Here is a 926,945-nt window from a genome sequence, read left to right as displayed (position 1 = left end):
GATCTTTTGCATATGTACAGCATCTTGCAAAGATTTTTTTATCTGATGGGGAGTTCAGCTCAATAGAATAGACTGTGTAGAGTATGCTCCCATACTACATGAAAGGGGGTAAAATTAGTCTGTGATCTTTCATTTTCGAAAGACTTTTATCTGATGTGTGTACCCACCCTAAGTATACCCAGTTTATCTAACCTTTCTTGGTGAGACCTTCCATCCCTCGTATCAATTTTGTTGCTCGTCTCTACACCTGCTCTAAAACTGCAATATCTTTCCTGCAATGTGGTGCCCAGAACTGAATTCCAAAATCCAGATGTGGCCTTATTAGAGAGTTAAACAGGGGCAATATTATGCTAGCATCGAGTTTTTATTTCCCTTTTAATGCATCTCAAAATTGTATTAGCTTTAGCTGCATCGGCTTGGCATTGAATACGATTATTTAACTTGTTGTCGATGAGTACTCCTAAGTCCTTCTCCAAGTGTGATGTCCCCATCTGTATGCAGTTTATTTTGTATGCTGCTAGACCATTGATATGACCAAAAGCATTACTTTACATTTTTCAACATTGAATTTCATCTGCCATTTATGTGCCCATATAGCCATCCTATCTAGATCCTGTTGCAATATGTCACTATCTTCCTAAGAGTTGATTATTCTGCACAATTTTGTATCATCTGCAAAAATAGCAACATTGCTTTCTACTGCATCTACTACATCATTAATGAATACATTGAAGAGTACTGAACCCAGTACTGACCCCTGTGGGACCCCACTGCTAACAGTCACCCATTTTGAATAAGATCCATTGACCACAACTCTGTTTTCTGTCCATTAGCCAGTTCCCTATCCATGCACACAGACTCTTCCCCAGTCCTTGCATCCTCAACTTTTGCACCAGACTTTTGTGGGGAACAGTGTCGAAGACCTTTGCAAAGTCCAAGTATATCACATCTACAGCATTCCCAATATCCACATTAGCGTTCACTACCTCATAAAAGCTGAGCATGTTAAGTCAAACAGGACCTGTCTTTAGTAAACCCATGCTGAGAAATAAGATTATTTTCTACTATGAAGTCTTGTAATAGTATATCTTTGTAACCCCTCAAATAGTTTGCACACAACTGAAATTAAGCTTACCGGGAAATTATAGACCTGATCTGATTTTTTGCCCTTCTTAAATAATGGGAACACGTGGGCTGTACACCAATCTACTGGAACTCTGCCGGTTGAAAGAGTCACAAAAGATAAGATAAAGGGGTTTATCGATAACTGAACTTAATTCCTTTAGGACCAGAGGATTTATGCCATCCGGGCCAGGTGCCTTGTCTATTTTTAATTTACTACAAAATGGAGAAGATGTGCAAAAAGTGTGTTGCCAATCCCGCAGTCATCCATCCCCAGAAACTACAGAAGAAACAACCAAGCTACAGGCAGAAGAAAAATCTTCATGCCTGGCTGCACTGTCTTAAAGGGAACCAGAGACGTTGGGGGAAAGCTTTTATACATACCTGGGGCTTCCTCCAGCCCCATACGCTCGGATCGCTCCCACGCCGCCGTCCTCTGCTGGCTGGATCCGCCTGTACCGGGTCCCGTCATTACCGCCAGTTGGCCGGCACACGCGGCCAATTGTCCGCATCACACGGGGCTCCCTCCATTATACGTACGCGTGAGGCTGCCTACTGCGCAGCCGCATGCGTACGTGTATGGAGGGAGCCCCTGTGATGCGGACAATTGGCCGCGTCCGCCGGAAGTGACGGGACCCGGTACCGCCAATACAGGAAGCGGAGGATGGCGGCATCGGAGTGATCCAGGCTTATGGGGGTGGAAGAAGCCCCAGGTATGTATAAACGCTTTTTCTATTTTTTAGGAACGTTCCTCTCTGGTTCCCTTTAAAGAGACACTGAAGCGGAAAAAAAAAAATATGATACAATGATTTGTATGTGTATTACAGCTAAGAAATAAAACATTAGGATTAGAGAGAAAAGTCTAGGTGTTTCCAGTACATGGAAGAGTTAAGAAACTCCAGTTGTTATCTCTATGCAAAAAAGCCATTAAGCTCTATGACTTTCAAAGTCCTGGAGAGGGCTGTCTTCTGAAGTTTATTATCTCAACTGTCAGTGAAGAATTAGCTTTTTCTCTGCCAGAGGACAGGTCAATAGTTCACAGCCTGCTCTGAAAAAAAATCATTTAGAATGCCGAGTAGTGTATAAACTGCAAACATTAGGGAATGATGCAATGTTATAAAACACACTATATAACTGAAAATAAAAATATGAGAATATTTTCTTTGCTACTAATCTTCTAGTAATTATGCGTACTACACAACCACAGTGTTCTCCCCAGAATTTTTTTTCAGCCGGGTGGCATGAAAAAGTAGCCGGGTGGGGAAGTAAGGGCCCTTTTCCACTAGGTAGTGCGATCGCAAATGCACTGCGATCACGCAACCTACAATTTACACTACCCGTGATTGCTCCATATAGCTGCTGGGAACGGATCACGATCGCCCGACAATTGTGATTCAGAAAAATACGACGCATGCTAGTGGGAAATGAGCACCGCGATTTACATGTTATCACGGTGCTCATCAAAACGGCTGCGATCCGCTTTCTGAAGCGGATCGCAGGTAGTGGAAAAGGGCCCTAAGGTCATGCTGGGTGGAAAAGAAGGGTAACACCGAAGTGGTGTGGGTGGGTAAGTCAGGCTGGTGGGTTGAGTAAGTGGGTAGGTAGGTCTAGGGTAGGCTTGTGGTCAGGCTGGTGGCTGGTGGGGAGGTGGTCAGACTGGTGGGCTAGTGGGGTGGGTGGTCAGGTTGGTGGGCTATTGGGGAGGTGGTCAGGCTTGTGGGCTATTGGGGAGGTGGTCAGGCTTGTGGGCTAGTGGGGAGGTGGTCAGGCTGGTGAGCTAGTGGGGTGGTGATTGGGCTGGTGGGCTAGTGGTCAGGTTGGTGGGGTGGTGATTTGGCTGGTGGGCTAGTGGGGGGGGGGGGGTCAGGCTGGTGGGCTAGTGGTCAGGCTAGTGGGGTGGGTTGTCAGGCTGGTGGGCTAGTGGTCAGGCTGGTGGGCTAGTGGTCAGGCTGGTGAGCTAGTGGGGTGGTGATTAGGCTGGTGGGCTAGTGGAGAGGTGGTCAGGCTGGTAGGCTAGTGGGGAGGTGGTCAGGCTGGTGAGCTAGTGGGGTGGTGATTGGGCTGGTAGGCTAGTGGGGAGGTGGTCAGGCTGGTGGGCTAGTGGGGAGGTGGTCAGGCTGGTGGGCTAGTGGGGTGAGTTGTCAGGCTGGTGGGCTAGTGTTCAGGCTGGTGAGCTAGTGGGGTGGTGATTAGGCTGGTGGGCTAGTGGGGTGGTGATTAGGCGGGTGGGCTAGTGGGGAGGTGGTCAGGCTGGTGGGGAGGGTGTGCAACTCACCTCGACCCCCCCCCCCCCCCTCCCCAGATGGAGCTGGCTCCCGGGCTTTCGCAAACCTTAAGTGGGGGCGGCAGCGTGCTTTGCTTAACCAGCTCCTCAGGCGGTGGCAAATTCAGCGTCACTGGCTCTCGGCTGTCTCAAACGCTAGAGCACAAGCCTGCTGCCTGATTCACGTTGTCTCATGTCCTCTCCCCGATGCTGCACATACTTTTTAGTAAAAACACAGAACGATTTAAAAAACACCTCAGTGTTCTCCCCAGGCTGCGAGCAGTGTGGAGTAGGGGAATGCCCACAAGTGCAGTAGCTGGGGTCCGGCCTCAATCCCCCCTCCCTTCCCCCCCGCTCAACCAGCTCCTCAGGCGGTGGCAAATTCAGCGTCACTGGCTCTCGGCTGTCTCAAACGCTAGAGCACAAGCCAGCCGCCTGATTCACGTTGTCTCATGTCCTCTCCGATGCTGTGCATACTAAAAAGTATGTGCAGCATCGGGGAGAGGACATGAGACAACGTGAATCAGGCGGCTGGCTTGTGCTCTAGCGTTTGAGACAGCCGAGAGCCAGTGACGCTGAATTTTGACACCGCCTGAGGAGCTGGTTGAGCGGGGGGAGAGGGAGGGGGGATTGAGGCCGGACCCCAGCTACTGCACTTGTGGGCATTCCCCTACTCCACACTGCTCGCAGCCTGGGGAGAACACCGAGGTGTTTTTTTTTTAAATCGTTCTTGTTTTTTTTATTCCCTGCAATAGCTAGCTCCCAAATAGCCCCCGACAACCCGTCCGCCTGCAACTTCATTCATATGGCTAGATTGCACGGCCTGTCAGCCTGTTACATATGCATACTTATAGGCTTGACAGTGTCCGTGCACGCAGACAGCCTCAATGCACGCCTCTGTGTCGGCTGCCTCCCTCGCGCGCCGCCTCCTCTGCTGTTCTGCGTGTCAGTCTTCAGCCTCACGCGCTGGTCCCGCCTCTACTGCTCGGCCAATTAATGCACGAGCTCGCCGGGAAGCGCGAGATCTCGTGCACGGAACTGTGTAGCTTCAGGAGCAGCGCTGGGTTTTTTTTTTTTTTTTTTTTTTTTTTTTTTCCTTGCGAGAGTGCCCAACGCCGGTGATAACTGGAACGCAGCCAGCCGGGCGGTAATTGAATTTACCCGGGCGGCCCGCCCACTTGTTTGATCCTGGGGAGAACACTGCAACCAATTTATTATATCATTTTTTTTCGCTTCAGTGTCTCTTTAAATGCTGCTACGACAGAGCCAGGCCCTCAGCTCCCAGCATCCACCCGGCATCAGTGAGGAGCTCCTGCATTTCGGAAAGGGACTTCCTGAGTACTGATGGAGCTGCTTTTTGGTGCTGTGTGGATGCTGGGAGCTGAGAGTCTGACTGTAGGGGCAGCATTCAAGTAAGTGCAGGAACAACTTGCTTCGTCCGGGAGCTCAGTTGTTTCGTCTGTAGTCTCTGGGAATGGATGATTGCGGAGATCACCAAAACACCTCCTCATCGTCTGCATTTTACAGTGATGCCCACTCAATACAGGACCCACTCCCTGTGATCAACAGCATTCCAGGGATCCAATAGAGTAGCAAGGACCTAGAACGTTATAGTACTTTCCAGCTTTCTACACAATGGAAAGATTGCACTTGCAATGTTACTAGAAAGCCTGCATGCACGAACCGATGGGAATCCTAGTGACGTACTTCCTGCCCAGCAGGGTGTACGTCACTGAGCAGGGGTAGGCATATGCATATATGACCCTGTTGCCACCATGTGGTGCAGGGTCGTATACAGCCGGATTTATGCAGCGAGGTGATGCGGCAGCAGGCTGCCCTGCCACACAATCATCACACCTTTTAGGTGTGCAACTGGCCTAAAGGAAAAATTCTGTTTAAAGGACAACTATCAAACCTGATGATTTTGGCAAAAGCTCTGTAATAGAGAGGAGAGACTTGGGAAGGATAGATAGCTCTAAAGTAAATTGCCCTTTTTTTTGCGTGTCCCTGAACTGTACTGTTCAAATGCAGCAGACATGATCCATCATAAGGTTCGGCGTTATGTGTAGAATCAGTGTGAATCAGCCCCCCCCCGGCTGGCCAAAAGCTCAGAGACCATGGCAACGTAGTTGTGGGAGGTGCCAGAGACGCTCCTCTCTGCAGTGTTCTTTTGTGTATGCTTGCTGAGAAAATAATTTTATTGGCTGTCCACCATTACAACAGTAAACAGTGCACGCTATGTTGGGATGGCTGGGAGGATTTTCATGTATCATTGGGTGGATCCCTTTTAAAATATTCTCTGTTGCAGGCAGCCTGTGTGGATCGAGTGTCAACAAGCTGCATTAAGGAGATGGACACAACAAAGAATAAATGCAAATGCACCCGCCCACTGATACAAAAATCCTCCCACCGTTTCCGTCATAGCGTATGTCTTTTACTGTTTCTGTTGAATGGCAGACAACCAGGGTTCTCTGCGCAAAAATGTACAGAACACAGCAGAGAAGGAGAGGCCCCTGCCCCTCACACAATTACACTGCCGCCTGAAGTCCTTGAACACATTTAAAGGGGGGGGGGGCACGATACTATTCAGATTCTGCCACACAACAGATTCTACATATAACGGCGTCCTCTATGATGGATGATGCATTCTGTTCTGATGCCAACAAAATATGGGATGCCATTTGAATGTTGCAGTTCAGGAACCAATTTAATTACAACCAGGGCTGTGGAGTCGGTCCAAAAATCCACCGACTTCGACTCCGACTCCTCAGTTTAGGATCCCACCGACTCCGACTCCTCGACTCCGACTCCTCTAATTTGCATATTACAATTTTTTTGATTAAAAGTATGTAACATGAAATTCGTCTCTTAACTGCCAAAGCTTAGGAATTTTACAAGACAACTGAAGTGAGAAGGATATGTAGACTACTATATTTATTCCCTTTAGACTAAAACTAGTCCTTGGTAAGAGTACTTGTAAAAGGTACAAACCGGAACAAAGAACATCTATCAGGACCTAGGCAATGTAAGTGTGGGTACATGTAAGAATGATGTGCAGGTACTCTGCAGGGGAATGAGGAGATTGTAAACAGACAACACCTCTGTGTTCAATGTGCACAGCATTCTCAGTGGATTCCCTGCAGCTCTGTGGGGAGTGCATATGTAGAGTATAGTACTACTGTGTAACAAAGTAAACCTGAGACAGATGAAATTAAAGTTTTATACATACCTGGGGATTCCTCCAGCCGCCTTCAGGATAATCAGTCCCTCGCTGTCCTCCTCCACCACCTGGATCTTCTGCTATGAGTCCAGGTACTTGAGCCAGTCGGGCGTAGTGCGCATGCACACACTCCGCCGCCAGGAGCATACTACACCTGTGCAGCACTATTGCGCAGGTGCAGAATGTTCCTGGCTGTGGGAGCGGCATGCGGCCGGACAGCGCTGACTGGCTGAATTACCAGGACTCATAGCAGAAGATCCGGGTGGTGGAGGACAGCGAGGGACTGATTAGCCTGAAGGGGGCTGGAGGAAGCCCCAGGTATGTATAAAACTTTACTTTTCATCCGTCTCAGGTACCCTTTAATTTGTAGTCACCAAACCAAATTTTAACAACATATCAAATGATTTGATTTCATCAGCAAAGGGAGTGCATACATTTGCATAAATCAGCATCAATGCAGAATTATTTCCATCTCATTGACCATCTCTATTAGTGACACAGCTACACATCAGGCTTTATTCTTACAGCATAGATGTTATTTAGTATATATAAGAGATTCCTGTGTACACATCATATATACAGTCACAATCATATATGTACCTTAAAAATACGGTGACTGCTTTATTGAAGCAGCACAAGTAACTAATTTTGATTGGTTTATTTCATTTTTGTGGACTAAGCACAGCTATTACTGTATATATACTGTATATATACATTCTTTTTAATGACTATTATCTGAGAAATAGAACATTTTATCATATTTTCTATTTTGATTACAGTTACAAATTCATTAGGAGTCGGAGTCGGTGCATTTTTTCCCCCGACTCCGACTCCAGGCACCCAAAATTGCCCGACTCCACGACTCCGACTCCACAGCCCTGATTACAACTACTTATCATTCCCAAGTGTCTCCTCTCTATTACAGGGCTTCTGCTAAAAACATCAGCTTTGATAGTTGGCCTTTAAAGAGACTCTGAAGCAAGTCTAAATTCTCTTTTTTTAACCTGTATTCATTTTAAGCACCATAAGCCCTGCTAAACCGCCGCTATCCCGTGGCAAAACAAGGAGCTTATACCCCCCAACTCCCCTTTCCTGTGTCCAGGTAGTGCTTCCTGCTTGAGGTAGAGCTTAGCTCTGCTTCTTTGCGCGTCAATCCCCGCCTCTCCCCACCCCTCCCAGTCTTCCTTCACTGAGAGGGGTGGGGAGAGGCAGAGATCCACCGGCAGATTGACACGCATGGAGGCAAAGCTGCAGCTCAAAGCTCTGCCTCCATGAGTAGCAAAATCCATGACCAAGAAAATCGTGGATTTTGCAGAGGGGATTTGGGGGGTATAAACCCCTTGTTTTGCCGTGGGATAGCAGCGGTTTAGCAGGGCTTATGGTGCTTAAAGTGAATAAAAGTAAAAAGAAAAAAAAAAAAGAGAATTTAGACTCACTTCAGAGTCTCTTTAAGAAGTACATCGTCCACAAGGAGTCAATATTTACTGTATATTCCCTCAGACCAACCTGAATATCCCCTAAGTTGAGGTTATAATGGATACTTGCTACCAAGGGCTCTATGGAAAGAGCAAATATTAAAGGTGACAAAGGGCACCCTTGATGGGTCCAATTGAATATCTGAAAGTGATTTAGTTGGTTAGGTAAAGGGAGTAAAATCACCTCAGAGTATGGTAGAATAAAATTTCCCCCAGAAACCCATGTTCTGGAGTGTACTTAAAAAGGAAGGACCAGCCAAGCCTGACAAAGGCCTTTTCCATATCTAACCCTAAAAGCAGGGAAGGAGTCTTATGGTGGTTAATAATACCGAAGTATTTATATAGCGCCAACATATTATGCAGCGCTGTACAGAGTATATTGTCTTGTCACTAACTGTCCCTCAGTGGGGCTCACAATCTAGTCCCTACCATAGTCTTATGTCTATGTATGTATCATAGTCTAGGGCCAATTTAAGGGCAAGCCAATTATCGTATCTGTATGCTTTTGGGATGTGGGAGGAAACCGGAGTGCCCAGAGGAAACCCACGCAGACACAGGGAGAACATACAAACTCCTTGCAGATGTTGACCTAGCTGGGATTCAAAGGGGGACCCAGCACTGCAAGGCGAGAGAGCGAACCACTACGCCACCGTGCCGCCCTATGTTAGGACGTCAGTCCCGATCCTGCCCATAACGAAGCATACCGGAGCTGTGCGGACTGTGGAGAGGTTGCAGACATTGGTGGAACAAGGATTGGTATGTAATGCGGCTGAATTGGGGGTGATGGTGGTGGGGGACTAACATTAGCGGCCCTATTGCTGCCTACAAGGACCCCCACACCTATCTAATCTTTACTGTGGGAATTCTATGACCACCTAGCCTCTAATAGGGGACACTTGTACCTACCTAGTCCTATAATGGGGGGCACCTGTTACCTACCTAGCCTCTAATGCGGGACACCTGTACCCACCGAGCCTCTAATGGGGGGCACCTGTTACCTACCTAGCCTATACTGAGCGATACCCGTACCTACCTATCATATACTGAGCGACACCCGTACCTACCTAGCCTGTACAGAGCGACGCCTTTACCTACCTAGCAACGCCTGTACCTACCTAGCCTAGTCCCAGCAGAGCTGATTAAATACCTCTGTGGATTTCCACAAAACATGCACTGTTGGTGGGCCTTGAGGACAGGGGGAAAACAAGCAAAATCAGTAGGGTAAAAAAAATACTTCTTTACCTCACTGTATAATCCTATTTTATGCCAGATATTAAAATGCCTGCTTTGTAATCCCTTCAACTACCTAAACCACATGCTATAAAACGTATCACATGTACTCACATATAATCCAGCTCCCAATGCAGTTCCTCCCACAAATAAGCCATAAGCAGCATTTCCAAGCTGTGGAACTTTTGCAGCATTTCCAGAATGTCTTAATTGTTGATAGTAAGGTGAAAAAATATGTTCATTCAAAGTACCTGCAAAGATAGCAAAGGTTAGAAGCTCTCTCAAGAAATCTAGCCAAAATGTCTGCAGCCTTAAAGGTAAGGTCCAAGGAGTATAAAAATAAAATACACTTACCTGGGGTTTCCTCCAGCCCCCTGCATCCGTCCTGTGCCCTCGCCACAGCTCCGGTGGCTCCCGATCCCCTTCGGTGGAGATGCCAGGTCAGCTTCTCCTGCGCTCCAGCATGCAGCTCACTGACGTCACCTGGACTGTAATGCGCAGGCGCAGAGCTACTGCGCAGTACAGTCCGGTTGACGTCAGCGCGACTATGTGAGCCGCGCACAGAAACGCAAGTAGGCCTCCGGTGCCAGATAGGACTTCTGGCCACCCGCGGGGAGTGGAGCTGCGGCGGGGGCATAGGACGGCTGCCAGGGGCAGGAGGTAGCCCCAGGTAAGTGGATTTTTTAAAATTTTTATACTGCTCGGATGTATCCTTTAACTTGAAGCTCTAGCTGAGCTTCCCATTTTTGTAATACGTGTAAATATGATAGATCATATAAAATAATAATGAGACTCGAATGGACCCAAGATCTTGCAATGAAAGCAGTGAAAACGGTTCATTCCACATAAAAATTCTGTAGAAAGCAGCTGCACTGAGCTGTATTTGTTTAGATACAGTTGAGTGTAAAGATGCGTACACACGCACTACTTCCGCCAACGACGGGTTCGTCAGACCCTCCCGCTGGGCGGACGTTCAGCCGACAGTAGTGCGTGTGTACGTGCTGTTGGCAGACTGATAAGGTTGTTTCTGAACGATCAGCTGAGCAGATCGTTTGAGAAACAGCCTTATCAGTCTGCCAACAGCGTGTACTCACGCGCTACTGTCGGCTGAACATCCGCCCAGCGGTAGGGTCTGACGGACCCGTCGTTGGCAGAAGTAGTGTGTGTGTACGCACCTTAACAAGTGTGTAATTAGTAGGCATGACTCACAGAGCCTAGGCATTAGCTGTACAGGAAAGACAGATGCTTTAACCCTTCCTTTGCTCCCTGACAGTTCATCCAGTAAATTTACAGGGCCTTTTTTTTTGGGGGGGGGGGGGGGGGATTTCTGCGCAAATAATTTTGTCCCTTGTTTTCATACTGTCCCTAATCTTCTAAAGAGAGGAAGTTCTGATCTCAGATTCACTTTAATGGCAATGGTGAAAGATGAGATGGCTGGGTCCTACCCCCATGGAAACAGGCGCAAAAGGTCAAAAGCCTCACCCACCTTCTGGTTCACCAGTTACACAAGAGAACATTTGCAACAGTTAGGCAGAACACACAAATTGATCTCACCAAAAAGAGACGTCAGGTGAAAACAGGGTGGCACAAAGAGTTGAGGAAAAACATGGCTACCCTGAAGACCTTGAAGGAATATGGTTACCACTAAGGTCTAACAGGGATTTTCTCCCATTGTCTTTCAGGACGGTCTGACAAATGAGATGAGATGAGAGAAAAGCAATGAGATTATTAAGTCACTAAAACGGTTTGATTGGGACTAGCATAAGAGGCAACAGTTGATTAGAACATAATATCTGGATTCTTGAAAAACAAACTAGAATAGCTCATGGAACGTTCACCAAATAAAACAAAACAAAAAAAATACAACTTTATTTTGCTCAGATTGCAGACTGATGTTAAACTGAGTGAAGCTTGGGAGTACAGGCTGTAGATTAGGTGAACAACAGACAAGCATGGCTCCCTAATTGAAAGAGAATGTACATCACCCACTCTTTTGGCAGCAGAGATGGACACCAAGAAAGAGACTGTAAAGTTCAAGTACTTTAAGGTAAAATGTTTAAAAAATAAATAAATAAAACTCACCTGGGCCTTCTTGCAGACCCCCACAGTCATCCTGTGCCCACACCATCCTTCTGAGATCCTCAGGCTAGAAGCGGCAACCACCTGAATGCTGGCCGGGCACTCGCCTCATTACGTCCCCATGCACAGCAAGGTTCTGTGCATGCACAGTATGGGAAAATTGCTACTGCACATGCACAGAATGCTCTTGCCAACGGGAACACGATAAGCTTGAGGCTGTGCATGCACAGTAGCCTCCGTCTAGCCAGCTTTCAGGAGGTAGCTGCTGCTTGCTGGAGGGCCACAGAAGGAAGGTGCTCGCACAGAATGACTGCAGGGGGCTGCAAGAATCCCCAGGTAAGTTAAACCGTTTTTTTCCAGGCTCAAGTAACCCTTTAAGTAGCTGAAAAGGACACCCAACTATAGTTACATAGGGCCATATCCTATTCAAGATGATAAGTAGCTTGCAGATGCAAGCTACTAATCACCTTGCCATTGCGGGAGGATTACCAGCAAATCCTATTGCCAGTTTCCTTTTCGCGATGGCCCAATCGTTAGGGAGCATTACTCAGGCGAAAGCCTGAGTGATGGGGAGCGAGGTTTTACACTGTGGTGCTGTCCTTCAGCTCCATGGCCTTGCTCCCCAGAGATGGAAGCGCGCCCACCGAACATCTGCCACCATCTTCCGACACTGCATCTGAGGGTCTCCTTTAACCACATGCTGACCGCCCACTACCTATGGGTGTCGGCAATGTCGCAGCCCCAGGGCCGTGTAAAGTCGATTGGCGGCACCTTGGGGACTGATTAGCCGGGGATGCGCGCACATCCGCCGGCATTAGGCTCTGCACACCCGCGAGGTAAATCCGCCGGCCAATTAGCAGTGCCGGCGGGTTGTTAACACTCCGATCTCGCCGTTCAAAAGTGTATAATACACTTTGTTATGTATACAAAGTGTATTATACAGGCTGCCTCCTCCCCTGGTGGTCCCAGTGATCGAGCGACCAGCAGGGGAGGAGGCAGCTGTGCATGTAAACACACACACACACACACACACACACACACACACACACACACACACACACACACACACACACACTGTCCCTTGCCCCCTTGATTGCCCACAGCACCCCTCAGACCACTGTTTGCACCCAATCACCCCCCTAATCACCCGTTAATCACCCCGTCACTATCTGTCAATGCTATATTTTAGATTAGGTCCGAAACTGCTCCCTGGGGCTCCTGATCACCCCCTCCCCACATCCTCAGATCCTCCCCAGACCCCCCCCCCCCCCGTGTACTGTATACATCTATTCTCCCCTGTAATCACCCACTGATCACCTGTCAATCACCCATCAATCACCCAGTCACTGCCACCCATCAAGATCAGACCCTATCCTGCCCCTTGCGGGCACCTGATCACCCGCCTACACCCTCAGGTCGCACGCAGACCTGCCCTAAAATCACCTCCCAAGTGCATTGTTTACATCTGTTTTTCCCTATAAACACACACTGATCACCCATCAATCACCCCGTCACCCCCTGTCACTGCTACCCATCAGATCAGACCCTAATCTGCCCCTTGCGGGCACCCAATTACCAGCCCACACCCTCAGACCCCTCGATCACCTCGCCAGTGCATTGCTTGCATCTACACCCATTAATCACCACCTGTCACCCCCTAGTACTCCTACCCATCAGATTAGGCCCTAATCTGCCCCCTGCGGGCTTCTGATCACCCGGCCAAACCTTCACCCGCTGCACCGCAGTGACAGAATTTTCTTTCCTGATCACTGCAAAAAAACACTGTACAATAACTGTGGCGCTGTAAAGATCAGTTTATTTTTTTATTTATTTATTTTTTTTATCAAAACTCAGTGACCACAGCTTTCTACTTCACAAGTACTCCCTTTTGCTAGGTAGGTGCTCTTTTTCCTGGGTAGTCTCAGAGGAATACCCCCTAAATTTAGGCATGGTGAGGCATGCACCAGCAGCGTAGCATCTCCTGGACCTAGCACCAGTACTACCATAGACCCTGGTGAAGTGGCGAGCACCAGCATGGTAGTAGAAACTGGTTCGGTGGCACGTGCATTAAGACCAGAGTCACCAGCAAAACGGGCCCGTACTACCCATAGTCTCCCAGAGGTGCTGGCAAATCCCAATTGGCAATGCCCTGGTTCCGCCGCACCCGTACTGCCCCCTTTCACCGCCCAGTCTGGAGTCCAGGTGGAGACAGATAATCTAGGATTGGCCCTAGACTTTTTCTTTATCTGTTCTGCACTTAATTGTGGCTGAGACCAACCGTTATGCCACTCAATACGCAACCGCCAATCCAAGAAGCTACCATGCCCAGCCTTTTCGGTGGAAACCACTCCAAGTTTCCGAACGTAACATTTTTTGGGGCCTTCTCCTTAACATGGGTCTAGTCAAAAAGAATGTATTGCGGTCTTATTGGTCTACGCACGCAATACATCACATCATCATGCCCATGTTCTCTGCTGCCATGTCCAGGTCACGATTTGAGAACATCCTGCGCTTCCTGCATTTCAGTGCCAATACAACCTGTCATCTAAGAGGCCACCCTGCTTATGACCGGTTCCACAAAATTCGGCCCCTCATAGACCACCTGTCATCAAAATTTGCAGATACTTATACCCCTGGACAGTCATTTTGAAGCATTTGGTTTCCAGACTACTCCTCACAGTTTTGGGCCTCTAAAATGCCAGGGCAGTATAGGAACCCCACAAGTGACCCCATTTTAGAAAGAAGACACCCCAAGGTATTCCATTAGGTGTATGATGAGTTCATAGAAGATTTTATTTTTTGTCACAAGTTAGTGGAAAATGACACTTTGTGAAAAAAAACCAATAAAAATCAATTTCGGCTAACTTGTGACAAAAAATAAAATCTTCTATGACTTCACCATACTCCTAACGGAATACCTTGGGGTGTGGTCTTTCTAAAATGGGGTCACTTGTGGGGTTCCTATACTGCCCTGGCATTTTAGGGTCCCTAAACCATGAGGAGTAGTATGAAAATCAAATGCCTCAAAATGACCTGTGAAATCCTAAAGGTACTCATAGGACTTTGGGCCCCTTAGCGCACCTAGGCTGCAAAAAAGTGTCACACATGTGGTATTGCCGTACTCAGGAGAAGTACTGATGGGGTCATTTGGGGGGTATTTATACTATCCTGGAATTCTAGCACCTCATGAAAAACATGACAGGTGCTCAGAAAAGTCGAAGATGCTTCAAACTGGGGAAATTCACTTTTTGCAACATAGTTTGTAAACGCTATAACTTTTACCCAAACAAAAAAAATATAAATAAATTCCAATAAGTGTCTATTTATTGATCAAAAGATGCGCAGTACAGCCCGGCGGACGTCCGATGACGTCAGAGCGCCGGCGTGGGACGCAGAAGTGCCAGGACTTGGAGCGCAGAAGAGCCCGACCTGGCAGCCGGCCTGGCCAGGTCAGGTCGGCCACCGGAGACCACCGGGAGCCTGCGGAGCGGCGGCGAGGGCACCTCCTGCCTGCCACGGGCTGGAGGAAGCCCCAGGTAAGTGAAAATTGATTTTTATTTTTTCTCCACCCTCCCTGAACCTTCCCTTTAAGGGGTTTTAAAGTGAACCTAAAGCCGGGGGGAAAAAAATGAGATTAATTCACCTGGGGCTTCCCTCAGCCCCCTGCAGCCGATCGGTGCCCTCGCAGCCCCGCTCTGACGCTCCAGGACCCGCCGGCGAACACTTCCGGTTTGGTCGTCACCGGCCGACAGGCATGGGAACGCGAGTAATTGTTCGCGTTCCCAGCCTGTATATCGCCCCCTATGCTGCTATTGCGGCATTCCCATGCCTGTCAGCCGGTGACGGCCAAACCGGAAGTGTTCGGCGGCGGGTCCTGGAGCGTCAGAGCGGGGCTGCGAGGGCACCGATCGGCTGCAGGGGGCTGAGGGAAGCCCCAGGTGAGTTAATCTCATTTTTTTCCCCCGGCTTTAGGTTCACTTTAAGGCTGCAGTCCTTAAGTGGTTAATAAAGAGACCCACAGAGCTCCCGATCGGCCGCAGCACAACGCTGAAGCCCCCCACAGCTGTACCAGTTACCCCTCAATGATTAACCCACTGTCGCTAAACACCTTTCGTCGCAACTAGTCTCCCAACGCTGTAATTACAGTGTACCTCTCACTGTAATTACTGTCTATCGAAGCCCCGGCAAGGCATCTTTGAAGTTCCCGCAGGGGCTCCACATTGGTCCAGACAGTGAATCAATGGGAAGCCTGGCTGTCCTGATCCTCTGCGATCGCCTGTGCATGGTTTGATACGGCGGTTCACCACCATTCATACACTTGCTAGGCGGCTTCTGCAGTCGGACGTGGCGGACGTTGTAGGCATTATTTGATTGGTCTTCTCCCTGTAGGGGGTGGTGATTTTTTGTCCATGCGACGTTATCGTCACATTTCACGACAGTTCTTCACCGGACGTTGTAGCTCGGTATGGGATTGGTTGTCTCGCTGCAGTCTTGGGGCGGACGCTGTAGCAAGACTTATGATTGGTTTATGCAATGTTTCCGTCGCATCCACTGATAATCCCTAAGCGGACGTTGTAGCTGTGCGTCTTATTGGCTGTCTCACTGAAGTCTATGAGCGGACGCTGTAGCTAAGCATGTGATTGGCTAATTTAGGGGTAGATTCGGTTTTACTTTGGATTGCCCGATCCCCCTGCTTATATTGATTTCTGACACAATGAATGAAGTGCTGCCACACGTTTCTAGTGTAGGCTAGCACCTCTGCGTGTCATATATAATATATATATGATATAGCCTAAATATGCTGATTGCTGCAGTACAATATATGGTATTGTGTATGCTTAGTTTATCTGCACATTTCCTATTGGCTGCCTACTGATCATGAATATTCATGTTTGCAGTCTTCCATCAGGTCCTCCTCCTGGAGATTATATATATATATTGGGTGATTTGTCTTGAATGGTGTCAGTGTGCTTGTGATGCCATCTGATGAAAAAGCGATGTTCTGAAACGCTGTGCGTCATGGCAACCCGGAACACTGTTTTATGCCTTTTTTAATGGAATTGATTAATAAATGAAGATTTTTAGACGGTACGGATCCTGACAACTTATTCTGATTGGATTCCCTGTATACTCCAGGGGAGATCACAGCACGTCATAGTCCTTTGGTGCTATCACACTGGTGAATTATTCTGGCACTCTTCAACCATTAACTTTTTGATTTACCTTTCTCTGTGCTCATGCGCAGTGTTCTCCACAGTAATTTTTTTCAGCTGGGTGGCATGAAAAAGTAGCCAGGTGGTGTGTTAGGGGGGGCATGCAGGGCGAGCTCAACTCTTCTTACAGCATAGGAGAAGGATGAGAAGACGAGGGCGCACCAAAGTTAGCCGGGTGGAGCACCCGGCTAAAAGAGCTTGGGGAGAACACTGCATGCGGTTGGGAACTTGCACCTGTACAGTCCCAATTCACAAGCCGTTGCTAGGGGAAGATTTCTGTTTTTCATTTACAACTGGAGTACTCTTGAATATGAAGACCACCAGGGACCAAGAACGGGAAGACCTTCATGACCACATGCTCTGCCATGATCCTTCTTAAATTGTTATCTAGCCCACCAGGGCTTCCCACAATTTTTTTTTTACCTGGAAACCATATGAGAAAGGACAGGGTCTGCTCTCCCTATGTTGACTACCATACATATTTCTGCATAGTCACCCTATTCTGATTTTTCAACTTCTGCCTTCATCTGTGACCTTTTCACCGCTGCTCAATCTACGCTTCTACGACTGGTGGCCAGAGGCATGTGATTGTGCACAGAACATGGTTCCGTGTCCTTTTAAGATTTAATAAATCCGCCTCGGGTTCTCTTTAAGGGATTGTACAGTAAAGGGAAGCTGTGTATGAGGTGGTAGAAATGGTGGTCAGTGGACGAAGTGTCCTAGGTAGAAGGCTATGCTTCCCTGAAGAGGTGAGTTTTTAGATTGCGGCTAAAAAAATATAAGTGTGGGTGACTGGCGGATGTGTTGAGGGAGAGTGTTCCAGAGGAGGAGAAAGAAGTCCTGTAAGCAGGAGTGAGAAAATGTGACCAGAGAAGAAGACAGGAGAATACAGTTAGTAGAGTGGAGATTGTGTGTAGGATGGTATCCGGAAATAAGTTGATTTAGGCATTGTTCACATTTAAAATCTCAATTACCGACACCAGCGTTCTGCAATTTTGTGCGCTTACCTGCGTGCTACGATTTGTTGTACTTTTGTGACCTCTTTGAAAAGAATAAATACAATGTATTTACTCTTAAAACCACTGAGGAAATCACTATACAAAGTGCTTTTTCAAGTGTTTTTCAAATTCCCTATACCTTCCATTGAGGCAAATTGACCCATTTTTGGAAGGTATAGGGAAATCGGAAAACACTTGAAAAAGCGATTCGCATAGCGCCCCAAAAATGGTACAGGCAACGCTTTGGTGAGCGGATCGGAATTGAACCATTTAGATGTGAACACTCTCATAGGGAATCATTGCACAAGCGCTTTTAGGGCGATTTTAAAAATCGGCAGCGCTTAAAAAAAAAAAGCGAAAACGCCCTAGGTGTGAACAAGCCCCTAGACAGGAAGGAGCTAGGTTGTGGAGAGCTTTGTAGGCAAGAGTAAGGATTTTATTTAGTATTTATATAGCCCCGACATCTGACTCCTGCAGCGCTGTACAGAGTATGTTGTCTTGTCACGAACTTTCCTTCAGACGGGCTCACAATCGAATCCCTACAATAGTCATAAGTCTATGTATGTATAATAGTATGTATCTTGTATCATAGTCCAGGGCCAATTTAGGGAAAAACCAAATATATATATATATATATATATATATATATATATATATATATATATATATATTGTATTTGAAATCTATTAGTACCTGCCCATACACCCTATCCTATACTGTCTCTATTAGTGTATATCACTATTGCAGCACTACTGCCTGTTGTACTAACATCACAAAGCACTGAGGAACATAACAGGTTTTTAAATAAAAATAACGTGTTTGTGCATATTACATTCTTACACATCCCAGTGCTAAAAATTACACTAAAATATTACTAATTATACAATGGCAATTAAACAGAGAAGGATCAGGAAGGGCAAACATAGGACAAAAAGCAATGTGTATTTTTTTATTTTTACTCAAATTATAAAAAATATATATAAAATGAGATGCAAAACGGATTCTTAAACCTACTCTTGCTGCTGCACCGTAACTTCTGCTGCGCCCTACTCCGAATCCCACAACTGGCTGTCCACAGCCCTAGAACCACTCTGCAATGCGCCATGTTAAAGAGACATATATAGTGTTAAACGTCGCACTTCTTTTACACTTTCCTGTGGGAGGAGACAGAAAACGCGGCCATTTTTACCAAGGGCAAACTTACTTCATGAAAATTATTTCTTTTCTGAAATTATTTTTACAGCTGCATGCTTTCCTCTGCTCTTATTTTCTCAAGAACCGCACAGCCACTCGCAACCCTTCTAATTCGACAGCTGTCATGAGCAACAGCTTGTTATAAAGCACGTGGGTCACTGCTGATATGTGGCTGAAAAGATATCAGATCGTCCGCAGAGTGGTACAATGCAGGTACTTGTCACTCTTCAGTTACGACAGTAATGGAAATGTGCAGCCGGAAAATCGACCGCATCTGTACACCACACCAATATTCTATGTGAACGCTGCTCCGCATATAGGACACGTTTATACAGCTGTGCTGGCTGACGCTCAACACCGGTACTCTGCATTGAGTGGCAAGAAGAGCTCGCTGAGTACTGGTAAGCATTATTTGTCGTAATGATTCCATGGAAACGTTTTCCATGCACGAAAAGATCATAGAACAGCGCTGTTTTGAAGACTTAAAGTTTATTTATTGGGCTTTATCCACAAAAATTCTCATAATTGACTTATTTATCACCTAATCGATAAAAATAACCTTTCAGCACATTTACAAGCAAAATAATCACTTAAAGTAAGTTGTTCCTGATTAACTTCATTTCAATATTACTTTTCTTACCTTAATTATATTTTTGCTCTTTGGGAGCTTAAAATGTAAACATAGATAAGGTAATAACAGAGGAAAACAGATGAAAAGCTTTGTGAATCACGCCCATTGTGTGGCTATCTGTTCCTAATCTATTTGTCAACTTTGCTTCTCAGATGATCTTCTGTTACATAAATGATATGAATGAATTACTGCAAGTGTTTTCACATTATGCTGGATACACACGTTGTGATTTTCTGTTCGATTGGTGGAATCGATCCTGGTCGATCAATTATCTTCAACATGTTCGATCGGGCTTTGATCGATACAGCCGTCGATTTTGCATACTTAACATGAGTAAATTGACGTCTGTATCGATCGAGACCCGATCGAACATGTTGGAAATGATCGAGCGAGAACTCGCAACGTGTGTACACAGCATTAGTGCCATCGAACAATCACATGCAGCTACCATGAGATTCAGACTTTTAGCACCAATGGTGACTAAGATTGTATTCTCAAGGTGACCAGTGACGCTACAGCAACCACACTGTAACAGGTAGTAATGAGCTTAAAAAGAGAACCAGAGATGAAGCACCCTCATGTATTTTATTACATTTATCAGTGGGAACATGACAGTAAACACCTACCCTGCTTTTAGTTTTATTCTTCTTAGTCTAATCTATCTGTTATCAACTGTGATAAGAATCCACCGACTATTCAGTCGAGGTTTGACCTGGAATCATTATAGCTGAGTCACTCTTCTGTGAAGTCTTTTCAAACCCAAGCCTTCCCCCTCCTGGCTCAAATTTCATGCTTTACATACTGAGAGCTGTGATGATATGGGAGGGGCTGATGCTGCAGGAAAAATCTCTGTCTAACAGACAAGTGTGGCTGTGTGATCTGTGTGCTCTGTGTGTGCAGCCTGTCATTATTATTTACTCACTGTATGCAGTTTCATTACTATGAGAGACACTTCCTACAGGCAGCCACAAAGCATACCAGAATAATAAAGTTGAAAGCACACAGATGAAAGCCTACAGCAGCCCTTCTTGTCTATAGTAGTGTTGTCCGGATCATGAACGATTCGGATCTTTGATCCGAATCTATTTTGTGAGTCGAATCATCCGAATCATCAAAATGAGTGATTCGGATCGCAAACGGGGCGGGGCCAGGAGCGACACGCCCCCCTCTCAGAGGGCAGCGGGGTCCTGGAAGCAGAGCTGAGATGGATCCCTCTGTTGGATGGGAGGCAGCCTTGCAGGGAGACAGGTAGATGAGAGAGAGGGGACATGGGTGCCACTGCCAGATATGTGTAGAGCACACATACTGGCTATAACGTGCTGCTGATTATAGGCTGTCTGTTCCGTAGTTGTGCACAGTGAACACATTGGAAGCTTTTGGCTCAGCACAGCTCAGTAACTTTGCAGGCACTGTGATTGCAGCGCAATATGATCCTCCTAAACAGCTGCACTTATCTTCTGGGAATGCTTTCTTTCACTGTGCCACGTTTGCATGCAAAGTACACAGATGAGCATATAGGTGAAATACATGTAAAGCATATGATTGAAGCATGTGGGTATTGTGTGCAAACAAACATTTCTGCTCTCTGCTCGTCCCTCCTCCATTCTCTGTCCACTCCCTGCCCTCTGTCCATCTTCTCCCCTTCTCTGTATGTCCACCCCCCTCCCCTTCTCCTGTCCTGCTAGTCATTTCACCCCCCGAATGCTTCCGTAGTAAAATGATCCGAGATTCGGATCAAAGATCCGGATCTCTTCAATGATCCGATTCGAATCATCCGGATCATTGAAAAGATCCGAACTTCCCATCTCTAGTCTATAGTCTCATATAGCCTATACAGCACATCCAGAACACCTCATAACTTGGAACAGAAGGAATATGAGCCGGCGGCCATATTGGATATTTCCTGGAGGAATAATGGATAAAAAGCACTCAAAAAGGCACACCAGAGTGGCGAAATTATCGGGTAGAGCATTTATTCTTTACAAGCTATCAACTAATATGTTTATTTTGTGTGAATCGTTCATCTCTGGTTCCCTTTAACACTTTAATATGTTTAATTTTGGTTTCATGGGAAGATGGTAAAAAAAAAATTGGTGTTGCCTGAATGGGCCACATGCAGAAAGTACGGTATATTTTTTTCAAAAGTGCTCCTCCATAGTGTCCCAGTTATAGTATCGCTGCTAGAATTTGTACATAATGGTTCTTTGCCAGAATGGCTGGATGGGTGACCCCTCTGCTGAGAACATAGCATATGTCCGGCATCCCCAATGCATGAGTGAGAAATCCAGACTGACTGCAGATCATCTCGTCCGAGTTTACACTGAAGCCATTGTTCTTCTTGTTACACTACCAGCTCTGTTGTGTGCCCTGTGTTATCCCTTCTCTCCATGCCACAGCAACGGAACACATTGCTACCCTGCAGGCTAGAGGCATGTCTGTGCAGCACTCGGTCCTGACTGTTGCCTGAGGGATCGGGTCTTGTAAAACAACTCCTGCATGTTTATGCACACTTTATATAGTGTTTCCACATGCTGCCCTTGTTAATATAGTGTTTATCTATATTAACATATATTACCTTTTATAGTCATTTATTCTGTATACTGCCAACATATTCTCTGCCGCTGAGCATAGTACAAGCAGGGCCGGCCTTTGATATGTGCGACCTGAGCGGTCGCTCAGGGCGCCAGCTCTCAAGGGTGCATGCGCCCTGTCGCCCCTTGCCGCCCCGCTGTCTCTCCCTGCCTCCTCTCCGTCTGTAATTGGAGCAGGACTACAAGAACATGGTCGCCGATGTCCACAAAAGTGGACAATCGTCGGCCATTTTCTTGTAGCCCTGCTCTAACTATAGATGGAGCGGAGGCAGGGATAGAAGAATGACATAGGCGCTGGAGCGTGGAAGTCAGGTGAGTCAGTCTCTGCCCATCCGGCTGCCGCAGAAGGGGGGGATTGACTGGGGGCATACCACCTACACTGGGGGCATACCACCTACACTGGGGGCAACTGTGCTACTACACTGGGGGCAACTATACTACCTACACTGGGGGCAGCTATGTTACCCTTTATGGGGCAACTATACTAGCTACCTTTACTGTGGCAACCATGCTACCTACACTGAGGGCACCTACACATGAGATCCTATACTGAGGGCACCTATACCTGGCTACCTACCTACCTACCTATACTGAGTCTGAGGGCATTTTCTGGGGAGGGACGCACCACAGCTATAATGAGCGTTGCAAATTGTTGGTGCTATATATGGGCCTGTGTGTGTGTGCGTATGTGTGCAAAGAGGATGGGGGAGGGGGGGCACATAAATCCGGTTTCACTCAGGGTACAGTGAAACCTAAGGCCGGCCCTGAGTACAAGACCGAAAATAGTGGGAACCATAGCTACATAAATAGTTTGAGTGTTAAGGTCAGAACATCCAGCAACACAAGTACAAAATACATTCATGTTCATGTGTGGTGTACAAACACCCAGCAATACAGGTACATGTTCATTTTGATAAATTAAGTACAAGAAAAACAAGAAGCACAGGGGGAGGACCTTTTTAGTTACGGTCTGTAGAGTATAGTGAAGTGGAGATACTAGGTGGGGTAAACCTAAGGGCTAGAAGCTGTAGATATGAATATTTCACTGAAGAGTGCTATGATGGATTATTAGATTGTCAGGAGAAGTGCATTTGAGGAATTACAGACTGAGAATGTGGTGGACAAAATGTGAGAGTTCAGAAGCAGAGGTGACTCTTATGAAAAGTCGTGGATAAGAAAATGAATGGATGTGAACAGACTAGAGGACAGAAGGGTCTTATAGGAGTGGCAAAGGTTTTGGCAGGAATGGTATCTGGAGATTAGTAAGGAAATGTTTTGAAGGAACAACTTATGGAAAGCTTTGTATGCGAGGGCCAAGAATTTAAACTGGATCCTTTGGGTAACTGGCAGCCAGTGAAGGGATTGGCAAAAAGCAGTAGTTTTACAACAGTGGAGAAGGGGTGGATAAGGCAGGCAATAGAGTTAAGCAGGAGCTGGATAGGCACAGTTCTGTTTTTTATTTATTTTTGCAGGCTGCAGAGTAGGATGTTGCAGTGGTTTTGAAATGGAAGTGGTAGGAGGTAATTAAAGGACTCCTGAAATTACCCAAAATATAATGAGGTAGACCTATCAAGGCATCCTTTATGGGGCCCTGATACTCATAGAATCCTTGGATATGCTTGCCTTGGCTCTTTTAGGAATCACAACTGAGCAGCGCTCAGTGAGTAACGTCGGCGCCGTCAGAAGACGGAGCCGAGGTTGCTTAAAAAACACAATAATTTGGCCTCCAGCAATAGCTGGAGGCCAAATGTATGCGACTCAGAGAAGTCATGGGTGAACAAACTTGCACAGAAACAGCTACAATACAACCGCACTGGTGAGTGGTTCTCCTCTGGCTTAACTCATTCCCGACTGCCTAACGCCGATAGGGGTCGGGAAGGTGGACCTCCTAATACCGATCGGCATCAAGTCCTGAGAGAGGAGATTAGAGGGGATGATACGCGTGCATCCTCGCTTGAGTGACGGAGCTCCGGCTCTGTCAACAGCCTGCCAGCGGGGATTGCGACTGTTGTACAGTGCCGCCATCTAGTGCAGCGCTGTACTGGGGACAGCTCTGTCACTTGGCTGTCCCCTGGATGGGCTCAACATGTGATCCCTCTCATAAGCTGATGCCTATGAGAGGCGATCGCCCTGATTGGTTCTTGGGGGGGAGGATATAATAAAATGAAAAATAATGCCTGCAGCAGCGATCTGAGCCCACCAAATGAAAGTTTTGTTGGTGGGCAGAAAAGGAGCCAAGATTCATTTGTGTGCTAACTTGTATGGCTCTGTAGCACACTGTTAAAGCTACAGAGCACTGAATTGTAAAAAAAATAGCCTGGTCACTAGGAGGGTGTAAGCCTGTGGTCCTTAACCTGTTGCCGACCACCCCACGCCAATTGGTGTGAACACGGCGGCAGCCCCAGGAGCACTCCACGCCGTTCGGCTTGAAGTGTTAGGAGTTGGGATTGCGCCGATGCGTGCGCATCCCCGCTGGAATCAGTCTCCCAGCGGCGATCTATTTACTAGGTACAGCGCTGTGATCTAAGGCAGCGCTGTACAAGTGACAGCCGTGTCACTCGGCTGTCCCCTCCAGAGGCACAAAGGCGATCCGCTGTCATAGGCTAATGCCTATGACATCCGATCGCTGTCACTGGCTTGCAGAGGGAGGGACTATTATAAAATAAAAAAAATTCAATAATTTATTAGAAAAACAAACAAAAAATACATAAATAAAGATGCCGGCAAGGATCAGACCCCACCAACAGAAAGCTCTGTTGGTGGGGAGAAAAGGGGGAGGGGGAAATTACTTGTGTGCTGAGTTGTGCGGCCCTGCAGCTTTAAGCTGCAGTGGCCTATTTAGTTAAAAATGGCCTGGTCTTTAGGGGGGTTTAACTAAACTTTTACTAAAATCGCAAACGCGCTACATGTACCATTTTCTGAGTGCCTTGGTTCAATGGAAGATATAGGGAAATCGCAAAGCGCTGGAAAAAGCACTTTGTATAGCGATTTCCTAAACGCTTCTATGAATAAATACATTTTATTTATTTATATCCGGGTTAAAGAGTTCACTTCCTGACTGACGTCAGGAAGTGAAAAAAAAACATCGCTGAGCAAAAGCGCTTTTCTAAGCACTAATCGCAGGGAAAAAGCTCATCAAAGATCACAGCATAAATCGCTCAGTGCTTGCGATTTATAATGTGAACAAGGCCTTAGAGTGGCTGTCTCCCCTTTTTTTCTCATCTAGTTCAGTAACACTTGTATTCAGTATTTAGCAGCAAGGAAGCAGTGTGCCAGCTATGGATCTTCCAATACTGCAGCTTGTATTGTGATTTCAGTGGTTGACACACCAATGCTCTCCTATCTCCAAATCTCCCCCTTTAGCAAGTCTGTCTGAAAAACAGACACAAGCAGAATACCTATCAGACTACACCTGAACTATTTTAAGGTACCCCTCCTATGTATGACACATTTTCCCAGCAACATTTTTTTTTTAGAAGGGCATAGTAAGGTGTCTTCTGGTTCTTTGCAGGTCTTACATTTAGGTAATGCAGGTCTCACATTTATGTAACAACTAAAAACAGAAGTCGACACACCACTGGCTCTATTTTGCACTTTTTTATGCAGTAGATCAGCACACTCACAGGCGTCTCAACCACCAGGCAGGTATAAATTCTTGCCTAGAGCGGCAGTAGGAGGCAAGAGCGCTGCTGCAGTGAGTAGTGAGAGAAGAAATGCCTCTCAGCTCACTCAGGTATCAGTTTACAGCAGCAGCAGCAGCTAACAGCAGTGCCTGACTCGACTCATAACTGATTCACTGACTGATTCATTCAGTTCCTTCAGCTCAATGATTCAAAGAACCACAGTAATGAGTCAGTGAGAGAAGGCTCTGAGTACAGCATCAGCTCCTGAGTCCTGACTCTTCACTATTAACTGATTCACTGATTCATTCAGTTCCTCTCTCTCTGCTACTGGTAACTGCGTGGATGTAGAGACTGAGTGTAGCAGCCATGCATGGACTGCCCCCCAGGCTGCCTTTTATTCAGTGATTTAGGGCTGGTCCTGTGTCTGGTGTATTCAGGTTTGCTGTTGTAAAGCAATGTGAAACACTAGGCTAGCTGATAGAAGTGCAATTAGAGGGCAGGCAAGCTGGTAAATATACATGGCATGATGCAGAGGAGGGTCCATGGGAAAAAAATCTGTCTGGTTTTTTTACCCATTGTTAAAATGACTGCATGTGCAGATAAGGTGTTGAACAGGTTGAAAAGTTTTGACAGTCCCTGAGACTGGCAGGGACAGCAGTCCTATTACCAGCAACCAGCCTCTGTGTAATGTGGGACTGCAATACAGATCAGCTCTGTGTTCCATCTCCGGCTATTCTCAGTCTCACTCCACTCCTCCTCTCTCTGGGCTAGTGCACGACAAAATCGCAATAGCAATCGCTAACATTTGCAAATGCGACTTTGTGAAGCGATTTTTGAAAGAATCGCTCCAATAAATGCTACCTGCAGCATGTTTGCGATTTAAAAAAATTACAACGCTGCTGTTGGAACACCCTCATAGGGTAACATTAGCCCAGCACTTTTCAAATCGCTGTAAATTTGAAAAGCACTTTGAAGCACTCTTGGTGTGCACCAGCCTTCTTCATTCACCTTTGTTTCCCTCTTCCCCTAGTGCTGGGTGTTTGTGTCTTCTTGTCATACAGGAAAGCTAAATAAAAGTGCAATCCTGGTGAGGCAAATATCATCTTCCTTCTCTTTCAGCTTTTCTCCCCTCATTATTTCTCTGCATAAGGGCTCAGACACACTATAAGGTAGTGAAAACAAGAAGTAATAGAGATGGTGGTGAAGGGGAGGACATAGGTGTGTGTGTGTGTGTTGGGGGGGGGGGGGGGGGGGGGCGTGGGGGGATTGGCCTTGAGGGAATTACAGTGGCCATACTTCTGTTGACTAGACAGCCGATCAACCAACCGTTTTGATATTAGCGAATCGGATAAAAAAGTTGGGTGGAAATTGGTTGAATGTATCAATCTGAGATGTTGGTAAATCTTGGGCCAATGTGGTTGTCAGGTGCGATAATCATGGTGTGCGATAACCACGAATTATAGACAAGACAGAAACCCTGGCAGTTGTCCCTCAAACCAGGGCTGTGGAGTCGGTCCACAAATCCACCGACTCCGACTCCTCAGTTTAGGATTCCTCCTACTCCTCGACTCCGACTCCTCTAATTTGCATATTACAATTTCCAGGACGTCTCAGGACAGCAACCCTGAGACTTGTCTCCCTCCATTTCCAACTGGACAGGATACTAGTTAAAAGAATTAACATAATTGATTAGGCAGGCACACTACATAAGGCAGCATTCCCTTACCCTCATCAGTTGTTTTCCTGTCCAGCAGGATGCTGGTTGTGTGGGGAGAGCTGGCCAACCATGATAAATTTCAGGAGCCGCGGCATACAAGTGTCCCCTATGTCAGCGCTGGTCAGGCGAGCCAGCGCGGGTGCTTGATGTCTGCATCGGCTTCTCCCCCAGTCTGTGTTACACGCCGGAGCGGCTTCCGCTGGAGGACGCGCGCAGGGGGACATGTGATTTCCGCATTACGTGACCAAGGAGGAAGTAGAATGCTTTCCATGGCTCGGCGTGCATCCCAGCGGACATCTCGCCGCATTTAGCCGCTGATTGAGCTAGTCTGCTCGGTAAGGCGGTGGATTTCTAAGGTAAAGCAAACCTTTTCATTATGTTTGAGCGGAAACCTTCAGGTGACCTATTCAAGGGTTGTGCATCCTGGTCAGTCTTGTGTATGCTGACCATGGAAGCGTCCGCAGGCTCTTGCTCCCAGGGTTCTGAGGAGACAAGCTCCACTCCCTCTCTGGTATGGGTCTTCTGTTATAATGTCTTTATACCAGCTATTATTTGAGGGTTATCAAGCACCCTCCCCTGGTTCCTCAGTTTTAACTTGGTTTCCGTCCTGGAAACACCCAAGAGGAATAGCTGCTGAGTTTATTTCGCCGGATTGGTGGCCTTTTGGCAGCACTGCTCATGCATGAAATCCCTGGGCCACAAGCCATGGCCGGGAGACTGGTGCTGGTGGGGGAGTCCAATATAGGAGAACTAGACAGCATAAGAAATGGTACTGTTCCTGACGTTCTCCCCAATGCTGGAAAGATGGGATCACAGACAAGAGCTTCCAAGCTTGTTCCAGCAGCTGGGATATTCACTCATATAGTTCACATGTGTGTTTTTACCCTCTCTCTTGTTTCCTCTATAATCTAGTAAGCTATTGGAAACTTGCAGGGTAATGATAGTTGCAAGGGGTTATTTGCTTCCCAGTTGATTGGTCAGGCCTGCAGTAAACCTATGCTAGCTGCAGAGACCGACAATCGTTGCAGGGATGTGCACTCACATGGTTGATTTTAGAGTGATGTTTCCCTGGTATAAGTTATACTTTCTCTTGTCCTCTGTGTCCATGCAATCTAGCAGTGGGTGCAAAGCAGGAGGCGAAGGTGAATTGTTGCCATTGCAGCAGTAGGCTTCCCCAGGGTTATAATAAGATGATTGATCAAGCCTGAACTGCAGCGATGGTGATTGACAATCTATAGAAATTTTCAGGAAGTGAATCTCTGGGTAGTTTCAAGGAGTTCCTTGTTTCAAACTTGTTCAGATCTATTGTGGATTTGTTTCAGATCGGCATTGCATTTGTCTCAGATCGGCATTGCATTTGTCTCAGATCGGCATTGCATTTGTTTCAGCTCGGCATTGCATTTGTTTCAGCTCGGCATTGCATTTGTTTCAGATCGGCATTGCATTTGTTTCAGCTCGGCATTGCATTTGTTTCAGATCGGCATTGCATTTGTTTCAGATCTGCATTGCATTTGTTTCAGATCTGCATTGCATTTGTTTCAGATCTGCATTGCATTTGTCTGATCTGCATTGCTTTTGGTTCAGATCTGCATTACTTTTGGTTCAGATCTGCATTACTTTTGGTTCAGATCTGCATAGCATTTGTTCAGATCTGTATTGCATTTGTTTACATCTGCATTGCATTTGTTTCAGATCTGCATTGCATTTGTTTCAGATCTGCATTGCATTTGTTTCAGATCTGCATTGCATTTGTTTCAGATCTGCATTGCATTTGTTTCAGATCTGCATTGCATTTGTTTCAGATCTGCATTGCATTTGTTTCAGATCTGCATTGCATTTGTTTAGATCTGTATTGCATTTGTTCAGATCTGTTTTGCATTTGTTCAGATCTGTTTTGCATTTGTTCAGATCTGTATTGCATTTGTTTCAGATCTGTATTGCATTTGTTTCAGATCTGTATTGCATTTGTTTCAGATCTGTATTGCATTTGTTTCAGATCTGTATTGCATTTGTTTCTGATCTGCATTACTTTTGGTTCAGATCTGCATTACTTTTGGTTCAGATCTGCATTACTTTTGGTTCAGATCTGTATTGCATTTGTTCAGATCTGTATTGCATTTGTTCAGATCTGTATTGCATTTGTTCGGATCTATATTGCATTTGTTTCAGATCTGTATTGCATTTGTTTCAGATCTGTATTACATTTGTTCTGATCTGCATAGCATTTGTTTCAGATCTGCTTTGCACTTGTTTCTCTGTATTGCATTGGTTCAGATCTGTATTGCATTTGTTTCAGATCTGCTTTGCATTGTTCTGATCTGCATTGCATTTGTTTAGATCTGCATTGCATTTGTTCTGATCTGTATTGCTTTTGTTTCAGATCTGCATTGCACTTGTTTCAGATCGGTATTGTATTGGTTCAGATCTGTATTGCATTTGGTTCAGATCTGCATTGCATTTGTTTCAGATCTGCATAGCATTTGTTTCAGATCTGCATAGCATTTGTTTCAGATCTGCATTGCACTTGTTTCAGATCGGTATTGTATTGGTTCAGATCGGTATTGCATTAGTTCAGATCGGTATTGCATTGGTTCAGATCTGTATTGCATTGGTTCAGATCTGTATTGCATTGGTTCAGATCTGTATTGCATTGGTTCAGATCTGTATTGCATTGGTTCAGATCTGTATTGCATTGGTTCAGATCTGTATTGCATTGGTTCAGATCTGTATTGCATTGGTTCAGATCTGTATTGCATTTGTTTCAGATCTCCATTGCATTTGTTTCAGATCTGCATTGCATTTGTTTCAGATCTGCATTGCTTTTGTTTCTAATCTATATTGCGTTTGTTTCAGATCTGCATTACTTTGGTTTCTGATTTGCATTGCATTGGTTTCAGATCTGCATTGCATTGGTTTCAGATCTGCATTGCATTGGTTTCAGATCTGCATTGCATTGGTTTCAGATCTGTTTGGCATTTGTTTTGAATTTGGTTTGATTTGTCAAGCCTGCACTTAAACCTTTACTGGCTGTAGAGATTGACAATTTTTCTGTGAGATACACTCTTAGTATTTAGAGTGTTATTCCCCCTGTATGTTTTATCCCCTCTCTGTATTCTGGCAAAGGGGAATGTAAAGCAGAGGGTCTCAAGGTTCTGGAATCTTAAACTATGTGGACAGTAGATTTTTCCAGTATTATAAGTAATTGTTGAATCTGCACAAAAGGCAGTGCTCAGTTGTGTGGCAGATTTATTCAGCATGGTAATTCACTGCCCATATAAATCTATGGGTCTGTGCACAGTGCGCGGTTGTACCTGATCGCATTATTCTAAAAGCGGCATGCAGATTTGTAAAAAGGCCATGTCTGGTCTCCAGTGCAGTTCACACTCATAATGTTGCGTTACTATGCTTGCATTATAAGCTTATCCACTGTGATCCTAGCCTAGAGCTATCATAGCTGTGGGTGTTGTCTTCCACTTAAAGTTACAGAAAATTCTTCATTTTTACAATAATTATGTATAAATTTAGTCAATGTTTGCCCATTTTAAAAGCTTCCCTCTCTTTTATTTACATTCTGACATTTATCAGATGGTGACGTTTTTACTGTTGGCAGGTGATGTAGCTTGAAGTACATGCTGCTTGTTCTGGCAGTTGTAAACAGCTGTAAACCGCTATTTCCCACAATGCAACGAGGTTCACAGACAGGAAACTGCCAGGAAAATAGTCCTCACAGTCTACTGTGGGAGGTGCTTCACCACAATATTAGACATACAGAGCCCCCTGATGAGGATCCATTTGTGAAAAGGAATAGATTTCTCATGTAAAAGTGGGTATCAGCTACTGATTGGGGATGAAGTTCAATTCTTGGTCACGGTTTCTCTTTAAAGGAGAAACTGTTAGGAAGCTGTTAAAAAGGATTCCAAGAATGGCAAGTTGGATAAGACTAAGCTGTCAAACCTGATAAGCATGCAGCGTCTGAAGCGGTGTCTAAATCTAGGAAATGTGCAGTGACCGTATGCCTGATTCTGCAGAACACCTGTGTCAATTAGGCACTGAAAAGGTAGTGAAAGATGAATCCCCTACATAGCTTAAAGATTTGATGGGATGGTTGAGATCAGAGATGTCCTTTGCTATTAAAGAAATTGAAGAATCTGCTTTCATACTTTCTAATTCAGATGTTACACCGACATTTACCCCCTCTACTTCTGATGCACTTATTGCTGGTCCTTCTAAATGCTCCTAACAGACCTCCTCAAGAGGTAGAGAGTCAAGGTTGATTCAGATAAATTTGACGTCTGAAGGGAGAGTGGATATCTATTATTGGAAGAGTTACCACAGGGCGAAGTAGACGCATCTGAGGGTAAAAGGCGTTAAGTCTCAGAAATTCGCCTTTCCACAGAATTTATGAATGAGTTATTTGAAGCTATGCATAGGGCTATGGGCATTACCAAGGAACAAGAAGACCTATTACTATTGTTAAGATGTACAAACGTTTATCTGACCTAAGATTGTATTTAAATTTCATAGATCTCAAGAGATCTTTTTACCATCTTTTTGCAGTAATTCATCAAATCGAAAGGAAGAAAGGTTGCACTGTCTAGGTGTTAAGAAGGTGTCTAATTGAATGAATATCTTCAGAGATCCAAGAATTGGAGGAAGTCCAATGCTTTGTTGGTTCTCTTTGCCGGAAAGCAGCCATCTAAAGAAACCTATTGCAAGATGGATCAGACAAGCTATTGCTTTATCTTACTTGCACCAGGGCAAGCAGTTATCAGGACTAGCGAAAGGTCATTCAACCAGAGCGGTTTCTACTTCCTGGGCAGAGAGAGCAGGAGCTACTATTAAGTCTGTGAAGCTGCAACCTGGTCAAGCCACAATACCTTTCTTAAGCATTATAGACTTGATTTAACCTCTAACTCTGACTTATGTTTTGGTAGAAGAGTTTTGCAGGCTGTAATCCCTCCCTAATTATGTCTTGTTTATCCTCTCAGGGTTGCTGTCCTGAGACGTCCTGGAAAGACAAACTTACTTGCGGTAAGGTCTTTTCCAGGAGTCGGAAGGACAGCACCCTTACTACCCACCCTGATGTATTGTTAATAAAAATTATTTGAAGCATCATTCTGTGTGGTCTTTTTTATTACTGATGAGGGTAAGGGAATGCTGCCTTATGTAGTGTGCCTGCCTAATCAATTATGTTAATTCTTTTAACTAGTATCCTGTCCAGTTGGAAATGGAGGGAGACAAGTCTCAGGGTTGCTGTCCTTCCGACTCCTGGAAAAGACCTTACCGCAAGTAAGTTTGTCTTTTGTTGATTAAAAGTATGTAACATGAAATTCGTCTCTTAACTGCCAGCGCTTAGGAATTTTACAAGACAACTGAAGTGAGAAGGATATGTAGACTACTATATTTATTCCCTTTAGACTAAAACTAGTCCTTGGTAAGAGTACTTGTAAAAGGTACAAACCGGAACAAAGAACATCTATCAGGCCCTAGGCAATGTAAGTGTGGGTACATGTAAGAATGATGTGCAGGTACTCTGCAGGGGAATGAGGAGATTGTAAACAGACAACACCTCTGTGTTCAATGTGCACAGCATTCTCAGTGGATTCCCTACAGCTCTGTGGGGAGTGCATATGTAGAGTATAGTACTACTGTGTAACAAAGTAAACCTGAGACAGCTGAAATTAAAGTTTTATACATACCTGGGGCTTCCTCCAGCCGCCTTCAGGATAATCAGTCCCTCGTTGTACTCCTCCACCACCTGGATCTTCTGCTATGAGTCCAGGTACTTGAGCCAGTCGGGCGTAGTGCGCATGCACACTCTCCGCCGCCAGGAGCATACTACACCTGTGCAGCACTATTGCGCAGGTGCAGAATGTTCCTGGCTGTGGGAGCGGCATGCGGCCGGACAGCGCTGACTGGCTGAATTACCAGGACTCATAGCAGATCCGGGTGGTGGAGGACAGCGAGGGACTGATTAGCCTGAAGGGGTCTGGAGGAAGCCCCAGGTATGTATAAAACTTTACTTTTCATCCGTCTCAGTTACCCTTTAATTTGTAGTCACCAAACCAAATTTTAACAACATATCAAATTATTTGATTTCATCAGCAAAGGGAGTGCATGCATTTGCATAAATCCGCATCAATGCAGAATTATTTCCATCTCGTTGACCATCTCTATTAGTGACACGGCTACACATCAGGCTTTATTCTTACAGCATAGATGTTATTTAGTATATATAAGAGATTCCTGTGTACACATCATATATACAGTCACAATCAGATATGTATATCTGACCTTAAAAATACAGGGACTGCTTTATTGAAGCAGCACAAGTAACTAATTTTGATTGGTTTATTTCATTTTTGTGTACTAAGCACAGCTATTACTGTATATATACATTATTTTTAATGACTATTATCTGAGAAATAGAAAATATGATAAAATGTTCTATTTTAATTACAGTTACAAATTCATTAGGAGTCGGAGTCGGTGCATTTTTTCCCGACTCCGACTCCAGGCACCCAAAATTGCCCGACTCCACGACTCCGACTCCACAGCCCTGCCTCAAACTGTATTGTGCCCCCCTGATGCCTGTACTTTACCTGTCACACTGTTCACAGAGTGTCCTTGCTGTATTTCCGCATTGGCATTCCACGTGATTACTGACATATACGACATGGGGTGAATGTGTGACATAATTTGGGCTGAGGCTGCCATAACGGGCCTCTAGTCTGTGTTTCCCCCCAGGCCAAAAGGTCCCAGTCCTTCCCTGGTAGCAGCATAGTGTGTGTGTGTGTGTGTGTGTGTGTGTGTGTGTGCGCGTTCTCATAAGCTGTAAGCCAATCTCATCAAAATGGTAACAAATAAAGGCTTGAAATATCTCACTTTGTATGTTCTGAGTCTATTTTATATATTACTTTCACCTTGTAAGTTGAATTGCTGAAATACATTGCACAATATTCAAATTTTTGAGTTTCTTCAGTGTGCAATACTGTAACATACATTCAAACACAGAGCTGTGCCACCTACTACCTCTAAAGTCCACAAAAAATGTTCACAAAGACACTGTGTGTTCATGTTCACACCATTCCAGTTCAGTTAATTAAAGATAATACTGGACTCCGCACTCCACTTGCTCAAAAGGAACCTAGGAGGAAAAAACACTGTACACAGTGTATAAAAGTGTTTATTTGAATTAGTGCACTCCTATAATCCTAACTCCACCTGTGATAGTGAGTCACACATGTGTTCAAAACTAACTCCGCACTCCTATAGGTAATGCGCTCACCAGGTGCTAGCCAGCTCAGATTCAGGTGAATCTAGCGTTTTGTCAAATAACATCAATGGCTCTTGAACCTGAGATGATTAAATGCAAACGTTTTTTTTATATATGTTACGGCCAAAACCAGAAATCGGCCAATTCTAGAATTGGCCGGCCGTTTCTAGAACTGGCCGATTTGACGTCGGCCAAAGTCCAAAATGCTGGGAATTTCTGACATTGGCCGGCCAGTTCTAGAAACGGCCAAAGTCAGTCGGCCAAAGTCCAAAAGGCACAAATCCCAGAACATCCCGGGTCCTGTCCAGCACTCGACTTCCTCTGTGCTTTGAAACATACACAACAGCATAATAACCGTCACAGCTAATACACAATCCTGTAACAAATCAGCAGCGTGTCTACTTCCTGATTTTACGGAAGCAGAATTTTTTTTTTTAACATCCTGCGCTTTAAAATTAGCTGCTCTGCCCTGGCACAGGGGAGAGAACAAATTACAGTGGTGATTAGTCACAGATGAGGGGGGGGGTGCATGGCTGAGGGCGCTTCTCTGGGCGCTTTGCATGGCTGGGGGGCTTTTCTGGGTGCTTTGCATGGCTGGGGTTGCTTTGCATGGCTTGGGGGGGGGGGGGGTGGAGCTTCGCTGTGCACTTTGCATCACTGGGGAGGGGGAAGGCTGCACACTTTGCATGGCTGGGGTGCTTCACTAGGCGCTTTGCATGGCTGGGGGGGGGGGGGGCTTTTCTGTGTGCTTTGATTGGCTGGGGGGGGGGGCTTTACTGTATGCTTTGCATGGCAGGGGGGGGCTTTACTGTATGCTTTGCATGGCAGGAGGGGGGCTTTACTGTATGCTTTGCATGGCAGGGGGGGGGGGGGCTTTACTGTATGCTTTGCATGGCAGGGGGGGGGGGGCTTTACTGTATGCTTTGCATGGCAGGGGGGGGGGCTTTACTGTATGCTTTGCATGGCAGGGGGGGGGGCTTTACTGTATGCTTTGCATGGCAGGGGGGGGGGGCTTTACTGTATGCTTTGCATGGCGGGGGGGGGGCTTTACTATATTCTTTGCATGGCGGGGGGCTTTCCCTTGCGCTTTGCATGGCGGGGGTGTTTGCCTGCGCTACTCGCAGACCTCAGATCACGGCGACCGAAGAGGCGGGGAGAAGCGGATAGAGGCAGAGCAGCGCGCACGCTACCTGCCCGGACCTGTGTACACTTTACATGCAGAAGTGCCAAATGACTGGCGCTTCCGCAGTAAAGTGTTCACGTCCTGCGGGTCACTTGTGCGCTTTGCCTCTCTCCGCCTCTCCGGTCCTGTCACCCTGATCTGAGGTTTGAGTAGCGCAGTGCAGGAGGGGGAGAGCCGAGGGAGCAGGACTTCTGGACTTGGCCGGCCGCATACAGTCACAACGCGTTCTGGCCGGCCAAAGTCCGAAATTATGCCACATTTCTTACATTGGCCGCATTAGCCGGCCACTTCTCGTTTTGACCGGCCAGAACCCGAAGTGGCCAGACTTCGGGTTCTGGCCATAACATATATATACCTGGGGCTTCCTCCAGCCCTCTTCTGCCTGATTAGTCCCTTACCATCCTCCTCCGTTGGCTTGTTCCTTCACTATGACTCCAGTTAACTTTGGGAGCATCTAGCGTATATTAAATACAAGTAAATCTCGTATTATGCATGCGCAGGGTGCTCCCAGCGATTCGAGAGTGATCAAGGATGTACGCAGCCAGGGCCACGCAGACTCGGTGGCCATCGACTGGCTGAGTCACCTAAAAGGAAACTGCGTGAGGTCGCTTCGGGGGACCGGAGGATCGTTCAGTAATGGCGCAGGGCGGCTGCAGGGTGCTGGTAGAAGCATGAAGTAATTTTTTTGTTTTGTTTTGGTTCCCTTAAAAAAGAAAGTCGGGATCTTGCAGACTGCTTCACTTACCCCTTCATTACGGATGTCTGCTGTCCTCATTATTATCTGTATTTACTGGCTCCTCTAACACCAAACTGAATATGCTGTAAAGGCCAGTGGATACAGTTAAGAATGCATATACAGTAATTAGCCAACTTCTGTAGTGATAAAAGAAAAAATGAGGGCCAGTTTCCAAAGTGAAACCGAGGTAAGAGGGCTATGGAGGGTATCATATTTATTTCCTTTTAAACTATACCAGTTACCTGGCTGTCCAGCTGATCCTCTGCCTCTAACACGTTTAGCCATAGCCCTGAACAAGCATGCAGCTTGTTTATGGTGTGATTCAGCCACTACGGCAGCCAAATAGATCAGCAGGGCTACCAGGCAACTGGTATTGTTTAAAAGGAAATACATAGGGCAGCCTCCATATAATTCTCTCCTCTGGTTCACTTTAAAGTGATGCAAGCACGCATTCAGATCGCTTAGCTGTGTCATGGGATTCGGGTGCGTGCTGCAGGAATCTGTAGCATGCCATACAGAATTGCACCACAGTGCGATTCAGGCGGCAGATAATTTGCAGCATTTCCCTTGCCTGACTCGCCTGTGGGGAAATTTCCACATTTGACCATGGTGGAAACGGGCACAGAAGGATGTCTGTTTATATATGCCAGCTGAATGTTTCCTGGACTCGGGCTCCTCATGTGGTAGCCCTCTTAAATCCAATTACCTCTGTTTCTTACTGAAGTGTGTGTCTCTCTCCCCCTTGACTTTCTCACCCTCTCTCCCTGGTATATCCTCCCTTCCCTTTTACCCCCGTGTCTCCTCCACAGTGCGTTATGTCTGTGTATTATCTCAGTATGACCCTGCAAAATAGAATATTGCAATCCTGGTCAAGTATCCCTCACCTGTTTCTGTATTTCCTCTCATTCCCTCTGTTCTGTGCTTCTCTCTCCTAAGGTGCGTACACACATGCGACTATAGTCGTTTGTGACGATCGTTCCCCGATCTTTACCAACGACGATCGTTACAAAAAACGAACCACCGACTATTAAGGCAAACGACGAACGAGCCAAATCGCTACAAAAGAAAGTTCTGTCTCGCCGGATTTTAACCAACGACGATCGTTTGCAAAAGTAGTAAATCGTTGGAAACGGTCGTTCGTACTAGGCTTGACATGCGCATTTCACTATTTCTCTGTGAAACTTCTCATTTTTATGCGCAGGCGCAATAGATGCTTTACGTGATGTAATGTTCGTTCTAACGATCAGATCGTTACACACCTTTTAAAACTATCTTTACATAGGTCGTTCTTTCATCAATTAAAAGTTCGTTCGTCGTTCTCAACGAACGATCGTTGTCGCATGTGTGTACGTAGCACTACCCTGTCCCATCCTAATCCCCCTGTGCCCCTTGAAAATCCTGAGTTTGCCCCAGGGTGTTAAGAGCAGTCTGACGCTAACCAAGGGGCAACTAATGTGAGTCATACAGGAGACAGTTAAAACCTACTTTGACGCCAGGGAGCCCAATCAGAGGAGAGTCCATGAAAAATCAAACCACTTGCTTACACACAGATATTGTAAATACAATGTTATGTACTGAATGAAAATGTGCAGCTCCATGCACCAACTTAGTCAGCAGTTGCAGGTTTGAACAGGTCCTGAATCAAACTTATATTCAGCATTAGGCCTCTCTTACACCTATTGTAATAGCTAAAAATAAACTGAATAAAAATCCACTTTTCCAAATATGTAGACAACCACCAAATAGCATTCTGGTATTTAACCTGGTCTTGCCCTAAAAAATGTTCTGTATGGCAACACACCATTTCAAAATGTGTATACAGTACATCATTACAATATGAGAACAATCATTGCCCTGGACACTACATTTTTGTGTTCCTCAGGGTTTCAAAGGTTAAGCTGTGCTACAAAACCATTTTAACCACTTTGTCCTCCTTGACGTATAAAAACGTCAAGGAGGACAGGCGCGCTCCCGCGGCCGATCGTGCACGCGCACTCCCGGCCGCGGAGTCGGTAGCCACGGAATCAATGTGTCGGGCTATGGAGCCCGATCATTGATTCCTCTCCCCCGCTGAAAAAGCGACAGCTTCTCTCGGAAGCTTCGCTCTTTCTGAAGCTGTGTCCCTCTAAGCGTACATTGTACGCTTAGAGTGACGTCATGTAAAAAAAATCGAGATTGCCATCTTGTGGCCAAAAAGTAAAACTACAAGTAAATACCCAAAAAGATTACACTACACCAATATTTCCCCAAATAAAACACTTTTATATCCCACCCTCCCAAAAATGCCCACATAAAATGTTTAATAAAAAAAAAAAACATTACTATAAAAAAAAAAAAAAAAAAAAAAAACACATAAATATTTTACCTAAGGGTCTAAACTTTTTAAATATCTATGTAAAGATGAAATATTTCTCTAATTTTTTTTTATAAGCTTGTAAATAGTGATGTATGCAAAACGGAAAAAATGCTTTTATTTCCAAATAAAATATTGTCGCGATACATTGTGATAGGGACATAATTTAAATGGTGAAATAACCGTGACAAATGGGCAATAACAATACGTGGGTTTTAATTATGGAGGCATGTATTATTTTAAAACTATAATGGCCGAAAACTGACAAATAATGAATTTTTTCATTTTTTTTCTTATTATTCCTGTTAAAATGCATTTACAATAAAGTGGCTCTTAGCAAAATGTACCCCCCCAAAGAAAGCCTAATTGGTGGCGGAAAAAACAAGCTATAGATCAGTTCATTGTGATAAGTAGTGATAAAGTTATAGGCTAATGAATGGGAGGTGAACATTGCTCGGATGCATAAGCTGAAAACGACTGAGATGTTAAGTGGTTAAAGGAGGTAATGATGTCGAAAGCACTAGCAACATTTAAAGAGAACCCGAGGTGGGTTTGAAGAATGTGATCTGCATACAGAGGCTGGATCTGCCTATACAGCTCAGCCTCTGTTGCTATCCCAAACCCCCCTAAGGTCCCCCTGCACTCTGCAATCCCTCATAAATCACAGCCGTGCTGTCGACACACAGCGTGTCGCAGCGGGCTGTGTTTTTCTCTATAGTGTCAGTCTGCTGCTCTCCCCGCCTCTTGCAGAACTCCGGTCCCCGCCTGCCTCCCTTCCCTCCCCGCTGATTAGAGGGAAGGGAGGGGGCAGGGACCGGAGCTCTGCAGGAGGCGGGGGAGCAGCCGAGACTGACACTATAGATGTAAACACAGTACGGCTGTGATCTATGTCTGATTGCAGAGTGCAGGGGAACATTAGGGGGTTTGGAATACCAACAGAGGCTGGGCTGTATAGGCAGATACAGCCTCTGTATGCAGATCACATTCTTCAAACACACCTATGGTTCTCTTTAAGGAGGAAAACTGCAAGCGTCATTGGAGCAGCTTTATCGCATTCACTACTGTGTGTTCACTGTTCTGTAGATTAGTGAAGTTCATACTGCATCAAGTGTTGTACATGAGGTATTCCAGATCTAAATTTAGCATTGGACACATCCTTGTACCCCAAAGTTTCAAGGAAAACTCTGTAGGGTAAAATGCATGTGGTCCTCCTGAGAAATAGACTGGTATATTGTCTCTTTGTAATTTATTGTTTAAGTGTAATTTTTGTCTTTTTGGCAGGTACTGATGAGCATGGCTTTAAGATACAGCAAACAGCTATTCATTTGGATTCAAACCCATCTGAACTTTGTTTGAGAGTTTCTCAGCAATTCCGCATGCTGTTTGATGCTATTGGGATATCTTACACAGATTTTATTCGTACAACAGAGACTCGTCATACCCAGGCAGTTGTGCATTTCTGGAAAACGCTGGAAGAAAAAAAGTATATTTACAAGGGTACTTACAAAGGATGGTATTGTGCCTCTGATGAAGCTTTTTTAAGCGAGGAGCAAACAGTAGAGAGACCAGACCCCAGTGGCAATAGAATTCGTGTCTCTATAGAAAGTGGACATCAGGTATGGAAATTGGTAGCACTTTAAAGGCTCATACACACATCAGACTATAGTCTTTGGAAAATGAAAGATCACAGACCAATCTTACCACCCTTCATGTAGTATGAGAGCCATACTCTACACAGTCTTTTCTATGGAGCTGAACTCCACATCAGAAAAAAATCTTTGCAAGATGCTGCACACACAGATGTTGTACAGACACAAAAGATCAGTATCTGCAAAAGATCTGTTCCTGCCAAAAATCCATTCCTGCAAATTGCAATGATAGTCTATGAGATCTGCAGATCATCATACACACATGATTTAACTGACATTCATCTGCAGATCAAGCAATCATCCACAGATCTGAAAATCCATCCTGGTGGATCTGATCTGCAGATGAATGTCAGTTAAATCATGTGTGTATGATGATCTGCAGATCTCATAGACTATTATTGCAATTTTCAGGAATGGATTTTTGGCAGGAACAGATCTTTTGCAGATACTGATCTTTTGTGTCTGTACAGCATCTGTGTGTGCAGCATCTTGCAAAGATTTCTATCTGATGGGGAGTTCAGCTCCATAGAATAGACTGTGTAGGTATGGCTCTCATACTACATGACGGGTGGTAAGATTGATCTGTGATCTTTCATTTTCCAAAGACTATAGTCTGATGTGTGTATGAGCCTTAAGTCTTTCTATAAAACATTTATATACATTTCTGACTGCAATCCCAATTCGAAAAAAGATGTGACATTGTTAGAAACAAATGTGGCAAGTCCTATAAGTCCTATGTTTTTTTTTTGTTTTTTTTCAACAAAAAGTTTATAGAAGCATTGGAAGGTACAATCACAAACCCATGTATAGATCAATAAAAACATTTATACCATATTTTTCAGCATATTATATGTGCTTTTTCTCTCCCAAAAATGGGGAGGAAAAGTCCTTGCGTCGTATATGCCGAATACAGGGATTACAGGGCATAGTTACCAGCAGCAGCAGCAGCTCCCCGTGTGTCCCGTGTCCCCAGGGCATAGTTACCAGCAGCAGCGGCTCTCCGTGTGCCTCCTCTTCCCACAGGGCATAGTTAGCAGCAGCTCCCCGTGTGTCCCCTCTGCCTGCAGGACATAGCTATCAGCAGCAGTGGCTCCCTGTGTGTCCCCTCTGCCCGCACAGCATAGCCATCAGCGGCAGCTTCTCGCTTGTTCCCCCTCCAGGGCATAGTTACCAGCAGCGGCGGCACTCCGTGTGTCTCCTCTTCGCTCAGGGCATAGTTATCAGCAGCTGCAGCTCTCCGTATACCCCCTCTGCGCGCAGGACATAGCTATCAGCAGAGGTGGCTCCCCGTGTGTCCCCTCTGCCCTCACAGCATAGCTATTAGCGGCAGCTTCCCATGTGTTCCCCTCCTGGGCATAGATACCTGCAACAGCGGCTCCCTGTGTGCCCCCTCTGCACGCACAGCACGGTTACCAGCAGCAGCAGCTTTGCTCACCTGATCCACTGGAGATCACACTTTTCCTCTTTCACACTGTTCCTCGATGCGATCAGCAGAAGCCAGCACTAGAGGAACAGTGTGGGAGAGGAGAGGTCTGCGATCGCTGCTGGGTCAGGTGAGCAAAGCTGCCGCTGCTGGTAGCTATGCCTTACGGGCAGAGGGGACACACGGGGAGCCACCGCTGTCAGCAACTATGCCCTGGGGCAGAGAGGACACATGGGGGAGTAGAGAGGACACGTGGGGAAGCAAAGGACAGACAAGGGGGACAGAGGATACATGGGGACACAATAATTGGGGCAGAGCATCTACAAAACTGTCCTGGACCTTGGACGCACCCTGTTTAGTATAGTTTTTTTTCCCCCCTAGTTTTTGCCCTCTAAACCTAGATGTGTCTTCTAGTCCGGAGTGTCTTATGTGCCAAATAATACAGTTGAAGTTAAAGGGGTTCTGTGGCTGTAAATAAAAACAAAAAGTGTCACTTACCTGGGGCTTCTAACGGCCTTCTGCAGATAACCTATCCCGCGCCGTCACTGAAGAATCCTCCGTTCCCCACCACGGTCACCTTCCAATTATTTGTCTAACTAGACTATGTCACTGCAGCTGCGCGGCCATGGCTGCGCGCGTCCTCACTCCTGCTCGCTTCTCCGGGAGCTTACTGCGCAGGCACAGTGCGAGAGAACTTAGTACTGTGCCTGCACAGGAAGCTCCCGGAGGCGGGAGCGAGGACGCGCACGACCGCACAGTCGTAGTGACATTCGTCTAGTTAGACGAATAATTGGAAGGTGACACGCTGCCGTGGGAATGGAGGATTCTTCAGTGACGGCCCTGGACAGTTTATCTGCAGGGGGCCATTAGAACCCCCCGGTAAGTGACACTTTTTTTGTTTTTATTTATAGCCCCTTTAACATACAGGAATTGCTAGAACTATACAACATTCGCATGCTTCAGGAGAAAAATACAACAGTTATTAAACAAGGGAAAACTGGTTGAAGTAAAGGTGACACCCAGCCATGTACATTATAAATAAAGTTGGTTTCAGACATGTGTAGCCGGGGTTCATAAATTCTCAGAAGAGCCCAATGCAGAATTCGAATGAGGCGTTAAAGATCATCTCATTGGAAGAGGTGGATGATCTTCTCAATTCGAGTAGCATGCTATAGGTTTGCGACTGAGCTCAGATATAAAGCAGCTAAACAGATGGTAATGGCAATGGGAGTGCTCATCGATGGCACCATTTATCCCAAGCCAGATGCTATTTGGGGGACATATTTCTGTTGGCATAGATTGGCTTTTTGTATGGTAGAGCAGTATGAATCCGTTTAACCCAGGTAACCCAGGGGTGTTAAACTCAATCATTTAAGGGGCCAAAATGTAAACCATAGTTTTAGTTGCGGGCCAAATTGTCTCAAATAAACTGTGGTGTGTGTGTGTGGGGGGGGGAGGGTTCCCCTCCTCCTTCCCCTCCTGCAGAGTGGCACAGTGGAGTAGTTCAACTGCTCCAGTTCTGTGTTTGGTCTCGTCTGATCTTCCTGACAGTTGCTGCATACCTCTGACTCTGAATGCATGCCATGTGATCGGAGGTATGGAAGTATAGAGGGTGCAGGTGCTGGGAGGAACAGAAGAGACAAGATGCAGCACCGATGCAGATAAATATTACACTGATCTGCTACTCCTGCTATGTGAGGAGAAGGTATCAGGGAAAGGTACTGTATGTGTGTGTCACGGGGGGAGTTGTATTCAATGGGTCCCATGGGTTGTTGCTGCACACTAGCTAAAACTGACAATGATTTAAGCAGAACCACTGTCATCCACTGGATGGGACGGCAGTGTGCTTTCATTCTTTACTGTTTGCAATGATGCACATTTGAAGCTTCTGAGGGCCACATAAAATGGCAAGGAGGGTCGCATTCGGCCTGCGGGCCTTGTGTTCGACACCTGTGGTCTAACCCATTCAGCTTTAGTAGGGGATTTGGAATCCAACCATTTCAGTGCTACAGTATCTTTTGTCTAGCAGCAAGCAGAGTCTCTGACATAAATTTTGTGGTTGCTGCCTGGATACTCTCGTCCAAGAATTCCCCAGAATGCATTGGAGTGAACGAGATGTTGGGCATCCCCTCTTGTCATGCAGAAATTTGACGATTTGTCCTATATAAATCCTATGTTTAACTGAAAATATTAGTAATTACAAAGTATAGCAAATGCTGGACTGGACTGGGGCTCGCAGCCAGCAAGCAGGAGAGAGATGTAAGCACCGTTCATTAATTGAGTGCTGAAACAAGCTTCAATTCATCAGCATAACCTGGGAAAGGAAAAAGTGTTTTACTTCAGCTAAACGAGAGCTTCCAAATGTCCACAACAAATAACAATCCACAGCAAATGAAAGTCTACAAATTCTGCGCTGTTGTACACACACAGACAGGGTGAACAGGTCTGCACCTGATTTATCACCTGCCTTCCTGGCCTGCTAGGTAGGAAACAAATCCTGGTCTGTATCCGGGTGGGGTGAGAGGCCCACCCATTCCATCCTTCTCACCTGAGTCCAGCCCTGCAAACAATCCTGGACTGATTTCTGTTGCTCATTTTTGATTTAACACTGTTGGCACAATTAAAAAAAAAGAAATAAATATCGGTAATAATAATAATAATAATATTCTGTAAATGATTGGGAGCTGAGGAGACCTATTGGTATAGTTTTGAAACTGTTATAGTGCCCCATTATTGTCTTATGTAGGATTTAGCTGTAGGGATCTACTTTTTTTTGTGTCATATGTCAGATATTTTCAGTGCATAACAAAGCACCTACATACATTTACTACAGATCCATGCTGTTGTAATACATGCAGATTTGGTTGGCATTATGATGCTGAAATATGTGGATGTTAACCTCCTTGGCCGTAACCCCGAGCTAGGGTCGGGGTGGAAAACCGCAGCTTAGAGCGGTAATCCGAACCTCTGCTCGGGGTAGCCGCCGGAGGCTCTATGCAGAGCCATGCGCACTGCGGAAGCGCTTCTACATACCTCCCAGGGATCCCGACGTCGGACGCCATCCTTCTTCCATCCTCCGGGGCTCTGCTTCCTCCTGGAGAGATCGCCGGCTGTCTTCATGACATCCGGCAATCTCACTTTAGAGTTGCAGCGCCACCCGGAGGATGAAGGCATAACTGCAAAGGGAGCCAAGGGAGGTTATTTATTTATTTATTTCCCCCCCAGGTTTTAGGGTCTGAAAGGGTGCAATAATTGTACCGCTTTTAGACCTTTAAAATCCGGAAAGAATCATACCGCCAAGGGGGTTAATGTATATTGCGCCAAAATCTGTACATGTCATCAAGCTTTCTTTTTCCCTTCCTGTATGTGCAGACTACCCATGCCATGTGCAATACCTACATATATTCACAGATTTCACTGTGTGTTGATAACAAGCTGGATGGCCCTTAAAGGAATCGTGCGGCAAAAAAAAAAGAGTTTCACTTACCTGGAGCTTCTACTAGCCCCATGCAGCCATCCTGTGCCCTCGTAGTCACTCACTGCTGCTCCAGTCCCCCTGCCGCCAGCTAGTTTCGTTTTTGCCGACCTGGGGGTCGGCGGGCCGCATTGCGTACCTTTTTTTTTTTTTTTTTTTTTTTTTTTTTTTTTTTTTTTTTTTACGCATTCCCACTGGTGCAGGAACATTAACACATACATTTTTATACATTAGAGGTGCAACCAGGGCTGTGGAGTCGGTACAAAAATCTTCCAACTCCTCAGTTTATGAAACCACGACTCCGACTCCGGGTGCCCAAAATTGCCCCGACTCTGACTCTCCGACTCCACAGCCCTGGGTGCAACTCATACATTTTTAAACTCTGAACCGCGCATGCGCAGGACTGTCACACTGGCCGGCGCCATGACGCAGAGCGACCCTGTTTAGGAAGTTAATGGCTGACCTTCAGCCCGTAAGTCGCCATTAACGGAGCCACTAGCGGGACCGGGAGAGGAGCCAGGAGGATGCTGGGGGACCTCACAGCCAACGGTGGGCTGGAGGAAGCCCCAGGTAAGTACCAGTTTCATTTCTTTAGACTGGTCAGGGTCCCTTTAATTTTGTATGTTCTAGCCCCCTTCTTCAGGCTGTCATTTTCACTTTATGCATCCGAGCAGTGTTCACCTCCCATTCATTAGCCTATAACTTTATCACTACTTATCACAATGAACTGATCTATATCTTGTTTTTTCCACCACCAATTAGGCTTTCTTTGGGTGGTACATTTTGCTAAGAGCCACTTTAATGTAAATGCATTTTAACAGGAAGAATAAGAAAAAAAAAACGGAAAAAACATTATTTCTCAGTTTTCAGCCATTATAGTTTTAAGATAATACATGCCTCCATAATTAAAACTCACGTATTGTATTTGTCCCGATTATTACACCATTTAAATTATGTCCCTATCACAATGTATGGCGACAGTATTGTATTTGGAAATAAAGGTGCATTTTTTCCGTTTTGCATCCATCACTATTTACAAGCTTATAATTAAAAAAAAAATAAATAGAAATATTTCATCTTTAAATTGATATTTAAAAAGTTTGGACCCTAATATCCATGTGTTTTTTTGTTTTGTTTTTTTTATTGTAATGTTTTTTTGTTTTTTTTTAATTAACCACCCTGGCGTTCTATTAAGATCGCCAGGGCGGCTGCGGGAGGGTTTTTTTTAAATTAAAAAAAAACTATTTCATGCAGCCAACTGAAAGTTGGCTGCATGAAAGCCCACTAGAGGGCGCTCCGGAGGCGTTCTTCCGATCGCCTCCGGCGGCCAGAATAAACAAGGAAGGCCGCAATGAGCGGCCTTCCTTGTTTTCCTTACATCGTCGCCATAGCGACGAGCGGAGTGACGTCATGGACGTCAGCCGACGTCCTGACGTCAGCCGCCTCCGATCCAGCCCTTAGCGCTGGCCGGAACTTTTTGTTCCGGCTACGCTGGGCTCAGGCGGCTGGGGGGACCCGGCGGTGATCGGGCAGCACACGCGGCTGGCAAAGTGCCGCTGCGTGTGCTGCTCTTTATTTGATGAAAATCGGCCCAGCAGGGCCTGAGCTCGTCCATACCGCCCGGCTGGTTAAACATTTTATTTGGGTATCTTTTTTTTGGGGGGGGGGGGGGGATTGTAAATAGTAATTTTTTTAGGTAACTATGTGTTGATTTAAAAAAAAAAATTAGATGTAGTTTTACTTTTTGGACACAAGATGGCAGCCATTAGTTTGTTTACATGCCATCACTTAACCCTCCTGGCGGTTTGCAAAAAAATCGCCAGGGGGCAGCAAATGTTTTTTTTAAATTTTTTTTTTTTTCATGTAGCGAGACAAAGTCTCGCTACATGATAGCCGCTGCTCAGCGGCATCCCCCCAGCCCCTCCGATCGCCGCCGGCGATCGGAGATCCGGAGATCCCGTTCAAAGAACGGGATCTCCTGGAGGGCTTCCCCCGTCGCCATGGCGACGGGCGGGATGACGTCACCGACGTCATCGACGTCGTGACGTCAGAGGGGACTCCGATCTGCCCCATAGCGCTGCCTGGCACTGATTGGCCAGGCAGCGCACGGGGTCTGGGGGGGGGGGGGGGGCGGCCGCGGCGAGAGGAATTGCGGCGGATCGGCGGGTAGCGGCGGCGATCGGGCACTGCACGCAGCTAGCAAAGTGCTAGCTGCGTGCAGCAAAAAAAAAATTATGCAAATCGGCCCAGCGGGGCCTGAGCGGTGCCTTCCGGCGGCATAGCCCGAACTCAGTTCGGGCTTACCGCCAGGAAGGTTAAAGGGAAGGTTCAAGCAAAATAAAAAAATGAGTTTCACTTACCTGGAGTTTCTACCAGCCCCATGCAGCCATCCTGTGCCCTCATAGTCACTCACTGCTGCTCTAGTCCCCCGCTGGCAGCTTGTCGACCTCGGAGGTCGGCGGGACGCATTGCGTACATTTTTACGCATTCCCGCTAGTGCAGAAACATTAACGCATGCATTTTTACGCATTACTGGTTCAATGCGTAAAAATGTACGCATTGAACCAGTAACGCGTAAAAATGTATGTGTTAATGTTCCTGCACTAGCAGGAATGCGTAAAAATGTACGCAATGCGGCCCTCTGACCTCCGAGGTCGGCAAGCTGCCAGCGGGGGACTGGAGCAGCAGTGAGTGACTACGAGGGCACAGGATGGCTGCATGGGGCTGGTAGAAGCCCCAGGTAAGTGAAACTCATTTTTTTATTTTGCTTGGACATTCCCTTTAAGCGTAACATGTATGCTTAGAGGGACGTAGGGGACGCAAGAGATAGAAAAAAGCGAGGCTTCCGAAAGAAGCCGTCGCTTTTTCTGCAGGGGAGAGGAATCAATCATCGGGCACCATGGCCCGATTGATTCCTGGGCTAACTATTTGCGTCCGGAAGCGCAAGGGAGCACACATGGCATCCTGGACGTAGCTGCTACGTCCAGGAAGCTTAAATGATTAAAATAACTAGAACCCTCAAAATAAAAAAAAACTTGGTTACCTCATACAAATTTCTTCATTTTCTTCATTGAGTTAAGTGATTTTACTTACCATTTTAGATGGATTTCATCTATTTCTATCCTTTGGGGGCACCTTTTTCCTCCTCGTATAGCCCTCGATCTTTTTGCTATTCTGTAACGATTGTGGAACTTTCCCCGTGATCAGCGCACAACGCGTGCGCTGATACGGCGGAAATCCTCCACAAGCGTATATTTGCAGGCACCCAGCAAAAGGTGCTACGCACCCGTAGAGGGAAAATTCCTGTCGGCAGATGGCGCTGGGGAGTGCAGAGGAACCAATCCTCTGTACCTCCACAAATGCCAGACAGGAATTGTACGAAGCACAGAACGCAATCGAGGCGATTGCGTATGAGAACAAGCAAAGGGACAGATTGTATGTGTGTGCGTCAATCTAGTCGCCACCCCGCGACCGCGCACACACAACAGCAGATATGAAATAGGAACGCGATCGCGAGAGGTGCAATCGCCAGACGTGACACAAGGCAGATCAGAACAGAATACGAGGTTAGCAAAGGCACAGCAAATAATACAATGAGAATAACAAGGAAAATAACAAACGCTAGCTAACCACGGACACCGCACTCATTCGCAACAGTGCACGCGGCTATGCGCGGTCTTCATGTGATAAGCACAATAGAGACAAGCATGCCTAACTAACCATTGACAGACAAACATGAAACAGAGGACGCGTACGCTTGCTTAACGGTTACCTCACCGAGCCTCCAGCAAGCGTAGCAGACAAGACAGACACACGAAAACAGGGACAAGCGAGAGATAGGATCCACAGCACTAGCGAAAAGTGGCTAGCGCGATCCCAGAAGACAGAACAGAAGGATCCCCAGCGCTAGCAAAAAGTAGCTAGCGCGATCCCAGAAGACAGAACAGAAGGATCCCCAGCGCTAGCAAAAAGTAGCTAGCGCAATCCCAGGAGACAGAACAGAAGGATCCCCAGTGCTAGCAAAAAGTAGCTAGCGCGATCCCAGAAGACAGAACAGAAGAGATAGCTGTTAGCAACCGCTGCACCAGCTATACTCCAAGAACAGAGATCAGAACCATTTCCTGTCGACCACCGTTGGGACAGGACAATGGCAACAGGCAAGACAAGACAGAACAGGAAATACAGATAATACAACCTGACTGGGCTAGAAGGGAAGCCTAAAGCAACCCCCAGGAATTAACTATACTAGATAGCAATGGCTGACACTCCAGCAGTGTCCATCAGGAACAGACCATGGAAAGGAAATGACCAGCAAAGCCTTCTGGGAAACATAAAGCTCTTATAGTGCCAGTCATCAAAGAAGGCAGGTAGGGGATTTGCATAACAAATGTATGCAAATTCCCCAGCAAGAGAACAGACCAGAACTTGCAATGGAAAGACAGGTCTCTGTTCCAGAGTCCTGCAGCATGCAAACCTAAACAATGGTCAAAAGGCTGCCTGCCTGCGCAGGCAGCTGAGCGGATTCTCACATATTTCTTTCAGAATGGGATTGCTTTATACTGTGATTTCTAGGGCTGCTACCTATATTTGTGAGCACCTTTCCTTCATACTTGCATCACCTGGCGTTGCTAACTTCATAAACTATATGGAGCTACTGTGGGTCACTCTGGCTTCAATTCATCAAGCATTACCGCATTCGGTAATGCTGAAAACAGCTGAGTTAACGGAGCACTTAAGAAAATGTTAATTCATCAAAGCTGTTACCGAATGAGAAGCTGAAATGACAGAGCAATGAGATAAATTACCGACTTGTGCTCAACACATGTCAGCAAATGTCAGTAAATGTTAATTCATCAAGGTTACCACATTCGCTAGCACATTCGGTGTTTATCTCCAGCTCTCCCCAGTCGTTACAGGCTTCGAAAGCCTTCTGTGTGAATGTTTTCATGATTAACAGGAGCAAGCAGCCAATAGAAACAGCCCCTGTTCTCCTGCAAGTGCAGCTGATAGGTGCTGATAGGTCACAGGCTTCTTCACACAAGCTTCCAGACCCCCAGGGCAGTGAGCAGAGAGAACGGGACAAAAGATATCCCCAGATGTCCTTCGGTCGTTTAACCCTTTGAGTCCCTGTTTGAATATGCAAAGATGCAAGTGGTGAAATCACCAAGCATGGCATTTGTAATGTCTCCAGGAAGTTTATCTACGTTGTGGCAAATAAGTAAAATGTTAAGAAACACTGATGGACAGATTCAGAGCATCAGAGGCAGTATAAGTAACAGTAAATATAACACGTTTACATAAAGGGATGTCTGGATGCCTTCTATTGTTATCAGCTTGTAACAACACAGAGACATTCCAAGCTGCTCTGCACCACTCTGCTGTTATCTAACAGCCTTTGATGAACTGAAGCCGTAGTACTTCGGTAACTTAACGAACCTCTACCACACATGTGAAAATATTGATGAATTAGCACAGTGAAGTGTAAAATACCGAATGCGGTATTTTAAGGACTGGGATTTTGTTATCGAACACCCTTTGATGAATTGAAGCCATAGTCTTTTTTTTTTTTGTTTTCTGGAAGGGCCTTCGGACTGTCTCTAGGCATTTCCTTTAATGGACACATCCGAGAACTATATAAAAAAAAAAAAAAAGTGTTAGTTGCTTCTCGACATCGCTCTCCCAGTATCAGAAGCGCTCTGCGCATGCACATTTCAATTCTCACTGAACTGCGCAGAGTACTCTCAGCGCTGGAAGTATGATCCCGAAAGTGCATGTGCAGCAGAGCCTGACCTGGCCGCAGTTTGTGATCTTCCGGAGGGACCTTACACACTTCTAGGGGCTAGATCAAGGGTCAGGAACCTTTTTGGCTGAGAGAGCCATTAACGCCACATACCGTATTTTTCGGACCATAAGACGCACTTTTTCTCCCCCAAAACTGGGGAGAAAAAGTGAGTGCGTCTTATGGTCCGAATGCTAACTTTTGCCCCTCCCCCACACCCATCACAAATAACCACAGCGGCCCCTGTTAATGCTTGACACCAGCCAGCATACCTCGACTCTGTCCCAGAGATCATCTCCCCGCCTCCAGCCTCGAGTCCAGGCTTTCACTATCGGCCCCATGTTTGTTGCGCATCAAGCTTCCACGTGCGACTTCAGGTTACGTCTGCATCACTGTGTTTGGCTGCTGCTGAGGGCAATCCCGTTAATCCACGTGCAGCTCCAGGTTATGCACGCATTGCTGTCCTCTGGCTGCTGCTGGTAACGATCCGGTTAATCCACGTGCGGCTCCAGGTTATTTCTGTATCGCTGTCCTCTGGTTGCGGCTGGTGGCGATCCGGTTAACCCACGTGCAGGCTCGCATCAGGCAATACAGGCAGTGTCCGATGTGCAGTAGCCGCCTTCTCTCCTGGGAGCCCGAAGAGCTGTTTAATTTGCGAGGAGCGTGGCTGGCAATAGAGGGGGTGTCCGCTATTGTAACAGCGTATGGCTGTTACACGCCGCTCGCGTACCGGGACTACTTCCGGTACGCGAGCAGTGTCCGATGTGCAGTAGCCGCCTTCTCTCCTGGGAGCCCGAAGAGCTGTTTAATTTGCGAGGAGCGTGGCTGGCAATAGAGGGGGTGTCCGCTATTGTAACAGCGTATGGCTGTTACACGCCGCTCGCGTACCGGGACTACTTCCGGTACGCGAGCAGTGTCCGATGTGCAGTAGCCGCCTTCTCTCCTGGGAGCCCGAAGAGCTGTTTAATTTGCGAGGAGCGTGGCTGGCAATAGAGGGGGTGTCCGCTATTGTAACAGCGTATGGCTGTTACACGCCGCTCGCGTACCGGAAGTAGTCCCGGTACGCGAGCGGCGTGTAACAGCCATACGCTGTTACAATAGCGGACACCCCCTCTATTGCCAGCCACGCTCCTCGCAAATTAAACAGCTCTTCGGGCTCCCAGGAGAGAAGGCGGCTACTGCACATCGGACACTGCCTGTATTGCCTGATGCGAGCCTGCACGTGGGTTAACCGGATCGCCACCAGACGCAACCAGAGGACAGCGATACAGAAATAACCTGGAGCCGCACGTGGATTAACCGGATCGTTACCAGCAGCAGCCAGAGGACAGCAATGCGTGCATAACCTGGAGCTGCACGTGGATTAACGGGATTGCCCTCAGCAGCAACCTGTGATGCAGACGTAACCTGAAGTCGCACGTGAAAGCTTGTGAGTACGCCTGCCTGACTACCTACACTATGCCTGGCTACCTACACTATGCCTGGCTACCTACACTGCAGGCAACTATGAATGGCTACCTACACTGGAAGGGAACCTATGCCTGGCTACCTACACTGCAGGCAACTATGCCTGGCTACCTACACTGCAGGCAACTATGCCTGGCTACCTACACTGCAGGCAACTATGCCTGGCTACCTACACTGCAGGCAACTATGCCTGGCTACCTACACTGCAGGCAACTATGCCTGGCTACCTACACTGCAGGCAACTATGCCTGGCTACCTACACTGCAGGGAACCTATGCCTGGCTACCTACACTGCAGGCAACTATGCCTGGCTACCTACACTGCAGGCAACTATGCCTGCCTACCTACACTGGAAGGGAACCTATGCCTTGCTACCTATACTGGAGGGGCACCTATGCCTGACTACCCATACTGTGGAGACCTATGCCTGGCTTCCTTTTTGTCTCAGGCAGCAAAAAGTTGAGAACCAGCCCTGCAACTCCTGCTCCACAAGACGCCCCTGTATCAGACGCACCAGGGTTAGTATATTTTTTTCCCCTGGAATTAGACCTCCAAACCCAGGTGCGTCTTATGGTCAGGTGCGTCTTATAGTCCGAAAAATACGGTATTTTAAAATGCATTTCCATGAGAGCCATCCAATATGTTTCAAACTGGAACAGTGCGCATGCTCAGTAGAGGGATCATGTCCCTGTTGCCCTGGTTCAGTGCTGAGTAGAACCATGTGTTGGCACTTTATAAATACAATAAATAAATAAATTAAAATAAATAAATAGTGATGTGTATACAGTTGATCCGTCGGGCAGCGGAAGTGTCAGGGCTCGTTTCCACTATCGCGAATCTGCATGCGTCCAACGCATGCAGATCCGCACATGTAATACAAGTGGATGGGCCTGTTTCCACTGTAGCGTTGTTGAGGTGCGTTTTTTTTCAGCGTGAAAAAAACGCACAAAAGAGCCAACGATTTCGCCTGCGTCGGGAATCCGTGCGAATCGCCGCTAATGTATTTAATAGTAAAAACGCATGCGTTTGTTACATGCGTTTTTACCCGCGATTTCGCGTGCGATTTCGCACCTTTTTCAATTTTATTTAGCCCTGGCAGTGTCATGGTTAATTTCGCATGGCACCCTGCCATGCGAAATCGCAGGCGAAATCGCGGGTAAAAACGCATGTGGAAACGCATCCGCATGCGTTTTTACAAGCGTCGGAATGCGGCCGAAATCGCGTCGCAACAGTGGAAACAAGCCCTCAGACTTGTCTTCTGCTTCTCTTGGGTTTCAGCGACATCAGCAATTTCCCCAAGAGCCAGACAGGAGAAATACTGACAACCAGCTTGTACAATTAGCTAGCTGAATTGGGGGTTGATTCACTTTGTAAGACGAAATCCCTGCCAAGTCAAGGGACAGGCAGCCTATTGGGCCAATCAAAGTGCGGGAATCTTGTCCTACAAAGTCACTAGCCCTGACAGGGTCCAGAGTGGGACAATTAGTTTAGAGGGGAGTGTGAGTAAGTTAGTAGTGCATCCTACAGCAGTAGCATGCCTACTTTGAAAATTTTACTTACACTGTCACACTAAGCTGTGCTGCTTAACCACTTGCCGACCGCCCATTACCTATGGGCGGTGGCAAAGTAACGCCGATTGGCGGCGGCTCCTGGGGGGCTGAATTGCCGGGGATCACGCGCATAGACGCGCGCATCCGCCGGCATTAGGCTCCGCCCACCCGCGACGTCAACCCGCCGACCGTTTAGCAGCGCCAGCGGGTTGTTAACCCCCGATCTGCTGCATAGTAAGCGTATAATACGCTTTGTAATGTATACAAAGCGTATATACTGTATTTTAGATTAGGTCCTAATCTGCCCCCTGGGGGCTCCTGATCACCCCCACACACCCTCAGATCCTCCCCAGACCCCCCCCCCCCTGTGTACTGTATACATCTATCATCTCCTGTAATTGCCCACTGATCACCTGTCAATCACCCCCTGTCACCACCTGTCACTGCTACCCATCAGATCAGACCCTAATCTGCCCCTTGCGGGCACCCAATTACCCGCCCACACCCTCAGATTGCCCTCAGACCCCCCCCCCCCCCCCCCGATCACCTCGCCAGTGCATTGCTTGCATCTATTCTCCCCTCTAATCACACCCTGATCACCTATCAATCACCCTGTAACCACCTGTCACTGCTACCCATCAGATCAGACCCTAATCTGCCCCTTGCGGGCACCCAAACACCCACCCACACCCTCAGATCGCCCTCAGACCCCCCCCCCCCCTGATCACCTCCCCAGTGCATTGCTTGTATCTATTCCCCCCTCTAATCACACCCTGAGACACCCATCAATCACCTCCTGTCACCCCCTAGCACACCTACCCATCAGATCAGGTCCTAATTTGCCCCGTGTGGGCTCCTGATCACTCGGCCAAACCCTCAGATCCCCCTCAGACCCCCTTCTGATCACCTCCCCAGTGCATTGATTGCATCTATTCTCCCCTCTAACCACCCCCTGAGACACCCATCAATCACCTCCTGTCACCACCTGTCACCCCCTTGCACTCCTATCCATCAGATCAGGTCCTAATCTGCCCCCTGCGGGCTTCTGATCACCCGGCCAAACCCTCACCCGCCCCACCGCAGTGACAGAATTTTTTTTTTTCTGATCACTGTGGACTTAATTGAGACCAACCGTTATGCCACACAATACGCAACCGTCAATCCAAGAAGCTACCATGCCAAACCTTTTCGGTGGAAACCACTCCAAGTTTCCGAACGTAACATTTTTTTGGGGCCTTTCCTTAACATGGGTCTAGTCAAAAAGAATGTATTGCAGTCTTATTGGTCTATGTCACATGGCCATGTTCTCTGCTGCCATGTCTAGGTCACGATTTGAGAACTTCCTGCACTTCAGTGCCAGTACAACCTGTCATCTAAGAGGCCACCCTGCTTATGACCGGTTCCAAACAATTCGGCCCCTCATAGACCACCTGTCATCAAAATTTGCAGATGCTTATACCCCTGAACAGTCATTTTGAGGCATTTGGTTTCCAGACAACTCCTCAAGGTTTTGGGCCCCTAAAATGCCAGGGCAGTATAGGAACCCCACAAGTGACCCCATTTTAGAAAGAAGACATCCCAAGGTATTCCGTTTGGTGTATGGTGAGTTCATAGAAGATTTTATTTTTTGTCACAAGTTAGTGGAAAATGACACTTTGAAACAAAACAATAAAAATCAATTTCCACTAACTTGTGACAAAAAATAAAATCTTCTATGAACTCACCATACTCCTAATGGAATACCTTGGGATGTCTTCTTTCTAAAATTGGGTCACTTGTGGGGTTCCTATACTGCCCTAGCATTTTAGGGGCCCTAAACCGTGAGGAGTAATCTAGAAACCAAATGCCTCAAAATGACCTGTGAAATCCTAAAGGTACTCATAGGACGTTGGGCCCCTTAGCGCACCTAGGCTGCAAAAAAGTGTCACGTGGTATCGCCGTACTCAGGAGAAGTAGTATAATGTGTTTTGGGGGTATTTTTACACATACCCATGCTGGGTGGGAGAAATATCTCTGTAAATGGACAATTGTGTGTGTAAACTAAAAAAATCTAATTTACAGTAGGGCAGTATATTTCTCCCACCCAGCATGGGTATGTGTAAAAATACACCCCAAAACACATTATACTATTTCTCCTGAGTACGGCGATACCACATGTGTGACACTTTTTTGCAGCCTAGGTGCGCTAATGGGCCCAAAGTCCTATGAGCACCTTTAGGCTTTAAAGGGGTGCTTACAATTTAGCGCCCCCCAAAATGCCAGGACAGTAAACACACCCCACAAATTACCCCATTTTGGAAAGTAGACACCCCAAAGTATTCAGAGAGGGGCATGGTGAGTCCATGGCAGATTTCATATATTCTTATTTTTTTTTTTAATTTTTTTTTTTTTTGTCACAAGTTAGCAGCAATGGAAACTTTTTTTTTTTTTGTCACAAAGTGTCATTTTCTGCTAACTTGTGACAAAAAATAAAATCTTCTATGAACTCACCATGCCTCTTAGTGAATACTTTTGAATGTCTTCTTTCCAAAATGGGGTCATTTGGGGGGTATTTATACTATCCTGGAATTCTAGCACCTCATGAAACATGACAGGTGCTCAGAAAAGTCAGAGATGCTTCAAAATGGGAAAATTCACTGTTTGTACTATAGTTTGTAAACTATATAACTTTTACCCAAACTAATAAATATACACTGAGTTTTTTTTTATCAAAGACATGTAGCACAGTAAATTTGGACAAAAATGTATATAGAAATTTTACTTTATTTGAAAAATGTCAGCACAGAAAGTTTAAAAAAAAATCATCTTTTTTGACAAAATTCATGTCTTTTTTGATGAATATAATAAAAACTAAAAATCACAGCAGCAATCAAATAGCACCAAAAGAAAGCTGTATTAGTGACAAGAAGGAGGTAAAATTACTAGTCCTATATAATCTCTCTGTCTGAGGCCTCTTTTCCTTGGACTGTTGAGCTGTGTGCTCAGAAAGCAGTTACGAAGCAGCAACAAGCAATTACCAGGCAGTTGTGAGAGTTTGAGAGGCATTTCACTGCCTATTAACAGTATGTGGAAAGGAGGCCTTTTTGGGACAGCCCATTAAAGACCTCAATTTTCCATTCACTTCCTTTGAGAGGATTTTCATACTGATGCCACTCATATATTTTTATAGCTATATTCGCCAAACATGAATCACGTCATAATGTGCTGTGGGTATAAAAAGTGGGCAGGGCCAACAAAAGCCAATTATATTTTGCTCATTGTGTTTCAATGGAAAGATTTTGTTAGGGCTTCCCTCGTCGCCATGGCGACGATTGGAATGACGTCAGGGGGAGTCCCGATCCACCCCATAGCGCAGCCTGGCGGTGATTGGCTGGGGGGGCCCACTTTTGCGGCGTGTAGTGGCGGATCGGTGGCGAGCAGCAGCGATCGAATTAAACGCAGATAGCAAAGTGCTAGCTGCGTGTTTTTAAAAAAAAAATTGTAAAAAAAGGCCAACCAGGGGCTGAGATATGCACCGAGGCTGAGTTCGTCCATACCGCTAAGGTGGTTAAGTGACCAGAGTTTAAGGTTTGGAGAAGCAGGTGAAGCAACCAACAGCCAATCAAATTTCAACCATTAACTTTCTCTAGAGCTATTTAGGACCCTTGCGCACTTGCTTGCTGCGTCGCCCAGCGTTACGCTTTCGTGCCACTCCCCTACCACAAGGGCCATGCAAGTCTATGGAGACTTGCAATGCGACGCGGTGCAGCGGAAGTATCCAAAATGCCACAGTCCCAACATAAAGTCTGCAATGGGCAACACAGCAAGTGTGCAACATTGGTACAACATTTACGTGCCCATGCGGGGACTGATGGGAATCCCAGTGACTTACTTCCTACCCAACAGGGCAGAAGAGAGGTGGAAGTGGCACACCTTACCCAAATACTGGGTGCAGAGCCTGTGAGTGCCAAGCCAAAGCACTGATTCACATAGCAATCGAAATGTAAGTCCAGGCTCGCACACCAGATTCAAATTGCAATAGTCCTCTTTATTGCTCCATCAGCACAAAAACGTGACAAATGTTTTGGGGCCAACAGCAGGTCCCCTTTCTCAGACAGTGCAGACAAACTATACACTTCATAGTGCACATCAGTTATATACAATCTGGTGGACATCTACCCATGACAATCAGTGATGCTAAGCACCTCCCCTCATCTTGCATCACATCCAATTACCCATGTAAACAAAACAAATGCAATCCTGTACGCTGCATCAGCCTAAAGAACATAATGCACATTACTGTATCACCTATTGTACATGTACATGGAGATCGAATGGATACTGTTACCATTCGTGAATGTATTGTGTTGAACGCTTACCATATTCCTCCGTCTGTCAGTCCCAGCTGGGGAGCGGGAACAAGTCCCAATTCAAACCCAATAGGCTGTCAGTTTGGCGCCATGGCTCCACCGACCGTTACCGTGCGCCGACTAAGCTAGACTGCAGTGTCTTCCAGACCGTCGCATCACATTTGCCCTTCACCGTGTCACTTCTGTCGCGTCACCATGGCAACCCATTGCCATGGGAACCACATGTACCCGAGCTTAACCACTTCGCGTCCCTGGGGTTTTCCCCCTAAAAAAACCAGAACAATTTTCTACATTTCACACCCCTCCCATTCGTTTGCCAATAACTTTATCACTACTTATCATACATAAATGATCTATACCTTGTTTTTTCCGCCACCAATTAGGCTTTCTTTGGGTGGTGCTTTTTGCTAAGAATTATAATATTTTCTATGCATTTTAAAGGGAACAAGGGGTAAAAAAATGAAAAAAGTCATTATTTCCCAGTTTTCAGCCATTATAGTTTGAAAAAAAAAAGTTGCTGCTGTAAGTTAAACCCACACATTTTACTTTTCCATTTGCCCTGGTTATTTTACCATTTACATTTCAATCCTAGTACAATGTATGATGACAATAAATGATTTGGAAATAAAATGCATTTTTTCAATTTGTGTCCGACTTTTTTATTTAGTTATTTTTTTCCTCCTTTATAATCTGATCCTCCCCCCGGTTAGCCAGATGTGCACCTACATATGCCTCCCTCCCCCATAGTTGGTCAGATGTGCCTCTGGATATCCCCCCCCCCCAGCCAGGCCTTAGTACCCCCCCCCCCCCCCCAGCTAGCCAGATGTATATATTTGGCCCCTCTCCCCCAAAGCTGGCTGGATGGATGTGTCTATTCCCTCCCCCCCCCTCCATAGCTAGGTGTGGGCGCCCCTTTACTCCCCCTCCCCCCCTTGTTAATCCATTTTGTGTTGCTCTCCTTCCCTCCCCCCCCCTTGTTAATCCATTTTGTGTTGCTCTCCTTCCCTCCCCCCCCCACCCCCCCCATCTGAGCAGCGGTTTCTCTTTAATGATTCCCCCATCCCCCTCCATGCTGCGATCGGGCAGCATGGGGAATTACAAAGAACATTTCCCACCTAATCATCTTCCAGCGCGGGGATTGGCTCCCCTCCATTCAGTACCGCTGACAGCCTCTATGTGCAGAGTGGATCGGGTCCCGGCTTCTTTGTAATTCCCCATGCTGCCCGATCGCAGCATGGAGGGGGAGGGGGTATCATTACAGGGGATCGGGCGTGGGGTGGGGGGATCGGACCCCCGGGAAGGCATCCAGGATTAGAGTAGTTAGAGGGAGGGGGGTTGATGAGCCCAGGTGCATGCTAGCACGCACGCTGTGCTCATTTAAAGGGCACAACTTATATTCAAGTCATGTGGCTTTCAGAAGCCAGTTGCAATGACGTGAATATACTGTAGGTAGGACATGAATTGGTTAATGCGACCATAAGGTCGCATAACCCATATGCTCATACATGAACCCTTGCGTGGCATTGACACGCTGAACTGTGCGTACCACTCCCACTGCCCACATCACAATGTAACGCGGTGCAGTCAGTATGGTCACAGTACGGTCACTCAGGACTCTCCTTAGGGTAAATGGGCAAATAAAGCCCCAGATGCTGCCAAAACACTGTACAGCAAAAAGGGTCACGGTCATCGGCATCTGTGACAGCTACAGTATCCATTCTGCAAGGCATAATATATCTAGCAACACGGAATTAAAGAATCCTCTAACATAGCGTCATCACAATAACAGTTCTGAGTCATGAGTAAAATAGATTGCAATGCATCAGGAGGGAGGAGAAAAAAAGGGGGGAAAGAAAGGAGATGGAAAGGGGAAAAGGAGGGAAGGGGGGAGGGGGTGCAGAGGTGGGAGAAGGAATGCGGGGGAAGGGTAAAACAGGGAGTCAGCAATACATATGATTGTCAGTAAAAGTGACATTCTATACCCTATCAAACAGTGTCACATATGACTCAGAGGGTGCCCAATCATCATCATACACAGCTTTTCAAGTTAGACTGGGCATACAATTCTATGCTAAAGAACACATTAAGCTACATCCCATGGTCAATGCAGTCCATCTCTCACTAAGAAAGCAATTCGAGAAATTCTACTGATTCAATTCTCTGGGTGCTACAGTGTCCAGGGTATTTATCCAAAGCCTCCCTTTGTAATAGCAATCTATCATGGTCCCCTCCTCGTCTGGGTTTTTTTTTTTTTTTACACAGTCAATGACAAGTCCCTTTTTAAGTCACTGTTTCTGTGCTTCATATTAGCAAAATGGATTGCCACTGGTTTGGTGTCATCTAGCGTTTTACCTTTCTCCAGTGCCTCAATTGCCAGATGGATATCACTTCTGTGATGGAAGCACACCTTAAAGCGGTATTGTCACCATCAAACTCAAATTTCAACAGCAACTGGTCTGAGTGTATTAAGTGATAAAGATGCTAATCCTGCATACAAAACTTGCAAAACTGCTGCTATGGTTTGTAGTTATCACATACTTTAGGAGCACTGGCCCTAGTGCCAAACCGTGCCAAAGAGTTGAATGCTGGGAGTTCTTTTTATCTATAATATATTCCTCCTCTTCCATTTATTTCCCTGCCTAGCTCCTTCTCAGAAAAACCCTCTGATTTCTTGTGTTTACAAGCAAGGCTGAGGTGACTCAGTGATTGGATGTGTAAATATAAAAGACAGTGCAGTTGTTAGTATACACCTCAGTAGGAGTGTCTGAAGACTCTGGGAGGAGGGCAACTAATGAATACACAATGAGCAAGAGAAGGGAGGGGAAGAAAACAAGAGTCAGGGAGGATATGATGTCATCATTAGCTTGGCAAGATGGCAACTGCCTAGAATAGGATTTTCTGCTTTTCCTTTATAAAATTCACAGGAATCATTACGTGGATAGCACAATACATCTGTTATGTAAGTAGAAGTAGTATTTATCTACTTATATATGTGTTTTTTATTTTTAGGTTAGCATGGGTGTCGCTTTGTTCTTTAAAGTCACCTGAGGTCTTCACCACGTAAGCCAGTCCACAAGGGCACCGTAACATCTATGTGCAATACTCAGTGTTGCAATTGTAATAATCCTTAAAGAGACTCTGTAACATTAAAAAGATCCCCTGGGGGGTACTCACCTCGGGTGGGGGAAGCCTCCGGATCCTAATGAGGCTTCCCACGCCGTCCTCTGTCCCACGGGGGTCTCGCTGCAGCCCTCCGAACAGCCGGCGACTGTGCCGACTGTCAGTTCAATATTTACCTTTGCTGGCTCCAGCGGGGGCGCTGTGGCGACTTTCGGCACGGAAATAGACGGAAATACCCGATCTCCGTCGGGTCCGCTCTACTGCGCAGGCGCCGGAAACTTGCGCCTACGCAGTAGAGCAGACCCGACGGTGATCGGGTATTTCCGCCTACTTCGGAGCCGTCAGAGCGCCTGCGCAGGAGCCAGGAAGGTAAATATTACGTCACCGCTGCATGGAGGGCTGCAGCGAGACCCCTGACGGATGGAGGACGGCGTGGGAAGCCTCATTAGGATCCGGAGGCTTCCCCCACCCGAGGTGAGTACCCCCCAGGGGCCGTTTTGTCGTTACAGTTCCTCTTTAAGGTAATAACGTTTACCGCTCCTAGGATGCAGAAAATATGAGCCAGTCATTAGTGCATTACACACATTACAGTTGTAACATTTATAGCAACCTTTCCTGCTATAAAAAAAAGGGAGGTTTCTCATACTTTTCCACTGGATCCACTTGGAGCAGTATATCCCTTAAGCTTCTGCTTGATCTGTATGAAAACACAGGAGGTTCATGTAGGATTGGGTTTAAAGAGGTATTAGATTGTAATATCGTAAGATTTTTGATCACAGTCTTTTTAATAGTTCCTGCCATCGGGCTGTGGTCATGTACAAAGGCAATCGCATTTTTTGGGGGGGTTTCTCGTCATTCCCCGCCATAACGTCTCTGGCCCTCTGTAACACCTCCTGCAATACTTTCTCCGGGTATCCTCTCTAGTTTCTCCTAGATAAAACCAATAAAAACGATGTGTACAAAGCGTATATATGTGAGTGTTTAACCTTTGTACTCACGTCTTCCAATTTGATAGGAGGTGGTATTGGCAGGTATCGGGGACAGCCATAGGAACGGCTGTCTCCTGTACTTATGCCAATATATTTTTGGCATGGTGGTAAGAGCTCCATATCCGTTCGGAACTCAACCCTTTCAGAAGGCAACTCAGGATGTAGTCCAGGTACGAGGACGATGTCCTTGTATTCTGGTCCGGGACTTGTGAATCATTTCAAGATTTCATGACATTTATTAATAACAATGATGTCAATATGGCCTTCACATCAGTACTAGATACCAAAAGGGTTTCCTTTTTGGATCTGGAACTGGAAATACAGGGAGACAGATTAATCCCAAGGGGCTATAGAAAACTGACTGCCTCAAATTCCCTACTGCACAATGAGAGCTTTCACTCACAGCATGTCACACAAGCCCTCCTTTATGGCCAGTTCCTCAGGCTCCGTAGGAACAACGAACGAGGGGGACGATTTTTGACAACAGTCAGAGGAACTGGGCATGAGGTTGATAGAGGCTATGATCCCGAAACCATTCAACAAGCATACAGGAAATCACGGACCCAGGATAGACACTCTCTTCTACACAGAGAAGCTAAGAAAGGAAGAACTAATGTGAATATGAAAAATAAAGTCCCCTTTTCCTTTCAGCATACAAGTATGTCCCATGTGATCAAGGAAACTGTAAATAGAAACTGGAACATCCTATTCAGAGACCCAATATTAAAACCGCTTGTGGAAGGTGGCCCTCTTTTCTCCATGAGGAAATCTCCAACAATAGACTCCCTAATAAGTAAAAGTGAGTTTATTTCACCAGATGGTAGCAACTGGCTCCTCAGGGGACAACCACAGGGAAACCACAGATGCGGGCGATGTAAATCCTGCAAACCAATGGGGACGTACGCACAATTGGGCCCTGTGTCGCGTCGGATACGGGCCTTTTTTACATGCAAAACGAAATTTGAGCTATACGCCCTGTGGTGCCCCTGCGGAAGGTTCTACATAGAAGAGACCACAAGAATGCTCAGGGAGAGATTCAGGGAGCATTTTAATTCAATATCCTCACATTAGAAAGGACAATAGGGGCGACCCGAATACCTTGAAATTTGCAAGCCTAATACACGCGCAGCCTCCTACTAGAGGAGGCAATCGAGAAAAAATGTTGAAACGTGAAGAAGCCTTACTAATTTTAAAGAGACTCTGAAGCGAAATAAATTGCTACATTTACCTTATACTTCGCTTCAGAAGTCTCATCTGCGCTAAACCGCCACATCCCCGCCGAAAAACGAGGGCTGCAGACCACCCAAATCCCCAGGGGGGAATCTGGCGGGCGCTTCCTGGAAGGGGCAGAGCTCTCTCTGCTGTAGCTCTGCCTCTTCTGATGTCAATTGTGGCACATCGCCGCCTCTCCCCGCCCCTCTCACTCTTCCTTCACAGAGAGGGGTGGGGTGAGGCGAGATCCGCTTGTTGATTGACGGCAGGAGAGGCAGAGCTACAACTCATAGCCCTGCTTCTCAGGGTAGAAGAATCCACGGCCAAGTTGGTCGTGGGTGTTTGCCCAGGGGTTTGGGGAGTCTGCAGCCCTCGTTTTTCGGCGGGGATGCGGCGGTTTAGCGCAGATGAGACTTCTGGAGCGAATTATAAGGTAAATTTAGCAAATTTATTTCGCTTCAGAGTCTCTTTAAGGACTGATGCAATGGGACCTCTGGGTCTAAATGATTACACAGATCTTTTATGCTTTTTGGACCCTTAACCAGAGCACTCTTTTTATGACTTTATATTCGGACCAGCCCCTACATCGATGTTCTCCCCGCCTTTTTTTTTCGTAATTGAAAAATGGGACTTGTTTCTCCACAGGTTTCTGCATTAAAGCAATAGTGGGATACACCTGCCATTTTTTCATCTGTTCTAATGGTGACTTGATTCTTTCCCTCCCCTGCCAGCCTGCTCTCTCTTTCCAGATGGGGCCCCGCCTCCACCCCTGATTACGGGGGTGTTGATGGGGCCCCATGATACATGATTCATGTTTTATGGTGAATGTATGGATGTAACACACATATATATTGCACCAATATATTCCAATAGTAATTCTTAGAATCATATTATTTCCTCTGTACCACGTAGGCGAAGTGGTGCTAGCATCACCTAGAACACACGCATATGGGTCACTTTGTGTTCATCACTCATTTTTATCTATCCTATTTACACCATTCCAACATTTTGATATGGTTGGACCTACGTTGAATATATTCTTATGTCTACCTAATTATACCCCACTGTCACTTTCCCCTTTTTTTTTACTTGTGCGGTTCATATGTGTTTCACACTCCCCTTCGTTATTTCTCCCCTATTTCTCCTTTTATTTCACGCCTGCCTATATGTTGTGTACAATGGGGCTGCAGTACCAGTTTTTGGACACAAGATGTTCCCCAAGTGCGGCATCAGTACTCCATGCGACCTAATACGCGCATTGAGCGTGAGAGACGCTGCCTAATATAGGCGAATGTCATGACGCATGGTGGAAGAGTCCCCTGCTTCCATGGCAATCAGCTGGAGCGCAGAAGCGCTCTGGAGTATCATTGCCGGAAGCGGGAAGTTGATGGGCGGGGTCTAAGCGGTGTTTGCCGGCACTAATGGGCTATAAGTGAATTAACTAAGAGACTCCTCATCGCAGCCCCCATAGAAGCGCGTGTACGTGTGAAACTGCTGTAAGGCATCAGCACCCGGGCACCCACCGCTCACCAAACACCGATTAATGCTACCTTCCCCCCCAAGGGTATGTTTTATACTTTTTATGCTAATGCGCATGTTTGCAAGATGTATTTATTTTTTCTACGCAATTGAATAAAGAAGCCTATTTAGCAGTGCCGGTTTCTCCACTTTTTACTCATTCTTTTGAACTCCTTTTTTGCGACTCTCAGTTCTCATTTAAGAGCGTCCCTCGTCTTCCTGAAGTCCTCCTGGTTGCCCGCCTTGTGTGCAGTCTCCTTGGGACACAGGAGGCCTCACAGAAGCTGATGTATGCGGTGACGTTATCCGCCCACTCATCCAGGTCGGGGGCCGCCAGGGTCTTCCAGTCTGTACAGTCAAAGCAGGCTTGAAGGTGGAGCTTGGCCTAGCTTGACCATACCTTGGAGGGCTTCACGACCAGTTTTGCCGATTCCAGGAGCCTCCTATAGGTGGGGACGAGATGAACAAGGCAATGGTCAGAGAAGCCAAGGGCTGCCCCAGAGATAGCTTTATAGGCGTCCTTCAGTGGCATGTAGCAGTGATCAAGGGTGTTCAGGCCTCTGGTGGTGCAAGCAACATGCTGATGGTAGTGTGGCGACATGAGTCGGAGATCGGCCCTGTTGAAGTCGCCCATGACAATGAACAGTGAGTCTGGGAGGGACGTTTCCCATTGCGAGATGGTGTCGCGGAGGGTATTCAGGGCAGATTTGGCGTCAGCATCAGGAGGAATATACACACCGACAAGGAAATAGGAGGAAAACTTCCATGGTGAGTATGCCGGCCTGCAGTTCACGAGTAGAAGTTCTAGGTCTGGGGAGCACCTCCTGTCGAGCGCTGGTTGGGCGGGGCACCATGAAGAGCTGATGTAGAAGCAGATGCCACCGCCTGTTTTCTTCCCAGAGAGGGCAGGGTCTCGGTCCCCTCGTATGAGGCTGAAGCCTGGGAGGTGTAAGGCGTTCTCCGGGATGTTCTCATGTAGCCAAATCTCAGTGAAGAGTACTGGGGTGTTCCTCCCGAGCTCCCACCTGCCGAAGAGGAGACGTAGTTCGTCTTGTTTCGTGGGGAGAGAGCGGACATTTGCCATGAGTACTGAGGGGATTGCTGACCTCAGGCCCCTCTTTTTGAGTCTAACGAGAGCCCCAGCTCGACAGCCCCTTCGCCGCTGGCCTGCTCTGGGCCATAGGGCAGAGACCAGGAGCTGCTGGATGTAGTTCTGGACCATGTTTGGCAGGAACTTTGCTTCAGGGGGTGATGGAATACGTTGTTCGCATCAAAGAAGTTGCTCCCTGGAGTACGTGATGCGTGTGGTGGCGAGGGGGGGCATGGCCGCTGGCGGAAGTGGATCGTCAACAGGGGGTGGAGAAGCATGGCATTGCAATGGAGAATGCAGAGTCACCAGCCACAGCATTTGCCCGTTAGGTAAAGTTTGCCAGTTAGGTAAAGTTCAGTAAGCACGTTGTGTGCGGAACTGTGGGTGCAACAGTGGCATGGGCAATAGGGAATCAGTCATTCACCAGGTTCAGCAGGTCAGATGAGAAAAAGTAGTTGGTCCGTGGAAACAGTTTAGATCAATACAGATCGGTGGATGTAGCATAGAGGCAGCAGTAGAATCGGACACTGATCAGGCAGGTTAGCAGGTCAGATCATATGGGACTGCAGAAGCCACAGTGGCAGTTCATAAAATATGCAATGTTGGTCAGTGCAGTCCCTGGGGCAATTATAAAGGTAACACTCCATACAAATAACAATTATAAAAGTGGCAATCCATAACACACATAACAGTCCATGCTCCGGCATAACAGATAGGGCAGCAGTGTCAGCAGTTCAATGTGTGCAGGCAGCAAGCAGGTGAGGAGAGCGAGGTTCTTACCAGCCCAGTGCTGTAGCTCCTAGGAGTGCCATGATCCAAGGCTCTGCGATGGTCAGGATCCTTGTGGCAGGATGCTGGATGGTCGCTGCTGGGAAAATTAAGGCCTCCTGGTGCGACTGTGTCCGCAGTGGGGTCAGACAGGGGAGCACTCCTTATTGTGTTGCCGCCTCCCCACGTGGGGGGCCTGGTAGGCAAGCGGACCAGAAGCGGGGGGCGGGGGGGGGGGGGGGCAGCGGTGGATGTAGTTGGCTATGCAGCGTCCTCTTCCCGGCGAAGGTCTCTCCGTCAGCAGGCTTCCATGGCTGCAAGAGACCACGATGGTTGGGTGCCTAAGGTTGCCTGGCCGTCGATGTCCTGGCCAGCAGCCTGCTGCGGGGGTTCAGCTGTGGTTGCGAGGTGGCGGCAGTCAGCCGGGGACTTTACGTGGGTGGTGGCTCGGCTCTCCTGCGATGAGCCGGCTCTCCTTAGCTGAGCTCTCCTGTGATGAGCCAGCTAAACTCTTTCAAGCAGCAAAAATAAAGCAAGTAAAACAGCCTGGTTATTAATATGCTTTGGACTGTACATACACATGTTTATCTCATCATGTCACCTCTGGTACACTTTAACTGTCTTGTAATGCTGCATCTGAAATTTAAAATACAAATCTGGGCACCGCATTACAGAAATACATTTGGAGTTATGGTGCAGATGCAGAGACAAGACTCAAAATTGATTGAGGAATGGAGGTGTAACGAACGGTGAAGCACAGAGAGGATCTGATTACCGGTGATCTGCAGTATCACTGGGAATACAGATGTATACCAGATTATAAGTGATCTGCAGTATCACCGATAATCCGATATACCAGCTAACCTCTGTTCACCTGAGTAGAGTGTAGTGTTTGGTGTAACAGTAACACTTAGAGGAGTGGCCTCAGTGCAGTGAGGAGTACTGCACGGCTTCCTTCCGAAGGCCTGAACTCTCCAAGGCGGGAGGAGTCAGGCTGACAGTAGGAAGGTTAGTCTGAAAGTAACACTCAGGAGGTAGTGTCACTAACAGGACGGAGAACCGCCTCCAATAGTAAGGTCGGTTCTCGAGGTCGGACAAGCCAGGTTGTAACACACGGACAGATAAAGTACAGAATCAGAAGGCAGAGGCGGAGTCTAGGTACAGGCAGGGTTCAGCAACAGGGCATCAGAAATATCGAGGCACAAGATCAGGAGGCAGAAGCAGAGTCTAAGGACGAGCCAGGGTTCGGCAACAGAGTATCAGAATGGCAAGGTACAAGATCAGAGTTCAGGAGGATAGTCAGGCAGGCAAAGAGTCATAACAGATAATCACAATCAAACTAGTACTTTAAGCTATCAACAGAATCTAGCTAAGTGTAGGATTACAGCTCCAGCTGGTCCCGACACACTTAAGGATCTGACTACAGGTCTGAGTGCTCCCACGTATGTGTTTGCAACGCCAGACAAAGAGCAAGTGAACAGCCAGCAGTATATATACACAAGGACCTCTCCAGGACCTCCCTAATTGCTGGACCAATGAGAGTAGTGGAAAATGTCAGCTGACCCGCCTGGTCAGCTGACTCCCTTCTGGCTGTTATTTAAGCTCTGCCTCTGTGTGTCACTCTGAATCTAGGTGGACTATCAGTCCCAGCCACACCAGTACTATTTTGCAATGTATCCAGTGAACTGAGTGCGGGAGCCGCCTCTAATGCGGATTCCGCCGTTCCCAATGCGGATTCCGCCGCTCTGCCTATGCGGCATGCAGCGTTTTTTCCGCGTTGTGACGCCCTGCTGGATGCGGAAACAGCCGCCTCACCTTGAGAGGCAGCGGCTTTTCCGCGTTTCATCACAGTACACCATCCCCCCTTCCCCCGAGGAGTGGACTCCGGACAACTCCTACCGGGTTTCTCGGGGTGTAAGGCATGAAACTCCTTCCTTAATTCGTCCGCATGCATGCGACTCCCTGGTGCCCATTGTCTTTCCTCAATGCCGTACCCCTTCCAATGTACGAGATATTGTACCGAGTTTTGTACAAAGCGTGAATCTAAAATCTTTTCAACCTCGTACTCAGGTTGGTCATCTACCACCATGGGAGGAGGAGGAGTGGGACCCACATGGACTGCTGGCTTAAGCAGGGATACGTGGAAGGACCTTACCCCACGCATGCTGGCGGGAAGATCAACGGAGTAACGTTGTTGATCTTCTTGGCTACTGAAAATGGACCCACAAACCTGGGGCCCAGTTTATCCGAGGGCTGTCTCAGGGTCAAGTGACGAGTGGACAACCAGACCAAGTCTCCTGGCTGGAACTTCCACTCCAACGAGCGTCTTTTGTCAGCCTGACCCTTTTGACTCTGGAATGCCCTTTCCAGATTATTCTTCACCGTCCCCCAGATATCTTTAAATGCCCTGTGCCAGGCTTCCAGGGTTGGAAACGGAGAAGAGGCAACTGACAAGGGAGAGAATTTGGGCGATCTCCCCGTCACCACCTGAAAAGGAGAAAATCCGGAGGAGGAATTTCTCAAATTATTTTGAGCAAATTCTGCGAAGGGCAAGAATCTGACCCAGTCGTCTTGCGCCTCCGCAACATAACATCTCAAAAATTGTTCTAAGGACTGATTTATCCTCTCAGTCTGGCCATTTGTCTGTGGGTCGTAGCCCGACGAGAATGACAGCTTCATGCCCATTAGATGGCAAAAAGCCTTCCAAAATCTGGAAACAAATTGGACTCCCCTGTCTGAAACTGTTTTCTGGAATGCCGTGTAAACGGAAAATGTGAACAATGAATAATTCGGCCAATTCCTGAGCCGAGGGGAGTCCTTTTAAGGGCACAAAGTGGGCCATTTTGCTAAAGCGGTCGACCACAAAATCCATGGACAGGTGGGTCCACGGCTCACTCGGGGTGGGCAAAGGCTGCAAGGTACCGACAGGTGCCAGCCGGGAGGGTTTGCTTTTCTCACATATCGCACACTCCCTAACATATTCCTTGCAATCCGCTGCCAAGGAAGGCCACCAGGCACATCTGGCTACCAGATCTTGTGTTCTAGATGCCCCAGGATGCCCAGCATTCTTGTGCGCATGGAACATCTCTAAAACCCAGAGACGAAAAGGTAGGGGAATGAACATAACCCCTGCGGGCTTCCCTTCCGGGATGTCTTGTTGGAAGGGAACCAAAGTCTCCTTCAAATCTTCCCAAGTTCCAGTTGCTGCTAGTACCAACCTCTGGGGAACAATGGTCTCTGGAACGGAGGGCTGTGCTGTCTCTGGCTCGAAGTACCTGGATAAAGCATCTGCTTTAACATTTTTGCTACCCGGAGTGTATGTAATAATGAAGCTGAACCTAGAGAAAAATAATGACCATCGAGCCTGACGGGGGCTCAACCTCTTAGCCCCCTCGATGTATTCCAAGTTCTTGTGATCAGTGTAAACCGTGATCGTATGCTCTGCTCCCTCTAACCAATGTCGCCATTCCTCGAAAGCCAACTTAATGGCCAAGAGCTCCCTGTTGCCTATATCGTAGTTCCTCTCTGCCGGGGAGAATCTACGAGAGAAGTAAGCACACGGGTGCATTCTACCCTGCAAGCCTGATCGCTGAGACAGCACAGCCCCCACTCCGACCTCTGAAGCATCTACCTCAACAATAAATGGGAAAGAAGTATCCACATGTCTGAGGATGGGTGCCGAACAGAATAGATCCAGAATAGATCCACAATTGTGGAGGTGGTCATGTGTAACACAAAAAACTGTAACGTCTCCCAATGTAATACCCCTATGGTAACTCCGACCTCTGGTGGTAGAGTCAGGGAATGATTCCTCTGCAGAGGAGAATCATCCACTGCCGTAACCTGCACAAGTGGATCCACCGGTGTGAGCGGAACCCCCAATTTCTTAGCGAACTCGAAATCCATGAAATTTGCCGCGGAGCCTGAATCAATAAAGGCTTCCGTGACCTCAGATCCTTCAGGGTGGAAAAAGCATGTAGAGCCTCAGGAGACCAGTGAGTAGTATCTGCCCCTTTCTTAGTGAGACTGGTAAGTGGAGAAATGACCGTGGAGTACCCCTTTATGAACCGCCTGTAATAGTTAGCAAAGCCGAGAAACCGCTGAAGAGACTTCAGCCCAACTGGCTGAGGCCATTCCAGAACAGCGGAGACCTTGGCAGGGTCCATAGACAGGCCTGTGGTGGAAATTATGTACCCCAGGAAGGCGACAGACGTTACTTCAAAAATACATTTTTCAAGTTTAGCGTACAACGAGTTTTGCCTCAGTTTATTCAAAACAAATTTTACATGGGTCCTATGCTCAGAGAGGTTGTTGGAGAAAATAAGTATATCATCTAGGTAATCTAGAACAAATCTCCCCAACACTTCCCTGAAGACCTCGTTGATGAGTTCCTGGAAAACGGCCGGGGCATTACACAGCCCGAAGGGCATTACCAAGTACTCGTAATGCCCGTCCGGAGTATTAAAGGCCGTTTTCCACTCATCGCCCTTTCTTATGCGTATCAGGTTATACGCGCCCCGCAAATCCAACTTAGAAAAGATCTTAGCGTCAGTGATCTGTGTGAATAAATCGTCTATCAGAGGCAGCGGATAGCGATTCTTCACCGTAATCTTATTAATTCCCCGGTAATCAATGCAGGGCCGCAGGCCTCCGTCCTTTTTTTTAACGAAAAAGAAACCTGCCCCAGCAGGCGATCGGGACGGGCGAATGAAACCCTTGGCCAAATTCTCACGAATGTAATCTTGTATGGCAAATTTTTCGGGCCCCGACAAATTGTACAAATGGCCCCGGGGGGGCACACAACCTGAACGGAGATCGATGGGACAGTCGAAAGGGCGATGTGGAGGTAACTTATCCGCTGCCTTGGGGCAAAATACATCAGCATATTCCATATACTGTTCAGGAACCCCCTCCACCTGAACCCTGGTTTGGCCCAACGTCACCCTCCCTAAACAGTGCTGAAAACAACGATCTGACCAGGAAATTAATTGACCAGAGGCCCAATCAATGTGTGGGGAGTGTAGGTGTAGCCATGGCATGCCGAGTATAATTGTGGAGGTGGTCATGTGTAACACAAAAAACTGTAACGTCTCCCAATGTAATACCCCTATGGTAACTCCGACCTCTGGTGGTAGAGTCAGGGAATGATTCCTCTGCAGAGGAGAATCATCCACTGCCGTAACCTGCACAAGTGGATCCACCGGTGTGAGCGGAACCCCCAATTTCTTAGCGAACTAGAAATCCATGAAATTTGCCGCGGAGCCTGAATCAATAAAGGCTTCCGTGACCTCGGTTTTATCTTCCCAGGAAATTGTACAGGGAAGAAGCAACCGTCTTTCTTTTAGGGGCGTGAGTTGGGCGCCTAGGGTGTCACCCCTTACAACTCCTAGGCGATAGCGTTTCCCGGCTTATTCTTATCCGGTTTAATGGGACAGTTTCGTACCCTATGTCCCTCTTCACCACAGTATAAACATAACTGTTCAATCATTCTCCGTCTTCTCTCCACTTGGGTCAGCTTAGACCGACCGATCTGCATCGGCTCAGGTGGAGGCACGACTGGAGATGGAGTTACCAGGGGTGCTACGGGAGGAGCTGCATAAGATGTTGCCCTGACACGATGACTGCCCCTAGTCTGTCTTTGATAACGTAGCCTACGGTCGATTCGAATGGCCGATGAGATGGCCTCATCGACTGTTTTGGGCTCGGGTTGGCTTAACATTAGGTCGGAGACCTCATCCGACAGCCCAGACAGGAAATTATCTAACAAAGCATAGGTATCAAACCTGGCCGTAACTGACCACCTACGAAATTCTGCCGCGTAATCTTCGACCGATCCCTTGCCTTGCCGCAAAAGCTTGAGCTTCCGCTCAGAGGTCGCAGCGAGGTCTGGATCGTCGTATATTACTGCCATGGCTTTAAAGAATTCCTCTACTGAGGTCAGAGCTGTATCTGTGGGGGGCAGGTTGTATGCTCAGGACTGGGAGTCGCCAGTCAACAAAGTCTTAATAAAAATGACCCGTTGGGTCTCAGTTCCCGAGGATCGGGGTCTCAACTCGAAATATGACAACACTCTACTCTTAAAATTTCGAAAGTCAGATTTGTGGCCGGAAAATTTATCAGGTACGGACATACGTATGTCATCACTAGGAGGGGATCGCACCGAATCAACTGATGTCTGGAGGGTTTGCACAGAGCCTGTTAGAGCATCAATTAAGGCTTTGTGCTGGCCCAGTGCTTGATGGATGTTATCCACCGAAGTGGCAAGCACATTCAGGGGGTCAGCGCGTGCGTCCATCTGTCTTTTGGTCTGGCGTTCTGTAACGAACGGTGAAGCACAGAGAGGATCTGATTACCGGTGATCTGCAGTATCACTGGGAATACAGATGTATACCAGATTATAAGTGATCTGCAGTATCACCGATAATCCGATATACCAGCTAACCTTTGTTCACCTGAGTAGAGTGTAGTGTTTGGTGTAACAGTAACACTTAGAGGACTGGCCTCAGGGCAGTGAGGAGTACTGCACGGCTTCCTTCCGAAGGCCTGAACTCTCCAAGGCGGGAGGAGTCAGGCTGACAGTAGGAAGGTTAGTCTGAAAGTAACACTCAGGAGGTAGTGTCACTAAGAGGACGGGGAACCGCCTCCAATAGTAAGGTCGGTTCTCGAGGTCGGACAAGCCAGGTTGTAACACACGGACAGATAAAGTACAGAATCAGAAGGCAGAGGCGGAGTCTAGGTACAGGCAGGGTTCGGCAACAGGGCATCAGAAATATCGAGGCACAAGATCAGGAGGCAGAAGCAGAGTCTAAGGACGAGCCGGGGTTCGGCAACAGAGTATCAGAATGGCAAGGTACAAGATCAGAGTTCAGGAGGATAGTCAGGCAGGCAAAGAGTCATAACAGATAATCACAATCAAACTAGTACTTTAAGCTATCAACAGAATCTAGCTAAGTGTAGGATTACAGCTCCAGCTGGTCCCGACACACTTAAGGATCTGACTACAGGTCTGAGTGCTCCCACGTATGTGTTTGCAACGCCAGACAAAGAGCAAGTGAACAGCCAGCAGTATATATACACAAGGACCTCTCCAGGACCTCCCTAATTGCTGGACCAATGAGAGTAGTGGAAAATGTCAGCTGACCCGCCTGGTCAGCTGACTCCCTCCTGGCTGTTATTTAAGCTCTGCCTCTGTGCGCGCGCGTGTCACTCTGAATCTAGGTAGACTATCAGTCCCAGCCACACCAGTACTATTTTGCAATGTATCCAGTGAACTGAGTGCGGGAGCTGCCTCTAATGCGGATTCCGCCGTTCCCAATGCGGATTCCGCCGCTCTGCCTATGCGGCATGCTGCGTTTTTTCCGCGTTGTGACGCCCTGCTGGACGCGGAAACAGCCGCCTCACCTTGAGAGGCAGTGGCTTTTCCGCGTTTCATCACAGGAGGCTTTTCATTTCATTTTTGCAGCCAATTGGCTCAAACCTTTGGATGGGTTTTTACTCTCCCTCTATATCAACTGGGATATGTGAGGATGCATGCCATGAATTTTTTTGAGGGGGCTTGAACTTTTTTTTCCCAACCAAAGTAACTATGTAACAAAACTACACTATCAAGTTAATTAATTATTGTCAAAAAATACTTAAACTCATCATGGGGTTGATTCACTAAAGGAAATAGCGCGAGTAACCTCCTGTTACTTACGCTATTTCCACAGCGTGCTTTTAAATGCAATGCGCTGCACGCTACATAGAACACGTATACACAGGAGAGCTGCTGGAAGGAGGCGTAAGGTAATAGCGTTCGCTATGCTGCATTACCTGCAACATGGTGTACGCTCTGGTGTATACATGCGTTACGCTAATAGCGCACGTAGCATGCAGCGCAGTGCATTTAAAGCACACTATATAGAAATGGCGAGAGTAACAGGAGGTTACTTGCGCTATTTCCTTTAGTGAATCAACTCCCTAGTCTTTTTTTGACAATAAAATACTTTTAACTGAGTGAGTGGGCTTGACACAAAGAAACATGTCATGTTAATAAGGGTAAATATGTCAAGCTTGTTTCTCCTTTTTAACTATTTATTTTTAGCGTTTTATTGAGTTGTACATATGTGCATCTTGTGGCTTTCATCAAATTTTACATTGCTTATTTACATTCTTGCATTGTTTCCCCCTTTTTTAGGTACACTGGATGAGTGAAGAGAATTATATGTTTCGTTTGTCAGCTTTTCGTCCTAAACTGTTAACGTGGCTTCAGACAAATCCTATTCATCCTGTTTCATTTCAACAAATAGTTTACCAGTGGCTGGAAGAGGAATTGCAAGACCTTTCTGTGTCTCGACAGAGCAGTCGTGTATCTTGGGGTATCCCTGTGCCTTCTGACTCCTCTCAAACTATATATGTGTGGCTTGATGCCCTAGTCAATTATCTCACTGTAGCCAAATACCCAGATCTGAAATATGCTCCATGGGGTCCATCAATACATTTTCTTGGAAAGGACATTCTGCGTTTCCATGCAATATACTGGCCAGCTTTTTTAATGGCCGCTGATCTTCCTCCTCCTGTCAAATTGTTTGTTCATTCTCATTGGACATGTCAAGGAGTTAAGATGTCAAAGAGCCTTCAGAATGTAGTTGACCCCACAGAGTGTATTAAGCAGTATACTAGAGATGGTTTGCGATATTTCTTGCTTCGAAATGGTTCCCCTGAACGAGACTGTGATTTTAACCACAATTCTGTCTGTAAGCTGTTAAACTCTACTCTAGCTGATGCTCTGGGTGGGCTTCTGAACCGCTGCACAGCGCAGGCTATTAACCCTTTACAGTGCTGGCCACATTATCAATGCTTGAATATACCACCTTCTGCCCAAGACCAGTTACAGACCCTACTTGGAGCTTTAAGGGGGCTTCCTGAAAAAGTAGACCAGTTCATGAATAATTTTCAAGTTTACAAAGCATTAGAGGCCATTGATGTATGTGTGCGCTTGTCTAATGCTTTTTTCCAGAGTCAAGCACCGTGGAAACTGCACAGTGGAAAGGAAGAAGAAAAGGCCTGGGGACAGAGTGTACTTTATCTTAGCCTAGAAGCTTTGAGATTGTACGCCACCCTGCTACAGCCTGCAGTCCCTGGCATAGCTAAAGTTATCCTAGATAGGCTTGGGGTTGATAACACTCACAGAATATTGAAAGGAAGTCATTTCTTCACAGCAACAGAGGGAAAGAACTGCTGCTTTCAGGGACAAAAGCTAGGGCCTAATTGTGGCCTCCTATATCACAGATTGGAAGATAAAGACCAACACAACTGACAAAATAGACAATAGGTTGTCTATAAATGTAATCATGCTGGTTTTTACACAGCACACTGAAACTGTGGTTTACATTGTAACTTTGCAAAATTATTAAAGTAGTATGTCAAACACATTCACTTGAGACTTCTCATCTTTAGTCACAGATGTAAAAATATTGAGTAATAGCTAAAGGTCATCATATGCTGCTTACATTATCTTAGGCCACATCTGAATATGCATGATGGTCTTTAGTAATCACAGTTCTCATTTGTTACCTTTTGTGTGTAAAATGTGGCTACTTTTATTCAATAATGTTTGTCTTAAAATTTTATCCCATGCCTATAAGCAGATAGTTTCTTTGAGATGTTACTCAGGTTCAGTGTGTGTGGTTGCTGCTGACATTTGGTGATGCCAGCAACACAATTAAAGAAAAGGTGGAAAAAAATAGAAAGTTGTATCATGATAGAAAAAATCTGGTGGAGCATGTCACACCTAATTATGCTAAAAGGCAAAAGGTCAGTACTGTGATTGAGTACAATACGATTGTCCCAGAGAGCCTCACTCTTTGAAGTTCAATATGGGTACACCACTCTGTCAAACACCTCAAGGCCGAAAAAGGATCCAATTTAAGAATGTTAAAGAGGAACTCCAGTGAAAATAATGTAATAAAAAAAGCTTCATTTTTACAATAATTATGTATAAATGATTTAGTCAGTGTTTGCTCATTGTAAAATCTTTTCTCTCCCCGATTTACATTCTGACATTTATTACATGGTGACATTTTTACTGTGGGCAGGTTATGTAGCTGCTGCTAGCTGTTTTGGCTGTTAGAGACAGCTGTAAACAGCTAATTCTTGTCTGTGAGCCTTGTTACATTGTAACAAACTGCCAAAAGTACCGCGGTCCCAGAGCTTCTTGTAGGAGGGGTTTCAGCACAAAATCAGTCATACAGCGCCCCCTGATGGTCTGTTTGTGAAAAGCAATATATTTCTCATGTAAAAGGGGGTATCAGCTACTGATTGAGATAAAGTTCAATTCTTGGTTGGAGTTTCTCTTTAAGCAAGACAAAATGGTAAAGACGATAGGGATTACATTATCTACAATGCACAAGCTCACAAAAAGATTCAGGGAACCAGTTGAAGTCTCTGTACGCGTTGGACAAGGTCAAAAGCCAGTATTAGATTGTTGTGATCTTTGGGCCCTCAGATAACACTGCAATGAAAACAAGTTTGTGATGCTGCATGGTCTCATGAACCCTCTCAAAAGCTAATGTTGGTGTTTGCAGTTTATTACCAGATCCAATAATGCACTTTAAAATTCTACATGTATAGCAGAAACCATATGCATATTTATCCAAAAAATCCCCTCTGGGCCCCAGCTAATATACAGTGGTTTGCAAAAGTATTCGGCCCCCTTGAAGTTTTCCACATTTGTCTTATTACTGCCACAAACATGAATCAATTTTATTGGAATTCCACGTGAAAGACCAATACAAAGTGGTGTATACGTGAGAAGTGGAACGAAAATCATACATGATTCCAAACATTTTTGTTAAAAAAAATAACTGCAAAGTGGGGTGTGCGTAATTATTCAGCCGAATACTATTGCAAGCCACTGTAAGATGGACTGAGGTATAGTGCAAAGTTGTCCTTAGGTGACACAAATTGAAATTTTAAAGGTTTGTTTTTCTATTAATTTTTTTTGAGAGGGGGGACCGAAGATGCTGTATGTATGCTCATGCTTGAAGAGAAGAACTGTGACATTTGTAACTCCAGGAACACCCTGCACATATATTTTCAGTGCTGTGGACAGCAAACTCGCACCAGTAAGCAGGGAGGAAGTTGTCACAGCGGACTGTTAACCAGTGGCAGACACTGTATGGTCCTAGATCACAAACTGACGAGCACTTGCAAAATGCAGTACAGTAGCATGCTCAAAGGTAACATTCAGTACTTTTTTACTTAGCATTTAAATATTAGGCTTAATGTTTTTTAGTTATTAAGAAACAAAATGCAATTGTTATTAAGAGACTAAACGGGTTTGTAAAATAAACTAATAGAGCACGGTATAAAATACAGGGAATAAAAATTAAAACTTGTGCTTGATATTTCCATTATGCCTTTAGGCACATTTTCAGAGACTGATTGGTGTTGAATCCAGTTCTGTGGTTTAGATGCTGAGTAACCTGACACCAACATGACATGTGGAGAGTATATGGTATTTTTTTTCCTTAAAGTAAACTAGAGATGCCTGGGAAAAAATTTTTATACATACCTGGGGCTTCCTCCAGCCCCCTCTGGCCTGATCACTTCCTCTGGGCCATCCTCCGCCTTCTCGATCTTCTGTAATGGGGTCCCGGTATCTTCGGCCAATTGGCGCATGCACATTGCGACGGCACTCGCTCCCCTGTCTCGCTCTAGACGCTAAGAGCTTTCTGCGCCTGAGCAGCACTACTGTGCAGACGCAAAACTCTCCTGGCCGTGGGAGAGAGACTGGGTAGCGTGCGCAGCTGCACTGCACATGTGCCAACTGCCCGAAGATACAGGTACCTGTTACAGAAAATTAAGAAGACGAGGGGAGGGGGTTTGCATTGCCAAGGGAGCAATCAGGCCTGAGGGGGCTGGAGCAAGCCCCAGGTATGTTTGATTATTATTTTTTTTAGTCATCTCTGGTACACTTTAAGGTTGTACCCCTACTGAGACCTACTGTATATACTAGCGTATAAGCCGAATTTGTCAAGTGTCATTCCCCCCCCACCCACACACACGGCTTATACATGAGCCATGAGTGTCTGTGTCACCCACTTCCCCCTCCGAGTGCCCTCCTGCCATATGCTGCCAGGAGATTTACCGTTGCTGCTTTAAATTAGTTGCCTGTGTCCCAGCCAGCGTTCCTTGCCTGCAAGAATGCCCCCCCCCCCCCCCACAAAGGGACCTTTGCTTCTTGCAAGAAGTATGCTGCCGGGAGACATACCGCTGTCTGGAAGGAGGTGTCTGTGTCCCAGCCAGCGTGTCCGTGCCTGCAGGAATGCTCCTGGCCACTTGTACTGGATCGCAGTGGTGACATCAGCGCTGGGGTCTCCTATTCAGCCTGTGATGCACACATTGTCTCATCTTTATGATGCCCTCTAGTGGCGTATTGGGATACAACGTGAATGTGAGCTTCTCACAATCTGAAGAGGAAACCCAAGCACTGACATTGCTGCGATGCTGTACAAGTGGCCAGGGGCATTCCTGCAGGATTGGACCCACTGGCTGGGACACAGGCACCTCCTTTCAGACAGCGGTAAATCTCCCAGCAGCATACTTCATGCAGGCAGCAAGAGTCCATGGCACTGATAGGTAAGCCACTGCTGCACGCTCTACAAGCGAGGGGTGGGGGGGAAGCATGTACTGCACCTGGCTTGGTATCCCAGGGGGATACGGGGCACATTTGGCTAAAGGGGGGATGCCTAATTAATATGGTGGGCGCATATGGCTATGTTGGAGATGCCTAATACATGTGGCAGAGCTTGCTAAGGAGGGAATTTGTAATATAGGGGCACATCTAGCTTCGGGGGTATGCCTAATACAGGTGGCACCGCTGGCTATGGGGGGGGGGGCTAATACAGGGGGTACATTTGGCTATGGGGGGCTGCCTAATAATGGGTTACATCTCGCTATGGGGAGATTCCTAGTACAGGGGGCACATCTGGCTATTAATAACTAAGTGGGGGAATGCTTCATACTAAAGGCACACCTATCTATTTATCCTATGGGGGAGGCTATAGTGAGGAGGGGGCTTATACGTGAGTCAATCGCTTTTTCCTGGTTTCTGAAGGAAAATTGGGCACCTCGGCTTATATGTGGGTCGGCTTATTTGGGGGGGTGATACAGTATTTAGTCATCTAACCAGCAGAATGTATAAGAAGGGTGGAGGGTGCACACATTGTAAGTGTTATAATTTAAGTAGGCCTCAGTTACTTGGCCTGAGTTTTATGTAAAAGGCTTGTCCGCAGTGTATGCCTTTAAAATAAATAGAGGTTTTGTGATGCAGGCAGAGGCATCTCAGGGTCTGCGTGTAGCAAAGGATACACGCAGATACTGAGAACATGTTCCTAAAAGAAGGCCATCGGCCTATTCTGACCTCCACACGTACACCACAGGAACAGTAAACATCAGCCATATTTACTAAACATCCACAGTCCTGCATATAGGTCAAATGCCTCATTGATTATTAATCAAGTAGATGTGTATGATGACACCACGAGTGGGTCCACCAATAATCTGATCTAGGGGGTGGCGAAGATGATGTCATATTTAACTCTTTCCTAGTCGGTATTAAATCCGGAGTGAGCGATGGAGAGAGCATTCTGCTCTTTACTTTCACACTAGCTCGCAAGGCTGACTGGGACCTCTAAGCATGTTCTTCCTTTCTGTAATCTGATATAATGTATGCTGTACATAGGTAGTCTAGATGTAACATAGAGTAGATACAAGAAGACCTGGGTATCTTCAGTAGGAAGATACTCAAGCAGCTGTAACGCAACATGGAAGTCTGCTTTGCCAGGAGATGATAAACTGTATCTATCTGTATTTCTGTTACCTGAATAAATAACGTAAACATTGAAGAAGCCTGAGAAAGTCTATCTCCTGTTTGCTGTGTGGAGAGTCAAGTGATCTCACAGTCTGTGAGACGGTGGTGTCGAAGCAAGGTGATATAGAAAGTTTATAACAGTGGTGCTGAAACCCTTCCCTGCCTAGCAAAACAGGCAGACGGGGCCGGGGCCGAAGAAGTTTTCAAGATATTCCACAGCAAAACAAGCGGAATAGACGCGGACTGTTAAGCTTATCAAGCTGAGACTGATAAGCTGGTGTGAGTGTGTGGGAGCCGAGCACACGGGCTGCAATTCGAGGAAACCAGCGACGAAACTCGTGGATGTTAAACTTTGACTGTAAGTGCACGCAGTCATAGCCTAAACCGGATCGCAGGTGACTGGAAGGCTCCGAGGCCGGCTGGCAGCTGCCGCTGGAGATCGATCCGCTGAGCCAGTGTGGGTACACAGAGATGACGCTCAGTAGTTCCAGGGATCCACTCAGTTTCGTGGAGTTGCCAAAAGCTGGTCGATTTGGCAGGCGTACGAAGTCCTCTCAGGCAAGTAGGATTTACGTTGTTATATGGCGTTATCTGTGTTGTATTTGGTGTTATAACAAGGAGAGGATAATGTGTTAATGTGTATATTCTGTGTTAATTGCAGTGTGGAGGCTGCGGGCTTCTCATCTCTCCCGTGCGTTTTTTTTTCTTCGGATTCAAGCTTCCTGTGTTGTATATTTACGTAGTGGTTATCTCTGCATTTGTCTCAGGCATGTTTTGCTGGAAAGAAGTCGATTGGGTTTTTTTTTTTTTCTTTTCTCTTCTCTTCTCTCCCCGTCTCTACAGAGGCTGGGAAAAATGTCCAGAGAGAGCAGGGGGGGGTCCCCCCGCAGCAGGAGATAAGCCAGCGGTGCTTCAGTCTGTACTGGATGGGAGGGAGAGGGGATAGAGAGGAGCGTAGTGGAAAACTGTAGTGAGAGGTGCAAGCTTATCTAGTTCCAGTCAGCGCCGCTAAAAGTTCTAAATGTATATATAGGTTTAATGTTGTTTAGGCACGTCAGACTGATAAATGTGCATCTCAGAAGTACTAGCTGTTAATGTGGTTTAGAGTTACGCTGCGCGCTTGAGTAGTTCTGAGTTATGGCGGAGATATGCTGCAGATGATTTGTGAGGAGAGAGAGGTTTCTATGTTCCTGGGTGATGCTAAGATGTAAAATATTTAGCATTGCAGCTGTGACGCGGTTTGTCTCAAGTTTGGCCAGCATCCCAGAGAGTATAGGTAGCGGAAGGCTGACTCTCGGTAAAATGTATCGATGCTGTGTGTAACTATGCATAAAAATGTATGTTCTGTGTGAGTTTGTTTTCTCCTAAGGTATAGGAACGAGAGGCTGCTATGGGAGCAGCCATCTTAGCTGGCAGTCCAGGACTCAAAATGGCGGCAGGGGAGAGAGCCTGCCCCCGAGAGTCATGGCCCCCACACGTCATGGCAGGGGGGAGGAGGGGCTGGGGGATTCACGTCAGGCTGTGCTCGCGGCTCCGGGCAGAGCAGCTGAAAGGGAGGGGGGTAGAAATACAGAGACATGCTACTGTGTGTCTCGGTTCTCGAAGTATTTCCCCAGAGTTTTTCCCTGAGTCCATGGAAAGGAATGCCAGGATACGTGCACCAAGCTATTACTGTAAGATTAGCAGGAGCACGGATAGGAAAAGTGTCTCAGCTAGGTGCAGGGACACACGTAGCAGTGCAGGTCAGGAAAGTGTCTGTACTGAGTTGCTTACGGGATTATTCCTGTAAGTGGGGCACCTTAATGGGTGGTGCAGCATGAGTTCCCAATAGAAGGAAAGGGGGACAGTGCATCAGGGGGGTGCCGGAGGTGGAAAAAGGGAGTTGACCAATCCGGGTTTCCGTCGCCGCTGCTGCAGAGCGGTAACGTTTTTTTCCGGTTTTTGTCGTGGACAGGGCCAGAGCTTGACTAAGAGGTCTATGCTGGGCTGGGGCTGTTTTTTGTGCGTTTTTTTCGTCCACTGATTGGTCAAATATGTTTTTTTCCAGCTCCTATCAATTGTAGCACAAAGAACAAGAACTGACAGCAGTTCATGGGGCAATTATCCAAATGAAAGAATTGCCATGTACAGAGTGACAGTGTATCAGTACGGTGTTTGCCATGTGACTACCTACCACGTGGGCAGTCAGGGATCTGCATACAGGCATGTGACGCTGGTATGCTTAGCCCTGCACCCGGTGTAGTTTAAGTGTTAAATGCTCCTTTCTACCGGGAGGCAGCCATTTTTTATTTTTTTTTTGCAATTTAGATAGTGGCACGGCAAACATTGATCGGAGGGTACAACACACAGAACTTCCAGCAGAGCTGGTATCGCAATGAAGTTCTAGATAAGTACATGCGATAATGAGTAAGAGCATTGCAGGCTCACCTGCAAAGCAGCAACAGGTGTGGCATCCGTAATCTGTGCATGCGACGGCCGCGCATGGACAGATAAGGGGGGATGTGGAGTGAGCTGCAATGAGGTGAGAGCTTCCAAAGGTGAAGTCCGCGGGAGCATAATTTAAACAGGTAAGTACTGAGGATAGTACTGAGGTAGGGGGGTGAGGTTTAACTCCAATCTACCAATATGAGTAAACAGAGTTCATGAGAAACATAAAGCAACGAGATCAATTACGTTACGATATATATTGATCATTTTAAAGGGTAAAGAGTACAATAATTGATTTGTTTGTATTTCGATTTCAGGAGTTGGGCAATATGGAATCAAGACAGCTGCAGTGCTGGCAGCAAAGATGGAGATGTCAGTCGGATAAGCGAAAGGTTCCAGATGCCAATCTAAGTTTGGAGAAACACGAGATTCCTGAAATTGGAAAGAGACTAAAACACGAGATTCCTGAAATTGGAAAGAAACTAAAAACCGAGGTTCCTGAGATCGGAAAACATCTAAAAAAACTGACTGAGCAAAGCATAGTGCAAATTGCTAATGTTTTTCTTTCCCAAGGTGGTGCTTTTATAATGAAGAGTACCGTGCTGATGGTGATCCTAGGTTGCCATTCCGTCCTAGGAGAACGAAGAGAGGACATTCTCATGTATAATAAGGGGTTAATGAGAATGCAAGGCCCAAGCATGTTAATGTTGGGTGACAAAGGTACTAATCGTTTCACACCTCCCTCCGCTTGGCACAGATGGACCATGCAGGGACGGAGGAAAAGAGCACTTGTGCCAGGAGAAAACAAATTTCAGGGCACAATGTGGGTGAAAGGTCTGAAGGGGCAGGTGTGCGGGCAGTGGGAATTGAATGGCAGTGTAAATCTGCTATTGAGTACCACACTCCCAGAATCGACGCACCGATCCAAAGGTTTGTTAAAAGGTACATTGCAGTACAATGGGAACATGCAAAAGGTGGAGTGTGTGATTCAGGGGTACCTTGTCTTGGTTATGCAGCGTGAGATGGTTCCAGATTGGAGAGGAACGAGCAGGAGGCGTCAATTCTCTTACCAGAGAGACGCAGGGGACAACATCACACTCTGGAGCTACCAACAGAGAGTGCCTCTGAAACAACTATACACACGTAAAGGCTGGAAAGCCGAGGGTTGGTGGTTCTCGAAACAAGAAGTAAAAATCGAGATCAAGCCACATTTCCAGGTGACAAAGAGGGTGGGGAGAGCGGTCCCCGGGGGAGGGAACGCCAACACAGGGAACCCCATTCACACCACACGGGTCACAACAGGGGACGATATTACACAGTCCATATGCAGCAGCTTATCCTCATGATAGTTGGGTAAGTGAAGAGGTACTCTTAATCGAACGATTGCAGAGAGTACAGTCTTCCTGACCTCAGGTACATAGTGTGCCTCAGGACATAAGGGGGGAAGAGGTCCAATCAGGACATATTTTGTCAGCGAGAGATTGGACAAGGGGAGGTATATTAATTTTTCTGGAGAAGGATCTTTTGCATGGCAGCTTCGAGATGTTTGGGTGAACAAATGGAAACGGTGCAACATTCCTTTAGGCACCGCCACTTCCTTAGTTCCCACCTCAACCCGTGTCTTACACCAGGACCTGAGAGGTCAACCCTTTTTGGTGCTAGACGGGGAGGTGAAGCAAGTAGAGTTGTCCTCATGCGGGCAATTCTTGCAGAAGTATCTGCGCTGGCCAGGGCAAGTCAAATTTAGTGAAGAAGCCTGCAGGCTCAATAACGCAGAATGCGAGGCTACCATTCAAAAGATCCACCCTGAAGCCAAACCCATAGTTCCGGTGGCTGAAGGAAAGGTTTGGTTTTTTAACATAAGTTCTAATGATACATTCAAGGTATATTCTCATAATTGTTCCGATAAGGGGGAGTTTCCAAGGGGAACATATTGGGTGAGTGGAGATCCCATATGGATCCTGTCATCCAGGTTGGATGACGTTGTTTCTCAAATTGTTAAGAAAAAGCTAAAGTTCAAAGTTTCACGGGTAGTTCCCGTCCTGAAAGAGAACACGACATGGGACAAAGGGGAACGGGGTTTGATCCAAGACGACCACATTTTGTTACAAAGGTTAAACAAACAGTACACTAAGTTAGAGGTAAGATTTCACCATGATACAGGTGATCTTAACGAGGTAGAACACAAAAATAAGCAGGTGAGTTCCAGTCTGACCTGGTGGAAAAGGTTTCCGGTGATGTTCCAGGGACACTCGGACTGGGCCTCTGCAGTTCCAAAGTTCTTCCGACACCCACTGGTCGTCTGGATGGGGATGACAACTTTAGGCATCATTATCCAGGTGAGGTTGCGTGTTAAAATTACGTAAAACAAATTAACCTGGTCCAGAGATTGGTGCCTCATAAACAATCTCATGAACCAATATTTTCAAATTAAGAGATATACAGGGTTACGGGTATAGGTTTAGTAGTACCTGTGATGGAGCTGATTGTATAAAGGCGTTCTTTTAGAAGGCACCTGGCACTGCTCCCTTGAGTAACAACCAAACGAGTTTTACTTTTCTGTGGTCATGCAAGTTTGTGAGTGATACGCAAGTGACGCAAATGCTGAGCATGTGGTATAGAGGGATTTAGAAGTAGGGCCTCCCCAGAGAGCCTGGTTACAGGAAGACCAAGAGGTCGTGCTCTCTCTCTTCGAGGGGTAACCACCGAGAGCAGAGAAGTTGTGTGAGCACGAACATCGAAAAGTGAAACATAAAAGAAAGAAACCAGGTACTGGGAGGTTCAGACGCTGGGATCTGCGGGTCAAGCCGTTTTAGGGGGGATAATCAAGTAGGTGTGTATGATGACACCACGAGTGGGTCCACCAATAATCTGATCTAGAGGGTGGCGAAGATGATGTCATATTTAACTCTTTCCTAGTCGGTATTAAATCCGGAGTGAGCGATGGAGAGAGCATTCTGCTCTTTACTTTCACACTAGCTCTAGTCTATCTCCTGTTTGCTGTGTGGAGAGTCAAGTGATCTCACAGTCTGTGAGACGGTGGTGTCGAAGCAAGGTGATATAGAAAGTTTATAACAGTAAGAACATATCATCTGCTAATATTATTATTACCTAATATACTTGAGTATAACCCTAGTTTTTCAGCACCCAAATTGTGCTGGAAAAAAATCAGTGTGCTGGAAAGAAATCAGCCTCAGCTTATACTCGAGTCAGCTGGTGTGCTGCCTTACATAATATCCCTCCAGGGTTTTTGCCTCCCAACCTCCTCCCCACCCCCCTCAACCTGTCCATATGCAAAGTGCAGTGTGCTTGCAACAGTGATTCACCTGTCAGTGCCACCAGGATCTTTTTTTAAAGGAATACTATCGATGTATGCATTCATTTTTAAATACTGTATGTTGTAGCACACATTAGGACAAGTACTAGGAGCAATTTGATTCCTCACACAGCTGTTCCTCTCAGCTGTAAAATCCTCCTTCAGTTTTGGCGTCAGTGTTTGATACAAAATGTATCTAAATACTGGGCTCCAGGGGGCTAGACCATGTCTCTGCACAGGGGAGTTGCTATCAACGCCTCAGTTTATAGTTTAATTATCACCTTGCTGAAAGAATCTTATTGATATGGTGGTAAGGGGTTAAATATTCTAGCAATGTGTGTTTATTATCTTTGCTTCTCTTGAGTGATAAAGATACTAATAATGCTAATTGTAAACAGTGGTCTGCCCCTCTCAGCAGCTTGTAAAGTGGATGCAGCCTGGAGTGAATTGCCACAAGCAGGCAGCCAGTCTGAGTGTAAACACAGACTAGTGTTATAGCTAGTTATATTCCTGCAATATTACCGCTCATTTAGTTACCTGTTACCACCTCATATCAGCCTATTTCTCCTCATGTTTCCTGCATGCTGTGAGCGACACAGTGATATATATTTGTGAGCTGTGTGACAGAGTAACCAAGCAGCTCAGGGTGACCCAAACTACTATGAGCTGTGTGAGAAATGATTTTTTAAGCAGGGATAGCGAGAGAGAGACCTGGGTGAATAAATAAAGTGCCCCTAGCACTAGTGGTAATGTGTACACTAATATAGAGTATTAAAAAAAAGTCGTTTCAATCGATAGTATTCCTTTAAGTCCTGTCTGTCACACTCATAGTGTCTCATTTCTATGACACCCTCTAGTGGCATCTCTCATTATGTGTGCTACTGGGGGAGTCAGAGGTGAGACACTGCAAGTGCAACAGACAGGGCTGAAGAAGATGAAAGATCCCAGCAGCACTGACAGATGTGTCACTGCTGCAAGCACGTTCCATTCTGCATATGATCGGGCAAGAGGGGGCACAGGCTGGTGCTGTTTGCATACCACTCTGCATAGGCCGTGCAGATTTGAGACCCTCACAGAAGCATCAGCTTCCATATACTAGACACACATGTAATGGCATGTTTTTGGTTATGAACTGTCCATTGCCATAATGTTAGCAGGTCTTCCAATATCATACACCCATACAAGGCTACAAAATTTAAGATCTGGGGTTACTTTGCATGTGATAAACGATATGTCATGTACGCACTTAAATGGCCGTGCAGACTATTATATGTGGGCAGATGGACCACGCAGATGGTCAAGGAATGCATTTCATCCCACAAATATGCCATCAGAAAAATTAGTGGAACAAGCAGCTCCCTATCCTTTTGATCAATTTAGACATAATGCTAGTCAATTAAGGTATCAGGTATTGGAAATGGTACTACCACAACGACGAGGAGGTGACAGACATAAGAGGTTATTTTATAGAGAAGCTCATTGGATTAAAGTATTGGATTCAACAGAGCCGCGGGGCATGAACAGGCAATATGATCTTACACCATTCATTTAGTTCCCGACCATCTGCATTACCATTTATTTTTTATTTATTTGTATTTGTCTCATACAGTGTGAGTGACTAACACTGCAATGTGCCCTCAATGTTTGTAAGCATTTCGATATACCCTAATGGTGGATACTTTATGATTGGTTTTTAGTACATTTATCATACATGGATTGCATAATGTTGTATTAGCTTTGAATAAAATATTGATGGGACAGCGTGCTCCACCTCTTAGGCCAGCAGTCCAACCCCTCAAGCGGGTTTTACCACCTACATTGTTAAGACATGTCTCCAGTAACAGCCTGCAGCGTCATTGGTCACTCCTTTCATGTTTGGCGGATCCTGGATAGCGTTGCTTGGATACCCCTAATCATGGATTCAAGTGAATCCAATCATGGCTCCGCCCACTTCCGGATTGACTGTGATCACTCTGAATAGAATTCGTATTCGAGTCAAAATCACGTATTGGATCCAGAATCACGAGTCAGGATCAGCGAATGCTCTTTAAATGGCTTCTAAACCCTTTTTTGACATGACATGATGCATTATGCATCATGTGTTTGTTTGTTTTTTTGTTTTTTTTTAAATATCAATTGTATATGTGTGAAGGCCTAATTAATATATATTATTAATACTGTATATATATTATATATACAGTGCTGCCCATAATTACTCATACCCCTGGCAAATTTTAACTTAAGTTACTTTTATTCAACCAGCAAGTAAGTCAGGACTCTGGCTGGGCCACTCCAAAATGTTAATGTTCTTGTCTGCTAACCATTTCTTCACCACTTTTGCTATGTGTTTTGGGTCATTGTCATGCTGAAATGTCCACTGGTGCCCAAGGCCAAGCTTCTCTGCAGACTGCCTGATGTTGTCATTGAGAATCCTCATATGTTGCTCTTTTATCATGGTGGCATTTACTGTGATTAGGTAGTGTGAGGAAACGCGGAAAAGCCGCCGCAGGGGCACAGAGTGAGGCAGCTGTTTCCGCGTCTAACATGGCGGCACAGCGCGAAGGAACCGCCACATAGGCAGAGCGGTGGAGTCCGCGTTGGATGCAGCGGATTGCACGCATGGCGAAGCGGCGGACATTGTGGTTGGACGCGGGGAGACCGCCGCTTGCTTGGAGAGCGGGGCGGCGGCCCCCGCGCCTGAATCAGCGGGTACATTGCAAGACATATCTGGTGTGGCTGGGACTGCTAGTCCACACAGGTTCAGAAGGACGCGCGCGCGCGCTGAGAGGCAGAGCTTATATGACAGCCAGAGAAGAGTCAGCTGACCAAGCGGGTCAGCTGACATTTTCACCACCTTCCATTGGTCCAGCACTTAGGGGTGGCGCTGGTGAGCGCTGTAGTATATATACTGGATGCTGGTCATTTCTCTGGTGTCTGCCGTTGCGATCACTACGTGGTAGCACTCAGACCTTGTCTGTATCTGTGTTCTAGCATAGTTTCCAAAGGTGTTGATGATCAAGGAACTCACACCTTAGCATCAGGAATATTGATCTGTATTATTTGTTATGACCTTCTGCCTGCCTGACTATTCCTCTGAACTCTGATTCTGTACCTTGCTATTTCTGATATCCTGTTACCAAACTCTGCTCGTTCCTGGACTCTGTATTTGCCTCCTGATTCTGAACTTTGCTATTCTGATACTCCGTTGCCAAACCCTGTCTTTTTATTGGATTCCGTATCTGTCTCCTGAATCTACCTTACCTGTCTGTGTTAACGACCTGGCTTGCCGACCTCGAGGACTGGCCTTACTGTTAGAGGCAGTTCCCAGATCTGTTAGTGACACCCTCTCCCTCTGGTGTCACTCACGCTCTGTCCTTCCTACACTCAGCCTAGCTCCTCCCCCGGGAGAGTCTAGGCCATCGGAAGGAACATACTTCTGTATAAGTACTCAAAGTATACTGTTGCATCTAAACACTCACATGTTATCTCTGGTGTCCAGAGGTTAGTATATATATCTGATTATCGGTGATACTGCAGATCAACAATAATTGGGTATATTCTGTATTCTCGGTGATACTGCAGTTCACCGGTAATCAGACCCTCTCTGTGTTACACCGATCGTTACAGGTAGCAGGTGAATTAGCTAGTATCAAGAGAAAGCCACAGAATCTGGCGGTGGTACCGCAGCAGCAGGAGGAAGAATTTCAGCAGCGTAGGCCGTTACCCCTGGAGGTGGGAGCACAGCTGTAGATGGTGCTGTAGGAGGTGGGAGCACAGCAGGAGATATCAGGCAGTGGTCGAGAAGCCCACATTGTGTCCAATACACAACTAGGACAGCACAGTTTTCAACACAGACACCTAAAAATTTTGTATTTTTTTTTAACAATACATATACCTATTTTTTTGGCGTAAAATCTGATGGCGCGTGGCAGCAGCGACTTATTGTGTGGACCCTGGTGGTGGGAACACAGAGAGCAGGAGGTACAAGCGGCTGCAGCAGCAGGAGGAGGAGGAGTAACGTGTAGCAGCAGGCAGCATAATAGGCCATGGCAATTAACAGTGGTACCACGGCTGTAAAGAAACACAGAGAATACACAGGAGGTTCCAGACAGCAGTGGTGATGCCCACATTGTGTCCAATACACAACTGAAACAACACAGTTTTCAACCCAGACACCAAACATTTTTTAACAGTATATATAGCTATTTTTTTGGCATAATAGCTGGTGGCGCGTGGCAGCAGCGCCTTATTCTGTGGACCCTGGGGGTGGGAACACAGAGAGCAGGAGGTACAAGCGGCTGCAGCAGGAGGAGGAGGAGTAACGTGTAGCAGCAACATAATAGGCCTTGGCACCTAGCAGTGGTACTACGGTTGTAAATAAACACAAAGAATGCACAGGAGGTTCCAGACATGGAGTCATGAAGCCCACATTGGCCTTGATTCACTAACCGATGCTATCTCAGTTAGCACGTCTTAAGGCTTTGGACTGGCAAACTAGGGTCTTAAAGCTGCGCGGTGCGCTGGAAACGTTGCACCCGTTGTGCCCGAAATGGCACATCGGGTGCACCCAAAACGTTGCACTGATGCGCCGTTTTGTTTGGGCGCACCGTGTGCGATGTTTCCAGGGCCGTGCAATGCTAAATTTTGAGTGCAAAGTCAATGGTTTGCGCACCCAAAATTTGTGCGCATGATTTCGCGCGCACAGCCGCTTAGCGCGGGAAAACCCGCTTAGCACTGCGGCGCTAACACTTAGCAGCGGTTTGTGAATCAAGCCCATTGTGTCCAATATACAACTGGGACAACACAGTTTTCAACCCAGACACCTAAAAATGTATTTTTTTAACAACAATATATATAGCTATTTTTTGCGTAATAGCTGGTGGAGCGTAGACCTGTGGACCCTGGCGGTGGGAACACAGAGAGTAGGAGGTACAAACGGCAGCAGCATGAGAAAGAGCAGCGTGTGGCAGCAGCAGGATTACAGCAGTAGCACATGGTACCTAGCGGTGGTACCACAGCGCAATTAAACCAAATACACCGTGAGGTTCCAGGAAGTGGTCGTACAGCTGAACAACCCCCAACAAAACATTTTGCATCCCAGATCCCTCAAGTAAATTAAACAATTTTTATTTTTTTTACAACAGCATTGATATTTTGTTGATGTAATAGCTATTAACAGCAGTGGCGTGTGGCACCAAGAAAATTAAACAATTGTGGTTTTTTTTTACCACAACAACATAGCTATTTTGTTGGCATAATAGCTTGTGGTGCGTGGCAGCAGCGCATTAAACTGTGGACCCTAGTAGTGAAGGTACATGCAGCAGCAGCAGTAGTATTACAGCAGTAGGCTATGGCACCTAGCTGTGGTACCACAGCAAAAATAAGATGAACCAGGCCTAATTAGCAGGAGGTTGTGGTGTTGACGGTTGGTCTGCCATAGCACTATTCCCCGCCACCTCATGTCCCCCTCTCACCACCAGCAGGGGCCAGGAAATCGCCTTCAACCCAAGCCTGGTTCATCTTCAGGAAAGTGAGTTTGTCCAAAGACTGGGTGGACAGACAAGAGCGCTTCTCTGTGACCATGCCCCCGGCTGCACTGTAGCATCTGTCTGACAGCACACTGAAAGGGGGGCAGGACAGAACTTCCAGGGCGTACTGCGCAAGCTCCCTCCAGATCTCTATCCTCTTGACCCAGTACTCCATGGGGGCCTCTGTGTCAAGCCCGCTGAAGGACCACATGTAGTCTGGTGCTGACTAGAGGATGCTGCTGATGGCACCTCCTCTCTAGGCAGCTTTACCGTGTAGAGTTGCCTAGTCAGACTCAGCAGATCTCCTGGGCAGCTGCTGCTGCTGGCCACAGGCACCGGCTACTGTGTTGGCGGGGCAGGGGGGGTGGAAGGCTGGGGGACGGCTTCCTCCAGTCTGCGAACAAGGACCAACTGCAACTCCCTTGTTTGACACTCTGAGTCTCCACATTGCATGAATTGATCCACTTGCCCTTCAGCCGTGGGTCCAGGAATGGATCATGGTGATCCAGATGTCCTCCCTCTCCCGCATCTGGATCACCCTCGGGGGCACCCACTCGCAAACGGATGCCCGCTCCCAGCTCACCATATTGATTCCCTGCAGGAATGAAGCCAACACCAGGCACACCTGCCGCATCTGCCCCCAATCTGCATTTGAAATTACATGGAGGTGTGTGGTGCCAGAGACATTTTCATCAACAACGTAGCGGGTGACAGCCCCCCTGTGCTGGCACAGCCGCTCCAACATCACCAGGGTGGAGTTCCAACGAGTTGGCACATTGATGACGAGACCGTGTTGTGGCAAGCCCTCGCGTTGCTGCAAGTCGACCAGTATCGCTGAGGCAGTGGCAGAGCGGCGGAAGTGGCGAACAATTCACCGCACCGCTTCCAGCAGATCCTCCATCCCTGGGTACGTGCGCAGGAACCGCTGCACCACTAGATTCAGGACGTGGGCCAAACAGGTGACATGGATCAAGTCTTCCCTGTGGAGGGTGGCCAGCAGGTTTGCCCCATTTGCGGACACTACTAATCCGACTCTGGGGGTCTGCCACCTCGGCTCCTGGTCCCAGAGGGTGGCTAGAATGTTGGCGGCCATCAGCTTTTCCTTCCCAAGGCTGGTCATCTCCAGCAGCGCTTGGCATCAGTGGGGCTTCACGCTGCTGCTGAGGCAGGGCTGCTTGGCAGGTGGGCCAGAGGAGGGAACTGGATCAGAAGAGCCTGCTGCATCTCCCCTGACCCCGCGGGGTGGCACCACCCACTGGGATGCTGCAACTGCTGTGCCACTTGCGGCCTCACTTCCTTCCACCAAGCTGACCCAGTGCGCTTTGAAGGACAGGTAGCGGTCTGTCCCAAACCGGCTGCTCCATGAGTCCATGGTGATGGTGTGATCGAGCAAACGGGCCACATTTGCCACCACAAACTCGTGCAGTGCTGGAATCGCCGTGCGGGAGAAGTAGTGGCAGCTGTGGATACGCCACTCCGGGATCCCATACTGCAGGAGCGCACGCATGTCACTCCCCTCCTGCACAAGGGAGTATGGCAGGAGCTGAGAGCACATAGTTCGGGCAAGCAACCCGTTCAGCATCCGGATGCGCCGATGGCCGGGAGGAAGAGCCTTGGTCACACCCAGAAAGGCATCGCTGAACAGGTTCTGCCACTTGCTTGCACGGGAAACTGAGGAGGCCACCGAGGACTGGCTGCCCTCACCAGTCTCAATGGCGGCAGGATTTCTTTAGGGTAGTGTTCCCCAACCCTGTCCTCAAAGCCCACCAACACTGCATGTTTTGTATAAAGCCACAGAGGGAGTTAATCAGCTCTGCTGAGACACTAATTACCCCACCTGTATATTTTTGTGGTTTTCTGCAAAACATGTACTGTTGGTGGGCCTCGAGGACAGGGTTGGGGAACTCTGCTTTAGGGCGCACTGGGTGGAACAGTGCATTTACCCACTCCTGCTGCTGCTGGATGAGCAGGGAGGCGGGATGCTGCTGCTGCTGAAGGCTGCTCTTACCACTGGCAGCATCCTTCATCCTCTGAAACACCCCAAATTGTGCACAGTGATGGGTCCGCAAGTGGGTTTGGAGGCTTGAGGTACCCATCTTGGATGTATTCTAAACCTCTGCTCAAAGGAGCTTTGCAGATATTGCAAACTGCAAAGCTTGCATACAGGGTGAAGATATAGAAACATTTCCATATTGGGGATGTGAACACCTCCCTTTGGCTGTAAGCTGGTGCCTGTCTCCCTCTGGTTTGTAGTTGCCCGGTGGTCCTGAAGCAGCAGGCTGTGGCTCCTCTCTTCCATGCCCACTATTGGCCCTGTCCCTTGCCGCCATGCTGCACCTCTCTGCCACAGCCTTCTCCTCCGAGCTGCCTTGGGGGGAGAACTGTGGTGGCACATAGGGACAGTCCACCACCTCATCAAACTCCTCCTCCCAAAACGGCTCCTCTGACCCCTCAACCACCTCTTCAGCCGCAACATCCCCTGGCTCTGACTCCTTCACTTCCAGAGCCTCCTCCTGGCCGACAGGACCCACAATCTCCTGCACAACAGCCCTCAAAGTGCTCGCGGAGGCTGGACTTAAGAGTAGCGAGCTTACGTCCAGTGAGGGCTGGCTGGCCGCTGGGGTCGACATGACCTCCAGCAGGGGACATCTGCTGAATGCTGCTCACAGAAGTGCTGGTCACAGTGGAAGTCTGTGTGGAACCAGAGGACTGCGGCTCTATTAGCTCCACAACAGACTCTGCCTGCTTCTCCTGAATGGCCCGTCGACACTGGCCAAAGATGGGCACAAAACACTGCGCCTCTCTGCGCCCCGTAGCTGGCAATGGACCAGACGCAGACCTGCCGGTGGCAGCAATGGCGCTGCCTCTCCTGCTGCCTCTGGCCCTGGCAGACATTGCACAATACATTTATTAAACAACAAGAAAAATTAAAAAAATGGAAAGGGGGAAACCCTGATGTTTTTGTTTTTTTAATTAAGGATGTGCGTAGTGGTGACTGATAACAATTGGACAAATGTAAATGTTTTTTTTTTTCTAACGGACAAATATACTACACTAATGTACTGAGTAGCTCACTTCACTATACATACACAGACGGTCAGTGACAGTGAGTGAACTACTAGTCTACTAGAAGATTTCGACCCCATGATTGGGTAAAAAGGCTCGTGATCACGGGATAGCCATGATCAGGAGCTTGTGATGAGCAACCCTGATCCTGAACTTCCATCTACACAGAGGAGGGTCTGTGTCTGAACTAGAGATAGTTCCCATCAGGTTTAACCTAAATTCACCACCCTGTTAAGAAAGAATTTGCATAACTGGCCTTAGGCCCCATTTACAGTTAATTAGTTGCCCTCAGTTATAACTGATAGAACAACTGATTTTCAAAGTAATGCCAATGTTTCCTATGGCACAGTTCACACTTAACGCGTTTTAACTGAAATCTTTTTCACAATGCACTGCTATGGAGAAGGAAAAATAAAACGTACCAACTGATTAAGCGTAAACGGGGCCTTAGGCCCCATTCACACTTACAAAACGCTAGCGTTTTTGTCTGGTGTTTTTTGGCGATTAACGCCATTCACACTTGGGGCGATTTTCCACGATTGCGATTAGCGCTTCAATAGCACTAAACGCGATCGCCGGGAAATCGCCTGAAAATGGTGCAGGATACCATTTTTTGGGGGGCGATTTGCGTTAATGGCCGAAGATTAACGCAAATCGTCCAACTGAGAACGGGCCCATAGGTTATTATTGCACTAGCGCTTAATAATAAATTTAAAAAGCGCTAGCGCTTGAGCGTTTTGACGAAATCGCCGGCAAAACACTCTAGTATGAATCGGGCCTTACTGACATTGCTGTCCTTCCAAATTCTAAATACAGTTTTAATGGATTTTGCATTTGGTGAAATACATAAGCTAGTTCTGGCAAAATTATTCAGTTTTAATAAAAAACTTTGGTTCATAAATATTTGGTTCAGGATACAAATATTTAATTCCTGCATATGTGGTGGAACATTTGTGTTTTTTACACAAGTATGGCTTGAAATCTAAGGTATACATAAAACAATGAAAGTAAATTCAAAATGTGTGATGTGCATTCAAACCATTCATGATTACAGATGCATATTGCTGAACTCCCATCTATTCCTTTTCCAAATATGTTTGAGGTATTTCTTGTGTAAACTGAAGTGTTTTCTCTTATTCAACTAGTAAGCATAAAAATCTTAAACACTAATTATATATTATACATGTATTTTCTTTACAATGAAAAAAACTTACAGTAATTGAAAATGTTAAATACTGAGTGACCCTTAGCAAAATTTAAAAATAAACAATCTTCATATGGATTAAGCCATCTTAATTTTGTTGGGGTCTTGAGAATGAGCGGGATTTCCTTCAAGTTTTTTTTTCTCATGATTGTCCTCTTCTGGCTGTCGTGTAACAAGCAAGCGACAAGTGAGCAGAATGCCAAAAACCAGAGCATGTGCATATCGTTTTAGTGGGTCGCCAACAAGCTGGTGGAAGAAAAGGACAATAAGGACTAGAAGAAGAAGGATAAAGTTGGCTACATCTCTTGGACGTCCTGGCACCAAAGTGAGAACAATTCCACAAGCAAGCTCCAAGGATCCAATGGTCTTCCGCATAATGACTGAAGACATTCCAATTTTCTTAAGGCCTGGGAGAGCTTTCATATAACTTTTGTATGCACGTCTCTAGAGAAAAAATGAATATACAATTTAGCTATCATGGATCTGAATACATTTTTTAAACTGAAGGCTTTAACACATTTTTCCTGTGGAACTTTGAAATTAATTTTCTAAAAAAAAACTGCATGTTAATACTAATCTCCTTAACCTCCCTGCCGTTATAGAAAATTGCTGCGCACGGCAGGGAGGGTGTTTTTTGGCATTATTTTTTTTTTTTAGCATGTAGCTAGCCTAGCGCTAGCTACATGCTTCCCCCCTCCCTGCGGCGTCCCCCCGAATGCGCCGATCGCCGCCGGCGCATATACCCATCCGGAAATCCCGTTCTGAACGGGATTTCCAGGAGGGCTTCCCCCGTCGCCATGGCGACGGGCGCGATGACGTCACCGACGTCGTGACGTCAGAGGGAGTCCCGAACCACCCCTCGACGCTGCCTGGCACTGATTGGCCAGGCAGCGCACGGGTCTCGGGGGGGCACCCTCTGATGCAGCGGGTTGCGGCGAATCGGCGCGGAGCGGCGGCGATCGTAAGTAACACGCAGCTAGCAAAGTGCTAGCTGCGTGTAACAAAAAAAAATTATGCAAATCGGCCCAGCAGGGCCTGAGGAATCCTCCGCGGCAGGTTACCCCGAGCTGAGCTCGGGATAACCGGCAGGGAGGTTAACTTAAGTGGCAAATTTGGGGACAATAGCTTGTAAAGGAGTTTTGTTATTAACCACAGAAGTTATCGTTATTGTTTTCAATGGAAAAACGGAAGACAGCACTCACAACAGAGCAATTCCGATTTTCACGTTCTTACTAAGTACTGCCAAATTCTGACATGAAAATCAAAACTCTGAACTGTTCCAATTCCAAGAACTTATTTATTATTATTTATTTATTGTATTTATAAAGCGCCAACATATTACGCAACTTATCCCTATGGATACCTATTATTCTAATACACATGGCTATCTGGGGGCATATGCCTGCTTCATTATATTTTCTGGGCAACACTTGGCTTATTAATTCTCTTATTTGGGGACATGTTGTTACATAAAGAAGAACTTTACTGCATACAAATTAATGAGCAGAATTGCTTATTTTTACAATATTTATTTATAAATACCAGTAAGTTAGTTAATGTTTGCCATTATAATATAATCCACTTGTAGTGAACCTCAAGGGAATGGGAAAAGTGGTTTGCTATAGCAGACGTTTACTATATATCAGCGCCACGGAAGATTCTGAAATATATAAATCATTAATAATAATATATCAGAAATTGTCAGAATCGAGCAGTATACTATAGTACTGTATCTTAGTTCAGTCAATAATTGGAAGTTCCAAAATGCAATATGAAGGGATTGTCATGCAACAGCTTTCTCAGGAAGCACAGGTCTCACCAGTTAATGTACAGTAGATACAGGGCTCTATTCACAAACGGCAGTTCGGTAAAATCAATTTGTTCAGTAAAATACCTCATTCGGTATTTTCCAAATTCACAAACATGCCTCAATTCATTAAGCCCTGCTCGGTAAGAGTCACTTACCAGCGTGTAGCAGTGCAGCGGGCAGGCAGGGAGCTACATGTATCACTCTGAGGTTTTCTGTCCTGTGCATTCCAGTCATCCCTTTAGATGTGCTGCAGCTACCAGGGTGAACTCTTCTGCATGCCATAATACAATTTTTCATATCTAAAGGGATGCAAAGAAGCCCCCCCAAAAGTCACCTCCCTCTGCTCTGATACAGTGAAAGTCCTGCCCGATACTCCTTTGCTTCAAATAGCTGAGAAGCAGGGCTGTGTGGTTCTACCTTTTGGCTGCCTGGCTCTTCCCAAAGGCTGTCTGTCAAGAGACAGCATGGAGAGAGCAAGTTACAGATGCTGCGAGCTGGATAAAAATACAGAACATGTTTGCTGGTAAACTGAATGCTTTGTGAATTGCAAGTTCTTGACATTTCTTTACCTCACTAGTTGGTGACTCTAATTTTTAGTGGTGTAATAGGTTTAGTGAATTGTAATGTGTGAAGGTGATTGGTAAAATCAGCTGTTTTCAGCATTACCGAATGCGGTAATGCTTTGTGAATAGACCCCACAGTACTGAAAATGTGCTCCTCTGTCCACATTTCTGTGCAGGCTGGATGGTACTGTAGCATTGCAGCCATGCACAAACAAGTCACTGATGACAGGTAATTCTCTCAGTAATCAGACAGTAGATGGCAAGCAGACAGGCTGCCCACCAACCATGGCTCATGGGCCTCTGTCTGACGTATGACGCATGTGCCTGCTCACTTTCCACTATAGCCAGAAACAGAATACTGCAGGGGGCAAAAAAAAAAAGAAGTTTACTTTAACAGAAGTTTCATTATATCAGGGATTACTATACCAGGTGTTACTCCCATATACTTAAAATGGTGCTTGACCAGGATCTTAGTTTACTATACCCAAATGTTTATTAGATCATAGTTTACTTGTGATGGATTGCGGACAAACCCGCAGCAACATGCGTCTGGTTTGTCTGGACCTAGTAGTGCACACAGATGGAGAGCTACGCACGCGCGCCGCAAGACAGGCTCTTTATGCCAATAGGAGAAGGGTCAGCTGATCGAGGCGGTCAGCTGATCCCAGCTCAGCAGGTGATTGGTTGACGGGAGCTGGGCGGCGCTGTGGAGCGCCTTGCTATATATATCTCTTGCTGTTCAGTTGCTAGTTGTCTGGCGTTGCGAATACCTATGTGTTAGCACTCAGACCTTAGTCAGATCCTTCAGTGTGGTGGAACCAGGCGGACCTGGGAATCCACACTTAGCCAGTTCACTGTATTATTATCTGTGTTATTCTCTAGCATAGTTCCAGGGTGTTGAGACCACGGACCTCACACCCCAGACTAGGAATACTGTATATCATCTGTGTTATTCCTTAGACCAGTTCCAGGGTGTAAAGACCACGGACCTCACACCCCAGACTAGGAATACTGTATATCATCTGTGTTATTCCTTAGACCAGTTCCTAGGTGTGGGACCACGGACCTCACACTCTAGACTAGGCATTATTGGATATCTGTTTATGAATTGTAGCTCTCCTGACTTCTCTTCTGCTTTCTGATTCGGTACCTTCACACATCTGATCTACTGTTGCCAACCCTGCCTGTCCCTGGTTACCGAATCAGTCTCCTGTCTCTTCACTTTATCTGCCTGTGTGTTGCCGACCCGGCCTGCCCGACCTTTCTGGCTGTCACCCACCCGTTGGGTGCTCAGTCCTCCTGCAGGGGTCTCCTGCTCCTCAGAGGGGGCCTTGCTGCAAAACCAGTCAGGGACTCCCCCTCCGGGAGCCCTTGACTGAGTCTTTCTCTACTTATTGGACCACCTGCTACCCCGGTGGTCCAATTCCTACTGTTACACCAAACACTTACACGCTTCAGGTGTCTAGAGGTTAGTTATACTTGGATTATTGGCGATTCTGCAGATCCTCAATAATCAGGTATATCTGTATTCTTGGGGATACTGCAGATCGCCAAGAATCAGATTCTCTCTGGTTGCTGACACCAATCGTTACATTACTATAATGAGATTATACTGTAGTACCTAAGTTCTCAACGTGTGGTATGCGTACTCCATGGGGTACTTTTGATGTTTCCAGGGGGTACACGGGCTTGATATACTTAGCCAAGAATAACTAATTTAGAGTTTTAGAAAATGATTAGTCGCTCGCTCCCGCCGCCTCTCTGCATGTGTGTGGACGCCGCTGCCGTTAACCGTCGGGACACCGCGATCTGTGATTGGGGAAGAGGACCGAGCGGTCCTATACCCAATCGCAATGCCTGGAATGAATGGACGTGACCCCGACCAGTGGCCATGTCCATTCACAAAACAGGAAACAGTCATAGTTAAGTAAAATGTATTAAAAAAAAAAAAAAGGAACACTTCCAATAAAACAGGAGAGTGTTCACTACCGCCATCTAGTGGCCAAAAAGTAAAATCACACATACAGGCACATACATACGCATACACTTAATACATATTAATAAAATAAATAACACTTCCAAAGCCCCCCCTCCCCCCCCCCCTGCCTCAGCTTTTTAAATCTATAGTTTATGTGGGAATATTACTATTACTTTACTACATAGGGGCTTGTAATTTTGGACCAGACAAAAAAAACAACAAAAAAAACAGAAAAATAACACCTATATTTACAAATAATATATTGTCGCCATACATTGTGATAGGGACATCATTTTTAAACAGTTGAATAATTGGGACAACTGGGCAAATAGAATGTGTGGGTTTTATCCACAGGAGAACGTTTTATTTTAAAACTATAATGGCTGAAAACTGAGAATTACAATGCAGGATAAAAAAAAATTATTTGCAAAATGTACTATTATTATTATTATTTATTGTATTTCTAAAGCGCCAACATCTTACGCAGCGCTGCACAATAGATAAATGGGTTAACATACAGGTAGAACATTTGGAAACTCACAACAAAACAAGATCATGCAAATGATTTGATAACAATACAGTGTCATAGGTCAAAATAGAGACTGTTCGAGTCTACAAGAGGGGTGGTTGCGAGTAAGATTGCATAATCAAGCTGGATACGTTAGGGAGGAGGGCCCTGCCGGAGGCTTACAATCTAAAGGGTGGGGTGGAGACAATAGGTGCGTCTTTTAAGAGGGGGTCTAACAGAACATATTATGGTGCTGGTGTAGGGGGGTATGCGAGCGTGAAGAGGTGAGTCTTGAGAGCTTGTTTGAAGGAATTAAAGGTGGGGGCGAGTCTGACGGCTGGTGGGAGAGAGTTCCAGAGAGTAGGGGCGGCCCTGGTGAAATTCCTGCAATCGTGCGTGTGACTGAGTTATGCGTGGTGCGACTAGGCGCAGGTCATTGGAGGATCGGAGGGGGCGGGCTGGTATGTGCCTGTGGACCAGATCAGAGATGTAGGTTGGGCAGGTCTTGTGCACTGATTTGTAGGCAAAGCACAGGATTTTGAAATTGATCCTAAAGCTAATGGGGAGCCAGTGTAGTGCTTTACAGAGCGGAGTTGTAGAGGCGCTGCGGTGAGAAGTGAGAATGTATCAGTCTGGCTGCCGCATTCATTACCAATTTAAGTGGGTCAGTAAGGTTAGATGGGAGGCCAGATAAAAGAGAATTGCAGTAGTCTAGGCGGGAGATGACAAGGGCGTGGATAAGGAGTTTAGTGGTGTCAGGGGACAGGTAGGAGCGGATCTTGGAGATGTTGCGGAGGTGGAAGTTGCAGGATCTGGCAATACCTTGGATGTGGGCGGACTACCCACAGAAAGCCTAATTGATGGTGAAAAAAAAACAATGTATAGATAATTTTGTTGTGATAAGTAGTAATAAAGTTATTGGTGAATAAAAGGGAGGAGCAATGACAGGTGAAAATTGCTCTTGTCCATTAGGGTAAAACCCCCTATGGGGTGAAGTGGTTAAACAACACCAAATTAGTATTTAAATTAGTATTAGTATTTCAATTAGTAATTAAAGCAATAGTAAATGCTTGGAAACTGTTTAGAACCAATTATCATGTACTATGATAAATATACATTTGTCAAGAGGTACTTGTGATAATGTTTACTATGCTAGGGGGTACTTGGTGAGTACAGGGTTTTAAAAGGGCTACATACCAATAAAACATTGAGAAAAACTGCTGTAGTAAAATCTTACCTCACCGTGATTTGCATTCTTACATTTTACAAAGATCAGCTTCACACTGCAAATTGGCAGTGCAGTGCGCTGCACCCACTGCACTGCCAAAAACAGACCTTCGGGGATTACCACGTTATCCCCATCTGGCATCGGCCAAGAAGTGACACTCACTTCCTGTTGGGCAATCGATGATGTGCACAGAAGCGTATTGTTAAATTACACTTTCAAGCACGCGCAATGCTGAAAACTGCAGTGGGTTTTTTAAATACTCTTGCATCGCCACAGACTTCCAAGATTTCCGGTCCAACACAGATCGCCGGTATCATAGGTATAGAAGCGCGTTAGATAGGGTACTTCCGTTGCAGCGTACCGCTACATGGGAAGTGTGATTTCCCCCTTAGACTTAGGCTGCAGTGGGGTGAGGTAAATGTAAGCCTCTCTAACAGTGCGACGTTAAAGTTGCACGTTATAAAACATAACGCAAAGTAACGCACGGCAATGCAAAGTCTGTGCGACATTCACAGTGCACACGTTGCGTTAGTGTGTAACGTGTAGCGTTATTAGAAAGTGCTGCATGCTGTGCGTTTAGCAATGAATCAGCTGTATTACTTGTGTTGCACATGCTCAGTAATGTTTTTTCTTTTTTAAAATGTTCCGCATGCGCTGTTTTCTTTCCATCCATTTTTTATAACGTGCGACTTTAACGTCGCACTGTGAAACTGTAAATGCGTTGCGTTAGGGCCGCGCTGTGCCACCTTAACGTTGCATCAAACGCAACGTCCTACTGTGAAAGTAGCATTACTGAAGAGAAAGTTGCCATAACCGTTTTATTTATTACCGGCCCCATCCACTTCATAAATATCCTCTTTTATTTTTAAAGGGTGAGGCCTCATTCACACTATACATTCACATCAGTGCATAGACTGCACAGTCTGATGTTCAGACTAGATGCACTGCACAGCAGTGTAATGCTTTATTGCACTGCTGCATGCATTTTTCGGCAAAGCACAACGCTGACCCATGCACTGTAATGAATGGGATCAGCAGCACAATGCACGGCAGCACAGATGGCATGCAGTCACGCATATTGCTCTCCGATCACACAGCCCTCTGCATTTGCAAGTGTGAACAAGGCCTAAAAGACATGGAACAGCTGTTCTTTCTCAAGCTTGTTAGTATTGTATTGCATCACATCTATCAGCTATGTATGCATTACACTGATAGAGGTGATGTGTTTGTAAGGCCGGATCCACACTGTAAGTGCTTTTGTGAGCACTTGAGTTTGATTAGCGCTTGCTGAGCGCATATTAAAAAAAAAAAAAAAAACACTCCCATTCACTTTCATTAAAATCGCGGCAAGAATCACTTACAAATCATCACGATCGCGTACGTTTTTTACGTTTTTTCACAGCTATTTTTACCGTGATTTTAATGAAAGTGAACGGGAGCGATTTTTTAACAAGCACTCAGCAAGCGCTAATCAAGCACAATCGCTAACAAAAGCACTTATAGTGTGGATCCAGCCTAAGGCCCGGTTCACACTTGCGTTTTGATGAAATACTTACCGGTGGCACAGGTCCGTTCCGGTTCAGTCCGTTCTGAGAACATCCGTTCGCCATCAGGAGGCCATCAGGATCCGGTCAGGTCACGTTCAGTTTTCATCCGGATCTTCTTCCGTTCTTCATGCGTCTTGGATTCGTTTCCATTTTCAAAGAGGGGCCTGGAAGGTCTGGAAAAGCGCTGGAGTCCTTCTTGGGGAGAGCCTGCTTTGTGGACATCATCCTCCTCGTCCCACGGGGCCCTGCGTCTGGATGGTCGGGTCCTTCCGTCCTTCGCTGTGTTCTGGGGTGGCTGTGGAGAGGCTGGGGGCTGTCCGGCGCTAGGTACATCCACATGGTCGCCTGCACCATAGAGAACCCCACAGGTAGGACGTCCGGCTTTCACCCGAAAGTGTGTTGTGCACTTCTGTTTCCCCTCAGTTGCTGTTGTGCTGGATTTCTTGTCCGGTTCCAGTCCGGCGGCGATGGACGGAGGACTGGTCCGGAAAATTGGAGCATGTTGGAAAATTCCGGACCGCATCTGGAGGAACGGACGAGTGCGCACGGGTCCATTGATTAACAATGGACCCTTAATCGTCCGTTCCATTTGCGGACTTTGCCAATGTGAACTGGGCCTAAGGGTTAGTTAGCCCAGTGCACACCAAAAACCACTAGCAGATCTGCAAAACGCTAGAAGTTTTTGAAGCAGATTTCAGAGCGATTCTAGGCATGTTTAGAGACGTTTTCTAAACATGCCTAGAGTTTTTTGGAGCGTTTTTGTGTAGCAGATTACAAATATTGTTACAGTAAAGCTGTTACTGAACAGCTTCTGTAACAAAAACGCCTGGAAAACCGCCCTGATCTAGCATTTTTCAGAGCAGTTTTCCACTTTCCTATACTTAACATTGAGGCAGAAACGTCTCAGAAATCGAAAAAAATGCTGCAGCCCCCGAGTTTGCGTTTGTGGAAAAAACGAACCTCTCTGCTCTCATCGGCAGAAGCATATTCCAGCTGGTCGCCAGGATTGGCTGGCTGGGGGGAGGGAGGGATTTTAGAAAAATAAATAGATAAATAGCAAAATTTATTACAGAAAAATAATGTAAATATTTGTCATAAAAAAATAAACATTGTGTGTGTGTGTGTGTGTGTGTGTGTGGGGGGGGGGGGGAATCAGACCCCACCAACAGGAAGCTCTGTTGGTGAGGAATCACTTGTGTGCTGAGTTGTGCGACCCTGCAGCTATGCCTTAAAGCTGCAGTGGTCAATTAAGTAAAAAATGGCCTGGTCTTTGGGGGGGTTTAACACTGCGGTCCTCAAGAGGTTAAACAAGCTCTTGTACACCTCAAGGTGAAAAATAACTAAACTTTATGAATCAAGCAACAGATCGGGAAAGCAGCACATCACGTAATCTGCACGTTGCGTCGCATACAGTGGAGCCTACAGTGAGTTAAATGTATGCTCTACTGTAATCGTTATCATGCGCGTTTTGTGGTAACGCACTTCATGCATTGTGTTACCATGCCACATTCCGCTGTACCACAACGCACCCACCACACAGTGTACATCGCATAGGTGGTGCATTGCAGCGTGGCAAGCTGCATTACAAAGCGGCTGCTATGACGCGCCGCAACACCCCACTGTGAATGCATCCTAGGAAATTCTAAAAATTATTGCCCCAGAAACTCCTTAGAAAGGCAAGCCTACTAAGACAAAGTAAAAACAAACGCTTTAGACTGACATAATTGTACCTGTAAGGGTTCTTCTTATTATTATTATCATCATTCTCATTATTAATCATTCTTCATACATCTAGCAATTCAGAAGACAGGGAGAAACATAAGTAACATAGGTTTCAAATTATAAAACTGCATGGACAAGAACAAATTATGACACAGGAGAAAAAGGCCAATCCAGCAGCAATAGTGTTAAGGTGATGCATATAAAATGTATTGCATATTATAGTGTAAGCTCTTAAGGGCAGCACTCTGTCTAGTATTTATTATTATTGCTGAACATGCTTTACTACATGATCTTTCATTCTCAGACACATTTATGCATATGTGTGATTCACACAACCTACCGGTAATTTCTGTTTTAGCACTACAGAGGTTGATTTATAAAAAATAATAATAATGTGACAATTATTGACAAGGTTCTTTTTCAAAATACAACAATACCCTTCATAATTTTTCTGTTTCTACTCATTTAGTTCACATTTTGTAGCTTTTTCACACATCTATTGCTTCTTACCATCTCGTTGTATGCATCCTTACTGAGCCTGGGGGTCAGTTTAATTGTTCCCATGAAAATGAAAAAAATACCAAGAGCCATTGAAAGGGAAATGATGGTTATTGTGCGAGGAGAAGCCATGGAGATGCTGCAAGCCTTCTCCTATTGACTGTTCAAGCTTAGTAAATGTCAGCTGTTGTCAGTAGACTGCCTCTGTAATGACAAGGCTGCGCCTGCGCCAGATGAATACTCTGGAATCTACATGGTCCTAAAGGCTTCAACCTCACATTGCATTATTTCCCCATAGTTGATCAGTTAAGCTGAATTACCAGTTTGCTAAAATTTTATTAGCAATACATAAATGTCTAAAATTGCCTAGAATCTGTATCTATGAAATTAGTATGCTGTAACAGTGAGACTTGAACTGCTGAATGCACTATGTTAATTTCCCCAAAATTAATAAACTAGTGAATAAAACTAAATCAAAGTTAGGTTAAAACGTTCACATGTGTGGTTAATTCATCCATTTTAATAACATTTTGAATTGCTAGGAAATACATTTTATGTATTAGTGTATGTATATTTATTTGGTGTTGCAAGGGAAGGAATTTGAATATAAGGGAAATGTATATAAACTTAAATATGAAAAGAAGGAAAATACATATATAGTGTAAATGTGTGTATTTTGATGAGAGACTGTTGTATTTGTAAAGTGGAAGAACAGCAGGAGGATGCACACTGCTTAAATCTGTCAGGTAAATCTAAAGGTGCCCATACACTTCACTGTGATCGAATCTGCTGTGAAATCGATACGCAAACGCTGACCAATTGACCGATTTCCCTCTGATCCCGTGGATCTAACCACGTGGGAAATTTCGCTCAATCGCCGTCAGGTCGGGAGTTTGATGATAGCGGCGTTCGAATGTCTGACGATCGGCGCTAGCGGCAATACATTAACTTTTTCTGCCGGCGTGTGGCCCCGCGGTCGCTTCTCCACGCTGGGCTCCGGCTGGCTTCACTTAATTCCTGTCTGGGGAAGTTTAAACAGTAGAGCGCCCTCTACTGTTTAAACTTCCCCCGACAGGAGGTAAAGTGAAGCCGGAACCCAGAGCGGAAAAGAGACAGCGGAGACCAGGGGACTCGCTCCAGCCAGATCAGGTAATGTATGTTGGGGGCGGCAGCTCCACAGATTGTGAATTGATTTCATAGTGAAATCGATTCAAAATCTGTTTGCAGTGTAGGCAGCCAATGGATCCCTCTGTGATCAGATTAGATCACAGAAGGATCTATCTGCTGGTCGATCTGGTGGCATTCAACCAGTGTATGGCTGCCTTAACAGAAAATTGTATAGTGTGTACCTAGCATAAGATGCTGTATAGTATAAGCTCTGTAGGTACGAAACATGACTGGTGTCATAAAATATATTTTACAAGTAATGTCATTTTATTTCAGATCTTGAGACAGATTTATAAAGTTGCTGTATGTAGATTTTGTAAATAATGAAAAGTGAAATTACACAAATCCACAGCGCTAAATAATAAAGGTAATCAAACCTTTAATTTATATCAGAGGCTGTATACAAAGCATATAAAACTAATCCTAAACCTAAAAAGGCACCTGTCCCCTTTAAAACTATACACCACCAATTGCATGCACACCTCACTCACACTCTCAGGGCCCATTCACACTAGAAGCGCTTTTCTGAGTGTTTTGCGATTGATTTGCGTTTTTTAAAATCGCTCCCATTCACTTTCATTAAAATCGTGGTAAAAATTGCAGAAAAAAATTTCTGTGATTTTTAACACGATTTAATGAAAGTGAATGGGAGTGATTTTGACCACTTCAGGATCACAGGTTTTTTCCCTTAAGGCCTCTTTCACACCAAGACGTTGCGTTTTAGGGAACGTTAAGGTCGCATAACGTGCCCCTAACGCAACGCATGGTGGTGTTGGAGGTGGACGCCAGAGTGAGCCGCGTTGTGTGGCTGTTGGTGCGCCTTTTTTGTCTCATACCTTGCGGGGGCCACGTGATCGGAACACTCCACATCACGTGGTCCCACCAGCCAATCTGCGGCTGTTCCAGGAAGAAAACACAGCAGAAGTGATGGGAAGTCCGGCTCTTTTCAATGAATTGAGCCGAACTTCCCATCACTATAGCACAATAGCGGACTCTCCCCTCCTCCTCTCCTCCTCAAAAAAAAACAAAAAACACAATACTGAGCATGTGCAAACAGTCTAACGAATGCACAGCATGCTGCACTTTTAAATAACGTCAATCTAACGCAACGTGGGCGCTGTGAAAAGCCCATTGATTTTTCATTACTGTGAGTTGGGCTGTGTTACAGGCTGCACTAACGTGCGCCTGTAACGTCTTACTGTGAAAGCAGCCTAAAGCTAAAGTAACCCTGGTTTTTTTTGTTTGTTTTTTTTAAATTGGGGCGTGGCTAGTGGAGGTGGCAGCCCCCCCCCCTTTTTCCCAGATTTCACAGTATAGCAAGTATAGTTATCCCAGTATAGCAAGTACAGTTAGCCTAGAATAGCAAGTACAGTTAGCCCAGAATAGCAAGTACAGTTAGCCCAGAATAGCCGCCCCAGTGTCGCCAGTACAGTTAGCCCAATGTAGCCAGTAGTTACCCCAGTATAGCTGCCCCAGTGTCGCCAGTAGTTAGCCCAGTGTAGCCAGTAGTTACCCAAGTATAGCTGCCCCAGTGTCGCCAGTAGTTAGCCCAGTGTAGCCAGTAGTTACCCCAGTATAGCTGCCCCAGTGTCGCCAGTAGTTACTCCAGTATAGCTGCCCCAGTGTCGCCAGTAGTTACTCCAGTATAGCTGCCCCAGTGTCGCCAGTAGTTACTCCAGTATAGCTGCCCCAGTGTCGCCAGTAGTTACTCCAGTATAGCTGCCCCAGTGTCGCCAGTAGTTAGCCCAGTGTAGCCAGTAGCTACCCCAGTATAGCTGCCCCAGTGTCGCCAGTAGTTACCCCAGTGTAGCCAGTAGTTACCCCAGTATAGCTGCCCCAGTGTCGCCAGTTGTTAGCCCAGTGTAGCCAGTAGTTACCCCAGTATAGCTGCTCCAGTGTCGCCAGTAGTTAGCCCAGTGTAGCCAGTAGTTACCCCAGTATAGCTGCCCCAGTGTCGCCAGTAGTTAGCCCAGTGTAGCCAGTAGTTACCCCAGTATAGCTGCCCCAGTGTCGCCAGTAGTTAGCCCAGTGTAGCAAGTAGTTACCCCAGTATAGCTGCCCCAGTGTCGCCAGTAGTTAGCCCAGTGTAGCCAGTAGTTAGCCCAGTATAGCTGCCCCAGTGTCGCTAGTAGTTAGCCCAGTATAGCTGCCCCAGTGTATCTAAGAGAGGTGCCCTCTCCCCCCTGCGGCCGCCGCTCCTGTTACCTTATGAGCGGGCGGTCGCTTCCTTATATTCCCCATAGCTCCTCTCCTCTTGCAGCATCTCGTATTACAGCAGCGCTTCCCGCACGGCTGCTGTAAGGAAGGGAAGGAAGCAGGGCAGCGGCTTCCTGTAGCGGCGATCACCGTTACAGGAAGGGAAGGAAGCAGGGGCAGCGGGCTTCCTGTAGCGGCGATCACCGTTACCATGGGAACGCTGCCCCGCCTTCTTCCCTCCTTACAGCAGCCGCACAGGAAGCGCTGCTGTACAAGATGCTTCAAAGAGGAGAGGGGCTATGGGAATATAAGGAAGAAAGCGGCCGCCCGCATAAGGTAACAGGAGCGGCGGCGGGGGTAGAGAGAGAGGGAGAAAGGCCAGATCCGCCGCGGCCCCCCGGAAATCTGCTCACGGACCACCAGGGGGCCGCGGCCCCCAGGTTGGGGACCTCCGTTTTTCTTTTTTTAAAAAGTCAGATACTCACCAAAGAAGGGGAGGTATCTGACTTTTTAAAAAAGAAAAACGGTTCCCATTAGCTTTAAAAACCAAAACAACTTTCACATTTCCGCGCTCCTCCCTTTTATTCAGCGATAACTTTATTGTTACTTATCACACTGAAATGATCGATATATTGTTTTTTTCGCCACAAATTAGGCTTTCTTTGGGTGGTAGTTTTTGCTATGAACTATTTTATTTTATATGCATTGTAAAGGGAATAATAAGGAAAAAAAAAGAAAGAAATGATTATTTCTCAGGTTTTAACCATTATAGTTTTAAAATAAAATGTGCTTCAATACATAAAACCCACACGTTTTATTTGCCCATTTGTCCTGGTTATTACAACATTTAAATTGTGTCACTAGTACAAATGTATGGTGATAATATTTTATCTGCAAATAAAGGAGCATTTTTCCGTTTAGGGATTTTTAATACTATTTCGCTTATTAATTTTTTGCAAAATTAACAGTTGTATACTCTCATGATGTATAGAAAAGTCCCTAAGGTACCTATTTATGTAAAAAAATTAAATTATGTATTTTTTTTCATTTTTTTTAACAAGTATTTTAAGTATATAACTGTGGGGCAGTGTTGGAAGGGGTTAAATGTAATAAAAAAATAATAATAATAAACTTTCTATGTAAAACAGTATACTGGTATAATTAGGTGTATTTTTACTTTTTGGCCACAAGATGGTGCTACTGAGACCGTGTTTCTATTAATAGAACACAGAAGAACATGAAAGTGTCAGGTCTGAGAGCTTGTGTGACTTAATCAAGCTCCCAGAGGACACCAGGACACGAGACGGTGATCGGGATTGAGAATAAAATATTTTCACATCCCGATCACAGATGGAGGGGGCTGTGACGGTGGATTGACCGAAAATGGCGTAGGGATCGTGAACGTAAGTCAGCAGTACGCATATGTACCCCCCTGATCCGCACGTGAAGTTTAAAGGGGCGTAGATATGCATATCTCGACACACACAAGCAATAGAACACAGCAGTACTTGCATCCAGCTACATTTACATTTACTGGATGCATGTACTGCTGTGTTCTATTGCTTGTGTGTGTCGAATTTAGCATTCAGTATGGAGGCAGTGTTGGTGGGCTTTCTGGATGTGAGAGGTCCAGAGCCTGGGTGTGAGAGGTCCGGGCCCACCTGCACTCCCCTCCAGGTATCGCATGTTGGCCCTGGGGGCTCCGGCCAGTGAGAGAGGTCCGGGGCCCCTGGTCATCGTGTGAACCAATCGTGTGTTTTTAAACTGTTTTTTCTTCAGCTCTAGGACACGGCGGACAGGTGAGCGGTTAGGGAGGGACCCCCGTGGGAGGGATGCCTGCACGGGGCGGTCCTGCTAGTGACGCAATCTTGCAATTGCGTCCAACTGAAGCCTCCCACCTGAATGCTAATGGCTGCTAGATGTGGTATGGCAGGTAAAGGGTGTATGACAGTGCATCATGATTGGCTGACGAGCGCCTGCTGACCATTTAAATGTAGCTGGATGCATGTACTGCTGTGTTCTATTGCTTGTGTGTGTCGAATTTAGCATTCAGTATGGAGGCAGTGTTGGGCTTTCTGGATGTGAGAGGTCCAGAGCCTGGGTGTGAGAGGTCCAGGCCCACCTGCACTCCCCTCCAGGTATCGCATGTTGGCCTTGGGGGCTCCGGCCAGTGAGAGAGGTCTGGGGCCCCTGGCCATCGTGTGAACTAATCGTGTGTTTTTAAAAACCACTAATCAATCTCAAAACGCTCAGATAAGCGCTTCTAGTGTGAATGGGCCCTTACTGCAGTGAGTTGTTTAGGGCAAAAAAAGTTAAAAAGTTGGACCCTAGAGAAGGATCAATGTAAATCCACTAAAATATCCACCTCAAAAAATAGTAGGCAATGTTAGGGTTAAAAAAAGAATCCTGCTCAAATTCATGGGTTTAAATCTTCAATCAAATCCACTGACAACTTCCCTTAGGGCTTGTTCACACTACGGGCTCGATTCTCTAATAGAGATGGCTCGAACCTCCGATTTTAGGTTCGCGAACCTCGAACGCGAACTTCCGAACCCGCCATAGACTTTAATGGGGAGGCGAACTTTGAAAACTAAAAACATTTATACTAGCCACAAAAGTGATGGAAAAGATGTTTCAAGGGGTCTAACACCTGGAGGGGGGCATGTCGGAGGGGGATACATGCCAAAAGTCCCGGGGAAAAATCAGGATTTGACGCACAGCAGCATTTTAGGGGCAGAAATCACATTGCATGCTAAATTGGAGGCCTAAAGTGCTTTAAAACATCTTGCATGTGTATACATCAATCAGGTAGTGTAATTAGTGTACTGCTTCACACTGACAGACCAAACTCACTGTGTAACGCACCACAAACAGCTGGTTGTCTAGTGATGGCCGTGCTGGACTGGTGCGCACCATGGCGAGAGTGCACGCGATAGCGGTTTTCAAGCCCATATGGTCGCCGGGCTGAGGTAGCTCAATGACAGAACAACAGTGACTGTCCAGCTGATCAAATTTGGTCTGTCCACAATGAAGCAACAACCTTATTATCTATCTTCTTGGGTCAGGTGTGCCCCCCAACCCCAACACACTAATTTAGCCGGTCATTGCTTCATTGTGATACGCAAGCCCCTTCACCGCGGCAAGGTAACAATCACGAAGAGGAATTGACACATGTACATGCCTTTTGTTTTGTTGATGCAGCCACAGTGCAGCCAAAAAAATTAGGCAGGCATGTACACGCACCAGAAAAATCATTATAGCGGCCGCTGCTAGCAGTGGCCTTAAAAATTCAGGAATCCATCTGGAGTCCTGTTGGTGGTGGCGGAGAAGGCAGTCAAGCGGCCTGCAGGCAGAGATGCTGTGTGGGGACCGACTTAGTCTTGGGGCAGGCAGTCACATGGCGTCCAGGCAGAGATGCTGTGTGGGGGACTGTCTTCGGGCAGGCCTGACTGTATTTTGCAGACCAGGCATCCGTGATCAGATATGGACCCTTGACCCAACGCAGTGTGCCAGAGATGACACCACTTGCCTTTCAACATGACAGTACAGTTTGGGTATCGCCTTGTTTGAGAAGTAATTGCGGCCTGGTATCTTACACTGCGGTGTGTGGCTTTGCTTTTGTGTGCTGCTTATCCTCAGATGGTCATCCCATTGCAGTTTGTGCTTTGTAATCATGTGCCTTTGTAAGGTCGTTGTCCCTATGTGGGTCTTGGTCTTTCCACGGCTCAATTTTCGGGGCAGAGAGTACAGATGGCATTACTCTCATCTGAGGCAGACACACACAAACTTTCTTCTGAACACTGTACTTTGGTCGAGGGTCGCATGAAATCACAACAGCATGACCTCGAACAGACCTGCCGGGTGGCCTGTCTCTGCCTCTGCCTGTTGTTTTGACCATATTGGGGGGGATGAAGTGAAAGGTGTGCACTGACTTGACTAATACAATGTGTGCGGTTTCACAGATGCAGTGAAAAGATTGCAGTGACTGCTGGTACAACAATGTGTGGTCACACAGGTGCAGTGAAAAGGTGACTGCTGGTACAGCGATGTGTGGTTACAGAGGTGCAGTGAACAGGTTGCAGTTACTGCTGGTACAACAATGTGCGGTTACACAGGTACCGTGAACAGGTATGCAGTGACTAGTATTACAAATGTGCAGCTGTCACACACACAGGTACCGTGAACAGGTATGCAGTGACTAGTATTACAAATGTGCAGCTGTCGCACACGTGCAGTGAAACGGTAGGCACTGAATGTGCTGGGCCTGGCAGTGGCACAGTAGGAATTAGCAAGGGCCAGCTGCGACTGACTAACAGGGCTGTATATGCAAGTGTCAGTGGGCCACACAAAAAAAAAAACTGATCACAAGACATTAGCTCTCAAAAGAGCTGTTGTAGGGTGCTTTTTAGTAATAAGTATCAGCAAGGAGCAAGCTAACAAGCCTAACAAGAGCTTAGCTACTAAGCTTTCCCTATGTCTACAGCAGGTTCCTCTCCCTTCTGTAATTACTGCAGCCACACCGAGTGAGATAATGGCTGACACAGCTGCCTTATATAAGGGGGGGGGGGGGGGGGCTCCAGGAGGGAGTGCAGCCTGATTGGCTACCCTGTGTCTGCTGACTGTGATGTAGAGGGTCAAAGTTGAGCCTAATAATAATAATAAGAATTCTTTTTGTATAGCGCCTTTCTCCTGTCGGACTCAAAGCGCTTGCGAGGCAGCCACTAGAGCGCACTCAGTAGGCAGTAGCAGCAGGGGCGTAGCAATAGGGGTTGCAGAGGTAGCGACCGCATCGGGGCCCTTGAGGCAGAGGGGCCCCATGGGGCCTTTCCTAAACCAAAGTGTAAGCTGTTTATTGGTCCTGTGGTGGTAATAATCACTTCTATAGATCCTTTGAACGTTAGTAATCATTAACACACTGTTCCCCATCCCCTTATTGCACCTCTAACACTGTAGATGACCTTGGCAGGTTTTGTTGCGCCATATCAAGTGTTACGTATAGAGTGCTTGGGGGGCCCAATGTAAAACTCGCACCGGGGCCCCGAGCTCCATAGCTACGCCACTGAGTAGCAGTGTTAGGGAGACTTGCCCAATGAACTCCTTACTGAATAGGTGCTGGCTTACCGAGTCGGAAGAGCCAGGATTTGAACCCAGGACTCCTACATCAGGGGCAGAGCCCTTAACCATTACACTATCCAGCCACTGGATATGGCAGCATCCATATGCTTTTCACTTCAGTGTAAACATCTGAGCAATTATGTTTTATGCAGTATGTTACCAAAACAGTACACAGATTCCCCTTAGCTCAAGAAAAATTGTGACTACACTGAACTGATCTATCACCTCACAATGATGTAGTATAGGGGGTGGGTCGAACTCGCATAAAGTTCGTGGTTCGCCGCGAACGGGAACCATCGATGTTTGCGCGAATCGGTTCGCAGTCGAACTGTTTGGGCCATCTCTATTCTCTAAAGAGTGATAACTGCCATCACAGCAGTTATCACGCAATCTGCCGTTCGCGGCGCTTTGCGTGTGCAAAGCATTACTCTTTGTGATAAAGGAAGGTTTGTGCACGATCAAGTAATGCTTTGTGCGAGCAAAGCGTCGTGCGTGTCAGATCGCGTGATAACTGCTGTGATAGCAGTTATCACGCTTTAGAGAATCGAGCCCTAAAGAGTGATTTCGCTGTTTTTTAAGCACTGGTGATTTTAAAAATTGCCATAAAAGCACTAGTGCAATGGTCGCTTATGTGAGTGTTCTCACAAAAGCGATCCACTTTCTATTGAATCACAAACGTGGCTCCTGCACCATTTTCTCAGTGTTTGTATTCAATTGTATAGGGAAATCACAAAGCGCTTGAAAAAGCGCTTTGTATTGCGAATTCCCAAGTGCTTTAATGAATCAATACATTGTATTTATTCATTTCTGGGTCAAAGAGTTCACTTCACTTCAGTTCACTGACGTCATGTAGTGAAAAAAAGAAAAGCTTTTTTTAAGCGAAAAGCGCAGGGAAAAGCGCTCACCAAATTGCCAGCACTTGCGATAGCGCTAGCGATTTGTAATGTGAACAAGGTCTTAATCGACATGAGATTTAGCACAATACGTACAGTGACATCACTTAAGGCATCACTGCATGACAACAGCCGGGACCACGGCTGTACGGCGTGCATCCAACCAAGCATCTGCACAAGCGGCTCCTATATCACCACTCCCCGCTCTGAGTTCTGGCCAGAGAGAGCGGTGAAGGGAGGCGGCTGTGCTGTAACCAGCTTTCCTTATGCTAGGAGGGTAACCAGTGGTGCTCATCATGGCCTCGTGATCACGGCATAGCCGTGAATACGAGTTCTTTTTCCCGAATCCGACATCGTGATTGAAATCCGTGATAGCACAGTGATCACGGTTTTCAATCATGGATTCGGCCAGTGTTAAGCGGATTGTACCCATGATCACGGCCGTGATTGCAACGCCAAATCCATGACTGGGGGAAATGACGTCACTGGGCCAATCAGAGGCCCCCAGCGTAGGCCCAAGCAACTGATCATAGGAGGGGAGGCTCTGCCCTCCCCTCCTGTACATAAAGCAGCACCATGTTAAGAGCTCCGTCCTTTCTAGACTATGGCACTGAGAGCATCTCCAGGCCATATTGTTTCACAGCAAAAGAGTTTTTTGTTAAAAGCCCAGTGTTTTAACTCATTTGATCGCTTTCTTAATGTATTTGATACCTGTATTTAGCTAGCCAGACAGTGATTTACTTAAGTTAGTTATAGTCAGTGTAGTCGTGACAGTATACTGAGTGCTGTGCAGCTTAGTGCAGGCAGGCAGGCGTTCACTGATTTTAGTGCTCTATTACTGTATTTGATACTTGTATATTTAGCTAGCCAGCCAGTGAGTGAATAACCTAAGTTACTTGTAGTCACTCAGTGTAGTCAGTGACATTGTACTGTGCCAGCGTGCAGTAATTTTGCTGTGCCTAGTGCAGGTAGGCACGTGTTCACTCATTTTACTGCTCTATTACTGTATTCAGTATTTGTGCCATCTGTGCCTTTTTTTTTTTTCTGTCTGTTAAAAAAATAAATAAATAAAACCCCTTCTTATATTATGTCTGTCCCCACACACCTATTATTGACAGTAAAAAGCAGCACACTTTTCACCTTCAAATATTGTGCATAGAGAATATCTGCCAGGGGCCGTGGCAGGAGAGGGAGTGCCATCGCCGCTGCCGTGTCTGGGATTGGTCCACCGCCTGGGAGAGGGCGCTCAGCTGTAGGGGATGAAGCAGAGAGGCATCCATCAGCAGCACAGTGGGCACCGTTGGCACCCATTTTCAGCACCTTTGGTCGCCGTGTTGCCATTCAGGAGAGGCAGGCAGAGGCAGTGAGTGGAGATGATGGTGGAGGAGCAGCCCATTACTTGTTCCCAGACCTCCGCTGTGATCAGCACTCCCAGCAGCAGCAGGAGGCAGCGCCCCCCGCTTGCTGTGACATCCACCCCAGCAGCCAGTGGTCAGCCCTCCCTGGACGAGAGCGTTCTGCCCTTAAGCCCAGGAGCATCTTGATGGCTGCCTTTGAGGAGACCATGGGGCCTCATGTGGAGGAGGTTGGGCTCGGGCCAGCACAAGCAGATTTTGAGGATGAGGAGGGGTCTGTGTCTGGGGATGTTGGGGTGGAAGAGATGGGGGGAGGGGTCAGGAGAAGAGCTGTTTCCTGATGACGAGGATGATTGGCAGGACCGTCCTTATGTGCCTGAGGTCTCCAAAGGCAGCTCGGAGGAGGATGAGGCACAGGAGCGTAGGCATAGGCAATTGTATTGCCACATGTCAGGCAGGGGCATGTCCAGCAGTGGGCGTGGAAGCCAGGAGCCACAGTACTCCCTCCTTAGCTTCCCAGGCCGTGGGCGAGCAGGTCCATATCACCATGGACTCGTGGAGCAGCCGATTTGAGACAGGGAGCTACCTGTCCTTTACCGCACACTGGGTGACAGTGGTGGAAGGGGGTGAGAAGAACACAGCAGCAGCAGCTTGCACGGCAGCAGGCCAGCTGGTGGTGCCACCACGCAGGATCAGGGGGGATGCAGCAGGGTCCTCTGATCCCATTCCTTTCACACCCCGCAAGCAAGTCTGCCTCAGCTGCTGCTGCGCAAAGCCTCGCCACTGCCAAGCGCTGCTGAAATTGGTCAGCCTGGGGAAGGAGAAACCAATGGCCACCAACATCCTGGCCGCCCTCAAGGAGCAGAGGTGGCTGACACCCAGAGGCCTCAAAGTCGGTTACGTGGCGTCCGATAATGGGGCCAAACTGGTGGCCACACTGTGCCTGGGAGAACTCGACCACATAACCTTCTTGGCCCACATCCTCAATTTGGTGGTGCAGTGCTTCCTGCACACCTTTCCGGGGATGGCCCAACTGCTGGAAGCTGGTGAGCCATTTTTGCTGCTCCGCCACTGCAACCCTGGCCAATCTGCAGCACCGCGAGGGCCTGCCATCACACCACCTGATCATAGATGTCCCAATTTGCTCGAATTCGACCCTGGCGATGTTGGAGCGGCTGCGCCAGCACAGGACAGCTCTTAGAAGGTACATCTGTGAGGCAAACGTCTACGGCTCCACCAACCTGCAGCTGATCTACTCAGCTCAGTAGACACACATGCTGCAAGTGTGCCTGGTCTTGGCTCCCTTCCTGCATGGAACCAAGATGGTATGGCGAGAGCAGGAATCCATGTGTGAGTGTGTATGTGATCTGCTGGAAGAGGTGGAGGCAGCCCTTACCCAGCTGGATCAGGAGCAGTTGTCAGCACAGTCCAGCTCACAGGAGGAAAAGGAGGAGGAGGACAATGACTGTCAGGCAGTGGAGGAGGAGTTGGAGGTCCCTAACCTGGATGCTGAGGGGGAGCAGCAGAGCGCTACTACCGTTGTGCGGGGGTGGAGGTTTCAGTAGGACATGGCGCAAGAAGATAAGGACAGGCATGTCCTCTTGGGGGACGACAACGAAAATATGTCTGCCAAGGCCCGCCTCTTCCCCATGGCTGCGCACATGTTGCACTGCCTTTGCAGGGACCCCTGGGTGATCCAGATACATGAAAGGGAGGACATCTGGATCACCTTGCTCCTGGACCCGCGTCTTAAGGGGAAGCTGGGACACTTCATGTAGCCATCCACCACCGAGCACCGCACAAGGGAGTTGCAGGGGGCCCTTGTGCACAGACTGCAGGAAGTATTCCCCCAGCCTTCTACCCCCGCTGTTGCTGTTCTTCCAACTTAGCAACTGGTGCCTGCAGCCACCAGCAGCAGCTGCATCCGGCACCCCAGAGACCTGCTGAGCCTATTGAAGAGCCTGTATGCAGTGGAACTGCCCAGAGCAGAGGTGCCAGCCACTGCATCCTCCTCCAACCAGCACCAGCGACTGACCAGCATGGTGTCTGACTACATGGGGTCATTCAGCAGGCTAGACACTGACAGCCTCGTGGATCCCATGGAGTACTGGGTCAAGAGACTGGAGATCTGAAGGGAGCTTGCCCAGTACGCCCTGGAAGTCCTGTCCTGCCCCCCTTCCAGTGTCTTCTATGAGAGATGCTTCAGTGCGGCCGGTGGCGTGGTCACTAAAAGTGCTCTCGGCTGTCCTACGAGTCTGTGGACAAACTCACCTTCCTCAAAATTAACCAGGCTTGGGTGGAAGGTGAGTTCCTGGCCCCTGCTGTCGCAACAGGGAGACATGAAGTGGCTGGCTGGGAATCTTAATAATGCCTGCCTTTCCAAAGCAAGTTAGAACCTACTCCTAATTGGCCTGGTTCATTTAATTATTGGCTGTGGTGCCACCCGTCATGTCCCATGGCCTCAGATGCTGCTGCTACTGACCCACGCTGCTCCTCCTGCTGTGACATTTCCCTACTGCATTCTGTGTTCCCACTGCCAGGGTCCACATTACAATTTTTGAGCAGAATTATCATGCTGTGGTACCACTTGTGAGGTACCATCCCCTTTTATGCTGCTGCTGAGTGCTTAATCCTCCTCCTCCTTCTGCTGCTGCTGATGTTGTTATTCACTACTGCAGTCTATGTTCCCACCGCCAGGGTCCACGGATGGTTACAATTTTTGGGCAGAATTATCATGCTGTGGTACTGTGCTGCCGTTGAGTGCTTAGTCCTCCTGCTGCTGCCTCTGATGTTGTATTTAACAACTGCAGTCTGTGTTCCCACCGACAGGGTCCACGGACAACTATGCTGCCATGTCATTGCTAGCACAATTTTTTTTTTTAAATTACAAAAACCTCTCTGGATGTTTTTGTGGTGTCGTCCACTCATCCTCCTGCAGTGGTACCACCACCAGGTGCCATTGGGACTCATCACCTGCCTGCATGGTTGTAGTTTGCTAGGGAGTCTGTGATTGCTTGTGATTGCAATTGCGGCAATCACTGCTAAAATCCGAGTCGAATTCGGAATTGGGCATCAAGTCTGCATCACAATCACGGTGTATTCGGATTTCAATACTGCCATGATCGGATTTACTCAAAACCGTGATTGGTGGTATCTGAGCACCACTGAGGGTAACATATTGGTCTGCTTACCTGCAAGCTATTCGCTTATCATCCTAGCCGTTCAAACAGATTGCATATACTTTGCACGCATATTGCAATACTTGCTAATTTCTGCTTCTGATATTGAACATTTTTGTTGTGCTGCTATTCAGGAACACTGTGCTGGATCTCATGTGGATTAAGGCCTTGTTCACATTATAAATCACCAGCGCAATTGCAAGCGATTTATGTAGCGATTTTGAAAGTGCTTTTCTAAGCGCTCTCAGGGCTAGTTCACACTGGGCGATTTTTCAGCGTTTTGCTGATCACTGGCGATCAGCAAAATGATGCTGCTAATGCAAGTCAATTGTAGTGTTCACACTGTAGCGATCACCAGTGATTCGGAGCGATTGCATTTCAATGTTATAGAATCACAAAACACAATAACTCCTAAATCGCTTTCCTATACAGTAAAAACAGCTTTTTGCTGGTCACAGATGATCAGCAAAACCCTAACAAGGCACCCAGTGTGAACTAGCCCTCAGAGTGATTTGCGCTTAGAAAAGCGATTTTCTAAGCACTTTTATGTAGCGTTTTGTTTTTTTTCATTTCCTGTCAGTAGTCAGGAAGTGAACGCTTTGCAGATGCGTATCTTTAAGGGTGCACATATGGCAAGTGCCCTAGGCACCTCCCTCTTCAAACAACAGGGGGGCACAGTGCTACTGGCAGCATTCTTGAGTCTAAGGGAGGAACAATCACTCACAAGCCTGACTGTCTCAGTCTTTGTCATATATCTACATTAGATGCTGTTAGGAGGTGAGCTCCAAAACCTTTCCATCACTCCCTGTCATTATAGCCACCCTACTGTGATCCCCCTACCACAGATTGTGTCTCAGTCCCCAGAGATAATGGCAGATGCTTCTGGTCTGGAGGTTACAGGATCTCCTATTCATTCCCCTCTCTGTCATTCACACATTCCTCAGCCTTATCTCAGTGTGCTGTTTACTCACTTTTATTTATGACAATCTCTGCACTTTAACCATTATCCTGCTGGCAGCTCTGTGGCCACTTTTAACAACGTCTCTCTTTTACACACAGTCTACTTCAATTGTCAAAATGCACTTTATTTCTAGCTCGGTATCTACCAACTGATATGTAATAGGTTTTCAGGCTTTTATTATGTTATAATCCTCACTGCAAATGTTTCACTGTTGTCATTCTTATGAGAGTGGTGGCTGCCATATTTATTTCCTTTTAAACAATACCAGTTGCTTGGCAGTCCTGCTGATCTTTCTGGACAGTAGTTTCTGAATCACACACTTGAGACAAGCATGCAGCTAATCTTGTCAGATGTGTCGTAGACATTTGATTTGCATGCTTGTTCATGGTCTATGGCTAAGGCAGGGAACACACTTGTTTTTCAGTTTTCAGCACACGTTTTTGTGCACACGTTTTCTGCAAACCAAGTGTGTTTCTATGCAGAAAAATGTGTGCGTTTTCTCACAACAGCTAAAGTAATTGATACTGAAAACTGACAAAATGTGCAGAATTATCATGCAGAATCTCTGCACGTGAAAAACATTACGTGTGAACTAGCCCATTTATTAACATGAGTTCTCAGTTTTTTGCACAACAAAACAGTCCAATGTGCTTCCAGCCTTAGGGCGCGTTTCCACTTGAGTGGAAACCGCCGCAAATCCGCAGAGTTTCCCCGCAGGCGAATAGTGCGGGGAAACTCTGCCATAGGGTGCAATGGTAACGCCGGCCGAATTGCTACCGCTAGCGATTCGGCCGGCTTTTCCATCCGAATCGGCGTGGGAGGCTGCAGATCCCATAACCGTGCATGGCAGGGCTGATGGAATTCGTCTGCTTTCCCCGCAGACCCAGAAGAGCCGGCTCGCGTCTCGCAGACGCGCGCCGCTCAAGCGCGATTCGCACCCTCAAAGTATTATGTTAGGTACACATGACACAATTTTCTGACAGATTAACTGTCAGATCGATTATTTCCAACAGGTTCAATCTAATTTCTGATCAATTTTCCAATCTATTTTCCATAGAGGTGAATGGAAAATCGATTGGAAATCAGATCGAACCTGTTTGAAATAATGGAAATAATTGATCTGACAGTGACTGGATAGTGTACTGGTTAAGGTCTCTGCCTTTGACATGGGAGACCAGGGTTCGAATCCTGGCTAGGTCAAGTACCTATTCAGTAAGGAGTTCAAGGCAAGACTCCCTAACACTGCATGGTGGCCTCCTGAGCGCGTCCCAGTGGCTGCAGCTCTTGAGCGCTTTGAGTCCGACAGGAGAAAAGCGCTATACAAATGTTCGGATTATTATTATTAAATCTGACAGAAAATTGTGCCACGTGTACCTAACATAATACTTTAAAGAGACTCTGTAACATTAAAAACGTCCCCTGGGGGGTACTCACCTCGGGTGGGGGAAGCCTCAGGATCCTAATGAGGCTTCCCACGCCGTCCTCTGTCCCACGGAGGTCTCGCTGCAGCCCTCCGAACAGCCGGCGACAGGCCCGACTGTTCAATTCAATATTTACCTTTGCAGGCTCCAGCGGGGGCGCTGTGGCTGCTTTCGCTCCGAAGGAGGCGGAAATACCCGATCTCAGTCGGGTCCGCTCTACTGCGCAGGCGCCGGAGACTTGCGCCTGCGCAGTAGAGCGGACCCGACGGCGATCGGGTATTTCCGCCTCCTTCGGAGCGAAAGCAGCCAGAGCGCCTGCGCAGGAGCCAGGAAAGTAAATATTACGTCACCGCTGTACGGAGGGCTACAGCGAGACCCCCGAGGGACGGCAGACGGCGTGGGAAGCCTCATTAGGATCCTGAGGCTTCCCCCATCCGAGGTGAGTACCCCCCAAGGGAAGTTTTGTCGTTACAGATCCTCTTTAAGGCAGGGAGCACATTGGACTGTTTTGTTGCGCAAAAAACTGAGAACTCATGTTAATGAATGTGTACCTAGCATTAGAGGCAGAGGATCAGCAGGATAGCCTAATTTATTTCATAGCCACTGCTACATTCTGGTATTTGTGTGTGTGTTCTGATTGCATGAAGGTGTTACCCTGCCCAGAAAGGTTAGACAGGATGCTGATAATTGTAGGTGTGTGTCTGTGGGGGGCGCAATTTTAGTATTTGCCAAGTGCTGTCTTACCTAGATATGCCACTGACACTTTGGCCCGGAAATGAAGAAATACAATGTATTTATTCATTCAAAGCACTTGGGAAATCGCTTTTCAAATCACTTTTTCAAGCACTTAACGATTTTCCTATCCTTTCTATTGAATCGCAAACGCTCTGAAAATGGTGCAGGAGCTGCGATTGGATAGAAAGCTCATCGCTTCTGTGAGAACACTCACATAAGCTAACATTGCACTAGCGCTTTATCACCACCACTAAAAAAAAAAACAAAATCGCCCCTAAGGTGAACAAGCCCTAAGGGCTTGTTCACACTATGGGTTTTTTCAGATTTTTTTAAGCGCCGGTGATTTCAGAAATTGCCCTAAAAGCACTTGTGCAATGATTCGGTATGAGAGTGTTCACATGTAAGCGGTTCGATTGCGATCCGCTTACAAAAACGCTGCCTGTACCATTTTCGGGGCGATTTGGCTATAATGGCAGGTATAGAAAAATCTCAAAGAGCTTGAAAAAGCACTTTGTATAGTAAATTCCCGAGCGCTATAATAAATACAGTGTGTTAATTCATTTCCGGGTGAAAGGGCTGGTGCACACCAAAACCCGCTAGCAGATCCGCAAAATGCTAGCAGATTTTTAAACGCTTCTTTTTATTTTTATGAGGCGTTTTGCTAGCGTTTTGCGGATTGCCGCTGCGGTTTTCAGTATAGTAGATTTCATATATTGTTACAGTAAAGCTGTTACTGAACAGCTTCTGTAACAAAAACGCCTGGAAATCCGCTCTGAACAGGCGTTTTTCAGAGCGGTTTGCGTTTTTCCTATACTTAACATTGAGGCAGAAACGCATCCGAAATCCAAAAAATGCCTCACCCAGGCATTTTTCGTTTCTGCAAAACGCCTGCCGCTCTGGTGTGCACCACCCCATTGAGATACATTGACCAAGCAGATCCGCAGCCGCAAGCGGATCTGAAAACGCCCAAAAAGCCGCTCGGTGTGCACCAGCCCAAAGAGTTCATTTTTTGAGTGAAAACAAAATTGCTCTGAAAAAGCACTTAAAAAAGCGCCTAGGGCTCAGCCACACTATAAGCGCTTTTCTGAGCGTTTGTGATTGATTAGCGTTTTCTGAGCACTTTTTAAAAATCGTTCCCATTCACTTTCATTAAAATCGTAGTAAAAATTGCGACGATTTTTACCACGATTTTAAAGAAAGTGAATGGGAGCGATTTTTAAAAAGCGTAATAAGCGTGTAATCAATTACATGCGCTCAGAAAAGAGCTTATAGTGTGGCTGAGTCCTTAGAAAGCGTAGGGAAAGGTGGCACTGGCAATTTATAATGTGAACATAACCTAAGGGCTGGTGCACACTACAAGAGCTTTTTAAAAGCTAGAGATTTTAAAAGCTCTTGCTAATGCAATGCTATGGGGGAATTTTTCAAAATTACATACTGTAGTGATGTGATTTTGTAAAAATCCCCCATAGCTTTGCATTAGCAAGAGCTTTTCAAATCTCTAGCGTTTAAAAAGCTCCTGTAGTGTGAATCAGCCCTAAGGCCTAGTTCACATTATAAATCGCTAGCGCAATCGCTCAGCGCTTTTGTGAGCTCTTTTGAAAGCGATTTTCCCTTCTCTTTCAGAGTGATTTACACTTTGATAAGCCCTTTTCTAGGCGCTTTTGTCCAGTGATTTTATTTTTTCTTCCTGATGACACTAAGGAAGTGAATTATTTTGCCCCATTCACATATGAAATCGCAAAAGGTTTAGAGCTTGCGTTTTGCATGGCTGATTTTAGCGCAATTAGCACTGTAAAAATCACTGGACACTTCCGCGATTCAGAACGATTGCGATCAGTGCTTTGCTAAGCACTGAACCATGATCACTTCAGAATCACGGCAAAAATGCTGCAGGTAACGCGTTTTGCAATTGGCGCTAATCGCAATCAGGGGGCCAGTCGGAGCCAGTCGCAGCAGTGAGAACATTGCCAAAGGTTAGAATATGACTGGCGCAATATTAAATAACTGGGGAACAGCAGAGATTCCTACATACCTTCAGCTCAAACAACAAGTAGAACTTAACCTGCAAATGGAACAACATATTAGGAACTCTAGAGGTCCTGGAAGAGCCCCTTACACACTAGAAATATGCTGGCCTCCAGATACTACTACACCACTGGTATAAATATATGTTGAAATCTCAGTGCAAGAGCCAAACCACTGTTACAGCTCTGTAAGTCTGACGTCACTTTCTATAAATGTATAAAGTAGCGATAGGAGCTACTATTATTAATAACTATTATCAATGACCAAACAATGATTAGCCACGCTAAGTGTATACCAATAATAAATATAATTAAGTACTACCCTCCTCTTCTTCCCCAGTCAATCCCCCCTGCTGACAACCTTCTGTTCATTAGATAAAGTTAGCTACACAGTTATTCAGTAAGGATTGTGTGTCTAAACGATTGTGTACTGCCCAGGCGAGATATGGCCCTTTTTTTTTTTTTTTTTTTTTTTTTTTATTTCTATCTGTATCAACGCAAATTCTTTATTCAACTAACCAGATATTTGTATCAGCCTATATACAACACAAATGGAAAGCTGTTTCATTTATCCTTGCTATATTCTTGTTATAATTTTTTATATTCTATATCCTACATGCTATTTGCTATTTCATTGCACTGATTTGTACCTTTTTGATTAATAATTAATAAAAATTCATTGAGGAAAAAAAAAAGAATATGACTGGCGCTTTAAAAAGCACAAGTGCTTTAGTGATTAGCGGGAATCGCCTGCTAATCGCCCTAGTATGAATGGACCCAAGACTTGGAACTGAAAAATTACAATGTATTTATTCTTGGGCGAATCGCTTTTCAAAATGCTTTTTTCAAGCGCTTTGCGATTTCCCTATACTTTGTATTGAAGCGCAAACGCTCAGGAAGTGGTGCAGGAGCCGCGTTTGCAAATGGAGAAAAAGCTCATCGCTCATGTGAGAACACTCACATAGAGCAACATTGCATACATAATTAAAAAGCTAAGCCCATTTATTAGCTCTCACCCCCGTAGTTAGCCAGGTGTGCCCCTTTGTTCTCCCCCTCCAATAGATAGTCAGATGCACTCCTCTATTCCGCCAAACCCCCATTGATAGCCGGGTGTGCCCCTTTCTCCTCCCAGTATAGCCAGATGTACCCCTTATTAGTCCCTCCCCCAGGATAAAATGCTAGATGTGCCCCTTTGACCCATATCCTCTCCCCCCCCCCATAGATAGCCAGGTGTGCTGCTTTATTCTCTCCCCTCTCCCTATAGATAGCCAGACATGCCCCTTTGCCCCCTCATAGATTGACAGGTGTGCCCCTTTGTCCCACCCCCCATTAGATGGCCAGGTGTGTCCCTTTGCTCCCTCCTCATAGATTGACAGGTGTGCCCCTTTGCCCTCCCTCCCATAGATAGCCAGGTGTGTCCCTCTAAATCCTGACCCCCCCCCTTAGATAGCCCCCCTCCAGATAGCCAATACACCCCCCCCCCCTCCATCATGCAGCGATCGGGCAGCATGGAGCATGTGATTGGTGGCATATAGCTTTAAAAGGGACAGGTGCCTTTTTAGGTTTAGAATTAGTTTTATATGCTTTGTATACAGCCTCTGATATAAATTAAAGGTTTGATTACTTTTATTATTTAGTGCTGTGGATTTGTGTAATTTCATTTGAATTCTGTAGTATTTGAGGGATACTTCTATCCACATAGCCGCTGATATTCCATTTGGTGCGGGAACAATCCTCTAGTTACCACTAAATAATGAAAAGTGTTACAGTATGATGATTGACTTGCACAGTACATATGCTACAGAAAAATTGCTTGTAATGCTAATGAACTACACTATGTGGATTGCATGGGAATGCATTACCCAACCTCCAAACTTACTTAATACAATTATAGGCTTTATTGAGGTTTTCATTCGACTTTATTTTAAACTTATAACCAGAACCAGAACTTTATTTCTTGTTCCATTGCTTTATTGAATAACCATGTTTAACCGTAAACACCACAAACCAGTTTGTCACGGAAGAGCCATCGCAATTGGTTTTCTGCACCGATTGTGGTTAACGATACAATCCAAATTGTATGTAGGTCCTAGCAGACTGCAAAGGCCGGGGGTCCTGTGGAAACTGGCCATCTCAACTGCTAGCAGAGCTTTCTTTTCATGAAGTCCCTTTTGTCGTTGACTGTCCCAATGTTTGTTTAAATAACTGGTTCAAAAGTAGTCCTTCAGTAGCAGTCACACCGAGGTGTGAAACCTTCGCCACCAGCAACCTCAAATGGCAAAGCTGTTGCTGGCTTCCTTTATAGACAGAATAAACACAGCAGGGATCCTATTCCAGATCTGGTATCTCGCAGACATGTCGGAGCCATTCCACCAGTATTGGGAATACATGGAGTATATGATGTTTGCTTGTTTAAGGAATACCGTTTATATGATAGGTATGGAAATTATATCATTCTGCTGGTCCAGATCTGCTGAATATTTTAATATTAAATTTATGCCACCCACATACCCAGCCAATGAGGTATTCTGCTGCTTCATGCCAGAACATGGGACACTAACCAAGTTTGATATTATAAGAATCGTCATATTCTGAGGACTATGAATCTGTGATTGTTATTTGTGTGCGGGAAGCGTGAGCTGGAATATAAAAATGTCATATTTTTGTGGACGCAAAGGTTCCACCCAAAAGGTTAACCGCACCCTGTCCAGTTCAGGGGCTGACCCTGAGACCCCGCCCAAAAATATAGGTCATTCAAAAGAACTCGACGGGGACTCCTCCCCAGTCCTCCATTTTACCATCGTCACAAAAGCTGCTGCTGGCCTGGAGACTGAGCCAGCGGCCATCTTGGATATACTTTGACCCGGAACAAAGACATTCCATGTGCTCAGATTTCCCCAAAGGGACACATTTCACCTTGCTTAAGTATTCGTTTATTTTCTTTCATTTTTTATTTTACACTGGGTTATTTTTCTCCTTATTCGTTGATTTTAATGATTTTCTGTATATACTGTATATTTCTGCGTATAAGACAACTGGGCGTATAAGACGACCCCCCAACTTTTCTAGTTAAAATACAGAGTTTTGGATATACTCCCCGTATAAGACTACCCCTCTTCCAACGCACACCAAATAAAAATTAAACAAAATCATACTGGGGTGCTATGTATGAACAGGTACTGGTGCTGTACTGTATGTGGTACCCAGTATATAACAGTATACAAGCAATTGACTGCTTGGATTGGTCAAATCTCCCTAAGCAGATTGGTCAGCTCTCCCAGTCTCCCTGTTTATCAGAGAGGTATGGAAGAAGAATAGATTGACTGTGCCCATAAAACACGCCTTTTTCACCTGTCTGGCCCACCCTTGTGTTCTATTTACCTTCTTCTCTGCCTATCAGATCTCGTAGTAGTGCAGGACTGTAGTGCACCTGCGCCGCTTTACTACAGTTCACTACAGTCCTCAGCAGCAAGATCTGAGAGGCGGTAACAGGACAGGACATATCAGCCGGCATCAATGACACCCACCGTATAAGACGACCCCAAACTTTTTAGAAGATTTTCAAGGGTTAAATACGCCAGAATATACAGTATTTATTATTAATATTGCATTTATCATAAAAGGCTTCTAAAAGTCACTTATTATTCAGCTACACCTACTTTTCAGCCACACAGAACGAATCCTAGCTTTCTGAAGAGTCGCTACTATGGTTCATTATAGTAATATTAGGATGTCTTAACCGTTTTTATTCGTAGGTCTTAGAATCAGTTAGGATAGGTCCTCTGTCCTGCTGCGGAGATGGTGCCAAATTCCAACGGTTTCAGCTCATCGATTGGGTCCAAGAGGTTGGACAGTCTGTGGATTGAAATACATTAGAAGGCACCAGGGACGGATCTAGACCAAGTTGCGCCTGGGGCAAGGTCGGGTTTTGGCGCCTAAAGGTCAGGTTTTGGCGCCTAAACTGCCATTCCCCATCCAGTTTTGGCGCCTAATGGTCAGGTTTTGGTGCCTAAAGATCAGGTTTTGGCGCCTAAACTGCCATTCCCCATCCAAATTTTGCCGCCTTTTTAAGAATTCAACAAACTGCGCCTGGGGCAAGAGACCCGTCTGCCCCCCCCCCCCCCCCTAGATCCGTCCCTGGAAGGCACTGAGCGGTCCGGCCACTAGGGGGCCTGTGATACAGTTAACATAAAGGGCTCGATTCACAAAGCGGTGCTAACCCAGTTAGAGACTTTAGGCGTGATAACCATTGCACCACACTGGTGAAAAGCCAGTTTAGACGTGATAAGTTTAGGGGCTCGATTCACCAAGCGGTGCAAAGTGTTAGCACCGTGGTGAAAAGGCCCTTATCACGCCTAAAGTCACTTTAGGCATGATAAGAAGAAACTCGCGCGAAGTTGCCGCGCGTACGCGCGTACGCGCGTACGCGCGTAAGTGCGCGCGCAACACCCGACGCTTCACGCGAAGCTCCCATTAAGCCCTATGGGACTTTGCGCAAGCTCTCACGCGCGTACGCGCGAACGCGCTTACGCGCGGTAACTTCGCGCGAAGAGCAGGAAAAATCGGTGATAACTCAGTGGTGAAAAGGTCATCACGCCTAAAGTCTTTTAGGCGTGATAACTGGGTTATCACCGCTTTGTGAATCGAGGCCTAGGTGTGATAAGTTTAGGTGTGATAAGTTTAGGCATGCTAAGTTTAGATAAGTGTAGATAGCGTGCAAAGTCCCGCACGCAAAGCAGCGCCATTAAACTCTATGCGAAGTGCACCAGACTTTGCTAGTGCAAAACTTTTGATCAGCTGTGCACTACGGTGCTAACGCAGTTGGTGCTTAAACTTATCATGCCTAAACTTATCACACCTAAACTTAACATGCCTAAACTTATCACACCTAAACTTAGCACACCTAAACTTATCATGCCTAAACTGAGTTTAGGCATGATAAAGGGCTTTTCACCAGCGTGCTAACTGTTAGCACCGCTTTGTGAATCAGGCCCAAAGTATCCACCTGACAGAGTTATATTACCCAAATGCCAGTCTTGCATTACAAGACTGCCCCCCCACCGCAGCCTTTTTAATCGCAGATTGAACGTGTGCGTTGAAAATGTCTAAGCCGATCGTTAACCTAATCCCTCCAGTATAAACCCAGAATACCTCCCTCTAATTCAAAGTGTCGTAATTAAAACCCATGCAACAAGGGCATGAACTTAGCCATGGCTCTGTTTACATGTTTACAATTTTTTCCCATAAAGGGCGATTTTTAACATGGACTCGACAACCATATCAATCTTGGTATGATTTCTGAAAACACCATTTTGTATGTGGCAGCTGGCCACTAAGTTATCCATAAATCCATTTTCATCCTATGGATCAAATCCATTGTACCTACTTTGACCAAATCATTGCCCCCTAAATGCAGAATTAGTAAATCAGGCACCCAGGGGCGTAACTAGAGGTCATTAGACCCCCCCCTGCAAAATTTTAGAATGCCCCTCCCCTTTCTCCCACCAACAGGCTGTCTGCCTCTTTGTGGGGGTTTCGAGTAATGGGCAGCACAGTGGTATAGTGGTTAGCGTTCTCGCTTTGCAGCATTGGGTCCCCGGTTAAAATCCCAGCCAGGTCAACATCTGCAATGAGTTTGTATGTTTTCCCCGTGCCTGCATGGGTTTTCTCTGGGCACTCTGGTTTCCTCCCACATCCCAAAAACATACAGATAAGTTAATTGGCTTAGTGTGTAAAGTTGTAATTACCGTACCTCACAGGCTCCCTTCTGGTCGGGCTGCTGCCCAAGTTCCGTCGATTTCCGTGCACCGAGTGCGACCACAGCTTGCATGATTGGTGTGCTGAAACCGATTGGAAGGCAGTTTGCGGTCTGACCACTAGGGCTCCTGTGACAGTGTTTGGCAGCGGTTGGGACCTGTGTTGTGCTGAAAGTATCTAAGATAGCGCTAGCACTATCCAGACACAAACTAATTCGTTGGTATAGCTGGAAGGCAATATATTTTTTATATATACAGAGAGACTGTGTAGCCAGTACCCCTCCCCAAAAGTTTTATTTTATTTGGCGTGGAAATGTCCGGGAACTACAAGAACATGTGCCTGGCGGACCTGCAAACTCTTTGCCAAGCGAGAGGCATTGAAGTCGGCCGCAAGAAACACCAGGACCTGGTAACGGACTTGTTTCAATGGGATACCCAGCAACCGCGGGAGCTGGATGTGTCTGCTGAGGTAGACGCCGACCCATCTGACTCCAGACAAGGGGAACCAGAGGCTGAAGATCCTAGGCGTACAGAGGTTGAGCAACCAGCGGGTAGTGTTGGGCGAACAGTGTTCGCCACTGTTCGGGTTCTGCAGAACATCACCCTGTTCGGGTGATGTTCGAGTTCGGCCGAACACCTGGTGGTGTTCAGCCAAACTGTTCGGGTTCGCCCGAACTGCTGAATGCCCGGCCGAACAGGGCCCTGTTCGGCCAAATACGGCCCCCCTATGGGGTCGCAGGCATAAGGGGGGAGCATGCCCCGATCGCGGGGGGGGGGGTCGGAAATTCCCCACACCCCCTCCGCTAGCGCTCCCCCCTCTTCCCGCTTCCCCATACAAAAGTTTGACGAAAGTAAAATAGTACCGGTGGTGGTGGCTGGCTGCTGCAGTGGCTGGCTGGCACTATGAAGTGACTGAGGAGGAGGAGGAGGAGTAGGACGCGTTGAGGGAGGCCGGGCAGCGGGCGGTTCAGCGGTAGTACCCTTGTGGTACTTCCGCCCTTTCTCTGACCTCACGTCCTCTGCGTGATGACGCATACGAGGGTACGCGTGACGCAGAGGAAGAGGAGGTCAGAGAAAGGGCGGAAGTACCACAAGGGTACTACCGCTGAACCGCCCGCTGCCCGGCCTCCCTCAACGCGTCCTACTCCGACTCCTCCTCCTCAGTCACTTCATAGTGCCAGCCAGCCAATGCAGCAGCCAGCCACCACCACCGGTACTGTTTTACTTTCGTCAAACTTTTGTATGGGGAAGCGGGCAGAGGGGGGAGCGCTAGCGGAGGGGGTGGGGGGAATTTCCGACCCCCCCCCCCGCGATCGGGGCATGCTCCCCCCTTATGCCTGCGACCCCATAGGGCCCCCAAAAGCGGGATGTTCGGGGAGTTCGGGGTTCGGCCCGAACATGCCGAACATCGCGGCCATGTTCAGCGAACGTTCCCGAACCCGAACATCCAGGTGTTCGCCCAACACTACCTGCAGGCAATGCGGCAACAGTTACGCAGGAGGCTGTCAGTGTGGTCCCCAATCCCAGAGTTTTTGAAAGTACTTGCCCGGAACCGGCTAGTACCGGGCTGTCCGTTTGTACTGATCCGCTAATGCAGCAGGCATTACGACAGCTGATGGAGACTGACCTGGACAAGCACCTGCAGTACATGCAAGCGCAGTTGGAGCGGCAATCTGCAGAGGCACGAGAGGAACAGGTGCGGTGGGCAGGGTTGCTTAGCAGGACCCCGAATGCAAAGTTTCCCCGAAAAATTCGGGTGTTTTTTAGGTTTGCCGCATCCGAGCCGAACCCGAATACGAAGCATGCCGAATGCGCGCACTGGAATTCGGCCGGATGGAGCTGTGGGTTCGGTTTCGGCTTCGGGGATGACGTGATTGGGCCAATCAGAAGTCCTCCTGCCGAGGAGATGGCAACCCTAGCAACCAATCAGAGGAGGGGAGCCTGGCCCTCCCCTCCTCTATATAAGGCGGCGGCCATGTTGCGGAGCCACACCCTTGTGTGACTGCTGCTGGTACTGAGAGATTCTCCAGTGCTGTGCTGTGTCTGAGCAAGTGCTTTTCACTGCTAAACCTAGCGTTTTGCTTCCTAAACACCTCCTAAACACATTTATTGTTGTCTTATATAGTTAGCTAGTATTTTGATTGTTTTTAGTCAGCTAGTGTATAGTGTATACTGTGCTAGGCTGGTGTTAGTCTGTGAGCAGGCTAGGCCGAGTGACGTCACACACATTCGCAGAGAGTGCCCGGCAACGGGAGCGCGATCTAGGACGCGCTCTGCCGGGCCAGCGCAGACGTACTACTCCGGGTCATTGCGACCCGGAAGTAGTAAGAGCCATATCAAAATGACAGGTTGGGCAGCCGAACAGTTCGGCGAACACAGCCGAACTGTTCGCCCAACTCTAGCTTAGGTAGGTTAGGGATTCTAGTTAGTTGTGTACTAGTAGTACTAGTTTAGTTAATTATTACTGCTGTAGTCTGTTACTTTATTAGTTTCAGTACTGTGTTAGTTAGTTACTGACTGTGAGTGACAGGTCACCACCAGCATCCATTGTGAGTGACCTGACCTGTGACTGTCTGTCACCTCACCTCCCCGTGCCTATTGATTGATTGCGTCTGACCGTGTGTGACCGTTTTTAATTGTCACCGTTTGTCTGCCGCACGACTTATTTGTAGCCTATTACGCTAGGTGTTTCTTAGTTACCTGCGTGCATACTACTAGTGTCTACTGTCTACTACTATACTACTAGTCTACTAGTCTAGTACCCGTTCACTAATTTTTTTTTCAATTTTACTGTGTGATTTTATTATCATATGTAGTGTGTGTAATAAATAAGAGTTACTTACAACACACACAGGCCACCACACCAGCATCCGTTGTGAGTGACCTGTGACTGTCTGTCACCTCACCTGCCCGAGCCTATTGATTGATTGCGTCTGACCGTGTGTGACCGTTATTAATTGTCACTGATTGTCTGCCGCACGACTTACTTGTAGCCTATTACGCTAGGTGTTTCTTAGTTACCTGCGTGCATACTACTAGTGTCTACTGTCTACTACTATACTACTAGTCTACTAGTCTAGTACCCGTTCACTAATTTTTTTTTCAATTTTACTGTGTGATTTTATTATCATCTGTAGTGTGTGTAATAAATAAGAGTTACTTACAACACATACAGGCCACCACACCAGCATCCGTTGTGAGTGACCTGTGACTGTCTGTCACCTCACCTGCCCGAGCCTATTGATTGATTGCGTCTGACCGTGTGTGACCGTTTGTAATTGTCACCGATTGTCTGCCGCACGACTTACTTGTAGCCTATTACACTAGGTGTTTCTTAGTTACCTGCGTGCATACTACTAGTGTCTACTGTCTATTACTATACTACTAGTCTACTAGTCTAGTACCCGTTCACTAATTTTTTTTTCAATTTTACTGTGTGATTTTATTATCATCTGTAGTGTGTGTAATAAATAAGAGTTACTTACAACACATACAGGCCACCACACCAGCATCCTTTGTGAGTGACCTGTGACTGTCTGTCACCTCACCTGCCCGGGCCTATTGATTGATTGCGTCTGACCGTGTGACCGTTATTAATTGTCACCGATTGTCTGCCGCATGACTTACTTGTAGCCTATTACGCTAGGTGTTTCTTAGTTACCTGCGTGCATACTACTAGTGTCTACTGTCTACTACTATACTACTAGTCTACTACCCGTTCACTAATTTTTTTTTCAATTTTACTGTGTGATTTTATTATCATCTGTAGTGTGTGTAATAAATAAGAGTTACTTACAACACATACAGGCCACCACACCAGCATCCGTTGTGAGTGACCTGTGACTGTCTGTCACCTCACCTGCCCGAGCCTATTGATTGATTGCGTCTGACCGTGTGTGACCGTTATTAATTGTCACCGATTGTCTGCCGCACGACTTACTTGTAGCCTATTACGCTAGGTGTTTCTTAGTTACCTGCGTGCATACTACTAGTGTCTACTGTCTACTACTATACTACTAGTCTACTAGTCTAGTACCCGTTCACTAATTTTTTTTTCAATTTTACTGTGTGATTTTATTATCATCTGTAGTGTGTGTAATAAATGGGAGTTACTTACAACACATACAGGCCACCACACCAGCATCCGTTGTGAGTGACCTGTGACTGTCTGTCACCTCACCTGCCCGAGCCTATTGATTGATTGCGTCTGACCGTGTGTGACCGTTTGTAATTGTCACCGATTGTCTCCCGCACGACTTACTTGTAGCCTATTACACTAGGTGTTTCTTAGTTACCTGCGTGCATACTACTAGTGTCTACTGTCTATTACTATACTACTAGTCTACTAGTCTAGTACCCGTTCACTAATATTTTTTTCAATTTTACTGTGTGATTTTATTATCATCTGTAGTGTGTGTAATAAATAAGAGTTACTTACAACACATACAGGCCACCACACCAGCATCCGTTGTGAGTGACCTGTGACTGTCTGTCACCTCACCTGCCCGAGCCTATTGATTGATTGCGTCTGACCGTGTGTGACCGTTATTAATTGTCACCGATTGTCTGCCGCACGACTTACTTGTAGCCTATTACGCTAGGTGTTTCTTAGTTACCTGCGTGCATACTTCTAGTGTCTACTGTCTACTACTATACTACTAGTCTAGTACCCGTTCACTAATTTTTTTTTCAATTTTACTGTGTGATTTTATTATCATCCGTAGTGTGTGTAATAAATAAGAGTTACAACACATACAGGCCACCACACCAGCATCCGTTGTGAGTGACCTGTGACTGTCTGTCACCTCACCTGCCCGAGCCTATTTATTGATTGCGTCTGACCGTGTGTGACCGTTATTAATTGTCACCGATTGTCTGCCGTACGACTTACTTGTATCCTATTACGCTAGGTGTTTCTTAGTTACCTGCGTGCATACTTCTAGTGTCTACTACTATACTACTAGTCTACTAGTCTAGACTAGTACCCATTCACAAATTTTTTTTTCAATTTTACTGTGTGATTTTATTATCATCCGTAGTGTGTGTAATAAATAAGAGTTACAACACATACAGGCCACCACACCAGCATCCGTTGTGAGTGACCTGTGACTGTCTGTCACCTCACCTGCCCGAGCCTATTGATTGATTGCGTCTGACCGTGTGTGACCGTTATTAATTGTCACCGATTGTCTGCCGCACGACTTACTTGTAGCCTATTACGCTAGGTGTTTCTTAGTTACCTGCGTGCATACTACTAGTGTCTACTGTCTACTACTATACTACTAGTCTAGTACCCGTTCACTAATTTTTTTTTCAATTTTACTGTGTGATTTTATTATCATCTGTAGTGTGTGTAATAAATAAGAGTTACTTACAACACATACAGGCCACCACACCAGCATCCGTTGTGAGTGACCTGTGACTGTCTGTCACCTCACCTGCCCGAGCCTATTGATTGATTGCGTCTGACCGTGTGTGACCGTTATTAATTGTCACCGATTGTCTGCCGCACGACTTACTTGTAGCCTATTACGCTAGGTGTTTCTTAGTTACCTACGTGCATACTACTAGTGTCTACTGTCTACTACTATACTACTAGTCTACTAGTCTAGTACCCGTTCACTAATTTTTTCTTCAATTTTACTGTGTGATTTTATTATCATCCGTAGTGTGTGTAATAAATAAGAGTTACAACACATACAGGCCACCACACCAGCATCCGTTGTGAGTGACCTGTGACTGTCTGTCACCTCACCTGCCCGAGCCTATTGATTGATTGCGTCTGACCGTGTGTGACCGTTATTAATTGTCACCGATTGTCTGCCGCACGACTTACTTGTAGCCTATTACGCTAGGTGTTTCTTAGTTACCTGCGTGCATACTACTAGTGTCTACTGTCTACTACTATACTACTAGTCTACTAGTCTAGTACCCGTTCACTAATTTTTTTTTCAATTTTACTGTGTGATTTTATTATCATCTGTAGTGTGTGTAATAAATAAGAGTTACTTACAACACATACAGGCCACCACACCAGCATCCGTTGTGAGTGACCTGTGACTGTCTGTCACCTCACCTGCCCGAGCCTATTGATTGATTGCGTCTGATAGTGTGTGATCGTTTGTTATTGTCACCGATTGTCTGCCGCACGACTTTCTTGTAGCCTATTACGCTAGGTGTTTCTTAGTTACCTGCGTGCATACTACTAGTGTCTACTGTCTACTACTATACTACTAGTCTACTAGTCTAGTACCCGTTCACTAATTTTTTTTTCAATTTTACTGTGTGATTTTATTATCATCTGTATTGTGTGTAATAAATAAGAGTTACAACACATACAGGCCACCACACCAGCATCCGTTGTGAGTGACCTGTGACTGTCTGTCACCTCACCTGCCCGAGCCTATTGATTGATTGCATCTGACCGTGTGTGACCGTTATTAATTGTCACCGATTGTCTGCCGCACGACTTACTTGTAGCGTAGTACGCTAGGTGTTTCTTAGTTACCTGCGTGTGTGCATACTACTAGTGTCTACTACTGTACTACTGGTCACCACCAAGTCACCACCAACACAGACTTTATTAAAGTTTACACCCTTTCCCACCCTTTTCTACTTATTTTTTTTTACTGTATTTGTATAGTGCACTATGACTGGCAGAGGTAGAGGTAGAGGGCGAGGCACCACCAGGAGAGGAAGCGCCATTGCAGGAGCCACTGCCAGCAGCAGCAGGTCTGGGACTGGTGCGCCGCCAGCCACTGACCACAGGGAGGAGGGAGCAGAGGCGCAACAGCAGCGTGTTGCGCCCATCTTTGAGACGGGTCGTCGCCCACGGCCCATTGGGGAGAGTCAGGTGCAGGCTGTGGTAGAAATGATGGCAGGGCAGGAAGCCACCTTTTCCAGCCAGGCCTCCAGCAGCAGCGAGACTAGTGCCACCAGCACTCCTGTCCGCAGCAGGCCTCCACCAGCGCTTGAGGCCATGGTCACGGTGACCCCATCGACCAGCCTGCCTTCAATGAGCACGCTCTTCTCCCCTGAGACTGTGACCATGTACAGGGATGTTTTGGAGAAGTATGAGTTGGAGATGATGGGACCATGCAAGGAGGAGGAGGAGTTACAGGTGCAGAAGTTTGTTGTTGGCGCTGAGGAGGAGGGGCGTGATGCAGGGGATGTTGGGGTAGAGGAGTTGGTTGAGTCGGGCTCACAGGATGTGTTTGGGGTTGATGATGATGACTTGATAGATCCTTCCTATGTGCCACCAGTACCACCAGCACAGTTGGGTGAAGGCAGCTCATCATCGGAGGAGGAGGCGTCTCTGGCGCAGAGGCGCGGCAGCAGCAAAGCGGCCAGCACAGGGCGTGGAAGGCAGGAGCCACAGCCTACTGCTTCAGTCGCTACCACCACTCGCAGCAAACCTCTAACTACAACCAAAAAGGCACAATCCTCCAAGGGCACCCAAAAACCCCAGCCCTCAAGCGCAAAGAGCAGGTTGAAGTCCCCAGTCTGGCGGTACTTCACCAAGTGCCCAGTGGACCCGACCCGTGCAATTTGCAACAGTTGCAATCTCAGTCTCAGCAGAGGTCGCGATATCCACAAATTGAGTACCTCGTGCCTGCAGACCCACTTACAGAGCAGACATTTTGAGGACTTTAATGAGTTGGAGAAGCTTATGCAAAGTGGTGCAGGCAGTGGCCAGAGCCAGACAGCCACTGCACAGATTTCAGCAGCAGCAGCAGCAGCAGCCGACCCTCCTGCTCATCCAGCAGCAGCAGCAGGAGCACAGCAGCAACTCACTCCCACCCCCCACCCCACCCGGGCAGCCAGTCCTCAGTGGCCTCATCAGCTCCCTCCACAGTGGCCTCCTCATCCTCCCGTGCAGGGAAACGCCGCCAGACCCTGCTCAGCGAAGCATCCCCCGGTGTGACCAAGGTGCTGCCTCCTGTCCACAGGCGCATCCGGTTGCTGAACGGGTTTCTTGCCCGGGCCATGTGCTCCCAGCTCCTGCCATATTCCTTTGTGCAGGAGGGGAGTGACATCAGAGCGCTGCTGCAGGTTGGGATCCCGGAGTGGCAAGTCCCCAGCCGCCACTATTTTTCCTGCAGGGTGATCCCAGCACTGCACCGCTCTGCCATGGAGAACGTGGGCCGCGCGCTGGATCACGCTGTCAGTGCGCGGATCCACATAACCATGGATTCCTGGAGCAGCCGGTTTGGGACAGAGAGCTATCTGTCCTTTACGGCCCACTGGGTCAGCCTGGTGGAAAACCTGAGCGAGGAAGCAGCAGGTCCATCCTCGGGCACAGCAGCACCAGTCGCCCACTACGTGGTGCCACCGCGCGGGGTCAGGGGAGAAGCAGCAGCTCCCACCGCCAAGCGATCCCGTCTCTCCAGCAGCGTGAAGGCCCGCCACTGCCAAGCGCTGCTGGAGATGAAAAGCCTGGGGAAACACTCCTTGACGGCAACTAACGTGCTCCGGTACCTCAGGGAGCAGGAGAGGACGTGGCTGACCCCCAGAGGCCTCACTGTGGGATTAGTGGTGTCCGACAATGTCGCCAACCTGCTGTCTGCCATCAGCAGTGGAGACTTGCTCCACGTCCCTTGCTTGGCCCACGTCCTGAACCTGGTGGTGCAAAAGTTCATGCGCACCTACCTGGGGATGGAGGAGCTGTTAGAAGCGGCGCGGAAAATTGTGCGCACTTTCTGCCGCTCAGCAGCTGCCGCAGCAAAACTGGCAGACATCCAGCAGCAGGAGGGCCTGCCACGACACCGCCTTATCATAGATGTGCCAACTCGCTGGAACTCCACCCTGGCGATGTTGGAGCGGCTGGTTGAGCAGAGGAGGGCTGTCAACCGGTACATCTATGATGCCACTGTCGCCGGCAGCAGAAGCAGCACCACACTCCAGCTCCTCACCAACGCGCAATGGGGGCAGATGCAGCAGGTCTGCTTGGTGTTGGCTCCCTTCCTGCAGGGAACCAACCTGGTGAGTGAGCAACGGGCATCCCTCTGCCAGTGGGTGACCTTTGTTTGTCTGCTGGACAGGGCACTTGGCGATTTAGTGGATTTGGGAGAGGAGGCCCTGAAGCAGCTGGAACAGCAGCCGCCTGTGCAGTCCACTGCTCCGCAGGTATTTTAGTCCCTGGAGGAGGAGGAGCAGGAGTTGGAGGTGCTGGACGTTGCTGCTGGGGGGGAACATCGAAGCACAGCAGCAGTGGTGTGAGGGTGGAGAGAGGAGGAAGAGTCTCAGGGGCAAGAGGAGGAGGAGGAGGACGCTGACCCTGATGTCTCTGTTAGACGGTACACCCTGTTCCCCATGGCAGCGCACATGCTGCGCTGCCTGCGCACAGACCCCAGGGTCAAGCGGATGCAAGCGAGGGAGGACGCCTGCATCAGCATGATCCTGGACCCACGGCTGAGGGGGAGGTGGGATCAGTTTCTGCCTGCCAGAGACCGTGAGCAGCGAGCAAGGGAGTTGCAAGAGATCCTTGTTCGGCGACTGGAGGAAGCCTTCCCCCCGCCTTCCACTCCCTCTGTCCCTGTCCAGCAGCCAGCAGCACAGCAGCAGGTGCCTGCGGCCAGCAGCTGCATCAGGCGCCCAGGAGACCTTCTGTCATTGACGCAGGCGTTCTACATGAAGGTACAGCAGCCGAGAGAGGAGGTGCGGGCAGCAGCCACCTTCGGTGAGAGTCACAGCCAGCGCATGATCCGGATGGTGGCCGACTACATGGGGTCCTTCAGTGGGCTTGACACCGGCAGCGACGAGCCTGTGGACCCCATGGAGTACTGGGTGGAGCGCTTGCACATCTGGAGGGAGCTTGCGCAGTACGCCCTGGAGGTATTGTCTTGCCCCCCTTCCAGTGTGCTGTCTGAGAGGTGCTTCAGTGCGGCCGGTGGCGTGGTCACCGAGACGCGCTCTCGTCTGTCCACAGAGGGCGTGGACAGACTGACATTTTTAAAGATTAACCAGGCCTGGATAGAAGGCACGTTCCTGGCACCTGTTGTCGGCGAAAGGAGGACATGAGGTGCCTGCCTGGGAATTACAATACATTGCCTGCTGCCTGCCATACGCGACGACTCCTCCTCCTCCTGCTGGCCTGCTGCATTGATTTACCTATGAATTTATTTATGTATTTACTAATTTATTGTATTTCTACCGGACTCCTACTGCTGCTGCAGGCCTGCTGCATTGATTTACCTATGAATTTATTTATGTATTTATTTATTGTATTTCTACCGGACTCCTGCTGCTGCTGCAGGCCTGCTGCATTGATTTACCTATGAATTTATTTATGTATTTATTTATTGTATTTCTACCAGACTCCTGCTGCTGCTGCTGGTCTGCTGCATTGATTTACCTATGAATTTATTTATGTATTTATTTATTGTATTTCTACCGGACTCCTGCTGCTGCTGCAGGCCTGCTGCATTGATTTACCTATGCATTTATTTATGTATTTATTTATTTATTGTATTTCTACCGGACTCCTCCTCCTCCTGCTGGCCTGCTGCATTGATTTACCTATCAATTTATTTATGTATTTATTGTATTTCTAAAGCGGCAACATATTACACTGCGCTCATTTTCATCCTGCTGCTGTCCGTGGTCCCACCGCCCACACAATGCATTGCCTGCTGCCAGTGCCACACGTCACTCCACCTCCTCCTGCTGCTGTTGTATTTATCCTGCTGCTGTCAGTGGTCCCACCGCCAGAGTCCACACTATGCATTGCCTGCTGTCAGTGCCACACGTCACTCCACCTCCTCCTGCTGCTGCTGTTTTATTTATCCTACTGCTGTCAGAGGTCCCACCACCAGGGTCCACACTATGCATTGCCTGCTGTCAGTGCCCCACGCCACTCCACCTCCTCCTGCTGCTGTTGTATTTATCCTGCTGCTGTCAGTGGTCCCACCGCCAGGGTCCACACTATGCATTGCCTGCTGTCAGTGCAACACGTCACTCCTCCTCCTACTGCTGCTGTTGTATTTATCCTGCTGCTGTCAGTGGTCCCACCACCAGGGTCCACACTATGCATTGCCTGCTGCCAGTGCCACACGTCACTCCACCTCCTCCTGCTGCTGCTGTTGTATTTATCCTACTGCTGTCAGAGGTCCCACCGCCAGGGTCCACAATATGCATTGCCTGCTGTCAGTGCCACAAGTCACTCCTCCTCCTACTGCTGCTGTTGTATTTATCCTGCTGCTGTCAGTGGTCCCACCACCAGGGTCCACACTATGCATTGCCTGCTGCCAGTGCCACACATCACTCCACCTCCTCCTGCTGCTGCTGTTGTATTTATCCTACTGCTGTCAGAGGTCCCACCGCCAGGGTTCACACTATGCATTTCCTGCTGCCAGTGCCACACGTCACTCCACCTCCTCCTGCTGCTGTTGTATTTATCCTGCTGCTGTCAGTGGTCCCACCGCCAGGGTCCACACTATGCATTGCCTGCTGTCAGTGCCACACGTCACTCTACCTCCTCCTGCTGCTGCTGTTGTATTTATCCTACTGCTGTCAAAGGTCCCACCGCCAGGGTCCACACTATGCATTGCCTGCTGCCAGTGCCACACGTCACTCCACTTCCTCCTGCTGCTGCTGTTGTATTTATCCTACTGTTGTCAGAGGTCCCACCGCCAGGGTCCACACTATGCATTGCCTGCTGCCAGTGCCACACGTCACTCCTCTTCCTACTGCTGCTGTTGTATTTATCCTGCTGCTGTCAGTGGTCCCATCACCAGGGTCCACACTATGCACTGCCTGCTGTCAGTGCCACACGTCACTCCACCTCCTCCTGCTGCTGTTGTATTTACCCTGCTGCTGTCAGTGGTCCCACCGCCAGAGTCCACACTATGCATTGCCTGTTGTCAGTGCCACAAGTCACTCCTCCTCCTACTGCTGCTGTTGTATTTATCCTGCTGCTGTCAGTGGTCCCACCACCAGGGTCCACACTATGCATTGCCTGCTGTCAGTACCACACGTCACTCCACCTCCTCCTGCTGCTGTTGTATTTATCCTGCTGCTGTCAGTGGTCCCACCGCCAGAGTCCACACTATGCATTGCCTGCTGTCAGTGCCACACGTCACTCCACCTCCTCCTGCTGCTGCTGTTGTATTTATCCTACTGCTGTCAGAGGTCCCACCGCCAGGGTCCACACTATGCATTGCCTGCTGCCAGTGCCACACGTCATTCCGACTCCTCCTGCTGCTGTTGTATTTATCCTGCTGCTGTCAGTGGTCCCACCACCAGGGTCCACACTATGCATTGCCTGCTGCCAGTGCCACACATCACTCCACCTCCTCCTGCTGCTGCTGTTGTATTTATCCTACTGCTGTCAGAGGTCCCACCGCCAGGGTCCACACTATGCATTGCCTGCTGCCAGTGCCACACGTCACTCCACCTCCTCCTGCTGCTGTTGTATTTATCCTGCTGCTGTCAGTGGTCCCACCGCCAGAGTCTACACTATGCATTGCCTGCTGTCAGTGCCACACGTCACTCCTCCTCCTACTGCTGCTGTTGTATTTATCCTGCTGCTGTCAGTGGTCCCACCACCAGGGTCCACACTATGCATTGCCTGCTGTCAGTGCCACACGTCAATCCACCTCCTCCTGCTGCTGTTGTATTTATCCTGCTGCACTCAGTAGTCCCACCGCCAGAGTCCACACTATGCATTGCCTGCTGTCAGTGCCACACGTCACTCCACCTCCTCCTGCTGCTGCTGTTGTATTTATCCTACTGCTGTCAGAGGTCCCACCGCCAGGGTCCACACTTTGCATTGCCTGCTGCCAGTGCCACACGTCACTCCACCTCCTCCTGCTGCTGTTGTATTTATCCTGCTGCTGTCAGTGGTCCCACCGCCAGGGTCCACACTATGCATTGCCTGCTGTCAGTGCCACACGTCACTCCTCCTACTGCTGCTGTTGTATTTATCCTGCTGCTGTCAGTGGTCCCACCGCCAGGGTCCACACTATGCATTGCCTGCTGTCAGTGCCACACGTCACTCCACCTCCTCCTACTGCTGCTGTTGTATTTATCCTGCTGCTGTCAGAGGTCCCACCGCCAGGGTCCACACAATGCATTGCCTGCTGCCAGTGCCACACGTCACGTTTTCACTTTTGTTTTTTTAAGTACACCTATTTCAATGTGAATTCACTTTAAAAAAAACACACAAAAAAACCCTGAATTCACGAATACGAATTTTTAACGAATTTTTAGGCGGAACCTCGAACCGAATATGAACTCGAACCGAATTTCGTGGTCGAAGGCGAATTCGAATTCGAATGTCATGCGGACCCGAATTCGAATGTACCCGAACCGAATTTTGGTACATCTGAGGATGCCTGGCGGCGGGCTGCTGCTGCAGAACGCCACGCGGAGAGGGATGCCGCTGAGCGAAAACGGGAGCGCCAACGACAGCATGAGCTAAACATGGCAGAAGTGCAACAGGCCAGCCGGAGTTCTCCGTCCAGCCTCCCTGCTGAAGGAGCTGCATCACCCGTAAGTGCAAAATTTAAATTTGCTAATATTGAAAAAGACACAGACATTGACTTGTTTTTGCAATCTTTTGAAAAAGCGTGCCGTCAGAATCGTCTGTCCCAAGACCAGTGGGCCAGACATCTGACACCTTTGCTGCGCTATAAAGCGCTTGATGCTTTCGCAGAGTTACCTGCGGAAAAGGATAATGATTATGCTGCTATAAAAGACGCTATCATTACTAAATACCAGCTGACGCCAGAAGCCTATTGCAAAAAGTTCAGGGCCTGGCAGAAAAAGTCTTCTGATTCGTACGGAGATGTGGTCAGCAGCTTGCTCACCACACTCCGCCAGTGGACTCTAGGCCTCACCAAAGGGTCTTATGGTGTCCTGGAGGACTTGATAGTCCTCGAACAATTTCTGAACATTTGCCCTGCTGATGTACAACAGTTTGTGCTTGAGCGCAAGCCTGTGTCAGCAACTGTCGCTGCAGACCTCGCTGAAACCTTTGCAACTACCCGGGTGTCTGATACACGCAGAACTGTCCCATCCAGCTGGAGAGGAGGTCAGCCCAATACCCCAGCAGACTCTCCTGCCCCTGTGAGCCGTCAGCCACAGAGGCCACCCAGCGCAGCTGCTGCACCCAGGCCTGCAGCCCCTGGAGATGTCACCTGCCACTACTGCCGCCAGCCCGGACACATGAAATTCAACTGTCCGGAGCGGAGACAGACACCACCAGCACCTGCAGCACCTGTATCACCTGTACCTCAACCACAGCAGAGGCAACCCGCCAGCGAACCAGAGCCTGGATCATCAGATTTTGTTCTGTTTGCCCGCGGAAAGGAAATCCGTGACCTAACCGACCAGCAGCAGCCTGTTAGAGTGAACGGCAAAGTTGTCACCGGATTCCGAGACACCGGAGCCGACATCACGTTAGTTCACTCACACCTTGTGCCAAAGGAGAGCATCAGCTCCAGCCGATCCCTTGCCCTTACTGGAGTAGAGGGCACCCTTTTACACATAGCCCACGCGAGAGTGAAGCTCGACTGGGGAGTAGGAGTCCAAGAAAGGGTTGTTGGGGTTGTGAAGGATCTCCCAGTCCCTGTGTTGCTGGGGACTGATTTGGGCAAGCTTGTGTCCTACTATGAACCTGCCACGACCGCCTTGTCGCTCACGGATGGAGACGGACTCTCCGCCCTCCACCAGGTACTTTATACACTTGGGGGAGCACCAGGGGGAGGTGGGTTAAATGTGCCCAGTTCAAGGGTACCCGGTTCAATAGTGCCTGCTTCAAAGGCACTTGTGTTTAATGTACAAACGGTCTGTAATGAAAATGTGTCTATGCCTGTCACTGTCATTGATGCATGCAACGATGATTTGAGTAATGCCAGTCTGTGCCATTCTGAAGGTATCCCTGTGCTAGCAGTACCGTGCAGCTGTACTGCTCAGAACCCGAGCTCAGAACAGGTGGAGGGGGTTCCGGTCTCCTCGTGTGACATGAGCCAGTTGGCTGAAACTGACAGCGTATTCACAGCAGCACTACAAAGGGACCCAAGCCTGGAGGTGCTCAGGCAGCAAGCCTCTGAGTCCCTCGCAGACGTGGCTGCTTTCAAGGTGTTCTGGGAAGGTGGGACACTGTACAGCGAGTCTGTACAGCCCCCTACAGGTAAGCCGCAGGCGAATACCAAATGGCTTGTGGTCCCGAGTGCGTTCAGGGGACATGTGCTGAAATCCGCACATGATAATTCCCTGACAGGACACTCTGGTGTCCGCAAGACACTTGCCTGTATTTGGAAACAGTTTTATTGGCCCAGGATGAACATGGATGTAGCAAACTACTGCAAAGCATGTGCCGTCTGTCAGGAGCTGGGAAGGTCCATATATTCCCGCGGGGTTCCCTTAGGTCCACAGCCACTTAGCAGGGAAACCCTGCGTGGGCTGGCTTTTGACTTAACCAACCTACTGCCCGTTGACAGCAGTCCTGGCAGACGCCCCATCCGACCGCAGTGGCGCAAACGGCCCGTCCGGAACCGTCCATGTCGGGTCAAGCCTGAGGGTAGCGGACCGCGACCGGTCCAGGGGAACCGAGCCGCAGGCTCCAATGGGTTTTCCCTCCGTACCGGCAACCCGAGACCCGTCAGCCAGGTTAGCGCCGCCGCCACACATCTTGCGGGTGTGTGTCTAAGCCGCCGACAAGAGGGGGGCTGTCACGGACGGCTGTGGGGCCGCAGACGCGTCCTGGAACCGCCCGTGAAGAAAAAGCGATCGCGCTCGATTCTCTGCATCGATTGCGATTCAGATCAATAGAATTGGATTGGTTGTGTAGGGGCTACCTGTAGCAACCTGGGGTTTCCCTTTCTCCCAGCTGTCACGGAACAGCCGGGAGGAACTTAGGCGAATCTGGAAGATTCGCCGTCGGTTTCTCCGATTTCTTGGTCAGATCTGCTGGTCATTGCAGCGAACAGAACTGACATTTCTGGGTTTTTTTTCTTTTTTTTACTTTTTCCCTCCTTCCACCAAAGGGCACTAGCCTGCTGCAGAGTGTCCCTGGCTTCAAGCTGTGCTGATGGCCCATCCATCAGGTATAGTTGATAAGCACGATGGCAGAAACAATTTAGTTGGGGAAAAGTCAGACATTACGGCTCCCTCCCAGCAGGGGAGCTGACACGTAGCTTGCTGCCCCCAAACTTCAAAGAGCCTTTGCCTGGGAATGACCTGCTGTAAATCCCAGATGTATCTCATGTTCCATAAACTGCTATATGTGTCATATTTTCTGTGTTGCCAAGCTGGCAGACCCTCCAAACTAACAGAGCATGCTTGGCCCTATCTGGCGCTGGTTCTGAGGAAGTTTCAGAACATTCTGAGGTAAAGACTGCCAGTTAGGCAGTTCGAAAGTGCCCAGATGATACCACAGGGGTTGTTTGGTATCAGGCTGCTGGGTAAATCGAGACAGACCTGAAAATGTTAGTAAATCTGCCCTGACCTGTACGGTTCTGTGAGATAGAGCCCATATATGGTTAGATATGATTTCTGGTCCCCAGGACAAGGGGAGGACTCATCTCATATTCTAAGGGGGTGTGTGGCTTCCGCCCTCACTCCCTCCTACTGGATCAGGGGCATAAGAATGGCAGAGGAGACAAACTCAGTGTCCTCCACCCTGAAACATTATCTCGATCTTATCTGTGCCAGCTTGAGGATATGCTGGCATCCACCTGGTCTGAACTCTGAACTTTGATCTGAAACAAAGGATTTTACCAAGGACTTTATGATTCTTCCCACAAAAAGGACATCTTCCCATGAACTAAGTATTTTTTCTCCCTTTTATTTTTCATACTGGCTATTACTGTTTCAATAATTGTTGATTTTAATAATTGTCTAGAGATCTACAGCTCAGGTGGGGGAATCTGTCCATAGAACAACTATTAGTCATGCACTGCACAAAGTTGGCCTTTATGGAAGAGTGGCAAGAAGAAAGCCATTGTTAACAGAAAAGCATAAGAAGTCCCGTTTGCAGTTTGCCGCAAGCCATGTGGGGGACAGAGCAAACATGTGGAAGAAGGTGCTCTGGTCAGATGAGACCAAAATGGAACTTTTTGGCCAAAATGCAAAACGCTATGTGTGGTGGAAAACTAACACTGCACATCACTCTGGACACACCATCCCCACTGTCAAATATGGTGGTGGCAGCATCATGCTCTGGGGGTGCTTCTCTTCAGCAGGGCCAGGGAAGCTGGTCAGAGTTGATGGGAAGATGGATGGAGCCAAATACAAGGCAATCTTGGAAGAAAACCTCTTGGAGTCTGCAAAAGACTTGAGACTGGGGTGGAGGTTCACCTTCCAGCAGGACAACGACCCTAAACATAAAGCCAGGGCAACAATGGAATGGTTTAAAACAAAACATATTCATGTGTTAGAATGGCCCAGTCAAAGTCCAGATCTAAATCCAATCGAGAATTTGTGGCAAGGTCTGAAAACTGCTGTTCACAAACGCTGTCCATCTAATCTGACTGAGCTGGAGCACTTTTGCAAAGAAGAATGGGCAAATATTTCAGTCTCTAGATGTTCAAAGCTGGTAGAGACATACCCTAAAAGACTGGCAGCTGTAATTGCAGCACAAGGTGATTCTACAAAGTGTTGACTCAGGGGGCTGAATAATTACGCACACCCCTCTTTGCAGTTATTTATTTGTAAAAATGTTTGGAATCATGTATGATTTTCGTTCCACTTCTCACGTGTACACCACTTTGTATTGGTCTTTCACATTGAATTCCAATAAAATTGATTCATGTTTGTGGCAGTAATGTAACAAAATGTGGAAAACTTCAAGGGGGCCGAATACTTTTGCAAGCCACTGTATATGACTATATTAGGGACAAGATTGTGAGCTCCTCTGAAGGAGTTAGTGACAAGACTATATTCTCTGAACAGCACTGCGTAAGATGTTGGCGCTATATAAATACTAAATAATAATAATAATGCTGGGCAGGGGTAACTATAGTCAGGTATTAGAGAGTGATATAGAGGTCAGGATTTTGTGTCATGAAGTAATTGATGTCTGGGACAGATTAGACATTAAGAATTTTAACATTCAGCTTGGATAGGTCTGTCCTGTTGGGGCAGCACTGTGAAAGATGCAGTTTCTCATATATCAAAGAGCAAAGACCTTCCCACATGAGTCTTCTAGTACCTTGCCACATTATTTGACATCAAGCTTCAGTGGCCGCCCCAATTCTGATTGAATGCCAGGAAAATGTAAAATCATCCAGACCAAGCTGGGCTAGCCATTTTTTAAAAACCATGCGAAACTGATAAGCTGATAAACGGGTACCATCATTATGAACCTAAAAATAATTAGCTTGAGGACGAATCGCTACATACTCTTGTAAAAAATTACAAGGACAGAATTCTGCAACTCCCAATGTACCCAATGTACCCAAAAATAACCAAATCCCCTTACCTAACTGGTCTGTTTTTGACCTTTGAATGAAAACTTGAGCCACATTCTCTACCACTTGAACATCCTCAGCCTGCAGAAATGACTGTGACTGCTTATTTATAGCGACCAGCTCTGCTAACCTAAAGGCTCCAAAGAATGCTAGCCCAAAAGCTTCTTTAAACAATGCGCCCTCAAAAGCCGAATTGCAAACCACCCAAATTATCCTGAATCAATCAATATATAGATTGAAGGACACCGGCCTTCTGTTATCCTCCCGGTGCCCTTGCCTTTGGATCCCTTTTTAAAACTGTGAAACTATCTTATAAGATCTTCCACCCGGGACCTGAGCCAAATGACGGAAAAAACTTAACCCTGTCAAAATCCTGACCATGCGGGCATATTTTACGCCCAGCTGAACTAAATCACATTAAAAAGCTAGAAACATATCTGGAGAATCCGCTAATGGTGACCCATTAAATTCCTCCGCAAATGTACACCAGCTGGACCAGGAGGACGTATAATCAATCCATGTACGAGGAGCTAACGAATTCCTCACCATCTAACCAATCAGCACCATATTACATTTCACAAATGGACTAGGCAACTCACTCCCACCTCCGCTGCTCTGCCAATTCCCTGAAGGATTCGAACTGTTGGCAAGATAATGCGTCAGCTATTAGATTCTCCTTCCCTGGGAGATATTTGGCTTTTAGCCAAATATTAAATCTAAGACATAACAGTACCAAACGCCTGAGAAGTCTTACTATTGGATCTGATTTTGAGGAAAGACAGTTAACCGCAAACATCACACCCTTGTTATCCGGAGCACGACTCCACTTAGCATCTGACGCTTGCTTTTCAGTGGAGCGCAGACCATAGAATGGAGGAGGCGTGGTAGTGTGCGTACTTCTAACTGTAGAGATGGCTCGAACATCCGATTTTAGATTCGCGAACCTCGAACGTGAACTTCCGCAAGAGTTCGGGTTCGCGCGAACTTTCGAACCAGCAATAGACTTCAATAAGGAGGCGAACTTTGAAAACTAAAAACATTTATGCTAGCCACAAAAGTGATGGAAAAGATGTTTCAAGGGGTCTAACACCTGGAGGGGGGCGGAGAAGGATACATGCCAAAAGCCTCCGGGGAAAAATCAGGATTTGACGCACACAGCAGCGTTTTAAGACCAGAAATCACATTGCATGCTAAATTGGAGGCCTAGAGTGCTTTAAAACATCTTGCATGTGTATACATCAATCAAGTAGTGTAATTAGTGTACTGCTTCACACTGACAGAACAAACTCACTGTGTAACACACCGCAAACAGCTGTTTGTGTAGTGATGGCCGTGTTGGACTGGTGCGCACCATGGCAAGAGTGCAGGCGATAGCGGTTTTCAAGTCCATATGGTTGCCAGGCTGAGGTAGCTCAATGATAGAACAACAGTGACTGTCCAGCTGATCAATTTGGTCTGTCCACAATGAAGCAACAACCTTTTATCTTGGGTGTGCCCCCTCCGACACACTCATATTGCCGGCGGTCATTGCTTCATTGTGATACGCAAGCCCCTTCACAAGGTAACGATCATGAAGTGGAATTGACACATGTACATGCCTTTTATTTTGTTGTTGCAGCCGTGGTGCAGCCTGAAAAATTAGGCAGGCATGTACACGCACCAGAAAAATGATTATAGCAGCCGCTGCGGCCCTAAAAATTCAGGAATCCACCTGGAGTCCTGGACCCTATTGGTGGTGGCGGAGAAGGCAGTCAAGCGGCCTGCAGGCAGAGATGCTGTGTGGGGACCGACTTAGTCTTCGGGCAGGCAGTCACACGGTGTACAGGCAGAGATGCTGTGTGTGGGGACTGTCTTCAGGCAGGCCTGATCGTGCTTTGCAGACCAGACATCCGTGGTCAGATGCACCTTTGACCCAACGCTGTGTGCCAGAGATGACACCACTTGCCTTTCAACATCACGGTACAGTTTGGGTATCGCCTTTTTAGAAATAATTGCGTAATGGTATCTTACACTGCGGTGTGTGGCTTTGCTTGTGTGTGCTGCTTTTCCTCAGATGGTCATCCCATTGCAGTTTGTGCTTTTTCATCATGTGCCTTCGTAAGGTAATTGTCCCTACGTGGGTCTCACGTAGGGACAATTTTCCATGGCAGAGAGTACATATGGCATTGCTCTCATCTGAGGCAGACACACAAAAACATTTCCACACCGCTGAGCCCTGGGGTGGTTGCACTTTGGTGATGGCTGCCGACGGAGTGTTAAGTAAGGTGCCAGAATCAGAGCAGGAGGAGGAAGCTATGTCACGCTTCCGTGCGGAAGATGAGGAAGATGAGGGGCTTGATTCACAAAGTGGTGCTAACTGTTTAGCACGGGTGTGCTAAACAACTAGCATGTGAAGTGCCGTTTGTGGACTTTTGCGCACGCAAAGTGCACGAATCGCGGCAATTTGCGCGCAAAAGTCCGCGACCGCCACTTCACGTGCTAACTGTTTAGCACAACACAACCTCTAACAGACCTGCCGGGTGGCCAGCCTCTTGTTTTGTCCATATTGGGGGGATAAAGTGAAAGGTATGCACTGACTTGACTAATACGATGTGCGGTTACACAGGTGCAGTGAAAAGGTTGCAGTGACTGGTATATCATATAACACTGCGTGCTGTCACGCAGGTGCACTGAACAGGTATGCAGTGACTGGTATCAATACAATGTGCAGCTGTCACACACACAGGTACCGTGAACAGGTATGCAGTGACTGGTATATCTTATAACACTGCGTGCTGTCACGCAGGTGCACTGAACAGGTATGCAGTGACTGGTATCAATACAATGTGCAGCTGTCACACACACAGGTATCGTGAACAGGTATGCAGTGACTGGTATATAATATAACACTGCGTGCTGTCACGCAGGTGCACTGAACAGGTATGCAGTGACTGGTATCAATACAATGGGCAGCTTTCACACACACAGGTGCCGTGAACTGGTATGCAGTGACTGGTATATAAAACTGCGTGCTGTCACGCAGGTGCAGTGAACATGAACAGGTATGCAGTGACTGGTATTACAAATGTGCAGCTGTCACACACACAGGTACCGTGAACAGGTATGCAGTGACTGGTATATAACACTGCTTGCTGTCATGCAGGTGCAGTGAACATGAACAGGTATGCAGTGACTGGTATTACAAATGTACAGCAAAGAAAAGTCCACGGGCCTCAGACTGTGTCCAATCGATCATGGGGAGTCACAGATTAAAGTAGGAGCAACATCAAGTCTCCAATGCAATACAGTCCATACACCTACAATCCAATCTGGACTTGACCCTTTTGTGATGAATTTCAGCTTTTTTATATTTGCTTTTCAACAGCGGTTATATAGCAACAGGAAAGCACAACGTTTCGGGCTCCCCCGTCAAACATTTTTGGGCACTCAGAGGAAGGGGACTTTCCCTTGTTGAGCTTCCAGCATTGTAACAGGATTATAAAAGGGCCCAATTTCCAGACCTTTAGATCAGTGAGACCAATACCGATAGGAGATTTTGCGACGTGTGATTCGAAGGGAGTCGTTTATTGCATCAGGTGCCCTTGTGGTCTGACCTATGTAGGCCAGACCTCGAGGGACATCAAAACTATTCTCAATGAGCACAAAAGCAATATACGCAATCCTGATTCCTTGAAGAAGAGAGAGGAGAGAGAGGGTAAAAAGTGGGAATATCCCCTTGCAAGGCATTTCATAGAGTGTGGTCACTCTGTGAGTCAATTACAGTGGCAGGTGCTGGAGGTGGTTCAGCACCATGAAGGCATGGAATTTCGTAATGCCTTGCTCAGACGTGAGGCATGGTGGATTGACAGGTTGGGCACGCTATCCCCCAACGTCCTGAACAAAGATTTTAGTTTGAAGTGCTTCCTATAATGATGGTAGCTTGTCCTGAGCACAGATAGGGTTAACACATTGCAAGATATAGGAGCCCGCCCCCCAATTAGTTGGTGTAGGTGTGTATAGATTGTTCTATATGAGTAGGTTTTGGGGTTTAGACTAGTGAGCACTTGAGAAAGGGCAGACAGCCCGAAACGTTGTGCTTTCTTGTTGCTGTATAACCGCTGTTGAAAAGCAAATAAAAGAAAAGCTGAAATACATCACAGAAGGGTCGAGTCCAGATTGGATTGTATGTGTATGTTATTACAAATGTGCAGCTGTCACACACACAGGTACCGTGCACAGGTGCAGTGACTGGTATATAACATTGCGTGCTGCTGTCATGCAGGTGCAGTAAACATGAACAGGTATGCAGTGACTGGTATTACAAATATGCAGCTGTCACACACAGGGGCAGTGAAATTGTAGTCACTGAATGTGCTGGGCCTTGCACAGTATAGCAATTAGCAAGGGCCAGCTGCGACTGACAGGGCTGTATATGCAAGTGTCAGTGGGCCACACAAAATACACACATCAAAAGAACATTAGCTCTCAAAAGAGCTGTTTTGGGGTGCTTTTTAGCAATAAGTATCAGCAAGGAGCAAGCTAAAAAGCCTAACAAGAGTCTAACTAAGCTTTCCTAATCTGTGCAGCAACCTCTCTCCCTTCTCAAATTACTGTAGCCACACCGAGTGAGATAATGGCCGACCCAGCTGCCTTATATGGGTGGGGGGGGGGGCTCCAGGAGGGAGTGCAGCCTGATTGGCTACCATGTGCCTGCTGACTGTGATGTGGAGGGTCAAAGTTTAGCCTAACGATGCAGTATAGGGGGCTGGTTGAACTCGCATATAGTTCGCGGTTCACAGCAAACGCGAACCACCAATGTTCCCGTGAATCGGTTCGCCGGCAAACCATTTGGGCCATCTCTATCTACCCGTAATTATGCGCTGGGCAGAAGCGAAGATTGTCAGAGTTAAAGGTCAGCCAAGTCTCCAGGACCCCGGGATGTATAGAAGAAGACTGGCGGCTGACTGCAGGGAACGAGAGAGGCACGGTAAGTACTGACTTTTAACCCCCCAAGCACTGAATCTTACATTTTTACTAGAGCCTTTCGGCTCTGGTAGCATTTAAAGAATTTATTTGTATTGCATGGCTGCACATAAGTATTTGAACACCTGGCAATCAGCAAGAATACTGGCTCTCAAGAGACCTGTCTTTAAAAAGTTTGCCTCTACTCAACTCATTAATCCACATTAGTAACACTGTGAGCTCTTTAAAGACACCTGTCCACCCCACAGTCAGTCAGACTCCAACTACTACCAAATATTTTGTTTGAAATTGGCATTGCCACTTCTTTTAGAGGTAAGACATTTTTATTATGTATTATTTTTCATTATTTTTAGTCACATAATATAGATATTACGTGTCATCCACTACCACCTATTTTGGGGCACCTCCTCCCTCCCTGTTGTCACATAACACCTGAGAAAATCAGTGCTAATATTTGTACTAGAAAACAGAGGCGCCAATAGGATAAAAGAATCTAAAACTTTTAAAAATGCTTGGGAGGCAGGCAGTGGTGGACTTATCTCCAAAAAGCAGATACGATAACTGTCAATTCAAACCAACAAATTTATTATATACTCCCCAAATGATGCAACGCGTTTCGCAGGCGTGGCCTGTGATAAATGATATGGAAATCGAGACGATTAGCGATTCTGTATCGTTCAGGCACAGCAGAACAGAATGACATTTTTTTTCTTTTCAAACAGATGTCTTTCCCTCTCTGCTGAGTGAAAACAAACCCCTCACCCACATTGAATTGACTTGTTAAGTAGCCAAGGGGTGTGAAACCTAGCCTGGTATAATACAACAAAGGGTGTTCTGGCTGGTCACACTCAGATACTAATTGTGCACCAAAAGTCTTTTCATTCAGGGGAAGCTAGCTCCGCAGGAGTCCACTGATGAACGCAGACAGGCTGGCACTGCTAGGAAACAGGTTTAAATGAATGTAGTTAATGAGTTTGGTCTGTAAAATGAAAAACCGTATATAGCACAGCTATGAAATTAATATAGTCTTATTCATTAAAAACTGCCCAATGTGCTGATATAAAATTCATAACAATAACTTGTCCGGTTATTGGGGTACGACACTCCTTGGGGACCGGTCAGCCTAACACCCTCATGCAAGATTTCATATTAATCAGTATTTTCTAACAATTATGAATCTGCGATCCCCCCAAATATGACTTGTATAGTTTATGAGTTACAGTATTTTACAATTTAAGCTCCAATCCTCCTAGGAGGAGGCGGACTGTCATTGGTGGGTAATTCAGAGGGGGCAGGCATTGCCACACCTCTGATTCTGAAACCAAGGACTTTGCATTTATTCTCCCAGAAGGAAATATCCCCACACAGACTGCATTTCGGCTAAGTAAACTTTTTCACAATTATTCCCTTTTATTTTAAGCTTTGTGTATATATGTTAATTAGTGTATGTAAGTGTGTGTAATGCATTTTTGTTATTAAACGTTTAAAAATCGTTTAGCGGTTATGACCTGTTCCTGAACATACACAATCGTACTTACTCCTCTGAAAACGTTACCTTGTGTTCTAGAGTATCCTGTATTTAAAACACCTATGCTAGAATCGGGCACAGATAAACAGATCTGGCGCCGATCCCTGCATACCGCTAAGGGTTAACTTACAGTGTTCACAGTGTGCTAAACTATTTACAGTCCTGTGCTGTCTCACAGGTGGTGGCAAGCTTTTGAATTGTATGTGTGTGGTGAATCCTTTGGAGTCAGGACGCCCCTCTCAGCTAGTCGGTTCATAGACTGCGAATCCATATATGGGCATCTATGCGCAAAGTGACAGCGAGACCACGTTTCTGACTCTGAGTCATTGACCCGATCAAAAACCGGCCCGTGCGGTCTATGACATCTTCATCAGGCAATAAAATAGGGAACAAACTGTAAAAAGAGACAGAACATGCTCTATGAGCCCAATCCTATATGATATATGTTGAGAATATAAAAAAATACAAAAAATCATTCAGATGACATAGGTAAAATTAAAACATAGTCCATAAGATCTTTAAACAATAACATTAAATACGTAATAGTATGCTCATAAAGGGGATTGGCATGCCCAAGAGTTTTACCATCATTGGACCCCATAATAGGGATAACGTCAGACCAGTGGATTGGTGTAGTGCAAAATTCAGACAATTTAGTATTTTAAGAGTGACATGTGTTGACTGTAGTGAATTGATCTAAAAGAAAAAACTGTTGACAGGTGTTAGCTGTGATCAATTGTTCTATTATGAACCCTTGGGGGTGCGGTATAGGAAGGGGGGGGGAGGAGGGGGGCATATACTCAGGCATTGTTAATGGTGGGGTGATACAAGAACCCATCCAGTACCAATAGTATAGTCCATAGTGCACGGGAGCGATCTTTTAACAGCATAAACATTTGTACAATAAAGCTGTGACAAGTAGATAAGTGATAGTGCTGACAGGAGAAGTATGGAGGAAAATAATAAGGAAATTGCTTACCAGTAGCTCGTCAGTAGCACGAAAGGCGCCTCTGTAACGTAGAGACGCAGGTCGGTGCTTTACATATGGTATGAGGGGTTAATTAACCAATGAGATGGAGCGGGGCGGGTGTAAGAGGTAGAGCAGCGTGATGTAACAATTGGGATGTGGCCGCAGAGCGTATGTGCATGCACCGGTGTGTGAGAGAGTGCTGTGCGTCCCTCTTATGTGTGGTCACATAGGTATCAGCAGAACGCGTAGTGCGGGAGGACGTGGCGCAGTGTGACTAGGAAGTGAGGGGTGGCCATATTTAAGATTGGTGGAGAGGGGACTGTGTGTCACATGCGCCATAGCAGCGTAAGAATCAGGAGCGGCCATGTTAAGTCAGGCTTAGTATGGGCAAACAGCGTCCTTTAGTGGATTATTGCACCGAGGACAGAGATGGCATTATTGAAAGTCCTGAGATCGGCTAAGGCGTGTCAACACGCTGTATATGGTGTGATTAAGGGATATATTCACACAAGGAAGGAGAGCGAGTGCTCTATACCGTCACTTTGTGTAGTATTTCTATTTTTCGTGTTATGATTCATCTTATGGTCAATAAAAGGTATAGCGTCCTATGAGGGAAAATATAGGACAAAGGAGGAAAAACCAAAGGATTACACATGTGATAAAGTTGAAAACATAATAAAATACATAGTTTCAGTATTGTGCTTAACTTGGGAATACATAAGCCTATAAGAACAATCAGTAGCCTTTTAAAATAATATTATATCAATAATACGTATTATCCAAGTAAAAAAAGGAATAAAAAAATGGTTGACAAACAGGTTTGTTGTGCTTAGTTAATCTAAAATACCAGTGGTTAACAAGGAACTTGAAAATATCATAAAGCAAGTATAAATAAAAGTCCATGTGACTACTAAAAGGTTTGATAAAAAGAGCGACTAGATAAAAATCAATAAAGGTGTTAGAGGTAATGGGTTGATGAATTTTCTCGAGGTGTTCATTACGTCCCTCAGGAATGAGGGTTTTCAGAATTTGTATCCAATACATTTCGGACTTTCTAAGGCGATCAAGGGCATCCGGTGTGTGAGAGAGTGCTGTGCGTCCCTTTTATGTGTGGTCACGTAGGTATCAGTAGAGCACGTAGTGCAGGAGGACATGGCGCAGGCGCAGTGTGACTAGGAAGTGAGGGGCGGCCATATTTAAGATTGGTGGAGAGGGGACTGTGTGTCTAAGGCGATCAAGGGCATCCAGCAAATGAGAACGCACTGAGTCGATGAGTGTGAAACAGAAAAAAATTGGGATTATTGTTGTGATAAGTGCAGAAGTGACGTGAAACACTGTGGAGGGGAAATGTATTGATAATATTCCTTTTATGTTGGTCAATTCTGCTTTGTGCCATTTGCGTGGTCCGCCCCAGGTACTGGAGCTGGCAGGGGCAGGAGATGAAATAAATCACGTATCTTGATTCAGGAGAGGTGTTCATTGATGGGATATTGGATGTGGGTGATATTAGAGGTGAAGGACTGGTCCGACTGTACAAATCTACAGGCTGTACATCGGGGTTTATTGCAAGGGAAACAACCTGGAGTTTGTGGTTGAGTAGTGATGGTTTTGGTTCTACAGTATGTTGCATAGAAAGTCTGCTTGGGGCTAAGATGTTATGGAGATTGGGTGCCCTCCTGTAGGTAATGGCTGGTGCTTGGGGCAGTAGGGGACAGAGAAATGAATCCTGCATCTCCGTAACATCTTAGCCCCAAGCACTCAACCACCTGTACCTGGGACGGACCACGCAAATGGCACAAAGCAGAATTGCCCAACATAAAAGGAATATTATCAATAAATTTCCCCAGTGTTTCACGTCACTTCTGCAGTCATCGCGACATAAATCCTGATTTTTTTCCGTATCACACTCATCGACTCAGTGCGTTCTCGTTTGCCTGATGCCCTTGATCGCCTTAGAAAGTCCGAAATGTATTGAATACAAATTCTGAAAACCCTCATTCCTGAGGGACTTAATGAACAACTCGAGAAAATTCATTAACCCATTACCTCTTACAGCTTTATTGATTTTTATCTAGTCACTCTTTTTATCATACCTTTTAGTAGTCACATGGACTTTTATTTACACTTGCTTTATGATATTCAAGTTCCTTGTTAACCACTGGTATTTTAGATTAAGGGCCGGTTCACACGGACGGCAGGCGGCGTCTACCGCCAAGCGTTCGGGACCCATCGGCTAAACGCTCCCATTCAAGTGAATGGGAGCGTTTAGCATTGCGCGGTTACCGTCGATTACCGTCGATAGCATAAGCGCGGCGTTCCAATCCCGATTTAACGCGTCGTTTCGGCCGTCCCTAGAAGCCGCATGCGACGTCCAGGGACGGCTAGCCGACGCGGCTTCATGTCCCCCTGCGGGGAGGAGAAACGCTGAACGCGACGATCTCAGTACTGCCGCCAGCGAACAGGACGTCAAAGGACGACACGACTTCCTGGCCGCCCCAACGCCGCCTGCCGTCCGTGTGAACCGGCCCTAACTAAGCACAACACACCTGTTTGTCAACCAATGACGTTGTGACAGGACCATGGTCGCTATACCTTTTATTGACCATAAGATGGCAGCATAACACGAAAAATAGAAATTCTACACATAGACTAGACTAGAGCACTCGCTCTCCTTCCTTGTGTGAATATATCCCTTAATCACACCATATACAGCGTGTTGACACGCCTTAGCCGATCTCAGGACTTTCAATAATGCAATCTCTGTCCTCGGTGCAGTAATCCACTAAAGGACGCTGTTTGCCCATATTAAGACAAGACAAAGACAAGACAAATAACATTTATATCGCGCTTTTCTCCTGGCGGACTCAAAGTGCCAGAGCTGCAGCCACTAGGACGCGCTCTATAGGCAGTAGCAGTGTTAGGGAGACTTGCTTAAGGTCTCCTACTGAATAGGTGCTGGCTTACTGAACAGGCAGAGCCGAGATTCAAACCCTGGTCTCCTGTGTCAGAGGCAGAGCCCTTAACCATTACACCATCCAGCCACCATTACTAAGCCTGACTTAACGTGGCCGCTCCTGATTCTTCCACCGCTACGGCGCAGGTGACGCACAGTCCCCTCTCCACCAATCTTAAATATGGCCGCCCCTCACTTCCTAGTCACACTGCGCCTGCGCCACGTCCTCCCGCACTACGTGCTCTACTGATACGTACATGACCACACATAAGAGGGACACACAGCGCTCTCTCACACACCGGCACATACGCTCTGTGACCACATCCCAATTGTTACATCACGCCGCTCTACCTCTTACACCCGCCCTGCTCCATCTCATTGGTTAATTAACCCCTCATACCATATTTAAAGCACCAACCTGCGTCTCTACGTTACAGAGGCGCCTTTCGTGCTACTGACGAGCTACTGGTAAGCCCTTTCCTTATTATTATCCTCCATACTTCTCCTGTCAGCACTATTGCTTATCTACTTGTCACACCTTTATTGTACAAATGTTTATGCTGTTTAAAGATTGCTCCCATGCACTATGGACTATATGATTGGTACTAGATGGGTTCTTGTATCACCCCACCATTAAAAATGCCTGAGTACATCCACCCCCCCCCCCCCACCATTCCCATATTGCACCCCCAAGGTTTCATAATAGAACAATTGATCAAAGCTAACACCTGTCAATAGTGGTTCATTTTAGATCAATTCACTACAGTCAACACCTGTCACTCTTAGAATACAAGATTGCCTGAATTTTGCACTACACCAATCCACTGGTCTGACATTATCCCTATTTAGGGGTTCCAATGATGGTAAAACTCTTGGACATGCCAATCCCCTTTAGGAGCATACTATTACATATTTAATTTTATTGTTTAAAGATCTTATAGACTATGTTTTAATTTTACCTACGTCTTTTGAATGTTTTTTCATATTTTTTTTATCTTCCCAACATATACGATATACGATTGGGCTCATAGAGCATGTTCTGTCTCTGTTTACAGTTTGTCCCCTATTTTATTGCCTGATGAAGCAGGCCACGCCTGCGAAACGCGTTGCATCATTTGGGTAGTATATAATAAATTTGTTTGTTTGAATTGACAGTTATCGTGTCTGCTTTTTGGAGGTAAGTCCACCACTGCCTCCCAAGCATTTTTAAAAGTTTTAGATTCTTTTATCCTACTGGTGCCTCTGTTTTCTAGTACTTATACTGTATCCACCCCTGGTGAAGGGGTGACCTTAGATCCCCTTTTTTTCCGATCTACAGAGAGCGACTTCTTAATCCTGAGTGAGGACAGGTCTAATCCAGGGCTGGTACAAGGTTCCCCAGCACCAGAGGCTGAGACTCCAAAGTGCGCCCCCCCCCGCGCCGCATTCAGTACACACGCACACATAAACAAACACACAGAGTACACACACACATACAGTATACACACACACACAAACACACAGTACACATACACGTGGTACACACACAGGTCACACACACAGAGTACAAACAGTACACACACACACACACACACACACACACACACAGTACACATACACACAGTACACACAGGTCACACACACACACAGAGAGTACAAAAAGTACACACACACAGAGTATAAGCAGTACACACACACAGTGCACACACACACACAATACAAACACAAAGTACAAACAGTACACACGGTGTGCACACACACACACACAGACACACACACACACACAGAGTACAACTAGTACACACACACAGTACACACAGAGTACAACCAGTACACACACACACACACAGTACAACAAGTACACACGCAGAGTACAACCAGTATACACACACACACACACACACACACACACACACACACACACACACACACACACACACACACACACACAGTACAAAAAGTACACACACACAGAGTATAAGCTGTACACACACAATACAAACACAAAGTACAAACAGTACACACACACAGTGCACACACACACAGAGTACAACTAGTACACACACAGTACACACAGAGTACAACCAGCACACACACACACACACACACACACACACACAGTACAACCAGTACACACACACACACAGAGTACAACCAGTGTACACACACACACACACACACACACACACACACACACACACACACACACACACATACACACACACACACACACACACACAGTACAAAAAGTACACACACACACAGAGTATAAGCAGTACACACACACACACACACAATACAAACACAAAGTACAAAGTACAAACAGTACACACACACAGTGCACACACACACAGAGTACAGCTAGTACACACACACACACACACACACACACACACACACACACACACACACACACACACACACACACACACACACACACACACACACACACACACACACACACACACACACACACACACACACACACAGTACACACAGAGTAAAACCAGTACACACACACAGAGTACAACCAGTACACACACACAGAGTACAACCAGTACACACACACACACACACACACAGTACAAAAAGTACACACACACAGAGTATAAGCAGTACACACACACAGTGCACACACACACAATACAAACACAAAGTACAAACAGTACACACACACAGTGCACACACACACAGAGTACAACTAGTACACACACACACACACACAGTACACACAGAGTACAACCAGTACACACACACACACACACACACACACACACACACAGTACACACATATACAGTACACACAAACACACACAGAGTACACATACAGTACTCACATTCTCTCTCTCTCTCTCTCCCCCTCTACTCCCAATTACTCCTCCATACCTGCTTCATTCAGGCATGCATGTGAAGACAGCGTGTCCCCCTCCCAGAGCCGGGCCGAGGCATAGGCTGGAGAGGCTCCAGCCTCAGGGCGCAGTGTAGGAGGGGGCGCAGAATTCATTCAACTGTCATTCCTAATTGTGTTTGAAGCAGAAAGAAATAAGAAAAGGGAATACATGGCAGTGACTGCAAGCCATATAACTAGATATTAAGGTGTTGGGGAGGTTGTGGGCCCTGTGGCACCTCAGTCTAATAGCAATCAGTGTGTGATGGCTGGGGTGGCAGGGATGGAGGGGCGCACTTTGGTGTCTCAGCCTTGGATGCTGGAGGACCTTGTCCCGGCTCTGCCCCCTCCTGACCTCTTCAGTCATCCGAGGTCTTGGCGTTTACAGTGCTTTCAGGCACTGTCCCTCCCCCGTCCAGTCCAGGCACAGCTCACTCGTAGAGATTAGAGAAAGTCTTCAGGCAACTCTGCAGGAAGCCGACACCACTTCCGTCAGAGCAGAAGCTGGCTTCCGGCTGCTGTTGCCTGGTTACATGATGCCACAGCCGTGCCTGTCATCTCTGTGATGACAGCACGGCTATTATGGAGCACAGGAGCAGTGGGGGAGCGCTGCATAGGCGGCTGACACCAGGGAGATTAGCTCAGTCAGTGCCGATGTTCCAACATTTTAGCATATCGGTGCGCCAAACCAGCAGCAGCCAGCAGCAGGCACTGGGCACAAAACAGTAAGTGTCAGGAAGGGAATTGCGCCCTCAAGTGGCTGCGCTCATAGGCTGCAGCCTGCCCAGCCTCTGCCTCGGCCCGGCCCTGGTCTAATCTCCTCACCTACATATATAGTGGTTGCCTGGAAGGTAACCCTTGTTTGTGAGTATCTCTTTCTCACATTTTACTATTCAACGTAATTCAATACATACTACACTATATTGGGCTCTCGGTGTTCTCGTTTTTTTTATAGTGTTAATATTTGGTACAGAAACTTTGTTTGCAATTACAGAGGTCAAACATTTCCTGTAGTTCTTGACTAGAGATGGCCTGAACGGTTCGACTCGTCATTGGGCTAAACTTTGACCCTCTACATCACAGTCAGCAGACACATGGCAGCCAATCAGGCTGCACTCCCTCCTGGACCCCTGCCCCCCTAAAAAAAACGCAGCAGCATCGACCATGTTCTCAATCTCTGTCTGCTGCAGTAGTGAGAGGAAGAGAGAGTCATTACTGGAGATAGGGAAAGTGTTAGTTAGGGTCTTGTTAGCTTGCTTCTTGCTTAAATGTGTTGCTGAAAGCACCCCAAAAAGCTCTTTTGAGGGCTAATATTCTTCTGATGTGTTTTTGTGTGTGTGTGTGTGTGTGTGTGTGAGACACTGGCACAGCATAGATACAGCCCTGTCTGTCGCATCTGGCCCTTGCTGTACTGGGCCAGGCCCAGCACACTGTATTACCAGTGCATACCTTTCCACTGTATTTGTGTGATCTAACTTACTATACCATAGCTCTCTTTGTGGGTGACACTGCATAGATACAGCCCACAGTTGCCAGCTGGAATTTGTAGTCCGCCCACCAGCACACTGTATTATACCAGTGCATATTTTTCCACTGCATTTGTGGGATTTAACTTGAAGGAGAGCAGGACGATCTAGCAATCTGATGGTGATGTCGGACATGCGGACATTCTTTAGTCCAACGCCTCGCCTCAGCCCTTCGGGTTCCACCCTCCACGAATGCCTCCACTGGCAGGTAGCCGACTACCTGGCCTTAAGTGCGGATATAGACACTCCGAGCAGCTTTGAATCCCTGGACTACTGGGTGCGCAGGCTTGACCTGTGGCCAGAGCTGTCACAATTTGCCATCCAACTTCTGGCTTGCCCCGCCTCAAGCTTCCTGTCAGACAGGACCTTCAGTGCAGCTGGAGGCATTGTAATTGAAAAGAGAAGTTGTCTAGGTCAAAAAAGTGTTCAGTACTTCACCTTTATCAAATGAATGAGGCATGGATCCAGGAGGGCTACTGCCTGCCCGAAGACTAAGACAGTCTCCACACAGCATCTGTGCCTGCAGGCCGCTTGACTGCCTTCTCCGCCACCACCAACAGAGTGCAGGACTTCAGGTGGATTCCTGAAAAGAAATTATGCTGGTGCCACACAACAAAACCTGTCACTGAAAGCGAACTCCGGCCGGCATCATGGTAGATTCATTCCGATCACCATCAGATTTTCCAGGGGAATGATTGTCCACTTCCTACAGCTCTCCTTCAAGCTTGCAATTTAACTGTAGCTAAATTTTCTGTGTGATGCTTCTCAGTTTTGTTGGTTTAGAGATTGCTTTCACATTCACAACTTGAGAAAGCAAAGGTGTTGGTACACAGCACAAGTTCTTTATGGCACCGTACAGGTCAGCACTCGTCGGCAGGTATTAGCTCTTCACAGTTATCAAAGTAACATATCTGGAAAAAAAAAACATTGTAGAATTTTATAAATAACTTTGCAATTAAAAAAATGTGTTTTTCAATTTTCATCATCATCGCCTGCACTCTCGCCAACGTGTGCACGAGTACGGCCATCACTACACAAACATTGCCGCCGAGAGGACTGACATTTATGTCCTGAGATCAACTAATGACATCCCTTTGCAGCTGTTTGCATTGCATTAAACAGTGAGTTTGGTCTGTCAGTGTGAAGCAGTACACTACTTACACTACCTGATTGATGTATACACACGCAAGATGTTTTAAAGCACCATATGCCCCCTATTTAGGAATGTAATGTGATTTCTGCCCTTTATGTGTTATAACCCTTCTTTGTGTCAAATACATAATTTTCCCAGGGACTTTTGGCCTGCATCCCACTCCGGCATGCCCCCGTCCAGCTGTTAGACCCCTTGAAATAACTTTTCCATCACTTTTGTGGCATGAAATAGTCTTTGTAGGTTTTAAAATTCACCTGCCCATTGAAGTCTATGGCGGTTCGCCCGGTTTGCATAAACTCAAACATTTACGGAAGTTCGCATCCGCAGTCCGCAAACCCAAAATCTGAAGTTCGAGCCATCTCTATTCTTGACCAGGTTTACACACACTGGGGATTTTGGCCCATTCCTCCACACAGATCTCTTCTAGATCTGTCAGGTTTCAGGGCTGTCGCTGAGCAACACGGAGTTTTAGCTCCCTCCAAAGATTTTCTATTCGATTTAGGTCTGAAGACTGGCTTGGCCACTCCAGAACCTTGATATGCTTCTTACGGAGCCACTCCTTGGTTATGCTGGCTGTGTTTTGGGTCATTGTCATGTTGAAAGACCCAGCCATGATCCATCTTCAGTGCTCTGGGAAGAAGGTTGTTGCTCAAAATCTCACAATGCATGGCCCCATTCATCCTGTCCTTAATACAGTGCAGTCATCGTGTCCCCTTCGCAGAAAAGCACCTACAAAGCATGATGTTACCACCACCATGCTTCATAGTAGGGATGGTGTTCTTGGGATGCAACTCATCCTTCTTTTTCCTCCAAACACGGCAAGTGAAATTCAGACCAAAAAGTTCTACTTTGGTCTCATCTGGCCACATGACTTTCTCCCATGCCTTCTCTGGATCATCCAGATGGTCAGTGGCAAACTTCAGATGGGCCTGGACATGTGATTACTTGAGCTTGAGCAGGGGAACCATCCGTGCAATCCATGATTTTAAACCGTGACAGCATAGTGTTCTACAGACAGTGACCTTTGAAACTGTGATCCCTGCTCTCTTCATGCCATTGACCAGCTCCTCCCTTGTAGTTCTAGGATGATTCCTCTCCTTTCTCATCATCAGTGATACCCAGTGAGGTGAGATCTTGTGTGGAGCCCCAGTCCGAGGGAGACTGACAGTTGTCGTTAGCCTCTTCCATAATTGAACAACTTCTCCAACAGTTGATCTATTTTTACCAAGCTGCTGTCACTTATTGGACCATAGTGGTAAGGCACAAGAGGCCGGGCACGCTTGCTATGGTAGGTTGGTGTCATTTCCACCACCACTGAAGGCTGTTGACATGCACACGCTCTTTGGGACACACTGTGTTTCATCCTATGTTTCAGGAGTGCTTTCAGCGCTTCCTGAACCTGGTGTGACTTTGTTTCCACCTTCATCCACCAGGTGTCCCAGTAGCGTGTATCCGCATCTATGGCTAGGCAGCCAATATGCATCGTTCACTCGCGCAGCCCCCTCTTGGTCTCCACACACTCCTGTAGGGGCGGGACTGGGGAGGGTGTACCTGTAGATGGTGCAGCGTGTGCCGGCCACCCAGCGTCATTTTAGGCCAGCACCATGCCTGAATGTAACACACATGGAGCTTGATTCACAAAGTGGTGTTAACAGTTAGCACGCTGGTGAAAAGCCCTTTATCACGCCTAAACTCAGTTTAGGCGTGATAAGTTTAGGTGTGATAAGTTTAGGTGTGATAAGTTTAGGCGTGATAACTTGATAACTATAGCACCAACTGGGTTAGCACCGCAGTGCACAGCTGATCAATCAGCTGGCCAATTCATAATATTTATTGCCATATGGATCATTGATTGAAGTGTGCAATATCTGCATCTGGTGACGCTGTTTGTCCCTCAGTGTGTGCAAGGCTCTTGATTTTAAACAGCACTTACCATTTTAGATATTTTGGGGAGAAATCAATTTTGAGATATACCAGTATTTATAGTCAGATTTTTCCTTCCCTTTCTTTTCATAATGTCTTAATAGTATGGTTTTAGGATCTCAAATCCAAGGGAAGCATTACTAAGTGGAACTTTATTGACCTAAAGTGTTTCAAATATAAAATCCAACAATTGTACAGTATTGTTCCTGTAGCTGCTGTTCACACCTCCCACCCCTATTCCTTCTTATGGACCAGTGATGAGCACCGGATGAAATCCGAATAGGTTTTATTCGGAATTCATCCAGGTAATTAAAGCACCTGTGCGGGTGGGCGAGGGGAGGTTAATCTTACCCATCAGACGTCTTCTTTGATCCGTCCCACGGCGCCTCCCACGATGCGTTCCAAGCACGTCACTTGACTACAAACACTTCCTCTTTCAACCCAGATGGAGGAAGTGTTTGTAATCACGTGACCGCGGCTTGGAATGCATCGTGGGAGGTGCCGAGGGACAGATCAAAGAAGACGTGTGATGCGTAAGATTAACACCCCACCCCCTCCCCCTCGCCCACCCACACAGGTGATTTAATTAGCAGGATGAAATCCGAATAAACCTATTCGTATTTCATCACAATACGGTTTTTTGAGCATCCCTATTATGGACTTTTCCTGAGCGCAACTGAAGCATATTTACTGTTACATAGCTACATAGTTATTTTGGTTGAAAAAAGACATACGTCCATCGAGTTTAACCAGTACAAAGTACAACTCCAGCCTGCTCCCTCACATATCCCTGTTGATCCAGAGGATGGAGAAAAAACCCTTACAAGGCATGGTCCAATTAGCCCCAAAAGGGAAAAATTCCTTCCCGACTCCAGATGGCAATCAGATAAAATCCCTGGATCAGCATCATTAGGCATTACCTAGTAATTGTAGCCATGGATGTCTTTTAACGCAAGGAAAGCATCTAAGCCCCCTTTACATGCAGGTATAGAGTTTGCCATAACGACTTCCTGTGGCAATGCATTCCACATCTTAATCACTCTTACTGTAAAGAACCCTTTCCTAAACAAATGGCTAAAACGTTTTTCCTCCATGCGCAGATCATTTCCTCTAGTCCTTTGAGAAGGCCTAGGGACAAAAATCTCATCCGCCAAGCTAATATATTGCCCTCTGATGTAGTTATACATGTTAATTAGATCTCCTCTAAGGCGTCTTTTCTCTAGACTAAATAAACCCAGTTTATCTAACCTTTCTTGGTAAGCAAGACCTTCCATCCCACGTATCAATTTTGTTGCTCGTCTCTGCACCTGCTCTAAAACTGCAATATCTTTTGTGTAATGTGGTGCCCAGAACTGAATTCCATATTCCAGATGTGGCCTTACTAGAGAGTTAAACAGGGGCAATATTATGCTAGCATCTCGAGTTTTTATTTCCCTTTTAATGCATCCCAAAATTTTGTTAGCTTTAGCTGCAGCGGCTTGGCATTGAGTTCGATTATTTAACTTGTTGTCGATGAGTACTCCTAAGTCCTTCCTACTGTAGTGATTAGCGATGTGCCAAATTATTCACCAGGCAAATAGTTTGCAGCGATGATGTGGTATTCGCATTCGCCTGCTCAGGCAAATACATGGTATATTCGATCTGCCCCCTATACATCGGCATTGGGCTAAACTTTGACCCGTTACATCACAGTCAGCAGACACATGGCAGCCAATCAGCTAGCACCCCCTCCTAGACCCCCCCCCCTCTTTAAAGGGAACCAGAGAGGAACGGGGGGTTGAAAAAAGAAAATGATTTTATACATACCTGGGGCTTCTTCCAGCTCCATAAGCCTGAATCGCTCCCACGCCGCCGTCCTCAGCTTCCTGGATCCGCCGGTACCGGGCCCGTCACTTCCGGCGGACGCGGCCAATTGTCCGCATCACAGGGGCTCCCTCCATACATGTACGCATGCGGCAGCGCAGTAAGCAGCCACATGCGTATCTGTATGGAGAGAGAGCACCCTGTAATGCGGAGAATTGGCCGCGTCCGCCGGCCGACTTGCCGACTCGCGGCAATGACGGGACCCGGTGGCGGCGGATCCAGGCAGCGGAGGACGGCGGCGTGGGAGCGATCCGTGCGTATGGGGCTGGAGGAAGCCCCAGGTATGTATATTGAATCCTCTCTGGTTCCCTTTAAAAATGCAGTTGCGGTGGCCATGTTGCATTCATTCTGTGGCTGCTGTTAGTGAGAGAAGGGTTTAGAGCATTTCTGCACATAGGGAAAGCGGTAGCTAGGTTTATACAGTATCCTGTGTCACCTCTGCCTTGCTATCTGTTTATACAGTGTCCAGAGCATGCAAAAAGAGTCCTTTTCAGGACTGGTAGTGGCATTGTATTTGTATAGTGTCCTGGCTCCTCCTGAGTCCTCCTGGCTGAGCATTAAAGGGCCCTTCTCAGGGCTGCTATATTTACACATAGGTTGTATTTATACAGACTTCTGACTCTTAACTGAGCACCAAAGGGTGTAAGTTGTGTTTGTACTGTGCCAATAAAATCGCACCCTGAGGAAGGCATACAGCCGAAACTCGAGTCGGGAGAGGAGTCTACGTGTTTTATTATGTGCAATAAACAAGCTCTGCTTCTGGTAAGTGATTCCTAAGCAGTGGCCACTCATTTCGCTACTCTCTGCACTATGTGTTGCCTATCTCTTTTTTAGGCTGTCCGGTGCGATTTTATTGGTGCACGGAACTACATTGCAGTGCAGAACGCACCCTACTGGCAGTAGGGCTTGACGGACTGGAAACAGAAAGTGGTAGAGCGAGCTAGCTCTTATTCCCCGCCGCTGTGATATCGGGATTACTTGAAATACAGAGATCGGGATTACAGCAAGTATTTGGGCAGCTAGATGTAACCTCTATTAAGGTACTGTACTGTCATCTGCTTACATCTCGAGTGGGCTTGCATAGCCCGGGGCAAGTTCCACACCCTTTTTTGCACTGAGGTACTATACACATTAGCTCTAGACTTACCCCATACCAGTGAGAGGAATAGAGACGTACGTTTTTTTAAAAAGGACGTGGAGATATAAATTGGAGAATTATGTATAATATATAGCACTTTTGGAAAAAGAACCGTCTTTATCAGATTGACACAACCTGCCACTGAGAGTGGGAGTTTGGTCAAAGCTCATAGCTTGGTCTGGGTGAGAGACAAAATGGGTACAACATTGTTTTGATAGTACAGTTGAACATTAACAGTTACAGTCACACCGAGGTAAGTAAATGAGGTAACAATTTGCAAGGGACATGGTAGAGGGGATGTGGAGACTCTCAGGTCGTCTAGGCCTAAAATTACTGACTTACTCTAGTTCACAAAGAGCCCAGAATAACAGCCCATCTCACTTATTAGATCAAATGCCACACGAAGGGACTCATTAGGGTCAGCAAGAAACAGAATAGAATAGTATCATCAGCATATTGGCTTATTTTTTCTTCAATATTTCCAATACACAGATCACAAGGGTCAGCTCTATTTCTAAACGCCAGTGGTTCTGCGGAGAGGGCGTATAAGAGTGGGGACAGGGGACAGCCCTGTCTGGTTCCTCTATTAATTGAAGGTTTAGAAAAGGTGGAGTTGGAGCAGACCTGGGCCATATGTTGGTTATATAGGATTTGAACCAGTTATGGGCCGAAATTTCACATGTGCGAAATTTCGCATCAAAATTCGCATTTTCGCATCGTAAACGTAATGCAAAATTTCAGAGAAAATCGTAATTGATTTTGTATGTAACAGTAGTATTTCATAATTTTGCATAATTTTCTCGTAATTTCGTGAAATTTTGTGCCGATTTTAGCAGTTAATAGCAAAGCCCCCATACATGCTATTGCTACCAAAATTGTTACCTATGTTAAAGGGAATGGTGGGTACAAGAGAAAAAAAGAATTTTCCATATAGACCAAATAGTTTTTGTTATGCGAAATTAAGAATGACTACGAAATCAATTTAGTTTGCAAATCGTATTTACGTATAGGCGTAATTGCGAAAAACGACGTGAAATTTAGTGAGGATCGTAATTTTACTGTTTACGATCCTCACTAATTTGGACCCACTTAATGAAGTTGTCTCCAAAACCAAATCTGGTTAGAGTTGCAAGGAGAAAAGGCCACTCAACAGCATCGAAGGCCTTGGCAGCGTCAAGAGAGACCACTACTCTCTGGCCTTTATTTGTATGATTAGGTTGAAGGTTGGCAAATAAACGTCTAATGTTTAGGGTAGTCTTTTTCCCAGGCATGAAGCCTGTTTGATTGTTATGGATGAGGGTAAGGATCACTTGGTTAAGACGATTAGCGATCATTTTGCCAATATCTTGACATCTTGTGGCAGTAGGGAAATGAGTCTAAAGGAGTCACATAATGTTGAGTCCTTACCAGGTTTTGATAAAAGAATAATTAGAGCTGTACGCATAGTATGCCCTCATCATAGGCATGCCATGTTCAAAGGTTTGAAGTAAAGGGGAGGTAAGATATCCGCAAAACGCTTATAAATTTCACCTGGGAGTGGATCACAACTTCTATGTTTTCCAGTGTAATGGGTCCATCCAGCATTTCCCTGTGTTCTGGAGCAAGCCTGGAAAGGTCAATCTCGGCCAGGAAGATCTCTGCATCTGTCTGGTCAAATGAGGATTTAGAGGTGTATAGATCTTTAAAGTATTCGGCAAATCTATAATTTATAGCGGAGGAACCGGTGAGAAGAATGCCAGAGGAATCCCTGATGGTCGGGATAGTGCAGAGAATTCCTATCTCGAGCTATCCTGGCAAGAATCGTACCTGTTTTTTCACCTTGCTCTTAAAAGGATTGCTTATAAAATACATTTTTAGCTTGAGCCTTCTCGGTGAGTAAGTCAGTGAGGTGGGTTTGAGCTCGTTTCCAGATTTTGGAGTTCACCAAGTAGTTCTGTTCAAGGGTAGGTATCTGATGTTGGAGGGATAGTATGGTTGCATTAGTTTCTTTCTTTACATGGGATACAGCGCTAATAAGAAGACCTCTCAAGTGCACTTTAAAGCTATCCCATGTAAGGAAATGATTTCCCTCATCACGGTGTATGAAGAAAAAGGATTGTAACTTGTCAACTTACGAATTCTCAGAGGTGAACAGTGAGAGCCAGAAAGCATTACATTTCCATAGGAAATACTTAGGGGTATCATACCATTGGATGAAAATATAAATTGGAGAATGGTCAGAGGTTATTCTGGGTAGGAAACCTATAGAGCCCACCAGGGGGAGCACATTAGCTGACACTAAGAAGTAGTCTAACTTGGACAGAACATTATAGGAGGCAGAAAAACATGAAAATTGGCAATCAGAGGGTGGAAGTATCTCCAGGCGCCGTATAGAGGAATTTCAGAGAGGAGGTTAACAAAGGGTGTATTTTTGGAATGGGCAGGAGGGAATTTATCTAAAGCTGAGTCACATACTGAAATAAAATCACCCATCCAAATACTCGGATAAGTGAATACCGTTGATGTAAAGTCAACGCCCACTTTAAGCAAAACAGAAGAGTATGGAGGAGGGAACATAGAAGGCCAATATATTTAAAATGTTATTGTCCAAAAGACCATGTACAAAAACAAATCTTCCATACTGATCTGTTTTAACTTTAATTTGATGAAATCAGAGGGATCGACTGAACAACAGTGATACACCACAAGAGTACTGGGAAAGAGATGAATGAAAGGCTTTTCCTACCCAGCCCCTCTCCAAAGCTTTGACCTTATTACCCGTTATGTGGGTTTCCAAAAGGGCTAGTATATCAGGTTTCTGCTCTCAAAATAAAGTTTAAGACCAGGGACCTTTTAATATGGTCATTTAGACCCCACACGTTCCAGCATATTACCTTAACATTTCTATTGTTGGTTGCCATTTAGAAAAGGAAGAGAAAAAAAAGGGGAGGGGGGGGGGGAAGGGATAGAGGAAGTATATTCAAAGTGGGGCAGAGGAAACCTATGCAAAGAAAAATACAATACAATTGAGGCACACATGAGGTTAACCTCCTTGGCGGTAATGACGAGCTCAGCTCGTCCATTACCGCCGGAGGGCGCCGCTCGGGCCCTGGTGGGCCGATTTTCTTCATTTTTTTTAAAACACGCAGCTAGCACTTTGCTAGCTGTATGTTTAGGGCGATCGCCGCCACTACCCGCCGTGTTACAGGGCCCCCCCGAGACCCCGTGCGCAGCCTGGCCAGTCAGTGCCAGGAAGCACTGAGGGGTGGATCGGGACTCCCGATGACGTCATCACGATCGTCATCATGGCAACGGGGGAAGCCCTAAAGGAAATCCTGTTCAGAATGGGATTTTCTTATGGGCATACGCGCCGGCAGCGATCGGAGGGGTGGGAGGGACGCCGCAGGGAGGGGGGAATCATGTAGCTAGCGCTAGGCTAGCTACATGATTAAAAAAAAAAATACTGCTGCGCCGCCACCCCGTTTAATAGAACGTCAGGGTGGTTAATGAAAATAACATAACATAGCATAGCTGCCAACATGGCAACCAACTAATAAGAACACCCTGTTCCACAGCAACTGGCATGTGAAACCTTATACCCAACAATTTAACAATTACAGATAAACGAGCTGGAGCCAAAAGCCAGTCAGACTAGTTTATTCACACTGTAGGTAGTCTTATTGATAGGTGTAAGTAGACGTACGTTTGTAGCACAGTGAGGAGGCGGCGGGACACTGCAGAAGAGCCCCGTCCTGGTAGTGCTGTAGAACACAGCAGCATAATTTACATTAGTCATGCCATGACATTAAAGAAGAAGGCTTGAGGAAGAAGAAAGAATCTGGCTTTGCAGAGTAGAGTGCTTGTTATTGGGTTGTCCGGCAATGTGCAGTAATAGGTCCTCCATTGCAGTACATCACACTGAGATATATTAGGAGTGCTGGCCATCTGCATTCGCAGGTATAAGCGGAATAAAGGTGATGTTCCAAGAACATTGGCCTGCAGGGTAGCCACAAACATATCCACAGAATAAAAAGGAGAGAGGACAGGAGCCGAAAGCCCATATGTCTGAAAGTGCATAATGATGGAATTGCGGTAGCAGATAACAGTTGCCTGGTGGTGAAAAGTGAGTGCTATGGCCTATGGATTATGCATATGGGCCTAGTGTATTGGAGGATAAGGGGAGAGAGAGCAAAGTGTACAGAAGCAGCATTCACCTTCTTCGGATGATCTTCAAGCCAGCGGAGTACTTCTTCTGGTTTGGTAAAAAAAAGGGCTTTACTGTCGTCTAAAACTTCGAGCTTTGTGGGATACAACCTGGCGTAGGGGAGTTGAACCTCCCTCAGCTTCCTCTTAGCCATTGTGAATTTGGCGCACTGCTTCTGTACTTCCATGGTGAAGTCAGGGTAGAAGAGGATTGTAGTATTTTCAAAGGCAATCGATTCTTTGGCACTTGCTGCTCTTAATACTGCATTCCTGTCCCGGTAATTTAGTAGCTTAAAGATTAATGTACGTGGAGGAGCACCCAGGGGGAGGAATTTTAGGAGAAAGTCTATGTGCCCATTCCACAATAAAAGCCTTAGAAAACGGTTCTTCTCTGAAGATTGATATTAGGAGTTGTTCAGTAAATTTCTCGGGATCCTTACCCTTCGCCTTCTCAGGGAGGCCCACTGTCCGTATGTTCGAGCGGCGTTGCCGGTTTTCTTAATCTTCCTGCCGGTCTATGAGGGCTTTCAGGCCTTTCTGTGACTGACCCATATCTAGGTGGTAGTACAGACTCTGCGGAGCTGGGGATTTTTTTGCCGCATTATTGGATGCTCATGCACAATGCCTGCAGGCTTATGCGTCCTTTTGATGACACACCTGGTGAGTCGCAGCGAAGGCACCATCGGCGACCTCATCCCGTATGCTTTGTTCCTGGAGTGTGCCATACAAAGAGTGGTGGATCAGGCCATAGATGAGCATGACCAGGAAGAGTTGTGGGTGCCATCACCACCGGAACCAGCCTTGTTGTCGTCACCTGCAGTACATGCAGCAGGTAAAGGAGTCTGAGGAAGAGAAGTCAGAGGAGGAAGGTATCTTTGAGGAGGTGGAAGACCAACCACAGCAGGCATCCCAGGGGGCTTGTGGTCACCTTTCGTGTACCCTAGATGTTGTATGTGGCTGGGGGGAGCAACAGACCTTCCATGACATCAGTGAGGATGAGGAAAGGGAGATGGCTACCTTGGCATCCGTCCTTGTGCAAATGGGGTCTTTCATGCTGTCCTGCCTGTTTAGGGACACCTGTATAAAAGTTTTTCATCTCGGATCCGCTTTAAGGACAACGACCTGTACAGGGTGGCAACACTGCTAAACCCTCTGTATAAGCCCAAAGTGGTGGAAATATTACCAAAAGATGCAGCGGTTGCATAACCCCTACGTAACCCTTACACTACCTAATCGACATGTACACACACCAGAAGTTTTAATGCACTTCCACCAATTTAGGAATGTACTGTGATTTCTGCCATTTAGCTATTTAAACACGACTCTTTGTCAGCTCCGAAATTTTTTGTGGGACTTTTGGCATGGATCCCTCTTCGACATGGCACAATCCAGGTGTTAGGCCCCTTGAAAAAACTTTTCCATCACTTTTGTGGCCAGAAACAGTCTTTGTAGGTTTTGAAATTCCCCTGCCCATTGAAGTCTATGGAGATTTGCCAGATTCGACTATTCGCAAATTTTTGTGGAGATTTGGATTTGAAAATCGCAAACCCAAAATTTGATATGCCGCCCATCTCTAATAGTGATGTGTGTGCATCAGAAGCTGTGGCATTTTAAATAAATGAGTATTCCTATTGATAAAAAAAAAGATATAGTGAAATGCTGCTGATTTTTATTAGAATTTAAAGGAAACCTGATGAAGAGAGGAGTATATGGAGGCTGGCAGATGTATTTCCTTTTAAACAATGCCAGTTTCCTGGCAGCCCTGCTGATCTACTTTGCTGCAGTAGTGTCTGAATCACACCAGTAACAAGCATGCAGCTAATCTTGTCAGTTTTGACAGAAATGTCAGAAACACCTAATCTGCTGCATGCTTGTTCAGGGTTTGTGGCTAAAAGTATTAGAGGCAGAGAATCAGCAGGATAGCCATGCAACTGATATTGCTTAAAAGGAAATAAATATGGCAGCTACCAAATACCACATCCCTCTCACTTCAGGTACTCTTTAATTAAATTCACAATAGTGGTCCTTTAACCACTTAGGTCTATCTAGACGGATATATCCGTCCAGATAGCCTGCCCTGCTGCCACTGCAATCAAAACTAATTAAATTAAAATTAATTAAAAAAATTAAAAAAAGTAATGATGCTGTATAGGGTCTCAGGTTACTAAGCCCTCATAAGCCCTCATAAGAAAGAGGGAGCGGCCAACCCTAACACACAATAACACTATGAACATTCAAAAATGGGTCATAAGGCCACCATAAGTATAACAACCAATCAATGTATTAACCCTTTCCACTCGTATGTCCCGCATATCGGGACATCACGAATTCCGCGTTGCACTCGTATGTCCCGCTGTGCGGGACATCCCTGCAGCGGCGGTTTGCAGCGCATCGGGACCGCCACAAACCGCCGATCACCATGCGACTGTTTGTGGGCATGTATTACTACATGCCCACACTGTCAGTGCCCCCCAGCCCCATAGCTCTTGTCCCCCATCAGCGCTAGAAGGAATTTAGATTTAAATGTCACTTCCTTTTCTTTCGTGTTTTTTTTTTTTTTTTTATAAAAATTAGTTGCTGGTTCATCTTTGCAGATTCCATTCTGCTAAAAAAATGAAAAATAATTGCATATTAAAAAAAAAAAATTTCTTGCAGATTGCCTGCAAAGTTGTAGAAATAATGAATGGCATCCTATGGGATGGACTGGAGGAGGGTGTAAATAGTAGCCAGTATTTTATTGCTAATCTGCCCAATCGAAATACCAACGATTGCATTGTGTTTGGGACAGTAAGACCCCGGGTGGCGGGCATAAAACCACCTATTATTGTGAAACTTGCTCACGCAGGCCCGGATTACACCCAGGAAACTGTTTTTCAATTTACCATACCTTGGCTTTTTCCTCTGCTACCAGCCAATACCAAGATGCCAAACTGTCCAAATAAGGTATCAAATTAAACGTTATAATGTGTTCTTTAAAATAAGATCTACCATGTTACGGTGTTATTTTCCATGTTTTCACATTTCTTTAAAAAAAAAAACTCCGAGCAGAAACGACTTCCTTTAGGAAAGAACTCTGAGTGGAAAGGGTTAAAGATGCTATAAAACCCAAAGCGCATTCCACCAGATACAACCCTCAATATGATATTCCCACCCTCTAATTAAAAACAAAGAACGGCGGAGTAAGGAGCCATAACATTATACAACCACTTCAAAATGCTAAGTGATCATTTGTCTCTGGCCAGAGAATAATACCATCATACTAAACATTTGTACACGCATGCATCCATCAATCACACTGCCACAATGTCTCTATTTTTCGGGGGCCCCCCTTCCTCCTGCTACTCCTATACGGAGCTAAGGGATTCCATGTATAAACAGCAAGTTGCAGTTCCAACAATGAGGATTTACAATAACCTGCAGTGATGTTCGGCCAGCATTTCATACATCTCACATGACATGGATGGGTCTCACCCGTGAACTGATCTCCTTCTGTGTCTCAGCGATTCCACCGACTAGCCTTATGGTGTTATAGGTGATAAAGTGTTCATGCGTGCGGCAAGTCAGATTGAAGCTGCCGGTTCGTATAGCTCCGCGTGTATTTCCGCGTGCACGCCAAACACGCTGGTCGCCTGCACAAGTCTCCCGTGGCTCCGGGATGCTGCGTCATAGGAAGTGTCTGAACAACGTCAGCTACTGCTCCGCCCACAGACGTGTTTCACGCCCACATTGGAAGTTTCATCAGGGTGTGGCCAAACCGGCCATCTTCTTCATTTAAATCTCATATCTCAGCTCCGCCTCACCCACAGCCATAGCAACCATCAAAGCTTCTATACCGGCATTCACGGGGGCCATGCTGGACCAAAGTTGTATTACATAGATACCTAGGCATTTCCTCATTGCAAAAGTTCAGAGTGTAAGGTGTCATTCCGCTTGCCTTCTCAACCATATTCTCCTCTTCTGCACCACTTAATCTTTGTTTATAGGTCCACCGCAAAGAAAGGGAACAGTCATTAACCCTATAGTGTCCATTCCTTCATACAGTTATCAATGGGATTTCTTTCTTCTATGTGGCATATTCATTACATGCACTGCGGATCCAATCAGATTCTTGCATTGCCCATCACATGCATATCTGTATTTCACAGTATATGCATTAGTATAGTGATTTATTTATACCTATTATGTCTCAAGAAGGGAGATAGGTCCAGTTCAGCATTTAGGCCAAAAGGGGCAACCAAGCCCAATTTAAATATCCACATTGCCTCCTTGCAGCACAGGACCTCATCAAAATCACCCCTTCTTCCCGAGATGTTTAAATTATAGATCCCTTTCACTGTAGTACCCTTCAAGTTGTTGTTGTGGTGGTCCCTATAATGGTCATATATTATTCCCATGGCCTTTCCTCCTGTGATTTTACCAACATGCTCTAATACACGTTCCTTTAGGGGTATATTTGTTTTTCCCACATATTTGAGTTTACATGGACATTGTATCATATAGACTACTTTGGTCGTTTCACAATTGATAAAAGATCTAATTGTGAACTCCATCTTCCCATCATAGTTATGAAAGGTGTTGGTACATTCCACGTGGGGACATAATTTACATTTTGAGCATTTAAACATCCCCACTGGTCTCCTACGATCCAACCAAGTTGAAGGGTTTCTTTGAATTTCACTGTGGACTAAGTAGTCCCTTAGGTTTGGGGCCCTTTTTGCAGTCATAAGGGGACGTGGTCCCACCACTTCAGCAATTTCTCGATCAGTAGTCAAGAAAGGCCAAAATTTATTAAGTAGTTCTCGTAGCCCCTCCTAATCTGCTTCAAAGCCGTTTATGAGCCGCATATGTCCCTCCCCCTTCACATCTCGTGGCATCCCTCAGGGGGGCCAACAATTCCTGTGGGTTCTTGTCCCAGGCCCTTTTTAGGGCTCTACGTAAGATAGAGTGGGAATATCCCCGTCATGGAAGCGCTGATGCATCAGGCGAGATTCCTTCTTAAAATCTTCATCCCTACCGCAGTTCCTCCGCAACCTGAGGAACTGACCATAGGGGATACCTCTCTTTAAGGGGGTAGGTGATGGCTGGTGGCGTGTAATAAGGTATTTCTGGCCGTGGGCTTACGAAAAGACGTGGAGATCACAGTTTTACCTTCCACTTTTAACATAAGATCCAAAAATGAGATCTCCATGCCATATGTGAAGGTAAGTTTGATATTCCTTTCATTTCGGTTTAGTTTGCTGACAAAGTTTTCCAGCTCCTCAGCCGTACCAGTCCACGCCACCAGTACATCATCCAAATATCTAATCCAGACTGTGCACAGTATTCCGGGCTGGGAAACACCTCCTCCCGCTCCCAGAGCCCCAAGTGGAGGTATGCATAAGCAGGTGCACACGACGCCCCCATGGATGTACCCCTCAATTGTTGGTAGTATTGTCCCCCAAATGTAAAGCAATTCCGCGTGAGGATTAATTCCATAGCCTCAAAAATGAAGGCGTTGTGGGCATCTGCAGAGGGATGCTGCTCGCGAAAGGAAGAAGGACATTGCCCGGAGCCCCTCCCCATGTGGGATCGACATGTAAAGAGATTCAACATCGATCCCCACAAGGACGGACCCCGGGGAGCAGCTCAAAACTGGGCAGGACACCCAATACATCCCGTGTATCCTGTACATATGAAGGCAAGGCCTGTACCAATGAGCATACTTTTTGGTCAATGTATTGTCCCAGTCGTTGTGTAGGGCTACCTATTGCTGAAATGATAGGTTGTCCTGGTGGGTTTTCAAGGGGTTTGTGAACTTTTGGAAAAACATACTGTATATAGTGGGTATATTATAGGTGGTGACAGTCAAATACTCCCACTCTTGTTTTGTTAAGATACCTTCTGCAAGTCCTTCATCAACTAGTTCATTAACTCTATCCTTTATCAAAGGGAAAGGATTGTCTCTGAGTTTCCTATAGGTATTTTTGTCATTTAACTGTCGTTGTATTTCCTGGGTATATTTCTCCTCATCCATTAGAACAACATTACCCATTTTGTCACTCGGTTATATTATCAATTTGGCTGCTTTTTGCAGCTCATCTAATGCAATACATTCCTGGGGTGACAAATTCTTGTCATCATGAGAGGGAGATAATTTATTCTCCATAATTCCTGTTCCACAGTGTCCAAGAACACTTTAACATTCCTATTCTGTGAGAGGGGTGGCATATAGGTTTATTTTACTCGTAGGTTTGTTGTAGGTGGTAGTGGGGGTGGTGAGGGTGGAGGTGGAGACGGAAAAGCAAAGGGGAGAAGGGCAGAATCATCAATTTTTAGTGACGTTGGGGTGACATCCAGTGACGTTGGGGTGATCTCTCATCAATGTCCCCCAAATTCTCACTTTCAACCCTTTGTTCATCCATCAGAGATTCTAATGCAACCAAAGTCTCTCTTTCACTTATTGTGAGGGGCACATATGTCCCTGAATGGTCAGGCAGTTTTTGGGATTGTTGTCCAAATGAAACCCTTGATAATACCTTCCTCAAAAACAAGTATATGTCCTTATAGATTTCAAAGATATCACCAGATGTAGTTGGAGAAAAGGACAGTCCCCTTTTGAGTAATGAAATATGTCTCCCCACAAGTTGAAATGTGGACAGATTTATTATATTCCTGCTGGTCTCTTCATCACTTGCCTCCTTTACCTCCTCTGACTCCCACTCCGGGTTATTCTGACTGGTAGCTCTTCGTCTGTCTGTTCGATCATATCCTCCTCCCCCTCCTTCCCCCTCCCCCTCTCCCTCCTCTGCCTCTTCCTCTTCTGTTCCTCCCTCGTCCCCTCCTTGTCCTCTTCTAAAAAAGTGACTGTATCTGTATCAATACTAGATGGCTCCAAACTCTCCAGTCCAGAAGAACCTTTTCTTCCCCTTCGTCTTGATTTCTTTTGTTCAGTTCTATTAATTGTATTGAGGGCTTCATCTGAATCCCATCTGGCTAAATTTCTGTTGCTTTTGTTTTTTAATACTTGCCTGTATCTTTTCAATTTGTTTTTTCACATTTTCATTGAATGAGTTGAACTCCACATGTGTACTTAATGAGTTCAGCTCTTCTACACTACCTGCTATTTCTTCTGTAATTTCCCTTAGTTGTTCAAGTTCCTCATCTGCCATCATTTTTAATATTTCTAATCCCTTTTCCAAGGCCTTTTCCTTCCATTTTTCCACAAACCGTGGGGTTAAAAGATTACCAGCAGTGATAATCCTCTCCAACTCCAGGAGAGACGCATTCCACTTATGTATTAATTGTTTGACCAAAAGATTTGAGTGCGCAAAAAAATAGCTCCTTAAGTTCAGAGATGTCACTGTCCGTTTCTACAGCCACATTGGTGAAACTAGCGGCTATTTCACCATCTATTCTAGATCCTCTGCAATTGTGTAGGCCATAATGATCACCAGAAAAAAAATAGACTGTTTGCAATGAGTTAATAGCCCATACATATGCTGCCACTGCACCGGGCGCGCAATCCCGCCGCCTTCCGTTAGCCCCGAGATTAATGAATGGGAACATGGTTCCCATTCATTGATCTACGTTACGTCCCCGGTAGAAAAACCGACGGCCTCTTATCAGAGGTCGCAGTCTTTCTGCGCAAAAAAAAAAATGTCCCATCCTCTTTATGGTTCCTGGAAGCGAGAGCGTACACTTCCAGGACAACATTTCGTTTTTTTCACTGTGGCCATCTTGTGGCCAAATAATAAAACTACATCCACATACATTTTTAAATATATAAACACATATTATTACATTTAAAATTAACTATTTACCTACCACACCAACAATTACCCAAATAAAATGTTTAATTTAAAAAAAGTAAAAAAAAAAATACAATAAAAAAAAAACATAAATAGTTGCCAAAGGGTCTTAACTTTTTTTTAATATGCATGTGAAGTGAGTATATTACTATAATTTTTTAAATTATAAGCTTGTAAATAGTGATGGACGCAAACTGAAAAAATGCACCTTTATTTCCAAATAAAATATTGGTGCCATACATTGTAATAGGGATATAATTTAAATGGTGTAATAACCGGGACAAATGGGCAAATGAAATATTTGGGTTTTAATTACGGTTGCATGTATTAATTTCAAACTATAATGGCCAAAAACTGAGAATGTTTTTTTTTTTTCATTTCTTTCTTTATCTTCCTGTTAAAATTGATTTAGAATAAAATAATTCTTAGCAAAAATGTACCACCCAAAGAAAGCCTAAACAGTGGTGGAAAAAACAAGATATAGATCATTTCAGTGTGATAAGTAGTGATAAAGTTATTGGCGAATGAAGGGGAGGTGAAAGTTGCTCATATGCATAAGGTGAAACAACACTGTAGGCTGAAGTGGTTAAAGAGACTCTGTAACATTAAAAAGATCCCCTGGGGGGTACTCACCTCGGGTGGGGGAAGCCTCCGGATCCTAACGAGGCTTCCCACGCCGTCCTCTGTCCCACGGGGGTCTCGCCGCAGCCCTCCTAACAGCCGGCGACTGTGCCGACTGTCAGTTCAATATTTACCTTTGCTGGCTCCAGCGGGGGCGCTGTGGCGGCTTTCGGCACGGAAATAGACGGAAATACCCGATCTCCGTCGGGTCCGCTCTACTGCGCAGGCGCCGGAAACTTGCGCCTGCGCAGTAGAGCAGACCCGACGGCGATCGGGTATTTCCGCCTACTTCGGAGCCGACAGCCGTCAGAGCGCCTGCGCAGGAGCCAGGAAGGTAAATATTACGTCACCGCTGCACGGAGGGCTTCAGCGAGACCCCTGACGGATGGAGGACGGCGTGGGAAGCCTCATTAGGATCCGGAGGCTTCCCCCACCCGAGGTGAGTGCCCCCCAGGGGATCTTTTCATGTTACAGTTCCTCTTTAAAGGACAACTGTAGCTAGAGGGCTATAGAGCCTGCCATATTTATTTCCCTTTTAAAGCGGACCCAAACCAAACATTTTTTTTAATTCAAAATATTTAGTTGCACCACACTGACACATACAAAGATAAATAAACACTCCTTCAAGCCTATGAGCTTTTCAGTGCATTCTTTTCACCCTTCTCTTTTCATTACTAGGGTTATACAGGTGGCAGCCATTAGCAATTGCTCCTTTTCCAGACACCTGCAACTCCACCAGTTTGCCGGTTTATGTCCCGGCAATATGAAAGGAAGGGAGGGGTTCCTCCATTAAATGTAAAATATTTTATATTGGTCATCATGCAGCTGAAAAAAGGGTGCTATTTATTATTATAATTTAGAAAATAGATTTTATTTCTGAAATCTTGTATTTTTAATTTGGGTCCACTTTTGGGTCCACTTTAAGCAATACCAGCCATAGACCGCAGTGGCGGCGCTACTGTGGGGTACTCTCCCCTCCCCCTGGGAATCACTGTGCCTGTCCTGAGTGCCCCCCCCCCCCCCCCCCCTCTGTTTACAGGCTGCAGCAGCTTACAGTGAACAGTATGGTGTCTGTAAAAAAAAACTGTCCATGTCAGCCTGAGTCAACTAATCTTAACTATTTGCCATAGATACCTCACAATCCTTGCAAGATACCTTGTAATTAATGTATCTAGATGACACTTAAGTGGCTTGCAAAAGTATTCGGCCCCCTTGAAGTTTTCCACATTTTGTCATAGTACTGCCACAAACATGAATCAATTTGATTGGAATTCTATGTGAAAGACCAATACAAAGTGGTGTACACATGAGAAGTGGAACGAAAATCATACATGATTCCAAACATTTTTACAAATCAATAACTGCAAAGTGGGGTGTGCGTAATTATTCAGCCCCCTGAGTCAATACTTTGTAGAACCACCTTTTGCAGCAATTACAGCTGCCAGTCTTTTAGGGTATGTCTTTACCAGCTTTGCACTTCTAGAGACTGAAATCCTTGCCCATTCTTCTTTGCAAAACAGCTCCAGCTCAGTCAGATTAGATGGACAGCATTTGTGAACAGCAGTTTTCAGATCTTGCCACAGATTCTCGATTGGATTTAGATCTGGACTTTGACTGGGCCATTCTAACACAAGTGACCCCATTTTAGAAAAAAAGACACCCCAAGGTATTCCGTTAGTAGTATGGTGAGTTCATAGAAGTTTTTATTTTTTTGTCACAAGTTAGTGGAAAATGACACTTTGTGAAAAAAAAAATCAATTTCCGCTAACTTGTGACAAAAAATAAAATCTTCTATAAACTCACCATACTACTAATGGAATACCTTGGGGTGTCTTCTTTCTAAAATGGGGTCCCTTGTGGGGTTCCTATACTGCCCTGGCATTTTAGGGGCCCTAAACCGTGAGGAGTAGTCTGGAAGATATTTCTCCCACCCAGCATGGGTATGTGTAAAAATACACCCCAAAACACATTATACTACTTCTCCTGAGTACGGCAATACCACATGTGTGGCACTTTTTTGCAGCCTAACTGCGCTAAGGAGCCCAAAGTCCAATGAGCACCTACAATTTAGTACCCCCCAAAATGCCAGGACAGTAAACACACCCCACAAATGACCCCATTTTGGGGGCATGGTGAGTCCGTGGCAGATTTCATTTTTTTTTTGTCACAAGTTAGCAGAAATGGAAACTTTTTTTTTTTTGTCTCGTAGGCCTGGTGCACAGCAAAACCCACTAGCAGATCTGCAAAATGCTAGCACATTTTGAAACGCTTTTTCTTATTTTTCTGTAGCGTTTCAGCTAGCATTTTGCGGTTTTGGGAAGCGTTTTTGGTGTAGTAGATTTTATGTATTGTTACAGTAAAGCTGTTACTGAACTGCTACTGTAACAAAAAACGCCTGGCAAACCGTGCCGTTTTTCAGAGTGGTTTGCGTTTTTCCTATACTTAACATTGAGGCAGAAACGCATCCGCAATCCAAAATCTGCAGCAGCCCGGGAGTATGCGTTTCTGCAAAACGCCTCCCGCTCTGGTGTGCACCAGCCCATTGAAATACATTATCCCAGCGGATCCGCACCCGCAAGCGGATCGCAAACCGCAGCCAAAACGCTCTGGTGTGCACCAGGCCAAAGTGTCATTTTCCCCTAACTTGTGACAAAAAATAAAATCTTCTATGAACTCACCATGCCTCTCAGTGAATACTTTGGGATGTCTTCTTTCCAAAATGGGGTCATTTGGGGGATATTTATACTATCCTGGAATTTTAGCACCTCATGAAACATGACGGGGTCAGAAAAGTCGGAGATGCTTCAAAATGGGAAAATTCACTTTTTGCACCATAGTTTGTAAACGCTATAACTTTTACTCAAACCAATAAATATACACTGAATGTTTTTTTTTTTTTATCAAAGACATGTAGCACAATAAATTTGGACAAAAATGTATACAGAAATTTTACTTTATTTGACAAATTTTATCACAGAAAGTTAAAAAAATCATTTTTTTGACAAAATTCATGTATTTTTTGATGAATATAATAAAAAGTAAAACTCGCAGCAGCAATCAAATAGCACCAAAAGAAAGCTGTATTAGTGACAAGAAAAGGAGGGAAAATTCATTTAGATAGTAGGTTGTATAACCGAGCAATAAACCGTGAAAGCTGCAGTGGTTTGAATGGAAAAAAAAGGCTCTGGTCCTTAACCACCTGGGCGGTATGGACGAGCTCAGCTCGTCCATCACCGCCGGAGGCTGCCGCTCAGGCCCTGCTGGGCCGATTTGCGCCAAATAAAGAGCAGCACACGCAGCCGGCACTTTGCCAGCCGCGTGTGCTGCCCGATCGCCGCCGCTCTGCGGCGATTCGCCGCGAGTAGCGGCGAAGGAGGGTCCCCCCAGCCGCCTGAGCCCTGCGCAGCCGGAACAAAAAGTTCCGGCCAGCGCTAAGGGCTGGATCGGAGGCGTCTGACGTCAGGACGTCGGCTGACGTCCATGACGTCACTCCGCTCGTCGCTATGGCGACGGTGTAAGCAAAACAAGGAAGGCCGCTCATTGCGGCCTTCCTTGTTTATTCTGGGCGCCGGAGGCGATCGGAAGAACGCCTCCGGAGCGCCCTCTAGTGGGCTTTCATGCAGCCAACTTTCAGTTGGCTGCATGAAATAGTTTTTTTTTAATTTAAAAAAAACCCTCCCGCAGCCTCCCTGGCGATCTTATCAGAACGCCAGGGTGGTTAAGGGGTAGAAAGACTGTGGTCCTCAAGTGGTTAAAGGAGTGTTTATTTATCCTTGTAGTGTGTGAGAGTGGTGCAACTAAATATTTAGAATTAAGAAAATGTTTGGTTTGGGTCCGCTTCAAAGGGAACCTTAACTGAACAGGGGGGGGGGAAGAGTTTCACTTACCTGGGGCTATTATCTACGCGTGCGGAATCCGGCAACACGTATTTTTGTACGCGTTGCTGTCTGCAAGAGCGCTAATTGCAGTAGGGAATGCGTCCAATAATACACATGGCGGCCGGCCCACTGGTGAGTCGTCAAAAATGAAACTAAGTGACAGCGGGGGAACAGAGGATTCCAGAGCAGCTCCAAGGGCACAGGACTGCTGCAGGGGGCTGGTAATAGCCCCAGGTAAGTGAAACTCTTTACCCCCCGTTCAGTTAAGGTTCCCTTTAACCAGTACTATATATGTAAGTCTCTGATTGGCTAGTCATGATCATGTGCTAAAGCAGGATGTGATCACACCAAATCAGAGCTAGGCAAATACATCAGCTGATCAAACAAACTCACACACTAGACACAGGCGGGAGGATGGAATGATTTGTCTGTGATCCGTCCACACAGGAGCAAATTTCTAGGAAGTATGGATTAAAGCATGCCAGCCAACTAGCTGAGTACATCTGTAGGTAATGTTTCTTCCATAATAGCACTATCATTTGGACAGATCACCAATAATCAGATCACCAATAATCAGATCCTCTCTGTGTTACACCGATCGTTACAGAGCGGCAGACCAAAAAATGCAAATGGACGCACTTACCAGCCGTCTGGGCACACTTACCACTTTCTGTGGAAAACATCAATATAGTGCTGGGCAGTCACCAGACGGTAATGGACGCTTTGTCTGGATCTTTACAAACCCTCCAGACGGCAGTGAAGGATGTGCGATCTCCTCTTAGCACAGACATACGTATGCCTGTACCTGAAAAATTTTCTGGTCACAGATCTGACTTCCGAAATTTTAGAAGTAGAGTGTTATCATACTTTGAGTTAAGACCTAATTCTTCAGGAACTGTGGCCCAAAGGGTTACCTTTATTAAAACCTTGTTATCTGGCGATTCTCAGACCTGGGCGTATAGCCTTCCCACCAGTCACCAGGCCCTAACCTCTATAGAGGAATTTTTTGAAGTTATGGCTGTAGTTTGTGACGATCCAGACATTGCCTCGACTTCTGAGCGGAAGCTCAAACATTTACGTCAAGGCAAGAGTCCGGTTGAAGATTATGCTGCTGAATTTAGGAGATGGTCAGTATCGGCCAGGTGGGACACATTTGCCCTTTTAGATTGTTTTTTATCAGGGTTGTCAGACGAGGTCTCCGATCTTATGTTAAGTCAGCCGGAACCTAAGTCCATCGATGAAGCCATTTCATCAGCCATCACTATAGATCGCCGGCTGCGATATCAGAGACAGACTCGGGGTAAAAACCATGTAAGAATGGTGTCCCACGCTGCTCCCCCAGTGACTCCACTTCCACTCGCTTCACCTCCACCAGAGCCAATGCAGATTGGTCGGTCAAAGTTGTCTCAAGTGGAGTGGAAACGCAGAATCTCAGAGCGTCTCTGTCTTTATTGTGCAGAGGGAGGCCATAGAGTACAGAATTGCCCTAAGAAGTCGGGAAACGCTACTGCCTAGGTGTAGTCGGGGGTAATACCCTGGGCAAGCAATTTTTACCCCTAGATGATAAACGTTTGCTTCTTCCCTGTACTATTTCATGGGAAGATAGGTCTGAAGTCACTGAAGCCTTCATTGACTCAGGCTCAGTGGCTAATTTTATGGATTTTGAATTTGCAAAAAAATTGGGTATTCCGGTCACCCCGGTAGAACCACAGATACAGGTTACTGCAGTAGATGATTCCCCTCTGCAGGGTAACAGTCCTCTGTCACAGACTCCAGAAGTGGGGGTCACTATCGGGGTGTTGCATAGGGAAGATTTGGTTTTTTTTGTGTTACGTATGACAACCTCCACGATCATTCTTGGCATGCCTTGGTTACAACCTAACTCACCTCAGATTAACTGGGCTACTGGTCAGCTAACGAGCTGGTCTCCCCAGTGTTTTCATCATTGTTTAGCGAAGGTAACCTTAGGTGAGACCAAGATTCATGTGGAAGGATTGCCAGATCAGTATTCTGAGTTTGCAGACGTGTTTTGTCCTAAATCGGCTGATAAACTTCCTCCACACCGCCCTTTCGATTGTCCTATTGATCTCCAGTCTGGTTGTATGCCCCCTAGAGGTCATCTCTACAATTTATCTGGGCCCGAAAAGTTGGCCATGCAGGAATACATCCGTGAAAATTTAGCTAAAGGGTTTATTCGCCCTTCCCGGTCGCCTGCTGGCGCAGGTTTCTTTTTTGTAAAGAAAAAAGACGGAGGCCTTCGGCCGTGCATTGATTATCGGGGCCTGAATAAAATCACAGTAAAAAATCGCTATCCATTGCCTTTGATAGACGATTTATTTACTCAGGTCACCAATGCTAAGATTTTCTCAAAATTGGATTTGCGGGGTGCATACAACCTGGTACGGATCAGAGAGGGCGATGAATGGAAGACGGTGTTATCTTTCTGTTCTGTACTTCAGACTAGTTCCAGGGTGTTGATGATCAAGGACCTCACACCTAAGATTAGGAATCTGTGTTATCATTCTGTTATACTTTAGACTAGTCCCAGGGTGTTGATGATCAAGGACCTCACACCCAAGATAGGAATCTGTGTTATCATTCTGTTATACCTCAGACTAGTTCCAGGGTGTTGATGATCACGGAGCTCACACCCAAGACTAGGCATTGTTATTATCTGTTATGACTTTCTGCTTTCCTGACCACTCTTCTGTTCACTGATTTGGTACTTCGCTATATCTGATACTCTGTTGCCAAACCCTGCTTGCCTTAGGATTACCAAATCAGCCTCCTGTCTTTGTACTTTGTATGTCCGTGTGTTGCCGACCTGGCTTGTCCGACCTTGAGAGCTATCTCCCCAGTTAAGAGAGTTCATAGATCAGTCAGTGACATCCTCCTATTAGTGTCACTCACGCTCTGGTCCTTCCCTCTCCCAGTCTGACTCCTCCCTGTGGGAGAGTCTCAGGCTGCGGAAAGGTACTTACTCTAGCAGTATTCCTTACTGCCTTGTACCTGTCCTCCTGGTATTGTTCTCAAAGTATTACTGTTACACCAAACACTCATATCTCTCAGGTGTCCAGAGGTTAGTAATATATCTGATTATCGGTGATACTGCAGATCATCAATAATCGGGTATATATCTGTATTTTTGGTGATACTGCAGATCACCAATAATCAGATCCTCTCTGTGTTAAACCGATCATTACATCTATGGACTTTGTAGGAGAACTCCCCAGGTCTGAGGGCAAGTCGGTCATCTGGGTGGTAGTTGATAGGTTCAGTAAAATGGCTCATTTTGTCCCTCTGAAGGGACTCCCCTCGGCCCAGGAATTGGCTGATCTCTTCATCCAGCACATTTTCTGGCTGCATGGCATTCCGGAGAATGTGGTGTCAGATAGGGGAGTCCAGTTTGTGTCTAAATTCTGGAGAGCCTTTTGCCACCAGCTCGGTATGAACCTGTCATTTTCATCAGGCTACCACCCACAGACCAATGGACAGACCGAAAGAGTTAACCAGTCCTTGAAGCAATTTCTCAGGTGTTATGTGGCAGATGCGCAGTCAGATTGGGTAAAGTTCCTGCCATTTGCGGAATTTGCGCATAATAATCTGAAGAGTTCCTCTTCAGGTTTTTCTCCTTTCCAGGTGGTTTCGGGGAGATCTCCCAAATTCTCTCCTATACCAGTGGCATCTTCCCCTTTTCCGGCTCTAGAGGATTGGCAAAGGGCATTGAAGGAAATTTGGGTGCTTGTAAAAAGGAATCTGGGAAAAGCCTTCCAGACGCAGAAAAAACAGGCAGATAAAAGGCGGTCTGTTGAGTGGAAGTTTTCCCCAGGAGACATGGTGTGGGTGTCTACTCGGCATCTGGCGTTAAAGCAACCATCACCTAAGTTAGGACCCAGATTTGTAGGCCCATACCCTGTGTCCAGAAAGATTAATGACGTGACATTGTGATGTGATTGATCTCCCAGCCAGCATGAGAGGTGTGAGATCATTTCATGTTTCTTTGTTGAAGCTGGCTGTGCATGTGGATTCCTCTCCCCCCCCCCCCTGTGATGGTTGACGACCAACCTGAGTATGAGATCGAGAAGATTTTAGGTTCTCGATTAGTGCAGAATTCTGTACAGTACCTGGTCCATTGGAAGGGGTATGGCCTGGAGGAGAGAACTTGGGTTCCGGATTGCCGCATGCATGCCGAGGATCTAAAGAGAGTTTCATGAGTTACACCCTGAAAAGCCACGTAAGAAGTGTCCGGGGTCCACTCCTCAGGGGGGGGGGGGGTACTGTAATAGATAGCGGAGATGCCGCCGCAGCGGTGAGCGGCATGGTGGCTGTCTCCGTGTCTCAGCCGGCGGCCTCCGCTGCGCAATTACATGGTGGAGTTTTGCCTGGTCCTTCAGTTGCACATAGTCTGAGGGCTACGAGTGCGCACGCCAGGCAACAGGACCTATGCGAATAGAAGGGGAGTCAGCTGATCGGCCGGTCAGCTGACTCCACCAGTGCTCCTGAGTGGCTGAGTGACTGGGGCGGCGCTGTGGGGCGCTCTCAGTATATATAGGACCTGCCTGTCAGTAGCTCCTCGTCTGATGTTGCAAATGCTACATGTTAGCACTCAGACCTTAGTCAGATCCCAAAGTGTGCTAGAACCAGCAGGAGCTGGGGATCCACACTTGAATTGTATTATTTGTTATGACCTTCTGCTAGCCTTGACTACTCTTCTGCCTACTGATTCTGTGCTGCTGCCTATCTGATCCTGTTGCCGACTCAGCCTGAACACTACTCTGATTTAGCCTTCTGTCTTTGTACCGTATCTGTCCGTTTGTTGCCGAATCTGCTTGTCTGACTCTCCTGCCCTCACCAGTGAGCCTAGTCCCTGGTGAGGGATTCTCTGTACAGTCTTAATCACCTGCTCCTCAGGTGACCAGTAGCTGCAGTACAGTCTTAATCACCTGCTCCTCAGGTGACTAGTAACCACGGTACTGTCCTCATCGCCTGCTCCTCAGGTGATTAGGAGCTGCAGTACAGTCTTAATCTCCTGCCCCTCAGGTGATCACCTGCTGCAGTGCAGTCTGATTCACCCACTCCACGGGTGATCAGTACACGTTGTCTTACTGTGCACCACCCGCTCCTCGGGCGAACTGATTACTAGTTTATCTGCATCTCTGGCTTGCTGGAGTGCTGATCCCTGTGTTCTATAGAGGTATCTCCCTCTACTAGCTCCTCTGGGGGAGTTGGTATCTCTATCTGTATTACTGTTGCACCAAACACCTATCTTTACGTGTGGTGGTCCTGTGTCTCGCTATACTCGCATTATTGGTGATTCTACAGATCACTACATAAGCAGGTATAGCATCTGTATTATTGGTTATACTGCAGATCACCAATAATCAGAAAATCTGTTCTTGCTGACACCAATCGTTACACATAGGTTGCATCCTGACTGACCTGGTGGCCCGTGTCCGGAGTCCACGCCTCAAGGAGGGGGTACTGTAACATCTGCGGCTGCGGGCACGCAGGGTGTCTCCGCAGCCGCCTCAATTCCCTGCTCGGAGGGTTTTTCCGTTCCGTCGGCGTCTAACACGCCGAGGACGGAATTGTCATTAGCACATAGGGTTGCTGTAACGCGCGGCCGCGGGCGTAGACAGGTCCTTTATGCTGGGAGGAGGCGCGTCAGCTGACCCGCTGGTCGGCTGACGTCAGAGGGGACTCACGCTACTCAGGATTGGCTAATTGTAGTGGGCGCGGCTGTGAGGTCTCCTCTGCTTCTTAAGCCTGCACGATTCACTTGCAACCTGTCTGCTGTTGTGAATACATACGTGTTAGCGCTCAGACCTTAGACTAGTATCCGGTGTGCTTTGATCTGGGAGGAAACCAGGGATTTCACACAAGACTAGGACTATTGCTTATTGTATTATTATTGATATTCTGTGTATGATTCTGGCTTATCTCTGACTCCGCTATTGCTTAACGTTTCTGTACCTCTGCCCATCTGATCTAGTTGCTGAACTTCTGCCTGAATACCTACTACTCTTTTGCCTACTGATTCTGTACTGTATCTGCCTCTCAGTTACCGAACCTAGCCTGTCTGACCTCTCTACTCACCAGTGGGCCCTTGCCACTGGTGAGGTGCTTTTCTGATAGTACCCACCAGCTCCTCTGGTGAGGTTTAGTTAAATCTACTCAGTTACTGTTTCTGATAGTACCCACCAGCTCCTCTGGTGAGGTCTCATTAAACTAATCAGTTACTGTTGCACCACGCACATCTCACTCTTTGTTCGTGTTAGCTATACTTGCATTATTGGTGTTTCTGCAGATCACCACATAATCAGGTATAGCGTCTGTATTATTGGTGATTCTGCAGATCACCACATAATCAGACGTCTGTGTTGCTACACCAAAACATTATTACAATCGTTACAGAAATCCATGGCAATGTGAGTCCATGGCTTCTCAGGAATGGGCAAAGGCTGAAGAAGCCCCTGAGGAGAACTTCGCATTGACTTACTGTGGGCACAAACTGGACAAGCTTTGACAAAGGCAATGGCATCATTGTTTAAAGTAGGCCACCAGACCACCCGCTTGAGCAACTCCAAAGTCTTTTTCTCTCCAGGATGACCGACTGGTTTACTTTCATGGAATTGTTTAAGTACTTGTAACCTGAAATTAAGAGGCACGAATAGGCGGTCTGGAGGTTTAGTTGGGGGGGCTTCATCCTTACCTTACACATCTGCCTAGACAAATCAGGTGACAATTCACAGGTAACCACAGCAGTTGAAATACATTTTCTAGACAGAATGAACCCTGGGTCTTCTGAATCAGAGACTTGTTTCTCGAATGACCGAGATAAAGCATCAGATTTAACATTTTTGGATCCTGGTTTGTATGTTATAACAAAATTAAAAGGAGAAAAAAAACCCACCTTACCTGGTGTGAGTTTAAACATTTAGCATTCTCAATGTACTCTAAGTTCTTATGGTCAGTGTATACAGTAACAGGATGAAGGTTTCCTCCAACCAGCCTCACTGTTCCATACGGAAGGATCAGCTCCCTTCTTGGTGAGATCCGTGAGAGATGCCACAGTAGAGGCAAATTTTTTAATAAACTTTCTATAAAAATTTGCAAAACCCCAAATGCATTGTAATGAATTTAAGTCAGTGGGTTGGGGCCAATTCAGAACAGCACTCAACTTGTTGGAATCCATCGCTAAACCTGAAACGGAAATGACATAACCTAGAAATGACACCTCTTGTACTTCAAAAATACATTTTTCAAGTTTAGCATAGAGACATTTTTCTCTTAATTTCTGTAACACCTGCTTAACGTGGACCCGATGTTGAGACAGTGAGGAAGAAAAGATCAAAATGTCATCCAGATAAATTACCACAAATTTACCCAGAAAATCTCTGAACACATCATTAACAAAGTCTTGGAAGACAGCTGGAGCATTACACAACCCAAAGGGCATAACCAGATATCCATAATGCCCATCTTTAGTGTTAAAAGCTGTGTTCCATTCGTCTCCCTGTCTGATTCTGATCAAATTGTACGCCCCCTGAGGTCAAGCTTAGAGAACACCTTGGCACTTGCAACCTGTGAAAACAGATAATCAATTAAAGGAAGAGGATACCTATTTTTGACAGTTATCTTGTCAAGACCCCTATAATCTATGCACGGTCTAAAACCACCATCTTTCTTTTCAACGAGAAAAGAACCCTGCCCCTGCTGGAGAAAAGGATGGCCTTATAAAACCTTTTTCAAGATTTTCTTTTATATAATCTTTCATGGCCTTGTCCTCAGGTGCTGAAAGATTATATAACCGACCACGGGGAGGCATGGTACCAGGTAACAGATCAATCACACAATCATATGGTCTATGTGGAGGGAGTTTGTCAGCAGCTTGTGGAGAAAAGACATCAGAAAATTCTCGGTATTCAACAGGAATGTTACTTCGAGTAAGGCCTATCGCATTCAAAGGAAGTTTCTTAAGACAATTCTCGGAACAATAGGAGGACCATTTGATCAATTGTTTGGTATGCCAATCAATCAAACGGTTATGCTTAACCAACTAAGGCATACCCAGCACTACTGGACAATAAGGTATTTTCAAACAGAAAAACTTTAGTAACTCAGAATGTAACACTCCTACATTGATCTTGAGTTTTGGGGTAATGTCTCAGTAATGGGGAGACAATCTTGCAATGGTGTATCATCAATAGCTGTAATACAAACTTGCTCAGCTAATTTATAAGAATGAACCCCCTAGTTGTTGTGATAAGCAGATGTCTAAAAAATTCCCTGCAGCCCCAGAATCAACAAAATCGAAACAATTATGACTCTTTTAGAGGAAATACCTGCTCGCTTAGGTGAGTTTCCTCGGCCTCACCTAAGCGCTGGATTTTTTCGGCTTCTTCTTGGCGGAGTAGGACTGAGCATAATGACTAGGATTTCCAAATAAAGACAAAGCCCTTCAGTGCGTCTCCTTGCTTTTTCCGTAGAGGAAAGCCTTGAGGAACCAGTCTGCATTGGCTCTTCTGTATTCGTAGTGGGATATGGAGTACTCACTGGAGAAGAAGTCACCAACACAAGTCTCCCTTGGCGTCTTTGGCGAACTAACCTGTCAATACGAATGACCAAGGTAATGGCTTCCTCTAAAGTGGCAGGAACTGTATGGCTAAGGAGAATATCCTTAATGACATCTGAGACACCATAAAGGAACTGGTCAAGAAGCGCTGAATCATTCCATTTGGAACTAACAGCCCATCTACGGAAGTCAGAGGCATATTCCTCAGTTGACTGAAGACACTGTCATAATTCACGTAAGGTACAGACTAACCAGCAAGCTCATGGTGACCCAGAACTCATTGGAGTGTGTACGTAACAATTCCTTACAGCAGGCCAGTGAACTATTCACCTGGCCTCTGCAGAAGAAAAAACAATACAGTGACTGACAGTTGAGATGACAAGCTTCAGAAGACAAAGCTCTCTGAGACTTTGAAAGTCGTGGAGCTCAATGGGTCTTTTGCATAGATAACAACTGGAGTTTATTAACTCTTCCTGTACTGGAAACAATATTAGACTTATGTATCTGCTCCTAATGTGTTATTTCCTAGCTGTACTACACATACAAATCATTATACCATATTTTTTTTCCGCTGCAGTGTCTCTTTAACAACCACAATCCAAAAAGTCATTTGGAAATTGATTAGAAATGGCATCAAGTACTTGTGTACATTGCTTTGTCATTCTTGACCATGGATTATGATCAAGAAATCAATGAAGACAACCGATTGCCTGAAAATATTGCCACATATTGCTTCATGTGTGCAACTTGTAATCATATTATTTGGGGAGGACACATCAACTTATTACAAGGTGTATGCAATAAACTGCGTTAAGTGGAATTTCGTGCAGAGTCTTATGCACGATGAGTAGAGCATAATGCATTGCATGTAGTGTATTACATTCTGCTCTACTCATTGTGTAGTAAAACTTCATGCACGTAATTCTGCTTAACACAGTTTATTGCATACACCCCAATGTTAAAGAGAACCCGAGGTGGGATTTTTTTATGCTAGTGGGGCACAGAGGCTGGTTGTGCACAGTAACACCAGCCTCTGTTGCCCCATGGTGTGCCTCCAAGACCCCCCTGCGCGCCGCTATACCCCCCGCAGTGCTGGCGACACGCAGCGTGTCGCCAGCACAATGTTTACCTAAGCTTGTCTGTTAGCGCCGCTCCCCCGCCTCCTCTGTATCGGCGCTACCCGCCCGCAGCACTTCCCTCCCGCTGATTGGAGCCAGCACTGCGGGGGGTATAGCGGCGCGCAGGGGGGTCTTGGACGCACACCATGGGGCAACAGAGGCTGGTGTTAGTGTGCACAACCAGCCTCTGTGCCCCACTAGCATAATTAAATCCCACCTCGGGTTCTCTTTAAGTGATGAGGGTCCTGTGCATATGAGCATGTAATTGGCGTAATTTCATTGTTGTTAGAATTTTCACTGCATAATCACTGCAGCTATTACCATATATTTTTATTAATTAACAGGTAACATTGAGGTTTATTCACTAAACTGTGTTGTCTGCACATGTGAATTTTTTTTTCCATTTTTTAGTGGATACACCCATTACAAAAACATTATTAATGTTTAGTCCAATCCAGAAGGGGTTCTTATGGCCCATACTCATGAGGGACAAAAGTGGCCTGTCGCCAGCACACGTGAGCGTGTGCGCGACAGGCCGGCAACAGCTCATTGCCAGGTCCCTCCGCATACACACGGCGGAGGGACCTGGCAACTGATGCGGCGGAAGCTGTCGCTGTTGCGCCTCCCCCCGCCGGAAGCCCAATGGATTACTTATCTTGTTGCTGTCGCTAGTCCGCGTACTCACGCGGACTAGCGACAGTTGCGGCGGAGTTGCGGCGGCGACTGTCGCCAGGCGATTGAGCGGTTCAATCGCCCGGCAAAATGAGCGACGGTTCGGGGTACGCGCCCGTGCAACGCCGCATACTCATGGGCGACCTGTCGCTGCAACACGCGCGCGCCGCGTGTTGCGGCGACATTTGTAGCCCGTGAGTATGGGCCATGAGAGAAAGAGGGTGACAGCAATCCCCTGTGAAGCTTCTGGGGCTGTATAAACAGGGCCGGCTCTCTCATGAAGCAAGGTGAAACATTTCAGGCGCAAAGATTACAGGGGCAGCATTTATCTACTGTGTGTTTATACTAACAGCATACAGTCTGAGTAGGAGGAAAAGCAAGCCTCACAGACTCACAACCAGCCAGTGTGCTATTGTGTTGAGCTGCAGCATGTCATGTGAGAACATTACATGAACCAGAGCAAATTGTCCGGTGTTGTGCGATCTTTCCAAATGGGGGGCACCCTCACAAGTTTTCCTAAGGCAGCAAAAAGTCTAGAACCGGCCCTGTGTATAAATCATTATTAATAACTAGCAAACCTAAGCCCGTATAAAAACGAGCTTTAGGTCTGTGTTTCTCGCCACGCGCGTCCACCAAGCGTGCACTCTCCGCACACCCGGCCGACCACTTACCCGCCGCACACCCGGCCGCCCGCTCACACACCGCACACCCAGCCGCCCGCTCACACGCTGCCCGCTCGGCTCCCTGGCCCCATCCCCGTCCTCCTGTCTCTGTGAGGCTGGGTCCGTGCTGCGCACATGAGCGGTAGCAAAAAGCACGAACCCAGCTACACAGGGACAGCATGACGCAGGGACACAGGGGTTTTATTATAGAGGCTAACAATGCTATTACACAATGACAGGTAGCCATTGCCATAATATTTAGTAATTAACATAGGTTGTACTTGTACTGCATGCTGTAAATCCTGGGCATTATGTATACTATAACATGCATTCTTACAGTAAGCAGTGCTGCTCACATTAATTCTATTAGATTTTTTTTTTAAAGAATGTAATGCTCTAAGAATGCATAGTCAATGCAGTATTGCAATTTTTAACTCTTTTCTGTCTGGAGCTGCTTGTTTTGTGTCTCATTGTGATGAGCTGAAGCAGGGAGCTGATCTCTTCTGAGGGTTTAATAACACACAGAAGGCGATGAGGAGAGGAGGGGGTGGAGGAAACATGCAATGAGAAGAACCAGACAGGCGCATAAAGAACATAGGGTCTGACAGTACAGGCCTCCACATCACTCTGCTCAACACAAGGTAGGCTTTATTCCTCCTTCAGACCACTCTCCTCCCTTCGGGTAGCTTTTCACATCCTAAAGACATCTGATTATTTGCTTTACATAACTGTGCATCAAATAATTAGGGCTTCTTTTTAACACAAGCAGCTGATGCATTATTGTATAAAATCTCTGCTTCTTTATGGCACTGTGTATCCAGATCATCTGTTTTAAGCACCACATTCTGCATTTTCCTAATATAATGTAAAGATAGACTTAACAACCAAAATAAAGGGAAGAAAAAAACATGTGTTCCTTTGTGTTTGTTGTCGTTCACAGACATATATTTATAAAATACATATGTACTGAGCAGTTGCTTTTTATCATTCTATCTGGTTTATGAATTACTGACACAGTAAATCACTCAGCATTAGTCTTATTAGTATGTATGCATGGTTCAACTGCACAATTGTTGTTTTTATTATTTAGTATTTATATAACGCCAACATCTTTCGCAGCGATGTACAGAGAATATTGTCTTGACACTTAACTGTCCCTCAGAGAGGCTCACAATCTAATCCCTACCATAGTCATATTTCTATATAGTTTAGTATATGTATCTTATTCTAGGGCCAATTTACGGGGAAGCCAATTAATGTATCTGTATGTTTCTGGGATGTGGGAGGAAACCAGAGGGCCCGGAGGAAACCCACACAGACACGGGGAGAACATACAAACTTTGTGCAGATAGTGCCCTGGCTAGTATCCAAGCCAGGAAATCAGAGCTGCAAGGCAAGAGTGCTAACCACTACACCACGATGCTGCCCACTGCCCAAAATATATATTTCTCTATACAGCACTTAGAATATAAATACATATATGTGAAGAACATTCTCATTTAATTATATTTAAACATTATCTTTAGATTTAAAGTGGCATCTTTTTAACACATGAACCAATATGTTTTTATTTTCATATATGTATACATTTCACAACTATGCACTTGCGAAATTGAGCTTTTTATCTATACATGTACTGTGTTCAGTAATTTCAATGCATAGTTTGCAAATATTATGGGTGTCTAACCTTTATCAAAATTAAAACACGGTTTATCCGCAATACCTGTAAAAATACTGAGTGTGCTAGGGTTGATATGATTCATAGCCAAGCAAAGAGAAAGAAACCCAGGAACAAGCACCACTCATAATGTTAAAAATATACCGTATACACTGATCTTTATTAAATAATGATCAATCACAAATTATTGTGCACTCAAAGGACATCAAAAAAATGTAAAACACATAAAACATTCCATAAAACTCCAAGCCATTATATCCGTTTGCAAAGATGATCATTCCATACACAATAGTATGTAATAGCAACACTGGGGCTCAAAAAATGGCCCCCAGGTCGGATGAACCCGGGTTCAGTATTAAAGTGAACCTAAAGGCAAAAAAAAAAATGAGATGAACTCCCTTGGGGCTTCCCTCAGCCCCCTGCAGACGATCGGTGCCCTCGCAGCTCCAGTCCGATGCTTCTGGACCCGCCGGCGACGACTTCCGGTTTCGCCGTCACCGGCCGACAGGCATGGGAACGCGAGTGATTGTTCGCGCTCCCAGCCTGTATATCGCCCCCTATGCTGCTATTGCGGCCTCCTGGAAGTGTTCACCGGCGAGTGCAGAGGCATCGGAGCGGAGCTGTGAGGGCACCGATCGGCTGCAGGGGGCTGAGGGAAGCCCCAGGTGAGATCATCTCATTTTTTTTTTGACTTTAGGTTATCTTTAAGTAAAGTGCAAAAAATATGTGCAAAAAAATGCTATTATTCAGTCACAGTGAAACATACTGTATATCATCATTTACAGTGCTTCATCAAAAAATCTACTACCTGAAATATAACAAACAATACACAAAGTGCTTGAATAGTGCAATCACAAACAATTCTAATTAAGAACAGTTAGCATGTGAATAATGCCTTACTAAATACAGTGAAGCAGCCCAAAGATAAAGTGCAGAGTACAGAGATACTTAGCCGAGTGCAAATAGGTGCTACAGGCAAAGGTATGGCAAGGAGAGACGGAGGATCCCCTCTAAATGACCCCACTAGTTCCGCGGGTGTCACCCCGCTTTTTCAAGGAGAGGAGAGACGTATCAGCTGATTTCAGCGCTCGGCTCTTAGCTATGGGCGCCCCATAGCAGCAATGCTATGCTACGCGGGGCACGTAGCGGTAATTCGGTAATTCGGGGCTCTGGTGGCTGCCAAACCCCGAATTACATCTCCCTCCGAGTTGCGACAACTCGGAGGGGGAATAGTATTTAACCAGTTCCCTACCCTGGGGTTTTCCTCCTAAAAAACCCAAGCAATTTTCTACATTTCACAGGTCTCCCATTCATTAGCCAATAACTTTAGCAGTACTTATCACAAATAAATGATCTATACCTTGTTTTTTTGCCACCAATTAGGTTTTCTCTAGTGGTGCTAAGTATTATTTTACTTTGAATGCATTTTAAAGGGAATAAGGAGAAAAAAAATGAAAAAAGTTATTATTTCTCAGTTTTCAGGCATTACCGTTTAAAAATAAAAAGTATTACTGTAGATCAAGCCCACATATTTTATTAGTCCATATGTCCTGTTTATTTCAACATTTAAATCATCTTCCTAGTACAATGTATGGCGACAATATAATATTTGTAAATAAAGGTGTATTTTTTCAATTTTTTTGCTTTGCACTTTACTAGCAATTACAAGCCGTATACGCCAAAATAACAGTAATATACCCTCACGGCATACATATCTAAACTGCTAAGTCCATTTATTAGCTCCCACCCCCGCAGTTAGCACGATGTGCCCCTTTATTACCCTGCACCCCCCACAGATAGCCAGGTGTGCACCTTTATTCCCCCCCACCCCCCATAGATAGCCAGGTGTGCCCCTTTATCTTCCCCCCCATTATAGATTGCCAGATGTGCCCCTTATTAGCCCCTCCACCATAAAAATCCCAGATGTGACCATTTATTAGCCAGATTCGCCCCTTTGTCCCCGTACCCCCATTGATAGCCAGTTTTGCCCCTTTGTTCTTCTCCTCCAATAGGTAATCAGATGTACCCTCTATTCCACCTCCCCCCCATGGATAGCCAGGTGTCCCCCTTTATCCCCCCAGTATAGCCAGATGTGCCCCTTATCAGCCCCTCCCCCAGTATAAAAGATATATATGTGCCCCCTTGACCCCCCATAGATTGCCAGGTGTGCTGCTGTATTCTCCCTCCCTCCCCATAGATAATTAGATGTGTCCCTTTGTCATTGCCCCCCCCCCCATATATAGCCAGGTGAGCACCTTTGCCCCCATAGATAGCCGAGTGTGCCCCTTTGCCCCCCTCCCCATAGATGGCTAGGGCTAGGTGTGTAATGATCCTGCCCCCTCTCCCCCTTAGATAGCCCCCAGATAGCCATTACGCCCCCCTCCCCTCACCTCCATGCTGCGATCGGGCAAGCAGCATGGAAGATTAGCATGTACACAGCTCACCTTGCCTCAATCCAGCGCGATCAGTGTCCCCTCCATGCATTACTTCTGCCTGTGTCATTATGCCTAATGGACCGGGTCCCGGCTTCATGACGTCATCAAGGCGGGACCCGATCCATTCTGCATAATGACACAGGCAGCGATAATGCACGGAGGGGAGGCTGATCGCGCTGGAACGAGGTGAGGTATGCTGTTTACATGCTAATCCTCCATGCTGCCCGATCGCAGCATGGGAGAAGAAAGGGGGGGGAAGCTAAATTACAGGGGATCGGGCAGGGGGTTGGAGGATCGGACCCCCGGGAGGGCATCCTTAATTAGTGTAGTTAGAGGGAGGGGGGTTAATGAGCTCAGACGTGTGCTAGCACGCGTACTGTGCTCATTAAAGAGAACTGACTTATATTCACGTCATGTGGCTTTCAAGAGCCACTTACAATGACGTGAATATACTGTATGTAGGATGCGAAGTGGTTAACGCCGCCTCGGAGTTTAGCAGCAGCGGTGAGAGCTGTCGGCCGGCCCTCAGCACGCCGAATTAATATGGACTCAGAGGAGAGACCGTGAGCCCCCAGTGTTAATATTACATACTATTGTGTATGGAATGATCATCTTTGCAAACGGATATAATGGCTTGGAATTTTATGGGATGTTTTATGTGTTTTTAATCTTTTGGATGTCCTTTAGGTGCACAATAATTTGTGATTGATCATTGTTTAATAGAGATCAGTGTATATATTTTGAACATTATGAGTGGTATTAGTTCCTGGGTTTCTCTCGCTCTTTGCTTGGCTTTATCAAAATTAGGAATGAGCAAACAACACAGTTGACAAGAAGTGAAACTGTACCCACCTGTATGCAAACTGGGCACTTACCTGTCTCGCCGCCTCTAGCCCCTGCTTGCTGCTGTCCATGGGCCTGATTCATTACATCACTAGCACAGCCGTTACTACATTAATTAAAATAGTAGTGGCTGCGCTAGTGAACTATCGCGGTGGCAATATTTCAGATATCGCGGTGCATGCGTGGAGCGGCCGCTGGTAATTTAGGAGCACATGCTACACAGCACTAGCGGGCTTTGTGTACAGTTCTGTATTCAGCTTGCACTGATGTCATTTAGCTCACACTGCTGTAGCAGCGCTGCTTAATGGATCGGGCCCAATGTGCCCAACACTTTAGGCTTCTTGTTATCAAAGTGGAAGTGCTGGGCACATGGAAAGCAGCAGTTAGAGTCAGTGACAGGTAAGTTAACTCTTTCACCCCCAGCCAATTAGCAGCGCCGGCGGGTTGTTAACCCTCGATCTGCCGCCACAAAGTGTATAATACACTTTGTAATGTATACAAAGTGTATTATACAGGCTGCCTCCTGCCCTGGTGGTCCCAATGATCGAGGGACCACCAGGGCAGGAGGCAGCCCTTCTAGTATACACTCAAGCACACTGATCCTGCCCCCCCTGCCCCCTGATCGCCAACAGCACCCCTCAGATCCCCCCCTGTTCACCCCCTCAGACCGCTGTTTGCCCCCAATCACCCCCCTAATCACCCATCAATCACCCCCTGTCACTATCTGTCAATGTTATATTTTAGATCAGGTCCTAAACTGCCCCCTGGGGGCTCCTGATCACCCCCACCTCCTCAGATCCCCCCCAGACTCCCCCTGTGTACTGTATACATCTATTCTCCCCTATAATCACCCACTGATCACCTGTCAATAACCCATCAATCACCCCCTGTCACCACCTGTCACTGCCAACCATCAGATCAGACCCTAACCTGCCCCTTGTGGGCACCTGATCACCCGCCCACACCCTCAGATCGCCCGCAGACCCGCCCTCAGATCACCTCCCCAGTTCATTGTTTACATCTGTTCTCTCCTCTAATCACCCACTGATCACCCATCAATCACCCCCTGTCACTGCTACCCATCAGATCAGACCCTAATCTGCCCCTTGGGGGCACCCAATTACCCGCCCACACCCTCATATCGCCCTCAGACCCCCCCCCCCCCCCCGATCACCTCGCCTTGTGCATTGCTTGCAGCTATTCTCCGCTCTAATCACACCCTGATCACCTATCAATCACCCCTGTCACCACCTGTCACTGCTGCCCATCAGATCATACCCTAATCTGCCCCTTGCGGGCACCCAAACACCCGTCCACACCCTCAGATCGCCCTCAAACCCCCCTGATCACCTCCCCAGTGCATTATTTACATCTGTTCTCCCCTTTAATCACCCACTGATCACCCATCAATCACCCATCAATCACCACCTGTCACTGCTACCCATCAGATCATACCCTCATCTGCCCCTTGCGGGCACCCAATCACCCGCCCACACCCTTAGATCACCCTCAGACCCCACCCCCCAATCACCTCGCCAGTGCATTGCTTGCATCTATTCTCCTCTGTAATCACACCCTAATCACCTATCAATCACCCCGTCACCCCCTGTCACCACCTGTCACTGCTACCCATCAGATCAGACCCTAATCTGCCACTTGTGGGCACCCAAACACCCGCCCACACCCTCAGATCGCCCTCAGACCCCCCTGATCACCTCCCCAGTGCATTTACATCTGTTTTTTCCCTCTAATCACCCACTGATCACCCATCAATCACCCCCTGTCACCACCTGTCACTGCTACCCATCAGATCAGACCCTAATCTGCCCCTTGCGGGCAACCAATTACCCGCCCACACCCTCAGATCACCCCCCCCCCCTGATCACCTCCCCAGTGCATTGCTTGCATCTATTCCCCCCTCTAATCACACCCTGAGACACCCATCAATCACCTCCTGTCACCACCTGTCACCCCCTAGCACACCTACCCATCAGATCAGGCCCTAATTTGCTCCGTGTGGGCTCCTGATCACTTGACCAAACCCTCAGATTCCCCTCAGACCCCCTTCCGATCACCTCCCCAGTGCATTGATTGCATCTATTCTCCCCTCTAATCACCCCCTGAGACACCCATCAATCACCTCCTGTCACCACCTGTCATCCCCTAGCACTCCTATCCATCAGATCTGCCCCCTGCGGGCTTCTAATCACCCGGCCAAACCCTCACCTGCCCCACCGCAGTGACGGAATTTTTTTTTTCTGATCACTGCTGGTCTCTAAGACTTAACTGTGGCTGAGACCAACCGTTATGCCACACAGTACGCAACCGCCAATCCAAGAAGCTACCATGCCCAGCCTTTTTGGTGGAAACCACTCCAAGTTTATGAACGTAACATTTTTTGGGGCCTTCTCCTTAACATGGGTCTAGTCAAAAAGAATGTATTGCGGTCTTATTGGTCTACGCACCCAATACATCACATGCCCATGTTCTCTGCTGCCATGTCCAGGTCACGATTTGAGAACATCCTGTGCTTCCTGAACTTCAGTGCCAATACAACCTGTCATCTAAGAGGCCAACCTGCTTATGACCGGTTCCACAAAATTCGGCCCCTCAGACCAGACCACCTGTCATCAAAATTTGCAGATGCTTATACCCCTGAACAGTCATTTTGAGGAATTTGGTTTCTAGACTACTCCTCACGGTTTTGGGCCCCTAAAATGCCAGGGCAGTATAGGAACCCCACAAGTGACCCCATTTTAGAAAGAAGACACCCCAAGGTATTCTGTTAGGTGTATGATGAGTTCATAGAAGATTTTATTTTTTGTCACAAGTTAGTGGAAAATGACACTTTGTGGAAAAAAAAACAATAAAAATCAATTTCCGCTAACTTGTGACAAAAAATAAAATATTATATGAACTCACCATACTCCTAACGGAATACTTTGGGGTGTTGTCTTTCTAAAATGGGGTCAGTTGTGGGGTTCCTAAAATGCCCTGGCATTTTAGGGGCCCTAAACCATGAGATGTAGTCTGGAAACCAAATGCCTCAAAATGACCTGTGAAATCCTAAAGGTACTCATAGGACTTTGGGCCCCTTAGCGCACCTAGGCTGCAAAAAAGTGTTGCACATGTGGTATCGCCGTACTCAGAAGTATAATGTGTTTTGGGGTGTATTTTCACACATACCCATGCTGGGTGGGAGAAATATCTCTGTAAATGGACAATTGTGTGTAAAAAAAATAAAAAAATTGATGGTGACCAGGCCATTTTTCACAACACATGGTTGTGCAGCTTTGTCAGGTTGCTGCAAAGCCCTATAACTAAGCACACAAATTAATCTAACCTCCTTTTATTGTCCTTAACAGGACATTTTTTTGGAGGTGTCTGAACGCTCCTGCGATCCTTATTTTATCTTTTATTTTTATCAGGCTTAAGGCCCATACACACGTCGGATTTTAGCGAACGACCCGTCGTTTGAACGTTCCGTCGTTCGGACGTTTTCACGTCAAATCCGACGTGTGTACAGACTATCGTTCGGGTGATAAGACTGGTTACCAACGATCCGCCGGGCGGATCGCTGGTAACCAGTCTTATCACCCGAACGATAGTCTGTACACACGTCGGATTTGACGCGAAAACGTCCAAATGACGGAACGTTCAAACGACGGGTCGTTCGCTAAAATCCGACGTGTGTATGGGCCTTTACAGTGCCTACTTTTATCTCCCTTCCCCTCCCTCTCCTTCCCACCCCCCTGCCCCATCCTGAATTGATTTGGACGGCTATCCATCCTCATCTATGCCTCTCATAGGCATCAGCCTATGAGAAGGCTTCGATCACTCTGAGGGACAGCCGAGTGTCCCTTGTGCAGCGCTGCACTAGATAGCAGCGCTGTACGGATGTAAACAAAGGGGATTTCTTTCCTCTTTCATTTACTAATGGCCTGCTAGCCACGATCGAAGCTAGCTGGCTGCTCATGGTGTGATGTGGTCGTTAGGTAGTTAAATTTCCTTCAGTGGTGGAACCGTTTGAGGTTTGGCTGGATGAGTGCATGTTAGGTAATGAATGCTAACTTTGCTATGTTTTTAAAGCATACACTATTAAACTACACACTATTTAAATTAATAACATAATTTTGTATGCGCGTAATTCTTTAACGGTGCAAAGTATTAAGCGTATAAAAAATATCAACGCTCTTTATTATTTCACTACCGACCCCTATCTAATGAACGCGCTCTTCAGTACTTGCTGATAGTGCTTGCAGCATTATGACCTATGCGCGTTATGAAATAGTGCTGTTTAGTGAATCAACCCCATAGTTTTTATTTTTTTTGTGTGTGTTTGTATTTATTTTTTTTTTCTATCGGGGGGGGGGGGGGGGGGGTGACACAGGACTTCCTGCCTGGAGTGACAAAAAGGCTAGATATACCCCTGTATGCACAGTATGTAAAAAGCTGGAGCTTAATGACAAAAAAAGGAAAATATAAACAGCTTCTGGTTGAGTCATCAGAAGGAAGTAGTCAGCATAAGGCTTCTACTCCTGACTAACACTTACCCACATGGCATTCTGTACTCAGGGTTACCTTGTAAAATAGGACAGAAAATTTCCATCCTATGAAGTCCCCTTGTACCTGGTCACTGCTCAGGGCTGTTAGTTCTTGTCATTCATAACTGGCTCATTGGCTTTCATTGTGGATGTTAAAGGAAACCTGAGGCAAGAATAGGCTAATGAGATACACAATTGTATCTATCAATCTACGCCTAACATTTGTTTAGAACCTCACATTATTATTTTCTGTGTATCAGCTAAAAAGTAAGTTTAATTGTTGTATTGTCTCAATCGAATTATACAGTCTTTCACACAGTCTGAGAAAGATATAAAGGTGCCCAATTATGGTACAATTTTTTTTTTTACAAAATGCGATCTTTCGATGTGATTTTAATGTTTGAATTGTATAGAAAAATCGCCGTTTATGAAGGCAATCGATAAGGACCGATTCTTTGGTCGATTGATAAATAGGATAAATTTACGATCTGAAAGTTGGATTTTATGATCGCATTTAAAGAGACTCCGTAACAAAAATTGCATCCTGTTTTTTATCATCCTACAAGTTCCAAAAGCTATTCTAATGTGTTCTGGCTTACTGCAGCACTTTGTACTATCACTGTCTCTGTAATAAATCAATGTATCTTTCCCTTGTCAGACTTGTCAGCCTGTGTCTGGAAGGCTGCCAAGTTCTTCAGTGTTGTGGTTCTGCTATGCACTCCCCCCTCAGGGGGGAAAGAAACACACAAATGATCTCTTGAGATTCAAAAGGAAGGCTGTATACAGCCTGCTTGTGTATGGATGTATTTTCTATGTGTGGACATACTGTACATCAACCTACTTCCTGTTTTGGTGGCCATTTTGTTTGTTTATAAACAAACTTTTTAAAACTGTTTTTAACCACTTTTAATGCGGCGGGGAGCGGCGAAATTGTGACAGAGGGTAATAGGAGATGTCCCCTAACGCACTGGTATGTTTACTTTTGTGCGATTTTAACAATACAGATTCTCTTTAAAGAAAGAATTGTTCAGTAAATGGGAAAAATCAATAATTAACGTACGATTATTTTCGATTGTAAAAATCGCATCGAAAGATCGCATTTGATGAAAAAATTATACTGTTAATATCCACCTTGACACAAAATATATGAACTATACAATCAATGCTGCGCTTAGCAAAAGCTAATTACATAATGTAGTTATACCAGGTATTACCAAATAGTGCAGGTCCTGCGCCAACTATATAAACAATGTTCAATTAAATATGAACAACATATAGCATAAAAAGTCCATGTTTTTGGTCCTTAGACAGGTCCTGCAAAAACTAGTCTTGCTCAATATATCTGCTGCTTACACGGGTAATAGCCTACTACTATACCCAGCAATGGAGGACTCATCAGATATAAGGACTCTAGGGACCAGATCTGGCTGTGCAGATGGAAAATTTAAGGTCTCCCTCACCACAAATGACCCCTTTGTTTCTGAGCTCCAGCCTCTAGTACAATCTCCTTAGACTAAAATTTAGCTACACCAAAATGTGTGTTTGTGACACACATTTCTCCTATTCCTTGTATCCTCAACTTCTAGTGCACCAGGGTATGGTGGGGAAACACTGTAAAAAACCTTTGCAAAGTCCAAGTACACTACATCCTATGCCTTTCCCAAGATCTAAATTGGCATTTACCACTTCATTAAAGCTGAGCCTGTGGTCTGTGGATGAGCTGAAATGAGATTATTCTGTGCTATAATGTCTTGTATAGCATCCATTAGAATACCTTCAAATAGTTTACACACAACTGATGTTAAGCTTACAGGCCTATAGTTTCCTGGTTCTGATCTTTTTCCCTTCTTAAATAAGCTGTACGCCAGTCATAGGTAACTAACCTACTTGAAAGAGAATCATAGTATGTATGTACACTCACCTAAAGGATTATTAGGAACACCATACTAATACGGTGTTTGACCCCCTTTCGCCTTCACAACTGCCTTAATTTTACGTGGCATTGATTCAAGAAGGTGCTGAAAGCATTCGTTAGAAATGTTGGCCCATATTGATATGATAGCATCATGCAGTTGATGGAGATTTGTGAGATGCAGATCCAGGGCACGAAGCTCCCATTCCATCACATCCCAAAGATGCTCTATTGGTTTGAGATCTGGTGACTGTGGGGGCCATTTTAGTACAGTGAACTCATTGTCATGTTGAAAAAAAAATTTGAAATGATTCGAGCTTTGTGACATGGTGCATTATCCTATTGGAAGTAGCCATCAGAAGATGGGTACATGGTGGTCGTGAAGGGATGGACATGGTCACAAACAATGCTCAGGTAGCCCGTGGCATTTAAACAATGCCCAATTGGCACTAAGGGGCCTAAAGTGTGCCAATAAAACATCCCCCACATCATTACACCACCACCACCAGCCTGCACAATGGTAACAAGGCATGATGGATCCATGTTCTCATTCTGTTTACGCCAAATTCTGACTCTATCGAGACTCATCAGACCAGGCAACATTTTTCCAGTCTTCAACTGTCCAATTTTGGTGAGCTCGTGTAAATTGAAGCCTCTTTTTCCTATTTGTAGTGGAGATGAGTGGTACCCGGTGGGGTCTTCTGCTGTTGTAGCCCATCCGCCTCAAGGTTGTGTGTGTTGTGGCTTTACAAATGCTTTGCTGCATACCTCGGTTGTAACGAGTGGTTATTTCACTCAACGTTGCTCTTCTATCAGCTTGAATCAGTCAGCCCATTCTCTTCTGACCTCTAGGATCAACAAGGCATTGACTGCTGCATTTTGATTTCTTTTTCTTTTTCAGACCATTCTTTGTAAACCCTAGAAATGGTTGTGCGTGAAAATCCCAGTAACTGAGCAAATTGTGAAATACTCAGACCGGCCCATCTGGCACCAACAACCATGCCACGCTCAAAATTGCTTAAATCACCTTTCTTTCCCATTCTGACATTCAGTTTGGAGTTCAGGACATTGTCTTGACCAGAACCACACCCCTAAATGCATTGAAGCAACTGCCATGTGATTGGTTGATTAGATAATTGCATTAATGAGAAAGTGAACAGGTGTTCCTAATAATCCCTTAGGTGAGTGTATATGTATACAAGTATGTGCAATGTGGGTGTGTGTCTGATTGTCTGTCTAAATGCGCGTACACAGGCCATACCGCCGCAAACGACAGGTCCGTCAGACCATACCGCTGGGCGGACGTTCAGCCGACAGTAGCACGTGTGTATGCACTGTTGGCATACTCATAAGGCTGTTCCTGAATGATCCGCTCAGCGTGTGTACACGCCTTTACATTACCTACCATGATCTTCTCTGTATTTTTTGAGTGTCAGTATGTTCTGCATCTTTTAATAAAATCAGCATCTACTGTGTCTCATAAAACAAAAACATGCACCATAGCTTGATGTTAACATGTATTCTGCCTATCTGGTGTTGTGGCCACACTTAAGCATCTAAGAACGGGCTGCTAGCCCTTGTCCCAGAAATGATATGGGCTTTCTCAAGTGATAGTCTATAGAAAGGTCAAATACAACAACAAAGAGATAGCTTACGATATACTCTTTCAGAATTATATTGTCTCTATTCAATGTATAGCCAACACGTATGTACAATGTAGAACACATGAATGAAATAGAGGCATGAGGAAAAATGGGTGCTTGGTGAAGCCTATATAAGTCTAAACAATAAATAAAGTTGTTGTTAAGTGGGTGCCAAATGAAAACGGAAAATATTTACAATGGCAATGACTTCAGTAAAACATTGGTAAATGTTACCGATATTTTAATACAACTAAACCTAACCATACACTCACACAGAACCTCCCCCCGATGCCTAACCATAAAACCTCCCTTCCTGATTCTTAACTCCAAATCCCTCCTTCCTGATGCTTAACCCTAAAACCTCTCTTCCTGATCCCTAACCTTAAAACCCCCCTTACTGATGCATGACCCTAAAACCCCCCTTCCTGATGCCTAACCTTAAAACCCCCCTTCCTAACCTTATGATTTTCAAGTTAGTACATTTCAAGACGATAATTTCCAAAAACGAAACAATTGTAAGCACTATAACTTTCTAACTTTCAAAACAATAAACATTTCAAAAACTATAACGTTCTAATATTCTCAAAACAATAAAACTGTAAAACAAAACAAACAAAATACAAATACAGCACAATTTGAAAATAAACAACGTGAGGTAATCACAGAACACTAGGTGCTGTTTGTGATATATAGTTATAGACTCACTCAGTCAGGTAGGGCTGAAAAAAATCAATCCGAGCATATATACATACATGTATGGTAAAACTTGCAGTGATGTACAGGTGCAGTTGCTAAATATCAAACTTTACTAAATTTACCAATTAAGATCAATAAGTTCTGGCTATAGTCTTGCTGTTGTCAATATTGGACACACCACAGCACAGCAGACATAGCACATTCTCACTAATTGTAGTAGTAGAAGAAGGTAGAGGAAAGTGCATATAGATTTTCACCCTACAAAAACACAGGCAAATCCCAACATGAATGCATTATATACAGTGTCAGAAAGGTAGAATCAAAATAAATCAAAACCCCATTCCAAACAAAAGTGATGTCTACTTAGAGCAAAAGCCCATGTCAGGCTCTGACATATATATAGCTACATGCTCAAATTGGGGGGTTAACAGAAGCCACAGCTATGTGGGATGAATAGTTGCACTGATCACAATCAGTGCTCTCCTGAAGAGCCAGATTAACTGAACCAAGAACATGTGGATTACTGCAGGAAATGCTATACAATATTTTACAGTAGCAGGAAATCTGGGTGCCTGCGGCTAATGGAGAATTTGGATGCCCCATAAGCACTAATGCAAATAATGCAAATATCGTTAATAAGGCGCCTTATTTGGGCACCCAATAAATATAGTTTTCAACATTAGAACATTTACATTATCAAATATTTTTTAGTTTGTATGTACAAATGTTATGATTGTAAGGATGTTTGTGCAGGGGGAAATGGTTAGAGTTAGCTATCAGGAAGGGTGTTTGTGTGTGTGTGTGTGTGTGTGTGGGGGGGGTTAGTTAAGGTAAAGGCCCATACACACGTCGGATTTCCGCGAACGACGGGTCGTTCGCCCGCTGAATCGGGCGTGTGTACAAACTATCGTTCGCTTGATAAGAGTGAGTTTGAGCGATCCGCCCGACGTTCAAACGACCCGTCGTTCGCGGAAATCCGACGTGTGTATGGGCCTTTAGGCACCACTGAGGAGGGGGGGTCTTAGTGTTAGGCACCCCCAGGAGGGTTTTATGGTTAGGCACCACTAGGGGAGGTCTTAGGGTTAGGCACCTCCAGGAGGGGGTCTTAGAGTTAGGCAGCACCATGGGGGTTAAAGTTGGTAGTAGAGGGTTGAGTGTGAGAGTAGGGTTAGGCTACTTTAGTAAGCTTTTCTACTTTTTTATTATTGTTACTAGCTGATGGCCCGGTGTTGCCCGGGTATGTATGTGGCTGGTGTTGGCTCCACCCACTTTTACTAACCCTAACACACAATTACTCAATGACCAAGTTTTTGAGCTTGCAGTTTTTGGCATCAATAATTTGCATTGAAATAAAACAAATCTGATTGGCTGTTTGTGGCTCTACCCCCTTTTCTGAATTTGAACCCCAGTCACCCAATGACCAACTGTAGACACAGACAAGACACAGAACATTTATATTGCGCTTTTCTCCTGGCGGACTCAAAGCGCCAGCTGTACAAGGTTTGAGGCGTGTGCCATTAACAGTGCAAGAATGGCAGCAATTAAATATTCCCCTTGAAAATAAATAAGTGAATTTCGATTGGCTTTTGTAGGCCACACCCACTTTTCTGAGTGTTAATCCCAGTCACCCAGTGACAAACTGTGCAAAGTTTGCGAACCCTACCATTAACAGTGTAAGAATGACTGCAGTGTACATTTTCCCAGTGAAATTTGTGTTTGTCTCCACCCATTTTTGGTCATGGGGATAAAAATGTTATTCCAGGTAATGTACTATGTGTGTGCCAAATTTCATTCAAATCCATTCAGCCATTGTTGTGTGATTGAGTAACAAACATCCAAACATCCAAACTTTCAGATTTATAATATTAGTAAGGTTAACAATTTTCATTCGACAATATTATTATGATAATATACATGATCTACACTTTAAAAACAAAGAAAATGTGTAGATATTAACAATATTTTTATTAACAAAATGGATATTAACAATATTTTTATTAACAAAATCCTGCACCCATTTTTCCTTGCGCCCCATTTTCATGCACGCTATTTTACCCCCTCAAGTATCAAAGTGCTGCAGCATGCCTTGAATGATGAACTAAAGTTCCAGAGCAAAAGAGGGTGCAAAAAGTCATAGCATGATAGGAAGGAGGACACTCCATAGAGCGATCAATGTTCTTCTGAGGATTCAGATTGGTGTCAAGTTGGATGTGATTTCCTCTTGGCTTCTGTGGAACTGGAACAGGGAGATCACATGTTTGTTAAAGTGGATCTCATCTTGTTTCTGGGCTGCACACATGACCTCTTCTTTAAGTGGGAATGATTTGAGATAGCAAAAACCAGATGTACCACTTCTTTGCGATCAGAATATTTTGGGCAGATTGTTCCCCAGCTGGGTTTGGGTAGCCTTAGGCTCATCTGCGGAATCTTGCTGCTTTCAGCCCCCCCCCCATATCCTCGGAGAAACAGCCAGATGCGCTAGAATAAATAGCTTTGTGCAGAGGGGACACGGGAGCTCTCAGTCAGCCATCTTGCTCAGACACCAAGCCACACCCCCAGATGTCTTTTTTTAACCAAACAAACTATGTTACTATGCTATGTTACCTAGTCATTTTTGAGAAAATGATAGGAAAAAAGGGATTTTTTTCAAATGCGGTTAAATGACAGGTAATGCATCATCCTATCAGTAGTGTAATTATACCTATTTCAAAAGAAAGAGCAGTGAATTTCATGCCAGGGTTTCCAGGTGGTCAGTACGCAGTGTGTAAACCTGGTGAAATTTGCAACACTCTGACCAGGGATCGCTGTACAGCTGCAATATTGCTGTATAAGCATCCCTGGCAAATTTAGCTGTGATTTGGCAATTAAAAAGTTAAGTAAAAATGATGTGGGGGTCCCTCCTCCTGCACCTCTTTAACCGCTTTTCACCCATTCAGGCTGAGATAACCAGAATGTGGAGCCCAGACTGCATGGGGCTCTGCAGCCTGAGTTATACCAGCTTTGGAAGAGGGGGCCAAGCTACCGCTCTCCTTGCACCCATCCACCACTATACCTATTGTCAGTTTGTCACAGAGGGCAGGGGACCCACAGCACCATACCCTGTGACACCCCTGCCTCCCCAGGTGTGACAATACATACAGCAGGAAGGGAGTTGCCGCTGTTCTGGGCTTGCTACATTTACACTACTGATAAGTTGATAAATTATCTGTCATCCACCCGCATTTAAAAAATAAAATTTCCTACTGTAAAATTGATTTTCTTAAAAACGGCAACATCTTTTTGAATCTTCTAATCTGTTCTTCTTAACATACCCAATGTTATTTCAGCTTTCTTAATATTCTACAATCAAGGTAGCGGTTTATTTAATACATAAAAATTGCTGTAAACGACATGTGTCCTCCAGTGGCCACTGATAGCTACAATTAAGGTCTACTTTTCCCAGACTTTTCATGGGCTGCTATTAAAGACAATGGTGAAAATGGTTTATTTACTTTGTTCCGCAGCACACACTGTTATTAATTCATTCACTTGGTATGATCAGCCTTTATAAATTATACCAGGTAAACAGAAAAGCAGACTTTTGAAGGGAGCAATTTACATTTTATTCTCGGTGAAAAAAGTTTTTATTGGAGTAACATTGTTGTGTTACAGTCCCAGATAGTAAAGAAATGTACTTCATTTTAGGGCTTGTTTTTATGAAGCAAACTTTATATCCTTCTCTTTAAATGTCCACAATTTGGATGGAAGGAGGCTGGAATGTGTCCCAGACAAAGCTCTTTTTCTTCGGCAAAGGGCAAAAGACTAGTAGTCTGCCTGGTGACATTCCTTATGGAGGAGGAGTGGACAGAGGCTGCCCTTGTGTCCTTATCAATTTCACTACTTTTACAGTCATCATTTCTAAATAAATACTGAATCCACTATCTTCACATCTGTGCCTGTTCAATGTCTCAATCGTCTATCCAGAAATTGTAACTGTTTAGCACCAACAAATAGGTAAGTCATATTTCTTTATTCTCCTGTCATAAACCTTTCATTCATTGGTTCTTTTCCTACACATAACTAATGAGGGTTTTAATGCTTTTTCCTGCAAATGCTTCTATCATTCTCTTAGACAATCTTAATAAGTTACTGTATTTATATTTGTTCATTGTTTTTCTTTTTTTTCTCTTTAAGGCTGTGTGATCTCTTGGAAAGTAAAATAAGTCACAATTTCACTAACATGAATTTATGCTGGAATGAAATAAAGAAGAAATCTCACAGTCTGAGGTATAAAATGAAAACTTAAAATTCTACAGAATTCAGCAAACATTATCATGTAAAATGCTAAAGATGTACAGAAATCAGATAATTTTATTATGCAAAATGTTTTCATTTTCACATGGTAAAGTAATATTATTAAGTATTTGTTTGGAAAGCTAATATCTCAAATTTTATACGTATACCTCTCAAGTTATTTCTGAGATTATATATTGGTTACAGTCCTCTAGCATTTAGGCTCGGTTCACATTGAGTTACGTTCCGCTCCGATGAGCGTAACGCAGCAACGGCAGCAATGGTTTTTCAGACAGGAAAGTTCACATTGCTCTGTTCCGCTTAGTTCCGTTCCCTGCGTTCCGCTCATCGGAGCGGACGTTCACGACATGTCGGGACCTTGCGTTCCCGCTCCGCTAATGGAATGGAACGGCAGCGCAGGAGCGGATGCGCTCCAATGTGAACGTGCCCTTATTGATTATTTTTATGCATTTTATCTTTGTGTATATAACACCTATTATTGTTTATCACACAGCACTTTGTAACATGTGGGTACTTTGATAACAACAAATACTAATACTGTACTACAACTACTACTGCTACTGATAATATTGATAAAAAATAGCCTGACTGTTGCCAAATACACACATACTAATAAGAAGTATGTTTCTTCCACAGTAAAATGAGCCATACATTACGTTTCTATGTTGCTGTCACTTACAATAGGTAGAAGAAATCTGACAGAATAGACAGGTTGTGGATTAGTTAATCTCTTCATGGGGGATTCTCACCGTGGCCTTTCTTCTTTATAAAGTTCCCCCTTAAAAAGCATATATACAAAGATGCTGGCCAGCCTCCCTGCTCGCTGCACACTATTTTTGCAGTTGGATGGAGCAACTGCAATGTATTAAGTGCTTTAGAAAATTAAGAAAACCATGAGAATCCCTCATGAGGAGATGGGCTAGTCTAAAACCTGTTGGTTCTGTCACAGTTCTACTACCTACTGTTAGTGACAGCAACATAGGAGAAAAGTAATGTATGACTCATTTTACTCTGGAATAAACATACTTCTTATTTGTATGTTTACATGTATTTTAAATTCTACGATTTTCACGATAATGGTCTTTCTAAAAGGACAAATGAATGAGAAATATAACTGTTGTCTTCTGAACATACAAGGTCATCAAGCATACGGACCATCAAATTATGTATAATTCTTTAATTATGAGTGTGGTGAGTTGTAATGAAGGTGTTCTTATTCTTTTCAGTTAAAGGGTACCACGGATGAACAGCAAAAATATTTTATACATACCTGGGGCTTCCTCCAGCCCCATACGCTCTGATCGATCCCACGCCGCCATCCCCCTCTGCCCGCAGCTACGAGAACCGGCTCCTCGCTGTTCCGTCAGTCGGAGCCAGGCTAAGCCTAAGGGAAGTGCGCTGTTTGCGTATCTCTGCAACAGCCGCTGGAGAGATACGTAGAGGGCGCACTTCTCCAGCGTAGCTGGCTCCGATGACATCAGTGATGGGAGCCGGTTCTCGTAGATGCGGGCAGCGGAGGACGGCGGCGTGGGATCGATCAGAGCGTATGGGGCTGGATAAAGCCCCAGGTATGTATAAAAGCTTTTTAATTTTCCAGTCTAGGTTCATCTCTGGTTCCCTTTAAAGAAAGAATTGTAATGCAGAAGAAAGGCAATGTACACCTGGCACTGCTACTAAACACTGCGTAGACTTATTCAGATGAATGCATACATTAGAAACACTTGTTGGTGAATTTGCATATGAAAACAAACATACCATTTAGAAGATACAAGTCAAAGAGTGGGTGCAGGCACTCGGGTGAGCATGACGACTATTGCACGCTGGGCGGTGTTTCTTCCAAGACTGTTTCTATTATTTTTTTGCTGCTCTGAAAAGTTTTGTACTGGTCATTTAATCCACACACTCACCATTTAAAGTGAAATTACAGTAAAAAATGTGTACTCTGCTCCCAAAACATTTACTAGATTATTATGACGATTGAAAAAAACTATCTAATAAGGTTAATGTACACTATTACACCTTATCATACTAAACAAATTCTGGAGCTTATAATGACTGCTCTAGGACAGGATAGGGACCTGCACTGATCCTAAAGAAGGGAGGGTGTTGTGATTTTTACACCGGTGACAGTTCATGGAAATGTATGTAGCATAACTATAGGCTGCATTTACAGTGGGGCATTGCAGAATGAATTGGAATGAAAATATGGAAGCATCTTAACACAGAGGCCTTGATTCACAAAAGCATGCTAACTTAGTTAGCACGCCTAAAAGCTTTGGGGCGTGCTAGCTACACTGCTAAGTAGTTAGCACGCCCACAGCTTTTAGTTATCGCGCGCAAAGTTTAGGTCTAGTGCAAAAACGGCGCACTAGATGTGCCTATAACGTTGCACTGGGTGCGCCCAAAACGTCGCATGGTGCGGCAATTCGGGCGCACCTGGAGCAACGTTATAGGCGCACCCGGTGCGCCATTCTGCGCGCACCGCTCCGTGCTAAACTTTGCGCATGATAACTTTGCTCACTTAGCTTAGCACGGCCTAAAGTCCTTTAGGCATGCTAAGGGCCTTTTCAGAGGCGTGCTAACACTTAGCACGCTTTTGTGAATCGAGCCCAGAAAGTCACACTGGAATAGTACATCTGTGTGACGTTCAGTGTTTATCTGATGCAAAGCGATTAAGTGGATAACAGTAAACCCAACACAGTGCATACAGTGCATTACCACCTACTATTTATTGACTGTATGCTTTACTGCTTACTGCTGTATGCTTTTATGCTTTACTGTGTGCGACACAAAGGTCGCATACTGTGAGTGATGAATTTCTCATTCCATTGCGCTCCTGTTTTCACAGGGAACACAACGCAGCTCCCACTGTGAGCCTAGCCTTAGGGTAATAAGGAGTCAGGCATTTTTTTACTATATGCCAATGTGTATTTCAGTGTCAGTCCAAAATCCGTTACGTGTTATCAGGGCCGGGCCGAGGCATAGGCTGGAGAGGCTCCAGCCTCAGGGCGCAGTGTAGGAGGGGGCGCACAATTCATTCAGCTGTCATTCCTAATTGTGTATGAAGCAGAAAGAAATAAGGAAAGGGGATACATAGCAGTGACTGCAAGCCAGATAACTAGATATTAAGGTGTTGGGGAGGTTGTGGGCCCTGTGGCCCTCTTAGTCTAACAGCAATCAGTGAGTGACAGCTGGGGTGGGAGGGGTGGAGGGGCGCACTTTGGTGTCTCAGCCTTGGGTGCTGGAGGACCTTGTCCCGGCTCTGCGTGTTATTGGTCGGTTTTGGAATAATGTTCTGATTGTGCATATACAGTATGTATATATATATATATGGGATTAGCAGCTCCACAAGAAGACCCTTGACTGGGGGATGTGTGCAGGCAAACAGAGGATTCCCCAAGTCCTCAAAAATACAACAAAGTTCTACAAGGGTTTGCAGCACACAAATGCTCTTTATTTGAGCCAACCAATATACAATGTAGTCCCCACCTTTGTCAAGTTAACACATAACAGGAAATAAAAAGATATATATATAACCACCAGTGCATGAAGGGACCTCATGGTTGCCTGAACAACAGGCCAAACATTAATTAGAACATAATTAGATGCATGAATCCAATGCAATGAACCACACTTAAGTGTGTATGAATAAATAAGCACACCACAGCTCTGACACGTGAGAAAATGTTTAATCTTATACCTCTTGCCCGTACGTCGGTCCTCAAACCATTGACCCTTAATCAGCTGCTGACATTCACTACAACAAAGACAAGGATAACATCCAAGTCGGGTGGTACCCAAGAAAGTGGTATGCTCCCTCTTCTCTGAATGGAAATCAGATCTCACCAATCTCTGACCAATCGTGAGATTTTTTCGAATTGCTGATATGGGGAAAAGGCACAATCAAGAATCTCAGGATATGTATTGCTTAAAGTAGAATATAACCCTGCATTTCAACTTTGCTCTAAAACATTATTTACAGCATATTATATGCAACCAGCATTTTTTTTACTAGACCAGCATTGGAAGGGTTACACACAGATTTTTAAAGTTCTGTGGAGAGAACTGCTCCCCGCAGCCGAAGTTTAGATAGATACATTTAAGTAAGCAGAATGTAACAAGTGAGGAATGTTACACACTCTTTGGCTGTCCTCCAGCTCCTGCACAGTCAGAGAGAGTGAGTCACATTCCACACGTGTTACATTCAGTTTACTTAAATGTATCTATCTAAACTTCGGCTGCGGGGAGCAGTTCTCTCCATGGAACTTTAAAGCTCTGAGTGTAACCCTTCCAATGCTGGTCTGGTAAAACAAAAAATGCTGGTTGCATATAATATGCTGTAAATAATATTTTAAAGCAAAGTTGAAATGCAGGGTTATATTCCACTTTAAAATGTGCCTTTATCTTCTAATAATAGAATGCATCTTCTGAGATTGGCCATGATGCTAAAATACAAAATGTATTCTTTTGCCTCAATCTGGTCTCGTACCTGTGGTGGCTGACAACTGGTGTTCAGTGGTCATCTCCACCTCAGACAAGAGATCCAAAGGATAGCCCCTCTCCACAAATTACTCCACCATCTGCTTTCTCCGCACAGTTTCTACCTCAGCATTAGTAACAATTCTGTTATTCCTCAACATTTGGCTCTTTGCCACTGAATGGAAAACAGCAGGTGGATGGAAAATATTTAAACCTAAGTAATTGGTTACGATCAGTTGGTTTGGGATATATATCTGTGGAAAAAGAAGAACCTTCCCTCAATACGAGGGAACAATCTTTTTCATATGCAATGTCAAACCTGATGTGGGCATGGAACTGGTGTAACTACTTACTGCAGTATAATCACTTCCTGGGAAACTTCATTTAAAGTCCCAGGGCCGAGAAGGGGGTGGCCGCCGCTCGGCTGCGTGCGCTACCGTTACCGCCGGTGAGCGGGGACATGAATGAATGAGAACACAGTTCCTATTCATTAATCTAAGTCAATGAAAGCTGGCATCTTTTTGATGCCTGCATCATTGTGTCTTCCGGGTGTTAAACTGCCATGCATTATTCAATGTCATGACTGTACAGTGTCTTGTATTTCTTATGTATATCTGTTCCCCATAATTTGTTTGTACTATGTACAGGAAGATGTTGGCGCTATATAAATAAAAAATAATAATAATAATTATTTCCGATTCACGTCCTTACATACATTAATTGGAAATAATGACTGAGGACATCTTGTGGCCAAATAGTAAAACTACATCATAAAAACATATTATTTAATAAAATCACTTACACTTACATCTAAAATTAACCATTTCCCTCCCACACTCCCCCATAGTACCCAAAACACACACACACACACACACACACACACACACACACACACACACACACACACACACACACACACACACACACACACACACACATATATATATATATATATATATATATATATATATATATATATATATATATATATATATATAGTACAGACCAAAAGTTTGGACACACCTTCTCATTCAAAGAGTTTTCTTTATTTTCATGACTATGAATCTTGTAGATTCGCACTGAAGGCATCCAAACTATGAATTAACAGATGTGGAAGTATAGTACATAACCAAAAGTATGAAACAACTGAAAATATGTCATATTCTAGGTTCTTCAAAATAGCCACCTTTTTCTTTGATTACTGCTTTGCACACTCTTGGCATTCTCTTGATGAGCTTCAAGAGGTAGTCGCCTGAAATGGTTTTCACTTCACAGGTGTGCCCTGTCAGGTTTAATAAGTGGGATTTCTTGCCTTATAAATGGGGTTTGGACCATCAATTGCATTGTGGAAAAGTCAGGTGTAGTCAGGTTGGAGGAATACAAAAGGTGAAAAACCGAGAGCCCAATATAGTGTAGTATGTCAGGAACAAAGGGGCAAAAACACAAAGTATGAGGATGATATACTCACAAGTCTGGGTTACCACAAAGGCAACCACTGGAAATGCAGGTGGGGAGAATTATGACCTGACCCCACTCAGGTATAAGAAGTCGCTCTCTGTAGACAGGAAGAATTGGGGATACACCCCTCCACCCAGGGTGGACTAGATCAGTAGATAATAGGTAATATTAGAGGCGCCAACTATCGACACAGCAGGATGTATCTCCAATCTTTGATTGCCTGATGAGGCGGGCGGTTGACCCGTGAAACGCATTGCATACCTGGAGGAATTATAATAAATTGTATTGTTTATTTATAACGGCTCATTGGCTGGTCATTATATACCTGAGGGTGGAATCCACCTACCCCCCTCCTTTTAAACGGCTTTTAATCATTTTATTCTAATTTGGCGCCTCTGTTATTACCTATTATCTACAGGTGTAGTCAGGTGTATCCACACAGCTGATAGTACTACTGAATAGACTATATAGACTTGTTATAATTTGTATTATGGCAAGAAAAAAGCAGCTAAGTAAAGAAAAACGAGTGGCCATCATTACTTTAAGAAATGAAGGGCAGTCAGTACGAAAAATTGGGAAAACTTTGAAAGTGTCCCCAAGTGCAGACTCAAAAACCATCAAACGCTACAAAGGAACTGGCTCACATGCGGACCGCCCCAGTAAAGGAAGACCAAGAGTCACCTCTGCTGTGGAGGATAAGTTCATCCGAGTCACCAGCCTCAGAAATCGCAGGTTAACAGCAGCTCAGATTAGAGACCAGGTCAATGCCACACAGAGTTCTAGCAGCAGACACATCTCTAGAACAACTGTTAAGAGGAGACTGTGTGAATCAGGCCTTCATGGTAGATATCTGCTAGGAAACAACTGCTAAGGACAGGCAACAAGCAGAAGAGACTTGTTTGGGCTAAATAACACAAGGAATGGACATTAGACCAGTGGAAATCTGTGCTTTGGTCTGATGAGTCCAAATGTGTGATTTTTGGTTCCAACAACCGTGTCTTGGTGCGATGCAGAAAAGGTGAACGGATGGTCTCTACATGCCTGGATCCCACCATGGAGGAGGAGGTGTGATGGCGTGGGGGTGCTTTGCTGGTGACACTGTTGGGGATTTATTCAAAATTGAAGGCATACTGAACCAGCATGGCTTCCACAGCATCTTGCAGTGGCATGCTATTCCATCCGGTTTGCATTTAGTTGGACCATAATTCATTTTTTAACAGGACAATGACCCAAACACACCTCCAAGCTTTGTAAGGGCTATTTGACCAGGAGGGAGAGTGATGGGGTGCTGCGCCAGATGACCTGGCCTCCACAGTCACCAGACCTGAACCCAATCGAGATGGTTTGGGGTGAGCCGGACCACAGAGTGAAGGCAAAAGGGCCAACAAGTGCTAAGCATCTCTGGGAACTCCTTCAAGACTGTTGGAAGACCATATCAGGTGACTACCTCTTGAAGCTCATCAAGAGAATGCCAAGAGTGTGCAAAGCAGTAATCAAAGCAAAAGGTGGCTACTTTGAAGAACCTAGAATATGACATATTTTCAGTTGTTTCACACTTTTTGGTTATGTACTATAATTCCACATGTGTTAATTCATAGTTTGGATGCCTTCAGTGTTAATCTACAATGTTCATAGTCATGAAAATAAAGAAAACTCTTTGAATGAGAAGGTGTGTCCAAACTTTTGGTCTGTACTGTGTATATATATATATATATATTTGGAAAATAGAAAAGATAATTGGCTCTTGGGTGCATGAAAAATGATGGTTGCTTTATTGAAAATACACAAACATTATAGATAACTAATTATTTAAATTCCACTAGAAAAGCTAAAACTGCTTAAAAAAATCAGAAAAACTCCATCTGGGTGAGCTATAAATATGATAATGGGGCTGCAGTCCCCATACACAAAAATATATTTCCACTCCATATACTGTAGATCAGTAGGCTCACAAACAGATGCATCCAATCAGATGATAATGTGTTGGGTCACTGGTACTGCAAAGTTCATTCACTGTGATTGCTATAATATCCGTGCAAATGTGTTGGATCACTGATAGTGCAAAGTTCATTCACTGTAACTGCTATATTAACCATGCAACATCCTAGTGTAAGCCAAAATCCATCCCAATTGGATCACTAGTTCACCAAGTTCCTGAACATCCAGTTCGCCCCCAATCGCTGGGTGATAAGAACATATAAGCATATGACAAAAACTTCTCAACTAGATGGTGCAGTCTTGCGTAGATATGCGTGCATCTTAGCATGAACTCTGAACATGCATAGCCAGGCAGCAAAGCTTGCAAGCTGAACACATGGAGTAGCATGGCAGAAGGGTATCCCCCATTCGCAGGGAACACAAAGATGGTATTGTGGTGAGTAGGGTTGCAACGGTATGAAATTCCACAGTATGATAACCGTCCCAAAAAATACCACGGTATGACGGTATTACGGTATACGGTATTAAACAATTATTTGGACCTGGGCCCCATCACCTTACATTAACCACTTGCCGACTGCACAATGCCAAAGTGCGGCGGCAAAGTGGCATACCCAGGATCATGTAACGCCAATTGGCGTCGGGTCCTGGGTCTTCGGAAGCGCCGGCGGGTTGTTAACCCCTGGATCGCCGCAATGCAAGCGTATAATACGTTTTGTAATGTATACAAAGCGTATTATACAGGCTTACACAAAACAATTACAGCGCCAAGCCTTCTGTGTGGTGATGCTTACACAACAATTTTCTGTGCAATTTCACACACAGGAAACCCACAAAAATCACCTATAAGGGAAAAAAAGTTAACATAATAGATACTATTATCACAACACTTGTATATCAATATGATCAGGTCATCCAATCAATATGATCCAGTGTACATAGTTCACAACATATTCCCAGCGTCTTAGACAATACAGTTTATAACAGGTGCGCTTCTGCCAAAGAATGAGCCGTTTCTTCAAGGTAAATATGTTCAACGTCAGATCAGCGCTCCTAGTAATTGCCTATCGATACACTACACTTCCACCAGTGTCACCCTGTGAGATCCACACTCACCAACAGTAGAGGGCCTGGATTACATAGGCCTCAGACGCTTTTGGGGTATTAGTGGGCTCCCCTCGCCCGCGATCCTTCTCAATCTCCTTCACAGCATGGGGGGAGCCCGTTCATGTACTCCACACGCTTTCTACCTTACTCCTAAAACGTGAGTGCAATAGCCCAATAAAGTTACTTTGTTTTTAGCAAGCTGCGCAATGAGCTTTTATTATTGTTTATTGAGGAAAACTGTATGAAGCATTGACCCAGTGGTATCATTGAAGAGTGGTTGCTGTGAAGGAGATTGAGGAGGATCGCGGGTGAGGGGAGCCCACTAATACCCCAAAAGCGTCTGAGGCCTATGTAATCCAGGCCCTCTACTGTTGGTGAGTGTGGATCTCACAGGGTGACACTGGTGGAGGTGTAGTGGATCGATAGGCAATTACAAGGAGCGCTGATCTGACATTAAACATATGTATTATACAGGCTGCCTCCTGCCCTGGTGGTCCCAGTGATCGAGTGACCACCAGGGCAGGCTGCAGCCCTCCCTGTCTGCACCCAAGCACACTGATCTGCCCCCCCTGCCCCCTGATCGCCCACAGCACCCCTCAGACCCCCCCTGCCCATCCCCCAGACCCCTGTTTGCCCCCAATCACCCCCCCTAATCACCCATCAATCACTCCCTGTCACTATCTGTCAACGCTATTTTTTAGATTAGGTCCTAAACTGCCCCCTGAAGGCTCCTGATCACCCTCCCACCCCTCAGATTCTCCACAGACCTTCCTCCCCCCCCCCCGACCCACCCCCTGTGTACTGTATACATCTATTCTCCCCTGTAATCACCTGTCAATCACCTGTCAATCACAAATCAATCACCCCCTGTCACTAGCACCCATCAGCTCAGACCCTAACCTGCCCCTTGTGGGCACCTGATCACCCGCCCCCACCCTCAGATTGCCCACAGACCCACCCTCAGATCACCTCCAAAAGTGCATTGTTTACATCTACTCTCCCATTAAACACCCCGTCACCACCTGTCACTGCTACCCATCAGATCAGACTCTAATCAGCCCTTTGCGGGCACCCAATCACCCGCCCACACCCTCAGATAGCCCCCCAGACCCCCTCTGATCAACTTGCCGGTGCATTGCTTGCATATATTCTCCCCTGTAATCGCCTACTGATTACCTATCAATCACCCCATCACCCCCTGTCACCACCTGTCACTGCTACCCATCAGATCAGACCCTAATCTGCCCCTTGCGGGCACCCAATCACCCGCCCACACCCTCAGATAGCCCCCCAGACCCCCTCTGATCACCTCCCCAGTGCATTATTTACATCTGTTCTCCCCTCTAATCACCCACTGATCACCCATCAATCACCCCCTGTCACTGCTACCCATCATACCCATCAGATCAGACCCTCATCTGCCCCTTTCGGGCACCCAATGACCGGCCTACACCCTCAGATTGCTCTCAGATACCCCCGATCATCTCCCCAGTGCATTGCTTGCATCTATTCCCCCCTCTATTCACACCCTGAGACACCCATCAATCACCTCCTGTCACCCCCTAGCACACCTACCCATCAAATCAGGCCCTAATTTGCCCCGTGTGGGCTCCTGATCACTCGGCCAAACCCTCAGATCCCCCTCAGACCCTGTTCCGAACACCTCCCCAGTGCATTGATTGCATCTATTCTCCCCCCCTAATCACCCACTGAGACACCCATCAACCACCTCCTGTCACCACCTGTCACCCCCTAGCACTCCTATCCATCAGATCAGGCCCTAATCTGCCCAGCCTGCGGGCTTCTGATCACCCGGCCAGACCCTCACCCGCTTCACCGCAGTGACAGAATTTTTTTTTCTGATCACTGCTGGTACGACTTAATTGTGGCTGAGACCAACCGTTATGCCACACAATACGCAACTGCCAATCCAAGAAGCTACTATGCCCACCCTTTTCCATGGAAGCCACTCCAAGTTTCCGAACGTAACATTGGACAATCTTGTCATTCACTCTAACAGACTGCTGCTGGTCGGTTCGGTCGCGGATTTCCTTTCTGCAGGCAAACAAAACAAAATCTGATGATCCAGGCTGTAGTTCACTGGCTGGTTGCACCTACCGTGGGTGAGGTACAGGTGGTACAGGTGATCCAGGTGCTGGTGGTGTCTGCCTCCGCTCCGGACAGTCGAATTTCATGTGTCCGGGCTGGCGGCAGTAGTGACAGGTGACCCCTCCAGGTGCTGCAGGCCTGGGTGCAGCAGCTGCGCTGGGTGGCCTCTGTGACGGACAGCTCACAGGGGCAGGAGAGCCTGCCAGGGTTTTGGGCTGACCTCCTCTCCAGTTGGATGGTGCAGTTCTGCGTGTGTCAGTCACCTGGGTAGTCACGAAGGTTTCAGCGAGGTCTGCAGCGGCAGTTGCTGACGCAGGCTTGCGCTCCAGCACAAACTGTCATACATCAGCAGGGCAAATGTTCAGAAACTGTTCTAGGATTATCAAGTCCTCCAGGACATCATAAGACCCTTTGGTGAGGCCTAGAGTCCACTGGCGGAGTGTGGTGAGTAAGCTGCTGACCACATCTCCATAAGAGTCCATAGATTTTTTTCTGCCAGGACCTGAACTTTTTGCGATAAGCTTCTGGCGTCAGCTGATATTTAGTAATGATAGCGTCTTCTATAGCGGCATAATCATTATCTTTTTCCGCAGGTAACTCTGCAAAAGCATCAAGCGCTTTGTAGCGCAGCAGAGGCGTCAGATGTCTGGCCCACTGGTCTCGAGACAGACGATACTGACGCCATGCTTTTTCAAAAGATCGCAAAAACAAGTCAATGTCAGTGTCTTTTTCAATAGTAGCAAACTTAAATTTTGCACTTACAGGGGAGGCGGCTCCCGCAGCAGGGAGGCTGGGGGCGATGAACTCCGGCTGGCCTGTTGAACCTTGGCCATGTTCAGTTCATGCTGTCGTTGGCACTCCCGCTCCTCACGCATGTACTGTAGGTACTTATAATGATCTGCTCAGCTGGCTGCACAGGCAGACAGCTGTTTGACCATTCCTCAAGTCTGTGGGCTGCAGGTCTCTGGAAGAGAGACCTGTCTTTACTTTGAAAGTTTCAGACCTGTTCTGCTGCGGAGGAATTTGCATACATTTGTCATGCAAATTATCTAGCTGCCTCTTTTGAAGGCTTGCAGCATAAATACCATGTGATCCCACAATCCTTTGCTGGTCATCATGGCTTGTTACTGTTGAAACACTCCTGGAGTGTCAGCCTTGCTATTGTTTGCTAAAGATTATCTTAGAGTATTCCTGGGGACTGCATTAGGCATTCCTCTAGTACAGTCAAGTTGTATTATTTGTATTGCCTGTTCTGTGTTCTGTTTGTCCTTGCGATTGCACTGTCGCCAGCGGTAGGCGATGGTGAATCGTTTGTTCCAGAACTTGGATCACACTTGCTCTGGCAGAAAGAGCAGTGGATCCTGCTAAGCTCTGTTTCTGTACTTGGATCACACTTGCTCTGGCGGAAAGAGCAGTGGATCCTGCTAACTCTGCTTCCCTACTTGGTTCACACTCGCTCTGGCGGAAAGAGCAGTGGATCCTTCCTGTCCTGTCTCTGAACCTAGATCGCACTCGCTCTGGCGGAAGAGCAGTGGATCTTATTTGACCTATTCCTGTTTCTGTTCGTTTGTCTGTCTGGATCGCACTCGCTCTAGCGTTAGCAGCGGTGGTTCCTTTTGTACTCTGTCTGGGAGTGTAGGCCAGAGTTGCGGTTGCTGCTGGCTGCTCCTTCTCTCTGTCTTGTCTGATACGAACGCTTGCTGTAGGCTCAATGGAGTAACCGTTAGGCAAGCGTTCGCGTTCTCTGTTTCGTGTTTGTGTGGCGTTGGTTAGTTAGGGTGGCGTGCTTGTCTTTGTTGCGCTTATCGTGCGGAGACCGCACCGTAAACGCGTTCGCTGTTGCGAATGAGTGCGGTGTTCGTGTTTAGCTAGCGTTTGTTATTTTCCTTATCTTCTCATTGTTGTTTGCTGTGCCTTTGCTACTCTCGTGCTCTATCTTGCTCAGTCTTGTGTCACTTCTGGCAATCGCTTCTCTCGCGATTGCGTTCCTACTTTGTTTCTGCTGTTGTATGTTCACATCGCGGGTTGGCGACTGGATTGGTGCACACACATACATTCTGTTCCTGTGCTCATTCTCATTGGCAATCGCAGCTCTTGCGATTGCGTTCTCATTTGGTTTCCCTCGTACAATTCCTTTCTGGCATCTGTGGCTGTGCAGAGGATCTATTCCTCTGCACTCCATGGCTCCATCTGCCAGCAGGAGTTCCCCTCTACAGGTGCATTGCACCTTTTGCTCTGTTCTCTTAGATTATATGCTTGTGGAGGATTTCTGCAGTGTCAGCGCGCATCCTGTGCGCTGACCACGGAGAGAATTCCACAATCGTTACAGTACTTTTCCAGGTCAGTGTCCATCAGCTTTTGTAATGCCTGCTGCATTACCGAGTCAGCACAAATGGACAATCCAGTACTGTCCGGTTCCAGTACTCAGAGAAGCTCTGAGATCGGGGTCCATACTGACAGTCTCCTGCGTAACTGTTGCAGCAGGGCCCGCAGGATGCTCAACCTCTGTACGCATAGGATCTTCAGTCTCTGGTTCCCCTCGACTTGAGTCTTGAGGTTGCTGGGTATCCCATTGATACAAGTCTGTTATCATTTCCTGTTTGTTCTTGTGGAAGGTTTCAATGCCCCGTGTTTGACAAAGATTTGCCAGATCTGCTTGGCACATGGTCTTGTAGTTCCCGGTAGAGATGGCCCGAACGGTTCACCCGCGAACAGTTCCAGGCAAAGGTGGTTTGCGTTCGCCGGCGAAAGTGAACTTTTGCGGAAGTTCAATTTGCCCCATAATGCTCCATTGAGCAGAACTTTGACCCTCTACATCACAGTCAGCAGGCACATTATCACCAATCAGACTACACTCACTCTTGGAGCCCCCCCCCCCTTATAAAAGGCAAGGTTCTCCTGTCGTTTTACTCACTCGTCTGCTTACAGTAATTAGTTAAGAGACAGCTGCTGACAGACTCTGCTAGGGAGAGTTTAGTTAGGCTCTTGTAGCCTTGTTCCTAGCTGATTTTTATTCCTTATATTACCCTCACTCCCTCACCCCTCTCTCCCTCTTCCCAGAGGAGGGAATTGTAGTATTTCAAAAGCCAGCTTACATACCGTGGCTGGGAATTAAACCCAGGTCTGAGTGTGTAGTAGGTAACTCACTCAACCACTATACCACCAACACTACATGCTGAAGCCAGCCTAGCATGTACCATTATGATCAATCCAAGAGAAAAATTGCTTGCTTAGGGATTTGTAGCATGTCAAAAGCCAACTCACATTGGCTGGGAATAGAACACAGGCCTACCGCTCTGTAGGCTGCTACATGCAGCCTACAGAGCGGTTGTGTTGGTAGTATAATGGTTAGGATAGCAGCCTACAGAGCGGTAGGCCTGGGTTTGATTCCCAGCCAATGCTAGGCTGGCTTCAGCATGTAGTGTTGATGGTGGTGTAGTGGTTAAGTGAGTTACCTACCACACACTCAGACCTGGGTTCTATTCCCAGCCAATGTGAGTTGGCTTTTGACATGCTACAAATCCTTAAGCAAGCTAATTTTTCTCTTGGATTGATCATAATGATACATGCTAGGCTGGCTTCAGCATGAAGTGTTGGTGGTGGTATAGTGGTTAAGTGAGTTACCTACCACACACTCAGACCTGGGTTCTATTCCCAGCCAATGTGAGTTGGCTTTTGACATGCTACAAATCCTGAAGCAAGCTAATTTTTCTCTTGGATTGATCATAATGGTACATGCTAGGCTGGCTTCAGACCTGGATTCAGACCTGGATTCATTTCCCAGCCACGGTATGTAAGCTGGCTTTTGAAATAGTACAATTCCCTGGAAGATAAGACCCTCCTCCCTCCGGAGAGAGGGATTCCTGGTGTCATAAAGCAGTGTAGGCCTGCAATTGAACATTAAATGAGATATCTGACCTTAAAATAGTGCTTTGTATTAAATCCAGATTTTTTTCTGGGACTTTTGATGTGTATTTCACTCAACCATGTCTTCCTCCAGGTATTACACCCCTTGAAACATCTTTTCTATCATTTTTGCAGTCAGCATACATTTTTAAAAATGTTTAAGTTCGCCTCCCCATTGAAGTCTATTGCGGTTTACGAAAGTTCGGGCGAACTGAACCTTCCGCGAAAATCGGAGGTTTGCGACATCTACTTCCTGGACATTTTCAAGCCAAATAAAATAAAACTTTTGGGGAGGGGTACTGGCTACACAGTCTCTCTGTATACTGTATATAAAAAATATATTGCATTCAGCTACAACCAACGAATTCGTTCGTTTCTTTACAGGGCTAATTTGGTAGCGCTATCTGAGATATTTTCAGCACAACACAAAGATCCCAAATGCTGCCAAACACTGTCACAAGCCCCCTAGTGGCCGAACCGCACAATGCCTCCCAATCGGTTTCAGCACACAGACCATGCAATCTGTGGTCGCAATCGGTGCGCAGAAACTGCTGGGATTTTGGCAGCAGACCGACTAGAAGGGAGCCTGTGAGTTACGGTAATACAAATTACACACTAGTTCAGGGTATAACTGCCACCACCTCTGTTACCATGGGACGGAGGAACCCACTGACTGGCTGACTCTAGACCTGCAAATAGAAAACGGTTAAACACACTCTATTTTATCTAGCTATCAACAATAGTAGCGACTCTTCAGAAGCCAGGGTTAAGTTTTGTGTTGCTGAATAATAGGTGTAACCGAACAAAAAATGACGTTAGCGTTGTTTATTAAAAATGCAACATAAATAATTAATATATACAGAAAATCATTAAAATCAACAATTATAGAATCAATAGTAGCGCAGTAAAAAAAATGAAAAGGGAGAAAATACTTAAGTTCGTGGAAATATGTCCTTTCTGGGAAAACTCGTAAAGTTCCTTTGTTTCAGTTCAGGAGCAAAGTTCAGACAAGATGGCCGCTAACCACATGGTCCTCTGGCTAGCAGCAGCATGCTCTCATGAAGATGGGATTTGGAGGACTGCCCCTCCCTGTATGCACCCTGTTTTTCATGGAAGCTAGTTTTGGGGGTGGAACAAAGCCAGCCTCCTCCGGTTCACAAACCAATCACAGTTAATTCCCTCGGAGAGAGATTTAGGTTTAAACTTATAAAACGTTGTAATTCAAAACCGATAAATGCCACATTTTTGCGCTGATAACAGATTTAATATTCCTCAGATTATGACAATTCCTATGACATCAGACTTGATTTGGGTAGAGGGTCCAGTTCCTGAGAAGTTTAATAACTTGGTTGTAGCGTACCCCTTGCCCCTTATCAAAAGATTCAGCAAGACACTACAAACCCAATGATACAACTCTCATAACTATCCTAGATACTATATTCCGTAAATAGGCAAAAAAAAAATCATATATAGCATTCATTTACTCTCTGCTTCTGACGGAGTCAGGCAGTCTGGTCTCATGCCGAGTTTATCCTGTCCCTTCAAAAGGCAGTAACACTTGCCATTTGGGGGCTTACTGCTGGAGCTTTCACACCTCAGTGTCACTGGCAAGGAAAGGGATTCTTTTGATCCAGTTAATTAACCACACAGGCCTTATCAGAGAGCATACTTGGCTCTCATGAAAAGAACTATGTTAACACCTACAAAGACAACAGAGACCCCCAGGCTTGACTGCCTGGTATCCACAGACATACAATCTAGATTTGGCAACGCAACGACAATCGGTGCAGCAAACCGATTGCATTCTCTTTTATCACGGCTCTTCCGTGACACCCATGGCATAAAAGCCTGTACCAGGGTGGCAGTGACAGTGCTGCAGTTAGGGTAAATGTTACATATTACCCACTCTTCTAATTGAATCTGCCAAGTGTTCAATTGAAGCTGGTCCTCCTTGATAACTAAAGTCGCCTTCAGTTGATTTAGCTGAAAAGGGCCACTTTTTTCGGCTTGATGTGAATCACATGATGGTAGGTTGGGTTCCTGGGTAAGTCACTGGCAGGGTGACTACCTGAGCTTTAGAAGTTGTGGGAACCCCCACTTTTACCATCATGGTTTCCCTTCTTATTATGCAAGAACTATTTGGACCTTTAAACTCTAGGGACTGTGGGATGCAAAAACTGTATGTCCATGCTCCTTCATCCTCCTGGACTAAGGGCGCTATTTTTAAACACCCTCATTTTAGTACCATCACCCTTCCGTCATAGAGTCCCTGGGGTGCTACCTGATGTATCCCAGGACTCTACCTCTCTACTCCAAAAAGTCCCCTGATCCATTAAACTCACATCCCATGCTAACCCTTGTGGCCCTCCCCAGAAGAATACAGTTGGTACTCTTTCTTCTGGGAAATTTATTAGCATCTCAATGACAAAAGATGTTCCCACCTGTCCTGTTTGTACCTTTGCCCCCCTTATATCCTGTGGCAAAATGCGTACTTTAGGTCGGGAAGAATGTACTCTCGGCAATCTTTCATTTAAGAGTACCTCCTTACTTACCCATCTAGAATGAGGATAAGTGGCTGAATATGGATTGTGTGGGATTGTCTCATAGGGTGAACCATGTAGTGAGGATGGTGTTACCTGTGTTGACTCTCCCTTCCCTGGGATCGCCCTCCCCACTCTCTTGGTTACCTGAAAATGTGGCTGGATCTCAATTCCTACGACTTGTTCCAAGACCTGAAACACTTCTGCTTTCCAGCCTTTGTGTACAAATAGTTGTTTCAGGGACACCCTCTGTTGGCCACTCCAGTCTATGGTGGCGTAACTCCCCACTTTCTTCCTGGAGGAGAAAGGGCGTTTATGTTTACTGCCCGTTCCCCTCCAGTCTAGAAGAACCTTACTCCGGAGCACCAAGACAAGGTAATCCTGAACAACACACTCCACCTTTTGCATTTACCCATTGTACTGCAGTGTACTTTTTAACAAGACTTTGGATTGGTGCGTTGGCTCCAGAAGTTTGACATTCAAGAGCAGATTTAAGCTGCCATTCACATCACACTTGACCCTTCATACCTTTCACCAACATTGTGCCATGAAACTTGTTTTCCCCTGGCACTTGTGATCTTTTCCTCCTTCCCTGCTCGGTCCATTTGGGCCAATCAGAGGGAAGCGCAAAAGGATCAGTACCTTTTTCTCCAAGCGTTAACATGCTCGGACCTTGTGTTCTCATTAACTCCGTATTGTCCATGAGAATGTCCCCTCCTTGGTCTCCTAGGATGGAAAGGCAACCTAGGATCACCATCAGCATGGTACTCTTCATTATGAGAGCTCCTCCTTGGGAAAGAAAAACATTAGCAATTTGCATTATGCTTTGCTCAGTCAGGGTTTTGTTTTTTTTTGTCTCTTTCTGATCTGATCTCGTAAATCTCGCTGTTCTCTAAAACTAAAATTGGCCTTTGGAAACTTTCGTTTGTCCGACTGACATGTCTGTCTCTGTCTCTGCTGTCGTCAATTCAGCTTTCTCAATTCCACATTGCCAAACTTCTGAAACCAAAATACAAATAAATCAATTCTTATTAATGATTTGGGTTTTTCCCCGCAGGCTTTTTACTTTGTACACCCTAGATTGATTAATATATACCATAATTTATCTTGTTTCTTTATAGTTATCTTGAACTTTGTTTACTCTTTTTGGTAGAATGAAGCTAAACTTCTCTCCACTATCTTATGTACAATGTCATAAGTACTTACCATTTTCAAAAATATATGCTCCCCCGGACTTCACCTTTGGAAGCTCTTACCTTAAAGGGACACTTAAGTCAAACAAAAAAAATGAGTTTTACTCACCTAGGGCTTCCAATAGCCCCCTGCAGCTGTCCGGTGCCCTCGCCGTCTCCCTCCGATCCTCCTGGCCCCACCGGCAGCCACTTCCTGTTTCGGTGACAGGAGCTGACAGGCTGGGGACGCGAGTGATTCTTCACGTTCCCAGACACATTAGCACCCTCTATGCTGCTATATGGTATATGATATATGCTATAGCAGCATAGATGGCGCTATTGTGGCCAGGAACGCGAAGAATCACTCGCGTCCCCAGCCTGTCAGCTCCTGTCACTGAAACAGGAAGTGGCTGCCGGCGGGGCCAGGAGGATTGGAGGGAGATGGACGAAGGCACCGGACAGCTGCAGGGGGCTATTGGAAGCCCCAGGTGAGTAAAACTCATTTTTTAATTTGACTTAAGTGTCCCTTTAAGTCATTTACTTACCTAGAACTTCATTTATCGCAACCAGCTCTGCTAGAAGTCCTGTTTCTTGTAAACTCTGACCAATGTTTGGCAATGCTACTACCTTTGTACTTGCCCAAAAAATGGCTACCTCCCTGTAGGAAGGTGTGCTTTTCACTTTAACTATGCAGGGTTCAGGGCTACGCATGCCAGCTTCATATGCCTGCATGAGAATCTCTGAATGCCCAGTAGGTAGGCAGTCCTATGGCAAACATTCTATCAATACACTGTAATCACTCTGTAAATGGCAATTCCTTGCATCTTTTTAATTGCCCCTTGAACTGCGTTCAGTGATAAACTTGCTAGGAGCTGGAAAAAATTTACCTGACCAATCAGTGGACGAGAAAAAAAACACACAAACAGCCCAGCATCGACCTCTTTATCAATCTCTGGCCCTGTCCATGACAGAAAACTGAAAATAAAACGTTTACTGCTCTGAAGCCGCGGCCAACGGACACCTAGATTGGTCAACTCCTTTTTTCCACCTCCTGCACACCCTTATGTTCTGTTCCCCCCTAGTCTATTGGGAACTCATGCTGCACTGCTGTTCAAAGTTCATCACTTAAACGAATAATCCCTTAAGTAACCATCTCCAGATACCACCCTGATATGATTTGATCTTGCAAATCTTGCTTGCAAAATTTCCTATGACTTCAGTAACTCAAAGCCAGTGCTACATATTCTGGCATTCTTTATTCCCCGTGACCAGACTCTGGGAAAATAATCTGGAATCAAATACTCTGTAGAGTGTCTTTGTAAGTGGCCTCTATGGATCTCCAGACCAGCTGCTTCGTGCAAGATGCACCGTTTATACAGCACTGATCCCTGGCCCCCACCCCTTGGCTTGCTGACATGATGTTAGTTTGCCAGCTTCTATGAGCATTAAGGACGTGCCTTTTCGTGGGCTATTCATTCCAGCACCGCCCTTCCACCTACGTAAACTTCACACGTCACAAACTCTGGGGCGGCCCTTCCCTGAACTGTGTCACCATCTTGGAAACTGGAACATGCCGGACAGTGGTCTTAATGCAAATCTTTACAGAAAAAATGTATTCCTCCTAGCACTCACAATCATCTATCAGCTAAAAATGCAGGGAAAGAAAACAATGCAAACACATTGACATTTTTGAAATATGATTTTCCCATACCGTTTCTAACAGACACACTGTCTGTGAGACACAATCAACATCTCTGCAAAACATCTCACAATCCCACACAAAATTCAGACAAACAAACCCTTCAACTAACTCATACATCATGAAAAGGGAAATTTAATGAACTCACGGACAGACTCCTGTATTATCCATCATACAACTTTCAAATTCTTTCCAGACAAACAGCTCAGGAAAAAAACCACAACAACAAATTCGCCCTCACATAGAAACAAACTCCCACTGATATGCTCTCACATTCTCACATTCTCACATAGAAACATGAATAAAACTTTTATTGTATCAAACAGTGATACACGGTGCAAACTTTGTTACAGAAACTTATCTTGAAAATAGCATCAATAGTAGTGGGGGGAAAAAAAAACAAAAACTGAGATTAATATGTGCGCTCTCTACGACATTTGGGGATATATCTTATATATGGAAACCCCTCCAGATGAACAAATATTAACCAAACACACACCCCTGCAGATGGGTTATGGGTGCGTTTCAGGTGTCACTCCTATTAGACACTTGCTATTGGCTCTTATGATTCTGTGACTGCGCAGCTGCGAAAACCATGACCATACTGAGAATGTTGTGGAACACAGACAAATGTTTACACTTACCAATCCCAGGCCCAGACAGCCAGTCTGCACATCGAGTAGATACTGGTGCATTTACAAAATCTTACAAAACAAAATGTTCACTGCTCTACTCAGAATACTGCTCTCTTAAAATCTGTCTTAAAACAGAACTCTGCATCCAGTATTTTACTGAGACAATGATTAGCTTAGCTAATATGAATGAGGGTAACACCTGGCAAAAACCTCTCCGATTCCTACAAAAAAATTAATTAACAGACAAACACTGACAAACAACAATACAATACACAAACAGCTGCACTCACTTACACTTGCACAACTAATCTATTCACAAATTCACAGAATACTCAAAATGAAGGCCTATTTAAAGTGACTCTGTAACAAAAATTACAACGTTTTTTCTACCATCCTACAAGTTCCTAAACCTATTCTAATGTGTTCTGGCTTACTGCAGCTCTTTCTACTATAACCATCTCTGTAATAAATCAATGTATCTTTCCCCTGTCAGACTTGTCGGCTTGTGTCTGGAAGGCTGCCAAGTTCTTCAGTGTTGAACTGTTCCTTAAGGGCTGGTTCAGACGGACGTTTGGAGGCGTCGCGTTCGTTGGCGTCGCGGCGGCAATGCGTTCAGGCTTTCAGCAGCGTTCGCATTGCGTTCGGATGCGGTCGCGTTTTTTCTTCCCCTAGGGGGACATTACCCGTCGCGGTTAACCGCCCCTGGAAGCAACATGTAGCTTCCAGGGGCTCCTTGAACGCCAGTGAAAATCGGGACCCGAACGCCGCGTTCGTGCAAACGCGCGTAAAAGCTTGGTACAAACGCTCCCATTCACTTGAATGGGAGCGTTTAACGCCAAGCCCCGAACGCTGGCAGTAAACGCTCTGCAAGCGTCCGTCTGAACCAGCCCTTATGCACACTCCAGTGTGTGTTTTATTTACATAAGCCAGCAGCTTCTCTGCTATCTTATCAGTGATAGAAGAGAGCTGGATAAAAATCCTCCTCTGGAGGCTGTGAAAGGAGCTGGTCTGTCACATACTGAGGAATTAACAACATAGGCAGAGTTGTCTGCAGGAAGCCTGTAATGTTCAGTGCATGAGAGAAGCTGGGGACAGAAGGTAAACACACACAAGTGATCTCTTGAGATTCAGAAGTAAGGGCCTTTTTCCACTAGCCTGCGATTTGCGATTTGCTTCTGATCGCAAATCGCAAGGTACATTAAACTAATGGAAACTGCAGCAGCAATTTCCATTAGTGCGATCCGATTGCGATGCGATTTTGGTCAAAGCGCAATCGTCGTCCTGCCACGTTTTGTATGCGATTGAGCTGGACTATAATGAACATAGTAGCTCAATCGCAATCGCATGGTGGAAATTGAAACGCGATTGCGATCGCGATCGGAATCGCGATCGCAATCGCATTTCATAGTGGAAAAGAGCCCTAAGGCTGTTTACAGCCTGCTTGTGTATGGATGTATTTTCTATGTGTGGACATGCTGTACATGAACCTACTTCCTGTTTTGGTGGCCATTTTGTTTGTTTATAAACAAACTTTTTAAAACTGTTTTTGACTACTTTTAATGCGGCGGGGAGCGGTGAAATTGTGACAGAGGGTAATAGGAGATGTCCCCTAACACACTGGTATGTTTACTTTTGTGCGATTTTAACAATACAGAATCTCTTTAATGATATATATCTTTACAGTACAGGAAATTAGTACCCAGTTAGTCAAACCCTGTGAAGGTAATCAAGATGAGATCAGCTAGCTACTTCTAAATATAACCTCCCAAGAAATAGCCCAAAGAACGCTGAAATACCTTCTTCCTGAAGCAATCACCCTGTATCATCACACCCAGTTACCACTACTCGGGACCTAACAACCAACCAATTAGTCCAGCTAACTAATTAATTGCACAGGACCCCTGAATGCAGGCGTGAATTCTTCCCCGCAATCATGCATAGATTTTAACTAACCGACTTACAACCCAAATCTGGAAGGCTAGGTTAACTTTTATGAGTCAAGAATACCTCCAATATTTACCATAGCAAATATCAAGCATTCTTTTTTATCGACTCAATCCACACAGGATATAACTTTACAAATACCAGTTTAAAGATAAAAAGCAAAGCTCCTGTGACATTAACCACCAAACAAGCTGTAGTTAACTAACTAACTTCCTTCACACAAATCCACTGTTCACTCACCTCAATCTTTAAACCTCACAAACAACAACAATCCAACATACAATAAGCATATCATATACACCACTCATACACACACCATGAATAAATACCTTATACAGGGTAAATTCAATCCCTGGAGCTTTAATATCCCCTGTATCTTAAAAAAAAAGCAGTGACAATGTTCGGACTGAGACTACAGCATAGCAACAAGTTAACCAGGCTGAGATAAGCACTTTTTCTTATCTTCTTACAATGGGAGATGCGCAGTCCCTGTACCAGCCCGGAAAGTTGAAGCTATGTTGTTCCTCCAAAGTGTCCGACCAGAGGTGCTGCTAATCGCTCCAGGGCCCACCCAGGGACGCCAAATTGATATAGCGGGGAACACCGCTTTGATGGATTTATCCAGGTGATCCAAATGAATGTTAACCGTTAATCAGCTTCTATGCATGCATTTAGAAACCTTGAATCAGAGAGAAACGGGGAGACCATATCTATACGATTCATAATTAACAAGTCCTTTATTGGGGATGCAGCCCTTCATTTTTATAGATTACATGACGTAACAATTAATGTTTATTCCTTTAAGGGATGGGTTTTGATTAGTAGAGGGTGTACATAATTATTAAGAGATGTGTTAGGGGTGTACATAATTAAATATGATGCAATCTGATGTGCTCAGTGTCTTGCAGGGTTTAGAGTGGGGCCGAATCTCCGATTTTCGGTTCGCGAACCGGGTTCGCGAACTTCCGCGGAAGGTTCGGGTCGCGTAAAAGTCCGCGAACCGCAATAGACTTCAATGGGGGTGCGAACTTTGAAAAAAAAAAAATTATGCTGGACACAAAAGTGATGGAAAAGATGTTTCAAGGGGTCTAACACCTGGACCCCCAGGTGGAGGAGTTGGATACATGCCAAAAGTCCCCGGGAAAAATCTGGATTTGACGCAAAGCAGCGTTTTAAGGGCAGAAATCACATTGAATGCTAAATGACAGGCCTAAAGTGCTTTAAAACATCTTGCATGTGTATACATCAATCAGGTAGTGTAATTAAGGTACTGCTTCACACTGACACACCAAATTTACCGTGTAACGCACCGCAAACAGCTGTTTGTGTAGTGACGGCTGTGCTGGACTGGTGCGCACCATGGCGAGAGTGCAGGTTTTGGTGGCTTTACAGCCCATATGGTCGCCTGGCTGATGTAGGTGAATGACAGAACAGTGACTGTCCAGCTGATCAAATTTGGTCTGACCACAATGAGGCAACGACCTTATTATCGTGGGTGTGCCCCCCGAGACACTCATCTAGGCGCTGGTCATTGCTTCATTGTGATACGCAAGCCCCTTCACCACGGCAAGGTAATGATCACGAAGGGGAATGGGCGCATGTACATGCCTTTTCTTTTGTTGTTGCAGCTGCCCACAGTGCAGCCAGAAAAATTAGGCAGTCATGTACACGCACCAGAAAAATTATTACAGCGGCCGCTGCTAGCAGTGGCCTAAAAAATTCAGCAATCCGCCTGGAGTCCCGGACCCTGTTGGTGGTGGCGGAGAAGGTAGTCAAGCGGCCTGCAGGCAGACATGCTGTGTGGAGGGACTGGGAGCGACTTAGTCTTCTTAGGGGAAGGCCAGGCAGCCAGTCATACGGCGTGCAGGCAGAGATGCTGTGTGTGCGGGGACTGACTTAGTCTTGGGGCGGGCAGCAGCCCTCCGGGATCCATGCCTCATTCATTTTGATAAAGGTGAGGTACTTAACAGTTTTGTGACTTAGGCGACTTCTCTTCTCAGTGACAATGCCTCCAGCTGCGCTGAAGGTCCTTTCTGACAGGACGCTTGCGGCAGGGCAGGAGAGAAGTTGGATGGCAAATTGGGACAGCTCTGGCCACAGGTCAAGCCTGCGCACCCAGTAGTTCAAGGGTTCCTCATCGCTGTTCACAGCAGTGTCCACATCCACACTTAAGGCCAGGTAGTCGGCTACCTGCCGTTCCAGGCGTTGGTGGAGGGTGGATCCGGAAGGGCTACGGCGAGGCGTTGGACTACAGAACGTCCGCATGTCTGACATCACCATGAGATCGCTGGAGCGTCCTGTCTTTGACTGCGTGGACACGGGAGGAGGATTAGTGGCAGTGGTACCTTGCTGGCGTTGTGCTGTCACATCACCCTTAAAGGCATTGTAAAGCATAGTTGACAGCTTGTTCTGCATGTGCTGCATCCTTTCCACCTTCAGGTGAGTTGGTAACAGGTCCGCCACTTTGTGCCTGTACTGAGGGTCTAGTAGTGTGGCCACCCAGTACAGCTCATTCCCCTTGAGGTTTTTTATACGGGGGTCCCTCAACAGGCACGACAGCATAAAAGATGACATCTGCACAAAGTCGGATCCAGATGTACCATGCATCTCCTCTTGCTCTTCCTCAGTGACATCACGTAAGTCAACCTCCTCCCCCCAGCCGCGAACAATACCACGGGAAGGTTGAGCAGCACAAGCCCCCTGCGACGCCTGCTGCGGTTGTTCTCCTGCCGCCGTCCCCTCCTCCTCCTCCCCCAAAGAAACACCTTGCTCATCATCCTCTGAGTCTGACTCGTCTTCTGCACACGACTTCTCTTCTTCCTCCTCCTCCCCCCTCTGTGCTGCCGCAGGTGTTGAGGAAACAGCTGGGTCTGATGAAAATTGGTCCCATGCCTGTTCCTGCCGTAACTGTTCCTGGTCACGCTCATTCGCAGCTTCATCCGCCACTCTACGCACAGCAAGCTCCAAGAAGTAAGCGTAGGGAATCAAGTCGCTGATGGTGCCTTCACTGCGGCTCACCAGGTTGGTCACCTCCTCAAACGGCCGCATGAGCCTGCATGCATTTCTCATCAGTGTCCAGTTGTCAGGCCAGAACATCCCCATCTTCCCAGACTGTTTCATTCTACTGTAGTTGTAGAGGTACTGGGTGACGGCTTTCTTCTGTTCTAGCAGGCGGGAGAACATGAGCAGGGTCGAATTCCAGCGAGTCGGGCTATCGCAAATCAGGCGTCTCACCGGCAAGTTGTTTTTCCGCTGAATTTCCGCAAAGCGTGCCATGGCTGTGTAAGACCGCCTCAAATGCCCACAGAACTTCCTGGCCTGCTTCAGGACATCCGCTAAGCCAGGGTACTTTGACACAAATCTTTGAACAACTAGATTCATGACATGTGCCATGCAGGGTATGTGTGTCAGATTCCCCATATGCAAAGCGGCAAGCAGATTGCTGCTGTTGTCGCACACCACGTTGCCTATCTCCAGGTGGTGCGGGGTCAGCCACTCATTCACCTGTTTCTTAAGAGCAGCCAGGAGAGCTGCTCCAGTGTGACTCTCCGCTTTGAGGCAAGACATGTCTAAGATGGCGTGACACCGTCGTACCTGGCATGCAGCATAGGCCCTGCGGAGCTGGGGCTGTGTAGCTGGAGAGGAGAACTGCCACTCAGCCAAGGAGGAGGAGGACAGCGAAGAGCATGTAACAGGAGGAGAGGAGGTGGCAGGAGGCCTGCCTGCAAGCCGTGGAGGTGTCACAATTTGGTCCGCTGCGCCCTGCTTGCCATCGTTCACCAGGTTGACCCAATGGGCTGTGTACGTAATGTAGCGGCCCTGCCCGTGCGTGGCAGACCAGGCATCCGTGGTCAGGTGTACCCTTGACCCAACGCTCTTCGCAAGAGATGACACCACTTGCCTCTCAACTTCACGGTGCAGTTGGGGTATGGCCTTTCTAGAAAAATAAGTGCGGCCTGGCATCTTCCACTGCGGTGTCCCGATGGCCACAAATTTACGGAAGGCCTCAGAGTCCACCAGCCGGTATGGTAACAGCTGGCGAGCTAACAGTTCCGCCACGCCAGCTGTCAGACGCCGGGCAAGGGGGTGACTGGCCGAAATTGGCTTCTTCCGCTCAAACATTTCCTTCACGGACACCTGACTGCTGCTGTGGGCAGAGGAGCAGGAAGCGCTCAAGGGCAGAGGCGGAGTAGAGGAGGGTGCCTGTGAAGGTGCAAGGGAGAAAGCGGCAGAAGCAGATGATGCACCTGAAGGAGGAAGAGGAGAAGGAGGGTGACTTTTCTTTTGTGTGCTGCTGCTGCTTTTGCTCAGGTGGCCATCCCATTGCTGTTTGTGCCTTTTCTCCAGGTGCCTTCGTAAGGCACTTGTCCCTACGTGAGTGTTGGCCTTTCCACGGCTCAATTTTTGTTGGCAGAGCGAACAGATGGCTTTGCTCCGATCTGAAGCACACACATTAAAAAATGTCCACACCGCTGAGCCACCCTGGGATGTGGGCACTATGGGGGCCTCAGCAGCTGATGCTGAAGGGCAAGTTGGCTGGCTGTACATAGGTGGCGATACATGGTGCCGGACACTGCCACCAGCTGTTTCTGATGAAGAGCTGCCCCAGCTTCTTTCAGCAACTTCTCTCCTCCTACTACTCTCTGACTCCCCCTCTGAACTGTCCCCCTCTTCATCTCCTCTATTGGGAACATACAGAGGATCCGTATCATCGTCATCATCGTAATCATCCTGCCCAGCTTCGCTTGCCTCAGAAAAATCCAAACATGCACCATCAGTAGGTCCTTCATCCTCCTTACACGTTACATCCATAGTGTTGCTGCGTAACTCAGACATATGAGCTGGTGAAAATTCATCTGGCTGTAACAACAATGGCTGTGCATCAGTGATTTCACCACTAAATAATTCTTGCGAAGTGTCAAATGCAGCGGAAGTGGTGCTAGTAGTAGCGCTGGTGGCTGAGCAAGATGAGGTGTTCTGTGTCGCTAAATACTCAACCACGTCCTGACAATCTTAGGAGGTGATGGGACATGCCTTCTTCCGAGCACTGTACTGTGGGCCAGGTCCACACGAAATTACATTTACACGACCTCGCACAGACCTGCCGGGTGGCCTTCCTCTGGCTCTGTCACTACCTCTTCCTCTACCTGTTTTGTCCATATCGGGTATGCACGGAGTGGTATATCACACTGCGTGCACTCACGTAGGTAGGTGGGTTCACTTAACTGCACAGGTATGCGCACTGATGCGGTGGGTTCACTGAACAGAACAGGTATGCAGTGGCGGGTTCACTGAACAGAACAGGTATGCAGTGGCGGGTTCACTGAACAGGTATGCAGTGGCGGGTTCACTGAACACAACAGGTATGCAGTGGCGGGTTCACAGAACAGGTATGCAGTGGCAGGTTCACTGAACAGGTATACAGTGGCGGGTTCACTGAACACAACAGGTATGCAGTGGCGGGTTCACAGAACAGGTATGCAGTGGCGGGTTCACTGAACAGTACAGGTATGCAGTGGCGGGTTCACTGAACAGAACAGGTGTGCAGTGGCGGGTTCACTGAACAGAACAGGTATACAGTGGCAGGTTCACTGAACAGAACAGGTATACAGTGGCAGGTTCACTGAACAGAACAGGTATACAGTGGCGGGTTCACTGAACACAACAGGTATGCAGTGGCGGGTTAACTGAACAGAACAGGTATACAGTGGTAGGTTCACTGAACAGAACAGGTATGCAGTGGCAGGTTCACTGAACAGGTATACAGTGGCGGGTTCACTGAACACAACAGGTATGCAGTGGCGGGTTAACTGAACAGGTATACAGTGGCGGGTTCACTGAACAGAACAGGTATGCAGTGGCGGGTTCACTGAACAGAACAGGTATGCAGTGGCGGGTTCACTGAACAGAACAGGTATGCAGTGGCGGGTTCACAGAACAGGTATGCAGTGGCAGGTTCACAGAACAGGTATACAGTGGCGGGTTCACTGAACACAACAGGTATGCAGTGGCGGGTTCACAGAACAGGTATGCAGTGGCGGGTTCACTGAACAGTACAGGTATGCAGTGGCGGGTTCACTGAACAGAACAGGTATACAGTGGCAGGTTCACTGAACAGAACAGGTATACAGTGGCGGGTTCACTGAACACAACAGGTATGCAGTGGCGGGTTAACTGAACAGGTATACAGTGGCGGGTTCACTGAACAGAACAGGTATACAGTGGCAGGTTCACTGAACAGAACAGGTATGCAGTGGCGGGTTCACTGAACAGAACAGGTATACAGTGGCAGGTTCACTGAACAGAACAGGTATGCAGTGGCGGGTTCACTGAACACAACAGGTATGCAGTGGCGGGTTAACTGAACAGGTATACAGTGGCGGGTTCACTGAACAGAACAGGTATACAGTGGCAGGTTCACTGAACAGAACAGGTATGCAGTGGCGGGTTCACTGAATAGAACAGGTATGTAGTGGTGGGTTCACAGAACAGGTATGCAGTGGCAGGTTCACAGAACAGGTATACAGTGGCGGGTTCACTGAACAGAACAGGTATACAGTGGCAGGTTCACTGAACAGAACAGGTAAACAGTGGCGGGTTTACTGAACACAACAGGTATGCAGTGGCGGGTTCACTGAACAGGAATACAGTGGCGGGTTCACTGAACAGAACAGGTATGCAGTGGCGGGTTCACTGAACAGAACAGGTATACAGTGGCAGGTTTACTGAACAGAACAGGTATGCAGTGGCAGGTTCACTGAACAGGTATGCAGTGGCGGGTTCACTGAACAGGTATGCAGTGGTGGGTTCACTGAACAGGTATGCAGTGGCAGGTTCACTGAACAGGTATACAGTGGCGGGTTCACTGAACAGAACAGGTATGCAGTGGCAGGTTCACTGAACAGGTATACAGTGGCGGGTTCACTGAACAGAACAGGTATACAGTGGCAGGTTCACTGAACAGAACAGGTATACAGTGGCGGGTTCACTGAACAAAACAGGTATGCAGTGGAGGGTTCACTGAACAGTACAGGTATGCAGTGGCAGGTTCACTGAACAGGTATGCAGTGGTGGGTTCACTGAACAGGTATGCAGTGGTGGGTTCACTGAACAGGTATGCAGTGGTGGGTTCACAGAACAGGTATGCAGTGGCAGGTTTACTGAACAGGTATGCAGTGGTGGGTTCACTGAACAGGTATGCAATGGTGGGTTCACAGTACAGGTATGCAGTCGTGGGTTCACAGAACAGGTATGCAGTGGCAGGTTCACTGAACAGGTATGCAGGTATCCAGTGGGCTCACTGAACAGAACAGGTATGGTGGGCTCACTGAACAGAACAGGTATGCAGCCAGGAACAAGCTAAGCCTAACTAATCTTTTCCTATGAGAGACAGTCTGCAGCAGCTCGCCCTACTCTTACTAACGCAGGCACACGAGTGAGCTTAATGCCTGCCGCTGCCTGCCTTTTATTAGGGGGGGAGTGGCTCCAGGGGCTAGTGTAGCCTAATTGGCTACACTGGGCCTGCTGACTGTGATGTAGAGGGTCAAAGTTGACCCTCATGGTGCATTATGGGGCGAACCGAACTTCCGCAAAAGTTCGCCTGCGGGACACGAACGCGAACCACTGAAGTTCGCGCAGGCGAACCGTTCGGCCCAACTCTAGCAGGGTTGCTCGAATGTACCAAAATTCGATTTGGGTACATTCGAATTCGGGCCCGTGTAAAATTCGGATTCGGATGCGATCGCCGAATTCGGTTCGGATTCGAATTCGGTTCGGGTTGCCTAAAAAAATTCGGGAAAAATTCGTGTTCGCGAATTCGGATGGGTTTTTTTTTTTCTTAAAGGGAAATCACATGTAAATAGGTCTAATATAAAAAAAAAAAAAAGAAAAATGTGATGGAAAACTTTTTTTTCAGCATTTCTTGTTTATTCATCGTCACCGTCTTCTTTTTTTTTTCTCTTCATCTTTTTCTTCACCATATTCTTTTTCTGTTTTACCCTCTTTTTGTTTCTCGTCATCAATCATTCATTACTATCATCTTCATCATCTTCTTCTTCACTGGCATCTGGTTCTTTAAGTTCTTCTTCTTCTTCACCTGGTTCATCTTCAATTGTTTTTTTTCATCTTCTTCTTCACCTGGTTCTTCTTCGTCTTCTTATTCTCCTTCATCATCATCATCATCATCTGGTTCTTCTTCACCTGGTTCTTCTCTTCTTCTTCTTCACCTGGTTCTTCTCTTCTTCTTCTTCACCTGGTTCTTCTTCATCTTCTTATTCTTCGTCAACATCATCTGGTTCTTCTTCACCTGGTTCTTTTCTTCTTCACCTGGTTCTTTTCTTCTTCACCTGGTTCTTCCTCTTCTTCTTCTTCTTCTTCTTCTTCTTCTTCTTCTTCTTCTTCTTCTTCTTCTTCTTCTTCTTCTTCTTCTTCTTGTTATTCTTCTTCTTGTTATTCTTCTTCTTCTTCTTCACTGTCCACCACCAACATTCTTTGTTTTTTCCCTTACAGAACTGTACTGTTGTAAAATGTTATCTTCAACACCAGCATAGCTATTGCAGTGTCGTAATAGTGGCGCATGGCAGCAGCACATAATTCTGTGGACCCTGGCGGTGGGAACACATACAGGCAGGAGGATAACTGTAGTAGCAGCAGCTAAGAGCAGGAGGAGGTTCCGGAAAGCAGTCGTGCAGCCCACATTGTGCCCAATGCACAACTGGGACAGCACAGTTTTCAACCCAGACACCTCAGATTTTTTTTTATACAACAGTATAGCTATTGTAGTGGTGTAATAGCTAGTGGTGGCGCATGGCAGCAGCGCATAATTCTGTGGACCCTGGCGGTGGGAACACAGACAGGCAGGAGGATAACTGTAGTAGCAGCAGCAGGAAGAGGAGGAGGAGGAGGAGTAGTGACGTATGGCAGCAGGCATCGTCACAGGCCAATGGTACCTAGCATTGGTACCATGGCTGAAAATAAACAGCAAAAAGCAGGAGGAAGTTCCGGACAGCAGTCGTGCAGCCCACATTGTGCCCAAAGCACAACTGGGACAGCACAGTTTTCAACCCAGACACCTCAGAATTGTTTTTTTCTATACAACAGTATAGCTATTGTAGTGGCATAATAGCTAGTGGCGCATGGCAGCAGTGCATAATTCTGTGGACCCTGGCGGTGGGAACACAGACAGGCAGGAGGATAACTGTAGTAGCAGCAGCAGCAGCAGGAGGAGGAGAAATAGTGACGTATGGCAGCAGGCAATGTCACAGGCCAATGGTACCTAGCGTTGGTACCATGGCTGAATATAAACAGCAAAGAGCAGGAGGAGGTTCCGGACAGCAGTCGTGCAGCCCACATTGTGCCCAATGCACAACTGGGACAGCACAGTTTTTAACCCAGACACCTCAGATTTTTTTTTTTTATACAACAGTATAGCTATTGTAGTGGCATAATAGCTAGTGGTGGCGCATGGCAGCAGTGCATAATTCTGTGGACCCTGGCAGTGGGAACACAGACAGGCAGGAGGATAACTGTAGTAGCAGCAGCAGGAGAAGGAGGAGGAGTAGTAACGTATGGCAGCAGGCAATGTCACAGGCCAATGGTACCTAGCATTGGTACCATGGCTGAAAATAAACAGCAAAGAGCAGGAGGAGGTTCCGGACAGCAGTCGTGCAGCCCACATTGTGCCCAAAGCACAACTGGGACAGCACAGTTTTCAACCCAGACACCTCAGAATTGTTTTTTTTATACAACAGTATAGCTATTGTAGTGGCGTAATAGCTAGTGGCGCATGGCAGCAGCGCATAATTCTGTGGACCCTGGCGGTGGGAACACAGATAGTGATGCTCAGCAGAGCTCGAATATTCGAGTAGCTCGAATATTCGAGCTCTTTTTCAGCTATTCGAGCTCGGTATTCAAACTCCGAATAGCTGCAGCTATTCGAATGGGCTATTCGAGTAAACGCGAATAGCCCATTCACTATTCGAGCTATTCGAGCAAACGGCGCTATTCGAGCTCGAATACCGAGCTCGAATAGCGTCATAGCCCAGATTGATGTCCTTAGAGCCAATCAGAGGGCTCCCAGGCCCTCTGACGGCAGCCAATCACAGAGGGGGACCCTGGCCAGCCCCTACCCTATAAATAGCGGCCGCCATGTTCCGTTTCTCCGTCCTTGCCTGAGACTTGCATAGAGAGAGAGTTGCTCCTTTGTGCTTTGGCTTAGCAAGAGCTTTATTGTGGTCATTTACCTAGCGTTTTTGCTCACATACACCTCCTATACACACCTATATTGTTGTTAGTTAGATAGACATTGTATTTTAGTTAGTAGCTTTTGTGTTACATAGAGACAGGCCAGCTGCTGCAGGCAAGCTTACAGCTTTAGGCCTCAGGGCCTGCCTGTGTGGGCAGCTGTCCTCCTGTCCTCTGTTAGTTTATTTCTCATTAGTATTAGACAGTATTAGAAAAGAAAGAGGAAATGATGTCTGGCACTGTAGTTTAATTTTCAGCAGCAAGTGTACAGCAGTAGTATACAAACATCCATACAGGGTATGTGACACAAGATGTGGTACTTATCGTGCTGGTTGCTGGAGGTGGGAGGCACTGTGGGCGCCAGTGGGTGCACGGCCTTACGACCGTTTCGCTTGGGGTGAGCCTTTCTTCCTCTGAGGCCTAACGTGCACGTTGGTGCACGTTAGGCCTCAGAGGAAGAAAGGCTCACCCCAAGCGAAACGGTCGTAAGGCCGTGCACCCACTGGCGCCCACAGTGCCTCCCACCTCCAGCAACCAGCACGATAAGTACCACATCTTGTGTCACATACCCTGTATGGATGTTTGTATACTACTGCTGTACACTTGCTGCTGAAAATTAAACTACAGTGCCAGACATCATTTCCTCTTTCTTTTCTACGTTTGATGCCATGTTTCCAACACTGTCTTGAGCACGCAGTTTTTGCTGAAGTTTGCCCATCTATACAGCTGATCATACTGTCATCACGGTTCATTCTGAGTGCCGGCCCACCTCTTTTCAAGTTGTCCTTAGACAGTATTAGATAGTATTAGACAGTATTTCTGCTGTCCCTTTACTACTTAGTGATTGTATTTTGTATTGTAGTTATATACTACTGTAACTGTACTAGGACACTCACTGTCACTGTTCATACTAGGCTACTAGCTCGGACTCCTGCATGTGTGTGTGTACTCACTGTCTGTGTACTGTACACACACTCTATTTCCTTCTGATTACTGATTGATTATTGTAAATTCTACTTCCTGACAGTTACTACTTACTTACTGTAGTAGGGACACTCACTCAGTCACTGTTCATAGGCCAGCTCCTGCGCGTGTTTGCACGTGCGTGCACTCACTGTCTGTAGTGTACACACACTCTATTTCCTTGTGATTACTACTGATTATTGTAACTGCTGCTAGTTGTACTTCCTGACTGTTACTACTTACTTACTGTACTAGGGAGTCGGGACACTCACTCAGTCACCTCACCCACCAACCCACCCCATTAAAGTACCCCACTTTTCTCCCGCCCTTTTCAAAAACTTTTGTGTTTACGCCCAAAACATCGAAGATGTCTGGAAGTGGCAGCCAGCGCGGTTTGGGCAAGGGGAAGGGCAGCAAGGGAATCAGGAGGAGAGGGAGCAGCATTGTGGCAAGCCGCGGCCGCGCCACCATGCACAGTTCCGCAGCAGCAGCGTCAGTGGCTAACATTCCTCCCATAGCCACTGGCCGTGGACGCCTTGGGCGCCGCCCAGCAGGAGCATCTGCAACTCACGCTGCAGAGACACAGCAGCAGCAGCGTGTAGCACCTGCTCCGATTTTCCTCCAGCCGGGTCGGAAACGTCCCATTGAGGAAAAGGATGCAGACACTGTGGTGCAACTGATGACGGAGGATGAGCAGCCCGCCATCAGCTCTGCATCCGAGGCCTCCACCCTCACCACCACCACCACCCCTGTTCGCAGCAGCCGCCCAGCAGGGCCTGGGGAGGAGGCCAGTTCACCGTCACAAGTTGGCGACCTGTCACTCAGCAGTATTTTTACCCCAGGCACCATCAGGGTATTGTCTGCTGTTGTTGGCGATTTGGAGGAGGAGATGCTGATGGGCACTTTGGGAGATGAGGGATTGGACAGCAAGACTGTGGCGACAGTCAAGCAGCCCATCCATGCATCAGGAGAGGAGTTTGGGGGGTCATCATCCCAGCAGGACATGTTTCAGGAGGGGGAGGATGATGATGACACGGCGACAGACAGAGACTGGGTGCCACCACCTCCAGGGGATGTCGTCCTCAGCAGCTCTGAGGAGGAGGAGGAGGATGCGCTTGTGGGCCTTGCAAGGAGGCGCATCATTGCAAGCATTGGCAGCAGTAGGCAGGTCCCACAGCCTGCTGGTGTCTCAGGCTCAGCAGCAGCAGCAGCAGCATCTGCCAGTACCACCACCAGCCGCACCCAAGCCCCCCCCCAACCACCACAGGGAGACAGGCAGCAGCGGTTCCATGCCGTAGGGGGTCGTTTTTGTCACCAATCTGGCGTTTTTTCACCATGCCCACAGTGTACAGCAAGTACGCCACTTGCAACCACTGTCAGCGGAAGTTGAGCAGAGGTGCAGACCCCTTAAAGTTCAGCACCAGCTCGCTCATCAACCACCTTGCTGCGAAACATTTCCACCAGCATGAGGAGTTCCAGAGGCTGAAGGCATCTGGTGCTGGCAGTGGCACCACACCCATCACTGCACAGCCTTCAGCAGCAACAGCAGCCACCCGCCCTCCTGCTCCTCCAGCAGCACCAGCAGGAGTGCGGAAACGCACTGCTCCTCCCCCCTCTGCAACTCCTGCCGCCGACACTGAGGCCTGTTCTGGTAGCCAGTCCTCAGTGGCCTCCTCTGCTGTGTCTGCTGATTCCCGTGCCAGCAAAAGGCCACGCCAGAGCCTTTTGAGCGAGTCCTTCCAGGGGGTGGTTAGGGCTCTGCCTCCCAGCAGCCGTCGCGTGCGGCAGCTGAACGGCTTGCTGGCACGGGCCATGTGCTCCCAACTCCTGCCGTACACGCTCGTGCAGGAGGGGAGCGACATACGGGCGCTGCTTGCTTGCGCAGCCCCAGACTGGCAGCTCCCCAGCAGACACTTCTTCGCCCGCAAGGCCATTCCTGCACTGCACCGCTTTGTGATGGCCAATGTGGAGCGAGGGCTGGAGCACGCGGTTGGTGAAAGGGTCCACGTCACCATGGACTCCTGGAGCAGCCGCTTCGGGACAGGCCGCTACCTGTCTTTCACTGTCCACTGGGTCAGCTTGGTGGAAGGGGGTGAGGATGGGAGAGCAGCAGCGGGCACAGCAGCAGCAACACAGTGGGTGGTGCCCCCCCGCAGGGTCAGGGGAACTGCAGCAGGTTCCTCCGATCCTCTGCCATCCTCCGGCACACCTGGCCAAACCCCCCACCTCAGCAGCAGCGTGAAGGCCCGCCACTGCCAAGCGCTGCTGCACTTGGTCAGCCTTGGGAAGACCAAGCTGACGGCAACCCATGTGTTGGCCAAACTCCAGGAGCAGGAGAGGATTTGGCTGACCCCCAGAGGCCTCAGAGTCGGAGAGGTGGTGGCCGACAATGGGGCCAATCTGGTTGCCGCAATAGACAGGGGAAACCTGACCCACATCCCCTGTCTTGCCCACGTGCTGAACCTGGTGGTGCAGAAGTTCTTGCGCACCTACCAGGGGATGGGCGAACTGCTGGAAACGGCAAGGAACGTTGTGCGTCACTTCCGGCGCTCGGCTGCAGCCTGTGCGAGCCTGGAAGACGTGCAAAAGGAGCTGGAGCTGCCACGCCATCGGCTGATCCTTGACGTTCCGACTTGCTGGAACTCCACCCTGGCGATGTTGGAGCGTCTGGTTGAACAGAAGCACGCTGTCAACCAGTACCTTGCCCTGGCCACTGTTTCCGCCACTCGGAGAAGGGACAAGACCAGCAACATCCCGTCCATCGTCCCCGATGATGACTGGAGGCACATGCAGCAGGTGTGCTTAGTGCTGGCTCCCTTTCTGCAGGCCACTAACATGGTGAGCAGGGACCATGCTATGGTCTGCGAGTGGGTGCCCCTGGTTTGTCTGCTGAACAGGGCCCTCGATGCTTTGCTGGAACAGGGAGCGGCAGCCTTGGACCAGCAGGAGCGGCAAGCAGCTGCACAGTCCACCTCTGAGGGGGAGGAGGAGGAGGACTTGGTGGAGGTCCCTGACCTTGCTGCTGATGAGGGGGATCAGCACAGCGCAGCTGAGTTGGTGCGGGGGTGGAGAGAGGATGAGGCGGCAGAGGAGGAGGATGAGGAGGACAGCACTGCCATCGATGTGCCAGCAGACGTGGCCCGCCTCTTCCCAATGGCAGCGCACATGCTGGCGTGCCTGCGCAAGGACCCCAGGGTGATCCAGATGAAGCAGAGGGAGGACATCTGGATCAGCATGATGTTGGACCCACGCCTTAAGGGGAAGTTGAGCCAGTTCCTGCCGCCTGCAGGAGGAGACCCAGCACAACAAATAAGGAGCTTGCAGCAGGCCCTTGTTGAGCGCTTGGAGGAAGCCTTCCCCCAGCCTTCCACCCCCACTGTCCAGCAGCCAGCACAGAGGCAGCAGCAGGTGCCTGCATCCAGCAGCAAGCGCCCCACAGACCTGCTGTCTCTCAGCCACGAGCTCTACAGGACTTTAGAGGCTCCGGCAGCAGTGACTAGAGAGGAGGTGCATGATGCAGCAGCATCCTCCTCCGCTCACAGCCAGCGCCTGACCCGCATGGTGGCTGACTACATGGGGTCCTACAGCGGGCTTGACAGCGATGCCCCTGTTGATCCCATGGAGTATTGGGTCAAGCGCCTGGAGATCTGGAGCGAGCTGGCGCAGTATGCCCTGGAAGTGCTGTCCTGCCCCCCTTCCAGCGTGCTGTCCGAGCGCTGCTTCAGTGCAGCTGGTGGCGTGGTCACCGAGAAACGCTCACGTCTGTCTCACAAGTCTGTGGACAGACTGACGTTTCTCAAGATGAACCAGGCGTGGGTGGAAGGCGAGTTCCTGGCCCCTGTTGTCGGCGAGAGGGGGACATGAACTGGCTAAGAACCATCGTTAATGTGCCTTACCACCCTTTACCACCTCCTGGCTCCTGCTCACTAAGCCAGCCTGGTTCAGTTTGACTATTACGTCGCCTGCAGCCACACATTTTACACCTACAGTGGGCTGCTGTGTACTGCCCTTCTGCTGTCTCTCTGTGTTTCCCACTGCCAGGGTACACAGAATTACCTTCTGCTGCCACACTGCCACCAGCTATTACGTCAAACAATAGCTGCTCACATTACTCCTCCATTCCTCCTGCTACTGCTGCTGTCGGTCTGTGTTTCCCACTGCCAGGGTACACAGAATTACATTCTGCTGCCACTCTGCCACCAGCTATTACGTCAAACAATAGCTATATATCTGTGTAATTGGTTGTACAAACAAAACCAAAAAACCATTAAAAAAAAAAAAAAAGGTTTAATTTTTCTGAGGTGCCCGGGTTGAAAACTGTGTTGTCCCAGTTGTGTATTGGGCACGATGTGGGCTGCACGACCGCTGTCTGGGACCTCCTGCCTGCTGTGTTTATTTACAGCCCTGTTATCACCGCTAGGTACCAGGGCTATTATGTCACGCTGCCTGCCTGCTGCCACAGTCACACTACTCCTCCATTCCTCCTGCTGCTGCTGTCTGTCTGTGTTTCCCACTGCCAGGGTACACAGAATTACCTTCTGCTGCCACACTGCCACCAGCTATTACGTCAAACAATAGCTGCTCACATTACTCCTCCATTCCTCCTGCTGCTGCTGCTGTCTGTCTGTGTTTCCCACTGCCAGGGTACACAGAATTACATTCTTCTGCCACCAGCTATTACGTCAAACAATAGCTATATATCTGTGTAATTGGTTGTACAAACAAAACCAAAAAACCATTAAAAAAAAAAAAAAAGGTTTAATTTTTCTGAGGTGCCCGGGTTGAAAACTGTGTTGTCCCAGTTGTGTATTGGACACGATGTGGGCTGCACGACCGCTGTCTGGGACCTCCTGCCTGCTGTGTTTATTTACAGCCCTGTTATCACCGCTAGGTACCAGGGCTATTATGTCACGCTGCCTGCCTGCTGCCACACTCACACTACTCCTCCATTCCTCCTGCTGCTGCTGTCTGTCTGTGTTTCCCACTGCCAGGGTACACAGAATTACCTTCTGCTGCCACACTGCCACCAGCTATTACGTCAAACAATAGCTGCTCACATTACTCCTCCATTCCTCCTGCTGCTGCTGCTGTCTGTCTGTGTTTCCCACTGCCAGGGTACACAGAATTACATTCTTCTGCCACCAGCTATTACGTCAAACAATAGCTATATATCTGTGTAATTGGTTGTACAAACAAAACCAAAAAACCATTAAAAAAAAAAAAAAAAGGTTTAATTTTTCTGAGGTGCCCGGGTTGAAAACTGTGTTGTCCCAGTTGTGTATTGGACACGATGTGGGCTGCACGACCGCTGTCTGGGACCTCCTGCCTGCTGTGTTTATTTACAGCCCTGTTATCACCGCTAGGTACCAGGGCTATTATGTCACGCTGCCTGCCTGCTGCCACACTCACACTACTCCTCCATTCCTCCTGCTGCTGCTGCTGTCTGTCTGTGTTTCCCACTGCCAGGGTACACAGAATTACCTTCTGCTGCCACACTGCCACCAGCTATTACGTCAAACAATAGCTGCTCACATTACTCCTCCATTCCTCCTCCTGCTGCTGCTGTCTGTCTGTGTTTCCCACTGCCAGGGTACACAGAATTACATTCTTCTGCCACCAGCTATTACGTCAAACAATAGCTATATATCTGTGTAATTGGTTGTACAAACAAAACCAAAAAACCATTAAAAAAAAAAAAAAAAAAAGGTTTAATTTTTCTGAGGTGCCCGGGTTGAAAACTGTGTTGTCCCAGTTGTGTATTGGACACGATGTGGGCTGCACGACCGCTGTCTGGGACCTCCTGCCTGCTGTGTTTATTTACAGCCCTGTTATCACCGCTAGGTACCAGGGCTATTATGTCACGCTGCCTGCCTGCTGCCACACTCACACTACTCCTCCATTCCTCCTGCTGCTGCTGTCTGTCTGTGTTTCCCACTGCCAGGGTACACAGAATTACCTTCTGCTGCCACACTGCCACCAGCTATTACGTCAAACAATAGCTGCTCACATTACTCCTCCATTCCTCCTGCTACTGCTGCTGTCGGTCTGTGTTTCCCACTGCCAGGGTACACAGAATTACATTCTGCTGCCACTCTGCCACCAGCTATTACGTCAAACAATAGCTATATATCTGTGTAATTGGTTGTACAAACAAAACCAAAAAAACATTAAAAAAAAAAAAAAAAAGGGTTTAATTTTTCTGAGTTGCCCGGGTTGAAAACTGTGTTGTCCCAGTTGTGTATTGGACACGATGTGGGCTGCACGACCGCTGTCTGGGACCTCCTGCCTGCTGTGTTTATTTACAGCCCTGGTATCACCGCTAGGTACCAGGGCTATTATGTCACGCTGCCTGCCTCATTGACTGCCTGCTGCCACACACTCATCCTCCTCCTCCTGCTGCTGAATTTACCTCCTGCTGTCTGTGTGTTTCCACTGCCAGGGAGCACATACAATGGCGCTTCCAACATGCTTGCGCCACCAGCTATTTGTTACGCTCAAAAATAGCTGCATTTCTTTAAAAAAAAAATTGAAAAGAGAAATAAGTGAAGAAGAAGACGATATAGAAGAAGATGAAGAAGATGAAGATGAAGAAGATGAAGAAGAAGAAGATGAAGAAGAAGAAGATGAAGAAGAAGATGAAGAAGAAGAAGAAGAAGGAGAAGAAGAAGAAGATGAAGAAGAAGAAAATGAAGAAGAAGAAGATGAAGAAGATGAAGAAGATGAAGAAGAAGAAGAAGATGAAGAAGATGAAGAAGATGAAGAAGAAGATGAAGAAGATGAAGAAGATGAAGAAGAAGAAGATGAAGAAGATGAAGAAGAAGATGAAGAAGAAGAAGATGAAGAAGATGAAGAAGATGAAGAAGATGAAGAAGAAGATGAAGAAGATGTAGAAGAAGAAGATGAAGAAGATGAAGAAGATGAAGAAGAAGAAGAAGATGAAGAAGATGAAGAAGAAGAAGAAGATGATGATGAAGAAGATGAAGAAGAAGAAGAAGATGAAGAAGAAGAAGAAGAAGAAGACAATATAGAAGAAGAAGAAGATATAGAAGAAGATATAGAAGAAGAAGAAGATAGAAGATAAAGAAGAAGAAGAAGAAGAAGTATATATACAGTATAGTCTGTATTCAGCTCGAATACAGACTCGAATAGTGAGCTCGAATTCCGAGGTCGAATCGAATAGTAAAAATTATTCGACTCGAATATTCGACTGACCTCGAATAATTTACTATTCGAATTCGACCAAACTCGAATTTTAAAAAGGGGTATTTGAGCACCACTGAACACAGACAGGCAGGAGGATAACTGTAGTAGCAGCAGCAGCAGCAGGAGGAGGAGGAGGAGTAGTGACGTATGGCAGCAGGCAATGTCACAGGCCAATGGTACCTAGCATTGGTACCATGGCTGAAAATAAACAGCAAAGTGCCTGGCGTTGGGAACACAGACAGGCAGGAGGATAAACTCAGCAGGAGGATGAAAATCAGCGCTTCGTAATATGTTGGCGCTGTATAAATACAATAAATAAATAAATACCCAAATAAATAAATTCATACATAAATCAGTAAATTCATAAATATATAAATACATCAGCAACAGCAGCAGGAAGAGGAGTGATGTGTGGCAGCAGCAGACATGTCACGGGCCATGGTAGCTAGCGTTACTACCACAGCAAGTGGAGAAACTCCAGGCCAAATTATCAGGACCCCGGGAATGAAGGTTTATGTTGTCAAAGAATGATTCCCAGGCAACTCATGTCCTCCTCTCGCCGACAGTAGGTGCCAGGAACGTGCCTTCAATCCAGGCCTGGTTTATCTTAAAAAATGTCAGTCTGTCCACTCCCTCTGTGGACAGACGAGAGCGCTTCTCGGTGACCACGCCACCGGCCGCACTGAAGCACCTCTCGGACAGCACGCTGGAAGGGCGGGCAAGACAGGACTTCCAGGGCGTACTGCGCCAGCTCACTCCAGATGTGCAACCGCTCCACCCAGTACTCCATGGGGTCCACGCTGTCGGTGTCAAGCCCAGTGAAGGACCCCATGTACTCAGCCACCATCTGGGTCATGCGCTGGCTGTGGCTTTCAGAGGAAGTGGCTGCTGCATGCACCTCCTCTCTCGGCTGCTCTACCGTCATGTAGAGCGCCTGCGTCAATGACAGCAGGTCTCCTGGGCGCCTGACGCTGCTGCTGCTGGCCGCAGGCACCGGCTGCTGTGCTGGCTGGACAGGGACAGAGGGGGTTGAAGCCTGGGGGAAGGCGAACAAGGAGCTGCTGCAACTCGCTTGTGCGCTGCTCACATCCTGTAGCAGGCAGAAACTGAGCCCACTTCCCCCCTCAGCCGTGGATCCAGGATCATGCTGATGCAGGCGTCCTCCCTCGCTTGCATCTGCTTCACCCTGGGGTCTGTGCACAGGCAACGCAGCATGTGCGCTGCCATGGGGAACAGGGTGGTCTGTGACACAGAGACATCAGAGTCAGCGTTCTCCTCTGGCTCCTGAGCCTCTTCCTCCTCTCTCCACCCTCGCACCACTGCTGCTGCGCTCCGCTGTTCCCCCTCAGCAGCGACGTCCAGCACCTCCAACTCCTCCTCATCCTCCTCCAGGGATTCAAATTCCTGCACAGCAGTGGACTGCGCAGGCGACTGCTGTTCCAGCTGCTTCGGGCCTCCTCCCCCAAATCCACCAAATCGCCAAGTGCCCTATCCAGCAGACAAACAAAGGGCACCCACTGGCAGAGGGATGGCCGCTCCTGGCTCACCAGGTTGGTTCCCTGCAGGAAGGGAGCCAACACCAAGCAAACCTGCTGCATCTGCCCTCACTGTGCGTTGGTGAGGAGCTGGAGTTTGGTGTTGCCTTCCAGAGTGGCCTCCACGATGTACCGGTTGACTGCCCTCCTCTGCTCAACCAGCCGCTCCAACACCGCCAGGGTGGAGTTCCAGTGAGTCGGCACATCGATGACAAGACGGTGTGGTGGCAGGCCCTCGCGCTGCTGGATCTCTGCCAGCTTTGATGCAGCTGAGCAGCAGAAATTGCGCACAATTTTCCACCTCGCTTCCAACATCTCCTCCATCCCCTGGTAGGTGCGCAGGAACTTCTGCACCACCAGGTTCAGGACGTGGGCCAAGCAGGGGATGTGGGATAAGTGTCCCCTGCTGATGGCAGACAGCAGGTTGGCCGCATTGTCGGACACCACCAATCCAACTCGGAGGCCCCTGGGGGTCAGCCACGTCTTCTCCTGCTCTCTCAGGTAGCGGGGCACGTTGGCTGATGTCAGACTGTTCTTCCCCAGGCTGACCATCTCCAGCAGCGCTTGGCAGTGGCGGGCCGTCACGCTGCTGTTGCGTTGTCGCTTGGCGACGGGAGCTGCTGCTTCTCCCCTGACCCCGCGTGGTGGGACCACATAGTGGGCGACTGGTGCTGCTGCTGCTGCGCCCGAGGGTGGACCTACTGCTTCCTCACTCGGGATTTCCACCAGGCTGACCCAGTGTGCCGTAAAGGACAGATAGTGTTCTGTCCCAAAACGGCTGCTCCATAAATCCATGGTTATGTGGATCCGTGTACTCACAGCGTGATCGAGTGTGCGGCCCACGTTCGCCATGGCAAACCGGTGCAGTGCTGGGATCGCCGTTCGGGAGAAGTAGTGGCGGCTGGGGACTTGCCACTCCGGGATCCCAAAATGCAGCAGCGCTCTCATGTCACTCCCCTCCTGCACAAAGGAATATGGCAGGAGCTGGGAGCACATGGCCCGGGCAAGCAACCCGTTCAGCACCCGGATGCGCCTGTGAGCGGGAGGCAACACCTTGGACACACCAGGAAAGGACTCGCTGAGCAGGGTCTGGCGGCGTTTGCCTGTGGAGGGAGCTGATGAGACCAATGTGGAGGGAGCTGATGAGGCCACTGTGGAGGGAGCTGATGAGGCAACTGAGGACTGGCTGCCCGGGGCGGGGGGGGGGGGGGAGGGGGAGGAGTGAGTTGCTGCTGCTGTGCACCTGCTGCTGCTGCTGGGTGGGATGCTACTGCTGCTGCTGCTGAAATCTGTGCAGTGGCTCTCTGGCTCTGACCACTGCCTGCGCCACTTTGCATCAGCTTCTCATACTCACAAAAGTCCTCAAAATGCCTGGTCTGTAAGTGGGTCGACAGGCACGAGGTATTCAGCTTGAGGGGATCGCGACCTCTGCTGAGACTGACCTTGCAACTGTTGCAAATTGCACGGGTCGGGTCCTCTCTGCACTTAGTGAAGAACCGCCAGACTGGGGACTTCAACCTGCCCTTTGAGCTTGAGGGCTGGGGTTTTTTGGTGCCCTTGGAAGCTTGCGCCTTTTTTGGTTTGGTTGGAGGTTTGCTGCGGGTGATGGTAGTGGCTGAAGCAGCAGGCTGTGGCTCCTGCCTTCCACGACCTGTGCTTGCCGCCTTGCTGCTGCCATGCCTCTGCGCCAGAGACACCTCCTCCGATGACGAGCTGCCATTAAGCAAGTGTGCTGGTGGTACTGGTGGTGGCACATAGGAAGGATCCAGCATGTCATCATCATCCCCAAACATGTCCTCTGAGCCCGCCTCAACCACATCCAGTGGCCCAAAATACCCTGCATCACGCCCCTCCTCATCAGCGCCAACAATAAACTGCTCCACCTCCAACTCCTCCTCCTCCTCCTTGCATGATGATGTCCCCATTATCTCCTGCTCAAAATTCTCCAGAACATCCCTATACACGGCTGCTGTCACTGGGGTGAAGACTGAGCTCAGTGAGGGCAAGCTGGTCGGTGGGGTCACCGTGACCATGACCTCAAGCGGTGGTGGAGGCCTGCTGCGGAGTGGAGTGCTGGTGATGGTGGCACTGGTCTCGCTGGTGCTGGAGGCCTGGCTGGAAACGGTGGCTTCCTGCGCCGCCATCATTTCCACCACAGCCTGCGCTTGAGTCTCCAGAATGGGCTGGGGGCGACGACCCGTCTCAAAGATGGGCGCAACGCGCTGCTGTTGCGCCTCTGCTCCCTCCTCCACAACTCTGCGGTCAGTGGCTGGCGGCGGACCAGTCACATACCTACTGCTGCTGCTGCTGGCAGTGGCTGCTGCAATGGCGCTGCCTCTCCTGGTGGTGCCTCATCCTCTACCTCTGCCAGTCATTTTGCACTTATATACGAATACAGTAAAAAAAAACAAATGTGTAGAAAACGGCGGGAAAGGGTGTAAACTTTAATTAAGTCTGGTGGTGGTGGTGACTGACTGGTGGTAAGTGTCAACAAAAAATGAAATTTTTTTTTAAGTAATAGTAGAAGTAGTAGTAGTAGTAGTAGTAGTAGTAGTAGTAGTAGTAGTAGTAGTAGTAGTAGTAGTAGTAGTAGTAGTACTACTAACAGTGAGTCTCTACAGTACTATCTTGTGTGACAGTGGGTAACAATTACGGTCGGTCACACACGGTCAGACGCAATCAATAGGGTGCGCCGGCAAATGACAGTCAAAGCAGGTGACAACAAGGGATGCTGGCCTGCGAATGTAACAATTTACTACAGAAAGGTAATAAATCACACAGTAAAAAAATGGAAAAAATTAAATGAAGGGGTGCGTGGTGGTAGTCGTGGAAGACTACCACCTACCTAGTAGTAGTACGGTTGTACGCACCGGTAGTAACTATGAAACGCCTGCTGTACTAAACAGTAAACAATATAACTAACGGCCAGACAGTGGGTGACCAATTACAGTCGGTCGGTCACACGCGGTCAGATGCAATCAATAGGGTGCGCCGGCAAATGACAGTCACAGTGTGATAAGCAGCGGAAAAGCCGCCGCATGTTCTGGCAGCAAGGCGGCTGTTTCCGCGTCTGATGCGGCGGTTTGTTCGCGTCAGCAGGCGTCTGCTTTGTCTGGAGCTGGTGGTGCCCATGGGCAGAGTGGCGTGGGGGTCGCCGCATGTTCTGACGGCAAAGCGGCGGATTCCGCGTTCAGTGCGGTGGGTTCCCCGCAACAACATGCGTCTGGGTTAGCTGGACCTAGTAGTGCACACAGATGGAGAGCTACGCGGGCCGCTAGACAGGCTCTTTATACCAATAGGAGGAAGATCAGCTGATCGGGAAGGTCAGCTGATTCCTGCTCGGCTATTGATTAGTTGATGGGAGCTGGGCGGCGCTGTGGGGTGCTTTACTATATATATCTCTTGCTGTTCAGTTGCTGGTTGTCTGGCGTTGCGAATGCTTATGTGTTAGCACTCAGACCTAGTCAGATCTTTCAGTGTGGTGGAACCAGGAGGACCTGGGAATCCACACTTAGCCAGTTACTGTATATTATCTGTGTTATTCTCTAGCATAGTTCCAGGGTGTTGAGATCACGGTCCTCACACCCCAGACTAGGAATACTGTATATCATCTGTGTTATTCTCTAGCATAGTTCCAGGGTGTTGAGATCACGGCCCTCACACCCCAGACTAGGAATACTGTATATATTATCTGTGTTATTCTCTAGCATAGTTCCAGGGTGTTGAGATCACGGCCCTCACCCCCTAGAATAGGAATACTGTATACCATCTGTGTTATTCTCTAGCATAGTTCCAGGGTGTTGAGATCACGACCCTCACACCTCAGACTAGGCCTTGTTCTGATATATGTTATGACCTGTAGCTTTCCTGACTATTCTTCTGATCTCTGATTTGGTACTTTGCATATCTGATACTCCGTTGCCGACCCGGCCTGTCTGCCCTCCTGGCTGTCACCCTCCGCAGGGTGTCCAGCCTTTCCGCAGGGGTCCTCTGCTCTTCAGAGGGGACACTGCTCCTTATCAGTCAGGGACTCCCTCTCCAGTTGTCCTTGACTGCAGTAGAGTCTTCTCTACTTATTGGACCACCTGCTACCCCGGTGGTCCAAAGGTTACTGTTGCACCAAAACACTTGCACTCCCAGGTGTCTAGAGGTTAGACATATTTGATTATTGGCGATTCTGCAGATCCCCAATGATCAGGTATATCTGTATTCTTGGGGATACTGCAGATCGCCAAGGATCAGATTCTCTCTCTGGTTGCTGACACCTATCGTTACACACAGCAGGTGACAACAAGGGATGCTGGCCTGCAAATGTAACAATTTACTACAGAAAGGTAATAAATCACACAGTAAAAAATGGAAAAAATTAAATGAAGGGGTGGGTGGTGGTAGTCGTGGAAGACTACCACCTACCTAGTAGTAGTACGGTTGTACGCGCAGGTAGTAACTATGAAACGCCTGCTGTACTAAACAGTAAACAATATAACTAATGGCCAGACAGTGGGTGACCAATTACAGTCGGTCGGTCACACACGGTCAGACGCAATCAATAGGGTGCGCTGGCAAATGACAGTCACAGCAGGTGACTACAAAGGATGCTGGCCTGCGGATGTAACAATTTACTACAGAAAGGTAATAAATCACACAGTAAAAAATGGAAAAAATTAAATGAAGGGGTGGGTGGTGGTAGTCGTGGAAGACTACCACCTACCTAGTAGTAGTACGGTTGTACACGCAGGTAGTAACTATGAAACGCCTGCTGTACTAAACAGTAAACAATATAACTAACGGCCAGACAGTGGGTGACCAATTAAAGTCGGTCGGTCACACACAGTCAGACGCAATCAATAGGGTGCGCCGACAAATGACAGTCACAGCAGGTAACAACAAGGGATGCTGGCCTGCGAATGTAACAATTTACTACAGAAAGGTAATAAATCACACAGTAAAAAATGGAAAAAATTAAATGAAGGGGTGGGTAGTGGTATAGTGGAAGACTACCACCTACCTAGTAGTAGTACGGTTGTACACGCAAGTAGTAACTATTAAACGCCTGCTGTACTAAACAATAAACAATATAACTAACTGCCAGACAGTGGGTGACAAATTACAGTCGGTCGGTCACACACGGTCAGACGCAATCAACAGGGTGGGCCGGCAAATGACAGTCACACAGCAGGTGACAACAAGGGATTCTGGCCTGTACACATTCAATCAGTAACTAACTAGTATTAACTAATAGTACTGAAGCTATAAACTAACAGACTACAGCAAACAGCAGCAGTACAATTTAACTAAACTACTAGTACACAACAAACTAGAATCCCTAACCTACCTAAGCTAGTAGTAGGCTAAGGCTGCCCTAGGCTAGCAGGCCTAGCCTGCACACAGACTAACACTAGCCTAGCACAGTGTACAGTACACACTAGCTAACTACAAACAATCAAATTACTATCTATCTATATAAAAGTACAATGAATGTGTTTAGGAGGTGTTTAGGAAGCACAACACTAGGTTTAGCACAGAATACACTTGATCAGACATGCAGCACAGCACTGGAGATGCTCTCAGTACCAGCTCAGTCACACAAGTGCGTAGCTCTGCAAAATGGCCGCCGCCGCCTTATAGAGGAGGGGAGGGCCAGGCTCCCCTCCTCTGTTTGGTTGCTACCATTGCCAGGGACTCGGCAGGAGGAATTGTGATTGGCCCGCGTCACTCCCGAATCCCGAAGCCGAACCCAACGCGTCATCTGGCCGAATTCAAATGCGCACATTTGGCCACCTTCGGCTTCGACTTCGGGAATGCTGAAATTTACCCGAATAACTCGGGTAAATTCCCATTCGGGAGTCCTGGAGAGCAACCCTGGTGTCTTGCGATGTCAGTCCAGCATTGGCATTTCACACAAAGTCTTGTACCTTGTACCTGACCTTCAAGTTCATGTATATTAGGATCCCATGTGACATCCATGGCAGTATCATTGTCATCGTCATAATCATCCTCCACAGCTTCGCTTGTATCAGACACCTCATAAACTGCACAAACAGCAGGTACTTCATCATCCTCCTCACACCTTACGTCCATAGTGACGCCTAACTCAACCATATGAGGTGGTGTACCTTGTTTAGCGCCTTCATCTTGTTGTAACAATAATGGCTGTGGATCATTTAATTCCCCACCAAATAACTCCTGTGAAGGGTCAAATGGAGGGGAATGTGGTGCTTGTAGTAACGCTGGTGGCTGAGGAAGATGAGGTGTTCTGTGTTAAATAGTCAACTACGTCCTGAAAATCTTGGGAGTTGATGGCATGTGCCTTCTTCTGAGCACTGTACTTTGGTCCACGGCCGCACAAAATCACGTCAGCATTACCTCGAACAGACCTGCCGGGTGGCCTGCCTCTGGCTCTGCCTCTGCTTCTTCCTGTGGTTTTGTCCATATTGGGCGGGATGAAGTGAAAGGTATGCACTGACTTGACTAATACAATGTGCAGTCACACAGGTGCAGTGAAAAGGTATGCAGTGACTGCTGGTAGAACAATGTGCGGTCACACAGGTGCAGTGAAAGGTATGCAGTGACTGGTATTACAATACAATGTGCAGCTGTCACACAGGTGCAGTTAACAGGTATGCACACACTGGTATATAAAATAGAGTGTGGTCACAGAGGTGCAGTGAAAGGTATGCACGGACTGGTATTACAAATGTGCAGCTGTCACACACACAGGTGCAGTGAACAGGTATGCAGTGACTGGTATATAAAACTGCATGCTGTTACACGGGTGCAGTGAAAGGTATGCACGGACTGGTATTACAATTGTGCAGCTGTCACACACACAGGTACAGTGAACAGTTATGCAGTAACTGGTATATAAAATTGAGTGCTGTCACACAGGTGCAGTGAAAGGTATGCACTGACTGGTATTACAAATGTGCAGCTGTCACACACACAGGTACAGTGAACAGGTAGGCACTGAATGTGCTGGGCCTGGCACAGTATGGCAATTAGCAAGAGCCAGCTGCGACATTAGCTCTCAAAAGAGCTGTTTTGGGGTGCTTTTTAGCAATAAGTATTAGCAAGGAGCAAGCTAACAAGCCTAACAAGAGGCTATCTAAGCTTTCCCTAATCTCTGCAGCAACCTCTCTCCCTATCTCTCACTAACACAGCAGCAGACTGAGTGAGAAAATGGCTGATGCTGCTGCCTTCTATAAAGGGGGGGGGGGGGCTGGGTCCAAGAGGGAGTGTCGCCTGATTGGCTGCCATGTGTCTGGTGACTGTGATGTAGAGGGTCAAAGTTTAGCCCAATGATGTAGTATAGGGGGCGGGCCGAACTCGCATAAAGTTTGCGTTCGATCGCGATGCTTGCGTGAATAAGTTCGCACAAACCGTTCAGGCCATCTCTAATGGGGACACAGAGAGCTGCTACAGCATGAACTGCAGTGACTAGCAGGTATGCAGCAACTTCTGTGTCATTCAGTAGCCACTTCAGCCTTTTGAGTTTGTTGGGGGCTCAGAGGAGATGTTTGGGGATGATGATGATGATGATGATGAGATGCTGGACCAACCCTATGTGCCACCACAGTTTGGTGAAGGCAACTCGTCATCTGAGGAGGAGGCATCTCTGGCACAGAGGCGCGGCAGCAGGACGTCGGCCGGCACAGGCCAGGGTAGGCAGGAGCCACAGCCTGCAGCTTCAGCCGCTACCACCACCCGCAGCAAACCTCCAGCTCCAAGCAAAGGGGAAAAGAAACAGCCCTCCAAAGAAAAAAAACCTGCTCAGCCCTCAAGCATGAAGGGCAAGTTAAAATCCCCAGTCTGGTGGTACTTTACTGTGTGCAATGACGATAAGACCCGTGCCATTTGCCACAGTTGCGGTGCCAGTCTGAGTAGAGGTCACGATCTCAACAAGTTGGGTACCTCATGCCTGCAGACTCACTTGCAGACCAAGCACTTTGAGGACTATACTGACTTTCTGAGGCTGAGGGACAGTGGCACAAGCAGTGGTCAGAGCCAGACAGCCACTGCACAGACTTCAGCAGCAGCAGCAGCAGCAGCATCCCACCCTCCTGCTCATCCAATATCAGCAGCAGGAGCACAGAAAGTCAGTGCCCCCCCCCCCCGGCAGCCAGTCCTCAGTGGCCTCCACAGCTGCCTCCTCTTCCTCCCGTGCAGGCAAACACCGCCAGACCCTGCTCAGCGAGTTATTCCCGGGTGTTGCCAAGGTTCTGCCTCCCACCAACAGGCGCATCCGGGTGCTGAATGGGTTGCAGGAGGGGAGTGACCTGAGTGCGCTGCTGCAGTTTGGGATTCCGGAGTGGCAAGTCCCCAGCCGCCACTACTTCTCCTGCACGGCGATCCCAGCACTCCATCGTTTTGCTATGGCAAATGTGGGCCGCTCGCTCGATCACGCCATGAGTGAGCGAATCCACATAACCATGGATTTGTGGAGCAGCCGTTTTGGGACACACCGCTACCTGTCCTTCACGGCCCACTGGGTCAGCCTGGTGGAATGTGCCAGTGAGGAAGCAGCAGTTCCATCCTCGGGCGCATCAGCAGCAGCAGCACCAGTCACCCACTATGTGGTGCCACCACGCGGGGTCAGGGGAGAAGTAGCAGCTCCCACCGCCAAGCAATCCTGCCTCAGCAGCAGCGTGAAGGCCCGCCACTGCCAACTGCTGCTGGAGATGGTCAGCCTTGGGAAGACCCAACTGACGGCAGCCAACATCCTTCTCAAACTCAGGGAGCATGAGAAGACGTGGCTGACCCCCCAGAGGCCTGAGAGTCGGGATGGTGGTGTCCGACAATGCAGCCAAACTGCTGTCTGCCATCAACAGGGGACACTTGACCCACGTCCCCTGCTTGGCCCACGTCCTGAACCTGGTGGTACAGAAGTTCCTGTGTGTAATATTCACCTTTTGCTCCGGCACCAGCAAACTCATCAGCAGGAGTTTGCAAACATGACTCTTCACACAGCAAGCAGGAGATAGACTTTCTCAGGCTTCTTCAATGTTTACGTTATTTATTCAAGTAACAGAAATACAGATAGATACAGTTTATCATCTCCTTGCAAAGCAGACTTCCATGTTGCGTTACAGCGGCGTGAGTACCTTCCTTCTGAAAGTACCCAGGTCTTCTTGTATCTACTCTATGTTACATCTAGACTACCTATGTACAGCATACATCATATCAGATTACAGAAAGGAATGAACATACTTAGAGAAACAATTGGGTTCCAGTCAGTAGAAGTCAGAGATGAAGGGCATGAAAGTATGAAGCAGAGTGAGCTCTGAGCGCCCCCCCTAGGTGTTTAATACCGACTAGGAAAGAGTTAAACGTGACATCATATTCGCCATCCCCTAGACCCGACTATTGGATGAGCCCTATCGTGGTGTCATAGTACCCACCCACTCGATTAATAATCAATGAGGCATTTGGCCTATATGCAGGACCGTGAATGTTTAGTAAATATGGCCAATGTTTTCTGTTCCTGTGGTTGAGGTCAGAGTAGTCCGATGGCCTTCTTTTAGGAACATGTTCTCAGTATCTGCGTGTATCCTCTGCTACACGCAGACCCTGAGATGCCTCTGCCTGCATCACAAAACCTCTATTTATTTTAAAGGCATACACTGCGGACAAGCCTTTTACATAAAACTCAGGCCAAGTAACTGAGGCCTACTTAAATTATAACAATCCCCCCTAAAACGGCTTGACCCGCAGATCCCAGCGTCTGAACCTCCCAGCACCTGGTTTCTTTTCTTTTATGTTTCACTTTTCGATGTTCGTGCTCACACAACTTCTCTGCTCTAGGCGATTACCCCTGGAAGAGAGAGAGAGCAAGACCTCTTGGTCTTCCTGTAACCAGGCTCTCTGGGGAGGCCCTACTTCTAAGTCCCTCTATACCACATGCTCAGCATTTGCGTCACTTCCGTATCACTCACAAACTTGCATGACCACAGAAAAGTGAAACTCGTTTGGTTCTTACTCAGGGGAGCAGTGCCAGGTGCCTTCTAAAAGAACGCCTTTATACAATCAGCTCCATCACAGGTACTACTAAACCTATACCCGTAACCCTGTATATCCCTTAATTTAAACTATTGGTTCAGGAGATTGTTTATGAGGCACCAATCTCTGGACCAGGTTAATTTGTTTTACGTAATTTTAACACGCAACCTCACCTGGATAATGATGCCTAACGTTGTCATCCCCATCCAGACGACCAGTGGGTGTAGAAAGAACTTTGGAACTGCAGAGGCCCAGTCCGAGTGTCCCTGGAACATCACCGGAACCTTTGTCCACCAGGTCAGACTGGAACTCACCTGCTCATTTTTGTGTTCTACCTCGTGAAGATCACCTGTATCATGGTGAAATCTTACCTCTAGCTTAGTGTACTGTTTGTTTAACCTTTGTAACAAAATGTGGTCGTCTTGGATCAAAACCTGTTCCCCTTCGTCCCATGTCGTGTTCTCTTTCAGGACGGGAACTACCCGTGAAACTTTGCACTTTAGAGTTCTCTTAACAATTTGAGAAACAACGTCATCCAACCTGGATGACTGGATCCATATGGGATCTCCGCCCCCACAATATGTTCCCCTTGGAAACTCCCCCTTATCGGAACAATTATGAGAATATACCTTGAATGTATCATTAGAACTTATGTTAAAAAACCAAACCTTTCCTTCCGCCACCGGAACTATCGGTTGGGCTTCAGGGTGGATCTTTTGAATGGTAGCCTCGCATTCTGCGTTATTGAGCCTGCAGGCTTCTTCACTAAATTTGACTTGCCCCGGCCAACGCAGGTACTTCTGCAAGAATTGCCCGCATGAGGACAACTCTACTTGCTTCACCTCCCCGTCTAGCACCAAAAAAGGTTGACCTCTCAGGTCCTGGTGTAAGACCCGGGTTGAGGTGGGAACTAAGGAAGTGGCGGTGCCTAAAGGAATGTTGCACCGTTTCCATTTGTTCACCCAAACATCTCGAAGCTGCCATGCAAAAGATCCTTCTCCAGAAAAATTAATATACCTCCCCTTGTCCAATCTCTCGCTGACAAAATATGTCCCCAGCTGTCCTGATTGGACCTCTTCCCCCCTTATGTCCTGAGGCACACTATGTACCTGAGGTCGGGAAGACTGTACTCTCTGCAATCGTTCGATTAAGAGTACCTCTTCACTTCCCCAACTATCATGAGGATAAGCTGTTGCATATGGACTGTGTAATATCATCCCCTGTTGTGACCCGTGTGGTGTGAATGGGGTTCCCTGTGTGGGCTTTCCCTCCCCCGGGACCGCTCTCCCCACCCTCTTTGTCACCTGGAAATGTGGCTTGATCTCGATTTTTACTTCTTGTTTCGAGAACCACCCACCCTCGGCTTTCCAGCCTTTACGTGTGTATAGTTGTTTCAGAGGCACTCTCTGTTGGTAGCTCCAGAGTGTGATGTTGTCCCCTGCGTCTCTCTGGTAAGAGAATTGACGCCTCCTGCTCGTTCCTCTCCACTCTGGAACCATCTCACTCTGCATAACCAAGACAAGGTACCCCTGAATCACACACTCCACCTTTTGCATGTACCCCTTGTACTGCAATGTACCTTTTAACAAACCTTTGGATCGGTGCATCGATTCTGGGAGTGTGGCATTCAATAGCAGATTTACACTGCCATTAAATTCCCACTGCCCGCACACCTGACCCTTCAGACCTTTCACCCACATTGTGCCATGAAATTTGTTTTCTCCTGGCACAAGTGCTCTTTTCCTCCGTCCCTGCATGGTCCATCTGTGCCAAGCGGAGGGAGGTGTGAAAGGATTAGTACCTTTGTCACCAAACATTAACATGCTTGGGCCTTGCATTCTCATTAACCCCTTATTATACATGAGAATGTCCTCTCTTCGTTCTCCTAGGACGAAATGGCAACCTAGGATCACCATCAGCACGGTACTCTTCGTTATAAAAGCACTACCTTGGGAAAGAAAAACATTAGCACTTTGCATTATGCTTTGCTCAGACAGTTTTGTTAGTCTCTTTCCGATCTCCGAAATCTCGTGTTTTAGTCTCTTTCCAATTTCAGGAATCTCGTGTTTTAGTTTCTTTCCAATTTCAGGAATCTCGTGTTTCTCCCAGCTTAGATTGGCATCTGGAACCTTTCGCTTATCCGACTGACATCTCCAGCTTTGCTGCCAGCACTGCAGCTGTCTCAATTCCATATTGCCAAACACCTGAAATCGAAATACAAACAAATCAATTCTTATTAATGATTTGGGATTCGCCCTGCGGCTTGTACTCTTTACACTTTAAATTGATCAATATATATCGTAATTGATCTCGTTGCGTTATGGTTCTCATCTCATGAACTCTGTTTACACTTTTTGGTAGATTGGAGTTACAACCTCTCTCCTACCTAAGTACTATCCTCAGTACTTACCTGTTTAAAATATGCTCCCGCGGACTTCACCTTTGGAAGCTCTCACCTCATTGCAAGCACCTTCCACATCCCCCCCTATCTGTCCATGCGCGGCCGTCGCATGCACAGATTACGGATGCCACACCTGTTGCTGCTTTGCAGGTGAGCCTGCAATGCACTTACTCATTTTCGCAGTAACTTATCTAGAACTTCATCGCGATACCAGCTCTGCTAGAAGTTCCGTGTGTTGTACCCTCTGACCAATGTTTGCCGTGCCACTACCCCCAGACTTCACACAAAAAAATGGCTGCCTCCCTGTAGGAAGGAGCACTTTGCACTTAAAATACACAGGGTGCAGGGCTAAGCATACTAGCGTCACATGCCTGTATGCAGATCCCTGACTGCCCACGTGGTCGGTAGTCCCATGGCAAACACCGTACTGATACACTGTCACTCTGTACATGGCAATTCTTTCATCTGTATAATTGCCCCATGAACTGCTACCAGTTCTGTTCTGTGCTAAACTGAATCCGAGCTGGAGAAAAGAAGAGAAAAAAAAATATATTTATGACCAATCGGTGGGCGAGGAAAAACACGCTAACAGCCCAGCAATGACATCTTTGTCAATCTCTGGTCCTGTCCCTGACACAAAAAAAACCCCCGAAACAAACACTCTGCAGTCGCCGCGAGTACACCTGGATTGGTCAACTCCTTTCTTTCTCTCTTTTCCTTTCCCCCTCTCCAACTATGCACTGTCCCCCTATCTCTATGGGGAACACATGCTGCACCACACTTTAAGGTGCCTCACTTAAAGGAATAATCCCATAAGCAACCCAGTACAGATACTTCCCTGATCTGCGCAGCACTTGCAAATCACTCCCTGGGGACTATCTGACTTATACGTGTTTTCCTAGCTGGGAAACACTTCCTATCGTGAGCCTGCAACTTGATTGGCTCACGTATGCGGACACTCCCTGTGTCCAGACTTCTTCTGAGGAAATCATCTGGAAGCCAAGAAACTCAGTAGAATCTCTCTACTGTCCCCACTCTGGACCCCCCTCCCACCAGCTGCTTCCGTGCATGGCGCCTTGTGCACAGCTGTGACATGGGATCCCCCCAGCACATCCTCCCCCCTGCCATCGGGGCGTGCCTATCAGTGGGCGCTTCCCGCCCCCTCCCCTCCTGATACATCATGCAGATGGGAGTGGCTTTCTCAGAAACCCGACGCCATGTTGAGTCATGGCATGCCAGCCAAGATGGCTGCTATCAATCTCCCGTAGCAACCGCTTAATCCTATACACATTAGGAGAAAACACAGTCAGAACATACATACAATGTATATGCACACTAAACATTTCAGCAGAAAAAGCTCTTCCCCAAGCTAAGCATACCGCTCTACACACTCTCGGATGGAAAAACATCCCAAAAGAGAAATACCAGAAATTCCACCGTGGAGTCTCCTATCTCTGAACCACAGACTCTACCCAGCAGAACATCTCCCGAACACCCCTGCTGACAAAAAAAAAGAAAAAAACTACGTCCGAGCCCCATACAGTAGCACCACCCACTATCTCAGCTGTCACTCTAACTGTTGCATACCTTCAAAGCGACCCAGGTACGTGGGCTGCGTGCATCTGTATAGCTCCCCGAGAAGAAAAAAAAAACATACTTCCAACAGCTAACACGTGCTTTAAACCCTTCTAAAAACGCACAGCTGTCTCCCTCTCACTTTTCTCACTACCAGTCTCCTCTCTCTTCCCCCTCCACTACTTGTAGAATGCCCCCCTCTTTTTATCTCTCCTGCGGGGACAGCTCCCCCACAGCTGGCCATCCTCCCATACTCTCGCTGTGAAACACAGGAGAAAGAGAGAGAGAAAAAAAAACCTGAACTGTATGCAGCTGCCACTAGCATAACACGAGAGAAGAAAAAAAGCAGTAAGAACACACACTTGAAAAGGTACAGAAAACACTGCTGGAACAAACTGTCAACATGTAATACCAAACACTTGCATTAGAATTAAACAAATGAAATACTATACTTGCCAGTGTCTTGAGACGTTCTCCCCAAATGACCGTTCGTTACAGCATTGGTCAAGTTTTGCTCGCGAAGTTCTGGACCCCCCTCGGGCTACTGATTCCTTCGTTCAGCAGATCGACCACCACTACGGCACTTGCACCCCAAGCCACCGCCCGGGACAGCCCACGATCTGGATTCTGGCGTTAGGCATGTGTACAATCACACCTATATTATTCAGTCCACGAACCTTCGCCACTGTAATTACTCGAACGTCATTCCGTGCGCCCGGCTTCCTCGCAGCCTGGCAGCACCACTTATCTCTTCTCGATAAGTTTCCAGCGAGCGTCTCAGCGTCTCCTCCGCTTGTTACTGTGGAAGTCCTGGAAAACTAGATAACAGACTGACATCTGGCCCGGTCCTTGCCTGCCTTTTCTGCTAGACAGCGCTGGGTTCACGGCACTAATTGTAATATTCACCTTTTGCTCCGGCACCAGCAAACTCATCAGCAGGAGTTTGCAAACATGACTCTTCACACAGCAAGCAGGAGATAGACTTTCTCAGGCTTCTTCAATGTTTACGTTATTTATTCAAGTAACAGAAATACAGATAGATACAGTTTATCATCTCCTTGCAAAGCAGACTTCCATGTTGCGTTACAGCGGCGTGAGTACCTTCCTTCTGAAAGTACCCAGGTCTTCTTGTATCTACTCTATGTTACATCTAGACTACCTATGTACAGCATACATCATATCAGATTACAGAAAGGAATGAACATACTTAGAGAAACAATTGGGTTCCAGTCAGTAGAAGTCAGAGATGAAGGGCATGAAAGTATGAAGCAGAGTGAGCTCTGAGCGCCCCCCCTAGGTGTTTAATACCGACTAGGAAAGAGTTAAACGTGACATCATATTCGCCATCCCCTAGACCCGACTATTGGATGAGCCCTATCGTGGTGTCATAGTACCCACCCACTCGATTAATAATCAATGAGGCATTTGGCCTATATGCAGGACCGTGAATGTTTAGTAAATATGGCCAATGTTTTCTGTTCCTGTGGTTGAGGTCAGAGTAGTCCGATGGCCTTCTTTTAGGAACATGTTCTCAGTATCTGCGTGTATCCTCTGCTACACGCAGACCCTGAGATGCCTCTGCCTGCATCACAAAACCTCTATTTATTTTAAAGGCATACACTGCGGACAAGCCTTTTACATAAAACTCAGGCCAAGTAACTGAGGCCTACTTAAATTATAACAATCCCCCCTAAAACGGCTTGACCCGCAGATCCCAGCGTCTGAACCTCCCAGCACCTGGTTTCTTTTCTTTTATGTTTCACTTTTCGATGTTCGTGCTCACACAACTTCTCTGCTCTAGGCGATTACCCCTGGAAGAGAGAGAGAGCAAGACCTCTTGGTCTTCCTGTAACCAGGCTCTCTGGGGAGGCCCTACTTCTAAGTCCCTCTATACCACATGCTCAGCATTTGCGTCACTTCCGTATCACTCACAAACTTGCATGACCACAGAAAAGTGAAACTCGTTTGGTTCTTACTCAGGGGAGCAGTGCCAGGTGCCTTCTAAAAGAACGCCTTTATACAATCAGCTCCATCACAGGTACTACTAAACCTATACCCGTAACCCTGTATATCCCTTAATTTAAACTATTGGTTCAGGAGATTGTTTATGAGGCACCAATCTCTGGACCAGGTTAATTTGTTTTACGTAATTTTAACACGCAACCTCACCTGGATAATGATGCCTAACGTTGTCATCCCCATCCAGACGACCAGTGGGTGTAGAAAGAACTTTGGAACTGCAGAGGCCCAGTCCGAGTGTCCCTGGAACATCACCGGAACCTTTGTCCACCAGGTCAGACTGGAACTCACCTGCTCATTTTTGTGTTCTACCTCGTGAAGATCACCTGTATCATGGTGAAATCTTACCTCTAGCTTAGTGTACTGTTTGTTTAACCTTTGTAACAAAATGTGGTCGTCTTGGATCAAAACCTGTTCCCCTTCGTCCCATGTCGTGTTCTCTTTCAGGACGGGAACTACCCGTGAAACTTTGCACTTTAGAGTTCTCTTAACAATTTGAGAAACAACGTCATCCAACCTGGATGACTGGATCCATATGGGATCCCCTTGGAAACTCCCCCTTATCGGAACAATTATGAGAATATACCTTGAATGTATCATTAGAACTTATGTTAAAAAACCAAACCTTTCCTTCCGCCACCGGAACTATCGGTTGGGCTTCAGGGTGGATCTTTTGAATGGTAGCCTCGCATTCTGCGTTATTGAGCCTGCAGGCTTCTTCACTAAATTTGACTTGCCCCGGCCAACGCAGGTACTTCTGCAAGAATTGCCCGCATGAGGACAACTCTACTTGCTTCACCTCCCCGTCTAGCACCAAAAAAGGTTGACCTCTCAGGTCCTGGTGTAAGACCCGGGTTGAGGTGGGAACTAAGGAAGTGGCGGTGCCTAAAGGAATGTTGCACCGTTTCCATTTGTTCACCCAAACATCTCGAAGCTGCCATGCAAAAGATCCTTCTCCAGAAAAATTAATATACCTCCCCTTGTCCAATCTCTCGCTGACAAAATATGTCCCCAGCTGTCCTGATTGGACCTCTTCCCCCCTTATGTCCTGAGGCACACTATGTACCTGAGGTCGGGAAGACTGTACTCTCTGCAATCGTTCGATTAAGAGTACCTCTTCACTTCCCCAACTATCATGAGGATAAGCTGTTGCATATGGACTGTGTAATATCATCCCCTGTTGTGACCCGTGTGGTGTGAATGGGGTTCCCTGTGTGGGCTTTCCCTCCCCCGGGACCGCTCTCCCCACCCTCTTTGTCACCTGGAAATGTGGCTTGATCTCGATTTTTACTTCTTGTTTCGAGAACCACCCACCCTCGGCTTTCCAGCCTTTACGTGTGTATAGTTGTTTCAGAGGCACTCTCTGTTGGTAGCTCCAGAGTGTGATGTTGTCCCCTGCGTCTCTCTGGTAAGAGAATTGACGCCTCCTGCTCGTTCCTCTCCACTCTGGAACCATCTCACTCTGCATAACCAAGACAAGGTACCCCTGAATCACACACTCCACCTTTTGCATGTACCCCTTGTACTGCAATGTACCTTTTAACAAACCTTTGGATCGGTGCATCGATTCTGGGAGTGTGGCATTCAATAGCAGATTTACACTGCCATTAAATTCCCACTGCCCGCACACCTGACCCTTCAGACCTTTCACCCACATTGTGCCATGAAATTTGTTTTCTCCTGGCACAAGTGCTCTTTTCCTCCGTCCCTGCATGGTCCATCTGTGCCAAGCGGAGGGAGGTGTGAAAGGATTAGTACCTTTGTCACCAAACATTAACATGCTTGGGCCTTGCATTCTCATTAACCCCTTATTATACATGAGAATGTCCTCTCTTCGTTCTCCTAGGACGAAATGGCAACCTAGGATCACCATCAGCACTGTACTCTTCGTTATAAAAGCACTACCTTGGGAAAGAAAAACATTAGCACTTTGCATTATGCTTTGCTCAGACAGTTTTGTTAGTCTCTTTCCGATCTCCGAAATCTCGTGTTTTAGTCTCTTTCCAATTTCAGGAATCTCGTGTTTTAGTCTCTTTCCAATTTCAGGAATCTCGTGTTTCTCCCAGCTTAGATTGGCATCTGGAACCTTTCGCTTATCCGACTGACATCTCCAGCTTTGCTGCCAGCACTGCAGCTGTCTCAATTCCATATTGCCAAACACCTGAAATCGAAATACAAACAAATCAATTCTTATTAATGATTTGGGATTCGCCCTGCGGCTTGTACTCTTTACACTTTAAATTGATCAATATATATCGTAATTGATCTCGTTGCGTTATGGTTCTCATCTCATGAACTCTGTTTACACTTTTTGGTAGATTGGAGTTACAACCTCTCTCCTACCTAAGTACTATCCTCAGTACTTACCTGTTTAAAATATGCTCCCGCGGACTTCACCTTTGGAAGCTCTCACCTCATTGCAGGCACCTTCCACATCCCCCCCTATCTGTCCATGCGCGGCCGTCGCATGCACAGATTACGGATGCCACACCTGTTGCTGCTTTGCAGGTGAGCCTGCAATGCACTTACTCATTTTCGCAGTAACTTATCTAGAACTTCATCGCGATACCAGCTCTGCTAGAAGTTCCGTGTGTTGTACCCTCTGACCAATGTTTGCCGTGCCACTACCCCCAGACTTCACACAAAAAAATGGCTGCCTCCCTGTAGGAAGGAGCACTTTGCACTTAAAATACACAGGGTGCAGGGCTAAGCATACTAGCGTCACATGCCTGTATGCAGATCCCTGACTGCCCACGTGGTCGGTAGTCCCATGGCAAACACCGTACTGATACACTGTCACTCTGTACATGGCAATTCTTTCATCTGTATAATTGCCCCATGAACTGCTACCAGTTCTGTTCTGTGCTAAACTGAATCCGAGCTGGAGAAAAGAAGAGAAAAAAAAATATATTTATGACCAATCGGTGGGCGAGGAAAAACACGCTAACAGCCCAGCAATGACATCTTTGTCAATCTCTGGTCCTGTCCCTGACACAAAAAAAAACCCCGAAACAAACACTCTGCAGTCGCCGCGAGTACACCTGGATTGGTCAACTCCTTTCTTTCTCTCTTTTCCTTTCCCCCTCTCCAACTATGCACTGTCCCCCTATCTCTATGGGGAACACATGCTGCACCACACTTTAAGGTGCCTCACTTAAAGGAATAATCCCATAAGCAACCCAGTACAGATACTTCCCTGATCTGCGCAGCACTTGCAAATCACTCCCTGGGGACTATCTGACTTATACGTGTTTTCCTAGCTGGGAAACACTTCCTATCGTGAGCCTGCAACTTGATTGGCTCACGTATGCGGACACTCCCTGTGTCCAGACTTCTTCTGAGGAAATCATCTGGAAGCCAAGAAACTCAGTAGAATCTCTCTACTGTCCCCACTCTGGACCCCCCTCCCACCAGCTGCTTCCGTGCATGGCGCCTTGTGCACAGCTGTGACATGGGATCCCCCCAGCACATCCTCCCCCCTGCCATCGGGGCGTGCCTATCAGTGGGCGCTTCCCGCCCCCTCCCCTCCTGATACATCATGCAGATGGGAGTGGCTTTCTCAGAAACCCGACGCCATGTTGAGTCATGGCATGCCAGCCAAGATGGCTGCTATCAATCTCCCGTAGCAACCGCTTAATCCTATACACATTAGGAGAAAACACAGTCAGAACATACATACAATGTATATGCACACTAAACATTTCAGCAGAAAAAGCTCTTCCCCAAGCTAAGCATACCGCTCTACACACTCTCGGATGGAAAAACATCCCAAAAGAGAAATACCAGAAATTCCACCGTGGAGTCTCCTATCTCTGAACCACAGACTCTACCCAGCAGAACATCTCCCGAACACCCCTGCTGACAAAAAAAAGAAAAAAACTACGTCCGAGCCCCATACAGTAGCACCACCCACTATCTCAGCTGTCACTCTAACTGTTGCATACCTTCAAAGCGACCCAGGTACGTGGGCTGCGTGCATCTGTATAGCTCCCCGAGAAGAAAAAAAAACATACTTCCAACAGCTAACACGTGCTTTAAACCCTTCTAAAAACGCACAGCTGTCTCCCTCTCACTTTTCTCACTACCAGTCTCCTCTCTCTTCCCCCTCCACTACTTGTAGAATGCCCCCCTCTTTTTATCTCTCCTGCGGGGACAGCTCCCCCACAGCTGGCCATCCTCCCATACTCTCGCTGTGAAACACAGGAGAAAGAGAGAGAGAAAAAAAAACCTGAACTGTATGCAGCTGCCACTAGCATAACACGAGAGAAGAAAAAAAGCAGTAAGAACACACACTTGAAAAGGTACAGAAAACACTGCTGGAACAAACTGTCAACATGTAATACCAAACACTTGCATTAGAATTAAACAAATGAAATACTATACTTGCCAGTGTCTTGAGACGTTCTCCCCAAATGACCGTTCGTTACAGCATTGGTCAAGTTTTGCTCGCGAAGTTCTGGACCCCCCTCGGGCTACTGATTCCTTCGTTCAGCAGATCGACCACCACTACGGCACTTGCACCCCAAGCCACCGCCCGGGACAGCCCACGATCTGGATTCTGGCGTTAGGCATGTGTACAATCACACCTATATTATTCAGTCCACGAACCTTCGCCACTGTAATTACTCGAACGTCATTTCGTGCGCCCGGCTTCCTCGCAGCCTGGCAGCACCACTTATCTCTTCTCGATAAGTTTCCAGCGAGCGTCTCAGCGTCTCCTCCGCTTGTTACTGTGGAAGTCCTGGAAAACTAGATAACAGACTGACATCTGGCCCGGTCCTTGCCTGCCTTTTCTGCTAGACAGCGCTGGGTTCACGGCACTAATTGTAATATTCACCTTTTGCTCCGGCACCAGCAAACTCATCAGCAGGAGTTTGCAAACATGACTCTTCACACAGCAAGCAGGAGATAGACTTTCTCAGGCTTCTTCAATGTTTACGTTATTTATTCAAGTAACAGAAATACAGATAGATACAGTTTATCATCTCCTTGCAAAGCAGACTTCCATGTTGCGTTACAGCGGCGTGAGTACCTTCCTTCTGAAAGTACCCAGGTCTTCTTGTATCTACTCTATGTTACATCTAGACTACCTATGTACAGCATACATCATATCAGATTACAGAAAGGAATGAACATACTTAGAGAAACAATTGGGTTCCAGTCAGTAGAAGTCAGAGATGAAGGGCATGAAAGTATGAAGCAGAGTGAGCTCTGAGCGCCCCCCCCTAGGTGTTTAATACCGACTAGGAAAGAGTTAAACGTGACATCATATTCGCCATCCCCTAGACCCGACTATTGGATGAGCCCTATCGTGGTGTCATAATACCCACCCACTCGATTAATAATCAATGAGGCATTTGGCCTATATGCAGGACCGTGAATGTTTAGTAAATATGGCCAATGTTTTCTGTTCCTGTGGTTGAGGTCAGAGTAGTCCGATGGCCTTCTTTTAGGAACATGTTCTCAGTATCTGCGTGTATCCTCTGCTACACGCAGACCCTGAGATGCCTCTGCCTGCATCACAAAACCTCTATTTATTTTAAAGGCATACACTGCGGACAAGCCTTTTACATAAAACTCAGGCCAAGTAACTGAGGCCTACTTAAATTATAACACTGTGCACCTACCAGGGGATGGACATCTTTTGGAAGCGGCAAGGAAAATTGTTCGCAGTTTCCGCCGCTCAGCCGCTGCCACAGCAAACCTGGCTGTCCTGCAGTAGCGCGAGGGCCTGCCACGACACCGGTTTGTGATTGATGTGCCAACTCGCTGGAACTCCACCCTGGCAATGTTGGAGCGGTTGGTTGAGCAGAGGAGGGCTGTCAACTGCTACATTCTGGAGGCCACTCTTGCTGGCACCACCAAACTCCAGCTCCTTTCCAATGCACAGTGGGGGCAGATGCAGCAGGTCTGCTTGGTGTTGGCTCCCTTCCTGCAGGGAAACAACCTGGTGAGCAAGGAGCGGGCATTCCTCTGCCAATGGGTGCCCTTTGTTTGTCTGCTGGATAGGGCACTTTGTGACCTGGTGGATTTGGGGGAGGAGGCCCTGATCCAGCTGGAACAGCAGCTGCCACCTCTGTGCAGGATTTTGAGGTGTTAGAAGAGGAGGAGGAGTTGGAGGTCCTGGATGTTGCTGCTGAGGGGGAACAGCGTAGCGCAGCTGCAGTGGTGCAAGGGTGGAGAGAGGAGGAAGAGGCCCAGGGGCCAGAGTAGGAGGAGGACAGTGTTACAGCCGCTGACCCTGATGTCTCTGGACAGTCCACCCTGTTCACCATGGCAGCGCACATGCTGCGTTGCCTGCGCTCAGACCGCAGGGTCAAGCAGATGCGTGCTCAGGAGGACGCCTGCATCAGCATGATCCTGGACCCACGGCTGAAGGGGAAGGTGGATCAGTTCCTGCCTGCTGGAGACAGTGAGCGGCGAACAAGGGAGTTGCAGCAGCTCCTTGTTCAGTGACTGGAGGAAGCCTTCCCCCAGCCTTGCACCCCCTCTGTCCCTGTCCAGCCAGCACAGCAGCCAGTGCCTGCGGCCAGCAGCAGCGTCAGGCGCCCAGGAGACCTGCTGTCATTGACTAAGACACTCTACATGACGGTAGAGCAGCCGAGAGAGGAGGTGCATGCAGCAGCATCCTCCTCTCAAAGTCACAGCCAGCGCCTGACGCAGATGGTGGCTGAATACATGGGGTCCTTCAGCGGGCCTGACAGCGTCGAGGAGCCTGTGGATCCCTTGGAGAACTGGGTCGAGCTCTTTCAGATCTGGAGTGAGCTGGCGCAGTACGCCCTTGAAGTACTTTCTTGCCCCCCTTCCAGCGTGCTGTCCGAGGGGGGCTTCAGTGCGGCCGGTGGCGTGGTCACCGAGAAGCGCTTTCGTCTGGACAGACTGACATTCCTGAAGGCCAACCAGGCCTGGATTGAAGGCACATTCCAGGCCCCTGTTGTCGGCGAGAGGAGGACATGAGGTGCCTGGGAATTATTGTCACAACATCACTCTTCAATCCCCTGCTACTTTGGCATGGTTTTCCTTTATGTGCTGTGGTACCACCGCTAGGTGCCATGGCCTACTACATTACCTGCTGCCAAACGTCACTCCTCCTCCTCCGGCTGCTGCTGTATTTAACCTCCTGCTGTCTGTGTTCCCACCGCCAGGGTCCACAGAATTATGCGCTGATGTCATGCGCCACTAGCTATTACGCCACTACAATAGCTACATAAAAAAAATAAAAAATTATATATATATATATATATATATATATATATATATATATATATATATGATATTTCTGAGGTGTCTCGGTTGAAAACTGTGCTGTCCCAGGTGTGTATTGGACACAATGTGGGCTTCACAACTGCTGTCCGGAACCTCCTGCTGTTGGTGTTTATTAACAGCCGTGTTACCAATGCTAGGTACCATGGCCCGTTACATTGCCTGCTGCCAAACATCACTCCTCCTCCTCCTGCTGCTGCTGCTGCTGTATTTTACCTCCTGCTGTCTGTGTTCCCACCACCAGGGTCCACAGAATTATGCGCTTCTGCCATGCGCCACTAGCTATTACGCCACTACAATAGCTATATTTTCTTGTAAAAATGAAAAAAAATCTGAGGTGTCTGGGTTGAAAACTGTGCTGTCCCAATTGTGTATTGCACACAATGTGGGCTTCACGACTGCTGTCTGGAACCTCCTGCTGTATGGTGTTTAATTACAGCCGTGGTACCAACGCTAAGTGCCACAGCCTACTACATTGTATGCTGCCACACGTCACTCCTCCTCCTCCTGCCACTGCTGCTGCTACTTTAACCTCCTGCTGTCTGTGCTCCCACCGCCAGGGTCCACAGAATTATGCGCTGCTGCCATGCGCCAATAGCTATTACGCCACAAATTTAGCTATGCTGTTGAAGAATTTTTTTTTACAACCGTTCTGTAAGGGTAAAACATTAAGTTGGAAACGAAAGGAAAAATATGAACAAAAAAAAATTAAGAAGAACCAGGAGGAGAAGGAGAAGGAGAAGAAGAAGAAGAAGAAGAAGAAGGAGAAGGAGAAGAAGAAGAAGAGTTTTCCATCAATTTTTTTTTATTACACCTATTTAATTGTGATTTCCCCTTAAAAAAATTCCTTTAAGGCTATCCGAATTCGATTACTGATCATGACTCTAATTCGAATTGACTTCTATGGTCGCAATCACGGCCGAATCCGGATTTGACCTGGACCCGAATTTGAATGTACTCGAATCGAATTTTGGTGCATTCGAGCACCACTGCTGGTGAGCCCCCAAGGGTATCCCATTTGCTAATTTTGCTCTCCATGAGACACAGCGGAGCAAAGTCACACTCGCCTATCTAGCTGCTGTTCCTTCCTGTGAGTTGCTGTCATCTCCTAGTGCCCATACTCCGTGACCTGGCATGAGCATGTACAGTACATGCCACCAGATCACTACTGGCACCAGGAGATCATGGAAGCTCACAGTAAGGAGTACGCTGGCTGGATAGGTAAGTATGACTTTGCTCACTACTCTTCTGGAGCACCAGAGAGAGTGGCATTAGAAAGGAAGGGGGGGGGGGGGGCATCTGGGCAAGCAGCAGCACTTTTGATGCTGAAATCTATTAAACATTGATGTGAAGTGTGTGGCAATGAGACATCCCTTTCTGATCACATATTACTCAGAGGGGGATCTATCATTTGGGCATGCGGAGAGAAAGTTTGCCAGTGTATGGAAGATTTTAGATAGAATTTCTGCTGAATCCCTAATATGTAATGTTAGCAGACCAAGAAAATGATTGATAAAAGTATTGACATGATCTACTGAAACTGGTTAGTGTATGCCTAGCTTAAAATGGGTTATCATAATGAGGCTTCTTGTGCTGTGTTACCCTCATTATATCATCATTGCAGTGGTCCAGTCTCCTGCTGTTATGTTGGGGAGAGGGTGTAGGACTTACGCACTCACTCCCTTCACTGCCAATGAGGTGTAGCTGTGGTTTTTTCAGCCACTAACATTCCTCTCCAGTAGATCTGGTGATAAGTGGTGATGTTCTGGTGAAGACATGATGAAGAAATCCTCCATTACCCCCTTCCTCCTGGCTGGGACCCTCTTCATATTCCCAGCCGTACTCCCATCTGTGTACAAGTGTGGATGTACTGTGCAGGTGCCAGTGGGGGTGCGCCTGTAAAGTAGCACTGAGCCACTCGTGAACAGAGTAAAAAAAAGCTGTATACAAGCGACTCCATGCTACTGCAAAGACGTGGCTGGGCTCCTACACAGAGGAGAATGCTGCTGTGGGCAATATTTGTCATCAAAGTTGATTATTGTGAAGAGTGTCCCAGCTCAGGAACAGAAGGGCTTAGGTAGGCCAGAGAAGCCTCTGGAACATCCAGAGGCTTCCCCCTACAGGTATCTACAGTAACTTTTTTTTAAATTCCTGATTACAGGTCCGCTTTAATAAACATTAAGTAAAATAACGTGTTTTGAATAGGTCCATTTTACTGCTTTCACTGCTGTGCAAAGCTGTTATTGCTAGGTGTGGGAAGGAGAGAACATGTCCAAGACTAATTTCTGCATATGTGGCTATTCTTTCCTCCAGATTGATGTGCAGCAGGGCTGAATTTGATAGACACAACATATTTTTATTTTCGGCATACATAACAATGTAGCTATGTAAGTCAGGTATTTTTAATAATCTGTTTGTATTGATTATGTTTAAGGGTTAATTATAATGCATTGCCTTCCACCAGGCTTTTCTCTCCCTAGCTATTAATGAATTAACAACCTCCCTGGTTAAAGATGAAGTATTATTGTGAAATGCCACTGTTTGATTGTGAATATATTTTTCATAACTTATCAGATTCAGAGCTGATTATGCCCTGTTGTAATATATTGGAGGATGCAGGAAATTGAATATCTGACTAACATAGAAATATTAAGAAATGGGTAGTAAGTTCTGATGAATTAATTGACTTAGGGGAACTAAGTCAATTATTTTTGGTTCATTTAACTAGAGTGAAAGAGAGATAATTAGCTCACACCCAAAGAAAGTTCTATTCAAATCAAGGAGGCCTGATATTCTGCCAAAGCAGACAACAGTTTTCCTGACTCAACCTACGCTCCTCAAGACCCTAAATTTCCCCAACCTCACCTCACCTAACCTATGATGTCATGCACCACCAACTGAACATCCCTGTGGACTGTCTTATTGATTGTAATTTTGCTCTGTGCACACCATGGACCATATGCAGTTCCCTTTTCTCCTAAGTTTTCTCCTAGGATATATTTCACACATTATCAATAAAATGCCTTACCAGAAAGCAAGAAAATATTCAGATTAATTTTAAAAATACTTTCTTACCTTCCTTTTACTACTTTTTCAGTAGCAGGGTGCTAAAAAAAGTAATTTTAAATAGAAGATGAAAAATTGTCTCCTAGGAGAAAACTTAGGAGTAAAAGTGAATTGCATATGGCCCCATGTGTAATTCTGAATGACTAAGCTAACTAAAAATAATGTGTCCAAATTAAATGACCCCCAGTTATTGAATGCCCCATATGACCACTCTGTGCAACTAAGCCACTCAAGAAAAGGAATTGGTAGAACCCTACCCACCTGTTTGTATATTTCTTAGTTTAAGGAACAGTCCAACAGAAAAAAGGTGTCATAGTCTCCTCCACACCACCACACTCCCTAGGAGGACAACCACGAGCCACCATACTGACAAACTTCAAATTTCCATTAACAATGAAAGCATGTATTTGAGAGAAGACAAATGAGGCACTAATCGTTGCAACAAGAAATACCTTTTAATCCATGGTGATAGGTCACAGCAGGGTACACAGTGGGGGTGAGGGAGGCCTCTTAGTGCACAATTGGGTATGAAATACGCAATCCGGTGACCCAGCAACGGCTTTGGCCGGTATCTAGTGCCAGCATGTTTTTCTCCTAGACATTTCCATTAACAATGAGCCTGCCATGAAAGGAAAGCCTAGCTAAGTCTCTGAATGTGTTAGGAATCCTAGGAGAACATAGCAAGGGCAAACCTTCCCTCTTAATTGGGCTTGGGCAATCTTTTAGGACCAATGGATCTGTGAGGAAACGCGGAAAGCCGCCGCGTGTGCCAAGAGCTAGGCGGCTGACTCCGCGTCCTACGCGGCGGTTGCACGCGTCTGGTTGTGTGGTGGATCGCGGAAAAGCCGCCGCATGTCCTGACAGCAAAGCGGCTGTTTGCATGCAGCAGCGTGTGCTTGGTGTGGCTGGGTCTGTTTGTGCACCTAGGCAGATGGAGAGCTATGCGCGCGCGGGCCTGAATTCAGGACCTTTATACCAGCAGGGGAAGTGTCAGCTGATCAGGAAGGTCAGCTGATTCCTGCAGGACTCATAATTGGCTGAATTGTTCGGGCGGGGCGGCAGTGTCCAGCAACTATATATTCTGCTGCTTGGTCAGTTGCTGGTTGCCTGTCGTTGCGAACACATACGTGGGAGCACTCAGACCTGTAGTCAGATCCTTAAGTGTGCCGGGACCAGCTGGAGCTGTAATCCTACACTTAGCTAGATTCTGTTGATAGCTTAAAGTACTAGTTTGATTGTGATTATCTGTTATGACTTCCTGCTTGTCTGACTACTCTCCTGATATCTGACTCTGTACCTTGCCTTTCTGATTCTCCATTGCCAACCTCCGCTAGCCCCTGACTCTGCCTCTGTCTTCTGATCCTGTACTTTGTTTGTCTGTGAGTTGCCGACCTGGCCTTCCCGACCCTGAGAACTATCTCTATCACTAGGAGATAGTTTATGCCTTGTATGTGCTGGGCACCTGCTTCACAGGGCCAGCTCTGTATGTGCTGGGCACCTGCTTCACAGGGCCAGCTCTGTATGTGCTGGGCACCTGCTCCACAGGGCCAGCTCTGTATACGCTGGGCACCTGCTCCCCAGGGCCTTCCCGACCCTGAGAACTATCTCTATCGCTAGGAGATAGTTCATGCCTTGTATGTTCTGGGCACCTGCTCCCCAGGGCCTTCCCGACCCTGAGAACTATCTCTATCGCTAGGAGATAGTTCATGCCTTGTATGTTCTGGGCACCTGCTCCACAGGGCCAGCTCTGTATGTGCTGGGCACCTGCTCCACAGGGCCAGCTCTGTATTCGCTGGGCACCTGCTCCCCAGGGCCTTCCCGACCCTGAGAACTGTCTCTATCGCTAGGAGATAGTTCATGCCTTGTATGTTCTGAGCACCTGCTCCACAGGGCCAGCTCTGTATGTGCTGGGCACCTGCTCCACAGGGCCAGCTCTGTATTTGCTGGGCACCTGCTCCCCAGGGCCAGCTCTGTATTTGCTGGGCACCTGCCCCATAGGGCCAGCTCTGTATTTGTTGGGCACCTGCTCCACAGGGCCAGCTCTGTATTTGCTGCCTCAGGGCCCATCCTGTATTCATTGGGAACTCGCTCCTCAGGTTCCCCAAGCTTGTTACTATTCTTCTGTATTCTGATCTTGTACCTTGTCATTCTGATACCCTGTTGCCGAACCTCGGCTCTCTCTTAGACTCTGCATCTGATTCCTGATTCTGTACCCCGATATTTCTGTTACCCTGTTGCCGAACCCTGCTTGTTTATTAGACTCCGCCTCTGCTTTCTGAATCTGTACTGTATCTGTCCGTGTGTTACGACCTGGCTTGCCCGACTTCGAGAACTGACCTTACTGTTAGAGGCAGTTCCCAGATCTGTTAGTGACACTCTCTCCTAGGTGTCACTCACGTTCTGTCCTTCCTACGCTCCGCCTGACTCCTCCCCCGGGAGAGTCCAGGCTTTCGGAAGGAATCTGTATTGCTGCAGTACTTCATACTGTACGGCACTTGTTTCTGAGGCTTAGTCCTCACGGTATTACTGTTGCACCAAGCACTCACACTACTCAGGTGTTCAGAGGTTAGCGTTATATCGGATTATCGGTGATACTTTAGATCATCAATAATCAGATACAGTATAAATCTGTATTCCCAGTGATACTGCAGATCACCGAGAATCAGACCCTCTCTGCTACACCGATCGTGACAGGATCTTGATAAAAAGATTCAATTGCTCTCTCCATCAGGATTTTACTAGGGGTCTAGAGAACATCCTCCTTCATCAAGCCCCACTGCCAGAACACTTTCAGGCAAGGTACAACATAGGCCAGATGATGGCCACGGCTAACCTTCAGTCTCTTCACTAAACCACCCTCTTCCCAGCTTTTAAGGAAAGGTTTAAACCAAGACTGGAAAATACCCATCCATCCAGATGGCTCATCTGCATACATTTTATCAAAGTTGTTTTTTACAAATAACAGCAAAAGAAAACCACCGTGTTGAACATAACCAAGCTACCCTCCCACCTGCAAATGTCCGTGAACTTGGCTCCAGAGACTTAAATGGCAGGCGAACGGCTGCCGACTTTAGCGGGTAATAGCAAAGCCCTCATACATGGTACACCAAAACACCAAATTTGCAGGGTATGCTAAGGAAGACGGGAAACAAGAGGAAAAAAAATCAACAAGACCTTATAGTTTTGAAAAAATCAATGTTAAAGAGGAAAAAAATCTATTTTTAAATGCGTCAAGAGGACAGATAATGTATCAACATGTATATAAATGTCATTATTTATCTTTTTCTTATATGTTCAGTGTGTGGAAAAAAAAAAGACGTGTGGTCCCTCCTCCTGAGCCTCTCTAACTCCTTGTCCTCCATGCAGACTGGGATAGCCAGAATGCGGAGCCCTGGCTGTGTGGGGCTTCTCTCCCTGAGCTATACCAGCCCACATGGTCTATGGTATGGGGGGGGGGGGGGCGGCTCATGGGGAGAAGGGGGACAAACCATGAACAAGGTGCTCTTCCTCACCTTCGGTCCCTCAGGAGGAGGTGGGGGGGGGGGGGCAACAACACCCTGGGTGATTCATGGTGGCATGTGGGAGCCCCCTTTAAGAAGGGGACCACCAGATGTCTGCCTTTCCCACAGGAGAAATAATTATAGAGGTACAGAGTACCCCTTACATATATCCAGAAATAGTTAAATGAAATAAAAATACAACTAATAAAGTCATTATTATTGGTATTATTATTCTTAATTAACCAGAAATACTTAACCTGAACCTTTAAAAAAAAGTTCCCACGCCAATATCCTCAGAAAAATCCCATGCCAATATCCTCTATCTTGCGTCCTTGATTGAAGATCTCCGCCACTCTGTGCACCCACCTCCACACACTGCCGATCCCCGCCGCCGCCAGCTCTAGCTATACTAAGTATAGCTAGAGCATAGGTGTCAAACTCTGGCCCATCGGTCAAATTTGGTCCGCAGTGCCATAAAACTTGGCCCGCAAGTGGATACTGCACTTATCACTGAGTTTGGCCTGTGGAGCTTTGAGCTCGACTTGCGGTCCTGTTCTCTGCTTCGCCCCCTTCCGCCCACCCACTTCCCATGTTAAATTGCCTATTGTTCTGGAGGCTGGCCTCTTCATTTGACAGCACCACACTCTGCCGTCTCCTCTTTACATGGAGTGATTGAGCATGGTTACGCTCTCACTCCCTTGCCCCGCCCGCTCCTGACGTCTTCTTAGAATTGAGCACTGAGCGAGGCTACGCACTGTGACTACCTTGCTCCGCCCACTCCCGATGTCATAAAACACTCCGTTCTTCTCTCATGGCAGCTTCATCCCAGGGGAGCCATTTGTGTGGACAGCATGGGGTGAACAGCATGTGCGGGTGAGAACTTGCTGAAATAGTTACTTCTAGACAGCACTGGGATCCCTTTTCAGCCTGTCACACTAACAGTGTGTCTCTATGTGCCATCTCTTAATGCATGTGTCACTGTAGGGCATCATAAAGAGGAGATCCTGCGTGTGTGACAGTTTGACGAGGGGTCCTGGTGGCCAAGTGGTAACTATTCAAGCACACTCCGCTCCAAATACTCTACTTGGGGAAGGGGACAAGGGGGGTATCTATACTGTGGAGGCGGGGTAACTAATACTGGGGGCAAATCTGCCCATCTATACTGGAGAGGGAGCTGACCATCTTCTGCCCACCCACTTCCCATATTAACAGCCATGGGCAAACAATGAGGGACAGGTCCCCCCATAATAAGAGGTGCCGCAGAGGGAACCAGAGGACAGGTGACATGACTCCTCTCCAGAAAAAAACGAGGGGCTGCATGGGGGCACACAGGGGACATGATCCCCCCCAAAAAAACTGCCGAACTGTGAAAGTCGCATGGGTGGTACATTGCAGTGTGGCAGGCGGTGTAGCAGAGTAGACATTGTGCCACACCACATAGCCCTAGGGCCCCTGCTCATACTGGAGTGTTATGGTGCGGCGGCCATTCTGTGGCATGGCTTGCTGCAGTGCGCCACCTATTGCAAAGTTTGCGGTGCAGCGGGATTAAGATATAATGGCAAGTGGCATATTGGTGTTGCCCCCCGACTTGGTCCAAGTTTTTAATTTCGGCCCCCCGTCTATTTGAGTATGACACCCCTGAGCTAGAGCAAAAAGTATCTTTAAATTTTGGCTCCAAGGCTCCCCATTGGTCTAATAACAGACCAGTAACAGCCAGTAACTTTAATGTAATAAATGCGAATGCAAATTTTGTACAAAAACATTTCTGTTAAATGTGAACGGCAAACAGCCCATGTTCGCCAGGAACTGTGCACGGGCGAACTGTTTGGGCCATCTCTATTCCTAAAGGGGTTCATTCTATGCTCTTCTTCAGGAGACGGTTTTTATTGCCGGGTAATTCCACCACATGTTAAACGCGATACAGTTCTTCCATTCGGCTGCATGTAATTGCAGTCAAATGGCACTTGTGGCCAGAAGGCTGAATGAGCTTCTATATAAACAAGCAGTTCAGCTGCCAGTGGAAAAGAGGTCTAAAAATCACCATAAGGCCTCGTTCAGACTATATGTGTTGCCATGTGCATTTCGGCAATGCGTATAGTGTGCAACACGCAAGAACGGTACAAGGGTATTGACAGCGCAATCACACTGCTGCATGTAGTTTTCAAGAATCGCAGCACTGACCTATTCACTGTAGTGAATGGGATCAGCAACGCACGCATAGCAGCACAGATAGAGTACAATTGTACATGCTGCGTTCCGATCGAACAGCCATCTGCGCTAATGGATGTGAACGAAGCCTTTGCAACCATGTCTCAGAACTTTTTTTGTTGATGTAGTCCAGGCACTTAATGCACTGTGCCAGTAGGTAATCAGGAAAGACAGGAACACACAGCATTCCTGACACGAGCTTTGTAATGCTACCACAAAGTAGTTGCAGTGGGTGTAGCAGGAATTGTTTAATAAATGGTTCTAAACACAGCGATATCTGATGTGCGAGGCAAGCATCCTTGCAAATTTGTGGTGGCAGCTATGTGTGTTCAACGGTTAATAGGTTAGTGGAAAAACTATACACATGGTGATGTTGGGAGAATTCACATTGTTTGAAAACTACAATAAACACTATTCATGGGCGTAACAATAGATGCTACAGCCCATGCGCCCGCGGGGGGCGCTCAGGGCCGTTTTGGGGGGCTGGAGGGGTCGCAGCATGAGGGGAAAGCTATGGCAACACTTGGCGTGGAGGGGGAACGGTCCCCCCCCCGCGTACGTTAAAAAGGGGCGATGGGAAAAAAGGGCGCCGGGTTTTTAACGATAAACATGGATTACGTTTAAAAATGTATTTCGTTTAAAAGTAATGTTTTTAAACGTTATAAATCATTAAATAATGTGCATTAAATCGGCAATTGTAAAAACGTTAATCTTTCGTTTAAATAATGAAACGTATAATAACGTTTAAAAAAAAAATTACTAAGTAACCCTCCCTGTACTTACCCCTAACCCCTAGACCCCCCTGTTGATGCCTAAACCTAAGACCCCCCTGTTGGTGCCTAAGTAACTCTCCCTGTACCTACCCCTAACCCCTAGACCCCCCTGTTAGTGCCTAAACCTAAGACCCCCCTGTTGGTGCCTAAACCTAAGACCCCCCTGTTAGTGCCTAAACCTAAGACCACCCTGTTGGTGCCTAAACCTAAGACCCCCCTGTTGGTGCCTAAACCTAAGACCCCCCTTTTGGTGCCTAAACCTAAGACCCCCTGTTGGTGCCTAAACCTAAGACCCCCCTGTTGGTGCCTAAACCTAAGACCCCCCTGTTGGTGCCTAAACCTAAGACCCCCTGTTGGTGCCTAAACCTAGGACCCCCCTGTTGGTGCCTAAACCTAAGACCCCCCTGTTATTTTTTTCGTTTAAAAATAATGTAAAAAAAAAAAAAAAAGAAAAGAAAAAAAAAGTAATGTTTTTCGTTTAAAAATAATGTTTGGAAAAAATATTGTACTGGTTTTCGTTTAAAAATAATATTTAAACATGTATAAATCATTAAATAATGTGTAATCATGAGAAACAGTAATAAAACATTAAGTCTCCGGGCGCCGCTTTTAAAACGTTAGTTTTCTCCGGCGCCCTTTTTTCCTACCGGGCGCCCATTAAACGATATTTATTATAGAAGTGAATGGCGGCGCCCGATTTGTCCACTAGCCTCAGGCGCCCGAATTTACTGTTTCCCCCCCCCCCTCCCTCACCTCGGGCTCTCCCCTCTGTGCTCCCTTCCAGCTTCAATATCCATATGTGTGCAGTGGCGGGCAGCGGCACCTACATACCTTCCGTGTGCTCCAGCGTGGACACTTCTCTCTGTAACCTCTGACACGACTTCCTGTATAAACAGGAAGTCACGTCAGACACTAGAGAGAGAAGCGTTTTTGTCAAGAAATGGTTATAAAACACCTTTATATGTTTGTATGTGTTTAAAAGGCAACAGTGCCAGCTATCGGCTGGTGATTGCTGCACCTATTGCCTGAAGCATTAAGCTCCAAAGTGATGGCTGAGAATCACCTTGAAAATTCCAGATATGCCACCATGGGCCCACTTTTGCTTTCTAAAATCTTCAATTGGTATTTGCTCTTGATTATCAAACAGTGCAAAGTAGTTGATAACTAATAACTCGGGCTCCTTATTCAATTGTTGTGTTGTTTTTTTCTACTTGTTTATTCAGGATTTGTTTTTAATTCTCATTATACCTAGCTATTTCTTTGTCATCATTTCTTTAGGGCTCGTCTAGAAGCATTTGCAGATCCCACTCTCAAGCTGCAACCACCACTGCAGGAAATCATTGACTGGCTAGGGCAAAAAGATGAAGAACTATCAGCTCAGCTTCCTCTACGTGGTGACTTATCTATGGTTCAGCAGACTAAAGATAAACACCTGGTAAGATCAGCGTTTTATGGGTAATCTACCAGCTGCAACCTTATGGATTAGTAAAGACTGGGTTTAATTAGCACAGTTTTAAATCTTTGGATATTTTGAATTCTAAGTTAAAAATGTAACAGGAGCTAGGGACAATAGTTTCTCAAGAATGCACTTCTATTTCAGCAGGGTTTGTATCTTCACTTGCTGTTAATTTGAGTCTCTCCAGGTGTTATGGCTTGTATTTGATAAATGCCCCAGGTAATTTAGGCAACAGGTGATGCATTAGAATACTGGTTATCCGGGTATCCGGATCCAATCCAATCCAATCAAATTCAGTGTTTAGTAGGGTCTTGTGTACAGTGCTGCTCTCCCCCAGCCTTTCTACCCCTCCCCAGGTGCTGTGTCCTGTAGTGATGCTTGAGGAGTCTGGGCACTGAGAGAAAAGGCTTTCTATTCTCTGCACAATTGTTCTAATGACTGCATCTGCTCAGCCACTGATAAGGAATCATACAAAGTTTTTTAGACAAAGATGTGTAGACAGTCCCTATTCAATGTGCTGCAGGCTCTTCTGTACAGCATCCAGCCCCCAACCTCTCTACCCCTACCAAAGTGCTGTGTACAGTAGTGATGCTAGAGAAGGCTGCAGAGCCACTTCTGCTCCATCAGAGAGAGACAGAGTAAGTGTAATAAGCTGATACGGGGAGCAGTTTGGCGGGAGGGGGCCCCATTCAAAGTTTCGCAGAGGGGGCCCAGTGATTTCTAGTTACGCCCCTGTCAGTATTTTTGGGCCAAATAATCATGCAAATCCCAGTGCCTTAGAAAGACACTAAAGTTTTTTTTTGTTTTTTTTTTACCTCTTTTTATACTTCAGTCATCATCATCATTTGTTTCACTGCATCCCCACAGCAGAATGAGTATTTATGCCAACCAAAATGCCCTAAATAGTTTCCACGACTTCTGGCAGAATTTGCTTCCAGGAAGAGGCAGAGCTGTATACAGTAGCTCTGTCTCTTCACCAGTCAATAGCTGTGTATCTCCGCCTCTCCCCGCCCTTCTCTGATTACTTTCATTATAATTATGCTGCCCCTCATGCGCGCAACCCTCCCAAGCTCTGTGCACATACCGGCATAGGAATAACACAAACGGAGACGGCACACAAAGCGACTCAGCAAATCACTGTATTAGCAGCTGTAACATCTGTAGGAATGGCAGCTGGGGACACGCAGGGTGCACCCGCAGCCGCCTTTGCTTCCTCTTCTCAGACCTCATCCGTTCCGTGGGTGTCTAGCACGCCGGGAGCGGTATTGTCATCTGCTCATAGGGTCGCTGTCTCGCGCGGGCGCGTGCGGAAACAGGACCTTTATGCTGGGAGAAGGCGCGTCAGCTGACCTGCTGGTCGGCTGACGTCAGAGGTGACTCTCGCCACTCGGATTGGCTGTTCCGAGATGGGCGCGGCTGAGAGTCTTCCTCGGCTTCATAAAGCCTTCATTCACCATTCGCAAACTGTCTGCTGTCGTGAATACTTTGTGTTAGCGCTCAGACCTTAGACTAGTTCCCAGGTGTTGAAACCAAGGACTTCACACCAGACTAGGAATTGTGATATTGTTATTGATTACTTGTGTATGATTCTGGCTATACTCTGACCTCGCATTTACTTACTGATTCTGTACTTCCGCCTATATGATCCCTGTTGCTGAACCTCTGCCTGATTACCTACTATTCTCTTGCCTATCGCTCTGTACTGATATTACCTCTCTGTTGCCGAACCTGGCCTGTCTGACCACTCCTCTCACCAGTGGGCCCTTGCCACTGGTGAGGTGTTTATATATACCCACCAGCTCCTCTGGTGAGGTGACACTTGTTTCTGATAGTCCCTTGCCAGCTCCTCTGGTAAGGGTTTGTTAAACTATACAGTTACCGTGTCTGATAGTACTTTACCAGCTCCTCTGGTAAAGTCTTGTTAGTTAATACTGTCTTATCACTGATAGTACCTTGCCAGCTCCACTGGTAAGGTGTTGCCAAACTATCTCGTTCTGTTGTAGCTAGGACCCACCAGATCCACTGGTGAGGGCTAGCGTTGATTCCAGTTAGTACCCACCAGTTACTCTGGTGAGGTTCAGAGTTAGTATATAGCTCCAGCGATGGATAGTACCTTGCCAGCTCCTCTGGTAAGGGTTAGCTACACTACTCAGTCACTTATGCTGTTAGTACCTTACCAGCTCCTCTGGTAAGGTTTAGCCAAACTCTCTCTTTTAATTATACTTTACCAGCTCCTCTGGTAAAGGTCTATTGTTTATATTTGTGTTGTTAGACTCTCCAGCTCCACTGGAGAAGTCTATACTGTTGCACCAAACACCACACCTTACTCTCTGCTAGCTATACTTGTATTATTGGTGATACTGCAGATCACCACATAATCAGGTATAGCGTCTGTATTATTTGTGGTTCTGCAGAGCACAAATAATCGGACATCTGAGTTGCAGCACCCAATCGTTGCAGCAGCATACAGAGGCAAACGACATGTTTCGGGCGGAGCCTTTGTCCAGTCATCCTGTAAGAGGTCATTCAACTCATCTTTCCAAATTTTCTCACTTTTAATTAGAATTTTTTTTTATTTTTTAGATGTAGTGTGAGCTAATAGATTAACAACAGGAGATGGATCAATAACTAGATCAATTATCTGCCTTTGCCCAGCAAAAGTAAATTTAAATTGTAGGTAATCAAAGCAGTTCAGACCATTCATCGGTAGTTATAGTAGGGCCAAAAGGCCTGAATAAGAAACACACTACTGATCCCTAAGCACTTGGTAAGCAGTTGCAGCACCCTACCCTACCAACTTAGCTAAAAGTCAATTTATCAAATCAGGAAGAGACAAATTCCTCCATAGTGGTGATAGGCAAGTAAATCCCTGCTGTAAAGTTCTTACTCTAAAGGTGGCCACACACCATAACATTTTTTAAATATCTGTTCAATTTAAGATTTGCAATCAATTTTTCTGACTGATTGTAACATTTCAAAAATATGACCAATGTACCACACACCTATGTTAAATTTTTTCCTCAATTATGATAAAAATGATTGGAAACTCAGAGAAAATTGCTAGGGTGTGTATATTAATAAATTAACAATCCAACACACACCATACAATCTTTAGTAGAAATTGAAGAGAAATATCTGGCATTCAGGATCAATTTAAATAAAAAAAATAAAATAAAGCCTAATACACAGAATGGGATTTCAAGAGCCAATTCATAAATTCTCTCAAGGGATATTTTAAGTCAGGAGTATCACATCCAGCCAAGTCTTGCTATTGTGCGGCTATAAAATACAGGATTAGGTACTGCTAATTTTCCCTCATCCTTGTGATATTGCAGATATTATCAGGCATGCTCGAATGTACCCAAATTCGATTCGAGTACATTCGAATTCGGGTCTGGGTCAAATTCGGATTCGGCCAAATCGAATGGACTCGAATTCGATTCGGGTGCATTCATTCGGATCCGGGTCAGGGGAAATTCGGCCGTGAATTAGTGATTCAAAACCCGCCGAATTTAAGGGTTAATTGCAAAGCCCCCTTAAATGCCAGAATCACCAAATTTGCAGGTTATGTTAAGAAGAAAAGTGGGAGCAAGGGGGAAAAAAATTAAAAAAGACCTTATACTTTTTGAGAAAATCGTTTTTAAAAGTTCAAATAAAAAAAAAAGATACATTTAAATGCCGGTCAATGACAGATCGTGGGAAATATTTCCCAGCAGTTAGTAGCAAATCCCCCTTACATCCTAGCAAAACCAAATTTGCAAATTATGTTAAAAAGATAGTGGGGAACAATATTTTTTTTTTTTATTAAAAATGTTTATTTTTGGGGATGTTCTGAGTGTGGGAAATCTGAAAAAAATGACTGCCCCCCTCCCAGGAGAAGTGAGTATAGGGGTACAAAGTACCTCTTACCCATTTCCACAAAGGGTTAAATTAAATAAAAACACAACGACAAGAAAAGTATTTTAATAATCTTAATCAACCAGAAATACTTACCTGTACCTTTAAAAAAAATGTTCCCACAGAAATAATATCCTTGGAAATGATCCAACGTATAAAGTATCCTCTATCTTGCGATCTTCAATTACCTTGATTGAAGATCTCTCATGGCAATTAGCAATACTATACCTTACAATGCGTCCTACGTGTGGACGCATAGCACCGGCTCCCGCTGTCCTCCCCGCCTTCTCACCTGTCACCCTTACCTAGCCTGGCACCTGGTGCACCCATGGGTGCACTGGGTGCCACCCTAGGTGAGGGTGACAGGTGCAGGCAGGTGGGGAGCCAGCGGGAGCCAGCGCTATACGTCCTGCACAGGACGCATTCTAAGGTATAGTAATGAGCCGGTTCTTTTTGTATTCAATCGAATGAATCGATTCAGAGCCGGTTCATTTGATTCAATACAAAAAGAACCGACTCATTGATGAGCCGGTTACTATACCTTAGAATGTGTCCTGTGCAGGGCGTATAGCGCTGGCTCCCGCGATCTCTCCCCACCTGCCTGCATCTGTCACCCTCACCTAGGGTGGCACCTGGTGCACCCAAGGGTGCACCAGGTGCCAGGCTAGGTGAGGGTGACAGGTGAGGAGGCGGGGAGGACACCGGGAGCCGGTGCTATGCGTCCGCAAGCAGGACGCATTGTAAGGTATAGTATTGCTAATTGCCGTGGGAGATCTTCAATCAAGGTAATTGAAGATCGCAAGATAGAGGATACTGTATACATTACATCGTTTCGAGGATATTGCCGTGGAAACATTTTTTAAAAGATACAGGTAAGTATTTCTGGTTAATTAAGATTAAATACTTTTCTCGTCGTCGCTTTTATTTCATTTAACCCTTTGTGGAAATGGGTATTCTCATTTCTCCTGGGAGGGGGGTGGGCATCTGGGGTCCCGTTCTTAAAGGGGACTCACAGATGCCACCATGACCTCTCCCCCCCCCCCCAGGGAGTCGTCGCCCCCCCCCCCCCCTTCAGGGAGTGGACCTCCTATATCACTTTCCAAAATCTCACATTTTTTCAAATGGCGATGGCTCAGCAGTGGCAAATTTTCTAGCATTGTTGGGACTCTTAGGGGGATCATGACTGGTGAGTTTCGGGCCCTTACCTTACCGTTCGGCAGAAACCTGCGCTTTTGTACCCTGAAAACCTAGGCCCCAATGAAATTCTATGAGGGATTTTAGCACTTTTGCACCCCCATAACCCTGGTTTGCAGAGATCTAGGGAACCCAACATTGGAGTGCAAGTACAACAATATGCCTTCTACCTGCATGAGACATGTCGTGAGATTCAGACTTTGCTAACGGCCATGGCTGCGATTTATGTTCGTCAGAATCTCCACCATTAACATTGCCAAAATAAACAGGTTTTGTGACCCTAGGCAATGACCTCTTTGGCCTAGGGGCCCGAAACTCACCAGTCATGATCCCCCTAAGAGTCCCTACAATGCTAGAAAATTTGCCACTGCTGAGCCATCACCCTTTGAAAAAATGTGAGATTTTTGAAAGTGATATAGGAGGCCCAATGAAAGCCTATGGGGGATTTTAGCACTTTTGCACCCCATAACTCTGGTTTGCAGAGATTTAGGGAACCCAACATTGGAGTGCAAGTACAACAATATGCCTTCTACCTGCATGAGACATGTCGTGAGATTCAGACTTTGCTAACGGCCATGGCTGTGATTTATGTTCTTAAAAGAAAGAAAACTGCGCCTGCCAAAATTGTTATACCAAAAACAGTCAGTCTTTCACATGAGTATTCGCTATCACAATGCCTTGTATATTAGTCCACGTTGCTGTGACAGCGCTCCTCTTGGGATCTAAAACAGAAAGCCGCACATAGTGCATTACTGCAGTCTCAAATTTCACATTTCATCCACGCCACCCAACACGTGCAAAAGTGATATTAGTGTGCTCCACTCAGTGAGAAACAATCCCCTCCAACCTAGCAGCTCACCAGATGGACACCACTTTAAAGTCCAGGTGGGTCTAGCGCGCAGCCTTCAAGCGGCCAACTTTAAATTACAGCCTCCACACTTGTTTTTTCACACAGCCAAGTAAATCCAGATTTATTGCACAATTCCGCATGTAAAAAATATATAAAAACAAACATAGCGTAATCCAGTATTTAAATAGTCACAAAGGCCTGCACAATCCAGCGCACTCACGTGACTAGATGAATAAAGGGCATCTCGGGCATCACAGCCCACCAATATCGTTCACCCTCTAGCGGCACCGGCATCCCGATACTCCGCTCTCCTTCACTCTGTGCGAGCGTACTTCCCGCTGCCCAGTGACTTCAGCGCTCCTGGCTCCGCCCTACGTGTTTCGTCCAATGGACTCGTCAGGGGCTGACGTCACAAGGGTGCCGACGTCTCTTATAGTGTGGACTCCTCCCCATATGTGCGCAAAAACGACGACGTTCCTAATTACCCATATTGTGCGCTCCTCTCCGCCCACGTCATCAGCGTGTGCCTGGAACGCGCCCACCATGGACTTCCCCATGGTGGCACTCCATGCTTAAATATACTGATACTGAGCGCCATCTACTGGTAGAATAACTAAATACTCATTACTCATAATCCTACTAAAAATGATGATCGATAGAATAAAAATTATTATTAAAAATGCTTAAAAACTTGAGCAAGGAACAACTAATAAATATATATAAAAATATATATAATTAATAAATATCTAATATATATATATATATATATATATATATATATAATATTTATAGAGTCGAACACACTAATATCACTTTTGCACGTGTTGGGTGGCGTGGATGAAATGTGGAATTTGAGACTGCAGTAATAGTAATGCACTATGTGTGATTTATGTTCGTCAGAATCTCCACCATTAACATTGCCAAAATAAACAGGTTTTTGTGACCCTAGGCTATGACCTCTATGGCTTAGGGGCCCGAAACTCACCAGTCATGATCCCCCTAAGAATCCCTACAATGCTAGAAAATGTACCACTGCTGAGCCATCGCCCTTTGAAAAGATTTGAGATTTTTTAAAGTGAAATAGGGAGCCCAATAAAAGGGGATGGCAAAATTCAGCACATTGCACCCCTATAACTCTGGTTGGTTATCACCCGCCGACTTTAGCAGTTAAAAGCAATGGCCCCTTACATCCTAGCAACCCCAAATTTGAAGGATATGTTAAAAAGATAGCAGGAAACAATATTTAAAGGACTTCCGTGGCCACAAATGTGAAAAAAGTTAAATACCTTTCCATAATCCAGATCCATGGAGGATGCCATCCGCGCCCTCCCGTTCATTCCGCCATGGCTCCCGCAGTAGTACCGGCCCCGGTCGGGTCCCTACCCCTCCGGGTCGGGTTCTCATTCCCCCCCTCAATATGGCTGTCACAGATTGCCGCAGCTGCGCATCCCGCATAGACGCTATTGCGGCTGCCCAGCTCGTGGGCCTCCTCCCGATGCGTCCGATGTATGCACGCATATTGATGACGCAGTGGGAGGAGGCCCTAGAGGTGCGCAGCCGAAAATGCGTCTATGTGGACTGCAGCTGCAGCAATCTGTGGCGGCCATATTGAGGGAGGAATGAGAACCCGACCCGTTCGGAGGGGTCGTGACCCGACCGGGGCCGGCATTACTGTGCGAGCCATGGCGGAATGAAAGGGAGGGCGCGGATGGCGTCCTCCATGGATCTGGATTATGAGAAGGTATTTTTTTCACATTTGTGGCCTCGAAAGCCCTTTGAATATTGTTTCCTGCTATATTTTTAACATATCTGTAACATCTGTAGGAATGGCGGCTGGGGACACGCAGGGTGTACCCGCAGCCGCCTTTGCTTCCTGTTCTCAGACCTCATCCGTTCCGTCGGTGTCTAGCACGCCGGGAACGGTATTGTCATCTGCTCATAGAGTCGCTGTTTCGCGCGGGCGCGCGCGGAGACAAGACCTTTATGCTGGGAGAAGGCGCGTCAGCTGACCTGCTGGATGGCTGACGTCAGAGGTGACTCTCGCCGCTCGGATTGGCTGTTCCGAGATGGGCGCGGCTGAGAGTCTTCCTCGGCTTTATAAAGCCTTCATTCGCCATTCGCAAACTGTCTGCTGTCGTGAATACTTTGTGTTAGCGCTCAGACCTTGGACTAGTTCCCAGGTGTTGAAACCAAGGACTTCACACCAGACTAGGAATTGTGATATTGTTATTGATTACTTGTGTATGATTCTGGCTATACTCTGACCTCGCATTTGCTTACTGATTCTGTACTTCCGCCTATCTGATCCCTGTTACTGAACTTCTGCCTGATTACCTACTATTCTCTTGCCTATCGCTCTGTACTGATATTACCTCTCTGTTGCCGAACCTGGCCTGTCTGACCACTCCTCTCACCAGTGGGCCCTTGCCACTGGTGAGGTGTTTATATATACCCACCAGCTCCTCTGGTGAGGTGACACTTGTTTCTGATAGTCCCTTGCCAGCTCCTCTGGTAAGGGTTTGTTAAACTATACAGTTACCGTGTCTGATAGTACTTTACCAGCTCCTCTGGTAAAGTCTTGTTAATTAATACTGTCTTATTACTGATAGTACCTTGCCAGCTCCACTGGTAAGGTGTTGCCAAACTATCTCGTTCTGTTGTAGCTAGGACCCACCAGATCCACTGGTGAGGGCTAGCGTTGATTCCAGTTAGTACCCACCAGTTACTCTGGTGAGGTTCAGAGTTAGTATATAGCTCCAGTGACGGATAGTACCTTGCCAGCTTCTCTGGTAAGGGCTAGCTAAACTACTCAGTCACTTGTGCTGTTAGTACCTTACCAGCTCCTCTGGTAAGGTTTAGCCAAACTGCTTTGACTCTCTCTTTTAATTATACTTTACCAGCTACTCTGGTAAAGGTCTATTGTTTATATTTGGAGAAGTCTATACTGTTGCACCAAACACCACACCTTACTCTCTGCTAGCTATACTTGTATTATTGGTGATACTGCAGATCACCACATAATCAGGTATAGCGTCTGTATTATTTGTGGTTCTGCAGAGCACAAATAATCGGATGTCTGAGTTGCAGCACCCAATCGTTACAGAACAGCAGACCAGAAAAAATATGGAGACACTGTGCAATCGGGTCGACTTGTTAGCCACAACTCTTAATGAGCTCATTAAGACGGTTAATGCACAGCAGACTCAAATTGATCAACTGGTTGAGTCAGTTAACCGGCTAATAGATTCTAATGCACAAGTGTCAACCCCTCGTGCGATTGAACCTAGGGTGCTGAACCTAGGTCCTGAAAAGTTCTCGGGGCATCGGTCTGATTTTTGAAATTTCAAACACCGTTGTTTATCATACTTTGAGCTACGGCCAGTCTCCTCAGGATCAGAAGGTCAGAGAGTGACATTTATTAAGACATTACTATCTGGTGATTCGCAGTCTTGGGCCTACAGTCTTCCCCAGGGGCATGAGGCCTTGGCATCAGTTAATGATTTCTTTAGGGCGATGGCAATTATATATGATGATCCTGATTTAGCAGCCACGTCAGAGAGGAAATTAAAGACCCTCAGGCAGGGGCATAATCCCGTCAAAACCTACGCGGCAGAGTTTAGGAGATGGGCAGTGTCAGCCAGGTGGGGGCAGTACGCACTCTTAGACTGTTTCCTATCAGGATTATCGGATGCGGTAGCTGATTTGATGTTGGGTCATCCTGAACCCAAATCGTTGGATGAGGCCATATCCTTGGCAATTAAAATTGATAGGCGAGTTCGCTATCAAAGACAGACTCGGGGTAAAGTTCTAGGCAGATTTGCTTCTAGTACTTTCACGGCTCCTGTGCCATCCTCTCCACCTCATGAGGAGCCAATGCAGATAGGGCATTCCTGGGAGGGACAGGTTTGCACCACTCAGGCCTTTATAGACTCAGGTTCGGCTGTTAATGTTATGGCTTATGATTTTGCTATTAAGTTTGGTTTTCCTTTGACTCCTGTGGGACAACAGGTTCAAATTACTGCAGTGGATGATTCCCCATTGCCTATCAAACACTCCATTACTCAGACACCTGTGTTATCATGTCAATTAGGGGTCCTGCATAAGGAACTGATTCAGTTTCTGGTCCTCAAGATGTCCACCTCCACTGTCATTTTGGGTATGCCATGGCTTAAGAAACATTCTCCTCAGATTGACTGGAGTTCCATGCAATTGTTGACCTGGTCTCCATATTGTCATCATCATTGTTTGGAGAAGGTTAACTTAGCCTCTACTGAGCTTCAAGTGGAGGGGACCGATGAGTCACCCTCTGAACGCCTTGAGATAGATTCCTGGGAGGAGTGGGTATCTACGTTAGGCCCATTCCAGCAGGAGGTACCGGAAGGGAAACCAGAGGGTGTTCTGTTTGTACCTTTACAGTTCAGATTAAAAATTCTTCATATTTTCCATACCCATAAGACTGCCGGTCACCCTGGGATTGCTCGCACTCAGGAGTTGTTAGACCGTTGTGTATGGTGGCCCTCAATAGTGTCTGATTGTAAGGAGTTCGTAGGGAATTGCTCTGTGTGTGCTAGAAGTAAGGCATGCAGACGGGCTCCTGTAGGTATCCTACAGTCACTTCCAGTGCCTGAGCAACCATGGACCCATGTGTCCATGGACTTTGTGGGTGAACTGCCCAGATCTGAGGGTAAAACAGTCATATGGGTGGTAGTCAATAGGTTCAGTAAGATGGCCCACTTTATCCCATTGGACGGACTCCCCACTGCACAGGAATTGGCGGAGCTCTTCATCCACCACATCTTTAGACTACATGGGATCCCAGAGAATGTTGTGTCAGATAGGGGAGTCCAGTTCGTGTCCAGGTTTTGGAAGGCCTTCTGCCATCACATGGGAATGAACCTGTCATTTTCCTCCGGCTACCACCCACAGACAAACGGGCAGACTGAAAGATTCAATCAGTCACTAGATCAGTTCTTAAGATGCTACGTGGCTGATGCTCAGATGGATTGGGTCAAATTCTTGCCTTTTGCAGAATTTGCCCACAATAATTTGAAAAGTGCTTCCTCGGGTTTCTCCCCTTTTCAGGTGGTAACGGGGAGATCACCAAAATTCTCTCCATTGCCGGTGGTGTCATCACCACTCCTGGCTTTGGAGGAATGGCAGGAAAATTTAAAAGAGATCAGGGGAAAAGTAAAAAGGAATTTGAAAAAGGCCTTTACCACCCAGAAAAAAACAGGCAGATAAGAGACGTTCTGCGGAGTGGAATTTTGTTCTGGGGGATTTAGTGGGCAACTCTACTAGGCATTTGAATTTAAAGCAGCCCTCTGCTAAATTGGGTCCCAAGTTTATAGGGCCATATCCTGTGTCCAAGAGGGTCAACAATGTCACTTATGTTGTTTCACTCCCACCCAGCTTCAGAGGTGTTAGAACGTTCCATGTATCCCTCTTGAAAACTGCTGTGCACGTGGATTCCTCTCCCCCCTGTGGTAATTGATGGAAAGCCAGAGTACGTGATAGAGCAGATATTGGATTCTCGGGTGGTGCGTAACTCCATTCAGTACCTGGTCCACTGGAGAGGGTATGGGGCAGAGGAGAGATCTTGGGTACCAACTTCTCGCATGCACGCGGAGGAACTCATAGAAGAGTTTCACAAGTCACATCCTGATAGGCCTGGAGGATCGTGTCTGGAGTCCACGGCTAGTGGGGGGGGTACTGTAACATCTGTAGGAATGGTGGCTGGGGACACGCAGGGTGTACCCGCAGCTGCCTTTGCTTCCTCTTCTCAGACCTCATCCGTTCCGTGGGTGTCTAGCACGCCGGGAACGATATTGTCATCTGCTCATAGAGTCGCTGTTTCGCGCGGGCGCGCGCGGAGACAGGACCTTTATGCTGGGAGAAGGCGCGTCAGCTGACCTGCTGGTCGGCTGACGTCAGAGGTGACTCTCACCGCTCGGATTGGCTGTTCCGAGATGGGCGCGGCTGAGAGTCTTCCTCGGCTTTATAAAGCCTTCGTTCGCCATTCGCAAACTGTCTGCTGTCGTGAATACTTTGTGTTAGCGCTCAGACCTTAGACTAGTTCCCAGGTGTTGAAACCAAGGACTTCACACCAGACTAGGAATTGTGATATTGTTATTGATTACTTGTGTATGATTCTGGCTATACTCTGACCTCGCATTTGCTGACTGATTCTGCACTTCCGCCTATCTGATCCCTGTTGCTGAACTTCTGCCTGATTACCTACTATTCTCTTGCCTATCGCTCTGTACTGATATTACCTCTCTGTTGCCGAACCTTGCCTGTCTGACCACTCCTCTCACCAGTGGGCCCTTGCCACTGGTGAGGTGTTTATATATACCCACCAGCTCCTCTGGTGAAGTGACACTTGTTTCTGATAGTCCCTTGCCAGCTCCTCTGGTAAGGGTTCGTTAAACTATACAGTTACCGTGTCTGATAGTACTTTACCAGCTCCTCTGGTAAAGTGTTGTTAATTAATACTGTCTTATCACTGATAGTACCTTGCCAGCTCCACTGGTAAGGTGTTGCCAAACTATCTCGTTCTGTTGTAGCTAGGACCCACCAGATCCACTGGTGAGTAGAGTTGGGCCGAACGGTTCGCCTGCGAACGGTTCCATGCGAACTTCAGTGGTTCGCGTTCGCGTCCCGCAGGCGAACCTTTGCGGAAGTTCGGTTCGCCCCATAATGCACATGGAGGGTCAACTTTGACCCTCTACATCACAGTCAGCAGGCCCAGTGTAGCCAATTAGGCTACACTAGCCCCTAGAGCCCCACCCCCCCCTTATATAAGGCAGGCAGCGGCGGCCATTACGGTCACTCGTGTGCTGCCTGCGTTAGTGAGAGTAGGGCGAGCTGCTGCAGACTGTCTCTCAGGGAAAGATTAGTTAGGCTTAACTTGTTCCTGTCTGGCTGCATACCTGTTCTGTGAACCCACCACTGCATACCTGTGCTGTGAACCCACCACTGCATATCTGTGCTGTGAACCCACCACTGCATACCTGTGCTGTGAACCCACCACTGCATACCTGTGCTGTGAACCCACCACTGCATACCTGTGCTGTGAACCCACCACTGCATACCTGTTCAGTGAACCTGCCACTGCATACCTGTTCTGTTCAGTGGACCCGCCACTGTATACCTGTTCATTGAACCCACCACTGCATACCTGTGCTGTGAACCCACCACTGCATACCTGTTCTGTGAACCCACCACTGCATACCTGTTCAGTGAACCCGCCACTGCATACCTGTTCTGTTCAGTGGACCCGCCACTGTATACCTGTTCAGTGAACCCGCCACTGCATACCTGTTCTGTTCAGTGGACCCGCCACTGTATACCTGTTCAGTGAACCCGCCACTGCATACCTGTTGTGTTCAGTGAACCTGCCACTGCATACCTGTTCTGTGAACCCGCCACTGTATACCTGTTCTGTTTAGTGAACCCGCCACTGTATACCTGTTCTGTTTAGTGAACCCGCCACTGCATACCTGTTCTGTTCAGTGGACCATATGGGCTGTAAAGCCACCAAAACCTGCACTCTCGCCATGATGCGCACCAGTCCAGCACGGCCGTCACTACACAAACAGCTGTTTGCGCTGCGTTACACGGTGAGTTTGGTGTGTCAGTGTGAAGCAGTACCTTAATTACACTACCTGATTGATGTATACACATGCAAGATGTTTGAAAGCACTTTAGGCCTGTCATTTAGCATTCAATGTGATTTCTGCCCTTAAAACGCTGCTTTGCGTCAAATCCAGATTTTTCCCGGGGACTTTTGGCATGTATCCCACTCCGCCATGCCCCCCTCCAGGTGTTAGACCCCTTGAAACATCTTTTCCATCACTTTTGTGGCCAGCATAATTATTTTTTTTTTTCAAAGTTCGCATCCCCATTGAAGTCTATTGCGGTTCGCGAACTTTAACGCGAACCGAACCTTCCGCGGAAGTTCGCGAACCAGGTACGCGAACCTAAAATCGGAGGTTCGGCCCAACTCTACTGGTGAGGGCTAGCGTTGATTCCAGTTAGTACCCACCAGTTACTCTGGTGAGGTTCAGAGTTAGTATATAGCTCCAGTGACAGATAGTACCTTGCCAGCTCCTCTGGTAAGGTTTAGCCAAACTGCTTTGACTCTCTCTTTTACTTATACTTTACCAGCTCCTCTGGTAAAGGTCTATTGTTTATATTTGTGTTGTTAGACTCTCCAGCTCCACTGGAGAAGTCTATACTGTTGCACCAAACACCACACCTTACTCTCTGCTAGCTATACTTGTATTATTGGTGATACTGCAGATCACAACATAATCAGGTATAGCGTCTGCATTATTTGTGGTTCTGCAGAGCACAAATAAACAGACGTCTGAGTTGCAGCACCCAATCGTTACAGTATCATACTTGTGGCCTCGGAAGTCTTTTAAAAAAATATTTTTTTTAATGTGCTGAGTGTGGAAAATATGAAAAAAAATGACGTGAAGTCCCCCTTCCCGAGCCTCTGTAACCCCTTGTCCTCCATGCAAGCTGGGATATCCAGAATGCGGAGCCCCGGCCAACTGGGGCTTCGCATCCTGAGCTATACCAGCCAGCGTGGTCCATGGTATGGGGAGGCTTGGGGGGGAGGGGCGAACAAGCCTGCCCCTCCCCCCTAGAGCCCTTGTCCAATCCATGGACAAGGGGCTCTTCCCCACCTCCGGTGTCCCAGGAGGAGGTGGGGGCGACGACTCCCTGGAGGGGTTCATGGTGTCATCTGTGAGTCCCCTTTAAGAAGGGTACCCCAGATGCTGACCCCCCTCCCAGGAGAAATGAGCCCTTTTCCACAAAGGGTATCCCAGATGCCCACCCCCCTCCCAGGAGAAATTACCCATTTCCACAAAGGGTTAAATGAAACAAAAACACGAAAAGAAAAGTATTTTAATAATCTTAATTAACCAGAAATACTTACCTGTACCTTTAAAAAAATGTTCCCACGGGAATATCCTCGGGTGGGAGATCTTCACGGGTAATTGCCATGGGAGATCTTCAATCAAGGTAATTGAAGATCGCAAGATAGAGGATACTGTATACGTTAGATCATTTTGAGGATATTGCCGTGGGAAATTTTTTTTAAAGGTACAGGTAAGTATTTCTGGTTAATTAAGATTATGAAAATGATTTTCTCGTCGTCGTTTTTATTTCATTTAACCCTTTGTGGAAATGGGTAACTCATTTCTCCTGGGAGGGCATCTGGGGTCCCCTTCTTAAAGGGGACACCCAGATGCCACCATGAACTCCCCCTAGGGAGTCGTCGCCTGAGGCACCGGAGGTGGGAAGAGCCCCTTGTCCATGGATTGGACAAGGCCTCCGGGGGGGGAGAGGGAGGCTTGTCCGCCCCTCCCCTTCAGAGCCCCCCCATACCATGCGGGCTGGTATAACTCAGGATGCGAAGCCCCAGTCGGCCGGGGCTTCGCATTCTGGCTATCCCAGCCTGCATGGGGGACAAGGGGTTACAGAGGCTCGAGAGGGGGGACCCCACGTCATTTTTTTTCAGATTTCCCACACTCAGAACATCCCCAAAAATAAACATTTTTATTTTTAAAAAAAAAAAAATTGTTTCCCACTATCTTTTTAACATAACCTGCAAATTTGGTGTTGCTAGGATGTAAGGGGCCTTTGCTATTAACTGCTGGGAAATATTTCCCACGATCTGTCAGTGACCGGCATTTAAATGTATCGTTTTTTTCTTTGAACTTTTAAAACCAATTTTCTCAAAAAGTGTAAGGTCTTTTTGAAAAAAAAATGTTCCCCCTTGATCCCACTTTTCCTGCAACCTGCAAATTTGGTGATTCTGGCATTTAAGGGGGCTTTGTTATTAACCCTTAAAGTCGGCGGGTTTTGGGCGACGGTAGCCGAATCCGAACGGGTTAAAATCCGTGATCACGGCCGAATTCGAGAGGCACTATTCGGGAAAATTCGACTTCGAATTTGGGAGCAGGATCGCTATTCGAATTCGGCAACCATGAAAATCTACAGGATAATTCGGGTACATTCGAATTCGAAAGTCCTGGTGAGCAACCCTGATCTTGATTCAAGGAGATTTTTGTATTCCTGAATCAAATCACTTGTTAGTTAATGTAATTCTTTAAAAACATTTTAAAGCAAATTGTGAATAATTTTGGGCTTCAGCATCATTTTTGGCCAGGTTAGCTTTAGCAAATACAGGGTTTAGACCATGCCACAATCTACTGTATCTTCTACAGTGGTCAATTAAAGGAGCTATTTTCAACGTAAAGCTGAACTGAATTGTGATAAAAAAATACTTTTACTTACCTGGGGCTTCTGCCAGCCCCCTGCAACCTCCCTGTGCCCGCGCCATCTCTGAATAATTCTCCAGTCCACCGCCGTGGCTCCGTTTCTTGACCACAAGTCACCATCCACTGCACCTGGGTAGCCCTGTCCTCAATTGCGTTCCTCTCACCAGGAGCGTCCTGGGCAGGTGCAGTACAAGGTTTTCTAATACTGCACCTGCGCTGGACCATCCCGGTGACGGAAGCGCGAATGAGGACACGCGCGGCCTGGCCTTAGACTTGTAAGTCAGCGGTCGAGAAACAGAGCCACTGCGGGGGACCGGAGGATCATTCAGAGATGGCGCAGGCACAGGGAGGCTGCAGGGTGCTGACAGAAGCCCCAGGTAAGTCAAAGTCTTTTTTTTTTTTTATCATATTTTAGTTCTGCTTTAACGCAAATTGCACAGGATCTGGGGACATATTGATACCTGAAAGATGTGACGCAGTCTAGGATCCAATCTTATTTGATGACTATAAAGCTTGACATCACTATGCTTCACTATACAGAAATTGATCTTGATTAGTTTGAGAGAGAAAAACGAATTAGGTATTTGGTTATCCTGTACTAAATTCTGATCTTGAATTTGGCCTCTATAAACCAAAAAAAAATTTGAATTAATAAAATTATCCTAGTACTAGCTGACCTAAGCCTGTTTAAAAACAGGCTCTAAGTCTGTCACCGCATGTCACTGTGCGTGCGCCCGCTGCCCGCGCACCCTCGGCGCTTACCCGCCACGTGTACCCGCGGCGCGCACCCGTTGTGCGCGCGCGCACACACCCTTGGCCCCGTCCGACCCTTGAAGCTGCACATCACTCCCCCTTGGTGTCTCTGCACACATGCACAGTTTGTTATGAGCAGGGACACACACACAGGGACACACATGGGCGCAGAGACACTTGGATTTTATTATATAGGTGTAACATCTGCAACTATGGCAGCTGTGGACATGCAGCCGCCTTTGTTCCCTGTTCTCAGGCCTCATCCGTTCCGTCAGCGTCTAGCACGCCGGGAACGGTACTGTCTCGTGCTCATAGGGTCGCTGTATCGCGCGGGCACGCGCGGAGACAGGACCTTTATGCTGGAAGTAGGCGCGTCAGCTGACCTGCCAGTCGGTTGACGTCAGAGGTGACTCACGCCACTCGGATTGGCTGATTGGTAGAGGCGCGGCTGTGAGCTCTCCTCGGCTTCTTAAGCCTTCACTGGTCATTTGCAACTTGTCTGCTGTTGCGAATACACTCGTGTTAGCGCTCAGACCTTAGACTAGTATCCGGTGTGCTTTGATCTGGGAGGAAACCAGGGATTTCACACAAGACTAGGACTATTGTTATATTGTATTACTGATTACCTGTGTATGATTCTGGCTATACTCTGACCTTGCTATTGCTCATCGATTCTGTACTTCTGCCTATCTGACCTTAGTTGCTGAACCTCTGCCTGATAACTCACTATTCTTCTGCCTTACGTTTCTGTACTGTATTCGCCTCTCAGTTGCCAAACCTTGCCTGTCTGACCTCTCTACTCACCAGTGGGCCCTTGCCACGGGTGAGGTGCTCTTTTGATTAATACCCACCAGCTCCTCTGGTGAGGTTTAGTTTAAGTTATACAGCTCCTGTGACTGATAGTACCTTACCAGCTCCTCTGGTAAGGTCTAGTTAAGCTATTCAGTCGCTTGTGCTGATAGTACCTTACCAGCTCCCCTGGTAAGGTTTAGCCAAATTTTGTTGTCACTCCTGTTGTTAGTACTTTACCAGCTCCTCTGGTAAGACCTATTATTTATACTCAATACAATTATAGAGATCAGCGCTAGGATGTATCAATAGGTCCCTTCAGCATATAAATCTAATATTTATAATTATTCAAATGTCCTCCAGTTTATAATAAAAATATATAAATCAGGTCACAGTCTTTTTTTTGTCGTCTGCGCTCTATATGGACCTTGGCGGGTCCCCTTTAAACTTGAATTATATATAGACAGCGCTTCGCAGGTGCAAAGACAATACTTCTCTCCCTTAGGAGTTGCACTCACCCCGCCTGTTTGACCACTGCTAGACTGGTCAAAGATCGCTCAGTGATGTCCTGTTCACTCCATCAGGGTTGCGGTACACCAGATGATCTTCCTCCTTTAGTTTTCCCAGGCTCCGCTGTTCCTAGAAGCTGTTGGTTTCAATTCCTCCCCGGATGTTGCTGTTCCTATATGCAATTGGCTCAGGAAGAGAGGAACAAACCTCGCATAGCGTAATTCCGAAGGATAAAAGTAAACTTTATTTAAAATTGCACTTACAAGCTGGTGCACGAAATCAGCACTCACAGTTTAACGGGCTCCCCCCCGTGCCTCTCCGGATAGGCTCGTAGGCCACCACGTCTCTCTTTGCCCGTCTTCTACCGCTCGCTCCGTAGTGGTGCGCACTTCCTGGTCGTCCTTAGGCTCCCCCTACGCGTTTCGTCACCTCGCGTGACCCTGATGAGTCACGCGAGGTGACGAAACGCGTAGGGTGGAGCCTAAGGACGACCAGGAAGTGCGCACCACTACGGAGCGAGCAGTAGCAGACGGGCAAAGAGAGACGTGGTGGCCTACGAGTCTATTCTGAGAGGCACGGGGGGGAGCCGTTAAAATCTGAGCGCTGATATCGTGCACCAGCTTGTAAGTGCAATTTTAAATAAAGTTTACTTTTATCCTACGGAATTACGCTATGCGAGGTTTGTTCCTCTCTTCCTGAGCCAATTGCATATAGGAACAGCAACATCCGAGGAGGAATTGGAACCAACAGCTTCTAGGAACAGCGGAGCCTGGGAAAACTAAAGGAGAAAGATCATCTGGTGTACCGCAACCCTGATGGAGTGAACGGGACATCACTGAGCGATCTTTGACCAGTCTTGCAGTGGTCAAACAGGCGGGATGAGTGCAACTCCTAAGGGAGTGAAGTATTGTCTTTGAACCTGCGGAGCGCTGTCTATATATACAGGATCTTCTCAAAAAATTAGCATATTGTGATAAAGTTCATTATTTTCTGTAATGTACTCATAAACATTAGACTTTCATATATTTTAGATTTAAATACACACAACTGGAGTAGTTCAAGCCTTTTATTGTTTTAATATTGATGATTTTGGCATACAGCTCATGAAAACCCAAATTTCCTATCTCAAAAAATTAGCATATTTCATCTGACCAATAAAAGAAAAGTGTTTTTAAAACAAAAAAAGTCAACCTTCAAATAATTATGTTCAGTTAAGCACTCAATACTTGGTCGGAAATCCTTTTGCAGAAATGAATGCTTCAATGCGGCGTGGCATGGAGGCAATCAGCCTGTGGCACTGCTCAGGTGTTATGGAGGCCCAGGATGCTTCGATAGCGGCCTTAAGCTCATCCAGAGTGTTGGGTCTTGCGTCTCTCAACTCTCTCTTCACAATATCCCACAGATTCTCTATGGGGTTAAGGTCAGGAGTGTTGGCAGGCCAATTGAGCACAGTAATACCATGGTCAGTAATCCATTTACCAGTGGTTTTGGCACTGTGAGTAGGTGACAGGTCGTGCTGAAAAATGAAATCTTCATCTCCATAAAGCTTTTCAGCAGATGGAAGCATGGACCCACTTTTGAACCAGAAACAGCGGCAGAAGCGCCTGACCTGGGCTACAGAGAAGCAGCACTGGACTGTTGCTCAGTGGTCCAAAGTACTTTTTTTCGGATGAAAGCATCTTTTACATGTCATTCGGAAATCAAGGTGCCAGGGTCTGGAGGAAGACTGGGGAGAGGAAAATGCCAAAATGAAGTCCAGTGTCAAGTACCCACAGTCAGTGATGGTCTGGGGTGCCATGTCAGCTGCTGGTGTTGGTCCACTGTGTTTTATCAAGGGCAGGGTCAATGCAGCTAGCTATCAGGAGATTTTGGAGCACTTCATGCTTCCATCTGCTGAAAAGCTTTATGGAGATGAAGATTTCATTTTCAGCACGACCTGGCACCTGCTCACAGTGCCAAAACCACTGGTAAATGGTTTACTGACCATGGTATTACTATGCTCAATTGGCCTGCCAACTCTCCTGACCTGAACCTCATAGAGAATCTGTAGGATATTGTGAAGAGAAAGTTGAGAGACGCAAGACCCAACACTCTGGATGAGCTTAAGGCCGCTATCGAAGCATCCTGGGTCTCCATAACACCTGAGCAGTGCCACAGGCTGATTGCCTCCATGCCACGTCGCATTGAAGCAGTCATTTCTGCAAAAGGATTCCCGACCAAGTATTGAGTGCATAACTGAACATAAATATTTGAAGGTTGACTTTTTTTGTTTTAAAATTACTTTTCTTTTATTGGTCGGATGAAATATGCTAATTTTTTGAGATAGGAAATTTGGGTTTTCATGAGCTGTATGCCAAAATCATCGATATTAAAACAATAAAACGCTTGAACTACTTCAGTTGTGTGTATTTGAATCTAAAATATATGAAAGTCTAATGTTTATCAGTACATTACAAAAAATAATGAACTTTATCACAATATGCTAATTTTTTGAGAAGATCCTGTAATTCAACTATTATTATTTATACTACTGTTGTTGCAGCTAGTACCCACCAGCTCCCCTGGTGAGGTCTAGCACTGTTGTTTCAGATAGTACTCACCAGCTTCTCTGGTGAGATTTATCCAGTTAATCTACTGTTGCACCAAACACTTTACACCTCTGTTTCTCAGCCGTCTATACTTGCCTTATTGGTGATACTGCAGATCACCACATAATCGGGTATAGAGTCTGTATTATTGGTGATTCTGCAGATCACACAATAATCAGACGTCTGTGTGCTACACCAATCGTTACAATAGGCTTATTTATTAAGATGAGCTAAAAATGTACAGTACAGTTTTTGAAAATTAAATAACACTTTTTAGAATAGCTATTCTATATGCACCAAACATAAACAAGAAGAAGCCATTTTGTTCCAGAGATTAAGGCTGGTTTCACAGTGGGATGTTAAAGTCCCACGTTACAGCAGCCAGTAACGCAGCCTAACTCACAGCACTATAAAATCAATGTGCTGTTCACAGTGCACACGTTGCATCAGGGTATAACGGTGCACGTTAAATGAAAGTGCAGCATGCTGTACGTTATACACCTATAGAGCTGCGTTAGATTGTTTGCACATGCTCAGTGACTAGCCACATGGCTAATTAATATTCACTGCACTGTGGTGACTCCTGGTGGGACTCCTAGTGTTGTCTGGATCATGAACTAATCGTTCATTTGATCCAGATCTTTTTTGTAAGTCGAATCATCCGGATCATCACAATGAAAGATTCGGTTCACACTGGATGTCTGTCTGGAAGAAACAAGAACATACAGAATGTACAGTGCAGGGAAAGTCGTGTCCTGCTAGTCATTTCACCCCCAGTCTGCTTCCCTAGTAAAATGATTCAAATGATTTGGTTCGAAGATCCGGATCTTTTCAATGATCCGATTCGAATGATCCAAATCCTTAAAAAGATCCAGACTTCCCATCACTATCCTGGAGCGGCTGCTTTGAGAGCCGCATAACGCGGCTCAATCTGACGTCCAACTTCAACACCACCATGCGTTGCGTTAGGGGCACGTTATGCGACCTTAACGTCCCCTAAAATCAGAATCAGTTCAATTTTATTTCACCAAGCAGGACTGGGTCAAGCCCGGAATTGGGTTTGGTACAATGGAGCAGTACATAGAAAGAAAGGCAGGAAAAACGTTAGAATATCAGTACTCAAATAAAGCATACACGAATATACAATCAATAATTAGACAGTATAAGCAAAGGCAGCACACCGTCAGTGGAAGCAGGATGGATGTGCCAAGGCTATCCGGTAACCAGTCGGATGTTCAATGCAAAGATGTGGAGCCGGCACCATCCAATAGTATCATGTTTTTTTATTGTAAATACATAGCAATCACAGAACGACGTTTCGGGGCTCAGCCCCTTTCTCAAGTTGGTGACAGCTTAACTACATTGAAATAGTGTATACAATATATACCCCCACTCAGGTTCAAACTGACCAATCCTAGGCTGGATACAATCTCAGCCAATCAGGAATATCAGGATACAAAATGGACCTGATAGAGAACAGGTATATTCTGGGGAGCAAATGGTACAATGAGACGCCTACCTGTGTGTACGTATCAGCCAGGAACAGATTCGCCCGCTCGCCGCCATGGACGCCACCTACTGAGCACGCCCCCATCCCCAGAAGGTAAGGGGAACGTACGCATTGGCCCGCCGCGGCCGGCGGCGTCACGTGGTCAAATGACCACAAAGCAGGAAGAGGCATGGCGTGCAGCCAGGGGTGCCTCTAGTCATTTTGTCACTCCAGGCGAGAAAACCTGTGGCGCCCCCCCCCCCCCCCAGCCCCTCCCCCCCCAGGAAAATAATCATAATGCAGCATCGTTTCACCAGAAAATAATCATAATGCGGCAGTGTTTCATCAGAAAATAATAGTAATTATCGTAATTCAGAATCGTAATTCACCAGAAAATAATCGTAATGTGGCAGTGTTTCACCAGAAAATACACTTATTGCAGCAGCAGTTCACCGGAAAATATTCCTAAGGTGGCAGCGTTTCACCAGAAAATACACTTATTGCAGCAGCATTTCACCAGAAATTAATCATAAGGCAGCAGCGTTTCACCAGAAAATAATCGTAATGGGGCAGCGTTGTCAGAAAATAATCGTAATGCGGAAGCGTTTCACCAGAAAATACACGTAATCCGAGCAGAGGGAAAGAGTAGAGAGGGAGAGGCAGCATAAGATGTAAGAGGGGGGTAGAGGAACAGAGAGGGGGAGGGATAGACGGCATAAGATGGAAGAGGGTGCAGAGAAACAGAGGGGAGAGGGAGAGACAGCATAAGATGGAAGAGAGTGCAGAGGAACAGAGAGGGGTAGAGACAGCATAAGATGGAAGAGGGGGCAGAGGAACAGAGAGGGGAGAGGGAGAGACAGCACAGCACTAAAGCACAGGTTTACAGCTTTACCAGCCTACAGCCTAACCAGCTTTCAAAGAAAACTCTAGTATCAAAAGAGCAGGGCACATTCTAGCAGTTATAACAGTACTGGGAGTCTGCACACAGGACAGGAAGTGTTCTTAGCAGCCTGCCTGCATACCTTCTCTTCTGCCTGTGCATGCAGCTTATCATCTCTGGAGTAGTGATAGGTCGTTCGCGATTCTTTGCTGCGAACGACAAGAGCCGGTTCTCAGTTTTGAAAGAGTCGATGCCTCAGCCCCCCCACAGAGCTCTGCTTTGCTCTGCAATAAAGGGCGCTGAGGCATGTTGGTAGATGTAGTCCTCCTCTTGCAGCTTGTAGGAGTGTATGGGGCGGAGCAGAGCAGTAGCAGGAGGGATTGCCCCAGTCAAAGAAGCAGTCTGGAATTGTCATAGAGACGGGGGCGGGGCTTTTATTCCGATTATGAGTGGTGTTTAGTGATATTTAATGAAGAGCCGATTCAGAGCCGGCTCTTAATGGGAGCCGATTCAGAAGAGTCGATTCTCTGAAATGAGCCGGAATTCCCATCACTACTCTGGAGCAGAAACTTCCCTTCTCCCGGGCTGTGTTGCTGTCTTGTGCGGGGGCGGGGCTCCAACACGGACACATCACATTCTTCTCTCTGTGACTGCATCTGTCCCCTGGCTGTCTCGCTCCAGTTTCTGTGTGCAGCCAGTGACACAGGTGGGGGCTCAGACTGTCGGGGGCATAAGCTGGCTGGCCGCTGGCTCCTGGTTTGACTGGTGTGGGGCGGAGTTAAAGGCTGGGCCACATGAGGTAAACACTTTACCTGTGTGGCTACTGAAAAGAAGGGGCGCGGCTTTAAAGAAGGAGCCTGGCAGAGAAGAGCAGTATTGATTGCTCTATTGGCTGTGGAGAAGTGGAGGTGGAGGCACTGCTGAGCACATGGTAGCGTGCCGAGCACCGGGGACTGAGTCGGGAGGTAATATAATATAAAAAAAAAAAAAACATGGTCACAGTAGCAGCGGTGGGGGAATGCGCCTCACCACCTCATGGCGCCTCACCACCTCATGGCGCCCCAGGCAACCGCCTATACTTGCCTGGTGGGTGAGACGCCCCTGCGTGCAGCCAGCGTGAAGCGCAGATGGTAAAGCGCACGCTGAAACGTCAGTCTCCTCCCGCTCTACACCGCCCACCACAGCATAGCCATGGGGACAGCCACCCAGAGAGCGGGATCCTCCCCCCAGCCAGCACGTAAACACAACAGCATGCCATATCTAGAGTCCAGGACCTGAGTGGAGAATACAAAGAGATACAGACACATATAGTGTCACAACTCATATAGTTACAAAGTAATGTATGCATAGATGAAACTACACGGCAGGATGCCTGGGCACAAGCACGCAACCTCTGCTTGTAAATAGATGAAGTTAAATATATATATATATATATATATATATATATATATATATATATATATATATATATATATATATATATAGTCACGTAAAATGACAGCACATATAAATAGACGGACAGCAGGTCACAGCAGCGGCGTCAAATCGTACTCTCTGTTTAGGCCCCTAGGCTCTAAACAGTCAAGGGTTTTAATCCAAAAAGCCTCTCGATATAGAAGTCTTTTCAATCTACTGCCTCCTCTTCTCATGGGAGGAATTCCCTCAATAATCTGACAGCGCAGTTGACTGACCTGATGTCCACACTGAGAAAAATGTGCCGCCACTGACTGATCAATCAGTCGATTGCGGATTGCAGACTTGTGCGCAGACAGCCTGACATTAAACTTATTAGTAGTCTGGCCAATATAAATCAGTCCACAAGGGAACTTAAGTAAATATATTACATATTGGGAATCGCAATTAAAGCAACCACGTATGGGGTATCTTTTCCCCGTGTGTGGATGAGAAAAAGTGGGACTTCTAATGACAGAGTGACAGTGCACACAGTTAAGGCATGGGAACGTACCTGTCCTGCCCGAGTTGTCAGGTGGTCGTACTAAGGTCCTCATCTCCGCGTGTACCAGTCTGTCACGCAGAGTAGGAGCTCGCTTGTATGAAAGAAGTGGCGCTCTCTGAAATTCACCTATAGAAGGAAAAGAGTCAGACAATATATGCCAATGTTTTTTAATACTTTTACCAATATGGTTTGACCATACATTATAATGTGATACAAAAGGCAGACGATTGTCACTGACCCTCCTCCCTTTCGGGCGGACAGGCTGCTCACACGCCTCCCTGCGTGCACTGTCAATAAGATGTGTGGGATACTGTCTTGCCAAAAATTTATTGGCCATCTCAGTAAATCTGGTTTCTCTCACAACCTCATCCCCCACTATGCTACCAATGCATAACAATTGACTCTTGGGAATAGCTTGTCTAGTCCTAGCCGGATGGAAGCTGTCATATGTTAAGACAGCATTGCGATCGGTTGGTTTCACATATAAATCTGTGTGCAATTTTCCATCTTTCAAAAAAACCATAGTGTCTAGAAAACTAATTCTGGCCTCATCACATTGGACTGTAAGTCTGATAGCTTCACACTGATGATGTAAATGAGATACAAACTCATCTAGGGTCGAACGCAAAACACATCATCTATGTATCTAAGCCAAATCTTGGCATGTTTTTGGAAAATACAATTAGTATAAACAAAGCTTTCAGGAGGAGACTGACGTTCCGACGTGCGCTTTACCATCTGCGCTTCACGCTGGCTGCACGTCATGCCTCTTCCTGCTTCATGGTCATTTGACCACGTGACGCCGCCGGCCGCGGCGGGCCAATGCGTACGTTCCCCTTGCCTTCTGGGGATGGGGGGGTGCTCAGTAGGTGGCGTCCATGGCGGCGCGCGGGCGAATCCGTTCCTGGCTGATACGTAAACACAGGTAGGCGTCTCATTGTACCATTTGCTCCCCAGAATATACCTGTTCTCTATCAGGTCCGAGATTGTATCCAGCCTAGGATTGGTGAGTTTGAACCTGGGTGGGGGTATATATTGTATACACTATTTAAATGTAGTTAAGCTGTCACCAACTTGAGAAAGGGGCTGAGCCCCGAAACGTCATTCTGTGATTGCTATGTATTTACAATAAAAGAGCATGATACTATTGGATGGTGCCGGCTCCACATCTTTGCAATCAATAATTAGATATACACAGCTGAAAGTCTGCCGCGCCTATGCAGGTGGTAGGGTGCTGATAGAGGGTGGTAGAATGTTAAGGGAGTTCAGGAGGCTAACGGCCATCGGTAAGAAAGAGTTCTTGTGTCTGGTGGTCTTGGTGGGGATGGCCCAAAGTCTCCGACCCAGTGGAAGTGGGGAGAAAAAACAGTGGCCTGGGTGAGAGAGGTCACTTGCAATCCTCAATGCCCTGGCTCGCAGTCTTGTGTTATACAGGTGGTCAAGTGGGGGCAGAGGTCTCCCAATGATCCTCTCCGCCGACCTAATGATCCTTTGTAATTTGTGTCTGTCACTGGCGGTGGCTCCCACATACCAGACCAAGATGGCGGAGCAGAGGATCGATTCAGTGGTGGCAGTGTAAAAGCGTGTTAGAATCTCCTGAGCCATGCCGAACTTCCGCAGTTGGCGGAGGAAGAAGAGTCCCTGCTGAGCTTTCCGTTGGGTTGACGTGATATTGACTCTCCAACTGAGATCGCTGGAGATGGTGGTGCCCAGCAGGCGAGCGCAGGGCACTCTGGCCACCTCAGTGCCATCGATGTAGATGGGAGGTGGGGAAGGTGCCGACTTCCTAAAGTCAATTATAAGTTTGACGGTTTTGGCCGTGTTGAGCACCAGGCTGTTCTCTTTACACCAGTGGCATAGTCTTTCCACCTGCTGCTGGTACTCCCGGATGTTGTCCATGGTGACGAGGCCAACAATGGTGGTGTCATCCGCAAATTTTATGACTTTGACAGAGTCTGCCGTGGATCTGCAATCATTTGTGTAAAGGGAGAAGAGCAGTGGGGACAGGACGCAGCCCTGGGGTGCCCCTGTGTTTGTTATCTCTTCTCGTGAGTAGATGTCCCCCAGCCTGACAACTTGGGATCTGTTAGTGAGAAAGTCAGTGATCCATAGCCGTAGGGTGGAGTGGACCCCCAGTGTGGTCAGGACATTCTGGAGGGTGCGTGGGCATATGGTGTTAAATGCCGAGCTAAAGTCTAGTAGCAGTACTCTGGCATACGCATCCCTCCTGTCTAGATGGTTGTAGATGTATCCCAAACAGATGTTTAGAGCATCATCAGTGGACCTATTTGCCCTGTAGGCGAACTGGAGTGGGTCTAGTAGGGGCAAGGTGGATAGCTTGAGGGTGGATAAGACCAGTCTCTCTAGGGACTTCATGATGACGGACGTCAGGGCTACAGGCCTGCAGTTGTTGAGATGACTTGTTTCTTGGGAACTGGAATGATGGTGGACCTATTGAAGCACGCCGGGACTCTGCCCTCTGTCAGTGACTGTAACGATCGGTGTAACACAGAGAGGATCTGATTACCGGTGATCTGCAGTATTACCGAGAATACAGATATATACCCGATTATTGATGATCTGCAGTATCACCGATAATCAGATATATCTCTAACCTCTGGACACCTGAGTAATGAGAGTGTTTGGTGTAACAGGAATACTTTGAGTAATGCACCTGAGGAGCAGGTACCCAATAGTAAGGAGTACTGTACAGAAACACGTTCCTTCTGCAAGCTTGAGCCTCTCCCGAGGGAGGGGTCAGACTAAGAGGAGGAAGGACAGGGTGTGAGTGACACCAAGGAAGGATGTCACTCGCAGATCTGTGAGCTATCTCTAAACTGAGGAGATAGCTCTCGAGGTCGGACAAGCCGGGTCGGCAACAGACAGACAGATCAGGAACAGAGACAGGAGACAGATGCGGAATCCTAAGACAAGCAGAGTTCAGTAACAGAGAATCAGATATATCGAAGTACCTAATCAGAGATCAGAAGAGTAGTCAGGAAAGCCGAAGGTCATAACAAATAATCAACAATGCCTAGTCTTGGGTGTGAACTCCGTGATCATCAACACCCTGGAACTAGTCTGATATATAACAGAGTGATAATACAGTTCCCTAGTCTTGGGTGTGAGTTCCTTGGTCATCAACACCCTGGAACTAGTCTGAAGTATAACAGAATGGTAATACAGTTCCCTAATCTTGGGTGTGAGTTCCTTGATCATCAACACCCTGGAACTAGTCTGAAGTATAACACAGAAAATATCACAGATACTGACAAGGTCTGAGTGCTACCACGTAGTGATCACAACGCCAGACACCAGAGAAATGACCAGCACCCAGTATATATACACCAGCGCTCTCCAGCGTCTCCCCTAAGTGCTGAACCAATGAAACCTGATAGAATTGTCAGCTGATCGGCTGGATCAGCTGACACCCTTCTGACTGTTATAAAGGCTCTGCCTCTCAGCGCGCGCGTGCGTCATTCTGAACCTGTGTGGACTATCAGTCCCAGCCACACCAGACATGTGTTGTAATGTATCTGTTGGTTTGAACGCGGAGCCGACCACACCGCTGTCAGAGCATGCGGCGGTTCCTCCACGGTCGGCCATACTGCTGGTGGCAAGCTCATGCGTGCAAACCTCCACGTCGGACGCGGAATCCGCCAGCAAGTTCACTGGGCCTGCGGCAGTTTCTCCGCACTCCGTCAGGCTTGTGGATGCAGGCCCATGCGCGCAAACAGTCATGTTGAACGCGGAATCAGCCGCCTTACTCTGAATACTTGCGGCGGCTTTTCCGCGTTTTCTCACAGTGACCTACTGAAGATGGCAGAGAGGATGGGGGCAAGTTGGGGCAAGTTGTTCCGAACAGGTTTTGAGGCAGGCTGGGGACACGCCGCCAGGTCCTGAGGCTTTCCTGGCATTTAGCGTGGACAGGAGGTGCCGAACGTCTGCCTCCCTCACTTCCAGAGAGAGTGAGTCCTCACTTGGGTCGCTGTGCGCGGGGGCAACGTCTTGGTGTGAAAGAGGACTAAAACAAACAATTTTTGTCTGCAGATCTTATAATAGGAGGAGATTTCAGATAAATATATGACATTTGACTTCATAGATCAATCAACAACAAAATGGGTGAAGGAGCCTTTTGAGTTAGAGAATTGTTTAACTGTTTAATTTATGTATTTATTTTTGCTTTTCTTACTTTGCCAAAAATGTTATACTTTTTATTTTTGAACAAAGCTAATTTTTTTTTTTAAATAATTTTTATTGAGAGAGAGTTTTAAAATACAAAGTTACAATATAAATATAAGACATTATACATATGATAAGATTTGCCACATATCATAAGGAACATTATAATACATAGGATATTTTACGTCTCAGACTTTAGTAAACGAGTTACTCCATGTATAATTTGTTTTTTTCTCTCCTTTCTTTTTTTTTTTTTTTACTTGAGCTAAACAGTAGCAAAAATAGTCGTTGCCATTTTGTTATGGTTTTTGGTCTGCTATGGGTCCTCATTCAGGTATATATATGAGCCATTTAAATAACTGACATTTCCCTCCCCGGAGGGAATATGCCTAAACTTGTACGTTTAGCAACGACTGTATAATATACTAATCCTAACAAACAACAACATAAAACATAACATTACTCGTCGCATCTTGTTTTTTATAGAAAACTAATCATTTATGAATTGTCTATTCCAATCCATCCGTCCAATCCACACGAAATAGTTATCCAGTTTTAAGAGAATAGAGGTAAAGCAGTCTTCAGAGGTAGCATCTGGAGGGTGTCTCAAAGGGTTTTGATATTGCTCTTCATTTTAATATATGGGAGAGGGGAAATGAAAAAGATCTTATAGTCCCACATTCAGAGATCCCAGTGTACCCGCAATATGTCTAGTGAGATACCATTTTGTATATTTGAATGGTTCCATAAGGGACATCAGATCGGTTTTGGGAACATATTTTCTAATAAATGGAGTCCATAACTTAAAAAATTTAGCTGTGTTTTTAGATTTACACTGTTCCGCATCAAACTTATTGATGTACATTAGTTTACTCATAATTTCAATTAAATTTCTGAATGTTGGAGGAGAGGAGTAGACCCATTGGGATAGAATACATTTTTTGGCTGCTAAAAAGACCATATGCTCTAAAGGTTTTAATGGTAACTCATTATCATTTACAGTGGGGTCTATGACGTGGAAGAGGGCATCCCAAGGAGTATTACTTCTCTTTACTGCCGTTAAATTAAGACACATATCACGCGCCTTGAGCCAAAATTTCTGAATGGTTGGACAAGACCACAATAGGTGAAACAAGTCTGGGTAGGGATATGCAAAGCTAATTTTTAAGAATTGAATATGATGATGAAAGCGGTATAAAACACAGACATAATATTTAATAAAAACATGTTTTCCAACTTTTTATATGCCATACAGTTATCATATTTGCATTTGTGCATAGATATTGTTATTCATTTAGAAATTACACGTTCCCAAAAGTACAGTTTTTTTGCTTTGTGAGCTGACTTTGCATTTTATTCATAACTGGTTTTATTCATTATGTATTGAAGGCAGAAATGCTTTGAGTTTCTGTCTGTATCCAGGAGCTTCTCCACAGTCAGGGAATGTGTCACATTCCTCACTTGATACAATTAAGTAAACACAAGATAACATTATCTACACTTTGGATGCGTCCACATTTCTCTGCACTGAACTTTCCAGCCCTGTGTGTAACCCTTTGAATGCTGTTCTAGTGAAAAAAAATGCTGGCTGTATATAATATGCTGTAAATAATTTTTTAGAGCAAAGAAGAAATGCTGGGTTTCATTCCACTTTAATGTCAGCAAATATGAATCACAAGGTTTCTCGGTCAAAGGTTCTCAAAAATCTTCATTTTGATCATGCTGCAGTCATGTTATACCTAAATATTACTCTTTATAATTACACTCACCTAAAGGATTATTAGGAACACCATACTACTAATACTGACCCCCTTTCGCCTTCAGAACTGCCTTAATTCTACGTGGCATTGATTCAACAAGGTGCTGAAAGCATTCTTTAGAAATGTTGACCCATATTTATAAGATAGCATCTTGCAGTTGATGGAGATTTGTGGGATGCACATCCAGGACACGAAGCTCCCGTTTCATCACATCCCAAAGATGATCTATTGGGTTGAGATCTGGTAACTGTGGGGCCATTTAATTACAGTGAACACATTGTCATGTTCAAGAAACCAATTTGAAATGATTCAAGCTTTGTGACATGGTGCATTATCCTGCTGGAAGTAGCCATCAGAGGATGGGTACTTGGTGGTCATGAAGGGATGGACATGGTCAGAAACAATGCTCAGGTATCCCATGGCATTTAAACAATGCCCAGTTTTGTGACATGGTGCATTATCCTGCTGGAAGTAGCCATCAGAGGATGGGTACTTGGTGGTCATGAAGGGATGGACATGGTCAGAAACAATGCTCAGGTATCCCATGGCATTTAAACAATGCCCAGTTGGCACTATGGGGCCTAAAGTGTGTCAAGATCAAGAAAACACCCCCACACCATTACACCACCACCACCACCAGCCTTTGCACAGTGGTAACAAGGCATGATGGATCCATGTTCTCATTCTGTTTACGCCAAATTCTGACTCTATCGAGACTCAGTCCATCAGACAACATTTTTTTCAGTCTTTAACTGTCCAATTTTGGTGAGCTCATGCAAATTGTAGCCTCTTTTTTCTATTTGTAGTGGAGATGAGTGGTACCCAGTGGGGTCTTCTGCTGTTGTAGCCCATCCGACTCAAGGTTGTGCATGTTGTGGCTTCACAAATGCTTTGCTGCATACCTCGGTTGTAATGAGTGGTTATTTCAGTCAAAGCTGCTCTTCTATCAGCTTGAACCAGTCGGCCAATTTTCCTCTGACCTCTAGCATCAACAAGGCATTTTCACCCACACGACTGTCGCATACTGGATGTTCTTCCCTTTTCACACCATTCTTTCTAAACCCTAGAAATGGATGTGCATGAAAATCCCAGTAACTGAGCAGATTGTGAAATACTCAGACCGGCCCATCTGGCACCAACAACCATGCCACACTCAAAATAGCTTAAAGAGACACTGAAGCGAAAAAAAATGATGATATTATGATTTGTATGTGTAGCACAGCTAAGAAATAAAACATTAAGATCAAATACATCAGTGTAATTGTTTCCAGTACAGGAAGAGTTGAGAAACTCCAGTTGTTATCTCTATGCAAACAAGCCATTAAGCTCTCCGACTAAGTTAGTCGTGGAGAGGGCTGTTATCTGACTTTAATTATCTCAACTGTTCCATGACTATTTACTTTTCCTCTGCTAGAGGAGAGGTCATTACTTCACAGACTGCTCTGAAAGACTCATTTTGAATGCTGAGTGTTGTGTAATGTGCACATATTATAGAATGATGCAATGTTAGAAAAAACACTTTGGGCTTGATTCACAAAGCGGTGATAACTCAGTTATCACGCCTAAAAGACTTTAGGCGTGATAAGCCGTGCAAAGCTGAGTTATCACCGATTTTTGCTGCTCTTCGCACGAAGCTGCAAACGCACAGGCGCGCGCGCAAAGTCCCATAGGGTTCAATGGGCGCTGCGCGCGAAGCGCGGTGTGCTTCGCGCGCAATCGCGCGGGCGCGCGCGCAAAACTTTGCACGCGGAAAATTCGCGCAAGTTTCTTCTTATCATGCCTAAAGTGAGTTTAGGCGTGATAAGGGGCTTTTCACAGGCGTGCAAACACTTTGCACCGCTTTGTGAATCAAGCCCTATATACCTGAAAATAAAAGTATGAGAATATTTTCTTTGCTGCTAATCTTCTAGTAATTATTCATAGTACACAACCAATTCACTATATCATATTTTTTTTTCGCTTCAGTGTCTCTTTAAATCACCTTTCTTTCCCATTCTGACATTCAGTTTGGAGTTCAGGAGATTGTCTTGACTAGGACTATACCTCTAAATGCATTGAAGCAACTGCCATGTGATTGGTTAATTAGATAATTGCATTAATGAGAAATTGAACAGGTTTTCCTAATAATCCTTTAGGTGAGTGTATATCTTTATTTTTTCAACCTGTCCAGATTTTGCAGTGTAGCTCAGAAACTTTTAGGCAACCTATCTACAAGAAAATGTGAGATATTGTTGGATGTCTTTAAGGCAAATGTTAGTGGATTGATGGTGAGGTATTGCAATCAATTTATAATTCATGTTAATAGGACTGTTATTGGATTAGGCGGGAACTAGAAAACACAGTTACTTAAAAAAGTTGTCTAAAATAGAAAAAATCTATTAAGAAAGCAAATAAAGGTTTGTCATTTGCCTGAGAAAAGAGTAGAGCTTATGCACAAACTTGTGGAAATAACATGAATGGGCTAATACAGGAAAAAGTAACTATCAAAGCCCACACACACTATACCCTATATAACCCCAATACTGTTTCTACAGTTCTAGATCTGAGCATCAGCTTATGGAAAATTGTAAAGACCTGTCACTTGACAATTTATATTGCTCAAATAAATCTGTAGCTGTAATTGAAGTGTTTATAACTATTTAATACTAAACAAGTCTAAAGCACATTGTGCAAACCACTATCGCAAAGTGTATAAAAAATAAAACAAAGAAATACTGAAGTATACTGAAGTATAATAGTTATGATGTGATCTCTTAGGCATACCCCACGATATATGTGGAATTCATTTTTTCTGTATTTACTAGATGAACCTCAGATGCATTTGTACTTTGTTTACCTCTCTTTGGGTGAGCTGCTGTTATCATTTTGCCTACACTGTCAAATGGGTTTCAATGTTTTGTTGTTTGTATAAATTGATATGAAAAAATTGTTCATGGAGTGTCTTACTTTTTCACATGAATATACCATATGTACAAAGAGTGTTTTAATATGTTTGAATTCTATGTATATTGATTTATTATTTGCATGTATTTAGTTGTTTATGGAGGAGGTGAAAGCAAGAGGTCCATATATATACTCCATACTGGAGTCTGCTCAAGCCTTTCTTGCCCAACATCCCTTCCAAGATGTAGAAGAGGATATATCTACATTACCCAAAGGTTAGTGGGTGGTGACATGTAAAGTTCAAACTAATTGTTTTTTGGTGTAAGAAAAATATATTAAACGGAACCTGAAGTGAGAGGAATAATGAGACTGACATCTTCATTCTCTTTTAAACAATTGCAGCAGATGCAGAAATAGCACGATAAGTGCATTTGCGATGGACATGCTAGAGTGGAGGATTCTCATTGGACCATCATGAACTAATGAGAATTTTCCCTGTTAAAGCAAGACTCTCATTGTTTTTTTGTACACCAATAGGGTGCCCTGTGCTTCTGATCTGCATGCTCATTCTGGCTCAGTGACTTAAAGTATTAGAGACATGATGATGTTCGCCTCCATATTCCTCTTACTTTAGGTTCTCTTTAAAAGATAGAGGAATAGACACAAATAAAGAATGAACAAATAAAGCATGACTATAGATATACCACACATACACAATACTGTGCAGTTTTGGGAAGAAATGCTTCAGAGTAAGGCCTCTTGCACACTGCATGCATTTCCGATTCAGATTCCGCTTTTTAATCGGTTTTTACATCCGATTCCGATTTTTAATCTTTACTGCATGCTGCGTTTTTTGATTCGTTTTTCTGTTGAATGTATTCAGGGAAAATCGGAATCTGAAACAGAATTGGAATCAGAATTGGAAAACGGATTTGCAGTGTACAGGGATCCTAAGAATGTTTTCAAAAACAATGCCAGGACTATCTTTTATTAATCAAGGAACTACAGTAACCATAAAGAAATATACTGTATATAAAATCTATTTTTAAGTTGACCATAAATGTCATGCTTTTGTTCTCAAAGCTTTTAAAATAAATGGAACACACAATAGAGACACTTGCAGTTAATTTAATACAAGGTGACTGCTAGATGGTACATCTATCTAGCCAAACTGAAAATGCATACTTTCCCAACTTCTTCATTTGTTGGAGATGCCATGCAGTTGATGCCTCCTATCTTCATCTGTGGTGGAATTGCCCCCAACTTCAAAGCCTATTTATCTAGGATTCCTATTGAGCTTTTTGATTTTTAGACATTTCTAGTATAGCAAATGCAAAAGTTTTCAGGCTTGCCATCACTATTAGCAAGCTTAAAGGAACATTATCAAAGTTTAAGTTTTTTCCTGAAGCCCTTTAGGAGTTAGGGCTTATACACACTCCCTAAAGATGTTGCCCAAGGGGATCAGCAACTGATCCCCTTGGGCGACATCATTGGGTCGGCCTGCGCACATGTGTGTCAGCTGTGTAGCTTACGACGTGCTGTGTTGTAATGGGGGAAGGGACAATGTGTGGCGCTTGGGTGACGTCACGTGGCAAGTGGGAGAGCAGCAAGAACAGTGGAATCAGCAGGGAATCTGCGTCGCTAGGGTTGGGCGGATCGCTTGCAGGTTGGGCTTCAGGGGTCGTCGGGTTCCATATACAAGCCTCTTTCAATTCAATTCAATTCACTTTATTGTCATTGTGTAACACAACGAAATTACTTTTCATGACAACCCCACGGTGCATATAGGGAACACAGTGATAGTAACAAGGAAGAGAAGAAATTATACAAGTATGCCAGGTATTACAGATGTTTTAACAATTTGTACACAGTGTTAATTATTTCAGAGAGGATTCAGAGTTCATCAAGTTTATGGCGGATGGGAAAAAGCTGTCTTTCAGTCTGTTGTCTTTGTCGGCTTAGGCTGTTATTATCGGCCACCTCAGCTGACTTAAATGTCTCTCTCTCTACCTCTCCACTGGCCAGCTTGTGTAAGAGAGGCTTTTTGCTGGCGGACATAAATAAAACAATCCATGCTGTGCTGACTGGAGGGAGGCTTCTTATGTGCGGAATTTCTCATTACAGCATGTGAAATAAACTGCCCGCACATTAGCAGCCTCTCTCCGGTCGGCACAGCATAGATTGATTATTCATGTCAGTCACCATATTCTCACCATCCAATTTACTAGGAACATAATTTCAAGGTTGTGATAACCAGGACAAATAGGCAAATAAAATGTGTCACCTTTTTCTGCAGAAGCATTATTTATTTTTAATCTATAGAGGTTGAAAATTGAGAAATAATGCATTTTTTTTTTACATTTTTCACTTAACACCAAGTTCCAAATTATTATGCAAATTCTATTTCTCTTTAATTTTCCTAAATAGTGGATGCAAATGGCAGTCAGCATCATCTTTTAGTCAACAACCACACTTTGATTGGCCTAAAAGGCTGCCTGTCAAGTGACATTGGGCCAATCAAAGTGCAGGGATCACATCCTTCAAAGTGACTGGACCCAAACAGGCTCAGGGTGGGATGAGTGGAACGCCCATTATTGGCAAATAGCGGGCGTAAAGTTAGCGCTTACTATGCTGCACTACAGCAGCATAGTGTGCACTCCTGTCACTGATGGTATTTACGCGTGGCGTAGCGTGTAGTCTCTTTTAATTTAAGGCACACTGATTAAATAGCGTGAGTAACAGGAGGTTACTCATGCTATTTTTGATAGTGAATCAACCCCAGTGAGAGATCAGAAACATTGATAGGGCATATTAACCACTAACTGCATGAGTGGCAGTATATCTATGGCCCCTGAGACTTCATCTAAAGTCTCAGGGGTATAGCTACTCATCTTCTGCTTCCTATGCGCACGCGTGCATGGTCCTGTCACCTGTCACTGATTGTTGAATGAGAACATATGTTCCCAAAGCCAATCAAACATACACACTTTCACTTTCCCTTTAGCTTAAACTGTTGAGATTCAGTGTTCTAAGAAGGATAAAGACATCTAGTAAATTTAAATACTGCATCACAAAAAAAATCCTATACCTATAAAAAAAACAAAAAACACTTTTTATATATGTATGTCATTACGGTATATTATTATTATTTTTGCAAATTAGGGCTTCTTATTATTTATAGAGCATGATGAGCAAAGCAAACACAAAATGAAAAAATACAACTTTATTGTCAAATAAAATATTGTTACCATACATTGTACTAAGAACATAATTTCAATGTTGTGATAACCAGGACAAATAGGCAAATACAATGTAGCACTGTTTATTTTAAAACTATAGGGGTTGAACATTTACAAATAATGCAGTTTTTTTTTTCATTTTTCACTTTACAATGTATACAAAAAAAAATGATTTCTAAAAAAATCCTATAAAAATCCTAATTTGTGGTGAAAAAAACAAGATATATGTCATTAAGGTGTAATAAGTAGTGATATAGTTTTAACGATTGAATGAGAGGAGCGCTGAAATGTGAACATTTCTCTGGTCCATAAGGGGAACACAACATGTAGCAGTCAAGTGGGTAGCCAACATAGTTTTGTGTTCTACAGGGCACATAGTTTGTATAACAGTTCTGTAAATGATTTTGTGCAGTGTGAATAGGATAGACAGACATCATGGGTCACATGCAATTGGGTGATATTTTTAAAGCTGACAATAAAAAGCACTTTAAACCACCAGTAAGCAAACCAATACTCAAAACAACTTTGATAGTACTTTTTTACCTACTTTTTGATACTTTTTCCATTGCAAAGTGCTGGAAAGGTATTTTAACCATTTCAGCCCGCTGGGTTTTTCCACCTTATGCATCAGAGCAATTTTCACCTCTTATCCATTCGCTAATAACTTTATCACTTCTTAACACAATTTATTGATCTATATCTTATTTTTTCAGCCACTAATTAGGCTTTCTTTGGGTGGTACATTTTGCTAAGAATTATTTTTATGTAAATGCATTTTAACAGTATTAATAAGAAAAAAATGGAAAAAATTCATTATTTCTCAGATTTCGTCCATTATAGTTTTAAAATAATCCATGCTACCATAATTAAAACCTATGTATTTTATTTGCCCGTTTGTCTCGGTTATGACACCATTTACATTTTGTCCCTATCACAATGTATGGCACCAATATTTTATTTGGAAATAAAGGTGCATTTTTTCTGTTTTGCGTCCATCACTATTTACAAGCTTATAATTTAAAAAAATGTTCGTAGTATACCCCCTTTAAATGCATATTTAAAAAGTTCAGACCCTTAGGTAACTATTTATGTTTTTTTTTTTAGTTTTTTTGTAATTTCATTTTCCATTACAAATTTTATTTGGGTAATATTTTGGTGTGGGAAATAAACAGTTAATGTTTAATGTTATTATATGTGTAAATTGTAATGTAAAAAATATGTAAATGTAGTTTTACTATTTGGCCACAAGATTTTTTTCTCCTTGTGCTTCTTGATCATCGGAAGCACAAGGAGGATGCGGACAATGTTATTTGCAGAAAGACTGAAGCCTCTAGTAAGAGCACTTAGGTTTTTCTGCTGGGGACACGGATCGATTATCAGGAACCATGTTCCTGTTCACTGATCCCAGGGCTGCCGGGGGACAGCACGGTGGCGCACCCACGATCGCGCGCGGGAGCGTGCCAAAGCACAGCACCGCAGCAGAGCAGCCGCCGGGCAGCAGAAATGGTTAAATTGAAGATGAAAAATTATCTCCTTATGAGAAAACTAAGGTGAAAAAGTGAATTGCATATGGCCCCATGACTGTTGCAAACTTGTCACCTTAGGGGTTAAACTGTTGCATTACTATAAGAACTGAACACTGTCAGGGAGCTTATCACTTTACATAGGCTAGAGCTGTGTGATGTCTGTGTATTGTTTACAGATTTTCCATACTGGCTGTAACTGCATGTGTGTGTGAAGCCATATCATTTATTCACTGCTGGATACTGTGTTCCACTAACTACTCCATTAAGTACTATACTGATAAAGACAGGCAGTCCAGTTTGAATACACCTTAAAGGGACTCCGAGCTCTGGCTAAAATAAAAATGTTCACTTACCAGGGGCTTTCTGCAGCCCAGTGCTGGTCGGGACGTCCCACGCCGGCCTCCTGGCTCTTCTCCCCACGGCTGTCCATATAGGGCTGTCCGGCGGCTCCCCGGGCGACACTGGGCGATTTAATCGCGCATGCGCCGTGCTGTCACGCCGGCCGCCGTGATGACGCGAGGCGGCCGGCGTGCGTCGTCATTGATGAGGTTTGCGGAAGAAGGAGCCCCGACATTCGGCCAGTGTCGCCCGGGGAGCCGCCGATCAGCCCTATGTGGACAGCCGTGGGGAGAAGAGCCAGGAGGCCGGCGTGGGACGTCCCGACCAGCACTGGGCTGCAGAAAGCCCCTGGTAAGTGAACATTTTTATTTTAGCCAGAGCTCGGAGTCCCTTTAAATATTGATTTTATTGTGCCTGTTGCCCCAATAAAATGAAACTCAATTCCATTCTTTCTTATCCACTTGCACCCTAGACATTAATCCACTTGAGCTGAAATTGTTACAGACAGTTGCAAAATGTCAAACCCACACTGGTTGAGACACACAGTAGTAAAAGAAATATAATTGCATTCATAATTCGCATTGTTATAGACAGTTGCGAATTGTCAAGCACAAACTGGCTGTGGCGCACATTAGCGCAAAAAATGTTATTACAGTAAGTTTTTTCATTGTTAGGGCCCTTTTCCACTAGCAGTCGCTAGCGTTCACGCTGAATGCTAGCGATTGCGATTCAGCAAATGTACAACATTTTGCGGCGATTACCTGACGTTTGCGATTGCAATTTTGCTATGCTATGCACTGCATAGCAAAATCGCGGCAAAAATCATTCCGCGGCGCGATTGCGATTGAGTAAAATACGAATCGCGGTAGTGGAAATTACCTACCGCGATTCCTATGTTAAAAAGCAAACTGTAGCGATTTTAAAATCACTAGCAGTTTGCAGTTTTGCGATTAAGCAATCGCAAACGCTCTAGTGGAAAAGGGCCCTCACAGACAATTCCACATTTTCAAATGCACACTGGTTGAAGTGCGCAGTAGCACACAAAATTTAATTGCATTCATTAATTGCATTGTTATAGATAATTGCACATTTTCAAACTCACACTGGTGGTGGCACCCATTATCACAGTAGATTTAATTGCATTCATAGTTTGCATTGTTACAGACAATTCACATTTTCAACCAGTAAAGGTTCAGTATAGGCGCAACTCTAGTCCACAATGGGCTTGATTCACAAATGAATGCTAACTGTTAGCACGGCCGTTTTCACGCGAATTTTCGCCTTGCGCGCGATCGCAAATTACGATAACGTTTTCGCGCGTAAACGTGATTTTTTGCACGAAATTGATATCGGTTTTTTCGTTTGCGCGTGAAAACGTTATCATTTCGCGCGAAAATTCGCGATTGCGTGCAATCCGAAAATTCACGCGAAAACGGCCGTGATAACAGTTAGCACTCTTTTGTGATTTAAGCCCAATATGTTTTCACTGTTTGCACATACTGCAGTTGCCCCTTCGGGTACTTTAACAGAAAAACCTCCACCACAGCCAATCAAGCGAAACTCACCAGATGCATAGACCACCAGGGTCTGAAAGAGTGTTGTGGATATTTCCAAGTCACCCCTGACCTTAAACGACAAGTACCAATTGAATCCAGTTTCTTGATCTTACATTGATATCCTAAACAATACACGACCAATTAGATATTGCGCATCAAATTAAAAGTCTTGTATAGCATTATACTGTACTGATAGTGCACTCACATGAATAGATGTTAACTACTTATTCAACCCATACAGTATATCTACGTCCGTGGTGACTTCATCAAAGCCACAAGGGCATAGATATATGATTTTTCCTTTTAGCATAGCTGTGCATGATCGGGCGCGCTCCCGTGCGCTCCCCTGGGCACTTTCAACTGCATTACTAATTGGTGAAAGGGAACATGTTCCCTTTAAGCCAATTAGAGACACCTTCCCGAAGGTAAATGATCACCACCATAGCCAAAAGCGGTGATCCTTCATCTCTCCCCCTCCATGCCCAGAGTTCGCTGAAAGCAGTCTCTCTCACCTCACCTCGTTCCTGCAAATATCCTGCAGCCAGAGCCTCCATTTACTGGACTGCACTCAACCCCGTAATGCTGAACATCCGGGTCCTGGCTTGATGACGTCATCAAGCCGGGACCCTGATGTTCAGCATCACGGGGCTGAGTTCAGAGCGGTAAATGGAGGCTCCGGCTGCAGGATATTCACATGAACAAGGTGAGATGAGAGAGGCTGCTTGCAGCGGCGTTTTTTAAGCGATCTGGCCACAGGGGGTCTGTCTGGCAAGGGGGGCATAACATAACTGACTATCCATAACGGGGTAGGATATCTGAGGGAGGGAGTTAAAATCCTCACTGGGGACATCTGGGTAACTGTGGGGGGTGGACCTTATAATGGGGGTGTGATGAACACTACGGAAAGCTGTGCGTAATCACCAACTATTTCTGTATTGTCGAGCAGAATGTCCGTTTTGTTTGTCACTTTCGGTTTAAACTACAAGAAGTGCATTTTTTTCTTCTCTTAAAGAGACTCTGTAACATCAAAAACATCCCCTGGGGGCTACTCACCTTGGGTGGGGGAAGCCTCGGAATCCTAATGAGGCTTCCCACGCCATCCTCTGTCCCACGGGGGTCTCGCTGCAGCCCTCCGAACAGCCGGCGACAGACCCGACTGTAAATCCAATGTCTACCTTTGCTGGCTCCAGCGGGGGCGCTGTGGCTGCTTTCGGCTCAGAAGTAGACGGAAATACCCGATCTCAGTCGGGTCCGCCCTACCGCGCAGGCGCCGGAAACTTGCGCCTGCGCAGTAGAGCGGACCCGACGGCGATCGGGTATTTCCGCCTACTTCGGAGCCGACAGCTGTCAGAGCGCCTGTGCAAGAGCCGGGAAGGTAAATATTGACATCATCTTGTACGGAGGGCTTCAGCGAGACCCCTGAGGGACGGAGGACGGCGTGGGAAGCCTCATTAGGATCCGGAGGCTTCCCCCACCCGAGGTGAGTACCCCCCAGGGGACGTTTTGATGTTACAGATTCTCTTTAAGAGCTTTCCCACCACCCACACTGAATTAAAGCAGTCCCTCACCCCCCCCCCCACTTCCTTGCAGCTCTTCACACCTATGTGAGAGCAAATGGTCATTCCTTAGTGACAAGAAATTGTCTTCAAAGGCAGTTAAACTTCCCTCTAAAATGCTGGATCAGACAATAGACAAACTTCAGGTATTAATAATTCAAGATGTGGGTATCGCAGACAAAAGACAAATATATTTTCGGGTTCCTAAAAATCAGCTTAATAACTAATCCAATTTCTAACCTGTTAGCTGCCAGGGGGACTCAACTACTCCGTACTAGCAGACCACACGTGCTAATCTAACGGTATTTGGTGTCATCGGATCACACATCGGCCACAGGTTATGAATCTGCCCTCGGATTTGCTGTCTGCCAATCCAGACAGAAATGGCACAGGTTATTGGTAAACTGTGTCATTTTAGGCTTGTACAGAAATCCGGCCCCTCCTGCTCCAGAGGAGGTAACCCCCCCTACTTTCCAGGTGAAGCCGGCCCAAAACTCAGATCCTATAAAAGTTGGGGCAGGAACAAACCCGCCCAGTCCTCCATTTTAACATCATCTGGATTACATCTCAACCTACTGCTGCTAACCAGGGGACCATGTGGTTAGCAGCCATCTTGAAACTATAACCTCAGTTCGGATTACAAAGTATACCTAAAGACCTCTGATTCTGAAACCAAGGACTTTGCATTTATTCTCCCAGAAGGAAATATCCCCACACAGACTGCATTTCGGCTAAGTAAACCTTTTCACAATTGTTCCCTTTTATTTTAAGCTTTGTGTGTATATGTTAATTAGTGTATGTAAATGTGTGTAATGCATTTTTGTTATTAAACGTTTAAAAATCGTTTAGCGGTTATGACCTGTTGCTGAACATACACAATCGTACTTACTCCTTCGAAAACGTTACCTTGTGTTCTAGAGTATCCTGTATTTATAACTCGTATGCTGGAATCGGGCACAGATAAACAGATCTGGCGCAGATCCCTGCATACCGCTAAGGGTTAACTTACAGTGTTCGCAGTGTGCTAAAATATTTACAGTCCTGTGCTGTCTCACAGGTGGTGGCAAGCTTTTGAATTGTACTTGTGGGGTGAAGCCTTTGGAGTCAGGACGCCCCTCTCGGCTAGTTGGTTCATAGACTGCAAATCCACATATGGGCATCTATGCGCAAAGCGACAGCGAGACCGAGTTTCTGACTCTGAGTCGGTCTATGACAGGGGGCACATCTGGAGTTCCTGAGGGGCATACCCTAGTACTGGGGACACATCTGGTTGTAATGGGGAAATTTAAAACTGGGGACACATCTGGTTGTATTGAGGGGCACCGATCCCTAGTGCACATCTGTTTTTCTATAATGGGGGGGCTGGAAAATACAGGGGGCACATCTGGCTACACTGAGGGGCTGATATTTAAGACACAACTGGCTATACTGGGGGGGGGGGCTGATACTGGGGACACATATAGCTATCTATCCTGGGGGGAATAATACTAGAGGCATGGTTTTTATATACTGTAGCACTTTTTATTGTTAAGGTGGAATGGGTAAGACTGAGAAATAATGCAATTTCCCCCCTTAAAATGTGTAGAAAACATTTTTTTTCATGTGAAAAAATACACCCCCCCCCCCTTCCCCAATGAAAGTCTAGTATGTCCTGAAAAAAACGATATTTAGATCATTTGGGTGGCGTGAGTGGGGATAAAGTTATGGCTGATTAATTAGGGACATAGCTAAAACGTCAAAACCGCTCTGGTCCATAAGGGGAAAACAAGGTCTGGATGTGAAGTGGTTAAAAACAGGAATTTTTTTCTGTTCGGGAACACCCCCATTTAGGTGGCCATGGCTGACTCTGCCCGATGTTGGTGTCCTCGCTCTGGATGAACTGCTGCTGCACGCTCAGCCTCCAACAAACAGCATCCTCTCACCAATGATTCTCAATAACACACGTGCCTCGCCACACCCGGGGTCTGCTTTTATTACAATTGCACATTTTCAATTGCACACTAATTGAGGTGCAGAGAATCACAAGAAATGTAACTGTGTTCATTATTTGCAATGTTACAGACAATTGCACATTTGACATTTTTCTGGTTGATGCACAGACTTGCTTCACAAAGTAAAAATGAGAGATGGACTGGTACAGGCATGGTGTTGGGTGAAGGGCCGCATTTGGCAAGAGGCATAGTCCCTAGGAGTTCTCCACTATAGGACAGTGGCAGCAGCAAATGGTTAGCGACTGCAGCACAAATTCTCAAATAGATCTGAGGTGTGTGCGGAGTACTAGTACATTGCTACATGTAATTGGAGGATGGAATCAAACCATACTTTGTTGTCATGAGAAGAGTAAAGATGGTCAATGAGATGCAAATAAGTTTGCCTAATCAAATTTCATATAAATTATATGCAGCTTGAAAATTGACCAATAAACATTGTCAGGACATTTTTTTAATTGGTCCAGTTTCAAGCTGCATATAATTTACATGAAATTTGATTTTTAGGCGAAGTTATTTGCATCTCATTGTCCATATCTAGTGGAGAGGCTTGTGTACTGGGTTTCTGGGGGCACAAGTGCACCAGGTTCTCCTTCTGCAACAGCAGGCAGCATCACAGCCATGATGGAAGCAAACCTCCTCCCCCCAGCCAAAAGTTAGATTTGCAAACGTGCCTGTACGTCCCGATGACTCTCCCACGCTGTATGACGAAGCATCTGAAGATCTGTCAGTGCAATGTACAGAGCAAGAGAAAGAGTTTTACACCCCGTGTGATCAGGAGGACCTACTGGGTGCTGTTGAAGCAGCAGAGGGTTATGGTTTAGTGGCTATAGTTGCATAGGTTGGCCTACAGAAAATTGTGGATGATGATGACCAGGATGTCACCATGGATCCAACGGTGTGTGGAGGGCCAAGCAGCAATTTCGAAAACAGACTTAGAGAAAAGGCAGCACCAGGGTGAAGATGAAAGGGGATGGAAATCTGACTCATGTGAGTCCCATAGAAGAGAGAGGATGTGACCATCAGGGAGGTGGAGCTGGAGGAGATGCAGAGCACCCAGCAGATGATGTAAGCAAGGAAAAAGAGAAGCAGAATGGTGCTCTCCAATGTGGGCCTTTTACACGGTGAAAGCCAACGAAGAGTGTGTAGCACTTTGCATCCTGTGATGAAGGCCAATCCACAGAGGACAGACAGGGTCACATTTGGGTACAACATCCATGCTTTCCCACATGCACAAAAACCACAAACCAAAATGGGACCAGTATTTGCACTCTCTTAAAGGAGGTGCAACCGTGTCATTGACTCTTCTCCCACCCTCTCCACCTCCTTTGACTTCTTTAACAGCTCCCATTGCCACTGCAACTCAGGAGGTCGGTGCGAGCCTCACTTCCAGAGGCAAGTAAGTACCAGGTGGCGGGTTTGATGGCATCAGACAACATTTGACAATGCAAGTTGGGTACTTCAATGACCCCTTCAGCTCCCTTTTCTCCCAGTCCTTTCAATTCACTCTGTCATGGATGTACGAAAGGAAACAGTATGACACCAACCAACCCAAAGGTTAAAGACCTCAATTTCCATTTATCAAAACTGCTTGCTTTGCAGCTACTGCCATTCAGCATTGTGGATTTGGTTCTCTTCTGTGATCTCATGGTCTGTTCCAAGTGGTGGTGGAACATACCAAGCAAGCATTAATTTACCTGCTCAGCTGTGCCCAGTCTACACAACCATGTGATAGAGAACCTCTCCTAGGCAATGGGATTCTTGATGCCTAGCCAAATCCATGTCACCATAGACAGTAGGGGTGGTTGGAATGCCAATTTCCGATTCCGCGGTAAATCCGCATTCCGTCATGTACCGATTACCGATTCCGCTTTCCGCTACCAATTTCCGCATTCCAAGGCGGAATTTCCTCTGGAAATTCAGCCCGACTTTAACATCGATTTTCTCAAAAACTATAAGGTCTTTTTGAAAACTTTTTTTGCATCTTGTTCAGAAGACTCTGTTTAATAAACCCTGAAAATTTGGTGTTTCTAGGACTTACGAGGGCTTTGCTATTAACTGCTAAAGTCGGCAGATTTTTACTGTAATGAAAAATGCAGAAAATAGGCAGATGCAGATTTTCTGCATTTTACATTACAGTAAAAATCCGCTGACTTTAGCGGTTAATAGCAAAGCCCCCTTAAGTCCTAGAAACACCAAATTTTCAGGGTTTATTAAACTGAATCTTGTGAACAAGATGCAAAAAAAAGTTTTCAAAAAGACCTTATAGTTTTTGAGAAAATTGATGTTAAATTCGGGTGGAATTTCCGCAATTTCCAGGCTGAACTTTCCACGATTTCCAGCGGAAATCCGCCTACGGCACTTGCCTTTCCGATTTCCGCATTCCGATGCGGAAATGCAATTTCCGATCGGAATTTCGGAAATTGCATTTCCGCGGAATCCGAATGAGCATCCCTAATAGACAGCTACAGAACCAGGCATGTAGTTGGATGCTGTAGTTGGAGTGTACTTCACCGCTCACTGGGTGACCTTGCATTGCTGAGTGGGCAGTACTTTGCAAGATTTGTAGAAATAGAGATGTCAGTATGGTATAAAATGTGTAAAAGCAGTTTAAAAAGAGGTGTGTGTGTGTGTGTGTGTGTGTGGGGGGGGGGGGGGGTTAAGTAGGGACTTACCTTCCCACAGAATATTCAACAGATTAGAATCAAATCTGTTCAATGGTACCAAGAAATTGCTGCAGTGTGTTTTGCGGGTCAGCAGCTCGCTTCCTCAGGCAAATACAAAAGGTGCAACTAAAAACAAAGGAAAGATATGAAAGCGAGCTAAAAATTAAACTAGAAAATGGCTAAAAACAGGAACAGTATACATTTATACAACAGTACTGAATGTTGTATCAACAAGTCTGTCAATATGTATGTACTTTTGCATGAATGGAGGTACAATATTTCATAATTACAAAAAAGCTCTGCCACCTTGCACTTACAATGCTTTCACAGCTATGTCTATCTATACAAATATATATTCTCTATTCGTATGGCAGTAAATATAAAAATTACATTAATATAATAACTATTGCGTTAAAGCTCATGGGTTCTGAATTAGAAAAGCCTCACTCCAGCTTAATGACAATTTTTAAAAGCCTCTCTGTTGGGGAGAGCAGCAGAAGGTCATCTGCATACAGCAGGAACTTCACCTTGCGGTCAAGTAGAGTGAGGCCTGGTGCTGGGGAGGATTCCAGGGCTACAGTCAGTTGGTAAAAGAGCAACTTCAGCCTAAACAAACATACTGTCATTAAGTTACATTACTGTAGTTATGTTAATTAAAATAGGTAATATAATCTCTTACCCACCCTGTTTTAAAAGAACAGGCAAATATTTGTGATTTCATTGGGGCAGCCATCTTTTTGGTTGAAAGGAGGTGACAGGGAGCATTAGACACAGTTCCAACTGTCCTGTGTCCTGATCAATCCTCACAGCTGCGCGCACTAGGCTTTAAATCTCAAATTCAAAATGTAAAAAAACAAATTTTGAGCCAAAACAGCAGAAGAAGAACAACATCAGAAATCCCTTCATGCTTTGCACAGCTTTAGGGGGAAAATGCCCAGGCAGATTTATTTGATGGGGAGGAGCTTAGCTTTTGTGCAGCTAAAAATGAGGCTTGGGTAAGAAAAACAAAGTTCTGATGCTGTGAAACAGTTAAAGAAACATGAAACCTTTTCAGCACTGCTGAGTAGATTTTTAGTCTGGGGGTTCACTTTAATGTAAATGTTAAAGTGGACCCAAATTAAAAATATAAGATTTCAGAAATAAAATCTATTTTCTAAATTATAATAATAAATAGCAGCATTTATTCAGCTGCATGATGACAACTATAAAATATGTTACATTTATTGGAGGAACCCCTCACTTCCTTTCATATTGCCAGGACAGAATTTGGCAAACTGGTGGAGTAGGTGGTGTCTGGCAAAGGAGGAATTGCTAATGGCTGCCACCTGTATAACCCTAGTTATGAAAAGAGAAGGGTTAAAAGAGTGCACTGAAATGCTCATAGCCTTGAAGGAGTGTTTATTTATCTTTGTATGTGTCAGAGTGGTGCAACTAAATATTTTGAATTAAAAAAAGTTTGGTTTGGGTCCGCTTTAAAGAGCATTGGGCTCAGACTGCAGCCCTGCCTGACTCCTCAACCCTGCTTGAAGAACACGCTTCTCTTACCATCCACTTTCGAACTGCATTAGTTCCCAATATATTAACTCTTGATGACATCATAGATTCTTCCTCCTATCCTGCTCTCTAGGTTTTAGGAAAAAGCCTGGGTGCCACACTGAGTCAAATGCTTTTTTAAAGTCCACAAACCAAGCATGTATTTTGCCATGTGAGCTGTGGACATGGGTGCAGGATGTGTAGTGTGACAGGACATGAGGATGTGCAGTGTGTAGATGTGGTTGGTGGTTTGGCATGTAAGGAAGGAGCTCAAATGCCAGTAGCTGTTCATTAACGAGCTTTGCTTTGGTGTAATTTGAGCCATATTTCCTCTTGCACTTCAGCATCTAGGGGTTGGAAGATTGGAGCTCTTTCTCACCGATGGTGGATCCTGAAAACTGTAATGACTGGCTGTGTCACTCACTCAAATTGCTGGCATTAGCAAGGAAACTTTAAGTGGCAGGAGGGAAGGTGGTGGAGAAAGATACATCAGTTGCAGCATGATTCCTGGGCAGAGTTCAACTAACAGAGCTCTGTGCAAGGTGTTTGTGCCAGTTTACTGGGTGTTGGCTTTTTAAATGTGTGCTCATGCAAGTTGTTTCAAGTTTTTTGGGGGTTTTGCCTCTTTTCAAGTGCAAGTGCAGAGTGCAAAGTTTGCAGATGAACATAGTTATGCTATCCCTATATATTACACATAATGGCCACATGGGCGAACATCTAACTAGACTGAAAGGTGCTCTGGCCCCTTGCTTAATCCCCCTCCTGCTATTTCAGTCCTATGGGTACCATAGGACTGAAATGCCATGGGCAGCATAAACCCTAAATACAGCCTCTCACCTTTCAGACCCCATCATCTACATAATAAAATGTACCTTTCCCATTAACCCTTTTCCCCTAGTAGTTTCATTAAAAATACTTTTATCCTATTCTCAGTTCAAAATGAAAAGTACACACTGTAACAAAAAAACACCTTTATTTCAAAATCAAATATCATCACCATAAATTGCACTATGAGAATAATTTATGTTCTGTGATAATAAACGGGGGACATAGCAAAATAAAATGTTTGTTTTTTATCTAGAGTAGCATTTTTCATCATATATTGGTTAAAAAAACTGAGAAATAATGTATTTTTTTATTTTTTTACCCATTGAAATGCACAGAAAATAAAATTATTATTGGGAAAAAAATACAACATAAAGGGGAAACAAGATCTAGATGTAAAGTGGTTAAAGCACGGTGCTACAATATTGTCCTTTTTAATCATTTCTGTATTATTTTGTTGTTTGATCACTTTTTCTTTAGATGCCTCTCCCAAGAGTCGTTCTCAAAGTCTTAGTCGATTACTGTGGAAGCAAGCAAATGTAGCAACTGAACTCTGGGACAGGCTAACTGCACGAGGTTTAGACCAGCACCGCCATCTGGAAAGAACACTGGAACAACTTCAGGATTTAGATGTTTCAATTAAAGAAGCTACAGATGCACTACAACAAGTGGAAAGTGTGACAACAACTTGGGAAACTATTGGAGACTTGTTTATTGATTCGCTGCCTGAGCATATCCAGTCTACAAAGGTAATAACAATGGCACTTCAAGACTAGTGTCAAGGCTTTGCAATATAATTATTAGAACCCCTAGGAAAGGTATTTTGCTATAAGCAAAAACATAGGCAAATATCTAGATTCCTAAAGATTTATGAGGCATGGGACTACCAGATTTACATAAGTACCATCTATCTAGCATTGCAACTATATTGAGTAGTGGAGTGGTGTAATGCAACCACACTGAAACAATGGTTTAGAATAGAACAATAAACTGTAGTACAGGTGGCTCCCACTCTAGGTTGGTCTAACTGTACACGTAAGATAATTAATGGATGTTGTAATCAATTACTTACAGCCACAAATAAATGTATGAGGCATTTTCTTCCAGCAATGGGCTTGACTTTTCTGGGTAAACTTACCCCGCTATGCGATAAACCTGATTTCCCTCCTGTGTCCGACATTACTTTCCTACAGAATTGGCCGCTGTCGGTAGCTGCCCCAGGGTTAATGATTTCATTTCGGCAGGTGCTGTCAAATCACTGGCTAGCATAAATAGGCTGAGAGAGGATATACAGCTCTCTAACTGGCAATACTTTCAGATTGGACACTTCCTGCATTTGGTTAAAGTAAAATTCTCTTGGACAAAACCTTTATCTGCATTTGACTTGAACAGCTTATTTTAAAGGACTTACGAGGCGAAACGCCGAAAAAAAGTTAATCACTTGCCTCATCTGTTAAGGCACGGAGGACGCCGTCCGCGCCCTCCGTGCCGATCCGCCGGGTCCCCCCGCTCATTAGCCCCCCGGGCCGGCTGCCGACCCCACGGCCCGGGTCGGGCACTCTCGCCTCTCCCAAGATGGCCGCAGCCTTTGCCCGCGGCTGCGCAGTCCGCATAGCCGCGAGTGCGACTGCGCAGCTCTAGGGCCAACCCCCCCGATCCACGCTACGTAGCGTGGATCGGGGGGGGGTTGGCCCTAGAGCTGCGCAGCCGCACTCGCGGCGATGCGGACTGCGCAGCCGCGGGCAATGGATGCGGCCATCTTGGGAGAGGCAAGAGAGCCCGACCCGGGCCGTGGGGTCGGCAGCCGGCCCGGGGGGCTAATGAGCGGGGGGACCCGGCGGATCGGCATGAAGGGCGCGGACGGCGTCCTCCGTGCCTTAACAGGTGAGGCAAGTAATTAACTTTTTTTCGGCGTTTCGCCTCGTAAGTCCTTTAAGTAGCTCCCCAGTGTCACGATCCACTTTATGGACTGCTTGCATGAACTGCCTCCTTTCCACCAGCAGATGTCATTGTATTCCTCTGAAGATATCACTTCAAAAACTTCTACCTGCCCACCAGCAGAGGGCTCTGCTCTCAGAACTGTGTGTGTTACAGACTATTGCTGGGAGGAGATGTGTCACCTGACCTTCCAGCAGTAGCACAAACTATACATTGGTGCTAGTTCATTGTGTCTGTGTTCCTGCATCCCTGTGTCCTAGCCCTCTTAGCCTGAGTTTAGCGGCCTTTGTATCTAGTCCGAAAATCTAGTTCCTTGTTGCCTTACCCGTGTTTTGACCTGTGCTTGCCTTGTGACGATTCTCTGCTTAAGCGATTACCTTGTACTGTATAATCTCCTGGTTTATATTCTGCTTCTATGACTATCCGTTTGCTTGTTTCCTTAAAGGGGAACTTCAGCCTAAACAAACATACTGTCATTAAGTTACATTAGTTATGTTAATTGAAATAGATAGGTAATATAATCTCTTAACCACACTGATTTAAAAGAACAGGCAAATGTTTGTGATTTCATGGGTGCAGACATCTTTTTGGTTGAAAGGAGGTGACAGGGAGCATTAGACACAGTTCCCACTGCCCTGTGTCAGGGTGATCAGGACACAGGGTAGTGGGAACTGTGCCTAATGCATGTGCTAGGCTTCAAATCTCAAATTCAAAATAAAAATAAATTGCACCAAAACAGCAGAACGAGAACAACAATATCACAAATCCCATCATGCTTTGCACAGCATCAGGGGAAAAATACCAGGGCAGTTTTCTTCTGTGCAGCTAAAAATGAGGCTTGGGTAAGAAAAACAAAGTTCTGATGGTGTGAAACTGTTAAAGAAACACAAAGCCTTTTCAGTGCTACTGAGTAGATTTTTAGTCTGGAGGTTCACTTTAAGTACTGCATATTCTGTATATTGTATATATTTCTGTATATTGTTATTGTAAATATCATTTAGGTTCCGGGGTTTGTGTGCACACATTTTGTATATACACTGGGTTACTCTGCATGGAAACCTTATGCAGAGTAGGCTGATTGTATATATCCCAGATTGCATGTGTATGCTCCTTGAATACACTTGCCTGCTGGGAGACTGTCCTGCATTGCTTAGTTTGCATTTACCTACAGCGAGATTATATTGTAATATTTGATGCAGATGTATGCTCTTTTATACTTTTGCATGCAAGGAGATTATATTGCATATTCCAGATTGCTTGTGTATGCATATTGAATGCACTTGCTCATACGGAGATTGTCTCCTATTACTTCTTGTATATTCTTGCATGTTTGTTGAAGTGCATGAGGTTTATGCATGCAACTAATGTATGTTCCTTGCATTTGTTAATAAATTACCTTATTAATTTATTCCTGGCTTGATCTCTCAGTTTTTCCTCATTAGTGACATTTCCTGCATTATTGCGTCTTGTGCATTGCCCATGTTGTTTCATGTGCAATGCACAAGATGCATTTATTACATAATGAACTAGCCAACACAGTCACTGGGAAATACTGAAAGTTCATTGCTTCAACATGGGAGTTAAATGGAATTATGAGTCTATTGATTACTACTCCTTGTTAGCTCAGGAGGATAAGGAATTTTGTTTTGCAGAACTGTCAGACTATTCCCATAAAGAAGTAATACAAAGTATTATGCAAATTAAGTCTTCCGTACAGCAGTGAGACTTCTCAGACCCTGAAGTACAAAATTTACTGGAGATTTTGCAGACTCTCCAATTGATGAAATCTCCTACCACATATCAACTTTATCAAGCCAGTGTAACTAAGTCTCTGCCAGTTACCAATTCCTGCAAAAATTCCCCAGCAAAAATTGACAAGACCAAGCCAATTAAGTCATTTTTTACTACTGTTTCCCTTCGCAAACTGTTCACTCTGTTAAATATGCTCAGGATAAGTTTCCAGCCCCTGCTAAAAGTGAGTGGGATCCTCCATTTGAAAAATGGGAAATTGAGGCCTCAATTTATGAACTGGAGTCTGATTGGGAGTCATTTAATGAATACTACACTTATAGTAGTGATGCATTTCTATCTGAATGCATTGAATCTAACCTGGTTGATATGGGTTTTTACAGGTATGACTTTGTGAGACCTTTGTTTGATGCATGGGAAAAGATTCTGCATGCAGATTTTCTTTCTGTTGATCTCTCTGATAGTCAGCAAATACAGCACTCAGTAACCAATGTTAACCTTGCTAGTCACAGTAGTGAATCTGTTTTTCTGTCTTGCAAAAATCAGTCTAGACTAATTCCTGTACTGTTTTCTGATCAAATTGATTATTTAGTTGGTTATTTAAAAAAAAAGATAAAGAAGGCCTTTTTGAATATTACTCATAGAAGGATGAACATTTTGTGTTGGCATGCATGCGTGCAGTTCAGGGTATGATAGATCACAAAACCTGTAAGAATGAATCGGCTTTGGCCTTGGTAATCGCTTGGCAAAGAATACTGTCTCCTTCCTACCAGGTTCAAAACCCACTACCATCTGCAATTAAAACCAGCCCCAGAGACTTTGTTTTGCCTAAACCTGTGATCCATAAGATATCTGTTCCTTTGCAGACAGCCGTCAGACCCATATCCTGGTCATTCCAGTGTCTATCTACTAAAAACACAGACTCCTACAAATTCTCTCCTGCTCCGAAGCTAGTTCAGAAGAAAAAGACTAAATGCAATTATTTCCCTACAGCCTCCATCCTTCCAGTCACCTCCACAAAGACTCCAGCAGCTATGTTGCCGGTATCTGCAGATCCACCAACTGTGTCTGTGCAGAGACATCCAATCCAATCCAATCCAATCCAAAAGAGCTTTATTGGCAGGACCAAATACATTTAGCATTTCCAAAGCAAAACAAAGCATTAACATGGTGGGCGGGTGTGGGAGTAAGGGAAGGGTATAGGGGGTTGGGGTATGTAGTCCTTAGGGTGTGGGGGATGTAAGGGACATTATAGGGGGCTGGGATATACAGTCCATGGGGGGTATTGGGGGTGTACAGTCCATGTGGTATCATGTTCCTCTCAGTTGGTAGCAGGCTGTGACATATCGGGCAGCTATTTGCACGGTTGTTTCCTCCTCCCCCAGTAGGATGTAGAATTTCCTCTCCTCATCTGTGAAGGTAAAATCCTGGATGTGGGCGGAAAGTCTCTGGAAGTGGGCGGTCCTCACAGGTGCGTATTTGCTGCAGTGTAGCAGGAAGTGGGCCTCATCCTCTAAGACCTCCTGGTCACATTGTCTGCACAGTCTTTCCTCCCAGGGCTTCCATGTCTGTCTGTGCCTCCCTTTCTCTATCTCCAGGCTGTAGGCACTTAGACGGTACAGACTCAGGGTCTGTCTGTCTTTGTGATGGTGTAGCCTCTCCAGATATAGAGCCATTGTGTACTCCCCCTGTAGTGATTGGTAGACAGTGAGTTTCTGGGAATTCTTTATGTCACTTCTCCATTCCTCTATGTATCGTTCCTTGCAGCTTTCTATAGTCCCTTTTATTTGGGCTTTTGTCAGCCTGTGTTGGTGGTCTTGGCTGGGCTGGCTGCTGATGCTTTGCTTGAGAGCGCGTGATATGGCCTCGCCCCCCATGTTCCAGCAGTGCCTGTCCCCTCAGCAGTGCCTGTCTCCTCAGCAGTATCTGTCCCCTCAGCAGTGCCTGTCACCCCAGCAGTGCCAGTTACCTCTGTCCTGCCCATGCCAGTTACCTCTGCCCTGTCTATGCCAGTTACCTCTGCCATGCTCATGCCAGTCAGCTCCAACATGCCTGTGTCAGTCAACTCAGCAGTACGGATGTCCGTCAGCCCTATGAATCATTTGACAGATGATTTGGCAGTATCTCTGTCGGTAGGCTTGGCAGTATCCTTGCTGGTCGGTTTGGCAGTGGCCCAATCAGACAGCTCGGCGAAACCTCCACCAGTTGGTTTGGCAGTGAGTCCTCCAGACTCTTCCACAAATTTTTTGCCAGCTGCTCCGATAGGGGTTCAGTCTGCCGTTCCAGCCAAACCATATTTTGCAGCTCAGCCGAAGGTCCAGCCGAGTGCTCGATCAGCTGACCTGCCAAGTGCTCGATCTGAGGTTCAGTGGTTAGCTCTGCCAAAGGTCCTGCCAGCTGAGCAGTCAGTGGTTCAGCCAGGTGCTCAGCCAAAGGTCCAGCTTGCTCCTCTCTCTGCTGATGTTCTTTGCCTTCCCACTCCTGCTAGAGCTCAAACATTTGCTGAGGTTCAATCCATACAGAAGTCTGACATTCAGTTACCCCAGATCTCCTCTATTGTCCAGTTCCCGCAGTTATGTACTTAAGTTCAAGTTCCACAGTATCATGTCGATACCCTGTTTCCACAGGTTTCCACTGAGGACCTGTATTCCCTAACCTCTGAGACTCACTTCCTCCATAGCTCTGCTACAGGCCAGTTCTCTGCTGAGGCAAAGTGCACAACACTGCCGGTGGATTGTCCTCTAAAATGGTTCCTGGTACCCAGTTATCACAGACTCTTCCTGATACTCTGAATATAAAAACTGATGCCCAACACTTCTAAGACTTTGTCTGGTACCTTGTTCTTCCAAAACATTGTTGGTCCACGGACTCACAAACTATTACCTGAGATTAATCAGACTGCTGTCCTGGTTGCCTCGTTGTCCAGTGATTCTGCTGCTGCTTCCAAGTCTGGTGATTCTGCTGCTGCTTCCAAGTCTGGTGATTCTGCTGCTGCTTCCAAGTCTGGTGATTCTGCTGCTGCTTCAGAGTCTGGTGATCCTGCTGCTCCTTCCAAGTCCAGTGATCTTGTCGCTGCCAGGGTTGAGCAGAAACTACGCCTATGCGAATCTACGCATCGTAGTTGACACATACGCATCGTAGATGTATTTCGAAGGTTGAAAACTATGCGTAGTAAAATACGCATAGTCATTCTGACGAACTACGTACCTACGTTTGCTACATGTACTTAGTACATATTATGCGTAGCTTCGCACGCGTAGTTTCGGAAGCGAAGTAATGCGTAGCCACATGTCGCTAGGCATACACTACGTGTACTTCGCACATTACGCTCTTGAACGTAGTTGAGTTGGCAGGCGTAATTTCCGCAATAGGCGTAGCTTACGCTTATGCGTAGTTTCGTATGCGTAGTTTCACAAACAGACCATTTGACTGGCCAATTAGGTAAAACTTTTGGTTGCTGCTACACCCTTAGCAACCAATAGAAATCTAGCCCACCCCTCAGTATAAAAGCTTTGAGCCAAGCTCTGGTTTTACTTTCTGGGTGGTTATTGTGCTGTGTGCCGTGCTTGTGAGCAGAAACAGCATACACAGGCTGCAGCCAGTGACATACACATCCACATTCCTTGCATTCTTTTGTTATTTTCCTTATTATTAATCTCTGTGTTAGCCAGCTAGCTACTAGTACTACTACTTTCTGTAAGGATTTCTGTGATTTAGTGATAGGCAGCTACAGAAGATAGGAGGACTGTGTGCAAGCTAGATAGTTCCATGCTGTGATCTGTAGTGGAGAGTGGAAACATAAATAGTCCTCTCATCCTTTTCATTTTTTTTCTTGATTTTAATTTCACTGTATTATTGTATTCATTCCTTTCCTTTATTCATTCTTTCTTTTATCTCACTTTATTCTGCAAAATTGATTTGACATTGTTCCCCTTCCACTGTACTATTAAAAATTTGAGAAAAATAAACAATGTCCGGCAGAGGTGAAGCTCTCCGTGGTCGAGGCAGTGCAGGCTCTGTTAAAAAAACCCTGTTCGGTCCCTTGTCAGACAAGGGTCCACCAGCAAAGGCAGCAGCTGGCAGGGGAAACTCTGCACCAGGCAGGGGTCAGTCCACAGCAGTCCAGGGACAGCCTTCGGCAGGCAGAAGCCAATTAGCAGCAAGTACTAATCACTCAGCCACAGGTAGTGGACACTCAGCATCAGGCAGTGGTGCGTCAGATCCCAAAAGGGGGTACAGCCTGATGCGATCATATTTTACGTCACAGAAACCACGGGCGATTGCGCAGAGCCAAACTTAAGCCATTGTGGACTGGGTGGCAGGAGACAGCGCTATTAGTCAGTCCCCAAATGCTGAGTTACAAAGTAGCAGCAGTACCACCAGCAGCACTTCCATGCCTCCTCCAAAAGCTGCCCTTAACCCATGTGTCATTTCCTTTGATGACACAATTTCAGAACTTGTTGATGAAGCTCTGCAGCTGTCAGACATCGATATGTTGCATGATACCCAGAGTTTTCATTTGGATGATGATAATGTTGTTGGGGGGGGGCAAAACTTGACATCCAAGCGGTGGAGGGTCAGGGTGAGAACATTGAGGAGGTGGGCTATGAGGGAGGCAGCCGCAGTGATGATTATGATGAGGATGACATGGATCAGACCTATGAGAAGCCTGGGCATGATTATGCCAGCTCAGATGAGTCAGAGGCAAGCCGGCAGAGGAGGCAGCATGGACATCGGCACATCAGGGGGCCTAGTGGCAACATGAGCTCCTCTGGTAGTGCAGTCCATGGAAGGCATGAGCCACAGTCAGAGCCTCCAGCTGAAACTCCTATGTCCCAAACTGGAGGTGGTAAAACTGCATCCTCAGACACAAATACTTCTTGGAGAAAGGCCCCAGTTTGGAAGTACTTTACTGAGTCAACCAGTAATCCCTTAATAGTTGTGTGTAAGCTGTGCGGTACCAGGCTGAGCAAAAAAGGAAAAAATCTAAAAAAGTTGGGGGACAGGTGCTCTGCACACACACCTAAAAAGTAACCACCAATAGGAATATGGCAGTGTTAAAGGACCTCAAAGGGGCATTACACAAAGCAGCACCATGCAGAGGACTATAGCACAGCCACCCCACCTGCCCATTCTGCTTCAGTTTCTGAGATTGGCACCCATCCTGCCTGCTCTCCGGCTTTAATACACTCTGGCAGTAGAGGGCATATTTCACCTTTCTCCACTCCATCATCACCAGCTCACAGCACCCAGCCATTGATAACTGAGACTATAAGGTCTGCAAGAGCACTGCCTCCCCGTAGCCACAGGATCCGGAGATTAAATGGTCTATTGGCAGAGGCAATGGTCCAGCAGCTGCTGCCCTACTCCATTGTGGAGAAGGGCTCAGCCATTCGCAACCTCCTGGAGTTTGCCATTCCTGAATGGCAAATACCCAGCCGTCACTATTTTGCCCGGAGGGGAATCTCTAACCTGTACCGCTGCACAGTTGATAATGTTGCCCTGTCGCTAGATTATTCCATAGTCGACAGGGTACATCGCACAATGGATGGGTGGACCAGCAAGCAAGGTCAGGGCCGATATGTCTCATTTACAGCTCACTGGGTCACCCTACATAGTGAACAGGAGGGTTTCGGTCCTGGTGCTCCCAGTGAGCTGGTTGAGCCTCCCCGTGGGGTCAAGGGGAACAGGTCTGCTCTCCCCTCTGCTGGTGACTCTATTGCCACTGCCGAGCCCCCTAATAAGCGGTCCCGTTGCTACACCGGCGTGTGTCACAAGTGCTGTCAAGCATTGCTCGAGCTGGTGAGCATTGGGGAACAGAGGCTCATGGCATCAAATGTTTTGGCCCTTATCCAGGAACAGGCACAAAAGTGGCTGACCCCCCGAAGACTACAGGTTGGCCATGTTGCCTGTGACAATGCAGCAAATTTGCTGGCTGCTCTGAATGATGGCAACATTCCTCATGTGCCATGTTTTGCCCATGTCCTCAACTTGGTGGTTCATCGGTTTTTGCGCACCTCCCTAGTTATGAGTGACGTGGTGCAGCATGCAAGGAAGATTTCCAGCCACATATGCCGCTCTTCAACTGCCACCTCATTGTTCAGTCGATATCAGCGAAAGCATGGCCTGCCCCCTCACAGGCTCATAGTAGACACTCCAACGAGGTGTAACTCCATCCTTTACATGCTGGAGAGGATGGTGGAGCAGAAAAAAACAGTCTCTGAGTACCTTCTGGAGCAGGACATCCATGGGTCATCAGCAGCAACAGTCCCCTACATTTCACAGGAAGAGTGGCGGCTTATGCAACAGGTCTGCCATGTGTTGGCCCCATTTGAACAGGCTACTAGGTTTGTAAGCAGGGAGCAAGTCAGTCTCAGTGATGTGCTCCCTGTTGTGTTCATGCTGGAAGAAACACTTAGTAGCCTGATGACTGCTGGGGAGGAAGCCGTTGTTAAACTTGAGCTGCAGCAACAAAGTTCGCTCCAAGGCAGCCAGGCTCAGACACAGGAGGAGGATGTCCATGTGATGGAGGATATCCTGGAGGTGCCTGACATTGGTGAAGAAGAAGAGGAGGTGGGTGCAGCTTCTGTTATTCAGGGGGACCTTGGAAGGCAGGAGCAACAGCAGCAGCAGGCAGAGGATTTGTCTGTATTGAGCAGACATGACGATGGGGATTTGGAGGAGGGGGCTCTTGCTTTCCCAATCTCATTTTTTTAAAATAATTTTATTTGCATGAATGCAGTATAATCAGCACATATTGCACAAATATCATCACTATGCCCACACAGGAGCACAAAAAAATATTTTTTTAACCCATTTTGGAACAAGCCCCTAACAAAACAAAATGTGGGAAAAGTGCTGCACTGTGAATACCTTACAGATATAAACTGTACATACTGCACAACTCTATAGTATGCAGCCCATGGAATTTTTTTTAGGATAAATACATACAGCATATAAAACCCAAGATAGACGTACATACACTAATAGTTTGCTGACTTGCATCCCATTTCTGCCACCACCCCTCAGCAGGTCATGGTCCCTCCTCTTGAGGTCACTCCAGAGCATCTGGACCTGCTTGGTGGTGAGGACCCGATGATACTCGGTCCTCAGTATCCCCTGCACCCTCCTCAACACGACTCGTTTGGCTGAAGTGGTGGAGAGGTCGTAGTGGCCTCTGGTAAATTGCTGTAAAATAAATATTTCAGTATTAATGACCACTGTATTATACATTAATTAATTAACAATCTTCTTACTTACAGCATAATGAAAAAGATTATAATATTATTCATAATGACAGTGTTCAAAAATTGTGGGGACTAACCAACTATGACTTTGGGCAGATACTAGGGATCAACGATGACTAGTGCCACCTATAACTGCTGACATTGCTAGCCATAATAACTACATCAATTAATTTCATGTGTGATTTGACTGACAGAGAAGATCCTGTGACAGCAAGCATCAAATATATAATTGAATGGAAATGTGAAAGGTGAGCGGGACCACAAGGATCCATCCCAAGATTGTCAGGACGTAGTTGACTATTTAACACAGAACACCTCATCTTCCACAGCCACCAGCGCTACTACAAGCACCACATCCGCTACATTTGACACTTCGCAAGAGTTATTTGTTGAGGAATTAACTGATTCACAGCCATTATTGTTACAACAAGATGAAGGCGCTAAGCAAGTTACACCTCCTCATATGTCTGAGTTAGGCGTCACTATGGACGTAAGGTGTGAGGAGGATGATGAAGTACCTGCTGTTCGTGCAATTTATGAGGTGTCTGATACAAGTGGAGGATGATTATGATTATGACGATGATGATGATACTAGCATGGATGTCACGTGGGATCCTAATAGACATGATGACCAGGGGGACAGTTCAGAGGGGGAGTCAGAGAGAAGTAGGAGGAGAAGAGTTGCTGAAAGAAGCAGGGGGAGCTCATCATCAGAAGCAGCTCATGGCAGTGTCCGGTGGCATGTATCGCCACCTATGTACAGCCAGCCAACATGCCCTTCAATGTCATCTGCTGATGCCACCAACACAGTGCCATCATCCCAGGGCTCAGCGGTGTGGACATTTTTTTGTGTGTGTCTGCCTCAGATGAGAGCAATGCCATCTGTACTCTTTGCCACCAAAAATTGAGCCGTGTAAAGATCAAGACCCACGTAGGGACAACTGCTTTACAAAGACACATGACGAAAAAGCACAAACTGCAGTGGGAAGACCACCTGAGGAAAACCAGAAAACAAAAGCAAAGCCACCCTCCTTCTCCTCTTCCTCCTTCAGGTGCATTATCTTCAGCCACTTTCTCCCTTGCACCTTCACAGCCACCCTCCTCCACTCCGCCTCTCACCTTGAGCGGTTCCTGCTCCTCTACCCACAGCAGCAGCCAGGTGTCCTTAAAGGAAATCTTTGAGCGGAAAAAGCCAATGTTCTGCCAGTCACTCCCTTGCCCGGCATCTGACAGCTGGCTTGGTGGAACTGTTAGCTCGCCAGCTGTTACCATACCAGCTGGTGGACTCTGAGGCCTTCCAAAAATTTGTGGTGATTGGGATACCGCAGTGGAAGATATCAGGCCACAATTATTTCTCAAAAAAGGCGATACCCAAACTGTACCATGAAGTTGAAAGGCAAGTGGTGTCATCTCTGGCACACAGCGTTGGGTCAAGGGTCCATCTGACGACGGATGCCTGGTCTGCAAAGCACATTCAGGGCAGGTACATTACTTATATGGCACATTGGGTCAACCTGGTGACTGCTGGCAAGCATGGAGTACTTGGCTGTGCAGCGGACCTAGTTGTGACACCTCCACGGCTTGCAGGCAGGCCTGCTGCCACCTCCTCTCCTTCTCCTCCTACTCCTCCTGCTACATCCTCTTCACTGTCGTCCTCCTCCTTGGCTGAGTGGCAGTGCTACTCTACTGGTGCTGCGATCTCCTCTCCAGCTACACAGCCCCAGCTCCCCAGGGCCTATGCTGCATGCCAGGTACGACGGTGTCACGCCATCTTAGACATGTTTTGCCTCAAAGCTGAGAGTCACACTGGAGCAGCTCTCCTGGCTGCTCTGAACAAACAGGTGGATCAGTGGCTGACCCCGCACCAACTGGAGATCGGCAACGTGGTGTGTGACAACGGCAGCAATCTTATTTCGGCTTTGAATTTGGGAAAGTTGACACATGTACCCTGCATGGCACACGTGCTGAATCTAATAATTCAGAGATTTGTGTGTAAGTACCCAGGCTTACAGGATGTCCTGAAGCAGTCCAGGAAGGTGTGTGGGCATTTCAGGTGGTCCTACAAGGCTATGGCACACTTGGACGATATTCAGCAGAGAAACAACTTGCCGGTGAGGCACTTGATTTGCGATAGCCTGACTCGCTGGAATTCAACGCTCCTGATGTTAAACCGCCTGCTACAACAGGAGAAAGCCGTCAACCAGTATCTGTACAACTACAGTAAAAGGACATGCTCTGGGCAGATGGGGTTGTTCTGGCCGAAGTACTGGACACTCATGCGAAATGCCTGCAGTCTCAAGCGGCCGTTTGAGGAGGTGACAAACATGGTGAGTCGCAGTGAAGGCGCCATCTGTGACTTGATCCCATATGCTTTCTTCCTGGAGCGTGCCGAGTGGTGGATCAAGCTGTGGAGGAGCATGAACAGGAACAGGAGGAAGAGTTGTGGGATCAATTATCAGCAAGACCAGATGTTTCCTCAACACCTGCGGCAGCACAGAGGAGGGGGAGGAGGAGGAAGAGTCGTGTGGGGAAGAGGAGTAAGATGAGGAAGATCGTTTTTTTTAGGAGGAGGAGGCGGAAGAACCACCGCAGCAGGCGTCGCAGGGGGCTTGTGCTGCTCAACTTTCCTGTGGTATTCTTCATGGCTGGGGGAGAAGGAGAACTTACCTGACATCACTGAGGAAGAGCAAGAGGAGATGGATAATACGTCTGCATCCAGATTTGTGCAGATGGCAGCTTTAATGCTGTCCAGCCTATTGAGGGACCCCCGTATAAAAGAACTCAAGGGGAATGACCTGTACTGGGTGGCAACACTACTAGACCCTCGGTATAAGCACAAAGTGGCAGAGATGTTACCAACTCACCAGAAGGCAGAAAGGATGCAGCACTTGCACCATAAGCTGACAAGTATTCTTTACAGTGCATTTAAGGGTAATGTCACAGCACAACAGAATAAAGGTGCCACTGCCAGTAATCCTTCTCCCATGTCCACGTAGGCAAGGACAGGATGCTCTAGCGATCTCATGGTGATGGTGGATATGTGGACATTCTTTAGTCGCCTCACCTTAGCCCTTCCGGATCCACCCTCCACCAGCACCTCGACCAGCAGGTAGCCGACTACCTGGCCTTAAGTGTGGATGTAGACACTCTGAGCAGCGATTAACCCCTGGACTACTGGGTGCACAGGCTTGACCTGTGGCCAGAGCTGTCACAATTTGCCATCCAACTTCTGTTTTGCCCTGCCTTAAGCGTCCTGTCAGAAAGCACCTTCAGCACATCTGGAGGCATTGTCACTGAGAAGAGAAGTCTCCTAAGTCAAAAAAGTGTTCAGTACCTCACCTTTATCAAAATGAATGAGGCATGGATCCAGGAGGGCTACTGCCCGCCCGAAGACTAAGGCCTCAATTCATAAAGCATTGCCGCATGCAGTAATGCTGAAAACAGCAGACTTTCCCGAGCACTTAGCAATGTGTCAATTCATAAAGGCTGAAAAGCTGACATTACCGACCAAGGAGATAAATTACCGGCTTGGCTGTAGTTACCTCCAACACATGTCAGTAAATTGTCAGCAAATGTCAATTCATAAAGCCTTCAACAAGCGGTAAGCCTGACGATAGTTACCGACCCCTCTGGTGAGGTCTTAACAAGTTACCGACACCTCTAGTGAGGTGTTAACAATGCAAAGTGCAGGGAGCCGAAGTCTGTGTGAGTCTATCTGTGAAGGGAAAGTCTGTGTGAGTCATCTGTGTGAATCGTCTGTGAGAGTCATCTGTGCAGGCAGGGAAAGTCTGAGTGAGTCTTCTGTGCGAGTCTTCTGTGCAGGCAGGGAAAGTCTGTGAGTCGTCTGTGTGAGTCATCTGTGCGAGTCATCTGTGCAGGGAAAGTCTGTGTGAGTCATCTGTGTGAGTCGTCTGTGAGAGTCATCTATGCAGGCAGGGAAAGTCTGAGTGAGTCTTCTGTGCGAGTCATCTGTGCAGGCAGGGAAAGTCTGTGAGTCGTCTATGCAGGGCAAAAGAGCAATATCGCCACACTGCTCTACTCTACCGCTCAATGGGCTGCGGTAATTTACCGACCTTCAACGGCAGCTGGGGAAATCTTTATGAATGAGCACATAAGTCAGTCCCCACAAACAGCATCTCTGCCTGCATGCCGTGTGACTGCCTGCCCCAAGACTAACTATAGGTATATAATTGGGTAAGGTCCTTTAAACAGTGAAGGGCCAAAACACAGTCCTTTTTATCGGGCAGTCCACCTCACCCACTTGAACATGTATTGCTTTTGATAAAGACTAATATACAAAAAAAACTGTAATGCAATCTTGTAGTACAAAAAATATTGAAAACTTTATTGACACATATTGCAGAAAAAAGACTTTAAAAACGGTTCTTCAAATTGAGAAAATCAGTCTTTATACAAACAACCGCATGACAAAAGCTAGTATCCGAAGCTGACATATACTGTGGTTTGCCTTGACTTGATGAATAGTTGTAACCTTTACAGGCATACGTTTAAAGGCAATGACACATGTTCGTTTCGGGCTTTTTTAATATAAACGCCCTTCATCAGGCCGAGTTACAGAGTTCTGCACGGTTAACCAGTAGGAACAAGCCAAAAAAGATACAACAGCACAGAGCGATATATGGCATCTGACCAACCAGACGCCCAAGGGTAGCTTTCCCAATGGCCTCAAAGGAAAAGATGGGCTGCTATTGTGGGAATCCCCTGAAGACTGATTTTCTCAATTTGAAGAACCGTTTTTAAAGAGACTCTGTAACAAATTTTTCATCCTTAGTTCTTCTATCCTATAAGTTCCTATGCCTGTTCTAATCTGCTCTGGCTTACTGCAGTCTTTCCTAACTGCACTGTCTCTGTAATAAATCAATGTATCTTTCCTCTGTCCTGTTTGTCGGGCTAAGGATTGATTGTGTGGAATGTGCAGGGCTGCTTGTGATTGGTAGAAGCGATACACACCCTCTGCAGGCCCCCTGCACACTGTGAATGACTCATACACTATGCTTAGCTGAGCCTATTAGAAGCTGGTTAGTTTGTTTGTAAACACTGCCTAAAACTGTTAATTACAAGCCAGGATTGCAGCAGAGAGTGGCAGAAACAGCACAGAGGGGCACAGGAGAAAATAATGAATAGAATGGTATGCTTTTTATTGTAAGAATATTAGAGTACAGATTCTCTTTAAGGTCTTTTTTTCTGCAATATGTGTCAATAAAGTTTTCAATATTTTTTGTACTACAAGATTGCATTACAGTTGTTTTGTATATTAGTCCTTATCTAAAGCAATACATGCCCCAAGACTAACTCAGTCCCCACTCCCCACACAGCATCTCTGCCTGCAGGCCGCTTGACTGCCTTCTCCGCCACCACCAACAGGGTCCAGGATTCCAGGTGGATTCCTGAATTTTTAAGACCACTGCTAGCAGCGGCCACTAACAAAAAGAATAACAATTTTTTCTGGTGCGTGTACATGCCTGCCTAATTTTTATGGCTGCACTGCGGCTGCAACAACAAAACAAAAGGCATGTATGTGTCAATTCCCCTTCGTGATCGTTAACTTGCCGCGATGAAGGGGCTTGCATATCACAATGAAGCAATGACCGCCGGCTATATGAAAGTGTTGGGGGCACACCCCAGATAATAAGGTCGTTGCTTTATTGTGGATGGACCAAATTCGATCAGCTGGACAGTCACTGTTGTTCTATTTTTGTGCTACCTCAACCCGGCGACCATATGGGCTTAAAAACCGCTATCGCCTGCACTCTCACCATGGTGCGCACCAGTCCAGCATGGCCGTCACTACCTAAACAGCTGTTTGTGGTGCGTTACACAGTGAGTTTGGTGTGTCAGTGTGAAGCATAGGGATGCTCATTCGAATTTTGCGGAATTTAAGTTTCCGAATTTCCGATCGGAAATCTGAATTTCTGATCAGAATTTGGAAAACGGAACTCGGAAATCAGATTTCTGCAGAAATACTGCATTACTGCAATTTGGTGATTTTAGCCTAATCACAGAACTCGAAATCAATGGACCAATCAGAGAATGCAGAAACAACTCGAAAGTATTTGGCCAATCAGAGCATGCAAAAAAAGACAAAAAAAAAATAATCGGAAATCGTATTTCTGTGGAAACACAACTTGGTAATTTTAGCCCAATCACAGAACTCAGAAGTATTGGACCAATCAGAGAATGCAGAGTCAACTCAGAAGTATTGGGCCAATCAGAGAATGCAAAAAATGACCAAATAAATACTACTTGGAAATTGGAAATCCGAAATCGGAAACTGATCGGAAATTCGTGAAATCGGTAATCGCCATTGGCAGAAATCGGAATTTCTACTGACTCTGAAATCGACATTTCCGACCATCCCTAGTGAAGCAGTACACTAATTACACTACCTGATTGATGTATACACATGCAAAATGTTTTAAAGCACTTTATGCCTCCAATTTAGAATGCAATGTGATTTCTGCCCTTAAACGCTGCTGTGCGTCAAATCCTGATTTTTCCCCGGAACTTTTGGCGGGTATCGCACTCTGCCATGCCCCCCTCCAGGTGTTAGACCCTTTGCCTTGAAACATCTTTTCCATCACTTTTCTGGCCAGAATTAATGTTTGACTGCCCATTGAAGTCTATTGCAGTTTGCAAAATTCACGCAAACGCTAGATATTGTGATTATTTCTGTTTAGTGATTTACAAAGTTCTGTAGATCTGAATATGTGCCCTTCCAAATCATAACTACATTGTGAGAGAACGCGGAAAAGCCGCCGTGTGTGCTGCTGAGGAGGTGGCTGATTCCGCGTCCAATGCGGCGGTTTGCACGTGGAAGCGTGCGTCTGGTAACAGAGCAGAACGCGGAAAAGCCGCCGCATGTAATAAAAGTAAGGCGGCTGGTTCCGCGTCCAGCACGGCGGTTTGCATGTGGCAGCGTGTGTCTGGTGTGGCTGAGTCTGTTAGTGCACACAGGCTTAGGAATACACGCGCGCTGAGAGGCAGAGCTCTTATACTGGGCATGGAGAGATCAGCTAATCACGCCGATCAGCTGACTCCAGAGCAGGATACTATTGGTTGATCAATTAGGGGTGGTGCTGGAGAGCACTACTCCATATATAGTTGCTGCTGGCCCGTTGCAAGTTGTCTGCCGTTGCGAACACTACGTGAAAGCACTCAGACCTTAGTCAGATCCATCAGTGTGTTTGAACCAGGTGGACCTGGGAATTCACACTGAGCCAGATTACTGGTACTGTTATTCTGTTTATGCTTAGGCTAGTTCCAGGGTGTAGAGACCACGGACCTCACACCCAGACTAGGGAACTGTATTATCATTTGTGTTATACTCCAGACTAGTTCCAGGGTGCTGAGACCACGGACCTCGCACCCAAGACTAGGGAACTGTATTGTCATTTGTGTTATACTCCAGACTAGTTCCAGGGTGCTGAGACCACGGACCTCGCACCCAAGACTAGGGAACTGTATTTGTGTTATACTCCAGACTAGTTGCAGGGTGCTGAGACTACGGACCTCGCACCCAAGTCTAGGGAACTTGTACGATCATTCTGTTATACCTCAGACTAGTTCCAGGGTGTAGAGACCACGGACCTCACACCCAGACTAGGCATTGTTTGATATCTGTTATGACTTATTGCTTTCCTGACTACTCCTCTGTCTTCGGATTCGGTACCTCGCATATCTGATACTCCGTTGCCAAACCCTGCTTGCCCTGGATACCGAATCAGTCTTCTGTCTTTGTACTTTATCTGTCCATGTGTTACCGACCAGGCGTGCCCGACCTCGAGAGCTATCTCACCTCTTAAGAGATAGTCTCCAGATCAGATAGTGACATCCACCTTCAGGTGTCACTCACTTTCTGGTCCTTCCTATCTCCAGCCTGACTCCACCCCTTGGAGAGTCTCAGGCTGCTGGAAGGTTCCTGTGTGCTCAAGAGCAGTATTCCTTTACTGCCTATGATCACCTGCTCAGCAGGTGCATTACTCAAAGTACTACTGTTACACCAAACACTCACATACCTTTAGGTGTCCAGAGGTTAGCAATATATCTGTATGATCGGTGATTCTGCAGATCATCAATAATCAGGTATATATCTACATTCTTGGTGATACTGCAGATCACCAATAATCAGATTCTCTCTGCGTGCTGACACCAATCGTTACATACATCATCTACATATCTAGTCCAGAGGGTGACGTGTTCCCTGTACCCACATGTGCCCCACACTACCTCCTGCTCCCAGTAACCCAAGTGTAGGGCTGGAGGCAGGTGTAGGGCGGGGAACATGCCGCCCCCATGGTCACTCCTCTTTTTTGTCTGTTGAGCATTTCATTGAATTAAAAAAAAATCTTTTCAAGGATCAATCTCATTAAGTCCAGCACAAATTTGGCATAGTTTTCATACATTTTTATAGTTATTTGTTATGTAGTATTCAAGGGCTTCCAGACCCTTATTGATCAGTATTGAGGTAAGCAATGACTCAAACTAATGAAACTTATTCTGGGCAGGTCACGTGAGTTTGCTCTGCTCTTTGAGCTGGATATGCAGGTCTGCCGGCTCATATGATTGAGGTTTGACCTACATGGGTCAGTAATGAGTGTGTATATGTTTAATGCATAGAGGCGTACTTCCACTAAATGCACATGGTTGTGACCAAAATTGCATATGCTTCACAACATATTTGTAATGTTTTATATGATATTTTCCATTAAAGATACAGTACTGTTGTTAGCTCTGTGCGCCCTATGAATTTTGTGTTTAGAAATGCATGCTGTCCCTATTAAACAGCTGATGGTGGAGATAATGGAACAGCATCATTTTCTCAATAGTGCCTTTTTAAAGGAAACACGAGGCGAAAATAAACTGATGAGATAAGCAATTGTATCAATCCTCCTTCTCCTAAAAATGACTTTTTAGATGTCCCACAGTTTTATTTTATTTTTAAATCTACTTTTTAAGTTTCTACTGTTTCATTGTCTCTACTCAATGACACATGCTTTGAAGTATGCCAGAACTAAAATATATGAATTATTGACCATTTGTATCTCTTTCCTGCTCTCAGAAGCCATTTTCTGCCAGAAAGTGTTTTATGGCTGTAATTTCTTACCATTGAGGGTAACACTATAGTCTGACCCAGTCCCGACCCGAACAGAAACTGTCACTTGCATACCTGATTTATAGCTTGTTCAGGCAGAGAAAGAAAAAAAGGAACACAGTTGAATTATTTGTGTGCTTGGCACTGTAAATACAAATGTCTATCTCACCAAGTCACATGTCATCTCGTGTGTCCTTTAAAGGCCCATTAACACTAGAAGCGCTTTTCTGAGCGTTTTGCAATTGATTAGTGTTTTTTAAATTAGCTCCCATTCATTTTCATTAACCTCCTGGGCGTTATGGACGAGCTCAGCTCGTCCAGTAACGCCGCAGTGTATTGCTCAGGCCCTGGTGTGCCGATTTGCATAATTTTTTTTTTCAAACACACAGCTAGCACTTTGCTAGCTCCGTGTTTGTTGCAATCGCCGTCGCTCACCGCCAATCCGGCACTACCCGCCGCGAAAGAGGGCCCCCCCACAGACCCCTTGCGCAGCCTGGCCAATCACCGCCAGGCTGCGTTATGGAGTGGATTGAGACTCCCCCTGACGTCACGACGTCGATTACGTCATTCCGATCGTCGCCATGGCAATGGGGGAAGCCCATACAGGAAATCCCGTTCAGAACGGGATTTCCTGTTGGGTATGATCGCCGGCGGCGATCGGAGGGGTGGGTGGGATAGTGAAGGGAGGGGGGAAGCATGTAGCTAGCTCTAGGCTAGCTACATGTTAAAAAAAATGAGCTGAAAAAAACCCTCCCGCGCCCATGCGCCGTAATTAATCAAAACGCCAGGGAGGTTAAAATCGTGGTAAAAATCTTGGAAAAATCACCACGATTTTGTGATCGTGTACGCAAAAAACGCTGCAATTTTTCCACGATTTTTATCATGATTTTAATAAAAGTCAATGGGAGCAATTTTAAAACCGCTAATCAATCGCAAAACGCTCGGCAAAGCGCTTCTAGTGTGAATGGTCCTTAAGAAAAAAAATTCCATGGTGTTTTTCTTTTTCTTTTTTTCTTTAATTAAACCTTTTTTATTTGTTATGTAAAAGCACCATAGAAAGAATCTTCATAATGTGTTTTTTTTTTTCAAGGTCATTAGGCTTAAAGGGAACCTAAACTGAGAAGGATGTGGATTTTTCCTTTTAAAATAATACCAGTTACCTGACTCTCCTGCTGATGCTGTGTCTCTAATACTTTCAGCCACAGCCACTCAACAAGCATGCAGATCAGGTGCTCCAATTGAAGTCAGACTGGATTAGGTGCATGCTTGTTTCAGGTCTGTGATTCAGCCACTACTGCAGCCGAAAAGATCAGCAGGATTGCCAGGCTTCTGGTATTGTTTAAAAGGAAACATCCATATCCCTCTCAGTTTAGGTTCCCTTTAAAACATATGTATGTTCTGGTGTAATATCAATTATTTTTCCCTGCTTTTTGCATTTGATAAAAAATCTTACATCTGATTTTTGTTCACATTCTATTACATCATTTTTTTTCAGAATTGTTTTATTAATTTTGTTACTTTAAACCAGGGATGTCAAACTGGTCCTACAAGGGCCGAGGTACTTACACATTTTTGACACAGCTCAAATTAATTGATGGGTCTGAATCGGTAAAGGTGTGGTCCATCAGGTAGAACACACTTCTCCATTTCTCTGTCCATCCTAAACACTGGCATGGATCTGGCCCTCCAGGCCTGGAGTTTGACACATGTGCTTTAAACCATCATAACAAGTCAGACATTTTAGAAGGAGAAAGGTTAACATCAGTATCATTAATGATGAACCCTCCCCTACCCCCCACAACTCTCCCCCCTTATCCATGCCCATTCCCAACCACCCCCCACCCTTGATCACTCCATGCTCTCATTTATCCAGTTCCAATATGCGTAAATCCTTGGTTTGTCCTTTCGAGTGAATGTTCAGTTTTAACAGTCAGCTGATGTTCTTACTTCCAGATGGCCCAAAATTCCTGACAAGTCCACTTTTGCATACTAAGAGGTATAGTTGAAGCCAGCTGTTGTAGTTCAGAAGTTGACATAATGGCTAGGAGTAGAAATTTCCATCTACTGAAAAACCTTTTGGTGTCCTTCTCCTTGTTCATACTAGCATCCAATTTTTCCATTAGTATTAAATGCCTTAGTTCTTCCTGTAGATCTCAGAGTGATGGAGGCGTTGGATAAATCCATTTATTACACATAGATTTTCTAGCAGCTAGCAGCGTGATATGAATGATATCTTGAAGTTTCTGCGGCTTAGCATTTATTTCCTCCTTTGGGGTAGCATTGAATAAGCAATAGCAATAAAGGGTCTTTTGACAGTTTACATTTTCCCAGTTTGCCTGTAAAGTTAATAACTTCATCCCAAAATAACTGGAATACTGGGCATTCCCAAACACAATGTATCATATTAGCTTGTGGGAGGAGGCATTTCGGGCAATAGTCTAGATACCCTGGTCTGGGTGAGCTGTACCTTATGTTAAACGCATATTTGGCCTGGTATATCATTAATAAATGAGATTCCCTCCATCTCTCACTCACTATGACCTGTAGAACTTTATTCTTCCCTTCAGTAATACTCTTTTCTATTTGAGGTATCTTAAAGCGTATTGTCCAGCCCCATGTTGTTTATAGCCTTATCCATCATTCCTATATTAGACAGACCTCTGAATATCACACAATTAAATAATTCCTCCTTTTGGCTTAAAAAAAATGTCAAGGGGGGGGTATCTCAGCTATTGACGATAATATCACATCATTTTATAATTATAGCTCATCAAGGCAAATAATGCAATATTCAATAATAATTATGAAAACCACATCTGTTAACTTGCTGAAATGTTTATTTTATTTTTCTATAGCGATTTAAAGAGGAGATGACACCCATAAAGGATACAATCAAGATGGCGAATGATATTGCACATCATTTAGCACTTTGCGATGTACACCTTTCCATCGAAAATGCACGTGCACTTGAACAAATAAATAACCACGGGAAGCAGCTGCAGGTATGAGGAAGTAAACTTATCATTAAAATATCTTGGTATCTGTATGAGTAATAATATTTATTAAAATAATTTTAAGAGTACCTAAGTCCAAGACAGTGTTCACACTTGTCAGAATTGCATTGCCTTTTCTCGCCTGCAAATTTTCATTTGAACTTAAATGTAAGTCATTGGGATCACTTGCACTTTAATGCAAATTTTGCATGTAAAAAATTTTTTAAAAATTTCAAAGCAGCACCGTATCATTGAGCTACTGTGGGAGTGTTTAAAGGGAATCTAAAGTGAAAATAAATGGGGAATCACAAAAACACCTTCAAATTCAAATCTGGATTCAAACCTTTGGGAGCTAGACTATCACATTTATAAATCCACATGCATTCCTTTTGGTAAAGCACCTTATCAAAATCCCCTCTTCTCCCACTATTCTGTATATTCCTTTGTACCTCAAACCTTTGGGGTTACCTTGATGAAATTCCTAAAAATGTATTGCTTTTTAGTATCCTTTACGTGTTCCCTAATCCTAGAGCCCACATTTCTCTCGGTCTTACCCACCTACATTTTATTGCACAGACAAATTATTTGATATATAACTCTAGTGGTCATGCAATTTATGAAACTATTAATCTTGAATACCTCTTTCCCATTACTATTAGAAAAGCTGTTAAAGGAGTCATCAGGGGAAAAATGCTAAAATAAGTGGTACTTCCTCCAGCCGTTCGCCGCAGGTCCGTCCCGGTTCCCGGCGATGACATCAGAGCGACCTCCAATCACCGCCTTGTGGGCCGGAGCGGACTGCGCATGCGCAGTACCGAGCCTGCCACTCACGCAGGCGCAGTACAGAGCGACCTGGAGGTCGCTCTGACGTCATCGCCGGGGACCGGGATGGACCTGCGGCGAACGGCTGCAGGCAGAGCTGCGGCGAGGGACGTCCTGGGAGCTTAGAGCTGGAGGAAGCCCCCGGTAAGTACCACTTATTTTAGCATTTTTCCCCTGATGACTCCTTTAACCAATTAAACATATCTGCATGCTTTGTACAGCGCCACAGAATATGTTGGCACTTTATAAATCAATAATAATAATAATAATAATAATGCTTTGCAGCTGGAATACATGTACATTCCCTTTATACTGCTTGTTCGCAACATTGTCTGTTCACTCATGACCAATATACTGTATCGCTCAAATCCTTGCATCTCCTTGCTGTAATGAAAGGACTTTGTCCCACTATTCTGGCTTTATCCTTGTCCAACACCAACCAATAGTTATGGGTGACTTCAACTATCCAGACATTCATTGGGATATTGAAGCTACTCATTCTGGTAACACTAAAGGACAGTTACCTGACTGAAATGGTAACTGAACCAACTGGGGGAATGCGTTACTGGATTTGATCGTTTCAAATAGACCAGATAATGTATCAAATGTGCAGGTTCAAGAACATTTGGGTAATAGCAATCACAACATAATAACATTTGATCCAATTGTAATATGAAATACTTAATGCAGGAAGAAGTGAAGGCAAGATTAAATAAAATAAAACAGGATAAGGCACCTGGCCCGGATGGCATACATCATTTTTTTTTTAATTCTTTTTTATTGATTTTAAATCACACACAACAAACAACAAAAGTCAGTTGAAAATACAGGATCTTCTCAAAAAATTAGCATGTTGTGATAAAGTTCATTATTTTCTGTAATGTACTGATAAACATTAGACTTTCATATATTTTAGATTCGTTACACACAACTGAAGTAGTTCAAGCCTTTTATTGTTTTAATATTGATGATTTTGGCATACAGCTCGTGAAAACCCAAATTTCCTATCTCAAAAAATTAGCATATTTCATCCGCCCAATAAAAGAAAAGTGTTTAAAAAAAAAAAAAAAAAAGTCAACCTTCAAATAATTATGTTCAGTTATGCACTCAATACTTGGTCGGGAATCCTTTTGCAGAAATGACTGCTTCAATGCGGCGTGGCATGGAGGCAATCAGCCTGTGGCACTGCTCAGGTGTTATGGAGACCCAGGATGCTTCGATAGCGGCCTTAAGCTCATCCAGAGTGTTGGGTCTTGCGTCTCTCAACTTTCTCTTTACAATATGCCACAGATTCTCTATGGGGTAAAGGGCAGGAGAGTTGGCAGGCCAATTGAGCACAGTAATACCATGGTCAGTAAACCATTTACCAGTGGTTTTGGCACTGTGAGCAGGTGCCAGGTCGTGCTGAAAAATGAAATCTTCATCTCCATAAAGCTTTTCAGCAGATGGAAGCATGAAGTGCTCCAAAATCTCCTGATAGCTAGCTGCATTGACCCTGCCCTTGATATAACACAGTGGACCAACACCAGCAGCTGACATGGCACCCCAGACCATCACTGACTGTGGGTACTTGACACTGGACTTCTGGCATTTTGGCATTTCCCTCTCCCCAGTCTTCCTCCAGGCTCTGGCACCTTGATTTCCGAATGACATGTAAAAGTTGCTTTCATCCGAAAAAGTACTTTGGACCACTGAGCAACAGTCCAGTGCTGCTTCTCTGTAGCCCAGGTCAGGCGCTTCTGCCGCTGTTTCTGGTTCAAAAGTGGGTTCATGCTTCCATCTGCTGAAAAGCTTTATGGAGATGAAGATTTAATTTTTCAGCACGACCTGGCACCTACTCACAGTGCCAAAACCACTGGTAAATGGTTTACTGACCTTGGTATTACTGTGCTCAATTGGCCTGCCAACTCTCCTGACCTGAACCTCATAGAGAATCTGTGGGATATTGTGAAAAGAAAGTTGAGAGACGCAAGACCCAACACTCTGGATGAGCTTAAGGCCACTATCGAAGCATCCTGGGCCTCCATAACACTTGAGCAGTGCCACAGGCTGATTGCCTCCATGCCACGCCGCATTGAAGCAGTCATTTCTGCAAAAGGATTCCCGACCAAGTATTGAGTGGATAACTGAACATAATTATTTGAAGGTTGGCTTTTTTTGTTTTAAAAACACTTTTCTTTTATTGGGCAGATGAAATATGCTATTTTTTTGAGATAGGAAATTTGGGTTTTCATGAGCTGTATGCCAAAATCATCAATATTAAAACAATAAAAGGCTTGAACTACTTCAGTTGTGTGTAATGAATCTAAAATATATGAAAGTCTAAAGTTTATAAGTACATTACAGAAAATAATGAACTTTATCACAATATGCTATTTTTTTTAGAAGATCCTGTAGAAACTATCAATACCATAAAGAAGTATTACAATACTACATCATTGGAAAAATATTCCACATGCATACAGATAATATCAGTATTAAAGCAACAGTGTAAGCTAAGGATAACAAAGGCTGATCTTAATACGGTTGGCAATGAAGTAACATATCAAGTGAGCAGTGTTTGAAGAGGAACGCACCAAAAGGACATTAAAAACTGTGTACTCCACTCAGAAGAACAGGAGGCACTCTGAATAGAATTATAACAAATCCACAATATTTAGATTCACATCCAAATTGACAATGGCTGATCTTTCATTATTTACCCATACATCCCACACCTTGGAGAATTTAGAAGCAGATCCCCTTGCTATGTTAATCTGTAGAGAGGTAAAGCAGAGTTTATTAATTGTTTCCAAATGGCTAAGAAAGGCTCCGAAGATTTCTTCCATTCCAAGGAAATAGACTTCCTGGCATAAAAGAATAATAACCTTACCAATACTTTTTTACTTTTACTCAAAGAAAGGTTGTCCATCATTCCTAGAAGACAACACTTACAGTGGTGTGAAAAACTATTTGCCCCCTTCCTGATTTCTTATTCTTTTGCATGTTTGTCACACTTAAATGTTTCTGCTCATCAAAAACCGTTAACTATTAGTCAAAGATAACATAATTGAACACAAAATGCTGTTTTAAATGATGTTTTTTATTATTTAGTGAGAAAAAAAAACTCAAAACCTACATGGCCCTGTGTGAAAAAGAAATTGCCCCCTGAACCTAATTACTGGTTGGGCCACCCTTAGAAGCAATAACTGCAATCAAGCGTTTGCGATAACTTGCAATGAGTCTTTTACAGCGCTCTGGAGGAATTTTGGCCCATTCATCTTTGCAGAATTGTTGTAATTCAGCTTTATTTGAGTGTTTTCTAGCATGAACCGCCTTTTTAAGGTCATGCCACAACATCTCAATAGGATTCAGGTCAGGACTTTGACTAGGCCTCTCCAAAGTCTTCATTTTGTTTTTTTTCAGCCATTCAGAGGTGAATTTGCTGGTGTGTTTTGGGTCATTGTCCTGCTGCAGCACCCAAGATCGCTTCAGCTTGAGTTGACGAACAGATGGCCGGATATTCTCCTTCAGTATTTTTTGGCAGACAGTAGAATTCATGGTTCCATCTATCACAGCATGCCTTCCAGGTCCTGAAGCAGCAAAACAACCCCAGACCATCACACTACCACCACCATATTTTACTGTTGGTATGATGTTCTTCTGCTGAAATGCTGTGTTACTTCTACGCCAGATGTAACGGGACACGCACCTTACAAAAAGTTCAACTTTTGTCTCGTCGGTCCACAAGGTATTTTCCCAAAAGTCTTGGCAATCATTGAGATGTTTTTTTAGCAAAATTGAGACAAGCCTTAATGTTCTTTTTGCTTAAAAGTGGTTTGCGCCTTGCATATCTTCCATGCAGGCCGTTTTTGCCCAGTCTCTTTCTTATGGTGGAGTCGTGAACACTGACCTTAATTGAGGCAAGTGAGGCCTGCAGTTCTTTAGATGTTGTCCTGGGGTCTTTTGTGGCCCCTCGGATGAGTTTTCTCTGCGCTCTTGGGGTAATTTTGGTCGGCCGGCCACTCCTGGGAAGGTTCATCACTGTTCCATGTGTTTGCCATTTGTGGATAATGGCTCTCACTGTGGTTTGCTGGAGTCCCAGAGCTTTAGAAATGGCTTTATAACCTTTACCAGACTGATTGTTCCTGAATTTCTTTGGATCTTGGCATGATGTCTAGCTTTTGAGGAGCTTTTGGTCTATTTCTCTGTGTCAGATAGCTCCTATTTAAGTGATTTCTTAATTAATACAGGTGTGGCAGTAATCAGGCCTGGGGGTGACTACAGAAATTGAACTCAGGTGTAATAAACCACCTTTAAGTTATTTTTAACAAGGGGGGGCACTCACTTTTTCACACAGGGCCATGTAGATTTGGAGGTTTTTTTTCTCACTAAATAATAAAAACCATCATTTAAAACTGCATTTTGTGTTCAATTAGGTTATCTTTGACTAATAGTTAACGGTTTTTGATGAGCAGAAACATTTATGTGTGACAAACATGCAAAAGAATAAGAAATCAGGAAGGGGGCAAATAGTTTCTCACACCACTGTATATGAGGAGATCACATGCAAATTGAGCTCCACCTCCATACATTGTATAATTGTATCCCAGAAGGAGCGTATCTTGTCACACTATGTCCACACCTCCAACACGCATCACCAGAGTCACTTACAAATTTAGATATTTTAACAGGAGTATAGTAAATCTGGTGATACCAGTGTAATTGTATAAGTTTGTCTCTGGAGCATACTACAGTTTTCATATATCACTCCTCAAAGTCCTGCTGTCATGATCGCTTCTGCATGTACTGCTGGCTGCAGAGGTACTGCAGCCAAGCAGTTCTGGTTCCTTTGCATGCATTTGCTGGCATAGTTCTGCATGCATTGCTTGTGATAGTCTGTCAGCTGGGAATGGTAATCAAGCCAGTCTGCTTGTGACTGATTGCCATTCACCTGTGTGGAGATTTGCATCTCTGCTCTCATTGGATGACTTCAGTATAAAGGTTTGCTTCCTGCAAGCGTGCTCTGCCCATCATAGTTTTCAGCTTCAGCTCGGTCTAAGCTGTGACTGGGTCCTTTGATACTGTGAATTCACTCAACACAAAGGTAGTTATATGCAGTGAGTTGGGTTCACTGAACACAAAGGTAGTTATATGCAGTGAGGTGGGTTCACTGAACACAAAGGTAGTTATATGCAGTGAGGTGGGTTCACTCAACACAACAGCTAGGTACAGTGGAGGAAATAATTATTTGACCCCTCACTGATTTTGTAAGTTTGTCCAATGACAAAGAAATGAAAAGTCTCAGAACAGTATCATTTCAATGGTAGGTTTATTTTAACAGTGGCAGATAGCACATCAAAAGGAAAAATCGAAAAAAATAACCTTAAATAAAAGATAGCAACTTATTTGTATTTCATTGAGTGAAATAATTGTTTGAACCCCTACCAACCATTAAGAGTTCTGGCTCCCACAGAGTGTTTAGACACTTCTACTCAATTAGTCACCCTCATTTAGGACACCTGTCTTAACTAGTCACCTGTATAAAAGACACCTGTCCACAGAATCAATCAATCAATCAATCAAGCAGACTCCAAACTCTCCAACATGGGAACGACCAAAGAGCTGTCCAAGGATGTCAGAGACAAAATTGTAGACCTGCACAAGGCTGGAATGGGCTACAAAACCATTAGCAAGAAGCTGGGAGAGAAGGTGACAACTGTTGGTGCGATTGTTCGAAAATGGAAGGAGCACAAAATGACCATCAATCGACTTCGCTCTGGGGCTCCACGCAAGATCTCACCTCGTGGGGTGTCAATGGTTCTGAGAAAGGTGAAAAAGCATCCTAGAACTACACGGGAGGAGTTAGTGAATGACCTCAAATTAGCAGGGACCACAGTCACCAAGAAAACCATTGGAAACACATTACACCGCAATGGATTAAAATCCTGCAGGGCTCGCAAGGTCCCCCTGCTCAAGAAGGCACATGTGCAAGCCCGTCTGAAGTTTGCCAATGAACACCTGAATGATTCTGTGAGTGACTGGGAGAAGGTGCTGTGGTCTGATGAGACCAAAATAGAGCTCTTTGGCATTAACTCAACTCGCTGTGTTTGGAGGAAGAAAAATGCTGCCTATGACCCCCAAAACACCGTCCCCACCGTCAAGCATGGGGGTGGAAACATTTTGCTTTGGGGGTGTTTTTCTGCTAAGGGCACAGGACAACTTAATCGCATTAACGGGAAAATGGACGGAGCCATGTATCGTGAAATCCTGAACGACAACCTCCTTCCCTCTGCCAGGAAACTGAAAATGGGTCGTGGATGGGTGTTCCAGCACGACAATGACCCAAAACATACAGCAAAGGCAACAAAGGAGTGGCTCAAGAAGAAGCACATTAAGGTCATGGAGTGGCCTAGTCAGTCTCCAGACCTTAATCCAATAGAAAACCTATGGAGGGAGCTCAAGCTCAGAGTTGCACAGAGACAGCCTCGAAACCTTAGGGATTTAGAGTTGATCTGCAAAGAGGAGTGGACCAACATTCCTCCTAAAATGTGTGCAAACTTGGTCATCAATTACAAGAAACGTTTGACCTCTGTGCTTGCAAACAAGGGTTTTTCGACTAAGTATTAAAGAGACTCCGTAACAAAAATTGCATCCTGTTTTTTATCATTCTACAAGTTCCAAAAGCTATTTTTATGTGTTCTGGCTTACTGCAGCACTTTCTGCTATCACAGTCTCTGTAATAAATCAATGTATCTTTCCCCTGTCAGACTTGTCGGCCTGTGTCTGGAAGGCTGCCAAGTTCTTCAGTGTTGTGGTTCTGCTATGAACTCCCCCTTCCAGGCCCTCTATGCACACTGCCTGTGTATTATTTAGATTAGGGCACCTTCTCTCTTCTCTCTTATCTTTTACAAGCTGGATAAATCGTCCTCTGAGCTGGCTGGGCTTTCACGTACTGAGGAAATTCAGACAAGGGCAAAGCTGTTTGCAGGAAGAAAAGAGCAGCCTGAAACTTCAGTGCATGAGAGATGCAGGGGGAAAGAAACACACAAATAATCTCTTGAGATTCAAAAGGAAGGGTGTATACAGCCTGCTTGTGTATGGATGTATTTTCTATGTGTGGACATACTGTACATCAACCTACTTCCTGTTTTGGTGGCCATTTTGTTTGTTTATAAACAAACTTTTTAAAACTGTTTTTAACCACTTTTAATGCGGCGGCGAGCAGCGAAATTGTGACAGAGGGTAATAGGAGATGTCCCCTAACGCACTGGTATGTTTACTTTTGTGCGATTTTAACAATACAGATTCTCTTTAAGTCTTTTATTGTTAGAGGGTTCAAAAACTTATTTCACTCAATGAAATGCAAATCAGTTGCTATCTTTTATTTAAGGTTATTTTTTTGATTTTCCTTTTGATGTGCTATCTGCCACTGTTAAAATAAACCTACCATTGAAATGATACTGTTCTGAGACTTTACATTTCTTTGTCATTGGACAAACTTTCAAAATCAGTGAGGGGTCAAAATTATTTCCTCCACTGTATATGCAGTGAGGGGGGTTCACTGAACACAAAGGTAGTTAGATGCAGTGAGGTAAGTTCACTCAACACAAAGGTAGTTATATGCAGTGAGGTGGGTTCACTGAACACAAAGGTAGTTATATGCAGTGAGGTGGGTTCACTGAACACAAAGGTAGTTATATGCCGTGAGGTGGGTTCACTGAACACAAAGGTAGTTAGATGCAGTGAGGTGAGTTCACTCAACACAAAGGTAGTTATATGCAGTGAGGTGGGTTCACTTAACACAACAGCTAGGTATGTGCAGTGAGGTGGGTTCACAGAACACAAAGATAGTTATATGCAGTGAGGTGGGTTCACTCAACACAACAGCTAGGTAGATGCAGTGAGGTGGGTTCACTGAACACAAAGGTAGTTAGATGCAGTGAGGTGGGTTCACTGAACACAAAGGTAGTTATATGCAGTGAGGTGGATTCACTCAACACAACAGCTAGGTATATGCAGTGAGGTGGGTTCACTGAACACAAAGGTAGTTATATGCAGTGAGGTGGGTTCACTGAACACAAAGGTAGTTATATGCAGTGAGGTGGGTTCAGTCAACACAACAGCTAGGTATATGCAGTGAGGTGGGTTCACTCAACACAACAGCTAGGTAGATGCAATGAGGTGGGTTCACTGAACACAAAGGTAGTTAGATGCAGTGAGATGGGTTCACTCAACACAAAGGTAGTTATATGCAGTGAAGTGGGTTCACTGAACACAAAGAAAGTTAGATGCAGTGAGGTGGGTTCACTCAACACAACAGCTAGGTATATGCAGTGAGGTGGGTTCACTGAACACAAAGGTAGTTATATGCAGTGAGGTGGGTTCACTGAACACAAAGGAAGTTATATGCAGTGAGGTGGGTTCAGTCAACACAACAGCTAGGTATATGCAGTGAGGTGGGTTCACTCAACACAACAGCTAGGTAAATGCAGTGAAGTGGGTTCACTGAACACAAAGGTAGTTAGATGCAGTGAGGCGAGTTCACTCAACACAAAGGTAGTTATATGCAGTGACGTTGGTTCACTCAACACAAAGGTAGTTATATGCAGTGAGGTGGGTTCACTCAACACAACAGGTAGGTAGATGCAGTGAGGTGGGTTCACTGAACACAAAGGTAGTTAGATGCAGTGAGGTGGGTTCACTCAACACAACAGCTAGGTATATGCAGTGAGGTGGGTTCACTGAACGCTAAAGGTAGTTAGATGCAGTGAGGTGGGTTCACTGAGCACAAAGGTAGGTATATGCAGTGAGGTGAGTTCACTCAACACAAAGGTAGTTATATGCAGTGAGGTGGGTTCACTCAACACAAAGGTAGTTATATGCAGTGAGGTGGGTTCACTGAACACAAAGGTAGTTATATGCAGTGAGGTGGGTTCACTCAACACAACAGCTAGGTAGATGCAGTGAGGTGGGTTCACTGAACACAAAGGTAGTTAGATGCAGTGAGGTAGGTTCACTCAACACAATAGCTAGGTATATGCAGTGAGGTGGGTTCACTCAACACAACAGCTAGGTATATGCAGTGAGGTGGGTTCACTGAACACTGAAGGTAGTTAGATGCATTGAGGTGGGTTCACTCAACACAACAGCTAGGTAGATGCAGTGAGGTGGGTTCACTGAACACAAAGGTAGTTAGATGCAGTGAGGTGGGTTCACTCAACACAATAGCTAGGTATATGCAGTGAGGTGGGTTCACTCAACACAACAGCTAGGTATATGCAGTGAGGTGGGTTCACTGAACACTGAAGGTAGTTAGATGCAGTGAGGTGGGTTCACTGAACACTAAAGGTAGTTAGATGCAGTGAGGTGGGTTCACTCAACACAACAGCTAGGTAGATGCAGTGAGGTGGGTTCACTCAACACAAAGGTAGGTATATGCAGTGATGAGGTGGGTTAACTAAACACAACAGGTACTAGTAGGTATATGCAGTACTGGGTAGTACAATGTGCAGCTCCCTGTCACACACACGGGTAGTCACTGAATGGGCTGCTGGCAGTGGCACACACACAGTATGAATTTGCAATGCTGTCTATGCAACACAAGTGTCAGTTTGACACACAGAAAAAAAATGATCACAAGAACAGGATTAGCTCTGAAAAGAGCTGTTGAATGAGGGGTGCTATTAAAGCAATAAGATTCAGCCAGGAGCAAGCTAACAAGCCAAGAGACTAACTAATCTTTCCCTAGGTGAAAGAACTGCAGCATCTCGCCCTAGTCTGTCTATTTGCAGGCACACGAGTGAGTGTAATGGCCGGCGAGCCTGCCTTATATAAGGGGGGGGGGGGGCTCCAGAGCTGAGTTTAGCCGGATTGGCTACAATGTGCCTGCTGACTGTGATGTAGAGGGTCAAAGTTGACCCTCATAGTGCATTATGGGGCGAATCAAACTTCCGAGAAAGTTCGCCTTCGCCGGTAAAGGCGAACCACCCGTTGTTCGCCTGGAACAGTTCGCCGGCGAACTGTTCGGGACATCTCTAGATAGATATAGAGTTGCAACGGTCTAGTCGGGAAATAATTAGGGCATGCACCAGAAGTTTGGTAGAGTCCTGTGTCAGAAAAGGCCGGATGTGGGAGATGTTTTTAGGTGGAGGTGACAAGAGGAGGATGCCATGACTAATGGGCCCACCTTTTAAGCCCCAATCAAGCAAGAAAACACAAATAAGTTTGATATTACTTTTTTTCATTCTTTTTTTTATTTGCTAGGTGCTGAAAAAGATCATTTGAAAGCATTAACTGTGTGTAAAAGTGTGTACTTTCAATACAAAGAGCAGTACATCTCTGTACTGCTATGCTAATTTTTGATAATTGGCAAAAATAATAATTGTTCAGCATATGCCCTCTGCCTGGTCTCAAGGTCCGGTGCTGCCATTAAGGCAAAGGGGGAAATTGCTCCAAGACCCTAAGCGCTTACAGCCCCCCCACCACTGAACTCCCCCAGGTGGTCTACCCCTGACTGATCCCAAACCCCAGGGCCCCTGTATGATGTCTAGCTGTATTGTAATAACTAACCTGTCCAGGCAGCTGCTCTGTCCATGCTCCATCTTCAACCTCACTGCCAGCCTCTTCTCCAAGACCCGGCACTGGTTATTATGCATAGAGATGGCCCGAACAGTTCGCCGGTGGACAGTTCCCGGCGAACATCAGCTGTAGCATAGGGAACACATAGGGAGGTTCGATCCATCCCCCTATACCTCGTCATTTTGACTCCCTACATCACAGTCAGCAGACACGTGGCAGCCAATCAGGCTGCACTCACCCGCGGACCCCCGCCCCCCTATAAAAACGCAGCAGCGCTGGCCATGTTCTCAGTCTGGTGCTGCTGCTGTAGTGAGTGGAAGGGAGAGACATTGCTGTAGAGACAGGGAAAGTTAGCTAGGTGCTTCTGTTTGTTGCTGAGAGCGCCCCAAAACAAAAGCCCTTTTGAGGGCTCATATTGTTCTATTTGTTTTTTTTTTTTTTGTGTGTGTGAGACACTGGTCACACTGCATACAGGCCACAGTCATTTGGGCTGTGTAGTTCTACTGTACTCTTCTATCTATATTGCAAGCAACCCAGCACACTGTCTATCATAAGCTGTGCTGAGCTTGCAACTGTATCTGTTATTGATATCTGTCTGTGTGGGTTACACACACTCCATACAATCCACAGTCAGTTGCTGGGATTTGTAGTTCTACTATACTCTTTCTCTCTCTGTTTTACTTACGCTCTCTGTTTTAAAGCACTTTAGGCCAATTTAGCAATACAATGTGATTTCTACCCTTTAGGGACTGTAACCAGTGTTGCCAACTCATCCCTTTAATTACGGACACATGTGAATTATACAGGTTTTGTGGCTAGGTAGATGCAGTTTAGGTACTGATTATGTGCAAATAGCCCCAGAACCTGTATAACTTAGATGTGTCAGTAATTAAAGGGATGAGTTGGCAACACTGATTGTAGCCCTACTCTGCATCAAATAATATGTAATTTTCAGAGGGACTTTTGGCATGTATCATACTCTGCCATGCCCCCCTCCCAGGTGTTAGACCCCTTGAAACAACTTTTACATTACTTTTGTGGCCAGAAATAGTCCCTGTATGTTTTACAATTCGGCGGCCCATCGAAGTCTGTAGCGGTTCTCCCAGTTCGCACGAATACAAACTTTTGAGGAAATTCGCGTTCGCAGTTCACAAACCCAAAATCTGTAGTTCGGGCCATCTCTAATTATGCGAAACATGGAGTAGAGGCAGGCACAGGGCTGAAGACAGATGGAGCAGCCATCGAGACAAGTGAGACACATCATGCAGCAGCCTGAGGGAAATCACCCTGGGGGGACAGCCGATTGGGGGTCCTGGGAGGCTGACTTTGCTGGGGGGGGGGGGGTAGGGGGTACCCAAGTCACCTTTGCCCCAGGTCCTCATGCTGCTTAAACCTGCCCTGCGGGTCTCTTCATGCTCCTGCCCTACCTCCTTTTGGGCAGCCTTTTCTCGCCCTATTCATGTGTATTGCAAAGCCTCTGATCATTGTATTGTCACTATAATTGCTAGGACGTCACTTCAATGTATAGCAAGCACCCACGGAGGGAAACAGGCGATGTGCTATGACTCCTAGTGCCTCTGCACCCTTTAACACTCCAATCTTTTTTTCTATCTTTGGGGACAGGGGTTAATTTAATATTGTATTTATTTGTTTCAGATGAAAGCTTTAGCCTGTGGAATGGATGCAATAATAATATTAATTCCAATTGGGGTGTATTACCAGTGTTGATAGGTAGGAGCTGCTGGTGAGTCTCTATACAAGAGTCACATAGTATTTTTATATCCGCGCTTAGTCTGACAATCGTTTGTTTATATGGTAGCGTGGTTACGCTACCCTTGTGACTATTGATATGCGTTGACATGTTGCCATGGTAATTGAGCGTCTGAGCTTACAGAAGTGACGTTGACTATCACGTGCGTTGTGGGTAGGAAGCTGTAGCTTTGGGTGGAATAAGCAGTGCGCAACTGCGCATATATTTGAATAGATAATGAGGGGTTCTCCTCACGGTCCTTGTGACTGTGTGAAGGGGAGGTTTCCCTTTGGGCGTGTTTTGTACACTATTATGGGATGGCCAGATATAGCATAGCATATTAAGAACAGCAGTTTAGGGATGCTCGTTCGGATTTTGCGGAAATGCAATTTCCGCATTTCGGATTGGAAATTGCATTTCCGCATTGGAATTCGAAAATCGGTAATAAAAGTGCGGCAGGCGGATTTTCGTGGAAATCGCAAAAATTGTGGATGTTTCTGCCGAATTTACCATTGGTTTTCTCAAAAACAACAAGGTCTTTTTGAAAGATTTTTTCCCTCTTGTTCCTACTCTTCTGCTTAACAAACCCTGAACATGTGGTGTTTCTAGCACCTACGGGGGCTTTGCTATTAACCGCTAAAGTTGGCAGCCATTAACTGTAATGTAAAATGCAGAAAATCTGCATTACCGATATGCGGTATGCCACCAATTTAGCAAAGTCAGTTGCTACTGGTCAGTAGCAAAGCCCCATAAGCCCAGTGCACACCAAAAACCTCTAGCAGATCTGCAAAACGCTAGAGATTTTTGAAGCAGATTTCAGAGCGATTCTAGGCATGATTAGAGATGTTTTCTAAACATGCCTAGCGTTTTTGGGAGCATTTTTGTGTAGCAGATTACAAATATTGTTACAGTAAAGCTGTTACTGAACAGCTTCTGTAACAAAAAGCCTGGAAAACTGCTCTGATCTAGCTTTTTTCAGAGCGGTTTTCCACTTTCCTATACTTTAACATTGAGGCAGAAACGCCTCACAAATCTAAAAAATGCTGCAGCCCCTGAGTCTGCGTTTGTGGAAAAAAATGAACCTCCCCGGTGTGCACCATCCCATCACTTTTATTAGCCAAGTGGTTTTCCCCCTGCAAGCGTTTTAAAAAACGCTTCAGAACCGCTCTGGTGTGCACCAGCCCAAAAAGACCTTGTACTTTTTGAGAAAATCAATGTTAAAGTCGGCGGAAATGCAAAATGCTGAATTCCTCATTACCGATATGCGGTATGCCACTGACTTTAGAGATTAATAGCAAAGCCCTCATAGGTGCTAGAAATACCAAAACATCTTTCAAAAAGACCTTGTACTTTTTGAGAAAATCAATGTTAAAGTCGGCGAAAATTTCAGCAAAAATCCGCAACGGAATGCGGAAAGCGGTAACAGTAATCAGCAATGGCGGAAAGCGGATTTTCCACTGAATCGGAAATTGGCAATTCAATTCCAAGAGATGGCCCGAACCTCCGATTTGCGGTTTGCAAACTTCCACAAAAAGTTCGGTTCGCAGGAACTTTTGCGAACCGCAATAGACTTCAATGGGGAGGCGAACTTTGAAAACTAGAAACATTTATGCTGGCCACAAAAGTGATGGAAAAGATGTTTCAAGGTGTCTAACACCTGAGTTTTTTCAGTGACTACAAGAGGGAAATTTTTTTTTCAAAAATACCTTATAGTTTTTGAGAAAATTTATTTTAAAGATCTCCTTCTGACCGTGGGAAAATTAAACGCCCGCCGACTTTAGCGGTTAATAGCAAAGCCCCTTTAAAAGCTAGAAACACCACCAAAATTGCTGGGAATGTTAAGTAGAACAGAGGGAACAAGAGGAATTTTTTTTTTCAAAAAACCTTATAGTTTTTGAGAAAATCAATTTTAAAGTTTCAATGTAAATTCTCCTTCTGACCGTGGGAAAATAAACCCCCGCCGACTTTAGCGGTTAATAACAAAGCTGTAACGATCGGTGTAACACAGAGAGGGTCTGATTATTGGTGATCTGCAGTATCACCAAGAATACAGATATATACCCGATTATTGATGATCTGCAGTATCACCGATAATCAGATATATTACTAACCTCTGGACACCTGAGAGATATGAGTGTTTGGTGCAACAGTAATACTTTGAGAACAATACCAGGAGGACAGGTACAAGGCAGTAAGGAATACTGTTGGAGTAGTACCTCTCAACACCCTGAGACTCTCCCGTGGGGAGGAGTCAGACTGGGAGAGGGAAGGACCAGAGTGTGAGTGACACCAATAGAAGGATGCCACTGTCTGATCTGTGAACTATCTCTTAACTGGGGAGATAGCTCTCAGGGTCGGACAAGCCAGGTCGGCAACACACTGACATACAAGGTACAAAAACAGGAGGCTGATTTGGTAATCCTAAGGCAAGCAGGGTTTGGCAACAGAGTATCAGATATAGCGAAGTACCAAATCAGTGAACAGAAGAGTGGTCAGGAAAGCAGAAGGTCATACCAGATAATAAACAATGCCTAGTCTTGAGTGTGAGCTCCGTGATCATCAACACCCTGGAACTAGTCTGAAGTATAACAGAATGGTAACACAAGTCCCTAATCTTTGGGTGTGAGGTCCTTGGGGTCTCTGGGTCTGAGGGCTGTGCGGTCTCTGGCTCGAAACATCTGGATAAAGCGTCTGCTTTAACGTTTTTACTACCCGGGGTATACGTGATTATAAATCTGAATCTCGAGAAAAACAGTGACCACCGAGCCTGTCGGGGACTCAATCTCTTAGCCCCCTCGCTGTATTCCAAATTTTTGTGATCAGTGTAGACTGTAATCGTATGTTCTGCTCCCTCTAGCCAATGACGCCATTCTTCAAAGGCCAATTTAATGGCTAGGAGCTCCCTGTTGCCTATATCATAGTTTTTTTTCTGCGGGTCAAAATCTACGAGAGAAATAGGCACACGGGTGTAACCTTCCCTGCAACCCAGAACGCTGAGACAGCACAGCACCTACCCCAACCTCTGAGGCATCTACATCCACAATAAAGGGATAGGAGATGTCAACGTGTCTTAAAATGGGTGCAGTACAAAACAATTCCTTCAGGGTTTAGAAAGCAGCAAGGGCCTCGGAGGACTAGTGGTTATTATCTGCCCCTTTCTTTGTGAGACTGGTAAGGGGTGCGATGACTGTGGAGTACCCCTTTATGAACCTTCTATAGTAGTTAGCAAACCCTAAGAATCTCTGGAGAGCCTTCAGACCCACAGGCTGAGGCCACTCCAGAACAGCAGAGACCTTGGCAGGGTCCATAGAAAGGCCCGAGGTAGAAATAATGTACCCCAGAAAGGTGACAGATGTTACCTCAAAAATGCATTTCTCCAATTTGGTGTCTAAAATGTTTTGTCTTAGCTTGTGCAACACAAACCTGACATGATCCCTATGCTCCGAGAGGTTGGCTGAGAAGATTAGTATATCATCCAAATATACCCGGACAAATTTGCCCAAAACCTCTCTGAACACCTCATTAATGAGTTCCTGAAAGACGGCCGGGGCGTTACACAACCCGAAGGGCATCACCAGGTACTCGTAGTGCGCATCGGGTGTGTTAAAGGCCGTCTTCCATTCATCGCCCTCTCTGATCCGTACCAGGTTGTATGCACCCCGCAAATCCAATTTTGAGAAAATCTTAGCATTGGTGACCTGAGTAAATAAATCGCCTATCAAAGGCGATGGATAGCGATTTTTTTACTGTGATTTTTTTCAGGCCCCAATAATCAATGTACAGCCGAACGCCTCCGTCTTTTTTCTTAACAAAAAAGAAACCTGCACCAGCAGGCGACCGGCAAGGGCGAATGAACCCTTTAGCTAAGTTTTCACGGATGTATTCCTGCATGGCCAACTTTTCGGGCCCAGATAAATTGTAGAGATGACCTCTAGGTGGCATACAACCAGACCGGAGATCAATCAGACAATCGAAAGGGCGGTGTGGAGGAAGTTTATCGGCCGATTTAGGACAAAACACGTCCGCAAACTCAGAATACTGATCTGGCAATCCTTCCACATGAATCTTGGTCTCACCTAAGGTTACCTTCGCTAAGCAATGATGAAAACACTGGGAAGACCAGCTCGTTAGCTGACCAGTAGCCCAGTTAATCTGAGGTGAGTGAAGTTGCAACCAAGGCATGCCAAGAATGATTGTGGAGGTTGTCATACGTAACACAAAAAAAAACAAATTTTCCCTATGCAACACCCCGATAGCGACCCCTACTTCTAGAGTCTGTGACAGAGGACTGTTACTCTGCAGAGGGGAATCATCTACTGCAGTAACCTGTATCTGTGGTTCTACCGGGGTGACCGGAATACCCAATTTTTTCGCAAATTCAAAATCCATAAAATTTGCTGCTGAGCCTGAGTCAATGAAGGCTTCAGTGACTTCAGACCTATCTCCCCATGAAATGGTACAGGGAAGAAGCAAACGTTTATCATCTAGGGGTAACAATTGCTTGCCTAGGGTATTACCCCCGACTACACCTAGGCAGTAGCGTTTCCCGACTTCTTAGGGCAATTCTGTACTCTATGACCCCCCTCTGCACAATAAAGACAGAGACGCTCTGAGAGTCTGCGTTTCCGCTCCACTTGAGACAACTTTGACTGACCAATCTGCATTGGCTCTGGTGGAGGTGAAGCGGGTGGAAGTGGAGTTACTGGGGGAGCAGCCTGGGACACCATTCTTACATGATTTTTACACAGGGTCTGTCTCTGATATCGCAACCGGCGATCTATCCTGTTGGCCGATGAAATAGCTTCATCGATGGATTTAAGTTCTGGCTGACTTAACATAAGATCGGAGACCTCGTCTGACAACCCTGATAAAAAACAATCTAAAAAGGCAAATGTGTCCCACCTGGCCGATACTGACCATCTCCTAAATTCAGCAGCATAATCTTCAACCGGACTCTTGCCTTGACGTAAACGTTTGAGCTTCCATTCAGAAGTCGAGGCAATGTCTGGATCGTCGTAAATTATAGCCATAGCTTTAAAAAATTCCTCTACAGAGGTCAGGGCCTGGTGACTGGTGGGAAGGCTATACGCCCAGGCCTGAGAATCGCCAGATAACAAGGTTTTAATAAAGGTAACTCTTTGGGCCACAGTTCCTGAAGAATTAGGTCTTAACTCAAAGTATGATAACACTCTACTTCTAAAATTTCGGAAGTCAGATCTGTGACCAGAAAATTTTTCAGGTACAGGCATGCGTATGTCTGTGCTAAGAGGAGATCGCACATCCTTCACAGCCATCTGGAGGGTTTGTAAAGATCCAGATAAAGCGTCCATTACCGTCTGGTGACTGCTCAGCACAATATTGATGTTTTCCACCGAAGTGGTAAGTGTGCCCAGACGGCTGGTGAGTGCGTCCATTTGCATTTTTTGGTCTGCCGTTCTGTAACGATCGGTGTAACACAGAGAGGGTCTGATTATTGGTGATCTGCAGTATCACCAAGAATACAGATATATACCCGATTATTGATGATCTGCAGTATCACCGATAATCAGATATATTACTAACCTCTGGACACCTGAGAGATATGAGTGTTTGGTGCAACAGTAATACTTTGAGAACAATACCAGGAGGAGAGGTACAAGGCAGTAAGGAATACTGCTGGAGTAGTACCTCTCAACACCCTGAGACTCTCCCGTGGGGAGGAGTCAGACTGGGAGAGGGAAGGACCAGAGCGTGAGTGACACCAATAGAAGGATGCCACTGACTGATCTGTGAACTATCTCTTAACTGGAGAGATAGCTCTCAAGGTCGGACAAGCCAGGTCGGCAACACACTGACATACAAGGTACAAAAACAGGAGGCTGATTTGGTAATCCTAAGGCAAGCAGGGTTTGGCAACAGAGTATCAGATATAGCGAAGTACCAAATCAGTGAACAGAAGAGTGGTCAGGAAAGCAGAAGGTCATAACAGATAATAAACAATGCCTAGTCTTGGGTGTGAGCTCCGTGATCATCAACACCCTGGAACTAGTCTGAAGTATAACAGAATGGTAACACAAGTCCCTAATCTTTGGGTGTGAGGTCCTTGATCATCAACACCCTGGAACTAGTCTGAGGTATAACAGAATGATAACACAGATTCCTAATCTTTGGGTGTGAGGTCCTTGATCATCAACACCCTGGGACTAGTCTGAAGTATAACAAAATGATAACACAGATTTCTAATCTTGGGTGTGAGGTCCTTGATCATCAACACCCTGGAACTAGTCTGAGGTATAACAGAATGATAACACAGATTCCTAATCTTTGGGTGTGAGGTCCTTGATCATCAACACCCTGGGACTAGTCTGAAGTATAACAGAATGATAACACAGATTCTGACAATAAGGTCTGAGTGCTTCCACGTAGTGATCGCAATGGCAGACAACCAGTGAATGACCAGCACCCAGTATATATAGCCCAGCGCTCTCCAGCGCCTCCCCTAAGTGCTGGACCAATGGGAACTGGTACAATCGTCAGCTGACCGCCTTGGTCAGCTGACTCCCTTCTGGCTGTCATAAACCTTCTGCCTCTCAACGTGCGCGCTCGTCCTTCTGAACCTGTGTGGACTATCAGTCCCAGCCACACCAGACATGTCTTGCGTACCACCCGCCGCGCTGGACGCGGAATCCGCCGCACCGCTATCAAGGCATGTGGCGGTTTCTCCGCGTTCGCCCATACTAGCAGATGTAGGCCCACGCGTGCAGACCGACGCGTTGGACGCGGAAACAGCCGCCTTACTCTGAGCGCATGCGGTCGCTTTTCCGCGTTTTCTCACAAAAGCCCCTTTAAAAGCTAGAAACACCAAAATTGCTGGGAATGTTAAGCAGAATAGTGGGAACAAGAGGACAATTTTTTTTTCAAAAAGACCTTATACTTTTTGAGAAAATCGATTTTAAAGTTTCAAAGAAAAAAGAGTCAATTCATTAAAAAAAGAACCGATTCATTAAAAAGAACCAGATGATTCATGAACCGTTAGTATAGCTTAGAAAGCGTCCTGTGCAGGCAGGACATATAGCTGCCGGCTCCCGCTGTCTCTCCCCACCTGCCTTCACTTGTCACCCTCACCTAGGCTGGCACCCAGTGCACCCACGGGTGCACCAGGTGCCAGCCTAGGTGAGGGTGACAGGTGAAGGCAGGTGGGGTGTAACGATTGGTGTCAGCAAGAACAGATTTTCTGATTATTGGTGATCTGCAGTATCACCAATAATACAGATGTTATACCTGATCATGTGGTGATCTGCAGAATCACCAATAATACAAGTATAGCAAGACACAGGACACACAGGTGTAAGATAGTGTTTTAGTGCAACAGTAAATATTGATGGAGATACCCACTATCCCAGAGGGGCTGGTAGAAGGGGGTATCTCTAAGGAACACAGTAATCAGTACCCCAGCAGGCTGGAGACACAGAGCAACAGTGATAGTTTCACCCGAGGAGCGGGTGATGCACAGAGAGACAATATAGAGTGATCACTCCAGGAGCGAGTAATTCAGACTGTACTGCAGCAGGTGATTCCCTGAGGGACAGGAGATCCCGACAGTGCTGTATTAGCTAGTCACCTGAGGAGCAGGTGATTAAGACTGTACTGCAGCTATCAACCAGAGAAGCAGGTGATTAAGACTGTACTGCAGCTATCAACCTGAGGAGCAGGTGATTCAGACTATACTGCAGCTATCTACCTGAGGAGCAGGTGATAACTAAACTGAGAGTCTCTCACCAGGACTAAGCTCCCTGGTGAGGGCAGAAGAGTCAGACAAGCAGGTTTGGCAACACACAGACAGATACGGTACAGAGACAGGAAGCTAAATCAGAGTAGTAGTTCAGGCAGAGTCGGCAACTTATATCAGATAGGCAAAGGTACCGAATCAGAGAGCAGAAGAATAGTCAAACTAGCAGAAGGTCATAACAAATAATACAATTCAATTAGTACTTTAAGCTATCAACAGAATCTGGCTAAGTGTGGATCCCCAGCTCCAGCTGGTTCTAGCACACTTTGGGATCTGACTAGGTCTGAGTGCTAACACGTAGCATATGCAACAGCAGACGCGGAACAACTGACAGTCAGGTCCTATACAGTGGTGTGAAAAATTATTTGCCCACTTCCTGATTTCTTATTCTTTTGCATGTTTGTCAAACTTAAATGTTTCTGCTCATCAAAAAACGTTAACTATTAGTCAAAGATAACATAATTGAACACAAAATGCAGTTTTAAATGACGATTTTTATTATTTAGTGAGAAAAAAAACTCCAAATCTACATGGCCCTGTGTGAAAAAGTGATTGCCCCCCTTGTTAAAAAATAACTTAACTTTGGTTTATCACACCTGAGTTCAATTTCTGTAGTCACCCCCAGGCCTGATTACTGCCACACCTGTTTCAATCAAGAAATCACTTAAATAGGAGCTATCTGACACAGAGTAGTAGACCAAAAGCACCTCAAAAGCTAGACATGCCAAGATCCAAAGAAATTCAGGAACAAATGAGAACAAAAGTACTGTAATTGAGATCTATCAGTCTGGTAAAGGTTATAAAGCCATTTCTAAAGCTTTGGGACTCCAACGAACCACAGTGAGAGCCATTATCCACAAATGGCAAAAACATGGAACAGTGATGAACCTTCCCAGGAGTGGCCGGCTGACCAAAATTACCCCAAGAGCGCAGAGAAAACTCATCCGAGAGGTCACAAAAGACCCCAGGACAACATCTAAAGAACTGCAGGCCTTACTTGCCTCAATTAAGGTCAGTGTTCACGACTCCACCATAAGAAAGAGACTGGGCAAAAACGGCCTGCATGGCAGATATCCAAGGCGCAAACCACTTTTAAGCAAAAAGAACATTAAGGCTCGTCTCAATTTTGCTTAAAAACATCTCAATGATTGCCAAGACTTTTGGGAAAATACCTTGTGGACCGACGAGACAAAAGTTGAACTTTTTGGAAGGTGCGTGTCCCGTTACATCTGGCGTAGAAGAAACACAGAATTTCAGCAAAAGAACATCATACCAACAGTAAATTATGGTGGTGGTAGTGTGATGGTCTGGGGTTGTTTTGCTGCTTTAGGACCTGGAAGGCTTGCTGTGATAGATGGAACCATGAATTCTACTGTCTACCAAAAAATCCTGAAGGAGAATGTCCGGCCATCTGTTCGTCAACTCAAGCTGATGCAATCTTGGGTGCTGCAGCAGGACAATGACCCAAAACACACCAGCAAATCCACCTCTCAATGGCTGAAGAAAAACAAAATGAAGACTTTGGAGTGGCCTAGTCAAAGTCCTGACCTGAATCCTATTGAGATGTTGTGGCATGACCTTAAAAAGGTGGTTCATGCTAGAAAACCCTCAAATAAAGCTGAATTACAACAATTCTGCAAAAATGAGTGGGCCAAAATTCCTCCAGAGCGCTGTAAAAGATTCGTTGCAAGTTATCGCAAACGCTTGATTGCAGTTATTGCTGCTAAGGGTGGCCCAACCAGTTATTAGGTTCAGGGGGCAATTTCTTTTTCACACAGGGCCATATAGGTTTTGAGTTTTTTTTCTCACTAAATAATAAAAACTATCATTTAAAACTGAATTTTGTGTTCAATTATGTTATCTTTGACTAATAGTTAACGGTTTTTGATGAGCAGAAACATTTAAGTGTGACAAACATGCAAAAGAATAAGAAATCAGGAAGGGGGCAAATCGTTTTTCACACCACTGTATATACTAAACGCGCTCTATAACACCGCCCCAGTCACTCAGCCAATCCAGAGCATAGCTGGAGTCAGCTGACCGAGTGATCAGCTGACTCCCCTTCTAGATGCATAAAGGTCCTTTCGCTCGGCACGCGCGCACGTAGCCCTTAGTCTATGAGCGATAGAAGGACCAGGCAAAGCACCAGCATGTAACTGTGCGGCGGAAACCGCCGGCTGCGACGCGGAGATAGCCGCCATGCCGCTTGCTGTTGCGGTGGTATCTCCGCTATCCATTACATGGGGAGAGACAGCGGGAGCCGGCAGCTATACGTCCCAAAGGACGCATTCTCTGCTATGTGGGGGGCGTCGGAGATCTTCAATCAACTTAATTGAAGATCGCAAGATAAGAGGATACTGTATTCGTTGGATCGTTTACCAAGGATATTGGCGTGGGAAAACTTTTTTTAAAGGAACAGGTAAGTATTTATGGTTAATTTAGAATAATAAAATACTTTTCTCGTGGTTGTGTTTTTATTTCATTTAACCCTTTGTGGAAATGTGTAAGGGGTACTTTGTACCCCTATACTAATTTCTCCTGGGAGTAAGGGGGCATTTGGGGTCCCCTTCTTAAAGGGGACTCCCAGATGCCACCATGAACCCCCCCAGGGAGTCATCGCCCCCACCTCCTCTTGGGGCACCAGAGGTGGGGAAGAGCCCCTTGTCCAATGATTGGACAAGGGCTCCGGGGGGGCCCCGGAGTCCCCCATACCATGGACCATGCGGACTGGTATAGCTCAGGGTGCGAAGCCCCAGTCGGCCGGGGCTCCACATTCTGGCTATCACAGCGTGCATGGGGGACAAGGGGTTACAGAGGTTCGGGAGGGGGACCCCACGCCATAATTTTTTTCAGTTTTCCCACACTCAGCACATAAAAATAATAATAAACAAAAAATAAATAAAAAAAATATCTATCTATCTATCTATCTATCTATCTATCTATCTATCTATATATATATATATATATATATATATATATATAGTATAAGGTCTTTTTGAAAAAAAAAAAACCTCTTGTAGTCACTGCCATCCTCTACATACCCTGCACATTTGGTGTTTTTACTATGTAAGGGGACTTTGCTATTAACCGCTAAAGTCGGCGGGCATTAAAGTCTATGGGCGAACCAAACTTTTTTTGAAAAAAAAGTTCCTGGTTCACTGCTAACACGAACCACCGAAGTTCGCCAGGAACCGTTCACCGGCGAACCGTTTGGGCCATCTCTATTCCGACCATCCCTACAGCAGTTCAGGAATCAGGATCAGGAATAGTTTATTTCGCCAAGCATGACTGGGTCATGCCCGGAATTGGGTTTGGCACAGTACATTTGACTCAGAAGAGACATCAATCGATAGCAAAGAGCAACAGGAACAGAAATTTACAATTACACATGCCAGTAGCAGACGGTTACATTTGCATTTCAATTTCATTTACATTGTGTTAAGCTTGGAGGTGTAATCTCCACAGTCAGCATGCAACACATAAGCTGACGTGAAGGAGGTACACACACCAGCACAAGGAATCAGGATATCCCCAGTTTAGTGGAGGAGAGGACTGACTCCCATAGGAGATTGTGGTGCACAGAGCCGGTGCAGATCCGAACAGCCACAAACAACACTTTCGTAATAACGTCTCAGCGCAAAGTAGCGCTGAGCGCATAAACCAGGACTGAGGAGATCAGGACAGGTAGACAGAATGAACGCTTGCTTAACTAGCCACTACTTAGTGACAGCAAGCGTCCACAATAAAACAGACTGGAATGAGGTAGCCAATGCGTTTGCAGCGATGGCGTGTCTCACCAAGACAGGACAGGATAGTCAGGAAATAGCAGGATCAAGATAGATGAACGTAACACAGATAAATATACAATAAGTATGATTTCCTAGCGTATTACAATTACAGCTATCAATGAAACTATTTGTAACGTCTGACTAACATATGTATATATCGGCAATGAACCGATATATGACATAAGCAGGAACTCTGACTAAGACTGTAGTAATACAGGGAACAGGACTCAGAAGGATTCGCTATCTCTTCGCAGAGATGAACGCAATCCACAAACAGGACCAGGAACAGGATAACTAGCTCAGCGTGCTGGAACGCTGACTAACGGAACACAGGATATAAACAGTTCGTGTACGTATATATCAGCGACACTGATGTATCAACGTAACACGAATACAAGGAAAATAATAAACGTGCAAGTATGCGTATATATTGGCGATGAACCAATATATGACACAAGACAAGCAAAGTAACAACTTCTAGAAACAAGAGCAGAACTAGGAGGACTCGCTGACCCCTTCGCAGGAGTCAGCGCAGTCCACACAGACTAGGAACGAGGTGGGGCACGGGCAGAGTAACAGACAGGATCTGAGACTATGGTAGCCCATGAGGCATTGCAGGAAGCAGTTCTTTATACTGAGGTCATCCAATGGGAGCAGACCTGCAGATTCCCACACAAGTGAATGGTAATTAATCACAGGCTGATAGCAGGAAAAGACAGACAATGATATGCAGCCTGCAGGAAAGGGATTGCCCCTCCATTGCAGCAGACAATGTTTGTTTACACAAAAGCATATTAAACTGTCATTAACTTCAGAGCGACTGCAGATGGAATCAGCAACTAGTTTAAGTGCAAACCAAACTATGCAAGCAAATGCATGTAATGACATTAGAACTGCTTGGTTTGCAATACCACTGCAGTCAGCAGTAAACGCTGCAGAAGCGATCATAACACATTGTACATTACATTTCCTTGCATTTCCAGTTTACATACTAGAGCAGCCGTTGGCTCTGTCCGTGACAGTTCTATATGTCGTGGGGGTGCCCCAATGGGAGAATGTGGAGGGAGTTCTGGAGGCTGACAGCTGAGGGGAAGAAGGAATTACTGTGCCTAGCCGTCTTGGTGTAGATGGCCCGAAGCCTCCGTCCCAATGGCATCGGACTGAAGTAGCAGTGGCCCGGGTGAGAGGGGTCGTTAGCGATCTTCAGGGCCCTCGATCTCAGTCTTTTGTTGTGTAGGAGGGCAAGTGAGGGGAGAGATCTCCCAATGACCCTCTCCGCCGCCCTGATGACCCTCTGAAGTAGGTGCCTGTCGCTGGTGGTTGCGCCAGCGTACCAGACCAGAATGGATGAGCAGAGGATCGACTCAATGGTAGTGGAGTAGAAATTGGTCAAGTCATTGGTCAATCAAGTCCACTATGTCATCGCAGTGATTTCATTGGCTGAGGTCTTTTGAATCTGATTGGCTCTCTGGGTAAGATACCACTATATAAGGGTTGGATTTTTGGATGTTAAGCGTGATGTTACTCTATACAGTGGGTTGCAAAAGTATTCGGCCCCCTTGAAGTTTTCCACATTTTGTCACATTACTGCCACAAACATGCATCAATTTTATTGGAATTCCACGTGAAAGACCAATACAAAGTGGTGTACATGTGAGAAGTGGATCGAAAATCATACATCATTCCAAACATTTTTACAAATAAATAACTGCAAAGTAGGATGTGCATAATTATTCGTCCCCCTGAGTCAATACTTTGTAGAACCACCTTTAGCTGCAATTACATCTGCCAGTCTTTTAGGGTATGTCTCTACCAGCTTTGCACATCTAGAGACTGCAATCCTTGCCCATTCTTCTTTGCAAAACAGCTCCAGCTCAGTCAGATTAGATGGACAGCATTTGTGAACAGCAGTTTTCAGATCTTGCCACAGATTCTCGATTGGATTTAGATCTGGACTTTGACTGGGCCATTCTAACACATAGATATGTTTAGTTTTTAAACCATTCCATTGTTGCCCTGGCTTTATGTTTGGGGTCATTGTCCTGCTGGAAGGTGAACCTCCGCCCCAGTCTCAAGTCTTTTGCAGTCTCCAAGAGGTTTTCTTCCAAGTTTGCCCTGTATTGGCTCCATCCATCTTCCCATCAACTCTGACCAGCTTCCCTGTCCCTGCTGAAGAAATGCACCCCCCGAGCATTATGCTGCCACCACCATATTTGACAGTGGGGATGGTGTGTTCAGAGTGATGTTCAGTGTTAGTTTTCTGCCTCCCATAGCGTTTTGCATTTTGGCCAAAAAGTTCCATTTTGGTCTCATCTGACCAGAGCACCTTCTTCCACATGGTTGCTGTGTCCCCCACATGGCTTGTGGCAAACTGCAAACGGGACTTCTTATGCTTTCTGTTAACAATGCCTTTCTTCTTGCTACTCTTCCATAAAGGCCAACTTTGTACAGTGCATGACTAATAGTTGTCCTATGGACAGCGTCTCCCAACTGAGCTGTAGATCTCTGCAGCTCGTCCAGAGTCACCATGGGCCTCTTGACTGTATTTCTGATCAGCGCTCTCCTTGTTCGGCCTGTGAGTTTAGGTGGATGGCCTTGTCTTAGTAGGTTTACAGTTGTGCCATACTCCTTCCATTTCTGAATGATCGCTTGAACAGTGCTCCTTGGGATGTTCAAGGCTTTGGAAATCTTTTTGTAGCCTAAGCCTGCTTTACATTTCTCAATAACTTGATCCCTGACCTGTCTTGAACCTGTCTTGTGTGTTCTTTGGACTTCACGGTGTTGTTGCTCCCAATATTCTCTTAGACAACCTCTGAGGCCCTCACAGAGCAGCTGTATTTGTACTGACATTAGATTACACACAGGTGCACTCTATTTAGTCATAAGCACTCATCAGGCAATGTCTATAGGCAACTGACTGCACTCAAATCAAAGGGGGCCGAATAATTATGCACACACCACTTTGCAGTTATTTATTTGTAAAAAAATGTTTGGAATCCTGTATGATGATTTTCGTTCCACTTCTCATGTGTACACCACTTTGTGTTGGTCTTTCATGTGGAATTCTAATAAAATTGATTCATGTTTGTGGCAGTAATATGACAAAATGTGGAAAACTTCAAGTGGGCCGAATACTTTTGCAACCCACTGTACAGCTTGAGAAAGGTCTGTTTGACCGAAACAGTGGAGCTGTTGCTGTTAAGCAGATATATCATGCTGCTTATGATATGTTAAATAGAGCTATAAAGACTACAGTTGGTGCTGACTCGATTGCTGAAAGACTATGGGCTTGATTCACAAAAGGGTGCTAACTTAGTTAGCACGCCTAAAGCCCTTTAAGACGCGCAAAGTTTTGTGCGCTAAGTTAGTGTGCGCAAAGTTTAGCGCTACGCGGTGCTCGCGAAACTGCAGCAGGTGCGATCAAAACGTCGCACCGGGTGTACCCAAAATGACGCACCTGGTGAGCCGTTTTGCGCACAGCACTACCCAGCCCACTAAACTTTGTGCCAGCTGGGTGGGCCGTGCCTGGGTGGGCTTGAACCACCAACCTTTCAGTTAACAGCCAAATGCACTAACCAATTGTGCCACACAGACTGTGTATGTAGTTGCTGCTAAATGGCTATCTGGGGTTCTCTTCGGACAACTGTTGAACACAAAAGGCAAGGCCATCCCTGGGTGGGCTTGAACCACCAACCTTTCAGTTAACAGCCAAATGTGCTAACTGATTGTGCCACAGAGACTGTGTATGCAGTTGCTGCTAAATGAATATTTGGGGTTCTCTTCGGACAACTGTTGAACACAAAAGGCAAGGCCATCCCTGGGTGGGTTTGAACCACCAACCTTTCGGTTAACAGCCGAATGTGTTAACAGATTGCGCCACAGAGACTGTGTATGCAGTTGCTGCCAAATGATTTTATGGGGATATATGTGTGTCTTTTGGAGGAAGGAAGTAAGTCTGGCCCAAGAAGTTTAACACCACTTTTTCCTACAATGAAGCACTCACTGTGTGGCAGCAGAGTGGTGCAGTGAAAGTGTGTTGGACCCATAACCCAGAGGTTGATGGATTGAAACCATCCTCTGCAAGGTTTACTTTGTTTTTTACACCTTGCTTTACCACATGGGCCAATCGGCGGCCATAGCCCCTTAAGAGAAAGTGTCATTAGGGCCTTGCTGTAACATAGATTGTAGTGTAACTATTTCAACTAATGTACCCTTCTTAAACTTGAAGATTGTATACAAATGTAAGCAGACTGCAGAGTGGCGCAGCGGAAGTGTGCTGGGCCCATAACCCAGAGGTTGATGGATTAAAACCATTCCCCGCTAGGCATGATTTAATTTTTCCACCTCGCTTTATTGCATGGGCAAAATGGTTTCCATAGCTCTGTAAGAGAAAGTGTAATAAGGGCCCTGCCGTAACATAGATATTACGGTAGCTAAGACTACTCCTGGGCCTTTCTTGTAGTTGAAGAGATGAGTGAAAGGGCTAGCTTCAGCCTGTAATGTTAGTTGACCTGGGTTTAATTCCCAGCCAATGGTGGTATAGTGGTGAGCATAGCTGCCTTCCAAGCAGTTGACCTGGGTTTGATTCCTGGCCAATGTATGTGAGCTTGTTTTTGACAGCCTACAAATCCCTGGTAGACAAAATCAAAGAGAGAGAGAGAGAGAGAGAGAAAGAGAGAGAGAGAGAGAAGGATGGGAGGGAGGAAGGTAAAAAAAGACTGAGAACATGGTCGGCACTGCTGCGTTTTTATAGGGGGGCGGGGGTCCGTGGGTGAGTGCAGCTCATTGGCTGCCATGTGTCTGCTGACTGTGATGTAAGGGGTCAAAGTTTAGCCCAATTACGAGGTATAGGGGGCGTAATGAACTGCCCTATCTGTTCGCTTCCCACCATGGACTCAAACAGCTGATGTTCGCCGGGAACTGTCCGCCGGTGACCCGTTCAGGCCACCTCTAGGCCTGAATACCAAGTGGGACCTGGCACTTATTACACGACCCATGCTGGTTCAAGGGCCTCCCTCCTTTGCATCCTTTGTTCTTCCTTTCCCCCCTGCTGCTGCTCCTCATTTTCAATTTTGTGTTAACTTTGACCTTATTGATGCAAGTCCTCTTTTTTCCCCCCGTTTCACCCTGTTCTCAATCCATTGCTATTTTTATTATTCCTTAGCATTTTACCCCTTTTTGTATATTCTGTATATTTTATATTTTGTATTTTGTGTGAGATCGGAGTGAGTGGGTGGTAGGTTTTTGTCCTACACCTGTCCACTTCAATACCGCTACCCCTCTCTGGGCGGGTATATGGGCGGTTTTCATGCATGGATACCTCTATTTATGTGTCCAGGTTGCCATTTTCCCACTAACTATGATTAAGGATTGACATAGTCCGAAAAATGTCAGCTGCGTGATGCCTGATGTTTTATACATTTGGATATGTTCCTAATAAAGGAGTGAATCTACAGATAAGTGCGGACCCTTCCTTCTTTCTGCATAACGTTTGGCTGAGCTAACCAGGTCGAGCACTATCGTGGATGTTAGTAGGGTGTAGCAGTGTTCACCTTTCTCTTTGAATTTGCTATAGGTAGCATTGGGGGCTTGTTGTCTCATCTGCCAACCCCTTTGTCTCCTTCCTAATTGTCTCCAACTCACTGCATTCTAAATTGTAAGCTTGCAAGGGTAGGTACCCCCTCCTAGTGTTTCTTATTATGCTGTAATTTATCATATGAACATGTACCAGTATTGGCTATGTCTCAAACCACACATCAACTTTGTATTTGTACTTGTATTGCTGGATATCCTGGCTGTACAAAGTATTGAACTTATTGATTATATTTTCATACCATAGTTTACCTGTTGATAAATGTTTTTGAAATACCCTTGCAGGAAAAATAGGATTCTTACATTTGGTATACATTTTCTGTGTAGGCTTCTGTGGCAGAACGTCTGCGGCAGCTACAGGATGCTCATCGTGACTTTGGACCTGAGTCTCAACATTTCTTGTCATGTGAGTTTATTTTTTAATATTCATTTTAAAGTTACTTAACTACTTAAGTTCAGTGTACAGTTTGAAATTGCTTTCAGGAAAGTATGTGGTATAAGAATAACATTTTGTTACAATGGTTTTCCTGAAAAAGGAACTGAGCTGGAAGGGGAAAAAAAAGAATGAACAGTTGGGGGAAAAATATATACAGTTGTGTGAAAAAATAAGATGCCCCATTAAATATTCAGTTCTTTATTAAGTGAATATGTGTCTGACAGTCCTGTGAACATTTCCTTGAATTTTGGGTGGTACATTACATTTTCAGCTGACGAATTTTGCAAATTCCATTTAAGTCAGTGGGCTGGGAATGTGACCGGAAGCTCTTGGTGTTAGGATGCTTCTCTGGCAAGCTCCTGCTCCAAGATCCTTAATCTTCATCCTTGTAACAGCCTGAATGCGTACATCTGCCATACCAAGGTATCTACAATTTCCTGAGAACGGTGTAATTGCAGTACCACCACTGTGATGGCTTGATGCGGCTCTGAAACTTCTACAAAGCTCATTAGGTTCAGGCAGGGCTCTCAAGATGGTGAGGATTCCTCAGATGGTGAGATGTTTGCAGTGCTGGACACAGGACCCCAAGCAGAACAATACATTTAGGGCCCCCCTCCTCAGCCACCCTGTTGAAAGGATGACCCCCCAGTATAGGTGACTTGATGTCCCTGCAGTATAGGTAGTCAGATGTCTCCCTACCATAGTGAGACAACCCCCAGTAAAGGTAGTCAGAATGTCAGATATTCCCCCGCAGAATTAACCAAGTGAACCCCCCCTGCCCCTATAGGTAGCCAGATGACCCCGCCAATATAGCCAGCTGCCCCCCCCCCCCCCCAGTATAGGTAGCCAGATGACTCCCCCTTTACAGGTAGCCAGATGTCTCTACAGTATAGGTAGCCGGATACCCCCTCAGTATGAATAGCCAGAGGATCCCCCTCAGTGGAGGTAACCAGATCCAAATTTCTCTCAATCAATGTCTCGTTGGTGGGTCACATGATAAGAAACCGTAGCTGTCGCCATGCAGAACAGACACTAAGAAGCACTGAAGAGAATCTGCACTGAAGATGCAGTGCAGGAACCTGGACAGGAAATAGACACTTTACTCCCCTCTGCTCAAACTCTGCGAATTGCATCTTTTTTGCTGCTGGGTAATGGCAAAAAGTGTAAAACTAACAAGATTCACATCTGAGCATGGCTGTGGCCACGTTCAGGTATAACTCAGGTGATAAAACTAAGGCTAATTAGCTCAGCAATGTCAGGAACCAAAGGTAAACATCACAACCAGTGGTGCTCAGCAAGATTTCGGATATCTGAACTACCCAGATAATCCAAACTTTTTCCACTATCCGAACTTTGAATAGCAATTCGGATATTTTTTAAAATCCGAATAGACCATCCGAGCAAACTCGGATTTCCTATCTGAAATCCAGGCGGATAGTTAATAGTTAGTTCAGATATCCGAGCAGAAGCCAAAATGAGAGAGAGAGAAAGAGAGAGAGACCTCCGAAAGAGGTTTTTGCCATTTGAAGAGACTTTTGGAAGCATTTTAAGCCATTTTCAGGTCACTTCCGGTTTTCTATCCGGATATCCGAATCCGGCCAGATATCCAGGATATTGGGTTCGGATATCCGAGTTTACTCTGATACCACAAAATTCGGATTCGGATATCCGATTCGGATCCGGATATCTGGGTATTGGCGGATTTTGAAAAGGGGTATCCGAGCACCCCTGATCACAACCAGAACTCTAGACTGGGAGTACACTTGTCTGTGTTTTCTGCTCAGGAAAACAGAGAACCAATATAAATCAATGGAGGGCCAGTGCACACTGTTAGGTATTTTTCCTGTATAGAAAAAAAAAAATAACCTGACAGCAGTGAAGCAGTGGACTTTCTATACTAATTAAAGTAGCTTATGTGAAAAAATGCCTGCGTTTTCCCATGTACAGACACACTTGGTAAAAATGTGTGAATATAGACATGGCATGCAGAAAAACACACACAGAAAACTAACAAACAAGTGTGCTACCACCCAAAGGCTTTTTAACAGAGAAGTTTGTCTAAATGATGACTCTATTATGAAATAGAGATGGTCTGAACGGTTCGCCGGCGAACAGGAACCGGGGAACTTCTGTGGTTTGCAATCGCGGAGAACCACAAACTTTTTTGGAAGTTTGATCCGCCTCTATACTACATCATTAGGGTCAACTTTGACCCTCTACATCACAGTCAGCAGGCACATTGTAGCCAATCAGGCTACACTCCCTCCTAGAGCCCCGCCCCCTTATAAAAGGCAGGCAGCATCAGGCATTTCACTCACTCGTGTGCCTGCAGTAATTAGAGAAGGGAGAGCTGCTGCAGAGAGAGATATAGGGAAAGCTTAGTTAGGCTCTTGTAGGCTTGTTAGCTTGCTCCTTGCTGATTCTTATTGCTAAAAAAAAGCACCCCTCAACAGCTCTTTTGAGAGCTAATCTTGTTCTTGTGATCTATTGTGTGTGTATGGCCCACTTGCATTATATTTATGTACAGCCCTGTCAGTCAGTCGCAGCTGGCATTTGGCCCCTTGGTGGTAATTCCTACTGTGCCACTGCCAGGCCCAGCACATTCAGTGGCTACCTGTGTGTGTGACAGGGAGCTACACATTTGTAATCCCAATCACTGCACCTGTTCAATGTTCAGTGCACCTACCTACCTACCTACATGAGCGCACGCATTCTTAATACCACCAGTCATTGCACCTGTTCACGGTACCTGTGTGTGTGTGTGTGTGTGTGTGTGTGTGTGTGTGTGTGTGTGTGTGTGACAGCTGCACATTTGTAATACCAATCACTGCAGTGCATACCTGTAACCTGTTCAGTGCACCTACGTGACCACAAGCAGTGTAATATACCACCAGTCACTGCACCTGTTCATGGTACCTGTGTGTGACAGCTGCACATTTGTAATACCAATCACTGCAATGCATACCTGTAACCTGTTCAGTGCACCTACGTGACCGCAAGCAGTGTAATATACCACCAGTCACTGCACCTGTTCATAGTACCTGTGTGTGACAGCTGCACATTTGTAATACCAATCACTGCAATGCATGCCTGTAACCTGTTCAGTGCACCTACGTGACCGCAAGCAGTGCAATATACCTCCAGTCACTGCACCTGTTCACAGTACCTGTGTGTGACAGCTAGGGATGGTCGCTGGATTCCGCGGAATTGTAAATTCCATGATTACGGCCGATGGTCGGAACAAAATTGCTATTGCTATAAAACGGAATTCCGCGCAAAATGTTAAAATTTCGCTGAATTTTACGTGTTTCAAATTTATTTCCTCACCTAACTAATTTCTACCTGATCCTCTCTCCTTCTCCCCCTCACGGAGGGAGGAGGGTCTCATCTTCCAGGGAATTGTACTATTTCAAAAGCCAGCTTACATACCGTGGCTGGGAATTGAACCCAGGTCTGAGTGAGTGGTAGGTAACTCACTTAACCACTATACAACCAACAACACTACATGCCGAAGCCAGCCTAGCATGTACCATTATGATCAATCCAAGAGAAAAAATAGCTTGCTTAAAGGGATACTGTAGGGGGGTCGGAGGAAAATGAGCTGAACTTACCCGGGGCTTCTAATGGTCCCCCGCAGACATCCTGTGTTGGCGCAGCTACTCACCGATGCTCCGGCCCCGCTTCCAGTTCACTTCTGGAATTTCGGACTTTAAAGTCAGAAAACCACTGCGCCTGCACGCCCGTGTCCTCGCTCCCGCTGATGCCACCAGGAGTGTACTGCGCAGACACAGACCATACTGGGCCTGCACTGTGCGCTCTTGATGACATCAGCGGGATCGAGGACACGGCAACGCAGGCGCAGTGGTTTTCTGACTTTAAAGTCTGAAATTCCAGAAGTGAACCGGAGGCGGGGCCGGAGCATCGGTGAGTGGCTGCGCCAACACAGAATGTCTACGGGGGACCGTTACAAGCCCCGGGTAAGTTCAACTCATTTTCCCCTGACCCCCCTACAGTATCCCTTTAATCCACAGAATTTTACTATTTCAAAAGCCAGCTTACATACCGTAGTGTGTTGTGTTATTGGTATAATGGTTAGGATAGCAGCCTACCGAGCGCTAGACCTGGGTTCAATTCCCGGCCAATATTAGTTGGCTTTTGACATGCTACAAATCCTTAAGCAAGCTACTTTTTCTCTTGGATTGATCATAATGGTACATGCTAGGCTGGCTTCAGCATGTAGTGTTGTTGGTGGTATAGTGGTTAAGTGAGTTACCTACCACACTTTCAGACCTGGGTTCAATTCCCAGCCACGGTATGTAAGCTGGCTTTTGAAATAGTACAATTCCCTGGAAGATGAGACCCCCCTCCCTCAGGGAGGAGGGAGGAGGAGAGGACCAGTTAATAGGGTCTATGGGCTATAATATAGGATAAACAAGGTAACTTTAGCGATTTTTTTCAATTTTCCGTCGGAATCCGGAATTCCGCGGAATTTCGTACAAATCCGGCGGAATTTTCATAGCGACAGAATTTAACACTGACGGAATCCGTGATTTCCGGCGGAATGGAATTTGCTCTTTCCGATCATCCCTAGTGACAGCTGCACATTTGTAATACCAATCCGTCCATACCTGTTCACTGCACCTGTGTGACCACACGCTGTTTAGTATACCAGTCCATGCATACCTGTTAACTGAACCTGTGTGACAGCTGCACATTGTATTGTAATACCTGTCACTGCATACCTTTCACTGCACCTGTGTAACTGCACATTGTATTAGGCAAGTCAGTGCATACCTTTCACTTCATCCCCCCCAATATGGACAAAACAACAGGCAGAGGCAGGCCACCCGGCAGGTCTGTTCAAGGTCGTGCTGACGTGATTTTGTGCGGCCCTAGACCAAAGTACAGTGCTCAGAAGACGGCAGGACGTGGTTGACTATTTAACACAGTATACCTCATCTTCCGTATCCACCAGCGCTACTCCAAGTACCACATCCGCTACATTTGACACTTCGCAGGAGTTATTTGGTGGGAAAATCACTGATTCACAGCCATTATTGTTACAACAAGATGAAGGTGCAAAGCAAGTTACACCATCTCATATGTTTGAGTTAGGCGACACAATGGACTTAAAGTGAACCTAAAGCCAGTTAAAAAAAATGAGATTAACTCACCTGGGGCTTCCCTCAGCCCCCTGCAGCCTATCGGTGCCCTCACAGCTCCGCTCCGATGCCTCCTGGCCGCAATAGCAGCATAGGGTGCGATATACAGGCTGGGAACGCGAACAGTCACTCGCGTTCCCATGCCTGTCGGCCGGTGACGGCGAAACCGGAAGTCGTCGCCGGCGGGTCCAGAGGCATCGGAGCGGAGCTGCGAGGGCACCGATCGGCTGCAGGGGGCTGAGGGAAGCCCCAGGTGAGTTAATCTCATTTTTTTTAACTGGCTTTAGGTTCACTTTAACCTTCCTGGCGGTAAGCCCGAGCTGAGCTCGGGCTATGCCGCCGGAAGGCACAGCTCAGGCCCCGCTGGGCCGATTTGCATGATTTTTTTTTTGCTGCACGCAGCTAGCACTTTGCTTGCTGCATGCAGTGCCCGATCGCCGCCGCTACCCGCCGATCCGCCGCTATCCGCGTCGCCGCAGCCGCCCCCCCCCAGACCCCGTGCGCTGTCTGGCCAATCAGTGCCAGACAGCGCTGTGGGGTAGATCGGAATTCCCCGCCCCGTCGCCATGGCGACGGGGGAAGCCCTCCAGGAGATCCCGTTCCGGCGATCGGAGGGGCTGGGGGGATGCTGCTGAGCAGCGGCTATCATGTAGCGAGACGTTTTTTTTTTAAACGTATTTGCTTCCCCCTGGCGGATTTAAATAAACTGCCAGGGAGGTTAAAGAGGAGCTGTTAGGTATAAGGTCTCAGAGAAAAAAAACACATATATCAGTAGCTAAAGATTGGCTGTACTTACATTACATATGCATTTCACTGTCCACGTTTGGATTTCACAGAATTTGTATATAGAATTTGCAGAGAATGATGCTCCTGACAGCTCATGGCAGGTTCCATGTTTGTCTGTCTCCTATGAAGCCAAATGTGTCTTCATGTCCTCCCTGCTTCCTGATGATTCGACTCAAGACAACACTACTCTGCAGTGAATATTAATTAGCCATGTGGCTAGGAACAATAGCGGACTCATGCAGTATACTCTGCCCGGAGATTTTTCAGTGCTGTGAGCTGGACTGCGTTACAAGCTGTTGTAACCTGAGCATGTAACTTCTCACTAGCAGCAGAGGGGAGGACCCAAGGTGGGAAGAAGTAGCCCCAGAATACTTTGCAGTATGGAATGCGGCCTCTCGGCCTCTTAAGAGCTTGGGAATAAAGAGCCTTGCTGTTCAGCACACATCAAAAGTAAGAGAGATTTTTAACTTCAGTATTGCCTTTTTGGCTGCCTTCTAAACTGTTTAACACAGGAGAATAGAGGTTTAAATTAGCTTTTGCAGCCTGACAGTTACTATTTAAGGTGTGAGGAGGAGAATGATGAAGTGCCTGCTGTTGGTGCAGTTTTGGAGGTGTTTGATACAAGCAAAGCTGGGGAGAATGATTATGATGGTACGGATGCCACGTGGGTTCCCAATAGAGGAGATGAACAGGGGGACAGTTCAGAGGGGGAATCAGAGAGGAGTAGGAGAAGACGAGTTCCTGAAAGAAGCAGGGGGAGCTCTTCATCAGAAACAGCTGGTGGCAGTGTCCGGTGCCATGTATCGCCACCTATGAACAGCCAGCCAACATGCCCTTCAACATCAGCTGCTGACGCCACCATAGTGTAGATGGATCAGATACCCACATGTGGTGGAGATGCCTAATAGTAGAAAACATTCTAGGGAGATATAAAAAGTTTTGGAAAAAACATTTGGGGAACTACCTTTCTATATCTCCTTCTCAGCTATTTCTGGTCTTTCAACAAAGGGGGGTTCGGTTCTAAGATTGGGAAGGCCTTTGTTTGAAGAAATTGGCCTTTACTTGCAAGGCAGCTCTTTGCTAAATATTGTAAATAAGCTAATCGTTTGTGTATACAGGAATGGATTATGAGGATGTGTGACTGTTTTTTGAGAAGCTAGATGTAGAGGAGAAAATTCCTATCCTCATAAAATCCCAAACCAGAAAGCCTTGCGGGACTTTGATACCCTATGAAGCAGCAAGCTAAACAACACGTTAAGAAGTAGGCCCAGGAAAAGAGGTTGGCGGGATGGAAAGCAGGCCTGACAGTAAAAATCAAGACTATTAGTGAAGATGTAATAGGAAGGGGGAATTCAAATTAATAAATGTAATAAAGCAATCCATATACCATCTGGAGAAATCAGGTAATTGATGTGGTTAGCCTGTATGAGAGGAACTGGATGAATGAGTTATGATGATTGGATAACTGGTCTTGTGGTGGTGGTATGTGTAAGAATTGGGTGAAGAAGTATGACAATTAGAGTTGGGCCGAACCTCAGATTTTAGGTTCGCGAACCGGGTTCGCGAACTTCCGCGGAAGGTTCGGTTCGCGTTAAAGTTCGCGAACCGCAATAGACTTCAATGGGGATGCGAACTTTGAAAAAAAAAAATAATTATGCTGGCCACAAAAGTGATGGAAAAGATGTTTCAAGGGGTCTAACACCTGGAGGGGGGCATGGCGGAGTGGGATACACGCCAAAAGTCCCCGGGAAAAATCTGGATTTGACGAAAAGCAGCGTTTTAAGGGCAGAAATCACATTGAATGCTAAATGACAGGCCTAAAGTGCTTTAAAACATCTTGCATGTGTATACATCAATCAGGTAGTGTAATTAAGGTACTGCTTCACACTGACACACCAAACTCCACTGAACAGAACAGGTATGCAGTGGCGGGTTCACTAAACAGGTATACAGTGGCGGGTCCACTGAACAGAACAGGTATGCAGTGGCGGGTTCACTGAACAGGTATGCAGTGGTGGGTTCACAGAACAGGTATGCAGTGGTGGGTTCACAGAACAGGTATGCAGTGGCAGCAGGATCACTGAACAGGTATGCAGTGGTGGGTGGGTTCACAGAACAGGTATGCAGTGGTGGGTTCACAGAACAGGTATGCAGTGGCAGGATCACTGAACAGGTATGCAGTGGTGGTGGGTGGGTTCACAGAACAAGTATGCAGTGGCAGGATCACTGAACAGGTATGCAGTGGTGGGTGGGTTCACAGAACAGGTATGCAGTGGCAGCAGGATCACTGAACAGGTATGCAGTGGTGGGTGGGTTCACAGAACAGGTATGCAGTGGCAGGATCACTGAACAGGTATGCAGTGGTGGTGGGTGGGTTCACAGAACAGGTATGCAGTGGCAGGATCACTGAACAGGTATGCAGTGGCAGGATCACAGTACAGGTATGCAGTGGGCTGAGGGCTCACTGAACAGAACAGGTATGCAGCCAGGAAGAAGTTAAGCCTAACTAATCTTTCCCTATATGAGAGACTGCAGCAGCTCGCCCTACTCTCACTAATGCAGGCACACGAGTGGCCGTAATGGCCGCCGCTGCCTGCCTTATATAAGGGGGGTGGGGCTCCAGGGGCTAGTGTAGCCTAATTGGCTACACTGGGCCTGCTGACTGTGATGTAGAGGGTCAAAGTTGACCCTCAGGTGCATTATGGGGCGAACCGAACTTCTTCCGCAAAACGTTCGCGTGCGGTAACCGCACGCGAACCACCTAAGTTCGCGCGAACCACGTTCGCCGGCAAACCGTTCGGCCCAACTCTAATGACAATGCAGATTGATTTGTTTTTTGTTCTTTTTTTTCTTTGTTTTTTATTTTCTGTTTTCTAATTTGCTTCACGTTGTTTTGTGATTTTGTTCTTTTGTTTCTTGTTGTTTTGTGATTTGGTTCTCTTGTTTTGTTATGTGTATTTTGTTTTCCCCTTCTCCCTTGCTTATCTACACAATTTACCGGTAATAAAAAAAAAGATAATCTGGTTATTCCAGAAAGTGACATCAAACAAATGATGCAAAATAGAAACCCTACAAAGAAGCACTGTGATGAAGTCCTCTTCATGCTTGTGTAGTTGCTTTAATACAAGTCTGAGTTTGAGGGGAAAAAAGTAATTGCTTTGCATATTGCAGAGATATGCCACTTCTATAGTGTAAAACCTCTCTTGTGCCATAGATTCAGATTAAATCTGTTTTTTTTTTGTTTGTTTTTTCCTAGTCCAAAACAATAACACAATAGGGACATTATTTATTCAGTGAATTGATATGGTATGATATGATAATAGTATTAATACAAATACCTTATGCTTTATCAAAGATCACCTGCATATTTAGCCTTTTCTCTTTTGCAAATTCAGCCAAATCAGGCATTAATACAGACATTAGAATACAGCAATACAGACATCAGACACTTAAAACTATAATCTATTAGACTGGATAGCAATTGTCTGATGTTTTCTAGGTGTAATAAAAAGTGCAAGTAAAAGTTGGTTTTATTTTAAAACTTGTAAAGTGCAGTAAGCAAGAAAAGATGCAAAATCATTATGTACCGGTATGTCTGTTTCAGCATCAGTACAGATTCCATGGGAAAGAGCCATTTCTCCCAACAAGGTGCCATATTACATCAAGTAAGTGATGCATATGACATTTCTCCTCTTTCAGTTCATTCTTTTTTTTTGCTTTACTTTTTCTGCTTCTGGGTTTCACATTAAACTTGAGCTTGATGAGTGCGATCTGTGACTACCGACAAGCCCTTATTTAAAAATGACTTGAGTTATAACATTCCGTACATACAGGGGGTGGACAAAATAATGGAAACACCTAACATTTTGGCATCATAATCTTTGAACATGTTTTAAGCCAGTGGTTCCCAACCTTTTCTGGCCCGGGGAACACTTTCTGACCAAAATTTTCTCAGAGGAACGGCGGGGGGGGGGGGGGGGGGAGGGGGGGAGGGAGGGGGGCGGCGTCGCGGGTGTTTTCGCGACCTAGTGGACAGTGCCGTGGGGGGGGGGGGGGGGGCTGGGGTGCGGCTGCATAGCTAGTATAGTTGCCCCAGTATAGGGACTTTAGTTGCTCCAGTATGGCTAGTATAGTTACCCCAGTATAGTGCCCCAGTATAGCTAGTATAGTGCCCCAGTATAGCTAGTATAGTCCCAGTATGGATAGGTAGTGCCCCAGTATAGTGCCCAGTATGGGTAGGAAGTGCCCCAGTATAGCTAGTATAGTGCCCAGTATAGGTAGGTAGTGCCCAGTATAGCTAGTATAGTGCCCAGTATAGCTAGCATGGTGCCCAGTATAGCTAGTATAGTGCCCAGTATAGGTAGGTAGTGCCCAGTATAGCTAGTATAGTGCCCAGTACAGGTAGGTAGTGCCCCAGTATAGTGCCCAGTATAGCTAGTATAGTGCCCAATATAGCTTCCTAGTATGGGTAGGTGTGCCCCTCCCCCCTCCACGGCCACCGCTCCTGTTACCTTATCATGAGCGGGCGGCCGCTTGTCCGATTAGATTTCCCCGTAGTAGCCGCTCTCCTCTGTGGCATCTCCTATTACAGCAGCGTACGCTCGGCAGCTGCTGTGATGAGCAGGAAGCGGTACAGCGGCTTCCTGTAGCGGCGATATGCATCGCCGTTACCATGGGAAGCACTGTACCGCTTCCTGGTCATCACAGCAGCCGCCGAGCGTGCTGCTGTAATAGGAAATGCCACAGAGGAGAGCGGCTACTACGGGGGAATCTAATCGGACAAGCGACCACCCGCTCATGATAAGGTGACAGGAGCGGCGGCCGCGTGGAGGGGAGGAGCGAGAGGCCAGACCTGAACGGCACACCAGGCAACATCCCGGAACACCGGTTGAAAAACGCTGTTTTAAGCAATCAAAACTTGACATATGTTAATTTTTTTGGTTTATTATTTTTGTTATTTGATATGTTTAATTAAAATAATTGTTTTTTACTGATATTTAAACCAAAGTTGGTTATCATTTATAAAAATGGCAGATCTCTCAGACTTTGCAAAGAAGTCAAATTGTTGGTGATCGTATGGCAGGTGCTACTATAACAGAAACTGCCTGAATGCTTGGCATTTCAAGAGGTACTGTCTTGTAATGATCTGCTCTGCTGTCTGTGCAGGCAGGCAGCTTTTTGACCATTTTTCAGGTCTGCATGCTGCAGGTCCCTGGAAAGGAGACCTGTTTTCATTCTGCAAGTTTCAGACTTGCTGTTCTGGTGAGGGATTTGCATCCACTTGTCATGCAAATTGCTTATCTGCTTCCTTTGAAGGCTTGCAGTATAAATACCATTTCTTCCCAGAATTCCCTGCTGGTCATAAAGGTTTGGTTCTGCTGGACTTAACTTGAGTTACAGCCCCTCGGATATTGTTTGCTAAATAGTCTGTTAGAGTAGTTATCCTTGGGAGTGCACTTAACATTCCTTCTAGCGCAGTCAGGTTGTTTATTATCTGTATTGCCCAGTTCTGTCTTGTCTGTTTGGATTGCATTCACCCTAGCGGTAGAGGCGGTGTATCCTTCTGTACTTTGTCTTGGAGTGTAAGCCAGAGCAGCGGTTGCTACTGTTTGCTCCATCTGTCTGTCTGTTTGGATCGCATTCGTCCTAGCGATAGAGGCGGTGGATCCTTCTGTACTCTGTCTTGGAGTGTGAGCCAGAGCAGCGGTTGCTACTGGTAGCGCCATCTGTCTGTCTGTTTGGATCGCATTTGCCCTAGCGGTAGAGGCGGTGGATCCTTCTGTACCCTGTCTTGGAGTGTGAGCCAGAGCAGAGGTTGCTACTGGTTACTCCATCTGTCTGTCTTGTCTGTTTGGATTGCATTCACCCTAGCGGTAGAGGCGGTGTATCCTTCTGTACTTTGTCTTGGAGTGTAAGCCAGAGCAGCGGTTGCTACTGGTTGCTCCATCTGTCTGTCTGTTTGGATCGCATTCGTCCTAGCGGTAGAGGCGATTGATCCTTCTGTACCCTGTCTTGGAGTGTGAGCCAGAGCAGCGGTTGCTACTGGTTACTCCATCTGTCTGTCTTTTTGTTCTGTGTTCAATAGTTAGTTAGGGTTGGTACGCTTTGTCGCTGTTGCGCTTATCGTGCAGCGACCGTGCCTTGAACGCGCTTTGTCGCTATTGCGCTTAACGTGTGGTGACCGCGTTTAGCTAGTCCTGTCAGTTCATTCGTGCTGGATTGCAGTTTGCTAATTGGTTCTGTCTTTATTCATTCTATGTTCTGTCTTTACTCCGTCTTGTGTCTCTGCTAGCAATCGCCATTCTTGCGATTGCTTTCTCACTTTGGTCTTCGCTGTTGTATGTCAACCATCGCTGGGTGGCGACTAGATTGGTGGACATACATACATTCTGTCTCTGTGCTCACTCTCTCTCAAGTGGCTATCTTGCCCTGTTTTGCTTCACTTCATACAATCTCCATCTGGCATCTGTGGTTGTACAGAGACCGAGTTCCTCTGTACTCCACGGCTCCATCTGCCGGTTGTAATTCCTCTCTACAGGTGCGTTTGCACCAAAGCTGGATTCCCTTATCCAAACGCTTGTGGAGGGTTTCCACAGTGTCAGCGCACATGTTGTGCGCTGACCATGGAGATAATTCCACAATTGTTACAGTATGACCAGCCAAACCGAAATTCCCAGTGTAGAGGGAATTTCCGATTTGTACGATTTTGTCAAATATGGTTCTTGTACCTTTAAGTGGTTTAAAAAACTAGACTCTGAAACCAAAAATGACTTTCTTTCTGAATGTGTAAGACTGTTTCTTAACTCTGCATTTCAAATCACTGATTCATCCACGTGGGCTCTCCAAATAGCTTATGTTCTATTGCAAGGAGATCTGTTTCAGTGGGCTTATGAGATTTTGAAAAACAATTCCTGGAATGATAATCCTTATCAGTGTCTTACATTAATTTTTTCCCACTGGTTTCAACTGCCTTCCTTGCCACCTGTTCTTGATGGCTGTGTACCTGCAGGTCAATCAGCTGTTCTGTCCATTCCATGCAAAACCATTCAGTTTGATAAGGAATGCAGTTACCGCTCCCTTGCATCTAGACAGCAGCCACTTAAAGCAGCTAGGTTTAAAAGGAGAAAGTCTAGGAAGGCCTTTCAGCTGAAAGATCCGTTGCCCATAGCAACTTCAAATAAATTATTTCTGTAAAGTCTGAAATTTGGAACACACTTGCATGTGATAGATCCAGAGAAACTTCTCAGTCTCAGGTTTTATTACCCCTAGCAAAAGCATATGTGGATCCTATGATAGGCAGAATTATTCAGTATATTAAAGGAGTAAGAAAATCTATGCATGTTCCTGATCCCAACCCGTAGAAGTGTTACCTTGATACAGGTTTGTTTGAGCCTCCATTTTCTCCATGGGAGATTGGGGCTTTGATTGAGGAGTTCGAGATTGATTGGAAGGCGTTTTGCGATTTTTACATCGCAAAAAGCGAAGAGATTCTTAATGCTTGTATCAATTCTGTGTACACTTTGATTGAATCTGGTGAGTGTGACGAGTGTTTTGTGGATCCGGTGATTTGTGTGTGGCAGACGATTTTGTATGAATTGCACACACACCAACCAATTGACTCCAATAGAGAGACAACGTTGTCGGATGATTGTTCCTGCCTTTCTGGGGTAAAGCAAGTGAGTTTAAACTCAAAAGATGCCTTTTTCTCAGGTCTTCCTGCAGGTTATGATCAACATGAATGTGTCAGTTTTGTCAAAGATATGTGGGATCCCTTGTCAATTAAAAACAGATCTTTTTCTCCCAGTAATTCTTTAAGATCCTCCATCTATGATCCTGCTAAGGGGAAAATTCCTAAACTATGCAACCTCAAGAGTAATATTAATGTGACTAATAAAGTTCCCCATGTTGTTATCGCAATTTCTTCTGCAAATAAATCTATGCCTCACTCTGTTCACACCTGTGAAAGCACATTGCCAGATGAAAATTGTTCCAATTTTCCTGTCCTGGACATTTTACAATTTGTTCAACAGATTTCGGAGGCTTGCGCTTTAGAAGCTTCAGTTTCACAACCAAAAGCGATCTTGGATTCGGAAATTTTGCGTTCTGATTCCTCGGATTCGACATTGTTAGCCGAGTCTAAGGGTGAGACAGCGCTTTTGTTTTGCGAATCTGATACTGAGGGATCTTTGCTTTGTCCAGGGAATGTTTCTGTGAGCCTGCCCTGTACCATGAATGAAACTGTGATGTCCACTCGCACGGACATTTGTGAGTCCCTTTCTTGCTCTGAAAAGGGTGTTGACTTTCCACCCTGTACTCTGGATGAGTCAATGTTGCCTTGCATAAAATCTCCTTCAGTGAGCCCAGAGGCTCGTCTGGGTATTGCAACTATTCTCACCTGTTCTTCTGCCATTTTGGAATTGCAGTCTGGTTTGGCTGCTATGCAGGATTCTGCGTGCAGTGAAACTAGAGTCAGGGAGTCAGTGTTTGTTCCAGTAGATATTCCTGTGCATCCTGTTCATGAAGATGAAATTCAGTCTCAGTGTATGGTAGAACCATCTCTGGGACATCTGCCCTGTCCGCAGAATGTATTTGATGTTTTGCCCTGTAACATGGATAGTTCAGAATCCTTGATTACTTTGTCAGAAATCTTGGGAAATGATGCTCCTGAGGTTTTGTTTGATGTTCTGGAGGTCTCCGAGTTCCTCCCAAAGGGTTCAGAACTCTTAGGAGATGCCTCCTGCCCCCCAGGTCCTTCTGAGGTATTGTCCACTTCAGTAGGCATTGCTGTTATGCTGACTACTTTTGCAGCTCTGGTGGAGCTTCAGTCATGCGTAGTCAATGATGAGTTTTGGTTAGATACAATTACAGTCACAGAGACTTCTAAGTCTGAGTCCAAGTCTTCTTTTGAAAGACCTGTACTTGTGACCACTACTCGTGATAATTTTCTGCCCGGTCCTGGTTTTGGTCTTGTTGTGACTGACTCTGAGGTTTGCAGTTCCTTGACGTGTCCAGAAGTTTCTCTTGTACTAGTGTACCCAGATGTGCTCTGTGAGCCAGAATGCCCAAGTGTGTCTCGGTTCTCAGCATACTCAGATGCTTCCTCTGTGGAGACATGTTCTGATATTGCCTGCCTGCCTGCATGCCCAGAAATGGTTCCTGAAAGCCCTGATCTTACATAGTTACATAGTTACTTTGGTTGAAAAAAGACATACGTCTATCGAGTTCAACCAGTACAAAGTACAACTCCAGCCTGCTCCCTCACATATCCCTGTTGATCCAGAGGAAGGCGAAAAAACCCTTACAAGGTAAAAATTCCTTCCCGACTCCAGATGGCAATCAGATAAAATCCCTGGATCAACATCATTGGCATTACCTAGTAATTGTAGCCATGGATGTCATTCAACGCAAGGAAAGCATCTAAGCCCCCTTTAAATGCAGGTATAGAGTTTGCCATAACGACTTCCTGTGGCAATGCATTCCACATCTTAATCACTCTTACTGTAAAGAACCCTTTCCTAAATAAATGGCTAAAACGTTTTTCCTCCATGCGCAGATCATGTCCTCTAGTCCTTTGAGAAGGCCTAGGGACAAAAAGCTCATCCGCCAAGCTATTATATTGCCCTCTGATGTATTTATACATGTTAATTAGATCTCCTCTAAGGCGTCTTTTCTCTAGACTAAATAAACCCAGTTTATCTAACCTTTCTTGGTAAGTGAGACCTTCCATCCCACGTATCAATTTTGTTGCTCGTCTCTGCACCTGCTCTAGAACTGCAATATCTTTTTTGTAATGTGGTGCCCAGAACTGAATTCCATATTCCAGATGTGGCCTTACTAGAGAGTTAAACAGGGGCAATATTATGCTAGCATCTCGAGTTTTTATTTCCCTTTTAATGCATCCCAAAATTTTGTTAGCTTTAGCTGCAGCGGCTTGGCATTGAGTACGATTATTTAACTTGTTGTCGATGAGTACTCCTAAGTCCTTCTCCAAGTTTGATGTCCCCAACTGTATCCCATTTATTTTGTATGGTGTTAGACCATTGGTACGACCAAAATGCATGACTTTACATTTGTCAACATTGAATTTCATCTGCCATGTATGTGCCCATATAGCCATCCTATCCAGATCCTGTTGCAATATAACACTATCTTCCTTAGAGTTGATGATTCTGCACAATTTTGTATCATCTGCAAAAATAGCAACATTGCTCACTACTGTATCCACTAGGTCATTAATAAATAAATTGAAGAGCACTGGACCCAGTACAGACCCCTGTGGGACCCCACTGCTAACAGTCTCCCATTTTGAGTATGATCCATTGACCACAACTCTTTGTTTTCTGTCCATTAGCCAGTTCCCTATCCAAGCACACAGACTCTTCCCCAGTCCTTGCATCCTCATCTTTTGCACCAGACTTTTGTGGGGAACAGTGTCGAAGGCCTTAGCAAAGTCTAAGTATATCACATCTACAGCATTCCCAATATCCATATTAGCATTCACTACCTCATAAAAGCTGAGCATGTTAGTCAAACAGGACCTGTCTTTAGTAAACCCATGTTGATCTTGATGGTTATCCTGGTAACTCTGAATCCGGAATTGACATAGGTTCCATAGGGGTTCTTGATAGTTCTCCATGTGAACCTAAAGAGCATTCTGGCCTCTTGGGATCGCTGCAGAGCTTCAAAGTGTTCTAGGAGATTCTGGGAGAATTTTTTTTTAGTACCCTGGATTGGATCAACAGTGGCTTCTGTGTTGATAGGGACACTTCGAATGGGTATTGTGGGAGGTTTGGTATTTTTGGACGGTCCCTGGAAGGTGGTGGGTATTGCTCAGAGAGTTTCGACGGGTCCTTCTCTGGTATTCACAGTTCTGATGGGTGTCACGCTGAGGCTTGTAGTACTGATGGGCATGTTTCGGTAGGTCCTGCCTCCGGTGAGTTTGGTTTCGGGAGGATTGATCCTGGAATTGGGCCTTGTCGGGCTGTCCCGACCTTCATGAGTGTTCAGCTAGACTGTTTTGTTGGAAATGTCGGTTTTGAGGGACGTCTGGAAGCCGTCCCTAGAAGGGGGGGTACTGTAATGATCTGCTCTGCTGTCTGCGCAGGCAGGCAGCTTTTTGACCATTTTTCAGGTCTGCATGCTGCAGGTCCCTGGAAAGGAGACCTGTTTTCATTCTGCAAGTTTCAGACTTGCTGTTCTGGTGAGAGATTTGCATCCACTTGTCATGCAAATTGCTTATCTGCTTCCTTTGAAGGTTTGCAGTATAAATACCATTTCCTCCCAGAATTCCCTGCTGGTCATAAAGGTTTGGTTCTGCTGGACTTACCTTGAGTTACAGCCCCTCGGCTATTGTTCGCTAAATAGTGTCTTAGAGTAGTTATCCTTGGGAGTGCACTTAGCACTTATTATCTGTATTGCCTAGTTCTGTCTGTCTGTTTGGATTGCATTCGCCCTAGCGGTAGAGGTGGTGTATCCTTCTGTACTTTGTCTTGGAGTGTAAGCCAGAGCAGCAGTTGCTACTGGTTGCTCCATCTGTCTGTCTGTTTGAATCGCATTCCTCCTAGCGGTAGAGGCAGTGGATCCTTCTGTACTCTGTCTTGGAGTGTGAGCCAGAGCAGTGGTTGCTACTGGTTACTCCAACGGTCTGTCTTTTTGTTTTGTGTTCAATAGTTAGTTAGGGTTGGTACGCTTAGTCGCTGTTGCGCTTATCGTGCGGCGACCGTGCCTTGAACGCGCTTTGTCGCTATTGCGCTTAACGTGTGGTGACCGCGTTTAGCTAGTCCTGTCAGCTCATTCGTGTTGAATTGCAGTTTGCTAATTGTTTCTGTCTTTATTCATTCTATGTTCTGTCTTTACTCCGTCTTGTGTCTCTGCTAGCAATCGCCATTCTTGCGATTGCTTTCACACTTTGGTCTTCGCTGTTGTATGTCAACCGTCGCTGGGTGGCGACTAGATTGGTGGACATACATACATTCTGTCTCTGTGCTCACTCTCTCTTGAGTGGCTATCTTGCCCTGTTTTGCTTCACTTCGTACAATCTCCATCTGGCATCTGTGGTTGTACAGAGACCGAGTTCCTCTGTACTCCACAGCTCCATCTGCCAGTTGGAATTCCTCTCTACAGGTGCGTTTGCACCAAAGCTGGGTTCCCTTATCCATACGCTTGTGGAGGGTTTCCGCAGTGTCAGCGCACATGTTGTGCGCTGACCACAGAGATAATTCCACAATCTTTACATGTCTCAAAAGTAATTACTACCTTTAAAAGAGAAGGAAAAACGTCCTCAGCAAAGCACAGTTGTGGCCGAAAATCGAAGTTGTCTGAGAGAGACCGTCAGATTCTAAATCGAATTGTTAGAACACAGAGTATGCGGGGCCTGGGGCGAGTGTCATATGCGGGGCCAAGAGACATATTGTAACGATTGACCATGCAGATCGTGGTTGTGACAAGACCCAGACTGACAGATCCACGACTTCTGCATGGTCAAACCTTAGGTTTAAACAAAACCAGAAGATCACACTGAAATACAAACATCTGTACAACGGAGCAGAAATGCTAAATGTGTTTATTAACAATTATGCAATGTGTACAAACACAGATCACCAAACACATACAATCTATATACAACCTACATGTGGTGCACCACAACTAACTGAACCTATTAATCTATCTATACAGAATATATACAAAACATACAATTATGCATATCACACACTATATACAGAAGCATATAACCAAATCAGCATACCAGAGAATAGTCAGACAGGCAGTAATCAAACCAGGCAATCAGAGGGAATGAGAAGTACCAAGACAGAAGCCAAGAGAATAGTCGGACAAGCAAGGGTCAATATACCAGGAGTTCAAAATACAGGAGTGATGGCCAGAGTCAAAACACTGCAGGGAACCAAACAAAATGATCTAGCAATGTGCTGCTAGGAAGTCCGGCCTTAAGTAGCAGCACATTGATCAGGTGATCTTTCAGGAAGTTCCTATAGTTCCATCTGCTGGTGATCCGGGAAACTGCAAAGTTCTCAGCAACACAGGAGACACCTGCTGGCTGTACGTGGAAGTCCACAGCACAGTTCATCAGAAAAGCCACCAGCAGGATAACAGAGACACCGATCATAACAGTACCCCCCTCTTTAGGAGCGGACTCATGATCTCCAGAGTTACCCCCACCTGGGTCCCAATAGAGGAGCCAAGACCGGGTGGGCAGGGAGGGAGAAAATTCAAAAAACATTATTAAATATGGATGGACCACAGGAGTCATTGGAGGCTGGACCCAAAAATGCTGGAGAGCCTGGACATTATGTGACTGGAAAGAGTCACACAGAAACACAGATTGGGAAGTAGAAACATCAGCAGGAACAGTGGACTTGGAAGCCACGACTGGAAAAACAGACTTGGAAGCAGCAACTGGAACAGCGGACTTGGAAGCAGCAACTGGAACAGCGGACTTGGAAGCAGCAACTGGAACAACGGATTTGGAAGCAGCAACTGGAACAGCGGACTTGGAAGCAGCAACTGGAACAGCGGACTTGGAAGCAGCAACTAGAACAGCGGACTTGGAAGCAGCAACTGGAACAGCAGACTTGGAGGCAGCAACTGGAACAGCAAACTTGAAGGCAGCAACTGGAACAGCAGACTTGGAGGCAGCAACTGGAACAGTGTAAGGCTTGGTGGTGTATTCTCCACAGTCAGCATGCAACGCATGAGCTGGCGTGGAGGAGGTACACACACTAGCACCAGGAAACAGGCTATCCCTAGTATAGTGGAGGGGAGGACTGACTCCAATAGGAGATTGTGGCGCACAGAGCCGGTGCAGATCTGACAGCCACAAACAATGCTTACGTTATAACGTCTCAGCGCAAAGTAGCGCTGAGCGCACAAACCAGAACTGAGGAGATCAGGACAGGTAGACAGAATGAACGCTTGCTAGCTAGCAGGTACTTAGCGACAGCAAGCGTCCAAAACCAGACAGACTGGAATGAGGCAGCCAATGCGTTGCGGCGATGGCGTGCCTCACAAAGACAGGACAGGATGGTCAGGAAATAGCAGGATTGAGATAGAAGAACGTAACACAGATAAATATACAATAAGTATGTTTTCCTAGCGTATTACAATTACAGCTATCAATGAAACTATTTGTAACGTCTGACTAACATATGTATATATCGGCAATGAACCGATATATGACATAAGCAGGAACGCTGACTAACACTGGAGCAAAACAGGGAACAGAGATGAACGCAATCCACAAACGGTAACAGGACAGGATTCAGAAGGATTCGTTATCTCTTCGCAGAGATGAACGCAATCCACAAACAGTAACAGAACAGGATTCAGAAGGATTCGCTATCTCTTCGCAGAGATGAACGCAATCCACAAACAGAACCAGGAGCAGGGTAACTACCTCAGCACGGGTGGTCACGGTACGCGCAACCTACCAAAACGTGCTGGAAAGCTGACTAACTGAACACAGGATATAAACAGTTCGTGTACGTATACATCAGCGACACTGATGTATCACGTAACACAAATACAAGGAAAATAATAAACGTGCTGGTATGCATATATATTGGCAATGAACCAATATATGATGCAAAACCAGCAAAGTATCTTTATAACAAGAAACACGATCGGGGGCTAAAGCTACAGCAAGGCAGGCTTAAGCTGAAGCTATGAAAACCCAAGGAAACCCTGCAGGAAGCAGATCTTTATACTGAGGTCATCCAATGGGAGCAGACATGCAGATTCCCACACAGGTGAATGATAATCAGTCACAAGCTGACAGCAGGGAAAGACAGACAAAGCTATGCAACTTGCATGGAAATAGATCAGAACTGCCTGAGCTGCAGCACTAATACTTCCAGTAATAGCTGCTGCAGCAGCGATCATTACAAACAGCAGACTAGATACCCTCAGAAGCAGCAGCAGACTAGATACCCTCAGAAGCAGCAGCAAACTGGATACCCTCAGAAGCAGCAGTAAACTGGATACCCTCAGAAGCTGCAGCAGACTGGATACCCTCAGAAGCAGCAACAGCAGTCTGTGACATCTGGGCAGCACACTGGAAGACTTCAGGTAGTGCTGCAGGCAGATTAGCAACAGACTGAATAGTTTCAGACAGGGTGGCAGCAGGTTGGACAGTTTCTGACAGGGTGGCATCAGACTGGATAATTTCAGACAGGATGGCAACAGGCTGAACAGGTCCAGACAGGGTGGCAACAGGCTGGATAATTTCAGGGAGCTGGTTCAAAGGCTGAGCACCAGGCTGAACCGTTGGCTGATACTCCGATACAGTCTGTGCGGACTGGAACAGAGCCTGTGCAGGCTGGAACAGAGCCTGTGCGGGCTGGAACAGAGCCTGTGCGGGCTGGTGACAAAGTTCTGCAGGCTGGGAGCAAAGTTCTATAGGCTTGGCGCAAAGTTCTGCAGGCTGGATGCAACACTCTGCAGGCTGGATGCAACACTCTGCAGGCTGGATGCAAGTCTCTGAGGGTTGGATGCAAGTCTCTGAGGGTTGGATGCAAAGCTCTGCGGGCTGGAAACAAAGTTCTGCAGGCTGGGACATTGCAGGACTGGATACTGCAGGGTGAACATTCTGGAACTCTGCAGGCCTGGCAGGCTGACCCACTGTCAGCAAATCTAGTCCATGAAAAAGTCCAAAAAGAAAGGCTCAGGACTGCTCAGGACTGACTGGAGACTGCTGAGGACACAAATCAACTGGAGTCTGCATGGACATGGTTGAAGTCTGTATGGAGCTGGATGAAGTCTGCATGGACCTGGATGGAGTCTGTACCGACTCGCATGGAGGCTGCACCGACTCGGATGGAGGCTGCGCCGACTCGGATGGAGGCTGCGCCGACTCGGATGGAGGCTGCGCCGACTCGGATGGAGGCTGCACCGACTCGGATGGAGGCTGCACATGCTGAATGGAGCTGGTGGGAAAGAATTTATTTTTCTTTTTGGATGCAGAAATAATTTTCAATGGTTTTTGCCAAGACCAAGGTGTGAGTCTGGCTGCAGTTTTGCAATGGGGTTTTGACTGAAATGTGGACATGCAGGTTGTGAACTCTGGACATGGTGATTATACTGAGAGTTGACAGGTTTAACAGAGGAAAGAAGAGAAGGAGACTTAGAACATAGAAGATCTTGCCAAACTTCCAACAAAGCCGCAGCAGGTTCATACTCACATAGGTCATTGACCATCAGAGCTTTCACTCCACACATACAATTCCTAATAAACTCCTCATCTTGTTGCACATAGAATGACATAAAGTCTTCCCTATCATTCTTCAAATATCCATAATAAGCACTGATCTCTTCTGGAGTAAAATCAAAACTGACTCGATTGTTGCAATCTTTCCACTCATTAGTTTCCTCAATCTCATGCATGCATGCATCTGCACTAGAATGAACCAACAAGATTTCCTTCCAAACTTGGATCAGAGCAGAGGCAGTTTCACGCTGACACAGTCTGTAATCACTCATACTTTTCACAGCATGTACATATTTAGCCAGACATGAACTTTCCATTTTAGAATAGTGTTTTAAGAAATGTTTCCTATCTTTCTTTAAATAATCAAATAGATAGTTAATATCATCTGCACAAAAGACAGGAGTTAAACGGGATTGATCCCTAACTGGCAGATAATTCATTTGGTTATTAATAGAATTTGACTGAACTACATCAGAAACAGAATCAAGACTGGACTGCTTTCTAACAGACAAAGAACCAGTTTGTATCTTATTCTTTGCTGTCAACAAGGTTTGCATTGGGAAATTAACATCTCCTCCCAGGCAGAGAATAATAATGAGTTTTTTTTCAAATTTGCATACTCTTGATCAATTAGCGATAGAAGGGACTTAACACAAGCTTGCATAATACTTTTGTCTTTCTTGGAGTAAAAGTCAAAGAACGATTCTCAGTCATTCTTAAGAATATAAGTCAAAACTGTAATATCAACAGGGCTAAATGGTGGATCCAGAAAATTATCCTTGGATAATTTACATTTCAGTAACCATTGAAGGAACTGCTGAAGCTGCTTTCTGGAGTAATCTGCAAAATACATGAAGGAATATCTTTTGTTATCCTCAGCAAGCAAGACATTGTATTACACATCATCAAAATTCCAACTCATTGTACAGATAGATGAATCTGCAGTATTTCTGGAATCAATATATGGGTTGGCTAGATCATTATGTAATGATTGACCATGCAGATCGTGGTCATGACAAGACCCAGACTGACAGATCCACGACTTCTGCATGGTCAACCCTTAGGTTTAAACAAAACCTGAAATACAAACGTCTATACAACGGAGTAGTAATGATAAATGTGTTTATTAACAATTATGCATTGTGTACAAACACAGATCACCAAACACATACAATCTATATACAACCTACACGTGGTGCACCACAACTAACTAAACCTATCAGTCTAGCTATACAGAATATATACAAAACATACAATAATGCATATCACACACTGTATACAGAAGCATATAACCAAATCAGCATACCAGAGAATAGTCAGACAGGCAGTAATCAAACCAGACAATCAGAGGGAATGAGAAGTACCAAGACAGAAGCCAAGAGAATAGTCGGACAAGCAAGGGTCAATATACCAGGAGTTCAAAATACAGGAGTGATGGCCAGAGTCACAACACTGTAGGGAACCAAACAAAATGATCTACCAATGTGCTGCTAGGAAGTCCGGCCTTAAAGAGAATCTGTACTCTAAAATTCTTACAATAAAAAGCATACCATTCTATTCCTTATGTTCTCCTGTGCCCCTCTGTGCTGTTTCTGCCACTCCCTGCTGCAATCCTGGTTTGTAATTAACAGTTTTAGGCAGTGTTTACAAACAAAAGACTGGCTTCTAACCAGAGTATCATAGGCTGAGAACTAGCTTACTGTGTGACTCATGCAGAGCTTGGAGGGGGTGTGTAAAGCTTCTGCCAATGACAAGCAGTGCTGCATATTCCACACATTCCAGCCTCAGCCCAGCAGACACGACAGAGGAAAGGAGATAAGATTTATTACAGAGACAGTGCAAGTAGGAAAGGCTGCAGTAAGACAGACTACATTAGAACAGGCATAAGAACTTATAGGACAGAAGAAATAAGGCTCAAAATTTTGTTACAGAGTCTCTTTAAGTAGCAGCACATTGATCAGGTGATCTTTCAGGAAGTTCCTATAGTTCCATCTGCTGGTGATCCGGGAAACTGCAAAGTTCTCAGCAACACGGGAGACACCTGCTGGCTGATCGTGGAAGTCCACAGCACAGTTCATCAGAAAAGCCACCAGCAGGATAACAGAGACACTGATCATAACACATATGCTGTGGATACACACACACACACACACACACACACACACACACACACACACACACACACACACACACACACACACACACACACACACACACACACACACACACACACACACACACACACACACACTGTGGAAACACACACTCTGTATTGGTTAGACAGGTAGGTGCCCCGCAGCATAGTTTAGATAGGTAGGTGCCTGCAGTATAGGTTAGATAGGTAGGTGCTCCACAGTATAGTTTAGATAGGTAGGTGCCTGCAGTATAGGTTAGATAGGTAGCTGCCCCGCAGTATAGATTAGATAGGTAGGTGCCTGCAGTATAGATTAGATAGGTAGTTGCCTGCAGTATAGGTTAGATAGGTAGCTACCCCGCAGTATAGATTAGATAGGTAGCTGCCCCGCAGAATAGATTAGATAGGTGCCTGCAGTATAGATTAGATAGGTAGGTGCCTGCAGTATAGGTTAGATAGGTAGCTGCCCCGCAGTATACATTAGATAGGTAGCTGCCCCGCAGTATAGATTAGATAGGTGCCTGCAGTGTAGATTAGATAGGTAGGTGCCGCGCAGTATAGATTAGATAGGTAGGTGCCTGCAGTATAGATTAGATAGGTAGGTGCTTGCAGTACAGATTAGATAGGTAGCTACCCCGCAGTATAGATTAGATAGGTAGCTGCCCCGCAGAATAGATTAAATAGGTGCCTGCAGTATAGATTAGATAGGTAGGTGCCTGCAGTATAGGTTAGATAGGTAGCTGCCCCGCAGTATACATTAGATAGGTAGCTGCCCCGCAGTATAGATTAGATAGTTGCCTGCAGTGTAGATTAGATAGGTAGGTGCCACGCAGTAAAGATTAGATAGGTAGGTGCCCCACAGTACAGATTAGATAGGTGCCTGCAGTACAGATTAGATAGGTAGCTGCCCCGCAGTATAGGTTAGATAGGTGCCTGCAGTATAGATTAGATAGGTGCCTGCAGTATAGATTAGTTAGGTAGGTACCCCGCAGTATAGATTAGATAGGTAGGTGCCCCACAGTATAGATTAGATAGGTAGGTGCCCCGCAGTATAGATTAGATAGGTAGGTGCCCTGCAGTACAGGTTAGATAGGTAGGTGGCTGCAGCGGTGGGGAGAGCGGGCATAGTAGTTAAAACTTTCTTCCTCCGATCATCGCAGCTTCTATCTCTTTCCTCTCTCAGCATCTGACGTATTGGTAACAGCGCCCCCTGTGGTGACATGTGGTCACATCATCGCAGGAGGCGCTGTTATCAATATGTTAGATGCCGGGACAGGAAGGAGTTGGAAGCTGCAATGATCGGAGGAAGAAAGGTGAGTTTTAACTACTATGCCTGCTCTCCCCACCGCTGCAGAGGGTGCGGGGGCTCTTCAGGCGCGGGGCCTGGGGCGATTGCCCCACTTGCCACCCCCAAAGGTCAGCTCTGTTAGAAAAGCCACCCCCAAAGACCACGGCTCCTAAAATCACTGCAGAGCTGAATGAACACCTACAGAACCCAGTTTCCACAAAAACTTTTCGCCGGGAGCTGCACAAATCTGGATTCCACAGAAGAACTGCAATTAGAAAACCCCTGCTCTCAAAGACAAATGTTTCAAAGCGTTTAGAGTGGTGTAGAAACCACCAGAATTGGTCCCTCGAGCAGTGGAAAAATGTGATTTTCTCTGACGAATCATCGTTTACCTTATTTCGGACCTCCGGCCCAGTGTATGTTTGGAGACAGCCGAAAGAAGCATTTCATCCAGACTGCCTTCTCCCAACCGTAAAACATGGCGGGGGTTCTGTGATGATCTGGGGTGCTATTTCTTGGAAATCCACTGGGCCAATGATTTCCCTTCATGGAAGAATTAACAGCCGAGACTATTTTTGGGCGACCAAGTTCATCCTATGGTTCAAGAACTACACATATACTAGTACATATTACTTCAGTGCCGCTCAGTTCAGCACAGGGAGAGCTGAATGACGGCTCTCTCTGCTGCTGGTAAATTCACAGGCAGCATTAAAGAGAATCTGTATTGTTAAAATCGCACAAAAGTAAACATACCAGTGCGTTAGGGGACATCTCCTATTACCCTCTGTCACAATTTTGCCGCTCCTCGCCGCATTAAAAGTGGTTAAAAACAGTTTTAAAAAGTTTGTTTATAAACAAACAAAATGGCCACCAAAACAGGAAGTAGATTGATGTACAGTATGTCCACACATAGAAAATACATCCATACACAAGCAGGCTGTATACAGCCATCCTTTTGAATCTCAAGAGCTCATTTGTGTGTTTCTTTCCCCCTGCAGCTATCTTCCACTGAAGTGTCAGGCTATTTCTTCCTGCAGAGTGCAGACAGCTGTGCCTGTATGTAATTCCTCAGTATGTGAAAGCCCAGCCAGCTCAGAGGAGGATTTATCCAGCTTGTAAAAGATAATAGAACAGAGAGAAGCTGCACTAATCTAAATATCACACAGGCAGTGTGCAGAGAGGGGCCTGGATGGGGGAGTTCATAGCAGAACCACAACACTGAAGAACTTGGCAGCCTTCCAGACACAGGCCTGACAAGTCTGACAAGAGAGAGATAAGTTGATTTATTACAGAGATGGTGATAGTAGAACGTGCTGCAGTAAGCCAGAACACATTAGAATAGCTTTTGGAACTTGGAAGATGATAAAAAACAGGATGCAATTTTTGTTACGGAGTCTCTTTAAATACTATTCCCCCTCCGAGTTGTCGCAACTCGGAGAGAGATGTAATTCGAGGACTGGCAGCGCATTACAGCATTGCTGCTATGATGGCGCCCAGCTTCGGCACTCGACTCCCAGAGCCGCGTGCCAAAATGAACTGATCGGCAAGAACTGTTTCCGTAGGGGAATGCCATCTTTCAAGATGATAATGCCCCAATCCATACAGCTAGAATTGTTAAAGAATGGCACGAGGAACATTCTAATGAAGTTGAGCATCTCATCTGGCCACCACAATCCCCAGACCTCAACATTACTGAGCATTTATGGTCATTATTAGAGAGTCAAGTAAGAAGTCGATTTCCGCCGCCATCATCTCTAAAAGAACTGGAGGGCGTTTTAACTGAAGAATGGGCTAAAATTCCTTTGGAAACAATTCACAATTTGTATGAATCAATACCTCAGCGAACTGAGGCTGTAATTGCCGCAAAAGGTGGACCTACACCATATTAAAATATATTTTTTTATTTTCAAGGCGTTTCCATTATTTTGTCCAACCCCTGTACAAACCAACTTATATTCATGCACAAATGTACTGTACTGGGGTTTTTTGTTTTGTTATACTGTATCTTTTGTGGCTACATATTTCAGTATTGTATAAACTGTAGAAAGTACAAGTAGTCCCCAGTTAATGAATGAGATAGGTGACTGTAGGTTCGTTCTTAACCTGAATCTGTTCTTAAGTCGAAACATTTTGTCATTTCTGTCCCCTGTACCTCCTCTGTGCCCCCCTGTGCCTCCAGTGCCCCCTCTGTGTCACCTCTGCTCCCTGTACCTGCTTATACAAGTTTAAAAGCCATTTTTTCTTTGAATTCTTTAACCTCCCTGGCGGTTTAATTATTTTGCCAGGGAGGCTGCGGGAGGGTTTTTTTTGAATAAAAAAAAAAATATTTCATGCAGCCAACTGAAAGTTGGCTGCATGAAAGCCCACTAGAGGGTGCTCCGGAAGCGTACTTTCGATCGCCTCCGGCAATCGAAAGTAACAAGATAGGCCGCAATGAGCGGCCTATCTTGTTTCGCTTTCCTCGTCGCCATGGCGACGAGCGGAGTGACGTCATGGACGTCAGTCGACGTCCTGACGTCAGAGCCGCCCGATCCAGCCCCTAGCGCCGGCCGGAACTGTTTGTTCCGGCTGCGCTGGGCTCGGGCGGCTGGGGGGACCCTCTTTCGCCGCTGCACGCGGCGGATCGCCGCGGAGCGGCGACGATCGGGCAGCACACGCGGCTGGCAAAGTGCCGGCTGCGTGTGCTGCTTTTTACAGAATTCAAATCGGCCCAGCAGGGCCTGAGCGGCGACCTCCGGCGGCATACCCCGAGCTCAGCTCGGGATTACCGCCAAGGAGGTTAAAATCGATTTTCTCAAAAACTACACGTCCAATTTGAAACATTTTTTTACTTGTTCCCATGGAAACACAAAATCCATGCCGTTTATATTGGCGGGTTGTTCGAAAGTCGAGCGTTTGTAAGTCGGGGACTACCTGTAATTGAAAACAAGACATGTTAAAAACAACCAAAAAACATAGTATGTACTATATGTCCAAATCCAGAGTTGTCCAAAAGCAAATATTTATCTACGTTTTACTAGGTATAGCACATGGCTTGAATTAAAAAAAACAGTTTAACTTACAAACAACCTCCAGGACCGAAACCTGTTTGTAATTAGAATACAAACCTGCATTGGGTTGGGAATAGGAAAACCTGCATTGGGTTAGGAATTGGAAACGCACATTGTTTGTAACGCGACCCACAATTAACTATTGTCAATATATGGGTAGAGATGGCACGAACGGTTCGCCCGTGAACGGTTCCAGGCGAAATTTGGGTGGTTCACGTTCGCCGGCGAAGGCAAATTTTTGCGGAAGTTCGATTCACCCCCATAATGCTCCATTAAGGTCAACTTTGACCCTCTACATCACAGTCAGCAGGCACATTGTTGCCAATCAGACTCCACTCACGCCCCCCCCCCTTATAAAAGGCAAGGTTCTTCTGCCGTTTTACACACTCATCTGCCTACAGTAATTAGTTAAGGGACAGCTGCTGACAGACTCTACTAGGGAAACCTTAGTTAGGCTCTTGTAGGCTTGTTAGCTTGCTCCTGGCTGATTGTTATTCCTTATATTGCACCCAACCACAGCTCCCTCTTCCTCTGGAGGAGGAGGGTCTTGTCTTCCAGGGAATTGTAGGATTTCAAAAGCCAGCTTACATACATTGGCCGGGTATCGAACCCAGGTCTAGTGCTTGGTAGGCAGCTCTCCTCACCACTATACCACCACCAACACTACATACTGAAGCCAGCCTAGCATGTACCATTATGGTATATCCAAGAGAAAAATGAGCTTGCTTAGGGATTTGTAGGATGTCAAAAGCCAACTCACATACATTGGCCAGGAATTGAACCCAGGCCTACCGTATGGTAGGCTGCTATCCTAACCATTATACCACCAACACAACACACTACAATGCTACATGCTGAAGGCAGCATAGCATGTACCATTATGATATATCCAAGAGAAAAATGAGCTTGTTTAGGGATTTGTAGGATGTCAAAAGCCAACTCACATACATTGGCCAGGAATGGAACCCAGGCCTACCGCGTGGTAGGCTGCTATCATAACCATTATACCACCAACACAACACACTGCAATGCTACATGCTGAAGCCAGCCTAGCATGTACCATTATGATATATCCAAGAGAAAAATGAGCTTGCTTAGGGATTTGTAGGATGTCAAAAGCCAACTCACATACATTGGCCAGGAATCGAACCCAGGCCTACCGCATGGTAGGCTGCTATCCTAACCATTATACCACCAACACAACACACTACAATGCTACATGCTGAAGCCAGCATAGCATGTACCATTATGATATATCCAAGAGAAAAATGAGCTTGCTTAGGGATTTGTAGGATGTCAAAAGCCAACTCACATACATTGGCCAGGAATCGAACCCAGGCCTACCACATGGTAGGCTGCTATCCTAACCATTATACCACCAACACAACACACTATAATGCTACATGCTGAAGCCAGCATAGCATGTACCATTATGATATATCCAAGAGAAAAATGAACTTGCTTAGGGATTTGTAGGATGTCAAAAGCCAACTCACATACATTGGCCAGGAATAGAACCCAGGCCTACCGCATGGTAGGCTGCTATCCTAACTATTATACCACCAACACAACACACTACAATGCTACATGCTGAAGCCAGCATAGCATGTACCATTATGATATATCCAAGAGAAAAATGAGCTTGCTTAGGGATTTGTAGGATGTCAAAAGCCAACTCACATACATTGGCCAGGAATCGAACCCAGGCCTACCGCATGGTAGGCTGCTATCCTAACCATTATACCACCAACACAACACACTACAATGCTACATGCTGAAGCCAGCCTAGATGATTGTTGTTGTCGCTAAATATGACATGAGAGGCGGCAGCAAAAGGACTAAGCAGCACTCTGCGGCAGCACAGTAGAAAAGTATGGCACCTCACTGGTGGCACCACAGCACGATAAATCAGCCCAAAAATTGTAGCATCCGTGGACCCCGGTGGTGGGTACACAAACTGCTGTTGTCGCTAAATAGGACATGAGACGCAGCAGCATAAGCACTAAGCAGCACTCTGCGGCAGCACAGAAGAAGAGAATGGCACCTCACTGGTGGCACCACAGCATGATAAATCAGCCCAAAAATTGTAGCATCCTTGGACCCCGGTGGTTGGTGGCTTGGTGCACAGACTTTAGTAGTAAAACACAACATCAGCAGCAGTGAGGATGAGGACTAAGGACTCAGCAGCAGCACAGAAAGGCATAGCCCCACATTGGTGGCATCTCAGCAGGAGACTTGTGCCTAAAAAATTTAAGTATCCGTGGACCCCGGTGGTGGGTACACAGACTTTAGTAGTAAAACACAACATCAGCAGTAGTGAGGAGGAGGACTAAGGACTCATTCAGCAGCTGCACTTAAGAGCATGGCACCTAACTGGTGGCACCTCAGCATAATTGTGCCCAAAAATTGTAAGCATGTGGAACCCGGCAATGGGAACACAGACATTAGTAGTAAAATACAACAACAGCGGCAGCAGGAGGAGGACTAAGCAGTCAGCACAGCAGCAGAGAACGACCATGGCACCTCACTGGTGTCACCACATTAAAAAATGAACTGAACCAGGCCAATTACGAGTACCAGGCAGGTACTAACTTGCTTTGGAAAGGCAGATATTGTTAAAAAATTGCAGCAGCCACGTCATGATCCCCTGTGGCCAACAGCAGGGGCCAGGAACTCACCTTGCACTCAAGCCTGGTTAATTTTCAGGAAGGTGAGTTTGTCCACAGAGTTGTTGGACAGGAGAGAGCGCTTCTTGGTGACCATGCCACCGGCCACACTGAAGCATCTCTCTGGAAGGGGGGCAGGACAGGATTTCCAGGGCATACTGGGCAAGCTTCCTCTTGACCTAGTACTCCATGGGGTCCACGGGGCTGTCGGTGTCAAGCCCGCTGACCCCATGTAGTTAGATACCATGTTGGTCAGTCGCTGCCGGTGCTGGTTGGAGGAGGATGCAGTGTCTGCTGACACCTCTGCTTTGGGCAGCTGCACTGCATACAGGCTCTTGCTTAGGCTCATCAGGTCTCCGGGGCGCTGGCTGCTGCTGCTGCTGCTGGTGGCGGCCTCAGGCACCTGTTGCTGGGTTGGCAGAACAGCAACAGTGGGGGTGGAAGGCTGGGGGAATGCTTGCAAGAGTCTGCGCACAAGGGCCTCCTGCAACTCCCTTGTGCGTTGCTCGGTGGTGGATGGTGACATAAACTCCCCCAGCTTCTCCTTTAGACACGGTCCAGCATCAAGGTGATCCAGATGTCTTCCCTTTCACGCATCTGGATCACCCGGGGGTCCCTGCGAAGGCAGCGCAACATGTGAGCAGCCATGGAGAACAGGTGGGCATTGGCGGCAACAACATCTTCGTCGCCGAGGACATGCTCGTCGTCCTCTTCCTGCGGAGTGTCCTCCACCTCAGTTTCCTGCAGAGTGTCCTCCACCTCAGTCCGCCACCCCCGTAGAATGGCAGTGGCGCTCTTCTGCTCCCACCCAGCATTCAGATTAGGGACCTCCAATTCCTTCTCCTCCACTATCTCGAAGTCCTCCTCCTCCTGTGAGGTGGATTTTGCTGCCTGCTTTTGATCAAGCTGCCTTAGGGCTGCTCCCCCCTCTTCCATTAGATCAGACATTGCCCTGTCCAGCAGGCAAACCAAGGGCACCCACTCACAAATGGATGCCTGCTCCCGGCTCACTATCTTAGTTCCCTGCAGGAAGGGAGTCAGGACCAGGCACACTTGCTGCATCTGTGTCCACTGAGCTGTGGTGATAATCACTTGGAGTTGCTGGTTCTCTTCACTACATATATAGTTGGTAAGAGCTGTCCTGTGCTGCAACAGCCACTCCAACATTGCCAGAGTTGAGTTCCAGTGAGTTGGGACATCAATAATTAGCCGGTGTGATGGCAGGTCCAGGCTCCGCTGCAGGTTGGCCAATTTTGCAAAGTCAGCGGCGGTGCCGCATAAATGGCACACCACATTCTGGGCATCATCCAGCAGAATGCCCATCCTGCGGTAGGTGCAAAGGAAGCACTGCACCACTAAATTAAGCACATGGGCCAAGCAGGGGATGTGCTGGAGGTTTCCCTGCTGCACTGCGGCCACCAGGTTGGCCCCATTATCGGCCGCCACATACCTCACTTCCAGGCCTCTGGCGGTCAGCCACCTCTGCTCCTGCAGCCTGAGGGCGGCCAGGATGTTGGCAGCCGTAAGTTTCTCCATCCCCAGGCTGACTAATTTCAGCAGCACTTGGCAGTGCCGAGGCTTGGCACTGCTGCTGAGGCGGGCTTGCTTGCGGGTGTGGAGGGAATGAGATCAGAGGAGCCTGCTGCATTCCCCCTGATCCCATGTGGTGGCACCGCCAACTGGCCTGCTGTGCTCTTGTCCTCCCCCCTTCCACCAATGTCACCCTATGCGCCGTAAAGGACAGGTAGCGGCCTGTCCCAAATGGCTACTCCACAAGTCCATGGTGATGTTGACCCGCTCGCCCATGGCGCAACGTTTTCCACCGCAAACTTTGTGGAGTGCTGGGATGGCTGTCTTCGAAAAGTAATGGCGGCTTGGGACTTGCCATTCTGGGATGCCAAACTGGAGCAGGGTGCAAAGATCGCTCCCTTTCTGCACCAGGGAGTAGGGAAGGAGCTGTGATGCTATGGCCCGGGCCAGCAAGCCATTTAATTTCCTGATTCGCCTGTGACCAGGAGGCAGAGGCTTGGTCAGACCCTGAAAGTTATTGCTCAGCAGGGTCTGATGCCGATGTGCTCCAGGGGAAACAGAGGAGGCCAATGACGAGGACTGGCTGCCAGCATCAATGTCTGTGTCCTGAGTAGCCGAGGCAGCAATGGAGGTCGAATAACGCTTGCGTGCTACTGCTGCTGCAGCGGGAGATTCACGACCCTGAGGGAGGGATGCTGCTACAGCGGTGGTAGGTCTCCTGCTCTGACCACCCCCTTTCTGGTCCTGCAGCCTCTTGAATTCTGCAGTCATTGCAGTGGGTGCTCTTCAGGTTGGCCTGGAGGGAGGAGGTACCAATCTTTTACCCCGGCTCAATTTTTTACTGCAGGAGTTACACAACGCATATGTTTCATCCTGGCTTGACACTGTGAAGAAATTCCAGATTGGGGACGTAAAGAACCCGGGGCCCCGGCCCCTACGGCATGCAGAGGCTGCAGCAGCTCTACCTCTGGCTGGGGGTTGCGTGGTGGTGGTGGTGCTGCTGATGGTGGTGCCAGCTGAGGCAGCGGCCTGTCTTCCATGCCCACCTGGACCTGCCTTTGCCTGACATCTGGCGATACAATTGCCTAAGTGAAGGTGACTCATTCTCCCCTGAGCTGTCTTCCGGGCCATCAGGCAGTTAAGTACGGTCCTGATAATCATCCTCTTCTTCAGAAAACATCTCTTCTCCTGACCCCCCCCCCCCCCCACCTCTTCCACCCCAACATCCCCAGACACAGACCCCTCATCGTCCTCAAAATAAACTTGGTATGCTGGCCCAAGCCCAAGCTCCTCCTCCACATCAGGCCCCATCATCTCAACGGCAGCCATCAATACTTGCCCTGATGGTGGACTGAGGGGCTGAACGCTCTCATCCGGGGAGGGATGCTGACCATCAGCGTTGGCTGCTGCTGCTGCTGGGACTGCTGTTCACAGCGGAGGTCTGTGAGAAACTCAAAATGGGCTGCTCCTGTGTCATCATGTCCATCAATGCCTGTGATTCAAGCTCCTGAATGACCACATGGTGAGACAAGGTGTTGAAAATGGGTGCCACCGGTGCCAGCTGACTTGGCCCAGGCTGTGCTATGGATAGACGCCTCTCTGCTGCACCCCCTACAGCTGAGCGCCCTCTCCCTGGCCATGGACCAGTTCCAGAAGTGGCGGAGGCAATGGCAGAATTAGTGGACAGTGGTCTGCCTGCATTAATAGAACAGTACAATGTCACTGACTAAACTTAGTAACTGAACAGTGGCAGTGAATGCAACTAACTGAAGTTGATCACTGGCTAATGAGCTGCATACAATTGATACAGTAAAATGATAAAGAGCACACAATTTAGTGGACATTGGTCTGCCTGCACTAATAGGACAGTACAATGTCACTGACTAAACTTAGTAACTGAACAATGGCAGTGAATGCAACCAACTAACTAAAGTTGATCATTGGCTAATGAGCTGAATACAAGTGATATACAGACAGTAAAATAATAAAGAGCAAAAAAATTAGTGGACAGCGGTCTGCTTGCACTAATGTGAGAACGCGGAAGAGCCGCCGCCATGATCCGGCGGCAGGCGGCTCCTTCCGCGTACGGACGCTTGCCACACACGGAGAGGCTGCCGCCTCTCCTCTGCATGAGGCGGCTCTCTCCGGGCAAGCGTCGGCAGGGCACGCAGAAACCGCCGCGTGGGACGCGGCGGTTGCTGCCCATAACCCCGCTGCGGAGACTCCGCAGAGCGGGGCAGCTGGAGCTGGGACATGTAGTCCCTCAGGAGTAAGAGTGACGCGCGCGCGCGCACTCAGACATAATTTATGACTTCCTGAGGAGAGTCAGCTGACCAGGCTGGTCAGCTGACGCCAGCACCTCTCCCTATTGGTTCAGCACTTAGGGAGGTGCTGAAAGGCATTTAGGTATATATATTGCCGGCTGTTCATTTGTTCCTTGTCTGGCGTTGCGTTCACATACGTGGGAGCACCCAGATCCGTTAGTCAGATCCGTTAGTGTGGCGGGACCAGCTGGAGCTGTAATCCTACACTAAGCTAGATTTTGTTGATAGCTTAAAGTACTAGTTTGATTGTGATTATATGTTATGACCTTTGCCTGCCTCGACTATCCTTCTGAACTCTGACCTTGTACCTCGTTATTCTGATACCTGTTGCCGAACCCTGCCTGTACCTAGACTCCGCCTCTGCCTCCTGATTTTGTACTCCGATATTTCTGATACCTGTTGCCAAACCCTGCCTGCACCTAGACTCCGCATCTGCCTACTGTATCTGTACCTTATCTGTCAGTGTGTTTACGACTTGGCTTGCCCGACCTCGAGAACCGACCTCACGATTGGAGGCGGTTCCTTGTCCCGTTAGTGACACTTGCGCCTGAGTGTCACTTTCGGACTTTCCTTCCCACTGTAAGTCTGACTCCTCCCGTCTCGGAGAGCTCAGACCTGTGGAAGGAATCTGTGCAGTTCTCCTTGCTGCACTGAGGCTTGTCCTCCATATTACTGTTGCACCAATCACTACACTCTACTCAGGTGGCCAGAGGTTAGCTAGTATATTGGATTATCGGTGATACTGCAGATCACATATAATCTGATATACGTCTGTATTTCCCGTGATACTGCAGTTCACCGGTAATCAGACCTCTCTGTGCTTCACCGAGCGTTACAGAACGCCAGACCAAAAATACTGATGGAACGCACTGATCCTCTGACTGTGCTTGCCACTTCGGTGGATAGCATTCATCAAGCACTAGGCCAGCACAAAGCCTTAATTGATGCCTTATCAGGCTCTGTGAGAACCCTCCAGACATCAGTTGATTCAGTGCGATCCCCTCCTAGTGATGACATCCGTATGCCTGTCCCTGATAAATTTTCCGGCCACAAGTCTGACTTCCGGAATTTCAGGAGTAGAGTGTTGTCATATTTTGAGTTAAGGCCCCGATCCTCGGGGACTGAGACCCAACGGGTCATTTTCGTTAAAACTTTGTTGACTGGGGACTCCCAGTCGTGGGCATACAACCTGCCCGCTACCGATACTGCCTTGACCTCAGTGGAGGAATTCTTTAAGGCCATGGCCATAATCTATGACGACCCTGATCTTGCTGCGTCCTCAGAGCGGAAGCTCAAACTCTTACGGCAAGGCAGAGGGTCGGTCGAGGATTATGCGGCAGAGTTCCGTAGGTGGTCGGTCACCTCGAGATTTGATAATTTTGCCCTCATGGACTACTTCCTGTCTGGGTTGTCGGAAGAGGTTTCCGACCTAATGTTGACTGTGCCCGAGCCCAAGACAGTTGACGAAGCCATATCGTCAGCCATTCGAGTAGATCGCAGGCTACGCCATCAGAGGCAGGCTAGGAGTAGTCACCGGGTCAGGGTGACTTCGTACACAGTACCGGCTGTTGCATCCCCAGTAACAACAACTCCGTCTGTCTCGACCTCTCCGGCCTTGCCTCCACCAGAGCCAATGCAAATTGGTCGATCTAAGCTGACCCAGGTGGAGCGGAGGAGGAGAATGACGGAACAACTGTGCCTATACTGTGCAGAGGCAGGGCATAGGGTGCGAAACTGTCCTAACAGGTCGGGAAACGGGTCTGCCTAGGAGTAGTGGGGGGTGACACCCTAGGCACACAATTTTCACCCCTTAAGGAGAAAAAACTGCTTCTCCCCTGTACGATTACATGGGAGAATAAGTCAGTAGCCACTGAAGCATTTATTGATTCCGGCTCAGCGGCTAATTTTATGAATCTTGCATTTGCTCAGGAGTTGGGTATTCCCCTCATTCCAGTGAATCCCCCCATTCAGGTCACGGCAGTGGACGATTCCCCGCTGCAACGGGAACGCCCACTGTCACAGACTCCGGAGGTGAAAGTCACCATAGGGGTACTGCATGGGGAACTATTACGTTTTTTTGTGTTACACATGTCCACCTCCACTATTATCCTAGGCATGCCGTGGTTGCAAACCCATTCGCCGCAAATAGACTGGGCCACGGGGCAGTTAACCTCCTGGTCACCGCATTGTTTCCAACAGTGTTTGGGAAAATTGACATTGGGGCAAACCCAAGTTCAGGTGGGAGGTGTGCCAGATCAGTACTCTGAATATGCCGACGTATTTTGTCCCAAGGCAGCTGACAAACTGCCCCCACATCGGCCATTCGACTGTCCCATCGACCTCCGTTCAGGTTGTGTTCCTCCCCGGGGCCATCTGTATAATTTGTCGGGACCCGAGAAAGTGGCCATGGGAGAATATATTCGTGAGAACCTAGCCAAGGGCTTCATTCGGCCATCTCGGTCACCCGCCGGGGCAGGGTTCTTTTTTGTTAAGAAAAAAGATGGGGGTTTACGGCCATGTATCGACTACCGGGGGCTTAATAAGATCACAGTAAAGAATCGCTACCCGTTGCCCTTAATAGATGACCTTTTTACACAGGTCACGGAGGCTAGGATATTCTCGAAACTGGATTTAAGGGGGGCATACAATCTTGTACGGATCAGAAAGGGTGACGAATGGAAAACGGCCTTCAATACTCCGGACGGGCATTACGAGTACCTGGTGATGCCCTTTGGGTTATGTAATGCCCCGGCCGTTTTTCAGGAACTTATTAATGAGGTCTTTAGAGAAGTGTTGGGGAAGTTCGTTCTGGTTTACCTCGACGACATTCTTATATTTTCTAACAATCTTTCTGATCACAGAACTCATGTCAGATGGGTATTGAACAAGCTGAGGCAGAATTTATTATATGCTAAGTTGGAAAAATGCATTTTCGAGGTCACGTCGGTAGCTTTCCTGGGATATATAATCTCTACCTCGGGCCTGTCTATGGACCCTGCTAAGGTCTCCGCAGTCTTGGAGTGGCCGCAGCCGGTGGGGTTAAAGTCTTTACAACGTTTCTTGGGGTTTGCAAACTACTATAGAAGGTTTATTAAGGGGTACTCTACAGTAGTTGCACCCCTCACCAGTCTTACTAAGAAGGGGGCAGACACCACTCACTGGTCTCCCGAGGCCGTACAGGCATTCACCGTTCTAAAAAGATTGTTCTGTTCGGCACCCATATTGAGGCATGTGAACACTTCTTTTCCATTTATAGTTGAGGTAGACGCCTCAGAAGTTGGAGTGGGGGCTGTGCTGTCCCAACGTTCAGGTCTTCAGGGGAGATTACACCCGTGTGCCTATTTCTCCCGAAGGTTCTCTCCGGCAGAGAAAAACTATGATATAGGTAATAGGGAGCTCCTTGCCATCAAATTAGCCTTCGAGGAGTGGCGTCATTGGCTGGAAGGAGCGGAGCACACGATCATGGTTTATACCGACCACAAGAATCTCGAGTACATCGAGGGGGCTAAAAGATTAAGCCCCCGACAGGCTCGATGGTCGTTATTTTTTTCGAGGTTCACATTCTTGATTACATACACTCCTGGTAGTAAAAATACCAAGGCGGATGCACTCTCTAGGTGTTTTGAACCAGAAACAGCACAGCCCTCTGTTCCTGAGACCATTGTTCCACGGAAGTTGGTGCTAGCCGCTACCGAGACGTGGGAGAACTGGAAGGAAACTTTGGGTCCTTTCCAGCAGGATGTCCCAGAAGGAAAACCTGAGGGGGTTTTGTTTATCCCGCTGCCCTTTCGGCTCCAGATCTTGGAGTTGGTTCACTCACACAAGAATGCGGGACATCCTGGGGCGTCTAGGACACAAGATCTCGTGGCAAGGTGTGCGTGGTGGCCCTCTCTGGCAGCCGACTGCAAGGAGTTTGTCAGGGAATGTGCGGTGTGCGCAAAAAGCAAGCCCTCCCGGCTGGCGTCTGTTGGTACTTTACAGCCTTTGCCCACCCCGAGTGAGCCATGGACCCACTTGTCCATGGATTTTGTGGGGGAGCTTCCGAGGTCGGAGGGCATGTCGGTCATCTGGGTGGTAGTCGACCGCTTTAGTAAAATGGCCCATTTCGTGCCCTTGAAAGGACTCCCCTCGGCCCAGGAATTGGCCGACCTGTTCATCACTCATATTTTCCGGTTGCATGGCATTCCGGAGGACATAGTTTCCGATCGGGGAGTCCAGTTTGTCTCAAAATTTTGGAGGGCATTCTGTCGCCAAATGGGCATGGGACTGTCATTTTCGTCGGGTTACCACCCACAGACTAATGGCCAAACTGAGAGGGTCAACCAGTCTTTAGAGCAATTCTTACGATGTTACGTGGCTGAAGCGCAGAATGATTGGGTTAAATTCTTACCTTACGCAGAATTTGCGCACAATAACTTAAAGAGTTCTTCCTCGGGGTTCTGTCCGTTCCAGATAGTGACCGGGAAGTTACCTAAGTTTTCCCCGCTGCCGGTTGCGTCCAGTCCGTTCCCAGCCTTGGAGGCCTGGCAGAGGACATTTAGGGTCATGTGGAGGACCATAAAAGACAACCTTGTGAGAGCATTTCAGAGTCAGAAAAGTCAGGCTGACAAGAGACGCTCGTTAGAGTGGAAATTCCAACCAGGAGATTTGGTTTGGGTGTCAACCCGTCACCTGACCCTGAAACAACCCTCTGACAAACTTGGTCCCAGGTTCGTGGGCCCATTCCCAGTTAATAGGAAGATCAACAATGTCACATATACCATTAATCTTCCTACCAGCATGCGTGGAGTGTGGTCCTTTCACGTATCACTTCTCAAACCCGCAGTCCAGGTGGGCCCCACTCCTCCTCCTCCTGTCTTAGTCGATGCCCAACCCGAGTATGAGGTGGAGAAGATCATTGACTCACGTACTGTACAAAACTCGGTGCAGTATCTCGTACATTGGAAGGGGTACGGCATTGAGGAAAGGCAATGGGTACCTGGGAACCGTATGCATGCGGATGACTTGGTTAGGGAATTTCATGCTTTACATCCAGGGAAACCTGGAAGGAGCTGTCCGGAGTCCACTCCTCGGGGGGGGTACTGTGAGAACGCGGAAGAGCCGCCGCCATGATCCGGCGGCAGGCGGCTCCTTCCGCGTACAGACGCTTGCCACACACGGAGAGGCTGCCGCCTCTCCTCTGCATGAGGCGGCTCTCTCCGGGCAAGCGTCGGCAGGGCACGCAGAAACCGCCGCGTGGGACGCGGCGGTTGCTGCCCATAAAACCGCTGCGGAGACTCCGCAGAGCGGGGCAGCTGGAGCTGGGACATGTAGTCCCTCAGGAGTAAGAGTGACGCGCGCGCGCGCACTCAGACATAATTTATGACTTCCTGAGGAGAGTCAGCTGACCAGGCTGGTCAGCTGACGCCAGCACCTCTCCCTATTGGTTCAGCACTTAGGGAGGTGCTGAAAGGCATTTAGGTATATATATTGCCGGCTGTTCATTTGTTCCTTGTCTGGCGTTGCGTTCACATACGTGGGAGCACCCAGATCCGTTAGTCAGATCCGTTAGTGTGGCGGGACCAGCTGGAGCTGTAATCCTACACTAAGCTAGATTTTGTTGATAGCTTAAAGTACTAGTTTGATTGTGATTATATGTTATGACCTTTGCCTGCCTCGACTATCCTTCTGAACTCTGACCTTGTACCTCGTTATTCTGATACCTGTTGCCGAACCCTGCCTGTACCTAGACTCCGCCTCTGCCTCCTGATTTTGTACTCCGATATTTCTGATACCTGTTGCCAAACCCTGCCTGCACCTAGACTCCGCATCTGCCTACTGTATCTGTACCTTATCTGTCAGTGTGTTTACGACTTGGCTTGCCCGACCTCGAGAACCGACTTCACGATTGGAGGCGGTTCCTTGTCCCGTTAGTGACACTTGCGCCTGAGTGTCACTTTCGGACTTTCCTTCCCACTGTAAGTCTGACTCCTCCCGTCTCGGAGAGCTCAGACCTGTGGAAGGAATCTGTGCAGTTCTCCTTGCTGCACTGAGGCTTGTCCTCCATATTACTGTTGCACCAATCACTACACTCTACTCAGGTGGCCAGAGGTTAGCTAGTATATTGGATTATCGGTGATACTGCAGATCACATATAATCTGATATACGTCTGTATTTCCCGTGATACTGCAGTTCACCGGTAATCAGACCTCTCTGTGCTTCACCGAGCGTTACAACTAATAGGATAGTACAATGTCACTGACTAAAATTAGTGACTGAACAGTGGCAGTGAATACAACTAACTAACTGAAGTTGATCACTGGCTAATGAGCTGAATACAAGTGATATACAGACAGTAAAATAATAAAGAGCAAACAAATTAGTGGACAGCGGTCTGCCTGCACTAATAGGACAGTACAATGTCACTGATTAAACTTAGTAACTGAACAGTGGCAGTGAAGCAACTAGCTGAAGTTGATCACTGGCTGGCTTGCTTAGCTAGCTAACAAATATAAAGTAATAGAGCAGTAGAATCAGTGTGAAGTTGAATCAGCCTGACTGACTACAGCTAACTTAAGTTAATCACTCACTGGCTAGCTAAATACAAGTATACAGTCAGTAATAGAGCAGTAGTAGATAGAATCAGTGAACCTGCCTGCACTGCACTAAGCACAGCAATCAATATTCAGTACACTCTCTCACTGACCACTACACTGACTGCAACTAACTTTAGTAATCACTCACTGGCTAGCTAGCTGAATACAAGTATATACTACAGTATAAGAGCACTTAAAGCAATGTTTTTAGGACAAAACGCGTTTGCTTTAGCAACAAATGGCCTGGAGATGATCCTCTCAGTGCCACAGTCTAGCAAGGATGGAGCTTTTCATCATAGCCGCCAATTTATATACAGTAGGGGAGGGCATAGCCTCCCCTCCTATGATTGATTTCTAGGGCCTTGCTGGGGGCCTCTGAGTGGCCCAAGGACTGCATTTCCGCCCAATCACGATCTAACTAATCACGGCTTTCAACCGCGATCATGAGCGTGATCACGGCCTGAATATTTGTAATCACGGCTGCCTTGTAGCTGAATACAGTGATTGAAAAGCGATCAGGGCTTCGGATTCGGCAATTGAATAGTGAAAACATGCTAGTGAATCACGGTTATTCTGTGATCAGGGAAATTATCCGAGCACCACTGAATTGGAGGCATAAAGTGCTTGAAAACATCTTGCGTGTGTATACATGGATCAGGTAGTGTAAGTTACATAGTTACTTGGGTTAAAAAAAAGACATACGTCCATCAAGTTCAACCAGAGAACAAAGTACAACACCAGCCTGCTCCCTCATATATCCAGAGGAAGGCAAAAAACCCTTACAAGTCATGGTCCAATTAGCCCCAAAAATTCCTTCCCGACTCCAGATGGCAATCAGATAAAATCCCTGAATCAACATCATTGGGCATTACTGTTAGGAAACGCGGAAGAGCCGCCGCCATAAGTCAACGGGAGGCGGCTCTTTCCGTGCACGGCGTGGCAGAGCACGGGGAGGCAGCCGTCTCCACTCAGTCTGAGGCGGCTGTCCCCGTGGCGGAGCGCGGAAAAACCGCCGCGTTGGACGCGGCGGTTAGCGCGCATGGCCCCATTGCAGAGGCACCGCAGAGCGGTGCTGGTGTGGCTGGGACACATAGTCCCTCCAGGTTTAGAGTGACGCGCGCGCGCGCACTCAGGCAGGGATTATATGACAGCCAGAAGTGAGTCAGCTGACCAGGCTGGTCAGCTGATGCTGGCTTCACTTTTCATTGGTCCAGCACTTAGGGAGGTGCTGGGCAGCTTTATGTGTATATATACTGCAGGATGTTCAGTTGCTGGTTGTCTGGCATTGCGAACACTACGTGGGAGCACTCAGACCCTTAGTCAGATCCTTAAGTGTGCCGGGACCAGCTGGAGCTGTAATCCTACACTTAGCTAGATTCTGTTGATAGCTTAAAGTACTAGTTTGATTGTGATTATCTGTTATGACCTTTTGCCTGCCTGACTATACCCCTGAACTCTGATCTTGTACCTTGCCATTCTGACACTCTGTTGCCGAACCCTGGCTCGTCCTTAGATTCTGCTTCTGCATCCTGATCTTGTACCTCGATATATCTGATACCCTGTTGCCGAACCCTGCCTGTACCTTAGACTCCGCCTCTGCCTTCTGAATCTGTACTTTATCTGTCCGTGTGTTTACGACCTGGCTTGTCCGACCTCGAGAACCGACCTTACTATTGAAGGCGGTTCCCCGTCTTGTCAGTGACACTTCCTCCAGAGTGTCACTTTCAGACACTCCTTCCTACTCTCAGCCTGACTCCTCCCGTCTTGGAGAGTTCAGGTCTTCGGAAGGAATCCGTGCAGTACTCCTTACTGCGCTGAGGCCTAGTCCTCTAAGTGTTACTGTTACACCAAACACTACACTGTACTCAGGTGAACAGAGGTTAGCTGGTATATCGGATTATCGGTGATACTGCATATCACTTATAATCTGGTATATATCTGTATTCCCAGTGATACTGCAGATCACCGGTAATCAGACCCTCTCTGTGCTTCACCGATCGTTACAGAACGCCAGACCTAAAAACAAAATGGACCCACGCACTGGTCCTCTGGGGGAACTTGCCACTTCGGTGGATAATGTCAATCGAGTGCTGCGTGAACACAAGGCATTGATTGAGGCTCTGTCAGGGTCAGTACGAACCTTCCAGACGTCAGTGGACGAGGTGCGGTCCCCTCCTAGCCTGGACATACGCATGCCCGTTCCTGAACGGTTCTCAGGCCACAGATCTGACTTCCGCAATTTTAGGAGTAGAGTGTTATCATATTTTGAATTGAGACCCCGATCCTCTGGTTTCGAGGGCCAGAGAATCACGTTTATCAAAACCTTGTTGTCCGGTGACTCTCAGACTTGGGCGTATAGCCTGCCCCCCGAGGATACAGCCCTGACCTCGGTAGAGGAATTCTTTAAAGCCATGGCAGTAATCTACGACGACCCAGACCTTGCTGCGACCTCTGAGCGGAAGCTTAAGCTCTTACGGCAAGGCAAGGGTCCAGTCGAAGATTACGCGTCCGAATTTCGTAGATGGTCAGTTACGGCTAGATATGACACCTATGCCCTGTTGGATTATTTCCTGCCTGGGTTGTCGGATGAGGTCTCCGACCTAATGTTAAGTCAACCCGAGCCCAAAACAGTCGATGAGGCCATCTCTTCGACCATTCGAATCGACCGAAGGCTACGCCATCAGAGACAGACTAGGGGCAGTCATCGTGTCAGGTTGACTTCTTACGCAGCACCTCCCGCTGCACCCCTAGTAACTCCATCTCCTTCTGTCTCATCTTCTCCGGTCTTGCCTACATCTGAGCCGATTCAGATCGGTCGGTCTAAGCTGACCCAAGTGGAGAGAAGACGGAGAATGTCTGAACAATTATGTTTGTACTGTGGTGAAGGGGGGCATAGGGTACGAGACTGCCCTATTAAGCCGAATAAGCCGGAAAACGCTACCGCCTAGGAGTTGTAAGGGGTGGCACCCTAGGCGCCCAACTCATACCCCTAAAAGAAAAACGTTTGCTCCTTCCTTGTACGATTACGTGGGGGGACAAATCTGAAGCCACGGAGGCCTTTGTTAATTCAGGCTCCGCGGCTAATTTTATGTGTTCCGAGTTTGCAGAGAAGTTGGGTATTCCACTCACCCCAGTAAGACCACCTATCCAGGTTTCTTTTGTGGACGACTCCCCGCTACAAAGGGACCGTCCGCTGTCTCAGACACCAGAGGTGGAAGTCACTATTGGGGTTCTGCATAAAGAAAGTTTAAGTTTTTTTGTATTACACATGACTACCTCCACAATTGTTTTAGGTATGCCCTGGCTGCAGCTCCATTCGCCACAGATTCATTGGGCTGCAGGACAATTAACTAGTTGGTCAGACTTCTGTTCCCAGCAGTGTCTAGGGAAAGTGACATTAGGTCAGACCAAGTTTCATGTGGAGTGTGTTCCTGAGCAATACTCCAAGTTCTCGGATGTATTCTGTCCCAAGGCTGCTGACAAGTTACCTCCTCATCGCCCTTTCGATTGCCCCATCGATCTCCGTGCCGGTTGTATGCCCCCTAGGGGTCACCTGTATAATTTGTCTGGACCAGAGAAGATGGTGATGCAGGAGTATATTCGTAACAATCTAGCCAAAGGGTTCATTCGCCCCTCCCGGTCACCTGCGGGGGCCGTTTTCTTTTTTGTTAAGAAAAAAGACGGGGGGCTTCGACCTTGCATCGACTACCGTGGCTTGAATAAAATCACGGTGAAGAATCGTTATCCGTTACCATTGATAGACGATTTGTTCACGCAGGTCACAAACGCTAAGATCTTTTCAAAGTTAGATCTGAGGGGTGCATACAACCTGATCCGCATTAGAAAGGGCGATGAATGGAAGACGGCCTTCAACACACCCGACGGGCATTACGAGTACTTAGTGATGCCCTTCGGGTTGTGCAATGCGCCAGCCATCTTCCAAGAATTAATCAACGAGGTATTTAGGGAGGTGTTGGGTAGATTTGTGCTGGTATACCTCGACGATATACTAATCTATTCCAACAACCTCTCCGAGCACAGGGTCCACGTTAAATTTGTGTTGGACAAATTGAGGCAAAATATGCTTTATGCCAAGGTGGAGAAGTGTATTTTCGAGGTGACCACTGTCACGTTTTTAGGGTATGTGATTTCCACCTCAGGCCTGTCAATGGATCCTGCCAAGGTCACAGCTGTTCTGGAATGGCCACAGCCAGTGGGGTTGAAGTCCCTGCAGAGATTTTTGGGTTTTGCGAACTACTATAGGAGGTTCATAAAGGGGTACTCCACGATAATTGCCCCCCTTACCAGTCTCACAAAAAAGGGGGCAGATACCAACCACTGGTCCCCTGAGGCTGTGGCAGCCTTTTCTCACTTGAAAAAATTGTTTTGCTCAGCGCCTATTTTGAGACATGTAGACACGTCCTTTCCCTTTATTGTGGAGGTTGACGACTCGGGGGTTGGGGTGGGGGCGTTGCTGTCTCAGCGGTCAGGGTTGCAGGGCAGATTACACCCATGTGCTTATTTTTCCCGTAGGTTTTCAACGGCAGAGAAAAACTACGACATAGGCAACCGGGAACTTCTGGCCATTAAATTGGCATTTGAAGAATGGCGCTATTGGTTAGAAGGGGCAGAACATACGATCACGGTTTACACTGATCACAAGAATTTGGAATACATCGAGGGGGCTAAGAGACTGAGTCCCCGTCAGGCCCGTTGGTCTTTATTTTTTATGAGGTTCAGATTCATTATCACGTACACTCCATGCAGCAAAAACATCAAGGCAGATGCCCTGTCCAGATGTTTCGAATTAGAGACAGCACAGCCCCCCGCTCCTGAGTCCATCATCCCGCAGAGGTTAGTGTTAGGAGCCACAGAGACCTGGGAGGATTGGACAAAGGTTCTGGATCCCTTTCAGCAGGATGTCCCTGAGGGAAAACCTGAGGGGGTTTTGTTTATCCCACTGCCTTTTCGTCTACAGGTTTTACAAATGTTTCATGGCCATAAGAATGCGGGTCACCCTGGTGCTGCCAGAACGCAGCATCTGATTGCCAGGTGTGCTTGGTGGCCTTCCTTGGCAACAGACTGCAAGGAATTTGTCAGGGAATGTGCGGTATGTGCTAAAAGTAAACCCTCCCGGCTGGCACCTGTGGGAAGGTTACAGCCTTTGCCCACCCCGAGCGAGCCATGGACCCATCTGTCCATGGATTTTGTGGAGGAATTGCCCAGGTCTGAAGGCATGTCGGTCATTTGGGTGGTAGTCGACCGCTTTAGCAAAATGGCCCATTTTGTGCCCCTGAAAGGACTCCCCGCGGCTCAGGAACTGGCCGAATTGTTCATCGTTCACGTCTTCCGGTTGCATGGCATTCCGGAAAACATTGTGTCAGATAGGGGAGTCCAATTTGTGTCCGGATTTTGGAGGGCATTTTGTCATCAAATGGGCATGGAGCTGTCATTCTCGTCAGGCTACCACCCACAGACCAATGGGCAAACGGAGAGGGTCAATCAGGCTTTGGAACAATTTTTGAGGTGTTATGTTGCTGAGGCACAGAACGATTGGGTCAAGTTCTTGCCTTTCGCGGAGTTTGCACACAATAACTTGAAAAGTTCCTCCTCGGGGTTCTCTCCATTCCAGATAGTAAACGGGAGGTTGCCTAAGTTCTCCCCATTGCTAGTGGCCTCTACTCCGTTTCCAGCACTGGAGGATTGGCAGAGGTCACTCAGGGACAATTGGGGAATGGTTAAAGAGAATTTGAAGAAGGCATTTCAAAGTCAAAAGGGTCAAGCGGACAAGAAACGTTCCTTGGAATGGAAGTTTCAGCCAGGGGATTTAGTCTGGGTGTCCACACGTCACTTGACCCTAAAACAGCCATCTGCCAAACTGGGCCCCAGGTTTGTGGGTCCATTTTCTGTGACAAAAAAAATCAACAACGTTACTTATGCCGTTGATCTTCCCGCCAGCATGCGTGGGGTGAGATCATTTCACGTATCCCTGCTCAAACCGGCAGTTCATGTGGGCCCTACTCCTCCTCCTCCTGTGATGATAGATGACCAACCTGAGTACGAGGTGGAAAAGATATTAGATTCACGCATTGTACAAAACTCAGTACAATATCTGGTGCACTGAAAAGGGTATGGCATTGAGGAGAGACAATGGGTACCGGGGAGTCGCATGCATGCGGACGAATTAAGGAAGGAGTTTCATGCCTTGTATCCGGAAAAGCCTGGAAGGAGCTGTCCGGAGTCCACTCCTCAGGGGGGGGGGGGTACTGTTAAGAATCGCGGAAGAGCCGCCGCCATAAGTCAATGGGAGGTGGCTCTTTCCGCGCACGGCGTGGCAGAGCACGGGGAGGCAGCCGTCTCCACTCAGTCTGAGGCGGCTGTCCCCGTGCAGGGCATGGCGGAGCGCGGAGTGCGCATGGCCCCATTGCAGAGGCACCGCAGAGCGGTGCTGGTGTGGCTGAGACACATAGTCCCTCCAGGTTTAGAGTGACGCGCGCGCGCACTCAGGCAGGGATTATATGACAGCCAGAAGTGAGTCAGCTGACCAGGCTGGTGAGCTGACGCTGGCTTCACTTTTCATTGGTCCAGCACTTAGGGAGGAGCTGGGCAGCTTTATGTGTATATATACTGCAGGATGTTCAGTTGCTGGTTGTCTGGCGTTGCGAACACTACGTGGGAGCACTCAGACCCTTAGTCAGATCCTTAAGTGTGCCGGGACCAGCTGGAGCTGTAATCCTACACTTAGCTAGATTCTGTTGATAGCTTAAAGTACTAGTTTGACTGTGATTATCTGTTATGACCTTTTGCCTGCCTGACTATCCCCCTGAACTCTGATCTTGTACCTTGCCATTCTGACACTCTGTTGCCGAACCCTGGCTCGTCCTTAGACTCTGCTTCTGCATCCTGATCTTGTACCTCGATATATCTGATACCCTGTTGCCGAACCCTGCCTGTACCTTAGACTCCGCCTCTGCCTTCTGAATCTGTACTTTATCTGTCCGTGTGTTTACGACCTGGCTTGTCCGACCTCGAGAACCGACCTTACTATTGAAGGCGGTTCCCCGTCTTGTTAGTGACACTTCCTCCAGAGTGTCACTTTCAGACAATCCTTCCTACTCTCAACCTGACTCCTCCCGTCTTGGAGAGTTCAGGTCTTCGGAAGGAATCCGTGCAGTACTCCTTACTGCGCTGAGGCCTAGTCCTCTAAGTGTTACTGTTACACCAAACACTACACTGTACTCAGGTGAACAGAGGTTAGCTGGTATATCGGATTATCGGTGATACTGCAGATCACTTATAATCTGGTATATATCTGTATTCCCAGTCATACTGCAGATCACCGGTAATCAGACCCTCTCTGTGCTTCACCGATCGTTACAATTACCTAGTAATTGTAGCCATGGATGTCTTTCAACGCAAGGAAAGCATCTAAGCCCCCTTTAAATGCAGGTATACGATTTGCTATAACTACTTCCTGTGGCAATGCATTCCACTTCTTAATCACTCTTACTGTAAAGAACCCATTCCTAAATATATGGCTAAAACATTTTTTTCCTCCATATGTTTCCTGAGCTAATGAGATTGATTTTTTACCATTAAAAATACCTTCTTAGTACTTACTTAGTTCAAAGTGAAAAATACACTCTAGCAGTATTTCAAAATGAAATATCTTCACCATAAAATGTGACAGGAACATAATCTAAGTTTTGTGATAAGTGGTAAGAATAGCCAAACAAAATTTGTGTTTCTTTTCTACAGTAGCACTTTTTATTTTTAAACTGGAATTGGTAAAACTGAGAAATAATGTGTTTTTTCTATTTTTTCCTTGTTTTCCCATTAAAATTCATAGAAAACAAAATAGTTCAAGGGAAAAAATGGCATACAATGAAAGTCTTGTTTGTTTTGAAAAAAAAAACAATATATATCTCATTTCTGTGTCATAAGTAGGGGTAAAGTTATTTCTGATTAAATAAGGACATAGCTAAACTGTAAAAACTGCTCTGGTCCATCAGGGGGAAACAAGGTCTGGATGCGAAGTGGTTTGCAAATCAAGCGCCTCACTGGCAAGTTCTTTTTGCGCTCAATATCAGACAAGCGCGCCATGGCCATGTAGGAACACCTGAAATGCCCACACACCTTCCTGGACTGCCTCAGGACCTCCTGTAAGCCTGGGAACTTACACACAAATCTTTGGATTATAAGATTCAGCCCATGTGCCATGCAGGGCACATATGTCAACCTGCCCAAACTCAAAGCCAAAATGAGATTGCTGCCGTTGTCACACACCATGTTGCCAATCTCCAGTTGCTGCGTGGTCAGCCACTGATCCACCTGTTTGTTTAGAGTGGGCAGGAGTGCTGCTCCAGTGTGACTCTCAGCTTTGAAGCAAGACATGTCCAAGATGGCGTGACACCGTTGTACCTGGCATGCAGAATAGGCCCTGGGGAGCTGGGGGTGTGCAGTTTGAAAGGAGAATGCAGCAGTACAGTAGCACTTAACCAAGGAGGAGGAGGATGACAGCAAAGAGGATGTAGCAGGTGGAGTAGGAGGAGAAGAAGAGGAGGTGGTAGCAGGCCTGCCTGCAAGCCGTGGAGGTGTCACCACCAAGTCCGCTGCACAGCCAGGTACTCCATGCTTGCCAGCAGTCACCAGGTTGACCCAATGTGCCATATAAGTAATGTACCTGCCCTGATCTTGCTTTGCAGACCAGGCATTCGTGGTCAGATGGCGGGCTAATAGTTCTGCCAAGCCAGCTGTCAGACGCTGGGCAAGGAGGTGCCTGGCAGACATTGGCTTCTTCCGCTCAAAGATTTCCTTAATGGACACCTGGGTGCTGGGGACAGAGGAGCAGGAACTGCTCAAGGTGAGAGGTGGAGTGGAGGAGGGTGGCTGTGAAGGTGCAAGGGCAGCAGAGGATAAAGCAACTGAAGATGCTGTCCCGGGAGGAGGAACAGGAGGCGGAGGGTGGCTTTGCATTAGTGTGCTGCCCATTGGTGTTTGTGCTTATTGATCAAGTGCCTTCCTAAGTGTGATGTCCCTAGGTGGGTGTTGCTTTTTCCATGACTCAATTTTTTTGTAATTTTTTTGTAGCAGATAGTACAGATGGCATCACTGCAATCTGAGGCAGAGGCACACAAAAAAGGCCATACTGCTGATCTCTGGGATGACGGCATTTTGGAGGAGGCGGCAGCAGCTGGCGTTGAAGGGCGTGTTGGCTGGCTGTCCCTAGGTGGCAATACATGCCACCGAACACTACCACAAGCTGTTTCCAACCAGCTCCCCTTGCTTCTCACAGCAACTCGTCTCCTCCTCTCTGACTCCCCCTCTGAACTACCCTGTTCATCTTGTCTATTGAGAATCCATGTGACTTCCATGGCAGGATCATCATCATCATCCTCCTCCTCCACAGCTTTGCTTCTATCAGACACCTCCAAAACTGCACCAACAACAGGTACATCATCATCCTCACACCTTACAACTCTGATGCCTAACTCAGACGTATGAGGTGGTGTAACATCCTCAGCACCTTTATCTTGTAACAATAATGGTTGTGAATCAGTTAATTCCCCACAAACATGTGTGAATAACTACTCCGACAGCTCAAGTGGAGTGGCTGTGGTGCTAGTAGTAGCGGTGATGGCTGCCGGATGAGTGTTAAGTGGTGTGCCCGCATCAGAGCAGGAGGAGCAAGATATGTCACGGTTCAATGCAGAGGCTGAGGAAGATCAGGTGTTCTGTGTTATGAAATCAACTATGTCCCCAGAATCTTGGGGTTTGAGGGTACGTGCCTTCAGAACACTGTACTTTGGTCGAGGGCTACACAAAATCACGTCAGCATGACCTTGAACACACCTGCTGGGTGGCCTGCCCCTGCCTCTGCCTGTTATTTGTATTACATATGGGGGGATATGCAGTAGTACTAACAGTATTCAATAGTGGTAGACAGTGTGTGTAATCACAAAGAGGCACTCAATCAGTGTCGAATACACAGCAGCTGTGTGTGTGTGTGTGTGTGTGTGTGTGTGTGTGTGTGTATCACTGGGCTGTGTACTTTAACACACACACAGAGATATCCTATAGTACTTTCAATCACAAATACAGTTGCAAGCTAAGCACTGCTTATGATACACAGTGTGCTGGCTTGCTTGCAATAGTTAGAAGAGTATAGTAGAACTTCAAGGGTCAGTGACTGACTGTGGCCTGTATGCAGTGTGTAACCCACACAGATATCAATAACAGATACAGTTGGAAGCTAAGCACAGCTTATGATGCTAGACAGTGTGCCGACTTGTAATAGATAGACGAGGATAGTAGAACTGCAAGGCCCAGCAATGACTGTGGCCTGGCCTGTACACACACACACACACACACACACACACACACACACACACACACACACACACACACACACACACACACACACACACACACACACACACACACACACACACACACACACACACACACACACACACACACACACACACACACACACACACACACACACACACACACACACACACACACACACACACACACACACACACACACTAGTGTTGGGCGAACATCTAGATGTTCGGGTTCGGGCCGAACAGGCCGAACATGGCCGCGATGTTCGGGTGTTCGAGCCGAACTCCGAACATAATGGAAGTCAATGGGGACCCGAACTTTCGTGCTTTGTAAAGCCTCCTTACATGCTACATACCCCAAATTTACAGGGTATGTGCACCTTGGGAGTGGGTACAAGAGGAAAAAAAATTTAGCAAAAAGAGCTTACAGTTTTTGAGAAAATCGATTTTAAAGTTTCAAAGGGAAAACTGTCTTTTAAATGCGGGAAATGTCTGTTTTCTTTACACAGGTAACATGCTTTTTGTCGGCATGCAGTCATAAATGTAATACAGATAAGAGGTTCCAGGAAAAAGGACCGGTAACGCTAACCCAGCAGCAGCACACGTGATGGAACAGGAGGAGGGCGGCACAGGAGGAGAAGGCCACGCTTTGAGACACAACAACCCAGGCCTTGCATGAGGACAAGAAGCGTGCGGATAGCAATTTGCATTTTGTCGCCATGCAGTCATAAATGTAATACAGATGAGAGGTTCAATAAACAATAAACAGTAATTGGTGTTGTCCAGAATGCGCACAATGCGTGGGTCGCGTTCAATGCAGTCCTAGGCCGAAGAGGTCATAGCCTAGGGTCACAAAAACCTGTTTATTTGGACAATTTCAATGGTGGCGAGTCTGACGTACATAAATCGCAGCAATGGCCGTTAGCAACGTCTGAATATCACGAAATGTCTCATGCAGGTAGAAGACATATTGTTAGACTTGGGCTCCAAAGATGGGTTCCCTACATCTCTGCAAACCAGAGTTACAGGGCTCCAAATTTGGTAAAATCCTGCATAGGCTTTCATTGGGCCTCCTATTTACAGTTCCAAAATCTCACATCTTTTCAAAGGGCAATTGCTCAGCAGTGGCAAACTTTCTAGCATTGTAGGGACCCTTAGGGGGAACATGACTGGTGAGTTTCGGGCCCCTAGGCCGAAGAGGTCATAGCCTAGGGTCACAAAAACCTGTTTATTTGGGTAATTTCAATGGTAGTTATGCTGACGTACATAAATCTCAGCCATGGCCGTTAGCAACGTCTGAATTTCACGAAATGTCTCATGCAGGTAGAAGACATATTGTTAGACTTGGATTCCAAAGATGGGGTCCCTACATCTCTGCAAACCAGAGTTACAGGGGTCCAAAATTGGTAAAATCCCCCATAGGCATCGGCATCCCCCATGCGCTCTTAGTTCGGCCATATGGCCGAACAGTTTGGCCGAACACCATCAGATGTTTGGCCGAACTCGAACATCACCCGAACACTGTTCGCCCAACACTAACACACACACACACACACAGAATAGAACGATATGAGCCCTCAAAGCTAACTGTCCCTGTCTCTTTGTGGGCTGTATGCAGTGCGTCACCCACAAAGAGAGCTATGCTTTAGTAAGTTCAATCACACAGATGCAGTGGAAAGATATGCACTGCTCTAATACAGTGTGCAGTCACACAGATGCAGTGGAAAGATATGCACTTTGCCACTCTAATACAGTGTGCTGTCAAACAGTGGGACTACAAATACCAAGCAGGCAGCAACTATCTGTGGGCTGCATCTATGCAGTGTCACCCAAAAAGAAAGCTATGCTTTAGTAAGTTAAATCACACGAATAGAGTGGGAAGAAATGCACTAATCTAATGCCGTGTGTCAGCAAGCAAGGGCACAACTGCGACAGGGTTGTATCTATGCAGTGTCAGTGTCACACACACACACAAAAAACACATCAGAAGAACATTACCCCTCAAAAGAACCGTTTTGGGGTGCTTTCAGCAACACATTTCAGGGAGGAGCAAGCTAACAAGAGCCTAACTAACGCTTTCCCTATCTCTCCAGCAACCTCTCCCATCCTCTCACTAACAGCAGCATCAGCAGAATGAGAATGTGGTCAATGCTGCAGCGTTTTTATAGGGGGGGGGGGGGTCCGTGGGTGAGTGCAGCCTGGTTGGCTGCCATGTGTCTGCTGACTGTGATGTAGAGGGTCAAAGTTTAGCCCAATGTGGAGCTATAGGGGGCTGGTCGAACGCGCCATGTGTTCACTACCCGCCTCTGGCAAGCGTAGCTGATATCCACGCGAAATACCCGCTGGGAGGACCATTCAGGCCATCTCTAATCCACAAGGTAGTTAATCAGCTCTGCACTAATTACCCTACCTGTGAATGTTTATGGTTTTCTGCAAAACTTGTACTGTTGGTGGGCCTTGAGGATAGAGTTGGGGAACTCTGCCTTAACAGACCACTGGGAATTCTCCTCAGGGATGCTTTGTCAGGGCTTGCTATACTTTGGTATAGTAAGTGTCAGCAGCAGGGATCGACATGTGCGGCGTGTTCACAAGTTCCTCAGGGTTCATCTTCAATCAAGGTCAATAAGATATTGTCGTTGGGTCATTTCTGAGGGTATTGGTGTAGGAACATTAATTAAAGGTAAGTATTTTTTTGATTAATTAAGACTATCAAACAACTTTTTTTGTGGCTGTGTTTTAAATTATTTTTTTAATGCTATGCGGAAATGGGTAAGGGGTGTGTTAGTGGGGTGGGCATTCAAAGGTCCCCTGGTTAATGGGGACCCACAGATGCCATCATGAACTTCCCCAGGTCCTCTCCATTGTAGGCTGCTCTGTGTGCGTGGGGCCTCTCCTGCCCCCTCCCGCGGGCCAGTGAGCGAGGGCGGGCTTGGCGGCCGCGCTGGGGCATGCTATTGGTTGGCGTGCCCGTCGCATCTGCCCCCCCGACCCCCGCTCAATTGGCCCGTGGGTGGGGGCGGGCATGGTGCGGCTGAATTGGATAGAGAGGGGCACATAGGCGGCGTGTCATAGACAGGAAGACATGCCTCCCGAAGAAGCTGATTGAGCCGGTGAAATTGATTGAGGACGCCGTCCTCCTTCATGGCGGCACCCGCTTGCCCGCTCTGCTCCCTCTGATACCTGGAGATGCCCTTACCTCTATACCTCCTTCCAGCCACTTGAGGATTGTGCCCTCTGGAAACAGTAGGAGCCCGACTGGGCAGGAATCTAGGCAATCAAGCTGTTTGTGTGGTGCATAAACTTTTTCCATCACTGGCTATTGCTTGCCCTGTATATGTGTGCTTCACAAGCCGTTGTCTACTACATAGACCATACTGAACTTGTCCATGCTTTTGCTCTATGCTTATTTACTGCTTGGCTGATCTATAGGCCACACTAAAGCTACTTAATCTACTTTCTGGACACACAACTGGGTTTTATCTACTATACACATTGGATTGGACTGTAGCCATTACCACCACGCACCATTAATTGCCTAACAGACTGACACAGTGAGCCTTGCTGAGTACGCCTAACCAGGCGGTATTTTGTTTTTCTTAGCAAGACCAATGCTGGGTCATACTATTGCTTCAATGTATGCATTTATTACACTGGAACTTGGCTGTGACAATTGTGCTCCTGCACATTAAAGAGGAACCTCAGCCTAAACAAACATACTGTCATTAAGTTGCATTCGTTATGTTAAATGAACTCCTATATTCTATCTCAAAAGGTTTGTTTCTTTTTAATTGTTTTTCCCCTTTTTCCCAGTATTCACCTTAACATACATAGAAAACGTAGTGATTTTAGCACATGTGGGGGTTTTGCTATTAACCGCAAAATATAAGGACAACCCAAATTAGAACATTAACCATTCCTGCCACCTGAATGTGATTGTCACTTCCAGGTGGCTGCTGCTGTGCTTTTGCACATGTCTGCGCACTTCCGTGCATGCCCGTGCTACCCCCTGTTAGCCCGGAGATCAATGAATGGGAACATAGTTCCCATTCATTGATCTACACTCACCTAAAGGATTATTAGGAACACCATACTAATACGTTGTTTGACCCCCTTTCGACTTCAGAACTTCCTTAATTCTACATGGCATTGATTCAACAAGGTGCTGAAAGCATTCTTTAGAAATGTTGGCCCATATTGATAGGATAGCATCTTGCAGTTGAGGGAGATTTGTGGGATGCATATCCAGGGCATGAAGCTCCCGTTCCATCACATCCCAAAGATGCTCTATTGGGTTGAGATCTGGTGACTGGGGGGGCCATTTTAGTACAGTGACCTCATTGTCATGTTCAAGAAATCAATTTGAAATGATTCGAGCTTTGTGACATGGTGCATTATCCTGCTAGAAGTAGCCATCAGAGGATGGGCACATGGTGGTCATGAGGGGATGAACATGGTCAGAAACAATGCTCAGGTAGCCCGTGGCATTTAAATGATGCCCAAGGGGCCTAAAGTGTGCCAAGAAAACACCCCCCACACCATTACACCACCACCAATAGCCTGCACAGTGGTAACAAGGCATGATGGATCCATGCTCTCATTCTGTTTACGCCAAATTCTGACTCTATCGAGACTCATCAGACCAGGCAACATTTTTCCAATCTTCAACTGTCCAATTTTGGTGAGCTCGAGCAAATTGTAGCCTCTTACTCAGACTGGCCCATCTGGCACCAACAACCATGCCATGCTCAAAATAGCTTAAATCGCCTTTCTTTCTCATTCTGACATTAAGTTTCGAGTTTAGGAGATTGTCTTGACCAGGACCACACCCCTACATGCATTGAAGCAACTGCCATGTGATTGGTTGATAATTGCATTAATGAAAAAGTGAACAGGTGTTTCTAATAATCCTTTAGGTGAGTGTAAGTCCCGGCAGAAAAAACGACAGCTTCTTATCCGCAGTCAGGCCGCAGTCTTTCTGAGCAAAAAATGTTTCCTGTCCTCCTTATGCTTCCTGAAAGCGAGAGCGTTTGCTTCCAGGACTGAAATACATTTTTTTGACTGTGGCCATACATCCACATACATTTTTTATTAAATAAACACATATTATTACATTTAATATTAACTGTTTACCTCCCACACCAAAAATTACCCAAATAAAATGTTTAATGAAATAAAATTGCAATTAAAAAAAAAGAAAACATAAATAGTTACCTAAAGGTCTGAACTTGTTTAATATGCATGTGAAGAGGGTGTATTACTAATATTATTTAAATTATAAGCTTGTTAATATTGATGGGCGCAAAACTGAAAAATGCACCTTTATTTCCAAATAAAATATTGGCGCCATACATTGTGATAGGGACATAATGTAAATGGTGTAATAACCGGGACATATGGGCAAAGAAAATACATAGGTTTTAATTATGGAAGCATGTATTATTTTAAAGCTATAATGGCAGAAACCTGAGAAATAATACATTTTTTTCAATTTTTTTCTTAATATTCCTGTTAAACTGCATTTAGAAAAAATAATTCTTAGCAAAATGTACCACCCAAAGAAAGCCTAATTGGTGGCGGAAAAAACAAGATATAGACCAATTCATTGTGATTATTAGTGATAAAGTGATTGGCAAATGAATGGGAGGTGAAAATTGCTCTGATGTATAAGGTGACAAGCAGACAGCTGTCAGTCCACAATGCTCTCTAAACTGATGGAGCAGCCTGTTTTGTTTCTTATTTTGAAAAACAAAAAATAAATAAATAAATAAATAAAACACGCACTTTAAAAAAATAAAATAAAAGAATGTCATAATAAATCCATATGAAAACTGCAGTCTTTATTGAGATTTTAAATACTTGGGAACTTTTGTTCTTGGATGAAATGTATTAACCTCTTAACTATTATGTTAATCCTTGCTTTTTTGTCCAGTCATCAGGCACAGACAACTTGCTGGGATCATCCTAAAATGACAGAGTTATACTGTGCACTAGGTAAGAAATGGTTATTGCAGCCATGTTTTGTGTTATAAGTGCATATGACATATCAATTCAATATTTTATAGTAACTTTATCAGAGATGTATTACGTTTAAAAAAGTCAAGACATTTTAAATATGCTTACTTTTACATTTTTGTGAACTTTTGAAGTAAAGTACAAGTGTAACTGAAATCCTTTTAATATTTTAATTTGAACATTTTCAGGAGATTTAAACAACATCAAATTCTCAGCATACCGGACTGCACTGAAACTGCGAAGACTGCAAAAGGCTTTAAGATGTAAGCATTAGCTTATTGTACAGTAGTAGACATTTTTTTATTTATCCTTACTCCTTCATTAGAGATTTTACAGTCATTACAAGTCACATGTCACTAAACTATGGTTAGCATAATTGTTTTGTGCACAGAGATTGTTTAAAATCTTTAATGTCAGATATATTTAAGATTATACAACTGAGTAAATAAAACATAATAAATTAACACGATTAAGGACAGGTTAACATAACATAAGAATTGTTATAGTTATATATCTGCAAATTAAAAAGAATATATAAAAGTGAGTACTAGAATTCCTGACTTCCACCAACATAAATTCGGCCATGTAATCCCAATGGCTCCCTGCACACTGCAAATCTGTTTTGTGATTCTGATTCCGTTTCCGATTTTCAATTCCGATTTTCCCTGAATACATTCAACAGAAAAACGGATCAAAAAATGCAGCATGCAGTAAAGATTAAAAATCGGAAATCGGAATCGGATGTAAAAACTGATTAAAAAGTGGAATCGGAATCGGAATCGCATGCAGTGTGCAAGGAGCCATGTTTCATTTAGAGGCCATTCATACTTATCAATGCAAATTATGTATGCAATTTTCCACATGTACGAATCTGCATTTATGATGGATCTCATGTTATTTTGTGCCCACATTGTCGCAAAATCACCAAGAATTACCTAGTAATAATGGCCATGAATGTTCTTCAATGCAAAGAAAGCATCCAATTCCTTTTTGAATACAGAAATAAAATTTGCTATAACTAATGTGGCAAGGTATTCCACCTTTTACCTATTATTACTGTAAAGAACCCCTTCCTAAATAGATAGCAAAAGTGTTTTTCCTCCATACAAATATCATGTCCCACTGTACTTTGGAAAAGCCGCTCATACTTTTGTATTGCCCTCTAATGTATTTGTACATGTTATTTAGGAAATGTTCTTGATAAGTGAGACTTTTCATTCCTCTGATTAATTTGGTTGACTGCTTTTGTACTTGTTCTGGAAAATAATGTCCTTCCATAGTATAATACCCAAAACTGTATCTCATACTAAAGATGTGGTTTCACAAGTTATTTATACAGAGGGAATGGTTTACTAGCATCTCATGATTATTTTACTCACATTTTATGCTTCCCATAATTTTATTTTGTTTTATCTGCTGCTGTTTGGCATTGTATACAATATCTTAACTTGTCTACCAGTATACCCAAGTCTTTTTCTAAGTCTTATATTCATAGCTAAGGATGGACAAACATGGCGATTTTACCATGAAAGTTTGCCAAACTGATCGTTTGCGGTGAGCCCCATTGGCTTTAATTCCAAGGAAAGTTCTAAAACCTTCAGATCATCTCTACAGGCACAATTTCTTAAAAAAAAACTATATTAAGTGTCCAAAAACCTGGAAAGGGGCATTGTGGAGGGGGATCAATGGCAAAATAGTCACACAAAAATATGGATTTTATGCAGAGGCTTTTTTCAAGCATAGATGCCAAAAATCATATATAGTTTCAAGTTGTTTCTAATAAAGGTCTTTAGAATGGCCGCCATGTTAAGCTGGCTTCATTTACATTTTACATTTGCAGTCACTTTTGTAGAGACCAAAAATGTGTGTCATTACACAAGCGTTGTGACCTAAAATCAAAACATTTCAAATATTTCAACTGAATACAGCCAGACCATACTTCCGTCCAACCAAAAAGAATACCAGTCCAGAGAGAGGCCTGCTATGTGTCATTTCAATGTATGTATGGTATTTTTAAAAATGTTATGTCATCAAAATCTTAAGTTTCAAATATGTCATATGAAGTGGTGAAACATTTTAATTACATCTACTGTATGTGAGGCCTGAAACGTGTGCCACATTGCCAACAACTCCACTCTACAGCCACACCATCATTCTTACCCGACCAAAAAGAATGCCAGTTCTCAGAGAGACCTGACATATGTGGTATTGCAAATTTATCTATGACATTTTTAAACATTTTGTGCCATAAATATTTTAGATTTCAAATATGTCCTGTCATCTGTTAAACATTTTAATTGCATCTGCTGTATGAGAGACATGAAATGCATGCCACGTTTCCTACGACTCCACTCTACAGGCACACCATTCTTCCTGTCAGCTTGAAAAGAAAGACAGTCCTCAGAGAGACCTGATATGTGTCATGGAATCAGCAACCACAGTATGTGAGGCCTAAAAAATTTAGCAGTTACCTGTCTAAAAGATTGAAATAGCAACCACAGTGTGTGAGGCTTGAAAAAATGGACAATTACCTGCCAAATTGATATTGTATTTTCAGCCTCTGTACGAGACAGAGGCCAGAAAAATTGGGCAGTTAACTTTGGAATAAATAATTTACTTTCAGCCTCTGCACGAGAGATACTCCAAAAAATTGGACTTTTTTCTGCCATATAGACACATTACTTTCAGCCTCTTCCAGCCACTGTATGAGAAAAATTGGGCAATTAAATATTTTACAGTGTGTGGGGCCTGAAAAATTTGGCAGTTACCTGCCTAAACATTTGAAATAGCAGCCAAAGTGTGTGAAGCCTAGGCATGGTCATTCTGATTCAGCGGCATTGAAATTTTCGTATTTCTGATTGGAAATTGGCGTTTTCAATCGAAACTCAGTAAATTTAGCTCAATCACAGAACTGGGAAGCATTGGACCAATCAGAGAATGAAAAATGTTTTCATACAAAATTGGATTACTTTGGTATTTAAAAGACTCGGATACTACCAAGTATTCCTGCGTCTTGTGATTGGCCTAACATTTCCATGGTATTCCGACTACCGCAGTAAAATCCTGCATTCTCTGATTGATCCAATACTTCCAAGTCCATTTGAAATAGCAGGACAATATGGGAGGCCAAAACATCTGGCCAATTGCCTGCTAAATAAATATTTTACGAGGGCGTGGTTAACATGGCGACCTGAGCGGACGTGTAGTGAGGATCTCCGCCGCCTGATCTTAATTGCTACAGTCCTAACTACTTAGACACGGTTGGATTTCGATCTAAAAGTGCCCTACAGTGCTTGGCATCCACACGGCTGAAATCTGGAGGACTGGTGTGCCCCCCCGCGTGAGGGATCCGCGGAAGTTTGCCCCGCTCCCCCTGACTGGAGTGGCGCTGCAGGCCCCGTTCGTGACAAGCCCTCCTCTTCGAGATACCATCCATACGAGGCACTGGCAATGTCTCAACGTACTAAAGCGGGTGGCAAGGAGAAGGGAGACAAGTCCAAAACTTCTGAGCAGTCGCCGACATCTCCAACTGTTCAGAAGCCTAACAAAAAGACGGATAAAGATGTGGACCCTAAGATGGCGGAAGAAGAGCAGGAACCGCTCCCATCATATGTGGGCACTATAATGGAAGCTATAAAAAAGTGCCAGTCGGCTCTAACAGTGAAGATAGACCATTTGGATGAAGGAATGGGGCTTTTGCGACAAGATATATCTACTATCAGGGAGCGGCTGGGTGAGGTTGAAAGACGTACCTCGGACACTGAAGATACTGTCCGGACACATGGCACTGACATTACTGCCATGCAGCGGCGCTTGAAAACTATGGAAGACAAGGTGGTTGACTCCGAAAACAGAAATAGAAGGAATAACCTTCGTCTTCTTGGTCTTCCAGAGGGCTGTGAAGGGAAAGAGGTTCCTGACTTCGTGGAAAAACTTCTTAGATGCCTGCTCCCAGGTGACACCTTTTCTCAGTTCTTCGTGATTGAGAGGGCACATAGGATTGCGAGAAAGAAGAATCCTCCGGGTGCTCCTCCGCGGGCCCTCATCTTTAAGATCTTGAATTACAGGGACCGGGACAACATCCTGATGGCGGCAAGGAAGGCAGGGGATTTGTTCTTTGAAAACCAGCGATTAATGCTGTTTCCCGCTTTTACAACAGAGACACAAAAGCAACGTCAATCGTTCACACAAGTTAAGCTGAAACTGCGTGAACGCAACTTAACCTACGCCATGCTTTTCCCTGCTAAACTTAGAGTGGAGCATAATGGGGAGTCTAAGTTTTTTGAGACTCCAGAGGCTGCGATGACTTGGATTGAGTCGCTCCCACAGCAGCAGCAGTAAATCCATAGTCTATTGCTCTCCGAACTGTAAGTAAAGGATACACTTGATCGTGCTTCGTACAGATACTGTGGGGTTGCATTAGAAGAATGAACTTATCCCATGTACTTTACCCGTTCAATACTTTGACTTTATCCCTTTGGGGATCATGCCTTTATGGTTCTATTCTGCTGCTCCGAACGCACTATATGGCTGTTCAAAAACAGGAGAGTACGAATATATACTGTTATCCTATTCCTATGATTCACTTACTCTTCATGCTATAACACGATGTTATTTAGGTTGGAACTACTATGCCGTTTCGCATTATTATTACCACGTCTGGACAGTTACTGGAGATTATGCTCCACTCGTTAGGTTATGTTGCCCGAAATACTCTTATGGCTTCTCAGATATATGTTTTGCCCTGTACTCTACCTTGCAGATGTCAATAGAATAGCATGTAATGTAGGCAGATTGGGAGGTGACCTGTTTATCGGTATGTGAGTTGTGACTGCATTAGGGACTGTTATATGTGCATATATATGTTTATACAGCCTGTGTTGTGCGGACTGGGCTCATGGGGAAGATGAGTGTGTGCGTGGTTAGGGGTCTGAAATAGTTAATGGGGTCAGTCTTTTTTACCGTCCGGGTGTTTGGCGCGCCCGCGCCATTTTAAACATAGCTCTGTACGCCACTCTGCCAACGGCTCTACCCGCCATTATGCAAATGGTGGCCTCTCAGAAGCTGCACCTGTGCCTCTTTATAGAATTTGGTGTGCATGTGTGACTCCTTCGCCTACGGGCGTTATTAGGGCAGCGTATCAATATATAAAGCATGTGCCAGATTACCATGTACGATACTGTCTCATAATGAATGCTGTACGGGAATGCTAGGGGTTGCGGAGAATGGCTGTACCGTCGCATGCACAGTATGGGTCCTGTACGCGGTATGTCTTGCATGGATATCGCTCTCCTGCAGTCAGTGGCTCATACTAAAGATAGCACTCCATGATATGCATCCATACTTTTGCTGCTCCCTCATGTTATATTAATAGTTGTGCCTATCTTTACAGTGTCTGCATGTACTGCTATATATGTCTCCTATGGGGAAATGCTGTCTATTTCAGGTCAATACTATGTACTATTATTACTACTGCTACTTATCTCCACGTTATAGTGGAGCAAGACACACTGGCTGGGTTGGGTAAGACGGGAACTCCCACTAACAATAATGTCGCGTATATAATTATCTTTAGCTCCCTAAATCTGAAGTATGTAAGGTGACCCCAATGTATATTCCGCAGTTAACGCTCTGATTCTCACTTGAAGATAGTCGCTGACCCTAAGCCAGTAGAGTTCATTCTTGTACCATATATATGACCTTGACAGCTTCAATTTATCTTATAGATGACGTTAATATTTGATGGGCGGCTGGCGTGTGGATGTGTGGTATGTACTGTGAGGCTTGCTAACCTGCTATGTTTATGATACCAGTAGTGACCAGCAGAGGCCACTATAATCCTACTTATAGCAGGGAGTAAGTTCTGAATTCAGGTCTGCTCTACCTTTCCCCCAGAGGGGCTCACAATCTAACTCCTACTATAGTCATGCCTCCATCATAGACCACATACAGCAATGAGGTATCCTACAATTATTGCTCTCTGGCATCAAGAATGCAGAAAGTATTGCTGATTCCCCGTAATACAGTCTTAGTGTACGCAAGTATGGTATAAATATAGGCTATAGGGGTAGTCACTGAGGTGCTAATATTCCTAAGACAAGGCAAATGTATTTATATCTACATTTTGTACATTTTTATGCAACTCCAAGTAACTGACATCTCACTTACATCTGTATTAACCTCCTTGGCGGTAACCCCGTGTGTGACACGGGGTAAGCCGCCGGAGGGTGCCGCTCAGGCCCTGCTGGGCCGATTTTCATAATTTTTGCTTTGCTGGACGCAGCTAGCACTTTGCTAGCTGCGCCAGCACTCTGATCGCCGCTGGCCCCTGCCCGATCGCCGCTATCTGCTGCGGCGCGGGCCCCCCCCCCCTCCAGACCCCAGCGCTGCCTGGCCAATCAGTGCCAGGCAGCGCCGAGGGGTGGCCCGGGACTCCCAATGACGTCCCGACGTCAGTGACGACGGTGACGTCATCCCGCCCCGTCGCCATGGCGACGGGGGAAGCCCTCCAGGAAATCCCGTTCTATGAACGGGATTTCCTGATCGGAGATCGCCGAAGGCGATCGAAGCGGGCGGGGGGATGCCGCTCAGCAGCGGCTATCATGTAGCGAGCCCTCGGCTCGCTACATGATTAAAAAAAAAAATTTTTTTTTAAAAACTGCTGCGCTCCCTCCTGGCGGTATTTTTCATACCGCCAAGGAGGTTAAGCTCCAACCCGTAGTGTGCTAAACCTGCGGCACTGCTTTCCTATAATCTGTTCTTTATTAGGACCTGTTGGCCCTAATGTGGTCCTATTATGTCACACACAGGAGTTTTTCGCAATCTATATACTCTTGGCTACTCCTGTGTATTTATAACTGCTTGCTACTTGCTTCTAATATCCGTGCTGTGATGTATTATGCATTTAATGTGAGTCCGGGTCTACTTCCCCATGGGCTCAGATCCGCAGTCCATATGCTGGTCATGTCTTGTGTTTGTATGCTGTCATGCTTGCATGCTTATTCCTGCTATCCGCTTCACAGGACAGAGCTGGGTGTATCGAGTATGTATAGAGTTTTCCCTGTTATGATAGTTCCTGGCGTAAATGATATCTCTGATATTCCTACTGTAATACACACTGACAGTTCTATTTGCTGTGCATAAGTGGTTTAAGTTTTTACACCCTCAACCCTGTTGGGTTGGGAGACTCAGGCGGGGGGGCTCCTCAGGCTGTCCGCTTCCCCACAGAGGTGGTCTTGGTAGTTAGATTTGACCATCTCTGACACAGTTGATACGTTGGGGCGCAGACATGCTCTTTCCTGTGGTTCTGTTAAGAGGTGTAGGGTGGGGGGGGGGGTTGGGATTGTGTTTGTCTCTTCTATTCTCTTTCTTCTTTTCCCTTCTGGCTCCGGCTCCGTCTCCTGGTCGCGCACGGTCTGGCTCTCACTTAGGTCCCTGGATACTAATACACTGTACGCTGTGCCAGTATCAGTCTACATAACCAATGGATACACTTAAATGTGTATGTTGGAATACAAGAGGGTTGGGGTCCAAATTCAAACAATCTCTGGTATTTAATTACTTAAAGAAATATACCCCACATATATGCATTTTACTTGAAACACACTTAACTGGCAATAAAATATTATCGCTTAAGCGTCCTTGGGTTTCACAGCATTATCACTCAACATACTCCTCATATTCCAGACGAGTCTCAATACTTATTCATAAATCTATTCCATTACGGATATTAGACTCATGCTGTGACGACCTTGGACGCTTTGTTCTACTTAATTTTGAACTTTATGGTCTTGAATATATTATGGCTGGTGTATACGTACCGCCGCCGACAAACAAACAACTTTTATATGATATGATTGCTAAAACCTCTAGGTGGCATGGTGACAGACTTATTATAATGGGGGATTTTAATTTAACTATGGACTCTACGATGGATAGAACCAGTGGCTCTACTAGAGACGGGAACGATTTGAGGCTCTGGGCTGAAGGTCATTATCTCCAGGATTTGTGGAGGTGGAAACATCCCATGGAAAAGGCATTTACTTGCTTTTCCTCGGCACATCACTCTATGTCTCGCATAGACCTTGCCTTTGCTACCCCTTCCATATTATCTCAGGTACATTCTATAGATATTTTACCGTCAGGTATCTCAGACCACGCTCCTATACTACTTACAATTACTATTGCTACCAAGCCAAGAGATAGACTATGGAGAATCTCTCGCTTTTATATAACTGAACCCTCAATCCAACCACAAATATCGCAAGCCCTGCAAAACTACTGGGACACAAATAATGGTTCTACTTCTGACCCGGTTGTATGGGATGCGGGAAAGGCAGTCATCCGAGGTCAATATATGACTGAACTTAAAGCATTTAGATCCAACTCCAGGGCGCATGTACAGAGCCTTGAAAATAAAGTCAAAGAGGCTGAGGAGGTTTTTACCAATTCTAATTCTCCTGACTTATGGAGATCATGGCAACAGTTAATTCGGCAGTGGAGACTAGCTCAAATATCCCTAACCAAAAATACACTTCTACATCAGACACAGCGCATTTTTGAATTTGGGGACAAAAATAGCAAACTACTTGCTTGGTTGTCTAAAGATTCTAGTGTGCCTACAGCCATTCCTGCTATTTTAGACAATAACCAGCTCCTTCAGGTTGATCCTGAGCATATTAATGCGGCCTTTACTGTCTTTTATAAAACATTATATTCTTCCAGAGCCCATTATTCCTCGGAGGAGCTGACTAATTATCTAGGTAAAATAGATATGCCATCTCTTTCGGATCAGCATAGGACGCTTCTTGACAGTCCAATTTCTATTGAGGAAGTCCAGGAAGCTATAGCTGACCTTAAGCCATGCAAGACTCCCGGTCTAGACGGCCTCCCCTCCGAGTTCTATAAATGCTATACCGACATATTAGCTCCTAAACTACGTTCCTTATTTAATGATGTCTTGGAGGGTCACTCTCTTCCTGCGTCATTCTCAGAAGCAATAATAATCTTAATATTAAAACCAGGAAAAGATCCAACACATTGCGGGTCATATAGACCAATCTCCTTACTCAACACTGACACAAAAAATTTAGCTAAGATACTAGCAAACAGGATTAAACCAGTAATAACTTCTCTCATTCACAGAGACCAATCTGGATTTATGCCTAACAAGGGCACTGATATCAATCTGCGTAGGCTGTTTACTAATATATCGATGTCCTCCTCTGTGCCCAGTCGCAGGGTAGTCGCCTCGCTGGACACGGAGAAGGCATTTGATTCCGTGGAATGGCCCTATCTTTGGGAAGTCTTGCATCGCTATGGCTTTGGCACTAGATTCATTAAGTGGGTACAAGCCCTATATCATAACCCTAAAGCTAAAATCCGTACCGGTAACACCATTTCTGATCCATTTCAGCTACAACGGGGTACCCGTCAAGGGTGTCCACTCTCACCATACCTTTTTGCTCTTGCCATAGAACCCATGGCTATTCTAATAAGAGACTCTGAACACATTAAGGGTATCCCAGTAGGTTGTATTGAAGAAAGGATCTCACTATATGCGGATGATACCCTGCTCTATCTAAATGACCCGGATGACTCCCTAGCCTCAGCCCTTAACATTATTATGACATTTGGCACATTTTCAGGCCTTAGGGTCAACCAGGATAAGTCTGTCATCATGCCACTGACCGGGTCCCGGCTCATTGTACCTTCTAATCTTCTACATGGGGTAACCGAATTTAGATATTTGGGAATTCTAATAACAAACTCTGTGAATGACTACTTTAAGCTTAATGTACAGCCGATTACTGAGGCCTTTCGTAGGAAATCGCAAACTTGGAAAAACTTACCGCTCTCACTCATTGGGAAAATAAATATCTTTAAAATGATCTTTTTACCCAAATTTACATACGTCCTTCGCAACTCGCCAGTACATATCCCTAAAAAGTTCTTTAAAAGCCTCCACTTCCTGATCTCATCATTTATCTGGTCAGGACAAGTTCCCAAAATTGCTCTCAGTACGCTCTAATTAGCTATAGACCAGGGAGGTCTAGCCCTTCCTGATATGCAGCTATACTATTATGCTGCAATACTGGTCACGGCCAGATGGTGGTTCTCCCAAGATGATTATAACCCTGCAGTGGTGACTGAGGCGGCTTGTTTGGGTTCCTATGAGAGACTCACCCTTTTACTATACAGAGGTACCAGTAATGATGTTACTGTTCCAATGCAAACAGTATGCAAAGTATGGTCAGCAGTGATTAAATATTTAAAAGTAGAGAAGATACTATCCCCATACATGCCTATATGGGATAATGCTAATCTGGTGCATTTTACCCAGATACCGGACCCCAAACTATGGGTGTCGGCAGGTATTAAGAATCTACAACATATCATTAAAGAGGGTTCTTTATTAACGTTTAATGAGCTGAAGCAATCCTACTCCATTTCGAACAAAATGTTTTTTCGCTACCTGCAGCTTCGGCATGCCTTCACGGCACAGTTTCCCGGGGGTGCGCCTGTGCTGGAGGTACATCACCTTGAAAATACTCTTTTGACAAAACAATTGATCAAATCCTTGTCGGTGATATACTCAGACCTAATGTCCCAAAACAATGAAAAGATCCTCCGCTGCCAGGAAAAATGGAATTCGGACATTCCAGGTCTAGATAATACTGACTGGGAAGACATTTTGACTGATTTTGTGAAAATCCCTATCTCGGCTAGAGATAGGCTTATACAGATCAAATTCCTGCATAGAACGTATCTTACTCCCATAAGAATGCACAATATTAGTAGCACTAACAGTGCACTGTGCCAACGGTGCTCTGCTGAGAATGGTACGTTCTATCATATGTTTTGGGGATGTGCAAAGATTAAGGTATTTTGGAGAAGTGTCTTTGATATTCTAAATGAAATTCTGGAAACATACATCGAATGTACGCCCAAACTTGCTCTGTTAGGATTATTCGAGGAGCCAACGTATAATAAATATATGCAATACCTAATTCGTATACTGTGCTTCTATGCACGCAAAGAAATATTAAGGGTTTGGAAAGGGGAGGAGATGCCCTCTATAAATATGTGGAAACGTACCATTAAAGAGACTCTGTAACAAATTGTTTATCTTTATTTCTTCTATGCTATAAGTTCCTATGCCTTTTCTAATGTGGTCTGGCTTACTGCAGCTTTTCCTAATTGCACAGTAGCTGTGTTATCTCTGTTATATGATCTAATCTTCTCTCTATAGTCGGCACAGTCAGGCTGAGGCAGTCAGACTGGAATGTGCAGGGCTGCTTGTGATTAGCTAGAAGCTGTACACACCCCCTGCAGGCTCTGTGTGACTAACACACTCTGCTTAGCTGAGCCTATTAGAAGCTGGTTAGTTTGTTTGTAAACACTGCCTAAAACTGGCAATTACAAGCCAGGTTTGCAGCAGAGAATGGCAGAAACAGCACAGAGGGGACCAGGAGCACATAATGAATAGAATGGTATGCTTTTTATTGTAAGAATTTCAGAGTACAGATTCTCTTTAACCGAGCCCTGCCTTTATACCAAATGACATATAAGAACCGCAATTGTCCTTTAAGATTCCAGAAAATATGGACACCTTGGTGTGAGAATACTTCCACGACTGGCTCAAATATGGAGTCTTGAAGCCATACACCTGTTTGGGGATCACTGGGGCTGGTGTTGCCGTGTGGTGGCGGGGGGGTGGAGTCGGAGCCGTCGTCTTTTCTCGTCTTTTCTCTTCTTTTCATCTTTTATTCTCTTGTCTTGTCTTCTCCTTTCTCTTTTACCCTCTGGGGACACAGTGGCTCAGACATTATGTTCTCCTAATGTGTAGTATATATATGCAATGTTTAAGCTAGTCTTCTGGATGGAACATGTATATTATACAAGTTTTAATTACAAGGACCATTGTATGTAATACTATGCACTTATTCAGCAGTTGTGTTGATGCTATATTTTACTATGCTCCATTCCTACTTGGCAACGTAGTTAAGATAACGGGACACTTTCTCCTATGTCTGGGAGTGCAGTGTTCCCATTGTTTCTGTCTCTGTACCTGTTTTTCTCTGTGTTTTTCAAAATAAAAATTGATATGTTAAAAAAAAAAAAAAAAAAATATTTTACTTTGAGCCTCTGTACGAGAGTCGTAAAGAACTGGGATGAGCCAGGTTAACAATAATAATACTAATTTTCGGGGGGCATGCGCGGCGCGATCTAAGATGGCCGCTTGATTCCTGAGCTCCTTGTCCCGAGCTCCGTATCCCGCCCCCGCACCGTTCGCTCTAGCGCTGGCATAATGGAGGATTGGCACTCTCTTCAAAGTGCCCCGTGCCCTGGAGGTGACGAGGACTCAATCTATGGGCGGCAAACGCAAATCGAAGAAAGACAAGAGCATCCAGCTGGATCGTTGTTTCCTCAGGCCTACCACTCCTGCGCAGTCCGGAACTCCTGTCATGGCGGCCAAATCATCTAAGGCGGACTCTGCTGTGGCGTATGTCACTAAAGAGTTACTTGAATCTTGCCCTTTTTCTCCACAAAAAGGTAACCCACTCTGTTAAAGAGACTATTACTGCAGCCCTGATAGATATTAAGGAAGATTTAGCCTCAGCCCTCTCTCGAACCACATCCCTGGAAAAGGATATGGCTGACCTACAGCAGAGATGCGATTTTTTAGAAGAGGAGAACGCTAGGCTGACAGACTCAGTGGTCAATATGCAGCGATATATGGAAGACCATGAAAACAGGGACCGCAGGCAAAATCTCAGATTCAGGGGGGTCCCTGATACTGTTCGCCCGACAGATATTAAGAAATATCTTACAGACCTCTGTGAATCTATATCCCCTGATACACCTAAAGATATGTGGAGGTTTGACCGGGCTCATAGAGCCATAGGGCCCAGACCAGAGGGAGCCCCCCTGCTACGAGACATCATAGCACGTTTCCACTATTATGAAGCCAAAGAACAGATAGTTCTGGCCACCAGGAATACGCTCTTCTATAATTTCCAGGGCACGGACATTCAAATTTTGAACGATCTCTCTCCGATTACTCTTGCAAAAAGAAAGAAGTTACGTCCGGTCACCCAGCTGTTGAGAGAAAAGGGGATCCCATATTGTTGGGGTTCCCCTTTTAAGTTAATAGCAACAAAAGAAGGCAAGGTTCACGCAATCTCTTGCCCAGAGGACTCGGGCGATTTATTGAAAGGATTAGGCCTGCAGCTTCCAAAAAGGTCTACTACTTCTTTTAAAGATTCAGAGCATACTAATGTTCCGGCGCAACAACCAACATCGCCTCCTAAAGAGCAGAGAGAAAAACTAGGGTGCTATCCCCGTGACAATGACCCTGACTAGATAAATATGAGCAATAGGCTGTTTTCTACTTTCTGATTATGCGGTTATACATATTTTTTGTTATCCAGTTGGGGTATTTACTATGATGTAACGTGGGTGGTGTGGGGTGCCGGGTGGGAGGTTTGGTGGATTGGCAGGGCTGGGTCGGGTCGGGTCTGCATCCCCATCAGTGGTATGAAGTGGGTCACACCCAGTCTGAGTATATGATTTACTCAGATCGTGAAATATTTTTTTTCTTTTTGTTCTTTACAAAATCTTTCAGTGAATTGAACCTTAGCAGAACGCCCAAATATGCTATCTGGAATTGTACAATTGCACTTTGCAATTCTTCTTTTCTTTCTGTTTCTGTCCTATTCTTTCTCCTCTTTCTTTTTCCTTTCCCCTTTGAGTCAGGGGGGCACAGCCGAATTCCAGGTGAAATGGTGTGTATGGAGAAGATGGCCCCTGGCACAAATCACGGACTAGATAATCTTTAAACAGGATTCAAAATGGTTAAGGCACTTACCCTAGACGTCAAGGGACTTAATTCCATAAGGAAACGTTACCTTGCTTTACGTGACCTTGAACATTCAAAGGCAGATTTCATTTTTCTGCAAGAAACCAGATTCTCTGGCTGGAAACCCGGATTTTTGAAGAGTAAAACGTACCCTACAGCATATTTTTCAAATTCAACATCCAAGAAAGCAGGAGTGACCATATTGATTCGCCATTCCTGTCCCTTTCTGGTGACGGAGGTGTGCAGGGATCCCAGGGGTCGCTATCTAATACTACGGGGCTCATTATATGGTATAGATCTATTGCTAGCTACAATATATTCACCCAATGAGGGACAGATTCCTTTTTTGGAAAAGGTACTCACAAAAATCTCTGACATGGGAATTAATAATAAAATACTAGGAAGGGATTTTAACTTAATCTACTCACCCACGATGGATATAAAATCAAACTCCCTTCCCCTAAATTTCAAATCAATCTAGGCTTCATCTCGCAAATTCAGGGAGACTTTGAAGCGGCACGGCCTTTTGGAGTACGACTATATGTTTTATTCCCATACTTGCGGTACATTTACCAGGCTAGATCATATTTTTATTTCCCCTTCTCTCCTTTCTAGCTTATTAGAATCTAAAATAGGCCCAATTTCATGGTCTGATCATGCCCCTCTAGAAGCCTCATTTAATCTGAATCATGCTCCTTTTATCCCGTCCGTTTGGAGACTAAATGACGGTATCGTTACAGATGAGGAAGTTGTACTTGAGATAACCCAGGCATTGCAGGAATATTTTGACATTAATGAGGGCTCCGTGAGTTCCAAATCTACCATATGGGAAGCTCACAAGGCAACTATTAGGGGGAAATTTATAGTCATAGCCTCTAAACATAAAAGAGAATATAATAAGCAATTATCAGAATTACATAATAAACTGGTTCTGGAGGATAAACAATTTAAAAAAGCACCAACTTCTGAACACTATAAGACACTGATGGAAACTCGGAAACTCATTTTAGATCTTCATTTTAAAATTGAAAAATCTTTAGCTTTTACCAAGCAGTTATTTTATGAGAAAGGCAATAAGGCCCATTCCCTGTTAGCAAAACAGTTAAGAGGTATACAAGCCCGTAATGCATTTTTCGCACTAAAAGATAGAAGAGGTACACCCCAATATGATCTTCGGGATATAGCAGCAATATTTAACTCATACTTTTCATCGCTTTACAATCTCCAGGAAAAATCTGAGAAGTCGCATTCACATGTCGACGAGATCAATAAATATTTGAGGGGATGTGGACTCTCCATGCTGTCTCAGGGTCAGGCCGCCACCCTAAATGCAATAATTACACAGGAGGAAATTCGGGAAACTCTGAAACCCCTTAAACCCCATAAGGCACCTAGTCTGGATGGATTTATGATGGCAGAAGAAATTCGCAGATCAGCTTATCCCTAAGATAACTTATTTATTTAGAGCCTTTATGGACCGTGAGAAGATTCCGAATTCCATGTTAAACTCCCACATGGTGGTAATACCCAAACTTAATAAAGACCCTTTAGACTGCAAAAGCTACAGGCCCATATCACTAATAAATAGGGACCTTAAAATCTTCTCTAAGCTCCAGGCCAATCGTCTATCACCATTAATGCCATTGCTGATCCATCTGGACCAGGTGGGTTTGATCACTGGCCGCTATGCGGGGGATAATATCAGACGCTCTTTAAATATTATTGATTATATTAATCATACTAAAATTCAATCACTTATATTAAGTTTGGACACAGAAAAGCGTTTGGCCGCTTAAATTGGTCCTTTCTCTTCCAATGTTTACATTTTATGGGCTTCACTGGTTCTTATTTCCATACTTTACAGAAACTATATTCGTATCCCAAAGTGCCCCTGAAAATCCCATATACCAATCCTAACGATTATTTCAGGATTCCCAATGGCACTTTCTTCAATAACTACAAACATTCATCTGTGGTCCTCTCTTCAAAAAAAGATGGATCTTTTTCCTGCAACTTCTATACTTCGTCCAGTTTTAGGATCTCCTGATTTTGGTCCTGGTCTTAATTTTCCGACATACTCCAAGTGGCACATGAATCGCATCAGATTTATAGAAGATCTTCTGGATCCATCGGATAATCGTCTAATGTCTTTTGAAACCCTTAAAGAGAAATTCCATCTGGACAATACATGTTTTCTACAATACATGCAAATTAGGAACTTTCTTCGTACACTTTCTCCAACTTTGATATTTCCCAAACAATCGGAACTGGAAGCTATATGGGAACTCGGACCGCAACAAAAAGGTTTAATATCAAACTTATATACCTGGGTAAATGTTCCTACTAGAAACTCAGCCAATTATAGTCATAAGTATATGAAGTATTGGGATGAGGCATGTGGCACTCAAACTACTTTAGAAACTTGGTCAAAAATTTGGATTAATGCAGCCAAAACCTCTATATGTGTAATTGCAAAAGAAAACATATATAAAATTATGCTATTATGGTACAGAACTCCAGAGAAATTGCATAAATGGTTCCCTGCCGTTTCTCCACTTTGCTGGAGGGAATGTGGTCACGTTGGCACTTTATTTCACATTTTCTGGGCTTGCCATCTTATTAAGAAATATTAGTTGGATGTTTTACATCTTATTTTCCAGCATACCAATATTGAAGTTCCTAATGACCCCTGGCATTGCATTTTAGCAAAACCCCTTCCAAAAATAAAACCACATATCCAACGTTTGCTTAACCATTACTTGACAACTGCTAGATGCTTAATTGCTAAGCATTGGAGAGATATTAAAATACCTTCTAGGATACAGTTTTTGGCTAAATTATCCCATATATATAAAATGGAATTACTCACAGCTAAATTAACAGATAAACAATTATTGGTTGATAAGGTTTGGAGTTCCACGACTTTCCATGCATCTATCTGATGGGCCCGTTCAGTACAACCACCATCTCTTCTTATCCTTCAGAGTACTGAAACAATAGGTTCGGCTGAAAATACCCCCTGACTCACTCTATTTCTTCTCTACTTTCTCTTTTCTTTTAGACTTTCTATCCTTCTCTCTTCTTTCCTTTTCTATTCACTTCTCTTAGATTAGACATAATGCTTTTTGGTCCTCTCTAGTTAGAATTGGACAGCAAGGCATAAGCCTGAGGGCCCGCTGGTATGAGAGTGCGGTATGAGCCCGCACCCAGTGGGTCTCTCTCTGTAAGCATTCAAATGTGTACATAGACTTTGTTTGACTCTACAGATACTTTAAAATACTCTTCAGTTAAACATACAGTAAGCATAAAGGAATACTATCGATTGAAACGACTTTTTTTTTTAATACTCTATATTAGTGTACACATTACCACTAGTGCTAGGGGCACTTTATTTATTCACCCAGGTCTCTCTCTCGCTATCCCTGCTTAAAAATTCATTTCTCACATAGCTCATAGTAGTTTGGGTCACCCTGAGCTGCTTGGTTACTCTGTCACACAGCTCACAAATATATTTCACTGTGTCACTCACAGCATGCAGCAGACATGAGGAGAAATAGGCTGATCTGAGGTGGGAACAGGTAACTAAATGAGCTGTAATATTGCTGGAATATAACTAGCTATAACAATAGTCTGTGTTTACACTCAGACTGACTGCCTGCTTGAGGTGATTCACTCCAGGCTGCATCCACTTTACAAGCTGCTGAGAGGGGCAGACCACTGTCTACAATTAGCATTATTAGTATCTTTATCAGTAAAGAGAAGCAAAGATAATAAACACACATTGCTAGAATCTTTAACCCCTTACCACCATATCAACAAGATTCTTTCAGCAAGGTGATAATTAAACTATAAACTGAGGAGTTGATAGCAACTCCCCTTTGCAGAGACATGGTCTAGCCCTCTGGGAGCTCAGTATTAGATACATTTTGTATCCAACACTGACGCCAAAACTGACGGAGGATTTTACAGCTGAGAGGAACAGCTGTGTGAGGAATCAAATTGCTCCTAGTACTTGCCCTAATGTGTGCTACAACATACAGCATTTAAAAATAAATGCATACATCAATAGTATTCCTTTAATCTTTGAATTGTATTTTCTTTGATACGGACCAAATATTTGTACTTTAATATTTTTCTTATTCAAAACCAATAAAAACGTAAATAAAAAAAATAATACTAATTTTACAATAATAATTAGCGAAATGATGTACTGGGTAGTGGTGTTGGTGGTGCAGGACAGCTGTTACTGTGACAAGGGTGGGCTTGATGCTTCAATTCATTTAAGACAAAATTACACATCCGTGCGGTAAGATTCTTATATCAACGCCTCATTCATTTTTATAGATGTTAAATAATTGACATTGCTGTTTCCTGTGACTTTGCATTTGACATGATCCCTCCAGTTGCAATGAACATCTGATCAGAAAGGACACTTGATGCAGGGCAAGCTAAAAGCTCCATGGAAAATTGCAACAGCTCTAGCCACAGGTCAAGCCTGCACACCCAGAAGTCCAGAGGTTCCTCTCTCCTCAGAGTGTCCACAAGAATTGTTAACCCAAGGTAGTCAGATACTTGTTGGTCGAGGCGTTCCTTGAGGGTGGATCCAGAAGCAGCCTTTTAATGCATTGGGCAAAGGAAGGACCTCATATCAGACATGCTTGGCACATCACCATCAGCAATTCACCCTGTTCTAGAGGGTAAGGGAGTGTTACTGGTGGCACCTCTTTGGCTGGAAATTTCTCTTCCTATGCCACCACTAGTGTTGGGCGAACAGTGTTCGCCACTGTTCGGGTTCTGCAGAACATCACCCTGTTCGGGTGATGTTCGAGTTCGGCCGAACACCTGACGGTGCTCGGCCAAACCGTTCGGCCACATGGCCGAACTAAGAGCGCATGGCCGAACGTTCCCCGAACGTTCGGCTAGCGCTGTGATTGGCCGAACGGGTCACGTGGTTCGGACCCGAACGCGCTCTGATTGGCCGAACGGTCACGTGGTTCGGGTAAATAAATACCCGAACCACGTCATATCTCCGCCATTTGTCTGTGGGTTTAGCTTTGGGTAGGCAGGCAGGGTAGTTCGCGCTCCAGCCACGCTAGCCAGGGTCCCCCCTGTCATTGTGTCACTGCTGGGAACAGTAGTACACCGCTTGCTCAGCCACACTATATAGCATTCTGTTTACTGCCACTCTGTGTACCTCGCTCAGCCACACTATATAGCATTCTGTTTACTGCCACTCTGTGTCTGCTGGGAATAGTAGTACACCGCTTGCTCAGCCACACTATATAGCATTCTGTTTACTGCCACTCTGTGTACCTCGCTCAGCCACACTATATAGCATTCTGTTTACTGCCACTCTGTGTCTGCTGGGAATAGTGGTACACCGCTCGCTCAGCCACACTATATAGCATTCTGTTCACTGTTCTGTGTCTGTTTGGAATAGTGGTACACCGCTCGCTCAGCCACACTATATAGCATTCTGTTTACTGTTCTGTGTCTGCTGGGAATAGTGGTACACCGCTCGCTCAGCCACACTATATAGCATTCTGTTTACTGTTCTGTGTCTGCTGGGAATAGTGGTACACCGCTCGCTCAGCCACACTATATAGCATTCTGTTTACTGTTCTGTGTCTGCTGGGAACAGTAGTACACCGCTCGCTCAGCCAGAGTATATAGCATTGTGTTTACTGCCACTCTGTGTACACCGCTCAGCCAGACTATATACCATTGTTTACTGACACTCTGTGTACACCGCTCAGCCAGACTATATACCATTGTTTACTGACACTCTGTGTACACCGCTCAGCCAGACTATATACCATTGTTTACTGCCACTCTGATTCTGCTGGGAACAGTAGTACACCGCTCGCTCAGCCAGACTATATAGCATTGTGTTTACTGCCACTCTGTGTACACCGCTCAGCCAGACTATTTACCATTGTTTACTGACACTCTGTGTACACCGCTCAGCCAGACTATATACCATTGTTTACTGAAACTCTGTGTACACCGCTCAGCCAGACTATATACCATTGTTTACTGCCACTCTGATTCTGCTGGGAACAGTAGTACACCGCTCGCTCAGCCAGACTATATACCATTGTTTACTGACACTATATAGCAGACTATATAGCATTGTGTGTACACCGCTCAGCCAGACTATATACCATTGTTTACTGACACTCTGTGTACACCGCTCAGCCAGACTATATACCATTGTTTACTGCCACTCTGATTCTGCTGGGAACAGTAGTACACCGCTCGCTCAGCCAGACTATATACCATTGTTTACTGACACTCTGTGTACACCGCTCAGCCAGACTATATACCATTGTTTACTGCCACTCTGATTCTGCTGGGAACAGTAGTACACCGCTCGCTCAGCCAGACTATATACCATTGTTTACTGCCACTCTGATTCTGCTGGGAACAGTAGTACACCGCTCGCTCAGCCAGACTATATACCATTGTTTACTGACACTCTGTGTACACCGCTCAGCCAGACTATATACCATTGTTTACTGCCACTCTGATTCTGCTGGGAACAGTAGTACACCGCTCGCTCAGCCAGACTATATACCATTGTTTACTGCCACTCTGATTCTGCTGGGAACAGTAGTACACCGCTCGCTCAGCCAGACTATATACCATTGTTTACTGACACTCTGTGTACACCGCTCAGCCAGACTATATACCATTGTTTACTGCCACTCTGATTCTGCTGGGAACAGTAGTACACCGCTCGCTCAGCCAGACTATATAGCATTGTGTTTACTGCCACTCTGTGTACACCGCTCAGCCACACTATATAGCATTGCGTACTCTGCCAGTCAGTGTGTATATTGCTGGGATCAGTAATACTCCACTCACCGTCAACCACTATATGAGCTCAACATGAGTTCCCCAGAGACCTCCGCTGTGAGCAGCACTCCCAACAACAGCAACAGCCAACGCCCCACGCAAGCTATAACATCCACCCCAGCAGCCAGTGGTCAGCAGCAGCCCTCCCCGGAGGAGAACGTTGTGTCCATCAGTCCGTCGCCAGAGCGATTAATGAGGGCTGCCATTGAGGAGATGATGGGGCCTGATGTGGAGGAGGAGGTCTGGCTCAGGCCAGCATCCCAAGTTAATGTTGAGGACGATGAGGGGTCTGTGTCTGGGGATGTTGGGGTGGCAGAGGTGGTGGGTGGGTCAGACTCAGGAGAAGAGTTGTATGATGAGGATGATGATCGGGACCATCTGTATGTGCCTCAGAGTCCGACCCCGGAAAACATGTTGTATCGTGTGTTTAGGTACTAAAATCTGCGTTCCCTCCCAGTAGTGTTGGGCGAACAGTGTTTGCCACTGTTTGGGTTCTGCAGAACATCACCCTGTTCGGGGTGACTATATAGCAGACTATATAGCATTGTGTTTAATGCCACTCTGTGTACACGGCTCAGCCACACTATATAGCATTGTGTTTACTTCCACTCTGTGTCTGCTGGGAACAGTAGTACACCGCTCACCCGCCACTGTATAGCATTGTGCTCTGTGTCACTGCTGACAATAGTGGTACACCGCTCACCCACCACTGTATAGCATTTCTGTACTGCCACTGTACTGCTGCCAGTCAGCGTGTACTTTAAGGATAAGTGAAATGAGGAAGAAATCCGGTGAAAGAGGGAGGGGCAAGGGAAGAGGTGTTTCCCCTGACGGTTCACGTACAGGCCACAGGGGTGCACCCAAGAAAACCCACTCAATACTGCCCATGTTGTCCAGGACAACAACCCTCACAGATCCAAAAGAACAGGACCAGATAATTACTTGGATGACCTCTCAAGCGTCCAGCAGTGGGTTAAGCAGCACCAGCACATCACGCACGAGGTCCGAGTCCTCAGCCAGTTAAAGTCTGGGCTTTCTTTGAAGACTGCACTGAGGATGTTACCATGGCGATTTGCAAGGTGTGCAAGACCCGCCTGAGCAGGGGGAAAAGTATTAACAACCTCTCCACCACCAGCATGAGCCGCCACATTCTATCCAAACATCCCACTCTGTGGGCAAACGCGGCAGGACAGGGTACCACCAGCAACACTGCCTCCCTTGGGTTCACCAGACTCACCACCAGACCCGCCTCAGCAGCAGCAGTAGCCCAGCCATTGCGTGGTTCACAACATTCACAAACATCAGACGATGCTGACACTGTCACTTTCCGGACTAGTGCTCTTGAGGTCTCCCAGTGTTCATCAAACACAACAACCAACAGCCCTTCGGTGTGCAGCGCTACGGTTGAGTTGTCTGTCTCTGAGATGTTTGAGCACAAGAGGAAATTGCCAGCAAATGACCCCCGGGCCGTGGCAGTAACAGCCAGCCAGCATAGCCAAGCTTCTGGCCTGCGAAATGCTGCCATATCGAGTGGTGGAGACAAACAGCTTCAAGGGCATGATGTCAGTGGCCATCCCACGTTACGTGGTTCCCAGCCGCTACCACTTTGCGCGCTCTGCAGTGCCTGAGTTGCATGAGCACGTGGTCAGCTAAATAACCCGAAGCTTGAAGAATGCCGTTGCCTGCAAGGTTCACCTCACCACTGACACCTGGACGAGTGCGTTCGGCCAGGGTCGATACATCTCCCTTACCGCGCACTGGGTGAACCTTGTGGAGCCTGGCAGCGATTCCTCACCTGCTACGGCGCGGGTGTTGCCCACGCCGCAAACAGCTGGATAACAACAGCAGCACCTACCTCTCTGACTCCTTCTCCTCCAACGCATCTCAAAGCTGTACCTCATCCGGAAATGCTAACCCAGCACCAGCAGCAGTAGGATCGTGGAAGCAGTGCAGCACAGCTGTTGGCATGCGTCAGCAAGCGTTGCTGAAGCTGATCTGCCTTGGGGATAAGCAGCACACAGGGGAGGAAATTTGGAGGGGAATAAAGGAACAGACGGATTTGTGGCTGGCACCGCTGGACCTGAAACCGGGCATGAAGCTAGACACCTGGCACGAACTGGCAATGTACGCAATAGAGGTGCTGGCTTGCCCGGCAGCCAGCGTTATGTCGGAACGCTGTTTCAGTGCTGCCGGAGGCATCATCACAGATCGGCGTATCCGCCTCTCCACAGAAAATGCAGACCGTCTGACTCAAATTAAAATGAATCAATCCTGGATTGGAAACGACTACGCAACACTCCTGGACCCCAACCAAGTAACATGACCGATGAACATCTGGGATGGTTTAGCGTTTCCGGTCCCTGTTTATTGAACCTCTCATCTGTATTACATTTATGACTGCATGGCGGCAAAAAGCATTGCTGCTATATCCGCACGCTTTTTGTCCTCATGCAAGGCCTGGGTTGTTGTGTCTCACAAAGCGTGGCCTTCTCCTCCTGCGCCTCCTCCTGTTCCATTACGTGTGCTGCTGCTGCTGCTGCTGCTGCTGGGTTACCGTTGCCGGTCCCTGTTTATGGAACCTCTTATCTTTATTACATTTATGACTACATGGCGGTACAAAGCATGCTATCCGCACGCTTTTTGTCCTCATGCAAGGCCTGGGTTGTTGTGTCTCACAAAGCGTGGCCTTCTCCTCCTGCGCCTCCTCCTGTTCCATCACGTGTGCTGCTGCTGCTGCTGCTGCTGGGTTAGCGTTGCCGCGTGGTCCCTGTTTATTGAACCTCTTATCTTTATTACATTTATGACTACATGGCGGTACAAAGCATGCTATCCGCACGCTTTTTGTCCTCATGCAAGGCCTGGGTTGTTGTGTCTCACAAAGCGTGGCCTTCTCCTCCTGCGCCTCCTCCTGTTCCATCACGTGTGCTGCTGCTGGGTTAGCGTTGCCGCGTGGTCCCTGTTTATTGAACCACTTATCTTTATTACATTTATGACTGCATGGTGGTACAAAGCATGCTATCCGCACGCTTCTTGTCCTCATGCAAGGCCTGGGTTGTTGTGTCTCAAAGCGTGGCCTTCTCCTCCTGCGCCACCCTCCTCCTGTTCCATCACGTGTGCTGCTGCTGGGTTAGCATTACCGGTCCCTTTTCCTGGAACCTCTTATATGTATTACATTTATGACTGCATGCCGACAAAAAGCATGTTACCTGTGCAAAGAAAACAGACATTTCCCGCATTTAAAAGACAGTTTTCCCTTTGAAACTTTAAAATCGATTTTCTCAAAAACTATAAGCTCTTTTTGCTAAATTTTTTTTCCTCTTGTACCCACTCCCAAGGTGCACATACCCTGTAAATTTGGGGTATGTAGCATGTAAGGAGGCTTTACAAACCACAAAAGTTCGGGTCCCCATTGACTTCCATTATGTTCGGAGTTCGGGTCGAACACCCGAACATCGCGGCCATGTTCGGCCTGTTCGGCCCGAACCCGAACATCTAGATGTTCGCCCAACACTAGCCACCACCATAAAAAACAGAATACAGCATCTGTCTCAGCTTGGTATGGTAGTGTTGCATTTTGGCCACCCTTTGTGATGATGGTAGCATCTACGCCATTTTCTGTTTGTGCCGAGGGTCCAATAAAGTTGCCACCCAGTACAGGTCCGTGTCCTTCATTGGTTTGATATGGGGGGTCCTTCCTCAGATAAATCAGCAAGATCTTCCCCAATGCAAAAAAGTTTGAGGCAGAGGGCTTAACCTCCTGAGCGTTACGCCGCTCAGGAGGTTTTGCACTATTAGCCCCCCCCCCCACCCCGGCACTAATTTATTAGTTTAATTGTAACCATTAGATACTAGCTAGCACTAGGCTAGCTAGTATTGTCTGCCGGTGCCTCTGGATTCCCCCGATCCCCCCGATTGCCTGCTGGATACATTACCCTGCCTGGATCCCGCAATAGGTGCAGCCTCCCCACTCAGCTTCAGTCTTCAATATGGGGAGGATCGTACCGACGTCATGCGCAGTCCCGATCCACCCCATAGTAAGGACCGAAGCTAAGCTGGAGGCTGCTTGATCGCTGGATGCCGGCGTGTTAATGCATCCAGCGGGCGATCGAGGGGGAGGGGTATTGCGGGCAATCGGGGGGTGCCAGCAGACAATACTAGCTAGTGTAGTGCTAGCTGGTATCTAAAGGTTACAATTAAACAAATAAATGAATTCCAGCGGGTCCCAATCGCCTGGAGAACCTCTGCAGCGGCATGCCCGACACAGTATCAGGCATACCGCTAAGGAGGTTAAGTTCCTGTTCCTCATCAAGGGCAATATTAATCACCACAGCTGGTTCCCATGGACAAGACCAGGTTACCCTGAAATGTGAGAAGGCCCCTAGGAAGCCTGCTACTGTTGCTGTTCCTCACCACAACCACCACCTTCCTCCTCTGGCTCCCAGGCCCGTATTTCCAGCAAGGCAAAATAGGCACCGGCCCCCAGCGGCCCTTCAGGAGGGGGGTTGGGGTGGCACCTAACTGCCTGCTGTGTTTGTTTCTTTTTCTTTATACAAGGCCTATACTGAAGCCCCTATGCCTGGCTACTTATACTAGGGCACCTATACATGGCTACCTAGGCTAGGGAGAACAGAGGTGGCACAGGGGGACAAAAGAGGCACATTGTGTGTATTTTGGGGGATACGCTGCCGCATTGTGTGTATATGGAGAGATACTCTGCCACATTGTGTTTATTTTGAGGGATACACTGCCATATTATTTTGGGGGAAATGCCACATTATGTGTATTTTGTGGGGTAATGCTGCCGCACATAGGTCTGAGGTGCCTAGGGCAGCCCGAACCCTAAATACAGCCCTGCTGGCTCCTCTTCAGACTCCTCCCTGTGCCCAGGTACAGCAGATGATGACACTCCTCTTCATTCTTCCTCATCTCCCACTCATCCATGTCCTGGGAAAGGACATGTCGCACGGCATGCTCCAGAAAAAACATATGCACCATGATGTTGCTGATGGTCCCTTCCCTGTGACTGACCAGATTAGTGGTATCCTTGAAAGGACACATCAGTCTTCAGGCATCGCATATGAGCATGCATTGCCTCGGGTAAAAATAACCCATCTTGTTAGAGACTTTCTTACTAGCTAGTGCACAGAGGTACTTATTTACTGCACATTGCTACTGGTACAGATGATCCAACATAAGTGACCTGGAATTCCATCTCATGGGGCTGTTGCATATTAAGCATCTCATAGCATGTTGTACTGCTACTAAATATTAGCAAAGTGAGTCATGGTCATGTACGATCACCGATAACACACAGTATGGTCACATGTATGTTGGTGGGACACTGTAACCCTACACATTGATCACACAGCAGGCAGTGACCACCCAAGGGGTATTGTCATAAATGTCTGTGAGACTGCTTTAATTCCTTTTTACATACTGAGAGCACCGATCAGCATAGTTGGTCACATGGGTGTTGGTGTTTGTGACGCTGTGTGGGGGTAACACAGCCCACATTGGGCTTGATTCACTAAAGTGTGATAACTGCTATCACAGCGTGAAAAGCTCACGTGATTACGCGCAAACCTTTTTGTTTATCACGCAAAGTAACGCTGTTTGCGCACTAACCTTTGCGCACGGCAGCTCGCGTGATAACTGCTGTGATAGCAGTTATCACACTTCAGTGAATCAAGCCCATAGTGTCACAAATGTCAGTGACACTCAACCACTTTTGCACAGTGATGGCGGGCTGTAATTGTGATGTAGCCAGGATGAGCCATTAAAAGGACTACAAAAAATCAGTACAGCATGGTCAATGTCAGTCCTCAAATGGACTTTTGTGGTCAGGATGTGTCCTCAAATGGACTATTGGAATTGTCCCTAGCTAGTGAACTGCAAGGAGCAGAGCACCTAGGGAGCAGCTAAAAGGCACAAACAGCCTATTTCTCACTGTTCCTCAAGCTGCAGAAGCAGCACCTCTCCCTACACTGACTAAAGCAGAATGGAATGCTGGGATCGTGCCATTGATAGAGTCAGTAGTGGCCCGGATGGTGATTTTATTTGATTGGCTTTCCTGTTCCATCTGACTTCAGGGTAAAGGGTCAAAAAATGGCACCATAGGAAAGTATAGGGCAGTCAAGAATGGCCTGTATAGTTTGTGTTACTTGTGAAGGTGCAAGCAGCGATCCCTTGTGGGGAACCATTCACCAGCAAATCTGTTTGGACATCCCTATTTCCCTGGAGTTTCCCATGGCAGCATACTAATGGGTAAAGCCCCGCCTACCTTTACCCTATGTAGGATGTCCATAGATGTTAAAAACCCTCCCCTTGCTCCCTATAGCATTCTTAATTTTTTCCTCGCCTCCAGCAGGATGCCATGGATGTTCCAAGTAAAGCCTTACCTCCGCTCTTTTGCGGCGACCAGTAGGTTCACACTCTCCTACTGAGGTCTGTATCTTAGGTTGATAAAGTCTCCTATAAGATACAGAACCCCTGTGGCTCTTTCTGGGGTATATGTCTCCTTTTCAAAATCCTGCGTACCACGTACATTCTAAAGCTATAGTTGTTTCCCTTTAATGGCTGAAGTTTGCATAGGTTCATTAAATTGTGTATAAGATAGTTACCAGCGTTTGCAGTAGTGGTTTTCTGCTGGTAGTTGAGGGTGCTGTGGTTACGTCTACAGCATCATGTGGTTTTGTATGTTGCCTCTTTGTTGCGGGTAGTGAGCGCCTTTCCTCCAGCAGAGTCCTCCGCAAGGACGGATTGGCGAGGAGGGGGCGTGGTTCCGCTCTTCGTGCAAGCCCCGGTAGGGGGGCGTGTTGGGAAGCAAAAAGGGTCAGCGCAGCCTCGGAGAGTGGATTTCCGGGTTGGTGTTGAGCGGAGGTGGTCAGGCGGCCATTTTTGGTTTGGGAGTTAGGCAGGAAGTGATGCCGTCGCTATGCAGGCCTATAAATCTCCTTTTGTTTGAGTCAGTCGGGCGCGGATTCTGCCGGAGGAGCAGGCGGCCTGGGAGTCTTGCCGGACCAACATGTATATGTATATTTTCAGGGTCCTGTTGACTGGTGAGTCTTATGTTTTATTTTTTGCTGGATCTCGGCTAGAATAGGTGTATGGAAAAGTTATGTAGGATATAAAGTAGTTTATACATACTTGTTTGTTTCAGCCACTATTATGGGAAAAAGGAAAGAGCATGACGAGTCAAAGTCAAAATCAAAATCAAATAAGTAAGGCTTAGGTGAGTATAGTTTAAACATTACTGTAAAAGAGTGGAAGAGGAGATTCTTAAAGGGGTATTCCTCTTCACAGGTCTAAAGAAGATGTGTCACAGCATGGACAACAGAGTCAGCATCAGGAATCATTATCAACCACAGATAATAGACCACCTGCTAAGGAAGCAAAGGAAAAGGATGATAAGCAAAGGGAGAGATCTCCGTCAAGATCAAGATCTGAGGACAGAATACCTTTAAGACAATCATCATTAAATAGATATTCTGAGTCAGAGAGAGCCTCAGAGAGAAGGTCCTATTCTAAAGAAGATTCAGCTCAGGCGTCTACCTCACATGCCAGGGTGGACACAGAGAAGGATTGTTGGATCTGCGGAAGGAAAGCATTGTTTAACAAAAAAGTGTGTGAGTTATGTCATATAGACATTGCAAGAGAAGATAAGGAGGTTTCATCTTTAATTAGGCAAGTTGTTAAAGACACAGTCTCACAACTAAAAAGACGTTCTCCGTCTCCTAGTCCGTCTTCACGGTCATCTCCAGATAGACAAAGTGGGTCAGAATATGAAGATTCGGAAGAAGATGAGGGCTTTGATTTCAAGCTAATTCCCGCTTTTAAAGCCCAAGTTAAAGAAACTATTCAGTGGGAGGATCAGCAGTCAGCGTCAACGGAGAAGAGAAAGAGATATTATAAACATTTAAGTAAGAAAAAGATCACCTTTCCTCTGATGGAAGAAATTAAGGAGGTGATTTTACAGGAGTGGGAGAAAACAGTCAAGAAACCGTCCTTAAAAAATCGGTATCAGAAGCTTTACCCTCTAGAAGATGAACATTTATATTTGTTTGAGAATTCTCCTACTGTGGATGCCTCGTTAATGAGGGTGATACGAAATGTAACCTTACCAATGGAGGATGCAGCGGTATTTAAAGACGTGATGGATAGACAAATAGATACAGATTTGAGAAGATCATACTTATCTTCGGGTGAAGCTTCCAGAGTAGCAGTAACGCTAACATCAGTGGCAAAGGCCACAAGAGTCTGGAGTTCTGATATCCAAGGGGCAGTTTGTAATGGGAAAAGTAGAGAAGATATTATCACATACTTAGAAGATCTGAAAGTCTCGTCAGATTGTGTAGGTACTGCCAGTGTGGACATAGTCAGATCCTCAAGCAGGTCAATGTTATATTCGATCATGTCGAAAAGGTCACTTTGGTTAAAACCCTGGTCAGCTGATCCTAATTCAAAACAAAGTTGGTCAAGGATTCCTTATGATAGAAGGAAATTATTTGGAGAGAAAATGGACAATGCAATCTCTAGGGTCACCGGTGGTAAATCGGGGGTTTTGCCACAGGATCGAAGATATAGGAGACAAAAGTTTATCCCTTTTAAAAAACAGACACAGTCTAGATTTGCAGATTTAAAATCCTATAAACTAGGGAGAGAGTATCGTAGACCAAAAAAAAAGGGCCTCTAATCCACTAATACTTCAGTTCTTTAGGGCAGCCATAAAGTTGAGGCCACCGCTTAAAGTAATATTCCCGAAATGGGACCTTCCTATGGTTTTGGATTTCATAGCCTTTCATCCATCAATGTCGGCAGACTCAATTTCCATCCAGAATCTATCCAAGAAAACGATATTCCTAGTTGCAATAACTTCAGGGCGAAGAATGTCAGAGATTCATGCTCTGGGTTGCAAAGAGCCACACTTAACGTTGTATGAAGATCAAGTGGTGTTGTATCCAATTCAAGCATTTTTGCCAAAGGTGACATCTTTATTTCATCTGAATCAGGACTGGGTTCTGCCTAGTTTTAGAATGTCTGGAGATGATAGCGTATTACATCCTCTAGATCTTCCGTCTACAATTAATACTTACCTTCAAGCCACGGAATCGTTCAGAAGTTCAGAGTCTCTATTTGTAATTCCGTCAGGTTATAGGAGAGGAAAAGCTGCCACCACTAGAACGTTAGCTAAGTGGGTGGTAGACCTTATTCAAATGGCATATAAAGCCAAAGGCTTACAGCCTCCGCAGGACTTTGGAGCTCATATGACGAGAAGTTTATCGTCTTCTTGGGTAGTGTTGGGCGAACAGTGTTCGCCACTGTTCGGGTTCTGCAGAACATCACCCTGTTCGGGTGATGTTCGAGTTCGGCCGAACACCTGATGGTGTTCGGCCAAACCGTTCGGCCATATGGCCGAACTAAGAGCGCATGGCCGAACGTTCCCCGAACGTTCGGCTAGCGCTGTGATTGGCAGAATGGGTCACGTGGTTCGGACCCGAACGCGCTCTGATTGGCCGAACGGGTCACGTGGTTTGGGTAAATAAATACCCTTTTCAAAAAATTTTTCTTCAGGTCCCGGAGAGCCACTAAATAATTGTAGTGCCACTATCTAAAGGAGCCAGCAACAATTTACTATAATACTGCTACTAACGAAATGATTATAATTGCTGTCTCATGCACATATATAAATTTATTAATCGCCTTGGCTGCATAACTTTGATCACAACACATTTAAAAACAAACACACTAAAACCACTACCTGGCCAGGAGCGCTTGCTTTTCTTTATCCGGGACCAGACCCATAATTCAGTGCTGCATGATCGCCCAGCCTTGGCCTATGCAAAAAATGCCGCACAATATGGGTCAACTTGGTCCTCACCCACCACCGTTACACCATGCACGCAGTGCGCTCGATACCCGCACGTGTAATATTCCTCCCAATGTCTGTCCGCAAAGTGTCTCTTCACTCATAAGATGGAGATGTGTAGCAGCTGGCATGTACACCTATCCGTTGCACTGAGCACACTATGGCTGGTTCACATACAGGCTGGACAACAAGGCAGCGTCACCATGGTGAGCTGGAGTACTTGCGTGATTCATTAGTTGCTCCGACGTTCAGACCTGCAGTGCACTGGGTCGCGCTGGTTCATGCAGCTATCCAATAGAACCTCTTCCATCCATCTGAACCTGTGTAGTTTTAAAGTGTGAGTCTCTGCAGTAGTTAGACAGGACAAGGGGGGATCCCAAACATGCGGAGTAACGCTCAGCGAGCCGGCGTTGACACGTGGAAGGCCAGCGCGAGCACTCCGGCGGTAGCCACGCCTACCGACGCGTTTCGCCCCGCCCACGGGGCTTTCTCAATGTAGCGAATGGCGAACGACTCAGATGTTCCTCCTCTTGTATTGAGTCACACACACTCTCCCCCTCCCGCTTGGGTTTTCCATGGCAACCAATGCCTTCATCTCCCCATGCGTTTAGGTAGCGGTGGACACTACAGTCAACGGAGTTGTCGGTTTGCACTCATTGATCCACTCATCATTATTCCTAAGTTTCATGATAGCAATGACATCTGTTAGTACCGTTCTTTTGGGTGACTTGACATCAGAGTTTTCTCACGAGCAGGAGACATTAAGTCTAACAATTATAAAAAGTATACCAGGTTCAGATCAGTATTCAGTCCCCTAGGTATCAGTGTTCCCAAGCGATAAATCCAAGTCTGCTCAATCCTGTACAGGTCTTTTTCAATATCGCCTCCACGGAAGGGCACATGTTGCTTTATTATGCCTTTAAAGGTTAGGCCATCGGGCTTTCCGTCATGATGATCCCTAAAGTGCTTCCCTAACGGGCTGTCAAGATCTTGATTGCGGATATTCCCCACATGGTCACCTATACGCTTACTAAGCCTATTTTTTGTTTTTCCTATATATAGGAGGTTGCACGGGCACTTAATAGCATATATGACACGTGTTGAGTTGCAATTTATGTTCTCACATATATCAAATGACCTAGTCCCATCATGATTGGTGAAAGATTTTCCTCTCTCCACATATCTGCAGTTTACACATGACCCGCAGGGGAACATCCCCTCCCTCATTGGATATCTATCCAGCCATGTCGCAGACGATGTGGAGTGGAACTCAGACCTCACCAGATGGTCCTTCAGGTTCCTTGCTCTCCGTGCAGTCATAAAGGGTCTATCACCAACACGTTTTTTAATTTCACTATCCAACATAAGTACATGCCAGTGCTTTTGAAACGACTTCTGTAGGTCGAAACCAATGTGGTCCAAAGTCAGACACAAATCTTATTACATCATTTGAACGGAGGGTATTTTTCTTTCCATTTTTTGCTTTGATTAGAGAATCTCTTTCTTTTACAGCTACTGCTCCAGCTGCTTCCTCGACTATTCTTTTGGGGTACCCCCGTTGACTAAAGCGGGTTTTTAATTCCTCCGCTTCTCTAAGATAGTCCTTGTTCGACGAACAGTTACGCTTAATTCTGGTAAACTGTCCCTTAGGGATTGCTCTTTTCTGTGAAGGGAGATGGAAGCTGGAATAATGTAACAGGGTATTCCCTGCAGTGGGTTTGCGGAACGTACTAGTTGTCAGCTTTCCGTCTTGTTTTTTAATCATCAGGTCCAAGAACGACAGGGCCTCCCTATCATATTGATAGGTTACACGTATGTTTCTCAAATTGGACTGTAATCTGTCCACAAATTGTGCTAACTGTAGCTCAGTACCCCGCCAGACCAGGAGCACGTCATCAATGAACCTCAGCCAGAGCCCAACGTGGCTCCGGTAGAGGTCCATAGGGTAGACATCCTGCCGCTCCCAGAGCCCCAGATGTAGGCATGCATACGCTGGGGCGCAGGATGCTCTCATCGACGTGCCCCTGATCTGGCGGTAGAACCGACCATCGAAAGAAAAGCAATTGACACTCAACACAAGGTCCAGGGCATCACATATAAACTGATTATGTTGTGAAGATTCCGGAAAATGTTCATTTAAAAAGAATGCTGTGGCTGCAATCCCTGTTTCATTGGGGATTGAAGTATAGAGGGATTCCACATCGATACTTACGATGTAGTCACTCTCACATACCTCAACAGTATCTAGCACTCGTAGAGCGTCACCGGTGTCCCTCACATATGATGGCAATTTTTCTACCATGCCTTTTAACTTGAGGTCCAGATACCTCCCCAGCCTTTCCAATGGGCCCTCATTGCCAGATACAATGGGGCGACCAGGGGGGTGTGTAGGATTCTTGTGAACCTTAGGTATTGTGTAGAACACCGGTATACGGTATGTTTCGACACAACAAAATTCATATTCATTTTTAGACACAACCCCCCGGCCACGGCCCTCATCCATCAGGCCATTCACCCTGGACTTAATAGCCGGAAAAGGATCAGACCTCAGTCTCAGATACGTGTTCTCATCACTTAACAGCCTTAAACATTCTTTAACATAATACTCAGTGGATAACAGCACAACATTACCACCCTTGTCACTGGGTTTGACTGTCACATCAGATAGATTTCTTAGATACTCGAGAGCCTGCTCTTCTCCCGAGGTAAGGTTCCTATCACGGTTACTTGGGGACCAATGCAATCGATCAAAGTCTCTACACACAAGTTCCTTAAATGTAGATAGACAATATGAAAGCTGCGGCATCAGTTTTGACCTTGTTCTTACATTAGCTGGTAAGGGGTTCAGTACCTCATCAGACAAGATACTGACGGATGTATGGGGACCTCCTTCATCAAATAGACTTTCAAGGGTTACTAATGCTTCCCTATCACTCAAACTCTCCAATCGTAGGGGAGAGGGTCCTTCGGGGGGTACACTTTCATTCTCATTGCCACCATATTTGAGGGACAATTGGACACGTCTCAGAAAGAAGCTGAGATCCTTATAGACCTGGAACTGGTCGCCCTTACTTGCCGGGGCAAACGTAAGGCCACGGGATAGCAGCGAGTACACCTCATCACTAAACTCATGAGAGGTGAGGTTCTTGACATTCTTTAACTCTATTTGTTCTGTTTCCTGACTGGTTGAACCCTTCTTTCTGTTGTCTCCTTCTTCTGCTTCCCTGTCTCCCTCTGAGGTTCCTGCCTTAAAATCCCCTTCACCTTTTCCTTCTCCTTTGGATTTTCCTCTTCCTCTTCCTCTGCCTCGTCTCCCTCGTTTTCTATGTCTGTGTCCTGGTCTAAAAAAATGACACTAGTTTTACCTGTAATGTCTGCCCCACGGGATCCCACTGACCCCACACTCGGGTCTCTAGGTCGCCGTCTACTCATAGACCGATTTCTAGGCCTTCCGCGGTCACACTTAAAAAATTCCCCCGAATTCCAACTGGCCACGTCTTCCTGAAATTTTATCTGTTTATCTTTCTTTATCTTCTTTTGGTTTTTCTCAACCTCTATCTTTAAATGATGGTTCAATTTCTCAAACTCCTTATACTCACTATAAGGTTCTAACTTCAATCTACTGATTTCAATCTCCGACTTAAGTTCCTCATTTTGTATAGTTTCTTCCTCCACTATCATATTCATGATCTGTATACCCCTCTCTATACATCTTTCCTTCCATGTTGTCATGAATCTCTCCGTTCTCAGGTGCTCAGCTGGAATAATACGCTCCCTGATGCCCCACGGAACCACCCATGCTTTTATATAAGACTTTAAAGTGGCAATATTCCACCGTCTCCGTAATGATTTTAGGGTTAATCGCTTATGTTCACTAAACAGGGGATTCAAATCCTCTCTTTTTTTATCACTTTTTATTACAACCTGTCCTGCATCGGCTACTTCCGCTTGAAAGGCGGAGTCAATATCCACCTCAATATCATCACTTATTATGTATGCCATTGCCTGCTGATCAAAATTCAAACAATGAGGTAAACAGGACCCTTGAGTTAAAAACCTGTGTATGTGATCAATTGATTATGCATTAATTGGCGTTTTTTTCCCCCAATTTTAGGGAATAACAATAGTGTCTCATCCGGCAAAGTCACTACTGTTTTCAAAAATTTTTCTTCAGGTGCCGGAGAGCCACTAAATAATTGTAGTGCCACTATCTAAAGGAGCCAGCAACAATTTACTATAATACTGCTACTAACGAAATGATTATAATTGCTGTCTCATGCACATATATAAATTTATTAATCGCCTTGGCTGCAAAACTTTGGTCACAACACATTTAAAAACAAACACACTAAAACCACTACCTGGCCAGGAGCGCTTGCTTTTCTTTATCCGGGACCAGACCCATAATTCAGTGCTGCATGATCGCCCAGCCTTGGCCTATGCAAAAAATGCCGCACAATATGGGTCAACTTGGTCCTCACCCACCACCGTTACACCATGCACGCAGTGCGCTCGATACCCGCACGTGTAATATTCCTCCCAATGTCTGTCCGCAAAGTGTCTCTTCACTCATAAGATGGAGATGTGTAGCAGCTGGCATGTACACCTATCCGTTGCACTGAGCACACTATGGCTGGTTCACATACAGGCTGGACAACAAGGCAGCGTCACCATGGTGAGCTGGAGTACTTGCGTGATTCATTAGTTGCTCCGACGTTCAGACCTGCAGTGCACTGGGTCGCGCTGGTTCATGCAGCTATCCAATAGAACCTCTTCCATCCATCTGAACCTGTGTAGTTTTAAAGTGTGAGTCTCTGCAGTAGTTAGACAGGACAAGGGGGGATCCCAAACATGCGGAGTAACGCTCAGCGAGCCGGCGTTGACACGTGGAAGGCCAGCGCGAGCACTCCGGCGGTAGCCACGCCTACCGACGCGTTTCGCCCCGCCCACGGGGCTTTCTCAAGGTAGCGAATGGCGAACGACTCAGATGTTCCTCCTCTTGTATTGAGTCACACACACTCTCCTCCTCCCGCTTGGGTTTTCCATGGCAACCAATGCCTTCATCTCCCCATGCGTTTAGGTAGCGGTGGACACTACAGTCAACGGAGTTGTCGGTTTGCACTCATTGATCCACTCATCATTATTCCTAAGTTTCATGATAGCAATGACATCTGTTAGTACCGTTCTTTTGGGTGACTTGACATCAGAGTTTTCTCACGAGCAGGAGACATTAAGTCTAACAATTATAAAAAGTATACCAGGTTCAGATCAGTATTCAGTCCCCTAGGTATCAGTGTTCCCAAGCGATAAATCCAAGTCTGCTCAATCCTGTACAGGTCTTTTTCAATATCGCCTCCACGGAAGGGCACATGTTGCTTTATTATGCCTTTAAAGGTTAGGCCATCGGGCTTTCTGTCATGATGATCCCTAAAGTGCTTCCCTAACGGGCTGTCAAGATCTTGATTGCGGATATTCCCCACATGGTCACCTATACGCTTACTAAGCCTATTTTTTGTTTTTCCTATATATAGGAGGTTGCACGGGCACTTAATAGCATATATGACACGTGTTGAGTTGCAATTTATGTTCTCACGTATATCAAATGACCTAGTCCCATCATGATTGGTGAAAGATTTTCCTCTCTCCACATATCTGCAGTTTACACATGACCCGCAGGGGAACATCCCCTCCCTCATTGGATATCTATCCAGCCATGTCGCAGACGATGTGGAGTGGAACTCAGACCTCACCAGATGGTCCTTCAGGTTCCTTGCTCTCCGTGCAGTCATAAAGGGTCTATCACCAACACGTTTTTTAATTTCACTATCCAACATAAGTACATGCCAGTGCTTTTGAAACGACTTCTGTAGGTCGAACCAATGTGGTCCAAAGTCAGACACAAATCTTATTACATCATTTGAACGGAGGGTATTTTTCTTTCCATTTTTTGCTTTGATTAGAGAATCTCTTTCTTTTACAGCTACTGCTCCAGCTGCTTCCTCGACTATTCTTTTGGGGTACCCCCGTTGACTAAAGCGGGTTTTTAATTCCTCCGCTTCTCTAAGATAGTCCTTGTTCGACGAACAGTTACGCTTAATTCTGGTAAACTGTCCCTTAGGGATTGCTCTTTTCTGTGAAGGGAGATGGAAGCTGGAATAATGTAACAGGGTATTCCCTGCAGTGGGTTTGCGGAACGTACTAGTTGTCAGCTTTCCGTCTTGTTTTTTAGAGAGGGGTATACAGATCATGAATATGATAGTGGAGGAAGAAACTATACAAAATGAGGAACTTAAGTCGGAGATTGAAATCAGTAGATTGAAGTTAGAACCTTATAGTGAGTATAAGGAGTTTGAGAAATTGAACCATCATTTAAAGATAGAGGTTGAGAAAAACCAAAAGAAGATAAAGAAAGATAAACAGATAAAATTTCAGGAAGACGTGGCCAGTTGGAATTCGGGGGAATTTTTTAAGTGTGACCGCGGAAGGCCTAGAAATCGGTCTATGAGTAGACGGCGACCTAGAGACCCGAGTGTGGGGTCAGTGGGATCCCGTGGGGCAGACATTACAGGTAAAACTAGTGTCATTTTTTTAGACCAGGACACAGACATAGAAAACGAGGGAGACGAGGCAGAGGAAGAGGAAGAGGAAAATCCAAAGGAGAAGGAAAAGGTGAAGGGGATTTTAAGGCAGGAACCTCAGAGGGAGACAGGGAAGCAGAAGAAGGAGACAACAGAAAGAAGGGTTCAACCAGTCAGGAAACAGAACAAATAGAGTTAAAGAATGTCAAGAACCTCACCTCTCATGAGTTTAGTGATGAGCTGTACTCGCTGCTATCCCGTGGCCTTACGTTTGCCCCGGCAAGTAAGGGCGACCAGTGAGAAAACTCTGATGTCAAGTCACCCAAAAGAACGGTACTAACAGATGTCATTGCTATCATGAAACTTAGGAATAATGATGAGTGGATCAATGAGTGCAAACCGACAACTCCGTTGACTGTAGTGTCCACCGCTACCTAAACGCATGGGGAGAAGAAGGCATTGGTTGCCATGGAAAACCCAAGCGGGAGGAGGAGAGTGTGTGTGACTCAATACAAGAGGAGGAACATCTGAGTCGTTCGCCATTCGCTACCTTGAGAAAGCCCCGTGGGTGGGGCGAAACGCGTCGGTAGGCGTGGCTACCGCCGGAGTGCTCGCGCTGGCCTTCCACGTGTCAACGCAGGCTCGCTGAGCGTTACTCCGCATGTTTGGGATCCCCCCTTGTCCTGTCTAACTACTGCAGAGACTCACACTTTAAAACTACACAGGTTCAGATGGATGGAAGAGGTTCTATTGGATAGCTGCATGAACCAGCGCGACCCAGTGCACTGCAGATCTGAACGTCGGAGCAACTAATGAATCACGCAAGTACTCCAGCTCACCATGGTGACGCTGCCTTGTTGTCCAGCCTGTATGTGAACCAGCCATAGTGTGCTCAGTGCAACGGATAGGTGTACATGCCAGCTGCTACACATCTCCATCTTATGAGTGAAGAGACACTTTGCGGACAGACATTGGGAGGAATATTACACGTGCGGGTATCGAGCGCACTGCGTGCATGATGTAACGGTGGTGGGTGAGGACCAAGTTGACCCATATTGTGCGGCATTTTTTGCATAGGCCAAGGCTGGGCGATCATGCAGCACTGAATTATGGGTCTGGTCCCGGATAAAGAAAAGCAAGCGCTCCTGGCCAGGTAGTGGTTTTAGTGTGTTTGTTTTTAAATGTGTTGTGACCAAAGTTATGCAGCCAAGGCGATTAATAAATTTATATATGTGCATGAGACAGCAATTATAATCATTTCGTTAGTAGCAGTAAATAAATACCCGATCCACGTCATTTCTCCGCCATTTGTCTGTGGATTTAGCTTTGGGTAGGCAGGCAGGGTAGTTCTCTCTCCAGCCAGGCTAGCCAGGGTCCCCCCAGTCATTGTGTCGCTGCTGGGAACAGTAGTACACCGCTCACCCACACTATATAGCATTGTGTTTACTGCCACTCTGTGTCTCTGCTGGGAACAGTAGTACATCGCTCACCCACCACTGTATAGCATTGTGCTCTGTGTCGCTGCTGGGAATAGTAGTACACCGCTCACCCACCACTGTATAGCATTGTGTTTACTGCCACTCTGTGTCTCTGCTGGGAACAGTAGTACACCGCTCACCCACCACTGTATAGCATTGTGCTCTGTGTCGCTGCTGAGAACAGTAGTACACCGCTCACCCACCACTGTATAGCATTGTGGTTACTGCCACTCTGTGTCTCTGCTGGGAACAGTAGTACACCGCTCACCCACCACTGTATAGCATTGTGCTCTGTGTCGCTGCTGGGAATAGTAGTACACCGCTCACCCACCACTGTATAGCATTGAGCTCTGTGTCGCTGCTGGGAACAGTAGTACACCGCTCACCCACCACTGTATAGCATTGTGCTCTGTGTCGCTGCTGGGAATAGTAGTACACCGCTCACCCACCACTGTATAGCATTGTGCTCTGTGTCGCTGCTGGGAACAGTAGCGACACAGCGTTATGTCGGAACGCTGTTTCAGTTCTGCCAGAGGCATCGTCACAGATCGGCGTATCCGCCTCTCCACAGAAAATGCAGACCGTCTGACTCAAATTAAAATGAATCAATCCTGGATTGGAAACGACTACGCAACACTCCCGGACCCCAACCAAGTAACATGAACAATGAACATCTGTGATGGGTTAGCGTTACCGGTCCCTTTTCCTGGAACCTCTCATCTGTATTACATTTATGACTGCATGCCGACAAAAAGCAAATTGCTATCCGCACGCTTCTTGTCCTCATGCAAGACCTGGGTTGTTGTGTCTCAAAGCGTGGCCTTCTCCTCATGCGCCGCCCTCCTCCTGTTCCATCACGTGTGCTGCTGCTGGGTTAGCGTTACCGGTCCCTTTTCCTGGAACCTCTCATCTGTATTACATTTATGACTGCATGCCGACAAAAAGCAAATTGCTATCCGCACGCTTCTTGTCCGCATGCAAGGCCTGCGTTGTTGTGTCTCAAAGCGTGGCCTTCTCCTCCTGCGTCGCCCTCCTCCTGTTCCATCACGTGTGCTGCTGCTGGGTTAGCGTTACCGGTCCCTTTTCCTGGAACCTCTCATCTGTATTACATTTATGACTGCATGCCGACAAAAAGCAAATTGCTATCCGCACGCTTCTTGTCCTCATGCATGGCCTGGGTTGTTGTGTCTCAAAGCGTGGCCTTCTCCTCTTGCGCCGCCCTCCTCCTGTTCCATCACGTGCGCTGCTGCTGGGTTAGCGTTACCGGTCCCTTTTCCTGGAACCTCTCATCTGTATTACATTTATGACTGCATGCCGACAAAAAGCAAATTGCTATCCGCACGCTTCTTGTCCTCATGCAAGGCCTGGGTTGTTGTGTCTCAAAGCGTGGCCTTCTCCTCCTGCGACGCCCTCCTCCCGTTCCATCATGTGTGCTGCTGCTGGGTTAGCGTTACCGGTCCCTTTTCCTGGAACCTCTCAACTGTATTACATTTATGACTGCATGCCGACAAAAAGCATGTTACCTGTGCAAAGAGACATTTCCCGCATTTAAAAGACAGTTTTCCCTTTGAAACTTTAAAATCGATTTTCTCAAAAACTATAAGCTCTTTTTGCTAATTTTTTTTCCTCTTGTACCCACTCCCAAGGTGCATATACCCTGTAAATTTGGGGTATGTAGCATGTAAGGAGGCTTTACAAAGCACGAAAGTTCGGGTCCCCATTGACTTCCATTATGTTCGGAGTTCGGCTCGAACACCTGAACATCGCGGCCGTGTTCGGCCTGTTCGGCCCGAACCCGAACATCTAGCTTGTTCGCCCAACACTATTTTTGGACTTCAGTGGGAAGAGTGTCCCTTCAGACTGTATGTAAAGCAGCTAATTGGGCTTCGGGTCACACATTTATCAAACATTACTGTGTGGATCCAGCATCTCTGACTTCAGTGGGTTTCAGGAAAACAGTGATTTCCTCCACAGTACCTTCTGCAATTTAATTTTGTGTGTTCATTTGTTGTATCTTTAAGTTCTTATTAAATAATTAATAATTTAATGTTTAAGCAAGATTTAGGCCCACCCTTGTCTTATTCTAGTTAATGCCCATTAGTATGCTGCCATGGGAAACTCCAGGGAAATAGAAAAATTATAATACTTACCTACAACAGTAATTTTCCTTTCCTGGTGTTTCTCCATGGCAGCATACGGGCCCGCCCTAAGCTGTCGGCTCGTTATTATAACTAAGAATGCTATAGGGAGCAAGGGGAGGGTTTTTAACATCTATGAACATCCTACATAGGGTAAAGGTAGGCAGGGCTTTACCCATTAGTATGCTGCCATGGAGAAACCCCAGGAAAGGAAAATTACTGTTGTAGGTAAGTATTATAATTTTTCTATTTATAGCTGTATGACATTTATTTTATATGGTGCTTTATCATTGCACATCCAAGGTGCATGACTTTACATTTATCAACATTAAATTTAATCCGCCATATGCCTGCCTATATTCCCATGCTGTTGCAGGGTTTATTGGTGGCTGGAAAGTGTACTGGTTAAGGGCTCTGCCTTTGACATGGAAGACCAGGGTTCAAATCCTGGCTAGGGTCAATATCTATTCAGTAAAAAGTCTTTGGGCAAGACTTCCTAACACTGCAGAGTAAACACAGAGGCTTAATTGCTCTTTTCCATTAAGCCCCCCAAAAAATCAGAAAATTAGATTGTGCCTGTTTTGCCAATTGCAGCAGCACCCTGATTAACATGGATGTCGCAGTGCTGTTTTTCCACTACTGCAATTTTTTTCCCCTGAATTGCAATGTTGGTGCATTTATCAGTGATAGTGGAAATGAAAGGAAACTGTAACGATTGTGGAACTTTCTCCGTGAGCAGCGCACAACGCGTGCGCTGATACGGCGGAAATCCTCCACAAGCGTATAATTGCAGGCACCCAGCAAAAGGTGCTACGCACCAGTAGAGGGAAATTCCTGTCAGCAGATGGCGCTGGGGAGTGCAGAGGAACCAATCCTCTGTACCTCCACAAATGCCGGACAGGAATTGTACGAAGCGCAGAACGCAATCGCAAGAGAAGCGATTGCGAATGAGACTGAGCAAAGGGACAGATTATATGTGTGTGCGCCAATCTAGTCGCCACCCCGCGACCGCGCACACACAACAACAGATACGAAACAGAAACGCAACCGCAAGAAAGGCGATTGCCAGAAGTGACACAAGGCAGATCAGAACAGAATACGAGGGTAGCAAAGGCACAGCAAATCATACAATGAGGAGATGCGGAAAATAACAAACGCTAGCTAACCGCGAACACCGCACTCATTCGCAACAGTGCACGCGGTTATGCGCGGTCTCCACGTGATAAGCACAATAAAGACAAGCACGCCTAACTAACCATTGACAGACAAACATGAAACAGAGGAAGCGAACGCTTGCTTAACGGTTACCTCACCGAGCCTCCAGCAAACGGTCGTAGCAGACAAGACAGACACACGAAAACAGGGACAATCGAGAGATAGGATCCACAGCACTAGCGAAAGTGGCTAGCGCGATCCAGGTACAGAGTAGCAGAACAGAAGGATCCACAGCACTAGCGGAAAGTGGCTAGCGCGATCCCAGGAGACAGAACAGAAGGATCCACAGCGCTAGCGCAAAGTGGCTAGCGCGATCCAAGGAGACAGAACAGAAGGATCCACAGTGCTAGCGCAAAGTGGCTAGCGCGATCCAAGGAGACAGAACAGAAGGATCCACAGTGCTAGCGCAAGATGCTAGCGTGATCCAAGTGAGACAGATCAGAAGAGATAGCTGGTAGCAACCGCTGTACCAGCTATACTCCAAGAACAGAGATCAGAACCATTTCCTGTCGACCACTGCTGGGACAGGACAATAGCAACAGAACAAACAAACAGATAAGCAATCCTAACTGCACTAAGGAAACCTGCCTAGTGCAGTTTTCCAGGAATTACTCTAAGCTGATCTTCAAACAGAGAGTAAGGCTGACACTCCCGGCAGGAGTGTTACACAGGACTAAATCCTTATGACCAGCCAAGCATTGTGGGAAAGACATAGTACTTATAGTACACGCCTCCAATGAATGTGGCCAGGCAATTTGCATGACAACGTATGCAAATTCCTCTGCAAGCACAAGCTGCAAAACTGACAGAAGCTCTTCTTTCCAGAGTCCTGCAGCATGTAAACCTAAACAATGGTCAAAAAGCTGCCTGCCTGCACAGGCAGCTAAGCGGATTCTCACAGTACCTCCCCTTCAAGGGTCGAATTCCAGACGACCCTCAAAACTGATATCTCCAAACCATTTTAACAGAAGACTCATGAAGGTCGGGACAGCCCGACAAGGTCCAATTCCAGAGTCAGTCCACCCGAAACCGACCTCATCGGAAACAGAAGCCACCGAAACATGCCCATCAGCACTACAAGTCTCAGCGTAACACCCATCAGGACTGTGGATACCAGAGAGGAAGCCATCGACACCCTCCAGACAATACCCACCACCTTCCAAGGAGCGTCCGAAAATACCAAACTTGCCACAATACCTGTTCGAAGTGTCCCTTACAACACAAAAGCCACCGTTGATCTTATCCAGGGTACCAAGCAAAATTTCTCCCGGAATCTCCCAGAACCTTTTGAAGCTCCACAGAGATCCCAAGAGGGCAGAACAATCACCAGGCTCACATGGAGAATTACCAAGAACCCCCATGGAACCAATGACAATTCCGGATTCAGAATTATGAGGACACCCATCAAGATCAAGACTTTCAGGGACCACTTCTGGGCATGCAAGCAGGCAGGCTAAATCAGAACATGTCTCCACCAAGGAAGCATCTGAGTACGCTGGTAACCGAGGCACACTTGGGCTTTCTGGGTCACAGAGCACACTGGGGTACACCGGCACAGGAGAAACCTCAGGACATGTCGGGGAACTGCCAACCTCAGAGTCCAGCACGACCAGACCAAAACCAGGACCAGGCAGAAAATCATCACGAGTAGAGGTCACGGGTACTGGTATTTCAAAAGAAAACTCGGTCTCAGGCTTAGAGATCTCAATGACTGTAATGGTATCTGACAGAAATTCACCATTGACTACCCATGACTGAAGCTCCACCAGAGCTGAAAAGGTAGCCAGCAAGACAGCAATGCCCACGGAAGAGGGTAACACATCAGAAGGACTTGGGGGGCAGGAGACATCTCCCACAAGTTCTGCACCCTTTGGGAGGAACTCGGAGACCTCCAGAACATCAAACAAGACCTCAGGAACATCATTTTCCAGGTTTTCTAAGCAGGATTCTGAAGTATCCATGTTACAGGGCTGAACATTAAATACCTCCTGCAGGCAGGGCAGATGTCCCAGGAATGGTTCCACCATAACCTGAGACTGAACTTCATCATAATTAGCGGGATGTACAGGAATATTTACTGGAACACACACTGACTCCCTAACTTCATTCTCACTGTACCCAGAATTCTGTGTGGCAGTCAAACTAGCTTGTAACTCCAAAACTGCAGAAAAACAGGTGAGTATAGTGGCAATACCTAGACGAGCCTCTAGGGACACTGCAGGGGATTCTAAGCAAGGCCACATAGACTCATCCAGAGTACAGGGTGCAGAATCAGCACTTCCCTCAGAGCAAGAAAGGGGCTCACAAACGTCAGTGTGAAAGTAAAACATGTTTTCATTCATGGTACAGGGCAGGTTCAGAGAAAGCGTCTCTGAATAAGGCAAAGAAGGTTCAGCATCAGATTCGCAAAACCGAAGCGCTGTCTCACTCCTAGACTCGGCTAACAATGTCGAATCCGAGGAATCAGAACGCAAAACCTGCGAATCAAAATTCACTCCAGGTTGTGAAACTGATGCTTCCATAGCGCAAACCTCCACGATCTGCGGAGCAGACTGCAAGGTGTTCAGGACCGAAACACTGGAGCAACTGTCATCAGGCAACGGGTCCTTACAGGTGTGAACAGGGTGAGACAGAGACTCATTTGCAGAAGAAATAGTGACATCAACAGGATAAACTTTATTAGGCATATTAATTTTACTTTTGACGCTGCATAGTCGAGAAATTTTCCCCATAGCAGGGTCACAGACGGAAGATCTCAAAGATCTGTTACTAAATGACAAAGAATCCCACACATCCTTGAGGAAACCGGCAGACTCATGCAGAACACAATCTGCAGGAACATCCGAGAAACAGTCATCAGTTCGCACAGATTCAGACTGCACACTGTCAGGAGAGAATCCTTCAGGATTCGCACAGGAATAAACCACAGCGGCACACTCATTCATTTCAGATTGCACAAAGTCAAGACTCTCATGCTTTACCCCAGAAAGGCAGGAACAATCATCCGACAACGATGTCTCTTTATTGGAATGAATTGGTTGGTGTGTGTGCAACTCATCCAAAATCGTCTGCCACACATAAATCACCAGATCCACATCACCCTCGTCACATTAATCGGAATCAATCAACAGGTACATAGAATCGAGACCATCAATCAAGACATCTTCGCTTTTTGCGATGTAAAAATCGCAAAAGGCTTTCCAATCAAAATCGAATTCTTCCAGCAAGGCCCCAACATCCCAGGAAGCAAATGGGGGTTCAAACAGGCCAGTATCCAGATAATCTCCATATGGGTGGAGTTCAGGAACAAGAACAGATTTTTTAACTGCTTTAATATAGTGTGTGATCCTACCTATAGCAGGATCCACATAAGCTTTGGATTGGGGCAAAAAAGCCGGAGACGAAACAACTTCATTATAAACATCAATAGGGAGTGTTTTATTCTGGAACTTGCGTTTTTTAGTTTTTCTCTTTTTAGCCACTTTGCATGTCTGCTGTTTAAAACCTGAAGTGGCAACAGACACATTGAACTGATTGTCATACTGAAAAGTTTTGCATGGAAGGGAAAGATCAGCTGACCTATCAGCAGCTACACACTCAATCAGAGCAGGTGGTAAGCCAGGCAGTTTAAACCAGTGAGAGAATATCACTGCAAGAAACTGATACAGATTATTATTCCAAGAATTGATTTTTAGCACATCATATGCCCAGGTGAACAAATCGTCTTTTAAGAGCACATAGGCAAACAGAAGAGCCGACGTGGACGGATCAGAAATCTAAAAGGTGGGATTCAAGCAAAACCTCACACATTCAGAAAGAAATTCCGCCTTGGTCTCTGAATTTAGCCTTTTAAAGCTCTTAAAGACACAGGACCCAAACTCGACAAAATCGTACAAATCAGAAATTCCGTCTACACTGGGGTTTTGGGTTGGGCTGGTCATACTGTAACGATTGTGGAATTCTCTCCGTGATCAGCGCACAAGACGTGCGCTGACACTGCAGAAATCCTCCACAAGCGTGTAATTTGCGGGAACCCAGCAAAAGGTGCTACGCACCTGTAGAGGGAAATTCCTGTCGGCAGATGGCGCTGGGGAGTGCAGAGGAACCAATCCTCTGTACCTCCACAAATGCCAGACAGGAATTGTACGAAACGCAGAACGCAATCGCAAGAGAAGCGATTGCGAATGAGAATGGGCAAAGGGACAGATTATATGTGTGTGCGCCAATCTAGTTGCCACCCCGCGACCGCGCACACACAACAGCAGATACGAAACAGAAACGCAACCGCAAGAAAGGCGATTGCCAGAAGTGACACAAGGCAGATCAGAACAGAATACGAGGGTAGCAAAGGCACAGCAAATCATACAATGAGGAGATGCAGAAAATAACAAACGCTAGCTAACCGCGAACACAGCACTCATTCGCAACAGTGCACGCGGTTATGCGCGGTCTCCACGTGATAAGCACAATAGAGACAAGCATGCCTAACTAACCATCGACAGACAAACATGAAACAGAGGACGTGAACGCTTGCTTAACGGTTACCTCACCGAGCCTCCAGCAAGCAATCGTAGCAGACAAGACAGACACACAAAAACAGGGACAAGCGAGAGATAGGATCCACAGCACTAGCGAAAGTGGCTAGCGCGATCCAGGTACAGAGTAGCAGAACAGAAGGATCCACAGCACTAGCGGAAAGTAGCTAGCGCGATCCAAGGAGACTGAACAGAAGGATCCACAGCGCTAGCGCAAAGTGGCTAGCGCGATCCAAGGAGACAGAACAGTAGGATCCACATCGCTAGCGCAAGATGCTAGCGCGATCCAAGTGAGACAGATCAGAAGAGATAGCTGGTAGCAACCGCTGTACCAGCTATACTCCAAGAACAGAGATCAGAACCATTTCCTGTCGACCACCGCTGGGACAGGACAATAGCAACAGAACAAACAAACAGATAAGCAATCCTAACTGCACTAAGGAAACCTGCCTAGTGCAGTTTTCCAGGAATTACTCTAAGCTGATCCTCAAACAGAGAGTAAGGCTGACACTCCCGGCAGGAGTGTTACACAGGACTAAATCCTTATGACCAGCCAAGCATTGTGGGAAAGACATAGTACTTATAGTACACGCCTCCAATGAATGTGGCCAGGCAATTTGCATGACAACGTATGCAAATTCCTCTGCAAGCACAAGCTGCAAAACTGACAGAAGCTCTTCTTTCCAGAGTCCTGCAGCATGCAAACCTAAACAATGGTCAAAAAGCTGCCTGCCTGCACAGGCAGCTAAGCGGATTCTCACAGAAACATAATCACATTGATCACCTTTCCTAGAAAAATAGTCTGGCCCTTTCAGTGCCATCTGTAGAATTTAAAGAGATACTGTAGGGGGGTCGGGGGAAAATGAGTTGACGTTACCTGGGGCTTCTAATGGTCCTCCACAGACATCCTGTGCCCGCGCAGCCACTCACCGATGCTCCGGCCCCACCTCCGGTTCACTTCTGGAATTTCAGACTTTAAAGTCTGAAAACCACTGCGCCTGCGTTGCCGTCCCCTCGCTTCCCCTGATGTCACCAGGAGTGCACGGCGCAGGCACAGACCATACTGGGCCTGTGCAGTACGCTCCTGGTGCCATCAGCGGGAGTGAGGACACGGCAACGCAGGCGCAGTGGTTTTCAGACTTTAAAGTTGGAAATTCCAGAAGTGAACTGGAGGCGGGGCCGGAGCATCGGTGAGTGGCTGCACGGGCACATGATGTCTGTGGGGGACCATTAGAAGCCCTGGGTAACTTCAACTCATTTTCCCCTGACCACCCTACAGTGACCCTTTAAACCAAGTAAAACTTTAAGGTTTTTTTTTTTAGGGTTTCCATAAATTGTAATGAGTAGGAACAACACAGATGTGCACTGTCTTCAAATTTTCTCCCCCCCAAAGACACACAATAGTTGCTCAGATGTAGGAAGTGGAGAGCAGTCCATTGGCTGCTCCCACTTCCCACACCCACTGACAGTTCCCATTCAGGTTCGCTGGTGGTGAGGCCCGTACGTGATGATGTGGGTGTTTAGATGAATGCTGAGTGGCTTTGGATGCCGCAGATGGCAGAGAGGCTAGCTTGAGATTGGTGATTGATGGACAGGTCAGTACACAAATAGAGAGATTGAACAGCCAGTCCCCCATCAGGTCCACAAGTGGACTATGTGGCCTAGGCAAACTAAAAAAAAGACTCTCTGGTATACAGCAGAGCATGAAGCACAATTGCTTGTGTATGTCCAATAGGAGAGAAAACAGAAATGTCACAGTCTTACGTGATGCCAAAGAAGCGTGCTCAATGCTGGTACAGGTGGGCAAAGCGATCCCATTTTCCAGGCTGCATAAATCACAAAAGCACATGGTTGCCAAGGTGATGCCAGGCTGGAGCTGCATAGTGGGCAATTAGTTTTGCTGGATTATCTGGCTTTTTCAAGGCCCCAAGTTGCCAGCAGGAGAAGAGACACCAGACAGCATGGTCCGCGATGCCATAAATGCTGTCTAAACAGGAAAGCGCCTGCTTCGTCACCCGGAAGTTCATGGTCCTTCCTTCCTTCCTTCCGCGTCCCATGAGAGGGGATTGCGCATGCCCATAACGCCGGGTCCCTGACAGGATTCAGTTAGCATAGTAGCGGAGCGTGCCTCCGCCCCCTGCCGCATGGTTGAGCAGCATAAACAGTGCACCCACAGGGACATCACCCCCGGTGCAATGCCAGACACCACAAAAGGAGGGGAAATGGAGGAAAAAAGGGAAAAAAAGGAACAATAAAAGAGAAAATGGGAAGCAAATATATAGAATAAGAGGAAAATAAATAGCAAAAAAGAGGCGTACACCATCGCACCATTGATGCAAGTCCCATTCCAAACAGAAATGGAAATGTCCCGGCAGGGCACCACATGATGAATCCATTCCACACATAATCTGTAAATTCAATAAAACAAATACAAACACATGATAATTAATAATCAATATTAACTAATCTAACAAATAAAGAATACAAGATATGAAAAGTCACCCCTCCCTCCCCCCCCCCCCCCCCCCAATTTAAAGCCAGGGCAGGGTGTGTTACCCTGTGCTAAGTAATCATACCTAAGTCATTATAGTTTAAATGATTGTCCCTCCATTTAGGGGGAAAAATATAGTACATGTCATCACTGGTGTTGGTTGGGCCAAAGCAGGGCCGGGGCGAGGCAGAGGCGAGAGAGGCTCCAGTCTCAGGGCGCAGTGTAGGAGGGGCGCACAACTCAACTCACTCAGCTATCATTCCCCTATTGTGTTTGAAGCAGTGAGTAATAAGAAAGATGAATACATGACAATGACTGCAAGCCAGATAACTAGAGATTAAGGTGTGTGTGTGTGTGTGGGGGGGGGGGGAGCCCTTGTGCACCTCTTAGTCTAATAGCAATCAGTGTGCAACGGCTGAGGTGGGAGGGATGGAGGGGCGCACTTTGTTGTTTCAGCCTTGGGTGCTGGAGGACCTTGTCCCAGCTCTGGGCCAAACTCTTTTCCTTTCTTGTTACTGATGTGTAACTTTACTGAAGCTTGCAAACTTATGTCAGCCTATGAACTGTCCATTTTCAGCTTTACTGGAACTGGTGACTATATACTGTAGATCAGCATGCGACTTGCTAATGAGCTGCATGTTTTTTTCTAATTGAACATTCGGATTACACAACTTGGAGTTGACATCTTTATTGGGAGGCCGCATAAGGGTTTACCTGGTGGACTTTCTCCTTTAACACAATTACAGTCAAGTCTGGATTCATTGTGGGTCCCAATGTTATCATCTGCAAGTAGCACACAAGTTGCATATGATTATATTTTCTAGTGGGAGGCTGCATAAAGCAGAGCCGGCCTTTGGGGGTGGCAAGTGGGGCAATCGCCCCAGGCCCCACGCCTGAAGAGCCCCCGCACCCTCTGCGGCGGTACGGAGAGCGGGCATAGTAGTTAAAACTCACCTTTCTTCCTTCGATCATCGCAGCTTCCAACTCCTTCCTGTCCCGGCATCTGACGTAATGGTAACAGCGCCCCCTGTGATGATGTGACCACATGTCACCACAGGGGGCGCTGTTACCAATACGTCAGATGCTGAGAGAGGAAAGAGATAGAAGCTGCAATGATCGGAGGAAGAAAGTTTTAACTACTATGCCCGCTCTTCCCACCGCTGCAGCCACCTACCTATCTAACCTGTACTGCAGGGCATCGCCACCTACCTATCTAATCTATACTGCGGGACACCTACCTATCTAATCTATACTGCAGGGCACCTACCTATCTAATCTATACTGCGGGGTACCTACCTAACTAATCTATACTGCAGGCACCTATCTAATCTATACTGCGGGGCACCTACCTATCTAGTCTATACTGCAGGCACCTATCTAATCTATACTGCGGGGCACCTACCTATCTAATCTATACTGCAGGGCACCTACCTATCTAATCTATACTGCAGGCACCTATCTAATGTATACTGCAGGTACTTATCTAATCTATACTGTGGGGCACCTACCTATCTAATCTATACTGCAGGGTACCTACCTAATTAATCTATACTGTGGGCACCTATCTAATCTATACTGCGGGGCAGCTACCTATCTGATCTATACTGCAGACACCTATCTAATCTATACTGTGGGGCAGCTACCTGTCTAATCTATACTGCGGGGCAGCTACCTATCTAATCTATACTGCAGGCACCTATCTAATCTATACTGCGGGGCAGCTACCTATCTAATCTATACTGCAGGCACCTATCTAATCTATACTGCGGGGCACCTACCTATGTAATCTATACTGCAGGCACCTATCTAATCTATACTGCAGGGCACCTACCTATCTAATCTATACTGCGCAGCACCTACCTATCTAATCTATACTGCAGGCACCTACCTAATCTATACTGCGGGGCAGCTACCTATCTAATCTATACTGCGGGGCAGCTACCTATCTAACCTATACTGCAGGCACCTACCTATCTAATCTATACTGCAGGCACCTACCTATCTAATCTATACTGCAGGCACCTATCTAATCTATACTGCGGGGCAGCTACCTATCTAATCTATACTGCGGGGCAGCTACCTATCTAACCTATACTGCAGGCACCTACCTATCTTATCTATACTGCAGGCACCTACCTATCTAATCTATACTGAGCGGCACCTACCTATCTAATCTATACTGCAGCCACCTATCTAATCTATACTGTGGGACAGCTACCTATCTAACCTATACTGCAGGCACCTACCTATCTAAACTATACTGCGGGGCACCTACCTATCTAACCTATACTGCAGGCACCTACCTATCTAAACTATACTGTGGGGCACCTACCTATCTAACCTATACAGAGTGTGTGTTTCCACAGTGTGTGTGTGTGTGTGTGTGTGTGTATTCACAGCATATGTCTCTAAGCCCCGCATATGACACTCGCCCCAGGCCCCGCATACTCTAAAAATGCCTCTGGCATAAAGAATTCCCTGGTGGACTTTCTGGAAGTTTGTCTTACCATCTGCAACTAACCTACAAATTGGATGTTAATATCTGAATTATATACCTTGGATACACCATTATTGGTCAGACATTTCTTTCCAAACACGAGTTCTGATTCTATTTATATGGATAAAGATATTCTTTAAAGTGGATCTGAAGTGAACTTTTACTCATTGCATAATTGTGTTCCTTTCCTATTGTTTATAGGGCATTCCTCAAGCCAAATACTTTTTTTTGTTTTTGTTTTAATACTCTAATTCCCTATAAACTAAATAATCCATGCCCACAGGATTTCAGAGAGCCTTGGCAGTAGCAAGGGCTCATGGGAGCTCAGTCTGGGCAGAAGGAGGAGGAGGTGTTACTAGCCATGGATTTCAGAGGCAGAGGGGAGGAGGGAGGAGGGGGGATTAGGTTTTTTTCACAGGCTGAGTGCTCAAGATACAGATAAGCCTGTCTCTGTGTAATGTTTACAAACAACATGGCTGCTGTCATTGTATCACAGGAAGAAATTATCATTTTTTATTACAGCTGTTTGCAGCTAGATAAGATATATAGACAAGTTACTTGTTATACTTAGTTTTTCATCTCGGATCTTCTTTAAATTTCATTGTATATGATCCAGGTGTCCACATTTCGAGAAGCCATTATGAATATTACATGCAAAAGTGTTTATTTACTGTGGTCTGTTTTACTCTGGAAATGGGTATGGGTATCACCCCAAACAGCCCTTCTGAGGGCTACTTCATCTGTGTGTGTGTGTGTGTGTGTGTGTGTGTGTGTGTGTGTGTGTGTGTGTGTGTGACACTCCACAGCCCACAGGCACCCACCATTGTGCCCAGTGCCCACTCCAAGCACAATAGTGCTCCAGGGCCTCTGTTATTATCACTAAATTGTGCACAGATAGAGCACACTGGCACTGAGCCACACCTGTGCCCAATTGTAGTGATAAATTGAGTGCCACATAAAAGCGCAAGCACATTTTTTTCCACTACTGCTCCAGGGCCTCTGTTATTATCACTAAATTGTGTTTGAACTGTTGCAGCATATTCTCAGTGTCTGTCCGATGCACAGACGGAGCACACTGGCACTGACCCACACTTGTGCCCACTTCTAGTGAAATTATTTAATTGTGTGCCACACATTTGGTCTGTCAGTGTGAAGCGGGCATAACTGATCAGGGCAGGATTTGTGGAAAGGCGCGAAGGCCATGGCCTAGGGTGATAAAATCAGATAAGATCAGAATGGCGGCAGGACTAGGAGAGAGAAGAGGTCATATGTCAAAGTAAATAATCTCTTCTGGTCCCGCAGTACAGCCAGCCAGCGCCCTGCTCTGCACTAATAGCTGGATTCCACAGTTCCCCAATCCCTGCATCTCTCTCTCACAATTCCTGGTGTGTTATGACAATCAACATCTGCTGCTGTCACCTCACCTGATTATCCATTTCTCTATATGATGGACATACAAGTCAATGTGAGAAATACCAGGGATTTACATTACAAAGCAGATGTGAGAAATACCAGATAAAATTAAGCAGATAAAACTAAGTTCCGCTAAGTTCTAATGCAGGCAATCACAAACATCAGTGAGCTCTGCTAGTTTTTTAACCTCTTTTATAGCTGTCAAACTGACCCCAGCAGCTGTTAATTACACTTTCTTATCTACGCCTAATGTATTGCTTTTTTTTCTTCCTAGCCAGTGATCTCTTCTCTGCTTCAGTTAACTCTTTCCTGACTCATTTTCTGTCCTTCAGCTCCGACCATCTATGAGAACTAGAGATTTCCCGAACGGTTCGCCGGCGAATTGTTCCCGGCGAACTTTGGTAGTTCGCGTTCGCCAGCGAACATAAACTTTTCCGGAAGTTCGGTTCGCCCCCATAATGCACCATTAGGGTCAACTTTGACCCTCTACATCACAGTCAGCAGGCACATTGTAGCCAGTCAGGCTACATTCCCTCCTGGAGCCACTCCCCCCTTATAAAAGGCAGGCATCGCCGGCCATTTTACTCACTTGTGTTCCTGCAGTAAATAGAGACGAGACAGCTGCTGCTGCTGCTGCAGACTCTCATAGGGAAAGATTAGTTAGGCTCTTGTAGGCTTGTTAGCTTGCTCCTTGCTGATTCTTATTGCCAAAAAAATAGCACCCCACAACAGCTCTTTTGAGAGATAATCTTGTTCTTGTGATCTATTTTTTTTTTCTGTGTGTCCCACTGACACTTGTGTTGCATAGACACCCTTGATAATTCATACGGTGTGTGCCACTGCCAGGCCCAGCACATTCCGTGACTACCTGTGTGTGTAACAGGTGCACATTGTAATACCCATTACTGCATATACCTACCTACCTGTTGTTCACAGTGCACCCACCTACCTACGTGAGCTGAGCGCACGCAGTGTCACTGTGCCTGTCCGCTACCTGTCTGTGTGTGACTGGTGCACATTGTAATACCCATCACTGCATATACCTACCTGTTGTGTTCAGTGCACCCACCTACCTACGTGAGTGCACGCAGTGTGATATACCACTCCGTGCATACCTGTTAACTGCACCCGTGTGACTGCACATTGTATTAGTCAAGTCAGTGCATACCTTTCACTTCACCCCCCCAATATGGACAAAGCAAAAGGCAGAGGCAGGCCACCTGTCAGGTCTGTTCGAGGTCGCGCTGTCGTGATTTCGTACGGCCCTCGACCAAAGTACAGTGTTCAGAAGAAGGCACATGCCATCAACCCTCAATATTGTCAGGACGTAGTTGACTATTTAACACAGAACACCTCATCTTTCTCAGCTTCCGCACGGAAGCGTGACATATCTTCCTCCTCCTGCTCTGATTCTGGTACCCTACTTAACACTCAGTCGGCCGCCACCACCAAAGTGCCATCACTCCAGGGCTCAGCGGTGTGGACATTTTTTTGTGTATCTGCCTCAGATGAGAGCAATGCCATCTGTACTCTCTGCCACCGAAAATTGAGCCGTGGAATGACCAAGACCAGCGTAGGGACAACTACCTTACGAAGGCACATGATTACACAGTACAAACTGCAATGGGATGACCGACCACCTGAGGAAAAGCAGCACACAAAAGCAAAGCCACACACCGCAGTGGAAGATACCAGGCTGCAATTTTTTCAAAAAAAAAGGCGATACCTAAACTGTACCGTGATGTTGAAAGGCAAGTGGTGACATCTCTGGCACACAGCGTTGGGTCAAGGGTCCATCTGATCACGGATGCCTGGTCTGCAAAGCACGCTCAGGCCTGCCCGAGACTAAGTCAGTCCCCACGCACGGCATCTCTGCCTGAACGCCGTGTGACTGCCTGCCCCAAGACTAAGTTAGTCCCCACACACAGCATCTCTGCCTGCACGCTGTGTGACTGCCTGCCCCAAGACTAACTTGGTCCCCACACAGCATATGCCCGCAGGCCGCTTGAATGCCTTCTCCGCCACCACCAACAGGGTCCAGGACTCAAGGCAGATTCCTGAATTTTTAAGGCCGCTGCTAGCAGCGGCCGCTATGATGATTTTTCTGGCGCGTATACATGCCTGCCTAATTTTTCTGGCTGCACTGCGGCTGCAACAACAAAATAAAGGGCATGTACATGTGCCCACTCCCCTTCATGATCATTACCTTGCTGCGGTGAAGGGGCTTGCGTATCACAATGAAGCAATGACCACCGGCTATATGATTGTCTCGGGGGGTGGCACACGAAAGATAATAAGGTTGTTGCTTCATTGTGGACAGACGAAAATTTGATCAACTGGACAGTCACTGTTGTTCTATCATTGAGCTAACACAGCCCGACGACCATATGGGCTTGAAAACCGCCACGGCCTGTACTTTGGCCATGGTGCGCACCAGTCCAGCACAGCTGTCACTACGCAAACAGCCGTTTGCGGTGCGTTACACAGTGAGTTTGGTGTGTCAGTGTGAAGCAGTACTCTAATTACACTCCCTGATGCATGTATACACATGCAAGATGTTTTAAAGCACTTTAGGCCTGCAATTTAGCATTCAATGTGATTTCTGCCCTTAAAATGCTGCTTTGCACCCAATCCGAATTTTTCCCCCGGGACTTTTGGCGTGTATCCCACCCCGCCATGCCCCCCTCCAGATGTTAGACCCCTTGAAACATCTTTTCTATCACTTTTGTGGCCAGCATAATTTTTTCTACTTCTCAAAGTTCGCCTCCGCATTGAAGTCTATTGCCGTTCGCAAAAGTTCACGCGAACCAAACTTTCGCGGTAAGTTTACGAACCGGGAACCTGGAACCCGAAAATCGGAGGTTCGGGCCATCTTTAATGAGAACTGCTGCAGGAATAAAAATGCTGTTTGCTTCCCTTTCATTGATAAACTGTCACTGTCACCTGAGCTGTTAATACCTCTATGCTAGTATGTATGGTTTGGCATCCTTCTCCTTTCCTGTAGCAGTAGAGCATTGTACCATCTTAGCCATCAGCGAAAGCAGAGCGTTTTGAATCAGGATGATACCATTTATTGGCTTAAAAGAAAAAGAGTAAGCTTTCTGCTAATAAGCCTTCTTCATACTTTGTTCCTGTATACTGCCAATATGTTAGAGCACACCAACATATGTACATTCAGCATTCATAAAGAGATACATAGATTTTTCAGCAAATACAAATAAATGTCATTCAGATGCTTTAAAGAGGAGCTGAACTCTTGCACAGAACAGAAGGAAAACATAGAGAAATGCACCCTGTATGTATTTAGAGAGCTTTTCTAATTCCTCCACATCTGTGTCTAATCACACATTGTAATTTGATATCTCCCCTGTGTCACCTGACTGCCACAGCATCTAAGCTCATTTGAAAGCACAGGATGTTAACAATATGTCCAGGGGCGTAGGAATAGGCCCTGCAGCCCCTGCGCCCGCGGGGGGGCCCGGCCCCCCCCCCTGGGGCCCGCTCGGGGCCGTTTTGTGGGTGCTGGAGGGGTGGCAGCATGAGGGGAAAGCCTTGCCCACAGTCGGCGGGGAGAGGGGTAGTTCCCCCCTCTCCCTCACCTCGGGGCTCTCCCCTCTGCGCTCCCCTCCAGCTCGTAAGTGTCTGTGGGGCTGTGGTGGGCAGCGAGCGGCGGGCAGATACATACCTGCTTCCGTGCGTTCCATCGGAGACTTCTCCCTCTAGCGGCTGACGTCACTTCCGGAAGTGACGTCAGCCGCTAGAGGGAGAAGTCTCCAATGGAACGCACGGAAGCAGGTATGTATCTGCCCGCCGCTCGCTGCCCACCACAGCCCCACAGACACTTACGAGCTGGAGGGGAGCGCAGAGGGGAGAGCCCCGAGGTGAGGGAGAGGGGGGAACTACCCCTCTCCCCGCCGACTGTGGGCAAGGCTTTCCCCTCATGCTGCCACCCTCCCAGCACCCACAAAACGGCCGCGAGCGGGCCCCGGGGGGGGGGGCCCGCTCAGAAAATCTGCAGGGGGGCCCGGTGGGGCCTAGTTACGCCCCTGAATATGTCTGCTTCCATGAAAGTAGGATTTAGACATACTGCTGATGTATTGCAGGATTTGTATCAGCTGTAACAAAGAAACGTTTTTTCTTTAAAGGTTATTATGTTGTTGTGTATCTTTTAGAGCAGAGAGGAAGTTCTGAGTTCAGGTCTGCTCTAATTACAACAGAGCGTCCAAAGTGGGTCTTGACAGGATGTTTGCTACTTACCTATTCTCTGTTTTGAATGGGCTTCTCTCCAATGCATTGCGCTGCCCTGCCACCTGTTTGTGGCCCCGACTGCAGCCAGTCGCACAGAGGATAAAGAAGCAGCACATGCTCTAGCCACTCGGCGGTTGGTGACAGCAGGCCTAGGGCACTGGAAAGTACATATCCGGCCCTGTAACCCATACATTACCACTCTGAACATTTAAAAGAAGCCCTTTATTCCTAAAATGTAGGAATGTACTGTGATTTCTGTCCTTTAAGGATTAAAACCTGACTCTGCATCAACTCCGTAATTTTTGGTGGGACTTTTTGGCATGGATTGCCCTCCGGCATTCCCCTATCCAGGTGTTAAACCATTTGAAACAAGTCCACTTTTGTGGCCAGAAACAGTCTTTGTAGGTTTCTAAATTTGCCTGCCCATTGAAGTCTATGGAGATTCGCCAGATTCACCTGTTCGCGAATATTTGCGGAAGAAAATTTGATGTTCGCAACATCTCTATTGCATAACTTCTTTCCCTTCAAAAACCCTTTGGCTGCTTTTGCGGTATGCTTTGGGTCATCGTCCATCTGCACTGTGTAGTGCCTTCCAATGAGTTCTGAAGCATTTGGCTGAATATGAGCAAATAATATTGTCTGAAACACTTCTGAATTCATCCAGCTGCTTTTGTCAGCAGTCACATCATCAATAAATACAAGAGAACCATTTACACTGGCAGGCATACATGCTGACACCATGACACTACCACCACCATGCTTCAGTGATGAGGTGGCATGCTTAGGATCATGAGCAGTTCCTTTCCTTCTCCATACTCTTCTCTTCCCATCACTCTGGGACAAGTTGATCTTGGTCATCAATCAATCAATCAATCAATCAATCAATCAGCAATCACTTAACAGCATTGACAGAGATAGGATATTCAGTGATCACCATCTGTAATCACATTCACTGCACTGACAGCATTGATAGAAGTAGAATATAAAATATAGCAGTAGGATATACAGTAATTACATTCAGCAATCACTTTCCATAATTACATTCAGTAATTCCGTACGTAATGGCCCTGACAGAAGTAGTTAGTATTCAATAGTCACTTGATAGCACTGACAGAAGTAAGATATTCCGAAGATATTCAAAAGTAAGATATCAAAAAGTCATTTAATAGCACTGATCGAAATAGAATACTCAGTAATTAATCAGAAATAACTTAACAGCATTTACAGAGGTATGATACTCAATAATCACCTTCAGTAATTACAATCACTGCACTGACGACACTGCACTGATAGAAATAGGATATACTGTAGAATGTAGCAAATAGGGTATACAATAATCACATTCAGCAATCATATTCCGCAATTACATTCAGTAATCACTGCCAAAAAGTAGTACTGTACATTCGCTATTCACATTCAATAATCACTTCATAACACTGCCAGCACAACGCTGCCAGCACTGACAGCAATAAAACGGGCAATACACTGGCAGTCCACTGAAAAAAAATAAGATATTCAATAATCATTATTCACGAATCAATCCCCATGATTTGAAAGCATTGAAAACATTGTACATCATAATAAGTTCTACTTATCCCTCCATCTGATTTTTTTGATTTCCACTGTTCCTCCAAAAGGGCAGTACAATATATCACCTCAGGACATCAGGGCATCAGGACAACACCACTGAAGTCCGAAGCCAGAAGCCTGAAGCCCACAGTCAGAGCCGGCGAAATGCCATCCTGCGTGCGACACGTGTGATGATCCACACTCTCCGCTCTCCTCTCCCTCCTCTCACTCCGCCCCCTCCCCTTCTACCCCTGGCTGCCTCAATCCGCCCTCCTCGATCCCTCAGCAAATGGACATATTCCTCCCTCAGCAAACGGACCCCTCCTCCCTCAGCAAACGGACCTGGAGAGTGTTCTTGATCTGGCCAACTGCTGTGAAAGGTGTTTTCTTCACCAAGGAAATAATTTTTTCGGTCATCCACCACAGTTGTTTTCTGTGCTCTTCTGGGTCTTTTGGTGTTACTGAGCTCATTGGTGTGTTCCTTTTTATTTATTTAAAGTGGTGTGAAACCCAGCATGTCTTCTTTGCGCTAAAAGATTATGTACTGCACATAATATACTACCACATTTTTTTTTAGCATAACAGCATTCAGTTAAACACAGATCTTCCTTTTTTAATAGAAAGTTCCCTGCAGTGAGAGCCACATCCAAACTGGTGATAACATTATCTTGTGTTTACTTAATTGTAGCAAGTGAAGAATGTAAACATTCCCTGGCAGTTCTGAAACTCCTATTGTGTCCAGAACATAGACAGCTGCTCAGAAATCATTACTGGGTACAATACAATATAAATATACCAGTTTTGAATAAAATGCACTGGCAGCTTTCAGAGCAAATAAACGGAACTTTGGGGAATTGTAATTTATAAATGAATAATAATACGTGTGCACAAAAGCAAGTATGATAAAGGGCTCGTTTCCACTGTTGCGACGCGATTTTGCCGGCATCCCGACGCTTGTAAAAACGCATGCGGATGCGTTTCCGCATGCGTTTTTACCCGCGATTTCGCGTGCGATTTCGCATGGCAGGGTGCCATCCGAAATTAACCATGACACTGCCAGGGCAAAATAACATTAAAAAAAGGTGAGAAATCGCACGCGAATCGCGGGTAAAAACGCATGTAAAAAACGCATGCGTTTTTCCTATTAAATACATTAGCGGCGATTCGCACGGATTCCCGACGCAGGCGAATTCTGTGGGTCCCGTCGTGCAGATTTGGCCCGCCGCCAAATCGCTCCCGCACGCCGCACATATGGAAACAGCCCCGGCCACTTCAATGTACCAAGCGAATCCGCATGTTGCCGCCGCATGCGGATTCGCTATGGTGGAAACGAGCCCTATGGGTTATAAAAAGAAGGGAAACATATTTTTATTGAATATTACAGTTGTTTTGGCCACATCTAATGTTTTGCTATCTCTCAGGTGGGTTTGTTTTGTTTTTCCGGTCTAATAATGGCTTGCTTCACTGATAGTGACAGCTATTTGCATCTCATCTGTAAAGTTGACAGGAACATATTCCAAATGCAAATAGCACACTTGAAATGAACTCTGGACCTTTTATCTGCTCTTTGTAATTGAGATAATGAGAGAATAACACACACCTGGCCATGGAACAGCTGAGAAGCCAATTGCTCCCTTAACAATTCAGAGGCACATATGCAAACTGTTGTAACTATTGTAATTCCTACACCGTTCAACTGATTTGGATGTAAATACCCTCAAATTGAAGCTAAGGCAGGGAACACACTTGACTTTCAGTTTTTCGCGCGCGTTTTTCTGCATACTTTTTCTGCACACCAAGTGTGTTTCTATGCAGGAAAACACGCGCGTTTTTTCATAGCAGCTGATGTAATTGATAGAGAAAACTGCCAAAATGTGCAGAGTCATCATGCAGAATGTCAGTTTTTTTTCTGCGTGCGAACAACACAGTAAGTGTGTACTAGCCCATTAATTAACATGAGTTTTCAGTTTTTCTGTGCAGAAAACGCTCATGAAAACTGTCATGTGTGTTCCCTGCCTGACAGTCTGCAGTCAACTACTTGCTGACCGGGTCACGCCGATGGGTGCGGCCACAGCGGTCTTTAGAGGGGTTTAACAATGATGGGTGTGGCCGCGGTGGTAGTTTGGGGGGTTTAACACTGTGGTCCTCAAGTGGTTAAAGCACATTGGGCTTTATTCACAAAAGAGTGCTAACTGTTAGCACGGCCGTTTTTGCGCGAATTTTCGCATTGCGCGCGCTCACGAATTTTCGCGCAAAACGATAACGTTTTCCCACGCAAACGCGAATTTTCGTGTGAAAACGCTATGGATTTCGCGGTAAAATTCGCGGTTGCGCGCAAAACCTTTATCGTTTCGTGCGAAAATTCGCGATTGTGCGCAATGCGAAAATTCGCGCGAAAACGGCCGTGCTAACAGTTAGCACTCTTTTGTGAATCAAGCCCATTGTGTTTGTTTTATTTTAAATCCATTGTGGTTTTGTATAGAGCCAAAAATGTTAGAACTGTGTCAATTTCCCAATATTTATGGACCTGATTGTATATTTGCTATGCTTTTGCTCTACAAGTTTAGATCACCAACCATCCTCAAGGAAAATAAGAGTACAACCATATCTAGCTCCCAACATAACAAATATTTTTTACTCCCCCATATTATTATAAAAGTATGGTTAACCAAATAGCTAAAACAAAGTTTTATTTTTTATCTTAAAGTCTTCCTTCCTTTCCCTACTTTCTTTATTTCTTGCTGTCTTTCTGTCCTGTTCACTATATAAATTATGTTCTCATTTATTTTTATTGTGCTTATTATTTCATTATCTTGATAACTATATCTTTTTTCTTTTTCATCCTATTTACATGTCAATGCTCTTCAGTGGATTTAGTCACTCTGCCATTAGTGTCCCAGATATTCTCCATTGACATCCTGCAGTCTTCAGACCATGTTCTTGATGTACTTGATGTCATTCGATGCCTGAGCTCCCTGTACGAACGATTAGAAGAAGAACGTGGACTTTTGGTGAATGTTCCATTGTGTGTGGACTTAACTCTCAACTGGTTGTTAAATGTCTTTGATAGGTATGTGGATTTACAAGCCATTGCTTTATGATGGCTGCAGAGTTATTTCACATGTAGCAAACCTATAGCCCTGTACATAACTCCTAAAAGTAAGACATCAGGGTTTCTTTAATTATTTAAAATATTTATGCAGTCAAATTAAATTAAAAATACTAGTAATTTTTCATTCAAACATTGCATCGGTTTAGTCATAAATAAGCCCTGGCCTAGACATGAAAGTATGAAAATGCGGCATATAAAATTATCATCTTGAAAACCTGTAAAATCAGCTATGGTACAGGAATCTCAAAAGAGGATTACAATAAATATATGTTTTTGGTTACTTTCACTAACTTCTACTGTGTGTGTGTGTGTGTGTGTGTGTGTGTGTGTGTGTGTGTGTGTGTGTGTGTGTGTGTGTGTGTGTGTGTGTGTGTGTGTGTGTGTGTGTGTGTGTGTGTGTGTGTGTGTGTGTGTGTGTGTGTGTGTGTGTGTGTGTGTGTGTGTGTGTGTGTGTGTGTGTGTGTGTGTGTGTGTGTGTGTGTGTGTGTGTGACTCGTAGTTAGTGACAGCAACATGCTAGCAAAGATTTAAGGATCAAAAACATATATTTATTGTAATCCTCTTAATTCATGAAAAAATGTTTTTTTTTTCTCAACCAGACCAACAAAATGTGTCCCGAACGGTTCCCGGCGAACTTCGGTGGTTCGCGTCCACCTGCCAAATGCGAACTTTCACGGAAGTTCGATTCGCCCCATAATGCTCTATTGAGCAAAACTTTGACCCTCTACATCACAGTCAGCAGGCACATTGTTGCCAATCAGACTACTCTCACTGCTGAAGCCCCACCCCCCCTTATACAAGGCAAGGTTCTTGTGCCATTTGACTCACTCGTCTGCCTACACTAATTAGTTAAGGGACAGCTGCTACACACACTCTGCTAGGGAGAGTTTAATTAGGCTCCCTCCTACCGGAGGGAGGAGGGTCTCATCTGCCAGGGAATTACAGTATTTCAAAAGCCAGCTTACATACCATGGCTGGGAATTGAACCCAGGTCTCAGTGTATGGTAGGTAACTAACATATCCATTATACCACCAACACTACTAGCTGAAGCTAGCCTAGCATGTACCATTTATGCTCAATCCAAAAGAAAAATAAGACAAGACAAATAACATTTATATCACACTTTTCTCCTGGCAGACTCAAAGTGCCAGAGCTGCAGCCACTAGGGCACGCTCTATAGGCAGTAGCAGTGTTAGGAAGACTTGCCTAAGGTCTCCTACTGAATAGGTGCTGGCTTACTGAACAGACAGAGCCGAGATTCAAACCCTGGTCTCCTGTGTCAGTTGTAGAGCCCTTAACCATTACACCTTCCAGCCACTGCTTAAGTATTTGCAGCCAGGCATGACCTTGCCTTTTGTGTTCAACAGTTGTCCAAAGAGAACCCCAGATAGCCAGGTAGATTCTTCTCTCTCTCTCTCTCTCTCTATCTATCTCTCTCTCTCTCTCTCTCTCTCTAGTAGGGATGGTCACCGCTTTCCGCGGAATTGTATTTTTGAGCATAAATGGACTGAGCATAAATGGTACATGCTAGGCTGGCTTCAGCATGTAGTGTTGGTGGTACAGTGCCACTGTACCACCAACACTACATACTGAAGCCAGCCTAGCATGTACCATTTATGCTCAATCCATTTATGCTCAGCTGCAGCCACTAGGGCACGCCTATAGAGCGTGCCCTAGTGGCTGCAGCTCTGGCGCTTTGAGTCCGCCAGGAGAAAAGCGCAATATAAATGTTATTTGTCTTGTCTAATTTTTCTCTTGACAACACAAAAGGCAAGGCCATGCCTGGCAACATATCCTTAAGCAGTGGCTGAGTGGTGTCATGGTTAAGGGCTCTGCCTCTGACACAGGAGACCAGGGTTCAAATCTCGTCTCTGTCTGTTCAGTAAGCCAGCACCTATTCAGTAGGAGACCTTAGGCAAGTCTTCCTAACGCTGCTACTGCCTATAGAGTGTGCCCTAGTGGCTGCAGCTCTGGCACTTTGAGTCCGCCAGGAGAAAAGTGTGATATAAATGTTATTTGTCTTGTCTAATTTTTCTCTTGGATTGAGCATAAATGGTACATGCTAGGCTAGTTTCAGCTAGTAGTGTTGGTGGTATAATGGATATGTTAGTTACCTACCATACACTGAGACCTGGGTTCAATTCCCAGCCATGGTATGTAAGCTGGCTTTTGAAATACTATAATTCCCTGGCAGATGAGTCCCTCCGGGAGGAGGGAATAGGTAAAAGGGGGGAGGAGGGTGGACCTCCATGTATTAGATCTCCTGAAATATGTTTTCTATCATTTTTCCAGCCAGTAGAAATTTTTCTAAATTTTAAAGTTCGCCTCCCCATTGAAGCCTATTGCGGTTCGCGAACTTTTTCGCGAACCGAACTTTCCGTGGAGATTCGCGAACCCTAATCGGAGGTTCGCGACATCACTAGTTGGGAATACACCATGAGATTTTTTGGCAGATAGATGGTTTGATAGATAATTTCCGACATGTCCGATCTTATTTTCGATAAAAATGTATCGTTTTTTTCTGATCGACTTTTCATAGAAGTGAATTGAAATCGATTAGAAAAACGATCGGAAAATCATTCGGACAATAAATCTGAAAATCAGAAAATGACAGTTTAAAAACCATTTTTCCTTTGCATTTTTAAAATTAATTTTCTCAATAACTACAAGGTATTCTTTAACAAAAAAAATGTACTTGCACCCACTATTCTCCTTAACATAAGTAGCAATTTTGGTGGCAATATGATGCATGGTGGCTTTGCTATTAACAAATAAATTTGGCATGAAATTATGCAAAAATTACGTGAAAATGTATGCAAAAGTTACAGATGAAACGAATTATAATTTTTCCTGACATTTTGCATTATGAATTTGCATCTTAATTGGGAATTTCGGTGGGAAATAACGTCTATGCGAAATTTGTGCTCATCACTAGTAACTAGCTTGCTAGTTAACTCGCTAACTAGCTAATCTGATGTTACTACAGTGCAGAAAGTATAGTATAAAAGGGCTTTAGAATTTGTAAGTGACAGTGATCTGCTGGTGTGAGATTTAAGATTCACAAATTATTATCCCCCTGATGTGGCAAAAATGTATCCCTCTCTGATCGAAATCTGATCAGAGAGGCATCATTCATTTCCTTCCAGACCCAGCACAGCGGATCTCAATAGAATTTAGTTGTGTTGCTCTGTTAGATGTAGTGTGGCACTGTGGGTCAGTGATTCCAGATCGGCAGAAGTTTTACGCTCTGGTGGTCTGGTCCCAAAGTCAATGTTGTGGAATAAATTGTTGTCAGATTTGATCACTAAATCAAGCACAAAAATCAATATGTGTATGGCCTGCTTCAGCTCATCTTCAAACCAACAGGGAACAACAGCAACCTCAGACAGCAACCAGATTTCTCATCATCCCTAATCACGACTATCATTTGTATATATCTGTAATGCTATGTTTTTGGCGTTGCTAAGGCCTCACACTCGACTCACACTAGCACACAGACTAGGTAAATACATAGCTTACAACTTCACACTGTATTAGGATATTTATTCAATTATTTACATTATTTACAGGTATAGCAGTGAATCATGGATAAATAATAGAGTAAAGAATCAATACATTACCGGATATTGCATCATCACTCCGTATCGGGGGACCAGCGATCGTCAGGAGGCAGCGCATACACAACATCACACAACTCGTCAGTAGTGGAGAGTCCCATCAGAGCAAGGGAAATCTCTCTTTCTTATATTCATAGCTCCACCCATTTTCCCTATTGCATCCTGGGGATGCACAGGCATGAGCTTCACTACGGTTGGATGACTTATAGTCAATATTTTCATAAACAGAACTAGTTCTGGTTAAGTCGCGCAGTCCCTGAAACAGTTAATTCAGGGTTACGCGCTTATTGCAACACAATGTTATATAACCATATCACGTGCCACGCATGCTCAGTACTTGTTTGCAGAGGGTATAGTCGACCATCAGCCTATCCACAACGTGGAAGTATGATTCATCCCTCGTGATAACCGCGTGAACACAGCGCCAACAGTATGTTTACATAACTTGCAGTAACCTTTATTTTGTCAACGGTTTTCTATGGAGAATGGTCCATCACTACTAAAAGATGCAAAATATGTCCTCTCTACCTACTGACTAGCTTGCTAATGTGTTTCTTACCTAACAGCCAGTCATTCACACAGACTCTTCAGACTTGTATCACATTCGGTCCTTAGTGATGACCATTAGCATATGAAACCATGACAACTTTTTTCCTCTTACAACAGATCCCATATGCCACATACCAGTTCCATCTGGATAGGATAACTATAACAATCATTACAATCAAAAAATAGGATGAACTATCCACTTCATTATTGTTTCTGCTGATGGCGAATAACCCATAAATACATCTCACCAATGGTGAGAGGTGGCATCTGCTATGGCAGAGCCCACTTTTTGCAATCACGGTAGTACTGAGCTGGTGTACGATTATACTTCTATTCAACTTTTTAATAGCACTTTTTCACTTCCGTTAGATTTTTCAACAATCCGCTTTAGTTTAGTCAGGTTTAGATCCCAATTGGGAACTTCCAAACCTTGGCCTTGCCAGGAAACCTTTGTAGTTAACGCTATATCGGGCATCAACATAAAAGTTTCATTTTCCCATTGGAATACAGTGATATTGTGTATGCATCCTGCAAAAGGCACCCTCATTTTAGGGACCACCTGACGATCTGTCACTACACACACCACTTGAGGTGTTATTTCCACCATCCAGCGGTATGTTATAGGCATTATGGTCCACCCACATTTGTTTACAGTGTTCTGTAACAAACAAGGTTCATATGCAGTAGACTGTAACTTACATATTTTACTGTTTAAAGTATTATCACAAAAAGTCAAATCATGTGTTCTGTTGCTGTCATCAATAACCTGTCCATAAAACGTAGGTACCCAGAAGTGCTGATCACCTTCTGGCCCAATCAATAATGGCAAAATAACATACTTACACATTATACTACTTTTAGTAACATTGTAAAGTGTTAATTGTCCCATGCAAAATGTATCATTGCACATCACTTTAGGTGCTTTGTTATCTATCCAGTGATCAGTTCTTATCATGGAACTGAACACGGTCCTCCAAACCTCCTCACATCCAGTCAACAACATAGTTTGAAATAACCCTTTCTGTTGTTGCTGTTGTAAGGTTTGCATGGAACAGATAGTCCAGTTTACAATTCTAGTTATATCAACATCTGTTTCATACATAACAGAGGCACTTGCGTTAATTAAATCAAGCAAATCATCATCTATTTTAACTTGTAATTTTAAATGGCGCCCATATAGTTGGCATCCATTTAGCTTGTAAAGTTAAGACATCATTTATTTTACTTCCAGCGTTATGCAATCTATTTGCTAATGTTTCAATATCAAGACTATTAAGAGTTCCAGTCAATGTCCCATATCCTCCTAACAAAGTGTCATACCACTCTCTCCGTATTTAGTAAGGTTTAGAACAGTTTATGGCAGCTGGAAACTCGCATGAATCACAGTCTTTTAGGCATGTTGCCCCACCTTTGCACAAGTGGAAGGTAGTCTCTTTATATGCCCAGGGTCCACTTTCGCATCCATCATATCCACAAATATCAAAGTAGGCCCCACCGAGACATGTTCCATTGAAAGTAGCATTGAGAATGTCACATGCTTGCCTAGCATTACAGGTAAAGTTTCTCTGTAGACAACCCTTGGTTTTATTTCCCCACACGAAAGTCACCGTGGATCCCCTGTATCGGTTACTCGAATACCTGAAGTCCATGCATTAACGCCACAACTTTCCAACCACACGATACCAAGGATCCCAAGGACAATGCCATAGACATGGAGATCAATCTGCAAAAAAAAACCAAACAAGTCTGACTTATTCTTGCAAATAACATTTTTCCTGTGGGATATATTCCCACTTTTCCTGTTCTGGCCTCATTACCAGCAGAGTTCGGTCCTTGCCTACTGCAATCACATCTGCTGGAGGAGGCGGTCCTTGGGGATTCTGACCCACATTTTAGCTCCAACATTTACTGTATTAGTAGAACCAAAATATTCATCACCCTTTACTGATGGGCTTTCCTCTCCACAAATAAAGGAATTAGGGTCCCTTTGCACTTAATCAGCTGCTGTTAACTGTAATCAAAATAACAACTGATGTACAGTCCAGCGTCCGTGTCCCCCTATGGCCTCTTTCACACTATACACTGAAAAAACATTGAAATCTTTTCACAATGCATCGCCATTGGGGAAAAAACAAGAAAAAACAAAAACAAACCACAAAATTGTATGCGTACTAATCAGAGCCGGGACAAGGTCCTCCAGCACCCAAGGCTGAGACACCAAAGTGCGCCCCTCCATCCCTCCCACCCCAGCCGTACCACACTGATTGCTATTAGACTAAGAGGCGCCACAGGGCCCACAACCTCCCTAACACCTTAATATCTATTTATCTGGCTTGCATTCACTGCCATGTATCCCCTTTTCTTATTTATTTCTGCTTCAAACACAATTAGGAATGACAGCTGAATGAATTCTGCGCCCCCTCCTACACTGCACCCTGAGGCTGGAGCCTCTCCAGCCTATGCCTCGGCCCGGCCCTGGTACTAATGCATACCAACGCATTAAGTGTAAAAGGGCCCTCAGGAGAACCTGGGCTATACAACTCTTTGGCCTGTGTATACACAGTGTCCTCCCCTAAAAACTTTAACCCATCCTCTCTCCATTTCCAATAATTAACTCACTATTTCCCAGGTTAATCATGATCACTTTAATTTATTCTTGATAGTCGGAGTCAATTACTCCTCCTATCACTATAGCTCCTTTCTGAGCAAAACTGGATTGGGTAGCTATATCAGTAAGGTCTCAAAGCAAACTTCATACAATTCATTAGAAACAACTCAATTCACACTTCAGCATCAACACATTCTGCCACTTCATGCCATTCAGCTAGTCAGTACAACATTCAACCCTAGAGAAACCAGGCATTTCTCTGCAAGACAAACAAATCTCATTTAGTAACTAATGACCTTAGCCCGTTAAAAAAAAAAAAACAACAAGCTAGGCCTTTCGCTGCGCATGCATGTGCCCGCTGTGCACATGCACCCGCCACGCGCGTGCCCTCATACACCGTTGTGCACACGCTTGCCGCCTCTGGCCCTATCCTCCCTCAACTTTTTCCCTGTGTTTCTGCGCCCCTCCCTGCACATGTGCAGTGCTAAAATAGAAAAAAAATAAAAAAAAAACTCTGAATAGACGCAGAGACACAGGCATGTTATATAAAAAGGTTTTCCAGTCTAATTACGCAATATTTTCATGCTACATTGCCATAATAGACTTCACCATTCTATTTTTTTTCACACAGTCTCATCTAATCTAGCTTTCAGCTCAACAGGTAAACAATTTCACTCCTGCACAATTATAGCTAGAAACCAGGGGAAAATTTGCTGGCACAGATGTCACCGTGACATCATAATCACATTTAACCCTGTAACCAAAAAAAAAAAATGAGCATTTGTAGGGATTTGGATGTTCTAGCAAAACCCAGCACAACACACAGTGCTGCACCAAACACACAACGCACACACACACACACAAGAAAGTTGCTTTACTATTTCTCACCTCTTTAACCATTTATTTTATCAAACAGGATGCATGTCCCATGAAGTAAGAGTTAAAGGTCAATATATTTTTTTTTTTTTTACAGCATGTACTCCTGAATGAAAAATAATGCTTGCCAAGCACCCCCAGCTGAGGAAAGCAGCATCTCAAACACTCACTGGCTCGCACACATTCCCTAGGAGCACTCACCGCCCGTGCACAAATGCATTTTTTTTTTAAAAACATTCCTCTATGCATTCAATTAAACAAAAACCAGACATATGAATACACGATTAATCAGGACTCGCTATAACGGATTCACCATATAAAACATTCACTAGAAACAACAATGTTAACCCACCTGTCTTGTCCAGATTATATTACCATTTCAACCCTGCCAGTGCAGTCAGATACTGTGACTTTAAGGAATTTGCTTTACAAGTTTAAACACAGCACTCCAAGATTATACTCCGAAATCTACCAACAAAGACACAGACTGTATTAAAAACCGTAGTAGTAAAAGCTGAGATTCACTGTCAGGTTACTCTCTGCCCCTTTTTCCCATCCATAATATATCATTAAAAATATGGGGTTTTCCTTAAGAGGGACAAAAACAGCAGTAACAACCTAAAGAAAGTTCCCAGCTATTCCTAATCTTTTCAAATGGAACAAAATACATTTGTGCTAAACACTTCCAATTCCAGTTCAATGCACATTGTCCTATGTCTTGTGCAATGATCAGTGGCAGAGTTTGGCTTCCTTTTATTTACAGAAGCTCCCTGCTCCACTGATAACAATCCAAAATGTGTCATCACAGGAGCCTCTCTCCCAGCTACTTCCTCCAGTACATTTATTTTACCAGCTGCAGATTCTGTTACATGTTGGTATTTATCTGCAGCTGCCTGTGATGACACTTGTGCAACTATCACTCTGTCATCCTACTCTAGTTCCCTTTTCTAACAGGGCTACCCTTTTTCCAACAGGAATACCTTCAAGTAAAGTAACAACATTGAGGGATTCTGATTCTTTCAACTTACACAATCTTTGTTGAAGCTTTCTATAAGCTGTCAACAACATTCCACTATGCCGCCCGGGAGCGACATCATGCCCCGCCTTAACAGGGCCCCCCTCTAAAGTCTTATCTACATCTAGAGAGAGCAACAACATCACCCGCTTTAACGGGGAACCCCCCCCTAGAGTCTTATCTACATCTAGAGAGAGCAACAACATCACCCGCTTTAACGGGGAACCCCCCCTAGAGTCTTATCTACATCTAGAGAGAGCAACAACATCACCCGCTTTAACGGGGAACCACTATATTCCAGCATCAGGCAGCGCCCCTCAACCTCAAGTTGAGCCTGTTCCGCCTTTTCTTGATCCTGGAACACCTTCTGCAATCGCTTGTGCACACCACGATATGCAGAGGCCAACACCCAGCTAATTCTAGCTGGGGTAACTGCATCACCTACCTTGGCAGGGAGTTTCTCAAGTACTTGAACTAAATCAACCGGTTCTGATTCTTTCAACTGCTTATCCCACGATTCTGCCAACCCATGGCTAGCTAATTCCACTTCTATAATATTATACGGAGACTCGGTCCAGCTGGGGATCTCCGCAGGTTCTTTTAGGCATTTGGCCTTTTTTTAATCATATTGCCTTACTTTTGGCACACTGCCAACTGGGCGTGGCTTTGACCAGAGGTGCCCCTCAACTTCTAGACACCAATGGTCGAACTTCCCACAGATAAATTTTGCTTAGTTCAAAAGATATCTTGACTTGAAACTAAGTGGGAGGAGCTATCAACTCCAAACTTTGCCCACACCTGTAATCTGTCTTAAGATATATAAATATCAAGTATCAAGTCAATATACCATACAGGGGCAATTTTACAAAGATTTATATTAATTGCCCCACTAACTGGCAAAATGCCAAATTTTGCAAAATTACACCCAGAGACCCACAGAATCATAGGCAATATATTTCAGAGGTCAAAGGTCATCCTCGTCGCCATTTATGTAATGCTATGTTTTTGGCGTTGCTAAGGCCTCACACTCGACTCACACTAGCACACAGACTAGGTAAATACATAGCTTACAACTTCACACTGTATTAGGATATTTATTCAATTATTTACATTATTTACAGGTATAGCAGTGAATCATGGATAAGTAATAGAGTAAAGAATCAATACATTACCGGATATTGCATCATCACTCCGTATCGGGGGACCAGCGATCATCAGGAGGCAGCGCATACACAACATCACACAACTCGTCAGTAGTGGAGAGTCCCATCAGAGCAAGGGAAATCTCTCTTTCTTATACTCATAGCTCCACCCATTTTCCCTATTGCATCCTGGGGATGCACAGGCATGAGCTTCACTACCTTTGGATGACTTATAGTCAATATTTTCATAAACAGAACTAGTTCTGGTTACGTCGCGCAGTCCCTGAAACAGTTAATTCAGGGTTACGCGCTTATTGCAACACAATGTTATATAACCATATCACGTGCCACGCATGCTCAGTACTTGTTTGCAGAGGGTGTAGTCAGCCATCAGCCTATCCACAACGTGGAAGTATGATTCATCCCTCGTGATAACCGCGTGAACACAGCGCCAACAGTATGTTTACATAACTTGCAGTAACCTTTATTTTGTCAACGGTTTTCTATGGAGAGTGGTCCATCACTACTAAAAGATGCAAAATATGTCCTCTCTACCTACTGACTAGCTTGCTAATGTGTTTCTTACCTAACAGCCAGTCATTCACACAGACTCTTCAGACTTGTATCACAATATCCAATTTTTTAAAAAATATTATCCACTTTTTTCTTTCTGTGTCCAGTCTTCAATTGCAGCAAAAGTGTCTATGGGTGCTGTAAAAGTTAAGAAGGCATTGTTAAGGGATAGCTGAAGTATGGGTAGGAGCATCGAAACCCTGACAAAATTACAATTATAACCTCAATATTAGTATATTAGTTATCACACCTTTCTTAATGTCTAACACCATCTGCTATCACCAAACTGAACTTCTGTTGTGGGAAGACTTTGTAAAGAGAAGTTTATAATGAATGAGAGACATTCAAACATTTTTATTATTTTGATTTATGTAGCACAGACATGTTCCACAGCTCACGCATAGTATGACATTGTGCCAGTAAATGTCCCTCACAGGAGCTCTCAATCTGGTCGTAGTCCGGGAGCCAATGTTTTGGAGATGTGGGAGGAAACTGGAGTGAAAATGAATGCAAGCACAGGGGCATATGAACTCTATGCAGACAGTGTGTCGACCAGCACTTAAACCCTAGTCTCTAACGCCATGACATAGCTCCCAACTGTCCCTCTTTCGGAGGGACAGTACCTCTTTGGGAGCCCTGTCCCTCTTTCCTCCTCATTTGTCCCTCTTTCAGGACTTTGTCCCTCTTTCTATGTAAATATATATATTTCTCTACTAAAAATGTGTTTGATTTATTCCCATCCTTTAAATTGATATTTTACTAATTTGAAAATGTTAATATGAAGGAAAATGAACCAGGATAGAAAGGACCAGTGTGGTTTGAGTTATAAAACAACATATTTTTCTTATGAAATCTTTATAGTATTCATGACTAGAGGTTTGACGGGGGCGTGATCAGGTGTTGGGCAGGGGCGTGGCTTAAGTGTCCCTCTTTCTCATCTCAAAAAGTTGGGAGATATGCCATGAGGTGAATGAAGTTGGCCGCAGTATACATAGAAATAAAAAGAAATTACAACTCTCTTAAAACTCTCTTAATAAATGTAAAAAAAAAAAATTTAGCAATTAGAATGTTTGATAAAATGCACAACAGTGCCGTATATACTCGAGTATAAGTCAAGTTTTTGGGACAAAAATGGTCCTAAAAGTAAGGGTCTGGGCTTATATTCGAGCCATAACAGTGTCCAAGTGCCCCCGCCACATGTAGAAGTGTCCGTCCCCCCCCCCCCCCCCCGAGTGCCGCCTCCGTCAAATGTCCAGCAAAGCATTTTCCTGAATTTTATTACCGTGCTGGCATATTCTGAGGATTGATTAGCAGGATCGGGAGCTTTTACTCACCCACCAGAGTGAACAGCTAAGTATTTGCCTGCCATGTGTCCCCCCATCGATATATGCTGACACGCTGACTGATGTTCAGTATAGTGGGACTCGGGAGCGAGAGCGTTTACTTACTCGTTCTCACCGTCAGGATTCTACTGCATGCCTGTCATGGTCTCGCTCCTATGATGCCTTCTAGTGGCGCCTCGCCACTGCTTGGCGTCATCGGAACGAGACCATGACAGGCATGCAGGAGAATTCTGACGCCGAGAATGAGTAAAATCTCCCAATCCCGAGTCCCGCTATACTGAACATCAATCAGAGTGTCAGCATGTACCGATGGGGGGACACACGACAGGCAAATACTTGGCTGTTCCGCTCTGATGACAATGACGCTATACACCCATTTAGTGTATGCCGGTGGGGGGACATAAAGCAGGAAAATGCTTTGCTGGTCCGCTCTGCCGGGGGAGGGAGATTTGGAGAGTTCGGGACCCGTCACCTCACTGCTGTGCTCAAGGAAATTCCACCCACACAATTAAGTATTTGCCCTGGCGAGCTGACTGGCATTTGATGGAGGGGTCACTCGTGCGGGGGGGGGGGGGGGGACAAGGATGTCACTACTACACTTGACATATGGTGGGTCACTGGGGGGGCGATGGGGGTGGTGGTGTTATACTTTACTGCCAGTGGTGTAAGCAATAGGGATGCAGAAGCTGTGACTGCAACGGGCCCCTGGATCAGAGGGGCCTTAAAAGGGGCCCTCCTTCATCCATCTTGTTAGTGTTTAATTGGTGCTATGCTGGTAATGAACACCCCTATATGTGCATTGCATAGTAGTAATACCTAACAAACTGTTTCCTTAATCTGATTACACTTTTCTAACACTTCATACATATTTATAGCTGCTGCATCTTTCTACCCCCGGCTTATACTAGGGTTAATATTTTTTCCTGGTTTTTATGGTAAAAGTTGGAGGGTCAGCTTATACTTGGGTTGGATTATACTCGAGTATATACGGTTATCTAAAACCTAGTGCTACACCTTCAGCATTATGAAATTTTATATGTCTATGACATCTCTGCATAAATAATTTACAGTGATGATGATTTACAATTTTTAAATAATAAAGCACTTTATTTCTAATTTGTGTCAATCTTTTTTCTCTCTTCAGCACTCGCAATGGAAGAATCAAGGTTCTTTCATTTAAGGCTGGGATAGTGTGCTTGTGTGACAGTGATGTAAAGGGAAAACTGCAATGTAAGTAATCTACTAAAATACTGACGTGTTAACATGCATTTTATCAATCTGATATGAGAATAGAAGGAAGGTCAAACACTGCAGAATATTGTCACAAAATGCTTTTCAATTTTTCAACAAAACATTCCATTAACACACCCTTCCAAAATGGGTACATTTTAAAAAGGGTTGTTTCAAAAGATGCAATATAGCTGTAGTAAAATATTGGTAAATTTACTGATATCCTACTACATTCATATAGTAAAATATTGTTAATATTGACATATTTTGTATTATGACTTAACACAGAACTCTCCACTAGGGGTGCCTAACATTTAACCTCCCCCAGGTGGTTCCTAATTTTTTAACTTCCCCTGATGGTGCCTAACCCTTAACCCTCCCTAAGTGGTGCCTAATCCTTAAATCCCCTGCTGGTTGGCACCTAACCTTAAAGAGGAACTGTCACAAAAATCGTAACATTTATAATACATACTGTAACGATCGGTGTAACACAGAGAGGGTCTGATTACCGGTGAACTGCAGTATCACAGAGAATACAGAATATACCCGATTATTTGTGATCTGCAGTATCACCGATAATCAGATATATCTACTAACCTGTGGACACCTGAGATAACAAGTGAGTGTTAGATGCAACAGTATACTTTGAGTACTGCACAGAAGTATGTTCCTTCCGATGGCCTAGACTCTCCCGGGGGAGGAGCTAGGCTGAGAGTAGGAAGGACAGAGCGTGAGTGACACCAGAGAGAGGGTGTCACTAACAGGTCTGGGAACTGCCTCTAACAGTAAGGCCAGTTCTCGAGGTCGGGCAAGCCAGGTCGTTAACACACAGACAGATAAGGTACAGATTCAGGAGACAGATACGGAATCCAATAAACAGGCAGGGTTAGGCAACGGAGTTTCAGAATAGCAAGGTACAGAATCAGGAGGCAAATACAGAGTCCAGGAACGAGCAGAGTTTGGCAACAGGATATCAGAAATAGCAAGGTACAGAATCAGAGTTCAGAGGAATAGTCAGGCAGGCAGAAGGTCATAACAAATAATACAGTTCAATATTCCTAATGCTAAGGTGTGAGTTCCTTGATCATCAACACCTTTGGAAACTATGCTAGAACACAGATACAGACAAGGTCTGAGTGCTACCACGTAGTGATCGCAACGGCAGACACCAGAGAAATGACCAGCATCCAGTATATATACTATAGCGCTCACCAGCGCCACCCCTAAGTGCTGGACCAATGGAAAGTGGTGAAAATGTCAGCTGACCCGCTTGGTCAGCTGACTCTTCTCTGGCTGTCATATAAGCTCTGCCTCTCAGCGCACGCGCGCATCCTTCTGAACCTGTGTGGACTAGCAGTCCCAGCCACACCAGACATGTCTTGCAATGTATCCGCTAATTCGGGCGCGGGGGCCGCCGCCCCGCTCTCCAAGCAAGCGGCGGCTTCCCCGCGTCCAACCACAATGTCAGTAGTATTGCTATGCACGCAATCCGCTGCATTCAACGAGGACTCCACCGCTCTGCCCATGCGGCATGCGGCGGTTTCTTCGCGTTGTGCCGCCATGTTAGACGCGGAAACAGCCGCCTCACTCTGAGCACTTGCGGCGGCTTTTCCGCGTTTCCTCACACATACATACAGTATAAGAAGTACATTTCTCCCAGAGTAAAATGAGCCATAAATTACTTCTCTCCTCTGTTGCTGGCATTTACAGTAAGTAGTATAAATCTGACATTACTGACAGGTTTAGGGTTAGTCCATCTCTTCATGGGGGATTCTCAGCATGGCCTTTATTCTTTATAAAGACATTACCAGAAAATGATTTATCCAAAGATGCTGGCCAGCCTCCTTACTTACTGCACACTATTTTGGCAGGTGAACAAAGCACCTGCCATTCACTAAGTGCTTTTAAAAATAAAGAAAACTCAGACTCCCCTATGAGAAGGTGGGCTTGCCCAAAACCTGTCGTTAATGTCAGATTTCTACTACTTACTGTAAATGACAGCAACATAGCAGAAAAGTAATTTATGGCTCATTTTACTCTAGGAGGAATGTACTTCTTATTTGTATGTGTTTTAAATTTTAAGATTTTCGCGACAGTTTCTCTTTAACCCCTCCCCCCCACACACAGACACACCTGGACAGCTAACCTTAATCCCTCCCAGCTAACCTTAATTTTCCTCCTTAACATTAAAGGGACTCTGAGCTCAGAGTAAAAATAAAATTTGAACTTACCCGGGGCTTTCTCCATCCCAGCCCTGGTCGCGACGTCCCACACCGGCCTCCTGGCTCTTCTCCCGGCGGCTGTCCGCATAGCGCGGACAGGCCGGTCCCCCGGGCGACACTGGAGAGTGTCGGGCCTTCTCCTTCCGTATACGTCACGAGTGACATCACACGCCGGCCGCCGCGCGTCATGACGGCGGCCGGCGTGACAGCACGGCGGCCGGCGTGTGACGTCATTCGTGACGGATACGGAAGGAGAAGGCTCGACACTCGCCAGTGTCGCCCGGGGGACCGGCCTGTCCGCGCTATGCCGACAGCCGCCGGGAGAAGAGCCAGGAGGCCGGCGTGGGACGTCCCGACCAGGGCTGGGATGGAGAAAGCCCCGGGTAAGTTCAAATTTTATTTTTACTCTGAGCTCGGAGTCACTTTAAGCCCAACATCTGCACCCGCTAGCAGGTGCCAGGGCCACCCATTATGTGGATTGCGGCTACAAATAGAGAGCACTTCTCATCATTTGTAGCCACAGTCCATAAAGCGGGCAACCCCAGCACCTGCTAATAAAATGGGCGCCCTTTTAACTGCCTTGGGACATCCGAGCTAAAATCCTACACCTCCATTGTGGCTGGCTAAGTCTGATGCGGTATAGGATTTATGCCATCAGCTTTTTGCGCTCCTGCCACAGTCGTGTGCACCCGATGGGGGAGATTCAGCTGCCATTTGACAGCTGACATCGCTCCTCACTCATCAGGAGCCATGGCAATTGGCTCCTAATCACACGATCACTATGATCACTGCTGATCATAGTGATCACTTGGCAGCTGTAGGAGAACAATGGCCCTCACCTCTCCTCAGTTCCCTTGGTGGATCGTTGCTCCACCTCCACTTTGCATAGCGTTTAGCATCACACTACCCTTAGTGTAATGTCACGGCTTGATGACATCATCAAGCCAGGACTCGGTACTTAGCGACAGTGTGAGGCTGACCAAAGAGGAGGCGGGGAGAGCTGCTCATCGCTGGACCCAGAAGAGGTAAGTAATACATACTCACCATGCCTCCACTAGACCACCAGGGGCTAAAGGGCACTACCTAGAACATCCGGGTTTAAAGGGCACGCACTGGACCACTAGGAAATAAAGTGTACCCCAGCCCAACTATATAAAAGCATTTACACTTAGCTGGGGCTTCCTCCAGCCCTATGGGCTACCTGGTCATCCTCCCAAGACACTCTGATACTCCACTGGCTGGCCCAGTCTCTCTCTCTAGTCGGAGCATCCCAGGAGGACTACGAGGGATCCCACGGCCTAAAGGGGGCTGGAGGGAGCCCAAGGTAAGTATTAATGCTTTTACGTGGTTATCATTGGTGGACTAGACAGATAGGGACCCACTGGACCACCAGGGAGTTAAAGAGATCCACTGGACCACCAGGGAATTAAGGGGACCCACTGGACCACCAGGGAATTAAGTAGACCTACTGGACCACCAGGGAAGGAGACACACTATGCCACAGGGCTATGGCAGGGGATCACTGACCACCAGGGAAGCTAAAGGGGGCAACTAATGATGAGGAAAGTTATGAGGGAACCACTAACTACCAGGGAAGTATATGGGGAGCACTACTTCTAAGGATGCGAATTGGGAGCCACTAGACCACTAGGAAATCAAATATCATCACCATAGATTGTGACAGGAACATAATTTAAGTTGTGTGATAAACGGGAGATCTAGCCCAACAAAATGTGTGTTTTTTATCTACAGTAAAGCTTTTATTTTAAAACTATAATGGCTAAAAACTAAGCTATAATGTATTTTTTATGTTTTTTGTCTTATTTTTTGCTTTGAAAATGCATAAAAAATAAAATCATTCTTGGGAGAAAATACTTCCCAGAGAAAGACTGGTTTGTTCTGAAAAAAAAATAAAAAATATATATATATATATATAGATCACATAGTAGTAGTAGTAGGTAGTAGTAGTGGTAAAGTTTTGCTGGTTGAATGGGGGGCTAAAATGTTAAAACTGCTCTGGTTCTTGAGGGGGTTTTATATGTTGGTAATGAAGTGGTTAAACAAGGTCTGAATTGATCCATTCTAAGTAGCTTAACCACTTGCCGACCGCACACTCATACCGTGCGTCGGCAAAGTGGCAGCTGCAGGACCAGCGACGCAGTACTGCGTCGCCAGCTGCAGCCTAATTAATCAGGAAGCAGCCGCTCGTACGAGCGGCTGCTTCCTGTCAAATCACGGCGGGGGGCTCCGTGAATAGCCTGCGGGCCGCCGATGGCGGCTCGCAGGCTAGATGTAAACACAAGCGGAAATAATCCGCTTTGTTTACATTTGTACGGCGCTGCTGCGCAGCAGCGCCGTAAGGCAGATCGGCGATCCCTGGCCAATCAGCGGCCGGGGATCGCCGCCATGTGACAGACCACATCCTGTCACTGGCTGCACAGGACGGATAGCGTCCTGTGCAGCCCGGAACACCAGGGGGAGGCAGCAGGTAGGAGAGGGAGGGGGAATTTCGCCGCGGAGGGGGGCTTTGAGGTGCCCCCCCCGCCACCCACAGCAGGCAGGAGAGATCAGACCCCCCCAGCACATCATCCCCATAGGGGGGAAAAAAGGGGGGCAATCTGATCTCCCTGCCTGCACGCTGATCTGTGCTGGGGGCTGCAGAGCCCACCCAGCACAGATCAATCAAACCAGCGCTGGTCCTTAACAGGGGTAAAGGGTGGGTCATCAAGTGGTTAATATGTGACATTAAAATAAGATTCTTAACCAATAAACCTGGCATTTTTAAAATAATGTTATCCAATAGAATAGTGTAACAGTTGTGACATTAAGATGACAAAATTCTAGTTCTTCATGCTGGAGCACCAGTGTATCATGTCCTCTTGTGGCTTTTAAATTATCAATCCAGTGTAGCAAATAAAAACTATAAAAAAATCTTACCATCAAACTTGTCATTGTCCAAGTTATAACTCTGCAATATAAAGGTGCTACCATTGTATTATTAAGACAGCATTTTCTATATTTTTGTATGACTTTGACCTAAAATATCTGATAAAAAAAGTTATCAAGCTAGATGAAGAAAACCTAAATAAATGAAACAAAAGTTTTTATATTTGGTCATGTATTTATTGATTCATTGATTCAATAACATATCTCTGTGTGGAGACCCATGGTGGGGGCGTGGCTTACCAATGGCAGAGTAGGGAGTGTGCAACCTCAAAGGAAAAGTTCTTACATTTCTAAGATAAGAGACAGTAGAGGATGTATGAAGGTACAATCTCATGAGGCTGCTTATGTCTATAACCACTTAAGGACCATGGGCTTCAACCCTCCTAAAGACCTTTTTTACAAAATAGGCCCCTGCAGCTTTAAGGCCTTGCTGCAAAATAAAGACCACCATTAAGGGGTTTAATGAACGTGTTGTGTAAATACACTTTTCTACTTTCTTAGTATAGATACTCCCATGGAATGTTTTTGTCTTGGAAATTTTCTAGTATTCTTCTGCTATCAGTCACCTTCCTTTTTTCTTTCTTTTTTTTTTTTTTTTTTACAGAATTTGTGTCATGGTGTATGCTATGATACTGACTAGAGTTGGAAATTTCACATTCATGTCTTTTAAGCATGCTCATGTTATTTTTTAGATAAATAGCAAAACTACTGAGTATGCTCTTTCAATATACAAAGCTGTTTTACAGCACATTTTCTTTCAGATTTATTTACGCAGGTAGCAGGAGCTGACGGAACATGTGACCAGAGGCAACTAGGCCTTCTTTTACACGAAACCATCCAAATACCAAGACAGCTCGGGGAAGTTGCAGCATTTGGGGGAAGTAATGTTGAGTCTAGCATTAAGAGCTGTTTTCGTTTTGTAAGTAAGCATACAATTTACTTGAATTATTTCTATGACATAATAATTATTCAAATATGTTTTTATTAATGTTGCAATATTATTATTATTTATTGTATTTATAAAGTGCCAACATATTACGCAGCGCTGCACAATAGATAAATGGGTTAACATACAAGGTAGAACATACGGAGACTCACAACAAAACAAGATTTCTATTTAATGCACTCCACTAAAGATTTAAAACAGTATGTGCTATCCTATGGATGTTAGAAAACATAAGTACTATGTTTAATGGAATACCCCCTATTGATAATCATAAACAACTGTATTGCATAGAGTGCTTTACCTAAACACAATTTAGGTAAACTAAACAATGGCAACCTGCTTTATGTGCATATTGTGATGCCCTTTAACATCCTATCAAGGTGGATGAAAGATGTAAACGTTCTGTATTTATATCAATGCAGTGAGACCTCAGTTAAGATCAGGGTCATGTTCAAGAAACACGTATGTAAATTTAAATAATGCACAATTCACAATTGTTTGTTTTAAAGTCAATAGTAATGTCTAAAATAAAAATAAAAAAGTTCCATTGTAACGGAAAGATGGGATTTGCTTGCTCAGCCGTGTATATCAACAAAGGTCTGCCAGTACATCATTTGGTATTTAAAAAAAAACCTGTAACATTCGGCAGGCAGATGCCCAAGCTACTTGTTTAACTTATTTAAAGTACCACATAGAATACTAATGAGCTAAAGTTTGTGAAGGACATTGGAAACATCAAATGCATAACCAAAAAAATATATAAGAAAGCCAAGATTCAAGTACTCTAAAAGACAATAAATTTTACATGTCTGCCACAGAACAACTATTTTGATATCCTCAAAGTGGCATAGTACAAGTACACCTGGGTTGCACAGTGCACATTAATGATAAATAAATGCAATCAGTTGATAGGGGTACACTATAACATTGAAGTATCAGTGGATACATTAAACACTATTTGAACTTGCAATGTGGGTAGAGCTCTCCCACTTCCATCGGGCAAATGATTCAATACACTCACTGCTGTCCTATATATACACATGTGTTGGGAGCACCAGCTATTGGATTCTATGAAATGGGCACTGAAAATGGCCTACTCACGGTCTACTCCTCTCTCTGTACCTCTGTAAATTATACATATTTTCTGTTTCAATAATTTTAATTAAGAATTTTATAACTATAACGATTGCATTAACCATAGCAGACGATACAATAGGCAGTAATAAGTGCCTTATGTTAAATCACAAATAACATATAACACAAATGGCGTAATAAGAATGAGAAAGAGAACTAGAGTACAATGAATAGAGGAATAATGATCTGGCTTAATTATACTAGTATGTATTGTACACACAATTTACCATAGTGGTACTCCAGTTAAGAAGTTATTAAATAGTTGAAATTCCTATAATGACAGAATTATACAGATTTTAAGCAACATGAAAAGTATAAAAATTAAAGATTATGTGGTATAACAACAGAGGCGCCAAGTAGAGTAAAATTAGTTAAAATTGTTAAAAAGGGGGAAGTGGGTGGACTCACCTCCCTTCTGAAAAAATGGCCAGACAACAGGCAGGTTACTTCAAGTTTAAAGTAACATTTATTATGAGCTCCAAAAGTGCAATGCATTTCACGGGTAACAGTCCCGCTTCTTCAGGCAAACAATTTTTGGAGGGAGCAAAGTCGGGTCAAGAGCCAGATATAGCGCCTCTGAGGCGCTATATCTGGCTCTTGACCCGACTTTGCTCCCTCCAAAAATTGTTTGCCTGAAGAAGCGGGACTGTTACCTGTGAAACGCGTTGCACTTTTGGAGCTCATAATAAATGTTACATTAAACTTGAAGTAAACTGCCCGTTGTCTGGCCATTTTTTCAGAAGGGAGGTGAGTCCACCCACTTCCCTCTTTTTAACAATTTTAACTAATTTTACTCTACTTGGCGCCTCTGTTGTTATACCACATAATTCTTTAGTCCACCCTTGGTGGAGGGGTGTATCCCCATTTCCTTCTATCTACAGAGAGCGACTTCTTAACCCTGAGCGGGGTCAGGTTACAATTCTCCTCGCCTGCTTATCCAGTGGTTGCCTTGGAGGCGACCTGTAGAGTTGAGCCGAAATTTTCGTAATTTCGCATTACTATAATTACGCATGCGAAATTTGCGATTACGATGCGAAATTACGGTAGCGTAATTGCCATTAAAATCGTAATTGAAAATACCGTAAGCGTAATTTTCAACGTGTAATTTCGCGTTTCGTTCATACCGTAATTTCGCATTAAACCGTAACGCTCCCGTATAAAAAAGCCGCCGACTTTAAGGGTTAATAGCAAAGCCCCCTTAAATGCTAAGAGCCTCAAATTTGGAGAATATATTAAGGAGATCAAAAGGAATAAGAGGAAAATTTTTTTTTTCAAAAAGACCTTATAGTTTTTCAGAAAATCGATGTTAAAGTTTCAAAGGAAAAATGTATACATTTAAAAACCCGCCGACTTTAACGGTTAATAGCAAAGCCTGCTTAAAGAGAAACTCCGACCAAGAATTTAACTTTATCCCAATCAGTAGCTGATACCCCCTTTTACATGAGAAATATAATGATTTTCACAAACAGACCATCAGGGGGCGCTGTATGACTGATTTTGTGCTGAAACCCCTCCCACAAGAGGCTCTGGTACCGTACGGTACTCTGGGCAAACTGCCACAATGTAACAATGTTCACAGACAGGAAATGGCTGTTTAGAGCTGTCTGTAACAGCCAAAACAGCTAGGAGCAGCTTACATAACCTGCCCACAGTAAAAATGTCACCATGTAATACATGTCAGAATGTGAATCTGGGAGAGGAAAGATTTTACAACGAGCAAACACTGCCTAAATCATTGATACATAATTATGGTAAAAATTAAGCACTTTTTTTTATTACATTATTTTCACTGGAGTCCCTCTTTAAAGTTTAGGAACACCAAATTTCCAGGGTATATTAAGGGGATCAGTGGGAATAAGAGGAAAATTTTTTTTTTTCAAAAATACCTTATAGTTTTTGAGAAAATCGATTTTTAAGTTTCAAGTGGGAAAATGTCTTTCAAATGTGGAAAATGTCAGTTTTTTTTGCACAGGTAACAATAGTTTATTATTTTCATAGATTCCCCCAAGTGGGAAGAGTTTTACTTACTTCGTTCTGAGTGTGGGAAATATAAAAAAAATGACGTGGGGTCCCCCCTCCCAGACCTCTTTAACCCCTTGTCCCCCATGCAGGCTGGGATAGCCAGAATGCGGAGCACCGGCCGCGTGGGGCTCCGCACCCTGACTATACCAGCCCGCATGGTCCATGGATTGGGGGGTCTCGGAAGGGGAGGGGCAGCCAAGCTTTCCCCTCCCCCTCCGAGCCCTTGTCCAATCCAAGGACAAGGGGCTCTTCTCCACCTCCGATGGGCGGTGGAGGCCGCGATTTCCTGGGGGGGGGGGGGGTTTCATGGTGGCATCTGGGAGTCCCCTTTAAAAAGGGGTCCCCCAGATGCCCACCCCCCCTCCCAGGAGAAATGAGTATAGAGGTGCTTGTACCCCTTACCCATTTTCTTTAAGAGTTAAAAGTAAATAAACACACAAACACATAGAAAAAGTATTTTAATTGAACAAAAAACATAACCACGAAAAAAGTCCTTTAATATTCTTAATTAACCATTAATACTTACCTGTCCCTTTAAATAAATGATCCCTCGCAATAGCCTCGGAAATGTTCTATCAGTTACAATGTAACAAAGTTATTACAATGTAACAACTTTGTTACATTGTAACTACGCCGCACCCGACGTCACTCGCCGCTCAGCCGCCGCATACACTTACGCGTCCGTGCAGGACGCTAAGTCCCCGCCGGCTCCCGTCGTCCACCCCGCCCACATCTGTCACCCACATGTGGGTGACATGTGGGTGACATGTGGGAGAGGCGGGGAGGGCAGCGGGAGCCGGCGGAGACTTAGCCTCCTGCACGGACCCGACAGAGCTCTGAGCTATATAGCTCAGAGCTCTCTAAGCATCTTTGTATTTGGGCTCCAAGGAGCCCCATTGGTCCTTAGCAGACCAATGGGGTTCCTTCAAATCAGAAGGAACTCCATTGGTCTGCTAAGGACCAATGGGGCTCCTTGGAGCCCAAATACAAAGATGCTTAGAGAGCTCTGAGCTATATAGCTCAGAGCTCTGTCGGGTCCGTGCAGGACGCGTATGCGGCGGCTGAGCGGCGAGTGGCGTCGGGTGCGGCGTAGTTACAATGTAACAAAGTTGTTACATTGTAATAACTTTGTTACATTGTAACTGATAGAACATTTCCGAGGCTATTGCGAGGGATCATTTATTTAAAGGGACAGGTAAGTATTAATGGTTAATTAAGAATATTAAAGGACTTTTTTCGTGGTTATGTTTTTTGTTCAATTAAAATACTTTTTCTATGTGTTTGTGTGTTTATTTACTTTTAACTCTTAAAGGAAATGGGGAAGGGGTACAAGTACCTCTATACTCATTTCTCCTGGGAGGGGGGGTGGGCATCTGGGGGACCCCTTTTTAAAGGGGACTCCCAGATACCACCATGAACCCCCCCCCAGGAAATCGCGGCCTCCACCGCCCATCGGAGGTGGAGAAGAGCCCCTTGTCCTTGGATTGGACAAGGGCTCGGAGGGGGAGGGGAAAGCTTGGCTGCCCCTCCCCTTCCGAGACCTCCCAATCCATGGACCATGCGGCTGGTATAGTCAGGGTGCGGAGCCCCACGCAGCCGGTGCTCCGCATTCTGGCTATCCCAGCCTGCATGGGGGACAAGGGGTTAAAGAGGTCTGGGAGGGTGGACCCCACGTCGTTTTTTTTTTATATTTCCCACACTCAGAACGAAGTAAGTAAAACTCTTCCCACTTGGGGGAATCTATGAAAATAATACACTATTGTTACCTGTGCAAAAAAACTGACATTTTCCGCATTTGAAAGACATTTTCCCCCTTGAAACTTAAAAATCGATTTTCTCAAAAACTATAAGGTATTTTTGAAAAAAAATGTTTTCCTTTTATTCCCACTGATCCCCTTAATATACCCTGGAAATTTGGTGTTCCTAAACTTTAAGCAGGCTTTGCTATTAACCGTTAAAGTCGGCGGGTTTTTAAATGTATACATTTTTCCTTTGAAACTTTAACATTGATTTTCTGAAAAACTATAAGGTCTTTTTGAAACATGTTTTTTCCTCTTATTCCTTCTGATCTCCTTAATATATTCTCCAAATTTGAGGCTCTTAGCATTTAAGGGGGCTTTGCTATTAACCCTTAAAGTCGGCGGCTACCTAACATTGATCCATGTGTCAACTTTTCCGCTTGGGAGCATGACCATACGCATTAATTTCGTAATACCCACTGTAATGCGAAAATTACGCGAAAATTACGCTTACGCGAAATTTCGCGAAATCCTTCTTCATTACGATTATGTACTTACGGCCATAATCGTAATTACACTAATTACGCGAAATTTCGCGAAATTGTAATTACGTCATTACGCTCATCTCTAGCGACCCGTCCTTGTGAGTATAACCATTGTGTGTGTTTGCATCAGAAATCACCTCATTAACATACTACACCATATTGGGCTCTCGGTTCTCCTCCTTTCTTTCAAGCATAAAAATTAAAGAGCATGATTATAAAAATAAAAGGAAAGATATATTATAGTAATATTCTAATTGTAACTAAATGCAAATATTTGTAAGGATACAAAGTCACTTTTAGTTCATTTTCTTGTTCCAAACCAGGGTATATAGATCAAAAATAGTTCTTTTAGAGTAGACACACACAAAAAAAAACAACAAAAACACTCCCATGCTTTACAACGCCAGGTTAAGTTCATATGGTGCCAAGGTTCCCAGTCTGTATGACCTAAAAGATCGCCCTATTGCACAATATCCTGAATCTATTAAAAACATTTTGATCATGGACTTGTTAAATTAGTGTTGCTGTCAATGTTCTAAAATCTTTCCTGTGGAAATTCTAGTAATGTTTAGAGATGCTGGGCCATATCCTGTTATAATTTCTCCTGAGGTTTCTCCAAGTACCGTAGATATTTTTAAAACGTATCAATAAGATACGTTTAAAGCCCCCACTAAGCAAGAAATTGGACCTGGCTAAACTGGGGACACCTATAGACCTGGCTAAACTGGGGACACCTATAGACCTGGCTAAACTGGGGACACCTGTAGACCTGGCTAAACTGGGGACACCTGTAGACCTGACTAAACTGGGGACACCTATAGACGTGGCTTAACTGGGGACACCTATAGACCTGGCTAAACTGGGGACACCTATAGACCTGGCTAAACTGGGGGCATCCATAGACCTGGATAACTAAACTGGGGGCACCCATAGACCTGGATAACTAAACTGGGGGCACCCATAGACCTGGCTAACTAAACTCGGGACACCTATAGACCTGGCTACCTATACTAGGGACACCTATAGACCTGGCTAAGTACACTGGGGGCACCTATAGGCCTGGTTAACTAAACTGGGGACACCTATAGACCTGGCTACTTATACTGGGGACACCTATAGACCTGGTTACCTAAACTGGGGACACCTATACACCTGGCTATGAAAACACTTATAGATGTTGCTAACTAAACTGGGGACACTTATCGACCTGGCTACCTATACCAAGGACACATATAGACCTGACTAACTAAACTGGGGATACCTATAGACCTGGCTACCTAAACTGGGGACACCTACCTGGCTACCTATACTGGGGACACTTACCTGGCTACCTATACCTAGGGTACCTATATCTAACTACCTATGCAGGGGACACTTATAGCTGCTACCTACACTGGAGGAAACTATACTCAGGCTCTCTAGGCCCTTCATATGACACTTGCCTCAGGCCTTGCATACTCAAAGGCCATCCTGCATTGCTGGTAGTATCACCCAGCAAAGCACCTAGCCTCCCCAGCCAGCACTGGCTACCTAATACTGATATATGTGGGCACATGGCTACTTAATTCTGTTTTCTGGGGAACATGGCTACTTAATTTATGTATACAGGGCCCATTTGACTACTAAATTATTTTATTTTGACACACCTGGCTATTTATTTTGTTCATTGTAAGACGCCTGGCTACTTAATTATTTTATAGAGGTGTGTGACTAAATATTTTTACCACTTGATTATTTTATCTTAAGTTTATCTGGTCAGAGCCACTCTGTCAATAGCACCGCTACTTATTTTGTGTATTTTTTTTATTATTTTGTGTATTTTTGGGTCTGCCAATGAACCATCATGACCACTCTCATGTTCCAGTTGCATGGTCACACCCACTCTTTTTTTGCCGCATGTGTCTGTCTCCATGGACTGTCCTCAGAAGTTCTCACAATCTATTCCCTACCATAATCTAATGTCCTACCAAGTGATGTATTTATATAGTGCTAAATTTCTGGAGTACATGCGTATGTGAGCTCAAAATGTGGCGGCGATCCCGTGCCGCAGGGTGTGTGTGTGTGCGATCCCGTGCTGCGGGCGGGGAGGAGGGGGGCCCCAGGCTGAAACTTTCCTGGTGGGCCCTTAGTGTCCCAGTATGACCCTGGATGTTAGCCCTGTGTTTATTTAATCTTTTTGGGAAATTACTGTTTTGTGCAAACCACATATTGTAAGCTGCAGAGACAAAGTAATTAAACTGTATTTATTACAAAGCTGCTCTTATATGTTAATAAGCTTTTTATAAGCCAACTTTTTTGGTCCACATTACAGTTAAAGGTTTTAATCCCATTAGCTATAGTGAGCAACAGTAACTCCTGGTGTGCTTGCATTGATTGCACACAATTTTTGTTATTAATGCTTTTATTAGTTTTTTTAGGCGGTGGGTATTTATCTTTAAGTTTTTAGGTGGCACAAGATTCCAAACGGATTTTCCTTTTCTGAAAATAACAGATAGCTGGGGAGGTAAGATGGTTTTGAGCAAACGATTGCCACACAGTATGGGCCAATGACTCTGGAGATTTCCTTTACATTCCCTGGGATTGAGTAGATAAATTCATAATAAAATTGCATCTTTTTGTTGCTCTGTTCTGACATAGATTATTTTATATTGGCTATGTTCAACTGCCATTCAAGAATATAGTGCCTTGTTTTTCTTCCCTTTTCCCTACCAATTCACCTTGTTTTCCCCCCTGAAGGTGTGCAATTGGTGTGGGTAGTGGGGAGTCCAGGACCTGGAGTTTTTTCCACCTCGCCTCTGCCTGGATCTGTTGTCTGTGCAGGTACAGGCTTTGTGGAGTCCCCTGCTGCTACCTAGGAGATCAGGGCTCCACTGAGGTAGGACACCGCACTGATCGGGAAACCTTTGGCCTCGCTGGATGCCGGCTCCATCCATTAATCGGCTGCTGCTGGCTGCTCCACCTCAGCAGGGACCCCTCTGGTTCAGCCCCTCCATAATGCCCCTGCAACCAAGTGCTTCTGTGACATCCAGACTATCTTGACCAGCCCTGCTGAATGCTGCTCAGGAGTCAGGACCCACCACAGAAATTAATACTACTACACCTTTTGAACTGGAACACCTTGGCCAGCACTGTCAGATGTCAACAATCGAGATCCTCAGCAGTGTCAGCCATCACCGCAGGTTTCTTTTATGAAGAACTGCATCATCGCTGCTGAACATTCGCCACCCTCTCTACCCCTCCCCCATGTCTCCTTAGGGATGACAGATGATTGCAAAGTGCGACTGGTGGTGCCGTAGTATGGTAGCCTGTGCTCTTGACTTTTGGAAATTATCACCCCATCCTTTCAGAACATGTATGAGCCCAAACCAATTCCGGGTACAAACCCCTGTTTGTACTTGGTAAAATAAATGATTCTGATCCTGATCATGTTTATATTGGCTTTATCATGGAAATATTTGCCGTTAAAGTAAAGGACCTGATTTCAATGACACTTACACAAAATGCCCTTAATATGATAACAGCTATATTTTATCAACTCCATTTTGGTTTCATTGTACGTTTAATTTTATTTGTGGCTACTACAATCCATACAAAATACCGGTTATTTTGATTAAGCCAAATACTGGTTATATCTTCTCAATATTTTACCTACAAAGATGTTTGTGAATACCATTTATATCTTTGGCGTAAAATGCGGCTACAATGATCTCGCCAAATACCAGTTATACTTGGCAGGGGAGGGATAACATCTTAAAGATACTCTTTCCTATCATTATGGTCCCTATTTCCCTGCCTAAGACATTTTGTTTTGTAAAACTACGTTGTTCCTTAAATACATTTGAAAAGGGGCACAAGGGACAAAGGTCTATCCTAAGCAGAAAGGTGGGAAGGGAGTCCCAGATATTACCGGTAAGTCCTATTACAGGGCAACAGCCCTGAACAGGATACTCAGATTTAAAACTATAGAGGAACTCAAGGAGATTTAAAACTATAGAGGAACTCAGAGAGAAATACAGATCCTTCACATTTGACTTTTGGAGGCTGCATCAGTTAAACCACTGTGGGACCACCTTTGGAACACTTAGAGCGATTGAAGACATGGGAAACTGGGATAAACTTTTTGTTCAAAGCTTTAAACCGGATCAGATGATTTAATTTGTATACCAAATCACTATAGAAGATGAATGTAGAGGAAGGCCACTTTTTCTGAGGGAGTGGAAAAGGGACCTGGGTAGAGATTGCTTGAACCTCCGATTTTCAGGTCGCGAACCTCGAACGCAAACTTCCGCAAAAAGTTTGGTTTGCGCGAACTTTCGCTAATTGCAATAGACTTCAATGGGGAGGCGAACTTTGAAAACTAGAAATATTTATGCTGGCCACAAAAGTGATGGAAAAGATGTTTCAAGGGGTCTAACACCTGGAGGGGGGCATGGCGGAGTGGGATACATGGCAAAAGTGCCGGGGAAAATTCTGGATTTTACGCACAGCAGGGTTTAAGGGCAGAAATCATATTTTATTGCTAAATTGGAGGCCTAAAGTACTTTAATTAATGTACTGCTCCACACTGACAGACCAAACTTACTGTGTAACGCACCGCAAACAGCTGTTTGTGTAGTGACGGCCGTGCTGGACTAGTACACAACAAGGCGAGAGTGCAGGCCATGGAGGTTTTCAAGCCCATATGGTCGCCAGGCTGTGGTAGCTCAATGATAGAACAACAGTGACTGTCCAGCTGATCGAATTCGGTCTGTCCACAATAAGGCAACGACCTTATTATCTTGGGTCAGGTGTGCCCCCTCCCCAACACTCATATAGCCGGCGGTCATTGCTTCATTGTGATATGCAAGCCCCTTCACCGCGGCAAGGTAACGATCACGAAGGGGAAGTGACACATGAACATGCCTTTTGTTTTGTTGTTGCAGCTGCAATGAAGCCAGAAAATAAGGCAGGCATGTACACACACCAGAAAAATTATTATAGCAGCCGCTGCTAGCAGCAGCCTTAAAAATTCAGGAATCCACCTGGAGTCCTGGACCCTGTTGGTAGTGGCAGAGAAGGCAGTCAAGCGGCCTGCAGGCTGAGATGCTGTGTGGGGACTGGGGACCGACTTAGTCTTGGGGCAAAAAGTCACACGGCGAGCAGGCAGAGATGCTCTGTGTGGGGACTGACTTAGTCTTCGGGCAGGCCTGACTGTGCTTTGCAGACCACATGGTCAGATGGACCCTTGACCTAACGCTGTGTGCCAGAGATGACACCACTTGCCTTTCAACAACATGGTACAGTTTGGGTATCACCTTTTTTGAGAAATAATTGCGGCCTGGTATCTTCCACTGTGGTGTGTGGCTGTGCTTTTGTGTGCTGCTTTTCCTCAGGTGGTCATCCCATTGCAGTTTGTGCTTTGTCATCATGTGACTTCGTAAGGAAGCTGTCCCTACGTGGGTCTTGGTCTTTCCACGGCTCAATTGTTGGTGGCAGAGAGTACAGATAGCATTGCTCTCATCTGAGACAGGCACACACACAAATTTCCACACCACTGAGCCCTGGGGTGATGGCACTTTGGTGTTGGCAGCCGACTGAGTGTTAAGTAGGGTGCCAGAATCAGAGCAGGAGGAGGAAGATATGTCACGGTTCCATGCGGAAGCTGAGGAAGATGAGTTCTGTGTTAAATAGTCAACTACGTCCTGACAATCTTGGGGGTTGATGGCACGCACCTTCTGAACACTGTACTTTGGTCCAGGGCCGCACAAAATCACGACAGCACGACCTCAAACAGACCTGCCTGGTGGCCTGCCTCTGCCTGTTTTGCCCATATTGGGGGGATGAAGTGAAGGTATGCACTGACTTGACTAATACAATGTGCAGTCACACAGGTGCAGTGAACAGGTATGCAGTGACTTGTATCAATACAATGTGCAGCTGTCACACACACAGGTACCATGAACAGGTGCAGTGAGGGGTATAGAACACTGCGTGCTTCTGTCACAAAGCTGCAGTAAACATGAACAGGTATGCAGTGATTGGTATTACAAATGTGCAGCTGTCATACACACACAGGTACTGTGAACAGGTGCAGTGACTGGTATATAACACTGCATGCTTCTGCCATGCAGCAGCAGTAAGCATGAACAGGTATGCAGTGATTGGTATTACAAATGTGCAGCTGTCACACACACACACACACACACACACACACACACACACACACACACACACACACACACACACAGGTACCGTGAACAGGTGCAGTGACTGATATATAACACTGCGTGCGGTCACGTAGGTAGGTGCACTGAACAGGTACGCAGGGATTGGTATTACAAATGTGCAGCTGCCACACACACAGGTACCGTGAACAGGTAGTGACTGAATGTGCTGGGCCTGGCAGTGGCACAGTAGGAATTACCAAGGGCCCAAGGGCCAGCTGCGACTGACTGACAGGGCTGTATATGCAACAAGTGTCTGTGGGACACACACACACACACACACACACACACACACACACAAAATAGATCGCAAGAACAACATTAGCTCTCAAAAGAGCAGTTGAGGGGTGCTTTTTAGCAATAAGTATCAGCAAGGAGAAAGCTAACAAGCCTAAGAAGAGCTTAACTAAGCTTTCCCTAATGTCTCTGCAGCAAGCTCTCCCTTGTCTAATTACTGCAGCCACACGAGTGAGTGAAATGGCAGATGCTGCCTGCCTTTTATAAGGGGGGGAGGGGCTCCAGGAGGGAGTGTAGCCTGATTGGCTACCATGTGTCTGCTGACTGTGATGTAGAGGGTCAAAGTTGACCCTAATGATGCGGGTCAAACTCGCATATAGTTTGTGTTTGATCGCGAAGTCCGCGTGTTTGCGTTCACATGCGAACCGTTCGGGCCATCACTAGACCTGGGCTCCACAATTTCTGTAGTTACGACAACTAAAATATAAGGGTTACGCATTCTGCTTCTATTAGCACGCATATACTAGAAGGCTCTAATAAATAAATGTTATTGCGTTGATACCACACAACGACCAAACTGGCCCAATTTTGTTACACACAATCCCCAGACTGTTGGAGAGGATGCAGAGTGGCTGGTTATTTGCTATCTCTTCTGGACTTGTCCCTGGATCACTGCATTCTAGACAAATGTGTTATCTCTTATTAAGCAAATTTGGAAGTCCAGGATGACCCAGGTCAAGCTCTGCTTCACTTGACCCCTCTCCCTGTTAAAGAAATATAAAGCCATAGCTGTCCCTTACCTGCTGAATGCAGTGTAATACCTATTTAATGGAGAGATCCTTCCCCCCAGCCAGAGACTGGTTTGCCTGTATCAGCAGAATACAGAAGGCAGGGGAAGCTATCCTCCTAGTATATACAATAGGACACACACACCAAGTGGTTTTAGAATGCAAGTAAAAATTGTATTGATATCTAGAAAAAGTATCAATAGAATACAACAATTATTGGCCTGACATCAGTGTCAAATAGACAAAAATATATACAGCATATACATCTTGAGAAACCCCTTGGCAAGCATTTTATTCAGGCTGCCCATCACATTTCTCAATTACGTTTTAGGATTATTGAGGTTGTCCATCCATCTCTTAGAGGGGGCGACTTTCGAACAGAAATTACTGCAACGCGAGATGTATTGGATCTATAAATTACGCACAAAACATCCTCTGGGACTTAATGAGGATGTAGAATTGAAATGTTTCCTATAGAGTTTGTTGTAACTTGTTATCTTTGGCAGACTGCTGTACCTTTGATATTATTATTATTTGTTTGTATTGTAGATTCTCCATTTAATCCCCACACTGCAATAAATGCACCACTGGGCTCTGCATAATGCTGTATTTGCTATCTGGATGCCACCTCCCTTTAAACTTATTGCGGCCGCTTAAGTTCCCATAACAGCAGCGAGTGGTGGAGTGAGGGCGGTGGCTAGCTTCTGCCACATCCGTCCACCATTGCTATGGAGACGTTTGGGCACAGCACGTGAATTGATGACACGGCGGCAAACGAAGCATGACATCATCACGTCACAGGGCCGGCCCCAATGTGATGATTGGTCCCTTTCCGTGGCACCGTCGCAAACCCCCCCCCCCCACCCCCCGCTTGTCTCCAATAGGTATTTAAAGTTTGACTGCCGCACGGCGGATTAGGACGCTGCCTCTCTGCTCTCCTGCTTTGGTCGCCTACCTGCACTATACCCATTCATACAGGAGCATTCCTCCGAAACAGTGATGCCATGGGCCATATGCAATTCACTTTTTCACCTGAATTTTCTCCTAGGTGATATTTTTAAATTTGTCAATAAAATGCCTTTTAAGCCACCAGCAATAGTGTTGGGCGAACATATGGATGTTCGGGTTCGGTGTGGATCGGCCGAACATGCCCCTGATGTTCGGCATGTTCGAGCCGAACCCCGAACCCAACCCGAACATGTCCCTTTGGGGCCCCTATAGGGTCCCAGCATAAAAGGAGAGCATGCCCCGAGCGCGGGGGGGGGGGGGTGGGGGTCGGAAATGCCCCACCCCTCCCCGCTAAGCTCTCCCTTCTGCCGGTACCCTATAATTAAATTTAAGTGCCCAAAAGTACCTGAGGAGGAGGAGGGCAGGTAAAGGGAAGCCGGAGTTCTTGGGCACTAGTACCATCTGGTGCTTCCGCCCTCTCTTGACGCACTTCCTGTTTACATTTGAAGTCGCGCCAAGAGGGCGCAGAAGTACCGCGATGACGCAAACAAGGGTACGCGTCATCTACATGATGACACGTACCCTCGTACGCGTCATCGCGGTACTTCTGCGCACTCTTGACGCGACTTCAAATGTAAACAGGAACTGCGTCAAGAGAGGGCGGAAGTACCAGATGGTACTAGCGCCCAAGAACTCCGGCTTCCCTCTTCCTGCCCTCCTCCTCCTCAGGTACTTTTGGGCACTTAAATTTAATTATAGGGTACCGGCAGAAGGGAGAGCTTAGCGGGGAGGGGTGGGGGGCATTTCCGACCCCCCCCCCCCCCCCGCGCTCGGGGCATGCTCTCCCTTTATGCTGGGACCCTATAGGGGGCTATGTTCGGCCGGACACGGCTGTGTTCGGCCGAACAAAGAAGGCCTGTTCGGGTTCGGGCAGCGTGCCCGAGCACCCTCCTGAACACCATGAGGTGTTCGGGGGGTGCCGAACCGAACCCGAACAGGCCAAAATCCAGGCGAACCCGAACAGTGGCGAACACTGTTCGCCCATCACTAACCAGCAAGCAAGAAAATACTCAAAATAATTTTGATAGTACTTTTTCAATTACTTTGTGGTACTTTTTTAGTTGAAAAGTGCTGGGAAGTTATTTTAATTAGAAGATGAAAAATTATCTCCTAAGAGAAAACTCAGGTGAAAAAGTGAATTGCATATAGCCCCCTGACTGGGTAATAAGAGGGTGTCAGCACCTCCTCTCATTCTGTTTGACTGCTGAATTGACTTTGTATGCTTCCTGCTACTATTGCATTACGCTTTGGATTGGGCTGTTTTTTCCTCCCCCTACTGATGGACTTTGGCTACGCAATAACCTGCTTAATGCTGCACACACTGTGGGATTATTTGCTGCTATGATACTCCATGTAATGTGGTTTACTATATTGTGTAGCCATTCAGTTCTTTGTACCATATATGCTGTATGCTTTTGATACATTATGTGTACATAGGTATATGCTGTATATATTTTTGTCTACTTGGAACTGATGTCAGGCCAATACTTGTATTCTATTGATACTTCTTCTAGATATCAATACAATTTTTTCTCGCATTCTAAAACTGCTTGGTGTGCGTGTCCTATTGTATATATATGGATTCAGACTTATAACACTGCACCCGATTATTTAACTGCTTTCTTGCTGCTAGAGTTTAATTATAGGTGTGCACTACCTAACTTGCTTTTTTGGAAGTTATCCTCCTAGTCCACGATCAGCTTGAAAAATGTCAGGCCATTAAGTTCCCATGGAGAGAATATGAATATTCTGATGAATATTCAGATTGTACAGTGCTGCCCATAATTATTCATGCCTCTGACAAATTTTGACTTGAAGTTACTTTTATTTAACCAGCAAGTAATTTTTTTGACGATAAATGACATGGGTTTCTCCCAAAAGATAATAACACGATGTACAAGAGGCATTATTATAGGAAAATTAAAACATTTCTCATCTTTTATTTACATTTCAGCAAAGATTGTCCAGTTCAAAATTATTCATATCCTTAAAAAACTGTCAGTCTCTGGGAAAATCCAAAGTTCTATATCATTCCAAATAGTCCACACTGTTCTAAAACATCCTAATTACCCTGATTAATTGGGAACAGCTGTTTTAATCAACTGAACAGGTGAAAAACAGCCGTTCTCTGCAGTTGGTTTGTGGACAGTCATGGCTGAGACAAAGGAGTTCAGTGAGGACTTTCAGCTGTGCATTGTGGCTGATCACAAGTCAGGAAAGGGCTACAAGGCCATTTCTAAATGTTTTCAAGTTCCAGTGGCTACAGTGCAAAGTATTATTAAAAAATACAAAATGTTCCGCACTGTGGAAGATCTCAGAGGATGTGGTCGGAAGCCAAAAGTGACACCTGTGCTGGCCAGGAGGATAGTGAGAGAGGTGAAAAAGAATCCAAGGATCACCACCAAGGCCATCCTGGTGAATCTGGGCTCTGCTGGTGGCAATGTCTCAAGGCAGACAATCCAGCAGACACACTGGTGGGTTTCACAAATGCAGACCAAGGAGGACAACGCTTCTCGAGATAAGGCACTCAAAAGCTTGCTTGGCCTTGAATTGTTTGGTCACAATGATGTTTGTTGTAAAAAAGGAAAATCCTTTAACCCAAAGAACACAATCCCCAATGTCAAACATGGTGGTGGAAATCTAATGCTTTGGGGGAGTTTTTCAGCCAATGGACCAGGGAACCTTATCACAGTAAACGGCACCATGGAAAAAAAGCAATACATGAGGATTCTCTTGATGGCAAGAAGACCCACTAACCTGAAAGATTTGGAGCTCATTGCAAAGGATGAATGGGTAAAAACACCTGTGGAGACATGCAAAACATTGGTCTGCAATTATAGGAAGACTTTGATTGCTGTATTACCCAATAAAGGCTTTTCTATTGTTTATTGAGAAGGGCATGAATAATTTTAAACTCGACCCTTTTTGCTCAAATGTAAATAAAGGCTGAGAAATGTTTCCCCCCCCCCCCCACACACACACAATAATGCCTCTTGTACTTCGTCTTATTATCTTTTGGGAGACACCTATGTCATTTTCCATCAACAAATTACTTGCTGATTGAATAAGAGTAACTTTAGTTCAAAATTTTCCAGGGGTATGAATAATTATGGGCAGCACTGTATGAGAAGTGCACCCCATGACTAAGATTTTTTCAGGTATAAGTGTATATAACCGAGCGCAAAATGTGAGGAATCTGAGAAGTGACATTTCTTTTGGCAATTCATGTTAGCCACTAGATAGTACCAGGCTACATGGAACAGACCTGTGTTTTTTAAATCAAGATAAAGTTTACTTGTTGCTTAATTTTGTTTATTATGAAAAGGCAAAAGAGTTGATGGACCGCTTAAAATAGATGAAGGTTATTGTTACTACAGTATATCTAACAAGTTGCACAACTAATGTTTGTATACATGTTTAAGCACATTGATGTCTAAATAACCTGAGTGTCCTTGTTATGTATATGTTCTCTGATAAGAAGTTTGTATGCTGACTTTTTGCAAAATAAAATTTGTATTAAAAAAAAAAAATGACATTATATTGTGCAAGACCATTTTGTATTGCATCTCTTAGGATATTATCAAATAGTTTTGTCAAATAGTTTACACACAACTGATATTGATCTTACAAGTCAATAGTTTACCAGCTCTGATTCATTTTTCTGAAGAATTGGAAAACAGTAGTTGTATGCCAGTTTGTATCAGTTGAAAAGGGCGCCTGAGCCATCCGTGTAAAAAGGGCACCTCTTTAGACTTCAATGTTATTTGCTGCCAATGTCAGCAATAGGGTGGTGGAAAGGGCGCTCAAGGGTTTTGTTTTTTTTCGGCGATAAAAGGATGCTCTTTTATAAACAAGAATTTTGTTTGCCTATAGAAGGATGCCCTTTTATAGCCCAGATTTTTTTGGGGGGGCAATAAAAGGACACTGGATATAGCCGAGATTTGGGGGGGGGGGGGGGGCAATGAAAGGGTGCTGTATAAAGCTGAGATATTTTTTTCGGCTATAAAAGGGTGCTGGATATCGCTGAGATTTTTTTCCGGCTATATAAATGTGGCTACAAGATCAGTTATATCAGCAGGTGACTAAATTTGTTTATATCAGTTAATTTGGTTATACCACTTAAATCTGTTAGATCAGTAAATTTGGTAATATCAGTTCAAACTAACATATATGTATAACATGAAATGCGGCAAAGAGTGGGCACCATGGGGGATTAAGGTTAGGCACCCTGGAAAGGGAGGTGGGGGTTAGGATTAGGCACCACAAGGGGGTGGTATTAAGGTTTGGCACCACCAGGAGGGTATTAGGTTTAGACACCATGGGGGGGGGGGATTAAGGTTAGGCACCATCAGGGGAGGGTTTTGTCTGAGAGTAGGGTTAGGGTAAACTGTATTTTTGAATAATGAAATAGTTTTTAAAGTAAATATATTTTCCTTTTCATTTCCCATCTGTTTTAAAAAGATACTTATCATTTACATATTTTAGGCTTCACTTTGCGCCCAGTTGAAAATTATCTTTATTGTTTATTAAAATTTCTGTTTCACCCCAGTTCCATTTTTCTCATGCACGCCTCTATTTCATGCACTCCACTAAAGTATTAAAGCAGTATGTGCTACCCTATAGATGTTAGAAAACATAAATACCGTATTTTCCGGTGTAGAAGTCAACTGGACGTATAAGACTACCCCTCTTGACTGTTGGACATTTGTATACTGTACTGTATGTAGTGGTGCTATACTTTATAAACAGGTACAGATACTGGTGCTGTACTGTATGTGGTACCCAGTATACAACAACCAGCCAATCATGGCAAGTAGTGTACCTTACCGGCAATTGCCTGGTTGTTGTATACAAAGCCTGCTTGGAATGGTCAGCTATCCCTGTCTCCAAGACTATCACATAGAGATGGCTTGAACCTCAGATTTTGGGTTCGCGAACTTCCACAAAAGTCAGCGAACTCGGCGAACCACAATAGACTTCAATGGGCAGGTGAACTTTTAAACTACAAACACTTTTTCTGGCCACAAAAGTGATGGAAAAGATGTTTCAAGGGGTCTAACACCTGGAAGGGGGCATGGCAGAGTGGGATACACGCCAAAAGTCTGTGGGAAAATTACGGATTTGACACAGAGCAGGGTTATAATCCCGAAAGGGCAGAAATCACATTACATTCCAAAATTGGAGGCATAAAGTGCTTGAAAACATCTTGCGTGTGTATACATGTCAGGTAGTGTATACATGTCAGGTATATGTATACATATTAGGTAGTGTAAGTAGTGTATTGCTTCACACTGACAGACCAAACTCACTGTGTAACGCACCACAAACAGCTCTAATACAGTGTGCAGGCATACAGATGCAGTGGAAAGATATGCACTGCTCTAATACAGTGTGCAGTCACACAGATGCAGTGGAAAGATATGCACTGCTCTAATACAGTGTGCAGTCACACAGTTGCAGTGGAAACATATGCACTTCTCTAATACAGTGTGCAGTCACACAGATGTAGTGGAAAGATATGCACTGCTCTAATACAGTGTGCAGTCACACAGTTGCAGTGGAAACATATGCACTTCTCTAATACAGTGTGCAGTCACACAGATGCAGTGGAAAGATTTGTACTGCTCTAATACAGTGTGCAGTCACACAGATGCAGTGGAAAGATATGCACTGTTTTAATACAGTGTGCAGTCGCACAGATGCAGTGGAAAGATATGCACTGTGCCACTTGTCTAATACAGCGTGCTGTCAGACAGTGGGACTACAAATACCAAGCAGGCAGAAACTGTCTGCGGGCTGTATCTATGCAGTGTCATCCACAGAGAGAGCTATGCTTTAGTAAGTTAAATCAAACAAATAGAGTGGGAAGAAATGCACAGATCTAATACAGTGTGTCAGCAAGCAAGGGCACAGCTGTGACAGGGCTGCATCTATGCAGTGTCAGTGTCACACACACACACACAAAAAAAAAAACCACATCAGAAGAACATTAGCCCTCAAAAGAGCTGTTTTGGGGTGCTTTCAGCAACAAATTTCAGCGAGGAGCAAGCTAACAAAAGCCTAACTGTAACGATCGGTGTCAACACACAGAGAGAATCTGATTATTGGTGATCTGCAGTATCACCAAGAATACAGATCTATACCTGATTATGGATGATCTGCAGAATCACCAATAATACAGATATAGCGCTAACCTCTGGACACCTCTAGATATATATACCACCTGATGAACAGGTGACCCTAAGCAGTACAGAAGATACTGCTATGGAGGGTACAGAAACCTTCCAGCAGCCTGAGACTCTCCAAGGGGTGGAGTCAGGCTGCAGGTAGGAAGGACCAGAGAGTGAGTGACACCTGAAGGTGGATGTCACTGACTGATCTTGGAGACTATCTCTTAAGTGGAGAGAGATAGCTCTTGAGGTCGGGCAAGCCAGGTCGGCAACACACAGACAGATAAAGTACAAAGACAGAAGGCTGATTCGGTATCCAAGTCAGGCAGGGTTTGGCAACGTGATATCAGATATGCGTGGTACCGAATCAGAAAGCAGAGGAATAGTCAGGAAAGCAATAGGTCATAACAAATAATAAACAATGCCTAGTCTTGGGTGTGAGGTCCGTGGTCTCTACACCCTGGAACTAGTCTGAAGTATAACAGAATGATAATGCAAGTTCCCTAGTCTTGGATGTGAGGTCCGTGGTCTCTACACCCTGGAACTAGTCTGAAGTATAATAGAAGGATAATACAAGTTCCCTAGTCTTGGGTGTGAGGTCCGGGGTCTCTACACCCTGGAACTAGTCTGAAGCATAACAGAATAATAACACAAGTAATCTGGCTCAGTGTGAATTCCCAGGTCCTCCTGGTTCAAACACACTGTTGGATCTGACTAAGGTCTGAGGACTTCCAAGTAGTGATCGCAACGGCAGACAACTTGAGAGTGGCCAGCAGTATCCATATATAGCGCATTGCTCTCTGGCGCCACCCTGAAGTGATCAACCAATGGTTACCAGCTCTGAGGTCAGCTGACCGGCCTGGTCAGCTGATCCCGCCTTGGCCATCATAAAAGTTCTGCCTTTCAGCGCGCGCGTATTCCTAAACCTGTGTGAACTAACAGGCTCAGCCACACTAGCTGCACGCTGCTGCGTGCAAACCGCCGCGCTGGACGCGGAACCAGCCGCCTTGCTGTCAGTACATGCGGCGACTTTTCCGCGTTCTGCCATGTCACAAGATGCACGCTTCCGCGTGCAGACCGCCGCGTTGGACGCGGAATCAGTTGCCTTGCTGTCAGTACACGCGGCGGCTTTTCTGCGTTTTCTCACACTAACTAATGCTTTCCCTATCTCTCCAGCAACCTCTCCTTTTCTCTCACTAACAGCAGTATCAGCAGAGTGAGAACATGGCCGATGCTGCAACGTTTTTATAGGCGGGGCGGGGGGTCCGTGGGTGAGTGCAGCCTGATTGGCTGCCATGTGTCTGCTGACTGTGATGGAGAGGGTCAATGTTTAGCCCAACGACGAGGTATAGGGGGCGGGTCGAATGCACCATGTAATCGCTACCCACCGCGGGCGCAGGTAGCTGATATCCACGCGAAATACCCACTGGGCAGAACGTTCGGGCCATCTCTACTATCAGATCTGTAGCGCAAACACGCCTCTTTCCCCCGTCTGGCCCGCCCTTGTATACTATCACCACCTTCTCTGCCTCTCAGATCTTGCACATGCACGCCTGTGCCTCTTCAGCGAGATCTGAGAGGCAGAGAAGGAGGTTCGGTAATTGGATACAAGGGAGGGCCATACAGATGAAAGAACCACGTTTTTCTGGGCACATCGCCGCTCTATCTCGTTTTTTCCATACCCCGGGCATCCCAGACGCCTGCAGCTTGCTCCACCCTTCACTTACACATTCCCAGTGAGGTGCCCCCCTCACCTCGTCATCGGGACCGTGTTAAGTCACTTCTTTCCATGAATCCTGGTGAGTGGATTTTCTTCTACCATATTTGTACAGCACAGCCCTTGCTGCTTTCATATGGTCGTCCCATACAGCGAGGATGCAGACGTTTAAGAGGTCCCCCCACCATATGCAGTAACCACAGACTCTCCAGTCTGTCTCGGCACCCGCCCTATAAAATGATACTCAGCTTATTTGACCCCCAAATTTTGAGAAGATTTTCCTGGGTTAAAAAGCCAGAAAATAGAATACTATGTTTAATGGAATATCCCCTACTGATAATTATAAGCAATTGTATTGCATATAGTGCTTTACCTAAACCCAATTTAGGTAACCTAAACAATGGCAACCTGCTTTATGTGCATATTGTGATGCCCTTTAACATCTTTCAAGATGTTTTCAAGGTGGATGAAAGATAACTAAATGTTCTGTATTTATATCAATGCAGTGAAACCTCAGTTATGATCAGGGTCATGTTCAAGAAATATGTATGTAATTTAAATAATGCACAATTCAAACAATATGTTGGGGCCGCCTTCAGGGCATCACAGGGGGGACTGCTGTATGGGGCCCAAGTGAATCTGGGGCCCGGTAAGCAGTGCTACACACAGGCCCCAGCTGCAGTATATGCCTGTCCTTCTGGCTGTCTATTAATGTGGTGAGAGGTGTCGGAAGCCTCATCCAGGAGTTACCTTAATCAGGTAGTGAATAAAGTAAACCTGAGACAAACAGGAGAAAATGATTTTTACTTATCTAGGGCTCTTTCCAGCCCCTGTAATCCGTCAGCTCCCTCAATACCCTTCCTGTCCCGTTGTGCTCCTGTGAAGTCTGCACAATCCAGCTGGGTTCCGGGTCACTGCATATGCATTGTTCTGGGTCGCTGGAGCAGGGAACATTCTGTGCAAGCACAGTTACAGTCTTAATGAACTGAGCACACGCACAACGCTCCCAGCCATGGAAATGCATGAAAAGTGGATACACGGATGTTAGTTTGTTTAGGCCTTAAAAGATTGTGATTTGCTATGTGGGGGCAGAGGGCAGGGAGGTGGGCCATCTTAGTGTTAGGCTCCACCAGGGGGGTCTTAGGGTTAGGCACCACCAGCAGGGGGTTCTGTGTGAGAATAGAAAGAAGTTAGGTCATAGTAATCACTTTTCTCAGCTATATTACTTTTCTCAGCTATATCCAGCTCCCTTTTGTAGCCCAAAACAAATCTCAACTATATCCAGCTCCCTTGTATAGCCGAAAAAAAATCTCAGCTATATCCAGTACCCTTTTAGAGCCGTAATATTGGCGATGTCAGGCGCCCTTTTCAAATTAATGCCACCCATATGGAATTGATTCGTTTGAAAAAGAGTCACAGAATATAAGATAAAAGGGCATATCTATAACTGACATCAACTCTTTTAAAGAGACTCTGAAGCGAGAATAAATCTCGCTTCAGAGCTCATAGTTAGCAGGGGCACGTGCACCCCTGCTAAACCGCCACTATAGCGCCGCTAAACGGGGGTCCCTTCACCCCCAAACCCCCCACTGCGACACTTGGTCACAGACTTGGTCGCTCCTGGAGGCCCCAACCAGGAAGCGCTCCCCCGCTGAAACAATGGGATTTGGGGGTGAAGGAACCCCCGTTTAGCGGCGCAATAGCGGCGGTTTAGCAGGGGCACACGTGCCCCTGCTATCTATGAGGTCTGAAGCGAGATTTATTCTCGCTTCAGACTCTCTTTAATACTTGAGGAAGGGATGTCATCTAGGCCAGGTGCCAATTAATAATGAATGTGGTCAGTTAGGCCAGTCAGTTTAGTAGACAAAGGGTTTGATTCACAAAAGAGTGCTAACTGTTAGCACGGCCGTTTTTGCGCAAATTTTCGCATTTGCGCGCGCTCGCAAATTTTTGCGTGCAATTAAACGTTTTTGCACGCAAACATGAATTTTTGTGCGAAAACGGCCGTGCTAACAGTTAGTACTCTTTTGTGAATCAAGCCCATAAGTTTTTCTTTTGTAGAGACTGGTGCAAAGTATACATTTAATATCTCATTTAGTTTAATCTTCCTCAGCCAAGGCTCCTACTCCTTGTTTTATTAGCCCTATATTTTTAGCTGCCTTTACTTTTTGCATTATATATTTGTAAATCTTTTTTGATTAAATATATTTTCATGGCAGAACTGTCAAGTAGGTTCAATGCTATAAGTGATTGCTTAAATGAAACTGCATATTTAATAATATATAAAATGTTTGTATGTCCATTCTGTTTGGTAGGCTGGTGGTGAATCAGTGTTGGAGTTATCTCAGTTCCTGGAATGGGGAAGTCTGGAGCCACAGTCTTTGGTTTGGCTCCCTGTTTTACATCGTGTGACATTGGCAGAGACAGTTAAACACCAAACAAAATGTTCAATATGCAAACAGTACCCTATAAAAGGCTTCAGGTAAGTAGTTTCTTAACAAACCGTGATGAGCGAAAATGCCAAAATTCTTTTCTCATTAATTTTTGCAAAGATAATGTTAAATTCAATATTCAATAGAAAAATGCCATTGAAAATAAGTTTTGTTATTTTTCACGCTTTTTGCAAAATTTCAAGGTGAAACATTCTGTGGTAAAAATATTGTTGTTCTGGGATTTTGTGCTTTTCACAATAAAATATACATTTTTTCACATTTTTGTGAAAATGCAAGCTATTTTTGCAAAAATGTTCTCAAAAATCGAAAATAGCATTTTCAATGCAAAAATTAGTTTGGCAAAAATTTGCAAGCAACACTGTTAAAGGGTTATAATGTAAGAGTAATACAATTTGCTAGGCATTCAACTGGCAGTTTTGTTAATATCACAAACACTAGTTCGCACGACAGCCAGGGCCCCCAGTCTCTCTCACTGGCCAGGGGCCCTAAACCATCATGCGATACCTAGAGGGAAATGTGGGCGAGCCCTGGATCTCTCACTTCCAGGGACTTCACCCCCATCACCTCTAAACTGAATGCTAACTGCAACACACACAATTGCTCACTACCAGTTCAAGCAATTTCCTACCTTTATCTGGTCAGCAGGCGCCAGTCGGCCAATCAGGTGTACGGTCATACACCCTTTGTCTGCCATACCAAATCTAGCAGGAATTGCATAAATTAGCATTCAGGTGGGAGGCTCGGTTGGACATAATCGCTGATTACATCTTTTACAGGGACCGCCGCGTGTAGGCATCTCCTACACAGTCCCCTCCCTAACCACTCACCTGTCAACCGCATCTTGGAAGCTGCAAAAAGAGAAATTTAAAATCACAAACACTGGGTCGCACAACAGCCAGGGGCCCCAGTCTCTCTCACTGGTCAGGGGCCCCTAAATCACCATGCGATACCTAGAGGGAAATGCGGGCAAGCCCGGGATCTCTCACTTCCAGGGACTTCACCCCCATCGCCTCTAAACTGAATGCTAACTTCAACACACACAATTGCTAGTTTTGCTAAAATATCATTAAGTGAGAACATGCCTTTATTGGTATAAAATGTAATTTTGCAACATAAGTGAATGTAAAAATTGTTAAGGTCTACAATAAAATACAGTAACCTTGGATAGCTTATGTCGATGAACCCCAGGCTCATCTAAAAGACAAAAGGAGACTAGGTGGTGCAGAATCGTGTAAGATTGAGAAAAGCAAATTGCTGAAGATATATATACTCACAAAGGTGGGTTGCAAATCCTTGCAACCACTGTCAGAGCAGGTGGGAAATTAACCGTCCCCGCTTGGTTTTCCAGGTCTGTGACAGCAACTGTGTGGTTGAACTCTGGAAGTTCTTTCCGACAACTAAAAAACTATCACCTCACAGCCTATCTTAGTAAGTATGTCACATACTGGGGGCTGAACACGAGGACAAGAGAGGCACCGGGAAACACAGGAGGACAAGAGAGACACCGGGGGACGCAGGGGGACAAGAGAGACACAGAGGGACACGGGGGGACAAAAGAGGCACTTGGACACAGGGACAAGAGAGACACCAGGGGACACAGCATGGGCATGGGGACACAGGGGAACAAGAGAGGCACCAGGGACAGGGGAGGCATGAGGGGACAAAAGAGACACAGGGTACAGATACAGGGGGACAGAAGAGACACTGGTAGACATGGGACAAGAGAGGCACGGGGGACACGTAGGACATAAGGGGACAAAAGAAGCATGAGGACACAGAGGACACGGGGACAAGAGAGGCACAGGGGGACAAAAGAGGCACTGGGGGCGTGGAGGATGCAGAGGGATAGAAAAGGCACTGGGGGACAGAAGAGGTAGGGGGGACAGAAGAGGCACAGAGAGACAGAAAGGCACAAGGGGGCAGAGGAGGACACAGGGGAACAGATGAAGGATACAAGGGGGAAATAATTCGAGGTGATTGAGGAGAGAAGATCCACAATATGTCCCTGCACCATGGACGCACCAGGATTAATTTTTTTTAACCTTGGTTTTTGTCCTCTAAACCTAGGTGTGTCTTATGGTCCAGAGCGTTTTATGGTGCAAAAAATACGGTATGTCAACAGTGATGGCGGATGTGTGCAGAGTGTTTCAAATAAATCAGCTGTGCACATCTGTCTATCATCCCCAGACCGATGGTCTTGCCAAACTAATTTCAACAAAACACTGACAATAATGCTCAAACAGGTGATACAATAAGATAGAAAACACTGGGACCATCCACTGTCTGCACTACTATGTGCAATATGGGAGGTCCCACAAGCATTGGTATTAAACTTTTCTTCTTTATTAAGCGCTAATGTATTATGCAGTGCTGTACAATAGATAGTGATACTACAACATTAAACAATGTTACACAGTAGCATTACAGCGTTTAACAATGGTACACAAAATAGTGATGTAACAATAAGTGGTACAGTGATTATGATGTAGAGATAAATATAGCAGATGAGTCAATGAGTCCATACGGTGGTGGAGAAGAGCACAGGGAGAGGAGGCTTAATCTAAGAGTAAGGAGAGGGGGACACAAGAGGGGATGGGTTGTATGTCCAAGGGAAGTGGCTGGAGCTATGAAGATCACGAGTAAGCAGTGGTGAACAGATGGGTCTTTAAAGCGGAATATAACCCTGCATTTCAACTTTGCTCTAAAACATTATTTACAGCATATTATATGCAACCAGCATTTTTTTTTTACTAGACCAGCATTGAAAGGGGTTAAACACAGAGGTTTAAAGTTCCGTGGAAAGATATGCAGAAGTTCAGATAGATACATTTAACTAAATAGAATGTAACAAGTGATAAATGTTACACACTCTTTGGCTGTCCTCCAGCTCCTTCTCAGTCAGAGAGAGTGAGTCACATGCCACACTTAGATACATTTATGTAAACAAAATGTATCTATGTCAGCTTCGGATGCATCTGCACTTCTGTCCAGGAACTTTAAAGCTCTGTGTAACCCTTCCAATGCTGGTCTAGTAAAAAAAAAAAATGCTGGTTGCATATAATATACTGTAAATAATGTTTTAGAGCAAAGTTGAAAGGGTTATAGGGTTATATTCCGCTTTAAGGAGTGCTGAAAGAAGATGAAGGTTGATGCAAGCCTGATGGAGGAGGGAGCAAGTTCAATGGAGTAAGGGCTGCTCTGGAGAAGTCCAGGAGCCATGCAAGTGAGCAAATTATGTGAGTGGTGGACATCTGAAGCGTGTTGGGGGAGTGTTGAGAGCAGGTTGGAAAGTATCTCTGGGTGAGATCTGAGATATACGAAGGGAAGGTGTAGTGAATGGATTTGTATGTCAAGCAGAGCAGTTTAAATTGAATTCTGAGGCGAACAGTGAGCCAGTGAAGGGACTTGTGAATGAAGTAGGTTGTTTTGGCGCACAACGCTCAGTGCTGAGCGCTGAAACTAGGCGCCCTTTAGCAGTAATGTAATACTGCACGGGGTGCGTAAGGGTAATTCAGGGCTCTGGTGGTTGCTGGACCCCAAATTACATCTCCCTCTAAGTTGCTACAACTCAGAGGGAGAATAGTATTTAACACCGCCGGGGAGTTTTGCGGCAGCAGGGAGAGCCGTCATTCGGATTGCCCTGCTACCAAATTACCTTTGACATATACATTTGTTTACCTTCTGCAGATGAGCAGATGAAGAGGAGCAGCAAGAGGAATGAATGAGCCTGGCAGTTGCATTCATAATGTATTGCAGGAATCAGAGTTTGGTCTCAGTAAGTCCAGAAAGGGTGTGGGGGGTGAAAGAGAGTGCTGAATCAAGGGCAGTGGGCTTGATGGACATGGTAGATGGATAAATAAGTTGTTGATAGCAATGGAGATGTTGGGGAGAGGGCTTGATGAACAGGGTGGAAAATCATGAGTTTAGTCTTTTCCAGGTTGTGTTTCAAAAACAGGGATGCTCATCCGGATTCCGGATATCCGGGTAACCCGGATATCCAAACTTTTTTCAGCTATCCGAATTGGATTCCGTATTTCATATTTCTATGCAAATCCGGATAGCAATCAGCGGATATTTGGTCGCATACCCGGATATCCGCAGATATCCGGCGGATATCCAGATTCGAATACTGTAACTAAGGAGATCACATCATTGAGCCAATCAGAGGGCTCCCAGCAGAAGCCCTAGCAACCAATCACAGAGGGGAACCCTGGCCAGCTCCATCTGACCTCATTGAGCCACTCAGAGGGCTCCCAGCCTAAGCCCTGGCACCCAATCACAGAAAGGAACACTGGCCAGCCCCCCTGTATAATAAGGAGGGCTGCCATGATGAGAAATAGCGTCCCTTGCTTGTGAATGCTCACTGAGAGACATGCTCCAGTGCTGCTGGCCTAGCAAGTGTGTATACAGTGATAAACCTAAAGCTGTTCAGTGATTAACCCCTTCACTATCACTACACTATTGTTAAATCGCTAATTAGCTTGATTTCATTGTGTGACAGTCAGAGTGTGTGCTCCAGTGCTACAGGCAGCTGCTATGTGTCTATGTGTGTGCTGTGCACAGACCAGGCCAGCTGCTGCCTGCTGGCCAGCTATTAGCCTTAGCTAGCTACAGTATAGGTTAGGTTAGGGATTAGGGAATAGCATCACTGTGTAATTGTGTAGTTAGTACTGTAGTACTGCAGTCAGTGCTAGTAGTTGTTAGAGTAGTAGTACTCAGGGGCGTCTCTAGCCATTTTACTTGTGTGGCTACTGAGAAGAAGGGGCACGGCTTTAAAGAAGGAGCCTGGCAGAGAAGAGCAGTATTGATTGCTCTATTGGCTGGGGAGAAGTGGAGGTGGAGGCACTGCTGAGCACATGGTAGCCTGCCGAGCACCGGGGACTGAGTCGGGAGGTAATATAATATATATTTAAAAAAAAAAAAAAACATGGTCACAGTAGCAGCGGCGGGGGAATGCGCCTCACCACCGCATGGCGCCTCACCACCTCATGGCGCCCCAGGCGACCGCCTATACTTGCCTGGTGGGAGAGACGCCCCTGGTAGTACTACTGTGTTAGCTTACTACAGAACTGCTGTGCTGCTGAGCAGTGCCAGTGTGACAGTTAGTGTCCTCTCCTCTGCTGTCTGTCACTCGGCATGTGGCACTTGGCACATGGCTCTTGGCACTTGGCATGTGGCATTTTGCTCTTGGCACGTGGCACTTGGCACATGGCACCTTGCACGTGACACTTTGCATGTGGCAGATGGCACTTGGCACGTGCAAAGTGCCACATGCCAAGTGCCACCTGCAAACACGTGCAAAGTGCCATGTGCAAAGTGCGAAGTGCCACGTGCAAAGTGCCACGTGCAAAGTGCCATGTGCAAAGTGCCCTGTGCAAACACATGCAAAGTGCCACATGCAAAGTGCCAAGTGCAAAGTGCCTCATGCAAAGTGCAAAGTTTCACGTGGCACTTTGCACTTTGCACGTGGCACTTTGCACATGGCACTTTGCATGTGGCACTTTGCACGTTGCAGCTGGCACTTGGCACGTGTCACATGGCACGTGTCACATGGCATGTGCAAAGTGCCACGTGCAAAGTGCCACATGCAAAGTGCCACGTGCAAAGTGCCATGTGCAAAGTGTCACGTGCAAACACGTGCAAAATGCCACATGCAAAGTGCCAAGTGCAAAATGCTACGTGCAAACACATGCAAAGTGCCACGTGCTACGTGCAAAGTGCCACGTGTCAAATGCAAAGTGCCACATGCAAAGTGCCACATGCAAAGTGCCACATGCAAAGTGCCACGTCAAGTGGCACTTTGCAAGTGGCACTTTGCACGTGGCACGTGGCACTTTGCACGTGGCACTTGGCACATGTCACATGGCACGTGCAAAGTACCACATGCCACGTGCAAAGTGCCACGTGCCAATTGCCATGTGCCACGTGCAAAGTGCCAAGTGCAATGTGCCATGTGCCAAGTGCAAAGTGCCACGTGCCAAGTGCAAAGTGCCATGTGCAAACACGTACAAAGTGCCACGTGCAAAGTGCCACGTGCAAAATGCTACGTGCAAACAAATGCAAAGTGCCACGTGCTACGTGCAAAGTGCCACGTGTCAAATGCAAAGTGCCACATGCAAAGTGCCACATGCAAAGTGCCACGTCAAGTGGCACTTTGCACGTGGCACTTTGCACGTGGCACGTGGCACTTTGCACGTGGCACTTGGCACATGTCACATGGCACGTGCAAAGTACCACATGCCACGTGCAAAGTGCCACGTGCCAATTGCCATGTGCCACGTGCAAAGTGCCAAGTGCAAAGTGCCACGTGCCAAGTGCAAAGTGCCACGTGCAAAGTGCCATGTGCAAAGTGCAAAGTGCCACGTGCAAAGTGCAAAGTGCCACGTCCGGCATGCTCCTGGCAGACGTTACACCTGCTGCTGCTGCATTACCCTGCTCCTGCTGCCTTTGCTGCTCCCACCGCCAGTGTGCCACAGGCCACTGCTGCTGTGCTGATACCACCTATATTTAACCCAAAACACAATTGCTGCGTAAAAAATAGTGATGCTACATACCTCATTTAACCTAAAAAACGTTTTTAAAGCAATTTAAAGGCCACTTCCGGTTTTTCTAACCAGATATCCGAATTTGCCCGGATATCCCGGATACTGGGGTCGGATATCCGATTCTATCCGGATACCCAAAAGCTCGAATCCAGATATCCGATTTGGATCCGGATATCTGGGTATCCGGATCTGGGACAATCTGGATTTTGAAAAGGGGTATCCGAGCACCCCTGTTCAAAAATCTATGTCCACACCCATGATCTTTTCCCGCTCAATTTGGATAAAATCTCCACCTGTCTGTCCACCATCACCATCTGGATTTCTGACAGATTTCTGACAATGGCCTTCTTGAAGGCGGAGGGGGATATTCCAGTAGAGACAGAGAGGTTGAAAAGAGTGGTTAGGGCAGATGAAAAGGGACGGAACCCATTTCTGGGGAAGTGGTCAAGCGGAGGGGTAGTGAAAGGTGAAGATGAAATCTGCTAAAGGTTGGTGACAGTAGCAGTGCTTATCCCTACAGTGCAAAGCTAGTTTTTTTAGCTCAATGGCAACGTCCATTTGAAAACGTAGGGTGGAGTTGGTAAGGTAAATTCTAAGATACATCATCCTGTAAAGAAAAGAGCATTTCAGGTGTAACTGGCCTCTTCCACTTTCAAAAAAAAAAAAAAAAAAATAAGCGCATGCATTCTTAGGTATAGTTAGGTATTATACAATATTTAAACTCCATTTTTCCTCACTTGCAACCTAAAGCCAAAAGTCCGTCATGAAAAAGTGGCACCCGGAGGCTGAGAGGGTATTCAAGAAGGTCAAATCTGCCCTGTGTCAACATCCCATCTTAATAGCCCTTGATTTTTCAAAGAAATTTGTTGTCCAAACAGTGGTCTGTATATCTAGTGCGGGACCCTCAATGGATAAACTCCAGTACCAGAAGATAAAGAAAACAAACAGAAAAAACAGGAGCGCCAACATAGTGTAGTATTAGTTTAAGACACTGGGATAATAAACAAGCAGAGTGCTACTTACAAAAGTGGGTTGCTAAGGGCAACCACAATGAAAGGCATGTTAAGAATTCTGTCTCCACATGGATAGGTCTTTGTTCTTCTCCTGGAGTAGTTGGTCCCTCTCCAAAAAAAAAAGCAAAAAAAAAAAAAAAAACACCTTTGGATAATATCACAGGGAAGTACCCCTAGCTATGGTATAATTACTAGACTGGATGGAAGGAGGCGCCCCAAGGATTAAGTAGCTCTTATATGCTATTGAGAATAAAAAAAAAAAGTTCTCACCTCATGTGAGGAGTGGCTTAATAGAAAGTATTTTATTTGACACAAACGACAACGCATTTTCACGGGCCTTACTGGCTTCTTTGGGTCAATAAAACAGTGTCTGTCAGTAGCAACACCGTGGACATGGAGCCAGATCAGTCCAAATGTAATCAATATCAAATCTAACCCAAAAAAGTTTTACAAGTACATCAACTCTAAAAAAAGAAAGGTTGACTGTATAGGAATCCTAAAGGATGAGGGTGGGAACTCAATGGTGGATGTCCAAGGTAAGGCAGAGTTATTAAATGCTTTCTTTGCTTCTGTCTTCACAAAGGAAACAGCACTGTTGCAAATTACAGAGGCAGAAGAGTCTCAATCTTCTAACTGTAATATTAAATACTTAACGCAGGAAGAAGTAAAGGCAAGACTAAATAAATTAAAAATAGACAAGGCACCTGGCCCGGATGGCATGCATCCTCGGGTCCTAAGAGAATTAAGTTCAGTTATAGCTAAGCCCCTTTATCTTATCTTTTGTGACTCTCTTGCAACTAGCAGAGTCCCAATGGATTGGCGTACAGCCCACGTTTTCCCATTAGTTAAGAAGGGCAAAAAATCTGATCCAGGAAATTATAGACCTGTAAGCTTAACATCAGTTGTATGCAAACTATTTGAGGGGTTACTAAGAGATACTATACATGACTTCATAGTAGAAAATAATCTTATTTCTCAGCATCAACATGGGTTTACTAAAGACAGGTCCTGTTTGACTAACATGCTCAGCTTTTATGAGGTAGTGAATGCTAATATGGATGTTGGGAATGCTGTAGATGTGATATACTTGGACTTTGCAAAGGCCTTCGACACTGTTCCCCACAGAAGTCTGGTGCAAAAGTTGAGGATGCAAGGACTGGGGAAGAGTTTGTGTGCATGGATAGGGAACTGGCTAATGGACAGAAAACAAAGAGTTGTGGTCAATGGATCGTACTCAAAATGGGAGACTGTTAGCAGTGGGGTCCCACAGGGGTCTGTACTGGGTCCAGTGCTCTTCAATTTATTTATTAATGACCTAGTAGATGCAGTAGTGAGCAATGTTGCTATTTTTGCATATGATACAAAATTGTGCAGAATCATCAACTCTCAGGAAGATAGTGTCATATTGCAATAGGATCTGGATAGGATGGCTATATGGGCACATACATGGCAGATGAAATTTAATGTTGACAAATGTAAAGTCATGCATTTTGGTCGTACCAATGGTCTAGCACCATACAAAATAAATGGGATACAGTTGGGAACATCAAACTTGGAGAAGGACTTAGGAGTACTCATCGACAACAAGTTAAATAATCATACTCAATGCCAAGCCGCTGCAGCTAAAGCGAACAAAATTTTGGGATGCATTAAAAGGGAAATAAAAACTCGAGATGCTAGCATAATATTGCCCCTGTTTAACTCTCTAGTAAGGCCACATCTGGAATATGGAATTCAGTTCTGGGCACCACATTACAAAAAAGATATTGCAGTTTTAGAGCTGGTACAGAGACGAGCTACAAAATTGATACGTGGGATGGAAGGTCTCGCTTACCAAGAAAGGTTAGATAAACTGGGTTTATTTAGTCTAGAGAAAAGACGCCTTAGAGGAGATCTAATTAACATGTATAAATACATCAGAGGGCAATATAATAGCTTGGCGGATGAGCTTTTTGTCCCTAGGCCTTCTCAAAGGACTAGAGGACATGAGATGCGCATGGAGGAAAAACGTTTTAGCCATTTATTTAGGAAAGGGTTCTTTACAGTAAGAGTGATTAAGATGTGGAATGCATTGCCACAGGAAGTCGTTATGGCAAACTCTATACCTGCATTTAAAGGGGGCTTAGATGCTTTCCTTGCGTTGAAAGACATCCATGGCTACAATTACTAGGTTATGCCTAATGATGTTGATCCAGGGATTTTATCTGATTGCCATCTGGAGTCAGGAAGGAATTTTTCCCTTTTGGGGCTAATTGGACCATGCCTTGTGGGGTTTTTTTGCCTTCCTCTGGATCAACAGGGGTATGTGGGGGACGGGCTGGAGATGTACTTTGTACTGGTTGAACTCGATGGACGTATGTCTTTTTTCAACCAAAATAACTATGTAACTATGTAACTATGTAACTGTGTACAAAGTTGCCAATTATCATTTCACCATTCCTACTCCCTGTAGAGTACCATCCGTTAACCTGGTGATGTGTGCCTTGCTTTACTACTGAGTTTTCTCCTAAGAGTTATTTTTCATATTCTGTTTAAAATAACATTTCAGTGAACTGCAAATTCAAAAGTACCAAAAAGTAGATGAAAAAAGTACTGTCAAAACTATTGTGAGAATTATCTTGCATGCTGATGGTTTAAAGGAATATTATTGGGTTACTGTGAGAGATCGCGGAAAAGCCGCCGCATGTGCTACTGAGCAGGCGGCTGATTCCGCGTCCAGTGCGGCGGTTTGCATGCGTAAGCGTGTGTCTGGTGTGGCTGAGTCTGTTAGTGCACATAGGCTTAGGAATACACGCGCGCGCGCTGAGAGGCAGAATTCTTATACTAAGCAGGAAGAGTCAGCTGACCACGCCGATCAGCTGACTCCAGAGCAGGATACTATTGGTTGAGCAATTAGGGGTGGTGCTGGAGAGCACTACTCCATATATAGTTCCTGCTGGTCACTTGCAAGTTGTCTGCTGTTGCGATCACTACGTGGAAGCACTCAGACCTAGTCAGATTCTTCAGTGTGTTTGAACCAGGTGGACCTGGGAATTCACACTTAGCCAAATTATTTGTATTGTATTCTGTTTATGCTTAACCTAGTTCCAGGGTGTAGAGACCAAGGACCTCACACCCAGCTTAGGGAACTGTGTTATCATCTGTGTTATACCTCAAGCTAGTTCCAGGGTGTAGAGACCAAGGACCTCACACCCATCTTAGGGAACTGTGTTATCATCTGTGTTATACCTCAAGCTAGTTCCGGGGTGCTGAGACCAAGGACCTCGCACCCAGAATAGGCATTGTTTGATATATGTTATGACTTATAGCTTTTCTGACTACTCCTCTGTCTGATTCGGTACCTCGCATATCTGATATTCCGTTGCAAGACCCTGCTTGACTTGGATACCGAATCAGCCTTCTGTCTTTGTACTTTATCTGTCAGTGTGTTGCCGACCCGGCGTGCCCGACCTCGAGAGCTATCTCTCCCCTTAAGAGATAGTCTCCAGATCAGATAGTGACATCCACCTTTAGGTGTCACTTACTCTCTGGCCCTTCCTGTCTCCAGTCTGACTCCTCCCCTTGGAGAGCCTCGGGCTGCTGGAAGGTTCCTGTGCTCCCAGAGCAGTGTCTCTTTACTGTTATATTGCCTGCTTAGCAGGTGCATCACTCAAAGTATTACTGTTACACCAAACACTCATATACCTATAGGTGTCCAGAGGTTAGCAATATATCTGTATTATCGGTGATTCTGCAGATCATCAATAATCTGGTATATATCTGCATTCTTGGTGATACTGCAGATCACCAATAATCAGATTCTCTCTGCGTGCTGACACCAATCGTTACAGTTACTGTGCTTCCTGGAAGCAATTTAGCTGATGTCCATGCCCATTCCATGTTTACCATTGAAATTTTGAGAAAGCAAACTGACACTTCTTGCTCACTCATAAAGCCAGGATATGAATTGCCTGCATGGATAAACCTGAAAAGCCTCTAGGGCAATAATAATATTTAAACTGCTCATAAGAGTTGTCCACACACAATACAATACAGTGATCAAATTTTACGGCAATTCAAAAAAAAACAATTAGTTGTACAGAAAAATCAAAGCCTTTTTTAATTTTTTTTAAATTTGTTTGAGAAATCTGATCAAATTCCTTTTTTTCCCTAATTTAAGACGGTCATGAGCGGTGGATTTTTCAGATATTTCATGAAAATTGAATGTTATAGATTTTCAATTTCTTGATGTATATTATTATTATTATTATTTAGTATTTATATAGCGCCGACATCTTATGCAGCGCTGTACAGAGTATATATTGTCTTGTCACTTAAATGTCCCTCAGAGGGGCTCACAGTCTAATCCCTACCATAGCTTTATGTCTATGTATGTATCATGTAGTGCATGTAACATAGTCTAGGGCCAATTTAGGGGGAAGCCAATTAACTTATCTGTATGTTTTTGGGATGTGGGAGGAAACCGGAGTGCCCAGGCCAGGGGAAAGCCATACAGATACTGGATGGAATTCAAACTGGGAATCCAGCACTTCAAGGCAAGAGTGCTAACCACTTCACCACCGTGCAGCCCCATGTATAGACAAAGTCAATTTCTCAGAGTTTTCCATTATAATTGTTTTCATAATTGGGGAAAATGTTATATTATGTTTTGTTATGGTTTTTTTTTTTTCAAATGTTACAATCAAGCAAAAAATTGTAATTGCAATTCTTTAATTTAAAAGAAATAAACAAAATTCTATGGTGTGTGGTCAACTTTTTAGGATATATGGAACTTCAGAAAGGGCGATAAAAAAAAATCTAAGCTGTTATGAAGAAATTAAAATTGTATCAACTAAAAAAAAAAGAAGAAGCACAACTTTTAAATATTGTCAAGATATATTGAGTTTTATTTTACTATTACCAGGTACCGAAGCCTTAAACAATTTGGTGTGGATATCTGCCAAAACTGCTTCCTGACTGGACAAGCAAGCAAAGGAAGAAAACTGCATTATCCAATCATGGAATACTACACAATGGTATTCATTTTAATATGATACTGTTTAGAACAAGTGTGCCTATTAGGAAAAAAAAATTAGTTTAGGATTGCTGGATCATTATTGACTGAATTATTATTATTGATATTATTATTTATTTATTTATAAAGGGCCAACATATTTCACAGTGCTGGACAATAAATAGGGATACATACATTGTAAACAAGGGGTGACAGACAGAAAGGTAGCAAATGGTTATACAACAAGCACAAGGTTAAACATGCAAACAGGGTATAAAATGTATCCTCATGTGATTTTATGGAGACCCAGCAATTCCAGTCCGAATTAGTCCATGGAAGAGTGTCGTAGCTGGGTTTGCAATATCAAGGACACACTAAGGAGGGGAAGACATTGCCGCTCTTCTTTTCCATTACTTCATTGGAGTCCTGGCATTTGTACACATGATAGACTAATGAGAATCATAATCTCATTGGACAACTGAGAATCAGGATCAGGATTCTCATTGGTGCAACTAGTCGATGAATGGGAAGTCATGGTGGGAGTTATAAAGGTGCTTTTGCTGGGGCTTTAGTGACGAAGAAGGCATATTTAGCAGTGGCAGTGGTCACAGTGTTCCCTAGGATTGGTGTTTGGGTTGCAGGGGCAAACCCAGGATTTTCATGGGGGGGGGGATTCCTGAAAGGTCTCCTTTGGCAAGCTGCACCCTACCGCGCATGCGTTTGCCCACTAAATACACACAATGTGCAATGTTTCCCTACAAAATACACATGATGCAGTAGTGTTTCACCACAATATATATAATGTGACTGTGACAGTGATTAGGTATCCAGATAACCCGCCTTTATTATGGATAACCAAATTACCCCACCTTTAGTATAGGTGATCAAATGACCCCCCATTTATCGAACAGGTAGCCAGAGGAGCCCCCCCATTTACAGTATAGGTAGCTAGATGACCCCCCAGTTAGGATAGGTAACCACATGATCACCATTTATAGTATATAGCCAGATGGCTCCCAGTTCAGTACACTCCCCCTTGTATTTTGCCAGATCCCCTTGTATATAGCCAGTGTATATAGTCAGATCCCCCTGCATATTGCCAGATCCTCCCTGTATATAGCCAGATCCCCCTTGTATATAGCCAGTGTATATAGTCAGATCCCCCTGCATATAGCCAGATCCTCCCTGTATATAGCCAGATCCCCCTTGTATATAGCCAGTGTATACAGCCAGATCTTCCTTGTATATAGCCAGATCCTCCCTGTATATAGCCAGATCCCCCTTGTATATAGCCAGTGTATATAGTCAGATCCCCCTTGTATATAACCAGTGCATATAGCCAGATCCCCCTTGTATATAGCCAGTGTATATAGCCAGATCCCATTTGTATATAGCCAATGTATATAGCCTGATCCCCCTTGTATATAGCCAGTGTATATAGCCAGATCCCCCTTGTACAGTATATAGCCAGTGTATATAGCCAGATCCCATTTGTATATAGCCAGTGTATATAGCCAGATCCCCCTTGTATATAACCAGTGTATATAGCCAGATCCCCCTTGTATATAGCCAGTGTATATAGCCAGATCCCCCTTGTATATAGCCAGTGTATATAGCCAGATCCCCCTTGTATATAGCCAGTGTATATAGCCAGATCCCCCTTGTACAGTATATAGCCAGTGTATACAGTCAGATCTTCCTTGTATATAGCCAGTGTATAAAGTCAGATCCCCCTTGTATATAGCCAGCATATATAGCCAAATCTTCCTTGTATATAGCCAGTGTATAAAGTCAGATCTTCCTTGTATATAGCCAGGGTATTTAGCCAGATCCCCTTGTATATAGCCAGGGTATATAGCCAGATCCCCCTTGTATATAGCCAGTGTATATAGCAAGATCTCCCTATATATACCTATACCTGTTCTATGTCTGTTCATTATTGCACATGTACTTGCACTACGTTTCAATGCCTGTATCTGTTTCCCAAAGCATTTTTTTTTTGTATTGCTACTTGCTAGTTTTTGTTTTTGTTGTTGTTCTCGCACTATGTCCTCTGCCAATGTGTACCACAAACAATTCCGGGTGTGGCAACTGCCGCACTTGGCGAAATAAATATGATTCTGATTCTGATGATATATAGCCAGTGTATATAGCCAGATCTCCCTGTATATAGTCAGATCCCCGTGTATCTAGCCAGTGTATATAGTCAGATCCTGTAGAGGTGACATAGGGGAAAGAGAGAGAGACAGGGAGACTACCAGAATTGGGGGAGGGGGCAGGAGAAATGACTCTACTTAGAATCCTCCTGGCAGCCACAGACAAGTGAGCTTACATAAACAAGTCAGGACCTCACACAGTACAAATATCAGCCTTCATTACAATGCTCAGTACAACTGATCTCTGCAATAGCAGACTGCCTTGTACACTAGTGACACCTCATAATAAGAGGAGGAGGGTACAACACTTTACAAGGTCCCAGTGAAGCTTTCAGAAACACAGCAATGGACAACACACAAGTATCTGTACCCCTCACCTTCTCTCTGATGCCATGTGAGAACTGGAGCTCATACATCTGAACCCTGGCATCAGTCTCTCCTGAGTACTCACTCTGCTGCTGGGCAGGTCGGAGTCACACAGCATGTCACTGCAGCCAGAGCTAGAGCTATGAGCTCGCTTTCATATTGGTCTTTGCAGCCGGGAAAAGATAGGGGGCGAGGCGGAGCCTGTATCCTAAATGGAAGCAGTATAGACAGAGTGCTGGGAAAACATGAGTAGCATCCTGCACAGTGCACACAAACCTGGACAGTTTGTGTGTTAAACAGCCCTGGTGCCTGGAGCTGACTCTACTCCTCCACTCTCTCACCTCTGTATGGCTGACACAGCCCCAGCTGACATCTTCCCTCTGCTTCCGCTCTCTCTCCAGCTGGAACTAAAGATTTATTGTCGGCTGGAGAGGACAGTGTCATTAAGCTGTGAAAAAACAGTCCCTATTCACCTGCCTGCCTCTGCATTGTGGAACTGGGAAAGGGGGGGGGGGATTAGGGTGAAGGCTGATGGGGTAGAGGAGGACTAAAGGGAAAATGTAAAGTAAAAAAAAGACCATAGCAGCCAGAATCAGCTCTGCAGCAGGGGAAGATTTTGGGCATCGGTAACCACCCCCTGCGTGCACCAGTGGGTTGACCTGAAATTCGACCTGAATATGGCTGTTCGCATTCAGATGCTCATAGTCCCCAACAGCCCCGTTTTCGTCGGGACTGTCCCTTTTTGGGGGGCCCTCCCGCCATGCCGCGCTGCCCCCCTTCTGTCCCGGCCGCTGGGCAGAGAGGGGAAAAAAACTGATCGAGGCACTAGCCCCGGGGATGGGATGCGTATGCGGGGTGGATGACCGCCGCCATTTCTCCCTCCCTCCCTTCTAATGTGCCCCCCAGTGTCATCCCCCCCTGCCTGCAGAGTTAAATGCGCAGCGGAGCGGGCTGTCATTTAATCTTACTATCGCCGTGCGTTTCAGCTGGTCTTCTCGGCATCCTGCTTCCTGTGACGTCACAGGAAGCAGGAAGCCGAGAAGACCAGCTGAAATGCACGGCAATAGTAAGATTAAATGACAGCCTGCTCCGCTGCGCATTTAACTCTGCAGGCGGGGAGGGGGGGACGACGACACTGGGGGGCATATTAGAAGGGAGGGAGGGAGAAATGGCAGCGGTCGTCCATCCCGCATATGCATCCCCAGGGCTGGTGCCTCGATCAGTTTTTTTCTCGCCTCCTCCCCACCCACGGGCACCTTCAGCCCCCCCCCCTTTCGGGAGTAAAAGGGAGTAATATTAATATTAATAATATTAATTAAAATAAAAATATTTATTTAAAATAAAAATATAAAAAAATGCGGTGGGTGTGACTAGGGGGTGTTGGGGGTGTGGTTAGGGGTGTGGCCTAAGTGTCCCATTTTCTGTAGTTAAAATGTTTGGAGGTATGGATGCTGCAGATCCAAAAATCATGCGATTTGATTTTGGCCCTCTAATTGAAGGAGGGATCTTCTCCTCTATCCAGGCAGGGATTGGTGTATGCCCCCACACATGATTCCCAGCAGAGAGTATGTCACTGAACGGGTGGCTGCACTGTGCATGTGTCCCTGTCATTGCACTGCTGCAGGGTCATACATTCTTACATATTGCATTACTCAAAGACATTCCAAGAGATAGACTAAAAATATACTCTTACAATTACAAAAATTCTTTATTTCCCCAAATGTCTGTCCAGTGACATTACTTTTACTTTTCAAAAGTTGTTGTTTTCTAGGGACTTGTCTACATACTCTTCACCCATAGCATTTCAGACACCTGTAAAAGCCATCCATTGTTAAAGGGAAACAAAACTGAGAAGGATATGGATTTTTCCTTTTAAAATAATACCAGTTGCCTCACTCTCCTGCTATTCTTGTGTCTCTAATACTTTTAGCCACCAGAGTTGGGCCGAACCTCCGATTTTAGGTTCGCGAACCTGGTTCGCGAACTTCCGCGGAAGGTTCGGTTCGCGTTAAAGTTTGCGAACCGCAATAGACTTCAATGGGGATGCGAACTTTGAAAAAAAAAAATAATTATGCTGGCCACAAAAGTGATGGAAAAGATGTTTCAAGGGGTCTAACACCTGGAGGGGGGCATGGCGGAGTGGGATACATGCCAAAAGTCCCCAGGAAAAATCTGGATTTGACGCAAAGCAGCGTTTTAAGGGCAGAAATCACATTGAATGCTAAATGACAGGCCTAAAGTGCTTTAAAACATCTTGCATGTGTATACATCAATCAGGTAGTGTAATTAAGGTACTGCTTCACACTGACACACCAAACTCACCGTGTAACGCACCGCAAACAGCTGTTTGTGTAGTGACAGCCGTGCTGGACTGGTGCGCACCATGGCGAGAGTGCAGGTTTTGGTGGCTTTACAGCCCATATGGTCGCCTGGCTGATGTAGCTGAATGACAGAACAGTGACTGTCCAGCTGATCAAATTTGGTCTGACCACAATGAAGCAACGACCTTATTATCTTTTGTGTGCCCCCCGAGACACTCATCTAGGCGCCGGTCATTGCTTCATTGTGATACGCAAGCCCCTTCACCACGGCAAGGTAATGATCACGAAGGGGAATGGGCGCATGTACATGCCTTTTCTTTTGTTGTTGCAGCTGCCCGCAGTGCAGCCAGAAAAATTAGGCAGTCATGTACACGCACCAGAAAAATTATTACAGCGGCCGCTGCTAGCAGCGGCCTAAAAAATTCAGCAATCCGCCTGGAGTCCCGGACCCTGTTGGTGGTGGCGGAGAAGGTAGTCAAGCGGCCTGCAGGCAGACATGCTGTGTGGAGGGACTGGTAGCGACTTAGTCTTCTTGGGGCAGGCCAGGCAGCCAGTCACACGGCGTGAAGGCAGAGATGCTGTGTGTGCGGGGACTGACTTAGTCTTGGGGCGGGCAGCAGCCCTCCGGGATCCATGCCTCATTCATTTTGATAAAGGTGAGGTACTTAACACTTTTGTGACTTAGGTGACTTCTCTTCTCTGTGACAATGCCTCCAGCTGCGCTGAAGGTCCTTTCTGACAGGACGCTTGCGGCAGGGCAGGAGAGAAGTTGGATGGCAAATTGGGACAGCTCTGGCCACAGGTCAAGCCTGCGCACCCAGTAGTTCAAGGGTTCCTCATCGCTGTTCACAGCAGTGTCTACATCCACACTTAAGGCCAGGTAGTCGGCTACCTGCCTTTCCAGGCGTTGGTGGAGGGTGGATCCGGAAGGGCTACGGCGAGGCGTTGGACTAAAGAACGTCCGCATGTCCGACATCACCATGAGATCGCTGGAGCGTCCTGTCTTTGACTGCGTGGACACGGGAGGAGGATTAGTGGCAGTGGTACCTTGTATGCAGTGGCGGGTTCACTAAACAGTACAGGTATACAGTGGTGGGTTCACTGAACAGAACAGGTATGCAGTGGTGGGCGTTTACTGAACAGGTATGCAGTGGTGGGTTCACAGAACAGGTATGCAGTGGCGGGTTCACTGAACAGTACAGGTATACAGTGGCAGGTTCACTGAACACAACAGGTATGCAGTGGCGGGGTCACTAAACAGGTATACAGTGGCGGGTCCACTGAACAGAACAGGTATGCAGTGGCGGGTTCACTGAACAGAACAGGTATACAGTGGCGGGTTCACAGAACAGGTATGCAGTGGCAGGTGCACTGAACACAACAGGTATGCAGTGGCGGGGTCACTAAACAGGTATACAGTGGCGGGTCCACTGAACAGAACAGGTATGCAGTGGCGGGTTCACTGAACACAACAGGTATGCAGTGGCGGGTTCACAGAACAGGTATGCAGTGGTGGGTTCACAGCACAGGTATGCAGTGGTGGGTTCACTGAACAGGTATGCAGTGGTGGGTTCACAGCACAGGTATGCAGTGGTGGGTTCACAGAACAGGTATGCAGTGGTGGGTTCACAGCACAGGTATGCAGTGGTGGGTTCACAGCACAGGTATGCAGTGGTGGGTTCACTGAACAGGTATACAGTAGCGGGTCCACTGAACAGAACAAGTATGCAGTGGCGGGTTCACTGAACAGAACAGGTATACAGTGGCGGGTTCACAGAACAGGTATGCAGTGGCAGGTTCACTGAACACAACAGGTATGCAGTGGCGGAGTCGCTAAACAGGTATACAGTGGCGGGTCCACTGAACAGAACAGGTATGCAGTGGCGGGTTCACTGAACACAACAGGTATGCAGTGGCAGGTTCACAGAACAGGTATGCAGTGGTGGGTTCACAGCACAGGTATGCAGTGGTGGGTTCACTGAACAGGTATGCAGTGGTGGGTTCTCAGCACAGGTATGCAGTGGTGGGTTCACAGAACAGGTATGCAGTGGTGGGTTCACAGCACAGGTATGCAGTGGTGGGTTCACAGCACAGGTATGCAGTGGTGGGTTCACTGAACAGGTATGCAGTGGCAGGTTCACTGAACAGGTATGCAGTGGTGGGTTCACTGAACAGGTATGCAGTGGTGGGTTCACAGAACAGGTATGCAGTGGCAGGTTCACTGAACAGGTATGCAGTGGTGGGTTCACAGTACAGGTATGCAGCCAGACAGGAACAAGTTAAGCCTAACTAATCTTTCCCTGAGAGACAGTCTGCAGCAGCTCGCCCTACTCTCACTAACGCAGGCAGCACACGAGTGACCGTAATGGCCGCCGCTGCCTGCCTTATATAAGGGGGGGTGGGGCTCCAGGGGCTAGTGTAGCCTAATTGGCTACACTGGGCCTGCTGACTGTGATGTAGAGGGTCAAAGTTGACCCTCCATGTGCATTATGGGGCGAACCGAACTTCCGCAAAGGTTCGCCTGCGGGACGCGAACGCGAACCACTGAAGTTCGCATGGAACCGTTCGCAGGCGAACCGTTCGGCCCAACTCTATTAGCCACAGCCCTTGAACAAGCATGCAGATCAGGTGCTCTGACTGAAGTCAGACTGGATTAGGCCCGGTTCACATTAGCGTTCGCTATCCGGATTTTCCGGATCTCATCCGGACTGCATACTGTACAAACGGAACGTACGTTCCGCATAGCAATGCAAAGGCTATGCGGACGTTCACATACGTACGCTCCGTACAGTACGGAGCCGGACCGGACCCGGACTCCGGACAGTTTTCCAACATGCGCTATTTTTTGGGTCCGGATCTCCGGCCCACGCACCCGGACCGGAGCCGGACCTGAGCCTGACAGCACCATCCGGAACACAGAAAACAATGGGGAACGGAAGGCACAGAACACACTGCATACAAAAACCTGACGTTCTACTCCACTTCCTATGCGTATCCAAGCGGCCATTTCGGATGGGGACACATGGGACAAGCATGTCTGGAGTGGAGCAGCAGTGACAGACGTGCTGGAGCTGTTTGGCAGAATGTCGGAGGTGGAGGTGAGGCCTACAGCGGAGGAACCTGATTCTACAGGTGCACCAGGTGCACCTCCTTCTGACCCCAACATTTTTTTCTTAAAATTTCGCTATTTTTTGCCCACGGATCCGGATGGCAGCCTGATGCATGCCTGATACAAACGGACCGGATCCGGATCGGAACCGTACGGTTCTGATCAGGATTAGGTCAGGATCCGATCAGGATCCGATCAGGATCCGGTCCGTTTACTTGCCAAACCGCAAGTGTGAACGGGGCCTTAGCTGCATGCTTGTTTCAGGTGTGTGATTCAAACACTATTGCAGTCAAAGAGATCAGCAGGACTGACAAGCAACTGGTACTGTTTAAAAGGAAACATCCATATCCCTCTCAGTTAAGGTTCCCTTTAAAAAAGTTCTAGGTGGACGCTGATGATTAAACGTATTTTACATGATATTTTGCAGATTTGAAGCTTTCTTGAAAATAAGTTGGGGTCCTACCACATCCTTGAAGTCAGGGTCAAGTTGTAGAAAATGCCAATATCTAGAAATGATCGATCCTCTTTACATCTCCATGCTGTATGTAAAAAAATCAGTAATTAAAGGTACTTAGAAATTACTCTTCTTAGTCACCACATCAGTATCATTATCATCAGGGCCAGATTTAGGCCAAGGCCACCTAGGCACCCCCAAAGAAGCTGACTAAATTGATGCAGAATTTGCAAGCTTGCAAATGCTGCAATGCAGGGAGATCAGGCAAGCGCCTGATCGCGATCTGCCGATAGGCGGCGGCTGGTCGTTTGTGGTTTTGCATGAAAACGGCCGCTCGTTCGAGCGGCCTTTCCATGCCAGTACACGGAGGGTGTCTCCGTGAACAGTGTGCGAGCCGCCGATCGCGGCTCGCACTCGTAATGTAAACACGCAGGGAAGAAATCCCCGCTGTTTACATCAATACGGCGCTGCTGCGCAGCAGCGCCATAAAGGAGATCGGCGATCCCCGACCTCTGATTGGCTGGGGATCGCCATCATTTGATAGGCTGAGCCTATCCTATTCGGCGCAGGACGGACATCCGTCCTGCGCACCTCAGAGCCAGCGAGAGAGGGAGGGAAGGAGAGGTAGGGAGGCATATCGCTGCGGAGGGGGGTTTTGAGGAGCCTCCCCGCTCGGCCACAAAGAGCGGCGGCGATCAGACCCCCCCAGCAGGTCATCCCCCTAGTGGGGAAAAAAGGGGGGAAGTCTGATCACCCTAATGACCAGAACCCGACCGCAGCTGCTTATCTTGATGAGGTTTCTTCCTCCCAGTCCTCTCCTCCAGAATTAAAGCACACCTATGTCGATGAGAGAGATGTGCAGAAGGATTGGGATGAGGCCCTGGAGGAGACCATGGGACCAAGCTCCCAAGAAGTGGTGGGTTCAGTGGTGACAGATATGGCCCCTGTGTTTTCTTCATCCGGTAATCCATCACAACTGGGAGCTTGTGTCACCACCAATCAACATCACCATCAGTCAACTACAGAGGTGTTTCATGGCCAGGTGGAGGGTCCAGAAGAATCACTTATGGGTTCCAGAGCTTTGGTTGAACTGGATGATGTTTTGGATGATGAGGTGGCTGATCCAACGTTGTCGTTTTTGGTGGGTTAGGCAATAGCAGGCATGAGCAGCATGGAGAAACAGAGCAGACGGTTGGCCAGCAGCCTGCAAGTGCTTTCCCGGTCTGTCAGTACCCACCAGTCCAATGCTGAGCATCAACGTGCTAGAAAAGGTCGCACCACTGTTCCATGTGCACGCACGTCCCCATCATGGGAAAAAGAGAGAACACCAAGAGCCCAATATAGTGTAGTATGTACTGGTAAGGTATAATTGATAGAGTAATAATATTAATTTAATACTCACAAACCAGGGTTACCAAGTAGGCAACCACTGTCAAAGCAGGTGGGGAGATTGTCCTGACCCCACTCAGGATTAAAAAGTCGCTCTCTGTAGTTGGAGAAGGAAGGGTACAACCCTCCACCAGGGGTGGACTTGATGTAGATAATAGGATAACAGAGGCGCCAATAGGATAAAAAACACTAAAAGAACTTAAAAACCCATCTTGGGAATAGAGGAGACAGTGGTGGACTCACCCCCTCCAAGCAGAACACACGACTGTGGATTTTCAGTCAAAACAATTTTATTGGATACTCCAAATAAAGTGCAACGCGTTTCACGGGATACAAACCCGCTTCATCAGGCAATAACAGATAGGAGTAAACAGCATCTGCCAGTATCATCAACACTGAGCGCCTCTGTGAAGAGGCGCTCAGTGTTGATGATACTGGCAGATGCTGTTTACTCCTATCTGTTATTGCCTGATGAAGCGGGTTTGTATCCCGTGAAACGCATTGCACTTTATTTGGAGTATCCAATAAAATTGTTTTGACTGAAAATCCACAGTCGTGTGTTCTGCTTGGAGGGGGTGAGTCCACCACTGCCTCCTCTATTACCAAGATGGGTTTTTAATTTCTTTTAGTGTTTTTTATCCTATTGGCGCCTCTGTTATCCTATTATCTGATTGTCACAGGAGCCCTAGTGGTCAGACCGCAAATTGCCTTCCAATTGGTTTCAGCACACCAATCATGCAAGCTGTGGACGCACTCCGTGCACTGAAATCGACGGAACTTGGGCAGCAGCCCGACCAGAAGGGAGCCTGTGAGGTACGGTAATTACAACTTACACACGATTTCAGGGTATAACTGCCACCACCACTGGTATGGGCCAGTGGACCCGACTGACTGACTAGTCCTTCGAATAAAAACGGTTAAACACACTCTATTCTGTCTAAATATCAACAATAGTAGCGTCTCTTCAGAGATCTGAGTTCAGTTCCTGTGTATGCTGAATAATAGGGTAGCAGGACAGTGAATGACTTTGGTAAAGTCTTTATTCACGGCAATATAAATAATTAATATATACAGAAAATTATTAAAATCAACAATTATTGAGACATGAGATAACACAGTATGAAAATAAAGGGGAGAAAAAAATACTTAGTTCCTGGAAAGATGTCCATTTGTGGGAAAACTTGTAAAGTTCTTGGTTTCAATCAAAGTTCAGAGTTCAGACCAGGTGGATGCCAGCATATCCTCAAGCTGGCACAGATGAAATCAGGATGATGTTTCAGGGTGGAGGACACTGAGTTTGTCTCCTCTGCCATTCTTATGCCCCTGATCCAGTAGGAGGGAGTGAAGGCGGGGCCCACACACCCCCTTAGAATATGAGATGAGTCCTCCCCTTGTCCTGGGGACCAGAAATCATATCTAACCATATATGGGCTCTATCTCACAGAACCGTACAGGTCAGGGCAGATTTACTAACATTTTCAGGTCTGTCTCGATTTACCCAGCAGCTTGCTACCAAACATGAGGGGTGGGACCCCTGTGGTATCATCAGGGCACTTTCGAACTGCCTAACTGGCAGTCTTTACCTCAGAATGTTCTGAAACGTCTTCAGAACCAGCGCCAGATAGGGCCAAGCATGCTCTGTTAGTTTGGAGGGTCTGCCAGCCTGGCAACACAGAAAATATGACACATATAGCAGTTTATGGAATATGAGATACCTCTGGGATTTATAGCAGGTCATTCCCAGGCAAAGGCTCTTTGAAGTTTGGGGGCAGCCAGCTACGTGTCAGCTCCCCTGCTGGGCTGGAGCCAGAGTGTCTGACTTTTCCCCCAACTAGATTGCTTCTGCCATCGTGCTTATCAACTATACCTGATGGATGGGCCATCAGCACAGCTTGAAGCCAGGGACACTCTGCAGCAGGCTAGTGCCCTTTTGGTGGAAGGAGGGTAAGAGAGAAAAAAGAAAAAAAACCCAGTTCTGATTCCTAGTAGACACAGTTCACCTTAGCGCAATCTGCAATGGACTATACTGGGTACTGATACTCCAGCATGTGAATGTGTTAGTGCAATGTTTCCAATGGGGAGATGCTCATTGGTGGTATCCGGCTAGCAAGCAGACGTGTTAGATATTGGATTAATACAGTACCTGCCTCCGGCGTCTGCTACAACACTGCCACACACAATTTGAAAGCAAACCCCTTTGTGCTTCAAGTAATCCTGACATCCAGAGCGAGCCGCGCTCAGCTCTAACGGAGATGCAGTATCAGCGTCGCACTCCCGAGTCAGGTGATCACGGACTTCCTGCCGGCGCTTCCTGTTGCGTTCCACAGGTGGTTACTGCTCTCCTTCAGATCAATGGAAGTGTCAGCCGTACTTCCAATCAATCTAGAAATAACCTAGGAGGTAGTATCAGTTCTGATTCCTGTAATGGCTGCACAAATTTAGCCAGAAAGCTATCAGAAATTGGACTGCGCGGATCCTTCCAATTCGCCCATGTTTCTCACGGCTGTTCCGTGACAGTGATTAATGGCAGCCATCTCTTCCCTATGGCTGTGCATATGCTCCAGTGCCTCCGTAAGGACCCCCAGATTAAAACTTTAAAATCAAGGCTCGACATGTGGGTGGCCACCATCTTAGATCCCCGGTGCAAGGGGAAAATGTGGCAGTTCATACCCCCCTCCCAAGCAGACGCCAGGATGAGCCACATCCGGGATGCCCTTCTTCACTGGGTAGAAGATGCGTTTATTGAACCTTTGTCCCGGGCCCAAGCTACCAAGCCTCATCATACTCAGCAAAGGTCTGGTGGTCCCACTCCCAGCAGCAGCACCATTAGCCAATCTGTGAACCTGCTGAGTATGTTGAAGGAATTTTATCAGCCAATGCCAGATACTCCTTGTAGCAGCAGCACCACCAGCGGGCAAAGTAGTCACCGCCAGTAGCTGGCCCGTATGGTGAATGATTACTTGGGGTCAGCCAGTGCTCCAGACAATATGGAGAGTAATGATGACCCCATGGAGTATTGGGCAAAACAACTGGATACCTGGCCTGAACTCGCTCAGTATGCACTGGAGGTTCTTGCATGCCCCGCCACCAGTGTTCTTTCTGAGCATTTAGTGCTGCAGGTGGGGTGGTCACCGACCAATGGACCCATCTGTTCACAGACAATGTGGACATACTAACGTTCAATAAAATGAATGAGTCATGGAGCAGTGATAATTACAAGGCCCCTCTCACTGATTCATGATGAAGATTAGACAGACTAAATTAAAATTTTGCTGTTTTTCAAGCCTCAAATGGTCTCCCTCTCAAACTCTGCTGCCTATCACTACCATTGCATATTTTTGCTTTTTAAGATCATAAAAATGCAGCTTTTGCAGCTGTCCAACATTATATTGTATCCTAACCCTATGCTTTTGGCCTGCAACTTCTCCTGCTGCTCCAAAAAAAAAAATTGTGATGACCACCATGAAACCACCTCTAGGTCCCATGGCCTACAGCAGCGCTGTCCAACTGGCGGCCCGCGGGCCACATCCAGCCGGCCAGGCCTCCAGCTGCGGCCCGCTCGTCTCCCTGAGTTGCAGGCATGGCTTCCTCTATAGGCGCCATGCCTGCAATCTCAAAACGTGCACTTTCCCGTGTCCCCGCTGGCGCTGCCTCAGCTCAGACCTCACAGATCGCGGCGACTGAAGAGAGCAGAGTGCGCATGTGTAGTACCCGCATACACGGAGTACTTCACATGCGGACGTGACATCATTAGTCACTTCCGCATGTAAAGTTCCTCCGCGCGGGTGCTATGCGCACTCTGCTCTCTTCAGTCGCCGCGATCTGTGAGGTCTGAGCTGAGGCAGCGCCAGCTGGGACACGGGAGAGGACAGCGCTGATGAAAGGTAACGGGGACTGGACACCTCGCTATCTAACTTGGGGGGCACCTGTCTCTATCTAACATGGGGGGCACATGTCTCTATCTAACTTGGGGGGCACATGTCTCTATCTAACTTGGGGGGCACATGTCTCTATCTAACTTGGGGGGCACATGTCTCTATCTAACATGGGGGGCACATGTCTCTATCTAACTTGGGGGGCACATGTCTCTATCTAACTTGGGGGGCACATGTCTCTATCTAACATGGGGGGCACCTGTCACTATCTAACTTGGGGGGCACCTGTCACTATCTAGCTGGGGGGCACCTGTCACTATCTAACTTGGGGGGCACCTGTCACTATCTAGCTGGGGGGCACCTGTCACTATCTAACTTGGGGGGCACCTGTCTCTAACTTGAGAAGCACCTGTCTCTAACTTTGGGGGTTCCTGTCACTATCTAACTTGGGGGGAACCTGCCACTATCTAATTGGGGGGCACCTGTCACTACCTCAGCTGGGGGGACACCTGTCACTATCTAACTGGGAGGCACCTGTCACTACCTCAGCTGGGGGGACACCTGTCACTATCTAACTGGGGGGCACCTGTCACTACCTCAGCTGGCCACACCACAGCATTACCGCCAGCCCGGCCACAGCATCACCGCCATGGGCGTCCGCACATATGGCAAAACCGGGCATCTGCCCGAGCCTGGCCGCCCGCTGCCCCCCCCTGGCCGCGTGCCCGTGCAGCCAGCAGGAGGGGAACACGCAGAGAAGAGAGAGAGCGCTATGGGCACAGTGGGGAAGGGCGGACGTCTCCCCCCCCCTTCCCTCACCTTAGGGGTCTCTCTCTCCCTCGCTGTCCCCTCCGGAATGAAGTGTGCAGCGGCTGGCAGCGGTGGGCGGAACTTACCTCCTCTCGCTCCTGCGCCGGAAGTTCTGGTGCCGCACTCTGGTCTGGATCAGGCCAGAGTAGCGGCTAATCCATCCGGCGCGTGCGACGAGAGGAGGTAAGTTCCGCCCACCGCTGCCAGCCGCTGCACACTTCATTCCGGACTCCGGAGGGGAGAGCGAGAGAGGGAGGGAGAGCCCCCTAAGGTGAGTGCCCATAGCTCTCCCTCTTCTCTCCGCTGCTCCCCTCCTCCTGCACACATGGCCACTTTTTCTGGGGACATATCCCCCTGGCTACATATACCGGGACATATACCCCTGCCTACATATACTGGGACATATACCCCTGCCTACATATACTGGGACATATACCCCTGCCTACATATACTGTCTGGGACATATACCCCTGCCTACATATACTGTCTGGGACATATACCCCTGCCTACATATACTGTCTGGGACATATACCCCTGCCTACATATACTGGGACATATACCCCTGCCTACATATACCCCTGCCTACATATACTGTCTGGGACATATACCCCTGCCTACATATACTGGGACATATACCCCTGCCTACATATACTGGGACATATACCCCTGCCTACATATACTGGGACATATACCCCTGCCTACATATACTGTCTGGGACATATACCCCTGCCTACATATACTGTCTGGGACATATACCCCTGCCTACATATACTGTCTGGGACATATACCCCTGCCTACATATACTGGGACATATACCCCTGCCTACATATACCCCTGCCTACATATACTGTCTGGGACATATACCCCTGCCTACATATACTGGGACATATACCCCTGCCTACATATACTGGGACATATACCCCTGCCTACATATACTGGGACATATACACCTGCCTACATATACTGGGACATATACCCCTTGCCTACATATACTGGGACATATACCCCTGCCTACATATACTGGGACATATACCCCCGCCTACATATACTGGGACATATACCCCTGGCTACATATACTGGGACATATACCCCTGCCTACATATACTGGGACATATCCCCCTGGCTACATATACTGGGACATATACCCCCTGCCTACATATACTGGGACATATACCCTTGCCTACATATACTGGGCACATATACCCCTGGCTACCTGTTCTGGGGACATCTCTACCCCTGGCTACCAGTTCTGGGGACATCTATACCGCTGGCCACCTATTCTGGGGACACCTATAGACCTGGGGCTACCTATTTTTGGGGAACCACTGCTGTCAGATTGAGTGTATTTTGGGGAACTGCTGCCAGGTGAGAGGTGTCTACATATTAAGGGGGCATTCTGCCTATTTATGTGAAAAGCTGTCTATTTATGTGCCTCATGACTGCTGAATTTGTCTTGTTGCGGGCCTCATGGTTACTGACTTTGTCTTGTTGGGGGCCTCATGATTTGTTGGGGGCCTCAAGATTGCTGAATTTGTCTTGTTGGGGGCCTCATGATTGCTGAATTTGTCTTGTTGGGGGCCTCATGATTGCTGAATTTGTCTTGTTGGGGGCCTCATGATTGCTGAGTTGGTCATGTTGGGGGCCTCATGATTGCTGAATTTGTCTTGATGGGGGGGGGGGCTCATGATTGCTGAATTTGTCTTGTTGGGGGTCACATGATTGCTAACTGCGAGACTATGGAAAAAGCTGAATCATCATCATATGAGACAATAGCATTAAACCTACTTTTTCTGCTTTTTAAAACAGAAAATGAAACTGGGAGGTTCTAAAAAAAATGAATAATTTTTTTCAGGAGTACGATGGATGAAATTGTTTATCTTCACAGTTTATTTTCAACTTAATTTTCCATAATGTTCATGTATGAGTTAAAACGTTTGTATTTAGTTTAAATTGCTGTTGGCACTTTGTGATAGTAAAGTGACTTTGCAGTTTGGACACTCGACCTCCAAAAGGTTCGCCACCACTGTCCTAATCTAATGTCCCACCATTGCTTAGTTCATGTAAACTTGTCTCCACCCACGACCACACCCACATTCTGGTTCATGACCACACCCATTTTTCGGCGCGGCGTGCTATGCGCGCCGCATGACGTAGCTCCATTTAACACCAGCCCAAATTTTTAACTCCGCACTTTTTGCCCCCCCCTGGAAAATTTTCTGCGGACGCCCATGATCACCGCAAGGCCTTTTAGCCCACACATCATCCCCAATCCAGCCAAAAACAGTATAGCCAGGCACAGCAGCCAGTAGAGGAGAATTTAAAAGCCAGGTGAGAGGTGTCAACCATATTAAGGGGGCATTCTGCCTATGTATGTGAAATGCTGTCTATTTATGTGCCTCATGATTGCTGAATTTGTCTTCTTGGGTGCCTCATGATTTGTTGGGGGCATCATGATTGCTGAATTTGTCTTGTTGGGGGCCTCAAGATTGCTGAATGTGTCTTGTTGGGAGCCTCATGATTTGTTGGGGGCCTCATGATTGCTAAATGTGTCTTGTTGGGGGCATCATGATTGCTGAATGTATCTTGTTGGGGTCCTCATGATTTGTTGGGGGCCTCATGATTGCTAACTGCGAGACTATGGGAAAAGCTTCATCATCATCATATGAGACAATAGCATTAAACCTACTTTTTTAGCTTTTTAAAACGGAAAATAAAACTGGGAGGTTCTAAAAAAAAGAATACATTTTCAGGAGTAGGATGGATGAAATTGTTTATCTTCACAGTTTATTTTCAACTTGGATTTTCCATAATGTTCATGTATGAGTTAAAACGTTTGTATGTAGTTTAAATTGCTGTTGCCACTTTGCGATAAAGTGACTTTTGGGTTGCAGTTTGGGCACTCTGCCTCCAAAAGGTTCGCCACCACTGTCCTGATCTAATGTCCCACATTGCTAACTTCATGTAAATTTGTCTCCACCCGTGGCCACACCCACATTCTGGTCCATGGCCACACCCATTTTTCGGCTCTACGCTGAAAGGAACCCTTGTTTTTCAGCACGTGCAACTTCAATGACCTCTTGAATTGCATTTTGTGGGGATCTGCTGCCAATTGCATTGCATTGTGTGGAAAGTGCTGCCAATCTAATTGTCCTTTAATTGCATTTTTTTTACTGCGGGGGGGGGGCTGCGGCTCCAGCAATAACCTTCGGCCCTCCACCATGGGGTCTGAAAAAAAATGGCCCTCCATGCCCATGAAGTTGGACAGCACTGGCCTACGACAACTCCTGCTGCTCCAAAAAAAATTATAATGACTGCTGTGAAACCACCTCTAGGTCCCATGGCCTACAACAACTCCTGCTGCTCCAAACAAAAATTGTAATGACTGCTGTGGAACGACCTCTAGGTCCCATGGCCTACGACAACTCCTGCTGCTCCAAACAAAAATTGTAATGACTGCCATGGAACCACCTCTAGGTCCCATGGCTTACGACAACTCCTGCTGCTCCCCAAAAAAAAATTGTAATGACTGCTGTGGAACAACCTCTAGGTCCCATGGCCTATGACAACTCCTGCTGCTACAAAAAAAAATTGTGATGACCGCCGTGAAACCACCTCTAGGTCCCATGGCCTACGACAACTCCTGCTGCTTAAAAAAAAAATTGTAATAACTGCTGTGGAACAACCTTTAGGTCCCATGGCCCACGACAACTCCTGCTGCTACAAAAAAAATTGTGATGGCCGCCATGAAACCACCTCTAGGTCCCATGGCCTACGACAACTCCTGCTGCTACAAAAAATAAAATTGTAATCAGGATTGTGATTCAGCCACCACTAAAGCCAAAGTTATCAGCAGGACTGCCAGGGAACTGGTATTTGTTTAAAAGGAAACATCCATTAGGTTCCCTTTAACATTGCGGAAATTGTTCTGCCTGAAGCGGAATTCCGCGGAATACCACGGAAAACCGCCGGAATGTAGCGGTAGCAGAATTTCGTTATAGCGGCAGGCGGAATTACCGCAATATCGGAAAGCGGACTAGCATCTGCTAGTAACATGAAAGCTGAGCGTCTAGACAGAGGCGCTCAGCTTTAATGTTACTAGCAGATGCTTTTTTACTCCTATCTGTATTGCCTAAGGAAGCAGGTTTAACCTGCGAAACGCGTTGCACTTTATTTCGGAGTACCCAATAAAGTTTTTTGACTAAAAATCTACAGTCGTGTGTTCTGCTTGGAGGAGGTAAGTCCACCACTTCCTCCTCTATTACCAAATTGGTTTTTAAGCTCATTTAGTCCCTTTTATCCTTTTGGCACCTCTGTTATCTTATTTCTACATTGAGTCCACCCTAGGTGGAGGGTTGTACCCACTTCCTTCTTCTACTACAGAGAGCGACTTCTTAATCCTTAATGTGGTCAGGACAATCTCCCCACCTGCCTTGACAGTGGTTGCCTAATGGTAACCCTGGTTTGTGAGTATTACATTTTGAATTACTCTATAAATCTTCAATTACCAGTACATACTACACTATATTGGGCTCTTGGTGTTCTCTTCTTCTCATTTTGGAATAAGGTGTTGTGGACTGATGAAACTAAAATTGAGTTATTTGGGCATAACAAGGGGCGTTATGCATGGAGGAAAAACAACACAGCATTCCAAGAAAAACACCTGCTACCTACAGTAAAATATGGTGGTGGTTCCATCATGCTGTGGGGCCAGGGTCGGGCTGGGCCACAGTAGTACAGTTTTTTCCCTCGGTGGGCCCCCCCTCCAGGTCTCTGGTGGGCCCCCCTCCTTGTCTGACAAAGCTCCAACTGCTGCCTGCAGCACAAAAATTCTCTTCTCAGTGCTGTAATCACTCATGCTGAGAGCAGTGGCATAGCTAAGGAGCTGTAGAGCTCGATGCTAATTTTACAATGGGGCCCCCCAAGCACTCTATACATAGCAATTGATACGACGCACCAAAACCTGCCAATGGCAACTACAGTGTCAGAGGTGCAAGAAAGGGATGGGAAATAGCTTGTTAATGATTACCACTATTCAAAGTACCTATAGAACTGATTATTATGAGTACAGGACCAATAGAGAGGTAATACTGTACTTGAGGGAGGGCCCTTTGGGGCCCCTTTGGCCCAAGGGCCCCAATGCGGTTGCAACCTCTGCAACCTCTGCGGTCGCAACCTCTGCAAAGTAGGACATTACTTTATATTGAAGGAGGGGACTCTATGCAAAGTTTTGCTGGTCAGCAGTGTCTCTGATTTACAATGCTGCTAAGATCATGTACATTTGGCCCTGTCCATAATACATCATGACCACGCCCACCTTCCGGTGCATGGTCATGCCCCTTTTTTCACTGCAATCAGGAGATGTGTGGGCCCCAGGTTGAAATTTCTTTGGTGGGCCCCCAGTGTCCCAGTCCGACCCTGTGTGGGGCTGTGTGGCCAGTGCAGAGATTGGGAATCTTTTCAAAGTTGAGGGACGCATGGATTCCACTCCGTATCAGCAGATTCTGGAGACCAATGTCCTGGAATCAGTGACAAAGCTACAGCTGCAGCGGGCCGGATCTTTCAACAAGACAACAACAACCCTAAACACTGCTCAAAATCCACTAAGGCATTCATGCAGACGAACAAGTACAACGTTCTGGAATGGCCATCTCAGTCCCCAGACCTGAATATAATTGAAAATCTGTGGTGTGAGTTAAGGAGAGCTGTCCATGCTCGGAAGCCATCAAACCTGAATGAACTAGAGATGTTTTGTAAAGAAGAATGGTCCAAAATACCTTCAACCAGAATCCAAACTCTCTTTGGAACCTACAGGAAGCCTTTAGAGGCTGTAATTTCTGCAAAAGGAGGATCTACTAAATATTGATTTCATGTCTTTTTTTGTGATTGCCAAAATTATGCTTCTACCTAATTTTGTTTAAACAATTATTGCACACTTTCTGTAAATCCAATAAACTTCATTTCACTTCTCAAATATCACTGTGTGTGTCTCCTATATGATATATTTAACTGACATTTTTTATCGTAACAACCAACGATTTATACAGGAAAATCACGACGATTAACAAGGTTGCCCAAACTTTCGAATCCCACTGTATTTATTGATTTTATTAACAAATGAAGAGAATTTGACGTTTAACTGTGAATTCAGCTGTAATTCTCAACATTTTTAGATCTTGTTATTTTTAATTCCTGTGGTAGCTATAAAACCAACATATGTTTTAAGAATACAGATAGAAATAGTTATATACCGGGGTCCGTTAAAAATGGCTCCAGTTATCGTAGTTAAAAAATGGCGCCCCATAGAGAACCACTATCGCTAGTTATTTTTCGTTTTTGACAGCTAAAAAATGGCGCCGGCTTTAAAAACGATATTTATCGTTTATATTTGTATTGCTCCCAAACGATATTTATCGTTTTAACCCTTGCTTTGCTGCCATTTGGAAAATATCTGCCCGTCAGCTTTAATGTTTAATAGCAAAGCCCCCTTAAAAGCTTAAAACACCAAATTTGCAGGGAATGTTAAGAAGAAAATTGTGAACAAGAGGAAAAAAAAGACCTTATATTTTTTGAGAAAATCGATTTTGAATATTCTTCTTCTGACTGTGGGAAAATTAAACGCCCGCCGACTTTAGCGGTTAATAGCAAACCCCCTTTAAATGCCAGAAACACCAAATGTGTAGGGAATGTTAAGAAGAATAGTGGGAACACAAAGAAAAAAAATTGTTCAAAACGACCTTATAGTTTTTGAGAAAATCGATTCTAAATCTTCAAAGAGGAAATGTATCTATTTAAATCGCGTACTGACATTTCCGTGGAAACTTTTTACGCCGACTTTAGCAGTTAATAGCAAAGTCCCCTTAAATCCTAGCAACACCAAATTTGCAGGATATGTTAAAAAGATACTGGGAAACAATATTTAAAAAAAAAATTGAAAAATTTTATTTATTTATTTTTTTAAATTAAAATTTGTGGGTTATGTTCAGAGTGTGGGAAAATTTTTGAAAAAAATGACGTGGGGTCCCCCCTCCTGAGCCTCTGTAACCCCTTGTCTCCCATGCAGGCTGGGATAGCCAGAATGCGGAGCCCCGGCCGACTGGGGCTTCGCACCCTGAGCTATACCAGCCCGCATGGTCCATGGTATGGGGGGGCTGCGGGGGGGGAGGGGCGGCCAAGCCGTCCCCTCCCCCCCCCGGAGCCCTTGTCCAATCCATGGACAAGGGGCTCTTCCCCACCTCCGGTGCCCCAGGAGGAGGTGGGGGCGACGACTCCCTGGGGGGGGTTCATGGAGGCATCTGGGAGTCCCCTTTAAGAAGGGGACCCCCAGATGCCCACCCCCCTCCCAGGAGAAATGAGTATAGGGCTACTTTGTACCCCTTACCCATTTCCACAAAGGGTTAAATGAAATAAAAACACAACAACGAGAAAAGTCCTTTAATGTTCTAAATTAACCAGAAATACTTACCTGTACCTTTAAGAAAAAAAATCCTACGTCAATTAGGTCCCACGACAGTATCCTCCGTCTTGCGACCTTCTGTTACATCTTGATTGAAGATCTCCGCCGCCCCGACGCCACACACGCCGCCTCCGCCGCACTGCTCCTAGCTATACTTAGTATAGCTAAGAGCAAAAAGCATCTTTAAATTTTAGCTCCAATGGTCCCCATTGGTTCCTTAACAGACCAATGGGGATCAGGAGGATCCCCATTGGTCGATAAGGAACCAATGGGGAGCCTTGGAGCCAAAATTGAAAGATGCTTCTTGTTCTCAACTATACTTAGTATAGCTGAGAGTTGCGTCTATGCATCTATATAGACGCATTAGCACTAGCTGCCGCTGCCCTCCCTGCCTCTCCCCACCTGTCACCCTCACCCATGCTGGCACCCATGGGTGCATTGGGTGCCAGCATGGGTGAGGGTGACAGGTGGGGGGAGGCAGGGAGGGCAGCGGCAGCTAGCGCTAATGCGTCTATATAGACGCATAGACGCAACTCTCAGCTATACTTAGTATAGCAAAGAGCAGTGCGGGGGAGGCGGTGTGTGTGGCGTCGGGGCGGCGGAGATCTTCAATCAAGATGTATCAGAAGATCGCAAGATGGAGGATACTGTCGTGGGACCTGATTGGCGTGGGATTTTTTTCTTAAAGGTACAGGTAAGTATTTGTGGTTAATTTAGAACATTAAAGGACTTTTCTCGTGGTTGTGTTTTTATTTCATTTAACCCTTTGTGGAAATGGGTAAGGGGTACAAAGTAGCCCTATACTCATTTCTCCTGGGAGGGGGGTGGGCATCTGGGGGTCCCCTTCTTAAAGGGGACTCCCAGATGCCACCATGAACCCCCCCAGGGAGTCGTCACCCCCGCCTCCACCTGGGGCAAGGGAGGCGGGGAAGAGCCCCTTGTCCATGGATTGGACAAGGGGCTCCGGGGGGGAGGGGGAGGCTTGGCCGCCCCTCCCCCCCGGAGCCCCCCCATACCATGGACCATGCGGGCTGGTATAGCTCAGGGTGCGAAGCCCCAGTCGGCCGGGGCTCTGCATTCTGGCTATCCCAGCCTGCATGGGGGACAAGGGGTTACAGAGGCTCGGGAGGGGGGACCCCACGTCTTTTTTTTTTTAAATTTGGTATCCATTTTTATTTTTTTAATGTTCTGAGTGTGGGAAATAAATTTAAAAAAAAACGACATGGGGTCCCCCCTCCCGAGCCTCTGTAACCCCTTGTCCCCCATGCAGGCTGGGATAGCCAGAATGCGGAGCCCCGGCTGACTGGGGCTTCGCACCCTGAGCTATACCAGCCCGCATGGTCCATGGTATGGGGGGGCTCCGGGGGGGAGGGGCGGCCAAGCCTCCCCCTTAGAGTTGAGCTGAAATTTTCGTAATTTCGCATTACTATAATTACGCATGCGAAATTTGCGATTACGATGCGAAATTAGCGTAGCGAAATTGCCATTAAAATCGTAATTGAAAATACCGTAAGCGTAATTTTCAACGCGAAATTTTGCGTTTCGTTCATGCCGTAATTTCGCATTAAACGCTACCGTAATTTCGCGTTAAAACGTAATGCTCCGTATAATATAAAAAAGCCGCCGACTTTAAGGGTTAATAGCAAAGCCCTCTTAAATGCTAAGAGCCTCAAATTTGGAGAATATATTAAGGAGATCAGGAGGAATAAGAGGAAAAAATGTTTTTTTAAAAAGACCTTATAGTTTTTGAGAAAATCGATGTTAAAGTTTCAAAGTAAAAATGTATACATTTAAAAACCCGCCGACTTTAACGGTTAATAGCAAAGCCTGCTTAAAGTTTAGGAACACCAAATTCCTAGGGTATATTAAGGGGATCAGTGGGAATAAGAGGAAAAATTTTTTTTTCAAAAAGACCTCATAGTTTTTGAGAAAATCGATTTTTAAGTTTCAAGGGCAAAAATGTCTTTTAAATGCGGAAAATGTCAGTTTTTTTTGCACAGGTAACAATAGTGTATTATTTTCATAGATTCCCCCAAGTGGGAAGAGTTTTACTTACTTCGTTCTGAGTGTGGGAAATATAAAAAAAAAACGACGTGGGGTCCCCCCTCCCAGACCTCTTTAACCCCTTGTCCCCCATGCAGGCTGGGATAGCCAGAATGCGGAGCACCGGCCGCGTGGGGCTCCGCACCCTGACTATACCAGCCCGCATGGTCCATGGATTGGGGGGTCTCGGAAGGGGAGGGGCAGCCAAGCTTTCCCCTCCCCCTCCGAGCCCTTGTCCAATCCAAGGACAAGGGGCTCTTCTCCACCTCCGATGGGCGGTGGAGGTGGAGGCCGCGATTTCCTGGGTGGAGGGTTCATGGTGGAATCTGGGAGTCCCCTTTAAAAAGGGGTCCCCCAGATGCCCACCCCCCCTCCCAGGAGAAATGAGTATAGAGGTACTTGTACCCCTTACCCATTTCCTTTAAGAGTTAAAAGTAAATAAACACACAAACACATAGAAAAAGTATTTTAATTGAACAAAAAACATAACCACGAAAAAAGTCCTTTAATATTCTTAATTAACCATTAATACTTACCTGTCCCTTTAAATAAATGATCCCACGCAATATCCTCGGAAATGTTCTATCAGTTACAATGTAACAAAGTTATTACAATGTAACAACTTTGTTACATTGTAACTACGCCGCACCCGACGTCACTCACCGCCGCCGCCGCCTCCGCGTCTGTGCTGTGCTATAGCTCAGAGCTCTCGAAAGCATCTTTGTATTTGGGCTCCAAGGAGCCCCATTGGTCCTTAGCAGACCAATGGGGTTCCTTCTGATTTGAAGGAACCCCATTGGTCTGCTAAGGACCAATGGGGCTCCTTGGAGCCCAAATACAAAGATGCTTTAGAGAGCTCTGAGCTATATAGCTCAGAGCTCTGTCGGGTCCGTGCAGGACGCTAAGTCCCCGCCGGCTCCGCTGCCCTCCCCGCCTCTCCCACATGTCACCCACATGTCACCCACATGTGGGTGACATGTGGGTGACAGATGTGGGCGGGGTGGACAGCGGGAGCTGCGGGGACTTAGCGTCCTGCACGGACGCGTATGCGGCGGCTGAGCGGTGAGTGGCGTCGGGTGCGGCGTAGTTACAATGTAACAAAGTTGTTACATTGTAATAACTTTGTTACATTGTAACTGATAGAACATTTCCGAGGATATTGCGTGGGATCATTTATTTAAAGGGACAGGTAAGTATTAATGGTTAATTAAGAATATTAAAGGACTTTTTTCGTGGTTATGTTTTTTGTTCAATTAAAATACTTTTTCTATGTGTTTGTGTGTTTATTTACTTTTAACTCTTAAAGGAAATGGGTAAGGGGTACAAGTACCTCTATACTCATTTCTCCTGGGAGGGGGGGTGGGCATCTGGGGGACCCCTTTTTAAAGGGGACTCCCAGATTCCACCATGAACCCCCCACCCAGGAAATCGCGGCCTCCACCTCCACCGCCCATCGGAGGTGGAGAAGAGCCCCTTGTCCTTGGATTGGACAAGGGCTCGGAGGGGGAGGGGAAAGCTTGGCTGCCCCTCCCCTTCCGAGACCCCCCAATCCATGGACCATGCGGGCTGGTATAGTCAGGGTGCGGAGCCCCACGCGGCCGGTGCTCCGCATTCTGGCTATCCCAGCCTGCATGTGGGACAAGGGGTTAAAGAGGTCTGGGAGGGGGGACCCCACGTCGTTTTTTTTTTATATTTCCCACACTCAGAACGAAGTAAGTAAAACTCTTCCCACTTGGGGGAATCTATGAAAATAATACACTATTGTTACCTGTGCAAAAAAAACTGACATTTTCCGCATTTAAAAGACATTTTTGCCCTTGAAACTTAAAAATCGATTTTCTCAAAAACTATAAGGTCTTTTTGAAAAAAAAATTTTTCCTCTTATTCCCACTGATCCCCTTAACCACTTGAGGACCCACCCTTTACCCCCCCTTAAGGACCAGCGCTGTTTGTTTGGATCTGTGCTGGGTGGGCTCTGCAGCCCCCAGCACAGATCCGCGGCCACACAGAGCGATCAGATCGCCCCCCTTTTTTCCCCACTAGGGGGATGATGTGCAGGGGGGGTCTGATCGCTCCTACCTGCAGGCATGTTGCGGGGGGGGGCACCTCAAAGCCCCCCTCTGCGGCGACATTCTCCCCCCTCCCTCTCCTACCTGCTCCCCCGGGAGATCTGGGCTGCACAGGACGCTATCCGTCCTGTGCAGCCAGTGACGGGACGTCCCCTGTCACATGGCGGCGATCCCCGGCCGCTGATTGGCCGGGGATCGCCGATCTGCCTTACGGCGCTGCTGCGCAGCAGCGCCGTACAAATGTAAACAAAGCGGATTATTTCCGCTTGTGTTTATATTTAGCCTGCGAGCCGCCATCGGCGGCCCGCAGGCTATTCACGGAGCCCCCCGCCGTGAATTGACAGGAAGCAGCCGCTCGCACGAGCGGCTGCTTCCTGATTAATCAGCCTGCAGCTGGCGACGCAGTACTGCGTCGCTGGTCCTGCAGCTGCCACTTTGCCGACGCACGGTATAAGCGTGCGGTCGGCAAGTGGTTAATATACCCTAGGAATTTGGTGTTCCTAAACTTTAAGCAGGCTTTGCTATTAACCGTTAAAGTCGGCGGGTTTTTAAATGTATACATTTTTACTTTGAAACTTTAACATCGATTTTCTCAAAAACTATAAGGTCTTTTTAAAAAAAATGTTTTTCCTCTTATTCCTCCTGATCTCCTTAATATATTCTCCAAATTTGAGGCTCTTAGCATTTAAGGTGGCTTTGCTATTAACCCTTAAAGTCGGCGGCTTTTTTATATTATACGGAGCGTTACGGTTTAACGCGAAATTACGGTAGCGTTTAATGCGAAATTACGGCATGAACAAATAACCATTGTAATGCGAAAATTACGCGAAAATTACGCTTACGCGAAATTTCGCGAAATCCTTCTTCATTACGATTATGTACTTACGGCCATAATCGTAATTACACTAATTACGCGAAATTTCGCAAAATCGTAATTAGGTCATTACGCTCATCTCTACTCCCCCTCCCCCCCGGAGCCCCTTGTCCAATCTATGGACAAGGGGCTCTTCCCCGCCTCCCTTGCCCAGGTAGAGGCGGGGGGCGACGACTCCCTGGGGGGGGGTTCATGGTGGCATCTGGGAGTCCCCTTTAAGAAGGGGACCCCCAGATGCCCACCCCCCTCCCAGGAGAAATGAGTATAGAGGTACAAAGTGCCCCTTACCCATTTCCACAAAGGGTTAAATTAAATAAAAACACAACCACGAGAAAAGTATTTTAATAATCTTAATTAACCACAAATACTTACCTGTACCTTTAAAAAAAATGTTCCCACGCCAATATATCCTCGGAAATGATCCAACGAATAACAATATCCTCTTATCTTGCGATCTTCAATTAACTTGATTGAAGATCTCCCACGCCAATTTAGAATACTATACCTTACAATGCGTCCTGCGTAAGGACGCATAGCACGGCTCCCGCTGTCCTCCCCGCCTCCTCACCTGTCACCCTCACCTAGCCTGGCACCTGGTGCACCCATGGGTGCCACCCTAGGTGAGGGTGACAGGTGCAGGCAGACGGGGAGAGACAGCGGAGCTGGCAGCTATACGTCCGCACAGGACGCATCCTAAGGTATAGTAACCGGCTCATAAATGAGCCGCTTCTTTTTGTATTGAATCAAATGAATTGATTCATTTGATTCAATACAAAAAGAACCGGCTCATTTATGAGCCGGTTACTATACCTTAGGAAGCGTCCTGTGCGGATGTATAGCTGCCAGCTCCGCTGTCTCTCCCCGTCTGCCTGCACCTGTCACCCTCACCTAGGGTGGCACCCATGGGTGCACCAGGTGCCAGGCTAGGTGAGGGTGACAGGTGAGGAGGCGGGGAGGACAGCGGGAGCCGTGCTATGCGTCCTTACGCAGGACGCATTGTAAGGTATAGTATTCTAAATTGGCGTGGGAGATCTTCAATCAAGTTAATTGAAGATCGCAAGATAAGAGGATATTGTTATTCGTTGGATCATTTCCGAGGATATATTGGCATGGGAACATTTTTTTTAAAGGTACAGGTAAGTATTTGTGATTAATTAAGATTATTAAAATACCTTTCTCGTGGTTGTGTTTTTATTTAATTTTACCCTTTGTGGAAATGGGTAAGGGGCACTTTGTACCTCTATACTCATTTCTCCTGGGAGGGGGGTGGGCATCTGGGGGTCCCCTTCTTAAAGGGGACTCCCAGATGCCACCATGAACCCCCCCCCAGGGAGTCGTCGCCCCCCGCCTCCACCTGGGGCAAGGGAGGCGGGGAAGAGCCCCTTGTCCATGGATTGGACAAGGGGCTCCGGGGGAAGGGGGAGGCTTGGCCGCCCCTCCCCCCCGGAGCCCCCCCATATCATGCACCATGCGGGCTGGTATAGCTCAGGGTGCGAAGCCCCAGTCGGCCGGGGCTCCGCATTCTGGCTATCCCAGCCTGCATTGGGGACAAGGGGTTACAGAGGCTCGGGAGGGGGGACCCCACGTCGTTTTTTTTTTTTATTTATTTCCCACACTCAGAACATTAAAAAAATAAAAATTGATACCAAATTTTAAAAAAAAAATGACGTGGGGTCCCCCCTCCCGAGCCTCTGTAACCCCTTGTCCCCCATGCAGGCTGGGATAGCCAGAATGCGGAGCCCCGGCCGACTAGGGCTTCGCACCCTGAGCTATACCAGCCCGCATGGTCCATGGTAAGGGGGGGCTCCGGGGGGGAGGGGCAGCCAAGCCTCCCCCTCCCCCCCGGAGCCCCTTGTCCAATCCATGGACAAGGGGCTCTTCCCCGCCTCCCTTGCCCCAGGTGGAGGCGGGGGCGACGACTCCCTGGGGGGGGGGGTTCATGGTGGCATCTGGGAGTCCCCTTTAAGAAGGGGACCCCCAGATGCCCACCCCCCTCCCAGGAGAAATGAGTATAGGGCTACTTTGTACCCCTTACCCATTTCCACAAAGGGTTAAATGAAATAAAAACACAACCACGAGAAAAGTCCTTTAATGTTCTAAATTAACCACAAATACTTACCTGTACCTTTAAAAAAAATGTTCCCATGCCAATCAAGTCCCACGACAGTATCCTCCATCTTGCGATCTTCTGATACATCTTGATTGAAGATCTCCGCCGCCCCGACGCCACACACGCCGCCTCCGCCGCACTGCTCTTTGCTATACTAAGTATAGCTGAGCGTTGCGTCTATGCGTCTATATAGACGCATTAGCGCTAGCTGCCGCTGCCCTCCCTGCCTCCCCCCACCTGTCACCCTCACCCTTGCTGGAACCCAGTGCACCCATGGGTGCCAGCATGGGTGAGGGTGACAGGTGGGTAGAGGCAGGGAGGGCAGCGGCAGCTAGCGCTAATGCGTCTATATAGATGCATAGACGCAACTCTCAGCTATACTAAGTATAGCTGAGAACAAGAAGCATCTTTCAATTTTGGCTCCAAGGCTCCCCATTGGTTCCTTATCGACCAATGGGGATCCTCCTGATCCCCATTGGTCTGTTAAGGAACCAATGGGGACCATTGGAGCTAAAATTTAAAGATGCTTTTTGCTCTTAGCTATACTAAGTATAGCTAGGAGCAGTGCGGCGGAGGCGGCGTGTGTGGCGTCGGGGCGGCGGAGATCTTCAATCAAGATGTAACAGAAGGTCGCAAGACGGAGGATACTGTCGTGGGACCTAATTGACGTGGGATTTTTTTTCTTAAAGGTACAGGTAAGTATTTCTGGTTAATTTAGAACATTAAAGGACTTTTCTCGTTGTTGTGTTTTTATTTCATTTAACCCTTTGTGGAAATGGGTAAGGGGTACAAAGTAGCCCTATACTCATTTCTCCTGGGAGGGGGGTGGGCATCTGGGGGTCCCCTTCTTAAAGGGGACTCCCAGATGCCACCATGAACCCCCCCCTCCCCAGGTAGTCGTCGCCCCCACCTCCTCCTGGGGCACCGGAGGTGGGGAAGAGCCCCTTGTCCATGGATTGGACAAGGGCTCTGGGGGGGAGGGGAAGGTTTGGCCGCCCCTCCCCCCCGAAGCCCCCCCATACCATGGACCATGCGGGCTGGTATAGCTCAGGGCGCGAAGCCCCAGTCGGCCAGGGCTCTGCATTCTGGCTATCCCAGCCTGCATGGGAAACAAGGGGTTACAGAGGCTCGGGAGGGGAGACCCCACGTCATTTTTTTCAAAAAATTTCCCACACTCTGAACATAACCCACAAATTTTAATTTAAAAAAAAATAAAATAAAATTTTCAATTTTTTTTTAAATATTGTTTCCCAGTATCTTTTTAACATATCCTGCAAATTTGGTGTTGCTAGGATTTAAGGGGACTTTGCTATTAACTGCTAAAGTCGGCGGAAAAAGTTTCCACGGAAATGTCAGTACCCGATTTAAATAGATACATTTCCACTTTGAAGATTTAAAATCGATTTTCTCAAAAACTATAAGGTCTTTTTGAACATTTTTTTTTCTTCGTGTTCCCACTATTCTTCTTAACATTCCCTACACATTTGGTGTTTCTGGCATTTAAAGGGGGCTTGCTATTAACCGCTAAAGTCGACGGGCGTTTAATTTTCCCACGGTCAGAAGAAGAATATTCAAAATCGATTTTCTCAAAAACTATAAGGTCTTTTTGAAAAAAAAATTTTCCTCTTGTTCACAATTTTCTTCTTAACATTCCCTGCAAATTTGGTGTTTTTAGCTTTTAAGGGGGCTTTGCTATTAAACATTAAAGCCGGCGGGCAGATATTGTCCAAACGGCAGCAAAGCAAGGGTTAAAACGATAAATATCGTTCAGGCAGGACAAAAAAAAAAAGTTTTAAAACGATAAATTTCGTTCAAAAGGTCTGCACTATTTTAACCTTTAAAACGATAAATATCGTTTTAAACATATATCGGGCAGAAGGGGGCGCCATTTTTTTGCCGGCGCCATTTTTAACTAGACGCCTGGAAGGCCGATGTATTTATGGGCAATGGCTGTAAAAGAGCTTGTTGGGTACTCCTGGCCTTCTTTCTTCACCCTTTCACACAGGGTGCTATGTTATGTCTGTTCCCATTGTGGGCCAGTAAGAGTGGTTATGAACATGGTTGTTGCACTTTCTGGTACATAAATGTCTCGCTAGTGAGATGTCATGGGCTGCTTTGAGTACCTGTGTCCAGGGAATACCAGTTGTTTCATGTTCTTACCTGTGTCATCTTTCGTAGGCTGTACAGCAAAGCTGTATTTTTTCCCAATACACGTTGTATGGAGCACCCTCGGCTGAAGCCCTGGCAGCTTGAGCCCAAAGCGCTTCCAGACTTGGATCACTCGTCAAGGCCTGCACAAATGTAGTGCCACTTGTCTCCTCCAGCTGACCGGTGATGAAGGAAGTCAGCAATGGAGAGTTACCTTCAACGCTGGGGTCAGATGTAGGTAGAGGGACCGTTGGTTCTGTCACAGTATGTATGCATGTACACAAACATTTGTATCACATGACAAGTTACCCTTTGCATTATGGTCATTCGCCTGAAGGTCAGAATTGCCAGAGATCCATCCCATCTGTCAGTTCCTAGTTTGTGGTTGGCTGGCCATAGCACATGTAATAGACTAGTTATATAGCATTATTTACATCACAATTGTTATGACTGTCACATGCATTTTTATCAACAATTACAGATGCAGAAATAGGTAAATAACAGTCAGTGGGTTGTACATTTAAATCTGATACCTCCCACTTAGATGTATTTGGTACATTAGAAGTAGCAGGTGTCACCATCTCCCTGTTTTGTACAGTACCTGGGTTTGGTCAGGGAGTCCTGCTTGGCTCTCCTGTGTGTCTGCAGGGTACTTGTAATAGCACACAAGGGTGCCCAGATCAGTGCCAAGCAATAGGGATATCGTCCAGGACCCTAACAACCCGCTCTTGACATCCCACTCCCCAATCAATGGTGGCTTGCACTTGTGCAACATTCATGCGGGTGCCTCCAACTCCAATCAGAGTGAGGTATTTCTCTTGGAGCATATCCTTTGCTGTAACAAGGTGTGAACAGACCAAGGTAAAACCTGTGCTGGTGTCTCGGAAGCTGATGACAGTCTGGTCATTCACAGTGCCAGGCTGATGATTCTAGGAGCCATCGTGGATCTCAGAGCACCCAACCAGAAATACAGCAGATAAGGAAGTTGCAGAGGGCTTGATGGGGCTAGCCGCCTGGCTTGGTGGTTGGGCTGGATTCCCTGACCCTGTGTTCGAGTTTTGCTTGGTGTGACCGTGCCAGCAACAGAGCTCACACCAGGGCCTTGTTGACTAATGGTTCACAGGGCCAGCGGTATAAGCATCTGCAAATTTTGATGACATGTGGTCTATAAGGGGCCGAATTTTGTGGAGCCAGTCATAAGCAGGGTGGTCACTTTGATGACAGGTTTTGTTGTCATTAAAGTGCAGGAAGCACACGATCGTCTCAAATCGTGTCCTGGACATGACAGCAGTGAACATGGGCAGGTGATATATTGGGCGCGTAGACCAATAAGACCGCAATACATTCAATTTGACTAGACCCATGTTAAGAAGGCCCAAAAAAGTTCGGAAACTTGGAGTGGTTTCCACCGGAAAGGCTGGGCATAGTACCTGTTCGGGTTGTCGGTGATGTAATGTGTGGCATAACGGTTGGTCTCAGCCACAATTAAGTCGTAGAGATCCTCAGTGAAGAACAGATGAAAAAAGTCTAGGGCTGTTCCTAGATTATCTGTCTCCACCTGGACTCCAGACTGGGCGGTGAAAGGGGGCAGTACGGGTGCGGCGGAACCAGGGGATTGCCAATTGGGATTTGCCAACACCTGTGGAAGACTATAGGTAGTACGGGCCCGTTTTCTTGGTGGCTGCGACTCGGGTCTTAATGCACGTGCCACCGAACCAGTTTCAACTTCCATTCTGGTGCTCACCACTTCACCAGGGTCTACGGAAGTACTGGTGCTAGGTCCAGGAGATGCTGCACTGCTGGTGTAAGCCTCACCATGAACCCTCAGACCAGCGCTAGCACCACTCTGCTGCCCTTGAGGCAGATCCTGCCCCACCTGCGGTCCAGTGACATGGGGTGTGGTACGCCTGGCTCTAGCTGGGACCTCAACCTCGTTATCGCTATCGGTCAGCGAGCCACTGCTGTCCACAGGTTCGTACTCTGCCCCAGAAGATTCGTCCTCATCCAACTGGGCCATGTACCTGTACACCTCATCATCGGAATACCCCTTTCTTGCCATGGTGGACTGCTAAATTTAGGGGGTATTCCTCTGAGACTACCCAGGAAAAAGAGCACCTACTTAGCAAAAGGGAGTACTTGTGGAGCAGAAAGCTGTGGTCACTGAGTTTTGATTTAAAAAAAAATCAAAACTGATCTTTACAGTGCCACAGCTATTGTACAGTGTTTTTTGCAGTGATCAGAAAAAAAAAAATTCTGTCACTGCGGTGGGGCGGGCTGAACGCAAGTGCAGGCGAACGATCAGGCCTGATCGGCAAACACTGCGTTTTTAGTGGATCCTAGTGACCCCAATATAGATCTGTGTGCGATCAGTAATGATCACTCACAGATACTATATAGTACCAATGCTGATTAGCGGCAGTGATGACGCTAATCAGCGACTAATTAGTGAATGTGGTGCGGTGGGCCGAGTGCTAACTGACTCAGGGGCCTAGCTAACTGGCCTAACTGTTAAAACTAGTGATACTAAAAACACTGTTTTTAGATCACTAGGATAGTGACCGGGGGGGGGGGGGGGTGATCAGAGGGCAATCAGACAGCAATGGGGGCAATCAGGAACAATCACAGACAATCAGAGGGCAATCAAGGCAATTACAACACAAGTAGAGCCAATAAGAGTGATTAGAGGGCAATCACAGCCAATCAGCGCAATCAAAGTCAATCACGGGGCAATCGAAGCCAATCACGAGACAATCGAAAACCAATCACAGGACAATCGAAAACCAATCACGGGACAATCGAAAACCAATCACGGGACAATCAAAAACCAATCACGGGACAATCAAAAACCAATCACAGGGCAATTGAGACAATCTGAGCCAATCAAAACATAATCAAACAAAACACTGCGATCAGTGTGCAGGGGGGGGGCAGGATCAATGTGCTGGTGTGTGGACTCACAGTGCTGCCGTCCTCTCTGGTGGTCGATTGAGCGCTGTGACCAGCAGGGAGGAGGCAGCATGTATAATACACTTTGTTTACCTAACAAAGTGTATTATACACTTTGTATTGGCTGGTTCAAAAAGTTACAACACGCTGGCACTGCTGATTGGGAGGTGGGTTGACGACACATGTGGGCGGAGCCAAATGCCGGTGATGCGCGCGCATTTTGCGCGCGATCGCCTGCAATCCCCTCCTCCAGGACCCGACGCCAATTGGCATTACGTGGTCCTGGGGCTGCCACTTTGCCGCCGCCAATCTACAGTGGGCGGTCGGCAAGTGGTTAACGCTGATGGAATCCACGAATTTGCTCTTTCCGATCATCCCTAGACACTACACAGCCCACTGATACCCACAGCTGTGCACAGAAGACAGTACTACTGCTAATGTTGGCCCATTTAGTTGCAGGCACAGTAGCACTCCAGTGCATTACATTCGACTGTATTCTGATAGTACTATTGCATTTCTCTGTGTGTGAGTGATACTACACAGACCACTTATACCCACAGCTGTGTTGGCCCATTCAGTTGCAGGAACTGTAGCACTCCAGTGCATTGGTTTAGACTGTATCCTGATAGTATTATTGCATTTATCTGTGTGTGACACTACACAGCCCACTGATACCCACAGCTGTGCACAGTACTACTGCTATTGTTGGCCCATTCAGTTTCAGGCACAGTAGCACTCCAGTGCATTGGTTTAGACTGTATCCTGATCAGGCCCGGATTTCTGGGAAGGCCACAGAGGCCATGGCCTAGGGCGATAAAATCAGATAAGATCAGAAGGGCGGCAGGACTTGGAGAGAGAAGAGGTTATATGTCAAAGTAAATCATCTCTTCTGGTCCCACAGCGCAGCCAGCCAGCGCCCTGCTCTGCACTAATAGCTGAATTCCAGAGTTCTCTAATCCCTGCTTCTCTATCTCACACTTCTTGATGTGTTATAACAATCAGGATCAGTCATAACTGCCACCTGATGATCCATTCCTGGTGATGGACATACAAGTGGATGTGAGAAATAAAAGGGATTTACATTACAAAGCAGATAGAACTAAGTTCCGCTGATTTTTAATGCAGGAATTCACACACATCAGTGAGCTCTGCTAGTTAGTTTCTTCACTTTCACTTTCACTTTTACAGCTGTGACACTGATCCCAGAAGCAGTTAATTACACTCTTATCTAACCCTAATTTATGACTGTTTCTCTTTTGTTTGTTTTTTTCTTCCTAGCCAGCAGTGGTCTTAGTTAACTCTTTCCCGACTCATTTTCTGTCCTTCAGCTCCTACCATCTATGAGAACTGCAGGGATAAAAATGCTGTTTGCTTTCCTTTCATTGCTACACTGTCACTGTCACCTGAGCTGTTAATACCTCTATGCTAGTATGTATGGTTTGGCATCCTTCTCCTTTCCTGTAGCAGTAGAGCATTGTACCATCTTAGCCATCAGTGAAAGCAGAGAGTTTTAAATCAGGATGATACCATTTATTGGCTTAAAAGAAAAAGAGTAATCTTTCTGCTAATAAGCCTTCTTTAGACTTTGTTCCTGTATACTGTCAATATGTTAGAGCACACCACCATATGTACATTCAGCATTCAAAAGAGATACATAGATGTTTCAGCAAATATAAATAAATGTCATTCAGATGCTTTAAAGTGGAGCTGAACTCTCGCACAGGACAGAAGGAAAACAGAGAAATTCACCCTGTATGTGTTTAGAGAGCCTTTCTAATTCCCCCTCATCTGTGTCTAATCACAAGTTGTAATTTGATCTCTACACTGTGTCACCTGACTGCCACAACATCTAAGCTCATTTGAAAGCACAGGATGTTAACGATATGTCTGCTTCCATGAAAGCAGGAAGTAGACACACTGCAGATTTATTGCAGGATTTATATCAGCTGTAACAAAGAAATGTTTTTCTTTAAAGGTTATGTTGTTGCATATCTTTTAGAGCAGTGAGGAAGTTCTGGGTTCTGGTCCACTCTAATTACAACAGAGCGTCCAAAGTGGGTCCTGACAGGATGTTTGCTACTTACCTGTTCTCTGTTTTGTATGGGCTTCTCTCCATTGCACTGCCCTGCCACCTGTTTGTGGCTCCGACTGCAGCCAGTCGCACAGAGGACAAAGAATCAGTGCATACTCTGGCCACTCGCGCTCCCTGTAATTTCTCGCTCCTGCCCAGATGTGCACAGCAACCGAGGCCGGTACAGTGTTATGCATTCTTGACAAGTACCCATCATACATCATTCATTTCTCAAGTATGCATGCCCAGAACACTATCGGCTGCTGTGCACATTCAGGCAGAAGCGCAAACTACAGGAATTATTTGTTGAATGGGGGGCAGAGCAGCACAACTGAAATGAGCCCATTCAAACCAGTGATCGCTAGTCCGAGTGTTGGACAGAATGTTTTTGGTGGTGGTGGTGGTGGTGGTGGTGGGGGGCGCTTGGTGACAGCAGGCCTAGGGCACTGGAAAGTACAAATCCGGTCCTGATCCTGATAGTATTATTGCATTTCTCTGTGTGTGACACTACACAGCCCACTGATACCCACAGCTGTGTACAGTACTACTGCTATTGTTGACCAATTCCATTTCAGGCACAGTAGCACTCCAGTGCATTGGTTTAGACTGTATCCTGATAGTACAATTGCATTTCTCTGTGTGTGACACTACACAGCCCACTGATACCCACAGCTGTGCACAGTACTACTGCTATTGTTGGCCCATTCAGTTGCAGGAACTGTAGCACCTCAGTATTTTTTCCACTGTATTTTGATAGGACTACTGCATTTTTCTATGTGACACTACACAGAGCCTATTGACACCCAGAGCTGTGTACACTACTGCGATTGTTGCCACATTAAGTTGCAGGCACTGCACTACTCCAGTGCATTATTTTTCACTTGTTGAGGGCACAGTACTCCAAATAAATAAAATGACAGGCAGAGGCAGAGACAGGACACCCTGTAGGGGTCCGCGAGGTCATGCTGCTGTGATTTCCTGCGGCCCTGGAAGAATGCCCAGTGTTCAGAGGGCACGTACAATCAAAACCCAAAATTCAGAGGACGTAGTTGGCTGGCTTACACAGCACACCCCATCTTCTACAGCTTCTGCATGGAACCTTGACGCACCATCCTCCTCCTGCTCTGATTCGGGCACCCCACAATAACTTATTACCACTCGCTCGGCAGTCACCACCACCACCACTAGCACCACAGTTGCTCCACTTGATATGTCAGAGGAGTTATTCACACATTCGTATGATGAATTTGGTGATGCGCAACCATTATTGGCAGAGGATGAAGGCAATAAGGATGATACACCACCTGATATGCCTCAGTCAGGCATCAGTACACACATGGATGTAAGGTGTCATGATGATGTTGTAGTACCTGTTGTTGGTGCCTTTTTGGAGGTGTCTGATAGATGGCTGGTTTTGTACTTTGTTTTCTGGTTGAACTTGATGGACGTATGTCTTTTTACAACCCAAATAACTACCGGTATGTAACTAAGTGAAGCAGTTGATGATGATAATGTGTCCATGGATGTCACATGGGTGCCCGGAAGAAAAGATGAAGAACAGGGGGACAGTTAAGTTGGGGAGACAGAGAGGAGGAGGAGATGAGTTGTTGTAACTAGTAAGGGGAGATCATCAAAAGGAGCGAGTGCAGGCATGGGCAAACTTGGCCCTCCAGCTGTTAAGGAACTACGAATCCCACAATGCATTTTCCTTTATGAGTCATGACTGTGGCTGCCAGACTCCTGCAATGCATTGTGGGACTTGTAGTTCCTCAACAGCTGGAGGGCCACATTTGCCCATGCCTGAGCTAGTGGCACTGCCAGACAGCATGTATTGGCACCTGGAGTCAACCAGCCAACACGCCAACCAACTTCTGCTGTTACTTCCACCACCACCACCAGCAGAATGCTGTCAACCCAATGCTCACCAGTGTGGCATTTTTTTTGTGTGTCCACCTCTTACAACAGCAAAGCCATTTATTATAACCTTTGACACAAGACTGAGTAGTGTGGGAAGAACAACACTCACCTAGGTACAATTGTTTTGATAAGGCACCTTAGCTCCAAACACCAACGCCAGTGGGAGCAACACATGAGGAGAATCAGCACCAAAGTCTAAGTCACCTTCCTCCTGGTCCAGCTTCTTCAGCCACTTCACCCTCTGTTGTTCTTGTCCCTTCACAGCCACCCTCCACTCCGCCTCTCACCTTGAGCAGTTCCTGCTCATCTGCCCACAGTCAGGTTTCTGTCAAGGAAATTTTTGAGCGTAAGAAGCCAATGTTTTTGAGTCACCCCCTTGCTCGGCCATACAAGCTGGTAGAGTCTGAGGCCTTTAAAAAAAATTGTTGCGATTGGAACATCGCAGTGGAAGTTACTCAGCAGAACTAATTTTTCCAGGAAGGGTATCCCCAACCTGTACCATACCAAGTAGAAAGCCAAGTCAAGGCATCTCTGGCACACAGTGCTGTGGAAAGGTTCAATTTAACCACTGATACCTGGTCTGCAAAGCATGGTCAGGGCAGGTATATCACCTATACAGCACATTGGGTAAACCTGCTGACCGCTGGCAAGCATTGAATGCGTGGCTCTGCATTGAAGTTGGTGACACCACCATGAATGGCAGGCAGGCCTGCTGGCACCTCCTCTTCTCCTCCTACTTCTGCTCCATCATCCCTTTTGCTATTGTCCTTGGCTGTGTCCTCCTCTGCTACAAGTGCACACCCCCAACTCCCCAGGGCCTATTCCACATCCCAGTGCACTAATAACATTTCTTTCTAAATAACATTGACATTTTTTCCTCACATTTAATTTGCATGTGTAAACCTGCACATACATGTGCAGAGCCAAGTCACCACCTCTCTTGTCAGTGACTCTCACCAGGGATGCAACAAACATTCATTTTCTTTAAAAAAAAAACTTTCAATTTTGGGTGGTAAAATGTGTAGGACATGACATTGTCTGGCCTTTGCTAAAGCTTTTGCAAAACATTTTTTTGGTCAAATTACAAATCCTTTACATACATGTGCAGAGCTGAGTCATAGCATCTCTCGTCAGTGTCACAGACCAGTGTTACATTCCATACCTGGTAGCGCTCAATCTTGCGTGGCTGCATGGTTGCATAACTAGTTAGCATAGAGGAGTTCCCAAATAAGCTAAAATAAAAAATTATAATAAGTAGGTTGTACACTGGTTCCATCGTACAGTCTTATTAATAACTTCCCAACATGGCTTGTGCTACACACCCATGCTGGTCCGTTCAGTTGAGCGCACATGCAGCACCACATACCTAAGGGTCTTACAGACCTGTTAGCACTTAATCTTGGTAAACGCGGCGTTTGGTCTGTCAGTGTGACTGTGAAGTGGACATAACCCTTACACTACCGCCATGTGTACACACTCCGGACATTTTAAAGCAGCCCTTTATTCCTCAAATGTAGGAATATACTGTGATTTCTGCCCTTTAGAGATTAAAACACGACTCTGCGTCAACTTTATAATTTTTGGTGGGACTTTTGGCATGGATCCCCCTCCGACATGCCACAGTCCAGGTGTTGGAAAACATCACTTTTGTGGTCAGAAAGAGTCCCTGTAGGTTTTAAAATTCATCTGCCCATTGTAGTCTATGGCGGTTTGCCCAGTTCATGCAAACTTGAACTTTTGCGGGAGTTCGAGTTCGGTGTTCGCAAACCCAAAATGTAATGTTCATGACATTTCTATTCACATTCCCCAGAGCTGTAAATAGCGACATAGGCACTAGCAGTGCTTGTGGTGCTGGGTGACATTGAGCGGAGTAGCGGTAAAGCATCCTGCACGGGATTAGAATCTTTCATCACCTATCCTCCTCTCTCCATCAAAGTTTTTATCAACTGTAATCTAGTACAAAATTGTCTGGAATTGGCAACAAAATAGTGGAACATACATGTTCAATTTAAAGGGAACCTGAACTGAGTAGAAGTATTCAAAATAAACACATGATGTAGCTACAAATGAATATTACATACTTGCCTCGCCACCAGTTCCTCTCAGAAGCTCACCATTTTCTTCTTACAGTGATCCCTTTCAGTTCTGACAATATTTTGTCAGAACTGAAATATACCAGTTGCTGTCAGTTATATATCAGCTGCTATCAGTTACAATTGAATGTGCAAGGTAATGTCCATATTCCCCTTTGGCTCAAGTGGGCAATATTACAATTAACAGTGTGCTGACCAGAAAGCTGTTATGGGGTAATGGCCATTTTCAAAATGGGGGACAGAGAATTCCAAAGATCACAGTGGACAAACTGGACGCAGGAGAGGAGAAAGAGATTGATGAGCAGACTACACAGGAGGTAAGTATTTTTACTTTTAATTTTCAGTTCAGATTCTCTTTAAAATTTCAAAAGATAATCTTAATACACAATTGACACTAGGAATAATCAAAAAGTAAAAAAGTGTGATCTCATCTATGTTTGTTCAAAATGGCAATACCTTGCGATTTGCATAAGGCTTGCAAATCAGGGAGAAACCAACCTTTGTAATTCTTAACTGAAGCAGACATTCAATAAGTAAGAATAGGAGATAATCAATTATCAAGGGGTGAGCAGCACAAACCAACTTTTAATGCAATTTTTTTGCAAAGTATGCACGCAGCAGTGGAGACCCCAATCCCCACAAGAAATATATATATAACATACAGAGGGGCTGCAGCACACAACAGGAAAAACAGTGACAGGGGCTCTTGGTTACGCTTTAACGCGCTTAAGCTCACCAACTGCGCCAAAGTGTCCCCGATCTGGTGAGTCCTACTCTAACCATACAATGCTTAAAAACAAGAAGAGCGTAACCAAGAGCCCCTGTCACTGTTTTTCCTGTTGTGTGCTGCAGCCCCTCTGTATGTTATAAGAATAGGAGATAGCAAATAAAAGGTGGGAAAAAGTATACCAATCTTGTTCGTCTATGAATGTGTGCCGTTTTAAACCCAGAACTTCAGTTCCGCAGAATAGGACACCAAGTAACAACTGTCCTATTGTTCTGATTACTACAAAAACTATGTTTGTCATTTCTTTGTGCTCTGATCTCCCAAAAGCTGACTTCTGTCTGGTTTTTGGTTCTGCTGTCCCTACAAGCTGTCACCCGCCAATCCTGTCTGCTATGCTACAGTTGCCATACAGTTCTCATCCACTAGAGGCTTCTAAAGGTGAATCCACTGTGAGCACAGTAAATGTTTAACATTAGTTGTTTAACATCGATTGTATGTACTGTACAATTGGTAAAATAAAGTTATCATATAAAAATAAAGTTAAATAAAGTTATCAATTTTGCACTGGAAATCAAAGTAATTGTGCTGCCACCACTCTCGGAATTGAAACAAGGCAAAGAGACCACAGAGCTAGATCCCCAAAAGGAAAAATGGTTAATTGCAATCTAACTATCCAAATAAACCATTTACAAAAATAAGACAATGCTGTAGTGTGTCTCTTCTTTAGGACATAGATTTCTAACATAGTCGTTATGGCAAACTCTATACCTGCATTTAAAGGGGGCTTAGATGCTTTCCTTGCGTTGAAAGACATCCATGGCTACAATTACTAGGTAATGCCTAATGATGTTGATCCAGGGATTTTATCTGATTGCCATCTGGAGTCGGGAAGGAATTTTTTCCCCTTTTGGGGCTAATTGGACCATGCCTTGTAAGGGTTTTTTCGCCTTCCTCTGGATCAACAGGGATATTTCAGGGAGCAGGCTGGTGTAGTACTTTGTTCTCTGGTTGAACTCGATGGACGTATGTCTTTTTTCAACCAAAATAACTATGTAAAAACTAATCAGGTAACAAGGACAAAACTGGAACAATTAAATTGTTAGTTTTATTATAAAATCTAATCTACACACAAATATACATTGGAGCTGGTAAATAAATATATCTGGTAGCTAAACAGATTTGTTGGATAGTTATACATAAGAGATGAGAAACAAAGAAGAATGTCTGAAAGTTCAAAATACTGTGTTGGGTAACCAAAAATACTGTGTTCGACTAACCCAAAAAGGTGATCTGGCCACTGTCCTGCTGGTCTGTCTATTGATGAAATTTGACAGCAGAAGATAGACAAGAGGTCTAAGTGTAATAAATTCTTAAAGACCTTGTCCTGGAGGGAGGGGTTGATATAAGAGCTGATGCCTCGCTGAAGGAGAAGAAATCTGGCAGAAGATGATTTTTCCATGCACGTAAGTCCTATCAACAAATGGACTGCACACCTGCATTCAGCAAGGCACCACGAGTCCACACATATGATACACGGATGCCCAACTGGGACGTGTTACGGAAACCTTTATTACTTCATGGTCTGGACATTCTGGAATTTCCTAGGATAGGTGTCAGACTGAGCCCAACAACCTTTTAAAAGGTGGGCCACCTAGTAGATTCCTAACCCATGAAATATGAAGAAAACATGGAAATTATGGATTTGAAGGTGACTGGAAGTTCATCTTCCTCTTGTAAAAGCTTTGGGATAATTAATTATTTGAACCCAGCAGAGTTCTAGAGGTTTTTTAAAGAGACTCCGTAACAAAAATTGCATCCTGTTTTTTATCATCCTACAAGTTCCAAAAGCTATTCCAATGTGTTCTGGCTAACTGCAGCACTTTCTGCTATCACTATCTCTGTAATAAATCAATGTATCTTTCCCTTGTCAGACTTGTCAGCCTGTGTCTGGAAGGCTGCCAAGTTCTTCAGTGTTGTGGTTCTGCTATGAATTCCCCCTTCCAGGCCCCTCTCTGCACACTGCCTGTGTATTATTTAGATTAGAGCAGCTTCTCTCTTCTCTCTTCTCTTTTACAAGCTGGATAAATCGTCCTCTGAGCTGGCTGGGCTTTCACATAGTGAGGAATTATAGACAAGGGCAAAGCTGTTTGCAGGAGAAAAAAGAGCAGCCTGAAACTTCAGTGCATGAGAACTGCAGGGAGAAAGAAACACACAAATGATCTCTTGAGATTCAAAAGGAAGGCTGTATACAGCCTGCTTGTGTATGGTTGTATTTTCTATGTGTGGACGTACAGTACATCAACCTACTTCCTGTTTTGGTGGCCATTTTGTTTGTTTATAAACAAACTTTTTAAAACTGTTTTTAACCACTTTTAATGCGGCGAGGAGCGGCGAAATTGTGACAGATGGTAATAGGAGATGTCCCCTAACGCACTGGTATGTTTACTTTTGTGCGATTTTAACAGTACAGATGCTCTTTAAAACCCGTGTGGTTTTGGAGACTGCCCAGCTTGATCTTAATAATTTCTGTCATAGCCAAACTTCGCTACTTAACCTTGAAGGGGTTGCTGTGCTTCCAGGAAGGTTCTAATAAGACTAATCTAATGAACTCTGCATTTTGGCCTGGCATAGCAGAGAAAGTTGAATTGTCAGCTTTGGCTGCTTGTGACCCTATGACTTATCCTGTAATTAAAATAGGACTGTATGAGGATAGGGTGCATTTTATATGCAATATATTGAAGGCATCACAGTATGTAAGATATTCAGGTGATCACCAGTTACCCTTCAGATCCAATTTCCTAATCTCTACCATGATCTTCATCTATAGCCATGCCCCTATTTGAACAGGAGACTGAATACTTTGGATTTTGGTTGCCCGCAGGTCTTATCTGTGCAAAGTTTTGAAAATAGAGCTGAGTTAATCAATGAAACACCCCAAAATCCAGCAAATACTGAGTCCAAGAATGGAGCCAAAGTTATATACACAGACGGTCAGGGGACTTACCAGTAGAGTTGGGCCGAACCTCCGATTTTAGGTTCGCGAACCGGGTTCGCGAACTTCCGCGGAAGGTTCGGTTCGCGTTAAAGTTCGCGAACCGCAATAGACTTCAATGGGGATGCGAACTTTGAAAAAAAAAATAATTATGCTGGCCACAAAAGTGATGGAAAAGATGTTTCAAGGGGTCTAACACCTGGAGGGGGGCATGACGGAGTGGGATATACGCCAAAAGTCCCCAGGAAAAATCTGGATTTGACGCAAAGCAGCGTTTTAAGGACAGAAATCATATTGAATGCTAAATGACAGGCCTAAAGTGCTTTAAAACATCTTGCATGTGTATACATCAATCAGGTAGTGTAATTAAGGTACTGCTTCACACTGACACACCAAACTGTTCACTGAACAGAACAGGTATGCAGTGGCGGGTCCACTGAACAGAACAGGTATGCAGTGGTGGGTTCACAGAACAGGTATGCAGTGGCAGGATCACTGAACAGGTATGCAGTGGTGGGTGGGTTCACAGAACAGGTATGCAGTGGCAGGATCACAGAACAGGTATGCAGTGGTGGGTTCACAGAACAGGTATGCAGTGGCAGGATCACTGAACAGGTATGCAGTGGTGGGTGGGTTCACAGAACAGGTATGCAGTGGCAGGATCACAGAACAGGTATGCAGTGGTGGGTTCACAGAACAGGTATGCAGTGGCAGGATCACTGAACAGGTATGCAGTGGTGGGTGGGTTCACAGAACAGGAATGCAGTGGCAGGATCACTGAACAGGTATGCAGTGGTGGGTGGGTTCACAGAACAGATATGCAGTGGCAGGATCACTGAACAGGTATGCAGCCAGGAAAAGCTAAGCCTAACTAATCTTTCCCTATGAGAGACAGACAGCAGCTCGCTCTACTCTCTCTAATGCAGGCACACGAGTGGCCGTAATGGCCGCCGCTGCCTGCCTTATATAAGGGGGGTGGGGCTCCAGCGGCTAGTGTAGCCTAATTGGCTACACTGGGCCTGCTGACTGTGATGTAGAGGGTCAAAGTTGACCCTCATAGTGCATTGTGGGGCGAACCGAACTTCCGGAAACGTTCGCCTGCGGGAGGCGAACGCGAACCACCGAAGTTCGCCGGGAACCGTTTGCCGGCGAACCGTTCGGCCCATCTCTACTTACCAGTCTGAGGAATAAGCAATCCTCAAAACACACACACACACAAAAAAAATAGAATTGGCACTGCAAATTTTACTGTAGGAATGAAATAAATAAATGATATTTATTATTTACATTGTAAAACTACAGAATACAACTGTTATACTTCAAATTTTAATGCAGGAATGAAATTGCACTGTTACAGTTAAGTTCATAAATATTTGGACAGAGACAACTTCTTTTTTCTAATCTTGGTCGGCCTGGAATTGATTTGCGGTGTGATGCTTGCATGTGGAACATTTTGCTGTGAAGAGACAACATTCATTGGCCTCAATTCACTAAGCTTATCTCCTGTCTTTAATAACTCTTCTAGAGTTGTTACCATGGTGATAAGGCATGTAGTATTCAGGAAACATTTTACCTCAGGCAAACCTAAAGTTAACTCTTCTGTCTTTAAGTTAACTCTTCAATCCTTAAAATAACTCCAGAGTTAAAGACAGGCTGTTTATTAACTGCATGTGAAAATAACTACAGAGGAGGTAAAATAACTACAGAGGAGGTAAAATAACTACAGAGGAGGTAACTTAACTACAGAGGAGGTAACTTAAGGAAAGAAGAGATAAGATAACTCTCTCTTGCGTACGTTAAAAAGGGGCGCTGGGAAAAAAGGGCGCCGGGTTTTTAACGATAACCATGGATAACGTTTAAAAATGTATTGTACTGTATTTCGTTTAAAATTAATGTTTTATAAAGTTATAAATCATTAAATAATGTGCATTAAATCGGCAATTGTAAAAACGTTAATCTTTCGTTTAAATAGTGAAACGTATAATAACGTTTAAAAATAAAAATTACTAAGTAACCCTCCCTGTACCTACCCCTAACCCCTAGACCCCCCTGTTGATGCCTAAACCTAAGACCCCCCCTGTTGGTGCCTAAGTAACCCTCCCTGTACCTACCCCTAACCCCTAGACCCCCCTGTTAGTGCCTAAACCTAAGACCCCCCTGTTGGTGCCTAAACCTAAGACCCCCTGTTAGTGCCTAAACCTAAGACCCCCCTGTTGGTGCCTAAACCTAAGACCCCCCTGTTGGTGCCTAAACCTAAGACCCCCCTGTTGGTGCCTAAACCTAAGACCCCCCTGTTGGTGCCTAAACCTAAGACCCCCCTTTTGGTGCCTAAACCTAAGACCCCCTGTTGGTGCCTAAACCTAAGACCCCCCTGTTGGTGCCTAAACCTAAGACCCCCCTGTTGGTGCCTAAACCTAAGACCCCCCTGTTAGTTTTTTCGTTTAAAAATAATGTAAAAAAAAAAAAAAGTACTGTTTTTCGTTTAAAAATAATGTTTTAAAAAAAATATTGTACTGTTTTTCGTTTAAAAATAAAATTTAAAAATGTATAAATCATTAAATAATGTGTAATCATGAGAAACAGTAATAAAACATTAAGTCTCCGGGCGCCGCTTTTAAAACGTTATTTTTCTCCGGCGCCCTTTTTTCCTATCGGGCGCCCATTAAACGATATTTATTATAGGAGTGAATGGCGGCGCCCGATTTGTCCACTAGCCTCAGGCGCCCGAATTTACTGTTTCCCTCTCTCTTATGTGGAGGTAAGTTTTCTCTTGCCTTATTATCTCCAGCATGATCTTAGTTAATTGAGGCCATTGAAAGGAACTCTTCATGCAGATTAAAGAAGCCATCCTAAGGCTGCAAAAGCAGAAAAAAAAATCTGAGACATTGCTGCAATATTACCAGTGGCAACATCTACAGTTTGGTACATCCTGAGAAAGCAAGCAAGCACTGGTGAACTCAGCAACACACAAAAAACATGGACGTCCATGGAAGAAAACAGTGGTGCATGATCGCAGTATCATTTCCATGGTGAAGATAAATTCCTTCACAACAGCCAGCCAAGTGAACAACACTCTTTAGCAGGTAGGCATATCAATATCCTAGTCCATCATAAAGAGAAGACTGCATGGAAGTAAATACAAGGGATGCACAGCAAGATTCAAGCCACGCATAAGGTTTAATAATAGAAAGGCTAGATTGGACTTTGCTAAAGAACATCTTAAAAAGCCAGTACAGTTCTGGCAAAACATTATTTGGAGAGGTGAAACCAAGATCAACCTCTACCAGAATGATGGCAAGAAAAAAGTATGAAGAAGGAGTGAAACAGGTAATTATCAACAGCATACCACATCACCTGTAAAACATAGTGGAGGCAGTGTGATGACTTGGGAGTGCATGGCTGCCAGGGACACTAGTGTTTATTGATGATGTGACATGAGATAGAAGCAGCCCAATGAATTCTGAGGTGTTGGGAAACATACTGTCTGCTCAAATTCAGCTAAATGCAGTCAAATTGATTGGGTGGCATTTTATGCAAATGGACAATGACCCAAAACGTACAGCCAAAGCAACCACAGATTTTATTAAAGCAAAGAAGTGGAAAATTCTTGAATGGCCAAAGCAGTCACCTGATGTTAAAGTGAACCAAGCACCATTTATAGCACTCAGGATATCTCAATAGCACATTAAACATGCATGCCAACATTGTGTCTCATAATTAAGAAAAAAAAAAAACTTTTCTTTTTACATAAAACTTTAGCAGAGGCCTTCATTATCCTACTTCCTCCTACCTTCCAGGCCTGCCCGACTGCAGAAATTTGAGGGAGATAAGGACTGCTGTATTTTTTTTTATTGCACAGATTAGCAAAACGCTTTCATCATCAAGGGGGTGCAGATATTGGACACTATGCTTCAAAGAGTTTACAGAAGACACAGATGTTATCTTGACACCTGTGCATAAATAATGGGCAGCTAAAAGGGAGGGGGTAACATGGCAGCTCCTACAGCTATTAGAAACCGGGGGGGGGGGGGGGGAATGGTGCTTGGAGCATGCATTTTACTTGTTGAAGACTAAACTTTGGACAGAAAGGCCCACAAACAAACAGCAACTGAAACCCGCTGCAGTAAAGGCCTGGCATAGCATTAAAAGGAAGGCAACCAAGCATCTTGTGATGCTCATGAGTTCAAGACTTCAGGCTGTCATTGCCAGCAAAGGGTTTTCAACCAAGTATTAGAAAATAACATTTTATTTCCAGTTATTTAATTTGTCCAATTACTTTTGAGCCTCTGAAAATTATGGGTTCGTGTTAAAAAATTGCTTAAAAAGACACTGAAGTGAAAAAAAAAATGATATAATGAATTGGTTGTGTAGTACGGATACTTACTAGAAGATTAGTAGCAAAGAAAATATTCTCATATTTTTATTTTCAGTTATATAGTGTGTTTTATAACATTGCATCATTCTTTAATATTTGCAATTTACACACTACTCAGCATTCTAAATGATTTTTCAGAGCAGTCTTGTGAACTATTAACCTGTCCTCTGGCAGAGAAAAAGAAAATTCTTCACTGACAGTTGAGATAATAGACTTCAGAAGACAGACCTCTCTGCGACTTTGAAAGTCGTGGAGCGTAATGGCTATTTTGCATAGAGATAACAACTAGAGTTTCTTAACTCTTCCTGTACTGGAAACAATTAGACTTATGTTTCTGATCCTAATGTTTTATTTCTTAGCTGTACTACACATACAAATCATCATTTTTTTTTCGCTTCAATGTCACTTTAAGATGCTCACATTTTATGCAATCGTTCTGTTCACCCCATTGCCTCAAAGCTGAAAGTCTCCACGTCAACTGCATCTGAGTTGTTTCATTTAAAATTCATTGTGGTAAAGTACAGAACCAAAATTAGAAAAAAAAAGTCCATAACTAATTTGTTGTGTTGGACAGGGAGACCAGTGTGTCACAAACCAATCTGTGTCACAATAAATGTCAAGTGACAGGTTAGAGGCTGAGGGCTAGTTCACACTATGGGCTTGATTCACTAAACCGTGATAACTGATATCACGGTCGCACGTAACGTTTTTGCACAAATTCACGTGAAAATTCACATTTTGCATTAGCGTGCGCAAAACATTACATGCGTTATAACGAGCGCTAAATGCTAGCGCAACCGTGATATCAGTTATGACGGTTTAGTGAATCAAGCCCTATGAACGCAAATCGCGAATTGCAACCATGATCGTGATTTTGCTGCAATTTGCATTGTGATTCCCGTTCAACAGTACGAGAATCACATCGCAATCGCCCCCAAAGCACTGCCTGCAGCACGTTTTCGATTTTTGCAATTGACAAACACTGCACTGAAAATGATCCCGTAGGGATACATTAGCAACAGCACTTTGCCTAATTGCAGGTGATCAGCAAAGCACTGGAAAGAGCCAAAATGTGAACCAGCCCTCAACTGTCACTGTACACAACATGCATAGTCTGTTGGATGAATAGTATAGCCTGTGTCAAAGTGTACACAACGTTACAGAGCAAGTCTACCGTATGGATGGTATAGCCTATGTCACAGTTCACACAACATTACAGTGCACGTCTGCTGGATGAATAGTTATAACCTGGGTTACAGTACATAGTTACATAGTTATTTGGGTTGAAAAAAGACATGCATCAATTGAGTTCAACAAGAAAATAAAGTGTAACACCAGCCTGCACCCTCACCTATCCCTGTTGATCCAGAGGAAGGCAAAAAACCCTTACAAGGCATGGTCCAATTATCCCCAAAAGGGAAAAAAAATCCTTCCCGACTCCAGATGGCAATCAGATAAAATCCCTGAATCAACACCACTGGGAAATACATAGTAATTATAGCCATGGATGTTTTTGAATGCAAGGAAAGCATCTTAGCTCCCCTTCAACGTAGATATAGAATTTGCCATAACTACTTTGTGTGGCAATACATTTCACATTTAATCACTCTTACTGTAAAGAACCCATTTCCAAAATACAGCGGTTTGCAAAAGTATTCACATTTTGTCATATTGCTGCCACAAACATGAATCAATTTTATTGGAATTTCACGTGAAAGACCAATACAAAGTGGTGTACACGTGAGAAAGTGGATTGAAAATCATACACGATTCCAAGCATGTTTTACAAATAAATAACTGCAAAGTGGGGTGTGCGTAATTATTCAGCCCCCTGAGTCAATACTTTGTAGAACCACCTTTTGCTGCAATTACAGCTGCCAGTCGTTTAGGGTGTATCTCTACCAGCTTTGCACATCTAGAGACTGAAATCCTTGCCCATTCTTCTTTCCAAAACAGCTCCAGCTCAGTCAGATTAGATGGACAGCGTTTGTGAACAGCAGTTTTCAGATCTTGCCACAGATTCTCGATTGGATTTAGATCTTGACTTTGACTGGGCCATTCTAACACATGGATTTGTTTTGTTTTAAACCATTCCATTGTTGCCCTGGCTTTATGTTTATGCTCGTTGTCCTGCTGGAAGGTGAACCTCCGCCCCAGTCTCAAGTCTTTTGCAGACTCCAAGAGGTTTTCTTCCAAGATTGCCCTGTATTTGGCTCCATCCATCTTCCCATCAACTCTGACCAGCTCCCCTGTCCCTGCTGAAGAGAAGCACCCCCAGAGCATGATGCTGCCACCACCATATTTGACAGTGGGGATGGTGTGTTCAGAGTGATGTGCAGTGTTAGTTTTCCACCACACATAGCGTTTTGCATTTTAGCCAAAAAGTTCCATTTTGGTCTCATCTGACCAGAGCACCTTCTTCCACATGTTTGCTGTGTCCCCGACATGGCTTGTGGCAAACTGCAAACGGGACTTCTTATGCTTTTCTGTTAACAATGGCTTTCTTCTTGCCACTCTTCCATAGAGGCCAACTTTGTGCAGTACACGACTAATAGTTGTCCTATGGACAGATTCCCCCACCTGAGCTGTAGATCTCTGCAGCTTGTCCAGAGTCACTGTGGGCCTCTTGACTGCATTTCTGATCAGCGCTCTCCTTGTTCTGCCTGTGAGTTTAGGTGGATGGCCTTGTCTTGGTAGGTTTACAGTTGTGCCATACCCCTTCCATTTCTGAGTGATCGCTTGAACAGTGCTCCATGGGATGTTCAAGGCTTTGGAAATCTTTTTGTAGCCTAAGCCTGCTTTAAATTTCTCAACAACTTTATCCCTGACCTGTCTGGTGTGTTTTTTGGACTTCATGGTGTTGTTGCTCCCAATATTCTCTTAGACAACCTCTGAGGCCGTCACAGAGCAGCTGTATTTGTACTGACATTAGATTACACACAGGTGCACTCTATTTAGTCATTAGCACTCATCAGACAATGTCTCTGGGCAACTGACTGCACTCAGACCAAAGGGGGCTGAATAATTATGCAAACTCCACTTTGCAGTTATTTATTTGTAAAAAATGTTTGGAATCATGTATGATTTTCGTTCTACTTCTCACGTGTACACCACTTTGTATTGGTCTTTCACGTGGAATTCCCAAAAACTTGATTTATGTTTGTGGCAGTAATATGACAAAATGTGGAAAACTTCAAGGGGCCGAATACTTTTGCAAATCACTGTAAATGGTTAAAACTTTTTTTCCTCTATGAACAGATCATGTCCCCTAGTCCTTTGCAAAAGCCTAGTGACAAAAAGCTCAACTGCCAAGCTTTTATATTGCCCTCTGATGTAATTATATATGTTAATTAGATCTCCTCTAAGGCGTCTTTTTTCCAGACTAAATAAGCCCAGTTTATCTAACCTTTCTTGGTAAGTGAGACCTTCTATCCCTCATATCAATTTTGTTGCTCTTCTCTATACCTGCTCTAAAACTGCAATATCTTTCCTGTAATGCAGTGCCCAGAACTGAATTCCATATTCCAGATGTGGCCTTACTATAGAGTTAAACAGGGGCAATATTATGCTAGCATCTCAAGTGTTTATTTCCCTTTTAATGCAGCCCAAAATTGTATTTGCTTTAGCTGTAGCGACTTGGCTTTAAATATGATTATTTTACTTGTTGTGGTGTTGAGTACTCCTAAGTAGAGATGGCCCAAACCTCTGATTTTCAGTTCGCGGACCGCGAACGCGAACTTCCGCAAAAGTTCGGTTCACGCGAACTTTCGCGAACCGCAATAGACTTCAATGGGGAGGCGAACTTTGAAAACTAGAAACACTTATGCTGGCCAGAAAAGTGATGGAAAAGATGTTTCAAGGGGTCTAACATCTGAGTTTTTGCATGAATGAGTGGGATAGGCACCAAAAGTCCTGAGGGAAATCCTGGATTTGACGCAAAGCAGCGTTTTAAGGGCAGAAATCACATTGAATGCTAAATTGCAGGCCTTAAGTGCTTTAAAACATCTTGCATGTGTATACATCAATCAGGGAGCGTAATTAGAGTACTGCTTCACACTGACACACCAAACAGCTGTTTGTGTTGTGACGGCCGTGCTGGACTGGTGCGCACCATGGGGAGATTGCTCTTCCTCAGTGATATCAGGTAATGTCTGACTGCCTTATCAACTTTCGATGGTTCTTTCTCTACCATTGATAAAGCTTACATCTTTTTTTTTTAAATTACATTTTCTGCTGGCTGTTCAGTACCTGTAACGAGAATCTGTCATGGAGGGCAAGTCTGCCATTGTGACTACGGGTAATGGCCTGGGAATCGGGGTTCAATTCCGGTCCGGAGTGGGTGCCTGAGAACCGGCTATCACCACCACACATCCAAGTAATTAGGACCCATTTGTTGTATAAGTAATGTACCTGCCCTGACTGTGCTTTGCAGACCAGGCAGGCACCTGTGGTCAGATGGACCCTTGATCTAGCGCAAGACGAACCAAATCAAAAGTATTTGCCCAAATCTGTTATGGAGGGCAAGTCTGCCATTCATTCAACTGTGTGAAACTTTTGATGGCACTTTCTCAGTACCATGGTGACCATGGGTAATGGCCGGGGAATCCTGGTTCGATTCCGGTCCGGAGTGGGAGCCTAAGAAACTGCTACCACCACCACACATCAAAGGAAGGCAGCAGGCACGCTGTGGGCAAAGGAGCAGGAACGGCTACCACCACATATCCAAGGAAGGCAGCAGGCACGCTGTGGGCAAAGTAGCAGGAACGGCTACCACACATCCAAGGAAGGCAGCAGGCATGACATGCACGTCCCGAGGTAGTGACCAAAAATAACAATACAGAAGGACTTTTGAGGCCCTGCTGTATATGAGATGAATCAACTTTAAATCCTTTAATGAGAATCTGTTATGGAGGGCAAGTCTGCCATCCATTCCAGTGAAAGGTATACACTGACTGCCAGGTATAATACAATGTGCAGTCAAAGATGCAGTAAAAGGTATGCAGTGACTGCAAACAGCTGTTTGTGTAGTGACGGCTGTGCTGGACTGGTGCGCACCATGACGAGAGTACAGGTGATGGCAGCTTTCCAGCCCATATGATCGCCGCGCTGAGGTAGCTGAATGACAGAACAGTGACTGTCCAGTTGATCAAATTTGGTCCATCCACAATGAAGCAACGACCTTATTATCGTGAGTGTGCCCCCCCTCCCTCCCCCGACACACTCATATAGCCATTGGTCATTGCTTCATTGGGATACGCAAGACCCTTCACCGTGCGGCAAGGTAATGATCACAAATGGGAATTGGCACATGTACATGCCTTTTGTTTTGCGGTCTTAAAAATTCAGGTATCCACCTGGCGTCCTGGACCCTGTTGGTGGTGGCGGAGAAGGCAGTCAACCGGCCTGCAGGCAGAGATGATGTGTGGGGAGCGACTTAGTCTTGGGGCAGGCAGTCACACGGCGTGCGGGCAGAGATGCTGTGTGTGGGGACTGACTTAGTCTTCAGGCAGGCCTGAGAGTGCTTTGCAGACCAGGCATCCGTGGTCAGATGGAGCCATGACCCAAAGCTGTGTGCCAGAGATGTCACCACTTGCCTTTCAACATCACGGTACAGTTTAGGTATTGCTTTTTTTTTGAGAAAAAATTGCGGCCTGGTATCTTCCACTGTGGTGTGTGGCTTTGCTTTTGTGTGCTGCTTTTCCTCAGGTGGTCATCCCATTGCAGTTTGTGCTTTGTCATCATGTGCCTTCGTAAGGTAGTTGTCCCTACGTGGGTCTTGGTCTTTCCATGGCTCAATTTTCGGTGGCAGAGAGTACAGATTGCATTGCTCTCATCTGAGGCAGAAACACAAAAAAATGTCCACACCGCTGAGCCCTGGGGTAAAGGAACTTTGGTGGTGGCGGCCGACTGAGTGTTAAGTGGGGTTCCAGAATCAGAGCTGGAGTTGGAAGATATGTCACACTTCCGTGCGGAAGCTGAGAAAGATGAGGTGTTCTGTGTTAAATAGTCAACTACGTCCTGACAATATTGGGGGTTGATCTTCTGAACACTGTACTTTGGTCGAGGGCCGTACAAAATCACGACCTCGAACAGACCTGCCAGGTGGCCTGTCTCTGCCTTTTGTTTTGTCCATATTGGTGGGGATGAAGTGAAAGGTATGCACTGACTTGACTAATACAATGTGCAGTCACACAGGTGCAGTTAACAGGTATGCACGGAGTGGTATATCACACTGCGTGCACTCACGTAGGTAGGTGGGTGCACTGAACACAACAGGTAGGTATATGCAGTGATGGGTATTACAAATGTGCACCTGTCACACACACGTACCGTGAACAGGTACAGTGACTGGTGGCATTGAATATCACACTGCGTGCGCTCACGTAGGTAGGTGGGTGCACTGTGAACAACAGGTAAGTATATGCAGTGATGGGTATTATAATGTGCACCTGTCACACACAGACAGGTACCGGATATGCACAGTGACACTGCGTGCGCTCACGTAGATAGGTAGGTGCACTGTGAACAACAGGTAGGTATATGCAGTGATGGGTATTACAATGTGCACCTGTCACACACACAGGTAGTCACTGAATGTGCTGGGCCTGGCAGTGGCACACACAGTAGGAATTACCAAGGCTGTCTATGCAACACAAGTGTCTGTGGGACACAAACACACACACACACACACACACACAAAAAGAAGAACAAGATTAGCTCTCAAAAGAGCTGTTGAGGGGTGCTTTTTGAGCAATAAGAATCAGCAAGGAGCAAGCTAAGAAGCCTACAAGAGCCTAGCTAAGCTTTCCCTATAGGTCTCTGCACAGCAGCTCTCCCTTCTCTAATTACTGCAGGCACACGAGTGAGTCCAATGCCTAACGCTGCCCTAAGGGGGGGAGGGGGGGCTCCAATAGGGGGTATAGCCTGATTGGCTACAATGTGCCTGCTGACTGTGATGTAGAGGGTCAAAGTTGACCCTAATGATATAATGGGGCAAATTGAACTTCCGGAAAAGTTTGCGGTTCTCCGCGAACGCGAACCACCGAAGTTTGCTGGAAACCGTTCACCGGCAAAACGTTCGGGCCATCTCTACTCCTAAGTCCTTCTTCAAGTTTAATGTCCCCATCTGTATACCATTTATTTTTTAGTGCACACAACATTATAGTGCACATTTTCTGGATGAATAATATAGATAACAAGTAAGAGCACTTCTATTTTGTGATGCTGCTGGCTGGATAGTCTAGCCTGTGCCAGAATGGTGCACACAACATTAGTGCCAGTATAAGTGTGCTGGATGGATAGTATAGCCTGTGTCATAGTACGTTGCACACAACGTTAGTAACAGTGCAAATGTTCTGGATGGATAGTATAGCCTGTGTCACAGTGCACACAACGTTACAGTGCAAAGCAAGGAAATGAACAGCGCTACTTAAAAACAGGCAAGTGCCTACCTGCAAAAGAGTGCAAGCCCCACTTGTGGGATATAATACACACCGAGCATACACATGACCTGTCTACCACTGGAGGAGGATGTTAGTTTCCTGTAACAGCTTGCATGCAATCTATTAAGTACTCGTCCCTCCCACTGCGAAGAAGTCGATCCTCCATGGGAGGGGCCTAACACTAACTAAATCCTAACCTATGTATATGCATAGCCTGGGTGCGGCTAATCAAATAAAATCGAAAATTGTGCAAAAGGTGGATCAGCGCAACACCAGGCCGCCTCCGAATGGCCTTCAATCAGAGGTGCGCTGAGCCCCCCAGAAACTACAAACGCACCTTGAACCCAAATAGAAGCTCTGCATATACACCAAAAGCATGGCTGTTAAGTGGGAGCAGCTGACCAAAAACGAAATAAATTAGTACATAGCAAGGAAATGAACAGCTCTACTTAAAAACAGGCAAGTGCCTACCTGCAAAAGAGTGCAAGCCCCACTTGTGGGATATAATACACACCGAGCATACACATGACCTGTCTACCACTGGAGGAGGATGTTAGTTTCCTGTAACAGCTTGCATGCAACCTATTAAGTACTCGTCCCTCCCACTGCGAAGAAGTCGATCCTCCATGGGAGGGGCCTAACACTAACTAAATCCTAACCTATGTATATGCATAGCCTGGGTGCGGCTAATCAAATAAAATTGAAAATTGCGCAAAAGGTGGATCAGTGCAACACCAGGCCGCCTCCGAATGGCCTTCAATCAGAGGTGCGCTGAGCCCCCCCAGAAACTACAGTGTTACAGTGCAAGTTTGCTGGTTAGATAGTAAAGTCTTTGTCACAGAACTGTGCATACCAAGAAGTGACCTGCTGAGAAAAATTCAGAGAGAGGCATGTGACCAGTTTGATCAGCTAATAGATTTGTAAGGTTCTTATGTTAAACCAGGATGTCATCACAGTAAATCAGAACCTTACAAGCCTATCAACTGATCCAGGGCCATATTTCTGGAAATCACAATGGCCTGGGCCTTGAGCAGCTGCAGCCTGTAGGGGCAAATCGATAAGCAATAGGGGTTGCTACAAAATAAAAGAATAGGGTGCAAAATGGGGAGCAACAATTAAAAAAGGGAAGTTGATGCCCATGGCAGCTGTACATGAAAGAAAGGGGCTGCAGTAGATGGATGTTGAACATAGAAAAGGGTACTACATGTGGAATGGGAGGGGAGCTGCTGCACATGGAAGGGGAGCAAAAAGAAATTGGGCCTTGGGGCTGAAAAGTATAAATCCAGTCTTGAGATGATCACAGGCTTCTTCATGAATTCTCTTAGGCAGGGCCATCCCTAGTGGACACAACATTACAGTGGGAGTCTGCTGGCTGGATTGAATAGCTTGTGTCACAATTTTACAGATCAAGTCTAGAATTTTACAGTTCTAAATGCTGTTAGTAAACCTTATCACACAATCACAAGCAGGGCAGTTTTTAGGCAAAAGCGCACTTAGGGTGAGGGTGTAAAAAATGCCCCCCTCCCCCATGGATATGAAAATGTTATTTGCGATGCGGTATTTAGCCCCCCAGTATAGGTTGCCAGGCATAGGTGCCCCCAGTATAGGTAGCAAACATAGGTGCCCCCTGAATAGGACAGGTAGCCAGGCATAGGTGCCCCCAGTATAGGTTAGCTAGGCATAGGTGCCCCTAGTATAGGTAGTTGGGCATAGGTGCCCCTAGTATACATTGGCCAGAGGTAGGTTTCCTCAGTATAGGTTAGTCAGAAATAGGTGCCCCCAATATAGGTGAACAAGGTATAAGTGCCCCCAGTGTAGGTGATGGAGGGGGGAGCCGTAGGCACCCTGGGACTCAGCCGCAGGGATGGGGGCCCAACTCCTCCCTCTCTTTCCCCGGGTCCAGTTCCATGCTCCCCCTCCTGTGGAAATAGTGAAAGTTAACAGCATTGCAGACAGAGGAGTCCAGCGGCAAGTAATTGTCACATGGACCCTGGAAGGAGGTGAGTTGTTTCTACAGGTTTCCCAGCGGTGCAATAACTCTTTAGTGGAGGGAGGAGCATGGAGGTAGTCCTAAGGAGAGGGAGGAGTCTGACCCCCCTCCCAGGGGCTGAGTCCCAGTGTACCCGCAGCTCCCCCCTCCATCACTGTGCCCCCCCCCTCACTGCTACCCGAACGGACACCACTATCCCTATCCCTAGAAACATGGCTGGTCATAAGCCTACAAAGCTCCTTCACTCCCTACACAGTCCTGAATCTGTCCCTGAACTTTACACAACTATCCCTAGCTCTCCCTACCATTTGACTAGCAAGAGACTGGCACAAGAATGAGGAAATTATGCCCTCTGCCCCTCTATTTATCTGTCTGGGATAGGATCTCTTCCAATTGACTCCTGGTCCTGCTGCTCATCCTGGCAGTCAATGATTCGCTCCTGCAATCGTCATTCCATGCTTCCTGCCATAACATGGCATAGTTACTGTGAAAATTTGTGCCAAACGTGAAAGGCCCAGTTTGCTGTGTGATCGAGCATATAAAAGTTAGTATTTTTTTTTACCTTAACTGTAAGGAGAACTAATGCATGAGATAAACAGATGGTATTTCATGAGATAAACAGATGAAGAGACATAAATCATAAGTTAAGTCTTAAGGTGGCCATACACTGGTCGATTTGCCATCAGATTCGACCAACAGATAGATCCCTCTCTGATCGAATCTGATCAGAGAGGGATCGTATGGCCACCTTTACTGCAAATAGATTGTGAATCTATTTCAGCCTGAAACCGATCACAATCTGTGGAGCTGCCACTGCTGCCGCCCGAACCCCCCCTGCATACATTACCTGCTCCGGCCGGCGCGAGTCCCGCTGTCTTCTTCTCCGCTCCGGCCCCGCCACGCTCTGGCTACTGAACTTCCTGTCCAGGGGAAGCTTAAACAGTAGAGGGCGCTCTACTGTTTAAACTTCCTGCCGGGACAGGAAGTTCTGTGTAGCTCTGGAGCCCGCAGCCCGAAGCGGAGAAGAAGACCAGGGGACTCGCGCCGGCTGGAGCAGGTAATGTATTACCGCTGTATTGCGTCGGTCATCGGGCATTCGAACACCACTAATGACGCACTCCCGACCGCCGGCGACCGAGAAAACTCTTCCGCACGGATGGGTCGACGGGAATCGACGGGAACGATCGATTTCGGACAGAAATCGATCGTTCTGTCAGCTGTGTGCGCGGTAATTTCACAGCCATTTCGATCACTGTGATCGAAACGGCTGTATATCGGCGGGAAAATTGTTAGGTGTATGGGCCCCTTTATAAGGAGAGATAAACTATGAGTTAAATTCTACATTTATAGGTAAGGTGGGCTAATTCTTCAGTTGAGTGTAAATTTTGTGAATCAACCCCAATGTTGCTTACTTTATAAATAATTTGCCACACTTATGTTGATTTTTTAAGGTCAATAAAAGTAAACCTGAACAAAAGTAAAACTATCTGCCTTTTACTTACCTGAGGCTTCTTCCAGCCCCCTGTAGTCCCTGGGGTCCCTCGGCATCCTCTGAGCCCCCTTGGCTCTCCTGCTGGTGGTCACATTACACCTGCAACCCAGATAGGAGTAGTAACAGGTGCACATAGGCAACCCTGTCTGTGCGCCCATCTTAATCACGCTCCCCTCGCTGGGAGCATTCTACGCACATGTGGTCCTCAAAAGAATGAACCATGCATGCACAGAATGCTCTGGTTAACGGAGCGAGATCAAAATGGGTATGCGGATGGGGCTGTGCATGTGCACTTCTCCTGTTCGGGTCGCAGGTGTGATGTGGCCACCAGTGGAAGAACTGAGGGGGCTCAGAGGATGCCAAAGGATCCCATGGATTATGGGGAAGGAGGGGGCGACTAAGGGGGGTTGCTGGAAGAAGCCCAAGGTAAGTAAAAGGCAAACAGTTTTAGCTATGTTCAAGTTCACCTTAAATTGGGTGTCTACTTTTGCAAAGATTTTTTTTGGCTGAATCAAGCTTTTTTTCTGTTAATTCTGCCTCTACATCTTAATCTATGTCTGTACTTTGCAATATTTTTTCTTATTATCATAATTACATATCATTCATTGCAGACAACCTCTGGAGAAAAAATGAGGGATTTCGCTACCACTCTTAAAAATAAATTTAGGACTCGTCAGTATTTTAATCGCCATCCACAACGGGGATATCTTCCTGTGCAATCGTTGCTTGAAGCTGAAGTTAATGACACGTAAGAAATGTGTATGTGCATGTCTGTGCATTTTAAGTATATTTCAACTTCAGATGTAAAAAATGCATGTATTGTAAGGAATGTTCTTACTTTCTGCATGAATGGATAATAATATATAATTTAAACTTTGTTAAAATTCAACAAAATATACAAGACTCCCAGTACTTACAGCATGGCTGCAGGTATTACCTGCAGTACTAGTTCTGCGCATGTAAGGCCTAGCCTACACTAGGTCCGGAAACGTATCCGTGGCTCAGTTTTTCAGCCCTGATTAAAAACGGAGCTGCGGATACCAATGTTAAAAATAGCAGCCATCTTCACCCAAGAAAAAAATGGATCCGTCTGCGTATGCAGGGACCCGTTTTCAAAACCTGAATGGAAGGTCCAGATCTGCTGAATTTTCATGCAACAGATCTGGACCCTGATACACGCAGGGGTAGTGGCAGGCAATGGGAAAACAAATTTCCCTCTACACAGAGGCTCTCAGCGTTGATGATACTGGCAGATGCTGTTTACTCCTATCTGTTATTGCCTGATGAAGCGGGTTTGTACCCCGCGAAATGCATTGCACTTTATTTGGAGTATCCAATAAAATAGTTTTGACTGAAAATCCACAGTCGTGTGTTCTTTTTGGAGGAGGTAAGTCCACCACTACCTCCTCTATTACTAAGATGAGTTGTTAATTTCTTTTAGTGTCACGGATCTGTTTCTGTGTCACAGCCTGAAGGAAGGGGGGGAGGGGCCGCCATGCTGGAGGGTGATAACAGCCAGGATGGGGTTGATGGCGGTCGGTGGGGACGCCACCCCTCACCTTAGGTCCCCCATCCCCGCTACCCCCTCCAGCTACTTTGCGCAAAGTAATTACAATGTTACTATGCGGCAAGCGGGGAGCTTACCTTCTTTACTACCTCTGCTCGCCACATCACTTCCTGCAATGCTGCCCGCCGAAGTATGAAGGCAGCATTGCAGGTGGTGACGCAGCGAGCGGAGGAAGTGAAGGTAAGCTCCCGCTCGCCGCATAGCAACATTTTAATTACTTTACGCAAAGTAGCTGGAGGGGTAGCGGGGACGGGGGACCCAGATGAGGGAGTGGGGGCCGTCCCCCCTTCCCTGCCGACCGCTGTCACCCCAGTCCTGGCTGCTATCACCCTCCAGCATGGTGGCCTCCTCCTGGGCATACATTTCCACGGACTAGAAACGTATGCACCAAAATTGCACAAAAAGTAAAAATGGAGGGGAAAGAAAAACAAAAAAAACAAACAAACCGGATCCCTTTCAAACGGATCCGATCTGTCATGGACCTAGTCCTTGATTCACAAAAGTGTGCTAACACAGTTGGCACACCTAAAAGCTTTGGACGTGCAAACTAGGGTGCTAAGTAGTTTGCACGTCCAAAGCTGTTACTTTGTTGTTAAGTTGGTGCGCCTGAAACGTTGCACCGGTGCGAGCGAAACGTTGCACTGTTCACGTGTAAAATAGCTTTTCAGGCTATTGTGCACGCGAACAGTGCAATGCTTCACGCGCACAGTGGTACGTTTCATGCGCACCGCTAACCTTTGTGAGTGCAAACGCTTGCGTGCATATTAGCGCCTGAAGCACCCATTTTCGCGTCTTAAGTGCCTTTTCACTGGGACGTAGGCAGCAGCATCGGCCATTTTCTCACTCTGTGTGCTGCTGTATTAGTGAGAGAAGGGAGACACATTGGAGAGATAGGGAAAGCGATAGTTAGGTCTGTTAGCTTGCTCCCACCAAAACAGCTCTTTTGAGAGCTAATGTTCTTGCGATGTGTTTTTTTTTTGTGTGTGGCCCACTGGCACTGCATATACAGCCCTGAGACCTGTCTGTCGCAGCTGATTCTTGATAATTGCTATACTGTGCCAGGCCCAGCACATTCAGTGAATCCATTTTCACTGCATCTGTGTGACTGCACGCTGTTTTATATAGCAGTCACTGCATACATTTCACTGCACCTGTGTGACCACATGCTGTTTTATATAGCAGTCACTGCATACCTTTTTACTGCACCTGTGTGACCGCACTGTTTTATATAGCAGCCACTGCATACATTTCACTGCACCTGTGTGACCTTATACTGTTTTATATAGCAGTCACTGCATCTGTGTGACCACATGCTGTTTTATATACCAGACACTGCATACCTTTCACTGTATCTGTGTGACCGCACACTGTTTTATATACCAGCAGTCACTGCATCCATTTTCACTGCACCTGTGTGACTAACCATTGTTATACCAGCAGTCACTGCAACCTTTTCACTGCACCTGTGTGACCACACGCTGTTTTATATAGCAGTCACTGCATACCTTTCACTGCATCTGTGTGACCGCACACTGTTTTATATACCAGCAGTCATTGTATCTATTTTCACTGTACCTGTGTGACTGCACATTGTTATACCAGCAGGCACTGCAACCTTTCCACTGCACTTGTGTGACTGCACATTGTTATACCAGCAGTCACTGCATACCTTTCACTGCATCTGTGTGACTGCACACTGTATTAGTCCAGTCAGTGCACACTTTTCACTGCATCTGTGACTGCACATTGTATTATACCTGGCAGTCAGTGCATACCTTTCACTTGAATGGATGGCAGACTTGCCCTCCATAACAGATTCTCGTTAAAGGATTTCAAGTGTATTCGTCTCATCACTATACAGCAGGGCCTCGAAAGAGTCCTCCTATATTGTTATTTTTCGTCACTACCTCCCTGATTTGGGACTTGCGTGCCATGCCTGCTGCCTTCTTGGATGTGTGGTGGTAGCCGTTCCTGCTCCTCTGCCCACAGCAGCCAGGTGTCCAACTGTCCATTAAGGAAATCTTTGAGCGGAAGAAGGCAATGTCTGCCAGTCACCCTCTTGCCTGGCATCTGACAACTGGCTTAGCGGAACTGTTAGCTCGCCAGCTGTTACCATACCACCTGGTGGACAGTGGTGCTCAGCAAGATTTCGGATATCCAAACTACCCAGATAATCCAAACTTTTTGCACTATCCACGCTTTGAATAGCAATTCAGATAGTTTTTAAAATCCGAATAGACTGTCCGAGCAAACTCGGATTTCCCATCTGAAATCCGAAATCCGGGCGGATAGTTAGTTCAGATATCCGAGTAGAAGCCAAAATCACCTTCAATGGCAAAAATCCGAGAGAGAGAGAGAGAGAGAGAGAGAGAGAGAGAGAGAGAGTGTAATGATCGCTGCTGCAGCAGCTATTGCTGGAAGTAGTAGTGCTGCAGCTCAGGCAGTTCTGATCTATTTCCATGAAAGCTGCATAGCTTTGTCTGTCTTTCCCTGCTGTCAGCTTGTGACTGATTATCATTCACCTGTGTGGGAATCTGCATGTCTGCTCCCATTGGATGACCTCAGTATAAAGATCTGCTTCCTGCAGGGTTTCCTTGGGTTTTCATAGCTTCAGTGTAAGCCAGTCTTGCTGTCGCTTTAGCCCCCGATCGTGTTTCTTGTTATAAAGATACTTTGCTGGTCTTTGCATCATATATTGGTTCATTGCCAATATATATGCATACCAGCACGTTTATTATTTTCCTTGTATTTGTGTTACGTTGATACATCAGTGTCGCTGATGTATACGTACACGAACTGTTTATATCCTGTGTGCAGTTAGTCAGCTTTCCAGCACGTTTTGGTAGGTTGCGCGTACCGTGACCACCCGTGCTGAGGTAGTTACCCTGCTCCTGGTTCTGTTTGTGGATTGCGTTCATCTCTGCGAAGAGATAACGAATCCTTCTGAATCCTGTTCTGTTACTGTTTGTGGATTGCGTTCATCTCTGCGAAGAGATAACGAATCCTTCTGAATCCTGTTCTGTTACCGTTTGTGGATTGCGTTCATCTCTGCGAAGAGATAGCGAATCCTTCTGAGTCCTGTTCCCTGTATTACTCCATTCCTAGTCAGCGTTCCTGCTTATGTCATATATCGGTTCATTGCCGATATATACATATGTTAGTCAGACGTTACAAATAGTTTCATTGATAGCTGTAATTGTAATACGCTAGGAAAACATACTTATTGTATATTTATCTGTGTTACGTTCATCTATCTTAATCCTGCTATTTTCTGACTATCCTGTCCTGTCTTTGTGAGGCACGCCATCGCCACATCGCATTGGCTGCCTCATTCCAGTCTGTCTGGTTTTGGACGCTTGCTGTCGCTAAGTAGCCGCTAGCTAGCAAGCGTTCATTCTGTCTACCTGTCCTGATCTCCTCAGTTCTGGTTTATGCGCTCAGCGCTACTTTGCGCTGAGACGTTATAACGAAAGCATTGTTTGTGGCTGTCAGATCTGCACCGGCTCTGTGCGCCACAATCTCCTATTGGAGTCAGTCCTCCCCTCCACTATACTAGGGATAGCCTGTTTCCTTGTGCTAGTGTGTGTACCTCCTCCACGCCAGCTCATGCGTTGCAAGCTGACTGTGGAGAATACACCACCAAGCCTTACAGAGAGAGAGAGAGAGAGAGAGAGAGAGAGAGACCCTTTAGAAAGGGATTTTTGCCATTTCAAGAGACCTTTGGAAGCATTTTAAGCCATTTTCAGGTCACTTCCGGTTTTCTATCCGGATATCCGAATCCGGCCGGATATTGGGTTTGGATATCCGAGTTTACTCGGATACCAAAAAGTTCGGATTCGGATACGGATATCTGGGTATCCGAATCAATTCAGATTTTAAAAAGGGATATCCGAGCACCCTGCTGGTGGACTCTGAGACCTTCTGAAAACGTTTGGCGATTGGGCCACTGCAGTGGAAGATACAGGCTGCAATTATTTTTCTAAAAAGGCGATACCCAAACTGTACCGTGATGTTACTGGTTGAACTCGATGGACGTATGTCTTTTTTTAACCAAAATAACTATGTAACTATGTAACTATGTTGAAAGGCAAGTGGTGTCATCTCTGGCACACAGCGTTGGGTCAAGGGTACATCTGACCACAGAAGCCTGGTCTGCAAAGCACGGTCAGGGCAGGTACATTACTTATAGAGCACATTGGGTCCTTCCTTGGATGTGTTGTGGCCATTTCTCAGGCTCCCACTCTGGCCCCCTGGACTACTGGGTGTGCAGGCTTGACCAGAGCTGTCACAATTTTCCATCCAACTTCTGACTTGCCTTGCCTCAAGCATCCTGTCAGAAAGGACCTTCAGCGCAGCTGGAGGCATTGTCAGTGAGAAGAGAAGTCACCTAAGTCAAAAAAGTGTTCAGTGCCTCACCTTTATCAAAATGAATGAGGCATGGACCCCGGAGGGCTACTGCCTGCCCAAAGACTAAGTCAGTCCCCACACACAGAATCTCTGCTTGCACGCCATGTGACGACCTGCCCCAAGACTAAGTCAGTCCCCCCACACAGCATCTCTGCCTGCAGGCCGCTTGACTGCCTTCTCCGCCACCACCAACAGGGTCCAGGACTCCAGGCGGATTCCTGAATTTTTAAGGCCGCTAACAAAAAGAATAATAATTTTTTCCCACAATCCGTCAGGGCAAGGTGAGACGTCGCCCCTCCCAGATGCAGGAACAGACAGCACTTCCCCTATAAAAGAATCAAATGGTTGGTCCACCCTCAGTGCTGTTTGTTCCTGCATCCAAGCAGGTCGGCTGCAGGTATCATTTCCATGGGTGGCTGAGATGGTGGTACCGAGGCTGTCTAGCCTTCACTCGACACTGGAAGTTTCTGTGGAGTTGCCTACCTTTCTCTGCTGATGGTAGTAGGGCAAGTGTGGAAGGCGTGGTGTTCCTTGCCGCTCGTTGAGGAGACTGTGTCCGGTGGGAAGTGGCCGCTGGCGCTGGTGAGTGCTGTGTGGGCGGTTAGGCAGACACATGGTGTGGCGTCCTAGTGTACGCATGGTCCTACTGGGATGCGTAATTTCCGGCAGGTAGGCCAGAAGCCACGTTTTTATAGCAGTGAGTATCTGTTTCTCTCCGTCACTTCTGGTCCTGCCTCTGGCTGATCTCCATGAGCGGAGGATATTTAAGTGAACGCAGTGCGGGCTGGATGGTGGCGTTTGTTACTCTGCAATGGAGAGACTGCAGTCTTGGTGCTGGATATCCTTTTTATTGCAGGATGTCGTCATCTGAAAGGACTGAGAGTAACCCAGCCGCTCTGAAGGTGAGACGACAGTGTCTCTTTTGGGTTTTTTTTTCACTGATATTACGTTTAATGGTATTTGTGCTTATGCTGTGTTATATGTATTTTGTTACAGATTAGAACAGCTGATGCAGGAGATAAAAGACCTCCTCCTACTTATAAGCGATGCCCTATGTGTAATGTGAAATTGCCATTGCCATATGCTAAAACTTTATGTCAACAATGTATGGAGAAAGTTTTGGGAGAGCAGTCGGGTCCTTCTGTGCAAGAGACCCTGCAGGCTTTTCGGGAAGAGATTAATTCTTTTTTGGCTTCATTTTGTAACGATGGGTGTCAACACGCAGAAAGAATCTGATTACTGGTGATCTGCAGAATCACCCGTAATGCAGATATACACCAGATTATGGATGATCTGCAGTATCACCAATAATCCGGGTATGTCTAACCTCTGGACACCAGTATAATGTGAGTGTTTGGTGTAACAGTACAACTCTGAGCATAGACCACCAGAGACCCCGGTGGCCTGAGTGACTTAAGGAATACTCCCCTGACTGTGGGGAATATTCCTGTAGCCTGAGGACTCCCTAGGAGAGGGACCCAGGCTGGGTTGCAGGAAGCCCTGCTGCTAATATGAACAGACTTGCCCTAACTAGGTGTGAGGGCCTATTCTCTATGCTCTGGAACCGGGCTAAGGCAAATACACATACAATACAATCCTAGCTCTGGGTGTGAGGTCCGTGATCACAACACCCTGGAACTAGCCTACCGAATACCTTAGTCTTGGGTGTGAGGTCCGTAGTCACAACACCCTGGAACTGGTCTAAAGCATAACAGTAAAGCCGCAAGAGTAATCTAGTTCAGTGTGAATCCCCAGATCCACCTGGCTCTTAACACACTGTAGGATCTGACTGTGGTCTGTGTGCCAACACATAAGCATTCGCAACGGCAGACAACGTGAGACTGAAGGACAAGCAGCTATATAGTGCAGTGCAGATCAGCGCCGCCCAGCCCCCTTCAGCCAACCGCCGTTCGTTCTGGGATCAGCTGACCAGTAGAGTCAGCTGACCCCTTTCTGCTTCCCATAAAGCTTCCGCCTCTCGGTGCGCGCGCGCGTGCGCGTATTCCTCAGCCTATGTGCACAGGAAGGCTGAACCACATCAGACACATGTCGCCGCGCAGAAACCACCGGGCTGAACGCGTAACTATCTGCCGCGCCGTCAGAGCATGCGGCGGCTTTTCCGCAATCCTTCACACATTTAAATCCTCTTTATTAAGTGCAGGTGCTCTTGAATCTCAGGACACTGTGGCTGGCAATCCTTTTGCTGAGGATGATAATCCGAATCAGGTAGAGGTGTGTGTGAGCTCAGAAGAGTCAGACTCAAAGGAGGTGGAAAGTGATGCACCTTCGCGATTCAGGTTTCGGGTGGAAGATACCGAGGCCTTAATTGCTGCAATTAATGAAACTCTGGAACTGAATAATGATAACTAACTTATCCATTCATTACCAATTGTGCAAAGGAATAGAGGAAAAACAAGGCCTTATTTTTCCGGTTCATAATGCTATTAAACAGACTATTCTGAAAGAATGGAAGGATCTAGAGAAAAGACTTCTTGTTTCTAAAGCAGTTAAATGTAGATTTGCTTTTACTGTTGAGGATTCAGCTCTTTGGGACAAATGTCCAAAATTAGATACTCCTTTTTCTCAGGTTACAAAACAAGGAGATTTGGCTTTTCAAGATTTGGGGGATCCTGTGGATAAAAGGATAGATGCGTATCTTAAAAGAACTAAAGCCGCATCTACACGCGTAGATGCGGCCGCGATGCTCCTTATCAATCGAGCCGCTCATGCGGCTCGATTGATAAGATCCGACAGGACGGATCTTGCTTCCGCCGATTCCCTGCTCGCTCCCCGCTAGGGGACAATGGCAGGGAATCGAGCGGAAGATAAGCGGCGCGGCGCGGGGACGAGCGGGAATCGAGCGGGTATTGATGCAGGCGCACGTGCGGCGAGCGGGGATGCGGCGGGCACGCGGAAGAGGCGATCCGGCGGCTAATCGAGCCGCCGGATCGCTGCAATGTCCCATCGTGTAGATGGGGCTTTAGGAAGCTTATGCAGCTACCTTTAAGCCGCATCTACACGCGTAGATGCGGCCGTGATGCTCCTTATCAATCGAGCTGCTGATGCGGCTCGATTGATAAGATCCGACAGGACGGATCTTGCTTCCGCCGAATCGAGCCGCCGGATCGCTGCAATGTCCCATCGTGTAGATGGGGCTTTAGGCCTGCAATAGCTTCCACGTGTGGCTAGAACTTTAGAGTTATGGATTAACCAACTTAAAGCCAATATTTTAGCAGGTGCATTGGTTGAAAAAATTGATGAATTCCATAACCATTCTTAGCAAAGCAGCTCATTATTTAGCTGATGCTTCTGCAGAGAGAATCGGGTTTACTGCTAGATCTTCGGCTTTGGTAAATGTATCACACAGAGCATTATGGTTAAAAACTTGGGATGGTAATTTAGCATCCAAAAACAGGCTTTGTGGAGTGCCTTTTTCTGGAGATCTTTTATTTGGTCCTGTGTTAGATTTGGTCTTAGAAAGAACTTCTAACAAAAAGAAGACTTTTCCCAATAAACAGAAAGTCACTAACAAATTTTTTTTCATAAACCAAAAGTTGATCAAAGAGAGGCTTCTAAAGATCAGAAAGGAAATAAAAGGTGGTTTTTGATAAATCAAAAAGAGGAGGGTTTAGATCTAAACCCACAGACTCTCAGACGAAATCACAATGACTCGTGTCTGGTGGTAGGGGGAAGACTGAGATATTTTTCTCACAATTGGTCAAAGGTGGCAAAAAGCCCTTTCATTCAACAAACGATCAGATTTGGATATCAGATAGCGTTTGCTCTTCCCCCTCCGTCATGGTTTGTAATCTCAAGGCCTCCAAAAGATCCCGTTCTAGTTCTAGAGAATCTGGACATTTTACAAAACATGCTAAATCAGAAAGTGATTTGCAGAGCTCAAAAATTGGAACAGAAGGAGGGATTTTATTCAATGATATTTCTAGTAAAGAAACAATCGGGCAAATTTCGTCTGATCTTAAATCTAAAAAAAGTTAAATCCCTTCATGAAAAAGAAAAAATTTCGCATGGAAACAAATTTTTCGGTAAAAGATCTGCTGTTCTCAGAGGGCGTTCATGGCCTCTCTGGATCTCAGAGATGCTTGTTGGCACGTTCCAATACACAGAAGATCCCCAAAATACCTGAGGTTTTCTTTGCAAGTAGAGAGGGTAGTGATGCATTTCCAGTTTGTTTGCCTCCCGTTTGGGATCACTTTCACGCCAAGAATGTTTACAAATATTCTGGGTGAAGCTCTGATACCCTTAAGGGAAAGGTCAGTTATGGTGATTCCTTATCCAAGGGAGGACTGGTACCTTTTGGCCTGGGGGGGAAACACAACCTAGAGGCCCTTTCATGGCAGTCCCAGCCCAAAGCCATATCTTTTTTGTGAGCAAATGTATACAATGTAAAGCAGCATTACATGCAATTACATAGATTACACCCCCTCCCTCCCAGCAACCCAGGCTTGGGGTAATAAAGCCTATTAGCAGTAATTAAAAGCCTGGGTGGGGTGACCCCCAATCATGTAATACCAGAAAGCTCAATCGGAGCTGTATTTATAACTCTGTCTTACACTAGTAGTTGGTTTCCCCCAAAACAAGTCTATAGTGAAAACAGACTATGACAATAGGATTATGTTGTTAGGTACACATTATGAGATTTTCTGGCACATTTATTGTCAGATCGATTATTTCCAACATGTCCGATCTGATTTCTAATCGATTTCCGATCTATTTCTGATAGAAGTGAAGGGGAAATAATCCATCTGACAGTAAAGCTGACAGAAAATCTAACCTAGCATAAGATTGTGAGCTCCTCTGCCATAAAATCTAACCTAGAATAAGATTGTGAGCTCCTCTGAGGACAGTCAATGACATGGTTTTGCACTCTGTAAAGTGCTGCAGAAAATGTCAGTGCTATATAAATAAATACAAATAATAATATATAAATACATCATAATAATTTGGTAGGACATTAGACTATGGCTATGGTAGCATTAGATTGTGAGCTCCTCTCGGGACATGCACAATAAGGGAAAGAGGCGCCCTGATTTGAATAAAAGCTTTTAAAACCAGTTTAAAAACGAAAAAGAAAAATGAGGTATCTTACCTCAATGACGAAATCTCTGTAAACTTACAAAAGATTTTTATTTGAGCTCAAATAAAAATCTTTTGTAAGTTTACAGAGATTTCGTCATTGAGGTAAGATACCTCATTTTTCTTTTTCGTTTTTAAACTGGTTTTAAAAGCTTTTATTCAAATCAGGGCGCCTCTTTCCCTTATTGTGCATAGTTATACCCCCGTACATGTTTGTCCGAGGGGTGGTGACAGAACACCCGTTGTTTTACCACGGTTAATGTTTTGTGCATCCTTTTTCATCTAAGAGAGCGACCGCAACCAGGTCCGTCCAGGACCACCCCGATTGGAGTCGGGTTTATGGTCTCCACCTGCTTCCTGTGGTCGGTTGCCCCTTGCAACCCTCCTTTGTGAGTAGCCCTTTCAATCAATTGATTTCTCCACACACCTACTATTGACATACTGCACTATCGGGCTCCCTTTTTTGTCTCCTGTATCTTTTTTTTCCCATAGGGTGGCAAGACACCCCAACCACGATTCCTCTCGGGACAGTCAGTGACATGACTATGTACTCTGTACAGTACTGCAGAAGATGTCAGTGCTATATAAATAAATACAAATAATAATCGTATGGTATAATATTAGAGTCTAGACCAGACCAGGTAATGTGGTGCCCAGAACTGAATTCCATATTCCAGATGTGGCCTTACTAGAGAGTTAAACAGGGGCAATATTATGCTAGCATCTCGAGTTTTTATCTCCCTTTTAATGCATCCTAAAATTTTGTTCGCTTTAGCTGCAGCGGCTTGGCATTGAGTACGATTATTTAACTTGTTGTCGATGAGTACTCCTAAGTCCTTCTCCAAGTTTGATGTCCCCAACTGTATCCCATTTATTTTGTATGGTGCTAGACCATTGGTACGACCAAAATGCCTGACTTTACCTTTGTCAACATTGAATTTCATCTGCCATGTATGTGCCCATATAGCCATCCTATCCAGATCCTGTTGCAATATGACACTATCTTCCTGAGAGTTGATGATTCTGCACAATTTTGTATCATCTGCAAAAATAGCAACATTTCTCACTACTGCATCTACTAGGTCATTAATAAATAAATTGAAGAGCACTAGACCCAATACAGACCCCTGTGGGACCCCACTGCTAACAGTCTCCCATTTTAAGTACGATCCATTGACCACAACTCTTTGTTTTCTGTCCATTAGCCAGTTCCCTATCCATGCGCACAAACTCTTCCCCAGTCCTTGCATCCTCAACTTTTGCACCAGACTTCTGTAGGGAACAGTGTCGAAGGCCTTTGCAAAGTCCAAGTATATCACATCTACAGCATTCCCAATATCCATATTAGCATTTTTATTCACTAACTCATAAAAGCTGAGCATGTTAGTCAAACAGGACCTGTCTTTAGTAAACCCATGTTGATGCTGAGAAATAAGATTATTTTCTACTATGAAGTCATGTATAGTATCTCTTAGTAACCCCTCAAATAGTTTGCATACAACTGATGTTAAGCTTACAGGTCTATAATTTCCTGGATCTGATTTGTTGCCCTTCTTAAATAATGAGAAAACGTGGGTTGTACGCCAATCCCCTGGGACTCTGCCAGTTGCAAGAGAGTCACAAAAGATAAGATAAAGGGGTTTATCTATAACTGAACTTAATTCCCTTAGTACCCGAGGATGCATGCCATCCGGGCCAGGTGCCTTGTCTATTTTTAATTTATTAAGTCTTGCCTTCACTTCTTCCTGCGTTAAGTATTTAATATTACAGTTGGAAGATTGAGACTCTTCTGCCTCTGTAATTTGCAACAGTGCTGTTTCCTTTGTGAAGACAGAAGCAAAGAAAGCATTTAATAACTCTGCCTTACCTTGGTCATCCACCATTGAGTTCCCACCCTCATCCTTTAGGATTCCTATACAGTCAACCTTTCTTTTTTTAGAGTTGATGTACTTGTAAAACTTTTTTGGGTTAGATTTGATATCCCTAGCGATTTGATTTTCAGCTTCGATCTTTGCCAGCCTAATTTCTTTTTTACAATTTTTATTGCACTCCTTATAATTGCTTAGTGCAGCCTCGGCCCCTCCTGTTTTAGGACCTTATTTTATCATGGCAGTACTCGCTGGCCTCAAGCAGGCAAACTTTAAGAGATCCACAAATAAACTGTCCCAAAATGGTTTGACAGTGAATGCAAGGCTCTACGTAATTCTCTACGGATCAGTGAATAATGGCGCGCAGCGCCTATCAGGGATGCTCAGCAGAGCTCGAATATTCGAGTAGCTCGAATATTCGAGCTCTTTTTCAGCTATCCGAGCTCGAATACCGAGCTCGAATAGCTGCAGCTATTCGAATGGGCTATTCGAGTGAACTCGAATAGCCCACTCACTATTCGCGCTATTCGAGCAAACAGCGCTATTCGAGCTCGAATACCGAGCTCGAATAGCGTCATAGCCCAGATTGATGTCTTTAGAGCCAATCAGAGGGCTCCCAGGCCCTCTGACGGCAGCCAATCACAGAGGGGGACCCTGGCCAGCCCCTACCCTATAAATAACGGCCGCCATGTTCGGTTTTTCCGTCCTTGTTTGAGACTTGTGCAGAGAGAGATCTGCTCCTTTGTGCTTTAGCTTAGCAAGTGCTCTATTGTGGTCAATCACCTAGCGTTTTTGCTCACATACACCTGCTATATACACCTATATTGTTGTTAGCTAGATAGAGATTGTATTTTAGTTAGTAGCTTGTGTGTTACATAGAGACAGCTGCTGCTGCAGGCAAGCTTACACAGCTTTAGGCCTCAGGGCCTTGCCTGTGTGGGCAGCTGTCCTCCTGTCCTCTGTTAGTTTATTTCTCATCTATACCAGTGTTTCTGCTGTGTATTCTACCCTGTCTTGTCCTTTACTTACTGATTGATTATTGTATTTTGTAGTTATACTACTGTACTAGGGACACTCACTGTTACTGTTCATAGCTCCTGCGTGTGTGTGTGTCTGTGTGTGCACTGTCTGTAGTGTACACAGTACACAGTATTCCCTTCTACAGAATCATCTGATTACTACTGATCTGAGTCACTGTTCATAGGCTAGCTCCTGCGTGTGTGTGTGCGTGCACTGTCTGTAGTGTACACACACTCTATTTCCTTCTACTGAATCTGATTACTACTGATTATTGTATTTTCTAGTTAGTGTACTAGGGGACACACTCACTGTTCACTGTTCACACTTACTGATTACTGAATTATTGTATTTTGTATTTGTACTGTACTAGTAATCACTTAGCGATCTAATCACTTAGTGATTAGTGTCACCTCACCCACCAACCCACTCCATTAAAGTACCCCACTTTTTCACCCGCCCTTTTAAAAAACGTTTTTGTTTACGCACAAAACATCTAAGATGTCTGGAAGTGGCAGCCAGCGCGGTTTGGGCAAGGGGAAGGGCAGCAAGGGAATCAGGAGGAGAGGAAGCAGCATTGTGGCAAGCCGCGCCACCATGCACAGTTCCGCAGCAGCAGCAGCTGCGTCAGTGGCTAACATTCCGCCTATAGCCACTGGCCCGTGGACGCCTTGGGCGCCCAGCAGGAGCATCTGCAACTCACGCTGCAGAGACACAGCAGCAGCAGCAGCGTGTAGTACCTGCTCCTATTTTCCTGCAGCCGGGTCGGAAACGTCCCATTGAGGAAAAGGATGCAACCACTGTGGTGCAACTGATGACGGAGGATGAGCAGCCCGCCATCAGCTCTGCATCCGAGGCCTCCACCCTCACCACCACCACCACCCCTGTTCGCAGCAACCGCCCAGCAGGGCCTGGGGAGGAGGCCAGTTCACCGTCAGTTGGCGATCTGTCATTCAGCAGTCTTTTGACCCCAGGCATCATGAGTTAATTGTCTGCTGTTGTTGGCGATTTTGAGGAGGAGATGCTGATGGGCACTTTGGGGGAGGAGGGATTGGACAGCAAGACTGTGGCGACAGTCAAGCAGCCCATCCATGCATCAGGAGAGGAGTTTGGGGGGTCATCATCCCAGCAGGACATGTTTCAGGAGGGGGAGGATGATGATGATGATGATGACAGGTTGACAGACAAAGACTGGGTGCCACCACCAGCACCTGGGGATGTCATCATCAGCAGCTCTGAGGAGGAGGAGGAGGATGCGCTTGTGGGCCTTGCAAGGAGGCGCATCATTGCAAGCATTGGCAGCAGCAGTAGGCAGGTCCCACAGCCTGCTGGTGTCTCAGGCTTAGCAGCAGCAGCATCTGCCAGTACCACCACCAGCCGCACCCAAGCCCCCCCCCCCCCCCCCCAACCACCACAGGGAGACAGGCAGCAGCGGCTCCAGGCCATAGGGGGGGGGTTTCTTGTCACCAATTTGGCAATTTTTCACCATGCCCACAGTTGACAGCAAGTACGCCACTTGCAACCACTGTCAGCGGAAGTTGAGCAGAGGTGCAGACCCCTTAAAGTTCAGCACCAGCTCTCTGATCAACCATCTTGCTGCTAAACATTACCACCAGCATGAGGAGTTCCAGAGGCTGAAGGCATCTGGTGCTGGCAGTGGCACCACACCCATCACTGCACAGCCTTCAGCAGCAGCAGCAGCAACAGCAGCCACCCGCCCTCCTGCTCCTCCAGCACCACCAGCAGGAGTGCGGAAACGCACTGCTCCTCCCCCCTCTGCAACTCCTGCCGCCGACACTGAGGCCTGTTCTGGCAGCCAGTCCTCAGTGGCCTCCTCTGCTGTCTCCACTGATTCCCGTGCCAGCAAAAGGCGACGCCAGAGCCTTTTGAGCGAGTCCTTCCAGGGGGTGGTTAGGGCTCTGCCTCCCAGCAGCCGTCGCGTGCGGCAGCTGAACGGCTTGCTGGCACGGGCCATGTGCTCCCAACTCCTGCCGTACACGCTCGTGCAGAAGGGGAGCGACATGCGTGCGCTGCTTGCTTGTGCAGCCCCAGACTGGCAGTTCACCAGCAGACACTTCTTTGCCCGCCAGGTCATGCCTGCACTGCACCGCTTTGTCATGGCCAATGTGGAGCGAGGGCTGGAGCATGCGGTTGGTGAAAGGGTCCACGTCACCATGGACTCCTGGAGCAGCCGCTTCGGGACAGGCCGCTACCTGTCCTTCACTGTCCACTGGGTCAGCTTGGTGGAAGGGGGTGAGGATGGGAGAGCAGCAGCGGGCACAGCAGCAGAGGCAACACAGTGGGTGGTGCCACCCCGCAGGGTCAGGGGAACTGCAGCAGGTTCCTCCGATCCTCTGCCATCCTCCGGCACACCTGGCCAAACCCCCCGCCTCAGCAGCAGCGTGAAGCCACGCCACTGCCAAGCGCTGCTGCAGTTGGTCAGCCTTGGGAAGACCAAACTGACGGCAACCCATGTGTTGGCCAATCTCCAGGAGCAGGAGAGGATTTGGCTGACCCCCAGAGGCCTCAGAGTCGGAGAGGTGGTGGCCGACAATGGGGCCAATCTGGTTGCCGCAATCGACAGGGGAAACCTGACCCACATCCCCTGTCTTGCCCACGTGCTGAACCTGGTGGTGCAGAAGTTCTTGCGCACCTACCAGGGGATGGGCGAACTGCTGGAAACAGCAAGGAACGTTGTGCGTCACTTCCGGCGCTCGGCTGCAGCCTGTGCGAGCCTGGAAGACGTGCAAAAGGAGCTGGAGCTGCCACGCCATCGGCTGATCCTTGACGTTCCAACTCGCTGGAACTCCACCCTGGCAATGTTGGAGCGTCTGGTTGAACAGAAGCACGCTGTCAACCAGTACCTTGCCCTGGCCACTGTTTCCGCCGCTCAGAAAAGGGACAAGACCAGCAACATCCCGTCCATCGTCCCCGATGACGACTAGGGGCACATGCAGCAGATGTGCTTAGTGCTGGCTCCCTTTCTGCAGGCCACCAACATGGTGAGCAGGGACCATGCTATGGTGTGCGAGTGGGTGCCCCTGGTTTGTCTGCTGAACAGGGCCCTCGATGCTTTGCTGGAACAGGGAGCGGCAGCCTTGGCCCAGCAGGAGCGGCATGCAGCTGCACAGTCCACCTCTGAGGGGGAGGAGGAGGAGGACTTGGTGGAGGTCCCTGACCTTGCTGCTGATGAGGGGGATCAGCACAGTGCAGCTGAGTTGGTGCAGGGGTGGAGAGAGGATGAGGCGGCAGAGGAGGAGGATGAGGACAGCACTGCCGTCGATGTGCCCGCACACGTGGCCCGCCTCTTCCCAATGGCAGCGCACATGCTGACGTGCCTGTGCAAGGACCCCAGGGTGATCCAGATGAAGCAGAGGGAGGACATCTGGATCAGCATGATGTTGGACCCGCGCCTCAAGGGGAAGTTGCGCCAGTTCCTGCCTCCTGCAGGAGGAGACCCAGCGCAACAAATAAGGAGCTTGCAGCAGGCCCTTGTTGAGCGCTTGGAGGAAGCCTTCCCCCAGCCTTCCACCCCCACTGTCCAGCCAGCACAGAGGCAGCAGCAGGTGCCTGCATCCAGCAGCAAGCGCCTCACAGACCTGCTGTCTCTCAGCAACGAGCTCTACAGGACTGTAGAGGCTCCAGCAGTGACTAGAGAGGAGGTGCATGCAGCAGCATACTTCTCCGGTCACAGCCAGCGCCTGACCCGCATGGTGGCTGACTACATGGGGTCCTACAGCGGGCTTGACAGCGATGCCCCTGTTGATCCCATGGAGTATTGGGTCAAGCGCCTGGAGATCTGGAGCGAGCTGGCGCAGTACGCCCTGGAAGTGCTGTCCTGTCCCCCTTCCAGCGTGCTGTCCGAGCGCTGCTTCGGTGCAGCTGGTGGCGTGGTCACCGAGAAACGCTCACGTCTGTCTCACAAGTCTGTGGACAGACTGACGTTTCTCAAGATGAACCAGGCGTGGGTGGAAGGCGAGTTCCTGGCCCCTGTTGTCGGCGAGAGGGGGACATGAACTGGCTGCCGGAACCATCACCATCGTTAATATGCCTTACCACCCTTTACCACCTCCTGGCTCCTGCTCACTACTAAGCCAGCCTGGTTCAGTTTGACTATTACGTCGCCTGTAGCCACACATTTTACACCTACAGTGGGCTGCTGTGTACTGCCCTTCTGCTGTCTGTCTGTGTTTCCCACTGCCAGGGTACACAGATTTACTTTCTGCTGCCACTCTGCCACCAGCTATTACGTCCAACAATAGCTATATGTGTAATTTGCTGTAAAAAAAAAAAAAACATAAAAAAAAAGGTTTAATTTTTCTGAGGTGCCCGGGTTGAAAACTGTGTTGTCCCAGTTGTGTATTGGACACGATGTGGGCTGCATGACCGCTGTCTGGGACCTCCTGTTGTGTTTATTTACAGCCCTGGTATCACCGCTAGGTACCAGGGCTATTATGTCACGCTGCCTACCTGCTGCCACACTCACACTACTCCTCCATTCCTCTTGCTGCTGCTGCTGTCTGTCTGTGTTTCCCACTGCCAGGGTACACAGATTTACCTTCTGCTGCCACTCTGCCACCAGCTATTACGTCCAACAATAGCTATATGTGCAATTTGCTGTAAAAAAAAAAAAAAAAAACATAAAAAAAAAGGTTTAATTTTTCTGAGGTGCCCGGGTTGAAAACTGTGTTGTCCTAGTTGTGTATTGGACACGATGTGGGCTGCACGACCGCTGTCTGGGACCTCCTGTTGTGTTTATTTACAGCCCTGGTATCACCGCTAGGTACCAGGGCTATTATGTCACGCTGCCTACCTGCTGCCACACTCACACTACTCCTCCATTCCTCCTGCTGCTGCTGCTGTCTGTCTGTGTTTCCCACTGCCAGGGTACACAGATTTACCTTCTGCTGCCACTCTGCCACCAGCTATTACGTCCAACAATAGCTATATGTGTAATTTGCTGTAAAAAAAAAAAAAAACATAAAAAAAAAGGTTTAATTTTTCTGAGGTGCCCGGGTTGAAAACTGTGTTGTCCCAGTTGTGTATTGGACACGATGTGGGCTGCATGACCGCTGTCTGGGACCTCCTGTTGTGTTTATTTACAGCCCTGGTATCACCGCTAGGTACCAGGGCTATTATGTCACGCTGCCTACCTGCTGCCACACTCACACTACTCCTCCATTCCTCCTGCTGCTGCTGCTGTCTGTCTGTGTTTCCCACTGCCAGGGTACACAGATTTACCTTCTGCTGCCACTCTGCCACCAGCTATTACGTCCAACAATAGCTATATGTGTAATTTGCTGTAAAAAAAAAAAACATAAAAAAAAAGGTTTAATTTTTTTTTTAGAGGTGTCTGGGTTGAAAACTGTGTTGTCCCAGTTGTGTATTGGACACGATGTGGGCTGCACGACCGCTGTCTGGAGCCTCATGCTGTGTATTTACGGCCTGGTGCCACCGCTAGGTACCACAACCTATTATGTCTCGCTGCCTGCCTCATTGACTGCCTGCTGCCACATAATCATCCTCCTCCTGCTGCTGCTGCTGAATTTACCTCCTGCTGTCTGTGTGTTTCCACTGCCAGGGAGCACATACAATGGCGCTTCCACCATGCGCCACCAGCTATTTATTACGCTCAAAAATAGCTGCATTTCTTTAAAAAAACGAAAAAAATATATACTTTTTAATACTTTGTGATATTATTTTTAGAGGTGTCCGGGTTGAAAACTGTGTTGTCCCAGTTGTGTATTGGACACGATGTGGGCTGCACGACTGCTGTCTGGAACCTCATGCTGTGTAGTTACGGCCTGGTACCACCGCTAGGTACCACAGCCTATTATGTCTCGCTGCCTGCCTCATTGACTGCCTGCTGCCACACAATCATCCTCCTCCTGCTGCTGCTGCTGAACTTACCTCCTGCTGTCTGTGTGTTTCCACTGCCAGGGAGCACATACAATGGCGCTTCCACCATGCGCCACCAGCTATTTATTACGCTCAAAAATAGCTGCATTTCTTTAAAAAAACGAAAAAAATATATATACTTTTTAATACTTTGTGATATTATTTTTAGAGGTGTCTGGGTTGAAAACTGTGTTGTCCCAGTTGTGTATTGGACACGATGTGGGCTGCACGACCGCTGTCTGGAACCTCATGCTGTGTATTTATGGGCTGGTGCCACCGCTAGGTACCACAGCCTATTATGTCTCGCTGCCTGCCTCATTGACTGCCTGCTGCCACACAATCATCCTCCTCCTGCTGCTGCTGCTGAATTTACCTCCTGCTGTCTGTGTGTTTCCACTGCCAGGGAGCACATACAATGGCGCTTCCATCATGCGCCACCAGCTATTTATTACGCTCAAAAATAGCTGCATTTCTTTAAAAAAAAATATAGAAGAGAAATAAGTGAAGAAGAAGAAGACGATATAGAAGAAGAAGAAGAAATAGAAAAATAATAATAATAAGAAGATATAGAAAAAGAAGATGAAGATGAAGAGGAGGAGGAGGAGGAGGAGGAGGAGGAGAAGAAGAAGAAGTATACAGTACTGAACAGAATTTTGGACACAGCTTCTCTTTCCACCTTTTTTTTTTTTTAAAGGAACATCCCCACATAATCACTTGCTGTTGTTACTTGGAAAAAAAGATGTTTCTTGCATCATTCACCCCCAAAACAAGTGTTGGAAGCTATTTAAGGCCAATTCGAATAGTCAGCTCGAATAATGAGCTCGAATACCGACTTGAATAGTGAGCTCGAATTTCGAGGTCGAATCGAATAGTAAAAAATTTTCGACTCGAATATTTGACCGAACTCGAATAATTTACTATTCGAATTCGACCTAACTCGAATAATAAAAAGGGGTATCCGAGCATCACTGGCGCCTATACATGAAAATGTCGCCGCAAACTGCTGGGCGTTCTGCATGTTTTTTCGGCCGATTTTTATTTTATATCATGTAGCTAGGCTAGCGCTAGCTACATGATTCTCGCCTAGCTGGCCTTTCCCTCTCACCCTTCTGATCGCCGCTGGCTTTAGGGCTTCCCCCGTTGCCATGGCGATGAACGAAGTGACGTCAACGACGTCATCGACATCATGACGTCACAGGGACTCCATATCCACCCCAAAGCGCAGCCCGGCGGCGATTGGCCAGGCTGCGCACGGGGTCTGTGGGGGGGCCCTCTTTTGCGTCGGGTAGCGGTGGATCGGCAGTGAGCGGCGGCGATCGGGGCAAACACGCAGCTAGCAAAGTGCTAGCTGCGTGTTTGAAATTTTTTTTTATTAAAATCGGCCCAGCGGGGCATGAGCGATGCCCTCTAGCGTCTCTGGACGAGCTCAGCTCGTCCAGAATGCTAGGGAGGTTAAAAAGATATGCTTATCGCTATTTATCATTAGTACTGCATAATAATGGCGCACAGGCAAAAAAGAAGAAAAATGGCACACAGTAACGTTATTTATCAATAGCGCCATTCATATGCCAAACAGCAGACGTTATTGTGCACAGTAACATTATTTATCAATAGTGCCGTTCATATGCCAAACAGCAGACGTTATTGTGCACAGTAATGTTATTTATCAATAGCGCCCTACATAAGCCAAACTGCAGAAGTTATTTAACTGCAAAACAGTGAATGGATTTAATGTAACACTGTCAAGGTTAGGGTTAGGCACCACCAGGGGAGATTTAGGGTTAGGCATCACCAGGGAGGTCTTAGGGTTAGGCACCACCAGGGGGGTGCTTAGGGTTATAATAGGCACCACCAGGGGGGTAGTTAGGGTTCGGCACCACCAGGGGGGTTGTTAGGGTTAGGGACCACCAGGGGGTGCTTAGGGTTAGGCACCACCAGGGGGGTGGTTAGGGTTAGGTAGCCGTTGCTCAGGCTCCACACCGGATTCCATCCCTCATTCCCCGGCCATTACCCGGGGTCACAAATGGCAGACTTGCCCGCCTCCATATGATTCTCGTGAAAGGAATGTGGTGTCATCTTTGCCCGCCATAACTGGTTCTCGTTAAAGGATTTAAAGTACATTCATTTCAAATACAGCAAGCCCTCGATAGTCCTCCTGTATTGTTATTTTTGGTCACTACCTCGGGGTGGGCGTGCATGCCTGCCTGCTGCCCTCCTTGGATGTATAGTGGTAGCCGTTGCTCAGGCTCCACACCGGATTCAAACCCTCATTCCCCGGCCATTACCCGGGGTCACAATGCCAGACTTGCCCGCCTCCATAGGATTCTCATTGTAGCGGTACTGAACAAGTACACAGCAAGTAGAAAATGTAATTTAAAAACAAAACGTAAGCTTTTTAACAATGCCATGGAAAGTTGAGAAGGCAGTCACAGATTATCTGACATCACTGAGTGAGGTGCAGTAGTCCAGCATTGCCGTCACTACACAAACAGCTGGTAACTTGTGGTGCGTTACACAGTTAGTTTGGTACGTCAGTGTAAAGCAGTACTCTAATTACACTACCTGATTGATGTATACACATGCAAGATGTTTTAAAGATGATTTCTGCCCTTAAAACGCTGTTTTGCGTCACATCCAGATTTTTCCCCTGGACTTTTGGCGTGTATCCCACTCCGCCATGCCCCCCTCCAGGTGTTAGACCCCTTGAAACATCTTTTCCATCACTTTTGTGGCCAGCATAATTTTTTCTATTTTTCAAAGTTCACCTCCCCATTGAAGTCTATTGCGGTTTGCAAACTTTTTCGCGAACCGAACCTTCCGCGGAAATCGGAGGTTCGGCCCATCACTAACAGTGAGTTAGTCCTAAATTTCTCGACCTATAGCCGAGTATATACGGTAGGTATTTTGGATTTGGGTGCGATATCGTTTAGAAAGTGTTGATAGTTCAAGTTGCTGAGAAGATCTGTATTTGTATTTGATTTAGAGCTTTATGGGCCATATGCAATTCCCTTTTTCTCCCGAGTTTTCTCCTATTAGATAATTTTTCATCTTCTATTTAAAACAATTTTCCAGCACTTTTCAATTGAAAAGTACTGAAAAGTTGTTGATAAAGTACTATCAAAAACATTTTGAGTATTTTCTTGCTTTCTGGTGCTTCAAAAAGCATTTTATTGACAAGTTTAAAAATATCACTAAGGAGAAAACTCAGGAGAGTGATCTATTTAAATTTAGGATATTAAAATCATATGTATAATGGCTGTGTATGTATAATGAATTGAAGGTATATTGCTAGTTAGGTATTATTTGAGTCCTAATGTGAAAACCAGCATTGGGGTCTATATGGGCAAGTAGCATTTTTAACAATAATTTTAATACAACTACCAGCAATCATGATATTTTAGCACTAGTTGGGCAATAAAGGAGTAGTCAAAAGGTAATGCTTAATCTGCGCAGATAATTCCTTGCCACCAGCATTTACAAGCTTGGTGGAATTGGGCAGTGTGGGTGGCACAATATTGCCCTGTCAAGATGGCAGCTGGCTGCAAAAAGACTCTCGCCCTATACCAAAATGGTGGAAGTGGCACTTCCGCTTTCAGTTACTGATGGATGGGCTGGGAATGGGCAGAGAGTCCTGGAGATGCAGACCTCGGATTGAGTAAGTTATATAAAGCATTAAGGTAATGATTCCCTCCTTGCACCCCTGATAAAGCTGTTTAGTGAAATTGGTAGGGTGAGGAGGTGACGCCTCTGCTGCCTATATATACTTAATGCTGGGTAGAGTTTAAAGGTTGCAAGTCATACGGACCCTGGATGTTAATTTACTTTGATGTTTACTTTTGCACTTATGTACTAATGCACTGACTAGGGTTTTTAATGATTTCGTTATACACATTATTAAAAAAAAAAGAAGTGTTTCAAAAATCTGCGCTTAGGGCCCTTTTCCACTAGCAATCGCTAGCGTTCACGCTGAACGCCAGCGATTGCTGAATCGCAATTACCGGCGATTCCCCGACATTCGCGGACGCGATTTTGCTATGCTATGCACTGCATAGCAAAATCGCGGCAAATATCGCTCCGCCGCGCGTTCGCGTTCCCGGCAAAAACGAATCGCGCTAGTGGAAATGACCTACCGCGATTCCTATGTTAAAAAGCAAACCGTAGCGATTGTAAAATCGCTAGCGGTTTGTGTTTTTGCGATTCAGCCAGCGCTGGTGGAAAAGGGCCCTTAGAGTCCTATTTTTCTCTTATCTGCATCTATTGGTAGCCAATCTTTCGGAGGAGATATGTTTTAGAATCAAGGGGAGAAGTTCAACCAGATGTTGAAAGGTCCAGAGGAGAAATGCAAGCACTGTAAGACCTTGTAGATCGGGTAACACACCAATTGGTGACACATGATGTGCTGAAGGTCACTAGTGGTGAAGCTACCTGCCCTTTTTCCTAAGGAATTGAGAGTTGGAATCTGGATATTTACAATCTAATCCCTACCATAGTCACATGTCCATCATACTCTAGGACCATTTTTGTTTTTTAACGGATTCACAACCTTTCCCTATCATTATATAAACATGTTTTTTTATGTTGGTTACTAATTCAATGTTTGTTTATTTGTAGGCCAAGCTCCTCCCCAATGCTTCCTCATGCTGAAACACATTCAAGGATAGAGCACTTTGCCAGTAGGTCTGTACAAATGTATTCATGATCAACCTTTTTGCATGTTGTAGAATTTTGAGGTATGGATATTTTAACACTGTACAAGAAAGAACACTCAGAAGGGCTTGTTAGCAATTATTGTTTTGTATAGCACAATCTTCCATAGCGCTGTAAAAAAAACACAGCCAGAGCCGGGACAAGGTCCTCCAGCACCCAAGGCTGAGACACCAAAGTGCGCCCCTCCACCCCAGCCGTCACACACTGATTGCTATTAGACTAAGAGGTGCCACAGGGCCCACAACCTCCCCAACACCTTAATATCTAGTTATCTGGCTTGCAATCACTGCCATGTATCCCCTTTTCTTATTTCTTTCTGCTTGAAACACAATTAGGAATGACAGCTGAATGAATTCTGCGCCCCCTCCTACACTGCGCCCTGAGGCTGGAGCCTCTCCAGCCTATGCCTCGGCCCGGCCCTGAACACAGCCACATAAATAACTTTTTCCTCCCAACATGGGGACTAAGCACAATCTACCTCTATATGGGCAATATTTAAGATGAATGTTAAGTCTATTTTGAATGCCAAAATAAGGGCTATTTAAGCAGGGACTGCCGCTGTAGAGAAATGGGCACTGGAGGACCTCCTGTTGGCAAAAGCTGAACTTAGTAAAGACTCATCCCCTGAGAATACCTTAGTTTATCACTCCAAATGAAATGATTATGAGCAAATGCTTACTTCTAAAGCACATAGGAAGGTTCTATTTTCTAAACAGCAAACAGCAAGCTTACGCTAATAGGGAGTAGCGTGGTACCGTGTTAGCTAAAATCCCGCAATCCACTCAGCCTACTCAGGTCATTGCACAGGTTTTGGCTGTGGACAGTACCATTATTTCTGCCCCTGGTCAGATCCTCTGACGCTTCGTTGACTTTTATAGGGACCTGTACTCCAAACACCCCATTAAATCCAAAATTGATATCCAACTATATGTTTGTGCTGTATCACTCCCTCAGTTATCTCCTGAGCACTCCCAAATCATAGAAGCACCACTTAATGAGATCTCTATGGCAATATTTGCTTCCTCCAAGTTCCCAGGGATGGACGGCATTCCCATCAAGCTTTATAAGTCCTAGCACACCACTCTGGTTCCAAAGCTTTTACAATTGTACATGTCTGCTTTAAAACTATGTGAACTGCTCTAGTCTATGAGAGAGGCCTTAATCACTTTAATTCTGAAACCTGACAGTGATTCCAAGCTATGTAGTTCAAAGTAGTATGTAGTATGTAGTACCAAGATCCTGGCTAAAGTGTTGGGAACTTGGCACTCAGATTGAATCAAGTAATAACTCATTTGATACACGCGGACCGGACGGGCTTCATTCCTGGCAGGTCTACTGCTATTAACTTGTGACATTTGTACTATAACTTACAAGCAGTTCGTGATGAGACTGGGACCAGGGTTGTAGTCTCCATTGACGCCGAAAAGGCATTTGACACAATAGAGTGTGATTTTCTGCTGTCACGGGTTGTGGCTGATGGATTAATAATAATTGTAATAATGGTTGGATTTCTGATCCCTTCCCCTTGGGCAGGGGAACAAGGCAGGGCTGTCCTTTTTCCTCTCTTTTGTTTGCCCTCACTATTGAGCCCCTAGCTATTCAGCTACTTGCAGATAATGGAATACGTGACTTCCAATGCTCAGAGTTTGTTGAAAAGGTCAGTCATTATGCTGATGATTTGTTGCTATATCTTTCTGACCCTGGTTCTTCACTCTTGCGAGCCTTGGAGGTGTTTAGTACTTTTGGCACATATGCTGGTCTATTAATCAATTGGGATGGTTATCTTTCCTCCCACTGAAATTCAAGCCTCCCTACCTCTTAAATGGGTGAGTGTCATTACATATCTTGGTATACGGGTTTCTAGAACTCCTGCTGAGTTCATCCCACTAAACTGGACCCCTTTGCAGGGGGATCTTCAGAGAGCAGGAGAGGAAAGAAGTCGGCCCTTTCCCCTTTTGATAGGCATCAGCCAGCGGCCCAAAACACAGAGGCAGGAGGCGGCCCGGGGGGAGACTGCCCCCCATCCCCCCGGGCCAGTCCGCGCCTGTCTAGATGACCTTCTAATACTAGGCTCGCTGTTTTATATAGCAGTCAGTGCATCTGTGTGACTGCACGCTGTATTATATACCAGTCACTGCATACCTTTCACTGCATCAGTGTGACCACATGCTGTTTTATATACCAGCAGTCAGTGCATCCATTTTCACTACATCTGTGTGACTGCACATTGTTATACCAGCGGCCCAAAACACAGAGGCAGCCCAGGGGGAGACTGCCCCCCCGTCCCCCCGGGACAGTCCGCGCCTGTCTAGATGACCTTCTAATACTAGGCACGCTGTTTTATATAGCAGTCACTGCATCTGTGTGACCGCACACTGTTTTATATACCAGTCACTGCATACCTTTCACTGCATCTGTGTGACCGCACGCTGTTTTATATATCAGCAGTCACTGCATCCATTTTCACTGCACCTGTGTGACTGCACATTTTTATACCAGCAGTCACTGCAACCTTTTCACTGCACCTGTGTGACTGCACATTGTTATACCAGCAGTCACTGCATACCTTTCACTGCACTTGTGTGACCACACGCTGTTTTATATAGCGGTCACTGCATCTGTGTGACCGCACGCTGTTTTATATAGCAGTCACTGCATACCTTTCACTGCATCTGTGTGACCGCACGCTGTTTTATATACCAGCAGTCAGTGCATTCATTTTCACTGCACCAGTGTGACCGCACGCTGTTTTATATAGCAGTCACTGCATCTGTATGACCGCACACTGTTTTATATAGCGGTCACTGCATCTGTGTGACTGCACGCTGTTTTATATACCAGTCACTGCATACCTTTCACTGCATCTGTGTGACCGCATACTGTTTTATATACCAGCAGTCAGTGCATCCATTTTCACTGCACCTGTGTGACTGCACATTGTTATACCAGCAGTCACTGCAACCTTTTCACTGCACTTGTGTGACTGCACATTGTTATACCAGCAGTCACTGCATACCTTTCACTGCATCTGTGTGACTGCACACTGTATTAGTCCAGTCAGTGCATATCTTTCACTGCATCTGTGACTGCACATTGTATTATACCTGGCAGGCCACTTGAATGCCTTCTCCGCCACCACCAACAGGGTCCAGGACTCCAGGTGGATTCCTGAATTTTTAAGGCCGCTAACAAAAAGAATAATAATTTTTTCCCACAATCCTTCAGGGCAAGGTGAGACGTCGCCCCTCCCAGATGCAGGAACAGACAGCACTTCCCCTATAAAAGAATGAAATGATTAGTCCACCCTCAGTGCTGTTTGTTCCTGCCTCCAGGCAGGTCGGCATCTCCCCTTGGGATTGTGCCTTTGTGCTGGGCTGCAGGTATCATTTCCATGGGTGGCTGAGACGGTGGTACCGAGGCTGTCTAGCCTTCACTCCACACTGGAAGTTTCTGTGGAGTTGCCTACCTTTCTCTGCTGATGGTAGAAGGGCAAGTGTGGAAGGCATGGCGTTCCTTGCCGCTCGTAGAGGAGACGGTATCCGGTGGGAAGTGGCCACTGGCGCTGGGGAGTGCTGTGTGGGCGGCTAGGAAGATGCATGGCGTGGCGTCCTAGTGTACGCATGGTCCTTCTGTGATGCATAATTTTTGGCGGGTAGGCCGGAAGCCACGTTCTATAGCAGTGAGTTTTCTGTTACTTCCGGTCTTGCCTCTGGCTGATCTCCATGAGTGGAGGATATTTAAGTGAACGCAGTGCGGGCTGGATGGTGGCGTTTGTTACTCTGCAGTGGAGAGACTGCAGTCTTGGTGCTGGATATCCTTTTCATTGCAGAATGTCGTCATCTGAAAGGACTGAGAGTAACCCACCCGTTTCGAAGGTGAGATGACAGTGTCTCTTTAGGGTTTTTTTTTCACTGATATTACGTTTAATGGTATTTGTGCTTATGCTGTGTTATATGTATTTTGTTACACATTAGAACAGCTGATGCAGGAGATAAAAGACCTCCTACTTATAAGCGATGCCCTATGTGTAATGTGAAATTGCCATTGCTATATGCTAAAACATATCCCCCCAGGCCAGTCCGCGCCTGCCCCTTCGGCACTTCATGTACAATGGGATGCGAAAATTTGGGCAACCTTGTTATTCGTCATTATTTTATTGTATAAATCGTTGGTTGTTATGATAAAACATGTCAATTAAATATATCATATAGGAGAGACACATTTGAGAACTGAAATGAAGTTTATTGGATTTACAGAAAGTGTGCAATCATTGTTTAAACAAAATTAGGCAGGTGCATACATTTGGGCACCACAAACAAGCAAATTAAATCAATATTTAGTAGATCCTCCTTTTACAAAAATTAGACTCTGAAAGCTTCCTGTAGGTTCCAAAGAGAGTCTGGATTCTGGTTGAAGGTATTTTGGACCATTCCTCTTTACAAAACATCTCCAGTTCATTCAGGTTTGATGGCTTCTGAGATTGCCATTCCAGAATGTTGTACTTGTTCCTCTGCATGAATGTCTTAGTGGATTTTGAGCAGTGTTTAGGGTCATTGTCTTCTTGAAAGATCCAGCCCCGGCGCAGCTTCAGCTTTTTTCACTGATTCCTGGGCATTGGTCTCCAGAATATGATACTGAGTGGAATCTATGCGTCCCTCAACTTTAACAAGATTCCCAGTCCCTGCATTGGCCACACAGCCCCACAGCATGATGGAATCACCACCATATTTTTTGCATAATGTCCCATGTTATTCCCAAATAACTCATCAGTCCACAACACCTTATTCCAAAATGAAGCTGGCTTTTCCAAATGGGCTTTAGCATACCTCAAGCGGCTCTATTTGTGCTGTAGGTTTCCTCTGCATCACTCTCGCATACAGCATCTCCTTGTGTAAAGTGCGCCGAATAGGTGAACGATGTACAGTGACTCCATCTGCAGCAAGATGATGTTGTAGGTCTTTGGTGCTGGTCTGTGGATTGACTCTGACTGTTCTCACCATTCGTCACTTCTGTCTATCCAAGCTTTTTCTTGGTCTGCCACTTCGCACCGTAACTTGAGCTGAGTCTGTGGTCTTCTATTTCCTCAATACTGTATGTTCCTAACTGTGGAAACAGACAGCTGAAATCTCTGAGACAGCTTTCTGTATCATTCCCCTAAACCATGATGGTGAACAATCTTTGTTTTCAGGTCATTTGAAAGTTGTTTTGAGACCCCCATGTTGCTACTCTTCAGAGAAAATTAAAAGAGGAGGGAAATTTACAATTGACTCCCCCCCCCCCCCCCCCTAAACACTCTTTCTCATAATTGGATTCGCCTGTCACTAAGTCAGGGGTCAAGGGTCACTAAGCTTACCAAGCCAATTTGAGTTCCAATAATTAGTTCTAAAGGTTTTATGCACCTGCCTAATTTTATTTAAACAATTATTGTACACTTTCTGTAAATCCAATAAACTTCATTTCACTTCTCAAATATTTTTGTCTCCTATGTGCTTGTCTCCTATATGATATATTTAACTGAGATTTTTTTATCATAACCAAAGTTTTATACAAGAAAATCACAACGATTAACAAGGTTGCCCAAACTTTCCCACTGTATCTAGGAGATTGGAGGCCTGTTCTAAACTTCCTATTAATGTCACAGGTGGATCCAACATCTTTAAGATGATTCTCCTTCCTAAAGTGTTATTTATAGTCTGGCATTATCCTATCCTCCTGCCCTATAAGTTGTTTAAAAAGTCTAACTCTATTCTTGTGAAATTTGTTTGGGGTAAGAGTATATGTAGGCTTCCACTTCAGTTACTTCAAAATCCAAAGGAATGGGGCGGTATTGCTTTACTTTATCTATTCTATTATTATTTAACTGCACAGCTTTCTTACTTCTATCATGACATGAGGCATAGTAAGGAGAGATTCCAGTGGCGTATAATTTCACAGACAAGCTTTGTCTGCACAGATTTCTTCTCAGTTACTTTAAAGAGGAGCTGTTAGGTATAAGGTCTCAGAGAAAATAAACACATATATCAGTAGCTAAAGATTGGCTGTACTTACATTACATATGCATTTCACTGTCCACGTTTGGATTTCACAGAATTTGTATATAGTATATGCAGAGATAGATGCTCCTGACAGCTCATGGCAGGCTCCATGTTTTTCTGTCAAATGTGTCGTCATGTCCTGCCTGCTTCCTGATCACAGATAAGCTCGTACTTGAATAACACAGTGTGCAGTGAATATTAATGAGCCATGTGGCTAGGAACAATAGCTGACTCCTGCAGTGTACTCTGCCCGGAGATTTATCAGTGCTACGCGCTGGACTGATTACAAGCTGCTGTAACGTCTCATTAGCAGCCGAGGGGAGGGCCCCAGAATGCTTTGCAGTTTAGTATGCGGCTTGCGTCCTTATGGGTCTATAACAGCCTTACTGATAAGCACACATCAAAGGTAACTGAGATTTTTATCTTCACTAATGGCTTTTGGGCTTCCTTCTAAACTGTTTAACACAGGAGAATAGAGGTTTAAATTAGCTTCTGCAGCCTGACAGTTACTCTTTAAAGGGTGCAAAGCACACACCAGGCATTGTTGGTCTCCCGGTCACACTGCGGCAGCTCCTGAGGGTTTGGGACATAGCCCATCGAGTGACTAATACAAAGTGGCCCTATGAAATATACCCCCCTTTGGAATAATTTGGGTATGTCAGAGCTTCGCAACCTGCAGTATGTTCTTTTGTGGATTGATAAGGGTCAGTTGTTTATATACTAGATCCATGAGTCTGGCTCCATCAAATCGTTTGATAGCCTTCACGTGGAATACGTCCTTTCCCGTGCAATGTATCCTTATCTACAGCTTACACATGCGCATCATTCTCAATACCCTGTATTGCCGACTGAGGTTGCGGACTCAGGCATTCATAATATTCTCACTGGACCCTCCCCTAAGAAACTAATATCAGTCCTACACTCTTCCATTATGCTTCTGGGGGCTAATCATAGAGCTATATCAAAAACCCTACATGGCAACGAGATATTGGTTCTCTGGATGGATGATTGAGGAGTGGGAGGATACTCTGTTGGTTGTGAGTAGGACTTCTCACCATCTTCTAGATTGATTGACTGCCTTGTACACTCTGCACAGGGCATACTTGACACCTATGGTTCTTGCCAAATATAAACCGGGTGACTCCAAACTCTGCCCTACATGTGGAATCGAGACAGGAACCTTTTTTCACATGGTATGGCTATGCCCTGACGCTAACAAGTATTGGGCACGTTATACATTTTCTTCATGATCACTTGGGTTGCCCTGTGCTGGTAGCTTTTTTTTACCTAACTCTGTGACTAGTAAGTCAACCAAGACATTTCTCCTGGTATCCTTGAACCTAGCCTGTAAACTATATGCAAAGTCCTGGATTCAGCCTTTAGTCCCTACAGTGGAAGACTGAATCAGACTTGTGAACAATAGCCTTCCTTATCATGAAGCGATATATCAGTCTCGGGGTTAGAGATGGCCCGAACGGTTTGCCCGCAAACCTATTTGCGCGAACTTCGGTGGTTCGCATTCGCGGTGAACCGTGAACTATATGCGAGTTCAACCCGCCCCCATACTACATCATTAGGGTCAAGTTTGACCCTTTACATTACATCACAGTCAGCAGGCACAGGGTAGCCAATCAGGCTACACTCCCTCCTGGAGCCACCCCCTCCCCTTCTTATAAAAGGCAGGCAGCGTCAGCCTTTTCACTCACTCATGTGGCTGCAGTAATTAGTGAAGGGAAAGAACCTTGCTGCTGACATAGGGAAAGCTTAGTTAGGCTCTAGTGTTAAGTTTGTTAGGCTGCTCTTTCTTGCTGATCTTATTGCCAAAAAGCACTCCTCATCCTCAACAGCTCCTTTGAGAGCTAATGTTGTTCTTGTGATCTATTTTTTTTGTGTGTGTGTGTCCCACAGACACTTGTGTTGCATGTACAGCCCTGTCAGTCAGTTGCAGCTGCTGGTGGGACCTTGACCCCTTGGTAATTCCTACTGTGCCACTGCCAGGCCCAGCACATTCAGTGACTACCTGTGTGTGTGAAAGCTGTACATTTGTAATACCAATCACTGCACACCCACCTGTGTTCAGTGCATCTACCTACCTACGTGATTGCACGCAGTGTCACTGCACCTGTTGACGGTACGTGTGTGTGTGTGTGTGTGTGTGTGTGTGTGTGTGTGTGTGTGTGTGTGTGTGTGTGTGTGACAGCTGCACATTTGTAATACCAATCACTGCACACCCACCTGTGTTCAGTGCATCTACCTACCTACGTGATTGCACGCAGTGTCACTGCACCTGTTGACGGTACCTGTGTGTGTGTGTGTGACAGCTGCACATTTATAATACCAATCACTGAATACCCACCTGTGTTCAGTGCACCTACCTACCTACGTGACCGCACGCAGTGTTATATACACAGTGTCACTGCACCTGTTGACGGTACCTGTGTGTGTGTGTGTGTGTGTGTGTGTGTGTGTGTGTGTGTGTGTGACAGCTGCACATTTGTAATACCAATCACTGCATACCCACCTGTTCAGTGCACCTACCTACCTACGTGACCGCAAGCAGTGTTATATACCAGTCACTGCACCTGTTGATGGTACCTGTGTGTGACAGCTGCACATTTGTAATACGAATCCCTGCATACCTGTTCACTGCACCTGTGTGACCGCATGCTGTTTAGTATACCAGTCTGTGCATACCTGTTAACTGCATCTGTGTGACAGCTGTACATTGTATTGTAATACCAGTCACTGCATACCTTTCACTGCACTTGTGTGACTGCACACTGTATTAGTCAAGTCAGTGCATACCTTTCACTTCACCCCCCCCTGATATGGACAAAACAACAGGCAGAGGCAGGCCACCCGGCAGGTCTGTTCGAAGTCATGCTGACGTGATTTCGTGTGGCCCTGGCCCAAAGTATAGTGCTCAGAAAAAGGCACATCCCATCAACTCCCAAGATTGTCAGGACGTGGTTGACTATTTAACACAGAACACCTCATCTTCTGCAGCCACCAGCACTACTACAAGCACCACATCCGCTGCATTTGACACTTCGCAGGAGTTATTTGGTGGGGAATTAACTGATTCACAGACATTATTGTTACAAGATAAAGGCGCTAAGCCAGTTACACCACCTCATACTGTATGTTTGAGTTAGGCGACACTATGGACGTAACATGTGAGGAGGAGGATGATGAAATACCTGCTGTTGGTGCAGTTTATGAGGTGTCTGAGGCAAGCAAAGCTGGGAGGATGATTATGATGATATGGATGCCACGTGGGTTCCTAAGAGACAAGATGACCAAGGAGACAGTTCAGAGGGGGAGTCAGAGAGGAGTAGGAGGAGACGAGTTGCTGAAAGAAGCAGGGGGAGCTCGTCATCAGAAACAGCTGGTGGCAGTGTCCGGCGCCAGGTATCGCCACCTATGGACAGCCAGCCAATATGCCCTTCAACGTCAGCTGCTGACGCCACCATAGTGCCATCACCCTAAGGGGGCTCAGCGGTTTGGAAATTTTTTAGTGTGTATGCCAAAGATCAGAGCAATGCCATCTGTACTCTCTGCCACCCAAAATTGAGCCGTGTAAAGGCCAACACCCACGTAGGAACAACTGCCTTACAAAGGCACATGCAGAAAAGGCACAAACTGCAATGGGAAGACCACCTGAGCAAAAGCAGCACACAAAAGCAAAGCCACCCTCCTTCTCCTCTTCCTCTTTCAGGTGCATCATCTTCAGCCGCTTTCTCCCTTGCACCTTCACAATCACAGCCAACCTCCTCCACTCCGCCTCTCACCTTGAGCTGCTCCTGCTCCTCTGCCCACAGCAGCAGCCAGGTGTCCGTGAGGGAAATCTTTGAGCGGAAGAAGCCAATGTCTGCCAGTCACCCCCTTGCCCGGCGTCTGACAGCTGACTTAGCGGAACTGTTTTCCCGCCAGCTGTTACCATACCAGCTGGTGGACTCTGAGGCCTTCCAAAAATTTGTGGCCATTGGGACACCGTAGTGGAAGATACCAGGACGCAATTATTTCTCAAAAAATGCGATACCCAAACTGTACCGGGAAGTAGAAAGGCAAGTGGTGTCATCTCTGGCACACAGCATTGGGTCAAGGGTCCATCTGACCACGGATGCCAGGTCTGCTAAGCACGGTCAGGGCAGGTACATTACTTACACAGCCCATTGGGTCAACCTGGTGACCGATGGCAAGCAGGGAGTACGTGGCTGTGCAGCGGACCAACTTGTGACACCTCCACGGCTTGCAGGCAGGCCTGCTGCCACCTCCTCTCCTACTCCTACAGTTCTCCTCCTGCTACATCCTCTTTGCTGTCATCCTCCCCCCTCCTCCTTGGCTGAGTGGCAGTTTAATTCTGCTGGTGCTGCGATCTCCTCTCCAGCTACACAGCCCCAGCTCCCCAGGGCCTATGCTGCATGCCAGGTACGACGGTGTTCAGTGCACCTACCTACCTACGTGAGTGCACCTACCTACCTACGTGAGCGCACGCAGTGTCACTGCATCTGTTGACGGTACCTATGTGTGTGTGTGTGTGTGACAGCTGCACATTTGTAATACCAATCACTGCATATCCACCTGTTCAGTGCACCTACCTACCTACGTGACCGCAAGCAGTGTTATATACCAGTTACTGCACCTGTTGATGGTACCTGTGTGTGACAGCTGCACATTTGTAATACGAATCCCTGCATACCTGTTCACTGCACCTGTGTGACCGCATGCTGTTTAGTATACCAGTCTGTGCATACCTGTTAACTGCATCTGTGTGACAGCTGTACATTGTATTGTAATACCAGTCACTGCATACCTTTCACTGCACCTGTGTGACTGCACACTGTATTAGTCAAGTCAGTGCATACCTTTCACTTCACCCCCCCCCCCCCCCCCCTGATATGGACAAAACAACAGGCAGAGGCAGGCCACCCGGCAGGTCTGTTCGAAGTCATGCTGACGTGATTTCGTGTGGCCCTGGCCCAAAGTATAGTGCTCAGAAAAAGGCACATCCCATCAACTCCCAAGATTGTCAGGACGTGGTTGACTATTTAACAGTGCAGTTATTAGATTAAATTGCTCCCAGGGCGAGTATCAAAAAATACGCCCCCCCCCCCCCCCGGCCGATAAAAGAAAAAAAACCTCTGCCATCTGCACTTGGTGCACTTCTGTCCGCCTCTTATCAGCACATCGATGTTACAGATTGTTACGTGTTGCTGAAAAACAGACAGAAGTGCGCTAGTATGTACAGGCCCTAAAGAGTTTGGGCGCTGACACTGTTCCCACCTCTTCAGTGACGTGTTGTGGGCAAGCACAGCATTGCGTGAGGGGAGAAATCAACACATGTGGTGATTGGCTCCTGCCTGCAAGGGGAGGGGTGTTGGGCCAGGGATGCTAGAAGCTGCAGCCATACCTCCCAACTTTTTGAGATGAGAAAGAGGGACATTGTAAAGGGAACCTAAACTGAGAAGGACTAGGATTTTTCCTTTTAAAAAAATACCAGTTGCCTGACTCTCCTGCTGACACTGTGTCTTTAGATTAATACCTTTAGCCACAGCCCCTCAACAAGCATTCAGATCAGGTGCTCTGACTGAGGTCAGACTGGGTTAACTGCATGCTTGTTTCAGGTGTGTGCGATTCAGCCACTACTGCAGCCAACGAGATCAGCAAGACTGCCAGGCAACTGGTATTGCTTAAAAGGAAACATCCATATCCCTCTCAGTTTAGTTTCCCTTTAAGACACACCAAGTGCCAGATTTGTACTTTTTAACACCCGAGGCCCTCTGTCACCAGCCGCCCACACACCAATACACATATTCCAAACACCCCACACCAGCAGAAAAAGAACAGTACATGAAACTACCAAAGAAAGCTTTTTACATCCCACTGTTCCAGTACTAGGCCCTTCTTTGCTGACGTAGGTTTCTTCATAGCGTAAGCAAACGTGTCCGTACTGGGCAGGCACAAGTAAGGTCTGCACATATCTGGTAGAACTAAGGTACTTGTGCAAGCCTTTTTTACTGCACAAGCACTTCATTTTACCGCTCATGTATGGACCTTACTTGCATGCCCAGTACAGATACATTTGCCCACACTCGTTTGCATACTGAAAAACCTAATCAACCAGAGAAGAAACCAGCACTGGAAAGGTGGGGTATAGGGAGATACAGGAAACCCATGGACTATCCTCCCCTTCCATAGAGGCACCACCGCTCCCAGCAAGCCCTACCCCCCCCCCCCCCCCATAATAGAAGTACCACAGCTCTCAGCATACTCCTTCCCTCCATAGAGACACTACAGCCCCCAGCATGCTCATTCTCTCCCATAGAGGCAACACAGTTCCCATATAGTATTGGATTGTCCCTCAGGCCCTCAAGAGATGGCTGGTGGGCCCCTCAGGCCTCCTCCAATGTGATGGAAGAACCAAGGAAGCAGTACTGGGTTGGCACTACAGTAAACACCTGATGCGTAGGGCTGTGCACGATAGGTTCTATAATGTGCTCTCCTCCATGTGCAGCTTCACAAGCGTGCTCAAGCAGTGAGGTAGATCCAAGAACATATAGAAAAGATGGGAAGCTGGCACTGCTGTGAACGCTGGTTTATTAATACAAAAGTGCAAAATCACAGTGCAGTCTACAGGGGAGGACTGGGACCTTTTGGCCTGGGGGGACAACACAAACTAGAGGCCCGTTTCATGGCATCCCCAGCCCAAAGCCATATCTTTCTTGTGTGCAAATCTTCAAATTGTGATGACTAACAGCCCCAGCCACACACACACACACACACACACTATGTACCTGATGTCTAACCCCATTTCTCCGCACAATCTACCTGTCTGTCTGATGCCTAACCTTAAAGGAGTTATCAGGCTTTTTTTTTTTACGAAAATAAGTGCTAATTACCCAGGGCTCGTCCAGCCCCAAGCTCCCAGCATGTCCCTTGCCGCAGCTCTGCAGTCAGCTGTTCGCTGCCGCTGCCTCCCAGCCCCCGGCGATGACGTCAGGCCAACTGCACCTGTGCGAGCGGCGCTGTCAATCACCGCCACATGGACCAGAGCGTACTGTGCAGACGCAGAACTACTGCGCCTGCGCAGTACACTCCGGTCCACGTGGCGGTGATTGACAGTGCTGCTCGCACAGGCGCAGTACAGGCCGACACCCAGGTCGGACTGGTGCCATCGCCGGGGACTGGGAGGCAGCGGCAGCGAATGGCTGACTGCAGAGCTGCGGCGAGGGACATGCTGGGAGTGTGGGGCTGGAGGAAGCCCCGGGTAAGTAGCACTTATTTCATTAACAATGCCTGATAACTCCTTTAAACAACACCCCCCCCCCCCCCCACACACACACACACACACAAAACTACCTACCTGGTGATGCCTAACCCCACTCCTGCCCACCCACCATACAAACTACTTGTCTGACACCTACTCCCCCCCCCCCCCCTCCAACTACCTGTTTGACAGTGCCTAACTGCCTGCCTCCCCCCTCCCCTGCCGCCAATCACACCACAAGAAGAAAAAACGTTCCCCCTCAGGCCAGGGTCAGAATGGGGATGATTATCACAGAAATTTTTTTTTAGAGGGCACTGGCCTGGGCAGAGAATTGAATTTGACAGCAGTAGCAGGCAGGCAGCAAAGTGTGAGTAACTCAGTGACAAGAAGGGAGAAGAGGTACAGAAACAAAAAATTTTAAAAAACCACCTTCTCCTCTGGCAACCTGGACCCGACCTCCTCTATCCTCCTGTCTCCTCAGTCCTACACCTCCTCCACAGCAGCAAGCAGCTATAGGTGGCATCTCCGACTCCCAGCCCCCAGAGTGTCCGACTCCTCCAGCCAGGACAGCCAGCCAGCCACTCGTAGCCGCAGCTCCAGGCCCCCAGCCCCCCCAGCACAAAAAGCTGAAGAGTGAGACAGCTCACTCCGACGACACCTCAGGCACAGCAGCACAGGGGAGGACTGTGTCCGACTCCTCCAGCCAGCCACTCGTAGCCACAGCTCCAGGCCCCCAGCCCCCCCAGCACAGAAAGCTGAAGAGTGAGACAGCTCACTCCGATGACACCGCAGGCACAGCAGCATATTGCGGGCGGCAATGGCTCCAGGCGGGGGGCAGGGTCAAGCAGGGTCAACCCACCTGGCCGGAGAGGACCTAAGCTATTTGTGTCCTTGTGCCGCTCACATCCACCGCAGGAGCAGCCACGCACAAGGGCACACCACGGCCGGCCGCCTCAGCCCCTTCTTTAATTGGATACTTCAACTTGCTGGGAAATATCGCGCGAGGTTGCGATCCCCACTGCGAACCTGTCACCTGTGGTATGTCTGAGGCCGCTGCGTATAGCAGTGGCCAGCCCTGATTACTTAAGATTCGGGCAGCCCGGGGGGCAATTGCCCCCCGTCCCCCTGGGCCAGTCCTCCCCTGGCAGTCTAGCAAACATGGGGAAAGAGATGGTAGACATACCAGAGTGAGAGGAGGCACAATGGTGGTGGTGGGTGATGGGATCAGGATGCCTGACGCCATTTCACAATCAGTTGCGTAGCCTCCGTAGAAGCGCAACGTAGCGTGAAACGGCCGTCAGGCATCCTGTACCCATCACCCACCACCACCATTGTGCCTCCTCTCACTCTGGTATGTCTACCATCTCTTTCCCCATGTTTGCTAGACTGCACTGTGATTTTATACTTTTGTATTAATAAACCAGTGTTCACAGCAGTGTTCCTCCTCCAATGTGAACTGTGGTCACCTGGGACCCCTGCAGAACATGGAGCGCACGCACCTGTCCGGCTGGCTTGCTCCTCTGTGTGCTTCATCCTCGTGGGTGCGTCATGAGGCTCATGTGAAGATGAAAAGAGAAAAACTCACAGAGGAGCACGCCTCCAGGGTGTTTCCCTAGCCGGCTCTGGGGCCCTGAAGGAAATCACAATATTATATGGAAGAGGAGGGGCATGCTGGGATCTGTGGTGCCTCTATGGAGGAAAGGAGCATGGTAGGAGCTACAGTATAATGCCTCTATAAAGGGGAGGGGGGAAAGGTCTTGCTGGGAGCAGTGGTACCTGTATAGGCTGGGAGCTGTACTTCTGTAGAAGGGGGGCTTGCTGGGAGCACTGGTACCTTTATAGAAAGGGGAGGGGGGCTTGCTGGGAGCAGTGGTACCTTTATAGAAAGGGGAGGGGGGCTTGCTGGGAGCAGTGGCACCTTTATAGAAAGGGGAGGGGGGCTTTCTGGGATCAGTGGTACCTTTATAGAAAGGGGAGGGGGGCTTGCTGGGAGCACTGGAACCTTTATTGAAAGGGGAGGGGGGGCTTGCTGGGAGCAGTGGTACCTTTATAGAAAGGGGAGGGGGCTTGCTGGGAGCAGTGGTACCTTTATAGAAAGGGAAGGGGGCTTGCTGGGAGCAGTGGTACCTTTATAGAAAGGGGAGGGGGGCTTGCTGGGAGCAGTGGTACCTTTATAGAAAGGGGAGGGGGGGCTTGCTGGGATCAGTGGTACCTTTATAGAAAGGGGAGGGGGGCTTGCTGGGAGCAGTGGCACCTTTATAGAAAGGGGAGGGGGGCTTTCTGGGATCAGTGGTACCTTTATAGAAAGGGGAGGGGGGCTTGCTGGGAGCAGTGGTACCTTTATAGAAAGGGGAGGGGGGCTTGCTGGGAGCAGTGGCACCTTTATAGAAAGGGGAGGGGGGTTTGCTGGGATCAGTGGTACCTTTATAGAAAGGGGAGGGGGACTTGCTAGGAGCAGTGGTACCTTTATAGAAAGGGGAGGGGGGCTTGCTGGGAGCAGTGGCACCTTTATAGAAAGAGGAGGGGGGCTTGCTGGGAGCACTGGTATGGTACCTTTATAGAAAGGGGAGGGGGGCTTGCTGGGAGCACTGGTACCTTTATAGAAAGGGGAGGGGGGGCTTGCTGGGAGTAGTCGTACCTTTATAGAAAGGGGAGGGGGGCTTGCTGGGAGCACTGGTACCTTTATAGAAAGGGGAGGGGGGCTTGCTGGGAGTAGTCGTACCTTTATAGAAAGGGGAGGGGGGCTTGCTGGGAGCACTGGAACCTTTATTGAAAGGGGAGGGGGGGCTTGCTGGGAGCAGTGGTACCTTTATAGAAAGGGGAGGGGGCTTGCTGGGAGCAGTGGTACCTTTATAGAAACGGGAGGGGGCTTGCTGGGAGCAGTGGTACCTTTATAGAAAGGGGAGGGGGGCTTGCTGGGAGCAGTGGTACCTTTATAGAAAGGGGAGGGGGGGCTTGCTGGGATCAGTGGTACCTTTATAGAAAGCAGAGGGGGGCTTGCTGGGAGCAGTGGCTGGGGAGGATGATTATGATGATATGGATGCCACGTGGGTTCCTAAGAGACAAGATGACCAAGGAGACAGTTCAGAGGGGGAGTCAGAGAGGAGTAGGAGGAGACGAGTTGCTGAAAGAAGCAGGGGGAGCTCGTCATCAGAAACAGCTGGTGGCAGTGTCCGGCGCCAGGTATCGCCACCTATGGACAGCCAGCCAATATGCCCTTCAACGTCAGCTGCTGACGCCACCATAGTGCCATCACCCCAAGGGGGCTCAGCGGTTTGGAAATTTTTTAGTGTGTATGCCAAAGATCAGAGCAATGCCATCTGTACTTTCTGCCACCCAAAATTGAGCCATGGAAAGGCCAACACCCACGTAGGGACAACTGCCTTACAAAGGCACATGCAGAAAAGGCACAAACTGCAATGGGAAGACCACCTGAGCAAAAGCAGCACACAAAAGCAAAGCCACCCTCCTTCTCCTCTTCCTCTTTCAGGTGCATCATCTTCAGCCGCTTTCTCCCTTGCACCTTCACAATCACAGCCAACCTCCTCCACTCCGCCTCTCACCTTGAGCTGCTCCTGCTCCTCTGCCCACAGCAGCAGCCAGGTGTCCGTGAGGGAAATCTTTGAGCGGAAGAAGCCAATGTCTGCCAGTCACCCCCTTGCCCGGCGTCTGACAGCTGACTTAGCGGAACTGTTTTCCCGCCAGCTGTTACCATACCAGCTGGTGGACTCTGAGGCCTTCCAAAAATTTGTGGCCATTGGGACACCGTAGTGGAAGATACCAGGACGCAATTATTTCTCAAAAAATGCGATACCCAAACTGTACCGAGAAGTAGAAAGGCAAGTGGTGTCATCTCTGGCACACAGCATTGGGTCAAGGGTCCATCTGACCACGGATGCCAGGTCTGCTAAGCACGGTCAGGGCAGGTACATTACTTACACAGCCCATTGGGTCAACCTGGTGACCGATGGCAAGCAGGGAGTGCGTGGCTGTGCAGCGGACCAACTTGTGACACCTCCTCTCCTCCTCCTACAGTTCTCCTCCTGCTACATCCTCTTCGCTGTCATCCTCCCCCTCCTCCTTGGCTGAGTGGCAGTTCAATTCTACTGGTGCTGCGATCTCCTCTCCAGCTACACAGCCCCAGCTCCCCAGGGCCTATGCTGCATGCCAGGTACGACGGTGTCACGCCATCTTAGACATGTCTTGCCTTAAAGCGGAGAGTCACACTGGAGCAGCTCTCCTGGTTTCTCTTAACAAACAGGTGGATCAGTGGCTGACCCCGCACCAACTGGAGATCGGCAAGGTGGTGTGTGACAACGGCAGCAATCTCATTTAGGTTTTGAATTTGGGGAAGTTGACACATGTACCCCGCATGGCACATGTGCTCAATCTCGTAATCCAGAGATTTGTGTCTAAATACTCAGTTTTACAGGACGACCTGAAGCAGGCCAGGAAGTTGTGTGGGCATTTCAGGCGGTCTTACATGGCCATGGCACGCTTGGCTGATATTCAGCGGAGAAACAACTTGCCGGTGAGACGCTTGATGTGCGATTGCCCGACTCGCTGGAATTCGACCCTCCTGATGTTCGACCGCCTGCTACAACAGGAGAAAGCCGTCAAACAGTATCTCTACAACTACAATCAAAGGACACAGTCTGGGGAGATGGGGATGTTCTGGCCGAAGTACTGGACACTAATGCGAAATGCCTGCAGGCTCATGCGGTCATTTGAGGAGATGACAAACATGGTGAGTCAGCGACTTGATCCCGTATGCCTCTTCCTGGAGCGTGTGGGGAAGAGGAGTCAGATGATGAGGAAGGTGTTTTTTGGGGTTTTTTTGGGAGGAGGCAGCAGAAGAACAACCGCAGCAGGCGTCGCAGGGGGCTTGTGCTGCTCAATGCTCCTGTGGTATTGTTCGTGGCTGGGGGGAGGAGGAGAACTTACCTGACATCACTGAGGTAGAGCAAGAGGGGTTGGATAGTACGTCTGGATCCAACTTTGTGCAGATAGCATCTTTCATGCTGTCCAGCCTGTTGAGGGACCCCCGTATAAAAAAACTCAAGGGGAATGAGCTGTACTGGGTGGCCACGCTACTAGACCCTTGGTATAGGCACAAAGTGGCGGACATGTTACTGGCTCACCTAAAGGCAGAAAGGATGCTGCACATGCAGAACAAGCTGGCAACTATGCTTTAAAGTGCGTTTAAGGGTGGTGTCACAGCACAACGGAATAAAGGTACCACTGCCAGTAATCCTTCCCCCATGTCCACGCAGGCAAGGACAGGATGCTCTAGCGATCTCATGGTGATGTCGGACATGCGGACATTCTTTAGTCCAACGCCTCGTGTTAGCGCTTCTGGATCCACCCTCCACCAACGCCTCGACCGGCAGGTAGCCGACTACCTGGCCTTAAGTGTGGATGTAGACACTGTGAACAGCGATGAACCCCTGACAACTGGCTGCGCAGGCTTGACCTGTGGCTAGAGCTGTCACAATTTGCCATCCAACTTCTGTCTTGACCTGCCTCAAGCGCCCTGTCAGAAAGGACCTTCAGCGCAGCTGGAGGCATTGTCACTGAGAAGTCGCCTAGATCACAAAAGTGTTCAGTACCTCACCTTTATCAAAATTAATGAGGCATGGATCCAGGAGGGTTACTGCCCGCCGAAGACTAAGTCAGTCCCCGCACACAGCATCTCTGCCTGCATGCCATGTGACTGACTGCCTACCCCAAGACTAAGTCGGTCCCCACACAGCATCTCTGCCTGCAGGCCGCTTGACTGCCACCACCAACAGGGTCCACCAGGACTCCAGGCAGATTCCTGAATTTGTAAGGCCGCTGCTAGCAGCGGCCGCTATAATAATTTTTCTAGTGTGTGTACATGCCTGCCTAATTTTTCTGGCTGCACTGCAGCTGCAACAACAAAACAAAAGGCATGTACATGTGTCAATTCCCCTTCATGGTCGTTACCGTGCCACGGTGAAGGGGCTTGCGTATCACAATGAAGCAATGACCACCGGCTATATGAGTGTGTTGGGGTTGGGGGCACACCTGACCCAAGAAGATAGATAATAAGGTCGTTGGTTCATTGTGGACAGACCAAATTCGATCAGCTGGACACTCAGTCACTGTTATTCTGTCATTCAGCTACCTCAGCCCAACCATATGGGTTTGAAAACCCCCATCGCCTGCACTCTGGCCATAATGCGCACCAGTCCAGCACGGCCGTCACTACACAAACAGCTGTTTGCGGTGCATTACACAGTAAGTTTGGTCTGTCAGTGTGAAGCAGTACATTAATTACACTCCCTGATTGATGTATACACATGCAAGATGTAAAGCACTTTAGGCCTCCAATTTAGCAATAAAATGTGATTTCTGCCCTTAAAACGCTGCAATGCATCAAATCCTGATTTTCCCGGGGACTTTTGGCATGTATCCCACTCTGTCATGCCCCCCTCCAGGTGTTAGACCCCTTGAAACATCTTTTCCATCACTTTTGTGCCCAGAATTAATGTTTCTAGTTTTCAAAGTTCACCTCCCCATTAAAGTCTATTGCAATTCAAACTTTTGCGGAATTTCACTGAAAATCTGAGGTTCGAGCCATCTCTACTTGGGGTGTCCAGCAGAGATTTGATAAAATATGGTCTACTTGGAAGCAATCCATACATACTAAATTGTGAGCTATATTTTCATATGGATTTATCACCAATGACATGGCGTTTACTCTTTTCTTTATTTTACCTTACTTTTTCTCCCGCAGCATGTAACTAGAGACAGGCAGGGTTTCCTTTGGCTGTTTTTTTTTATTTTTATTTTTATTAAACTTTGCTGGTACATTCACTATGCTATTTGCCATTCTGTTAAAACGCACAGTGACACAAAACTGACAGAACTGGACCGGAAATGTACAGATTTATGTGTGAACACAATCATAGAAACACATGCAAAACTAATGCCAACTGGCAGAACAGAAGTGTACATTTTGTTTTTTGTGTGAACCCAGCCTTAATGGAGCTTTTCACTGCATCACAGGACATGAGCTGTTGACATAGCGGACTGTGGTTAATTATACGTTTCTCCAACATCTCAAAAACATAATAATAAATGAAATAAAATAAATAAATTAATTAATGTCCTGGCCAAAATTGGTCTTATTCATGTCACTGACTGTCATAGCCAAAGTGGTATTTAACTATGTGTTCTGTATAGTGCTGCAGAAGAGGACAGTGCTTTATAAATATATAATAATATGGTAGGACATTAGACTATGACTATGGTACAATTAGATTGTGAGCTCCTCTGAGGACAGTCAGTGTCAAACACAGGAAGTGAGCAGTGTTGTCCTGTGTTTGACGTACACAGCGCAATCACCGCTCTTTCTTCTCATTATCACTGCGGCCGCTGCTGATTGCAGGATTGAGTATGCAGGCGGGCAGCCAACACAGCCAAGAGAACCGGAGGGGTCGTGTGCAAATGCAGAAGAGCAGATGTGCATAAGAGAGAGCAGACCGAAAACAGATGTTTGTGTCATTGTACAGGTGGCACTGAGGGTAACTAATACAGAACTAGTATATGCACCACAGCATCGCCCCAGGCTTACCATCGCCGTAGGCAGCGACTTATGTGGCCTTGCCATAAATCCAGCCCTGTCAAAAAGCTTCTGCGTTATGCTACTTGCCTGAGGAAAAGAGGTGCCAGGCTGTTTAGAGTCAGTCCCTTGTTCATTGCTCGCGTTGCTCACTCTCCCAGTACCCACAAGGCTGTATTTTGTGTTGTCAAAGCCGTTGCGGGAGTCAGGTTAGAACTTAGAGACACACTGATTGCACATCGGGCAAAAGACGGAAAGGTTAATCAAAGAGAAACAGAGGTGGCGCGGCATTTCTCCTTTAAGAGGTATTTTGTCTTCTGCTTTTTGTGCGAGTCCTGTATGCACAGGTGGCTAACATGTCACTGACAGGCTATGCATATTTACATTGCTTAAATAGGACGTGTGCTCCGCTGCGGCAAATTGAAGGAAGAAACTTGAACTGTGTGTATTTAGAAGCAGAAAGCGTGCATCCTCCGTCCAAGCATGTACATTTATTGCAAATGAACAACACCAGTGCAGGTACAGTACATAACACAATTCATCTGTATCATATGCATCATGCAGATATTTATGGCTTGATAACTTATCTGTGATTCGTAGCCTGTCAGTATGGGAGGTGGGAGTTCGGGGGAGATGTGGGCCTAGCGACGGCCGTTTCGCGTCCTCCTGGACGCTTGGTCACGCTGCGTTCCACCAAGCGTGACCAAGCGTCCAGGAGGACGCGAAACGGCCGTCGCTAGGCCCACATCTGCCCCGCATTTCCACCTCCCATACTGACAGGCTACGCACAGAATCACAGATAAGTTATCAAGCCATAAATATCTGCATGATGCATATGATACAGATGAATTGTGTTATGTACTGTACCTGCACTGGTGTTGTTCATTTGCAATAAATGTACATGCTTGGACGGAGGATGCACACTTTCTGCTTCTAAAAAGACGGAAAGGCCAAGCATAGATGCCACATAGGCTACTTCCGGGTCAGACAAGGAGTATGTTGGAGGATACTGACCAACAGAAAACATGTACTGACCAATAAAAAACCCCAACAACAAATATTAACTGCTTTTTCTGGGGATACAGTATATGTACATTTTCAATGCTAATTAATAGATACATTACCTGTCATTTAACTGCATTTAAACCACATTTTACCTGTTGTAATTTGAAAATTGAATTTCTCAAAAAACTACTAAGTTGATATATTTTATTCCCCTTGCCCCCTCCTTTCTCCTCAACATACCTCTCAAATTTAGTGAATATAGCATGTATGGAGGCTTATGCTATAAACCGCTAAAGTTTATTGACTTCAATGCAATTCATAAAAATGTTTTCGCAAAAATTTGTGGAAACACTCACAAGCTCGAGAAAATTCTTTCCCGACCTCCAGGGGCATTCTCGCCCATCCTTATATCTCACTAGAGATGTAGCGAACGGTTCGCCGGCGAACGGTTCCAGGCGAACTTTGAGGGTTCGCGTTCGCCTGGACCAAGCGAACTTTTGCGGAAGTTCGATTCGCCCCATAATGCACTATGAGGGTCAACTTTGACCCTCTGCATCACAGTCAGCAGGCACATTGTAGCCATTAAGGCTACACTAAGCCCTGGAGCCCCACCCCCCCTTATATAAGGCAGGTTTGCCGGCCATTACACCCACTCGTGTGCCTGCTAGAGACAGACTAGAGGCAGCTGCTGCAGACTTGTTCTCCTAGGGAAAGATTAGTTAGGCTCTTGGTCTTGGCTTGCTCCTGGCTGATTGTTATTGCTAAAATAGCACCCTTCAACAGCTTTTTTGAGAGACAATGTTTTCCAGATGTGTTTTTTTTTTTGTGTGTGTTGCTCACTGACATTATACAGCCCTATCTGTTGCAGCTGGACCTAGGGTAATTGTTATTACTGTGCCAGCCAGGCCCTGCCTAACTATCTATACTGGGACACCTACCTATGCCTACCTAACTACTGGGGCACCTACTTACCTATACGGGGACACCTCCCCAACCTACCTATACTAGGTGACCTACCTATGCCTACCTACCTATACTGGGTCTCCTACCTATGTCTAGCTAACTGCTGAGGCGCCTACCTATGCCTACCTACCTATACTGGGACTCCTACCTATGCCTACCTACCTATACTGGGACTCCTACCTATGCCTACCTACCTATACTGGGACTCTTACCTATGCCTACCTACCTATACTGGGTCTCCTACCTATGCCTAGCTAACTACTGGGACACCTACCTATGCCTATCTACCTATACTGGGTCTCCTACCTATGTCTAGCTAACTACTGAGGCACCTACCTATGCCTACCTACCTATATTGGGACTCCTACCTATGCCTACCTACCTATACTGGGACTCCTACCTATGCCTACCTACCTATACTGGGACCTACCTATGCCTAGCTAACTACTGGGACACCTACCTATGCCTACCTACATACAAGAAGATAATAAGGTCGTTGCTTCATTGTGGACAGACCAAATTTGATCAGCTGGACAGTCACTGTTGTTCTATCATTGAGCTACCACAGCCCGGCGACCATATGGGTTTGAAAACCGCCATGGCCTACACTCTCGCCATGGTGCGCACCAGTCTAGCACGGCCGTCACTACGCAAACAGCTGTTTGCGGTGCGTTACACAGTGAGTTTGGTGCGTCAGTGTGAAGCAGAACTCTAATTACACTCCCTGATTGATGTATACACATGCAAGATGTTTGAAAGCACTTTAGGCCTGCAATTTAGCATTCAATGTCATTTCTGCCCTTAAAACGTTTCTTTGCGTCACATCCAGATTTTTCCCTGGGACTTTGGGCATGTATCCCACTCCGCCATGCCCCCCTCCAGGTGTTAGACCCCTTGAAACATGTTTTCCATCACTTTTGTGGCCAGCATAAATTTTTCTATTTTTCAAAGTTCGCATCCCCATTGAAGTCTATTGCGGTTCGTGAACTTTTCCGCGGACCGAACCTTCTGCGAAGGTTCGCGAACCGAAAATCGGAGGTTCGCGACATCTCTATATCTCACAGGCTAGATCCAGTTCCACTGTAAAATAGCTGCTGAGAGACCCTTTTTTATGGGACTTGAGTGTAGCTGCATACAAGGTGGTCAAATGGTTGAAAAACTACCTAGACTCCCTTTCTCCTCCCTGGGCACTCATTGCTGATCCAGGGCATTATAGGAAAGCTCACAAAGTACAAGAATTTGTTCCCAGAATCTTCAATATTCAGCTCTATCAAAACTATTGATACCCTTGATTAGCATTGATAGAAGTGTATTATTGTGTGTGTTGCAAGTCTCCTTGCTGGCTAAGAGGTAGATAGAAAATTGAGATGTAAGCAAGTAGATTGTTTTCAGATGAGTTGATACTGTTTTCAGGAATGGAGAATGCTACTGTGATAAATCTGCATTAATTTAAGTCCATGTCTGCCAACTGTCTATGAATGGTTTTAATGTTATGTCATGATAATTTTTTGACCTTTTGAAGTTGCATGGGCACCAGCTGAGTACCATAACAGTAACAATTATCAGCGAGCACAGAGAACAGTTCACCATTCCATGTATGATTTTTTTTCTATAAAGTTTAGGCTTACAAAAGACTCATACAGATGACAACCAAAACTATTGATGACTGTGGTGGGAGGTGATGAACCTGTATGATTATTCATATCAGTTGTTAAATGGTCTGGCATGGTGGCCCATAAAAGAACATTTTTTGGACATCTGTGTCTGTACCAATGCTACATTTTCACTTAAATGTTCAAGAATGAGTTTCTCAGGTGCCAAAAATCTAGCACCTAGATTTAGCACCAGCTATATTATTTGTATAAATTGTCAATAAGATTCTAATAATTCTGGTTTACATGCAAATTTAATGTAAATTGTATGTAGTTTGGGCAGTCAAAATCTGCAGTAATCTGCAGTAAGTGCAGTTCCAAGCAACATACAGTTGACATTAAAAGTATGTGCAAGCTTGAATTATTAGCATGTTAATCATATCTAATTATATGAGGCTCGATAGTGTACTGGTTATGGGCACCACCTTTGACATGGGCAACCAGGGTTTGAATCCTGGATAGGGTCAGTACCCATTCAGTAAGGATTTCATGGCAAGTCTACCTAACACTGTAGGGGGGCCTCTTTAAGAGAAACTCCGACCAAGAAATTAACTTTATCCCAATCAGTAGCTGATACCCCATTTTACATGAGAAATCTATTCCTTTTCACAAACAGACTATCAGGAGGCGCTGTGTGACTGATATTGTGGTGAAACCCCTCCCAAAAGAAGCTCTGAGGACCATGGTACTCCTGCAGTTTCCTGTCTGTGAACCTTGTTGCATTGTGGGGAATAGCTGTTTACAGCTGTTTCCAACTGCCAAAAAAGCAGGCAGCAGCCACATCACCTGCCAACAGTAAAAATGTCACCATGTAAAAAAATGTCAGAATGTAAATCAGGGATTTAAAAGATTTTACAATGGGCAAACACTGACTAAATCATTTATACATAATTATTGTAAAAATGAAGCACTTTTTTATTACATTATTTTCACTGGAGTTCCTCTTTAAGTGCGCCCTAGTGGCTGCAGCTCTTGAGTGCTTTGAGTCCAACAGGAGAAAAGCGCTATACAAATGCCTGTATTATTATTATATGAATTATGCTTTTATTTTTTTTATTTCATTGGGATTTTTTTTCCCTTTCTTTTCAGACTTGCAGAAATGGAAAACCAGAACTGTACTTTCTTTACGGACAGTCTTTCTCCTGAAGATAGCATGTGAGTTTAATGTGTATATAAATACCTTTAGAAAAAAAATGAACAAACTTAGTTTTGAAATGCCATAGTTTTACATTTTAGATATTTAAAGATAACCTGAAGAGGAATTATTTAACCTTAATAGGACCCAGAGGCATGTCATGTGCACAATGACATGCCTCTGTGTCCATTGCCGGAGAGTGGCGGGGGAAGCCTGTAATGGAGGCGGCAATGCGGAGGAGGCTGAATGACAAGCCTCAGGTAAACAGAACGGCTAGCGACAAGCAGATTGTCACTAGCCTGGGGATATTTTCAGGGGGGACAGCAGAGCCATGGGGGGACTAGCAGCGGCGATATAAGGACACAGAGGCATGTTATTGTGCACATGACATGCTTCTGAGTCCTATTCAAATTTAAAAATTCCTCTTCGGGTTCTCTAAGTTTCTGTTACTTTTGCTAGTTCTAGTGCTATGTGAGTGAGGCTTAATAGGAAAAGAGCGACTGTTACATGTACCATCAAGGGTGTAAAAAATAGCAGATTCACTACTGATCATGCTGGTACAGTGTTTCTCTTAGACCAGACTCAGAGCCTTGCACTGAACCTATTCTGAATTTCTGAATTATATGGAGAGACTCAGAATTACATCAATATTCCACTAGCTTTTTCAACCCCAGGCACTAAACATATAAAAACAAGATTGAAAGGAAACATTGATTAAGGGCCCTTTCACACTAGGTCCTTACGTTGCAAAATAATTCTGCATGCTAACTCACTACCCATGCAGGGGCATAACATTAGACTCTGCAAGGGATGCAGCCACAGAGGGGCCCAGAAACCGCAGGGGGCCCCATTGGGGAGAAGTTTATTTTCCCTGTTCTGAGAGACTGACAACTAAGGGAATAGAGAGGAAAAAAATTCTGCTCTCTGCAAAATTGTTCTAATGCATCTGCTCAGCTACTGATAAGGAATCATGCAAAGTTTTGCAGGCAAAGATTTGTAGATCGTCCCTATTCAGTGTGCAGCAGGCTCTTGTGCACAGCACCCTATCCCCAACCTCTCTACCCCTCCCCAAGTACTCTGTACTGTAGTGAAGTCTGAAGAGCCAGTTCTGCTCATTCAGATATGGACAGGGTGAGTGTAATAAGCTGAGGCTGAGAGCACACTCGTCTGTCGGTTTTCTGTATGCGTTTTCGGCACACCATGGGCTTGATTCACTAAACCATGATAACTCATATTATCAAGGTCGTTTTCGCATGCATTTTTGAGTTTGCACGCATTCCCAAATTTGTGCACCTAATCACAAATTTTTAACATGAAAACGGCCACGTTTTCACGCTAAAAGTTTGCGTTTGTGTGCGCAAATCTGAAAATGCGCGCAAAAACGGCCGTGATATGAGTTATCACGGTTTAGTGAATCAAGCCCCATGTGTGTCTGTATGTGTGAAAACATGCATGTTTTATCACAGAAGTTAATGTAATTGATAAAAACACATTTAAGTGTGCACTGGTCAATTGAATAACATTGGTTCTCAGTCTACCTGTGCAGAAAGGTGGTGGTGGTGGTGGGGGGGGGGGGGGGGGGCCCAGCCAAAGTTTTGCACGGGAGCCCAGTGACTATTAGTTACGCCTTTGTACCCATGCAAATCTATAGGGATGCCTGTGCTTTAACAGACCACATTGTTCTAACTTGCTGCATACAGGCTTTCAAATAAAGTCTATGTCCAGTCTCCCTTGCAGTTCAAACTCTCTATAATGCATTCGTTATGCAATGAGTACAGTGTAAATTAAGTCTTAAAGTCCAGCAACAGCCAGTGAAAGTCTGAACAGTTTTGGGAAGACCTAAATAGTACACAGGGATGCCTGAAACAAGCTATGTTAAAATCTTGCATAGCTAACTAAATGCCAGAAGACGCAAGAGCACTAAATCAACAAAAGAAGCAACACAAGTTGTGCAGAGAAATAAATATTATAAGTTTGTAGTCCTCTAAAATAAGGAGAGAACAGGAGGAGGAGATGGAAGAATACCCAGTCCCAGTGTCTTCAGCCATCTTTAAATTCTGCCCCTACACACACATACACACACACACACACACACACTCTCTCTCCTAGGCACCAAGACCCTCACAATCCATCTCACACTCCCATGAGAAGTTCCGCCCACCATATAATATTAAGTCACATTCTGTAGAGAGATATAAAGCCCTAGAATGTCACATATAAAACATCAGTCATGCTCCCCGCCATCAACCTACAATACACTATACATCAATAGTAACAAATCTACATCATGCACTCACAGATGTTTTTCCTACAGTATGCATGCAATACAGTACAGTATTTCCTACAGTATGCATGCAATATGAATACTTTAGAATCATCACAACAGTAATGTAAAAAGCACAAAATAGCAGACATGTCCAAGTAAACAAACAATACAATTCCTTTCATTTTACAGCAGGGTCCCCGATATCCGGCACCGAACGGTATCGCCAGATACATGTGCTTGCCAGTTGCTGAAGCAACTGGCCTAAAAAGCACAAACCTCCTCCCATAAATACTTGCCAAGCCTTCAGTGATGTCTAGCAGCCTTCCTGCAGTGGGCTCCTATCGGGCAGCGGCTTTCCAGCTTCCCCTGTGCATACAAGCTGGTGTGTCACCTGACCTGCAGTGGGTCAGGTGACACAACGACTTGCATACATGGAAGCCACTGGGTGCTGCAGGAAGGCTGCTAGACATCACTGGAGGCTCGGTAAGTATTTTAAAAGCCTCAAAACCTGGCGGAAGCAATTGTCTATTGTATTTATCTAAGGGGAAATATATATATAGACAGATCTTACCAATCTACCTCCAATCGTATTATTTTCTGTAGGCAAGGATAGGGGGAGAGGAAACTCAGCAATCTCAGGATGTGTATCACTCAAAATATGCCAGTGTTTCTTAATACATGCCTGTACCTTCTGTGACTACCCATGATACTGGCAAACAAATGGTGTTTGGATTGCACATGTGACGAGTTGACATATTAATGTAATTTCATTACTGGATTCTAATTTTTTCTGTTTGTTCTTTGTTTTTTCTTCATTCTTTTTCTGCCACTGGATGCTATGATTAGCATTTATGTACAATATGCCTTGATTGCTTTTCCTGCATTATACTGTATTACACTTCTGTTATGCATTGGGCAAACTAGAAGAGAAGGAGGCAGGCACTCAGTAAAAGCTGCGGATGAGATATGTTCAGCTGAGTAGCAGTGGGAAAACTTCAGCAGAAGCTACGTGCTCACGACAAGAAGGTTTAAACATTGTAGCAACTTCAAGCAAGAGAAAGCAAAAATGTCTGGCACTGTAGCTTTAATGCGTAGTAGCAAGTGTACAAACATGTGTCACATGTTACACAAAAACAAAGTCCGTGAACATAGATGGTACTTATCGTGCTCTGCTGAAGGGGGGAGGCAACTGTGGGCGCCAGTGGGTGCACAGCCTTACAGCCGTTTCGCAATGGGATGAGCCTTGCTTCTTCGGAGGCTAATCGTGCACAATGTGCTGGATGGAAGAGGCCATTTAAATCGCCTACTTCCGTGCGAGATCCCGCCTACCTGTACTGTGTGACGTGGGGCCAGGCCGTTGGGTGTAAATGGTGTGTCATCGTAAGTGGCGCTATGCGTCACTACGTATCAGAGACGCGTATGTTTACAAAGCAAAGGGGTGTTACTGTGGCAACCTAAACCACCTCCAAGCCACGTAACGGGCGGCAGCCTAAGCTGTCAACCAATAGGCGGGAGGGGGGCAGGTGCTTGAACAAGCATCTCGGCTGCCAGGCAACCAACAATAAATGGACACAGCTCTGTCCATGTAAGTGGTAGGGTACATTATCCATGCCCATAGCTTATTAGCTAGACCTGGTGAGCCAATAAGACACCCTTCATGCAATGTAGCCCATGCATGTATGGGTGGTCCCATGTCAGGAGGATGACCAGGGGGGGAAAAGAATTATAAGGGGGAGGAAAAAAGGGGGGAGGAAAAGAGGGCAGTGGGGGAAGTATTAGTGAGGTAAGTGAGGAAAAAGAAGGGAAAAGGAATGGCAGTGAAGCAGGACACGAGCCCTAGAAATAAAGGCCCCTAAGAGAGAGAGGTGGGAGAAAATATTGGCACAGGAAAACCACTCCACTAAAGATGGACACCTTAACCTCCTGAGCGGTATGGACGAGCTCAGCTCGTCCATTACCGCCGGAGGGTGCCGCTCAGGCCCTGCTGGGCCGATTTTTATCAAATACAAAGCAGCACACGCAGCCGGCACTTTGCCAGCCGCGTGTGCTACCTGATCGCCGCTGCTCTGCGGCGATCCGCCGCGAGCAGCGGCGAAAGAGGGTCCCCCCAGCCGCTCGAGCCCTGCGCAGCCGGACCAATCAGTTCCGGCCAGCGCTAAGGGCTGGATCGGAGGCGGCTGACGTCAGGACGTCGGCTGACGTCCATGACGTCACTCAGCTTGTCGCCATGGCGACGAGGCAAGCAAAACAAGGAAGGCTGCTCATTGCAGCCTTCCTTGTTAATTCTGATCGCCGGAGGCGATCGGAATTACGCTTCAGGAGCGCCCTCTAGTGGGCTTTCATGCAGCCAACTTTCAGTTGGCTGCATGAAATAGTTTTTTTTTTATTTAAAAAAACCCTCCCGCAGCCGCCCTGGCGATCTTAATAGAACGCCAGGGAGGTTAAAGGAAGTATAAACACCTATTCATCACACAATATGACCGTAGTATTTAATAAAAAACACAAACTATTTCAAACATTGAAAATTGGTAGATATACAGACTGAATAAATGAAATATATCGAGAACGGTCATATGCAGGGCCGGCCTTTGACCTGAGCGACCGGTGCGATCGCTCACGGCGCCGGCTTCCAGGGGGCGCTCCTGTCCCCTGGCCGCATGTTTTGAGATGGAGGCTGCCGCTGCGGGCCCCGGCTGGGTCCTCTCGCTCCGCCCCCTGGTGCCACTGCTGAGGGCAAACATGTCCTTGATGGAGGGGGGAGCTGCAGCGCGGGGAGGGCAGCCCGACCTCTCCCCCCCTTCCTCTCCGGGCCACCCTCCATGCTCCCCCCTCCGATCCGATGCAGACTGCAGCAGAGATAACAACTCACCTCCCTGGTTCCGATCGACGGCGCCTCTCACTTGCCGCTGGTCTCTCTTCTACATACATAGTCACTGATACACACTAAACTTCCTGCTTAACAGGAAGTTTAGTGTGTATCAGTAACTATGTAGAAGAGAGTAGACCAGCAGCAAATGAGAGGCGCCGGCGATCGGAACCAGGGTGGTGAGTTGTTATCTCTGCTGCAGTCTGCATCGGATCGGAGGGGGGAGCATGGAGGGTGGCCCGGAGAGGAAGGGGGGGAGAGGTCGGGCTGCCCTCCCCGCGCTGCAGTCGCCTGTGTTCAGTGCACACTTTAGCCATTGGAGATCGGTCTGCTAGTCATAGTAGTGCACTGACTAGATAACCCAATAATCCTTCACAACCACTATTGGCATCATTTAGTATCCACTACTGCCCCTGTATAGGGCCTATATTGTGAAGTGATTGTTGTCGATAGTATATAAACTATATATGACCTACATGAAGTGACATGCAGTTTCCCCCCAAAAAAATAACAACAGCTGAGTGAACCACTACTGGCATCATCTAGTATCCGACCACTACTGCCCCCGTATAGGACCTATATTGTGAAGCTGTGAAGTTACAGATAGTATATAAACCCATCTGTTACCTGACCTGCATGAAGAAAGCAAACTTTTGTTTTTCTTAACATCTTAGTAAGGGGGCTTTTAGGACCATTGTAGTCCCTTACACACTCCAATGAGTTCTGGGTCACCATGAGCTTGCTGGTTAGTCTGTACCTCTCGGTGTTACAAGCCCTACTGCATAGAGCCAAATTAATCCTTGCCATGCACTGATGAGGATCAAACAATCCAAATCAGGCTGTGCATCGCGGCTCGGCGTTTTGGCTAGGACCAAGTGAGTTGGTACTTGCTTGTTTTTGACCAGAGGGTTTAGTGTGGGGTCTCCTTTTGGGGACCCCAGGAAGATCAGAGAGGCGAAGGCGGTCTGGTGTGCTGTGAAAATGGCAGACTTTAAAAAGCCGCTGAGGAATTCGCTGAGGATTCGGGTCCAAAAGGAGCATCAGAAGGAGATCGGGATGAGAATGGTGGCTGTTGATGTCGTGACGGAGATTCTTGGTGTCCAGGTAATGGATATTTATGTGATGCAAGATTTTGTGGATATGGGCCAATACGTTATTTCCTTTTTTTTCGGAGGAACGCTGCCTGGCTGTTTTTGAAAATTGGAAGATGGTGGAGGCTGAGGGGAGATATCCTGTATTGGAGAAGATTAAAGTGGATTTACTGTTTGATGCAAGGGTTAAATACCTGACTGTTCACCTGTTTAATCCTTTCTTGGAGACTCATATTATTAGGTCTTTCCGGAAGCAATATTGCAGTGAGATAGGGAATACTGTGAAGCTGAAGAATTTGTATGGCATGTATCGCAGTAAATTGAAGTTTGAGGTGAAGTTGAAGCCAGATCCGGATGGTTATGGTGGTACTGTACACGTCTAGTTAAAAATGGCGCCGGCAAAAAAATGGCGCCCCCTTATGCCCGATATATGTTTAAAGTGAACCTAAAGTCACTTAAAAAAAACGAGATTAACTCACCTGGGGCTTCCCTCAGCCCCCTGCAGACCATCGGTGCCCTCGCAGCTCCGCTCCGATGTCCCAGGACCCGCCGGCGAGCACTTCCGGTTTGGCCATCACCGGCCGACAGGGATGGGAACGTGAGTGATTGTTCGCGTTCCCAGCCTGTATATCGCCCCCTATGCTGCTATTGCGGCCAGGGGGCGAACGGGAACAGGATCTCTTGATCTCCGATCGCCGAAGGCGATCGGAGGGGCTGGGGGGATGCCGCTCGGCAGCGGCTATCATGTAGCGAGACATTGTCTCGCTACATGAAAAAGAAATTTTTTTTTTTTAAAAAAAACGTATTTGCTGCCCCCTGGCGGATTTTAATAAACCGCCAGGGAGGTTAATAGCAAAGCCTTTTTAAATGCCAGAAACACCAAATGTGTAGGGAATGTTAAGAAGAATAGTGGGAACACGAAGAAAAAAAATTGTTCAAAAAGACCTTATAGTTTTTGAGAAAATCGATTCTAAATCTTCAAAGAGGAAATGTATCTATTTAAATCGCGTACTGACATTTCCGTGGAAACTTTTTCCGCCGACTTTAGCAGTTAATAGCAAAGTCCCCTTAAATCCTAGCAACACCAAATTTGCAGGATATGTTAAAAAGATACTGGGAAACAATATTTAAAAAAAAAAATGGAAAAATTTTATTTATTTTTTTTTAAATTAAAATTTGTGGGTTATGTTCAGAGTGTGGGAAATTTTTTGAAAAAAATGACGTGGGGTCCCCCCTCCCGAGCCTCTGTAACCCCTTGTCTCCCATGCAGGCTGGCATAGCCAGAATGCGGAGCCCCGGCCGACTGGGGCTTCGCACCCTGAGCTATACCAGCCCGCATAGTCTATGGTATGGGGGGGCTTTGGGGGGGAGGGGCGGCCAAGCCTTCCCCTCCCCCCCGGAGCCCTTGTCCAATCCATGGACAAGGGGCTCTTCCCCACCTCCGGTGCCCCAGGAGGAGGTGGGGGCGACGACTCCCTGGGGGGGGGGGTTCATGGTGGCATCTGGGAGTCCCCTTTAAGAAGAGGACCCCCAGATGCCCACCCCCCTCCCAGGAGAAATGAGTATAGGGCTACTTTGTACCCCTTCCCCATTTCCACAAGGGGTTAAATGAAATAAAAACACAACGAGAAAAGTCCTTTAATGTTCTAAATTAACCAGAAATACTTACCTGTACCTTTAAGAAAAAAATCCCACGTCAATTAGGTCCCACGACAGTATCCTCTATCTTGCGACCTTCTGTTACATGTTGATTGAAGATCTTCGCCGCCCCGACGCCACACACGTTGCCTCCGCCGCACTGCTCTTAGCTATGCTTAGTATAGCTAAGAGCAAAAAGCATCTTTAAATTTTAGCTCCAATGGTCCCCATTGGTTCCTTAACAGACCAATGGGGATCAGGAGGATCCCCACTGGTCGATAAGGAACCAATGGGGAGCCTTGGAGCCAATATTTAAAGATGCTTTTTGTTCTCAGCTATACTTAGTATAGCTGAGAGTTGCGTCTATGCATCTATATAGACGCATTAGCGCTAGCTGCCGCTGCCCTCCCTGCCTCCCCCCACCTATCACCCTCACCCATGCTGGCACCCATGGGTGCATTGGGTGCCAGCATGGGTAAAGGTGACAGGTGGGGGGAGGCAGGGAGGGCAGCGGCAGCTAGCGCTAATGCGTCTATATAGACGCATAGACGCAACTCTCAGCTATACTAAAGCTAGCCACTAACTGTCCAATTTCTAGTGAAAAATCGTTCGAGCGATCAGAAATTCTGATCGGATTGGTTGTAAATAATCTCCATTGGTGGACACAATCAATTCTGAACGAGTGAAAAAAATGTCGCCCGAATGAATTTTCGTCGAACGAAAATTTGGATTTTCTTGGTGGTCGTGATAGATAGGAAGCAATGATTGGTTAGTTGATGGTATAGTGAACGATTTTTCGTCCGATCAGAATTTCTGATCGCTCGAACGATTTTTCGCTAGAAATTGGACCGTTAGTGGCCAGCTTTAGTATAGCTGAGAGCAGTGCGGCGGAGGCGGCGTGTGTGGCGTCGGGGCGGCGGAGATCTTCAATCAAGATGTATCAGAAGATCGCAAGATGGAGGATACTGTCATGGGACCCGATTGGCGTGGGATTTTTTTCTTAAAGGTACAGGTAAGTATTTGTGGTTAATTTAGAACATTAAAGGACTTTTCTCGTGGTTGTGTTTTTATTTCATTTAACCCTTTGTGGAAATGGGTAAGGGGCACTTTGTACCTCTATACTCATTTCTCCTGGGAGGGGGGTGGGCATCTGGTGGTCCCCTTCTTAAAGGGGACTCCCAGATGCAACCATGAACCCCCCCCCCCCAGGGAGTCGTCGCCCCCCGCCTCCACCTGGGGCAAGGGAGGCGGGGAAGAGCCCCTTGTCCATGGATTGGACAAGGGGCTCCGGGGGGGAAGGGGGAGACTTGGCCGCCCCTCCCCCCAGAGCCCCCCCCACACCATGGACCATGCGGGCTGGTATAGCACAGGGTGCGAAGAACCAGTCGGCCGGGGCTCTGCATTCTGGCTATCCTAGCCTGCATGGGGGACAAGGGGTTACAGAGGCTCGGGAGGGGGGACCCCACACCGTTTTTTTTTTAAATTTGGTATCAATTTTTATTTTTTTAATGTTCTGAGTGTGGGAAATAAATAAAAAAAAAAACGACGTGGGGTCCCCCCGCCCGAGCCTCTGTAACCCCTTGTCCCCCATGCAAGCTGGGATAGCCAGAATGCGGAGCCCCGGCCGACTGGGGCTTCGCACCCTGAGCTATACCAGCCCGCATGGTCCATGGTATGGGGGGGCTTCGGGCGGGGAGGGGCGGCCAAGCCTTCCCCTCCCACCCGGAGCCCTTGTCCAATCCATGGACAAGGGGCTCTTCCCCACCTCCGGTGCCCCTGGGGGGGGGGGTTCATGGTGGCATCTGGGAGTCCCCTTTAACAAGGGAACCCCCAGATGCCCACCCCCCTCCCAGGAGAAATGAGTATAGGGCTACTTTGTACCCCTTCCCCATTTCAACAAAGGGGTAAATGAAATAAAAACACAACCACGAGAAAAGTATTTTAATAATCTTAATTAACCACAAATACTTACCTGTACCTTTAAAAAAAATGTTCCTTTGCCAATATATCCTCGGAAATGATCCAACGAATAACAATATCCTCTTATCTTGCGATCTTCAATTAACTTGATTGAAGATCTCCCACGTCAATTTGAATACTATACCTTACAATGCGTCCTGAGTAGGGACGCATAGCACGGCTCCCGCTGTCCTCCCCGCCTCCTCACCTGTCACCCTCACCTAGCCTGGCACCTGGTGCACCCATGGGTGCCACCCTAGGTGAGGGTGACAGGTGCAGGCAGACGGGGAGAGACAGCGGAGCTGGCAGCTATACCTCCGCACAGGACGCATTCTAAGGTATAGTAATCGGCTCTTTAGTAGCCGGTTCTTTTTGTATTGAATCAAATGAATCGATTCATTTGATTCAATACAAAAAGAACCGGCTACTAAAGAGCCGGTTACTATCCTAAGGTATAGTAACCGGCTCATAAATGAGCCGGTTCTTTTTGTATTGAATCAAATGAATCGATTCATTTGATTCAATACAAAAAGAACCGGCTCATTTATGAGCTGGTTACTATACCTTAGGATGCGTCCTGTGCTGACGTATAGCTGCCAGCTCCGCTGTCTCTTCCTGTCTGCCTGCACCTGTCACCCTCACTTAGGGTGGCGCCCATGGGTGCACCAGGTGCCAGGCTAGGTGAGGGTGACAGGTGAGGAGGCGGGGAGGACAGCGGGAGCCGTGCTATTCGTCCCTACGCAGGACGCATTGTAAGGTATAGTATTCTAATTGGCGTGGGAGATCTTCAATCAAGTTAATTGAAGATCGCAAGATAAGAGGATATTGTTATTCGTTGGATCATTTCCGAGGATATATTGGCGTGGGAACATTTTTTTAAAGGTACAGGTAAGTATTTGTGGTTAATTAAGATTATTAAAATACTTTTATCGTGGTTGTGTTTTTATTTCATTTAACCCTTTGTTGAAATGGGGAAGGGGTACAAAGTAGCCCTATACTCATTTCTCCTGGGAGGGGGGTGGGCATCTGGGGGTCTCCTTCTTAAAGGGGACTCCAAGATGCCACCATGAACCCCCCCGCAGGGAGTCGTCGCCCCCACCTCCTCCTGGGGCACCGGAGGTGGGGAAGAGCCCCTTGTCCATGGATTGGTGCAAGGGCTCCGAGGGGGAGGGGAAGGCTTGGCCGCCCCTCCCCCCGAAGCCCCCCCATACCATGGACCATGCGGGCTGGTATAGCTCAGGGTGCGAAGCCCCAGTCGGCCGGGGCTCCGCATTCTGGCTATCCCAGCCTGCATGGGGGACAAGGGGTTACAGAGGCTCGGGAGGGGGGACCCCACGTCGTTTTTTTTTTTAAATTTAATTCCCACACTCAGAACATTAAAAAAAATAAGAATTGATACCAAATTTTAAAAAAAAACGACGTGGGGTCCCCCCTCCCGAGCCTCTGTAACCCCTTGTCCCCCATGCAGGCTGGGATAGCCAGAATGTGGAGCCCCGGCCGACTGGGGCTTCGCACCCTGAGCTATACCAGCCCACATGGTCCATGGTGTGGGGGGGGGGGCTCCGGGGGGGAGGGGCGGCCAAGCCTCCCCTTCCCCCCCGGAGCCCCTTGTCCAATCCATGGACAAGGGGCTCTTCCCCGCCTCCCTTGCCCCAGGTGGAGGCGGGGGGCGACGACTCCCGGGGGGGGGGTTCATGGTGGCATCTGGGAGTCCCCTTTAAGAAGGGGACCCCCAGATGCCCACCCCCCTCCCAGGAGAAATGAGTATAGAGGTACAAAGTGCCCCTTACCCATTTCCACAAAGGGTTAAATGAAATAAAAACACAACCACGAGAAAAGTCCTTTAATGTTCTAAATTAACCACAAATACTTACCTGTACCTTTAAGAAAAAAATCGCACGCCAATCAGGTCCCATGACAGTATCCTCCATCTTGCGATCTTCTGATACATCTTGATTAAAGATCTCCGCCGCCCCGACGCCACACACGCCGCCTCCGCCGCACTGCTCTCAGCTATACTAAGTATAGCTGAGAGTTGCGTCTACGCGTCTATATAGACGCATTAGCGCTAGCTGCCGCTGCCCTCCCTGCCTCCCCCACCTGTCACCCTCACCCATGCTGGCACCCAATGCACCCATGGGTGCCAGCATGGGTGAGGGTGACAGGTGGGGGGAGGCAGGGAGGGCAGCGGCAGCTAGCGCTAATGCGTCTATATAGATGCATAGACGCAACTCTCAGCTATACTAAGTATAGCTGAGAACAAAAAGCATCTTTAAATTTTGGCTCCAAGGCTCCCCATTGGTTCCTTATCGACCAATGGGGATCCTCCTGATCCCCATTGGTCTGTTAAGGAACCAATGGGGACCATTGGAGCTAAAATTTAAAGATGCTTTTTGCTCTTAGCTATACTAAGTATAGCTAAGAGCAGTGCGGCGGAGGCGGCGTGTGTGGCGTCGGGGCGGCGGAGATCTTCAATCAAGATGTAACAGAAGGTCGCAAGACAGAGGATACTGTCGTGGGACCTAATTGACGTGGGATTTTTTTCTTAAAGGTACAGGTAAGTATTTCTGGTTAATTTAGAACATTAAAGGACTTTTCTCGTTGTTGTGTTTTTATTTCATTTAACCCTTTGTGGAAATGGGTAAGGGGTACAAAGTAGCCCTATACTCATTTCTCCTGGGAGGGGGGTGGGCATCTGGGGGTCCCCTTCTTAAAGAGGACTCCCAGATGCCACCATGAACCCCCCCCCCCAGGGAGTCGTCGCCCCCACCTCCTCCTGGGGCACCGGAGGTGGGGAAGAGCCCCTTGTCCATGGATTGGACAAGGGCTCCGGGGGGGAGGGGAAGGCTTGGCCGCCCCTCCCCCCCGAAGCCCCCCCATACCATGGACCATGTGGGCTGGTATAGCTCAGGGTGCGAAGCCCCAGTCGGCCGGGCTTCGCATTCTGGCTATCCCAGCCTGCATGGGAGACAAGGGGTTACAGAGGCTTGGGAGGGGGGACCCCACGTCATTTTTTTCAAAAAATTTCCCACACTCTGAACATAACCCACAATTTTTAATGTAAAAAAAATAAATAAATAACATTTTTCAATTTTTTTTAAATATTGTTTCCCAGTATCTTTTTAACATATCCTGCAAATTTGGTGTTGCTAGGATTTAAGGGAACTTTGATATTAACTGCTAAAGTCGGCAGAAAAAGTTTCCACGGAAATGTCAGTACACGATTTAAATAGATACATTTCCTCTTTGAAGATTTAAAATTGATTTTCTCAAAAACTATAAGGTCTTTTTGAACATTTTTTTTTTCTTCGTGTTCCCACTATTCTTCTTAACATTCCCTACACATTTGGTGTTTCTGGCATTTAAAGGGGCTTTGCTATTAACCGCTAAAGTCGGCGGGCGTTTATTTTTCCACGGTCAGAAGAAGAATATTCAAAATCGATTTTCTTAAAAACTATAAGGTCTTTTTGAAAAAAAAATGTTTCCTCTTGTTCACAATTTTCTTCTTAACATTCCCTGCAAATTTGGTGTTTTTAGCTTTTAAGGGGGCTTTGCTATTAAACATTAAAGCCGGCGGGCAGATATTTTCCAAACGGCAGCAAAGCAAGGGTTAAAACGATAAATATCGTTTGGGAGTAATAAAAATATAAACGATAAATATCGTTTTTAAAGCCGGCGCCATTTTTTAGCTGTCAAAAACGAAAAATAACTAGCGATAGTGGTTCTCTATGGGGCGCCGTTTTTTAACTACGATAACTGGTGCCATTTTTAACGGACCCCGTACTGTACACCCCCTGCAGCTTTTACAGTGGCGGGTGAAAGGTGCACCATAAGCTACCAGGGGCAGCCAAAGTACTGCCGTTATTGCTATATGTACGGGCATATGAGGGAGCATTGCCCTAACAAGGATACCTGCAGGTTCTGCAGGCAGAGGGGTCACCAGGCTTATCAATGTTCAGCCCCCCGTATGTGTGATCTTTGTGGGGCGGCTGAACATCTAGCCAAGGACTGCTCGCTGAATAGGGGGAGGAGTCTCTTCTCTTATGCTGAGGCTGCGAAGGCGGGGAGGAGTTGGTTTGGGAAGTGGGGTGAGCGTTCTGTACCTACCGATGTTACTACTGTAATTGCACAAGATATGGAGGTGTCTGAGCAGGTGGCTGAGGAGAGTGTGGGTGTGGCTGAGCTGGCTGCAGAGCCTGTGGAGTTGCGTGACAGTGTTGTGGGGAGTGGAGTGACTGTTGGGGTGATTGGTGAGGGTACGAGTGATTTAGCTGCTGATTTCAGTGTGTCTGCAGTGAGTGAGGAAAGCAAGATGGCACCTGAGGAGTCTGGAGATGGCTGGGGGCGTGGCCAAGGCCCGTGTGTTCTAGTGATTGATTCTGTGGCTGTAGAGTGAGTGGAGAGTCCTGTGCGTGGTGAGGATGTTGGGGTGAGTGGGGCGAGTGGTGGAGAGAAAGTTGTGGTGGATAAAACTGTGTCTGACAGTGTGGAAGTCTCTGTGAAGCCGAGTGGATATGGTGGGGGGCGTGGCCTGGAGCGGTAGGCGTTTCATGATATGCAAAGTGGTGGACGTGGTGATGTGACGGTCTCAGATGCTGGTGTGAGCAGTGTGGAGGTATCTGGTGAGGGGATGGCTGCCCGGAAAGCTGGTGAAGATGACAGGGTGGTTGCAGGTGCTGAGGAGTCTGTAGAGAAAGCCAAGATTGAAGTGCAGCAGGTGAGTAGGAGTGCTGGGACTCATAGTTCCACGGAGGAGAAGGGGTTGGAGCTAGGTGTCAGTCAGAGTAGGCAGGAGAAAGGTGAAGTGACTGATAGTGATCAGCAGGCGGCAGGAGAGGGCTGCTCTGGTGTAATGAAGGAATCTGTGCAGATGGAGGAGGTGATTCCGTTCTCTAGCAGTCTGGGAGGTCCATCAAATTGGGGAGAGATTGTGGAGTTGGTAGAATCTCAGTGTGTTGAGGCAGAGGTGGGTTTTATGGAGTCGCAGAGAGATTTGGAGGTGATTCCAGTGAGCAGGAGGGGTGGCAGAAAGTGAGAGGGAGTCAGCTGACTCCGGGACAGGGAGGGAAAGTGAGAGAGCAGGCTCAGAAGGTGGAGACTAAAGTAAAGAAAATGAAGGTGGGGGAGGGGAGTGAGGTTTTGTTTTCTCCTAATCCCTTTGAGGTGCTGTCTTCATCAGAAAGTGAAATGGAAATACAGCAATCACCCGTGTCTGAAAGTCCAGCAGCAAGTCCAGCTAGTGTGGTGAGGAAGACTGTGAGGGGTGTTTGTAGGGTGTGTGGAGAGTCGGGTCATGAATCTTGGGGGTGTCCTGTCCAGAAGCATAGATACAGGTATGGGCATGAGGGGGAAGTGGAGGTTTTGATGAATAGAGCAACAGATTATTTTAGAATTTTGAAGCCTGAACAAGTGAAGATTATAAAAAAAGAAGTTTTGGAGAGGGTTAGATATAGTTGTGAGAGGTTCTTGAGGGGTGTTGGTGTTCCGAGATGGACGGTTAGAAAATAGAGTGAAAGAATATGAGTCAGAGGGGCGTCCTTTCTATGAAGTTGATACTTCATGGTGGATAGTGTTTATAGTGTATAATGATTGGCTTGCAGAAGAGAGGAGGAAGAAGTGATTCTTCCTGTGTATTCATGTATTATTGTAGTTTGTGATGTATGTAAATAGTTTTTTCTTTTAATATGTAAAAAAGCCGGTGATGTGTTGGTCCAGTACGCCGAGTCTTGGTGAACAACTTGGAGGTTCAGGCTGTCTCGCCTTTTGGGGTGGAGTTAGTCTGGACCATTACTGAGGTAAAGAAGAAAAAAATCCGAAACAGTCTGTATGCATGTTGGATTATTATGGCCCTGTACAAATTAACAAGCTGACACATCATTTCATTCCAGCGGTTCTGGAGGTGTGTTTAGCTTCTAAGGGTACAATGGTTAATTTGCATATCTTCAGCAGTGATGCACTGGGAGACATCTCAAGCTCACTCCAACCTGAATTATCGCAAATTCTTTCTGTTTTAAAGGATACCACAACTGACATGTGGCATAATGAGATAGACATGGGTATGTACAGTGCCTAGCACACAAATAACTATGCTGTGTTCCTTTTTTTCTTTCTCTGCCTGAAAGAGGTAAATATCAGGTATGTAAGTGGCTGACTCAGTCCTGACTCAGACAGGAAGTGACTACAGTGTGACCTTCACTGATAAGAAATTCCAACTATAAACCACTTTCCTAGCAGAAAATGGCTTCTGAGAGCAAGAAAGAGATAAAAAAGGGGGAATTTCTTATCAGCGAGGGTCACACTGTAGTCACTTCCTGTCTGAGTCAGGACTGAGTCAGCCACTTACATACCTGATATTTACCTATTTCAGGCAGAGAAAGAAAAAAAGGAACACAGCATAGTTATTTGTGTGCTAGGCACTGTACATACCCATGTCTATCTCATTATGCCACATGTCAGTTGTGGTATCCTTTAAGAAAGCTAACTTTTGTTTTGCATGAAGTGAAATTCAGTTTCCAAAAATGAAATAAAAACAGCTGGGTGAACCACTACTGGCATCATCTAGTAGTAGTAGTATCCACTACTACCCCCTGTATAAGGCCTATATTGTGACGTGATTGTTACAGATAGTATATAAACCCATTTGTCGCCTGACCTGCGTGGAATGACATTCAGGTTCCAAAAAAAAAGAAATAAAAGCAGCTGAGTAAACCACTACTGGCATCTAGTATCCACTACTGCCCCCGTATAAGGCGTCACAGGCAGATAGTATAAACCCATCTGTCGCCTGAGTGAAGTGACAATCAGTTCCTCACAGGCAGGGTATTTTTTTTTTCTATTTTAATATTGTGTTATAAAAAAATGGCAGGCAGAGGCAGGCAACACCGCAGGGATCGTAGGGACTGTGCTGCTGTGATTTCCTGTGGCCCTAGAATAATGCCCAGTGTTTAGGGGCATGTACTCTGAACTTACACAGCACACCCCATCTTCTACCACTTCTGCTCAGAACCTCACCTTACCATTCTTATTTTGCTCTGATACGGGCACCCCACAACTTACCACTCACCCCACTAGCACCACAGCTGCTTAAAGAGAACCCGAGATGGGTTGTTCTAACAATGCTATCAGCACACAGAGGTTGGGTCTGCTTATACTGCCCAGCCTCTGTTGCTATCTCAATCCCCCCTAAGTTCCCCCCGTGCTCTGCTATGCCCCCATAAATCATCAGCCGAGCTAGCCATACACAGCGTGTCGCAGCCGGCATCTGCAGCTGTCAGTCTTGGCGCTCCCCCGCCTCCTCCATAGCCACGGTGTGTGTCGACAGCTTGGCTGATGATTTATGGGGGCATACAGCACAACAGCAATGCCGTTTGCAACCTGTGCCGTAAGATTTGTTGTGGGAAGGCCAAATGGCATCTAGGTACAACTGTTTTGCGTAGGCACATGATCTCCCATCACAAACGACAATGGGGTCACACATGAATATAAACAGCTCTCAAAGTCAAAGCCACCCTCCTCCTGGTCCAGCTTCTTCAGTGACATCTACGTCTGCTCTCCTTGTTCCTTCTCAACCACCCTTTTCCACCGCCCCTCACCTTGACCCATTTCTGCTCATCTGCCCACAGTCATTATTTCTGTGAAGAACATGTTTGAGCATAAGAAACTGAGTATCGGAGTCACCCCCTTGCCCGGCGTCTGACATGACAGTGGCTTGTCGGAACTTTTAGCCCGCCAACTTTTTCCAGACCAGCTGGTGGACTCTGAGGTATTTAAATAATGTGTAGCAATTGTGACACCAAAGTGGAAGGTACCAGGCAGAAACCTTTTCTCCAAAAAGGCAATACCAAACCTGTACCGTGATGTGCAAAGGCAAGCCACCGCATCTCTGGCACACGGTGTTGGGGCAAGGGTCCATCTGACCACTGATTCCTGGTCTTCAAGGCATGGTCAGGGTAGGTATATAACCTACAATGTATTGGTCAGGAGAGAAGGAAATAGAGGTGTCTGCATCAATAAATCATTCAAAAATTTTATATTATAAAAATATCAAAAATATCACTTTATTAATCAAGAAAACACAAATAATAGTTTAATTAAAAACAACTGATCACCTATGGAATGGCCATCCCATCACACCCAGATCAACTCACACAACAACTGTAAGCATTCCTAACTGACCGCCTAGTGTGATCCAGGGCCCCTCTAAAATCAAGTCAAATGCATGAAGACAATTAGGAAGGGTATGTATTGATGATGCACATGAGATTCCGGCCAGCAAAAATATCATGCAACAGCTCCAACATTAATTGCACAGATCCAGTGTGAACCAAGCGCTGAATGTAGCCAATCACAATAACCAACAAAAGATTAGTGCAGCAGTACCAGCAAGGTTCAGGATTGCAAATAATCCATGAAGGAAAGCACAGCAGTAGCAGCAGAGATCATGCAGTGATACCACAAATGTAGTAAAGTGTACAGGTCAGCGCCTGAACATAATGTGGGAAACCAGTATACTGTACCAGACCGTGGTGGAGAGCGTGCACCTCGGAGTGAAGAGGGCCGCTGAAGCCGCAATGGAGGAGACGCTCAACGCGGGAGTCCTCGTTGATACAAGCCAGTGTGCAGCGTGTGGTAAGCGGCAAGGGGGCGGAACGGACCAGAGGGGATCAGCGATCAGGCACACTGGAATTACCCATACACCCATATCAACTACACTGCACATTGGAGAAACCTGCTCTGAATGCATGGCTCTGCAGTGGAGTTGCTGACACCGCCACAAATTGCATGCAGGCCTGCAACCTCCTTTTCTACTCCTACTCCTCCTCTTCATGATCATCCTTGGCTGAGTCCTCCTCTGCTGCTGCACCCTCTTCTACTACAACTGCACAACCCCAGCTCCACAGAGCATATTCTACATCCCAGGTACAAAAGTGTGACACCATTTTGAGGATGACTTGCTTGAAATCCAAGAGTCACACAGGACAAGTACTCCTGTCTGCTCTAAAGGCCCAGGTCGATCAATTGCTGACCCTGCACCAACTGGAGATCGAAAAAGTGGTGTGTGACAACAGAAGCAATCTGTTGTCATAATTGAATTTGGGCAAGTTAACACATGTGCCTTGCATGGCATATGTTTTCAAACTTATTGTCCAACAAGAAAGAAGAGTCTGAAGAGGAGTCAGAGGAGGAAGGAGGCTTTGTGGAGGTGGAAGACCAACTGGAGCAGGTGTCCCAGGTGCCTTGTTGTCACCTTCCGGGGCCCTTGGTATTGAACTTGGCTGGGGGTAGAGATGGGCCGAACGGTTCGCCGGCGAACGGTTCCACGCAAACTTTGGTGGTTCGCGTTCGCGTCCCGCTGGCGAACCTTTGCGGAAGTTCGGGTTCGCCCCATAATGCACCTTGAGGGTCAACTTTGACCCTCTACATCACAGTCAGCAGGCCCAGTGTAGCCAATTAGGCTACACTAGCCCCTGGAGCCCCACCCCCCCCCCCCCCCCTTATATAAGGCAGGCAGCGGCAGCCATTACGGTCACTCGTGTGCTGCCTGCGTTAGTGAGAGTAGGGCGAGCTACTGCAGACTGTCTCTCAGGGAAAGATTAGTTAGGCTTAACTTGTTCCTGGCTGGCTGCATACCTGTTCTGTGAACCCACCACTGCATACCTGTACTGTGAACCCACCACTGCATACCTGTTCAGTGAACCTGCCACTGCATACCTGTTCTGTGAACCCATCACTGCATACCTGTTCAGTGAACCTGCCACTGAATACCTGTGCTGTGAACCCACCACTGCATACCTGTTCTGTGAACTCATCACTGCATACCTGTTCAGTGAACCTGCCACTGCATACCTGTGCTGTGAACCCATCACTGCATACCTGTTCAGTGAACCTGCCACTGCATACCTGTGCTGTGAACCCACCATTGCATACCTGTTCTGTGAACCCGCCACTGTATACCTGTTCTGTTCAGTGAACCCGCCACTGTATACCTGTTCAGTGAACCCGCCATTGCTGTTGTGTTCAGTGAACCCGCCACTGTATACCTGTTCTGTTCAGTGAACCCGCCACTGCATACCTGTTCAGTGAACCCGCCACTGCATACCTGTTGTGTTCAGTCAACCCGCCACTGTATACCTGTTCTGTTCAGTGAACCCGCCACTGTATACCTGTTCAGTGAACCCGCCACTGCATACCTGTTGTGTTCAGTGAACCCGCCACTATATACCTGTACTGTTCAGTAAACCCGCCACTGCATACCTGTTCAGTGAACCCGCCACTGCATACCTGTTGTGTTCAGTGAACCCGCCACTGCATACCTGTTGTGTTCAGTGAACCCGCCACTGCATACCTGTTCTGTTCAGTGGACCCGCCACTGTATACCTGTTTAGTGAACCCGCCACTGCATACCTGTTGTGTTCAGTGAACCTGCCACTGCATACCTGTTCTGTGAACCCGCCACTGTATACCTGTTCTGTTCAGTGAACCCGCCACTGTATACCTGTTCAGTGAACCCGCCACTGCATACCTGTTGTGTTCAGTGAACCCGCCACTGTATACCTGTTGTGTCCAGTGAACCCGCCACTGCATACCTGTTGTGTTCAGTGAACCCACCGCATCAGTGCATTCAATGTGATTTCTGCCCTTAAAACGCTGCTTTGCGTCAAATCCAGATTTTTCCCCGGGACTTTTGGCATGTATCCCACTCCGCCATGCCCCCCTCCAGGTGTTAGGGCCTGTACACACTGCTGCGCTTGCGTTGCGTTTTTAAAAACGCATGTGTTTTTAAAAACGCAAGGTCTTTTGAAAAAGAATGAAAATCGTGATGACTTGTACACAATGGTGCGATGCGTTTTTAGAAAAACGCAATCGCAGTGCCTGCTGCGCTTTTTTAAGCGCAGCGCATGAAAAACTCATTAAAAACGCATGCGCTTGCGTTTTTGCCTGCGTTTTTCAGAAGTCAGTATCCCAGAAGACTCTGCAATCTCCTGATTCCTGTTGAAATGTAAACTAGAAAAAAAACAAAGGATTCTTTAGCCAATCAGCAATTACAAGAAAAACGCAAACGCACAAAAAACGCAGGCAAAAGCGCATGCGTTTTTAAAACTACAGGCACTTTAAAAACGCATGCGCTTTGCTTGCGTTTTTCAGTGTGTACAGGCCCTTAGACCCCTTGAAACATCTTTTCCATCAGTTTTGTGGCCAGCATAATTATTTTTTTTTTCAAAGTTCGCATCCCCATTGAAGTCTATTGCGGTTTGCGAACTTTAACGCGAACCGAACGTTACGCGAAAGTTCGCGAACCCGGTTCGCGAACCTAAAATCGGAGGTTCGGCCCATCTCTAGCTGGGGGGAGGAGGGGGAGACCTTCAATGACATTGGTGAGGACGAGGAACGGGAGATGGCTACCTCAGCATCCAACCTTGTCCAAATGGGGTCTTTCATGCTGTCCTGCCTGCTAAAGGAGAAGGACCTGTACTGGGTGGCAACGCTACTAGTCCCTCAGTATAAGCACAAAGTGGTGGAAATGTTACCAACAAGTCAGAAAGCATGCAGCATTTGCAAAATAGTCTGCGAACTATGCTGCACAATGCGTTTAAGGGTGATTCCACAGCATGACGAGAATATAACGGGGGGGGGCGGGGGACAGGTGCCAGTAATCCTCTTCCCATGGCCACACTGGCAAGGACAAGACAGACAGGTAGCAGACTACCTGGTGTTAACTGCTGATATTGACACTCTGAGCACTCTGAGGAGCGATGAACCCCTGGACTACAGGGTGTGCAGACTTGACCTGTGGCCAGAGCTGTCACAATTTGCCATCAAGCTTTTGGCTTGCCTCGCCTCATGCGTCCTATCAGAAAGCATCTTCAGCACAGCAGGAGGAATTGTCACACTGACAAGAGAAGTCACCTAGGTCACCAAAGTGTTGATTACCTGTGCTTTATTAAGATGAATGAGGCATGGATCCTGGAGGGCAGGGGCGCCGCGAGGCACCAAGCAGACCACGCGGCCGCTTGGGGCCTCAAGGTCTTAGGGGCCTCGGCGGCTCCGTGACGTCGGCGTGACATCACTGTTTTCACGCAGCCCCGCGGGGCTGGCAGAGCAGAGCAGGGCTACGGGAAGATGGCCGCCGCCGAAGCCCTGCTCTGGAGACTATTTATGCCTCCAGTACAGGGCTTCGGGTGGCCATCTTCCCGTAGCCCTGCATTCAATCAGCGCGGGAGATTAGAGGAGGGAGGGAGCTCCGTGGGAACTGCGCGCCTGAGGAGCCGGCCAGGAGAGGAGACGGGGAGAGAAGACTTCTGCCAGTGCCAGCCTGCCAGGTGAGTAAATTCTTTTCTTTTTGCAGCTCTAATTGCGTTTATCTGCTGAAAATGTGCCCTAATTGCGTTTATCTGCTGAAAATGTGCCCTAATTGTGTTTGATATCTGCTGAAAATGTGCCCTAATTGCGTTTGATTTCTGCTGAACTGTGTCCTAATTGCGTTTGATTTCTGCTGAAAATGTGCCCTAATTGTGTTTGATATCTGCTGAAAATGTGCCCTAATTGCGTTTGATTTCTGCTGAAAATGTGCCCTAATTGCGTTTGATTTCTGCTGAAAATGTGCCCTAATTGCGTTTGATTTCTGCTGAAATGTGGCCCAAATTGCGTTTCATTTCTGCTGAAAATGTGCCCAAATTGCGTTTGATTTCTGCTGAAATGTGGCCCAAATTGCGTTTGATTTCTGCTGAAAATGTGCCCAAATTGCGTTTGATTTCTGCTGAAATGTGGCCCAAATTGCGTTTGATTTCTGCTGAAAATGTGCCCTAATTGCGTTTAATTTCTGCTGAAAATGTGCCCAAATTGCGTTTGATTTCTGCTGAAATGTGGCCCAAATTGCGTTTGATTTCTGCTGAAATGTGGCCCAAATTCTGTTTGTTTTCTGCTGAAATGTTGCACAAATTGCGTTTGTTTTCTGCTGAAATGTTGCACAAATTGCGTTTTTATTTTCTGGTGTCTGGGGTAACTGTTGCTGCATTTATTATTTAATGGTCATAGTTGGCTATATTTGCTGTGCTACGGTTAAGTTCCGCCCATACAATGTCATGGCCAAATCCATCTTTCGGCGCGGCGTGCTGCGCGCACCTCAATCACCCCCACATCCATTTTTCCCCGCAAACAGCCCCACCCCAATCCGCCCGCCAGCTTCACCCACATGTCATGACCACGCCCACTTATGCGGGATAGCCACACCCATTTTTCGCCAGGGCCACTTCCTACAGTCCGCTTGGGGCCACAAAAACCTTAGCTGCACCCCTGCTGGAGGGTTTCTGCACGCAGGAAGACTTGTGACTCAGTCCCCACACAGCTGTCTTTCCTCTCTGCACCATGCATGATTACCCACACAGCTGTCCTTCTCCCGCCACTGGGGATGATCGAAAATGTCAATTTCTGATTCCGCAGTAATTCCGATTTCCGCCAATGCCGATTTCACAGATTTCCGATCGGTTTCCAATTTCCGAGTTCAGATTTCCGAGTAGTGTTTTTTAGGTAATTTTTTGCATTCTCTGATTGGCCAAATACTTCTGAGTTGACTCTGCATTCTCTGATTGGTCCTAAAATTACCGAATTGGGCTAAAATTACCGAATTGCAGTACTGCAGATTTCCGAGTTCTATTTTCTGATTTCCGAGTTCCGATTGGAAATTCGGATTTCTGATCAGAACTCGGAAATTTCAATTCCGCGAAATCCAGGTGAGCATCCCTATCCGCCACCACCAACTAGGGTCCAAACCGTAATTTTTTTTTTACATTTTATATAGGTAAATCCTAAATTTTTTAGGCCTTTGCCACAGCAGTGGCTGCAACAAAACCCAATTTTTCAGGCATGTACATGACATTTTTTTCTGGCCTCTGGTGCTACACAGTGGCTGCAACAACAACAAAAACATGTCAATTCCCCTTTGTGATTGTTACCTTGTCGGGGTAAAGGGGCTTGGGGATCTCAATGAAGCAATGACCTATATTAGTGTGTTGACACACTCAAGACGATAAGGTTGTCGCTTCATTGTGGACTGACTAAATTTGATCTGTTGGATACGTTTTGTCAAAACCAATTTTTATGGTCACCTCAGGTGACTGATAAAGCCTACTAGGCCAACACTGGGTCCGCACTGCAGAATCAGTGTTTTTTTGGTCACGTTACTGTCATTGAACTACCTCAGTCTGACCATAGGGCTGGAAAACTGCCATCGCCTGCACTCCTGCGAACTTGCGAACAAGCACAGCAACCACTACACACTACTAAACAAAGATTGCCGCAGAGAGGACTAACATTCTGAGAGGACTAGTCAAACTAATCAAAACAATGATTGGCCCACCTGAGGCTATCACTAATGCTCTTTGCAGTTGTTTGTGGTGCGGTAAACACAGAGTTTGGTCTGTCAGAGTGAACCAGGCAGCCGGGCCCAACCCTTACACTACCTGATCGACATGTACACACACCGGATATTTTAAAGCAGCACTGTATTCCAAAAATATAGGAATGTAATGTGATTTCTGCCCTTTAGAGATTAAAACACGGCTTTGCGTCAACTGCGTAATTTTTTTTTCGGACTTTTACCATGGACCCCCCTCTGGCATGCCACCGCCCAGGTGTTAAGGCACTTGAAACAACTTTTCCATCACTTTTGTGGCCAGAAACAGTCCATATAGGTTTTAGAATTTGCCTGCCCATTGAAGTATATGGCGGTTTGCCGGTTCACGAATGTCATGTTTGCAACATCTCTAGTTCCCAACATTCCCTTATATTACATTTCCTTTACTTTTTTCCTGGAAATATAGGGAACATACTAAGATGAATCACTGTAGATTGTACACAGAAAATGCATATGCCAATGTGTCAGCCACATGTGCTCATCCCATACAGTGGCTTGCAAAAGTATTGGGCCCCCTTGAAGTTTTCCACATTTTGTCACATTACTGCCACAAACATGAATCAATTTTACTGGAATTTCACGTGAAAGACCAATACAAAGTGGTGTACACGTGAGAAGTGGAATGAAAATCATACATGATTCCAAGCATTTTTTACAAATCAATAACTGCAAAGTGGATTGTGCATAATTATTCGGCCCCCTTTGGTCGGAGTGCAGTCAGTTGCCCATAGACATTGCCTGATGAGTGCTAATGACTAAATAGAGTGCACCTGTGTGTAATCTAATGTCAGTACAAATACAGCTGCTCTGTGACGGCCTCAGAAGTTGTCTAAGAGAATCTTGGTAGCAACAACACCATGAAGTCCAAAGAACACACCAGACAGGTCAGGGATAAAGTTATTGAGAAATTTAAAGCAGGCTTAGGCTACAAAAAGATTTCCAAAGCCTTGAACATCCCACGGAGCACTGTTCAACAAGGGATCATTCAGAAATGGAAGGAGTATGGCACAACTGTAAACCTACCAAGACAAGGCTGTGTACTTAAACTCACAGGCCGAACAAGGAGAGCGCTGATCAGAAATGCAGTCAAGAGGCCTATGGTGACTCTGGACGAGCTGCAGAGATCTACAACTCAGGTGGGGGAATCTGTCCATAGGACAACTATTAGTCGTGCACTGCACAAAGTTGGCTCCTAGGGAAGAGTGACAAGAAGAAAGCCATTGTTAACAGAAAAGCATAAGAAGTCCCGTTTGCAGTTTGCCACAAGCCATGTGGGGGACACAGCAAACATGTGGAAGAAGGTGCTCTGGTCAGATGAGACCAAAATGTAACTTTTTGGCCAAAATGCAAAACGCTATGTGTGGCAAAAAACTAACATTGCACATCACTCAGAACACACCATCCCGACTGTCAAATATGGTGGTGGCAGCATCATGCTCTGGGGTTGCTTCTCTTCAGCAGGAACAGGGAAGCTGGTCAAAGTTGATAGGAAGATGGATGGAGCCAAATACAGGGCAATCTTGGAAGAAAACCTCTTGGAGTCTGCAAAAGACTTGAGATGGGGGCGGAGGTTCACCTTCCAGCAGGACAACAACCCTAAACATAAAGCCAGGGCAACAATGGAATGGTTTAAAACAAAACATATCCATGTGTTAGAATGGCCCAGTCAAAGTCCAGATCTAAATCCAATTGAGAATCTGTGGCAAGATTTGAAAACTGCTGTTCACAAACGCTGTCCATCTAATCTGACTGAGCTGGAGCTCTTTTGCACAGAAGAATGGGCAAGGATTTCAGTCTCTAGATGTGCAAAGCTGGTAGAGACATACCGTAAAAGACTGGCAGCTGTAATTGCAGCAAAAGGTGGTTCTACAAAGTATTGACTCAGGGGGCTGAATTATTACGCACACCCCACTTTGCAGTTATTGATTTGTAAAAAATGCTTGGAATAATGAATGATGTTCGTTCCACTTCTCACGTGTACACCACTTTGTATTGGTCTTTCACGTGGAATTCCAATAAATTTGATTCATGTTTGTGGCAGTAATGTAACAAAATGTGGAAAACTTCAAGGGGGCTGAATACTTTTGCAAGCCACTGTATTACATACTGACACACCTTGCAGAAATCAGCAGTCCTCAACCCATACACAGCTGCTATACATGCCAACAATACACGTACCCAACACTCCTCTTACCACAAACAGTGTAAATACAAGACTTCATAGCAGAGAATAATCTAATTTCTCAGCATTGAGTCAGGTTTACTAAGGACAAGTTTTGTTTGAGTAACATGCTCAGCCTTTATGAGGTTGTAAAAGCTAATGTGGATATTGGAAATGTTGTATACATGGGATATACATGGACTTTGCAAAGGCCTTCAATACTGTTCCCAGCAAAAGTCTGGTGCAGAAGGTGAAGTTGCAAGGACTGCAGAAGAACCTGTGTACTTGGATAAGGTACTGGCTAATGTAGAGAAAGCAAAGAGTTGTAGTCAATGCCAGGGGCGTTGCTAGGATCATAAGAGACCTGGGGAACTTTTGGTCACTACAGTCAAAAAATGGGTGTGGCTATGCACTGGAATGTGGGTGTTGTCATGGGTGGAGCCAAATTTACGTGAATTTAACAGAGGTCTAAGTAGGCCTGCCCAGCATGAAGCTCCCCTTTCCATTAATATAAAAACAAATGCATGTTGGGTGTTGTGTGGTGCTATGCTGGGTGCTGTAGTGACATACTGGGTACTGTGGTTCTTCTAGGAGGAATACTGGGTGCTGTGGTGCCTCTATGGGGCATGCAGGGTGTTGTGGTGACATGCTGAAAGCTGTGACATGCTGAAAGCTGTGAAGCCATTCATTGTCCTCACTGTTGCCCCTCCCAAACCCCCCTTCCTTCCCAGCAGAGTAGCATAACGGGAGGAACTACTCATCTTCTCCAACCGCTCTCCGAGACATCCTCTGTAGCTGGTGATTCCTTCCCTAGCATGTGAGAATCAGACCCTAGGAAATCTAGCTTCTGATTCCTTTTCAGACAGAGAAGCCCAAAAGAGAAGATGTCTGCAGAATCTGGAGACCAAGCAGCCAGAGATAAGTACTGCTGCCTGACTCTGCCTCGGGGACATCCAGGGCACCCCAGAATAGATCCGGGGCACGTGCCACTGATCTCTTTGGGGCTAGCAATGTCCCTGGTCAATGCATCATATTCAAAATTGATGATTCTAAAAGAAAACAAAAGGAGTTTTTGCTCTGCACAGTAAGAATTAAAATATGGAATATCTTACCACAGAAAGTAGTTATGGCTGGCTAATTCTATATCTGTGTTTAAAGGGGACATGGATGCTTTCCTTGTATTTAAGGATATCTATCACTATATTTACAATACTAGACATTTCATGGTGGTGTCGATCCAGAGATTTTATTTGATTGCCAACCGTTGGGAAGGAACATTTTCCATTTTAGCGCTAACAAGTCGAAACCTTGCAATTGTTTTCTTTCTTCTTCTGGATCAACTGGGTTATATATAATATATAACTACACCCCTTAATGCTCGGGTTGGATACCATCTGGGCCAGGTTGTTCACACATTCCTATGTTAGGCAATTCATTCTAAATGTAGACTGCAGCGGCCCAGAGATGTATTATGAGACAAATGGCATTAGCTTGGTAAGGAAAGAAGCAAAGCATGCACTTAAAATGTAAGCTTTAGCTTTGTCTTCACAATTAAAGCAGAACTGAAGATAAGAAAAAAGTAAACAGTTTCATCCTGCGCCAGTCCTCCATGATCCTCCGTTCTCTGCCACCAGCAGGTTTCTACTGGCAACTACGCCTGCGCGCCCTGGGCTATGCCTAGGTTTCTTCACATTCCAGCCCGCAATAGCGTCCTGCTCTATTAGCGCATGACACTATTGCGGGCTGGAACGTGAAGAAAGCTACACGTAGCCCAGGGCATGCAGGCGCTGTTTCCGTCGAGACGGAACCGAAACTAGCTGTCGGCGGGAGAATGGAGGATCATGTAGGACCGACGTGGGACAGGACGGCTGCTGCGGGCTTGAGGAAACTGTTGCTTTTTTCTTATCTTTAGTTCCGCTTTAAGTTCCCTAACTGATTTTGTAAGAGTCATGAATTCTCTGATTTCTTCCTTTTCGAATGTATGTATTTCCAAAACTTTTGGGGGATTTAACTTTGTTTACTTATTTTTCAGCTTCCTGTTTTGCTAGTCTGATAAGATTTTTTACATTGTTAGTTACATTCCTTATATTTCTGTAATTAATATGCAGTTTCCTCCGGCTTTGGGGATCCCCATTCACACTTAATTATGTCCAAAATGGTGTTATTTACCCATAATGACCTTGTAGACTTTGCAATATCATTACTGAATGTGTACAAATTAAAATATCAATTGAGCATGTTTAAAAACCATTAACTGAAGTATAGGTAATGCAAAAGCTAGAGGAACATGCAGGAATTAAAAGTATCAGGGCCCGATACATGCCCTCTTCCCAGGAAGTGGATCACATAAACTGACATAGATAGGTAACAAGGGTGCTTGTACATTGCTATAAGGATCTTAAAGGAATACTGTAGGGGGGAAAAGAGTTGAACTTACCTGGGGCTTCTAACAGTCCCTCATAGATGGCCTGTGCCCTTGCAGCCACTCACCCATGCTCAGGTGCCTGCCGCTGGTTCACTTCCGGAATTTCCGACTTTAAAGTTGAAAAACCACTGCACCTGCGTGGCCGCATCCTCGCTCCCGCTGACATCACTGGGAGGAGCATCGGTGAGTGGCTGCATGGGCACAGGATGTCTACGGGGGACCGTTAGAAGCCCCAGGTAAGTTCAACTCTTTTTCCCCCAACCCCCCTACAGTACTCCTTTAAGGCTAAATTCACAGTGGTCAGTTGCATAATGTACATGCTAAAAAGTGTATGAACTGCAATTGAGACTGGACATAGACTTTAATTCCAAGCCTGCATGCAGGGAGCTAGAATAACATGATCAGTTGCAACGCAGTACTGTGAACAGGCGCATTAAATTGTATGGGCAGTGAATTGACGTGCATTGTGACACAGAGGCCCTTTTCACACTTGGGACAATTTCATTGCGTTGCAATACCGCACAGTAACGCTCGGCAATGAAAGTCTATGAGGCCTTTCATACTGTACTGGTGCGATGCACCAGAAGTACCCTTTTTTCCACACGGCCGATGCTAGTGCATCCGCGCTTTGGCAGCCAGCTTGCACAGCGATGTAGGATGGACTGGAAGTCATGTAAGTCTATGGTGACACAGCTTTTTTTAAAAAATTGTTTTTGCGTTGGCTTTATAGCACATGCGCGGAAGTGTATTTTTGAATACACTTCTGTGCACTTCATATTTCGCACTAGAGAGCCTCACTTTCTGTTTGGCTGTCATCCAGAAGGGGGATTGCCATGCAGTAATCCCTGAAGGCTGTTTTTAGCGTTGCGGTGTGGTCATCCGATCGTTTCACACCACCAATGCCGGTTTTCAGTGTAAAACCATCCTGAATCGGCATACTTTCATTTTAATATTGTATTAAATTGCAAATGCATTGTGATACTACTTGTTCACAAAATGCTACCTCATTTCTAGAAAGAAACTTTGTTTAACACCATCCAAATTGAAAAAAATGCAACTGAACTAAATATTTTTTCATTTAACAATAACGGTCAAACCGGAAAACCGGAAAATTGCAGTTGATGCAGTTATTCTAATTGTCTTTAATCAATATGCTGTTTTTCTTCTTGTAGTGATGAGGATCAGTACATTCTCCGTCATTCCAGCCCTATCACAGATCGTGATCCAAGTACAGGAACCATGAATCTAGAAGAAGAACAGGGAGAGCTGGAGAAAATCATCGCTCATCTGGAGTATGAAAACAGGTATCAACACACTTTGCCTTATGTTTAAAGGGGCACTACAGCGAAAAACTGTAAAATTTTAAATATGTGCAAACATATACAAATAAGAAGTACGTTTTTTTCCAGAGTAAAATGAGCCATCAATTACTTTTCTCCTATGTTGCTGTCACTTACAGTAGGTAGTAGAAATCTGACAGAAGTGACAGGTTTTGGACTAGTCCATCTCTTAATAGGGGATTCTCAGGGATATATTTATTTTCAAAAGCACTTAGTGAATGGCAGTTGCTCTGTTCAACTGCCAAAAAACTGTGTAGGGAGAAGGGAAGCTGGCCAGCATCATTGTTTAAATCCTTTTTCAGGAATATCTTTATAAAGAATAAAAGCCTTGCTGAGAATCCCCTATGAAGAGATGGACTAGTCCAAAACCTGTCACTTCTGTCAGATTTCTACTACCTACTGTAAGTGACAGCATTATAGGAGAAAAGTATTGTATGGCTCATTTTACTCTGGAAAAAATGTACTTCTTATTTGTATATGTTTGCACATATTTAAAATTTTACAGTTTTTTCGCTGTAGTGCCCCTTTAAATTCAAAATAACTGCTAACAGGGCTTTGCTAGTATCCTAAAAGATCTGGGGCACTTTTGGGCAGCAAAGAGAAAGGTATAAACAGGGCCGGATTTACAGCTCAGGAGCCTATAGGCACATAATGTCTGGCGCCCTAAACTCCGCCCCTTAATAAAGGCCACACCCTTCAAACCACATTACATAAAACCACACAAGGTAATGTAGATATTACCAAAGACAAGTAGAGAATACCAGCAATGCAGATATCACCAATGGAATGTAGGGTTGTAATGAATAGCGGAGATGCCGCCGCATGGGCAAGCGGCATGGCGGCTATCTCCGCGTCTTAGCCAGCGGCTGCTGCCACGCAGTGGCGTGCTATTGCTTTGCCTGGTCCTTCTAGTGCACACAGATGGACAGTTAAGCGCGCGCGCGCCTGGCAACAGGACCTTTATGCTGCTAGAAGGGGAGTCAGCTGATCAGACCGATCAGCTGACTCCAGCTATGCTCTGGATTGGCTGAGTGACTGGGGCGGCGCTGTGGAGCGCTTTTAGTATATATAGGACTTGTCTGTCACTTGCAAGTTGTCTGCTGTTGCAAACAGTTACGTGTTAGCGCTCAGACCTGAGTCAGATCCCACAGTGTGTTAGAACCAGCCGGAGATGGGAATTCACACTGAGTCAGATTCCATTGATAGCTTAAAGTACTATTGCTTGCTACTGTTTGTGTTAGACTAGTTCCCGGGTGTTGAGACCAAGGACCTCGCACCTAAGACTAGGAGATTACTACATTGCTACTGTTTATGTGTTAGACTAGTTCCCCCGGTGTTGAGACCAAGGACCTCACACCTAAGACTAGGAGATTACTACATTGCTACTGTTTATGTGTTAGTCTAGTTCCCGGGTGTTGAGACCAAGGACCTCACACCTAAGACTAGGAGATCACTACATTGTCACTGCCTAAGTGCCTATCTGTTAGACTAGTTCCCAGGTGTTGAGACTAAGGACCCCACACCTAAGTCTAGGACTGTGACACATTATTTGTTACCTGTTATGACCTTTGGCTTTCCTGACTACCCTCCTGTCCTCTGATTCGGTACTTCCGCCCATCTGATTATCTGTTGCCAACATTGCCTGTACCTGGATACCGAATCAGTCTTCCACTTCTGTACTTTGTCTGTCCATGTGTTGCTGACCTGGCTTGTCTGACCTTTCTGGCTGTCAGTTAGCTCTTGGGTGAGCAGCCTTACTGTACACCTGTGACACCTGCTCTTCAGGTGGTTGCTAGCTGCTATATCAGGCCTATGGTCACCAGCTCCTCTGGAGGCCATCGAGCAGCATAGTCAGTGGATCTCTACCTCTCTAGGTCCACTGACTGCAGTACAGTCTGATTCCCTGCCTCTCAGGGAATCCTTGGCTGCAGTACAGTCTAATTTCTTGCTCATCAAGGAATCTCTAGCTGCAGACCAATCCTCATCATATCTCTCCAATCAGTGGTCCCTGCCCACCAGGTATCCACTGGCTGCAGTATAGTCCGATTCCCTGCCTCTCAGGGAATCCTTGGCTGCAGTAGTGTCTGTATCTCTCGCCTCTCGGGAGATAACCTCTCCGATTACTGTTGCAAAAAACACTATACCACATTGGGTGTCCTGTGTCTAGCTATACTAGTGTTATTGGTGATTCTGCAGATCACCACATAATCAGGTATAGCATCTGTATTATTGGTGATACTGCAGATCACCAATAATCAGAAAAATCTGTGTTGCTGACACCAATCGTTACAGAACAGCAGACCAAACAATATGGACGCACTACACAGCCGAGTTGACAGTTTAGCCACTTCGGTGGATAATCTCATCAAGGTGCTTGATGGTCAACAGACTCAAATCACCGCTTTGTCTGGGTCAATTCAGGTCCTCCAAACGGCTGTGAATGCAGTGCGATCCCCTCCAGTTACAGACCTTCGCATGTCTGTACCTGAAAAGTTTTCTGGACATAGATCTGACTTTCAGAATTTCAGAAATCGAGTGCTATCATATTTCGAGTTGAGGCCTACCCTCTCGGGAACTGAGTCTCAGAGAGTTACGTTTATAAAGACCCTTTTGTCAGGGGATTCACAGACATGGGCATATAGTCTTCATGCAGAGCATGAGGCCCTGAGATCAGTTCAGGAATTTTTTAAAGCTATGGCCATTATATATGATGATCCGGATATTGCTTCCACCGCTGAACGGAAGCTAAAGACCCTACGCCAGGGTCGAGATCCAATAGAAGTTTATGCTGCAGAGTTCAGAAAATGGGCTGTATCAGCTAGATGGGGAACATATGCACTGTTAGACTGTTTTTTGTCAGGTTTATCTGATGCAGTTTCCGAATTGATTTTGGGACATCCTGAGCCTAAGTCCATTGACGAGGCAATAGCTTTAGCGGTACGGGTAGACCGCCGTTTACGCTATCAAAAACAGTCCCGGGGTAGAAATGCTGTAAGATATGTCTCCTACGCCTCCTCCCCCCCCCTTGTCACCCCCGCCAGAGCCGATGCAAATCGGACACTCTAGATTGACGCAGGTGGAAAAAACTCTGTTTATACTGTGCTGAGGAGGGTCACAGGGTTCAGAATTGTCCTAAGAAGTTGGGAAACGCTGCTGCCTAGGTGTAGTCAGAGGTAATACCCTAGGCGAGCAGTCTCTACCTCTAAACAATAATCGTCTACTCCTTCCCTGCTCCATCACGTGGGAAGGTCAGACTGTCCCCACCGAAGCCTTTGTAGACTCCGGCTCTGCAGCCAATTTCATAGATCATGACTTTGGTAAAAAATTGGGAATTCCCTTACTTCCATTAGACCGACAGATTCTGGTTACTGCGGTCGACGACTCTCCATTACAGAGTAGACAACCTCTTTCTCAGACCCCACTGTTGGTTTGTAATGTAGGGGTGTTACATAAAGAGACTTTACAGTTTCTGGTTCTGCAGATGGCAACCTCTACCATTATTCTTGGTATGCCTTGGTTACAACTTCACTCTCCTCAGATTGACTGGGCTTCAGGTCAGCTAAAGAGCTGGTCGGCCCATTGTCATCATCATTGTTTAGAGAAAGTTGCTGTTTGCACTACCAAGATTCAGGTTAAAGGGGTGCCAGTACAGTATGCAGATTTCGCTGATGTGTTCTGTCCCAAGTCTGCAGATAAACTTCTGCCTCACCGTAGCTTTGATTGTCCAATCGATTTAAGATCTGGTTGTATGCCTCCTAGGGGTCACCTTTATAATCTGTCAGGACCTGAGACGGTGGCAATGCAGGATTACATCAAAGAGAATTTGTCCAAAGGCTTCATCCGCCCTTCTCCCTCACCAGCTGGGGCAGGATTCTTTTTCGTACAGAAAAAGGATGGAGGCCTCCGACCCTGCATTGACTACCGAGGTTAAAATAAGATTACAGTAAAAAATCGTTACCCTTTGCCTTTAAGTGACGATTTATTTGCTCAGGTGACCAATGCCAGTATTTTTTCCAAACTGGATTTACGAGGTGCATACAACCTAGTACGGATTAGAGATGGTGACGAATGAAAGACGGCGTTCAATACGCCCGACGGGCACTACGAGTATCTGGTTATGCACTTCGGGTTGTGTAACGCCCCTGCCGTCTTCCAGGAGTTGATCAATGAGGTTTTCAGGGAGGTACTGGGGAAATTCGTGCTAGTGTATCTAGACGACATACTGATTTTTTTCTCCTAATCTGACAGAACATCGTAAACATGTCAAGTTCGTTCTGAAGAAATTGAGACAGAATTCACTGTATGCCAAGTTAGAGAAGTGCCTCTTCGAGGTCACTTCCGTCCCTTTTCTGGGTTATATTATCTCTACATCCGGTCTCTCCATGGATCCAGAAAAAGTCTCAGCTGTTTTGGAGTGGCCCCAACCTGTGGGTCTGAAGGCACTCCAAAGATTTTTGGGCTTTGCCAATTACTACAGGAGATTCATCAAGGGTTTCTCCTCAGTAATGTCAACCCTCACCAGCCTTACCAAGAAAGGGGCTGACACGTACCACTGGTCAGCAGAAGCACATTCTGCCTTCTCCACATTGAAAAAACTGTTCTGTTCTGCTCCCATTTTGAGACATGTGGATGTCACCTTCCCCTTCATTGTAGAGATCGATGCCTCAGAGGTCGGGGTTGGGGCTGTACTGTCTCAACGCTCTGGTCTGCAGGGCAAACTTCACCCCTGTGCTTACTTTTCCCGTTGGTTTTCTCCCGCTGAGAAGAACTACGATATTGGCAATCGAGAGCTTTTGGCCATTAAATTAGCCTTCGAAGAATGGTGACATTGGCTAGAAGGGGCAGAGCATACTATCACAGTCTATACGGATCATAAAAACTTGGAGTACATAGAAGGGGCCAAAAGACTTAGTCCTCGACAGGCCTGTTGGTCCCTGTTCTTCTCAAGATTCAGATTTGTCATAACTTACACACCAGGGAGTAAGAACGTCAAAGCTGACGCCCTATCTAGGTGTTTTGAGCCCGAGACCGTGCAACCCTCAACTCCAGAAACCATTCTACCTCAGAAAGTAGTCTTGGCAGCTACCGAGACCTGGAAGGATTGGATGGCTACTTTGGGCCCTTATCAACAGGATGTTCCAGAAGGGAAGCCTGAGGGAGTCATGTTTGTACCACTGCCTTTCCGCCTACAACTCCGGCAATTGTTCCATTCCCATAAAAATGTGGGGCATCCTGGGGCTGCCAGAACTCAGGATTTGCTGGCCAGATGTGCTTGGTGGCCTACGCTAGCAACTGATTGTAAGGAGTTTGTAAGAGAGTGCTCCGTTTGATTAGCCGCACCCAGGCTATGCATATACATAGGTTAGGATTTAGTTAGTGTTAGGCCCCTCCCATGGAGGATTGACTTCTTCGCAGTGGGAGGGACGAGTACTTAATAGGTTGCATGCAAGCTGTTAATGGAAACCAACATCCTCCTCTAGTGGTAGACAGGTTATGTGTATGCTCGGTGTGTATTCAACCCCACAAGTGGGGCTTGCACTCTTTTGCAGGTAGGCACTAGTCTGTTTTTAAGTAGCGCTGCTCATTTCCTTGCTATGTACTAATGTAATTCGTTTTTGGTCAGCTGCTCCCACTTAACAGCCATGCTTTTGGTGTATATGCAGAGCTTCTGTTTGGGTTCAAGGTGCGTTTGTAGTTCCTGGGGGGGCTCAGCGCATCTCTGATGGAGGCCATTCGGAGGCGGCCTGGTGTTGCGCTGATCCACCTTGTGCGCAATTTTCAATTTCCGATTTTATTTGATTAGCCGCACCCAGGCTATGCATATACATAGGTTAGGATTTAGTTAGTGTTAGGCCCCTCCCATGGAGGATTGACTTCTTCGCAGTGGGAGGGACGAGTACTTAATAGGTTGCATGCAAGCTGTTAATGGAAACCAACATCCTCCTCTAGTGGTAGACAGGTTATGTGTATGCTCGGTGTGTATTCGACCCCACAAGTGGGGCTTGCACTCTTTTGCAGGTAGGCACTAGTCTGTTTTTAAGTAGCGCTGCTCATTTCCTTGCTATGTACTAATGTAATTCGTTTTTGGTCAGCTGCTCCCACTTAACAGCCATGCTTTTGGTGTATATGCAGAGCTTCTGTTTGGGTTCAAGGTGCATTTGTAGTTCCTGGGGGGGGCTCAGCGCATCTCTGATGGAGGCCATTCGGAGGCGGCCTGGTGTTGCGCTGATCCACCTTGTGCGCAATTTTCAATTTTCGATTTTATTTGATTAGCCGCACCCAGGCTATGCATATACATAGGTTAGGATTTAGCTAGTGTTAGGCCCCTCCCATGGAGGATTGACTTCTTCGCAGTGGGAGGGACGAGTACTTAATAGGTTGCATGCAAGCTGTTAATGGAAACCAACATCCTCCTCTAGTGGTAGACAGGTTATGTGTATGCTCGGTGTGTATTCGACCCCACAAGTGGGGCTTGCACTCTTTTGCAGGTAGGCACTAGTCTGTTTTTAAGTAGCGCAGCTCATTTCCTTGCTATGTACTAATGTAATTCGTTTTTGGTCAGCTGCTCCCACTTAACAGCCATGCTTTTGGTGTATATGCAGAGCTTCTGTTTGGGTTCAAGGTGCGTTTGTAGTTCCTGGGGGGGCTCAGCGCATCTCTGATGGAGGCCATTCGGAGGCGGCCTGGTGTTGCGCTGATCCACCTTGTGCGCAATTTTCAATTTTCGATTTTATTTGATTAGCCGCACCCAGGCTATGCATATACATAGGTTAGGATTTAGTTAGTGTTAGGCCCCTCCCATGGAGGATTGACTTCTTCGCAGTGGGAGGGACGAGTACTTAATAGGTTGCATGCAAGCTGTTAATGGAAACCAACATCCTCCTCTAGTGGTAGACAGGTTATGTGTATGCTCGGTGTGTATTCGACCCCACAAGTGGGGCTTGCACTCTTTTGCAGGTAGGCACTAGTCTGTTTTTAAGTAGCGCTGCTCATTTCCTTGCTATGTACTAATGTAATTCGTTTTTGGTCAGCTGCTCCCACTTAACAGCCATGCTTTTGGTGTATATGCAGAGCTTCTGTTTGGGTTCAAGGTGCGTTTGTAGTTCCTGGGGGGGCTCAGCGCATCTCTGATGGAGGCCATTCGGAGGCGGCCTGGTGTTGCGCTGATCCACCTTGTGCGCAATTTTCAATTTTCGATTTTATTTGATTAGCCGCACCCAGGCTATGCATATACATAGGTTAGGATTTAGTTAGTGTTAGGCCCCTCCCATGGAGGATTGACTTCTTCGCAGTGGGAGGGACGAGTACTTAATAGGTTGCATGCAAGCTGTTAATGGAAACCAACATCCTCCTCTAGTGGTAGACAGGTTATGTGTATGCTCGGTGTGTATTCGACCCCACAAGTGGGGCTTGCACTCTTTTGCAGGTAGGCACTAGTCTGTTTTTAAGTAGTGCTGCTCATTTCCTTGCTGTGTACTAATGTAATTCGTTTTTGGTCAGCTGCTCCCACTTAACAGCCATGCTTTTGGTGTATATGCAGAGCTTCTGTTTGGGTTCAAGGTGCGTTTGTAGTTCCTGGGGGGGCTCAGCGCATCTCTGATGAAGGCCATTCGGAGGCGGCCTGGTGTTGCGCTGATCCACCTTGTGCGCAATTTTCAATTTTCGATTTTATTTGATTAGCCGCACCCAGGCTATGCATATACATAGGTTAGGATTTAGTTAGTGTTAGGCCCCTCCCATGGAGGATTGACTTCTTCGCAGTGGGAGGGACGAGTACTTAATAGGTTGCATGCAAGCTGTTAATGGAAACCAACATCCTCCTCTAGTGGTAGACAGGTTATGTGTATGCTCGGTGTGTATTCGACCCCACAAGTGGGGCTTGCACTCTTTTGCAGGTAGGCACTAGTCTGTTTTTAAGTAGCGCTGCTCATTTCCTTGCTATGTACTAATGTAATTCGTTTTTGGTCAGCTGCTCCCACTTAACAGCCATGCTTTTGGTGTATATGCAGAGCTTCTGTTTGGGTTCAAGGTGCGTTTGTAGTTCCTGGGGGGGCTCAGCGCATCTCTGATGGAGGCCATTCGGAGGCGGCCTGGTGTTGCGCTGATCCACCTTGTGCGCAGTGCTCCGTTTGTGCCAGGAGTAAGCCCTCTCGTCAGGCACCAGTGGGTACACTACAACCCCTACCAGTGCCAAGTGAACCCTGGACTCATCTGTCGATGGACTTTGTGGGAGAACTCCCCAAGTCTTAGGGCAAGACGGTCATTTGGGTGGTGGTAGATAGGTTCAGTAAGATGGCTCATTTTGTCCCTCTGAGAGGACCCCCCTCGGCCCAGGAGTTGGCTGATATCTTCATCTAGCACATTTTCCGGCTGCATGGCATTCCGGAGAATGTAGTGTCAGATCGGGGAGTCCAATTCGTGTCAAAATTTTGGAGGGCCTTTTGCCATCAGCTGGAGATGGACCTTTAATTTTCATCAGGCTACCACCCACAGCCCAATGGCCTGACCGAGAGAATAAACCAGTCCCTTGAGCAGTTTCTCAGATGTTATGTGGCAGATGCACAGTCTGACTGGGTAAAGTTTTTGCCGTTTGCAGAATTTGCACATAACAATCTGAAGAGTTCCTCTTCAGGATTCTCCCCGTTTCAGGTAGTCTCAGGAAGATCTCCCAAGTTTGTTCCATTACCTGTGACATCTACCTCATTTCCGGCCCTGGAGGATTGGCAAAGGGCATTGAGGGAGATTTAGGGAATGGTTAAGAGGAACCTGGGGAAAGCTTCCAGGCTCAGAAGAAACAGGCGGATAAGAGACGGTCTGTAGAATGGAAGTTTTCCCCAGGGGACATGGTGTGGGTCTCTACTCGGCATTTAGCTTTAAAGCAACCGTCACCTAAACTGGGACCCAGATTTGTAGGACCATACCCGGTGTCCAGAAGGATTAATGACGTCACGTATGCGATTGATCTCCCAGCTAGCATGAAAGGTGTGAGATCATTCCATGTGTCTCTGTTGAAGCCTGCAGTGCACGTAGATTCCTCTCCCGCCCCCCCCACCCTGGGCTGGTTTACGACCAACCCGAGTATGAGATCGAGAAGATTATGGATTCTCGATTGGTGCAAAATTCTGTGCAGTATCTGGTCCACTGGAAGGGGTATGGTCTGGAGGAGAGAACTTGGGTGCCGGATTGTCGCATGCATGCTGAGGAATTGAAAAAAGAATTTCATGACTTACACCCTGAGAAACCGGGTAGGAAGTGTCCGGGGTCCCCTCCTCAGGGGGGGGGGGGGGGTACTGTAATGAATAGCGGAGATGCCGCCGCATGGGCAAGCGGCATGGCGGCTATCTCCGCGTCTCAGCCAGCGGCGTGATATTGTTTTGCCTGGTCCTTCTAGTGCACACAGATGGAGAGTTACGCACACGCGCGCCAGGCGACAGGACCTTTATGCTGCTAGAAGGGGAGTCAGCTGATCAGGCCGATCAGCTGACTCCAGCTATGCTCTGGATTGGCTGAGTGACTGGGGCGGCGCTGTGGAGCGCTTTTAGTATATATAGGACTTGCCTGTCACTTGCAAGTTGTCTGCTGTTGCAAACAGTTACATGTTAGCGCTCAGACCTGAGTCAGATCCCACAGTGTGTTAGAACCAGCCGGAGCTGGGAATTCACACTGAGTCAGATTCCATTGATAGCTTAAAGTACTATTGCTTGCTACTGTTTATGTGTTAGACTAGTTCCCGGGTGTTGAGACCAAGGACCTCACACCTAAGACTAGGAGATTACTACATTGCTACTGTGTATGTGTTAGACTAGTTCCCGGGTGTTGAGACCAAGGACCTCACACCTAAGACTAGGAGATTACTACATTGCTACTGTTTATGTGTTAGACTAGTTCCCGGGTGTTGAGACCAAGGACCTCACACCTAAGTCTAGGACTGTGACACATTATTTGTTACCTGTTATGACCTTTGGCTTTCCTGACTACCCTCCTGTCCTCTGATTTGGTACTTCCGCCCATCTGACTATCTGTTGCCAACATTGCCTGTACCTGGATACCGAATCAGTCTTCCGCTTCTGTACTTTGTCTGTCCGTGTGTTGCCGACCTGGCTTGTCTGACCTTTCTGGCTGTCAGTTAGCTCTTGGGTGAGCAGCCTTACTGTACACCTGTGACACCTGCTCTTCAGGTGGTTACTAGCTGCTATCTCAGTCCTATGGTCACCAGCTCCTCTGGAGGCCATCGAGCAGCATAGTCAGTGGATCTCTACCTCTCTAGGTCCACTGACTGCAGTACAGTCTGATTCCCTGCCTCTCAGGGAATCCTTGGCTGCAGTACTGTCTGTATCTCCCGCCTCTCTGGAGATAACCTCTCCGATTACTGTTGCAAAAAACACTATACCACATTGGGTGTCCTGTGTCTAGCTATACTAGTATTATTGGTGATTCTGCAGATCACCACATAATCAGGTATAGCATCTGTATTATTGGTGATACTGCAGATCACCAATAATTAGAAAAATCTGTGTTGCTGACACCAATCGTTACAAAATTATCAGCAAATCGGAGCAGTCTCGCTCACCTCTCCTCTGTGCTGCCGTCATCTCCCGCTGTACAGGCTGAGCCCATGAACTGGCATGGTATTTGAGTGCATACATGCTGCCATGTTACTAGAAGACAGAAGCACACAGGAAGGAGCACGCAGGCTGAAGAGGTGAGCAAAGCGCTTCACTGCGCTAATACTCTGCAGAAGATTATGCACAGAACAAAATAATGATGATAATAATAATAATATGGTAAGACATTAGACTATGACTATGGTAGGATTAGATTGGGATCTCCTCTTAGGACAGTTAGTGACATAACTATGTACTCTGCAGAGTGCTGCAAAAGATGTCAGTGCTATATAAATACATAATAATAATAATATGGTAAGACATTAGACTATGACTATGGTAGGATTAGATTGGGATCTCCTCTTAGGACAGTTAGTGACATAACTATGTACTCTGCAGAGTGCTGCAGAAGATGTCAGTGCTATATAAATACATAATAATAATAATAATATGGTAGAACATTAGTGTACGACTATGTTAGGATTAGATTGTGAGCTCCTCTGAGGACAGCCAGTGACATGACTATGTACTCTGTAAAGTGCTGCAGAAGATTTCAGCGCTATATAAATACATAATAATAATATGGCAGGACATTAGACTATGACTATGGTAGGATTACATTGTGAGCTCCACTGAGGACATTATCATAGTGTGTGTGATGGACAGTTTGTCACTTTCTTTTCAGGCAGCCTGGTCCCACGTCCATTCTGTCTGGACTCCAGCCACATTTTTTGGTACCTCTCACCTCTTCTAGTTCTCCATCTCTTTGTGTGCATTCATCGTCAGCTACATGTTCCCTCCTCTGCAGATATGATAGATGATGGCTCCCCAGCCCTTGCACTGTAGCACAGTCGTCTGGCAGTCTCTGCCCGCTGACCTGGCTTCAAAGTCCAGACTTCTCTTTCTCTCTCTCTCTGGCAGTGTCTGTCACAGGCAAGGGCGTAACTAGACATCACTGGGCCTTCCTGTGAAACTTTGGATGGGCCCCCCCGCAAAACTTTGGATGGGGCCCCCCACCCCCCGCGCTTTCTGCACAGGAAAACTGAGGACCAGTGTGTTTTCCCCATGCAGATAAAAACACTTAGACTTAAAGGAAATGTCAGGCAATCTATGCTACCCCTAGATCTACTTAACCGGGACTTCCTCCAGCCCCCTGCAGCTGACAGGTCCCTCGTTGCAGCTCTGCTCCCAGTGTACAGTATACATACACACACAGACGTATTATTTTACTACATGAGAGCACATGCTATATGGAGGAACAACAATGACATGCTGAACATAAGATATAGTATTTATTGTAACTTTGGCAAAACATTCAGAATGTCACTGATTGATACTACAGTTATTACAGGATCTTGGACTCCAGGTGAGACAACAAGCTCTCAATGAGGCAGCAACAGTCAGACATCAATCTCCACTCCACTGTGTTGTAAAAGTAATCAGATGCCATAAGGTCATTAGTCTGTGTGTGATAAGAATATAGGAATCCTTTCGGAGTGATTGATGAAAAGGGAAAGTCTACAAATTTTTTTTTAAATGTGACTCCTTTGTTTGTAAGGTTGTATATGAAGTCATCAGAACTTTGCAGCAGTGAGAGACAGATGTTTTTTACGAACCCTAGGGAGCAGGGTCAGTGTACAAATTCCAAAGTGTGTATTAGTCCTTATCTGTGTTGTGGACACATGCAGTCAATATAACAATGGTGCGAGAGCAGAATACGGTTTTTCTCTCCATGCCCTTAGCTGTCAGTCTCTCAAACTTTTCTCCCCACGGGCCCCCTGTGGCTTCTGGGCCCCCTTGCAGAGGCATCCCTTGCAGGGTCTATTGTTATGCCCCTGGTCACAGGACTCAGCGCAATGTGACTCACAAGCTGCAGAGTCTGTGAAACCCCTCTCCTACTCACTCCTTTTCTGCCAGATACTGAACCTAGTACAGAGAGATGTCAAGTGTGACAGGAGGCATGTCACTTTATTGAGCCGAAGAGAGAAGGCAAGAACATTTTTGCAAACACCTGCTACTCGTGCATTGTGCACATTTAGAGCCAGCCTGCTCTTCTCACCCTCGCACACACCGCACACTCAGACTCAACCCCGTCCTCTTCCAACAGCAGGGAGCCAGGTTCTTTCTCCAATGCCGCGCTGACTTCCTGCAGCATTGCCTAGCAATGCTAACGCCACAGACGGCCCATGTCAGTCATCTCTTTGATGACAGCGCGGGCTTCGACATGTGACATGAAGGGCGCCGCTGATCGGGACTGTCACTTCAGGGTGGTGGGTGGGCAATTAGAGCAAGAAGAATGCACCCCACAGAGCTGCGCCTCTCCAGCCTCTGGTTCTGGCACTACTAATGGCGCTCTTCTCTCTGCAGAGGGAGACAGGGGACACTTTGGGCGGCTACTGATCCAATTTTCACAAACATTGCGCCTGTAGGCACGTCCCTACAGTGCCTAATGGCAAATCCGGTCCTGGGTATAAAAATGCGCGTGGCCACGGTGCGGTCCTGGGCAAATGGGCATGGCCATGGTATGGGCATAACCAACCGTGCTGTAACGGTGTAATTCAAAAGGGCGTTGAGTTTTTTCCCAAAACACAGTTAGGCAAAGTGACCCTAAAGGTAATTAGACAAAGTTTTGCCCCCCAAAAATGCATATAATAAGGCAGAATTTCCCCCACAAGGAAAGAAAAAAACCACAACAATTCAGCGTTTCCCCAATGATGTGGTATTCTCACATCACGGATGTGCAGAAGATAAATCTGCAGAAATTGCGTGATGCTATTATCATGTCAATATGACCAAAAGCAAGCAAAATGGGGTCCAACTCAGTACTAGCAAGACGTAACTAACAAAGCAAACACTACGTCACATATAAAATGCAAAAAACATTTCTCCAGATGTCAAATTCAGAAACCATATCTCAAAATTTCAAATTCAGAAATGATTACCCCAAATGCAGAAACAATTACCACACGTGAAATGCAGAAACGTTTACCCCAAATGGTTCCGCAGGCTGGAGGCTAGTAGGGTGGGTGGGGTTGTACAGGAGGCTGGAGGCATGTGAGGTGGGTAGTACAGGAGGCTGGAAGCTTGTGGGGTGGATGGAGGGTGGTTCAGGAGGCTGGAGGCTCATGGGGTAGGTTGGATGCTAGTTGAGAAAGCCGGAGGCTAGTGGGGTAGGCTGGTTGCTATTGGGGTGGGTGGGAGGGTAATCCAGGAAGCCAGAGGCTAGTGGGGTGGGTGAGAGGTAAGTTCAGGAGGCCAGAGGCTAGTGGGGTGGGCGGGAGGATAGTTCAGGAGGCCGGAGGTTAGTGGGGTGGCCAGGAGGATAGTTCAAGAGACCTGAGGTTAGTGGGTGGGCTAGAGGGTAGTTCTGGAGGCTAGTGGGGATGTCAAGAAGGTAATTCAGAGTGTCAGAGGCTAGTAGGGCAGGAGGGTAATTCAGGAGGCCGGAGGCTAGTGGGGTAGGTTAAATGCTAGTTCAGAAGGCCGGAGGCTAGTGGGATAGGCTGGGGGCTAGTGGGGTGGGAGGGTAATCCAGGAGGCCAGAGGATAGTGGGGTGGGTGGGAGGGTAGGTTTAGGAGGTCATAGACTAGTGGGGTGGGCAGGAGGGTAGTTCAGGAGGCCGGAGGCTAGTGGGGTGGCCAGGAGGATAGTTCAAGAGGCCAGAGGTTAGTGGGGTGGGCTAGAGGGTAGTTCCGGAGGCTAGTGGGGTGGGCAAGGAGGTAATTCAGAGTGTCAGAGGCTAGTAGGGCGGGAGGGTAATTCAGGAGGCCAGAGGCTAGTAGGGTAGGTTAGATGCTAGTTCAGAAGGCCAGAGGCTAGTGGGGTAGGCTGGAGGCTAGTGGGGTGGGTGAGAGGGTAATCCAGGAGGCCAGAGGATAGTGGGGTGAGTGGGAGGGTAAGTTCAGGAGGTCAGAGACTAGTGGGGTGGGAGGGAGGGTAGTTCAGGAGGCCAGAGGCTAGTGGGGTGGCCAGGAGGATAGTTCAAGAGGCCGGAGGTTAGTGGGGTGGACTAGAGGGTAGTTCCGGAGGCTAGTGGGGTGGGCGAGAAGGTAATACAGAGGGTAAGAGGCTAGTAGGGCGGGGGGGGGGGATAATTCAGGAGGCCGGAGGCTAGTGGGGTGGGTGGGAAGGTAATTTAGGAGGATGGAGGCTAGTGGGGTGGGCTGAAGGCTAGTGGGGCGGGTGGGAGGGCAATCAAGCAGTCTAGTGGGGCGGGTGGGAAAACAATTAACCTTTAAAGTACCAGCGGTCTCTGCCTCCTTAACCATTTCAGCCCGCTGGGATTTTTCACCTTATGCAACAGAGCAATTTTCACTGCCCATTCATTCGCCAATAACTTTATCACTACTTATCACAATGGATTCATCTATTTCTTGTTTTTCCGCCACCAATATGGCTTTCTTTGGGTGGTACATTTTGCTAAGAATTATTTTGTTCTAAATGCATTTTCACAGGAATATTAAGAAAAATATGGAAAAAATTCTATATTTCTCAGTTTTTGGCCATTATAGCTTTAAAATAATACATGCCACCATATTTAAAACCTATGTATTTTATTTGCCCATTTGTCTTGGTTATTTCACCATTTAAATTTTGTCCCTATCACAATGTATGGCACAAAATTTTATTTGGAAATAAAGGTAAATTTTTTCAGTTTTGCGTCCATCACTATTTACAAGCTTATAATTTAAAACATGTTCGTAATATACCCTCTTCACATGCATATTTAAAAAGTTCAGACCCTTAGGTAACTAGGTTTTGTTTTTTTTGTTATTGTATTTTTTGTTCCATTAAAAATTTGATTTGGGTAATTTTTGGTGTGGGAGTTAAACAGTTAATTTTAAATGTAATTATGTGGGTTTATTTTATTAAAAAATGTATGTAGATGCAGTTTTACTATTTGGCCCCAAGATGGCCACAGTGAGATTTTGTTTAGTTTTTTTTTGTCCTGGAGCACTAATAGGACAGGAAACTTTTTTTTTTTTTCAGAAAGACCGTGACCTCTGATGAGAAGCCGTTTTTTCTGCTGACTTAGATCAATGAACGGAAACCATGTCCCCATTCATTGATCTCCGTACTACGGGGGGCGGCATGAGGTCACGTGTGCGGGAGCGCGCAGCTGCCTGGACATGAGGATCACGTCCAGGCGGCATTAACGGTTAAGAATTAGAGACCGTTGCTACAAGAAATGGCGGAATAACGAGGAATACCGACGAATCGCTGCACATACACACAGCAATCGCCATTCACGCCGCACGCCGGGAACCTCAGCCACCCACTCTGCCGTCTCTATGACGGCAGAGTTCCTGTGAGTTGGTCAGAAACCACTTTCATTGGCTCCTGGCCCTGCCTATCAATGTAAGCCAATGGGAGCTGCATATGTTGATAGACAGGGTCAAAGTCAGGCACCAATGAAAACTTTCTGCGCAAAAAAAAGTTTCCCATCCTCTTTATGGTTCCTGGAAGTGAGAGCGTTCCAGGACAAAAAAAAATATTTTTTCAGATAGTAAAATAGTAAAACTACATCCACATAAATTATTTAGTAAATAAACACATATTATTACATTTAAAATTAACTGTTTACTTCCTACCCCAAAAATTACCCAAATAAAATTTTTTATAAAAAAAAAATTCAACATAAATAGTTACCTAAGTGTCTGAACTTTTTAAATACCGGTATGCATGTCAAGAGAGTAAATTGCTATAATTTTAAGCGTGTGTCAGAATCCGCTCTGCTGGCCTTGATTCCCTGGACAGTTTGTTGATTTCCTATGCAGGTTGCATAGTTCAGTCCAGGGAAAAGAGGCCCTTTTGTCAGTTTGCAGGATTCGGAAGGCTTGCTGATTTTCATCCACTTATCTCGCAATCTGCTTGTCTGCTTCCTTTGAAGGTTTTCAGTATAAATGTCACTTCCTCCCAGAATTCCTTGCTCGTCATAGTTTCTGTTTGGTGAAGACTGACTTTAGAGCCTCAGCCTCTTTGTATCTTATTGCTGAATATTCTACAGTAGTTAATTATTGGGGAGTGCACTCTGCACTCTTACTAGTGCTGTCAGCTGTGTGTATTATTTGTACTGTCTAGTTTTGTCTTGTCCTGTACTTGCGATTACACTGTCTCCAGTGGTGGCTGATAGTGAATCGTTTAGTCTGTTTTGTCTGGAGTAAACGCTTGCTGTTGTCTGGTGTTAGGCAACCGATTAGCAAGCGTTCTCGGTATCTGTTTGTCTTTGTTTTTCGTGCTCATTTGTTAGTCAGGATTGGTACGTTTTGTCACTGTTGCGCTTAACGTGCGGTGACCGTGCTATTAACGCGCTTGTCACTGTTGCGCATAACGTGCGGTGACCGGTTTAGTTAGTTCATTTGTTATTTGCCTTGGCGTTCAGATTGTGGTTATTTGCTGTGTATTCCTTTACTCTATTCTTGCTTTGTCTTTGCTCTGTCTTGTGTTTCTGGCAGCAATCGCCTCTCTTGCGATTGGCTTTCTCACTCTAGTCTGTTCGCTTGTGATATGTCTACCGTCGCTGGGTGGCGACTAGATTGGTAGACATTCATACAGTCTGTCTCTGTTCTTGCTCTCTTTTGAGTTGCTACCTTGTTCGTATTGCCCTGTGTTGCTTCATCGTGCAATTTCTATCTGGCATCTGTGGATGTACGGAGGACTTGTTCCTCTGTGCTCCACCTGCTGGTTGGAATTTCCCTCTACAAATATATACTCGGTACTCTGTTTCTGTGATTGTGGGGGATTTCCATCTTCTTCAGCGCACTTGGTGTGCACTGACTGTAGAAATCACCCCCAAATCATTACATTATGACGAGCCAAACCGAAATTCCTAGTGTAGAGGGAATTTCTGAATTGTACGATTTTGTACATTATGATTCTTGTGTCTTTAAAAGATTTAAGACGCTGAACTTGGCGAATTCTGAATTTCAGGCCACTGAAATTTCCACTTGGGGTGCTCAGATTGCTTGCAATCTTCTCCAAGGAGATCTGTTTGTGTGGGCTGATAAATGGGCTAAACACTGAAATCTGATACATAACCCTCGCAGATTTCTTGCTCATTTATTTTTTTGTAAACGTGAAATTCCTATGCCACGCTATTGCAATGAGTTTTTTCCCTACAGTGCAAACTGCTGATCCAATTGGTTCATGCAGTACCACTCAGTCATTACCATATTCCAATGAGTTGATGGCTCAATCTGTTGATCCAGTAATTTCCTGCAGAACTATTCAGTTCGCAAGAGAAAGTTCGAAGGTTCTTTTTCTTCTGGCCAGCAGCAATTTAAAGCTGTAAAGATTGAAAAGAAAAAGTCTTAAGAAACGTACTCACCTGAAAGAGACGCTTCCTGTGAAAAGTTTGCTCCAGTAAAATCTGGTGGAATTTTTCAGCCCGAATTTACTAACACATCTGAATGTGATATAGGCAGTGTCATTTGCTACATTAAAGGTGTAAAAACTTCTCTTTATGTTCCTGACCCCAATCCGTATGAGTGTTTTTGGATGCAAGTTTGTGGGAGCCTCCATTTGCTTCCTGGGAAATCGGGGCTCTGATTGAAGAGTTTGACACTGATTGGAAGTCGTTTTGTGATTTCTATTTCGGAAAGGATGAGCAGTGTTTAAATGCCTGTATTGACTCAATGCGCACCTTGATTGAATCTGGTGAGTGTGAGGAGCATTTGGTGAATCTGGTGATTTGTGTGTGGCAAACGATGTTGTCTGAACTACATACACACCAATCAGTTAACTCCTGTAAAAACACATTGTCAGCGGGCGATTGTTCCAATTTCCCTGAGGTGAAGCAAGTAAATTTTGAGTGTGTTTCATTCCCCAAAGCAACAGAATGTGTGAATTCTGAAAGTCTGTTTCCCATGGCAACTGCTTGTGTGGAGTTTGAATCTGTGCGATCTGATGCCTTTATCTCAGGTGTTCCTGCAAATTATGATCAAAATGAGTGTGTTATTTTTGCCAAAGATATATGGGTTCCCTCGTTAAATAAAAACAGATCTTTTCCCCCCAGTACTCTTTTAAGATCTTCCATTAATGAACTTGCTATGGGGAAAATTCCTAAAGGATGCAACTTTAAGAACAATGTTAATGTGACAAATAAATTTCCTCGTGTTGTCTGTCTGTCTCAACTTCTTCTGCAAAGAAACCTATGCCTCACTCTGTTGACACCTGTGAAAACATACTGCCAGATGAAAATTGTTCCAATTTTCCTGTCCTTGACATTCCACAATTTGGTCCACAGATTTAAGAATCTTGTTCTTTAGAGGTTTCAGCTCCACAACCGAAGGCGATGTGGGATCCGCAAATTTTGCGTTCTGACTCCCCTGGTTGGCCGAGTTTAAGGGTGATACAGAGCTTTGGTTGTGTGAACCTGATACTGAGGAATCTTTGTTTTTTCCAGAAAATATTTATTTGAGCTTGCCCTGTACCACGAATGAAACAATGTTGTCCAGCCAAACTGACATTTGTGAATCCCTTTCTTGCTCTACAGGAAGTACTCACTTTACTTCCTGTACTCTGTATGAGTCAATAGTGCCTGGTATAAAATCTCCAGCAGAGAGCTCAAAAGCTCTTTTTGGTGTTGCAGTTATACTCACCTGTTTTTCTGCCATTGTGGAATTGCAGTCAAGTTTGACTGCTATGCAGGATTCTGTGTTTAGTGAAACTAAAGTCAGGGAGTCAGGGTCTGTTCCAGCAGATATTCCTGTGTAGTTAACCTGTGTGCAGTCTGTTCATGTGAATAAAATGCAATGTGTTGTAGAACCATTTTTAGAACATCAGCCCTGTCCTCTGAATGTATTTGATGTTTTGCCCTGTAACATGGATAGTTCAGAATAATTGATGAGTTTACCAGAAAACTTAGGAATTTGTGCTCCTGAAGTTTTAGGTTTTGTTTTGGAGGCCTCTGAGTTCCTGCCTAAGGGTGCAGAGCTTTTAAGATATGCTTCCTGCCCCCTAAGTCCCTCTGAAGTAATTCTCACTTCAGTAGACATCGCTATCATGCTGACTACTTTTGCAGCTCTTTTGGAGCTTCAGTCATGTGTAGTCAATGATGAGTTTTTGTTGGATACAGTTGTAGTCACAGAGACTCCTGGGTCTGATTCCGAGTCTCCTTTTGAAAGTCCAGTACTGTGACCACTGGTCACGATGATTTTTTGTCTTGCTCTGAATCTAGTCTGGCTGTGTCGGTTTCTGAGGTCTACAGTCCCTCAGCATGCTCAGTGGTTGCTCCTTTTCCAGTGTGCCCAGATGTTTTCCCTGATCCAGTGTGCCCGGAGGTACCCTCTGTGTTTATGTGCTATGATGTCCCCCTGGTGTTGTCTTGTCCAGAAGGCGTCGGTGGCGCCACATGCCTTAATACGGTTTTAATTCCTAAAAACTCTGTTTGTGACAGTTGTCCTTGTGACTTTGGCTTGGGGGTTTCCCTGGGTCATGTGGGGGTTTTGTTGGATCACCATGTGACTCTCTGGGATCTTCTAATCTCTTGGGGTCTCTTTGGAATTATGAGTCATTCTGGGAGATTCCTGGGGGTTCTTGCCTTGGTACATTGGACTGGTCCAATAATGAGTATTATACTGGAGAAGACCGTTGTAGTGGGCACAGCTCTGAAGTTCTCAGGTTCTTTGGACTTGACCTGGGGGACTGGGTGTATCATGCCAAGGCTCTCGGTGGGCATTGTTCTGGTAGTCACGGTGCTCATGGGTGTCACTTTGGAACTTGTTGTACTGGTGGGCATGGCTTTTGGGGTTCTGGGGCTGATTTTTTCCGTCATGGTTTAGTCAGTTCAGGAAGCATGCCTGGTTGGTCTACCCCGGCCGTTCTGAATCATCTTTTTGATTGTTTTACGGCGAGGAGAGTCTTCTGTTTTGAAAGACGTCTGGAAGCTGTCTTTAAGGGGGGGGGGGGGGGGTGTTATGTCAGAATCCGCTCTGCTGGCCTTGATTCCCTACAAATATGTACTGGGTACACTGCTTCTGTGATTGTGGGGGATTTCCATCTGCTTCAGCACACTTGGTGTGCGCTGACTGTGGAAATCTCCCCCAGATCATTACAGCGTGCATGAAAAAAAGGGCGCCCGACTTATTAACGAATTTGGCGCCAGGTATTAACGAAATTTGCTAATGAGAACCATCGTTGTCAAGCTTTATTGACGATAATTACTGTTGCAAAAACAAACGAGAAATAATAATAATAAATAAATAATAATAAATAAATATTAACGTTAAATTTCGTTACATTTTAGGAAAGCCTAAATGGTGGCAGAAAAACAAGATATAGATCATTTCAATGTGATAAGTAGTGATAAAGTTATTGGTGAATTAATGGGAGGTGAAAGCTGCTCGGATGCATAAGGTGAAACAACACTGACTGTAGGCTGAAGTGGTTAAAATGGAGGGAATCCATGAGATAGTGTAACAACCAATGGGATCTCTGGTAGCAAATTCAATGAATTTCAAAGATGCTTTAGCAAATTCAAAGATGCTTTTGCTGGGGTTCCCTTTCAGGCCTGTAGCGTTGAGCAGCGGTGAACATGGGTATCAGCGGTGTGGTGGGTGTAGGTGGCACCCAGGGTCTATAGGGTGCTAAGGGTGGGGGCGGGGGTGCTCTTGGGGGGTGTTATTGGTGCTGGTGGGTGTTAGTGGCAGTGTACACGGGGCCAAGAAGTATAGCAAGTCTTGGCAAATAATTTTTAAAATAACACCAATGGGAATCCCCCTCAGGAAAGGTACTACAGCAAAATGTCTTTACCAGGTATATAAAACATTTTTTTTTTTTTTTAAATGACAACAGAAGTGAGATGAACATGGAGGCTGCCATATTTATTTCCTTTTAAACAATACCAGTTGCCTAGCAGCGCTGCTGATCTATTTGGCTGCAGTAGTGTCTGAATCACACCAGAAACAGGCATGCAACGAATCTTGTCAGATATGCCAATAATGACAGAAGCACCTGATCTGCTGCATGCTTGTACAGGGTCTATGGCTAAAAGTATTGGAGGCAGAGAATCAGCAGGAATGCCAGGCAACTGGCATTTAGAGTTGTCTCGAACCTCCGATTTTAGGTTCGCGAACTTCGAACGCGTGCTTCCGCAAACGTTCGGGTTCGCACAAACTTTGCGAACCGCAATAGACTTCAATTGGCAGGCGAACTTCCAAAACTACAAACACTGTTTCTGGTCGCAAAAGTGATGGAAAAGATGTTTCAAGGGGTCTATCAACTGGAAGGGGTCAGTGACTACAAGAGGAAAACATTTTTTTTTCAAAAAGACCTTATACTTTTTGAGAACATCAATTTTAAAGATCTCGTACTGAGTGTGGGAAATGTTCCAACCGCCGCCGACTTTAACAGTTAATAGCAAAGCCCCCTTAAATGCCAGAAACACCAACAACAATACAGAACAATAGGAAAAAAACATTTTTCAAAAAGACCTTATACTTTTTGAGAAAATCGATTTTAAAAGTTCAAAGGAAAAAACGTATACATTTAAATGCCATTCAATGACAGATCGTGGGAAACAATTCCCGGCGACTTTAGCAGTTAATAGCAAAGGCCCCTTACATCCTAGCAACATCAAATTTGCAGGATATGTTAAAAAGATAGTGGGAAACGATATTAACAAAAAAAAAATTACTTTTTTTTTTCATTTAATTTTTTTTGTTATGTCCAGAGTGTGGGAAATTTCTCAGAAAAAATGACGTGGGTTCCCCCTTCTGAGCTCTCTGTAACCCCTTGTCTCCCATGCAGGCTGGGATAGCCAGAATGCAGAGCCCCGGCCGACTGGGGCTTCGCACCCTAAGCTATACCAGACCGCATGGTCCATGGTATGGGGGCTCCAGGGGAGAGGGGCAGCCAAGCCTTCCCCTCTCCCCCCGAGCCCTTGTCTAATCCCGGTGCCCAAGGAGGAGGTGGGGGTGACGACTCCCTGGGGAGGGGTTCATGGTGGCATCTGGGAGTCCCCTTTAAGAATGGGACCCCAGATGCCCACTCCCCTTCCAGGAGAAATGAGTATAGTGGTACAAAGTACCCCTTATCCATTTCCACAAAGGGTTAAATGAAATAAAAACACAACGATGAAAAAAATCCTATGTTCTTAATTAACCAGAAATACTTACCTGTACCTTTAAAAAAAAAAGTTCCCATGCCAATATCCTCTCATCTTGCGATCTTCAATTAAGTTGATTGAAGAAGATCTCCCACAAGCTATACTAGTTAGTATAGCAGAGAACGCGTCCGCATAGGATGCATAGCGCTGGCTCCCACTGTCCTCCCCAACTCCTCACCTGTCACCAGGGGTGCAGGACGCATTCTAAGCTATAATTAGTATAGCTCGTGGGAGATCGTCAATCAACTTAATTGAAGATCGCAAGATGGAGGATATTGGCGTGGGACATTTCCGAGGATATTGGCGTGTGAACTTTTTTCAAAGATACAGTTAAGTATTTTTGGTTAATTAAGAACATTAAAGAACTTTTTTTGTGGTTGTGTTTTTATTTCATTTAACCATTTGTGGAAATGGGTAAGGGGTTTGAAGCCCCAGTCAGCCAGGGCTCCGCATTCTGGCTATCTCAGCCTGCATGGGAGACAAGGGGTTACAGAGAGCTTGGGAGGGGGGACCCCACATCATTTTTTGGTGGAAATTTCCCACACTCTGGACATAACAAAAAAAAAATTGAATTAAAAAAAAAACGATTTTTAAATGTTTTTAAACTATCGTTTCCCACTATCTTTTTAACATATCCTGCAAACTTGGTGTTGCTAGGATGTAAGGGGCTCTTGCTATTAACTGCTAAAGTCGGCGGGAATTGTTTCCCACGATCTGTCATTGATTGACATTTAAATGTATACGTTTTTTCCTTTAAACTTTTAAAATCGATTTTCTCAAAAAGTATAAGGTCGCGTGAACAAGTTCACCGGCGAACCGTTCGGGAAAACTCTACTGATATTGCTTAGGAAATAAATATGGCAGCCTCCATTGTCGTCTTACTTCAGTTGTCCTTTCAATCGATATTCTTAAAAACTACAAGATCTTTTTGAGAACATTTTTTGAGTTGTTCCCAAAAAAGCTAATTTCACATTTTCTTGTAATTATGAGTAACTGCGAATTACAGACTAGATTTAAGGTTATGAACAAAATTGATTATGAATTTGCTGTAAATTGTGCATTACAACTTTGCATCTGAATTGTGAATATTGATGCAAAATTAAAATTATATGAAATGATTCAACACGGTAGCTAGGGATGATCGGAACAGGTGATTTCCAATATCGCGGTAATTCCGCTTTCCACTGTAACGAAATTCCACTACTGCTACATTCCGGCAGATCCCCATGGTATTCCGCGGAATTCCACAATCCGGCGGAACAATTTCCACAATGTTAAAGGGAACCTAATGGATGTTTCCTTTTAAACAAATACCAGGTCTGCTGATAACTATGGCTTTAGTGGTGGCTGAATCACAATCCAGATTACAATTTTTTTTTTAGCAGCAGGAGTTGTCGTAGGCCATGGGACCTAGAGGTGGTTCCACGGCAGTCATTACAATTTTTGTTTGGAGCAGCAGGAGTTGTCGTAGGCCATGGGACCTAGAGGTGGTTCCACGGCAGTCATTACAATTTTTTTTGGGAGTGGCAGGAGTTGTCGTAGGCCATGGGACCTAGAGGTGGTTTTACAGCAGTCATTATATTTTTTTTGGGGAGCAGCAGGGGTTGCCGTAGGCCATGAGACCTAGAGTTGGTTTCACAGCAGTCATTATCATTTTTTTTTTGGAGCAGCAGAAGTTGTAGGCCAAAAGCATAGGGTTAGGATAGAATATAACGTCGGACAGCTGCAAAAGCTGCATATTTATGATCTTAAAATGCAAAAATATGTGATGATAGTGATAGGCAGCAGAGTTTGAGAGGGAGACCATTTGAGGCTTGAAAAACACCAACATTTTAATTTAGTCTGTCTAATCTTCATCATGAATCAGTGAGAGGGGCCTTGTAATTATCACTGATCCCTGACTCGTTCATTTTAATGAACGTTAGTATGTCCACCCCACCTGCAGCACTAAATACTTGCTCAGAACACTGGCGGTGGGGCATGCATGAACCTCCAGTGCATATTGAACAATTTCAGGCCAGGTATCTAGTTGTTTTGTCCAATACTCCATGGAGTCAACATTACTTTCCATATTGTCTGGAGCACTGACCGACCCCAAGTAATCATTCACCATATGGGTCAGCCGCTGGCGGTGACTACTTTGCCTGCTGGTGGTGCTGCTGCTACAAGGAGTATCTGGCATTGGCTGATAAAATTCCTTCAACATACTCAGCAGGTTCACAGATTGGCTATTGGTGCTGCTGCTGGGAGTGGGACCACCAGACCTTTGCTGAGTATGATGAGGCTTGGGCCCGGGATACAGGTTCAGGAAACGCATCTTCTACCCAACGAAGAAGGGCATCCCGGATGTGGCTCATCCTGGCGTCTGCTTGGGAGGGGAGTATGAGCTGCCGCATTTTCCCCTTGCATCGGGGATCTAAGATGGTGGCCACCCACATGTCGAGCCTTGAAGAGATGTCTGCCATTAATCACCTCTTCCTGGCTGTCAGAACTGTCGTCATGCTCCAGCTCCACATCAGAATCTTCTTCCCACCCCGGACAATGGGCTCTTCCGCTTCCACAAGCTCTGCCTCCTCATCCAGGATTTGAGCATGCTCACTCGCTCCCCCACTTGACTGACCACTGTTCAGTAGGGTTTCCTCCCCCTGTCCGAGCACTTTGTCAAGAGCCTTGTCCAGCATGAAGACAATAGGGAGCACTTCTGATATGCTGCAGTGCTCCTCACTGACCAATTTTGTTGCCTACTTAAACAGCTCCAAGACTTTACACACCTGTGCAATCAGCTGCCACTGGTCCCCAGTAATGTAGTCCAGTGGTCCTGTTCTGGAGCAAGATGTCTGAGACAGGTATAGCCTGACCGCCATTCGCTGCTCCCACAACCTCCCCAGCATGTGAAGGGTGGAGTTCCACCGCGTCGGACAATCAGAAATAAGCCTGTGCTGTGGTAGGCTATGGCGGCGCTGCAGCAGTTTCAAGGCTGTGGTGGCGGTTGCGGAGTGACGGATGTGGGCTGACCAGGGTTGCTCGCCAGAGATCGCAAATTCAAATTTACCCGATCATGGCCTAGATTTTCATGATTGCAGAATTCTAATTTGAATTTGAAGAGCGATGCTCCTCCCAAATTCGAATGTACCTGAATAGTCACTCTCGGATTTGGCCGTGATCACGGGTGTTAACGCGTGATCACGAATTTGGCTTCGGTATCCAGGGGATGATGTCATTGGCCCAATCAGAAGGCCCCCAGCCGAGGCCCTAGCAACCAATCAGAGGAGGGGAGCCTGGCCCTCCCCTCCTCTATATAAGGCGGCGGCCATCTTAGGGACCGCGTCCTTGCTTGCTTGTGACTCTGCGGTACTGAGAGCATCTCCAGTGCTGCTGTGTGTCTTAACAAGTGCTTTTCACGTTGTAAACACAACGTTTTACCTCCTGAACACATTCTCTACACATATATTATATTGTTTTATAGATAGATAGTGATTTGATGCTTAATGCTTAGTCCCTGGAGGGGAGCATGGAGATTAGGCAAGTTAGGTTCACTCAGATGCATAGCATGGATTCACAGTAATGGAGGTGCATGATCAGGTAGGACACAAAAGCAGGAGGACCCTGCCCAAAGGCTTACAATCTAGAGTGAGAGGTAAGGAAATGAAAGGTAGAGGACCAAAGTTCAGCTGTCGGTTTAGAGCACTTGTGAGGGGTAGTAGGCCAGAGTGAAATGGTGAGTTTTGAGGGCTTTCTTGAAGATGTTTAAGGAGGGGGCTGCCCTAATGGGTGGAGGTAGGGAGTTCCATATTGTTGGAGCAGCTCTTGAGAAGTTCTGGAGGCGTGCATGGGACTGGGTGATGCGGGGGGCGGTTAGGCGAAGTTCATTGGAAGAGCGGAGTGAGCGGCTAGGTGTGTACCTCTGAGTAAGATCGGAAATGTAGGTTGGACAGGTTTTGTGGACAGATTTGTAGGTCAGACACAGTATCTTGAATCTGATTCTGGACTGGATAGGAAGCCAGTGGAGGGATTCAAGGAGGGGATCTGCCGTGGTGGAGCGATGGGAGCGGTGGATAATTCTGGCTGCCGCATTCATGATGGACTGCAGTGGGGCTGTTCGGGTCATAGGGAGACCAGACAGAAGGGCATTGCAGTAGTCAAGGCAGGAAATTATGACGCCATGGATGAGGAGTTTGGTATTGGCAGAGGTCAGGAAAGGGCAAATCTTGCAGATGTTACGAAGGTGGAACTTGCAGGACTTTGTGAGGTTTTGGATGTGGGGAGTGAAGGAGAGTGCAGAGTCCCGGGTGACACCCAGACAGCGGCCTTGAGAGGTAGGGCGAGTGATAGTGTGGTTAACAGTGACATGCACATCTGGGAGGTTCATGGATGGCTGGGGTGGGAAGATCATAAATTCTGTTTTGTCTAGATTTAGTTTCAGGAACCTAGCGGACATCCAGGAGGCTGATAGACAGGAGGAGACCTTGTCCATGGTAGTGGTGGATATGTCAGGGGTGTGGAGGTAGATCTGGGTGTCATCTGCATACAGATGATAGTTAAAACCCATGGAGGAGATAACCTTGCCAATGGAGGATGTGTATAGGGTGAACAGTAGGGGGCCAAGGACCGAGCCTTGGGGGACTCCCACCGAGAGGTGGTTGGGGGTGCACGAAGACTAATTGAAGGCAGTCGTGAAGGAGCGGTTGGAGAGGTAGGATGAAAGCCAGGTCAGGGCGAGATCGTGAATGCCCATGGACTGGAGGAGTAGGGGATGATCTACTAGTTAATTCAGGCCAGCATCTGTTGTGATCTGTGACTGTCATCTGCCCGACCCTATTGATTGCATGCGTGTGTGACAGACTTTTATTGTCACTCACTGTCTGTCATAGAGTTACATAGTTATTTGGATTGAAAAAAGACATACATCCATCGAGTATGTCCATCGAGCAAAGTACAACACCAGCCTGCTCCCTCACACATCCCTGTTGATCCAGAGGGCTGTCGATGCAGTTAGTTATCGACTACTACACTACTACTAGGGGTTATAGTTACATAGTTATTTTGGTTGAAAAAAGACATACGTCCATCGAGTTCAACCAGTAAAAAGTACAACTCCAGCCTGCTCCCTTACATATCCCTGTTGATCCAGAGGAAGGCGAAAAAACCCTTAGTTTTAGTTATTATAGTTATATATAGGCCAGCATCTGTTGTGATCTGTGACTGTCATCTTCCCGACCCTATTGATTGCATCTGTGTGTGACAGACTTTTATTGTCACTATCTGACTGTCACACGAGTTAGTTATCGACTACTGCACTACTACTTGGGGGTTATAGTTAGTTGTTACCTACGTACTAGTTTACTTAATTTGTACTGCTAGTCTGTGAGTTTATTTAGTGCCGCAGGCTTCACTACTACTGTGTAATAGTTACTTCACAGGCCAGTGACTGTCATCTGCCCGACCCTATTGATTGCGTCTGTGTGTGACAGACTTTTATTGTCACTGTCTGGCTGTCACACGAGTTAGTTATCGACTACTACACTACTACAAGAGGTTATGTTTAGTTATTACCTACGTACTAGTTTACTTAATTTGCACTACTATAGCCTGTGAGTTTATTTAGTGCTGCAGGCTTCACTACTACCGTGCAATAGTTACTTCACAGGCCACTAGGCCAGACCAGCATCTGTTGTGATCAGTGACTGTCATCTGCCCGACCCTATTGATTGTGTGCGTGTGTGACAGACTTTTATTGTCACTGTCTGACTGTCACACAAGTTAGTTATTGACTACTACACTACTACTAAGGGGTTATAGTTAGTTGTTACCTACGTACTAGTTTACTTAATTTGTACTGCTATAGTCTGTGAGCTTATTTATTGCCGCAGGCTTCACTACTACTGTGTAATAGTTACTTCACAGGCCACTAGGCCAGACCAGCATCTGTTGTGATCTGTGACTGTCATCTTCCCGACCCTATTGATTGTGTGCGTGTGACAGACTTTTATTGTCACTGCCTGACTGTCACACGAGTTAGTTCTCGACTACTACACTACTACTAGGGGTTATAGTTAGTTGTTACCTACGTACTAGTTTACTTAATTTGTACTGTTATAGTCCGTGAGTTTATTTAGTGCCGCAGGCTTCACTACTACTGTGTAATAGTTACTTCACAGGCAACTAGGCCAGACCAGCAGGGGTTTGGGCTCCCCTAGGCACCCTAAACCTATGGCGCCCCCCCCCCCCCGCAGGTGGGGCGGCGCGTGAAGCGCGTGGCCACAGAATGCAGTGGGCGTGTCCATACTATACAGTGGGTGTGACCAATTAAAATTTCCTAGTAAGAGTGCAGCCCAAAGTCGGTGAGGGCCATGTTTTCTCCCCGGGTATGAGTAAAGTGACCCTAAAAAAAGCATGAAATGTTCCCAAAAAAACCCCACACATTAGCCAGTGTTCTCTCGCACAAAATAGTGGTAGGTATTAGAATGTGAGCTCCCCTGAGAAAAGTCAATAACATGACTATGTTCTCTGCAAAGTGCTGCAGAAGATGCCAGTGCTATATAAATACATAATAATATGGTAGGACATTAGACTATGGCAGGATTAGATTGTAAGCTCCTCAGAGGATAGTCAGTGACATGACTACGTACTCTGTGAAGTACTGCTGAAGATGGCAGTACAATATGGTACAGTAGTATGGCAGCATGGTGGCGTAGTGGTTAGCGCTCTTACATTGCAGCACTGGGTTCCCGGTTCGAATCCCAGCCAGGTCAACATCTGCAAGGAGTTTGTATGTTCTCCCGTGTCTACGTGGGTTTCCTCCAGGCACTCTGGTTTCCTCCCACATCCCAATACCATACGATACGGATAAGTTAATTGGCTTCCCCCTAAAAATTGGCCCTAGACTACAATACATACATACATACACATATGACTATGGTAGGGATTAGATTGTGAGCCCCTCTGTGGGACAGCTAGTGACAAGACAATACATACTCTGTACAGCGCTGCGTAATATAAATAATTAGTATCAGTATAAAGTAGCCAGGTCTATAAGTGTCCCCAATATAGACATACTATAGGTGTCCCCAGTATAGATAGCCAAGTCTATAGGTATCCCCAGTTTAGGTAGTAGTCAGGGGCGTAACTAGAAATCACTGGGCCCCCTTGCGAAAATTTGGATGGGGCCCCCCATAGGTGCCAAATAATTGTAATGGGGCAGCGTTTCACTATAAAATAATTGTAATGGGGCAGCATTTCACCATAAAATAATCGTAATGCAGCAATGTTTCACCATAAAATAATCGCAATGTGGGCAACATTTCACCAGAAAATAAATGCAATGAGTGCAACATTTACACAGAGAATAAACGCAATGAGTGCAACATTTCAGCAGAAAATAAACGCAATGAGTGCAACATTTCAGCAGAAAATAAATGCAATGAGTGCAACATTTCAGCAATGAGTGCTATATTTCACCAGATAACAATCATACAGTAGGCAGCATTTCACCAGAGAATAATCGCAATGAGTGCAACATTTCACCAGAGAATAATCGCAATGAGTGCAGCATTTCACCAGAGAATAATCGCAATGAGTGCAGCATTTCACCAGAGAATAATCGCAATGAGTGGAGCGTTTCACCAGAGAATAATCACAATGAGTACAACATTTCAGCAATGAGTGCTATATTTCACCAGATAACAATCATACAGTGGGCAGCATTTCACCAGAGAATAATCGTAATGAGTGCAACATTTCACCAGAGAATAATCGCAATGAGTGCACCATTTCACCAGAGAATAATCGCAATGAGTGCAACATTTCACCAGAAAATAATCGTACAGTGGACAGCATTTCCCCAGAAAATAATCGCACCCTGGGTAACATTTCACCAGAAAATGATCGTACAGTGGGCAGCATTTAACCACAAAATAGTCGTACCATGGGCAGCATTTCACCAGAAAATAATCGCAACGTGGGCAGCATTTCAGCAGAAAATCGCACAGAGGGCTGCATAACACCTCAAAATAATAGGTGTCCCCAGTTTAGGAAGTTGGTATATAGGTGTCCTCCAGTTTAGGTAGTAGGTATACAGGTGTCCCCCAGTTTAGGTAGTAGGTATATAGGTGTCCCCCAGTTTAAGAAGTAGGTATATAGGTGTCCCCCAGTTTAGGTAGTCGGTATACAGGTGTCCCCCAGTTTAGGTAGTAGGTATACAGGTGTCTCCCAGTTTAGGTAGTATATATATATATACAGGTGTCCCCCAGTTTAGGAAGTAGGTATATAAGTGTCCCCCAGTTTAGGTAGTATATATATATATATATATATATATATATATATATATATATATACATATATATATATATATATATAGGTGTCCCCCAGTTTAGGAAGTAGGTATGTAGGTGTCCCCCAGTTTAGGTAGTATATATATATATATATAGGTGTCCCCCAGTTTAGGAAGTAGGTATGTAGGTGTCCCCCAGTTTAGGAAGTAGGTATGTAGGTGTCCCCCAGTTTAGGAAGTAGGTATGTAGGTGTCCCCCAGTTTAGGAAGTAGGTATATAGGTGTCCCCCAGTTTAGGAAGTAGGTATGTAGGTGTCCCCCAGTTTAGGAAGTAGGTATGTAGGTGTCCCCCTGTTTAGGAAGTAGGTATGTAGGTGTCCCCCAGTTTAGGAAGTAGGTATGTAGGTGTCCCCCAGTTTAGGAAGTCGGTATGTAGGTGTCCCCAGTTTAGGAAGTAAATATATAAATGCCCCAGTTTAGGAAGTAGATATAAAAAGAGTCCCCCAGTTTAGGTAGCCTGGAAGGTGGAGCAGGCACAGAGTAGCAGGGAAGCAGGGACGTCCCCTCCCTCACCTGAAGCTCCCGCTCCCCCTTCCAGTCAGTGCAGCCAGAGACGATTCCAGTCCAGGGGCAGCGGCCGGAGAACATCCCACCTCTTCTTCCCGGCGCGCGAGGGAATCCATCTCTGCATGCCGCTGCCTGGTCTGGTGACGTCACTGCTCAGACCAGCCAGCGGCATGCAGAGTCTTCCTCCAGCGTCGGGAAATTTCCCCGGCCGGCCGCTACTACTCTGCTGGAGGGTGGAGAAAGTTCCCCTCCATGTGTGTGCCGCTCCTGTCTCCGTCGCCAACCCCCCCCCCCCCCCCCCCCGCAAAAAAAGGTTTTTTTTCATTAATTTTTTAAAAATACAATAAAAAAGAAGTTAAATAAATAAGCATTAGATGGCCGCCCCCCCCCCCAAGGGGCCGCCCATGGCACCGGCCCACGGGTGCCTCTTAAGAGATACGGCCCTGCAGACCAGCATCTGTTATGATCTGTGACTGTCATCTGCCCGACTCTGTTGATTGCGTCCGTGTGTGACAGACTTTTATTGTCACTCAATGTCTGTCACACAAGTTAGTTATCGACTACTACACTACTACTAGGGGTTATAATTAGTTGTTACCTACGTACTGGTTTACATAATTTGTACTGCTATAGTCTGTGAGTTTATTTAGTCCCGCAGGCTTCACTACTAATGTGTAATAGTCACTTCACAGGCCATTGGCCACTAAGCCAGGCCAGCATCTGTTGTGATCTGTGACTGTCATTTGCCTGACCCTATTGATTGCGTCCGTGTGTGACAGGCTTTTAGTTGTCACTGTCTGTCACACAAGTTAGTTATCGACTACTGTAGACTACACTACTGTTGGTACTACTACTATTAAAGAAAAAAAAAACTTTTTTTTGTCACTCACCACCAGTCACTACCAACCCAGAGTCTTTATTTAAGTTTACATCCTTTACCGCCCTTTATTATATATATTTTTTGCTTTTCTTATTGTGTTTGTATATTATTGCACAATGACTGGCAGAGGTAGAGGGCGAGGCACCACCAGGAGAGGCAGCGCCATTGCTGCAGCCACTGGCAGCACCAGCAGGTCTGTGACTGGTCCGCCGCCAGCCACTGACCGCAGAGTTGTGGAGGAAGGAGCAGAGGCACAGCAGCAGCCCCCGGCCCATTGCAGAGAATCAGGCGCAGGCTGTTGTGGAAATGATGGCGGAGCAGCAAGCCACCGTTTCCAGCCAGACCTCCAGCACCAGCGAGACCATTGCCACCAGTGCCACCACCAGCACTCTGGTCCACAGCAGGCCTCCACCACCGCTTGAAGTCACGTCGACCCCAGCGACCAGCCTGCCCTCACTGAGCTCGCTCTTCACCCTAGGGACCACAAGCGTTTTGAGGGATGTTGTGGAACAGTTTGAGGAGGAGATGATGGGGGCATGCAAGGAGGAGGAGGAGTATGATGTGGAGGAGTTTCATGAGGAGGAGGAGGGGCCTGATGTAGGGGATGTTGGGGTAGAGGAGTTGGTTGAGGGCTCAGAGGAGATGTTTGGGGATGATGATGATGATGAGGTGGGGGACCGTCCTTATGTGCCACCACCACAGTTGGGTGAAGGCAGCTCGTCATCAGAGGAGGAGGCGTCTCTGGCACAGAGGCGTGGCAGCAGCATGGTGACCGGCACAGGGCGTAAAAGGCAGGAGCCACAGCCTGCTGCTTCAGCCTCTACCACCACGCGCAACTGACTGCACTCAGACCAAAGGGGGCTGAATAATTATGCACACCCCACTTTGCAGTTATTTATTTGTAAAAAATGTTTGGCATCATGTATGATTTTTGTTCCACCTCTCACGTGTACACTACTTTGTATTGGTCTTTCACGTGGAATTCCAATACAATTGATTCATGTTTGTGGCAGTAATGTGACAAAATGTGGAAAACTTCAAGGGGGCCGAATACTTTTGCAACCCACTGTACCATGGCCCGTTATATTGCCTGCTGCCGCACTTCACTCCTCTTCCTCCTGCTGCTGTATTTAACCTCCTGCTGTCTGTGTTCCCACTGCCAGGATCAACAGAATTATGCACTGCTGCCATGCGCCACTAGCTATTAAGCCACTACAATAGCTACTTTTTGTTGTAAAAAAATATATATATATTTCTGAGGTGTCTGGATTGAAAACTGTGCTGTCCCAGTTGTGTATTGGACACAATGGGCTTGATTTACTAAGAGGTGCTAACCTACTTAGCACGTCTAAAGTCTTAAGGCGCGCTAACCAGGGTGCTAAGTAGGTTAGCACCAGTTTTCTCAATCAGATCGTGCGCAAAGTACCGCACGCAAAGTTTTGCGCGCGCAAAGTCCTATGCGCGCGCTAAGTCCCATAGGCTTTAGCGCCATGCGCTCTGTGCAGTGCGCGCGCAAGACTTTGCACGCGGTACTTTGCGCACGATCACTACTTCCCACATTTCAACTGAGTTTAGACGTGCTAAGGGCCAGTGCTAAAGTTAGCACCGTTTTGTAAATCAAGCCCAATGTGGGCTTCACAACTGCTGTCCGAAACCTCCTGCTATTGGTGTTTATTTATAGCTGTGGTACCACCCCTAGGTACCATGGCCCGTTACATTGCCTGCTGCCACACGTCACTCCTCCTCCTGCTGCTGCTGTATTTAACCTCCTGCTGTCTGTGTTCCCACTGCCAAGGTCCACAGAATTATGCGCTGCTGCCATGCGCCACTAGCTATTACACCACTACAATAGCTACATTTTGTTGTAAAAAAAAAAAAAAAAAAAAAATAAAAAAAAAAAATATATATATATATATATATATATATATATATATATATATATATATATATATATTTCTGAGGTGTCTAGGTTGAAAACTGTGCTGTCCCAGTTGTGTATTGGACACAATGTGGGCTTCACGACTGCTGTCCGTAACCTCCTGCTGTTGGTGTTTATTTACAGCCGTGGTACCACCGCTAGGTACCACGACCCGTTACATTGCCTGCTACCACACGTCACTCCTCCTCCTCCTGCTGCTGTATTTAACCTCCTGCTGTCTGTGTTCCCACCGCCAGGATCCACAGAATTATGCGCTGCTGCCATGCGCCACTAGCTATTGCGCCACTACAATAGCTACATTTTGTTGTAAAATATATATATATATATATATATATATATATATATATATATATATATATATATATATATATATATATTTCTGAGGTGTCTGGGTTGAAAACTGTGCTGTCCCAGTTGTGTATTGGACACAATGTGGGCTTCACGACTGCTGTCCGGAACCTCCTGCTGTTGGTGTTTATTTACAACCGTGGTACCAACGCTAGGTGCCATGGCCCGTTACATTGCCCACTGCCACACATCACTCCTCCTCCTATATTTCTGAGGTGTCTGGGTTGAAAACTGTGCTGTCCCAGTTGTGTATTGGACACAATGTGGGCTTCACAACTGCTGTCCGGAACCTCCTGCTGTTGGTGTTTATTTACAGCCGTGGTATCACCGCTAGGTACCATGGCCTGTTACATTGCCTGCATGCCAGGGAATCCTATAAAGATGCTTTAAAGATTATAAAAATATACAACTAAATTGTGTATATCACCTGGACTACTTAATAAAAATAGAGGGGGAGGGGGCAGATTGAAAGGCTCAATAACAGTGTAATAATTATACTGTAATAATTGCTATAAATAATAACAATCAGTATTGGTCAGTAGTACTACTTTTTGGAAATCATATACTGAGTAACCCAATGCTGCTCAGTCTCTGAGACGTGCTTCATTTTTCCTACATAAGATAAACTTAATTTAATATAAGTATGTTTTTTCTCTGCAGAATTTTGCAAGGGGAATTGAAACGACTGAAATGGCGACATACAGAGGCAGGGGAAGACATAGTACTTGGAGAAGTATCAGCTAATTCAGAAGGCAGCGCCAGTGGAGATGCACAAAGCGAGGAACTATTGAGCGAGGCACGAATACTAAGACACCACAAAAATCGTCTTGAGACTCGTATGCAGATACTGGAAGATCATAACAAGCAACTTGAGTCCCAACTACATCGCCTCAGGGAACTACTACTACAGGTAGTGAAGATACTGAATGTGATAAACAAATTGCCTCAAATGTGGCAGAAATTTTTAAATTCATTATAAAATTGTAATGAACATAGATGAATGCTGAACAATAGTAGTGGAATATTGATTCTTGGTGGTTTCCGAGAATCTGCAAGATTTAGAGAAACCAGGACCCCAACGGTGCAATAGTGATGTAGCAAACATGATATTTTCTGTTTGTGAGCCTCGAAAGCAAATTTCCACAAAAGTTTGCGACCAGGCGAATCTGGCAAACCGCCATGCAGCTGCCAGCAGGGTGCTGGGATGCTTTCAATGCACCAATGCACCAATGCACATCGCCAGGCATTGATCTTTGTGGTCTGCATGTGCCAGTATACTCCCCACAGCTGCCTACCCCATTCAACATCAATCCTTGGCTGTAGTAGTGGCTGAATCGCCCACTTGTTACATATGTTTGTCAGTTTCAGGCAGATTCCTACAAACTCGGGTGTCCCTGGGGAGGAGGAACACACAGATGTGTATACCTTAGAATCAGCTGCCTACCCCATTCAACGCCAATCCTTGGCTGCAGTAGTGGCTAAATCGCCCACTTGTTACATATGTTTGTCAGTTTCAGGCAGATTCCTACAAACTCGGGTGTCCCTGGGGAGGAGGAACACACAGATGTGTATACCTTAGAATCAGCTGCCTACCCCATTCAACATCAATCCTTGGCTGCAGTAGTGGCTGAATCGCCCACTTGTTACATATGTTTATCAGTTTCAGGCAAATTCCTACAAACTCGGGTGTTCCTGGGGAGGAGGAACACACAGATGTGTATACCTTAGAATCAGCGGCCTACCCCATTCGACATCAATCCTTGGCCCCCAGGTGGTCTTTCAGACTGTTCCCATATGCCTGCATGTTCAGCTCAGCTGCAGTGGCAGGCAGACCCACACTGGCCAGGGGGGAAGGGGGGCCATCTCCCCCCAGGCCACCTTACATTCAGTGATTTAGGGTCTGGTGTCTGGTGTATTCAGGTTTGTTGTTGTAAGGCAATGTGGAACACAAGGCTAGCTGATAAAAGTGCAATTAGAGGGCAGGCAAGCTGGTAAATATACACAGCATGATGCAGAGCTTGCCTGGAGGGTCCGTGGGCAAACATCTGTCTTGTCTCTCCCTATTGTTGTAATGACTGCATGTGTGGATAAGGTGTTATACAAGTTGAAAAGTTTTTGACAGTCCCTAGACTCAAGGAGGGCTGCTTTCTGACTTGTGTTAGAGACTGGCAGGGACAGGAATCCTATTACAGGGAAGTAGCCTCTGTGTGGTGTGGGACTGCAATAAAGATAAGCTCTCTGCTCCATCTCAGGCTATTCTCAATTTCTCTCCACTCCTCCTCTCTCTGGGCTAGTACACGCTAAAATCGCAATAGCAATGGCTAGCAATTTGTGAGTGCGATTTTTGGAAACGATTTTCAGAGTGATTTTTGAATGAATCACTCAAAAAAATGCTACATGCAGTGTGTTTGTGATTTTGAAAAAATCTCAACGCTGCTATGAGAACACCGTCATAGGGTAACATTAGCCAAGCGCTTTTCAAATCACTGTTGATTTGAAAAACGCTCAGAGGCCCTCTTGGTTGGCACCAGCCTTCCCTCATTCACCTTTGCTTCCCTCTTTCCCTAGTGCTGGCTGTGTCTTCTTGTTATACAGGAAAGCTACATAAAAGTGCAATCCTGGTGATTTTTTTAAATGTCTGAATAGTTGACTGAATAGCTTGTTGGAACATGGCATACGTAGCTTTGTGGGACATTCTTGGGCGACACTCATATTTTCTTTACTGATTGATTCTGCTGGTATGTCTCTATTCTGGTGGCTAGGGTCCAATTCGGTGCACTCCCCCTTCCCCTGTATGTTTGTCAGCATGCAGACAGCTTATGCTGGTGTATGCGCATGGTGCACATGGACACATAATGTTAGCTCCCTTGTGCGATTGATAAGATGCACTGTCTTTCCCAGGAGAGGAAGTTAGGATGTGTGCTCCTAATCCATTGATAGGTTTGATGCAATGAATGTGTTTGCATGTCTGCACTATGCATGTTACAGGGCCAGAGTTAGGACACCTATGTTTACCTGGGTACTTCTACGCAGTATAGGTGACTAAGCATAAGAATGCATTCTTCTGTGAACTAAAACCCTGGCTTTTAATTTAGCTGTAGGGATAACAGTTGTGCCTGGATGAGTAAATCTGTGAATGCATTTGTTTGAACATTTGCATGTGAGTGTGCGAAGGGTTAATTGATTTTTTCTGTTTCTAGCCACACACCCTTCAGCACCTCCCTTTCCCTAATAATTTATTTAATGTCCTAACTAGAGGCGATGTGCCTGGATATATGTATGTTTATTCTGGTCCAAGGGGGGTGTCCACCAACAAATCTCTGCAGAGGGGCCTGATGTAGTTATACCCCTACCCATCTGTCTTGTAATAACTCACCTGTCCCTGCAGCAGCTCCATCCTGTACTCCCTGTTCAGCCACACTCCTTGCCTCTATGACCCTGTGCATGTTATTTACATGTAACATGTGCTGGATGGAGGAGACACAGGCAGCAGGGCTGAAGGCAAAGCACAGGATGGAGCAGATGATACAGGTGAGTTATTACAAGGCAGCTGAGCTACACAATGGGCTTGATTCACAAAGCGGTGCAAACTGTTTAGCACGAGTGTGCTAAACAGTTAGCACGTGAAGTGCTTTTCGCGGACTTTTGCACGCGCAAAGTGCCGCGATCGCGCGAATCGCGGCACTTTGCGCGCGCAAAAGTCAGCGAAAAGCACTTCACGTGCTAACTGTTTAGCACTCCCGTGCTAAACAGTTTGCACCGCTTTGTGAATCAAGCCCAATGTGCGGGGGCCATGGAAGAAGTCTATGCGAGACCACGAAGGGCAGCAGTCGGTTCGGGGGCTGACTTCGCTGGGGGGAGGATGTAGGGGGGCCCCAAGCTACTTTTGCCCCAGGGCCCCCGTGTGGCTTAAACCGGCCCTGCAGGCTGCACTCCCTCCTGGACCCCCACCCCCCTATAAAAACACAGCAGCGTCTGCCTTTTTCTCAGGCTCTGTCTGCTGCTGTAGTGAGAGGAAGGGAGAGACATTGCTGGATAGATAGGGAAAGCGTTAGTTATGCGCTTGTTAGCTTGCTTCCCGCTGAAATTTGTTTCTGAAAGCTCCCCAAAAAAGCTCTTTTGAGGGCTTATATTCTTCTGGTGTGTGTGTGTGTGTGTGTGTGTGTGTGTGTGTGTGTGTGTGTGTGTGTGTGCGCGTGTGCGTGTGCGTGTGTGTGTGTGTGTGACACTGACACTGCATAGATACAGCCCTGTCGCAGCTGGCCATTTCTGTACTGTGCCAGGCCTAGCACACTGTATTACCAGCAGTGCATATCTTTCCACTGTATTTGTGTGATTTAACTTACTATACCTTAGCTCTCTTTGTGGGTGACACTGTATAGATACAGATCACAGTTGCCAGCTGGCATTTGTAGTCCACCTGCCAGCACACTGTATTATACCAATTCATGTCTTTCCACTGTATTTGTGTGATTTAAAGGAATACTATCGATTGAAACAACTTTTTTTTAATACTCTATATTAGTGAACACATTACCACTAGTGCTAGGGGCACTTTATTTATTCATCCAGGTCTCTCTCCCTCTATCCCTGCTTAAAAATTCATTTCTCACACAGCTCACAAATATATTTCACTGTGTCACTCACAGCATGCAGGAGACATGAGGAGAAATGGGCTGATCTGAGGTGGTAACAGATAACTAAATGAGCTGGAATATTACTCGAATATAACTAGCTATAACACTAGTCTGTGTTTACACCTAGACTGGTTGCCTGGCTGCCTGCTTGTGATGATTTACTCCAGGCTGCATCCACTTAACAAGCTGCTGAGAGGGGCAGACCACTGTTTACTATTAGCATTATTAGTATCTATATCAGTCAAGAGAAGCAAAGATAATAAACACACATTGCTAGAATCTTTTACCCCTTACCACCATATCAATAAGATTCTTTCAGCAAGGTGATAATTAAACTATGAACTGAGGAGTTGATAGCAACTCCCCTGTACAGAAACATGGTCTAGCCCTCTGGGAGCCGTCAATATTAGATACATTTTGTATCTAAAACTGACAGAGGATTTTACAGCTGAGAGGAACAGCTGGGTGAGGAATCAAATTGCTCCTAGTACTTGTTCTAATGTGTGCTACAACATACAACATTTAAAAATAAATGCATACATCGATAGTATTCCTTTAACTTACTATCCCATAGCTCTCTTTGTGGATGACACTGCATAGATACAGCCCACAGTTGCCAACTGGCATTTGTAGTCCACCCGCCAGCACACTGTATTATACTAGTGCATATCTTTAAACTGTATTTGTGTGATTTAACTTACTATACCATAGCTCTCTTTGTGGGTGACACTGCATAGATACACCCCTCAGTTGCCAGCTGGCTCTTGCTGTAGTCCGCCCACACACTGTATGACCACCAGTGCATATCTTTCCACTGTATTTGTGTGATTTAACTTACTATACCATATCTCTCTTTGTGGGTGACACTGTATAGATACAGATCACAGTTGCCAGCTGGCATTTGTAGTCTACCTGCCAGCCGACTGTATTATACCAATTCATGTATTTCCACTGTATTTGTGTGATTTAATTTACTATACCATAGCTCTCTTTGTGGGTGACACTGCATAGATACAGCCCACAGTTGCCAGCTGGCATTTGTAGTCCGCCCACCAGCACACTGTATTATACTAGTGCATATCTTTAAACTGTATTTGTGTGATTTAACTTACTATACCATAGCTCTCTTTGTGGGTGACGCTGCATACATACACCCCTCAGTTGCCAGCTGGCTCTTGCTGTAGTCCACCCACACACTGTATGACCACCAGTGCATATCTTTCCACTGTATTTGTGTGATTTACAAACAAACAAACAAACAAACACAGAACACTTATATCTTATTATTTCTCCTGGCGGACTTAAAGCGCCAGAGCTGCAGCCACTAGGACGCGCTCTATAGGCAGTAGCAGTGTTAGGGAGACTTGCCTAAGGTCCCCTACCGAATAGGTGCTGGCTTACTGAACAGGCAGAGCTGAGATTAGAAGTTTTTTCTCCAGTTTTGGGTGGCGATGGGTTCACCGCCCAAAAAGATTTACAGATGTTTGCACGGAAGAATTTGTTAAAATCTATGTATGTAGAGAAGGACAGTGAGGGCCAGCCCTCTGAAGATGGAGGTGAAATGGCAATGAAAGTTCCTGAATGGACGTTAGGTGACCGTGAGGCACTAAGAGTTCTGGATGAACTAAAGGATCAAGCTGGACACGATGTGGAATTTGAAAATCCACATGGTGGTGAAAGCCAGTTAATAGAACATACAGGTTGCAAAAACAAATCAAAATATATGCCATCACCTTATTCAAACTCTGCATTGGGCATTTTTGTTGACCTGGTAACACAGGATCTCAGGTCGATTGAATGGGCCCAAATGGGGCGTGATAACTTAACACGAGGGGAACGGAATGCACTCGAAGAATTAAAACGAGCAGAGGACATCATAGTGCGCCCTAGTGACAAGGGGGGAAATGTGGTATTGTGGTCACGGGAACTCTACTTGGAAGAAGCAAGTAGACAATTGTCTGACTCTAACACATATGTGCGACTGCGAAGCAGTCTATATGAGCGAGTCGTACATGGAGTAACTGAGTGGATTGATGACGCGGGGGAGGAAGGAATCATTGATGAACAAGAAATTCAATTTCTAAAAATAGACTCTTACAGAATCCCTGTTTTATATCGGATCCCCAAAGTCCACAAAAATGTCAACAAGCCACCCGGCAGGCCGATAGTGAGTGCAATTAATGGCCCTACGGAGACACTGTCGAAATGGATAGACCAAAAAATTAAGGGCCTGGTAACATCCCTACCTTCCTATGTTCAGGATTCGAGGGATGTGTTGCGTCTAATTGATGGCCTGGCTGTGGAACCTGGCGACATACTCGTGGGAATCGACGTGGAAAGTCTATACACGTCGATCCCCCACGAGGTGGGACTGCAGGCATTGGAGTTCTTTTTGAAGGACACTTTCCCTGAAATACCCATACACAATGACTTTGTGGTAAGAGCAATGAGATATGTTCTGGAGCATAACTGCTTTATGTTTGGGGATACCCATTATAGGCAGGTGCGCGGCACATCGATGGGCGCGGCTTGCGCACCAGCCTATGCCTGTTTACACCTGGGCCAATGGGAGCGATGCGATGTCTATCCAATGCCGATGTTTGACAGGCATGTTAAGGTCTGGCTTCGTTTTATTGATGATGTGCTGGTGGTGTGGAGGGGGGATGAGAAAGAGTTGGAGCGGTTCATGGAATTGTTGAATCATAATCAGCGGAACATTGGCCTCACATATACATACAGCATGTCCGAAATTGCTTTCCTTGACTTGCTTGTCAGACGGGATGCCAGTGGTGAGCTGCGCACGTCAACCTTTCGAAAGCCCACAGCAGGGAATACCCTCCTCCACGCCACCAGCCATCACCCTCGGCAATTAAAAAACGGGATACCGGTCGGTCAGTTCCTGCGCATACGCAGGAACTGCTCGGAAGATTGTGATTTCCATGATGAGGCGATCGGGATGTATGATAGGTTCCGGGCTCGCGGATACCAGCATGAGGTGTTATGCTCCGGAGCAGAAAGGGCAGTACAAACCACACGTAGTAATCTATTGTGTAGTGGAAGAAAACAGCAAAGGGAAAATGCTGAGTGCCCAAGATTCATCTCCCAGTTTAATTCAAATTGGGGGAGGATGAGGGATAGTCTGGCACGACATTGGCCGATTCTAAAATTAGATCCCCAGATAGGACCAGTAGTGGGCCCTTACCCACAGATGGTTGCTCGGAGAGCCCCAAACTTGAGAGACCAGTTAGTGCACTCGGACCTACTGCCAAAATCAAACTGGTTGAGTAGAAGGGTACCGAATGGAATGTTCACGTGTGGGAACTGTACCGTATGTGAATATGCAGAGGTGAGTGAGACGTTTGAGTCACCGCAATTGCAGAAAATGTGGAAAATTTGCAGTTTCATAAACTGTAATTCAGAGTGGGTACTGTATTTGATCAAGTGCCCGTGTCCACTAATTTATATCGGAATGACAACAAGAAAATTAAAAACTCGGATCTCTGAACACATAAGTAACATAAAGTGTGGTAAAAAATTGAACGGGGAATACAGGAGCTCCCTAGCAGAACATTTCTGGAGTAACCACAATGGGTCAACTGCTGGATTCAAATTTAAGGGATTCTACAGGTTAAACAATAACAGGAGGGGTGGAGACAGAGAACAGGTCCTATTACAGCAAGAATGCAGGTGGATCTACCTTCTAAATACGTTGTCCCCAAATGGTCTTAACCAGGAGTTGGACTACAGAGTGTTTTTATAAGCAACCTTTGGAGAAATCCTCCTGGCATGAGATGTGTATGGTCGGCAGCATGGAGACAAACAGATGATGAATAAATGCTAAATAAATGCCAAATAAATGTCAGGAAAACGTCCTCTGTAAGTGCATAAGGCCAAAAAGACGTCACGGGCTTGGAAAGTGAACCTACTCAGATGTGTGCAGCGTCAATGAGTGGCTGAGGAATCTGTGCCACTTCTGAAAGGCTGTGGAGGTTACCATGGTAGCGTTCGAGGGGATGGGCCCTGATCCAGCAAAAAAAGTGCATAAGTATTGCAGCTCCGCCTGGCCCACACGTCATACACTCTGATGAAGTCCGCGGTGGGCGGACGCAACGCGTCAGTGGGCGGGGCTTAACCCGTGATGTGATCTGTGCGCTCCCAAAAACTTGAAGCTCTCAGCTGGAAGGACCCCCACTATCGCATCAGCACGCCACCACTCCCCGCCGCGGACGCGCGGCTGGGTAGAGAGGTGAACAGGTGAACACCCTGCTTGTACGGGCAAATCCGGGGAACAGGACCGGAATCGTTTGGGACTGGTGAGATACTGGCCGGACCGACTGAGCAAGGTGAAGTGACTGTACCTGTGCTGGAGAGTCCTTGCTAGGCTGGAGGAATGGGCTTCTGCTACAGCCTGGCTGCCTCTGTCTCCCCGCTCTGAGTTACGTCGGATTGGTACCGGTACCAGTGTGGATGGGATGAGTGCGGCTTGCTAGGCTGTATGAGTGAGGAGCGCTCCGCAGGTCCTTCATTTTAATTGTTTTTAGGGCGGAATTGTTTATTACTTTTGTATTTGTGCTAAATAAAGGCTAATTCTTAAATAGCAATCCCCTGGGTGGACACAAAACATTATTATTTTGATATATGTCTATAACTTTATTGTGACCACCCCTATTGTATGGATAGTGTGGGAAATTAAAGCAAAAGGTGAGATAGACAGTGAATTTAATTGCATGGTTGATAAAGGTATACAGTCTCTCCCTATTTGTTGTATAATAGCCGCTATATTTAACATTGCTGGTATGGCATATGCACTGTCGGATGAGATTCATCTTGATATTGAGGCCACTTTTAAAGTCACCGAGACACCTGTAGAGGTCTCCAATACTGACCAGACAATTAAAAAATTATGTAGACAGCATAGAAAGCTAACACTGAAACTTTTGCGGAGGAAGTGGAACGTGTCCACGTTAGAATCATACAGAGAGGCAAAAGTTTTACCGTGGGGAATTAGGGAGAAGGTCATCCCGGCTGACCATCTACGGAATGATCGTTTTCTCCCCAAGTGGAAGATAGCTTGTATCTCTCACGGATTTGTGGTGTTAGGATTGATTATAGAGGAGGAAACAATCCAGGTCCAAGAAATTAAAGAGGCAGTAGGTCTGAGCATTTCAAGTTTAGAACCTTACAAGGACCACCCACTGTTTATTAAATTAAATAATCTGCTAAAAGGTGAAGTCGAGCGTATACAAAAGACAATTAAAAAGGACAAGCAAGCAAAATACCAGAAAGATCTTGAGGAGTGGAAGGAGGGGGAGTACTTCTTGTATCTCCCTGGGAGCCAACGATCTAGATCAGGTAGTAGGCCAAGAAAAGGTCGAGGAGAAGGGGATAGTGAGGAGAATCTGGACTCCCCTTCGTCATCAACCTCGGGAAAATCGGTTGTTTTTTTAGGCGAAGACGACGCAGACAGCGGCGTAGATCAAAGAAAGAAGCAAGAAAAAGGAAACAGGAGAGGCAGAAAGAAAAAGAGAGAGCAGCATTTGAAGCCTATATTACGGGTACAACCACCACGGCGGGGCAAAAAACCGTAAGTGACAACATGAATGCAAATGAGGGGCAAACCCTGGTAGGCCCTTCAGGTGCTTTGTAACAGGTAGATACGCAGAATACGTCAGCTTTAAATATAATCAATTTATCTGATTTTCCCCTAGGGCCTGACCACATTTCCCTCCTTGGTAAGGGTTTGAGTTTTTCTCCAGTTTTGGGTGGCGATGGGTTCACCGCCCAAAAAGATTTACAGATGTTTGCACGGAAGATTTTGTTAAAATCTATGTATGTAGAGAAGGACAGTAAGGGCCAGCCCTCTGAAGATGGAGGTGAAATGGCAATGAAAGTTCCTGAATGGACGTTAGGTGACCGTGAGGCACTAAGAGTTCTGGATGAACTAAAGGATCAAGCTGGACACGATGTGGAATTTGAAAATCCACATGGTGGTGAAAGCCAGTTAATAGAACATACAGGTTGCAAAAACAAATCAAAATATATGCCATCACCTTATTCAAACTCTGCATTGGGCATTTTTGTTGACCTGGTAACACAGGATCTCAGGTCGATTGAATGGGCCCAAATGGGGCGTGATAACTTAACACGAGGGGAACGGAATGCACTCGAAGAATTAAAACGAGCAGAGGACATCATAGTGCGCCCTAGTGACAAGGGGGGAAATGTGGTATTGTGGTCACGGGAACTCTACTTGGAAGAAGCAAGTAGACAATTGTCTGACTCTAACACATATGTGCGACTGCGAAGCAGTCCATATGAGCGAGTCGTACATGGAGTAACTGAGTGGATTGATGACGCGGGGGAGGAAGGAATCATTGATGAACAAGAAATTCAATTTCTAAAAATAGACTCTTACAGAATCCCTGTTTTATATCTGATCCCCAAAGTCCACAAAAATGTCAACAAGCCACCCGGCAGGCCGATAGTGAGTGCAATTAATGGCCCTACGAAAAAGCTGTCGAAATGGATAGACCAAAAAATTAAGGGCCTGGTAACATCCCTACCTTCCTATGTTCAGGATTCGAGGGATGTGTTGCGTCTAATTGATGGCCTGGCTGTGGAACCTGGCGACATACTCGTGGGAATCGACGTGGAAAGTCTATACACGTCGATCCCCCACGAGGTAGGACTGCAGGCATTGGAGTTCTTTTTGAAGGACACTTTCCCTGAAATACCCATACACAATGACTTTGTGGTAAGAGCAATGAGATATGTTCTGGAGCATAACTGCTTTATGTTTGGGGATACCCATTATAGGCAGGTGCGCGGCACGTCGATGGGCGCGGCTTGCGCACCAGCCTATGCCTGTTTACACCTGGGCCAATGGGAGCGATGCGATGTCTATCCAATGCCGATGTTTGACAGGCATGTTAAGGTCTGGCTTCGTTTTATTGATGATGTGCTGGTGGTGTGGAGGGGGGATGAGAAAGAGTTGGAGCGGTTCATGGAATTGTTGAATCATAATCAGCGGAACATTGGCCTCACATATACATACAGCATGTCCGAAATTGCTTTCCTTGACTTGCTTGTCAGCTGGGATGCCAGTGGTGAGCTGCGCACGTCAACCTTTCGAAAGCCCACAGCAGGGAATACCCTCCTCCACGCCACCAGCCATCACCCTCGGCAATTAAAAAACGGGATACCGGTCGGTCAGTTCCTGCGCATACGCAGGAACTGCTCGGAAGATTGTGATTTCCATGATGAGGCGATCGGGATGTATGATAGGTTCCGGGCTCGCGGATACCAGCATGAGGTGTTATGCTCCGGAGCAGAAAGGGCAGTACAAACCACACGTAGTAATCTATTGTGTAATGGAAGAAAACAGCAAAGGGAAAATGCTGAGTGCCCAAGATTCATCTCCCAGTTTAATTCAAATTGGGGGAGGATGAGGGATAGTCTGGCACGACATTGGCCGATTCTAAAATTAGATCCCCAGATAGGACCAGTAGTGGGCCCTTACCCACAGATGGTTGCTCGGAGAGCCCCAAACTTGAGAGACCAGTTAGTGCACTCGGACCTACTGCCAAAATCAAACTGGTTGAGTAGAAGGGTACCGAATGGAATGTTCACGTGTGGGAACTGTACCGTATGTGAATATGCAGAGGTGAGTGAGACGTTTGAGTCACCGCAATTGCAGAAAATGTGGAAAATTCGCAGTTTCATAAACTGTAATTCAGAGTGGGTACTGTATTTGATCAAGTGCCCGTGTCCACTAATTTATATCGGAATGACAACAAGAAAATTAAAAACTCGGATCTCTGAACACATAAGTAACATAAAGTGTGGTAAAAAATTGAACGGGGAATACAGGAGCTTCCTAGCAGAACATTTCTGGAGTAACCACAATGGGTCAACTGCTGGATTCAAATTTAAGGGATTCTACAGGTTAAACAATAACAGGAGGGGTGGAGACAGAGAACAGGTCCTATTACAGCAAGAATGCAGGTGGATCTACCTTCTAAATACGTTGTCCCCAAATGGTCTTAACCAGGAGTTGGACTACAGAGTGTTTTTATAAGCAACCTTTGGAGAAATCCTCCTGGCATGAGATGCGTATGGTCGGCAGCATGGAGACAAACAGATGATGAATAAATGCTAAATAAATGCCAAATAAATGTCAGAAAAACGTCCTCTGTAAGTGCATAAGGCCAAAAAGACGTCACGGGCTTGGAAAGTGAACCTACTCAGATGTGTGCAGCGTCAATGAGTGGCTGAGGAATCTGTGCCGCTTCTGAAAGGCTGTGGAGGTTACCATGGTAGCGTTCGAGGGGATGGGCCCTGATCCAGCAAAAAAAGTGCATAAGTATTGCAGCTCCGCCTGGCCCACACGTCATACACTCTGATGAAGTCCGCGGTGGGCGGACGCAACGCGTCAGTGGGCGGGGCTTAACCCGTGATGTGATCTGTGCGCTCCCAAAAACTTGAAGCTCTCAGCTGGAAGGACCCCCACTATCGCATCAGCACGCCACCACTCCCCGCCGCGGACGCGCGGCTGGGTAGAGAGGTGAACAGGTGAACACCCTGCTTGTACGACAAATCCGGGGAACAGGACCGGAATCGTTTGGGACTGGTGAGATACTGGCCGGACCGACTGAGCAAGGTGAAGTGACTGTACCTGTGCTGGAGAGTCCTTGCTAGGCTGGAGGAATGGGCTTCTGCTACAGCCTGGCTGCCTCTGTCTCCCCGCTCTGAGTTACGTCGGATTGGTACCGGTACCAGTGTGGATGGGATGAGTGCGGCTTGCTAGGCTGTATGAGTGAGGAGCGCTCCGCAGGTCCTTCATTTTAATTGTTTTTAGGGCGGAATTGTTTATTACTTTTGTATTTGTGCTAAATAAAGGCTAATTCTTAAATAGCAATCCCTTGGGTGGACACAAAACATTATTATTTTGATATATGTCTATAACTTTATTGTGACCACCCCTATTGTATGGATAGTGTGGGAAATTAAAGCAAAAGGTGAGATAGACAATGAATTTAATTGCAGAGCTGAGATTAGAACCCTGGTCTCCTGCATTTAATAACTTACTATACCATAGCTCTCTTTGTGGGTGACACTGCATAGATACAGCCCACAGTTACCAGCTGGCCCTTGCTGTAGTCCGCCAGCACACTGTATTGCCACCAGTGCATAGCTTTCCACTGTATTTGTGTGATTTAACTTACTATACCATGTCTCTCTTTGTGGGTGACACACTGCATACAGCGCACAGAGTGACAGGGACAGTGAGCTAGTTTGTTCTTTATTGCTGAAAGCACCCGAAAACAAAAGCCCTTTTGAGGGTTCATATTGTTCTATTCTTTTTTTTTTGTGTGTGTGACACTGACACTGCATAGATACAGCCCTGTCGCAGCTGGCCCTTGCTGTACTGTGCCAGGCCCAGCACACTGTATTACCACCAGTGCATATCTTTCCACTGTCTTTGTAAACTTTAACTTACTATACCATAGCTCTCTTAGTGGGTGACACTGCATAGATACAGCCCACAGTCTCAGCTGGCCCTTGCTGTAGTCTGCCAGCACACTGTATTACCACCAGTGCATATCTTTCCACTGTATTTGTGTGACTTAACTTACTATACCATAGCTCTCTTTGTGGGTGACACTGCATAGATACAGCCCACAGTTGCCAGCTGGCATTTGTAGTCCGCCCGCCAGCACACTGCGTTATACCAGTGCATATCTTTCCACTGTATTTGTGTGATTTAACTTACAATATCTTAGTTCTCTTTGTAGGTGACACTACATAGATACAGCCCACAGTCTCAGCTGGCCCTTGCTGTAGTCCACCAGCACACTGTATTGCCACCACTGCATATCTTTCCACTGTATTTGTGTGATTTAAATTACTATACCATAGCTCTCTTTGTGGGTGACACTGCATAGATACAGCTCACAGTTGCCAGCTGACCCTTGCTGTAATGTGCCAGGCCCAGCACACTGTATTATACCAGTGTATATATTTCCACTGTATTTGTAAGCTTTAACTTACTATACCATAGCTCTCTTTATAGGTGACACTGCATAGATACAGCCCACAGTTGCCAGCTGGCCCTTGCTGTAGTCCGCCAGCACACTGTAAACCACCAGTGCATATCTTTTCACTGTATTTGGGTGATTTAACTTACTATATCATAGCTCTTTTTGTAGGTGACACTGCATAGATACAGCCCTGTCACAGCTGGCCCTTGCTGTACTGTGCCAGGCCCAGCACACTGTATTATACCAGTGCATATCTTTCCACTGTATTTATGTGATTTAACTTACTATACCATAGCTCTCTTTGTGGGTGACACACTGCATACAGCCCACAGAGAGACAGGGACATTATTGCTGAAAGCACCCCAAAACAAAAGCTCTTTTGAGGGCTCATAGTGTGTGTGTGTGTGTGTGTGTGTGTGTGTGTGTGTGTGTGTGTGTGTGTGTGTGTGTGTGTCACAGTCCCTACTGGGCCTTGCAGTACTACTATCCTTTTCTATCTATTACAAGCCAGCACACGGTCTATCATTATAAGCTGTGCTTAGCTTGCTACTGTGTCTGTTATTGATATCTGTGTGGATTACACACTGCATACAGGCCACAGTCAGTTGCTAGCCCTTGTAGATCTACTATACTCTTCAAACTATTGCAAGCAAGCCAGCACACTGTGTATCATAAGCAGTGCTTAGCTTGCAACTGTATTTGTGATTGAAAGTACTGTAGGATATCTCTCTGTTAGAGTTGTTGCGAACCTCCGATTTTGGTTCGCGAACCTCAAACTGGAACATGCGAAAAAAGTTTGCGAACATTAGAGATGGGCCGAACCTCCGATTTTAGGTTCGTGAACCTAACGCGAAAGTTCGGTTCGCACGAACTTTCGCGAATTGCAATAGACTTCAATGGAGAGGCGAACTTGGAAATTTAGAAAAAATTATGCTGGCTAGAAAAATGATGGAGAAGATGTTTCAAGCTAAAACCTGGACGGAGACATGGTTCAGTGGGATACACGTCATAAGTCTCAATAAAAAACCTATATTTGACACAAACCACTGTTTTAAGGTCAGAAATCACATTGAATGTTGAATTTCAGGCCTAAACTACTTTATAACATCTTGCATGTGTATACATCTATCAGGAAGTGTTATTCCCTCCTTCCCTCCGGAGGAGGAGGAGGATCTTACAACTGTTCTTCCCTGTAATAACCCACTGATCACCTGTCAATCACCCATCAATCACCCCCTGTCACTGCCACCCATCAATCTGCCCCTAACCTGCCCCTTGCGGGCAATCTGATCACCCACCCACACCAATAGATCGCCCACAGATCCGACGTCAGATCACCTCCCAAGTGCAGTGTTTACATCTGTTCTCTACCCTAAACACCCACTAATTACCCATCAATCACCCATCAATCACCCCCTATCACCACCTGTCACTGTTACCCATCAGATTAGACCCTAATCTGCCCCTAGGGCACCCAATCACCCGCCCACACCCTCAGACCCCAGCCCTGATCACCTCGCCAGTGCATTGCTTGCATCTATTTCCCCCCTCTAATCACACCTTGAGACACCCATCAATCACCTCCTGTCACCACCTGTCACCCCCTAGCACACCTACTCATCAGATCAGGCCCTAATTTGCCCCGTGTGGGCTCCTGATCACTCGGCCAAACCCTCAGATCCCCCTCAGACCCCCTTCCGATCACCTCCCCAGTGCATTGATTGCATCTATTTTCCCCTCTAACCACCCTCTGAGACACCCATCAATCACCTCCTGTCACCCCCCTAGTACTCCTATCCATCAGATCAGGCCCAATACAACCTGTCATCTAAGAGGCCACCCTGCTTATGACCAGTTCCACAAAATTTGCCCCCTGAACAGTCATTTTGAGAAATTTGGTTTCCAGACTACTCACGGTTTAGGGCCCGTAAAATGCCAGGGCAGTATAGGAACCCCACAAGTGACCCCATTTTAGAAAAAAGAAACCCCAAGGTATTCTGTTAGGTGTATGACGAGTTCATAGAAGATTTTATTTTTTTGTCAAAAGTTAGCGGAAATTGATGTTTATTGTTTTTTCACCAAGTGTCATTTTTCACTAACTTGTGACAAAAAATAAAATCTTCTATGAACTCACCATACACCTAACAGAATATCTTGGGGTGTCTTCTTTCTTAAATGGGGTCACTTGTGAGGTTCCTATACTGCCCTGGCATTTTAGGGGCCCTAAACCGTGAGGAGTAGTCTAGAAAACAAATGCCTCAAAATGACCTGTGAATAGGACGTTGGGCCCCTTAGCTAGTGTTGGGCGAACATCTAGATGTTCGGGTTCGGGCCGAACAGGCCGAACATGGCCGCGATGTTCGGGTGTTCGACCCGAACTCCGAACATAATGGAAGTCAATGGGGACCCGAACTTTTGTGCTTTGTAAAGCCTCCTTATATGCTACATACCCCAAATTTACAGGGTATGTGCACCTTGGGAGTGGGTACAAGAGGAAAAAAAATTTAGCAAAAAGAGCTTATAGTTTTTGAGAAAATCGATTTTAAAGTTTCAAAGGGAAAACTGTCTTTTAAATGCGGGAAATGTCTGTTTTCTTTGCACAGGTAACATGCTTTTTGTCGGCATGCAGTCATAAATGTAATACATATAAGAGGTTCCAGGAAAAGGGACCGGTAATGCTAACCCAGCAGCAGCACACGTGATGGAACAGGAGGAGGGTGGCGCAGGAGGAGAAGGCCACGCTTTGAGACACAACAACCCAGGCCTTGCATGAGGACAAGAAGCGTGCGGATAGCATGCTTTGTACCACCATGCAGTCATAAATGTAATAAAGATAAGTGGTTCAATAAACAGGGACCACGCGGCAACGCTAACCCAGCAGCAGCACACGTGATGGAACAGGAGGAGGCGCAGGAGGAGAAGGCCACGCTTTGTGAGACACAACAACCCAGGCCTTGCATGAGGACAAAAAGCGTGCGGATAGCATGCTTTGTACCGCCATGTAGTCATAAATGTAATAAAGATAAGAGGTTCAATAAACAGGGACCACGCGGCAACGGTAACCCAGCAGCAGCAGCAGCACACGTGATGGAACAGGAGGAGGCGCAGGAGGAGAAGGCCACGCTTTGTGAGACACAACAACCCAGGCCTTGCATGAGGACAAAAAGCGTGCGGATATAGCAGCAATGCTTTTTGCCGCCATGCAGTCATAAATGTAATACAGATGAGAGGTTCAATAAACAGGGACCGGAAACGCTAAACCATCCCAGATGTTCATCGGTCATGTTACTTGGTTGGGGTCCAGGAGTGTTGCGTAGTCGTTTCCAATCCAGGATTGATTCATTTTAATTTGAGTCAGACGGTCTGCATTTTCTGTGGAGAGGCGGATACGCCGATCTGTGATGATGCCTCCGGCAGCACTGAAACAGCGTTCCGACATAACGCTGGCTGCCGGGCAAGCCAGCACCTCTATTGCGTACATTGCCAGTTCGTGCCAGGTGTCTAGCTTCATGCCCGGTTTCAGGTCCAGCGGTGCCAGCCACAAATCCGTCTGTTCCTTTATTCCCCTCCAAATTTCCTCCCCTGTGTGCTGCTTATCCCCAAGGCAGATCAGCTTCAGCAACGCTTGCTGACGCATGCCAACAGCTGTGCTGCACTGCTTCCACGATCCTACTGCTGCTGGTGCTGGGTTAGCATTTCCGGATGAGGTACAGCTTTGAGATGCGTTGGAGGAGAAGGAGTCAGAGAGGTAGGTGCTGCTGTTGTTATCCAGCTGTTTGCGGCGTGGGCAACACCCGCGCCGTAGCAGGTGAGGAATCGCTGCCAGGCTCCACAAGGTTCACCCAGTGCGCGGTAAGGGAGATGTATCGACCCTGGCCGAACGCACTCGTCCAGGTGTCAGTGGTGAGGTGAACCTTGCAGGCAACGGCATTCTTCAAGCTTCGGGTTATTTAGCTGACCACGTGCTCATGCAACTCAGGCACTGCAGAGCGCGCAAAGTGGTAGCGGCTGGGAACCACGTAACGTGGGATGGCCACTGACATCATGCCCTTGAAGCTGTTTGTCTCCACCACTCGATATGGCAGCATTTCGCAGGCCAGAAGCTTGGCTATGCTGGCTGGCTGTTACTGCCACGGCCCGGGGGTCATTTGCTGGCAATTTCCTCTTGTGCTCAAACATCTCAGAAACAGACAACTCAACCGTAGCGCTGCACACCGAAGGGCTGTTGGTTGTTGTGTTTGATGAACACTGGGAGACCTCAAGAGCACTAGTCCGGAAAGTGACAGTGTCAGCATCGTCTGATGTTTGTGAATGTTGTGAACCACGCAATGGCTGGGCTACTGCTGCTGCTGAGGCGGGTCTGGTGGTGAGTCTGGTGAACCCAAGGGAGGCAGTGTTGCTGGTGGTACCCTGTCCTGCCGCGTTTGCCCACAGAGTGGGATGTTTGGATAGAATGTGGCGGCTCATGCTGGTGGTGGAGAGGTTGTTAATACTTTTCCCCCTGCTCAGGCGGGTCTTGCACACCTTGCAAATCGCCATGGTAACATCCTCAGTGCAGTCTTCAAAGAAAGCCCAGACTTTAACTGGCTGAGGACTCGGACCTCGTGCGTGATGTGCTGGTGCTGCTTAACCCACTGCTGGACGCTTGAGAGGTCATCCAAGTAATTATCTGGTCCTGTTCTTTTGGATCTGTGAGGGTTGTTGTCCTGGACAACATGGGCAGTATTGAGTGGGTTTTCTTGGGTGCTCCCCTGTGGCCTGTACGTGAACCGTCAGGGGAAACACCTCTTCCCTTGCCCCTCCCTCTTTCACCGGATTTCTTCCTCATTTCACTTATCCTTAAAGTACACGCTGACTGGCAGCAGTACAGTGGCAGTACAGAAATGCTATACAGTGGTGGGTGAGCGGTGTACCACTATTGTCAGCAGTGACACAGAGCACAATGCTATACAGTGGCGGGTGAGCGGTGTACTACTGTTCCCAGCAGACACAGAGTGGAAGTAAACACAATGCTATATAGTGTGGCTGAGCCGTGTACACAGAGTGGCATTAAACACAATGCTATATAGTCTGCTATATAGTCACCCCGAACAGGGTGATGTTCTGCAGAACCCAAACAGTGGCAAACACTGTTCGCCCAACACTACTGGGAGGGAACGCAGATTTTAGTACCTAAACACACGATACAACATGTTTTCCGGGGTCGGACTCTGAGGCACATACAGATGGTCCCGATCATCATCCTCATCATACAACTCTTCTCCTGAGTCTGACCCACCCACCACCTCTGCCACCCCAACATCCCCAGACACAGACCCCTCATCGTCCTCAACATTAACTTGGGATGCTGGCCTGAGCCAGACCTCCTCCTCCACATCAGGCCCCATCATCTCCTCAATGGCAGCCCTCATTAATCGCTCTGGCGACGGACTGATGGACACAACGTTCTCCTCCGGGGAGGGCTGCTGCTGACCACTGGCTGCTGGGGTGGATGTTATAGCTTGCGTGGGGCGTTGGCTGTTGCTGTTGTTGGGAGTGCTGCTCACAGCGGAGGTCTCTGGGGAACTCATGTTGAGCTCATATAGTGGTTGACGGTGAGTGGAGTATTACTGATCCCAGCAATATACACACTGACTGGCAGAGTACGCAATGCTATATAGTGTGGCTGAGCGGTGTACACAGAGTGGCAGTAAACACAATGCTATATAGTCTGGCTGAGCGAGCGGTGTACTACTGTTCCCAGCAGAATCAGAGTGGCAGTAAACAATGGTATATAGTCTGGCTGAGCGGTGTACACAGAGTGTCAGTAAACAATGGTATATAGTCTGGCTGAGCGGTGTACACACAATGCTATATAGTCTGCTATATAGTGTCAGTAAACAATGGTATATAGTCTGGCTGAGCGAGCGGTGTACTACTGTTCCCAGCAGAATCAGAGTGGCAGTAAACAATGGTATATAGTCTGGCTGAGCGGTGTACACAGAGTGTCAGTAAACAATGGTATATAGTGTGGCTGAGTGGTGTACACAGAGTGTCAGTAAACAATGGTATATAGTCTGGCTGAGCGGTGTACACAGAGTGGCAGTAAACACAATGCTATATACTCTGGCTGAGCGAGCGGTGTACTACTGTTCCCAGCAGACACAGAACAGTAAACAGAATGCTATATAGTGTGGCTGAGCGAGCGGTGTACCACTATTCCCAGCAGACACAGAACAGTGAACAGAATGCTATATAGTGTGGCTGAGCGAGCGGTGTACCACTATTCCCAGCAGACACAGAACAGTGAACAGAATGCTATATAGTGTGGCTGAGCGAGCGGTGTACCACTATTCCCAGCAGACACAGAACAGTGAACAGAATGCTATATAGTGTGGATGAGCGAGCGGTGTACCACTATTCCCAGCAGACACAGAACAGTAAACAGAATGCTATATAGTGTGGCTGAGCGAGCGGTGTACCACTATTCCCAGCAGACACAGAACAGTGAACAGAATGCTATATAGTGTGGCTGAGCGAGCGGTGTACCACTATTCCCAGCAGACACAGAACAGTGAACAGAATGCTATATAGTGTGGCTGAGCGAGCGGTGTACTACTGTTCCCAGCAGACACAGAACAGTACACAGAATGCTATATAGTGTGGCTGAACGAGCGGTGTACTACTGTTCCCAGCAGACACAGAACAGTACACAGAATGCTATATAGTGTGGCTGAACGAGCGGTGTACCACTATTCCAAGCAGACACAGAACAGTGAACAGAATGCTATATAGTGTGGCTGAGCGAGCGGTGTACCACTATTCCCAGCAGACACAGAGTGGCAGTAAACAGAATGCTATATAGTGTGGCTGAGCGAGGTACACAGAGTGGCAGTAAACAGAATGCTATATAGTGTGGCTGAGCAAGCGGTGTACTACTATTCCCAGCAGACACAGAGTGGCAGTAAACAGAATGCTATATAGTGTGGCTGAGCGAGGTACACAGAGTGGCAGTAAACAGAATGCTGAGCGAGCGGTGTACTACTATTCCCAGCAGCGACACACAATGACTGGGGGGGACCCTGGCTAGCGTGGCTGGAGCGCGAACTACCCTGCCTGCCTACCCAAAGCTAAACCCACAGACAAATGGCGGAGATATGACGTGGTTCGGGTATTTATTTACCCGAACCACGTGACAGTTCGGCCAATCAGAGCGCGTTCGGGTCCGAACCACGTGACCCGTTCGGCCAATCACAGCGCTAGCCGAACGTTCGGGGAACGTTCGGCCATGCGCTCTTAGTTCGGCCATATGGCCGAACGGTTTGGCCGAGCACCGTCAGGTGTTCGGCCGAACTCGAACATCACCCGAACAGGGTGATGTTCTGCAGAACCCGAACAGTGGCGAACACTGTTCGCCCAACACTACTTAGCGCATCTAGGCTGCAAAAAAGTGTCACATGTGGTATCGCCGTACTCAGGAGAAGTAGTATAATGTGTTTTGTGGTGTATTTTTACACATACCCATGCTGGGTGGGAGAAATCTCTCTGTACATGGACAATTGTGTGTAAAAAAAAATCAAATAATTGTCATTTACAGAGATATTTCTCCCACCCAGCATCTGTATGTGTAAAAGTACACCACAAAACACATTATACTACTTCTCCTGAGTACGGCGGTACCACATGTGTGGCACTTTTTTACACCCTAAGTGCGCTAAGGGGCCCAAAGTCCAATGAGTACCTTTAGGATTTCACAGGTCATTTTGCAACATTTGGTTTCAAGACGACTACTCACGGTTTAGGGCCCCTAAAATGCCAGGGCAGTATAGGAACCCCACAAATGACCCCATTTTAGAAAGAAGACACCCCAAGGTATTCCGTTAGGAGTATGGTGAGTTCATAGAAGATTTTTTTTTTTTTGTCACAAGTTAGCGGAAATTGATTTTAATTGTTTTTTTTTTCACAAAGTGTCATTTTCCGCTAACTTGTGACAAAAAAAAAAATCTTCTATGAACTCACCATACTCCTAACTGAATACCTTGGGGTGTCTTCTTTCTAAAATGGGGTCATTTGTGGGGTTCCTATACTGCCCTGGCATTTTAGGGGCCCTAAACCGCGAGGAGTAGTCTTGAAACCAAATGTCGCAAAATGACCCGTGAAATCCTAAAGGTACTCATTGGACTTTGGGCCCCTTAGCGCAGTTAGGCTGCAAAAAAGTGCCACACATGTGGTATCGCCGTACTCAGGAGAAGTAGTATAATGTGTTTTGGGGTGTATTTTTACACATACCCATGCTGAGTGGGAGAAATATCTCTGTAAATGGACAATTGTGTGTAAAAAAAAAATAAAAAAATTGTCATTTACGGAGATATTTCTCCCACCCAGCATGGGTATGTATAAAAATACACACCAAAACACATTATACTACTTCTCCTGAGTACGGTAATACCACATGTGTGGCACTTTTTTTGCAGCCTAACTGCACTAAGGGGCCCAAAGTCCAATGAGCATCTTTAGGCTTTACAGGGGTGCTTACAATTAGGCATCCCCCAAAATGCCAGGACAGTGAACACACCCCACAAATGACCCCATTTTGGAAAGTAGACACTTCAAGGTATTCAGAGGGGAGCATAGCGAGTCCGTGGCAGACTTCATTTTTTTTTGTCGCAAGTTAGAAGAAATGGAAACTTTTTTTTTTGTCACAAAGTGTCATTTTCCGCTAACTTGTGACAAAAAATAAAATCTTCTATGAACTCACCATGCCTCTCATTGAATACTTTGGGATGTCTTCATTCCAAAATGGGGTCATTTGGGGGGTATCTATACTATCCTGGAATTTTAGCCCCTCATGAAACATGACACGTGCTCAGAAAAGTCAGAGATGCTTCCAAATGGGAAAATTCACTTTTTGCACCATAGTTTGTAAACGCTATAACTTTTACCCAATCCAATAAATATACACTAAATGGGTTTTTTTTTTAATCAAAAACATGTTTGTCCACATTTTTCGTGCTGCATGTATACAGAAATTTTACTTTATTTGAAAAATGTCAGCACAGAAAGTAAAAAAAATCATTTTTTTTGACAAAATTCATGTCTTTTTTGATGAATATAATAAAAAGTAAAACTCGCAGCAGCAATCAAATAGCACCGAAAGAACGCTGTATTAGTGACAAGAAAAGGAGGTAAAATTCATTTAGGTGGCAGGTTATATGACCGAGCAATAAACCGTGAAAGCTGCAGTGGTCTGAATGGAAAAAAAGGCTCTGGTCCTTAAGGGGCGAAAAGACTGTGGTCCTCAAGTGGTTAAGATGCAAGTAATGGCACATTTATTCGAAGTATGCCTTAAAGGGTTTTTTTTTAGTTTTGTTTGTTTTTTGTTTTTAAGTTTAAGCACTAAGCTAGTAAAACAGATATGAGAGACCTTAAAAGTACTTTATACCAAACCATGTACTTTTACTATTGTTTTCCAGCAAATATTACTTAACCAAAGGTCTTATGCAGTGGTGCTCATCAGGATTCCGGATACTCGAACTACCGAATACTCTAGCTGTTTTATCCAGTATTCAGGTTCGAGTACCGAACCCGGATAGCTGGATAGATTCAAGTGCACTATTCGAGTGCACTCGAATTTGCATTAGGTATTCGGACTAATACCTAGTTCGAATACCGAATTCGAATAGCGTAACCATGGAGATTACTTCCATTGACGGCATTGAGCCAATCAGAGGGCTCCCAGCTGAGGCCATAGCAACCAATCACAGAGGGGAACCCTGGCCAGCCCCTCCTCTATATAAGGCGGGTGCCATCTTGAGAATCACATTCTTGCTTGTGTGACTGCTCACTGAGAGATATCTCAAGTGCTGTTGGCTGATCAAGTGCTTTTCAAATGTTCTAAACCTAGCGTTTTTGCTCCTAAACACCAGTACTACACCTGCATTGTATTGTTTTGTAGTTAGCTAGCTTGTATTTTGATTTTAGTCAGTGATAGTCAGACTCAGTGCTGCAGCTGCTAGGCTAGGTTAGGGCCTGAGTGCGCAGGCTAGGCCTGCTGCTAGCCTTAGCTACAGTATAGCCTGTAGGTTAGGGATTAGATTGCTGTATTACTCGTACTAGTGTTATTGTGTAGTTAGTTGTTAGAGTGCTACTACTGTGTTAGCTTTTTTTTACTACAGATAGTTACTGCAGTGCTGCTGTGCATTTAGAGTCAGTGTGACAGATAGACAGTTAGTGTGTGCTCCTGTTACGCTGTTAGTTGAAGTTCTACTAGTACTACTGCAACTAGTCTACTACTACCAGTTATATATACTGTAGCTAATTTGTACTGAGTTAGCTTAATTTAATTGCAGTGCTGTTAGAGTGTAACAGATAGATAGAGTTGGGCCGAACGGTTCGCCTGCGAACGGTTCCATGCGAACTTCCGTGGTTCGCGTTCGCGTCCCGCAGGCGAACGTTTGCGAAAGTTCGGTTCGCCCCATAATGCACCATGGAGGGTCAACTTTGACCCTCTACATCACAGTCAGCAGGCCCAGTGTAGCCAATTAGGCTACACTAGCCCCTGGAGCCCCACCCCCCTTATATAAGGCAGGCAGCGGCGGCCATTAAGGTCACTCGTGTGTCACTCGTGTGCCTGCATTAGTGAGAGTAGGGCGAGCTGCTGCTGACTGTCTCTCATAGGGAAAGATTAGTTAGGCTTAGCTTGTTCCTGGCTGCATACCTGTACTGTGAACCCACCACTGCATACCTGTACTGTGAACCCACCACTGCATACCTGTTCATTGAGCTTCTCGCACAAAGACAAATTAAAACTTACAATGTTAAAAATGAAACAGAGCTTATCACAATATAATGGATCACCGTGTCCGGGATGTAAGTTCACCAGTCTGGCTCCTCCACACTATGGCCAGTAGTTCTGGTCAGAGTTCTGACGAAGGCGTGGAACGCCGAAACGCGTCATGACGTCCTGGGCGCAGGGCAGCTGCCAACACACTCCCGTGTACCGCATCCCGCTGGCGCCATTTGATCCCTAGGATTACCACATCTACTGGCCATAGTGTGGAGGAGCCAGACTGGTGAACTTACATCCCGGACACGGTGATCCATTATATTGTGATAAGCTCTGTTTCAATTTTAACATTGTAAGTTTTAATTTGTCTTTGTGCGAGAAGCATAATTAAATAAGGTAATGCACTAGAGAGCACTCCTCTTCCTTTTCTGTTTCTACCAGCATACTTACTCTTATCCCAGAGTAAATCAGGAGCAGCACTCATTGGTGGCTAAACAACCTTTTGTGGAGACACCTGCTGACTGAGCGCAGTGGAATACTTTTGAATTGTTTTTATACCTGTTCATTGAACCCACCACTGCATACCTGTTCAGTGAACCTGCCACTGCATACCTGTTCTGTGAACCCACCACTGCATACCTGTTCTGTGAACCCACCACTGCATACCTGTTCAGTGAACCCACCACTGCATACCTGTTGTGTTCAGTGAACCCGCCACTGCATACCTGTTTTGTTCAGTGGACGCGCCACTGTATACCTGTTCAGTGAACCTGCCACTGCATACCTGTTGTGTTCAGTGAACCTGCCACTGCATACCTGTTCTGTTCAGTGGACCCGCCGTCAGTGTGAAGCAGTACCTTAATTACACTACCTGATTGATGTTTACACATGCAAGATGTTTTAAAGCACTTTAGGCCTGTCATTTAGCATTCAATGTGATTTCTGCCCTTAAAACGCTGCTTTGCGTCAAATCCAGATTTTTCCCGGGGACTTTTGGCGTGTATCCCACTCCGCCATGCCCCCCTCCAGGTGTTAGACCCCTTGAAACATCTTTTCCATCACTTTTGTGGCCAGCAGAATTTTTTTTCCAAAGTTCGCCTCCCCATTGAAGTCTATTGCAGTTCGCGAACTTTTCCGCGAACCGAACGTTTCGCGGAAGTTCGCGGACCCGGTTCGCGAACCTAAAATCGGAGGTTCGGCCCAACTCTACAGATAGACAGACAGTTAGTGTGTCAGCGTCTGCTACTCTGCTGTCACTCCCTTAGTTGAAGTTCTACTACTACTGCTATCTACTACTACTACTACTAGTCTACTACTACCAGTTATATATAGCTAATTTGTACTGAGTTAGCTTAATTTAATTGCTGTGCTATTAGAGTGTGACAGATAGACAGACAGTTAGTGTGATGTGTCTGCTACTCTGCTGTCACTCCGTTAGTTGAAGTTCTAATACTAAATCTACTATCTACTACTACTACTACTACTACTACTAGTATACTACTACCAGTTATATATAGCTAATTTGTACTGAGTTAGCTTAATTTAATTGCTGTGCTATTAGAGTGTGACAGATAGACAGACAGTTAGTGTGTCAGTGTCTGCTACTCTGCTGCCTGTCACTCCGTTAGTAGAAGTTCTACTACTACTACTATCTACTATTACTACTACTACTACTACTAGTCTACTACTACCAGTTATATATGGTTAATTTGTACTTACCGTATTTTTCAGACTATAAGACACACTTTTTCACCCCCAAAAGTGGGGAGAAAAAGTACCTGCGTCTTATAGTCCGAATCTAGAAAAAAGGTAGTACACAAATTGAAAAAAAACCCTGTTTCTTACTATTTAAGGTTCTCTGTGCGTGCGGTGCAGTCAATCACCTTTCCCCCTCCTTGCTCTGCCGCCAGCCTTATTCGGTACCTCCCACTGCAGCCCAGCTCAACGCAGCCAGTCTGCCTGCCCTCAATGCTGCCGCCTATTAGTCGCCTCCACGCTGCCATCCATGCCGCCGCCATCATCCTCCTCCATGCCGGTCTCTGTGCTGCAGTCCATGCCGCTGCCATCATCTTCCTCCATGCCCGCTCTCCATGCTGCCGTCCTTGCTGCCGCCATCATCCTACTCCATGCCGGTCTCTGTGCTGCAGTCCATGCCGCCGCCATCATCCTCCTCCATGCCGGTCTCCGTGCTGCAGTCCATGCCGCCGCCATCATCTTCCTCCATACCCGCTCTCCATGCTGCCGTCGCCATCATCCTCCTCCATGCCGGTCTCCGTGCTGCCATCCATGCCGCCGCCATCATCCTCCTCCATGGCTGCTCTCCGTGCTGCCATCCATGCCGCCGTCATCATCTTCCTCCATGCCGTTCTCTGTGCTGCAGTCCATGCCGCCGCCATCATCTTGCTCCATGCCTGCTCTCCGTGCTGCCGTCCATGCCCCCGCCATCATCCTCCTTCATGCCCGCACTCCGTGCTGTAGTCCATGCCGCCGCCATCATCTTCCTCCATGCCCGCTCTCCGTGCTGCCGTCCATGCCGCCGCCATCATCCTCCTCCATGCTGCTCTCCGTGCTGCAATCCATGCCGCCGCCATCATCTTCCTCCATGCCCGCTCTCTGCGCTGCCGTCCATGCTGCCGCCATCATCCTCCTCCATGCCGGTCTCCGTGCTGCCGTCCATGCTGCCGCCATCATCCTCCTCCATGCTGGTCTCTGGCTGCCGCAGTAATCCGCCTCAGCCAGCTCTCCAATGCGCCTCCATGGCTGCTTTCCAAGTCCCTGCACGGCAGCGGCAGCAGCGTGGCATTAGATGGGAGATCGTAGCGGTAGTTATGACTATCAATTCTTCAGTACTTCCTGGTTTATGCCCCCTAATGACGTCTGATGCTCATGCGGGGAAAGGAAGTACAAGGAAGTACTGAAGCATCGGTAGTTATAACTACCGCTACGATCTCCCATCTAATGCCACGCTGCTGCCGCCGCCGTGCAAGGAATTGGAAAGCAGGCATGGAGGCGCATTGGAGAGCTGGCTGAGGCGGCGGCGGCACGGAGAAGGATTACTGAGGCGGCTCGGAGAAGGATCGACCACAATGGTAGATGATTAACGCTGCAGTTGGCCCTGGATCGCTCCACCCCGCCACAATACATGAAGACAGCCAGTGCAGCCCCCACTGAGATCTACCCTCATAAAGGGATGTCATGATTGTGCTGCTGCTCCCCCGCCAGTAAATATCATCACAGCTGACATCAAGGACAGGAGTGCGTGGATGAACAGCTGGATAGGTGAGATCACAAGTTGTTGCTGATGGAGAGGCAGGAGCTAGTTTAATGTAGTGTATTGTTACTGGTGGGGCAGCAGAAGTGGGTTAATGTAGTGTAATGTAGTAACTGGAGTGGTAATTGGGGACTAGTGTAATGTAATGTAGTGTAGTGTAGGGTCACTGGTGGGGCATCAGGCTTTAGTGTAGGGTACTTCTACAGGAGAGGGCAGCAGGGTTTAGAGTAGCTGGGCACTGCAGCTCAGGTATTGTAGCTGGTGGAGAGAGCTTGGGGGGGGGGAGGTCTATAAGATGCCCCTGCACCATGCATGCACCCAGGTTTAGTATATTTTTTTTTCCTGGTTTTTGTCCTCTAAACCTAGGTGCGTCTTATGGTCCGAAAAATACGGTAGTTAGCTTAATTTAATTGCAGTGCTGTTAGATTACTACTACTACTACTGGTAGTCTACTACTACCAGTTACAGTGGGTTGCAAAAGTATTCGGCCCCCTTGAAGTTTTCCACATTTTGTCATATTACTGCCACAAACGTGAATCAATTTTATTGGAATTCCACATGAAAGACCAACACAAAGTGGTGTACACATGAAAAGTGGAATGAAAATCATACATGATTCCAAACTTTTTTACAAATCAATAACTGCAAAGTGGTGTGTGCATAATTATTCAGCCCCCTTTGATCTGAGAGCAGTCAGTTGCCTATAGAGATTGCCCGATAAGTGCTAATGACTAAATAGAGTGCACCTGTGTGTAATCTAATGTCAGTACAAATACAGCTGCTCTGTGAGGGCCTCAGAGGTTGTCTAAGAGAATATTGGGAGCAACAACACCGTGAAGTCCAAAGAACACACCAGACAGGTCAGGGATAAAGTTATTGAGAAATTTAAAGCAGGCTTAGGCTACAAAAAGATTTCCAAAGCCTTGAACATCCCACGGAGCACTGTTCAAGTGATCATTCAGAAATGGAAGGAGTATGGCACAACTGTAAACCTACCAAGACAAGGCCATCCACCTAAACTCACAGACCGAACAACCGCTGATCAGAAATGCAGTCAAGAGGCCCATGGTGACTCTGGACGAGCTGCAGAGATCTACAGCTCAGGTGGGAGACTCTGTCCATGGGACAACTATTAGTCATGCACTGTACAAAGTTGGCCTTTATAGAAGAGTGGCAAGAAGAAAGGCATAGTTAACAGAAAGCATAAGAAGTCCCGTTTGCAGTTTGCCACAAGCCATGTGGGGGACACAGCAACCATGTGGAAGAAGGTGCTCTGGTCAGATGAGACCAAAATGTAACTTTTTGGCCAAAATGCAAATTGCTATGTGTGGCAGAAAACTAACACTGCACATCACTCTGAACACACCATCCCCATTGTCAAATATGGTGGTGGCAGCATCATGCTCGGGGGGTGCATCTCTTCAGCAGGGACAAGGAAGCTGGTCAGAGTTGATGGGAAGATGGATGGAGCCAAATACAGGGCAAACTTGGAAGAAAACCTCTTGGAGACTGCAAAAGACTTGAGACAGAGGCGGAGGTTCACCTTCCAGCAGGGCAATGACCCTAAACATAAAGCCAGGGCAACAATGGAATGGTTTAAAACAAAACATATCTATGTGTTAGAATGGCCCAGTCAAAGTCCAGATCTAAATCCAATCGAGAATCTGTGGCAAGATCTGAAAACTGCCGTTCACAAACACTGTCCATCTAATCTGACTGAGGTGGAGCTGTTTTGCAAAGAAGAATGGGCAAGGATTTCAGTCTCTAGATGTGCAAAGCTGGTAGAGACATACCCTAAAGGCCTAAAAGACTGGCAGCTGTAATTGCAGCAAAAGGTGGTTCTACAAAGTATTGACTCAGGGGGGCGAATAATTACGCACACCCCACTTTGCAGTTATTGATTTGTAAAAAATGTTTGGAATGATGTATGATTTTCAATCCACTTCTCACATGTACACCACTTTGTATTGGTCTTTCACGTGGAATTCCAATAAAATTTATGCATGTTTGTGGCAGTAATGTGACAAAATGTGGAAAACTTCAAGGGGGCCGAATACTTTTGCAACCCACTGTATATATAGCTAATTTGTACTGAGTTAGCTTAATTTAATTGCAGTGCTGTTAGAGTGTGACAGATAGACAGACAGTTAGTGTGTCAGTTAGGGATGGTCGCTGGATTCAGCGGAATTAAGAATTCCGTGATTCCGGACGGAATTTGGTGATTCCGTACCGTTATAACGGAACAGAATTGCTATAGCACTATAGCGTCATTTCCGTGGAAAAATATGAAATTCCGCTGAATTTTACGGAATGCAATTTTTTTTTCCCACCGAACTGATTTCTGCCTAATAAGCAGAATTTCTGCTCGACAGACTTCCTTCCACAACACACTACAATGCTACGTGCTGAAGCCAGCCTAGCATGTACCATTATTCAATTCAATTCAATTCAATTCAATTCACTTTATTGTCATTGTGTAACACAACGAAATTACTTTTTCATACCATTATGATATATCCAAGAGAAAAATGAGCTTGTTTAGGGATTTGTAGGATTTTAAAAGCCAACTCACATACATTGGCCAGGAATCAAACCCAGGCCTACCGCTCTGTAGGCTGCTATCCTAACCATTATACCACCAACACAACACACTACAATGCTACATGCTGAAGCCAGCCTAGCATGTACCATTGTGATATATCCAAGAGAAAAATAAGCTCTCTCTCTCTCTCTCTCTCTCTAGGACTTGATGTCATTTAACTGAATTTTCAGCTTAAAACCATCAACGGATACCGGCAGAATTTCACAGGCAATTTCGTAATTCCGCCAGATTGAAAAAGCAATTCCGTTCCGACCAAACGGAATGGAATGACCAATGTCCGCCGAAAAAAATACAATCCCTAAGCAAGCTCATTTTTCTCTTGGATATATCATAATGGTACATGCTAGGCTGGCTTCAGCATGTAGTGTTGGTGGTGGTATAGTGGTGAGGAGAGCTGCGTACCAAGCACTAGACCTGGGTTCGATTCCCAGCCAATGTATGTAAGCTGGCTTTTGAAATCTTACAATTCCCTGGAAGACAAGACCCTCCTCCGGAGGAGTAGGAGGAGGGAGAAAAAGGACTAAGGGAACAGTCAATAGGTTCTATGGGCTACCATATAGCATACAGAAGGTTCCATTTGCGATTATTTTAATTTTTCCGCCGGAATCCGGAATTTGCAGAATTTCACAAAAATCCGGCGGAATTTTCATAGCGACGGAATTAAGCGCTGGCGGAATCTGCGAATTCCGGCGGAATGGAATTTGCTCTTTCCGATCATCCCTAGTGTCAGTGTCTGCTACTCTGCTGTCACTCTGTTAGTTGAAGTTCTACTACTACTACTACTACTACTACTATCTACTACTACTAGTTATATATAGTTAATTTGTACTGAGTTAGATTAATTTACTTGCAGTGCTGTGTGACAGATAGACAGACAGTTAGAGTGTCAGCGTCTGCTACTCTGCTGTCACTCCGTTAGTTGAACAACAACAACAGCAGCAGCATGGTTGTCTACTACTACCAGTTATATATAGCTAATTTGTACTGAGTTAGCTTAATTTAATTGCAGTGCTGTTAGAGTGTGACAGATAGACAGTTAGTGTCAGTGTCTGCTACTCTGCTGTCACTCCGTTACTTGAAGTTCTACTACTACTACTACTACTATCTACTATTACTACTACTACTACTTACATTTGAATAAAGTACAAGTACCCCACTTCATTTGGACATATATAAAGTTGTAATATGTCTGCTGGCACTGGCAGCCGGGGCAGGGGAAGCATGAAAAGCAAGGGCAAGAGGAGAGGGAGCAGCGTTGCCGCCACCGTCGACAGGTCTGCGTCAGTGTAGATTCCGCCACTAGCCACTGGCCATGGACACACTGGGCACCCAGCTCTTAGGGGGAGTGCAGCGGCTATTTTCCTGCAGGGTCGTCGGTGAAAATTGGAGGGGAAAGACGCAGAGCCTGTGATGGAGCTGATGGTGGATGAGTAGGCCACCACCAGCTCTACAACAGAGACCTCCACCCCCATCAGCACTCCTGTTCACAGGAACAGCAGCAGCCACCCAGCTGTGCCTGGGGAGCTCATCATGTCGACCCCAGCAGGCAGCCTACCCTCAGTGAGCTCGCTTTTCACTCCAGACACCACAAGCGCAATCAGAGCTGTTACAAGCGACTTTGAGGAGAAGATTGCGATGAGGAGGAGTTAGAGATGGAGACGGTGATTGTTGGGGAGTCCTTGGATGTGGCAGCAGAAGAGGAGTTTGGGGGGTCATCATCCCAGCAGTTGTTTGAGGAGGGGGAGGATGATGATGATGAGGTGAAGGACCATGACTACCATCCACAGGAGGAGGATGCATCTGTGGGTCTGGCGCGGAGGATCAGCATTGCAGACATTTTCAGCAGTGGGCATGGAATGCGGGACCCAAAGCCTGCTGCTTTATCTTCTGCCACTGCCACCAGCTGCACCACTCAACCCCAGGCCCCAACCACCACAGGGAGATCATTTCTGCCACTCGGCTGATGCCTCAGCGTCCCTGGAAGCCCTGCAGGAGGAGCTGAAACTGCCATGGCAACCGGCTGATGATCGACGTTTCAACACGCTGGAACTCCACCCTGGCGATGTTGGAGCGGCTGGTTGAACAGAAGCAGGCTGTCAGCCAGTACCTGGCCAATGCCACTGTGGCCACCACCATGTCTGGGACCGGTACCACCAACTTCCCACCCCTCATACCTAGTGCTGACTGGGGGCACATGCAGTAGGTGTGCTCGGTGCTGGCTCCCTTCCTGGAGGCCACCAACATGGTCAGCTGGGACCGTGCATTGGTGTGTGAGAGGGTGCCCCTGGTTTGCATGCTGGACAGGGCCCTCTTTGGTCTGCTGGAAAAGGGAGAGGCAGCCATCACCCAGCAGGAGCAGCAGCCAGCTGCACAGTCCACCTCTGTGGGGGACGAGGAGGAGGACTTGCAGTTGGAGGAATTGGAGGTCCCTGACCTTGATGATGCGGGGGCACAGCGGAGTGCAGCTGCAGTGGGGTGGAGAGAGCAGAAGGAGGCTCAGGGGTCAGAGGAGGAGGACAGTACTGTCGGCTCTGGGGCTGACGACGTGTCTGCTGTGGCGTCCCTCTTCCCCATAGCAGTGCACATGCTGCGGTGCCTGCACAGGGACCCAAGGGTAATCCCGATGCATGCTCGGGAGGACATCTGGATCACTATGATGCTGGACCCATGGCTGAAGGGGAAGATGGGTCAGTTCCTAACTGCAGGAGGAGACCCTGCACGCCGAATGAGGGAGTTGCAGCGGTCCCTGGTTCAGCGCTTGGAGGAAGCCTTCCCCCAGCCTTCCACCCCCCTGCTGTCAGAGTCTAGCCAGCACTAGAGATGTCGCGAACCTCCGATTTTCGGTTCGCGAACCTCCGCGAAAGGTTCGGTTCGCGAAAAAGTTTGCGAACTGCAATAGACTTCAATGGGGAGGCGAACTTTGAAAATTTTAAAAAATTCTACTGGCTAGAAAAAATGTTTCAAGAGCTCTAATACCTGGAGGCACACCTGATTGAGTGAAATACACATCACTGCTGGAGGACCCACCCTCCCTCCTCCAAGCAAGGTCCTTTATACCATTTGACTCAGTTGTCTGCCTACACTAATTAGTTATAGGACAGCTGCTACACACTCTGCTAGGGAGATTTTTCCCTCCCACCTCCTTCCTCCTCCCTCCTACTGGAGGAAGGAGGGTCTCTTCTGCCAGGGAATTATACTTTTTTAAAAAACAGTATACATCATACCATGGCTGGGAATCAAACCCAGCTCTCACTGTGTGGTGGGCAAGTCACCCTAACCACTGTACCACTACAGTAGTAAGTGAAGCTGGCCTAAAAATTACCATTTATGCTCAATGCAATAGAAACAGGTTACTTACAGGGAACCTTAACTGAGAGTGATATGGATGTTTCCTGTAAACAATACCAGTTGCCTGGCAGTCCAGCTGATCTTTGTGACTGCAATAGTGGCTGAATCACACCCTGAAACAAGCATGCAGCTAATCCAGTCTGACTTCAGTCAGAGCACCTGATCTGAACACTGCTACTGCCTATAGAGCATGCCCTAGTGGCTGCAGCTCTGGTGCTTTGAGTCCGCAAGGAGAAAAGTGTGATATAAATGTTATTTGTCTTGTCTACTTTTTCTCTTGTATTGAGCATAAATGGTAATTTTTAGGCCAGCTTCAGTTGGTACAGTGGTTAGGGTGCATGCCCACCACACAGTGAGACCCAGGTTCAAATCCCAGCCAATGTGAGTTGGCTTTTATGCTACAAATCCTTAAAGGGAACCCAAACGGAGAAGGATATGGATTTTTCCTTTTAAAATAATACCAGTTGCCTGAATTGCCTGCTGATCCTGTGTCTCTAATACTTTTAGCCACAGCCCCTGAACAAGCATGCAGATCAGGTGCTCTGACTGAAGTCAGACTGGATCAGCTGCTTGCTTGTTTCAGGGTGTGATTCAGCCACTATTGCAGTCACAAAGATCAGCTGGACTGCCAGGCAACTGGTATTGTTTACAGGAAACATCCATATCACTCTCAGTTAAGTTTCCGTGTAAGCAACCTGTTTCTATTGCATTGAGCATAAATGGTAATTTTTAGGCCAGCTTCAGTTGGTACAGTGGTTAAGGTGCATGCCCACCACAGAGAGAGACCCAGGTTCAAATCTCAGCCAATGTGAGTTGGCTTTTATGCTACAAATCCTTAAAGGGAACCTAAATGGAGAAGGATATGGATTTTTCCTTTTAAAATAATACCAGTTGCCTGAATCGCCTGCTTATCCTGTGTCTCTAATACTTTTAGCCACAGCCCCTGAACAAGCATGCAGATCGGGTGCTCTGACTGAAGTCAGACTGGATTAGCTGCATGCTTGTTTCAGGGTGTGATTCAGCCACTATTGCAGTCACAAAGATCAGCTGGACTGCCGGGCAACTGGTATTGTTTACAGGAAACATCCATATCACTCTCAGTTAAGTTTCCGTGTAAGCAACCTGTTTCTATTGCATTGAGCATAAATGGTAATTTTTAGGCCAGCTTCAGTTGATACAGTGGTTAAGGTGCATGCCCACCACAGAGAGAGACCCAGGTTCAAATCTCAGCCAATGTGAGTTGGCTTTTATGCTACAAATCCTTAAAGGGAACCTAAACGGAGAAGGATATGGATTTTTCCTTTTAAAATAATACCAGTTGCCTGAATCGCCTGCTTATCCTGTGTCTCTAATACTTTTAGCCACAGCCCCTGAACAAGCATGCAGATCGGGTGCTCTGACTGAAGTCAGACTGGATTAGCTGCATGCTTGTTTCAGGGTGTGATTCAGCCACTATTGCAGTCACAAAGATCAGCTGGACTGCCAGGCAACTGGTATTGTTTACAGGAAACATCCATATCACTCTCAGTTAAGGTTCCCTGTAAGCAACCTGTTTCTATTGCATTGAGCATAAATGGTAAATTTTAGGCCAGCTTCACTTACTACTGTAGTGGTACAGTGGTTAGGGTGGCTTGGCCACCACACAGTGAGAGCTGCGTTCGATTCCCAGACATGGTATGATGTATACTGGTTTTTAAAATAGTATAATTCCCTGGCAGAAGAGACCCTCCTCCCTCCGGTAGGAGGGAGAAGGGAATAGGTAGAAGGGTGGGAGGAGGGGACCCACAAGAGGCTAATTAAAATCTCCCTAGCAGAGTGTGTAGCAGCTGTCCCATAACTAATTAGTGTAGGCAGAAAACTGAGTCAAATGGTATAAGGACCTTGCTTGGAGGAAGGAGGGAGGGAGGGAGGGAGGGTGGGCGGGCCTCCAGCAGTGAGAGAAGTGTGTTTGGCAATAATATATCTGCTGACAGTGATATGGAGGGTCAAAGTTTTGCTCAATAGAGCATTATGGGGCGAATCGAACTTCCGCAAAAGTTCGCCTGATGCAGGCGAACGCGAACCCCCAAAGATCGCCTGGAACCGTTCGCAGGCGAACCGTTCGCGACACAGCAGCAGGTGCCAGCACAGCAGCAGGTGCCTGCATCCAGCAGCAGCAGGTGCCCAACAAACCTGCTGTCTCTGACAAAGGCACTCCACCACACCGGTAGAGCTGCCAAGAGAGGAGGTGCCTGCAGCAGCATCCTCCTCTCAAAGGCAGAACCAGCACCTGACCTGAATGGTGGCAGAATACATGGGGTTCTACAGCGGGCTTGACACCAACACCCCTGTGGACCCCTTGGATTACTGGGTCAAGCGCCTGGATATCTGGAGTGAGCTGGCGCAGTACACTCTGGAAGTGCTGTCCTGCCCGCCTTCCAGCGTGCTGTCAGAGAGGTGCTTCAGTGCGGCCGGTGGCGTGGTCACCGAGAAGCGCTCTCGTCTGTCCCCAGAGGCTGTGGACAGACTTACGTTTCTGAAGATGAACCAGGCTTGGGCAGAAGGTGACTTCCTGGCCCCTGTTGTTGGCAAAAGGGGGACATGAAGTGGCTGGGAATCACTATGCCTGCCTTATCACCCTTTACCACTACAATCTCCTGGCTCTGTCCGTCCTGATTAATAAGCCTGGTTCACAATTTTTTTTACAGCCATGGTACCAACGCTACGTGCCATGGTACAATCTCTTGCATGCTGCTGGCACACGTTACACCTGCTGCTGCTGCATTGCCCTGCTCCTGCTGCCTGTGCTCCCACGGGGAGGCCCCAACTGCGGCAGTACGACCGCTCCCTGGAACCTCACGGTTGTTATGGTTTAACTGTGCCGTGGTACCAACACTAGGTGCCATGGACTATCTCTGCTGCCACACGTTACACTCCTCCTCCTGTCTCCTGCTGCCTGTGCTCCCACCGCCAGGGTGCCACAGGCCACTGCTGGTAGCTGTGAAGCCCAAAAAACTGTGAATTTTTTTGAGGTGCCTGGGATTAAAACTGTACTGTCCGAGTTGTGGGGAGGCCCCAACTGCGCCAGTACGACCGCTTCCTGGAACCTCACGGTTGTTATGGTTTAACTGTGCCGTGGTACCAACACTAGCCATGGACTATATATGCTGCCACACGTTATACTCCTCCTCCTGTCTCCTGCTGCCTGTGCTTCCACTGCCAGGGTGCATCTACCGCCTCCTCCTCCTGTTTCCCACCGCCAGGGTCCACACAGAACAAATCTTCTGCTGCTGGTGGCTACCAGCTATTATGCCACTACAATAGCTGCATCTACCTCCTCCTCCTGCTGCCGCTGTCCGTGTTTCCCACCACCAGGGTCCACACAGAACAAATCTTCTGCTGCCAGTCTGCTATCACCAGCTATTACGCCACTACAATAGCTGCATCTACCTCCTCCTCCTCCTGCTGCTGTCTGTGTTTCCCACCGCCAGGGTCCACACAGAACAAATCTTCTGCTGCCAGTCTGCCGCCACCAGCTATTACGCCATTACAATAGCTGCATCTGCATCTACCTCCTCCTCCTCCTGCTGCTGTCTGTGTATCCCACTGCCAGGGTCCACACAGAACAAATCTCCTGCTGCCAGTCTGTCTGGGTTGAAAACTGTGATGTCCCAGGCATATACCCTCTGACGAAGGGAAACCCCCGAAACGGCGCTGTCAGGGTATTAACCCTTTTGGGATAACCTTGTATACTATTTATCCTTTTGTCTACTCTGGCTATTGACTGTTTGTTGTCTACTTCTCTGATTGTACATATGGATAATTGTTGTTTAGCACTCATTGGCTAATAGCCAACAGACAAGGTTCATTATCCCATGGGGCACATGATTTGCTCCCATTATTTGTGTATACTCAAACTGTAACATTTTGTATATTTGTGGCTCAAGCCAACTTTGTTCAATTTTTCTATTAATACAAAACTTCATGCATTTTGATCTCAGTGTTGGTGTGCAAGTCATTTTATATTTTCTTGTATGTGTAGGGCCATTGAGGTGGTCCGGTTTACTGACTTTTTGCACCCATTTGCTACCTATACTTTGTACCTGCATGGCAGGTGTTTGAACCAGGTGTGCAAACCTTTCTCATTATAATGGCTTTACGACTGCTGTCTGGAACGAACCTCCTGATGTTAATTTACAGCCATTTCTTTTTATTTTTTAATTATACCTCCCCACATAAACAATTGCTGTTTTTCTTAAAAAAAAAAAAAAAAAAAAAAGCATGATGCTTCATGCATCATTTACTATAAGACATTTTGGAAGCAATTTAAAGGCCAGTTCGTGATTTCAGTTCGAATACCGAATTTTCCCGAATAATGGGTCCAAATACGGAATTCAAATCGAATTTGCGAAAAGTTCGAATTCAAAACTTTTGACTTATCCGAATTTCGGGCTATTCGAATTGGGATCCACTCGAATATTAAAAAGAGGTATCCGAGCACCACTGGTCTTATGTAGTAGCAGCTAAAAACTTAACATGGAAGACAGTATTTAACAACTTTCAATTACAAAATGGCTTGAGTAGTGAAGGTATATTATATATAATTGTTATACCGATGTGGAATTACTTTTAAAGGACACTTGAAGTGAGAGGGATATGGAGGCTGCTTTATTTATTTATTTTTAAACAATGCAAACTGCCTGGCTGTCGTGCTGATTCTCTGCCTCTAATACTTTTAGCCATAGACTCTGAACAAGCATGCAGATGTTTGGCCGAATATGACTGAAACCAGACAGATCAGCAGGATGCCAAGCTACTGGTTTTGAATAAAAATAAATCTGGCAGCCTCCACATACCTCCGGCTTCAGATGTCCTTTAAAAGAACTATGTACAATATATACTCACATATAAGCCGACCTGCATATGAGCCTAGGTACCCACTTTTCCCTCAGAAACCAGTAAAAAGTGATTGACTCATGAATAAGCCCCCTCCCCAGTATAGCCTCCACAGTAGCCATATGTGCCCCCAGTACAAGTCAGCCCCCCTCCCCATTGCTAGATGTGCCCCAAGGATGATACAGCTGTGTCTCAAGACACTACTAGATGGCGTCATAGATATGAGACACAGCGATTGCCACAAAGGAAGAATCTACGATCATTGCACCGCTGACACCTTGCTTGTACGCTCCGCGTTTCAAAAGCCAGGGGATACAGGTAGTCTTGAGGAGCACACTCTGCACACCATGTATCCGGGGATGGGGGGCATGGACAAAGCAGAGAGCCAGCTGGCAAAAGCAGGATCACTAGTGCAAGATCCTTACACTCCTCTGCCAGTAACAAAACCTGCTCCACCATCCGTTCTGCTCCACTGACTCATATTTAAGCCGAGTGGGTAACTTTTCAGCATATTCTTAGTGCTGAAAAATTAGGCTTGTAGGCGAGTATATAAGGTACTTGGTGTAAATTAAACATTGTATGAAAATCTGAAAATGTAAAATTCTAAAATGTAATTTTAGTCTATATTACTTACAGCCTAGCATTGATGAAGGCAAGCCTTTTTCAACTGCATCTTCTCCAGATTCTGAGGACAAATCAGAACAGAACAATGGAACTTCACCTCCGGAGACTGAAACAACAGGTACATAAGTCCCTTAATTAGTTTTAGAGACAAGATTTAAATCTTTAAAACCTTCATATTAGTTTTATATTAACTGTTGATTTCTTAAAGATGGCAACACACACAGTTTTTCTAGCATCATTCATATACAAATATTATCAGCTACAAGATCATTTAAGAGTATAAAATCATAAATCTTAACATGCATTAAAAGATCATTATCTAGGAAATATTTTAAAAAATGTAAAAAATCCCCATCTCATTTTCCCCAAATACATTAAAGTCAATGGGGTTGAGAAAATTCATGTCTGCATAAATTAAGTACTCATGAAAAATGTCTCTGACAGTTTTACGATAATTTCCTCAAACTTCAGGTGGTACCACAAAATTTTAAAGAACCAAGTTAGCAAAAACCTGCTATATCTACAACATTTGCTTTGTATGTGTAGAAGAACAGAGGCAACAATAATTTAAAAAAAAATCAAAAAGACCTTGTGCTTTTCCAGAACATGGGAGTTAAAGTGACAGCAGGCAATAGGATTTTTGTACAATGCACAGAAGGCAGCCTAAACAGTAGGACACAGAGGTGGTACCTGAGACTGAAAAAAAAGTGATCTTACATATGAACTCAACCAAGTAGCATCAGTCTCTGCCATAAAAAAGCAGACAACCACTAGAGATGGCCCGAACTCTTTGCCAGCAGGCAGTTCCCAGTGAAAAAACGCGTGTTCGCACTTGCATCGAGCAGGCGAACACATGGCACATTCGACCCGCCCCCTATACATCATCATGTAGCAACCCTTGACCCCTCAATCCAGAGTCAGCAAGCACATGGCAGACTATCAGCTATCTTCCCTCCTGGACCCCCCTTTCCCCCCATAAAAACACCAACACGGCAGCCATTTTACAGTCTGCCTGTAGCTGCTGTGAAGGAAACTTCTAAGAGAGCTGTACTGCTATTAGGGAAAGCATTAGTTATGCCTCTGTTCTGTGTCCCCACTGAGTTTCTTACTGCTAGTACAGCATCCTGAGCACCCAAGAGCCCTTCTAAGGGCTGGTACATTGGTTTTCTTAATATTGTTATATGGCAGTTCTGTGTCTGACAATGCACAGTGCACCACTGACTTTAGCTTTTTTTACACAGGTGCGCACTTCTAGTGCAGTACCTTGCACAATACCCTCCTAAGTGCTTTTTATTTATCTCTTGATTGTTATATTGCAGTTTTGTGTGTCTGACTGTGCACAGTGCCCCACTGACTTTATCTGTTTTACACAGGTGTGTACACACTGCTGCTAGTGGTGGTACAGCACCTTGCGCAATACCCCTCATCATAAGTGCTTTTTTTTCTCTCTCTTGATATTGTTATTTTGCAATTTTCTGTGTCCAGTGCACACATTAGCAGTTGGAGACTGGTCTGCTGGTGGTCGTAGTAGTGCACAAATAGTGTTGCAAATAGTATTTAAACCCATGAAATAGTTGTAAATAGTATATAAACCCAACTGTCACTTGACCTGCATGGAGTGACCTTCACTTACCCCCCCAAAAAAGAAATAAAAACACTACTAGTATCATGTAGTATCCGACCACTACTGCCCCCTGTATTGGGCCTATTTTGCAAGTGATTGTTACAAATAGTATTGTATAAACCCTTTGGTCACCCGACCTGCGCGAAGTGACATTCACTTTCCAAAAAATAAATAAATAAATAAAAACAGCCGAGTGAAACACTACTGGCATCATCTAGCATCCGACCACTCCTGCCCCCTGTATTGGGATAATATTGTGAGTGATTGTTGCAGATAGCATTATATAAACCTTATCAGTCACCCGACATGTGAAGAGTGACATTCACTTTCCAAAAAAATAAATAAGTAAATAGTGAAACACTACTGGCATGACATCATCTAGTATCCGACCACACCTGCCCTGTGTATTGGGCCAATGTTGTGAGTGATTATTGAAGATACTATTACATAAACCCATCGGTCACCTGACCTGCGTGAAGTAACAACCAGATCCTCCTCACTGGCAGGGTATTTATTTGAACATTTTAATATTGTGAAATAAAAAAAATGACAGGCAGAGGCAGGCCACACTGCAGGGGCTGTAGGGGTTGTGCTGCTGTGATTTCCTTGGCCTTAGAATAATGCCCAGTGTTCAGGGGGCATGTACCAAAATGCTGATGACGTACTTGACTGGCTTACACAGCACACCCTATCTTCTACTGCTTCCTCTCAGAACCTTGCAGTGCCATCATCCTCCTGCTCTGATTCAGTCACCCTCGGACTTAACACTTGCACACCACCACCACTAGCACCACAGCCACTTCACTTGATGTGTCAGAGGAGGTCTTTAAACATCAGTTTGTGGAAATTAGTGATGCACAAGCATTATCACCAGAGGATGGAGAGAAGGATGTTACACCTGATATATCTAAGCCAGGCGACATTACACAGATGGAAGTAAGATGTGATAATGATGTCCCTGCTGCTGCTGCCTTTTGTGAGTTGTCAGGTACAAGTGAAGCAGCTGATGCTGATTAGTGTTGGGCGAACATCTAGATGTTCGGGTTCGGGCCGAACAGGCCGAACATGGCCGCGATGTTCGGGTGTTCGACCCGAACTCCGAACGTAATGGAAGTCAATGGGGACCCGAACTTTTGTGCTTTGTAAAGCCTCCTTACATGCTATATACCCCAAATTTACAGGGTATGTGCACCTTGGGAGTGGGTACAAGAGGAAAAAAAAATTAGCAAAAAGAGCTTATAGTTTTTGAGAAAATCGATTTTAAAGTTTCAAAGGGAAAACTGTCTTTTAAATGCGGGAAATGTCTGTTTTCTTTGCACAGGTAACATGCTTTTTGTCGGCATGCAGTCATAAATGTAATACATATAAGAGGTTCCAGGAAAAGGGACCGGTAACGCTAACCCAGCAGCAGCACACGTGATGGAACAGGAGGAGGGTGGCGCAGGAGGAGAAGGCCACGCTTTGAGACACAACAACCCAGGCCTTGCATGAGGACAAGAAGCGTGCGGATAGCAATTTGCATTTTGTCGCCATGCAGTCATAAATGTAATACAGATGAGAGGTTCAATAAACAGGGACCGGAAACGCTAACCCATCACAGATGTTCATTGTTCATGTTACTTGGTTGGGGTCCGGGAGTGTTGCGTAGTCGTTTCCAATCCAGGATTGATTCATTTTAATTTGAGTCAGATGGTCTGCATTTTCTGTGGAGAGGCGGATACGCCGCCGATCTGTGACGATGCCTCCGGCAGCACTGAAACAGCGTTCCGACATAACGCTGGCTGCCGGGCAAGCCAGTACCTCTATTGCGTACATTGCCAGTTTGTGCCAGGTGTCTAGCTTCGATACCCAATAGTTGAAGGGTGCAGATGGATTGTTCAACACAGCTACGCCATCTGACATGTAGTCCTTGACCATCTTCTCCAGGCGATCGGTGTTGGAGGTGGATCTGCACGCTTGCTGTTCTATGTGCTGCTGCATGGGTGTCAGAAAATTTTCCCACTCCAAGGACACTGCCGATACCATTCCCTTTTGGGCACTAGCTGCGGCTTGTGTTGTTTGCTGCCCTCCTGGTCGTCCTGGGTTTGCGGAAGTCAGTCTGTCGGCGTACAACTGGCTAGAGGAGGGGGAGGATGTCAATCTCCTCTCTAAAGTCTCCACAAGGGCCTGCTGGTATTCTTCCATTTTGACCTGTCTGGCTCTTTCTTCAAGCAGTTTTGGAACATTGTGTTTGTACCGTGGATCCAGAAGGGTATAAACTAGTGTTGGGCGAACAGTGTTCGCCACTGTTCGGGTTCTGCAGAACATCACCCTGTTCGGGTGATGTTCGAGTTCGGCCGAACACCTGATGGTGTTCGGCCTTTTAAGTTCGGGTTCGCCCCGAACTACTAAATGGCCGCGAACAGGGCCGAACAGGGCCCCTGTTCGGCCGAACAGGGCCCTGTTCGGCCGAATACTGCCCTCTATGGGGTCGCAGGCATAAGGGGGGAGCATGCCCCGATCGCGGGGGGGGTCGGAAATTCCCCCCACCCCCTCCGCTAGCGCTCCCCCCTCTGCCCGCTACCCCATACAAAAGTTTAATGAAGTAAAACAGTACCGGTCTGGTGGTAGTGGGTGGCTGGCAGTGGGCGGCACTGTTTAGTGAGTGACTGAGGAGGAGGAGTCCGGAGAGTGACGCGTTGAGGGGGGCCGGGCAGCGGGCGGTTCAGCAGTAGTACCGTACTACTGCTGAACCGCCCGCTGCCCGGCCTCCCTCAACGCGTCACTCTCCGGACTCCTCCTCCTCAGTCACTCACTAAACAGTGCCGCCCACTGCCAGCCACCCACTACCACCAGACCGGTACTGTTTTACTTCATTAAACTTTTGTATGGGGAAACGGGCAGAGGGGGGAGCGCTAGCGGAGGGGGTGGGGGGAATTTCCGACCCCCCCGCGATCGGGGCATGCTCCCCCCTTATGCCTGCGACCCCATAGGGCCCCCAAAAGCGGGATGTTCGGGGAGTTCGGGGTTCGGCCCGAACATGCCGAACATCGCGGCCATGTTCGGCGAACTTTCCCGAACCCGAACATCCAGGTGTTCGCCCAACACTAGTATAAACCCAGTAATTGGTGTTGTCCAGAATGCGCACAATGCGTGGGTCGCGTTCAATGCAGTCCTAGGCCGAAGAGGTCATAGCCTAGGGTCACAAAACCTGTTTATTTGGGCAATTTCAATGGTGGCGAGTCTGACGTACATAAATCGCAGCAATGGCCGTTAGCAAAGTCTGAATCTCACGAAATGTCTCATGCAGGTAGAAGACATATTGTTAGACTTGGATTCCAAAGATGGGGTCCCTACATCTCTGCAAACCAGAGTTACAGGGGTCCAAAATTGGTAAAATCCCCCATAGGATTTCATTGCCTCCCTATTTCACTTTCCAAAATCTCACATCTTTTCAAAGGGCAATGGCTCAGCAGTACCAAATTTTCTAGCATTGTAGGGACCCTTAGGGGGAACATGACTGGTGAGTTTCGGGCCCCTAGGCCGAAGAGGTCATAGCCTAGGGTCACAAAAACCTGTTTATTTGGGCTATGTCAATGGTAGTGATGGTGGCGTACATAAATCTCAGCCATGGCCGTTAGCAAAGTCTGAATCTCACGAAATGTCTCATGCAGGTAGAAGACATATTGTTAGACTTGGATTCCAAAGATGGGGTCCCTACATCTCTGCAAACCAGAGTTACAGGGGTCCAAAATTGGTAAAATCCCCCATAGGATTTCATTGCCTCCCTATTTCACTTTCCAAAATCTCACATCTTTTCAAAGGGCAATGGCTCAGCAGTACCAAATTTTCTAGCATTGTAGGGACCCTTAGGGGGAACATGACTGGTGAGTTTCGGGCCCCTAGGCCGAAGAGGTCATAGCCTAGGGTCACAAGAACCTGTTTATTTGGGCTATTTCAATGGTAGTGATGGTGGCGTACATAAATCTCAGCCATGGCCGTTAGCAACCAAAATTGGTAAAATCCCCCATAGGATTTCATTGGGCCTCCTATTTACCGTTCCAAAATCTCACACCATTTCAAAGGGCAATGGCTCAGCAGTGGCAAAACTCACCAGTCATGATCCCCCTAAGGGTCCCTACAATGCTAGAAAATTTGGTACTGCTGAGCCATTGCCCTTTGAAAAGATGTGAGATTTTGGAAAGTGAAATAGGGAGGCAATGAAATCCTATGGGGGATTTTACCAATTTTGGACCCCTGTAACTCTGGTTTGCAGAGATGTAGGGACCCCATCTTTGGAATCCAAGTCTAACAATATGTCTTCTACCTGCATGAGACATTTCGTGAGATTCAGACTTTGCTAACGGCCATGGCTGCGATTTATGTACGTCACCATCACTACCATTGAAATAGCCCAAATAAACAGGTTTTTGTGACCCTAGGCTATGACCTCTTCGGCCTAGGGGCCCGAAACTCACCAGTCATGTTCCCCCTAAGGGTCCCTACAATGCTAGAAAATTTGGTACTGCTGAGCCATTGCCCTTTGAAAAGATGTGAGATTTTGGAAAGTGAAATAGGGAGGCAATGAAATCCTATGGGGGATTTTACCAATTTTGGACCCCTGTAACTCTGGTTTGCAGAGATGTAGGGACCCCATCTTTGGAATCCAAGTCTAACAATATGTCTTCTACCTGCATGAGACATTTCGTGAGATTCAGACTTTGCTAACGGCCATGGCTGCGATTTATGTACGTCACCATCACTACCATTGAAATAGCCCAAATAAACAGGTTTTTGTGACCCTAGACTATGACCTCTTTGGCCTAGGGGCCCGAAACTCACCAGTCATGTTCCCCCTAAGGGTCCCTACAATGCTAGAAAATTTGCCACTGCTGAGTAATTGCCCTTTGAAAAGATGTGAGATTTTTGAACTGTAAATAGGAGGCCCAATGAAAGCCTATGGGGGATTTTACCAAATTTGGAGCCCTGTAACTCTGGTTTGCAGAGATGTAGAGAACCCATCTTTGGAGCCCAAGTCTAACAATATGTCTTCTACCTGCATGAGACATTTCGTGAGATTCAGACGTTGCTAACGGCCATTGCTGCGATTTATGTACGTCAGACTCGCCACCATTGAAATTGCCCAAATAAACAGGTTTTGTGACCCTAGGCTATGACCTCTTCGGCCTAGGACTGCATTGAACGCGACCCACGCATTGTGCGCATTCTGGACAACACCAATTACTGGGTTTATACCCTTCTGCATCCACGGTACAAACACAATGTTCCAAAACTGCTTGAAGAAAGAGCCAGACAGGTCAAAATGGAAGAATACCAGCAGGCCCTTGTGGAGACTTTAGAGAGGAGATTGACATCCTCCCCCTCCTCTAGCCAGTTGTACGCCGACAGACTGACTTCCGCAAACCCAGGACGACCAGGAGGGCAGCAAACAACACAAGCCGCAGCTAGTGCCCAAAAGGGAATGGTATCGGCAGTGTCCTTGGAGTGGGAAAATTTTCTGACACCCATGCAGCAGCACATAGAACAGCAAGCGTGCAGATCCACCTCCAACACCGATCGCCTGGAGAAGATGGTCAAGGACTACATGTCAGATGGCGTAGCTGTGTTGAACAATCCATCTGCACCCTTCAACTATTGGGTATCGAAGCTAGACACCTGGCACAAACTGGCAATGTACGCAATAGAGGTGCTGGCTTGCCCGGCAGCCAGCGTTATGTCGGAACGCTGTTTCAGTGCTGCCGGAGGCATCGTCACAGATCGGCGGCGTATCCGCCTCTCCACAGAAAATGCAGACCGTCTGACTCAAATTAAAATGAATCAATCCTGGATTGGAAACGACTACGCAACACTCCCGGACCCCAACCAAGTAACATGAACAATGAACATCTGTGATGGGTTAGCGTTTCCGGTCCCTGTTTATTGAACCTCTCATCTGTATTACATTTATGACTGCATGGCGACAAAATGCAAATTGCTATCCGCACGCTTCTTGTCCTCATGCAAGGCCTGGGTTGTTGTGTCTCAAAGCGTGGCCTTCTCCTCCTGCGCCACCCTCCTCCTGTTCCATCACGTGTGCTGCTGCTGGGTTAGCGTTACCGGTCCCTTTTCCTGGAACCTCTTATATGTATTACATTTATGACTGCATGCCGACAAAAAGCATGTTACCTGTGCAAAGAAAACAGACATTTCCCGCATTTAAAAGACAGTTTTCCCTTTGAAACTTTAAAATCGATTTTCTCAAAAACTATAAGCTCTTTTTGCTAAATTTTTTTTCCTCTTGTACCCACTCCCAAGGTGCACATACCCTATAAATTTGGGGTATGTAGCATGTAAGGAGGCTTTACAAAGCACAAAAGTTCGGGTCCCCATTGACTTCCATTATGTTCGGAGTTCGGGTCGAACACCCGAACATCGCGGCCATGTTCGGCCTGTTCGGCCCGAACCCGAACATCTAGATGTTTGCCCAACACTAATGCTGACGATGTGTCCATGGATGTGACATGGGTCCTTACAAGAAGAGATGAAGAGGAGGACAGCTAAGCTGGAAGGAGAGGGAGCATGCAAGGAGCTGGTGGCACTGGCAAACAGCATGTATTGGCATCTGGGCTCAGCCAGCCAACACGCCTGCCAACTTCTGCTGTTACCACCACCAGAATGCTGTCATTTCAAAACCTACAAAGACTATTTCTTGACTAAAAAGTTATGGAAAAGTTGTTTCAAGGGGTCTAACACCTGGAAGGGGGCATGCCAGAGTGGGATACATGCCAAAAGTCCCTGGAAAAATTACCTATTTGACGCAGAGTAGGGTTATAATCCCTAAAGGGCAGAAATCACATTACATTCCTACATAGCACTGAAGGCATAAAATGCTTTAACCTCCCTGGCATTCAATTGTTGCAGGCACGCGTCCGCGGGAGAGAAATTTTTGTTTTAAATTTGTTTTAAATAGTGTAGCGAGCATTAGGCTAGCTACACATGTGCCCCAAGTCCCCCGGCACTGCTCTGATCCTCCGATCGCCGCCGGCTATATTTACCTAGCCGCGATCCCACGAGAACAGCAACTTCCCCGAACAGCTTCTGTCGTCGCTATGGTGACGATCAGACATGACGTCTGACGTCATCGACGTCATGAGCAGTCCCGAACCTCCCCATAGCGACGCCAAGATGCTATTGGAGAGGCTGCACTGTCACGGGTTCCAGGGGGAGGTATGTATAACGGCGGCGATCGGGGGGGATCAGAGGGTGCCGGCGGCAATCGAGGGCAACATGTAGCTAGCCAAGTGCTAGCTACATGATCTAAAAAATCTAAAAATCTAAAATGATCTTTTTTTAAAAAAAAACCCGCTCGGGGCCATGCAATCCCCTGCAGCGGTATGGACGAGCTGAGCTCGTCCATACCGCTCAGGTGGCTAAAACATCTTACGTGTGTATACATCAATCAGGTAGTGTAAGTAGTGTACTGCTTCACACTGACAGACCAAACACACTGTTTAACGCACCGGCACACACAAACAGCCGCAAAGGGTTGTCATTAGTTGACACTCCCAGGACATAAACTGTCTGTCCTCTTGGCGGCAATAATACAAATTTTGTCTGGAAGTGGCAATTAAACAGTGGAGCATACGTGTCCAGATATAAATCTACAGAAACGTTAAACGTAAAACATATATAAATACACTATTCTTTTTCTTTAAAAAGTGTATAAATTTTATTAAGCAAGTATTTTTTCCAAAATAATAAAGAGTGCTTAAAAACAACATGGGATGGCCACCCCGTCACAACCCCCTATTACCACTCCATACAGACCATAACACATACACAATGGCTGTATACCACAGCACACTGAAAAATAGGGATGCCACTTGCTAGCAAAAAAAAAGTGCAAGTTCAAAAAATTTGCTCCCAATACCAGAGTATCCTTACTGTTCCAATTCGAATATTCCTCAACAACAAAGCATATTCCGGTGCAGAAATCAAGTTAGTAGTCTTCATGCAGGCACAGACATAAGCGATGTTAGTGTCAGCAGGTAGCAGCACACATCAAAGAGCCAAGCGGCCATCGCCGCATAAGAAACAGCTTGCAATTACACACTTAGGCAGAGTCTGTCACCAGCTCTGGATCAAAGCCCAGTGTTTAAGCATCCATTGGAATTATGTCATTGAGGAGATCTGGTTGTCCCTATGATGAATGATCTGCAGCCTCCCAGGTGGTGTGTATGAGGTGGTGGAGAGGCAAGTCACAGATCCAAGCAGGAGCAGCCCGGTTACCCAGACTGGGAAGAAAGCATGGCAGGATGGTGTAGCCCTTTTACAGCTCTGTGACTGTGGTGGCTTGGGCGGCATGGTGTCCCACGTGACAGAGAAGCGCTCCCGACAGTTTTGCCGACTTCCGGCTCCTTCAGGGGGCGTGGCCTCTCTGCATACTTGCACTCATCTGAATCACTCATCCCAGCCAATCACGCAAGTGCAGGGGATGACCTGTCCAGGCAGCCAATGGGAGGGATGCAGGCTAGCGCATCAGCTGTTGCCGGGTAAAGTCAATGTAATATGGAAGAAAGATAAACAGCGACAGGCACAACGCGACAATCCAAGGGGCAATTACCTGTATTGCCCCAATAGAGCCCAATGCTCTTACAATACAGTGTCGCACTGTGTCTGGCACAAAACTCCGGGTCCTGCTTCTCCTGCCAGGACTCAATGCTGGGCAGTCATCCCCAACCAGTGTATAAGGATAAATCTTTAACAAATTCAATCAAAGCCCTATACCTCCATTGTAAATCACATTGCATTCCTACATTCAGGGCCATGAAGAAGATCTTCAAGGTGAGGTGCTCAAATTTGAAAAAGGTGCCCTAATCGATCAATCGTGCTAAATAGTGTATGTAATACCCCCTCTCCAGAAAGCATTAGGCAGTCTTAGACCCCCCCACCACCACACACACACACGCCTTTATAGAAGTATCAGGCAGACTTTGTATCTCCTTCCAACCAACTCTTTTGGCGCCACCACCCTCAAATCAGCAGTCATAGGTGCCCACTATTAGAGTGGGCACAGTGGAGCCCACAGTGGCGGCACGGACTCACCTTTCATTACTGGGACCTTTGTCCCTCTAGATCAGCACCCAAGTTTCTTTTGAGGCAAAGAAGAAGTGGTTGCCAATATGCAGTGGTTACTAAGCATTAGTAGATGCAAAACTGCAGTAAGTGCAAAGGTGCAGCGGGTGCCCAGATGCTGTGGGTGGTAAGATGCAAAGGTCCAGTTTGTGCTAAGTTGCAGTGGGTGCCGAGATGCCAAAGTACAGTCTGTGTCAAGCTGCTGTGGGTACCAGTTTGTATTGGGTCTTTATTTGCAGTGGGTGCTAAGCAGTATTGGGTGCTAAATAAGAAGCAGATGGTGATAAACAATAGTGGTTGTCATGTGAGTGCTAATTGGTACAGGGAGCCATGTGAGTGTTGGACAATGGACATAAGTGAGTAGGGAGTGCCATGTGTTGTCTGGATGTGTGCCATGGGAGAGTACTGAGTCTCATATGGGTTTGGACCAAGGGTGAGTACTGGGTGCTATTTGGGTGCTGGCCATGGACGGGTACTAGGTGCATATAATGGCTTTGGAACTTGGTGCCGTGTGAGTACTGTGTCATGTGGGTGTTGATTATGATGGTTACAGGGAGTCATGTTGGTCTTAGGTGCAAATACTGAGTGTCAAGTGGGTACTGGGAGTTAGTACATAGTGACATATAGGTGATGGGTGCTGTCATGTGGGTGCTAAATGCAGATGCTGGGTGCCATGTGGGTTCTGGGTGCTGGCACAGGGTGTCATGTGGATTCTGGCTGTATGGGTGGGTACTAAGCATCATGTAGGTGTTGATAGCAGGTACTCAGTCCCTTGTGAGTTCTAGGTGCATGTTCTGGATGTCATATGTGAGTGCTTGGTGTTTGTGCTGGGCACCAAGTGGAGGCTTGGTGCAGCTGAAACTACTGCAGATGAAATATGTGGGTTCTGGGTGCAGGTACTGGGTATCACATAGGTGTGAATACTCGGTGCAATGCCTGCACTGGGTGCTAGCTATGGGTGGGCATTGTGTGTCATGTGGACTCTGAGTGCAGGTACTTCGGGTGCTAGTACTGGTTATGTGAGTGCAGATAGTGGGTGCCGTGTGAAGGTTATGTGCATGTGTGAGTAGTGGGTGCCATGTCGGGGCTGGGTGCAAGTACTGTGCCATGTGGGTGTGAGTACTGGGTGCCAGCTATAGGGTGAAGGGGTGCAGGTATTGGGTGTCATGTGGCTGTTTGATGCAAGTACTAAGTGCCATATGGAGGCCGGGTGTGAGGATTGTGTGCAGGGTGCTTGGTACAAGTACTGGGTGCTTGCTATAGTGGGAGTTACTGGTTGAGTGTAATGTGGGTGCTGAATATTGGTGGCATTGTTGTGGGTGCAGGGGGTGAGAGGTCACTGTGGGTACTAATATGAATGGCATAGTTGTTGCTAGGATAGATAGGGGTCAGTGTGGTTGCTGGGGAAGGTAGAGGTCAGTGTGGTTGCTGGGGAAAGTAGAGGTCACTGTGGGTGCTGAGGGAAGAGAGGTCGCTGTGGGGGCTGGGAGGGGGGGTTGAGAAGTAACTGTGGGTGCTGTGGAAGGTAGAGGTCAGTATGGGTGCTGGAGGAAAGGTAGGTCACTGTGGGTCCTTTGGGGGAGGTCACTGTGGTTCTTGGGGGAGGTAGAGGTCATTGTGGGTGCTGGAGGAAGGGGAGGTCAATGTGGGTGCTGCTATGAATGGCATAGTTGCTCCTAGGGGAGGCAAAGGTCAGTGTGGTTGCTGGAGGAGGTAGAGGTCAGTGTGGGTGCTGGGGGAAGGGTAGGTCACTGTGGGTGCTGTGGAAGGAAGAGGTCAGAATGGGTGCTAGAGGAAGGGGAGATCACTGTGGGTGCTGGGAGGGGTCAGTGTGGTTACTGGAGGAGGGAGTAGTCGTGGATGTTGTGTATGTGTGGGCGATGGGAGAGGTCACTGTAGGTGCTGCTTTTGGTATGGAGGTCCCTGTGGGTGCTGCAGGAGACAGGAGGATAACCACTGGGGGAGGGAAAGATCACAGTGGGTGCTGGGGGAGGGATAGGTCAGTGTGGGTGCTGGGGTAGGCAGGATCACTTTCTAGAGCTGGGGAGGGAGAGGTGATTGTGGGTGCCAGTTTAAGGGAGAGGTCACTGTGAGTGCTGGTGGAGGGAGAGGTCACTGTGGGTGCTAGGTGAAGGGAGAGGTCACTGTGGGTCCTTGGGGAGGGAAAAGTCACTGTGGGTGCTAAATGAAGGGAGAGGTCACTGTGGGTGTGGGGGGAGGGAGAGGTCACTGTGGGTGCTAGGTGGAGAGAGAGGTCACTGTGGGTGCTAGATGGAGGGAGAGGCCACTGTGGGTGCTGGGGAAGGGAGAGGTCGCTGTGGGTTCTAGGTGGAGGGGAGAGGTCACTGTGGTTGCTAGGTGAAGGGAGATGTCACTGTGGGTGCTAGGTGGATGGAGAGGTCACTGTGGGTGGTGGGGGAGGGAGAGGTCACTGTGGGTGCTAGGGGAGAGATAGGTCACTGTGGGTGCTGGGGAAGGTAGAGGTCAGTATGGGTCCTAGGTGGAGGGAGAGGTCAGTATGCCACACTAGGATTCCTGTCTGGGCCTCTTCACTTCACAAAGTGTTCCAGGTGGGGGTGGAGCTTCCCACGGGTGGACGGGGGCTTATCGCAATTGGGGCGGAGCTTATTTTGCACGGCCAGAGGGGCCTTTTTTGAAGATTTTAAAAAGGGGCGGTGTCTGGGCAACCAGAGCACTCCCCTCTGCACGTGCCTGCCTACATTGAAGGCATAAAGTGCTTTAAAACATCTTGCGTGTGTATACATCAATCAGGTAGTGTAAGTAGTGTACTGCTTCACACTGACAGACCAAACTCATTGTTTAACACCCCGCAAACAGCTGTAGCGAACCCGCGTTTTTTGGTTCGCGTACCGCAAACGTAAACTTGAGAAAAAGTTTGCGAACCAGCTAACATCGCAAACCGCAATAGACTTCAATGGGCAGGTGAACTTTCAAAACTACAAACACTAATTCTGGCCACAAAAGTGATGGAAAAGATGTTTTGAGGGGTCTAACACCTGGAGGGGTGCAGGGCGGAGTGGGATACATGCAAAAAGTCCCGGGGGAAAAATCCGGATTTGACGCACAGGAGATTTTTAAGGGCAGAAATCACATTGCATTGCTAAATTGGAGGCATAAAGTGCTTTAAAACATCTTGCGTGTGGCGTACGTACGAAAAGGGCGTCGGGAAAAAAGGGCGCGTGGTATAAACGATAAATGGAAATATCGTTTATAGAAATTATTGTGTAGAATTTCGTTTATAAATAGTGTTTTAAGAATTTATAAATCACTAAATAATGTGTATGAGATCGGCAATTCTTAAAACGTTAATCTTCCCTGTTTGTAAAGTGAAACTTATATTTTCGTTTATTAAAAACCCTCCCTGTACCTATCCCTAACCCCTAGACCCCCTGTTGGTGCCTAAACCTAAGACCCCCCTGTTGGTGCCTAAACCTAAGACCCCCCTGTTGGTGCCTAAACCTAAGTCCCCCCTGTTGGTGCCTAAACCTAAGACCCCCCTGTTGGTGCCTAAACCTAAGACCCCCCTGTTGGTGCCTAAACCTAAGACCCCCCTGTTGGTGCCTAAACCTAAGACCCCCCTGTTGGTGCCTAAACCTAAGACCCCCCTGTTGGTGCCTAAACCTAAGACCCCCCAGTTGGTGCCTAAACCTAAGACCCCCCTGTTGGTGCCTAAACCTAAAACCCCCTATGGATAATAATGTTTTACAGACATTAATAAATAAAAAATGTAAAGAAAAAAAATGTAAATTATTTTTTTGGGTGGATAATAATGTGTTAGAAATGTTTTAGAAATAGTGATTTATTATCTTCATAAACGTTATTCGTCACGGGCTCATTTTGTAAACTTAAATCATCACAAACATAGTTATAAATCCTTAAAAATCTCCGGGCGCCGTTATAAATCCTTAAAAATCTCCGGCGCCTTATTTTCCCCGTTCAGCGCCCATTAAACGATATTTATAATGGAAGTGAATGGGGCGCCCTTTTTGTCCACTTGTCTCATGCGCCCAAATCTACTGCTTCCCTTGCGTGTGTATACATCAATCAGGTAGTGTAATTAGTGTACAGCTTCAAACTGACAGACCAAACTCACTGCGTAACGCACCACAAACAGCTGTTTGTGTAGTAATGGCCATGCTGGACTGGTGCGCACCATGGCGAGAGTGCAGGCGATGGCGGTTTTCAAGACCATATGGTCGGGCTGAGGTAGCTCAATGACAGAATAACAGTGACGAACTGATCGAATTTGGTCTGTCCACAATGAAGCATCAACCTTATTATCTTGGGTCAGGAGTGCCCCCCAACAAACTCATATAGCCGGTCATTGCTTCATTGTGCCCCTTCACCGCGGCAAGGTAACGATCACGAAGGGGAATTGACACATGTACATGCCTTTTGTTTTGTTGTTGCAGCCAGAAAAATTAGGCAGGAATGTACACGCACCAGAAAAATTAATATATCATATAAAATTCAGGAATCCACCTGGAGTCCTGGACCCTGTTGGTGGTGGTGGAGAAGGCAGTCAAGCGGCCTGCAGAGAGAGATTCTGTGTGGGGACCGACTTAGTCTTGGGGCAGGCAGTCACACGGCGTGCAGGCAGAGATGCTGTGTATGGGGGCTGACTTAGTCTTCGGGCAGGCCTGACCGTGCTATTAAGACCAGGCATCCATGGTCAGATGGACCCTTGACCCAACGCTCTGTGCTAGAGATGACACCACTTGCCTTTCAACATCACGGTACAGTTTGGGTATTGCCTTTTTTGAGAAATAATTGCGGATTGGTATCTTTCACTGCAGTGTGTGGCTTTGCTTTTGTGTGCTGCTTTTCCTCAGGTGGTCATCCCATTGCAGTTTGTGCTTTTTCATCATGTGCCTTCGTAAGGTATGTATACAATCGTTTAAGCGCACATCCTAAAATCACATAAGAGTCCACATATGCAATATCTTGATTCCGTGTGTCACCACCACCATGGACACCCAACAGCATACAGACTCACAAGATGTATTGGCCACTGCTAGACTGACCAACCATGCACAAATCCAGGAGCCTCGGTGCTTCAGTATCCTGGTGCCACTCTAGTGATATCCCTTTAAATCACCATCCTTCTCCACATTTTCCATGCATTACCTCAAAGAAACAGCTTGCATAGTGTGACTCCGTTTAAAACGTTTAAAACTTTTATTTTAAAACACACTCACATGGTCCGGAGGTTTTGTACACACATAGGGCCTGATTCACAAAGCGGTGCAAACTTTTTCGCGGACTTTTGCGCGCGCAATTTGCCGCAAATAAAAAAAAAGTCCGCGATCGCGCGAATTGTGGCAAATTGCGCTCGTAACAGTCCGCGATCGCGCGAATCGCGGCAAATTGCGCGCGCAAAAGTCCGCGAAAAAGTTTGCACCGCTTTGTGAATCAGGCCCATAGAGTTTTGCAGCAACAAATATCAGCAAGGAGCAAGCTAACAGACCTCCTAACTATCGTTTTCCCTATCTCTCCAATGTCTCTCCCTTCTCTCACTACTACTGCAGCACACAGAGTGAGAACATGGCCGACATAGCTGCCTTTTATAAGGGGGAGGGGCTCCAGGAGGGAGTGCAGCCTGATTGATTGCCATGTGTCTGCTGACTGTGATGTATAGGGTCAAAGTTTAGGCCAATGATGTAGTATAGGGGGCGGGTCGAACTCGCATAAAGTTTGCGTTCGGTCGCAAACACGAACCCGCATTGTTCGCGCGAATATGTTTGCATGCCAACCGTTCGGGACATCTCTAACTGGCAGAAACAGCGGCAAAGGGTTGTCATTAGTTGACACTCCCAGGACATAAACCGTCAGTCCTCTCGATGGCAATGTTTGTGTAGTGATGGCTGTGCTCATGCGCACGTTGGCGAGAGTACAGGCAATGATGATGAAAACTGTGAAAAATATATATATTTTTTTTTGATTCATTGAAAATTGCAGAGTTATTTATAAAATTCTACATTGATTTTTTTCCCTGATATGTTACTTTGATAACTGTGTTAATTCAAGAGCTAATACCTGCCGATGCACGCTGACCTGTACGGTGCCATAAAGAACTTGTGCTGTGTACAAACACCTGTGCCTTCTCAAGTTGTGAACGTGAAAGCAATCTCTACAAACAAAACTGAGAAGCATCGCACAGAAAATTTGCTGCAGTTAAATTGCAAGCTTGAAGGAGAGCTGTGGGGAGTGGACAATCATTGCCCAGAAAAATCTGATGGTGATCAGAATGGATCTACCATGATGCTGGCCAGAGTTCCTGTTCAGTGACAGGCTTGGTGGGGGCCAACATAAATTCTTTCCTGACCCGCTGATACTTCTGTGTAATGTTTCAGTGACCACCTCAGGATAGTAGGGATGGCTGGCTTGAAGCTGTACCTTGTGGCAGCTCTCCAGAAGTACTACAAGGTAAATCATGCACTGCCAGTGCCAGGGAAGATTGTGGTGTACTAAGATAGAGTGGGGAGTGGACATTAACACCACTTCACAACTGAGAGGTTTTACCCCTGGAGCACCAGAGCAATTTTCACCTTTCAGCGCTCCTTCCATTCATTCGTCTATAACTTTATCATTACTTATCACAATGAAATGAACTATATCTTGTTTTTTTCACCACCAATTAGGCTTTCTTTAGGTGAGACATTATGTCAAGAAGTATTTTATTCTAAATGTGTTTTAATGGGAAAATAGGAAAAATGTGGGGAAAAAATCATTATTTTTCAGTTTTCGGCCATTATAGTTTTTAAATAATGCATGCTACTGTAATTAAAATCCATGAAATGTATTTGCCCATTTGCCCATTTGTCCCGGTTATTACACCATTTAAATTGTGTCCCTATCATAATGTTTGGCGCCAATATTTTATTTGGAAATAAAGGTGCATTTTTTTCAGTTTTGCGTCCATCCCTAATTACAAGCCCATAGTTTATAAAGTAACAGTGTTATACCCTCTTGACATAAATATTTAAAGAGTTCAGTCCCTAAGGTAACTATTTATGTATTTTTTTTTATTGTAATATTTTTTTCTTTTTATTACAAAAATAAAATAAAATCGGGGAGTGTGGGAGTTAATGAGTTAATTTATAATGTAAAAGAATGTATTTGTATATGAAAAATTCAGTGAGGCTGGGAAACTTTTTTTTTCCACAATGATCGTGCAGCTTCTCATAGAAGCAGCCGATCATTGCTGGGGGGCTTAGATCAACGAACGGGAACAGTTTTTCCCGTTCACTGATCTCCGGACGAGCGGGCGGCGGCGTGCACAAGCGCGAGAGTGCACGAGCGAGCGGGAACGCGGTCAGCGGCGGTAGCTGCAGGGGGTGCGTGTATCTACGCTCCTGGTGGGAAAAGGAGGATAAAAGGAGCGTAAATACACGCACCCGTGGTGGTAAAGTGGTTAATTATTCCCCGGAAAAAATCTGATGGTGATCGGAATGGATCTACCACCATGATGCTGGCCGGAGTTTCTGCTCGGTGACAGGCTTTGTGGCCAGCATAAATTCTTGCCTGACCCGCTGATACTCACATGTAGTCTTTCCTTCCACATCAAGGGATTATGGATGGCTTAAAGCTGTACCTTGTGGCAGCTCTCCTCTCCAGAAGTACTACAAGGTAAATCATGCGCTGCCAGAGAAGACTTTGGTGTACCACGATGGAGTGGGGAGCCAACGGTAACTTTTCTACCTGAAAAATCTGATGGTGATCAGAATGCATCTACCATGATGCCGGCCGGAGTTCCCATTCAGTGACAGGCTTGGTAGGGGTCAACATAAATTCATTCAGACCCACTGCTACTTTGGGGTAGTGTTTCAGCTTCCACATCAGGAGAATAAGGATGGCTTGAAGCTGTACCTTGTGGTAGCTCTCCTCTCCAGAAGTACTACAAGGTAAATCATGCACTGCCAGAGAAGATTGTGGTGTACCAAAATGGAGTGTAGTGGACATTAATTTTTCTCACGGAAAAATCTGATGGTGATCGGAATGAATCTACCATTATGCAAGGCGGAGTTCCCGTTCAGTGACAGGCTTGATGGGGGCCAACATAAATTCATTCTGTATATATAGCAAGAAGATTGGACCATCTGGCACTACATATAGAGGTTAAGCATACTTGTCGTTTATTGTATCCATTTACCTGATCATGCAAACAGGTATATCAATTTTATGCATACAATGACATACCCTTACAGTTCCTAGCTGTGGGGTAGTGTGGGAGCAGCGGTCCGCCTGACAGCTGTTTCGCTCAAAGATGAGCTTCTTCTGAGGCTCCGTGCATGGTGTCGGGCCCGTTATCGGGTTCATTTATAATGCCAGGCTACCGCTCCGGCTTCCGCGTACGTCACGCCGCTGAACGTCACTTCCTTCCCTTATTGTTGCGTCCTGTGCACATGCGTCCGCAACTACGCATGACGCATGAAAAGTACGTATGCGCACGCGTACATTAGTACGCCTATGACGCGGAAACTCAAAAAGTAAAAGGAGGAAGTGTTCTGCGCTCCACGGTGGCACTCTAATTCCAACTCCACTATGGAAATTCAGAGGGCCACTAGATGGTGCTAAACCCAGCAAAGGGACATCTGTTAAGAAAAATCAAAGATCCCTTTCTAAAACCACATCTTTATTTTATCAATTTTTAAAAATATAATCCATATGTCTAAAAATATTATTAAAAAAGGGGGAGAAAAGGGGAAGAAAAAAGGAAGGAAAGTGATGTATAAATTTGATCCTAAATAGGTAGAGGGCAAAGGAAGCTGAATCTGGGTAATCACTTTACTAATTTTATGGATATTTCCAACTTATTCTTAAACAGATATTACATCTTAAATATGCTCAGTTCAGCACCTTGAAAAATCTTTTTGTTCCACAATACCCCACATATACATCTACAACATTCTATCCCCACATTTTAAAAGAAACGAAATCAAATAATTCTGAACAACGATAATTCTGAAAAAAAGGGGAGGGAGAGGAAAATTGCTCGCTACACTAACTCCATTCACTTATTTCTCTACAAAAATCTAAGGATCCAAAAAACAGGCCATCTCAACGTTGTCATTGAGGCCCAATGCTCCCATTGCATTAGTGTTGATTATCCATCTACTTTCTTGCCTCAATAACCTCTGTTCCCCATTTCCTCCTCTTGGAGGGATTTGAACCTGTTCTAAACCTGCAAAAAACAAACAAGTTGTATCTCCTCCATGTTCCATTCGGAAGTGTTCAATCAACCTTGTACACCCTTTTCCGGTCTCCACTGAATTAATATGTTCTCGTATACGCTCTCTCATCTCTCGCGTTGTCATTCCGATATAAAATCGTTGGCATGGGCACCATACTATATAAACTATATATTTAGTTCTACAGGTAATGAAGTCCTTCACTTTATTCTCCACAGCGCCCACTTTTAAATATTTCCCTGTTTTCATATGTGGACACTGCTTTGAATGTACCGACTGGAGGTCCCTAGAAGCGTCAGACCTGGATGCATGGGCAGATAACGTCTCCTCATACATCAGTTTCTGCGAGGACTCGTGTGTACCAACGAAAACCTTCAAGGTGTATCCGAACACTAAGCCTTGGTTCACCAACAAGCTACGGCAACTGCGGAGGCAAAAGGAAACTGCACACAAGTCCGGCAACCAGGAGGACTATAGGAAGGCAAGAAACGACCTTAAACGGGAGCTGGGAATGGCCAAGTAAGAGTATGCTGAGAAAATCAAACTTAACCTGCGCTCAAACGACTTACGTGCGGTATGGAAGGGGCTGAAGGCCGCCACAAACTACACGCCCCAACCCCAGCATGCAACAACCAGCCCGATACTAGCAGAAGAACTCAGCAGATTCTACTGCAGGTTCGAGAAGCAGGAGGAACCTGAGGAGAACCTGGTGCCGGTTACCCCACCTCCATGCCCTGCTGACAACACCCCGAGACTGCCCTCTCCCACGGTGGTGTGTGAAGCCGAAGTCCTGCGCCTCCTATCAACTCTTAATGCCAGGAGAGCCCCCAGCCCGACGGAGTATCTCCAGCTTGCCTGAAAACCTGCTGCAGGCAACTTGCTCCTATCCTCTTTGCTATCTTCTCCAAGTCCCTGGGGGAAGGCAAGGTCCCTGCGTGCTTCCAGAGGTCTACCATCATACCTGTGTCTAAGAAACAAGGGGTCACCGCACTTAACAACTTCAGGCCCGTGGCCCTAACATCCGTCATCATGAAAACCATGGAGCGCGCTGTCCTGGCCCACCCCTAAGCTCTCCACTTCGCCCCTCCTAGACCCCTTCCAGTTCGCATACAGAGCAAACAGGTCCACTGATGATGCGATCAATATCTGCCTAGAGCTCATCAACGACCACTTTGATAGGCCAGACACATATGCTAGAATACTACTTCTGGACTTCAGCTCGGCCTTTAACACCATCTGCCCACGCATTCTCCAACGGGACCTAGCTGCACTTGGAGTCCACCCAAGTCTACAACTTTCGATCACAGACTTTCTTTCCAATAGGTCCCAAGTCGTCATACTGGGCGACGTCCACTCACAAGCTGCGGCCACGAACACAAGAGCCCCGCAAGGCTGCGTACTGTCACCACTGCTGTTCTTCCTCTACACGAACAATTGCAGGTCTGAGGCAGACTCTGTCAAGGTCATCAAGTTCGCTGACGACACCACCATCGTTGGCCTTATCACCAAGGATAATGTCCAGGAGTACCATCAGCAGGTGGAGAGAATCTGCAACTGGAGCAAGGAGAGCAGGCTGGTGCTAAACACTGCAAATACCGTTGAGTTAATCATCGACTTCAGGAAGTCTGCTTCCACCCCACCTCCAATCTACATTGACGGCAATGAGGTAACCAGAGTACCCTGCGCCCGGCTTCTGGGTACCACCATCTCCAGCAGCCTCAGCTGAAAGCCCAACATCACAGTGCCACCCAACGGAAAGCACAACAGAGACTCTTCTTCCTCCGCCAGCTGAGAAAGTTTGGTATGACTCAAGAAATCCTAACCAGCTTTTACTCCGCCACCATTGAGTCGATCCTTTGCTCTTCCATCTTGGTGTGGTATGCTGGCGCCACTGTAAATGATAGGGACAAACAACAGAGGGTCATCAGGTCAGCAGAGAGGATCATTGGGTGCCCCTTCCCCTCACTTGCCCTACTGCACAACAAAAGACTAAAAACCAGGGCATTGAGGATTGCAAATGATCCCTCTCACCCAGGCCACCGCTACTTCAGCATTCTGCCCTTGGGACAGAGGCTACGAGCCATCTCCACTAAAACCACGAGACACAGGAACTTGTTCTTCCCCTCAGCAGTTAGCCTCCTTAACTCCCTCCACATCCTACCATCTAAGCAAGCTTCAACGAGCGGTGAGGCCGCTCAGCTGACCAGCCCACAAGACTAACTACTAGACACCTCAGTGACACTCTGGGAATGCGATGTGTTTGCAATGTAATGTTAATCTGATACCTGTCTCTCTCTATGTACTCTTCCTGAGCTATTTGTATTGTGCCAAAAACAATTCTGGGCATGACCCCTCACGCTTGGAGAAATAAAATGATTCTGATTCTGACAATGGCCACATCTATAGTTGCCTTTTGATTGTCCCTGAACTAACCACGTGGATTTTTTTGGACTCCTAAATTCACTAGATGTAAGTTTATCTCACAAGGTTGGTGCCCTTTTAAAGGTTATCATCGGTGGTTGCTTGTAAATCTCTTTTAAAATTGGATCCCTTTCAATCATTTTCCAATTTCTCATAATGCTTTTTCTTATCTCTTTATACATTGGTGTGTACTCAAAAGAGAAGGTCAATCTATCACTTTCTACATTCTTTTGTTGTTGTTTTTTCTTTTCTTTATTATTTCTTCTTTCAATTAAACAACTTCTCTCCATATCACTAGCACATTGCAGAGCAATATCCAAGTCCTTTGGTTTATATCCTCTTTTCTCAAAGTTATTTTTCAATTCCAAGTCTGTGTGTGTGTATGCATATTGCAAGTAAACTAAATGATACCTTTACATTTTTTTACACAATAATATCTCAAAAATTATCAATACATCATCTATAAAGACTTTTATGATGTATCTTGAAAGAACCCTTTAAATTTCATTGTACTCTTGCAGCTTGGATGACTGCAAATGGCTCAGATTACATGACTACTGCTGTTCTTGATGTAACGAATGTGGAATCGTCTCCGTGGTCAGCGCACCAGACGTGTGCTGACGCGGCGGATTTCCTCCACAAGCGTATCATTGAGGACACCCAGGCTAGGTGCTATGCACCCACAGAGGGCAATTCCCACCGGCAGATGGTGCTGTGGAGTGTAGGCGAACACAGCCGCTGCACAGCCACAGATGCCAAATGGGAATTGTACAGATCCAGGACAAGGTACAATCAGGCAGGGCTGGATAGCCCACAGGGAGCAGAGCAAGGGGACAGAACCAATGTGTGCCCACCAAACTAGTCACCACCCAGCAACGGTGAACACACAACGGCGGAAACGAAGTAGGAAACGCAATCGCAAGAATGGCGATTGCCAATAGCGACACAAGACTGAGCAGGACAGAGCACCAGGGTAGCAAAGGCACAGTAAATCATACAAAGAGAAAGATAAGGAAAATAACAAACGCTAGCTGAACGCAAACACCGCACTCATTCACAACAGTGCACGCATTAATGCGCGGTCTCCACGTGTTACGCACAACAGAGACAAGCACGCCTAACTAACCAAGGACAGACAAACACGAAACAGAGAACGCGAGCGCTTGCTTAACGGTTACCTCACCGAGCCTACAGCAAGCATTCGTATCAGACAAGACAGACAAACGTGAAACAGGAACTAAGCAGAAAGGATCCACCGCTCTTCCATCAGAGCAAGTGTGATCCAAGCAGAAACACAGATCAGAAAGATCCACAGCCGCTACCGCTAGCGGTTAGTGTGATCCAGGAAGACAGATCAGAAGGATCCACAGCACCAGCTCCAGAGACTAGTGCGATCCAGGAAGACAGATCAGAAGGATCCACAGCACTAGCTCAAGGCGAGTGCAATCCAGGTAGACAGAACAGAAGGATCCACAGCACTAGCGCAAGGCGAGTGCGATCCAGGGAAGACAGAACAGAAGGTTCCACAGCACTACCGCAAGGTGAGTGCGATCCAGGGAAGACAGATCAGAAGGGGCTACCAGTAACAACCGCTGTTCCGGTTAGCACCCAGACACACAGAACGACTTCCTATCGACCACCGCTGGGACAGGACAGTCGCAACAGACAAACAAACAGATAAGCAAACCTAACGGCACTAAAGAAACTGCCTAGTGCAGTCCTCAGAATTACTCTAAGATAACTTCAACAAGAAGTAGCATGGCTGACACTCTCTAGGAGTGTTTACTACAAACCCTGAAGGAATGACCAGCAAAGGACTGTGGGTAATCCCAACCTTTATACTGCCAGTCATCACAAGAGGCAGGTAGGGGATTTGCATAACGAATGTATGCAAATTCCTCAGCAGCAAGCTGCAATACTGACAAAAAGTCTCTCTTAAAGAGACCTGCAGAATGCAGACCTGAACAGGGGTCAAAAAGCTGGCTGTCTGCACAGGCAGCTGAGCAGATTCTAACAGTACCCCCCCTTCTAGGGTCGAATTCCAGATGACCCTCAAAACTGATATCTTCAAACAACTCTAACAGAAGACTCATGAAGGTCGGGACAGCCTGACAAGGTCCAATTCCAAAATCAGTCCACCCGAAACCGACCTCATCGGAAACAGAAGCCACCGAAACATGCCCATCAGCACTACAAGTCTCAGCGTAACACCCATCAGGACTGTGGATCCCAGAGAAGAAGCCATCGACACCCTCCAGACAATACCCACCACCTTCCAAGGAGCGTCCGAAAATACTAAATCTCCTACAAAACCTGTTCGATGTGTCTCTTTCAAAACAAAAGCCGCTGTTGATCGTATTCAGGGTACCAAGCAAAACTTCTCTCAGAATCTCCCAGAACGCCTTGAAGCTCCGCAGAGATTCCAAGAAGCCAGAACGCTCACCAGGCTCACATGGAGAGCTACCAAGCACCCCCATGGAACCTATGACAGTTCCAGATTCAGAATTAGCAGGACACCCATCAAGATCAGGACTTTCAGGGACCACTTCTGGGCATGCAAGCAGGCAGGCTAAATCAGAACATGTCTCCACCGAGGAAGCATCTGAGTACGCTTGTAACCAAGGCACACTTGGGCTTTCTGGGTCACAGAGCACACTGGGGTACACCAGCACAGGAGAAACCTCAGGACATGTCGGGGAACTGCCAACCTCAGAGTCCGGCACGACAAGACCAAAACCAGTACCGGGCAGAGAATCATCATGAGTGGAGGTCACAGGTACTGGTCTTTCAAAAGAAGACTCGGACATAAATTCAGAATTTTCTGTGACTAATACCATCATTGACTACATATGAGTGAAGCTCCACCAGAGCTGCAAAGGTAGTCAGCACAACAGCAATGCCTACTGAAGTGGGCAACACCTCAGAAGGACTTGGGGGGCAGGAGACATCTCCTATAAGTTCTGCTCCCTTTGGGAGGAACTCGGAGACCTCCAGAACATCCAACAAGACCTCAGGAACATCATTTTCCAGGTTTTCTAAGAAGGATTCTGAACTATCCAAGTTACAGGGCAAAACTGGAACTTTATTTTGTGGACAGGGCAGATGTCCCAGGGAAGGTTCCACCATAAACTGAGACTGAACTTCATCATAATTAGCTGGATGTACAGGAATATTTACTGGAACACACACTGACTCCCTAACTTCATTCTCACTGTACCCAGAATTCTGTGTAGCAGTCAAACTAGCTTGAAATTCCAAAAGTGCAGAAAAACAGGTGAAAATAGCAGCAATACCTAGACGAGCCTCTAGGGGCACTGCAGGAGATATTGTACAAGGCAATATTGACTCATCCAGAGTACAGGGTGGAGAGTCAGAACTTTCTTCAAAGCAAGAAAGGGTTTCCCAAATGTCAGTGTGATTGGACATCATATTGTTATTCATGGTACAGGGCAGGCTCAGAGAAACCTTCTCTGGACCCAGCAAAGATGCTTCAGAGTCAGATTCGTAAAACTAAAGTGCTGTCTCACTCTTAGACTCGGCTAACGATGTCGAATCTGAGGAGACAGAACGCAAAATTTGCGGATCCAAAATCGCTTTAGGTTGCGAAACTGAAGCTTCCATAGCGCAAACCTCCGCGATCTGTGGAGCAGACTGCAAGGCATCTAGGACAAAAACACTGGAGCAACTGTCATTAGGCAACAGGCCTTCACAGGTGTGAACAGAATAAGACATAGATTCATTTGCAAAAGAAGTGGCGACAACAACAGAAGAAACTTTATTAGACACATCAATAATTTTCTTAAAGTTGCATAACTTAGGAATTTTCCCCATAGCAGGTTCATAAATGGACGATCTCAGAGAACCTGAGGGAAAATACCTGTCTTTCTTAGACAAAGGACCACACAGACTTTTTGCAGCCATACGTGCGGTGGCGACATCAGACCGCACTGGTTCAACTTCCACACAAGCAACTGCTCTGAACGACTTGCACTCAGGCTTCAAACACTCAGTAGCTTTGGGAAGGGAAATGCATTCAAAACTCACTTTCTTTAAATCCAGAGGATTGGAACAATCGTCCGTTGACAATGTGTTTTTACAAGAATTAGCAGATTGAAGCGCATGTAGTTCATCCAAAATCATTCTCCACACGTCAAACAGCGGAGTCACAAAGTCAGAGATACATTCACCAGTCTTGATTAAAGTGCACGCAGACTCAATGCACGCATACAAAACTGCTTCATTTTTAGAAAGGTAATGATTGCAAAACGATCTCCAATCACCTTCCAATTCATAGACCAGGAGCTCGATCTCCCATTTCTCAAACGGGGGCTCCCATGCACACTTAACAAAGGATGAACAAATATAGTGCGCACAGTCTACAGATGGAACTGGAACAGGAACAGAACGGGAAACTTTTACCTCTTTATTGGGATCAATTGATTGGTGTGTGTGTAATTCATCCAAAATCGTCTGCCATACAAACATCGCCAGATCCACAACACACTCGTCACATTCATCAGAATCAATCAAAAGGTACATAGAGTCAAGACAATCATTCAAGACATCTTCGCTTTTTGTGATGTAAAAATCGCAAAAGGTTTTCCAATCAAAATCAAATTCTTCTACCAAGGCTCCGATTTCCCATGAGGCGAATGATGGTTCAAACAACCCGGTATCTAGATAATCTCCATATGGGTGGGGATCAGGAACGAGTACAGATTTTTTAACTGCTTTAATATAGCGTGCGATCCTACCTATAATAGAATCCACATACGCTTTTGTCTCAGGCAATGACATCTGAAGCAAATCAAAGGTTCCCTCTGCCCTGGGAATTTTGGTTTGGGCTGGTCATTCTGTAACAAATGTGGAATCGTCTCCGTGGTCAGTGCACCAGACGTGCGCTGACGCGGCGGATTTCCTCCACAAGCGTATAATTGAGGACACCCAGGCTAGGCGCTATGCACCCGCAGAGGGAAATTCCCACCGGCAGATGGCGCTGTGGAGTGCAGGCGAACACAGCCGCTGCACAGCCACAGATGCCAAATGGGAATTGTACAGATCCAGGACAAGGTACAATCAGGCAGGGCTGGATAGCCCACAGGGAACAGAGCAAAGGGATAGAACCAATGTGTGCCCACCAAACTAGTCGCCACCCAGCAACGGCGAACACACAACGGCGGAAACGAAGTAGGAAACGCAATCGCAAGAATGGCGATTGCCAATAGCGACACAAGACTGAGCAGGACAGAGCACCGGGGTAGCAAAGGCACAGTAAATCATACAAAGAGAAAGATAAGGAAAATAACAAACGCTAGCTGAACGCGAACACCGCACTCATTCACAACAGTGCACGCATTCGTGCGCGGTCTCCGCGTGTTACGCACAACAGAGACAAGCACGCCTAACTAACCAAAGACAGACAAACACGAAACAGAGAACGCGAGCGCTTGCTTAACGGTTACCTCACTGAGCCTACAGCAAGCGTTCGCATCAGACAAGACAGACAAAAGTGAAACAGGAACTAAACAGAAATGATCCACCGCTCTTCCGTCAGAGCAAGTGTGATCCAAGCAGAAACACAGATCAGAAAGATCCACATCCGCTACTGCTAGCGGTTAGTGCAATCCAGGAAGACAGATCAGAAGGATCCACAGCACCAGTGACTAGTGCGATTCAGGAAGACAGATCAGAAGGATCCACAGCACTAGCTCAAGGCGAGTGCAATCCAGGTAGACAGAACAGAAGGATCCACAGCACTAGCGCAAGGTGAGTGCGATCCAGGGAAGACAGAACAGAAGGATCCACAGCACTAGCGCAAGGCGAGTGCGATCCAGGGAAGACAGATCAAAAGGGGCTACCAGTAACAACCGCTGTTCTGGTTAGCACCCAGACACACAGAACGACTTCCTATCAACCACCGCTGGGACAGGACAGTCGCAACAGACAAACAAACAGATAAGCAATCCTAACGGCACTAAAGAAACTGCCTAGTGCAGTCCTCAGAATTACTCTAAGATAACTTCAACAAGAAGTAGCATGGCTGACACTCTCTAGGAGTGTTTACTACAAACCCTGAAGGAATGACCAGCAAAGGACTGTGGGTAATCCCAACCTTTATACTGCCAGTCATCACAGGAGGCAGGTAGGGGATTTGCATAACGAATGTATGCAAATTCCTCAGCAGCAAGCTGCAATACTGACAAAAAGTCTCTCTTAACCACTTGAGGACCTAGGGCTTTACCCCCCTTAAAGGGAAGGTTCAGGGAGGGTGGAGAAAAAATAAAAATCAATTTCCACTTACCTGGGGCTTCCTCCAGCCCGTGGCAGGCAGGAGGTGCCCTCGCCGCCGCTCCGCAGGCTCCCGGTGGTCTCCGGTGGCCGACCCGACCTGGCCAGGCCGGCTGCCAGGTCGGGCTCTTCTGCGCTCCAAGTCCTGGCACTTCTGCGTCCCACGCCGGCGCGCTGACGTCCTCGGACGTCCGCCGGGCTGTACTGCGCAGGCGCAGAACTACTGCGCATGCGCAGTACAGCCCGGAGGACGTCCGATGACGTCAGCGCGCCGGTCCGATGCAAAAAAGTGCCACACATGTGGTATTGCCATACTTGGGAGAAGTAGTACAATGTGTTTCGGGGTGTATTTTTACACATACCCATGCTGGGTGGGAGAAATAACTCTGTAAATGGACAATTGTGTGTAAAAAAATCAAAAGATTGTCATTTACAGAGGTATTTCTCCCACCCAGCATGGGCATGTGTAAAAATACACCCCAAAACACATTGTACTACTTCTCCCGAGTACGGCGATACCACATGTGTGGCACTTTTATGCACCCTAACTGCGCTAAGGGGCCCAGAGTCCAATGAGTACCTTTAGGCTTTACAGGGGTGCTCAAAATTTAGCACCCCACCCACTTGCCAGGACAGTTAACAAACCCCACAAATGACCCCATTTTGGAAAGAATACACAACAAGGTATTCCATGAGGGGAATGGTGAGGTCATTGAAAATTTTATTTTTTGTCACAAGTTAACGGAAAATGACACTTTGTAAAAAAAAAAAAAAAATTCTGCTAACTTGTGACAAAAACTAAAATCTTCTATGAACTCACCGTGCACCTCACATAATACTTTAGGGTGTCCTCTTTCCAAAATGGGGTCATTTGTGGAGTCTGTCCTGGCATTTTAGGGTCTCTGCAATCATTACATGTATGGCCAGTATTAGGAGTTTCTGCTATACTCTTTATATTGGGTATACGGGTAATGCACTCTGGGCTGAAAGGAAAAATGAACGGCAAACATACCTTGCTCCTCATCAATGGCAGATCTTCCTCCACATCAATGGCAGTGATAACCTCAGGAGAGAGACACCCCGTGCCACCCTGCACTCAGGGTGAGCCACCAACTTATGTGACTGGGCCTCAGAACTTTAGTATACAGCATTATGCCTGTAGGATACAGCAATATGCCTGCCAATAGAGATGACTCTGTGTGGCATTAAAGCATCATCATAGGCCCAAATCACATATAAACCGGGGGTGTCCACACTCAAGGGAAATTCAAACATGCCGTCTTATATCGCCAACCCAGGACAGATCAGCAATATCAAGCATGGAAACCGATCCTTCTTCTGACTTTTATGCTTACCCGTTTGGTTTTCAAGCTTACCTCTCCTCTCCCTGCGACAATGTGCGAAAGACCACTGAGTGTGTGCCTACTCCTGTGTCTGGAGTTCCCTAGGTTCTAATAGTGTACCAGCTCGTGGTACCTCTCAAAACACTCCCCTACGCATAGGCCAGGCTGGTCAGGACATTTGGGACAGTAAAAAACGGTGTCAGTCCTTCTTCTAGCACTGCTGCAGACACGACAACGTTTTCTTCGGATGCGTTGACCTGGGGTACTCGGAATCTGATAGGCGTAATGCCTTCCATGCAGTCGGCTAGTTGCATCTGGGGGAGGGGGGACCCTGGCACCTCCTGGATACAGGATGTCCAGAACGATCTGTTCCTGAAATTGAAGGAAAGATCCAGTTCTCCCAGCCTTACTGTAGAGAACAAAGCTGTTGTATACTGCCAATTGAATCAGATAAAAAGACACTTTCTTATACCAGCGTCTTGTTTTCCGGGTAACTAAATAGGGCGCTAACCTCTGGTCATTGAAGTCCACCCCTCCCATGTTGACATTATATTCGTGGACGACGAGGGGCTTTTCAATGACCGCAGTTGCCCGTTACATAGTTACATAGTTATTTTGGTTGAAAAAAGACATACGTCCATCGAGTTCAACCAGTATAAAGTACAACACCAGCCTGCTCCCTCACATATCCCTGTTGATCCAGAGGAAGGCGAAAAAACCCTTACAAGGCATGGTCCAATTAGCCCCTAAAGGGAAAAATTCCTTCCCGACTCCAGATGGCAATCAGATAAAATCCCTGGATCAACATCATTAGGCATTACCTAGCAATTGTAGCCATGGATGTCTTTCAACGCAAGGAAAGCATCTAAGCCCCCTTTAAATGCAGGTATAGAGTTTGCCATAACGACTTCCTGTGGCAATGCATTCCACATCTTAATCACTCTAACTGTAAAGAACCCTTTCCTAAATAAATGGCTAAAACGTTTTTCCTCCATGCGCAGATCATGTCCTCTAGTCCTTTGAGAAGGCCTAGGGACAAAAAGCTCATCCGCCAAGGTATTATATTGCCCTCTGATGTATTTATACATGTTAATTAGATCCCCTCTAAGGCGTCTTTTCTCTAGACTAAATAAACCCAGTTTATCTAACCTTTCTCGATAAGTGAGACCTTCCATCCCACGCATCAATTTTGTTGCTCGTCTCTGCACCTGCTCTAAAACTGCAATATCTTTTTTGTAATGTGGTGCCCAGAACTGAATTCCATATTCCAGATGTGGCCTTACTAGAGAGTTAAACAGGGGCAATATTATGCTAGCATCTCGAATTTTTATTTCCCTTTTAATGCATCCCAAAATTTTGTTAGCTTTAGCTGCAGCTGCTTGGCATTGAGTACGATTATTTAACCACTTCCCGACCGCCCACTACACAGGGGCGGCGGGGAAGTGGAGCCCTTCAGGACGGCCTCACCCACAGAGGCGGCGGTCCATTTAAGGGCATGGGCGGAGCGATCGCGTCATCCGTGACGCGATCCTCCGCCGGCGCCTGTCACCGCTCGCTCGCCGCAACATCCCGCCGGCTATACGGAAGCGCCGGCGGGATGTTAACCCCGCGATCGCCGCATACAAAGTGTATAATACACTTTGTAATGTTTACAAAGTGTATTATACAGGCTGCCTCCTGCCCTGGTGGTCCCAGTGTCCGAGGGACCACCAGGGCAGGCTGCAGCCACCCTAGTCTGCACCAAGCACACTGATTTCCCCCCCCCCCTGCCCCAGATCGCCCACAGCACCCCTCAGACCCCCCCCCTGCCCACCCCCCAGACCCCTGTTTGCACCCAATCACCCCCCTAATCACCCATCAATCACTCCCTGTCACTATCTGTCAACGCTATTTTTTTTTTTATCCCCCCCCCTGCTCCCTGCCCCCTCCTGATCACCCCCCACCCCTCAGATTCTCCCCAGACCCCCCCCCCAGACCACCCCCCCCTGTTTACTGTATGCATCTATCCCCATGATCACCTGTCAATCACCTGTCAATCACCTGTCAATCACCCGTCAATCACCCATCAATCACCCGTCAATCACCCCCTGTCACTGCCACCCATCAATCAGCCCCTAACCTGCCCCTTGCGGGCAATCTGATCACCCCCCCACCCCAATAGATGGCCCACAGATCCGACATCAGATCACCTCCCAAATCCATTGTTTACATCTATTCTCTCCTCTAAACACCCACTAATTACCCATCAATCACCCATCAATCACCCCCTATCACCACCTGTCACTTTTACCTATCAGATCAGACCCTAATCTGCCCCTTGCGGGCACCCAATCACCCGCCCACACGCTCAGATTGCCCTCTGACCCCCCCTTATCAATTCACCAGTGCATTAATTACATCTGTTCTTCCCTGTAATAACCCACTGATCACCTGTCAATCACCTGCCAATCACCTATCACCCATCAATCACCCCCTGTCACCCCCTGTCACTGCCACCCATCAATCAGCCCCTAACCTGCCCCTTGCGGGCAATCTGATCACCCACCCACACCATTAGATCGCCCGCAAACCCGCCGTCAGATTACCTCCCAAATGTATCGTTTACATCTGTTATCTTCTCTAAACACCCACTAATTACCCATCAATCACCCATCAATCACCCCCTATCACCACCTGTCACTGTTACCTATCAGATCAGACCCTAATCTGCCCCTTGCGGGCACCCAATCACCCGCCCACACGCTCAGATTGCCCTCAGACCCCCCCCCCCTTATCAATTCGCCAGTGCATTAATTACATCTGTCCTTCCCTGTAATAACCCACTGATCACCTGTCAATCACCTGCCAATCACCTATCACCCATCAATCACCCCCTGTCACCCCCTGTCACTGCCACCCATCAATCAGCCCCTAACCTGCCCCTTGCGGGCAATCTGATCACCTACCCACACCAATAGATCGCCCGCAGATCCGACATCAGATCACCACCCAAGCGCAGTGTTTCCATCTATTCTCTCCTCTAAACACCCACTAATTACCCATCAATCACCCCCTATCACCACCTGTCACTGTTACCTATCAGATCAGACCCTAATCTGCCCCTTGCGGGCACCCAATCGCCCGCCTACACGCTCAGATTGCCCTCAGACCCCCCCTTATCAATTCGCCAGTGCAATATTTACATCTGTTCTCCCCTGTAATAACCCACTGATTACCTGTCAATCACCTATCAATCACCCATCAATCACCCCCTGTCACTGCCACCCATCAATCACCCCCTGTCACTGCCACCCATCAATCACCCGCTGTCACTGCCACCCATCAATCAGCCCCTAACCTGCCCCTTGCGGGCAAACTGATCACCCACCCACACCAATAGATCGCCCGCAGATCCGACATCAGATCACCACCCAAGCGCAGTGTTTCCATCTATTCTCTACCCTAAACACCCACTAATTACCCATCAATCACCCCCTGTCACTGCTACCTATCAGATTAGACCCCTATCTGCCCCTAGGGCACTCAATCACCCGCCCACACCCTCAGAATGCCCTCAGACCCCAGCCTTGATCACCTCGCCAGTGCATTGCTTACATCTATTCCCCCCTCTAATCACACCTTGAGACACCCATCAATCACCTCCTGTCACCCCCTAGCACACCTACCCATCAGATCAGGCCCCAATTTGCCCCGTGTGGGCTCCTGATCACTCGGCCAAACCCTCAGACCCCCTTCCGATCACCTCCCCAGTGCATGGATTGCATCTATTTTCCCCTCTAACCACCCCCTGAGACACCCATCAATCACCTCCTGTCACCCCCCTAGCACTCCTATCCATCAGATCAGGCCCAATACAACCTGTCATCTAAAAGGCCACCCTGCTTATGACCGGTTCCACAAAATTCGCCCCCTCATAGACCACCTGTCATCAAAATTTGCAGATGCTTATACCCCTGAACAGTCATTTTGAGACATTTGGTTTCCAGACTACTCACGGTTTTGGGCCTGTAAAATGCCAGGGCGGTATAGGAACCCCACAAATGACCCCATTTTAGAAAGAAGACACCCCAAGGTATTCCGTTAGGAGTATGGCGAGTTCATAGAAGATTTTATTTTTTGTCAAAAGTTAGCGGAAATTGATTTTAATTGTGTTTTTTCACAAAGTGTAATTTTCCGCTAACTTGTGACAAAAAATAAAATCTTCTATGAACTCGCCATACTCCTAACGGAATACCTTGGGGTGTCTTCTTTTTAAAATGGGGTCATTTGTGGGGTTCCTATACTGCCCTGGCATTTTAGGGGCCCTAAACCGTGAGGAGTAGTCTTGAAACGAAATTTCTCAAAATGACCTGTGAAATCCTAAAGGTACTCATTGGACTTTGGGCCCTTTAGCGCAGTTAGGGTGCAAAAAAGTGCCACACATGTGGTATCGCCGTACTCAGGAGAAGTAGTATAATGTGTTTTGTGGTGTATTTTTACACATACCCATGCTGAGTGGGAGAAATATCTCTGTAAATGGACAATTGTGTGTAAAAAAAATTAACAAATTGTCATTTACAGAGATATTTCTCCCACCCAGCATGGGTATGTGTAAAAATACACCCCAAAACACATTATACTACTTCTCCTGAGTACGGCAATACCACATGTGTGGCACTTTTTTGCAGCCTAACTGCGCTAAGGGGTCCAAAGTCCAATGAGCACCTTTAGGCTTTACAGGGGTGCTTACAATTTAGCACCCCCCAAAATGTCAGGACAGTAAACACACCCCACAAATGATCCCATTTTGGAAAGTAGACCCTTCAAGGTATTCAGAGAGGGGCATGGTGAGTCCGTGGCAGATTTCATTTTTTTTTTGTCGCAAGTTAGAAGAAATGGAAACTTTTTTTTTTTTTTTTTTTTTCTCACAAAGTGTCATTTTCCGCTTACTTGTGACAAAAAATAATATCTTCTATGAACTCACTATGCCTCTCAGTGAATACTTTGGGATGTCTTCTTTCCAAAATGGGGTCATTTGGGGGGTATTTATACTATCCTGGAATTCTAGCCCCTCATGAAACATGACAGGGGGTCAGAAAAGTCAGAGATGCTTGAAAATGGGAAAATTCACTTTTTGCACCATAGTTTGTAAACGCTATAACTTTTACCCAAACCAATAAATATACACTGAATGGGTTTTTTTTTTATCAAAAACATGTTTGTCCACATTTTTCGCGCTGCATGTATACAGAAATTTTACTTTATTTGAAAACTGTCAGCACAGAAAGTTAAAAAAATCATTTTTTGCCAAAATTCATGTCTTTTTTGCTGAATATAATAAAAAGTAAAAATCGCAGGAGCAATCAAATAGCACCAAAAGAAAGCTTTATTAGTGACAAGAAAAGGAGCCAAAATTCATTTAGGTGGTAGGTTGTATGAGCGAGCAATAAACCGTGAAAGCTGCAGTGGTCTGAATGGAAAAAAAGTGGCCGGTCCTTAAGGGGTAGAAAGCCCTAGGTCCTCAAGTGGTTAACTTGTTGTCAATGAGTACTCCTAAGTCCTTCTCCAAGTTTGATGTCCCCAACTGTATCCCATTTATTTTGTATGGTGCTAGACAATTAGTACGTCCAAAATGCATGACCTTACATTTGTCAACATTGAATTTCATTTGCCATGTATGTGCCCATATAGCCATCCTATCCAGATCCTGTTGCAATATGACACTATCTTCCTGAGAGTTGATGATTCTGCACATTTTTGTATCATCTGCAAAAATAGCAACATTGCTCACTACTGCATCTACTAGGTCATTAATAAATAAATTGAAGAGCACTGGACCCAGAACAGACCCCTGTGGGACCCCACTGCTAACAGTCTCCCATTTTGAGTACGATCCATTGACCACAACTCTTTGTTTTCTGTCCATTATCCAGTTCCCTATCCATGAACACAGACTCTTCCCCAGTCCTTGCATCCTCAACTTTTGCACCAGACTTTTGTGGGGAACAGTGTCGAAGGCCTTTGCAAAGTCCAAGTATATCACATCTACAGCATTCCCAATATCCATATTAGCATTCACTACCTCATAAAAGCTGAGCATGTTAGGCAAACAGGACCTGTCTTTAGTAAACCCATGTTAATGCTGAGAAATAAGATTATTTTCTACTATGAAGTCATGTATAGTATCTCTTAGTAACCCCTCAAATAGTTTGCATACAACTGATGTTAAACTTACAGGTCTATAATTTCCTGGATCAGATTTTTTGCCCTTCTTAAATAATGGGAAAACGTGGGCTGTACGCCAATCCACTGGGACTCTGCCAGTTGCAAGAGAGTCACAAAAGATAAGATAAAGGGGTTTATCTATAACTGAACTTAATTCCCTTAGGACCCGAGGATGCATGCCATCCGGGCCAGGTGCCTTGTCTATTTTTAATTTATTTAGTCTTGCCTTCACTTCTTCCTGCGTTAAGTATTTAATATTACAGTTAGAAGATTGAGACTCTTCCGCCTCTGTAGTTTGCAACAGTGCTGTTTCTTTTGTGAAGACAGAAGCAAAGAAAGCATTTAATAACGCTGCCTTACCTTGGTCATCCACCATTGAGTTCCCCTCCTCATCCTTTAGGAGTCCTATACAGTCAACCTTTCTTTTTTTAGAGTTAATGTACTTGTAAAACTTTTTTGGGTTAGATTTGATATCCTTAGCGATTTGTTTTTCAGCTTCAATCTTTGCCTGCCTAATTTCTTTTTTACAATTTTTATTGCACTCCTTATAATTGCTTAGTGCAGCCTCGGTCCCCTCCTGTTTTAAGACCTTATAGGCATTCTTTTTCCTCTTCATTTTATCTTTAACCTTTCTATTCATCCATAGAGGCCTTTTTTTTATTCCTAGACATTTTGTTTCCATATGGGATATACATACTACAGTATTGATTGAGTATAAGTTTAAAAGCTTGCCATTTCCCTTCAGTGTCTTCCCCTTGTAGTACATTATCCCAGTTCACCAAACTTAGTGCCTGCCTAATTTGAGTGAACTTTGCTTTTCTAAAATTCATAGTTTTAGTGGTCCCGCTGCCCCGTGGCCTATCAGTCACCAGATCAAACGTTATCATGTTGTGATCACTATTTCCCAAATGTTCTTGAACCTGCACATTTGATACATTATCTGGTCTATTAGAAATGATCAGATCCAGTAACGCATTCCCCCTAGTTGGTTCAGTTACCATTTGAGTCAAGTAATTGTCCTGTAGTGCTGCCAGAAATCTGTTGAATTTGGACTGTCGTGTCTGTGTGAATGGTGGACAGAAAGTAAACGTCCCTCTTGTCCCTCCATTTCACCGCGAGCAAGTCTTCAGTACGCAAGGCGGCCCTCTGCCCCCGTTCAAGTCTGGTGGTAACGAGCCGTTGGGGGAAGCCCTGGCGACTAGGCCGCGCAGTGCCACAGCATCGGATTCCTTCTAACTTTAAGTGCTGAAAGAGGGCCACACTTGTGTAATAATTGTCCACAAAAAGATGGTACCCCTTCTGGAACAAGGGTGACACCAAGTCCCACACAACCTTTCCACTGCTCCCCAGGTAGTCAGGGCATCCGACCGGCTCCAATTTTGATTCTTTTCCCTCATAGACCCTAAAACGACATGTATAGCCTGTGGCCCTTTCACAGAGCTTATACAGTTTCACCCCATAGCGGGCGCGCTTGCTTGGGATGTACTGTTTGATGCCAAGGCGCCCGGTAAAGCGTAAGAGGGACTCGTCTACGCAGATGTTCTGTTCAGGGATATAAGCATCTGCAAATGTTGATGACAGGTGGTCTATGGGGGGCCGAATTTTGTGGAGCCGGTCATAAGCAGGGTGGCCCTTTTCATGACAGGTTTCGTCATCGTTGAAGTGCAGGAAGCGCAGGATGGACTGAAATCGTGTCTTGGACATGGCAGCAGGGTACAAGGGAACATGATTTACTGGGTTCGTAGACCAATACGACCGCAGTACATTCTGTTTCATTAGTCCCAAGTGAAGGATAAGGGCCAAAAAGATTTTAATGTCGGAAACTTGGACTGGTTTCCACCGGAAAGGCTGGGCATACATGCTCTCCGGGTGCTCGGTGATGAATTGTGTGGCTTTACGGTTGGTCTCAACCACAATTAAGTCCAAGAGAACCTGGGTGATGAACAGCTGCAAAAAGTCTAGGGCCATTCCTAGATGAGCTGTCGCCACCTGGACTCCAGACTGGGCGGTGAAAGGGGGCACTACGGGTGCGGTGGAATCAGGGGATTGCCAATCTGGTTGTGCCAGCACCTCTGGGAGTCTATGGGTACTACAGGCCCGTCTTCTTCTTGGTGGCTGCGACGGGGGTTCTACTGCACTTGCCACCGTACCAGTTTCAACTTCCATGCTGGCGCTCACCACTTCACCAGGGTCTACGGAAGTACTGGTACCAAGTCCGGGAGATGCTGTGCTGCTGGTGCCTGCCTCACCAAGAAAACTATCATCAGCGCTAGCACCACCCTGCTGCCCTTGAGGCGGATCCTGCGCCACCTGCAGTCTAACGACATGGGGTCTGGTACGCCTGGCTCTAGCCAGGACCAAAGCCTCGTCATCACTTTCGGTCAGGGAACCACTGCTTTCTACAGGTTCAAATTCGGACCCGGAAGATTCGACGGATGATTCTTCCCAAAAGAACTCATCCGACTGGTCCATGTACCTGTATACCTCGTCATCGGAAAGCCCCCTTCTTGCCATTGTGGATTGCTAAATTTATGGGGTTTTCCTCCGAGACTACCCAGAAAAAAAGAGCACCTACCTAGCAAAAAGGGAGTATTTGAGAAGTATTGGGGTTGGTGGGAAATGGGGTCTCAGAGGCAATCAAACAATTACGGGACAATCAAATACAATTACAGCACAATCGACTCCAATCACAGCACAAGCAAATCTGATGCACTCGGAAGGTGGTGGTTGGAGGTGGTGGGGGGGAGGGTGGGGTTGGGTGTGGTGGGGGGGAGGGTGGGGTTGGGTGTGGGGTCTCAGGCAATCAAACAATCACGGGGCAATCGAAGCCTATCACTGGATAATCAAATACAATTACAGCACAATCGAATCCAATCACAGCACAATCAAATCTGATGCACTCGGAAGGTGATGGGGGGAGGGTGGGGTTGGGTGTGGCAGGAAGTGGGGTCTCAGAGGCAATCAAACAATCACGGGACAATCGAAGCCGATCACGGGACAATCAAATACAATTACAGCACAATAGAATACAATCGCAGCACAAGCAAATCTGATGCACTCGAAAGGTGGTGGTTGGAGGTGGTGGGGGGGGAGGGTGGGGTTGGGTGTGGCGGGAAGTGGGGTCTCAGAGGCAATCGAACAATCACGGGACAATCGAAGCCGATCACGGGACAATCAAATACAATTACAGCACTATCGAATACAATCGCAGCACAAGCAAATCTGATGCACTCGGAAGGTGATGGCGGGAGGGTGGGGTTGGGTGTGGCAGGAAGTGGGGTCTCAGAGGCAATCAAACAATCACGGGGCAATCGAAGCCGATCACGGGACAATCAAATACAATTACAGCTCAATCGAATACAATCACAGCCCAAGCAAATCTGATGCACTCGGAAGGTGATGGGGGGAGGGTGGGGTTGGGTGTGGCGGGAAGTGGGGTCTCAGAGGCAATCAAACAATCACGGGACAATCCAAGCAGATCACGGGACAATCAAATACAATCGCAGCACAATCGAATACAATCGCAGCACAATCAAATACAAGTGCAGCACAATCGATACAATCAAAGCACAGTCAAATACAATGCACTTGGACGGTAATTAGAGGGTGGGTCTGAGGGCGATTTGAGGGGGTGGGGGGTTGATCAGGAGCCCGCACGGGGCAGACTGAGTCCTGATCTGATGAGAGGCAGACACAGGGGGTTACTGATCGCAGATCAGTTAGTGATTGCTGGGGAGGACAGATGTAAACAAAGAGCAGGGGATGTAATCAGGAGGGGGGTATGAGGACAATCGAGGGCCTGGACAGGTGATCGGTTACCCCCGCAGGGCAGTTAGGGTCTGCTCTGATGGGTGGGGGTGCTGAAGGGTGATGGACAGGTGATAGACAGGTGATCAGAGGGGGATCAGAGGGGGATCAGGGGGTAAGGTAGCTGTATACAGATGTATACTGTATACAGGGGGGTAGTCTGGGATGGGGTCTGGGGGTGATCTAAAGGTAGGGGGGGATCAGGGGTGACTAGGAGGCAGTTAGGGACCTAAACTAAGGGACAGCGTCGCTAGTTAGTGGCAGGTGGGGGGAGGGGGTTTATAGGGGTGCTAGGGTGCTGGGCAGGGGTCTGCTAGGGTGATCAGGGGGGGTAGGAAGGCTGGGGTGGGTGATCAGGGAGGCTGAGGGCAAAAAAAGCAGTGTAGCTGTATTACTTACAATATGCTTCCTCCTCGCTGGTGGTCTCTGCAACAATGAGACCACGAGGCGAGGAGAAAGCACGTATAAGGCACTTTGTTTACCCAACAAAGTGCCTTATACATTCTGATTGGCCCCATGTGCGGATTCCTCCGCTCGCCGGCGCTGCTAAGTGGCCGGCGAGCGGAGACAAAATGCCGGGCTTCCGACTCCCGGCGGAGGATCGCGTCACGGATGACGCGATCGCTCCGCCCATGCCCCTACAAGGACCGCCGCCTTTGGGCATGAGCTGGTCCTTGTGGGGTCCACTTCCCGGCCGCCTCTGTGCGTTAGGCGGTCGGGAAGTGGTTAAAGAGACCTGCAGAATGCAGACCTGAACAGTGGTCAAAAAGCTGCCTGTCTGCACAGGCAGCTGAGCAGATTCTCACACTTGATTAACCTTTCTCCTGCTTAACATGGATACCACTGTTTCTTATACAAACAGATGAAAACATTACCAAAGCAACTTCTACTAAAACATTTCTATGTCACCAAAGTCTTACCTTGAAAACTTTCATTAATCTTTATTTAAAATGACCTCATCTTATATACTTGTTACTAACAAATTAACATAACAAGATATACCCTTTTTACTCTACTTTCTTGACATAGGTCTCTTTCTAACCCACTGACTCCACACAACTGGCCTACTAAAGTACATAGCAACTGATGTAACCAATTACTAATATCCAATAACTCAATCAATATTGTACCTCACTTTTTTTTATCAATTTACAGAAAGGAGGGAAAATCACCACCATCTCTTATCTTCTTTACATACTTCTCAGGAAATACAATTTAATAATTAAGGAGATAGAATACATGTCTACACCAAATCATAAGAGGAAATAAAAATTTTTATCACATAAGCACATGTAAAATAAACAATAACTTTTATCAGAGTTCTCTTTTAACCTGTTGTCCTTTAAACGTTTAATTTTTAAAATTTCCTTGAACTTGATGATATTGTGTACAGTCTAAAATATCAGTGCATACATTACTGTACTAATAATCTCCAGCAATGATCAAAGTATACAATTTTATTTCAGATATTTGATACACCAGCACAATGTCCCCCTGTATACCAATAATTAGAACTGTTACATCTGATTTCACACCTCTGACCGGAAAAAGATATGAAAACATCTGTCACCATTTATCAATCATATTTTCATGAACTTCCATTTTTTCTCCGGTAAGGAAAAGAGACCCATATGAAAATATATATAAGTACAAAGATATACTTATTCATGACAAATCACTCATGGGACTGAGAACTCAGCATATCATAACTTGCTCATATTACAAATCATCAATAGTTACATAGTTACATAGTTATCACGTTAGACTGGACACACATACTGACTCTCAAAATATGTTTACCTTTATAAAGTAAAAAGTTGTTTGACCCAGCACTCTAATTGGAGACCAGCGTGCTATAGCTGATTAGAACTCGTTGCTCATCAAGTTCAAAAATAGCAAAAAAGAAGTATCAGCAGCACCGCTGAAGTGAAAAACATAGCTCTTTTATTTGAGCAATAAAATCACATAACAAAATTGAGCTGAAGGCAACTACAGTCCGCTGTTTCGAAGCGACATGCTTCTTCTTCAAGTTGCAAGCTCATAATGACAAACAGTACTCACATACCTCCTTTTATATGGCTACACATTCAAATGTTAACCAATCCACAAATAGGACTTGAGAAGTGACCAATCAGAGCAGATCAAAAAGCAGAGGACCTGATGGGGAACTTCAGTACACAGGAAGAACATCCCACAAGTGACATCACTGTCAAACAACACTCCCACAGAAAAAACAGCTGCTAAACCACACCCAATAGGAAAAAACGGACCTGATGGGGAACTGCCGTGTACGCGTAAAAAGTCACGTGGCGCGTAAAAATATATGCATAGATTGTATTCAGACGCGTAAAAACATGAAAGTAACGCGTAAAGCCATCTGCATGAATACCGACAAGAAGAACGCGTAAACGCGTAAAAATGTACGCATAAATTGTATTCAGACGCGTAAAAACATGAAAGTAACGCGTAAAAACATCTGCATGAATACCGACAAAAAAAAAACGCATAAAAATTGTGGGAGTGGCGTATAAAAATATGCAAAAGAATTCAAAATAGACAGTGCATAAAAATGAATGCAATACGCTGAAAAAAAACGCGTAAAAATATACGCAAAAAGCATATAAAAATTAGCAGTATTGAAAAGCTCAGAATGGTCACTCCTCATACATACACATCAAGAGCAACTAATCACATGAAAGATATAGAAAAATACAGGAATAACTTTAAAGGGATACTGTAGGGGGGTCAGGGGAAAATGAGTTGAACTTACCCGGGGCTTCTTACGGTCCCCCGCAGACATCCTGTGCCCTCGCAGCCACTCACCGATGCTCCGGCCCCGCCTCAGGTTCACTTCTGGAATTTCAGACTTTAAAGTCTGAAAACCACTGCGCCTGCGTTGCCGTGTCCTCGATCCCGCTGATGTCATCAAGAGCACACAGCGCAGGCCCAGTATGGTCTGTGTCTGCGCAGTACACTCCTGGTGACATCAGCGGGAGCGAGGGCACGGGCGTGCAGGCGCAGTGGTTTTCTGACTTTAAAGTCAGAAATTCCAGCAGTGAACTGAAGGCGGGGCCGGAGCATCGGTGAGTGGCTGCGCGGGCACAGGATGTCTGCGGGGGACCATTAGAAGCCCCGGGTAAGTTCAGCTCATTTTCCCCAGACCCCACTACAGTATACCTTTAAGAAAAAATGTCATCTCAAAATATAAATACTAGATGCATCCCATAAATTATCCCTAAAAAAGCGGAACAAACCTCAGCCTAAGATACACTGGCCCCGATTGCCACCCAGACCCAACTTATCTCAAATACAAAAGGATAAATCGTACTCCCTATTTAAACCTCCTCGACCTACAGTTCCTAAACGTCTAATCCATCCTGCTTCACATTTTAACAATGCTTTCAATCTATCTCCACCACGTAACGTCCTAGGTACGCTGTCTATGACTTGAATCCTAAGTTGTGACACTGAATGTCTAAACTCGAAAAAATGGGATGACACTGCTTGTTCCCGATTCTGGCCACGTATCGCACACTTGTGTGATGAAAGACGCACACGTAAAGGTTGTGTCGTCATACCGACATAAGCTAAGCCACAAGGGCATTTTATGAGATATACTACATATGTTGAATCGCAAGAATAGCGTCCACGGATCTTAAACTCAGTTCCCAAAGATGGGTGATTAAAGCTATCACCCTTCACAATGTGGCTACAAGCATGGCAACTTAAGCATGGATAAGTGCCAAATTTGCTCGCCAAGTCAGTCGCTGCAGGGGTCGTCCCATATTTGTCTCGTCCCACTTTATCTCTAATCGTAGGAGGTCTTTTGAAGGACAGAAGTGGAGGATATCTAAACTCATGAACTTGTGGGAAGGACTGGCGTAAGAGGGCCCAGTGTTTCCGTATAATGGACCCCAGCTGAGCGCTGCAGGCATTATAGGTGGAAACAAAGGGGAGTCTAAGGCCCTGCTGGCGTCTAGGTCTACTGTCCCGTTCCTTGAAAGTGTGGTCAGGATAACCTCGTTGTTTAAATTTAGAAACAGTCTCCTGGAGTCGTTGGTCACGCATAATCGGATCTGAAACTATCTTTGAAACTCTCGCAAATTGTCCCCGGGGAATATTTTCTCTCACTGATCGGGGGTGGAAACTAGAAAATTCTAAGAGGGAATTATGGTCAGTTGATTTAACATAAAGGTCTGTGATAAAATGGTTTCCTTGACGGATCACCATGGTATCTAAAAACTGAACACGTTCCAAGTCTGAGTGGGCAGTTAGTCTAATAGATGGACACTTATTACTCAACTCACATATGAATAGATTGAGCTCCAAACGTGGCCGCCTCCACGCGCAAAATACATCGTCAATGTATCGCCAACAACATAAAACATGTCGGCGGAAGTATAGACTTTGGTACACAAACGCCTCCTCATAGAGGCCCATAAAAAACATTGGCGTAGGAGGGGGCCACGTTGGAGCCTATTGCCGATCCTTTCAGCTGTCTATAAAAATTACCACCAAAAAATAAGTAATTCTCTTCCAGAATAATGCTAAGAAAAACAAAAGTTTGCTTTCTTAAAACAGAAAGAATTTGCGATAATTCAGGTTGGAGTGAGCTTGAGATGTCTCCCAGTGCATCACTGCTGACTATATGCAAATTAACCATTGTTACCTTTAAAAACTAAACACACCTCCAGGACCGCTGGAATGCAATGATGTGTCAGCTTGTTAATTTGTACAGAGCCAGAATAATCCAACATGCATACAGACTGTTTCGGATTGTTTGATCCTCATCAGTGCATGGCATGGATTAATTTGGCTCTATGGAGTAAGGCTTGTAACACCGGGAGGTACAGACTAACCAGCAAGCTCATGGTGAACCAGAACTCATTGGAGTGTGTAAGGGACTACAATGGTCCTAAAAGCCCCCTTACTAAAATGCTAAGAAAAACAAAAGTTTGCTTTCTGTTTTAAGAAAGCAAACTTCTGTTTTTCTTAGCATTTTAGTAAGGGGGCTTTTAGGACCATTGTAGTCCCTTACACACTCCAATGAGTTCTGGTTCGCCATGAGCTTGCTGGTTAGTCTGTACCTTCCAGAATAATGCGTAATAGTTCAACCACAAACTTCCTATGTGGAGTCTGTAAATCAGAATGTGTTCACAAAAACCAATCGACAGCCTCTACACAACCATCATCTGGGATGGAGGTGTAGAGGCTCTCAACATCCAACGTAACAAGAAGAACATCCTCATCCCCAACATCTAAAGAGCTAAGTTTACTAAGGAACATAGAAGTATCCCTCAAATATGGATCCAGCCCAATTACTAATGGCTGAAGAAGTCTATCCAAAAAAACTGCTAATGGGACAAACACAGAATCCACAATGGGTCGCCCCGGTGGCCGGCGTGGATTCTTGTGAATCTTAGGAAGAATATAGAAAGTAGGAGTAGCTGGATACTCTTTTTTAAGAAATCTTCTCAGGTCACTATCAATAATATCCTGTTGGATAGCTTTATCAAAAAGATGATCAATTCTTCTAATAATATTAGCTAAAGGATCACCACCAAGTTTTAGATAGACCTCTTGTTGGGCCAATTGATTCAATATTTCCTCTTGATAGTATGATGTATCAAGTACCACCACTGCACCGCCTTTGTCGACTGCGCAGATGGTGATGGCATCATTTTGTTGTAAGGCTGTCAATGCCTCTCTTTCCTGTTTACTCATATTGAAGTTGACCTGAGTTCGTTTTTGTTTAAAATCTTGCTCCACTTTCTTAAGATCATCCATAACATTCTTGGAAAACAGTTCCACAACAGGATACATGCCTGGCAAAAGTCATCAGGCTCACGCCGTAGACGCTTCCCTGGAAGTAAACCACACAAGCCCAAGAAGCCGGGTCAACCCAGCGATGGTTTCCCTGCGTCTGGTGCTGATGGGTCCTCTAGTGAGGGTCAATCATCCTCTAGAGAGGTCAATCATCCTCACCCTACACAACGAAAAAACGACGAGGGGGCAGGAGGGTCCGACGGAAATACCAACAACAACAGAGACGCGCAGCAACTTTCCAAGAGAGTGTTGAGACAACGCAAGAATTAGTGGTTAACATCTCTTCATACTCGCTTACTGATATCAAGATATGAACCCTTAGTCATGGACTATCCTACTGTCCCACAAGATTACCTGACTTTTTTCAACTTGAACAGGAGTGTTTTTGATTTTTTAGATCTCTTAAATTGAAAGTATTTTTTTCTAATAATCCAATGCCGAATAGATTCACCCCATGTGATGATGACTCTTGACATCTTCGAGATTTTGGTCTTAGGAACAAGAATTTGTTCATGCCACCGAGTAATCCTGTTGTGGAACTGTTTTCCAAGAATGTTATGGATGATCTTAAGAAAGTGGAGCAAGATTTTAAACAAAAACGAACTCAGGTCAACTTCAATATGAGTAAACAGGAAAGAGAGGCATTGACAGCCTTACAACAAAATGATGCCATCACCATCTGCGCAGCCAGCAAAGGCGGCGCAATGGTGGTACTTGATACATCATACAATCAAGAGGAAATATTGAATCAATTGGCCCAACAAGAGATCTATCTAAAACTTGGTGGTGATCCTTTAGCTAATATTATTAGAAGAATTGATCATCTTCTTGATAAAGCTATCCAACAGGATATTATTGATAGTGACCTGAGAAGATTTCCTAAAAAAGAGTATCCAGCTACTCCTACTTTCTATATTCTTCCTAAGATTCACAACCATCCACGCCAGCCACCGGGGCGACCCATTGTGGCCGGCGTGGATTCTATGTTTGTCCCATTAGCAGTTTTTTTGGATAGACTTCTTCAGCCTTTAGTAATTGGGCTGGATTCATATTTGAGGGATACCTCTATGTTCCTTAGTAAACTTAGCTCTTTAGATGTTGGGGATGAGGATGTTCTTCTTGTTACGTTGGATGTTTAGAGCCTCTACACCTCCATCCCACATGATGGGGGTGTAGAGGCTGTCGATTGGTTTTTGTTAACACATTGTGATTTACAGACTCCACATAGGAAGTTTGCGGTTTAACTATTACGCATTATTCTGGAAGAGAATTACTTCTTCTTTTGGTGGTAATTTTTATAGACAGCTGAGAGAAATGGCAATGGGCTCCAACGTGGCCCCCTCCTACGCCAATCTTTTTTATGGGCCTTTATGAGCAGGCGTTTGTGTACCAAAGTCTGTACTTCCGCCGACATGTTTTATGTTGGTGGCGATACATTGACGATGTATTTTGCGTGTGGAGGGGGCCACGTTTGGAGCTCGATCTATTCATATGTGAGTTGAGTAATAAGTGTCCATCTATTAGACTAACTGCCCACTTAGACTTGGAACGTGTTCTGTTTTTAGATACCATGGTGATCCGTCACGGAAACCATAGTATCACAGACCTTTATGTTAAATCAACTGACCGTAATTCCCTCTTAGAATTTTCTAGTTTCCAACCCCGATCAGTGAGAGAACATATTCCCCGGGGACAATTTGCGAGAGTTTCAAAGATAGTTTCAGATCCGATTATTCGTGACCAGGAGACTGTTTTTAAATTTAGACAACAAGGTTATCCTGACCACACTTTCAAGGAACGGGACAGTAGACCTAGACGCCAGCAGGGCCTTAGACTCCCCTTTGTTTCCACCTATAATGCCTGCAGCGCTCAGCTGGGGTTCATTATACGGAAACACTGGGGCCTCTTACGCCAGTCCTTCCCACAAGTTCATGAGTTTAGATATCCTCCACTTCTGTCCTTCAAAAGACCTCCCACGATTAGAGATAAAGTGGGATGAGACAAATATGGGACAACCCCTGCAACGACTGACTTGGCGAGTAAATTTGGCACTTATCCATGCCTAAGTTGCCATGCTTGTAGCCACATTGTGAAGGGTGATAGCTTTAATCACCCATCTTTGGGAACTGAGTTTAAGATCCGTGGACGCTATTCTTGCGATTCAACATATGTAGTATATCTCATAAAATGCCCTTGTGGCTTAGCTTATGTCGGTATGATGACACAACCTTTACGTGTGCGTCTTTCATCACACAAGTGTGCGATACGTGGCCAGAATCGGGAACAAGCTGTGTCGTCCCATTTTGTCGAGTTACGACATTCAGTGTCACAACTTAGGATTCAAGTCATAGACAGCGTACCTAGGAGGTTACGTGGTGGAGGTAGATTGAAAGCATTGTTAAAATGTGAAGCAGGATGGATTAGACGTTTAGGAGCTGTAGGTCGAGGAGGTTTAAATAGGGAGTACGATTCTTCCTTTTGTATTTGAGATAAGTTGGGTCTGGGTGGCAATCGGGGCCAGTGTAGCTTAGGCTGACTGGCTGAGTTTTTTTCCGCACTTTTAGGGATAATTTATGGGAAGCATCTAGTATTTATATATTGAGATGACATTTTTTCTTAAGGTTATTCCTGTATTTTTCTATATCTTTCATGTGATTAGTTGCTCTTGACGTGTATGTATGAGGAGTGACCATTCTGAGCTTTTCAATATTGCTAATTTTTATATGCTTTTTGCGTTTTTTTAATGCCTTTTGTTTTTTTGTCGGTATTCATGCAGATGTTTTTACGCGTTACTTTCATGTTTTTACGCGTCTGAATACAATTTATGCGTACAGTTTTACGCGTTTACGCGGTCTTCTAATCGGTATTCATGCAGATGGCTTTATGCGTTACTTTCATGTTTTTACGCGTCTGAATACAATCTATGCGTACATTTTTACGCACCACGTGACTTTTTACGCGTACACGGCAGTTCCCCATCAGGTCCGTTTTTTTCCTATTGGGTGTGGTTTAGCAGCCGTTTTTTTCTGTGGGAGTGTTGTTTGACAGTGATGTCACTTGTGGGATGTACTTCCTGTGTACTGAAGTTCCCCATCAGGTCCTCTGCTTTTTGATCTGCTCTGATTGGTCACTTCTCAAGTCCTATTTGTGGATTGGTTAACATTTGAATGTGTAGCCATATAAAAGGAGGTATGTGAGTACTGTTTGTCATTATGAGCTTGCAACTTGAAGAAGAAGCATGTCGCTTCGAAACAGCGGGCTGTAGTTGCCTTCAGCTCAATTTTGTTATGTGATTTTATTGCTCAAATAAAAGAGCTATCTTTTTCACTTCAGCGGTGCTGCTGATACTTCTTTTTTACCTTTATAAAGTGTCATAAATCATCTCAATTTAATAATGCCTTTGATAAACAAGCCTTTTAACTATAGTCATGAGCTACTAAATTTACCTTACAAATTATAGATCAAATTCTTATGTCATTGGTGCAATCGTTTTTTGCAACAATTCAGATTTATTTAGTCAAAATTAGACCAAATCACTTTATTTCACAGTAAACCCACTAAGCATAACCTCCTGACTAAACCTATAACTTAAAAAATCTCCTTTTAACAACTTTTGTGTAAAAAACAAAACAAAAAAAAAAACGATTGTTACAATATCTGTTTTTCGTCTATATACTCAAGCAATCACATCTTACTTATGAATGCTGACCCTTATCACAATATCCTCATCAATCATCTAATATAGAAACAGATATGTTTATCATCAAGCTATGATGATTAACACTCCTATGCAATATTATTATAAGCTCATTTTAATTAATTAAAAAAATGTTTTAATATCAATTATAACATTCATGACTATATTTTATGCTTTTTATCAATACTCAAATGAAAATATAGGAAAACAACTCTGAAACTTGAATAAACTTTTCATAACATATATAGCTTGCAATGCAAATACATTTAAGTGACCTTATGCAATGATTTCACTCTCCAATTTAAGTTTAAACAAAGGATAGCTGTAACATGAGACATGCTGCTGCAAAGAGATCATGCCATTTTGGTAACCAATTCATAAAACATCAATTTTAAATACCCAGAAACATTTGTATTTCTTCTGGCTTTCAAGGTTGCAGGCTGCTCTTCTATTAAACCACTATTACAGATATATGTCCTTTTTATATAAACTGTCACTTATTCATGGTCTATACATTTTCTTTTACACAAGTGGCCAATTAGACTAAATATAAAACCCTTAATTTACTTATAGAAGCTAGTATGCTAAGTCTGCTTCTATGATCCAATTACAACTTCCATTTAACACGTTTTCCCATGTTTAGCTTGCAACTCTGTAACCAAGAATGTCTCAATTTTTAAATAAACACAACCACTGGCAAAGTCTGCATACTGTCTGCCACTAAAAATACTTTCTACATAGGAACAATAATAACATTCCTTTTGCATGCTGTTCATTTTAGCAAACTTTAAGTAACTATTTCCCTTATTAACCGACAAATAATAATCTTGACTAACTTTGATAATTTTGGATAACTTTGGATAATTTTGGATAACGCAATCTCTCTTTATCTTAAACTTTTAGCCAATTCAACAGAAAATAAAACATAATAACCTATGCAGATGGACTCTTGCTTACATCCACATCTTATGGAGGTCAATTATTCGCCTCTGGTCTGGTCTCCTGGCCCTTCTCAACTTCACGTTCAACGCAAAAATAGTTTCACAAGTACACAGCTTTCTCTTAATTCTTCTCTCCTCGTTCCCCCGTTTTGAAACGATTTTGCTTAGGTAATCAAAAATTGCTGATGTTGCTGCAGTGATCTTTGTGAATCAAAACATTTAAGACTGGCTAGCCACCAAATGTTAAATGGGGGATTTTTGTTTGTTTAAAAACAGAAATCTTTGGAGACCACAATGAATCATTTAAAAGATGTGGTTGTTTAATTAAGCATTATTGATTTCCATAAATATGTGCAGCGGACCAACTTGTTGTGACACCTCCATGGCTTGCAGGCAGGCTTCCTGCCACCTCCTCTCCTCCTGCTACATCCTCTTCGCTGTCGTCCTCCTCCTCCACCTTGGCTGAGTGGCAGTTCAACTCTACTGGTGCTGCGATTTTCCTCTTCCTCTCCTCTCCCCATCTCCCCAGGGCCTATGCTGAATGCCAGGTACGACGGTGTCAGGCCATCTTAGACATGTCTTGCCTCAAAGCAGAGAGTCACACTGGACCAGCTCTCCTAGCTGCTCTTAACAAACAGGTGGATTAGTGGCTGACCCCGCACCAGCTGGAGATCGGCAACGTGGTGTGTGACAATGGCAGCAATCTCCTTTCCGCTTTGAATTTGGGAAAACTGACACCTACCCTGCATGGCACATGTGCTCAATCTAGTCATTCAAAGATTTGTGTCAAAGTACTCAGGCTTAGAGGACATCCTGAAGCAGGCCAAGAAGTTGTGTGGGGATTTCAGGCGGCCATGGCACGCTTTGCGGACATTCAGCGGAGAAACAACTTGCCGTTGAGATGCTTGATATGTGATAGACCGACTCACTGGAATTCGACCCTGGTCATGTTCTCTCGCCTGCTAGAACAGGAGAAATACGTCGCCTAGTACCTGTACAATTACATAAGAATTACACAATCTGGGGAGATGGGGATTTTGTGGCCCAACAACTGGACACTGATGCGAAATGCATGCAGGCTCATGCCATTTGAGGAGGTGACCAACCTGGTGAGTCGCAGTGAAGGCACCATCAGCTGTGGAGGAGCATGAAGAGGAACAGTTATGGCAGGAACAGTTGTGGGAGCAATTTTCCTCAACACCTGCGGCAGCACAGAGGGGAGAGGAGGAGGAAAAGTCGTGTGGGGAAGAGGAGTCAGACTCGGATGATGAGGAAGGTGTTTCTTTGGATGAGGAGGAGGCGGCGGCAGAAGAACAACCGCAGCAGGCATCGCAGGGGGCTTGTGCTGCTCGACTTTCCCGTGGTATTGTTCGTGGCTGGGGGGAGGAGGAGGACTTACCTGACATCACTGAGGAAGAGCAAGAGGAGATGGATAGTACGTCTGGATCCGACTTTGTGCAGATGGCGTCTTTCATGCTGTCCAGCCTGTTTAGGGACCCCCGTATAAAAAAAACTCAAGGGGAATGAGCTGTACTGGGTGGCCATGCTACTAGACTCTCGATAGAGACACAAAGTGGCAGACATGTTACCAACTCACCAGAAGGCAGAAAGGATGCAGCACATGCAGAACAAGCTGGCAAGTATGCTTTACAATGCGTTTAAGGGTGATGTCACAGCACAATGCAATAAAGGTACCACTGCCAGTAATCCTCCTCCCATGTCCACACAGGCAAGGACAGGACGCTCCAGCGATCTCATGGTGATGTCGGACATGCAGACATTCTTTAGTCCAATGCCTCGCCTTAGCGCTTCCGGATCCACCCTCCACCAATGCCTGGACTAGCAGGTAGCCAACTACCTGGCCTTAAGTGGGGATGTAGACACTGTTAGCAGCGATGAACCCTTGGACTACTGGGTGCGCAGGCTTGACCTGTGGCCAGAGCTGTCCCAATTTGCCATCCAACTTCTGTCTTGCCCTGCCTCAAGCGTCCTGTCAGAAAGGACCTTCAGCGCAGTTGAAGTCATTGTCACTGAGAAGAGAAGTCGCCTAAGTCACAAAAGTGTTCAGTACCTCACCTTTATCAAAATGAATGAGGCATGGATCCCGGAGGGCTACTGCCCGCCCAAAGACAGTCAGTCAGTCCCCACACACAGCATCTCTGCCTGCACGCCGGGTGACTGGCTGCCTGCCCCAAGACTAAGTCGCTCCCCACACAGCACCTCTGCCCACAGGCCGCTTGACTGCCTTCTCCGCCACCACCAACAGGGTCCAGGACACCAGGCAGATTCCTGAATTTGTAAGGCCGCTGCTAGCAGCGACCACTATATTTTTTTCTGGTGCGTGTACATGCCTGCCTAATTTTTCTGGCTGCACTGCAGCTGCAACAACAAAACAAAAGGCATGTACATGTGCCCATTCCCCTTCCTGATCATTACCTTGCTGCGGTGAAGGGGCTTGCGTACCACAATAAAGAAATGACCGCCGGCTATATGAGTGTCTCGGGGGTAGCACACCAAGATAATAAGGTCGTTGCTTCATTGTGGACAGACCAAATTTGATCAGCTGGACAGTCACTGTTGTTCTATCATTGAGCTAACACAGCCCGGCGACTATATGGGCTTGAAAACCGCCACAGCCTGCACTCTCGCCATGGTGCGAACCGGGTTCGCGAACCGAAAATCGGAGTTTCGGGCCATCTCTAATTAGTAGTAGTAGCTAGGTGTATTTGTGAGAGCTTGACAGAAGATTGTTAGTTTGAGTGATAGATTGTAGTGTAGTGTACTAGTAGTTGCTGTGTGGAGAGGGTTAGAGAGAGCTAGCCATTGGGTCACCCTCCATGGTGCTGCTGAGGAGGGTGCAAGATCTGGGGCATCTCAGCTGGTGGTGCCGCCACGTGGGTTGAAGGGGAGGTCTGTTCTACTTCCCTCTGCTACCTGTTCTGTCCAAGGCCAGTCTGCCGTTGCTGAGCCTCACAGCAAGTGGTCCCGCTCCTACCCTGGTCTGCAGCACCATCAATGCCAAGCAGTGCTGAAACTTGAATCCATGGACGAGAACAGGCAAACCGGATCTGTAATCCTTGCAGCCTTACAGGATCAGATTCGGCAGTGGATTTTCCCTCGAAAACTGGAGACAGGTGTAGCGGTGTCTGATAATGGTGCCAACATGCTGGCCGCTATTTCTGAAGGTGGCTACACTCACTTACCTTGCTTGGCCCACGTCTTCAACCTTGTAGTCCAGAAGTTCTTACACACTTTTGATGGGTTGAAGGATGCTGTGGCTTCAGCACAAAAAGTGTCAGCCCACATCCGTCACTCCGCAACCGCCACCGCGGCCTTGAAACTGCTGCAGCGCGGGTCGTTCGAGGCTTTAGCTCAGATTTTATATAGAGGAGTGAAAGCACCATACCCTTTAACTGCAAACATGAAGGTTGTAATTGAGGCCTGGAATGTGGTGCACTACTGGTATAAAGCCCCACCTAATAGAATATCTCCCAATACCCCTATCTGGAACAACCCAGAACTGGATCAATTTTACACTATCCCGGATCCGGTTGTCTGGGTGAGGGAAGGCATCTCTCAGTTATCACACAACATTTCTAATGGTACCCTAACTAACTTTGACACTCTTAAAGAAAACTTCTCGCTATCCAATAAATATTTATTTCGTTACCTGCAACTGAGACATGCATTCCATACGCAATATAGCACAGGCCGAGTTAGTCTACAAAGCTCTGAATTAGAAGATATCCTTTACAATGATAACCTTAAAAAAGCTCTCTCTACTTTAAAACAAAACATAATACTACTTACGGAACCTTACTCCCCTGTTTACAAACAACCATGGTCTGCCATTATTCCTACCATTGATGATGAAGAGTAAGAAAATGTTCTCATAAAACCATTTGAATATTTAATTACCTCAAAAGACAAATTAATCCAATTTAAATAATTCATAGGGCATATATGACACCCACTAGGCTTGCGAAATTCCACTCCTCGGGCTCTGCCAAGTGCTGGAGATGCGGGGTAGAATCTGCAAACTTCGATCATATCTTCTTATGCCCTAAGATAGCATCACAATATGTCCTAAAATAGCATCACAATAGGGGTAAGTATGTGCATACATTTCCCAATTAACTAAAATAAGGGTCCCTCCCTGAACTATTCCACTGTCTCCTTGGTGAGGTGACAGCCTTAGCTCCAACTAGAGCCCAGAGAGCATTAATATGTCTATTATTATTTTATTATAGGAAATGTATTCTATTGCAATGGAAACAACAAGTTCCCCCGACAATTTCATCCTGGAAAAATCTAATCAGCTCATCTTTACATTTATACAAAGCGGCATACATAGCCAGGGGATGTGCCACTAAAATCCAGAAGGTTTGGGGTACATGGAGTAAGAGTCATGACACACTGTCTTCAGAGTGAAATAGTAATCTAAAGGCTGACATGGTCTAACAGGTTCTCTCTATATAGTAAAAAAACGCAAAATATTATGCATGGTTCTCAATAACCAAATGTATTCTACAAGGCAAATATGAGCCTAATTGGTATAGTGTCTCTCGACTAACACTTGGAGGAGGGGATAGGGGGGAGAGGAATGCTGCATTATTGTAAATATAATTGTGAGCAATAAAAGTTGCATACAAACAATAGGACGCAGAGATTCTCTTATAGATGCTGAACCTATTTTCTGTATAGCAGAGAACATGCATGGTATACACACTGTAAGCTTCTTCTGAGTGTTTTTTAGTTTGTTTGGGTTTTTTTGTTATTGTTATCTCCAACTGTTTTAGGGGACTGTTAAATATGAATGTATGTTTATAAAACTGAAATAAAAAGAAACTTAAAAAAATAAATAAAAAAGAAACTGTTGCAGCGCCGCCATAGCCTGCTGCAGCACAGGCTTATTTCCAATTGTTCGACGCGGTGGAACTCCACCCTTCACATGCTGGAGAGGTTGTGGGAGCAGCGAATGGCCGTCAGGTTATACCTGTCTCAGACATCTTCCTCCAAAACAGGGCCACTGGACTACATTACTGGGGACCAGTGGCAGCTTATTGGACAGGTTTGTAAAGTCTTGGAGCCATTTGAGTAGGCAACAAAATTGGTCAGTGAGGAGCACTGCAGCATATCAGAAGTGCTCTCTATTGTTTTCATGCTGGACAAGGCTCTTGACCCCATGGAGTATTGGACAAAACAACTGGATACCTGGCCTGAACTCGCTCAGTATGCACTGGAGGTTCTTGCATGCCCCACTGCCAGTGTTCATTCTGAGCGAGTATTTAGTGCTGCAGGTGGGGTGGTTGCCGACCAATGGACCCGTCTGTCCACAGACAATGACAACATACTAACGTTCATTAAAATGAACGAGTCATGGATCAGTGATAATTACAAGGCCCCTCTCACTGATTCATGATGAAGATTAGACAGACTAAATTAAAATGTTGCTGTTTTTCAAGCCTCAAATGGTCTCCCTCTCAAACTCTGCTGCCTATCACTATCATCGCATATTTTTGCTTTTTAAGATCATAAAAATGCAGCTTTTGCAGCTGTCCTACGTTATATTCTATCCTAACCCTATGCTTTTGGCCTACAACTTCCGCTGCTGCTCCAAAAAAAATTATAATAACTGCTGTGAAACCACCTCTAGGTCCCATGGCCTATGACAACTCCTGCTGCTCCAAAAAAATTTGTAATGACTGCTGTGAAACCACCTCTAGGTCCAGTGGCGTAGCTAAGGAGCTTTGGGCCCTGATGCAAGTTTTACAATGGGCCCCCCTAAGCACTCTATACATAACAATTGATACGGCGCACCAAAACCTGCCAATGGCAACTACAGTGTCAGAGATGCAAGAAGGGGATGGGGAACAGTTTTTTAGTGATTACCACTATTCAAAGTATCAATAGAAGTGATTATTATGAGCACAGGACCAATAGAGAGATAATAATGTAGTTGAGGGATGGCCCTTCGGGGCCCCTCTGGCCCAAGGGCCCCGATGCGGTCGCTACCTCTGCACCCCCTATTGCTACGCCCCTGTTAGGTCCCATGGCCTACGACAACTCCTGCTGCTCCAAACAAAAATTAAAATGACTACTGTGGAACAACCTCTAGGTCCCATGGCCTACGACAACTCCTGCTTCTCCAAACAAAAATTATAATGACTGCTGTGAAACCACCTCTAGGTCCCATGGCCTACGACAACTTCTGCTGCTCCAAACAAAAATTGTAATGACTGCTCTGGAACAACCTCTAGGTCCCATGGCCTACGACAACTCCTGCTGCTCCAAAAAAAAAATTATAATGACTGCTGTGAAACCACCTCTAGGTCCCATGGCCTACGACAACTTCTGCTGCTCCAAACAAAAATTGAATGACTACCGTGGAACCACCTCTAGGTCCCATGGCCTACGACAACTCCTGCTGCTCCAAACAAAAATTGTAATGACTGCTGTGGAACAACCTCTTGGTCCCATGGCCTACGACAACTCCTGCTGCTCCAGAAAAAAATTGTAATGACTGCTGTGTAACCACCTCTAGGTCCCATGGCCTACGACAACTCCTGCTGCTCCAAACAAAAATTGTAATGACTGCCATGGAACCACCTCTAGGTCCCAAGGCCTACGACAACTCCTGCTGCTCCAAAAAAAAAATTATGACTGCTGTGAAACCACCTCTAGGTCCCATGGCCTACGACAACTTCTACTGCTCCAAACAAAAATTGAGTGACTACCGTGGAACCACCTCTAGGTCCCATGGCCTACGACAACTCCTGCTGCTCCAAACAAAAATTGTAATGACTGCTGTGGAACAACCTCTTGGTCCCATGGCCTACGACAACTCCTGCTGCTCCAGAAAAAAATTGTAATGACTGCTGTGGAACCACCTCTAGGTCCCATGGCCTACGACAACTCCTGCTGCTCCAAACTAAAATTGTAATGACTGCCATGGAACCACCTCTAGGTCCCATGGCCTACGACAACTCCTGCTGCTCCAAAAAAAATTGTAATGACTGCTTTGGAACTACCTCTAGGTCCCATGGCCTACTACAACTCCTGCTACTACAAAAAAAAATTGTGATGACCGCCGTGAAACCACTTCTAGGTCCCATGGCCTACGACAACTCCTGCTGCTCCAAAAAAAATCAGGATTGTGATTCAGCCACCACTAAAGCCAAAGTTATCCGCAGGACTGCCAGGGAACTGGTATTTGTTTAAAAGGAAACATCCATTAGGTTCCCTTCACATTGTGGAAATTGTTCCGCCGGACTGCGGAATTCCGCTGAATACCGCGGGAAACCGCCGGAATGTAGCGGTAGTGGAATGTCGTTATAGCGGAAGGCGGAATTACTGCAATATCGGAAATCGCCTCTTCCGATCATCCCTAGTCACCACCAAGTCCGCTGCACAGCCACGTACTCCATGTTTGCCAGCGGTCACCAGGTTTACCCTATGTGCCGTATAAGTAATACACCTGCCCTGACCGTGCTTTACAGACCAGGCATCCGTGGTCAGATGGACCCTTGACCCAATGCTTTGCGCCAGAGATGACACCACTTGCCTTTCAACATCACGGTAGTTTGGGTATCGCCTTTTTGGGAAAATAATTGCGGCCTGGTATCTTCCACTACAGTGTCCCAATAGCCACAAATTTTCTGAAGGCCTCTGAGTCCACCAGCTGTATGGTAACAGCTGGCGGGCCAACAGTTCCGCCAAGCCAGCTGTCAGACATCTAGCAAGGGGGTGACTGGTAGACATTGGCTTCTTACGCTCAAATATTTCATTAATGGACACCTGGCTGCTGTAGGCAGAGGAGCAGGAACTGCTCAAGGTGAGAGGCGGAGTGGAGGAGCGTGGCTGTGATGGTGCAAGGGCAGCAGAGGATAAAGTGGCTAAAGATGCTGCACCTGGAGGAGGAAGAGGAGGCGAAGGGTGGCTTTGCATTTGCGTGCTGCTTTTCATCATGTGCTCATCCCGTTGGTGTTTATGCTTCTTCATCAAGTGCCATTGTAAGGCTGATGTCCCTAAGTGGGTGTTGCTTTTTCCTCGACTCTAATTTTTGTTGGTAGAGATTACAGATACTGTAGCATTGCTGTAATCTAAGGCAAAACCACAAAAAAAGCTCTGGTATGACGGCATTTTGGTGGTGATGGCAGCAGCTGAAGTTGGAGGGCGTGTTGGCTGTCTGTCCCTAGGTCCCTAGGTGGCGATACATGCCGCCGGACACTGCCATGAACTGTTTCCAACTAGCTCCCCCTGCTTCTTACAGCATCTCCTCTCTGACTCCCCCTCTGAACAGTCCCCCTGTTCTTGTCTTCCGGGATCCCACGTGACATCCATGCCATGATCATCATCATCATCATCCACAGCTTTGCTTGTATCAGACACCTCCAAAACTGCACCAACAACAGGTACTTCATCATCATCTTCACACCTTATGTCCACAGTGACGCCTAACTCAGACATATGATGTGGTGTTGTAACATCCTTAGTGCCTTCATCTTGGAACAATAATAATTGTGGATCAGTAAAATCAGCACAAACATGTGTGAATAGCTCCTGCGACATCTCAACTGGATCGGCTGTGGTGCTAGTAGCAGCGATGGTGGCTGCCGGCTGAGTGTTAAGTAGTTGTGGGGTGCCAGAATCAGACCAGGAGGGGGAAGATATTTCACTGTTCCATGCAGAAGCAGAGGATGATAAGGTGTTCTGTGTTAAATAGTCAACTATGCCCTCACAATTTTGGGGGTTGAGGGTACATGCCTGCTGTACACTGTACTTTGGTTGAGGGCCACACGAAATCACGCCAGCACGACCTCGAAAAGACCTGTGGGGTGGCCTGCCTCTGCCTGTTATTTTTTCCATATGAGGGGGAGGGGAGGGTATGTGCAGTAGTACTAACAATATTCAATAGTGGTAGACAGTGTGTGTAATCACAAAGAGGCACACAACCAGTGTCAAATACTGTGTGTGTGTGTGTGTGTGTGCGTGCGTGCGTGCGTGCGTGCGTGCGTGCGTGTGTGTGTGTGTACTTTAAAGCGAATGTAACCCCAGATTTAAAAAAAAAAGGCAGATACTCACCTAAGGAGAAGGAAATTTGCAATAATTCAGTTATAAATGAACATTTGTGGTTACCCACAATGCACACCTACTAAATATGCAAATGATCCCTTTTTGCCCTTGGTAAGCCAAGCAAGCATCCAGAACCACTGGTTTATAGCAAGCCTATAGCTTTAAGTTTTACACAGCCATATCAAACCCACATGTAGACAGCCTGTTTCGGACTTTTGGTCCTCATCAGTACATGGTAGGGATTGATAAGGCTGTATGAAATAGGGCTTGGTCGAGTACAACAGAGTAACCAAGCAGGGTGACCCAAACTACTAGGAATGTATAGGGGGATAAAAGGAACCAAAAAGCCCTCCTACTAAAAAAGCAAAGCTTGGTGTAATTGCCTTCTTAAAACAGAAGGAAATTTGCAATAATTCAGTTATAAATGAACATTTGTGGTTACCCACAATGCACACCTACTAAATATGCAAATTATCCCTTTTTGCCCTTGGTAAATTGCCTTCTTAAAACAGAAGGAAATTTGCAATAATTCAGTTATAAATGAACATTTGTGGTTACCCACAAATACCCCCTATACATTCCTAGTAGTTTGGGTCACCCTGAGCTGCTTGGTTACTCTGTTGTACTCGACCAAGCCCTATTGCATACAGCCTTATCAATCCCTACCATGTACTGATGAGGACCAAAAGTCCGAAACAGGCTGTCTACATGTGGGTTTGATATGGCTGTGTAAAACTTAAAGCTATAGGCTTGCTATAAACCAGCGGTTCTGGATGCTTGCTTGGCTTACCAAGGGCAAAAAGGGATAATTTGCATATTTAGTAGGTGTGCATTGTGGGTAACCACAAATGTTCATTTATAACTGAATTATTGCAAATTTCCTTCTGTTTTAAGAAGGCAATTACACCAAGCTTTGCTTTTTTAGTAGGAGGGCTTTTTGGTTCCTTTTATCCCCCTATACATTCCTAGTAGTTTGGGTCACCCTGAGCTGCTTGGTTACTCTGTTGTACTCGACCAAGCCCTATTTCATACAGCCTTATCAATCCCTACCATGTACTGATGAGGACCAAAAGTCCGAAACAGGCTGTCTACATGTGGGTTTGATATGGCTGTGTAAAATTTAAAGCTATAGGCTTGCTATAAACTAGCGGTTCTGGATGCTTGCTTGGCTTACCAAGGGCAAAAAGGGATAATTTGCATATTTAGTAGGTGTGCATTGTGGGTAACCACAAATGTTCATTTATAACTGAATTATTGCAAATTTCCTTCTGTTTTAAGAAGGCAATTACACCAAGCTTCACCTAAGGAGAGGGAAGGCTCGGTCCTAATGAGCCTTCCCTCTCCTCTCCCGGTGCCTTCCGTGCTGCGCTGTCTCCCCCGTTCGCATCCGCAACCGCAGGGACTTTGGAAGTCTTCGGGAGCCGAGTCCTCCCGAAGACAGGCGGCGCACACGCGAGTGCATCATAGAGGGCGTGCACAGTGGAAAGTTGCCCGTCTTCGGGAGCACTCGGGCTCCCGAAGCATTTCCGAAGCCTCCCTTCGGCCGGGAGACAGCGGTATTTGACCGAAACGGTCGAATACCGCTACGGTGGAGCCAGGACAACAGCGGGCACCAGGAGAGGAGAGGGAATGCTCTATGGGACCCAGAGCCTCCCTCTCCTTAGGTGAGTATCTGACTTTTTTTTTTTTAAAACGGGTTCCTATTAGCTTTAACACACACAAAGAGATATCCTATAGTACTTTCAATCACAAATACAGTTGTAAACTAAGCACTGCTTATGATACACAGTGTGCTGGCTTGCTTGCAATAGTTAGAAGAGTATAGTACAACTACAAGGGCCAGCAACTGACTGTGGCCTGTATGCAGTGTGTAATCCACAGATATCAATAACAGGGCCATTTATATGGATACACCTTAATAAAATGGGAATGGTTGGTGATATTAACTTCCTGTTTGTGGCACATTAGTATATGTGAGGGAGAAAACTTTTCAAGATGGGTGGTGACCATGGTGGCCATTTTGTAGTCGGCCATTTTGAATCCAACTTTTGTTTTCTCAATAGGAAGAGGGTCATGTGACACATCTAACTTATTGAGAATTTCACAATAAAAACAATGGTTTGCTTGGTTTTAATGTAACTTTGTTGTTTTATGAGTTATTTACAAGTTTCTCTTTGTTTACAGCCATTGATATGTCGCCAAGGTTAACACGTGAGGAGCGGATAGAAATGTCTGTGTTGATGTCTGGTGAATGCAGTAACCCGGTCATTGCAGCAGATTTCAATGCCTTACAAGACCACCCATCTCCCATGCTACAGTTACCAAACTGCATGCTAAGTGTAACGATCGGTGTAGCAACACAGATGTCTGATTATGTGTGATCTGCAGAATCACCAATAATTCAGATGCTATACCTGATTATGTGGTGATCTGCAGAATCACCAATAATGCAAGTATAGCTAACAGGATAATGCAATAGTGTATAGTGCTTGGTGCAACAGTAATATAATAGTATAACTAGGCCTCACCAGAGGAGCTGGTAGGCCCAATAAGAACACAGTAACTGACTAGTTTGGCAGAACCTCACCAGAGGAGCTGGTGGGTACTATTATAACACTGTAACTGATTAGTTTGGCAGAACCTCACCAGAGGAGCTGGTGTGTACTATTATAACACAGTAACTGACTAGTTTGGTAGAACCTCACCAGAGGAGCTGGTGGATACTATTATAGCACAGTAACTGATTAGTTTGTCAGAACCTCACCAGAGGAGCTGGTGGGTACTATTATAACACAGTAAATGATTAGTTTAGCAGAACCTCACCAGAGGAGCTGGTGAGTACTATAATAAGAAGAACCCCTCACCAGTGGCAAGGGCCCACTGGTAAGTAGAGAGGTCAGACAGGCTTAGTTCGGCAACTGAGAGGCAGATACAGTACAGAATCAGTAGGCAAGAGAGTAGTAAGTATTCAGGCAGAAGTTCAGCAACTAGATCAGATAGGCAGAGGTACAGAATCAGTAAGCAAGAGCGGAGTCAGAGATTAGCCAGAGTCATAAACAGAATATCAAATATACAATAATACAATAATCCTAGTCTTGTGCGAAATCCCTGGTTTCCTCCAAGATCAAAGCACACCGGATACTAGTCTAAGGTCTGAGCGCTAACACATATGTATTCGCAACCGCAGACAGGTTGCGAGTGAACAGAGAAGGCTTAAGAAGCAGAGGAGACCTCATAGCCGCGCCCACCACAATCAACCAATCCACAATCCCCTCTGACATCAGCCGACCAGCGGGTCAGCTGACGCGCCTCCTTCCAGCATAAAGGTCCTGTCTACGTGCGCGGCCGCGCGAAACAGCAACCCTATGTGTCAATGACAATTCCGTCCTCGGCGTGCTAGATGCCGACAGAACGGAAAAAATCTCCGAACAGGGAACCGAGGCGGCTGCGGAGACACCCGGCGTGCCCGCAGCCGCAGATGGTACACTAAGTTTCCTGAAACTGGTTCAGTGTTGGATTTGCCAAAATGTGGACGCATGAAATCTGTCACTAATAAAGAAACATCAGTGGCTGTCCTAGCTTCATTCAGCAAGAGCCCACAGCATAGCACTCGTCACTGGAGAGTGGCATTAGTAGAACATCCCTTCGGCGGATATTAGCTACTCACAAATGGCACCTTTACAAACTCCAGCTACTGCAGCATCTCAACGAGGATGACCCAGATCGGCGCACTGAGTTTGCAGAATGGGCAAAACAAAAATTGGAACAGGACCCTCAGTTTACGCAGAAGATTTTGTTCAGTGATGAGGCAAACTTTTATGTGAATGGTGAACGATGCACAGTGACTTTATCTGCAGCAAGAGGATGTTGTAGGTTTTTGGTGCTGGTCTGTGGGTTGACTCTGACTGTTTTCACCATTCATCGATTCTGTTTATCCGAGATTTTTCTTGGTCTGCCACTTCGAGCCTTAACTTGAACTGAGCCTGTGGTCTTCCATTTCCTCAATATCTTCCTAACTGTGGAAACAGACAGCTGAAATCTCTGTGACAGCTCTCTGTATCCTTCCCCTAAACCATGATGATGAACAAACTTTGTCTTCAGGTAATTTGAGAGTTGTTTTGAGACCCCCATGTTGCTACTCTTCAGAGAAAATTGAAAGAGGAGGGAAACTTACAACTGACCCCCTTAAATACTCTTTATCATAATTGGATTCACCGGTGTATGTAGGTCAGGGGTCACTGAGCTTACTAAGCCAATTTGAGTTCCAATGATTAGTTCTAAAGGTTTTGGAATCAATAAAATGACTACAGTGCCCACATTTATGCACTTGCCTAATTTTTTTTTAAACAATTATTGAACACTTTCTGTAAATCCAATAAACTTCATTTCACTTCTGAAAGTATATCAGTGTGTGGGTCTCCTATATGATATATTTAACTGACATTTTTTATTGTAACAACCAACAATTTATACTGGAAAATCATGACGATTAACATGGTTGCCCAAACTTTCGCATCTCACTGTAGCATAGAAGTGTGCAAAACTCCTCAAGAGTCAAGATTATTAATGGTAGTGATAAGTGAATGTGGCCATTTTTGTTCTGTTTCATTTACAATAAAGTTTGGTAAAATGTCACATTTTCCCACAAATGAAAATATTGGCACTAAATACATGATCATAAGAAAACGTATTTTCACCAAATGCAATGGGGTCTTTTGGGCTACGAAATCACATTGTCACACATATGTATTTGTATTTGCAAATATTTAAGCACATTCATGCAAAAACACATTTTCAATAAAGTTATTGTTTTCCCATGTGTATATTGTGAAAGTTTCATAACATATTTTTTTTTTTGCAAAAATACAAATTTATATGTGAAAATTCCATATCATCCCCAATTATTAGATTGTCACAACAATTTTACAATACCTTAATGACATTGATTAGCACAACAATTTCTGTGCTTCCTTCTGATATTAAAATGTTTTTAGGATTTGGTTTACTATGCATGACAGTTTGCTTTTTTTTATTTATTCAGTTAGCCTAAGCAATAAATCAACTGTTGATTTGTCTCTAAGTTAGCCAATAAATGGCATCATCCTGATTCAAAACTTCTTGCTTTTACTGATGGCTAACACTGTACAACAACTGCTTCAGTTAGCCTATGAATGGATTTTTTTCTAATTCAAAATGTTCTGCTTTAAGTTCTGACCAACGTGGTGCACTACGTTAGCACTATTTTAAAATATAATACTGCAAATTGCATTACTCCTGTGGACTGACAGTTATTATTTTTTTCAGGTAATGGAGAAAATCGAAGAAAAGATGTTAGTTTATGCTTGGAAGACATCATGGAAAAGCTAAGGAACACTCTTCCCAGTCCAAGAGGTACAATCAGATGCCTATTATACATGTGATAATCTCTCTCTCTCTATGTATATATATATATATATATATATATATATATATATATATATATATATATATATATATATATATATATATATATTTTATGGTCAGATCCAGAAGTTGGCCATTTTGTGATCTGTTTGGCCGATGTGTGAAGTGGACAGATGTAGACCCTGTGTTTCTTGTATATATTTTATTGTGTATAGCATACTTGGGATGGCCACAAAGTGAAGTGGCAGGACCAACCTGGACAAGTCCCAAAGTGTTCTCCAGAGCGGCAGCCAGCCAACACAGGTGCAGACCGGAGACCCTGTTCCTTGATCCGACAGTGATTGGTGCCATGCAGCTGGTAGCAGCCCATCAGCATATTTCTAAAATCAGCTACAAATCTGGGGCTGGAAGCCTCTGATGGTCGCTGTGCCATGTCAGCAGCCATTATCCTCTACTGGATCTCTGCAAGCAGCATTTCCACAAAGCAGCTCAGCCTGCCTCTCTTTACTGGCTACTGTTACGGCCACAGTAGCCACTTTTTCTTACCTGGTACTGGCCACCTGCCCCACCGCATGTGAGGTGTCAGTACCCCTATCTAAATTTGCTGGTGTGATGATCCGCTCAGCTGGCTGCACTGGCAGACAGCTGTTTGACCATTCCTCTAGTCTGTGGGCTGCAGGTCTCTGGAAGAGAGACCTGTCTTTCCATTACAAGTTTCTGGTCTGTTCTGCTGCTGAGGAATTTGCATACACTCGTTATGCAAATCCCCTACCTGCCTCCTTTGATGACTGGCAGTATAAAGAGCTATGTTTCCCAGAGTCTTTTGCTGGTCATTCCTTCAGGGTTTGTAGTAAACACTCCTTGAGTGTCAGCCATGCTACTTCTTGTTAAAGTTAGCTTAGAGTAATTCATGGGACTGCACTAGGTAGTTTCCCTAGTGCAGTTAGGATTGCATATCTGTTTGTTTGTCTGTTGCGATTGTCCTGTCCCAGCGGTGGTCGACAGGAAATCGTTCTGTGTGTCTGGGTGCTAACCGGAACCGTGGTTGTTACTGAGAGCCCCTTCTGATCTGTTTTGCCTGGATCGCACTCGCCTTGCGCTAGTGCTGTGGATTCTTCTGATCTGTCTTGCCTGGATCGCACTCGCCTTGCGCTAGTGCTGTGGATCCTTCTGTTCTGTCTTCCTGGATCGCACTAGTCTCTAGCGCTAGCGCTGTGGATCCTTCTGATCTGTTTTCTTGTTCCTGAGTTTAGATCGCACTAGCCGCTAGCGTTAGCGGCTGTGGATCTTTCTGATCTGTGTTCCTGCTTGGATCACACTTGCTCTGGCAGAAGAGCAGTGGATCCTTTCTGCCTAGTTCTTGTTTCTTGTTCGTCTGTCTTGTCTGATATGGGCGCTTCCTGTAGGCTCGGTGAGGTAACTGTTAAGCAAGCGTTCACGTTCTTTGTTTCGTGTTTGTCTGTCGGTGGTTAGTTAGGCATGCTTGTCTCGGTTGTGCTTAACACGTGGAGACCGCGCATAAACGCGTTCGCTGTTGCGAATGAGTGTGGTGTTCGCGTTTAGTTAGCGTTTGTTATTTTCTTTATCATTCTCATTGTATTATTTGCTGTGCCTTTGCTCCTCTTGTGTTCTGTTCTAGTCTGTCTTGTGTCACTTCTGGCGATCGCCTTATCGCGTTCCTACTTTTGCTTCTGCTGATGTGTGTTCACCGTCGCAGGGTTGCGACTAGATTGGTGAACACACATTCTTCCTGTCCCTGTGCTCTTTCTCTTTATAGGCTGTTCAGCCCCGCATTGTCTTGATCTGTACAATCCCCATCTGGCATCTGTGGCTGTGCAGCGATTGTACTAGTCTGCACTCCACAGCGCCATCTGCCGGTGGGAATTGCCCTCTGCTGGTGCATTGCACCTAGCCTGGGTTCACCCAATTATACGCTTGTGGAAGGTTTTCGCTGTGTCAGTGCGCATCTCGTGCGCTGACCATGAAAACGATTCCGCAAACGTTACAGCTGGCCTGCCAGCTCTTGGAAATATATATCTCAGTCTGGGATCAGAAGCAGAATCAACTTTATTTGCAGAGTACAATGATTGTTCTACAATTCTGGGTACAATGATTGTACCGAGAAATTATTTGTGGTACACATAGTTACATAGTTACATAGTTAGATAGTTATTTTGGTTGAAAAAAGACATACGTCCATCGAGTTCAACCAGTATAAAGTACAACACCAGCCTGCTGCCTCACATATCCCTGTTGATCCAGAGGAAGGCGAAAAAACCCTTACAAGGCATGGTCCAATTAGCCCCTAAAGGGAAAAATTCCTTCCCGACTCCAGATGGCAATCAGATAAAATCCCTGGATCAACATCATTAGGCATTACCTAGTAATTGTAGCCATGGATGTCTTTCAACACAAGGAAAGCATCTAAGCCCCCTTTAAATGCAGGTATAGAGTTTGCCATAACGACTTCCTGTGGCAATGCATTCCACATCTTAATCACTCTAACTGTAAAGAACCCTTTCCTAAATAAATGGCTAAAACATTTTTCCTCCATGCGCAGATCATGTCCTCTAGTCTTTTGAGAAGGCCTAGGGACAAAAAGCTCATCCGCCAAGCTATTATATTGCCCTCTGATGTATTTATACATGTTAATTAGATCCCCTCTAAGGCGTCTTTTCTCTAGATTAAATAAACCCATTTTATCTAACCTTTCTTGATAAGTGAGACCTTCCATCCCACGTATCAATTTTGTTGCTCGTCTCTGCACCTGCTCTAAAACTGCAATATCTTTTTTGTAATGTGGTGCCCAGAACTGAATTCCATATTCCAGATGTGGCCTTACTAGAGAGTTAAACAGGGGCAATATTATGCTAGCATCTCGAGTTTTTATTTCCCTTTTAATGCACCCAAAAAGGTTGTTAGCTTTAGCTGCAGCTGCTTGGCATTGAGTACGATTATTTAACTTGTTGTCAATGAGTACTCCTAAGTCCTTCTCCAAGTTTGATGTCCCCAACTGTATCCCATTTATTTTGTATGGTGCTAGACCATTAGTACGTCCAAAATGCATGACTTTACATTTGTCAACATTGAATTTCATCTGCCATGTAAGTGCCCATATAGCCATCCTATCCAGATCCTGTTGCAATATGACACTATCTTCCTGAGAGTTGATGATTCTGCACAATTTTGTATCATCTGCAAAAATAGCAACATTGCTCACTACTGCATCTACTAGGTCATTAATAAATAAATTGAAGAGCACTGGATCCAGAACAGACCCCTGTGGGACCCCACTGCTAACAGTCTCCCATTTTGAGTACGATCCATTGACCACAACTCTTTGTTTTCTGTCCATTAGCCAGTTCCCTATCCATGAACACAGACTCTTCCCCAGTCCTTGCATCCTCAACTTTTGCACCAGACTTTTGTGGGGAATAGTGTTGAAGGCCTTTGCAAAGTCCAAGTATATCACATCTACAGCATTCCCAATATCCATATTAGCATTCACTACCTCAAAAAGCTGAGCATGTTAGTCAAACAGGACCTGTCTTTAGTAAACCCATGTTGATTCTGAAAAATAAGATTATTTTCTACTATGAAGTCATGTATAGTATCTCTTAGTAACCCCTCAAATAGTTTGCATACAACTGATGTTAAGCTTACAGGTCTATAATTTCCTGGATCTGATATTTTGCCCTTCTTAAATAATGGGAAAACGTTGGCTGTACGCCAATCCACTGGGACTCTGCCAGTTGCAAGACAGTCACAAAAGATAAGATAAAGGGGTTTATCTATAACTGAACTTAATTCCCTTAGGACCCGAGGATGCATGCCATCCGGGCCAGGTGCCTTATCTATTTTTAATTTATTTAGTCTTGCCATCACTTCTTCCTGCGTTAAGTATTTAATATTACAGTTAGAAGATTGAGACTCTTCCGCCTCTGTAGTTTGCAACAGTGCTGTTTCTTTTGTGAAGACAGAAGCAAAGAAAGCATTTAATAACTCTGCCTTACCTTGGTCATCCACCATTGAGTTCCCCCCCCCCCTTATCCTTTAGGAGTCCTATACAGTCAACCTTTCTTTTTTTAGAGTTAATGTACTTGTAAAACTTTTTGGGGTTAGATTTGATATCCTTAGCGATTTGTTTTTCAGCTTCAATCTTTGCCTGCCTAATTTCTTTTTGACAATTTTTATTCCACTCCTTATAATTGCTTAGTGCAGCCTCGGTCCCCTCCTGTTTTAAGACCTTATAGGCATTTTTTTTCCTCTTCATTTTATCTTTAACCTTTCTATTCATCCATAGAGGCCTTTTTTTATTCCTAGACATTTTGTTTCTATATGGGATATACATACTACAATATTGATTGAGTATAAGTTTAAAAGCTTGCCATTTCCCTTCAGTGTCTTCCCCTTGTAGTACATTATCCCAGTTCACCAAACTTAGTGCCTGCCTAATTTGATTGAACTTTGCTTTTCTAAAATTCATAGTTTTAGTGGTCCCGCTGCCCCGTGGCCTATCAGTCACCAGATCAAACGTTATCATGTTGTGATCACTATTTCCCAAATGTTCTTGAACTTGCACATTTGATACATTATCTGGTCTATTAGAAATGATCAGATCCAGTAACGCATTCCCCCTAGTTGGTTCAGTTACCATTTCTGTCAAGTAATTGTCCTGTAGTGCTGCCAGAAATCTGCTGCTTTTACCAGAATGGGTAGCCTCAATACTCCAGTCAATGTTTGGAAAGTTGAAGTCGCCCATAATTATGACCTCATTTTTACTTGCAGCTTTTTCAATCTGCTGTAGTAATCTCAGTTCTGCAGCTTCATTAATAAGAGGTGGCCTGTAGCATACCCCAATAAGCAATTGGCAACTTTTATTTCCACCATGAATATTTACCCAAACGGACTCCACATCTTCGCAATCTTCCTCCATCTCATCGTTGAGGACAGCTGTAAGAGAATTCTTAACAAAGAGACAAACCCCTCCACCTTTTTTCCCTGTTCTATCCCTCCTAAACACATTGTATCCTTTTAAATTAGCTATCCAGTCATGGCAGACATGGCAATTGGCAACAAAACAAACACACATTGGCAAACAAAAATAAAAAAAAAAGAACAACAATGGTAATCATTTACAGTATGAGAAGGATGCAGTTGCATAGGCAAAATTACACTTCAGAGTTCTTAAAGAGTGTGCTGCCCCCATACGGTGCGAGAGGACCGGGACAAGCACTGCTGCTGTTTAAGGGGTTGGATTTCTGTAGGAGGGTGGGCCTGGCAGGGGAGGGCTGGAGTTCAACAGGAGGACAGCCTGAAGGAAGAAGGTGCTCCTAGAGATGAGTGTAATGACTTAATTAAGATTTCGCGAAATTTCGCGTAATTAGTGTAATTACGATTATGGCCATAAGTACATAATCGTAATGAAGAAGGATTTCGCGAAATTCCGCGTAAGCTGGAGCGAAATTACGTTTGCCTTGCATGCAACCGTTTGTAAGCGTAGTTACATAACGTAATTTCGCGATAGTTCATATTACTGTAAGCGTTAATTTTCACGTCGTATTCGTGTTACGGAATGCTATTTCGCATATAAAATTCGCCATGTAGTGATATTTCACATCAAAATTCGCCATGCAGACAAAAATGCCTTTGGCAAAAATTCGCGAGCAACCCTGTTAACAAGTAATTACAAAATTCGCGAAATTACGAAGAAATGCGAAATTACGGTATGGTTTAACGCGAAATTACGTTATGGTTTAACGCGAAATTACGTTATGAACGAAACGCGAAATTACACGTTGAAAATTACGCTTACGGTATTTTCAATTACGATTTTAATGGCAATTACGCTACCATAATTTCGCATCGTAATAGCAAATTTCGCATGCGTAATTATAGTAACGCGTAATTTCGAAAATTTCGGCTCAACACTAGGTGCTCCTACACCTGGTGGCTCTAAAGGGGAATGACCTATAAAGGTGGCTAGATAGGAGGAGCTCAAAGAAGCAGTTTCCCTGTGGGAGGGGTCACGTGAGACCTTAGTAGCCCTTGATTTCATTCTCGCCATGTGAAGAAGATTGAAAGGTGGCAGGAATGATCAAATTATCTTTTCGTTAATCACTCTTGGAGTTTATACCTGCCACTTGCTGATGCACCTGCATACCAAACGATAATGGATGAGCAGAGGATGGATTGATTCTATGATGACGCTGTAGAAGCTGGATAGCAGGTCCCAAGGCATACCAAACTTCTTCAGTTTACACAGGAAGAATAACCTCTGCTGAACCCTCTTCTGAATTTTGGTAGTTGATACCCTGGAAACCTTGGTCTCATCAATGAGAACAGAATGAAGTGAAGAAGGGTGTGTCTGGAAGTCTATGATCAGCTCAACAGTTTTAGCCGCGTTTAGAATAAGCTCATTGTCCTTGCACCAGCTGCAGATTCTCTGCATCTCGCTGCAATAGGCGCTCACCCCATTGCTGTCAATGAAGCCATTGATAATTTTGTCATCTGCAAACTTGATAACCTTAAAGCGGGATTGTCACCATAAAAATCAAATTTCAGCAGCAACTGGTCTGAGTGAAGAAAGTGATAAAGATGCTAATCCTGCATTCAAAACTTTCAAAACTTTTTCTGCTGTTATGGTTTGGAGTTATCACATACCTTAGGAGCACTGGCACTGTAACCTCTTTAGCGGTATGCCCGACACTGTGTCGGGCATACCGCTTGCTGGCCTCAGGAGTCCTCCAAGCATAATTAATGTGATCCAATGGCTGCAAAACCTTTAGCTAGCACTAGGCTAGCTAGTACAAGTGTCCAGCTCCCCCCCCCCCGATTGCCTGTGATTTCCCCCCCCCCTCCCCGATCCCCCAGTTTATACATTACCCAGTCTGGCTCCAGCGATCGCACAGCCTCCCCGCACAGCTCCAGTCTCTCTATGGGGGGGGATCGGGATAGCGCCTGACGACATGACGTCGGCGATGTCATGTGTAATCCTCCCCATAGTGAAGACCGGTGCTGTGCAGGGAGGTTGCTCCGATTGCTGGATCCAGGCTGGGTAATGCATAAACGGGGGATCGACAGGGATCGGGGGGTGCCGGACACCTGTACTAGCTAGCTTAGTGCTAGCTAAAGGTTTTACAGCCATTTGTTCACATTAATTAACCCTGGGGACACAAACTAGCAAAACCTCCTGAGCGGCGTAATGCTCAGGAGGTTAATTACCATTTCCATCGGCTGGCGAAACAGTTGCATGCTGGAGGGGCTTTTTATCTATAATATGTTCCTCCTCTTCCCTTTATTTCCTCCTCCTTCTAATGACATAAGACAGTGCATTTCCTAGTATAGATCTCAGTGGGCGTACGAGAGGAATCGGCGCTGGAGACTTGGGCACAGGATACCGTTGGTATATGGCTGATCCTGCTGCTGCACAAGTCCTGGCCATGTTAAATACTATTCCCCCTCCAGGCCGCCATGGATGATGGGGAATGAAATAATTCGGCTTCCAGCAATTGCTGTGTTTTAAAAGTAACTTCAGCTCCGTCTTCTGATGGTGCCAAAGTTACTCCCTGTGCGCCCAAGTCTCCTGCGCCTGATTCACGGTGTTCGCTCAGTGGGAGTGTCTGAAGACTCTGGGAGGAGAGCCAGTAACAAATACACAATTAGCAAGAGGAGAATAGTGAGGGAGGAAATTATGTCAGGGTTAGCTTCATTCAAAGGTAACCAAGATGGAAACCGTTTAGAATAGGATTCTCTGCTTTTCCTTTATAAAATTCACAGGAATCATAACGTGGACAGTGCAATACATCTGTTATGTAAGTAGAACTAGTATTTATCTACTTATATATGTGTTTTTATTTCTAGGTTAGCATGGGTGTCACTTGTTCTTTATGGAGTCCAGGGATGAGGTACAGTTGTTGGTGTACAGGGAGAACAGGAGCAGGGACAAGACACACCCTTGCGGAGCACCTGTGTTGGTGGTTCTCACATTGGAAGAGTAGCTTCCGTGCTTGTGTGTCCTGTTTGTTAGGAAGTCCTTGACCCATGCACACAGAGTAGAGTCTACTCCGAGTTTCCAAGGATGGCGAGTAGGATGTATGGCCAGATGGAGTTGAAGGTCAAGCTGAAATCTAGGAGCAGTATCCTGACATAGGTGTCAAGCCTGCACACAAAAGATTGTCCACAGGCCTCAGATCTTGCTTCATATATCATGGAGTCACAGATCACAGTAGGAGGTACATCAAGCCTCCAATGCAAATCCTGTCCATACACAAGAATCAGACCTGGACTCAACCCTTGAAAAAGTAATCATCTGAGTTTATTTTCATTATCATGCAGTTATACAGCGAACAGAAAGCACAACGTTTCTGGCTACATACCCTTTCTCAAGTGCTTAACCATCTGAGTCTACTCAAACCTTCATATAGACACACCCTCCAAGGAATTGGGGGCGGGCACAAAACTTCTCCAGAACATTAACCTTTAGTGCTGAAAGGACAACCAACTATCACAAGAAGCACTTTAAACTGAAGTCCTCGTTGAGGCCACTGGGGGACTGCGTCCCCAGCCTGTCCATCCACCAAGCCTCCTGCCTAAGTAACCCCTTTCTGAATTCTCTACCTTCGTAGTGCTGAACCACCTTGAGTACCTGCCATTGAAGCTGGCTCACACCGAGACTATACTCTGTGAAATGTCGTGCAAGGGGGTATTCCGGCTTTTTTTCCTCATCCTTTTTTCCTTTCTTTCTAAATGACTCATGGCGGCGTATATTGCTTTTATGCTCATTTAGCCTGGTTTTAATGTCCCTTGAGGTCTGGCCCACATAGGACAGACCACAAGGTCATTTAATGAGATACACAATGCCCCTCGAATCGCACGTGGAAAAATCTCTGATGGGAATGGGCTTGACCGATCTGGTGCTCTGAACATTAGGTCCCCTTATGATACCATTACAGTGCTGACAATTTAGACATGGGAAGGTGGCTTTCCTAGGGGTACCCAAAAATGATTGGTGGGATAATTTTGATCTCCCAATGTCAGCCTTTACTAACTGGTCTTTGATGGACCTACCCTTGCGATAAACAAACCTAGGCGGTGCTCGGCAGATCTGAGCAAGCTGGAGATCCGCCTCCACCGACGGCCAAAACTGCAGGACATAGTCCCGCAAAATCAAGAATTGCCTGCAAAACGTAGTAATGAAATTTACATTAGTGTCATAATCATCAGTATGTACACTATAAGTTCTCAGTGCCTCTCTATCCATAGCTCCCACCTCTACCGCTAACTCCTCACATCTTCTTTGATCATATCCTCTTTTCACAAAATCTTGAGTGAGGTGCCTAGCCTGCTTCCAATACAGCGTATCATCGGATGTGATACGTTTTAGGCGAATGTATTGACTCTTAGGGAGTCCATTAATCAATGGTTTCAGGTGGCAACTTCTGGCCAATAGTAAACCATTTTTGTCAGTACTTTTGTGATACAAATCGGTCTCGAAACCGTCGTTTTTCTTCCTAATTTCAACATCGAGAAAATGAAGCGACTCTGTGCTATGCTCCATTTTAAATTTTAGAGTGGGGTGTTTTGCATTAATTTCTTGGAAAAACAGGCATAGCTCTTCCTCAGACCCTGTCCATCCAAAGAACAGGTCGTCTATAAATCTGCAGTACCCTCGGATGCTCCCGGGTGCCTCATTATCCAAAAAACGGATGTCTTCAAAGTCAGACATTACTATGTTTGCCACCGTGGGGGCATAAGGGGCTCCCACTGGCACACCGAGGGTCTGCAGATAATGTTCATTTCCAAACCTGAGGTAGGAATGGGAGAGGCTAAATTCAAGGATTGACACAATGAACAAAAGCATCTCAATTGATACACGCTTATTAACCATTAACTTATTTTTAACTGATGTCAAAGCTTCCTCATGGATTATATTGTTGTAAAATGGACCACATCCATGCTTACTAGATACTTAATCTATACTTAATCTCCCCAAAGTCCATCTGACCCAATGTATTAAGAAAATGTGTTGTGTCTTTAAGACATCGATCATTCAATTTGACAATCGGTTGTAGCCAAAAGTCCACATAAATACCAAGGGGTTCCAGTAGGGAATAGACAGCAGACACTAATGGTTGTCTAGGGGGTGCATAAGATCCTTATGTACTTTTGGCAAAGTATAAAAGACTGGAGTTCTTGGGGTATCTTTTTTTTAATGAAGTTGCTAACTCTTTGCTGATAATCCCTGTTTCTTCTGCCCCATCCAGTAATGTGTCCACTACACTTTTAAACTGGAAGGTGGGGTCCCTTGCTAACGGTTTATACATGTTAGCATCAGCGAGTTGTCCTTTAATTTAGTTGATGTAGTCTATCCAATCCTGCACCACAATGCCCCCCCCCCCCCCCATCTGCTTTTTTTAATTATTATAGACGAGTCCCTTCTTAACTCCCTCAGAGCAATACATTCAGCCTTTGACATATTCTACTGTCTCCTTCCCTTCTTATTTTTGATGGATTTTTCAGTTTCTTTAAGTACTAATTTCTCAAACAAATCCAAGTGTCACATGTGAGGGGAGGGTCAGCGGAAGAGGCAGCGGAGGTCCTCGGTGCAAACCGCAAGGAGAAGTTTCCTCACAGAACCGGCCGTTGACTCGCAGCCAGCGTTAACTATCAGGGCTGCTCATCAGGATTCCGGATATCCGGATAACCCGGATATCCGACCTTTTTTAGCTATCCAACCGGATTCAGATTCCGGATACCTGGGCCAAAATCTGGGTAGCTATCTGCGGATATTTGGGCGCATACCACGGATATCCGCGGATTTTGCGGGTGTCCGGATCCGAAATACTGTAACTAAAGAGACAACATCTTGGAGCCAATCAGAGGGCTCCCAGCAGAAGCCCTAGCAACCAATCACAGAGGGGAACCCTGGCCAGCCCACCTGACCTCATTGAGCCAATCAGAGGCCTCCCAGCCTAAGCCCTGGCACCCAATCACAGAAAGGAACACTGGCCAGCCCCCCTGTATAATAAGGAGGGCTGCCATGATGAGACATATCGTCTTAGCTTGCTGAATGCTCACTGAGAGACATGCTCCAGTGCTGGTGGTCTAGGAAGGGGGCTGTACACAGTTATAAACCTAAAGCTGTTCAGTGATTAACCCCTTCACTACTATCACTACACTATTGTTAAATCGTTAATTAGCTTGATTGATGTCATGGTGTGACAGTTAGAGTGTGTGCTCCACTCCAGTGCTGCTAGCCTAGTAAGGGCTGTACACAGTGATAAGCTGTTCAGTGATTAACCCCTTCACTATCGCTACACTATTGTTACAGTAAATCGTTAATTAGCTTGATTGATGTCATAGTGGTTCAGTTAGAGTGTGTGCTCCAGTGCTGCTAGCCTAGTAAGGGCTGTACACCGTGATAAGCTGTTCAGTGATTAACCCCTTCACTATCACTACACTATTGTTAAATCATTAATTAGCTTGATGTAATTTGTGTGACAGTCAGTGTGTGCTGCATGCAGCTGTTATGTGTCTGTGTGTGTGCTGTGCACAGACCAGGCCAGCTGCTACCTGCTGGCCAGATATTAGCCTTTGGTATAGGTTAGGTTAGGGATTAGGGGATAGGATTACTGTGTTATTGTGTAGTTAGTACTGTAGTACAGTAGTCAGTGCTAGTAGTTGTTAGAGTAGTAGTACCACTGTGTTAGCTTTCCAAAGAACTACTGTGCTGTGAGCAGTGCCAGTGTGACAGTTAGTGTGCACTAGTGTCTTCTCCTCTGCTGTCTGACTGTCACTCGGCACTTGCCATGTTTCACGTGTCACTTGCCAAGTGTCACTTGACACCTGTCACGTGGCACTTGGCACGTGTCACGTGGCACTTGGCACATGTTCTAAGTGCCAATTGCCACGTGCCACGTCCGGAATGTTCCTAGCACACGTTACACCTGCTGCTGCTGCATTGCCCTGCTCCTGCTGCCTGTGCAGCTCCCACTGCCAGGCCAGGGTGCCACAGGCTACTGATACCACCTATATTTAACCCAAAACATAATTGCTGCATAATTTTTTGGAGGTGTCTTGGCTGAAAACTGTCATGTCCCAGTTGTGCGGTTGGACTTTGGACACAATGTGGGCTGCACGACCGCTGCCTGGAACCTAGGCCTACTGTTAATAGACAGCCATTTTTTTCTGGAGATTTGAAGTCCCCACATCATCAATTAGTGTTCCCCTTTACAAAATACTGATGGTACATGCCTCATTTACCCTACAAACCCTTTTTAAAGAAATTTAAAGGGCACTTCCAGTTTTTCTATCCAGATATCCGAATCCGGCTGGATACTGAGGTCGGATATCCGATTCGGATTCGTGCCGAATCCCAAACATAATGGAAGTCAATAGGGACCCGAATATTCCTGCTTTGCAGGCCAGAAAAACCACCAAAAATGAGGGAAACTTCTGCAAAATGGCTTGGAAATAGTGGGGGGGGGGGGGGGCAAATGAGATCCTGAAAAGCTGTCGTAGTACCAATGGGAGCGGCAACGCTAACCCAGCACACAGGATGGAAGAGGAGGTACAGGAGAGCAAGGCCACGCTTTGTGACACAATCCAGGCCTTTCCTGAGGACAACATGCATGCGTAAAGCAATGCATTTTGTCGCCATGCAGTGATAAATGTAATAGAAATGAGATATTCCTGAAAATGGCAACGCTAACCCAGCACACAGGATGGAAGAGGAGGTACAGGAGAGCAAGGCCACGCTTTGAGACACAACCCAGGCCTGGCCTGAGGACAAAATGCTTGCGTAAAGCAATGCATTTTGTCACCATGCAGTGATAAATGTAATAGAAATGAGATATTCCTGAAAATGGGAGCGGCAACACTAACCTAGCACACAGGATGGAAGAGGCGGTACAGGCGAGCAAGGCCACGCTTTGAGACACAACCGAGGCCTGGCATGAGGACAAATTGCATGCGTAAAGCAATGCATTTTGTCACCATACAGTTATAAATGGAATAGAAATTAGATATTCCTGAAAATGGCAACGATAACCTAGCATACAGGATGGAAGAGGAGGTACAGGAGGAGAAGGCCACGCTTTGAGACACAACCCTGGCCTGGCATGAGGACAAAATGCATACGTAAAGCAATGCATTTTGTCACCATGCAGTGATAAATGTAATAGAAATGAGATATTCCTGAAAATGGCACGCTAACCCAGCACAGATGTTCATGGTGCTGCTTGGTCGGGGGGTGTTGCGAAGTCGGTTCCAATCCACAATTTATTCATTGTAATTTGTGTCAGACAGTCTGCATTTGCTGTAGAGAGGCTGCACTGAAACAACGTTCGGATATAACGTTGGCTGCAGGGCAATCCAGCACCTCTATTGCGTACATTGCCAGTTCGTGCCAGGTGTCTAGCTTAGAGACCCAATAGTTAAAAGGGACTGATGGATTGTTGAACACGGCTACGCAATCTGACATGTAGTCCTTGACCATCTTCTGCAGGCGATCGGTGTTGGAGGTGGAACTGCGTGATTGCTGTTCTGTGGGCTGCTGCCTGGCAGAAAACTTTGCCACACCTTGGATACTGCCGATACCATTCCCTTGTGGGCACTAGTTGCAGCTTGTGTTCTTTGCTCCCCTCCTAGTCCTGGGTTTGCGGAAGTCAGTCTGTCAGCGTGGCTAGAGGAGGATGCAAATCTCCTCACTAATTTCTCCACAAGGGCCTTCTGGTATTCTTCTATTTTGACCTGTCTGACACTTTCTTCAATCAGTGTTGGAAAATTTTCTTTGTACCATGGATCCACGTCAGCCAGAATTCGGACAATGCGTGGGTCACGTTCAATGCAGCCTAGCATGAACTGAGCCATGTGTGCCAGAGTCCCAACAGGTTTCTCATCCTGTTCTGTGCTTGATTGTTGTGATGCACCATCACCAGCATCACGCCCACCTTCTTCCTTGTCTTCTTCTCCTGTCCATTCCTGCTGAATTGTGGAAGTCAAACGTGGACGGCCATGTCCCTCAGCAGTGCAGGCATCCAAGTCCTGCTCCAAGTCCAGCTGTTCCTCGTCCTCTTCTTCATCATACAAGGGACCAGCGGTTCCTGAGGCAGATTGCCTGATGTGGATATCATCACGGTGATCGTTGTCCTCTCTCAATTCCTCCTCTTCCATACTGATTGCGTCTTCCTTGATCTGCAACATTGATTTCTTCAGTAAACACAGCAGTGGTATTGTAGTGCTGACTAAAGAGTTATCACCGCTCACAAGCAATGTGGATTGCTCAAAATTTTGGAGGACTTCGCAGAGGTCCAACATGGTGGCCCATTCAGATCCATAGAAGATTGGCAGCTGACTGGATAAGCCTCGGTACTGCTCCATCATGTACTGGACTACTGCACTCTTCTGCTCGCAAAAGGGTGCTAGCATGTGCAGCCTAGAATTTCACCGCGTGGGGACATCAGACACCAAGCGATGGTTGGGTAGACTGAATCGCTGCTGCAACTTGGTGAGTGCGCCCAAAGCAGTACTGGACTTTTGGAAATGTTTTGCCACTCATCGCACTTTCAGCAGAAGATACGCCACGCCTGGGTATGTCCTCAGGAACCGCTGAACAACTAGGTTCAGAATGTGGGCCAGGCAAGGGATGTGTCTCAGCTTTGCCAACTTTAACGCGCAAATGAGATTGCTCCCATTATCACACACAACCATGCCTGGTTTCAGGTCCAGCAGTGCCAGCCACAACTGGGTCTCTTCCTTGATTCCCTTCCAAATTCCTGCACCTGTGTGCTGCTTATCTCCAAGGCAGATCAGCTTCAATAAGGCTTGCTGACGCATGGCAAAAGCTGTGCTGCACCGCTTCCACGCTCCTGTTGCTGGGCTAGCGATGCCGGATGAGGTAGAGCTTGGAGAGGCATTGGGGGAGTAGGAGCCAAAGAGGTAGGTGCTGTCATCGACTCGTAGGGACGCAGCTCCGGCTATTTGTGGCGTTGGCAACACCTGTGCCATAGCGGGTGAGGAGTCGCTGCCAGGCTCCACAAGGTTCACCCAGTGCGCCGTAAGGGAGATGTACCGACCCTAGCCAAACGCACTCGTCCACGTGTCAGTGGTGAGGTGAACCTTGCAGGCAACGGCATTTTTCAGGCTTCAGGTGATTTTGCCGACCACGTGATCATGTAACGCTGGCACGGCAGAGCGCGCAAAGTAGTGGCGGCTGGGAACCACGTAACGTGGTATGGCCATCGACATCATGCACTTGAAGCTGCCTGTCTCCACCACTCTATGTGGCAGCATTTCGCAGGCCAAAAACTTGGCAATGCTGGCTGTTAGTGCCATGGCCCGGGGGTCATTTGCTGGCAATTTTTTCCTGCGCTCCAACATCTCCAAGACAGACAAATGAACAGTAGGCTCACACAATGAAGGGCAGTTGCTGTTTGTTTTTGTCGTCGTCGATGACTGGGAACAGTCAAGTGCACTATTGCTGAAACTGACATCGGGTACTATGGATGTTTGGCCACCACGTAATGACTAGGCTGCTGAGGAGCGTCTGGTGTCCACAACGGAGGCAGTGTTGCTGGGGGCTAGAAGCGAGCCGGTACCCTGGCCTTGCACGTTTGACCACAGAGTGCTATGTTTGGCTTCCATGTGCCGGCGCATGCTGGTGGTGGTGAGGTGTTTGAAGTTTTTTCCCCTGCTCAGTGTGGTCCTGCACATCTTGCAAATGACCATGGTTACATCCTCCCTGCTTTCTTCAAAGAAAGACCTGACTTTGAAGGCCCTACTGCTTTGCTTTGGAGTTTGGTACGTGCCTCTTTTGCGTCTCACTTGTGCGATTGTTGTGGCCAATATTCCCTGACTACTTTGTGGCACAACGCAAACTCTTGCAGCAGTGGGTTCTTCAGCTTACTCATCTGTACTGCTATCCCGACGGCGACGGTCTGGTTCCCATTCCGGGTCTGTGGCCTCATCGTCCAAAACCTCCTCTTCCATCGCCTCATATGTGTGCAATGGAGTAGAGCTCCCCAGAACAACCTCTGCGCACCTCAATCCCATCTCTTCCTCATCATCAGAATCAGAATCATATTTATTTCGCCAAGTAAAACTTGGGGTTGTACCCGAAATTATTTTTGGCACATACAGGGTCGGAGATGGTACAAACACATACATGCAATCCAACACATACAGTCAGGTACAGTAGTACAAAGTAAGCGTATACCTATATATACAAACAGCACATAGCTATAGTGAAGGACGCGTGAGGGGGGTCTGGAGTGCTGTGTGAGGGGAGCAGCCACGTCTACCGACGGCGCTCGCTCGCTCCACAGCAGTTTCCAGATGCCCCGCAGTGTGTCCTGGAGAAGAGTGGATAGAGACGAGAGAGAAAGAGTGAAGGGATAGATAAGAGAGACTGAGGAAAGAGGAGAAAGAGCCAAGGCAAGAGGAGAGAGTCAGAGAGTCAGAGGCAGAGTCCTTAAGGGCAGCATATTAAACCCACCACTGGGTCCGATAATCAGTCCGAAAAATGTCCACCCCTGTGGTCCGATTCCCCGATGTAGCAAGGTGGGCAGCTAAACTTCAGGGCTGGGTGGTGGTGCAGGCTGACACTGTCCTCGGCAGAGGTGGAGGCTGCAGCTGGTGGAGACCCTCTCTGGAGCTCAGCCTGAGGGTCTCTTCCACGTGGTAGGCCCAGCAGGGAGCGGTGGTGGTCAGGCCTGTACATGAGGATCAAGGGCTGCTGTGTGTAACAGGCTGTGAGAAGGCAGGACAGGGGGGCAAGGTGAACAGTGGTGTGCATACCCCAACAAGCCGCGGCAGCAGAGGGCCCCGAAAGGTTCCCCGATGGCAGCGGCAGCCGCAGAGCAAAAGGATCCTCCAGCCTTGGTGGATGAGAGGCTGGGAGCAGCAGCGGAGGACCAGCTGTGACTTCCTCCGTACGGCGTCCATCCTGGTTGCTCTGGCAGCGCCTACAGGCTGTGAGCGGTGGGGGAACAGCTGTGACTTCCCTCCTCACAGCGTCCGTGTCTCCATGGCGGCAGCTACAGGCCCCTGTGAGCGGCGGCAGGAAACCGGCTGTGGACTCCTCCATGCGGCGGCAGGAAACCGGCTGTGGACTCCTCCGTGCGGCGGCAGGAAACCGGCTGTGGACTCCTCCGTGCGGCGGCAGTAAACCAGCTGTGGACTCCTCCGTGTGACATTCTGCGGCAGCTTCTATCAACACGGAGGGGGCTTCTCCGCTGGGAGCCGTCCTGGATGGCTGCAGTGCCGTGGTGGGATCGGCACAGATTGAGACGCTGATGGTCTGGATCAGCTGATCTCCATGCTGCCTCTCCATGCTTGCGCACAGCACATGACCCCGAACAGCTGATCCCTCTCCGACCTGCAGACGGCAGTCCGTGGCTGGAGCAGAGAAAGCCCAGCAGTTCCCATGTCCTCCGCCTCAGCAAGAAATAGAGCTCAGAGGTGAGTGGAGTGGAGAAATTACATCTAAAGATGCAAAAAAGGCCAGAGCCCTGTGGCCATGGCGTCCGAGTCTGACGCCATCTTGGATGTCCATCTTCTAGGCAGACCTCCTGCGATTCAAATTTATGCGCACATTGCGCTGAGATTTGGGTGTCTTCGTCCTCGCTTTGCCTTTCAGTATTTGGTGCATTTTCAGCATCCACTGCTTGTGAATCCGGGCACAAGATTTATGGGTGTTCCATTGTCCTTTCACAGATGCAGGTTTGTGGGGGTGGGACTGGGAATGAGAAGAGCATCTACGAATAGCCCATTGTGTTGTGGAACAATTCTTCAGACTCATTATTTGGCCGTTGTGTGCATGGTGTAGCTGCTGGTTGTGTCACCTTTGTGCCCACTGGCTCCTTGTAACTGGCAGAGGACCTCGTGCCTGACAAGGATGGGCTGGTGCTTAACCCGCTGCTGGACGCTTGAGAGGTCAACCAATTTACTAACTGGTCCTGGACAAGATGGGCGGTATTGAGTGGGTTTTCTTAGGTGCGCCACCACAGCCTCTACATGAACCGTCAGGGGAAACACCTCTTCCCCTGCCCTCCCTCTTTCACTGGATTTCTTCATAGTAGTCGTTACTCGTTACTTGTCACAAATATGAAATAAACTCTTTTTTTTATTATTTGTGGGCACAATTTTTCCCCTGAAAGTACTGTTTTATTATACAGTGTTTTATAGTGTGTTTTTTTGAGACACAACTGATCCCAGCTGGCAATGAAAGTACTGTTTTTGGTTCAAAATGTTATGATCTGTGCCTTTGTCATCCTGCTGGTGGCAGCACTGAGGAACTTGAAGTGGACTTCCGCTGTCTACCAGCAGATGCCTCTCATATTGCTGGGAGCTGTGCAACTCCCCGCCTCACCAGCAGATGGAACTGGAATATTCTGGCTAGTCACCTGATCAATGTGCTGCATATATAAGGATGGACTTGCTAGCAGCACATTGCTAGGTCATTTTGTCTTGTTCCTCCAGTGTTGTGACTCTGGCCATCACTCCTGTATCCTGAACTCCTGGTGTATTGACCCCTGCTTGTCCAACTAATCTCTTGCCTTCTGATTCTGTACTTCTTATCCATTCTGATTGCCTGGTTTGATTACTGCCTGTCTGACTATTCTCTCGTATGCTGATTTGATTATATGCTCCTGTATATAGTGTGTGTTATGTATCATTGTATGTTTTGTATAGATCGACTATAGGTTCAGTTAGTTGTGGTGCACCACGTGTAGGTTGTATATTGATTGTATGTGTTTGGTGATCTGCGTTTGTACACTTTGCATTATTGTAAATAAACACATTTATCATTTCTACTCCATTGTACAGACGTGTGTACTTCAGTGTGATCTTCTGGTTTTGTTTAAACCTAAAGGATTGTCATGCAGAGATTGTGGATCTGCCAGTCTGGTTCAAGTCAGGACCACGATCTTCATGATCAATCCTTACACAAAACTACGCAAAAAAAAAGCAATAAATTGTGTTTATTTTAGAGCCACAAGTGAACCCACCTGGCACTGAAATTACTGTTTTTGGTTCAACACTAAAACAAATGTAATTGCAATACAGTGTTTTTTTTTTTTTTTTTTGGAGACAACTGATCCCAGCTGCCACTGACAGTACTGTCTTTTGGTGCAACACTAAGACAAAATTAATTGCAATACAGTGTGTTGTTTTTGGAGACAACTGATCCCAGCTGCCACTGACAGTACTGTCTTTTGGTGCAACACTAAGACAAAATGAATTGCAATAAAGTGTGTTTTTTGGAAACAACTGATCCCAGCTGCCACTGAAAGTACTGTCTTTTGGTGCAGACACTGCTGCTGGCAGTGCCTGCTGGCAGTGGTGAGTCAGAGGCCCTGTGGGTGCTGTCAGAGTGAGGATAGGGCCCTCTGGCTGGCCTGTCTGGCCTGGCTGGCAGTGGTGAGGCAGGGGCTCTGTGGGTGGCTGGGTGCTGCTGTCAGTGGTGAGGCAGAGGCTCTGTCCTCTGTGGCTGCAGGCCTGCAGCAGTGCTGTGTGAGGCAGAGGCCCTGTGGGTGCTACTGTCAGCGGTGAGGCTGGGGCCAGGGACCTGTGGCTGGCCTGACTGGAAGTGCGCTACGCTAACGCTCCCTCCTACCTACCCAAAGCTAAAACCCCAAAGCAAATGGCGTCGATAACGCGCGTTCAGGTATTTATAGTCCCAAACCACGTAACCCGCTCGGCCAATCACAGCGCGAGCCGCGCGTTCGGGTGACCGCTCGGCCAAGTTCGGTGCAAGTTCGAGTCTGACTCCTCTTCCCCACACGACTCTTCCTCCTCCTCCTCTTCCCCCTCTGTGCTGCCACAGGTGTTGAGGAAACATATTGTTCTGATGAGAATTGATCCCACAACTCTTCTTCCTGTTCCTGTTCATGCTCCTCCACAGCTTGATCCACTACTCTACGCACAGCACTCTCCAGGAAGAAAGCATAAGGGATGAAGTCGCTGATGGCGCCTTCACTGCGACTCACCAGGTTGGTCACCTCCTCAAACGGCCGCATGAGCCTGCAGGAATTTTGCATGAGTGTCCAGTTCTTGGGCCAGAACATCCCCATCTCCCCAGAGTGTGTCCTTCTACTTTAGTTGTAGAGATACTGGGTGACGGCTTTCTCCTGTTGTAGCAGGCGGTCGAACATCAGGAGGGTCAAATTCCAGCGAGTCGGGCTATCACAAATCAGGCGTCTCACCGGCAAGTTGTTTCTCCGCTGAATATCAGCAAAGCGTGCCATGGCCGTGTAAGACCACCTGAAATGCCCACACAACTTCCTGACCTGCTTCAGGACGTCCTGTAAGCCTGGGTACTTCGACACAAATCTCTGAATTATGAGATTCAGCACATGTGCCATGCAGGGTACATGTGTCAGCTTTCCCAAATTCAAAGCGGAAATGAGATTGCTGCCGTTGTCACACACCACGTTGCCGATCTCCAGTTGGTGCGGGGTCAGCCACTGATCCACCTGTTTGTTAAGAGCAGCCAGGAGAGCTGCTCCAGTGTGACTCTTCGCTTTGAGGCAAGACATGTCTAAGATGGCGTGACACCGTCATACCTGGCATGCAGCATAGGCCCTGGGTAGCTGGGGCTGTGTAGCTGTAGAGGAGATCGCAGCACCAGTGGAGTTGAACTGCCACTCAGCCAAGGAGGAGGAGGATGACGACAGCGAAGAGGATGTAGCAGGAGGAGACGAGGTGGCAGGAGGCATGCCTGCAAGCCGTGGAGGTGTGACATGTTGGTCCGCTGCACAGCCACGTACTCCCTGCTTGTCATCGGTCACCAGGTTGACCCAATGGGCTGTGTAAGTAATGTACCTGCCCTGACCGTGCTTGGCAGACCAGGCATCCGTGGTCAGATGGACCCTTGACCCAACGCTGTGTGCCAGAGATGACACCACTTGCCTCTCAACTTCACGGTACAGTTTGGGTAACGCCTTTTTAGAGAAATAATTCTTCCACTGCGGTGTCCCAATGGCCACAAATTTACAGAAGGCCTCAGAATTCACCAGCTGGTATGGTAACAGCTGGCGAGCTAACAGTTCCGCCTTCTTCTGAGCACTGTACTTTGATCTAGGGCCACACGAAATCACGTCAGCATGACCTCAAACAGACCTGCCGGGTGGCCTACCTCTGGGTCTGCCTCTGCCTGTTGTTTTGTCCATATCGGGGGGGGGGGGATGAAGTGAAAGGTATGCACTGACTTGACTAATACAATGTTGCTTGTGTTGCGTTCTCTTAATTTTTTAAATCTTCAATGTCCAACACAAAGCACCAGTGTGAAAAAATTACAGTGTGAAGAGTATATGTAGAAATTATCAGGTTTGTGTTTTTTCTGCCGGTGGTTCAAGCAACCGACAAGCACATGAATATGGCATCTGCTGGTGGTGGATATTGGGGATATATATATATATATATATATATATATATATATATATATATATATATCTGATAATATATCTGTATGCATGTACAGTGTAAAAGTATTCGGCCCCCTTGAAGTTTTCCACATTTTGTCACATTACTGCCACAAACATGCATCAATTTTATTGGAATTCCATGTGAAAGACCAATTACAATTTGTGCGCAAAAGTCCGCGATCGCGTGAATCGTGGCTCTGCTGTGTCCCCCACATGGCTTGTGAAAAACTGAAAACGGGACTTCTTATGCTTTCTGTTAACAATGCCTTTCTTCTTGCCACTCTTCCATAAAGGCCTACTTTGTACAGTGCATGACTAATAGTTGTCCTATGGACAGAGTCTCCCACCTGAGCTGTAGATCTCTGCAGCTCGTCCAGAGTCACCATGGGCCTCTTGACTGCATTTCTGATCAGCGCTCTCATTGTTCGGCCTGTGAGTTTAGGTGGATGGCCTTGTCTTGGTAGGTGTACAGTTGTGCCATACTCCTTCCATTTCTGAATGAACGCTTGAACAGTGCTCCGTGGGATGTTCAAGGCTTTGGAAATCTTTTTGTAGCCTAAGCCTGTTTTAAATTTCTCAATAACTTGATCCCTGACCTGTCTTGTGTGTTCTTTGGACTTCACGGTGTTGTTGCTCCCAATATTCTCTTAGACAACCTCTGAGGCCCTCACAGAGCAGCTGTATTTGTACTGACATTAGATTACACACAGGTGCACTCTATTTAGTCATTAGCACTCATCAGGCAATGTCTATAGGCAACGGACTGCACTCAGATCAAAGGGGGCCGAATAATTATGCACACACCACTTTGCAGTTATTTATTTGTTAAAAATGTTTGGAATCATGTATGATTTTTATTCCACTTCTCATGTGTACACCACTTTGTGTTGGTCTTTCATGTGGAATTCCAATAAAATTGATTCATGTTTGTGGCAGTAATATGACAAAATGTGGAAAACTTCAAGGGGGCCGAATGCTTTTTCAACCCACTGTATATCTGATATACATATACAGTAAATACAGGTAGCCAGACCTCTCCCTCCAGTTAAATATAGGTAGCCAGATCTGCCCCCTCCCCTCCCCCAGTAATTCATAAGTAGCCAGACCTTTACTTCCTCCCCCCAGTAATTCATGGGTAGCCAGACCTCTCCCCCCTCCCCCAGTAACTCATAGGTATCCAGACCTCTCCTCCCTCCCCCCAGTAACGCATAGGTAGCCAGACCTCTCCTCCCTCCCCCTAGTAACGCATAGGTAGCCAGACCTCTCCCCCCCCCCATTTAAATATAACCGTAGCTGAAGAAGTTGAATTATTAAGAATGTGGGGTGCACCCTAATAGCGGGGACACCGATAAAAATAGCAGCAACATCTTTTTATTCTTCAGTGCTCCCTGACAGTGGGAACACTGCTATCTATCAGGAACAGAAGGAGGTAAATGAATGAAAATGTATGGTGCACCCTAAAGGTGGGGACACCATTAAACATAACAGCAACAGGTTTTTTTGGCAGTGCACCCTAACATTGGAAACACCACAACATTATGGCAGCAGCAGGTTTTGGGTAATATGTTAAATAAGTATTCAAAGTTACACCTTGTCTTGTACCTATGAGAGGAGCAGCGGCTCAGTCAAGATGACCATCACCCTCAATAAAAGTACATTTTGGCAGTAAGTAGGCAAAATTATTGGCAGTAAATAGGTTGGATTCGGGTGAGGGAATGATGAGTCCAGGAAGGGCAATTTAAAGAGATCAAGTTGTGTCCCTGGATCCAATGATGGGGGCCAAGTAGCCACCTTCAATCCATGAATGGTTAATTTTTAAAAATGTCAGTTCGTTTACTGAATCAGTGGACAAGCGGGATCGCTTCTCGGTAACCACCCCACCTGCCGCGCTGAATGCCCGCTCAGAAATAACACTGGAAGGAGGGCATGACAGAAGTTCCAGCGCATATTGTGCAAGCTCAGGACAGGTGTCCAGTCTGGCTGCCCAGTACTCCATGGGATCCTGAATGCGCATGCTATCTGATGCACTGAGTGAAGTCATGTAGTCGGTGACCATGCGGGACAGCCACTGCTCCTGATTTCTAGGTGCTGCTACTGGTGTTGTGGTAGGCCGAACAGACTCAGAGCTGTAAAACTGCCTCATCGCACCAAACAAGTCTCCAAAATGTCTAGGTCTGCTGGGCACAGGCACCTGCTGGGCACCATGAGCAGGGATAGCTGGGTTCTCAGGCTGTGGATGTGGAAAGGCTTCCTTCAGCTGGCAGATGAGAGCCTGCTGAAGCTCTCCCATCCTTTCCTCCTGCTGGCTGGTTAGAATACATTGACCCAGCTTCCCCTTGCAGCGGGGGTCTAAAAGGGTGGCCAGCCAGTAGTCATCTCTTTTCTTTATCTTTTTGATCCGGGCGCCCATCCGGAGGCATCGTATCATATGAGCAGCCATTGGGAAAGCAAGAGCCCACTCCTCCAAATCCCCATCGTCATGTCTTCTCAAAACAAACGAATCCTCTGTCTGCTGCTGCTGTTGCTCCTGCCTTCCAAGGTCACCCCACCCCTGAATAACAGAAGCTGCACCCGCCTCCGCTTCTTCACCAACATCAGGCACCTCCAGGATATCCTCCATCACATGGACATCCTCCTCCTCCTCCTGTGTCTGAGCCTGGCTGCCTTGGAGCAAGCTTTGTTGCTGCAGCTCAAGTTCAACAACGGCTTCCTCCCCAGCAGTCATCAGGCTACTAAGTGTTTCTTCCAGCATGAACACAACAGGGAGCACGTCATTGAGACTGACTTGCTCCCCGCTTACGAACCTAGTAGCCTGTTCAAATGGGGCCAACACATGGCAGACCTGTTGCATAAGCTGCCACTCTTCCCGTGCGATGTAGGGGACTGTTGCTGCTGATGACCCATGGATGTCCTGCTCCAGAAGGTACTCAGAGGAGTTTCACCTCGTTGGAGTGTCTACTATGAGCCTGTGAGGGGGCAGGCCATGCTTTCGCTGATATCGACTGAACAATTAGGTGGCAGTTGAAGAGCGGCATATATGGCTGGAAATCTTCCTTGCATGCTGCACCACGTCACTCATACCTGGGTAGGTGCGCAAAAAACGATGAACCACCAAGTTGAGGACATGAGCAAAACATGGCACAGGAAGACTGTTGCCATCATTCAGGGCAGCCAGCAAATTTGCTGCATTGTCACAGGCAACATGGCCAACCTGTAGTCTTCCGGGGGTCAGCCACTTTTGTGCCTGTTCCTGGAGGAGGGCCAAAACATTTGATGCTGTGAGCCTCTGCTCCCCAATGCTCACCAGCTCGAGCAATGCTTGACATCGCTTGTGACACACGCCAGTGTAGCAACAGGGCGCTCGGCAGAGGCAGTAGAGTCACCAGCAAAGATGAAAGCAGACCTGTTCCCCTTGAAAAGGATGAGAGGACTATTTATGTTTCCACAAAGTTCCTTTCTGTAACTATATCCACTCTCCACTACAGATCTAGTGTTAATCGAACAGTGCTTGACACTATTCGGTATTCCCCGAATAATGGGCCGTTCGGATTCGAGTCGAACACAGCCGAACACTGCATGGTGTTCGTGACGATGCTCGGCCACGCTGCTCGAACTCTTCCCCCCTACTGTGATTGGCCGATCGTGCACAGAACTTGGCCGAGTGGTCACGTGGTTCGGGACTATAAATACCCAAACGCGCGTTATCGACGTCATTTGCTTTGGGGTTTAGTTTGGGTAGGTAGGAGGGAGCGTCAGCGTAGCGCACTTCCAGCCAGGCCAGCCACAGGTCCCTGGCCCCCAGCCTCACCGCTGACAGTAGCACCCACAGGGCCTCTGCCTCACACAGCACTGCTGCAGCCACAGAGGACAGAGCCTCTGCCTCACCGCTGACAGCAGCACCCAGCCACCCACAGAGCCCCTGCCTTACCACTGCCAGCCAGGCCAGCCACAGGGCCCTATCCTCACCGCTGACAGCACCCACAGGGCCTCTGACTCACCACTGCCAGCAGGCACTGCCAGCAGCAGTGTTGCACCAAAAGACAGTACTTTCAGTGGCAGGTGGGATCAGTTGTCTCCAAAAAAAACACACTGTATTGCAAATAATTTTGTCTTAGTGTTGCACTAAAGGACAGTACTGTCAGTGGCAGCTGGGATCAGTTGTCTCCAAAAAAACACACTGTATTGCAAATAATTTTTTCTTAGTGTTGCACCAAAAGATAGTACTGTCAGTGGCAGCTGGGATCAGTTGTCTCCAAAAAAACACACTGTATTGCAAATAATTTTGTCTTAGGCCCGGTTCACATTAGCGTTCGCTGGCCGGATTCGCCTGAGCGGATCCGGACCGTATACTGTACAAACGGAACGGACGTTACGCATAGCAACGCAAAGTCTATGCGGCCGTTCACACGCGTCCGTTCCGCAAGGAACGGAGCAGGATCGGATCCGGACTCCGGACACTTTTCCAACATGCTCTATTTTTGGGTCCGGATCATCCGGCCGACGCACCCGGACCGGAGCCTGACTGCACCATCCGTGCATAGAAATCAATGGGAAACAGAAAGCACAGAACACACTGGCTATAAAAACCTGACGTTCTACTCCACTTCCTATGCGTTTTCTAGTGGACATTTTGGATGGGGACACATGGGCCCAGCATTTCTGGAGTGGAGCAGCAGTGACTTTGTGCTGGAGCGGTTTGGCAGTATGTCGTATGTGGAGGTGAGGCCCTACACAGTGGAGGACCTGATTCTACATGTGCACCTTCTGCTGACCTCCCAGACCCCAACAATATTTATATAGTTTGTTATCTCTTTTACCAAATGGATCCGGATCGCAGCCATATCAATACGTATGCAAACGGACCGGATCGGATCCAGATCGGAACCGTACGGTTCCGATCCGGATTCTGATCCGGATCTGGTCCGGTCATCCGGTCCGTTCTCTACAGAAACGCAAGTGTGAACGGGGCCTAAGTGTTGGACCAAAAACACAGTACTGTCAGTGGCAGCTGGGATCAGTTGTCTCCAAAAAAAACACACTGTATTGCAAATAATTTTGTCTTAGTGTTGCACCAAAAGACAGTACTTTCAGTGGCAGCTGGGATCAGTTGTCTCCAAAAAACACACTTTATTGCAAATAATCTTGTCTTAGTGTTGCACCAAAAGACAGTACTGTCAGTGGCAGCTGGGATCAGTTGTCTCCAAAAAAACACACTGTATTGCAATTAATTTTGTCTTAGTGTTGCACCAAAAACAGTAATTTCAGTGCCAGGTGGGATCACTTGTGTCTCTAAAATAAACACACTTTCTTGCAAATAACTTTGTCTTAGTGTTGCACCAAAATACAGTACTGTCAGTGGCAGCTGGGATCAGGTGTGTCTCCAAAAAAAACACACTTTATTGCAATTAATTTTGTCTTAGTGTTGAACCAAAAACAGTACTTTCAGTGGCAGCTGGGATCAGTTGTCTCCAAAAAACACACACTTTATTGCAAATAATTTTGTCTTAGTGTTGCACCAAAAGACAGTACTGTCAGTGGCAGCTGGGATCAGGTGTGTCTCCAAAAAACACACTTTATTGCAATTAATTTTGTCTTAATGTTGCACCAAAAGACAGTACTTTCAGTGGCAGCTGGGATCAGTTGTCTCCAAAAAACACACTTTATATCAAATAATTTTGTCTTAGTGTTGCACCAAAAGACAGTACTGTCAGTGGCAGCTGGGATCAGTTGTCTCTAAAAAAACACACTGTATCGCAATTAATTTTGTCTTAGTGTTGCACCAAAAGACAGTACTGTCAGTGGCAGCTGGGATCAGTTGTCTCCAAAAAAAACACACTTTATTGCAAATAATTTTGTCTTAGTGTTGCACCAAAAGACAGTACTGTCAGTGGCAGCTGGGATCAGGTGTGTCTCCAAAAAAACACACTTTATTGCGATTAATTTTGTCTTAGTGTTGCACCAAAAGACAGTACTTTCAGTGGCAGCTGGGATCAGTTGTCTCCAAAAAACACACTTTATTGCAAATAATCTTGTCTTAGTGTTGCACCAAAAGACAGTACTGTCAGTGGCAGCTGGGATCAGTTGTCTCCAAAAAAACACACTGTATTGCAATTAATTTTGTCTTAGTGTTGCACCAAAAACAGTAATTTCAGTGCCAGGTGGGATCACTTGTGTCTCTAAAATAAACACACTTTCTTGCAAATAATTTTGTCTTAGTGTTGCACCAAAATACAGTACTGTCAGTGGCAGCTGGGATCAGGTGTGTCTCCAAAAAAAACACACTTTATTGCAATTAATTTTGTCTTAGTGTTGAACCAAAAACAGTAATTTCAGTGCCAGGTGGGATCATTTGCATCTCTAAAATAAACACACTTTCTGGCAAATAATTTTGTCTTAGTGTTGCACCAAAAGACAGTACTGTCAGTGGCAGCTGGGATCAGTTGTCTCCAAAAAAACACACTTTATTGCAATTCATTTTGTCTTAGTGTTGAACCAAAAACAGTAATTTCAGTGCCAGGTGGGATCACTTGTGGCTCTAAAATAAACACACTTTCTTGCAAATAATTTTGTCTTAGTGTTTCACCAAAATAGCAAAGCAATCTTTAAAGAAATCGCCCCCCCGCCCCAAACCGTGGGTGTGGGGGCCACCCGAGCTGGAGGGGATAGCAGGCAGGAAGGGGGTATTGGGCCTAGCGGCAGGGAGGGGGGTCGGACCCCCTCTCCTTCGCCTGGGTCCCCCGTCCTCCGCTCCCCTCCAGCTTTAAAAAGTTATGTTGCTGCATGCAGCTATTGTAAGAGGCAACGGGCGGGGATCACTCACCTCTTCCTCGTTCCAGCCTGTGCTCCACTGACGTCACTTCCTGCTACGCGCCAAGGAAGTGACGTTAGTGGAGCGCACGCTGGAACGAGGAAGAGGTGAGTCATCCCCGCCCGTTGCCTCTTACAATAGCTGCAGGCAGCAACGTAACTTTTTACAGCTGGAGGGGAGCGGAGGACGGGGGACCCAGGCGAGGGAGGGGCGGTCCGACCCCCCTCCCCGCCGCTAGGCCCAATACCCCCTTCCTGCCCGCTATCCCCTCCAGCTCAGGCGGCCCCCCACACCCATGGATGGGCGGGTGCCGCCCCCCCAGAAGTGCCGCCTGAGGCAAAAGTTTCACCCTGCCTCATGGGCGGGCCGGCCCTGGTGAGCAGCACTAACAGCAGCAACAGCCAACGCCCCACACAAGTTATAACATCCACCCAGCAGCCAGTGGTCAGCAGCAGCCTTCCCCAGATGAGAGCATTGTGTCCCTCGATCTGGTGTCGGAGCAATTATTGAGGGCTGCCGTTGAGGGGATGATGGGGTCTGATGTGGTGGAGGAGGTTGGGCTCGGGCCAGCATCCCAAGTTAATGTTGAGGACGATGAGGGGTCTGTGTCTGGGGATGCTGGGGTGGCAGAGGTGGTGGGGGGGGGTCAAGAGAAGAGTTTGATGATGATGATGATCGGGACCATCTGTATGTGCCTCAGCCCCTGGAAAACATGTTGTATCCTGTGTTTAGGTACTAAAATCTGCGTTCCCACTGCCCGGGTCCACGGATGCATATACATTTTTGGGCAGCACTATTAAGTACCTTCCTCTCTGGCTCCTTCTCCTCCACCGCCTCTGCAAACTCTACCTCATCCGGAAGCGCTAACTCAGCAATAGGTGCGTGGAAGCGGTGCAGCACAGCTGTTGCCATGCGTCAGCAGGCCTTATTAAAGCTGATCTGCCTTGGAGATGAGCAGCACACAGGTGCTGAAATTTGGAAGGGAATACAGGAACAGACCCAGTTGTGGCTGCCACCGCTGGACCTGGCTGGAACCAGGCCTGGTTGTGTGTGATAATGGGAGCAATCTCATTAGCGCGTTACAGTTGGCAAAGCTGAGACACATCCCTTGCCTGGCCCAGTTTCTGAACCTAGTGGTTCAGCGGTTCCTGAGGACATACCCAGATGTGGCGGATCTTCTGCAGAAGGTATGACAAGTGGCAAAGCATTTTCGCAAATCCAGTACCACTTCGGCCGCACTCACCAAGTTGCAGCAGCGATTCAGTCTACACAACCATTGCTTGGTGTGTGATGTCCCCATGCGCTGGAATTCGACGCTGCACATGTTAGCACGCCTTTGCCAGCAGAAGAGTGCCGTAGTCCAGTACCTGATGGAGCAGTACCGAGGCAGTCAGCCTCGGTCAGACTGACTTCCGCTAACCCAGGACTAGGAGGGGAGCTAAGAACAAGACAAGCTGCAGCTAGTGCCCACAAGGGAATGGTATCGACAGTGTCCAAGGAGTGGCAACGTTTTCTGACACCCAGGCAGCAGCCCACAGAACAGCGCAGTTCCACCTCCAACACCGCTCGCCTGCAGAGGATGGTCAAGGACTACATGTCAGATGGCGTAACCATGTTGAACGATCCATCAGTCCCCTTTAATTATTGGGTCTCTAAGCTAGACACCTGGCACGAACTGGCAATGTACGCAATAGAGGTGCTGGCTTGACCTGCCGCCAGCGTTATGTCCGAACGTTGTTTCTGTGCTGCCGGAGGCATCGTTACAGATAGGCGTATCAGCCTGTCCACAGCAAATGCAGACCGTCTGACATAAATACAAATGAATAAATCGTGGATTGGAACCGACTTCGCAACACCCCCCGACCAAGCACCATGAACATCTGTGCTGGGTTAGCGTTGCTGGTCCCAGATAGGAATAGGACTGCTTTTCAGGAATATCTCCTTTGTATAATATTTATCAATGCATGGCGGCAAAATGCATTGGTTTAAAGTGAACCTGAGGAGAATGAGATGGAGGTTGCCGTATTTATTTCCTTTTAAACTATACCAGTTACCTGGCAGCCATAATGATCTATTTGGACGCAGTGGTGTGTGAATGAAACCAGAAAGAAGTATGCAGGTAATCCTGCCAGGTCGGACATTGTCAGAAACACCCGATCTGCTGCATGGTTGTTCAGGGTCTATGCCTGAACGTATTAGAGGCAGAGGATCTGCAGGACAACCAGGCAACTGGTGTTGCTTAAAAAGAAATAAATATGGCAGCCTCCATGTCACTCTCACCTCGGGTTCACTTAAAGAGACTCTGAAGCGAGAATAGATCTTGCTTCAGAGCTCATAGTGAGCAGGGGCATGTGTGCCCCTGCTAAAACGCCGCTATCCCATGGCTAAACGGGGGTCCCTTCACCCCCAAACCCACCCCCGCAAAACTTGGTCGTGAAATATCTCTTCCTGGAGGCAGAGCTAACGGCTGCAGCCCTGCCTCTCTATCAGACGCGCATCGCCGCCTCTCCCCCGCCCCTCTCAGTGAAGGAAGACTGAGAGGGGCAGGGGAGAGGCGGAGGTACGCGTCTGATAGACTTGCTGAGAGGCAGGGCTGTGGCGGTTAGCCTTGCCCCAATGCGGAAGCGCTCCCTGGCTGCATGGAGGGGATTTGGGGGTGAAGGGACCCCGTTAAGCCGCGGGATAGCGGCGTCTTAGCAGGGGCACACATGCCCCTGCTATGTATGAGGTCTGAAGCGAGATTTATTCTCACTTCAGACTCTCTTTAAGCATGCATTTTGTCCTCATGCAAGGCCTGGGTTGTGTCAGAAAGCGTGGCCTTTTTCTCCTGTTGTACCTCCTCTTCCATCCTGTGTGCTGGGTTAGCGTTGCTGGTCCCATTGGTAGGACTGCTTTTCAGGATTATCTCATTTCTATTATATATATCGATGCATGGTGACAAAATGCATCGCTTTAAGCATGCATTTTGTCCTCATGCAAGGCCTGGGTTGTGTCACAAAGCGTGGCCTTTTTCTCCTGTTGTACCTCCTCTTCCATCCTGTGTGCTGGGTTAGTGTTGCCGGTCCCATTGGTAGGACTGCTTTTCAGGAATATCTCATTTCTATTGTATATATATATATATATATATATATATATATATATATATATATATATCGATGCATGGCGACAAAATGCATTGCTTTACGCATGCATTTTGTCCTCATGCCAGGCCTGGGTTGTGTCTCAAAGTGTGGCCTTGCTCTCCTGTACCTCCTCTTCCATCCCGTGTGCTGGGTTAGCGTTGCTGGTCCCATTTTCAGGAATATCTCATTTCTATTACATTTATCACACTATGGCTACAAAATGCATTGCTTTACGCATGCATTTTGTCCTCATGCCAGGCCTGGGTTGTGTCTCAAAGCGTGGCCTTGCTCTCCTGTACCTCCTCTTCCATCCTGTGTGCTGGGTTAGCGATGCCGGTCCCATTGGTACTACGACAGCTTTTCAGGGTTTCATTTGCCCCCCCCCCCCCCACACACACACACACACACACACACACACACTATTTCCAAGCCATTTTGCAGGATTTTCCCTTATTTTTTGTGGTTTTTCTGGTCTGCAAAGCAGGAATATTCGGGTCCCTATTGACTTCCATTATGTTTGGGATTCAGCACGAATATGCCGAATATCTGGACCATGTTCGGCCGAACCGAACCCGAATATCTGGATGTTCGATCAACACTATACAGATCACAGCATGGAACTATCTAGCCTGCACACAGTCCTCCTAGCTGCCTATCACTAAATCACAGAAATCCTTACAGAAAGTAGTAGTACTAGTAGCTAGCTAGCTAAAACAGAGATTAACAATAGGGAAAATAACAAAATAATGCAAGGAATGTGGATGTGTATATCACTGGCTGTAGCCTGTGAATGCTGTTTCTGCTCACAAGCACAGCACACAGCACAATAACCACCCAGAAAGTGAAACCAGAGCTTGGCTCAAAGCTTTTATACTGAAGGGTGGGCTAGATTTCTATTAGTTGCTAAGGGTGTAGCAACAACCAAAAGTTTTACCTGATTGGCCAGTCAAATGGTCTGTTTGTGAAACTACACATACAAAACTACGCATAGGCGTAAGCTACGCCCATTGCGGAAATTACGCCTGCCAACTCAACTACGTTCAAGAGCGGAATGTGCGAAGTACGCGTAGTTTACGCCTAGCGGCATGTGGCTACGCGTTACTTCACAGCCTAAACTACGCATGCGAAGCAACGCATAATACGTATTAAGTACGCGTAGCAAACGTATGTACGATGTTCGGTAGGATGACTACGCGTATTTTACTACGTGTAGTTTTCAACATTCGAAATACAACTACGATGCGTATGCGTCAACTACAATGCGTAGCTTCGCATAGGCGTAGTTTCTGCTCAACCCTGTTCCACATACTATCCTGTCTCTGATTAGAGAGTCTTTGAGATCACTGAACTCACAGCTTGCTGCTAGTATTTTCAGTTCTGTAACATAGCTGTCTATGGTTTCTCCAGTCTCCTGATTTCTTGAAAAAATTTTTAATCTTTCCACAATTTCATTCTTTTTAGGGTCATATTGTTTATCAAACATCTGAATAATGTTTTTCACAGTCATATTCTCTATGTCATTTCCTCTGACTAAAGTCTTTGATATTTCTCTGCCCTTCTCTCCTATTAAGTAGTGGAACAGTTTTATTTTGCGCTTTTCATCACTGGATGCTACTGTGAGATCCACATACAGTGTGAACTCTTCTTTCCATTGTTTCCATGCTTGGGCCAGATTAGATGAACTCACATCTAGTTTCCCATGGGGTTTCAATCCACTCTCCATGCTGTCTTTAACTGTACAGTGACACTTTACTCACTGTTGCTGTGGCTGTCTCTTCCTTGCAGGCTTGTTGCCTCTTCTTGTGAGTTCAGTTTGTTGCTCTGTTACTCTGAAGTCCTGTACACCGCTGCCACCATGTTTGTTATGTTAGGTTTCTTCTATTTGCAGACACACATGGTAGATTATAACTCAGAGGCTTTAACCATGCTTATCACACAACCCTGTGTCCTTTACACATACACAGGGAGGAACCAATGAGTTGTACAAAACTGAATCCTTAATAACAGTAGTTAGACATCTAGTGGCTAAACTGCAATACTACATGTTGCTACATCGGCGCTGCATGCACGCTCAACTGAACGGACCACCTTGGGCATTGTTATTTATAAAAAAAATATTTTTTTTTTAATGTCAATGTCATTTACAAAAAAGCATTATGCTCAAGTAAACGGACCAACGTGGTGCCGCGTCATGATGTCACGTGTACCAGAGGCCTGGATGGGCTGGGAAGTTAATTATAGAACTTTATAATGATAGCATGTTCGTCAAATTTATCAAAAATTATTTCTAACGTTATTATATTTGTGTGCTGCTTTTATTAAACTCCTAGCGGTAACGCCGAGTCAGGCTCGGGCTGGTAATCCACAGCTCAGAGTGGTAACTCTTAGCTGGTTGCATGGAAGGTGTGTAATGTGCAGAGCTGCCCCAGATCTATCTAGTGGTATGATTTTTAGGGTTTAAAAGCTTGTGAAAAAAATTGCACCACTTTTACACAATAGCGTCAAAAAGTGAAGTGGAGGAGCACACATCCAAGAGAGGGAGTTCTGTGTGCCTAAGCCTTAGATCCCAGTACCAATGGGATCTTTTCAATCCAAAGCACAAACATGGCTGGCTGGCACCACAAAATTAAAATTCAGCTCTTTATTGAAATGCCATTAAAATGACATAGTAGTCAAACATGTGATCAAAAATAAGCTAGAGCGGCGAACTTATTCGCGCAAACGATATGCGAGTTCGACCCGCTCCCTATACTACATCATTAGGGTCAACTTTGACCCTGTACATCACAGTCAGCAGATACAGGGTAGCCAATAAGGCTACACTCCCTCCTGGAGCAACCCCCCCCCTATAAAACGCAGGCAGCATCAGCCTTTTCACTCACTCGTGTGGCTGCAGTAATTAGAGAAGGGAGAGAACCTGCTGACATAGGGAAAGCTTAGTTAGGTTCTTGTGTTAGGCTTGTTAGGTTGCTCCTTCTTGCTGATACTAATTGCTAAAAAGCACTCCTCATCCTCACCAGCTCTTTTGAGAGCTAATGTTGTTCTTGTGATCTATTTTTTTTTTTTGTGTTTGTGTGCGTGTCCCACAGACACTTGTGTTGCATATACAGCTCTATGAGTCAGTCGCAGCTGCTGGACCTTGGCCCCTTGGTAATTCCTACTGTGCCACTGCCAGGCCCAGCACATTCAGTGACTACCTGTGTGTGTGACAGCTGCACATTTGTAATACCAATCACTGCATACCCACCTGTTCAGTGCACCTACCTACCTACGTGAGCGCATGCATTGTTATATACCACCAGTCACTGCACCTGTTCACGGTACCTGTGTGTGTGTGACAGCTGCACATTTGTAATACCAATCACTGCATACCCACCTGTTCAGTGCACCTACCTACCTACGTGAGCGCATACATTGTTATATACCACCAGTCACTGCACCTGTTCACGGTACCTGTGTGTGTGACAGCTGCACATTTGTAATACCAATCACTGCATACCCACCTGTTTAGTGCACCTACCTACCTACGTGAGCGCACGCATTGTTATATACCACCAGTCACTGCACCTGTTCACGGTACCTCTGTGTGTGACAGCTGCACATTGTATTGATACCAGTCAGTGCATACCTGTTCACTGCACATTGTATTAGTCAAGTCAGTGCATACCTTTCACTTTATCCCCCCCAATATGGGCAAAACAGGCAGAGGCAGGCCACCTGGCAGGTCTGTTCGAGGTCGTGCTGTTGTCATTTCGTGCGGCCTTGAACCAAAGTACAGTGTTCAGAAGGCGCGTGCCATCAACCCCCAAGATTGTCAGGACGTAATTGACTATTTAACACAGAACACCTCATCTTCCTCAGCTTCCGCACAGAAGCGTGACATATCTTCCTCCTCCTGCTCTGATTCTGGCACCCCACTTAACACTCAGTCGGCCGCCACCACCAAAGTGCCATCACCCCAGGGCTCAGCGGTGTGGAAAGTTTTTTGTGTGTCTGCCTCAGATGAGAGCAATGCCATCTGTACTCTCTGCCACCAAAAATTGAGATGTGGAAAGACCAAGACCAGTGTAGGGACAACTTCCTTACGAAGGCACATGATGACAAAGCACAAACTGCAATGGGATGACCACCTGAGGAAAAGCAGCACACAAAAGCGAAGCCACACACCACAGTGGAAGATACCAAAAAAGGTGATACCCAAACTGTACCGTGATGTTGAAAGGCAAGTGGTGTCATCTCTGGCACCCAGCATTGGGTCAAGGGTCCATCTGACCACGTGGTCTGCAAAGCACGGTCAGGCCTGCCCGAAGACTAAGTCAGGCCTCACACACAGTATCTCTGCCTGCACGCCGTGTGACTGCCTGCCCCAAGACTAAGTCGCTCCCCACACAGCATCTCTGCCTGCAGGCCACTTGACTGCCTTCTCCGCCACCACCAACAGGGTCCAGGACTCCAGGCGGATTCCTGAATTTTTAAGGCTGCTGCTAGCAGCGGCCACTATAATAATTTTTCTGGTGCGTGTACATGCCCGCCTAATTTTTCTGGCTGCACTGCAGCTGCAACAACAATACAAAAGGCATGTACATGTGTCATTTCCCCTTCATGATCATTACCTTGTCGCAGTGAAGGAGCATGCGTATCACAATGAAGCAATGACCGACGGCTATATGAGTGTCTCGGGGGGGTCTGTCAGTGTGAAGCAGTACACTAATTACACTACCTGATTGATGTACACACATGCAAGATGTGTTAAAGCACTTTAGGCCTCCAATTTAGCATGCAATGTGATTTCTGCCCTTAAAACGCTGCTGTGCGTCAAATCCAGATTTTTCCCTGGGACTTTTGGCGTGTATCCCACCCCCCCATGCAAAAACTCAGATGTTAGACCCCTTCAAACATCTTTTCCATCGCTTTTGTGGCCAGCATAAATGTTTATAATTTTCGAAGTTCGCCTCCCCATTGAAGTCTATTGCGGTTTGCGGAAGTTCACGTGAACCGAACTTTTTGCGGAGGTTCGCGTTCGAGGTTCGCAAACCGAAAATCGGAGGTTCGAGCCATCTCTAGTGATAATAACAGAGGCCCTGGAGCACTGGTGGTAAAACTGTGCTTGTGCTTTTTTTATGTGGCACACAATTCGATATCACTGTAAGTGGGCACACATGTGGCTCTGTGCCAGTGGCCTGTCGGTGCATATTCTCAGTGTCTGTGTGTTAGTGCACAAACCCTTCAAACACAATTTAGTGATAATAACAGAGGCCCTGCAGCTGTTGTGGAAAAAAAGGTGCTTTTATATGGCACACAATTCAATATCACTGTAAGTGGGCACGTGTGTGGCTCTGTGCCAGCGTGCTGTCTGTGCACTAACACACACAGACACAGAGAATGCGCACCAACACTTCAAACATAATTTAGTGATAATAACACAAGCCCTGCAACAATTGTGGAAAAAAAGGTGCTTTTTTATGGCACACAATTCAATATCAGAGTAAGTGGGCATGTGTGTGTGTGGCTCTGTACCAGTATGCTGTCTGTGCACTAACACACAGACACTGAGAATGCTGCAACAGTAGTTCAAACACAATACAGTGATAATAATAGAGGCCCTGGAGCACTATTGTGCTTGTAGTAGGCACTGGGCAGTGGGCACAATGCTGGGTGCCTGTGGGCTGTGGAGTGTCGCACACACAAAAGAAAAAACAACAAACAACAAAATATAAAACAGCAGAAGGATGAAGTAGCCCTCAGAAGGGCTGTTTGGGATGATTAAACTGCTATTATCCAGCGAGGATCAAAATAAACAAGCATGGCGGGCGCTTCAGCGTTTTTATAGGGGGCGGGTGAGTCAGTGAGGGAGTGCAGGCTTATTGGCTGCCATGTGCCTGCTGACTGTGATGTAAGGGGTGAAAGTTTAGCCCAATGATGATGTATGGGGATGGGTCGAATAGCGCCATGTGCTCGCAGCGAGTGCGAATACACAATCTTCGCCGAATAGTGCTCACCGCTGAACAATTTGGATCATCTCTAGTTATAAGATGGCCGGCGCTTTATATACATAGGGGAGGGAAGGGCAGAAGCTCCCCTTTTCTGATTGGTTGCTAGGGCCTTGGTTCTGGGCTCTGTGATTGGCCTATCAACGTAATTTCCCTGGTGACGGCTCACAATTAGGGCTTGTAACCTGGAATTACAGGCCGTATTCAAATGCAATTAGTGGTGCATCAAAATCGCCATCCATAATAGCGGCAGATCACAAATGACAATTCGGAAGTCCATATTGCTAAAATTGGCCTGTAAATAACGCATAGCCATAATTACGAAGTTGTAGTGAGCATTAGGTTTTGACTACATTTGCCCAATGGAAGTACATGACATGAAGAATACATAAGGGGGTATTGTTATTTAAGTTTAATTGGTCATATAAATCATTAATTGTAATTTTATTTTCACAGCTCTGCTTCATGTGTATCTTTTCAAAACCTATTTTTTGCTTTGCTTGATGTTATCTATCCTACTAAAAACGTATTAATCTCATTGTGTCACTAGCAAGTTCAGGTATGCCTTAAAGAGGACCCAAATTAAAAATACAAGATTTCATAAATAAAATCTATTTTCTAACTTATAATAAAAAATAGCAGCCTTTTTTCAGCTGCATGCTGACAAATATTAAGGAAAATTGGATACTTACCTGTCGGTAATTTTCCTTTCCAGATGTATCCATGGCAGCACGATAGGGTTAAGTCCCGCCCACTTCACCCCATAGGACCAAATATGAATAAATTAACTCCCTAGAGCGTCCCTCCCCAGTCTTTTGACTCGGAATCACCGAATCTAGGGGTGGGAGCCTCGTGCTGCCATGGATACATCTGGAAAGGAAAATTACCGACAGGTAAGTATCCAATTTTCCTTATTCCATATGTCTCCATGGCAGCACGATAGGGAACTAACTAGTCAATAATACATCGGGAGGGATGAGGTGCAGTTCAGAAGTTTTTAATGAGTTTCACACCAAATTTACAGTATTTACATTCAATACATTAGTTCCAAATTGTACAGAGGAATTCCCTGCTGGATCTACCCTGTAGTGTCTCATGAACGTGTTTAAAGAGCTCCAATTCGCAGCCTGGCAAATTTTCTCTGGAGATACTTTAGTAAATGCTGCCCAAGAGGCAGCCATGCCTCTAGTCGAGTGGGCACAGATCTGTTCTGGGGGTACTAAGTCACGTAATTTATAGGCTTCCTGAATGGTTTTGACCAACCAGTTTGCTATTGTTCTGGATGATGCTGAGAGACCTTTCCTGTAACCTGACGCTATTATAAACAGTCTTTCTGACTTTCTGAAGGTAGCTGTTCTTGAAATGTATTCTTTCAAGATAGTTCCTACATCTAATGGATGTGGGATTGCGTTATCTTCCTTCCAGAATGTAGGTAGGGTCCAGTCCTGGTTAAAATGATACAGGGAGGCCACTTTAGGAATGAAGTGCTGAATTGGCCTAAGGACCACTCTGTCAGGAAAGAATGTTAACGATGGTTCCTGTGCCCCCAAGGCCTGGAGTTCAGATACTCGCCTGGCTGATGAGATTGCCACAAGAAATACAGCCTTGTAGGATAGATGAATCAGATCACACTCCGCTAGCGGTGTAAATGGCGGGCCTGACAGGACCTCCAGTACAAGGGGTAAATCCCATTTAGGGAAAACTGTCCTTGTAGGAGGCTTCTGCTTCATAACTCCTCGAATAAACTGTATCACCAAGGGGTGTAGGGCCCATCTATAGTCTGTGAGTGCGGATAAGGCTGATATCTGGACTTTTAAGGTGTGGTACCCCAATCCTTTGTCCAGTCCTGTCTGTAGAAATTGTAATATCTCTTTAATCTGTGGTTTTAGTGGATCGAGTTGCAATTGACTCATAAAAGTTATAAATTTACACCAGATGTTGTGGTAAGATAGTCTAGTAGAAGGCTTACGGGCCTTTAGAATAGTCTGTATAACTGACTCTGAGAAGCCTAGGGTTTCAAGTTTCTGCCTTTCAAAGTCCACGCTGCTAGTTCCAGTCTGCCTGGGCTTGGATGAAGAATTGGACCTTGATGTAGAAGGTTGTAGCATTGTGGTAGTTTCAGAGGTTCCTGTGAGCTGAGTTGCCACAGCAGTGGGAACCAAGGCCTCCTTGGCCAGAAGGGGATTACTGCTATCAGAGTGACCGATTCCCTCAGTAGCCTCAATAGTAGGCGATGGATTAACGGGATTGGGGGAAACACATACCCCACCTTGAAGTTCCAATCCGCCAATAGCGCGTCCGTCGCTACTGCATTTCTGGCCTGCCATCTTGACATAAAGGTTTTGCATTTTGTGTTTCTCGATGTCGCCATCAGATCTATCTCTGGTGTAGTTATCTGGTTGCAGATCATTTGAAATATGTTGTCGTTTAGGGACCACTCGTTGTTGTCTAAACGATTTCTGCTGAGGTAGTCTGCTTCCGTGTTCTCTGGCCCCGGAATGTAAATTGCCGACAGGCTTAGGAGATAGTTCTGTGCTAGGTTGAATATTGGGGCCACTTCCTGTAGAAGGCTCATTGATCTCGTTCCGCCCTGTTTGGAGACGTACGCCACTGCTGTACGGTTGTCCATGCGTAACAATACTCTCTTCCTTTCGAGAAAAGGTTTGAATTTCTGAAGAGTTAAATAAGCCGCCCTTATTTCTAAAATGTTCGCAGGAAGAGATGTATCCTTCTCTCCCCAGGTTCCCTGTACAACCTGTTTCAATAGGTGCCCTCCCCAGCCTGTCTGACTGGCATCTGTGGTCACTATGACCGGAGAAGGCTGGCAGATTAGTAATGGAGTAGAGAGATTTGCCCTGTCTGTCCACCATAGCAGACTGTTCCTCATTCGGTGTGTTATCAATATGTCTTGTGATAATTTCTTGGTATGCCACTGATTTAGAAATCCTGTCTGCCACTCCCTGCAGTTCCACTGTGCCCATCTGACCATTGGGATTGTCGAGGTCATTGTCCCGAGGAGACTTAAACATCGAGTTGCTGTGGTTGTTGACAAACAGATCATATTGCGTACCTTTAGAATGAGTTTTTCCTGTTTCTCTGGCGGAAGGCTTATGGTATTTGCTTGCGTCTGGAATTGAGCCCCTAAAAACATTATTTGTGTTGATGGTGTTAGCTGACTCTTTTTGGTGTTGATCTTCCATCCGAAGATTTCCAGTTGATGAATTAGCATTTGTCTTTGAAGCAGTAATTGATGTCTGTCCTGACTTAACAGTAGTAAATCGTCCAGGTAGTGGAACAATCTTAGTCCTTTCAATCTCAGCAGTTCCACTAATGATAACAGGATCTTTGAAAAAGTTCTCGGGGCGGTACAGATGCCGAATGGGAGGCAGCGGAATTGGAAGTGGCGGTTGCCTACCGCAAATCTGAGGAACTTCTGGTAATGATGATGAATTAAGATGTGAAGATAGGCATCCTCTAGGTCTATAGAGAGGGCCCAATCGTTCTTCATGAATACGTTTGTGATAGTCTGTAAAGTCTCCATCTTGTATCTTTTTAGATTGATATGTCTGTTCAACCTTCTTAAGTCCATCACTGGACGTAAGTCTCCAGATTTCTTTTTTACTAGGAACAGAGGTGAGTAGACCCCTCTGCCTCTTTCCTTCCGAGGAACCTGTATAATTGCATTCTTGTTTAAAAGTTCCTGAATGTAATCCATCAAGATTTTTCTTTTCTCCTGAGAGGCCGGAATCCTTGTGGCTTTGAATCTCTGTGGTGGTGTTGACGTGAACGTCCACCGATGACCTATCCTTATCGTCTGTACCACCCAAGGATCCTTGATGGCTTCCGCCCAGACATCTGCATAGGCTTGAAGTCTGCCACCCACTGGCAATGTCTGGGCGGTCTGACCATCAAAAAGACTTTTGCTGGTTGGCAACCTGGCTGGTCTTCTTCTGTTTATTGAGTCTCTGTAGAGTAGTTTGTGAGCTCTGCCAATTACGTCTAAAGCCTCCTGCTGGTCTATAACCTGAGGTGGATCTAAATCTATTTTGCCGGTACGTAGGTCTTTGTGTAAAGTTAGGCTTCCTATCCTTGCGGTCTTGGGGAATCATTCCCGAACGTCCCCCCGTAATCCTTTTGATGGCGGTATCTAATTCCTGACCAAATAGATTTTTTCCGTCATAAGGAATTTTGCACCAGTCCTGCCTTGATACTTGGTCAGCAGACCAGTGTTTAAGCCAAAGGGCTCTCTTGGAGACTACAGAATGGAGCATTGATCTGGAGGAACATCTGAGAACATCGACTGCTGCTTCACCGATAAAATCGGCAGTAAGCTTGAAATCATCTAAGGCTGCAATGATTATCTCCTTATCCGTGTCAGCTCTCAGGGCATCCTCAATATTTTGAGTCCAACCTCTCAAGGCTTCAGCCACTGCAGTGAGGGCGACTGCTGGCTTGCAGGCGCCTCCCGAGGATAAATAAGACTTTTTAAGTTCTGAATCTATTTTTCTTTCTAAAGGATCAGTGAATGACACAGAGTTCTCACGGGGTAATGTTACATGTCTGGCTAAGGACATGATGGATGCATCTACTTTAGGGGCTTCGTCCAGTATGGCCGTTTTATCTTCCTCTAGCGGATAAAGTTTGTTTAATTTATTAGCTAGGGAAGGCTTTTTATCAACTTTTTTCCATTCTTCTAAAATGATGTCATTAATGTTATCTATAAACGGGAACGTTTTAACACTCTTATTAAGATGCGTATAATATTCCTTTTGCGTTCTTGCAGAAGTACTTGGGGCTTCCTCATCCTGCCAATCCATGGCGTCTCTTACAGATTTAATATATGGTTGCACCAAACTAAAGTCAAATCCCACCGGGGGTTGGTCAGGTTCTGTTTCAACACTAGCGGGTAAGGTGGCCCCTGTATCCATGTTTTGAGTACTTAAATGAGAAGGTAATGTAGATATATATTGGTTCATGGATTCCTGAACCGCCTGCTTTATCATATGGGAAATGTCCATTGAACGATCAGGTTCTCTGGCCATAGATTCAAAGCATGCCCTGCATACTAGCTTGCCAGTCATGACTCTATTGCCACAGGCCCAGCATTTCTTCCTAGAAGGTGAAGGTGATTTCTTAGGCGATCCAGTCTCTTGTCCTCTTCTTAAAGAAGAACGCCTACTGGAGCGAGAGCGAGAGCGAGAACGGGATCTAGATGGTGATCTTCTCCTTGGGGTAGAATTCCTCCTGGGAGAATCTGTCTCAGACTGACCCCTGTAAGGATCCGTCTGGTCTAGTCCTCGCACTTGCTGCTGGATTAGGCTGTAATATAAAGAACAGCCTATTAGTAAGCACTCTTTTTGTAAGAAAAAGGAAAAGAAAGACGGCCACTTACTACCTGCTTCCTACCTCAGGCCAGTTAACTGGTCACTATCAGGCAAAGACTCCATGGTACAGCAATCCTGCCGCAAAACATATAGAGCATACTATTAGTTTGCTCAACCATAATACACATGATTCCATCAGTCCCCCTGCAGACTCTCTCTTACCAGAAAGGAAGTACTGTCCACCACCGTCAGCGCTGCGCTCTGATCAAAAGCCAGCGAAAAAGTGACAGGCAATCCTTTAAATATCCCTCCCCCGCTCCACTAACCAATGAGGAGCTTAGGAGAGGAATCGATCCGCCTCCCCAGACAGCCTGCCGCCCAGTAACTAATCAGCGCTGGAGTCGGCGGCGGCGGAAGTAACGTCGCATGACGTCACCGGAAGGGGAAGCGGATCTTCGGTGGAACGCACGCCGAAGCGTGCACAGTACAGCAGGGGAAACGCGATTACAGTAACCCAATTACAGGTATGGAGTCAGCCACTGCCACGCATTGCGCAGCATTATTCAACATTATAGCATATAGGGCGCATTGCAGCCCACACTAACCTCCCACCATGGCCAGAAATGGTGTAATTTCGCCAGCCAGCGCCATTTAGTTGCTGGCAGGGAACCTCAGCAGGAGAGGCTCAACCTGCTGGCATAGTAGGAAGCAGGAATTCCGGAGTAGAACTTCTGTAGCACCGGTCCAGGGGTGAGGTGATTAACGAGGACAAAAAGACTGGGGAGGGACGCTCTAGGGAGTTAATTTATTCATATTTGGTCCTATGGGGTGAAGTGGGCGGGACTTAACCCTATCGTGCTGCCATGGAGACATATGGAAAATATATTTTACATTTATTATTGGAGGAACCCCTCCCTTCCTTATATATTGCCGGGACAGATTCCAGCAGACTGGTGGAGGAGATAAAAAACAAAACACAGCCTGCTACTGATGATGTCACAGGGGAGGTGATCTTAGCTTGTGTGAGGTTTCACATAGACAACGCCCCTGTGAGGGAGGGTAGCGGATGACAAACACACCTATGATCTAAAACCTCCTACTAAGCTCAGAAGTAATGGCTGCCACCTGTATAATCCTAGTTATGAAAAGAGAAGGGTAAAAAGCATGCACTGAAATGCTCATAGGCTTGAAGGAGTGTTTATTTTCTTTGTGTGTGTCAGAATAGTGCAACTAAATATTTTGAATTAAAATGTTTGGTTTGGGTCCGCTTTAATGAATTTTGTTTGAATTATTGTCTGTTTATTCTCCAGATGATGACGTTTACCAACTGAAGACTCATACATTGCCATTGTGACATTGGGCACCCTCGATTTTTATGGATTGTACTATTGCAAGTGGAAGTGATGAATGAAAAATGATATTTCTGCAAATTCAAGCTAAAGAAAGTTGGATTGTACTATTGCGAGTGGAAGTGATGAATGAAAAATGATATTTCTGCAAATTCAAGCTAAAGAAAGTAGAAGAATGCAATTGTATACTATCTATCTTTTAAGTAGTACTTTTATTTGTATTATTGTTTTACAATGTTTACTCAGAAAATTATGTCAGATTGTAAAATAAGGCTATATGTAAAAAGGCCTATGCCCTATTAACTGTTTGTCTATTTCAACTTTTAAAGTATTTTGTCTTATAATGAAATTGTCAATCTTTAGTTTTGGTTACTAATGATACAAAACATGTTTTGCAGGTGTAAGTCCAATAAGCTTTAAAGAACATAAAAACCATACTACATGTCTTACATTTACACCGAATTTATTTATACTCAATACAAATTTACCATAAACTGTGAAGCAAAGCTTTTTAATTATGTTCAGCTGAGCAGATGACACATACTAAATATTTGATTCTTACAAGTTTCTTGTCTGTCTCCATCAATAACTGTCTTCTAATTTGAATCTATAGAAAGTCAATGTAGCATTTATAAAAAATTTAACAAAAATTACACCTGCACAGGGTATGCAGAAAAAAACCAGACTGTGGGTGGCTACAGCAAAGGGCAGATGGGAAATACAGTGCTCAAAGAGAACCATCTGAAAACCCACCACTGTGCTACTCTGTTGAGTGCTGGGGGAGCACAAGAGAGAAACCCTATGAGAGGGAGGGAGAAAAAGAAGTTGGGCCCACCTCCCCATATTCCTTCCTTAATTATGGCCAGAAGTTGAAATCTCAGCCAGCTCTGCCCAGCTTGGGTGTCAGCACTACCTAGGTGAGGCCTGCACCCACCTTGTGACATAACTGGTTAAACAGGTTAGCCAACTACACTTAAAGGAACATTATCAAACCAAGTGTTCTACAATGACAATTTACAAATAATGTCAAAGTGGCTATGTAAACAGGTTCCTACTTTTCATGTTAAATATCATAGGCAAAAGCTTTAAAGACTCTGAAGCTATTATAAAATCATCTTTTTACTTTCTATTTATCTTAAGCAGTATGAGTAGACCTGAAACGCTGCATTCCTGTTTGGCTTTATACCCCCCAAACCCCAGGGCAAACATCCATGACTTTCAAAGTCGTGGATTTTGCTGCCCAGGGAGGCAGAGCTTAGCGCTGCAGCTCTGCCTCTACTGAAGTCAATCTGTGCGTGGATCTCTGCCTCTCCCAGCCCCTCTCTGTGAAAGAAGACTGAGAGGGGTGGGAAGAGGCAGCGATCAGCGGAGATTGACTCCAGTAGAGGGAGACCTACAGCACTAAGCTCTGCCTCTACCAGGAAGCGCTGCCCACATTTTGCCCTGGAGATTTGGGGGGTAATAAAACCTCGTTCTCCCGCTAGAATGCGGCGTTTCAGGTCTACTCATACATCCATTGTGTGTACATTTTAGTTCAGTTTGAATGTTTCATTTGCAAAGGTTTGATGCAATATTACATTGTTCTTTCCATGTCAGACTGCATATGAAAATGGGTGTCAGGTTTCACATACAATTAAAAACAAGTTACATTTCCTCTGCTCTCTGCAGATAGCTCAGTCAGAGACAGGCAGTGAGAGCTTTCTCTCACACACAGGTTTAACAGATGCAGTGTGAGGGAATTCTCACTCCCTTCATGAATGAGTAGTTGTCACGATTGCTCGTGCTTACCTCGCCTCGTTCCTGTGCTGGCTCTCCTGCAATGGCAGCAGAGTGTAACGATTGTTCGTTTCACTCCAGCCGCTGGGTCCCACGGAGCTCCTTCATCTCCTTCCCTGCATGGTGGAGGACGTCAGCCTTACATGCTTCCAGGAGCTGGCGACCTCTGTTGCTAGGCGCACTTGCCTCTGCTGCCCTTTTATGCAGTGGTCGAAGGCGGTACTGCACCTGACACTAATTGAGAGGCTGGCTATATAAGCCCAGCACTCTTACTCACTCATTTCTGTTGCATCCCTGGTCACAGCCACGGTGTTCTGCCACCGTTCCCCCTTCTGTAATCCAAAACAAACTATTTTTTGGCATACAGTTCATGGAGTGGCGGTTGTTTATTAGTAGAAAATAGGCGTAACCCCCATCCCCCTAAAAATTTAATCCCTAAAAACACGACGTGGGGCATCAAACACCAAGGAGTACCCCGTGGAACCACACATACCAAACTCTCCTCACATTCACTCACAATACTGGATCGGCTGATCCTAGCACAGCGTGTGTGTGTATACAAGCAGTAGAGAACGCACCAAGGTGCTACTGACAAAAGTCTATGCGGGACTTATTCGATTAGTCAAAGGCATCCATAAGCCTGTTACATGACATGTGCAGCCAGTCCCAGCAGTGGTTTAGAAAGCCGATGTGCACGTTCGATCATATATTGAATATCAAAAAAATGAATGAGAGCAGACTTCACCATTTGAATAAGAAAGTCATTTAATTGTGTATTGTCAATAGAGATGGCCTGAACGGTTCGCCGGCAAACGGTTCCCAGCAAACTTTGGTGGTTCGTGTTTGCCAGCGAACGCGAACTTTTCCGGAAGTTCAGTTCGCCCCCATAATGCACCATTAGGGTCAACTTTGACCTTCTACATCACAGTCAGCAAGCACATTGTAGCCAATCAGGCTACACTCCCTCCTGGAGCCACTACCCCCCTTATAAAAGGCAGGCATCGCCGGCCATTTTACTCACTTGTGTGCCTGCAGTAAATAGAGAAGGGACTGCTGCTGCTGCTGCAGACTCTCATGGGGAAAGAATAGTTAGGCTCTTGTAGGTTTGTTAGCTTGGAACAAAGTCTGTGCAGGCGCTCAACATGGATATAATTCAAAGTCCCAGTCTATGTTCAATTGAGAAAACACGATATCACACGTTCATAGATCAATCTCCACCCGGTACTCTCACCAGATCAGTAGGCTGACTCAATCACAAATCAGCAAAGACAGCTTAGCAACAAACTCCCAAGATCTTCTACCGCTCTTAGCATCTGTGGATTAAGCATAATATGCAGACATAGCGTAATACTGCTGGATTGCAAATTATTGTGACAGTTCACCCCGTGTTAAGGTGATCAGGTGATCCACTGCGTGTTCCCACCACCAACACTGTAATGGCTAACCGCTCACCAGATTCCAATGCTGACCCCTTGTATCGATCAGCTATGCATACAAGGGGTCAGCATTGGAATCTGGTGAGCGGTTAGCCATTACAGTGTTGGTGGTGGGAACACGCAGTGGATCACCTGATCACCTTAACACGGGGTGAACTGTCACAATAATTTGCAATCCAGCAGTATTACGCTATGTCTGCATATTATGCTTAAAGAGAACCCGAGGTGGCCTTGTATTACGTAAGTGGGGCACAGAGGCTGGTTGGGCACACTAACACCAGCCTCTGTTGCCCCATCGTGTGTGTCAAAGACCCCCCTGCTCGCCGCTAAACTCCCCGCAGTGCTGGCGACACGCAGCGCGTCGCCAGCACAATGTTTACTCTATCGCTGTCTGTCAGTGCCGCTCCCACACCTCCTCCGCATCGCCGCTACCCGCCCTCGTCCCTTCCCTCCAATCAGCGGGAGGGAAGGGACGAGGGCGGGTAGCGGCGATGCAGAGGAGGCGGCGGAGCGGCGCTGACAGACAGCGCTAGAGTAAACATTGTGCTGGCGACACGCTGCGTGTCGCCAGCTCTGCGGGGGTATAGCGGCGAGCAGGGGGGTCTTTGACACACACGATGGGGCAACAGAGGCTGGTGTTAGTGTGCCCAACCAGCCTCTGTGCCCCACTTACGTAATACAAGGCCACCTCGGGTTCTCTTTAATCCACAGATGCTAAGAGCGGTAGAAGATCTTGGGAGTTTGTTGCTAAGCTGTCTTTGCTGATTTGTGATTGAGTCAGCCTACTGATCTGGTGAGAGTACCGGATGGAGATTGATCTATGAACGTGTGATATCGTGTTTTCTCAATTGAACATAGACTGGGACTTTGAATTATATCCATGTTGAGCGCCTGCACAGACTTTGTTCCATTTGTTTAGGGAGGTTGTTCCCATCCCACTGTGTGGCGACCCATGTCCTTTTGTTACATTGTTTGTTCAGTATTTTCAGTTTGGAGTAGCGCCTATAACCACATTAATTACAAGGTTTGTTAGCTTGCTCCTTGCTGATTCTTATTGCTAAAATAGCACCTCACAACAGCTCTTTTGAGAGCTAATATTGTTCTTGTGATCTATTCTTTTTTCTGTGTGTCCCACTGACACTTGTGTTCCATAGACACCCTTGATAATTCATACTGTGTGCCACTGCCAGGCCCAGCACATTCAGTGACTACCTGTGTGTGTGACAGGTGCACATTGTAATACCCATTACTGCATATACCTACCTGTTGTGTTCAGTGCACCCTCCGCATCACTGCATATACCTACCTGTTCAGTGCACCCACCTACCTACGTGATTGCATGCAGTGTGATATACCACTCCATGCATACCTGTTAACTGCACCTGTGTGACTGCACATTGTATTAGTCAAGTCAGTGCATACCTTTCACTTCAACCCCCCAAATATGGACAAAGTAAAAGTCAGAGGCAGGCCACCTGGCAGGTCTGTTCGAGGTCGCACTGTCGTGATTTCGTGCGGCCCTCAACCAAAGTACAGTGTTCAGAAGAAGGCACGTGCGCCCAATATTGTCAGGTTGAAGTTGACTATTTAACACAGAAAACCTCATCTTTCTCAGCTTCCACATGGAAGCGTGACATATCTTCCTCCTCCTGCTCTGATTCTGGCACCCCACTTATCATTCAGTCGGCCGCCACCACCAAAGTGCCATCACCCCAGGGCTCAGCGGTGTGGACATTTTTTGTGTCTGCCTCAGATGAGAGCAATGCCATCTGTACTCTTTGCCACCCAAAATTGAGCTGTGGAAAGACCAAGACCCGCGTAGTGACAACTACCTTACGAAGGCACATGATTACAATGCACAAACTGCAATGGGATGACCACCTGAGGAAAAGCAGCACACAAAAGCAAAGCCACACACCGCAGTGGAAGATACCAGGCCGCAATTCTTTCCTAAAAAAGGCGATACCTAAACTGTACCGTGATGTTGAAAGGCAAGTGGTGACATCTCTGGCACACAGCGTTGGGTCAAGGGTCCATCTGACCACGGTTGCCTGGTCTGCAAAGCACGCTCAGGCCTGCCCGAAGACTAAGTCAGTCCCCACACACAGCATCTCTGCCTGCACGCCGTGTGACCGCCTGCCCCAAGACTAAGTCGCTCCCCACACACAGCATCTCTGCCTGCACGCCGTGTGACTGCCTGCCCCAAGACTAAGTCGCTCCCCACACAGCATATCTGTCCGCAGGCCGCTTAACTGCCTTCTCCGCCACCACCGACAGGGTCCAGGACTCCAGGCAGATTCCTGAATTTTTAAGGCCGCTGCTAGCAGCGGCTGCTATAATAATTTTTCTGGTGCATGTACATGCCTGCCTAATTTTTCTGGCTGCACTGTGGCTGCAACAACAAAACAAAAGGTATGTACATGTGCCCATTCCCCTTCGTGATCATTACCTTGCCACGGTGAAGGGGCTTGCGTATCACAATGAAGCAATGACCGCCGGCTATATGAGTGTCTCGGGGGGTGGCACACCAAAGATAATAAGGTCGTTGCTTCATTGTGGACAGACCAAATTTGATCAGCTGGACAGTCACTGTTGTTCTATCATTGAGGTACCACAGCCTGGCGACCATATGGGCTTGAAAACCGCCACAGCCTGCACTCTGGTTATGGTGCGCACCAGTCCAGCATGGCCGACACTACGCAAACAGCTGTTTGCGGTGCATTACACAGTGAGTTTGGTGTGTCAGTGTGAAGCAGTACTCTGTTTACACTCCCTGATTGATGTATACACATGCAAGATGTTTTAAAGCACTTTAGGCCTGCAGTTTATCATTCAATGTGATTTCTTCCCTTAAAACGCTGCTTTGCGTCCAATCCAGATTTTTCCTCTGGACTTTTGTCGTCTATCCCACTCCACTATGCCCCCCTCCAAGTGTTAGACCCCTTGAAACATCTTTTCCATCACTTTTGTGGCCAGCATAATTTTTTCTAGTTTTCAAAGTTCGCCTCCCCTTTGAAGACTATTGCACTTCGCGAAAGTTCGCTTGAACCGAACTTTCGCGGTAGGTTCGCAAACCAAAAATCGGAGGTTCGGCCATCTCTAATTGTCAACAGACTCACTGATTTTCCTGGACTTGAGATTACATCCGCGGGTATGATCTTCCAAATCGGCAATCTTTATTTTCATTTTATCATTCTGAGACTGAGTTTGCTTAATAGTGTCCACAGTTTTATCTTCAGTGTTGATCTGCGAAATCTGAGCTTCTTTATCTGCCACTCTATCCCCTAGAGAACTAAGAGATTGTTGTAGTGAGTTGGTGATTATAAACATGCTTCTGGTAAGTAGAGATGGCCCGAACCTCCGATTTTCGGTTCGCGAACCGCGTTCGCTAACCTCCGCAAACGTTTGCGAACTTGCAAACTTTTGCAAACCACAATAGACTTCAATGGGGAGGTGAACTTTGAAAACTAGAAACATTTATTCTGGCCACAAAAGTGATGAAAAAGATGTTTCAAGGGGTCTAACACCTGGAGGAGGGCATGGCGGAGTGGGATACACGCCAAAAGTCCCGAAAAATCTGGATTTGACGCAAAGCAGCGTTTTAAGGGCAGAAATCAGATTGCATGCTAAATTGGAGGCCTAAAGTGCTTTAAAACATCTTGCACATGTATACATCAATCAGGGAGTGTAATTAGAGTACTGCTTCACACTGACAGACCAAACTCACTGTGTAACGCACCGCAAAAAGCTGTTTGTGTTGTGATGGCCATGCTGGACTGGTGCGCATCATGGCGAGAGTGCAGGCAATAGCGGTTTACAAGCCCATATGGTCGCCAGGCTGAGGTAGTTCAATGACAGAACAACAGTGACTGTCCAGCTGATCGAATTTGATCTGTCCTCAATTAAGCAACGACCTTATATCTTTGTTGTGCCACCCCCTGAGACACTCATATAGCCACGGTGAAGGGGCTTGCGTATCACAATGAAGCAATGACCGCCGGCTATATGAGTGTCTCGGGGGGTGGCACACCAAAGAGTCATTGCTTCATTGTGATACGCAAGCCCCTTCACCGCGGCAAGGTAACGATCACGAAGGGGAATTGACACATGTACATGCCTTTTGTTTTGTTGTAGCAGCTGCATTGCAGCCAGAAAAATTAAGGCAGGCATGTACACGCACCAGAAAAATTATTATAGCGGCCACTGCTAGCAGCGGCCTTAAAAATTCAAGAATGCGCCTATAGTCCTGGTGGACACTGTTGTAGTAGCGGAGAAGACAGTCAAGTGGCCTGCAGGCAGAGATGCTGTGTGGGGAGCGACTTAGTCATGGGGCAGGCAGTCACGCGGCGTGCAGGCAGAGATGCTGTGTGCGGGGACTGACTTAGTCTTTGGGCGGGCAGTAGCCCTCCGAGATCCATGCCTTATTCATTTTTTATAAAGGTGAGGTACTGAACACTTTTTTGACTTAAGCGACTTCTCTTCTCAGTGACACTGTCTCCAGGTGCGCTGAAGGTCCTTTCTGACAGGACGCTTGAGGCAGGGCAAGACAGAAGTTGGATGGCAAATTGGGACAGCTCTGGCCACAGGTCAAGCCTGTGCACCCAGTAGTCCAAGGGTTCATCGCTGCTCACAGTGTCTACATCCACACTTAAGGCCAGGTAGTCAGCTACCTGCTGGTCCAGGTGTTGGTGGAGGGTGGATCCGGAAGCGCTAAGGTGAGGCATTGTACTAAAGAATGTCCACATGTCCGACATCACCATGAGATCCCTGGAGCGTCCTGTCCTTTCCTGCGTGGACATGGGAGAAGGATTACTGGCAGTGGTACCTATATTCCATTGTGCTGTGACATCACCCTTAAACACATTGTAAAGCATAGTTGCCAGCTTGTTCTGCAAGTGCTGCATCCTTTCTGCCTTGTGGTGATTTGGAAATATCTCCGTCACTTTGTGCCTATACCGAGGGTCTAGTGGCGCGGTCACCCAGTACAGCTCATTCCCCTTGAGGTTTTTTTTATACGTAGGTCCCTCAACAGGCTGGACAGCATGAAAGACACCATCTGCACAAAGTTGGATGCAGACATAATATCCATCTCCTCTTGCTCTTCCTCACTGATGTCAGCTAAGTACTCCTCCTCCCCCCAGCCATGAACAATACCACAGGAAAGTTGAGCAGCACAAGCCCCCTGCGACACCTGCTGCAGTTGTTCTTCCGCCTCATCCTCCTCCTCCAAAACAACACCTTCTTCATCATCTGACTCCTCTTCCCCACACGACTCTTCCTCCTCCTCCCCCCTCTGTGCTGCCGCAGAAGTTGAGGAATCCTCTGCTTCTGCTGAGAATTGATCCCACAACTCTTCCTCCTGTTCCTGTTCACGCTCCTCCACAGCTTGACCCACCACTCTACGCATGGCACACTCCAGGAAAAAGGCATATAGGATCAAGTCGCTGATGGCGCTTTCACTGCAACTCACCAGGTTTATCACCTCCTCAAACGGCCGCATGAGCCTGCAGGCATTCGCATGAGTGTCCAGTACTTCGGCCACAACATCCCCATCTCCCCGGACTGTGTCCTTTGACTGTAGTTGTAGAGATACTGTTTGACAGCTTCCTCCTGTTGTAGCAGGTGGTCGAATATCAGGAGGGTTGAATTCCAGCGATTCGGGCTATCGCAAATCAAGCGTCTCACTGGCAAGTTGTTTCTCCGCTGAATATCGGCAAAGCATGCCATGGCGGTGTAAGACCGCCTGAAATGCCCACACACCGTCCTGGACTGCTTTAGGACGTCCTGTAAGCCTGGGTACTTAGACACAAATCTCTGAATTACGAGATTGTGCACATGTACCATGCAGGGTACATGTGTCAACTTTCCCAAATTCAAAGCCGAAATGAGATTGTTGCTGTTGTCATACACCACGTTGCCGATCTCCAGTTGGTGCGGGGTCAGCCACTAATCCACCTGTTTGTTCAGAGCAGCCAGGAGAGCTGCTCCAGTTTGACTCTCCGCTTTGAGGCAAGACATGTCTAAGATGGCGTGACACTGTCATACCTGGCATGCAGCATAGGCCCTGGGGAGCTGGGGATGTGTAGCTGGAGAGGAGATCACAGCACCAGTAGAGTTGAACTGCCACTCAGCCAAGGAGGAGGAGGATGACGACAGCGAAGAGGATTAGGCAGGAGGAGACGAGGTGGCTGCAGGCCTGCCTGCAAACCATGAAGGTGTCACTAGGTCCGCTGCACAGCCACGTACTCCCTGCTTGCCAGCGGTCATCAGGTTGACCCAATGGGCTGTGTAAGTAATGTACCTGCCCTGACCGTGCTTGGCAGACCAGGCATCCATGGTCAGATGGACCCTTGACCCAATGCTGTGTGCCAGAGATGACACCACTTTCCTTTTAATTTCATGGTACAGTTTGGGTATCGCCTTTTTTGAGAAATAATTGCAGCCTGGTATCTTCCACTGCGGTGTCCCAATGCCCACAAATTTTCGGAAGGCCTCAGAGTCCACTAGCTGGTATGGTAACAGCTGGCGGGATAACAGTTCCAACAAGCCAGCTGTGAGATGCCGGGCAAGGGGGTGACTGGCAGACACTGGCTTCTTCCGCTCAAAGATTTCCCTCACAGACACCTGGCTGCTGCTGTGGGCAGAGGAACAGGAACTGCTCAAGGTGAGAGGCAGAGTGGAGGAGTTAGGCTGTGACTGTGAAGGTGCAAGGGAGAAAGTGGCTGAAGATTATGCACCTGAGGGAGGAAGAGCAGAAAGAGTGTGGCTTTGCTTTTGTGTGCTGCTTTTCCTCAGGTGGTCATCCCATTGCAGTTTGTGCCTTTTCTGCATGTGCCTTCGTAAGGCAATTGTCCCTACATGGGTGTTGGCCTTTCAAAGGCTCAATTTTTGGTGGCAGAGAGTACAGATGGCATTGCTCTGATCTTTGGCATACACACTAAAAAATGTCCACACCGCTGAGCCACCCTGGGGTGTGGGCACTATGGTGGTGTCAGCAGCTGACGTTGAAGGGCATGTTGGCTGGCTGTCCATAGGTGGCAATACATGGTGCCGGACACTGCCACCAGCTGTTTCTGACAACGAGCTCCCCCTGCTTCTTTCAGCAACTCGTCTCCTCCTATTCCTCTCTGACTCCCCCTCTGAACTGTCCCCTTGGTCATCGTGTCTCTTAGGATCCCTCGTGGCATCCATGGCAGTATCATCATCATAATCATCCTCCAAAGCTTCGCTTGAATCATACTCCTCCAAAACTGCACCAACAGCAGGTACTTCATCATCCGCCTCCTCACACCTTACATCTATAGTGTCGCCTAACTCAGACATATGAGGTGGTGTAACTTGCTTAGCGCCTTCGTCTTGTTGTAACAATAATGGCTGTGAATCAGTGATTTCCCCACCAAATAACTCCTGCAAAGTGTCAAATGTAGCAGATGTGGTACTTGGAGTAGCCCTGGTGGATGCGGAAGATGAGGTGTTCTTTGTTAAATAGTCAACCACGTCCTGACAATCTTGGGAGTTGATGGGACGTGCCTTCTTCTGAGCACTGTAATTTGGGCTAGGGCCGCACGAAATCACGTCAGCATGACCTTGAACAGACCTGCCGGGTGGCCTGCTTCTGGGTCTGCCTCTGCCTGTTGTTTTGTCCATATCAGGGGGGATGAAGTGAAAGGTATGCACTGACTTGACTAATACAATGTGCAGTCACACAGGTGCAGTGAAAGGTAGCAGTGACTGGTATTACAATACAATGTGCAGCTGTCACACAGGTGCAGTTAACAGGAATGCACGGACTGGTATACTAAACAGGGTTCAGTCACACAGGTGCAGTGAAAGGTAGCAGTGACTGGTATTACAATACAATGTGCAGCTGTCACACAGGTGCAGTTAACAGGTATGCACGGACTGGTATACTAAACAGCGTGCGGTTACACAGGTGCAGTGAACAGGTATGCAGGGATTGGTATTACAAATGTGCGGCTGTCACACACAGGTCCCGTGAACAGTTGCAATGACTGGTGGTATATTACACTGCTTGCGCTCACGTAGGTGCACTGAACAGGTTACAGGTATGAACTGCAGTGATTGGAATTACAAATGTGCACCCGTCTCACACACACACACACACACACAGGTACCGTGAACAGGTGCAATGACTGGTGGTAATAACAATGTGTGCACTCACGTAGGTACAGGTAGGTAGGTGCACTGAACAGTGAACAGGTGCAGTGATTTGGATTACAAATGAGCAGCTTTCTGTCACACACACACAGGTACCCTGAACAAGTGCAATGACTGGTGGTATTAACAATGTGTGCGCTCATGTAGGTATAGGTAGGTAGGTGCACTGAACAGGGAACAGGTGCAGTGATTGGGATTACAAATGTGCAGCTGCCTGTCACACACACACACACAGGTACCCTGAACAGGTGCAATGACTGGTGGTATTAACAATGCTTGCACTCACGTAGATATAGGTAGGTAGGTGCACTGAACAGTGAACAGGTGCAGTGATTGGGATTACAAATGTGCAGCTGCCTGTCACACACACACAGGTAGTCACTGAATGTGCTGGGCCTGGCAGTGGCACAGTCGGAATTACCAATTACTATGCAACACAAGTGTCTGTGGGACACACACACACAAAAAAAAATACATCACAAGAACAAGATTAGCTCTCAAAAGAGCTGTTGAGGGGTGTTTTTTTTAGCAATACGAATCAGCAAGGAGCAAGCTAACAAGCCTACAAGAGCCTAACTAAGCTTTCCATATAGCTCTCTCTGCAGCAACAGTGCTCCCTTCTCTAATTACTGCAGGCACATGAGTGAGTCCAATGCCTGACGCTGCCTGCCTTTTATAAGGGGGGTGGGGCTCCAGGAGGGAGTTTAGCCTGATTGGCTACAATGTGCCTGCTGACTGTGATGTAGAGGGTCAACGTTGACCCTAATGATGCACTATGGGGGCGAATGGAACTTCCAGAAAAGTTTGCGGTTCTCCTCGATCGCGAACCCCGGAAGTTCACCGGTTCCCGTTCGCCGGTGAACTGTTGGGCCATCTCTACTGGTAAGCGAAGTTTGCAAAGCAACCATCATGTCTTTTAAGCAGGCCTGAGAGATATACTGGTCAGAAGCAGGCAAAGAGGCCACATTATTAAGAAGCTCTGGCTCTGAAGAGGAAGGGGAGCTATAAGTCCACTTGAACAGTCTTGGGTGGATCACTGAAGCGTGCTTTAGATTTGGCAGGACTCTGGAACGTTGGAGAAAGGGACCACTGGTCAGAGCTATCAGAGTCAGGGATTGATGCTGAGAGTCCTGTGTCTACTGAGATAGTGTCAGAAGTAGGGTTGCCACCCAGCCGGTCAGGGGCGTAGCAATAGGGGGTGCAGAGGTAGCGACCGCATCGGGGCCCTTGGGCCAGAGGGGCCCCCGAAGGGTCCACCCTTCATCACAGTATTAGTCCTGTGCTGGTAATAATCACTTTTATAGATGCTTTGAATAGTAGTAATCCTTAAAACACTGTTCCCCATCTCCTTCTTGCAACTCTGACTCTGTGGTTGTCTTTGGCAGGTTTTGGTGCGCCAAATCAATTATGTATAGAGTGCTTGGGGGGGCCCCATGTAAAACCTGCACCGGGGCCCACAGCTCCTTAGCTATGCCACTGCAGCCGGTATTTGGCCGGCCCAGCCGGAAAATCTTTACAAAGCCGCTGCCGGTATTTAATTTTTACCGGCAAGTCATATGCTGGAAATTCTCGTAGCGACCAGACACAAGACCTCCCAGCTTTCTTCCTAGATTGGCTTGCCTGTGGGCCACTGCCAGCCAATCAGGAGCGAGCATTGCCCTGTCCCCACGTACAGGCTGTTTTCTTCTTGCACGCAGACTGCAGGCTGGGGAAAGAGGAGGAGGAGCTGAGTTCGTTCTGTCTGTCTGTAGGAGCAGCGTGTGTGTCCCGTCCCTACAAGTTAACTCACAGCACAGACAGTACTGTCTTCCAGTTCCTATAGCTGTGCTTGGCTGTGTGAGTATCAAGTTTCAGCAGAGGAGAGTTCAGGGGAGAGCACCCTGGCTGTGTGTGCGCACAGTAGATTTCAGCCAGCAGAGCTGAGCCAGCCCAGCAGCAGTGTCCTGGGGAGAAAGTTTTATTAAAGTGGATTCGAGATGAACTTTTACTCATTGCATAATTGTGTTCCTTTCCTATTGTTTATAGGGCATTCCTCAAGCCAAATACTATTTTGTTTTTGTTTTAATACTCTAATTCCCTATAAACTACACACGCCATGTCCACAGGTTTTCAGAGAGCCAAGGCACTTTCAGACAGTAGCAAGGGTTTGATGCGAGCTCAGTCTGGGCAGGAGGAGGGGGAGGTATTACTAGCCAGAGATTTCAGGGGCAGAGGGGAGGAGGGGGGGGGATTAGGTTTTTTTACTCAAGATGCAGATAAGCCTGCCTCTGTGTAATGTTTACAAACAACATGGCTGTTGTCATTGTATCACAGGAATAATCAATCATATTCTGTTAAAGCTGTTTGCAGCTAGATTTGCTGTGTAAACTATCGAATCTTTCAGTAACATATATATGTTACGGCCAGAACCCGAAGTTTGGCCACTTCTAGTTCTGGCCGGCCACTTCGGGTTCTGGCCGGCCAATGCGCGAAGTGGCCACTGCGCTGCGGCCAATGTTGAAAATGGAATGATTCCTCTGACATTAATGTATCTTCTGGCCGCAGCGCAGCGGCCAAATGTAGAACAACTTAGTTCATTTAATGCAATTCAGCCGGCGGCAATGTAACAATTCAAGCCGCCGGCTTTTTCTCTGCCTCTCTCTCCTCCTCTTATGGGCAGCAGGCGGGGACACGCGTGTCCCCGGGAGTCGTTCGTCGCACCAGGAAAGCAGAGCGGGGAGGCTGCAGACATCGCTTCTGCCAGCACCCGCTCTGCAAGAACGGCAGGATTCCCCTGCCGCGACGAACGACTCCGGGGGGGGACACTCGTGTCCCCACCCGGCTGCCCATAGGAGAGAGCGAGAGAGGCGGGAGGGGGGGGGGGGAGGAGGAGAGAGAGAGAGAGATGCAGAGAAAAAGCCGGCGGCTTGAATTGTTACATTGCCGCCGGCTGAATTGCATTAAATGAACTAAGTTGTTCTACGTTTGGCACTGCGCTGCGGCCAGAAGATACATTAATGTCAGAGGAATCATTCCATTTCTAACATTGGCCGCAGCGCAGCGGCCACTTCGCGCATTGGCCGGCCAGAACCCGAAGTGGCCGGACAGAACTAGAAGTGGCCAAACTTCGAGTTCTGGCCGTAACATATACACAAGTTAATTGTTATAGTTAGTTTTTCATCTCGGATCCGCTTTAATGTATGGAAGCACTGAAGCAGAGAGGACCAGCAGCAGCTACACGGAGCCAGCCCAACATATCAGCCTAAACTGTAAAGCTTCCCAGCTAGGTAAGGAGACAGCTAGTGTGCCACACAGTCACCACAGGCTCACACAGACATTGCCCAGAATCCAGGAGGACAGCTCAGGGCTCTTTCACACTGGGTGCTGTTGTGAGGGCTTTTGCTGATCACGAGCAATCAGTACATTGCTTTGTATAATGTAACCCTATGGAATTAATTACATTGCAGCTCCTGCGATTTCCAGAAATCGCAAACGTGCTGCATCTGCATGTAGCGATATTGGAGCGATTGTGATTCTCAGTTGTTGAATGAGAACCACAACCATAGTACAAGTGTGATGGGGATGCAAAATGTGAATGTGCTCTCTGTCAGGCCTGGGCCCTGGGACCCACTGGGAGTGTTTGCCAGGGATCTGAAAAGCCAGCCCAGCACTCAGGAGACAGACAGTAGCAAGCAAAGCCCAGCCACTAAGGGCAGCACTGTGGCATAGTGGATAACAATCTTGTTTTGGCTTTCCCTAAATTGACCCAAGATTATGATGGACAGATAGTTATGGAAGGGATTAGATTGTGAGCTCTTCCGAAGGACAGTTAGTGACATAACTGTACTGTAAAGTAAAAAAAGAAGATCTGCATGTCCCCGATGAAAAACAGTATTTGGATGTATCAAACGTGAAAAACCAGACACTATGCTTTCTGGCTATGCGTCCTGTTTTTCACTTTGGATATATACACACAAAAGTTTTTTGTTGGGCAATGTGTGGCTCTTCCTTTTTCATTTGCTACATTGGGACTGGCCATTAGAGTGGTTAAAGCAGCATTTACACTTTACTACCTGTACTCTGTAAAGTGCTGCAGAAGATGTAGGACATTATGACTATGGCAGGATTCAATTCTGAGCTCTTCTGAGTACAGTCAGTGACATGACTATGTACTCTGTAAGGTGCTGCAGAAGATGTTAGTGCCATATACATTCACCTAAAGGATAATTAGGAACACCATACTAATACGGTGTTTGACCCCTTTACGCCTCCAGAACTGACTTAATTCTACGTGACATTGATTCAACAAGGTGTTGACAGCATTCTTTAGAAATGTTGGCCCATATTGATAGGATAGCATCTTCAAGTTGATGGAGATTTGTGGTATACACATCCAGGGCACAAAGCTCCCGTTCCATCACATCCCTAAGATGCTCTATTGGGTTGAGATCTGGTGACTGTGTGGGCCATTTTAGTACAGTGAACTCATTGTCATGTTCAAGAAACCAATTTGAAATGATTTGAGCTTTGTGACATGGTGCATTATCCTGCTGGAAGTAGCCATCAGAGGATGGGTACATGGTGGTCATGAAGGGATGGACATGGTCAGAAACAATGCTCAGGTAGCCTGTGGCATCTAAATGATGCCCAATTGGCACTAAGAGGCCTAAAGTGTGCCAAGAAAACATCCCCCACACCATTACACCACCACCACCAGTGGTAACAAGGCATGATGGATCCATGTTCTCATTCTGTTTATGCCAAATTCTGACTCTATCGAGACTCATCAGACCAGGCAACATTTTTCCAGTCTTCAACTGTCCAATTTTGGTGAGCTCGTGCAAATTGTAGCCTCTTTTTCCTACTTGTAATGATTGAAGATGAGTGGTACCCGGTGGGGTCTTCTGCTGTTGTAGCTCATCCACCTCAAGGTTGTGTGTGTTGTTGCTTCACAAATCCTTTGCTGCATACCTCGGTTGTAACGAGTGGTTATTTCAGTCAACTTTGCTTTTCTATCAGCTTGAATCAGTTGGCCCATTCTCTGACCTCTAGCATCAAAAAGGCATTTTCGCCCACAGGACTGTTGCATACTGGATGTTTTTCCCTTTTCACACCATTCTTTGTAAACCCTAGAAATGAGTTGCGTGAAAATCCCAGTAACTGAGCAGATTGTGAAATACTCAGACCGGCCCGTCTGGCACCAACAACCATGCCACGCTCAAATTTGCTTAAATCACCTTTCTTTCCCATTCTGACATTCCATTTGGAGTTCAGGAGATTGTCTTGACCAGGACCACACCCCTAAATGCATGAAGAAACTGCCATGTGATTGGTTGATTAGATAATTGCATTAATGAACAATTGAACAGGTGTTCCTTATAACCCTTTAGGTGAGTGTAAATATATATAATAATATGGTAGGACATTAGACTATGACAACATTAGATTGTAAGCTCCTCTGAGGACAGTCAGTGACATGACTATGTACTCTGTAAAGTGCTGCAGGAGATGTCAGGGCTATATAAATACATAATAATATGGTAAGACATTAGACTATGACTATGGCAGGGTTAGATTGTGTACTCATCTGAGGACAGTCAGTGACATGACTATGTGCTCTGTACAGTGCTGCAGGAGATGTCAGTGCTATATAAATACATAATAATAATATGGTAGGACATTGACTATGGTAGAATTAGATTGTGAGCTCCTCTGGGGGGCAGTTGAAGACAAGACTATATGCTCTGTAAAAGCACTTGCGGAAGATTTAAGTGCTATATAAATTATGAGTTAGCTAAACTCAGGGTTCTAGTACTTTTTGCTCGATATTGCAGGCCAACTGACCTACCAATTCAATCATTTTATGAAACTGGAAGAGAATCAATGCCGAACATAGCTGCCGATTGATTTCTGACCGAAATCAGATGAATAGAGCGATTGGGAATGGCAGAAAATCTCGGTTTCAATGGCTTGATTGGATGTGCAATGGTAACCGCATTCAGTATTGCAATGTCCAAGTGCCTGTGTGCAGTTTTAAAGGCTCACCTGTCTGGTGCAACTCTTGGCCTCCTCCAGTGTCATGAGACACTCTCGCATTTAGTGAAGTCACTAAATGCGCCGGTGTCACGTGGTACATGCACTGGACAAGGACAGGAGTAATGTCGGTGGACAGGTGACCCTTAAACATTGCACACGGATGGGGGAAACATACAATCGGGGGCCATGGCACTAAGAACATTTCCAATAGTGCAGTGTGAGGCCAGGTAATAGATCCCTCTCTCTAATCAGATTCGACAGAGAGGGATCTATCTAATGGTAGCCAGGAGGTTTAGAGGTCCAGGTGGCCAATCCCCAGCATAGTAACACTGAGCTGTCCAGCTGCAAGCCAGCCACATAGCTGCTGTCAAAGGCCAGTAACAACCTGTCAGAAGACCCATCCACTCAGGCCAGGCAGTTGCCTTGTTCAATTTCCGGAAAAAAAAAATGTAACAAACCACTTCCACTTTTAGGCCACACCCCCATGGCCACACCCCCAAACCGGTATTTTTTTTTACCCAAAAGGTGGCAACCCTAGTCAGAAGGCTGTATGTCAGGGGTAGATTTGGGTAACGGAGAGGTAGGGATGTGGACAGGCAATGCAGACTTCGCGTAGCTGCGGCAGGGTTTGTAGAAGAAGAGCCTGCACCATCTTTGCAGGCTACCTGAGGGTTACCTTGCCGCCGTTCAAACATTGTGGGGATTCGCTGAGGAAGCTTTTTACGCTTGTCTCCAGTCACAGATGTCTCCATGTCCTCTCCCCCTGAAGTAAGCATATTTTAAATTAGATCTGGCTTGATGAGAAAGTCACTTCACAGGCTGCGAAACGGAGCACGCCTTTAAACAGTCATCATCAATGCACACTGGCCACGTGCACTCACCACAGTAAAATGGCTCTTGCGGAGGGCAGCAGCGTCAGAGAGAGGCTAGGGTATGCAGCAATAGTCTAGAGAGGCTCAGGGAATCACCCTGCAAAAAAATTAAAATATCGGCCTAGTCAACCCAATGAAGCCTGAGGCTCGAGTAGAGGCGGTAGCCACGATCGGGAGGCCTCTGGCACGGTAGTCCGGGAGGGTCGGCGGATCTCCACCAAACTGGGGGTTGCTGGGGGTACAGGGGGGGGGGGCAGTGTGGAGCCTATTCGGGCAGAGTAGTGGGCCGCTACAGCAGCAGGAGCTCTAAAAACAGCTGTGGGAGCAGGAGCAGAGATACAGGCTTCCATCCACCATGGTGCCAGGCCACACCCCCGTTGTTTTGTTTTTTTATTTCATTAGCAAGTTATTCTAGTACTGTAATACCATTCCATGAATGCAGCTAAAACAAATAGTGCAAGCTGCATATGGAATGGTGACAGCCATGTTTTAAAATTAATTTAATATTAATTTAGTTAGGCCTGGCTAGAGATATCAGGGGGGTTGTCAGTTAGTCAGCTAAGCGTGAGCTGTGGCAGGTGAAATAAGTGGTCAGTTGGCTAAGCAAGAGCTGTGGCAGGTGATAGGGGAGTTATGGAGGGTGACTGGCATGTGGAGGGGCCACATGCCATGTCTCATGCCAATTTTAACGGCTTTTTGGGGTATATAAAGGTGGCTTATCACTAGAGTTGGGCCGAACAGTTCGCCTGGCGAACCTCTCTGGGCCTCTTACTACTTCCGGGTCGCAATGACCCGGAGTAGTACGCCTGCGCTGCCCGGCGGAGCGCGTCCTAGATCGCGCTCCTGTTGCCGGGCGCTCTCTGCGCATGAGCGTGACGTCACTCATGACGTCACGCACATGCGCAGAGAGTGCCCGGCAACGGGAGCGCGATCTAGGACGCGCTCCGCCGGGCAGCGCAGGCGTACTACTCCGGGTCATTGCGACCCGGAAGTAGTAAGAGGCCCATGAATTTAGAGATGTTCGCCGGCGAACGGTTCGGGAACCGTTCGCCACATCTCTACTTATCACCCACCCTCCCTTCTCGTGGTCTCATTTATGTGGTCTGTCAGCCCTAGGGTTGCCACCCAGCCGGTATCTGTCCGGCATGGCCGGAAATTCCTTTATAAAGCCGGCACCGGAATAAACATTTTACCAGCGCGTCATCTGTCGGAAAATTAGCTCCGAGTGAGTGATATCGTACAGATTTCCCTGCTCTCTTTTTGGATTGGCACTGCCAGCCAATCACCAGCGAGTGGCTCAGGCTGTAATTTCCCTGCGCAGCTTGCAGAGGATGGAGGAGGGGCTTACTATGGAGGGAGACTGAAATCTGAGCTTGCCGGAGGAGAATGCATATGTGCTTGTGCATTGTCCTGGCATGATTAGGAGACAGATTACCCAGGTTAGGCTGCCAGGCGTCCGACTTGCTTGTCCCCTGACACACTCTAACAGGCTGCATTGTTTGAGAGAAGCGCCCAGTGACCGACAAGGGCCATTAATCACAAGTTCTGCCCGGCTATCAGTAAATGGGTCTCATTAGCTCCTCCGTAGCTGCAGAGAGCGGGGGAAGTGCTGGCTGCCAGGAGATGCTGAGTGGAGGGAGGAAGTGCACAGACTTCAGCATTACAGAGAAGTCTGACATGAAGTCTGCAGAGCAACTGAACTTTCTAAGAGCACTGCAGCCATGACCTCAGGTCAGTGTACATATTTCCTCCTGTCATATATCTCCCCCTTTGCTGTCTTTTAACCCCAGCTTGAAATACAAGGCCCAGCATGTCCTCTCAGATGAGGCTGAGACTTGCAGTTTTATGCCCAGCTCACACAGCATTAAATTAGTGTTCATTGCTCAAGCGCTGTCCATTCAAATGAATGGACATCACTTTTTAAAGGACAGCTGTAGCGAGAGTTATGTGGAGCTTGTCATATTTATTTACTTTTAAGCAATGCCAGTTGCATGGCTGCCCGGCTGATCTATTTGGCTGCAGTAATGTCTGAATAACACCAGAAACAAGCATGCAGCTAATCTTGTCAGAAACACCTGATCTGCTGCATGCTTGTTCAGGGTCTGTGGTTAAAAGTATTTTTTAAGAGACAGAGGATCATCCAGGCAACTGGTATTGCTTAAAGTATACCAGAGATTAAATAAAAGTTTTATACATACCTGGGGCTTCCTCCAGCCCCATCCTCTCCGATCTCTCCCACGCCGCCGTCCTGCGCTGCCAGCCACTCTGGGTCCTGTTAGTTCAGCCAGTAGCAGCTAGCCTGACGCAAGAGAAGTGCACCCTCTACGTACCTCTCCAGCAGCTGTGGAGGCAGCGTGTCAAAAATCGGAGCGGATGGGGCTGGAGGAAGCCCCAGGTATGTATAAAACTGTTATTTATTTATTTTTCGTCTCTGGTTTATTTTAAAAGGAAATAAATATGGCAGTCTTCATATCGCTTTGGCTTCAGGTGTCCTTTAAACATTGTTACTGACATTTTCTGCCTGCACAAACGCTGCACTCAATCCCATTGGCTCACTTTATCCTGATTGGCTATCCTCAGCTCTTCCGTGTCACCCTGCAGGGGTCAAAACACGATACAATGGCCGAATCACGGAAAGCAACGCCTAATGTTGCCAAATGTTTTTCTGCTCGGTAGCATCTAATTTACAAAGCTGCAGCTCCTCAGCATGATCTGAAATGTAAGATATGTGAGCCTAATGTCTGGTATACACAATGCAATTTCCTGACAGATAGACGAGTTGATTTATTTCCAACATATCCAATCAGAAAAACGATTGGAAATCAGTTTGCACCTGTCGGAAATAATGGATTTGACCCATCTATCTGATGGGAAATTGCATGGTGTGTTCCAGGCATTAGGCTCACTTCCCATCTGCCATCGGACCATGTGAGGACAGCAGGGGTGGACAGTTTAGTGGTTGATGTGGTCTGGCTGGAGCCCGGGGCAGGTGCACTACCTCCATAGCCTATATGGGGAACACATCTGCCTGTTTGGGATTAATGCGGACTACAGATAAGTGTGATCCACTTACTGCAATGGATCCAATGCAGACTTAAAAGTGTGAACAGCTCCTATATATAAAATAGAAGCCATTCACTGTCAGTTTTGTGATGGAAGTGAGTGTGGGGCAATGGACAACCAACTTGTTTTTTTTTGTGCAAAATCTAAGAACTCCTAAGGACTGCAATTTAAAAAAAAGTATAATAGTTATAACTAATATTCATTTCTATTTGCTGTTATCTGCATTACATCTCCAAAATTTCCGGTATTATGTTAATGTGGAAAAAAAGGTTGCTACGAACCCCTCCCACTTTTAGGCCACACTCCAAGCCGGTATTTTTTTACCCAAAAGGTGGCAACCCTAGTCAGCCCTGCAAGGTGGGACAGGGTATTTTATGTTTTGGACTGTCTGGGCCATAGTGGTCAGGCAGTAATTCAGCTGTTCATTTTAATATTGGATTTTTCTATTCTTGTCAATTTTGAATTAAACCATTAAATGAGGCCACGGCCATTTCTTATGCCATATAATAAATAACAAGAAAAAAAATAATTTGGTGGTTTTGTTTTTTAATTAGCAAGTTATTCTAGTGCTGTATACCATTCCATGGGTTAATGATCACTGTGGAAAGTCTGAGGAGTGAGGAACCTCTCCACTTCTTTGTGTGTAGGCTTGACCTGTGAGCAGAGCTGTTGCTATTTGCAATGGAACTGTTGGCTTTCCCCGTCGCAAGTGTCCTGTCAGAAAGGGCATTTAGTGCACCTGGGGGGATCGTGACAAACAAGCAAAGTTGCTTTGCTTGTTTGGCACACAGCAGTGTCAATTACTTCACATTTATAAAAATGAATGGGTCGTGGATACCAGAGGGTTACAGCACTGATGTGTAATATGCTCCTAATTTTGATTGGATTTTTACCCATTATTACCTTGGTGCATTCCAGTTACTCCAGGCCTCATTTATCCACCACCACCCAGCATGTTTTTTGGTCTTACTTCAATTTACTTAAATCCCCCTCCCCCCCCCAAAAAAAAATATATATTATTTTTATTACTGTTACTTCTGGCCTCTGTGTCATACAGAGGCTGAAAGTGAAATATTCATCTGGCTCGTAAATGCACAAATTTTATTGCCTTTCTGTTATACGGAGGCTGAGGGCTCTTTCCCACCGAGGCGGTGTGGTATTTTTACTGCACCCACCAGCGTGCAATGAAAGTCAATGGAGACTTTCATACTAGGACGTTATGACGCGACGTGACAGAAGTGACATTTTCACCACATCCCCGATGCAGGGCGAGCAGCATCGGCCCAGAAGTCTACGGCGTTGCGTGGATTCTTAAAAAATCAGTGATGCGACGTCACGACACACATGTGCGGAAGTGTATTTTAACAAAACGCTTCCGTGCACTTCCGCGTACCCGAAGCAGGAAGTGATGGCAAGCGCGTGTTATGCACGCATCACTTCTTGCTTAACCAGTGGACAGACAGGGAACACCGTGGCAATAGCTCTTAAGGCCTGTTTTTGATAGTGTGATCACTGGTTTCCAGTGTGAAAGACAAATATTTATTCAGCAGGTAACTACTTAGTTTTTCTGGCCTTACCTAGTGTGGCTATTGTGGTTCTAATTCTAACGTTCCTTTAAGGTACTAGGTACCCAAGAGGTAAGAGTACTAGGGTTCATAGTGGTGTGTCATCACGTAGCTGTGGCAAATGTGATCTTCTGTTGAAGAAAGCTATTAGTACCTAGAATGCAGAAGAGGTGGTTGGTTTGCCCACTCAGCATTCCATCTCTACATATCAGTAGTAGTTGTCATGATATCGAAGCTAGTTATGATGTTGGGATAATACCGAAGCCATTTTTTCCCATTTTTATGTCCGCTGTGTATTCTGTCAGATGTGTATGTATGCCAGTCTATGTATGCCAGTGTATGTATGCCGGGCTTCATGTGAGTTCCTGTATGTAAATGTAAATTAACTCTGCATTCATTGTCCAGCAGGAGAAGCTACCATTGTTTGCTTCTAGTTAGGAAACACTTCAAATCAGACAGTTGCTTTGAAGCATATACAGGTGAATGGCTACCCTTTGGTCTGAGCACTGAGATCCCTGGGGCTGTTCGATTTGGCAGCAGCCTGGAAGAGCTCAGGGGTCTGGCCAGCAGGTCACCAGCTGGGAGGGGCAGGCTGAGAGGTTTCTGGGAAGTTATTCCCTCGGAGCTGTCCGAAGTGGAGGAGGCAGACCGTCAGCTAATCGTTCCCCAAAGGGACAGAGAGATAGCTCCTGCCACTATAGAGAAAGTGCAAGTAGTGACTGTTGGAACACTTCCCCAGCTGCAGCACTGTCCCTATGGTCGCGAATTCACAGTTGTCACGGACCATCATCCCCCTGGTTGGTTACATCAGGTTGCCGGGGGCAATGACACATTGCAGCAACCTGGCCTAGTTTCCCAGCCATGTAGCTTGGAGCTAACAGCCAGGTGGGGAACTCTCCTGAGAATGCTAAGGAGTTACCCCACCAGGCCAGGCCGGCAGTGTAGGCGCTGGCAAGACGCCATCTTGAAGAGGGGAGGTGTCATGATATCTCAGCTAGTTATGATGTTGGGATAATACCGAAGCCATATTTTCCCATTTTTATGTCCGCTGTGTATTCTGTCAGATGTGTATGTATGCCAGTCTGCCAGCGGGCTTCATGTGAGTTCCTGTATGTAAATGTAAATTAACTCTGCATTCATTGTCCAGCAGGAGAAGCTACCATTGTCTGCTTCTAGTTAGGAAACACTTAATCAGACAGTTGCTTTGAAGCATATACAGATGATCGGCTACCCTTTGGTCTGAATAGCTACCCTTTGGTCTGAATACTGTCTCATATGTATACTTTGCTTTGTCACCAGTAACCTGTGCTCCCAGCAAGGAAAGAGGTAATTAGATAACGAGCTTCCACCTTTTGTCCTGCATCCTGCAGGGGGGTTGCATTGCTTTAAACTTTGTTCACATATGCCAGCCGGCTGGAAGTATTTTTTAAATCGCTGCAAACTTCAAAAGCTGAGACAGGAAAGCTTTGAAGTTGCATATCACAGAAAGGATATGACGTGCGTTATGTAGGAAATTGGATTATTCCTGGATCTGGACATTGAGTGGCCCCGGGCAACACAGCGGACTATATAAGTGGCCTAGGACAGTCGCAACTGGTAGTTCTTAGGAGATACCAAAACACTAGGACTAACCTGGTTCCTGACCAGAAGCTGCGTTCTCCCGTAAACAACGCTCAGATCGATATGCTGGTAACGTTTATGCCATTTTATTTTTATGCAAATTGTCTTGTGTATCTTTGTAACCTTTATTTTGTAATTTTTACTTTGTTTTTGTAAATCTTTTGTATATATTATTTTCTGCATTGTTCCACTTTTTTTCTGGAATATTAAATCGTTATTTAATAAGTTTGAATCCTGCTGTACTAAGCTAACGCTCATAGCCTAGAAGAGACTGCAGCGTAACTTGCATTACAAAATCAGTGCCTGATTGTGCCTTGCTACTGTACGATTGTAGTGTGTGTGTGTGTGTGTGTGTGTGTGTGTGTGTGTGTGTGTGTGTGTGTGTGTGTGTGTGTGTGTGTGTGTGTGTGTGTGTGTGTGTGTGTGTGTGTGTGTGTGTGTGTGTGTGTGTGTGTGTGTGTGTGTGTGTGTGTGGCGTTCCCGTATTTGGCCTAAAGCGCAAAGCTGACCCGAATACGAAAACATGGACTGCATGCAGATCACTCGACAGCAGAGTGGCAGCTTGTGGTGGCAGTGAGAAGTGTTTGAGGGGTCATAGCCTGGTGTTAGCTCTACTAAGGCTGCTTCCCCTCTCGATCTGGTCAAACCCGCAGTCGGGAACCGTATCTGCAGGCTTGCCGCAGGGCCGGTTCCTGACAGTAGTAGTAGTAATATAATTATAAAAAAAAAGTGAATTAACTAAAAAAAAAATAAAACTTAGCCTGTTGCACAAGGCCTCATGCCTGCCTTGACCACAGGGACAGCTGACCTGCACCCCACCTTCAACACTCAGTATGTCATTTGTGTCTACTTAAATTGGATTTTGACAAATTGTCTCCCTGGTGCCTGCCAGAAATATATATATATATATATATATATATATATATATATATATATATATATATATATATATATATATATATATAAATATATATATAGTATATTTTTTTATTATTTTTTTAATAACTTATCCTGTTACACCAGGCCTCATGCCCACCTTGGCCAAAGGGATAGCTATCCTGCACTTTACATTCAGCACTGACTATGTCATTTCATCCTACTAAGATTGAAGTTGTGTTCCTGGTGCCCTTTAAAAATACAGCATTACAGATATAACTGAATACAAGGAAGAAATTCCTGTAATCTCTCATGTGATTAGACAGGCGGGATGCAGCCTGTCTAAGAAGGATGGACACAACAGTAGTGGAGACAACCGGACAACTGACTCACAAGTGAATAATTTATTATGTATTCAAAATGTTAAAAATGTACAAAAATTACAAATAAAAAAATAAAACATTAATATGCAATGCCTGATATTTCAGACTAACAATGTTTACTGTCACCTTCTACTGGTCCCTGCTACATTGCCTGCAAGTAACATGCTATTAGACTGGAAACATTTTAATGACATAAAATGTTTAAAAATGTCATGATTAGCAAAACCACAGATTTCAAACATCTTTGAGGACTGCCATTCTTTTCCATCTGGCAAGAAGGATGGTGTGGCTGTAGAGTGATGTTTCTTGCACTACACATTTTTCAGGCCTACAGTGCATGTAATTACAATGTTGCAATGGACTCCATTTGACATGACATATTTGAAATGAAACATTTTGATGACATACAATTTTTAAAAACTGAATACATAAATTTGGAATGACACCTTCTTCAGGCCTCTTAGAGGACTGGCATTCTTTTACATTGAGCAGGAAGGATGGTGTGGCTGTGCGGAGTGGAGTCATTGGCAACATGGCACGTTCAGTTGAAATATTTGAAACGTTAAAATTCTAGATTACAAACATTTTCAAACACAAACACTGTTCCCCACAGAAGTCTGGTGCAAAAGTTGAGGATGCAAGGACTGGGGAAGAGTTTGTGTGCATGGATAGGGAACTGGCTAATGGACAGAAAACAAAGAGTTGTGGTCAATGGATCGTACTCAAAATGGGAGACTGTTAGCAGTGGGGTCCCACAGGGGTCTGTACTGGGTCCAGTGCTCTTCAATTTATTTATTAATGACCTAGTAGATGCAGTAGTGAGCAATGTTGCTATTTTTGCAGATGATACAAAATTGTGCAGAATCATCAACTCTCAGGAAGATAGTGTCATATTGCAACAGGATCTGGATAGGATGGCTATATGGGCACATACATGGCAGATGAAATTCAATGTTGACAAATGTAAAGTCATGCATTTTGGTCGTACCAATGGTCTAGCACCATACAAAATAAATGGGATACAGTTGGGAACATCAAACTTGGAGAAGGACTTAGGAGTACTCATCGACAACAAGTTAAATAATCATACTCAATGCCAAGCCGCTGCAGCTAAAGCGAACAAAATTTTGGGATGCATTAAAAGGGAAATAAAAACTCGAGATGCTAGCATAATATTGCCCCTGTTTAACTCTCTAGTAAGGCCACATCTGGAATATGGAATTCAGTTCTGGGCACCACATTACAAAAAAGATATTGCAGTTTTGGAGCAGGTACAGAGACGAGCTACAAAATTGATACGTGGGATGGAAGGTCTCGCTTACCAAGAAAGGTTAGATAAACTGGGTTTATTTAGTCTAGAGAAAAGACGCCTTAGAGGAGATCTAATTAACATGTATAAATACATCAGAGGGCAATATAATAGCTTGGCGGATGAGCTTTTTGTCCCTAGGCCTTCTCAAAGAACTAGAGGACATGAGATGCGCATGGAGGAAAAACGTTTTAGCCATTTATTTAGGAAAGGGTTCTTTACAGTTAGAGTGATTAAGATGTGGAATGCATTGCCACAGGAAGTCGTTATGGCAAACTCTATACCTGCATTTAAAGGGGGCTTAGATGCTTTCCTTGCGTTAAAAGACATCCATGGCTACAATTACTAGATTATGCCTAATGATGTTGATCCAGGGATTTTATCTGATTGCCATCTGGAGTCAGGAAGGAATTTTTCCCTTTTGGGGCTAATTGGACCATGCCTTGTGGGTTTTTTTTCGCCTTCCTCTGGATCAACAGGGGTATGTGGGGGACGGGCTGGAGATGTACTTTGTACTGGTTGAACTCGATGGACGTATGTCTTTTTTCAACCAAAATAACTATGTAACTATGTAAATAGATACATTTGTAATGACGTACATGTCTGGACACATTTTTTTAGGCAGGTAACCATGGCAGCCATAGTTAAGCCTTTTATTTGTAGAATCCAGAAACTTCAATATATAAGAATTTTGGCATTTACGCATGAAAGAAAACCTCTCACCCTTGCTCCACCTACACCATGCCACTGCTGGGTTTTGATACACATTGTACACCTGTCATACTCATGGTCCTGTGTCCCGGTGTTGTCGTCCTTCCCGTCACTAGCTGCAGGTTGTATACTGTGGTGGGGGTGCGTGCATGCTTGTGCGGCGTAGCATGCAACTTTGCATGCACATGTGCAAAGTTTCATGTTTGCACTCAAGCTGCATACGTATTTTCACACAAATGAGAGTATAAAAGGCCAGTACTCTCCTGGGTAGGTGCTGTTCATTCAGACAGCTAGTGTTGGTTTCTGGTGTCTATTAGCCTCTGATCAGTCTTGCTCCTTACTAGTACTTCTATTGTGATCCAGCTAGTCTGACTATCCTCAATCTGCTCTTCCTGTTACCAACCTTTGCTTGTGACCCCAACTACGCCTGTTTGCTGCCTATCCTGAACCCTTGCCTGGTTACTGACTATGTCTGTTTTCCACCTCCCCTGATCCTTTGGCTGGATACTGAAAACACCTGTTTGCCGCCTGCCCCGAATTTTTGCCTGGACACCTGGCAGCCGCCTGCCTTGATTCAATTAGGTACTTGTCTTTTTATCTTTCACTCAAGTCTACTTTCTGGATCTGGGAGCCTCACCGTTCTCCTAACCACTAATCGGAGTTAAGGACAGGGTTGGGCCTTGAGGACAGGGTTGGGGAACACTGTTCTAAGGGATATTATACAAGACTTTATAGCACAGAATATTCTCATTTAAGCTCATAAGCATGGGATTACATACATACAGGTCTTGTCTCACCAACATACTCAGCTTTTAGGAAGTGTTAAAGTGGAAAGCCATAAATGTATTGGACTTTGCAAAGGCTTTTGACACTGTTCCCCACAATAGCCTGATGCAAAAGATGAGGATACAGGAGGAACCACACACAAGCCTTTAAGTTCACTTGATAAAGAAATGCGTGCCGAGACATTGTGCTGTTTTGTGACTATGGTACCACCAATAAATGGTGCTATAATTACTGAATCCAGGTAGATACCAAGTCACTTTCTTTCTTAACTGAATGTACCCACGCACCTCACAGGGTCCAGGTGCTGACTGGTTGACTTCCTGGTGTTAACTCTAAGCAACTCTAGAGCATTCAGACACCTTTTGTTTCTTTTACATCTGTGAACATCTGAATTAAAGAAGAACTTGGGAATGCTGGTTGATAACAAGTTAAACACCCATATTCAATTTCAAGCAGCAGCTGAAGCAAATATGATTTAGGAATGCATAAAACAGAAATAAAATCACGACATGCTAGTATACTACTCCCTCTGTATAAATCACTTGTGAGGCCACATGTGGGGTATGGGGCACATTATTTCTTGGGCTCACTTACCAAGAAAGACTGGACAAACTAGATTTATTTAGCTTGGAATAAAGACAACTCAGGGGTGAATAGATTTACATGTATAAATACATCAGAGGGCTATACAAGAGTTTCGTAAAAGAGTTTCTTGTCCTATGTCTTGTACAAAGGACAATGGGACATGATCATAGGGAGGAAAAAAAGGGTTTTGCCATTTATTTAGGAAGGTTTTTTTTTTTTTACAGTAAGAGTGTTTAAAATGTAGAATATTTTACTACAGGAAGTAGTTATGGTACATTCTATACCTGCATTTAAAGGAGGTGTGGATGCTTACCTTGCATTGAAGGACACCCACAGCTATACTTACTAGGTAATTCTCAGCAGAGTTAATCCAGTTAATCCAGGGATTTTATCTGACTGTCACCTGGAGTTGGGAAGGCTTTTTTTTTCCTTTTAAAGTCATATTGGCCCAAGCCTTGTTACCCTCCTATGAATCAATTGGAATATGTGAGGGTGCAGGGCAAAAATTAAGGACGGATTTTTTTTCCTCCTCTTTGGACTTGATGGATGGATGTCTTTTTTTGACCAACTATAATATTATCCAGTGCCCAATTTTTTTGCATGCCCCTTTTGTATGTAGGCAGCTGTGAGATAGCCAACTATAATAAAGGTTGTTGCCTTATGGTTGTAAAGTGTATTTGTAATATGTATTGCCTTTTTGTTATGCTGGTTTACAGGGCTGTTTCTTGGGCAGTGCAATAAGGGTGACTGCCCTGGGCACAGACCGGCAAGTAGAAGAAGGGGGGCGCAGGCAGGACATTACCGCTAGGGGGATGGTGACGCACAGTGCAGCCAAATGGAAGAAAAAAGAAGATTACCAGCGCGATCACCTTCCTTGACTCCTCCTGGGCTGCCTGCGTCAGATGTCAAGTCATCATCACATCACCACTGTGTGATGACACCTGATGTCCTGCAGCGGTACTGCAGGCTGTCAGTGCGCGGCGCCCATGGAGGAGTCGGCTTTCCATGGCTCTCTTCGCCTGTGTGTTCTCCTGGTCCCTGCTTCCTCTTGGATGAGCGGCTGGTCACTAGTAAGTAGGCAGATCTACTTGTGACTTGTGGTTGTATGACTGTCCCTAAAGAGTAAGGGTTCACGGGTCCATGGTAGTGGAGGGGGAAAGGGGCTCAATTTTTACACCTCGCCCTCGGTGCAATTTAGCCTAGAAACTGCCCTGCTGGTTTACCTCCAACAGATGGTAATGAATTGTTAGAATCAGCAAAGCACTGTGTCGGAAGTTGCATTGTCAGTGTTGATAAATGTACATCACTTTAGACAAAGCATATCTCGTTGGGTATGACTGATACTTCTGTGGTCATACATATACAGCCATAATACAAAAACTAACAGTGTAACACTGACTTATCTTACAGTAGGAATTCTGAAAAATCTTTAATAAGACACAGCAGGGGTAGTCTTATATGATATATATTATTTGTCTCCTCTATCTGTTTAGTACTGATTACTGTGCATTACTGAGTACTTTAAACCATTCACATTAGTCTCTTACCAAAAGCAGCTTAGCATTTCATATCACAGTTATCCACATCTAAAGGACACATCCAAGCACTATAAAAACAAATACATTTACCTGGGGCTTTCTACAACCCCTGCCAGCCGTCCTGTGCCTTCGCCACAACTGATAGTGGCCCGGAGTCCCCTCTGACTCCTCTCGGAGTCCTGCGCAAGCGGCTCTCAGAGTCGCGCTGAAATCATCTGGACTGTACTGCTTAGACGCAGTAGTTCTGCACAGTACAGTCTGGATGACGTCAGCATGACCAGCGAACCGAATGCTGGAGCACAGAAGAAGCCGACCCGGAAGCCGACCTGCCGAGGTTGGCATCTGCACCGGAGGGTACCGGGAGCCACTGGAGCTGCGGCGAGGGCACAGGACGGATGCAGGGGGCTGGAGGAAGCCCCAGGTAAGTGGATTTTTTATTTTTATAGTGCTCGGACCTTCCCTTTAAGCACTCATATAGTTTTGTGTTTATTTGGTCAGTCACAACATGGTCAGTGAGATGCAAATAATTTTGACTTGCATCCAGGATTATATACAAATTGATATGCATGCAAATTGCATTCAGCTTGAGACTGGAACATTTTTTAGCAGGAAGTCTACATATAATTTGTATGAAATATGCATGCAAGTCAGATTTATTTGCTTCTCATTTACCATATGTTGCCAGCATGTGTTCTGGTTTGTAAAAAAGATAAAAGTGTGCTTGGGGAAATGCAATGGTGGTTTCCATCAGAGGTTAAAAGAGGGATGTAAGAGCTATAACTATGATAGCATGTTTTTTTTCTTCCTTTTTTTAGTATACATAACAAA

General features: G+C 46.2%; 4 protein-coding genes and 1 long non-coding RNA gene across 9 annotated transcripts in view; 2 read left to right on the top strand and 3 right to left on the bottom strand.

The window, feature by feature from the left end:
- The window catches only part of AIFM1 (apoptosis inducing factor mitochondria associated 1), a 200,237-nt gene extending 181,526 nt beyond the window's left edge, over positions 1-18,711 (bottom strand). The window contains exons 1-2 of the mRNA XM_068248075.1: positions 18,615-18,711; positions 9,425-9,561 (exon numbers count right to left, since the gene is read on the bottom strand). Of these exons, the coding sequence (XP_068104176.1) occupies positions 9,425-9,561; positions 18,615-18,705 (228 nt within the window). The 5' untranslated portion in view covers positions 18,706-18,711. The remainder of the gene's footprint in view (positions 1-9,424; positions 9,562-18,614) is intronic.
- A 37-nt stretch (positions 18,712-18,748) lies between these two features.
- Positions 18,749-76,706, top strand: MARS2 (methionyl-tRNA synthetase 2, mitochondrial). 3 transcript variants are annotated; one of them, XM_068248076.1, is made up of 3 exons: positions 18,749-19,195; positions 40,186-40,520; positions 75,470-76,706. In XM_068248076.1, the coding sequence occupies exons 1-3, from the start codon at positions 18,961-18,963 to the stop codon at positions 76,589-76,591; spliced, it is 1,692 nt and encodes a 563-aa protein (XP_068104177.1). In that variant the 5' UTR covers positions 18,749-18,960; the 3' UTR covers positions 76,592-76,706. The 3 variants fall into 3 exon arrangements, with proteins under 3 accessions (XP_068104177.1, XP_068104178.1, XP_068104181.1); XM_068248077.1 differs by having other exon boundaries at positions 18,750-19,007; XM_068248080.1 differs by lacking the exon at positions 18,749-19,195 and adding an exon at positions 19,237-19,389.
- A 19,688-nt stretch (positions 76,707-96,394) lies between these two features.
- Positions 96,395-106,743, bottom strand: TMEM35A (transmembrane protein 35A). Its single transcript, XM_068249703.1, has 2 exons — positions 106,556-106,743; positions 96,395-97,133 (listed from the first exon to the last, which is right to left on the bottom strand). The coding sequence occupies exons 1-2, from the start codon at positions 106,673-106,675 to the stop codon at positions 96,768-96,770; spliced, it is 486 nt and encodes a 161-aa protein (XP_068105804.1). The 5' UTR covers positions 106,676-106,743; the 3' UTR covers positions 96,395-96,767.
- A 91,964-nt stretch (positions 106,744-198,707) lies between these two features.
- DRP2 (dystrophin related protein 2) lies at positions 198,708-895,755 on the top strand. Of its 3 annotated transcripts, none has more exons than XM_068248072.1 (23): positions 198,708-198,776; positions 216,060-216,152; positions 293,189-293,345; positions 327,545-327,668; positions 343,102-343,370; positions 365,523-365,669; positions 396,268-396,346; positions 405,929-405,989; positions 454,390-454,451; positions 454,661-454,735; positions 516,087-516,288; positions 529,199-529,284; positions 535,214-535,371; positions 559,277-559,443; positions 571,876-571,987; positions 631,799-631,935; positions 655,650-655,715; positions 681,348-681,413; positions 711,385-711,516; positions 746,927-747,176; positions 786,441-786,546; positions 851,285-851,371; positions 895,366-895,754. In XM_068248072.1, the coding sequence occupies exons 2-23, from the start codon at positions 216,106-216,108 to the stop codon at positions 895,407-895,409; spliced, it is 2,634 nt and encodes an 877-aa protein (XP_068104173.1). In that variant the 5' UTR covers positions 198,708-198,776; positions 216,060-216,105; the 3' UTR covers positions 895,410-895,754. The 3 variants fall into 3 exon arrangements, with proteins under 3 accessions (XP_068104173.1, XP_068104175.1, XP_068104174.1); XM_068248073.1 differs by lacking the exon at positions 198,708-198,776 and adding an exon at positions 215,810-215,879 and having other exon boundaries at positions 895,366-895,755; XM_068248074.1 differs by lacking the exon at positions 655,650-655,715 and having other exon boundaries at positions 895,366-895,755.
- Positions 520,837-524,366, bottom strand: LOC137527534 (uncharacterized). The gene is made up of 2 exons (XR_011023174.1): positions 524,334-524,366; positions 520,837-522,220 (listed from the first exon to the last, which is right to left on the bottom strand). It is a non-coding gene; the product is annotated as an uncharacterized lncRNA (long non-coding RNA).
- Positions 895,756-926,945: the final 31,190 nt, after the last annotated feature.

This window comes from Hyperolius riggenbachi, chromosome 8 (genome assembly GCF_040937935.1).
Source record: "Hyperolius riggenbachi isolate aHypRig1 chromosome 8, aHypRig1.pri, whole genome shotgun sequence".
NCBI classification, from domain to species: domain Eukaryota; kingdom Metazoa; phylum Chordata; class Amphibia; order Anura; family Hyperoliidae; genus Hyperolius; species Hyperolius riggenbachi.
This window is presented reverse-complemented; position numbering and strand designations above follow the sequence as displayed.

What these genes read in the sequence shown, in the direction of transcription:
- MARS2 (XM_068248076.1), top strand. Translation starts at nt 18,961, where the DNA reads ATGTGGCTGAAAAGATATCAGATCGTCCGCAGAGTGGTACAATGCAGG. An exon ending in GAAGAGCTCGCTGAGTACTG is followed by an intron (nt 19,196 to 40,185) that starts GTAAGCATTATT and finishes TCTTTTTGGCAG; the next exon opens with GTACTGATGAGCATGGCTTT. An exon ending in CTATAGAAAGTGGACATCAG is followed by an intron (nt 40,521 to 75,469) that starts GTATGGAAATTG and finishes CCCCTTTTTTAG; the next exon opens with GTACACTGGATGAGTGAAGA.
- TMEM35A (XM_068249703.1), bottom strand. Translation starts at nt 106,675, where the DNA reads ATGGCTTCTCCTCGCACAATAACCATCATTTCCCTTTCAATGGCTCTT. An exon ending in AGGATGCATACAACGAGATG is followed by an intron (nt 97,134 to 106,555) that starts GTAAGAAGCAAT and finishes TTTTTTCTCTAG; the next exon opens with AGACGTGCATACAAAAGTTA.
- DRP2 (XM_068248073.1), top strand. Translation starts at nt 216,106, where the DNA reads ATGAATTTATGCTGGAATGAAATAAAGAAGAAATCTCACAGTCTGAG. An exon ending in TGTAAAGGGAAAACTGCAAT is followed by an intron (nt 529,285 to 535,213) that starts GTAAGTAATCTA and finishes ATTTTCTTTCAG; the next exon opens with ATTTATTTACGCAGGTAGCA. An exon ending in TTAAGAGCTGTTTTCGTTTT is followed by an intron (nt 535,372 to 559,276) that starts GTAAGTAAGCAT and finishes TCTGTTTGGTAG; the next exon opens with GCTGGTGGTGAATCAGTGTT.